At 39.2% G+C, this 1,153,433-nt stretch overlaps 6 protein-coding genes and 5 long non-coding RNA genes across 18 annotated transcripts; 5 read left to right on the top strand and 6 right to left on the bottom strand.

The window, feature by feature from the left end:
* Positions 1 to 118,804: 118,804 nt before the first annotated feature.
* LOC106086564 (large ribosomal subunit protein uL16m) lies at positions 118,805 to 119,792 on the top strand. The gene is made up of 3 exons (XM_013251293.2): positions 118,805 to 118,940; positions 119,006 to 119,041; positions 119,097 to 119,792. The coding sequence occupies exons 1-3, from the start codon at positions 118,901 to 118,903 to the stop codon at positions 119,708 to 119,710; spliced, it is 690 nt and encodes a 229-aa protein (XP_013106747.1). The 5' UTR covers positions 118,805 to 118,900; the 3' UTR covers positions 119,711 to 119,792.
* A 64,910-nt stretch (positions 119,793 to 184,702) lies between these two features.
* LOC106087133 (uncharacterized) lies at positions 184,703 to 216,951 on the bottom strand. Of its 2 annotated transcripts, XR_009397942.1 has the most exons (4): positions 216,758 to 216,951; positions 200,812 to 200,843; positions 200,573 to 200,739; positions 184,703 to 184,785 (listed from the first exon to the last, which is right to left on the bottom strand). XR_009397942.1 is itself a non-coding variant. In XM_013252061.2 (3 exons), the coding sequence occupies exons 1-3, from the start codon at positions 216,921 to 216,923 to the stop codon at positions 200,632 to 200,634; spliced, it is 306 nt and encodes a 101-aa protein (XP_013107515.2). In that variant the 5' UTR covers positions 216,924 to 216,951; the 3' UTR covers positions 200,450 to 200,631. The 2 variants fall into 2 exon arrangements, 1 of the variants encoding a protein (XP_013107515.2); XM_013252061.2 differs by lacking the exon at positions 184,703 to 184,785 and having other exon boundaries at positions 200,450 to 200,739.
* Positions 192,212 to 216,136, bottom strand: LOC106087132 (antigen 5 like allergen Cul n 1-like). 2 transcript variants are annotated; one of them, XM_013252060.1, is made up of 5 exons: positions 216,124 to 216,136; positions 215,843 to 215,930; positions 193,091 to 193,220; positions 192,633 to 193,027; positions 192,212 to 192,572 (listed from the first exon to the last, which is right to left on the bottom strand). In XM_013252060.1, the coding sequence occupies exons 3-5, from the start codon at positions 193,208 to 193,210 to the stop codon at positions 192,317 to 192,319; spliced, it is 771 nt and encodes a 256-aa protein (XP_013107514.1). In that variant the 5' UTR covers positions 193,211 to 193,220; positions 215,843 to 215,930; positions 216,124 to 216,136; the 3' UTR covers positions 192,212 to 192,316. The 2 variants fall into 2 exon arrangements, with proteins under 2 accessions (XP_013107514.1, XP_013107513.1); XM_013252059.1 differs by having other exon boundaries at positions 216,070 to 216,135.
* Positions 216,952 to 217,126: 175 nt separating the features above from the next.
* On the top strand, positions 217,127 to 769,895 carry LOC106087131 (dmX-like protein 2). Its single transcript, XM_059366477.1, has 21 exons — positions 217,127 to 217,337; positions 264,533 to 264,750; positions 274,848 to 274,993; positions 278,205 to 278,408; positions 317,043 to 321,112; positions 398,266 to 398,352; positions 451,906 to 454,008; positions 454,073 to 454,199; positions 473,316 to 473,548; positions 492,034 to 492,838; positions 507,427 to 507,648; positions 527,658 to 527,774; positions 585,314 to 585,547; positions 585,613 to 585,880; positions 623,807 to 623,879; positions 643,811 to 644,080; positions 644,148 to 644,217; positions 666,670 to 666,744; positions 708,549 to 708,682; positions 737,833 to 737,916; positions 769,597 to 769,895. Exons 1-21 carry the CDS (start codon positions 217,251 to 217,253, stop codon positions 769,795 to 769,797), a joined length of 9,828 nt encoding a protein of 3,275 aa, XP_059222460.1. The 5' UTR covers positions 217,127 to 217,250; the 3' UTR covers positions 769,798 to 769,895.
* A 4,117-nt stretch (positions 769,896 to 774,012) lies between these two features.
* Positions 774,013 to 779,281, bottom strand: LOC106093088 (uncharacterized). The gene is made up of 6 exons (XR_009398156.1): positions 778,009 to 779,281; positions 776,638 to 777,951; positions 774,859 to 776,581; positions 774,550 to 774,798; positions 774,329 to 774,419; positions 774,013 to 774,248 (listed from the first exon to the last, which is right to left on the bottom strand). It is a non-coding gene; the product is annotated as an uncharacterized LOC106093088 (long non-coding RNA).
* LOC106093094 (uncharacterized) lies at positions 776,079 to 824,240 on the top strand. Of its 4 annotated transcripts, none has more exons than XR_001222293.2 (4): positions 776,079 to 776,168; positions 776,282 to 776,415; positions 788,474 to 788,573; positions 823,074 to 824,240. It is a non-coding gene; the product is annotated as an uncharacterized LOC106093094 (long non-coding RNA). The 4 variants fall into 4 exon arrangements; XR_009398157.1 differs by lacking the exon at positions 823,074 to 824,240 and adding an exon at positions 810,764 to 811,378; XR_001222292.2 differs by lacking the exons at positions 776,079 to 776,168; positions 776,282 to 776,415; positions 788,474 to 788,573 and adding an exon at positions 822,238 to 822,915.
* LOC106093090 (protein trapped in endoderm-1) lies at positions 787,784 to 1,128,416 on the bottom strand. 3 transcript variants are annotated; one of them, XM_059367918.1, is made up of 7 exons: positions 1,128,368 to 1,128,416; positions 910,380 to 910,481; positions 856,599 to 856,744; positions 801,822 to 801,922; positions 801,658 to 801,760; positions 801,147 to 801,601; positions 787,784 to 788,023 (listed from the first exon to the last, which is right to left on the bottom strand). In XM_059367918.1, exons 1-7 carry the CDS (start codon positions 1,128,414 to 1,128,416, stop codon positions 787,858 to 787,860), a joined length of 1,122 nt encoding a protein of 373 aa, XP_059223901.1. In that variant the 3' UTR covers positions 787,784 to 787,857. The 3 variants fall into 3 exon arrangements, with proteins under 3 accessions (XP_059223901.1, XP_059223902.1, XP_059223903.1); XM_059367919.1 differs by lacking the exon at positions 1,128,368 to 1,128,416 and adding an exon at positions 1,041,293 to 1,041,445; XM_059367920.1 differs by lacking the exon at positions 1,128,368 to 1,128,416 and adding an exon at positions 935,552 to 935,639.
* LOC131997262 (uncharacterized) lies at positions 801,393 to 801,778 on the top strand. Its single transcript, XR_009398158.1, has 2 exons — positions 801,393 to 801,477; positions 801,546 to 801,778. It is a non-coding gene; the product is annotated as an uncharacterized LOC131997262 (long non-coding RNA).
* Positions 814,470 to 815,060, top strand: LOC106093091 (uncharacterized). The gene is made up of 3 exons (XR_001222289.2): positions 814,470 to 814,708; positions 814,779 to 814,862; positions 814,918 to 815,060. It is a non-coding gene; the product is annotated as an uncharacterized LOC106093091 (long non-coding RNA).
* On the bottom strand, positions 861,467 to 861,862 carry LOC106093089 (uncharacterized). The gene is made up of 3 exons (XR_001222288.2): positions 861,790 to 861,862; positions 861,645 to 861,728; positions 861,467 to 861,577 (listed from the first exon to the last, which is right to left on the bottom strand). It is a non-coding gene; the product is annotated as an uncharacterized LOC106093089 (long non-coding RNA).
* Positions 1,128,417 to 1,141,980: 13,564 nt separating the features above from the next.
* LOC106093675 (antigen 5 like allergen Cul n 1) lies at positions 1,141,981 to 1,143,014 on the bottom strand. Its single transcript, XM_013260789.2, has 3 exons — positions 1,142,787 to 1,143,014; positions 1,142,336 to 1,142,730; positions 1,141,981 to 1,142,281 (listed from the first exon to the last, which is right to left on the bottom strand). The coding sequence occupies exons 1-3, from the start codon at positions 1,142,916 to 1,142,918 to the stop codon at positions 1,142,026 to 1,142,028; spliced, it is 783 nt and encodes a 260-aa protein (XP_013116243.2). The 5' UTR covers positions 1,142,919 to 1,143,014; the 3' UTR covers positions 1,141,981 to 1,142,025.
* Positions 1,143,015 to 1,153,433: the final 10,419 nt, after the last annotated feature.

Raw genomic sequence — 1,153,433 nt, 5'->3', positions numbered from 1 at the left:
CTACTCAGGATGCCGTCTATGTGGGGCTAAGGATAAGCATCCTTGACCGTCACTGAGTTTACCTTCCTGCTATCCAAGCACAAACGAACTTTCCCAGGCTTGCGAACTAGCACCATTGGCGAAGACCAGGCACTTTCCGATTCTTCGATAACGTCCATCTCTAACATCCTATCGATTTCGGCATAAATAAGTTTTCCTATGGCTGGTGAAACCGGAAAGTGTCGTTGTTTAATCGGAGCTACGTCTCCAACGTCTATAACATGCGATATGACATTTGTTCGGCCCAAACCTTGCTTCGAAAACGATGGAAAGCTATTAATGGTAGATTGCAAACGACCACGTTCAATATCTGTCAAAGTTCCTAAGGTAGAAATCTCCGAAAGAACCGGTGAAAACAATCGGGTATTAATAGGTAATAATAGGTAATAAATCAAAAGCGCGCCAAAAATCGATGCCTAAGTACAAATCTTGCGACAGACCGGGAACAATATATAGTTTAATTGGCTTGGAAAGGCCTCTAAAAGAAATGGGGGTACTGATGACACCAGAAACAGGCTGACATTTGCCATCAGCTGTCTTTACAAAAGAGCTAAATTTCTTAATATCCTTACTTGACTGTAAAGCGTATAATGCAGCATTTGAACCTAAGCAACTAACAGAAGCTCCTGTGTCTAAAAGGCCGTTAATCATCTTACCAAGCAGTTCAACTTGCGCGTAAGGTCTTATATCATTAGGTTTGTCATACATGGAACTTAGCAGCAAATGCCGCGTATGATTAATTTGTCGCCAAAAATTCCTCATACGTCCGGTGGACCTCACTCTTCTAACAGAGCTAACTGCCTTACCAAAAATTTCGGCTCTTTTCGCATTATATTCCGCTAAGCGGACATGAAATGGTTTAAAATATGTTGGGGGATGTGGAGAAGATTTAGGTGGCGAACTGAGTTTTAAATCAGAAACAGAACGTAAAACTTTAACATTGTTATTCGGCACTAAATCGCATTTTCCAGTCGGACTAATTGGACTATCATTCAGAGTTGTCAAAATAGAAGGTGTAGAATTGGGTTTAAGAACAGGTTGATTGTCGACAGTATTAACAGGGCTTAATCTGTGCTCGCACAAGGATTCTTTAGGGGTTTGCACGCACCTTTCGGTGCATTCGCTGAAGAGTTTTTTGAACTACAAACAGAACACTTTGGTCTATAAACATTTGAAGCACCGCATCCGTAGCAAAACACCCTGCGATCTTCCATACAATCGTGGTAGCGGTGCCCAGTTTTCTGGCAATTCCAACAAACCAGAGAAATAGCAGAAACCTGCTCCTCATTTTCCTCAGAAGATTCCAAAGGGGCATCCAAAATCTCGTTAATTTTGCCGCGATGGCCAACTGGTTTAGAAAAAGTCTGTTTCCTGGCAACATCTTGCATGAAAAACTCCCTACGGCGACAAATTTCACGTAAATGAGAAACAGAAGAATCGTGTAAATTGAGAATTTCATGTTGAATCTCCGGCAGAAGATTCCTTCTTAAAATTTCGACTAAAACATTCTCAGATAAAGGTTCAGATAATTTATCGGCAATGCTAACAATGGCCTCATAAAAGGTGTCAAAGGACTCACCAGACCGCTGCTTCCGGTCCCTAATCATCTCACGGAAGTCGACATCGGTGCGAGTGTCACGGTACTGTTTCCGTAAAGCCCTGCATAAATGCGGCCAACGAATCCTAGAAACCGACCTGTGGTACCGCCAGTAAAAATCACTAGCCTTAGCATCAAAAAGGGTAGAAATATGGCAACAAAGTAAGTCAAAATCACCATTCAGGGTTTGATTTGTCAATGCCTCAACTCTATATAAGAAATTGTCGATGGACATGCCATTAGAATCACCTGTAAATTTAATTCGCCAATTAAGAATAATATGTCCAGCCTTATCTGGACGTAAAGAAACATACGAACCATGCCTCCTATCCTGGGAATGATTCAAAGGATTACCCCTATTATCGTCATTGTTATTCTCTGGCAAACCTAATAACCTTTCAATGGTTCGAACTTCAACAGGGGTTGAGGGTGGAGCAAAAACATGTCGGGACGAAATATTGTCCTGGGGAACAGTATTCAACCTACTAAAGCCTGCAGCCAAATTAGTCTCGATGAGACTCGACAATCTTTGACTAACAGTCGCCAACAGCTCATCATGCTGTGCCCTCACTGCCTCTTCAACCATGCTCCTAATTGGATCAGTCTGACCGGCATCAAAATTCTGGGAAGTAGACGGGTTATCACCCTGATTCATTACAGTCGCAGCTACATCTGCTTCCTCATTACTGTGAGGAGAAGTCGTATTTTGAATACCAGAAGGAGAAGTCGTATTTTGAATCCCAGCTCGAGAAGAATCAAATTCCCTAGCTCTTTGTGTCTGTGACCTGGTACCCATGGGTGATGGAGCAATTCCTGCATGTGCCGCTGTGGACATACTAAGTGAAGTCAAAACGGTGTCACAAACAGGGCAATTGGGGCACGTCTTAGTGTGATTTGTGAGACATGACTTATGAAATACGTGTCCACAAGCTGTAGTGTAAGAATAGGCCGCCTTAGCCACCGATGTACAACATATGCCGCACTCTGGATGACGACCAGTGTTCGACAAATCTTCCGAACTATGACGTAAAGGCATTATAAAAACCAAAATGTACGCAAAAAAAAGTTATAGTATTGATCGACCTTCACTATTCGAATCCGACTACAAATTCTAAGTAACTGCCACAATATTTCGACTTCGTTCAAATATAAATAAAAAATATACAGTAAAACCACCAAGAAATAGCTCTTTCCTGATCCCGGGGAAATCAAAAAATTTTGAAGGGTATAAAAAAAAGTAGAAAAATCACCAATCTCTTAAAATTCAGAAGAAATAGAAAAGAAGAAGCAAGAGTTGTGTTTAGACGGTACTAATTTTAACTTAAGACAAATAGTCTATTCCGGACTAAACTAAAAGAATATTTAGGGTATCAACATCATTAACAGCACCCTAACCGGTCTGGCACTAGCAAAAAAAAAAAAAGTCCAATGACAGCATTTCCAGATTAAAGAGAAGCCAATGTTGAAAATACAAAGGGATAGATTGGGGGATGAGTTGCAAATAGGTCGGCCTGACAATAGCTTTCAAATCCATAGACAGCTTCCTAACCTATACAACAACCAACCGATAGATATAAACTGGAAAAAAAAGATCTCTAGAGGGAAAATGAAATATAGTTAAGAACCCACACTGCCTATTTGGAATAAAACCCAAAGATGGAAAAAAAATAATGAATAATTTGTGTGTCGGGCCCCACGTTGGGCGCCAAAATATAATGTAGCATAGAACGCTAGGTCTAGTAAACCCCAAGATGGTCTGAAATGTTTTAGCTGAAATCAGCAGCACGCAGCTAGCTTCCGGCTTCTGTCTCGTCGGCAATGGGGAGGTTCTTTAAGGCTGAAAACTCAAACTATGGGATGTCTACACTATATTATTTTAAAAGTGTGCGTGCGAAAGATAGAAGAGAGGGAGAGAGAAATAGAGAGAGGAAAGTAAAAAAAAAGGGGGAATTTTCAAGAGAGGGTTTTGTCTACCACCGATGCAGAGATGTTCACATCGTAATACGCCCGCCCATCCATGACCAGGACTAAAACCCAAAGTTATATCATATTTATCCATTGGTCCCACTGTACCTACCCTTCAAATGTTTGTAGCCCCGGAATCACAAAACGGAAATTTAGCTAATATTCATTATGTTGTTTATTAAACAAAATCCAAAATAATCCATTAAAATTCTAGAAAAAGCTAACTTGAACTTTCACATAACCTTAATCCTAAACAGCATTAATAAATTCATTAAAGCAATTTCCAGATAATTAACGTTCATTGTGGCCTAGACCAAATCTAATTCAAGTAACAATAATTATTTAGATAGCGACTAGTCCAATAATAATTTAGGCAACAATGATTCTAAAAACAACTATCCCTTTACTTTAAAAACAGGAAACAAAACTAAAAGGCTAACAGCCTAGCTAAATGACAAATAAACCTAACCGGTGTATGTGCAATTTCAAAGAAAAAAAAAAGCTGAAAGAAATATATCCCATTCGGATATCATGGGGTTAATTTAAATCAAATGTGCATGCAAAATTTAAATATAAAAGAAAATGTAAAAGAAAAGTTAATGGCAAAAACTTTAATTAAGAATGAAAATCCATTTAAAATTTCATTCTGGTTCGGGGATATGAACCTGCGACCCACTGTGCCGTGGTGGATTACATTCGAAATGCATTGGATGTATGTATGTAGCTTTAATCAGAATTATTTCTCTGTATGGTACATTAGAGTGCACCAAGTGCTTCCTCTTCCTCCCATATACTGCCTTACCCACGAGAGTTACCAAACAAATATCATCCAAACCAAAATGGAATTATTTAAAAAAACAAAAATTATTGATCTAATTAATTAATTAGACAAAAAAAATAAATTTTGAAAAGAAAATTAAATGACCGAACCCGGGCTTGATCCCACGACCTCTCACTTCAGAGTCAGCGACCCCCACCACTGAGCCAACCAACCACTTGATGGGATGATGGCTAAGCGGCCATTTGATCACTTTGAATGATATTTGCTTAGTTACACCAAAAAAACAAGGTGAATACCACGTTGATCTTCGGTGGGTATTAAAATCTAATCAAAAAGGGTGTTTAATTACTCACTTTGAAAAATGTCCCCCGTTGAAAGATCTTTCAAGTGTTCCGGTTCCGGAATATTTTCCAACACAGCGATTCCAAGGAGGTATTTAAAAGCGGATATGGACAGGAAATTGGTGAAATCAGCAACAAAGCACTTACACACTCACGCATTCAATGTCTATGTTTTTTTTTCCTTTTTTTTTTGTCTTTAACCACTGTCTTTTACTTTCTTTTTTAAAAAAAATTTAATTTTTAGCACAACAGTTTTAGCTAATTTTCTTTATTTTATTTGTCTCTAGACTTTTTCTTTTTACCATTGAAATTGCACAACACTTACAAAAGTTTGAGTTCTAATTTTTTTCTATCAATATTTATAGCTATTTTTACTTTAAATAATACTTTTTTTTTCTGTTTTTTTTTTAGACAAAAAACTTTCCGAATTAATTCAATTTTTCCTTTTTACTGTTTTCTTATGGTCTTTGGGTTTCTTTCAAAATATGTATGTTCTTTTTTTTTTCCTCCCCGAAACCGTTTTCTTTTATGTATATACGTACATAATTTTTTTTGTTACAATAAAATGGACAAAATTTTTTTTTTTTTTACAGGTTTTTAACCAATTTTGATATATTCTCTTTAAAAATTTTAGTTCTGGACGTTTGAGAGACTTAGTCAACAAAAGTTTACACTTTCTAAAACACTTCTTGGTCTGGTAACCAGACGCAGGGCCAAGTTTTCACAATCTTCACAAATTACTCGATGAAATGCCCAAAAGCCGTCGGCGAATTTCTCCCAAATTCATCATCGAAAGGATATGCGGGTTTGTCGATGAGGGTTTCCCGTTCCCAAAAAAAAAGAATCGGCCTTTGATGGTCCAAACAGCTAACATCAATCTCAAACAAAGCTAGTCCAGCCAGGCGAATGGGGATCAACCAAAAAAAAGGTTAAAAGTTCCAAAAAAAATTGCAGCAGGAGCAGTCAAGATGCAATAGTAAAAGGCTCCAATAAGTGCAGCAGAAAAAAAATATATTGCTGAAGCAAAAAAAAATCAAAAAGAAAAAAAGCAAAAAAAAACAACAAAAAAATAGAATCTAAAAAAAATCATTAGCGACGGGATTCAATAGTCTCACCCCTTAAATGGCTCCAGAAAATTTATTGAAATAGACAATTTCACTGAGCCTAACTTCTATTTATAAAATAAAAAGCCTTGGAAATAATGCGCTAATTCAGCTAATTTTCGTTAAATTGTTGCGGGAACTGCGTATACGTATACGTACTAAAAACCAATACAAAAATAAAACCTTCCTCAACACAATCAAGCCAATGCTAATATGGATCTCAAGGCCCAGATCAAGCCCCACGGAGGTCCTATACCAGCACTTGGAGAAAAACCACAACTCCGTCAGACCCACCCACACTATAGGAATAGCCTAGCGGTTAGTGACGTCGCCTTGCAATCCGGAAGCCCAGGTTCGAATCCCGGACCGGTCGAAATAAATTTTATTGTTCTAACGCCTGATGTTATTCAAACGCGTGAAAAAAAAATAAAAAAAAATAGAAAATAAGAAAAAATAGAACAAAATTTGTAGCTAAATTGTAGCAAAAAAAATATAAAGCAGAAAACCAGCGACAAGTCACCCTACAATCCCCCCCACCAAAATCAGGTTTGGGGGTTTCATAGAAGACCACAAAGCTGACAATGCCTGGAGCTGATTGAAATTTCTCTTACATACGAAGGTCCTTTGCATGATAAATACCAATTTTCTTCCCACTTAAGTCCTCTATTTCGTAGTAGCACGTTCCTATCTTCTTCCGGACTCTAGCTTTTAAAAATGGTGGTGCCAATTTGGAGTTATACCCCTTTTCAAAACAGCTTTGAGAAAAATTTCTCCTGTAGACCTCTTGACCTACAATGAAGTTAACAAGCCTAGATCGCAAATTGTAATTACGTTCATTCTGCTGCCGCCGTTTCTCCATATTTTTAGAAGCTCTATCTCTGATTATATCTAAGTTATCTCCACGATCAAATTTAATAGCCCTGTCTTCTAGCATCTCCAGTTTTCTGAGCAAAGAATAGGTATGCCCATGAGTTACCATGTGTTGACCGAAAGCCATAAAGTAAGGTGTAGTGCCTATCGAAGTGTGTATCGAAGAACGTAAAGAGCAAGCGATGCTGCTGAGGTACTCATCCCAATTACTTTGATCGTGTTTCAAGTAAGCCCTTATTGCGGACAGAACTGAACGGTTGACCCGCTCAGAGGCATTCGATTGGGGCGAATGAACAGCCGTAAAAACATGACGGATTCCGAAACTTGAAAGAAATTTGGAAAAATTACTCGACTTAAATTGGGACCCATTATCTGAAACAATTGTTTCAGGCGTTCCAAATACATGAAAAATCTTCTGCTCCAGATACTTGGTAACCACATCAGTGGTGAACTTCTTAACGGGTTCTAAAAAGCAAAATTTGGACAAATGATCGACGGTAATAAAAATACCAACATATCCAGACTTCGATCTAGGGTAAGGACCTAAAAAGTCTATAAACAGCTTTTGAAAACATCTTTCCGTTTCCGGTGTCTTTCCCATCGGTGGACGCATAACGATGTTCGGGTGTTTAGTTCCCTTGCAAATTTCACACTTATTAACGAAGTTCCGAACGTCATTTACTAGATTCGGCCAAAAATAAAATCTTCGAATTCTTTCCAACATTTTGTTTATGCCGCAATGAGACGATATGGGGTCGTTATGCGCTTTAATTAACAAGTCGTTAACCATTTCCTTGGGTATCCATAATTTCCAGGCGAAGTTATCCTGTAACTGCTCTCCGGTGCAGTGCTCCGCGCGTCTATAAAGGTAACCGTCAATAACTCTCAGATCCGGTGTCTTTACAATCGTCTTATTGACCGTTTCCAACAACCTGAGGTAATGTTCGCTCTTGAAGTGAGGCGATTCTAGATCGACAAATAATCCGGACCCATCTAAAGCCGTAGTCTCAATTCCGGACAGATCCTCCGTGTTGGCACGGGATAGTGCATCTGGAACTACATTTCTGCTACCTTTACGATGCTCTATATTGAATCTAAAGCCCTGAAGTCTCAAAGCCCATCTTGCCAACCGAGAATTGAGGTCAGTTTGGGACATGAGCCACTTCAATGACGCATGGTCAGTGATCACTGTGAACTCATGTCCTTCCACATACGCTCTAAACTTTTTAATGCTTAGCACGGCGGCTAAACATTCCTGTTCGGTGACAGAGTATTTGCGTTGGGCTTGATTGAGCTTCTTCGACATGAAGGCGATGGGAAACTCGTCGCCCTCCGCAGTTTTTTGCACCAGCACGCCTCCTATACCAGTACTGCTAGCATCACAGTGTATGTAAAACGGCTGTGAGAAGTCAGGACTATGCAGCACTGGGGCAGTGGACAAAATGGACTTTAATTCATCGAAAGCTAATTGCGCATTATCGCACCATACAAATCTACGATTAGTTTTGAGCAAATCAGTTAAAGGAGAGGTAATAGAAGCGTAGTTCCTAATGAACTTCCGGTACCAACCGGACATACCCAGAAACCGTCTTATTTGTCGGACCGAACGCGGCGGTGGAAATTCAACAATGGCAGATATCTTGTCAGGATCTGTTCGTATTACCCCGTTTCCTACGACGTGGCCAAGGTATTTGACTTCGGGAACGCAAAATTTCGACTTTTCAATATTAATAGTCAAGCCCGCCGACCGAATTCTATCCGCCACTTCCTTTAAAACTTCCATATGCCGATCGAAGGAGTCAGAGATTATCAATAAGTCATCCAGGTAAACAAACACTTCCGTTCTCAAATGCGCCGGTATCACCTTGTCCATCAACCTTGACATGGTCTGTGGCGCGTTACAAAGGCCAAAGGGCATGACCTTGAAGTGGTACAAGGGACGGCCAGGAACGGTAAATGCTGTTTTATCTTTCGACGACTTATCGAGGGGAATTTGCCAGAACGCATCTTTGAGGTCCAAGCTCGTTATGTACTCGGCGCGAGGAAGTCTACTCAGGATGCCGTCTATGTGGGGCAAAGGATAAGCATCCTTGACCGTCACTGAGTTTACCTTCCTGCTATCCAAGCACAAACGAACTTTCCCAGGCTTGCGAACTAGCACCATTGGCGAAGACCAGGCACTTTCCGATTCTTCGATAACGTCCATCTCTAACATCCTATCGATTTCGGCATAAATAAGTTTTCCTATGGCTGGTGAAACCGGAAAGTGTCGTTGTTTAATCGGAGCTACGTCTCCAACGTCTATAACATGCGATATGACATTTGTTCGGCCCAAACCTTGCTTCGAAAACGATGGAAAGCTATTAATGGTAGATTGCAAACGACCACGTTCAATATCTGTCAAAGTTCCTAAGGTAGAAATCTCCGAAAGAACCGGTGAAAACAATCGGGTATTAATTTCCGATACGAGACCCATAGGTAATAAATCAAAAGCGCGCCAAAAATCGATGCCTAAGTACAAATCTTGCGACAGACCGGGAACAATATATAGTTTAATTGGCTTGGAAAGGCCTCTAAAAGAAATGGGGGTACTGATGACACCAGAAACAGGCTGACATTTGCCATCAGCTGTCTTTACAAAAGAGCTAAATTTCTTAATATCCTTACTTGACTGTAAAGCGTATAATGCAGCATTTGAACCTAAGCAACTAACAGAAGCTCCTGTGTCTAAAAGGCCGTTAATCATCTTACCAAGCAGTTCAACTTGCGCGTAAGGTCTTATATCATTAGGTTTGTCATATATGGAACTTAGCAGCAAATGCCGCGTATGATTAATTTGTCGCCAAAAATTCCTCATACGTCCGGTGGACCTCACTCTTCTAACAGAGCTAACTGCCTTACCAAAAATTTCGGCTCTTTTCGCATTATATTCCGCTAAGCGGACATGAAATGGTTTAAAATATGTTGGGGGATGTGGAGAAGATTTAGGTGGCGAACTGAGTTTTAAATCAGAAACAGAACGTAAAACTTTAACATTGTTGTTCGGGACTAAATCGCATTTTCCAGTCGGACTAATTGGACTATCATTCAGAGTTGTCAAAATAGAAGGTGTAGAATTGGGTTTAAGAACAGGTTGATTGTCGACAGTATTAACAGGGCTTAATCTGTGCTCGCACAAGGATTCTTTAGGGGTTTGCACGCACCTTTCGGTGCATTCGCTGAAGAGTTTTTTGAACTACAAACAGAACACTTTGGTCTATAAACATTTGAAGCACCGCATCCGTAGCAAAACACCCTGCGATCTTCCATACAATCGTGGTAGCGGTGCCCAGTTTTCTGGCAATTCCAACAAACCAGAGAAATAGCAGAAACCTGCTCCTCATTTTCCTCAGAAGATTCCAAAGGGGCATCCAAAATCTCGTTAATTTTGCCGCGATGGCCAACTGGTTTAGAAAAAGTCTGTTTCCTGGCAACATCTTGCATGAAAAACTCCCTACGGCGACAAATTTCACGTAAATGAGAAACAGAAGAATCGTGTAAATTGAGAATTTCATGTTGAATCTCCGGCAGAAGATTCCTTCTTAAAATTTCGACTAAAACATTCTCAGATAAAGGTTCAGATAATTTATCGGCAATGCTAACAATGGCCTCATAAAAGGTGTCAAGGGACTCACCAGACCGCTGCTTCCGGTCCCTAATCATCTCACGGAAGTCGACATCGGTGCGAGTGTCACGGTACTGTTTCCGTAAAGCCCTGCATAAATGCGGCCAACGAATCCTAGAAACCGACCTGTGGTACCGCCAGTAAAAATCACTAGCCTTAGCATCAAAAAGGGTAGAAATATGGCAACAAAGTAAGTCAAAATCACCATTCAGGGTTTGATTTGTCAATGTCTCAACTCTATATAAGAAATTGTCGATGGACATGCCATTAGAATCACCTGTAAATTTAATTCGCCAATTAAGAATAATATGTCCAGCCTTATCTGGACGTAAAGAAACATACGAATGGGATGATGGTTGTCGATCAGACGTAGGACCATGCCTCCTATCCTGGGAATGATTCAAAGGATTACCCCTATTATCGTCATTGTTATTCTCTGGCAAACCTAATAACCTTTCAATGGTTCGAACTTCAACAGGGGTTGAGGGTGGAGGAAAAACATGTCGGGACGAAATATTGTCCTGGGGAACAGTATTCAACCTACTAAAGCCTGCAGCCAAATTAGTCTCGATGAGACTCGACAATCTTTGACTAACAGTCGCCAACAGCTCATCATGCTGTGCCCTCACTGCCTCTTCAACCATGCTCCTAATTGGATCAGTCTGACCGGCATCAAAATTCTGGGAAGTAGACGGGTTATCACCCTGATTCATTACAGTCGCAGCTACATCTGCTTCCTCATTACTGTGAGGAGAAGTCGTATTTTGAATACCAGAAGGAGAAGTCGTATTTTGAATCCCAGCTCGAGAAGAATCAAATTCCCTAGCTCTTTGTGTCTGTGACCTGGTACCCATGGGTGATGGAGCAATTCCTGCATGTGCCGCTGTGGACATACTAAGTGAAGTCAAAACGGTGTCACAAACAGGGCAATTGGGGCACGTCTTAGTGTGATTTGTGAGACATGACTTATGAAATACGTGTCCACAAGCTGTAGTGTAAGAATAGGCCGCCTTAGCCACCGATGTACAACATATGCCGCACTCTGGATGACGACCAGTGTTCGACAAATCTTCCGAACTATGACGTAAAGGCATTATAAAAACCAAAATGTACGCAAAAAAAGTTATAGTATTGATCGACCTTCACTACTCGAATCCGACTACAAATTCTAAGTAACTGCCACAATATTTCGACTTCGTTCAAATATAAATAAAAAATATACAGTAAAACCACCAAGAAATAGCTCTTTCCTGATCCCGGGGAAATCAAAAAATTTTGAAGGGTATAAAAAAAAGTAGAAAAATCACCAATCTCTTAAAATTCAGAAGAAATAGAAAAGAAGAAGCAAGAGTTGTGTTTAGACGGTACTAATTTGAACTTAAGACAAATAGTCTATTCCGGACTAAACTAAAAGAATATTTAGGGTATCAACATCATTAACAGCACCCTAACCGGTCTGGCACTAGCAAAAAAAAAAAAGTCCAATGACAGCATTTCCAGATTAAAGAGAAGCCAATGTTGAAAATACAAAGGGATAGATTGGGGGATGAGTTGCGAATAGGTCGGCCTGACAATAGCTTTCAAATCCATAGACAGCTTCCTAACCTATACAACAACTAACCGATAGATATAAACTGGAAAAAAAAGATCTCTAGAGGGAAAATGAAATATAGTTAAGGACCCACACTGCCTATTTGGAATAAAACCCAAAGATGGAAAAAAAAATAATGAATAATTTGTGTGTCGGGCCCCACGTTGGGCGCCAAAATATAATGTAGCATAGAACGCTAGGTCTAGTAAACCCCAAGATGGTCTGAAATGTTTTAGCTGAAATCAGCAGCACGCAGCTAGCTTCCGGCTTCTGTCTCGTCGGCAATGGGGAGGTTCTTTAAGGCTGAAAACTCAAACTATGGGATGTCTACACTATATTATTTTAAAAGTGTGCGTGCGAAAGATAGAAGAGAGGGAGAGAGAAATAGAGAGAGGAAAGTAAAAAAAAAGGGGGAATTTTCAAGAGAGGGTTTTGTCTACCACCGATGCAGAGATGTTCACATCGTAATACGCCCGCCCATCCATGACCAGGACTAAAACCCAAAGTTATATCATATTTATCCATTGGTCCCACTGTACCTACCCTTCAAATGTTTGTAGCCCCGGAATCACAAAACGGAAATTTAGCTAATATTCATTATGTTGTTTATTAAACAAAATCCAAAATAATCCATTAAAATTCTAGAAAAAGCTAACTTGAACTTTCACATAACCTTAATCCTAAACAGCATTAATAAATTCATTAAAGCAATTTCCAGATAATTAACGTTCATTGTGGCCTAGACCAAATCTAATTCAAGTAACAATAATTATTTAGATAGCGACTAGTCCAATAATAATTTAGGCAACAATGATTCTAAAAACAACTATCCCTTTACTTTAAAAACAGGAAACAAAACTAAAAGGCTAACAGCCTAGCTAAATGACAAATAAACCTAACCGGTGTATGTGCAATTTCAAAGAAAAAAAAAAAAGCTGAAAGAAATATATCCCATTCGGATATCATGGGGTTAATTTAAATCAAATGTGCATGCAAAATTTAAATATAAAAGAAAATGTAAAAGAAAAGTTAATGGCAAAAACTTTAATTAAGAATGAAAATCCATTTAAAATTTCATTCTGGTTCGGGGATATGAACCTGCGACCCACTGTGCCGTGGTGGATTACATTCGAAATGCATTGAATGTATGTATGTAGCTTTAATCAGAATTATTTCTCTGTATGGTACATTAGAGTGCACCAAGTGCTTCCTCTTCCTCCCATATACTGCCTTACCCACGAGAGTTACCAAACAAATATCATCCAAACCAAAATGGAATTATTTAAAAAAACAAAAATTATTGATCTAATTAATTAATTAGACAAAAAAAATAAATTTTGAAAAGAAAAATTAAATGACCGAACCCGGGCTTGATCCCACGACCTCTCACTTCAGAGTCAGCGACCCCCACCACTGAGCCAACCAACCACTTGATGGGATGATGGCTAAGCGGCCATTTGATCACTTTGAATGATATTTGCTTAGTTACACCAAAAAAACAAGGTGAATACCACGTTGATCTTCGGTGGGTATTAAAATCTAATCAAAAAGGGTGTTTAATTACTCACTTTGAAAAATGTCCCCCGTTGAAAGATCTTTCAAGTGTTCCGGTTCCGGGATATTTTCCAACACAGCGATTCCAAGGAGGTATTTAAAAGCGGATATGGACAGGAAATTGGTGAAATCAGCAACAAAGCACTTACACATCGCATTCAATGTCTATGTTTTTTTCCCTTTTTTTTTGTCTTTAACCACTGTCTTTTACTTTCTTTTTTAAAAAAATTTTAATTTTTAGCACAACAGTTTTAGCTAATTTTCTTTATTTTATTTGTCTCTAGACTTTTTCTTTTTACCATTGAAATTGCACAACACTTACAAAAGTTTGAGTTCTAATTTTTTTCTATCAATATTTATAGCTATTTTTACTTTAAATAATACTTTTTTTTCTGTTTTTTTTTTTTTGTTTTTTTTTTTTAGACAAAAAACTTTCCGAATTAATTCAATTTTTCCTTTTTACTGTTTTCTTATGGTCTTTGGGTTTCTTTCGAAATATGTATGTTCTTTTTTTTTTTCCTCCCCGAAACCGTTTTCTTTTATGTATATACGTACATAATTTTTTTTGTTACAATAAAATGGACAAAATTTTTTTTTTTTTTTTTTTTTTACAGGTTTTTAACCAATTTTGATATATTCTCTTTAAAAATTTTAGTTCTGGACGTTTGAGAGACTTAGTCAACAAAAGTTTACACTTTCTAAAACACTTCTTGGTCTGGTAACCAGACGCAGGGCCAAGTTTTCACAATCTTCACAAATTACTCGATGAAATGCCCAAAAGCCGTCGGCGAATTTCTCCCAAATTCATCATCGAAAGGATATGCGGGTTTGTCGATGAGGGTTTCCCGTTCCCAAAAAAAAAGAATCGGCCTTTGATGGTCCAAACAGCTAACATCAATCTCAAACAAAGCTAGTCCAGCCAGGCGAATGGGGATCAACCAAAAAAAAGGTTAAAAGTTCCAAAAAAAAATTGCAGCAGGAGCAGTCAAGATGCAATAGTAAAAGGCTCCAATAAGTGCAGCAGAAAAAAAATATATTGCTGAAGCAAAAAAAAATCAAAAAGAAAAAAAAGCAAAAAAAACAACAAAAAAATAGAATCTAAAAAAAATCATTAGCGACGGGATTCAATAGTCTCACCCCTTAAATGGCTCCAGAAAATTTATTGAAATAGACAATTTCACTGAGCCTAACTTCTATTTATAAAATAAAAAGCCTTGGAAATAATGCGCTAATTCAGCTAATTTTCGTTAAATTGTTGCGGGAACTGCGTATACGTATACGTACTAAAAACCAATACAAAAATAAAACCTTCCTCAACACAATCAAGCCAATGCTAATATGGATCTCAAGGCCCAGATCAAGCCCCACGGAGGTCCTATACCAGCACTTGGAGAAAAACCACAACTCCGACAGACCCACCCACACTATAGGAATAGCCTAGCGGTTAGTGACGTCGCCTTGCAATCCGGAAGCCCAGGTTCGAATCCCGGACCGGTCGAAATAAATTTTATTGTTCTAACGCCTGATGTTATTCAAACGCGTGAAAAAAAAAATAAAAAAGAATAGAAAATAAGAAAAAATAGAACAAAATTTGTAGCTAAATTGTAGCAAAAAAAATATACAGCAGAAAGCAGAAAACCAGCGACAAGTCACCCTACAAATGAACCAACATAAAATTATTCTATATCTCGGAAACTGTGAGTGCTAGGTAGACAAAACCAGTATGGAATTGTAGATATTATTATTGGCTTTCAAATGAATCAATCCGACTGCAAATCGCTTAAGTCGTTTCCGAGAAAAACGAAAATTACATATTCCATCCGCACAAGTCACTTCCAGAATGAACCAACATAAAATTATTCTATATCTCGGAAACTGTGAGCGCTAGGTAGACAAAACCAGTATGGAATTGTAGATATTATTATTGGCTTTCGAATGAATCAATCCGATTGCAAATCGCTTAAGTCGTTTCCGAGAAAAACGAAAATTACATATTCCATCCGCACAAGTCACTTCCAGAATGACCCAACCTAAAAATAATCTATATATCTCGAAAACGGTAAGTGCCAGGTAGACAAAACCAGTATGGAATTGTAGGTATTATTATTGGCTTTCAAACGAATCAATCCGATTGCGAATCGCTTAAGTCGTTTCCGAGAAAAACGAAAATTACATATTCCATCCGCACAAGTCACTTCCAGAATAAACCAACATAAAAATAATCTATATCTCGGAAACTGTGAGCGCTAGGTAGACAAAACCAGTATAGTATTCTAGATATTATTATTGGCTTTCAAACGAAGCAATCCGATTGCAAATCGCTTAAGTCGTTTCCGAGAAAAACGAAAATTACACATTCCATCCGCACAAGTCACTTCCAGAATGACCCAACCTCAAAATAATCTATATCTCGGAAACTGTGAGTGCTAGGTAGACAAAACCAGTATGGAATTGTAGATATTAATATTGGCTTTCAAAGAATCAATCCGATTGCAAATCGCTTAAGTCGTTTCCGAGAAAAACGAAAATTACACATTCCATCCGCACAAGTCACTTCCAGAATGACCCAACCTCAAAATAATCTATATCTCGGAAACTGTGAGTGTTAGGTAGACAAAACCAGTATGGAATTGTAGATATTATTATTGGCTTTCAAAGAATCAATCCGATTGCAAATCGCTTAAGTCGTTTCCGAGAAAAACGAAAATTACATATTCCATCCACACAAGTCACTTCCAGAATGACCCAACCTAAAAATAATCTATATCTCGGAAACGGTAAGAGCTAGGTAGACAAAACCAGTATGGAATTGTAGATATTATTATTGGCTTTCAAACGAATCAATCCGATTGCAAATCGCTTAAGCCGTTTCCGAGAAAAACGAAAATTACATATTCCATCCGCACAAGTCACTTCCAGAATGACCCAGCCTAAAAATAATCTATATCTCGGAAACGGTAGGAGCTAGGTAGACAAAACGAGTATGGAATTGTAGATATTATTATTGGCTTTCAAACAAATCAATCCGATTGCAAATCGCTTAAGTCGTTTCCGAGAAAAACGAAAATTACATATTCCATCCGCACAAGTCACTTCCAGAATGACCCAACCTAAAAATATTCTATATCTCGGAAACTGTGAGTGCAAGGTAGACAAAACCAGTATGGTATTGTAGATACTATTATTGGCTTTCAAATGAATCAATCCGATTGCAAATCGCTTAAGTCGTTTCCGAGAAAAACGAAAATTACATATTCCATCCGCACAAGTCACTTCCAGAATGACCCAACCTAAAAATAATCTATATCTCGGAAACGGTAAGAGCTAGGTAGACAAAACCAGTATGGAATTGTAGATATTATTATTGGCTTTCAAAGAATCAATCCGATTGCAAATCGCTTAAGTCGTTTCCGACAAAATCGAAAATTACATATTCCATCCGCACAAGTCACTTCCAGAATGACCCAACCTAAAAATAATCTATATCTCGGAAACGGTAAGAGATAGGTAGACAAAACCAGTATGGAATTGTAGATATTATTATTGGCTTTCAAAGAATCAATCCGATTGCAAATCGCTTAAGTCGTTTCCGACAAAATCGAAAATTACATATTCCATCCGCACAAGTCACTTCCAGAATGACCCAACCTAAAAATAATCTATATCTCGGAAACGGTAAGAGCTAGGTAGACAAAACCAGTATGGAATTGTAGATATTATTATTGGCTTTCAAACGAATCAATCCGATTCAAATCGCTTAAGTCGTTTCCGAGAAAAACGAAAATTACATATTCCATCCGCACAAGTCACTTCCAGAATGACCCAGCCTAAAAATAATCTATATCTCGGAAACGGTAGGAGCTAGGTAGACAAAACGAGTATGGAATTGTAGATATTATTATTGGCTTTCAAACAAATCAATCCGATTGCAAATCGCTTAAGTCGTTTCCGAGAAAAACGAAAATTACATATTCCATCCGCACAAGTCACTTCCAGAATGACCCAACCTAAAAATATTCTATATCTCGGAAACTGTGAGTGCAAGGTAGACAAAACCAGTATGGTATTGTAGATACTATTATTGGCTTTCAAATGAATCAATCCGATTGCAAATCGCTTAAGTCGTTTCCGAGAAAAACGAAAATTACATATTCCATCCGCACAAGTCACTTCCAGAATGAACCAACACAAAATTATTCTATATCTCGGAAACTGTGAGTGCTAGGTAGACAAAACCAATATGGAATTGTAGATATTATTATTGCCTTTCAAATGAATCAATCCGATTGCAAATCGCGTAAGTCGTTTTCGAGAAAACGAAAATTACATATTCCATCCGCACAAGTCACTTCCAGAATGACCCAACCTAAAAATAATCTATATCTCGGAAATGGTAATTGCTAGGTAGACAAAACCAGTATGGTATTGTAGATATTATTATTGGCTTTCAAATGAATCGATCCGATTGCAAATCGCTTAAGTTGTTTCCGAGAAAAACGGAAATTACATATTCCATCCGCACAAGTCACTTCCAGAATGACCCCACATAAAATTATTCTATATCTCGGAAACTGTGAGTGCTAAGTAGACAAAACCAGTATGGAATTGTAGATACTATTATTGGCTTTCAAATGAATCAATCCGACTGCAAATCGCTTAAGTCGTTTCCGACAAAAACGAAAATTACATATTCCATCCGCACATGTCACTTCCAGAATGACCCCACATAAAATTATTCTATATCTCGGAAACTGTGAGCGATACGTAGACAAAACCAGTATGGAATTGTAGATATTATTATTGGCTTTCAAATGAATCAATCCGATTGCAAATCGCTTAAGTCGTTTCCGAGAAAAACGAAAATTACATATTCCATCCGCACAAGTCACTTCCAGAATGAACCAAAATAAAATTATTCTATATCTCTGAAACTGTAAGTGCTAGGTAGACAAAACCAGTATGGAATTGTAGATATTATTATTGGCTTTCAAATGAATCAATCCGATTGCAAATCGCTTAAGTCATTTCCGAGAAAAACGAAAATTACATATTCCATCCGCACAAGTCACTTCCAGAATGACCCAACCTAAATATAATCTATATCTCAGAAACGGTAAGTGATAGGTATACATAACCAGTATGGAATTGTGGATATTATTAATGGCTTTCAAATGAATCAATCCGATTGCTAATCGCTTAAGTCGTTTCCGAGAAAAACGAAAATTACATATTCCATCCGCACAAGTCACTTCCAGAATGACCCAACCTCAAAATAATCTATATCTCGGAAACTGTAAGTGCTAGGTAGACAAAACCAGTATGGAATTGTAGATATTATTATTGGCTTTCAAATGAATCAATCCCATTGCAAATGGCTTAAGTCGTTTCCGAGAAAAACGAAAATTACATATTCCATCCGCACAAGCCACTTCCAGAATGAACCAACATAAAATTATTCTAAAGGGTGATTTTTTTTAGGTTAGGATTTTCATGCATTAGTATTTGACAGATCACGTGGGATTTCAGACATGGCGTCAAAGAGAAAGATGCTCAGTATGCTTTGACATTTCATCATGAATAGACTTACTAACGAGCAACGCTTGCAAATCATTGAATTTTATTACCAAAATCAGTGTTCGGTTCGAAATGTGTTCATTCACCGTAACGTTGCGTCCAACAGCATCTTTGAAAAAATACGGTCCAATATTCCACCAGCGTACAAACCACACCAAACAGTGCATCTTTCGGGATGCATGGGCAGTTCTTGAACGGCTTCTGGTTGCTCTTCATTCCAAATGCGGCAATTTTGCTTATTTACGTAACCATTCAACCAGAAATGAGCCTCATCGCTGAACGGTTAATGAACACATTTCGAACCGAACACTGATTTTGGTAATAAAATTCAATGATTTGCAAGCGTTGCTCGTTAGTAAGTCTATTCATGATAAAATGTCAAAGCATACTGAGCATCTTTCTCTTTGACACCATGTCTGAAATCCCACGTGATCTGTCAAATACTAATGCATGAAAATCCTAACCTCAAAAAAATCACCCTTTATTATTATTGGCTTTCAAACGAATCAATCCGATTGCGAATCGGTTAAGCCGTTTGCGAGAAATACGAAAATTACATATTCCATCCACACAAGTCACTCCGAGAATGACCCAACATAAAATTATTCTATATCTCGGAAACTGTGAGCGTTAGGTAGCCAAAATAAGGATGGATTTGTAGACATAGTTAGTGGATTTCATACGAAACAATCCAATAGCGAATCGGTTAAGCCGTTTCCGAGAAAAACGAATATAACATATTCCATCCGCACATGTCACACCGAGAATGACCCAACGTAAAATTATTCTATATCTTAGAAACTGTGAGTATAAGGTAGCCAAAATAAGGATGGAATTGTACATATTATTATTGGCTTTCAAACGAATTAATCCAGTTGCGAATCGGTTAAGTCGTTTCCGAGAAAAAAGAAAATTGCATGTTCCATCCGCCCAAGACCCTTCCGGAATGATACAACATACAATTATTCTATAACTCGGAAACTGTGAGAGTTAGGTAGGCAAAATAAGGCTGGAATTGTTCATATTGTTATTGGCTTTCAAACGAATCAATCCGATTGTGAATCGGTTAAGCGGTTTCGGAGAAAAACGAACATTAAATATTCCATCCGCACAAGTCACTCCGAGAATGACCCAATATAAAACTACTCTATATCTCGGAAAATGTGGGTGTTATGTAGCCAAAAATTAGGCTGGAATTGTAGATATTATTTTTGGCTTTCAAACGAATCAATCCGATTGCGAATCGGTTAAGTCGTTTGCGAGAAATACGAAAATTACATATTCCATCCACACAAGTCACTACGAGAATGACCCAATATAAAACTACTCTATATCTTGGAAACTGTGAGTTTGAGGTAGCCAAAATAAAGATGGAATTGTACATATTATTATTGGCTTTCAAACGAATCAATCCAGTTGCGAATCGGTTAAGTCGTTTCCGAGAAAAAAGAAAATTACATATTCCATCCGCCCAAGACCCTTCCGGAATGATACAACGTACAATTATTCTATAACTCGGAAACTGTAAGAGTTAGGTAGGCAAAATAAGGCTGGAATTGTTCATATTGTTATTGGCTTTCAAACGAATCAATCCGATTGTGAATCGGTTAAGTCCTTTCGGAGAAAAACGAACATTAAATATTCCATCCGCACAAGTCACTCCGAGAATGACCCAACATAAAATTATTCTATATCTTGGAAACTGTGAGTATAAGGTAGCCAAAATAAGGCTGGAACTGTAGATATTATTAGTGGCTTTCATACGAAACAATCCAATTGCGAATCGATTAAGCCGTTTCCGAGAAAAACGAAAATTACATATTCCATCCGCACAAGTCATTTGGAGAATAACCCAACATAAAATTACTCTATATCTCGCAAACTGTGAGTGTTAGGTAGGCAAAATAAGGCTGGAATTAGAGATATTATTTTTGGCTTTTGAACGAATCAATCCGATTGCGAATCGGTTAAGCCGTTTGCGAGAAATACGAAAATTACATATTCCATCCACACAAGTCACTCCGAGAATGACCCAACATAAAATTATTCTATATCTCGGAAACTGTGAGCGTTAGGTAGCCAAAATAAGGATGGATTTGTAGACATAGTTAGTGGATTTCATACGAAACAATCCAATAGCGAATCGGTTAAGCCGTTTCCGAGAAAAACGAATATAACATATTCCATCCGCACATGTCACACCGAGAATGACCCAACGTAAAATTATTCTATATCTTAGAAACTGTGAGTATAAGGTAGCCAAAATAAGGATGGAATTGTACATATTATTATTGGCTTTCAAACGAATTAATCCAGTTGCGAATCGGTTAAGTCGTTTCCGAGAAAAAAGAAAATTGCATGTTCCATCCGCCCAAGACCCTTCCGGAATGATACAACATACAATTATTCTATAACTCGGAAACTGTGAGAGTTAGGTAGGCAAAATAAGGCTGGAATTGTTCATATTGTTATTGGCTTTCAAACGAATCAATCCGATTGTGAATCGGTTAAGCGGTTTCGGAGAAAAACGAACATTAAATATTCCATCCGCACAAGTCACTCCGAGAATGACCCAATATAAAACTACTCTATATCTCGGAAAATGTGGGTGTTATGTAGCCAAAAATTAGGCTGGAATTGTAGATATTATTTTTGGCTTTCAAACGAATCAATCCGATTGCGAATCGGTTAAGTCGTTTGCGAGAAATACGAAAATTACATATTCCATCCACACAAGTCACTACGAGAATGACCCAATATAAAACTACTCTATATCTTGGAAACTGTGAGTTTGAGGTAGCCAAAATAAAGATGGAATTGTACATATTATTATTGGCTTTCAAACGAATCAATCCAGTTGCGAATCGGTTAAGTCGTTTCCGAGAAAAAAGAAAATTACATGTTCCATCCGCCCAAGACCCTTCCGGAATGATACAACATACAATTATTCTATAACTCGGAAACTGTAAGAGTTAGGTAGGCAAAATAAGGCTGGAATTGTTCATATTGTTATTGGCTTTCAAACGAATCAATCCGATTGTGAATCGGTTAAGTCCTTTCGGAGAAAAACGAACATTAAATATTCCATCCGCACAAGTCACTCCGAGAATGACCCAACATAAAATTATTCTATATCTTGGAAACTGTGAGTATAAGGTAGCCAAAATAAGGCTGGAACTGTAGATATTATTAGTGGCTTTCATACGAAACAATCCAATTGCGAATCGATTAAGCCGTTTCCGAGAAAAACGAAAATTACATATTCCATCCGCACAAGTCATTTGGAGAATAACCCAACATAAAATTACTCTATATCTCGAAAACTGTGAGTGTTAGGTAGGCAAAATAAGGCTGGAATTAGAGATATTATTTTTGGCTTTTGAACGAATAAATCCGATTGCGAATCGGTTAAGTCGTTTGCGAGAAATACGAAAATTACATATTCCATTCACACAAGTCACTCCGAGAATGACCCAATAAAAAACTACTCTATATCTCGGAAAATGTGGGTGTTAGGTAGCCAAAAATAAGGCTGGAATTGTGGATATTATTAGTGGCTTTCATACGAACCAGTCCAATTACGAATCGTTTAAGTCGTTTCCGATGGAAACGAAAATTACACGTTTCATCCGACATAAAATGATTCTATATCTCGGAAACTGTAAGTGTTAGGTAGCCAAAGTAAGTCTGGATTTGTAGACATAATTAGTGGATTTCATACGAACCAATCCATTTGTGATCAAGTCGTTTCCGAGAAAAACGAAAAGTACATATTCCATCCACACAAGTCACACCGAGAATGACCCAACATTAAAGTATTCTATATCTCGGAAACTGTGAGTGTTAGGTAGCCAAAATAAGTATGGATTTGTAGACATAATTAGTGGATTTCATACGAACCAATCCATTTGTGATCAAGTCGTTTCCGAGAAAAACGAACATAACATATTCCATCCACACGAGTCACTCTAAGAATGGGCCAACATAAAATTATTCTATATCTCGGAAACTGTGAGTGCTAGGTAGACAAAACAAGGATAGAATTGTGGATATAATTATAGGTTTTCAACCGAATCAATCCGATTGCGATTCAGTTAAGTGGTTTCCGGGGAAAACGAAAATTTCACGTTTCATCCGCACAAGTCACTCCGAGAATGACCCAACATAAAACTACTCTATATCTCGGAAAATGTGAGTGTTAGGTAGACAAAATAAGGCTTGAATTGTAGACATATTAAGCGGATTTCATACAAACCAATCCACTTGTGAAGCACCTAAGTCATTTCCGAGAATAACGAAAATTATATATTACATCCACACACGACATTTCCAGATAACCCAACATAAAATTATTCTATATCTCAGAAAGTGTGAATGTTTGGTAGCCAAAATTATGCTGGAATTGTAGATATCATTATCGGCTTTCAAACGAATCAATCCGATTGTGAATCGGTTAAGTCGTTTCCGAGAAAAGAGAAAATTAAATATTCCATCCGCACAAGTCACTCCGAGAATGACCCAACATAAAATTATTCTATATCTCGGAAACTGCGAGTATAAAGTAGCCAAAATAAGGCTGAAATTGTAGATATTATTAGTGGCTTTCATACAAACCAATCCAATTGAGAATCCGTTAAGTCGTTTCCGAGAAAAAAGAAAATTACATGTTCCATCCGCACAAGCCACTCCGAGAATGACCCAACATGAAATTATTCTATATCTCGGAAAATGTGAGTGTTAGGTTGCAAAAAATAAGGCTGGAATTGTAGATATTGTTAGTGGATTTCATACGAACCAATCCATTTGTGAAGCGCCTAAGCCGTTTCCGAGAATAACTAAAATTATATATTACATACACACAAGACATTTCCAGAATGACCCAACATAAAATTATTCTATATCTCAGAAAGTGTGAGTGTTAGGTAGGCAATGTAATGCTGGAATTGTAGATATTATTATTGGCTCTCAAACGAATCAAAACAGTAGCGAATCGGTTAAGTCGTTTCCGAGAAAAGAGAAAATTATATGTTCCATCCGCATAAGTCACTCCGAGAATGACCCAACATAAAATTATTCTGTATCTCGGAAAATGTGAGCGTTAGGTAGCCAAAAATAAGGCTGGAATTGTAGATATTGTTAGTGGATTTCATACGAACCAATCCATTTGTGAAGCGCCTAAGTCGTTTCCGAGAAAAGAGAAATTTTCTGTTCCATCCGCACAAGTCATTCCGAGAATGACCCAACATGAAATTATTCTATATCTCGGAAAATGTGAGTGTTAGGTTGCCAAAAATAAGGCTGGAATTGTAGATATTGTTAGTGGATTTCATACGAACCAATCCATTTGTGAAGCGCCTAAGCCGTTTTCGAGAATAACGAAAATTATATATTACATACACACAAGACATTTCCAGAATGACCCAACATAAAATTATTCAATATCTCAGAAAGTGTGAGTGTTAGGTAGGCAAGGTAATGCTGGAATTGTAGATATTATTATTGGCTTTCAAACGAATCAATCCAGTTGCGAATCGGTTAAGTCGTTCCGGAGAAAAACGAAAATTAAATATTCCATCCGCACAAGTCACTCCGAGAATGACCCAACAGTAAATTATTCTATATCTCGGAAACTGTGAGCGTTAGGTAGCCAAAATAAGGCTGGAATTAGAGATATTATTATTGACTTTCAAACGAATCAATCCGAATGCAAATAGGTTAAGTCGTTTACCAGAAAAGCGAAAATTAAATTTTCCATCCGCACAAGTCACTCCGAGAATGGCCCAACATAAAATTATTCTCTATCTCGGAAACTGTGAGAGTTAGGTAGGCAAAATAAGGCTGGAATTGTAAATATTATTAGTGGCTTTCAAACGAATCAATCCGATTGCAAATCGGTTAAGTCGTTTGCGAGAAAAACGAAAATTACATATTCCATCGGCACAAGTCACTCCGAGAATGACACAACATAAAATTATTCTCTATCTCGGAAACTGTGCGCGTTAGGTAGGCAAAATAAGGCTGGAATTGTAGATATTATTAGTGGCTTTCAAACGAATCAATCCGATTGCAAATCGGTTAAGTCGTTTACGAGAAAAACGAAAATTACATATTCCTTCCGCACAAGTCACTCCGAGAATGACCCAACAGTAAATTATTCTATATCTCGGAAACTGTGAGAGTTAGGTAGCCAAAATAAGGCTGGAACTGTAGATATTATTAGTGGCTTTCATACGAAACAATCCAATAGCGAATCGGTTAAGCCGTTTTCGAGAAAAACGAGTATAACATATTCCATTCGCACAAGTCACTTCGAGAATAACCCAACAGTAAATTATTCTATATCTCTGAAACTGTGAGTGTAAGGTAGCGAAAATAAGGCTGGAATTGTAAATATTATTAGTGGCTTTCAAACGAATCAATCCGATTGCAAATCGGTTAAGTCGTTTGCGAGAAAAACGAAAATTACATATTCTATCGGCACAAGTCACTCCGAGAATGACACAACATAAAATTATTCTCTATCTCGGAAACTGTGAGTGTTAGGTAGGCGAAGTAATGCTGGAATTGTAGATATTATTATTGGCTTTCTAACGAATCAATCCAGTTGCGAATCGGTTAAGTCGTTCCGGAGAAAAACGAAAATTAAATATTCCATCCGCACAAGTCACTCCGAGAATGACCCAACAGTAAATTATTCTATATCTCGGAAACTGTGAGTGTTAGTTAGCGAAAAAAAGGCTGGAATTGTAGATATTATTAGTGGATTTCATACAAACCAATTCATTTGTGAAGCGCCTAAGTCGTTTCCGAGAAAAACGAAAATTACATATTCCATCCGCTCAAGTCACTCCGAAAATAACCCAACATAAAATTATTCTATTGTATATCTCGGAAAATGTGAGTGTTAGGTAGCCAAAAATAAGGCTGGAATTGTAGATATTATTAGTGGCTTTCATACGAACCAGTCCAATTGCGAATCGTTATGGTCGTTTCCGATGGAAACGAAAATTACACGTTTCATCCGACATAAAATTATACTATATAGCTCTAAAATTAGGCTGGATTTGTAGATTTTATTAATGGATTTCATACGAACCAACCCATTTGTGAATCGATCAAGTCGTTTCCGAGAAAAACGAAAATTACATATTCCATCGGCACAAGTCACTCCGAGAATGACACAACATAAAATTATTCTCTATCTCGGAAACTGTGAGTGTTAGGTAGGCGAAGTAATGCTGGAATTGTAGATATTATTATTGGCTTTCTAACGAATCAATCCAGTTGCGAATCGGTTAAGTCGTTCCGGAGAAAAACGAAAATTAAATATTCCATCCGCACAAGTCACTCCCAGAATGACCCAACAGTAAATTATTCTATATCTCGGAAACTGTGAGTGCTAGGTAGCCAAAATAAGGATAGATTTGTACACATAATTAGTGGATTTAATACGAGACAATCCATTTGTGAATCGATCAAGTCGTTTCCGAGAAAAACGAAAAGTACATATTCCATCCACACAAGCCACTCCGAGAATGACCCAACTTATAATTATTCTATATCTCGGAAACTGCAAGTGTTAGGTAGCGAAAATAAGGCTTGAATTGTAAACATAATAAGTGGATTTCATACGAACCAATCCACTTGTGAAGCACTTAAGTCGTTTCAGAAAATAACGAAAATTATAGATTTCATCCACACAAGACATTTCCAGATAACCCAACATAAAATTATTCTATATCTCAGAAAGTGTGAGTGTTATGTAGGCAAAGTAATGCTGGAATTGTAGATATCATTATTGGCTTTGAACCGAATCAATCCGTTTGCGAATCGGTTAATTCGTTTCGGAGAAAAACCAAAAGTAAATATTCCATCCGCACAAGTCACTCCGAGAATGACCCAAGAGTAAATTTTTCTATATCTCGGAAACTGTAAGTGTTAGGTAGCCAAAATAAGGCTGGAACTGTGGGTATTATTAGTGGCTTTCATACGAACCAATCCAATTGCGAATCGGTTAAGTCGTTTCTGAAAAAAACGAAAATTACGTATTCCATCCGCACAAATCACTCCGAGAATAACCCAACATAAAATTACTCTATATCTCGAAAACTGTGAGCGTTAGGTAGACAAAACAAGGCTGGAATTTGAGATATTATTATTGGCTTTCAAACGAATCAATCCGATTACGAATCGGTTAAGTCGTTTCCGAGAAAAACGAAAAGTACATATTCCATCTACACAAGTCACTCCGAGAATGACCCAACATAAAATTATTCTTTATCTCGGAAAATGTGAGTGTTGGGTAGCCAAAAATAAAGCTGGAATTGTAGATATTATTAATGGTTTTCATACGAAACAGTCCAATTGCGAATCGTTATGGTCGTTTCCGATGGAAACGAAAATTACACGTTTCATCCGACTTAAAATTATTCTATATCTCGGAAACTGTGAGTGTTAGGTAGCGAAAATAAGGCTGGAATTGTAGACATAATAAGTGGATTTCATCCAATCCACTTGTGAAGCACTTAAGTCCTTTCAGAGAATAACGAAAATTATATATTACATCCACACAAGACATTTCCAGATAACCCAAAATAAATATATTCTATATCTCAGAAAGTGTTAATGTTAGGTAACCAAAATAATGCTGGAATTGTAGATATCATTATCGGCTTTGAAACGAATCAATCCGATTGCGAATCGGTTAAGTCGTTTATGAGAAAAAAAGAAAATTACATGTTCCATCCACACAAGTCACTCTAAGAATGACCCAACATAAAATTATTCTATATCTCGGGAACTGTGAGTGCTAGGTAGACAAAACAAGGATGGAATTGTAGATATAATTATGGGTTTTCAACCGAATCAATCAGATTGCGATTCACTTAAATGGTTTCCGGGGAAAACCAAAATTATACATTTCATCCGCACAAGTCACTCCGAGAATGACCCAACATTAAATTATTCTATATCTCGGAAACTGTGAGTATAAGGTTGCAAAAATAAGGCTGGAATTGTAGATATTATTAGTGGCTTTCATACGAACCAATCCAATTGCGAATCGGTTAAGTCGCTTCCGAAAAAAAAGAAAATTACACGTTCCATCCGCACAAGTCACTCCGAGAATGACCCAACATAAAATTATTCTATATCTCGGAAATTGTGAGTGTTAGGAAGCCAAAATAAGGCTGGAACTGTAGATATTATTAGTGGCTTTCATGCGAAACAATCCAATTGCGAATCGGTTAAGTCGTTCCGAGAAAAACGAAAATTACATATTCCATCCTCCCCAAGACACTTCCGGAATGAAACAACATACAATAGAATATATAACTCGGAAACTGTGAGAGTTAGGTAGGCAAAATTAGGCTGGAATTGTTCATATTGTTTTTGGCTTTCAAACGAATCAATCCGATTGTGAATCGGTTTATTCGTTTCCGAGAAACACGAAAATTACATATTCCATCTGCACAAGTCACTCTGAGAATGACCTAACAGTAAATTATTTTATATCTCGGAAACTTTGAGTGTTAGGTAGCCCAAATAAGGCTGGAATTGTAGACATAAATTGTGGATTTCATGCGAACCAATCCAATTGCAAGTCGATTAAGCCGTTTCCGAGAAAAACGAAAAGTACATATTCCATCCACACAAGTCACTCCGACAATGACCCAACATAAAATTATTCTATATCGCGGCAACTGTAAGTATTAGGTAGCCAAAATAAGGCTTGAGTTGTAAATATTATTATTGGCTTTCAAACGAATCAATCCAGTTGCGAATCGGTTTAGTCGTTATGTAAATGATCTGTATGATGTCATAGAGTGTGGCATAAACATTGATGGGCACAATATCAGGGTTCTGTTATATGCAGACGACATTGTGCTATTGGCGGAAGAACCGGAAGTAATGAGCAGTATGATTGAAAAGTTAGATAGCTACTGTCAATTGTGGAATATGCATATTAATCTAAGTAAATCCAAAATGATAGTGTTTAGAAATGGGGGTCGGCTTGGACGGCACGAAAACTGGAAGTTCAGAGGGTACGACATTGAAATAGTTCCCGAATATAATTACCTAGGGGTATATTAACTCCTCGAATGACCTTTACAAGACACATCCAAAAAAGAAATAATGAAGCAAAATGCGCCATAAATATGACATGGCAAAATTTTCTTAGCTCAAAAAATGTGACTCTGGAAAGCAAATGGAAGCTGTTTTTGGCGGTCTGCAGATCAATACAAGTATATGCATCTCAAATCTGGTTTTGATCAAGTAGATATGCTTCAGCGACATTTCCTTAAGAAAATAATGAATCTGCCGGATTCAACACCAAACTATGCCTTAGAAATTGAATTTGGAATTAAAAATGGCCACCTATACACGCTTGAAATGCATTTAAATTATGTAACGAAAACCTTGTTTAAATATGGAACAAACCGCTTACCGCACGTTTTGTCAAAAATTATTTTATCTAGAAATATATTCTGGGCCAAAGGTTTAAAAGATTTGGCAGATAGTCTAAGCATAGTAACACATAATCCTGATGCAAGAGAACATGAATGGATAGAGTATAACGAGATATTGCTAAAACATGTTGAAGCAACTTACGCTAATGAACGATTTCGAAAAGCGCTGGAGAGTCAATCGCGAATATACAGATTCCTAGACCATACTAGAGGGAAACTCTATGTGAAGGATGCATATACTCAAAACGAGATAACATGGATTTTTAAAGCTCGTTCTGATTTAATAGTGCTAAATGGCAACAGTTTTGATCTTTCAAGAGGGGAAACTTGTACATTATGTAATCTACAAGATAAAGAAACACTACAACATTTCCTAGGCAAATGCCCAATTCTCAGAGCATACAGGGTATGTTTCTTCAATAAACCATTGCTAGCTGACAACGAAGTTATCAACATCTTGGATGGAAGACAGGAAACAGATTGGAAGAACTTGGCACGCTTCTTGATCTCAGCACTAAACTATAGAAAATTAATATTATCTGAATTTGATTAAGTAAAATTAGAAACCACTTGCTTTTTTTTTTGTATTTTATTTTTAACATTGGCAACATAATAATTAACTTATTAATTTTGAACTCCCGACTGACGACATTTTGTCATAGTCGTAAAATCTTTGATTGTTTTTTTTTTCGAGAATTTAATAACCCGAATAATGTAATATGTAAATTGAAAACGAAAGAAATTAACAATAAAAGATTACACTACTACTACTACTACTACTACTAGTCGTTTCGGAGAAATAAGAAAATTACATATTCCATCCGCACAAGTCACTCCGAGAATGACCCAACATAAAATTATTCTATATCTTGGAAACTGTGAGTATAAGGTAGCCAAAATAAGGATGGAATTGTACATATTATTATTGGCTTTCAAACGAATCAATCCGATTGTGAATCGGTTAAGTCGTTTCCGAAAAACACGAAAATTACATAATCCATCTGCACAAGTAACTAAGAGAAAGACCCAATATAAAACTACTCTATATCTCGGAAAATGTGTGTGTTAGGTATCCAAAATAAGGCTGGAATTGTAGACATAATTTGTGGATTTCATGCGAACCAATCCAATTGCACGTCGGTTAAGTCGTTTCCGAGAAAAACGAAAAGTACATATTCCATCCACACAAGTCACTTCCAGAATGAACCGACATAAAATTATTCTATATCTCGGAAACTGTGAGTGCTAGGTAGACAAAGCCAGTATGGAATTGTAGATCTTATTATTTGCTTTCAAACGAATCAATCCGATTGCAAATCGCTTAAGTCGTTTCCGAGAAAAACGAAAATTACATATTCCATCCGCACAAGTCACTTCCAGAATGACCCAACCTAAAAATAATCCATATCTCGGAAACGGTAAGAGCTAGGTAGACAAAACCAGTATAGTATTCTAGATATTATTATTGGCTTTCAAACGAAGCAATCCGATTGCAAATCGCTTAAGTCGTTTCCGAGAAAAACGAAAATTACATATTCCATCCGCACAAGTCACTTCCAGAATGAACCTGCCTAAAAATAATCTATATCTCGGAAACTGTGAGTGCTAGGTAGACAAAACCAGTATGGAATTGTAGATATTATTATTGGCTTTCAAAGAATCAATCCGATTGCAAATTGCTTAAGTCGTTTCCGAAAAAAACGAAAATTACATATTCCATCCGCACAAGTCACTTCCAGAGTGTACCAACCTAAAAATAATCTATATCTCGGAAACGGTAAGTGCTAGGTAGACAAAACCAGTATGGTATTGTAGATATTATTATTGGCTTTCAAATGAATCGATCCGATTGCAAATCGCTTAAGTTGTTTCCGAGAAAAACGAAAATTACATATTCCATCCGCACAAGTCACTTCCAGAATGAACCAACATAAAATTATTCTATATCTCGGAAACTGTGAGTGATAGGTAGACAAAACCAGTATGGAATTGTAGATATTATTATTGGCTTTCAAACGTATCAATCCGATTGCAAATCGCTTAAGTCGTTTCCGAAAAAAACGAAAATTACATATTCCATCCGCACAAGTCACTTCCAGAGTGTACCAACCTAAAAATAATCTATATCTCGGAAACGGTAAGTGCTAGGTAGACAAAACCAGTATGGTATTGTAGATATTATTATTGGCTTTCAAATGAATCGATCCGATTGCAAATCGCTTAAGTTGTTTCCGGGAAAAATGAAAATTACATATTCCATCCGCACAAGTCACTTCCAGAATCACACCACATAAAATTATTCTACATCTCGGAAACTGTGAGTGCTAGGTAGACAAAACCAGTATGGAATTGTAGATATTATTATTGGCTTTCAAATGAATCAATCCGACTGCAAATCGCTTAAGTCGTTTCCGAGAAAAACGAAAATTACATATTCCATCCGCACAAGTCACTTCCAGAATGAACCAACATAAAATTATTCTATATCTCGGAAACTGTGAGTGCTAGATAGACAAAACCAGCATGGAATTATAGATATTATTATTGGCTTTCAAATGAAGCAATCCGATTGCAAATTGCTTAAGTCGTTTCCGACAAAATCGAAAATTACATATTCCATCCGCACAAGTCACTTCCAGAATGACCCAACCTAAAAATAATCTATATCTCGGAAACGGTAAGAGCTAGGTAGACAAAACCAGTATGGAATTGTAGATATTATTATTGGCTTTCAAACGAATCAATCCGATTGCAAATCGCTTAAGCCGTTTCCGAGAAAAACGATAATTACATATTCCATCCGCACAAGTCACTTCCAGAATGACCCAGCCTAAAAATAATCTATATCTCGCAAACGGTAGGAGCTAGGTAGACAAAACGAGTATGGAATTGTAGATATTATTATTAACTTTCAAACAAATCAATCCGATTGCAAATCGCTTAAGTCGTTTCCGAGAAAAACGAAAATTACATATTCCATCCGCACAAGTCACTTCGAGAATAAACAAACATAAAAATAATCTATATCTCGGAAACTGTGAGTGCTAGGTAGACAAAACCAGTATGGAATTGTAGATATTATTATTGGCTTTCAAACCAATCAATCCCATTGCATATCGCTTAAGTCGTTTCCGAGAAAAACGAAAATTACATATTCCATCCGCACAAGTCACTTCCAGAATGAACCAACAGAAAATTATTCTATATCTCGGAAACTGTGAGTGCTAGGTATACAAAACCAGTATGGAATTGTAGATATTATTATTGGCTTTCAAACGTATCAATCCGATTGCAAATCGGTTAAGTCGTTTCCGAAAAAACGAAAATTACATATTCCATCCGCACAAGTCACTTCCATAATGAACCGACAAAAAATTATTCTATATCTCGGAAACTGTGAGTGCTGGTAGACAAAACCAGTATGGAATTGTAGATATTATTATTGGCTTTCAAATGAATCAATCCGATTGGAAATCGCTTAAGTCGTTTCCGACAAAATCGAAAATTATATATTCCATGCGCACAAGTCACTTCCAGAATGACCCAACCTAAAAATAATCTATATCTCGGAAACGGTAGGAGCTAGGTAGACAAAACCAGTATGGAATTGTAGATATTATTATTATTGGCTTTCAAACGAATCAATCCGATTGCAAATCGCTTAAGTCGTTTCCGAGAAAAACGAAAATTACATATTCCATCCGCACAAGTCACTTCCAGAATGAACCAACAGAAAATTATTCTATATCTCGGAAACTGTGAGTGCTAGGTATACAAAACCAGTATGGAATTGTAGATATTATTATTGGCTTTCAAACGTATCAATCCGATTGCAAATCGCTTAAGTCGTTTCCGAAAAAACGAAAATTACATATTCCATCCGCACAAGTCACTTCCAGAGTGTACCAACCAAAAATAATCTATATCTCGGAAACGGTAAGTGCTAGGTAGACAAAACCAGTATGGTATTGTAGATATTATTATTGGCTTTCAAATGAATCGATCCGATTGCAAATCGCTTAAGTTGTTTCCGAGAAAAACGAAAATTACATATTCCATCCGCACAAGTCACTTCCAGAATCACCCCACATAAAATTATTCTATATCTCGGAAACTGTGAGTGCTAGGTAGACAAAACCAGTATGGAATTGTAGATATTATAATTGGCTTTCAAATGAATCAATCCGACTGCAAATCGCTTAAGTCGTTTCCGAGAAAAACGAAAATTACATATTCCATCCGCACAAGTCACTTCCAGAATGAACCAACATAAAATTATTCTATATCTCGGAAACTGTGAGTGCTAGGTAGACAAAACCAGTATGGAATTGTAGATATTATTATTGGCTTTTAAACCAATCAATCCGATTGCAAAGCGCTTAAGTCGTTTCCGAGAAAAACGAAAATTACATATTCCATCCGCACAAGTCACTTCCAGAATGAACCAACATAACAAATATATCTCGGAAACTGTGAGTACTAGGTAGACAAAACCACTATGGAATTGTAGATATTATTATTGGCTTTCAAACGAATCAATCCGATTTCAAATCGCTTAAGTCGTTTCCGAGAAAAACGAAAATTACATATTCCATCCGCACAAGTCACTTCCACAATAAACCAACATAAAAATAATCTATATCTCGGAATCTGTGAGCGCTAGGTAGACAAAACCTGTATGGAATTGTAGATATTATTATTGGCTTTTAAACCAATCAATCCGATTGCAAATCGCTTAAGTCGTTTCCGAGAAAAACGAAAATTACATATTCCATCCGCACAAGTCACTTCCAGAATGAACCAACATAAAATTATTATATATCTCGGAAACTGTGAGTGCTAGGTAGACAAAACCAGTATGGAATTGTAGATATTATTATTGGCTTTCAAATGAATCAATCCGATTGCAAATCGCTTAAGTCGTTTCCGACAAAATCGAAAATTATATATTCCATCCGCACAAGTCACTTCCAGAATGACCCAACCTAAAAATAATCTATATCTCGGAAACGGTAAGAGCTAGGTAGACAAAACCAGTATGGAATTGTAGATATTATTATTGGCTTTCAAACGAATCAATCCGATTGCAAATCGCTTAAGTCGTTTCCGAGAAAAACTAAAATTACATATTCCATCCGCACAAGTCACTTCCAGAATGACCCAACCAAAAGATAATCTATATCTCGGAAACGGTAGGTACTAGGTAGACAAAACCAGTATAGTATTGTAGATATTATAATTGGCTTTCAAGTAGTTTCCGAGAAAAACGAAAATTACATATTCCATCCGCACAAGTCACTTCCAGAATGAACCAACATAAAAATTATCTATATCTCGGAAACGGTAATTGCTAGGTAGACAAAACCAGTATGGAATTGTAGATATTATTATTGGCTTTCAAATGAATCAATCCGATTGCAAATCGCTTAAGTCGTTTCCGACAAAATCGAAAATTATATATTCCAACTGTGAGTGCTAGGTATACAAAACCAGTATGGAATTGTAGATATTATTATTGGCTTTCAAACGTATCAATCCGATTGCAAATCGCTTAAGCCGTTTCCGACAAAATCGAAAATTATATATTCCAACTGTGAGTGCTAGGTATACAAAACCAGTATGGAATTGTAGATATTATTATTGGCTTTCAAACGTATCAATCCGATTGCAAATCGCTTAAGTCGTTTCCGAGAAAAACGAAAATTGCATATTCCATCCGCACAAGTCACTTCCAGAATGAACCAACATAAAATTATTCTATATCTCGGAAACTGTGAGTGCTGGGTAGACAAAACCAGTATGGAATTCTAGATATTATTATTGGCTTTCGAATGAATCAATCCGATTGCAAATCGCTTAAGTCGTTTCCGAGAAAAACGAAAATTACATATTCCATCCGCACAAGTCACTTCCAGAATGAACCAACATAAAATTATTCTATATCTCGGAAACTGTGAGTGCTAGGTAGACAAAACCAGTATGGAATTGTAGATATTATTATTGGCTTTCAAACGAATCAATCCGATTTCAAATCGCTTAAGTCGTTTCCGAGAAAAACGAAAATTACATATTGCATCCGCACAAGTCACTTCCAGAATAAACCAACATAAAAATAATCTATATCTCGGAAACTGTGAGCGCTAGGTAGACAAAACCAGTATGGAATTGTAGATATTATTATTGGCTTTTAAACCAATCAATCCGATTGCAAATCGCTTAAGTCGTTTCCGAGAAAAACGAAAATTACATATTCCATCCGCACAAGTCACTTCCAGAATGAACCAACATAAAATTATTCTATATCTCGGAAACTGTGAGTGCTAGGTAGACAAAACCAGTATGGAATTGTAGATATTATTATTGGCTTTCAAATGAATCAATCCGATTGCAAATCGCTTAAGTCGTTTCCGACAAAATCGAAAATTATATATTCCATCCGCACAAGTCACTTCCAGAATGACCCAACCTAAAAATAATCTATATCTCGGAAACGGTAAGAGTTAGGTTGACAAAACCAGTATGGAATTGTAGATATTATTATTGGCTTTCAAACGAATCAATCCGATTGCAAATCGCTTAAGTCGTTTCCGAGAAAAACGAAAATTACATATTCCATCCGCACAAGTCACTTCCAGAATGACCCAACCAAAAGATAATCTATATCTCGGAAACGGTAGGTACTAGGTAGACAAAACCAGTATGGTATTGTAGATATTATTATTGGCTTTCAAGTAGTTTCCGAGAAAAACGAAAATTACATATTCCATCCGCACAAGTCACTTCCAGAATGAACCGACATAAAATTATTCTATATCTCGGAAACTGTGAGTGCTAGGTAGACAAAGCCAGTATGGAATTGTAGATCTTATTATTGGCTTTCAAACGAATCAATCCGATTGCAAATCGCTTAAGTCGTTTCCGAGAAAAACGAAAATTACATATTCCATCCGCACAAGTCACTTCCAGAATGACCCAACCTAAAAATAATCCATATCTCGGAAACGGTAAGAGCTAGGTAGACAAAACCAGTATAGTATTCTAGATATTATTATTGGCTTTCAAACGAAGCAATCCGATTGCAAATCGCTTAAGTCGTTTCCGAGAAAAACGAAAATTACATATTCCATCCGCACAAGTCACTTCCAGAATGAACCAGCCTAAAAATAATCTATATCTCGGAAACGGTAACTGCTAGGTAGACAAAACCAGTATGGAATTGTAGATATTATTATTGGCTTTCAAATGAATCAATCCGATTGCATATCGCTTAGGTCGTTTCCGAGAAAAACGAAAATTACACATTCCATCCGCACAAGTCACTTCCAGAATGACCCCACCTCAAAATAATCTATATCTCGGAAACTGTGAGTGCTAGGTAGACAAAACCAGTATAGTATTCTAGATATTATTATTGGCTTTCAAATGAATCAATCCGATTGCAAATTGCTTAAGTCGTTTCCGACAAAATCGAAAATTACATATTCCATCCGCACAAGTCACTTCCAGAATGACCCAACCTAAAAATAATCTATATCTCGGAAACGGTAAGAGCTAGGTAAACAAAACCAGTATGGAATTGTAGATATTATTATTGGCTTTCAAACGAATCAATCCGATTGCAAATCGCTTAAGTCGTTTCCGAGAAAAACGAAAATTACATATTCCATCCGCACAAGTCACTTCCAGAATGACCCAACCTAAAAATATTCTATATCTCGGAAACTGTGAGTGCTAGGTAGACAAAACCAGTATGGTATTGTAGATACTATTATTGGCTTTCAAATGAATCAATCCGATTGCAAATCGCTTAAGTCGTTTCCGATAAAAACGAAAATTACATATTCCATCCGCACAAGTCACTTCCAGAATGAACCCACACAAAATTATTCTATATCTCGGAAACTGTGAGTGCTAGGTAGACAAAACCAATATGGAATTGTAGATATTATTATTGGCTTTCAAATGAATCAATCCGATTGCAAATCGCGTAAGTCGTTTCCGAGAAAACGAAAATTACATATTCCATCCGCACAAGTCACTTCCAGAATGACCCAACCTAAAAATAATCTATATCTCGGAAACGGTAATTGCTAGGTAGACAAAACCAGTATGGAATTGTAGATATTATTATTGGCTTTCAAATGAATCAATCCGATTGCAAATCGCTTAAGTCGTTTCCGAGAAAAACGAAAATTACATATTCCATCCGCACAAGTCACTTCCAGAATGAACCAACATAAAATTATTCTATATCTCGGAAACTGTGAGTGCTAGATAGACAAAACCAGAATGGAATTGCAGATATTATTATTGGCTTTCAAATGAATCAATCCGATTGCAAATCGCTTAAGTCGTTTCCGAGAAAAACGAAAATTACATATTCCATCCGCACAAGTCACTTCCAGAATGAACCAACATAAAATTATTCTATATCTCGGAAACTGTGAGTGCTAGGTAGACAAAACCAGTATGGAACTGTAGATATTATTATTGGCTTTCAAATGAATCAATCCGACTGCAAATCACTTAAGTCGTTTCCGAGAAAAACGAAAATTACATATTCCATCCGCACAAGTCACTTCCAGAATGTGTAGCATAGAACGCTAGGTCTAGTAAACTCCAAGATGGTCTGAAATGTTTGAGCTGAAATCAGCAGCACGCAGCTAGCTTCCGGCTTCTGTCTCGTCGGCAATGGGGAGGTTCTTTAAGGCTGAAAACTCAAACTATGGGATGTCTACACTATATTATTTTAAAAGTGTGCGTGCGAAAGATAGAAGAGAAGGAGAGAGAAATAGAGAGAGGAAAGTAAAAAAAAGGGGGAATTTTCAAGAGAGGGTTTTGTCTACCACCGATGCAGAGATGTTCACATCGTAATACGCCCGCCCATCCATGACCAGGACTAAAACCCAAAGTTATATCATATTTATCCATTGGTCCCACTGTACCTACCCTTCAAATGTTTGTAGCCCCGGAATCACAAAACGGAAATTTAGCTAATATTCATTATGTTGTTTATTAAACAAAATCCAAAATAATCCATTAAAATTCTAGAAAAAGCTAACTTGAACTTTCATATAACCTTAATCCTAAACAGCATTAATAAATTCATTAAAGCAATTTCCAGATAATTAACGTTCATTGTGGCCTAGACCAAATCTAATTCAAGTAACAATAATTATTTAGATAGCGACTAGTCCAATAATAATTTAGGCAACAATGATTCTAAAAACAACTATCCCTTTACTTTAAAAACAGGAAACAAAACTAAAAGGCTAACAGCCTAGCTAAATGACAAATAAACCTAACCGGTGTATGTGCAATTTCAAAGAAAAAAAAAAAGCTGAAAGAAATATATCCCATTCGGATATCATGGGGTTAATTTAAATCAAATGTGCATGCAAAATTTAAATATAAAAGAAAATGTAAAAGAAAAGTTAATGGCAAAAACTTTAATTAAGAATGAAAATCCATTTAAAATTTCATTCTGGTTCGGGGATATGAACCTGCGACCCACTGTGCCGTGGTGGATTACATTCGAAATGCATTGAATGTATGTATGTAGCTTTAATCAGAATTATTTCTCTGTATGGTACATTAGAGTGCACCAAGTGCTTCCTCTTCCTCCCATATACTGCCTTACCCACGAGAGTTACCAAACAAATATCATCCAAACCAAAATGGAATTATTTAAAAAAACAAAAATTATTGATCTAATTAATTAATTAGACAAAAAAAATAAATTTTGAAAAGAAAAATTAAATGACCGAACCCGGGCTTGATCCCACGACCTCTCACTTCAGAGTCAGCGACCCCCACCACTGAGCCAACCAACCACTTGATGAGATGATGGCTAAGCGGCCATTTGATCACTTTGAATGATATTTGCTTAGTTACACCAAAAAAACAAGGTGAATACCACGTTGATCTTCGGTGGGTATTAAAATCTAATCAAAAAGGGTGTTTAATTACTCACTTTGAAAAATGTCCCCCGTTGAAAGATCTTTCAAGTGTTCCGGTTCCGGGATATTTTCCAACACAGCGATTCCAAGGAGGTATTTAAAAGCGGATATGGACAGGAAATTGGTGAAATCAGCAACAAAGCACTTACACATCGCATTCAATGTCTATGTTTTTTTCCCTTTTTTTTGTCTTTAATCACTGTCTTTTACTTTCTTTTTTAAAAAAAATTTTAATTTTTAGCACAACAGTTTTAGCTAATTTTCTTTATTTTATTTGTCTCTAGACTTTTTCTTTTTACCATTGAAATTGCACAACACTTACAAAAGTTTGAGTTCTAATTTTTTTCTATCAATATTTATAGCTATTTTTACTTTAAATAATACTTTTTTTTCTGTTTTTTTTTTTTAGACAAAAAACTTTCCGAATTAATTCAATTTTTCCTTTTTACTGTTTTCTTATGGTCTTTGGGTTTCTTTCGAAATATGTATGTTCTTTTTTTTTTTTCTCCCCGAAACCGTTTTCTTTTATGTATATACGTACATAATTTTTTTTGTTACAATAAAATGGACAACATTTTTTTTTTTTTTTTTTTACAGGTTTTTAACCAATTTTGATATATTCTCTTTAAAAATTTTAGTTCTGGACGTTTGAGAGACTTAGTCAACAAAAGTTTACACTTTCTAAAACACTTCTTGGTCTGGTAACCAGACGCAGGGCCAAGTTTTCACAATCTTCACAAATTACTCGATGAAATGCCCAAAAGCCGTCGGCGAATTTCTCCCAAATTCATCATCGAAAGGATATGCGGGTTTGTCGATGAGGGTTTCCCGTTCCCAAAAAAAAAGAATCGGCCTTTGATGGTCCAAACAGCTAACATCAATCTCAAACAAAGCTAGTCCAGCCAGGCGAATGGGGATCAACCAAAAAAAAGGTTAAAAGTTCCAAAAAAAAATTGCAGCAGGAGCAGTCAAGATGCAATAGTAAAAGGCTCCAATAAGTGCAGCAGAAAAAAAATATATTGCTGAAGCAAAAAAAAATCAAAAAGAAAAAAAAAGCAAAAAAAACAACAAAAAAATAGAATCTAAAAAAAATCATTAGCGACGGGATTCAATAGTCTCACCCCTTAAATGGCTCCAGAAAATTTATTGAAATAGACAATTTCACTGAGCCTAACTTCTATTTATAAAATAAAAAGCCTTGGAAATAATGCGCTAATTCAGCTAATTTTCGTTAAATTGTTGCGGGAACTGCGTATACGTATACGTACTAAAAACCAATACAAAAATAAAACCTTCCTCAACACAATCAAGCCAATGCTAATATGGATCTCAAGGCCCAGATCAAGCCCCACGGAGGTCCTATACCAGCACTTGGAGAAAAACCACAACTCCGACAGACCCACCCACACTATAGGAATAGCCTAGCGGTTAGTGACGTCGCCTTGCAATCCGGAAGCCCAGGTTCGAATCCCGGACCGGTCGAAATAAATTTTATTGTTCTAACGCCTGATGTTATTCAAACGCGTGAAAAAAAAATAGAAAATAAGAAAAAATAGAACAAAATTTGTAGCTAAATTGTAGCAAAAAAAATATAAAGCAGAAAGCAGAAAACCAGCGACAAGTCACCCTACAATCCCCCCCACCAAAATCAGGTTTGGGGGTTTCATAGAAGACCACAAAGCTGACAATGCCTGGAGCTGATTGAAATTTCTCTTACATACGAAGGTCCTTTGCATGATAAATACCAATTTTCTTCCCACTTAAGTCCTCTATTTCGTAGTAGCACGTTCCTATCTTCTTCCGGACTCTAGCTTTTAAAAATGGTGGTGCCAATTTGGAGTTATACCCCTTTTCAAAACAGCTTTGAGAAAAATTTCTCCTGTAGACCTCTTGACCTACAATGAAGTTAACAAGCCTAGATCGCAAATTGTAATTACGTTCATTCTGCTGCCGCCGTTTCTCCATATTTTTAGAAGCTCTATCTCTGATTATATCTAAGTTATCTCCACGATCAAATTTAATAGCCCTGTCTTCTAGCATCTCCAGTTTTCTGAGCAAAGAATAGGTATGCCCATGAGTTACCATGTGTTGACCGAAAGCCATAAAGTAAGGTGTAGTGCCTATCGAAGTGTGTATCGAAGAACGTAAAGAGCAAGCGATGCTGCTGAGGTACTCATCCCAATTACTTTGATCGTGTTTCAAGTAAGCCCTTATTGCGGACAGAACTGAACGGTTGACCCGCTCAGAGGCATTCGATTGGGGCGAATGAACAGCCGTAAAAACATGACGGATTCCGAAACTTGAAAGAAATTTGGAAAAATTACTCGACTTAAATTGGGACCCATTATCTGAAACAATTGTTTCAGGCGTTCCAAATACATGAAAAATCTTCTGCTCCAGATACTTGGTAACCACATCAGTGGTGAACTTCTTAACGGGTTCTAAAAAACAAAATTTGGACAAATGATCGACGGTAATAAAAATACCAACATTTCCAGACTCCGATCTAGGGTAAGGACCTAAAAAGTCTATAAACAGCTTTTGAAAACATCTTTCCGTTTCCGGTGTCTTTCCCATCGGTGGACGCATAACGATGTTCGGGTGTTTAGTTCCCTTGCAAATTTCACACTTATTAACGAAGTTCCGAACGTCATTTACTAGATTCGGCCAAAAATAAAATCTTCGAATTCTTTCCAAAATTTTGTTTATGCCGCAATGAGACGATATGGGGTCGTTATGCGCTTTAATTAACAAGTCGTTAACCATTTCCTTGGGTATCCATAATTTCCAGGCGAAGTTATCCTGTAACTGCTCTCCGGTGCAGTGCTCCGCGCGTCTATAAAGGTAACCGTCAATAACTCTCAGATCCGGTGTCTTTACAATCGTCTTATTGACCGTTTCCAACAACCCGAGGTAATGTTCGCTCTTGAAGTGAGGCGATTCTAGATCGACAAATAATCCGGACCCATCTAAAGCCGTAGTCTCAATTCCGGACAGATCCTCCGTGTTGGCACGGGATAGTGCATCTGGAACTACATTTCTGCTACCTTTACGATGCTCTATATTGAATCTAAAGCCCTGAAGTCTCAAAGCCCATCTTGCCAACCGAGAATTGAGGTCAGTTTGGGACATGAGCCACTTCAATGACGCATGGTCAGTGATCACTGTGAACTCATGTCCTTCCACATACGCTCTAAACTTTTTAATGCTTAGCACGGCGGCTAAACAATCCTGTTCGGTGACAGAGTATTTGCGTTGGGCTTGATTGAGCTTCTTCGACATGAAGGCGATGGGAAACTCGTCGCCCTCCGCAGTTTTTTGCACCAGCACGCCTCCTATACCAGTACTGCTAGCATCACAGTGTATGTAAAACGGCTGTGAGAAGTCAGGACTATGCAGCACTGGGGCAGTGGACAAAATGGACTTTAATTCATCGAAAGCTAATTGCGCATTATCGCACCATACAAATCTACGATTAGTTTTGAGCAAATCAGTTAAAGGAGAGGTAATAGAAGCGTAGTTCCTAATGAACTTCCGGTACCAACCGGACATACCCAGAAACCGTCTTATTTGTCGGACCGAACGCGGCGGTGGAAATTCAACAAAAATGCAGATATCTTGTCAGGATCTGTTCGTATTACCCCGTTTCCTAAGACGTGGCCAAGGTATTTGACTTCGGGAACGCAAAATTTCGACTTTTCAATATTAATAGTCAAGCCCGCCGACCGAATTCTATCCGCCACTTCCTTTAAAACTTCCATATGCCGATCGAAGGAGTCAGAGATTATCAATAAGTCATCCAGATAAACAAACACTTCCGTTCTCAAATGCGCCGGTATCACCTTGTCCATCAACCTTGACATGGTCTGTGGCGCGTTACAAAGGCCAAAGGGCATGACCTTGAAGTGGTACAAGGGACGGCCAGGAACGGTAAATGCTGTTTTATCTTTCGACGACTTATCGAGGGGAATTTGCCAGAACGCATCTTTGAGGTCCAAGCTCGTTATGTACTCGGCGCGAGGAAGTCTACTCAGGATGCCGTCTATGTGGGGCAAAGGATAAGCATCCTTGACCGTCACTGAGTTTACCTTCCTGCTATCCAAGCACAAACGAACTTTCCCAGGCTTGCGAACTAGCACCATTGGCGAAGACCAGGCACTTTCCGATTCTTCGATAACGTCCATCTCTAACATCCTATCGATTTCGGCATAAATAAGTTTTCCTATGGCTGGTGAAACCGGAAAGTGTCGTTGTTTAATCGGAGCTACGTCTCCAACGTCTATAACATGCGATATGACATTTGTTCGGCCCAAACCTTGCTTCGAAAACGATGGAAAGCTATTAATGGTAGATTGCAAACGACCACGTTCAATATCTGTCAAAGTTCCTAAGGTAGAAATCTCCGAAAGAACCGGTGAAAACAATCGGGTATTAATTTCCGATACGAGACCCATAGGTAATAAATCAAAAGCGCGCCAAAAATCGATGCCTAAGTACAAATCTTGCGACAGACCGGGAACAATATATAGTTTAATTGGCTTGGAAAGGCCTCTAAAAGAAATGGGGGTACTGATGACACCAGAAACAGGCTGACATTTGCCATCAGCTGTCTTTACAAAAGAGCTAAATTTCTTAATATCCTTACTTGACTGTAAAGCGTATAATGCAGCATTTGAACCTAAGCAACTAACAGAAGCTCCTGTGTCTAAAAGGCCGTTAATCATCTTACCAAGCAGTTCAACTTGCGCGTAAGGTCTTATATCATTAGGTTTGTCATATATGGAACTTAGCAGCAAATGCCGCGTATGATTAATTTGTCGCCAAAAATTCCTCATACGTCCGGTGGACCTCACTCTTCTAACAGAGCTAACTGCCTTACCAAAAATTTCGGCTCTTTTCGCATTATATTCCGCTAAGCGGACATGAAATGGTTTAAAATATGTTGGGGGATGTGGAGAAGATTTAGGTGGCGAACTGAGTTTTAAATCAGAAACAGAACGTAAAACTTTAACATTGTTGTTCGGGACTAAATCGCATTTTCCAGTCGGACTAATTGGACTATCATTCAGAGTTGTCAAAATAGAAGGTGTAGAATTGGGTTTAAGAACAGGTTGATTTTCGACAGTATTAACAGGGCTTAATCTGTGCTCGCACAAGGATTCTTTAGGGGTTTGCACGCACCTTTCGGTGCATTCGCTGAAGAGTTTTTTGAACTACAAACAGAACACTTTGGTCTATAAACATTTGAAGCACCGCATCCGTAGCAAAACACCCTGCGATCTTCCATACAATCGTGGTAGCGGTGCCCAGTTTTCTGGCAATTCCAACAAACCAGAGAAATAGCAGAAACCTGCTCCTCATTTTCCTCAGAAGATTCCAAAGGGGCATCCAAAATCTCGTTAATTTTGCCGCGATGGCCAACTGGTTTAGAAAAAGTCTGTTTCCTGGCAACATCTTGCATGAAAAACTCCCTACGGCGACAAATTTCACGTAAATGAGAAACAGAAGAATCGTGTAAATTGAGAATTTCATGTTGAATCTCCGGCAGAAGATTCCTTCTTAAAATTTCGACTAAAACATTCTCAGAAAAGGTTCAGATAATTTATCGGCAATGCTAACAATGGCCTCATAAAAGGTGTCAAAGGACTCACCAGACCGCTGCTTCCGGTCCCTAATCATCTCACGGAAGTCGACATCGGTGCGAGTGTCACGGTACTGTTTCCGTAAAGCCCTGCATAAATGCGGCCAACGAATCCTAGAAACCGACCTGTGGTACCGCCAGTAAAAATCACTAGCCTTAGCATCAAAAAGGGTAGAAATATGGCAACAAAGTAAGTCAAAATCACCATTCAGGGTTTGATTTGTCAATGCCTCAACTCTATATAAGAAATTGTCGATGGACATGCCATTAGAATCACCTGTAAATTTAATTCGCCAATTAAGAATAATATGTCCAGCCTTATCTGGACGTAAAGAAACATACGAATGGGATGATGGTTGTCGATCAGACGTAGGACCATGCCTCCTATCCTGGGAATGATTCAAAGGATTACCCCTATTATCGTCATTGTTATTCTCTGGCAAACCTAATAACCTTTCAATGGTTCGAACTTCAACAGGGGTTGAGGGTGGAGGAAAAACATGTCGGGACGAAATATTGTCCTGGGGAACAGTATTCAACCTACTAAAGCCTGCAGCCAAATTAGTCTCGATGAGACTCGACAATCTTTGACTAACAGTCGCCAACAGCTCATCATGCTGTGCCCTCACTGCCTCTTCAACCATGCTCCTAATTGGATCAGTCTGACCGGCATCAAAATTCTGGGAAGTAGACGGGTTATCACCCTGATTCATTACAGTCGCAGCTACATCTGCTTCCTCATTACTGTGAGGAGAAGTCGTATTTTGAATCCCAGCTCGAGAAGAATCAAATTCCCTAGCTCTTTGTGTCTGTGACCTGGTACCCATGGGTGATGGAGCAATTCCTGCATGTGCCGCTGTGGACATACTAAGTGAAGTCAAAACGGTGTCACAAACAGGGCAATTGGGGCACGTCTTAGTGTGATTTGTGAGACATGACTTATGAAATACGTGTCCACAAGCTGTAGTGTAAGAATAGGCCGCCTTAGCCACCGATGTACAACATATGCCGCACTCTGGATGACGACCAGTGTTCGACAAATCTTCCGAACTATGACGTAAAGGCATTATAAAAACCAAAATGTACGCAAAAAAAAAGTTATAGTATTGATCGACCTTCACTATTCGAATCCGACTACAAATTCTAAGTAACTGCCACAATATTTCGACTTCGTTCAAATATAAATAAAAAATATACAGTAAAACCACCAAGAAATAGCTCTTTCCTGATCCCGGGGAAATCAAAAAATTTTGAAGGGTATAAAAAAAAGTAGAAAAATCACCAATCTCTTAAAATTCAGAAGAAATAGAAAAGAAGAAGCAAGAGTTGTGTTTAGACGGTACTAATTTGAACTTAAGACAAATAGTCTATTCCGGACTAAACTAAAAGAATATTTAGGGTATCAACATCATTAACAGCACCCTAACCGGTCTGGCACTAGCAAAAAAAAAAAAGTCCAATGACAGCATTTCCAGATTAAAGAGAAGCCAATGTTGAAAATACAAAGGGATAGATTGGGGGATGAGTTGCGAATAGGTCGGCCTGACAATAGCTTTCAAATCCATAGACAGCTTCCTAACCTATACAACAACTAACCGATAGATATAAACTGGAAAAAAAAGATCTCTAGAGGGAAAATGAAATATAGTTAAGGACCCACACTGCCTATTTGGAATAAAACCCAAAGATGGAAAAAAAAATAATGAATAATTTGTGTGTCGGGCCCCACGTTGGGCGCCAAAATATAATGTAGCATAGAACGCTAGGTCTAGTAAACCCCAAGATGGTCTGAAATGTTTTAGCTGAAATCAGCAGCACGCAGCTAGCTTCCGGCTTCTGTCTCGTCGGCAATGGGGAGGTTCTTTAAGGCTGAAAACTCAAACTATGGGATGTCTACACTATATTATTTTAAAAGTGTGCGTGCGAAAGATAGAAGAGAGGGAGAGAGAAATAGAGAGAGGAAAGTAAAAAAAGGGGGAATTTTCAAGAGAGGGTTTTGTCTACCACCGATGCAGAGATGTTCACATCGTAATACGCCCGCCCATCCATGACCAGGACTAAAACCCAAAGTTATATCATATTTATCCATTGGTCCCACTGTACCTACCCTTCAAATGTTTGTAGCCCCGGAATCACAAAACGGAAATTTAGCTAATATTCATTATGTTGTTTATTAAACAAAATCCAAAATAATCCATTAAAATTCTAGAAAAAGCTAACTTGAACTTTCACATAACCTTAATCCTAAACAGCATTAATAAATTCATTAAAGCAATTTCCAGATAATTAACGTTCATTGTGGCCTAGACCAAATCTAATTCAAGTAACAATAATTATTTAGATAGCGACTAGTCCAATAATAATTTAGGCAACAATGATTCTAAAAACAACTATCCCTTTACTTTAAAAACAGGAAACAAAACTAAAAGGCTAACAGCCTAGCTAAATGACAAATAAACCTAACCGGTGTATGTGCAATTTCAAAGAAAAAAAAAAAGCTGAAAGAAATATATCCCATTCGGATATCATGGGGTTAATTTAAATCACATGTGCATGCAAAATTTAAATATAAAAGAAAATGTAAAAGAAAAGTTAATGGCAAAAACTTTAATTAAGAATGAAAATCCATTTAAAATTTCATTCTGGTTCGGGGATATGAACCTGCGACCCACTGTGCCGTGGTGGATTACATTCGAAATGCATTGGATGTATGTATGTAGCTTTAATCAGAATTATTTCTCTGTATGGTACATTAGAGTGCACCAAGTGCTTCCTCTTCCTCCCATATACTGCCTTACCCACGAGAGTTACCAAACAAATATCATCCAAACCAAAATGGAATTATTTAAAAAAACAAAAATTATTGATCTAATTAATTAATTAAACAAAAAAAATAAATTTTGAAAAGAAAATTAAATGACCGAACCCGGGCCTGATCCCACGACCTCTCACTTCAGAGTCAGCGACCCCCACCACTGAGCCAACCAACCACTTGATGGGATGATGGCTAAGCGGCCATTTGATCACTTTGAATGATATTTGCTTAGTTACACCAAAAAAACAAGGTGAATACCACGTTGATCTTCGGTGGGTATTAAAATCTAATCAAAAAGGGTGTTTAATTACTCACTTTGAAAAATGTCCCCCGTTGAAAGATCTTTCAAGTGTTCCGGTTCCGGGATATTTTCCAACACAGCGATTCCAAGGAGGTATTTAAAAGCGGATATGGACAGGAAATTGGTGAAATCAGCAACAAAGCACTTACACACTCACGCATTCAATGTCTATGTTTTTTTTTTCCTTTTTTTTTTGTCTTTAACCACTGTCTTTTACTTTCTTTTTTAAAAAAAATTTAATTTTTAGCACAACAGTTTTAGCTAATTTTCTTTATTTTATTTGTCTCTAGACTTTTTCTTTTTACCATTGAAATTGCACAACACTTACAAAAGTTTGAGTTCTAATTTTTTTCTATCAATATTTATAGCTATTTTTACTTTAAATAATACTTTTTTTCTGTTTTTTTTTTAGACAAAAAACTTTCCGAATTAATTCAATTTTTCCTTTTTACTGTTTTCTTATGGTCTTTGGGTTTCTTTCAAAATATGTATGTTCTTTTTTTTTTTTCCTCCCCGAAACCGTTTTCTTTTATGTATATACGTACATAATTTTTTTTGTTACAATAAAATGGACAAAATTTTTTTTTTTTTTTTTACAGGTTTTTAACCAATTTTGATATATTCTCTTTAAAAATTTTAGTTCTGGACGTTTGAGAGACTTAGTCAACAAAAGTTTACACTTTCTAAAACACTTCTTGGTCTGGTAACCAGACGCAGGGCCAAGTTTTCACAATCTTCACAAATTACTCGATGAAATGCCCAAAAGCCGTCGGCGAATTTCTCCCAAATTCATCATCGAAAGGATATGCGGGTTTGTCGATGAGGGTTTCCCGTTCCCAAAAAAAAAGAATCGGCCTTTGATGGTCCAAACAGCTAACATCAATCTCAAACAAAGCTAGTCCAGCCAGGCGAATGGGGATCAACCAAAAAAAAGGTTAAAAGTTCCAAAAAAAAATTGCAGCAGGAGCAGTCAAGATGCAATAGTAAAAGGCTCCAATAAGTGCAGCAGAAAAAAAATATATTGCTGAAGCAAAAAAAAATCAAAAAGAAAAAAAAAGCAAAAAAAAAACAACAAAAAAATAGAATCTAAAAAAAATCATTAGCGACGGGATTCAATAGTCTCACCCCTTAAATGGCTCCAGAAAATTTATTGAAATAGACAATTTCACTGAGCCTAAAATAGAAAATAAGAAAAAATAGAACAAAATTTGTAGCTAAATTGTAGCAAAAAAAATATAAAGCAGAAAGCAGAAAACCAGCGACAAGTCACCCTACAATCCCCCCCACCAAAATCAGGTTTGGGGGTTTCATAGAAGACCACAAAGCTGACAATGCCTGGAGCTGATTGAAATTTCTCTTACATACGAAGGTCCTTTGCATGATAAATACCAATTTTCTTCCCACTTAAGTCCTCTATTTCGTAGTAGCACGTTCCTATCTTCTTCCGGACTCTAGCTTTTAAAAATGGTGGTGCCAATTTGGAGTTATACCCCTTTTCAAAACAGCTTTGAGAAAAATTTCTCCTGTAGACCTCTTGACCTACAATGAAGTTAACAAGCCTAGATCGCAAATTGTAATTACGTTCATTCTGCTGCCGCCGTTTCTCCATATTTTTAGAAGCTCTATCTCTGATTATATCGAAGTTATCTCCACGATCAAATTTAATAGCCCTGTCTTCTAGCATCTCCAGTTTTCTGAGCAAAGAATAGGTATGCCCATGAGTTACCATGTGTTGACCGAAAGCCATAAAGTAAGGTGTAGTGCCTATCGAAGTGTGTATCGAAGAACGTAAAGAGCAAGCGATGCTGCTGAGGTACTCATCCCAATTACTTTGATCGTGTTTCAAGTAAGCCCTTATTGCGGACAGAACTGAACGGTTGACCCGCTCAGAGGCATTCGATTGGGGCGAATGAACAGCCGTAAAAACATGACGGATTCCGAAACTTGAAAGAAATTTGGAAAAATTACTCGACTTAAATTGGGACCCATTATCTGAAACAATTGTTTCAGGCGTTCCAAATACATGAAAAATCTTCTGCTCCAGATACTTGGTAACCACATCAGTGGTGAACTTCTTAACGGGTTCTAAAAAGCAAAATTTGGACAAATGATCGACGGTAATAAAAATACCAACATATCCAGACTTCGATCTAGGGTAAGGACCTAAAAAGTCTATAAACAGCATTTGAAAACATCTTTCCGTTTCCGGTGTCTTTCCCATCGGTGGACGCATAACGATGTTCGGGTGTTTAGTTCCCTTGCAAATTTCACACTTATTAACGAAGTTCCGAACGTCATTTACTAGATTCGGCCAAAAATAAAATCTTCGAATTCTTTCCAACATTTTGTTTATGCCGCAATGAGACGATATGGGGTCGTTATGCGCTTTAATTAACAAGTCGTTAACCATTTCCTTGGGTATCCATAATTTCCAGGCGAAGTTATCCTGTAACTGCTCTCCGGTGCAGTGCTCCGCGCGTCTATAAAGGTAACCGTCAATAACTCTCAGATCCGGTGTCTTTACAATCGTCTTATTGACCGTTTCCAACAACCCGAGGTAATGTTCGCTCTTGAAGTGAGGCGATTCTAGATCGACAAATAATCCGGACCCATCTAAAGCCGTAGTCTCAATTCCGGACAGATCCTCCATGTTGGCACGGGATAGTGCATCTGGAACTACATTTCTGCTACCTTTACGATGCTCTATATTGAATCTAAAGCCCTGAAGTCTCAAAGCCCATCTTGCCAACCGAGAATTGAGGTCAGTTTGGGACATGAGCCACTTCAATGACGCATGGTCAGTGATCACTGTGAACTCATGTCCTTCCACATACGCTCTAAACTTTTTAATGCTTAGCACAGCGGCTAAACATTCCTGTTCGGTGACAGAGTATTTGCGTTGGGCTTGATTGAGCTTCTTCGACATGAAGGCGATGGGAAACTCGTCGCCCTCCGCAGTTTTTTGCACCAGCACGCCTCCTATACCAGTACTGCTAGCATCACAGTGTATGTAAAACGGCTGTGAGAAGTCAGGACTATGCAGCACTGGGGCAGTGGACAAAATGGACTTTAATTCATCGAAAGCTAATTGCGCATTATCGCACCATACAAATCTACGATTAGTTTTGAGCAAATCAGTTAAAGGAGAGGTAATAGAAGCGTAGTTCCTAATGAACTTCCGGTACCAACCGGACATACCCAGAAACCGTCTTATTTGTCGGACCGAACGCGGCGGTGGAAATTCAACAATGGCAGATATCTTGTCAGGATCTGTTCGTATTACCCCGTTTCCTACGACGTGGCCAAGGTATTTGACTTCGGGAACGCAAAATTTCGACTTTTCAATATTAATAGTCAAGCCCGCCGACCGAATTCTATCCGCCACTTCCTTTAAAACTTCCATATGCCGATCGAAGGAGTCAGAGATTATCAATAAGTCATCCAGGTAAACAAACACTTCCGTTCTCAAATGCGCCGGTATCACCTTGTCCATCAACCTTGACATGGTCTGTGGCGCGTTACAAAGGCCAAAGGGCATGACCTTGAAGTGGTACAAGGGACGGCCAGGAACGGTAAATGCTGTTTTATCTTTCGACGACTTATCGAGGGGAATTTGCCAGAACGCATCTTTGAGGTCCAAGCTCGTTATGTACTCGGCGCGAGGAAGTCTACTCAGGATGCCGTCTATGTGGGGCAAAGGATAAGCATCCTTGACCGTCACTGAGTTTACCTTCCTGCTATCCAAGCACAAACGAACTTTCCCAGGCTTGCGAACTAGCACCATTGGCGAAGACCAGGCACTTTCCGATTCTTCGATAACGTCCATCTCTAACATCCTATCGATTTCGGCATAAATAAGTTTTCCTATGGCTGGTGAAACCGGAAAGTGTCGTTGTTTAATCGGAGCTACGTCTCCAACGTCTATAACATGCGATATGACATTTGTTCGGCCCAAACCTTGCTTCGAAAACGATGGAAAGCTATTAATGGTAGATTGCAAACGACCACGTTCAATATCTGTCAAAGTTCCTAAGGTAGAAATCTCCGAAAGAACCGGTGAAAACAATCGGGTATTAATTTCCGATACGAGACCCATAGGTAATAAATCAAAAGCGCGCCAAAAATCGATGCCTAAGTACAAATCTTGCGACAGACCGGGAACAATATATAGTTTAATTGGCTTGGAAAGGCCTCTAAAAGAAATGGGGGTACTGATGACACCAGAAACAGGCTGACATTTGCCATCAGCTGTCTTTACAAAAGAGCTAAATTTCTTAATATCCTTACTTGACTGTAAAGCGTATAATGCAGCATTTGAACCTAAGCAACTAACAGAAGCTCCTGTGTCTAAAAGGCCGTTAATCATCTTACCAAGCAGTTCAACTTGCGCGTAAGGTCTTATATCATTAGGTTTGTCATATATGGAACTTAGCAGCAAATGCCGCGTATGATTAATTTGTCGCCAAAAATTCCTCATACGTCCGGTGGACCTCACTCTTCTAACAGAGCTAACTGCCTTACCAAAAATTTCGGCTCTTTTCGCATTATATTCCGCTAAGCGGACATGAAATGGTTTAAAATATGTTGGGGGATGTGGAGAAGATTTAGGTGGCGAACTGAGTTTTAAATCAGAAACAGAACGTAAAACTTTAACATTGTTGTTCGGGACTAAATCGCATTTTCCAGTCGGACTAATTGGACTATCATTCAGAGTTGTCAAAATAGAAGGTGTAGAATTGGGTTTAAGAACAGGTTGATTGTCGACAGTATTAACAGGGCTTAATCTGTGCTCGCACAAGGATTCTTTAGGGGTTTGCACGCACCTTTCGGTGCATTCGCTGAAGAGTTTTTTGAACTACAAACAGAACACTTTGGTCTATAAACATTTGAAGCACCGCATCCGTAGCAAAACACCCTGCGATCTTCCATACAATCGTGGTAGCGGTGCCCAGTTTTCTGGCAATTCCAACAAACCAGAGAAATAGCAGAAACCTGCTCCTCATTTTCCTCAGAAGATTCCAAAGGGGCATCCAAAATCTCGTTAATTTTGCCGCGATGGCCAACTGGTTTAGAAAAAGTCTGTTTCCTGGCAACATCTTGCATGAAAAACTCCCTACGGCGACAAATTTCACGTAAATGAGAAACAGAAGAATCGTGTAAATTGAGAATTTCATGTTGAATCTCCGGCAGAAGATTCCTTCTTAAAATTTCGACTAAAACATTCTCAGATAAAGGTTCAGATAATTTATCGGCAATGCTAACAATGGCCTCATAAAAGGTGTCAAAGGACTCACCAGACCGCTGCTTCCGGTCCCTAATCATCTCACGGAAGTCGACATCGGTGCGAGTGTCACGGTACTGTTTCCGTAAAGCCCTGCATAAATGCGGCCAACGAATCCTAGAAACCGACCTGTGGTACCGCCAGTAAAAATCACTAGCCTTAGCATCAAAAAGGGTAGAAATATGGCAACAAAGTAAGTCAAAATCACCATTCAGGGTTTGATTTGTCAATGCCTCAACTCTATATAAGAAATTGTCGATGGACATGCCATTAGAATCACCTGTAAATTTAATTCGCCAATTAAGAATAATATGTCCAGCCTTATCTGGACGTAAAGAAACATACGAATGGGATGATGGTTGTCGATCAGACGTAGGACCATGCCTCCTATCCTGGGAATGATTCAAAGGATTACCCCTATTATCGTCATTGTTATTCTCTGGCAAACCTAATAACCTTTCAATGGTTCGAACTTCAACAGGGGTTGAGGGTGGAGGAAAAACATGTCGGGACGAAATATTGTCCTGGGGAACAGTATTCAACCTACTAAAGCCTGCAGCCAAATTAGTCTCGATGAGACTCGACAATCTTTGACTAACAGTCGCCAACAGCTCATCATGCTGTGCCCTCACTGCCTCTTCAACCATGCTCCTAATTGGATCAGTCTGACCGGCATCAAAATTCTGGGAAGTAGACGGGTTATCACCCTGATTCATTACAGTCGCAGCTACATCTGCTTCCTCATTACTGTGAGGAGAAGTCGTATTTTGAATACCAGAAGGAGAAGTCGTATTTTGAATCCCAGCTCGAGAAGAATCAAATTCCCTAGCTCTTTGTGTCTGTGACCTGGTACCCATGGGTGATGGAGCAATTCCTGCATGTGCCGCTGTGGACATACTAAGTGAAGTCAAAACGGTGTCACAAACAGGGCAATTGGGGCACGTCTTAGTGTGATTTGTGAGACATGACTTATGAAATACGTGTCCACAAGCTGTAGTGTAAGAATAGGCCGCCTTAGCCACCGATGTACAACATATGCCGCACTCTGGATGACGACCAGTGTTCGACAAATCTTCCGAACTATGACGTAAAGGCATTATAAAAACCAAAATGTACGCAAAAAAAAGTTATAGTATTGATCGACCTTCACTATTCGAATCCGACTACAAATTCTAAGTAACTGCCACAATATTTCGACTTCGTTCAAATATAAATAAAAAATATACAGTAAAACCACCAAGAAATAGCTCTTTCCTGATCCCGGGGAAATCAAAAAATTTTGAAGGGTATAAAAAAAAGTAGAAAAATCACCAATCTCTTAAAATTCAGAAGAAATAGAAAAGAAGAAGCAAGAGTTGTGTTTAGACGGTACTAATTTGAACTTAAGACAAATAGTCTATTCCGGACTAAACTAAAAGAATATTTAGGGTATCAACATCATTAACAGCACCCTAACCGGTCTGGCACTAGCAAAAAAAAAAAAAAGTCCAATGACAGCATTTCCAGATTAAAGAGAAGCCAATGTTGAAAATACAAAGGGATAGATTGGGGGATGAGTTGCAAATAGGTCGGCCTGACAATAGCTTTCAAATCCATAGACAGCTTCCTAACCTATACAACAACCAACCGATAGATATAAACTGGAAAAAAAAAAGATCTCTAGAGGGAAAATGAAATATAGTTAAGAACCCACACTGCCTATTTGGAATAAAACCCAAAGATGGAAAAAAAAATAATGAATAATTTGTGTGTCGGGCCCCACGTTGGGCGCCAAAATATAATGTAGCATAGAACGCTAGGTCTAGTAAACCCCAAGATGGTCTGAAATGTTTTAGCTGAAATCAGCAGCACGCAGCTAGCTTCCGGCTTCTGTCTCGTCGGCAATGGGGAGGTTCTTTAAGGCTGAAAACTCAAACTATGGGATGTCTACACTATATTATTTTAAAAGTGTGCGTGCGAAAGATAGAAGAGAGGGAGAGAGAAATAGAGAGAGGAAATTAAAAAAAAAGAGGGGGAATTTTCAAGAGAGGGTTTTGTCTACCACCGATGCAGAGATGTTCACATCGTAATACGCCCGCCCATCCATGACCAGGACTAAAACCCAAAGTTATATCATATTTATCCATTGGTCCCACTGTACCTACCCTTCAAATGTTTGTAGCCCCGGAATCACAAAACGGAAATTTAGCTAATATTCATTATGTTGTTTATTAAACTAAATCCAAAATAATCCATTAAAATTCTAGAAAAAGCTAACTTGAACTTTCACATAACCTTAATCCTAAACAGCATTAATAAATTCATTAAAGCAATTTCCAGATAATTAACGTTCATTGTGGCCTAGACCAAATCTAATTCAAGTAACAATAATTATTTAGATAGCGACTAGTCCAATAATAATTTAGGCAACAATGATTCTAAAAACAACTATCCCTTTACTTTAAAAACAGGAAACAAAACTAAAAGGCTAACAGCCTAGCTAAATGACAAATAAACCTAACCGGTGTATGTGCAATTTCAAAGAAAAAAAAAAAGCTGAAAGAAATATATCCCATTCGGATATCATGGGGTTAATTTAAATCAAATGTGCATGCAAAATTTAAATATAAAAGAAAATGTAAAAGAAAAGTTAATGGCAAAAACTTTAATTAAGAATGAAAATCCATTTAAAATTTCATTCTGGTTCGGGGATATGAACCTGCGACCCACTGTGCCGTGGTGGATTACATTCGAAATGCATTGAATGTATGTATGTAGCTTTAATCAGAATTATATCTCTGTATGGTACATTAGAGTGCACCAAGTGCTTCCTCTTCCTCCCATATACTGCCTTACCCACGAGAGTTACCAAACAAATATCATCCAAACCAAAATGGAATTATTTAAAAAAACAAAAATTATTGATCTAATTAATTAATTAGACAAAAAAAATAAATTTTGAAAAGAAAAATTAAATGACCGAACCCGGGCTTGATCCCACGACCTCTCACTTCAGAGTCAGCGACCCCCACCACTGAGCCAACCAACCACTTGATGAGATGATGGCTAAGCGGCCATTTGATCACTTTGAATGATATTTGCTTAGTTACACCAAAAAAACAAGGTGAATACCACGTTGATCTTCGGTGGGTATTAAAATCTAATCAAAAAGGGTGTTTAATTACTCACTTTGAAAAATGCCCCCCGTTGAAAGATCTTTCAAGTGTTCCGGTTCCGGGATATTTTCCAACACAGCGATTCCAAGGAGGTATTTAAAAGCGGATATGGACAGGAAATTGGTGAAATCAGCAACAAAGCACTTACACATCGCATTCAATGTCTATGTTTTTTTCCCTTTTTTTTTGTCTTTAACCACTGTCTTTTACTTTCTTTTTTAAAAAAATTTTAATTTTTAGCACAACAGTTTTAGCTAATTTTCTTTATTTTATTTGTCTCTAGACTTTTTCTTTTTACCATTGAAATTGCACAACACTTACAAAAGTTTGAGTTCTAATTTTTTTCTATCAATATTTATAGCTATTTTTACTTTAAATAATACTTTTTTTCTGTTTTTTTTTGTTTTTTTTTTTTAGACAAAAAACTTTCCGAATTAATTCAATTTTTCCTTTTTACTGTTTTCTTATGGTCTTTGGGTTTCTTTCGAAATATGTATGTTCTTTTTTTTTCCTCCCCGAAACCGTTTTCTTTTATGTATATACGTACATAATTTTTTTTGTTACAACAAAATGGACAAAAATTTTTTTTTTTTTTTTTTTACAGGTTTTTAACCAATTTTGATATATTCTCTTTAAAAATTTTAGTTCTGGACGTTTGAGAGACTTAGTCAACAAAAGTTTACACTTTCTAAAACACTTCTTGGTCTGGTAACCAGACGCAGGGCCAAGTTTTCACAATCTTCACAAATTACTCGATGAAATGCCCAAAAGCCGTCGGCGAATTTCTCCCAAATTCATCATCGAAAGGATATGCGGGTTTGTCGATGAGGGTTTCCCGTTCCAAAAAAAAAGAATCGGCCTTTGATGGTCCAAACAGCTAACATCAATCTCAAACAAAGCTAGTCCAGCCAGGCGAATGGGGATCAACCAAAAAAAAGGTTAAAAGTTCCAAAAAAAAATTGCAGCAGGAGCAGTGAAGATGCAATAGTAAAAGGCTCCAATAAGTGCAGCAGAAAAAAAATATATTGCTGAAGCAAAAAAAATCAAAAAGAAAAAAAAGCAAAAAAAAACAACAAAAAAATAGAATCTAAAAAAATCATTAGCGACGGGATTCAATAGTCTCACCCCTTAAATGGCTCCAGAAAATTTATTGAAATAGACAATTTCACTGAGCCTAACTTCTATTTATAAAATAAAAAGCCTTGGAAATAATGCGCTAATTCAGCTAATTTTCGTTAAATTGTTGCGGGAACTGCGTATACGTATACGTACTAAAAACCAATACAAAAATAAAACCTTCCTCAACACAATCAAGCCAATGCTAATATGGATCTCAAGGCCCAGATCAAGCCCCACGGAGGTCCTATACCAGCACTTGGAGAAAAACCACAACTCCGACAGACCCACCCACACTATAGGAATAGCCTAGCGGTTAGTGACGTCGCCTTGCAATCCGGAAGCCCAGGTTCGAATCCCGGACCGGTCGAAATAAATTTTATTGTTCTAACGCCTGATGTTATTCAAACGCGTGAAAAAAAAATAAAAAAGAATAGAAAATAAGAAAAAATAGAACAAAATTTGTAGCTAAATTGTAGCAAAAAAAATATACAGCAGAAAGCAGAAAACCAGCGACAAGTCACCCTACAAATGAACCAACATAAAATTATTCTATATCTCGGAAACTGTGAGTGCTAGGTAGACAAAACCAGTATGGAATTGTAGATATTATTATTGGCTTTCAAATGAATCAATCCGATTGCAAATCGCATAAGTCGTTTCCGAGAAAACGAAAATTACATATTCCATCCGCACAAGTCACTTCCAGAATGACCCAACCTAAAAATAATCTATATCTCGGAAACGGTAATTGCTAGGTAGACAAAACCAGTATGGAATTGTAGATATTATTATTGGCTTCCAAATGAATCAATCCGATTGCAAATCGCTTAAGTCGTTTCCGAGAAAAACGAAAATTATGTATTCCATCCGCACAAGTCACTTCCAGAATGAACCAACATAAAATTATTCTATATCTCGAAAACTGTGAGTGCTAGGTAGACAAAACCAGTATGGTATTGTAGATACTATTATTGGCTTTCAAATGAATCAATCCGATTGCAAATCGCTTAAGTTGTTTCCGAGAAAAACGAAAATTACATATTCCATCCGCACAAGTCACTTCCAGAATCACCCCACATAAAATTATTCTATATCTCGGAAACTGTGAGTGCTAGGTAGACAAAACCAGTATGGAATTGTAGATATTATTATTGGCTTTCAAATGAATCAATCCGACTGCAAATCGCTTAAGTCGTTTCCGAGAAAAACGAAAATTACATATTCCATCCGCACAAGTCACTTCCAGAATGAACCAACATAAAATTATTCTATATCTCGGAAACTGTGAGCGCTAGGTAGACAAAACCAGTATGGAATTGTAGATATTATTATTGGCTTTCGAATGAATCAATCCGATTGCAAATCGCTTAAGTCGTTTCCGAGAAAAACGAAAATTACATATTCCATCCGCACAAGTCACTTCCAGAATGACCCAACCTAAAAATAATCTATATATCTCGAAAACGGTAAGTGCCAGGTAGACAAAACCAGTATGGAATTGTAGGTATTATTATTGGCTTTCAAACGAATCAATCCGATTGCGAATCGCTTAAGTCGTTTCCGAGAAAAACGAAAATTACATATTCCATCCGCACAAGTCACTTCCAGAATAAACCAACATAAAAATAATCTATATCTCGGAAACTGTGAGCGCTAGGTAGACAAAACCAGTATAGTATTCTAGATATTATTATTGGCTTTCAAACGAAGCAATCCGATTGCAAATCGCTTAAGTCGTTTCCGAGAAAAACGAAAATTACACATTCCATCCGCACAAGTCACTTCCAGAATGACCCAACCTCAAAATAATCTATATCTCGGAAACTGTGAGTGCTAGGTAGACAAAACCAGTATGGAATTGTAGATATTAATATTGGCTTTCAAAGAATCAATCCGATTGCAAATCGCTTAAGTCGTTTCCGAGAAAAACGAAAATTACACATTCCATCCGCACAAGTCACTTCCAGAATGACCCAACCTCAAAATAATCTATATCTCGGAAACTGTGAGTGTTAGGTAGACAAAACCAGTATGGAATTGTAGATATTATTATTGGCTTTCAAAGAATCAATCCGATTGCAAATCGCTTAAGTCGTTTCCGAGAAAAACGAAAATTACATATTCCATCCGCACAAGTCACTTCCAGAATGACCCAACCTAAAAATAATCTATATCTCGGAAACGGTAACAGCTAGGTAGACAAAACCAGTATGGAATTGTAGATATTATTATTGGCTTTCAAACGAATCAATCCGATTGCAAATCGCTTAAGCCGTTTCCGAGAAAAACGAAAATTACATATTCCATCCGCACAAGTCACTTCCAGAATGACCCAGCCTAAAAATAATCTATATCTCGGAAACGGTAGGAGCTAGGTAGACAAAACGAGTATGGAATTGTAGATATTATTATTGGCTTTCAAACAAATCAATCCGATTGCAAATCGCTTAAGTCGTTTCCGAGAAAAACGAAAATTACATATTCCATCCGCACAAGTCACTTCCAGAATGACCCAACCTAAAAATATTCTATATCTCGGAAACTGTGAGTGCAAGGTAGACAAAACCAGTATGGAATTGTAGATATTATTATTGGCTTTCAAAGAATCAATCCGATTGCAAATCGCTTAAGTCGTTTCCGACAAAATCGAAAATTACATATTCCATCCGCACAAGTCACTTCCAGAATGACCCAACCTAAAAATAATCTATATCTCGGAAACGGTAAGAGCTAGGTAGACAAAACCAGTATGGAATTGTAGATTTTATTATTGGCTTTCAAAGAATCAATCCGATTGCAAATCGCTTAAGTCGTTTCCGACAAAATCGAAAATTACATATTCCATCCGCACAAGTCACTTCCAGAATGACCCAACCTAAAAATAATCTATATCTCGGAAACGGTAAGAGCTAGGTAGACAAAACCAGTATGGAATTGTAGATATTATTATTGGCTTTCAAACGAATCAATCCGATTCAAATCGCTTAAGTCGTTTCCGAGAAAAACGAAAATTACATATTCCATCCGCACAAGTCACTTCCAGAATGACCCAGCCTAAAAATAATCTATATCTCGGAAACGGTAGGAGCTAGGTAGACAAAACGAGTATGGAATTGTAGATATTATTATTGGCTTTCAAACAAATCAATCCGATTGCAAATCGCTTAAGTCGTTTCCGAGAAAAACGAAAATTACATATTCCATCCGCACAAGTCACTTCCAGAATGACCCAACCTAAAAATATTCTATATCTCGGAAACTGTGAGTGCAAGGTAGACAAAACCAGTATGGTATTGTAGATACTATTATTGGCTTTCAAATGAATCAATCCGATTGCAAATCGCTTAAGTCGTTTCCGAGAAAAACGAAAATTACATATTCCATCCGCACAAGTCACTTCCAGAATGAACCAACATAAAATTATTCTATATCTCGGAAACTGTGAGTGCTAGGTAGACAAAACCAATATGGAATTGTAGATATTATTATTGGCTTTCAAATGAATCAATCCGATTGCAAATCGCGTAAGTCGTTTTCGAGAAAACGAAAATTACATATTCCATCCGCACAAGTCACTTCCAGAATGACCCAACCTAAAAATAATCTATATCTCGGAAATGGTAATTGCTAGGTAGACAAAACCAGTATGGTATTGAAGATATTATTATTGGCTTTCAAATGAATCGATCCGATTGCAAATCGCTTAAGTTGTTTCCGAGAAAAACGGAAATTACATATTCCATCCGCACAAGTCACTTCCAGAATGACCCCACATAAAATTATTCTATATCTCGGAAACTGTGAGTGCTAAGTAGACAAAACCAGTATGGAATTGTAGATACTATTATTGGCTTTCAAATGAATCAATCCGACTGCAAATCGCTTAAGTCGTTTCCGACAAAAACGAAAATTACATATTCCATCCGCACATGTCACTTCCAGAATGACCCCACATAAAATTATTCTATATCTCGGAAACTGTGAGCGATACGTAGACAAAACCAGTATGGAATTGTAGATATTATTATTGGCTTTCAAATGAATCAATCCGATTGCAAATCGCTTAAGTCGTTTCCGAGAAAAACGAAAATTACATATTCCATCCGCACAAGTCACTTCCAGAATGAACCAAAATAAAATTATTCTATATCTCTGAAACTGTAAGTGCTAGGTAGACAAAACCAGTATGGAATTGTAGATATTATTATTGGCTTTCAAATGAATCAATCCGATTGCAAATCGCTTAAGTCATTTCCGAGAAAAACGAAAATTACATATTCCATCCGCACAAGTCACTTCCAGAATGACCCAACCTAAATATAATCTATATCTCAGAAACGGTAAGTGATAGGTATACATAACCAGTATGGAATTGTGGATATTATTAATGGCTTTCAAATGAATCAATCCGATTGCTAATCGCTTAAGTCGTTTCCGAGAAAAACGAAAATTACATATTCCATCCGCACAAGTCACTTCCAGAATGACCCAACCTCAAAATAATCTATATCTCGGAAACTGTAAGTGCTAGGTAGACAAAACCAGTATGGAATTGTAGATATTATTATTGGCTTTCAAATGAATCAATCCCATTGCAAATGGCTTAAGTCGAATGAACCAACATAAAATTATTCTATATCTCGAAAACTGTGAGTGCTAGGTAGACAAAACCAGTATGGTATTGTAGATACTATTATTGGCTTTCAAATGAATCAATCCGATTGCAAATCGCTTAAGTTGTTTCCGAGAAAAACGAAAATTACATATTCCATCCGCACAAGTCACTTCCAGAATCACCCCACATAAAATTATTCTATATCTCGGAAACTGTGAGTGCTAGGTAGACAAAACCAGTATGGAATTGTAGATATTATTATTGGCTTTCAAATGAATCAATCCGACTGCAAATCGCTTAAGTCGTTTCCGAGAAAAACGAAAATTACATATTCCATCCGCACAAGTCACTTCCAGAATGAACCAACATAAAATTATTCTATATCTCGGAAACTGTGAGCGCTAGGTAGACAAAACCAGTATGGAATTGTAGATATTATTATTGGCTTTCGAATGAATCAATCCGATTGCAAATCGCTTAAGTCGTTTCCGAGAAAAACGAAAATTACATATTCCATCCGCACAAGTCACTTCCAGAATAAACCAACATAAAAATAATCTATATCTCGGAAACTGTGAGCGCTAGGTAGACAAAACCAGTATAGTATTCTAGATATTATTATTGGCTTTCAAACGAAGCAATCCGATTGCAAATCGCTTAAGTCGTTTCCGAGAAAAACGAAAATTACACATTCCATCCGCACAAGTCACTTCCAGAATGACCCAACCTCAAAATAATCTATATCTCGGAAACTGTGAGTGCTAGGTAGACAAAGCCAGTATGGAATTGTAGATATTAATATTGGCTTTCAAAGAATCAATCCGATTGCAAATCGCTTAAGTCGTTTCCGAGAAAAACGAAAATTACACATTCCATCCGCACAAGTCACTTCCAGAATGACCCAACCTCAAAATAATCTATATCTCGGAAACTGTGAGTGTTATGTAGACAAAACCAGTATGGAATTGTAGATATTATTATTGGCTTTCAAAGAATCAATCCGATTGCAAATCGCTTAAGTCGTTTCCGAGAAAAACGAAAATTACATATTCCATCCGCACAAGTCACTTCCAGAATGACCCAACCTAAAAATAATCTATATCTCGGAAACGGTAAGAGCTAGGTAGACAAAACCAGTATGGAATTGTAGATATTATTATTGGCTTTCAAACGAATCAATCCGATTGCAAATCGCTTAAGCCGTTTCCGAGAAAAACGAAAATTACATATTCCATCCGCACAAGTCACTTCCAGAATGACCCAGCCTAAAAATAATCTATATCTCGGAAACGGTAGGAGCTAGGTAGACAAAACGAGTATGGAATTGTAGATATTATTATTGGCTTTCAAACAAATCAATCCGATTGCAAATCGCTTAAGTCGTTTCCGAGAAAAACGAAAATTACATATTCCATCCGCACAAGTCACTTCCAGAATGACCCAACCTAAAAATATTCTATATCTCGGAAACTGTGAGTGCAAGGTAGACAAAACCAGTATGGTATTGTAGATACTATTATTGGCTTTCAAATGAATCAATCCGATTGCAAATCGCTTAAGTCGTTTCCGAGAAAAACGAAAATTACATATTCCATCCGCACAAGTCACTTCCAGAATGACCCAACCTAAAAATAATCTATATCTCGGAAACGGTAAGAGCTAGGTAGACAAAACCAGTATGGAATTGTAGATATTATTATTGGCTTTCAAAGAATCAATCCGATTGCAAATCGCTTAAGTCGTTTCCGACAAAATCGAAAATTACATATTCCATCCGCACAAGTCACTTCCAGAATGACCCAACCTAAAAATAATCTATATCTCGGAAACGGTAAGAGCTAGGTAGACAAAACCAGTATGGAATTGTAGATATTATTATTGGCTTTCAAAGAATCAATCCGATTGCAAATCGCTTAAGTCGTTTCCGACAAAATCGAAAATTACATATTCCATCCGCACAAGTCACTTCCAGAATGACCCAACCTAAAAATAATCTATATCTCGGAAACGGTAAGAGCTAGGTAGACAAAACCAGTATGGAATTGTAGATATTATTATTGGCTTTCAAACGAATCAATCCGATTCAAATCGCTTAAGTCGTTTCCGAGAAAAACGAAAATTACATATTCCATCCGCACAAGTCACTTCCAGAATGACCCAGCCTAAAAATAATCTATATCTCGGAAACGGTAGGAGCTAGGTAGACAAAACGAGTATGGAATTGTAGATATTATTATTGGCTTTCAAACAAATCAATCCGATTGCAAATCGCTTAAGTCGTTTCCGAGAAAAACGAAAATTACATATTCCATCCGCACAAGTCACTTCCAGAATGACCCAACCTAAAAATATTCTATATCTCGTAAACTGTGAGTGCAAGGTAGACAAAACCAGTATGGTATTGTAGATACTATTATTGGCGTTCAAATGAATCAATCCGATTGCAAATCGCTTAAGTCGTTTCCGAGAAAAACGAAAATTACATATTCCATCCGCACAAGTCACTTCCAGAATGAACCAACATAAAATTATTCTATATCTCGGAAACTGTGAGTGCTAGGTAGACAAAACCAATATGGAATTGTAGATATTATTATTGGCTTTCAAATGAATCAATCCGATTGCAAATCGCGTAAGTCGTTTTCGAGAAAACGAAAATTACATATTCCATCCGCACAAGTCACTTCCAGAATGACCCAACCTAAAAATAATCTATATCTCGGAAATGGTAATTGCTAGGTAGACAAAACCAGTATGGTATTGTAGATATTATTATTGGCTTTCAAATGAATCGATCCGATTGCAAATCGCTTAAGTTGTTTCCGAGAAAAACGGAAATTACATATTCCATCCGCACAAGTCACTTCCAGAATGACCCCACATAAAATTATTCTATATCTCGGAAACTGTGAGTGCTAAGTAGACAAAACCAGTATGGAATTGTAGATACTATTATTGGCTTTCAAATGAATCAATCCGACTGCAAATCGCTTAAGTCGTTTCCGACAAAAACGAAAATTACATATTCCATCCGCACATGTCACTTCCAGAATGACCCCACATAAAATTATTCTATATCTCGGAAACTGTGAGCGATACGTAGACAAAACCAGTATGGAATTGTAGATATTATTATTGGATTTCAAATGAATCAATCCGATTGCAAATCGCTTAAGTCGTTTCCGAGAAAAACGAAAATTACATATTCCATCCGCACAAGTCACTTCCAGAATGAACCAAAATAAAATTATTCTATATCTCTGAAACTGTAAGTGCTAGGTAGACAAAACCAGTATGGAATTGTAGATATTATTATTGGCTTTCAAATGAATCAATCCGATTGCAAATCGCTTAAGTCATTTCCGAGAAAAACGAAAATTACATATTCCATCCGCACAAGTCACTTCCAGAATGACCCAACCTAAATATAATCTATATCTCAGAAACGGTAAGTGATAGGTATACATAACCAGTATGGAATTGTGGATATTATTAATGGCTTTCAAATGAATCAATCCGATTGCTAATCGCTTAAGTCGTTTCCGAGAAAAACGAAAATTACATATTCCATCCGCACAAGTCACTTCCAGAATGACCCAACCTCAAAATAATCTATATCTCGGAAACTGTAAGTGCTAGGTAGACAAAACCAGTATGGAATTGTAGATATTATTATTGGCTTTCAAATGAATCAATCCCATTGCAAATGGCTTAAGTCGTTTCCGAGAAAAACGAAAATTACATATTCCATCCGCACAAGCCACTTCCAGAATGAACCAACATAAAATTATTCTAAAGGGTGATTTTTTTTAGGTTAGGATTTTCATGCATTAGTATTTGACAGATCACGTGGGATTTCAGACATGGCGTCAAAGAGAAAGATGCTCAGTATGCTTTGACATTTCATCATGAATAGACTTACTAACGAGCAACGCTTGCAAATCATTGAATTTTATTACCAAAATCAGTGTTCGGTTCGAAATGTGTTCATTCACCGTAACGTTGCGTCCAACAGCATCTTTGAAAAAATACGGTCCAATATTCCACCAGCGTACAAACCACACCAAACAGTGCATCTTTCGGGATGCATGGGCAGTTCTTGAACGGCTTCTGGTTGCTCTTCATTCCAAATGCGGCAATTTTGCTTATTTACGTAACCATTCAACCAGAAATGAGCCTCATCGCTGAACGGTGAATGAACACATTTCGAACCGAACACTGATTTTGGTAATAAAATTCAATGATTTGCAAGCGTTGCTCGTTAGTAAGTCTATTCATGATAAAATGTCAAAGCATACTGAGCATCTTTCTCTTTGACACCATGTCTGAAATCCCACGTGATCTGTCAAATACTAATGCATGAAAATCCTAACCTCAAAAAAATCACCCTTTATTATTATTGGCTTTCAAACGAATCAATCCGATTGCGAATCGGTTAAGCCGTTTGCGAGAAATACGAAAATTACATATTCCATCCACACAAGTCACTCCGAGAATGACCCAACATAAAATTATTCTATATCTCGGAAACTGTGAGCGTAATGTAGCCAAAATAAGGATGGATTTGTAGACATAGTTAGTGGATTTCATACGAAACAATCCAATAGCGAATCGGTTAAGCCGTTTCCGAGAAAAACGAATATAACATATTCCATCCGCACATGTCACACCGAGAATGACCCAACGTAAAATTATTCTATATCTTAGAAACTGTGAGTATAAGGTAGCCAAAATAAGGATGGAATTGTACATATTATTATTGGCTTTCAAACGAATTAATCCAGTTGCGAATCGGTTAAGTCGTTTCCGAGAAAAAAGAAAATTGCATGTTCCATCCGCCCAAGACCCTTCCGGAATGATACAACATACAATTATTCTATAACTCGGAAACTGTGAGAGTTAGGTAGGCGAAATAAGGCTGGAATTGTTCATATTGTTATTGGCTTTCAAACGAATCAATCCGATTGTGAATCGGTTAAGCGGTTTCGGAGAAAAACGAACAATAAATATTCCATCCGCACAAGTCACTCCGAGAATGACCCAATATAAAACTACTCTATATCTCGGAAAATGTGGGTGTTATGTAGCCAAAAATTAGGCTGGAATTGTAGATATTATTTTTGGCTTTCAAACGAATCAATCCGATTGCGAATCGGTTAAGTCGTTTGCGAGAAATACGAAAATTACATATTCCATCCACACAAGTCACTACGAGAATGACCCAATATAAAACTACTCTATATCTTGGAAACTGTGAGTTTGAGGTAGCCAAAATAAAGATGGAATTGTACATATTATTATTGGCTTTCAAACGAATCAATCCAGTTGCGAATCGGTTAAGTCGTTTCCGAGAAAAAAGAAAATTACATGTTCCATCCGCCCAAGACCCTTCCGGAATGATACAACATACAATTATTCTATAACTCGGAAACTGTAAGAGTTAGGTAGGCAAAATAAGGCTGGAATTGTTCATATTGTTATTGGCTTTCAAACGAATCAATCCGATTGTGAATCGGTTAAGTCCTTTCGGAGAAAAACGAACATTAAATATTCCATCCGCACAAGTCACTCCGAGAATGACCCAACATAAAATTATTCTATATCTTGGAAACTGTGAGTATAAGGTAGCCAAAATAAGGCTGGAACTGTAGATATTATTAGTGGCTTTCATACGAAACAATCCAATTGCGAATCGATTAAGCCGTTTCCGAGAAAAACGAAAATTACATATTCCATCCGCACAAGTCATTTGGAGAATAACCCAACATAAAATTACTCTATATCTCGCAAACTGTGAGTGTTAGGTAGGCAAAATAAGGCTGGAATTAGAGATATTATTTTTGGCTTTTGAACGAATCAATCCGATTGCGAATCGGTTAAGCCGTTTGCGAGAAATACGAAAATTACATATTCCATCCACACAAGTCACTCCGAGAATGACCCAACATAAAATTATTCTATATCTCGGAAACTGTGAGCGTTAGGTAGCCAAAATAAGGATGGATTTGTAGACATAGTTAGTGGATTTCATACGAAACAATCCAATAGCGAATCGGTTAAGCCGTTTCCGAGAAAAACGAATATAACATATTCCATCCGCACATGTCACACCGAGAATGACCCAACGTAAAATTATTCTATATCTTAGAAACTGTGAGTATAAGGTAGCCAAAATAAGGATGGAATTGTACATATTATTATTGGCTTTCAAACGAATTAATCCAGTTGCGAATCGGTTAAGTCGTTTCCGAGAAAAAAGAAAATTGCATGTTCCATCCGCCCAAGACCCTTCCGGAATGATACAACATACAATTATTCTATAACTCGGAAACTGTGAGAGTTAGGTAGGCAAAATAAGGCTGGAATTGTTCATATTGTTATTGGCTTTCAAACGAATCAATCCGATTGTGAATCGGTTAAGCGGTTTCGGAGAAAAACGAACATTAAATATTCCATCCGCACAACTCACTCCGAGAATGACCCAATATAAAACTACTCTATATCTCGGAAAATGTGGGTGTTATGTAGCCAAAAATTAGGCTGGAATTGTAGATATTATTTTTGGCTTTCAAACGAATCAATCCGATTGCGAATCGGTTAAGTCGTTTGCGAGAAATACGAAAATTACATATTCCATCCACACAAGTCACTACGAGAATGACCCAATATAAAACTACTCTATATCTTGGAAACTGTGAGTTTGAGGTAGCCAAAATAAAGATGGAATTGTACATATTATTATTGGCTTTCAAACGAATCAATCCAGTTGCGAATCGGTTAAGTCGTTTCCGAGAAAAAAGAAAATTACATGTTTCATCCGCCCAAGACCCTTCCGGAATGATACAACATACAATTATTCTATAACTCGGAAACTGTAAGAGTTAGGTAGGCAAAATAAGGCTGGAATTGTTCATATTGTTATTGGCTTTCAAACGAATCAATCCGATTGTGAATCGGTTAAGTCCTTTCGGAGAAAAACGAACATTAAATATTCCATCCGCACAAGTCACTCCGAGAATGACCCAACATAAAATTATTCTATATCTTGGAAACTGTGAGTATAAGGTAGCCAAAATAAGGCTGGAACTGTAGATATTATTAGTGGCTTTCATACGAAACAATCCAATTGCGAATCGATTAAGCCGTTTCCGAGAAAAACGAAAATTACATATTCCATCCGCACAAGTCATTTGGAGAATAACCCAACATAAAATTACTCTATATCTCGAAAACTGTGAGTGTTAGGTAGGCAAAATAAGGCTGGAATTAGAGATATTATTTTTGGCTTTTGAACGAATAAATCCGATTGCGAATCGGTTAAGTCGTTTGCGAGAAATACGAAAATTACATATTCCATTCACACAAGTCACTCCGAGAATGACCCAATAAAAAACTACTCTATATCTCGGAAAATGTGGGTGTTAGGTAGCCAAAAATAAGGCTGGAATTGTGGATATTATTAGTGGCTTTCATACGAACCAGTCCAATTACGAATCGTTTAAGTCGTTTCCGATGGAAACGAAAATTACACGTTTCATCCGACATAAAATGATTCTATATCTCGGAAACTGTAAGTGTTAGGTAGCCAAAGTAAGTCTGGATTTGTAGACATAATTAGTGGATTTCATACGAACCAATCCATTTGTGATCAAGTCGTTTCCGAGAAAAACGAAAAGTACATATTCCATCCACACAAGTCACAACGAGAATGACCCAACATTAAAGTATTCTATATCTCGGAAACTGTGAGTGTTAGGTAGCCAAAATAAGTATGGATTTGTAGACATAATTAGTGGATTTCATACGAACCAATCCATTTGTGATCAAGTCGTTTCCGAGAAAAACGAACATAACATATTCCATCCACACGAGTCACTCTAAGAATGGGCCAACATAAAATTATTCTATATCTCGGAAACTGTGAGTGCTAGGTAGACAAAACAAGGATAGAATTGTGGATATAATTATAGGTTTTCAACCGAATCAATCCGATTGCGATTCAGTTAAGTGGTTTCCGGGGAAAACGAAAATTTCACGTTTCATCCGCACAAGTCACTCCGAGAATGACCCAACATAAAACTACTCTATATCTCGGAAAATGTGAGTGTTAGGTAGACAAAATAAGGCTTGAATTGTAGACATATTAAGCGGATTTCATACAAACCAATCCACTTGTGAAGCACCTAAGTCATTTCCGAGAATAACGAAAATTATATATTACATCCACACACGACATTTCCAGATAACCCAACATAAAATTATTCTATATCTCAGAAAGTGTGAATGTTTGGTAGCCAAAATTATGCTGGAATTGTAGATATCATTATCGGCTTTCAAACGAATCAATCCGATTGTGAATCGGTTAAGTCGTTTCCGAGAAAAGAGAAAATTAAATATTCCATCCGCACAAGTCACTCCGAGAATGACCCAACATAAAATTATTCTATATCTCGGAAACTGCGAGTATAAAGTAGCCAAAATAAGGCTGAAATTGTAGATATTATTAGTGGCTTTCATACAAACCAATCCAATTGAGAATCCGTTAAGTCGTTTCCGAGAAAAAAGAAAATTACATGTTCCATCCGCACAAGTCACTCCGAGAATGACCCAACATAAAATTATTCTATATCTCGGAAACTGCGAGTATAAAGTAGCCAAAATAAGGCTGAAATTGTAGATATTATTAGTGGCTTTCATACAAACCAATCCAATTGAGAATCCGTTAAGTCGTTTCCGAGAAAAAAGAAAATTACATGTTCCATCCGCACAAGCCACTCCGAGAATGACCCAACATGAAATTATTCTATATCTCGGAAAATGTGAGTGTTAGGTTGCAAAAAATAAGGCTGGAATTGTAGATATTGTTAGTGGATTTCATACGAACCAATCCATTTGTGAAGCGCCTAAGCCGTTTCCGAGAATAACGAAAATTATATATTACATACACACAAGACATTTCCAGAATGACCCAACATAAAATTATTCTATATCTCAGAAAGTGTGAGTGTTAGGTAGGCAATGTAATGCTGGAATTGTAGATATTATTATTGGCTCTCAAACGAATCAAAACAGTAGCGAATCGGTTAAGTCGTTTCCATCCGCACAAGTCACTCCGAGAATGACCCAACATAAAATTATTCTGTATCTCGGAAAATGTGAGCGTTAGGTAGCCAAAAATAAGGCTGGAATTGTAGATATTGTTAGTGGATTTCATACGAACCAATCCATTTGTGAAGCGCCTAAGTCGTTTCCGAGAAAAGAGAAATTTTCTGTTCCATCCGCACAAGTCATTCCGAGAATGACCCAACATGAAATTATTCTATATCTCGGAAAATGTGAGTGTTAGGTTGCCAAAAATAAGGCTGGAATTGTAGATATTGTTAGTGGATTTCATACGAACCAATCCATTTGTGAAGCGCCTAAGCCGTTTCCGAGAATAACGAAAATTATATATTACATACACACAAGACATTTCCAGAATGACCCAACATAAAATTCAATATCTCAGAAAGTGTGAGTGTTAGGTAGGCAAGGTAATGCTGGAATTGTAGATATTATTATTGGCTTTCAAACGAATCAATCCAGTTGCGAATCGGTTAAGTCGTTCCGGAGAAAAACGAAAATTAAATATTCCATCCGCACAAGTCACTCCGAGAATGACCCAACAGTAAATTATTCTATATCTCGGAAACTGTGAGCGTTAGGTAGCCAAAATAAGGCTGGAATTAGAGATATTATTATTGACTTTCAAACGAATCAATCCGAATGCAAATAGGTTAAGTCGTTTACCAGAAAAGCGAAAATTAAATTTTCCATCCGCACAAGTCACTCCGAGAATGGCCCAACATAAAATTATTCTCTATCTCGGAAACTGTGAGAGTTAGGTAGGCAAAATAAGGCTGGAATTGTAAATATTATTAGTGGCTTTCAAACGAATCAATCCGATTGCAAATCGGTTAAGTCGTTTGCGAGAAAAACGAAAATTACATATTCCATTGGCACAAGTCACTCCGAGAATGACACAACATAAAATTATTCTCTATCTCGGAAACTGTGCGCGTTAGGTAGGCAAAATAAGGCTGGAATTGTAGATATTATTAGTGGCTTTCAAACGAATCAATCCGATTGCAAATCGGTTAAGTCGTTTACGAGAAAAACGAAAATTACATATTCCTTCCGCACAAGTCACTCCGAGAATGACCCAACAGTAAATTATTCTATATCTCGGAAACTGTGAGAGTTAGGTAGCCAAAATAAGGCTGGAACTGTAGATATTATTAGTGGCTTTCATACGAAACAATCCAATAGCGAATCGGTTAAGCCGTTTTCGAGAAAAACGAGTATAACATATTCCATTCGCACAAGTCACTTCGAGAATAACCCAACAGTAAATTATTCTATATCTCTGAAACTGTGAGTGTAAGGTAGCGAAAATAAGGCTGGAATTGTAAATATTATTAGTGGCTTTCAAACGAATCAATCCGATTGCAAATCGGTTAAGTCGTTTGCGAGAAAAACGAAAATTACATATTCTATCGGCACAAGTCACTCCGAGAATGACACAACATAAAATTATTCTCTATCTCGGAAACTGTGAGTGTTAGGTAGGCGAAGTAATGCTGGAATTGTAGATATTATTATTGGCTTTCTAACGAATCAATCCAGTTGCGAATCGGTTAAGTCGTTCCGGAGAAAAACGAAAATTAAATATTCCATCCGCACAAGTCACTCCGAGAATGACCCAACAGTAAATTATTCTATATCTCGGAAACTGTGAGTGTTAGTTAGCGAAAATAAGGCTGGAATTGTAGATATTATTAGTGGATTTCATACAAACCAATTCATTTGTGAAGCGCCTAAGTCGTTTCCGAGAAAAACGAAATTTACATGTTCCATCCGCTCAAGTCACTCCGAAAATAACCCAACATAAAATTATTCTATTGTATATCTCGGAAAATGTGAGTGTTAGGTAGCCAAAAATAAGGCTGGAATTGTAGATATTATTAGTGGCTTTCATACGAACCAGTCCAATTGCGAATCGTTATGGTCGTTTCCGATGGAAACGAAAATTACACGTTTCATCCGACATAAAATTATACTATATAGCTCTAAAATTAGGCTGGATTTGTAGATTTTATTAATGGATTTCATACGAACCAACCCATTTGTGAATCGATCAAGTCGTTTCCGAGAAAAACGAAAATTACATATTCCATCGGCACAAGTCACTCCGAGAATGACACAACATAAAATTATTCTCTATCTCGGAAACTGTGAGTGTTAGGTAGGCGAAGTAATGCTGGAATTGTAGATATTATTATTGGCTTTCTAACGAATCAATCCAGTTGCGAATCGGTTAAGTCGTTCCGGAGAAAAACGAAAATTAAATATTCCATCCGCACAAGTCACTCCCAGAATGACCCAACAGTAAATTATTCTATATCTCGGAAACTGTGAGTGCTAGGTAGCCAAAATAAGGATAGATTTGTACACATAATTAGTGGATTTAATACGAGACAATCCATTTGTGAATCGATCAAGTCGTTTCCGAGAAAAACGAAAAGTACATATTCCATCCACACAAGCCACTCCGAGAATGACCCAACTTATAATTATTCTATATCTCGGAAACTGCAAGTGTTAGGTAGCGAAAATAAGGCTTGAATTGTAAACATAATAAGTGGATTTTATACGAACCAATCCACTTGTGAAGCACTTAAGTCGTTTCAGAAAATAACGAAAATTATAGATTTCATCCACACAAGACATTTCCAGATAACCCAACATAAAATTATTCTATATCTCAGAAAGTGTGAGTGTTATGTAGGCAAAGTAATGCTGGAATTGTAGATATCATTATTGGCTTTGAACCGAATCAATCCGTTTGCGAATCGGTTAATTCGTTTCGGAGAAAAACCAAAAGTAAATATTCCATCCGCACAAGTCACTCCGAGAATGACCCAAGAGTAAATTTTTCTATATCTCGGAAACTGTAAGTGTTAGGTAGCCAAAATAAGGCTGGAACTGTGGGTATTATTAGTGGCTTTCATACGAACCAATCCAATTGCGAATCGGTTAAGTCGTTTCTGAAAAAAACGAAAATTACGTATTCCATCCGCACAAATCACTCCGAGAATAACCCAACATAAAATTACTCTATATCTCGAAAACTGTGAGCGTTAGGTAGACAAAACAAGGCTGGAATTTGAGATATTATTATTGGCTTTCAAACGAATCAATCCGATTACGAATCGGTTAAGTCGTTTCCGAGAAAAACGAAAAGTACATATTCCATCTACACAAGTCACTCCGAGAATGACCCAACATAAAATTATTCTTTATCTCGGAAAATGTGAGTGTTGGGTAGCCAAAAATAAAGCTGGAATTGTAGATATTATTAATGGCTTTCATACGAAACAGTCCAATTGCGAATCGTTATGGTCGTTTCCGATGGAAACGAAAATTACACGTTTCATCCGACTTAAAATTATTCTATATCTCGGAAACTGTGAGTGTTAGGTAGCGAAAATAAGGCTGGAATTGTAGACATAATAAGTGGATTTCATCCAATCCACTTGTGAAGCACTTAAGTCCTTTCAGAGAATAACGAAAATTATATATTACATCCACACAAGACATTTCCAGATAACCCAAAATAAATATATTCTATATCTCAGAAAGTGTTAATGTTAGGTAACCAAAATAATGCTGGAATTGTAGATATCATTATCGGCTTTGAAACGAATCAATCCGATTGCGAATCGGTTAAGTCGTTTATGAGAAAAAAAGAAAATTACATGTTCCATCCACACAAGTCACTCTAAGAATGACCCAACATAAAATTATTCTATATCTCGGGAACTGTGAGTGCTAGGTAGACAAAACAAGGATGGAATTGTAGATATAATTATGGGTTTTCAACCGAATCAATCAGATTGCGATTCACTTAAATGGTTTCCGGGGAAAACCAAAATTATACATTTCATCCGCACAAGTCACTCCGAGAATGACCCAACATTAAATTATTCTATATCTCGGAAACTGTGAGTATAAGGTTGCAAAAATAAGGCTGGAATTGTAGATATTATTAGTGGCTTTCATTCGAACCAATCCAATTGCGAATCGGTTAAGTCGCTTCCGAAAAAAAAGAAAATTACACGTTCCATCCGCACAAGTCACTCCGAGAATGACCCAACATAAAATTATTCTATATCTCGGAAATTGTGAGTGTTAGGAAGCCAAAATAAGGCTGGAACTGTAGATATTATTAGTGGCTTTCATGCGAAACAATCCAATTGCGAATCGGTTAAGTCGTTTCCGAGAAAAACGAAAATTACATATTCCATCCTCCCCAAGACACTTCCGGAATGAAACAACATACAATAGAATATATAACTCGGAAACTGTGAGAGTTAGGTAGGCAAAATTAGGCTGGAATTGTTCATATTGTTTTTGGCTTTCAAACGAATCAATCCGATTGTGAATCGGTTTATTCGTTTCCGAGAAACACGAAAATTACATATTCCATCTGCACAAGTCACTCTGAGAATGACCTAACAGTAAATTATTTTATATCTCGGAAACTTTGAGTGTTAGGTAGCCCAAATAAGGCTGGAATTGTAGACATAAATTGTGGATTTCATGCGAACCAATCCAATTGCAAGTCGATTAAGCCGTTTCCGAGAAAAACGAAAAGTACATATTCCATCCACACAAGTCACTCCGACAATGACCCAACATAAAATTATTCTATATCGCGGCAACTGTAAGTATTAGGTAGCCAAAATAAGGCTTGAGTTGTAAATATTATTATTGGCTTTCAAACGAATCAATCCAGTTGCGAATCGGTTTAGTCGTTATGTAAATGATCTGTATGATGTCATAGAGTGTGGCATAAACATTGATGGGCACAATATCAGGGTTCTGTTATATGCAGACGACATTGTGCTATTGGCGGAAGAACCGGAAGTAATGAGCAGTATGATTGAAAAGTTAGATAGCTACTGTCAATTGTGGAATATGCATATTAATCTAAGTAAATCCAAAATGATGGTGTTTAGAAATGGGGGTCGGCTTGGACGGCACGAAAACTGGAAGTTCAGAGGGTACGACATTGAAATAGTTCCCGAATATAATTACCTAGGGGTATATTAACTCCTCGAATGACCTTTACAAGGCACATCCAAAAAAGAAATAATGAAGCAAAATGCGCCATAAATATGACATGGCAAAATTTTCTTAGCTCAAAAAATGTGACTCTGGAAAGCAAATGGAAGCTGTTTTTGGCGGTCTGCAGATCAATACAAGTATATGCATCTCAAATCTGGTTTTGATCAAGTAGATATGCTTCAGCGACATTTCCTTAAGAAAATAATGAATCTGCCGGATTCAACACCAAACTATGCCTTAGAAATTGAATTTGGAATTAAAAATGGCCACCTATACACGCTTGAAATGCATTTAAATTATGTAACGAAAACCTTGTTTAAATATGGAACAAACCGCTTACCGCACGTTTTGTCAAAAATTATTTTATCTAGAAATATATTCTGGGCCAAAGGTTTAAAAGATTTGGCAGATAGTCTAAGCATAGTAACACATAATCCTGATGCAAGAGAACATGAATGGATAGAGTATAACGAGATATTGCTAAAACATGTTGAAGCAACTTACGCTAATGAACGATTTCGAAAAGCGCTGGAGAGTCAATCGCGAATATACAGATTCCTAGACCATACTAGAGGGAAACTCTATGTGAAGGATGCATATACTCAAAACGAGATAACATGGATTTTTAAAGCTCGTTCTGATTTAATAGTGCTAAATGGCAACAGTTTTGATCTTTCAAGAGGGGAAACTTGTACATTATGTAATCTACAAGATAAAGAAACACTACAACATTTGCTAGGCAAATGCCCAATTCTCAGAGCATACAGGGTATGTTTCTTCAATAAACCATTGCTAGCTGACAACGAAGTTATCAACATCTTGGATGGAAGACAGGAAACAGATTGGAAGAACTTGGCACGCTTCTTGATCTCAGCACTAAACTATAGAAAATTAATATTATCTGAATTTGATTAAGTAAAATTAGAAACCACTTGCTTTTATTTTTGTATTTTATTTTTAACATTGGCAACATAATAATTAACTTATTAATTTTGAACTCCCGACTGACGACATTTTGTCATAGTCGTAAAATCTTTGATTGTTTTTTTTTCGAGAATTTAATAACCCGAATAATGTAATATGTAAATTGAAAACGAAAGAAATTAACAATAAAAGATTACACTACTACTACTACTACTAGTCGTTTCGGAGAAATAAGAAAATTACATATTCCATCCGCACAAGTCACTCCGAGAATGACCCAACATAAAATTATTCTATATCTTGGAAACTGTGAGTATAAGGTAGCCAAAATAAGGATGGAATTGTACATATTATTATTGGCTTTCAAACGAATCAATCCGATTGTGAATCGGTTAAGTCGTTTCCGAAAAACACGAAAATTACATAATCCATCTGCACAAGTAACTAAGAGAAAGACCCAATATAAAACTACTCTATATCTCGGAAAATGTGTGTGTTAGGTATCCAAAATAAGGCTGGAATTGTAGACATAATTTGTGGATTTCATGCGAACCAATCCAATTGCACGTCGGTTAAGTCGTTTCCGAGAAAAACGAAAAGTACATATTCCATCCACACAAGTCACTCCGAGAATGACCCAACATTAAATTATTCTATATCTCGGAAACTATGAGTATTAGGTAGCCAAAATAAGGCTGAAATTGTAGATATTATTATTGGCTTTCAAACGAATCAATCCGATTGCGAATCGGTAACTCGTTTCGGAGAAAAACGAAAATTAAATATTCCATCCGCACAAGTCACTCCGAGAATGACCCAACATTAAATTATTCTATATCTCGGAAACTGTGAGTATAAGGTAGCCAAAATAAGGCTGGAATTGTAGATATTATTAGTGGCTTTCATACGAACCAATCCAATTGCGAATCGGTTAAGTCGTTTCCGAGAAAAAAGAAAATTATATGTTCCACCCGCACAAGTCACTCCGAGAATGACCCAACATAAAATTGTTCTATACTTCGGAAACTTTGATTGTTAGGTAGTCAAAATAAGGCTGGAATTGTAGATATTATTAGCGCTTTCAAACGTATCAATCCAGTTCCGAATCGGTTAAGTCGTTTCCGAGAAAAAAGAATATTACATATTCCAACCGCCCAAGACACTTCCGGAATGATACAACATACAATTATTCTCTATCTCGGAAACTGTGAGCGTTAGGTAGGCAAAATAAGGCTGGAATTGTAGATATTATTAGTGGCTTTCAAACGAATCAATCCAGTTCCGAATCGGTTAAGTCGTTTCCGAGAAAAAAGAAAATTACATGTTCCATCCGCACAAGTCACTCCGAGAATGACACAACATAAAATTATTCTCTATCTCGGAAACTGTGAGCGTTAGGTAGGCAAAATAAGGCTGGAATTGTAGATATTATTAGTGGCTTTCAAACGATTCAATCCAGTTCCGAATCGGTTAAGTCGTTTCCGAGAAAAAAGAATATTACATATTCCATCCGCCCAAGACACTTCCGGAATGATACAACATACAATTATTCTATAAATCGGAAACTGTGAGTGCTAGGTAGACAAAACAAGGATGGAATTGTAGATATAATTAAAGGCTTTCAACCGACTCAATCCGATTGCGATTCAGTTAAGTGGTTTCCGGGGAAAACCAAAATTACTCGTTTCATCCGCACAAGTCACTTCGAGAATGACCCAACATTAAATTATTCTATATCTTGGAAACTGTGAGTATTAGGTAGCCAAAATAAGGCTGGAATTGTAGATATTATTAGTGGCTTTCATGCGAACAAATCCAATTGCGAATCGGTTAAGTCGTTTCCGAGAAAAAAGAAAATTACACGTTCCATCCGCACAAGTCACTTCGAGAATAACACAACATAAAATTATTCTGTATCTCGAAAATTGTGAGCGTTAGGTAGACAAAATAAGGCCGGCATTAGAGATATTATTATTAGCTTTCAAACGAATCAATCCGATTGCAAATCGGTTAAGTCGTTTACGAGAAAAACAAAAATTATATATTCCATCCGCACAAGTCACTCCGAGAATGACCCAACATAAAATTATTCTTTATCTCGGAAAATGTGAGTGTTAGGTAACCAAAAATAAGGCTGGAATTGTAGATATTATTAGTGGCATTCATACGAACCAATCCAATTGAGAATCGGTTAAGTCGCTTCCGAGAAAAAAGAAAATTACACGTTCCATCCGCACAAGTCACACCGAGAATGACCAAACATAAAATTATTCTATATCTCGGAAAATGTGAGTGTTAGGTAACCAAAAATAAGGCTGGAATTGTAGATATTATTAGTGGCTTTCATACGAAACAGTCCAATTGCGAATCGTTTAAGTCGCTTCCGATGGAAGCGAAAATTACACGTTTCATCCGACATAAAATTATACTATATAGCTCGGAAACTGTGCGTGTTAGGTAGCCAAAATTAGGCTGGATTTGTAGATTTTATTAGTGGATTTTATACGAAATCATCCATCCACACAAGTCACACCGAGAATGACCTAACATTAAAGTATTCTATATCTCGGAAACTGTGAGTGTTAGGAAGCCAAACTAAGGATGGATTTGTAGACATAATTAGTGGATTTCATACGAGCCAATCCATTTGTGAATCCATCAAGTCGTTTCCGAGAAAAACGAAAAGTACATATTCCATCCACACAAGTCACTCCGAGAATGACCCAACTTATAATTATTCTATATCTCGGAAACTTTGAGTGTTAGGTAGCGAAAATAAGGCTTGAATTATAGACATAATAAGTGGATTTCATACGAACCAATCCACTTGTGAAGCACTTAAGTCGTTTCAGAGAATAACGAAAATTATATATTACATCCACACAAGACATATCCAGATAACCCAACATAAAATTATTCTATATCTCAGAAAGTGTGAATGTTTGGTAGCCAAAATTATGCTGGAATTGTAGATATCATTATCGGCTTTCAAACGAATCAATCCGATTGTGAATCGGTTAAGTCGTTTCCGAGAAAAGAGAAATTTAAATATTCCATCCGCACAAGTCACTCCGAGAATGACCCAACATAAAATTATTCTATATCTCGGAAACTGCGAGTATAAAGTAGCCAAAATAAGGCTGAAATTGTAGATATTATTAGTGGCTTTCATACAAACCAATCCAATTGAGAATCCGTTAAGTCGCTTCCGAGAAAAAAGAAAATTACATGTTCCATCTGCACAAGCCACTCCGAGAATGACCCAACATAAAATTATTCTATATCTCGGAAACTGTGAGTGCTAGGTAGACAAAACCAGTATGGAATTGTAGATATTATTATTGGCTTTCAAACGAATCAATCCGATTGCAAATCACTTAAGTCGTTTCCGAGAAAAACGAAAATTACATGTTCCATCCGCCCAAGACACTTCCGGAATAATACAACATACAATTATTCTATAACTCGGAAACTGTGAGAGTTAGTTAGGAAAAATAAGGCTGGAATTGTTCATATTGTTATTGGCTTTCAAACGAACCAATCCGATTGTGAATCGGTTAAGTCGTTTCCGAGAAACACGAAAATTACATATTCCATCTGCACATGTCACTTCGAGAATGACCTAACATAAAATTATTCTATATCTCGGAAACTTTGAGTGTTAGGTAGCCCAAATAAGGCTGGAATTGTAGTCATAATTTGTGTATTTCATGCGAACCAATCCAATTGCAAGTCGGTTAAGTCGTTTCCGAGAAAAAAGAAAATTACATGTTCCATCCGCCCAAGACACTTCCGGAATGATACAACATACAATTATTCTATAAATCGGAAACTGTGAGAGTTAGTTAGGGAAAAAAATGCTGGAATTGTTCATATTGTTATTGGCTTTCAAACGAATCAATCCGATTGTGAATCGGTTATGTCGTTTCCGAGAAACACGAAAATTACATGTTCCATCCACACAAGTCAATCCGAGAATGATCCAACATAAAATTATTCTATATCTCGGAAACTGTGAGTCCTAGGTAGACAAAAGGTGATGGAATTGTAGATATAATTATAGGTTTTCAACCGAATCAATCTGATTGCGATTCAGTTAAGTGGTTTCCGGGAAAAACGAAAATTACACGTTTCATCCGCACAAGTCACTCCGAGAATGACCCAACATGAAATTATTCTATATCTCGGAAACTGTGAGTATAAGGTAGCCAAAATAAGGATGGAATTGTAGATATTATTAGTGGCTTTCATACGAACCAATCCAATTGAGAATCGGTTAAGTCGCTTTCGAGAAACTCGAAAATTACACGTTCCATCCGCACAAGTCACTCCGAGAATGACCCAACATAAAATTATTCTATATCTCGGAAACTGTGAGTATAAGGTAGCCAAAATAAAGATGGAATTGTACATATTATTATTGGGTTTCAAACGAATCAATCCAGTTGCGAATCGGTTAAGTCGTTTCCGAGAAAAAAGAAAATTAAATGTTCCATCCGCCCAAGACACTTCCGGAATGATACAACATACAATTATTCTATAAATCGGAAACTGTGAGAGCCAGGTAGGCAAAATATGGCTGGAATTGTTCATATTGTTGTTGGCTTTCAAACGAACCAATCCGATTGTGAATCGGTTAAGTCGTTTCCCGGGAAAAACGAAAATTACACGTTTCATCCGCATAAGTCACTCCGAGAATGATCCAACATTAAATTATTCTATATCTCGGAAAATGTGAGTATAAGGTAGCCAAAATAAGGCTGGAATTGTAGATATTATTAGTGGCATTCATACGAACCAATCCAATTGAGAATCGGTTACGTCGCTTCCGAGAAAAGAGAAAATTACACGTTCCATCCGCACAAGTCACACCGAGAATGACCAAACATAAAATTATGCTATATCTCGGAAACTGTGAGTGTTAGGTAGCCAAAATAAGGCTGGAACTGTAGATATTATTAGTGGCTTTCATGCGAAACAATCCAATTGCGAATCGGTTAAATCGTTTCCGAGAAAAACGAAAATTACATGTTCCATCCGCCCAAGACACTTCCGGAATGATACAACATACAATTATTCTATAACTCGGAAACTGTGAGAGTTAGGTAGGCAAAATAAGGCTGAAATTGTTCATATTGTTATTGGCTTTCAAACGAACCAATCCGATTGTGAATCGGTTAAGTCGTTTCCGAGAAAAACGAAAAGTACATACTCCATCCACACAAGTCACTCCGAGAATGACCCAACATTAAATTATTCTATATCTCGGAAACTGTGAGTATAAGGTAGCCAAAATAAGGCTGGAATTGTAGATATTATTAGTGGCTTTCATACGAACCAATCCAATTGCGAATCGTTTAAGTCGCTTCCGATGGAAACGAAAATTACACGTTCCATCTGCACAAGTCACACCGAGAATGACCCAACAGTAAATTATTCTATATCTCGGAAACTGTGAGTATAAGGTAGCCAAAATAAGGCTGGAATTGTAGATATCATTATCGGCTTCGAAACGAATCAATCCGATTGCGAATCGGTTAAGTCGTTTACGAGAAAAAAGATAATTACATGTTCCATCCGCCCAAGTCACTCTAAGAATGACCCAACATAAAATTATTCTATATCTCGGAAACTGTGAGTGCTAGGTAGACAAAACAAGGATGGAATTGTAGATATAATTATAGGTTTTCAACCGAATCAATTCGATTGCGATTCAGTTAAGTCGCTTCCGAGGTAAAAGAAAATTACACGTTTCATCCGCACAAGTCACTCCGAGAATGACCCAACATAAAATTATTCTATATCTCGGAAACTGTGAGTGTTAGGTAGCCAAAATAAGGCTGGAACTGTAGATATATTAGTAACTTTCATGCGAAACAATCCAATTGCGAATCGGTTAAGTCATTTCCGAGAAAAACGAAAATTACATATTCCATACAACATACAATTATTCTATTACTCGGAAACTGTGAGAGTTAGGTAGGCAAAATAAGGCTGAAATTGTTCATATTGTTATTGGCTTTCAAACGAATCAATCCGATTGTGAATCGGTTAAGTCGTTTCCGAGAAACACGAAAATTACATATTCCATCTGCACAAGTCAATTCGAGAATGACCTAACATAAAATTATTCTATATCTCGGAAACTTTGGGTGTTAGGTAGCCCAAATAAGGCTGGAATTGTAGACATGATTTGTGGATTTCATGCGAACCAATCCAATTGCAAGTCGGTTAAGTTGTTTCCGCGAAAAACGAAAAGTACATATTCCATCCACACAAATCACTCCGAGAATGACCCAACATTAAATTATTCTATATCTCGGAAACTGTGAGTATAAGGTAGCCAAAATAAGGCTGGAATTGTAGATATTATTAGTGGCTTTCATACGAACCAATCCAATTGCAAATCGTTTAAGTCGCTTCCGATGGAAACGAAAATTACACGTTCCATCCGCACAAGTCACTCCGAGAATGACCCACCATAAAATTATTCTATATCTCGGAAACTGTGAGTGCTAGGTAGACTAAAAAGGGTTGAATTGTAGATATAATTATAGGTCTTCAACCGAATCAATCCGATTGCGATTCAGTTAAATGGTTTCCGGGAAAAACGAAAATTACTCGTTTCATCCGCATAAGTCACTCCGAGAAAGACCCAACAGTAAATTATTCTATATCTCTGAAACTGTGAGTATAAGGTAGCCAAAATAAGGCTGGAATTGTAGATATCATTATCGGCTTTGAAACGAATCAATCCGATTGCGAATCGGTTAATTCGTTTACGAGAAAAAAGATAATTACATGTTCCATCCGCCCAAGTCACTCTAAGAATGACCCAATATAAAATTATTCTATATCTCGGAAACTGTGAGTGCTAGGTAGACAAAACAAGGATAGAATTGTAGATATAATTATAGGTTTTCAACCGAATCAATTCGATTGCGATTCAGTTAAGTCGCTTCCGAGGAAAAAGAAAATTACACGTTCCATCCGCACAAGTCACTCCGAGAATGACTCAACATAAAATTATTCTATATCTCGGAAACTGTGAGTGTTAAGTAGCCAAAAAAAGGCTGGAACTGTAGATATGTTAGTAACTTTCATGCGAAACAATCCAATTGCGAATCGGTGAATTCATTTCCGAGAAAAACGAAAATTACATATTCCATCCGCCCAAGACACTTCCGGAATGATACAACATACAATTATTCTATAAATCGGAAACTGGGAGAGTTAGTTAGGAAAAATAAGGCTGGAATTGTTCATATTGTTATTGGCTTTCAAACGAATCAATCCGATTGTGAATCAGTTAAGTCGTTTCCGAGAAACACGAAAATTACATATTCCATCTGCACAAGTCACTCCGAGAATGACCCAACATAAAATTAATCTATATCTCGGAAACTGTAAGTATTAGAAAGCCTTATTTTGCCTACCTAACTCTCACAGTTTCCGATTTATAGAATAATTTTATGTTGGGTCATTCTCGGAGTGACTTGTGCGGATGGAACATGTAATTTTTTTTCTTCTCGGAAACGACTAAACCGATTCGCTACTGGATGGATTCGTTTGAAGCCAATAATAATATCTACAATTCCAGCCTTATTTTGGCTACCTAATACTCACAGTTTCCGAGATATAGAATAATTTTATGTTGGGTCATTCTCGGAGTGACTTGTTCGGATGGAATATTTAATTTTCGTTTTTCTCCGAAACGACTTAACCGATTCGCAACTGGATTGATTCGTTTGAAAGCCAATAATAATATCTACAAATCCAGCCTTATTTTGGCTACCTAATATTTACAGTTTCCGAGATATAGAATAATTTTATGTTGGGTCATTCTTGGAGTGACTTGTGTGGATGGAATGTGTACTTTTCGTTTTCTCGGAAACGACTTAACCAACGTGCAATTGGATTGGTTCGCATGAAATCCACAAATTATGTCTACAATTCCTGCCTTATTTTGGCTACCTAAACTCAAAGTTTCCGAGATATAGAATAATTTTATGTTTGGTCATTCAAGGAGTGACTTGTGTGCCGCACAAGTCACTCCGAGAATGACCCAAAATTAAATTATTCTATATCTTGGAAACTTTGAGTATTAGGTAGCCAAAATAAGGCTGGAATTGTAGATATTATTATTGGCTTTCAAACGAATCAATCAAATTGCGAATCGGTTTAGTCGTTTCCGAGAAAAACGAACATAACATATTCCCTCCGCACAAGTCACTCCGAGAATGACCCAACATAAAATTAATCTATATCTCGGAAACTGTAAGTATTAGGTAGCCAAAATAAGGCTGGAATTGTAGATATTATTATTGGCCTTCAAACGAATCAATCCAGTTGCGAATAAGTTAAGTCGTTTCCAAGAAGAAAGAAAATTACATGTTCCATCCGCACAAGTCACTCCGAGCATGACCCAACATAAAATTATTCTATATCTCGGAAACTGTGAGTATTAGGTAACCAAAATAAGGCTGGAATTGTAGATATTATTATTGGCTTCCAAACGAATCAATCCAGTTGCGAATCGGTTAAGTCGTTTCCGAGAAAAAAGAAAATTAAATATTCCATCCGCACAAGTCACTCCGAGAATGACCCAACATTAAATTATCCTATATCCCGGAAACTTTGAGTATATGGTAGCCAAAAAAGCTGGAATTGAAGATGTTATTAGTAACTTTCATACGAACCAATGCAATTGCGAATCGGTTAAGTCGTTTCCGAGAAAAACGAAAAGTACATATTCCATCCACACAAGTCACTCCAAGATTGACCCAACATAAAATTATTCTATATCTCGGAAACTGTAAGTATTAGTAAATAAGGCTGGAATTGTAGATATTATTATTGGCTTTCAAACGAACCAATCCAGTTACGAATCGGTTTAGTCGTTTCCGAGAAAAAAGAAAATTATATGTTCCATCCGCACAAATCACTCCGAGAATGACCCAACATTAAATTATTCTATATCTCGGAAACTGTGAGTATTAGGTAGCCAAAACAAGGCTGGAATTGTAGATATTATTAATGGATTTCAAACGAATCAATCCGATTGTGAATCGGTTAAGTCGTTTCAAGAAAAAAGAAAATTACATGTTCCATCCGCACAAGTCACTCCGAGCATGACCCAACATAAAATTATTCTATATCTCGGAAACTGTGAGTATTAGGTAGCCAAAATAAGGCTGGAATTGTAGATATTATTATTGGCTTTCAAACGAATCAATCGAATTGCGAATCGGTTAAGTCGTTTCCGAGAAAAACGAACATAACATATTCCCTCCGCACAAGTCACTCCGAGAATGACCCAACATAAAATTAATCTATATCTCGGAAACTGTAAGTATTAGGTAGCCAAAATAAGGCTGGAATTGTAGATATTATTATTGGCCTTCAAACGAATCAATCCAGTTGCGAATAGGTTAAGTCGTTTCCAAGAAGAAAGAAAATTACATGTTCCATCCACACAAGTCACTCCGAGCATGACCCAACATAAAATTATTCTATATCTCGGAAACTGTGAGTATTAGGTAACCAAAATAAGGCTGGAATTGTAGATATTATTATTGGCTTCCAAACGAATCAATCCAGTTGCGAATTGGTTAAGTCGTTTCCGAGAAAAAAGAAAATTAAATATTCCATCCGCACAAGTCACTCCGAGAATGACCCAACATAAAATTATTCTATATCTCGGAAACTGTAAGTATTAGTAAATAAGGCTGGAATTGTAGATATTATTATTGGCTTTCAAACGAACCAATCCAGTTACGAATCGGTTTAGTCGTTTCCGAGAAAAAAGAAAATTATATGTTCCATCCGCACAAATCACTCCGAGAATGACCCAACATTAAATTATTCTATATCTCGGAAACTGTGAGTATTAGGTAGCCAAAACAAGGCTGGAATTGTAGATATTATTAATGGATTTCAAACGAATCAATCCGATTGTGAATCGGTTAAGTCGTTTCAAGAAAAAAGAAAATTACATGTTCCATCCGTACAAGTTACTCCGAGAATGACCCAACATAAAATCATTCTATATCTCGGAAACTGTGAGTATTAGGTAGCCAAAATAAGGCTGGAATTGTACATATTATTATTGGCTTTCAAACGAATCAATCCAGTTGCGAATCGGTTTCCGAGAAAAAAGAAAATTACATATTCCATCCGCACAAGTCACTCCGAGAATGACCCAACATAAAATTATTCTATATCTCGGAAACTGTGAGTATAAGGTAGCCAAAATAAGGATGGAATTGTACATATAATTATTGGGATTCAAACGAATCAATCCAGTTGCGAATCGGTTAAGTCGTTTCAGAGAAAAACGAAAATTACCTGTTCCATCCGCACAAGTCACTCCGAGAATGACCCAACATAAAATTATTCTATATCTCGGAAACTGTGAGTTTAAGGTACCCAAAATAAGGCTGGAATTGTAGATATTATTATTGGCTTTCAAACGAATCTATTCAGTTGCGAATCGGTTAAGTCGTTTCCGAGAAAAAAAGAAAATTATATGTTCCATCCGCACAAATCACTCCGAGAATGACCCAACATTAAATTATTCTATATCTCGGAAACTGTGAGTATTAGGTAGCCAAAATAAGGCTGGAATTGTAGATATTATTAATGGATTTCAAACGAATCAATCCGATTGTGAATCGGTTAAGTCGTTTCAAGAAAAAAGAAAATTACATGTTCCATCCGTACAAGTTACTCCGAGAATGACCCAACATAAAATCATTCTATATCTCGGAAACTGTGAGTATTAGGTAACCAAAATAAGGCTGGAATTGTACATATTATTATTGGCTTTCAAACGAATCAATCCAGTTGCGAATCGGTTTCCGAGAAAAAAGAAAATTACATATTCCATCCGCACAAGTCACTCCGAGAATGACCCAACATAAAATTATTCTATATCTCGGAAACTGTGAGTATAAGGTACTCAAAATAAGGATGGAATTGTACATATAATTATTGGGATTCAAACGAATCAATCCAGTTGCGAATCGGTTAAGTCGTTTCAGAGAAAAACGAAAATTACATGTTCCATCCGCACAAGTCACTCCGACAATGACCCAACATAAAATTATTCTATATCTCGGAAACTGTGAGTTTAAGGTAGCCAAAATAAGGCTGGAATTGTAGATATTATTATTGGCTTTCAAACGAATCTATTCAGTTGCGAATCGGTTAAGTCGTTTCCGAGAAAAAAGAAAATTACATATTCCATCTGTACAAGTCACTCTGAGAATGACCTTACATAAAATTATTCTAAATCTCGGAAACTTTGATTGTTAGGTAGCCAAAATAAGGCTGGCATTGTAGACGTAATTTGTGGATTCCATACGAATTAATCTAATTGCAAGTCGGTTAAGACGTTTCCGAGAAAAACGAAAAGTACATATTCCATCCACACAAGTCACTCCGAGAATGACCCAACATTAAATTATTCTATATCTCGGAAACTGTGAATATTAGGTAGCCAAAATAAGGCTGGAATTGTAGATATTATTATTGGCTTTTAAACGAATCAATCCAGTTGCGAATGGGTTTAGTCGTTTCCGAGAAAAAAATTACATTTTCCTTCCGTAGCCAAAATAAGGCTGGAATTGTAGATATTACTATTGGCTTTCAAACGAATCTATCGAATTCCGAGATATAGAAAAATTTTATGTTGGGTCATTCTTGGAGTGACTTGTGTGGATGGAATATGTACTTTTCGTTTTCTCGGAAACGACTTAACCAACGTGCAATTGGATTGGTTCGCATGAAATCCACAAATTATGTCTACAATACCAGCCTTATTTTGGCTACCTAATACTCACAGTTTCCGAGATATAGAATGATTTAATGTTTGGTCATTCAAGGAGTGACTTGTGCGCCGCACAAGTCACTCCGAGAATGACCCAAAATTAAATTATTCTATATCTTGGAAACTTTGAGTATTAGGTAGCCAAAATAAGGCTGGAATTGTAGATATTATTATTGGCTTTCAAACGAATCAATCGAATTGCGAATCGGTTAAGTCGTTTCCGAGAAAAACGAACATAACATATTCCCTCCGCACAAGTCACTCCGAGAATGACCCAACATAAAATTAATCTATATCTCGGAAACTGTAAGTATTAGGTAGCCAAAATAAGGCTGGAATTGTAGATATTATTATTGGCCTTCAAACGAATCAATCCAGTTGCGAATAGGTTAAGTCGTTTCCAAGAAGAAAGAAAATTACATGTTCCATCCACTCTGAGAATGACCTTGCATAAAATTATTCTAAATCTCGGAAACTTTGATTGTTAGGTAGCCAAAATAAGGCTGGCATTGTAGACATAATTTGTGGATTCCATACGAATTAATCTAATTGCAAGTCGGTTAAGACGTTTCCGAGAAAAACGAAAAGTACATATTCCATCCACACAAGTCACTCCGAGAATGACCCAACATTAAATTATTCTATATCTCTGAAACTGTGAATATTAGGTAGCCAAAATAAGGCTGGAATTGTAGATATTATTATTGGCTTTTAAACGAATCAATCCAGTTGCGAATGGGTTTAGTCGTTTCCGAGAAAAAAATTACATTTTCCTTCCGTAGCCAAAATAAGGCTGGAATTGTAGATATTATTATTGGCTTTCAAACGAATCTATTCAGTTGCGAATCGGTTAAGTCGTTTCCGAGAAATAAGAAAATTAAATATTCCATCCGCACAAGTCACTCGGAGAATGACCCAACATTAATTTATCCTATATCTCGGAAACTTTGAGTATAAGGTAGCCCAAAAAAGGCTGGAATTGTAGATGTTATTAGTGGCTTTCATACGAACCAATGCAATTGCGAATCGGTTAAGTCGTTTCCGAGAAAAACGAAAAGTACATATTCCATCCACACAAGTCACTCCAAGAATGACCCAACATAAAATTATTCTATATCTCGGAAACTGTAAGTATTAGGTACCCAAAAAAAGGCTGGAATTGTAGATATTATTATTGGCTTTCAAACGAACCAATCCAGTTGCGAATCGGTTTAGTCGTTTCCGAGTAAAACGAAAATTATATGTTCCATCCGCACAAATCACTCCGAGAATGACCCAACATTAAATTATTCTATATCTCGGAAACTGTGAGTATTAGGTAGCCAAAATAAGGCTGGAATTGTAGATATTATTAGTGGATTTCAAACGAATCAATCCGATTGTGAATCGGTTAAGTCGTTTCAAGAAAAAAGAAAATTACATGTTCCATCCGTACAAGTTACTCCGAGAATGACCCAACATTAAATCATTCTATATCTCGGAAACTGTGAGTATTAGGTAGCCAAAATAAGGCTGGAATTGTAGATATTATTATTGGCTTTCAAACGAATCAATCCAGTTGCGAATCGGTTTCCGAGAAAAAAGAAAATTACATATTCCATCCGCACAAGTCACTCCGAGAATGACCCAACATAAAATTATTCTATATCTCGGAAACTGTGAGTATAAGGTAGCCAAAATAAGGATGGAATTGTACATATAATTATTGGGATTCAAACGAATCAATCCAGTTGCGAATCGGTTAAGTCGTTTCAGAGAAAAACGAAAATTACATGTTCCATCCGCACAAGTCACTCCGAGAATGACCCAACATAAAATTATTCTATATCTCGGAAACTGTGAGTTTAAGGTAGCCAAAATAAGGCTTGAATTGTAGATATTATTATTGGCTTTCAAACGAAACTATTGAGTTGCGAATCGGTTAAGTCGTTTCCGAGAAAAAAGAAAATTACATATTCCATCTGTACAAGTCACTCTGAGAATGACCTTACATAAAATTATTCTAAATCTCGGAAACTTTGATTGTTAGGTAGCCAAAATAAGGCTGGCATTGTAGACATAATTTGTGGATTTCATGCGAACCAATCCAATTGCACGTCGGTTAAGACGTTTCCGAGAAAAACGAAAAGTACATATTCCATCCACACAAGTCACTCCGAGAATGACCCAACATTAAATTATTCTATATCTCGGAAACTGTGAATATTAGGTAGCCAAAATAAGGCTGGAATTGTAGATATTATTATTGGCTTTTAAACGAATCAATCCAGTTGCGAATGGGTTTAGTCGTTTCCGAGAAAAAAATTACATTTTCCTTCCGTAGCCAAAATAAGGCTGGAATTGTAGATATTATTATTGGCTTTCAAACGAATCTATTCAGTTGCGAATCGGTTAAGTCGTTTCCGAGAAATAAGAAAATTAAATATTCCATCCGCACAAGTCACTCGGAGAATGACCCAACATTAAATTATCCTATATCTCGGAAACTTTGAGTATAAGGTAGCCCAAAAAAGGCTGGAATTGTAGATGTTATTAGTGGCTTTCATACGAACCAATGCAATTGCGAATCGGTTAAGTCGTTTCCGAGAAAAACGAAAAGTACATATTCCATCCACACAAGTCACTCCAAGAATGACCCAACATAAAATTATTCTATATCTCGGAAATTGTAAGTATTAGGTACCCAAAATAAGGCTGGAATTGTAGATATTATTATTGGCTTTCAAACGAACCAATCCAGTTGCGAATCGGTTTAGTCGTTTCCGAGAAAAACGAAAATTATATGTTCCATCCGCACAAATCACTCCGAGAATGACCCAACATTAAATTATTCTATATCTCGGAAACTGTGAGTATTAGGTAGCCAAAATAAGGCTGGAATTGTAGATATTATTAGTGGATTTCAAACGAATCAATCCGATTGTGAATCGGTTAAGTCGTTTCAAGAAAAAAGCAAATTACATGTTCCATCCGTACAAGTTACTCCGAGAATGACCCAACATAAAATCATTCTATATCTCGGAAACTGTGAGTATTATGTAGCCAAAAAAAGGCTGGAATTGTAGATATTATTATTGGCTTTCAAACGAATCAATCCAGTTGCGAATCGGTATCCGAGAAAAAAGAAAATTACATATTCCATCCGCACAAGTCACTCCGAGAATGACCCAACATAAAATTATTCTATATCTCGGAAACTTTGAGTATAAGGTTGCCAAAATAAGGATGGAATTGTACATATAATTATTGGGATTCAAACGAATCAATCCAGTTGCGAATCGGTTAAGTCGTTTCAGAGAAAAACGAAAATTACATGTTCCATCCGCACAAGTCACTCCGAGAATGACCCAACATAAAATTATTCTATATCTCGGAAACTGTGAGTTTAAGGTAGCCAAAATAAGGCTGGAATTATAGATATTATTATTGGCTTTCAAACGAAACTATTGAGTTGCGAATCGGTTAAGTCGTTTCCGAGAAAAAAGAAAATTACATATTCCATCCGCCCAAGACACTTCCGGAATGATACAACATACAATTATTCTATAAATCGAAAACTGTGAGAGTTAGGTAGATAAAATAAGGCTGGAATGGTTCATATTATTATTGGCTTTCAAACGAATCAATTCGATTGTGAATCAGTTAAGTCGTTTCCGAGAAACACGAAAATTACATGTTCCATCTGCAAAAGTCACTCTGAGAATGACCTTACATAAAATTATTCTAAATCTCGGAAACTTTGATTGTTAGGTAGCCAAAATAATGCTGGCATTGTAGACGTAATTTGTGGATTTCATACGAAATAATCTAATTGCAAGTCGGTTAAGACGTTTCCGAGAAAAACGAAAAGTACATATTCCATCCACACAAGTCACTCCGAGAATGACCCAACATTAAATTATTCTATATCTCGGAAACTGTGAATATTAGGTGGCTGGTTAAGTAGTTTCCGAGAAAAAAGAAAATTACATATTCCATCCGCCCAAGACACTTCCGGAATGATACAACATACAATTATTCTATAAATCGGAAACTGTGAGAGTTAGGTAGGCAAAATAGGGCTGTAATGGTTCATGCTATTATTGGCTTTCAAACGAATCAATCCGATTGTGAATCGGTTAAGTCGTTTCCGAGAAAAAAGAAAATTACATGTTGCATCCGCACAAGTCACTCCGAGAATGACCCAACATAAAATTATTTTATATCTCGGAAAATTTGAGTATTAGGTAGCCAAAACTAAGGCTGGAATTGTAGATATTATTAGTGGATTTAATACGAACCAATCCATTTGTGAAGCGCCTAAGTCTTTTCCGAGAATAACGAAAATTTTATATTACATACACACATGATATTTCCAGAATGACCCAACATAAAATTATTCAATATCTCAGAAAGTGTGAGCGTTAGGTAGGCAACGGAATGCTTGAATTGTAGAAATGATTATTGGCTTTGAAACGAATCAATTAGATTGTGAATCGGTTAAGTCGTTTCTGAGAAACACGAAAATTACATATTCCATCTGCACAAGTCACTCCGAGAATAACCTAACATAAAATTATTCTATATCGCGGAAACTGTGAGTATTATGTAGCCAAAATAAGGCTGGAATTGTAGATATTATTATTGGCTTTCAAACGAATCAATCCAGTTGCGAATCGGTTTAGTCGTTTCCGAGAAAAAAGAAAATTACATGTTCCATCCGCACAAGTCACTCCGAAAATGACCCAACATAAAATTATTCTATATCTCGGAAACTGTGACTATAAGGTAGCCAAGATAAGGATGGAATTGTATATATTTTTATTGGCTTTGAAACGAATCAATCAAGTTGAAGAAAAAAGTAAATTACATGTTCCATCCGCCCAAGACACTTCCGGAATGATACAACATACAATTATTCTATAAATCGGAAACTGGGAGAGTTAGTTAGGAAAAATAAGGCTGGAATTGTTCATATTGTTATTGACTTTCAAACGAATCAATCCGATTGTGAACCAGTTAAGTCGTTTCCGAGAAACACGAAAATTACATATTCCATCTGCACAAGTCACTCCTAGAATGATCTAACATAAAATTATTCTATTTCTCGGAAACTTTGAGTGTTAGGTAGCCAAAATAAGACTGGAATGGTAGACATAATTTGTGGATTTCATGCGAACCAATCCAATTGCACGTCGGTTAAGTCGTTTCCGAGAAAAACGAAAAGTACGTATTCCATCCACTCAAGTCACTCCGAGAATGACCCAACATTAAATTATTCTATATCTCGGAAACTGTGAGTATTAGGTAGCCAAAATAAGGCTGGATTTGTAGATATTATTATTGGCTTTCAAACGAATCAATCCGATTACGAATCGGTTAATTCGTTTCGGAGAAAAACGAAAATTAAATATTCCATCCGCACAAGTCACTCCGAGAATGACCCAACATTAAATTATTCTATATCTCGGAAACTGTGAGTATAAGGTAGCCAAAATAAGGCTGGAATTGTAGATATAATTTGTGGATTTCATACGAACCAATCCAATTGCAAGTCGGTTAAGTCGTTTCCGAGAAAAACGAAAAGTACATATTCCATCCGCACAAGTCACTCCGAGAATGACCCAACATAAAATTATTCTATATCTCGGAAAATTTGAGTATTAGGTAGCCAAAACTAATGCTGGAATTGTAGATATTATTAGTGGATTTCATACGAACCAATCCATTTGTGAAGCGCCTAAGTCGTTTCCGAGAAAAACGAAAATTATATATTACATACACACATGATACTTCCAGAATGACCCAACATAAAATTATTCAATATCTCAGAAAGTGTGAGCGTTAGGTAGGCAAAGAAATGCTTGAATTGTAGAAATGATTATTGGCTTTGAAACGAATCAATTAGATTGTGAATCGGTTAAGTCGTTTCTGAGAAACACGAAAATTACATATTCCATCTGCACAAGTCACTCCGAGAATGACCTAACATAAAATTATTCTATATCGCGGAAACTGTGAGTATTAGGTAGCCAAAATAAGGCTGGAATTGTAGATATTATTATTGGCTTTCAAACGAATCAATCCAGTTGCGAATCGGTTTAGTCGTTTCCGAGAAAAAAGAAAATTACATGTCCCATCCGCACAAGTCACTCCGAAAATGACCCAACATAAAATTATTCTATATCTCGGAAACTGTGACTATAAGGTAGCCAAGATAAGGATGGAATTGTACATATTATTATTGGCTTTGAAACGAATCAATCAAGTTGAAGAAAAAAGTAAATTACATGTTCCATACGCCCAAGACACTTCCGGAATGATACAACATACAATTATTCTATAAATCGGAAACTGGGAGAGTTAGTTAGGAAAAATCAGGCTGGAATTGTTCATATTGTTATTGGCTTTCAAACGAATCAATCCGATTGTGAATCAGTTAAGTCGTTTCCGAGAAACACGAAAATTACATATTCCATCTACACAAGTCACTCCTAGAATGACCTAACATAAAATTATTCTATTTCTCGGAAACTTTGAGTGTTAGGTAGCCAAAATAAGACTGGAATGGTAGACATAATTTGTGGATTTCATGCGAACCAATCCAATTGCACGTCGGTTAAGTCGTTTCCGAGAAAAACGAAAAGTACGTATTCCATCCACTCAAGTCACTCCGAGAATGACCCAACATTAAATTATTCTATATCTCGGAAACTGTGAGTATTAGGTAGCCAAAATAAGGCTGGAATTGTAGATATTATTATTGGCTTTCAAACGAATCAATCCGATTACGAATCGGTTAATTCGTTTCGGAGAAAAACGAAAATTAAATATTCCATCCGCACAAGTCACTCCGAGAATGACCCAACATTAAATTATTCTATATCTCGGAAACTGTGAGTATAAGGTAGCCAAAATAAGGCTGGAATTGTAGATATTATTAGTGGCTTTCATACGAATCCAATCCAATTGCGAATCGGTTAAGTCGTTTCCGTGAAAAAAGAAAATTACATATTCCATCCGCCCAAGACACTTCCGGAATGATACAACATACAATTATTCTATAGATCGGAAACTGTGAGAATTAGGTAGGCAAAATAAAGCTGGAATTGTTCATATTGTTATTGGCTTTCAAACGAATCAATCCGATTGTGAATCAGTTAAGTCGTTTCCGAGAAACACGAAAATTACATATTCCATCTGCACAAGTCACTCCGAGAAGAACCTTACATAAAATTATTCTATATCTCGGAAGCTTTGAGTGTTAGGTAGCCAAAAAAGGCTGGAATTGTAGACATAATTTGTGGATTTCATACGAACCAATCCAATTGCAAGTCGGTTAAGTCGTTTCCGAGAAAAACGAAAAGTACATATTCCATCCGCACAAGTCACTCCGAGAATGACCCAACATAAAATTATTCTATATCTCGGAAAATTTGAGTATTAGGTAGCCAAAACTAAGGCTGGAATTGTAGATATTATTAGTGGATTTCATACGAACCAATCCATTTGTGAAGCGCCTAAGTCGTTTCCGAGAAAAACGAAAATTATATATTACATACACACAAGTCATTTCCAGAATGACCCAACATAAAATTATTCAATATCTCAGAAAGTGTGAGCGTTAGGTAGGCAAAGAAATGCTTGAATTGTAGATACCACTATTGGCATTGCAACGAATCAATCCGATTGCGAATCGGTTAATTCGTTTCGGAGAAAAACAAAAATTAAATATTTCATCCGCACAAGTCACTCCGAGAATGACCCAACATTAAATTATTCTATATCTCGGAAACTGTGAGTATAAGGTAGCTAAAATAAGGCTGTAATTGTAGATATTATTAGTGGCTTTCATACGAACCAATCTAATTGCGAATCGGTTAAGTCGTTTCCGAGAAAAAAGAAAACCACCTTTTCCATCCGCACAAGTCACTCCGAAAATTACCCAACATAAAATTATTCTATATCTCGGAAACTGTGAGTAGTAGGTAGCCCAAATAAGGCTGGAATTGTCGATATTATTAGTGGCTTTCATACGAACCAATCCAATTGCGAATCGGTTAAGTCGTTTCCGATAAAAAAGAAAATTACATGTTCCATCCGCACAAGTCACTCCCAGAATGACCCAACGTAAAATTATTCTATACATCGGAAACTGTGAGTATTCGGTAGCCAAAATAAGGCTGGAATTGTAGATATTATTATTGGCTTTCAAACGAATCAATCCGATTGCATATCGGTTAAGTCGTTTCCGAGAAACACGAAAATTACATATTCCATCCGCACTAGTCACTTCCAGAATGACCGAACGTAAAAATATTCTCTATTTCGGAAACTGTAAGTGTTAGGTTGACAAAACAAGTATGGACTTGTAGATATTATTATTGGTTTTCAAACGAATCAATCCGATTGCAAATCGGTTAAGTCGTTTCCGAGAAACACGAAAATTACATATTCCATCCGCACAAGTCACTCCGAGAATGACCCAACATACAATCTATATCTCGGAAACTGTGAGTGCTAGGTAGACAAAAGAGGGATGAAATTGTACATATTATTATTGGCTTTCAAACGAATCAATCCATTTGTGAATCGATCAAGTCGTTTGCGAGAAAAACGAAAATTACATATTCCATCCATACAAGTCACTCCGAGAAAGACCCAAGATAAAATTATTCTATATCTCGGAAACTGTAAGTGTAAGGTAGCCAAAATAATCCTGGAATTGTAGACATAATTAGTGAATTTCGTACGAACCATTCCATTTGTGAATCGCTCATGGCGTTTCCGAAAAAAACCAAAATTACATATTCCATCCACACAAGTCACTCCGAGAAAGACCCAAGATAAAATTATTCTATATCTCAAAAAGTGTGAGTGTTAGGTAGGCAAAATTATTCTGGAATTGTAGATATCATTATTGGCTTTGAAACGAATCAATCCGATTGCGAATCGGTTAAGCCGTTTCCGAGAAAAACGAAAATTACATATTCTGTCGGCACAAGTCACTCCGAGAATGACCCAACATAGAATTATTCTATATTTCAGAAACTGTGAGGCTGAAATTGCAGATATTATTATTGGCTTTTATAAGAATCAATCTATTTGCGGATCGGTTAAGTCATTTCCGAGAAAAATTAAAATGCCATATTCCATCCGCACAAGTAACTCCGAGATCGACCCAACATAAAATAATTCTATATTTCGGAAACTGAGAATATTAGTTAGGCAAAATAATGCTGGAATTGTAGATATTATTGGCTTTTAAACGAATCAATCCAATCAATTAAGTAGCCAAAATAATACTGGAATTGTAGAAATAATTAGTGGATTTCATACGAAACAACATACAAATTACATATACCATCCACAAAAGAAATTTCCAGAATGGCCCAACATAAAATTATTCTATATCTCGGAAACTGTGAATGTTAGTTAGGCAAAGGAATGCTGGAATTATGGATATTATTAGTGGATTTCATACGAACCAATCCATTGGCGAATCTGTTGAGTCGTTTCCGAGAAAAACGAAAATTACATTTTCCATCCGTACAAGTCACTGCGAGAACGACCCAACATAAAATAATTCTATATTTCGGAAACTGAGAATATTAGTTAGGCAAAATAGTGCTGGAATTGTAGATATTATTGGCTTCCAAACGAATCAATCCAATCAATTAGGTAGCCAAAATAAGGCTGGAATTGTAGAAACAATTAATGGATTTCATAAAAACCAAACTATTTGTGAACCGCTTGAGTCGTTTCCGATAAAAACGAAAATTACATGTTCCATCCACAAAAGACATTTCCAGAATGGCCCAACATAAAATTATTCTATATCTCGGAAACTGTGAATGTTATTTAGGCAAAGGAATGCTGGAATTATGGATATTATTAGTGGATTTCATACGAACCAATCCATTGGCGAATCGGTTTAGTCGTTTCCGAGAAAAATGAAAATTACATTTTCCATCCGCACAAGTCACTCCGAGAACGACCCAACATAAAATAATTCTACATTTCGGAAACTGAGAATCGATTCCGAGAAAAATTAAAATTACATCTTCCATCCGCACAAGACACTTCGAGAATGACCTAATATAAAATTATTTTATATCTCGGAAACTGTGAGTGTTAGGTAGGCAAAATAAGGCTGGAATTGTTAATTTTATTAGATTTCAAACGAATCCATCCGATTGGGAATCGTTTAAGAGAGAGAAACACGAAATTTATATTTTCCATCCGCACAAGACACTTCGAGAATGACTTAACATAAAATATATATATATATATAGATATATATATATAGATATATATATATAGATATATATATATAGATATATATATATCTATAAAACGAATCGATCCATTTGCGAATCGGATACGTCGCTTTTGAAAAAACGAAAATTACATATGGAATCCGCACAAGTCACTTAGAGAATGACCCAACATATAATTATTTTATACGTTGGGAATTATGAGAGTTAGGGAGTTAAAATCAAGCTAGATATTTTTAGTGCCTTTCATACGAAACAATCCATTTGCGAATCGGTTTAGTCGTTTCCGAGAAAAACGAAAAATACACACTCAATCCGCAGAAGTCACTTCGAGAATGAACCCACAAACAATTATTCTATATCTCGGAAACTGTGAGCGTTAGTTAGGCAAAATAAGGCTGGAATAGTAGATATTATTAGTGGCTTTCATACCGACCAATCCATTTGCGAATCGCTTAAGTCATTTCCGAAAAAACGAAAATGATATATTCCAATCCGCCCAAGTCACTTCGAGAATGACCCAACATATAATTATTTTATACGTCGGGAACTGCGAGTGTTAGGTAGTTAAAACAAGGCAGGAAATGTCAACATATAATTAATTTATACCTCGGGAACTGTGCGTGTTAGCTAGGCAAAATAAGGCTGGAAATGTAGATATTTTCATTGGCTTTCATACGAAACAATCCGATTGCGAATCGGTTCAGTCGATTTCGAGAAAAATGAAAATTATATATTCCATCCGCACAAGACACTTCGAGAATGACCTAACATATTGTAAAATTACTTTATATCTCGGAAACCATGAGTGATAGCTAGGCAAAATAAGGCTGGAATTGTAAATATTATTAGCTTTCAAATGAATCCATCCGATTGGGAATCGTTTAAGAGAAAGAAACACGAAATTTAAATTTTCTGTCCGCACAAGACACTTTGAGAATGACTTAACATAAAATTATCCTATATCTATAAAACTGTGAGCTATAAGCTTGAAAAATGCTGCAGTTTTAAACATATTTTTATAGGCTTTCGAACGAATCGGTTACGTCGCTTCCGAAAAAACGAAAATTACATATTCCATCCGCACAAGTCACTTCGAGAATGACCCAATATATTATTATTTTATACGTCGGGAACTGCTAGTGTTAGGAAATTAAAATAAAGCTGGAATTCTAGATACTTTTAGTGCCTTTCATTCGAAACAATCCATTTGCGAATCGGTTTAGTCGTTTCCAAAAAAAAAAAAAGAAAATTACATATTCCATCCGCACAAGACATTTCCAGAAAGACCCAACATAAAAGTATTTTATATCTCGGAAACGTGTTGGTAGGTAAATAAGGCTGGAATTGTAGATATTATAAATGACTTGCATACGAATAAATACATTTGCGAATCGGTTAAATCTTTTTCAAGAAAAACGAAAAATACACATTGAATCCGCAGAAGTCACTTCGAGAATGAAACCACAAAAAATTATTCTATATCTCTCAAAATAAGGCTGGAATAGTAGATATTATTAGTGGCTTTCACACCAACCAATCCATTTTCGAATTACTTAAGTCATTTGCGAAAAAAACGAAAATGATATATTCCATCCGCACAAGTCACTCCGAGAATGACCCATCATTAAATTATTCTATATCTCAAAAACTGTGAGTGTAAGGCAGGCAAGATAAGGCTGGAATTGTAGTTATTATTAATGGATTTCAAACGAATCAATCCGATTGTGAATCGGTTAAGTCGTTTCAAGAAAAAAGAAAATTACATGTTCCATCCGTACAAGTTACTCCGAGAATGACCCAACATTAAATTATTCTATATCTCGGAAACTGTAAGTATTAGGTAGCCAAAATAAGGCTGGAATTGTAGATATTATTATTGGCCTTCAAACGAATCAATCCAGTTGCGAATAGGTTAAGTCGTTTCCAAGAAGAAAGAAAATTACATGTTCCATCCACACAAGTCACTCCGAGCATGACCCAACATAAAATTATTCTATATCTCGGAAACTGTGAGTATTAGGTAACCAAAATAAGGCTGGAATTGTAGATATTATTATTGGCTTCCAAACGAATCAATCCAGTTGCGAATCGGTTAAGTCGTTTCCGAGAAAAAAGAAAATTAAATATTCCATCCGCACAAGTCACTCCGAGAATGACCCAACATTAAATTATCCTATATCCCGGAAACTTTGAGTATATGGTAGCCAAAAAAGCTGGAATTGAAGATGTTATTAGTAACTTTCATACGAACCAATGCAATTGCGAATCGGTTAAGTCGTTTCCGAGAAAAACGAAAAGTACATATTCCATCCACACAAGTCACTCCAAGATTGACCCAACATAAAATTATTCTATATCTCGGAAACTGTAAGTATTAGTAAATAAGGCTGGAATTGTAGATATTATTATTGGCTTTCAAACGAACCAATCCAGTTACGAATCGGTTTAGTCGTTTCCGAGAAAAAAGAAAATTATATGTTCCATCCGCACAAATCACTCCGAGAATGACCCAACATTAAATTATTCTATATCTCGGAAACTGTGAGTATTAGGTAGCCAAAACAAGGCTGGAATTGTAGATATTATTAATGGATTTCAAACGAATCAATCCGATTGTGAATCGGTTAAGTCGTTTCAAGAAAAAAGAAAATTACATGTTCCATCCGTACAAGTTACTCCGAGAATGACCCAACATAAAATCATTCTATATCTCGGAAACTGTGAGTATTAGGTAGCCAAAATAAGGCTGGAATTGTACATATTATTATTGGCTTTCAAACGAATCAATCCAGTTGCGAATCGGTTTCCGAGAAAAAAGAAAATTACATATTCCATCCGCACAAGTCACTCCGAGAATGACCCAACATAAAATTATTCTATATCTCGGAAACTGTGAGTATAAGGTAGCCAAAATAAGGATGGAATTGTACATATAATTATTGGGATTCAAACGAATCAATCCAGTTGCGAATCGGTTAAGTCGTTTCAGAGAAAAACGAAAATTACCTGTTCCATCCGCACAAGTCACTCCGAGAATGACCCAACATAAAATTATTCTATATCTCGGAAACTGTGAGTTTAAGGTAGCCAAAATAAGGCTGGAATTGTAGATATTATTATTGGCTTTCAAACGAATCTATTCAGTTGCGAATCGGTTAAGTCGTTTCCGAGAAAAAAGAAAATTATATGTTCCATCCGCACAAATCACTCCGAGAATGACCCAACATTAAATTATTCTATATCTCGGAAACTGTGAGTATTAGGTAGCCAAAATAAGGCTGGAATTGTAGATATTATTAATGGATTTCAAACGAATCAATCCGATTGTGAATCGGTTAAGTCGTTTCAAGAAAAAAGAAAATTACATGTTCCATCCGTACAAGTTACTCCGAGAATGACCCAACATAAAATCATTCTATATCTCGGAAACTGTGAGTATTAGGTAACCAAAATAAGGCTGGAATTGTACATATTATTATTGGCTTTCAAACGAATCAATCCAGTTGCGAATCGGTTTCCGAGAAAAAAGAAAATTACATATTCCATCTGCACAAGTCACTCCGAGAATGACCCAACATAAAATTATTCTATATCTCGGAAACTGTGAGTATAAGGTACTCAAAATAAGGATGGAATTGTACATATAATTATTGGGATTCAAACGAATCAATCTAGTTGCGAATCGGTTAAGTCGTTTCAGAGAAAAACGAAAATTACATGTTCCATCCGCACAAGTCACTCCGAGAATGACCCAACATAAAATTATTCTATATCTCGGAAACTGTGAGTTTAAGGTAGCCAAAATAAGGCTGGAATTGTAGATATTATTATTGGCTTTCAAACGAATCTATTCAGTTGCGAATCGGTTAAGTCGTTTCCGAGAAAAAAGAAAATTACATATTCCATCTGTACAAGTCACTCTGAGAATGACCTTACATAAAATTATTCTAAATCTCGGAAACTTTGATTGTTAGGTAGCCAAAATAAGGCTGGCATTGTAGACGTAATTTGTGGATTCCATACGAATTAATCTAATTGCAAGTCGGTTAAGACGTTTCCGAGAAAAACGAAAAGTACATATTCCATCCACACAAGTCACTCCGAGAATGACCCAACATTAAATTATTCTATATCTCGGAAACTGTGAATATTAGGTAGCCAAAATAAGGCTGGAATTGTAGATATTATTATTGGCTTTTTAACGAATCAATCCAGTTGCGAATGGGTTTAGTCGTTTCCGAGAAAAAAATTACATTTTCCTTCCGTAGCCAAAATAAGGCTGGAATTGTAGATATTATTATTGGCTTTCAAACGAATCTATCGAATTCCGAGATATAGAAAAATTTTATGTTGGGTCATTCTTGGAGTGACTTGTGTGGATGGAATATGTACTTTTCGTTTTCTCGGAAACGACTTAACCAACGTGCAATTGGATTGGTTCGCATGAAATCCACAAATTATGTCTACAATACCAGCCTTATTTTGGCTACCTAAACTCAAAGTTTCCGAGATATAGAATAATTTTATGTTTGGTCATTCAAGGAGTGACTTGTGCGCCGCACAAGTCACTCCGAGAATGACCCAAAATTAAATTATTCTATATCTTGGAAACTTTGAGTATTAGGTAGCCAAAATAAGGCTGGAATTGTAGATATTATTATTGGCTTTCAAACGAATCAATCGAATTGCGAATCGGTTAAGTCGTTTCCGAGAAAAACGAACATAACATATTCCCTCCGCACAAGTCACTCCGAGAATGACCCAACATAAAATTAATCTATATCTCGGAAACTGTAAGTATTAGGTAGCCAAAATAAGACTGGAATTGTAGATATTATTATTGGCCTTCAAACGAATCAATCCAGTTGCGAATAGGTTAAGTCGTTTCCAAGAAGAAAGAAAATTACATGTTCCATCCACACAAGTCACTCCGAGCATGACCCAACATAAAATTATTCTATATCTCGGAAACTGTGAGTATTAGGTAACCAAAATAAGGCTGGAATTGTATATATTATTATTGGCTTCCAAACGAATCAATCCAGTTGCGAATCGGTTAAGTCGTTTCCGAGAAAAAAGAAAATTAAATATTCCATCCGCACAAGTCACTCCGAGAATGACCCAACATTAAATTATCCTATATCCCGGAAACTTTGAGTATATGGTAGCCAAAAAAGCTGGAATTGAAGATGTTATTAGTAACTTTCATACGAACCAATGCAATTGCGAATCGGTTAAGTCGTTTCCGAGAAAAACGAAAAGTACATATTCCATCCACACAAGTCACTCCAAGATTGACCCAACATAAAATTATTCTATATCTCGGAAACTGTAAGTATTAGGTACCCAAAATAAGGCTGGAATTGTAGATATTATTATTGGCTTTCAAACGAACCAATCCAGTTACGAATCGGTTTAGTCGTTTCCGAGAAAAAAGAAAATTATATGTTCCATCCGCACAAATCACTCCGAGAATGACCCAACATTAAATTATTCTATATCTCGGAAACTGTGAGTATTAGGTAGCCAAAATAAGGCTGGAATTGTAGATATTATTAGTGGATTTCAAACGAATCAATCCGATTGTGAATCGGTTAAGTCGTTTCAAGAAAAAAGAAAATTACATGTTCCATCCGTACAAGTTACTCCGAGAATGACCCAACATAAAATCATTCTATATCTCGGAAACTGTGAGTATTAGGTAGCCAAAATAAGGCTGGAATTGTAGATATTATTATTGGCTTTCAAACGAATCAATCCAGTTGCGAATCGGTTTCCGAGAAAAAAGAAAATTACATATTCCATCCGCACAAGTCACTCTGAGAAAGACCCAACATAAAATTATTCTATATCTCGGAAACTTTGAGTATAAGGTAGCCAAAATAAGGATGGAATTGTACATATAATTATTGGGATTCAAACGAATCAATCCAGTTGCGAATCGATTAAGTCGTTTCAGAGAAAAACGAAAATTACATGTTCCATCCGCACAAGTCACTCCGAGAATGACCCAACATAAAATTATTCTATATCTCGGAAACTGTGAGTTTAAGGTAGCCAAAATAAGGCTGGAATTGTAGATATTATTATTGGCTTTCAAACGAAACTATTGAGTTGCGAATCGGTTAAGTCGTTTCCGAGAAAAAAGAAAATTACATATTCCATCTGTACAAGTCACTCTGAGAATGACCTTACATAAAATTATTCTAAATCTCGGAAACTTTGATTGTTAGGTAGCAAAAATAAGGCTGGCATTGTAGACATAATTTGTGGATTCCATACGAATTAATCTAATTGCAAGTCGGTTAAGACGTTTCCGAGAAAAACGAAAAGTACATATTCCATCCACACAAGTCACTCCGAGAATGACCCAACATTAAATTATTCTATATCTCTGAAACTGTGAATATTAGGTAGCCAAAATAAGGCTGGAATTGTAGATATTATTATTGGCTTTTAAACGAATCAATCCAGTTGCGAATGGGTTTAGTCGTTTCCGAGAAAAAAATTACATTTTCCTTCCGTAGCCAAAATAAGGCTGGAATTGTAGATATTATTATTGGCTTTCAAACGAATCTATTCAGTTGCGAATCGGTTAAGTCGTTTCCGAGAAATAAGAAAATTAAATATTCCATCCGCACAAGTCACTCGGAGAATGACCCAACATTAATTTATCCTATATCTCGGAAACTTTGAGTATAAGGTAGCCCAAAAAAGGCTGGAATTGTAGATGTTATTAGTGGCTTTCATACGAACCAATGCAATTGCGAATCGGTTAAGTCGTTTCCGAGAAAAACGAAAAGTACATATTCCATCCACACAAGTCACTCCAAGAATGACCCAACATAAAATTATTCTATATCTCGGAAACTGTAAGTATTAGGTACCCAAAAAAAGGCTGGAATTGTAGATATTATTATTGGCTTTCAAACGAACCAATCCAGTTGCGAATCGGTTTAGTCGTTTCCGAGAAAAACGAAAATTATATGTTCCATCCGCACAAATCACTCCGAGAATGACCCAACATTAAATTATTCTATATCTCGGAAACTGTGAGTATTAGGTAGCCAAAATAAGGCTGGAATTGTAGATATTATTAGTGGATTTCAAACGAAACTATTGAGTTGCGAATCGGTTAAGTCGTTTCCGAGAAAAAAGAAAATTACATATTCCATCTGTACAAGTCACTCTGAGAATGACCTTACATAAAATTATTCTAAATCTCGGAAACTTTGATTGTTAGGTAGCCAAAATAAGGCTGGCATTGTAGACATAATTTGTGGATTCCATACGAATTAATCTAATTGCAAGTCGGTTAAGACGTTTCCGAGAAAAACGAAAAGTACATATTCCATCCACACAAGTCACTCCGAGAATGACCCAACATTAAATTATTCTATATCTCTGAAACTGTGAATATTAGGTAGCCAAAATAAGGCTGGAATTGTAGATATTATTATTGGCTTTTAAACGAATCAATCCAGTTGCGAATGGGTTTAGTCGTTTCCGAGAAAAAAATTACATTTTCCTTCCGTAGCCAAAATAAGGCTGGAATTGTAGATATTATTATTGGCTTTCAAACGAATCTATTCAGTTGCGAATCGGTTAAGTCGTTTCCGAGAAATAAGAAAATTAAATATTCCATCCGCACAAGTCACTCGGAGAATGACCCAACATTAATTTATCCTATATCTCGGAAACTTTGAGTATAAGGTAGCCCAAAAAAGGCTGGAATTGTAGATGTTATTAGTGGCTTTCATACGAACCAATGCAATTGCGAATCGGTTAAGTCGTTTCCGAGAAAAACGAAAAGTACATATTCCATCCACACAAGTCACTCCAAGAATGACCCAACATAAAATTATTCTATATCTCGGAAACTGTAAGTATTAGGTACCCAAAAAAAGGCTGGAATTGTAGATATTATTATTGGCTTTCAAACGAACCAATCCAGTTGCGAATCGGTTTAGTCGTTTCCGAGAAAAACGAAAATTATATGTTCCATCCGCACAAATCACTCCGAGAATGACCCAACATTAAATTATTCTATATCTCGGAAACTGTGAGTATTAGGTAGCCAAAATAAGGCTGGAATTGTAGATATTATTAGTGGATTTCAAACGAATCAATCCGATTGTGAATCGGTTAAGTCGTTTCAAGAAAAAAGAAAATTACATGTTCCATCCGTACAAGTTACTCCGAGAATGACCCAACATTAAATCATTCTATATCTCGGAAACTGTGAGTATTAGGTAGCCAAAATAAGGCTGGAATTGTAGATATTATTATTGGCTTTCAAACGAATCAATCCAGTTGCGAATCGGTTTCCGAGAAAAAAGAAAATTACATATTCCATCCGCACAAGTCACTCCGAGAATGACCCAACATAAAATTATTCTATATCTCGGAAACTGTGAGTATAAGGTAGCCAAAATAAGGATGGAATTGTACATATAATTATTGGGATTCAAACGAATCAATCCAGTTGCGAATCGGTTAAGTCGTTTCAGAGAAAAACGAAAATTACATGTTCCATCCGCACAAGTCACTCCGAGAATGACCCAACATAAAATTATTCTATATCTCGGAAACTGTGAGTTTAAGGTAGCCAAAATAAGGCTGGAATTGTAGATATTATTATTGGCTTTCAAACGAAACTATTGAGTTGCGAATCGGTTAAGTCGTTTCCGAGAAAAAAGAAAATTACATATTCCATCTGTACAAGTCACTCTGAGAATGACCTTACATAAAATTATTCTAAATCTCGGAAACTTTGATTGTTAGGTAGCCAAAATAAGGCTGGCATTGTAGACATAATTTGTGGATTTCATGCGAACCAATCCAATTGCACGTCGGTTAAGACGTTTCCGAGAAAAACGAAAAGTACATATTCCATCCACACAAGTCACTCCGAGAATGACCCAACATTAAATTATTCTATATCTCGGAAACTGTGAATATTAGGTACCCAAAATAAGGCTGGAATTGTAGATATTATTATTGGCTTTTAAACGAATCAATCCAGTTGCGAATGGGTTTAGTCGTTTTCGAGAAAAAAATTACATTTTCCTTCCGTAGCCAAAATAAGGCTGGAATTGTAGATATTATTATTGGCTTTCAAACGAATCTATTCAGTTGCGAATCGGTTAAGTCGTTTCCGAGAAATAAGAAAATTAAATATTCCATCCGCACAAGTCACTCGGAGAATGACCCAACATTAAATTATCCTATATCTCGGAAACTTTGAGTATAAGGTAGCCCAAAAAAGGCTGGAATTGTAGATGTTATTAGTGGCTTTCATACGAACCAATGCAATTGCGAATCGGTTAAGTCGTTTCCGAGAAAAACAAAAAGTACATATTCCATCCACACAAGTCACTCCAAGAATGACCCAACATAAAATTATTCTATATCTCGGAAACTGTAAGTATTAAGTACCCAAAATAAGGCTGGAATTGTAGATATTATTATTGGCTTTCAAACGAACCAATCCAGTTGCGAATCGGTTTAGTCGTTTCCGAGAAAAACGAAAATTATATGTTCCATCCGCACAAATCACTCCGAGAATGACCCAACATTAAATTATTCTATATCTCGGAAACTGTGAGTATTAGGTAGCCAAAATAAGGCTGGAATTGTAGATATTATTAGTGGATTTCAAACGAATCAATCCGATTGTGAATCGGTTAAGTCGTTTCAAGAAAAAAGCAAATTACATGTTCCATCCGTACAAGTTACTCCGAGAATGACCCAACATAAAATCATTCTATATCTCGGAAACTGTGAGTATTATGTAGCCAAAAAAAGGCTGGAATTGTAGATATTATTATTGGCTTTCAAACGAATCAATCCAGTTGCGAATCGGTTTCCGAGAAAAAAGAAAATTACATATTCCATCCGCACAAGTCACTCCGAGAATGACCCAACATAAAATTATTCTATATCTCGGAAACTTTGAGTATAAGGTAGCCAAAATAAGGATGGAATTGTACATATAATTATTGGGATTCAAACGAATCAATCCAGTTGCGAATCGGTTAAGTCGTTTCAGAGAAAAACGAAAATTACATGTTCCATCCGCACAAGTCACTCCGAGAATGACCCAACATAAAATTATTCTATATCTCGGAAACTGCGAGTTTAAGGTAGCCAAAATAAGGCTGGAATTATAGATATTATTATTGGCTTTCAAACGAAACTATTGAGTTGCGAATCGGTTAAGTCGTTTCCGAGAAAAAAGAAAATTACATATTCCATCCGCCCAAGACACTTCCGGAATGATACAACATACAATTATTCTATAAATCGAAAACTGTGAGAGTTAGGTAGATAAAATAAGGCTGGAATGGTTCATATTATTATTGGCTTTCAAACGAATCAATTCGATTGTGAATCAGTTAAGTCGTTTCCGAGAAACACGAAAATTACATGTTCCATCTGCAAAAGTCACTCTGAGAATGACCTTACATAAAATTATTCTAAATCTCGGAAACTTTGATTGTTAGGTAGCCAAAATAATGCTGGCATTGTAGACGTAATTTGTGGATTTCATACGAAATAATCTAATTGCAAGTCGGTTAAGACGTTTCCGAGAAAAACGAAAAGTACATATTCCATCCACACAAGTCACTCCGAGAATGACCCAACATTAAATTATTCTATATCTCGGAAACTGTGAATATTAGGTGGCTGGTTAAGTAGTTTCCGAGAAAAAAGAAAATTACATATTCCATCCGCCCAAGACACTTCCGGAATGATACAACATACAATTATTCTATAAATCGGAAACTGTGAGAGTTAGGTAGGCAAAATAGGGCTGTAATGGTTCATGCTATTATTGGCTTTCAAACGAATCAATCCGATTGTGAATCGGTTAAGTCGTTTCCGAGAAAAAAGAAAATTACATGTTGCATCCGCACAAGTCACTCCGAGAATGACCCAACATAAAATTATTTTATATCTCGGAAAATTTGAGTATTAGGTAGCCAAAACTAAGGCTGGAATTGTAGATATTATTAGTGGATTTAATACGAACCAATCCATTTGTGAAGCGCCTAAGTCTTTTCCGAGAATAACGAAAATTTTATATTACATACACACATGATATTTCCAGAATGACCCAACATAAAATTATTCAATATCTCAGAAACTGTGAGCGTTAGGTAGGCAACGGAATGCTTGAATTGTAGAAATGATTATTGGCTTTGAAACGAATCAATTAGATTGTGAATCGGTTAAGTCGTTTCTGAGAAACACGAAAATTACATATTCCATCTGCACAAGTCACTCCGAGAATGACCTAACATAAAATTATTCTATATCGCGGAAACTGTGAGCATTAGGTAGCCAAAATAAGGCTGGAATTGTAGATATTATTATTGGCTTTCAAACGAATCAATCCAGTTGCGAAGACACTTCCGGAATGATACAACATACAATTATTCTATAAATCGGAAACTGGGAGAGTTAGTTAGGAAAAATAAGGCTGGAATTGTTCATATTGTTATTGGCTTTCAAACGAATCAATCCGATTGTGAATCAGTTAAGTCGTTTCCGAGAAACACGAAAATTACATATTCCATCTGCACAAGTCACTCCTAGAATGACCTAACATAAAATTATTCTATTTCTCGGAAACTTTGAGTGTTAGGTAGCCAAAATAAGACTGGAATGGTAGACATAATTTGTGGATTTCATGCGAACCAATCCAATTGCACGTCGGTTAAGTCGTTTCCGAGAAAAACGAAAAGTACGTATTCCATCCACTCAAGTCACTCCGAGAATGACCCAACATTAAATTATTCTATATCTCGGAAACTGTGAGTATTAGGTAGCCAAAATAAGGCTGGAATTGTAGATATTATTATTGGCTTTCAAACGAATCAATCCGATTACGAATCGGTTAATTCGTTTCGGAGAAAAACGAAAATTAAATATTCCATCCGCACAAGTCACTCCGAGAATGACCCAACATTAAATTATTCTATATCTCGGAAACTGTGAGTATAAGGTAGCCAAAATAAGGCTGGAATTGTAGATATTATTAGTGGCTTTCATACGAATCCAATCCAATTGCGAATCGGTTAAGTCGTTTCCGTGAAAAAAGAAAATTACATATTCCATCCGCCCAAGACACTTCCGGAATGATACAACATACAATTATTCTATAAATCGGAAACTGTGAGAATTAGGTAGGCAAAATAAAGCTGGAATTGTTCATATTGTTATTGGCTTTCAAACGAATCAATCCGATTGTGAATCAGTTAAGTCGTTTCCGAGAAAAAAGAAAATTACATATTCCATCTGCACAAGTCACTCCGAGAATAACCTTACATAAAATTATTCTATATCTCGGAAGCTTTGAGTGTTAGGTAGCCAAAAAAGGCTGGAATTGTAGACATAATTTGTGGATTTCATACGAACCAATCCAATTGCAAGTCGGTTAAGTCGTTTCCGAGAAAAACGAAAAGTACATATTCCATCCGCACAAGTCACTCCGAGAATGACCCAACATAAAATTATTCTATATCTCGGAAAATTTGAGTATTAGGTAGCCAAAACTAAGGCTGGAATTGTAGATATTATTAGTGGATTTCATACGAACCAATCCATTTGTGAAGCGCCTAAGTCGTTTCCGAGAAAAACGAAAATTATATATTACATACACACAAGTCATTTCCAGAATGACCCAACATAAAATTATTCAATATCTCAGAAAGTGTGAGCGTTAGGTAGGCAAAGAAATGCTTGAATTGTAGATACCACTATTGGCATTGCAACGAATCAATCCGATTGCGAATCGGTTAATTCGTTTCGGAGAAAAACAAAAATTAAATATTTCATCCGCACAAGTCACTCCGAGAATGACCCAACATTAAATTATTCTATATCTCGGAAACTGTGAGTATAAGGTAGCTAAAATAAGGCTGTAATTGTAGATATTATTAGTGGCTTTCATACGAACCAATCTAATTGCGAATCGGTTAAGTCGTTTCCGAGAAAAAAGAAAACCACCTTTTCCATCCGCACAAGTCACTCCGAAAATTACCCAACATAAAATTATTCTATATCTCGGAAACTGTGAGTAGTAGGTAGCCCAAATAAGGCTGGAATTGTCGATATTATTAGTGGCTTTCATACGAACCAATCCAATTGCGAATCGGTTAAGTCGTTTCCGATAAAAAAGAAAATTACATGTTCCATCCGCACAAGTCACTCCCAGAATGACCCAACGTAAAATTATTCTATACATCGGAAACTGTGAGTATTCGGTAGCCAAAATAAGGCTGGAATTGTAGATATTATTATTGGCTTTCAAACGAATCAATCCGATTGCATATCGGTTAAGTCGTTTCCGAGAAACACGAAAATTACATATTCCATCCGCACTAGTCACTTCCAGAATGACCGAACGTAAAAATATTCTCTATTTCGGAAACTGTAAGTGTTAGGTTGACAAAACAAGTATGGACTTGTAGATATTATTATTGGTTTTCAAACGAATCAATCCGATTGCAAATCGGTTAAGTCGTTTCCGAGAAACACGAAAATTACATATTCCATCCGCACAAGTCACTCCGAGAATGACCCAACATACAATCTATATCTCGGAAACTGTGAGTGCTAGGTAGACAAAAGAGGGATGAAATTGTACATATTATTATTGGCTTTCAAACGAATCAATCCATTTGTGAATCGATCAAGTCGTTTGCGAGAAAAACGAAAATTACATATTCCATCCATACAAGTCACTCCGAGAAAGACCCAAGATAAAATTATTCTATATCTCGGAAACTGTAAGTGTAAGGTAGCCAAAATAATCCTGGAATTGTAGACATAATTAGTGAATTTCGTACGAACCATTCCATTTGTGAATCGCTCATGGCGTTTCCGAAAAAACCAAAATTACATATTCCATCCACACAAGTCACTCCGAGAAAGACCCAAGATAAAATTATTCTATATCTCAAAAAGTGTGAGTGTTAGGTAGGCAAAATTATTCTGGAATTGTAGATATCATTATTGGCTTTGAAACGAATCAATCCGATTGCGAATCGGTTAAGCCGTTTCCGAGAAAAACGAAAATTACATATTCTGTCGGCACAAGTCACTCCGAGAATGACCCAACATAGAATTATTCTATATTTCAGAAACTGTGAGGCTGAAATTGCAGATATTATTATTGGCTTTTATAAGAATCAATCTATTTGCGGATCGGTTAAGTCATTTCCGAGAAAAATTAAAATGCCATATTCCATCCGCACAAGTAACTCCGAGATCGACCCAACATAAAATAATTCTATATTTCGGAAACTGAGAATATTAGTTAGGCAAAATAATGCTGGAATTGTAGATATTATTGGCTTTTAAACGAATCAATCCAATCAATTAAGTAGCCAAAATAATACTGGAATTGTAGAAATAATTAGTGGATTTCATACGAAACAACATACAAATTACATATACCATCCACAAAAGAAATTTCCAGAATGGCCCAACATAAAATTATTCTATATCTCGGAAACTGTGAATGTTAGTTAGGCAAAGGAATGCTGGAATTATGGATATTATTAGTGGATTTCATACGAACCAATCCATTGGCGAATCTGTTGAGTCGTTTCCGAGAAAAACGAAAATTACATTTTCCATCCGTACAAGTCACTGCGAGAACGACCCAACATAAAATAATTCTATATTTCGGAAACTGAGAATATTAGTTAGGCAAAATAGTGCTGGAATTGTAGATATTATTGGCTTCCAAACGAATCAATCCAATCAATTAGGTAGCCAAAATAAGGCTGGAATTGTAGAAACAATTAATGGATTTCATACAAACCAAACTATTTGTGAACCGCTTGAGTCGTTTCCGATAAAAACGAAAATTACATGTTCCATCCACAAAAGACATTTCCAGAATGGCCCAACATAAAATTATTCTATATCTCGGAAACTGTGAATGTTATTTAGGCAAAGGAATGCTGGAATTATGGATATTATTAGTGGATTTCATACGAACCAATCCATTGGCGAATCGGTTTAGTCGTTTCCGAGAAAAATGAAAATTACATTTTCCATCCGCACAAGTCACTCCGAGAACGACCCAACATAAAATAATTCTACATTTCGGAAACTCAGAATCGATTCCGAGAAAAATTAAAATTACATCTTCCATCCGCACAAGACACTTCGAGAATGACCTAATATAAAATTATTTTATATCTCGGAAACTGTGAGTGTTAGGTAGGCAAAATAAGGCTGGAATTGTTAATTTTATTAGATTTCAAACGAATCCATCCGATTGGGAATCGTTTAAGAGAGAGAAACACGAAATTTATATTTTCCATCCGCACAAGACACTTCGAGAATGACTTAACATAAAATATATATATATATATATATAGATATATATATATAGATATATATATATAGATATATATATATATATATATCTATAAAACGAATCGATCCATTTGCGAATCGGATACGTCGCTTTTGAAAAAACGAAAATTACATATGGAATCCGCACAAGTCACTTAGAGAATGACCCAACATATAATTATTTTATACGTTGGGAATTATGAGAGTTAGGGAGTTAAAATCAAGCTAGATATTTTTAGTGCCTTTCATACGAAACAATCCATTTGCGAATCGGTTTAGTCGTTTCCGAGAAAAACGAAAAATACACACTCAATCCGCAGAAGTCACTTCGAGAATGAACCCACAAACAATTATTCTATATCTCGGAAACTGTGAGCGTTAGTTAGGCAAAATAAGGCTGGAATACCGACCAATCCATTTGCGAATCGCTTAAGTCATTTCCGAAAAAACGAAAATGATATATTCCAATCCGCCCAAGTCACTTCGAGAATGACCCAACATATAATTATTTTATACGTCGGGAACTGCGAGTGTTAGGTAGTTAAAACAAGGCAGGAAATGTCAACATATAATTAATTTATACCTCGGGAACTGTGCGTGTTAGCTAGGCAAAATAAGGCTGGAAATGTAGATATTTTCATTGGCTTTCATACGAAACAATCCGATTGCGAATCGGTTCAGTCGATTTCGAGAAAAATGAAAATTACATATTCCATCCGCACAAGACACTTCGAGAATGACCTAACATATTGTAAAATTACTTTATATCTCGGAAACCATGAGTGATAGCTAGGCAAAATAAGGCTGGAATTGTAAATATTATTAGCTTTCAAATGAATCCATCCGATTGGGAATCGTTTAAGAGAAAGAAACACGAAATTTAAATTTTCTGTCCGCACAAGACACTTTGAGAATGACTTAACATAAAATTATCCTATATCTATAAAACTGTGAGCTATAAGCTTGAAAAATGCTGCAGTTTTAAACATATTTTTATAGGCTTTCGAACGAATCGGTTACGTCGCTTCCGAAAAAACGAAAATTACATATTCCATCCGCACAAGTCACTTCGAGAATGACCCAATATATTATTATTTTATACGTCGGGAACTGCTAGTGTTAGGAAATTAAAATAAAGCTGGAATTCTAGATACTTTTAGTGCCTTTCATTCGAAACAATCCATTTGCGAATCGGTTTAGTCGTTTCCAAAAAAAAAAAAGAAAATTACATATTCCATCCGCACAAGACATTTCCAGAAAGACCCAACATAAAAGTATTTTATATCTCGGAAACGTGTTGGTAGGTAAATAAGGCTGGAATTGTAGATATTATAAATGACTTGCATACGAATAAATACATTTGCGAATCGGTTAAATCTTTTTCAAGAAAAACGAAAAATACACATTGAATCCGCAGAAGTCACTTCGAGAATGAAACCACAAAAAATTATTCTATATCTCTCAAAATAAGGCTGGAATAGTAGATATTATTAGTGGCTTTCACACCAACCAATCCATTTTCGAATTGCTTAAGTCATTTGCGAAAAAAACGAAAATGATATATTCCATCCGCACAAGTCACTCCGAGAATGACCCATCATTAAATTATTCTATATCTCGGAAACTGTGAGTGTAAGGCAGGCAAGATAAGGCTGGAATTGTAGTTATTATTATTGGATTTTAAACGAATCAATCCATTTGCCAATCGGTTCAGTCATTTCCGAGAAAAACGAAAATTTCTTCCTCCATCCGCACAAGATATTTCGAAAATCGCCTAACATATAATTATCCCATATCACGGAAACTGTGAGTGGTAGGTATGAAAGTAGGTCTGTTTTGTAGAAATTTTTTGTTGTCTTTCAAATGAATAAGCCCGCATGCGAATCAGTCGTTTTCTCAAAACCGAAAATTCCATATTCCATCCGTACAAAACACTTCAATAATGACCCAACATACTATATCTCAAAAACGATGAGTCGAAGATATGAAATATAGGGCTGTTTGGTAGATATTTTTATTGGATTTCACACAAATCACTCCGTTTGCGAATTGGTAAAGTCGTTTTCGATTCCATCCGTACAATACATTTCAAGAATGACCCAATATATAATTATCTAATGTCTCGGGAACTGTGAGCGGTAGATATGAAAAATTGGGCTGTTTTGTAGATACTTTTATTAGCTTTCAAACAAATCAATTCATTTGCGAACCGGTTAGGTCGTTTTTGAGAGAAACGAATATTACATATTCCATCCGCACAAGACACTTCCAGAATGACCCAATATATAATAATTCTGTATCTCGGAAACTGTAAGTGGTAGGTATGAAAAATAGGGCTGTTTTGTAGGTATTTTATTTTGGCCTTCATACGAATCAATCCATTTGCGGATCTGTTAAATCATTTCCGAGAAAAACGAAAATTACTTCTTCCATCTGCACAAGACACTTCAAGAATAATTATGCTAAATCTGGGAAACAGTGAGTGGTAAGTATGAAAAATAGGGCTGGTTTTGTAGAATTTTTATTGCCTTCCAAACGAACCAATTCGTTTGCTGATCGGTTAAGACGTTTCGAGTAATACGAAAATTACTTATTCCACCGTCTAATACTATGCCAGAATGACTCAACATGTAATTATTTTATATTTCGGAAACTGTAAGTGGTAGGTATGAAAAATAGGGCTGTTTTGTAGATATTTTAATTGGATTTCAAATGAATCCATCCGTTTGCGAATCGAATAAGTCGTTTAACCCGTTTGCGAATCGGTTAAGTCGTTTCCGGTAAAAAACGAAAATTATATCTTCCATCCGCACAAGAAACTTCAAGAATGGCTCAACATAACGAATATAGCCAACATTAGGAAGGGATAACAACTGATTAAAAGTTTTCTGATTTTCACGGCGGGATTTGAATCCATGAGTTAGTCGTCATAGGCGGATATGTTTTCACCTCTGCGGCACGGTGGCCTATAACAAACGCAACCCAAGGTTATGAAATCTCCAAGGCAGATTTAAAATGGTGGACTCACGCGGACTGTTTACAGCCGTCCAGATTTGATGGTATTAGGATGTCAGATTTGTGTTTGCATCCTCTTTGTTGTTATCTTCTTTCTCGCATATTATCTCCTCACGTACTCACACTTTCTGCACACGTACTCACACATGCATACACTTTTCTTTGTTTGTGGTGGCAAAATTTCGATCGGCTTGATGGCAAGATGGATACTGTTTACAGCCGTCCAGATTTGATGGTATTAGGATGTCAGATTTGTGTTTGCATTCTCTTTGTTGTTATCTTCTTTCTCGCATATTATCTCCTCACGTACTCACACTTTCTTCACACGTACACACACATGCATACACTTTTCTTTGTTTGTGGTGGCAAAATTTCGATCGGCTTGATGGCAAGATGGAGATTTCACCATATTGTTTTTATGTTGTTCTACAAATGAGGCAACCTTTAAACTAATGCATGATGATGACACAGCTGTGAACTTTCTAAAATTTTAGAAAGATATTCTATTTGATCCGATATTCAACACATAAGCAACAAAACAGTGTTATAATGATGAAAATACAAATATAAAATACATTTGAAGAAGATAGGTTGTAAAACAATATTTATTTCTAAAACCACTTTCACATTTCAATATACGGCATTTGCCACTCAAGGTGGTTTCATTTGGGGTATAATTTTGTTGTTGTGCTAACGACACTACCTCTTAATTGTACCATGATGTTCACCCATGCAATTAATATGACAGCTTTGATTGACGTGCCATGTAAATTGCCCATTAACCCGAAACGTTTCGTCTATGTATACGATTTGTTAGCACAAAAAGTTGATTAAACGGTTAGTCGTAAGTCACGAAGTTGAAGCAGTTTGGCAAATTATATACATTAAAACATGCTAAAATGTGCCATACAATTTTTTTGCAACGTAAGAGGTATGTGTATAAAAAAGGAAAAAAGTTTACTTCCTATATTATAAGGGTAATTCTTCACATTTTAGGAATGAAACATTTTGCTCCACCAATTATCTATAATGGTATGGCGTTTTTCTTATGTTATAAGAAATGTTATGTAAAATAAAAATGTTACAGATTTTGAACAAGTCGAACGACCTAAGCTCCGCGTTATGGAGAGGATGCCTCAATATCCACCAAATCTTCGCCCCCCAAAGATGCAGAAAAAGTTAAAATTTATGCGTGGACCAGAATTGATACATAATAAGCTACTACATAAACAGTATGGTATTATTGCAACAGGTGGGGGACGCTTACGCTGGGGCCATTTCGAGATGCTACGTCTTACTATTGGACGTAAAATGGATGTGAGCAAAATGTTCGCTATTTGGAGAGTACCCGCTCCCTGGCAACCTGTTACAAAAAAGGGGCAAGGCCAGCGAATGGGGGGTGGAAAAGGTGCTATTGATCACTATGTTACCCCTGTTAAAGCAGGAAGGGTGATTTTAGAAATTTCTGGTAAATGCGAATTCAACGAAGTGAAACCTTTCTTGCAACAGGTATGCAATATTTTGCCTTTTGATGCGGAGGTGATATCGGAGGAAATAATCCAAGACCGATTATTAGAGCAAAAATGTTTAAACCAAGAAAACCAAAATCCGTTTACGACAAAATACGCAATACAAAATAATTTAAATGGTTGTCATAGGTGGATATCTCCAGTAGATCATAAATGGTTCGGAAAGAATTAGCATAGTAAAAAAGGAAACTCGAGAAATAAATTATATGGACACACTTCCAGTTGGAGCTACGGTTCAAGGATTTTCTTTCCAATTTCTTTCTTCTGACTCAATAAAACAGGTTAATAGTTCATTTGTGTTGTAGAAATTGATATAAAGTTAAGTTTAATGAATATGAGAGAAAAAAGAAAACAAGTGTATATTCGGCCGGCGAATTTTATATACCCTTCACCTTCGCAAGGATAATGGATAAGAATTGCTACGATATTGCAGCTATATCAGGTCATAGATCGAATCAGAATCGGGCGATATCTGGTTTGGATAATGGAGACCAAAGCAGAAGTTATTGGAAGATTTGGAAGACTATTATAGACAAAGATCCTAATATAGGAACATCAGGAAGTGCAGGGACGGTAGACTCAATACAGCCTAACGAACAGGGAACCGATGATGGAACCATTACCGACATTCTCAAGATTCGGAAGACCAGGATAGGCAAATAGCCTAATACTGAAACATCAGGCAGTGCACTGTCAGGAAAGTAGACGCAGCTTAAAGGACAGGGAGCCGACGATGAGACCATCATCCATTCCCAAGAAGTCAATTACATGGAGGACAATTGATTGAGGTCATCCAAATAAACCTAATTGAGGTCATCAAGGCCCAGGAACTCTGCCACAAAGATGGGGTGCGTCCACAGGGATCTGGGTTTGAGTCGAGTGGGTCCGACCGGCAGTTAAACATGTGACGTGTATCGTGCGGTCCCTGGTTACAATCGGGACATACATCTTGCACGTCGGCATCAATCCTTGCTCTGTAGGAGTTGAGGCGGCTGCATCGGTCGGAACGTAATTGAGCCAGAACTACTCTGGTTTGCCGGGGGAGGTCGATTTCTTCAGGTGCAATGAGAGGCGGTCGTTCTCCAAGGACTACATTCAATCGGTAGCCAATTACCGCATCTGCTACCGTGTCTGCATGAATGTTGTTTAGACCTGCTTGATCTAGAGGTTCTCTCTTGTAGCGCTGAACGCTCTAGATCATGTAGATCTACTTTAAGGCTTCTGGGCGGTGGATATCTATCCACAAGATGATAATTTGGATGGTCTCTCCGATTACAGCCCAAAAGGCATTGCTTAGACAGCATGTAGTTATGTCTTCGCACTGGTAGGATCTTTGTCTCCTGATGAATGGGTCCACATTCGAGCTGAGGAGACAGCCCCTCCCAGTTCGGAGGGCGGCATTCTGACAAATCTGAATATTATTCCACTGCGTATCACAAAGTTGACGAGACCACACTGGCGCTGCATAACTTACCCCAGACCGGCCAATTGCTTTGTACGTGGTCAACAAGGTTTCTTTGTCTACACCCCAAGTGCTGCCAGCAAGTGACTTGCGGACCTTGTTTCTACTTTTGACTTTATCGCAAATTGCTGTGGCATGTGGGGAGAATGTGTAAGAGCTGTCAAATGTGACGCCATGTATTTTGGGGCACTTGATGGTCGGAATCATTTTTCCATCGACCATCACAGTCAGCTCAGTATTCACCTCAGACTTCTTGCAGCAAATAATGAGGCAAGTTCATTGATATAGACGTTTAACCTATCGCAGATGTCATCAATGGGTGGGGGGCCTGATGCCATGATCGTACAATCGTCCGCATATGATACGATCTCTATGCCGTCTGGAGGGGGTGGAATGGAGAATAGGTAGAGGTTAAACAGTGCCGGAGATATCACACCATCTTGGGGAACTCCCTGTTTCACTCTACGGTGCTTCGACTTCTTATCTCTAAATTCCACAAATGGCTGGCGACCACACAGATAATTCCGACCCATCGTTTCAGGCCTGGCTGGAAGGACGTGTTGGCGATGTCCTCAAATAATTTGGTATGGCTAACCGTGTCGAATGCCTTCGATAGGTCCAGTGCCACGAGGACCGTCCAATTTCCCGGCGCAAGCAGGGCTGATTGAAGCCACGGTAAATGTGTGCGGTGATGGCATGTAAAGCTGCTGTTGTGCTATGCAGTCTTCGAAATCCATGTTGATGCTCGGCGAATGGAAATTCTCCTACGAGGCCCGGGAGGAGTAATGCCTCAAGCGTTTTTGCTACTGATGAGAGAAGGGATATCGGTCTGTACGACTCCCCCAAACTCTGGTCTTTTCCAGGCTTTAGTAGCGAGATCACTGCCCATTTTGCCCATTTGCCCATTACAGGTCGAGGACAGTGGTAAGGTACTCAACTCCAAGTGAATCCAGATTCAATGTAGAGATTCCGTCGGGGCCTAACGCCTTAGATGATTTGGCGGCACGGATGACATTCGTAACTTCGCCCACGGTAAATTGTGATGGCTGTTAATCGACTCGGAGACCACGAATACGGCGAATGGCTCTCCACCTTGTTCTGTCTTTCTCGGGATGCACAATAAATTGATGGTGGCGCATCTTTTCGGATCAGTCACGATTATTTCGCCAAAAGTGACTGAGGTCCTGTCATCCCGTCTACCGGGGTTCGAGAGTGACTTAACAGTAGACCACAGTTTGCCTATACCGGTGCCTATGTTACATTGCTCCAAGTGTTCCAGCCACAAAATAAGCTTATGTTCGTTGACCACCCTGTTTATTTCCAGATTAAGCTCGCTGATTCTGGGGTTAGCGGGGTCCATACCGAGAATTCCATCACGCTCGTCTGCGAGTACCACTGCTTGCGCCGGGAAATTGGGCCGCACTTGGGTTATTCGACCGGCTGGAATAAAGCGAGCGGCTGCTGCATTAATGATGTCTCGGAATATCCTCGCGGCCACTAGCACATGAGAGGGGGTGGCAGTTCACTGAAGCGGCGATTGGTATACTCTCTGAAGCCAGCCCAAACGGCCTTTTTATGATTGATAAACGTCCGGTGCTCAGAGGTTATGAAGTCGGGTGGTCGGTCGATGGTGAAAATTATGGGTAGGTAGTCTGACCCCAAAGAGATGACGGCTTGCCAGCATACGTAACTCAGGAGATCATGGGATGTAATGCAGATGTCTGGCGGGCTGATGCACCTCCTCGTAATCCTAGTGGGGGCATCCTCATTCACCGTGCAAAACGTGGAGCCTTCAATCTGCTCTGCCAAAGCTATGCCACGCTGGTCGTTATCTAGGGGAGAATGCCATGACGTGTGATGCGCATTAAAGTCCCCTAGAACCAGACGATTATGGTCAGATAGCAACTTACTTATGTCGGAGTTGTAAGCCTGGCCCTTAATCGAGACACAGCTACCAACCGGCGGTATGTACGCGTTATAGCTCTATCTCGGCAGTACCGCACCTGAATGCTATCCCCATGCATTCCATGTAGAGGTCACTAGCGCCATGCACAGGCGAGATAGGTCTATATTGCACGGTATGTTGTATCACAAAGGCCAATCCCCCACTTCCATTCCTTGAGCGATCCTTACGAAGCACATTGTAAACGTGACAACTGTGCAAGCTGCAGGTGATGGTCAGCTTTGTCTCCTGGATCGCTGCGACTAATATGCTCTTCCGACTCAGGAAGTCCACAATCTCATCGATCTTGGCACGAAGTCCGTTGCAGTTTAACTGCAAAAACGATACACTTCCCGCCACTGGCCTTGCAATATTTGGGCTGGGATGCTGCCGTTGCGTAAATTGCCGTACGGGAGAGGTCGGGGGTCACGTAGTCCGACGTCGAGGACGCAGAAGACGACGGCGACAACGCCTGTGACCCACTGCTGGCTATATTCGCACATAATCAGTGTGACTATACTCCCGTAGTGAAGTGAGGCCAGAGCAAGACCATGCACCGGTTACACCTCACCGATAACGACCGATGATGGAGGCGGTTCTGGCAAACCGAACAGAACCAGGGTCCGGGGTTCTTTTCAATCCCGGCACGGACCAAAAGCGTAGGGAGAAGGCACTCCGGGATGTGCCTCTCCCATGACGAAAAAAGACGAACACGTACACTGAGGCGGCAGCCCTTGCCGATGAGGATTCCATTGGGTCAATCCCGTGCGTACAACCGGCTGCCATGGGATTGATGATGATTTTTTAAATTATGTATCTTCCCCAAAGTTGACAACGTCGGATGCAACAGTGATGAGACAGGGAGACGGTGGAGCATACCTGGCATTGCTTTATCTGCCTTTCGACTCTCCGACACCACCACCCACATAAAGTTGCAACGGCTGGTTAGGAAAGCAAAACACAGGAAATAAGGTACTAATACGAACTCTCACTACAGATGATAAGCTTCCGTAAGAAGTTGAAAACCAACTGGCCAAAATACGGAAGACCACTGAACGACCGATGAGATTCGCAACATTGGGAAAGATGTCCGCAGACTTTATAACACAGAGCACGTTGAAAAGAGGGGAAGTAAATTGGGATGTGTATTACACAAGGCTCAACGAATACAATAAGATTACCGGAGCGGCAAAACGTGCATCTTGGAAGCTTTTCTGCGATTAGGTCGATAGCGTTAACGACAACGCCAAGATGAAAAAGCTCTTCTCAAAAATCCATGTCCAAACTGAAACGTTAGTAGACGACATGGGAGTGAGAGCAAAGACAACGAAGGACATGTTGAAGTAAATTTTGCAAATTTTGCCCATGAACATTCCACTAAGGAACAGGGGGAAACTTCTCACATATCAATAAGTGCAGTCCGATTCAAGTTTAAGCTCAATGATAACGGGGCCTCCTTTTTATAGCCGAGTCCGAACGGCGTGCCGCAATACGAGAGAGAAGTTTTACATGGCATAGTACCTCACAAATGTTGCCAGCATTAGGAGGGGAAAACCACCGCTGAAAAATTTTTTCTGATGGTCTCGCCAGGATTTGCACCCAGGCGTTCAGCCTCATAGGCGGACAAGCTAACCTCTGCGCTACGGTGGCCTCCATGTTGAGGTTTTTGATGAAAAACCATTTTCCATAGGATACGACGGGACTCACGGAGACACCGGGATCTTGGAATAATGATGTTAATTGAAGGCTTATTATTATTCCTTGAGAAGTTTCAAGCCATTTAAGGCTCCCGGTCCTGATGGAATATTTCCGGCGTTACTATAAAAAGGAGGCCGACTATCTGGCGCCCCATCTGGCCAATAAATTCACAGCGTGCCTGGGACTTGCAGATACTTCGAAAGACTGTCAGAAGGCAAGGATAGTACTTATACCCAAGCCCGGAAAGGCAAGTTATGCGACACCAAAGGCCTACAGACCTATAAGCCTTACGTCGGCTATAAAAAGGAGGCCCCGTTATCATTGAGCTTAAACTTGAATCGGACTGCACTCATTGATATGTGAGAAGTTTCCCCCTGTTCCTTAGTGGAATGTTCAAAATTTGCAAAATTTACTTCAACATGTCCTCCGTTGTCTTTGCTCTCACTCCCATATCGTCTACTAGCGTTTCAGTTTGGACATGGATTTTTGAGAAGAGCTTTTTCATCTTGGCGTTGTCGTTATCGCTATCGACCTGATCGCAGAAAAGCTTCCAAGATGCACGTTTTGCCGCTCCGGTAATCTTATTGTATTCGTTGAGCCTTGTGTAATACACATCCCAATTTACTTCCCCTCTTTTCAACGTGCTCTGTGTTATAAAGTCTGCGGACATCTTTCCCAATGTTGCGAATCTCATCATCTCATCGGTCATCAGTTGGTTTTCAACTTCTTACGGAAGCTTATCATCTGTAGTGAGAGTTCGTATTAGTACCTTATTTCCTGTGTTTTGCTTTCCTAACCAGCCGTTGCAGCTTCGACGTGGGTGGCGGTGTCGGAGAGTCGAAAGGCAGATAAAGCAATGCCAGGTATGCTCCACCGTCTCCCTGTCTCATCACTGTTGCATCCGACGTTGTCAACTTTGGGGAAGATACATAATTTAAAAAATCATCATCAATCCCATGGTAGCCGGTTGTACGCACGGGATTGACCCAATGGAATCCTCATCGGCAAGGGCTGCCGCCTCAGTGTACGTGTTCGTCTTTTTTCGTCATGGGAGAGGCACATCCCGGAGTGCCTTCTCCCCACGCTTTTGTTCCGTGCAGGGATTGAAAAGAACCCCGGACCCTGGTTCTGTTCGGTTTGCCAGAACCGCCTCCATCATCGGTCGTTGTCGGTGAGGTGTAACCGGTGCATGGTCTTGCTCTGGCCTCACTTCACTACGGGAGTATAGACACACTGATTATGTGCGAACATAGCCAGCAGTGGGTCACAGGCGTCGTCGCCGTCGCCTTCTGCGTCCTCGTCGTCGGACTACGTGACCCCCCGACCTCTCTCGTACGGCAATTTACGCAACGGCAGCATCCCAGCCCAAATATTGTAAGGCCAGTGGCGGGAAGTGTATCGTTTTTGCAGTTAAACTGCAACGGACTTCATGCCAAGATCGATGAGATTGTGGACTTCCTGAGTCGGAAGAGCATATTGGTCGCAGCGATCCAGGAGACAAAGCTGACCATCACCTGCAGCTTGCACAGTTGTCACGGTTACAATGTGCTTCGTAAGGATCGCTCAAGGAATGGAAATGGCGGATTGGCCTTCGTGATACAACATACCGTGCAATATAGACCTATCTCGCCTGTGCATGGCGCTAGTGACCTCTACATGGAATGCATGGGGATAGCATTCAGGTGCGGTACTGCCGAGATAGAGCTATAACGCGTACATACCGCCGGTTGGTAGCTGTGTCTCGATTAATGGCCAGGCTTACAACTCCGACATAAGTGTGTTGCTATCTGACCATAATCGTCTGGTTCTAGGGGACTTTAATACGCATCACACGTCATGGCATTCTCCCCTAGATAACGACCAGCGTGGCATAGCTTTGGCAGAGCAGATTGAAGGCTCCACGTTTTGCACGGTGAATGAGGATGCCCCCACTAGGATTACGAGGAGGTGCATCAGCCCGCCAGACATCTGCATTGCATCCCATGATCTCCTGAGTTACGTATCCTGGCAAGCCGTCATCTCTTTGGGGTCAGACTACCTACCCATAATTTTCACCATCGACCGACCACCCGACTTCATAACCTCTGAGCGCCGGACGTTTATCAATCATAAAAAGGCCGTTTGGGCTGGCTTCAGAGAGTACACCAATCGCCGCTTCAGTGAACTGCCACCCCCTCTCATGTGCTAGTGGCCGCGAGGATATTCCGAGACATCATTAATGCAGCAGCCGCTCGCTTTATTCCAGCCGGTCGAATAACCCAAGTGCGGCCCAATTTCCCGGCGCAAGCAGTGGTACTCGCAGACGAGCGTGATGGAATTCTCGGTATGGACCCCGCTAACCCCAGAATCAGCGAGCTTAATCGGGAAATAAACAGGGTGGTCAACGAACATAAGCTTATTTTGTGGCCGGAACACTTGGAGCAATGTAACATAGGCACCGGTATAGGCAAACTGTGGTCTACTGTTAAGTCACTCTCGAACCCCGGTAGACGGGATGACAGGACCTCAGTCACTTTTGGCGAAATAATCGTGACTGATCCGAAAAGATGCGCCACCGTCAATTTATTGTGCATCCCGAGAAAGACAGAACAAGGTGGAGAGCCATTCGCCGTATTCGTGGTCTCCGAGTCGATTAACAGCCATCACAATTTACCGTGGGCGAAGTTACGAATGTCATCCGTGCCGCCAAATCATCTAAGGCGTTAGGCGCCGACGGAATCTCTACATTGAATCTGGATTCACTTGGAGTTGAGTACCTTACCACTGTCCTCGACCTGTCTTTGAACACTCTTATAATTCCCGATGTCTGCAAAATGGGCAGTGATCCCGCTACTAAAGCCTGGAAAAGACCCGAGTTTGGGGGAGTCGTACAGACCGATATCCCTTCTCTCATCAGTAGCAAAAACGCTTGAGGCATTACTCCTCCCGGGCCTCGTAGGAGAATTTCCATTCGCCGAGCATCAACATGGATTTCGAAGACTGCATAGCACAACAACAGCTTTACATGCCATCACCGCACACATTTACCGTGGCTTCAATCAGCCCTGCTTGGACGGTCCTCGTGGCACTGGACCTATCGAAGGCATTCGACACGGTTAGCCATACCAAATTATTTGAGGACATCGCCAACACGTCCTTCCAGCCAGGCCTGAAACGATGGGCCGGAATTATCTGTGTGGTCGCCAGTTATTTGTGGAATTTAGAGATAAGAAGTCGAAACACCGTAGAGTGAAACAGGGAGTTCCCCAAGATGGTGTGATATCTCCGGCACTGTTTAACCTCTACCTATTCTCCATTCCACCCCCTCCAGACGGCATTGAGATCGTATCATATGCGGACGATTGTACGATCATGGCATCAGGCCCCCCACCCATTGATGACATCTGCGATAGGTTAAACGTCTATATCAACGAACTTGCCTCATTATTCGCTGCAAGAAATCTGAGGTGATTTCTAAGGTGAATACTGAGCTGACTGTGATGGTCGATGGAGAAATGATTCCGACCATCAAGTGTCCCAAAATACATGGCGTCACATTTGACAGCTCTTACACATTCTCCCCACATGGCACAGCAATTTGCGATAAAGTCAAAAGTAGAAACAAGGTCCGCAAGTCACTTGCTGGCGGCACTTGGGGTGCAGACAAAGAAACCAGGGGGGCATTTTATCGTCACTCCTTAAGGGGACCACCATAAATAACCTATTACGGCTTTAGGGGACCACCATAAATAACCTATTACGGCTTTGAACACGTCCGATATGCAGACGTTATAAGGATCCAAACCAGCTATGCAGAAGGACCGAACGGGTCTTGAATATGGCATATGACTGGGCTACACCCAGGGGTCTCAATATTAAGCCAAAGATGACTGAAATATACCTGTTCTCGAGGAAGAAGAAGTTGGCCAATTTGACGCGCAATGTTTCCTCAACAAAACGATTTCGATATCTGACAAGGTCAAATACTTAGGAGTGATCTTAGATAACAAACTTAATAGGAAGTGTCGCATTCAAGAGCGTACTGAGAGTGCTCACAGATGTGGGGCACTTCGTAAACTGGCCGTAGGCTCTAAATGGGGCCTGAATCCGAGGATAGTCCACTGGCTCCACAGAAGTGTGATTTGGCCAATACTTACTTACGCCTCAATTATTTGGTGGACTAATATGGGGAAAAAGCGCAACATAAGGACTATACAACAGGTTCAGAGAACTTGTTGTCTTGGCATAGGCGGAGCGATGAGGACCACGCCCACTAGGGCCGACCCACTGACATACATATTAAGTGTGAGGCAGCCACTGCTGCTATGAGACTTAAGGCGATGCGAGAATGGATTGATGATTGGAGCAGCTCATACCATCGCGGTATAATCGAGGCGATGGCAGGAAACTTGGAAGGAAGGGAAGAGGTTTCCGATCGGATACTTGAGATGAACCTTGAGGTCGAGTGCGAGGAACTGCTGCCAGCGGCACAGTCTTGGATTGACTGAACCCTAGTATTGCCATCTGGAAGATCATGTTACACGGATGGATCAAAGCTATAGGACAGAGTGAGCCTGGGGTCTACACTGAGAACACAAGTTTTAGTCTGTCTGACCATACTACGGTCCTACAGGCGGAGATCCGGGGGTTCGCGGAATGCGCGAGGTGGTGTTGTACTAACGTGAGGACGTCGAGAGCGAACATCTTTACGGACAGTAAAATTGCCACAAGGGCAATCACAACCAGGACGGTTGTGTAACGAACAGTCTTGCAGTACAAGAGGGAGATTAACGCCTTCTCTGAGGCGGTGAAGGCCAGAGGAATGCCGTCAATAAACTTGGTTAAACAGAAGCCTTTCGGGTCGAAGAAGTCTGAATTAAGGGCGTGGAACAACGAAACAGTCGGTAAGACGGCGAAAATCCTATGCGGTGATCCGGATCGTGAGAGGACGAGGCTATTACTAAAAGGAAGTTAGAAGGAGGTCACTATAGCTATTGGTATCATAACGGGACACATAGGACTACGAGCTCACTTATGTAAAATCGGTGCGGCAAGTGATAGCATGTGTTGGGCATGCGGGGAAGACGATGAGACGTTGGAGCATTTTCTATGTGTTGTTAATTCATTTGTAGTTTATTCCAGACTGACTGGTAAATTTGAATATGAGTACAATGTAATAGCGAATACAATAAAGAATGAAATATCAAAAAGGAATAGTAAAAACTAATATACACAAAAGGGAATAGAGAACACAGTGTTGCAATACAAATAATGGTTGTGACTACTTCGTACTTTCCAACACCTCCCCTCGAAGTAGGACGTCCTCTATAGAATCTCGGCCACGCCCAGTTCTCGAATATGTTGTTGATGCTTACTGGAACCAAGGCCCTTCGTGAGTACGTCAGCTGTCATATCTTCGGTCCTCTTGTACTCCAATTTAATATAACCAGAATTTCGGTACTGTTGCAAAAACTGATGTCGGACGTCGATATGCTTGGTACGAGAGTGGTATCCGACGCTTTGTATCAATTTCTGGGCACTCTGACTGTCGTTGAAGATCGTAATGCAGTTTTTCGGCAGTCTGATTTCCTCAAAGATTCGTCGAAGATACAAGGCCTCCTTTGAAGCCTCTGTAATAGCAAGGAGCTCTGCTTCTGTGCTCGATAAAGCCACGGTCCTCTGTTTTCGAGCTTCCCAACTGATTGCTCCGGAAGACATTATGAAGGCAAATCCTGAGTAGGAGCGTCTATCGGAGAGATTGGAACCCCAATCAGCGTCCACAACCGCATACAATTGAATGTTGCTTTTGGTATACTTTAGTCCATGATCGATCGTCCCTTTAAGATAGCGTAATACCCTCTTGGCGGCCTTCCAATGTTCAGTATTGTAATTCGAATTAAACTGGCTTAAGAAATTTACGGCGTACGCTATATCAGGCCGAGTGCTGACTGCTAAATACATAAGGGCACCGATCAAGCTTTGGTAGGGATGTTTTCGCATTATTGTCGCATCAGGTTCTAAAGGCTTATCCAATTTACATTGTTGTTCTAAAGGTGTCACAACCGGTTTGCAATTTTGCATGTTGAAACGTGCAAGAACGGATTCGGTATATTCCTTCTGCTTTAATGACATTTGACCATTCTCCAAATCCTGGTCAAATTCTATGCCCAAACATCTGCTGACCCTCCCAAGGTCCTTCATCTCAAAGGATTCTGCCAAAGACTTCTTTATGTGGCATAGCTGTTCCTTATCGTCCGTGGCTATTAATAAATCATCAACGTAAACAGTGACTAGCGTGATCTTCTCACCTTTCCTGTTTATGAATAAGCAAGGGTCCTGTTTCGATGGTATTAATCCAAGTTGTTGTAATCTGTGACTCAGTTTCTGGTACCACAGTAGGCCTGATTGTCGTAGACCATATATTGCCTTGACGAGTCTGCATACTGGATTTTTATATTTCTTCAAATTCCTGAGCCATGCTTCCGCAATTTCAACGGCTTTCTGATTCTTCTCCTTGCTTGTTCCAACCGTTTCTCCTCGTGACAATTTGTGCAAGACTTCCTCCAAATAATCAGGTACATGCATGAAGACTCTTTCCTTAAGATCTCCATTCAGGTATGCTGTCACAAAATCCATCTGATGGATTTCCAGGTCATTTTCGACAGCTACAGCAGACATTAGTCGAATGGTCGACGATCGAACGACGGGTGAGTAGGTGTCCGAAAAATCCTCCCCTGGCCGTTGGGAGCACCCTTTTGCGACTAGACGAGCTTTCTTCTTATCGTCCATTTTAGTGCGAAAAACGAATCTATTGGCAATCACCTTCTTGTCATCTGGTTGTTCGGTAATTTCCCAAGTACCATTTAATATCTGTGCTAAAAATTCGTCTTCAATTGCCAGTCGCCATTTGAGACCATCTGGGGAATTCATCGCCTCGCCACAGGTAGTAGGTTCGTCGTTAAAAACGGCATTAATGAATTCGCAATCTTCAAACCCCTCGAAATCATCCATGTCCTCTTCACTATCCTCTATGGCGTCAGCATTTGTGTTCTGGGTCTGAAATGTATCATTCGCGTTTTGAGATGATGTCTGGGACTGTCGTTCTCGCTGTTCCGGGTACTCCTGTTCTCCTATTGGCATTTCATACTCGTATTGTGGCTCCAAGTCTTCTCTGATTATTGGCTCAAACGCTTCTCCATAAAAGTCTTCTGTAAACTTGACGTCACGGCTAATAATTACATGACGTTTCTTTGGCGACCACAAACGATATGCTTTCGCCTCTTCAGAGTAACCCACCAAAATACATTCATCAGAACGCGAATCCAATTTCCCATTCGTCTTATCCTTGATCAAAACGTATGCCCGGGTGCCAAAAGTTCTCAAGTGTTTAATCGATGGAGTCTTACCTGTCCAAATTTTTATTGGTAATTTTCCATTCAATGATCTAGTGGGACATCGATTTCTTAAATAATTAGCGGTGTTTACGGCCTCCGCCCAAAATACCGGAGGTACTCCTGCCTGTTTCATCATGCACCTAGCCATCTCTAGCAACGTCCGGTTTTTCCTCTCCGACACGCCATTTTGTTGCGGCGTATGAGGTGCCGTCAACCTTCGTCTAATGCCGGCCTTTTCCAGGTAATCATTGAATTCTTTATTTAGATATTCGGTGCCGTTATCCGATTGGAGAAATTTAATCTTTTTGCCAGTTAATAGTTCCGATGAACTCTTAAATTTCTTAAAAGCACCCAGCACGTCAGATTTCTGCTTCAAGAAATGGACTTCACAGTATCGAGAATAGTCGTCGATGAAAGTGACAAAGTACCTTGCGTTCGAATGTGAATTAACTCTCATGGGGCCACAGACATCACTATGAACCACTTCCAATAATTCACTGGTACGATTATCACCTCGACTGCTGAAACTATTTCGTGTCTGTTTCTCACTCAAGCACACCGCACATGTTGACAATCGTTGGCCTTTCTTGATTTCAATCCCATGTGCGCCCTTAGTATCGGCAAGCAATTTCAAATCATGTTCATTAAGATGGCCTAATTTCTGGTGCCACAGGTCGATCTCACCTATTTTCTCTTCAGCTGAATTAACAGAGTCAATCGAGTTTATAAAGTAAAGATTACCTTTACGAGTTGCTCTGCAAACTTCATTTTTACCGTCCATTATAAAGGCTTCATCCCTATGGAAGTGCACCTGGTATCCCTTATTCGTCAGTTTTGAGATGGACAGCAAATTGGTGCGTAAATCTTTAACATACATTACGTCTCTTATTATAAAAGGTTGCATTTGCCCTTTGTTAGCAACTTTTATTTTGACGTCACCAATACCAGATATTTCGCTCATCTCACCGTTTGCCAAACATAAGCTTTTCCTTATGCTTTTCATTTTAACAAACCCTTCTTTGTATGCGCTCATATGAGAGGTGCAGCCGCTATCCAAACACCATTCGCTAGAGATGTCAAAACAATTTAATGTCACATCAACACAATTAAACAGCGACTTCTCTTTTCTGCCCTCGCTCTCCTCAGCATGGTTTGCGTTTGATCTGCAGTTTCTGGCATAATGCCCAAATCTTCCACATTTGAAACAACCCTGTTTTTGCCTTTGCTTTTGTGCCTTTGCATTTTCGACTTTATCCTCTCTCGCTACTCTTTCAAATTTTCCGTTGACGTTGTTTTTCTTTGGCCTTACATACATTGCATTTTGCTCATCTCGTTCTGTTTTTGCTTTACGTGATTGGTCCTCTTCGAGTATTTTCACTCTCAACACATCGGGCGTTGGCAGTGCATCCCTTGTCTCCAATGCACATCGAAATGTCTCGAACGAGTCTGGCAAGCTGTACAGAAGCAAAATGGCCAGTAAATCATCTCCGATGGTTACATTGATTTCTTTGAGTTTGGTCACTGCGTCGAAGAATTCGTTCATATGATCGCGAGCACTCTCACCCTCCTTCATACGTGCCAAAGCAACACGCTTTAGTAACGTTGCCTTCCTGGCAGGCCCCTTCGACTGGAATGTGGACTCCAATTTCAGCCATATATCCCTAGATGTTTTACACTCGGATATGAGCCCCAATTCCGATGGTGCCATTGATAACAAAATATCCGCGCTAGCTTTCTGGTCGGCGATCTTCCATTTCTCGATTTCGGCAGCTTCAGCTAACGGGCATTGTGATGCGCCACTGACATATGCCCACAAGTCATTTTTTATAAGAATTGCACGAATTTGCAATTTCCATGTATCGTAATTCTGGGAATTTAAAGGCTCAATCCGTATTACGTTGCCCGACATATTTATTTTTCATAACCGTACTCTTCGCAATTAAAAATCGATTTAATTCTTTACGCGTCTTCTTGAAAACGGAGCCTGGGCCCATAACCTGTTGTTAATTCATTTGTAGTTTATTCCAGACTGACTGGTAAATTTGAATATGAGTACAATGTAATAGCGAATACAATAAAGAATGAAATATCAAAAAGGAATAGTAAAAACTAATATACACAAAAGGGAATAGAGAACACAGTGTTGCAATACAAATAATGGTTGTGACTACTTCGTACTTTCCAACACTATGTCATTGCCCGGCTTTCGCGCCTAACAGAAACCGACACTTAGGTGGAGACACAATATCAGACATGAACCAACAATTAAGGATTTTATAAGTACCACAGAATTCCTAACTTAGATTTTCTTTTTCGAGGTTACTTTTTTAGTATTTGGAGCACACAAAAAGTCGATTACTGACTTAGGTGTATGTCCATAGTGGCATGGGCGGATTAATATCCGCACCCTCTTTCCAGCCTAACGTAACCGAACCTTAAGCTAAATTTTGCACAAATACTTGTTATTAGTGTAGGTCGGTTGGGGTTGTAAATGTGCCATGTTTTGATCCATGATCTTCCAAATGGCAATACTAGGGTTCCGTCAGTCCAAGACTGTGCCACTCGCAGCAGTGCCTCGCACTCGACCTCAAGGTATCCGATCGGAAACTTCTTCCATTCCTTCCAGGTTTCCTATCGTCGCCTCGATTATATCGCGATGGCATGAGCTGCTCAATCCATTCTTCCATCGCCTTAAGTCTCACAGCCGAAGTGGCTGCCTCACACTTAATCTGTATGTCAATGGGTCGTATATCTAGTATAATCTCCAGTGCCCTAGTCGGCGTGGTCCTCATCGCTCCGCCTATGTCAAGACAACATGTTCTCTGAACCTTTTGTATGGTCCTTTTGTTGCACTTTTTCTCCATAGCAATCCACCAAACTTCTGAGGCGTAAGTAAATATTGGTCCAATCACGCTCCTGTAGAGGCAGTGGACTATCCTGTACGGCCTAAATCCGAGGATAGTCCGTACTGGGAAGGCTCACAGATGTGAGCTCCTGAATGTGACACACCTAAGTTTTTGACCTTGTCATATACCGAAATCGTCTTATTGAGGAAACGTGGTGCGTTAAATTGGCCCACCTTTGTCTTCCTCGTGAACAGGCATATTTCAGTCTTCTCTGCGTTAGCATTGAGACCTCTGGATCTAGCCCAGTCATATGCCATATGCAAGACCCTTTTGGCCCTTCTGCATACCTGGTTCAGTTCAGTCAGCATCCGTAGTAGGTCATTTATGGTGGTCACCCATAGGAGTGACGATAAAATGTCCCCCTGTGGCGTGCTTTGTGCCAATTTCTCCTTTATATTTATGTCATGGGACACACAATTTATTCACCTGTTCCTTAGCGTATGGTTTATCCAGTCTCTAAGGACCGGGTCCACCCGGTACTAGTCTAAAGATTGAATCAGTGTGTCGGTCCGTACATTTTTAAAAGCCCTCTCGATGTCAACGCATACCGCAGATGTGTACGTTTTGGCATCGGAGAATTCTTCTATTTTATGCACAACTTCGTCCAGGGCAGTCTGCACCGACCTCCCCTTGATGTCCTACTCTTTATCATGATGTCCACAATACGTTCCATGGGTTTGAGTAGAAAGGACGTAAATTTTATGGGTCTGTAGGTCTTGGTGTCGCATAACTTGCTTTGCTGGGCTTGGGTATAAATACCACACTTGCCTCCTGACAGGTTTTCGGAGTATATGCAACTTCCAGACATGCTGTAAAAATATTGGCCAGGTGGGGCGCCAGATTGCCTGCCTCTTTCTGTTGTAACGCCGGAAATATTCCATTAGGTCCTGATAACTTAAATGGTTTAAAGCTCCTCAAGGATACCTTCACCATAAATTCCGTAATTATAAACCTTCGATCAACATCACTATTTCAAGATTCCGGTGTCACCATGTGTCCCGTCGTATCTTGTGAAAAATGGGTTTTCATCAAAACCATCGACATGTTCTCCGTTGCCTCTGCTCTCACTCCCATGTTGTCTACTAACGTTTCAGTTTGGACATGGGTTTTTGAGAAAAACTTTTTCATACTGGAGGCACGTATGCCACTCTGGTTATCTTATTGTTCTCCTTGAGCCGTGTGTAGTACACATCCCAATAAAATTCCGCTTTTTTTACGAGTGCTCTGTTAAAAAGTCTCAGGACCTCTTTCCTAATATTGCGAATCTCCCCGGTCATTCAAGATGTTTTTTAGACTGATTTCCTTTCCCGAAGAGGACAAACACAAGGGTGATACTATGTTGGCTTTTAGCGAAATGTTTTCATGATTACTTCTTGTAGATAATATATTTTGAAGCAAAATAACTTGTTGATTTTATTTAATAGGACATTCCCTCACAACTTAAGAAAAATTTTCACCAAAGTATTATCTTATCATTCACAGTTTTTTTGTGTTTCAAAAAAGTAACAGTGAAAAACATGTGCTTTCAACATAGTACCAGCCATTACTCCGGAAGCTTATTGGATTCGGCGCTGGCCTTGCTATTCTGAACCTAATGTAGCGATGGTCAGAGAAAGAGTGTTCCATGGAGACCCCTTTTCTGAACATATCGTCCTATCTAATACCTCCTCCCTAATCCTATTAACAAAGGTAGAGGTGTTACCAATATTAAGTGTTATTAGGTCCTTAGTATTCAAGAACTCTGCCAGGATTTGGTACAACCCCATGAAATGTGGTGAGAGTTCACATCGTACCCTATTAGTACCTCGTTTCCTGTCTGTTTTGCTTTCCTCACCAGCCGTTGCAGCTCCGACGTAGGTGGCGGTGTCGGCGAGTCGAAAGTCCAGGGAAACGATGGAGCATACCTGGCTCCACCGCTTCCCTGTCTCACCACTGTGGGGAAAATATATAATTAAAATTTTTATAAAAAATAACGCAGGTCCTCGGCCGAGTACAAGTGTTAAAATAGAATAATTGGTTTTCTCCATCAGAGCGTGTGTAGCAGTCTCGCTCCGGAGGAGGTTTATCTGGATTAATTCAATCATTGGTCCTCCAGTAGAGGGTCATCTTAGGAGTAGGTGATCATCTCATAGTCCGCTCCCTGTTCTTAAGACTGCATTGACTTTCTTGTCACTGCACTGCCTGAGTAGTTCCATCGTCAATGTCCCAAATCTTAAGTAAATGGGCTTCTTGGGAGTAGGTGATGGTACCATCATCGGCTCCATGTTCGTTAGGCTGCATTGAGACTCCTGCCGATGCGTTGCCTAATGTTTCAATATTAGGATCTTTACCTATCCTGGTCTTCCGAATCTTGAAGTTGGTGATGGGCCCGTGTCGGGTCCCTGTTTAGTGGACTGTATTGGGTCTCTCGCCACTGCATTGCCTGATATTTTAGTATTAGGATCCTAATCTTTCCAATATTGAGAGAGGCGGTGATTGTCTAGTCGTCAGCCCCCTGTTCGTTGGACGGTATTGAGTTACCTGCCACTGAACGGCCTGATGTCTAAATACGAGGATTTCTGCTTATCCTAGTCTTCCAAATCTTGAAGTAGACAGCCTTGCTCCCATAGTGCGCCATGTCTTTAGTCTTAGCCAAATTTGTCACGGAGACTTGAACAATGCCAACCACAAGGAGAGTTAATTTCTCCTGTCTGTGGAAGACCTCCTACTTCTTTGCGACCGGACCTTGTTTTTGTTGGCCCAAGAAGCCCAACATGCGTTCCGTCGCAAATTTACTGCACCGTCCCTTTATGAAGATAGTCGCCTTTGTGATGTCCATGGGAGAGTGGGATGTCCATCTTTATCACCAGTTCGAGCTTGGCGCCCTCCCAGGGAGAGTGGATACCTCTGACGAGATGTTTTACGGTATCAATTCATTCCACCGACGCAAAACGGGGCGTTAAGATGTCCCCTCTAAACTCGCAATCCATCATTTGTATGGGTGGAGCCTCTACAGAGTTCCACACATGTTCGAAAATCCGATCGTTAACCAGATCCTCCACTTGGGACCGATGATCTGGTGGAATCCTACCGGATGCACCACCGATATTTATGACTGCATAAGTCGGCTCATCTCTGTTGCGCTTTCTTGCCACTCTGGCGTAAAAGGGCAACTCCTTACCGTTCTGACTGAACATCTTCCCGTTCCGTGATGGATGTGGCCTCCTTTTGGAAGTCACAATCCTCCATGAAGACTCATGGGCCGTGCGCGCAGCCTTCGTTCCTTTTCCGACTTTGTCTACCTCCGCAGAATACTGTCTGGAGTCTCCATTGCGGGATGGCTGGCTTGGTTTTCCCAGAGTACTTGAAGGCGGGGATCTCTTTTTCTTCTTCAGCATTTTAGCAGTGTTATGCTCTTCGGGAGATCTGATTCTCACTCCAGATTCCGCAGAAGTGCTTGGAGTGTCACTTGTATCCATTCCAGCATCCTGCACTTTCGCCTGATTGCGCTACCGGTACCATACTACTCTGTCTCCTTCGTCTTGCCGCGGATTGCTTTCGTTCGTCATAAATCAGAATAAACATTGATTTTGAATTGAAAATAGAAAAAACGATGGGTGCACCCATGATATATTCGTTTACAGGTAGTGGGAGTTGCCCAACAATAAAATATTGAGTGCACTAACTGTCAAAATCAGTGATTAGTGCAACTCTGATTTTGTGTATGTTACTAGTTCCCGCCATTTTTCGTTGTTTATGTGTGTTTTGGTTCTGAACACACACACAACAAAAACTCGTTGACAGATAGTGCACTTCGCGAGAAAAAATTGTACTCAGCTGTTTACGGTTCACTACCTGGTAATTATGTCATGGGTGCACCCATGTCTCAAGAACGGCTGAAGCTAAAGGTTGAATTACAAACTATACAAATCCAACGAGTATTTCGGAGAGAAATATAAAAATTTTATTCGTCAGTTAAGAATTGGGAATCAATCTGACCACGCAATAATTTCGCAAAAACTACGGCTAAACCAAACCCCACAACCGTATTCCAATGTAGGCCGGACTAAGCTTGCAAACAATCGCTTGATCACATAAAGATCATTTAACTCCTTGGAGCACCGTTTTAAGAAATTTTTCAACGAATTAGCCTTATTGATGCACGAGTCAATGTGCAAATTAAAACATAATCTACCATCCAAACTAACACCAAGATCTATGTTAACCAATTTGTAAGAACCTATATAGTAGTCACGTAGAACAGGTCTTGCCCTGTGGAACACCAGAATAAGCAGGTATATCCTTGGAAAGAATGTAATTAAAGTAAATTTTCTATGTACGGTCTTGTAAAAAAGAAGATATCTAATTCAAAAGAACAGATGGGAAACCCGTCATGTCAAGTTTAAGCAGTAGTAAATCGTGCACCACAGTATCGAAAGCCTCACTAAAATCAATGTAAATTACATATGTTTGAAATCTGTTTTCAAAGCCATCATATGCATGACACGTCAGTTCCAATAGGTTGGTCAAATTCGACCTCCCCTTATAAGATCTGTGTGGGTGGGAAAGCCAGCTGGACCGGACTGAAGCGCGGAACTCAGAAAGTACTTCGACAGCAGCAGCAAGTGAAGCATCTAAAGAGGAATTGTCCACACCGCAAGTGTGCAGTGTCCTGAGAAACAGTGGTTCCACAACTTTCTTACCTCTTCATGACATGATCTAACGCATCTTTTCAGGATGAACTCCTGGTAGAATCAAAAGATGGGGCTAACACAACAGTGCTGGAAGTTATGAATCCTGACTATGATCCGAGTTCTGCAGATAAATCTCCCCATTCTAAGGCCGCACTAAAGATCCTCCTGATGGCTGGGGGATTTGACGTGGTTCTTATCTAGGAACCATGGGTGTGTTGAGGAATGGTTCGTGGATTAAGAATTCCCGAATTTAAACAATTCAAGGGTACGGGGAATGGGAGATACAGAGCCTGTATTATTGCAAAGATTAGTCTAAATGTTTTTCTTCTTCCGTTGCTAAGCACGGAAGGTTAAGTAGTAGCCAGCCTTGAAATAAACAAGTCTCATTACTGGCTGGGTTCCCTTAGTCTGGCACACGATTCAGAGATGACGCCTTCAAACCTTCAGTTGCTGATTGAAGCCGCTTCTGTAGGGAAGAAGAGCCTCATTTTAGGAAGTGATGCTAATGCACATCACCAGATATGGGGAAGTTCGGATGTCAACGAAAGGGGTGAGCTGATTTTTGAATATATTATATGTTGAAATCGCCAGATTGCAAAGGGTATAAACCTGTATTACCAGGACTAGGCAGAAGGTACTAGATATTATCTTTGTATCGGAAGATATAAGTGGAAGAAAAAGCGACTGGGATGTGTTGGATGACCACAGCTTCTCTGATCACCGTTATATTAGTTTCAGCTTTGGAGAAAATACTGCAGAAGTGGTCCCTCGGCTAAACAGAAGAAACCCGGATGGTATAGATTTCGGCACAAATTCTGCACCACTATTCCTTTTAGACTAGAAAAGGAAGTGGAAACTACGGAGGATATAAACATAGTGGTCTAGCGGATCACGATGGCCCTGAATGACTCGCTTGTGTCAGCATGCCCTAGTGCCAAGCCAAGGGGCAAACAGCGACCGCCATGGTGGACCCCAGAGCTGGTTGGTCTAAGGAAGGAATGCAGAAAACTCTTCAACAGAGCAAAAGCCACAAGAGCAGCACACGATTGGGACATCTATTAGGCTAAGCTAAGAAAAAGTAAGGGCCAGCGGAGAAAGGCTCAGAACAAAGATACATCTGAGGCCTCTAGAATAAGGAAGATTCTATCCTCGAGACCTATAACGGTGGGGTATATCCAGCAGTCAGAGAATGTACGGACAATGTCTAGTGAGGAAACACTAGAACTACTCGTTGATACACATTTCCCGGGAAATTCTCCAACGGACAACGTGGCGCCAGAAGAGGTTTTCACAGATATGCATTCGTCAGTGACCATTGGGGAAATTGTGTATGAGCCGAAAATCCATTGGTCGATTAAAAGTTTCGCCTCCTTTAAGTCACCTGGTCCTGATGATGTATCACCGGTTGAATTACAATCTGTGTCTGATAGACTGGTTCCCTGGCTTAGGGAGCTATACTCTGCTTGTATCAGAATTTCATATATACCTGTGGGATGGAGGGATACGAAAATAGGAAAACCCTCACCACACGACGGCGGAAGATTTTCGTCCTATTATTCTATCATCCTTTATGTCGAAGACTCTTGAGAGGTTGATAGAAACATATCTTAGGGCAAAGATCCTTGGAGATTGCTTGTCGCAGCAGCAGCAAGCATATAGTAAAGGCAAATCCACTGAAACAGCCCTTCACGACTCAGTCGGCTACATAGAGAGTTCTTTCGCTGTCAACGAATATAAAATAGTACCATTTCTTAACATTGAAGTTGCTTTCTATAATGTAAAACCGACGTCAATCATGAAGGAGTTTGAGTTTCTAATCATCAACTACCGTAAGAAAGTTTATTAATAACTTGCTTACTAAACGATGCGTTAGGGCAGGCTTGGTATCTGTGGATCTTAAAATATGGGACAGCAGAGGAACACGTCAAGGAGGTGTACCGTCGCCTCTACTTTGGAATATAGCCATTAACAATATATTATTGTCTCTAGAAGAAAAAGGTGTGAAAGTGGTATGCTGATGACGTGGCAATTGCGGTTAGGGGAAAGTTTCCCAGCACTCTAAGAGATATGCTTCTGGAAGCTCTACGTGCAACAGCAAAGTGGGCTGCCGAAAGTGCGTTAGTTATAAATCCGTGGAAGACAGAAGTAGTTCTTTTCAGCAGGAGATAGAAGTTGCCTACAGTGGAACATGTCTCCTTGGGAGGAGAGAGTTTTCCAGTTACAGAAAGCTCAAAATACCTGGGTGTTTGGCTGGACAGGAAATTGATATTCAAATCAAACATTTTGGAAAGGAAAAGAAAGGCAACTCATGACCTATGCACCTGCAAGAGAATCATTGGCAAAAGGCGATTGGGGATTTAGAGCGCGTGTCATGCGTTGGCTATATACTGCTGTTGTCAAACTTGTAATGCTATACCGTGATGAGGCCTGCGAATCCAAAGGATGGCTTGTTTGTTCATCACAACCGCACTTAGGACGACACCATCTGATGCACTGAATTTAATGCTACATCTTATGCCTCTGGAAATTGTGACTAGACAAATTGCTGCGACCACTTCTGTGAGGTTAAGGGAGCTTTCTCCTTGGTCATATGGCGGCTATGGACCTGTGTTATCCTTGATACAATATCCGATGTTCCAGGCAGTATGGATTACACCCTACCTGAGCCGCTTTTTGATTAAAAGTACTTTACAACTATTTCTGATATAACCGATTGGAACTACGATATCCCAGGTAACAGAAGTTAAATTGTTACATACTCTAAAGATGTATAACTGGTCATATCGAAAAGGTTACCCGACCACTGCGGTGTGTATCAAGCGGAGATCCTTGCTATTAAGGAAGTGATGGAATGGCCAAGATATAATGTCATTACGACGATTAGCATAAATATCTTCTCAGATAGCTAGGTAGCCATTAAATCCCTGGAGAACGTATTTCTGAACACAAAAACTGCCCTCGACTGTCCCAGATCTCTCAACTGAACAGTTCAAAACTCACACGTTTTGGGTGGCGGGTCACAGAGATATTCCACGGAATTGTAAACGGACGAGCTTGCGAGACTACTAACTACCCCACACATTCCAGTGATACTGAAATTGTGGGTATGCCTCTAGCGACATGTAAGCTAAGTTTTCAGATCCAGGCCCGAAGGATAACGAATGATAGATGGTCACAAAGACCGGGCTTTGAGCATTCCTAAACTTTGTGGGCTAATCTAGACTTGAAGAGGTCTACCGCTTTGCTGTCATTAGCTAGATGGACGTCTCAGTCATTGTTTTCGTCATGTCTAATCGAAAAACATGCCGTCAGACTGAAGGTTGCCAGCAACGACTTTTGCAGAAGCTGTAAGGACATCGAAGAGGAAGAGACTATAGAAAACCTTCTGTACATGTGTCCCGCACTAGCAGTCAGAAGGAGTTCTACTTTAGGTTTCCATTTCTTTGAGAACCTGTCTGATTTAGCGGAAGTGAACATTCGCAAGTTATTGGGCTTTTTAAAGCGATTGGTAGGAACTAGAAGGCATCTTCCTTCTTCTGCTCCTGTGGTTTTACAATGGAAGAAAACTTCTAAGTAAGTCTGATGGCAAACTGCCACTTAAACCTAACCTAACGAATCCGTGTTGGTTGGGTGAAATTTTTAATGTCAAAAAATTTAATTTCCTATGAGAAACCAGCAGTTCAAACAAATTTGGTATTGCAATTTTCGTCGGCATACCATTGTGCTCTGTTGTCATAGGACACTTCAATGACCTTAAACCATTCAGCACCTCATCCTCAGTAAGAATAGAACGTTGCAAATAATTCAGCCTGTTAAAGTCATAAGCATTTTTGGAACTGGGAGAAAATCATTTTCATTAACATCATCGATCTTTGATCTAATGTAGCAGCGATCTCCTCTACAGATGTTCCAGAATGCAGTCTGGATATTATTTATTCAATATATAACGAAAATTTATGAAACCCCATCTTTATATTTATGAAGGAAAATTCTCTTAGTGTACCATTGGAACCCTAACATTTTAAGTGGGCACGCATGGCCAAACAATTAAAGATGATCTCATTTGTACAACAACCACAAATCATATGGTGCAATCCGCTATTTTGCCATCAAGCTGATCGTCGTTTTGCTAACGCAAACTAATTTGGGTGCGTATACGTATGCGTACATGACCAGAAAATATGCGAGAAAGAGATAACAACAACGAGAATGAAAACAAAAATCTGACATCTCAATACTGTCAAACCTGGCCGGCTGCTAAGTTATAAAGCGGCCATTACATTAGTAATGTAACACTTATCGTACAAACAATCCATTATTTTATATTACGTTTAAAAGTATACTCCAAAAAACTCAAACTTATTAGAAGTATTTTATTTAGACAAATGGATGTAGAAGAAGCAACAACAACAATGCAATAAAATACGAAACGTAAATCAAAACAATTAGCAAACCCACTGCATTACTAACACAGAATCTTTTACTTATCTCAATGACGAACACGTAACAGTACGAGTTTCCACAACAAGAGTTGTCAGAGTTTGTATTCAAATATTAATTAATGTCAGATTTTTAATTGCATTCTCTCTGTTATCTGCTTTCTCTCATATTCTCTGCTCATGTATTTTTGTGAGTTGGCAAAACGACTATCAGCTTGATAACAAGATGGCGGATTGCATCATATGATTTGTAGTTGTTGTACATATGAGACCACCTTTAATTGTTTCGCCAGTTGCATCGTTGATTTCGTTGTTGTTGGGCAAGTGACGCTACCTTCTATAATTGCACAATAAACACTACTTCACGTATGGCTACACAGAATCTCGCTCGAGTGTAATCGTCATTCCTTTACCTTTGGCGCGTCGCTTTTGTGGGATTTGTTTGTTTGCTTTTCAATACCTTTTTAATGCGCGCGCACAGTATGTAACTTCACCTTTATTGTCGGTTGCTATTTACTTTGTTAGAACAAAATAAAACTGCTGTTTTTAAAGAAAATAATTTCGAACAAGTCAATTGCTGCTAGAAAACCCTTCAGTAGAAATTTTGAACTTTTCAATAACAAAACAGTTACCCTCTGCCCTGCTGGCAAATAGTGTACGCAAAAACACTTAGTGCCATTGGGAAAATTTATAACAAAGTTAAAAGAAAAAATGTTTAGTTTGTTTTTGATTTTTATATTCTTGTTGTGCATAGATGGGCTGCATACACAACCGCACATTAATTCCTATGCCCGCGTTAACAACTTCCCGTTTCTTCGTTCGGCTGACTCTATTTCAAACCTATTTCTTTTAGTTGATGATACTCACACAGACGAAGTTATGTCTTTGCTGTGTGCTGTTGTAGTGAAAAGGACGAAAAAATTAACGCAAAATTGAAATTGGTATGACAAAGTTGGCTACGATTTTCGAATTCTTCTTGGAGACTGTTACCAAGAAGATTTGCGAAAACATAAAGTGGATAGTGGGGCGTATCCACCTATCCACATTAAGGATATCAAATCTGCTAATTGAAAATGTCATCATAAAGTTGAAAACGTTAACAAAAAATTAATGAAAAAGATAACAAGTTGACATTCTCAATGCCAAGTACTGTCAAAACTACCTGCGTGAAGTTATCAACGATATTGTCAACACCGCAAGTGCCCAGTGTCCTGAGGAAGAATGGTTCCACAGCTTTCTCACCTGCCCCTAGATGCGTTCGGAAGCTCATCATGACAAGTTCTAACAAATCTTGTGTTCTAACAAATCTTGGTGGAAGTTCTGAATCCTGAATATGGTCCGGTTTCTACAGATAAATCTCCACCATTGCAAGGCCGCTTCGGCGGCACTAAAGGTCCTCCTGATGGCTGGGGGATTTGGCGTTGTTCTTATCCAGGAACCATGGGTGTGTGGAGGAATGGTACGTGGACTAAGAATTCCGGGATTTAAGCTTCTCAAGGGTACGTGAAGTGGGAGACACAGATTCTGTATTCTTGAAAAGGGCAGTCTAAATGTTTTTCTTCTTCCGTCGATATTCACGGAAGGTTAAGTAGTAGCCAGCCTTGAATTAAACAAGTCTCATTACTGTCTGACTTCCCTATATACGCGACTAGGAAGTGGCTTCCCTATATATGCGGATTGGGATAAATTTCGGCACAAATTCTGCGCCACTATTCCTTTTAGACTAGAAAAGGAAGTGGAAACTACGGAGGATATAGACATAGTGGTCAAGCTGATCACGATGGCCCTGAATGACTCGCTTGTGTCAGCATGCCCTAGTGCCAAGCCAAGGGGCAAACAGCGACCGCCATGGTGGACCCCACAGCTGGTTGGTCTAAGGAAGGAATGCAGAAAACTCTTCAACAGAGCAAAAGCCACAAGAGCACCAAACGATTGGGACATCTATTAGGCTGAGCTAAAAAATCCAGGGTAGAAATCTTCAGCTCCGTGGAGGATACATCTGAGGCCTCTAGGCTAAGGAAGATTCCGTTCTCGAGACCTATAACGGTGGGGTATATCCAGCATTCAGAGAATGTATGGACAATGTCTAGTGAGAAAACACTAGAACTACTCGTTGATACACATTTCCCGGAAATTCTCCAAAGGACAACGTGGCGCCTGAAGAGGTTGTCACAGATATGCATTCGTCAGAGGCCATTGGGGAAATTATGTCTGAGCCGAAAATCCTTTGGGCGATAAGAAGTTTCGACTCCTTTAAGTCACCTGGCCCTGATGATGTATTACCGGTTAAATTACAAGCTGTGTCTGATAGACTGGTTCCCCGGCTCAGGGATATATCACAATGTCATTTATAACTTTGGGATGGAGGGACACGAAGGTCATTTTCATTCCGAAAGCAGGAAAACCCTACCACACGAAGGCGAACGTCCTATTAGTCTGTCATCCTTTATGCTGAAGACTCTTGACGTCAATCATGAAGGAGTTGGAGTTTCTAGGCATCAACTCTACGCTAAAAAAGTTTATTAATAACTTACTTACTAAAAGACGCATTACGGCAGGCTTGGGATCTGGGGATCTAAAAAGACGGATCAGCAGAGGAACACGTCAAGGAGGTGTACTGTCTCTTATACTTTGAAATATAGCCATTAACAATATATTATTGTCTCTGGAAGAAAAAGGCGTAAAAGTGGTCGCGTATGCTGATGACGTGGCAATTGCGGTTAGGGGAAAGTTTCCCAGCACTCTAAGAGATAGAAGTATATCTGCTCTACGTGCAACAGCAAAGTGGGCTGCCGAAAGTGCTTTAGTTATAAATCCGTGCAAGACAGAAGTTGTTCTTTTCAGCAGGAGATAGAAGTTGCATACAGTTGTCTCCTTGGGAGGAGAGAGTTTTCTAGTTACAGAAAGCTCAAAATACCTGGGTGTTTGGCTGGACAGGAAATTGATATTCAAATCAAACATTTTGGAAAGGGAAAGAAAGGCAACTCATGACCTATGCACCTGCAAGAGAATCATTGGCAAAAGGGGATTGCGGATTTAGAGCCCGTGTAATGCGTTGGGTATATACTGCAGTTGTCAAACTTGTAATGCTATACGGTGATGTGGCCTGCGAATCCAAAGGATGGCTTGTTTTTATTCATCACAACCGCACTTAGGACGACACCATCTGATGCACTGAATTTAATGCTTCATCTTAAGCCTCTGGAAATTGTGGCCAGGCAAATTGCTGCGACCACTTCTGTGAGGTTAAGGTGGTCAATGGGCTAAACAGAAGAAAGGCGAATTTAGATGTATTTCGCCACAAATTCTGCACTTCTATCCCTTCTGGACCAGAAAAGGAAGTGGAAACTACGGAGGATATAGACATAGTGGTCAGGCGGATCTCGAAGGCCCTGAATGGCTCGCTTGTGTCTAAAAATATGGATCAGCAGATGAACACCACAAGGAGGTGTACTGTCTCCTCTACTTTGGAATATAGCCATTAACAATATATTATTGTCTCTGGAAAAAAATATGTAAAAGTGGTCACAATTGCCACGTATGCTGATGACGTGGCAATTGCGGTAAGGGGAAAGTTTCCCAGCACTCTAAGAGATATACTTCAGGAAGCTCTACGTGCAACAGCAAAGTGGGCTACCGAAAGTGGTCTGTTATACCCAGACCACTTTCGGTAGCCCACTTTGACAGAAGTAGTTCCTTTCAGCAGGAGGTACAAGTTGCCTCTAGAGGAAGCAGTCTCCTTGGGTGGAGAGAATGTTCCATTTACAGAAAGCGCAAAAGCCAGGCAGCTATTAATTCCCTGGAAAACGTATTCCTGAACACATAAACCGCACTCGACTGTCACAGATCTCTCAACGAGATGGCTGAACAGTTCAAAATTCACCTGTTCTGGGTGCCGGGCCACAGATTTGTCCTAGGGAATTCGAAAGCAGACGAGCTTGCGAGACTAGGAACTACTTTACACACTCCAGGGGCACTAGAATCTTTCGGCATGCCTTTAGCGACATGTAAGCAAAGTTTTCAGGACAAGGCTGAAGGGCAACGAATGATAGATGGTCACAAAGAGGGGGCTGTGAGCATTCCAAAACTATGTGGCCTCATCTAGACTTGAAGAGGTCTACTGCTTTGCTGCCATTGGCTAGAACAGACGTCTCAGTCATTGTGTCCGTCATGACAGGTCACTATCTAATCGGAAAACATGCTAATAGACTGAAGATTGCCAGCAACGACTTTTGCAGAAGCGAGGAAGAAGAGACTATAGAACACTTTCTGCGTGTGTGTCCCGCACTAGCCGTTAGAAGAAGTTCTACTTTAGGTTCTCATTTCTTTGAGAACTTGTCTGATTTGAACATTCACAAGTTATTGGGTTTTTTAAAGCGATCTGGATGTTTCAACGGTTGGAACTAGAAGGCATCTTCCTTCTTCTGTTCCTGTGGTATACCAATAGACGAAAAGTCGAAGTGAATCTGATGGCAGACTGTCACTTAAATTTAACCTAACCTACCAGGGTGACACTAATCCAAAAAAATTAGCATGTACGGAAATTAAGTAACATTTATAGCTTCTGTCTCGGCAGAATATTAAGCTGTGAACAAACTAATTTCATTCTAGAAGATGTAAATGAATTTAGTTCAAAAGAGAGACTATAGAACACTTTCTGTGTGTGTGTCCCGCACTAGCCGTTAGAAGAAGTTATACTTTAGGTTCTCATTTCTTTGAGAACTTGTCTGATTTGAACATTCACAAGTTATTGGGTTTTTTAAAGCGATCTGGATGGTTCAACGGTTGGAACTAGAAGGCATCTTCCTTCTTCTGTTCCTGTGGTATACCAATGGACGAAAAGTCTAAGTGAATCTGATGGCAGACTGTCACTTAAATTTAACCTAACCTACCAGGGTGACACTAATCCAAAAAAATTAGCATGTACGGAAATTAAGTAACATTTATAGCTTCTGTCTCGGCAGAATATTAAGCTGTGAACAAACTAATTTCATTCTAGAAGATGTAAATGAATTTAGTTCAAAAGAGTGCGCATACCAAATCTAAGGGGAAATCAATACCTTTATTTTGGTGTACCACACATAACCCAGAACGGTTTCCTAGGACAAACCTTCAAGTTTTCTGTTTCGAAACTGGTGGCAAGGACACTAGATCCATAAATGGATTTCATTCAAAAAAGTACGTACACCGACTCCGATTTGGATGAAATTTTAAACAGTGCGTTTTGGTACCCTTCTTAACCTTTTAGTTGAATATCACAACTCACTGCTTCAAATTTCATAAAAATCGGATGAAAAATTCTCCTTTTATGAGATCAATACTTCATATCGGGAATTCGGTCTATATGGCAGCTATATCCAAATATGGTCAGATCTGGAGGATATTCAACGAAAAGGTTTAGAGGGGTACCAGAACTCGCTGTGCCCAATTTCATCCAAATCGGATGATTTCACTATATAAGGAGATCGGTCTATATGGCAAATAAATAAAAATATGGTCCGATCTGGACCACATTTGACAGGAATGGGCAATGGTCTACCAGAACACATGATGCCAAATTTCATCGAATTCGGATAAAAAATGGATCTTTTATGGCCTCAATAATCTATATTGGGAGATCAGGCGGTCGGTCTAAGTGCAGCTAGTCCGATCTGAACCCCTCTTCACAGAAATAGGTAGGGGTCTACCAGAAATCCTTTCCCCAAATTTTATCGAAATCTTATGAAATATGACAAATTTATTGTCTCAAGACTTTAAGTCTGGAGATCGGTCTATATAACGGCTATACATAACTAAAAACCGATTTTATGAAATCAGAAGATCAGGTTTATTTAAAAAGAATACGAAATCATCAAAAATTGTTTGGAAAATATTTTTATTTTCAAGATATCTGCAAAATTATAATTACCGAGCTTTTGGATATAAAATGGTAAATACCCAGGTATTTACCCAATTTACACATCGCCCATCTCTAATGATAACTATTCAGGGTGATATAATATTTTAAAACGAATTTCTGCTGTAAGCCCAGTACGCAGCTCTTGTCAAATTATCGCTCGTAAATACATGGTGACAAAAAACGATACATTGGGGTGACTAATCTGTCACACTTATCGGATGATAAATTTTGCATTTGTCAAAACTTTAACTCAGATTATCCTGCTCTTTAAATCACGATATAATGGCTCGGTCACCTGTTTTGCTTTATAAAATCAGCTGACGAGAGCCTCAAATCCAGATTTAATGAGCAGTGTAACCGGGATTTAAACGATTTCATGTACAAATGAAATTATTATTTGGTGTAAAAAACATGAAAACATTGGATACTTATTCAATGAAGTCAAAGTAAATCTCCATTGTGAACCCGCCGTTTTTCATTCCCAACTGAAATATCATTCCATTATAAATTTACGGAAGATCATGCTTTACAATCAGCTTTCACAATATACGTGGATATCTTTAATTGCTCCGCAAACGGAATTTGACAGTCATGTTTAGTTTTTATTTTCATACCAAAAGACGCTTTTTATCTGCACTTACGGTTTTATTATTTTGTTTAGCAAATAAATAAAATAACAAAAAGAAGGAACGAACCATTGAAACCAATAAAGCAAAAGTGTTACCGACAATGATGTCAAGCGTTGTTACTAAAATTTGTTTTTGCCATTTTCCTCAGTATAAACAGAGAACTATTTGTTCGCCTATTTTCCTCCAGCGTTTCGCCGACGTTTTTTCTATGGAGTTTGACAGCATTCCACTTGAAAAGCTGAACAGTATACTAAGCATTAAGCGAAATTTTTTCATGATTACTGTTTTTGTGCCTTCAGTTATCAGTTTTTATCTTGCATGTAATTCACAATTCAGTTTATATTTTGCATGTTATATTTTGCACTAGGTAAGTATGTAAGTATGTATAGAATTTCACTTGATTTTATAAGCTAAGTACAATAGGGTTTGTTCCAGGTAAGAAGTAGGGTTTAATAAGGTAAGCTTTATGCATTTTATAAGGTAAGTTTTAGGTGTACAAAAAGATAAGATTTAAGTTATTTAACAAGGTAAGTTTTTCACAGTGTACAATCTTGGTTCCTTTACAAGTAAATTGTAGGTTTGTCACAGGTAAGTATTTGTTGTAAACAAACTGTATGTATGTGTTTTAGGCACATTTTAGGAAAGTATTTTAGACAAATTTTAAATAAATATTTAGGCAATTCTTAGGGTAATCTTTCTTTGATATTGGGGTATGTTCTAGCAGGTAAGTATGTATTTTGTTTAAGCATCAAACTAGACTAAATGATCAACTTCACATTTGACTGTCATCAGCCTCTTGGTTGAGCCGTTGTTACAGCAAGCAACAACAATAACAACAGCTGAATGACAGTCAGGTGTATGTGCATTTGTTTTGTGTTCCTCTTTGGCAAAGATTTTATGTGCCTATTCTATGGTGGGCTCTTTGAATGCATGACTGGATCGTAAGTAACCATCGCACAGTGGCGGACAAAGACGCGAAATATAATGCATAAAAACTGTTCATAATGAAAATTCCGCCTCACCGTGACAAAGTGCTTTACAACATAGTTTAGTCTCTAGGCATGTTTCTTATTGGGCCGGTAAATGTGTACCCCAATACTGTTCGGCAAGCATATACATCGGCAACACCAGCAAATCGACTGCCTTCTCTTCTGATGGCATTGTATCAGAACCTAGCTCCAAATCGATAGGTAAGTTGCTACGAGGGTCTGGGTCTGATAAATAGTTGTCAGTGAAGTCACGAGTCGGATCTTCTATTAGTGGGTCGCAATATGGTCGTCTTGGCAGCTCATCGGTGATAAGGGCGTTAACTTTCAATGTCCAAAGGTTGGTTGTGTGCAGGGACAAAAACTAAAAGTTGGTAAACCGTTGTCCTTGGTGCAAGAAAAACCGTAGACCCAGCCGGCGGAAAGTCGCGTATGCAATTTTAGACATTGTTGCGGATTGGTTTATGAGGACCCTAACAGAAGCCCAGTTATCCACTTCATCCCCGGCCAGGCGTATGATGGCCGTTGGTACAAATACGAGGTCCCAGGAAGAGTTGGGCGCGGACCGAGGCACTGAGATGTTGAGGGGCTCCTTTTCCACCTGAGAAGCCCCGTGCAACAGCGTATGATGGCGATGCAACGGCGGCGTCCTGTAAGGCTCGTGCAGTCTGGGGCTAAATGGCTCCTGGCCAGGTCATTCCGGCAGTAGACCCTTCTCTCGTTGATAGGGTGTCTTGCGCCGGAATCGCTGGCAGGAGTTTAGCGCATGGTCGTCTTCGCACAGCCCGCAATAGTACTGCCATCTACTCGCTCGACCACGTTCGCGCTCCGGGTCCCGACGCCCTCCAGACTGCCCTCGGCGGTGGGTCTCGCGCCTATCGTTTGGCCGGGGTCTTCTATTATTGCGCTCCTCCTCGTCATCCTCCCTCCCAGTCTCAGATAGATAGATAAGCTGTCATTGTGAGTACTGTATTCTGCGGATCGTGAGTACCCGACTAAGCATGCGGAGAACCACTTGACAACTTTTGTAATGGGTCTGTTTAGTATGCCATTTGACGTTCGGATTTCAACTACACGAGTATTTTGGTCTGAACCATGGTAAGCTTTCTGCACGCGACGCATACCCAATATTTTAAGGTTTTGGCCATAATCTTCTGGCATACAAATATTTTTGAGGATCAAGGTGGCGATTTCCAATATTCTTTTCTTGTTTCTGCAATCCTTATTAGATGTTATTAGATGTATATATGTATATTATTAGAATAGATGTGCGTGTGTGTTGAGGTCTGTGTGGGTGTGAATGTGTGTGTGTGACGGTGTTTCTTCAATATCCGTCTGCACTGTTGCTTTTGGCTGAATTAGCGGACTGTTGTAATGGAGTTGTGAGGTTTGCAAATTTTTCTGGAACACTCCAAGGTCTCTTAACAAGTTTGTTATTGTTTTGTTTTTTTATAACGATCATGCAATACCATTTAAATTTATTTAAGAACTTAATTTTTTTTTGTTTTTTAGTTACAAAATTGAACACTACCCAAAAAATCAATTGATTTTAGCAAACCTAAAACTGCTCTTGGTTAAATTTTTTTGTATTTTATATGGTAAGTACACCAAAGTTTCTTTTTTTAATTTTGTATAGTTTTCCGGGATTTTGTTGTTTCTACAAAAAGAGCTTTTATTGTAAGTAGGAGTGGAGGCCACCGTAGCGTAGAGGTTAGCATGTCCACCTATAACGCTGATCGCCTGGGTTCGAATCCTGACGAGACCAACAGAAAACAAATTCAGCTGTGGTTTTCCCCTCCTAATTCTGACAACATTTGTGAGGTACTATGCCATGTAAAACTTCTCTCCAAAGAGGTATCACACTGCGGCACGCCGTTCGGACTCGGCTGTAAAAAGGAGGCCCCTTATCATTGAGCTTAAACTTGAATTGGACTGCACTCATTGATATGTGAGAAATTTCCCCCTGTTACTTAGTGGAATGTTCATGGGCAAAATTTGCATTTGTAATGTAGGTGGACCACATTACCTACCATGTCAATATATAGTAAAGGCAAATCCACGGAAACAGCCCTTCACGACCTAGTCGGCTACATAGAGGGTTCTATCTTGACATTGATGTTGCTGTCATTAATGTAAAACCGACGTCAATCATGAAGGAGTTGGAGTTTCTAGGTAAGAAAGTGTATTAATAACATACGGCAGGATTGGGATGTGTGGATCTAAAAATATCGATCAGCAGAGGAACATTAACAATGTATTATTATCTATTGAAGAAAAAGGTGTAAAAGTGATCGCGTATGCTGATGACATAGCAATTGCGATTAGGGGAAAGTTTCCCATCACTGTAAGAGATACACTTCAAGAAGCTCTACGTGCAATAGCGAAGTGAGCTACCGAAATCGGTTTGGTATTAATCCGTGCAAGAGAGAAGTAGTTCTTTTCAGTAGGAAATACAAATTGCCTACAGTGACACCTGTCTCCTTGGTAGAAGAGATTGTTCCATTACCAGAAAGCTCAAAATACCTGGGTGTTTCGATGGACAGGAAATTAAGCTTCAAAAAAAAAAATTGGAAAGGGCAAGAAATGCAACTCTTGCCCTATACAACTGCAAGAGAGCCATTGGCAAAAGTTGGGGTTTAGACCGCGTGTCATGCATTGGGTATATACTGTAATTGTCACAATTATAATGCTATATGGTGTTGTGGTCTGGTGGACGGCGCTTAAAAGTCCACCTTCTGTTCAATACTTAACCGAATTCAAAGGATGGCTTGATTGTGCATCACAGCCGCAATTAGGACGACAGCATCTGATGCACTGAATGTAATGCTACATCTAATGCCTCTGTACATTGTGGCTACCCAAATTGCTGCGACCACTGCCGTGAGGTTGAGGGAGCTTTCTCTTTGGTCATGTGGCGGCTACGGTCACTGTGTTATCCCCGGTACAATATCGGATGTTTCAGCAGTGTGGATTACACCCTACCGCTTTTGACTGTCGCAGATCCCTCAAGAAGCTGAGCAGTTCAAGATGGCTGAACAGTTCACGATGGCTGAACAGTTCAAAATTCACCTCTTTTGGCTGCCGGGCCACAGAGATATCCCAGGGAATTGAAAAACGGACGAAATTGCGAGAATAGAACAACCCTACACATTCCAGGTATACAGCAATCTGTGGGTATACCTCTAGCGACATGTAAGCTTAGTTTTCAGGACCAGGACCGAAGATGGTCACAAAGAGGGGGCTGTGAGCATTCCAAAACTATGTGGCCTCATCTAGACTTGAAGAGGTCTATTGCTTTGTTGTCATTGGCTAGAACAGACGTCTCAGTCATTGTGTCCGTCATTTCAGGTCACTGTCTAATCGGGAACCATGCTGACAGACTAAAGATTGCCAGCAACGACTTTTGCAGAAGCTGTAGGGACGTCAAGGAAGATGAGATTATAGAACACTTTATGTGTGTGTGTCCCGCACTAGCCGTTAGAAAGAGTTCCACTATAGGTTCTCATTTCTTTGAGAACCTGTCTGATTTAGTTATTGAGTTTTTAAAGCGATCTGGATGGTTCAACAGTAGGAACTAGAAGGCATCTTCCTTCTTCTGTTCCTGTGGTATACCAATGGACGAAAACGTCTAAGTGAGTCTGAAGGCAGACTGCCACTTTAACCTAACCTAAGTAATGCATGAAGAAAAAATGATCATGAAGTGCTAAGTTGGGTTACAGAGGGATGATGTGAGGTAAGTTGTGGTGGTGTGAGCGAAAATAGGGGTCATGATAATTATACTGAGGAAGCTTCATGATGGAAATCTGTGCGTTTGTTTGCATGGTTGTGCATCTTGTTTTTCGGTAGTATCCTCTTGATTTTATAGTTGCTACGGTTCTGGGCGGGATTGACAGGTTTGGACCTATCCCAGAGAAACGACGAAGGCCATCCGGTGCCCCAAGTCACATTCCAGCAGCACAAGGAACCACGTATCAATAATGGCGCCCAATTAAAAAAATGTTTTCGTTATCAGAGATGTCGTTTTGTTTATTGTTATCTAGGTCATCTAGGCACAAGTTAATAGCCAACTATAATGTCGTAAATAGCCTAACACAGGATTTTAATTCAAAAATAAAAAAGTCTCAGATTTTCATAGCCAACTCTGAAATGTTCAAGGGCTTGAAGTGTGAAATCTTAGGCTGGAAAATTTGATATTCAAAAAAATGTGACCATTTCTATACAGGAATTAGTAGTGTCATATATAACACAGGTTAGATAATTTGCACGTTGTATTGTGCTTTGTTAGGTATGGTAATATAAGTATTAGGTGTTCAGGCTAATTATTAGACAAGTAACCGCCTTGGACATTGTTTAGGGGTCAGCAGTATTACCTTTAAGTCTTGAGGTTAGTAGCTCCATTAGGGAGAAGTTACCATAGCACCTTCTCATAGTTTTATGGATATATTTTGTCTAACACAGATTTCAAAAGTACTTCATAGAGCCAGAATAATACAACCGCCACACCATAACTCTCACGGAAACCTCTTGAATTTATATTGAATTAAGAATCTCAAGTTTTTTGAAATAGATTGTTTTACAGTACGCGTTATAAGGCACAGATATTAATAGCCGTGTTGTCGATAAGATATGAGTATTCAGACACGGGGGCGAGAAGAAGAAAAAGAAACTTTCCAATATGAACTATGAGGATACCAACGGTACGAGGCAGATTACTGACCGACTGGACCATTACGACAGGTAGCAGCGCTGCAGGGACATCCTCTTCGGGGAATTCTCGAACAAATAAAGAAACGGATGGGACTTCAGGTTCAATACCAACGGGTAGCGACATAATAAGGCAATACCGTATTTGGAAGGCAATGTCCAAATTGTCCAGACTGAGATGAGGTGCATGAAGAAGACGATGGAGCATCCACCCGCCACGATTAAACATTTGACTGAACTGACAGTGGGTCAGACAAGGTCGGTAACGGGTACATCAATGTGATACAAGTTACCTACGGTGGAACCTGTACCTGTGTGGTTTGCTGGACAGGAAATTGAACTTCAAATCCAACATTTTGAAAAGGGCAAGAAAGGGCCGTTAGCAACAGTTGGGGTTGGGTTGGGTGTTGGTTGAGGGATCTTTCTCTTTGGTCATGTGGCGGCTACGGACAATGTGTTATCCTTGATACAATATCCGATGTTCCAGCAGTGTGGATTACACCCTACCTGAGCCGCTTTTTGATAAAAATTACTGTACCACTATTTCTTATGAACCGATTGGAAATACGATATCAATGGTAACAGAGGTTACATAGACTTCTATACGTATGATTCCAAATTAGACGACCAGGTGGGCTTTTTTAGGGTGTACTCTAAAGATCTATAACTATTCAAAAAAAAGGTTACCCGACCACTGCAGTGTGTATCAAGCGGAGGTCCTTGCAATTAAGGAAGTGGTGGAATGGCTAAGATTTAATGTCAACTACAATTGACATAAATACAGCCAGCCATTAAATACAGACAGCCATTAAATCCCTGGAGAACTTATTTCTGAACCCCACATTTTTGAAAAGTCTTCTAATCAAAGACGAAACGCGTCATTGAGCTCTGTCTCTGTATCCTACACATTCCAGGAATATGTGGGTACGCCTCTAGTGGCATGCAAGCTAAGTTTTCAGGACCAGGCTCGAAAGACAACGAATGATAGATAGTTACAAAGAGGGGGCTGTGGGCATTCCAAAACTATGTGGCCTAATCTAGACTTGAAGAGTTCTACCGCTTTGCTGTCACTGGGTAGAACAGACGTCTCAGTCATTGTGCCCGTCATGATAGGTCACTGTATAATCGGAAAACATGCTGACAGATTGAAAGTTGCCAACAACGACTTTTGCAGAAGCTGTGAGGACATTGAAGAAAAAGAGACTACAGAAGACCCTCTGTGTGTGTATCCCGCACTAGCTGGAAAAAGAAGTTCCACTTTAATTTAGCGGATGTTAACATTGGCAAGTTGTAGGGCTTTTTAAAGTGTTATGGATGGTTCAATAGTAGGAACTAGAAGGCATCTTCCTTCTTCTGTTCCTGTGGTATCACAATGGACGAAAATGTCTAAGTGAGTCTGATGGCAGACTGCTTCTTAAACCTAACTTTCTGTTCCTGTGGTATCACAATGGACGAAATCGTCTAAGGGAGCCTAAAGGTAGACTGTCACTTAAAAATCGATCTCCGGATTTCACTTCTTGAGCCCCTGGAAGCCGCAATTTTTGTCTAATTTGGCTGACATTTTGCAGATAGTGTTCTGTTATAAGTTTTAACAACTGTGCGAAGTGCGGTCTAAATCGGTTTATAACCTGATATAGCCCCATATAAACCGATCTTCCCTTCTTGAGACCTTTCAAACCGAACTTAGCACGCTTTTATGAGTAGCCGTTGAGTGAAGCGAACGTGTTTTTATTTCGCTCTTCAAAGAAAAAAAAATATATATTCGTATAGGTACTATCTATTACGAAAAAAGAATTCGAAAGCCTTTTGGAGTAGACTAGAAATGGACTCCAAAGACTCAACATCTGCGGTGGTGGCGTCAGACTGCAGCATGTTGTCCTCCCCTTCTAGAGGTGTGGATGCCTTGGCACCTGTAGTCGAGAGTAATGCTTCAAGCGCACAACTAGATGCCAGACTAAATAATGAGAAAGAGACGGATAAACCAGAGGGATGCACAGTTCGTCCCCAGCCTTTAAGTTAAGGTGATGCTACTGACTCGGGTTCGACCGACAAGACCGACAAAGCAATCCGGTGCACGACAAAGGAGACAGAGGAGTGTGTACCGGCAGGGTAATCGGGCGAAAGTGCAGGATGCTGGAAGGGATAGAACTGACATTCCAAGCACTTCTACGGAAGCTGGAAAAAGAATCAGATCTCCCGAAGAGCATAACACTGCTAGAATGCTGAAGAAGAAAAAGAGCTCCCCGCCTTCGAGTACTCTGGGAAAACCATGCCAGCCATACCGCAATGGAGACTCCAGACAGTGTCCTGTGGTGGTAGACAATGTTGGAACAAGAACGAAGGAAGCGCGCACAGCTCATGAGTCTTCATGCAGGACTGTGACATCCAAATGGAGGCCACAGCCATCCCGGAAGGGGAAGATGGTCGCTGAGAATGGTAAGGAGCCGCCCTCTTACGCCAGAGTGGCAGGGAAGCACAACAGAAATGAGCTGACTGATGCAGTCATCAATATCCGCTGTGCATCCGGTACGATTCCACCAGATTATCGGTCCCAAGTGGAGGATCTAGTTAACGATCGGATTTTTTAACATGCGTGGAACTCTGTAGAGGCTCCACCCATACAAATGATGAGCTGCGGGTTTAGAGGGGACATCTTTACGCTGCGTTTTGCGTTGGCAGAATGTATTGATACCGTCAAACAGCTCGTCAGAGGTATTCACGCTCCCCCAGCTCACAAAGGCTGCGGTCTTCATCAAGGGATGGGGCATTAAATTTGCGAGGGAACGCCCGTTGGGATTGTTGGGCAAGCAAAACGAAGGCTTGGTCGCAGAGAAGAGGGAGGTCTTCCACAGGGAGCAGAAGAAGGAAGGAACTCTCTCTGTTGTTGGCATTGATCAAGTCTCCGTGACAAGTTTGGCTAAGACTAAAGGCATGGCGCACTAAGGGAGCAAAGCTGTCTTTTTTAATATTGGTAAGACTAGGATAGGCAGAAATTTTCATTCTGGAACTTCAGGCCGTGCAGTAGCAGGTGACTCAACACCGCCCAACAAACAGGGGGCCGATAACGAGACAATCACGTCATCTCTCAATATTGGAAAGACTATGAGAAGCAATGATCCTAAAACTAAAATATCAGGCAGTGCAGTGGCGAGAGACCCAACACAGCCTAACAAACAGGAACCCGACGACGGACCCATCACCGACTAAATGATTCGGAAAACTGGGATTGGTAAAGAGCCTAATATTGGAACATTAGGCAGCGCAGCGAGAGGAGTCTCAATGCAACCCAACGAACAGGGGCCGATGATGCTACCATCACCTACTCCCAAGAAGCCCATTTACTTCAGATTTGGAAGGCTAAGATAGGCAATGATCCTAGTATTGAGACATCAGGCAGTACAGGGAATGGAAACCCAATGCAGCTTAACGAACAGAGACCCGAAGATGGAACCATTACCGGCTAAAAAGTCGGAAGACAAGACTAGGCAAAGAACGTAAAACGATGACGTCAGGCAGTGCAGTGACAGGAGAGTCAATGCAGTCTAATGTACAGGGAGCAGACGATGAGATCATCACCTACTTCCAAGATGCCCATTTACTGGAGGACCAATGATTGAGGTAATCCAAATAAAATTCCACCGGAGCGAGACTACAACACACGCTCTGATGGAGAAAATCAGAAAGGGCAAGATTCATATTGCCTTAATTCAGGAGCCATGGACGACCCGGAACAAAGTTTCTGGCCTGAACCATATCAACTACCAATTATTCTATGCTAACACTGGTACTCAGAAGAGGACCTGCGTTATTTGTCATAAAAATTTTAAATATATATATTTTCCCAGAATTTCCAACGTCGGATGCAACAGTGGTGTGACACGAAGACGGCGGGGCATACCTGGCATCACTTTATCTGCCTTTCGACTCTCCGACACCGCCGACTGTCAGCTTCGGGAAAGGAAATCAGCCCAAGAAAAACCATGGATGACCGGGGAGATTCGCAGATTTTTAACAGAGCACGTCGTAAAAAAGCGGAAGTTTATTGGGATGTGTATTACACACGGCTCAAGGAATACAATAAGATTACCAGAGCGGCAAAACGTACCTCCTGGAAGCTTTTCTGCGAACAGGTGGATAGCGTTAATGACGCCGCTAAGACAAAAAAGTTTCTCTCAAAAATCCATGTCCAAACTGAAACTTTAGTAGACGACATGGGAGTGAGAGCAGACACAACGGAGGACATGTTGAGGCTTTTGATAAAAACCCATTTCCACAGGATACGACGGGACTCACGGAGACACCGGAATCTTGGAATAATGACGTTGATCGAAGGTCTATAATAACGGAATTTATGGTGAAGGAATCCTTGAGGAGCTTCAAACCATTTAAGTCACCTGGACCTGATGGAATATTTCCGGCGTTACTGCAGGAAGAGGCAGACTATCTGGCGCCTCGTCTGGCCAAAATTTTCACAGTGTGCCTAGGACTTTCATATACCTTGAAAGCCTGGCAGTAGGCAAGGGTGGGTTTTATACCCAAGTCCAGCTAGGCAAGTTATGCGACACCAAAAGCCTACAGACCCATAAGCCTTACGTCCTTTCTACTCAAAACCACGGAACGTATTGTGAACACCATGATAAAGAGTATGATATCCAGTGAACTGTTCAAATATAAACAGCATGCCTAAGTCAAAGGAAGGTCGGTGCCCTGCACGAGGTTGGGCATAAAATAGAAGAATCCTTCGATGCCAAAACGTACACACTGGCGGTATGCATTGACATCAAGGTGCTTTTAACGATGTGCGGACCGACACACTGATCTAATCCTTAGACCAGTACCGGGTAGAACCGGTCCTTAGAGACTGGATAAACCATATGCTAATAAACAGGTGGATAAATTGTGTGTCTAATGGCAAACAAATATAACCCGTCTGATACGCAGATGATGCTATGCAGAAGGGCCGAAAGGGTCTTGCATATGGCATATGACTGGGCTAGACCCAGAGGTCTCAATGTTAACCCAGAGAAGACTGAAACCATTTTAACGTACCACGTTTCCTCAATAAGACGATTTCGATATCTGACAAGTTCAAATACTTAAGTGTGATCTTGGACAGGAAACTGAATTGGAAGTATCACATTCAGGAGCGTACTGAGATGGCTCACAGATGTTGGGCACTATGTAGACGGGCCGTAAGCTCGAAATGGGGCCTGAATCCGAGGGTAGTCCACTGGCTCTACAGGCGTGATTAGACCAATACTTACTTCCGTCTCAGTAGTTTGGTGGACTGCGAAACCTGGAAGGAAGGGAAGAGATTTCCGATTGGATACCTGAGATGAACCTTGAAGTAGATTGCGAGGCACTGCTGCCATCGGCACAGTCTTGGATTGACGGAATCCTAGCCATCTGGAATATCATGTTACACAGATGGATCAAAGCTAGAGGACAGAGTGGGCCTGGGCCTGCCATAAGGGCAATAACAACCAGGATGGTAAGTTCAAAAACAGTCTTGCAGTGTAAGAAGGACATTAACGCCTTCTCTGAGGATGGGAAAATCCGCATCGTTTTTGTGCCGGGCCATAACGGAGTAAAGGGAATGAAAGGGCAGACAATTTGGCTTTGAAGGCCAGAGGACTGCGCCGTCAATAAACTTGTTTAACCCGAAGCCATTCGGGTCGACGCAGTCCGAGTTAAGGCAGTATGCGACGAATACGCATGAAACATTATAACGAAAACAAGAATGAACTTGGAACTATAAACGAAAATGGTCAGCAATACCAATTTTCAGCCAACGTTTCGCCGAAATTTTTTATATGGTGTTTGACGAAAAATTGAACAGAATACTCGGTTTAAAGCGCATATAGTTAACCGGGATGAACAGCCAACCGTGAGTAAAATAAATAACAATGAAATAAACTGCAAAGTGAACGAATTGAAAAACCTCCACCTATTAATATTGTGGGAATATCTAGCCTTCATTCAATTGGAGATTTTTGGACACTGCCAAGGATACAACCATACGAAAACTTACTGTCTGCGGGAACCAAAGTGCGTAAAATGCGCTGGTAAATCTGGCAAAGAACAATGTCAGATGCCAAAAACCATTGCCCCTACATGCATTAACTGCTAAGGAAAACATCCGGCTAGTTATGGGGGTTGTGAGGTAGCCAAAGAGCTGACAAAACTTAGAGATCGCGCTCGATCTACTAAACAAGCAGAAGTAAATAAAGTTGTACGACAAGATCCAAACTTAATGCCATAAGAACCAATGGAATCAAACACACACATACGTAATAATTCACAAACATTTTCCAATGTGTTACAGTCAAATTAACTACTTAACAGGCCTTTGTTGAAAACACCGTATTGTACGAAATTATAAAAACATTGAAAAAATTAATCGTCGGCTAGATTCCCAAACCGAACTAAATGAAAAGTTAAACAAAAAACTCAATTCAATTGCTATAAACACAAATATATCTAACAATGTCCGTCTTACGTGTAGCTATCTGGAACTGTAATGTGTACTAAAGCGTATAAGTGAAATAGAATATTTTCTAAAAGAACAATAGATTGATATTTTGCTGATATCTAAAAGTCATCTTACTAAGCAATCATATACCAATATAGAAGGTTTAAAGATGTATAATGTCATATACCCCTCTAACAAACCGCGAGGAGGAGCCTCTGTTATAATTAAATCTAATTTAAAACACAATGAAGAGCAAAGTATTGAAAGTGAAATATTTCAATTAGCCTGCGTAAGAGTTTATCTTAAGCACAAAAGGCATTCGAAATAAGCTCGATTTATGCTCCACCAAAACACAACATTAAATCAGAACTTTATATAACGTTTTTGAAATCTCTTGGAGATCACTTCATGATAGGTGGAGACTTCAACGCTAAAAACTAAGTTTGGGGATCAGGACTAACAACACCAAAAGGCACTGAACTATATAAGGCATGTATGAGCTCGAAATTTATTCGGAAAATCAACCCACATATTGGCCATCAATCTCTGAAAGAATACCTGACCTTATTGATTTTTTCTTGGTAAAAATGTATTAAGTTTTTATATATTTCTTGAAAACACTACAGCACTGTCTTCGTCCGATCACTCTGCAGTAGGCTGACAGAAACCAGCCTCAACGCACTTACATAACAAGTACACAAACTGGCATTTGTTCCAATAACTCATCGATGAAAAAATAGATTTTGAAAGTGCACCTTAAACATACCTCATACCTAGGAAATTTGACAACACGTAGAGACACAAATTATAACTTGTGGAAAGCTGCGAAAAATTTTAATCAATCGAATCCTCAAATACTTCCCATCAAGAAGATCGATAGTTCCTGGGCTCGAAGTGATACTTCCGTCCACTTGAAAATAATGGGAACGAACAACTTGACAGAATTGAAAAAAATTATAGTGAAAATAGTAAACCGGCGTCATATGAAAAAATAACATATATTATTAACAAGGACTTGAGCGCTAAGAAATCACAAGGATATGATCTAATAACCGCAAATATTTTTTTAAAAAAGCTAACTGCGAAAGCCTTAAGGAAATTGCTAATTTTCGATTACGACACCTTCATCTAGAATAGAAAGTCGTTGAAATAATAACAATTCCTAAACCAGGTAAACCACAACATGAAAAATATATCAATATCAATCCTTGATTGTGTTGTTTGATACGTTGAGTGGAGCGGACGTTTTGTTATTTCACTCCGCAAGAATTTTCCTGGAACTCGTAATAGGTCATTATTTTTTGAAGCAAAATTTAAGCCAATCAAGGATAGCTGCGATTGAGGTATCCATTAGGCGGTTGAAGATCTGCATCTTATTCTAGTGGAGCGGCAGATCTAAAGCCCAGGAGTAGGCTTAGAATAGACTCCAAAGACCCAACAGTTACGGTGGTGGTATCAGGCCGTAGCATGTTGTCTGCTACTGAAACCTCAACAGCTGGAGCGGCAGCTCCAAGCACCACTAGCCGACAGACGACTGGTCAGCAGGGGCTTTTGACGAAGACACCTGGTTCGAGTCTTAAGGACAAGGCCGAACCTATTCTTTCTTCGCATGCATATGATTTGCCTAGACCATCGGCCTTTACCGGCAAACCAACAGGTTTGTTGAGAGGATTGGTTCGAATGATCCTACGCCTCTCACTAATAGGGAGAAAGAATCCCCAAATTGGGCTCGGGAATTTGCTACACAGGCTACCCCAAAGGCTACACGCTTAGATTCGGAAATTGTACCGCAGTTAGCCAAAAGGCTATGGTCACTTAGAGGGCATTCCATGACTCAAAAGACTATGGCGAACAATGTTGCTAGGGACAGTTTGGTGATGGCAGTTGTTGACAAGGGAGAAGAACAGAACCGCATACCTAGGAATAATTGGAGTGGGATAGTCAATGAACTGCCAACAGTATACTTCGATGTTCTTGCTGAATTTCCTGGATCTCCTCCAGTTTGTGACGACGCAGGCTGGTATCGGGGCCGATACAGACTAATTGCCTTCTGGGATCAACGCTCCATTGAAATATATCGTTGTGCGCTAAAAAATATTGGTGAGATCTGGTCAGGTGTAGCACTAGATTTAGTCAAGAAGGAACATATTCCTTCTCGACCAATGGCGCATGCTTGGATACCAAGGATTCCTACAGATCCTGAATCGATACTTGGGAATGTAATCCCAATCTTTCAACCACCGACTGGAAGATTGGTAGATTGGATGAGGTTGATGGTGACCGGAGACATGTAGTATTCGTACTCAACTCCGGCTGTATCGCAAACCTCAACAAGTCGGAAGGGGTCGTATCCCACGGATTCAACAAGTTCAAACTGAAGGTTTATAGACGTGGCAGGTTTGGGGAATCAGGAGACGACTCGGCAGTTGTTGATGAACACTTGCCAGAGGAACTATGGTCCACATCGCTAAAGTCTAGCGGATTGCTGGAGACTGAACATCCGACTGCCACAATCGAGACAGGAGGCGATGGCATCGAAATGGCACCGGACAAGTGTGGGTGTTTCACCCGGTTGGACTGGGAACTCAAAAAGTACTTCGAAAGCAGCAGCTAGTGAAGCATATAAGAAGGAATCTTCCACACCGCAAGCTTTCTCACCTGCCCCAGGATGCGTACGGAAGCTCATCATGACAAGATCTAACGGATCTTGTGATGCTCCTGGTGGAATCATTGTAAGGCCGCTTCGGTGGCACTAAAGGTTCTCCTGGTGGCTGGGGGATTTGACGTGGTTATGATTACTCAGGAATCATGGGTGTGTGGAGGAATGGTTCGTGAACTAAAAATTCCGGGATTTAAACTACTCAAGTGTACGGGGAATGGGAGAGACAGAGCCTGTATTCCTGCAAAGAGTAGTCTAAATGTTTTTCTTCTTCCGTCGTTAATCACTTGTGTCTAAAAATATGGAACACCTCAAGGATGTGTACTGTCTCCTCTACTTTGGAATATAGCCATTAACAATATATTATTGGCTCTGGAATGCTGATGACGTGGCAATTGCGGTTAGGGGAAAGTTTTCCAGCACTCTAAGAGATATACTTTAGGAAGCCCTACGTGCAACAGCAACATGGGCTACCGAAAGTGGTCTGGTTATAAACCCGTGCAAGACAGTAATAATTCTTTACAGCATGAGGTACAAGTTGCCTACACTGGAACCTATCTCCTTGGGAGGAGAGAATGTTCCATTTACAGAAACCGCAAAATACTTGTGTGTTTTTCTGGACAAGAAATTAAACCCCAAATCAAACATTTTGGAAAGGGCAAGAAAGGCCACTCTTGCCCAATACACCTGCAAGAGAGCCGTTGGCAACACCATCTGATGCACTGAATTTAACGCTTCATCTTATGCCTCTGGACATTGTGGCTGCCTAAATTGCAGCGACCACTGCCGTGAGGGAACTTTTTCATTAGTCATGTGGCGGCTACGGACACTGTGTTCCAGGTAGTGTGGATCACAACCTACCTGAGGTGCTTTTTGGTAAGAAGTACTGTACCACTATTTCTGATAGAACCGATTGGAACTACAATATCCATGGTAACAGAAGTTACATAGACTTCTATACGGATACTGCCGTGTGTATCAAGAGGAGATCTTTTCAATTTAGGAATTGATGGAGTGGCGAAGATATAATGTCATTACAACGAACAGACGTCTCAGTCATTGTGTCATGCTGACAAACTGAAGGTTGCCAGCAACGACTTTTGCAGAAGTTGTGAGGACATCGAAGAAGAAGAGACTATAGAACACCTTCAGAAGGATTTTCACTTTAGGTTCTCATTTCTTTCAGAATCTATCTGATGTGAACATTCGCAAGTTATCGGGCGTTTTAAAACGATTTGGACGGTTCTACGGTAGGAACTAGAAGGCATCTTCCTTCTTCTGTTCCTGTGGTATCACAATGGACGAAAACGTCTAAGGGAGTCTGATGGTACACTGCCCGTTAATCCAAACCAAATATCAATCTTTCCAATTCTATCAAAAATATTTGAAAAGTCTTGCTGAAAAGTTGCAACCTTTAATAAAGAAAAGACTGCTGTTTCCAAGTCATCAATTTGGATTTGGAAACCAGCACATTACCGTCCACAAAGTCCACCGAATCATATACGTAGCAGAAAGAGCTATAGAAAACAAAGATGTTTATTCTGGTGTTTCTCTTGACGTATGTCAAGCTTTTGATTACATTTGGAATCAAGGGTTGCTGACAAAACACTACAATGATTTCCCTAGAGAATATTACAAAACAAACTATACTACGTTTACATAGTAATTGAACAAAAATTGTAATACAAAAGATTGATGTTAATATATATTTATAATTTAAAGCTGACCTAACAAATACGGCACAGGATACTCTTAACTAACGTAAAAATAATGGAGATATCAGAAATTTAAGGGAAAAATATTAAAAATAATAAAAAAATTGCGAATTTTTAAGTATATTAACATTAACATTTAAAACTATACTAGAGACATCCCTAATCCACCTACTGCTAAAATAGCTACGTTGCAGATGACACCGCTTACAACTGCTACACTGAAGCAGAAGCAACCAACAAGCTTCAAATAGTGTTATCAGCTATCATAACTTGGTTTAACTTAGATGGCGCATGAAAATAAATGAATTCACATTCTTTTTACTAACGGAAACACCACACATACCCCTTAATACATAAATAGCACAATTGTGCCATTTGCAAATACGACAGAGTAGATTGGTATGACGCTCGACACCAAAATCAAATGGAAAGAATACGTGAAGAAGAAAAATAAGGATATAATGGTAAAGTTCAGTCAAATCTACTGGATTCTCACAGACAAATTATTTCTTTTTAATCAAATCATACCTCCTAGTCAAAATGAGGTCCAAGTAGCAGTAACCCGACTAAAGAACAACAAGGCAGCAGGAACCGACGGGTTACCCGCTGAACTATTTAAGACCGGAGGCGACACGCTGATAAGGCGTATGCATCAGCTTATCTGCGCAATCTGGCTAGAAGAACGCATACCCGATGATTGGAACCTCAGCATACTATGTCCCGTACACAAGAAAGGAGACAAGACGGAATGTGCCAACTACAGAGGAATAAGTCTCCTCCCCATCGCATACAAGATACTCTCGAGCGTACTGTGTGAAAGATTAAAACCTAAAGTCAATGAGATAATTGGGCCCTATCAATGCGGCTTTAAACCAGGTAAATCCACCCTAGACCAAATATTCATACTGCGTCAAATCCTGGAAAAGACTCGAGAAGGACAAATCAACACCTACCACCTCTTTGTTGACTACAATGCCGCCTTCGATACTCCTTTACGTTCAAAGGTATTTCAAGCCATGTCTGAGTTTGGTATCCCTGCAAGATTAATAATACTCTGCAAGATGACACTTGCTGATACGCGTTCCTCAGTAAGAATAAGAAAGAATCTCTCCGAACCATTTAATACCAAACGAGGTTTCCGACAAGGAGACAGCCTATCGTGTGATCTCTTTAATATACTGCTGGAGAAGATTATACGAGATGCAGAAGTGAATAGATATGGCACACTAATCACAAGAGAGCACATGCTACTCGCCTATGCCGACGATATCGATATCATAGGTCGGTCACCGGAAGGAGTAACTGCAGCCTTTGAAAGAATCGAAAGAGAGTCAGTGAAAATGGGTCTGGCAGTAAATGGAGATAAGACGAATTGGATGGTTTCCACTCCCAAAAAGCCTTGCACAACCGATCCGATAAAGAACATGGAAAAAGTTGCGAACCACAACTTTGAGGTAGTCAGTAACTTTATCTACTTCGGCACCGCCGTAACCGAAACGAATGACACCAGTTTTGAGATAAAGCGAAGAATAATACTGGCAAACAGATGCTACTTTGGACTTAGTAAGCAGTTTAGTAATAAGGCCACCTCTCGACAGACGAAGACTACACTTTACAAGACACTGATACTACCCGTGCTGTTATATGGTTCTGAAGCATGGGTACTTGTGAAAGCAGATGAGGCAGTGCTTGGAGTATTTGAGAGAAAGATTCTTCGTTAAATAAAGGGTGATTTTTTTGAGGTTAGGATTTTCATGCATTAGTATTTGACAGATCACGTGGGATTTCAGACATGGTGTCAAAGAGAAAGATGCTCAGTATGCTTTGACATTTCATCATGAATAGACTTACTAACGAGCAACGCTTGCAAATCATTGAATTTTATTACCAAAATCAGTGTTCGGTTCGAAATGTGTTCATTCACCGTGGTACACGCAAACCGGGAAGACCAAAAACCCGATGGAAAGATCAAGTTGTGGGAGACACATCGAAGCTTAGTGTCAGAGATTTTAGAATGAGCGCAGAAGATCGAGACGCTTGGAACGCTATTCTACGTTCGGCTAGTGGAAGAAATATTCTGTCATAACCAATTAAAAAAAAAAATCAAATCATAAAGCCAATATGGTGTTATGACATTCAAATTTGGGCTGTGCAGCTAAAGACGAAATTTACCAAATTCAGAAAACTCAGAACCAAACACTGCGCACCATGGTACTTAAGAAATAGTGATCTTCATAAAAATCTCAAAATCAAAATCATTATCGAAGAAATATCTCTCAATGCCCAAAATCATGCAGATGAGTTAAATACGCATGAGAGCTCGGAGATATTTACAACAAATATTCCACCACAAGAAGGCTACAAAGGACTGTTCCGTTGGATTTGGTCAACTAATTTTAAGCAAATCATAATAATTAGATTGTAAAATTATTTAAAAAACTGAAATAGGCACACATTTTAATCGTTATTAAAAAAACTGTACCGCAATGAATATTTTTTTGAAAGCGGATTATAAAATAAAGAATTGGTAAAAAAAAATCATGAAAAACGGAAGCGCTCTATAATTTTGTGAATGCTGAATGCAGCATAATAAATATAACGTTCAAACATGGGATTCGACTGTTGGCTTTGAATAGATAAAAAACAATTGGAAAGAAATTTTTTGAATTTTAAAAAAAGCTGACATATCTTCATATTTTAATCGTTATTAAAAAAAACTGTACCGCAATGGCTCTATTCTTGGTACTCTTTTGTTTTCAATGTATGTAAATAACTTGCCTGACGTGCCTTCTACATGTCGAACTCAAATGTATGCAGACGAAGTCCAACTAACTAACACTACACTACCAACTAACTAACACTACACTAACATATTTTTTTTATTCAATCTAATTATTATAATTTTGCAATTTGTTTATAGATTTAGTTATTCTTTTGGAATTTTGCACACAACGTTATTTTTTATAAACATACACGTCTGCAATGATCAACAAGTGCTTGTCGAAGCAGTTTCAACATTTGACATTTTGTAAGTGTTAAATGAAATATTAACTAGTATATTTTCTTATTTTACGTTAAATCTTACATTTCATAAAACTTGGACATTTAATGATTTTTAATATTAATTTAATTTAAAACAAATTCATAATTGTAACAAAACTGATATTCGTCGAAACATTTATTATATATTTTTTTTGTTTCATATTAACTATATTACGATTTAAATATTGATTGTTATGGCATTCTATTCTAACTAAACATAGCATTAATTCTACCAATTTGAAGACATGAGCGTTTACAATGATTTGTGGGCTGACATTATGCGGTTAGCATGATTGGGTAAATCGTAAGCTGTGTACAACCTAACCTAACCTAACTTGGTCCATCGTTGTAATTACAAATAATTTGCTACCAACTAAAACTTAAATATTTTGTAAATGGTTGAGATCTATTCCTTTGGACAAGAATACCCCCAAACCCTCAGCACGGTCGGAATTTTTGGCAGCAATGGTCAAGAAGAAATAGAGTCTGAAGTGAGAATCATTGCAAGTTGCACAATTGTACAAACGAATTGATAGTAGATTTGGAGAGACAACAATACGGCAATCCGAAAATCGCAAGCATGCGAGAAAGAAAACATTGGGTTACGTATGTGTTAGCGAAAAATTTAATTTGACATAAACAAACCGAAAAAGATTCTATTTCGAGCGATTGTCGTTTGCTTGTCTGGACGTGCACAAACAGTTTATTATATTTATTTATTTTATATTTATTCTTTGCCAGAAACAGGCTTTGTGTCTCCTATTCCCCGTACCCTAGAATAGTTTTAATCCCGGAATGACTAGTCCACGAACCATTCCTCCACACACGCATGGTTCCTGGATAAGAACCACGTCAAATTCTTCTGCCATCAGAGGACTCAACATTTTTTCACAATTGAAAATTGACCAAATTTTTCCGTTACTTTGAAATTCGTAATGATACCACAACTTTTGTGGTCGCTACTACTTTGGTCATAAAGTTTGAGCTAAACCTTGTACTGCTTGGCTATTTATAGGCTGATCCTAATCTTTCAAATCATACAAAATGTATTGTCTTTGCGAATATCTTAGTTATACTGTGATAGTTTCGGCGAAACATTTGCAGTATTTTCATGAAAATAAGAAATATGAAAATAGTTCTACGTTATTGTTTTTGTAAACATTTTCCCTTTGTCAATTTTGTATGCATTTCATTCTTTTTTACATATTTTCGTCAAGTGACAAATAATTTATATAATTAATATTTGTAAACATAGAATTTGATATATGAAAAGGTAAATTATTTACATTTTATAATAAAAATTAAAATTTGAAATAATTATTTTTGAATGTAAATTACTCAGGTTGATTATTGCAAAGGTTTGAAATTTTTTCCGAGTCCTTCAAATTTTTCATATTATTGCATATTCAAATAATTTGAATTACATCTACATCTTAATTAATTAAATTAAATAATTAAATATTACTTGTCATTTATTGGAAACCATGCTTATTATTGACTAAAGTTTTTTAGAATCTTTGTTTCTCTTTCGAGACGAGCTCAATGATCGGAGATGCAAATGGAAAAGGAAAGCTAAAGATGGCAACACACACCAACCACTATGGGACGCGTTTCGTCTGTGGTTAGAAGACTTTTCAACCATATTAGGTGTGATGGCTTCAAGGGCCGTGCGTTGGTATGTTATATTTGAATCGTATTAACAGCGAAAACGCATATATGATACAATTACCACATTAACCAAGCTCGACAACCCTGCATCAATACAACTTCCAACAGATGAAATTGAAATCAAATATATTATTGAAAACTTTCCTTAAGAAAAAATAAGTTCCTTAAGAAAATTTTCATTGAAATTATTCTTAAAAAAAAAAATTATAGACTTTTGAAAAAAAATTTTGTAGCGGATGTATATAGTTTAATATTAACGTTGCATTTAACGCCCTTGGTATGTGTACAGGACGAGATATTCCAATGGAGAATGTTGAGTTGTTTGGTGTTGCTGAACAAGTGTATTTCAACTGTGGTTCGAAAACAAGCGTGGCTAGCGCTAATTTGAGAAGGATAATCGAATTTCATGGCTGTAAATTTGGGAAAATCAAATATAAGGCTACGTTGGCAGATGGTTCGTTTAGTATCCGTGATTTCCTGACCACGGCATGTTAAATTGTTATAGGCCATTGATGTTTAAATATAAAGTTTTTGGTATTCCCTGAAGGTGAAAAATCTCTGAAATTGTTTCGTTCTGATTTTATGGAGGAAGCCGAAATTGTTCTAAGTATGTGACAGAGGTCGTTGCACTACGAAAACTACCCAGATCTGGTGTTTTACTTCGGCGAACAATGGTCGCCCGGTCTGAATTTAATAGAAACGATTGGTTTTGTAAACGGATTTCCAGATCCTCCGACACGATCACACATACTTTAGTTGCCGATTACGTAATGAATTTGGACTATTCACCGCATTCGATTCAAACGATATTTGGAGGTTCTATACCTGATATATATTTCCATATATTGCCATATATATTTTCAAGCCTTACCTATAACACTTAAGGCGACGACGATGACCACGAACCAATGATTATTCCAATATATGTCTTTCATCTAAGAATTTTGAAACCTTCTGACGCAGACCAGTTGGAAGAACAAGGAAAGCAACAACAAGACAAACTTTTGGTAAGCCACGATATCGTATTTGTACGATCAGAGCAGCCAACGCCATATGCCGTACATAGAATAAATACTGGAGATAACGAACCGATATATTCACCGCCATATCGTCTCCCTTTTGCAAAGGCACGCTAGCTGAAACGTGAAATTGAGATAATGCTGAAGAACGATAAATATTTGGTTAGGTTAGGTTGAAAAGAGGGTGCAGATATTAATCCGCCCCATGCCACTATGGACATACACTTAAGCCAGTTATCGGCTCGCTGTGCACTCTAAAAACTATAAAGTAACCTCTAAAAAGAAAATTTTAAGTTAGGAATTTCGTGCTGCTTACAAAATCCTTAATTGTTTTCAATGCCACTTCCCTAAGTTGGTTCATGTCTGATATTGTGACTCCACCTAAGTATCGGTATCTGTTGGACGCGAAATCCGGGCAATGGCAAAGAAAATGGCCCAACATCTCATCATCTTCCCCGCATGCCCTACACATGCTATTACTTGCCGCACCGATTTTACATTAGTGAGCTCGTAATCCTGTGTTCCGTTATGATACCAATAGCTATACTGACCTCCTTCTTGCTTCCTTTCAGTAATAGCCTCGTTTTCTCACGTGCGCATTCGTCGCCCACTCCCTTAACTCGGACTGCATCGACCCGAAAGGCATCGGGTTTACCAAGTTTATTGGCGGCAGTCCTCTGGCTTTCACCGCCAAATCGTCTGCCCTTTCATTTCCCTTTTCTCCGTTATGGCCCGGCACCCAAACGATGCGCATTTTGCCATCCTCAGAGAAGGCGTTAATCTCCTTGTTACACTGCAAGACTGTTTGTGATCTTATCGTCCTGGTTGTTATTGCCCTTATGGCAATTTTACTGTCTGTTTTACTGTAAAGATGTTCAGATTCGACGTCCACTCGTTAGCACCACATCACTTCACCCATTCCGTGATCGCCCGGATCTCCGTCTGCAGGACCGTATTATGGTCAGGCCGTCTAAAACAGATCTCAGTCCCTGGGTTCTCAATGTAACCCCCAGGCCCACTCTGTCCTCTAGCTTTGATCCATCCGTGTAACATGATCTTCTAGATTCCTAGGGTTCCGTCAATCCAAAACTGTGCCGATGGCAGCAGTGCGTCGCATTCGACTCCAAGGTTCATCTCAGGTATCCGATCGGAAACCTTTCCAATTCCTTCCAGGTTACCTACCGTCGCCTCCATTATACCGCGATGGTATGAGCTGCTCCTATCCTCAATCCATTCTCCCATCGCCTTAAGTCTCATAGCCGTAGTGTCTGCCTCACACTTAATCTGTATGTCAATGGGTCGGATATCTAGAATAGTCTCCAGTGCTTTAGTGGGCGTGGTCCTCATCGCTCCGCCTATGCCAAGACAACATGTTCTCTGAACCTGTTGTATGGTCCTTATGTAGCACTTTTTCTCCATAGCAGTCCACCAAACTACTGAGGCCTACGGCCCATCTACATAGTGCCCAACATCTATGAGCCTTCCCAGTACGCTCCTGAATGTGACACTTCCAATTCAGTTTCCTGTCCAAGATCACACTTAAGTATTTGACCTTGTCAGATATCGAAATCGTCTTATTGAGGAAACGTGGTGCGTTAAATTTGCCCACCTTCGTCTTCCTCGTATACTTCAGTCTTCTCTGGGTTAACATTGAGACCTCTGGGTCTAGCCCAGTCATATGCCATATGCAAGACCCTTTCGGCCCTTATGCATAGCTCGTTCGGGTCCTTACCTCTTAGAAGTATTATAACATCATCTGCGTAGCAGACGAGTTCAAATCTCTCCTCAGTCGTCATCCGTAATAGGTCATTTATAGTGGTCACCCATAGGAGTGGCGATGCACAACCTCGTGGAGGGCAGTCTCCACCGACCTTCCCTTGACATAGGCATGCTATTTGTATTTGAACAGTCATACTCTTTATCATGGTGTCCACATGATAAAGAGTATCATGGTGTCCATGGTTTTGTGTAGAAAGGACGAAAGGCTTATGGGTCTGTGAGCCTTTGATGTCGCATAACTTGCCTTGTCGGGCTTAGGTATAAACACCACCTTTGCTTCCTGCCAGGCTTTCGGACACTATGAAAGTCCAAGCTGTGAAAATTTTGCCTAGACGAGGCGCCAGATAGTCTGCCTCTTTCTGTAGTAACGCCGGAAATATTCCATCAGATCCGGGTGACTTAAATGGTTTGAAGCTCCTCAAGGATTCCTTCACCATAAATTCCGTTATTATAAACCTTCGATCCATGTCATTATTCCAAGATTCCGGTGTCTCCGCGAGTCCCGTCGTATCCTGTGGAAATGGGTTTTCATCAAAAGCCTCAACATGTCTCCGTTCTCTGCTCTCACTTCCACATAGTCTACTAAAGTTTCAGTGTGGACATGGGTTTTTGAGAGAAACTTTTTCATCTCGGATGCGTCATTAACGCTATCGACCTGTTCGCAGAAAAGCTTCCAGCAGGCACGTTTTGCTGCACTGGTTACCTTATTGTGTTCCTTGAGCCGTGTGTAAAACACATCCCAATAAACTTCCGTTTTTTACGACGTGCTCTGTTAAAAAGTCTGCGGACCTCTTTCCCAATATTGCGAATCTCCCCGGTCATCCAGGGTTTTTCTTGGGCTTATTTCCTTTCACGATGATAAATATTAAATATTATTAAAATAATTGAAGAAAGCGAATACGCATGGACTTCTCACGCTGTAATGGCACTATACATGTTTGCGTAGATTATGGCAAACTTTGTCACAGTACCATTGCCACGAATGGATGATATCACCATATGCTCCGCAACGTTTCCACAACACCTGGATAACTTGAAACTGGTCCTTGAGGGGTTGATCATGTTTAAACTACGGCTGAAAAATCGAAAATGTCGATTCTGTTGCACAGAGGTAAAGTTTCTTGAGCATGTGCTAACACCAGAAGAAATTAACGTAGATGATGACAAGATACGATCCATTTTGAATTGGAAACGACCCAGAAATGTCAAAGAGTTAATCTCGTTCATCCAGACGTGTTCATGGTATCGTAGATTTGTGGAAAACTACGCTGCAGAATGGAAGTGGACTCAAACGGAGAATGAGACATTTGATAAGCTAAAGGCAGCTTTAACTAATCCTCCAATTTTGATGCAAGCTGTGGATGATTTGCCATTTTGTATTAAAACGGATGTTAGCGCATACGCCATGGGAGCAGTTCTAGAACAAGGGAGGGTGTAGAGCAGCACCCAATTGAATATGCTACCCGGTTGTTAAGCAATGCAGAGCGCAACTACTCAACCACAGAGCGTTAAGCTTTGGCTATCGTATGGGCATGCGACAAATTTCGCGGCTATGTAGAAGCACAGAGGTTCGATTATTGACATATCACCAGACACTTACATGGTTAATAACTTTGAAATCGCTCACAGGAAGATTCGCAAGGTGGGGATTACAGTTGCAACAATTCAATTTCTCCATTGAGTATCTTCCTGGAAAGTCAAATGTTGTAGCCGATATGCTGTCGAGACCACAATGTGATGATAACGCACACATTGATACCAAGTTTATCGGAGATAAGTTAGGAACAGCTGAAGGATTAATACCTTCTTGACATTGTCAATTCTCTGGAGAAATAAGACGAGAATTTGCTCAAATGGTCGAAATTATGTCATGAACAACAGTGTGTTATATTGCTATTCTAACGACGATTCTGAGGAGGCACAACTGGTCGTTCCAGCGCATGAACGTGGTGATATTCTAAAGAAATATAACGATGAGAGCATGGCGCGTCATTACGGAACTGAGCACGTACTCGTAATCGATATTTTTGGCCTGGAATGCGATCAGAAACAGCTAAATATGTGAAGAATTGCATCGAATGTCAAAGATTTAAGGCAAGTAACTTAAAACCAGTGGGATTGTTACAAACAACTGGAATTAAACAACGCTTTGAGATCATAGCAGTAGATTTGTGTGGTCCATTACCAGCGAAAGAAGAAGGATACAAATGGAGTTTGGTCGTTGAAGATGTACTCAGTCGTTGGGTAGAATTGTTCAAGTTATTTGAGACCACGAAGGAGGCTTGTGCGAAAATCCTTATAGAAGAAATATTTTTCCGATTTGGTATGCCAAGACGCATTAAATCTGACAATGGCGTTTAGTTGGGTTCGTTTGTGATGCAGCATGTGACGTACTGTCAAGATATGCAGCAACAATTTACGCCCGTCTACCACTCTGAAGCCAACCCAGTCGAGCGCAAGAACCCAGACCTAAAATGTCAACTGTGCTATACTAGAGAAGAACCATCACGACAGTTGGGACCAATTAGATGCAGATGGTGAAGCATATAAGGAGAAATCCACACACCGCAAGTGTCCAGTGTCCTGAAGAAGAATGGTTCCACAGCTTTCCCACCTGCCCCTGGATGCGTTTGGAAACTCAACATGACAAGTTTTAACGAATCTTGTGAGGATGAACTCCTGGTGGAGTCAGAAAACGAGGCTAACACAACTGTGGTGATAAATCTCCACCATTGTAAGGCTTCGGCTGACTATGGTCTGGTTTCTATAGATAAATCTCCACCATTGTAAGGCTTCGGCGGCACTAAAGATCTATCTGATGGACGGGGGATTTGACATGGTTCTTATCCAGGAACCATGGGTGTGTGGAGGAATAGTTCGTGGACTAGGAATTCTGGAATTTAAACTTCTCAAGGATACGGGGAATGGGAGACACAGAGCCTGTATTCTTGCAAAGGGTAGTCTAAAAATTTAGTAGTAGCCAGCCTTGAAATGAACAAGTCTCATTACTGACTGGCTTCCCTTCATATGACACACGATTCAGAGATGCCGCCTCCAAACCCTAAGTCGCTGGTTGAAGCTGCTTCTGTAGGAAATAAAAGCCTCATTGTAGGAAGTGATGCTAATGCACATCACCAGATATGGGGAAGCAGCTCACCCGAACGATATCAACGAAAGGGGTGAGCTGCATCGTTCGGATGTCAACGAAAGGAGTGAGCTGCTTATTAAATACATTATTAGTTGCAATCTGGTGATTTGTAATAAAGAGGATAAACCGACCTTTAATATTAGGAATAGGTAGAAAGTACTAGATATTACCTTTGTATCGGAAGATATAAGAGGACGAATATGCGACTGGGATGTGTTGGATAACTATAGCTTCTCTGATCATCGTTATATTAGATTTAACCTTGGAGAAAATACTGAAGTAGTGGCCCCTCGCCTAAACAGAAGAAAGGCGGATTGGGATAAATTTCGCCACATATTCTGCACCACTATCCCTTCTAGACAAGAAAAGGAAATGGAAACAATGGAGGATATAGACATTGTGGTCTAGCGGATCACGATGGCCTTGAATGGCTCGCTTTTAGCAGCATGCCCTAATGCCAAGCCAAGGGGCAAATAGCTACCGCCACGATAGACCCAAGAGCTGGTTGGTCTAAGGAAGGACTGTAGAAAACCCTTCAACAGAGCAAAAGCCACTAGAGCAGCACTCGATTGGAACATCTATAAGGCTGAGCTAAGTAAATATAAGAGTTTAGAAAGGCTCAGAACAAATCCTGGGAAGAATTCTGCAGCTCCGTGTAGGATTCCTCTGAGGCCTCTAGGCTAAGGAAGATTCTGTCCTCGAGACCTATTACGGTGGTCAGAGAATGTAAAAACAATTTCTAGTGAGGAATCACTGGAACTACTCGTTGATACACATTTCCCGGGAAATTCTCCAACGGACAACGTGGCGCCAGAAGAGGTTATCACTGATATGCATTCGTCGATGGCCATTAGGGAAATAGTGTCTGAGCCGAAAATCCTTTGGGCGATAAGAAGTTTCGACTCCTTTAAGTTGCCAGGCCCTAATGATGTATCACCGGTTAAATTACAATATGTGTCTGATAGACTAGTTACCTGACATAGCGAGATATACTCTGCTTGTATCAGAATGTCATATATACCTGTGGGATGGAGGGACACGAAGATCATTTTCATTCCGAAAGCAGGAAAACCCTACCAAACGAAGGCGAAAGATTTTCGTCCTATTAGTCTGTCATCCTTTATGCTTAGGGCAAAGATCCCTGGAGATCGCCTGTCGCGGCAGGAGCGTGCATATAGTAATGGCAAATCCACTGAAGCAACCCCTCACGACCTAGTGGGCTACATAGAGGGTTCTCTCGCTGTCAAGGAATATACAATGGTAGCATTTCTTGATATTGAAGGTGCTTTCAATAATGTAAAATCGATGTCATGAATCATGAAGGAGTTTGAGTTTCTAGGCGTCAACTCTACCGTAAGGCTAGGTTAGGTTGAAAAGAGGGTGCAGCTACTAATCCGCCCTATGCCAATATGGACATACACCTAAGCCAGTAATTGGCTTTTTGTGCGCTCTAAAAACTATAAGGTAACCTCTAAAACGAAAATTTTAAGTTAGGACTTCCGTGCCACTTACAAAATCCTTAATTATTTTCAATACCACTCCCCAAAGTAGGTTCATGTCTGGTATTGTGTCTTCACCTAAATGTTGGTATCTGTTAGTTGCGAAAGCCGGGCAATGACAAAGGAAATTCTCCAACGTCTCATTATTTTCGCCGCATGCCCTACACATTCTATCACTTGCCGCACCGATTTTACATAAGTAAGCTCGTAGTTCGTTATGATAACAATAGCTATACTGCCCACCTTCTTGCTTCTTGTTGTCTTCTCACGATTTGGATCTCCCCGTAGGATTTTCGCAGACCTACCGACCGTTTCGCTGTTCCACAATGTTGTATGCGCATTCGTCGGCCATTGCCTTAACTCGGACTGCGTTGACCCGAAATGCTTCGTAATAACCAAGTTTATTGACGGCAGTCCTCTGGCCTTCACCGCCAAATCGTCTGCCCTTTCATTTCCCCTTAATCCGTTATGGCCCGGCACCCAAATGATGTGGATTTTGTCATCCTCCGAGATGGCGTTAATCTCTAACACTGCAAGACTGTTCGTGACCTCACCATCCTGGTTGTTATTGCCCTTATGGCAATTTTACTGTCGGTGAAGATGTTCAGACTCGACGTCCTTGCGTTAGCACCACACCACTTCACGCATTCCGTGATCGCCCGGATCTCCGCCTGCAGGACCGTATTATGGTCAGTCCCTGGGTTCTCAATGTAAACCCCCAGGCCCACTCTGTCCTCCAGATTTGATCCATCCGTGTAACATGATCTTCCAGATGCCAATACTAGGGTTCCGTTAATCCAAGACTGTGCCGGTGGCAGCAGTGCCTCGAACTCGACTTCAAGGTTCAACTCAGGTATCCGATCGGAAACCTATTCCCTTCCCTCCAGGTTTCCTATCGTTGCCTCTATTATACCGCGATGGTATGAGCTGCTCCCATCCTCAGTCCATACTACCATCGCCTTAAGTCTCATTGCCGCAGTGGCTGCCTCACACTTAATCTGTATGTCAATGGGTCGGATATCTAGAATAGTCTCCAGTGCCCTAGTGGACGTGGTCCTCATCGCTCCGCCTATGCATAGACATCATGTTCTCTGAACCTGTTGTATGGTCCTTATGTTGCACTTTTACTCCGTAGCAGTCCACCAAACTACCGAGGCGTAGGTATGTAGTGGACTATCCTCGGATTTAGGCCCCATTTCGAGCCTACGGCCCATCTACATTGTGCCCAACATCTACGAGCCTCCTGAATGTGACACTTCCAATTCAATTTCCTGTCCAAGATCACACCACCACATCGTCTAATTGAGGAAACATAGTGCGTAAAATGGACCCACCTTCGTTTTTCTCGTGAACAGGCATATTTCAGTCTTCTCTGGGTTAATATTGAGACCTCTGGGTCTAGCCCAGTCATATGCCATATGCAAGACCCTTTCGGCCCTTCTGCATAGCTCGTTCGGATCCTAACCTCTTAGAGGTATTATAACATCGTCTTCTCCAAGACGGGTTCAAATCCCTTCTCAGTCAGCATCCGTAATTACGGATTTATGGTGGTCCCCCATAGGAGTGGTGATAAAATGCCCCCCCTGTGGCTTGCCCTGTGCCACTTTCTCCCTTATATTTATGCCATGGGACACACAATTTATCCACCTGTTTCTTAGCATATGGTTTATCCAGTCTCTAAGGACCGGGTCCACCCGGTACTGGTCTAAGGATTGGATCAATGTGTCGGTCCGCACATTTTTAAAGTCCCCTTGATGTCAATGCATACCGCCAGTGTGTACATTTTGACATCGAAGGATTATTCTATTTTATGCACAACCTCGTGCAGGGTAGGCTCCACCGACCGTCCCTTGACACAGGCATGCTGTTTGTATTTGAGCAGTTCGCTGGATATCATACAAAGAGTATCATGGTGTCCACAATACGTTCCATGGTTTTGAGTAGTAGTGGGTCTGTGAGCCTTTGGTGTCGCATAACTTGCCTTGCCGGGTTTTGGTATAAACACCACCCTTGCTTCCTGCCAGGCTTTCGGAGTATATGCAAGTCCTAGGCACGCTGTTAAAATTTTGGCCAGACGAAGTACCAGTTAGTCTGCCTCTTTCTGTAGTAACGCCGGAAATATTCCATCAGGTCCGGGTGACTTAAATGGTTTGAAGCTCCTCAAGGATTCCTTCACCATAAATTCCGTTATTATAAACCTTCGATCAATGTCATTATGCCAGGATTCCGGTGTCTCCGTGAGTCCGTTCGTATCTTGTGGAAAATGGGTTTCCATCAAAAGCCTCAATATGTTCTCCGTTGTCTCTGCTCTCACTCCCATGTCGTCTACTAAAGTTTCAGTTTGGACATGGGTTTTTGAGAGAAACTTTTTTATCTTGGCGACGTCATTAACGCTATCGACCTGTTCGCAGAAAAGCTTCCAGGAGGCAGGTTTTGCAGCTCTGGCGATCTTATCCCAATAAACTTCTGCTTTTTTACGACGTGCTCTATTAAAAGGTCTGAAGCAATTGTCAGAGAAACCGTGTTCCTTAGAGATGCTCCAATCCTGAACCTCATCGATTAGATTTTCCGAACATATCGTCACATCTAATACCTACTCCCTCATCCTATTAAAAAATGTAGCGGTGTTACCAATATTAAGTGTTATTAGGTCGTTCGTATTAAATAACTCTGTCAGGGCTTGGCCCCGCTTATTAGTGTTGGTACTACCCCACGAAATGTGGTGAGAGTTCGCATCGCACCCTATTAGTACCTCGTTTCCTGTCTGTTTTGCTTTCCTCACCAGCCGTTGTAGCTCAGATGTGGGTGGCGGTGACGGAGCGTCGAAAGTCAGATAAAGTGATGCCAGGTATGCTCCACCGTCTCCCTGTCTCACCACTGTTGCATTCGACGTTGGCAACTCTGGGGAAAATATATAATTCAAATTTGTATGACAAATCATAATAAAATACAAATTCAAAATAACGCAGGTCCTCGGCCGAGTACCAGTGTTAGCATAGAATAATTGGTAGTCCATGGCTCCTGAATTAAGGCAGTCTCGCTCCGGTAGAGGTTTATCTGGATTACCTCAATCATTGGTCCCCCAGTAAATGGGCATCTTGGGAGTAGGTGATGGTCTCATCGTCTGCTCCCTGTTCTTTAGACTGCATTGACTTTCCTGTCACTGCACTGCCTAATGTCATCGTTTTAGGTCCTTTGTCTAGTGTAGTTTTCCGACTTCTTATAAAGTCGGTAATGGTCCCATCGTCGGGTCCCTGCTTGTTAAGCTGTATTGGGTGTCCATTCCCTGTACTACCTGATGTTTCAATACTAGGATCTTTGCCTATCATAGCCTTCCAAATCTTAAGTAAATGGATTTCTTGAGAGTAGGTGATGGTAGCATCATCGGCTCCCTGTTAGTTGGGTTGCATTGAGACTCCTGTCGCTGTGCTGCCTAATGTTTCAATATTTGGATCTTTACCTATCTCAGTATTCGGAATCATTAAGTCGGTGTTGGGTTCGTCGTCGGGTTCCTGTTTGTTAGGCTGTGTTGGGTCTCTTGCCACTGCACTGCCTGATATTTTAGTATTAGGATCTTTGCTTCTCATAGTCTTTCCAATATTGAGAGATGCCGTGATTGTCTCGCTGTCGGCCCCCTGGTTGTTGGGCGGTATTGAGTCACCTGCCACTGCACGGCCTGATGTCGCTGAATGAAAATTTCTGCCTATCCTAGTCTTCCCAATCTTGAAAAAGACAGCTTTGCCCCTGTAGTGCGCCATGCCTTTAGTCTTAGCCAAACTTGTCACGGAGACTTGATCAATGCCAACCATAAAGGATGTGGACGAACTGTGTATGCCTCTTGTTTATCCGTCTCTTACTCATTATGTGCGCTTGAAGCATTATTCTCGACTACAGGTGCCAAGGCACCCACACTTATAGAAGGGGAGGACAACACGCTACGGTCTGACGCCACCAGTCTTTGGAGTCCATTTATAACCTACTCCAAACAGCTTTAAAACTTTTTTCGTAATATTTTTTTTTTCTTTGAGGAGTGAAATAAAAATACCTCCGCTTCACTCAACGGCTACATCTACCGTAAGAAAGTTTATTAATAACTTACTTACTAAATTACGGCAGGCTTGGAATCTGTGGATCTAAAAAGATGGGTCAGTAGAGGAACTCCTTAAGGAGGTGTACTGTTGCCTACAGTGAAACATGTCTCCTTGATGGAGAGAATCGGGAACGGCACTCACGGGGCGGTGCTTTGGGCAGCAGCACGGGTCAATGCTGAGTGGTGCAGGAGGACGAAGTGGAAGACCTGGTACAGTATTTCCTACAGGATGCTAGGTGTAGGCTAGGTTGAGCTCAACGGCCAGTGGTTTGGTTACGGGGCAGCCGGAGTCAGCACTTCCAGGCGGAACGGTGGTGTTGCGGGGTTCGTCAGGGTTATCCGTTGAGAAAGTCGAGGTTAAGTTCCGTCGGCTGTTGAGTCAGAGTACGAACGGTCGGGAGCTGTCTTGGGTGGTTATGGCGCAGTGCGCGGAGAACGTACGAATACCGGGGCAAAGTGTAACGTAGCTTTTACGGTGCAGTGACCTCGAAAGTTCACTGTGTACGGGGCTCAAACGGCAAAGTTTAACAAAGAATTTACGTTGCAGTGACCACGAAAATTCACTGTTTACGGGGCTCAAACGGCAAAGTTTATCACGGCATTTACGTTGCAGTGACCACAAAAGTTCACTGTGTACGGAGCTCATACGGTAAAGTTTACCAAAGCTTTTACGGTGCAGTGACCACGAAAGTTCACTGTGTACGGGGCTCACACGGGGAGTTTAACCCAGCTTTTACGGTGCAGTGACTACGAAAGTTCACTGTTTTTCGGGATTCGAACGGTAAAATTTAACGAAGCTTGTACGGTGCAATGGCCACAAAAGTTCACTGTTTACGGGGCTCAGACGGCAAAATTTTACAAAGCTTTTACGGTGCATTGACCACAAAAGTTCACTGTTTGCGGGGTTCGAACGGCAAAATTTACCGAAGCTCGTACGGTGCAGTGACCACGAAAGTTCACTGTTTACGGGGGTAAAACGGCAAAGTTTAACAAATATCACACGGCGCGCGAACACTGTCATTTTTGTCTATATCACTAAGCACTTGTTCATTCTACTCACCGATATTTCCTTGGCTTCCCCCGCTTCGACTTGGCTTCGTTTCCGATGCTTGACTTCTGATACTCATCGCAACATATTTTCCAATTCACCACGGCAGCGCTAGTCCAACACAAAAAATTCTCTCTTGCAGCATACCCGCAGATCTGAGTATATTCGCTGCTGCTGCTGGCTGACCACCGCACAAGCATAACCCTTGTACGTACCACTAATGTATGTACGTTTGTTTGACTTTCGTTGCTGATTACATACCAAGTGGAGTCGTTGAGTCTGGCTGCTATGTATATCACTGCATTTGTTGGCGGCCCTACGGTAACTTGTTTTGATCACTTTTGAAAAGAAGTTGTAAACAAGTATGGGGGCCATTCATTTTTCGGGAAATCAGTGCCTGCTTGCAAAAAGTTTAATTAAGGTATATGGTAAAATTCACTATATAGATATATATGTTCTAAGATTGGTTAGGACGTACACTTAAAGAAAAATAGAAGCAATTGAAATGACAAGTTACACTGTGAAAAATAAAACAGGTGCAGTTAAAAACATACACTACAATAATTCCTCTTTGAAATAGGTACATACACAGCGAAAATTAATTGGCATTAAATGAGTACACTGAGCGAAATAATTTTCAATTATAATTCATTAACTAATAGAAAAAAAAGCTTAATAGTTAAAATAGTTTAATTCATTTAATAATCCAAAATTCATTAACAATTCATTCCAAATTCAACACAAATTGGGACAATACTAGTTTTACACAAATGGGACATCACAGGGTGTGAAAGAAAACGAGCCAGCGACTTCCGTCGTCACAGTATCAAGCATAAATCCTTGCAATTAAGGAAGTGGTGGAATGGCTAAGATATAATATCATTACGATGATTGACATAAATATCTACTCAAACAGCCAGGTAGCCATTAACTCCCTGGAGAACGTATTTCTGAACACAAAAATCGCCCTCGACTGTCCCAGATCTCTCAACGAGTTGCTAAACAGTTCAACATTCACATGTTCTCTGTGGCGGGCCACAGAGATATTCCAGGGAATTGTAAAACGGACGAACTTGCGAGACTAGGAACTACCTTACACATTCCGGGGATACTGGAATGTGTGGGTGTGCCTCTAGCGACATGTAAGCTAAGTTTTCAGGAACAGGGCCGAAGGACAACGAATGATAGATGGTCACAAAGTGGGGGCTGTGGCCTAATCTAGACTTGAAGAGGTCTACTGCTTTGCTGTCTGTGAATAGTGTTCCAGATATATCCTCGTATCTCAAGACTATGGTTAACACCCTGAAGGACGCTAAAGAGCGAGAGGCAAAGGCTCAAGACAGTAATAAGGCGTGCGCCGACCACCATAGACGTGCCCAACCAGATTTTGAATTTGGTACTGAGGTGCTTGTAGAAACGCATTACTTAGTAATTCATCAAGAAGTATTTCTTCTAAGTTTGAACCGAAGAGAGATGGCCCTTACATAATCAGACGTAAGATTGGGTCTTCCACATACGAAGTATCGTCGCCAGGTAATTTGGATATTCTTCTTGGGACCTACCATGCGTCTGCTCTTACGCTTTTTAGAGGTACTCTACTCCCACATCAACTCATCCCGTGACAAAAAGTGGCAGACCAAGAAAGATGCCGATTGAAGCATGACTTTCTATAGTGTTGATGTACTTCTCGTGCCGAGATCCAGCATGTTAAAGGGGAAGACTGTAGCGGATGTATATATATTGGGTTGCCCAAAAAGTAATTGCGGATTTCTAAAAAAAAGTTAATGCATTTCTAATAAAACTTAATAAACTTTAATCAAATATACTATTTTTACACTTTTTTTCGAAAGCACGCTAAAAGTAACAGCTGATAACTGATAGAAGAAAGAATGCAATTACAGAGTCACAAGCTGTGAAAAAATTTGTCAATGCCGACTATATGAAAAATCCGCAATAACTTTTTGGGCAACCCAATAGTTTAATATTATTTAATAGCAATATTTGAAATAACGTAACTTGAACTTGTTTGAATTAACGGATAGTTTGATTTTGCATTGTCACTCATATTCGATTACCCATTGCTCCGTAACCGATGTTTGCCTTTTGTATACAATTGTTTCATTCACACTTTTTGATTGTTTGATCATTTAAAGCTTTCTTCGTTACTATGTAATTGTAGGTGTCATTTTCATTCGTTTAATTCGTTGAGTTGTTTTTGAAAGATCTCGATTCATTTTTGTTTCGCAGGTCAGTTCAAGTGGTTGAAACTACCAGCAAACACCACAGCCTCTTAATGTGACGAGCATTGGTTGATTGTGTGTGTTGTTGCTGGCAGCAAGAATTCGCAATAGCGAGGAGTTGTCTTTCCGCCAACGAACGCATCTTTCCGTATTGTTAACCACCACCTTCAACTGTACCCGCATACAAAGTAACGTTTTTTTTTGTTGCTCTTTCGAGACGAGCTCAATGATTGGAGATGCAAATGGAAAAAGAAAGCCAAAGATAGCAACACACACCAACCACTATGGGACGCGTTTCGTCTTTGGTTAGAAGACTTTTCAACCATTTTAGATGTGATGGCTTCAAGGTTCGTGCGTTGGTATGTTGTATTTGAATCGTATTAATTGCGAAAACGCATCTATGATACAATTACTACATTAACCAAGCTCGACAACACTGCATATTAGCTGTACTTTTTCCAATACATGTATTTTTGTGTAATGGCAGCCATTCTGTCTGTGGTAAACTACACTCTCTTCCGTACAACACATGAATTAGTTCATCTGTTGGAAGTTGTATTGATGGCTTCGAACACTAAGACAACGGCAATGGCTCTCGCTGTTGCTCCGTGTGCCTAGGTTCGAATCCTGTGCGGGCTCTTCCGAATTTTTAATTTTTCAAGTTTTTTGCCTGTTAAGGCGAGATCATTAAATTTTTACAATTTTTGTTTGTTTCTCTTTCGAGACGAGCTTTTTTTTGTTTTGCAATTCTTGTTTATAATCATTCTTGTTTATATTATACAATAAAACAAAGTAAATTGGATTCGAATAAGTTGTTTTATTCAAGAAGGAAAAAGACAAGGGAACACAAGAAAACCTCTATAATGAAACGCATATAAAATTGACGAAGACGGAAAAAGGTTTACAAAAACAATAACGTAGAACTATTTTCATATTTCTTATTTTCATGAAAATACTGAAACTGTTTCGCCAAAACTATCACTGTTAAACTAAGATATTCGCAAAGACAATACATTTTCAATGATTTGAAAGATTAGGATCAGCCTACAAACAGCCAAAAAGTACCAGATTTAGCTTAGACTTTATGACCAAGCATCACCGCCGATAGGTCAATTCCTGCGCCAAGTAGCGACCACAGTTTTCTTTTCGGTTTTTGTATGTCGAATTAAAATATTCGCTAACACATACGTAACCCAATGTTTTCAAAAGGATACGGTGTGTTAAGCGACGCATCTCCAATGTAGGTGGTCTCAAAAAATCGGCGAATGAATTCGCAATCTAAACTGTATCAGAAGATTCAGTATTAAGATATTTAAGTGTGTTAGGGAGGCTAGTACATTTCCTTTTAGAATGGACAAATCTAAAAAATTTCTTTGGGTTGTCGTTAAGGTTATCTCTCTTGCGATCCAAATATCTTCCATACAAATCGTTACTAAAACATTGAAACCTATATCGGGCATTAATATATCTCGCGTAATTTACGTTAGAGTTATCTCTACTTAAACTTCTTAAAAAGTCTGTTTCTGTAGTTTCTCAGGCTTCTTTATTCTTTGCAAGACCAGAGAGGACCGGAGGTAGAGTCGCTCATGCGATTGATTGGCACGAGCGCAATATGTCATAGAAAGTGGACAACCAGATCCAACCAGATATGCACATCTAGCGAGGGCCAGACGACGTAAGATAAGGAATTGCAAAGAATCGAGAAGTCTGTGCGCTTGAAATTGCATCGATAACCAGTTTTCTTCAGATTTCTCTTTAATCGATAAGACGTATTGTCAATATTACTGGATGCCGTAAGCGTAGGAAGATAGGTATCTTCAGGAGTAATAAAAGGCACCGTTTGAGAGATATCAACGTGATTCTTTGGCCAAAATGTTGCCATTAACACATAAAATAATTCATATGGTACTAACCAATTTACCAGCTGCTTATATACAACTGTGAGTGTGTGGATCGTACTCAAATTCATACGTGTTGTTGCAATTTCTACCAAAATCCCCGTCGAAATTAAAAAATAAAGAAACACAAAACTATTCAAAAAGGTACAAATTCAGCTTTTATTTGTAAAAACATATATATTTTGAAGTATTTTCGTTACTTTCCAAAAGCCTTTGCCAGCATCTTCCACTTGTATAAAAATAATGTTGTTGTAATAGCAAGACCAAAAGCACAAAACTTTCTTTCACAATCGTACAGATTTATGTATTGCAATAGCTTATTATGAAAGAAACATTTTTCATCAATATTTTCCGCTCACTTTTTTATATGGAGTTTCACCGCGAAAGCCGAACATAGTAGCAACCTTTAGAAAAATCAGATCCAACAATTTACCATACACATTCCGTAAGTTGTTTTAGATAAGGTTCAGACAAAGTATCAAAATAGTCTTCTAATATCTATAAAGGAAATCTATAACTTTGTCTTCTTGGTTTGGCTCGAAGTCATCAAACAATTTACAAAAACAGGTGTTGGTGTTTTATTTAATTGTTTTGTTTTTAATTTTTACCAAACTTTAAACAAAACAATCGACTTCTCCTTTACAGCGCACATACTTGACACAGTAAGGGAAACAATGAGGCAAAACCGCAGTATTGTAAAAAAATACTACGATACAAAAATACGAAGCAAACATATGAACGTCTAAAAAGGGATCCCACTTCAGGATTGCAAGCAAAAAAACAACTAATTAGTAGAGAAATTATTCAATATGAATATAATAAGCATAACCAACAAGAACCTGTTGACGAATTATACCGCGATTGCCCCAAAAATTTATGGCTTACCCAAAATCCATAAGGAGGGAATACCACTCAGGCCGATTTGTTCATCGATTTATTCCCAAACATATGGACTATCAAAATATCTAACATCCATGTTAAATAACTTGACTAGAGATTCACAATACAACATAAAAGACGGGATAGAATTCAAATCAAAAATCAATGACAAGAAAATCAGAGACAATGAGATATTAATATTTCTCTATTTCCAAGCGTACCGGTTAATTTAGCCATAAATACTATAACCGAAAAGTGCAATGACATCCAGGAGCACACAAAGATACAAAAGGATTTATTTATAGAATTGTTAACATTATGCATAAAGGATTCTAGATTACATACGGTGAGAAATTGTATGAGCAAAAGTATGTATGCCAATGGGTTCGTCCATCTCTCCGATAATCGCCGATATTGTAATGGAAACTTTGCTAGACGCTTTAATTGAGAAAATGACAACAAAACCAAGATTTCTAACCAAAATCGTGGACGATATATTTTGTGTATTGAAAAGAACAGAAGTGGAAAATACTCTACAAGTTCGTAATTCCTTCCACCCACAAGCCCAGTTCACAATCAAACAACAAATTGCCCTATCCTGACACCGTCGTCCATCGACATCAAAATAAGTTAAAATTAAATTGGTATCAAAAAGATACAGCATCTGGGAGACTTATAAATCATTATTCAAATCATCCGAGAATAATAATAATAAATACGGCTACTAATTTCATCGACAGAGTACTAAAAATCAGTCACAATATATATCATCAAAGGAAAGAAAAATTCAACAAATACTTCGAATAAATGACTTCTCAAGCAAAGCTTTTAAGGACTTTATAAAATTCGTCAAGAATAAAACAGCGAACAACGAAATCGAACGAACATCAAAAATCTTCAAGAAAACGACGTATATTCCAGGGTTTTAGGAAAGGCTTACCAATTTCAATATATACAACAGTGAAAAATACCAGTTTGCTTTAAAAACCCACAGGACTAAATCAAGGATGAAAAACGAGGACAAATCAAATGTAGTTTATTAGATTAAATGTAACGGGGATGAAACTAATTTATGTCAAATGACATATGTATGTAGGAACAACCAAAACTAAATTAAAAACAAGATTATTATCTCATAAATCTGACCAGAAAATTAAAGGCAAACCTTTAAAACGAAAAACTGCACTTGCAGCACATTGCACTTTAACAGGGCATACACCAAATTTTAAAGACGTAGACATACACAAAACTCCAATCAGAAAAGACGATTTACGTTAGAAATGTTACATATTATTGACACCCCTACAAACAAACGTATGAACTTTAAGAAAGACACAGACAATTGTGCACAAATTTACAAGAATTTGGTACAAAAATGAGAGCTTTACATATTGAGAAAATTAAAAATGCTTAAATAGAGTATTTCACACATACAGTCACATATTCATTTTGGGCATAGCAGCACGCCTCTCGATAAAACTGCGAGTAATGCGCCTATTATTATTATAAGCCCTCAAAGAGCGTATTGGTTTGCCAGAGATGATCGATGGCCTAGGCAAATTATAGGCATGCGGAAATAAAATAGCTTCGGCCTAGTCCGCATGACTTCGTCAAAAGCCGCCTCTGACCAGTAGTTCGTCGGCTAGTGGAGCCTGGGGCAGCTACTCCACCGGTCGAGGTCTCATTAGCAGACAACATGTAACGGTCTGATTCCACCACCGCTGCTGTTGTGTCTTTGGAGTCCATTCTAAAACTACTCCCAGACTGCCGCTCCATTGGAAACAGACGCAGATCATCAATCCCCTAATGGATAACAATATCGTAGTTATCCTTGAGTGACTTAATTTTTATTTTTTCGGAAATAACTACCTATTACGAGTTACAGAATATTCTTGCGGAGCCAAATCACAAAAAGTCCACTCCCCCAATGGTTCGAACAAGAATCCTTCCACCAGACATCCAGAAATTTAAAGCAAATATCAATAAATACTACTCTCCCTTTTCCCCATCGATTCATTTTCATTTCATTTATTCGTAATACCAGTACAACAAGATTCTTATCTTATTAAATACTGTGCAATATTTGCAATGTAAAGTATAAGGTTGCGACCTCCCACTCGCTAAAAAAATGCATAGCATTTATCCCGGCACGGGAGTGGTGTTTATTGCTGTCACGTGGAGCTTAGCTGCGAGCTACCGGGCCCGTCCCCTGGTTGCGTATAGTGAAATGTTCCATACGGCGTAGCCGCAACGGCAGTCGCGGTCAATCAGCGGCATCGGGCGCTCTTGCATATATACTGAGTGCCTATGATGCTCGATATGAAAAGGCGAGTTATTGGCGCCTATAAAATAACCAATGGCCTCCTTGATCCCGTGGCGATCGGTTGTTTGGATCGGATCGAGTTTCCTCACACAGGACGCTTGACGAAGATCGCCACCTCCACATAAAAATGTGGCTACAACAACAGCATTTAAGGGGAAATACCCTACGAGCTGTTAAAAAAATACGTTAAGTTTCAAAATTCTAGTTCTATCTGTTCGTCTTGTGCAAAATTCAACTTTTTCGTACTATTTTGTTCTTTTGGTACATAATTGTATGAAGTTTAGAATGTTCGTTGCCAAATTCAGAGAGCTGAATCCGCAAAAAAATACCAAATTTGGTACTATTTTGGCAGTACTAAACGTACGCTTTTCTCACTTCCGGTACGGTTTGTCAAATATTTTTTTTCTTCTTACATTTGTTTTACAAGAAGCCCTTTTGTAATGTGGATCGGTTAAATGACCCATGATTTTGAACGACTTCATCTTCTGTGTACAAGCTTCACAATGCTTTGAGAAATATTTATTTTCTAACACAATTTTAGAGTGTAGCGAAGCACACCGGACAAAAACCGAATTATTATATAACTATTTAAGACAAATCATTGACGTCATATTCTTCAGATGTTGAACACAAATTGGGATATTCAGAATTTTCGCCTGTGGTACAAGATGACCCTGCCGAACTGCAACTTTCATAAACAGCTAATCCAGCGACGTTGGTTCTGGCATAATTACAAGCAATCAAAAAAGTTTGCTTTGAGGGATCATCAGCTTCGTAAGTGGCAGCAGCGCAACCAAGGCGATTGTTGGGTCCATTCATCATTACTGTGAAGTGTCCAATATCACTTAAAGTAAAACACATGTATTTATAAGAATTCTGAAATTTGAAAATAGTTGCAACTTACGGTCCGTCGTAGTTTTCGGGGTAAGAGTTAATGTAAACCATATTACTGTGTTCCACTTCATCGTACCACATGTCCATGCTGGTATTTGCCAATTCAATGTAATTTGGTTCGCTCGAGAATGTCCTCCAGGCTAAATTTTGACCGGCGTACTTAAATGTGTCCGTATTACGACAATCGTCATGAGCCATTTTGCACTGACGTACGTTAAGTGTAGCCAAGTATGCCAATTTATCATCCCATTCCATGGTAGCCATGCGACAAGCAGCATCATGGTTAGCAGCTTCTCCTCCGGCTACCAAATTTCGTTTCTCATTGTGGTATTTGATAATGGCGTCTTTTAAGGATGAATCGATTTCGACCATGGCAGCATCTGAAGGACACGATGAATCAAAATCCTAGCACAAAATAATTATAACGATTTCGATTTGAAATTCCTTCTTATATTTGCGACATCTTACCCCACTGTGATCACAGGCTATATGTGACCCACTGCTGCATAACGATGAGGAACAATATTCACTAGCAATTGCGATGCCAATGAGAATCAAAACACTTAGAATGTGGACCAAAAGATTCATTTTTTCTAAACTATGTGTTATCAGAACGAATCTCCTATTCGTAATGTTATCAAAAAATTAAAATGAATCAAGTTTTATAGTTTATCTTTGGCAATTGAAACTACAATTGGCCTAGAAAATGTTTATAAATGTGTTTCTTTGTACCTCTTAATTCTTTCGTAAACAACTCCGATATAGTGATGAACACATTTATTTTATCTATTAAGCAAATAAAAGCTATTCAATATTTGTCTTATCAAATGTTAAACTGTGTTTGTTACTAGTTAAGAATTTATTGTAAATTTGAGATCTTATATGCTACGATATATCTCATTCATACTGTAGCATATATAAATGCTCTATGTATAAATCATGGCCTTAGTTCGCAATGTAAACGGTATAAAAGTTTTCACATAGTGTATCATTGCTGTTTTAGCACTGTGTTGTTTTGCTATCTTTCGTCTGCTTGGTTCTATTGAATATCCAGTTCCAGGCACTCCGTGATTAAGGTGCGCTGTGTCCAGAGGGACCTGAGTCGAGTGGGTCTGGCTGGGCAGTTACACAGGTAACGTGTGGTACCAGGTCACAATCGGGACACTCATCCTGCACGTTGGCATCAATCCTTTCTCTGTAGGAGTTGAGCAGCTGTATCTGCCGCATCGTTATTAAGCCAGAACTACTCTGGTTTGCCTGGGGAGGTTAATTTATTCGTCCAAGAACACCATTCAACCGTTAGCCGTTCACCGCATCTGCTACCGTGTCTGCAAGTTGCCCAGTCCCGCTTGATCTAGAGGTTCTCTCTTGTAGCGCTGAATCCCTCCCTCTAAATAATGTTCATCCACCTTATGGCTTCTGGGTGGAGGTTACTATCCACAAGATGATGATTTGGATGATGCCTACGAAAACAGCCCAGAAGGTATTACTTGAACTGTATGTAGTTATGTCTTCGCATCGATAATATCTCTCTCTCTCTCCTGATGGAGGCGGTCCATGTGAGAACTATGGAGACAGCCCCTCGCAGTTCGAAAATCGGCAATCCTTCTAACTAAATGTCCCATGAATATTCCATTAAAAAACAGGAGATACTTCTATCATATCAATGAGTGGATTCCGATTCACATTCAGCTCATTATTAGAGGTTATACAGTGTCAAAAACCCGCCGGAACCCTGGTTCACAAATGACATGAAGAGGTCAATCAAAATTCACGATTTATCATATAGCAGATGGAAATGATTCAGACTAATATCACTCCATATCCAATATCGACAACCTCGAAATAAGGTGACAGATGAGATAAGACAAGCTAAATATTGTATTTTAAAAGAAGGTTTTCAGCTTCAATTGATTCTGTTGGTAAGTGGAAGACTACATATACGTGCAATAGGTGTAATAGGAAAAGAGAGGAATGTGAAAGTGTATAATAACGTAGACGAGCTGACCAAGCGATTTACAAGAAAGAATTCCAGAGGCTTTAATTATTATAATACAGAAATTTCTGATAGTTTGAAGAGGGTGGTTCGTTTAAATTTAGCTGCTTCAACTCGTAAGGAATTATAAGGGCTCCGAAATTTTACATGGGCTTTTGACAGCCCGAACAAAATTTTGTAGGGCCGAAGTGACCAACTCCAACTTTGAAGGCCTATCAATGGACCCCTGGGACTTTTGCATATAAACTGGAAAACACCTTAGCTATAACCATGTAAAATTTCATGAAGATATCTCTATCCGCTCCAAAATGGCAGACTTATTTCCACTTATTTTTTTTCCATGCCACTGTGCAACGTCTTCTTCATTATCAAATGAGTACCTTTTTGACAAGGGTAGGTTAGGTTAAAGTGGCAGCCTGCCATCAGACTCATTTAGACGTTTCGTCCATTGTGATACCACAGGAACAGGAGAAAGAAGATGCCTTCTAGTTCCAACCGTTGATCGTTTTGAAAAGCCCAACAACTTGCGAATGTTCACATCCGCTAAATCAGACAAGTTCTCAAAGAAATGAGAACCCAAAATGGAACTCTTGATCTGCCAGTGCTTTTTCTTCCTCGATTTCCTCACAGCTTATGCAAAAGCTGTTACTTGCCACCTTCAGTCTGTCAGCATGTTTTTCGATCAGACAGTGACCTGTCAATGGCTGAGACGTCTGTTCTACCCAGTGACAGCAAAGCGGTAGTTTCTACCTTCAAATCTAGATTTGGCTAAATAATTTTGGGATGCTTCTGAATTCAGAAGTACGTTATCCAGGGATTTAATTGCTGCCTGGTTGTCTGATAAGATATTTATGCCAGTTGTCGTTATGACATTATATCTTGGCATCAAGGATCTGCAAGGTCGGGTAACCTCCTCGACATGACTAGTTCTAGATTTTCAGAATACACCCCATAGCCCACCTAGTCCTTTACTTTGGAACCATCCGTATAGAAGTTTATTTAATTTTTATGACCAGGGATATCGTAGTTCCTTATCGGTTCTATCAGGAATAGTGGATCAGTACCTTTTATCAAAAAGCGGTTCAGGCAGGCTGTAATCCACACTGACTGGAACATCGGACATTGTATCATGGATAACACAGTGTTCGGAGCCGCGACATGACCAAAGGGAAAGCTCCCTTAGACTCACATCAGTGATCGCAACAATTTGTCTCGCCACAATGTTCATAGGCATAAGGTGTATCATTAAATTCAGTGCATCAGATGGTGTCGTCCTCAGTGCTGCTGTGATGCACTAACAAGCCATCCATTGGATCCGGTTGAGTATTGAATAATAGATCGACTTTTGAAGCGCCGTCTACCAGAGCACAACAACATATAGCATTATAGGTCTGACAACTGCAGTATATATCCAGTGTAGGGCAAGAGTTACCTTTTTGCCCTTCCCAAATTTTTGGATTTAAAGTTCCACTTCCTGCTCAGCAAAACACTCTGATATTTTGCACTTTCAGCATTCTTCAGGAACATTCTCTTCTCCCATGAATACAGGTGCCACTGTAGGTAACTTGTATCTCCTGCTGGAAAGAACTACTTCTGTCTTGCATGGATTTACGCCCAGACCACTTTCGGTTACCCCCTTTGCTGTGGCACGAAGAGTTTCCTGAAGTATATCTCTAAGAGTGCTGGGAAACTTTCCCCTAACCGCAATTGCCACGTCATCAGCATATACTTTTACATCTTTTTCTTCTAGAGACAACAATATATTGTTAATGGCTATATTCCAAAGTAAAGCAGATAGTACACCTCCTTGAGGCGTTCCTCTGCTGACCCATCTTTTAAGATCTACAGATTCCAAACCTGCCGTAATGCATCTTTTAGTAAATAAGTTATTAATAAACTTTTTTACTGTAGTGTTGATGCTCGGAAACCCCAGCTCCTTCATGATTGACATTGGTTTTACATTGTTGAAAGCACCCCCAATGTCAAGAAAAGCTACCTTTGTATATTCTTTGACAGCGAGATAACCATTTATGTCTCCGACTAGATCGTATAGGGCTATTTCAGTGAATTTGCCTTTACTATATGCCTGCTGTTGCCGAGACACGCGATCTTCATGGATCTTTCCCAGAAGATATGTTTCTATCAACCTTCTAAGAGTCTTCAGCATGGAGAATGACAGGCTAATAGGGTGAAAGTCTTTCGCTTTCGTATGGTACGGTTTTCCTGCTATTAGAATAAAATTACCTTATGTCCCTCCATCACACAGATATATATGACATGCTGTTACAAGCAGAGTATATCTCCCTAAGCTAAGGAGCCAGCCTATCGGACACAGTCTGTAATTCAAACTGTCGACTTAATAAAGTCGAAACTTTTTATCGACCAAAGGATTTTCGGCTCTGACACAATTTTCTCAATTACCTCCGACGAATGCAGTGACAACCTCTTCTAAAGCAACGTTGTCCGTTCGAGAGTTTCGCCGGAAGTGTGTGTCAACACTTAGTTCTAGTGTTTCCTCATACGACATTGTCCATGCATTCTCCGACTTCTGAATTTATCCCATTGTAAAAGGTTTCGAGGATAGGATCTCCCTTAACCTAGAGGCGTCAGTTAAATCATCCACGGAGGTGCAAAATTCCATCCAGGATTTGTTTTGAGCCTTCCTCAGCTCGCCTTTGTATTTTCTTAGCTCAAAATTATAGAATTTATATTAATTAATCCCATGATTAGCGATTTGTAGAATTTATACATAAAGCTGAGTATTCTGTTCAGCTTTTCAGGCGTCAAACTCCACATAAAAAAGTCTGCAAAACGCCGTAGGAAAATAGGTGAAAAGGTAGTACTCTGTCAAAATCCGCTCGCGGAATAAAAGATTTTTGCGACTATTCCGAAAGGAGATAGAATACCAACCCTCAGGCCTCAATGCATGGAGGTAATCAACTTATGTCCCGACTCATCCGTACAGAATTTTGGATATTCCGATTAAAACAATTTATCAAAAAAGTTATAGACAATTGTAGAATTTGTACCCTATATCATGACATAATTATCAGGTAGTGTACCGTAAACAGCTAAATACAATTTTTTCTCGCGAAGTGCACTATCTGTCAACGAGTTTTGGTTGTGTGTGTATTATAGTAAAGAACCATGACACACAAACAACGAAAAATAGCGGGAACTAGTAACATATACAGAATCAGAGTTGCACTAATAATTGATTTTGACAGATAGTGCACTCAACATTTTGTTGTAGGGCAACTGCCACTACCTGTAAATGAATATATCTTGCCCTATATCGACTAATACTATCTATATTCGGTTTTCGGGTTGAAACTCCATATAAATAACAAACGGAAAATTTGCAGAAATGTGTTCGTTTGGTTATAATTTGTTTTTTATTTACATTTCGGGACGCCCATGGAGAGCACTGCACAGTCGCTGTGCTACAAGTCATTTTCTTACGCGAAATAAACGCGATCGTCAACTTCTAATTCTAACTGAGTGTTTGTTAGTGATGTTGCTCACATGTATTTACTCCGGGTGGAAAATAAATAAAGTGTTTGTGGATGCATAAGTAAGAAAGCATTTTTTAAATTTAATTAAATATACTCAAAAGAAAAATAAATATTTCTTTCACAACAAACAACTCAAACAATCTGTACGAAATAAAAAGGTTTGTGAAATAATGAGTTGTGCTTTTGCAATTGCAACAACGATATTTGGATAAAAGTGGAAGATGCTGACAAAGGCTTTTGGAAAGTTGCGCTTATTTAACGTAAAACAGTGAAATACTACAAAATCTAATTGTTGTTATAAATAAATGGCAAATTTGTCTCTTTTTAAATTGTTTTGTGTTTCATTATTTATTAATAATGAAGGGGTGGGTTTTTGTTGAAATCACAGCTCATAAATTTGTTTGACGTCATATTAATTATTATATGTAAATGGCAACATTTTGGCCAAAGAAACCCAAAAAAAACATCAAATGTGCTAAACGATTTCGGAAATTTTTCCACAAAAAAGAACGTTGTACCAGCCTTAAAGTGAAAAAAACATTACATTTACGATGGAGTGTGCAATTTTGAAAACATGTCAATTAGTGTGAACTAGTGTGTGTTGACATGGTATAAACAACATACGACTTCATCTAGACCCTTTACGAACACATGGGTAGACTTTGAAGGGCCCTTCGTAATCAAAAGCAAACGAAACAGAACGAGCATGTTAAATAACCAAGGGTAATATCCATGACATAATTACCAGGTAGTGTACCGTAAACAGCTGAGTACAATTTTTTCTCGCGAAGTGCAGTATCTGTCAACGAGTATTGAGCGTGTCTGTACTATAGTTAAGAGCCATAACACACACAAAGAACGAAAAATGGCGCAAAATAGTTACATACACAAAATCAGAGTTGCACTAAACACTGATGTTGACAGATGGTGCACTCAATATTTTGTTGTTGGTCAACTGCCACTTATTTGCTTTGCGACAAAAACAATCCACTTAGGAGCAACACGTGATTAATCAACTCAATCTTTTCTGGCAACATTAGCTCGTTTCATAGGTAGAAAAGGGTTTCCACAAAATATATATTTAGATAATGGGAAGAACATTATAGGTGCAGCAGAAATCTTTCTTATATATAAAAATGAATTTGTGTTTGCTTGTTTGTATGTTTGTTCCGTATAGACTCAAAAACGGCTGAACCGATTTTCTTGAAATGTTCACAGATGGTGCATAATGAACCCGTAGTGAAAATAGAGTACTACATTTTTTGATATCTGAAGTGTTGCTGACCATTGCAATATGGGGCTCAAATAAGAGGTATTTTAGAGTAGAACACGAATCTAATATATATATTTCAGGGCCAAGTCATGGAGTGGCCTCCATCCTCCAAAACAGTCCCCAAACCGGACAGGTTTAGCGACTATGGAAATATGAGGGCCAAATGAAAGGTATTTGGGAGTAGACCACGTATATTATATCAACATTCGGGACCAACTGTCTAGGGGACATCCCATCCCCATAACAACCCCCAAATAGGACGTGTTTTCTCACAATGTCAATTCGGGTCTTAAAAAGAGTAGAGATCGATATTGAGTTTTTACGGCCCATACCCCAAACCGGATACATTAACTGACTTTTGCAAAATTGAGAGTATTGCACCATGTTGATAATCTTCAGGGCTAAGAGCTTGGTGGTCTCAAATGAAAAGTATTGGAGAGTAGACCTCGAAATTGGTACCCTCTTTCGGCACCAATTTTCTGGAAGTCTGACCCTTTCCCATAACACCCCAAAAACAGCAAGTATTTACTGATCACCGCGATATGGGGCTCAAAAAAAGCTATTTGGCAATAGAATACGAATATTGATACCCATTTTCAGGACCACGTTTTTGGGTTCCACACTACACCCTAAACCCACCAACCATCACCCAGGGTGCCTTTCCACTCCTAAAATCCACATAAGAATATCGGGCTCAAATAAAGACTTTTAAGAATGGCACTAAACACAATTAATAGACAAATTAAATCATATCGATTCAGATGAAGGCAGTTATATTGTTATACTGTGAGTCAAACGATATACCATTTTCGTAGTATGGCATTTCATTAAAAGCTCTTTAATTTTGTTCCACATAAAGTCAAAAAAGGCGCAGCGGAGCGGGTCGGTTCAGCTAGTGACCATATAAAAAAGGGTCGAAGTCAAATTAGCTTTTTTTACGCCAGCGGACCGACCGGAAAAGAGTTACCTTTATTTAAGCTTAAGAGGATTTCCAAGTGGTAATAAAACAAGTAAAAGCAAACAAGAAATTTTACTGTGTGTGCCCTATATTTGATGTTAAATTGTTCGTTGTGAGTATTTAATGTGTAACCAGTTTTGTGGTAAAGTAGTATTTCGATGTGTTTCGTTGTACGGATCATTCAAGGTATACCTATATATGCACTGACCTTCAATTTCTGTGGACGGAGGCCAGTGCTTCTTTTTCTGCTTGAGTCCTGCAGTTTTTTTAATGCAACTGCGACGAATGATTGCAACTGCGAAGAAAAGCAAACGAAATTTCCACCTTTGGGGTGCAAGAGCGAGTATATAACCACCGGTCATTGTTACAATCCATCTAGTAAAGAGAACAAAAAGAGTAAATCAAACCAATCAGAACTGTGTCTTGGAAGTCAAGGTAATAACTTACCGTAATATGTGTGTGTTCGTCCCCGTTAACTGCTGTTAAATAAACGAATAACATTTTGTTGATTACTCCAAAATGGCAACATAAAAAGAAGTCTAAATCAGAAAATTAAAGACATATTTGCAGATAGAAATTAAAGCACTTTAGAAGAAAAGACAAACAAAAATATATATATGGGAGAAATAGGTTAGGTCTAGAGAAAGTCAATTTGAGTAAAAAGTAAAAAAAAGTAATTGTTGCTTAGATATAGTAAGCGAAGGCGTCGGAGGAAATTGAGACGCACAGTAGGACTAAAGAATTTCTAGATCTGTGATTAACTCCAGAGTGAGCCAAATGCATAAGTAATAAAAAAATAACTAGTATTATTTTCTATTTTTATTCGTGATTTTTGATTACAGTTTGTGAATAGTAATTAAGAAGAAAATAGAACAGATAAAAACAAAAATTGTATTATTACATTTATAAACCCCTCATTTTTCTTTGTTAATAAATAATTGTGTTTGTTTAATATAGGAATCTTGAAATTATATTGTTTGTGTGAACCTTTCAGTGGAAGGGGTTTGAACGAGGTAAATGTGTAAATAAAGTGTGTGGTCATAGGGGTCTGAATAAGGGAGGGCCCAGCACAGGACACGTCCATCAAAAGTCCCTAGATCAATGCAGTGTCTTTGTGGGTTATGTTTAGTGGATCGTTTTATTTTATCTTGTTATTCCTCTGGGATAGCCTTTGCGGGTTGAGATCCTATGACCAAGAGTCATCGCCAATATAGAGGCATATGGCGCCCAAAATAAAAGGAAGAAGATCTAAGCGAAAGGCGCATTGCAATAACGTTGTGCAATAACACCAAAGTGTATTTCAATAGAATATTAGTTCGTTTTACAATAGACCTAATGAAATTTGTAATTATGTTGTGTGGGCTGTGATATAGTTAGTATCCAAACTGGAATTATTTAGTTTGTTAATGTGCAATATTATATCTAGACCACTGAAGATGGAAATTTTACCATAATTCAGCGGATAAGTGCAATATTCTACGTTCCAGGTTAATGGAACCAATATTTGAATAGGTTAGGTTAGGTTTAAGTGGTAGTCTGCCATCAGATTCACTTGGCCGTTTTTTTCCATTGTGATACCACGGGAACAGAAAAAGGAAAACAACTTCTGGTTCCTTCCGTTGAACCATCTAGATCGCTTTAAAAGCCCAATAACTTGCAAATGTTCACATTCGCTAAATCAGACAGGTTCTCAAATATATGAGAACCTAATGTGGTAGGTTTTCTGACTGCTATTGCGGGATACACACACAGAAAGTGTTCTATAGTCTCTTCTTCCTCGATTTCCTTCTGCTGGCAACCTTCAGTCTGTCAGCATGTTTTCCGATTAGACAGTGACCTGTCATGACGGACACAATGACTGAGACGTCTGTTCTAGCCTATGATAGCAAAGCGGTAGACCTCTTCAAATCTAGATGAGGCCACATAGTTTTGGAATGCTCACAGCTCCCTCTTTGTGACCATCTATGATTCGTTGTCCTTCGGGACTGGTCCTGACAGCTTAGCTTACATGTTGCTGGAGGCATACTCACACATTCCAGTTTCCCTGGAATGTGTAGAATAGTTCCTAGTCTCGCAAGCTCGTCCCAATTCCCTGAGATATCTCTGTGGCCCGGCACTCAGAACAGGTGAATTTTGAACTGTTCAGTCATCTCGGCTGTCGAGATCAGTTAGGGGTGGTTTTTGTGTTTAGAAATACGTTCTCCAAGGATTTAATGGATACCTGGCTGTCTGAGAAGATATTTATGCCAGTTGTCGTTATGACATTATATCATAGCCATCCCCTCACTTCTTTAATTGCAAGGATCTGCAAGGTCGGGTAACCTTCTCAACATGACTAGTCCCCGCAGCCTACCTAGTCCTTTCGTTTAGAACCATCCGTATAGAAGTCTATGTAACTTCTGTTACCAGGGATACGTAGATCCAATCTATTCTATCAGGAATAGTGGAACAGTCATTTTTATCAAAAAGCGGCTCAGGTAGGGTGTAATCCACACTGCCTGGAATATCGGATATTGTATTAGGGATAACACAGTGCCCGTAGCCGCCACATGACCAATGAGAAAGCTCCCTTAACCTCACGGCAGTGGTCGCTGCAATTTGGGTAGCCACAATGTCCAGATGCATAAGATGTAGTTTTAAATTCAGATGGTGTCGTCCTCAGTGTGGCTGTGATGCACAAACAAGCCATCCTTTGGATCCGGTTAAGTATTGAGCAGTAGGTGGATTTTTGAAGCGCCGTCCACCAAACAACACCATATAGCATTATAGGTCTGACAACTTCAGTATATACCCAACGCATGACACGCGGTCTAAACCCCCAACTTTTGCCAATGGCTCTTTTGCAGATTATAGGGCAAGAGTGGCATTTCTTGCCCTTTCCAAAATGTGGCAAACTTTCCCCTATCCGCAATTGCCACGTCATCAGCATACGCGACCACTTTTACGCCTTTTTCTTTCAGAGACAATAATATGTTATTAATGTCTATATTCGAAAGTAGAGACGACAGTACACCTCATTGAGGAGTTCCTCTGCTGATCCATATCCACAGACCCATATCCATAGATCCACAGATCCCAAGCTTGCCGACTAGGTCGTGAAGGGCTGTTTCAGGGGATTTGCCTTTAATATATGCATGCTGCTGCCGCGACAGGCGATCCCCAGAGATCTTTGCCCTAAGATATGTTTCTATCAACCTCTCAAGAGTCTTTAGCATAAAGGATGACAGACTATTAGGACAGAAATCTTTCGCCTTCGTGTGGTAAGGTTTTCCTGCGTTTGGAATGAAAATGACATTCGTGTCCCTCCATGCCACAGGTATATATAACATTCTGATACAAGCAGAGTATATCTCCCTAAGCCAGGGAACCAGTCTATCAGACACAGCTTTTAATTCAACCGGTGATACATCATCGGGGCCTGGCGACTTAAAGGAGGTGAAACTTCTTATCGCCCAAAGGATTTTCGGCTCAGACACAATTTGTCTGGCGTCACGTTGTCCCGGAAAATGTGTATCAACGAGTAGTTCTAGTGTTTCCGTACTAGACATTGTCCATACATTCTCTGACTTCTGGATATACTTTGCCTTTGTCCGTCGTCGCGTAGACATGCATCTGTCCTTAATCCGTACAAACGCCGTCCTACAGTGCTACATTTACAGCCCAATTCTGAAAACTCCCGGGAAATTGATTTCTCCCTCGAATAAAATCCTACTATTCTGATTGAATGGGGAGAGGAAATTTTTGAGAGAGGGAATTTCGAATTCTCGAGAAAAGCTGTTTTGCTTCAGCTGTTTTATTTTGGCTATACATTTTATTTTTTGGAAAAAGAACATAAAATGAAAAAATAAGCAAAAAGAAGTTATAAAGATTGCCAAAAAATTTACAAACATGTTTAATGTTGCTTCTGTAAAGTTTGTTTTAAGTTCTTCATTTATTTTAATAGGGCACAATTATGGCCTACAGCTTGTCATCACATTTCTGTGTTGTGACAACAACTTTCCGTCTTCACCCAACAATCGTTGGCTACATTAGATGCTTCCAGAGTGGTCTGGTTGACAGATTAATTGTGGCGTGTTGTCCCTGGTTGCATGCGCTGCACACATCCTGCATGTTGGCGTTTTCCCTTGCCAAAAGGAGTTAAGGTGTCTGAATCGTATGAATGCTGTGGTGGTCTGCCTGATACGCCGTTTTATCTAAAGGCCTACATTTATGGAACTAGAACTTAAAGATCTAATCGACATTTACGGCCGGCGGACGCTTTTCTTGGTGGTTGGGACGGCTGCTGGACATAGTGCTGCCGGAAAGCGACTTATGGATTTATTCTTACTCCTGTGGAGTAAATGCTGCCAAATGTGGCGCCAAGTATCTTTGAATAATTGCCCACTAACATTCCATTAAGGAACAGGCAGAAGACTTCTTGCGTATCATTGAGTGCCGCCCGATTCTACTTTAAGCTCAATGATAAGGGACCTCCTTTAAGTATCCGACTCGAAACGGAGTGCCAATAAAATTGAAAATCTTAAGAAAATCTTCTATGGTGTGTACATGACACATTTAAACCGGGAGAACCTAACAAAATTTGTATTTGTTTTTGATGAAAAAGTGAAAAATAGGCAGTGGTACCATTTTTTTATAAAAAAAAATAAAATTTAATTTTTTATCCTAACTCCCTTTCATTTGTTTGGTGGAATTTTTCCCAAGTTTTATCGCCTCATTCTCCCTTTTATATCGATTCAGAATAGTTACTTTTTCCCTGGGAGAGATTTCGCTTTTTCGAAGTTTGTTTAGAATAAGGGAAAGGGGATTAGGGAAAAACTCACAGTAAATTGTTATAGGGGAAAAGGGAGTAGGGAATAAACTCCCAGGGAATTGTTGTTCAGAATAGGGCTGTTAGTGTCCCCTCCGTTACAGAATCAAACAAAATTCAAACATAACATAGTGTCAATTTAAATAGATCAATAATAACAAACCCAAACATAATAATAACGATATCTAACAAAACGCGAATAACAAAAAAAAAACGAAATACCCATAACATCCTAAGCCAATAACAACACCATCATCAACACAGTTACTCCACACTGCAATTAATCCACAAACAACCAATCAACAGTGCCGTGCCGCTACCACTCTGCTCTCACTGAGATGACAAGCAGAAACAAATGAATGCACCATACAAAGAGCTTTTATAGTCTCATGTGTGTATTGTGTTTCGTTGCCCATCCCCCCTCCCAATTCCCCCTCGTGTAATGAATTCTATACTCTAGTTCTCTTGTTGCTATGCTCCCACTGCTTAAGGCATAACACTTAGCAGAGGGGGTATTCAAATGTGAGGAGTGAACGAGTTTGTTTTCTTTATTATACATTAGTGTTTGCTTTTGTTCTCTTTTCTTCTGGTTGTTCAAATGATTGGTGATTTTAAAATACATTCGGCCAATATACGAGGGCTGAGGGCGAATTTCTTTGCGGTGCATGCACATATTCATTTTCACCGTCCTAACATTCTAGCTCTGTCTCTTTATTTCGCACAGAGGTCTCGTGGTATATGTACGCAATGATGTAGTGTTCCAAAGACGACAATACCTGGACTCACAGGATCGTAAATTTAACTCCCTTTGGGTTAAATTCGGGATTGGATCACATGTACTGCACTTTGGATTTTTATATAGAAGTCCAAACTCAGAAAGGGAGGGTCCATGAACGGCTTTGACGCCCTTTCTGATTCCATTACAAATATTTTGGGGGATTTTCTGGGCAGTCAAATCATTGTCGCTGGGGATTTCAATGTCCACAACTCCTCCTGGCTTCCCATTCGAGTCACACGACTCCTGAGGGCCAATACGTTGAGCTTTTCGCTGCGCACAATGGTTTGGCGCAACTAGTAAACGAACCGACACATATCGCATGTGTCCAATGCCACCAAACTTTCACGAAAAATTCCTTTACGAACAACGTCTGCGTAATAAGGTTCTTGCGTCTACACGAGGAAGTAAGAGCTTTTGGTCGTTCGTGAAAAGAGTTAAGGGTAGTTCATCATCTATTGCAACTCTTGTTAAGAACGACCAAACGTTCACTGACCCGGTTGATAAGGCTAACCTGTTGACTGATATATTTGCAGGGAACTCTTCCCTGTCGGATAGCAACAATTACTCCCCTCAATCAAAAATGTATCTGACGTCATGGCCGAAATTTTTTTCGAACTAGTGAAGTTAAAAGGGTTCTTGAGAATATAGACGTAATTAAATCCACGGGCCCGGATGGAATATCAACACTTGTCTTACGCAAGTGTTCTTCGACTCTCGCTAGTCCCTTAAGAAATTTTTTCAACCTTGCCTACCGTGCGGGAGTCTTCCCGTCGCGTTGGAAGGTTGCGAAAGTTCAGCCAATAACCATGAAAGGTGAGCCAAACTATCCTGTGAATTATCGGCCAATTGCGATATGCTCCGCTCCCTCCAAGGTCATGAAGAGCATGGTTGTTCACCATCTTGTGAGGTATTTAGAGTTTAATGGCCTTCTTAACGACCAACAGTATGGGTTTCAAAGAAATCGCTCTACGGGCGACCTCGCGGCACTTCTGTCAGAAAGTTGGAGTCGCTCAATCCACCAGTTTGGTGAGAGTAAGGCTGTGGCTTTGGATATCTCCAAGGCATTTGATAGGGTCTGGCACGGTGCACTACTATCAAAGCTTATCGCATTTGGTGTCGTTAATGGCTTCGTTCGATTTATTTCGGGCTTTCTCAGAGAACGCACTATTCGAGTCGTTATAAATGGGTTCTCATCCAATGAGCACAAATTGACCGCAAGTGTCCCCCAGGGCTCTGTTCTTTCTCCTGCTATTTTTCTTATTTTCATCAATGATCTGTTGAATCAGACATCGAATCCGATCTACTCATTGGCGGATGATAGTAATCTCTGTCATTCGTACCCATTCGACCATAGGCCGAGTCTTCGAGAGATTGAGGACAAGAGGCGGGTTATGGACGATACACTATGCCAGGATTTGCTGTCCATTTTAATGCACGAAAGATTCAGTGCTGCTAGTTGTCACAGAAATGATTCGCTGACCCATTACGATCAACTTTGTCTATCAACGGTGTAGATGTTGAGCAATCAGAAACTCTTGATGTTCTGGACATGAAAATACAAAGAGATCTCCGTTGGACGAAACATGTATTTGAAGTGTCGAAAGAAGCACTCAAGTGTTTAGGCTTCCTTAAACGGTGTAAGAATAACTTGACTCCGTCTGATCTTCTTAACATCTACATCACTTTCAAAAGACCGAAAATGGAGTACAACTCACATATATGGGCAGGAGCTTCAAAATCATCCCTGGAGCTATTGGACCGTGTACAGAGGAGAGCGATGGTGTTGATTGGGGACAGTGGAGTATCCAACTTTATTGCCTCCCTTCACATCGTCGCAATGTGGGTTGTTTGGCGCTGTTCGGCACTTTCATGGTGTGTGTTCGTCTGATATTCGTCTTCATATTCCTGTTATAGAGATGTATGACAGAAATACTAGACATTCCCGGAACTCACACCCGTTTGCAATTGATTGGCCAGCGGACCGCACAATGCATTATATAGAGAAATTTTATTTCGCCCGAACAGTTCGTATGTGGAACCGACTTCCGGCTAATGCTTTTCCAACCCACTTTAACATCCAAAGATTTAAGACAAATGTCAATAAGCACTACATCCTTTCCTCCCCCCCTCCATTTCCTAATTACCTCTCGCCAACGCAATGCACTGCATTCATAGGGGACATACCCTGTGTGTTGGCTGACAGAAAAAAATACCCCACCGTTATAGGTCTCGAGGACAGAATCTTCCTTAGCCTAGAGGCTTCAGATGTATCCTCCAATCGTGTGGTGCTCTTGCGGCTTTTGCTCTGTTAAAGAGTTTTCTGCATTCGGTCCTTAGACCAACCAGCCCTGCGGTCCATCATGGCGGTCACTGTTTGCCCCTTGGCTTGGCACTAGGACATGCTGTCACAAGCGAGTCATTCAGGGACTTCGTGATCCGCTTGACCACTATGTCTATATCCTCCGTAGTTTCCACTTCCTTTTCTAGTCTAGAAAGGATAGTGGTGCAGAATTCGTGGCGAAATTTATCCCAATTCGCCTTTCTTCTGTTTAGCCGAGGGACCACTATCTCAGTACTTTCTCCAAGGCTAAAACTAATATAACGATGATCACAGAAGCGATAGTCATCCAACACTTCCCAATCGCATATTCTTCCACTCATATCTTCCCATACAAATGTAATATCTAGTACCTCCTGCCTGTTCCTGGTAATAAAGGTCGGTTTATCCCACTTTTTACAAATCGCCAAATTGCAACTTAAAATATAATCAATTAGCAGCTCACCCCTTTCGTTGACATCTGAACTTCCCCATATCTGGTGATGTGCATTAGCATCACTTCCAACAACGAGGCTATTCTTCCCTACAGTAGCAGCTTCAACCAGCGACTTAAGGGTTGAAGGCGGCATCTCTGAATCCTGTGCCATATATAGGGAAGCCAGCCAGTAATGAGACTTGTTTATTTCAAGGCTGGCTACTACTAAATCTTCAGTGCTTAGTAACGGAAGAAGAAAAACATTTAGACTACCCTTTGCAAGAATACAGGCTCTTTGTCTCCCATTCCCCGTACCCTTGAGAAGTTTAAACCCCCGAATTGTTAGTCCACGTACCATTCCTCCACACATCCATGGTTCCTGGATAAGAACCACGTCAAATCCCCCAGCCATTAGAAGGACCTGTAGCGCCGCCGAACCGGCCTCACAATGGTGGAGATTTATCTGTAGAAATCGGACCATAGTCAGGATTCAGAACTTCCACCACTGTTGTGTTAGCCTCATCTTTTGGTTCCACCAGGAGTTCATCCTCACAAGATTCGTTAGAACTTGTCATAATGAACTGCCGTACGCATCCAGGGGCAGGTGAGAAAGCCATGGAACAACTCTTCCTCACGACACTGGGTACTTGCGGTGTGGACGATTCCTCCTTAGAAGCTTCATTAGCTGCTGCTGTCGAAGTACTTTATGAGTTCCTTGCTTCCCCGCCGGCGCACACCTTGATCCCAGTCCAACTGGATGACCCACCCACACAGGCTTGTCGGGTCCCATTTCGATGCCATCCCCTTCTGTTTCGATTGTGGTAGGCGAATTTTCAGTCTCCTGCAATCCGCCAGACTTAAACGATGTGGTCGATAGTTCCTCAGGCAAGTGTTGAGCAACAACTGATTCCCCAACCTCATCGCTTAAGTTTCAACTTGTTGAATCCTTGGGATACAACCACTTCAGACTTGTTGTGGTATAGGTCATAGGTCGAGAAGGCATATCTTCCTTTTTGACTAAATCTAGTGCTGCACCTGGCCAGATCTCACCAATCTTTTTTAGCGCACAATGATATATTTCAATTGAGCGTTGATCGCCGAAGGCAATTAGTCTGCAACGTCACAATCTGGAGGAGACCCAGGAAATTTCGCAAGGACATCGAGTATACTGATGACAGTCCATTGACTATCCCACTCCAATTAATTTTAGGTATGCAGCCCCGTTCTTCTCCCTTGTCGAAAACTGCCATCAGCAAACTGTCCCTAGCGACATTAGCAAAGGTTCTTGGACCCATCTTACTGTTGTTCGCCCTAGTTCTTTTAGGCATGGGATGCCCACCAGGAGACCGCAGCCTTTTGGATGACTGCGGTGCAGTTCGTGCAGTCCGAATCTAGATGTATTGTCTTTGGGGTAGCCTGTGCAGCGAATTTCCTAGCCCAATTTAGAGAATCTCTCCCTATTAGTGAAAATCATAGGATCATTCACACCAAGCCTCTCAATAAACTTGAAAGCGACGCGTCTTCTATTATTCCAACCTCTTAAAGAGCGTGTTGGTTTGCCGGGAAAGGCCGATGGCCTAGGCAAATTATAGGCATGCGAAGAAAGAATAGGTTCGGCTTTGACCTTTAGACTGGAACCAGGTGTCTTCGTCACCACCACCGCAGCTGTTGTGTCTTTGGGGTCCATTCTAAGCCTACTCCCGGGATCGAGATCTGCCGCTCCACTGGAAACAGACGCAGAACATCAACCTCTTAATGGATAACTCTATCGCAGCTATCCTTAATTGACTTAAATTTTTCTTCCAAAAAACGACCTATTACGAGATGCAGGAAAATTCTTGCGGAGTGAAATAACAATACGTCCGCTCCACTCAACGGTTCAAACAAGAATTGATAAGTTAAAACAATCTATTTTTAAAAGTGTTATCCTGAAATAACAAAGTGGAACAAATTAGGATGTGAACAAATGAAATAGGTACTTTCCAAACGAAACAAATTTGAGGACATAGAAAAAGGTAAACGAGGTATTGAAAAGTATTATTTTATAATCTCTATAGAACCTGTATTGGCTTGGAAAACGACGCTGATGGCAGAAGATAACAAATGCAATATTCCTTCATGTGGATCTAAATTTCGTGGTATCGTGCGCAATTTGCTAAGATCACTTTAATATGTATATAAATTATTTTGTTTAGTATACTTTTTACAGACGGTATCTACGACAATGAAGAGATGCTTATAAAAGAAAGGCAACCTTTTCTTCGTTCTTTGAGAAAATTAAATTATATTATGAATATTTTAAATCAGTATATTACATGTTTTATCAACAATTTAATCCAATAAAATAAAATATTTTTTAATAATGCAAAAAATATCAATTACTTCCTTTTATTAAATTGGTAAAAATGTTATTTGAGAAAAGGGACAACTTTTGAATAAATTGCTTTATTGAGTTATAACTGCTTTATTGGATTTTTGAGCTTGTCATAAATCCAAATTACAAAATTGTTAATCAATGAAACAAATTCGTTTATCCGAATTTCAGCGATTTTTTTTTTTTGAATGAATGCATTTCTTAATTGAACCATGTTTTCGTTTTTTCTGTATAATAATAATCACAATAAATACCAATCTTAGCAATTTGCCCACGATTATACAAATGAAGAAATACTGCGTTTGTTATCGTCGGTCAACGTTCTAAGCCTATATAGTCTCTATAAGGATAATAATATATTAAAATAAAATAATATTAAAAAATGCCACGTCAACCTTTTTCCATGTCCTCAAATTTGTTTCGTTTGGAAGGTCTCTATTTCATTTGCTCACATTCTAATTTTTCTGCTTTACACAATTTCAGCATAACACTTTTTAAAATAAACAGAACGCAGAAATAGATACTCACAATTTGTGTTATAATAACATTTAAAATCGTACAATTCCAGTCTCCACGCTGGCCACAATACAAAATCAAGGCACTCATACCAGAAAATACAGAAAAAAAAAATCGTCAAAAAACGAAGAAAATACAGCTCACAGTTGATTCAGGAGCACTTTTTTAGTTTTCAGTTGTCAAATAGTAAAAAACAACACGACAGATGACCAAACGCTAACGAACGTCAATAGGAAGTGTGGGCGCTGATACAATGAAGTCGTTTACACTCTCCCGTGTGAATATTCTGGGAGCCCGTTCTGTATGGGGAATGTGTTTGATATGATTTATTTAATTCTGTTTTCGCACACAGATTACAAAAATCTTATTGAAATCCCATATTAGCTCAGTGTACGTGTTCGTCCTTTTTTCGTCATGGGAAAGGCACATCCCGCAGTGCCTTCTCCGCACGCATCTAGTCCGTGCCGGGATTGAAAAGAACCACGGACTCTGGTTCAGTTCTGTTTGCCAGAACCGCCTTTTATGAGTCGGAATAATATATTGGTCGCATCGATTCAAAAGACAAAGCTGACCAACACCTGCAGCTTGCACAGTTGTCACGGATACTGTGCCCTACGTAAGGCCTTCGTAAACCACATTCCATACAATATAGACCCATCTCGCCGCGCCTGGTGCTAGTGACACCTACATGGAGTGCATGGGGATAGCAGTTAGATCCGGTACTGCCGAGATAGAGCTTTACAACATGTACATACCGCCGGTTGGTAGCTGTATCCCAATTAATAGCCAGGCTTACAACCCCGACATAAGTGGGTTACTATCTGGCCATAATCGTCTGGTTCTAGGGGACTTTAATGCGCATCACATTTCATGGCATTCTCCCCCGGGTAACGACCAGCATGGCATTGCTTTGACAGAGCAGATTGAAGTCTCCACGTTTTGCACGATAAATGAGGTCGTCCAGTAGGATTACGAGGAGGTGTAGCAGCGCGCCAGACATTTCCAATGCAACCCCTTATCTCCTGAGTGACGTATCCCGGCAAGCCGTCATCTCTTTGGGGTCAGACCACCTGTCCATAATTCTCACCATCGACCGACCACCCGGCTTCATAACCTCTTAGCGCCGGACGTTTATCAATCAGAAGAAGGGAAATAAAAATGGTTGCTAACGAACACAGGTCGTATTTGTGGCTGGAACACTTAGATCAGTGTAACATAGGCGCCGGTTTAGGCAAGCTGTATTCTATTGTTAAGTAACTCACGAGCCCCGGTAGACGAGATGACAGGGCCTTAGTCACTTTTGGCTACTTAACCGTTACTGATTCGAAGAGATGCGCCAGGTTGCTCAACCGTCAATTTATTGTGCATCCCGAGAGAGACGGCAAGGAGGACAGCCATTCGCCGTATTCGTGGTCTTCGAGTCGATGAACAGCCATCACAATTTACCGTGGGCGAAGTTACGAATGTCATCCGCGGTGCCAAATCATTCAAGGGGTTGGGCATTGCAATCTCTACACTGATGCTGAAAAGTTTGGATTTGCCTGGAGTTGAGTACCTTACTACTGTCCTCAACCTGCCTTTGAACACTCTTATAGTTGTCGATGTCTGAAAAATGGTGAGAGTGATCCCGCTACTGAAGCCTGGAAAGGACCCGAGTTTGGGGGAGTCGCACAGACCTATCTCCCTTTTTAACTAGTACCAAAGACGCTTGAGGCGTAACTCCTACCTAGCCTCGTAGGAGAATTCCCATTCGTCTAGCATCAACATGGATTTCGAAGACTGCATAGCTCAACAATTGCTTTCCATGCCATCACCCCACACATTTGCGTGCCGTCAATCAGCCCAGGCCATGTGATAGGACAGTCCTCGTGGCACTGGACCTATCGAAGGCATTCGCCGAACTTTTCAAGGACATTGCCAACACGCCCCTCCAGCCAAGCCTGAAACGCTTGGTTGCGAATTATCTGTGTGGTATCCAAGTCATTTGTGGAATTTAGGGATAAGAAGTCGAAGCACCGAAGGGTGAAATAGAGAATTCCCCAAGGCGGGTTGATATCTCCGGCACTGTTTAAACTCCACCTATCCTTCATTTCACTCCTCCAGACGGCATAGAAATCGTATCATATGCGGACGATTGTACGATAACGGCATTAGGACCTCCACCCATTGATGACATCTGCGATAGGTTGAATGTCTACTTCAACGAACTTGCCTCATATTTCGCTGCAAGAAATCTGAAGATATCTGCCACCAAATGTTCACCATCAAGTGTCCTAAAATACTTGGCGTCACATTTCACAGCTCTTACACATTCTGCCGACATGCCACAGCAATTAGCGATAAAGTCAAGTCACTTGCCGTAAGCAATTGGGGTGCAGACAAAGAAACCTTGTTGGCCACGTACAAAGCAATTGGCCGGACTGCGCTTAGTTATGCAGCGCTAGTGTGGTCTCGTCAGCTCTGTGACACGCAGTGGGATCTGTCAGAATGCCGTAACCAGGGTCCGCACAATACACGCCACCTGTTTAACTGCACAGCCAGACACACTCGATTAGATCCAGATCCCTCTGGACGCACCCCTTCCTAGTCGCAGAGTTCCTGGATCTTGACACTCATCAGAATCAAGCAAACGACTCTTGTATTGCTTGTGTGATAGCCATAAACTCTGCTTCAGTTGAAGATAGTGCCACAGTTTGTTGCCTTTTTGTGGTCCAAGAAATTGTTGCAGATTGGAAAATAAAAACGTAGCCCGTTGTAGAATGGCGGTCATCCAAATTTTCATCTTCGTTTTTCTTGTATATCAGCCCTTTTTCCATGGTTCCTTTCAGATATTTTATTATCCCCTTTATTGCTTCCCAGTGTGCTCTACCTGGATTTGTACTGTAGCGGCTCAGAACTTTCACATCGTAGTATATGTCGGGACGTGATACCTACGTTGCAAACAATAAGCAACCAATTGCTTCCATGTATGGAATTTTCAAAATTTTTTCCATCTCAGCTTCGGTTTTTGGGGACATAGTTTCCGTTAATTTCTTATTTTAGTCCATGGGTGTTGATAAAGGATTACAATAATTGATTCCAAAACGTATGAGTACGTCGGACAAATATTTCGACTGATAAATTTTAGTTCCGAGATATTCTCATGCCAATCACATTTGAAACTTCTCCCATATCTTTCATTTTAAAATTATTTGAAAGGACGTTTCTGACTGATTTAATCGCGTTTACGTCATTGGAAAATATGTGAACATCATCTACGAATATCGCAATATAAATTTTCTTGTCTTCTGATACCTTCAGGTAAACGCATTTATCAACATCTCCTTGCACAAAACCCATATGAATTATAACTCTATTTATGGTTTCATTCCATGCCTTGTTGATTTTTCAAACTTTCTTAGAACCATCCCTAGAACCTTCTGGTTGTTCCATATATTTGGTTTCCTTTAAATGAGCGCTTGCTTGACTGCCAACGCCGTCAAATATCTTATCGATTCATAGCGAACAACAGGAGAGAATGTTTCTATATAATCTATTCCTTCCGTCTGCGTCTAGGCTTCCATCTGAGTCATTCTTCGTCTTTGATTTGACTGCTTTAGATCCTATTAACTACCAGAGAAATCATTTCTTCGCGCATGGCCGCCTTCCAATTTCCAACATCATCAGATGACATCGCTTTGAAATTCTGAGAGTCGGACGAAACATATTCTATCGCAGAAAATGCAGTTTATGAATGATTTCTGTTTGCAATTCTTTCTGACCGTCGAATATTATCAGATGTTAGCACTTGATTTATTTGAAATTGCCTAGGTTCCAAAAAATATCATTCCGTCGACAATATTACTACTCGACGGCCAGTCTCCTCCAAAAAATTCTTCAGTTGAATCAGTTTCATCGTAAATGATCCTCTTATCTGGTTGTGCATCTGTCGTTGACTCTGGAATGCTCAAGAAATACTACGTCACGACTTATTGTAATTTTTTTGTTACTTCTTCGTTCGGCTACTCCATTTTGTCCAGGTGTGTAATGACACGACTTCTGATGCACTATTCCATTTTCTTGCAAAAATTTAGAAAAATTGTTCCAGTGATCAAAAACGTTGATCAAGACCACTATCAATTAACATGCATCTTACTCTTTCTATAATTGTCCTATTTATTCGTTCGGCTACTCCATTTTGTCCAGGTGTGTAAGGACACGACTTCTGGCACTATTCCATTTCCTTGCAAAAATTTAGAAAAAATTGTTACCAGCCATTATCCGAGAGCAATGTTCTCCACAGCCATTATCCGAGAGCAATATCTTGATTTTCTTCGAACATTGATTTTCAACCGTTTTCTAAAATTCAATAAAAATTACGAAAACATTAGACTTATTCTTGATCGGATAAACAAACAATTTTCTTGAATAATCATCAACAAAAGTCAGCAAAAAAACGAGCTTCCGAAAACGAATAATCTTTCATTAGACCAATTACATCTGAATGGAAAAATTCCTACAGTTTTTTGGCATTTCCCACAGTTCTGCTTACTCTTCGTGTTTGCTTTCCTTTTACGCATACAACACAAGGTCCATTCACGATCAAATTTTATACCTGTATTTGCACTTTTTACTTCACTTAATTTCTTATTACAGATGTGCTCCATCCTTCAGTGGCAACTTAAAATCGTCGATAAGTCCCTTTTTATCAAAAATGTTGCACTCCTCACATTCAAAGCATACCTTTTTCCATTCTTGGTCATTTGTCGAACCGAAATTAGCACATTAGTTGGGAACGTATTCCACGTCTTTGACAGTAACAAACCTCTTATTTTTTCCAAGACCTAACGTTAATGTCAATATCTCCAATGGATTCCACAACCAGTTCACCCTTATCCGCAACAATTACTTTTTTATTAACATCACGGATGTTATACATATGGTTCTTCTCTTTTGTCATGTGGTTACTTGCTCCACTATCGACATACCGGAGTTTGCAGATTCCGTATTTGAAAATGCATTTGTTGCTTTTTCACATGCGCTGACAACGTTACTAGAGACAAATAAAACATCTGAGCTCCCATGCTTCTTGGTAACAGCATTGTTGTTCGACTTCGATTTGCGAGGACAATTTCTTGAAATGTTCCCATTTCCATTGCAATTGAAACATTTAATTGGCTTCTTACCTTTCTTGACACCTTTTGACTGTGATGCTGATTCTTTCTCAAAAGCTTTATCAAATTTTGCGTCTTGAAGTAGAACATTCTTCACCATATCTACCGTCAATTTTTCCTTAGAATTCTCCACAGCCATGACAAGCGGCTTAAAGTCATCGGTTAAACCAGCTAACATTAAAGATGCGATCAATTTGTCATCTTGATCAAACCTGTGTTTTCTCCAGCAATAAGCTAGCGAATTTGGTAGACTGGAAATTAAAACAGAGCATCGTCACCAAAAGTTGATTACCCTATTTGATATGCGACATAAAATCGATTAGTAAGAAAATCGAAAATCTGACAGCTGACATTGGTTAACATTTTAACAAATGGGCAACTCCATTTCAGTATTGTGTAAAATTCAGATAAGGAAATTTGTGAAAATTGAAAAATCGAAATATCTATCATTTAGAGTTAATTAAAATTCAATAAGTTCAAAAAGTGTTGTAATGATGATAGAACAATGAATTGCCATCAAATATTAAGTGGTGCCTGCAATGCTGGCGATAGATGTTTTGCCATTGGATCGGTGGAAGGAATCCCATTTACCGTAAGACCGTGTTTTTCACATTTTATTCATTAAACAAATAAAATTCATAGCCATAGGTCACTATGTATCTTAATTACATCATTGCTTTAGGAGTTTAAAACTTCCAACATCAGTTAATAGAATGTGCATTTGTAAAGAAATAAAAAAGTAGGTAGTGACGCACTTGACTGCAAATTAGTGCAAATGTTGCATACATACCTATACATACTTGTACATTTCGTTTCTTGCGAGAATACTCAATCTAAACATACGATTCTTTTTAAGAGCAGGTACTTTTTTATGCTGATTTAAAATGAACTCGACTAAAAGTTAGTTTTTGATGGCGAGGCAAGTACTTTCGTACTGGATTTGGGCTTACTCGTTCCATAGAACTTTGCCCTAAGAAAAAACTTCAAAATCATCACATGACACTTGTCTACCCAAATTCATCGAAATTGGGGGTGCGCTCCATAAAGTGCAAGCAAATTGCGAAAGTAATACAAATTTAAATTTGATTTGATATTATCATACAAGTATGAGCAAATTCAATAAATATTTGCTTGGAAATAAATACTTTATTGTATTTATCTGTATTTTATTGGTATTTACCAGGTATGACCTCCAACGTAGATAGAGCTTTGGTGGGGGGAGTCTTAGCTCCCCGAACAATTTTAGATCCCTCCTTTCAAAACCAAATTTAAAATTTTTTGTTACAACGGATACAACATTTATTAAAACAATTAAAAACATAGTAAGTTCGGCCGTTCCGAGTCTTGGAAACCCGCCACCATGGATTCTACTAAAAATGTATAAAAATGAACAAAGTTGAAGAAGACATGTGCACTGGAAAACATATAGCTACCATTCGCTTTTAGAACACATTCATAATTTCGTTGCTTCTGACTCGCCTTCCTTCAACAGTAGCAAATAATGATGTTGCTTTCAAACGCATTCACTTTTTGATGATTGGTTTTTTATGCACACCACTATTGTGGTACAGGGTATTATTACTTAGTGAATTTGTTTGTAACTCCCAGAATAAAGTGAGTTAGACCCATTGATAAGGACACTGATCGACTCAGAATCACTTTCTGATTTGATTTAGTTATGTCCATCTCTCTGTCCGTCTGTCGTCTGCCCATGTTAATTTGTGTACAAAGTACAGGTCGCAATTTTCATCCGAGTATCTTCAAATATAGCACAACCATATTCTTGGTCCTAGAGACAAAGCCTATTGAATTTGGATATAGCTCCCATATATGTGTTCGTCCGACTTGGAATAAAATTGAAATTACATCGTCATTTGTTAACTGATTCTCAGGAAATTTTGCATGAGCGATTCTCTTATAAGTATCGACATTATATGTAAATTTCAGAGAAATCGGTTCGGATTTAGATATAGCTCCCATTTTGATTAGTAATCAATAATTTAGTAATTTGTTAACTCTTCTGATGACTGAAGAATTTCATAGAAATTTGTTCAGTTTTAGATATAGCTCCCATATATATATGCATCTCCCGATTTTCACTTTTAAGGCCTTTGCTAACCCATTTATCATCGATGTTCTCAAAAAATCAAATTTAAGCAAATTTTAAATTCAACGTCTTAGCCTGCATATCCAATGTGGTGTAGGGTATCAAAAGGTCGGCTTCGCCCAATTTTAGCCCGTCCTTAGTTGTTGTATATTGTCGTTGCAATACAAGCAACAAAATGAAAGCTGACACACTAAAAATAAGAGATGATTCGTATCATCCGCTCAGTATTCGTTGACATTTTGGTGTGATGCTCTTACCCAAGAGCACCGTTCAAAATCAAAAGTAGACCGATCGGGACAATATGGAACTCAAATGAAAGGTATTTGAGAGTAGAGTATTATATTAAAAATTGTGTCTTAGTATCTAGGGGACCGGCCCAAACCCAAAACCGCCCAAAAAGCATTTTGGACGATCACGCCAATTTTGGACTCAAATGATAGGTATTTTGGAGTTGACTTCGAATATGACATTAAAAATGATGCCCAATAAATGCAGTCAGCTCCAACCCCCTAAACCAGTCCCCAAATCGTAATATTTGCTGATCAGACTATATAGTGTTCAAATGAAAATTATTTGAAAATAGATTAAAATATGAAACTAAAATTTATGTCGAAGTGTCAGGGACACGACGACGGACCCATCACCGACTTCAAGATTCGGAAGATTAGGATAAGAAAAGATCCTAATATTGAAATATTAGGCATTATGTAACGAAAGGAGTCTCGATACAGCCTAACGAACGGGGAGCCGAAGATGGTACCATCACCTATTTACTTAAGATTTGGAAGATTAAGATAGGCAGAAATCCTACTATTGAGACATCTGGCAGTACAGGAATATAAACTCATTACAGCCTAACGAACAGGGAGCCGACGATGGAAGCTTTATCGACTTTATAAAGATTCGGAAGACTAGGATAGGCAAATAACCTAATACGATGACATCAGGCAGTGCAGTGACAAGAAAGTCAATGCACTCTAAAGAACAGGGAGCAGACGATGAGGTCATCACCAACTCCCAAAATGCCCATCTACTGGAGGACCAATGATTGAGAAAATCAGCAAGGGCAAGATTCATATTGCCTTAATTCAGGAGCCATGGACGACCCGGAATAAAGTTTCTGGACTAATCTATATTTACTACCAATGGTTCTATGCTAACACTGGTACTCGGCCGAGGACCTGCGTTATTTGTCATAAAAATTTTAATTATATATTTTCCCCAGAGATGTCAACGTCGGATGCAACAGTGGTGAGACAGGGAGACGGTGGAGCATACCTGGCACCACTTTATCTGTTTTCGACTCTCCGACACCGCCACCCACTTCGGAACTGCAACGGCTGGTGAGGAAAGCAAAACAAACAGGAAACGAGGTACTAATAGGGTGCGATGCGAACTCTCACCACATTTCGTGGGGTAGTACCCAACACTAATAAGCGGGGCCAAGCCCTGGCAGAGTTCTTGAATACTAATGACGTAACACTTACTTTTGGTAGCACCGCTAACTTTGTCAATAGAATTAGGGAGTAGGTATTAGATGTGACGATATGTTCAGATAATCTATTAGATGAGGTTCAGAATTGGAGGGTCTCAATGAAACACATTTTCTCTGACCATCGCTACATTAGATTTAGAATAGCACGTCCATCGCCGAATCCCATAAGCTTCCTGAATAAGTTGAAAACCAACTGGACAAATCTCGGAGGACTACACAGAAGACGACTTGGGCAAGACAATTTAGATGGTCCGAGCATAGAAAACATTGACGAAAACTTCAACATGATTACGACCGCACTGATGGGGTCTTGTGAAGATAGTTGTCCACTTCGGGAAAAGAAATCAACCCAAGATAAACCCTGGATGACCGCAAAAATTCGCAATATTGGGAAAGAGGTCCGCAGACTTTTAACAGAGTATGTCGTAAAAAAGCTGAAATTTATTGGGTTTTATATTACACACGGCTCAAGGAATACAATAAGATTACCGGAGCAAAACGTGGCTCCTGGAAGCTTTTCTGCGAACAGGTCAATAGCGTTAATGACGCCGCCAATATAAAAAGTTTCTCTCAAAAACCAATTTCAAAACTGAAACTTTAGTAGACGGGATTGAGAGCAGAGACAACGGAGGATATGTTGAGGCTTTTGACGAAACCCATCGGAATCTTGGAAAAATTATGTTGATGAAAGGTTTATAATTACAAAATTTATGATGAAGGAGCTTCAAACCATTTAAGTCTCCCGGACCTGATGGAATATTTCAGGCGTTGCTACAGAAAGAGACGGAATATAAGGCGCCCCACCGAATTGAACAACTTTACTGACTTGCTTGTTGCTAACCAAAAAGACTAATGTTATATGCAAAGCAAAAATGTAACTTCAACCAAAAATACATTCATGTATAAAAAAGTCTTCATGTACAATAGGGGGCGATGCGAAAGGTTTATGTACATACACTCACTCATACATTAAAGTGCATCCCCAATCTATTAGCAACGACAGCGGCTAGACAGCGACCAGACAGAAATGCGCAGGCGTATGTGTGAAAATGCATGCATGCATTTAGGTGGTAGGCAGGTAATAGATTTGAGATGTTGCACAAATGCAATAACAATAATTTGCATACAATTTTTGGGTAACAGTAGCCAAACCAAACAGGGATTATGGCATCAGGCCCCCGACCCATTGATGACATCTGCGATAGGTTGAATCAACTTGATTCATATTTCGCTGCAAGAGATCTGAAGATATCTGTCACCAAATCTTCTGCCGTATTGTTCACCACAAATATGTGTGATGTGAATACTGAGCAGAAAGTGATGGTCGTTGGAGAAATGATTCCGACCATCAAGTGTCCCAAAATACTTGGCGTCACATTTGACAGTTCTTACACATTCTCCCCATATGCCACAGCAATTTGCGAAAAAGTCAAAAGTAGAAACTTCACTTGTCGGCAGCACTTGGGGTGCTGACAAAGGAACCTTGTTGACCAGGTGCAAAGCAATTGGCAGGTCTGTGGTAAGTTATGCATCGCCAGTGTGGTCTCGTTAGCTGTCTCCTCAGTTCTCATGTGAACCATCTTCATCAGGAGCTCCTACCATTGTGAAGACATAACTACATGCTGTCTAAGCAATACCTTATCGCTGTCTAAGCAATACATTTTCGCAGCTGTTATCGCAGAGACCATCCAAATCATCTTGTGGATAGGTATCCACCGCCTAGAAGCCTTAAAGTAGATCTACATGATCCAGAGCGTGAGATTCAGCGCATCAAAAGAGAACCTCTAGACCAAGCGGTATATCAAGCGGGCTAGACAACATTTATGCAGACACGGTAGCAGATGCGGTTAATAGCTATCGGGTGAATGTATCCTTGGAGAAGACCGTCTCCCATTGCATCTGAAGAAATTGACCTCCCCCGGCAAACCTGAGTGTTTATGGCTCAATTACGTTCCGGCAGATGCAGCCGCCTCAACTTCTACAGAGCAAGGGCTGACGCCGATTGTGACCAGGGACCAAACTACACACGTCACCTGTATAACTGCCCAGCCTGAACCACGCAACTTAGACCCAGGATCCCTCTGGACGTATACCATCTTATTCGCGTTCCTGCATCTATACACTCTACGAAGTCAAGCAGACGAAAGATAGAACACAACAAACTGCAACAACAATAACAGAAACAACATGCTGATACAAGCGGAGTATATCTCCCTTAGCCAAGGAGCCAGCCTGTCGTCGACAGTCCGACATCAGAGCCTGGGAACTAATAGCCAAATTATTTTGGGCTCAGACACAATTTCCCCAATAACCTCCGACGAATGCATATCAGTGACAACCTCTTTTAGAGCCACGTTGTTCGCTGGAGAGTTTCCCAGGAAATGTGTGTTGACGAGTAGTTCTAATGTTTCCTCACTAGGCATTGTCCGTGCATTCTCTGACTTCTGAAAACATCCCACCATAATAGGTCTCGAGGATTGAGATTCCTTAGCCTAAAGGCCTCAGATGTATCCTCCACGGTGCTGCAGGATTTGTTCTGAGCCTTTCTAAGCTCACGCTTGTATTTTTTTCGCGAGATTTTTATACCCACCACCGACGGATGGGGGTATATTCATTTTGTCATTCCGTTTGCAGCACATCAAAATATCCATTTCCGACCCTATAAAGTATATATATTCCGTCTGTCTGTTGAAATCACGCTACAGTCTTCAAAAATAGAGATATTGAGCTGAAATTTTGCACAGATTCTTTTTTTGTCCATAAGCAGGTAAAGTTCGAAGATGGGCTATATCGGACTATATCTTCATATAGCCCCCATATAGACCGATCCGCCGATTTAGGGTCTTAGGCCAATAAAAGCCACATTTATTATCCGATTTTGTTGAAATTTGGGACAGTGAGTTGTGTTAGGCCCTTCGACATCCTCCGTCAATTTGGCTCAGATCGGTTCAGATTTAGATATAGCTGCCATATAGACCGATCCTTCGATTCAGGGTCTTAGGCCCATAAAAGACACATTTATTATCCGATTTTGCTGAAATTTGGGACAGTAAGTTGTCTTAGGCCCTTCGACATCCTCCGTCCATATGGCTCAGATCGGTTCAGATTTGGATATAGCTGCCATATAGACCGATCCTCCGATTTAGGGTCATAGGCCCATAAAAGCCACATTTATTATCCGATTTTGCTGAAATTTGGGACAGTATGTTGTCTTAAGCCTCTCGACATCCTTCGTCAATATGGCTCAGATCGGTTCAGATTTGGATATAGCTGCCATTTAGACCGATCCTCCGATTTAGGGTCATAGGCCCATAAAAAGCTACATTTATTATTCGATTTTGCTGAAATTTGGGACAGTACGTTGTCTTAAGCCCCTCGACATTCTCCGTCAATATGGCTTAGATCGGTTCAGATTTGAGTATAGCTGTCATATAGACCGATCCTCCAAGTAGTATTTGGTCCAAATCGGAGCATATATTGATATAGCTATATATATATATATATATATATATATATATATATATATATATATATAGGTATGAGTTTTGCACCGGATTTTGACGAAAGATAGTTTGCATATATATCCGAGGTGATGGGTATCCAAAGTTCGGCCCGGCCGAACTTAACGCCTTTTTACATGTTTCTTTTCGAATGAAGTTCTTTAAGGGCGGAAATACATTTTTAATTTTTAACATCCTCACTAAAAATGTATTTACTACAATTTATAATTTAATAAATGAACAAATCTATTAAATTTTATATTTATAAGAGGTTTTTATAAATATGCTGCTAAATTATCTTCCTTAAACTTGAATCGGACTGCACTCATTGATATGTGAGAAGTTTGCCCCTGTTCCTTAATGGAATGTTCATGGACAAAATTTGTATTTGTACACATGTAATTCAAAGACATTTTGTGTCTCTTATGAAGTGGCACCTCACATTGATATGCTTAGCATCCTAGGACTAAGCATATCAATGTGAGGTTTCATTCGTAGCAAGATGAAGTGTGCTGAATCGGCTCAAGTTGACAATGCATTTATTTCTCTTCCAATCCTTTTACCCATAGAACATTCTTGAACTGCCATACCTACCGACATTGACTAAAATATATAGAGAGCGGAAAAATATGGAATTTTTATTATAAACCGATTCTGACCAAAATTTGTATTTAGCTAAATTTAATATAAAAAACCAATTTAAAGTGCACATTCGAAATAAGCATTTTTTAAGCTAAAAATGTGCAAAATCCATGCAAGATGTACGGGCCAAAATTGCTAAGTTTAGCATCTTATTGTTGTTATTGCCCATTGGGCAAGTGTTAGAAGAAGCATTGTTTGGGTGCCGGGCCATAACAAAGTAAGGGTGAAAGAAATGGCAGACGATATATCAGTGAAGGCCAGAGAACTGCCGTCGATAAACTTAGTTGACCTGAAGCCTTTCGGGTCGTCGCAGTCCGATTTACGACAAAAGTGCGTGTAACACCGTGGAACATTCGGTAGGACGGCGAAAATCCTATGGGGTGATCCAGTCGTGAGAGGACGAGGTAAGAAGGTCAGAATAGCTTCTGGTGTCATAGCGGGACACATAGGACTACGAGCTCAAAATCGGTGCGGCAAGTGATACCATGTGTAGAATCATCTTCTACACATGGTATCACTTGCCGCACCGATGTTGGAGCATTTCCTATGTCATTGCCAGACATGACCCAACGGGGAGTGGTATGGAAAGTAATTAAAGATTTGGTAATTAGCACGGAATTCCTAACATAGATTTTCTTTTTCGAGTTTTTAAAGCGCACAACAAGCCAATTACTAGCTTAGGTGTATATCTATAGTGGCATGGGGTAGATAAATATCTGCACCCTCTTTTCAACCTTATTTTAGTGGCAGTCTGCCATCAGACTCACTTAGATGTTTTCGTCCATTGTGATACCACAGGAACAGAAGAAGGAAGATCCCTTCTAGTTCCTACCGTTGCACCATCCAGATCGCTTTAAAAAGCCCAATAACTTGTGAATGTTTACATCCGCTAAATCATACGGGTTCTCAAAGAAATGAGAACCTAAAGTGGAACACCTGTGTGTTCCACTCTTCTTCTCTCGATGTCCTTACAGCTTCTGCAAAAGTCGTTGCTGGCAACCTTTAGTCTGTCACCATGTGTTCCGATAAGGCAGTGACCTGTCATGCTATCCAGACTAACTGCATTTGACTTAATTGATAAGAAACTATCGTATACATCAGTTGACCGAGCACATGAAAATTCCAAGGTTTTGAAATTTGGAAATATTATTGGACTAGATATGACATTTAACGACTTCGTTTGTACAGTACTAGATCCAAAGCTTTCTGTGTTTTGAAGAAAATAATCATCGGGATTTGCATTTATTTCAACTAAAGGAGTGGAGGACCCGACGTCAATTTCTCGAATTGTTCTCCATTTACTGTACGAATCAGCAGCTTCGAGGAACTTATTGGCGGAAAAGTTGGCTTTTGCACGATTAATTTTTTTTATTCACTTCAGTTCTAAATGCTCGGTAATCATCATGTAGTAAAGGGTACTTAATGCTATGTCTATACTATACTTATTTTGCTCAACTGGTTTTGGGAAAAATCTCAACCTTTCACACCATTGAGATGTATTGCAAATTTCATTTTTTCACACTCCATTTTAAATTTTATGGTAGCTTTTTGTAAAGTTTTATTTTTTCTTGCATTCTGCAACATTTTGGGTTATTTTACAATTTTTTAGGTAGAATTTTAGTTTTTATTACTTGACAGTTTTCAGGGCTGTGTTTATTTAGCACAATTTAGGCATTTATTTGGGCTCACATGCTTTCAATGTCTTGTTTTTGTTGCAAATGAGTCGTTTTGCCCTTACAAATTGTAAAGGAAAAACAAGTTGTTTTTAGAGTTTTATAAACACAAAACGAGTCGTTTGCTCAAAACAGCTTTGGTCTGAATGTGGTATAAAATGTTTCCATCTTTTGTAAGCCAAATCCTTGTTTGAACCGTTGAGTGGAGCGGACGTATTGTTACTTCACTCCGCAAGAATTTTCCTGTAACTTGTAATAGGTCATCATTTTTGGAAGTAAAAATTAAGTCACGTAGGATAGCTTAGTGACGGTTGATGATCTGCGTCTGCTTCCAGTGGAGCGGCAGATCTCTAGCCCGGAAGTAGGCTTAGAATGGACTCCAATGACCCAACAGCTGCGGTGGTGGTTTTAGACCGTAGCATGTTGCCTGCTACTGAAACCTCGACTGGTGGAGCGGTTGCTCCAGGCTCCACTAGCCCACAGACGACCAGGTAAGCAGCGGCTCTTGACGAAGACACCTGTTTTGAGTCTCAAGGTCAAGGCCGAACATATTCTTTCTTCGCATGCCTATAATTTGCCTAGGCCATCGTCCTTCCCCGGTAAACCAATACTTTCTTTAAGAGGTTGGAATAATAGAAGGTTTATTGAGAGACTCCCTAAATTGGGCTCGGGAATTCGCAGGCTACCCCAAAGACTACATGTCTGGATTCGGAAACTGGTTAGATCTGGCCAGGTGCAGCACTAGATTTAATCAAGAAGGAAGATATTCCTTTTCGACCAAAGACGCATGCTTGGATGCGTCTTGGATGAATCGATACATGGAAGACTAAGGGAATGTAATCCGAATCTTTTAACCACCGACTAGAAGATTGGTAGATTGGATGAGGCTGATGATGACCGGAGACATGCAGTATTCGTACTAAACTCCGGCTGGCTCGCAGACCTCAACAATTCTGATGGGGTTGTACCCTACGGATTCAACAAGTTGAAACTGAAGGTCTATAGAAGTGGTCGGGTTGGAAATCAGGGGACGACTAAGCAGTTGTTGCTGAACTATCGACCACATCGTTAAAATCTGGCGGATTGCAGGAGACTGAAAATCCCACTGCCACAATCGAGACAGGAGGGGATGGCATCGAAACGGAACCCGAAAAGACCTGTGTAGGTGGGTCATCCGGTTGGGCTGGGCTTAAGGTGTGCGCAAGCGGGGAAGCACAGAACTCAAAAAGTACTTCGACAGCAGCAGTTAGTGAAGCAACTAATGAGGAATCGTCCACACCGCAAGTTTCCAGTGTCCTGAAGAAGAGTGGTTCCACTGCTTTCTCACCTGCGCCTGGATGCGTACGGAAGCTCATCATGACAAGTTCACTAGGCTAACACAACAGTGGTGGAAGTTATGACTCCTGGCTATGTTCCAGTATCTACAGATAAATCTCCACCATTGTAAGGCCGCTTCGGCGGCACTAAAGGTCCTCCAGATGGCAGAGGGATTTGACGTGGTTCTTATCCAGGAACCATGTGTGTGTGGAGGAATGGTTCATGGACTAAGAATTCCGGGAATTAAACTTCTCAAGGCTACGGGGAATAGGATACAACGAGCCTGTATTCTTACAAAGAGTAGTCTAAATGTTTTTCTTCTTCCGTTACTAAGCACTGAAGATTTAGTAGTAGCCAACCTTGAAATAAACAAGTCTCATTACTGGTTGGCTCCCCTATATATGGCACACGATTCAGAGATGCCGCTTTCAAACTTTAAGTCGCTGGTTGAAGCCGCTTCTGTAGGGAAATCGCCTCATTGTAGGAAGTGATGCTATTGCACATCACTAGATATGGGAACAATCCCATGGCAGCCGGTTGTACGTAGCGGATTGACTCGATAGAGTTCTTCATCGGCAAGGGCTGCCGTCTCAGTGTATAACACTACTACAACAACAACCACGTATGGGGAAATTCGAATGTCAACGAAAGGGGTGAGCTGCTTATCGAATATATATAAAGTTGCAATTTAGTGATTTGTAATAAAGGGATAAACGTACCTTTATTACCAGGAACAGGCAGCAGGTACTAGATATTACATTTGTATGGGAATATATGAGTCTAAGAATATGCGACTGGGAAGTGTTGGATGACCACAGCCTTTCTGATCATCGTTGTATTAGTTTCAGCCTTGGTGAAAATACTGAAGTAGTGGTCCCTCGGCTAAACAGAAGAAAGACGGATTGGGATAAATTCCAGCACAAATTCTGCAAGAAAGAAAAGGAAGTAGAAACCACGGAGGATATAGACATAGTGGTCAAGCGGATCGCTTTGTCAGCACGACCTAATGCCAAGCCAAGAGGCAAACAGCGACCGCCATGATGGAACCCAGAGCTTGGCTTGGTTGGTGTCAGGAAGAACAGCAGAAAACTCTTTAACAGAGCAAAAACAAGAAGAGCACCACACGATTGGGCCAACTATAAGGCTGAGCTAAGAAAATAAAAGGGCGAGGTGAGAAAGCCTCAGAACAAATCCTGGGTAGAATTGTGCAGCTCCGTGAAGGATATATCTGAGGCCTCTTGGCTAAGGAAGATTCTATTCTCGAGATCTATTAAGGTGGGGTATATTCAGAAGTCAGACATTGTATGGACAATGTCTAGTGAGGAAACTCTAGAACTACTCGTTTATACACACAAGGAGTTGTCACTGGTATGCATTGTGTCTGAGCCGAAAACACTTTGGGCGGTAAGAAGTTTCGACTCCGTTAAGTCGCCAGGCCCCGTATGATGTATCACCGGTTGAATTACAAGCTGTGTCTGATAGACTGGCTCCCTGGCTTAGGGAGATATACTCTGCTTGTATCAGAATGTCTTAGAATTGTGGAATAAAGATGAAATTGAGTTTGAATAATAAAAGAGCTTATTTAAAGTAATAATATTTGTAATGAACTTCTAGGATATTCTAAACAGACTGAATTGAAAAATATTTGACAAAAATGCAAAAGTATACATTTTTTATTGTTCAAATTTATAACATACTATGATTGAAAAACTACTTCAATGCTCCTTTTCAATCATATAATCCAATCCAGTTGCATAGATTCTTAAAACATATATTATCTTTATGTCAATATGCTTTGCCCGTTTCATTTCAACATTTGAAGCCATGCATATTGATCCATTGTTGTCTTCATAAATAATTGCTGGTTCATTCTTGATAAATTGTACATCTTGAAGTAGCCCTCTGATCCACACTGCTTCTAAAGCCGCTGAACTGAGATGTTGCAACAGTCTGTTGTTTTTTACAGGACCAGGAAAGAGTACAGCCGAATACTTTGAAAATATATCCACTGACAGATTTTCTATCATTTATGTCACTACCCCAGCCAGCATTAGCTTCTTGAGGCAACATCAATATATTATTCTGTACTTCAATTTTCATTCCAAGGAAAATTTTCAATTTTACACTTGCAGACAGTTAAATGTTTCGACAATTCACATTTTAAGCTGTTAACGGAAGTAATATTTGTTGCAGCTATTAATAAATTATCCGCATACATTATGATGTACATGTAATCGTTTCCTTTTTCAAATTTGGTATATAGACAATAGTCGTGCTTTCATCTTTGAAATCCAATATTAACCAGGAAATTGTTCAAAGTTTCATTACAACATTTTGGAGCTTGTTTTAGACCATGAAGTGACTTAAGCAATCTGAACGCATTAACTTGAGTTGTTATATATAACTGGAAGTCCATTTTCATCATACTTAATACGAAATACCCATTTCGTTTTCAGCGTTTTTACATTATTAGGCAGATTTGTCGTTATCCATACCTTGTTTTTCTTCGTCGACTTCAGTTCTTCTTTCACAGTCTTGTACCATTCATCTGAGTCAGTTCTCCCAGAGATATCGGAAAACGTTGCTGGTAAAGATTCGTGTGTAAATTCAGATGTAGCGAAATTGCTTGTAAAATAGTCCAAGAAACGTAAAGGCAATCTTCGTTCTCTGCTGCTTCTTCGCTGAGTAGTTTTTTCAACATCAGAATCTTCTTCGGTCGTGTTATTGCCATTAGAATAAAATACCGTCGAAATGTCGTTAGTTTCTCCTTCATTATAATTGGATGACTCATGACCATTTTGATTTAAATCTCGATTATTGACTTCTGCCATTGTTATATTATCAGTAGAAACGAGCAAATTTTCCTAATCTTACCCTTTTTGCTCGTTGCTGATTATAACAACATCCACACCTTTGTTTGACGGTTTCTTATAGGGAAATACATTTTCAATCACATTTCCTTCCAAGGATACCGTAAGAGTTCTATTAATTGTGTACACTGCGGTTAGAATAGCTTCATTCCAAAGATATTTTGGAGCACTTGATTCTTTGAGCATAGATCTTTTTCAACTACGATTCTGTTGAACCGCTCAGCAACCCCATATTGCTGAGGAGAATATGCGATGTTTTTTCAATCTGAATGCCTTTATTCAAATACCTTGATAAAATGTAAGTTTAGAGATAGCTGTTCCAAACTGTGCTGTTGTTAATGCTTCATAGTCCTTGAACTTCTCGAAAACACAAGACTTGCTTTATTATTGTAGACAATAGCAAAATGTGTAAAATCATCTATAAAAGACACAAAGTATCTTGAACCTATCGGATCAATTGACCCACAGACGTCTGAATGTACTCTTTCTAAAGGTCTCTTTGCCCTTTCTCGTGTTCCATTGAAAGGCTCTCGGCTGTGTTTTGCTTCACACATACATCACAAAAATCTATTTTTCCGGTTTTACTTGTATTCCCGAGACCATATTTTTAGAAATAATTTTATTTAGGGACACTTGCCCAATATGGTCAGGACGTTTATGCCATCAAGTCCACGCTTCCGAATTTGAAAGGTTTGCCGAGATTTTTTTTTATTTTAATAGATACCTCATACAAGTTTCCACATAAATAACCCTTTGCAACCAATTCATAAATTTTATAGATCAATGCTGAATTTTTGGTAAATTGAACGTCGATACCCGCAGGGGTCATCTTCTTAACAGATAGCAAATTATCTCGTAAGTCTGGCACGTATAACACATCCATTAATTTTACATAAAAACCCCAGCTACTCTTACCTTGAATCTGTACAGAGCATTTTGCAAAAATAGATTGATTATCTTTCGCTACTTTTATTTTTATTGGATTCATCAAGTAATTCAGCCTGCTAAAGCAATTTTTTTCGTTTAGAAGATGATTGCTTGATTCAGAATCGAGCTTAAACGAGCTCATTTTTAGTTTTATCAGTATCGGCCATGAAAATTCGCTCTTTTCAGAAAATTTACTTCAGATTTGTGACCAAATTTGTTACATTTGAAACACCTACCTTGAAATTTCTTATTGTAGGGCCTTTTTTTTTCCAACAAAAGCTGTTTTCTCACGTTCCTCGTTTTCAACTTCTCTGCACGACATTTTCGTATCTTCTAACAGCCACCGATTTTTAAGCATATAATGTAGTATCTTCTTTTCGTATCTTCTAACAGCAACCGATTTTTAAACATATTATAGTTCAATTTGTCTTCATCAATATTTTGAACTGCCGTTACAACAGATTTGTACTTTCCAGGTAGTGTCATGTGGGAAAAGTTTGAATGTATGTGTGTTTGGCTTTGGTAAACACAAAGACGAGTAAGCGAAGCACACAGAAGTCAGTCTATCCGCAGCCGTGACGACGTAAAGACGCGAGTTAAAACCGAACGCCATTCCATTAGTTTACATTGATTACTGTTTTACTTTTCTATTGATATCAAACATTTTATTGTACTTTACTCTTAAACTTTAACTAAATATAAATAAAATAAAGGGATTTAAAAGAAGAAGAAAAGTGTCCACAAATTGGGGGCTCAACCGAAATAGAGTCGACTCAGTGAACTAAAACGACGATCGGCCAATAAAAGCCGCAGTGAAAGAAGAAACCTCGCGACGCGACTCGGTCGAGACGAACGGAGTAATTCAATGGTTAATGTGGAAAGGCGACAATCAGCCTGAACGGTTAAAAAAGAAAGAAAAAGAAAGGAAAAGACTCGACGAGGAAGTATATTTATTGTCTGCATCAAGCACATCAAAAGAGAAGAAAAAAGCAGAATAGTTTCTATCCACGAATGTCCAAGCACGGAATCACAGGTGTACAACTTCTTTAATTCTGCAACGCACACACTCTCACACAATCACGCAAAACGACGGTTGAATTTGAAAATACGGAGGTGGTTTAAATAACAACAGACGACGAGTGTATGTGTTAGTGAGAGAGAGACGGACTCTCGCAACCATACACAAAACGACGGTTAATTTTCAGAAGTGTATATGAGAACGCCGACATCCCAACGTTGTGTGTGTAGAGGCAAGTTGAGGAGAAGAGTGTGATTGTGTGTAAGACATTGTCAAGACACCTTGGACATTTGATACAATATCTGATTTGAATTGAGTGCACGTTTATGTGTTTGTGTGCAGCGGACAGTTCTTGTGAATATAAGAAAATAAAACTACAACAAAGACGCACACACACACTTGTGTAGAAAGAATACTCATAATAAATAAAAGAGAACCATGGCATGTTTAGGGGATTTTACGGCGGTTGACAATCGTTTAAGAACTGCCAAGCGTACGGTGGTGGTTGCGATGCATAAATTCATTTTTGGAAGAGAAGGAGATCGTGACAACCGAAAACGACTACGCTTGTTCGACGGCTTCGACTACGATGTAGACAGCGAAATGTATGCAAACAAAGCAACGTACATAAAGGCAAATTTGTGTCAAGCTGACCTGGTGTCGATATGTAACGCTTTGGGTATCGACTACATCGATGGTGATTTGTGTTTACACATCTTTAATAATCTGCGAAAGGGTGCAATGTTAGCTGCTGCTGTTGATGACGACGAAGACGATGATGAAGGCGACGACGACGACGGCGAAAGCAACGAAGACGACCGCACAATAATGAGAGCAGATAGCCAAGCAAGTGTTAGAGAATCAATTGGTGGTGGTTCACATAATGACAAGCTGTTGCTTGCAGGCGATTTGGTTCGCGAACAGTGTCTCAAAGCTGAAAGTGTTCACGTACAGCAAACAATGAATTGCGAACTGCCTAGTGGTGTAAATAGAGAGGTTTCATCGTGTCAGACGCATCAATACAATGACGTTCCCAGATTTACTTTAAATTTCCGAGATATTGAAGACTCCATTCGACCTTTTGATGGAACTGATGACTTACCCATTGGCGCATGGTTGGATGAATTCGACGAAACTGCTTTTGTTATGGGATGGAATGACCTCCAGAAATTTGTGTTTGCTAAACGCTCATTGAAAGGGCTTGCGAAATTGTTTATATCAAGCGAACGTGGTATAACATCTTGGAGTACCCTTAAAAGCAAATTGGTAGAAGAATTCCAGTCGACGACAAACAGCGCACAGCTTCATAAACAATTGTCCGAACGACGAATCCAAAAAGGCGAAAATTACCTGGAATATCTTTTAAAGATGAAAGAGCTAGCTTCTCGAGGCAACATAGAAGACGACGCTTTGATACAATACGTAATCGACGGCATAAATGATTTAGCAACAAATAAGGCGATGCTGTATGGTGCCAGAAATCTTAAAGAGTTTAAGGAGAAATTAAGATGCTACGAGACGATGCAGGAAAAGATTAAACCAAGGTTTAATTTTAACCAAAAACAACCTGACAAGACGAAACAACCTGATAAGACGAAACAACCGGATAAGACAACAAACAAGGCCGAGAGAAAGGAGTTGTGTTACAACTGTGGCGAAAAAGGGCACACGTCCCGAAATTGCAGCGATAAAGATAAAGGGACCAAGTGTTTTGGATGTAATGAGTTTGGCCACATATCAAAACAATGTCCGCGCGAAAATGAAAGAGCCAATATGCGACGTTTAGTTCCTGATGACATAATGAAGAAAGTTGTTAAATTTTCTGATTTACAATACATGGCGATCTTCGATACAGGCAGCAGGTATAATGTTGTCAGCGATAAAGTTTACAATGATCTAAGAAGACCAACTCTTAAGAAATCTGATTTTTATTTGGTTGGATTTGGTGAAAGGACTCTCAACAACCGAATAAAGCCGCTGGGAAACTTCACGCATCAAGTTGAAATCGACGAGGAGGACTACCAATTGACATTCCACGTAGTTCCAGCAAATTCTATGGATATCGACGTGGTGCTAGGAAAGGATTTCTGCTCCGATGTTCGTGTTGAAATTACGGCGAATAGTTTAAAGTTCGAAAAGATCAAAGACGACGTTACCTCCCAGCAGCACAACATTATGCTCATAAGAACAGCTGACGAGCCAGAGAGTCAAGTAGACGTGAATTTAATGGCAAGTGATGGTGCAAAACGCGAAGTTATGAGGCTCATTGATAGTTACAGACCTGAGAAGAACAAAACTACGAATGTCGAAATGAATATCATCCTGAGCGAAGACACTAACATATTTTCCAGACCTCGTAGATTACCAATGATTGAAAGGGAAGCAGTGGATGAGCAAGTGGACAAGTGGTTGGCTGATGGCATCATTGAGGAATCTGTGTCTGAATATAGCAGTCCAGTGGTGATGGTTAGGAAGAAGGATGGTTCGTATAGACTATGCGTTGATTTTAGACGCATGAATAAGATCATAGTTAAAGACCGATACCCCCTACCACTCATCGAAGATCAGCTAGACCGACTGCAAGAGGCTACGGTGTTCAGCACAATTGACTTAAAGAACGGATTCTTCCACGTGAGTGTAGCCGAAGCAAGCCGTAAGTACACCTCATTTGTTACTCACAACGGGCAATACCAGTTTTGTAAGGTGCCATTTGGTTTGTCAAACTCACCTGCTGTGTTCCAGAGGTTTATTAACACAATTTTTCGTGATTTGACACGAAGAGGTGTTGCACTTCCTTACGTCGACGACGTTATTATTCCATCGAAAGACGAAGACGAGGCCCTGCGAAATCTGAAGGAGGTAATACAAGTTTGCAAGGATTATGGACTTGACCTAAACTTGAAGAAAAGCCAATTTTTAGTCAGACGCGTGGAATTTCTTGGCCACGTAATCGAGAATAAGCAGATATTTCCATCGAACAGCAAGGTCGCCGCTATATTGAAATTCCCAATGCCGAAAGACGTTAAAGGGTTACAGAGTTTCCTAGGGCTTGCTAGTTATTTTAGGAAATTCATTCCAGATTTTTCAATATTGGCTAAACCTTTGAGCGACTTAACGAAGGCAGGAAGATTATTCGAGATGGGTCACGAACAGATTGCTACGTTTAACGCTTTGAAAAAGATTTTGTCAGAAGGACCCGTATTAAATATTTTTAATCAACGATACGAAACAGAAGTTCATACGGATGCATCGATGGACGGGTATGGCGCAATCTTATTGCAACGATCTCCAGATGACGACGGTTGGCATCCAGTATACTACATGAGCAGGAAGACGACGGACGCCGAAAGGAAATATTCCAGTTACGAGTTAGAGATACTCGCAGTTGTGGAGGCACTGAAGAAGTTCAGAGTATACTTACTTGGAATTCATTTTAAAATAGTATCCGACTGCAATGCATTCACCAAGACGATGGAGAAAAAAGATTTATGTACACGAGTTGCCAGATGGGTGTTGCTACTGCAAGAATTCGACTATGAAGTGGAGCATAGACCTGGTGTAAGGATGAAACATGTCGATTCATTAAGCCGATTTCCAATAATGACGATAGTGGAGGATAGTTTACTAACCAGATTGGAGAAAGCTCAACAACAAGACGATGAGTTATTGGCAATTATAAGCATTCTTCAAGTTCGGGAATCAACGAAAGAGATGAGCTGCAAACGTATGCATAACATACGAGGGTTACCTTTTATATTTTGGGATTGGACAACCCTTGTGTTGCAATCTGTCAACTGACAGCTCTATCGTAAAGCTTGACGATACTCGTACTCAGAACGTTTTGACATACAAGCGCTATTTGTGTTGTTTACAGTAACTTAAAAGATTCATCTCACCCAAAACATTTTCGTGCGATAATTTTTTACAACTTTTGACGTGGATTAGCTCAACAACAGTGCATGATGAACTTAATTAAATTTTTTGGTGATGAAGCTCCATCAAGGACCAGTGTTTATCGATGGTATGGTGAATTCAACCGAGGTCTTAGTTCAACTCCAAGACGAATTTTGTGAAGGTCATCCAAAATTAGGTGTTGCTCCAAAAACCATTAAAGGTGTGAGCCAACTGATATTGCAAGATCGTCATGTGACCTACCGTGCAATTGAGACAACCTTAGGCATTAGTGGGACCAGCATACATTCAATACTGCATGAACATTTGACCGTCAAAAAAATTTGTTCGCGTTGGATCCAACACAATTTGTCAATCGCTCAAAAAAAGGCTCGTGTCGATTGGCCGAAAGAAATGGTCCAAAAATACGATCGCGGTGCTTCGGAACACGTCTATGACATCGTGACAGGTGATGAATCGTGAATTTACATATATGAGCCCGAAAGTAAACAGCAATCGATTGTATGGATGTTTCAAAATGAGCCAAATTCGCTCGTCCACGTAGCACTTCCAAGAAAATGATTGCCTGTTTCTTCGGAAAAACTGGAAATGTCGCAATCGTACCACTCGTATACAAAAATTTGTTTGCCAGTTGTCTTGCAAGAAATCAGGAAAACCAACCGCCGAAGACGGATCACTCTTCACCACGACAATGCGACCTCTCACACATCGGCTCGAACAATTGCATTTTTGAGCACTCAAAACATCGATTTGATGAGTCATCCGCCGTATAGTCCTGACTTGGCACCGAATGACTACTTTTTATTCCGTACGTAAAAATAAAATGCGAGGTTAACGTGTTTCGGCACCGAAGAAGCGCTTAGAATGCATGTTTTGGAGATACCTCAAAAGTGCTTCAACAATTGGTTCAAACGATAAACAATTCTATAAATAAAGCTATTTTCTTTGATTAATATTTGTTTTTGTTCTCTAATAACGAAAAATTAAAAGGCAACCCCTCGAATTATTACGTTTTTACGTTTTACTTCCAATTGAAACACAGTTCGTTTACAATTACTTTACTTAACAATGATTTAATGATCTACTTATTTGCCTTACAACTCGCTTACTGCAGTTTGCTGATACGTTTACAATAGGCATTCTATGATAAGTCTGACCCGTGTTAGGTTATGCCACTGCCTTATATACCTCTTGCTGGTCACATAGATGTTTCGATAATACTTAATCTGGTAATTTCGCAATAAGTCCTCTATTGATCTCTGGTAAAGCTGACCAGCATTGATACTTGAATAAAGGCAAACACAAACACTTACATCTATTGAACTAGCATGGGGTGTAGCCAAACGAAATCAGACATTATTACAAATAAGATAATAACAACAAAGAACAATAAAGAAACTTTATATAATACTTGAAACAATGTGTGGCGACTTACTGTTACAATTTGAAACTTAAAATAATGGGAATTAAACTAAAGGGACCTTAAAACTAATAAAAACCCAATTGTAACACTACCCCACGCTTAAGCTTGTCCGTCCCGACTACACACAGTTCCCGTTCCATACATAGCTAACCGCTCTTGATGCATCACTTTAATTTTTGACCTTGGACATCCGTCCTTCTGAATGCGATATACGACGTCATTTTTTTTTTTTTTTTTATGACTTTGTGAGGGCGTTCCCTCCTTACGTTGTTGCAATAGTAGTACCAGGTGTCCTTCATGGAAGCCTTAAATATTTGCCGCCCGGTCGTATTATCCTTCATCCGATTGCTTACCATTTTTATTCGATGGCGAACTTAATCGTGAACTCCACGAAAGGTGTTCTGAACATCTATTCTATGTAATTTTCATAGCTACCTGGTTTATCACCGAATATCAAATCAACAGCCAAGTTAACACTCGCTTCCAAAAAAATTAGGCTGGCGTCTGAGATGTGGAATCGTGCATCGCAGATCTATATGACAACAAAAATGTCGGTATGTGCACATCTAGTCTTTCTTAGGTCTTTATTCCAGGATTGAAGCTTTCCACCATGCCATCGTTGTTCTGTTTTTCCTGATTCCACATGAATCACACATTTCTTAAAAATTTGTAGATTACAATTTTCTACCCTGACCAGAATGATTTTCTGATGGAACACCGTAGCGACATATCCAATCCACGATGCTTTCCTTAGATTCAGCTTTTGAGGAATGCCTGCATTAGATCTTGGATGGTCGCCTTGACATCAGCCCTGTGTTTGCACCCTTTATATGCTCGATGTTAAAGTTGAAGCTCTGAAGTCGCTATCTAATGAGCCAGTTACGCTTCTGGATTGTTGAACTAGAGCAACCATCGGAGACACGAATGGTCAGTCCTTAGCAGAAAGTGCTGGTCAAATAGGTACTTGTGGTAGTATTGTATGGCTTCTACAACTGCCAGTACCTCCCTTCTCGTTACGCAATAATTCCTTTCAAGTTTAACGTACGGCTGTAGTATGCGATGACCTTTTCTTGACCGCTGACTCGTTGCGAAAAGACATCTCCGATACCATATGCGCTAGCGTCCGTATCCAAAACAAATTTTTCGCCAGGAAGAGGGAAAGCCAAAGAGTGGCTCAACAAAGCTTTCCTTTGGTTCCTCGAATAATTCCTCTTGGGCGTTGCTCCACTGAAACTTCCGACATTTTTGTGTCAATATGTGTAAACTGGCTGTTGGGGCTGCGAAATTTGGGACGAATCGTACAAAGACCAAGAAAGCTGCGTAGTTGGTGCCATCCGTTGATATACCACCGCCGTAACACAAAGTCCCAGATCTTTTACTTCCCGCTGTAAAAAGTTGGAAAAAGTCTCAGTCTCCGGCCGCTTGTTCGAGGGTTTTCCCATGACTATGATATCGTCCAGGTACATAAAGCACGACTTTCAGCGATGCCCTTTAAATACACGCTCCATGAGTCAAATGTTGCAGAGTCCGGGTCGTTGCAGAGTCCGAATGGCATAAAGTTAAATTGTCACAGACAACCCTTAACGCCAAATTCAGTTTCTCCTTATCTCTGCGATCTCTACCTGTTTGGAACCACTCTGAACATCAAAGTTTAGAGAACCATTTTGTCCCTATTAGGGTGTCCAGCGTATATCAATTCGTGGGAGTGGATAGCTGGCCTTTTTAGTGACATCGATGGCCTTCTATAAGCCACACAGAATAGAGGGCTTTTGTCTTTCTTTTCAACCAGCACCACTGGGGAGCACAATGGACTTGATGGTGGTTCTATAACACCGCTTTCTTCCATTTCACTTATTAGCTTCTGGATGTCGTCCCTTATTGCCAGGAGAACACTTCTTGGAGTTTGTTTTATCGGACTCGCTTCTGTGATATTTATTTCATGTTTTACTGCTGATGTTCTCCTCGATTTTCATTCGTAACGCAGAAGCAAATACAGCGGTCAAAAAAAGTATTCATCATTCAATGTTTTTTTTTTAATAAGTCTACAAAAGACAATTGGAATAAAAACATATTAAACTAATGATGCAGTAGTGCTTGTGTGATATATATGTACACAATTTCATTGTTTTTAAAGAAAAAAATAGTATTTATTGGAACAAAAAGGGCCATTTTACAGCTGAACACAAAAAATTAAACAAAAAAAGTATTCATCATTGCAAAAAAACAAAAAAATAAATAACATAATTTAAAAAAATTAATACTTTGTTATTCGACCACCGCGTCTTATAACTTCTTTTAAACGGTTTGACATCGATTGGACTAATTTAGCGGTTATATTTTGGTCTATATTAGTCCATTCCTCCATTATCACCAGTTGCATTTGACTCTTGCTCGAAAAATTGCGCGTTCTCAATTTGCGTTCGAGATGTTCCCAAAGATGTTCAATTGGGTTCAAGTCGGGACTTTGAGGAGGAGTTTTAATGACTTTGGGGCAGTTATACAGCATCCACATCTTGGTATTTAAAGCAGAATGTTTGGGGTCATTATCTTGATAATATTGAAAGTTATTACCAAGCCCAAGTTTTACAGCACTATCTTTTAAATTCCTCTTTAAAATGTCAATGTAATACTTATGATCCATTACTCCATTAATAATTTCAAGATTTCCCGCTCCTGAAGCCGCCATACACCCCCAAACCATTACACCACCTCCACCATGTTTTACAGTAGCAACTGTGTTTCGTTCTTCAAGCTCTGTATTTGGTTTTCTGTACACTATGACCTTTCCATCGCACCCAAAAAGATTAAACTTGCTCTCGTCTGCAAAAATGACTGTTTTCCAAAATGATTCGGGCTGTTTTACATACATTTTTGCGAAGTTTAGCCTTTTCACTCGGTTTATTTTATTTATAAAGGGCATCTTACGTGCAGTTCTTCCTCTGTAACTATGCCTTTTGAGTGTATTTCGAATTGTTTGTGTAGTAACTTCCTTCCCTAAATATTCCATAGTGTTTTTACGAAGAATGGTCGCATTTGTCTTCGGAGTTTTCTGAACTTGCCGCACTAGCCAACGCACATCTCCAACTGAAAGTCCTTTTGGTCGACCAGATCTTGGTTTATTGTCAACAGTTTTCGTTTCTGTCCACTTTCTGATGATGGATTGTATAGTAGATCGTGGTCTATTTAATATTTCACTGATAGTTTTTTGAGTTAAACCATTCCTGTGGTGTTTTATTATCAAAACTTTTACCTCATCAGAAACCTCGTTTTGCTTACGACCCATTTTGACAAAAACTATATTTTCAATGAAATTAAATATTTGCTGTCAAGGGCAAAGCCTCCTTTACTAAATAAAACAGAAAAGGGGGATTCCCAAATAATATTTGAATTTGACTTTGATGATAGCACATCAATGATGAATACTTTTTTTATTCTGTTTTTGGTGTTATTATATAAAATTGCATTTTTTGCGCTAATTAAATTTATTTTTTGAATTTATTTTAAAACATATTACGAAAAATAAACTATTGCATAAAACTGCATTATTTGTTTACTTTGAATTTTCTTCAATTACCCAAAATAAGTGAATTTATTATCAATTTTGCTAATGATGAATACTTTTTTTGACCGCTGTACGTGTTTATAAAGCAATTGCTTAGCCTTATTCTTCGCAGAAGCAGAAAGACTGCTTGTCCAACCCTTGACGTAATCCTCTAGATGCTTCTTTTCCTTAAAGGATAATTTTGCTGAGCTGCTTTTTAAATTTACTATTGCTTCAGCTGGTGTATATTGCCCAACACCGCAGAATTCGTCAATTTTCTCATGTTTGGTTGACAAGTTCAGGACTCGGGACTTATCCCAGAGTCCCTCATCGTTGGTCGTTACCAGAGTATAAAGATGTTGTTGTTCTTGGTTTTTGCTGGTTCAACCACCTACATATTACCTTACCAGTTTCACTTTCGCCATTCATTGGCACCCACATTATTGCTTCGGCATTTGGAAGTATTGTCTACGCATGGTTCGTAGATAGACGTCTAATATGGGTATTCCTGTCATTACCCACTTTCAACGGTACCAGGTCATGGCACGATGCTTCATATCCAGGTTAAGACCGAAGGCAATCATAATATCGACAAAATTTTTATGACTTCGATCGGCCACTATAAACTCATCGTTTGCGGATAAAAATAAAATGAGAGGTTAAAGTTTTTCGAAACCTGAAGAAGCGGTTAATGCGTTCAGAATACATGTTCTGGAGATATCTCAATCAGAGTGGCATAGTCATCTTCACAACAGCCTTGTATTTGACTGTTGGGGGCTCCCCCTTGGCCGTACGCAATCTCACTCCAACGTCAAGATATGCCTGTCGTTATTGAACTGTTGAACTATGGCTATGGAAATTGTGGGGCCATAATCTATGGGAGCCAGCTCATGCCCCGTTGGACTAGGTCGATTTAGTTTAAAGATTACTCAATTTATGAATTTTGAGTCACTCTTTTGTTACCCTGTGTTGGAGGTGTCGATGTCGATCTGGAACGTTTGCGCTTAGCTCTACATTCTCGGGCTAGTGTCCAACTTTATCACAATTGTAGCATTTTATGTTTGATTTGCTTGATTCTCGTTTAAATTCGTCCATTGTCTGCTTCATTGCTTCTTTGAATGAATCAATTAGAGTGTTTGAATCATCGTACTCGGTATTCAATTTACGCATCTAGTGAATCTAGGGCTTTGCAATTATTCTCGCCGTCTCTTGTGCAAGCGCAAATGACACGAACGTAGCATATTGTGGCGCATATGTTACACATTTAATTTCTTGGTCCTGGATACCGTTGACGAAAGTCTCAATATTCTTACGGTCAACCAACGGATGGCTTTTTCTTGGGTATGTCGGTAGTATCATTCGCTCGACTTCAGTTGCGAAATCCTGTAGAATTTAATCCTGTATTTCGCTATAGCTGTTTCAAGCGGCGGCGGGAATACTTTGTGTTACTTCGACTGCACTTTCCTTTAATGCCAGCAAGAGTTCAAGTGTCTTTGTCATTTCATGAATTTCGGGAGGCTACAGTCTTTAACTGGAATTTGAAGGCATCAAATGCCGGTGATCCATCAAACGCTGGACATGTGATTTTAGTGGCACTGTCGATAACCCACAATGGACCACCTTTGATTTCCAGTTCCGAAATTTTCTTATCGATGTCCAGAAGCTTCTCGTCATGAGTAAAGATTTTATTATCTAGTTCCTAAATTTGGCCTTCCACGTTTACCACTCTTCGGTTCATAAATTGAGAAATTTCTTGGAGTTTCTCGTCCACAGTTGTAGAGTTTTCTAAGAATCTTTCCTCCAGTCTTTTCCTTCCATCTTTCTAGAATTGTCTTCCATTATTTTACTAGAATTTTCATCCACCATTTTCTTAAAGCCCTATTCTGAATAACTATTCCCTGGGAGTTTATTCCCTACTCCCTTTTCCCCTATTCTGAATAACAATTATCTGGGAGTTTTTTCCCTAATCCCCTTTCCCTTATTCTAAACAAACTTCGAAAAAGGAAATCTCTCCCAGGAAAAAAAATAGCTATTCTGAATCGATAAAAAAGGGAGAATAAGGCGATAAATCTTTGGAAAAAGGATAAAAAATGTGAATTTTATGCTAAAAAAAAAATTTCTTATTACTTACGAACAATTTAAAATATATGGAAATTAGTTTTAACTTTTTCATCAAAAACAAGTACAAATTTTGTTAGGTTCTCCCGGTTTAAATATGTCATGTACACACCATAGAAGATTTTCTTAAGTTTTTTAATTTCATTGGCACTCCCTTCCGAGTCGGATACTTAAATGAGGTTCCTTATCATTGAGTTTAAAGTAGAATCGGGCTGCACTCAATGATGTGCAAGAAGTCTTCTGCCTGTTCCTTAATGGAATGTTACTGGGCAATTATTCAAAGATACTTGTCGGCACATTTGACAGCATTTACTCCACAGGAGTAAGAATAAGTCCATAAGTCGCATTCCGGCAGCACTATGTCCAGCAGCCGTCCCAACCACCAAGAAAAGCGGCCGCCGGCCGGAAATGTCGGTTAGATTTTAAGTTCTAGTTCCATAAATGTAGGCCTTTAGATAAGACAGCTTATCAGGCAAACCACCACAGCATTCATACGATTCAGACACCTTAACTCCTTTTGGCAAGGTAAAGCGCCAACATGCAGGATGTGTGCTGCGCATGCAACCAGGGACAACACGCCACAATTAATCTGTCTACCAGACCACTCTGGAAGCATCTAACGTAGCCAACGGTTGTTGGATGAAGACGAAAGTTGTTATCACAACACATAAATATGGTGACAAGCTGTAGGCCATAATTGTGCACTATTAAAATAGAAAAATTAAAACAGACATTACAAAAGCAACAGTAAACATATTTGTAAACTTTTTTATCAACCTTTATAACTCATTTTTGTTTATTTTTCCATTTTATGTTCTTTTTCCAAAAATAATAATAAAATGTTTAGCCAAAATAAAACAGCTGTTTTCGATAATTCGAAATTCCCTCTCCCAAAAATTTCCTCTCCCATTCAATCAGAATAGGAGGATTTTATTAGTGGGAGAAATTAATTCCCTGGGAGTTTATTCCCAGGGAGTTTTCAGAATTGGTCTGTTAAAATTTTCTTCCATAATTTTCTTTCACCTTTCTAGAATTGTCTTCCAACATTTTGCTAATGTCGGCTAGCATTGCTGCGAACCTCACACCACTTGCAGCTACTTTCGAAACTTCCTCGCCGCTAACATCACCTCTAATCGATATATCGAGATCGACCTTACTGTCGAACTCATATTCGTTAATGTCAATTTTACGGCATTCAAATTTCTCTAACAACCGCTTTTGTAGTTCCACTTTGTTGCCGATAGTTGCTAATTCCATTTTACCTAGGTTAGGTTGGGTTAGGTTTAAGTGGCAATCTGTCATTAGACTCACTTAGACGTTTTCGTCCATTGTGATACCACAGGAACAGAAAAAGGAAGATGCATTCTAGTTCCTATCGTTGAACCATCCTTATCTCTTTAAAAAGCCCAACAACTTGCGAATGTTCACATCCGCTAAATCAGACAGGTTTTCAAAAAAATGAGAACCTAAAGTGGAACTCCTTCTGACCAGTGTTGCCACTCAAGAAAATTATTTCCTACCAAAACTTAAGAAAAATCCTACCAATGCGAACAAAGCCTACCAAATGTTCTACAAGTCAAAAATGGGGTATATGTTTTTATACATACCACCGAAGCGTTGACAATTTTGTCATTCCATTTGAATCACATCAAGTTATACATTTTCAATCCTATAAAGTATACATACTAGATAGTCGTTATATTCATAAACGATCTAGACATGTCCATATGTCTGTTTGTTGAAATCACTCTATAGCCTCAAGCTCAAAGATGACCTACATCTTGATGTAGCATCCTTCATATTGGTCTCCCGATAAGAAATCTTGTGAGTTCATAAAGGTCGTATTATTGCCTCGATTTCAATGAACAAACGTGCCAAGTGTGAATAAAGCGATCTCGCGATTTAATAGTTTGAGCCCAGAAATTCACTTTTATTACCCATTTTCACCGTTAAGGCTGGTACTACGTTCTTTTTTGCGGAAAATTTTCCGAAAATCGTTCTTTCGACGATTTGACAAGGTCACCACATTTGCCGTTTATATATAAACATTAATATGGCATCAAACCATTTATCAGCGGCTTACGTGCATTTGTACACACAAATGTGAGTGTGTGGGTCGTACTGTCACGTATGCTGTTGTAATTTAAACCAAAACCCACCCCTTCGTAATTAATAAATAATGAACCACAAAAAAATTTAAAAAGAGACAAACGCTGCATTTGTTTGTAAAAATAATTCGATTTTGTGATATTTTCACTGTTATAAGTTAAATAAGCACAATTTTCCAAAAGCATCTTCCACTTTTATCCAAATATTGTTGTTGTAATTGCAAGACCAACACATTCTTTCACAAACCTTATTATTTCGTACAGATTGATTGAGTGGCTTGTTTTGAAAGAGTTTAGGTTAGGTTAGTTTGAAAAGAGGGTGCAGATATTAATCCGACCCATGCCACTATGAACACACACGTAAGCCAGTAATCGGCTTGTTGTGCGCTCTAAAAACTATAAAGTAACCTCTAAAAAGAAATTTTTAAGTTAGGAATTCCGTGCTACTTACAAAATCTTTAATTGTTTTCAATACCACTCCCCTAAGTTGGTTCATGTCTGATATTGTGTCTCCACCTAAGTGAGTGTATCTGTTGGACGCGAAAGCCGGACAATGACAAAGGAAATGCTCCAACGTCTCATTATACTCGCCGCATGCCCTACATATGCTATCACTTGCCGCACCGATTTTACATAAGCTCGTAGTCCTGTGTCCCGTTATGATACCAACAGCTATACTGACCTCCTTCTTGCTTCCTTTCAGTAATAGCCTCATCTTCTCACGATCTGGATCCACTATAGGATTTTCGCCGTCCTACCGACCGTTTCGCTGTTCCACAATGTTGCACGCGCATTCGTCGCCCACTCCCTTAACTCGGACGGCGTCGACCTGAAAGGCTTCGGGTTGACCAAGTTTTTAACGGCAGTCTTCTGGCCTTCACCGCCAAATCGTCTGCCCTTTCATTTCCCCTTACTCCGTTATGGTCCGGCACCCAAACGATGCGGATTTTCCCATCCTCAGAGAAGGCGTTAATCTCCTTCTTACACTGCAAGACTATTCGTGACCTTACCGTCCTGGTTGTTATTGCCCTTATTGCAATTTTACTGTCGGTAAAGATGTTCACACTCGACGTCTTCGCGTTAGTACCACACCACTTTACGTATTCCCTGATCGCCCGGATCTCCGCCTGCAGGACCGTATTATGGTCAGCCAGTTTAAAACAGATCTTAGTCCCTGGGTTCTCAATGTAGACCCCCAGACCCACTCTGTCCTCTAGCTTTGATCCATACGTGTAACATGATCTTCTCCAGATGGCAATACCAAGGTTCTGTCAATCCAATACTTTGCCGCTACTATGCCGCTGTGCCCCGCACTCGACCTCAAGGTTCATCTCAGGTATCCGATCGGAAACCTCTTTCCTTCCTTCCAGGTTTCCTATCGTCGCCTCGATTATACCGCGATGGTATGAGCTGCACCCATCCTCATTCTATTCTCCCATCACCTTAAGTCTCATAGCCGCAGTGGCTGCCTCACACTTAATCTGTATGTCAATGGGTCGGATATCTAGAATAGTTTCCAGTGCCCTGGTGGGCGTGGACCTCATCGCTCCGTCTGTGTCAAGACAACATGTTTTCTGAACCTGTTGTATGGTCCTTATGTTGCACTTTTTCTCCATAGCAGTGCAACAAACTACTGAGGCGTAAGTAAGTATTGGTCTAATCACGCTCCTGTAGAGCCAGTGGACTATCCTCGGATTCACGCCCCATTTCGAGCCTACTACTTGTCTACATAGTGCCCCACATCTGTAAGCCTTCTCAGTACGCTCCTGAATGTGATATTTCCAATTCAGTTTCTTGCCCAAGATCACACCTAAGTATTTGATCTTGTCAGATATCGAAATCGTCTTATTGAGAAAACGTGGTGTGTTAAATGGGCCCACCTTCGTCTTCCTCGTGAACTGGCATATGTCAGTCTTCTCTGGGTTAACATTAAGACCTCTGGGTCTTGCCCAGTCATATGCCATATGCAAGACCCTTTCGGCTCTTCTGAATAGCTCGTTCGGATCCTTACCCCTTAGAAATATTATAACATCGTCTTTGTCAATACGGCTTCAAATGCCTCCTCAGTCAGCATCTGTAATAGGTCATTTATGGTGGTCACCTACAGGAGTGGCGATAAAAAGATCGCCTGTGGCGCGCCCTGTGCCACTTTTTCCCTTATATTTATGCCATGGGATACACAATTTATGCACCTGTTCCTTAGCATATGGTTTATCCAGTCTCAAGAGCGGGTCGACCCGGTACTGGTCTAAGGATTGGATCAGTGTGTCGGTCCGCACATTATTAAAAGCCCCCTCGATGTCAATGCATACCTCCAGTGTGTACGTTTTGGCATCGAAGGATTCTTCAATTTTATGCACAACCTCGTGCATGGCAGTCTCCACCGACCTTCCCTTGACATAGGTGTGCTGTTTGTATTTGAGCAGTTCGCTGGATGTCCTACTCTTTGTCATGGTGTCCACAATACGTTCCATGGTTTTGAGTAGGAAGGACGTAAGGCTTATGGGTCTGTAGGCCTTTGGTGTTGAATAACTTGCCTAGCCGGGCTTGGGTATAAACATCACCCTTGCCTTCTGCTAGGCTTGCGGAGTATATGCAAGTCCTATCTACGCTGTGAAAATTTTGGCCCTAATTATATCATGGTGTCCACAATACGTTCCATGGTTTTGAGTAGAAAGAACGTAAGGCTTATGGGTCTGTAGGCTTTTGGTGTCGCATAACTTGCCTAGCTGGACTTGGGTATAAAACCCACCCTTGCCTCCTGCCAGGCTTTCGGAGTAAATGCAAGTCCTAGCCACGCTGCGAAAATTTTGGCCAGATGAGGCGTCAGATAGTCTGTCTCTTTATGTAGTAACGCCGGAAATAATCCATCAGGTCCGAGTGACTTAAATGGTTTGAAGCTCCTCAAGGATTCCTTCACCATAAATTCCGTAATTATAAACCTTCGATCAACGTCATTATTCCAAGATTCCGGTATCTCCGAGAGTCCCTTCGTATCCTGTGGAAAATGGGTTTTCATCAAAAGCCTCAACATGTTCTCCGTTGTCTCTGCTCTCACTCCCATGTCGTGTACTACAGTTTCAGTTTGGACATGGCTTTTTGAGAGAAACTTTTTTATCTTGACGACGTCATTAACGCTATCGACCTGCTCGCAGAAAAGCGTCCAGGAGGCACTTTTTGCCGCTCTGATAATCGTATTGTTTTCCTTAAGCCGTGTGAAATACCCATCCCAATAAACTCCCGCTTTTTTACGACTTACTCTATTAAAAAGTCTGCGGACCCAATATTATGAGTCTCCCCGCTCATATAGCGTTTTTCTTTGGCTTATTTCCTTTCCCGAAGGGGGCAACTATCTTCGAAGGACCCCACCAGTGCAGTCGCAATCCTGTTGACATTTTCGTCAATGTCTTCTTTGCTTGGACAATCTTAATTATCTTGTCCAACTCTTCTTCTGAGTAGCCTTCGGAATTTTGTCCAGTTGGTTTTTAAATTATTCCAGAAGTTTATCGGATTCGGTGCTGGCCGTGTTCCATGGATATCCTCCAATCCTGAACCACATTGAACATATCGTCACATCTAATACCTCCTCCCTAATTATCCACGAAAGGCAGATAAAGTGATGCTAGGTATGTTCCACCGTCTCCCTGTCTCACCACTGTTGTATCCGACATTGACAACTCTGGTGAAAATATATAATTCAAAATTTTATGACAAATAACGCAGGTCCTCGGCCGAGTACGAGTGTTAGCATAGAATAACTGGTAATTGATATGGTTCAGTCCAGAAACTTTGTTCCGGGTCGCCCATGGCTCCTGAATTAAGGCAATATGAATCTTGCCCTTGCTGATTTTCTCCATCAGAGCGTGTGTAGCAGTCTCGCTCCGGTGGAGGTTTATCTGGATTACTTCAATCATTGGTCTTCCAGTAAATAGGCATCTTGGGAGTAGGTGATGATCTCATCGTCTGTACCATGTTCTTCAGACTGTATTGACTTTTCTGTCACTGCACTGTATGATGTCATCGTTTTAGGTCCTTTGCCTAGTCTAGTCTTTCGACTCTTTATAAAGTCGGTAATGGTTCCATCGTCGGGTTGCTGTTCGTTAGGCTGTATTGGGTTTCCATTCCCTATACTGCCTGATGTCTCAATAATAGGATCTTTGCCTATCTTAGCCTTCCAAATCTTAAGTAAATGGGCTTCTTGGGAGCAGGTGATGGTACCATCATCGGCTCCCTGTTAGTTGGGTTGCATTGAGACTCCTGCCGTTGGGCTGCTTAATGTTTCAATATTAGCATCTTTACCTGTCCCAGTATTCCGAATCTTTAAGTCGGTGATGGGTCCGTCGTCGGGTTCCTTTTTATTAGGCTGTGTCGGGTCTCTCGCCACTGCACTGCCTGTCTTTCCAATATTGAACCTCCAACTTCTCTGCGACCACAACCTCCAACTTCTCTGCGACCAAACCTTGGTTTTGTTTGCCCAAGAATCGTTCCGTTCCATGCGTTCCGTCGCAAATTTACTGTCCCATCTCTTGATGAAGACCGTAGCCTTTGTGAGCTAGGGAATATCCATCGTTTTCACCAGGTCGAGCTTTACGCCCTCCCAGGGAGCGTGAATACCTCTGACGAGCTGTTTGACGGTATCAATACATTCCGCCGACGTAAAACACAGCTTAAAGATGTCCCCTCTAAACTTGCAGCTCATCATTTGTATAGGTGGACCCTCCTTCCACACATTTTAAAAAATCCGACCGTTAACCAGATCCTCTACTTGGGACCGATGATCTGGTAGAATCCTACCGGATGCACAGCCGATATTAATGACTGCATAAGTCAGCTTATCTCTGTTGTGCTTCCTTGCCACTCTGGCGTAAGAGGGCGGCTCCTTACTGTTCTCAGCGACCACCTTCTCCTGCCGTGATGGCTGTGGTCTCCTATTGGAAGTCACAGTCCTCCAGGGAGGCTCAGGGACCGTGCGCGCTTCCTTCGTTCTTGTTCCGACTTTGTCTACCTCCGCAGGACACTGTCTGGAGTCTCCATTGCGGGATGGCTGGCTGGGGTTTCCCAGAGTACTCGAAAGCGGGGAGCTCTTTTTCTTCTTCAGCATTCTAGCAGTGTTATTCTCTTTGGGAGATCTGATTCTTTTTACAGCTCCCGTAGAAGTGCTTGGAATGTCAGTTCTATCCCTTCCAGCATCCTGCACTTTCACCCGATTACGCTGCCGGTACATACTCCTCTGTCTCCTTCGTCGTGCACCGGATCGCTTTCTCGATCTGCTTGTGAGCTTAACAAAGCCATCGCTCATTTCTGCCGTCATCCCGATGCTCTCATTTCTCGATTCGGCTGCGATGAATGTTTCATTGACATAGTCGCTGTCTGAATCCGAGTCAGAACCACAAGCTTTAGTTAAAGGCTGGGGACAAACTGTGCATCACTCTGGTTTATCCGTCTCATCTTCATTAATTAGTCTGACGACTAGTTGTGCGCTTGAAGCATTACTCTCGACTACAGGTGCCAAGGCCTGGCCTACAGGTGTCAGTTCCAAAAGGATTTACAATTTTTTTTTCGTTATAGGTAGTACCTATTCCGAGATACGGGTACATATATAGTTTTTTTCTTTAGGGAGCGAAATAAAAACTCGTCCGCTCCACTCAACGGCTACAAAACTACATCTGAATGAATAAATAAATAAATCGGATAAGAATGGCGCCCTCTATTGGCTCAAGAAGTCAAGATCCAAGATCGGCTTATATGGTAGTTATATCAATTCATGGACTGATATGGCCCATTTACAATCCCAACCGACCTACACTTATAAGAAGTATTTGTGTAAAATTAAAGCGCTTAGCTTTGTTACTTCGAAAATTAGCGTGCTTTCGACGGAAAGATGGAGGAACATGGCCAACTCGACTTAGAGTGTCAAGACGATCAAGAATGTACGCACTTTGATGGTTTTCAGATCAATATTTTAATGTTTTACAAACAGAATGACGAAATTAGTATACCCCAATCCTATGGTGGAGGGTACCAAATTAATATATATTTTATTTTTTAACGTGTATTTCAGTCGTGCTTCTAGACTTTTAAAAAGGTTAAGGACCTAAAATTAATTCACTGAAATCTGTTTCAGCAAAAATAGGTGTAAGATCAAAAGTACATGTACGTACGTGGTTGAGTTAGGTTGGGTAAGTGTGGCAGTCTATTTCCAGACTCACTTAGACAATTTAAGTCCATTGTGATACCACAATAGCGACAGACCAGGTCCTGGTGGGAATCGAACCCACGACCCTGCACTGGTAATCCGAGCACGCTACCAACTCTGCTACCGGGGCGACCTATGTACATATATACTTTTTGATAATAATTTTTTGAACGGAGTTTTCACTTTTTATATCCTCCACCATAGGATGGGGGTATACTAATTTCGTCATTCCGCATGCTTTTACTTTACCATTTCTCTTTCCCCAAACCATTCTCTGATTAACTTTTAGTTATAGCTCTGATATTTCTATCCAAATAGCTAGCTTCTGCAAGCTTTGCTATTAAAAACTCGACCAGCTCACTTTTAAGAAAACGGTCCATGGTTAATAAGTTTAAGCTTTTTTCGTGAATTATCGACGATGAAATGTCAACAGGATTACGAATGCCCTGGTGGGGTAGTCCTCTTCGAGAAAGGAAATCAGCCCAAGAAAAACCCTGGATGACCGTAAGATTCGCAATATTGCGAAAGAGGTCCGCAGACTTTTTTAACTGAGCACGTCGTAGGTTTATAATAATGGAATTTATGGTGAAGGAATCCCTGAGGAGCTTCAAACCATTTAAGTCACCCGGACCTGATGGAATATATCCGGCGTTACTACAGAAAAAGGAAGACTATCTGGCCAACATTTTCACAGCGTTCTTAGGACTTGCATGTACTCCGAAAGCCTGGCTGGAGGCAAGGGTGGTGTTTATACCAAAACCCGACAAGGCAAGTTATGCGACACCAAAGGCCCACAGAACCATAAGCCTTACGTCCTTTCTATTCAAAACCATGGAACGTATTGTGGACGCTATGACAAAGAGTAGGACATCCAGCGAACTGCTCAAATACAAACAGCATGCCTATGTCGAGGGAAGGTCGGTGGAGACTGCCCTGCACGAGGTTGTGCATAAAATAGAAGAATTCTTCGATGCCAAAATGTACATACTGGCGTTATGCATTGACGTTGTGGGGGCTTTTAACAATGTGAGGACCGAAAAACTGATCCAATCCTTAGACGAGTACCGGGTCGACCCGGTCCTTAGAGACTGGATAAACCATATGCTAAGGAACAGGTGGATAAATTGTGTGTCCCATGACATACATATAAGGGAGAAAGTGGCACAGGGCGTGCCGCAGGGGGACATTTTATCACCACTTATATGCGTGACCACCATAAATCACGGATGCTGCTATGTAGGCGATGTTATAATACTTCTAAGGGGTAAGGATCCGAACAAGCTATACAGAAGGGCCGAAAGGGTCTTGGATATGGCATATGACTGGACTAGACCCAGAGGTTTCAATGTTTTCCCAGAGAAGACTAAAATATGCCTTTTCATGAATATGCCACGTTTCCTCAACAAGCCGATTTCGATATCTGACAAGGTCAAATACTTAGGTGTGATCTTGGACAGGAAACTGAATTGGAAGTGTCACATTCAGGAGCGTACTGAGAAGGCTTACAGATATTGTAGACGGGCCGTAGGCCCGAAATGGGGCCAGAATCCGAGGATAGTCCCCTGGCTCTACAGGAGCGTGATTAGACCAATACTTACTTACGCCTCAGTAGTTTGGTGGACTGCTTTGGAGGAAAAGTGCAACATAAGGACCATACAACAGGTTCAGAGAACATATTTTCTTGGCATAGGCGGAGCGATGAGGACCACGCCCACTAGGGCACTGGAGACTATTCTATATATCCGACCCATTGACATACAGATTAAGTGTGAGGCAGCCACTGCGGCTTTGAGACTTAAGGCTATGGGAGAATGGATTGAGGATGGGAGCAGCTCATACCATCGCTGTATAATCGAGGCGACGATAGGAAACATAGATGGAAGGAAAGAGGTTTCCGATCGGATACCTGACATGAACCTTGAAGTCGAGTGCGACGCACTGCTGCCATCGGCACAGTCTTGGATTGACGGAACCCTAATATTGCCATCTAGAAGATCATGTTACACGGATGGATCAAATCTAGAGGACAGAGTGGGCCTGGGGGTTTATATTGAGAACCCAGGGACTGAGATCATTTTTAGACTGCCTGACCATAATAAGGTCCTGCAGGCAATCCCATGCCAACTGGTTGTACGCACCGGATTGACCCGATGGAAACCTCATCGGCAAGGTCTGCCGCCTGAGTGTACGTGTTCGTCTTTTTTCGTCATGGGAGAGGCACATCCCGGAGTGCCTTTTCCGCACGCTTCTGGTCCGTGCCGGGATTGGAAAGAACCCCGGACCCTGGTTCTGTTCGGTTTGCCAGAACCGCCTCCATCATCGGTCGGTGTCGGTGAGGTGTAACCGGTGCATGGAGTGGGCACATTTTCGACCTTCCTATGGCCTCACCTCACTACGGGAGTATAGTCATACTGGTTATGTCGCAAGGTGCTGTGCGAACATAGCCAGTAGTGGGTCACAAGCGTCGTCGTCGTCGCCTTCTGCGTCCTCGTCGTCGGACTATGTGACCCCCCCGACCTCTACCGTACGGCAATTTACGCAACGGCAGCATCCGAGCCCAAATATTCCCGGTATCGTTTTTGCAGTTAAACCGCAACGGACTTCGTGGCAAGATCGATGAGATTGTGGACTTCATGAGTCGGAAGATCACATTAGTCGCAGCGATCCAGGAGACAAAGCTGACCAACACCTGCAGCTTGCACAGTTGTCACGGTTACAATGTCATACGTAAGGATCGGTCAAGGAATGGAGGTGGGGGACTGACCTTCGTGATACACCATTCCGTGCAATATAGACCTTTCTCGCCTGCGGATGGCGTTAGTGACCCTACATGGAATACATGGGGATAGTAGTCAGGTCCGGTACTGCCGAGATAGAGCTATACAACATGTACATACCGCCGGTTGGTAGCTGTGTCCCGATTAATGGCCAGGCTTACAACCCCGACATAAGTGGGTTGCTATCTTGCTATAATCGTCTGGTTCTGGTGGACTTTAGGAGATTGAAATCTCCACGTTTTGCATGGTGAATGAGGATGCCCCCACTAGGATAACGAGGAGGTGCAGCAGCTCGCCAGACATCTCCATTGCATCCCCTGATCTCCTGAGTGACGTATCCTGGCAAGGCGTCATCTTTTTGTGGTCAGACCACCTCCCCATAATTCCGAGACATTAACGCAGCAGCCGCTCGCTTTATACCAGCCGGTCTAATACCCCAAGTGTGGCAGTGGTACTCGCAGATGAGCGTGATGGGATTCGTGCTATTGACCCTGCTAACCCCAGAATCAGCGAGCTGAATCTGGAAATAAACAGGGCAGTCAACGAACATAAGCGGAATTTGTGGCCGGAACACTTGGAGCAATGTAACTTAGGCACCAATGTATGCAAACTGTGATCTACTGTTATGTCATTCTCGAACCCCGGTAGACGGGACGACAGGACCTCAGTCACTTTTGGCGAAATAACCGTGACTGATCCGAAAAGATGCGCCAACCGTCAATTTATTGTGCATCCCGAGAGAGACAGGGCAAGGTGGTCTCGGGGCCGATGGACAGCCATCACAATTTACCGTGGGCAAAGTTACGAATGTCATCTAAGGCGTTGGGCCCCGACGGAATCTCTACATTGATGTTGAAGAATCTGGATTCACCTGGTTTGAGTACCTTACCACTGTCCTCAACCAGTCTTTGAACACTCTTATAGTTTCCGATGTCTGGAAAATGGGCAGAGTGATCCCGCTACTAAAGCCTGGAGAAGACGCGAGTTTGGACGGTCCTCGTGGCACTGGACCTATCGAAGGCATTCGACACGGTCAGCCATTCCAAATAATTTGAGGACATCGCCAACACGTCCCTCCAGCCAGGCCCAGCCGAAGGGTCGGAATTATCTTCGGCACTGTTTAACCTACACCTATCCTCCATTCGACCACCACCAGACGGGATAAAGATCGTATCATATGTGAACGATTTTACGATCATGGCATCAGGCCCCCCACCCATTGATGACATCTGCGATAGGTTGAACGTCTACCTCAACGAACTTGCCTCATATTTCGCTGCAAGAAATCTGAAGATATCCGCCACCAAATCTTCAGCCACATTGTTCACTACAAATACGCGTGAGGTGAATACTGAGCTGACTGTGATGGTCGATGGAGAAATGATTCCGACCATCAAGTGTCCCAAAATACTTGGCGTCACATTTGACAGCTCTTACACATTCTCCCCACATGCCACAGGAATCTGAGATAAAGTCAAAAGTAGAAACAAGGTCCTCAAGTCACTTGCCGGCAGCACTTGGGGTGCAGACAAAGAAACCTTGTTGACCACATAAAAATCAATTGGCAGGTCTGTGGTAAGTTATGCAGCGCCAGTGTGGTCTCGTCAACTTTGTCAGAATACCGCCCTCCGAACTGCGACGGGCTGTCTCCTCAGTTCTCATGTGGACCACCTCTAAGCAATACCTTTTGGGCCGTTATCGCAGAGACCATCCAAATCATCATCTTGTGGATAGATATCCACCGCCCAGAAGCCTTAAGGTAGATCTACATGATCTAGAGCGTGAGGTTCAGCGCTACAAGAGAGAACCTCCAGATCAAGCGGCATATCAAGCAGAACTAAACAACATTCATGCAGACACGGTAGCAGACGCGGTAAATGCCTACCGGGTGAATGTAGTCCTTGGAGAACGACCGCCTCCCATTGCACCAGAAGAAATCGACCTCCTCCGGCAAACCAGAGTAGTTCTGACTCAATTACGTTCCGGCAGATGTAGCTGTCTCAACTCCTACAGAGCAAGGATTGATGCCGACGTGCAAGATGTATGTCCCGAGTAACCAGGGACCGCACGATACACGTTACCTGTTTAACTGCCCGGCTAGACCCACTCGTCTCAGACCCAGATCCCTGTGGACGCACTCCATCTTAGTCGCAGAGTTCCTGGGACTTGACACTCAACAGAATCAAGCAGTCGAAAGAGAGAACACCATAAACTGCTACAACAACAACAACATGGCTACTGGGGCATTTTATTTTCTATTGACGACTTATAACCATTAAGTACTGGATTAGATACATACATTCAAAGAAAGATTTTAGGGAGTTATTAAATATTATTGTGATGTTGAACGGACGATAGCGGGAAAGAAATTTGAACCCCTCCCACAAGCTGACCGCAATTGCTAGCTAATTTAAAACTCCCGCGCTCCTCCCTCTCGCCGTCCACCCATTATGTAATAGGGTTTACCCAATTCATTAAACTGAAGATTTCGGGAGAAATTATAGTCGAATCCCGAAGGGTTCATTACAGTTATTGTCATAGTACGTGGGGCTGTGGTGCGGCGGACCTCCTTTCCCCTACACTCATGGGACTTTAGAGGGTACTTTATAGTTTTTAGAGTGCACAACAAGCCGATTACTGGCTTAGGCGTATGTACATAGTGACATGGGCGCTTTAAAAAGCCGAATAACTTGCGAATGTTCACATCCGCTAGATCAGACAGGTTGTCAAAGAAATGAGAACCTAAAGTGGAACTCCTTCTAACTGCTAGTGGGGGACACACACACAGAAGGTGTTCTATAGTCTCTTCTTCTTCGATGTCCGCACAGCTTCTGCAAAAGTCGTTGCTGGCAATCTTCCGTCTGTCAGCATGTTTTCCAATTAGAAAACATCATCTGGCCAATGACAGCAAAGCAGTAGACCTCTTCAAGTCTAGGCCACATAGTTTTAGAATGCTCACAGCCCTCTCTTTATGACCATCTATCATTCGTTGACCTTCGGGCCTGGTCCTGAAAACTTAGCTTATATGTCCCTAGATGCATACTTACAGATTCCAGTATACCTGGAAAGTGTAAGGTAGTTCCTAGTCTCGCAAGCTCGTCTGCTTTAGAATTCCCTGGGATATCTATGTGGCCCGGCACCCAGAACAGGTGAATTTTGAACTGTTCAGCCATCTCGTTGAGAGATCTGCGACAGTCGAAAATCGTTATACAGGGATTTAATGGCTGCCTGGCTGTCTGAGAAGATATTTATGCCAATCGTCATAATGACATTACATCTTAGCCATTTCACCACTTCCTTAATTGCAAGGATCTCTGCGTGATACACACTGCAGTGGTCGGGTAACCTCTTCGATATGACCAGTTCTAGATCTTTAGAGTATGCCCAAAGCCCACCTGGTCGTTTAGTTTGGAACCATCTGTATAGAAGTCTATGTAATTTCTGTTACCGGCTAGATCTAAATGGAAGCAATTAATTGTATATCGTACGACGAGTTGTTCGATAAACCCAATAAAAAATGCGAAAAACACTAATGGAACACTTTTAGATGTTACTCAATCCCGCTGAATCCCGCACCGATTTTTCCGTATGGCAATGGCACTGGATCAGTCGCAGTAACTCCGGTGAAGGCTGGATTAAGTCCAGGCCACGGACTGTGCCGTATGACATTTATAACGTATGATGTTATGCCTTCACAGAACAACAACAACGCACAATTTTTTTTTAATTAGGTTGTTCAACCGTCAATTTATTGTGCATCCTGAGAGTGACAGGGCAAGGAGGAGAGCCATTCGCCGTATACTTGGTCTCGGAACCGATGGACAGCCATCACAATTTAACGTGGGCAAAGTTTTGAATGTCATCCTTGTCGCCAAATCATCCAAGAAATTAGGCCCCGACGGAATCTCTACACTGATGCTGAAGAATCTGGATTTACATGGAGTTGAGTACCCTACTACTCTACCTCAACGAACTTACCTCATATTTCTCTGCAAGAAATCTGAAGATATCTGCCACCAAATTTTTAGCCACATTGTTTACTACAAATACGCGTGAGGTGAGTGGCGATAAATGATTCCGACCATCAAGTGTCCCAAAATATTTGGCGTCACATTTGACAGCTCTTAAACATTCTCCTCACATGCCACAGCAATTTGCGATAAAATCAAAAGTAGAAACAAAGTCCTCAAGTCACTTGCCGGAAACACTTGGGGTGCTGACAAATAAACCTTGTTGACCACATTGACCGGTCTGTGGTAAGTTATGCATCGCCAGTGTGGTCTCGTCAGATCTGTAACACGCAGTGGAAATTCCTGGATCTTGACACTCAACAGAATCAAGCAGACGAAAGATATAGCACTGCTACAATTGTTCGGGATTCCTGTGAACTCTTTTGAATATTTGCGTGAGTTTACAGCTCACTTTGTTTTTAAACAGATAATTTCTTTGTCTAAAGTGGCTATTGAGTGCCAATTTTGGGTTTTGTAAGCAGTTCTTTGCTAGACATCCCTTGCTTTGATTGATCCCAGACAAAGTAAGGTCGGCCATCAAACCTGCAAGAATACTCTCCTGACTAAATCCAATATAAGACCCATCATTCAGCCATCTCTATGAGACACCTTTCTAGCTCGTTGTATTGCGCGGCTAGCTCGCTATTCACCGTCTCAAGGCCCTCTATCATGAGTGACCGCTCTACTTGCGTCTCTCTTATTCCGAGGTCAAGTGAAGTTGGATTCACATTATTTAACGGACGAACCGCGTGAGTGAACCGGTAGGGAGTGAACCATCAAATTATCCTGAGAGGACGTTCAGAAACCACCTTGGTGGTCTCATCAGCACAAAGTACCATCCTCCATTATTAACCTATCATCATTGGTGTTTTTGTTACTCCTATTGTCTTCATAAATTGCTAGTCCCATGAGTGTAGGGGAAAGGAGGTCCGCCGCACCACAGCCCCACGTACTATGACAATAACTGTAATGAACCCTTCGGGATTCGACTATAATTTCTCCCGAAATCTTCAGTTTAATGAATTGGGTAAACCCTATTACATAATGGGTGGACGGCGAGAGGGAGGAGCGCGGGAGTTTTAAATTAGCTAGCAATTGCGGTCAGCTTGTGGGAGGGGTTCAAATTTCTTTCCCGCTATCGTCCGTTCAACATCACAATAATATTTAATAACTCCCTAAAATCTTTCTTTGAATGTATGTATCTAATCCAGTACTTAATGGTTATAAGTCGTCAATAGAAAATAAAATGCCCCAGTAGCCATGTTGTTGTTGTTGTAGCAGTTTATTGTGTCTATCTTTTGTCTGCTTGATTCTGTTGAGTGTCAAAACCCAGAAACTCTGCGACTAAGATGGGGTGCGTCCACAGGGATCTGGGTCTGAGTCGAGTGGGTCTGGCTGGGCAGTTAAACAGGTGACGTGTATCGTGCGGTCCCTGGTTACAATCGGGGCATACATCTTGCACACAGAGCTAGGATTGACTCTGTGTGAATTGAGGCGGCTGCGTCTGCCGGAACGTAATTGAGCCAGAACCACTCTGGTTTGCTGGGGGACGTCGATTTCTTCGGGTGCAATGGGTGGCGGTCGTTCTCCAAGGACTACATTCACCCGGTAGCCAACTACCGTGTCTGCATGAATGTTGTTCCGACCTGCTTGATCTGGAGGTTCTCTCTTGTAGCGCTGAACCTCACGTTCTAGATCGTATAGATCTACCTTAAGGCTTCTGGGCGGTGGGTATCTATTCACAAGATGATGATCTGGATGGTTTCTGCGATAACAGCCCAAAAGGTATTGCTTAGACAGCATGTAGTTATGTCTTCGCACTGGTAGGATCTTTGTCTCCTGATGGAGGTGGTCCACATGAGAACTGAGGAGACAGCCCGTCGCAGTTCGAATATTATTCCACTGCTTGCTTTGTATGTGGTCAACAAGGTTTCTTTTTCTGCACCCCAAGAGCTGCCAGCGAGTGACTGAGGACCTTGTTTCTACTTTTGACTATTGCAGATTGCTGTGGCATGTGGGGAGAAAGTGTAAGAGCTGTCAAAGGTGACGCCAAGTATTTTGGGACACTTGATGGTCGGAATCATTTCTCCATCGACCATCACAGTCAGCTCAGTATTCACCTCACGGGTATTTGTAGTGAACAGTGTGGCTGAAGATTTGGTGGCGGATATCTTCAGATTTCTTGCAGCGAAATATAAGGCAAGATCGTTGAGGTAGGCGCTCAACCTATCGCAGATGTCATCAATGGGTGGGGGGCCTGATACCATGATCGTACAATCGTCCGTATATGAAACGATCTCTATGCCGTCTGGAGGGGGTGGGATGGAGGATAGGTAGAGGTTAAACAGAGCCGGAGATATCACCCACCTTGGGGAACTCCCTGTTTCACTCTACGGTGTTTCGACTTCTTATCCATAAATTCCACAAATGACTGGCGACCACACAGATAATTCGCGACCCATCGTTTCAGGCCTGGCTGGAGGGACGTGTTGGCGATGTCCTCAAATAATTTGGCATAGCTGACCGTGTTGAATGCCTTCGATAGGTCCAGTGTCACGAGGACCTTCCTATCACATGGCCTGGGTTGATTGAAGCCACGGCAAATGTGTGTGGTGATGGCATGCAAAGCTGTTGTTGTGCTGTGTAGTTTCCGAAATCCATGTTAATGCTCGGCAAATGGAAATTCTCCTAGGCTCGGGAGGAGTAATGCCTCAATAAATTGACCTGGCGCATCTCTTCGGATCAGTCACGGTTATCTCGCCAAAAGTGACTGAGGTCCTGTCGTCGCGTCTATCGGGGTTCGAGAATGACTTAACAGTAGATCACAGTTTGCCTACATTGGTGCCTAAGTTACATTGCTCCAAGTGTTCCGGCCACAAATTCCGCTTATGTTCGTTGACTACCCTGTTTATTTCCAGATTCAGCTCGCTGATTCTGGGGTTAGCAGGGTCAATAGCACGAATCCCATCACGCTCATCTGCGAGTACCACTGCCGCACTTGGGGTATTAGACCGGCTGGTATAAAGCGTGCGGCTGCTGCGTTAATGTCTCGGAATTATGGGGAGGTGGTCTGACCACAAAGAGATGACGCCTTGCCAGGATACGTCACTCAGGAGATCAGGGGATGCAATGGAGATGTCTGGCGAGCTGCTGCACCTCCTCGTTATCCTAGTGGGGGCATCCTCATTCACCATGCAAAACGTGGAGATTTCAATCTCCTAGGGCAGAATGCCATGAAGTGTGATGCGCATTAAAGTCCCCCAGAACCAGACGATTATGGCCATATAGCAACCCAGAAGCGTGCGGAGAAGGCACTCCGGGATGTGCCTCTCCCATGACGAAAAAAGACGAACACGTACACTGAGGCGGCAGCCCTTGCCGATGAGGGATCCATCGGGTCAATCCGGTGCGTACAACCGGCTGCCATGGGATTGCCCCAGTAGTCATGGAAAACTATTGCAACTTGGATATTGGTTGAACAACTATCCCAGAAAACTAGTTTGGTATTGGGTCTCCTTGGTATAATTTGGAGACCAATGCCTCATGACCCTCCCAATCCTTTGTTTTACCGGCGAAAATTTCTTCTCGTAAACGTAAAGCCAGTTGGCTTTAAATCATCTTCAAAACTTCATACCTAGCGAGACAAACTCTTGGTTAATTCAAATCATTTCGAGGGGTATTCAATTTATTCATTTCAAAATTAATTTCAATATTTCTGTTTTATATGATTTAAATAAAAAAAAAAAATAGCTATAGTTCTTATTTATATAGTAAAGGAAACAATAATTGCCGAAAATATATATCTTGACGCTAAATGTCAGTTATTTTACTGAATTAAATGATTCCCTTTTTGATAGTAAATAAAACCCAAAAAATCTTTTAAGCTAATACTGATAGGAAGAAGGTTTATCTCGTATTTCAAAACACGCTCTTATAATTTACTTGCTTACTGCTATGTAGGTCAGAAGTTATTATCAGAACAAAAAAAAAAGACAAAATTCAATCCGGTCTGTATATGAAGTACATGTATACATAGATATGCTATGTACAATCCTAGGTTTTGAGCAATGCAAAAAAAAGTTTACACATACGTGCTTATAAAACTAGCTGTAGCACTGCCTTGGAGTTAACTTAGATGCTTACATGTCTTACATCTTCTGTTACCCTCTTCATCAAATAACATAACAAGGTTCGACTTTCCAACACTTTACGACGAGGATTGGTCAATGTTCGCTGCTATTCTGGGGGTACTAATTTAGATAAAACAATAACCATTGGTCTTACTGGTTTGCACATGCGTATCACTATTATAATTTTTTTTTTGCATCGGCCTTATTTCAAGGGTTATGATAGCATAGACCTTATTTACTTCTAGGGATAAATAAAATAATTTTAAATGATTCAAGGTGGTATAACAAAATTTATAGAAGGATGAGGGGGTAGGTGATTTTAATTTATATCGGATAGAATATTCAACAACCTCGCCGATAATGTGGAATTGGTTTTATTTAGTTTTGTTTCGTTATTATTATTTTTTTCTTTCTAAGAAACACTGCCTGTAAGTAAGTGTGGCTGGGTGTGTTTTCTATACTTACTGTCATTTCAATTACTTCAGTGATTCCATTTTTAATTTTTACACCGCACTTTGATAAATTTTATTCAACTTATATATCATATTTTTTACCTTTGTATATATTTTTTTTTATACTCACCTATTTTAGCTTCTAATCACTTTTACAATGAGCCATGGCCACCTTAGAACTTATTAAATGAATTAGGGCAGAGGTTTATCAGAGTCGTGTATTCATTGGAAGGCAGCCTCCGCCGCATTCTCTCCCGTGGTATGCGTCTGACTTGTGCGATATCTTCTGATGACACCGTAACTGTTGGTAATCGTTTGATTTTGGGTACTTAATGATATCAAATGATAACTTCGTTCTACACCCCATACTTTAGCATATCGCGCTTTCCAATTCGAAATCAATTATGAAACTTCTAAATATGAAACTTCCAAACAGGCAGTTAAGAGAGTACGAGAAAAACCGTGAAAAAAACAAGGTCAGCCGTTTAAAGAATTATTCTTGTTCCCGATCAGAATCCAATACAATTTAAAAAAGTCATTAAATTGCCGTATCTTAAAAATTAAGTGCTTCTATAGCCAACCAGAGGCTCAAAATCAAGCCGATCGAAGTACTGGATAAGAAAACTAGCATACAAGAACGTATTCGATATACACACTGGAATTTCGGGAAAAATACAAATTTCTTTGCTCAGATTTAATCTGGCGTCTCTTGTCATTAAAAATAAATGCAAGTAATGAGAGCGGAATGGTGCCCGTAAAAATTAAAAAATAACCCTTCACTTTGTGGCCATCCGATTTTAAAAATGTACATTGATTAAATATCTAGGAACTTTTTTATGTTCACGTTGCGACATATAGTTGGAAAAGGAAGTGTAATTGGATTTATTCAAGGCAGGAAACTTCTACTAATGACATAAAGATGACAAAAGGTTGAAGACGACAAAATCATATCAATCGTTGACAAAACTCAAAAGCAAAAACCTGCGGGCCAACACCATGATATACATTTATCCCATCAAGACTGTAACAAATTCTGTCGCTAAGACCTCTCCATATGACAGTGAAAAGAAAAAAATCCGTTGTCTCCCAAGGCCATTACAGAACTTGACGGAAACCCACCTATTACTTGCCCAGGTATCATGAAGGCGCCATTCGAATGTAGTCGGTTAGCCCCGACTACAAACCATGGAAATAAGAAAAAGGTGTGGCTTTCGATATTTACAGACACCGGTACTGAGGGTGGGACAGAATACCAGATTTAAACAGACTTAGGGGCGTGGAATTGAAAACAATTAGGGATTTTGTGAGTGTCACAGAATTTCTGACATTTGATTTTTATTCGAGGTTACTTTTTAGTATCTAGAACGCACAACTGGCTAAGGTATATATCAATAGTTGCATGGCTCGGATTAACATCCACACCTTCTTTTCAACCTAACCCAAGTATTTATGATTTTTTTATGAAATGCAAAATTGCATATACATGGTGCATATATGTAAGAGTTACTGATATACTCTAGTTTTTATGGTTAATTTTTTAGAACAAGATAATAGTTTATTTACTTTTATAGGCTTACGCGGCAGGATGCAACATCGTTGTGCTTGCAAGCACCTTCGAACGTGTTCAAATAATCCCTGGGGCAACACATGGATACGTGAAGATATCAGCCTTGGATTGTAGTACCGATACAGGAAAAATTGCAGCAGCTTATGAAAATAAAATCTGTATCTTTGAACCAACACCAGTATTGCAAACGGAAAAACACTTCACGCATTTTTTGGACTATAGGTAATTAAATAAAATGAAACTAAGCTTTTGAGAGCCAACTTTCAAGTTTTCCATAGTTCTATATTTTGAAATATATTATGTAAGGTATGTACATCATTGATTAACAAAATGATCCTGACTTTCTTACTTTTATCAGCTATGACAGAACATTTGTCCCATTAGGCGAACGTAGAATATTGTTCCAAGCGCCTCGATCTTCTTCGCTTATGCTAAAATATCTGACACCAAGTTTCGAGGTATCTCCCACCTTTCCATCGAGCTTTTGGTCATCCCGATTTGACTGTGCCACAGTGATTGCCTTCAGAAGACTTCTTTGCTCGACCTTCTTCCATTCCACTCTGACAACACGACCCAGCCAACGCAACCGTTGTATTTTGATACGTGTAACTATGCTAACGTCATGATTCATATGACGTCTATATTCTCCATTAATGCAGCAACGCCTCGTCTGCTTTCACAAATACCCATGCCGCGGAACCATATAACAACACGGGTAGTATCAGTGTCTTGTATAGTGTATTATTCGTCTGTCGAGAGGTGGCCTTGTTACTAAACTGCTTACTTAATCCAAAAGTAGTATCTGTTTGCCAGTATTATTCTTCGCTTTATCTCAAAACTGGTGGCATTCGTTTCGGTTACGACGATACCGAGGTAGATACAGTTGCTGACTGTCTCAAAGTTGTGGTTCCCAAATTTCTCCATTTTCTTTATATGTTCGGTTGTACAAGGCGTTTTGAAAGTTGAAACCATTCATTTCGTCTTATCTCCATTTACAACCAGACCCATTTTCACTGACTGTCTTCCGATTCTCTCAAAGGCAGCAGTTACTACTTCCGGTGATCGACCTATGATATCGATGTCATAGGCATAGCCGAGTAGCATGTGTTCTCTTGTGAGTAATGTGCCATATCTATTCACATCTGCATCTCGTATAATCTTATTGGCCTTATTTCATTGACTTTAAGTTTTTATCTTTCACACAGTACGCTTGAGAGTATCTTGTATGCGATGCAGAGGAGACTTATTGCTCTATAGTTGGCATATTCCGTCTTGTCTCCTTTCCTGAGTACGAGACAATCAATGGGTATGCGTTCTTCTAGCCAGATCGCGCAGCCAAGCTGATGCATACGGCTTATCGGCGTGTCGCCTCCGGTCTTAAACAGTTCAGTGGGTAACCCGTCGGCACCTGTTGTTTTTCAGTCGAATTACAGCTACTTGGACCTTATTCTGACATTCTATAACATCATCAGGGATTGGGTCTGCTGTAACCTCTTCGCCTTAATCGTCGGAAACTAGTAGTTGGGTAAAATGTTCTGTCCATATCCCCAGCTCGCTTTTTGTGTCAGTTACCAGAATTCCTTCTTTGTCTCCGCAGGAGGATGTGCCTGCACCAAAGCCACCGGTTTGATGTTTAATTTTTTGGAGAATTTCCTGACTTCATTCTGACTCCTGTACATCTCAGTTCACTCACACTCACTCTTTCCATTTCCTTTTTATACCCTCCACCATAAGATGGGGGGTATACTAATTTCGTCATTCTGTTTGTAACTACTCGAAATATTCGTCTGATACCCCATAAAGTATATATATTCTTGATCGTCGTGACATTTTATGTCGATCTAGCCATGTCCGTCCGTCTGTCTGTCGAAAGCACGCTTACTTCCGAAGGAGTAAAGCTAGCCGCTTGAAATTTTGCACAAATACTTCTTATTAGTGTAGGTCGGTTGGTATTGTAAATGGGCCATATCAGTCCATGTTTTGATATAGCTGTCATATAAACCGATCTTGGGTCTTGACTTCTAGAGCCTCTAGAGGGCGCAATTCTTATCCGATTTGAATAAATTTTGGCACTACGTGTTTTGTTATGATATCCAACAACTGTGCCAAGTATGGTTCAAATCGGTCCATAACCTGATATAGCTGCCATATAAACCGATCTTGGGTTTTGACTTCTTGAGCCTCTAGAGTGTGCAATTCTTGTCCGATTGGAATGAAATTTTGCACGACGTGTTTTGTTATAATATCCAACAACTGTGCTAAGTATGGTTCAAATCGGTCCATAACCTGATATGGCTGCCATATAAACCGATCTTGGGTCTTGACTTCTAGAGCCTCTACAAGGCGCAATTCTTATCCGATTTGAATGAATTTTGGCACGACGTATTTTGTTATGATATCCAACAACTGTGCCAAGTATGGTTGAAATCGGTCCATAACCTGATTTAGCTGTCATATAAAGAGATCTGGGATCTTGACTTCTTGAGCCTGTAGAGGTCGCAAATATTATCCGATTTGCCTGAAATTTTGTACGACGGATTCTCTCATGACCATCAACATACGTGTTTATTATGGTCTGAATCGGTCTATAGCCCGATACAGCTCCCATATAAATCGATCTCTCTATTTAACTTCTTGACCCCCCAAAGAGCGCAATTCTTATTCGAATTGGCTGACATTTTACACAGGCCTCCAACATATAATTTAATTGTGGTCCAAACCGGACCATATCTTGATATCGCTCTAATAGCAGAGGAAATCTTTTCTTATATCCTTTTTTTTCCCAAAGAAGAGATGCCCGGAAAAGAACTCGACAAATGCGATCCATGGTGGAGGGTATATAAGATTCGGCCCGGCCGAACTTAGCACGCTTTTACTTGTTCTTTCTGCTGGATAGACGTTTCTACTGATAACAGGGTCGCTCTGTATGCCGCACTTTGGATGGAGTGGGCAATGGATTGCCACTGCGCCTTTATATCATCGGGAAAAAGAAGTGCTATATCTTCAAACAGTTTGGTCAGTCGAGTGGAGTATGCCGTTGCCATCTGGTGTGTTTGCAGCTTATCAATGTCCACCTACCGTACAATGTCGGATCGTACTTTTCTCGCAACACTTAGACGATTCCGAACCTTTGCTGCAACAAGGTAATGATCCGAATCGATGTTCGCCCGGATCGATCGTTCATCTAACACGCTCGTTGATTGCCTTCCCTCTATCACAACATGATCTATTTGGTTACTCGTGTTTTGATCGGGTAACCGCCATGTGGCCGTGTGAATCCTTTGATGTTGAAACCTGGTGTTACCAACTACCATGTTCTGCAATCCTATTGCATTCGAAGAAATTGACATTCCCCGGTAAACCACAGTAGTTCTGTGTTCAAAAACGTTCCGGCAGATGCAGCTGCCTCAACTTCTTCCGAGCAAGAATGTATGTCCCGATTGTGATCAAGGACCACACGATACACGTCACCTGTTTAAGTGCCCAGCTAGCCAATTCAAGCCAATTTACTCAGACCAAGATCCCTCTGCACGCACTCCATCCTAGTCGCAGAGTTCCTGGATCTTGCCACTCAACAGAATCAAGCTGACGAAAGTTAGACCACAACAAACTGCTACAACAACAAAAATCCCATGGCAGCCGGTTGTACATACCGGATTGACCCGATGGAGTTCTCCAACGGAAAGGGCTGCTCAGTGTTTAACACACTGCTACAACAAAACAACCATGTTCTTTGCCGCGGTGAAGTCTATTAGCTTCAATCCATTCTCGGAAGTTTCTTCGAGTAGGCTAAATTTTCCGACTATTGGGTCAAAATATATTCCTTCCCTGTTTTAGCATTACAATATCTCAGAACGATTTTAATATCATGGGCGGGACGGCGGCCATATTACCTTTCTAGGCGCTCGTAGAAAATATCCTTGATCTGTACGTCCTTGTCTTCCGTCGGGCCATGGGCGCAAATAAAGCTGATGTTGAAGAATTTTGCTTTTGCGCGGACTGTGGCTAGCTTCTCATCCACTGGAGTAAACCTGGAGACAAGGTGTTTCATTCTCGAAGTAACAAGAAATCCACAGCCCCCCCAACCCATCGCTCTTCCTATATGGCAGTAATGTCTGCCTTTTACTTCTCCAATACATCCGCCAGTGCATACACTACATCCTCTCTATAAAGAGTGCGGACACTCCAGGTGCAGATACGCAAACCATGGTCCTTAAAACGTTTGCAGGGGCTGTCAACATGAGGGGATCCTTTTTTTTCTTCGTTTTTTCAAAGTAGTTCTTTCAGGTTTTCCGGTTGATGGACTACCAACTCGACGACCCAAAATATCTTTTTATCGTTCTGTAGGTGAACTCGTGGCACATTACATACAACAACACAACTATATGGACACTACTACTACACTACCATCTTGTGGATAGGCATTCACGGCACAGAGATATAAATAAGGATTGACATGTTCCAAGGCGTAAGGTTGAGCACTACAAGAGATTACCTTAGATCGCCATTTAGTGATTTGTTTAGTGTATTAGCTATCTACTTCCAAAATCACATCATAAAGGTACCACATGAAATACATTTTAAAAGACCCACAGGTCCTACCTATGCCAGCGACACCCTAAATTTGTATGTAATGTTTGTACTCTACTCCTAAAGACCTTTGATTGTGATCTAATTTTGTTCCGAATTACTCACTCACTCACTGTTAATACTTTGCAGACGAGTTTTAAATCACTCGTCCTTATTGTGTGATTTTCCACATAAACTGTTTGTTCCTGTACGAAAGTTATATCCATCGAGCTGTTTTCAGCTAACATTTCTAAATTTGTGTCAACAGAAATATTTGTTGTTGTTTCTTTGTGCTGGTCATCAACAGAGAGACATAATCGCCTAATTTTCCTTTGCTTTTGTGCTCTCTATCACTCTCTAATGGTAAACAACTCATCGTGATTGCATAATTTTTGTGAGAATCAACTTTTCTGTGGCGGAGGTTCTCGGTAACGAGGTTGTCGATTATCTTGGGACTAAGGAAGCGCGTCAAGTCGCTGACATCGCGCTGGGCTTGAGACGAAGAGGATTTCTGCAGTGTCCGTGGCGATAAAGAAAAGTTGGAGGCGGTCGAGCATCTTCTGTGCCAACGCATCGCGATGGTGGGGAGAAGACGTAGTGTTATGGGTGAACACACCTTTTTTCTCTAATCACTTTACAGACCAGGGATGCCAAGATTCTAGTGCTTTTCGCATTAGAATTGGTACTTTTTATGACACAAAAAACCCGAAAAAGTACCACCTAGAGCCAAACGAAAAAAAAATCACTAAGTGGGCGCTTTTTGCATTTCTGGTTAGTGGTTTTTCTCCTTTTTTTTGTAATTTTTATTTTTTTGCTGTCAGGGGGAGGCTGGAAGAATTATCTCCTATTTCTATAAGAAAAGGAAAAACTTCTTTCATATAAATGAATAAAGTCCAATTAAAGTTAAAGGACAGTGATTAAGGATCACGTCTTGCCGATTCCAAACGGCATGCTGTTTTACCAAATCTCTGTAGAAAAGTCTTAAAAATGGCTGATAACAAAATTTGGAAAAAAACATACAATCCTCTTGTCATTCTTGACTTCTGTAAGGGTCTGGCGGTAGATGGAGCGCGATGCTATAGTCGGTGAGGTTTTTTAAGATTTTAAAATGGTATAAAATAGTGATGGGAACTCTAACACTAACATGAAAATTTCTAAATTGTGTTTGCATGAGGATTAGTGAAAGCCGAAGATTCAACCAAGTGAAGCAGATATATAAAATAACAATAACAAAATATAAAAGAACAAAGGCAAACGAAATTGCTTATACTGTACGTGTGCTAAGTTTGTTTTCCCGCGGGAATAGGAATTTATGTGCGGTTGTGTGTTGTTGCTCATCTCTGGTAAAATATATACACTGTCGGACAAAATAAAGTGGGGTTGTGTACCCTTTTTCATAAATCCCCAATATTTTTTATCTACGTGTATTATTTACTGGTTTTTTATTGACCCGTTATTTGTTGGAGTGTCTCAATTATTTCCATAAACATTTGATCTGATGTAAAAGTATTGTTGTGTAAAGAAGTAAAAGCGTGCTAAGTTCGGTCGGGCCGAATCTTATATACCCTCCACCTTGGATCGCATTTGTAAGTTCTTTGATTGACATTTTCAAATAAAAAAAACTCCAGTCATAGAAAAACACCACCTTCAAGATATGGTAGCTATATCAGGATTTGGGCCGATTTAAATCATACTTTGCACAGTTGTTGGAAGTCATAACGAAACATGTCATACAAAATTTCAGTCAAATCTGATTGGAATTGTGCCCTCTAGAGGCTCAAGAAGTCTAATGGGGAGATCGGTTTATATGGCGGCTATATAAGGTTATGGATTGATTAAAACTATACTTGGCACAGTTGTTGGGAGTCATACCAGAACACTTCATGGAAAATTTCAGCCAAATCGGATAAGAATTGCGCCCTGTGGAAGTCAAGAGCCAAGATCGGTTTATATGGCAGCTATATCAGATTATCAACCGATTTAGACCATACCTGGCACAGTTGTCGGAAGTGATACCAAAACGATGCATGCTAAATTTCAGCCAATCAGATAAGAATTGCGCCCTCTAAAAGCTCAAGAAGTCAAGACCTAAGATTGGTTTATATGGCAGCTATATCAAAACAGAAGAAAGAATGCAATTACAGAGTCACAAGCTGTGAAAAAATTTGTCAACGCCGACTATATGAAAAATCCGCAATTACTTTTTGGGCAACCCAATATATATCATTTATTTGAACCCTCTCTTTAAGAACCAAATTGTCTTGGTGAGCAAATACGTCCTATTTGGTGGTTGTTATGGTGGTGGGACGTCCGCTATACAGTTGGCCCCTAATGTTGATATCAGATACGTGGTCTACTCCCACATACCTTTAATTTGAGCCCCATATTTCCATAGTCGCCAAACATGACCGGCTTGGGGGGTGTTTGGGGGATGGGCGGCTGCTCAGTGAGTGGGCCTTAAAAATATATATCGGATTCGTGTTCCACTTTAAAAACCCCTCTTATTTGAGCCTCATATTGCAGTAGTCATAAAATACTTACTATTTTGGTGTTGTGGCGGTGGGGTGGCCCCATTGACACTTTTCCCGAATATTGATATCAAAGTCGTGCTTTACTCCCAAAGACCTTTCATTTGAGCCCCATATTGCTATGGTCGTAAATTTGTCCCCTTTGGGGGAGGTTTTTGGTGAGAGGCGGCCGCCCAAATACTTGGTCCCATATTTGGATATCAGATTCGTATTCTACATTCAAATATCTTTTATTTAAGCCCCATACTCCCATGGTCAATAAATTAGTCCTGTTTGGGGGGTGTTTTGGGGAAACGTGGTCCCACATTTGGATATCAGATTCGTATTCTACTCGCAAATACCTTTCATTTGAGTCCCATATTGCCATGATCGGTAAATATGTCCGATTTAGGTGTATTTTGGGGCTTGGGCCGGTCCCCCTAGCATTTGGTCCGATAATTGGATATCAGATACGTTTTCTTATCCTAAATACCTTTCATTTAAGTCCCATATTGTCGTGATTGGTCTAAATACAATATATGTTTGGTAGGTTTTAGGGTGGGGCAGCCCCCCTAGGTGCCCCATCCGAAATTTAGATACCAAATTTTTATTTTTAGGATACTATATGAGAGCACACAAAATTTCGCTTAAATCGCACCACCCATCTCCGAGATCTAGCGTTTCTGAAAATTAGGGTAAGGAGGAAGAGGGTTTTTACAGAAATTTGTGGTAAGTTATTAAAAAGAATAATTTGTAGCAAAGAATATAACTTTTTCGTTCAATATTACTGAAATATATAAAAAATAAGCATGGATCATTACTTTTTCGAAATGAAGCCCTTAACCGAAACTCAAAAATATATGTTGGTACAATATCGCGAAAATGGGATGAAATTGAAAGCTTTGAGTTCCAAGTATAAAATATCAGAATCTGGGGTCAGAAAAATTATTGCTTTGTATAAAATAAGGAAGTCAAATAAAAGTTTGAAAAAAGTATGTGGCAGAAAACGTAAGACGACGAAGCTTGAGGATGATCATATTGCAATTATAGCAAAAAGAAATTCTTTTACAACAGCCAGAGATATAAAAGAGAAGCTAGAATTAAATATTTCGACTCGAACTGTCCAAAGAAGACTTAGTGAAAAGGGGATAAAAAGTGCCTTCGCAAAGAAAAAACCTCTCCTACGAGCAGCCAATAGAAAAAAACGATTGGCTTTTCCAAAAAAGTATATAAATATGCTGAATATTTTGGAATAAAGTTATTTAGACAGACGAGACAAAATATGAACTAAAAAATTGCAAAAATCGGAAGAGTGTGGTGTGAACCAACACAAAGGCTAAATTCGAAAAACCTTATACATACTGTGAAACTGGTGGAGGAAACCTCATGGTGTGGGGATGTTTTTCCTTTTTAGGAGTTTGCAGGCTCGTAGAAATTTACTCTAAAATGATTGGAGAGCACTATGTAAACATTTTGGAAGAAAATCTTTATAGCAGTGGGAAAAAATGCAAAATGAATGGAGAGCAATTCCAACAAATACTTGGAAGAACCTTGCTTTAAGTATGCCGAAAAGATTGAGAGAAGTCATAAATAACAAAGGAGGAGCAACTTCCTATTAAATTTTAAAGTTATTTAATTTTTTACAATATTTATTAGAGAAGTGTTACTTTATTTTGTCACTTGAAATTCCTTATGTGCCATATAGTTTGTAATATAAATAGAAAATATAAGTTAAAATTCATTGTTAAGTTCATTATTAGATAGAATTAAAAATAAAACTATAATTTATAAAAATATGAAAACAACAAATATAAGTTTCAATCAAAAAATTAAAAACTATTTAAAACCACACTTTATTTTGTCTGACAGTGTAAATCAGAAAGGTAATTTTTATTACCAAAGCGTACCATTTAAGCTACTGAATGGGAATCCAAACTGGAAGCGATAAATGCAGACAGGATAGCATGTCAGTAGCATACAACATGCTACGGCCTGATACCACCAACGCAACTGTTGGGTCATTGGCCTCCATTCTAAGCCTACTCCGGGGCTCTAGATCTGCCGCTCCACTGGAAACAGACGCAGATCAATAACCGCGTAATGGATAATATTATCGTGAGTTCAAATGTTCTCTGAAAATAACTACCTATTACGAGCCGCAGAAAATTCTCGCGGAACGAAATAAAAATACGTCCGCTTCACTCCAAGGTTGCAAAAAGAATGGAACGAATCTTTCATATTTATTCTGTTATTTAGAATGCTGTATCAAATACGAAATTTAATACTAAACTGTTTTAAGCTTTTAATTAAAATAGGGGTTGAAATCTATTTTGGAATGCCTAACCATGTTGTTGTAGCAGTATGTTGTACACTGAGGCAGCAGCCCATGCCGATTGACCGTAATGTTTGGTGTTAGTGCGGGGACGTCGAGAGTGAACATCTGTATGGCCATCGGGGCGATAACAAACAGGACAGTTAGGTTTTGGAGTGTATGAAGGATATTAGCCCCTTCTCTGAAGATGACGCGATGCGCATCGTTTCGGTGCCAGGCCACAGCGAAGTAAGGGGGATTGAAAGAGCAGACGATTTGACCGCGAATGCCAGAAGATTTGACCGGCTTGGGGCGGATTTATTTAATGATTTACAATTTGCATAACGACTTGCCAACGTGGAACATATTCGCATATCTTGTAATTATATGCCTCACCGCAGGATGGTTAACATGGAATTACTTAAAGTACAGTATCAACGCAATTTATAACTTCTCGAATTAATTTGGCCGTATAAACATTAGTGGAGGCCACCGTAGCGTAGAGGTTAGCATGTCCGCCTATGACGCCGAACGCCTGGGTTCGAATCCTGGCGAGACCATCAGAAAAAAATTTTCAGCGGTGGTTTTCCCCTCCTAATGCTGACAACATTTGTGAGGTACTATGCCATGTAAAACTTCTCTCCAAAGAGGTGTCGCACTGTGGCACGCCGTTCGAAATCGCCTATAAAAAGGAGGCCCCTTATCATTGAGCTTTTACTTGAGTTGGACTGCCCTGTTCCTTACTGGAATGTTCATGGGCAAAATTTGCATTTGCATTGTATAAACATTAGTTAGTAGCCATTAGTAGTAGTAGATCAATAAATAAATAATTAAAATCAAAAAACTATTTTTATGATAAACAAATTTATAAGTTAATTTTTAGACGATTATATTCTATATTTTATTTTTTTTTTGTTTTTTTTTCATTTTAGATGGGTCCAAACTGGCTCTTTCAATAGTCATTCCCATGTGATTACTTTATCGTGGAATTTGGAAGGCACACGACTATTAACCGGTGGTTCTACAATACAATTATGGAAAGAAAAATCGAATGAATTCACAGATGACGAACCAACAAGTAAGTTTCTTATTAGGTAAATAACAATATTTTTTATTCGCATGTTTTGTGATACTTCTTTTTTAATCTCACAATCATTCCTCAATTTCGATTGGACAAAAAACCAGCTTTAAACCCAATTTTTTGACAAGCAAGGCTGAGCCCGTATGCTACGCAGACAATGTTATAATATTTATAAGGGCCAAGGATATTGAATTAGCTATGCAGAAAGACCGAAATGGTCTTGGAGATGGCATACAACTGGGCTAGACTAAGTGGTCTCCATGTTAACCCAGAGAAGACAGAAATCTGCCTGTTCACGAGGAAGACGAAGGTGGTTCAATTTGACCACGTTGATATCTGACAAGCACGATATTGATATCGGACAAGTTCAAATATTTGGCAGTGATTTTGGACAGGAAACTGAATTAGAAGAGTCACATTCGGGAGCGTAGCGAGAAGGCCTACGGTAGCGTGCCGAGAAGGCCGAAGATAGTCCACTGGTCCTACATGAGCGTGGTCCTAAGACCACTGCGATGGAGCAAAAGTGTAACGTAAGGATAATACAACAGGTTCAGAAAATATGTTGTCTTGGCATAGGCGGAGCGATAAGGACCGCGCCCACTAAGCCACTGGAGACTATTCTAGATAACCAACCCATAGACATACAGATTTAGTATGAGGCAGCCACTGCCGCTATGATACTTAAGATGATAGGAGAATGGACAGAGCATAGGCGCAGATCATACGTAGTATTATCGAGGCGGCGATAGGAAAGCTGGATGGAATAGAAGAGGTTTCCGATCGTATACCTTTGACGACACTTGAGATCGAATACGAGGCGCTGCTGCACTCTCTTGGATTGACGGAACTCTGGTATTGCCATCTGGAAGTTCATGCACACGGATGGAGCAAAGCTGGTCTACATGGAGGACCCAAGAACTGAGACCAGCTTTCTCCGACTGCCTGATCCGAATTCGGTTCTGCAGGCACAGATCCCGGCGATCACGGAATGCATGTGGGATAGGATAATTTCAACGAGGCATGTCTTTCAATAAGTTGAAATAAGGAATGATGACGAGGACAACTGAACAGTTGCTTGTAAGAAATTGTAAATTGTAAGTTTAACAATAGGCCTGTATTATTCCATTCAATCGGATTTTTTTCGCATATTTTGGAAGGATACAAATCAAGCACTAAAAATGCGTCTAGAACTACTTGTTTTGACGGTACAAGCCGGCAGCCACATTCTCAATTATTTGCAAATTAACGAAAGATGTCCAAAAATAAGACCTTCCCTGTCCATATCACAAAGTAGCCATAGAAGGCCTTCTGCGGAAGGAACCACGTCAAAAAAAGTCATGCTCTCTCAATTTTATTTGAGAGAGACAACTTCATTTCTTTTTTTCGCTAGAGAAGTATTTCCGAAAATATATTCTCGTATGAAAAATTTTACAATATTTGTTTGTCTCTCTTTCGAGGCGAGCTCAATGATCGGAGATTGCAAATGGAAAAGGAAAGACAAAGACAGCAACACACACCAACCACTATGGGACGCGTTTCGTCTTTGGTTAGGCCGTGCGTTGGTATGTTGTTTTACTTTTATACTTTTTTCACATTTTAGAAAAGTTTATTTATTGTATATTAACCGACATTTGTTGCCATAACCCCGGTTTACTAAACCCATGTGTAATCTACTGGGCTATCCAAAATTTGTTACGAAACCGTATTGATTTTTGTTTGTATGTATATTTATACACACCACCATAGGATGAATGACAAAGTGAATATATCCTCTATTCGTTTTGTCGTTCCGATATAGTGACATTCAAGTTATTTTTAGTTGAGCTAATGTTTTTCTATATCATTTCACCTCAAAGTTTCAGAACAGCGAAACCAATTATTTTTTCATAGTTGTTATTTTCGACATTACTTAGAATATGCAATAAATATTACAATACTTAGGGGACACCGTAGTTCAGAGGTAAGTTGCTTTCTTAACGCCTAGGTCAAATCCAAGCGAGTACAGGAAACCCCTGAGGGAAAAAATGTTCAACGGTGAACATTTGCTTAACTTCAGTTACATTGCCGAATTTGTAACAGAAATTTTCATTTTTGTATTAAATTGCTTACTTTTTACAAATTTCTTAGTAGCTGAACTTTAAAAATACTGATATTGAATGAAATTGACAAAAATTTCCAACTTGTCTCCTGGCAACGCAACTCTAGTCGAGTTGCAATCAATAATCGTCCCATTAGACTTGTATTGGATAGCTCTCATTGATATGGTATTTTCGCTGAGCCGTAATGGAATGTTTATGCAAATTAAAAATATTTGCATTGCAACACAACTATTGTTCGTTCCAGACTACTCCACACAATATGCGAAACATTTGTTATACAAGATGAAACCTACGTCTGTGGGTACGGAATTCCACAGTTTGGCTGTTATTTTCCTCAGAAATAAAGTAGTAGTCTTTACTAAATTTTATAAACTATTTTATTAATTAACATTGCAAGAGATCTTTTCAATACAATAGGACAACAATGAAATAATAGTGGTTGCCAGATCATGCGAACAATGGTCATATGTTCATGATGACAGATCAATAAATAACATTGACCTAGCCGAACTTGCAGCGAAGATACAAATTAACACGACAAGGGATAACTATAACCAACACACTGGCTGAAACTTTCAGCTAAGATCTGTGTGGCGTTCATCGTTATCTCGAAAAGCTTATCTGGAAGCTACCGGGCGCGTCCACAGGCTGCGGATATTTAAATGCTCCATACGGAGTAACTGTAATTGCAGTCGCGGATAATCAGCGGTATCAAGTGAAGAGTCTCGGTCATAGGCCGGACAGCACTGGGTAAATACTGCCTTTAAATAACCAATGGCCATAACGTTCCCGTAGCGATAGGTCGTATGGACCGGAACGAGCTTGCTCACCTACAAATGTGGATACAGCAACAACAACCAATATACAAATTTTGTTTATGTAAATTCTTGCGGCCGTATTCACAAAACTTACTGAAGCCTTAAAATAGGTTTTGTCGATAAAGGAAATCGACTAACCCTATTTCAAATATATATTAAGTTTTGTGAATACCGGTTTTAGTTATTAGTTATCTAGATTCAATAAACTAGTTTTTATATATTAGATAAATTTGTTATTTCGACAAATCTGTTTTCACTTAGCAAATACAATCTTATAATTTTTACTATCAGGTGTTAAATTCGTTATTGGAGGAGATCGTGAAAATAAAACTCCTACTAGTGAGTCGGTGGAAAATGCAACAAATTGGGAGAATATTTGGTCCTGCCAAACGGCAATACCAATATATCACATGGCATTCAGCCCTGATGGTACTTTGTTTGCGACTTGCGGCCGTAATGACAGACTAGTTAAAATCTGGTATGAAAACAAGCAAAGTAAGTAATAATTATTTTTTCATTTGTTTATTACTTAATAAGGAAAGTCATTGTATTTCTTTTTTTATGTGAACAACTATAAAACTCCACATACAAAAAAGTAAATAAAACGTTTATAATAATAAATTTTTTTTATTGTGTCAAGGACTATGAGAGAATAATTAGAATCAATTAAGTCAAGTATCATATGAATGCAGAGTGGTGCTGCCACAAACAATTTTCTTTAATCGAATTTAAACAAATTGATATTTTTCTTTAAAACTGAGTTGAGCGGCCGTTTTGTTGTTTCGTTTTGCAAGAATATTCTCCAACTCGTAATAGGTATTTATTTTTCGGAAAAAATTTGAAGTCACTCAAGCATAGCTACGATATTGTTATCGACTAGTCGGTTGGTGGTCTGCTTCTATTTTCAGTGGAGCGGCTGATCTAGAGCCCGGAAGTAGCCTTAGAATGACTCCAAAGATCCAACCTCTGCGGTGGTGGTATCTGCCGTAGCATGGTTTCTGCTACTGAGACCTCGACTGATGGAGCGGCAGCGCCAGGCTCCACTAGCCGACAAACGACTTGTCTACAGTGGCTTTTGACGAAGATACCTGGATTGAGTCTTGAGGACAAGGCCGACCTTATTTTTTTTCGCCGAACTTATTATTATTTGCCAGACCATCGGCCTTCTTTGGCAAACCAATACGCTCTTTGAGAGGTTTTATTGAGAGGCTTGGTGCAAATGATCCTAAAACTCAGAAGAGTGGTTTCATAGTTTTCTCAACTGCCTCTGGATGCGTAAAGAAACTTACCATGAAAAGATCGAACGAGTCTTGTAAGGATGAACTCCTGGCGGACTCAGAAGAGAATGATATCGCAACAGTGGTGGAAATTTTGATATGCGACATTGGTCCCGTTTCTGCAGATAAAACTCCACCATTGTTAGCCGCATCGTCTGCAATAAAGGTCCTTCGGACGGCAGGAGAATTTGACGTTCTTCTTATCCAGAAAAAGCTTTGAAACCTTAAGTTGCTGGTTGGAGCCGATTCTACGGGAAAAAGAGCCTCGCTGTAAGAAGTGATGATAATGTACATTACCAGATTTGTGGAAGTTCGGGAATCAACGAAAGAGATGAGCTGCAAACGTATGCATAACATACGAGGGTTACCTTTTATATTTTGGGATTGGACAACCCTTGTGTTGCAATCTGTCAACTGACAGCTCTATCGTAAAGCTTGACGATACTCGTACTCAGAACGTTTTGACATACAAGCGCTATTTGTGTTGTTTACAGTAACTTAAAAGATTCATCTCACCCAAAACATTTTCGTGCGATAATTTTTTACAACTTTTGACGTGGATTAGCTCAACAACAGTGCATGATGAACTTAATTAAATTTTTTGGTGATGAAGCTCCATCAAGGACCAGTGTTTATCGATGGTATGGTGAATTCAACCGAGGTCTTAGTTCAACTCCAAGACGAATTTTGTGAAGGTCATCCAAAATTAGGTGTTGCTCCAAAAACCATTAAAGGTGTGAGCCAACTGATATTGCAAGATCGTCATGTGACCTACCGTGCAATTGAGACAACCTTAGGCATTAGTGGGACCAGCATACATTCAATACTGCATGAACATTTGACCGTCAAAAAAATTTGTTCGCGTTGGATCCAACACAATTTGTCAATCGCTCAAAAAAAGGCTCGTGTCGATTGGCCGAAAGAAATGGTCCAAAAATACGATCGCGGTGCTTCGGAACACGTCTATGACATCGTGACAGGTGATGAATCGTGAATTTACATATATGAGCCCGAAAGTAAACAGCAATCGATTGTATGGATGTTTCAAAATGAGCCAAATTCGCTCGTCCACGTAGCACTTCCAAGAAAATGATTGCCTGTTTCTTCGGAAAAACTGGAAATGTCGCAATCGTACCACTCGTATACAAAAATTTGTTTGCCAGTTGTCTTGCAAGAAATCAGGAAAACCAACCGCCGAAGACGGATCACTCTTCACCACGACAATGCGACCTCTCACACATCGGCTCGAACAATTGCATTTTTGAGCACTCAAAACATCGATTTGATGAGTCATCCGCCGTATAGTCCTGACTTGGCACCGAATGACTACTTTTTATTCCGTACGTAAAAATAAAATGCGAGGTTAACGTGTTTCGGCACCGAAGAAGCGCTTAGAATGCATGTTTTGGAGATACCTCAAAAGTGCTTCAACAATTGGTTCAAACGATAAACAATTCTATAAATAAAGCTATTTTCTTTGATTAATATTTGTTTTTGTTCTCTAATAACGAAAAATTAAAAGGCAACCCCTCGAATTATTACGTTTTTACGTTTTACTTCCAATTGAAACACAGTTCGTTTACAATTACTTTACTTAACAATGATTTAATGATCTACTTATTTGCCTTACAACTCGCTTACTGCAGTTTGCTGATACGTTTACAATAGGCATTCTATGATAAGTCTGACCCGTGTTAGGTTATGCCACTGCCTTATATACCTCTTGCTGGTCACATAGATGTTTCGATAATACTTAATCTGGTAATTTCGCAATAAGTCCTCTATTGATCTCTGGTAAAGCTGACCAGCATTGATACTTGAATAAAGGCAAACACAAACACTTACATCTATTGAACTAGCATGGGGTGTAGCCAAACGAAATCAGACATTATTACAAATAAGATAATAACAACAAAGAACAATAAAGAAACTTTATATAATACTTGAAACAATGTGTGGCGACTTACTGTTACAATTTGAAACTTAAAATAATGGGAATTAAACTAAAGGGACCTTAAAACTAATAAAAACCCAATTGTAACACTACCCCACGCTTAAGCTTGTCCGTCCCGACTACACACAGTTCCCGTTCCATACATAGCTAACCGCTCTTGATGCATCACTTTAATTTTTGACCTTGGACATCCGTCCTTCTGAATGCGATATACGACGTCATTTTTTTTTTTTTTTTGATGACTTTGTGAGGGCGTTCCCTCCTTACGTTGTTGCAATAGTAGTACCAGGTGTCCTTCATGGAAGCCTTAAATATTTGCCGCCCGGTCGTATTATCCTTCATCCGATTGCTTACCATTTTTATTCGATGGCGAACTTAATCGTGAACTCCACGAAAGGTGTTCTGAACATCTATTCTATGTAATTTTCATAGCTACCTGGTTTATCACCGAATATCAAATCAACAGCCAAGTTAACACTCGCTTCCAAAAAAATTAGGCTGGCGTCTGAGATGTGGAATCGTGCATCGCAGATCTATATGACAACAAAAATGTCGGTATGTGCACATCTAGTCTTTCTTAGGTCTTTATTCCAGGATTGAAGCTTTCCACCATGCCATCGTTGTTCTGTTTTTCCTGATTCCACATGAATCACACATTTCTTAAAAATTTGTAGATTACAATTTTCTACCCTGACCAGAATGATTTTCTGATGGAACACCGTAGCGACATATCCAATCCACGATGCTTTCCTTAGATTCAGCTTTTGAGGAATGCCTGCATTAGATCTTGGATGGTCGCCTTGACATCAGCCCTGTGTTTGCACCCTTTATATGCTCGATGTTAAAGTTGAAGCTCTGAAGTCGCTATCTAATGAGCCAGTTACGCTTCTGGATTGTTGAACTAGAGCAACCATCGGAGACACGAATGGTCAGTCCTTAGCAGAAAGTGCTGGTCAAATAGGTACTTGTGGTAGTATTGTATGGCTTCTACAACTGCCAGTACCTCCCTTCTCGTTACGCAATAATTCCTTTCAAGTTTAACGTACGGCTGTAGTATGCGATGACCTTTTCTTGACCGCTGACTCGTTGCGAAAAGACATCTCCGATACCATATGCGCTAGCGTCCGTATCCAAAACAAATTTTTCGCCAGGAAGAGGGAAAGCCAAAGAGTGGCTCAACAAAGCTTTCCTTTGGTTCCTCGAATAATTCCTCTTGGGCGTTGCTCCACTGAAACTTCCGACATTTTTGTGTCAATATGTGTAAACTGGCTGTTGGGGCTGCGAAATTTGGGACGAATCGTACAAAGACCAAGAAAGCTGCGTAGTTGGTGCCATCCGTTGATATACCACCGCCGTAACACAAAGTCCCAGATCTTTTACTTCCCGCTGTAAAAAGTTGGAAAAAGTCTCAGTCTCCGGCCGCTTGTTCGAGGGTTTTCCCATGACTATGATATCGTCCAGGTACATAAAGCACGACTTTCAGCGATGCCCTTTAAATACACGCTCCATGAGTCAAATGTTGCAGAGTCCGGGTCGTTGCAGAGTCCGAATGGCATAAAGTTAAATTGTCACAGACAACCCTTAACGCCAAATTCAGTTTCTCCTTATCTCTGCGATCTCTACCTGTTTGGAACCACTCTGAACATCAAAGTTTAGAGAACCATTTTGTCCCTATTAGGGTGTCCAGCGTATATCAATTCGTGGGAGTGGATAGCTGGCCTTTTTAGTGACATCGATGGCCTTCTATAAGCCACACAGAATAGAGGGCTTTTGTCTTTCTTTTCAACCAGCACCACTGGGGAGCACAATGGACTTGATGGTGGTTCTATAACACCGCTTTCTTCCATTTCACTTATTAGCTTCTGGATGTCGTCCCTTATTGCCAGGAGAACACTTCTTGGAGTTTGTTTTATCGGACTCGCTTCTGTGATATTTATTTCATGTTTTACTGCTGATGTTCTCCTCGATTTTCATTCGTAACGCAGAAGCAAATACAGCGGTCAAAAAAAGTATTCATCATTCAATGTTTTTTTTTTAATAAGTCTACAAAAGACAATTGGAATAAAAACATATTAAACTAATGATGCAGTAGTGCTTGTGTGATATATATGTACACAATTTCATTGTTTTTAAAGAAAAAAATAGTATTTATTGGAACAAAAAGGGCCATTTTACAGCTGAACACAAAAAATTAAACAAAAAAAGTATTCATCATTGCAAAAAAACAAAAAAATAAATAACATAATTTAAAAAAATTAATACTTTGTTATTCGACCACCGCGTCTTATAACTTCTTTTAAACGGTTTGACATCGATTGGACTAATTTAGCGGTTATATTTTGGTCTATTAGTCCATTCCTCCATTATCACCAGTTGCATTTGACTCTTGCTCGAAAAATTGCGCGTTCTCAATTTGCGTTCGAGATGTTCCCAAAGATGTTCAATTGGGTTCAAGTCGGGACTTTGAGGAGGAGTTTTAATGACTTTGGGGCAGTTATACAGCATCCACATCTTGGTATTTAAAGCAGAATGTTTGGGGTCATTATCTTGATAATATTGAAAGTTATTACCAAGCCCAAGTTTTACAGCACTATCTTTTAAATTCCTCTTTAAAATGTCAATGTAATACTTATGATCCATTACTCCATTAATAATTTCAAGATTTCCCGCTCCTGAAGCCGCCATACACCCCCAAACCATTACACCACCTCCACCATGTTTTACAGTAGCAACTGTGTTTCGTTCTTCAAGCTCTGTATTTGGTTTTCTGTACACTATGACCTTTCCATCGCACCCAAAAAGATTAAACTTGCTCTCGTCTGCAAAAATGACTGTTTTCCAAAATGATTCGGGCTGTTTTACATACATTTTTGCGAAGTTTAGCCTTTTCACTCGGTTTATTTTATTTATAAAGGGCATCTTACGTGCAGTTCTTCCTCTGTAACTATGCCTTTTGAGTGTATTTCGAATTGTTTGTGTAGTAACTTCCTTCCCTAAATATTCCATAGTGTTTTTACGAAGAATGGTCGCATTTGTCTTCGGAGTTTTCTGAACTTGCCGCACTAGCCAACGCACATCTCCAACTGAAAGTCCTTTTGGTCGACCAGATCTTGGTTTATTGTCAACAGTTTTCGTTTCTGTCCACTTTCTGATGATGGATTGTATAGTAGATCGTGGTCTATTTAATATTTCACTGATAGTTTTTTGAGTTAAACCATTCCTGTGGTGTTTTATTATCAAAACTTTTACCTCATCAGAAACCTCGTTTTGCTTACGACCCATTTTGACAAAAACTATATTTTCAATGAAATTAAATATTTGCTGTCAAGGGCAAAGCCTCCTTTACTAAATAAAACAGAAAAGGGGGATTCCCAAATAATATTTGAATTTGACTTTGATGATAGCACATCAATGATGAATACTTTTTTTATTCTGTTTTTGGTGTTATTATATAAAATTGCATTTTTTGCGCTAATTAAATTTATTTTTTGAATTTATTTTAAAACATATTACGAAAAATAAACTATTGCATAAAACTGCATTATTTGTTTACTTTGAATTTTCTTCAATTACCCAAAATAAGTGAATTTATTATCAATTTTGCTAATGATGAATACTTTTTTTGACCGCTGTACGTGTTTATAAAGCAATTGCTTAGCCTTATTCTTCTCAGAAGCAGAAAGACTGCTTGTCCAACCCTTGACGTAATCCTCTAGATGCTTCTTTTCCTTAAAGGATAATTTTGCTGAGCTGCTTTTTAAATTTACTATTGCTTCAGCTGGTGTATATTGCCCAACACCGCAGAATTCGTCAATTTTCTCATGTTTGGTTGACAAGTTCAGGACTCGGGACTTATCCCAGAGTCCCTCATCGTTGGTCGTTACCAGAGTATAAAGATGTTGTTGTTCTTGGTTTTTGCTGGTTCAACCACCTACATATTACCTTACCAGTTTCACTTTCGCCATTCATTGGCACCCACATTATTGCTTCGGCATTTGGAAGTATTGTCTACGCATGGTTCGTAGATAGACGTCTAATATGGGTATTCCTGTCATTACCCACTTTCAACGGTACCAGGTCATGGCACGATGCTTCATATCCAGGTTAAGACCGAAGGCAATCATAATATCGACAAAATTTTTATGACTTCGATCGGCCACTATAAACTCATCGTTTGCGGATAAAAATAAAATGAGAGGTTAAAGTTTTTCGAAACCTGAAGAAGCGGTTAATGCGTTCAGAATACATGTTCTGGAGATATCTCAATCAGAGTGGCATAGTCATCTTCACAACAGCCTTGTATTTGACTGTTGGGGGCTCCCCCTTGGCCGTACGCAATCTCACTCCAACGTCAAGATATGCCTGTCGTTATTGAACTGTTGAACTATGGCTATGGAAATTGTGGGGCCATAATCTATGGGAGCCAGCTCATGCCCCGTTGGACTAGGTCGATTTAGTTTAAAGATTACTCAATTTATGAATTTTGAGTCACTCTTTTGTTACCCTGTGTTGGAGGTGTCGATGTCGATCTGGAACGTTTGCGCTTAGCTCTACATTCTCGGGCTAGTGTCCAACTTTATCACAATTGTAGCATTTTATGTTTGATTTGCTTGATTCTCGTTTAAATTCGTCCATTGTCTGCTTCATTGCTTCTTTGAATGAATCAATTAGAGTGTTTGAATCATCGTACTCGGTATTCAATTTACGCATCTAGTGAATCTAGGGCTTTGCAATTATTCTCGCCGTCTCTTGTGCAAGCGCAAATGACACGAACGTAGCATATTGTGGCGCATATGTTACACATTTAATTTCTTGGTCCTGGATACCGTTGACGAAAGTCTCAATATTCTTACGGTCAACCAACGGATGGCTTTTTCTTGGGTATGTCGGTAGTATCATTCGCTCGACTTCAGTTGCGAAATCCTGTAGAATTTAATCCTGTATTTCGCTATAGCTGTTTCAAGCGGCGGCGGGAATACTTTGTGTTACTTCGACTGCACTTTCCTTTAATGCCAGCAAGAGTTCAAGTGTCTTTGTCATTTCATGAATTTCGGGAGGCTACAGTCTTTAACTGGAATTTGAAGGCATCAAATGCCGGTGATCCATCAAACGCTGGACATGTGATTTTAGTGGCACTGTCGATAACCCACAATGGACCACCTTTGATTTCCAGTTCCGAAATTTTCTTATCGATGTCCAGAAGCTTCTCGTCATGAGTAAAGATTTTATTATCTAGTTCCTAAATTTGGCCTTCCACGTTTACCACTCTTCGGTTCATAAATTGAGAAATTTCTTGGAGTTTCTCGTCCACAGTTGTAGAGTTTTCTAAGAATCTTTCCTCCAGTCTTTTCCTTCCATCTTTCTAGAATTGTCTTCCATTATTTTACTAGAATTTTCATCCACCATTTTCTTAAAGCCCTATTCTGAATAACTATTCCCTGGGAGTTTATTCCCTACTCCCTTTTCCCCTATTCTGAATAACAATTATCTGGGAGTTTTTTCCCTAATCCCCTTTCCCTTATTCTAAACAAACTTCGAAAAAGGAAATCTCTCCCAGGAAAAAAAAATAGCTATTCTGAATCGATAAAAAAGGGAGAATAAGGCGATAAATCTTTGGAAAAAGGATAAAAAATGTGAATTTTATGCTAAAAAAAAAATTTCTTATTACTTACGAACAATTTAAAATATATGGAAATTAGTTTTAACTTTTTCATCAAAAACAAGTACAAATTTTGTTAGGTTCTCCCGGTTTAAATATGTCATGTACACACCATAGAAGATTTTCTTAAGTTTTTTAATTTCATTGGCACTCCCTTCCGAGTCGGATACTTAAATGAGGTTCCTTATCATTGAGTTTAAAGTAGAATCGGGCTGCACTCAATGATGTGCAAGAAGTCTTCTGCCTGTTCCTTAATGGAATGTTACTGGGCAATTATTCAAAGATACTTGTCGGCACATTTGACAGCATTTACTCCACAGGAGTAAGAATAAGTCCATAAGTCGCATTCCGGCAGCACTATGTCCAGCAGCCGTCCCAACCACCAAGAAAAGCGGCCGCCGGCCGGAAATGTCGGTTAGATTTTAAGTTCTAGTTCCATAAATGTAGGCCTTTAGATAAGACAGCTTATCAGGCAAACCACCACAGCATTCATACGATTCAGACACCTTAACTCCTTTTGGCAAGGTAAAGCGCCAACATGCAGGATGTGTGCTGCGCATGCAACCAGGGACAACACGCCACAATTAATCTGTCTACCAGACCACTCTGGAAGCATCTAACGTAGCCAACGGTTGTTGGATGAAGACGAAAGTTGTTATCACAACACATAAATATGGTGACAAGCTGTAGGCCATAATTGTGCACTATTAAAATAGAAAAATTAAAACAGACATTACAAAAGCAACAGTAAACATATTTGTAAACTTTTTTATCAACCTTTATAACTCATTTTTGTTTATTTTTCCATTTTATGTTCTTTTTCCAAAAATAATAATAAAATGTTTAGCCAAAATAAAACAGCTGTTTTCGATAATTCGAAATTCCCTCTCCCAAAAATTTCCTCTCCCATTCAATCAGAATAGGAGGATTTTATTAGTGGGAGAAATTAATTCCCTGGGAGTTTATTCCCAGGGAGTTTTCAGAATTGGTCTGTTAAAATTTTCTTCCATAATTTTCTTTCACCTTTCTAGAATTGTCTTCCAACATTTTGCTAATGTCGGCTAGCATTGCTGCGAACCTCACACCACTTGCAGCTACTTTCGAAACTTCCTCGCCGCTAACATCACCTCTAATCGATATATCGAGATCGACCTTACTGTCGAACTCATATTCGTTAATGTCAATTTTACGGCATTCAAATTTCTCTAACAACCGCTTTTGTAGTTCCACTTTGTTGCCGATAGTTGCTAATTCCATTTTACCTAGGTTAGGTTGGGTTAGGTTTAAGTGGCAATCTGTCATTAGACTCACTTAGACGTTTTCGTCCATTGTGATACCACAGGAACAGAAAAAGGAAGATGCATTCTAGTTCCTATCGTTGAACCATCCTTATCTCTTTAAAAAGCCCAACAACTTGCGAATGTTCACATCCGCTAAATCAGACAGGTTTTCAAAAAAATGAGAACCTAAAGTGGAACTCCTTCTGACCAGTGTTGCCACTCAAGAAAATTATTTCCTACCAAAACTTAAGAAAAATCCTACCAATGCGAACAAAGCCTACCAAATGTTCTACAAGTCAAAAATGGGGTATATGTTTTTATACATACCACCGAAGCGTTGACAATTTTGTCATTCCATTTGAATCACATCAAGTTATACATTTTCAATCCTATAAAGTATACATACTAGATAGTCGTTATATTCATAAACGATCTAGACATGTCCATATGTCTGTTTGTTGAAATCACTCTATAGCCTCAAGCTCAAAGATGACCTACATCTTGATGTAGCATCCTTCATATTGGTCTCCCGATAAGAAATCTTGTGAGTTCATAAAGGTCGTATTATTGCCTCGATTTCAATGAACAAACGTGCCAAGTGTGAATAAAGCGATCTCGCGATTTAATAGTTTGAGCCCAGAAATTCACTTTTATTACCCATTTTCACCGTTAAGGCTGGTACTACGTTCTTTTTTGCGGAAAATTTTCCGAAAATCGTTCTTTCGACGATTTGACAAGGTCACCACATTTGCCGTTTATATATAAACATTAATATGGCATCAAACCATTTATCAGCGGCTTACGTGCATTTGTACACACAAATGTGAGTGTGTGGGTCGTACTGTCACGTATGCTGTTGTAATTTAAACCAAAACCCACCCCTTCGTAATTAATAAATAATGAACCACAAAAAAATTTAAAAAGAGACAAACGCTGCATTTGTTTGTAAAAATAATTCGATTTTGTGATATTTTCACTGTTATAAGTTAAATAAGCACAATTTTCCAAAAGCATCTTCCACTTTTATCCAAATATTGTTGTTGTAATTGCAAGACCAACACATTCTTTCACAAACCTTATTATTTCGTACAGATTGATTGAGTGGCTTGTTTTGAAAGAGTTTAGGTTAGGTTAGTTTGAAAAGAGGGTGCAGATATTAATCCGACCCATGCCACTATGAACACACACGTAAGCCAGTAATCGGCTTGTTGTGCGCTCTAAAAACTATAAAGTAACCTCTAAAAAGAAATTTTTAAGTTAGGAATTCCGTGCTACTTACAAAATCTTTAATTGTTTTCAATACCACTCCCCTAAGTTGGTTCATGTCTGATATTGTGTCTCCACCTAAGTGAGTGTATCTGTTGGACGCGAAAGCCGGACAATGACAAAGGAAATGCTCCAACGTCTCATTATACTCGCCGCATGCCCTACATATGCTATCACTTGCCGCACCGATTTTACATAAGCTCGTAGTCCTGTGTCCCGTTATGATACCAACAGCTATACTGACCTCCTTCTTGCTTCCTTTCAGTAATAGCCTCATCTTCTCACGATCTGGATCCACTATAGGATTTTCGCCGTCCTACCGACCGTTTCGCTGTTCCACAATGTTGCACGCGCATTCGTCGCCCACTCCCTTAACTCGGACGGCGTCGACCTGAAAGGCTTCGGGTTGACCAAGTTTTTAACGGCAGTCTTCTGGCCTTCACCGCCAAATCGTCTGCCCTTTCATTTCCCCTTACTCCGTTATGGTCCGGCACCCAAACGATGCGGATTTTCCCATCCTCAGAGAAGGCGTTAATCTCCTTCTTACACTGCAAGACTATTCGTGACCTTACCGTCCTGGTTGTTATTGCCCTTATTGCAATTTTACTGTCGGTAAAGATGTTCACACTCGACGTCTTCGCGTTAGTACCACACCACTTTACGTATTCCCTGATCGCCCGGATCTCCGCCTGCAGGACCGTATTATGGTCAGCCAGTTTAAAACAGATCTTAGTCCCTGGGTTCTCAATGTAGACCCCCAGACCCACTCTGTCCTCTAGCTTTGATCCATACGTGTAACATGATCTTCTCCAGATGGCAATACCAAGGTTCTGTCAATCCAATACTTTGCCGCTACTATGCCGCTGTGCCCCGCACTCGACCTCAAGGTTCATCTCAGGTATCCGATCGGAAACCTCTTTCCTTCCTTCCAGGTTTCCTATCGTCGCCTCGATTATACCGCGATGGTATGAGCTGCACCCATCCTCATTCTATTCTCCCATCACCTTAAGTCTCATAGCCGCAGTGGCTGCCTCACACTTAATCTGTATGTCAATGGGTCGGATATCTAGAATAGTTTCCAGTGCCCTGGTGGGCGTGGACCTCATCGCTCCGTCTGTGTCAAGACAACATGTTTTCTGAACCTGTTGTATGGTCCTTATGTTGCACTTTTTCTCCATAGCAGTGCAACAAACTACTGAGGCGTAAGTAAGTATTGGTCTAATCACGCTCCTGTAGAGCCAGTGGACTATCCTCGGATTCAGGCCCCATTTCGAGCCTACTACTTGTCTACATAGTGCCCCACATCTGTAAGCCTTCTCAGTACGCTCCTGAATGTGATATTTCCAATTCAGTTTCTTGCCCAAGATCACACCTAAGTATTTGATCTTGTCAGATATCGAAATCGTCTTATTGAGAAAACGTGGTGTGTTAAATGGGCCCACCTTCGTCTTCCTCGTGAACTGGCATATGTCAGTCTTCTCTGGGTTAACATTAAGACCTCTGGGTCTTGCCCAGTCATATGCCATATGCAAGACCCTTTCGGCTCTTCTGAATAGCTCGTTCGGATCCTTACCCCTTAGAAATATTATAACATCGTCTTTGTCAATACGGCTTCAAATGCCTCCTCAGTCAGCATCTGTAATAGGTCATTTATGGTGGTCACCTACAGGAGTGGCGATAAAAAGATCGCCTGTGGCGCGCCCTGTGCCACTTTTTCCCTTATATTTATGCCATGGGATACACAATTTATGCACCTGTTCCTTAGCATATGGTTTATCCAGTCTCAAGAGCGGGTCGACCCGGTACTGGTCTAAGGATTGGATCAGTGTGTCGGTCCGCACATTATTAAAAGCCCCCTCGATGTCAATGCATACCTCCAGTGTGTACGTTTTGGCATCGAAGGATTCTTCAATTTTATGCACAACCTCGTTCAGGGCATTCTCCATGGACCTTCCCTTGACATAGGCATGCTGTTTGTATTTGAGCAGTTCGCTGGATGTCATACTCTTTATCATGGTGTCCACAATACGTTCCATGGTTTTGAGTAGAAAGGACGTAAGGCTTATGGGTCTGTAGGCCTTTGGTGTCGCATAACTTGCCTTGCCGGGCTTGGGTATAAACACTACCCTTGCCTGTTGACAGGCTTTCGGAGTATATGAAAGTCTTAGGCACGCTGTGAAAATTTTGGCCAGACGAGACGCCAGATAGTCTTCCTCTTTCTGTAGTAACGCCGGAAAATTTCAATCAGGTCTGGGCCATAAATTCCTTTACTATAAACCTTCGATCAACGTCATTATTCCAAGATTCCGGTGTCTTCCTTCGTGTCTTGTGAAAAATGGGTTTTCATCAAAAGCCTCAACATGTCCTTCGTTGTCTCTGCTCTCACTCCCATGTCGTCTACTAAATTTTCAGTTTGGTCATGGGTTTTTGAGAGAAACTTTTTTATCTTGGCGACGTCATTAACGCTATCGACCTGTTCGCAGAAAAGCTTCCACTAGGCACGTTTTGCCGCTCTGGTAATCTTATTGTTTTCTTTGAGCCGTGTGTTATACACTTCCCATTACACTTCCTCCTTTTTACGACGTGCTCTGTTAAAAAGTCTGCGGATCTCTTTCCCAATATTCGTCAGAGAAATGTGTGTTCCATGGAGACCCTCCAATCCTGAACCTCATCGATTAGATTTTCCGAACATATCGTCACATCTAATTCCTCCTCCCTAATCCTATTAACAAATGTAGCGGTGTACCAATATTAAATGTTATTAGGTCGTTAGTATTCAAAAACTCTGCCAGGGCTTGGCCCAGCTTTTTAGTGTTGGTACTACCATCTTTCTCAACAGGTCGAGCTATGCACCCTCCCAGGGAGCGTGAATACCGCTGACGAGCTGTTTGACGGTATCAATACATTCCGCCAACGCAAAACGCATCATGAAGATGTCCCCACTAAACTCGCAGCTCATCATTTGTATGGGTGGACCTTCTTCAGAGTTCCACACATGTTCAAAAATCCGATCGTTAACCAGATCCTCTTCTTGGGACCGATAATCTGGTGGAATCCTACCGGATGCACAGCCGATATTAATGACTGCATAAGTCAGCTCATCTCTGCTGTGCTTCCTTGCCACTCTGCCGTAAGAGGGCGGCTCCTTATCATTCTCAGCGATCATCTTCTCCTTTCGTGATGGCTGTGGCCTCCTATTGGAAGTCACAGTCCTCCAGGAAGACTCAGGGGCCGTGCGCTCTTTCTTCGTTCCTGTTCTGACTTTGTCTACCTCCGCAGGACACTGTCTGGAGTCTCCATTGCGAGATGGCTGGCTAGGGTTTCACAGAGTACTCGAAAGCGGGGAGCTCTTTTTCTTCTTCAGCATTTTAGCAGTGTTATGCTCTTCGGGAGATCTGATTCTTTTACCAGCTTCCGTAGAATTGCTTGGAATATCAGTTTTATCCCTACCAGCATCGTGCACTTTCGCCCGATTACGCTGCCGGTACATACTCCTCTGTCTCCTTCGTCGTGCTCAGGATTGCTTTGTCTGTCTGCTTGTGAGCTTAGCAAAGTCATCGCTCAGTTCTGCTGTCATCTCGATGCTCTCATCTCTCGATTCGGCTGCGATGACTGTTTCATTGACACAGTCGCTGTCTGAATCCGAGTCAGAAACACCACCTTTACTAGAAGGCTGGGGAAGAACTGTGCATTTATCCGTTTATCCGTCTCTTTCTAATTAATTAGTCTGACGACTAGTTGTGCGTTTATTATTTATGCATCCACAAACACTTAATTTTTTTTCCACCCAGCGTAAAAACAAGTGGGCAACATCACTAACACTAACAAACACTCAGTTACTATTAGAAATTTGGCGATCGCGTTTATTTTGCATAGCGACTGCTCGGAATGGGCTTCCCGAAATGTAAATTTTCCCTAGATGAAGAAACAAGTTATGACGAAACGAACACATTTCGGCGAATTTTCCCGTTTGTTTTTTTATATGGAGTTTCAACGCGAAAACCGAATATATTTACAGCTCTGCAGTGAGCTGTATGGACCCCTCAACATCTGCGTATGGACCAGATCTGTATGCTGTTGCCACATAGCCTTGTTTTCCTATTGAAGGCATTGAACGCACAAAAGCCGCATTTTTTACCCGGAAGAGATCCCTTAACCTTCGTACCAATTACAGTCAATATCAGAACTTTTCGTAATTTTCCTGAAATTTAAGCAGTAAGACCCCTGGGTATTTGGCCCATATACATTCATGGGACTATTCTGCATTCTTAACGAACAAACAGAAATGGCGGGGAGTTAAATAATTTAGAGTTATTTATATGTTGGAAACCCTACCAAAAATTGAGGTCAGCCTACCAACCTACCAAGAGAATAAAAATCTACCAATTTTGGTAGGAACGTACCAAAAACGGCTACATTGCGCACTGAAGTTGTTCTTAGTCTCTTCTTCGATGTCCTCTCAACTTCTGCAAAAGTCGATGCTGGCAACCTTCAGTCTGTCAGCATGGTTTCCGATTAGACAGTGACCTGTCATGACGGACACAATAACTGAGAAGTCTGACAGCTAAACGGTAGACCTCTTCAAGTATAGATTGTGAACATCTGTCATTCGTTGTCCTTTGGGACTGGTCATGAAAGTATTAGAATTCCCTAGGATATCTCTGCGACCTGGCAACCAGAACAGGCTAATTTTGAACTGTTCAGCCATCTCGTTGAGAGATCTGCGACAGTGGAGCCCGGTTTTGGTGTTCAGAAATACGTTCTCCAGGGATTTAATGGCTGCCTGGCCTGCCTGAGAAGATATGTATGCAAATCGTCGTAATGACATTATATCTTAGCCGTTCCATAATTTCCTTAATTGCAAGGATCTCCGCTTGATACACACTGCAGTGGTCGGGTAACCTTTTCGATATGACCAGTTCTAGATCTTTAAGGTACACCCCAAAGTTCACCTGGTCGTTTAGTTTGGAACCATCCGTTTAGAAGTCTATATAACTTCTGTTACCAGGGATATCGTAGTTCCAATCGGTACTATCAGGAATAGTGGTACCGTACTTTTTATCAAAAAGCGGCTCAGATAGGGTGTAATCCACACTGCCTGGAACATCGGATACTGTATTGTTAGAAAATAAAATAAAGAGTGAAAAACGCGGAACCTTTTTATTTTAATTAATCTTTATTAACTCTAAGCAAAAATCAAACACGTGTAACTATGTTAACTTAGGAGAAAAAAAAAGAAGTAGCAGAAAAAATATGAAAGGTAGAGTTGGCAAACGTCAGTGCAGCACAGCGGTGAGTAAATGTGCACACTGAACGAAGAAAAACGTAAAGGCAGGGTTTGGGTTAGTGCGAAATGATGCCATACAGAAACTAATTAACCTCGTCCAGTGCGACGAAACAGAGACCACCCAACGTAAGCTACCGCAATGAGTTCTCGACCGGTAGAACCACAAGTTTAGAGATGGCCCGCTTGAAAGTAGTGTTTTTGGTACGAATAGTCGCTACATGGACATGGTTGTCATCACCCATATGGACTTTCAAGACTCGGCCCAGTTGCCATTGAGCTGATGGTTCACGTTCATCACGCAGCAGTACAAGGTCGCCAACTTTGAGTTCAGTGCAAGTTTGTTGCCACTCAGCCGTACTTGCAGTTTTTTGGAAGCAGCGACTGTTAGCTGCTCCATCTTCGCCTAAAGTGTTGTTGCATTTGTTGTATAAACTTCAGATTTTAGAAAGACGCTTTGGTTTCTAGCAAACTTGGGGTAGGTGGTGCAATCAGAGGACCACCAACCAAAATATGTGCTGGCGTGATAGATGCCAAGTCATCGGGGTCATCTGACAAAGCCGCCAACGGCCTTGAATTTATCACTGCTACAACTTCTTTTAGGACAATGTAAAATTCCTCAAAAGTTAGCGTAGATACGCCAAGGACACGTTTTAGATGGTGCTTCATGCTTTTGATACCCGCTTTCCAAATTCCGCCGACTTTAGGGAATCCCGGTGGAATAAAGTGCCAAGTCACGACGTGTATAGTGCCATATCGTGCTCCCGCCTCTAATTGGTTACGATATTCCTTAACATATTATTTAGGCATTCCATGAGCGCTTAGTGGCACAATCGCAGTACATTCCTGTACAGTAGCCACGAGTTGCGAAAAATAAGCGAAGCGCAAGCAAAAATGTGCTTATAGTCATGTCGCTTACGAGCTCGATATGTATATCCCGTGTATTGAAGCATACAAATAAAGCAACGTATGCATTGTAATACTGGTGGCCTCTTGCATTGTATTTACGTACCTTAAAGGGACCACCATAATCAATGCCGCAATGAGTAAACGGCTTGCTAGATGTGCATCTTGCCGCTGGTAAGAAAGAATTTGAAAGTCTGCCTTTCATTCGCAGTACACCCTCAGCGTCAAGATGTGGATTTAGTTAACGTAGCTTACTTTTGCATGGTAATGTTTTACCACGACAAAGGCTATCGATGTCGTCGGAAAAGTGATAACGTTGTACGTACCTGGACCAAAAGTTGAGTGTCGACGCTCTCTCTTTTGCTGTACACCATGGCTTAGTGTGGACGCCAAAGTTGTACCCGTTGTCGTTACAAGAGTTGGTTGAGGTGACTAGTCACGCCCATTCAGGTGTAACAAACTAGGACCTGACTACCATTTATCGTAGTTGATGATTTCGGATGGCAATATTCCTCTTGAAGCGACATCCGCTGGGTTGCATGTTGTTGAAACATATTTCCAAATGTCGACTGGAGTCATCTGCTAAATTTTAGTAATGCGGTTTGCGATGTATTGTCGATGCTTACTAGGATTTGAACGTATTCAGCTTAGCACAGTTTTTGAGTCAGACCAACTATGGATATCCACATTGTCGATTTTGAGCGCATGGATCATTTTAACAGCCAATGTAGCACCCAACAGTGCAGCATTTAGTTCAAGGCAGGGTACTGTGATCTTCTTCAGGGGCGCGACTTTGATTTAGCTATTAAAATCGATGTTGTGATGCAGTCGTTCCGATCAACAACTCGCAAGTAGCAGACAGACTGCGGAGATATGTAGACCCATCGATGAATTTTAATATTCTCCATACGATGTGAGTGTAATCTTGTATCCAATAGTGTCAGATGAATAATTCATTATATGCCGAGGGCCTTAGCTTCACGATTCAATGTGATATCGCCATAGATTTCAATACGAGTGTTGACCTTGGCACCAATTGTTTGTAAAAACTCGATCGAATTCGAATTCCACTTACGAAGTAGAAAACAGCCACGCTGCAATAACGTGTCGCTCCCATTTGATCTCAAGTGTCTCAGATACTGAATCAGCATCATGTAAACAATCGTCCATATAAAATGCTTCTTGCGGTATTTTCGCGGCTCGATGGAAATGTGATTCTTCTTCTTTTGAAAGCGTTCGTAGTGCTTTTATTGTTAGGTACGGCGAGCAGTTTAGCCCTTATGTAACAGTGAGTAGTTTAAATGGCTGCGTCTTACCTTATCTTCGTCGTGAACTCGAATTTGTCGAAAGCACTTCTCTATGTCGGCTATAAAAGCGTTGCGATGTAAACGCTAGCTCAAAAGCAGGTCGGCTAGATCATTTTGCAGTTTTGGTCCGGGATGAAAACAGTCATTGAGTGACACACCCGAACTGTATTTTGGCGCTGCGTTGAAATGTATTCAGCCATGAACTGTTCATAGAGCGCCTTTATGTTGGGTTTACGTTGAAAATTAAATAGCTTTAAGGAATCCGCTTTAGATTCTGTCAGCCCAGAAAAGTTGGCAGGAAATTTTAACGGATAGTGAACGAAGAAACGCCCTGTATCGTCACGTGTTGTCGTTCGTTCAAAATACTCCTCGCAATACAGCTCGTCCATTGTCATCGTGAATGATTAGACTATGTCGTCTTGCTGATTAAATGTCCACATTTGTTGAACTAAAGCGTTTTAATTGAAGTGTAATGGTGGCACAAAAGGTTACGCCTAAATTTTTAATATGTTTGCAGGTATAAGCCCGTACACAACCCAGCCCAGATGGTTTTTTTGTGCGACAGGGCCACACCATTTGGTCGTTGTTGTTACCTTAGTTGGCGGAGCAGCTGCCTCAAGGCCTTGAACTCGACGTTGTAGGTATTTATTTAAGTCATACGTAGGGACGGTGGCAGTATCGCTTAATGAAATCTCCCAGCCTTTTACCGTCTTTGAGTCCAACTTTTCGTTGATATGAAACACAAACCAGTCGTCCCAATGATTTGTAGGTCGACCAAGCTGTGTAAGTGCTCGAAAAGTTTCATTAGTTGTGTCTACGTCGCACGTAGATGTGACTTTATAAGTTGTCGCGTGCAATCATAACGTTGAGTCAACAATTCCCATGCGATGGTGAAGCTATGTTCCGTCACGGAAATATTGCGCAGTAAATGTTCGGCGTCTCCATGTTAGCACGCATTAAGGTAGTGTAAGGCCACGTGTCGAAGATGCCCTTAAAATTGAGCCACTTTTCAAGTGGCCGTACACTCCCGCCTGAGTGTACGTGTTCGTCATCCACACGCTTCTGGTCCGTGCCGGGATTGAAAAGAACCCCGAACGCTGGTTCTGTTTGGTTTTCCAGAACCGCCTTCATCATCGGTCGATGTCGGTGAGGTGTAACCGGTACATGGAGTAGGTGCATTTCCTTCCTTGCTCTGGCCTTATTTCGCTATGGTCCCACTGAATATGTTGCAAGGTGCTGTGCGAACATAGACATCAGTGGGTGACAGGCGTCGTCGTCGTCGCCGCCTGCGTCCTTGTCGTCGAACTATGTGACCCCTCCGACCTGTCCCGTACGGCAATATACGCAATAGCACACCAGCCCCAATATTGCCGGGAAGTGTATAATTTTTGCAACTCAACTGTAATAATCTGCGAGACTGGGTCGACCAAATGGTAAATATTGGTTGCGGCGATCTAGGAGACAAAGCTGACCAACACCTACAGCATGCACAGTTGTCACAGATACAATGTGCTACGTAAGGATCTCTTAGGGAATGGAGTTGGGGGATTGACCTTCGTGATGCAGCATTCCGTACAGTATACAACCATCTCGCCTACGCCTGGCGCTAGTGACCCCTACACGGAGTGCATAGGGATAGCTGTCAGGTCCGGTACTGCCGAGATAGAGCTATACAACGTGTTCATACCGCCGGTTATTAGTTGTGACCCAGTTAACGGCCAAGCTTACAAGCCAGACAGAGGTGGGCTACTGTCTGTCCTTAATCGCCTGGGTCTAAGAGGCTTTAATGCGAATCACACTTCACGGCATTCTCCCCTTGGTAACGACCAGCGTGGCATAGCTTTGGCAGGACCGATTGAAGGCTCCACGTTTTGCACGGTGGATTAGGAAGCCTCTACTAGGATTATGAGGATGTGCAGCACCACGCCAGACATTTTCGTTGCATCCCTTATCTCTTTAGTGACGTAACCGGTAAAGCCGTCATTTCTTTGAGATCAGTTCACCTTCCCATAATTCTCACCATCGACAGACCACCGAACTTCATAAACTCTGAGCGCCGGAAGTTTATCAATCAGAATAATAACCGTTGGGTCGGCTTCAGAGAGTACGCCAATCACCGCTTCTGTGAACTGACACCCCCCACAAATGTGGTAGTTACCGAGAGGAAATTCCGAGACATCATTATCACAGCAGCCGCTCGCTTTATACCAGCCGATCGAACACTGCAAGTGCGGCCCAATTTCCTGCCTAGCGAAGGCAGCAGTACTTGCAGACGAGCGTGATAGGATTCTTTGCCCGGCACGGGCAATTTTTTATATCCAAAAAATCAAACGAAAAATGTGAAACACAAATTTTGTAAATTCAAAATATTTAAAAAAATTTCTACCTCAATATAAATTCTCTAAGTTATGGACTTAAGGGGCGATTTTTTTTCAAGCTATTGTAAAGTTAAAAAAACACATAAAATTTAGAAAAATGCATTAAATCTTTATTTGAATCGATAGTACGGTCCATATAAATTAATGAATAGAATATTACAAATATGAAATTTCGTCATTTAAAAAAATTTACTGAAATCTTTTTTTTAAATAAATTAATTTAAAATGTTTTCTTTAGATTTTTCTTATAATTATTTTGGTGAGGGCTCGGGTATCGGTCAGGGATGGAAATAACAAATTTTAAAATGGTACTAAAAAGGCACTTTTTGGACCGAAAGAGTACATTTATGTTTTGTATAAATGTTTCAAGAATATTGCATTGCAGATATACAAAATATTGGGTTGCCCTAAAAGTAATAGCGGATTTTTCATATAGTCGGCGTTGACAAATTTTTTCAATCTGTAATTGCATTCTTTCTTCTGTCAGTTATCAGATGTTACTTTTAGCTTGCTTTAGAAAAAAAGTGTAAAAAAGTATATTTGATTAAAGTTCATTCTAAGTTTTATTAAAAATGCATTTACTTTCTTTTAAAAAATCCGCAATTACTTATTGGGCAACCCAATAAGTAATTGCAGATGGGTGGGCCAAGGCATTTAGTACGGCCGGGCTGAACTTTGGAAACCCACCAATTCGGGTATATATTTATGTTAACCACCTTTCGCCATAATCTTTTGTAAACTTCACACATATCAATGAGTGGAGGCCGATTCAAGTTTAAGCTCAATGGTAAGGGGCCTCCTTTTTATAGCCGAGTCCGAACGGCGTGCCGCTGTGCGACACCTCTTTGGAGAGAAGTTTTGCATGGTATAGTATCTCACGAATGTTGCCAGCATTAGGAGGGGAAAACCACCGTTGAAAATTTTTTTTGATGGTATCGCCAGGATTTCAGCGTCATAGGCGGATATGCAAACCTCTGCGCTACGGATTTTTCTAATTTTCAAAAACGCCATATCTCAAAGATGGGTGGGCCAAGGCATTTAGTACGGCCGGGCTGAACTTTGGAAACCCACCAATTCGGGTATATATTTATGTTAACCACCTTTCGCCATAATCTTTTGTAAACTTCACACATATCAATGAATGGAGGCCGATTCAAGTTTAAGCTCAATGGTAAGGGGCCTCCTTTTTATAGCCGAGTCCGAACGGCGTGCCGCTGTGCGACACCTCTTTGGAGAGAAGTTTTGCATGGTATAGTATCTCACAAATGTTGCCAGCATTAGGAGGGGAAAACCACCGTTGAAATTTTTTTTTGATGGTATCGCCAGGATCGATTTAGATATAGCTCCCATATATATCTTTCATCCGATATAGCTTTTTAAGGCTGTAGAAGCCACAATTTTCGTCCGATCTTTACAAAATTTGGCATTGGGTATTTTATTTGAGTTTTACATATGTGTGCAAAATTTCATAAAAATAGGTTCAGATTTAGATATAGCTCCGATATATATCTTTCATCCGATATGGACTTTTAAAGCTGTAGAAGCCACAGTTTTAGTCCGATCTTTAAAATATTTTGCGCGAGGTGTTTTATTTGACGTCCTAATATGTGTGGAAAATTTCATGAAAATCGGTCCAAATTTAGATATAGCTCCCATATATATCTTTCATCCGATATGGCCGTTTAAGGCTGGAGAAGCCACAATTTTTTACCGATCCAAACCAAAATTTAGCATGGAGTGTTCTATTCCACGTCTCCATATGTGTGCAAAATTTCCTAAAAATCGTTCCAGATTTAGATATAGCTCCCATTTATATGTATCGCCCGATTTGCACATATTTTCAACCGATCTGCACGAAATTTGGCACGGACTGTTTTGTTACTGATCTTAACACATCTGGAAAATTTCATTAAAATCGGTTCAGATGTAGATATAGCTCCCATATATATCTTTCATCCGATTTGAACTATTAAGGCTGTAGAAGCCACAATTTTGGTCCGATCTTCACCAAATTTGGCGTGGAGTCGTTTTTGTGAAGTCGCAATGCATGTGCAAAATTTCATAAAAATCGTTTCAGATTAAGATATAGCTCCTATATATATCTTTCATCCAATTGGCCTTTTAAGGCTGTAGAAGCCACAATTTTGGTCAGATCTATACAAAATTTTGCATGAGGTGCTTTATTTCACGTCTTCATATGTGTGCAAAATTAAAAATCAGTTTACATTTTGATATAGCTCCCATATATGTCGTTCATCCGATATGGCCTTTTAAGGCTGTAGAATCCACAATATTCGTGCGATTTTGCATGAGATGTTTAAATTGACGTTCCAATACGTGCGCAAAATTTCATTAAAATCAGTCCTAATTTATATATAGCTGCAATGTGTATATTTCATCCGATATGGACTTTTAAGGCAGTAAAATTCACAATTTTGGTCACATCTCTACAATATAGGGCGTGAGATGTTCTATTTTATGCCCTAATATGTGTCATTAAAATTGGCACAGGTTACGATATAACTCCCATATAATCTTTTATCCGATATGGCCTTTTAAAGATGTGGAAATCCAAATCTTTTGTCCTATGGTAGGAAAATCTTACAAAGTTCTAAATTGCTATTTCAATTGGTATCCAAATTAAAGTCTGACTTAATTTCGAGATAAGTTCTACATATAACAAGTACTACATGCACGAGGTGGTGTAGGGTATTATATAGTCGGCCATCCCGACTTTTGCCTTTCCTTACTGGTTTCTATCTACCCCTTTATTTCGCAACAGCAATCATTCAACAACCCGTTCGTCTTTAGCAAAGTTCACCTACTTTATACCTTTTTGTGATAGTTTTTGGTATCTAAATGTCCAAAAGTCCAAAAACTCATTTGGCCTCTCAGTTAAATTTGCCATAGTGTATCTAAATACCACATTTCAAAACTCTGGCTTCATTACTAACAAATTTACCAAAAGGTACCAATTACGTTGCTAAACGTACGATTTTTGGGATTTTTTGGTCATCAAATCTTAGTTTTTTGAAACGCTCTTTAATTTGAGCACAAAATCATAATTTAAGCCCTCTTTGTTCGTGCTGGGCAAATATTCACATTTTCGTACTTTTTTGTACTTTTGGGTACCTTAACGTGTGAATACCAAAAAATCCCGTTTTATCACGCGCCTACAACCCAAGACCCACATACGTGCCAAATTTCTTGACTCTAACTTTTGCCGTGTGGGCTGGGCGTTGATCAGTCAGCCAATCAGTCACTGAGCTCTTTTATATAAATAGACTAGCATCCCTGCGGTCCGCTTCGCTACCCCCGTTTTTAATATCTCCTTTTTAGTGTAGTGCTTCCGAAAACCTAGGTAGTTACTCAGTTTTTAAATTTCCGTAAAGAAAGTGGTACTTGACAATACATCGGAAAAATTACTAAGTCACTCAATATATATTGTCATGGTAAAACTGAATCCCAATTTTGAGTGTTTTAGCTCAATTCGCTAAGAAAGTGGCATTTTGTATGTGTAAGTACCAAAATGTTCGATTTTGAAAAAAAAACTCCTTTTGTCGCCCAAAATTTATCGTCAAGATGTAGCTGTATACCAATTTTTAGAGCTTTTTACAGTGTGACCACACTGTAAAAAAGTTGTCATATTGTAAGTTTTAGTACCTAAAGGTTCGAATAAAAATTCCATCTAGTCACCCACTATTTACTTTCAAGGTTTACCTCAATTAATACGTTTGCATGTTTGTCAATTTGCGATAGTGTTTGTCAAATTGCTTTTCTCCAGCTGTCCCTGTAGGCGAATTTAGCTATTTCGTACTATTTTACACTTTTTGTTACCAAAATGTACGAATTTTGAATAGATCATTTCGTCACCCATTTTATATTTCGTAATTGTATCCACATACCAAATTTCAGACCTCTAGTTTCATTTATGAAGGAAGTGCCAAATGGTACCAAAATGTTCGAATTCTTCGTGCCAAATTTCAGACCTCTAGCTCCATCTGAAGAAACAGATTTTGGTACCAAAATGTACGAATTCTGAATAAATCATTTATATATTTCTTAGTTGTACCTACATGCCAAATTTCAGACATCTAGCTCTATCTGTAAAGAAAGTACCAATTCCTGTACTAAACGTACTATTTCTCCTACTTCTGGTACGAGTTTCCAAATTTTTTTTCTTAAAGACTTACTTTTTCGAGACACTTTTTAATTTGAGCCCAAAGAAATTCTCCTAGACCAATATGTTTGCCTCGGGCAAATAGTACCCATTTTCGTACTATTTAGTACCTTAACGTATGAATATGGCCAAACCCGGCCTTACCTCGCGCCTCCGACCCAAGACCAATATTCGAGCAAAATTTCATGGTTTTAGCTTCTGCCGTTTGGGCTGGGTAGTGATCAGTCAGTCATCAATTAATCAATCACGCGACTCTTTTATATATAGAGATCTGTATAAGATAGCTACGAGTATGATTATTATGTTTAAAATAGTTACGTTTTACATTGTTCTTTGGGTTTGTGTAAGTTAAGTTTGTTATTATGATAACTATTCCTGCATTTTCTACTCTTAATTGCGAATTAGCTCCTAGTCTTTTTTTATTATTTTGTTCGAATTGTACCTTATATGGACTAAGTCTCCTTTATAAAATTTACTTCTATTTGTGTTCTTATCATAAATTTGTTTTGACTTATTCTTAGCTATGTCTATTAACTTTCTAGCGTTTTCTAATGATTTTCTTAATTTTAATTTGATTTCGTAAAGTAATTTTCTATGTCATAACATTCACTTGTGTCTTGTTTTTTTATCTGTCGGTTAAGTATTTAATTTTCCTTATTTTAATTTTTTTTTCGTGCGGTGAATTCGTGAATTAATTCGTGCGGTTAATAGCTTGTGTCAACGTGTTGTACGCGAATATGTAATAAGGTATCCATTTGTCGCATTCATAATCGTCAACAAAATTTAATAAATATTAAGAGTATTATGGTTTCGTTCAACCGAGCAACTGGACTGATGAAATGGAGCTGAAGACGTTTGTTTTATGCTGAGTAGACTACAAGCTTCTTTTAATAATTCATTGTTAAACTCAGTACCTTTGTCTGATTTAAAATTTTAAACATCCGTGCTTTAAAATAAATCGTTCAAATTAGGTTTGGCAATACTTTTTGCTTCTATTAGTTAATTTGCACAGTATAGTTATATCTGTAACCTTTAGATATTCTTAAAGGATCTGCAGAATCTATGTCAACAGTTTCAAAACTAGTGCAAGGACTTTCTGTTATAATCATTTTCTCTTTTACATATTTTGTTTGCTTATTTCTCAAACATTTATCACATTTGCTAATGTAAACTCTAACTATCTTTCTCATATTTTGCCAAACGTAACGTTGTTTTAGTTTTAGTACTGTCTTCCTAATGCCAAAATGTCCTGACAGTGGTGAATTGTGGATTTTTTAATATCTATAGGAAAGTTAAAAAAAACTGTTTTTTAATGCGTCAATTGAAGCGAGCTTGTCTGTATAGACATGAGCTTTAACATAGCCCCACAAAAAATAGTCTAAAGGAGTTAAATCGCAGGATCTAAGCGGCCAATTGACCAGTCCCGAACGTGAAATAAAATTTTCACCGAACTCGCTCTTCAATAAGTCCATTGTTACGCGTGTTGTGTGGCTTTTCAGAATGCATTGGTAGTTCTTGCAATGCTTCTGGCTTATCTTAACTACAAAATCGACAATACTGCTTCTTTACGTACCCATTGAGCCAAAAATGAGTTTCGTCGCTGAACACAATTTTTCGAAAAAAAGTGGATATTCAGCCAACTTTCCAAGAGCCCATTCATTAAAAATTCTGCGTTGCGGTAGGTCGTTCGTCTTCAATTCTTGCACCAGCTGTATTTTGAAAAGCTTTACACCTAAATTCTTCCCCAAAATTTTCCACGTTGTTGAGTAACAGATGCCCAATTGCTGTGAACGGTGATGAATCGATAATTGGTGGTCAGAATTAACACTGACCGATACAGCTGCGATATTTTCTTTAGTTCGCACTCTCCGTAAGCGTGTTGGTGATTTAATGTCCAACAATGTAAATTTGGAGCGAATTTAAGTCATAATAGCCCGAATAGTCGCTTCAGTGAGTCGATTTAACTGACTTTAAAGTGGAAGAAGCGAGCGATGAAATTTCTAAACAGAGCACTCATTTTGATAATAAAATTCAATAATTTGCAAGCGTTGTTCGTTTGTTTGATTCATTGTTAAATTATAGATCAAACTGAAGATACTTGACAGTGAAACAAAACGTGCGTGAGCTGTTTGAGCCAATGTTACCAAAAAGATAATAGCTAAAAAATCACCCTTTATTTATTATTCTGCATTCAGCATTCACAAAATTATATAAAGCGGTTTCGTTTTTCATGATTTTGTTCTAACAATTTTTTTTTGTTTGTTTATTGAGTGGAACATCAGCACAACAAGATTATATCTTTTATGTTTGTGTGCTGATTCGCAATAGAGTACATAATACATTGAGTTCTATCTTAAATGTAATGTTAATTAATAAAATATTAAAAAAAAAATAGTCGCGCTTTGATGCAACATGTATTGATGCTTGCGCGGCTGATTATACCGATTAAAATGTCCGCAGGATCTGATGGAATTCGGTTAATTCTCATTTTTCACTCTCCAGTTGTTGTTATTAATTTTGCTGCATAAAACTAAGTTATTTTCCCACAGCTTGGAAACAAGCCGAGGTTGTCCCCATTCTGAAACGGGACAAACCAATTAATTCTGTCGATAGCTACAGACCGATAAGTCTGTTAAACACCATTGGTAAAATTTTTGAGAAAGTTATTAAAGGCAAATTGCAATCCTTTGTCTATAGCCACAACATTGTCTCGAACGAGCAATTTGGTTTTCAAAGCATTCACAGTACGTGTCACCAAGTCAAAAGAATTTGTAATTTCATAACAACAAGGATGGTGCTTTTGGATGTCGAAACAGCGTTCGATTCCGTGTGACACGAAACACTTATTTTCATATTAATTAAATTCAATTTTACTTTGATACTGGTCAAACTAGTAGAGGGATTCCTAAGTGATCGCAGATCAGTGTGAATAATACTTTCTCACGTGAGTTTTCAATTCCCCTGTTTATATAATTTGTTGTTCTGATTTCCCCAGATTTTCTGATTGTGTTATGGCTTTATATACTGATGACGTTGCAATTTTCTTCTCTCACAATGATCCCAGGGTGATTACGACTCGATTGCATGATGCTGTCCAACATGTGAGTGATTATTTGTGTAAATGGAGAATTAAGTTGAAGATTGGTAAGATCCAGGTCATCTTTTTCACCAGAAAAAGAAAATTCTGCAATCTGCCAAGTTCATGTCTAAAAGTTTCTGGTTATGACATCCCTTGGCCAACCAAAGTAAAGTACCTGGGTATAAGCTTGGACACAAGACTTACTTTTGGGGATCACATTTATTCTGCAAAAAATAAATTTAGCATTATCCTAAGAATGTTATATCTACTTTCGGCGGGAAAACAAAGTTTTGTTGTGTAAGACAACTTTGCAATCCATTATTCTATATGGCTCTACCGTGTGGGGATCGTGCGCTAGGACGCATATAAAAAGTTTACAGATTTGTCAGAACAAACTTTTACTTATGATGCTCAAGTTGCCTTGGGATTATTCCACCCAGAGGCTTCATATTTTATCTGGTATTAATTTAATTGATTACGAATTGCAACCTCCTTGACAGCACTTTGTCCTAATTACAATTATTTGTCAGGATTATTATTATCACCCTTTATGATTTGCATTTGTGAATATTTGTTATATATGTGTTGCAAAGGCTTATATAATATTATATTTAATTCAATATTTCTGTATTTCTTCGACGTCAATATTTTCTGGTATACAGATTGATACGATTTGAGCTTAAATATACTATCTTCCTACGATCTTCATTAACATCCATTACAAAGCTATTTCCTTAATTTTCAAAGGTAATTTTTATACCTATTTTAATAGTATTAAATATCAATTCATGAATGCTCTTGATATCTTGTAACGCTGTACATTCCAACATATGGTTGTTATAAACAATTTCAAGTCCTACAAATCTATCTATCATAGTCCTACAAATCTATCCGTATCAGAGTCAATTTGGATGATGGACTTTTGTGAGAGAAAAGTGAAACGAGGGGTCTGTGATTAGTCACGACAATAAATTTTCTACCGTGTAGGTAAGGTCCAAAAAATTCAATGTCCCAATGGATTGTGAGTAGTTCCTTTTCCATCACTGGTTTTTTTAAATCATGTTTCAACAGTTCAAAAGCCTGTTGAACATTCCTCAGTCCATTGAAATTCCTTTCCTTTTTAGTCTGATCGTTTAAACATTTTGTGATTTCCGCAAAGTTCCATATGAAACGTCGGTAATAATTACAGAATGCTATGCAACTTTTGACCTCGTCTTTGTCTTTTGGAACTGGGTATCGTTCTATAGCTTTATGTTTTAAGGGATCTATCCGTATACCATCTCTTGTTATCTGATATCCTTTATAAATTAACTCCAGTTTAAGAAATACACTTTTTGTCGCATTTAATTTCAAATTATGCCTGGATAAACGTTCAAATACTCTTACCAAATTTTGGTTATGATGTTTTAAACTACATCCAAACACAATTATCGTCAACATATAAAAATGCTTTGGAATCTAAGCCACTAATTGCTATCGTTAATATCCTTTGAAATCTATTGGAAGAAAAGATACGAAGAATCTTTCTCTCAAATACTCCAAGCACTGCCTCATCTGCTTTCACAAGTACCGATGCCTCAGAACCATTTAACAACACGGAAAGTATCAGTGTCTTGTATAATGTAATCTTCGTCTGTCGAGAGGTGGCATCTGTTTACCAGTATTATTCTTTGCTTAACACTGTCTCCTTGTCTGAAACCTCGTTTGGTATTAAATGGTTCGGAAAGATTCTTTCCTATTCTTACTGAGGAACGCGTATCAGCAAGTGTCATCCTGCAGAGTCTTATTAATTTTGGAGGGATACCAAACTCAGACATGGCTTGAAATACCTTTGAACGTAAAGGGGTATCGAAAGCGGCTTTGTAGTCAACAATGAGATGTAGGTGTTGATTTGTCCTTCTCGGGTCTTTCCCAGGATTTGGCGCAGTGTGAATATCTGGTCCAGAGTGGATTTACCAGGTATAAAGCCGCATTAATAGGGACCTTTATCTCTCGAGAGTATCTTGTATGCGATGGGGAAAAGACTTATTCCTCTGTAATTAGCACATTCCGTCTTGTCTCCTTTCTTGGGTACGGGACATAGTATGCTGAGGTTCTAATCATCGGTTTGCGTAGATTGTGCAGATAAACTGATACATACGCCTTATCAGCGTGTCGCCACCTGTCTTAAATAGTTCAGCGGGTAACCCGTCGGCTCCTGCTGCAACTTGGACCCCATTCTGACTAGGAGGAGAATGTTTATACCATAATCATTGATTGGTTCTGCGGTATCCTCTTCGCCGCCAACGTCGGACACTAGCAGTTGGGTAAAATGTTCTTTCCGTATCCTCAGCATGCTATCTGTGTCAGTTACCAGATTTCCTTCTTTGTCTCTGCACCAAAGCCATCGGTTTAATGTTTAATTCTTTGGTAGAATTTCCGGACTTCATTCTGACTCCTGTACATCTCAATTCGCCCACACTCACATCTTTCTGTTTCCTTTTTCTTTCTGCGAAATAGACGTTTCTCCTCTCTCCTTTTCTCCCGATACCTCTCCATCATCTGGTGGCTCTATATGCCAGATTCTTGGCTTCGGCAGCATCTCGACACTCTTAGTCGTATCATGGGTTTCTTGGAGGAGCCTTCCGGTACCCAAGTACGGATTTCACGTCATTTTCCATGGAGTGGGCAATGGTTTGCCACTGCGCCATTATATCATCGGAACAAGGAGTGCCTTCATCAAGCGGTTGGGTCAGTCGAGTGGAGTGTGCCGCTGGCATCTGTTGTATTTGCAACTTTTCAATATCCAGCTTCCGTGCAGTGGCAGATCGTACTTTCCTCGCCATGTTCAAACGGGTGCGAACCTTTGGTGCAACAAGGTAATGATCAGTATCTATATTCGCTCCACGGATCGATCGTACATCTAACACCTTGGATGAATGCCTTCCATCTATCACGTGTGGCTTTGTGAATATTTTTATGTTGAAATCTGGTGCTACTAACTACCATGTTTTTTGCCGCGGCGAAATCTATCAGCCTCAACCCTTTACTGGACGTTAGCCCGTGGAGGCTAAACTTTCCGACTGTTGGACCAAAAATTTCTTCCTTCCCTATATTCGCATTAAAATCTCCCAGAACAATTTTAATATCATGGGCGGGGCAGCGGTCATATTCTCGTAGAAAGCGCTCGTAGAAAATATCCTTGGTCTGCTCGGCCTTGTCTTTCGTCAGGGCATTTTATTTTTTGGCGTTTATGCGGATTGTGACTAGCCTCTCATTCACCGGAGTAAAGCTGCAGACAAGGTGTTTCAGTCAGTCTCCGACTAACCACAAATCCACAGCCAAATTCATGCCTCGTGTTGTGGCAGCAATAGTATAGTTCGTAAACGTTTGGTGTTGTAGTGACGCCATTCCCAGTCCATCGCACTTCCTGTAAGGCGGAAATATCTCCCTTGTACTTCTCTAATACATCCGCCATCGCATATACTGCACCTCTTCTATAAAGGTTGCAAACATTCCAGGTGCAGTTCCGCAAATTATGGTCCTTTTTTCGTTTGCGTGGGTTGTCAACATTGGGGGGTCCGTTTTTACTATAACTTTGTATCTCATAGTAGTTCTCATAGTTTTCCTTACTGGGTTACTGGCTCAGCCCTACAATCGCATGGGTTTTGTGGGATTGCACATGTATCACTCGTTGTGGCAAGCCGCTTGCTCCGAGATCCGACGCTTGCCTCCAGCCGCCCCTAACCTGCGAACAGATGGCCATTGGTTATTTGAAGGCGCCTTGTCATCTCGAGTATCATTGGCACTCAGTATTTAATTAAGAGCCAGTGCCACCTGACTCCTCACTGAGACTCTCCTCTCAAAAATAATGACCATTACTAGTTGAAAATTCGGTTAATTGTCTTGAATCGTCTTCCAAATTTATTTGATTTAATGAACATATCCAAAGTTGAAAAATATTTCGTTCTTCCTAGACGATCCAGCCTAGTTAATGGAAATTTATCATTAACTATCCTCTTGTTGAGTTGTCGGAAATCTACTACCAATCTCCATTCAACTTTTCCATCCCCTTATTTCTTTGGTACTAATAATAGAGGAGAATTGTATGTGCTTTTTATGGCTCGATGCTATCGTCATCCAATAACTTTTGAACCTGGTTATTGATCTCGTCTTGTTGTGTATGAAGTAATCTATAATTACTTATGTATACTGGAGAACTGTCTGAAACTAACTCTGATTTAGCCTTCTCATCTTTTACGTTAAACTTCGTAATAGCTAATAATAATAGTAGACAAAGTCGGAACAGGAACGAAGGAAGCGCGCACGGCCCCTGAGTCTTCTTGGAGGACTGTGACATCCAAAAGGAGGCCACAGCCATCACGGAAGGGGAAGATGGTCGCTGAGAATGGTAAGGAGCCGCCCTCTTACGCCAGAGTGGCAAGGAAGTACAACAGAGATGAGCTGACTTATGCAGTCATCAAAATCAGCTGTGCATCCGGTAGGATTCCACCAGATCATCGGTCCCAAGTGGAGGATCTGGTTAACGATCGGATTTTCGAACATGTGTGGAACTCTGTAAAGGGTCCACCCATACAAATTATGAGCTGCGAGTTTAGAGGGGACATCTTTACGCTGCGTATTGCGTCGCCGGAATGTATTGATACCGTTAAACCGTTCGTCAGAGGTATTCACGCTCCCTGCGAGATATCTCCCAGCTCACAAAGGTTACGGTCTTCATCAAGGGATAGGGCAGTAAATTTGCGACGGAACGCATGTTGGGATTCTTGGGCAAGCAAAACCAAGGTTTGGTCGCAGAGAAGTGGGAGATCTTCCACAGGGAAGAGAAGGAGGAAGAAACTCTCTTTGTGGTTGGCATTGATCAAGTCGCCGTGACAAGTTTGGCTAACACTAATAGGATAGGCAGAAATTTTCATTTTGCGACATCAGGTCGTGCAGTGGCAGGTGACTCAACACCGCCCAACAAGGGGGCCGACGACAAGACAATCACTGCATCTCTCAATATTGGAAAGACTAGAAGAAGCAAAGATCCTAATACTAAAATATCGGGCCGTGCAGTGGCGAGAAACCCAACACAGCCTAACAAAAAGGAACCCGACGACGGACCCCTCACCGACTTAAAGATTACTGGGATAGGTAAAGATCCTAATATTGAAACATTAGGCAGGACGGCAACAGGAGTCTCAATGCAACCCAAGAAGCCCATTGACTTAACATTTGGAAGGCTAAGTAAGGCAGAGATCCTAGTATTGAGACATCAGGCAGTACAGGGAATAGAAACTCAAAAAGGGAAAAGAAACTATAAAGATTCGGAAGACTTCGATAGGCAAATAATCTAATGCGATGACATCAGGCAGTGCAGTGACAAGAAAGTCAATGCAGTCTAAAGAACAGGGAGCAGACGATGAGGTCATCACCAACACCAAGATGCAAATCTCCTGGAGGACCAATGACTGAGGTAATACAGGTATACCGCCACCGGAGCGAAACTGCTACACATCAGCAAGGGCAATATTCATATTGCCTTAATTCATGAGCCATGGACGACCCGCAACAATGATTCTGGACTGATCCATATTAACTACCAATGGTTCTATGCTAACACTGGTGCTCGGCCGAGGACCTGTGTTATTTGTCATAAAATTTGAAACATATATTTTCCTCAGAATTGTCAACGAGTGATGCCACAGTGATGAGGCAGGGAGACGGTGGAGCATACCTAGCACCACTTTATCTGCCTTTCGACTCTCCGGCACCGCCACCCATGTCGGAGCTGCAACGGCTGGTGAGGAAAGGAAAACAGACAAAAACGAGATACTAATAGGGGGCGATGCGAACTCTCACCACATTTCGTGGGGTAGTACCAACACTAATAAGCGGGGCAAAGCTCTGGCAGAGTTCTTAAATACTAACGACCTAATAACACTTAATATTGGTAACACCGCTACCTTTGTTAATAGGATTTGGGAGGAGGTATTAGATGTGACGATATGTTCGCAAAATCTAATCGATGAGGTTCAGGATTGGAGGGTCTCTATGGAACACTCTTTCTCAGACCATCGCTACAATAGGTCTAGAGTAGTACGGCTAGCGCCGAATCCGATAAGCTTCCAGAGTAAGTTGAAAACTGGACAAATTCGGAAGGCTACTCAGAAGAAGAGTTGGGCAAGATAATTTAGATTGTCCAAGCATAGAAGACATTGACGAAAATGTCAACAGGATTATGACTGCACTGATGGGGTCCTTCGAAGATAGTTATCCTCTTCGGATAAGGAAATGAGCCCAAGAAAAAACCTGGATGACCGGGGAGATTCGCAATATTGCGAAAGAGGTCCGCAGACTTTTTAACAGAGCACGTCGTAAAAAAGCGGAGGTTTATTGGGGTGTCCATTACACACTGCTCAAGGAATACAATAAGATTACCAGAGCGGCAAAACGTGCCTCCTGGAAGCTTTTCTGCGAACAGGTCGATAGCGTTAATGACGCCGTCAAGATAAAAAAGTTTCTCTCAAAAAACCATGTCCAAACTGAAACTGTAGTAGACGACATGGGAGTGAGAGCAGAGACAACGGAGGACATGTTGAGGGTTTTGATGAAAACCTATTTTCCCATAGGATACGAAAGGACTCACGGAGACACCGGAATCTTGGAATAATGACGTTGATCGAAGGTTTATAATTACGGAATTTATGGTGAAGGAATCCTTGAGGAGCTTCAAACCATTTAAGTCACCCGGACCTGATGGAATATATCCGGCGTTACTCGAGAAAGAGGCAGACTATCTGCCGTCTCATCTGGCCAAAAATTTTACAGCGTGGGTAGGACTTGCATATACTCCGATAGCCTGGCAGGAAGCAAGGGTGGTGTCTATGCCCAAGCCCGGCAAGACATGTTATGCGACACCAAAGGCCTACAGACCCATAAGCCTTACGTCCTTTCTACTCAAAACCATGGAACGTATTGTGGACACCATGATAAAGAGTATGACATCCAGCGAACTGCTCAAATACAAACAGCATGCCTATGTCAAGGGAAGGTCGGTGGAGACCGCCCTGCACGAGGTTGTGCATAAAATAGAAGAATCCTTCGATGCCAAAACGTACATACTGGCGGTATGCATTGACATTGTGGGGGCTTTTAACAATGTGCGGACCGACACATTGATCCAATCCTTAGACAAGTACGGGGTGGTCCCGGTCCTTAGAGACTGGATAAACCATATGCTAAGGAACAGGTGGATAAAATCTGTGTCCCATGGCATAAATATAAGAGAGAAAGTGGCACAGGGCACGCCACAGGAGGGCATTTTATCGCCACTCCTATGGGTGACCACCATAAATTAACTATTACAGATGCTGACTGAGGAGGTATTTGAACCCGTCTTGACGAAGACGATGTTATAATATTTCTAAGGGGTAAGGATCTGAACGAGCTATACAGAAGGGCCGAAAGGGTCTTGCATATGGCATATGACTGGGTTAGACCCAGAGGTCTCATTTTTAACCCAGAGAAGACTGACATATGCCTGTTCACGAGGAAGACGAAGGTGGGCCCATTTAACGCACCACGTTTCCTCAATAAGACAAATAGTTAGGTGTGATCTTGGACAGGAAACTAAATTGGAAGTGTCACATTCAGGAGCGTACCGAGTAGGCTCACAGATGTGGGGCACTATGTAGACGGGCCGTTATCTCGAAATGGGGCCTGAATCCGAGGGTAGTTCACTGGCTCCACAGGAGCGTGATTAGATCAATACTTACTTACGCCTCAGTAGTTTGGTGGACGGCTATGGAGAAAAAGTGCAAGATAAGGACCATACAACAGGTTCAGAGAACATGTTATCTTGGCATAGACTGGAGACTATTCTATATATCCGATCCATTGACATACAGATTGAGGCAGCCACTGCGGCTATGAGACTTAAGGTGATGGGAGAATGGATTGAGGATGGGAGCAGCTCATACCATCGCGATATAATCGAGGCGACGATAGAAGGCCTGGAAGGAAGGGAAGAGGTTCGGATACCTGAGATGAACCTTGAAGTCGAGTGCGAGGCACTGCTGCCACCAGCACAGTTTTGGATTGACGGAACCCTAATATTGCCATCTGGAAGATCATATTACACGGATGGATCAAAGCTAAAGGACAGAGTGGAGTGGGGGTGAACATCCTTACGGACAGTAAAATGGTCATAAGGGCAATAACAACCAGCACGGTAAGGTCACAAACAGTCTTGGAGTGTAAGATGGCATCGTTCGGGTGCTGAGGGAATGAAAGAGCAGACGATTTGGAAGTGAAGGCCAGAAAACTTCCGTTGATAAACTTGGTTAACCCGCATGTGACACTGTAGAACAGCGAAACGGTCGGTAGGACGACGAAAATCCTATGGGGTGATCAGGAGAGCACGAGGCTATTACTGAAAGGAAGTAAGAAGGAGGTCAGTATAGCTTTTGGTGTTATAACGGGACACATTGGACTACGAGCTCACTTATGCAAAATCGGCGCGGCTTTGGTTCTTAGGTGGGGACACGATACCAGACATGAACCAACTTAGGGGTGCGGAATGGAAAACAATTAAGGTTTTTTGTCAGTAGCAGGGAATTTCTAACTTAAAATTCTCTTTTTCGAGGTTAGTAGTAGAGCGCACAACAAAACCACTACTGGCTTAGGTGTATGTCTATAGTGACATGGGACGGATTAATATCTTCACCCTCTTTTCAACCTAACCTATCATTGAGCTTAAACTTGAATCGGACTAAAGGCATTGAGAAGTTTTCCCCTGTTCCTTAATGGAATGTTCGTGGGCAAATTAGCAATATGGAGTTTAAAAGTGAAAAGGGAAAATTTAGAAGGTAACCAATATGTCTTTTAAACGCGAAATGGGGAAATTTAGAAGTGTATTAAGAACGAGTGTCCGCAGGATCGCCATGTATGGTATGTAGAGAAATGTGGGGGTGCTTTGTATTCCGATATAGTATTTTATGGTATCTGCACTGGATGCAGATTAATTAATTCGTTGATAGGTCTAGTTTTAAATTTTAACATTTCCAATTGCTCCTAACCTTATGATAGAAATGCTGTATGAGTGGAAATTGAAAATGCGTCGATAGCGACATTGTATTTTTGGGTCTATTGAGTAATTGCCCAAAAATGCAAGCGTTGCTCAAATGTCTTTGGTGGCTTCGATTATTGCCAGCAAATGTGTTGCTATCCACAATGTTTACACACACACACATGGTATGCTCATGGTTTCATATTTTTTGTGAGTTCCAATTGCACTTTGAATGTTTCCATTCTACTAGAACGTCATAACAAAAGGGAACCCGGAACGGGATAATGTGAGCACCACACAAGCGATTGTAGAACATTGAAGTCCGATTTGTGTGGTGTTCATTGCTGTCATGAAAAGCTTAGCTTCGAGCTAACAGGCGCGTCCACAGGTTGCAGATAGTGGAATGGTCCATCCGGAGTAGCTCTAACCGCAGTCGCGGACAATCACCGGCTCTTGTACAAATATTGAGCGCCTATGATGTTCAATATGACAAGGTGAGTTATTGGCGCCTTTAAATAACCAATGGTCACCCTTTTCCCGCGGCAAACGGTCCTTTGGACCGGAACGAGCTTGCTCACCTACAGGGGCTTGGCGAGGATCGCCAACTCCATATGAAATTGCGGTTACAACAACAACAAAAGGGAAAACGCCTTAAAAATCATGAGTGCTTTGGCTTGTATTTTTGTAAACATGGGAAAACACGCTACAATATTATGGGTTGGAAATCAGAAAACGTAACTACAGCCTTTGAAAAGATCGAATAATGCTCAATGAAATGGGGTCTGACAGTAAATGAAGATAAGACACCTGAGAGACCAATAGATTTTGGACACCAACCTAACCGAAACGAAAGACACTAACTTTGAAATAAAACAGAGAATAATATTGGCTAACAGATCCGACTTTGGATTAAGAAAGCAGTTCTGGAACAAAGCCACACACCTCTTCACAGATGAAAATTATCCATGTGTTATATGGGTAATTGTTGAAGATGACTTGGTAATACTTGTGTTTGAGATAAATATTATTTGTACAATTTTTGGACCAGACTGCATTGATGGATAATAGCTGTATGGCGACTTTAGCAAAAATACAATCATTACGTTGGCTAGGTCATGTTGCCAGAACGAATGAAGATGCTCCAGCGAAGAAGTCATTTGAAGGTAAAGATTTGGATGTACCAGCAAAAGGGGAATACCAAAACGAATGTCACGGCAGCCTGTGGCATTCGCTAGTGGCTAGCTGAACAAATGTTCTGCCAAGGCCAATTTAGTAAGTTTGTATGGCATAACTGGCAAGATCTCATTATATGCAGAGGATAGTATTATATATGATACCACATATAGATGGCGGGTGCGACAGGGACAGATCATTTGAACATTTTATAAAATATGTTTCGTTATCCAAATATACCATTTGTGCAGTATCATTTATTGGTAGATTTACATTTAAATAACGACTCTAAAGTAATCATTAAATAAAGAAGCTTCATTCTTTCTTGTTTCAGTATTGTTTCCGTCAAAAAATGGTGCAAAGTCCATAGTCAAGGATGATACTAACGATTTGAATTTTACTTATATATATATTGCACATCCTCGTGCAGTTACTAACATAATATGGCGAAAAACTAGCAAATATATGCCGAAGGGATCAGTTTCGAATATGATTGTAACATCCTGTCTTGATAATATATGCCGGGTTTGGATAGAAACTGTTTTGCCCGATGATGGATTGATAAACATGTCCCAATTTGACCCTCTGGCGATTCAAAATCCGAAATTTAGAACTCACCGACATAAACATCGTTTTATGCAAAGGTTGAAACACATGAAAACTTGCTTTCACATACGTCGACATGCGAAAAATGGAACAAACGTTGCTGTTGGTAGCGGTGATTTTATGACAAACAATTATCCGGGGCCAATTCCCTCGTTGCCATCATCGTGCAGTGTTCACGATTTTCATTCATATGGGTTCCATGGTAATGGTATATCCCAAGGTATGCACTTCCATTTGGCAGCTTCAATCAATGCGGAAACAGACATTCCTTTGGTTCCTTCAATGCAGTCAACTTCCGATTCGTCGAATCAAAACAATTTTGTTCTTCATTGGTTGAACAACAAGGAAATGGATTTTACCATTCAGGCTGAAGCTATTCTTCAAGAGCTAACAAAGAAGGTCATTCACGAGGAAAATATCAATGCTGGCGTTGTAAATGCGTCGGAACATATCGATAACCTTTCAAATGGGGGCGCTTCAAAAAAAAAGTATATGAAGACTACATCGAAATCAGTTTCGGTCGATGACAACAGTACAGTGGGCGATGAAAGTAAAGCTTCTAATTTTCAAAACTATCAAACTGGTTTGCAAAATGTCAATTCGATGTCGAATACTACATCGTTAAATTCCCTAAACAACGATAGTTCTGTCGTTAACCAATTGACGGATTCACTGGATATAAAAATTGACTGTTTACTTCGTGACTGGCACCAGAGTCCTGATTTGCTATTTGCCATTCACCCTGTAGATGGCAGTTTCTTAATTTGGGTTGTGGAATGGTTGGACGACTTCTATCCTGGCTCTTTTCGTCAAGCACAGGTTTCATTTTCAACGCGAATTCCCAATGCATTTCCTCTCGGCGATTCAATGTCAATGTCAACCATGGTTAGTTTGTACAATACTGGGACGCATCCCTTGATATTCCGAGAAATAGCAAACAATGTAAAGAGTAAAGACCATGATATTCTAAGCGAAGAAGAGGATATGTCTATCAAAGATGAATCTATTGCAGAGGAAAATGAAGAAAATTCCAGTGATGACAAAGAAATGAAAGCTAGCAATGGGCACGACAGTGACAATTGTGAAAAGTTCGATGAAAAAGTGAAAAGTTCGACTATTGCCACTACTATCTCCCCCTCTGTCTCCATGGTTACCAAACATTCAAACGGAACCTTAAATTTGTGGCAGTTGTCCTTCGCCTACAAAACAAGGTTTACGCAGGTTCTAAGCATTGGTCATGTAAGTCGAGTCTCTGGTCACCGGTTCCGGGTAAATGATATCAACTGTCACCCGGTTTTGCCACTGCTCGTGTCGACGTCGCATCATAATTTATCAGAATTTGACAACAAGCCAACGGCAAATACATCCAACTTAGACCCAAATGGCGTAGAAAACGTCTTTACAACATCTGGATTCTGTTCTGAGCTAATTCTGTGGAGGGTGGACTCGGTTGGCCCATTGTGCCACTCTGGTGGCGTTAGTGAACTTGCTCGCATAAATTCTCCCGAGATCTCGGCATTCAGTAATGTCGCCTGGATCCCCACGTTGTTGCCCAGCACTACACTAGGTGGCTACAGCAATTCTCCGTCAGCATGTTTTGTAGCAAGCGATGGCGAACATTTACGGGTATATCAAGCTGTAATCGATGCTCGAACACTGCTCGCAGAAATTTCTTCGTCCGAAAGTATTACAAAGCTACAAAAATCTACATCTTTATCTTCGCTGTATTCAAATGCATCATCGACTATAAAGGGGGTAAAATTTTCCCTGCACGACAAACTTAAAGTAGTTTCGCAACAATCTACCGCTCGTCCCGGTTGCATAATTCAACTTGACCCAATTTCCGATGCTAAACATGATTGGCAGAACACACAGTTCTTACACGTGTTTCAAGCGCAACTGATAACGGGTGGTGACATACCCAAGTCAGAAAACTGCAAACCAACTAATCGTGCCAACAAGAGTGACATGGATGCTATAGTAGACTTGCAACAAAATGCAGAATTTGAAGAACCTTTTTATATTGTTATAATTGAAAAAACTCTCAAGGGCAGCACAATTCACATGTGGCGTATTGTGATTTCATCGAAAGAGCAAAAGGTACTACTACCCGAGACTGCGATGTATGTGCCTGATAGTAATCTTACACAGGAAGCGGAAGATATCGATGCGTATCGGAAAATGTCAGAAATAAACGTCGATTTGAACAACCAGAAGAAACCAACCGAGCCAACTATAGAACCTCCTCATATAGTAATAACAACACAAAAGGTTTGTACCCAAGAGTTTCCGCTTCCCGAGGGGGTAGATGTTATACACGCTTCGCCGGCTGCGGGCCACTTAAGTTCATCCTCAATATACCCTGCGTGTTATGCGCCTTATATAATTGTGACAGCTTGTTCCGACTCAATATCGAGGTTCTGGAAATGCGAGGCGATTTCTAAGCACAAACGTGGTCTTACTGATACAAGCAATCAATATGTATGGTCAGAATGGAAGATGTTTAGTAAAAAACAAGATTCTGCTATAGATATTCCAGGCCAACCATTGAATATAAGCGCAGCCTATTCGGGGAGAATTGCCTGTGCCTACAAATACGGCAAGAGTTTTACACGTCCCAGTAAAAGTGGGGATCCTGACTCTAGATATATAAATCTGTGTGTCGGAATTTTCGAATGTGAAAGTTCGGGAGGTAGTGAATGGGTACTCGAAGATACTATTCATCTTAAAAACATTCACTTGCCGCGGATCAACATTGATCATGGCATAGATTTAAGTTACTTGCATGACAACCGCATTTTGCAAAAGAAACAGCGCTTAAATCAGGTATTGCACAATTTCACGACCCACGACGAAACACGGTCGCCCCGAAGTGGAGACTCCACACCAGAAACAAATGTAAAAAACCATACCAGTCTTCTTGCTGTACCCAGTTTCAGTACATTACAGTCTCTTAGAAAAAGTATTGCTGAAAATGGAAATACCTGTCCTCTTACACAAAAGCACTTAGTTCAACTTGATTGGGTTTCTAAAGAAGACGGTTCCCATATCCTAACCGTGGCAGTTGGTAGTAAAATTCTTTTGTATACACCAGTGTCATCAGATATAGCCCAGGCAAATATAAAAGCAATGAAGGAATCACGATCGGCGAATCGTCCAATTTTACGCAAGGCCAGTTCTTTAGCTCAGCCACATTTCAATGATGAAATTCGTTGGATGAAATTAAGGCAAATCGATTTGCAAACTGCAGATGGCCTGCCTCCCCTGCCAATGCAGATTTCCTGGGTTCGTGACGGCATATTGGTAGTTGCTATGGATTCTGAAATGCATGTATATTCGCAGTGGAAACCCAGGTTTTGCCAACAGCATAGCGTCGAAGACGTTCTCGACAACAGAAACTTAAGGGATGAAGACCTGCGATCAATTGCAAATGAGTCGTCCAAACTTCGCATTAAGAGTGCTGCGTCGATGCCGCTTATGAGTAAAGTAAGCACGGCCAACTTGCAGTTGCTTTCCAAAGAATCCAAAAAGAAGGTGACGGGAACGAGTTCCAATAACGTCCAAAATTCGTCCGATGCTGCACCCATAAATGAAGACTATATGACAGACTTTGGCTTATTTCAAGCCTCCCGCATTGCATGTCCGGTTTTACCCCAATACCATCCCAAACAGTTGATGGAACTGCTGAATTGTGGTAAAATACGTTGGGTAAAAGCAATTCTTGCTCATTTAGTTCGTTGTTTAAGCGTTCCAAGTCTTAAAGGCAATAATGACAACGATGATGCATCAACAACACAGGTAAGTTTGTAACCTGGAGTAGATTTTATATATATATATATGTATGTTATGCAATAGCAAATCGTTCCCCTACAGCTGAAAAGTTGTAAGTTAGAAAGTAATATTTTACAGAAAAAATTTTTTCAATTTATTTTATTTATTTATTTCCAATATCTTACAGAGATAAATTTGTAAAATAGAAGATAGGAGCCGGGTAACTCGACCATATGCGCACGACAAATAAACTACTAATAATTAATAAAGTTGAGAAATGAAATATATGCAAGAATAGGTTAGGTTTAAGTGGCAGGCTGTCATCAGACTCAGAAGAAGGAAGATGCGTTCTATTATAGTTCCTACTGTTGAACCATCCAGATCGCTTTAAAAAATCCAATAAATTGCGAATGTTCACATCAGACAGGTTCTCAAAAAAATGAGAACCTAAAGTGAAACTGACTGCTGGTGCGCGACACACACACAGAAGGTGTTCTATAATCTCTTCTTCCTCGATGTCCTCACAGCTTCTACAAAAGTCGTTGCTGGTAACCTTCTAGACTATGACCTGTCATGATGGACACAATGACTGAGACGTCTGTTCTAGCCAATGACAGCAAACCAGTACACTTCTTCAAGTCTAGGTTAGGTCACATAGTTTTGGAATGCTTACAGCCCACTCTTTGTGACCATCTATCATAAGTTGTCCTTCGGGCCTGGTCCTAAAAACTTTGGCTTACATGTCGCTAGAGGCATACCCACAGGTTCCAGTATACCTGGAATGTGTAGGGTAGTTCCTAGTCTCGCAAGCTCGTCTGCTTTAGATTTCCCTGGGATATCTCTGTGGCCCAGAATCCAGAACAGGTGAATTTTGAACTGTTCAGCCATCTTGTTGAGAGATATGCGACATTCGAGGGCTGTTTTTGTGTTTAGAAATATGTTATCCAGGGATTTAATGGCTGTCTGAGAAGATATTTATGCCAATCGTCGTTATGAAAGTATATCCTAACCATTCCATCACTTCCTTAATTGCAAGGCTCTCTGCTTGATACACACTGCAGTGGTCGGGTAACCTTTTCGATATGACCAGTTCTAGATCTTTAAGGTACACCCCAAAGTTCACCTGGTCGTTTAGTTTGGAACCATCCGTTTAGAAGTCTATATAACTTCTGTTACCAGGGATATCGTAGTTCCAATCGGTTATATAAGCAATAGTGGTACAGTAATTTTTATCAAAAAGCGGCTCAGGTAGGGGGTAATTTACACTCCCTGAAACATCGGATATTGTATTAAGGATAACACAGTGTCCGTAGCCGCAACATGACCAAAGAGAAAGATCCCTCAGCCACACACGGTATCATTAGGTGTAAAATTAAATTCAGTACATCAGATGGTGTCGTCCTCAGTGCGGCTGTGATGCACAAACGATCCATTTGGATCCGGTTGAGTATTGAAAAGTAGGTGGACTTTTGAAGCGCCGTCCACCACAACAATATATAGCATGATAGGTCTGACAACTGCAGTATATATCCAATGCATGACACGCGGTAAAACCCCAACTTTTGCCAATGGCTTTCTTGCAGGTGTATGGAGCAAGATTTGCTTTTCTGGCCCCTTCAAAATGTTTGGTTTGAAGTTCAATTTCCTGTCCAGCATAATACCCCGGTATTCTGCGCGTCGAGTAAATGGAATATTCCCTCTCCCCAAGGAGACAGGGCCACTGTAGGTAAATTGTATCTCCTGTTGAAGAGAATTACCTCTTCTTGCACGGGTTACTCCTAGACCACTTTCGGTAGCCCACTTTGCTGTGGCAGGTAAAGCTTCCTGAAGTATATCTCTTTAAAGTGCTAGGAAACTTTCCCCTAACCGCAATAGCCACGTCATCAGCATACGTGAACACTTTTACAACTTTTTCTTTTAGGGACAATGAATTATTTTTTATGCCTATGTTCCTCTGCTAACCCATCTTTTTAGATCTACAGATCCCAAACCTGCTTCTATCAACCCCTCAAGAGTCTTCAGGAGGAAGGATAACAGACTAATAGAGCGAAAATCTTTCGCTTTCATATGGTACGGTTTTCCTTGGAATGAAAATGACCTTTCTGTCCCTCCAACCCCACAGGTATAAATAACATGCTGATAAAAGCAGAGTATATCTCCCTGGGCCAAGGAGCCAGTCTGTCTTTTTATCGCGCATCGGATTTTCGGCTCAGACACAATTTCCATAATAACCTCCGACGAAGGATATCACTGACAACCTCTTCTAGAGCCACCTTGTTCGCTGGAAATGTGTGTCAACGAGTAGTTCTAGTGTTCCCTCCCTAGACATTGTCCATGCATCTTCTTCACGGAGCTTTGAAATTCCACCCAGGATTTGTTCTAAGCCTTTCTCAGTTCGCCGTTGTATTTTCTTAGCTCAGCCTTATAGACGTCCCAATCGTATTGTGCCCTTGTGGCTTTCGTTCTGTTGGGAAGTTTTCTGCAGTCCTTCCATAGACCAACCAGTTCTGGGGTCCACAATGGCGGTCGTTGTTTGCACCTTGGGTTGGCACCAGGAAATACTGACACATGGGGGTCATTCAGGGCCTTCGCGACCCCTCACCCCTCCCGTATGGCAATATATGCAACAGCAGCATCCCAACCCCAATATTGCCAGGCCAGTGCCGGGAAAAGTATCGTTTTTGTAACTAAACTGTAACAGACTCCGTGGCAAGATCGATGAAATTGTGGATTTCATGAGTCGGAAAGATAAATTGGTCGCAGCGATCCAGGAGACAAAGCTGACCAACACCTGCGGTTGCACAGTTGTCACGGATACAATGTGCTACGTAAGGATCGCTCAAGGAATGGAGGTGGGGGATTGGCCGTCGTGATACACCATTCCATGCAATATTGACCTATCTCGCCTGTGCCTGGCACTAGTAACTTCTACATTAAGTGCATGGGGATAGCAGTCAGGTCCGGTACTGCCGAGATAGAGCTGTACAACGTGTACATACCGCCGGTTGGTAGCTGTGTCCCGATTAATGGCCAAGCTTACAACCCTGATATAAGTGGGTTACTATCTGGCCATAATCGTCTGGTTCTAGGGGACTTTAATGCGCATCACACTTCATGGCATTCTCCCCTAGGTAACGACCAGAGTGACATAGCTTTGGCAGAGCAGATTAAAAGCTCCACGTTTTGCATGGTGAATTAGGATGCCCCACCAGGATTATGAGGAGGTGCAGCAGCTCGCCAGACATTTCCATTGCATCCCTTGATCTCCTGAGTGACGTATTCTGGCAAGCCATCATCTCTTTGGGGTCAGACCATCTCCCCATAATTCTCACCATCGACCGACCACCCGATTTCATAACCTCTGAGCGCCGGACATTTACTAATCAGAAGAAGGCCGACTGGGCTGGCTTCAAAGATTATACCAATCAACGCTTCAGTGAACTGCCACCCCCCTCGGATGTGCTAGTGGCCGATGGGAAATTCCGAGACATTATTAACGCAGCAGCCGCTCGCTTAGGCCGCATTTGGGGTCCCGGCGCAAGCAGTGGTACTCGCAGACGAGTATGGTGGGATTTGTGGTATGAACCCCACTAACCACAGGGTAAACGAGCTGAATCTGGAAATAAACAGGGTAGTCAACAAACATAAGCGGAATTTTTGGCTGGAATACCTGGAGCAATGTAACTTAGGCACCTGTGTAGGCAAGCTGTGGTCTACTATGAAGTCACTCTCGAACCCCGGTAGACGGGATGACAGGACCTCAGTCACTTTTGTCGAAATAATCGTGACTGATCCGAAGAGATGCGCCAGGTTGTTCAACCGTCAATTTATTGTGCATCGCGAGAGAGACAGGGCAAGGAGGAGAGCCATTCGCCGTATTCGTGGTCTCCGAGCCGATGAACAGCCATCGCAATTTACCGTGGGCGAAGTTACGCCAAATCATCTAAGGCGTTGGGTCCCGACGGTATCTCTACATTGATGAAAAATCTGGATTCACCTGGAGTTAAGTACCTTACTACTGTCCTCAATCTGTCTTTGAACACTCGTATAGCTCCCGATGTCTGGCAAATCGGCAGAGCGATCTCACTCCTCTCACCAGTGCCAAAGACTCTTGAGGCATTACTCCTCCCGAGCCTCGTAGGAGAATTTCCATTCGCCGAGCATCAACATGGATTTTGAAGACTGCATAGCGCAACAACAGCTTTGCATGCCATCACCGCACACATCTGCCGTGGCTTTAATCAGCCCAGGCCATGTGATAGGACGGTCCTCTTGGCACTGGACCTATCGAAGACATTCGACACGGTCAGCCGTGCCAAATTATTTGAGGACTTCGCCTCCAGCCAGGCCTGAAACGATGGGTTGCGAATTATCTGTGTGGTCGCCAGTCATTTGTGGAATTTAGGGATAAGAAATCGAAGCACCGTAGAGTTCCCCAAGGTGGGGTGATATCTCCGACAATGTTTAATCTCTATCTATTCTCCATTCCACCCCCTTCAGACGGCATAGAAATCTTTAGCCACATTGTTCGCTACAAATACGCGTGAGGTGAATACCGAGCTGACTGTGATGGTCGATGGAACAATGATTCCGACCATCAAGTGTTCTAAAATACTTGGCGTCACATTTCACAGCTCTTACACATTCTCCCCACATGCCACAGCAATCTGCGATAAAGTCTGTAACGACAGGTTTCCCCTTGTGTGCTGGGGTATAACTCGCGGGGGAAGGGTCCGTCACAGAAATTTATATTTACCGAGACTAGAGTAGAGAACACGGAGTTTGTTTGGGATTCCACAATCTGTTTATTTGAATTTGGGCTATAACAATAGTTAGTATATAAAGGCGAATACTAAACGCCGAGACCTGGGACGGTACTCGGAAATGCGGGCCAAAATGGGTAGTGGTTGGTTAATGTCGGTGGAGACCTGGAACAGTCCTCCAATCTCCGAGATGTGTTAGCCCACAGCTACACCGTGTGGGTGAAGACCTAGGACGGTACTTTCCGAACAAAGACGCTCCGTTCACGGCTGGGACTTGGCTGGGCGGCGGTTATTGCCTGCGGTAGGGTATCACAGTAGAATTCGGGAATGGCACTCACGGGGCGGTGATTTGGGCAGCAGCGCAGGTCGATGCTGAGTAGTGCAGGAGGACGAAGTGGAAGACCTGGTACAGTACTTCCTACACGGATGCTAGGTTGAGCTCAACGGCCAGTGGTTTGGTTACGGGCAGCCGGAGTCAGCACTTCCAGGCGGAACGGTGGCGTTGCGGGGTTCGTCAGGGTTATCCGTCGAGAAAGTCGGGGTCAGGTTCCGTCGGTTGTTGAGTCAGAGTACGAACGGTCGAGAGCTGTCTTGGGTGGTTATGGTGCACGAATAGCGGGGCGAAGTGTAACGTAGTTTTTACGGTGCAGTACCACGAAAGTTCACCGTGTACGGGGCTCAAACGGCAAAGTTTAGCGAAGCTTTTACGGTGCAGTGACCACGAAAGTTCACTGTTTACGGGGCTCATACGGCAAAGTTTAACAAAGCATTTACGTTGCAGTCACCACGAAAGTTCACTGTTTACGGGGATCAAACGGCAAAGTTTATCAAGGCATTTACGTTGCAGTGACCGCAAAAGTTCACTGTGTACGGGGCCCACACGGCAAAGTTTAACAAAGCTTTTACGCTGCAGTGACCACGAAAGTTCACTGTTCAAACGGCAGACGGCTCAAAAGGCAAGGTTTGACAAGCATTCACGTTGCAGTGACCACGAAAGTTCACTGTTCAAACGGCAAAGTTTAACAAGCATTTACGTTGCAGTGACCACGAAAGTTCACTGTTTGCGGGGTTCGAACGGCCAAGTTTAACGAATATCACACGGCGCGCGATCACTGTCACTTTTGTCTTTGTCTATGGCACTAAGCACTTGTTCACTCTACTCACTGATATTTCCTTGGCTTGCCAAGTCGAAGCGACTTGGCTTCGCTTCCGATGCTTGACTTCTGATCCCCTTTGCCCTCCTTTTATATGCTCATACTCATCGCAACATATTTTCCAATTCACCAAGGCAGCGCTAGTCCAACACAGAATATTCTCTCTTGCAGCATACCCGCAGATGTGCGCATATTCGCTGCTGCTGCCGGCTGACTACCGCACAAGCGTAGCCCTTGTACGTACCATTAAGGTATGTACGTTTGTTTGGCTATCGTAAGTGGAGTCGTTGAGTCTGACTGCTGTGTATATCACTGCATTTGGCTGTGATATTTGTTGGTGGCCCTACGGTAACTTGTTTTGATCACTTTTGAAAAGAATTGTAAACAACTATGAGGGCCATTCACTTTTTCGGGAAATCACTGCCTGCTTCTATAAAGTCTAATTAAGGAACATGGTAAAATTAACTATATAGATATATACGTTCTAAGATCGGTTGGGACGTGCACTTAGAGAAAAATAGAAGTAATTGAAATGACATGGTACACTGTGAAAAATAATTCCGTTGCAGTTAAAAACATACACTGTGAAAAAAATAATTCACTACTTTGAAATAAGTACCTACACTGCGAAAATTAATTGACATTAAATGAGTACACTGAGCGAAATTATAATTCATTAATTAATAGTTAAACTAGTTCATTCATTTAACAATCCAAAATTCATTAACAATTCATTGCAAATTAAAAACAAATTGGGACAACACTAGTTTTACACAAATGGGACATCACAGAGTGTGGACGGAAACGAGCCAGCGACTTCCGTCGTCACAAGTCAAAAGTAGAAACAAGGTCCTCAAGACACTTGCCGGAAGCACTTGGGGTGCTGACAAAGGAACATTGTTGACCACGTACAAAGCAATTGGCTGGTCTGTGGTAAGTTATGCAGCGCCAGTGTGGTCTCGGCAGCTTTGTGACGTGCAGTGGAATAATATTCAGATCTGTCAGAATGCCGCCCTCCGAACTGCGACGGGCTGTCTTCTCAGTTCTCATGTGGACCACCTCCATCAGGAGACAAAGATCTTACCAGTGCGAAGACATAACTACATGCTGTCTAAGCAATACCTTTTGGGCTGTTATCGCAGAGACCATTTAAATCATCATCTTGTGGATAGATATTCACCGCCAAGAAGCCTTAAAGTAGATCTACGTGATCTAGAGACTATAATATATTGTTAATGGCTATATTCCAAAGTAGAGGGGACAGTACACCTCCTTTAGGTGTTTCTCTGCTGATCCATGCTGACCCATCTTTTATAATCCTCTGATCCCAAACCTGCCGTAATGCGTCATTAGTTAGGTATTGATAAACTTTCTTACGGTAGAGTTGATGCCTAAAAACTCCAAATCCTTCATGATTGACATCGGTTTTACATTATTGAAAGCACCTTCAATGTCAAGAGGTGTTACTATTGTATATTCCTTGATAGCGAGAGAACCCTCTATGTAGACTTGCCCTTACTATATGCATGCTGCTGCCGCGACATGCGATCTCCAAGGATCTTTGCCCTAAGATATGTTTCTATCTACCTCTCAAGAGTCTTCAGCATAAAGGATGACAGACTAATAGGACGAAAATCTTTGGCCTTCGTATGGTAAGCTTTTCCTGCTTTCGGAATGAAAATTACCTTCGTGTCCCTCCATCCCATAGGTATATATTACATGCTGATACAAGCAGAGTATATCTTCCTCCTTAGCCAAGGAACCAGTCTATCAGACACAGCTTGTAATTCGAACCAAGGACGTGCAGAATTAGTGCCGAAAGTTATCCCAATCCGCTTTTCTTTTGTTTAACCGAGGGACCACTTCTGCAGTATTTTTTCCAAGGCTGACACTAATATAACGATGATCAGAGAATGTGTGGTCATTCAACACTACCCAGTCGCATATTCTTCCACTTATACCTTCCGATACAAAGGTAGTATCTAGTACCTCTTGCCTGTTTCTGTTAATAAAGGTCGGTTTATCCCCTTTATTACAAATCGCCAGATTAAAACTTTTTATATATTCGATAAGCAGCTCACTTCTTTCGTTGATATCCGAACTTCCCCATATCTGGTGAAGTGCATTATCATCTCTTCCTACAATGAGGCTTTTCTTCCCTACAGAAGCGGCTTCAGCCAGCGACTTAAGGTTTGAAAGCGGCATCTCTAGGGAAGCCAGCCAGTAATAAGACTTGTTTATTTCAAGGCTGGGAAATACTAAATCTAGACTACTCTTTGCAAGAATACAGGTACGCATCCAAGGACAGTTGGAAAAAGCAGTGAATCACTCTTTCTCAGGACACTGGACACTTGCGGTGTGGACGATTCCTCATTAGATGCTTCACTAGCTGCTGCTGTCGAAGTACTTATTTAGTTCCGTTCTTCCTCGCTGGGGAACACCTTGAGCCCAGTCCAACCAGATGACCCACCCACACAGGGCTTGTCGTTTCCAGTTTCGATGCCTTCCCCTCCTGTCTCGATTGTGGCAGGGGGATTTTCAGTCTCCTGCAATCCGGCAGACTTTAGCCATGTGGTCGATAGTCGCTCAGGCAAGTGTTCAGCAACAACTGCTGATTCCCCAACCCCACCGCTTCAATAGACCTTCAGTTTCAACTTGTTGAATCCGTAGGATAGAACTCCTTCAGAATTGCTGAGGTCTGCGAGACGGCCGAAGTTTAGTACGAATACTGCATGTCTCCGTTCATCACCAGCCTCATCCAATCTACCAATCCTCCAGTCGGTGATTGAAAGATTGGTATTACATTCCCTTAGTCTTCCAAGTATGGATTCAGGATCTGAGGGAAACTTGGTATCCAAGCATGCGCCATTGGTCGAGTAGGAATATCTTCCTTCTTGACTAAATCTAGCGCTGCATCTGCCCAGATCTCACCAATATTTTTTAGCGCGCAACAATACATTTCAATTGAGCGTTGATCCCCGAAGGCAATTAGTCTGAATCGACCCCAATACTAGCCTGCATCGTCACAAACTCGAGGAAACCCAGGAAATTCAGCAAGAATATCGGAGTATACCGATCACAGTTTATTGACTATCCAACTCCAATTATTTCTAGGTATGCAGCCGTGTTCTTACCTGTCCCTAGCGACATTAGCAAAGGTTCTTGGACCCATCTTACTATTGTTGGCCCTAGTTCTTTTTTGCATCAGTTGCCCTCCAGGTGACCGCAGCCCTTTGGCTGACTGCGGTGCAGTTTCCGAATCCAGACGTGTAGTCTTTGAGGTAGTCTGTGCAGCGAATCTCCGAGACCAATTTAGGGAGTCTCTCTCTCTCTATAAGTGAGAGTCTTATCATGCGCACCTAGCCTCTCAATGCGTCTTCTATTATTCCAACCTCTTAAAGAAAGTCCGGCATGTACAACCAAATATCTTATCAATGGTCATATCAATTTTGAAAAGTGGACAACAGGCCAGTATATGTGAAATAGAAAGAGGTTCGCCGCAAAGTCATCATCTAGCAGGGTCCGTGCTCTGGTTGTTGTTGTAGCAGTGTGTTGTCTTCTATATTTCGTCTGTATGATTCTGTCGGGTGTTCAGATCCTGGAACCCTGCGACTTAGATGGTATGCGTCCAGAGGGATCTGGGTCTGAGACAAGTGGGTCTGGCTGGGCATTTAAACAGGTGACATGTGTCGTGTGGTCTCTGGTCTCAATTTGGGCATGCATTCTGGACGGCTGTATCTGCCGTATCGGAATTGAGCCAAAACTACTCTGGTTTGCGGTGGGAGGTCAATTTCTGCAGGTGCAATGGCAGACGGTCGTTCTCCAAAGACCACATTCACCCTATAGCTATTCACCCCATCTGCTACCGTGTCTGCATGAATGTTGTCTAGGCCCGCTTGATTCTGAATATTATGGCACTTCGTGTCACAAAGCTGACGAGACCACACTGGCGCTGCACAACTTACCACAAACCGGCCAATTGCTTTGTACGTTGTCAACAAGTTTTATTTGTCTGCACCCCAAGTGCTGGCGGCAGTTGACTTGAGGGCCTTGTTTTTACTTTTGACTTTATCGCAAATTGCTATGGCATGTGGGGAGAACTTGTGAGAGCTGTCAAATGTGACACCAAGTATTTTGGGACACTTGATGGTCGGAATTGTCACTCCGTCGACCATCACATCCCTACGCCCCTTATGCGTGTATGTTTTAAACAATGTGGCTGAAGATTTGTTGGCAGATATCTTAAAATTTCTTGCAGCTAAATAAGAGGCAAGTTCGTTGAGGTAGATGTGTAACCTATTGCAGATGTCATTAATGGGTGGGGACCTGATGCCCTACGCACCCCATGGGTATATGTAGTGAATAATGTGGCTGAAGATTTAGTGGCAGATATCTTCAAATTTCAGGCCTGGCGATGTCCATGGCCTGAGCTGGTTGAAGCCACGCCTAATGTGTGCGGTTGTGGCATGAAGAGCAGTTGTTGTGCTATGCAGTCTTCGTTGCGAATGGATATTCTGCAACGAGGCTCGGGAGAACTAGTCCCTCAAACGTCTTGGCTACTGGTGATATAAGGTAGATCGGTCTGTACGACTCCCCAAACTTGGATCCTTCCCAGGCTTCAAAAGCGGGATCGCTCTGCATATTTTCCACACATCGGGAACCATAAGAGTGTTCAAAGACAGGTGGATGACAGTAGTAAGGTACTCAACTCCAGGTAAATCTAGATTCTTCAGCATCAGTGTAGAGATTCCATCGGGGCCTAACACCTTGGATGACTTGGCGCCACGGATGACATTCGTAACTTCGTGCACGGCAAATTATGATGGCTGCTCTTCGGCTCGGAGACCATTGCTACGGCGAATGGCTCTCCTCCTAGCCCTGTCTCTCTCGGGATGCGCAGTAAATTGACGGTTGAACAAACTGATGCATCTCTTCGGATCAGTCAAGGTTACGTTCTAAAGTGACTGAGGTTCTGTCGTTCCGTCTACTGGGACTCGAGAGTGACTTAACAGTAGACCACAACTTGGCTAAACCGGTACCTAAGGTACATTACTCCAAATTCCAGTTCCAGCCACAAATTCCGTTTATGTTTGTTGACTACCGCGATAATTTTGAGATTCAGCTCGCTGATTCTGGGGTTAGTGGGGTCCGTGCAACGAATCCCATCACGCTCGTCTGCGAGTACCACTGCCTTCGCCGGGAAATTGGGCCGCACTTGGGGTATTCGACCGGCTGCTGCGTTAACGATGTCTCGGAATTTCCTCACTGCAACTAGCACATCAGAAGAGGGTGCTGTTCACTGAAGCGGCGATTGGTGTACGCTCTAAAGTCGACCCATCGGCCTTCTGGTTTTTTGTTATTATTATTCATAAGGGTATAGATACATATATCCTTACAGATTAATATAAATATACATTTATACAAAAGACATTGATATTTAACTAAGATTTAAGTATAGTATAATTTTTCTTTTTAATGAGTATCTATCCTCAGTAAGATCAAAAAGATGATAATATATATTAAAATCTAAACAAACAGTATTTGCAAAATCGCTTTGATGATATTGAATGTTAAGCAGTTGAAAACATTTTCCTGCGGCTACTGAGAGTAGGGAGCTTAATAAAATTTAATCTAAACGTATAGGAAGGAAGTGTTTGATAATTCCAACCAGGATTACGAAGATAAAATAGTTGAAATTGTTTCTGTACTGACTCAATTTTATTTCTGTGAATAGTGTAAAGCGGATGCCAAATAACGGATCCATATTCAAGTGTACTTCGTACAAGAGAAATATATAAGTTCTTAGTAACTGAAGGATCATCAAATTTTTTACTCCATCTTTTCATAAATCCAAGAGAACTAAAAGATTTATTCACCATAACAGAAATATGTTGCCTAAAATTTAATTTACAATCTGAGAGGATGTCAAGATTTAGAAAAGTTTCTTCTATGTCAATTTCACGACCGCTAAGATGATAATTTTTTGACAAGTGTTACGTTCTATAGAAAGACATTAATTTACGTTTCGAAATATTTAGTTTTATTAAATTTACATTACCCCACAAACAGAAGTTACCAAAATCGAGTTGTAACAAATCCTGCTCAGAAAGAACACAGAAGGATTGGAAAATTTTGACGTCATCAGATTAGACAGATTAAAAAGAATTGGACCTAGATGACTGCCCTGTGGAACAACGGATTTCACAATAATTGACTTTCAAAAAAAGAATCGCCAAAGTGTACATTCTGCACACGTCCAGATAAGTAAGAACTAACCCAATTTAATAATACTGGAGAAAACCCGATTTTACCGAGCTTAAACAAAATTAGGTCATGATTGACTTTATCGAACGCCTTACTAAAGTCGGTTTATATAACATCAGTCTGTTTCCTCTGCCTAAATTCATCATTGACAAGAGTTACTAACTTTAAAACATATTTGCGCATCTGAATAAATTGAAGAAACTTGATGGGAGATGTTATCAGTCATATTCTTTTCAAGAAGTTTTGGTATTGCACTTAACTTTGCAATTTCTCTATAATTGGATACATTGAACCTACTTCCAGATTTGAATAGGGGAATACTATAGGATTTCTTCCATAGTTCTGGTATAAGGCCTAATTTTATAGATCTATTGAAAATCACGATTAGAGGAAATTTAAGGTGATCAGCGCAAAATTTAAGCACACTAGCGGGTTTAAAAGAGCATTTCAAGATTTCAAGTTCCTAGAAACGGTATCAATATTAATTCGGGGCATACTTATTAAAGGATTGAAGAATCTCGCACGGATATTCAGAGTTGATATCACACATTTTATCAGAATATGTCGAGGAAAAAAGTTTCCTTCGGCGATTAGTGAACCATTTTTAAGGGTGTTAGGAAAGTGCAACATCATCGCTTCGAATTAACAAATTTATAAATTTTTTTTGGATCTGATTTTATTCGTTGCTTCATGGAGAATAATTAATTACGGTAGGCAAATGTCGGTATTATATTCCGACCTAGAAATTGAATACATGAAAAAATTGGTGGAAGAACCAGACATTTTATATTTCTTAAATAAATTGTTTTTCCTATTCTAAAGTTTGGCAAGTTTACGAGGAGGACTAGTCAAAATCCGTTTTGAAATTTTGGGAACAGAACTAGAAAAATATGTAAATAGTGTATCATAAAAATTACGCAACACCTCATTAAGATTATTAGATTTTAATACATCCTCCCAAACGATATTGGATAAAAGACTATTCAATTTTACATAGGTTTATGAAGAGACGAAATAAATATTTTTGTATAAATAGTTGGGTGAAACTTGTCTTCTGGTAACATTAGAAGATTACAAGATTTTATGCAAACATCGTTTGGCTGATTAACGAAAATGAGATCACTTGAAACATACCATAAATAAGCAAAGGTTCAATTTTATCACTTCTAACAACATTAGCAAAAACAGGTATGAAAACATTGCTGTCAATCTGTTGATTCCACGAAATTGATGGTAAATTGAAGTCGCCAAATGCAAATAAGAAATCAGAGTGTTTAGGTAACTTAAAAACAGATATCATAGCAGGTAAATGACTACCATAAATAGTAGCAGAAGAATTTGGTGGGATGTAGGGGCATGCAACAAATAAAAAGGGATTCTTTATACGTATTTTCACTGCTCAAAATTTAATATTATCAATATTAGGTAAGTGAATTATTTCAGAAGTAAATTCTAAAGAAATTGCAATCAAAACTCCTCCATCTTTTTTGACTTACTATTACGTTCACATCGAAACATATACATAAAATTTCAAAGTTGTTAATATTATTTGTAGGCACAGGCAATTCTCCCCGAATAGGCTGCGCTTATATTCAATGGTTGGCCTGGAATATCTATAGCTGAATCTTGTTTTTTACTAAACATCTTCCATTCTGACCATACATATTGATTGCTTGTATCAGTAAGACCACGTTTGTGCTTAGAAATCGCCTCGCATTTCCAGAACCTCGATATTGAGTCGGAACAAGCTGTCACAATTATATAAGGCGCATAACACGCAGGGTATATTGAGGATGAACTTAAGTGGCCCGCAGCCGGCGAAGCGTGTATAACATCTACCCCCTCGGGAAGCGGAAACTCTTGGGTACAAACCTTTTGTGTTGTTTATGCATGTTTAGCATCGGAAATTGGGTCAAGTTGAATTATGCAACCGGGACGAGCGGTAGATTGTTGCGAAACTACTTTAAGTTTGTCGTGCAGGGAAAATTTTACCCCCTTTATAGTCGATGATGCATTTGAATACAGCGAAGATAAAGATGTAGATTTTTGTAGCTTTGTAATACTTTCGGACGAAGAAATTTCTGCGAGCAGTGTTCGAGCATCGATTACAGCTTGATATACCCGTAAATGTTCGCCATCGCTTGCTACAAAACATGCTGACGGAGAATTGCTGTAGCCACCTAGTGTAGTGCTGGGCAACAACGTGGGGATCCAGGCGACATTACTGAATGCCGAGATCTCGGGAGAATTTATGCGAGCAAGTTCACTAACGCCACCAGAGTGGCACAATGGGCCAACCGAGTCCACCCTCCACAGAATTAGCTCAGAACAGAATCCAGATGTTGTAAAGACGTTTTCTACGCCATTTGGGTCTAAGTTGGATGTATTTGCCGTTGGCTTGTTGTCAAATTCTGATAAATTATGATGCGACGTCGACACGAGCAGTGGCAAAACCGGGTGACAGTTGATATCATTTACCCGGAACCGGTGACCAGAGACTCGGCTTACATGACCAATGCTTAGAACCTGCGTAAACCTTGTTTTGTAGGCGAAGGACAACTGCCACAAATTTAAGGTTCCGTTTGAATGTTTGGTAACCATGGAGACAGAGGGGGAGATAGTAGTGGCAATAGTCGAACTTTTCACATTTTCATCGAACTTTTCACAATTGTCACTGTCGTGCCCCTTGCTAGCTTTCATTTCTTTGTCATCACTGGAATTTTCTTCATTTTCCTCTGCAATAGATTCATCTTTGATAGACATATCCTCTTCTTCGCTTAGAATATCATGGTCTTTACTCTTTACATTGTTTGCTATTTCTCGGAATATCAAGGGATGTGTCCCAGTATTGTACAAACTAACCATGGTTGACATTGACATTGAATCGCCGAGAGGAAATGCATTGGGAATTCGCGTTGAAAATGAAACCTGTGCTTGACGAAAAGAGCCAGGATAGAAGTCGTACAACCATTCCACAACCCAAATTAAGAAACTGCCATCTACAGGGTGAATGGCAAATAGCAAATCAGGACTCTGGTGTCAGTCACGAAGTAAACAGTCAATTTTTATATCCAGTGAATCCGTCAACTGGTTAACGACAGAACTATCGTTGTTTAGGGAATTTAACGATGTAGTATTCGACATCGAATTGACATTTTGCAAACCAGTTTGATAGTTTTGAAAATTAGAAGCTTTACTTTCATCGCCCACTGTACTGTTGTCATCGACCGAAACTGATTTCGATGTAGTCTTCATATACTTTTTTTTTTGAAGCGCCCCCATTTGAAAGGTTATAGATATGTTCCGACGCATTTACAACGCCAGCATTGATATTTTCCTCGTGAATGACCTTCTTTGTTAGCTCTTGAAGAATAGCTTCAGCCTGAATGGTAAAATCCATTTCCTTGTTGTTCAACCAATGAAGAACAAAATTGTTTTGATTCGACGAATCGGAAGTTGACTGCATTGAAGGAACCAAAGGAATGTCTGTTTCCGCATTGATTGAAGCTGCCAAATGGAAGTGCATACCTTGGGATATACCATTACCATGGAACCCATATGAATGAAAATCGTGAACACTGCACGATGATGGCAACGAGGGAATTGGCCCCGGATAATTGTTTGTCATAAAATCACCGCTACCAACAGCAACGTTTGTTCCATTTTTCGCATGTCGACGTATGTGAAAGCAAGTTTTCATGTGTTTCAACCTTTGCATAAAACGATGTTTATGTCGGTGAGTTCTAAATTTCGGATTTTGAATCGCCAGAGGGTCAAATTGGGACATGTTTATCAATCCATCATCGGGCAAAACAGTTTCTATCCAAACCCGGCATATATTATCAAGACAGGATGTTACAATCATATTCGAAACTGATCCCTTCGGCATATATTTGCTAGTTTTTCGCCATATTATGTTAGTAACTGCACGAGGATGTGCAATATATATATACAGCGGTCAAAAAAAGTATTCATCATTAGCAAAATTGATAATAAATTCACTTATTTTGGGTAATTGAAGAAAATTTAAAGTAAACAAATAATGCAGTTTTATGCAATAGTTTATTTTTCGTAATATGTTTTAAAATAAATTCAAAAAATAAATTTAATTAGCGCAAAAAATGCAATTTTATATAATAACACCAAAAACAGAACAAAAAAAGTATTCATCATTGATGTGCTATCATCAAAGTCAAATTCAAATATTATTTGGGAATCCCCCTTTTCTGTTTTATTTAGTAAAGGAGGCTTTGCCCTTGACAGCAAATATTTAATTTCATTGAAAATATAGTTTTTGTCAAAATGGGTCGTAAGCAAAACGAGGTTTCTGATGAGGTAAAAGTTTTGATAATAAAACACCACAGGAATGGTTTAACTCAAAAAACTATCAGTGAAATATTAAATAGACCACGATCTACTATACAATCCATCATCAGAAAGTGGACAGAAACGAAAACTGTTGACAATAAACCAAGATCTGGTCGACCAAAAGGACTTTCAGTTGGAGATGTGCGTTGGCTAGTGCGGCAAGTTCAGAAAACTCCGAAGACAAATGCGACCATTCTTCGTAAAAACACTATGGAATATTTAGGGAAGGAAGTTACTACACAAACAATTCGAAATACACTCAAAAGGCATAGTTACAGAGGAAGAACTGCACGTAAGATGCCCTTTATAAATAAAATAAACCGAGTGAAAAGGCTAAACTTCGCAAAAATGTATGTAAAACAGCCCGAATCATTTTGGAAAACAGTCATTTTTGCAGACGAGAGCAAGTTTAATCTTTTTGGGTGCGATGGAAAGGTCATAGTGTACAGAAAACCAAATACAGAGCTTGAAGAACGAAACACAGTTGCTACTGTAAAACATGGTGGAGGTGGTGTAATGGTTTGGGGGTGTATGGCGGCTTCAGGAGCGGGAAATCTTGAAATTATTAATGGAGTAATGGATCATAAGTATTACATTGACATTTTAAAGAGGAATTTAAAAGATAGTGCTGTAAAACTTGGGCTTGGTAATAACTTTCAATATTATCAAGATAATGACCCCAAACATTCTGCTTTAAATACCAAGATGTGGATGCTGTATAACTGCCCCAAAGTCATTAAAACTCCTTCTCAAAGTCCCGACTTGAACCCAATTGAACATCTTTGGGAACATCTCGAACGCAAATTGAGAACGCGCAATTTTTCGAGCAAGAGTCAAATGCAACAGGTGATAATGGAGGAATGGACTAATATAGACCAAAATATAACCGCTAAATTAGTCCAATCGATGTCAAACCGTTTAAAAGAAGTTATAAGACGCGGTGGTCGAATAACAAAGTATTAATTTTTTTAAATTATGTTATTTATTTTTTTGTTTTTTTGCAATGATGAATACTTTTTTTGTTTAATTTTTTGTGTTCAGCTGTAAAATGGCCCTTTTTGTTCCAATAAATACTATTTTTTTCTTTAAAAACAATGAAATTGTGTACATATATATCACACAAGCACTACTGCATCATTAGTTTAATATGTTTTTATTCCAATTGTCTTTTGTAGACTTATTAAAAAAAAAACATTGAATGATGAATACTTTTTTTGACCGCTGTAAGTAAAATTCAAATCGTTAGTATCATCCTTGACTATGGACTTTGCACCATTTTTTGACGGAAACAATACTGAAACAAGAAAGAATGAAGCTTCTTTATTTAATGATTACTTTAGAGTCGTTATTTAAATGTAAATCTACCAATAAATGATACTGCACAAATGGTGTATTTGGATAACGAAACATATTTTATAAAATGTTCAAATGATCTGTCCCTGTCGCACCCGCCATCTATATGTGGTATCATATATAATACTATCCTCTGCATATAATGAGATCTTGCCAGTTATGCCATACAAACTTACTAAATTGGCCTTGGCAGAACATTTGTTCAGCTAGCCACTAGCGAATGCCACAGGCTGCCGTGACATTCGTTTTGGTATTCCCCTTTTGCTGGTACATCCAAATCTTTACCTTCAAATGACTTCTTCGCTGGAGCATCTTCATTCGTTTTGGCAACATGACCTAGCCAACGTAATGATTGTATTTTTGCTAAAGTCGCCATACAGCTATTATCCATCAATGCAGTCTGGTCCAAAAATTGTACAAATAATATTTATCTCAAACACAAGTATTACCAAGTCATCTTCAACAATTACCCATATAACACATGGATAATTTTCATCTGTGAAGAGGTGTGTGGCTTTGTTCCAGAACTGCTTTCTTAATCCAAAGTCGGATCTGTTAGCCAATATTATTCTCTGTTTTATTTCAAAGTTAGTGTCTTTCGTTTCGGTTAGGTTGGTGTCCAAAATCTATTGGTCTCTCAGGTGTCTTATCTTCATTTACTGTCAGACCCCATTTCATTGAGCATTATTCGATCTTTTCAAAGGCTGTAGTTACGTTTTCTGATTTCCAACCCATAATATTGTAGCGTGTTTTCCCATGTTTACAAAAATACAAGCCAAAGCACTCATGATTTTTAAGGCGTTTTCCCTTTTGTTGTTGTTGTAACCGCAATTTCATATGGAGTTGGCGATCCTCGCCAAGCCCCTGTAGGTGAGCAAGCTCGTTCCGGTCCAAAGGACCGTTTGCCGCGGGAAAAGGGTGACCATTGGTTATTTAAAGGCGCCAATAACTCACCTTGTCATATTGAACATCATAGGCGCTCAATATTTGTACAAGAGCCGGTGATTGTCCGCGACTGCGGTTAGAGCTACTCCGGATGGACCATTCCACTATCTGCAACCTGTGGACGCGCCTGTTAGCTCGAAGCTAAGCTTTTCATGACAGCAATGAACACCACACAAATCGGACTTCAATGTTCTACAATCGCTTGTGTGGTGCTCACATTATCCCGTTCCGGGTTCCCTTTTGTTATGACGTTCTAGTAGAATGGAAACATTCAAAGTGCAATTGGAACTCACAAAAAATATGAAACCATGAGCATACCATGTGTGTGTGTGTAAACATTGTGGATAGCAACACATTTGCTGGCAATAATCGAAGCCACCAAAGACATTTGAGCAACGCTTGCATTTTTGGGCAATTACTCAATAGACCCAAAAATACAATGTCGCTATCGACGCATTTTCAATTTCCACTCACACAGCATTTCTATCATAAGGTTAGGAGCAATTGGAAATGTTAAAATTTAAAACTAGACCTATCAACGAATTGATTAATCTGCATCCAGTGCAGATACCATAAAATACTATATCGGAATACAAAGCACCCCCACATTTCTCTACATACCATACATGGCGATCCTGCGGACACTCGTTCTTAATACACTTCTAAATTTCCCCATTTCGCGTTTAAAAGACATATTGGTTACCTTCTAAATTTTCCCTTTTCACTTTTAAACTCCATATTGCTAATTTGCCCACGAACATTCCATTAAGGAACAGGGGAAAACTTCTCAATGCCTTTAGTCCGATTCAAGTTTAAGCTCAATGATAGGTTAGGTTGAAAAGAGGGTGAAGATATTAATCCGTCCCATGTCACTATAGACATACACCTAAGCCAGCAGTGGTTTTGTTGTGCGCTCTAAATACTAACCTCGAAAAAGAGAATTTTAAGTTAGAAATTCCCTGCTACTGACAAAAAACCTTAATTGTTTTCCATTCCGCACCCCTAAGTTGGTTCATGGCTGGTATCGTGTCCCCACCTAAGAACCAAAGCCGCACCGATTTTGCATAAGTGAGCTCGTAGTCCAATGTATCCCGTTATAACACCAAAAGCTATACTGACCTCCTTCTTACTTCCTTTCAGTAATAGCCTCGTGCTCTCCTGATCACCCCATAGGATTTTCGTCGTCCTACCGACCGTTTCGCTGTTCTACAGTGTCACATGCGGGTTAACCAAGTTTATCAACGGAAGTTTTCTGGCCTTCACTTCCAAATCGTCTGCTCTTTCATTCCCTCAGCACCCGAACGATGCCATCTTACACTCCAAGACTGTTTGTGACCTTACCGTGCTGGTTGTTATTGCCCTTATGACCATTTTACTGTCCGTAAGGATGTTCACCCCCACTCCACTCTGTCCTTTAGCTTTGATCCATCCGTGTAATATGATCTTCCAGATGGCAATATTAGGGTTCCGTCAATCCAAAACTGTGCTGGTGGCAGCAGTGCCTCGCACTCGACTTCAAGGTTCATCTCAGGTATCCGAACCTCTTCCCTTCCTTCCAGGCCTTCTATCGTCGCCTCGATTATATCGCGATGGTATGAGCTGCTCCCATCCTCAATCCATTCTCCCATCACCTTAAGTCTCATAGCCGCAGTGGCTGCCTCAATCTGTATGTCAATGGATCGGATATATAGAATAGTCTCCAGTCTATGCCAAGATAACATGTTCTCTGAACCTGTTGTATGGTCCTTATCTTGCACTTCTTCTCCATAGCCGTCCACCAAACTACTGAGGCGTAAGTAAGTATTGATCTAATCACGCTCCTGTGGAGCCAGTGAACTACCCTCGGATTCAGGCCCCATTTCGAGATAACGGCCCGTCTACATAGTGCCCCACATCTGTGAGCCTACTCGGTACGCTCCTGAATGTGACACTTCCAATTTAGTTTCCTGTCCAAGATCACACCTAACTATTTGTCTTATTGAGGAAACGTGGTGCGTTAAATGGGCCCACCTTCGTCTTCCTCGAAGGTGGAACAGGAACGAAGGAAGAGCGCACGGCCTCTGAGTCTTCCTGGAGGACTGTGCCTTCCAATAGGAGGCCACATCCATCACGGAAGGGGAAGACGGTCGCTGAGAACGGTAAGGAGCTGCCCTCTTACGCCAGAGTGGCAAGGAAGCACAACAGAGATGAGCTGACTTATGCAGTCATTACTATCGGCTGTGCATCTGGCAGGATTCCACCAGATCATCGGTCCCAAGTGAAGGATCTGGTTAACGATCGGTTTTTTGAAAATGTGTGGAACTCTGTAGAGGGTGCACCAATACAAATGATGAGCTGCGAGTGTAGAGAGGACATCTTTACGCTGCGTTTTTCGTCGGCGGAATGTATTGATACCGTCAAACAGCTCGTCAAAGGAATTCACGCTCCCTGGGAGGGCGCAAAGCTCGACCTGGTGAAAAAGATGGATATCCCCCAGCTCACAAAGGCTACGGTCTTCATCAAGAGATGGGGCAGTAAATTTGCGACAGAACGCATGTTAGGATTCTTGGGCAAGCAAAATCAAGGTTTGGTCGCAGATATGTGGGAGGTTTTTCACAAGGAGGAGAAGGAGGAAGGAACTCTTCTTGTGGTTGGCATTGGTCAAATCTCCGTGACGAGTTTGGCTAAGACTAAAGGTAGACGCACTACGGGAGTAAAGCTGTCTCTTTCAAGATTGGGAAGACTAGGATAGACAGAAATTCTCATTTTGAGACATCGGGCCGTGCAGTAGCAGCTGACTCAATAGCACTCGACGAACAGGGGGCTGACAACGAGACACTCACGGCCTCTCTCAAAATTGGGAAGACTAAAATATCAGGCAGTGCAGTGGCGAGAAACCCAACACAGTCTAACAAACAGGGACCCGACGGCGGACCCATCAAAGATGGTAAAGATTCTAATCGTGGACGACCCGGAACAAGTTTTCTGGACTGAACCATATCAACTTCCATTTATTCTATGCTAACACTGGTACTCGGCCGAGGACCTGGTTTATTTGTCATACAAATTTTAATTATACATTTTCCCCAGAGTTATCTAATCGATGAGGTTCAGGATTGGAGGGTCTCAATGGAACACTCTTTCTCAGACCATCGCTACATTAGGTTTAGAATATCACGGCCAGCCGATAAGCCGGCTGATAAGCTACCGCCATAAAGTGAAAACCAACTGGACAAAATTCGGAAGGCTGCTCAGAAGAAGAGTTGGGCAAGATAATTTAGATTGTTTAAGCATAGAAGACATTGACGCAAATGTCAACAGGATTATGACTGCACTGTTGGGGTCCTTCGAAGATAGTTGTCCTCTTCGGATAAGGAAATGAGCCCAAGAAAACCCTGGATGACCGGGGAGATTCACAATATTGGGAAAGAGGTCCGCAGACTTTTCAACAGAGCACGTCGTAAAAAAGCGGAGGTTTATTGGTATGTGCATTACACACGGCTCAAGGAATACAATAAGATTACCAGAGCGGCAAGCGGCAAGTGTTTCCTGGAAGTTTTTCTGCGAATAGGTCGATAGCGTTAATGAGATAAAAAATATAAAAAAGTCTCTCTTAAAAACCCATGTCCAAACTGAAACTGTAGTAGACGACATGGGAGTGAGAGCAGCGACAACGGAGGACATGTTTTGGGTTTTGACGAAAACCCATTTTCTCACAGGATACAACGGGACTCTCGGAGACACCGGAATCTTGGAATAATGATGTTGATTGAAGGCTTATCATTACTGAATTTATGGTAAAGGAATCCTTGAGGATAAAACCATTCAAAAATTCCCGGACCTGATGGAATATTTCCGGCGTTACTCCAGAAAGCGGCAGACTATCTGAAGCCCCAACTGGCCAATATTTTCACAGCATGCTTTGGACTTCCATATTTTATCGCCACTCCTATGGGTGACCAACATAATTGATCTATTACGGATGCTGACTGAGGAGAGAAGACTGAAACCATTTTAACGCACCACGTTTTCTCAATAAGACGATTTCGATATCTGACAATGTCAAATACTTAAGTGTGATCTTGGACAGGAAACTGAATTGGAAGTGTCACATTCAGGAGCGTACTGAGAAGGCTCACAGATGTTGGGCACTATATAGACGGGCCGTAGGCTCGAAATGGGGCCTGAATCCGAGGATAGTCCACTGGCTCTACCGTAGCGTGATTAGACCAATACTTACTTACGCCTCAGTAGTTTGGTGGACTGCTTGGAGAAAAAGTGCAACATAAAGACCAGAAGGTTCAGAGAACATGTTGTCTTGGCGTAGGCGGAGCGATGAGGACCACGCCCACTGGAGACTATTCTAGATATTCGACCCATTGGCCATAAAGTCAAGAGAATTGCTTTATTGTAAAATGTTCTTCTATTTTGATGAGAAAATAAAGCATAGGACTTTGAACCAAAATTATGAAATGTTTTTTAAAACTGACTTATTTCCTTCCCACCTCTTATAATGAGTGCAGGGTTTTGATGCCGCGGATAAACGATTTTGCAAATAATTTACACAAGTGACAGCTTCTCCCCAATATGTTTTAGGTAATATAACTTCCAGCAAATATCGAGCAATTTTTACCAAGTACCGAATTTTTCTCTCAGACACACATTCTGTACGGTGATGTCGAATTTAATGCCATACCGTTGCAATAATTCCAGACTTTTTTTTCGTTTTATATTCTCCGCCATGTCGGATCTTAATCGCTTGGGAACCTTGCCGATTTTATTTAAACATGCAACAAATCTACTTCTGTGTATCTGCTAACATCATTTATGAACGTTAAAAATACTTTTTTTCTGGGTGTAATAGTTTGCATTGGACCGCAGATATCCGTGTGCACTATTTCTAAAATTTCCTCTGTTTCCGTAAGTGAGATTTTGGGAAATGGCTTTTTGGTTAGTTTGCATTTTACACTAACATCACATGTTTTCTTTACGCCACAATCAATGATTTTAAAATATTTGGTGATATTTGATATCTAAGATTGATAGAAACAAATCTTAGGGCAAAGATCACTGGAAATTGCCTATCGCGGCAGCAGCATGCATATAGTAAAAGCAAATCCACTGAAACAGCCCTTTACGACCTAGTCGGCTACATAGAGGGTTCTCTCGCTGTCAAGGAATATACAAGGGCAGCATTTCTTGACATAGCAGGTGCTTTCAATAATGTAAAACCGACGTCAATCAAGAAGGAGTTGGAGTTTCTAGGCATCAACTCTACCGTAAGAAAGTTTATTAATAACTTACTAAAAGATGCGTTATGGCAGGCTTGAGATCTGTGGATCTAAAAAGATGGGCCAGCAGAGGAACACGTCAAAGAGGTGTACTGTCTTCTCTACTTTGGAATATAGCCTTTAACAATATATTATTGTCTCTGGAATAAAAAGCTGTAAAAGTGGTCGCGTATGCTGATGACGTGGCAATTCCGCTTGGGGAAAAGTTTCCTAGCACTCTAAGCGATATACTTCAGGAAGCTCTATTTGCAGCAGCAAAGTGGGCTACCGTAAGTGATCTAGGTATAATTCCGTGCAAAACAGAAGTAGTTCTTTTCAGCAGGAGATACAAGTTGCCTATAATGGAACCTGTCTCCTTTGGTGGAGAGAATGTTCCATTTACAGAAAGCGAAACATACCTGGGTGTGTGGCTGAACGGGAAATTGAACTAGAAATCCAAAATTTTGGAAACGGCAAGAAAAGTAACCCTTGCCCTATACACCTGCAAGAGAGCCATTGACAAAAGTGTGAGATTTAGACCGCGTGTCGTGCATTGGTTATATAGTGCTGTTGTCAGACCTATTATGCTATATGGTGTTGTCTGGTGGACGGCGCTTCAAAAGTCCACCTACTGCTCAATACTTAACCCGATTCAAAGGATGGCTTGTTTGTGCATCACAGTCGCACTGAGGACGACACCATCTGATGCACTGAATATAATGCTACATCTTAAGTCTCTGAACATTGTAGCTAGGCAAATTGCAGTGACCACTGTTAAGTTAAGGGAGCTTTCTCATTGGTCATGTGGCGGCTACGTACACTGTGTTATCCTTGATACAATATCCGATGTTCTAGGCAGTGTAGATTTCACCCTACCAGAGCTGCTTTTTTAAAAAAGTACTGTACCACTATTCCTGATAGAACCGATTGGAACTATATACGGATAGTTCCAAACTAGACGGCCTGGTGGGCTTTGGGGTGTGCTATAAAGATCTAGAACTGGTCATATCGAAAAGATAACCCGACCACTGCAGTGTGTATCAATCGGAGATCCTTGCAATTAAGTAAGTGGTGGTATGGCTAAGATATAAAGTCATTACGACGATTGGCATAAACATCTCCTCAAGCAGCCAGGCAGCCATTAAATCCCTAGAGAACATATTTCTGAACACAAAAACCGCCCTCGATTGTCGCAGATACCTGAACATTGTAAAGCGGACGAGCTTACGAGACTAGGAACTACCTTACACACTCCAGGGGTACAGGAATTTGTGGGTATGTCTCTACCGATATGTAAGCTTAGTTTTAAGGACCAGGCCCGAAGGACAACGAATGATAGATGGTCACAAAGAGTGGGCTGTGAGCATTCCAAAACTGTGGCCTAATCTAGGCTTGAAGGGGTATACCGCTTTGCTGTCACTGGCTAGACGTCCCAGTCGTTGTGTCCGTCATGACAGGTCAGTAACTAGAAGGGATCTTCCTTCTTCTGTTCCTGTGGTATCACAATTGACGAAAACGTCTAAGTGAGTCTGATGACTGACTGCTACTTAAATATAACCTAACCTTAAATATTTGCTCAACTTTCCCACTCTGCATTCTTTTAATAATGTTCATACCTCTGTCTCCAAATAGTTTTTGATAGTAATGCTGGCTTCAGTTCATGTTACATATCGAAATTTTAAATTGTCGACTTCTTCGTAGTTTACAAATATCCCTTCCAGATGAAAAAAACCCATTTCAATGAACACATCTTTCTCTATACATATATTGGAGATGGCTCCTGAATTCACGACCCAATCTTCTCGACATCAAAACAAAACAATAGGTTTCATCATCTTTTTTTTCTTCTACGAATTTTGCTATATGCTCGTTTGATTTATATTTTAGCTTCCAACAATCTTTACAGATATGTCCAACCCCTTGGCAATGGTAACAAATTAGTCGTTGTTGTTCTTGTACATCGAGGCGGCATCCCTTGCCGATGAAGGATTTCATCGGGTCAATCCGGTACGTACAACCGGCTGCCATGGGATTGTAAGTAATTAGTTTCTTGGATTAGTTGATGGCCTTCCGCTTTGATAGCTTTTTAAACCCCTCCAAGAGTTTTGTCTTTACCATAGTAAGAGTTAGTTCAGATTCATCTCTTACCTTTAATGCTATTATGAGAATATCATAATTTGGTGGCAGACTACTTAGCAACATCGAAATTAGCCATGACTCTGACATTTTTTCTCCCAAGACTGCAATTTCGAAAATAACATTTTTGATGGTATAGCTGGGGAACATTCCAAGCATCAAAATAGACCCGTAGCTGTTATGAAGCATTTATTCAAGGTAACATCCAACATGTCGACATTCCTCTTGGACGTCATCCCATTAACGGTTATACCATGGACAATGGTTTCAAGATCATGAGCGCGGCATATTTCAATGAATGAATCGATGTGCGGCCCCTTAGTCCTTGTCCGCTTTTGAAGCTGAACGCCTGAGTTCGAGTCCTCCGGGCGAGTAGTTATCCCCTCCTAGTGCTGGCGACATTTGTGAGTTACTATACCAAACATAAACTTCTCCCAAAAAAGAGTCGGCTTAAAAATGAAGTCTCTCATCATGGAGCTGTTCCTAAATGACATGTTAATGGGCAATTTTGCAAACTCATCCTCAGCAACTTAAAATCCTCATTCCAAATTCTTAGCGAAAGTGATACCCAAGATTATTACAATTCTCTTTTTCCTACAAACATTGCGCACCTAAATCTTGCTAGTTGGCATCACCGCGCCCTCAGGATACCCACGCCTGCACCGCAAAGTTAAAGCATCTAAAATCCTCTCAACAAGCTCAGAAAAAAAACTGAGTAGTTTTTGACTGAATATCGATTGATATTTTTCCGAAGGATACTATCGGAAAAGTTTTTTTTTTTTGCAAAATTAAACAAAAATAAGCGATCCGACACTGAACGTATCCCTTAAGATACGTTGCGCCTATAGATTCATGACTTTCAACTGACTTTATTAATCATTTTATTTATAGCCTTAAGCATTCCTTATCATGCAAAATTGTAGTATAAATTTATGTTTGTGGACAGCAAACGCTTTTTCTGATGCGTTGCATTTGAAATGAACGTAGGGTTAGGTTAGGTTACGATTAATCACCACTAGATAATCTTTCCTGCGATTGTCTTCAATTTTTTTCAAAATAACATGGACAAACGCGTTTTAACTATTTATGTTTTTGGGCCTTGCAAATATAACATTAAAGGGTCTTGATGGTTTTAATTACTACATCCGCAATCGTTGAATGGATAGGTACTTTATAAGTCGTTTTTATAGTCATTAAAGTATTGCCATAGTGTGGGGAACCATTACTTATTTGGGTACTTAGGATTTTTTTCTGACATCCAAGTTAAACGCGACAGCATATAAGGGGGTTCTAGATAGTTTCGGAGACTTGGAAGTTTCAGCACGAAAATGCTTCTTTGCCTATGGCATTAGTAGTCAAATCTTGGATTTACCACCAAAATGTTGAGGTCCTGAAGTGACCACCAAATTTTCCGGATTAAAATAGTATTGGGATTGTTGGAATGGAATGTTCAGCGGTGGTTATCCGCACTTAATGCTGGCGTCATTTGTGAGGTATTATACCAATTAGTATGACAGCCATGTAGTAACTTCTCCACAAAAATGTGTCGAACTGCGGCACGTCGTTCGGACTCTGCTATAAAAAGGAGGCCCCTATCACTGAGCTTAAACTTGAATCGGATAGCACTCATGGATATGTGAGAAGGATACCCCTGTGCTTTAGCGGAATATTCATGGGCAAATTTTCATACGGATTGTTGGCACATACATTTTCAAAGTCGCAAAAACTGACTATGTGTGTACTTTATAAAAATAATTAAGATTAGAGTATTAATTGGGTATGTGCTATTCATATAGGTGGAAGTGTATGTTGTACAGAATAATAAAAAGCGAAGGCACACCATTTTCACCAAAGGCAGAGTCCTGGAAAAATACCCATCAACCCTCACAAGAAACCACCGGTCGGATAAAGATACTATAAAATAAAGGATCTGTCCAGGAATACCCCAAAATATTAAGATCAGCTATTCAGTTTGTCCACAAAACAAGGTCCAAAGCCTTTTCCTAATTCCTAGAAAGGACTAGACCTTTTTTTTTTATTGTACATACATTAGTCTTTGAGCTTTTGTACGCCAGGTTTCAAAATTTCAGCATTAACTACTTAAAATAAAAATAAAATAAAATAAAATAAATATAATAATATATTGTGTGTTGTTTGGTCAAATTTTTTTATGCAAGAAAAATTAAATTTATCTTTCTAAGCGAATTATTTTTTTTTGTATAACTAACGTTCAATAAAAAAGCCGAAATACATCGAAATACCAAATTTTGCTCAAAGCTCTCTTTAAAAAAATTAGAGGCATGCAATGAAATAAGTTGTTTTTTTAAAAGGACTTTTATGAATCTTTTGAAAAACGGGCAACTAATTTGATTTATGTTCTTTTGTCATATGCAATTTAAACAAGTAAAAGCGTTCTAAGTTCGCCCAGGACGAATCTTATGTATCCTCCACCATGGATCACATTTGTCAAGTTCTCTGCCCGGTTCCTCTTTATAGGTAAACAAAAGGATGATGGATAAAAATTGCTATGCTATATCAGTTTATGTTTATATTGACGTAAATTATGGCGTAATACATGATACAATTAAGAGGTAGCGTCATTAGAACAACAACAAAAATGTATCCTAAACGAAACTACCTTGATTTACAAGTGCAAGTGCCATAAATATCATTTAGAAATAAACTTTGTTTTAACACTTATCATCTTCAAATGTGTTTTATATTTGTATTTTCATCATTATAAAACTGTTTTGTTATTTATGTGCAGAATATCGGATCAAATAAAACATCGTTTTAAGATTTTAGAAAAAACATCAAGCACTTGACATCTAGATTTATTGCATAATCAAAACAAAAATGAACAAATTCTACTTAGCTGTTCGCATGACCTCAACTTATAAGTGCATGACCTCAATTTCTAAGTGCATCCTGACCTCAACTTATAAGTGACTCTAGAGACTTAAGGACGAGGCTAATCCTTTTTTATCTTCGCATGCCTATAATTTGCCAACCTTCTCTGGCAAACCAATACGCTCTTTAATAGGTTGGAATAATAAGAGGCGCATCGATTTGTGCAAATGATCCTATGAATCTCACCGATAAGGAGAGAGACTCCCTTAATGGGGCTCGGAGATTCGCTGAATGGTCTATACCAAAGGCTACACGGCTAGAATCGGAAACGGCACCGCAGTCAGCCAAAAGGCTGCCGTTTCCTGGGGGGCATCCCATGCCCAAAAGAACTAAGGCGAACAATAGTAATATAAGTCCAAGGACCTTTGTTAATGACTCAAAAGACATCTTGGTGATGGTAGTTGTCGCCAAGGGAGAAGAACAGGGCTGTATACCTAGGGAAATTGGAGTGGGATAGTCAATGGACTGTCATCTGTATACTACGATATTCTTGCGGAATTACCTGGGCCTTCTCCAGTCTATGACGATGCAGGTTGGTATCGGGGTCGATACATATTAATAGTCTTCGAAGATCAACGCTCAATTGAGATGTATCATTGCGTACTAAAGAAGATTGTCGAGATCTGGGCAGCACTGGATTTAGTCAAGTTGGAAGATATTTCTGGTGACCTCCTGGTGGACTCAGAAGACGGACTAACGGAACAGTGGTGGATATTCTGATTCCTGACTTTGGTCCGGTTTCTGCAGATAAATCTCCAGCATTGTAAGGCCGCTTCGGCGGCACTAAAGGCTCTTCTGATTGTAGGAGGATATGACGTGGATCTTATTCAGGAACCATGGGAGTGTGGAGGAATGATTCGAGGACTAAGAATTCCTACTAAAGGGTACGGAGAATGGAAGACAAACAGCCTGTAATCTTTGCAAAGAGTAGTTTAATTGTTTTTCTTCTTCCGTCGCTAAGCACTGAAGATTCAGTAGTAGCCAGCCTTGCAATAAATAAGTTTCATTACTGGATGCCGCCTTCAATTCTTAAGTTGCTGGTTGAAGCCGCTTCTATATAGACATAATGGTCAAGCGGATTACGACGGCCTTGAATAACTCGCTTGTGCCATCGTGTCCTAGTGCCAAGCCATGGGGCAAACAGCGACCGTCATGGTGGACCCCGGAGCTAGTTGGTCTAAGGAAGAACTGCAGAAAACTGTCATACACTAAGTATATACAGGTGGATGGCGCTTCAAAAGTCCACCTACTGTTTAATAGTTAACTGGATACAAATGATGGCTTGTTTGTGCATCACAGCCGCACTGAGGACGACACCATTTAATGCACTGCATTTTATACCACACCTAATGTCTCTGGAGGTTCGAATCTTGGGAGACCATCAGAAAAAATTTTCAGCGGTGGTTTTCCCCTTCTAATGCTGGCATCATTTGTGAGGTGCTATCCCTTGTAAAAACTTCCCTCCAAAGAGGTGTCGCACTGCGACACGCCGTTCAGACTCGGCTTTTAAAAGAAAGCCCCTTATCATTGAGCTTAAACTTGAATCGAACTGCACTTATTTATATGTGAAAGTTTTCTCCTGTTCCTTAGTGGAATGTTCATGGGCAAAAATTTGCAATTTGCAATGTCTTTGGACATTGTGGCGAGACAAATTGCTGCGACCACTGCCGCGAGGCTAAGGGAGCTTTTCTCTTGGTCATGTGGCGGCTACGGACACCATGTTATCTTTGATACAATGTCCGGTGTTCCAGCCAGTGTGCATTACACCACGCCAGAGCCGCTTTTTGCTAAAAAGTACTGTACCACTATTCCTGATAGAACCGATTGGATCACGATATCCCTGGTAATAGAAGTTATATAGACTTCTATACGGATGGTTCCACATTAGACGAATAATTGGGATTTGTGGTGTACTCTGAAAAACTAGAACTGGTCATATCAAGAAATTTACCCGACCACTGCAGTGTGTATCAAGCGCAGATCTTTGCAATAAAAGAAGTGGTGGAATGGCTAAGATATAATTTCATAACGACAATTGGTATAAATATCTTCTCAGACAGGCAAGCAGCCAGTAAAACGGAGAACGTATTTCTGAATTCAAAAACCATCCTCGACTATCGCAGAAAACATCCTGACAGGCTGAAGATTGTTAGTAACGACTTTTGCCGAAGCTGTGCGGACGTCGAGGAAGAAGAGACTATAGCACATCGCCTGTGTGTGAGTCCCGCACTGGCATTCAGAAGGAGTTTGTGTACGTTCGCAAATTGTTGGGCGTTTTAAAGCGATCTGGATATATCAACGATATTTCATGTTCCTATGGTATCACAATGGACGAAAACGTTGAAATGAGTCAGATGGTAGACTGATACTTTAACTTAACCTAATCATCCCTCCAAAGAACAAGGATTTTTACCTTGTTTAAGTATGAGCGACAGGATGCCGATAATTCTGTCGTGGGGAAGCAGTCCAGAAGAAACAATGGTGTGACACAATCTACAAAGGAGAGCCTTAACTCGATGGGTGGCATTCTTCACTATTGCATAGGTCAATTTGTCAAGAAATGGAGACGAATCCTTCAAAGAACTGAGAGTCTCATCAAGTTAAGGAATCTTGATTGACTGCACAATCTCAGGGAAAGCGTCGAGTACATCTCAGTTGGCAAGTCATTGATCATCAGGCATCTCAGTGGGCAAGTCATTGACCAAGAACGAATATGAAGAGTTCAGAAGGCGGGCCCTAGCCAATTGATTGGTCCTTTCAACCGTAGCACAAATCGTCATATATGAAAGGCATTCTCAATATTCCTGACTCTGAAGCGACTTCAAGCCATCTGGCTAAGTCTAATGAGTCTCGAATTCTCACTAATAAACCGGATTTGTATTTTCCTGTCTCTGGGTCTGCCACTGATAGAAATCGATTCATTCGTAGCCTTCTGGAATGTAGCTTTGTCGGAGCAACAGCTCGACTTAAAAAAATCGTCCGCCAGATTCGCGAGCTTAGCTCAAACAAGTAAAAGCGTGCTAAGTTCGACCGTGTCGAATATTTTAAAACCTCCACTATGGATTGCATTTGTCAAGTTTTTTGTATGCCTTTTTCATATATATATGAGATATATGCAGTTGATTACCGATATAGACCATAATTGTCGTGGCTGTTAGAAGTCATAGAAAAACACCACCTCCAAAATTTCAGACAAACCTTGTGATAATTGTTCTCTCCAGAGGCTCAGAAAGTCAAATTAGGCGATCGGATTATATGGCAGCTATATCAGGTTATCAACCGATTTTGATCATACTTGGAACAATTGCTGGAAGTCGTTCCAAAAGACCACGTGCAAATTGGATAAGAATTGCGTCCTCTAGATGCCCAAGAAGTCAAGATCCATTTACAATCCCAACCGACCTACACTAATAAAAAGTAATTGTGCAAAAATTCAAGTGCCTTGCTTTACTCCTTCGAAAGTTAGCGTGCTTTCGACAGACAGGCGAACGGACATGGCTAGATCGATTTAAAAAGTAATGACGGCCAAAAATATTTATACTTTATTGGGCCTTAGACGCATATTTCGAGGTTTTACAAACGTAATGACGAAATTAGTGTACCCCCAACCGATGGTGGACAATATTAAAAGGGACCAGTCGGCCCTAGCGTGACAGCCCTTAAATCTACTTTACTCTTTGGGTTAAAAAAAAAAATAAAATAAAGAAGCTTTTATATACTATTAAACTGCCAAGGGTTTTATAAGGGCAATTTTGTGGTACATATTACGGCCAAACGGCTGAATGGATTTTAACCCTCCAACGGGTGAGGAAGGTCAAGGTCCCATTGATGTCTAAAAAATTAAAAAAAAGCAAAGCCATATGGGTGTGAATGCAAAGCCATAGATTGGCTATGCATTCACACCCATAAAATTAATTTCTCATTTCATGTATTTTTTTAAAGGAAAGGTATTTTTCACAAATAGTTGTCTCTTCTCTGTAAAAATATATTTCAATTGCCAATTTCATTAACCCTCCGACGGTTGAAACATCCGTTGGCGTTGCCGAACTACAAGGTCCACCTTGTACATTTTGTATGGAATTTATATGAAAACGCATTTTTTTTTTACTTTTTTAGACATCAATGGGACCTTGACCTTCCTCACCCGGAAAGGAAACTGGTGCGAGAGAAGGGGTGAGGGTATTGTTGCGGTGTGTGTGTGGCCCTATTTGGCTTGTAGGTCAGTCAATTCCTTAAGGGTCGGCTTGGGCGTTCGCATTTTTGTTGTTGTTTGTATATCTATTGCAAGCTTGCACAACAAAAAATCTTATAATTGAAATACAGGTCGTACGCATCAGTGGATGGGTGCCACTTATTTTATTTACACGTAGATGTGAAAATTAAGAAGAATGCCAGTTACGAACTATTCTGCTCACTTACATTATTTACATTTCATTATTTAGCTATACTATGCACCCTATGAATAAAATAGTAGGTGGACAGATTAAAGTATCTTTAGTATGTAAAGAAAATCAATTAATTTTGGTTTTTATGACAAGGACGGAACCATTTTCTTGAAATATTCGCAGTAAAGAATGATTCTTTGATGAAAAACAGGAAATGTGTAAGGTCGCCATTCCCCAACAACCCCAAAGAGTACATCTACGTTTTGGGATATAGGGGTAATGCGACGAAAGGCGCGATCATGGCAATATGGTGTCTCAAATGGAAGGTATAGTGAATTTGATTCTGATGTATTGCGTCCCTGGGGTTAAGGCAACATCCAAACCCCCAATCGTGACAAGGCGTCGCTCAGTTGGGAGGGTTTTACAAGAGTGCGAACCTAACATTAAAATAAGGACTCAAATTTCAGAGGGCCTTATGCCCAAAACGTCTTAACGGATATGGAACCTAATTATGACAATATGGGTATCAAATTCAAGATATTTGAGAATAAAAAAGAATTTCATATCCAAATTTTGGGCCAAGTATATCAATGGCCGCCAAATCTTCTCAATGGCAAACTGGTATTGAAACATAACACAATATCATAAGAGGCCGTTTCGTCCACTAGTAATAATCTCAAACAGATTCTTACTTTACACCTGAAATGGCCATAAAAAGAATTTCTCCTTAAAATATTGCTTAACGGACCCATAACCCGCTCATAACAATATTGCTCTTAAATTAGCATCATTTAGACATTAATATTTTAAGTCAAGAATTAGTTCGGTTATCAAGATTATGCCGAAAATTTGAAGGCTCTAAGTGGTGGCGGCACTTCTTGGCAAGCCCCCAAATCAAATCTTCATTTGCGGTCCGAATAGTCCTTAAAAAACAAAAAAAAAACTACCCGAATTTCGAGCAAAGGTTTTTTCAAAATCTTTATTCTTTGGTAAATTGGATGAGGAGAAGACTACAAATATTGTTTGTTTGAAAGTTGAAAATCCCCGAGACCAGAAGAGATATTGTAGACCTCAATCGGACTTTTTTGTGGGGATCCTAACTAAGATTTTATAGCCCTCAAAACTTTTTTGAAATGACGGGGCGATCGTTTAGGTGAACTGCTGAGAGGCGCGCGGGACGAATTAGGGCCGTGAAATTTTGCACATAATCCTATTACCTCTGTTTAACCTCTACCTATCCTCCATCCCACCTCCTCCAGACGGCATAGAGTTCGAATCATATGCGAACGATTGTACGATCATGGCATCAGGCCCCCCACCCATTGATGACATCTGCGATAGGTTGAACGTCTACCTCAACGAGCTTGCCTCATATTTCGCTGCAAGAAATCTGAAGATATCCGCCACCAAATCTTCAGCCACACTGTTCACTACAAATACGCGTGAGGTGAATACTGAGCTGACTGTGATGGTCGATGGAGAAATGATTCCGACCATCAAGTGTCCGAAAATACTTGGCGTCACATTTCACAGCTCTTACACGTTCTCCCCACATGTCACAGCAATTTTCGATAAAGTCAAAAGCAAAAACAATGTCCTCAAATCACTTGCCGACAGCACTTGGGGTGCAGACAAAGAAACCTTGTTGACCACGTACAAAGCAATTGACCGGTCTGTGGTAAGTTATGCAGCGCCAGTGTGGTCACGTCAACTTTGTGACACGCAGTGGAATAATATTCAGATCTGTCAGAGTTCTTATGTGGACCACCTCCATCAGGCGACAAAGATCCTACCAGTGCGAAGACATAACTACATGCTGTCTATGCAATACCTTTTGGGCTGTTATCGCAGAAATCATCCAAATCATCATCTTGTGGATAGATACCCACCGCCCAGAAGCCTTAAGGTAGATCTACACGATCTAGAGCGTGAGGTCCAGCGCTACAAGAGAGAACCTCTAGATCAAGCGGCATATCAAGCGGGTCTGAACAACATTCATGCTGACACGGTAGCAGACGCGTTAATTGGCTACCGGGTGAATGTAGTCCTTGGAGAACGAACGCCACCCATTGCACCCGAAGAAATCGACCTCCCCCGGCAAACCAGAGTGGTTCTGGCTCAATTACGTTCCGGCAGATGCAGCCGCCTCAATTCCCACAGAGCTAGGATTGATGCCGACGTGCAAGATGTATGTCCCGATTGTAACCAGGGACCGCACGATACACGTCACCTGTTTAACTGCCCGGCCAGACCCACTCAACTCAGACCCAGACCCCTGTGGACGCACCCCATCTTAGTCGCGGAGTTCCTGGGTCTTGACACTCAACAGAATCAAGCAGACGAAAGATAGTACACAATAAACTGCTACAACAACAACAACAACAACCTCTACCCGTTCTCCAACTGCAGATTTTTTACTATATTTTTTTTTTTTTTTTTGATTCCTATCCACTGTATAGCATGTGTATACCCTGGCATCCTAACGTTCTGAAATTTACTGGATTCAGCAAACTGTGAATGGCGTTTCTGTTTTTTTAATACTTGAGAGTGTTAAGCCGATATTCCTTTTTTGGAGAGCCTTCATCAACTGTGGATGCAATAGATAAACCTTTACGTTTTGCCATTTTTTTTTTTTTTTGTCTGTTGTTGTTCCTTTTTTTGGACGCAATTTTCCAATCAGTCGTCAGGCACTACAAGAATTATGTGCATACAAGAAATTAGGTATAGTACTCAATGCAAGGGTAACGAATTTTACAGCAAATTTTATTTTTTGGCTTTCTGCAAGTGCGTTACATTAAATAAGTTTCGTTTTGTTCCACCATGTTTTTGTATGAACTTCAATAAAAAAGTTGCCAAGAAAATGATTATAACGAGAGATTAGTTTGTGTGCGAATTTCAACTTGCGCCTTAAAAACAATTCGTTACAGAGAAGTATTCGTTATAGAGAGGTTAATGAACATGGCATAAAAATTTTTATTCGTTATAGAGAACATTACTTTATAGAGAAGTTCGACTTCATAAAGTTACACCCCCGAGATTCGCTTAAAATTAGGCGAATATGAAGCCTGATAATAGCTATATAGAGCACAAGTGAAAAAATTAATGATTAGTTAAGAATTAGTCATAAAAAAGAATGTAGACCCAGAAGAACCTATGAGGTCTTGAAAATATTTAGTTTCTAACTTTGCGAGAAACAGTTTAAAATTCGTGCAAACAATTATTGCTGTCCCATTTGTTACACCAAAATTTTTTGTTGATTTTACCAACAAATTTCTCTGAGTGTAACTGGTTTGCAATATTGTACACGAACCTTTATGGACAAGATGCAACCATAAAACCTAGAAGTTTAGGTTGCGAAAACATGGAAATTTTTATTCCGTGTATTGTAAAAAAAGGCACTGCGGTGGGCTAGTTATTATTATTATTATTATTATTCAATCATGTTTTAAGAGAGAGAGACGTGTTTTAATTTGTTGTGCATTTCAATTTATCGGTGAATTAAAAAATTTATCGTAATCTTTTGGAACTATTTTAACAAATTCTCCATCTGTTTTATATTACATTTGTTTTTCTGATTAAAAGCAGAAAAGTTACATCACTGCTGTCTTCCAACTAACACAAACACACACACCCAATTTAAATAAAGCATCACTCTCCAATAAATAAGATGTTAAATCAATTAGAGAGTGAGAAGCACTGAAACTAATGAGAAAAACAACAAGCTACATGAAGAAATCATGGAGAAACTAACGATGTCGGCCGAAAGAGGGAGATATGATTCACGCAGTGTTGCATTTGAATTTCGAAGGAGATTTGCTCCAAATCTCCTTTGCTCACACTGAAAACGTATGGAAAACCTCGTTGCAAACCACAAGATTTCCGAAATCTCATTGCAAATTTAGAATTGCTCCAAATGTTAACATGGTTTAAGTTGGTAAACATGCAATACTATCAACTACAAGTTAAAGAAACTATAAAAACTATGTGTGAAAGAATTTCTGTGGTAGAGAGGGAATGCAAAAAAATTAAAAGCATGGGAGAGGAAATAATTTCATTAAAGTTGCAGATACAGAGACAGGACAATTTATCAGCTGCATTCGTAAAATTAGAGATTGGTAAATACCCCAAATGTATTCACCTGGTATATTGGATAAATATCCGGGTATTTACCCAGTTATGCCCAAAAGCTGGGTATTTATAATTTTGCAGATAACTTACATATAGAAACATTTTCCAAACAAATGTTGATGATTTCGTATTTTTTGTTTATAAACCTGACCTTCTGATCTCATAAAATCGGAATTTTGTTATATTATGCCGCTATATAAACCGATCTCCAGACTTAACGTCGTGAGGCAATAAATTGATTATTTTTCATCCGATTTCCATGAAATTTGAAAAAAAGTGGATCACATCGGACTTTATTTGGATATAGCTGCCCTATAGACTGACCGCCCGATCTCCCGATATAGGGTATTGAGCCGTTAAAAGGAGTATTTTTCATCCTATTTCAATGAAATTTGGCACAGCGAGTTCTGGTAACCATCTAAACCTTTTTGTTGACAAAGGCGATATTTCACAAAATTTTATTTATTTATTTAATGAATACCTACACAACATTATTAAATCTTATATTTAGTTATACTGCAGGCTTATAAGTACAGTCAAGTATCCTTCTTAAGAAATAATAAAACTATTTTTAAAGGAATAAACATTTTCAAATATCATTATAGATGATAATTAAAATAAACTTTAGAATTTTGTGAAAATAAATTTTTAAAACAGCTAATATCAAAGAAAACTGGAAAGTCTTTTAAAAATTGACACGTTGCTGATGTTTTGGATATTGTGAGGAAGAGTATTCCAAAGACGTATGGTACTCGTATAAAACAGCCATTCAGATACTAAGCTCCTTCTTCTAAAAGGGACAAGTTTCCTACCCCTTCTAGAATGGGGCAAATATTAATTTGTCATAGAGGTGTTTTCTTCCAAATGATTTTATGTAAGAACAGTAGAGATCTAGTTCTTAGTAGATTGTCGAAGCTACAGCTATAAAGGGAAGTAGCCAAGTGAGAAACATGTCGAATCCTTCTTATACCATAGACATGCCTAATAATGCTGTTGAATACTTTTACTTTACTTTAATTGGCTATGACAGAATATTTGTGCTATTGAATACTACATTTAATTTTCGTTGGCTTAGTGAATCGCAGTTTGAAAAAAATTCTTAGCACTAGACACAATATCAATTTTCTGTTGATTTATAGTCTCAGTGATGTATAGTGATTTATAGATTTCTGGGGGTTCAGAAATAAACCATTTGCTGTAGCCCACTTATAGACATGGGACAGGTCCTCATTGAGTTTTGCAACGCATTCACTAGTATTATTAACGGAGCCGCTAAGGAATAACTGAACGACATCAGCATACATAAGGATTTGGCTATGGACCAGCTGGGTAGGAAGATCGTTTGCGTAGAGCGAAAAAGAAGGAGCGGACCAATTATTAAGCCTTGTGGAACTCCCTTAGACACTAGAATTGGCTCTGAATCACCTACATCTACTGACTGTTGCCGATTACTAAGATATGACTGAATCAATTTGAAAGGAGTATCGCTAAAATTGGAAAATCTTCTTAGCTTCACATATAAGTTATGATGATCAACCGAGTCAAACGCCTTTGAATGATCTAGTAGGACAAGAAAAGTGGCATTGCCATCATCGATTTCGCTTTTAATTGATTCCGAAACTTCAACTAATGCACTAACGCAACTACGATGGGCACGAAACCCGGATTGTCTATCGGACAACAAAGATTCATGATGAAGATATTCGGACATTTGTTTATGCAAAATCTTCTCGAAAACTTTCGGGAGGTAACATAACATAGAAATCGGACGGAAATCGTTATTCGATTAGGGATTGAGATTATCTTTGATCTTTTCCAAATTGTCGGATATGCACTGGTGATTAGAATTGAATTAAGGAGATGAGTGAAATAAGGTAGAAAGTAAGGAACTAACATTCTAATGAATCTTGGGTCAATGTTATCAACACCAATAGCATTTGACTTGACTGATCTAAGACAATGTAGAACTTCGTCGTGCGATACACATCTAAATTCAAAACTGCAATCAACATTTGTGCTTTCCGAAAGCCTATTAGTGTCTTGGTAAAAAACGAGTCTATATCTAAGGTCGGAATGTTAACAAAAGTTTCATTCGATTTATTTATATCACTATGGTAATTAGAAATTGCTTGGTGTAGAGGTCTATCAAAACCCACAATTGCATTAAAATCGGATAAAAAATTTTCATTTATGGCTTAATACCGGGAGATCGGTCTACATGGCATCTGGTGATACTACGAAATGAGGATACTCACCCAGCTCGGTGGCCACTAGCAAAAGTCACAGAAGTACATACGGGCAAAGATGGAGTGGTAAGAGTGGTGACGGTTAAGACACAAAGTGGGGAATTGAAGAGACCGGTCCATAAGTTATGCCCGCTAGAGCACGAAGATGAAAGATTGGAGGAGAAGAATATGGAAAACTTGCAGCGGAAAAATGCGCAGTTAAGCACGACTAGGCGATTACCAAGTATACTGGGAAATCCCACAATGATGATGATTATGTTGGTAAACATTTGTATGTTGATGCCGACTAAAGCTACGTTTGTGCACGAGCTGAACAGTTCCACGGCAATGTACTTGGATCCGATATCACAGACCCATATGTCATCATCTTCATGGAATATGGTCATATATTTCGAAATGCGAAGTTATTTGGATGCTTTGGAGCTTGCAGCAAGATTACTGGACAAATCAAAAGAAATATGTCCGAGACTCCAAACATTTCAAGATCAGTGCTGGTCAGTTATAAGGAACATGGAATACAAAATAAGTAAAATAAAGGCGAATAATCGTTTATTCATGAAAGAAGATAGACGCCAGAAAAGAGGAGCTCCATTGAAGTTCGTAGGCTCTTTTCAACATTGGGTTTTCGGAGTGATGGACGACGAAGATCGCGTGGCAATGGAAAACAACGTGAGAAACCTATTAGCGAACCAGCATGATCTTAAAGAACTAGAAAGGAAGCAGACATCTGTAGTTGATGCTACGGTCAATCTGCTAAAGAGAACGACAGATGAAGTCAATTCGCACTTTACGGAAATGAAGTGCAAAATTGAGAACATAAGCGCCACAATGAACGAGAATTATTACGTTTATAGAGAATCAATTCGGTTCTTTATAATCACCAAAGAAATACACGAGAGTATCACAGAATGTGACGAGGCGCAGAAAGAGGTCATCGACGTATTGTTGGAAGTGAACAATGGTCACTTTCACCCCGTGCTCATGAGTCCCAGTCAACTGCAGTCTGAGATAATAAGAATACGTAATGCTCTACCAGAGAAGTATGTTTTACCCGGTAAAAGCACTGGTGCAGAACTGAAGGAGGTGTTGCATTTAATGAGAGGTCATGGGATGTTTGTAGGCACTCAGTTGGTAATCGACTTGAAAATACCTCTTTTCAATAGGCAGTCATCGCAACTATACAGAGTTATTCCGATACCGTTTGAACGAAATAATGTCGTCATGATAGCGAGGACAAAGGCACCGTATATAGTGTACAATTTCGAATTGGATTCATTTCACTATCTAACGCAAGCCATGTTGAACGAGTGTAAAGGCACCTTGGATGATGAAATTGTTTGCGAAGAAAATTTTCCGTGGAGAGATGCGTCTACAAATGATTGCGAGTTAGCTCCTCTGAGGCCACACATAAACTTGAAGTGCACTTACGATGAAGTAGAAAACAGTCCATATTTTATACAGCTCAAACGCAAGGCAAACTGGTTATTCAAGATATTTGCTAACACAACAGCTCACGTGAAATGTTCGGACAAACAGCAAACCCTAATGGAGCTTCCACAGCAAGGTATTTTAGTCCTAGAGCCAGACTGTGCGGCAAGGATAGACCAAATCACATTGGTGGCGGTCCATCAGCAAAAGGATGAGATATCTTCCAAATTTCCCTCAGTTCTTTTGAAGGATGTGAGTCCGGCTGAAAGAGAAATCATAAAACCCCTTGGAAATGTACTGGTCAATCATCACGAAGAGATCAACCAACTGAAGAAGGTCGTGGACAATTTAAAGAAGGAAGGAATAAAATTAAGAGGCTTAGAGTTCCATCATTGGTCCGGTCATTTGGCATTTATTTTAGTTATAATAATATCAATAATTCTAATAATTCTATGCATAAGAGGAAAGATAAGGAAGAGGCGCATAGCTGCAATTCAGTTCCCAGGGGTGCCGACGGTCTAGAATGTTTATTTGCCGGCCGGGAGAATGTTCATAAAAATATGAACACAATCTATACATTAGAATAATCTTAAGGTGGAGTAATAAAATATCTTAAGCATACTTTTCTTATCAAAATAGTTCAGGTCATTAGGATCATTTATCCCTACTCTTTCAATAGAGATTGTTTATCTCTTTACAGTTTATGGTTTCTTAATGCATATCTAATGTAGCCATAAAGTAAATGAGTTTACAAGCGATAATTGTTTAGGGTTTTCCTGCCGCGCATATGGAAGACGCTTAGGTAGTTTATGACCGGCTTATCACTTAAAAGGGACGCTGTAATTAGGTACTGTTGTTATTCGTCTAATAAGGAAGATAAGATTGTTCGCTTAGTGTAGTTTAAGAATTAGTTGGTAAGATAGTATATAAACAGGATTGAATGGCATAATAAATTAGAATTGAAAATACAGCCAAACCGTACGGGTGTTTTCATTTTTCAGCTTAAACATTGGTCAGCTTAACATTGGTCCTTCGAACCGGATAGAAAATCAGCGGCCGTAAAAAATATTAAAAAAAAAACAGATCAAAAATAGAACAGGAAAAGGAATTCCTTAAAATATAAAGCCAAAAAAAAAAAAAAAAAAAAAAATCAAAAAAGCCAAGAAGAAAGGCAACTACAAAAAAAAAACAGCGCTAAGAAAATATATATGTAAAAAAAATACAAATAGCCAAAAAAAAAGAAGGCAAAAACAAATAATAAAAATGTCGGCAGATAGACATATTCTTTACAAAATTCAAAATAAAATCCTTAAGGAAATCATTGAGATTTCTGGAAAACTAAAGACGGAGAAGTTCAGAAAGGCTACATTGGAAAGTACGTCCAAGTCGCTAGAGAATAAAATGGAGGAAGCAAAGCTAAATAATTATAAATTAGAGCAACTTGGGCCGAATAGCGATGTCTACTTCAAGGACAACATCTGGGAGAGAATTGAGAGTTCCTATGAAAAATGCAAGGAACACATGCAACAAATTAGAGAGGAGCCCGAAAATGAGGAAACCGGAAGCGAAAAAGTGGAGCTTGCGCTACTGACAAATCCTACAACGACAACTGAGCACGAAAAGGGTGCAAGGAAAAAAGAGAACCAAGGAGCAGTAATGGAACAATTTCGGGCATTACAGGAAAACATGCTACTTCAATTTCAAACACAGCAGGAGCAACTGAAGAGACAGCAGGAGATATTTCAAAAGAAAATGGAGCAGATGCTACAAGAGCAATTATATGAGAAGAAGAGAGAAGTCACCCAGCAAGTAGAAGAGCGAGCAGCGTTGAAGGAATTGACCATAGCCACCCCACATACCAATAGTGAGAGAAAAAATGCAGTGCTGTCTCAATTCCGCAGAAGGATCATGAAGTTTTCCGATGCCATGGAAGCAGATATTTCTGGGGTCTCCATATATGCTCTAGAAAATATGAAGTCTATGTGGGAAAAACAATTCGACGACATCAAGCGGCTTCATTTGGAATTAACCACAGAACATGGAATGGAAGAAGTGGATGAAGAACTGGAAGACATAGAAGAAAAAATGAACACAAAAATACAAAATATAATTGTAAAGATGAGTGGCTTGAAAGAAGAATCACAGACTGTGGAATTAAAAAGGATAGAGATTCCATGCTTCAATGGAAATGTGGAGGATTGGAATTCCTTTCATGACCTGTTTAAGAAAATGGTAGATGGAAACTCTCAATTATCCGAAGTTCAAAAACTGTACTACCTAAAAACGAATTTAAGAGGAGATGCCTTCCGTTTAATTCAGCATCTGCAAGTCACAGACGCAAATTATAAAGCAGCATGGGAATTGCTGGAGAAGAGATATAATAATAAAAGAATTTTGTTCACGAAACTAGTGGACAAGATTCTGGATCACCCAAGTATAAACAGCCAAGTGGCGGTGGGTCTAAGAAAATTGCTAGACAGCGTGAATGAGAGTATTCATGCTTTAAAAGCAATGGATATTCCTTTAGACCATGCGGATCCAATTTTAGCCCGAATTATCATACGTAAACTCGATAAGGAGGGGCTTATTCAGTATGAGCAAAATGTAAAAAAATCTAAAGAGATTCAAAGACTGGCAGATGTGTTGGACTTTCTGGAACAGCAGTATCAAGCACTGGAGGCTTCAACAAGCAGAAAACAATTCGTACCAGGACTATTTAAGCCGCAGGATAGATCTGGAATGGCGGAAAAGAAGCAATGCCGATTCTGCAAGTTTAATGGGCATGATATTGTTGCTTGTAGGAAATTTGCGGCACAGTCATCGAACGAGAGATATAGTTGGGTAAAGACAGCGCAGTTATGCCTCAAATGTCTCAAACACGGGAAAGATAAGCGGTGTTTGAGTGATAGCAAATGTCAGAAGTGCGGATTGAGTCATAACACACTAATCCATTTGGAGAGAATCAGCAACACGAAGGCAATGACAACAAACTCAGCAACAAATGTTCTTCTGGCTACCGCCCAAGTTCGTGTAAAGTCTTTACATGGAGAATACGTAACATTAAGGGCTTTAATTGACCAAGGATCCCAAATAACATCGGTATCGGAAGACGCAGCGCAGCTACTACAACTACCAAAGACGAAGACGGAGGTGAAACTACGAGGTCTCGGAGAAACCATGGTGGGAATGGCAAAATCTAAAGTACTAATGGAAATAAGACCTAGATTTGTCAGCAACACTAAAATCAAAGTGGAAGCACTAGTCCTGCCGAAACTAGCATCAGCTCATCCAGATAATAGCTTCCAATACAATATTGGAAGATGGAAGAACATTAATCTGGCCGATCCAAACTTCAACAAATCTGAAAGAATCGATATGGTAATTGGGGCCGACCTTTTCCCACAAATATTGGAGGGAGGAGTTCGTCATGATGAAGCGATTGTGGCACAAAACACGAAGTTTGGCTGGATCCTGTCTGGAAAAATACTAATGAGGCCTGGAAAAGGTAGCGGAAGGTATGTTGCTACCACAACTATTGAGCGATTTTGGGAAATTGAGGAGATAGAAGACGAAGAAACGATCATGGAAGATGATTATTGCTTAAAACTCTATGAAGAAACAACACGAGTAGACCAATCAGGAAGATTCGTCGTCAGGTTACCGTTTGCTGAAGACAAGGTATTGGGAGAATCACATAAAAGAGCAATGGCAAGATTTTTAAATATGGAGAAAAGACTGGAAGAATGTACGGAGTTGAGAGAAGAATATGTAAGGACGATAGATGAGCTAATATCAATGGGGCACATGGTGAAGGTAGAGACGAAAAAACTAGCGAAGTATTATATGCCCCATCAAGCGGTTGTCCGAGAAACCAGTCTTACCACTAAAGTAAGGGTTGTGTTCGATGCGTCATCAAAAACATCGAATGGAAAGTCGCTGAACGATATCCTTCATACAGGTCCCAAACTACAAAAGGACATATTCGACATCATTACTAAGTGGAGATCGTGGAGATTCGTCATATCAGCCGATGTGGAAAAAATGTTCCGACAAATTAAAGTAGAAGAGGAAGACCAGGAATATCAGTATGTACTCTGGAGAAATAGTAGGTCCGAGCCGGTGCAACAATATAAGCTCACTACGGTCACATATGGCACGGCGTCAGCACCGTTTCTGGCCATAAGGACGCTTATAGAAATTGGTAAGAGATGTACAAATCAGGGCATTGGCAATAGAATAAAGGACGATTTCTATATGGACGATTTGCTAACAGGAGCAAATTCAAAGGAAGAGTGCCGGGATGTTCAAAAACTAATATCGAAAGAGCTAGAAACTTACGGTTTACATTTAAGAAAATGGATCGCAAATGCCCCTGAAGTTTTGTGTGCCGTAAGCAGAAGAGAAGAAAATGAAGTACTACAGATACGAGAAGATGAGTGTCTGAAAACATTAGGGTTACAGTGGAACCCAACCATGGATTGCTTCACATTCAACATGCAAATAGGCGGTGAAGATAGAGTAACTAAGAGATTGGCGTTGTCGAGTCTGGCAAAGATTTTTGATCCATTGGGTTGGCTGACCCCAGTAACGGTAACTGCCAAGCTATTCATTCAATATTTATGGAGGCAACAAATAGAATGGGACGTACCATTGGAGGAAAAATTGAGCGCTGATTGGAAGAGATTTGCGCAAAGTCTTCACTCGCTGAAAAGTTTGCAGATACCAAGATGGTTTCAAATAACACCATCTAGTGGAGCAGAGCTGCATGGATTTGCTGACGCGTCCGAAAAGGCATACGCAGCAGTAGTGTATCTGAAGGTTGAGTCTAAGATAATAATAGTGGCCGCAAAAAGCAAGGTAAATCCCATTAAAAATGCAAAGACTCTCCCAAAATTGGAATTATGTGCGGCACACCTCCTGGCGAAGCTACTTCAGAAGATCAAAAGGGTCTTGACATCAACCGCAAAAATGTATGCATGGAGTGATTCCATGATCACGTTAGCATGGATAAACAACTCAAAAAATAAAGACAAATTTATAAGAAATAGAGTCGTTGATATTTTGGAACGAATCCCTGAAGCGAAATGGGGATATGTTAAATCAAAAGAGAACCCAGCAGATTTGGGATCAAGAGGCGTTCCCCCCGAGACATTAATAACCACCAGGATATGGTGGGATGGGCCTGAATGGCTAGTGAAAGGTGAGCAAGAATGGCCCAAAATAAACGAGAAGTTAGCAGTGTCAGCAGCGACAAGAATTTCAGCGGAAGAGAATGGCGTGTATGAGAAAATTATGCAATTTTCGTCATTCAAGAAACAACAAAGGGTCATGGCATACATACTACGGTTTATTAAAGGATTGAGAGGAACGAAAGCAGAAATAGAGCATTTAACTGCGATCGAGCTAGAAGAGGCTGAAATGAGAATAATTAAACTGCACCAGGAATTAGAATGGCCAGCGGAAATAAAACAATTAAAAGTATCAGGAGCCGTGGATCACCGAAGCAAATTAGCTTTATTACACCCGCAGTTAGACAGTCTTGGAGTGATGAGAGTCGGAGGAAGACTTCATTATTCAACATTACCGTATAATCAAAAACATCCGATTATTATCCAGAAGTCAAGGTTAGCTGGAAACATCATCCGACATACCCATTTCGAAACACTGCATGGAGGAAATAGGGTGATGGAAAACATGATACGAAGGAAGTACTGGATTATCGGTGCAAAGAGCAGAATAAAGTTATGTATAAGATGCTGCCCAACATGTATACGCTATCGAGGTGAAGTAAGAAATCAACTGATGGGGGACCTTCCAGCATGCAGAGTCAATATAAGCCAGCCATTTCAACATTGTGGAATTGATTATGCGGGTCCGATTCAACTAAGATGCTCCAAAACTAGGGGAACGAAAGCCATGAAAGGCTATGTTGCTGTTTTTGTTTGTATGGTGACTAAAGCTATTCATTTGGAAGCAGTGAGCGAGCTTACTACGGATGCATTTCTAGCAGCTCTTAGACGATTCTTTGCTAGGAGAGGCAAATCAAGCGACATCTATTCGGATAACGGAACGAATTTCGTTGGGGCGTCAAAACAGCTTGAAAAAGATTATGTAGAAGCCATAAAAAATAACTTTAAAGTAGCGCCGATCTTGGAAAATGAACAAGTAAAATGGCATTTTATTCCCCCGGCAGCTCCTCACTTCGGAGGAATATGGGAAGCAGCTGTTAAGTCAATGAAGCATCACCTGAAAAGAATTATTGGAGACACGAAGTTAACATATGAAGAAGTGAGCACAGTGCTGTCTCAGATTGAAGCGGTTCTAAATTCAAGGCCTTTACACGAACTCAGTAGCAGCACGGAAGATGTCGACACAATAACACCAGGCCACTTCTTAATTGGGCGACCATTGTTAGAAGCTCCGGCGAAAAGCGATGAAGGAGACTTGGGATGCGTTAACCGGTGGAAATTAATACAACGAATAAAAAATCATTTTTGGAGAAAGTGGAAGGAAGAATATTTAACATCCTTGCAAAATCGAACAAAATGGAGAAAGAAAGAGCGGAATTTAGAGGTTGGACAAATGGTGATACTACGAAATGAGGATACTCACCCAGCTCGGTGGCCACTAGCAAAAGTCACAGAAGTACATACGGGCAAAGATGGAGTGGTAAGAGTGGTGACGGTTAAGACACAAAGTGGGGAATTGAAGAGACCGGTCCATAAGTTATGCCCGCTAGAGCACGAAGATGAAAGATTGGAGGAGAAGAATATGGAAAACTTGCAGCGGAAAAATGCGCAGTTAAGCACGACTAGGCGATTACCAAGTATACTGGGAAATCCCACAATGATGATGATTATGTTGGTAAACATTTGTATGTTGATGCCGACTAAAGCTACGTTTGTGCACGAGCTGAACAGTTCCACGGCAATGTACTTGGATCCGATATCACAGACCCATATGTCATCATCTTCATGGAATATGGTCATATATTTCGAAATGCGAAGTTATTTGGATGCTTTGGAGCTTGCAGCAAGATTACTGGACAAATCAAAAGAAATATGTCCGAGACTCCAAACATTTCAAGATCAGTGCTGGTCAGTTATAAGGAACATGGAATACAAAATAAGTAAAATAAAGGCGAATAATCGTTTATTCATGAAAGAAGATAGACGCCAGAAAAGAGGAGCTCCATTGAAGTTCGTAGGCTCTTTTCAACATTGGGTTTTCGGAGTGATGGACGACGAAGATCGCGTGGCAATGGAAAACAACGTGAGAAACCTATTAGCGAACCAGCATGATCTTAAAGAACTAGAAAGGAAGCAGACATCTGTAGTTGATGCTACGGTCAATCTGCTAAAGAGAACGACAGATGAAGTCAATTCGCACTTTACGGAAATGAAGTGCAAAATTGAGAACATAAGCGCCACAATGAACGAGAATTATTACGTTTATAGAGAATCAATTCGGTTCTTTATAATCACCAAAGAAATACACGAGAGTATCACAGAATGTGACGAGGCGCAGAAAGAGGTCATCGACGTATTGTTGGAAGTGAACAATGGTCACTTTCACCCCGTGCTCATGAGTCCCAGTCAACTGCAGTCTGAGATAATAAGAATACGTAATGCTCTACCAGAGAAGTATGTTTTACCCGGTAAAAGCACTGGTGCAGAACTGAAGGAGGTGTTGCATTTAATGAGAGGTCATGGGATGTTTGTAGGCACTCAGTTGGTAATCGACTTGAAAATACCTCTTTTCAATAGGCAGTCATCGCAACTATACAGAGTTATTCCGATACCGTTTGAACGAAATAATGTCGTCATGATAGCGAGGACAAAGGCACCGTATATAGTGTACAATTTCGAATTGGATTCATTTCACTATCTAACGCAAGCCATGTTGAACGAGTGTAAAGGCACCTTGGATGATGAAATTGTTTGCGAAGAAAATTTTCCGTGGAGAGATGCGTCTACAAATGATTGCGAGTTAGCTCCTCTGAGGCCACACATAAACTTGAAGTGCACTTACGATGAAGTAGAAAACAGTCCATATTTTATACAGCTCAAACGCAAGGCAAACTGGTTATTCAAGATATTTGCTAACACAACAGCTCACGTGAAATGTTCGGACAAACAGCAAACCCTAATGGAGCTTCCACAGCAAGGTATTTTAGTCCTAGAGCCAGACTGTGCGGCAAGGATAGACCAAATCACATTGGTGGCGGTCCATCAGCAAAAGAACTGAGGGAAATTTGGAAGATATCTCATCCTTTTGCTGATGGACCGCCACCAATGTGATTTGGTCTATCCTTGCCGCACAGTCTGGCTCTAGGACTAAAATACCTTGCTGTGGAAGCTCCATTAGGGTTTGCTGTTTGTCCGAACATTTCACGTGAGCTGTTGTGTTAGCAAATATCTTGAATAACCAGTTTGCCTTGCGTTTGAGCTGTATAAAATATGGACTGTTTTCTACTTCATCGTAAGTGCACTTCAAGTTTATGTGTGGCCTCAGAGGAGCTAACTCGCAATCATTTGTAGACGCATCTCTCCACGGAAAATTTTCTTCGCAAACAATTTCATCATCCAAGGTGCCTTTACACTCGTTCAACATGGCTTGCGTTAGATAGTGAAATGAATCCAATTCGAAATTGTACACTATATACGGTGCCTTTGTCCTCGCTATCATGACGACATTATTTCGTTCAAACGGTATCGGAATAACTCTGTATAGTTGCGATGACTGCCTATTGAAAAGAGGTATTTTCAAGTCGATTACCAACTGAGTGCCTACAAACATCCCATGACCTCTCATTAAATGCAACACCTCCTTCAGTTCTGCACCAGTGCTTTTACCGGGTAAAACATACTTCTCTGGTAGAGCATTACGTATTCTTATTATCTCAGACTGCAGTTGACTGGGACTCATGAGCACGGGGTGAAAGTGACCATTGTTCACTTCCAACAATACGTCGATGACCTCTTTCTGCGCCTCGTCACATTCTGTGATACTCTCGTGTATTTCTTTGGTGATTATAAAGAACCGAATTGATTCTCTATAAACGTAATAATTCTCGTTCATTGTGGCGCTTATGTTCTCAATTTTGCACTTCATTTCCGTAAAGTGCGAATTGACTTCATCTGTCGTTCTCTTTAGCAGATTGACCGTAGCATCAACTACAGATGTCTGCTTCCTTTCTAGTTCTTTAAGATCATGCTGGTTCGCTAATAGGTTTCTCACGTTGTTTTCCATTGCCACGCGATCTTCGTCGTCCATCACTCCGAAAACCCAATGTTGAAAAGAGCCTACGAACTTCAATGGAGCTCCTCTTTTCTGGCGTCTATCTTCTTTCATGAATAAACGATTATTCGCCTTTATTTTACTTATTTTGTATTCCATGTTCCTTATAACTGACCAGCACTGATCTTGAAATGTTTGGAGTCTCGGACATATTTCTTTTGATTTGTCCAGTAATCTTGCTGCAAGCTCCAAAGCATCCAAATAACTTCGCATTTCGAAATATATGACCATATTCCATGAAGATGATGACATATGGGTCTGTGATATCGGATCCAAGTACATTGCCGTGGAACTGTTCAGCTCGTGCACAAACGTAGCTTTAGTCGGCATCAACATACAAATGTTTACCAACATAATCATCATCATTGTGGGATTTCCCAGTATACTTGGTAATCGCCTAGTCGTGCTTAACTGCGCATTTTTCCGCTGCAAGTTTTCCATATTCTTCTCCTCCAATCTTTCATCTTCGTGCTCTAGCGGGCATAACTTATGGACCGGTCTCTTCAATTCCCCACTTTGTGTCTTAACCGTCACCACTCTTACCACTCCATCTTTGCCCGTATGTACTTCTGTGACTTTTGCTAGTGGCCACCGAGCTGGGTGAGTATCCTCATTTCGTAGTATCACCATTTGTCCAACCTCTAAATTCCGCTCTTTCTTTCTCCATTTTGTTCGATTTTGCAAGGATGTTAAATATTCTTCCTTCCACTTTCTCCAAAAATGATTTTTTATTCGTTGTATTAATTTCCACCGGTTAACGCATCCCAAGTCTCCTTCATCGCTTTTCGCCGGAGCTTCTAACAATGGTCGCCCAATTAAGAAGTGGCCTGGTGTTATTGTGTCGACATCTTCCGTGCTGCTACTGAGTTCGTGTAAAGGCCTTGAATTTAGAACCGCTTCAATCTGAGACAGCACTGTGCTCACTTCTTCATATGTTAACTTCGTGTCTCCAATAATTCTTTTCAGGTGATGCTTCATTGACTTAACAGCTGCTTCCCATATTCCTCCGAAGTGAGGAGCTGCCGGGGGAATAAAATGCCATTTTACTTGTTCATTTTCCAAGATCGGCGCTACTTTAAAGTTATTTTTTATGGCTTCTACATAATCTTTTTCAAGCTGTTTTGACGCCCCAACGAAATTCGTTCCGTTATCCGAATAGATGTCGCTTGATTTGCCTCTCCTAGCAAAGAATCGTCTAAGAGCTGCTAGAAATGCATCCGTAGTAAGCTCGCTCACTGCTTCCAAATGAATAGCTTTAGTCACCATACAAACAAAAACAGCAACATAGCCTTTCATGGCTTTCGTTCCCCTAGTTTTGGAGCATCTTAGTTGAATCGGACCCGCATAATCAATTCCACAATGTTGAAATGGCTGGCTTATATTGACTCTGCATGCTGGAAGGTCCCCCATCAGTTGATTTCTTACTTCACCTCGATAGCGTATACATGTTGGGCAGCATCTTATACATAACTTTATTCTGCTCTTTGCACCGATAATCCAGTACTTCCTTCGTATCATGTTTTCCATCACCCTATTTCCTCCATGCAGTGTTTCGAAATGGGTATGTCGGATGATGTTTCCAGCTAACCTTGACTTCTGGATAATAATCGGATGTTTTTGATTATACGGTAATGTTGAATAATGAAGTCTTCCTCCGACTCTCATCACTCCAAGACTGTCTAACTGCGGGTGTAATAAAGCTAATTTGCTTCGGTGATCCACGGCTCCTGATACTTTTAATTGTTTTATTTCCGCTGGCCATTCTAATTCCTGGTGCAGTTTAATTATTCTCATTTCAGCCTCTTCTAGCTCGATCGCAGTTAAATGCTCTATTTCTGCTTTCGTTCCTCTCAATCCTTTAATAAACCGTAGTATGTATGCCATGACCCTTTGTTGTTTCTTGAATGACGAAAATTGCATAATTTTCTCATACACGCCATTCTCTTCCGCTGAAATTCTTGTCGCTGCTGACACTGCTAACTTCTCGTTTATTTTGGGCCATTCTTGCTCACCTTTCACTAGCCATTCAGGCCCATCCCACCATATCCTGGTGGTTATTAATGTCTCGGGGGGAACGCCTCTTGATCCCAAATCTGCTGGGTTCTCTTTTGATTTAACATATCCCCATTTCGCTTCAGGGATTCGTTCCAAAATATCAACGACTCTATTTCTTATAAATTTGTCTTTATTTTTTGAGTTGTTTATCCATGCTAACGTGATCATGGAATCACTCCATGCATACATTTTTGCGGTTGATGTCAAGACCCTTTTGATCTTCTGAAGTAGCTTCGCCAGGAGGTGTGCCGCACATAATTCCAATTTTGGGAGAGTCTTTGCATTTTTAATGGGATTTACCTTGCTTTTTGCGGCCACTATTATTATCTTAGACTCAACCTTCAGATACACTACTGCTGCGTATGCCTTTTCGGACGCGTCAGCAAATCCATGCAGCTCTGCTCCACTAGATGGTGTTATTTGAAACCATCTTGGTATCTGCAAACTTTTCAGCGAGTGAAGACTTTGCGCAAATCTCTTCCAATCAGCGCTCAATTTTTCCTCCAATGGTACGTCCCATTCTATTTGTTGCCTCCATAAATATTGAATGAATAGCTTGGCAGTTACCGTTACTGGGGTCAGCCAACCCAATGGATCAAAAATCTTTGCCAGACTCGACAACGCCAATCTCTTAGTTACTCTATCTTCACCGCCTATTTGCATGTTGAATGTGAAGCAATCCATGGTTGGGTTCCACTGTAACCCTAATGTTTTCAGACACTCATCTTCTCGTATCTGTAGTACTTCATTTTCTTCTCTTCTGCTTACGGCACACAAAACTTCAGGGGCATTTGCGATCCATTTTCTTAAATGTAAACCGTAAGTTTCTAGCTCTTTCGATATTAGTTTTTGAACATCCCGGCACTCTTCCTTTGAATTTGCTCCTGTTAGCAAATCGTCCATATAGAAATCGTCCTTTATTCTATTGCCAATGCCCTGATTTGTACATCTCTTACCAATTTCTATAAGCGTCCTTATGGCCAGAAACGGTGCTGACGCCGTGCCATATGTGACCGTAGTGAGCTTATATTGTTGCACCGGCTCGGACCTACTATTTCTCCAGAGTACATACTGATATTCCTGGTCTTCCTCTTCTACTTTAATTTGTCGGAACATTTTTTCCACATCGGCTGATATGACGAATCTCCACGATCTCCACTTAGTAATGATGTCGAATATGTCCTTTTGTAGTTTGGGACCTGTATGAAGGATATCGTTCAGCGACTTTCCATTCGATGTTTTTGATGACGCATCGAACACAACCCTTACTTTAGTGGTAAGACTGGTTTCTCGGACAACCGCTTGATGGGGCATATAATACTTCGCTAGTTTTTTCGTCTCTACCTTCACCATGTGCCCCATTGATATTAGCTCATCTATCGTCCTTACATATTCTTCTCTCAACTCCGTACATTCTTCCAGTCTTTTCTCCATATTTAAAAATCTTGCCATTGCTCTTTTATGTGATTCTCCCAATACCTTGTCTTCAGCAAACGGTAACCTGACGACGAATCTTCCTGATTGGTCTACTCGTGTTGTTTCTTCATAGAGTTTTAAGCAATAATCATCTTCCATGATCGTTTCTTCGTCTTCTATCTCCTCAATTTCCCAAAATCGCTCAATAGTTGTGGTAGCAACATACCTTCCGCTACCTTTTCCAGGCCTCATTAGTATTTTTCCAGACAGGATCCAGCCAAACTTCGTGTTTTGTGCCACAATCGCTTCATCATGACGAACTCCTCCCTCCAATATTTGTGGGAAAAGGTCGGCCCCAATTACCATATCGATTCTTTCAGATTTGTTGAAGTTTGGATCGGCCAGATTAATGTTCTTCCATCTTCCAATATTGTATTGGAAGCTATTATCTGGATGAGCTGATGCTAGTTTCGGCAGGACTAGTGCTTCCACTTTGATTTTAGTGTTGCTGACAAATCTAGGTCTTATTTCCATTAGTACTTTAGATTTTGCCATTCCCACCATGGTTTCTCCGAGACCTCGTAGTTTCACCTCCGTCTTCGTCTTTGGTAGTTGTAGTAGCTGCGCTGCGTCTTCCGATACCGATGTTATTTGGGATCCTTGGTCAATTAAAGCCCTTAATGTTACGTATTCTCCATGTAAAGACTTTACACGAACTTGGGCGGTAGCCAGAAGAACATTTGTTGCTGAGTTTGTTGTCATTGCCTTCGTGTTGCTGATTCTCTCCAAATGGATTAGTGTGTTATGACTCAATCCGCACTTCTGACATTTGCTATCACTCAAACACCGCTTATCTTTCCCGTGTTTGAGACATTTGAGGCATAACTGCGCTGTCTTTACCCAACTATATCTCTCGTTCGATGACTGTGCCGCAAATTTCCTACAAGCAACAATATCATGCCCATTAAACTTGCAGAATCGGCATTGCTTCTTTTCCGCCATTCCAGATCTATCCTGCGGCTTAAATAGTCCTGGTACGAATTGTTTTCTGCTTGTTGAAGCCTCCAGTGCTTGATACTGCTGTTCCAGAAAGTCCAACACATCTGCCAGTCTTTGAATCTCTTTAGATTTTTTTACATTTTGCTCATACTGAATAAGCCCCTCCTTATCGAGTTTACGTATGATAATTCGGGCTAAAATTGGATCCGCATGGTCTAAAGGAATATCCATTGCTTTTAAAGCATGAATACTCTCATTCACGCTGTCTAGCAATTTTCTTAGACCCACCGCCACTTGGCTGTTTATACTTGGGTGATCCAGAATCTTGTCCACTAGTTTCGTGAACAAAATTCTTTTATTATTATATCTCTTCTCCAGCAATTCCCATGCTGCTTTATAATTTGCGTCTGTGACTTGCAGATGCTGAATTAAACGGAAGGCATCTCCTCTTAAATTCGTTTTTAGGTAGTACAGTTTTTGAACTTCGGATAATTGAGAGTTTCCATCTACCATTTTCTTAAACAGGTCATGAAAGGAATTCCAATCCTCCACATTTCCATTGAAGCATGGAATCTCTATCCTTTTTAATTCCACAGTCTGTGATTCTTCTTTCAAGCCACTCATCTTTACAATTATATTTTGTATTTTTGTGTTCATTTTTTCTTCTATGTCTTCCAGTTCTTCATCCACTTCTTCCATTCCATGTTCTGTGGTTAATTCCAAATGAAGCCGCTTGATGTCGTCGAATTGTTTTTCCCACATAGACTTCATATTTTCTAGAGCATATATGGAGACCCCAGAAATATCTGCTTCCATGGCATCGGAAAACTTCATGATCCTTCTGCGGAATTGAGACAGCACTGCATTTTTTCTCTCACTATTGGTATGTGGGGTGGCTATGGTCAATTCCTTCAACGCTGCTCGCTCTTCTACTTGCTGGGTGACTTCTCTCTTCTTCTCATATAATTGCTCTTGTAGCATCTGCTCCATTTTCTTTTGAAATATCTCCTGCTGTCTCTTCAGTTGCTCCTGCTGTGTTTGAAATTGAAGTAGCATGTTTTCCTGTAATGCCCGAAATTGTTCCATTACTGCTCCTTGGTTCTCTTTTTTCCTTGCACCCTTTTCGTGCTCAGTTGTCGTTGTAGGATTTGTCAGTAGCGCAAGCTCCACTTTTTCGCTTCCGGTTTCCTCATTTTCGGGCTCCTCTCTAATTTGTTGCATGTGTTCCTTGCATTTTTCATAGGAACTCTCAATTCTCTCCCAGATGTTGTCCTTGAAGTAGACATCGCTATTCGGCCCAAGTTGCTCTAATTTATAATTATTTAGCTTTGCTTCCTCCATTTTATTCTCTAGCGACTTGGACGTACTTTCCAATGTAGCCTTTCTGAACTTCTCCGTCTTTAGTTTTCCAGAAATCTCAATGATTTCCTTAAGGATTTTATTTTGAATTTTGTAAAGAATATGTCTATCTGCCGACATTTTTATTATTTGTTTTTGCCTTCTTTTTTTTTGGCTATTTGTATTTTTTTTACATATATATTTTCTTAGCGCTGTTTTTTTTTTGTAGTTGCCTTTCTTCTTGGCTTTTTTGATTTTTTTTTTTTTTTTTTTTTTTTTGGCTTTATATTTTAAGGAATTCCTTTTCCTGTTCTATTTTTGATCTGTTTTTTTTTTAATATTTTTTACGGCCGCTGATTTTCTATCCGGTTCGAAGGACCAATGTTAAGCTGACCAATGTTTAAGCTGAAAAATGAAAACACCCGTACGGTTTGGCTGTATTTTCAATTCTAATTTATTATGCCATTCAATCCTGTTTATATACTATCTTACCAACTAATTCTTAAACTACACTAAGCGAACAATCTTATCTTCCTTATTAGACGAATAACAACAGTACCTAATTACAGCGTCCCTTTTAAGTGATAAGCCGGTCATAAACTACCTAAGCGTCTTCCATATGCGCGGCAGGAAAACCCTAAACAATTATCGCTTGTAAACTCATTTACTTTATGGCTACATTAGATATGCATTAAGAAACCATAAACTGTAAAGAGATAAACAATCTCTATTGAAAGAGTAGGGATAAATGATCCTAATGACCTGAACTATTTTGATAAGAAAAGTATGCTTAAGATATTTTATTACTCCACCTTAAGATTATTCTAATGTATAGATTGTGTTCATATTTTTATGAACAGCATCTATATTCAAATAAGTTCCAATCATTACGATATTCAACACAAGAGTGTAGAGGTCTATTAGAACCCACTATTTAAAATTGCATCAAAATCGGATAAAAAATATACAAAGAATACGAAATTATCCAAAATTGCTTGTAAAATGCTTTTATACCCAAGATATCTGCAAAATTTTAAATACCAACATAAATACCCAAAAAGGGAATTTATTGGTTATTTACCCAATAAATACCCAAGCATTGGGTATTTCCCGGTAGAAAACCATCTCTACGCATAATGAATCCGAAAACTTGTGCAAAATATTCGATGATATCTGCAACTTAGTAAATATTTCTATACCTCAGTTTAAAAGTATCTACCGTATTCAAAATAAAAATAGAAATCCAAATAATAAAGGGTGATTTTTTAGCTATTATCTTTTTGACAACACTGGTTAAAACAGCTCACGCACGTTTCGTGTTTTGTTTCACTGTCAAACATCTTTTTTGGTCTATAATTTAAGCATGAATCGTATTACAAACGTAAATATTATTAACAAAATGCGTACTTTGTTAAGAAAGTTTGTCGCGCTAAAATTGTGTACAGCAACGAAGCTCATTTTTGGCTCAATTGGTACGTAAATAAGTAGAATTGTCAATTTTGGTGTGAAGATCAGCCAGAAGCATTGCAAGAGCTACCAATGCATCCAGAAAAAGTCACAGTTTGGTGCGGTTTATGTGCTGGTAGCATCATTGGACCATACTTCTTCAAGGATGATGCGAATCGTAACTGTGAATGGTGAACTGGTGTGAGATTATATCCAACCTTTTTTACCCAAAATGCACGCGTAACAATGGACATATTAAATGACGAGTTCGGTGAACATTTCACGTCCGCAACCGGTCAATTGACCGACTAGATCGTGCGATTTAAAGCCTTTAGACAATTTTTTTGTGGGGCTATGTTAAAGCTGATGTCTATACAGACAAGCCCGCTTCAATTGACGCATTGGAAGACAACATTGAAGCATTTATTCTTGAGATACCAGACGATGTGTTCGAAATTTGGAATTTTACGAGTTTTTTTTTTTTTTGAAAAACTTTCTTATAGTCTTTAAAAAAATCAACCTTTACAAATGCTTACACCTTATATGAAGAATAATTTGCTTAGAGCGTTGTCTCAATTTAAAAGAAACAGCAAGAGTCCATTACTTTTTTACCATATTAGTTATCCATCATACCATCTAATACAATTAAAAGGGAATCTCACGTCGATGAGTTTTTAAATACTACAATCTTATATATAAAATTCAATTTGTGTTTGTTTGTTAGTTTTTTTTTGTTTGTCTGTTCCGTATAGACTTAAAAACGGCTGAACCGATTTTCTTGAAATTTTCACAGATGGTGCATAATGCGATTTAGGCGAAATTTTGTGTGCCGTCTTAAGTAACCTGAAAACAAAAATTTTGTGTCTAAATTTCGGATGGGATACGTAGAGGGCCACCCCACCCCCAAAACCTACCAATTATAAATTTAAAGACCAATCACGACAATATGGGACTCAAATGAAAGGTATTTGAGATTATAAAACTTTTCTGATATCCAATTGTCGGACTAAGTGTTTGGGGGACCACCCAACCCCCAAAACACCCCTAAATCGGACATATTTACCGACCATGGCAATATGGGATTCAAATGAAAGGTAGAGTAGAATACAAATCTGATAGCCAAATGTGGTTCCAAGTTTCTGGGGGTCCTCCCCTTCCTAAAACACCGCCCAAATAGGACTTATTTACTGACCGTGGCAATATGGGGTTTAAATAAAAGGTATTTGAGTGTAGAATACGAATCTGATATCCACATATGGAACCAAGTGGGGGGCGCCCCTCTCCCAAATTAACGCCAATCAGAACAAATTTACGACCATGGCAATATGGGTCTCAAAGGAAAGGTCTTTGGGCGTAAAGCACGAATCTGATATGGTGATTATGGGGCCACCTCACTCCCATAACATAACCTAAATGGGACGTATTTGTTAACAATTGCAATATGGGGCTCAATTAAGAGGTATTTAAGAGTATAACACGAATCTGATAGATATTTTCAGATTCAAGTCACTGAGTGCCGCCCCATCCCCCAAAACACTCACAAACCGAACATGTCTGCCGACTATAGAAATATGGAGCTCAAATTAAAGGCATTTCGGAATAGACCACGAATAGAACACTCACAAACCGAACATATCTGCCGGCTATAGAAATATGGGGCTCAAATGAAAGGTATTAGAAAGGTATAGACCACGAATCTGATATCAACATTCGGGAGCAACTGTCTTGGGGGCGTCCCACCCCCTAAATAGGACGTACTTGCCTAAACCGGGCATATTTGCTGACTTTTGCAATAAGGGTTTTAAATGAAAGGTATTTGATATAATAAAACGAATTTAATATCCAATTTTGAGGCCAATGGCAATATGGGGTTCAAATAGTGATATTTGAGAGTAGAGCACGAAGCTGATTTATTTTCAGGGTTAAGTGTTTGGGGGACCCCACTCCCCAAAACACACCTATATCGGACATATTCACCGATCAGGTCAGTGTGGAACTCAAATGAAAGGTATTAAGGAGTAGAGCATGAAATTGATATCCACTTTCGGAACCAATTTTCTAGGGATCTACCCCTTCCCCAATACAAACAACAATTATTTAATGACCATTGCAATATGGGGCTTAAATAAACATAGTCACCGTCCCTTCCCCAAAACAACCTACAAAGAGTCCATTTTTACCGACCATGGCAATATGTGGCTTAAATGAAAGGTATTTGAGATATGAAAACTAATTTGATAACCTACTTTGGGGCCAAGTGTTGGAGCGATGCCTCATCCCATAAACTCCCTTAAACCAATGGCAATATGGGGCATTAATAAATGGTATGGTATATTAGAGTAGGGTTAAGTGTTTGGGGGACCACCTCACCTTCGAAAAAACCAGACATACGTATTTACCGATCATGGCAATATGGGACTCAAATGAAAGGCATTTGGGAGTAGACCACGAAAGTCATACCCACTTTCAGGACCACGTTTCTGGTCATGAAATGCTTGACAACACCAGCAAGTAGGGCTCGCAGGCGGGTATTTGCACCGTTGGGGAGGCAAGGGGTCACGGTAGGGGAGATGAAGGAGGTGACAGATGCCTTGGTGGGTACTGTTTATGAGGCTGGGGCGAGTGGGAGTATGGCGAGGAGAGTGATCCAGTACGCTGGGCAGTATGAGGAGCTCCCTTTTTACAAAAACGCCAGATCTCAGAGATGGATGGGCGATTTACGCGAAATTTAGTTGATATATAAAAACTCAAAAACAGAAATTTGGTATACTTATTTAATGTGAGATGTCTAAGGCGGCTGCCCCATCCTCAAAGCCCGCCAAATGGAAATTAAAAGTTTTATTTTTGGGAGCAATTGATGTGACCAAATTGAGACAGGTTAGACGGAGGAGCTGTGAATAGGAGGATTTGCTATGGTTAAGAGGACCAAGGGGAAAAAGGGGAGTGTAGGAGGTGGGGGACCTCGGATGGTGGCATTAGCACCGATTCGTCGGTGGCTCGTGCTGGAGGAATGATGAGGAAGGAGTCGGTGGACTTGTTGTCCAGTGGCAGTGGAGACGAGGATGGGAAGCGCCTGAAACTGGGTTCGCCTGGTGTGGCGTTTGGCAAGGGGGGGAAGGTGGTGGCAGGTGGTGAATTGCCATCTGGGAGTGGAAGTCGGAGGACGACGACAGCTGCTGATGTGAAGTCAGCTGGTGGGGTTGATGGCGCTGGTGGTAGTGCTAGTGCGGCAGTGGTTGATGGCGGTGCTGGTGTTGCCAGTGAAGGTGGGGGCCATCGACTCCGAGGAAGGCGGAGTAGCGGGAAAGTTGGGCTCGCAGGCGGGTATTTGCACCGTTGGGGAGGCAAGGGTTCACCGTAGGGGAGATGAAGGAGGTGACAGATGCTTTGGTGGGTACTGTTTATGAGGCTGGGGAGTATGGCGAGGAGAGTGATCCAGTACGCTGGGCAGTATGAGGAGCTCCTTTTTTATAAAAACGCCAGATCTCAGAGATGGATGGGGCGATTTACGCGAAATTTAGTTGGTATATAAAAACTCAAAAACAGAAATTTGGTATACTTATTTAATGTGAGATGTCTAAGGCGGCTGCCCCACCCTCAAAGGCTGATGTTGGAGAACGAGGTTATGAAGGGGAAGTTGTCGGCTTATGAGGCGATGGCTGGTCGCGGCGCGTTGGTGGGTGGGCGTCCGCCTGTTGCCCCCGCCGCTATGAATGCACACACTGGCACATTTGTTGCATCCGTTGCTGTCGCTGCCCCCCGTCTGTGCTGGTTGTGAAGCCGGTGGAGACGAGGTCGGTGGTGATGAAGGGCAAGGGGAAGGCGGTGACGACTTCGGCTGAGGTTGTGAAGAAGGTGGTGGAGGTGGTGGGCCCCACACTTGGTGTGAGGGTTCATGGTGTCCGGCCGACTCGGGATGGCGGAGCGGTTATCCGCACCCCGTCGGTGGCGGAGAGGGAGGGGATTAGGGCGAACGGCAAGTTCGCGGAGGTGGGATTGGAGGTGGAGGTCCGCGAGAAGCTGGGCCCGAAGGTGATTGTAAGGGGGGTACATGCTGCCATAACTCCTGATGAGTTCATGGCAGAGCTGTACTCCCTCAACCTGAAGAAGACGATGACTGAGGAGGTGTACCGTCGGTCGGTGCGTCTGGCTTCCGCGCCTTGGAAACCGGAGGGTGGCGCTGCCAATGTCACCCTGGAGTGCACTCCGAGGGTGGCAGACAAATTGTGCGAGGAGGGCGTTTATGTGAAGTTGTTCCGCTTCATCGCCCGGATGCAGGAAGCGGTGATGTTTGTCGCCGTTGTGGACTGGGCGGACATGCGGCTTCGGCCTGTCCGAACCCCGTGCACTGTCGGAATTGTGCATTTAAGGGGATGCCGGCGGATCACATGTTGATCTCCGCGGCCTGTCAAATTTATGCTGGTTTGGCGGCTAGGGCGAACGCTAGACATTAAGGGTCGTCATGGGAATTAAATTTTTTCATTTTAATTTCCCGGTCTAGAGCGGTGACGCAGGAGTTGGGTCATGTCATGGGCGGCACTGGTTGCTCGGTCGCGCTGGTACAGGAACCGTACGTAGTGGATGGTAGTGTTGTAGGATTGCCGGGGGGGATGCGAGTCTTTACTGACAGCGGGGGTGACTGCGATAATTGTAGATGACAGCGACATCGACTGTACGGTGGTTAGCTATAGCCAGTGGGGAGTCTGCATTTGTGCAGAAGGGCGGTGTGGTAAGATGTTCTTGGCTAGCCGACTTGGAGCCCTATCTTGGATATATGGATACGGTGCTACTACTCGCGAGTAGCATCCTCTCATCCTAAGTTTAGACGGCAACGCAACCTCCCCGATGTGGTTCTCGAAAATGACCCAGCACTCGCTTGGTCATGAGAATCGCCATCGTGGGCAGTTGCTTAGCGAATGGTTGAATTTTGAATGACGTCGGTGTGTTGAACGTAACGAGCGAGAAGTATACCTTTGATGGGCCTTCAGGCGTTAGCGACATTGACGTTACGGCTGCCAATGGGGCGGCATTTACTGCTTACCAGTTTAGGTGGAGGGTTTGTGACGAATGGGGCTCAAGTGATCATAATCCGATTGAGATTATGGTTACTTCCAGGGATCTGTGGACTCGGGTTAAGACTGAACGATCCAGGTGCTGGAAAGATCGAGACGTGAACCGGAACTTGTGTGTGGAAAGTTTTAGAGGGAGACTGCATCAGCATTGTCTTTAGGGCACTGACTGTAGATGACCAAATTGCTAAGGTAGACGAGTGGATGAGCGCGGTGAATGATGCGCTCCTTGGCAGACGTCGAAAGGCGAAACCAAGTAAGGTCAAGTGGTGGACCCGTGAGCTGGAAACAATGCGGCGGAATGTTCCAATGCTGGGGATCTTGTCTCACGCCGAAACGACTACCTTAGCAATTTGAGGACGTACAAGCAACTGTTGATTAGGAGCAAGGAAGATCACTTTAGTAGATTTGTACAGGACAACAGGGATGATCCATGGGGCAAGGTATACCGCGTGTGCCGGCGCGGTGGGCAACAAGGTTCTAGTCAGGGTGACCTGGGTGGTTTTAGAGTGGGGGACAATGTGTTGACTTCTTGGAGCGAGTGTGCTTGGCTGTTAATGGGAACGTTCTTTTCCGATGCAAATGAGCAAGTCTGGAAAGGGTTGAGATAGTGGACAGTGTTTGCCGGCTTAGAAGCGGGAGGTCACCTGGCATGGACGGTATGACTGGACAGATGTGTAAAAGCATCTGGAAGGCTATACCTGACCATGTCGAGTTGATCCTCACATGATGTGTCGAAGCAGGTTATTTCCCTCGTGCGTGGAAATGTGCTCGAGTCGTAGTCCTTCTAAAATCGCCCGATCGATTGAGGAACAATTCAAGATCGTATCGGGGCATCAGTCTCCTCCCCGTGGTTGCAAAAGTATTGGAGAGGATAATGGTGACACGATTTAGGGAGGGCTACGACGAGGGTACTTCTCCGTACCAGTTCGGCTTTCGGGAGGAAAAGAGCACTGTGGATGCCTGGATCCACGTGCAGAACTGTGTGAGAGAATCCAGCGCCAAATATGTCCTTGGCATATTTGTCGATTTCAAAGGCGCGTTTGATTACCTCTCATGGCGTAGTGTGCTCACGAGGTTAGGCGAAATAGGTTGTTGGGAACTTTCTCTCTGGCGTAGTTACTTCTGTGATAGAAGAGCTTGCGTGGTTGGTGCTAGCGATACGGTTTGGAAGGATATCCAGCGTGGCTGCCCTCAGGGCTCCATCTGTGATCCATATATATGGAACCTCATGATGGATCCCCTGTTGGGACGTCTCGCTGAGTCCTTCAAAATCATCCTGGTTGAAGGAGATTCCAGACTTGCTCTGGAAACTCGCGGTGAGCTTGCCATGGGCATTGTGCGCGAACAGAGCGATCGTGTTGGTGTTGACGTCGCGGAGGACAAAACCGTGACAATGTTGCTCAAGGGCATCTTGTCGCGGAATCGTCCACCCGCGATTCGATCTGGTAGAGCTAGCATCAGAAATGTAGCACTCGTCAAATATCTGGGAGTGACTGTTTTGGAGAAAATGGGTTTCCTGGTCCATTTGGATCGGGTGAAGGAGAAGATGACTGGAGTAGCCGGTATGGTTATGCGTGTTCTAAGAAGCGGTTGGGGTCTTAGTCGTCGCGCTGTTCGGTCCATATATGGTGGTTTATTTGTTGCCTGCGCAACTTATGGAGCGCCTGTATGGCACGGAATTGCTACGACTGTCTTAGGACGGAAAAGATCCTCTCTTGTCAGAGGGTGGCAATGCTGGCTTGCTTGCCTGTGTGCAGGACTGTTTCGACAGATGCACTACAGGTATTGCTTGGCGCGCCCCCGCTTGACTTACTAGTGAGTTACATGGCCGTTCTGTATAGTGTGAAAAAGGGAATTCCATTAGTGCGTGAGGATTACTAGATGGACGAACAGTGACGTTGTGACGCGACGTTCGTACGAGATCGCCCGGACTTTGGCTTCGGCCTAAGTCTGGGCTTCATACTGACGGAACATGGTACCTTTAATGCATTTTTGCATCAGAGGAATTTGTCCACGACTGATTTGTGCGACTGTGGGAGACCTGAGGACTGGAGGCATGTACTGACAGAATGCCCGTACTCTGCTGACATTAGAGATCAAGGCGCAATGGGGATTAGCGAGGCGGTGTGGGATTTTAATAGGGCCCTTTAGGACGAGACGACTGTTGCAAGGCTGGCCACCTTTTTCCGGGAAGAATTGATGCATACTTTTGTATGCTGGCTTCAGGTCGGCTTAGGGCGATTTTTCTCATTCAGGTGATCAGTCCGGAACTGTTTGGGGTTCAACTGGTAGTAGTCTTTTAAGGCTATGAAGTCTGACCGGAGACTTTAATCTGGTACCACGGGTGTCAGGAGCCCCTGGAACTTTGGTTCCAGCCTGACAATGGCGAGGCCCCATTGGGGAGTAACGTGGTGGCTGTGGTTTGTACCCAAATCGCGGGTAAAGCATAAGCTCGGCGTGGAGTTGCGTTTTCAACCGGGTGCCGTGACCCATAGATCGGAAGGAGTTTTAGGTAGTGCTCCGCTCCTAATTAAGGAGGTGAACACGTCCAAATACGTGGGATCAAATTGGTACTCATGTGTGGGTAACACATGTGGGGGCGTTGGTAGACGCATTGTATTCACCTTTGGGCCTCGCAGGTTTGGGCCGTGATGGCAGGTATCTGCGCAAAACTCGACATTCATGTTTAACTCACCCCCAAAAACTCCCCCATACCGGACATATTTACCTACCAAAGCAATATAAGCCTCAAATGAAAGAAAAGGTAGTGGAGCACTAATATGAAACCCACATTAGGGCGACCGTGCCAGTTCTATACTGAGCTCTAGCTCATATAAAATAAGAAAGAGAAAGAAGTCGCAGCGGAGCGGGCCCTGTCCAGCTAGTCTGCCATAAAACTGAGAAGGCAAAACGTGATTGTATCTACCTTATTCGTATCGTGGCTTTATCTATGTAAATGCTACAGCCAATGGAGAGCCTATACAAGTTGAAAGCATTTCTCAACTGGACAATTTTTTTTTTTTGAATCGCAGTACTGAGTCCAACACTTTTATTTTAATGATCACATAGTTCCTGCCACTATTTGTATTATTACTACAAACATTTTTATAGAAATTCATACTCATCTAAAATATCTTGCGCTGCCGAAATCTATTAATATTATCTATAAATAGAATAGGCAGTTCCAGAGACGGGTTGAAGAACATGATTCGCATTCTCTTCAAGCAAAATAATGTTCTAAACTTTTGCCACGTCAATACAATCATATTTGAAATTTTAGGAGTGTTTGAAACTTGGTTTAACGTCTCCGTTACGGATAGCATAATTAGTGCATATGGATATAAGGTCCCTTGTAAGGTCTTACTAAAATCGGACAAGGATGATAAAGTTGAGACGATATTTATTGAAGCGATAGTAAACACCCATTAGTTGCTTCTCGAATGCATTTATAGACCAAACAAATCCATACCGTACGATTCAATAAATTTGTTGTATGATGATGATGATATTGTACTTGGCCGTGATCTGAATTCGAACATTCTGCGAGAAACTACTCCCATGGACCCTTTTAATGCAAAAGGACTGCAATCAGTCAACACAAGCACCCCTTCCCATTTCACTGCAACTACAAATAGTCTCCTAGATATTTTCTTTGTCGGTTATACTGAAAAATCTTTACTTTACGATCAGCTCTGCGAACCATGTTTTAAAAAACAAGAAGTCATTTAGCAACAAAATATTATAATTTTTAAAATATGTGTTAAGAAACCTTTGCAAGAGAGTTTTAAAAAATAAATTGAAACGAAATTTTGATCATGGTGTCAGTTGATGACCAACTTGAATTCTTAAACAATAAAATACGATGTCTTCAAAATTGTGTCATTCCACAGCAAACGACCCGTGTCAGAAGTATACGAAATAATTCTTGGTTTAACCCTGCAACACACGAAAGGATAAGTAAAATAGATATTGCTTTTAAAAGATGGAAAATGTTTAAAGTGGCTTACCTGCAAGAGAATTTCGCTCACTTAGGTCTGAGATCAACAGAGCGATACAGAGGAGTAAAAAAGTCTACTACGCCAATAAATTTCGAGATGCTACCAACTCGAAAAAGAAATGGAATACTATTCGGGAAATAGGGGTCGGCGACAAAACTCCAATAATAATTGATGATCTTGACAAAATAATTAAAGTTTTTATAAGAACGCTATCTATTTTAAATTCGCGAAATTCACCATTGCTTATCATTAACATAGAAAACGCAGCGACCTCCTTATCTTAAACATTTCCACAGTTCTTCTCATTCGAATTTTCATGTGTCCAACACAGTGATATCGCAAAATGTTGTGTGTCTGTAAAGTCAGATGCAGCGGGACTATATACCATACACCCAAAGTTTGTTAAAAGTATTTTAATTTTCTAAGAACCAATACCTAGGAGTTGGAAATATGCCGAAAGTCTACAAACGAATATCGACCAATCTCAATCCTACCTTTCCTATCCAAGACCTCTGAACGAATAGTACATCAGCAAATATATGAATATTAAATTCACACAATATACTTTCAAATAGACAATCTGATTTTCGACCAAAGCATAAATGTACAATTGCACTGATCGAGCTAAACGGGAAAATACTAGCGAGCTTAGATGAGGCAATGATTTCATGGTTTATTTTACTAGGTCACTCAAAAGGATTTGATTGCGTTGGCGATGGGATATTATGCAGAAATTTTGGATCTTTTTTCAATTTATCAAATACTGCAATCAAACTCATATCTAATTATCTACGAGATTGTGTCCAAACTGTTGTGATAAGGAATGGCATATCCACATCAATGTGGATGATCCTAAAGGATCAAACTTGGGACCGCTTCTCTTTTTTATGTATATAAATGAACTACCATCCAGACTTAAATACACAAATATTCAGATCTAAGCAGATGATGTACAGATTTATTTGAGTTGTCCAAAAACTTAATTATGCCGTGGAATAGAGAAGATTAATACCGACTTATTCAATATTAACGAATGGGCTGTTGACAACAGGCTGCATATAATCCGAACAAACCGAATTTTAGTCTTTTTATAAACCGGTGCCAGGAAGTAATTTGGGAATCCCCCGTTCAGATTGGCAATAATAACAACAAACAGTTATACAACGCAAAAAATCTTGGAATAGTTATTAATCAAAACTTAACCTGGAAGGTCTATATCATATCGCCAACTGGCAAAATTTTTGGAATGCTAAGAGTACTGCATAAAACGTAATTATACACACGACAGAATATCAGATCACTCCTAGAGATATCGTATCTAGTACCTGTAATCCTATATGTACACTTATAACACTTTTAATGATGCATATAATAGTGTACAACAGAGCTTAAAATCTCCACAACAAACTAACAGTTGGTAGATCTATCCGAAGACTCGTACTTGTACTCATACGCCATCGCCTCCTAATATCTGGATGACAATTTTTCTACAATGTTATTCGTCTATGGAACTCATTAGCTCCCCATATTCAATTAATTGCGAATACAGATAATTTTAAGAAAGCTTTATATAATCACTACTAATAATTTCTTTGTGTTTTTTTCTTTGATTCATTATTTTCAATGTTAACACTTTTGTATTAATGTTGATTTTTTTTTCTTCGATTTGTTTTGATTGGTCTTTATTTTTATTTGTTTTTTATATTTAATTTTTTTTATTTAACCATGGGCACATTGTATTTTAATTTATTTTTTAAACTTTTTTTTATTAATTTCATAATATTATAATTAATTTTTTTTATTTTTATCAAATACTGTTAACATCCTGTTACTACCAGTAAAATCCACATACTATTATTATAAGATTTGAAATTTTTTTGTGTGTTTAGGTTAGGTTAGGTTAGGTTGAAAAGGGGGTGCGGATATTGATCCGCCCTATGCCACTATGGACTTATACCTAAGCCAGTAATTGGCTTGTTGTGGGCTCTAAAAGCCATAAAGTAACCTCTATAAAGAAAATTTTAAGTTAGGAATTCTGTGCTACTAACAAAATCCTTAATTGCATTCAATACCACTCCCCTAAGTTGGTTCATGTCTGGTATTGTGTCCCCACCTAAGTACCGTTGTTTGTTAGCCGCGAAAACCGGGCAATGACAAAGGAAATGCTCCAACGTCTCATCACCTTCACGCGTATCCTACACATGCTATCACTTACCGCACCGATTTTACATAAGTGAGCCCGTAGTCCTATGTGTCTCGTTATGATACCAATAGCTATACTGACCTCCTTTTTGCTTCCTTTCAGTAATAGTCTTGTCTTTTCACGATCTGGATCCCCCCCATAGGAATTTCGCCGTCGTCCTACCGACTGTTTCGCTGTTCCACAATGTTGCATGCGCATTCGTCGCCCACTCCCTTAACTCGGATTGCCTCGACCCGAAAGGCTTCGGGTTAACCAAGTTTATTGACGGCAGTTCCCTGGCCTTCACCGACAAATCGTCTGACCTTTCATTTCCCCTTACTCCGTTACGCCCGGCACCCAAACGATGCGGATTTTGCCATGCTCTGAGATGGCGTTAATCTCCTTCTTACACTGCAAGACTATTCGTGACCTTACCGTCCTGGTTGTTATTGTCCTTATTGCAATTTTACTGTCGGTAAAAATGTTCAGACTCGACGTCCTTGCGTTAGCACCACACCACTTCACGCATTCCGTGATCGCCCGGATCTCTGCCTGTAGGACCGTATTATGGTTAGGCAGTCTAAAACAGATCCCAGTCCCTGGATTCTCAATATAAATTCCCAGACTAACTCTGTCTCTAGCTTTGATCCATCCGTGTAACATGATTTTCCAGATGGCAATACCAGGTTTCCGTCAATCCAAAACTATGCCGATGGCAGCAGTGCCTCGCACTCGACTTCAAGGTTCATCTCAGGTATCCGATCGGAAACCTCTTCGCTTCCTTCCAGGGAAGAGGTTTCCGTTTCCACAACGGAAATAAGTTTGCCGAAGAAATAATAAGGAGCATGCCGAACAAAAATTTAATTTCCCAATTTAAGCATAGACGGAATTATTCAGTGAGGGGAGCTTGCCGTTTATTGAAAATGTCATGCCATGCAATATTGATAATTGGGCCTACAGAGATCTTTCAACAAGATAATGATCACAAACAAATGACTAATTTATGACACTCCCAAAATTTGAGATCATTTTGCCCGAGCACCATACCTTTATCCAATCGAGCACTTGTGTGATTATTTTGATTTTCAAATACGGAAAAGGAAAATGACAAACAAGTTGTGTTCTATCTTTCGTCTGCTTGGTTCTGTTGAATACCCGAATCCAGAAACTCTGCGACTAAGGTGGGGTGTGTCCCGAGGGGATCTTTGTCTGAGTCGAGTGGGTCTGTCTGGGCAGCTAAACAGTGTCGTGTGGCCCCAGGTCACAATCGAGACACACATTCTGCACGTTGGCATTAATCATTGCTCGGTAGGAGTTGAGGCGGCTGCATCTGCCGGATCCTAATTGAGCCAGAAACAATCCCATTTACCTGGGGAGATTAATTTGTCCAGGTGCGATGGGTGGCGGTCGTTCACCAATGACATGATCTCGAGATTCTCTCCTGTAGCGCTGAACCTCTCGCTCTAGATCATGTATATCCACCAAAAGGCTTCTGGGCGGTGGATACACAGAAAACAAATTTGTTTCCTCAACCTCTGGGCGGTGTATACACACAGAAAACAAATTTGTTGCCTCAACCAATTTTTTTGTCAACCGAACACTTTAGGTTCTGTGTACTACCCGCTGTTTACTGACTTTTTCTGTCACGACAACCATTTATTGTATTTGTATTTCGGACAATGGATGAGAAATACTCTGAACTTCACAATTGGTAGTTATAACGGAATGTCTTTTATTTAGTGTTTGTTGGAATCATCATATTGCCGTCATTATTTTTCATTGAAAGATGGTTGTACAGACTAACTGTATGTCATAAACTACTTACGATATGTATTTATTTTAAAAATTAAATGAATTGTTTTTAATTTAATAATTTTACATTACATATACGTACATACTGAATAAGGACATTTTAGGTCAAAAACTTTGTACCGTTTAAGCACAACCCGAAAGTTATAAGCGCCCGTCATAACTGATAAAGCCATCATATTAATTAAAATAACCACCACATAACTAAGCGAATTTGTGGAAATTTTTGACAACATTCATAGTGGTCATTAATAAGAGATATACAAGACCCATCATAACGTGTGTTTTACTTGTTAGAGATAAAGGTAGTTTAACATATTTTAATATTTTTCTCTATTTGCCTTATGTATGCAAGCCAGTTTTAACTGTTAATTTGTTTATGCTACTTTTGTATATACCTTTCTTATTTCGCGTCTAGTTGATCCATAGAACACAATATAAATCTAAGCGATAGTTGAACCAACAGCTTAAAAAAATTATATAAATATTTTAATGTTAATGGTTGATACAACAGAAGATTCGGCCCGGAACATCATTATTGAATTTTATCAATATTATTATTGTCAAATGAACTATTGAACTAGTAAAATGACCGACATGTTTTTATACCCTCCACCATAGGATGGGGGGTATACTAATTTCGCCATTCTGTTTGTAACTACTCGAAATATTCGTCTGAGACCCCATAAAGTATATATATTCTTGATCGTCGTGACATTTTATGTCGATCTAGCCATGTCCGTCCGTCTATCTGTCGAAAGCACGCTAACTTCCGAAGGAGTAAAGCTAGCCACTTGAAATTTTGCACAAATACTTCTTATAAGTGTAGGTCGGTTGGTATTGTAAATGGACCATATCGGTCCTTGTTTTAATATAGCTGCCATATAAACCGGTCTTGGGTCTTGACTTCTTGAGCCTCTAGAGTGCGGAATTCTTATCTGATTGGAATGAAATTTTGCCCGGCGTGTTTTGTTATGATATCCAACAACTGTGCAAAGTATGGTTCAAATCGGCTCATAACCTGATATAGCTGTAATATAAACCGATCTTGGGTCTCTAGAGTGCGCCATTCTTATCCGATTTGGCTGAAATTTTGCATGACGTATTTTGTTATGATATCCAACAACTTTGCCAAATATGGTTGAAATCGGTCCATAACCTGATTTAGCTGTCATATAAAGAGATCTGGGATCTTGACTTCTTGAGCCTGTAGAGGTTGCAAATATTATCCGATTTGCCTTAAATTTTGTACGACGGATCCTCTCATAACCATCAACAAACGTGTTTATTATGGTCTGAATCGGTCTATAGCCCGATACAGCTCCCATATAAATCGTTCTCTCTATTTTACTTTGTGAGCCCCAATGGGCGCAATTCTTATACGAATTGGCTGAAATTTTACACAGGTCTCCAACATATAATTTAATTGTGGTCCGAACCGGACCATATCTTGATATCGCTTTAATAGCAGAGCAACTCTTTTCTTATATCCTTTTTTGCCTAAGAAGAGATGCCGGGAAAAGAACTCGACAAATGCGATCCATGGTGGAGGGTATATAAGATTCTGCCCGGCCGAACTTTGCACGCTTTTACTTGTTGTTATTATAACAGTTTTCTAACCAATTATTTTTTTGGGTGTACCTATCCATAAGATGGTGATTTGGATTGTTCCTGCGATAACAGCCCAAAAGGTATTGCTTGGACAGTATGTAGTTATGTCTTCGCACTGGTAGGATCTTTGTCTCTTGATTAAGATGGTCAACCTGAGAACTAAAGAGACAGCCTGCAGCAGTTCAAAGAGTGACATTCTGACAGATCTGAATATTATTTCGCTGGGTGTCAAATAACTGATGAGATCACATTAGCGCTGCATAACTTACCACAGACCTGCCAATTGCTTTGCAACAAGGTTTCTTTGTCAGCACATTAAGTGATGTGGGCAAGTGACTGAAATTTTGCATGACGTATTTTATTTTTACTTTCAACAACTGTGTCAAATAAGGTTCAAATCGGTTCATAACCTGATATAGCTGCCATATAAACCGATCTGGGATCTTGACTTCTTGACCCCTAGAAGTCGCAATTATTATCCGATATGCCTGAAATTTTGTACGACGGATCCTCTCATAACCATCAACAAACGTGTTTATTATGGTCTGAATCGGTCTATAGCCCGATACAGATCCCATATAAATCGTTCTCTCCATTTTACTTTGTGAGCCCCAATGGGCGCAATTCTTATACGAATTGGCTGAAATTTTACACAGGTCTCCAACATATAATTTAATTGTGGTCCGAACCGGACCATATCTTGATATCGCTTTAATAGCAGAGCAACTCTTATCTTATATCCTTTTTTGCCTAAGAAGAGATGCCGGGAAAAGAACTCGACAAATGCGATCCATGGTGGAGGGTATATAAGATTCTGCCCGGCCGAACTTTGCACGCTTTTACTTGTTGTTATTATAACAGTTTTCTAACCAATTATTTCTTTGGGTGTACCTATCCATAAGATGGTGATTTGGATTGTTCCTGCGATAACAGCCCAAAAGGTATTGCTTGGACAGTATGTAGTTATGTCTTCGCACTGGTAGGATCTTTGTCTCTTGATTAAGATGGTCAACCTGAGAACTAAAGAGACAGAGTGCAGCAGTTCAAAGAGTGACATTCTGACAGATCTGAATATTATTTCGCTGGGTGTCAAATAACTGATGAGATCACATTAGCGCTGCATAACTTACCACAGACCTGCCAATTGCTTTGCAACAAGGTTTCTCTGTCAGCACATTAAGTGATGTGGACAAGTGACTTGAGGGTCTTGTTTTTATTTCTGACCTTATCGCAATTTGCTGTGGCATGTGTGGACAATTTGTAAGAGCTGTCAAATGTGACACCAACTATCAAATGTGATACCGACTATCATCACTTTCAGTTCCCTACGCACCTCATGCGTGTAAGTAGTGAACAATGTGGCTGAGTTTTGGTGGCAGTTATCTTAAGATTTCTTGTATAAAAAAAAGAGGTAAGTTAGTTGAGGTAGACGTTTAACCCATCGCAGATTTCATCAATGGGTGAGGGGTCTGATGCAATGATCGTACAATCGTCCGATTTCTGGAGGGGTTTGAATAAAAGAAGGGTAGAGGTTAAACATTGCCGAAAATATCACCCCACCATAGAGAACTCCCTGTTTCACTCTACGGTGATTCGATTTCTTATCTCTAGATTCCACAATCGACTGACGACGCGGATAATTCGTGATCCAGCGTTTCAGGCCTGGCTGCAGGGACATGACCGTGTCGAATGTCTTTGTTAGGTCTAATGCCACGAGGACCGTCCTATTACACGGCCTGTGCTGATTGAAGCCAAGACAAAAGGTGTGGGGTGATGGCATGCAAAGCAGTTGTTGTGTTATGAAGTCTTCGAAATCCATGCTGATGCTCGGCGAATGAAAATTCTACGAGGGTCGGAAGGAGTAATGCCTCAAGCGTCTTTGCTACTGGTGAGAGAAGGGACATCAGTCTGTACGACTTCCTCAAACTCGGGTTCGTTCCCAGCTTCAGTAGCGGGATCACTCTGCCCATATTCCAGACATGGGGAACTATAAGAGCATCAGTGTAGATTCCGTTGGGGCCTAATGCCTTCGTCCATGGTAAATTGCGATCGGGTCAGATATCACGGATACGACGTATTACTCCTTGTCACTCCCAATTCTCAATAAATTGACGGTTGAACAACCTGGCGCATCTCTTCAGGTCAGTCACTGTTACGTGGCTTTCTGAGTCTGGGGTTATTGGGGTCCGTGTAAAGAATCCCATCACGCTCGTCTGCGAGTACCACTGCCAGCGCCGAGAAATCGGGCCCCACTTCGACCGGCAGGTGTAAAGCGAGCGGCTGCTGCGCTAATGATCTCTCGGAATTCCTATCGGTTCGTTGAAGCGGCGATAGGTGTACTCTCTGAAACCGACCCAATCAACCTTCTCCTGATTGATAAGCATCCGGCGCTCAGTAGTTATGACATCGGTTTGTCGATCGATGGTCGATCACTCGGGAGATTCGAGGATGCAACGAATGTGTCTGACACTGAAATACAGTATGGGCATCCTCATTCACCGTGCAGAACGTGGAGCCAGCAATGGGCTCTGCGATAGTTATGCACTTTTGGTAGTTACCTACAGGAGAGAGTCATGAAACGTGATGCGGATCAAAGTCCCCTAGAACCAGGCGATTATGACCAGACAGAAGGCTATTAATGTCGGGCCTGAAACTTGGCCGTTATCTGGTACTCTATGCTATCCCCATACATTCCATGTAGAGATCACTAGCGCCAGGCGCAGACAAAATGGGTCTATACTGCACGGAAAGGTGTATCATGAAGGCCAGTCTCCCACTTCCACTTAGTATGCGATCCTTACGTAGTACCTTGTATCCGTGACGATCCGGGGAAGATGATGAGACGTTGGAGCATTGCCTACGCCATTGCCCGGCTTTCACGAATAACAGATACCGGCACTTAAGTGGGGACACAATACCAGACATGAACCAACTTAGGGGCGTGGCATGTGCAACAATTAGAGATTTTGTAAGTAGCACGGAATTCCTAACTTAGATTTTCTTTTTGGAGGTTAATTTTTTATTATTTAGAGCGCACAACAAGCCGATTACTGGCTTCGGTGTATATCCATAGTAGCATGGGGCGGTTTAATATCTGCACACTCTCTTCAAACTAACCTAACCTGTATCCGTGACGACTATGCAGGCTGTAAGTGTTGGCCAGCTTCTTCTCCTGGATCGCTAAAAAAATCTACTATCTCGTCGATCTTGCCTCAGAAACCATTGCTATTCAATTGCAAGAAAAATACACTTCCCGGCAATGTTGGGGCTGTTGCGTATATTACCGCACGGGAGAGGTCGGAGAATTCACATAATCTGACGAAGACGAAGCTTGTGACCCCCTGCTGTCTATGTTCGCACAACACTTTGCAACATACTCAATGCAACTGTACTCCCGTAATGACGTAAGCAGAGAATAAGATAGGAAATGCACCGGTTGCACCTCACCTATGCCGACCGATAATGGAGCTGTCCTGGTTAATTAAACAGATCAAGGGTCCGGGGTTCTCTTCAATCCCGGCACTGACTAGGCACTGAAGCGGCAGCGCCTGGTAGATGAAGGGTTCTATCGGGTCAATCTTGTACACAGAACCGGCTGCAATGGGATTTGATTAGACTGTAATAACTGTTGGTTGAAAACTGTGGTGGGAGCTACAGCGAGCGTCAAAAGTGTGTCAGTTTGAGGTTTTGACGCCGGAGTCAAACTATTGAGCGGGAGTCGGATTTTGGTTCGGAGTTGAGCACGCTTGCCACGATTCCCTACCGCTCTCCGACTCCAGGGTCTGACCCTCAGACTCCGTAGCCATGAAGTTGACATTGTCAACTCCCGTGATATTTTTGGCTTTTGCATGATTATTGCAAGAATGTACATAGGACATAGCAACTTAAAAAATATCATAAATTTGCGAGAATATTAAAAATACATACTTCCCTAAGTAAAAAATGTTTTAAAATAAACTAAATTTCAGTGGATGTTGACTTACTTTTGATACTCATAGTAAATACAAATATGAACTGATTTTGAAGAAATTTGCAAAGTCTTTCAAACGATGGAAAATTGTAGTAGAAACGTTTTTAAAAGTGAAAATCGGGCGATAAATATACATGGTAGCTATGCCAGATTATTTGAGCTCTTGTCACATTATTTGATCTAAATCTGAACCGATTTTTACCAAAATGCATAACCATTTCGTGAAGGTTGAGTAACAAAACCGATCTCCACCTTGATTACAAAGAAAGGACTGACGGACAAAGGGCACAGAAAGGATACGCGAACAGACGAACAATTGAATCAGAAAGATTTTATTTGTCGAGCCGTACATTTTTTCACAGTAGTGGCTCAAGATATGCAAATGAATGTACCACATTCATCTTCGGACGTCGTGTAGACACGGGTTATCGTTAACCGTTAATATTTAGTATTTTGCTTATTGGAATCAAAAGAAAATAAACGGAGTTTACGCGTTTCAAAAAAAAAAACTTTGGGTTTTTGGGACACTCTAATATATATGTTTTATAATGCTTATACAAAAAAAATATAAATAATTTGTTAACTAAAACTAATTGTTTTCATTATTTGGATATATTTTTAATGTAATCAAATTTTCATTACATTCTTGCTTCAGAAATCATGGTCGAGATCAAGAACACTTTCAATAAGCTACACCCCAGATACTACGGCGCAATCAGATCACCGAGGTTCAACTACCCAAGTAAGTATAATTTTTTTTTGTATTCTGCGTTTGTTAAACGATTTTTTTTATTAATATTTTAATAATATAACTTTGGGCAACTCACTTTGTGAAACCACTTGTTGTAAAACAAAACCGAACTCGACAAAATATACTACGTTTAAATAAAAAGTAAATAAATAAAAATTATTGTGTTAACCCAATTTAGACCTCTAGTTCCCCTGATAAACTAAAACTAAACCCTTTGTTATGTTAGGTTAGGTTTAAGCGGGATTCTGCCATCAGACTCACATAGACGTTTTCGTCCATTGTGATACCACAGGAAAAGAAGAAGGAAGATGCCTACTAGTTACTACCGTTGAACCATCCAGATCGCTTTAAAAGCCCAATTACATCCGCTAAATCAGACAGGTTCTCAAAAAAGTGGAACTCCTTCTGACTGCCTTTGCGGGACACACACACTGAAGGTATTCTATTGTCTCTTCTTCTTCGATGTCCTCACAGCTTCTGCAAAAGTCGTTGCTGGCAACCATCAGTCTGGAAGCGTATCTGTTCTAGCCAATGACAGCAAAGCGGTAGACCTCTTCAAGCCTAGATTGTTGTAGCAGTGTGTTGTACACCGAGACAACCGGATATGGCAGCCGCATAGTTTTGCCACATAGTTTTGGAATGCTCACAGCCCCCTCTTTGTGACCATCTATCATTCGTTGTCCTTCGGGCCTGGTCCTGAAAACTTAGCTTACATGTCGCTAGACGCATATCCACAGATTTCAGTATCCCTTGAATGTGTAAGGTAGTTCCTATACTCGCAAGCTCGTCCGCGTTACAATTCCCTGGGATATTTCTGAGGCCCGGCACTCAGAAAAGGTGAATTTTGAACTGTTCAACCATCTCGTTGAGAGATCTGCGACAGGCGAGGGCGGTTTATGTATTCAAAAATACGTTCTCCACGGATTTGATGGATGCCTGTCTGTCTGAGAAGATAATAATACCAATCGTCGTTATGACATTATATCTTATCCATTCTATCGCATCTTTATTTGCAAGGATCTCCGCTTGATATACGCTGCAGTGGTCGGGTAACCTTTTCGATATGACCATTTCTAGATCTTTAGAGTACACGAGAGTACTCTAGAGTACGTTTAGTTTGGAACCATCCGTATAGAAGTCTATATAACTTCTGTTACCAGGGATATCGTAGCTCCAATCGGTTCCATCAGAAATAGTGGAATAGTAATTTTTAACAAAAAGCGGCTCAGGTAGGGTGTAATCCACACTGCCTGGAACGGATATTGTATCAAGGATAACACAGTGTCCGTAGCCGCCACATGACCTAGGGAAAAGCTCCCTTAACCTCACGGCAGTGGTCGCTGCAATTTGTCTAGCCACAATGTGCAGAGGCATAAGATGTAGCACTAAACTCAGTGCATCAGATGGTGTCGTTCTCAGTGCGGCAGTGATGCACAAACAAGCCATCTTTGGATCCGGTTAAGTAGTGAGCAGTAGGTGGACTTTTGATGCGCCGACCACCAGACCACAACGCTATGTAGGATTATAGATCTGACAACTGCAGTATATACCCAATGCATGATGGAAATGCAAATTTGCCCATGAACATTCCATTAAGGAACAGTGGCAAACTTCTCACATGTAAGTGAGTGCTGTCCGATTAGTTTAAGCTCAATGATAAGGGGCACCCTTTTTATAGCCGAGTCCGAACGAAGTGCCGTGCGACATCTCTTTGTAGAAAAGTTTTTACAAATGGTACGGTGCCTCCCAAATGTCGCCAGCATTAGAAGGGGATAATCACCGCTAAAAATTTTAATGATGTTCTGGCCAGGATTCGAATCCAGCCGTTCAGCGTTTAGGCGGACATGCTAATCTCTGCGCTACGATGGCCTTCATGCAATGCATGATACGCGTTCTAAACCCCTAACTTTTGACATGTGTGTGAAGATAAATTCCGAATTTAACTAGCAGAGACACAAACCGCTTTGTTAACAGAGTGCGAGAGAGAGTAACAGAAGTATTAACAGAGATCCACTGAGGGGTTAGCAGAGCTCTGTAAATACTTAACAGAACCAAAAAACAAGAGAAATTAATTAAATTTCTTACTTTTTATTAATTTTTGCAAATATTTGTTAAAAAAAACATAAAACCATAACAAAATTTGGAGTAAAATATCAATGCTTTGAATCAAAAACACAAAATTAAAAATATCTATTACCGTAGTACTGAGAAAAATGAAAAATTTATAAAAAAATTTTCTGGGCAGGGTTATGACCAATGGTCCTGGAGGACATCTAAGAATTCTACAAGGTACTACCATACATCGTTGGAAAGGTCACGATGTGTGCTTTCCAAAACATGTCTCCATTCGAAAATCGAGCAGTTGGTTTTTTCAAATTCTTGTCTTTTTTAAAGAATTTCTCGAAAAAAAATCTGGACAGGATTATGGCCAACACTCCTGGAGGACATCTAAGAATTCTACAAGGTACTACCATACATCGTTGGAAAGGTGACGATGTGTGATTTCCAAAACATGTCCTTATTCGAAAATCGAGCAGTTGGTTTTTTCAAATTCCTGTCTTTTTTAAAAAAATTCTCGAAAAAAAATCTGGACAGGATTATGGCCAACACTCCTGGAGGACATCTAAGAATTCTACAAGGTACTACCATACATCGTTGGAAAGGTGACGATGTGTGATTTCCAAAACATGTCCTTATTCGAAAATCGAGCAGTTGGTTTTTTCAAAATCCTATCTTTTTTTAAGAATGACCACCTAGGGCCTTAAATTTTGCACATGATCTCGCTAACATCTTACCTCTAACCATTAAAAATTTCAGTGAGATATCTTTAAACTTTAATGAACGGTAGATTTTTTACTATTTTTTTCGATTTTATTCTACTCTGCGGTGGTGGGCAAAGCAAAACCATTGCATCTAATCCTGGACATTCTCCTCTTGAAATCATCAAACTATTTATCGACCTGTTGTTAGATTATAACATGAGACCACACACTTCTTCATTTTTCTTCACAACCAAATAAAATTGTGTAAAACATTTTGTCCAGATGATTATTACAATACATACGGTATTTTTAAACAATCCATACAGCTTCAATTTCATTTGTCTATTTCCGACAAAATTGTGTAGAGTTTTAATATAATGAAAGTTATTAATTTTTTTAATAAAGTCTTCGTATAAAACACTTTTTTCAATATTTAAAAAATCTTTTATAGAAACGTTTTTTCTCTTTTAAATCCATATAAAATAGTTTCGCACTAAGGCGGAAAAGTGTTTTTTTGTTTTGCTCCATAATGAAACCTCACTTGACAAATGCTTTCACTACAATGAATCTATTTTTTGTAACAACACGTGCGTTGCACAGGATTAACGCATGTCGCAGTTCAAAGAAGCTAATGGTGCTTCATTTCGATGAATAAACTGTACCATCCGTGTAGCAGCTTTTGCAATTGGAACGCTGCAAGAGAAATTTGCTACGCTCCAACATTTCCCCATGTTCTGCACTGACAGATCAGAGAGAGAGAGAGAGAGAAATAGTTGTTTGATTGCCGGCTGGCGAGAAGGAGCATTTGTCGAACGATAACCAATAAACATTTAGCAGACAGAGAGTAATTTTGCACTCTCACTCACGACCAATGGTCTTGCTTACATTGCATCTACTACAGTTAGAGAATTATTTCAAACTCTGAATGAACAATTGTACTCACGCACAAATAGTCAAAAAGCAGTGCCAATGCCTGTTATAGACTATGACAGCGGTGGGCCCAATTATTTGGCTATGTTTGCGTGAGTACAATTTATTTGTCTACATGCGAAATAAAATTGCAAATTGCCTAACCTGCAATATTATTCACCGAATGTTCGTGGTTTGTTTTAATTTCTGCTTATGGAAAGAGAGCTCGCTCGTAACAAAAAAAACTTCTCTGCTGAGAGAAAAACCACAGGGTACCGATTTGGCCATCGCTGGCGTAGACCAGGCATGGGCAAAGGAACTCTTTTGAGCATTTGCACTTAGCAGCTTATGCTTGTTTGGTGGATACTAGCTCTCTTTATACACGCTGAAATAGAAACAAACAACGTACATTATTAATTACTGATCAGGCAACATAAACACAAATAACGACGAATGAATGAAAACTCAATTTGTTCCTTACCAGACATCTTTTGGAGATGCTTAATTTGGAAGCAAACACAGTCATGTTTAAATTGTAATGAAACATTTGCTCAATAAGTATCTATCAAATATATATTTAAATACAATACAATAGAAAGGCTCTCATCATTAAAGCCACAAGTTCAACCCAAAAAAAACTCATTTGAAATTAATTGTAAAAAAATAACTATTTTCGAACCATTTTGTCATTGTAATTTTATTTCGCGTGTAGAGCAAAACAATTGTACTCACGAACACCGCCGAAAATATGTGTCCATGCCTGGCATAGATAAAGTAAAGTATAGACACCTCACACTATGTTCAAAAAAGCTTGGAACAGAAGTGGAAAAAGTAAACAGCGCAGACGCAATATGCGAGTACGCTAATAACACAAGCGACCTCTATGGGAAAACTTGTGAATTATTTTATAGAGTTGAAAAGTATACATTCTCATGTATATGATTATATGTAATTAACATTTTTACAGAAAGCTGCTTTATATCTAACATTCAATGTTTGTAACTGAAAAGAGCGACATAGAATACACGACAGAACGGCCAGACAACCACATTCTCTCTCAAAAAAATTTTTTTTCGATACATTTTCAAAAAGACAGCAATTTGAAAAAACCAACTGCTCGATTTTCGAATAAAGACATGTTTTGGAAGGCACACATCGTGACCTTTCCAACGATGTATGGTAGTACCTTGTAGAATTCTTAGATGTCCTCCAGGAGCGTTGGCCATAATCCTTTCCAGAATTTTTTTGAGAATTTTTTTAGAAAAGACAGGAATTTGAAAAAACCAACTGCTCGATTTTCGAATAAGGACATGTTTTGGAAAGCACACATCGTCACCTTTCCAACGATGTATGGTAGTACCTTGTAGAATTCTTAGATGTCCTCCAGGAGTGTTGGCCATAATACTGTCCAGATTTTTTTTTTTCGAAAAATTCTTAAAAAAAGACACGAATTTGAAAAAACCAACTGCTCGATTTTCGAATAAGGACATGTTTTGGAAAGCACACATCGTGACCTTTCCAACGATGTATGATAGTACCTTGTAGAATTCTTAGATGTCCTCCAGGAGCGTTGGTCATAATCCTGTCAACATTTTTTTCCAGAATTTTTTTAAAAAAGGCAGGAATTTGAAAAAACCAACTGCTCGATTTTCGAATAATCATCGTGACCTTTCCAACGATGTATGGTAGTATCTTGTAGAATGGCCAACGCTCCTGGAGGATATCTAAGAATTCTACAAGGTACTACCATACATCGTTGGAAAGGTGACGATGTGTGCTTTCCAAAACATGTCTTTATTTGAAAATCGAGCAGTTGGTTTTTTCAAATTCCTGCCTTTTTCAAAAAAATTCTGGAAAAAAAAATGTTGACAGGATTATGACCAACGCTCCTGGAGGACATCTAAGAATTCTACAAGGTACTACCACACAGCGTTGGAAAGGTGACGATGTGTGCTTTCCAAAACATGTCCTTATTCGAAAATCGAGCAGTTGGTTTTTTCAAATTCCTGCCTTTTTCAAAAAAATTCTCGAAAAAAATCGGGACAGAATTAGGGCCAACGCTCCTGGAGGACATCTAAGAATTCTACAAGGTACTACCATACATCGTTGGAAAGGTCACGATGTGTGCTTTCCAAAACATGTCCTTATTCGAAAATCGAGCAGTTGGTTTTTTCAAATGCCTGTCTTTTTTAAAAAAATTCTCGAAAAAAATCGGGACAGGATTAGGGCCAACGCTCCTGGAGGACATCTAAGAATTCTACAAGGTACTACCATACAGCGTTGGAAAGGTGACGATGTGTGCTTTCCAAAACATGTCCTTATTCGAAAATCAAGCAGTCGGTTTTTTCAAGTTCCTGTCATTTTTAAAGAATTTCTCGAAAAAAAATCTGGACAGGATTATGGCCAACGCTCCTGGAGGACATCTAAGAATTCTACAAGGTACTACCATACATCGTTGGAAAGGTGACGATGTGTGCTTTCCAAAACATGTCCTTATTCGAAAATCGAGCAGTTGGTTTTTTCAAATTCCTGTCCTTTTTAAAAACATTCTCGAAAAAAAAAATCGGGACAGGATAATGGCCAATGCTCCTGGAGGACATCTAAGAATTCTACAAGGTACTACCATACATCGTTGGGAAGGTCACGATGTGTGCTTTTCAAAACATGTCTTTATTCGAAAATCGAACAGTTGGTTTTTTCATATTCCTGTCCTTTTTAAAAATGTATCGAACTGAAAAGAGCGACAAAGAATACACAACAGAACGCCTAGACAACCACATTCTCTCTCAAAAAAATTTTTTTCGATACATTTTTAAAAAGGACAGGAATATGAAGAAACCAACTGTTCGATTTTCGAATAAGGACATGTTTTGGAAAGCACACATCGTGACCTTTCCAACGATGTATGGTAGTACCTTGTAGAATTCTTAGATGTCCTCCAGGAGCATTGGCCATAATCCTGTCCAGAATTTTTTTCCAGAATTTTTTTTAAAAAAGACAGGAATTTGAAAAATCCAACTGCTCAATTTTCGATTCAGGACATGTTTTGGAAAGCACACATCGTGACCTCTCCAACGATGTATGGTAGTACCTTGTATAATTCTTAGATGTCCTCCAGGAGCGTTGGCCATAATCCTTTCCAGAATTTTTTTGAGAATTTTTTTTAAAAAATACAGGAATTTGAAAAAACCAACTGCTCGATTTTCGAATGAGGACATGTTTTGGAAAGCACACATCGTCACCTTTCCAACGATGTATGGTAGTACCTTGTAGAATTCTTAGATGTCCTCCAGGAGCGTTGACCATAATCCTGTCCAGATTTTTTTTCGAGAAATTCTTAAAAAAAGACAGGAATTTGAAAAAACCAACTGCTCGATTGTCGAATAAGGACATGTTTTGGAAAGCACACATCGTGACCTTTCCAACGATGTATGGTAGTATCTTGTAGAATTCTTAGATGTCCTCCAGGAGCGTTGGCCATATTCCTGTCCAGAATTTTTTTCCAGAATTTTTTTTATAGACTATGACAGCGGTGGGCCCAATTATTTGGCTATGTTTGCGTGAGTACAATTTATTTGTCTACATGCGAAATAAAATTGCAAATTGCCTAACCTGCAATATTATTCACCGAATGTTCTTGGTTTGTTTTAATTTCTGCTTATGGAAAGAGAGCTCGCTCGTAACAAAAAAAACTTCTCTGCTGAGAGAAAAACCACAGGGTACCGATTTGGCCATCGCTGGCGTAGACCAGGCATGGGCAAAGGAACTCTTTTGAGCATTTGCACTTAGCAGCTTATGCTTGTTTGGTGGATACTAGCTCTCTTTATACACGCTGAAATAGAAACAAACAACGTACATTATTAATTACTGATCAGGCAACATAAACACAAATAACGACGAATGAATGAAAACTCAATTTGTTCCTTACCAGACATCTTTTGGAGATGCTTAATTTGGAAGCAAACACAGTCATGTTCAAATTGTAATGAAACATTTGCTCAATAAGTATCTATCAAATATATATTTAAATACAATACAATAGAAAGGCTCTCATCATTAAAGCCACAAGTTCAACCCAAAAAAAACTCATTTGAAATTAATTGTAAAAAAATAACTATTTTCGAACCATTTTGTCATTGTAATTTTATTTCGCGTGTAGAGCAAAATAATTGTACTCACGAACACCGCCGAAAATATGTGTCCATGCCTGGCATAGATAAAGTAAAGTATAGACACCTCACACTATGTTCAAAAAAGCTTGGAACAGAAGTGGAAAAAGTAAACAGCGCAGACGCAATATGCGAGTACGCTAATAACACAAGCGACCTCTATGGGAAAACTTGTGAATTATTTTATAGAGTTGAAAAGTATACATTCTCATGTATATGATTATATGTAATTAACATTTTTACAGAAAGCTGCTTTATATCTAACATTCAATGTTTGTAACTGAAAAGAGCGACATAGAATACACGACAGAACGGCCAGACAACCACATTCTCTCTCAAAAAAATTTTTTTTCGATACATTTTCAAAAAGACAGCAATTTGAAAAAACCAACTGCTCGATTTTCGAATAAAGACATGTTTTGGAAGGCACACATCGTGACCTTTCCAACGATGTATGGTAGTACCTTGTAGAATTCTTAGATGTCCTCCAGGAGCGTTGGTCATAATCCTGTCAACATTTTTTCCAGAATTTTTTTAAAAAAGGCAGGAATTTGAAAAAACCAACTGCTCGATTTTCGAATAATCATCGTGACCTTTCCAACGATGTATGGTAGTATCTTGTAGAATGGCCAACGCTCCTGGAGGATATCTAAGAATTCTACAAGATACTACCATACATCGTTGGAAAGGTGACGATGTGTGCTTTCCAAAACATGTCTTTATTTGAAAATCGAGCAGTTGGTTTTTTCAAATTCCTGCCTTTTTCAAAAAAATTCTGGAAAAAAAATGTTGACAGGATTATGACCAACGCTCCTGGAGGACATCTAAGAATTCTACAAGGTACTACCATACATCGTTGGAAAGGTGACGATGTGTGCTTTCCAAAACATGTCCTTATTCGAAAATCGAGCAGTTGGTTTTTTCAAATTCCTGCCTTTTTCAAAAAAATTCTCGAAAAAAATCGGGACAGAATTAGGGCCAACGCTCCTGGAGGACATCTAAGAATTCTACAAGGTACTACCATACATCGTTGGAAAGGTCACGATGTGTGCTTTCCAAAACATGTCCTTATTCGAAAATCGAGCAGTTGGTTTTTTCAAATGCCTGTCTTTTTTAAAAAAATTCTCGAAAAAAATCGGGACAGGATTAGGGCCAACGCTCCTGGAGGACATCTAAGAATTCTACAAGGTACTACCATACAGCGTTGGAAAGGTGACGATGTGTGCTTTCCAAAACATGTCCTTATTCGAAAATCGAGCAGTCGGTTTTTTCAAGTTCCTGTCATTTTTAAAGAATTTCTCGAAAAAAAATCTGGACAGGATTATGGCCAACGCTCCTGGAGGACATCTAAGAATTCTACAAGGTACTACCATACATCGTTGGAAAGGTGACGATGTGTGCTTTCCAAAACATGTCCTTATTCGAAAATCGAGCAGTTGGTTTTTTCAAATTCCTGTCCTTTTTAAAAACATTCTCGAAAAAAAAATCGGGACAGGATAATGGCCAATGCTCCTGGAGGACATCTAAGAATTCTACAAGGTACTACCATACATCGTTGGGAAGGTCACGATGTGTGCTTTTCAAAACATGTCTTTATTCGAAAATCGAACAGTTGGTTTTTTCATATTCCTGTCCTTTTTAAAAATGTATCGAACTGAAAAGAGCGACATAGAATACACAACAGAACGCCTAGACAACCACATTCTCTCTCAAAAAAATTTTTTTCGATACATTTTTAAAAAGGACAGGAATATGAAGAAACCAACTGTTCGATTTTCGAATAAGGACATGTTTTGGAAAGCACACATCGTGACCTTTCCAACGATGTATGGTAGTACCTTGTAGAATTCTTAGATGTCCTCCAGGAGCATTGGCCATAATCCTGTCCAGAATTTTTTTCCAGAATTTTTTTTAAAAAAGACAGAAATTTGAAAAATCCAACTGCTCAATTTTCGATTAAGGACATGTTTTGGAAAGCACACATCGTGACCTCTCCAACGATGTATGGTAGTACCTTGTAGAATTCTTAGATGTCCTCCAGGAGCGTTGGCCATAATCCTTTCCAGAATTTTTTTGAGAATTTTTTTTAAAAAAGACAGGAATTTGAAAAAACCAACTGCTCGATTTTCGAATAAGGACATGTTTTGGAAAGCACACATCGTCACCTTTCCAACGATGTATGGTAGTACCTTGTAGAATTCTTAGATGTCCTCCAGGAGCGTTGGCCATAATCCTTTCCAGAGTTTTTTTTTAGACAATTTTTTTAAAAAAGACAGAAATTTGAAAAAACCAACTGCTCGATTTTCGAATAAGGGCATGTTTTGGAAAGCACACATCGTCACCTTTCCAACGATGTATGGTAGTACCTTGTAGAATTCTTAGATGTCCTCCAGAAGCATTGGCCATTATCCTGTCCCGATTTTTTTTCCAGAATTTTTTTAAAAAAGACAGGAATTTGAAAAAACCAACTGCTCGATGTTCAAATAAAGACATGTTTTGGAAAGCACATATAGTCACCTTTTCAACGATGTATGGTAGTACCTTGTAGAATTCTTAGATGTCCTCCAGGAGCGTTGGCCATAATCCTGTCCAGATTTTTTTTCGAGAAATTCTTAAAAAAAGACAAGAATTTGAAAAAACCAACTGCTCGATTTTCGAATAAGGACATGTTTTGGAAAGCTCCTATCGTGACCTTTCCAACGATGTATGGTAGTACCTTGTAGAATTCTTAGATGTCCTCCAGGACCATTGGTCATAATCCTGCCCAGAATATTTTTTTTATAAATTTTCCATTTTACTCAGTACTACGGTAGTAGATATTTTTAATTTGGTGTTTTTGATTCAAAGCATTGATATTTTACTCCAAATTTTGTTATGGTTTTATTTTTCTTTTTACAAGTATTTGCAAAAATTGATAAAAAGTAAGAAATTTAATTAATTTCTCTTGTTTTTTGGTTCTATTAAGTATTTACAGAGCTCTGCTAACCCCTCAGTGGATCTCTGTTAATACTTCTGTTACTCTCTCTCGCACTCTGTTAACAAAGCGGTTTGTGTCTCTGCTAGTTAAATTCGGAATTTATCTTCACGCACATTTGGGAACAGGTATCTGGAGCAGCCACAAAACCCCTTTAACGAACATGAAGGCCAATCGCGACAATATGGTACTCAAATTAAGGACCTAAGGTACTTTGTAGTAGAGTACGAATCATACATCCAAATTTAGAATAATGTTGATCCAGTAACGCCCTATGGGACTTTTAAGCAAATAAAGTAATGTAGATCCGAGAATGACCCATGGCTCAGGGCACCAGCTACATATCATTCAAAGAAACATTCAATATCAAATAGCCACTTTATGGTGTTGCGAAGCATGCCTGACCATCTGCTAATCTATTGAATAAAAAGAAGAGGCCACAAAAAAAAATTATTGTAAACCCAGTTCATTTTTAATACTTGCATTAGATTTTATGTTTTCTACAATATTTTTCAATAATGATATTCATTTTTTTCTGTGAAAATTCTTTGAACAAACAATACTAATAAATTTTAATATCTTTGTAAAACGGCCTCAAATTACATTAGGTTATGGGTCCCACGGGTAAAACTCGTATGGTTGAATTTTGCGGATCCAATTTTGAGAATTTAAAGTTTCGTGTAGAGAAACATTTGGCTGCACAGAATGCCTTGAAGCTGTAAATATGTCAACTCAATAAACCAATAATGATGCATTCCGCAAGATAGTTGTAAAGACTCCGGATATTATAACTAGCTTGATTCATGATGGCTTCCTAGAGTACATAAGAGATAGGGCAACCGCTAAAGACATGTGGGATGGTTTAATGAAGAATTTTTATTGTAAATTTTGTTAAAATTAAAGCATTATAAGAAAAGAATTAGTTAACTTAAAATTGAGAGAAGGTGAGTGCCTCATCCAACATTTCCTCAAATTTGGCTCCCTGGTAAACAACTAAAAAGTGCTGGTGCTAAGCCAGAAAAGGCGGATCTTGTGTCCCAATTGTTCTTGACATTGCCGGAATTTTTCGATCCTATTTTTACTGCTTTGGAAAGACAAAAGATAGAAGATTTAACATTGGAAGTGGTTAAAGTCATGCTATTGGCAGAAATTTGCAGAAAACAGCAGATTTCCACAGAATAAACATTCCAAGTATAAATTGAAGAATCAGTCTAATGATTTTAGAACATCTATGGAGAAAAGACTTCAGTTGTCTACGCAAGTTAACGAAATATGTACAAAACCATTTCGAGAGTTATTTGGATCTGTTATGTACATTGTGTTGAGTGTTCGTCCTCATATATTTTATTTTGTTGGCTATATGTGAAGATTTCAACAAAATCTATGCGAAATACATTGGAAAACTTTTCGTTACGTCAAAATTACAAAAGATATAAATTCAGTATATCAATGTAATAAAAATAGTGAAATTTGTGGATATGCAAACGCTGATTGGGTATCAAGTTTAGATAATAGGAAATCTACCAGTGGGTCTCTTGGTTGAGTAAAAAACAAGCCACTGTAGCTACATTATCAAGTGAAGCCGAGTATGTTGCACTCTTATTCAATCGGTATCTGAAGGATGATGGATTCGTGGTATACTTGAAGATCTAAAAATTGCTGGAGAAGATTATCAAATTAAAATATTTGAAGACAATGCCGCTGTATAGCAATGGCGAAGAACATGCAATGTACACGTTCCAAACATATCGGTAAACGTGATCATTTTTGAAGAGATCATATATAGAAAGGAAATCTAATTATAAAGCGTGTATCAACTAAAGAACAAATCGCTCACATTTTTACAAAACCTTTAGATGCTACATCGTTCGTTACAATTCGAAATTTATTGAAAGTGTTAAGTTGAGAGGGGGTACTGCAAACTCAGTTCAAAAAGAATGCCTTGGTCTTATTTTTGTTTAAACTAGATTTTATTATGTTTCCTAGACCATTCTTCATTATTAATATACATTTTTTTTGTGAAAAACCTTTCCACCAATAAATATTATTTCTTCGTAAAACGGCCTCAAATTACATTCATCACTATTCATAGAAAGAGAATATGACGAAATTCTCAAAGGCAACGAATATGCAGCGAATGGTGTGAACATTGTAGTGTTTTAGTTTAAGTTGTTTTTTTTATATTTCGTTAATTTCTGTTGCAACCTGTTCTGTTGAGCTGCCCTGCGTCTAAAAGAGACCCCAAACGAACATATAGGCCAATGTGAGATTTAAGTCAAAGGTAAAGTGGGTAATTGAATTTGTTTGTTCAATTAAAACGGCTGAACCGAATTTCACAGATTGTGTAGTTTGGTCTGGAAAGAGCAAGAGGTTATTTGATTTGTTAATATCGGAAAGGGGGCTAACCTTCCCCACTACGCCAAAAGCAACACCCAAAACTAGAAGTGATTTGATCGGGGCAATATGGAGCTTAAATGAAAGGCATTTGGGAGTAGTGTACGCATTAGATATTAAAAATTGGGTCCATGTGTCTAGGAAGCCTTTCAAACCCTAAAACCCCCAATCCAAATTGCAACATTCCACTAAGGAACAATTCCACCATGAACATTCCACTAAGGAACAGGGGCAAACTTCTCACATATCAATAACCCCCATTAAGCAGCCATATTGGCTGATTATGACGTGGGACTCAAATGAATGTTATTTGAAAGTAGGGCACGAAACTGAAATCTATTTTAAGGATCAAGTATCTGGGTGGCGCTCCACCCTTCAACCATTCTATGAGGCAGACATATTTAACGATCTTGTCAATATGGGGCTCAAAAGAAAGGTATTTGGAAGTAGAACACGGATTTAGTGTCCACCGTCTGATCGGAAAACAGGGTGGCTGACTAAAGGTTGCCAGTAACGACTTTTGCCGATGATGTGAGGACGTCCAAGAAGAAGAGAATATAGAACATCTGCTGTGTGTGTCAGACAGAAGGAGTTAAACTTTAGGTTCTCATTTCTGTGAGAACTTGTCTGATTTAGCGGATGTGAACATTCGTAAGTTGTTGAGCTTTTTAAAGTGATCAGATGGTTCAACGGTAGGAACTAGAAGGTGTCTTCCTTTTTCTGTTCCTGTGGTATCACAATGCGCGAAAACTTCTAAGTGAGTCTGATGGCAGATTGCCACTTAAACCTAACCTGCAAATTTCAGCTCAATATCTCAAACTGGGAGTTCGGTTTATATGGTAGCTATATCGGGTTATTTAGCGATTTTGACCGCAGACACAATGGTTGGAAGCATTAGTGTAGCTAGACATTTTATCTGGGAGGAGAGGAGCTAAAACCCAACAAAATTATTTGTTTTTTTTAGCTTAAACTTATATCATTTTGATATTTCGTTTTCCTGGATTTGTCCTAAAACACCCAAAATTAAACGGCATTTTGCTACATAAAAACTTCAAAACTTAGATTTAATAGAAAAATTTGTTTTCTTAATTTAAAACAATTCGTACAACAGAAAAACTATTTCAACATGAGCATTATTGCTATTTAGCCCATACACCTTTTTTGATTGTCAAAGATCAGAGGTTTGTTTCTAACGACTTAAAATGAAAAATACTCACCAAGTCAAAAGCATTAGTCGGTACTAAACGATCAAACTTTGATTTCAGATTTCTAGATCATCTGATATGTTCTTGACAACTCAACTTTGGAGATCGGTTTTTATAGGTTAAAGCCATAACAAAAGTCTTTGTGCAAAATTTTCGCTTAATGGAGAAAAATGGCACCTTCAGAGGCCCAAGGAAATGGAGATCGACGTACATGGTGTTATCTAAATATGAGTCGATTTAGGTCATTAACAGTTCTACATCAATAAAATCGTTTGTTTAAAATTTCGAGCAGTTAGCACTGCACGGTAAAAAGTTAGCGTGATTTCTGCAGACAGACGGATTGTGTCTCAAACCAATAATTCAAGTACATATTTCATACTGGAGGGTTTTAAAATAAGCTAAGCGGAATAACATTTAACAGATGCAATTATTAATTCAAATACAATAACTTCGAGACGAAAATTCTTTTCCAACCAATTATCTCCGAACTTCACATCAAACCCCAAAGTCAAAGTGACAAAATTGGTTTCCATTTTCAAATAAAATTTGCTTAATTTTACCTTTGCAGCTCTTATTTACCAAACTCTTAAAGTTTTCTCGCTCTTCGTGAGTACTGGACCACAATTAATATCGGTCGCATTCACTTAGTGATTTTTCTTCATTATTTTTTATTTTTGGAATCGAAATATCAAAGTAGGGTATAATTTGTTTGCTCCATACAAATTCTCTCGTGGGGGCTTAGTCGCCTTTTAGAACCCGAGCTATTCCAATGGTTCCTATATTAACCGATCTTCCCATTAGTCTTTTTCGGCCCCAATAATCTTCAATAATTTGCCGATTTGGCACAAATTTTAAGTGCACATCAGATAACGGTTTGAACGTCATTTTCATTGCCTATGAATTCATTCTTAAAAATAATACATAGTGTCCACCCACACATTTTAAAACAAAAGAATTCTATTGTAAACTGAGGCTGTAATAGGAAATGAGGAACGCAAGTAAAGGTTCAGCATATTATATATGCTTGATTAATGATGACTTCCTAGAGTACATAAGAGATATGGCAACCGCGAAAGAAACGTGGGATGGTTCAATTAAGATTTTTTTCCTGGAAATCTTGTCAAAACCAAACCATTATAAGAAAAGAATTAGCTAACTTAAAATTGAGAGAAGGTGAGTGCCTCAACCGACATATCCTCAATTGTACTCCCTGGTAAGACAACTAAAAAGCGCTGGTGCTGGTGCCAGGAAGTGTCCCAATTGTTCTTGACATAACCGGAATCTTTCGAACCCATTGTTACTGCTTTGGAGAATCTGGCTATAGAAGATTTAACATTGGAAGTGGTTAAACCAGGCTATTGGCAGATTAGTCGAAGAAGGAAAACCGCAATGATGATGAACATTTGCAGAAAACAACAGCTTTCCTGTTCAAGTATAAATCGAAAATCGTTTTAATGGAAAATTCCATCGCTGTAGAAAATATGGTCACAGAAGCAAAAATAGCTACAAGAAGTGGAAATGTTGTAAGTTTCATGGCACATGCTAACGAAAGCCGTTCATCGTTTAAGAATATGGATGATATTGTGTTTGCTCGGGATTCTGGTGTAACGGATCATTTTGTCAAAAAAAAAGAAATGTTTAGAAATCAGAAGAAATTATCGAGTCCTAAATATATAAGAGTTGCTAAGAAGCAGGAGCATGTATGCGTATCAATGGTTTGTGAAATCGATGCCTTAAGTGATACTGTTGTCCAAATAGTGGAATGTGGATTAAAAGTAGAATTTCAATAAAGTTACGCCCTAAATTTGCGAAACAGTGAGGTGATTTTAAAAGCAAAGAGGTGTGATAATTTCTTCGAAGTAAGGGTAAAATGTAATTATCATTCAATTGCATCTTTATACAAAGCCGAAGAAAGTTCGCTCTGGCATAAACGAATTGATCATATAAGCTATCAATTTCAGGACCAACTGGTTTTAAAAGATATAGTTTCCGGTTTGCCGAAGGTATTTAAAGATGAGTTTTGTGATATATTTGTATCGAGCAAGCAGTGTAGAGAACCATTTAATGGAGCACGGAATAAGTCTTTTAGATCCCCAGGCAACAAAACGGTGTCGCCGAAAGGACGAACTATACGATTGTCAAACTAGTAAGAGCTTTGTTATTGGAATCTGGTAATCCGAAATGTTCTTGGTGTGAAGCAGTGGTTAAGGCGCTATTACACGGCATGTACATGTCTTATGACATGTCACTTTTTGTATTCACATGTAGTCGAAATGTTTGTCAAAATTGTCAATTTACATATGATTCATCATTTTTATTATCACACCTGTATGTTATTTTGGTATGACATAACTTAAACATTTTAGCAAAAGTTGATTATTTTATGCGTAAAAATTGATAATGTTGTAAGAAAGCTGGTGAAATTATAAATTTGTGAAAACAATTTAATTATGGGTTACTTCCATTTGACTGACAACAAAAACAGCTGATTTCTTTATGTTTTTGTCAGAAGAAATTGAGCACGCCCTAATCGAAAAAATTTACATGTGCTTTTTTGAAAAGTGATTTTCATATGTTAGTTTCGTTTGTATTACACGATATGTACAACTCAACATGTGCTATATTTGACACGTCATAGGACAACTACACACCATGTAATATATCCCTTGATAGTGTATATTTAATAAACCGCAGTCCTATTATTGGGTTGTCCAAAAAGTAATTACGAATTTTTTAAAAGAAAATAAATGCATTTTTATTGGGTTGCCCAAAAAGTAATTGCGGATTTTTTAAAAGAAAGTAAATGTATTTTTAATAAAAATTAGAATGAACTTTAATCAAATATACTTTTTTTACACTTGTTTTCTAAAACAAACTAAAAGTAACAGCTGATAACTGACAGAGGAAAGAATGCAATTACAGAGTCACAAGTTGTGAAAAAATTTGTCAACGCCGACTATATGAAAAATCCGCAATTACTTTTTGGGCAACCCAATAATATAACTTAGAATGAACTTTAGTCAAATATACTTTTTTTACACTTTTTTTCTAAAGCAAGCTAAAAGTAACAGCTGATAACTGACAGAAGAAAGAATGCAATTACAGAGTCACTAGCTGTGAAAAAATTTGTCAACGCCGACTATATGAAAAATCCGCAATTACTTTTTGGGCAACCCAATAGATCACAGATGATTTTAAAAACACTGTCTAAAATGTGGTTTAGTTATAAGGCAGGAAGTTGGATAATAAAAGTTAACCATATCTTATGATTGGATATTGTCCTAATGAAACATCATTACCATAAAAAAATAATGCTGTTGAAGAAAAACAAGAAGGGGAAGATGATTATGATTTTTCTAATCAAATTTAGCTTGAGGTGGATGTTTCAAGTGAAGATGCTAATCAAATTCCAAATATAAGTATGGACAACAACTGGGCGATTCCTGTTGACGTTGAGGAAGTTAAAAATTAGGTAATTATGAAGTGCCTCCGCTTAAAGAGCCAGTATCAGTGGAACCGAGGGGTAGTAAGAGAACTCCTAAACCGAATTCTAAGTTTTCAGACTTTTATTTTAATTTATTCGAAGCAGTTACGGCAGATAATGTTACACATAAAACATATGCTGATGTAGAAAAATGTTTTGAGAGGTTGTTGTTGGTTACCAGCTGTCAATGATGAATTAGAGTTTATGAAAAACAATAATGTTTGGAATTCAGTCAAGTATTTACCTGATATAAAACAAATAGAATGTATGTGGCTTTTTACTATAAAACAGTATGAAAATGGAAATCCAAAAAGATATAAAGCTAGAATCGTTGCAAAAGTATATCTTCTATTCACCAGTAGCTAGATTGTCAACCATTCGTATCGTATTAGTGGTAGGTGTGAAGAAAGGCCTACATTTCCAACAACTCGCTTTTTTACATGGATGCTTTAAGGAAGATATACTCATAAAATATCCCGAAAGAATGGAAAAGGTTCCTGGCATTGCCTTAAAGTTGCAAGATTGCTTTATGGGTTGAAACAGATTTGGGATTTTGTCGCTCTCAACATGACTATTGTTTATACACTCATTTTAAAGGAAATTCAATGCTGTTTATTTTGTTATATGTAGATCATATCCTTATCATCGGAAGTAAAGTGAAAGAAATGGATGAAGTTAAATTGGAATTATCTTTGAACTGTAACTTAGGTATAAAATTTGATTATAATCAGCAAAGTAGAAAATTAAAAATGTCTTAAGAATCTTTAATAAGTGGCTTTATAGCAATGGCGAAAATTATGAAATGTAAACATGTAAACATATTGAAATACGTCATCATTTTCTAAGGGATCTAATCTAAAGGAAATCTAATTATATTATATTACATTATCATGCTTATCATTCGAAATTTGTTGGATTTATTTTTCCAGCTGAAACCAATATGGAGATTGTTTTTCTTCCTATTTGGAATAGGAAGCAATATAAAAAATTTATTGAAATTGTCCAATTGAGAAGGCGTATTGTAAACCCAGTTCATATATACTTTGTTCCTATTTTGTTTAAATATATAAGTAAGCTTGCATTAGATTTTGTTTTGTTTTCTAGACTGGTCTTCAATATTGATATACATTTTTTAATCTGTGAAAAACCATTGAACAAACAATACCAATAAATTTTAATTTCTTTGTAAAACGGCCTCAAATTAATAATTCAATCAAAATTGACAAATTAATTCAATCAAAATTGACACATGCACGCCGTTTTGCCCTTTTTCGATAATTTAACTAATCTTCTTGTTGTTGTAGCAGTAAGTTGTTTTCTATGTTTCGTCTACTTGATTCTGTTGAGTGTCCTGCGACTAAGATGGGGTGCGTCTGGAGGGATCTGGGTCTGGCTTGGCAGTTAAACAGGTGACGGGTGTCGTGTGGTCCCTAGCCACAATCTGGACATACATCTTGCACATGTGCATCAATCCTTGCTCGGTAGGAATTGGGGCGGCTGCATCTGCCCGAACGTAATTGAGCCAGGACTACTGTGGTTTGCGGGGTGAGGTCTATTTCTTCAGGTGCAATGGGAGGCGGCCGTTCTCCAAGGACGATCTGCATCTGCTACCGTGTCAGCATGAATGTTGTCTAGACCCGCATGATATGCCGCTTGATCTAGAGGTTCTCTCTTGTAGCTCTGAACCTCATGATCTAGATCATGTAGATCTACCTTAAGGCTTCTGGGCGGTGGATACCTATCCTGGTCCCTGCGATAACAGCCCAGAATGTATTGCTTAGACAGCATGTATTGGGTTGCCCAAAAAGTAATTGCGGATTTTTGATAGTCGGCGTTGACAAATTTTTTCACAGCTTTTGACTCTGTAATTGCATTCTTTCTTCTGTCATTTATCAGCTGCTACTTTTAGCTTGCTTTAGAAAAAAGTGTAAAAAAAAGTATATTTGATTAAAGTTCATTCTAAGTTTTATTAAAAATGCATTTACTTTCTTTTAAAAAATCCGCAATTACTTTTTGGGCAACCCAATAGTTATGTCTTCACTATGGTCGGGTCATTGTCTCCTGATGGAGGTGGTCCACATGAGAACTGAGAAGACAGCCCATTGCAGTTCGAAGGGCGGCATTCTGACCGATCTGAATATTATTCTACTGCGTGCCACAAAGTTAACGAGACAATACAGGCGCTGCATAACTTACCAGAGACCGGCCAATTGCTTTTTACGTGGCCAACAAGGTTTCTTTGCCTGCACCCCGAGTGCTGCCGGCAAGTGACTTGAAGACATTGTTTCTGTTTTGACTTTAGCGCAAATTGCTGTGACATGCGGGGAGAACGTGTAAGAGCCGTCAAATATGACGCCAAGTATTGTGGGACACTTTTTCGTTGAGGTAGACGTTCGTTCGACTTATCACAGATGTCAATCGTATCGTACAATCATCCCAATATGAAACGATCTCTATGCCGTCTGGAGGGGTGGAATGAAGGATAAGTAGAGGTTAAACAGTGCCGGAGATATCACCCCGCCTTGGGGGTGCTTCGACTTCTTATCCCTAAATTCCACAAATGACTGGCGATCTCACAGATAATTCGCGACCCTGCGTTTCAGACCTGGCTGGAGGAATGTGTTGGCGATGTCCTCAAATAGTTTGGCATGGCTTACCGTGTCGAATGCCTTCGATAGGTCCAGTGCTACATAGCCTGGGCTGATTGAAGCCACGGCAAATATGGGCGGTGATGGCATGCAAAGCAGTTGTTGTACTGTGCAGTCTTGGGAATCCATGTTGATTCTCGGCGAATGCAAAATCCCCTACGAGATTCGAGAGGAGTAATGCCTCAAGCGTCTTGGTCCTGGTGAGAGAAGGGAGATCGGTCTGTACGACTTCCCCAAACTCGGGTCCTTTCCAGGCTTTAGTAGCGAGATGACTCTGCCCACTAATTCAATCAGTTTTCAAGGACTCGGTTGAACAACCTGGCACATCTCTTCGGATCAATCACGGTTACAACAACAACAACAACCAGCTTCTATGTTATATTGCTCCAGTTACAAATTCCGCTTATGTTCGGTGACTACCCAGTTTATCTCTAAATCCAACTCGTTGATTCTGGGATAAAAGGGATGCGTGCAACGAATCCCATCACGCTCGTCTACGAGTACCACTGCCTGCTCCGGGAAATTAGGTCGTACTCTGGGTATTCGACCGGCTGGTATAAAGCGGCCGTCTGCTGCACTAATGATGCCTCTGAATTTTCTCTCGGCAACTAGCCAAGGGGGGGGTGCGAGTTCACAGAAGCGACGATTGGTGTACTGTCTAATGCCAGTTCAATCGGCCTTCTTCTGATTGACAAAAGTCCGGCGCTCAGAGGTAATGAAGTCGGGTGGTCGGTCGATAATCTTGCTCAGGCGATCAAAGTATACAATCATTCACCGTTGAAAACGTGGAGCCTTCAATCTGCTCTGCCAAAGCTATGCCTCGCTGGTCGTTAACTAGGGGAGAATGCTATGAAATGTGATGCGCATTAAAGTCCCCTAGAACCAGACGATTATGACCAGATAGTAGCCCACTTATGTCGGGCTTGTAAGCCTGGCCGTCAATTGGGACACAGCTACCAATCGGCGGTATGTACACGTTGTATAGCTCTATCTCGGCAGTACCGGACTTGACTGCTATCCTCATGCGCTTCTTTTAGGGGTCACTAGTGCCAGGCGCAGGCGAGATAGGTCTATATTGCACGGAATGGTATATTACGAAGTCCAATCCCCCACCTCCATTCCTTGAGCGATCCTTACGTAGCACATTGTATCTGTGATAACTGTGCAAGCTGCAGGTGTTGGTCAGCTTTGTCTCCTGGATCGATGCGACCAATATATCTTTCCGACTCATGAAATCCACAATCTCATCGATCTTGCCACGGAGTCCGTTGCAGTTTAGTTACAAAAACGATACATTTCTCTGTCCTGGCAATATTTGGGATGGCTGGGATGCTGCCGTTGCGTATATTGCCGTACGGGAGAGGTCGGGGGTGTCATATAGTCCGCGACGAGGACGCCGAAGTCGACGATGTTTGTGACCCACTGCTGTCTATGTTCGCACAGCACCTTGCAACATATTCAGTGTGGTTATACTCCCATAGTGATGAAAGGCCAGATCATGATCGGAAATGTATCCACTCCATGCACCGGTTACATCTCACCGACACCGACCGATGATGAAGACAGTTTGGTAAACCGAACAGTATTTCGGGTTGTATTCGATGCTTCATACATAAACCATTATTTTTAAGGGAAAAGTTAGAAAGTGTTGACTTGTCTCCAATCAATTTCAGTGTTATTTCGATAGAAACCAATTTATTTTACAGCTGAAATTATGTCTTTGAGTTATTTAATTTATCTGGACTGTTTAGTTCGACATTAAAATTGTGAATTTAACATAAGCATTGAAATTCGAGCTTTCATCAGGTGATTGCACCTACCAGATACATGTTTTTGCCCTAATGTAAGAAGTTAAGAGTATGCTAAATTTTCAAATTAAATTGTTTAAGAAACTATCTTGAAGTTTTTCTATTTCCTAGAATCTTGGGGATCATATTACAAGACACAAACGGTCCCATGCCTAAATGTTTCTTTTGATGGTTGCCTAGACGTAAGTTTGTGGTATACATATTGTATTAGTTGATCCCTATATTCATTATTTTCGCATTTTGAGTTTAATCGGAAGAATATACAATATATTTTAATGATTATTATATACATATATAATATACGTAGGTTATTATTAAACAGATTATTATGCTATATTATATAGTTGCATCAGATGTTAGTATATCTAATCGCTTCGAGAACTTTATTATTTGCTATTATAATCGTCATCGCAACGACAGGGAAAATATGTTTTATGCTTACTAATACCAAAAACTGTCAAACTATTCGGACGTGTTATGGTGCTCTGCAAATAACACCTCAGGTAAGGTTAGGTTGAAAAGAGGGTGTGGATGTTAATCCGCCTATGCCACGGCTTGTCGTGCGCTCTATATACTAAAAAATTTAACTCGAAAAAGAAAATCTAAGTTATGAATTCGGTGCTACTTGCATAAGTTGGTTCATGTCTGGTATTGTGCCCCACCTAAGTACCGGTTTCTTTTAGCCTTGAATGCTTGGCAACGACATAGGAAATCACTTGCCGCATCGATATTGCATAAGTGGGCTAGTAGTCCTATGTACCCCGCTATGGTACCAATTCTATACTGACTTTCTTCTTACTTCCTTAACAGCCTCGTCCTCTCACGCTTCGGATCACCCCATAGGATTTTCGCCGTTCTGTCGCCCACGCCCTTAACTCGGACTACGTCGACCCGAAAAGCTTTGGGTTAACTAAGTTTATTGATGGCAGTCCTCTGGCCTTCTCCGCCAAATCATCTGCCCTTTCATTCGCCTTTTCTCCTTTATGGCCCGGCACCCAAACGATTGGATTTTGCCATCCTCAGAGAAGTCGTTAATCTCCTTATTACCTTCCAAGGTTGTTTGTGATCTTACCGTCCTGGTTGTTATTACCCTAATGATTATTTTACTATCCGTAAAGATGTTCACACTCGACATCCTCGCGTTAACACCACACCACCTCGCGCATTCCATGATCGCCCGCATCTGCGCCTGCAGGCGGAGGTTCCAGGTTTCCTATCGTCGTCTCGATTATACCGCGATGGTATGAGCTGCTCCCATCCTCAATCCATTCTCCCATCGCCTTAAGTCTCATAGCCGCAGTGGCTGCCTCACACTTAATCTGTATGTCTATGGATCAGATATCTAGAATAGTCTCCAGTTCCCTAGTGGGCGTGGTCCTCATCGCTTCCCCTATACCAAGACAACATGTTTTCTGAACCTATTGTATGGTCCTTATGTTACACATTGTCTCCATAAGAGTCCACCAAACTACTGAAGCGTAAGTAAATGTTGGTCTACTCACGCTCCCTTAGAGCCAGTGGACCATTCTTGTATTTAGGCCCCGTTTTGAGCCTACGGCCTTTATACATAGTACCCAACATCTGTGAGCCTTCTCAGTACGTTCCAGAATGTGACACTTCCCATTCAGTTTTCTATCGAAGATCACTCCTAAGTATTTGACCTTGTCCGATATGGAAATCGTTTTATTGAGGAAACGTGGTACCTTAATTTGGCCCACTTTCGTCTTCCTCGTGAACAGGCATATGTCAGTCTTCTCTGGGTTAACATTGAGACCTCTGGGTCTAGCTCAGTCATATGCCATATGCAAGACCCTTTCGGCCTTCTGCATAGCTGATTCGGATTCTTATTTCTTAGAAGTATTATAACATCGTCAGCGCAGCAGGTTATTTATAGTGGTCACCCAAAGGAGTGACGATAAAATGCCTGCATGTGGCGTGCCCTGTGCTACTTTCTCCCTTACATTTATGTCATGGGACCAACAATTTATCCTCCTGTTCCTTAGTATATGGTTTATCAAGTCTCTAAGGACCGGGTCCACCCGGTACTGATCTAAGGATTGGATCAATGTGTCGGTCCGCACATTGTTAAAAGCCCCCTCGATGTCAAACCGCCAGATTCCCAGATTCCGTTGTCTCCGTGAGTCCCATCGTATCATTTGGGAAATGCTTTTATATCAAAAGCCTCAACATGTCCCCCACTGTCTCTGCTCCCTTGTCGTCTACTAACGTTTCAGTTTGGATATCGACGCTATCGACCTGTTTGCAGAAAAGCTTCCAGAAGGCACGTTCTGCCGCTCTGTAGTCTTATTGTATTCCTTGAGCCGTTTGTAATACATCTCCCAATATGCTTCCGCTTTTTTATGACGTGTTCTGGTATAAAATGTGCGGACCTCATTCCCAATATTCTGAACCTCCCCGGTCATCCAGGGTTTTCTTGGGCTAATTTCCTTTCCCGAAGAGAACAACTATCTTCGAAAGACTCCACTAGTGCAGTCGTAATCCTGTTGACATTATGGTCAATGTCTTCTATGCTTGGACAATCTAAATTATTTTGTCCAAGTCTTCTTCTGAGTAGTCTTCCGAATTTTGGCCACTTGGTTTTCATCTTATTCCGGAAACTTATAGGATTCAGCGCATGCTCAGCTATTCTAAACCTGATGTAGCGATGGTCTGAGAAGGAATGCTCCATGGAGACCCTCCAACCCTGAACTTCATCGATAAGATTTTCCGAACATATTGTCACATCTGAAACCTCCTCCCTAATCCTATCTACAAAGGTAGAGGTGTGATCAATATTAAGTGTTATTAGGTCGTTAGTATGCAAGAATTCTGCAAGGGCTTGGCTTGTTGGTACTATCCCACGAAATGTGAAAGTTCGCATTGCACCCTTTTAATACATCACGTCCTGTGTGTTTTGTTTTCTTCAACAGACTTTGGAGCTCCGACGTGGGTGGCGGTGTCGGATAGTCGAAAAGCAGAAAAAGTAATGCCAGGTACGTTCCACCGTCTCCCTGTCTCATCACTGTGCATCCGACGTTGACTACTCTGGGAAAAACATAATTAAAATTTTTATGATAAATATGGCAGGTCCTTGGCCGAGTACCAGAGTTAGCATAGAATAATTGGTAGTTTATATGGTTCAGTCCAAAAACTTTATTCCGGGCCGTCCATGGCTCCTGACTTAATGCAATATGAATCTTGCCCTTGTTGATTTTCTCCGTCATAGCGTGAGTAGCAGTCTCGCTCTGGTGGAGGTTTATCTGGATTACCTCAATCATTAGTCTTCCAGTAAATGGGCTTCTTGGGAGTAGGTGATGGTCTCATCGTCTGCACCCTGCTCAGTAGGCTGCATTGACTTTTCTGTCACTGCACTGCCTGATGTTTTCGTATTAGGTTCTTGGTCTATTTTAGTCTTCCGACTCTTGAAAAAGTCGGTAATGGTTCCATCATCGGATCCCTGTTCATTAGACAGTATTTGGTTTCCCGTTCCTGTACTGCTTGATGTTCCAATATTAGGATCTTTGCCTATCGTAGTCTTCCAAATTTTAAGTGAATGGGCTTCTTGCGAGAAGGTGATGGTCTCATCCTCGGCTCCCTGTTCGTTAGGCTGCACTGAGATTCCTGTCGCTGCGATGCCTGATGTGTCAATATTAGGATCTTTACCTATCCTCGTCTTCCGAATCGTGAGGAAGTCATTGATGATTCCGTCGTAGGGTCCCTGTTCGTTAGGCTGAGATGGGTCTCTCCTCCCTGCACTGCCTAATGTTTTAGTATTAGGATCTTTGCTTAACCCAGTCTTCCCAATAATAAGAGAGTCGGTGATTGTCTTGTGGTCGGCCCCCTTTTCACTAGGCGATATTGAGTGTCCTGCCAATGCACCGCCTGGTGGCTCAATATGAGGATATTTGCCTATCCTAGTTTTCTCAATCTTGAAAAAACGGCCTTGGTCTCGTAGTACGCCATGCCTTAAGTTTTAGCCAAACTTGTCACGGAGGCTTGATCAATGCCCACCACAAGGAGAGTTCCTTCCTCCTTCTCCTCTCTGTGGAACACCTCACATTTCCCCACCGTGTTTTGTATAGAAATGCTACAAATGTGAGTTTAGGCAACGTGGTAAAGGTATAAGTTATGCAAAAAATTACGCGATTTACCGCCATGTAACATTAAAACTATCATTAAAAATTACATAACCCTATTTTTTTTAATTCAGTAGGTTATTCATTTAAGTAAATAAAAAATGTAAGTAAATAACAAAACCGTTCAAACTGACATTGAAATTTGCTACTTTTTCAATGAAATATTAATTTATTTGACTACATATGATGGTACAAAATTTCACTGTTAGTATTATGTAAATTCGTAGTTGCTCACGGTATGAGATGGTGCATTCATTTAAGTTCAAGTTAAGTTTTGTGGGTCTCGTTACGCGCTTTTCTCCAATGTAAAACAAATGTTGAACTGGTCAAAAGTGGCCAACTTTGACACCCTTTATGTCACCCTGTATTAAATATAGGTCCATCCACTTTAATGATTCTGGAACATTTTAAAAGGCTCCGGCAAATAGTTTAAAAGTTCCATACTTATTTCCATTTCTTTTCCGGTTTGAAACACGGTATGACGCTATACTTAAGTTCAATGCAAAAAACTCTGAAAAATAAAACAGTAAATACGAGCGGTATTCATCACTCTCAAAGAAAAAGAGAGTAAATCTGGTGAGAATATTGTTAAATACTTATGGTTGTTGTTTTATTCCGTTGTTTTTGAGAGATCATCACTCATACCTTCTAACACCAATAGCGAGGGGTTGCTGTTAGTGCTGGTGAAAAAAATGAAAAAAAAAAAATAAAAATGAAAAAAAAAAAAAAAGAAATTCTTTTTACCATTTGGTATTTCCTCACCTCAAATATTGGTGTCAACCAAATACAAGGCGCTGTTGCGGTGCACCGCATCCGATCTCTGCTGCATTGCTCTGTTTGTTGTTAGTAAAAACATTTGCCAAATAATGGATGTCGTGCTTACTTATTTTGGACCACAATATTGAGTTATATGTCCGTTTGAAGGGGAATTGAAGGAGGACGCTAGAAATTTGACTTTATATAGTCAAGTACTTACCGTACTCATTGTTTAGAGATTTTACACGTGCAGGGAACAAATATTTAACCTACTGACATATACCCTTTATTAGAATTTAATTTTCTCCCACTGTGTGACATAGAGACACATGACACTCAGTTCGCCAGGGTAGTTGCGGTTACTGTGTCATCCACATCAAATTTTTTCAAGCTCACAATTACATCCTCAGAGTTCACCGTATGTGTTGTGGCGCCAAAATCAATCGACCATGTGCCTTCGTCTCCCTCGAAGTTTTGCGCAAACTTCGCTGCTACCGTTATCTCATTGTTGCCTCATACTTATTCTTTCTTGGTGCCTTGAAATACTTTGCAAATTATCCCCGTTTTTTACTATTAAAACAAATAACTTTTCTGATCTTTTCTGGTAATTATTTACCTTTTCGTTTCGCATAAAACGCTGATTATGTCGTAGAATTGAAATTGTTGTACGAGTCATAATCTTCCAACAATTTTCTTGATAGTATCTGCAGTTAATTTTATAGGGGAGTGCCGAAATGTTCGGGTAAACCACTTAGCCCAAGGCTTCCAACCCACTCATCAATTTAAGCGCGGCGCCAATAGTATTAACATACTCACTGATGTTTTTGCAATTGGTCTACTGCGTTGTTGTTAGTTTTCTTAGTAATCCGCATAGACGAGTTAAACCAAAATCTTTGAAGCTTCTTCCAAATTTGATTGGCCTTTGTTGCATCTTGCATATGATTATATATTTATGTATTTATTAAAATCTCTCTATATATATACTTGGATATGCCCGGTCGCTTCGCTGCCCCGATGGTAAACCCAATATTAAGGTGTAACTGTATCGCAATTTAAGAGCTTTGGCTCAATCCGTAATTAAAGCACCATATTGTACGTTTTCGTACCAAAATATACGAAAGTCAAAGAATCTAGGTGCCCGGTACATAATGCCAAGATGTACTTGTACCTCTAACGAAAGTACTAATTGCAGTATTTAAGTACGTTTTCTTCCACTCCTGGTACGATTTCAGCATTTCGTATTTGGTACAACTTATCGCATTTTTTTTCAGGTCTACGATAATTTGTACCAAATTATTTTATTTTACCGGTCTTGGTTTACTGTAAAAGTAAATAAGCTATTTCATACTATTTAAAACAATCATAAAAATCACTTAGTCAGCCAATATATATTTCGTAGTTCCATGTTAAATTTCGGAATTCTGGTTCAGTCAGTAAAGAATGTAGGAAATGGTACCAAATACTAAACGTACGTTTCTCCCGTTTCCGGTACTATTTTTCGTAATTTTTCTATCTATCGCAACAACAATCATTTAAGCAAAATTTCTAGCTCTACCCGTTCGCCCTATGCATAGTTCATCTATTACGTACCTGTTTTTGGTACTTTTTAGTACCTAAATGTCCAAACTCATTTGTCCTCCCAATTTAGGTTTCCATAGTGTACCTAAGTACCAAAATTCAAAGCTCCAGCTCAATTAACAAAAAAGGTACCAATTGCGGTGCTAAACGTACTATTTTTCCCACTTCCGGTACGATTTTGGGAAATGTTTTCACCAAATCTTATTTTTTCGAGACACTTTTTAATTTGAACGCAACCTCATAATTCTAGCCCTATGTTCCCGCTGGGAAAACGTCACAATTTCGTACTTTTTGTTACTTTTTAGTGCGAATATTATCAAATGCCGTCTTACCCCGTGCCAATAACCCAAGACCTACATTCTTCCAAAATTTCATTATTCTAGCTTTATCCGTTTGGGTTGGGCGATGATCAGTTAGTCTGTCATCCAACTCTTTTATATAAACGAGACAGATTTTTACCCTACTGCCTACTGGTATAAGGCGAACTCTCAGCCACTTGTTAAATGTTTAAATGTTACGTTCATTTCATTTAGACCCAGATTTTTTAAATCAGGTCCTACTTTATAGTAATGCTACATGTCCGTTGGTGCCTTTTGGGATAAAACTCTCTGAAAGTAGAGCCTATAATTCGAAGTAAGATTCGTTCTCTACTTAAAAAAATCTCATTGTCATGGTAAATTGTTTATGGAAAAAGGATGACCCCATACACGTGACGCCATATTTTTATGTCAGATTCGTTCTGCCTTCCATTCGAGACCTTATATTACCAAATCGCGCTACATGCCGCTTTGGTTTTTTCAGTGGCAGGGTAATCCCTCGCACAATCCCCTTCTGTAATTGAAATATAAAGTGCACTTTTTTATCACATGATCATTTTGAACTATCTATTTGTAAGTAAATCTATATTGATTTTTTTCATTAAAACATATGTAACCCTCACATAAGTAAGCAAAAAACTGCACCCTCTTTCCTTTACTTGTTTTAACTCTCCGCCACAAGTTTGAAACACTTTTTATAAAAAAATAGAATTCATTTCTTGGACATAAATATTTTTACTGAAGGCCAATCGTACTAAGAGTGTGTGTCACGTGAAAGCACGGATATACAATTTTTGAAGTTGAATATATACTTGCCATCAATACTTTACTTTAATTGGCTATGACAGAACATTTGTTCCACTAGCCGAATGTAGAATAGCATTCCAAGCGTCTCGATCTTCTGCGCTAATTTTTTAATCTCTGACACCAAGTTTCGAGGTGTCTCCCACCACTTGATCTTTCCATCGGGATTTACGTCCCGGTTTGCGCGTACCACCGTATTTGCCTTCAAAATACAATCATAGAGCTCATACAATCACAGAGTTAATACAGCTCGTGGTTAATACGACGCCTATATTCTCTATAACACAAACTGGTCCATATACTTTACGAAGAATCTTTTAGTAATAATAATCTTATTTCAATAATCATTCCGCGCCCCATACTCCAAACTTTATCTACAAGTGGCATTTGTCGTCATAAATCAGAAAAAACTTATAAATGTATTTCCAGTTTTATTAAAAAGTAGGTTGATTTTCGACAATTGCTATATTCACCGCAATCACCGAACAAAATTGGAATTGTTGGCTTTTTAGCTCCTAAAACTTACATTTTTAAAAATTCACCTATAAAAATTTTCTGTCATATGTTCTGTCATATAATTTCAGTGCAAAATTGTTTTAAAATGACAATAAAAAATAGTACAGGCAAAAACAAAATTGTTAACAGATTTTTATTTCCCCAAAGAACCCCATGTTGCCAAGTTAAAAGTGTCGTCCCATTTTTCGAAAATAAATCCCCAATTTGGCGAAAAATCCCCAATACTGGCAAAACTGTTCGCACAAATAACAGATGTAAGTAAAAAGCTAAAACATTTTGCTGTGTTTCTACTTCTTCTTTTATTGGAAATTAATTCCTCATTTTCATGGATTTTATTTTCGGAAAATTAACAAAATAGCTTTCGATTGATGCCAATTTCATTAAAATCTATTCAGCAGTATGGCCGTAATATGTACCACAAACTCGCCTGTCCAAAATCTTGGCTGTTTAGTTGTTGTTGTAGCAGTTTATTGTGTTCTATCTTTCGTCTGCTTGATTCTGTTGAGTGTCAAGACTCAGGAACTCTGCGACTAAGATGGGGTGCGTCCACAGGGATCTGGGTCTGAATCGAATGGGTCTGGCCGGGCAGTTAAACAGGTGACGTGTATCGTGCGGTCCCTGGTTACAATCAGGATATATATCTTGCATGTCGGCATCAATCCTAGCTCTAAAGGAATTGAGGCGGCTGCATCTGCCGGAACGTAATTGAGCCAGAACTACTCTGGTTTGCCGGGGGAAGTCAATTTCTTCAGGCGCAATGGGAGGCGGTAGTTCTCCAAGGACTACATTCACCCGATAGCCATTTAGCGCATCTGCTAACGTGTCTGCATGAATGTTGTTTAGACCCGCTTGACATGCTGCTTGATCTAGAGATTCTCTCTTGTAGCGCTGGACCTCACACTCTAGATCATGTATATCTACCTTAAGACTTCTGGGCGGTGGATATCTATCCACAAGATGTTGATTTGGAAGGTCTCTGCGATAACAGCCTAAAAGGTATTCCTTAGACAGCATGTAGTTATGTCTTCGCACTGGTAGGATCTTTGTCTCCTGATGGAGGTGGTCCACATGAGAACTGAGGAGACAGCCCGTCGAAGTTCGGAGGGCGGCATTCTTACAGATCTGAATATTATTCCACTGCGTTTCACAAAGTTGACGAGACCACACTGGCGCTGCATAACTTACCACAGACCGGCCAATTGCTTTGTACGTGGTCAACAAGGTTTCTTTGTCTGCACCCCAAGTGCTGTCGGCAAGTGATTTGAGGACATTGTTTTTGCTTTTGACTTTATCGAAAATTGCTGTGACATGTGGGGAGAACGTGTAAGAGCTGTGAAATGTGACGCCAAGTATTTTCGGACACTTGATGGTCGGAATCATTTCTCCATCGACCATCACAGTCAGCTCAGTATTCACCTCACGCGTATTTGTAGTGAACAATGTGGCTGAAGATTTGGTGCCGGATATCTTCAGATTTCTTGCAGGGAAATGTGAGGCAAGTTCGTTGAGGAAGACGTCCAACCTATCGCAGATGCCATCAATGGGTGGGGAGCCTGATGCCATGATCGTACAATCGTCCGCATATGATACGATCTCTATGCCGTCGGAAGGGGGTGGAATGGAGGATAGGTATAGGTTAAACAGTGCCGGAGATATCACACCACCTTGGGGAACTCCCTGTTTCACTCTACGGTGTTTCGACTTCTTATCACTAAATTCCACAAATGACTGGCGACCTCACAGATAATTCTCGACCCATCGGTTCAGGCCTGGCTGGAGGGACATGTTGGCGATGTCCTCAAATAATTTGGCATGGCCCGAGTCTAATGCTTTCGATAGGTCCAGTGCCAGGAGGACCGTATTATCACATGGCCTGGGCTGATTGAAGCCACGGCAAATGTGTGCAGTGATGGCATGCAAAGCCGATGTTGTGCCGTGCGGTCTTCGAAATCCATGTTGATGCTCGGCGAATGGAAATTCTCCTACGAGGCTCGGGAGGAGTAATGCCTCAAGCGTCTTTGCTACTGGTGAGAGAAGGGAGATCTGTCTGTACGACTTCGTCACACTCTGGTCCTTTCCAGGCTTCAGTAGCGGGATCACTCTGCCCATTTTCCCGACATCGGGAACTATAAGAGTGTTCAAAGACAGGTTGAGGACAGTGGTAAGATACTCAACTCCAGGTGAATCCAGATTCTTCAACATCAATGTAGAGATTCCGTCGGGGCCCAACGCCTTAGTTGATTTGGCGCCACGAATGACATTCGTAACTTCGCCCACGGTAAATTGTGATGGCTGTTCATCAGCTCGGAGACCACGAATACGGCGAATGGCTCTCCTCCATGCCCTGTCTCTCTCTCTGCACAATAAATTAACGGTTGAACAACCTGGCGCATCTCTTCGTTTCAGTCACGGTTATCTCACCAAAAGTGACTGAGGTCCTGTCATCCCGTCTACTGGGGTTTTGAGAGTGACTTAACAGTGGCCCACAATTTGCCTACACCGGTGCCAAAGTTGCTCTAAGTGTTCCAGCCACAAACTCCGCGTATGTTCGTTGACTACCCTGTTTATTTCCAGATTCTGCCCGCTGATTTTGGGGTTAGCAGGGTCATTAGCACGAATTCCATCACTCTCATCTGTGAGTACCACTGCTTGCGCCGGGAAATTGGGCCGCACTTGGGGTTTTAGACCGGCTGGTATAAAGCGAGCGGCTGCTTCGTTAATGATGTCTCGGAATTTCCTCTCGGTTACTAGCACATTCGAGGGGGTGGCAGTTCACTAAAGCGGCGATTGGTATACTGTCTAATGCCAGTTCAATCAGCCTTCTTTTGATTGACAAAAGTCCGACGCTCAGAGGTAATGAAGTCGGGTGGTCGGTCGTTGATCTTACTCAGGAGATCAAAGTATACAATCATTCACCTTGAAAAACGTGGAGCTGCTCTGCCAAAGCTATGCCTCGCTGGTCGTTACCTAGGGGAGAATGCCATGACGTGTGATGCGCATCAAAGTCCCCTAGAACCAGACGATTATGGCCAGATAGCAACCCACTTATGTCGGGGTTGTAAGCCTGGCCACTAATCGGGACACAGCTACCAACCGGCGGTATGTACACGTTATATAGCTCTATCTCGGCACTACCGGATTTGAATGCTATCCCCATGCATTCCATGTAGGGGTCACTAGTGCCAGGCGCAGGCGAGATAGGTCTATATTGCACGGAATGGTATATTACGAAGGCCAATCCCCCACCTCCATTCCTTGAGCGATCCTTACGTAGCACATTGTAACCGTGACAACTGTGCAAGCTGCAGGTGTTGGTCAGCTTTGTCTCCTGGATCGCTGCGACCGATATGCTCTTCCGACTCATAAAATCTACAATCTCATCAATCTTGCCACGCAGTCCATTGCAGTTTAACTGCAAGAACGATACATTTCCCGACACTGGCCTGGCAATAGTAGGACTAGGGTGCTGTCTTTGCATAAATTGCCGTACGGGAGAGGTCGGGGGGGTCACATAGTCCGACGACGAGGACGAAGGCGACGACGGCGACGCTTGTGACCCACTGCTGGCTACGTTCGCACAGCACCTTGCGACATAGCCAGTATGACCATACACACGTAGTGAAATGAGGCCAGATCATGATCGGAAATGTACCCACTCCATGCACCGGTTACACCTCACCGACACCTACCGATGATGGAGTCGGTTCTGGCAAACCGAACATAACCGGGGTCCGGGGTTCTTTTCAATCCCGGCACGGACCAGAAGCGTGCTGAGAGGGCACTCCGGGATGTGCCCCACTCATGACGCAAAAAAGACGAAAACGTACACTGAGGCGGCAGCCCTTGCCGATGAGAGTTCCATCGGGTCAATCCGGTGCGTACAACCGGCTGCCATGGGATTGCCGTTTAGTAATATATATTCACATCTCTGGGAAAATATCTTAAGATTCGAGCCAATTTCATTCATCGGTTTGGTCCTAAAATGTACCACAAACTCGCTTTTACAAAACCCACCTACTGCATATGACCTGTAGTTATGAAATTATTTGTCTTGTTGCAAATTTCTAGCACGCCAAAGCCGAGCTTTAAGGAATTGGCTGACCTACATGCCAAGTAAGGCTATACACATCAACCCCCACTACTTCCTCACCTAAATAGTAATAATCTTTCTCTCGCACCATTTGTTCTCTTGCTCTCACGACGAATGCTCCCACCGATGGCTTTGTAGAAAAAACCAACAACAATTTGCTGTGCTTATGGTTCTTCATCTTTTATTGAAAACTAAATCCTCATTTTTATGGCTTTTATTTAAAGAAAATTATTTTTCATATATATTTGTCGCTTCTCTGGAAAAATATCGTTCGATCGATGCTAATTTCATTAAAGTCCATTCAGCCGTTTGGCCGTGATATGTACCACAAAATCGTCTTTCTAAAACCCTTTAGCCGTTTAATAATATATATGATTTTTCGGATGCTCTAGTTGAGTGTAAAACACAAATGTAGCCGAATGATCTGCAGCTACATATTCTGCAATAATAGCGATATTCAAAAATGTGTATCTGACATAAACTATGATTTGAATCAGGCTTGTAACTGAGAAAAAATACTACTTAGACATTTTGGTTCATTGTAATAACACAGGAGCAGTTATAAAGGGTGATTTTTTTGAGGTTAGGATTTTCATGCATTAGTATTTGACAGATCACGTGGGATTTCAGACATGGTGTCAAAGAGGAAGATGCTCAGTATGCTTTGACATTTCATCATGAATAGACTTACTAACGAGCAACGCTTGCAAATCATTGAATTTTATTACCAAAATCAGTGTTCGGTTCGAAATGTGTTCATTCACCGTTCAGCGATGAGGCTCATTTCTGGTTGAATGGCTACGTAAATAAGCAAAATTGCCGCATTTGGAGTGAAGAGCAACCAGAAGCCGTTCAAGAACTGCCCATGCATCCCGAAAAATGCACTGTTTGGTGTGGTTTGTACGCTGGTGGAATCATTGGACCGTATTTTTTCAAAGATGATGTTGGACGCAACGTTACGGTGAATGAACACATTTCGAACCGAACACTGATTTTGGTAATAAAATTCAATGATTTGCAAGCGTTGCTCGTTAGTAAGTCTATTCATGATGAAATGTCAAAGCATACTGAGCATCTTTCTCTTTGACAGCATGTCTGAAATCCCACGTGATCTGTCAAATACTAATGCATGAAAATCCTAACCTCAAAAAAATCACCCTTTATTTCATACACAGAAAAATATAGACCTCGATTTGACCGATTTCGATATTTTTATATCACGGCAAGTGATTGGTAAATAAGGCATACGTTAAAGATATTTTAAGTTGTACGATTTAAATTGTTATTTAGTAGTACAAATTGTGTGTTGACCAAGATTATACTGCGTTCCCTTTCACTACATATGTATGCCAAAAGAAGTTCGATTGAGTCAAATACATGTCTAGCTTCTATCACATACAGACAAAAAGTGCAGTGGCTAGACAAAAAAATCTAACAAAATTAGAAGTGTGATTTTTATCTCTACATCAAGTGCAATTTTACTTTTGTTGTAATTTTAAATGTAAGATGTAAACTAATGTATTGTGAAAAATACCGCCGCATGTGAACAAATGGAATGGATAACCAAACGCAACAAATTTGAGGGCATTGTAGAATGTAAATATGGTATTTATAAATAAAGATTGTTAATATCATCTTTTTTTAATATATTGGGTTGCCCAAAAAGTAATTGCGGATTTTTTAAAAGAAAGTAAATGCATTTTTAATAAAACTTAGAATGAACTTTAATCAAATATACTTTTTTTACACTTTTTTTTTTCTAAAGCAAGCTAAAAGTAACAGCTGATAACTGACAGAAGAAAGAATGCAATTACAGAGTCACAAGCTGTGAAAAAATTTGTCAACGCCGACTATATGAAAAATCCGCAATTACTTTTTGGGCAACCCAATATTATTATGCATATATAGATTATATTGAATTAGGCGTTTATGATGGAGGATAACAAATGCTGATCTAGATTTCGTGTCATTCCCCGCAAAATGCTAAGATTGGTATTAATAACGATTCATTTTAATTATATATGTATATAAATTATATTGTTACGGTGTCGCCAACAACGAAGAGAGGCTCAAAATGGAATGGACAATTTTTATTTTTATGAAGCCTGAAACAATTAAGAAAAAGAAAATATACTTTAGCAATATTTTATTCCGTATGGAGCATTTTACTTTCATGAGCCCGGAAGCACGCAGCTAAGCTTATCGCAACAATGAATACCACACAGATCGGACCTCAATGTTCCAGCCTGTGCCGGGCTCACAGCTAATGTGAAAAATACCAATTATTTATATGTAATATTAGGTTGCCCAAAAAGTAATTGCGGATTTTTTAAAAGAAAGAAAATGCATTTTTAATAAAACTTAGAATGAACTTTAATCAAATATACTTTTTTTACACTTTTTTTCTAAAGCAAGCTAAAAGTAGCAGCTGATAACTGACAGAAGAAAGAATGCAATTACAGAGTCACAAGCTGTGAAAAAATTTGTCAACGCCGACTGTATGAAAAATCCGCAATTACTTTTTGGGCAACCCAATAAAACACTAAAAACCTTATTTAAAAAAAATGGCAAATTTCAAATGAATGGTTTATTGAGTTAATAACCGCTTTAATTGGATTTTTGAGCTTATCATAAATCCAAATCTAAAAATTGTTAATCAATAATACAAATTCCTATATAGGTCGATTTCAGCAAATTTTTTAATTGAATGTACAAATTTCTAAATTGGACATAATTTTTATTTTTTTTGTGTACCGTTAAACCATCCAGATCGCTTTAAAAAACACAACAACTTGGGAATGTTCACATCCGATAGATCAGACAAGTTCTCAAACGAATGAGATCCTTTGATCTGACTGCAAGTGCGGGACACACACACAGCAGATGTTCTAGTGTTTTCTTCCCCGACGTCTTCACAGCTTCTGCAGAAGTCGTTACCTTCAGTCTGCTGGCATGTTTTCCGATCAGACAGTGCTTTCGATGATGTTACCAGATACATCTTTAATAGATAACTTCATTCATATCTTATTCTGCTTCAAAAAATTGTCCAACCCAAAGAAACCTAGATATCTCTTCGCTCATTTAAAATTTGCACAAACTAATAGAGGGCTGGAAATTATTCCACTCAATAAACTGTATAAACCCTGAAAGACATTGCTACAACATTGGAATAACCATGCTTTAGAGAATAAGCCTGGTTATTCCAGAGACATGCTTTAGAGAATAAGCTCTAGAGAATAAAGCTGCATATAATTATATAAAAAAATACAGAATATCTTTACAACAAACTGGAGTTTGGCTTAACCGGCAGAAGGATACTGATCGTCCCGAAGAGACATAACCTACAAATGTCCGTATGGCCTCTTTATTTTAATTGAATCAGTCTATGCACAGTCGCAGTCGCTCGGTTTTTTGGATTATTGCATCCATTATCGATTAATTCTATTCGAAACTTGGAATAGAAATTTGCGAGTTTTTGCAGCAATTTACCTGTCGTATTTTTTTTTTCTATTTTTAAGATTTAAAATTTGCCAAAGCAAATTATCCACAAACATGACCAAGCAAAAAATTGTGTCATGTCACCACTAAATCAAATGCAGCAGGATATTTTATTCACGGAAAAGCTTCTAACATTATCCAAATGTTTATTGTACTTTGGCCGTTGTTCTCCTTGTGCTGCCCGAAAAAAAGGTTCATGAAAGGAACACCGTTGCCTGTGCTAGAAGCGATGTAAGCCACATATTTTTAGTCCTTTTTCACATTAAATAACACCTTATTGTGTAAAAACTGTAACATATCGTTTTAAGCAATGGCATATTGTTTAAAACGTTTGCCGTAATGCAAATTATGCCCATGAACATTCCACTAAGGAACAAAAGTGTCAATATTTGTAAAATTAATAAATACCTATAAATTTTACAAATACCTAATTTTATAAAATACTAGCTGACCCGGGGCCGCTGCGCCTTCTTTTACTTTACATGTAACAAAATTTTCCTTGGAATATTTATTTTCGACAATTAAAGAGCTTTTAGTGAAATACCATGCTACGAAAATAGTATATCGTTTGACTAACAGTTTAACAATATAAGTGCCTTTGTCTGAATCCCATATGATCTTTATTGGTCTACGAATTTAAGTTTGGATGTAAGGTGTACTCTATTCTTAAAATACTTTATTTCAGCCCAATATTGTCATGATATCTGATTTCGGGGGTGAGGTGGTCCCCCAGGCACTTGGCCCTGAAAAATATCAACATTGTGCTCTTCTTTCAAATACCATTGATTTAAACCCCATATTGCCATTGGTTTACGGGAGTTTACACAATGAGGAGTCCCCCAAACACATGGCCCCAAAATAGGTTATCAAATTCGTTTTCTAATCTCAAATATCTTTCATATGAGGTACATATTGGCATGGTCGAAAAATTTTTACCCTCTGGGTGTTTCGGCGAAGGGGTAATGCCTAAAATACACGGTCCCACATTTGGATGAGATTCGTATTCTACTGCCAAATACCTTTATTTGAACCGCATATTGCGATGGTCAGTAAAAAATTGCTGTTTGTGGGCAGAAAATTGGTCCGTAAAGTGGGTATCAATTCTTGCTCTACCCCACAATACCTTTCAGTTAAGCTCCATATTGACATGGTCGGTTAATATGGCCGATTTAGCGGTGTTTTGGGGATTGGGGTGGTCTCCCAAACACTAAGCCCGGAAAATATAACAGCAACATGCTCTATTGTCATATAACTATATATCATTAATTTGAACCCCATATTGCAATTGGCCTCAAAATCATGGATATCAAAATCGTTTTCTAATGTCATTTAAACTCCTTATTGCAAAAGTCAGCAAATATGTCTGGTTTGGGGTATTGGCCCTAAAAACTATAAATATTTAGTTCCACTCTCTTTAAGACCCAAATTGTTTTGGTGAGCAAATACGTCCTATTTGGGGGTTGATATGGTGGTGGGACATCCCTTAGAAGTCGGCCCCTAATGTTGATATCAGATACATGGTCTACTCCCAAATACCTTTAATTTGAGCCTCATATTTCTATAGTCGGCAAATATGACCGGCTTGGGGGTGTTTTAGGGGATAGGCGGCCGCTCAGTGAGTTGGCCTTGAAAATATGTATCAGATCCGTGTTCTACTCTAATAACCCTCCTATTTGAGCCTCATTGCAATAGTCAGCAAATATTTCCTATTTGGGTGGTGTTGTGGGGGTGGGGTGGCCCCATAGTCACTTTTCCCAAATTTTGATATCAAATTCGTGCTTTACTCCCAAAGACCTTTCATTTAAGCCCCATATTGCCATGATCATAAATTTGTCCCCTTTTTGGATATCCCGTATTTGGATATCAGATTCGAATTCCACATTCAAATACCTTTTATTTAAGCCCCATATTCCCATGGTTAGTAAATAAGTCCAGTTTGGGGAAGGGGTGGACCCCAATACCTTTCATTGGAGCCCCACATTGACGTGGTTGGTAAATATGCCCGATTTATAGGTGTTTTGGGGAGTGAGAGGTCCCCAAAACACTTAGCCCTGAAAATATATCACCATCGTGCTCTACTCTCAAATACATTTCATTTAAACCCCTTATTGCAAAAGTCACCAAATATGTCCGGTTTAGGGTGTGGGCCGTAAAAACTATCAATATCGAGATCCACTCCCTTTAAGACCCAAAATGGTCATGGTGAGTAAATACGTCCTATTTCGGCGTTGTTATGGGGGTAGGACGTCCCCTAGTGAGTTGGTCCCGAATGTCGCTATCAGATTCGTGGTCTACTCCCAAATACCTTTCATTTGAGCCCCATATTTCCATAGTCGGCAAACTTGATCGGTTTCGGGGGTGTTTTGTTGGATGGGGCGGCCGTTCAGTGACTTGGCCCTGTAAATATATATCAGATTCGTGTTCTATACATTTGGATATCAGATTCGTATTCTACTCGCAAATACTTTTCATTTGAGTCCAATAATGCCATGGTCGGTAAATATGCCGATTTAGGGGTGTTTTAGGGCTTGGGGTGGTCCCCCTAGCACTAGGTCCGACAATAGGATATCAGATACGTTTTCTTATCCTAAATACCTTTCTTTTAAGTCCTATATTGTCGTGATTGGTCTAAATATATGTTTGGTAGATTTTAGGGGGGGATGGGGTACCTAGGGGGGCAGCCCCCCATCCGAAATTTAAATACCAAATTTTAATTTTTAGAGTACTATATGAGATCACACAAAATTTCGCTTAAATCGCACCACCCATCTCCGAGATCTGGCGTTTCTGAAAATTAGAGTAAGGGGGAGGGTCCGCCCCCCTTCAGATATAAAAAAAAATATAGTACCCTATTTTCACCACGGGGTCATTATGCACCATCTGTGAAAATTTCAAGAAAATCGGTTCAGCCGTTTCTGAGTCTATAAGGAACACACAAACATACAAACAAACAAACCTACAAACAAACACAAATTGATTTTTATATATAAGATTGGTTTACATTTTATTTTACCATTTACAATAGAGTTGTTTCTGCAGGTGGCCACACTTATTTGTGAAAAACATACCATGGCAATTCTTAAGACAGATGTTCTAAATAAGCCTGCACTGGTAACTTATCTTCGTTGTACTGGATAGATGTCCTTCCATATAACTTTCGCTGCACTGCACTAAGAAATAAAAAAAAATGCTACTGAACAAACAAATTTACAAACCTGCTCCAATCCCTTTCATTTCAATCTCACATTGTTCGTTTGGTGTGTCTTTTAGGTGCAGGGTGCGTCCCCAGACTCTTGAGCCCACAACTCTTTCGGCATTCTCTTCCCCAATACCTTTCCCCGTTCTATGGTGGGGGTATAGAAATTAACGAAGTATTTTAAAATATTCCCTTTGAAAACCATAAGGCTTAATTTAGTCAACACTACAATGATACAGATAAAAATAATTTTGAAAAACGACTACGGAAATTGTTAATATTCCTGCAACAAATTATTTTAAATCTCAACGACCCAAAGTACAAATTTGTTCTTGAAAGGCACTCTTTGTTTATAACAACAACATGTGCTTTGCTTCGGGTGGTGGTGTTTTTATTCTCTTTGTTCGGCTCGTGCTGCTTCGTCTCGTTCGTTTTACTGCTGCTCTCGGATTTTCCTCTGTCACTCTCTCTGCTATTACCCTTAATAACTAATTTTAATAATTTTGGTGTAGCAGAGGATTGAACTCATGATATTATGTTTGCTAGTCTTACACGCATCCACTAGCCTATCGACATCATCTTCTTTATGACGAAATAACTCAATATGTTGTAAAGTAATAAGTGCCTCAATTGATTGAAAAAAAAACGAAATTCATATGTTTTATGCCGAATTTTCTAAAATAAGTTTAACGAAATAAATAAATAAAATTTGTTTTAACCGACAGGTGGACTCTTACCTGTGTTTGCAAGTCACGAATGGCATGGGAGTTTTGTGCGCTACGTAGTAGTACGCCTATTTTAACAGCTACCTCAACTAAAGAATTTGTTGAAAGTCCACAAAACATCAATAATTTTGTCTGTAAAGTCGTTTGTAGAGACTTACTTACGTACTTCAACAACTAATGTTTTCGACTCAATGCTAAAATTTGTTGGGTAGTTGGTTTTTTTTTTTTTGGTAGTTGGTTTTTTCTAAGAATTATTTTTTTCTATGTACCATTCGCTGCATATTCGTTGCCTTTGAGAGTGTTAGGTGAGATAAACAAATGACATACAATGCAATGGAATGCACAGCTTTCGTCAGGTACTCTTTCTTTGAATAATGTTGCATGCTGTTGTTTTGAAATGATTTGTGGTGATGACGATATGCATTGTTTTTACGAATGGATTCATAGGCAATGAAAATGGCATTCAACCCGTTTCTGAGCAGAATGTAGATGCCTCTTTATAAAAATTGGTCAAAATTTATTTGTTTGAGATATTTAACAATTATAGTTGCTTAATGAGATAAAAGTAATGAGTGCAAAAGAAAAATTTCATGAAAATACTGAAGCTTGCTCTCCTAAACTATCACTATAAAACTAATGGTGATTTCGATTCTAGAAAAAAATGTTACGCCTATAGAGTACCACATTTTTCAGATGTCGCCACAATCCTTTCAGTCTTGCACTTTTTTTATTTTCAATCGAACATGTTCATTAGGGTAACGACTTTTTGAGTTTGTTTCTTAAAAATTATTTCCTGTTGCGCGAGTAAATGAACTTTTGCCTAGTCAAAAATAGAAACAAGGTCCTCAAGTCACTTGCCGGCAGCACTTGGGGTGCTGACAAAGAAACCTTGTTGAAACCCAGAAGCCTTAAGGTAGATCTACATGATCTAGAGCGTTAGGTCCAGCGCTACAAGGGAGAACCTCTAGATCAGGCGGGCCTAGACAACATTCATGCAGACACGGTAGCAGATGCGGTGAATAGGTACATGATCTAGAGCGTTAGGTCCAGCGCTACAAGAGAGAACCTCTAGATCAGGCGGGCCTAGACAACATTCATGCAGACACGGTAGCAGATGCGGTGAATAGGTACCGGATGAATGTGGTCATTGAAGAACGACCGTCTCCTATTTTAACTAAAGAAATTGACCTCCCCCGTAAACCAGAGTAGTTTTGGCTCAATTACGATCCAGCAGATGCAGCCGCCTCAATTCCTAAAGAGCAAGGATTGATGCCAATGTGCAGGATGTATGTCCCGATTGTGACCAAGGACCACACGACACACGTCACCTGTTTAACTGCCCAGCCACACTCAGATCCCTCTGGACGCACCCCATATTTGTCGCAGAGTTCTTGGATCTGGACACTGAACAGCATCAAGCAGACGAAAGAATACAACACTCTGCTACAACAACAACAACTTTCGCCTATTAATGACTAAAATAACTTGATATCCAAAGGCAAGATGTATAACATACGTGTTTTGTGGTAGCTCCAAAAAGATCACCTTAATCCGTGGTAATACGGTGCTTCGGACTCGAAAGTACGTACATCTGATAGCTGGAAGTTATTATTGAAACTGGACATCACGCGAGTCAAAACTGCGGTAATGTATTGCAATTATTTGGATTTAAAAATTAAATTCATAAGAAACTTTTTTTATAAATGTCCTGGAAAGTGGTCTAATTTTATGTTAACCGGTCAAAATACATTTGTCCGAAGAATAAGAAATATAAATAAACAACAAAACAGGTGTCAGGTCGAAACTGTCAATAGTACTGGATCGCGTTGCCAATTCAAATTTTAACATTGAATAGCATTGATCTGTAAGAAAAAATGCAGATGGCGCTTGTGCAGCGAAGGAGTTAAGAAGATCCTTTTATTTAAATACCAAGTCGAACCAAAATTTGATTTGCTTGTGTGCCAATCGCTAAAAGCCAATCTAATACCAGTCTTTACCATAACACCAAATAATTTAAAAACAACGCAACATATAAAACGTAGACTTTTTTGCAATAACTCCAGAAGAAGAAAATATGGCAAAAAAAAAAACAGTGGGGAATATGGACGTTAGCGAGCAAATGGACCTTATGAAAAATGCAATGAATGAAATCTTGAAAGAAAAACTAAATAATTTGCCAACGAAACAAAACTTGGAAGAGGTTAAGACGACAATAACTTTGGCGACATCCGAAATAGCAAGACTTAAGGCTGAAAATCGAAAACTGAAGGAAGAGCTAGAACTACTAAAACTTAAAATGAATGAAGGCGACAATAATATTCGTTGGCTGGAACATCAACTAAGTAACACTAATTTGGTTTTTAAAGGGATAGCCAATGAAAAACTGGCTTCCAATGCAGTGCTCAACGTTTTTACTGAAATGATAAAAATATTACCCACTTTGGTATCGGCTAGGACTGTTTTCGAGCGAGACGGGACTCAAACAGTGATTGCTGATTTCGGCAATGAGAGGACAGCTTTGGATGTTTTTAGAAACAATAAAAATCTTGCTGGAACATCAATTTCAATCGAAAAAGACCTAAATCCTCGTCGTCAAAAGAATAAAATTGCTATGCTTATGATTCGCAAAGATATTTTAAAAGAATCCAAAAGGTTTAAACTTTTAGTAAGAGATGACCGAATGAGAATAAAAGATAAATGGTTTACCGGGAAAGTGGAAACCGGCTAATGTTTGGTAGAGTTGATGCAGAAAGAGTTTTGGAAACCACTTTTTTTAAAAACATTTTTGAAAAGATTCATTCAAAAAACTAGGCAAAAAGACGCCAATAAGGCAAAAGTAAAATATAATCTTTAAAATTATTTCCTACAACATAAATGGATTATCAAAAAAATATTTATTCCCTTACTTTTTGCGTATTTATGTAACTTTGATATAAAAGTATTACTTGAAATTCACAAACTCACTTGGAAAAATAACATACAACGAAGGCAGTGAAATACTTTCCAGGGTACGATATCCAATGGATTCATGCAGAAAGAATAAGCCGCTTTGAAAGAGCAATGGGAGGTATCAGGTTGGAGTAAAATAGAATTTACGAGAAAAATCTATGCGGAATAAATTCGGAACAAGAAATGGATTACCAACAGTATATTTAACTACGCTAAAAACTAAAATTTGTATTACGCTAAAAACTAAAATTGAGATACGTGAACTGGGACCAGGACTTCTAGAACGTGAAACAATTATTGGAAACGATCAATCAGGAGAACTTAATCCTTATAGCGACGTCAATGTCAGAATTGGGGCACTTCAACAGGAAATTGTACCATTATATAAGGATTTCCTTGCAGGAACAAGCAGACTCAAATCTATGGACAAAGTTATAAACAAAAATAGCCGAACATATATGGAATTTTGCAATGAAAATAATTTAATTGTACTTAATGGACAAACCAGTGGAGATGAGGAGAGCAATTATACTTTTGTTAGTGCAGCGGGTGAATCGGTCAACGATATTGCATTTTTCGAAAAACTGCAATTATTTGAAAATTAAATTCTAAAAATACTAGATGGAGGAGAATATCTTGACTGGAAGAATATGGTAGCGTACGTCAAAGCAGTGATACATTGTAGACAATTAATTACCACAGAATGAATTGCCATATTGTTATATGTTGGTCCGGCTGACGACTTTATGTCATAGCCGTAAAATCTCTCTATATTTAATAATCGAAATACAACTTTTAAATTTTAAGTCTTACATTATAAGGATTTGAAATGCACTTTTATTATTATAAACCAAGGATACTACTATTACTACTGAAATAACATTTATTCCATTTAAATATTGAAAAAGGTCGCGCACAAACCGCTTTGAAATGAATTTTTTGTGAATTGTTTTTAATCGTCTTGTGCGTGAGATTTTTTATCGAAACGCCTTATATTTAAGATTTTCTCTAGTCTAAAAAAACTCATCAACATATGGTTCAGGGATATAAGATTGTAAAAAAGTCATTACCCTAATGTTCATATTCGGAACTTGAAAAGTAAAAAAATAAAATTGGAAATGTGTTTCAAATTCCAAATAACATTTTTTCTTTAAATAAATGCCAAATGAAGCTGCATTTAGTTTTGTGAATACCTGTGTTCATTTTTTAACATATATTACGCGTGAAGTTTATCCAAATTTAGGCATTCACGAATTTACATGATGTTCAGTGCACACCGCTATATGGTGTAGGTGCTAATGAAATGACTTGGCACGGTGTATGATATGTAACATTTTTGCACTCTCTGTAGGCAACACCATTGCAAATGCAAATTTGTCAATGAACATTCCATTAAGGAACAGGGGCAAACTTCTCACATTTCAATGAGTGCTGTCTTATTCAAGTTTGAGCTCAATAATGAGGCGCCTCCTTTTTATAGCCGAGCCCGAACGGCGAGCAGCAGTGTGACACCTCTTGGGAGAGAAGTTTTTACACGGCTGTCATTCCATTTTTATACCCTACTTGTTTGTAGCACCCAGAAGAAAGATTGCTAGACTCATTGATAAGTATATCGATCGACTCAAAATCGTTTTCCGATTCGCTTTAGCCATGCCCGTCTGTTTTTATACCCTCCACCATAAGATGGGGGGTATACTAATTTCGTCATTCTGATTGTAACTACTCGAAATATTCGTCTGAGACCCCATAACGTATATATATATTCTTGATCGTCGTGAAATTTTATGTCGTCCGTCTGTCCGTCCGTCCGTCTGTCTGTCGAAAGCACGCTAACTTCCGAAGGAGTAAAGCTAGCCGCTTGAAATTTTGCACAAATACTTCTTATAAGTGTAGGTCGGTTGGTATTGTAAATGGGCCATATCGGTCCATGTTTTGATATAGCTGCCATATACCATATTTAGCACGACGTGTTTCGATATTATATCCAACAACTGTGCCAAGTATGGTTCAAATCGGTCCATGTTTTGATATAGCTGCCATATAAACCGATCTTGGGTCTTGACTTCTTGAGCCTCTAGAGGGCGCAATTCCTATCCGATTTGAATGAATTTTGACACGTAGTATTTTGTTATGATATCCAACAACTGTGCAAAGTATGGTTCAAATCAGTTCATAACCTGATATAGCCATCATATAAACAGCTCTGGGGACTTGACTTCTTGAGCTTCTAGAGGGCGCAATTCCTATCCGATTTGGCTGAAATTTCGCAAGACGTTTTTTATTATTACTTTCAACCACTATGTCAAATAAAATACAAGTCGGTTCATAACCTGACATAGCTGCCATATAAACCGATCTTGGATCTTGACTTCTTGAGCCTCTAGAGGTCGCAATTATTATCCGATTTGCCTGAAATTTTGTACGACGGATTCTTTCATGACCATCAACATACGTGTTTATTATGGTCTTAATCGGTCCATGGCCCGATACAGCTCCCATATAAATCGATCTCTCTATTTTGCTTTTTGAGCTCACAAAGAGCGCAATTCTTATTCGAATTGGCTGACATTTTACACAGGTCTCCAACATATAATTTAATTGTGGTCCAAACCGGACCATATCTTGTTATCGCTCTAATAGCAGAGCAAATCTTTTATTATATCCTGTTTTGCCTAAGAAGAGATGCCGGGAAAAGAACTCGACAAATGCGATCCATGGTGGAGGGTATATAAGATTCGGCCCGGCCGAACTTAGCACGCTTTTACTTGTTCTATGGTATTTTGTGAACAAAGTACAGGTCTCAGTTGTATGAAGAAAATTCTACTAAATAAATTAAAAGGAAATATATATTAAATAGTTTAAATAGGGATTTCGTAATTGTCAATTTTTGACAAGCACAATAATAAACAAACAAATATAAAAATTGTCCAGTTTTCAGAAAAAGTTCCGCTTCTTCAAATATTTTTCCGTTAACAACAAAATATAAATAGAAGTAAAAATTCAAGAAAACAAATTACAGGAGAAAGTCCAAAAGAGGATAAGGCTTTCGAAGTTTTAACAAATTGCAACTTTGAATAAACATTTGAATTTTGGTCTATTTAAAAAAAAAGAAAAAAGAATTCTCGAAATTGCGCGTGCGATTATGAGAATTTTGTTTGCCTACTTCACCTAATTAATTCTTTCTATGTTCATTCCTTTGAAACTTGAAAGCGTAAATGAAGATTTTGAAATGTTTATGAGAGCAAATGATGAATTAAAATAAAAAATTACTTTAGTAAGAGAAAACAGTTTAAAAGGAGAAGAAAAACATTATTTAGAAACACTTTTAACTCGTATAAACATGTCATTTTGCTTTTGTAAACTTTTCCATACCTCCTTCTTTTCTTCTTATTCTTCCTACTTTTCCTCTAATTCATCACCTGCTCTTATTTTTTATTCTATATTTTAATCTATTTTGTAATCTATGAATAAAATAATGACAACTTTAGGATAACAATAATTAAATAGAGATTGTCGAAAGTTTCCACAAAACCACGCATACAATTTTTGAGAGCATTTTTCCTTTGTGCCCAATTGTGTTTAATTATTATTGTTTTTAATATAGCCATGCTTTTAACATAACTTTAATGAAATATTTAAAAAAGCATTCTTTTTTCTTTCGAAATTAACTGTTTTTTCCTTTTTTTTTTAAATTTTAGCAAAACGAAAAAAGCCAAAAAAAATAGGTTTGGAGCTATTTTCATTTCCAAATTTGGGGTTTTATTTCATATGAAATAAAGCCATAATTTTTTCAATGAAATAAATACCCAAAAAACGAATTAAAGCCCCAATTATAGTACTTTTTATTTCATGTATAAAAGTTGGGGGCCTCATTTATCGAAGCAGAGAAGGAGAAAATCTATGCATTTTTTATTAATTTCCAGCTGCTTTTGATAATGTATCGATAAATGCTTTAACACAAAAACTATATTCAATAGGATTTGTTTGTACAGTAAGTTTTTTGCTCCGAAAATAAAAACATTTCGATTTGAAAATGCAATTAAATTTTTTTTTTTTAAATATTTAATTTTTTTTTAAATATTTAAATTTTTTTTCAACTAACTAACATATGACATCAATTACTTCTCAGAAGAACATAAGTATAAAGGGAACTGAATTGAATCGAAACAATCAAAGGATAAAATAGAGCGACAAAAGAAACTGACAAAACGAAGACTATAAGAATATAAAGGTAGAAGAGTCACAATTATTAATATGTACATACAAAACTGACAAAAATGCATAGAACAAAATTATTGTTTTACACCCTTCATATGCAAACGAACGATGAGGATTAATACCACGCAAAAGCCTGCACCATGTATAGGCATTGTTGTTATTGTTGCTCTTAAGATGAACTCAGCAAATCAGTGGGAAACATAAAGATACAAAGACAAGAGTGGGAAATAAATCAAATCATAAAATCAAAATATTAAACAACACAAAATAAAATCCCAGAAATAATTAAATATCGAAAATATATTAAAATGCATCTCATCCAAAAGGATTATCTCATAAAATTTTATAGTTCAACTCATTGAAACTATGTTCTCTAAAACTCAGAGCGCTTGCTATTTGGACTGTGAAAAAGATGTCCGAATATTTTGAAACTAAAGCAAGGTTGCTTCGTGTCACCGTTGATTTTTCATTGCACTTTAATGACCTTCATAATTTTCTTGGAGGAGGAATTAACATTGACATGCGGATGGCAATATCATGCTAGCCGATAACCTTTCGGTACCACAGAAAATGACACATCTGTTGGAGTCGTATTGTACAATGTGGAATTTTGAGGTAAATCTGAGTAAATACGAAATATTGGTCTTCAGGAATGGCGGAAGTTAAAATAGCAAATGAGTTTAAATACTTGAGTGTCATATTCACATCAAAATTTAGTTTTAAGATGCAACTAGAAAACTGCAATGAAAAAAAATTTAAAATTACCAACATGTGTGGAACACATCGTTATGCCTTAATGCTAGAAACGAATGCTGAAGATTGCCACGAAATATATTAGCAAAGCTCTATTTCGCTACAACAATGATCATTTACCTTGCAAACTTTTAAAAATCCTTCTTCACAGAGAACTTTTTTGGGCAAAAGAGCTGAAAGAACTAGCAACCGAACTTCAAGTCCTATTTCCAACAACTAAACCTACAGAATTAAAATGGAACACATTCTATTCAAATTCATTTTTCAATATTAAACAGTCTGTTTTTTATTGGGAGACTTCAACAAAAACCAAATTCAACAAAATTGTATAAATCTCTGGATCATACTAAATAAGAATTCTACCTATTAGACCACATAAACACAGACAGAATTACATGGATATTCAAAGCTCGAGCTGGTTTAATCGAACTCAATTATAATAGGTATAGAGGAGCAGGACAAATTATGTAATATGTATGTAATATGAAACTTTACAACATTTTATTGGAAGAGTTCAGATTTGCATGTTTTCTCAAAAAAATTTTTTTATAATTAATAGCAATCCTAGGTGGCCAATATGAATATGACTGGTCCAAGTTAATAAAATATTTGAAATGTACAATGAAATATATATTGAAAATTTATGTAAGCTGAATTAAGTAAGCTAATGTAAAGAATAGAAAACTTATTGTAGACCAATTTTATGCTAAGCTCACAAGCAGACCGGGAAAGCGATCCGGGCACGACGAAGGAGACGGAGGAGTATGTACCGGCAACGCAATCGGGCGAAAGTGCAGGATGCTGGAAGGGATAGAACTGACATTCCAAGCACTTCTAAGGAACCTGGAAAAAGAATCATATCTCCCGAAAACACAACAAGATTAAATTTTATAGTTATAGTGCAGTCTTGTAAGAACAGTCATATATCCTTCTTAACAAATAATAAAACAATATTGAAAAGAGTAAACATTTTCGAATATCATTATAAAAAATAATTAAAATGAACTTTAGAATTATGTGAAATAGTTAAAATAAACTTTAGAATAGGTTAGAAAATAATGATTGTTTAAAAGAAAAATGTAAAATTTTTAATCAGATAATATCGAAGAAAAATGGAAAGTCTTTTTTTAAAAATTGACGTGTTGCTGATATTTTGGATATTGTGAGGAAGAGTACTCATATAAAACTGTCATTCAGATTCTAGACTACTTCTGCTAAAAGGGACAAGTTTTCTACCCCTTCTAGATCGGGAAAATATTAATTTGTCATAGAGATATTTAGGTGTTTGGTTCCAAATGATTTTATGTAAGAATAGTAGAGATCTAGTTCTAAGTAGATTGTCGAAGCTACAGACGTAATACTTCCCTTTACGGCTGAAGCTTCGACAATCTAAGTCAAGTGAGAAACATCTTGAGACATTCTTATACCATGGACATTCAAAATAATGCTGTTGTATACTATATTTAATTTCCGTTGGCTTAGTGAATCGCAATTTGTAAAAAGTTCACACCCATAGATCAGACAAGGAGTTAGAAATGTCTTTGCTAATAGATCAGACAAGGAGTTAGAAATGTCAGATCAGACAAGGAGTTAGAAATGTCTTTGCTAACAGAATTCTAATTTCGATTGGTGCATAATACTGCTAAAATGGTGAAGAAGAAAAAAACCTTCGCGCTTTCAAGTACTCTGGAAAGACCAGACCAATTTTGGCTAAGACTAGAAATGTCTTTGCTAACAGAATTCTAATTTGGTGAAGAAGAAAAAAAGCTTCGCGCTTTCAAGTACTCTGGGAAGACCAGACCAATTTTGGCTAAGACTAGAAATGTCTTAGAAATGTCTTTGCTAACAGAATTCTAATTTCGATTGGTGCATAATACTGCTAAAATGGTGAAGAAGAAAAAAAGCTTCGCGCTTTCAAGTACTCTGTGAAGACCAGACCAATTTTGGCTAAGACTAAAGCTAAGACTAAAGGCATGGCGTACTACCATGGCCATGACCTTCTTTTTCAAGATTGGAAAGACAAATATAGGCAAATATCCTCATATTGAGCCATTAGGCGATGCAGTGGCTGGATATTCAATAAATCCTAACGGACAGGCGCCGACGATGATATTATCACCGACACTCTCAATATTTGGAAGACGAGGATGAGCAAAGATCCTTATACTAAACCTCAGGCAGTCAAGGGGCGAGATATCCAACACAGCCTAACGAACAGGGATCCGACGACGGAACCATCAACAACGATGGATAAAGATCCTAATGCTGAAATATCAGGCATTGCAATGACAGAGAACTCAATGCAGCCTAATGGAACAAAGATGAGACTATATCTTACTCCCAAGAAGCCCAATTACTCAAGATTTGGAAGACTAATATAGGCAAAGATCCTAATATTGGAACATCAGACAGTGCGGGGACGGTAGACTCAATACAGCCTAAGAACAAGGATAGAATGATAGAACCATTACCGACTTTCTCAAGATCCGGAAGACTAGGAAAGGCCAATATCCTAATATTAAAACATCATGCAGTGCAGTGACTTGAAACAATGCAGCGTAAAGAACAGGGAGCAGACGATGAGACCATCACCCATTCTCAAGATGTCCATCTAATGGAAGAGCAATGATTGAGGTCGTCCAGATAAACTTCCATGAGCGAGACAATTACTCACGCTCTGATGGAGAAAATCAGCAAGGGCAAGATCCATATTGCCTTAATTCAGGAGCCATATGTGACTCGGAACAAAGTTTCTGGACTGAATCATATGAACTAGCAAATATTGTATGCTAACTCTGGTACTCATAAAAATTTAAATTATGTATTATCCCCAGTGTTGTCAATGTCGGCTGTAACTGCGATGAGACAGGGGGACAGTGGAGAAAAGTGTGGTACTAATAGAGTGCGATGCGAACTCTCACCACATTTCGTGGGGTAGTACCAATACTAATAAGCGGGGCCAAGCCCTGGCAGAGTTCTTGAATACCAACGACCTAATAACACTTCATATTGGTAACACCGCTATCTTTCTAAATAGGATTAGGGAGGAGGTATTAGATGAACACTCTTTCTCTAATCATCGCTACATTAGGTTTAGAATAGCACGGCCAGCGCCGAATCTGATATCCTTCCGGAATAAGTTGAAAACCAAATGGACAAAATTCTGAAGACTACTCATAGGAAGACTTGGGCAAGATAATTTACATTGTCCAAGCATAGAAGGCATTTACGAAAATGTCAACAGCACTGGTGGGGTCTTTCGAAGATGGTTGTCCTCTTCGGAAAAAAAAATCAGCCCAAGAAAAACCCTGAATGACCGGGGAGATTCGCAATATTGGGAAAGAGATCCACAGATTTTTTTAACGGAGCACATCGTGGGAAAGCGGTAGTTTAATGGGCTCAAGGAATGCAATAAGACTACCAGAGCGGCAATGCGTGCCTTCTGGAAGCTTTTCTTGTTATCTTTGTTGTTATCCTTGATAGTGAGAACTCTAACAATGTCATGTTCATCAGTTTTAAAAAAATCTGTTTTTGATTTTCTTTGTTTCATCATCGCATTTTTGCATATTTAGAAAGTTGAGCTACATAGCCAACCATGTATTTATTGTGGAAAAGTTTAAGAAATTATGTTTTACTTTTTATCTTTAACATTTAGATTCCAGAAGAACTGATGTTGGATTACGCTGAGATAACATCAATACCACCACTTCCTCTGTGGGTCCTCCTAAATGCGGATAAGGAATTGTCATGTCAAGGACCCGTTTTGTCAGAGGACTCCAAGGGTTATGATCAACTATTTGAAATGGATACGGCGGATGATAGCTTGGATGATCTGCTGGAAAATGAGAATGACTATAAACGAACAGATAGACGCCTATCGATACCAGAAAAGCAAAATATATCACATTTTGGACCACGCCAAGGTCAAATTCTTTCCCGACTTCTTACACATACTCATCTTCCTGGCCTCTCCTCACTTGACCAAATGCATCTGCTCGCGTTGGCCGACACCGTGTCCACTTGCAATACAGATTTTTCTGAAAAGTTCATTACAGAGTCAGGGAAGTCGGCAACAAAAGACACATCTGGTAATGGTTTAACAGAGTCCTTGGATGATTGCGGCCTGAGATTTCTCTTAGCAATGAAACACTACTCTTATCTTCTACGATGTTTGCCCTTAAATCAGCGAACACAGTTCCAAAAACATGGAATTGGCACATCGAATATTGTATGGGCTTTTCATTCGGAAAGTGAAGAGGAACTGCTAAATTTGATTCCGTCATATAAGAAGGGCGATCTGAAATGGTCTACACTTAGAGATTTGGGTGTGGGATATTGGGTTCGTAACATAAATATCTTGCGACACTGTGTAGAAAAGCTTGCTAAGTGTGCTTATCAACTTAAACAAGATCCCCTTGATGCAGCTTTATATTATTTGGCAATGAAAAAAAAGTCAATCGTTTGGGGACTCTTCCGTTCTAAGCGCGATGAGAAAATGACGCAGTTCTTCGCCAACAATTTCTCCGAAGATAGATGGCGAAAAGCTGCATTGAAGAATGCTTTCGTGTTATTGGGTAAGCAACGCTTTGACCATGCCGTTGCTTTCTTCTTACTAGCTAATTCATTAAATGATGCTATAGAAGTATGTATACAAAAGTTGGACGATTTTCAGTTGGCTCTCATAATAGCCCGTCTATATGAAGGCGATATTGACATTAATACCAATTCCACATATAGAAAACTACTAACCGAACACGTTTTGGGAAGCGATCATGATTCACTGAAGTTTAACATAGAGAAAGCCCACCCCGATCCATTTTTACGTTCAATGACATATTGGATTATGAAAAGGCACCAGGAAAGTCTCAACACTTTATTGCTCTCGGGAGTCGGCCAGTGTCACGCTGCTTTTAAAGAGGAAGATATGTTTAAGCCTGAAAGTCAGTCAACAAATCCAAATGTTTTTAACTTTTATATATACTTAAGAACGCACCCACTACTGGTACGTCAAAACCTTGCATTGTCTGCTCAGGAGAAAAAAATATCACATGTTGTGTTGTCTGGGTTCAGTTACTCTGGAGATGTCACCAAAAATGCAAATGACAAACAGGTTCAGATAGAGGATTCGATTAGCTCAATAGAAAGGCAACTGTACTTTACAACAGCACATGGTCATTTCAAAGCGGGATGTCCCGCTTTAGCATTGGAAGTTTTAAATAAGTTGCCCACTAAAGTAATCGATTCATCAGACACGGAAGACATCGATTCACCTAGCAGTATTGACAATGAACTTATCAAGAGTGGTATAATTGATTGGGAACATCAGACTTCCGCAGATAAAGCTTTAATGTCATCAGCAACAGACTTGGATTGGGGTTCTCCCTTGGCCCTGCAGAAAAAGGAAGACGAACCATTTAAAATAGAATGGGACGAAGATGAAGATGGGGCTCAAGACAACGTCGGTGAGATGTTTGAAAAAGGAGACATCCCACCGGCAAAGGTTAAAAAAGATGCCATAATCACCGCCAACAAAATTACGAAAATAGATATAATGGCACAACAACTAAAATTTGTAGCCTGTTTAAAAATTCTAATGGAAGAATTATCGACCCTTGCCACCGGCTTTGAAGTCGATGGAGGTCAATTACGATACCAACTTTATATATGGCTGGAGAAGGAAGTAGAAGCTCTTCAGCAATTATGCAATTACTGTAAATTTGATTCTTCGAATTTGAACAACACATCAGAAATTCTGAAGGTAGGTTAGCAAAACTTTTTAATTTTAATGTACCTAAATGCTTTAAAAAACTTTTTTTCAATAGGAAAAGGACAATTCAGTTTCCTACATCCTGTCAGAGAAACCTACACTACATGAAATACTATTACACGAAAAACACGATTTCGAGGCGAAAGTGATGAGAGCTGCAAAGAGAAAGAAATGGTTAAAAGGTAATTTTATTAATATTATTGATCACACTGTTACTTATTGATAGCTATGCTCTGTGCGGTCCAGTGAAAATACAGATTCTAAGCCTAATGGGTCGATTATGGATTGAAACTGAACTTGCCAGCAGCGGTGACAGAACATAACCCACATAAAATAAAAATTGGTATAAAAAAGAACATTGTTTTATCGGTTTCATTCAATAGCAGCATTTTGAACGTTCAACTTTAAGTAGATTTAAAAAAAAAGTATGCAATTCAAAACAGAAATAGAGGTTTATTATTAGTATAATAAACCTCTGCGGTGATATCTATGTCATGTCGAAATTTTTCCCAAAGAGGTGTCGCACTGCGCCACTTGTTCGGAATCGACAAGACACAAGAAAGTTTTTGTTGTTGTATCAGTGAGTTGTGTTCTATCTTTCGTCTGTTTGATTCTGTTGCGTGTCCAGTTCCAGGAACTCTGCGACTAAGATGGGGTGCGTCCAGAGGGATCTAGGTCCGAGATGAGTGGGTCTGGCTGAGCAATAGAAAAGGTGACGTGTGTCGTGTGGTCTCTGTCACACTCGGGACATACATCCTGTACGTTGGCATCAATCCTTGTTCTGTAGGAATTGAGACGGCTGCATCTGCCGGATCATAATTGAGGACCACATTCACCCGATAGCTATTCACCGCAATGGTCTGCATATGATACGATTTCTATGCCGTCTGGAGGCGGTGGAATGGAGGATTGGTAGAGGTTAAACAGTGCCGTAGATATCACCCCTTGGGGAACTCTCTGTTTCACACTACGGTGTTTCGATTTCTTATCCCTAAATTCCACAAAAGACTGGCGACCACACAAATAATTCGCGACCCAGCGTTTCAGGCTTGGCTAGAGGGTCGTATTGGCGATGTCGTTAAAGAATTTGGCATTGCTGACCGTGTCGAATGTCTTCGAAAGGTCGAGTGTCACGAGGACCGTACTATCACATGGCCTGGGCTGATTGAAGCCACGGCAAACGTATGCGGTGGTGGCATGCATAGGAGTTATTCATGATGCTCGGCGAATGGAAATTCCCCAACGAGGCTTGGGAGAAGTAATTCCTCAAGCGTCTTGGCTAATGGTGAGTTTAGGGAGATTGGTCTCTACGACTCCCCCTTACTCAGATCCTTTTCAGGTAGCGGGATCACTCTGCCCACCTTCCAGACATTAGGTACTATAAGAGTGTTCAAAGACAGGATGAGGACAGTCTTAAGGTACTCGACTCCAGGTTGATCCAGATTCTTCAGCATCAATGTAGAGATTCCATCGAGGCCCAACGCCTTGGATGACTTGGCGCCACAAATGACATTCGTAACCTTGTCCACGGTAAATTGTGATGGCTGCTCTTCGGCTCGGAGACCACGGATACGGCGAATGGCTCTCTTCCTTGCCCTGCCACTCTCGGGATGCACAACAGTAGACCACAACTTGTCTAAACCAGTACCTAAGTTACATGCTCCAAGTGTTCCAGCCACAAATTCCGCTTATGTTCGTTGACTACCCTTATAATTTTTAGATTCAGCTCGCTGGTTCTGGTGTTAGTGGGGTCCGTGCAGCGAATCCCATCGCGCTCGTCTGCGTGTACCACTGCCTGCGGCTTGAGTTTGGGGAGGTGTTCTGATCCAAAAGAAATGACGGTTTGTCAGGTTACTTCACTCAGGAGATCAGGGTGTACTGGAAATGTCTGTCGAGCTGCTACACCTCCTCGTAATCCTAGTGGCGGCATCCTCATTCACCATGCAAAACGAGTAGCATTCAATTTGCTCCGCCATAGGGGAAAATGCCATGAAATATGCGCATTAAAGTCTCTTAAAACCAGACGATAATGCCCAGATAGTAACCCACTTAAGTCGGGCTTGTAAGCCTGGCCGTTAATTGGGACACAGCTACCAACGGGCGATATATACAAGTTGTATAGCTCTATCTCGGCATTACCCGACCTGAATGTAGTCCCCATGCACTCCATGTAGGCGTCACTAGCGCCAGGCGCAGGCGAGAAGAGTCTATACTGCACGGAATGGTGTATCACAAGGAGATCCCTTATATTACTTACTTTATTGGCCATGGCGTTGACCATTCGCCGAACATAGAATAGCGTTCCAAGCGCTTCCAACTTTTGCGCTTAATAATCTTTCTCTCAAACACTCCAAGCACTGCCTCGTCAGTTTTCACAAGTTCCCAAAAGAGCTAAAACATTTCCATTTTAAAAAAAAAAACGAATTTTGTAGCTGCTGGATCAATCAATTTTTAGAATTTATTTGATTCTTTGATGTGATGTGATGTGAGACCTTTCCTAAAAACGGATAATAAAGTGTTTCTTCTACCAATCGTTATAGTTTAAATGTTGGCAAGGAATAACAAGATATAGTAAACTTTCATAAAAAACGAAAACAAACTGATTTGGAAAAAGGTATGTAGTAAACCTTTTTATTTTCGAAAGAAGTTAAGTTCAACATGAGTTAATCAATACATACCAGCGATAGAACATAATTTATAAATGCTGAAGAAAGCTTGGATAATATATTATTGGCAAAAAAAAACTCAATCAAGGACACTCGGAAAAATTCCCCGGTGCGAAAAATAAATGACACATTTGAAGCCTTGGAAAAGATGTGCGATAAAACAGTATCAGACCCATATAGTACACTTTTCAAGTATTTAAATAGTGACCATAAAGATGAAGTTCTTGCAATAGCTAAAAAACGAAGTGCAGATATAGACGAAAAAAATTATAACAATAATGACGTAAATAAAATACGGACTAAATTTGCGGATTACACTATGCTTGATGATGTTGCAGCACTATCCTATTTGTGGGAAAATAGTATTACTGCTGATGCCGGTTTCCAAACATCACCTGTCAAAATGTCAGATGTTTCATCCCAGAACAGTTTCAGATGTTTCATCCCAGAACAGTTTCCAAACGGCATCGACTAAAGCTCCCGTTAGTGCCATATCAAGTACTTATGATATCGCTCGCGAATTTACTGCTACAAGTAAATTGTCGAATCAACTGGCTAATGAAGTCGAAATCAATGTAGATGATTTGTTGATGCAAGCAATTGAGAAGTCGAGAAATGCCTCGCTACGAGGCTACAGCATTTGTAAAAATACATCATGAAAATATCCACCAACAAACTCCTAATCGATTTACCATATTTGGCGAACCGCAACAACCAGTCGTTACCAATCCGCGTCAAAAAGAGTTGAGTAGTAAATAAACATTTGCTCACATAGTTAGTCCAATAGGCACTTATATCAAGAAACCCGCTTCAAATCCACTTACGTCGACCAGCAAGGTAAAGAATAAAAATTCTAACCTGTTAAATTCTACCGCTTTCCTTGAACTTGTGTCAACCAAAAATGGTTTTAAATTCAATTGTACACAACAAACAATGTAACATTCAAAAAACTTTGTCCAAGAAAGTGTACATCTCATCTGAGTTAAAACATATCGTCGATGAACGGACTCCTTTCAACATAGCTGGTGGCAAGAAAATACAAAAGTACCTGGAAAATTCCAGACTCAGAGGTCTCAATGTTAACCCAGAGAAGACTGAAATATCCCTGTTGTTCACGAGGAAGGCGAAGGTGGGTCAATTTAACGCACCACGTTTCCTCAATAAGGCGATTTTGATATCTGACAAGGTCAAATACTTAGGTGTGATCTTGGACAGGAAACTGAATTGGAAGTGTCACATTAAGGGGCATTTTGAGAAGGCTCACAGATGTTGGGCATTATGTAGACGGGCAGTAGGCTCGAAATGGGGCCTGAATCCGAGGATAGTCCACTGACTCTATAGGAGCGTGATTAGACCAATACTTACTTACGGGTCAGTAGTTTGGTGGATTGCTATGAAGAAAAGGTGCAACGTTAGGACCATACAACATGTTCAGACCACATGTTGTCTTGGCATAGGCGGAGCGATGAGGTCCACGCCCACTAGGGCACTGGAGACTTTTCTAGATATCCGACCCATTGACATACAGATTAAGTGTTGGGCAGCCACTGCGGCTATGAGACTTAAGGCGATGGGAGAATGGAATGATGATGGGAGCAGCTCATACCATCGTGGTATAATCGAGGCGACGATAGGAAACCTGGAAGGAAGGAAAGAGGTTTTCGATCGGATACCTGAGATGAACCTTGAGGGGGGATACTATGCCAGACATGAACTAACTTAGGGGACTGGCATGGGAAACAATTAAGGATCTTGTAAGTAGCACGAAATTCCTAACTTAAATTTTCTGTTTCGAGGCTACTTTTTTATATTTAGAGCGCACAACAAGCCGATTACTGGCTTAGGTGTATGTCCATAGTGGCATGGGCGGATTAATATCTACACCCTCTTTTCAACCTAACCTAAGCTGGTTGGCCGCTCGGTAGCCGAGATGGTAGCGTGCTTGGATTACCAGTGCGGGGGTCGTGGGTTCGATTCGCCAGAAGCCTTGGTCTGTCGCTGCTGTGGTATCACAATGGACTTAAAATCGTCTAAGAGTGTCTGTAAAGGACTCCCACTCTTACCTAAGCTAATCTGGAAAATGCAATGATGCCTGTCCTTCGACATGATGGTAAAATTATAGTTCATAGTTGCAAAAGTTTTAATTGCCAAACTATAGCTGAACCGTCTTCTAAAGAGTCAAAGTCAACATCACAACCTATATTGCCTCGAAATATTTCTCATCAAAAAAATGCAAGTTTAGCGGATCGGTCGGTGATGCCTGCCGATGTTTCGATGGATGCCCAACAATTTGAATGTTTATATTCTCTTTGAAGCTATTTTATTAATATTTTGTTCGCTTTTTAAGTATATGTTGAACTTTAATTACGAAAGTTCAACATAACGAAAAATGGTGCTTCAAAAACCTCAAGTACTTGCAAGAACCGGTAGAAATTAATGTTGCCAAGAATAATTAATCCGTTTGCAAGACATTATGCCGAAATCAATGGTATCAGTTGTAACGTATTTCCCTTGGTAATGAAGGACGTACTATATGTTCCAGATTTGACTTCTGCCGGCATCGACGTCAAATTCGTTGGAAACAAAGCAAATATGATTAAGAACGGTAAGCCGCCATAACACGGCATGTAGTTGTCTTACGACATATCAGTTTTTGTATTCACATGTGATTTATTGTAAAATGTTTGTAACAATTGTCAATTAACATACGATTCATCATTTTTGCTATTTTTGTTATTTTCGTATGACATATGCTAAAAATGTGGGCAAATCTTACTTTTTATGCGTAAAAATTTTAAAACATGTGAGAAAGGTAAATAAATCATACATTTGTGAAAGCAGTTTAACAACAACAACAAAAACAGTTGATTTCTTTATGTTTTTGCCAAAAGGAATAGAGCACGCAAACCAAAAATTACATGTGCTATTTTGATAAGTGATTTTCTTATGTTTGTTTCATTTGTATCACACGACATGTACAACTCTTACTTACTTACTTTAATTGGCTATAGCAGAACATTTGTTTCACTAGCAGAACTTAGAATAGCGTTACAAGCGCCTCGAACTTCTGCCTTAGAACCATATAACAACCATGCCTTAGAACCATATAACAACCCGGGTAGTATCAGTGTCTTGTATAGTGTTATCTTCGTTTGTCGAGAGGTGGCCTTGTTTCTAAACTGCTTACTTAATCCAAAGTAGCATCTGTTTACAAGTATTGTTCTTCGCTTTATCTCAGAGCTGGTGTCATTCGTTTCGGTTAAGGCGGTGCCAGACATGGCTTAAAATACCTCTGAACGTAAAGGGGTATCAAAAGCGGCTTTGTAGTCAACAAAGATATGGTAGGTGTTGATTTGTCCTTCTCGCGTCTTTTCCAGGATTTGGCGCAGTGTGAATATCTGGTCTAGGGTGAATTTACCAGGTCTAAGCCCAATTATCTCTCATGTACAACTCTACATATGATAAATTTGACCTGTCATAAGACACCTACATACCGTGTAATAGAGCCTTGAAATATAGCATCAGCAAAGTTATCTGGCGATCTTTACGAATTAAAGATAAATCTAACGATGGCAACCACTAGGGCTTCCGACAAAAATGATGGAGATCTTTGGCACCGAAGACTAGGTCACATCGGCGCTAGTGGTTTAAAGAAGTTATGAAAAATTAATGCATACACGGGTAGGAGTGAAAAGAGTAATGGAGAAGATCCACTCTGATGTGTGTGGACCCTTCGAAAAAATTGCATAGAATGGTGCAAGATACTTCGTTAGTTGTATGGATGATTACACACATTTTGCAATGATGTATACGATTAAGAAGTCCGAAGTTTTTGGTTGTTGTTGTTGTTGTTGTAGCAGTTTATTGTGTACTATCTTTCGTCTGCTTGATTCTGTTGAGTGTCAAGACCCAGGAACTCCGCAACTAAGATGGGGTGCGTCCACAGGGATCTGGGTCTGAGTCGAGTGGGTCTGGCTGGGCAGTTAAACAGGTGACGTGTATCGTGCGGTCCCTGGTTACAGTCGGGACATACATCTTGCACGTCGGCATCAATCCTAGCTCTGTGGGAATTGAGGCGGCTTCATCTGCCGGAACGTAATTGAGCCAGAATCACTCTGGTTTGCCGGGGGAGGTCGATTTCTTCGGGTGCAATGGGTGGCGGTCGTTCTCCAAGGACTACATTCACCCGGTAGCCAGTTAACGCGTCTGCTACCGTGTCTGCATGAATGTTGTTCAGACCCGCTTGATATGCCGCTTGATCTAGAGGTTCTCTCTTGTAGCGCTGGACCTCACGCTCTAGATCATGTAGATCTACCTTAAGGCTTCTGGGCGGTGGGTATCTATCCACAAGATGATGATTTGGATGATTTCTGCGATAACAGCCCAGAAGGTATTGCTTAGACAGCATGTAGTTATGTCTTCGCACTGGTAGGATCTTTGTCTCCTGGTGGAGGTGGTCCACATGAGAACTAAGGAGGCAGCCCGTCGCAGTTCGGAGGGCGGCATTCTGACAGATCTGAATATCATTCCACTGCGTGTCACAAAGCTGACGTGACCACACTGGCGCTGCATAACTTACCACAGACCGGCCAATTGCTTTATACGTGGTCAACAAGGTTTCTTTGTCTGCACCCCAAGTGCTGCCAGCGAGTGACTTGAGGACCTTGTTTCTACTTTTGACTTTATTGCAGATTGCTGTGGCATGTGGGGAGAAAGTGTAGGAGCTGTCAAATGTGACGCCAAGTATTTTGGGACACTTGATGGTCGGAATCAATTCTCCATCGACCATCACAGTCAGCTCAGAATTCACCTCACGCGTATTTGTAGTGAACAGTGTGGCTGAAGATTTGGTGGCGGATATCTTCAGATTTCTTGCAGCGAAATATGAGGCAAGCTCGTTGAGGTAGACGTTCAACCTATCGCAGATGTCATCAATGGGTGGGGGGCCTGATGCCAAGATCGTACAATCGTCCGCATATGATACGATCTCTATGCCGTCTGGAGGAGGTGGGATGGAGGATAGGTAGAGGTTAAACAGAGCCGGAGATATCACCCCGCCTTGGGGAACTCCCTGTTTCACTCTACGGTGTTTTGACTTCTTATCCCTAAACTCCACAAATGACTGGCGGCCACACAGATAATTCGCGACCCAACGTTTAAGGCCTGGCTGGAGGGACGTGTTGGCGATGTCCTCAAATAATTTGGCATGGCTGACCGTGTCGAATGCCTTCGATAGGTCCAATGCCACGAGGACCGTCCTATCACATGGCCTGGGTTGATTGAAGCCACGGCAAATGTGTGTGGTGATGGCATGCAAAGCTGTTGTTGTGCTGTGCAGTCTCCGAAATCCATGTTGATGCTCAGCGAATGGAAATTCTCCTACGAGGCTCGGGAGGAGTAATGCCTCAAGCGTCTTAGCCACTGGTGAGAGAAGGGAGATCGGTCTGTACGACTCCCCCAAACTCGGGTCTTTACCAGGCTTCAGTAGCGGGATCACTCTGCCCATTTTCCAGACATCGGGAACTATAAGAGTGTTCAAAGACAGGTTAAGGACAGTGGTAAGATACTCAACTCCAGGTAAATCCAGATTCTTCAGCATCAGTGTAGAGATTCCGTCGGGGCCCAACGCCTTGGAAGATTTGGCGCCACGGATGACATTCGTAACTTCGCCCACGGTAAATTGTGATGGCTGTTCATCGGCTCGGAGACCACGAATACGGCGAATGGCTCTCCTCCTTGCCCTGTCTCTCTCGGGATGCACGATAAATTGACGGTTGAACAACCTAGCGCATCTCTTCGGATCAGTCACGGTTAACTCGCCAAAAGTGACTGAGGTCCTGTCGTCCCGTCTACCGGGGTTCGAGAGAGACTTAACAGTGGCCCACAATTTGCCTGCACCGGTGCCTAAGTTACATTGCTCCAAGTGTTCCAGCCACAAATTCCGCTTATGTTCGTTGACTACCCTGTTTATTTCCAGATTCAGCTCGCTGATTCTGGGGTTAGCGGGGTCCATAGCACGAATCCCATCACGCTCGTCTGCGAGTACCACTGCTTGCGCCAGGAAATTGGGTCGCACTTGCGGTATTCGACCGGCTGGTATAAAGCGAGCGGCTGCTGCGTTGATGATGTCTCGGAATTTCCTCTCGGCCACAAGCACATCAGAGGGGGGTGGCAGTTCATTGAAGCGGCGATTGGTATACTCTCTGAAGCCAGTCCAATTGGCCTTCTTGTAGTTGATGAACGTTCGGCGCTCAGAGGTTATGAAGTCGGGTGGTCGGTCGATGGTGAGGATTATGGGGAGGTGGTCTGACCCCAAAGAGATGACGGCTTGCCAGGATACGTCACTCAGGAGATCAGGGGATGCGATTGAGATGTCTGGCGAGCTGCTGCACCTCCTCGTAATCCTAGTGGGGGCATCCTCATTCACCGTGCAAAACGTGGAGCTATCTATCTGCTCTGCCAAAGCTATGCCACGCTGGTCGTTGCCTAGGGGAGAATGCCATGACGAGTGATGTGCATTGAAATCCCCCAGAACCAGACGACTATGGCCAGATAGCAACCCACTTATGTCGGGGCTGTAGGCCTGGCCATTAATCGGGACACAGCTGCCAACCGGCGGTATATACACGTTGTATATCTCTATCTCGGCAGTACCAGACCTGACTGCTACCCCCATACATTCCATGTATGGGTCACTAGCGTCAAGCGCAGGCGAGATAGGTCTATACTGCACGGAATGGTGTATAACGAAGGCCAATCCCCCACTTCCATTCCTTGAGCGATCCTTACGTAGCACATTGTAGCCGTGACAACTGTGCAAGCTGCAGGTGTTAGTCAGCTTTGTCTCCTGGATCGCTGCGACCGATATGTTCTTCCGACTCATAAAATCTACAATCTCATCAATCTTGCCTCGCAGTCCATTGCAGTTTAACTGCAGGAACGATACATTTCCCGACACTGGCCTAGCAATAGTAGGGCTAGGGTGCTGTCTTTGCATAAATTGCCGTACGGGAGAGATCGGGGGGGTCACATAGTCCGACGACGAGGACGCCGAAGGCGACGACGGCGACGCTTGTGACCCACTGCTGGCTATGTTCGCACAGCACCTAGCGACATAGCCAGTATGACTATACTCCCGTAGCGAAGTTAGGCCAGAGCAAGAACGGAAATGTACCCACTCCAAGCACCTGTTACACCTCACCGACACTGACCGATGATGAAGGCGGTTCTGGCAAACGGAACAGAACCAGGGTCCGGGGTTCTTTTCAATCCCGGCACGGACCAAAAGCATACGGAGAAGGCACTCCGGGATGTGCCTCTCCCATGACGAAAAAAGACGAACACGTACACTGAGGCGGCAGCCCTTGCCGATGAAGATTCCATCGGGTCAATCCGGTACGTACAACCGGCTGCCATGGGATCACTAGTTCATGCAGCGGGATGTCAATGTCAAAAATAACTGCTGTCCAATGTAGAGATTATTTTTCCAAGGAACAACGCGACTGGTATAAACGAAAAGGAATACAGATTGAAACGACGGTTGCTTATTCTCCGCATCAAAATGGGGTTGCAGAGAGGTTTAACAGAATCGTGTGGGACAAAATGAGAACAATGATGATGGAATCCCAGTTACCCAAATAGATGTGGCGTAGCCGTTCTAGCTGCCGTTTACATTACTAATCCAATTGTCCAACAAGAATTCTAAATTAATTTTAAAACTCCAGCAGAAATGTGGTTTGGCGAAAAACCGAAAATTATAAAAATTAAAATTTTTGGATGTAAGGCAGAAGTATCAAAACTGTAATGGTGGGCTATGCACCAAACGATTACAGACTATGGGATACTATGAAAAGAAAGCTATTTTCAAGAGATGTGAAATTTGTAGAAAACTGTTTTCCTTATTCCCTGACAACTGATGATAAAAGTAGTGAAACAATATTTGTAAGAAGAAGTCACGAGTAAGAGGGAAGAATGATGTTGTCGTGCCTTCTGAACCAAATGAGTCCATTGAGCCTGCTGGACTTCCCGTTAATGAAAGTGTTCAGTGATGCCAAATGATGAGTTCCATGATGAAAGTGAAACTGTAAATAATTATACAGCTTTGACTGAAGAAGCATTGCCTCAAAATTCTGCTCGCCACAGCACTGTAGAACCAAGATTACCTACCAAACTTCTGAGCTACATCACTGGATTCGAAACAACAGTTTTATAAAAAAGAATACCGGAATGCTAAAAAAAGAAATTTCTGCATTGAAAGATGCCGCTAAATGGTATGATGCAGCTCCAAGAAATGCCCCATGCTCCAAGAAATGTAAAGTTGTTAAAATCCAAATGAATTTTTCGAATAAAGCGAGACGAAAATGGCAATCCAACTTAATATAAAGCTCGTTTAGTAACCAAAGGATATCTTCAACAAGAGGGGGTAGTTTTTTGAAACTTATGTACCCGGCGCAAACTTAACTACCATACGTTTGATACTTGTTGTTGGCATGAAGTGGAATTACATATTTCATCAGCATTTCTACATGGAGATCTTAAAGAGGATGTGTATATGAAAATTCCTAATCGCATAACCACAAAAGGTATGGTTGTGAAGTTAAGAAAATCATTATATGGACTCAAACAGCACCACGTTGTTGAAATATAAAGCTCAATGTTCATAGTATTTCGCTGGGGTTCATCAGATCAAAACGTGACCTCTGTCTTTATACAAAACTAAGCAATTTTCATGATGATGATTTGGTAATTATTCTATACGTCGATGACGTGATTATTGCTGGGAGTTAAAAGGGATCTGTCCATCAAGTTTGAAATGACCGATTGTGGAGTGCTAAAATTTTTCTTAGGTATGAAAATTGAGATTAACAAAAACCAAGTATAAATTTCTCAACAATCCCATGCCAGCCGGTTGTACGCACCGGATTGACTCGATGGAACCCTTCATCGGCAAAGGCTGCCGCCTCAGTGGGTCACAAGCGTTGTCGTCGTCGCCTTCTGCGTCCTCGTTGTTGTCGTTGTAGCAGTGTGTTATACACCGAGGCGTCAGCCCTTGCCGATGAAGCACTCCATCTCATCAATCCGGTACGTCCTCGTCGTCGGACCACGTGACCCGCCCAACCTCTCCCGCCAGGCCAGTGCCGGGACGGTCTCCGTGGCAAGATCGATGAGATTGTGGATTTTATGAGTCGGAAGAACATGTGGGCGCAGCGATCCAGGAGATAAAGCGTCCGTAACAAAGCATTCCGTAGCAAAGCGTTACGTAACAAAGCGCAAGGATCGCTCAGGGAATGGAGGTGGGGGATTGGCCGTCGTGATACACCATTCAGTGCAAAATAGATCCATCTCGCCTGTGCCTGGCGCTAGTGACCCCTACATGGAGTGCATGGGGATAGCAGTCAGGTTCGGTACTGCCGAGATAGAGCTATACAACGTGTACATGCCGCCGGTTGGTAGCCGTGTCCCAATTAATGGCCAAGCTTACAACCCCGATATAAGTGGGTTACTGTCTGGCCATAATCGTCTGATTGTAGGGGACTTTAATACACATCACATTTCATGGCTTTCTTCCCTAGGTAACGACCAGCGTGGCATGGCTTTGGCAGAGCAGATTGAAGGCATCACGGTGAATGAGGATGCCCCACCAGGATTATGAAGAGGTGCAGCAGCTCGCCAGACATTTCCATTGCATCCCCTGATCTCCTGAGTGACGTATCCTGGCAAGCGATCATCTCTTTGGGGTCAGACCATCTCCCCATAGTTCTCACCATCTCACCCGACTTCATAGCCTCTAAGCGACGGACGTTTATCAATCAGAAGAAGGTCGATTAGGCTGGCTTCAGAGCGTATATCTGAAGATATCTGCCATAAAATCTTTAGCCACATTGTTCACTGCAAATACGCATGAGGTGAATACCGAGCTGACTGTGATGGTCGATGGTGGAATGATTCCGACCATCAAGTGTCCCAAAATACTTGGCGTCACATTTGACAGCTCTTACACATTCTCCCCACATACCACAGCAATTTGCGATAAAGTCAAAAGTAGAAACAAGGTCCTCAAGTCATTTGCTGGCAGCACTTGGGGTACACAGAAACTACATACACAGAAACTTTGTTTACCACGTACAAAGCAATCGGCCGGTCTGTGGTAAGTTATGCAGCGCCAGTGTGGTCTCGTCAGCTTTGTGACATGTAGAGGAATAATATTCAGATCTGTCAGAATGTAGCCCTCCGATCTGTGACGGGCTGGCTCCTCAATTCTCATGTGGACCACCTCCATCAGGAGACAAAAATCCTACCAGTGCGAAGACATAACTACATGCTGTCTAAGGAATACCTTTTGGGCTGTTATGGCAGAAACCATCCAAATTCTCATCTTGTGGATAGAAGAGCAAGCTATTATACAATAAATTGAAATCAAAGCAATCGGATAACTTATTTCAAGTTGAAGAAAAACTTAAAAAATTTTCCTCAGTCTATCTAGAATATTCGAAGCTCTGTCATTTGTCTTTTTTTCTTTAAAATATTAAATTGTTAATTTTTATTGACATATGATTTTTATTAATAAATCTGAGATTCAATACAAATAATCAGCCTGGTCATATCATCATAGGCACTCAGTATTTGTACAAGAGCCGGTGCCGCCCGCCCTATCACTGAGACCCTCCGCTACTATCCACAACTTGTGGACGCGCCCGGTGAAAGCAATGAACCCCACACAGACGGGACCTCAATGTTCCAGCCTGTCCAATAAATTCTACTGGCATTATTTATTTCTCGGCATAACGGGAAACTGGTATTATTTTCTTAAAAATCAAATTTTTTTGTTAAGGTGAAGGTAAATAAATAACACAATGACTTTCACTTCCAAAAAATGTTTATAACAGAAAGGTAGCAAGCAGAAAGTGGCCAAAAGTAATATAAACTTGTCAACTGTAAACGCAATTGGACTAAGGTTGCTATCTATAATAGACCAATTAATTTCTTCAAGTGCAATGGATGGCGATCGTTCTCCAAGGACTACATTTACCCGACAGCTATTCACCGCTTCTGCTACCGTGTCTGCGCGAACGTTGTCAAGACCCTCTGTTCTCTCTTGTAGCGCTAAGCCTCTCGCTTGGCTGTCAAATATGATACCGAGAATTTTGAATACTTGATGATCGGAATCGTTTCTCCATCGAAAATCACATTCAGCTTATTATTCAACTCTTGCGTATTTATAGTTTTTTTTCTCGCTGAGTGGGTCTGATACGATCTCAATGCCGGCTGAATATGACCCCGCCAAAGGGAACTGTTGTTTTCACTCTACGGGGTTTGGACTTTTATCTCCAAATTCCACAAACGACGGGCGACCAAAAAGATAATTCGTTTTAGGCCTGACTGGAGGGAGGTGTTGGCGATGTCCTCAACTAGTTTGGCATGGCACCGTGTTTAATGCTTTTAATAAGTTCAGTACCACGAGGACCGTCCTATAACATGACCAGGGCTGACTAAAGCCACGTCAAATGTGTGTGTTGATGTCATGCAAAGCATTTGTTGTGCGACACAGTCAGCAAAATGCTTGCTGATGCTTGACGAATCCAGATTCTTCAGCATAAGTGTAGAGATCCCGTAGAGGCCCAACGCCTAGGATAGCTGCGTGTCACGGACTACATTCGTAACTTCGTTAACGGTAAATTGTGATGTGTGTCCATCGGCTCGGAAACCACGGATACGAAGATTGGCTCTCCTCCTAGCCTTGTCACTCTCGGTATGAACCTCAATAAATTGGCAGTTGAACGTTGGATTATGGGTGAACATATCTTTTCTTCACTGAGCTCTCTACTGTCTTTTGACCCCCTCGTCATTTTAGACTTCTCGATAAGATAAGATAAGACTTCTTGCGGTCTCTATGCTGGCCTTTTGTCTTTGTCGTTTGTCTCCTTCTTTTTCCACCAGCTTTCCTCTCTCTCTCTTCATTTCTTTCTAGGAGGTGTCCTGTAACCTAACCTAAGGAACGAGTAAAATCGTTCAAAATCTTTCAATTTTTAACTACGTATTTATTAATTGAAATTTAAAGACGCGAATGTTTACATCAACTATAATTTAATAACAATTTAACATCTAAATGTGAGTACGAGATAAAATGTTATTCCATACGAAAGCGTATTCGATCACGTATGCGACCAGGGACGGGATAACTATGGATAACAATTGAATTCCAATACGGTAGGCCGGGTGGCACCGGTTCTTGCATAAGTACTGAGTGCCTATGATACTCGATATGACAGGGCGAGTTATAGGCGCCTTTAAATAACCAATGGCCATCAAGTTCCTGCGGCGATCGGTCCTCTGGACCGGAACGAGCTTGCTCACCCATAGGAGCTTGACGGGGATCGCCATCTCCACATTATATTGGGTTGCCTAAAAAGTAATTGCGGATTTTTTAAAAGAAAGTAAATGCATTTTTAATAAAACTTAGAATAAACTTTAATCAAATATATAATTGCCATTTTGTTCGATAACCTTTTTCCATCTTCCTGGCAAATTTAGTATTCCACGCTCATAGAACTTCTGGCCTTTATCTGCAAAAAACTGAATGATCGTTTTCGACTAACGTTGTTGTAAACAATCCATTTTTCATCTCCAGTTATGATTCGTTTTAAAAACGGATCGAATTCATTGCGTTTAAGGTGCATATCACAAGCGTTGATTCGGTTTGTTAAATGAATTTCTCTCAATACATGTGGTACCCATATTAAAATTGACGCCAAACAAACAAATGTAAACAAAATTTCGCGCACTTTTTTTCTAAAGCAAGCTAAAAGTAACAGCTGATAACTGACAGAAGTAAGAATGCAATTACAGAGTCACAAGCCATTGAAAAAACTTGTCAACGCCGACTATATTAGTACTATATTACCGACAATTACTTTTTGGGCAACCCAATAGACATGTGGCTACAATAACAACGTATGTGGTAATTCGGCCCCTAATTGCTATGAGGAAAATAGCAGCGACAATTTGCATCACTATAAATTAAGCTTTATTTTAAAAATTGTACATGTATTTTAATTTCTCACGAACTGTTTCACCATCAACAAGAGATAACCTCTTGATCAATCGGCATAGCAAGCGGGCCTAGACAACATTCATGCAGACACGGTAGCAGATGCGGTGAATAGGTTGTTGTTGTTGTTGTTGTAGCAGTTTATTGTCTACTATCTTTCGTCTGCTTGATTCTGTTGAGTGTCAAGACCCAGGAACTCCGCGACTAAGATGGGGTGCGTCCACAGGGATCTGGGTCTGAGTCGAGTGGGTCTGGCCGGGCAGTTAATCGTGCGGTCCCTGGTTACAATCGGGACATACATCTTGTACGTCGGTATCAATCCTAGCTCTGTGGGAATTGAGGCGGCTGCATCTGCCGGACCGTAATTGAGCCAGAAACCACTCTGGTTTGCCGGGGGAGGTCGATTTCTTCGGGTGCAATGGGTGGCGTTCGTTCTCTAAGGATTACATTCACCCGGTAGCCAATTAACGCGTCTGCTACCGTGTCTGCATGAATGTTGTTCAGACCCGCTTGATCTAGAGGTTCTCTCTTGTAGCGCTGGACTTTACGCTCTAGATCGTGTAGATCTACCTTAAGGCTTCTGGGCGGTGGGTATCTATCCACAAGATGATGATTGGATGATTTCTGCGATAACAGCCCAAAAGGTATTGCTTAGACAGCATGTAGTTATGTCTTCGCACTGGTAGGATCTTTGTCTCCTGATGGAGGTGGTCCACATGAGAACTGAGGAGACAGCCCGTCGAAGTTCGGAGGGCGGCATTCTGACAGATCTGAATATTTTTCCACTGCGTGTCACAAAGTTGACGTGACCACACTGGCGCTGCATAACTTACCACAGACCGGCCAATTGCTTTGTACGTGGTCAACAAGGTTTCTTTGTCTGCACCCCAAGTGCTGCCAGCGAGTGACTTGAGGACCTTGTTTTTACTTTTGACTTTCTTGCAGATTGTATTTTGGGACACTTGATGGTCGGAATCATTTCTCCATCGACTATCACAGTCAGCTCAGTATTCACATCACACGTATTTGTAGTGAACAGTGTGGCTGAAGATTTGGTGGCGAATATCTTCAGATTTCTTGCAGCGAAATATGAGGCAAGCTCGTTGAGGTAGACGTTCAACCTATCGCAGATGTCATCAATGGGTGGGGGGCCTGATGCCATGATCGTACAATCGTCCGCATATGATACGATCTCTGTGCCGTCTGGAGGAGGTGGGATGGAGGATAGGTAGAGGTTAAACAGAGCCGGAGATATCACCCCACCTTGGGAAACTCCCTGTTTCACTCTACGGTGTTTTGACTTCTTATCCCTAAATTCCACAAATGACTGGCGGCCACACAGATAATTCGCGACCCAACGTTTCAGGCCTGGCTGGAGGGACGTGTTGGCGATGTCCTCAAATAATTTGGCATGGCTGACCGTGTCGAATGCCTTCGATAGGTTTAGTGCCACGAGGACCGTTCTATCACATGGCCTGGGTTGATTGAAGCCAAGGCAAATGTGTGTGGTGATGGCATGCAAAGCTGTTGTTGTGCTGTGCAGTCTCCGAAATCCATGTTGATGCTCGGCGAATGGAAATTCTCCTACGAGGCTCGGGAGGAGTAATGCCTCAAGCGTCTTAGCCACTGGTGAGAGAAGGGAGATCGGTCTGTACGACTCCCCCAAACTCGGGTCTTTACCAGGCTTCAGTAGCGGGATCACTCTGCCCATTTTCCACACATCGGGAACTATAAGAGTGTTCAAAGACAGGTTGAGGACAGTGGTAAGATACTCAACTCCAGGTGAATCCAGATTCTTCAACATCAATGTAGAGATTCCGTCGGGGCCCAACGCCTTAGTTGATTTGGCGCCACGAATGACATTCGTAACTTCGCCCACGGTAAATTGTGATGGCTGTTCATCAGCTCGGAGACCACGAATACGGCGAATGGCTCTCCTCCATGCCCTGTCTCTCTCTCTGCACAATAAATTAACGGTTGAACAACCTGGCGCATCTCTTCGGATCAGTCACGGTTATCTCGCCAAAAGTGACTGAGGTCCTGTCGTCCCGTCTACCGGGGTTCGAGAGAAACTTAACAGTGGCCCACAGTTTGCCTGCACCGGTGCCTAAGTTACATTGCTCCAAGTGTTCCAGCCACAAATTCCGCTTATATTTGTTGACTACCCTGTTTATTTCCAGATTCAGCTCGCTGATTCTGGGGTTAGCGGGGTCCATAGCACGAATCCCATCACGCTCGTCTGCGAGTACCACTGCTTGCGCCAGGAAATTGGGTCGCACTTGCGGTATTCGACCGGCTGGTATAAAGCGAGCGGCTGCTGCGTTGATGATGTTTCGGAATTTCCTCTCGGCCGCAAACACATCAGAGGGGGGTGGCAGTTCATTGAAGCGGTGATTGGTATACTCTCTGAAGCCAGTCCAATTGGCCTTCTTGTAATTGATGAACGTCCGGCGCTCAGAGGTTAAGTCGGGTGGTCGGTCGATGGTGAGGATTATGGGGAGGTGGTCTGACCCCAAAGAGATGACGGCTTGCCAGGATACGTCACTCAGGAGATCAGGGGATGCAATTGAGATGTCTGGCGAGCTGCTGCACCTCCTCGTAATCCTAGTGGGGGCATCCTCATTCACCGTGCAAAACGTGGAGCTATCTATCTGCTCTGCCAAAGCTATGCCACGCTGGTCGTTACCTAGGGGAGAATGCCATGACGAGTGATGTGCATTAAAATTCCCCAGAGCCAGACGACAGATAGCAACCCACTTATGTCGGGGTTGTAGGCCTGGCCATTTATCGGGACACAGCTACCAACCGGCGGTATATATACGTTGTATATCTCTATCTCGGCAGTACCAGACCTCACTGCTACCCCCATACATTCCATGTATGGGTCACTAGCGTCAAGCGCAGGCGAGATAGGTCTATACTGCACGGAATGGTGTATAACGAAGGCCAATCCCCCACCTCCATTCCTTGAGCGATCCTTACGTAGCACATTGTAACCGTGACAACTGTGCAAGCTGCAGGTGTTAGTCAGCTTTGTCTCCTGGATCGCTGCGACCGATATGCTCTTCCGACTCATAAAATCTACAATCTCATCAATCTTGCCACGCAGTCCATTGCAGTTTAACTGCAAGAACGATACACTTCCGGGCACTGGCCTGGCAATAGTAGGGCTAGGGTGCTGTCGTTGCATAAATTGATGACAACGTGCAGGATGTATATCCCGATTGTGACTAGGGACCACACGTCATCTGTTTCACTGCCCATTCAGACCTTCTTGTCTCAGACCTAGATCTTTCAGGACGCACCCCATCTTAGTCGCAGAGTTTCTGGATCTGGATACTCGACAGAATCAAGCAGACGAAGGATTGAACCCAACACACTATTACAAGAACAACATCAACTCTGTTTCAATGATGTTATCCTTGTTTTGTTCTGTTAATTATGTTTTGGCGGCTATTTCAGTGCGAATGAACTTAAGAGACAAAAAGATTTTGTTTTACAACATCAGCGTTTGCAGATACAGTTGTTTTAACTTAGCTGTCCATAGCATTCTAACTTCTTTCTTTTTATTTATCTATTTTAAGCCAACGAAACCTTGTTAAGGACGTTATTAAGTTATTGTTCTCTTCACGGCGCTAGTGGTGGAGGTCTGGCTTCTGTCAGAATGGAAGTTGTTCTTCTTTTGCAAGAACTACAACAGGAAAAAACACAGCAACAGCTTCTAAGCCCCTTACCATTTCCAACCACTCTTCCGCTATTGAGTGCATGTGTAGCAGGAAACAAAACCGTAATAGCTGATCCAATAAAATATTTACAGGTAAGATAAGTTATGAAATAAAAGCTATGATAGAAAAAATTGATACCAAACGTGCTTATGTCAATGTTATACGGTACACTTGCGAAATATCCAGGAAGCGTTGTTTTTCCTAAATAACAAGTACATGTTCATCATTTTGTACTTGGTTTTAAAAAGCAGGTTTTAAACCCAAAGATTTTTAGCCTCAAAAATAGTACATATACAGCCCTTTTGGTGAAGCCATCCCAGCTTTCTGCCATTTTTGAAATTCGTAGAAAGACCCTGTTCCGGTTTTCGAATTCGCAAAACTCAAAAAATGGCTTAGTGTATATTTTCCAAACCTTATACTTTCAGGGTTTGACATTACTTGAGGTTCCTCTTACTGAATAGAAATTTGATAATAAGGCAAAGGAAGTCTTTCGTTTTGCGTTTTCGAAAACCGTAATAGGCCCAATAATCTTTAAAATCTCGTCTTAGAAATAATGATGCAATTCTTTATGCTAAAGTTGGATGCTTTTATATTGTAGTATAATAACTTTGAGATAAAGAACTTGTGTTTAAATTGAAGCAGACCTCACGTCTTTCATAGAAAGTTAAAAATAGCATTGATATTAGTAAGAAATTTCAGAAACTTGATACTTATAGCCTGTTTGTCGACGTCGAACGTACGCGTTCGTTCGCCATGCAAATGAAAAAAAAAACCGATTTTGGTTTGGTTTTAAAAGCAGAATTTATCGAACGACAAGTTGAACAAAAACGTTAGCATTCCATATGGTAATTCCATTGTAAAGGGTGTTACATTTTTACTGAATATAAGAATATATCTTTTGAACAAATATATTTAAAAGCTTTATTTTATACAAACTTTGTGCAATTTATTACCCTATAACAAACCATCAATTTATATCATAGGTTTTGTCAGTATAGAAAGTGCAACAGCCTTCAAAATTAGCGTAACGGGCGTTGCAGTTACAAATAGCAAAATTTGCAGGCACTTCACCAATCTCTTGATTGCCTAAAAATTTGTCTGGTATTGTGTCCCCACCTAAGTGCCAGGGTCTTTTAGCCGCGATAGCCAGACAATGACATAGGAAATGCTCCAACGTCTCATCATCTTCCCCACATGCCCTACACATGCTGTCACTTGCGGCACCGATTTTGCATAAGCTTTTAGTCCTATGTGTCCTGCTGTGATATCGAAATCTTGACCTGCTTTCCTTTCGGTAATAGCCCGGCACCCAAACGATGCGGATCGTGCCATCCTCAGAGATGGCGTTAATATCCTTCTTACACTCCAAGTCTGTTGGTGACCTTACCGTCCTGGTTGTTATTTCTCTTATGGCCAGTTTACTGTCCGTAAAAATGATCACACTTGACGTCCTTGCGCAAGCACTTCACCACCTCACGCATTCCGTGATCGCCCGGATCTCCGCCTGTAGGTCAGGCAGTCAAAAACATATCTCAGTTCCTGGGATCTCAATGTAGACCCCCAGGCACACTCTGTCCTCTAGATTTGAACCATCCGTGTTACATGATCTTCCAGATGGCAATACTAGAGTTCCGTCAATCCAAGACTGTGCCGCTGGCAGCAGTGCCTCGCACTCGACCTCAAGTGTCATTTCAGGTATCCGATCAGAAACTTCTTCCACTCCTTCCAGGTTTCCTATTATTTGACCTGTTCCTTTCATCTATCTATTGTATTCTCCCATCGCTTTAAATCTCATGGCCGCAATGGCTGCCTCAAACTTAATTTAGTCACGCAACAGTTGTATGTATACATAAGACTAGCATACTCCCGGTCGCTTTGCTACCCCCGATTATACGCCTAAAGCAAAAGCAAGGTGTAACTCCATCCCAATTTTGAGAGTTCTTACTCAATCCGTAAAGAAAGTAGCATTTTGTACGTTTTAGTACCTAAATGTATGAATTAAAAAAAACACAATCTCCTAGTTGCCTGATATATACTCTTAATGTTTACCTGTGTTAGGAAAAATGCGATTTTGTAGGTTTGAGTACCAAATGTACAAATTAAAAAAAAAAATATTGTAGTAGCCAAATTTATACTTTCAAGGTACCTATTACACCACAATTAGTACGTTTCTTCCAGTACTGGTACAATTCGTTACGACATGTTGTATTTTCGTCGCAAATTCACCATTTCCTACTTTTAGTACCTAAAGTATGAATATCACCAAACCCCGTCTTATCCCATCTTTGACCTAAGACCATTGTTGCCGTCACTGGCAAAACGATGTAGCTGGGATATGTTAAGTTAGAATAACCTGTGTACATTTAACGAAATCATATCTTAAACGTCATATTATTTTCGGAGTTAGGCTTTGGCATTTAAGAATAGCGACATTTTATTGAGTTATAAGTGGCACTTAGCTTGTTTAATTGCTTTGATAATTGCTTTGTCTGTTTAGTAATATTTTAAGTCGATTGCCAAGATAATACATTAACTCACGTATGCAAAACCAGCGGTTTCAAAACCAAAAAGTTAGTTTTCAATCTTTCTTGAATTGTGTTTGAATTTATCTAATTTGATGTACCTCTTTTGTAGGAATTTTAATATAGAAATTTTGGTTTAAATAAATTGAATTTTCTTTATTTGAATCGAACTCTTCTTTATTCAAAATCCATTGGAAATCACTAGCGAGGCAATCTCCTTCGCTAACATCTTAAAATTCTTTTTGCGGTGATACGATTCCTACAGCACTAGCCTTCTACGAGACTGAGACGAGAAAAAGCTACCGCATCATCAAAAGCCAATCGCAGTAAGTACCAATGGAGGGTCAACAAAATATCCTTAACTGTCCACTTTGCAAAAACCACTCCGACCAAAACATGATAACATGTACCAGATGACAAAAAAGTTATCATGCGTCTTGTGCCCAAACCACAGTCAATGAGACATCAAACATAACCTTTAAATGCCAAAACTACATCGAAACTCAAGTTGATATTACATCGCCTAATTCTGAAAAAAGTGCATCCACTTATGCCTCGCACAATTCAAATGATTCGCATTCGAGATTTCTGCAACTGGAGCTGCAGCGTTTAGAGGAAGAAAGATTCTTGACAGCAGCTTTGAACAAAAAATATTTTGAAAAGAAGTACAAACTTCTTCAAATACAAGAGGAGCATCGTTCGAATGCTTCCTCTTTTCGCTCTACATCCGTTCAAAACTGGCTTCAAGATCTCCCGCAACCCATCAATGAAGCACAAGAAGTTCAGCCTCATCTTACGCCTATAGCTGGAAATGAAAACCAGCAGAAGTACAAACTTCTTCGATGGTATCGAGTATGGGCGACAGATCGCAAGCTAACAGAACTGAAGAAAATAATAAGGCACTATAATAAGCTATATACCGCTTGCCTCATAGATCTGTATATTTTAGTAATCATTGTCAAGTGAACAATATATTAGATACTGATAATACGGGAAATAGACGCTGTGGCATTGAAGCCGATCTCAATCATCAAGGTCGCTCTAATTGTTCAGCTAGCGCTGCCACTCCACCTACGTCCTCTACATTTCCACCGACGAATACTGATGCTGCACCCAACATATTTGGGCCACGCCAAAATCTCAATGATTCGTCTGCCCAATGTCCTCCTCCCAGAACTAATGCCAGCTCCTGCGCTAATAACTTGACATCCCTTAATGTACCCACTTCGAGCTCACACGGATCTAGTTTTGTTCTTACTGGACATGGACCTTCAAATGGATGTAGCTTATATCCTCCTCTTTCGTCTAATTTGACCTCCACACGCTACAGCGCAGCTCAAAATGTGCCCATATGCTCTCAATTTGTTCAGCGCCCGAGTCCACAGCATTGTATTACAAATTATTTGGATACAACACAATTGAACCAAAGTCAAGTTCAAGCTTGAAAGTCATTACCGAAAGAACTACCAGCCTTTTCTGGGCAGCCAGAGGACTGGCCACTATTTGCATCTACATTTGAGTGGTCCACACAAATTTGTGGATTCAACGATAGTGAAAATCTGATAAGACTACAAATGTCATTAAGTGGTGAGGCACTTAACAATGTTCAACATATGTTAGTTCATCCAATGAACGTATCATGGGTAATGTCAATGCTACGAATTTTATACGGACAACCTGAAAAAATAGTTAATTCGATTAAAAATCGCATTAGAACAATTCCATCGGTTGATGAAAATTACTTACCATCCTTTACAACGTTTGCAATCAACGTCAAACGTTTAATAGCCACGATAGAATCTTCCAATTTTTTGGATGAAATAAATAATTCATGTCTTTTGCAAGAGCTTATACAAAAAATACCAGCAGCCTATCAGCTGCAATGGAGCGCGCAAAAGTTACATCTGTTAAAGCCCCAATATGTATGAATTTGCAAATTGGATATTTGACATTGGAGTATCTGCCAGCTGTATAACAGTTGAGAACTCTTATACAGGTAACATCAAGAAAGATAAAGCTAAAAGCAGCGACAGCGATAATAACAAGAGAGCATATATTCATACGCACAATGAGAGACGTACGTGTTTTGTTTGTGGCGACGGCGGCTGCAAAGCAGTTGGATCTTGTGCTAAGTATATTTCTCTTAGTCGTACAGATAATTGGGACATGGTGAGAAAATACAAGCTATGTAAGTGCTGTTTGTATAAGCATGGTGGGGAGTGTAAGAACAAAACACCTTGTGGAGTACAGGGTTGTCAATATTATCACCATTCCTCATTGCATAGATATGATCCCCCACATGACAGCAAAGAAACAGCTGATAATTTTGCTGAAGCTGATAAAAATAAAGCACATGAAACACATAGCATCGAACAAATTAACGCGCATAATAGTGCTTTAGAACAAGTTTTGTTTAAAATTATACCAATAAAAGTCTTTGGTGTGCATTCGAGTGGCGATACAATTGCCTTTATTGATGAGGGTTCGTCTATAAGTCTTATTGATGAGTCACTGATGGATGCATTGGATTTGACGGGAACAGCCAGTCCCTTGTGTCTTAAGTGGACTAGCGGTATGGAAAGGTTGGAAAATAATTCAAAGAGTTTAACCATAAACATTTCAGGTGAAAACAAGGAACGCATAGCTTTGAATGTTAGAACTGTGGCTTCACTGGACCTTCCAACGCAGACGTTAGACTACTCGAAGCTGACACAAAGATTTACACATCTTAAAAACGTGTCAATTCAAAGTTATTATGAAGCGGCATCGAAAGTGCTTATTGGACTTAACCACTTCAACTTAGTGACGTCATCAAGAATCAAGCAAGGATTTCCAAATGATCCTGTTGCCGTACGAACGCGAATCGGATAGCTGATATATGGAACTATTGGCAAAAATACGGAGGCAAGTACCCACTTTCATTACCATATTTGCGAATGTAACATAAGAGACCAAGAATTAGAGGACCTAGTGAAAAGTTTTTACTCCCTTGAAAGTGTGGGAATTAGTTGTAACAAAACGCTTGTTGGAGTTAACGACGATCGTGCTCTCAACATGCTCAAACAGTTCACTATTCGTAGGCAGGATGGTCATTTTGAAACCCCGTTGTTGTGGAAGTTTGACGTGCTAAGTCTTCCTGAAAATTATTCAATGGCCAAAAAACGCCTAGTCTGTTTAGAACGTAAACTAAACAAATCGCTAGAACTTTTGTCGGTTTTTAGAACAACGATTGAGAAATATATTTCAAAAGGTTATATACGCAAACTGAAATCGGAAGAAGTTAACTTCAGCCAAAAGGTGTGGTATTTACCAATATTTGCAGTTTTTAACAAAAACAAGCCAGGGAAATCACGCGTAGTGTGGGATGCCGCAACGAAATCTAATGGTGTGTCAAAATCTAATGGTGTGTCGAAATCTAATGGTGTGTCTTTAAAGGATTATTGCCACATAGAAAAAGTTCTCGGTGTGTTTTGGGAACCCCACGAAGATGTCATCACATTTAAAATTTCTCCCTGGCTCCTGGATAGCAATATCTTTTCCTGCAGTAAAACACCAACGAAACGTGAAATGTTACGCCTCATAATGTCGATTTTTGACCCACTGGGACTGATTGGTAATATCATAATGTACGTAAAGATTTTGCTTCAAGAAGTGTGGAGATCCAAGATCGATTGGGACGAGGCGATATCTGGAGATCTAGCCACTAAATGGACCCATTGGGTTAATGTATTACTCAGTATAACAGATCTAAAGATTCCCAGATGTTACCTACAGAATCTTTGTTCCTATGACGGTGTGGATGGTCAGCTTCACACCTTTGTTGATGCCAGCAAGGATGGCTATGCTGCGGTTTGTTATTTCCGTCTGGCGTCAAATGAAACCGTAACTTGTTCCCTCATTGGGTCAAAAGCCAAGGTAGCTCCCATAAAAATTACATCCGTTCTACGCCTCGAGCTTATGGCAGCTCTGATTGGTGCCCGCTATGCAAAATACGTTATTGAAAATCACAAGATTTCGGTTACAAAGAAATTATTCTGGTCTGATTCCAAAACCGTGCTAAGTTGGCTAAATTCAGACCACAGAAAATATACCCAATTCGTAGCATTTCGAGCAACCGAAATATTAGAATTATGCTCTATGAAAGAATGGCGATGGATATCTACAAAGCAAAACGTAGCGGACGAGGCTACAAAATGGTCCAAAATACCACAGATTTCCAGCTCTAACAGGTGGTTTAGGGGTCCAGACGAAATGATTCACCACTCATTAAAATATCTGATGCTGAAAAGATGCTAGACGATGAGCGTTTTTCAAACTGGATTCGACTATTAAGATCGATGGCTTACGTCTGTAGGTTCAAGGTAAAAGTTACTGGACCAAGGTAAAAGTAACTGGAGAACTTACCCAGTACGAGTTGAAAAACGATGAAAACTTCCTGATGCGACAGGCTCAAAACGAAAAATTCTCTAGTGAAATCTCCTTTCGATTCGAAAATCAAGTAAGATTTATACTAAATCACCGGTCTTAGATGAGTATGAAGTCTTAAGAGTGGATAGCAGGATTGAAAATGCTTTTGGCGATTATAAGCACCCTATTATACTACCTAGAGGGAGTAACATCACAAGGCCCATTATTTTGTATAGCCACTCAAAGTATCATCACCTAAATCATGAGACTGTCATCAATGAGCTTCGACAAAAATATTCGATTGCAAAGCTACGAACAACATATAGAAGTGTAATACGTGCATGTCAATGGTGCAAAATAAAGAAAGCTGTTCCACGTATTCCGCAAATGGCAAAGTTGCCCCGGGCTCGTTTGGCGCTATACGAGGCACCTTTTACGTACACCGGTTTGGTTTTTTTTTTTGCCCTGTGATGGTTACCGTAAATAGACATAAGGAGAAACGATATGGATGCTTATTTATTGGGTTGCCCAAAAAGTAATTGCGGATTTTTCTTATAGTCGGCGTTGACAAATTTTTTCACAGCTTGTGACTCTGTAATTGCATTCTTTCTTCTGTCAGCTGTTACTTTTAGCTTGCTTTGGAAAAAAAGTGTAAAAAAAGTATATTTGATTAAAGTTCATTCTTCAAGTTTTATTAAAAATGCATTTACTTTCTTTTAAAAAATCCGCAATTACTTTTTGGGCAACCCAATACATGCCTGACAATAAGAGCCGTCCACCTCGAACTTGTCCATTCTCCAACTACCAATTCTTGCATACTGGCCATTCGCAATTTCACTGCACGAAGAGGCATTCCGCGCGAATTTTTCAGCGATAATGGCACGAACTTTATTGGGGCAGAAAGGGAGCTTCGGGAGGCATTGGTGGACATTGACCGAAATGGGTTTATTAGAGGATTTACAAGTACAACCACAAAATGGAATTTTAATCCACCCGCATGGAAGCTGTTGGTACGATCAGTAAAAACGACCCTATATAGAGCAATGCCATCTACAAACGTTACCGATGAAGTCCTCTACGGTATGCTAGTCGAGGCAGAAAATATTATAAACTCTAGGCCTCTTGCTTATGTCCCTGTAGGCGATGAGAATGAGGAAGCTGTAACACCAAACCTTTTTTTGTTAGGCAGCTCCAACGGGATGAAGCCTTTATCGACATATGACGACAGTGGAATAGTCTTAAGGCAAAGTTGGTTAACGTCGCAGCAGTTTGCGAATGTTTTCTGGAAAAAATGGGTGGCAGAGTACTTACCTTCATTAACATGCAGGCCAAAATGGTTTCAAAGGCAAAATTCCCTTCGGCAAGGGGATATTGTGGTTATTGTTGACCCTTCACTTCCCCGAAATGTTTGGCCCCGGGGAAGGGTACTTGAGACAAGAATGGCTAAAGACGGCCAGGTACGAAGTGCGCGTGTTTTGACATCCCATGGAATTTTGTAAAGGCCTGTGGCAAAGCTTGCCGTTTTGGACGTGACTTCCAAAAAAGAGTGTGTCGATGAAGTATTCCCTAGCCACACTGGGGGGGAGCATATTGCCGTCACTGGCAAAACGATGTAGCTGGGATATGTTAAGTTAGAATAACCTGTGTACATTTAACGAAATCATATCTTAAACGTCATATTATTTTCGGAGTTAGGCTTTGGCATTTAAGAATAGCGACATTTTATTGAGTTATAAGTGGCACTTAGCTTGTTTAAACAGACAAAGCTTTGATAATTGCTTTGTCTGTTTAGTAATATTTTAAGTCGATTGCCAAGATAATACATTAACTCACGTATGCAAAACCAGCGGTTTCAAAACCAAAAAGTTATTTTTCAATCTTTCTTGAATTGTGTTTGAATTTATCTAATTTGATGTACCTCTTTTGTAGGAATTTTAATATAGAAATTTTGGTTTAAATAAATTGAATTTTCTTTATTTGAATCGAACTCTTCTTTATTCAAAATCCATTGGAAATCACTAGTGAGACAATCTCCTTCGCTAACAACCATCATTCGTGCAAAATTTCATGATTCTAGCATTAGCCGTTTGAGCTGGGCGATAATTAGTCTGTCACGCAATTCTTTTATATATATAGAAAAAAATAAATGTTTCTTGGAGTTCATAAATGTAATTGTAGTAAAATTCGAAGCAATTTTTGCATTCCAGAACGTGTATTCATTGAATAAATATTTTGCGTTCTTTCCCTTTTAGTTTCCGTTTTAGATTGGATGAGGCTGATGGTGACCGGAGACATGCAGTATTCGTACACACCTCTGGCTGTCTCGCAGTCCTCAACAAGTCTGAAGGGGTTCTATTCCACTGATTCAACAAGTTGAAACTGAAGGTCTATAGAAGTGGTGGGGTTGGGGAATCTGGAGACGACTTAGCAGTTGTTGCTGAACACTTGCCTAAGGAACTATCGACCACATCGCTTAAGTCTGGGGTAGGAGACTGAAAATTCACCTGCCACAATCGAAACAGGGGGGGATGGCATATAAACGGGACCCGACAAGCCTGTGTGGCTAGGTCATCCAGTTGGACTGGCATCAAGTTGTGCGCCAACGGGGAAGCACGGAACTCATAAAGTACTTCGACAGCAGCATCTAAGCAGGAATCGTCCAAATAATCTCCACCATCGTAAAGCTGCTTCGGCTGCACTAAAGGTCCTCCTGATAGCAGGGGGATTTGACGTGGTTCTTATCCAGGAACAATGTGTGTGTGGAGGAATAGTTAGTGCACTAAGAATTCCGGGATTTAAACTACTCAAGGTTGCGGGGAATGGGAGACACAGAGCCTGTATTCTTGCAAAGAGTAATCTAAATATTTTCTTCTTCCGTCGCTAAGCACTGAAGATTTAGTAGTAGCCAGACTTGAAATAAACAAGTCTCATTACTGGCTGGCTTCCCTGTATAGGGCACACGATACAGAGATGCCGCCTTCAAACCTTGAGTTGCTGGTTGAAGACTTTTCTGTAGAGAAGAAGAGCCTCATTGTAGGAAGTGATGCTAATCCACATCACCAGATATGTGGAAGTTCGGATGTCAACAAAAGGGGTGGGCTGCTTATTGAATATATATGAAGTTGCAATCTGGCAATTTGTAATAAGGGGGATAAACCGACCTTTATTACAAGGAACAGGCGGGAGGTACTAGATATTACCTTTGTATCGGACGATATAAGTGGAAGAATATGCGACAAGGGTGTGTTGGATGACCACAGCTTCTCTGATCATCGCTATATTAGTTTCAGTCTTGGAGAAAAATAAAGACGAAAGGCGGATTTGGATAAATTTCGGCACACATTATGCACGACTTTCACTTCTAGCCCAGAAAAAGAAGTGAAAACTGCGGAGGATATAGACATAGTGGTGAAGCGGATCACGAAGGCTCTGAATGACTCACTTGTGTCAGCATGTCCTAGTGGCAAACAAAGGGGCAAACAGCGGTTGGCCCCAGAACTATTTGGTATAAGGAAGGACTGCAGAAAACTCTTCAACAAAGCAAAAACCACAAGAGGACCACACGATTGGGACTGAGCTAAGATAATATAAGGGCGAGCTCAGAAAGGCTTAAAACAAACCCTGCGTAGAATTCTGCAGCTCCGTGGGGGATACATCTGCGGCCTCTAGACTAAGGAAGATTCTTTCCTCGAGACCTATTACGGTGGGGTATATTCAGAAGTCAGAGAATGTATGAACAATGTCTTGTGAAGAAACACTAGAACTACTCGTTGATACACATTTCCCGAGAAATTTTCCAATGGACAACGTGGCGCCAAAAGAGGTTGTCACTGGTATGCATTCGTCGTGGGCTATTAGGGAAATTGTGTCTGAGCCGAAAATCCTTTGGGCGATAAGGTTCGACTCCTTTAAGTCGTCAGACGCTGATGGTGTACCACCGGTTGAATTACAAGCTGTGTCTGATGGACTGGTTCTCTGACTAACGGTGATACACTCTGCTTGATAAGAATGTCATATATACCTGTGGGATGGAGGGACACGAAGGTCATTTTCATTCCGAAAACAGAAAAACCATACCACACGAAGGCGAACAATTTTCGTCCTATTAGTCTGTCATCCTTTATGTTGAAGACTCTTGAGAGGTTGATAGAAACTTATCGTAGGGCAAAGATCCCTGGAGATCGCCTGTCGCGGCAGCAGCATGTATATAGTAAAGGCAAATCCACTGAAACAGCCCTTCGCCTAGTCGTCTACATAGAGGGTTCTCTCGCTGTCAAGGAATATACAATGGTGGCATTTCTTGACATTGAAGGTGCTTTCAATAATGTAAAACCGACGTGAATCATGAAGAAGTTGGAGTTTCTAGGCATCTACTCTAGCGTAAGAAAGTTTATTATAACTTACTTACAAAAAGATGCATTAAGGATTGGGAAATGTGGATCTAAAAAGATTGCTCAGCAGAGGAGCACCTCAAGGAGGTGTATTGTCTCCTCTAATTTGGAATATAGCCATTAACAATATATTATTGTCTCTGGAAGAAAAAGGTGTAAAAGTGGTCGCGTATGCTGATGAGGTGGCAATTGCGGTTAGGGGGAAGTTTCCCAGCGCTCTAAGAGATATACTTCAGGAAGCTCTACGTGCGACGGCAAAGTGGGTTACCGAAAGTGGTCTAGGTATAAATTCGTGCAAGACATAAGTAGTTCTTTTCAGCAAGAGATACAAGTTGGCTTCAGTGGAACCTGTCTCCTTGGGTCGAAAACGCGCAAAATACCTGGGTGTTTTGCTGGACAGGAAATTGAACTTCAAATCCAATCCAACATTTTGGAAAGGACAAGAAAGGCAACTCTTGCCCTATACACCTGCAAGAGAGCCATTGGCAAAAGTTGGGGGTTAAAACCGTGTTGTGGTCTGGTGGACGACGCTTCAAAAGGCCACCTACTGCTCAATACATAACTGTATCCAAAGATATCCATCTGATACACTGAATTTAATGCTGCATCTTATTGCTCTGAATATTGTGGCACGACCAATGCCGTGAGGTGAAGGGAGCTTTCTCATTGGCCATGTGGCGGCTACAGACACTGTGTAATCCTTGATACAATATCCTATGTTCCAGGCGGTGTGGATTACACCCTATCTGAGCCGCTTTTTGATTAAAAGTACTGTACAACTATTCCTGATAGAACCGATTGGAACTACTACATCCCTAGTAACAGAAGTTATATAGACTTCTATACGGATGGTTCCAAACTAAACGACCAGATCGACTGTCGCAGATCTCTCAACTAGATGGCTGAACAGTTAAAAATTCACCTGTTCTAGGTGCCAGGCCACAGGGGATTGCAAAGCGGGCGAGCTTGCGAGACTAGGAACTTCCCTATACATTCCAGGGATACTGAAATCTGTGGATATCCCTCTAGCTACATGTAAGCTAAGTTTTTAAGGGCCAGGCCCGAAGGACTGAATGATAGATGGTCACAAAGAGTGGGCTGTGAGCATTCCAAAACTATGTAGCCTAATCTAGACTTGAGGGGGTCTATTGCTTTGTTGTCTGATTTAGACGTTGTGAACATTCGCAAGTTGTTGGTCTTTTGAAGGCCATCTGGATGGTTCAACGGTAGAACTTAGAAGGCATCTTCCTTCTTCTGTTGCTGTCGTATCACAATTGACGAAAACGTCAGAGTGAGTCTGATGGCAGGCTGCCACTTAGTATAATATTGAACGACACCACGGTTACTTCCATTAAAGGCTGAATCTGATGTTGACGTGTTGAATTTTGAACGGAGAACTTAAATTAGAATTAAAAGAATTAGAAATAGAATTTATTGAATGCCTGCACAACAAGACATAAAATCTTATAATTAGCATACAGGGTGAATTATGGCATGAATTGTGCGAATTAATTAGTTTACATATGTGTATAATTAAGTTTAAATAATTTAATTTATAATAATATTTTTTTATTTTAAAAACAAAAACATTGAGTAAAATAATGTAAAAAAGAAATTTTAAAACAAAATTTAAATAGGAAAGAATGTACTAAAAACATGAAATCAAATTTACACATAGGTTAATAAAAAAGAGTGAGAAGTTTCTTTTTAATTGTAAATACTTTTCTGATGATTTGTATTTCATGTGGAACAGTATTCCTAAGACGTATAGAGTTAATATAAAACTGTCACTCAGATATCAGGCTACGTCGTTTAAAGGGAATTAGCTTTCTCCCTCTTCTGGATCTAGCAAATTTGAATCTTTCGAAGAGATAATGGGGGTTTGGTTTTGCAATAATCTTATGCAGGAATATTAGTAATCTTGTTCGAAGAAAAGTATTAAAACCAACCCCATAAAGAGCATTTCCAAGATGAGAAACATGCTATGTTCTCCTCAGCCCATAAACATAGCGCAAGTTGTTGTTAAACGACACGTTTAATTTTCGCAGGCTTGATGAGTCACAATTAACGAAGACTGTTATCAAACCGGGAACCAGGAAGGTTTTCGCTAAAAGGTCTCGAATTTGAATTGGAGTGAAGGAGGGTGTGGCCCATAGTGCACGCAGCTTCGCATATGTTTGACCGACAATGACATTCACATGATCAGACCAACATAATATCTTGTTAAACACAACACCTAAGTTCCTCGCGCTAGAAACAATATCAATATTCTGAGCATGACTGTATCCGGATCTTGTATAATTTATTTTTATGGATTATAAGGCATCTAGACTTCTGGGGATTTTAAAAAAGTCCATTCGCCGTAGCCGTCTTATACACTCGGGAAAGGTCGTCGTTGAGTTTCGTTATGCATTTACATACCTTATGAATGCAACCACTTATATACAGCGGTCAAAAAAAGTATTCATCATTCAATGTTTTTTTTTTTAATAAGTCTACAAAAGACAATTGGAATAAAAACATATTAAACTAATGATGCAGTAGTGCTTGTGTGATATATATGTACACAATTTCATTGTTTTTAAAGAAAAAAATAGTATTTATTGGAACAAAAAGGGCCATTTTACAGCTGAACACAAAAAATTAAACAAAAAAAAGTATTCATCATTGCAAAAAAACAAAAAAATAAATAACATAATTTAAAAAAATTAATACTTTGTTATTCGACCACCGCGTCTTATAACTTCTTTTAAACGGTTTGACATCGATTGGACTAATTTAGCGGTTATATTTTGGTCTATATTAGTCCATTCCTCCATTATCACCTGTTGCATTTGACTCTTGCTCGAAAAATTGCGCGTTCGCAATTTGCGTTCGAGATGTTCCCAAAGATGTTCAATTGGGTTCAAGTCGGGACTTTGAGGAGGAGTTTTAATGACTTTGGGGCAGTTATACAGCATCCACATCTTGATATTTAAAGCAGAATGTTTGGGGTCATTATCTTGATAATATTGAAAGTTATTACCAAGCCCAAGTTTTACAGCACTATCTTTTAAATTCCTCTTTAAAATGTCAATGTAATACTTATGATCCATTACTCCATTAATAATTTCAAGATTTCCCGCTCCTGAAGCCGCCATACACCCCCAAACCATTAAACCACCTCCACCATGTTTTACAGTAGCAACTGTGTTTCGTTCTTCAAGCTCTGTATTTGGTTTTCTGTACACTATGACCTTTCCATCGCACCCAAAAAGATTAAACTTGCTCTCGTCTGCAAAAATGACTGTTTTCCAAAATGATTCGGGCTGTTTTACATACATTTTTGCGAAGTTTAGCCTTTTCACTCGGTTTATTTTATTTATAAAGGGCTTCTTACGTGCAGGTCTTCCTCTGTAACTATGCCTTTTGAGTGTATTTCGAATTGTTTGTGTAGTAACTTCCTTCCCTAAATATTCCATAGTGTTTTTACGAAGAATGGTCGCATTTGTCTTCGGAGTTTTCTGAACTTGCCGCACTAGCCAACGCACATCTCCAACTGAAAGTGCTTTTGGTCGACCAGATCTTGGTTTATTGTCAACAGTTTTCGTTTCTGTCCACTTTCTGATGATGGATTGTATAGTAGATCGTGGTCTATTTAATATTTCACTGATAGTTTTTTGAGTTAAACCATTCCTGTGGTGTTTTATTATCAAAACTTTTACCTCATCAGAAACCTCGTTTTGCTTACGACCCATTTTGACAAAAACTATATTTTCAATGAAATTAAATATTTGCTGTCAAGGGCAAAGCCTCCTTTACTAAATAAAACAGAAAAGGGGGATTCCCAAATAATATTTGAATTTGACTTTGATGATAGCACATCAATGATGAATACTTTTTTTGTTCTGTTTTTGCTGTTATTATATAAAATTGCATTTTTTGCGCTAATTAAATTTATTTTTTGAATTTATTTTAAAACATATTACGAAAAATAAACTATTGCATAAAACTGCATTATTTGTTTACTTTAAATTTTCTTCAATTACCCAAAATAAGTGAATTTATTATCAATTTTGCTAATGATGAATACTTTTTTTGACCGCTGTATATATATATATATTAATACGTCGTCTGCATACATCATTACTTTGCTATGAATTAAATGAAGTGGAAAATAATTTTCTTAGAGCGAAACAGTAACGGTCCGATTATCGAACCTTGTGGAACTCCTCTACGCAGTAGCGAAGGCCTAGATCTGGTGTTGCCTACGCAAACGTATTGATAACGGTTACTGAGATAAGATACTATAAGGCTGGTAGATGTATAAGAGAACCTAAAAAACTCCCTAATTTCATGCGAAGATTTAGATGATGTGTTGAATTTAGCGCTTTTATTAAGTTAAAAATATGGCAACTTTTAATAAATATTTTGACAATATCTAAATTAATGTACTTCTGATACTTTAAAAGATAATTTTATATGGTTTCACTTCCATCTGTCAAGATTCCTCCTTCTTGTTTTGTCGGCCTGTGGAGTTCCATCGTTCCATAGTATATACGTATATAAATATCTAATAAATATTTGAATTGAACTTGTTTTATCTGTGAGGAACACAGTTTAACTTTAAATTTACAGCAGGTTATGGACATTAAAGAAAACAAGTTAGACGCACAAGGTTTCGAATCTCCAGAAGAAAATAAGGCGGAAAGTTCTCCAATCATGTCAGAGACAAGGGTCTACCAATAACATCGAATCAATGGACAGTAGAGAAAAGCGAACAATCAGCGCAAGTGTTGTTGGAGAAGTTTATATTCTTAAAAATTGAAGAAGAAGAAAGCGTAGTAAATTTTATTGCCAATGTTAGGTGTTTGACCCAACCCCTGTAAGAGATGCAAATGGAGCAAAAGAAGCCGTTGGTAATAGCGAAAATATTGAATGTACTACCATCGAAATATGACCACATAAGAACGGCATGGAATGCTGTACCCCGTTCGGAACAAATATTCATAGATTAACTGACCATCTCGTAAATGAAGAACAGTTATTTAATTTGCGAACAGCTCAAATCGAAGAAAACAAGACCAACAAATCTGCTTTTTCTGCAAGAAAATATCAAACAAAAAACAGCAGACATGAGAGTTCCAGATCAAAGAGGAGTGGTAAATGCAACTACTGCCACAAACCAGCCCACTGAACAAGAGAGTGTTTTAAGAGAGGGAGTTATAAAGAGGGAGGGATAAATCGTTTAAGGAATATGATGAAGGCATGTGTCTTGTTAAAGTAGGAGATGGTAATATACATAAAGTTGTTGGAATTGGAGATATTGACGTTCGTGTAGTAAGCAGCGACGCTATTCATACCAACAAAAATGTTTTACTGGTTCCAGAGTTGGACAGAAACTTCTTATCGGTATGTAGGTCCACAGAGAAAGGCATCTAAATTGTATTTGCAGAAGGTGATGGCAAAATATTCTTTATGAAAGGCAATGAAAATCTTGTAGACAGTATGCGCAGCAATGGCCTTTGCAGAATAAATTTTACTCCCGTTGTAGATTCCAATTTATGTGCGGCAAAGTCAATAATGATTTGGCATGAATGATTAGGATTAGAAAATAGAAAGCCAAGAAGAAATTTAAAAATTCTTTAGACAGCCTAGAGTCTCAGAAATGGTTGGAGGCATTTCGCAACGAAATTGATGATTTGCACAATGCTTTGGTAAATGGGAAGAGTGAAATGAATGTGCAATGGATTTTCAAACGAAAATATATACGTCAAATGGTGAAATTGAAAAATATAAATAAAGCGAGATTGGTCGTTCGTGGTTGTTTTCAAAAATATGGTATTAAACGTATTAAAGGTATGAAACGATGCGAATTATTTTAAGCCAAGCAGCGGCCGAAAATATTAGTATAGTGCAGTTTGACATAACTGACGGCATTCCTTCATGATATTATCGAGGACAATATTTATATGGAACAGTCATTTGGTTTTGAAAAAGATGATCGTGTTTGTCAACTAAAGAAAGATCTATATCGTAAAGCCATTGGATATTTAATGTATTTATTAGTATGTGTACGTCCAAACCTTTCGTACATAGTTAGTATTTTAAGCAGATTCGTCGAAAATCCCACTGATACCCATGTGATCTTTAAGAGTTGGTGCAACTAACAAGAGAATAGTAATGTGCTGCGATTCTAACTGGGCTGGTGACGTCGACACTAGAAAAAGTACAACAGGTTGGGTTGCATTTGTAAATTGTGGTCCAGTCGCTTGGAGCTCGAAAAGCCAACAGTCACAGCTACCTCAACTACGGGGTCAGAGTTTGTTGCTATATGGCAAAGCATGCTGACAGACGAAGGTTGCTAGTAACGACTTTCGCCTAAGCTTTAAGGACTTCGAGGAAGAATTGACTATAGAACATTTGCTGTGTATGTGTCATGCACTGGTAGTTAAGGAGTTCCACTTTAGGTTCTCATTTCCTTGAAAACTTGTCTGATTAGTGGGTGTGAACATTTGCAAGTTGTTGGGATTTTTTAAAGCGATCTGGATGGTTCAACGGTAGGAACTTGAGCTTTATCGGATTGCATTCATTGATATGAAAAAAGTATCGCTGTTCCTTCATGGACAAATTTGCATTTGCTAGTTTACTTAAATTGGCCCTACTGTTTTGAAATGTATTTACCATACTTAATTAAATTTCTTAGCATTATCACAACTACCTTATATCAAATTAATGGTGATTTCGCTTGTGCAAAAAAGTGTAGCATTTTTCGACATGTCACATGTCTGAAATCGAAATTTTGTTGTCCAAAAATTTGTAACCCCACTTCCGGGTGTAGTTTTCGTTTGTAACGGTGTTGCCTATAGAGAGTCTACGGTGTAGAATGTCGAAACTTAAAGCAACTTCTATTATTTGATAGGCACGTTCACTGAGTATGGCGGCGTTCACTGAGTATTTAGAATATTCGTAAACGCCAACATTTAGGTTAATTGTGCCTAACTTTACTTGACAACCAGCTGATTGACAAATTTTGTTTGGTAGTTTGGAAGAAATCGACTGGGTAATTTAATAAAACCCGCTGCTGATGAGGGGTGTGGTAGCTCAGAAACTAAAGCTAAATTACTCATATTAGTATATTTTACACAAATATTACTTTGGGTTTTTTATTTTGGAAAATTTCGCAATTGTGGTAAATAAATACAATTTATTAATATTTTAAGCTTTTAAGAACCTTTAAATTTAAAATAATATTAATTGATATGTTTTTTATTTCAGTCCCAAACTATAGATATGCTTCATAGCGTAATAAATTTTTCGCCATTTGTCGGACTGGACACAAATGCTTTCTGCGAAATTTTTATTATAAGAGATCTTGCTGTAGCTTTGTCATCTTGTATCTACCAATCTCTTTGTGATTCGGAAAGTTTCGTGGTGCATAATTCATTCCAAAACGGATTTCAGAGCCCTGGTATAGAAAATATAGCCAAACTTAATTCCTCCTTCGAGTGCTCACACCTCATTGGTAATACCAACATTTATAATAGAAAACGTATTTATTCGATGGATGAGCCTACCACTGTATGTACAACACCATCCAGATGGCCAGGAGTAGCCAATTTAAGGGCTTTGTTGGCAAGGGAAAAAGATGAAGACATCCCTAAGCTTAATGTTCTACTACTAGAAAGCTTTATAGCTACTTATGTGTCCTTAGCTACCTACGCTCTTGTTACTTGTGACAGCCGCATATTGTATAGACTTATTGTCCATAACTTCACCATTGAGACATGGTCTACTATATTCGGAGGTGGAATGAAAAAACTATTAAGGAAAGCTACATGCGAAAATCAAGCTGCGTCATATGTTTCATCTGAGGAGCAAAACGACGATAATAGCGTGTGGAATAGTGTGACATCGTCCATTACAAAACAACGTGTCAAACTTAATATGAAGATACTTGGCAACTTTGCTAGTAATAATTCGTCAACAAATATGAAGGAAGATAAGCCAACATACAGGGAACAGTTCGTTCCTCCGGAAATGTCCATGCTTTCCTACTTTTTGGCAAAACCAAAGTCGAATGGTACGTATAGAATATTTCTTTTGGATGTAATTTAAAAAATACAGGGTTTTGGTTGTCTAAATTGTTTGCATTGAAGACACAACGATTCTTGTACTATGGGTCATTTGGCATAGCAACAAAAAGTAAAATATTTTTTTATGATTTCAACAGGTATTCACCATTTTTGTTTAAAAGAAATAAGGAGGCCTAAACCTTATTTAAAGCAGAAAAGAAAATGTGATGTTTATGGCCTTGGTAAGCTATTTGTTAGGTAGTTCAGAAACCTTTCATTTGAAATAGAAACACGCGCTTACTTCAGTGTACAAAAGGAGAATGAAAAAATCGTTATTTCAAGTATAAGAGTTGACATACAAAACTAATAGTTGACATATGAATACACAAAAAAACAACAAAAATCGAATTCTATCACGAAATTAATTGATCAAACTAATTTTTTAAATTAAAACTGCTTTAATAACAAAAAATGAAACAAACCAAATTTTTAAAGAAGGTGATTGAAAAATTTTCCATTTAAAAACTGCATATTCAATAAAAAAAATTATTGAAAATTTCAATTAGTTTTTGAATACGGAAGTAACCCCAACAGTGAAACATTTAGAGAAACATAATGTAGAATGTTACAATTGGATCCATGCTGAGAAGCCGTTATGCCATTAACAAATACGATTAGAATTGTGTCGAGAAATTTAAAAAGCGAATCGAAAGACTGTTTGGATGGAGATTAATCTATATATATATATATATATATATATATATATATATATATATATATATATATATATATATATATATATATATATATATATATATATATATATATATATATATATATATATATATATATATATATATATATATATATATATATAAATGACTTGTATCAGCATGTACTAGTGCCAAGCCAAGAGGCAAACAGCGACCGCCATTGGATTGGGATAAATTTCGGCACACATTCTGCACGTCTATCGCATTTAGATCAGAAAAGGAAGTGGTAACTGTTCAAAATAAAAATATATTGGTCAAGCGGATCACGAAGGCCCTAAATGACTTGTATCAGCATGTACTAGTGCCAAGCCAAGAGACAAACAGCGACCGCCATTGTGAACCCCAGAGTTGGTTGGTATAAGGAAGGACTGCAGAAAACTCTTCAACAGAGCAAAAGTCACAAGAGCATCACACGATTGGGACATCTATAAGGCTGAGCTAAGAAAATATAAGGCCGAGCTGAGAAAGGCTCCGAACATATTCTGGGTAGAATTCGTCAGCTCCGTGGAGGATACATTTGAGGCCTCTAGGCTAAGGAAGATTCTTTCCTCGAGACCTATTACGGTGGGGTATATTCAGAAGTCAGAGAATGTATGTACAATGTCTAGTGAAGAAACACAAGTCCTAGACTAGACCGTTGATACACATTTAGGAAGATATACTCTGCTTTTATCAGAATGTCATATATACCTGTGGGATGGAGGGACACGAAGGTATTTTTATTCCGAAAACAGGAAACCCCTACCACACGAAGGCGAAAGATTTTCGTCCTATTAGTCTGTCATCTTTTATGCTGAAGACTCTTGAAAGGTTGATAGAAACATAATTTAGGGCAAAGATCCCAGGAGATCGCCTGTCGCGGCAGCAGCATGCATATAGTAAAGGCAAACCCAGTGAAACAGCCCTTCACGACCTAGTCGGCTACATAGAGGGTTCTCTCTGAGTCAATGAATATACAATGGTAGCATATCTTCACATTGAAGGTGCTTTATAAAAACTGACGTCAATCATAAAGGATGTGGAGTTTCTAGGCATCAACTCTACCGTAAGAAAATTTATAATATCTTACTTACAAAAAGATGCATTAAGGCAGGCTTTGGATCTGTGGATCTAAAAAGATAGATCAGCAGAGGAACACCTCAAGGTGGTGTACTGTCTCCTCTAATTTGGAATATAGCCATTAACAATATATTATTGTCTCTGGAAGAAAAAGGTGTAAAAGTGGTCGCGTATGCTGATGAGGTGGCAATAGCGGTTAGGAGAAAGTTTCCCAGCAAGTGATATCCTTCAGGAAGCTCTACGGGCAACGGCAAAGTGGGCTACCGAAAGTGGTCTAGGCGTAAACCCGTGCTAGATTGAGGTAATTCTATTCAGCAGGAGATACAAGTTACCTACAGTGGCACCTGTCTCCTTGGGGCGAGACAATATTCCATTTACTCGAAGTGCAAAATACAGGGGTGTTATGCTGGACAGGAAATTGAACTTCAAATCCAACATTTTGCGCAGGCGTGAGACCTGTAATGCTATATGAAATTGTGGTATGGTGGATGGCGCTTCAAAAGTCCACCTACTGTTCAATACTTAACCGGATCCAATGAATTACCTTTTTGTGCATCACAGCCGCACTGAGGACGACACCATCTGATGCACTGAATTTAATGCTACACCTAATGCCTCTGGACATTCAGGCTAGACAAATTGCTGCGACCACTGCCATGAGGCTAAGGGAATTTAGTTTGTCTTGATACAATGTCCGATGTTTCAGGCATTATGGCGCGACAGGCGATCTCCTGGGATCTTTGCCCTAAAATATGTTTCTATCAACCTCTCAAGAGTCTTCAGCATAAAAGATGACAGACTAATAGGACGAAAATCTTTCGCCTTCGTGTGGTAGGGGTTTCCTGTTTTCGGAATAAAAATACCTTCGTGTCCCTCCATCCCACAGGTATATATGACATTCTGATAAAAGCAGAGTATATCTTCCTAAATGTGTATCAACGGTCTAGTCTAGGTCTAGTGTTTCTTCACTAGACATTGTACATACATTCTCTGACTTCTGAATATACCCCACCGTAATAGGTCTCGAGGAAAGAATCTTCCTTAGCCTAGAGGCCTCAAATGTATCCTCCACGGAGCTGACGAATTCTACCCAGAATTTGTTCGGAGTCTTTCTCAGCTCGGCCTTATATTTTCTTAGCTCAGCCTTATAGATGTCCCAATCGTGTGATGCTCTTGTGACTTTTGCTCTGTTGAAGAGTTTTCTGCAGCCCTTACTTATACCAACCAACTATGGGGTTCACAATGGCGGTCACTGTTTGCCGCTTGACTTGGCACTAGTACATGCTGATACAAGTCATTTAGGGCCTTCGTGATCCGCTTGACCAATATATTTTTATTTTGTACAGTTACCACTTCCTTTTCTGATCTAAATGGGATAGACGTGCAGAATGTGTGCCGAAATTTATCCCAATCCGCCATTTTTCTGTTTAGCCCAGGGACCAATTCTGCAGTATATTCCCCAAAGCTGAAACTGTAATAACGATTATCAGAGAATCTGTGGTCATCTAACAGTTCCCAGTTGCATAGTTCTTGCGCTTATATCTTCTACCTATCTTCCGATACAAAGGTAATATCTAGCGCCTCGTGCCTGTTCCTGGTAATAAAGATCGGTTCATCCCATTTATTAAAAATCGCCAGATTACAACTATATAACAATATATAATAATATATTCGATAATCAGCTCACTCCTTTCGTTGGCATCCGAATTTCCCCATATCTGGTGAAGTGCATTAGCATCACTTCTTACAATGAGGCTCTTCTTCCTTGCAGAAACAGCGTCAACTAGCAACTTAAGGTTTGAAGGCGGCATCTCTGAATCGTGTGCCATATATAGGGAAGCCAGCCCGTAATGAGACTTGTTTATTTCAAGGCTGGCTACTACTATATTTTCAGTGCTAAGCGACGGAAAAAGAAGAACATTTAGACTACTCTTTGCAAGAATACAGGCTCGTTGTCGTGCTCCCCGTACCCTTGAGAAGTTTAAATCCCGGAATTCTTAGTCCACGAACCATTCCTCCACACACCCAAGGATAAGAATCACGTCAAATCCCCCTGCCATCAGGAGGACCTTTAGTGCCGCCGAAGCGGCCTTACATTGGTGTTGATTTATCTGTAGAAACCGGACCTTAGTCAGGATTCAGAACTTCCACCACTGTTGTGTTAGCCTCGTCTTCTGATTCCGCCAAGAGCTCATCCTCACAAGATTCGTTAGATCTTGTCATGTTGAGGTTCCGTACGCATCCAGGGGCAGGTGAGAAAGCTGTGGAACCACTCTTCCTCAGCACACTGGACACTTGCGGTGTGAACGATTCCTCTTTAGATGCTTCACTAGCTGCTACTGTCGAAGTATTTTTGTGCTCCGTGCTTACCTACTGGTGCACACCTTGAGCCCAGTCCAACCGGATGACCCACCCACACAGGGCTTGTCGAGTCCCGTTTCAATGTTATCCCCTCCTGTCTCGATTGTGGTAGAGGGATTTTTAGTTTCTTGCAATCCGCCAGGCTTTAGCGATGTTGTCGATAGTTCCTCAGGCAAGTGTTCAGCAACAACTGCTGAGACGTCTCCTTATTCCCCAACCCCTCCACTTCTATAGATCTTCAGTCTCAACTTGTTAAATCCGTAGGATATAACCCCTTCAGACTTGTTGAAAGAGTGGTTGGTAGGTATGCAGCCCTGTTTTTCCCCCTTGTCGACAACTGCCACCACCAAACTGTCCCTAGCGACATTAGCAAAGGTTCTTGGACCCATCTTACTATTGTTCGCCCTAGTTCCTTTAGGCATGGGATGCCGTCCAGGTGACCCCAGCCTTTTGACTGGCTGCATTGTATTGTCTGAATCCAGACGTGTAGTCTTTGGGGTAGCCTATGCAGCGAATCCTCGAGCCCGATTTGGGAAGTCTCTCTCTCTATTAGTGAGAGTCTTAAGATTATTCCCATCTAGCCTCTCAATTGACCCTACAGCGATGTGTCTTCTATTATTCCAACCTCTCAAAGAGCGTGTTCGTTTGCCGGGGAAGGCCGATGGCCTACGCAAATTATAGACACGCGAAGATAAAATAGGTTCGGCCTTGTCCTTAAGACTCGAACCGGATGTCTTCGTCAAAAGCTCTGTCGGCTAGTTGAGCTTGTTGGGTCTTTGGAGTCCATTCAAAGCCTACTCCGGTCCTCTAGATCTGCCACTCCACTGGAAACTGACGCAGATAATCGCCTAGAAGATAGCACTATCGTAGCTATTTTGGAGTGACTTAATCAAATTTTCTCCGAAAATGATTACCTGTTACGAGATACAGAATTTCTTGCGGAACGAAATAAAGCTACGTTCGCTCCACTCAAAGGTTCAAACAAGGTAAAGAAGATAAGTTCTCTCTAGACCGATCGAGAAACTAGCTTGCAAGGATCTTCTCCAAAATCTTGTACAATATCGTTACCAAGGAAATTGGTCTATAATCCGACATGAGAAAAGGATTTATATCCGTCTTAGGTTTCGATATCAGCTCGGTCGTCTTCCAATCATGCGGAAACTAACCTGAAAACAGACCATGACCATAACCCTACCGGGTTATTCTTCTCAGGTGCCCTTCGGCCCAACGGAATCGACTCTTTCGTCACCTTTCGGAACCATATTTTCATATTTGCGGCTTCCCGGTTGACCGTCATGGATTCCCGAAACACATCAGTAGGATGAAAGAGTTTGAATAGAGTCCAGTCCGTATTTCTGACCAAACAGCTGGGCACAAATTTCTTGGAATTATTCGTATGGGAAAATTCAATATGGAAAATGACCGCCAACTTCAGGCATGTTCCTACAATTCCATGCCAAGAAGGGCGGCAAATCAGAGCTACTTGGTAGGAAAGTAAAATAAAATTTTATTCTGATCGCAACCAGAAAAAATTCCTAAAATAATCAAAACTCATGATCCGTAGTAACAGACAAACATAAATAATTGCCCCACATTCCACAGATCACGCGTGGTTTGCGAAACAAAACAACATTCAAATGACAAAAATAACAATAAAAAAGTTTTTCAAATAAAAAACAATAACACCCAACAATGAAAAATAGCAATAAAAAAAACAGACAACAACATCCAACAGCAGAGATAAAAAGCAAGGACAGCGTTGTTGTTGCAATACACACAAGGACTGTTGTTGTACTTATTATCAAAGGACAGCAAGGAACAAGTGGTAGTGGTAGGTAGCCCAAATCATGAACGAGATATTTACCAGTGTGCAAATTGAGATATGTGTGTGACAGCAGCAATGGCGTATAACCCAATAAATGAGCGCACAGGTTTTTACTTTCAGCCTTGGAGAAAATACTGCAGAAAAGGTACCTTAGCTAGACGGAAGAAAGGTGGATTGGGATAAATTTCGGCACACATTCTGCACGACTATCCCTTCAAGACCAGAAAAGGAAGTGGAAATTGCGGGGGATATAGACATAATGGTCATGCGGATCACGAAGGCCCTGTTGTTGTTGTTGAATCAGTTTATTGTGTTCTAACTTTCGTCTGCTTAATTCTGTTGAGTGTCAAGACCCAGGAACTCGGCGACTAAGATGGGGTGCGTCCACAGGCATCTGGGTCTGAGTCGAGTAGGTCTGAGTCGAGTGGGTCTGGCCGGGCAGTTAAACAGGTGACGTGCATCGTGCGGTCCCTGGTTACAATCGTGACATACATCTTGCACGTCAGCATCAATCCTTGCTCTGTAGGAGTTGAGGCGGCAGCATCTGCCGGAACGTAATTGAGCCAGAATTACTCTGGTTTGTCGGGGGAAGTCAATTTCTTCAGGCGCAATGGGAGGCGGTAGTTCTCCAAGGACTACATTTACCGCATCTGCTTCCGTGTCTGCATGAATGTTGTCTAGACCAGCTTGATATGCCGCTTGATCTAGAGGTTCTCTCTTGCTCTAGATCATGTAAATCTACCTTAAGGTTTCTAGACGGTGGATATATATCCACTAGATGGTCGCTGCCCAGAATGTATTGTTAAGACGGCATGTAGTCCGCAGTTCGAAGAGTGGCATTCTGAGAGATCTGAATATTACTCTACTGTATATCACAGAGCTGACGAGACCACACTGGCGCTAAATAACTTACCAGACACCGGTCAATTGCTTTGTACGTTGTCAACAAAGTTTCTTTGTCAGCACACCAAGTGCTGCCGGCAAGTGACTTGAGAACCTTGTTTCTATTTTTGGCTTTATCGCTAGTTCCTATGGCATGTGCCGAGAATGTGTAAGACCTGTCAAATGTGGGTATTGCTTAGACAGCATATAGTTATGTCTTCCAACTGGTAGGATCTATGTCTCCTGGTGGAGGTGGTCCACATGAGAATGGAGGAGACAGCCCGTCCCAGTTCAAAGGGCGGGATTCTGACAGATCTGAATATTATTCCACTGCGTATAACAAAGTTGACGAGACCACCCTGGCGCTGCATAACTTACCACAGACCGGCCAATTGCTTTGTACGTGGTCAACAAGGTTTCTTTGTCTGCACCCCAAGTGCTGCCAGCAAGTGACTTGAGGACCTTGTTTCTACTTTTGACTTTATCGCAAATTGCTGTGGCATATGGGGAGAATGTGTAAGAGCTGTGAAATGTGACGCCAAGTATTTTGGGACACTTGATGGCCGGAATCATTTCTCCATCGACCATCACAGTCAGCTCAGTATTCACCTCACGCGTATTTGTAGTGAACAGTGTGGATGAAGATTTGGTGGCGGATATCTTCAGATTTCTTGCAGCGAAATATGAGGCAAGCTCGTTGAGGTAGACGTTCAACCTATCGCAGATGTCATCAATGGGTGGGGGGCCTGATGCCATGATCGTACAATCGTCCGCATATGATACGATCTCTATGCCGTCTGGAGGAGGTGGGATGGAGGATAGGTAGAGGTTAAACAGAGCCGGAGATATCACCCCACCTTGGGGAACTCCCTGTTTCACTCTACGGTGTTTTGACTTCTTATCCCTAAATTCCACAAATGACTGGCGGCCACACAGATAATTCGCGACCCATCGTTTCAGGCCTGGCTGGAGGGACGTGTTGGCGATGTCCTCAAATAATTTGGCATGGCTGACCGTGTCGAATGCCTTCGATAGGTCCAGTGCCACGAGGACCGTCCTATCACATGGCCTGGATTGATTGAAGCCACGGCAAATGTGTGTGGTGATGGCATGGTTCGTTCGTGCATCACAGCCGCACTGAGGACGACACCATCTGATGTACTGAATTTAATTTTATACCTAATGATACCGTGTGTGGCTGAGGGATCTTTCTCTTTGGTCATGTTGCGGCTACGGACACTGTGTTAACCTTAATACAATATCCGATGTTTCAGGCAGTGTAAATTACCCCCTACCTGAGCCGCTTTTTGATAAAAATTACTGTACCACTATTGCTTATATAACCGATTGGAACTACGATATCCCTGACAGAAGTTATATAGATTTTTATACCGATGTTTCCAAACTAAACGATCAGGTGGGCTTTGAGGCGTACTCTAAAGATCCAGAGCTGGTCATTTCGGGATAACGTCTTTCTGAACACAAAAACCGCCTTTGAAAGTTGCAGATCTTTCAACGAGATGGCTGAACAGCTTAAAATTCACCTGTTCTGAGTGCCGGACCACAGAGATATCCTAGATGTATAGCGGAACAGCTTGCGTGACTAGGAACTACCTTACGCATTCTAGGGAAACTGTAAACTGTGGGTATGCTTCAAGCGATATGTAAGCCAAGTTCTCAGGACCAGGCCCGAAAGACAACGAATGATAGATGGTCACAAAGAGGGGGCTGCGAGCATTCCAAAACTATGTGGCCTAATCTAGACTTGAAGAGGTCTACCGCTTTGCTGTCACTGGCTAGAAACAACGTCTCAGTCATTGTGTCCGTCATGACAGGTCACTGTCTAATCGGAAAACGTCAAAGAAGGATTGACTATTGAATACCTTTTGTGTGTGTGCCCACACTGGCAGTCAGATCTGGATGGATCAACGGTAGGAACTAGAAGGCATCTTCCTTCTTTTGTTCCTGTGGTACCACAAAAACGTGAGTCTGATTGAAGACTGCCACTTAAACCTAACTTAACCTTACCTAACCTGTAGTCATAGTCCTTGTGGCGATGAATGCTATTATATCCCGGTAAATGTAAAAAGTCGAAGTTTCTTCAACTATAAAGGTCTCCTACAAGGCAATAAAATGGGGGCCTATGTTTGGAAATAAGAAGTTCCAAGGTGTACTTGTGAGAAAGGAAGCATTAAATGAAGCAGAAGCAGGCAAAAATTCAAAACAGATTTATTAAAAAATTATAGCAAAAAAAATAGAAAAAAAATTAGAATGGGGTTTAGATGTATTAGTGGATGATTTGGTTGCTTACAGGTAGAATAGTGGTATAGTTTGATGTGTCTTTGTTGTTGGGAGGCGATTGTTTGTAGGTAATATTTCATTTCTTTAGTAAAACCAATACAATTCAAAAACATTATTTCACAAGGCAATAGAAATTTAAACGTAGTGGTAAAGTGGCTGTCTGCATGAGACGCGCGTAGAGTAAGAAGGCAGTAGTAGAAAACGTTAAATATTTACATATGTACATCTTTGTCGTTGACTTCGATGACAGATTAGAATTAATATTGGGTTTCCCCCAATATCTCCCTATTTAAGTCATCTGAGGTGACCTGGAAATCGGTTCCACAGGCTGTCTTCTGGATGTGATCCTCTGGGGTATGTAGTATGGTAAAGATGGGGGTGTTTCAAAATCATCATTGGAAACTCTGGAACTCTTTCAGTGTTTATCCAATGGAAGATTGCCGTCGGGTATTGTGTTGTTTTCCTGATGGTAGCTCTAGCTCCAGTTGGTCTGCATGAGCTCCCGCAAGGATATGTTGGTCCTCATGGATTAAAGAGTCGTAAGTAGCACTTCCAATTTTTTTCGACAATTTCTCCTGGTACCCAATAAAATGTATTTCCTTCAAAGTTTTTAGCGCAGACAAGGTCTCCATATAGTAAACTTCTGTTACGAGTGGAATGTTTACGATTGTATTGCGCTTCCATTTTTCCAATTGTTTCTTGGCTGGTGATTTGAGGTTTCGAAATAAGTTCAAACACTGTTTTCATTTTTCTTCTTAAGAATGCCTCAGCTGGTGATTGTCCGTTACGAAGAACGATAAACTTCCCGAAAAGTTTGTAGTACAGTGTTAAGAGCACGTTTCATTGCATCTACGAAACTCTCAGCTTGACCCTTGGAGGTTAGGTGGTATCGTACCGTCCTGGTGGGTTCAATACCTCTCTGGCAACACCAGTGTTTAAATTCTTTCTGCCAAGGATTACAAAAAAGTTTGTACATACCGGATTGACCCGATGCAATTCTCCATCGGCAAGGGCTTCCGCCTTAGTGTACAACACACTGCTACAATAACAACAACCAAAAAGTGCACAGAAATTGTGAGCAATTTAAATGTTGCAGCTGTCGTTATTGCAAGAGATTTTAGTATTGCATTTAGAGAATCCGTCTTCTATATTGAGATGCAGCTTCCATTAATTGGTCCACCATAATCGATGTGGATGCGCTCAAGCACTCGAGTTGCGTTAGGCCAAAGACAGAAACTTGTTTTAATCGGGCTTTTTGCTGCGCGTTGGCAATTACAGCATCTTTTGCTCTGCTCCTCGATATCCTTATCAATGCTGGGCCAATAAACATAACTACGAGCAAAGGCTTTGCTCCGTTCAGCTACGACATGACCTCGATAATATTGTTTCAGCACTCGTCTCGTATATTTATCTGATATGATAACATGCGGGTTATCGATTTGAAATGATTCCCTACGATTGCAGTACTGGAGTATATAAGGATCAATATCTTTCTTGCTGCCTGGCCATCTGTTATTCACGTAGCTCATGATTGATTGAGGTGGGGAAACAGCTTCGTTGATTTCATAGCGAATGTCGTTCTAATGTGTGATTGATGCTACTGTATACTCATAAGTTAGTTTTTCGTGAGTACTGATCAGTATTGACAAAACATCCGCATGGCCCAACTCGTCAGTGCAAGTGTACTTAATGTTGTACGTGAGAAGAATTAAGGCCCATATTTGCAGACGGTTGGCTGTGTACACGCATATGCCTTTCTTAAAACCAAAAATCGTAAGCGGAGGTTTGTGGTTTGTGTAAAGCGTCAACTTACAGCCAAAAATCATACGATGAAAGAATTGGGCAACAAACACTGGAGCCAACCCCTCCTTCTTGAGGGATTATAATTCCTCTCAGTAGGTGTCAGTGAGCTAGTGTCGATACGTGTGGTATATAGTCGCGCCAATAACGTGTGATCATGCGTCTGCGGCAATGTAAATTGGCAAGTTAGAGTTATAATGCATCAGCAGTCGATCCAATGTTAGGAGTCGGTGAAATTAGTCCAGTGACCTTTGACATTCCCTTGTCCACGAGAATTTGGTGTCCTTCTTAAATATTGGTTTCCAAAGTTTCCTTTGTATGTCCTAGTTTGGGCAATTCCTGCAGTAAAGGGGATTTTGTATATCAGAGACTGAACAGATAGTGTAAACGATTTTGTTTTGCAAAGGGTTACGTATGTTATTAAATGTGATAATTGCAGCTCCGGTGTTGATTGCCTTACCATTTTCTTAACCTTTCTATGGCCAATAATGACGTTTGCATATTTTTGGTTAATTTAGATGGATTCCAGCTAGTATTTTGTTTAATCGTAAACGATTTTACCGTTCGAGCAGTTAAGTTTATAATGTATAGTGACTTTAACTGGGACAATATCGACATATTTGGCACCTAAAAATTTTTCAGTTGTTTTGAGATTGTATTTGTATTTTATTATGATAAAACCTATAAAGCATGGCTTAGTAAATTGATAAATACAATGAGTTCAACAAGTTTTCATTTAAATAGAACAATAATTGGTACAAAATATTTAACAATTTAAGCAAAGTTACTGATACAATATTTAAGTAAAAAAAGGTTGAAACAAAATAAAAAAAAGAAAAAGAAACTTTAAAGAGAATTTAACAATTTAATCAAAGTTGCTAATAGAATAAATACATAAATAGTTATAAAAAAAAACAAATAAATAATTAAAATGATTATAAATCAAAGATTTGAACTGTCGTTCATTACTTATAATTTGAATACTATTGGGAAGATTATTCCCGAGACGTATGGCATTAACAAAGAACTGTTGTTCACATACACGATATTGATGACGTATTTGTATTACTTGTTTACCTCTTGTAGAGTTGGCAAAACGCAATACAGAAGCCAGATATGACGGTTCATTGGTATAAATTATTTTGTGGATCATTTGCAACAAGCGTATCTTAAGGAACGAGTTAAAAGAGACACCATATACTTGTCTGGCAAAGTCAGATACCCGGTCTCTTCTACGCAAACCAAAAATGTATCTAACGACATCGTTAAAGGCCACGTGCAATTTATTCCTATGAGTTACATCACAACCGTAAAAAAAACTCACAAGAGTATAATAGTTTCGGCAGAATAAATGTCCTAGCCAAAAGCATTTTTATTGACAAAGGGGTATACTGTCGACTCATATATAAGTTTCGTAAAACGCCGTAGGTCCTGCCCACTGTCATACTGACATGATTCTTCCATGAAAGTCTATCAACAAACTCCAAACCAAGGTTTCTTGCAGATGAAACAATCTCAATTGGGGCTCCAACAATTGCCACATCAAGATTGGGCGGCATTGTCACCCGATTCCTACCAATTACAAGGCACTTTGACTTTGTTGGATTTAAAAGTAGTCCGTTGGCTTTTGCCCATGTGTTTATCCTATCCAAGTCATTATTTAGTCGAAGTACGCCATCGATCAGCCTCTCCGGCGAGGAGCTCATATACAGCTGTACGTCGTCGGCATGCATATGAATACCACAGTTGCGCAACTGTCCAGGAAGGTCATTGCTATATAAGGAAAAAAGGAGTGGGCCCAATACAGACCCCTGTGGAACACCTCTTGAGACTGGAAGATAACTAAAACAGCGGCTATCAGGAAATTTAAATAAATGTTTCAGTTTAAGGCAAAGTATATTGGGATCAACGGAATCAAATGCTTTCGAATGATCTAAAAGAACAAGAAAAGTAACTTTATCGCTGTCAATATCACTCCTTACATCTTCAACTACTTTCAAAAGTGCAGTAGTGCAACTGTGCTTTGGCCGGAAACCAGATTGAAAATCTGTTAGCAGCGAATTATTCGCAATATATTCTGATATTTTCCGGTTGACTAGAGTCTCAAATATCTTAGAGACGTATGGAAGTATTGCTATTGGCCTAAATTCCTGGTTATACTTTGGTATTGGGACTATCCTTGCCGTTTCCAAGACTGTGGATAGCAACTCCTTAAAATAATATTGTTTTAAAGATGGCACATATACGGAAGAATAAAGGGTAGAATTATCCTAAAAAATCTTGGGTCAATACCATCAGAACCAATGGCATTAGACTTAATCGATTCTACTGCGCTAACGATATCGCTTTGTTCAAAACGCTCAAGATCAAAACGTAGGTCTGGTGAGGTGTTGTTACTACTATGGTTTACGTTACTAAATTCACTGTCGTAGAAATGTACGTTTGGCTCAGGAAAAGATATGTTCAAGAAACCCCTATTAATCTCATCTAAATCAACATGTTTATCAATTGATGCATTATTACTTCCTATTCCAATTGACTTAATATGTCTCCAAGTATCTTTCGTGTTCAATGCCTCTTGAAATTTACGACTAAAATAAGCTATTTTCTTCGTCTTTATACAAGAAGTGGTCTGATTCCTCGCACGCTTGTAATCATTAAAGAATTCAGGTCTTCTAAAACGCTTCCATCGAGAGTACGCACAATCTCTTTTACGTATCAATACTTTAATATCATTATTGTTGTTGTCCACTTTTAATTTCGGTGACTTCGCTCTAATCTCGGGATATGTAGTCTAGGCCTTCACTAATTTGAAAGATGTTGTACGATTCAAATGGTTTAGATTCTTTGTTTTTGTCACAAGAAATAGTGGAAGCAAACAGATATAGAATGTGGTGATAATTTTGTCATGTCATGAGCACGTGTTCTCTTCGAATTCATTTTGCATTATTTTTTCCTTTTTTATTTTAATTTTACTTTTGTCGTCCAATGTAGTTTTTTTTAGATTAATTTCCAAAAATTAAGAAGAATTAATGAAAAACAAGTTCTTAAGAGAATGCAAAAAACTGTAGTATTAGCTAGCTTTTGATTAGTTGTAATACCGTTACTGTGTAAACGATGCTTACATGGCAGTAGTCCAATCTAGACTGAAGCCAACTTTTGTTTAAATCAAAAAAATATACTAAGATTAAGTTAGCAACATTTTTACCGAAATTTTTTTCTTTCGTCTTTGCCTTGAAGCGAAGATAATTTAATTTTATAATTTTTCATTTTATGTCTCTATCGAGACAATTGAAGAAATTTAGCCAGCTATTACCTTCGGTTCGGTAAGCCAACCATTAGTTATATTTATTTTGTCCACCTCTGCTAATTCAGACGTTTTTTGGTACTAATAGATGTGGATTGCTGCATTCCAGATAATGTCTTTCATGTTAAAGACGAAATATGGAATAAATAATAAATTATAAAGTAAAAACCTCGAGCTCTATTAATACCAAATACAACTAATCATAGGCTACCTAAATGTCGAATATATCAAAAATTCAATTGTACAAATGTTTTCATATATATTTTCAATGGTTTTTTTACATTTTAGATTTCGATGACTATGATACTGACGATCCTTATGAATCGGAAAACGAAGGTGAGGAAGATGATGTAATTGGAGCCTCTTCTAATGCTACAAACAAGGAAAGAGACAACAAAGAACATTTGGACCCTACATCGTATTCGTGGTGTATTTTAAGAGTTGCAATAATGAAAGTATTCATTAAGAAAGTTCAAGACTTTGTCAACGTTTCAGGCATCGAAATACAAGGTAGTTATTACAATTTAAAACTTATTTCCGTCGTTGACATCGTGAAAGCGAATACTCGTCTTGAGGTCTAAAGGTCCTTTAATATTAGGTCTGTTCGCATACATTCCAGCAATAATTTGACAGGTGAATAAAAACAGCGTTTACTTTCTTTTGCTATTTATTTGGAAAAAAAAACCTCCAGAAGAAATTTGAAAGCTCTCAACTACCAAACTCAAAATTTTGTTCGATCTCACATACTCTTCCGCTGTCTTCTGCTGGTAAATAAAGTACGCGAAGGACTTCTAGTAATAATTTGTGCAAATTTGTACATTCCGGTTGTCGAAGTCTAAAATCGACCGCAGTTGAATCGAATTTCATATTTCGTGGTGTTCTGTAAAGTTATTGCCTTCGACCCTTTTTTTGTATTATGGCGAGGGGTAAATGACCCTCATACTGCCAAGGTATCCAGATAATTAAATTCTTCTTCCGTTTAATGCGTCAGTTATTCCATTGAGTGTCGCTAAATATGTCCTTTCATTCAAAAAGGGCACTTAATCCAAAGTTAGGTTATACGCCACCCTTTAAAAAATACATCAAATCATGTACGAAATTCGAGCCACCAACCAAGTAGATGATAAACGAATACACAGTTATGTGTAATTGTAAACTATGACACTGCAATATAACGATCGGCTCCACACCGATCAAAATTAAATTCCACAATGCTAATTGCCGCTAAGAAAAATCCCTCCAGTAGAATTTTCAAACTTCTCAATAACGCCATCGAGAAAAAGTTATGAGAAAAAGTTTTAAAAAGCATTAAATACTTAGTTTGGTCGGGATTTTCATATTCTTGAAATGGTAATAAATTTATGTCAAATTGGAAAGAATTCATCATCCGCAAGCAGTGCCATATATGACAAAGTTGGCTTTGACTAGCGGATTCTTCATAAAGGCATTTACCTAAACGACGCTGGAAACAACTTTAATTAGTGCAAAACCAAAATATACATTGTAGCCTCAATAAGTGAAAAAAACTCTTGATCGTCTTAAAATTCGAAGACCATAAAGCGGTGACCGTATGGGTATCGGTTATGATCACTCTACAAATATGAAGCTATTAATATTAAGTTTAAGCGTCAGTCTCCAATTAGAATCACTGAGACGTACACTGTGATACCACAGGAACAGGGAGAACCATCCAACAACTTGCGAATGTCCACCTCATACAAGTTCTCAAAGAAATTATAACCTAAAGTCTGTCAGCATGTCTTCCGATCGGACAGTGACCTGTCATGACGGGCATAATGTCTGTTCTAGCCGGCAACAGCAAAGCGGAAGAACTCTCCAAGTCTAGACTGGGCCACGTAATTTTGGATTGTTCACAGCCTCCATGTTTAAGCCTGTAATTATTTTTACAGGCTTTAATGCAAAAAAATAAAAAAACGCCAGTTTGAAGTTTTAATATACAAAACTCCTATTTGAGCTAGACTTTATTTGAAGGCTTCTTTTTACGAATGGTATAAAAATTCAATATGTGCAAAAATGTTCTAAAAACTAACTGAATGCATTTACCATGAAAAGGGTTAATGTACAAAAAGGTTTTATTAAACATAAATACTATAAAATTGACCAGCCTATGCAAAATTCAAATGGACTGGTAAGTGCTTAGATGTACAAGGATGTATGCATATTTATTAGTTTGTGTGTATAGTTGCACTGCTGGCAGGTAGCAAACTATGCAGTCTCTTTAAACAACAACAAGTGACTGCAGTGACTACAAATGCATTCATACATTACAGGACCGGGTTGCGGTTAAAATTCTTCCCCGTTGAAGTGCTTGGGGCTTGAACAGAACAATCAATAGGAAGCAAGACTAGGTTTGTTATTGCTGACATAAAGATGCCACAGGTAGTTCGTACGTCCACCAATCGAGGGACTTCATCTTTACCTATAATAATTTCAATAACTCATCCCAATTGCCATTTAAGTGAAGGTAAATTGTCGTCTTTAATAAACACCAAACTTCCTAAGGAAATGCCTTCACCTTTTGCTTGCCATATTGTTTCCTCTTGCAAGAGAGAAAGATAGAAGCTACTCCATTTTCTCCAGAAAATTTTTTGCAGTTCACAGACTTTTTATAGCTAATGAGACCACCGAAGTTGATCTATATCATATTTGGATCTGGGTTAGAGATTAATGGAGCGCCTACTCAAAAGTGTCCAGGTGGCAATACATCCAAGTCATCTGGATCTTCTGAAAGAGGACACAATGGGCAAGAATTTAAGACAGTTGATATTTGGCATACTAAAGTCCTTAACTCATCAAATGTTAATGTATTAAGTCCAACAGCTCTGCAAAAATTTAATTTGGCGGACTTTACAGCTGTTCTCCAAAGCCCTCCGAAGTGAAGTGATCTGGGTGGAATAAATTTCCATTCAATACCATCATCGAGACACTGCTCATGAACTGCTTTAAATGTAACTGCCTCGGTTCTCAAAGCTCATTAGTGGCACCAACGAAATTTGTGGCATTGTCCGACCATATTGTGCTTAGCTTGCCTCAAATGGAAACAAATCGTCGAAGAGCGCATAAAAGTGAAGGAGTTGATAAGTTTTGTGCGACCTCAAGATGTCTTGTCTTTGTCGAAAACAGGTGAATATGTAAACGTAGCATTTTACAGGCGGGTGACTCTTGACCTCTGGGTTGTAGAAGAACGGTCCACAAAAATTCACACCAGTTGTGTGAATAGTTCTACTCGGTCTAACTTTATCCGAGGGTAAATTGCCCATAACGTGTTGCATTAGCTTTGGCCTCATTCTAAAGCATCTAACACATTTGGCTTTATAGATCTAACCAGTTTTCGTCCACCGATGGGCCAAAATTGTTGTCGAATCGCAGCCAATAAACATTGCGCACCAGCATGCAGCAATTTTTTAAGAAAATGAATCAAACTCCAAATTTGAGTGTTGAAGGTGCCCACTAACTCGAATCAAACCAATATCGTCAATCAAAGGCATAAATGATGATAATTTGCTGGGCGAAGGAATGTTTTTGTTTGCTTTTAATGCTCTTTACTCCTCTGAGAAGCAAATCCTTCAAGTATTCTGTACTACCAGGCCGGGTTGTAGATTCCATCCAAAGGAAATCCGTTCCATTATTTCACAACTGTGATTTGAGCAGCACTTCAGGGGTTGGGTCTCTTAAGAAAATGTCAGCTGGATTAAGTTTCGTTAGAAAATAGTGGCATGGATTTATCTTTATTCGAGACGAACTATCATCGAATCATACCAACAAAATGCATCGCAATGAAGAAGGTTTTAACAGCATTCAGCCCTATTCTGAATAACAATTTCCTGGGAGTTTATTTCCTACTCTCTTTTCCCCTATTCTGAATAAAAATTTACTGGTAGTTTATTCCCTAATCCCTTTTCCCTTATTCTAAACAAACTTCGAAAAAGGGAAATATCTCCCAGGGAAAAAAAGTAGCTATTCTGAATCGGTATAAAAGGGAAAATGAGACGGTAAAACTTGGGAGAAATTACCCTAAACAAATGAAAGGTAGCTAGGATAAAAAATTATGAATTTTATTGTTTTTACAAAAAAATGGTACTACTTCTTATAATTTACGTATGGAAATTATTTTTCACTTTTTCATCAAAATCAAGTACAAATTCACCCAGTTTAAATGTCATGTAACCACCATAGACGATTTGTTAAGTTTTTCAATTTTATTGGCACTCCGTTCCGAGTCGGATACTTAAAAGTGGTCCCTTATCACTGAGCTTAAAATAGAATCGGGCGGAACTCAATGATGTGCAAGAAGTCTTCTGCCTGTTCCTTAATGGAATGTTCGTGGGCAATTATTCAAAGATACTTGGCGCCACATTTGGCATCATTTACTCCACAGGAGTAAGAATAAATCCATAAGTCGCTTTTCGGCAGCACTATGTCCAGCAGGCGTCTCAACCAACAAGAAAAGCGGCCACCGCCCGGAAATGTCCATTAGATCTTCAAGTTCTAGCTCCATAAAAGTAGGCCTTTAGATAAAACGGCGTTTCATGCAGACCACCACAGCATTTATGACGACAAAGGAGAAGCAAACCTCTATACTACGAATCAGCCACCTTAACTCCTTTTTGCAAGGGGAAACACGACACAATTAATCTGTCTACCAGACCACTCTGGAAGCATCTAATTTAGCCAACGATTGTTGGATGAAGACCGAAAGCTGTTATTACAACACAGAAATTTGGTGACAAGCTGTAGGCCATAATTCTGCACTATTAAAATACAAAAATTAAAACAAACATTACAAAAGCAAAAGTAAACATGTTTGTAAACTTGTTTAGCAACCTTTATAACTTCTGTTTGTATATTTTTCCATTTTATGTTATTTTTCCAAAAAATAATAGTCAAATGTTTTGCCAAAATAAAACAGGAGGCAAAACAGCTGTTTTCGAAAATTCGGAATTCCCTCTCCCAAAAATTTCCACTCCTCATTCAATCCGAATAGGAGGATTTTATTCGAGGAAAAAATTAATTCCCTGGGAGTTTATTCCCAGGGAGTTTTCAGAATTGGGCCGATTTTCTTCGAGCTCAGATAGAAAGGATGCTGCTGAGAGTTCAAGTGTTGGAATTGACAACGTTTTTAAAGGCGAAACTCCAGATTTGGAGCATTATAAACAAGATCTGATAAGTCATCCATTTTAGACCGCACATAAACAGATGCGCCGTAAGCAGCTGAACTGGCATCACTAAAGGCGTGAATGTGAATGGAGGCGGAGATTACTGAAACGTAGCGTGGAAATGGAAATCGATTAACTTACCCGAATTTGCTTATATATAATCGCGCCACGATGAGTTTAACATTGGAGGTAAAGTTTCGTCTCAATCCAAATATTGCTTCCAAAGACGCTGCATGAAATATTTGCCTTCGTGATAACTGGTCCAATCAATCCTAAAGGATCATAAAGCCGGGCAATAGATAATAATATGGTGCGCTTGGTTACCGCCTTCCACCTTGGTTACCACCTTCCGGAACGAAAAAATAAAATAATCGCTTTTGGGATCCCAAATCAGCCCAAGAGTTTTCGTCATGTCTGTACAATTATGCTTACATTTGAACACCACTTACGAATTAAAAAATTGCCTCTTTTGAGCAATGTTGACACTTGTTGCACTCTAGACAAATATCCTTCAACATAAAAATATCGACGAACAATCAAAGCGCCAATAGGAAAACATTTCATTTCATCGATTGAAAGCTACTGCATTGCGCGTATGGCCAAGAATGCTGCTGCTTTAATTCGTAAATTTTTACTTCCTCCTTTTCATTTTCTCGCCAGAGGGTACACTGATGATAATCGTCAGGATGGGATACACGTACACGCCTTTACATTTTGCATATATCCCCACTGAACGCCACCTTGAAAAATATGTATCTGACGAGTATATTACATAATATTGGTTTTATGCTGGGTCCAGCGTATAGAAAGAATATCGCTTAAAGACATTCCTTTCTTTTTTTTTTGTTATTTATTGACTGCAACTAGTTCTTTACGAATAACAAGCTATTTTTTCCAGACCTACATAGTTAAAAATAAATATTCTATTTAATATTTATGTACCAAATTTTAAATCGCAGAAGATCAAACAACTTTTTCCGGTTCAGTCTTCGACGTACGGCTTTTAGATTAACATGCTTTTTCCGGTTCAGTCTTCGACGTACGGCTTTTGGATTAACATGAGTTCTCAATCGCGGGTCATGCTTTGTTGCAACGTGTTTTATTTCTTCGGCTACAGTTTACACCTGAAGATCTATTGGGTTGCCCAAAAAGTAATTTTTTAAAAGAAAGTAAATGCATTTTTAATAAAACTTAGAATGAACTTTAATCAAATATACTTTTTTTACACTTTTTTCCTAAAGCAAGCTAAAAGTAACAGCTGATAACTGACAGAATAAAGAATGCAATTACAGAGTCACAAGCTGTGAAAAAATTTGTCAACGCCGACTATATAAAAATTCGCACTTGCTTTTTGGGCAACCCAATATATGGATGTCTTTATTACGGACGTACCAAGCAATTGGAATGTTTGGATCTGCTGAATGTTTTCATTGGTGGTACATCCTCATAGTTGTATGCCGTATAGCCAGATTGGTTTCAGCTGTTGGTTGTAGATTAAAAGTTTATTTTCGATTGATAGAAACTATCTTTTACAAATTAGATATTTAAGTTTAGACCATTTCATATTAGGCTCCTGGCATTTCTTCTTAACATGTTCCTTCCACCGCAATTTTGCATCTAAGGTCATTCCGAAAAATTTGGCATCATTCGAGGAAAGAATTTCAAAGTTGTCTATATACAACGACAATTTTTGGGTGTGTTTATTTGTAAAGTTTGTATTTACTGTGATTTAGTTTTATTCGCCATTCTTCTGTACACGTTTTTATGTTATTCAGAGCTTGCTGTAAGTAATGATTTGCATCACATGTTAGAGATAGTTCCACGTTTTGCACGGTGAATGAGGATGCCCCCACTAGGATTACGAGAGAGAGAGACAGGGCAAGGAGGAGAGCCATTCGCCGTATTCGTGGTCTCCGAGCCTATGAACAGCCATCACAATTTACCGTGGGCGAAGTTATGAATATCATCCGTGGCGCCAAATCTTCTAAGGCGTTGGGTCCCGACGGAATCTCTACATTGATGTTGAAGAATCTGGATTCACCTGGAGTTGAGTACCTTACCAATGTCCTCAACCTGTCATGGAACACTCATATAGTTCCCGATGTCTGGAAAATGGGCAGAGTGATCCCGTACAGACCGATTTCCCTTCTCTCACCAGTGGCAAAGACGCTTGAGGCATTACTCCTCTCTAGCCTCGTAGAAGAATTTCCATTCACCGAGCATCAACATGGATTTCGGAGACTGCACAGCACAACAACAGCTTTGCATGCCATCACCACACACATTTGAAGTGGCTTCAACCAGCCCAGGCCACGTGATAGGACGGTCCTCGAGGCACTGGACTTTTCGAAGGCATTCGACACGGTCAGCCATGCCAAATTATTTGAGGACATCGCCAACACGTCCCTCCAGCCAGGCCTGAAACGATGGGTCGCGAATTATCTGTGTGGTCGCCAGTCATTTGTGGAATTTAGGGATAATAAGTCGAAGCACCGTAGAGTGAAACAGGGAGTTCCCCAAGGTGGTGTGATATCTCCGGCACTATTTAACCTCTACCTATCCTCAATTCCACCACCTCCAGACGGCATAGAGATGACATGCGGACGATTGTACGATCATGGCATCAGGCCCCCCAACCATTGATGATATCTGCGACAGGTTGAACGTCCACCTCAACGAGCTTGCCTCATATTTCGCTGCAAGAAATCTGAAGATATCCGGCACCAAATCTTCAGCCACACTGTTCACTACAAATACGCGTGAGGTGAATACTGAGCTGACTGTGATGGTCGATGGAGAAATGATTCCGACCATCAAGTGTCCCAAAATACTTGGCGTCACATTTGACAGCTCTTACACATTCTCCTCACATGCCACAGCAATCTGGAATAAAGTCAAAAGTAGAAACAAGGTCCTCAAGTCACTTGCTGGCAGCACTTGGGGTGCAGACAAAGAAACCTTGTTGACAACGTACAAAGCAATTGGCCGGTCTGTGGTAAGTTATGCAGCGCCAGTGTGGTCTCGTCAACTTTGTGACACGCAGTGGAATAATATTCAGATCTGTCAGAATGCCGCCCTCCGAACTGCGACGGGCTGTCTCCTCATTTCTCATGTGGACCACCTCCATCAGGAGACAATGATCCTACTAGTGCGAAGATATAACTACATGCTGTCTAAGCAATACCTTTTGGGCTGTTATCGCAGAAACCATCCAAATCATCATCTTGTGGATAGATACCCACCGCCCAGAAGCCTTAAGGTAGATCTACACGATCTAGAGCGTGAGGTTCAGCGCTACAAGAGAGAACCTCTTGATCAAGAGGCATATCAAGTGGGTCTAAACAACATTCATGCAGACACGGTAGCAGATGCGGTAATTGGCTACCGGGTGAATGTAGTCCTTGGAGAACTACCGCCTCCCATTACACCCGAAGAAATCGACCTCTCCCGGCAAACAAGGGTGGTTCTGGCTCAATTACGTTCCGGCAGATGCAGCCGCCTCAACTCCCACATAGCTAGGATTGATGCCGACCTGCAAGATATATGTCCCGATTGTAACCAGGGACCGCACGATACACGTCACCTGTTTAACTGCCCGGCCAGAACCACTCGACTCAGACCCAGATCCCTGTGGACGCACCCCATCTTAGTCGCAGAGTTTCAGAGACTAAGCTGGAAGGATTGTTAATCGGTAAAACGATTTGTTAGATATGACGGGGGTCCTTTGGTGGAATGTTTTCAAACAGCGTAAGAAAAATGGAGGAGTGATCTGAAATCAAATCAAAACCACATTTAACTTTTATTCGAGAAATAGATATTTTCTTGAGTTGCGTTGAGCAACTCTCTTTATATCTTTTGGCCAATAAATTGGACTGCCCGATGAGACTATTTTACAACCTGTAGCATTTGCGGCGTTGAGAAACTCTCTTCCCTTAGCAGTGGTTACGCGATATCCCCAATCAGTATGTTTTGCGTTGAAGTCTCCTCCAATTATAAATCTCGTATACTGTTTTTGAATCAGAAGTTTATATTGATCCGATATGATTTGATGCCGCGGAGGACTATAAAGTAATGTTATTAAAATATTTTCAGCTTTTGTATATAGAGTTTTATAGTTGTTGCTTGAAATTCTTCAGTTTGAATTTTATCTACTTCGATATGCTTCAAACTTTTTCTGACGATAACAGCGCTTCCACCTCGGGCGGTTTTCATAGGGTGAGTTGTATGGTATGTGTCATAATTTTTAAAGTTTATAAAATATTGTTTTGTAAAATGTGTCTCTGCGATTAAGCAAACGTCGATTTCTTCATTGTTTAGGACTACTTCAAACTCTACTTGTTGCTTGAGGAGCCCATTAGCGTTCCATAGCATTATTTTTAGTGAGTTTGACATTTCTATTGGATTTTAGATTGTTGTTCGAGGTGGGTTAAGCGGAGTTCTATAGTTTTAAAAATTCCACCTGTGCACAAAGTCTTTGAAGTATTTCGGACAATGCATTATTTGATGGAGGCCGCCGTAGCGCAGAGGTTAGCATGTCCGTCTATGACGCTGAACGCCTGGGTTCGAATACTGGCGAGACCATCAGAAAAATGTTTCAACGGAGGTTTTCCCTCCTATTGCTGGCAACATTTCTGAGTACTATGTCATGTAAAACTTCTCTCCAAAGAGGTGTCGCACTGCGGTACGCCGTTCGGACTCGGCTGTAAAAAGGAGGCCCCTTATCATTGAGCTTAAAATTTGAATCGGACTGCATTCATTGATATGTGAGAAATATGCCCCTGTTCATGGCCCAAATTTGCAATTTACATTGTTTGATGTCTCAGAAAAGACTGGTTTGGTGATACTCGCGTATAGACGTGGAGAATTTGTTGGTTTTGGATGAATTCATGAAGAATTTTTCGTAGATTGGCGAATGCTTTTGTGGGTATACCTGTGTGTTGTAAGTTTTTGTTTCGTAAATTCTGCAGTTCCTTTGCAACTTCACATCCTCTGTATGATGCGGGATGTTGTTTGCCACAGTTACAGCATTTTGGATGTTCTATTTATTTGTTACATTCCACTGAACTATGCGCATTTAACGCAGCGTGGTGGTTTGTTACAATAATTTTTAGGATGTCCGAAACTTTGACATTTTTTACACTTGGGCAATAATTTTTTTGTCTTATCGGTTCAATATTTACAATTGTGTCACAAATGTGACGAATTTTGTGTATTTTGTATTTTTGGATGTTCAATGCTTCTTTAGTTTTGCATTTAAATTTATTGGTAACTTCGAGTATAATGACACTTCTGATGTGATTTTGGCCAAACCGTCAAAAACTACTCAACTTCGTCGATGTACTGTCCAGTTTATGGACACAATAATGAGGCAAGAATTTTTGGACTCGGATGCTGTTGTGTATAACGCTAACGAACAAAAATTACCCTGTTAATATTACCTACCAACATATTTTATAATAGTTCTACTATTGCGTACTTGATGAAATGTAGTAAATGTATTCGGATTCATTATTCATAAACAACATGGTGTCAGGTGGACGGACTAGAAGCACAAAATGAAGTTGGAAACATAAAAAAATAACGAAAATGGAATCATCTACAATAAATAAAATTAATTTTATAGCCATAAATATGACGGAAGAGTGGAAAAATTAGAAAAGCTCTGTTTAAAATATATTTAAGAGCAGCAATTTTAGACAAAAATGACAACAAAAGGAAAGTAGCATTATTGTTACATCACATGGGGCCTAATGCATTGCAAATATCAAACTCCTTTGACATTAACTTGGATGACATAAAATACGACAATTTGACTGCCAAGTTTGGCGCATTCTTTGTAGCAAAGGTTAATTTGGCGATGGAGCGGCATAAATTCTTTACAAGAAAGCAAAAGGAAGGAGACAACTTGGAAAGTTTTGTAACAGATTTAAAAAATATGAGTCTTTCTTGGTAATTTGGAAGTATGAGAGACAGTTTGTTGAACGGCATTGTTATTTGCGGAATGGCTGGCAACATATAAAAGAATGGTTATTGAGCGAAGGCGTTGTAACACTTGAAAAGGCTATTAATATCGCAAAAACCATAGAAGCAGCTCTTGAGAACGCACCACTACTGTCTCAGGACAAAAACATCAACCACAACATATACGACATGAGTGTAAACCTATTGAAAAGAAATGAAACTCAAAACATCTTCGTCGCAAATGTGGGTTCTTCGTCAGAACAGTTGTTTAGCCGAACACAGCATTTGGTATAACTGCAAAAGAAGAGGCCACTATGCAAGATTGTGTTTTTACAACAACAACAAAATCAACAACATAGTTCCGCAAAGTCAAAGTATATAAAAAATGTTTATCAACAAAATGATGATGTAGAGAGCAGTGAAGAAAGTGATTTTATAGTTGGAAGTTTAACATGTGTACGAAAATCGAAGGAAAGTACGAAGAAATTAACAAATTGATAACTAAAATGGAAACAAAATCTGGTGGTTGGTGGAATTTTGATAAATAACAAGTTGACACGGGGGCTGATACCACCGTCTTATCAAAGAGTGTTGCAAATGAACTGAGATGTAAAATTCAACCAACGAAGACAAAAAAATGGAAAAATTATACTTTGTCTTGACCCACGAAAATTGAACAAAGACGTACTTAGACCATACTTTCCATTTCCTAACATAAATGATTGCAAAGCGAAATTGATTGGGCTAAATTTTTCAGCGGCAGCGTTAGAGAAAGAATCTTCAGATTTGTGTACATTCAATACTCCATTTGGGCGATATAAATTTTTACGGTTACCGTTTATGTTTGGGATAAATGCAGCCTCAGAAATACTTCACGCGGATATGATAAAATTATTTGGGGACATTGAAAGGTTGTTAATTTATGTTGATGATTTTTTAGTTTATTCGAAAACTAAGAAAGGACATGAGGGAAATTTGAGAAAGGTGTTGTAAAGGGCAAGGCATGTAGGGTGTAAATATAACAAAGAGAAATCCCAATTTTTCATTAGGGAAATTAAGTTTATTGTATATGTTTTTAGTTGCGAGGGAGTAACAGCTGATACCAGCAATATTGATTCAATGATGAAAATGCCTGGACCGACAAATTTGACGGAAATTTAAAGGTTCCTAGGAATGGTTAACAATGTTGGGTCTTTCATTGAAAATTTGTCTTTGAAGTCTATTGAGTGGCATTGGAGCGAGACATGATATATCGAATATGACATCTAACTGAGAAATTTGTAAAAAAAATTTAGTAATGCAAACCCGAAGCAAGAAATGATTTGTCAAGAAATTTATGATGTGCCATGGTTTAAAGTAGGATTTGACATTTGTGAATACAAAAGAAAGCAGTACCTTCATGTTGTAGATTATTGTTCAAAATATATAGGCGATATTTGCGAGATATGGTATACCATAAATTTTAATTTCGGATAATGATCAACCTTTTAACTCAAGAGATTTTTTAAAATTCTTTTCCGACTGGGGTATTAGTAACATATCGTCAAGCCCTTACCTTCCCAGGTCTAATGGTTTTGCAGAAAGATCCATACAAACCATCAAAAGATTATTTCATAAATGTGGAAAAAGTGGAGCCGATCTTTTACAATAAAGAACGACCCCAAAAAGGAATATACCATGTCCTGCGGAATCACTAATGTCAAGAGACTTGATAACAGCAATACCACCAGTTGTTAGTAATTTTAAACCCAGACTTATGGACGAAGGTGATTATAGGAACACAGTGAATCGAACAATTTCGAAGTCAGCTGGTTGGCACAATAGGAATTCGAGAAAGCCAAGAGTTTTGTTTAAAAGAACCGCTGATGCATTATGGTGGAACGGGCAAATTGTTGAGTTTTTTGAGGAACCGCTTTCTTTACTTGTAAGGGATGGTGATGATGTAGTATATAGGAGAAGTTGGAAACACATTCTTTCTAGACCGGTACAGGCCAAAAATAATTTGAATGAAACTTTGGAAACAGGTAATGAGGAACATGACAATACTCATCGAGATGAAGGAAGCATCGTAGAGGAAACATCGAGTGATGAGAATGAGAGTTTAAATGGTGGTTCTCAACACATTTTTAGAAACTATACAACTCAAAGTGATAGAACTCGAAAAAGAAAATCTTAGTTAGGAATTCCGTGCTATTCCCAAATTCCTTAATTCTTTTCCATGCCACGCCCACGCAAGACGGATAAGTTGGCGGCAATCTTAATTTGTCCAACTGACATCAATGGGAGGATGGGGCGTAGACGGTTGCCCCATATGCAACATAGTATGGTGTTTCGGTGAACATTGCCGACAGCAATCTGCGAAACACGTTTTGAAGGAATGAGCCTTACGGAGGCAATTGAGGGACAATTTGAGCCTTTTTTATTTTTTTATACCGAGGATAGTGAGAGAGAGAGAGGTTAGAAAACTGCGGACAATTTTCAATAAAATCATCCACTGAGTCACAAAAAACACACGATGCAGATTTGGCTCCAGCAGCCACATGTTCATGACGGTTTTTTGGGGTTTTGTTTTTTGGTATTCTGGTGTGTTGAATCCATCTTCTTGGCGGAATGCTTCAAATTTTCGAGCATACGAAACCTTTGATCCAAAAACGGTGACATGGAACTCCAACTGGCCAAACATTTGCCATCAAATTATCTTCCCACATAACCTATGTGACTCTGTCCATTTTTATTGTTGTCAAATATATCTGCTATTTGGCCTTTGGTGGTTATAGTCATCATAGTACGTAAATGCTAATTCATTTTGTCGCTAAGATGTGGTAGACCTTCAGTAAAACCATTTTCGACAGACTTCAGAAAAATAATTCCTTTATGTGGTCCTGAAAATTAAAAGAATTATTATCATTATTTATTATTACCAATGAGAAACAGTGCCTAGAGCGATACCAGTAAGGCTGGAGAAAAAATTCGGCCAATCAGCAAAACCTCCACCGAATTAGTGCAAATGAATATCCGGAAGTCTCGTTTTTCGCATAGCCTATTAATTTTAACCAAACGAAGCACCATCAATAGAAGCTTCGATTCTAACCTTTAAATATAATTTAATCGCAGTCAATTTAGCGCTCATTGTATAAAATAGAATTTAATCACCTGCTAAAATTAGCCTTCGCATCCAAGTATAGGACTGTGAACCTCAAGCGTTCATTACATTCTTGTTCGACGATTAATATTACCTCCAATTCTGATTGAGCGTCTTCAAATAAAGATAGTTTAACAGTGCTTTTTTGTGGTGGTTTAACTATTAGTTTACACATTTTCTTGCTGCGGGACACTATTACCGGCATCAATTGAAAAAAGTTGCCATACATAATACAAATTTTTATTTTTGTTGTGTTGTCATACAACCACTCAACTGAACGTTGGTTGCTATCCGTAATCGACCCATTAAACACGTTGGGATCATATTTGAGTCTATAATCTTTTTCACAGGCTATTAATGCAAAAATAAAAAATCCGGATTGAAATCTTTTATATACAACAAGTAAGGAACTGCCTAAAGTCGGCCGAAACCGTCCTTTTGATGCTCTACACCACATTGGGTATGCAGGTTAGGTCATCGAAATTTGAAATGTAGATGTGTGAGAGTTATAGAAAAATTGTATTGCAAAATATTGAGAAGGCCTTAAAAGTGCAAATTAGGAAATACATATATATGTAAGCTATTTATATCTATATCTATAAATTTACCAGGGAACAGAAAAGTTATAAGAGAAACCTTAGTGACAAATTTTGTGAAGATCGATTAATTGGTCATTTGACCAAATGAATGCAATATTAGTCAAAATCGAAAAAAACGAAAATATATATCAGAAGTATTCTAAATTTTAACAGATTTTAACCGAAATCGGCATACACAGTAAAAATCATAAAAAAATACATTTTTCAAAATTTAGAGAAAATTTGTTGAGAAATACGCTGACAAAAGCTCTAAAAGTGAAAATCGGTTTATACATATATATGGGGAATTTATCTGAATATGAACCGATTTCTATGAAATTCAATAGCAATGTCGGGAGTCATAAGGGAATCCTTTGTGCCAAATTTGTCCAATTCGGACGAACATATACATAGGAGCTATATCCAAATGTGAACCGATTTCGACCAAAGTCCGCATGATTTGTGGTAGTCGTAGTGCAAAGTTTTGAGAAGATTGGTTGATACATGCGTTTGCAAAGGCTCCTTCGCTAAAATTTTAAAACAATCGGATGAAAATTGCGACCTGTACTTTATTCACAAATTAAAATGGACAGACAGACGAACATAGCTAAATCGAATCAGAAACTGATTCTGAGTCGGTCGGTATACTTATCAACGGGTCTATCTCTCTTCCTTCCTGGTGTTACAAACAAATGCACTAAGTTAGAATACCCTGTACCACAATAGTGGTGTAGAGTATAAAAACGTAAACATTTTTTATAAACAAAACTCCGATCAGTCTCATTATACAACAACAAGTGACTGCATTGCAAGTGCAAACAAATTTATGCAACACAAGGCCGGACTGCGGTTAACACTTCAATTCATGAGTGTTAACCTCAGGCTAGTCGTTAGAGACATACCCGCAGATTCCAGGTGGGTTTTGAATTATTCATCCATCTTTTTGATTTACCTGCGACAATCGAAGTCGGTTTTTGAATTCAGATAAGATATTTATGCCTGCCTGATAAGATATTTATGCTTGTCCTCGTTATGAAATTATAGCTTAGTCATTCCGCCACTTCTTTAGTTGCAAGGATCTCCGCTTGATACACGTGGTCGGGTTACTCCCCTATATGACCAGTCCAAATTTTTCAGATTACACCCCAAAGCACACCTGGCGGCCCGGTTTGGATCCATCAGCATAGAAGTATGTAACTTCCATTACCTGGGATATTGTAGATCCACTCGGTCCTATCAGGAGTAGTTGTTGTTGTTGTAGCAGAGTGTTGTGTTCTATCTTTCGTCTCATTCATTCAGTTGAGTATCCAGATACAGAAACTCTGCGACTAAGATGTGGTGCGTCTAGAAGGATCTGGGTCTGTGACGAGTGGGTCTGGCTCGGCAGTTAAACAGGTGACGTACGTCGTGTGGTCCCTGGTTACAATCGGGACATACGTCCTGCACGTCAGCATTAATCTTTGCTCTATAGGAATTGAGGCGGCTGTATCTGCCGTAACTACTCTAGTTTACCTGGGGAGGTCAATTTCTCCCATCTAGTGGATACCTATCCACTAGAAGGGCGCTAACTGCCCATCCGCAATTCGAAAAGCGGCATTCTGAGAGATCTGAATATTATTTTACTGTGTGTCACAGAGCTGACGAGACCACACTGGCGCTGAACAACTTACCAGAGACCGGTTTTATGCGTTGTCAACAAGGTTTCTTTGTCAGCACTCCAAGTGCTGCCGGTAAGTGACTTGAGGACCTTGTTTCTACTTTTGACTGTGGCATGTGCCGAGAATGTGTAAGAGCTGTCAAATGTGACCCCAAGTATTTTGAGACACTTGATGGTCGGAATTGTTTCACCATCGACTATCACATTCAGCTCAGTATTCACCTCACGCGTATCTGTATTGTGCAATGTGGCTGATGATTTTAAGGCAGATATCTTCAAATCTCTTGCAGAGAAATATGAGGAAAGTTCATTAGGTAGACGTTCAACCTATCGCAGATGTCATCAATGAGTGGGGAACTTATGTCATGATCGTACAATCGTCCGCACATGATAGATCTCAATGCCATCTGGGGGGTGGAATTGAGGATAGGTAGAAGTTAAAGAGTGCCGGTAACTCACTGTTTCACTCTACGGTGTTTTGATTTCTTATCCCTAAATTCCAGAAATGAATGGCGACCACACAAATGATTCGTGGACCAGCGGTTTAGGCCTGGCTGGAGGGACATGTTGGCGATGTCTTCAAATACTTTGCCATGACTGACCGTGTCAAATGTATTCGATAGGTCCAGTGGCCTGTGCCGATTGAAGCCACTGCAAATGTGTACTGTGATTGCATGCATTGATTGTCTATTCAATCTGCGAAATTTACGCTGATGATCTGCGAATGGATATTTTCCAACGAAGCTCGGGAAGTGTAGTTTTTTAAGCATCTTGGCTACTGGCGTGAGTAGGGAGATCGGTCTTTACGACTCCCCCTTGCTCGGGTCCTTGACGGTTGAACAACGTCGCGCACATTTTCGGATCAGTCACAGGTCTTGTTGTACCGGGGTTCAAGAGAGACTTAACAGTAGACCACAGCTTGCCTAAACCGGTACTTAAGTTACATTGCTCCAAGTGTTCCAGCCACAAATTCCGCTTATGTTCGTTGACTACCCTGTTAATTTCCAGATTCAGTTCGCTGATTCTGGGGTTAGTGTGCAACGAATCTCATCACGTTCGTCTTCGTGTACCGCCGGGAAATTGAAGTGGATGCTAGCTCACTGAAGCAGCGATTCTGGTCCCAAGGAAATTATTTACTTTCCTAAGTCGACCCATTCAACCTTCTCCAGATTAATAAACGTCCGGCGCTCAGTAATTATGGCGTGGGGTCGTCGGTCGATCACTGGTTCTAATTCTGGTCCCAAGGAAATTAATGCTTTCCAGGATACGTCACCCGGTGCCGACCAGCCTTTCACTGAGACTCTCCACTCGATATCGCTGATTGTCCGCGACAGCACTTACTATTACTCTGTATGAGCATTCCACCATCCGCAACCTGTGGACTTCCCGTACTAACGATGAGCATACCACACAGAGCGGAGCTCAAAGATCCAGCCCGTGTGGTGCTTATATTTATCTCGTGCTGGTATATGTTTTCTGTTGCCCAGACTGGCGATTTCCAGGGATCTTTGCCCAAATATGTGTTTATTCCATCCTATCTAGAGTCCACAGCATTAAGGATACCAAACTGATTGGACGAAAATCTTTCGCCTTCGTGTGGTAAGGTTTTCCTTCTTTCGGAATGAAAAAAAACCTCTGTATCCCTCCATCCCACAGCTATATACAGGGTGGCTGATGAAAGCCGCTACCAAAAAAAAATGTAATAACTTTTTTTCTATTTAATAATAATAATTTAATAATTAATTTAATTAATTAATTAATTAATTTAATTAATAATAATTTAATAATTAATTTAATAATTTAATTTAACATGAATAAAAGAAAAATGTATTCCATACACCGAAAAAAAAATGTAGCAATATTCATCATTGTAGCAATATTCATCAGCCACCCTGTACAACATGCTGATACAAAAAGAGTATATCTTCCTAAGCCAAGGAGCCAGACTATCGGACACGCTTATAATTCCACTGGTGATACATCATCATGGCCTGGAGACTTAAAGGAGTCGAAACTTCTTATCGCCTAAAGGATTTTCGGCTCAAACACAATTTCCTCAATAACGTCCGACGAATACATATTAGTGACAGTGACTCTTCTGGCGCCAAGGTTGTTCGTTGAGAGTTTCCCGGGTAATTCTAGTGTTTACACATCAGACATTGTCCATACATTCTTTAAGGATAAGATCTTCCTTAGCCTAGAGACCTCCACGGAGCTGCAACTTCCACACCCCGGATTTGTTCTAAGCCTTTCTCACCATGCCCTTATATTTTCTTAGCTCAGCGGTATATAGATGTCCCAGTCATGTGGTGCCCTTGTGGCTTTCGGTCTGTTAAAGAGCCTTCTGCAATCCATTCTTACACCAACCAATTATAGGGTCCACCATGGCGGTCGTTGTTTGCCCCTTGGTTTGGCTGAGAATATGCTGACACAAGTGAGTCATCCCGGGCCTTTGTGATCCGCTTGACCATTATGTCTATGTCCCCCACAGTTTCCATTTTCTTTTCTGGTCAAGAAGGAGCAGGCGTGCAGAATTTCTACTGGAATTTATCCCAATCCGTTTTCTATTGTTTAGTCCAGGGACCACTTGTGCAGTATTTTCGCCAAGGCTGAAACTAATAAACGAGGATCAGAGAACTGTAAGCTTGAAGGCAGCTCTTCCGAATCGTGTATAGGGAAGCCAGCCAGTAATGAGACCTATTAAATTCATGGTTGTCTTCTACTGAACCTTCAGGGCCGCATCTTTTGAGTCCGCCAGGAGTTCATCCTCACAAGATTCGCTAGAACTTGTCATGACGAGTCTTCTAACGCATCCAGAGTTAGTTGGGAAAGCAGCGGAACCACTATTCCTAAGGTCACTGGACACTTGCGGTGTGGACGATTCTTCCCCTACACGGTATGATTGCTGTGCGGCGATGGTCCTTTGGATCGGAATGAGCTTGCTTACCTATAAGAGTTTACTGAGAAAGACTTTCTACACATGGAAATATTGCCACAATAACAACAACGACTATTCCTCCACAGATGCTTCACTAGCTGCTGCTGTGAAGTACCACTTGAGTTCCGTCCTTGTCCTTTGGCGCACACCTTGAGCCCATACAACCAGATGAACCATCAGCACAGTGCTTGCCGCTTCCCGTCTCGACGCCTTCCCCTCCTGATTTGATCGTGTCAGGAGGATTTGTGTGCCAACTGTGCCAAGTATGGTTCAAATCGGTTCATAACCTGATATAGCTGCCATATAAACCGATCTGGGATCTTGACTTCTTGAGCCTTTAGAGGTCGCAATTATTATCCGATTTGCCTGAAATAAATATAAATCGATCTCTCTATTTTACTTCTTGAGCCCCCAACATATAATTTAATTGTGGTCCGAACCGCACCATATCTTGATATCGCTCTAATAACAGAGCAAATTTTTCTTATATCCTTTTTTGCCTAAGAAGAGATGCCGGGAAAAGAACTCAACAAATTCGATCCATGGTGGAGGGTATATAAGATTCGGCCCGGCCGAACTTAGCATGCGTTTACTTGTTTTTAATGAAATTAGGAAAATAAAGTTAAAGCTACGGTTATAATGAGGGACCGGTATTTCACAGGCGTAAATAAACTATTTTTAAGAGTAGATTTTAAATACCATATACGGTATTAATGGGTAGGTAATCGTGTTTTAGTTGACTTTACATAGTATTCTTTATTTAAAATTTGCTTTGTGTTTGCCATATATTTATTTAAGGAAGAAATCCAATGTTTTCCAATGTAATAAATTTGGTGCTCAGTATTAATGTGGCGTAATGAAATATAGATAGCAAAAGAAAAAAACATTACTGTATTATAAAAACTATATATGAAATAATTAAATCTTTAAAAGTGCTACCTCTCGTTATAGAGCAGAATATCGATATAGCATCTACGAGACGAACTACTGATTCAAAAGCGATGACAACAACGGAAGAAGGTTGACGATAACAACATTTTACTAATTTTTAACCTTTTTCATCCAGATCTACCTGTTTTGAGTCCACTGTCGCATGAGGTTTTAAGGGCACTCAATAAATGGCAAGAAGTGGCATTAGAAATTTTACTTTCGAAAGGGCCCCCATCAGAGGATTATATTCCAGGTAAATTTTAACTAATTATTTATTCGATTAATGATATATGCAATTAAGACACTACCACCGAATGATGGTGTTATATTAATTTTGTCATACCGTTTGCAACTCATCGAAATATCTCTTTCGACCCAACAAAGTATATATTTCACTGGTCAACAAAATGAAAAATGTTAGCGTTGAGCTTTTTTTTGCCTTTCTATCAGAGAACAGAATGCAACCATTTGCTTTTATAACATTCATTCATTTAGCATTCATATTTTCGTTTCTTTTGACTTGCCTTCATTTAACAATAGCAAGTAATATTGTTGCTTTCAAATGCATTCATCGTTTTGATGAGTACTTCTTTATGCTATTTTTATATTGCCTTTACACCGCAAGTACCAAAATGAAATCTGACTCACACAAAATAAGAGATGGTCCCATAATTTTTTGGCATTTTGGTGTGTTGCGAAACATGGAGTCAGAAATTTTAGAAAAAATACATAAACTTCTTTACCCCAACAAATGGGGACCCACTCCAACCCTCCAAACCAGTCCCCAAATTGTAGTTTTAGCTGATCATGACTATATGGGTTCAAATGAAAGTTATTTGGGAGTAGATTACGAATATAGAACTAAAATGTGTGTCCAAGTATCTGGGTGGTGCTCTTACCCCTTAAATCACCGCAAATAGGTTAACTGACCAATCATGACAATGTGGTCATAAAGTTATGTATTGTATATTTTTAGCAGAGTGCGAACCCAACATACCTACACAACCTGAATTTCTCACAGACTATTGAATAACTTTTACCCGAGTCCCATAATGTCGTGATCGTCCACTATGCCTATTTGATCGTCTACTATGCCTATCTTGTAAGTTCCATTTAAGTGACATTGTTGGCATTAATTAAGTATAGACAATATTTAAATTGATTAATATCAAAATTACATAGTTCAAAATTCAATTGAACTATATAATATGTACTATATGCATATTATAAATTAAAAAAAGTTTTATAAAGAAACAAAAAAAAAAAAACAAAAGTAATTTAAATTAATTTTAACTAATAAAATTATTTGAAATTGGAGGATATGAAAAATTGCCTCAATCCTAAGGCGGCCGGTTGTACATGGCGGATTGACCCGATGGAGTCCTGCATCCGCAATGGCTGCCGCCTCAGTGTATAACTAGCAACTACAACATCAACAACAATTGCCACATGGAATTCAGCCAATCAATTCTAGGAGCGATTATTTTCTTTCCTCAGTGTTATTTTGTCTAGCAAAACGAGACTTCAAATATTGAGATAGCTTTTGAAAGAAATGCCAAATATTTGAAGGGCGAACTGTGATATGCTCTCATGTCGTTTTATTTTAAAGATGTATCGTGTGATATCATTAAAATCTACATTTTATTTACGACTGTCTTCAAAATCACGGCTTGAAAAGATTTCGCAGCCATATATTAAGGTAGGTATCAGATATGATTTGCTAGAAGCTTACGAATGGGAATGGTGTAGAAAGGCGGACTGCCCACAAACTGCGAAGCATGCCATATATCTTGCCAATAATTTTTTCTATATGGTTGGTCCAAGGTAGCATAGAATTAAATATCAAACCCAAATTGCATTTAGTATCGACTGGAGGTATTAATATGTTATTAAGTTGCACGCTTATATTATCGAAGTCAGTTTTCCTAAGTCTAAAAATAGCTATAAACTTTGATTTCGAAGTTAATACGTAGTTCATTATCTTTTGCCCATTTGTAGATTCTAGTAAGATCTTCATTTATACCATATAGACCGTGTTATATATCCACTGTTGGATTTTCTGTTGTTTCTATCTTTTCCCCAGTTCGCATCGGAATAGCCAACAAGAATTCTTTTTTGTCGTTTTGTTGTTTATCAAAACGTTGTAAATCGTTTGGTTCCTAGACCGAGCCGACTAATACCTTATGTTCATGTTCTCTCTTTACAAAGCCTTTTTGGTTGATACATATATATTTCTTCCAACAAGCCACTATTCCACTGCGTAAAGCCTTGCCTTATGTTTGACACTGTTTTCCGCATGCTTCTGCTTATACGCCCATCGACAGCTTATTGCTTTTCCACCTTTTGGCAAATGCGTAAGTAGCCATACTTGTTTGCCTTCCATAGATTCTATTTCCTTTTGCATAGCTTGATACCAGAAACGAATTTGTTTTTTTTCCAATTCTTCTTCATAATTATCTGGTGTTCTCTCGATTGCAGCACGTAAAAATCATTCTGGCATTCTTCCTTTCGTTGAACGATTTGATTTTCTTACTGCTGTTATTTCTTGGATGTTATTATTAGAAGTTTTCGCCAGATGGCACAGTCATTGGCTTGGCTTTCATCCATTGAATCGAACATACCAGAATTAGAAGATGTTGATGATGTTAAATCGAGATCAAGCTATTTTTCTTTGTTTTGATCTGAGTTAGTTAGTTACTTTAGCCACATCACTGTTGTTTATTTCTGCATACCTTCAACCTTGGCAACAAAAGTGACGTCACGTGATATGTAAACCCTTTTGTTATTGCCAATTATACGATAGGCTTTAGAATGTTTATCATATCCAAGAAAAAACATTTTAGAAGACTTTTCGCTGAGTTTTTTCCTCTTTTCCTTTGGTATATGCAAAAAACCAGTCTCACGGAATATTCTCAAATGACTTACATCTGTAAGTAGTTTGCTGTACATACGGCTTCTTCACATAGCTCTTTTGGCATTTTCGATTCGGCCAGCATATACCTTGTCATCTCTATTAAACTCCGGTTTTTGCATTCTTCTATACCGTCTTGTTCAGGTGTATAACCCGCTGTACACTGCATAAGTATGCCTTCATTTTCCTAATATTCTGTCACGTCTTTGTCTTTGCCTCTGTCAGAACGTATTAAAACGGTTGTGTATTGACGATATGTTTTCCCTCATTGTGGCGAAAACGTCCCATTTTTTCTATGGAAGAAAACATCGCATTAGCAACGGTAATCGTCAATGAATGTTTATACATACTTGTTATCACTGGAAGTAATTACCTCCATTAGACCACGCAAATCCGAGTGGTGTATCCGGAATCGGTGCTTATTCCAGATTTTTTAGGAAAAGGAAAACGAGCCGATTTACTAAGAGGACATATTTCACTATTTTCATTTTTGTTGCATACAGATATGTCTAAACCTTTTGTTTAACCGTTCGTTTTCACCACATGTTTATAAACCGCAATTAATTTTTGCAGACATCACTATTTTGTCCATGCTTTTGACCACACATCTGTTTTCCTCGAAAGTTATTTTGCATCCCTTTTCTGTCACCTGTTAAACTGATAAAATGTTAAGGCTTACGGTCGGAATATACAAAACATTCGACAAATTAACAACATTACTATTTTTATCGTCCAAGCTTATTTTTATTTGCAAGCTTTCTTAACCGCAGGACATAGCCTTTTCTTCATTCGCCAATTGTATATCTTTATTTAAACTTGTATCAATTGAGATCTTTACAGATATGGCATCAAGCACCGGAATCTATTGTCAAGTTATCTGAACTATTTGTTGTAACTAAACAAAACTCGTTGTTAGTGATCACAATAGCCTTTTGTTTGTCTTCCTTCTTCTTCCATTCTTTGTACTTTGTACATTCCTTTTTGATATGACCTTTCTAATGGCAGAAAAAACATCGCGTTAAGATCCATTGTCTTTTGTGATTCTTCTTTGCTAACTAGTCAATCAATTTTGATTCAACATAGGCTACTGTCAATTCTTCCTCTTTTCTTGACCCGTGGAAGTGATTAAATTGTTAAATTATTTTGGTAGACTACTCAAAAGCATGGCAATATTCCACTTTTCATCAAACGTTTTCTCACCCAAATTCGTGAGATTCAAGAGAAGATCGGGCATCAAACCAAGATATGTTTGAATGTCATCTCTATCACGAAACCGCAAATTACATATGCTCCTGCTGACTTCATTGCTCAGTGATTTTCTTTCGTAGTAGTTTTGGGGGTTTGTCCACATCTCACTTGCTCTTGAGCCCTGGCGAATAAGGTGCAACTGGCCATCTTCAACGGATAATGAAATTGTTGCTCTGGCACTGTTGTCCTTTCTAGTCTAATCATCCGCATTTACTTGTGGCTTTGGTTTAGTTAGTGCCTCCCAAACACCTTCCTTTATAAGCAGCATCTCAATTTTAAATTTTTATTGGCGTTAGGTTTTGACACCATTCATTTAAAGTTGGTTGCCATTTTCTTTAAACTGTAGATGATTACTAATCCTGTACCTTACAAGCGATTTTCTGGGTCCATAGCCTATAGAGTACTAGATAAATGACAATTAATAATAACGATAGCAATTTAGAATGTCAGAGAAAGCAAAAACTAATTATCTCAACAAGCTGTACATCATCTGCGTACATTTGTATTTTGCAGTTAATTATAACTTTAGGAAGATCGTTAAGGTAGAAAGAAAACAGTAGTGGTCCAAGAAAGGATCCCTGAGGAAAGCCTTTAGTTACATCTAATAAACATGTACTTTCATTATCAACAACAACAGCATGTGTTCTTTGTGAGATATACGACATTAGTAGTTTGCAGCCACAATCGGAAAAATAAAACAGTTTTTTTCGGTTTTAATATCAGAGCAGCTGTTACACGGTACTTATTGTTAGCCTTTGGATCAGGTATAATTTTTGTAATTTTCCATTCAGCAGAAAAAATTGATTTGCTCAGTAAGGGGGTGAATATAACTTACACTTGAAGAAGTGTAAGTTGATTACATCTATACTATCTTGTGGCACTGGACTTTTTATGTGCTGGATACTTTAGAAAACTTCATACTCATCAACACAGCGGAAGGTAAACAGATTTTGAATGCCAGCAGTACACAGTTCCTCCTATATATCTGAGAAAGGCTGAACAGATGCTATATTTACAAACCTTTCACTAACCACGTTCATGTCGATGTTTCAAGTCTTAAATTGTTGAAAGCTTTTGTAAATCCTATATTTAAAATTTCCTTCTGCTTGCTTTTGATATTAACAGCATTAAAGTAACCCTTGAGTGAAAGAGAGGTGTTTTCATTTCGCTCCTCGAATAAAATATCTGTATCTCGGAAAAGGTAGTTATTACGAAAAAAAAAATTAAAAACCTTAGTCTCAAAATGGACTCCAAAGGTATCAGACCGCAGCATGTTGTCCGCCCCTCCTGTAGGCATAGGTGCCTTGGCGCCTATACTCTAGAGTAATGCTTCAAGCCCACAACCAGTCGTCAGACTAACAATTGAGGAAGAGATTGCTAAACCAGAAGGATGCGCAGTTCGTCCCCAGCCTTTAAGTAACGGTGGTGTTGCCGATTCAGAATAACGCAGCGTCAATGAAACAGCCATTGCAGCCGAATTGAGAGATGAGGGCAGCGGAATGACGGCAGTCGTGGGCGAGGGCTTTTCTAGGATCACAAGAGTGGGCGAGAGTGGAGGATGCTGGAGGGGATGGAACTGACAATCCAAGCACTACTACAGAAGCTGGAAAGATAAACAGATTTCCCGATCAAGCCATCCCTTCTGCAATGGAGACTCCAGACAGTGTCCTGCGGAGGGTACAGGAAGGGAGACAATGTCGGTACAGGAGGACTGTGACATCCAAAAGAACGTCACAGCCAGCACGGAATGGGAAGATGGTCGCGGAGAAAGGTATGGAGCCATCCACTTACGCTGGATTGGCAAGGAAGCACAACAGAGATGAGAAGAAAAAGCTTGCTGGAAGTATCCACACTCTCTGGAGTGCAAAGCTCTCCCTTATAAGAAAGATGGACATCTTCCAGCTCACAAAGACGACGGTCTTCATCAAAGGTGAGGGCGGCAGGTATACGTCAGGTAGTGTAGTGACAGAAAACTCGATGCAGCCTAATGAAAGGGGAGCCGACTCCTGAAAACCCCAGTTACTCAAGATTTCGAAGACTGGGATAGGCAAAGATCCTAATATTGTAATATCAGGCTGTTCAGGGACGGAAGATTAAATAAAGCCTAACGAACAGGGGCCCGACGACGAACCCATCACCGACTTCAAGATTAGGAAGACTAGGATAGGTAAAGATCCAACGAACAGGGCGCCGACGATGAGACCATCACCCACTCCCAAAAAGCCAATCTAATGGAGGTCCAATGATCTAGGTCATCCAGATAAACCTCTACGGGAGAGAGACGGCTACACACGCTCGGATGGAGAAAATCAGAAAGGGCAAGATTCATGTTGCCTTAATTCAGGACTCATGGACGAACCGGTACAAAGTTTCTCGACTATACCATATCAACTACCAATTATTCTATACTAACACTGGTACTCGACCGAGGACATGCGTTATTTGTCATAAAAATGTTAATTACATATTTTCTCCATAGTTGTCAACTTTGTATGAAACAGCGTTGAGATAGAGAGACGGCGGAGCATACATGATCGAACGCTTATCATAACGGAATTTATGGCAAAAGAAGCCTTGAGGAGTTTCAAAACATTCAAGTCACCCGGAGCTGATGTAACATATCTGTCCACTATTTTCACTATTATTTTATTTTATTTCACTATTATTTTATTTTATTTCACTATTATTTTATTATTAAGGGAAGATACAGTTACTTAGGCGGAGACACAATATCAGACATGAACCAACTTAGGGCAGTGGTACTGAAAACAATTAAGGATTTTGTAAGTAGCACGGAATTCCTAACTTAAAATTTTCTTTTTAGAGGTTACTTTATAGTTTTTAGAGCGCATAACAAGCCGATTACTGGCTTAGGTGTATGTCCATAGTGGCATGGGGCGGATCTGCACCCTCTTTTCAACCTAACTTTACTTAAGGGAAGGCAAGTAATGCGGCACCAAAAGCCTACAAACCTATAAGCCTTACGTCTTTTTTACTCAAAACCATGGAACGTATTGTGGATACCATGATACCATGCACGAGGTTGTGCATAAAATACAAGGATCCTTCGATGCCAAAACGTACACATTGGCGGTGTTTCACAATGTGCAGACCGACACATTGATCCAATCCTTAGGCCAGTACCGAGTGGACCAAGTCCTTAGAGACTCGATAAACCATATGTTAAGTAACAGATGGATACATTGGGGGTTCTATGACATAAATATAAGGGAGAAAGTGGCACAGGGATCACCATAGGGGGGCATTTTATCGTGTTCATCCTTTTTTCGTCATGGGAGACGCCCATACCAGAGTGCCTTCTCAGCACGCTTCTGGTCCGTGCCGCGATTGGAAAGAACCCCAGACCCTGGTTCTGTTCGGTTTCTCAGAACCGCCTCCATCTTCGGTTGGTGTCGGTAAGTTTAAAATGGTGCATGGAGTGGGTGCATTTCCGATCTTGCTCTGGCCTTACGTCACTACGTGAATATAGTCGCACTGAAAATGTTGCAAGATGCTGCGCATAGGACTGGACTAAACCATATCAACCAACAATTAATCGATTTTAACACTGGTACTCTGCCGATGACCGCGTTATTTGTCATAACAATTTAAATTATATATCTCCCCTAGAGTTGTCAACGCCGGATACAACAGCGATGTGACAGAGGTACGGCGATCTATACCTAGCATCACTTTATGTGCTTTTCGACACTCCAACACAGCCACCCGCTTCGGAGCTGCAACCGCTTTTGAGGAAAGCAAAACGGGAAATGACGTACTAATAGAGTGCGATGCGAATTCTCTCCACATTTCGTGTGGTAATACCAACACTAATAAGTGGAGTCACGCCCGCAGAATTTTTCAATACAAACGATCTAATAACACTTAATACTGGTAACGCCGCTTGCTTTATTAGTAGGATTAGGGAGGAGGTTTTAGATGTGACAATATGTTTTGCAAGAAGCACTCGTCTTCAGACCATTTCTAACTCAGGTTTAGAATACCGTAACCAGCGCCGAATCCGATAAGCTTCCGTAATAAGTTGAAAAACAATTGAACAAAATTCGGAAGGCCACTCAGAAGAGGACTTGGGCAAGACAATTTTAATTGTCTAAGCATAGACGACAATGACGACAATGTCAACAGGATTACGACTGCACTGGTGGGGTCCTTCGAAGATATTTGTCCTCCTCGGGAAAGGAAATCAGCCGAAGAAAAAACCCGGATGAACGCGGAGATTCGCTATACTGGGAAAGAGGTCCGCAGACTTTTTAACAGACTACGTCGTAGAAAAGCGGAAGTTTGTTCGGATGCGTATTTCACACGGCTCAAGGAAAACAGTAAGATAACCAGAGCGGCAAAACGTGCCATCTGGAAGCTTTTCTTTCTTTTAAAAACCCATGTCCAAACTGAAACTTTAGTAGACGACATGGGAGGAAAAGCAGAGATAACGGAGGACATTTTGAGGCTTTTGACGAAAACCAATTTCCACAGGATACGACGGGACCCACGGAGGCACTGGAATAATGACACAATCTAGGAATAATGACATTGATCGAAGGTTTATAATAACGGAATTTATGGTGAAGGAATCCTTGAGGAGCTTCAAACCATTAAGTCACCCGGACCTGATGGAACATTTCCGGCGTTACTACAGAAAAAGGCAGACTATTTGGCGCCCCACCTGGATAATATTTTCACAGCGTGCCTGGGACTTGCATATACTCCGAAAGCCTGGCAGGAGGCAAGGATGGCATTTGCCTTGCCAAGCCCGGCAAGGCAAGTTATGCGACATCAAAGGCATACAGACCCATAAGCCTTATGTCTTTTCTACTCAAAACCATGAAACGTATTATGGACACCATGATAAAGAGTAGGACATCCAGGGAACTGTTCAAATTTAACAGCGTACCTATGTCAATTGAAGATCGGTGGAGATTGTTGTGTATAAAATGAAGAATCCTTCGATGCCAAAAAATACACATTTCGATGTCAATGCATATCGCCGCATTGACATCGAGGGGCTTTTAAGAATGTGCGGACCGACACACTAATCCAATCCTTAGACAAGTATCGGGTGGACCTGGTCCTCAAATACTGGATTAATCATATGCTAATGGACAGGTGGATAAATTGTGTGTCCCATGATATAAATATAAGGAAGATAGTGGCACAAGAAACGCCACAGGAGGAAATGTTATCGCCACTTCTTTGTGTGACCACCATAAATGACGTATTACGTAATACTTCTCAGGAGCAAGGATCCGAAACAACTATGCAGAAGTGCCGAAAGGGTATATGACTGAGCTAGACCCAGAGGTCTCAATGTTAACCCAGAGAAGACTGAAATATGCCTGTTCACGAGGAAGACGAAGCTGGGCCAATTTAACGTACCATGTTTGCTCAATAAAACGATTTCGATATCTGACAAGGTGAAATACTTGGACAGGAAACTGAATTGGAAGTGTCACATTCAGTAGTGTACCGAGAAGGCTATCAGATGTTGGGCATTATGAAGGCGGGGCCTGAATCCGAGGATAGTCCACTGGCTCTACAGGAGCATGATTAGACCTGCTATGGAGAAAAAGTGCAACAAAGGACCATACAACAGGTTTAGAGAACATGTTGTCTTGGCATAGGCGGAGCGATGAGGACAACGCCCACTAGGGCACTGGAGACTATTCTAGATACCAGAACCATTGACATACACTATACCAGACATTAACCAACTTAAGGGAGTGGCATGGAAAACAACTATGGATTTTGTAAGTAACAAGGAATTCCTCACTTAGATTTTCTTTTTCAAGGTTACTTTTGTATTTAAAGCGCACAACAAGCCGATTACTGCCCTCGGTGAATGTCCATAGTGGCATGGGGCGGATTAATATCTGCACCCTCTTTCAACCTAACCTAGGGGACTTATAGCGTTAAAAAAGAAAATATAAACCCATTTGGGGGATCTGGGCTTTAAAATGTTTGATCTCTAGGGGTTTCTAATTTTTCAAGAAGAAATTGCTTATTTGGAAGTACATATAGCACCCGTTTAGCTTGACATTTCTTGTACAAATTCCACTTTAAAATTCCACAATAAAGACTAATGAATTACTTTTTGGACCAAAACATTAAATTTTTTCAGTTTTTTTGTACTTCCACAAATATGGCTTTTAACTGAATAATTAGATGTGGACATTTTGCGGCACAGTCGGCGGCACAAATCAAATCTCGGCCAAAATTTCAATAATAAAAATTAAAACTCGTATATCCCCAAAACCAGTGTAGATATTGTAAACCTCAAGCATTTCAAAATTTTAAAAATTGCCGTTCTCTCACGGCATATTTTTTTTTACAAGTTTTTTTTCGATTTTTCCTACTTTGCGACGAACATGCGGTGACGAGCACTGACCAGTTTTTGTGCCATAGTCTCGAAAAGTGATCGCGGCCTGATGTAAGCAGGATCTCTCTGCCGGCTTGCAAGCAGGAAGTTATTCCGCCACGCAAGATATCGATTGCGAATATCTTTTTACCGAGACTTGCTTTAAACCTGACATCTTTGATACTAAAATTTTTTGTAGTGATTTCTTATTTTATCGGAATGATGATGTATAGGACAGGGGGTGGTTTCCATTGCAAATCACAGTGCGCTTTTGTCTTCTTAATGTATGCTAGACTTTCCCACTGACATTGAATTTATATTTGTTCGTTTTGTAAATTTAAGCAGGCCTGTTTTTATCATGTTCCCACTAACTCTAGCTGCGATATTTATCAGTGTCATTTACGACTTATCAGATCTAAACGCGATGTGTCGTCAATAAATGATATTATATTGGTTATTTCAATATACCTGGTATTTCTTAGAATACTTATCCTAGGTTAGGTTAGGTTGAGTGGGTTGCCTACCAAAAATGAGTTCACTTGGAGGCCAGTCCGGCCCATTGTGGTATCCTAGAAGGAAAGGGAAATCATTTTTATGATTTTTTTCTAGACTATATTTCAGTGAAAATATTTTCTAAGACAAACATTTGCCCAGCCTACCTGGAAATTATTTTATAAAGCAAAAATTTCATTAAAATTTTTTCCTAAAATTCTCGTTACGCTTGACCCTCGATTCCCTTGTCCAATTTAGATGAAATTTCATATACTCATAATTTAAAGCATTTATATTGACGTAGTCATTTTTTTAATTTTTTTTATTATATAGAAAATTAGAAGAAAAAAAATATTTTCCCGAAACATGACCTAATATCACGGGAAAATTGTTTTTAACTAGTTTTAGTCGTCAAGTTTACGCCAATCCAAATTTCATTAGGATAACTCTTTCCTAGCTCGAGCTGGAATTTTTCTAAGACAGCTCTATTCTTGGATATTTTTCTACCCATTGGTATTTAATAGGTTAATGACATTTTCATTAAAGACCAAATCACCCAAATTAATTTTATAAAAAATTATTTCAAATGAAACCATTTCCTGTTTTCCTTGGAATTTCATAATTCACAACACAGTGTTTAAGGCAATTGATATGGAGCCATAGTGAGTTAGGATCAAAATCTATCAGTCAATAGCATGCAGCGTATATTCTAGTAGTAATTTATTAGTTCTGTTGGCTTTTTAAAATTTAATTTTTGATTTCCTTCTAAAATAATCATTTTACAACGAAAGATCTTACTACCCATCTTAAGTAAAGAAATAATATTAGTCGGCAGAGTTTTCTCTATGAGAGCAAGACTTATATAACACTTACGGCTGTCGCTAGGTCATTTGACATCAATTACTTATTTATTTCATTTACCGAGTACCGAGTAAAAGTTCACTGAAAAAAATAACCATTGAAAGAATTCAACAACTTTATTTGCATGTGAAAAGACTTGGTGCTCAACAATGTTGGTAATTGAATTAATGATTTTAGTTGTTGAAGTGGGTCTATTCATACTTGACAGAGAAAACTCTGAAATTTTAAGAATTTTCAACAAATTTGTTTTTTGAGTTAGTTGTTGGTAGTCAAGGGATATTTTTCAACAAACAGCATGTCAATTTTGTTGTTAAAAAACAAATATATTTCTTTAGTAGCAAATCTACGACCCGCCAACAAACATTTTGTAATGTTTTGCGCTCAGGAAACTATGTGCAAAATTTGTTGTTGAGAATACATATTATTTGTTGGCTTGCTAAGCGAATGATTGCTGACACCCAATATGTACGTTGGGTTGCTAAAATTTTTATTTGATTTGTTGCAGGAAAATTGACTAATTTTGTAGTTGATTTTGCAAAAAAGTTGTTGTTTTTCAAAATTATTTTTATCTGTGTGGGCAAAGAAAGAAAAGAGTTTGCAACTGCAATAACTTGGAAACCTCTTCGTATTTCTGATTTTTAGTTTCCACCTTTTCTTATTTTATCTACAATAAATTAGGAAAACTTAAGGACTTATTAAGACATGGGGCAAATTATAGCCATATACGGCAATAGTTGAATGCAATTTTTATTGGACATCTTTTCCATCAAAAACGGCATCATTTAATTAGAACGTAGATGATACATCTTAAAAATTTTTCAAAATCTATTTTTTTTTAATATTTAACATTTATAGCTTCTTAATTTTTTCAATTTGTTTGCGTAAAGTTTTATGAAAATAAAAGTCATTTAAAACCAATTGACCGATACAAGCAGTAACGTGATGGAATCATAAAACAAGATGTAGAGCAAATTAAAATGAGCGCAAAAGAAAAAAATGATCAAAATACTGCAGTTGATTCGTCAAAAACTATCACTATAAAACGAAGATATTCGCAAAGACAACCACATTTTGAAAGCTTTGAAAGATTATGGTCGGCCTATAAATATTGTGTGTTCACAGGCAGTATAAATTTCAACTCTGACTTTAATCAAATGTCTCCGCCCATGGGTCAGTTCCTGCACTCAGTAGTGACCGCAATTTCAAAAAAAAGTTGAAAGGTTGAGGTATCTTCATAAATTACGTACGCAGTAACAGAAGAATTTTGCCAATTTTCGATTTTGAAAAAATGGGGGTGGGCCTCCACATCTCTCCCAAAATAAAATCCTGGCTACATCCCTGCCTTATACAGTATTAATTGCCAAGTTTTTGTGGGGATATTTTGGATCATTTCCTGGTTTTCTATGGCTTTCTTAAATCGTGTTTCTCTTTATGCACACCTGCGAGGCAACGTAAATTCAGGCCCTCTGGTCCACCTTGGTTAGTAACTGAAAAATTACGTTTTTTTACGAAATATAAGAATAACACTTCAGTTGGATATACATAAAATATGTACATGCGAAATACCGATATAACGAGATGAACAAGAAATGTTACTCATATTTACATCGCATGAGGTTTAAATTGAATGCTGATCCTAGAAGCTTTTATAACTTTGTTAACTCGAAGAGAAAAAATGCAGGCTTTCCTAACTATATACGGTTTATTTGACTGTTATGTCCATGCATGTTCTGCAAATTTTACAAATATTTCTAATTTTTGCCTCGTATTGTTTTGGCAGGTTGGCAAATAGCGTTGCTCACGAAACATTTCATGCGTTTTATTTTTGCCCTTCCCGGTTTGTCTATCCTGTACTTAAATAAAACACAGCATAGTCCCCCTTTATACGAATGGCAATAGGTTTGATATAGAGAATTACAAAGGAATTGTTCAATTCCAAAGTTATTTGAACAAATGGTTACGCTTAGGCTTGCTTCAAAATTTCGGTCGATTATTGCGTATTGACTACACGGATTTTTGAGGAAAAAGTCGGAGGCTTTGAACTTTTTGAAGTTTTCAATCTATGTGTCTGAATCATTATCACGTGGAAATCAAACACATGTTATATGTACTGATTTAACCAACGCATATGGCACGGTTAGTCGTAGGATTTTACTTCATAAGCTTAACTTGATGCGGTTTCCCTGGGACTCCTAAATTGGATATCAACTTATCTTTCGGATAGGTTTCAAAAGATCTAGTTTAAAGGACGAGAGATGAATAACGGTTACTTCTGATGATTCGCAGGAAGTCGTCTTAGCCCGATTCTATTTGCTCTATATTTTTTGATGATCTATTATTCAATCTTGGAACATTTGTTTGATATATTTGTTCTGATTCTATTTGAATATCGGAAGACTCTAACAGGTTGATATAATAGTGTTATGTATATTAATTGTATGAGCCTTAATGGAAAGATATATAAGAGTATGTACTATTTAAGAAGATCGACATTTCCGACTTCCTTGTATACGATATTTTGTTCTTGAGATATCGATTCTTGCGTTGGGAAGGCAACGTCTACACTGGTCTAAAGAGTTCGATGATCCATACCTAACTAAAAGGCTATATACCTCTCTTCTTCGTCCTGTTTAGGAATATTATTCCGTTGTGGTCTCTAAGTAATGATTGCCATATTGATAGAGTGGAGTCTGTCCAGTAGAATTTCCATTAATTTACATTAAGGGGCTTAGGATGGAATGGTTTTATCGATCTATCCCCGTATCTGGATCGACCTTAGTTAATTGACTTACCAACACTTGCGAAAAGGCGTCGCATGTTGGATATCGTATTCATGGTGAAGTTAGTTAATGGTGAAATTGACTATAATTTTTCGATTAGACCATTTCATTTCACTTAAATTACCTTTTGTAAGACGCAACTATGAAACATATACTCCGTTTTTCCGCATAATGAAGTTTCAATAATGCATACCACTTATTCTGCATGTCTGATAAAATAACGGTAATAAAAGGAGCTGTGTTGGCGGACTAGATTATTATTATTTTGAACATCCTTCCGGTTCAAGATTTAGTTTATTGTTTATTTATTATTGTTTAAGTTGACGTGCTGCTTTATCCTGCTACACATCTCTTGTCTCTTTATACGCGTTTTTCTTGTTTCATCCTTGCTCCTGTTTTATCATTTAATTCGACTATTTTGTCTATGTCTATGACTATTCCTGCTTTTTGCTAAGATCTTTGTACCTACCATAACCATATTGAAGCCTTTCGTTCTGTTGGCTCCTTCTCCTATGTCCTGATCGCGTCGGGGACGAAATCCGTCATTGCGGATTTGATGACATTAAAAATTCTTCAATTTCGATTTATGATAAACTCAAAAATCTAAATAAAGTAGTTATTAACTCCATTATTTAAAATTTATTCGTTCTTTTGAGCAACTTTTTTACTACATTAATAAAAATAAATAATTGATATTTTCACATTTATAAAAAAACTTTTTATATCATTTGATTAAAATCCGGATAAAACATGAAATATATTGCTTTAAAATATAATTATGTTGTTTATCATTAAATAAACAGGCTTCAAAAAAAGAGAAAGGAAAATTAAATGACATGACCCGAAAAGAGTATTATAAACAAATTAATTTATTAAAATGAATGAATATAAATACCAATCTTAGTATTTTGCGTAGAATACTGCGAAAGTTTGATCCACATATGTTGTCCTCCCTCTTCAGCGCCGTTTTTCAAAATAATATATCTCTATATGGATAATAAACTATTAAAATAGATAATATTAATTATATTTATTGTTAAAAAGGGGCAGATCCCAGAAACAGTTTACCAACCACAAATTTAGACCTTGATGATATTTAAATAAAAATCATATCCAATTCTACCCATAGTACACTAAAAAAACGTGAACCCCAAATGAATTAAAATTAAAATATATAGTAGCAAATATACCATGATTTGGCGCTTAAAATTTTTTTTTGCCCCGTTTGAGATTCCGTTGTAGGATACTGTCCGGCTTTAGACCATTGTTTAATGTTTCCAATTCAATGAATAGTATAGTAAAAATCGAACGAAAGGCACGTCGCATGTGGTGTACTGTTCGCATCAAGAGTTTTAAAAAAGATTTTTGTGTTTGTTGCTATTGACATCGTTGGATCAGTTGGATTTGAATAAGGGAAGTAAGGTTTGATTTGTTATACCCTATACCACTACTGTGGTACAGGGTATTATAACTTAGATGCAACACCCAGAAGGAAGAGAGATAGACCCATTGATAAGTATACCGATCGAGTCTGAATCACATTCTGATTCGATTTAGCTATGTCCGTCTGTCTGTCACTGTTAATTTGTGTACAAAGTACAGGTAGCAGGCATGTTTTTCGGCCTAGAGGCCGAAATTGGAAAAAATTGGTTCAGATTTGGATATAGCTCCCATATATATGTTCGTCCGATTTGCAGTAATAATGCAATAAAATGGACATTTTTTAACCGATTCTCTTGAAATTTGGTAGGAAGGGTTTTATCTTGACTCTTGACATTACCGGTGAACTTCATAGAAATCGGTTCCGATATAGCTGTCATATATGTATATCGGCCGATTTCCATTTCTAGAGTCATTGCAAGCGCAGTTATTGACTAATCTAAAAAATTACGCACAACGCTTTTCTTGACGAGAACTACATTATCTGGGAAGTTTGCTGGAAATCGGTTCAGAATTAGATATAGCTCCCATATATATGTTCGTCTGATTTTGGGTAATTTGATAGATTAGATTAGATAGAGCTTCCACTTTGTACCTATAGGTAGGGTATTGTAAAGTCGGCACCGCCCGACTTTTGCCTCTCCTTACTGGTTTTGCGCTTGTGAATTAAGTCGTCTTAAAAGCCCTCTTCAAATTCAGATGTGTGCTTGGAATGATTGAAAAGCACCATGATCCATTTGACAAATAAAATAAAATAATTAATTTAGTAATTAATAAATTGATTACAAAAAAAATAAACTAATAAAAACTTTTAAAATTTTGTACTAGTTAATTTTATTTAATTAATATATAAATAAACAAATACATAACAAAGAAAAAAATTAATGAAAATGCATATAATAAAGTAATATAATAAATAAATGAAGTACATAAATAAAAAGCAAATAAATAAAAATAGAAACGCAAATAGTACATAAACAAATGATTTAAATTAATAAATAAATAAATTAATAGAACTTTTGTCTTCTTGATTTGGCTTGAGGTCATTCAAATATGTACAAATACCAGCTTGCCTTAAAAAGCCACAGCACATTAAATAGTTTATTCAGCAGGACAAATCAAATGTAGTTTATAAGATTAAATGTAATGGGGATGAAGCAAATTTATGTCCAATGACATGTTTGAACAACTAAAACGAAATTAAAGACAAGATTATCATCTCACAAATCTGACCAAAAAATTAAAGACAAACCAATAGAACAAAAAACTGCACTTGCAGCATATTGAACTTTAACAGGGCATACACCAAATTTTAAAGACGTAGACATACTAGCACAAGAATCTAATCAGAAAAGACGATTTACTTTAGAAATGTTACATATTATTGTGCACAGATTTACAGGAATTTGGTACAAAAATACAGACAAAAATGAGAGAGCTTTAGTCGAACTTGTGCGCTGTAAAGGAAAAGTCTATTGTTTTGTTTCAAAATGTAATTATTTTCAAATAGTTTTAAAAATTTTTTGTAAAATGGCTTGTTTGTTAAATTTATAGTTCAAACCCGGATGAAGATCACCGGCGGTGGTCGAAATATTGGTAAAAATTACAAATAAAACAATTAAATAAAACACCAACATCTATTTTTGTAAATTGTTCGATGATCTCGAGCCAAATCAAGAAGACAAAAGTTATATAATTCTAAAGGTCAACAATAAAATAACAGAAATAAAAAAATAAGTAAATCTTAACTGTAAAATAATTGTTTGGTATTTGTTGTAATTGAAGATTTTATAAAAACAAAGTGCTATTCGTTAGTTAATTTAAGAAATAATTCATCTTTTAAAATCATCATAAATTTCTCCTAGGCACCTTTAGTGGAACGTAATTAACCCAGAACTACTCTGGTTTGCCGGGGGAGGTCAATTTTTTCAGGTGCGATGGGAGGCGGTCGTTCTCCAAGGACTACATGCACCCGGTAGCTATTACCTCATCTGCTACCGTGTCTGCATGAATGTTGTCTGCTTGATATGCCGCTTGATCTAGATTTTCTCTCTTGCAGCGCTGAACCTCACGCTCTAGATCATGTAGATCTACCTTAAGGCTTCTGGGCGGTAGATATCTATCCACAAGATGGTCATTTGGATGGTCTCTGCGATAACAGCCCAAATGGTATTGCTTAGACAGCATGCAGTTATGTCTTCGCACTGGTAGGATCTTTGTCTCGTGATGGAGGTGGTCCACATGAGAACTGAGGAGACAGCCCGTCGCAGTTCGGAGGGCGGCATTCTGACAAATCTGAATATTATTCCACTGCGTGCCACAAAGCTGACGAGACCACACTGGCGCTGCACTCTACGGTGCTTCGACTTCTTATCCCTAAATTCCACAAATGACGGGCGACCACACAGATAATTCGCGACCCAGCGTTTCAAGCCTGGCTGGAGGGACGTGTTGGCGATGTCCTCAAATAATTTGGCATAGCTGACCGTGTTGAATGCCTTCGATAGGTCCAGTGCCACAATGACCGTCGTATCACATGGGCTGGGCTGATTGAAGCCACGGCAAATGTGTGCGGTGATGACATACAAAACAGTTGTTGTGCTATGCAGTCTTCGAAATCGATGTTGATGCCCGGCGAATGGAAATTCTCCACTTTGCCACTATAGAGAGAAGGGAGATCGGTCTGTACGACTCCCCCAAACTCGGGACCTTGCCAGACATCAGTAGCGGGATCACTCTGCCCATTTTCCAGACATCGGGAACTATACGAGTGTTCAAAAACAGGTTGAGGACAGTAGTAATGTACTCAACTCCAATCTAGATTTTTCGACATCAAGGTAGAGATTCCAACGCCTTAGATGATTTGGCGCCACGGATGACATTCGTAACTTCGCCCACGGTAAATTGTGATGGCTGTTCATAGGCTCGGAGACCACGAATACGGCGAATGGCTCTCCTCCTTCCCCTGTCATTCTCGGTGTGTACAATAAATTGCCTGTTAAACAACCGGCGCATCTCCTCGGATCAGTCACGGTTATTTCGCCAAAAGTGACTGAGGTCCTGTCATCCCGCCTACCGGGGTTCGCTTATATTTGTTGACTACCCTGTTTATTTCCAGATTTAACTCGCTGATTGTGAGGTTAGTGGGGTCCATACCACGAATCCCATCCCATCCCATCGTCTGCGAGTACCACTGCATGCGCCGGGAAATTGGGCCGCACTTGGGGTACTCGACCGGCTGGTATGAAGCGAGCGGCTGCTGTGTTAATGATGTCTCGGAATTTCCTCTCTGCAACAAGCACATCAGAGGGAGGTGGCAGTTCACTGAAGCGGTGATTGGTATAATCTCTGAAGCCAGCCCAGTCGGCCTTCTTCTGATTGATAAACGTCCGGCGCTCAGAGGTTATGAAATCGGGTGGCCGGTCGATGGTGAGAATTATGGGGAGGTGGTCTGACCCCAAAGAGATGACGGTTTGTCAGGATACGTCTCTCAGGAGATCAGAAAATGCAATGAAGATGTCTGGCGAGCTGCTGAACCTCCTCGTAATCTTAGTAGGGGCATCCTCATTCACCATACAAAACGTGAAGCTTTCAATCTGCTATGCAAAAGCTATGCCACTCTGGTCGTTACCTAGGGGAGAATGCCATGAAGTGTGATGCCCATTAAACTCCACTCCCCTTGAACCAGACGATTATGACCAGATAGTAACTCACTTATGTCGGGGTTGTAAGCCTTGCCATTAATCGGGACACAGCTACCAACCGGCAGTATGTACACGTTGTATAGCTCTATCTCGGCAGTACTGGACCTGACTGCTATCCCCATGCACTTTATGTAGGGGTCACTAGCGCCAGACACAGGCGAGATAGGTCAATATTGCACGGAATGGTGTATCACGACGGCCAATCCCCCACCTCCATTCCTTGAGCGATCCTTACGTAGCACACTGTATCCGTGACAACTGTGCAAGCTGCAGGTGTTGTCAACTTTGTCTCCTGGATCGCTGCGACCAATATATTTCTCCTACTCATGAAATCCACAATCTCATCAATCTTGCCACGGAGTCCGTTGCAATTTAGCTGCATAAACGATACACTTCCACCTTGCAACATAACCAGTATGACTATACTCCCGTTTTGAAGTTAGGCCAGAGCAAGATCGGAAATGTACCCACTCCATGCACCGGTTACACCTCACCGACACCGCCCGATGATGGAGGCGGTTCTGGCAAACCGACAAGAACCAGGGTCCGGGGTTCTTTTCAATCCGGGATGTGCCTCTCCCATGACGAAAAAAGACGAACTCGTACACTGAGGCGGCAGCTCTTGCCGATGAGGGATCCATCTGGTCGATCCGGTGCGTACAACCGGCTGCCATGGGATTGATTGCCTAGGTGATGTATGTGCGTGTATGTACACATCAGAGGTGATATATACCTAGGTGATATATGTGTGTGTATGCATATACCAGAGAGCTGCAACGAGTATGATTGTGTAGGCTTGATTATCTGTTTTGAAAAACGAGTAAAATCAATCATGTGCACAAGTCAAACCAGCCTATTCAACTCGCTCAAAACGAAACGAAAATGTTGTGATTCAAACACGAATTGATTGAAGCAATAGGTCCCAACTGAACAACTCACATGATTGTTTTGGTTAGACGCCTGTGAATGATTCTACTGAACTGGACGCTCAATTTTAAGGCTCGTGCTTGATATAATTTTTCTGTTTGTTGTATTTGATGTGATTTGTTCAAAGTGCAAATGAACAAGTCTGATTGGAAAAAAGCTACATAAATCTCCCTTTGCTTCAATAAATTAACACAGATTTAGAAAACCAAAAAAACACTTTAATTTCATTTGGTTTTTTGACTTAATTTTAGAATTAAAAATTTAATTTAATTAAATTAACTAGATTTTACTTTTTCGTAATTTAGGACACCAAATTCTTTGACAATGCATACAAGCTTCTTTAGAATGTTTACGGTGGTGTACCACTCGTAATCCATTGATTTCATGCCTAACACCAAATCAATTACCTTATGGTCTTTTTGATAATGTCACGCCTAAAAAATGTCGCTTAACATAATTGTCCGTCATCATGTCAATGGTGGCTGATGCAATACCTGTACCGTCAGATTTAATAATGTCGGCCAAAATATTCCACACAAAACTCCGACCTTTGCCTTGGCCAAACGGTGTGTAGTTTCCACTTTCAACATTTTCAGCCATTTCAAAAAAAGAAAACAGAAAAACTTACAATTGTTATTTTAAGTGCACGAAAGAACAATCAAATGTCCTGAACAAACTCAAATGGGAACAAAAAGTTCATTCAATCCAAGATAGCTTGTTCGATCATCCCTTGTTACTGAATGAAACGAGCGAGTACGAACATTCATGTTTGATTACCGATGAAGTTATTCGAACTGAATGTTCGGCACTTGTAAATACGAAAGCAATCATTCTCCGTTCATCCACACAAACAAAAGCATCAACAAAAATCGAGTCGCTGAACAAGAAAATTTTGCTTCTCGCTGCACGTTAATTCACACACAGCCATGCGTTTTACAGCATGCACTAGCTTGCCCAAAAATGTAAACAAAACTAATTTTAAGAAATTCTGAATGTAAATGGGTATGGGTTTACTGGCAGCTAAGCAAAATATTCTTAAAATGCGCTTACATAATTTAAGGAATTATATACCTCTTTTTATTTTATATTAACTAAAAATTTATGTATTAAATATTTTCTTACTTGCTTCTACAACATGATGAACTTCAAATTGGCAAGTCCGCAAAATCAATGGTAAAAAGCTTCAGTCAAAATTAGCTACAACAATTTTTTCCATACACATTTTTTTAGTATTAAGGATGTAATATTTTTGAAATGGTTATAAGGAAAAATTTTTAGGAAATTTCCATAACCATTTTCAGTATATGAACTAATTTCTTTCAAAAAAGGATATGTTCTGTTAGTTTAGCAAATTTTCATAACAGAAGAGATGAAAAGAAGAGAGAAATTTTACATAACGCGTTGTAAAATTTGTATGCCATTTTTGGGTAAATTTTTTACTATAAAGGGTGATTTTTTTGAGGTTAGGATTTTCAGATCACGTGGGATTTCAGACATGGTGTCAAAGAGAAAGATGCTCAGTATGCTTTGACATTTCATCATGAATAGACTTACTAACGACCAACGCTTGCAAATCATTGAATTTTATTACCAAAATCAGTGTTCGGTTCGAAATGTGTTCAAATTTTGACAAATTTTGTTCAGCGATGAGGCTCATTTCTGGTTGAATGGCTACGTAAATAAGCAAAATTGCCGCATTTGGAGTGAAGAGCAACCAGAAGCCGTTCAAGAACTGCCCATGCATCCCGAAAAATGCACTGTTTGGTGTGGTTTGTACGCTGGTGGAATCATTGGACCGTATTTTTTCAAAGATGATGTTGGACGCAACGTTACGGTGAATGAACACATTTCGAACCGAACACTGATTTTGGTAATAAAATTCAATGATTTGCAAGCGTTGCTCGTTAGTAAGTCTATTCATGATGAAATGTCAAAGCATACTGAGCATCTTTCTCTTTGACACCATGTCTGAAATCCCACGTGATCTGTCAAATACTAATGCATAAAAATCCTAACCTCAAAAAAATCACCTTTTATTATACGCTACACTTCTTTTCAGTGTAATATTCAAAAAAATTAACATTTTTAAGTGTTTATATATTACAGCAAAGCAAACATAGATGATCTATAATAAGTATTATTTTAGAAACATAAATTGTAGACATCCAAAGTCAGGTCTATGCGTTGTAGCGTGCATCATGCAAAATATGTCTTTTTAGTTTTTGAGTGCAAAAAAAATATTTTTTTACAAATCATATATTGTTCACCACCACGCTTTGAGTGGAGCACTCATGTTTATAAAATATTAAAATTTTATAATACACTGAAAAAAGTCACGGTTTGACCTGTCACCAAAATTTTAATTTCACAACTTTACAATTAATTTTTATACCCGCCACCATAGGATGGGGGGTATACTAATTTCGACATTCTGTTTGTAACTACTCGAAATATTCGTCTGAGACCCCATAAAGTATATATATTATTGATCGTCGTGACATTTTAAGTCGATCTAGCCATGTCCGTCCGTCTGTCTGTCGAAAGCACGGTAACTTTCGAAGGAGTGCTAGCCGCTTGAAATATTGCATAAATACTTCTTATTAGTGTAGGTCGGTTGGTATTGTAAATGGGCCATATCGGTCCATGTTTTGATATAGCTGCCATATAAACCGATCTTGGGTCTTGACTTCTTGAGCCTCTAGAGTGCGCAATTCTTATCCGATTGGAATGAAATTTTACACGACGTGTTTTGCTATGATATCCAACAACTGTGCCAAGTATGGTTCAAATCGGTCCATAACCTGATATAGCTGCCATATAAACCGATCCTGGGTCTTGACTTCTTGAGCCTCTAGAGTGCGCAATTCCTATCTGATTTGGTTGAAATTTTGCACGACGTGTTTTGTTATGATATCCAACAACCGTGCTAAGTATGGTTCAAATCGGTCCATAACCTGATATAAATCTCATATAAACCGATCTTGGGTCTTGACTTCTTGAGCCTCTAGAGTGCGCAATTCTTATCTAATTTGAATGAATTTTTGCACGAAGTATTTTGTTATGATATCCAACAAATGTGCCAAGTATGGTTCAAATCAAACATAACCTGATATAGCGGTCATTTAAAAAGATCTGGGGACTTGACTTCTTTAGCTTCTAGAGGGCGCAATTCCTATCCGATTTGGTTGAAATTTTGCATGACGTATTTTATTCTTACTTTCAACAACTGTGTCAAATAAGGTTCAAATCAGTTCATAACCTGATATAGCTGCCATATAAACCGATCTGGGATCTTGACTACTTTAGCCTCTAGAGGTCGCAATTATTATCCGATTTGCCTGAAATTTTGTACGACGGATCCTCTCATGACCATCAACATACGTGTTTATTATGGTCTGAATCGGCCTATAGCCCGATACTGCTCCCATATAAATCTATCTCTCTATTTTGCTTCTTGAGCTCCCAAAGGGCGGAATTCTTATTCAAATTGGCTGACATTTTACACAGGTCTCCAACATATAATTTAATTGTGGTCCAAACCGGACCATATCTTGATATCGCTCTAATAGCAGAGCAAATCTTTTCTTATATCCTTTTTTTGCCTAAGAAAAGATGCCGGGAAAAGAACTCGACAAATGCGATCCATGGTGGAGGATATATAAGATTCGGCCTATATTATTTTCTTTCCACCAATAGAAACTTTAAAAACAATATTAATATTATCGACAAAGCTAGTGGGGAGCTAGGAATGGCTAAATTTTTGTTTCGATTTCATTATAACCCAAATTTGTTATTTTAGTTGCGCAGCCCTCAGAAATCCAAATATTCATCCGATTTGACTTAAATTTGGTAAACGAGTTACATTTACGTCTTCGAACACCTGTATTTAATACGACCTGAAAAAGTCCACATAGTTACACGTACCAAAATACAATGGCTGCGTTGGCTAAGTCATGTTGTCAGAATGGATGAAGAAGCTCTAGCAAAGAAGTCTTTTTAAGGCAAAACGGGCGGCCAAAAGTCCGATGGAGAGATAAAGTGGTGGGAGACACCTCGAAACTTGAAGTCAGAGATTATTAAATGAGCGCAGAAGATCGAGACTCTTGGAACGCTATTCTACGTTCGGCTAGTGGAACAAATGTTCTGCCATAGCCAATTCAAGTAAAATAAATAAAGAAAATGTCCATAGATATAATGGCTGACATAATGTCTCAATTTTTACCTAATTTGGCTGAAATTTTGTATTCAAATCACTGTCAATACATAAGTACTATGTATTAATTGGTATTGTATTTCAATCATATTAGGTGTGGTGGTTGAAAAGTCTTCTAACCAAAGACGAAACGCGTCCTATAGTGGTTGGTGTGTGTTGCTATCTTTGGCTTTCCTTTTCCATTTGCTTCTCCTATCATTTAGCTCGTCTCGAAAGAGAAACAAACAAAAATTGCTAATTAACAGGCAAAAAACTTGAAAAAAAAATCAAAAAATTTTATTTCAATATTATTGAATTGTATGCAGTTGTAAATACATCTGTTCCACTTTGTAGGTTCTTTTTGGCAAATTTATTTTCGTCGAGCCACATGTTTTGTTGAATAACCTGAGGGATTCGCAAAAGAGAAGCATGAAATTTCGTTTTTGCATTCAGTGGTTTATGCGCCCATATACAGTGGTAACCTTATAATTGGGCACAAAGTGTTTCATTTCGAAAAATCTTCTTTTTATTGAAAATAGATGATAAACATATTAAAATAAAAAACAAGTTATGGTTCATTTCGGACCTTAATTGAACTGAATATTGGAGACCAAAGTAGAAGTTATCAGCCAAATCTAGTAAGAATTGCGCACTTTAGGGGCTGAAGAAGTAAAATAGGGAGATCGATTTATAGGGGAGCTGCATTAGGCTATAAACCGACTCATGCCATTTTCGACACGTATGTTAAAGGTCATAAGAGAAGCCGTTGTACAAAATTTCAGCTAAATCGGGTAGGAATTGCTTCCTTGCAGAGGCTCAAGAAGTCAAGACCCCAGATCGGTTTATATGGCAGCTATACGCAGATATGGGACGATTTGATTTGAATTTCAGCTAAATCGGATAATAATTGTGCCCTCTAGTTTCTCAAGAAGTTAAGACTCAGATAGATTTATATAGAAGCTAAATCAGGTTATGGATCGATTTCAACTATTCTTAGCACAGTTGTTGAAAGTCATAACAAAACGCCTCATGCAATATTTCATCCAAATCGAATAATAATTGCGTCCTCTAGAGGCTCAAGAAATCAAAACCCCAGATCGGTTTATATGGCAGCTATACCAAATTATGGACCGATTTGAGTTGTTGTTGAAAGTCATAACAAAACACGTCATGCAATATTTAAGCCAAATCGGATAGGAATTGCTCCCTTTGGAGGCTCAAGAATTCAAGACCCTAGATCGTTTTATATGGCAGCTATATCAGGTTATGGACCGATTTAAACTATTTTTCGCACAGTTGTTGGATATCATAACAAAACACCTCATGCAAAATTTCAGCCAAATCGGATAATAATTGCGTCAAGTCAACTTTTTCAAGTCAAGATCCCAGATCGGTTTATATGGCAGCTATATCAAAACATGGACCGATATAGCCCATTTACAATCCCAAACGACCTACACTAATAACAAGTATTTGTGCAAAATTTCAAGCGGCTAGCTTTACTCCTTCGAAAGTTACCGTGCTTTCGACAGACAGACGGACGGACGGATATGGCTAGTTCAACTTGAAATGTCATGACGATCAAGAATATATATACTTTATGGGGTCTTAGACGAATATTTCGATGAGATACAAACAGAATGACGAAATTAGTATACTCCCATCCTATGGTGGAGGGTATAATAAATAAAAAATTTGGGGGAAATATTCCGTTCAATTTTTGGCTGGACTTATATAAATAGGACACTTACGTTTTTCATGTATAAAGTTAAAAAGGGTATAATTTGTGTAACTTATATTGGGTTTTCGGGTTGTTTTTAAGATTTTTAAGGATCAGTTAACCTAAATATTTAGTTGGGTGTCCCTTTCGTGCTCTTCAATTTGGGATAAGGCTTGCACAAACATTTTTACCGAACCTAGGAGATATTAAGCCAAAATCCGTGTACATTGTGGAATAACTCATCAGAATTTCAACTTTTTTCCTCCCGAAAACTATTTTGGCATCTTCCGATACTCTTTAATGTGGTGGATGATGTGGATGATCTAAGAGAATCAGACCAATAAATCTACATATTTTTAGTAGAAAAACCAGGGCTTTACGCCCCTAGAGTCATGATGTTTTGGATCATTTTTTTGCATAAAAACGAATGAAGGTACCTTGTAGCAAATGCTCCGCAAATGCTTTCATAGCATTTTCCATTACTTCTTTTTGCAAATTACAATCCATTCTTTGAGTATTTCAACGTTTAGGTACCACGTTACACCATGACAAAGTGTGCCAATGGTTTGGTTGCCTCTATTAGTACTTATGGCTTGAGAGTCGTGTTTCTGATTTCCTGGATTTGAAAAATATAAACGACTTCTCCAAACAAAAACCTTTACCTTCAGTAGTACACTTTACTTTACTTTAATTGGCTATGACAAAATATTTGTTCCACTAGCCGAACGTAGAATAGCGTTCAAAGCGCCTTGATCTTCTGCGCTCATTCTAAAATCTCTGACACCAAGTTTCGAGGTGTCTCCCACAACTTGATCTTTGGTCTTCCCGGTTTTCGTGTACCACTGTGTTTGCCTTCAAAATACTTTTTTGGAGCTTCTTAATTCATTCTGACAACATGGCCAACGCAGCCGTTGTATTTTAAGTCGTGTAACTATGCTATCGTCGTCATACAGCTCGTGGTTCATACGTCGCCTAAATTCTCCATTAACGCAAACTGCTCCATATATTATACGAAGAATCTTTCTCTCAAATACTCCAAGCACTGCCCCATCTGCTTTCACAAGTACCCATGCTTCAGAACCATATAACACCACGGGTAGTATCAGTGTTTTATATAGTGTAAGATTCGTCTGACGAGAGGTGGCCTTGTTTCTAAACTGCTTACTTAGTCCAAAGTAGCATCTGTTTACCAGTATTATTCTTCGCTTAATCATAAAACTGGTGTCATTTATTTCGGTTACGGTGGTGCCGAGGTAGATAAAGTTACTGATTGTCTCAAAGTTGTGGTTCCCAACATTCTCCATTTTCTTTATCTGCTCGGTTGTGCAAGGCTTTTTGGGAGTTGAAACCATCCATTTCGTTTTATCTCCATTTACTGCCAGACCCATTTTCACTGACTCTTTCTATCGATGTCGGCAGCATAGGCGAGTATCATGTGTTCTCTTCTGATTAGTGTGTCATATCTATTCACATCTGCATCTCGTATAATCTTCTCCAGCAGGATATTAAAGTGATCACACGATAGGCTGTCCCCTTGTCTGAAACCACTTTTAGTATTAAATTGTTCGGGGAGATTCTTCCCTATTCTTACTGAGGAACGCGTATCAGCAAGTGTCATCTTGCAGAGTCTTATAAATTTTGTAGGGATACCAAACTCAGACATGGCTTGAAATACCTTTGAACGTAAAGGGGTATCGAAGGCGGCTTTGTAGTCAATTTGATTTGTCCTTCTCGGGTCTTTTGCTGGATATGGCGCAGTGTGAATATCTGGTCTAAGGTGGATTTACCAAGTCTAAAGCCGCATTGATAGGGCCCAATTATCTCATTGACATTATGTTTTAATCTTTCACACAGTACGCTCGAGGGGATCTTGTATGCGGTGGGAAGGAGACTTATTCCTCAGTAGTTGGCACATTCCGTCTTGTCTCCTTTCTTGTGTACGGGATATAGTATGCTGAGGTTCCAATCATCGGGTATGCGTTCTTCTAGCCTTATCAGCGTGTCGCCTCCGGTCTTAAATAGTTCATCGGGTAACCCGTCGGCTCCACTGCCTTGTTGTTCTTTAGTCGGGTCCCTGCTACTTGGACCTCATTCTGACTAGAAGGTAAACATTCTAAACTATCATCAGGGATTGGTTCTGCGGTATCCTTCGCCGCCAACGTCGGACACTAGCAGTTGGGTAAAATGTTCTTTCCATATCCTCATCATGTTATCTGTGTCAGTTACCAGATTTCCTTCTTTGTCTCTGCAGGAGGATGTGCCTGCACCAAAGCCATCGGTTTGCTGTTTAATTCTTTGGTAGAATATCCGGACTTCATTCTGACTCCTGTATATCTCAATTCGCTCAGACTCACGTCTTTCCATTTCCTTTTCTTTCTGCGGTATAGACGTTTCTCCTCTCTCCTTTTCTTCCGATACCTCTCCTTCATCTTGACACTCTTGGTCGTACCATGGGTTTCTTGGAGAAGGCTTCCGGCACCCAAGTACGGATTTCGCAGCATTTTCCATGGAGTGGGCGGAACAAGGAGTGCTTTCATCAAGCAGTTGGGTCAGTCGAGTGGAGTATGCCGCTGCCATTTGTTGTGTTTGCAGCTTTTCAATATCCAGCTTCCGTGCAATGTTAGTTCGTACTTTCCTCGCTATGTTCAAACGGGTGCAAACCTCTGCTACAACAAGGTATTGATCCGAATCTATATTCGCTCCACGGATCAATCGTACATCTAACACGCTGTATGATTACCTTCCATCTATCACAACGTGATGAATTTGGTTTCTCGTGTTTTGATCCGGTGACAGCTATGTGGGTTTGTGAATATTTTTATGTTGAAATCTGGTGCTACTAACTACCATGTTTTTTGCCGCGGCGAAATCTATCAACCTCAACCCTTAACTGGACGTTATCTCGCGGACGCTAAACTTTCCGACTATTTGACCAAAAATTTCTTCCTTCCCTCTCTTCGCACTAAAATCTGCCAGAACAATTTTAATATCATGGGCAGGGCAACGGTCATATTCTCTCTGCTCGTCTTTGTCTTCCATTGGGGCATGGGCACAAATAAGGCTGATGTTGAAGAATTTAGCTTTCACGTGGATTGTGGCTAGCCTCTCATCCACCGGAGTAAATCTGAAGACAAGGTGTTTCAGTCTTTGACTAACCACAAATCCACAGCCAAATTCATGCCTCTTGTTATAGCAGCTATAGTACAATTCGTCATCGTTTGATGTTCTAGTGACGCCATTCCCAGTCCATCGCACTTCCTGTATGGCGGTAATATCTGCCTTGTATTTCTCTAATACATCCGCCAGCGCGTATACTGCACCTTCTCTATAAAGAGTGTGGACATTCCAAGTGAAGATTCGCAAATCATGGTCCTTTTTTCGTTTGCGTGGGTCGTGGGGCGGTCCGTTTTTACTATTCCTTTGTTTCTCGTAGTAGTTCTCATAGTTTTCCGGGGGCGGGTTACTGGCGCAGCGCCCCAACCGCATGGGTTTTGTGGGATTGCACATGTATCCCTCGTTGTGGCGTACCGCTTGCTCCAAGATCCGACGCTCGCTGCCAGCCGCCCCTAACCTGCGAACAGATGGCCATTGGTTATTTGAAGGCGCTTTGTCATCTCGAGTATCATTGGCACTCAGTATTTAATTAAGAGCCAGTGCCACCTGACTCCTCACTGAGACTCTCCTCTCGAAAATCGCTGACTGCCCGCGGCCGCATTTGCAGCTACTCCGCATAATAACGGAGCTTTCCACCATCCGCAACCTGTGGACGCGCCCGGTAGCTTTCAGCTAAGCTTCCCGTGATAACGATGGACACCACACAAGTCGGAGCTCAAAGTTCCAGCCTGTGTGGTGCTCATAGTTATCCCGTAAAAGCCGTAAATTATCATGGAGTCTACTGGGCTTTTATGGCACAAAAACCGAGATAGTAAAAACCTGACTCAAGGACATATTTTCCAAATTGAAAAATTCTCAAAAACTTTCTGCAACTGTAAAGTGGAGAAAATTACTTTAAAAAATTTAAATGTTTGCTGGGTCCGGGAAATGTTCCATCACGGTGACATTTGGTCATAGAAGGTTTTCGCTATACACTTGCAGAATTTTTGTTCGGCATTCCCCTATTGTTTCTATTGTCAATTTTTCTATGGCGACTTGACATTGCGTTTTTCGTACTAGTTTTCAAGATCTTATTTAAATCCCATGTTGTAATTCGATCAAAAACATTAACTTGAATTGAACGCACACTTATTCTTGTGTGCGGGAAAGGGAATAAAATTCGCTGAAGAGGATGTAGAAAAAATATTGCATTTTTGGGACAACCCAATGTTAAAATCACAACATTTGGTGCAATTTTGGAGTCATTCATATTCCAATAACTAAATTTCTTCTAAATATTTGGAAGAAAACATTTTATCTTGAACTATTTAGTCGATTTTCCAAAATCCTTCAGAATGTGTTTGTCTCTACGGATATCTCCGTTTTATAGTTATAAAGGGTGATTTTTTTGAGGTTAGGATTTTCATGCATTAGTATTTGACAGATCACGTGGGATTTCAGACATGGTGTCAAAGAGAAAGATGCTCAGTATGCTTTGACATTTCATCATGAATAGACTTACTAACGAGCAACGCTTGCAAATCATTGAATTTTATTACCAAAATCAGTATTCGGTTCGAAATGTGTTCATTCACCGTAACGTTGCGTCCAACAGCATCTTTGAAAAAATACGGTCCAATGATTCCACCAGCGTACAAACCACACCAAACAGTGCATTTTTCGGGATGCATGGGCAGTTCTTGAACGGCTTCTGGTTGCTCTTCACTCCAAATGCGGCTATTTTGCTTATTTACGTAGCCATTCAACCAGAAATGAGCCTCATCGCTGAACAAAATTTGTCAAAATTTGAACACATTTCGAACCGAACACTGATTTTGGTAATAAAATTCAATGATTTGCAAGCGTTGCTCGTTAGTAAGTCTATTCATGATGAAATGTCAAAGCATACTGAGCATCTTTCTCTTTGACACCATGTCTGAAATCCCACGTGATCTGTCAAATACTAATGCATGAAAATCCTAACCTCAAAAAAATCACCCTTTATATAAGATATAGGCTATTCAATTACTTTGTTGAAAATTTCAGTGAATCAGCTTTAGGGTTGGTTTCTCCTAGAAAAAATAGAGTTTGTGATAACTGAACGGTACAAAATTTTTGTTAACAAGTTGGGTTTTCTCGTACACATTTATGGTAAATAAAAAAGAGGGGCAACATCAAGCAAGCAATTAATAAAATATGGCAATATTATGAAGTAATCAGCAATAATAGTGTTCGCGTACTCAAAAATGTGTAAAAATTTGCACAAATTTTTATTGAAAGTCGTTGTTTGCCAGAAAGAGAGAGAGCGTGGGACCGATATACATTTTGAGAGTCTTGTAAATCACAGATTGCAAATTTTTGCCGGAGGTTTTTCCTCCAGCAGAAATTTCTTACTCTCTCTCTCAAATTTTTACTGACAAATTGTTATTGGAGAAGATGAACTCCAAATATTACGCAGCAATCGCTAAACAAAAAACTGCTAATTATACCCTCCACCATTGGATGGGGGTATACTAATTTCGTCATTTTGTTTGTAACTACTCGAAATATTCGTCTCAGACCCCATAAAGTATATATATTCTTGATCGTCGTGACATTTTAAGTCAATCTAGCCATGTCCGTCCGTCTGTCTGTCGAAAGCACGCTAACTTTCGAAGGAGTAAAGCTAGCCGCTTGAAATTTTGCACAAATACTTCTTATTAGTGTAGGTCGGTTGGTATTGTAAATGGGCCATATAGGTCCATGTTTTGATATAGCTGCCATATAAACCGATCTTGGGTCTTGACTTCTTGAGCCTCTAGAGAGCGCAATTCTTATCCGATTGGAATGAAATTTTGCACGACGTGTTTTGTTATGATATCCAACAACTGTGCCGAGTATGGTTTAAATCGGATGATGACCTACTATAGCTGCCATATAAACCGATCTTGGGTCTCGACTTCTTGAGCCTCTAGAGTGCACAAGTCTTATCCGATTTGGCTGAAATTTTTCACGACGTATTTTACTATGACTTCGAACAACTGTGCTAAGTAAGGATCAAATCGGTCAATAACCTGATATGGCTGCCATATAAACCGATCTTGGGTCTTGACTTCTTGAGCCTCTAGAGGGCGCAATTCTTGTCCGATTGGAATGAAATTTTGCACGACGTGTTTCGTTATGATATCCAACAGCTGCGATGAGTATGGTTCAAATCGAGTATGGTTTAAATCGGATCATAACCTGATATAGCTGCCCTGTAAACCGATCTGGGATCTTGACTTCTTGAGCCTCTAGAGGCCGCATTTATTATCCGATTTGCCTGACATTTTTTACGACGAATCCTATCATGACCATCAACATACGTGTTTATTATGGTCTGAATCGGTCAATAGCCTGATACAGCTCCCATATAAATCGATCTCTCTAGTTTACTTCTTGAGCCCCAACGGTCGCAATTCTTATTCGAATGGGCTGACATTTTACACAGGTATCCAACATATAATTAAATTGTGGTCCGAACCGGATCATATCTTGATATCGCTCTTATAGCAGAGAAAATCTTTTCTTTTATCCTTTTTTTGTCTAAGAAGAGATGCCGGGAAAAAAACTCGACAAATGAGACCCATGGTGGAGGGTATAATAGATTCGGCCCGGCCAAACTTAGCACGCTTTTACTTGTTTTAATTAACATCTGTTTGAATTTAGAGGCTTAATAAGCCTCTAACCGGCACCCACATGCTTGATAGGTTTACCTCTTGCTCCAAACAATATTTGTAGCTTCCATAGCTAATTTACAACAAATGATGATTTGGATGTCATCTTTGCACGAAATAGGCATTTTTGTAAAAAAATTCGAGCAGTATATATTTCTTTGTGTTTAATGGAAACTTTTTCTGCAAAACGGAAAAACTCATTATATCTCAGTTGGTGTTTTCTTACATTTTTTTTCAATTTGAGTGTTAATTTTCGAGAAAATAATGTAATCATACTTCGTGCCCACGAATTATTAAAGTGGAATAGTTTAAAAATATAACCACAGATTATTTAATTTTTTGATTTTTCTCATCTACGAACATGGAAAATTCAGAATCTCCAATAATTTTCTAGGTGTCAGACCTTTTTGTTTAATGATGGTTCGGGTGCACCTTTTTTATCAATAGGATAGGCTACAAGCATATATTCGGAAAAACAAATTCCGTTAAAAAGAAGAATGAGAAAATGGCACATTGCATTTTAATAAGAATTTTATAGTTTTTGTTAAATATTCCAAGCAATTTGTATTTTGCGCTTTTTTTAATTTGTTCTAAAATTGGTTTTATGTTTGGGTTGCAATTGCTTCCAACTGTCTTTAAAAATCCTAAATTTTGTCAATTTTTGGAGAAAAATAAAGAAGCTGATTGACCCTAAAATCTGAAATTTATTAATACGAAGATATAGGTGATTAATTGCTTGTAATAAAAAACTCACCTATTTAGGAGGTTTTGGAACTAATATCCTACGAGAACCAAATATGCTTAATATTGAATGATATATTTCGATCCTGGAGCACTGTGGGACCTGTATCAACTAACTTAATACGGTAATATTAATTATTGAATACCTAGACAAAATCGAAAATAGGAAAATGAAATCAAGAAACACAATTTAGCTGATCATAAATTAATGTGATTAGGTCGGGGTTTCCAAGCATTTAACATTTTTTGGTTTTGAGTGTTTGCAATTATTCAAATTTTTTACTTATTTAATTCGTTTCCAAGATGATTTATTTTTAATTATTTTTGTACAAATATAGATAATTAAAATATACCAGACTTTCATAAAAAATATTTTATTTAAAAAAATTGTTACAGCAATTTTATCCAGAGTATTTCCTATATCATTGCCCGGCTTTCGCGTCTAACAGATACCGGCACTAAGGTGGGAACACAATACCAGACATGAACCAACTTAAGGGCGTGGCACGGAATTCCTAACTTAGATTTTCTTTTTCGAGATTACTTTTTTAGTTGCTTAGCCCTAGTGGCATGGGACGGGTTAATATCCGCACCCTCTTTTCAACCTAACCAAACCTAACCTATGCATTGATCTTTAGCGACAATTTTGTTAAATGTCTTTCAATAAAATTATTATTGAAGTTTTTTTTAAAAAAATTTCTTTAAAGTTATTGTTTCTAAGGAAACAATAGTATTTTATTTATAAAAATCTCCAAACTTTTATCATTGGAAAAAAAATTTCACTGCAATTTGGTATTTAGAAAAAAAACTTTAAAATTTGGTTCTTATAGAAAATTTCATTACAATTTATTATTTGGAAAATATTTCTTTGAAGTTTTGAATTATGAAAAAAATTTCATTGAAATTGTGTCTTTTGAAAAACTTGTTTGGCAATTACAGCCCTATTCTGAATAACAATTCCCTGGGAGTTTATTCCCTATCCCCTTTTCCCCTATTCTGAATAACAATTTACTGGGAGTTTATTGCTTACTCCCTTTTTCCTTATGCTAAACAAACTGAATCGAAATAAAAGGGAGAATGAGGTGATAAAACTTGGAAAAAATCCCCCAAACAAATGAAAGGGAGCTAGGATAAAAAATTATGAATTCAATTACTTTATAAAAAAATTGTACCAATTCTTACTATTTATGAACAATTTAAAATGTACGGAAATTATTTTTCACTTCATCAAAATCATAAAAGATTTGCATAAGTTTTTTCGGTTTTATTGACAAAGTACGAACATTCTAGAATTGGTATATGAATATACATAGGTTTCAAAATATGTGGTTCATATTCTCATATTCTTAGACCCATATGTATAAAGAGTTGTCGCTAAGTGGAACTCCGCTCTGAGTAGGGTACTAATAGGGGGTCTCTTATAATTAAGTTTAAAATAGAATCGGGCGGCACTCAATGATATGCAAGAAGTCTTCTTAATGGAATATTTGTGGGCAATTTTTCCGAAATACTTGGCGCCACATTTGGCTGTATTTACACCCCATGATTAGGAATACGTAAATAAGTCCTATTAGTCTGTCATCCTTTATACTGAAGACTCTTGAGAGTTTGATAAAAACATCTCTTAGGGCAAAGATCCCTGGAGATCGCGTGTCGCGTCAGCAGCATGCATATAGTAAAGGCAAATCCACTGAAACAGCCTTTCACGACCTAGTCGGCTACATAGGGGGTTCTCTCACTGTCAAGGGATATACAATGGTAGAATTTCTTGACATTGAAGGTGCTTTCAACACAAAAAACCGAAGTCAATTATGAAGGAGTTAAAGTTTCTAGGCATCAACTCTACTGTAAGAAAGTTTATTAATAACTTACTTACTATATTTTACCATTAAAGCAGGCTTGGGATCTATGGATCTAAAAAGATGAGTCAACGGAGGAACACCTCAAGGAGGTGTACTGTCTCCTCTACTTTGGAATATAGCCATTAACAATATATTGGGTTGCCCAAAAAGTAATTGCGGATTTTTTAAAAGAAAGTAAATGCATTTTTAATAAAACTTAGAATGAACTTTAATCAAATATACTTTTTTTACACTTTTTTTCTAAAGCAAGCTAAAAGTAACAGCTGATAACTGACAGAAGAAAGAATGCAATTACAGAGTCACAAGCTGTGAAAAAAATTGTCAACGCCGACTATATGAAAAATCCGCAATTACTTTTTGGGCAACCCAATATTATTGTCTCTGGAAGAAAAAGGTGTAAAAGTGGTCGCGTATGCTGATTACGGGGCAATTGTGGTTAGGGGAAACTTTCCCTGCACTCTACGAGATATACTTCAGGAAGCTTTACATGTAGCAGCAAAGTGGTCTGGGTATAAATCCGTGCAAGACAGAAGTAGTTATTTTCAGCAGGAGATACAAGTTGCCTACAGCGGAACCTGTCTCCTTGGGTGGAGAGAATGTTCCATTTACAAAAAGCGAAACATACGTGGGTGTTTTGCTTGACAGGAAATTGAACTTCAGATCCAACATTTTGGAAAGGGCATGAAACGCCACTCTTGCCCTATACACCTGCAAAAGAGCCATTGGCAAAAGTTGGGAGTTTAGACCGCGTGTCTTGCATTAGGTATATACTGCAGTTGTCAGACCTATAATAATATATGGTGTTGTGGTCTGGTGGACGACGCTTCAAAAGTCCACGTAATGCTCAATACTTAAGCGTATCCAAAGGATGGCTTGTCTGTGCATCACAGCCGCACGGAGGACGACACCATCTGATGCACAGAATTTAATGCTACATATTATGGCTCTGGACATTGTGGCTACCCTAATTGCAGCGACCACTGCCGTGAGGTTAAGGGAGCTTTCTCATTGGTCATGTGGCGGCTACGGATACTGTGTTATCCTGGATACAATATCCGATGTTCCATGCAGTGTGGATTACACCCTACCTGATCCGCTTTTTGATAAAAAGTACTGTACCACTATTCTTGATAGAACCGATTGGAACTACGATATCCACCAGGTGGGCTGGTCATATCGAAGAGGTTATCCGACCACTGCAGTATGCATCAAGCAGAGATCCTTGCAATTAAGGAAGTGGTGGAATGGCTAAGATATAATATCATACGATGATTGGCATAAATATCTTCTCAGACAGCTAGGCAGCCATTAAATCCCCGGAGAACCTATTTCTGAACACAAAAACAACCCCCGACTGTCGCAGATCTCTCAATGAGATGGCTGAACAATTCAAAATTCACGTGTTTTGGGTGCCGGACCACAGAGATACCCCAGGGAATTGTAATGCGTATGAGCTTGCGAAACTAGGAACTACCATACACATTCCAGGGATACTAGAATCTCTGGGTATTCCTCTAACGACATGTAAGCTAAGTTTTCTGGACCAGGCCCAAAGTACAACAAATGATAGATAGTCACAAAGAGCGGGCTGTGAGCATTCCAAATAATCTAGACTTGAAGAGTTCTACTGCTTTGCTGTCATTGGCTAGAACAGAGGTCCCTGTCATTGTGTCCGTCATGACAGGTCACTGTCTAATCGGAAAACATGCCGACAGACTGAAGGTTGCCAGCAACGACTTTTGCAGAAGCTGTGAGGACATCGAGGAAGAAAAGACTATAGAACACCTTCTGTGTGTGTGTCCCGCACCAGCATTTAGAAGGAGTGTCACTTTAGGTTCCCATTTCTTTGAGAACCTGTCTGTTTTAGCGGATGTGAACATTCGCATGTTATTGGGCTTTTTAAAGCGATCTGGATTGTTCAACGGTAGGAACAAGAAGGCATCTTCCCTCTTCTGTTCCTGTGGTATCACAATTGACAAAATTGTCTAAGTGAGTTTGATGGAAGGCTGCCACTTCAACCTAACCTACTCCACAGGAGTGGGAATAAATCCATAAGTCGCTTTTCAGCAGCACTATGTCCAGCAGCCGTCCCAACAACTAAGAAATGCGGCCGCCGCCCTGAAATGTCAATTAGATCTTCAAATTATAGCTCCATAAAAGTAGGATTTTAAATAAAGCTACGTATCATGCAGACAACCACCTTTTGGCAAGGGAAAACGCCAACATGTAGGATGTGTGCCCAATTCCCGACACGGGATAGCCGTGAGCACCACACATGCTGGAACATTGAGCTCCGATTTGTGTAGTGTTCATTGCTCTCGCGAGAAGCTTGCCACAGGTAGCGGATAGGGGAATGCTTCATACTGAGTAGCTGCAACGGCAGTCGCGGACAATCATCGGTATCGAGCGGAGAGTCTGAGTGAGAGGCACAGGCTCTTGCACAAATACTGAGTGCTTGTTATGACAAGGCAAGTTAATGGCGCCTTTAAATAACCATAACAAACATTACAAAAACAACACTAAACATGTTTGTAAATTTTTATAGCAACCTTTTTTCCATTTTCTTTAGAGAAATTGTGTTTAATTTTATTTTTTTTTTATTTTGGAAAAATGTTTTTTAAACACAACAGGTTCAGAGAACATATTGTCTTGGCATAGGCGGAACGATGAGGACCACGCCCACTAGGGCATTGGAGCCTTTGCTATTTATCCAATCCATAGACATACCGACTGAGTGTGAGGCAGCCACTGCTCCTATGAGACTTGAGGCGATGGCAGAATGGATAGAGGATAGAAGCAGGTCATATCATCGCACGATTGTCGAGGCGACAATAGGAAACCTGGAAGGAATGGTAGAGCTATCTGGTCGGATACCTGAAACGACACTTGAGGTCGAGTGCGTGACTCTGCTGCCATCAGTACAGTTTTGGGTTGACGGAACCCTAGTTTTGCCACCTGGATGATCATTTAACATGGATGGATCAAAGCTAGATGACAGGGTGGGGGTCTACATTGAGAACCCAGGGAATGAGATGTGTTTAACACTGCCTAACCATAATACGGTTCTGCAGGTGGATATCCTTTCGATCACGGAATGCGTGAGGTGGTGTGGTGTTAACATCGAGTTGAACATCTTTCGGACAGTAAGCCGGCCATAAGGGCAATTAAAACCAGGGACAGAATTACCGGATACCATTGTTAAAATTCATTTCTTTATAGAATTTTTGAAATTGAAGACGTGAATGTTTAAATCGTTTATATTTTATAAAAAATTTAACACTAAAATTTGTACAAACGTGGTTTAACTTCAATTAATTACGAGAACAATTTTCGTTCGATACGAAAATTTTTTCGATCACGTATGCGGTAATTCGGCCCCAAGACGGTAATGTCACGAACAGTCTTGGAGTGTAAAAAGGAGATTAGCGCCCTCTCTGAGGATGGCACGATCCGCATCGCTTGTGTGCCGGGCCATGGCGGCCAGAGGACTGCCGTCAATAAACTTGGTTAGCCCGAAACCTTTCGAGTCGACGCAGTCCGAGTTAAGGGCGTGGGTAACACTGTGAAACAGCGAAACGGTCGGTAGAGCAGGTATTCTGTTCTGCTTTTCTCCGCTCTAAATATTCAAATAGTAACCTCGAAAAAGAAAATCTAAGTTACGAACTCGGTGCTACTTACAAAATCCTTAATTTAATTTTTTTAATTCAGTTCATGTCTGGTATTGTGTTCCCACCTAAGTACCGGTGTCTTTTAGCCGCGAAAGCCGAGCAATGACACACCATCTTCCCCTTGCCCTACACATGCTATTACTTGCCGCACTGATTTTGCATAATTTAATTCGTAGTCCTATGTGTCCCTATGCGATACCGAATGTTAAACTGACCTCCTTCTTACTTCCTTTCACTCGTTCTCTCACAATCCGGGTCATCCTAAAGGATTTTCGCCGTCCCACCGACTGTTTCGCGTTCGTCGCCCACGCCCTCAACTCGGATTGCTTCGACTCGAAAGGTTTCGGGTTAACCAAGTTTATTGACGACAGTCCTCTGCCCTCCACCGCCAAATCGTCTGCCCTTCTTCTTGTCCGTTAAGATGTTCACACTTGACGTTCTCGCGTTTCCGTGATCGCCCGAATCTCCGCTTGCAGGACAGCCTTAAACAGATCTCAGTTCTTGGGTTTTCAATGTAGACTCCCAGTGTGTGTCCTCTAGCGTCGATCCATCCGTGTAACATGATCTTCCAGATGGCAATACTAGAGTTCCGTCAGTCGAAGGCTGTGCCGCTGGCAAAACACAATGTCTCGCACTCGACCTGACTTATCTGGTATCCGATCCGAAACCTCTTCCCTTCCTTCCAGGTTTCCTATCGTCGCCTCGATTATACCGCGATGGTATGAGCTGCTCCCATCCTCAATCCATTCTCCCATGGCCTTAAGTCTCATTGCCGCAGTGACTGCCTCACACTTACTCTGTTTGTCAATGGATCTGATATCTAGAATAGTCTCCAGTTCCCTAGTCGCCGTGGTCCTCATCGCTCCGCCTATGCCAAGACAACATGTTCTCTGAACCTGTTGTACGGTCCTTATGTTGCACTTTTTCTCCATAACAGTCCACCAAACCACTTAGGCGTAATTAAGTATTGGTCTAATCACTCTGCTCCCATTTCGAGCCTACGGTCCGACATCGTTGAGCCTTCTCGGTACAGTCCTGAATGTGACACTTCCAATTCAGTTTTCTGTCCAAGATCACACCTAAGTATTTGACCTTATCGGATATGAAAATTGTTTTATTGAGGAAACGTGGTGCGTTAAATTGGCCCACCTTCGTCTTTTTCGTGAACAGGCATATTTCAGTCTTCTCTGGTTTAACATTGAAACCCCTAGGTATAGCCCAGTCGTGTGCCATCTGCAAGACCCTTTCGGCCCTTCTGCATAGCTGGTTCGGATCCTTTCCCCTTAGAAGTATTATAACAACGTTTGCGTAGCAAATGGGATCAAATTCTTCCTCAGTCATCATCCGTAATACGTCATTTATGGTGGTAAGAGTGGCGATATCCTGGATCTCCAACTCTTTACCATGGTGTTCATGGTTTTAAGTAGATACGACGTAAGGCTTGAAGGTCTGTGGGCCTTTGGAGTCGCATAACTTCCCTTGCCGGGCTTGGATATAAATAACATTCTTGCCTCCTGCCAGACTTTTGAGACTCTCGTCGCCACGCTGCCTGATGTTTCAATATTAGAATATTTAGTTATTCTGGTCTTTTGAATCTTGAGAAAGTCATCGATGGTTCCATCGTCATGTTCCTTTGCGTTAGGCTGTGTTGGTTCACTCGCTCATATTGCCTGTTGTTTTAGTTTTAGGATCTTTGCTTACCCTAGTCTTCCCAATATTGAGAGAGACGGTAATTGTTGGGCGGTATTGAGTCACTTGCCACAGCACGGCCTGATTGCTCAATTTGAGGATATTTGCCTATCCAAGTCTTCCCAATCTTGAAAAAGACAGCCTTGCTCCCGAACTTGTCGTGGATACTAGATCAATAACCACCACAAGGAGATTTCCTTCCTCCTTCTCCTCCCTTTGGAAGACCTTCCCATTTCTCTACGACCAACTCTTGGTTTTGCTTGTTTATGACCATCGGGCGTTCCGTCGCTAATTCGCCACCCTCATCCTACATGAGAACCGTCGTCTTTGTGAGCTGGGGGATTTCGATCTTTCTTACAGATCGAGCTATGCTTCCCAGGAAGTGTGGATACTTCCAACGAGCTCTTCGATAGTACATTCCGCTAACGCAAAGTGCAGCGTTAAGATGTTTCCTCTATACTCGCAGCTCATTATACGTATTGGTAGACCCCCTTCAAAGTTCAACACATGCGTCATTTGGGATCGATGATCTAGTGGAATCCTACCGGTTGCACTGCCGATATCGATGACGGCATAAGTTCTCTTATCTCTGTTGTGCTTCATTGCCACTCTGTAGCAAGAGGGTGGCTCCTTTCAACGATCATCTTTCCCTTCCGTGATGGCTGTGGCGTCCTTTTCGAAGTCACAGTCCTTCATGAAGACTCAGAGTCCGTGCGCGCTTCCTTCGTTTCTGGTCCGACTTTGTCTCCGTCCGCAGAAAACTGTCTGAAGTCTCCATTTCGATAGGTCATGCTTGGTCTTCCCAGAGTACTTGAAAGCGGGGAGTTTTTTTTTTCTTCTTCAGGGTTTTAGCAGTGTTATGCTCTTCGGGAGATCTGATTCTCTTTCCAGCTTCCGTAGAAGTGCTTGGAATGTCAGTTCTATTCTTTCCAGCATCCAGCACTTTCGGCCGATTGCGCTACCGGTGCACATTTCTCTGTCTCCTTCGTCGTGCTCTGGTCGTTTTCTCGGTTCTCTTGCTAAAGCAAAGCCCCTGCCAACTACTGCCGTCATCCCGCTGTCCTCCTCATTCAGCTGCCATGACTGTTTCATTAACACTGTCGCTGTCTGAATCTGAATCGGGATCTACCATATTGAAATGAACGTCCAATATGACTGTTTGGGGAAGCTTTGGGGTCGGTGCGGCCAGATGGGTACTTGGACTCAAATTTTAATACCATATTCGTATTCTACGCTCCTATATCTTTCATTTGATACCTATATTGTCCCGATCGGTTCACTTTTGTATTTTCCGATACCGAAAAACTATGTAGCCTATATTTCCTTCCAGACCAACCTACACAATATGCGAATATTTCGATACGGAACAAACAAACCGAGTCCCATACATGCGTGATTGGCTAATGTGCCCATTTTGGGCGTTTTTGTGGGGGTGGGGTGACCCCCTATACTTCGACATGAGTTTTTATGCCAGATTCGTAACTACTTCCTCATACTTTTCATTTGATACCCATATTGTCCTTATCGGTCCACTTTTGATTTTGGCTAAATGGGGAGGGTCTGCCCCCTTCCGAAATCAACAAATTATAAAGCCTATATCTCCTTCCTGACCATATTAGCAATCTACTCCCGAATACCTTTCATTTGAGTCCCATTGTCATGATCGTCCAAAAAACCTATTTTAAGGGGTTATGAAGTTGGGGCGGCCCCCCAATTACTTGGACCAAATTTTAAATATGAAATTCTTACTCTACTTTTGAATACCTTTCATTAGAATCCCATGTTGTCCCGATCGGTCCACTTTTATTTTTGAGTGGAGTTTTTGGAGCAAGGGGGAGGATCCGCCCCCCTCCCGATATCAAAAAATTTTATAGCCTATGTTCTTCCAGACCAGCCTACACAATCTGAAAATTTCAAGGTAATCGGTTCAGCCGTTTTTGAGTCTATACGGATCAAACAAATAAACCGACAAACAAACACAAATTGAATTTTATTTATAAGATATAAATACAAATACACCCAAAAGGTTTTTCAAAAAACAACATCTTACAGCAGGGGATAGAAAGCAAGGGGCACAACGTTGTTGTTGCATGTATTTGTGCTGTATCTGGGGACAGCAAGGAACAAATCATATTGAGGTAGTAGGTTGCCCAAAAATTGAAAAATGTTGGCATACATGTGCTGTTGTTGTACTTAAGATCAAGGGACAGCAAGGAACAAGTTATGTTTTGGTAGATTGTCACAAAGATTTAAATTTAAGGAAGTTTTATGAATGAGTTATTTACCAGTACGCAAACGGAGATATGTGTGTGTCATCAGTAGCATTGGAGCATAGTGCAATAAAACCATAAATATGGGAAACGGTAGATATAAGGAAGTTTCATGACTGAGATGCTGCCAAGTAGGCCAATGGAAATGAGTGCCTCAGTGGATGTTTGCAATTGTAAATTTTTCCATGAACATTCCGTTAAGGAACTGGGGCAATTTACAATTCATATTCTTTGGCATATCCAAAGAATGTGATGTCATGTGTACAAGGAAGCTGGTGATCAGGCGATTCGTTTTCAGTAATATTCCACAAAATTAAATGTTTCCTTCCAACATAATATCTCATGGTCATTAGCTGCACTCCATTTGGAAAACAATGCCCACAGTAATCAAAACACATGACCGGCCATAAAATACAAATAGAAATAATGGCATAAAATATATTTTTTTTCATTTCAGCAAATATTTTTTTCAATATTTTAGCAGATTTTGTTTGCTAAAATGCCAACAACATCATTCTGCTGATTTAGCAGTAATGCCTGTTTATTTTAGTAAACATTTTTCCTGTTTTTAATGAAAAGTTTCGTTTAGTTTATGGTTTTTTAGGTTTTCAAGTTTTTTTAGAATGCAAAATATGAAATTATTTTATATATTTAGAATTACATTTGCGCTTTCTGCCAATTTAAGGTTCCCAAGTAAAAAATGGACACATCCAATTATATCTGGCATCAGATATACTGGGATACGAATTTGTACGCGATTAAACAGATTCAATTGTATATAATAATATATAATTGGATCTTAAATCTAAAATTAAAAAAAGAAAGTTGCTGTTGCTTTTTTTCCTTTTTGTTCGTTTTACATTTCAATGTTTTTTTTTATTAAACTCTCGATTGCTAGTCACATGCGTTACCAACTCAGCCAACCACTTGCCTAAGATGTTCGCGGCTAAAGGTAAAGAAATACAATTGGTCTACTTTTAGAACAACTTTTGTGTTTAAAATAGCAGATTTTGTTTGCTAAAATTGCAGAAACATCGTTCTGCTGATTTAGCAGTAATGTCTGTTTTGCTGTTTTGAATGAAAAGTTTCGTTGAGTGTATGTGATCTAAAGGAGTTTTAATTTCTAAATGTAATGCGATTCCAGTATGCAAGATATGAAAAATATTTTTTTTATTTTGACTTACATTTGCACTTTCTGCCCAAGAAAAAAAGTTTGATATGGTCAGATCCAATCAGATATAATTGGATCCGAAAAATAGTTATATATATTGGAATTTAATTGTATTAAATTAGAGCTTATTATTGTATCCAATAAGGATACAATTATTGTAGATGCAATAGTATCTTGAATTTGTCCTAGATATAAACAGCCCGAGTAAACAAAGTTGATATGGTCCAATTATATCTGGCATCAGATATAATGGGATACGAATAAAGGGTTTTATAAAATTGTAATATATTGGATACAATTTAATACAATAGTTAGAATTGTATCTCGAATTAGTCCGCGATATAAACAGATCCAATCATATGTAATAATATCTAATTGGATCTTAAATGTAAAATTAAAAAAAGAAAGTTGCTGTTGCTTTTTTGTTTTGAGTTATGTTTATTTTTCATTTAAATTTTGTCTTTTTAATAAACTCATTTTTATGAATTTGGGTTTCCTCTTACTCTTTGTTGTTGTTTTAGCAGTGTTTTATGCACTGAGGCGGCATGCCTTGCCGATGAAGAACTCCATCGGGTCAATCCGATACGTACAACCTTCTGCTATGGGATTGCTCTTACTCTTTGTGTTTGGGTTGCAATCACATTCAACAAATCGTTCATGTGTAGAGTATTGAGCCCTTAAAAGGAGCATTTTTCATCCGATTTCGATGAAATTTGATACAGACCAATTGGATTTGTTGAGTGTAACGTCAGACGCTGGGGTCCTTCAAGGACAACATCATAAGGAACTTTTAGCAAAAAACGTCTATGGGAAAAAAACTTAGGACGAAAAACAATGAACAACCTTAAATTGGCGGAATTTGCAAATGTGATTAAAAATATTTTTAATATTTTACATTCTGTAACCATATTACATTTAGAAAATAAAACTCCCGTATATCATATATTACGAATTGTTATCACCAATCACATATTGATCAAATTAAAATAAAAAAATATCTCACGTTTTGAAAATGTGAAACTTTGTTAGTAAAATGCCTAATACTTTGGATTACTAATGTAAATATATTTTTTTGCTATATAAAGGGTAATTTTTTTAGGTTAGGATTTTCATGCATTAGTATTTGACAGATCACGTGGGATTTCAGACATTTCGAACCGAACACTGATTTTGGTAATAAAATTCAATGATTTGCAAGCGTTGCTCGTTAGTAAGTCTATTCATGATGAAATGTCAAAGCATACTGAGCATCTTTCTCTTTGAAATCTGAAATCCCACGTGATCTGTCAAATACTAATGCATGAAAATCCTAACCTCAAAAAAATCACCCTTTAGTTTAAAATTAAATAAATGCATTTCTACGTCAAAACACTGAAAGAACATAATTCAGTTATTTGTAGCGCAATATATACATACAGGGTGGCTGATGAAAGCCGCTACCAAAAAAAAATGTAATAACTTTTTTTCTATTTAATAATAATAATTTAATAATTAATTTAATTAATTAATTAATTAATTTAATTAATAATAATTTAATAATTAATTTAATAATTTAATTTAACATGAATAAAAGAAAAATGTATTCCATACACCGAAAAAAAAATGTAGCAATATTCATCATTGTAGCAATATTCATCAGCCACCCTGTATATATTGCCAAAAATATTATTATATCTGGGTCAGATGTAATTGTATGCAAGGTCAGATATTGTTTTGGGTATTATTGTATATAGCCGATATAATAATATCTGGTCCTATATCCAACTATATATATTACCAGATATAGTTATATATAGCATATAATTGGATATGGCAGATCCATTGGGATCTAATTAGATCCAACTTTATCTTATCCCAAATATATTTGGATCTAACCATATCAATTGTTTTTACTCGGCAGATCCAATTATATACAATAATATATAATTGCATCAGATTGTATGTAAATTCATATATAATTGGATCTTAAATTAAAAAAAAATGCTTTTGTCTTTTATTGTACGTTGTTTGTTGTTGTTGTTTTTTTTTTTGTTTGTTTCACGTTTAAATGTTGTTTTTTATTAAACTTTTATTTTTTACCATTTTTCCATATTAGTAATACCTTTACTTTTTGGCGCCAGTGGGGCTTGAATATGGGTCCTCTCGTTTGCTAGTCAGATGCGATACTAATTCAACAAATACTATTGGTCTATTTTTAGAACAAATAGCATCGTCTTTTGCTCCCGTAGATACTACTTATTTTTAGCCTACTCTTGAAAAGTAATTATAAATTTGTTTACTCATATGCCATCCATCGATTGTGGATGGCAACCTTTATTCAATTGCGTTGTCAGTTCACAAATTTATTGCAAATTAATTTGAATATGATTCCAGTAGGCGAGCTCTAAGTGTTGAAAAATTTTGGGTTTGAAGCAGCTAAAGAAAACCATTAAGAAGAGCAGCAAACGGCGACATAAAAAGGTCCTTTTCACGTTAATAAATAAAAAGATAGTTCAACATTGCTTTTAATTAGAAATAAAATATTTATTCATGGTATTTCACAACTTCTAGCATTTTTGTAGTGGTTTAGTAATTAGTTTACACATTTTCTTGCTGTGAGACTGCCGAAACACTATTACTGGCATCAATTGACAAAAGATGCCATATATATTAAAAAATTTTATTTTGATTGTGTTGTCAGACAACTACTCAACTTAACGTTGGTTGCTAAACTTAATCGACCATTACTCTTTATGTATGGGTTGCACTCACACCCAATATATCGTTTATGTGTAGAGTATTAAGCCCATAAAAGGAGCATCTTTTATCCCATTTAGATGAAATTTAAAACAGTGAGTTTTGGTAGACCTTTTTGCGAAAAGTAGTCCAGATCGGAACATATCATAACATATCTCCCGAAATAGAGTGAGAGTGAGCCCATGATAGGAGCCTTTTTCATACGATATTGATCAAAATTTAAACAGTGAGTGAACGTCATCCGATGCTCCATAAGAGGAGCATTATTAACCGATTTCGATGGAATTTGGAACACTAAGTTTGGTAAACCCAACATCTTTTTTATGAATGTGGTTCAGATCGGACCATATTTGGATGTTGCTGCCATATTGAACGATCCCCCAAAATAGTGTATTGAGTCCATACAAGGAGTATTTTTCATCCGATTTGATCGAATTTGAAACAGCGAGTGAAACGTCAGGCGCTGGGGTCCTTTATGAGTAACATCTGGTGTTCTTTTTGAATTTAATAATGAATTTTTAGGAAAAAGCGCTTTAGCAAAATAAAAACTTCGGACGAGAAACAATGAACAACATTTAATAAGCGGAATGTGCAGATGCAATTAAAAATATTTTTGATATTTTACGTTCTGTAAACATATTACATTTAGATAATAAAACTCTTATGTATCACATACATAATTGTTAACACCAACAATCACATGTTGATAAAATTTTCAAAAATGAAAAAATATCTCACGTTTTGTAATACTTTAGGATTACTAATGCCAATATATTATTTGCTATATAATTTCAAATAAAATATAGGCATTTCTACGTTAAAACACTGAAAGAACATAATTCAGTTATTTGTAGAGCAATATATACATATATATATAACCCAAGATATAGTTATATCTAATTCCAGACTGTAACAGTCGCCATCATCTTATTGGATACCTAAATTTAATCGCTTTGTTTATTTTAATCATTAATCGATTTATTTGTGTTAACATGTTTAAACACTATTTAAATGTTCACCTGTGTATTCGAGTTTAATTTTTTAAGGCTTGAGTCCATTTAAAATGTATTGGAATTGTACTGGAAATTTTATATTTATTCATTTTCTCTCAACGTTCCAACCTTTAAAATTGTAACAGTCCATTGCTTTATAAAACTAGGAAACACATTGTAACCATCATCATTCTATGACTTGCGTCTACCCAATAAAGAGCACATAATAGAAAAGCGCATATTTTTTTCCCTTTGGGAGTTTGGGCAATTGACTATCAAGTCAAAGTCAAGTTAAACAATAATAAACATTAATAAACCATATTAATTCTAGCCGTTGGCGGATCTGACGCTGGATCGTCTGTCCAAGCCTCGACTAATAAAATTCTATAAATTATAATATTTAGTGGACAACTAGGACATTTGTCTGGTTTTGACCCTGAATATTATATTTATATAAAATTATATTAATAAGGAGTCTCATCCTCTACATTGGCGCCCAACAATAAAAAACCTACAAAAGTCAAAGTTTGACTTTTTTCGTCCAAATATAAAACAACTGCTGCGAAGTTTTTTCAAATTGTTGATTTAAAATAAATAACCAACGCTGTTATTGAAGCTGTACTTCTACGTTGTGTTTTGTGCGGCTGCTTTGTGTTGTTGTTGTTGAATTAAAATAAGACATCATCGTACACGAAATTGTTGTTGTTAAAGTCTACAAAAAAGTCATCGCAGACAAATTGTGTTGTTGTTGTTGAAGTCCACGACATCATCGCGGACGAGTTTTATGTTGTTGTTGTTGAATTCCAACGAGACACCACCGCAAGTGAAGTTGTTGTCTTGTTTTCCTCTGGACCATGTTTGTTGTTTCATATCGGTCTGTTTCTACTTTGAGTGATATTATATCATTCCACTAAAGAGAGAAGAGAGAGTTAACTACAGAGGGGACTATAAGCAGGTATTCATTGGAATTTTGTGTTGAGTGGCTAAGTACAGAGTAACTCTGATGCTGATTCCCGAATCTCACTCAATTAAACAGTGGGACAGATAAATATTCGTACAATTATACACGTATTATTTTGTGAGAAAAGCCAATATGCGAAGAAGCCCACGTAACACACCTAAAAGTTCCCAAACTTCCAGCACGGGACAGCAACCGTCGCAAACGCAGAATATACTGGTTGACCAGGTTTCTTTACCGAATAACACCCAGTCTAGCATTCAAAGACCTGCGTCTGCATTGCCCGATTTAAACGACATTTTGGCGAATACACTGCCAAATGCTGCAACGGTCCCTAACTCAATAAATGCTTCGCAAAATATTACTCCAAGCGCTTCAAATGCGGGAAATGTGCAGCCCAATAGTTCAGTTAATATAACTTTAACACAGGGGCAATTTATGGACTTACTTGGCGGTTTGAACATAAGGCAGGAACCCAGAAGTACCTTTGCTAATTGCAGTGCTCGCTTTAGTGGCGGTAGTAATACTACTAAGGTTGAGGATTTCATTGCTACCATTTTGGTCTATAAGGACGCTGAACATGTTTCAGATTTTCTTGCTTTGACAAGTTTGCCTCTTCTCCTTGAGGGCTATGCATCCACCTGGTGGCAGGGAGTTAAGGATGAAGCCATGACGTTTGAGATGGCGATTGACTTGTTGAGAAAGGCATTTTCACCACCCAAGCCTGATTGGCGTATATTTGCTGAGCTCAATCAGGAAAAACAGAAATCCTTCGAGTCGACTGATGGTTTTATTTGCAGAAAACGTCGTCTTTTTGCCCAACTATCTGAGCGTTTATCGGAAAAGACGATGCTGAATATAATTTTTTCGCAACTTCTTATTTCGATTCGAGAAAGGATATCAAGGGAAAGCGTAAGCTCTTTCCAAGATTTACTGCAAAAAGCTAGGGAGGTGGAAATGTTAATAATGGAAAATAATGAACCTAAGCCAAGACCTACAGAATCGTTTGACAGACCCCCTCTTCGATGTTCATATTGCCGAAAAAAAATCATACAGCAGAGACGTGCTATAAGAAACTTGAAGCTGACCGTAAAGGGGTATCAAAGACAAAAGAAACAACTTTAAATTGTTATGGTTGTGGTGTAGCCGGATATTACAGGTCGAATTGTCCAAATTGCAATCAAAAAAATACTCTTAATAGTCCGGAAAAACTTGATTTTAACACAGTCCATACAAATGTAGTTGGAAGAAATGTACCTACCGTAAACATCAATATTAATGGCTTAAATGGTGAAGCATATTTTGATACAGCTGCTCGTACAAGTGTTGCTGGATACACTTTGTTCAAAAAGCTTAGAGAAAAAGAGGTAGAATTTCAAAAGGTTTCAGCAGAGATAATATTGGCTGATGGTATTCCACGAGAAGAGATCGTCCACTCCACAATTGTACACATCCTCATTGGAAAAAGATTAAAACGGATTAGGTTTATTTGTTTGCCTAAAGCAAAAGACAATCGTACACTAATTGGAATAGATTTTCTCGAACAAGCAGGAATCGTACTAGATTTATCCCAAAGAACTTGGTATTTTAAAGACGATCCAAATACCATATTCGAGTTCAAAATGAATGAGCCAAACTTAATAAAAGCTGTTCCGCTAAGTCAGGCAAACATTATAGAACACAATGCTGTCAATGATTTTTTCGATTGGTTTGAAAACTCAAACACATTGCCTACAAGTGGAGCATTCACACCAAAAAACGGCGATAATGCATCAATATATGATTACTCGCCAGGTGGAATAAACAAAATATTCGAGGGGAGTATTCCAACAGATTTAAAAGAATCCTGTGAATCAGATTTATTCCCACCTTTGAAACGGGTGAAGGTTATAGAAGGCGGGGAGGCAAAAAGAAAAGCATCATTTGAATTAAATGCATTTGATTTTAGACTAAGGGACCATGAAGGCGAAAACCTTTCCCAGGATGAAAGGCGGAAGCTAGAAGAGTTACTATCGGCTATGCAAAGCGTTTTTGATGAGAATAGAGATCCCATTCCTCATGTGGAACATTTTATAAATACCGGCGATCATCCACCTATCTCCTGTCCACCGTACCGAATTTCACCTAAAACTAAAGAGAAGCTAAAGGTAGAAATAGACGAAATGTTGGCAAAGGAAATTATTAAAGAGGAAGAATCCCCATGGGCGTTTCCGGTGATTCTCATTCCAAAGAAAAACGGTGCTATTCGTTTATGTGTAGATTATCGCAAGTTAAATGCCATCACCACAACGGATAAATATCCACTACCCAGAATGGACGATTTATTACACGCTGCCAAAACTTCGTCATATATGTCAACAATCGATTTGAAGATAGGCAGATAAAAATGGCTGATAGAGATAAGGCAAAAACAGCTTTCACAACACCCTTTGGCATTTATGTTTTCAACAGAATGCCATTTGGATTAAAAAATGCCCCAGCAACCTTACAAAGGCTGGTGGACAAATTTCGTAATGGCCTTCCCCAAATAACCATTTTAGAATATTTAGACGATATAATTGTATGCTCAAAAGACTTTGTTTCGCATATGGCAGATTTACAAAAAATTTTCGAAAGGATAAAAATATTTAAACTACAACTAAACCGAGAAAAATGTAATTTTTGCAAACCACAAGTAAAATACCTGGGCCATATCTTATCTCTAAAGGGGTTAGAGCCAGACCCAGAAAAAACGGCTGCTATTTTACTCAGACCACACCCAAAAAATTTGAAATAGCTGATATCATTTTTACAAACTTGTTCATGGTATCGCAGATTTATACCAAGTTTTGCCGAAATATCAAAGTCGCTATCCAACCTTACCAAGAAAGGCGTTATCTGGAAATGGACAGACGAGGAAAATAACGCTTTCAATAAACTAAAGACCCTGTTGGCATCTCCGCCTGTATTACAACAGGTTGATGAATCTAAACCATTCCAACTAAAAACAGATGCCAGCAGTTATGCGCTCGGAGCTGTTCTTCTCCAGGGGGAGAAAGAAAGTGAACATCCAATCGAATATGCCAGCCGATTATTACTTCCGGCAGAGAGAAACTATTCAACAACTGAAAGAGAGCCATTGGTTGTTGTATGGGCCGTTAAAAAATTTCGGGGCTACATAGAGGGGTCAGACATTTTAATTTTGACCGACCACCAACCGTTAAAGTGGCTGTTTAGCTTAAAGTCGCCTACTGGCCGTTTAGTGCGATGGGCACTGGAACTACAAACGTTTAACATCCAATTTGGATATACCCCCGGCCGCCAGAACGTGGTAGCGGATACACTCTCGAGACCTCCCTGTTGTGATAAGGAAAATGTAAACATAAAATGTGAGTGTTTCTCAATTGATATAGATTTTCCGCGACAAGGAGCTGCCCAGATAAGAAACGCACAACTTGAAGATGACGAAATAAGACTCATAATAAACACTTTTGAATCAAATGGCGAGAACATTTCTCTTTATACGAATCGTGGATACATGATGTTAGACGGCATACTATACCGATATTGTTCCGACCAAGATTCTGAAAATGGGCAACTTGTCGTACCAATGTTAATGCGCAAGGATATTTTATATCGATTTCATGATGCCACAACTGCTGGACATTATGGCATTGAAAGAACAATCAACCGTATTGCTCCCCACTACTACTGGCAAGGTATGAGATCAGAAATAGCTAATTATGTGAAAAAATGCAATGAATGTCAACGATATAAATCAACGAATTTGAAACCATCCGGTTTACTTCGTACTATATCCAGTAATCAGCGTTTTGAAGTGATTGCGATAGACCTTGTCGGACCTCTGCCACGCACTGCTCAAGGACATCAATGGATTTTAGTAATTGAGGATATATGTAGCCGTTGGGTTGAGTTATTCGCCTTAAAGGACGCAACAGCCGAAAATTGCTCAATAATTGTCCTAAATGAAATTGTATTGCGATATGGTGTCCCAAGGCGTATACATACCGACAATGGTTGTCAATTTATTTCAGCGATTATGCAGAAGATTACTTACTGTTTGGGTATTGTTCAAACATTTACACCGGTCTACCATCCAGAGGCTAATCCAGTAGAAAGAAAAAACCGAGATTTAAAAACCCAATTATCAATTTACGTCGGCAAAGAACACAATGCATGGAATTTAAGATTACCCACTATTCGGTTTGCAATGAATACATCAAAATGTGAAAGTACAGGTTACACAGCTGCGTATTTAACGTTTGGACGTGAACTCAGAAGTCCGCTGGAGGCCCACCACGATCTACGATCTATAATTATATCGGAAAATTTTATTTCTCAGATAACTCCACACCTTCTTAGAATTGCAGACACTTTAAAAAACGCAAGAGAATCTGTGGAAAAGCTGCAAGATCGAAATAAAAAATATTGTGACTCGAAACGTAGACCTCACCCACTATTTAATATTGGCGACAAAGTCCTTGTTTCGACGCACGTATTAAGCAACGCGAAGCAAAATATTACCGCCAAATTCATACCACGTAGAGATGGCCCTTATCAAATTATTGAGAAAAAGGGAACTTGTTATTCTATAGCCACAATGGATGTTCCCGAAGAGCCACTTGGAACTTATCACGCATCAGATTTGACCCCATATCAAGGGTCCTCAGATGATCCCATATATCCCATCAGGAAGCGTGGCCGCCCGAAAGCTAATATTGAATCAAGAACAAACACACACAACAACAGAGAGAGTTCCTATACTGCTGAAGCACAAATCAACGACAACACACACAACAACAGAGAGAGTTCCTATTCTGCTGAAGCACAAATCAACGACAACACACACAACAACAGACAGAGTTCCTATTCCGATGAAGCACGAATCAGCACATACAACGAGAATCATTCGGTCACATCTCGTACACACGCAACACTCACACACTGTCCTGACGAATGTAATACGATGGAAAGAAGACTTCGACCAAGGACATATAAAAAGGTTTAAACTATGTTCAGCCACATCATCGTGACGATTTCAGTGGCTGAGGGGGAGGCTGTAACAGTCGCCATCATCTTATTGGATACCTAAATTTAATCGCTTTGTTTATTTTAATCATTAATCGATTTATTTGTGTTAACATGTTTAAACACTATTTAAATGATCACCTGTGTATTCGAGTTTAATTTTTTAAGGCTTGAGTCCATTTAAAATGTATTGGAATTGTACTGGAAATTTTATATTTATTCATTTTCTCTCAACGTTCCAACCTTTAAAATTGTAACAGTCCATTGCTTTATAAAACTAGGAAACACATTGTAACCATCATTATTCTATGACTTGCGTCTACCCAATAAAGAGCACATAATAGAAAAGCGCATATTTTTTTCCCTTTGGGAGTTTGGGCAATTGACTATCAAGTCAAAGTCAAGTTAAACAATAATAAACATTAATAAACCATATTAATTCTAGCCGTTGGCGGATCTGACGCTGGATCGTCTGTCCAAGCCTCGACTAATAAAATTCTATAAATTATAATATTTAGTGGACAACTAGGACATTTGTCTGGTTTTGACCCTGAATATTATATTTATATAAAATTATATTAATAAGGAGTCTCATCCTCTACAAGACATAGTTATATATAGCATCAGATATAATTATATACAATTGGATATGGCAGATCTATTTGGATCTAATTAGATACAACTTTATCTTGTCTCAGATATATTTGAATCTGACCTTATCAATTTGTTTTACTCGGGTATATTATTTGCTTTATAATTTAAAATAAAATATAAGCAAACTCAAATTTTGCCCATGAACATTCCACTAAGGAAGAGGGGCAAACTTCTCACAAAATATTGGGTTGCCTAAAAAGTAATTGCGGATTTTTCATATCGGCGTTGACAAATTTTTTCAACGACTTGTGACTCTGTTATTGCATTCCTTCTTCTGTCAGTTATCAGCTGTTACTTTTAGCTTGCTTTAGAAAAGAAGTGCCCGAAATTTTGTTTACATTTGTTTGTTTGTCGTCAATTTTAATATGGAGCCCACAAAGGAGCATTTTCGTCATATTTTACTTTATTATTTCCGTAAAGGAAAAAACGCGGAGCAGGTTGCTAAAAAGTTACGAGATGTGTATGCTGATAAAGCCTTAAAAGGAAAACAGTGTCAAAATTGGTTTCGCAAATTCCGTTCTGGAGATTTTTCACTTAAAGATGAGCCACGTTCAGGTCGGCCAAATGAAGTTGATGATGACCAAATCAAAGCATTAATCGAATTGGATCGTCATGTAACTGAGCGTGAGATAGAAGAGAAGTTAAATATACCAAAATCAACCGTTCATTATCACATAAAAAGTCTCGGACTGGTAAAAAAGCTTGATATTTGGGTACCAAATGTATTGAAAGAAATTCATTTAACAAACCGATTCAACGCTTGTGATATGCGCCTTAAACGCAATGAATTCGGTCCGTTTTTAAAACGAATCATAACTGGAGATGAAAAATGGATTGTTTACAACAACATTAGTCGAAAACGATCCTGGTCCAAGCATGGTGAACCAGCTCAAACCACTTCAAAGGCTGATATCCACCAAAAGAAGGTTATACTATCTGTTTGGTGGGATTGGAAGGGTGTGGTATATTTTGAGCTGCTTCCAAGGAACCAAACGATTAATTCGGATGTTTACTGTCAATAATTGGAGAAATTGAATACAGCCATCAAGAAGAAGCGACCAGAATTGGTCAATCGTAAAGGTGTCATATTCCACCAGGACAACGCTAGACCGCACACATCTTTGGTCACTCGGGAACTTTTGATGCATCCACCATATAGCCCTGACCTTGCACCATCAGACTGCCATTTATTTCGATCTTTGCAGAACTCCTTTAATGGTAAAACTTTCGGCAATGATGAGGCTATAAAATCGCATTTGGTTCAGTTTTTTGCAGATAAAGGCCAGAAGTTCTATGAGCGTGGAATACTAAATTTGCCAGGAAGATGGAAAAAGGTTATCGAACAAAATGGCAATTATATATTTGATTAAAGGTCATTCTAAGTTTTATTAAAAATGCATTTACTTTCTTTTAAATAATCCGCAATTACTTTTTGGTCAACCCAATACTTGAAAAAATGCAAATGCATTGAAAATTTGCTCAAATTTTACTCAAATTTTTGCGAACACATATATGTAAAGTTACACATATGTAAAGTTCTTGAAACACAAATTTGAGGTTTATGTTTAAGGGTTTTCCATAATTTTGTCGATTTCAGCTGTGGAATTGCCGAATTGTAGGACTTTTGATTCTCAAATTACCCTTCCTATATGATGCTGAGATAAAAACAAAGACTAAATTGCAGAAATTTAACGGAAATTGTTTCCCAAATTATAAAAGAGGCCACCGTAGCGGTGGTTTTCCTCTCCTCATGCTGGCAACATTTGTGAGGTACTATGCCATGTAAAACTTCTCTCCAAAGAAGTGTCGCACTGCGGCGCGCCGTTCGGACTCGGCTATAAAAAGGAAGCCCTTATCATTGAGCTTAAACTTGAATCGGACTGCACTCATTGATGTGTGAGAAGTTTGCCCCTGTTCCTTAGTGAATGGTCATGGACAAAATTTGCAATTTGAATTATAAAAGAAAGGGTAATAAATTTATATATAACATATATTGGGGAACTAACCTCAGCAGACAAACATTATCTAGAATATTTATTTTATTAGATCGATGGTGCGTGAAGAAGCCATTATGCCATTAACATGTACATTTTGATCATAGTAGTCGAAATGCTTTTAGTGCGAGTGTTTATCTTTTATAGAAAGTACTTATCAAAATTTAGAGCGGTTAGAGTTTTTCAAAAAATAATTGAAATAACTTATTGTTTGATTGGCATTTTATATAGACAATTTTTTCGAATTCAATTAAAAAACTGACTGAATCATTTAATTTTTTAGTCCAATTAGTCCCAATTTCGATTGTTTTTTTTAATGTTCGTTATATTTTTTTCTGTGTAAGACCTAAAATACTCAACTGGACGTCATGTCGTCACGGGTTATCGTTAACCGATTACCAAACCGATATCAAAAGGAAAGAAATGGGGGTATGGGTTTCTCTTCATGCAAAAACAATGTTTCTCCGTTAGAGCATGGGACGGTCGTTGGTCCATACATTCTCTGTATTGTGACAACGATTATTAAACATTAAACGAATTATTTGTATCGCAAAAAAATGTACTTTTCTTCTTTACTATGTGTTCGATTTTAGGATGTTTTGCTAACAGTGGAGTTCCTGGTCTTTCCATACACCGATATAGATCACTTTTAAGTAAGGACAATACACCGTTCTCAGCCAGCACAGCAGCTGGACCCGTTCGTAGATTATGGAATTTTCTTGTGAGGCAAGATGAAGCTCAGGATGTGTTTATTAAAGTAATTTTCGGGAAAAAAATGGACGGCACATTTAAAACTCACAGTAACGCATATGATGTGGTTGATAATGGTAATGGAAATGGCTTTATTTAAGATTTGAGTTATATTAATGTGTATACCTTGCAACTTTTTCAGCTGGAAGTTCGTCTACCAAGGAAGCTAATGAACCCATTCGAATTATACACAAAGATCATGAATCAATTTTAGCTTTTTGCTTAAATAATAGCTCTTCAAGCATGATCGCCGTTGCTAATCCAAGAGAAGTCCAAGAGTTTAATATATCACTTTTGCTTGAATCACCCAATTGGTATGAAGATGAATGCGATTACGACCTAATGAATATCTCTAAGGACAACGAAACTGGCTCAAGTTCCGGCTTTTTAATGATTCAAAGCTCAGAACAGTAAGTACACTGAAAAAACCAGAACATATCTCAATCCAATTGCAAATTTTAAATATGCAACTTAAATTTCTTTGAAGTTGTACCCTGAAAATGATTTGTATTATTGAGTTGGCGAAAAGCCAAAAAAATTTTTGTAAACCGTTATTTGTTCAAAAGGCAGTTATATTCTTTCTAACTCACTTGGTAAGTGAGTTGCCGTGTCATGCATTAGTCACGTGATTCGTGAGCGAGATCGTGCATGACCGAATGAAAATGTTTCGCGCGTGAGTGAAGTCATACTCACGACATTAACTATGACTCGCAAGAAAATCGCAACTGACAAGAAAATCATGAAAAAAACTCACGGTTGAAAAAAATTGTTTCCAATGTAGGATAATAATAATTATTGCTTGCGTCTCAAATCAATCACAGTATAAAATGTAGCACCCTTGCATAGCGACTTATGAATGTATCTGCTTGTTTCTTTTTATGCATCTGTAGACTTCTGTCTAAATAAAATTAGACGAAATTTTTTCGATTTTCGATTTTCGTTTTTCGACGTATATCGATGGAGAATACTTGATGTCGTTTCCTCTTCAAATATCGGAGCTGTTTCTTAAACCGTTATGAAGTGAGAGCGAACAAGATTTTATGAAAAGTAATGGTAATTTCGATTACTTTTAAAAGTGAAGCATATTCTCGGCATGTCGCAGCGAAAAAGAAATATTTTGTTCGTTTGACTATAAAGCCCTTCCCGCGAAAATGATGTAGACGAAATTTTTTTGATTTTCGTTTTTCGACGTATATCGATGGAGAATACTTGATGTCGTTTCCTCTTCAAATATCGAAGCTGTTTCTTAAACCATTATGAAATGTGAGCGAACAAGATTTTATGGAAAGTAATTGTAATCTTGGGATCAGTCACGGTTACTGCGCCATAAGTGACTGAGGTCCTGTCATCCCGTCTTCCGGGGTTCGAGAGTGACTTAACAGTAGACCACAGTTTGCCTGGACCGGTGTCTAAGTTACAGTGCTCTAAGTGTTCCAGCCACAAATTTCGCCTATGTTCGTTGATGATTCAGCTCGCTAATTCTGGGGTTAGTGGATTCCATCACGCTCGTCTGCGAGTACCACCGCCTCCGCCGGGAAATTTTATCGCACTTGGGGTATTCGGCTGGTATAAAGCGAGAGGCTGCGTAAATGATATCTCGGAATTTTCTCACGGCAACTAGCATATTAGAGGGGGGTGTCAGTTCATTGAACCGTCGATTGGTGTGCTCTCTGAAGCCAGCCCAATCGGCCTTCTCCTTCTGTCTGGCGTTCAGAGGTTATGAAGACGGGTAGTCGGTCGATGGTGAGAATGATGGGGAGGTGGTCTGACCCCAAAGAGATAACGGCTTGCGGGGATACGTCACTCAGGAGATTAGGGGATGCAATGGAAATGTTTGGCGAGCTGGTACACCTCCTCGTAATCCTAGTGGGGGCATCCTCATTCGCCGTGCAAAACGTGGAGCCTTCAATCTGCTCTGCCATGAAATGTGATGCGCCTTAAAGTCCCCTAGAACCAGACGATTATGACCAGGTAGTAACCTACTTATGTTGGGTTTGTTAGCATGGCCATTAATTGGGACAGTATGACTATACTCCCGTAGTGATGTAAGGCCAGAGCAAGATCGGAAATGTACACCTTCCATGCACCGGTTACTCCTCACTGACACGGACCGATGATGGAGGCGGTTCTGGCAAACCGAACAAACCCACGGTCCGGGGTTCTTTTCAATCCCGGCATGGATCAGAAGTGTACGAAAAAGGCACTCCGGAATGTGCCTTTCGCATGAAGAATAAAGGCAATCACATACACTAAGGCGGCAGCCATTGCCGATGAAGGATTCCATCGGGTCAAACCGGTGCATACAACCGGCTGCCATCGGATTGTTAATATTTCTTGTTTTACATTGTTGTTATTCAGTAGTGGAATGATTTTATACATTTTATGCATTTATAATTAGTTTTTTATATCTAGAACATCATTCTTAATATTTATGAAGGGAATTCAAATTAAATATAGTAAAGACCTTATCGCACTGAGTATATTTGGACCGCAATATTTTTTTTTTTGCGGATCTGGATGGGATACGTCTCTCCCCTTATGGCGTACTCCGTTATCAACGGTACCGTCAAAAAACCCACGCTGTATCATCCCTGGGGATTAATTTCATCTCGGAACCGCTTTCGCATTACTTCAAGGTAGACCCCGTATCTGGTGATTATCCATATCATCATCATTGTGTCTGAATCCACATCTCCGCATTCATACTGTAAGCCGCTGCATTCAGGTTTACCTGCTTCCTGCGCAGTCCTTGTTCGGCGTATCCCATCAACGCCGCCCACCTCATCTCGTCTTCCAGCATCCTCTGAACTATTGTCTCAGGCTAAACGTTACCAATAGCCTTTTCCAATTCCGTGCGTCTTTCAAACCAGCGCTTGCAGTGGAAGAAAGTGCGTCGTCTGCAACTTCTAACTCCTCATAAATGCACCTCCTTGAGGAGCATTTCAATGCAAGTATTTCCGGAAGTAACCATGGCTTGTCAACAGCTGTGTAACGTAATAAATGCCGTCGCCGTGCATTCTATATCTCCATATTCATACATCGGGTATTAGTCGTCGCGTGCACCTGGCCCAATTCTGAATCTCCATTTTTCCGTCCGTTTGAATCTCACCCTGTCCTCTCTGGTTGTTGCACTTCGCAGTGTAGAGCCTGTGTTTATGTCTATAGGTTGCCTTCAAATGTAATTCAAGTAGGCTCTTTAATTTTATGTTCTTTTTTCTTTCACTTTGATTTCTTGGATACTAAACGACAACTGATCTTCAGTGGTTTTTCTCTGCTTTGCTTAGCCAAAGCAGAAGACAAAACTTAAAAAAGCAAAGCTAACAATAACAACAATCTCTCACTTACATATATCCTCATATCTAACGGCAGTTAATGTTGTTGTTAATTCAATGAGAAATGGATTAAAGAATTGATCGATACTTGTGTATCGATATCAATTTTTGATAATAGGCTTATTCACTCTAAATAGTTTTTGAGAAAAAATATGTACATATGTTATGTTATTCATAAAGATCGGTTTAATGGCTAGTACAAGGACTGCGGGCTCGACCACTGTCCGGTAGGATGATATGACCCTAAGAGCCGCCGTCCTCTGTACTGAGAGCAGGCATTTCGCTGGGCATAATGTCCGAAGTATCTGGCCCCATATTCACTCTCAAAGAAGAGGATGCTATTGCATGTATCCATTAAGAGTCTGCGCCTGCTCGGAAGAGGCCCACCTGTTTGCCATCAGTAGGCTTTGTTGCGCCGTTATTCTCGGGGCCTTTTTTTGTCGGATTTGCTCTGCATAGGTCAGCTTTGTATTTAGTCGGATCCCTAGATATTTGATCGATCTGTTAGTATATCGTCTATGTGCTTATCAACTTCCACAGGGATATTTTTTCTCGTTAGGAGTAACAACTCCGTCTTCTGTATGGCAAGTTGCAAGCTGTGGGAGCCACCCAGTCTTTTGTCGTAGTTTGCGCTCTGCAGTTTCCGTGTTTTTTTGCCGTGGTGACTGCTGCGATGTCGTTAGCATATCCTTCTAGAAACCTTCTGTCTATCATTTCTGTTCGAAGTATTCCATCATAACTGGCATTCCAAAGATCCGGTCCAAGTATGGATCCTTACACCACTCTTGATGCGACCTCTTATTCACCCTGTCACGTAAGTAACTTCTCATTATTTTCATCAGATACGCCGGGATATTAAAGTACTAACTGAGCGCTTGGAGGTGTCCAGTGTGGCCAAGAGGACAATAGGCCTGGAGTAGTGGTTCCTTTGCCTTGCCGCCTCTATTTTCTCCACCATATCTCTGAGAGCTCCGATCGTGGACATTTCTGCCCGGAAGCCATGTTGTCTCATTGAGAGTCCACCTCCTTCAATAATAGCGTCCTGGAGTCGTGGTTTTTTACCTCCAAAAGATTGCCGGCCGTATCTAGCATACAGCGGTCAAAAAAAGTATTCATCATTAGCAAAATTGATAATAAATTCACTTATTTTGGGTAATTGAAGAAAATTTAAAGTAAACAAATAATGCAGTTTTATGCAATAGTTTATTTTTCGTAATATGTTTTAAAATAAATTCAAAAAATAAATTTAATTAGCGCAAAAAATGCAATTTTATATAATAACACCAAAAACAGAACAAAAAAAGTATTCATCATTGATGTGCTATCATCAAAGTCAAATTCAAATATTATTTGGGAATCCCCCTTTTCTGTTTTATTTAGTAAAGGAGGCTTTGCCATTGACAGCAAATATTTAATTTCATTGAAAATATAGTTTTTGTCAAAATGGGTCGTAAGCAAAACGAGGTTTCTGATGAGGTAAAAGTTTTGATAATAAAACACCACAGGAATGGTTTAACTCAAAAAACTATCAGTGAAATATTAAATAGACCACGATCTACTATACAATCCATCATCAGAAAGTGGACAGAAACGAAAACTGTTGACAATAAACCAAGATCTGGTCGACCAAAAGCACTTTCAGTTGGAGATGTGCGTTGGCTAGTGCGGCAAGTTCAGAAAACTCCGAAGACAAATGCGACCATTCTTCGTAAAAACACTATGGAATATTTAGGGAAGGAAGTTACTACACAAACAATTCGAAATACACTCAAAAGGCATAGTTACAGAGGAAGAACTGCACGTAAGAAGCCCTTTATAAATAAAATAAACCGAGTGAAAAGGCTAAACTTCGCAAAAATGTATGTAAAACAGCCCGAATCATTTTGGAAAACAGTCATTTTTGCAGACGAGAGCAAGTTTAATCTTTTTGGGTGCGATGGAAAGGTCATAGTGTACAGAAAACCAAATACAGAGCTTGAAGAACGAAACACAGTTGCTACTGTAAAACATGGTGGAGGTGGTTTAATGATTTGGGGGTGTATGGCGGCTTCAGGAGCGGGAAATCTTGAAATTATTAATGGAGTAATGGATCATAAGTATTACATTGACATTTTAAAGAGGAATTTAAAAGATAGTGCTGTAAAACTTGGGCTTGGTAATAACTTTCAATATTATCAAGATAATGACCCCAAACATTCTGCTTTAAATACCAAGATGTGGATGCTGTATAACTGCCCCAAAGTCATTAAAACTCCTCCTCAAAGTCCCGACTTGAACCCAATTGAACATCTTTGGGAACATCTCGAACGCAAATTGAGAACGCGCAATTTTTCGAGCAAGAGTCAAATGCAACAGGTGATAATGGAGGAATGGACTAATATAGACCAAAATATAACCGCTAAATTAGTCCAATCGATGTCAAACCGTTTAAAAGAAGTTATAAGACGCGGTGGTCGAATAACAAAGTATTAATTTTTTTAAATTATGTTATTTATTTTTTTGTTTTTTTGCAATGATGAATACTTTTTTTGTTTAATTTTTTGTGTTCAGCTGTAAAATGGCCCTTTTTGTTCCAATAAATACTATTTTTTTCTTTAAAAACAATGAAATTGTGTACATATATATCACACAAGCACTACTGCATCATTAGTTTAATATGTTTTTATTCCAATTGTCTTTTGTAGACTTATTAAAAAAAAAAACATTGAATGATGAATACTTTTTTTGACCGCTGTACATATTAGTCTGTATGAGGATAGGGATGTAAGATCACCTTTGCCCTTGTTTGTGAGCACCAGCTTTTGCCTCCTCCATACCTCCGGGCAAACACCTTACACTTTACTTGCCTTACACCGGTTAAACATTTTCAGAAGAATTTTCGGTCTGTTTTCAGCTATCTGCCTGATGACTTCGGCCGGTCTCACGTCAGGACCAGAGCCTTTTCTACTCTGAAGGATGCGGACTACATTCCCTAGATCCCCTATCGTAAACGGATTTGTGTTGTCAGTGGGCTCTTCATAAACTTCATTTCATTTTCTCTACGGTCGTATCAGTTAAAGAGTGTTCTCCCGTCCATCAGCGCTGTTGGGCTTCGTATGCCGAGTTTTTTCATCACAATTTTGTATCCGAAGCCCCAAGGGTTTCGGTTTATATCTTCTCTTAATTCCTCCAACTTTTATTTCTTGCTCCATCCTATTACGTCAGCGAGTAATTTTTTGCCTTTTGAGTCTTGAGCATGGCCCATCACTGGTGCCACTGTCGGCAGAACGACTAGTTCAATCTGCCCTTACGAGCTTGTTTACGTTCCACTTTCGTTTACCTTTTTTCATTCCCTTATTACCTGTGTCCCTTCCAATATTAAATGAGAACATACACTCCACTCTGTTATCTTACCGATGGTTTCCTCGGACGCAAGGGTGATTTCCGATATAGCGTCATTGCACCCGGGTCGCTTTAAGGTTGACACGTTTCTAGTGTTTACAACGAGTAAACCAGTTTTTGCAGCCATGTCTAGAATTCGTCTTCCTCTTGAGTTGGTCGTTGGCATGCCCCCGACCGCTGTTCGCATTGTGTCTTCGATCTCATCAAGTTTCGTCTCGAAGACGTCGAGTCTATACTGTGAGTAGGGGTGAGATAGCAGCTAAACATCGTGAAGTGATCTAGCTGCACCCAGGTGTATACGTTTCCATTTCCGTTGTTTATTGGTGAGATGTCATTGCGGTATGTAATCAAAATAGCAGCTGTCTTTCGGATCCTCAAGTCAGGACCCTTACTCTCATACTCCATGATACTCACTTCTAACCACGATGTCAGTACGCTGTTCTGCGGCTATTCGCTAGTCTTCAGCAACTCGTTGGCACAACTCGCTGGTAGGGGACGAAGGCTGCATAATCACTTCCTCAGCTATTGTTCCCGTTGCCTTGATCACTGCATCAGTGATCTCTTCGGTGGTGGAGAGGAAGTCCAGGTCGCAGATCTCTATCGTCACCTTTGGTCTTAGGCCCTACACGACCGCAGTTTCCTTAAGGGTACCCTTGAGTGATTCGCGGAAAACCTCCTTATTTCCACCTCAGCCCATCACGAGGAAAATCGCACTCGCTTTTGTTTTCTGAACGGAGCGCATGGCGACTTCAGCTTCCTCCAGTTTCGCGTTACGCCTAAGGTCCCTAAGCACGTGTGCATAACTGTTCCCTTCTTTCGGCTTTATTTTCACTACCTCTGGTCGCTGCCTAGGTTTCTGTGGTTTCCGAGCTCGCGGTTTTCGTCGCAGAGTCCTTTCGGCGTCTTTGCCTCTTATGTTAGGTTAGGTTGAAAAGAGAGTGCAGATATTAATGCGTCCCATGTCAATATGGACATATGCTTAAGCCAGTAATCGGCTTGTTGTGCGCTCTAAAAACTAAAAAGTAACCTCGACAAAGAAAATTTTAAGTTAGGAACTTCGTGCTACTTACAAAATCCTTAATTGTTTTCCATACCACTCCCCTAAACTGGTTCATGTCTGGTATTGTGTCCCCACCTAAGTACCGGTGTCTTTTAGCCACGAAAACCAGGCAATGGCATAGGAAATGCTCCAACGTCTCATCATCTTCCCCACATGCCCTACACGTGCTATCATTTGCTGAACCGATTTTGCCAAAGTGAGTTCGTAGTCCATTTTGTCCCGTTTTGATACCGAAAACTATGTTAACCTCCTTCTTACTTTCATTCATTTAATGCCTCGTCTTCTCACGATCTGGATCTCCCTATAGGATCTTCGTCAGCCTACCGACCGCTTCGCTGTTCCACAGTGATAAATGCACGTTCGTAGCCCCCGTCTTTAATTCGAACTGCCTCGACGCGAAGGGCTTCGTGTTATTCATGTTTATTAACGGCAGTCCTCTGGACGACACTGACAATTCCTCCTTACTCCGTTATAGCCGTGCACCCAAACGATGCGTATTGTACCATCCTCAGAGATAGCGTTAATCTCCTTCTTACACTGCATGATTGTTCGTGACCTTACCCTCCTGGTTGTTATTGGCCTTCTGGCCATTTTTCTGTTCGTAAAAATGTTCACACTCAACGTCTTCGCATTAGTACCACACGCGTACCATGATCGCCCGGATCTCCGCCTGCAGGACCGTATTATGGTCAGGCAGTCTTAAACAGATCTCAGTCCTTGGGTTCTCAATATAGTCTCCCAGGCCTACTCTGTCCCCTACCTTTGATCCATCCGTGCAATATGATCTTCCAGATGGTAAAATGAGGACATCAAGTGTCGTCTCAGGTATCCGATCGGAAGCCCCTTCTCTTCCTTCCAGGTTTCATATCGTTGCAATTATACCGCGATGGTATGAGCTGCTCCATCGTCAATCCATTCTCTCATCGCCTTTAGTCTCATAGCCGCAGTCCCATCGCCTTATGTCTCATAGTCGGATATCAAAAATAGTCTCCAGTGCCCTAGTGGGGTGGTCCTTATCGCTCCGCCTATACCAAAACAACATGTTCTCTCAACATTTAACACGTTTTCTCCATAGCAATCCACCAAACTACTGAGATTTATGTAAGTATTACTTTAATCACGCTCCTGTAAAGCCAGTGGTTTATCCTCGGATTCAGACCCATTTCAAGCGTACGGCCCATCTACATAGTGTCCAACATCTGTAAGCCTTCTCAGTACGCTCATGAATGTGACATTTCCAATTCAGTTCCCTGTCCAAGATCACACCTAAGTATTTGACCTTGTCAGATATTGAAATCGTTTTATTGACGAAACGTGGTGCGTCAAATTGGCCCACGTTCGTCTTCTCCGTGAACTGTCTTTTCTGGGGTAACATTGAGACCCCTGGTTCTAGCCCAGTCATCAGACGAATTCAAATCTCTCCTCAGTCACCATCCGTAATAGGTTACTTATGGTGGTCACCCAAAGGAGTGGCGATTAAATGCCCCCAATGGAGTGCCTTGTCCCACTTTCTCCCTTATATTAATGTCATGAAACCCGCATTTTATCCACCCGTACCTCAGCATATGGTTAATCCAGTCTCTAAGGACCTGGTTTGAAGCTCCTCATGGCTCCCTTGACCATAAATTCCGTTATGATAAGCCTTCGATCAACTACATTATTCCAAGTTTCTGGTGTCTCCGTGAGTCCCGTCGTATCCTGTGGAAAATGCTTTTCATCAAAAGCCTCAACGTTTCTCCGTTGTCTCTGCTCTCACTCCCATGAACATGGATTTTGGAGAGAAAAATTTTTTCATGTTGGTGAAGTCATTAACACTATCGACCTGTTCGCAAAAAAGGTTCTTCTTTTCCAATGTTGCGAGGAGATTCGCAACTCTTTGTCGTGCTTTTTCTTTTCTGGCATTTTTGCTGGTGGTCTTATCTCGACAGCTTTGCCCTTCTTTTTCTTGCCAGGCTTTCATCGACTGGAATCGCTGCGCTCTTCTTGTTTTGCGCCGTAGAAGGCGTCGGCATGTAATTTGATGTCCTGGGTGTCTCTGCTGTTCTTGGCCTGCTTAGCTACTTTTGCTTCTCCTCGGTTTTCCCATTTTTACAGTAGCTTTCTATAATGTCCAAGAGTTCTTCTAACTCTGACACACCATTTTGGTGATATTTTTCTGCCTTCCTAGGATCAGTTGCATTTCGCGAAAGACTAGTGCTGTTCTCGCATGCTTCTGCGTTATTCCCTTCTGGGGTGCAGTCTAACGCCATACTTCTTACTTCCTTTTCTTTCTCGACACTGGGCCGGGAGTCTCATGAAGAATTCACCAGTGATTGGTGTTCTTTCGATCTCCTTCCAAAGATCGGTTCCATCTCCTCTTCTGCTGTGTTGGTTGGTGTCTCCGGTTTGATTGGGTCCCATCTTAGAGTCGTTACCTATGTCTGAAAATGTAGTTTTCCTTCATGGGCCCCTATCCTCGGGCCCCGGTAGCCGAGTTGGTAGCGTGCCTAGATTACCAGTGCAGGGGTCGTGGGTTCGATCACTCTTACCTAACCTAACCTGACCCTGAGGATCCCTTTGCAAGCAGTGAGGTGCTCGCGAGGTTTGACGCAAGACCTTATGAGTACATGCGTTCAGAGCCAGGCTGGGCATAATTATGGATATTATGTCAACAGAACCTACATTACCAACTTAATGGTTACGAGGCACAGCTGTGGCTTTAGTCTGAAAGCCATTTCGTGAGGGATATCACTCCCTCCTACTGCGGGTACAGAATATCGCAGCCGTCAGCGCGTAGCACGACTCCAAATCCGTTATCAAAGTCATATTCCTGTGTTTGCGCCAGGGTCAAGGTATCCTTGATTGGGGTATCGACGGGGGCATCACTCCCCAGACTGCATCTATCTGTAGAGCACTGCTGTGGAAAGATACTTAGGCAACTTGCGGCATCCGTTCGTCATGTCGCGAATACTTCGTCGGGTATAAATGCCTTTTTGTAGCATGTCCTCCGTTTTCTTCGCTCGTGGTCGGAGGCTGCTTATTTTTCACAGCTGACCTATAGGTCGCTAGCTATCCGCCACACTCATAGAAAAATGTTTGCTGAAAATAAACACTTCTGCGAATTCTGCGAATTCTGCGAATTATGAAAGGGATTCAGAAGAAAACACAGAACTAGATAGAATAGAGTAAATATGTCTCTCAGTGGATGTCTATAATCACCATTGAATGTATTCTTTCCATAACCTTTTTGCTTTAAATTAAGATACAAATGCCATGCCAGTCATGTGCATATTAAAAAAGTAATAATAACAAATGCGAGATAGCTCAGCCACATTTCGAAATACATACCAATGGATGGATCACATAGCTTATTTACAGTAATATTCCATAAATTTCCATAAAAGTAAAAAATGCTTAAAGTAATCAAAACAATTAACAGGCAACCATAAAAAGTAACATACAATTTTTTTTTTTCACCAGACTTGTGTACTCAAAACAGCAGTTTTTGTTAATTGAAATGGCAGTAAGAAATGTTTGCTAGTACAGCAGCCCCATGTTTGCTGAAACAGCAGTAATGTCTGCTTTCCCATTGTCAGCAGAAAAAACTGCTGTTTTGGCAAACATTTTTGCTGTTTGAATAAAAAATTTGGTTGAGTGCACCGATAGTAGCCTTAGCTCGGCCCTTTCCCGATAGTAGCCTGAGCTCGGCCCTTATATTGCACATGTCAATATATTGCAATGGAGCGGATGCATGTTACATAAGGTACAAATGCCATCGGTATTGTTTTTGAAAAATCTTGCTTCAAGGTTGAGCCACATCTAGCACGAATAACTAACCCAGTGGCTCGATATAAAATAATTGTTTTGGTAAGATACTGCAACTCAATAGTGAGTAAAGATCGTGAAATTGAGCACGGGAGGCATCAATAGAGAAGTTTTCAAACTCTTTAGACTTCAACGATAATAATAATTATACCCCACCAGCACACACATGTTGGAATTGTAGGATTCAGAACTGTGTACTCGACTGACTAAGAAATATTCGACCACGGCGATATGAACCAAATTTCGGTACTCTATCGATATATCTTAAGTGTGACCTTAAAGTACATCATATAAAAATACATCGTATCATAACTAGAGATGGCCGATGGGTAAATACCCAAAAGGTATTTATCAGGTAAATTGGGTAAATACACGGGCATTTACCAATTTATACCGAAAAGCTGGGTGTTTATAATTTTTCAGATATCTTGGATATAAAAACGTTTTTCAAACAATTTTCGATGATTTCTTGTTCTTTGCACATAAACCTGACTTTCTGATCTCATAAAATTGGAATTTAATTTTATATATCCGCTATATAGAACGATCTCCAGACTTAAAAGTCTTGGGTAAATACACGGGCATTTACCAATTTATACCGAAAAGCTGGGTGTTTATAATCTTGCAGATATCTTGGGTATAAAAACATTTTCCAAACAATTTTTGATGATTTCTTATTCTTTGCACATAAACCTGACCTTCTGATCTCATAAAATTGGAATTTAGTTTTATATATCCGCTATATAGAACGATCTCCAGACTTATAGACTTGAGGCAATAAATTGGTTGGTTTTTTCATCCGATTTCGATGAAATTTGGCTGGTTCTGGTAGACACCTACCCAATATAGACCGACCGACCGATCTCCAGACGTAGGGTATTGAGCCCTCACCTTCGCTTTAAATATCGTCCAGATTGGACCATATTTGGATATATTTGTGTCATATAGACCGATCTCCCGATATAGAGTTTTGAGCAGGGATTTGGAGCGTAGCGGAGTGGAGCAGAGCAGGCCTGATTTTGCCTGAGCAGGAGCGGAGCTGTTTCCAATCTTAAAATCCGCTCAGTTCTGACAAAATAAGAACCTTTTAAATACACTTTTCTTTTGGTTAACGAACTTGTTATTTTGGCGAGTTGGAACAAAAATTTAAAATTATTAAATTAACACGAGATAACTTAAGAGCTAGCTTTCGTAAAATCGTTATCGAAAACGCATTAAAAAACCAATCGCATTTGCCAAGTTCTTTGCACTGTTTCTCTTTATGAGCAAAATCTAAAAAGGGTCAAGCAACAAACTCCATGGATTTTTATACCCGCCACCATAAGATTAGTATATTAATTTAATCATTCCGTTTGTAACACATGGAAATATCAATTTCTGACCCCACAAAATATATATGTGTATTCTGGATAATCGTAAAATTCTAAGACTATTTAACGATGTCTGTGTGTCTGTCTGATGTAATCATGCTACGGCATTAAAAAATTTTACCGACCTGTGATCATAAGCCATAAATTCCTTATTTATAACCTGATTTCCCGGAAATTTAAAACTGTGACTTGTATAAGGCTGCTCGGCACCTGAACCGAATATGATAAAAAACGGCCTCCTATACGTGGACATATATAGTAGGTTTATAATAAAATAGGATAATAAATTACTTGTTGTTTATTATAAATTTGATACGACTTATTTCCGGTGTACTTGGCCTTTAGGACTTCTTGGGGCTCAAAGAGTACAATCGGGAGATCGGTTTATACGGAAACTATACACGGTTATGGAACCATTAAGACTATACTTGACAAGCATGTTGGAGGTCATAAAAGAAACCGGTTTGCGAAATTTCAGTTAAATCAAATGACTATTGCGCCCTCTAGATGCTCAAGAAATCAATGCGATGTATCTGTTTATATACAAAAATAAAGATAAATTCCGATATAGACGGCGATCAAAAATATCGAAGTAGGAGATTGCTTGATGTTTTAATGACGAAGGTTATCGTTGAAAAAAAGATGCAGATATTAATCTGCCCCATTATTAATATAGACATACACCTAAGCCAGTAATCGGCTTGTTGTGCACTTTAAAAACTAAAAAGAACCCTCGAAGAAGAAAATCTAAGTTAGGAATTCCATGTTACTTACTAAATCCTTAATTGTTTTCCATACCACTCCTCTAAGTTGGTTCATGTCTGGTATCGCGTCCCCACCTAAGTACCGGTGTCTGTTAGGCACGAAAGCCGGGCAATGACATAGGAAATGCTCCAACGTCTCATCATCTTCCCCACATGCCCTACATATGCTATCACTTACCGCACCGATTTTGCATAAGTGGGCTCGTAGTCCTATGTGTCCAGTTATGACACCAAAAGCTATACTGACCTCCTTCTTACTTCCTTTCAGTACTAGCCTCGTCCTCTCACCATCCGGATCTTCGCCGTCCTACCAACTGTTTCGCTGTTCTACAGAGTTACATACGCGTTTGTCGCCTACGCCCTTAACTCGTACTGAGTCGACCCTAAAGGCTTTGGGTTAACCAAGTTTATTGACGGCAGTCCACAGGCCTTCACTGCCAAATCGTCCGCTTTTCATTCCCCCTCACTCCGCTTTGGCCTGGCACCCAAACGATGCGGATTGTGCCATCCTCATAGAAGGCGTTAATATCGTCTTACCGTAACGTCCTTATTGTTATTGCCCTTATGGCAATTTTACTGTAAGATGTTTTTTACGTAGAGATGTTCACACTCGACGCGTTAGTATCACACCACTTCACGCATTCCTTGATTGCTCGGATCTCCGCCTGCAGGAACGTATTATGGTCAGCCAATCTTAAACAGATCTCAGTCCTTGGGTTCTCAATCTAGATCCCCAGGCCCACTGTGTCCCCTAGCTTTGACCCATCCGTGTAACATGATATTCCAGACGGCAACACTAGGGTTTCGTCACTCCAAGACTGTGCCGCTGGCAGCGTTGCTCGTACTCACCCTCAAGTGTCGTCCAAGGTATCCGATCGGAAACCTCTTCCTTTCCTTCCAGGTTTCCTATCGACGCACTCAACCTCAAGTGTTGTCCAAGGTATCCGATCGGAAACCTCTTTCTTTCCTTCCAGGTTTCCTATCGACGCCGAGGTTACACCGCGATGGCATGAGCAGCTCCCATCCTCAATCCATTTTCCCATCGCCTTAAGTCTCATAGCCGCAGTGGCTGCCTCAATCTGTATGTCAATGGGTCGGATATCTAGAATAGTCTCTAGTGTCCTAGTGGGCGTGGACCTCATCGCTCCGCCTATGCCAAGACAACATGTTCTCTGAACTTGTTGTTCACGAAACTAAGGAGTCGTAATTAAGTATTAGTCTAATCACGCTTCTGTAGAGCCAGTGAACTATCCTCGGATTCAGGCCCCATTTCGAGTCTGTATAGTGCCCTGAGCCTTCTCAGTACAATAGTTGACAACTCTATCGTAAAGTTTGACATTTTTGAGGTTGTACGTACACAAAACGTTTTGACAACGAGCGCTATTTGTGTTGTTTGCAATAAGTTAAAAGATTCATCTCGCCCAAAAAATAGAGTTAAATCGTGAACATTTTCGTGCGATTATTTTTTGCAACTTTCGACGTGGATTAACTCAACAACAGTGCATTGATGAACTTAATTAAATTTTTGGCGATGAAGGTCCATCAAGCTTCAGTGTTCATTGATGGTATGGTGAATTTAACCGAAGCCGTAGTTCACTCCTAGACGAATTTCGTGAAGGTCGTCCAAAATCGCTTGTTGTTCAAAAAACCATTGATGCTGTCCAACTGATATTGTAAGATCGTCATATGATCTATCGTGATCTAGGCATTAATGGGACCAGCATACATTCAATATTGCATAAACATTTGACCATCAAAAAATTTGTTTGTTTTGGATCCTACACAATTTTTCAACCGCTCAAAAAAAGGCTTGTGTAGATTGGTCGAAAGAAATGCTCCAGAAATACGGTCGCGGGGCTTTGAAACACATCTATGATGATTAATCGCGCATGAGCCCGAAAGTAAACAGCAGTAAACTGTATGTATGTTTCAAGATGAGCCAAATCCAACAAAAGTTTCTCGCGCACAAAGTATTCCAAGCAAATAATCGCCTGTTTTTTCAGAAAAACTGGACATGTCGCAATCGTACCACTAGAACAATGCAGAACAGTCAATTCTGAGTGGTACACAAACATTTGTTTGCCAGTCAGGAAAACCAACCGCCGAAGATGTATCACTCTTCACCACGACAATGCGAACTCTCATACATCGGCTCAAACATCTGAATTTTAGAGAATTCAAAACATCGATATAGTCCTGACTTGGCACCGAATGACTTCTTTTTATTACCGTACGTAGGAAATAAAATGAGAGGTCTACGTTTTTCGACACCTGAAGAAGCGGTTGATGCGTTCAGAATGCACATTTAGAATGCACGTTTAGAAGATACCTGAATCAGAGTGGCAAAAGTGCTTCGACAATTGGTCCAAACACATGCAAAAGTGTATAGATCCTAATAGGGAATATTTTGAAAAGGAATAAAGCGATTTTTGATGGTTATTATTTGTGTTTGTGTTCTCTAACCCTGAAATATAAAAGGCAACCCTCGTACCAAAATGTACCATTACCCAAAAAAACTTTTAGTCCTTTTTGTACCTGAATTCCAAATTTTAGAGCTGTAGTTCAATCCGTAAAGAATGTATCATTTTGTACGTTTTAGTACCTAAATGTACAAATTTCAAAAAAATATTCTAGTCACCCGGTACATACTGCCAACATGTACCTGTATCCCAAATTTCGGAGCTGCAGATCAGATTGTAAACAAAGTACCATTTTGTACGGTTTAGTACCAAAATGCACGAATATTAAAAATCTTCCAGTCGCCCGGTAAAATCTCACAAGATGTACCTGAATTCCAAATTTCAGAAATTTAAAATTTCATTTTGTACGGTTTAGTACCAAAATGCTCAAATGTCAAAAAAAAATCCTTTAGTCGCCCGATACACACTGCCAAGATGTACCTGTACCTTAATTTAGAGCTGTAGCTCAGTCTGTAAAGAAAGTACCATTTTGTACGTTTTAGTACCAAAATGTACGAATATCAAAAAAAGCTTCTAGTCATCCGGTGCATGCTACCAAGGTGTACCTGTATCCTAAATTACAGAGCTTTAGCTCAGTCTGTAAAGAAAGTCATATCTTCTATTCACCCAATATATACTGTCAAGGTGTAACTATATTCCAAATATCATAGGTCAATCCCAATCCGAAAAGAACGTAAATTTTTTTACGTTTTAGTACAATAATTAACGAATTTCAAAAAATATTCTTGTTTCACAATATATATTGTCAAAATGTACCTGTAGCCTTAATTTCAGACCTATGGGCTAGTCTGTAATGAAAGTAAGTACCATTTTGTACGTTTTAGTACCTAATTATACATATTTCAAAAAAAAATACTTCTGGTCCCCCGATAAATACGGCCGAGATGTAATTGTATTCTAATTTTGAATTTATAAAGGCTCAATACATATAGAAGGTACCATTTTGTACGTTTTAGTACAAATATGTCAGTATTAAAAAAATCTTCTAGTCGCCCAATAAATAAAGTCGAAGAAGTACTATAGCCCAAAGTTCAGACGTCTAGGGCAGTCTGTAAAGAAAACACCATTTTGCCTTACCTTAAACCATAAATAAAGTATCATTTTGTACGTTTTAGTACCTAAATATACAAATTTCAATTCTTCTAGACGCCCAATATATATACTGTCAAGATGTAACTGTATTCCAAATTTCATAGATCAAGCTCAATTTGAAAAGAACGCATAATTTTGTACGTTTAAGAACCATAATTGACTACTTTTAAAGCAAATTCTAGTTGCACAATATATATTGTCAAAGTGTACCTGCAGCCTTAATTTCAGACCCCTGGGCTAGTCTGTAAAAAATTACCATTTTGTTCGTTTTAGTACCTAATTGTACAAATTTCAAAAAAAAAAATTCTAGTTATCCTGTACATACTGCCAAGATGTACCTGTATCCTAAATTTCAGAACTGTAGCTCAGTCTGTAAAGAAAGTACCATTTTGTACGTTTTAGTACCAAAATGTACAATTTAAAAAAAATAAATTCTAGTCACCAGGTATATAGGGCCTAGATATAACTGTGTTCCAAATTTCAGAGCTGTAGTTCAATATGTATGTTAGGTTAGGTAAGGTTGAAAAGAGGGTGCGGATGTTAGTCCGCCCCATGCCACTATGGACATACACTTAAGCCAGTAATCGGCTTGTTGTGCACTCTAAATACTAAAAAGAAACCTCAAAAAAATTTAAGTTATGAATTCCGTGCTAACAAAATCCTTGATTTTTTCCATGCCACGCCGCTTAGTTGGTTCATGTCTGGTATTGTATCCCCACCTAGGTACCGGTATCTGTTAGACGCGAAAGCCGGATAATGACAAAGAAAATGCTCCAACGTCTCATCATCTTCCCAGCATGCTCTACACATGGTATCCCTTGCTGCACCCCTTAGGATATTTGCCGTCCTACCGACCCGAGAGGCTTTGGATTAACCAAGTTTATTGACGGCAGTCCTCTGCCCTTCACTGCCAAATCGTCTGCCTTTTGATCCCCCTTACACCATTATGGTCCGGACCCAAACGATGCGGATTTTGCCATTCTCAGTGTAGGCGTTAATCTCCTGCCTCATACTTAATATGTAAGTCAATGAGTCGGATATCTAGAAAAGTCTTCAGTGCCCTAGTGGGCATGGTCCTCATCGCTACGCCTTTGCCAAGACAACATGTTCTCTGAACATGTTTTATGGTCCTTATGTTGCACTTTTTCTCCATAGCAGTTCTCCAAACTACTGAGGTCAAATCACGCTTCTGTAGAGCCAGTGGACTATTCTCCGATTCAGGAGTGGACTATTATCCGATTCAGCTTGTTCGGATCCTTATCTCTTAGAGTTATTATAACATCGTCTGCATAGCAGACGGGTTCGAATCCATCTATTCCATTCAATCTGTAAAGAAGGTACCATTTTGTACATTTTAGTTCCTAAATGTATGAATATCAACAAAATCTTCTAGTCGCCCGGTATATACTGCCAAGATGTACCTGTTTCCCAAATTTAATAGCTGTAGCTCAATCTGGGAAGAACGCACCAATTAGTACTAATTACGATTACCAATTACGATTTTTCCACTCCTGGTACGATTTTAGCATTTCGTATTTGGTAAAACTTATCGTATTTTTGTCATGACTACGATCATTTTTACCAATTATATAATTTTAAACGTCTCCGTTCACTGCAAAAGTAAATAATTTATTTCGTACTATTTACTACTTTTTGCTACAAAAATTAACGATTTGTGAAAAAATCACTAAGTCAGCCAACATATATTTCCTAGTTGAATCTACGATTTAATATTCATAGCTAAAGTGCCATCCGTAAAGAAAGTACGAAAAGGAACTGAATGTGGTACTAAGCGTACATTTCTCCCGTTTCAAGTACTATTTTTCATATTCTTTTCTATCAACCCCCTTTACTTTACAACAACAATCATTTAAGGCAAATTTCGAAGTTCTAGCTCTACCCGCTCGTCCTATGCAAAGTTCACTTATTTCCCACTTTTTTGGTACCTTTTAGTACCTAAATGTCAAGGAGTCCAATAACTCATTTGGCTTCCCAATTTAGATTGCCATAATGTACCTTAGAACCAAAATTCAAAGCTCTGGCTCAATTAACAAAAAGGTACCAAAAAGTACCAATTGCGGTACTAAACGTAATATTTCTCCCACTTACGGTCCGATTTTGGCACCAAATCTTATTTTTTCGACATGCTATCTAATTTTAGCCTAAAATCATAATTTTAGCCCTATTTGTTCGCCATTTCCAACTATTTGGTGCTTTTCAGTACCTTAACGTACGAATATTACCAAATCCCGTCTTATCACGTGTCTATGACCCAATACCAACATTCTAACTTTGGGCTGGGCAATGATCAGTCATTCAGTCACGCGTCTCTTTTATATATACTGGTATAGAGATAGAGACTAATTTCCAAGAACTCATATAGTCTCCCAACTAAGATTGCCAAAGTGTGCCTATATACCAATATTCAGACCTCCGGCTCATTTAACAAATGAAGTATCAAATGGTACCAATAGAGGCAACTTCAGGTATAATTTTGAAAAATTCTTTTCACCAAATCTTTTTTTTTCAAGACCTTCTTTAATTTGAGCCCCAATTAATTCTCCTAACCCTTCCCGTTCGCGGCGAGCTAACATTCACCATTTCGTCCTATTTGGTACTTTTTAGTGCCTAAACGTACGAATATCACCAAATCCCGTCATATCCCGTGCCTATGACCCAAGATTAACATTCGTGCAAAACTTCATGATTCTGGGTTTAGTCGTTTGGGCTGGGCATTGATCAGTCAGTCAGCATTTACTCAGTCACGCGTATCTCTTATATACAATATATAGAAAGAGAGAATACCATCCCGGTGGTCCGCTTCGCTACCTCCTTTTTAATATCACCTTTTTAGTGTAGGATTATGTATATATTTTCGAAGTACCAATTCCACAACATTTAGAACGTTTTCTTCCGCAGGTCATATTTTCGTCAAGTCTGTGATAACGGTTGTCAAATTGTTTCCCTGTGGGTGAATATAAGCGATTTCGTTCTATTTTGCACTTTTTGTTATCAAAATGTACGAATTTTGACCTAATGTACAAAGGTGTTTGTCCTATATATTGGTCCCGCGACATCATGGCTGCATCCCAATACATTGAAATACTCAAACATATTATGGAAATTTCAAGAAGATCTTTAAGCAATAAGGTGGTTTTATGGAAAATATAACGACTTTATGAAATGACCTGCATAGCCGTCGGATTTTAGTCCAAAAGAACATTTGTGATGCCATATCGAAAATGCGATGGTTATAGAATAACCCAATAATAAAACTAATTTTTAACGTGTTATTCGAGTGGCCCGGCAAAATACAAAAATGTAGTAAATTTACTAGAACGTCCTTGTGCAGAGGTTTTTCGAAGCACAGTTTGTCCAATAAAATAATAAGTTGTAAAAAAAATTTAGTTGAAGACATTCGTACAAAAAAATTAAGTAAACTAAGTTTATCTGAATTTTATGTTAAGTTTTAGTTATCACTGCTATTATTTTGACCGCCCTCAATTCAGAACTAAACATATGTTAAGAATTTATTGAGAATACATAAAACCTTTTATCTTTTTTTAAAGAGTAAAAAAACAGATCATTCAGTCATCCATCATTATTTCGTAGTTGTACCTGCCTACCAAATTTCAGACCTCTAGCTCTATCTGTAAATAAAGTACCAGATAGAGCCAATTACGTTACTTAACGTACGTTTTCTCCCGTTACCAGAATTATTTTCCATTTTTTCTTTTCACCCTCATCATTTTGCACCAGATGTCTTTTAAGTCAAATTTCAAAATTCGACCTCTATCCAAACGCCCTGTACAAAGTTTACCCATTTCTCACTTTTTTTAGCAAGAGTTCCAAAAACTCTTATTGTCGCCCAATTAGGGTTGCCATAGTGCACCTTATTTCCAAAATTCAGAGCTCTAGTTCAATTTACACAGAATGTACCATATAGTACCAAATGCGGTGATAAACGTATTATTTCTTCCACTTCCGGCACGATTTTCCAAAATTTTTTCACCACGAGACGCTTTTTAATTTGAGCCCAAGAACATAATTCTAACCCTTTCCGTTCGCGCTGGGCAAATATGTACTTTTTACTACCTAAACGTACGAATATAACCAAATCCAGCCTTATCCCGGGTCTACGACTCAAGACCAACATTCATGCAAAATTTCACGATTCTAGCTTTAGCCGTTTGGTCTGGGCGATGATCAAGCCAGTCATCAATCTCTTTTATACATAGACTAGCATATGCCCGGTCGCTTCGCTGTCCCCCGATGGTACTCGCAATGTCCAGGTGTAACTGTATCGCAATTTAAGAACTTAAGCCTAATCCGCAAAGAAAGTATCATTTTGCACGTTTGAGTACCTGAATGCAAGAAAAGAACCTTCTAGTCGGCGATTCTGTATCCCAAATTTCAGGCTCTAGCTCAATCCGTGATGCACTTTCTCGTTCCACTTTGCCGCTTCGATGAAGGCCTTGTATTTGACTGGGTTAACGCGTCTGAATTCATCCAGTACCTGATAGAAAAAAGAACCAAATATCCTATTTCTACTATGGGATAGTGCAGGGCATTGACATAGGAAATAAAAAATGTAATGTCGTGATACACATCCATAACCGACATTCCAGAATTAGCAAGTACATTGGCTTTTTCATTTCCCTCTATGTCATTGTGCCCCAACATAGGATCAATGTATGGTATTCCTGTGGACCCATCAGTAACTCGGTACAGCGATATTCATAGACAACACAAGCTCCGCTGCTACAGCTATCGCATACACCTCTGCTTGAAAGATGCTGCAATCGTCTCTGATCCGTAGGGAGACATTAATATCGAGTTCGCTGCAATAGATACCACACCCTGTTCCATTATCAATCTTTGATCCATCTGTAAAAGCGTTAATACCTGAAAACCTAACCCACCCTTTCTGCCACTCTGCCACGGTAAGTAACTTTGTCCACAGTTATTTATCCACCACGGCCATTCCTATCTCGGAGTCGTCCGTCTGAGAGGACGCTATTGTACTACCCAATATACGTGTATGTCTCGCTGGTAACCCCCGAATCAAATCAAGCTGCGACAATCGGAGAAGAGTCCTCTCCGCTGTTTCCCCTTATAAACAATGGATTTTTGACTGAATTCCCACATAACCACTCATGACCCAGTCGCAGTGGTTCCCATAGCCCCAGACACAAATCTTAGTGTGACCCTATTCACAATGTTAAGGTTACGGATATTTGACATTAAATCGGTCACCGACCACCAGACGTGGCAGCCATATGCCTGGATTGGCCGTACCACCGTCGAGAACAACCAGTGGGGCCTCAGACCCCACCCCACCGCAAATGCTTTTTTAATCCTCGACCCCATGTTCAGTCTCCAATTTGCTGTCCAGAATCACCCCCAAAAATTTCGCTGAGTGCGACAAGTGTAAAGTCACCCCCTGCAGTGTGGGCAGCCTAAATACCGATATCTTCCGCCTACGCGTGAACAAGACCAATTCGGTCTTTCCGCATTCACATCCAGACCGCGTCCCGTTGCCATGTAGCTGTGCACCCAAGTGTACCATTCAAAACCTCCGAAATCGTGTCCAAAACTTCGAGAAAAACCAGATCGTCCGCGTACGCTCAAACTCTAACACCCATCTTTTCCAATCGCCAAAATAGACCGTCCATTACGAGGATCTAAAGTCCTCCCCCTAGTGGCATTCACGTTCAATGCGTCAGCACCAATAGTAGCCGCTGTCTCCTTGTCCCATAGCATATGTATTATCCAAACGCCGCCAGGGTACAGTCCTTACAATCGATATGTCTTTCTAGGTGATGATCTACATGATGCGATGCAGAGTCCACGCATCTGGCCTTAAAATAGACCAGCTGGTAGATTGAGAAAAAAGACGTCCCCAACATTTTTCTAATATGTAGGTCCAAAATGCTGTCCAACGTCTAGACAATAAAAGAGGAGAAAATAATCGGTCCAAAATCCTTCGCTGAACTGTGTTGCAGCTTTCCCGCCTTCGGTATAAAACCACCTTAACCCTCCTCCAAGATTTGGGAACATAAGCTAATTTTATTCAGCCCCTAAATACTTATGCGTATTCATGACACAAATATGACGCTTGCATGAGTCACCAGTGTGTGGGCATCTTCCTCCGCGTCTATATATTACATGTATAAATTCCTATGTCTAGTGAGGTTGCAATCCGGAAAATGTGTCTCAAGCAAATGTGATAGGATGCCCAGGGGAAAACCATTCCACCCACCATTAGGCCTCTGTACATTTCCCATGTAAGGACTATCAGTTTCCGCAATCTGAAAGTATCCTTTATATCTGACAAAATCCTCTCGTTTGGATTTCTTTAGCTCCAGAAGGTAAGTCCTGAGCTTTTCCTTATATATAGTCCTTATATAAGTCCCACAATACGATGTTACAATACCACTATCCCTTGCTGTTTCAAGTGTCCGTCTAGCATCTTTCCTAAGTGATGCGAATATAATAAAGAAAACAAATTGGCGTATGGTAGTTATTTGAATAAAATTGGAAATCAAATCCTAAATCCTTCTACAAATTTGTGAATTCAAAGCGCCGTTGTAATTGTTTACCGAACTTTCTTAGATATAAAGCTAAAGTAGCTGAAAACGATTCAGGCATTGCCGTCATCTTTGCTGACTTTTTTAGCACTACCTACTCAGATAATTATTATGATTTATGTGGAACATATCCATACACAATCAACAATTCAGCTTTTATAGATGTGTCTGGGATTGGCGAAAACGTAGGACTTGAAAATTTAAGGTCACTGAAGATAACTTTTAATCCCGGTCCAGATGGTATTTCATCAAACATTTTGAAACATTGCGCTCTTGAACTTTCGTATCCCCTTTTTACACTTTTCAACAGTTCATTAAAGCATGGATATCTGCCGGAAATGCATTGGAAGCAATCTTATATAAGACCGTTATTTAAAACCGGAAATCGCAATGAGGTTTCTAATTAGAGGGGCATTTCAATTTTGAATGCTATTCCGAAGCTATTAGAAAAAATTCTGGCTGAAACTATTTCACATCAAGTCTCTTCTATATTGTCTCCCTAGCAACATGGGTTCCGGAAATCGAAATCGACGATAACAAATATTTTAGAATTCACTTGTTTGGTCAACGATGGCTTTAGGGAACGCTACCAAACGGATACTATATATACCGATTTTATTGGGTTGCCCAAAAAGTAATTGCGGATTTTTTAAAAGAAAGTAAATGCATTTTTAATAAAACTTAGAATGAACTTTAATCAAATATACTTTTTTACACTTTTTTTCTAAAGCAAGGTAAAAGTAGCAGCTGATAACTGACAGAAGAAAGAATACAATTACAGAGTCACAAGCTGTGAAAAAATTTGTCAACGCCGACTATATGAAAAATCCGCAATTACTTTTTGGGCAACCCAATAGTAAAGCATTTGATAAAATCAACCACAACCTTCTGTTAAGTAAAATAGATCTTATTGGTTTCAGTCCATATTTACTAAAGTGGATCAGATCATATCTGACTGGACGTACTCAAAGAGTTAAATTTGGTACTGCAGTTTCCAAATCAATTGTTGTCTCTTCAGGTGTTCCACAGGGTAGTCACTTTGGCCCTGTGCTGTTTTTTTGTTCATAAACGATCTTCCTTTTACTTTAAAGATCTTCAGATCAACGAGAGACTCTGATTAACAGTGTTATCTTCAGTATGACCTTGATACTCTTTACGAATGGTGCAACCAGAACTTTATGGAACTTAATATTTCCAAATGCAAACACATATCATTTTCAAGAATAACCTCTCTTAAAACTAGGTACTTTTTGGGTTCCAATCAACTTGAAGTAGTCTATAGCTTTAAAGATCTTAATTCATGGTCAAATAGATTCCTGCTTTCTTTTGAGTCGAATTTTCTTTAACGTTCCTATTAGACCTACCAAATATTTTGATCTTTTGAAAATTTCTTATTATAAAACCAACTATGCCAATAATGATCCTTTTCGGCACCTATGTTATAAATTTAATCAACTGAAAGATATAATAGATCTATCTGATCTATCGAGAAATTTTAAAAAGGAAAATTATATTATTTTTAAATTCTTAGGTTAATACATTTGTAAATATATTGTTGTTAGTCTGTAAGGGTATTTATTATCTATAGACTTGAAACAAATCAAAAAAAAAGTGTCTTGAGCTCACTATTCCACCATTTCTTATACATCTTCTGCTTCTGTGACCTAAGTGGATAGGCTGACACGAAGGCTGATGTCAATCTTCCTCTAAGTCCTGCACCTGCGAATGGTCCATCCGCTAAGTCCAATTTTGGCATACTTTTTCCAATATTTCGGCCAGTATCTCAGGAATAAATGCTTCAATGTCGTCTTCCAATGCGTCAATTGAAGCGGGCTTGTTTGTATAGGCATGAGCTTTAACATAGCCCCACAATAAATAGTAGAGGCGTTAAATTGCACGATCTAGGCGGCCAACTGATCGGTCCCGAACGTGAAATAAAATGTTCGCCGGACTCGGCTCTTAATAAGTCCATTGTTACGCGTGCTGTGTGACATGTGGCACCGTCTTGTTGAAACCAAATGTTATGCAAGTCAAGCTCTTGCATTTTGGGCAAAAAAATAAGTTAGATACTTACTTTTTACTTTTTGTGGATGCATTGGTAGCTCTTTCAATGCTTCTAGCTTATCTTCTCTCCAAAATCGACCATTCTGCTATTTACGTACCTATTGAGCCAAAAATGAGCTTCGTCGCTGAACACAATTTTTCGGTAAAAAGGTGGATCTTCGGCCTACTTTCCAAGGTCGTTGGGCTTCAATTCTTGCACCAGCTGTATTTTGAAAGGCTTCACATCCTTCCGCCAAATTTTCAACGTTGTTGAGTAACAGAGGCTCAAACGGCGAAGAATCGATAATTGATTTTCGCACTCTACGTAAGCGTGTTGGTGGTTTAATGTCCAACAATGTAAATTTGGTGCGAAATTTAGACACAATAGCCCGAATAGTGGGTCGATTAAAATTTCCCTAAAATGGAAGAAGCGCGCGATGAATTTTCTGGTGTCTGTACTCCCCCAAAGGTCGTTATGAACGTCAGCGTCACATCCCAATAGTAAATCTTTGTTGAAAGCCTTACAGTAAGGAATGAGGTACCACCAAAGAAGGAGAAGTCAGCCCACCATCATGCGCGAAGTAAGCTGATGAAATAAGTTGTTCTCTATCCCACACGACAGGGAAACCACAATTTGAGACCAATTGCAAAACTGGTTCAAAATAAAAACAATTTTGGTTATTTCTATCCATAACCCAGGCCCTATATTTCACGTTATCTTTCTTAAAGATGACATCATAATTGGTGTCCTCGAGCCCCATAATTCGGCCTCCGTTGATCCATTGTTCCTGAATCAACGCTACGTTTAATTCGTTCCTATTCAAATGGAGGATAAGAATATTAGTATCCACTACACACTGGTGGAGATTAATACGATAGTTACAGTGGTCCTAACTCCATCCAGTATCCTAACTCAGACCAGTATCCGAAATGGGCCTTGCGAATGAACTTGTTGGCCCTACGCTTGTACGGTAGCCATTCAACTCCAATTTCCTCACAGTTTCTTCATTGACCGCTATTATAACGCTTCTTCCGTCTTCCGGAGAAGGATCCATCCGCAAAATCTGCCAATCTGATGAAGGATAGTTCTTTGTTCTATTTGGTTTCGATTCGTCTACCATGGCCACCTTTATGCAGCCTTCATTGTAGACATTCGGTTTGTGATAAATTTTTGGTTTCTTAAATACGGTGTCATTATCTGAAAATGTGTTCTTCGTCCTAATCCGCTTGTAGCTCCCTGCTTCCTCGTCCTTTCAAAAGAAAAGCCCCTCCTGCCTGAGACAACATAAATTTATTTCACAAAAAGCAACACATTCACTCACCCACACGTAATATTTCGCCAATACACAACACTTTAGTTTTGTCTTTAATGACCAGCTTATTGCTTTCAAGGTCGTAATTTATTATGAAAACTCAAAAATAGTGAGAGCACATCGTCGAGTGTGCCATCGTCTACTTACAAATATCTTCATTATCAATATATACTGGCATGAAGCAAATGCAAATTTGCCTCCTTTTTATAGCCGAGTTCGAACGGCATGCCGCAGAGCGACGCTTTTTCGGGGAGAAGCCACTGTATCCTAATTATGAGAGCTTTAGCTCAACCCGTAAAGAAAGTATTAATTTGTACGATGTAGTAAATAGATGTACTAATTTCAAAAAATACAAACAAAATCTCAAGGGAAGGACGGTGGAGACTTCCCTGCACGAGGTTGTGCATAAAGTAGAAGAATCCTTCGAGGGGGCTATTAACAAAGTGCGAAAAGGCACACTGATCCAATCCTTAGACCAGTACCAGGTAGACCGGGTGTTTAAAGACTGGATAAACATATGCTAAGGAACAGATAGATACATTGTGAGTCACATGACATCGCCACTCCAAATACTTGGGAGTGATCTTGGATAGGAAACTGAAGTGGAAGTGTCACATGTAGGAGGACAGAGTGGAGGTCTACATTGAGAACCTTTATACGGTCCTGCAGGCGGAGATCCGGGCGATTACGGAATGCATGAGGAGGTGTGGTGTTAACGCAAGGACTTCGAGTGTTAATATCTTTATGGATGTTAAAATTGCCATCAGGGCAATAACAACCAGGACGGTAAGATCACGAACCGTCATGCAGTGTAAGAAGGAGATTAACGCCTTCTCTGAGGATGGGACGATCCACATCATTTGGGTGCCGGGCCATAGCTGTGTAGGGGGTATGAAAAAGCAGACGAATTGTCAGTGAAGGCCAGAGTCCTGCCGTTAATAAACTTGATCAACACGAAGTCTTTCGGGTCGACGCAGTTCCAGTTAAGGACGTGGGCTACGAACGTGCATTTAACACTGTGGAACAACGAAGCGTTCGGTAGGACGGCGAAGATCCTATGGGGAAATCCCAATTGTGAGAAGACGGGGCTATTACTGAAAGGAAGTAAGAAGGTGGTCAGTATGGCTTTCGGTATCATAACGGAATAATCTCACTTATGCAAAATCGGTGCGCCAAGTGATAACATGTGTAGGGCATGCGGAGAAGAGGATGAGATTCAGCCAGCAACATAAGGCTTGAATGCGGCATCTCTGAATCGTGGCCTATGTATGGGGACGCTAACCAGTAATGAGAACTATTAATTTAGAGGCTAGCTACCACTAAATCTTCAGTTCTTAGCGACAAAAGAAGAAAAACATTTAGGCTACTCTTTGCAAAAATCCAGGCTCTGTATCTTTCATTGTCCGTACCCTTTAGTAGTTTTAATCCCGGAATTCTTAGTCAACGAACCATTCCTCCACCTACCTGTGGTTCCTAGTTAAGAACCACGTCAAATCCTCCTGGCATCAGATGGACCTTTAAAATCGATCTCTGTCGTGATGGGTTTCCTTTCGCATCCAGGGACACATGAGAAAGCAGTGGAACCACCCTTCCTTAGAATACTGGACACTTGCGGTGTGGATACTTCACTAGTTGCTGCTATCGAAGTACCTTTTGAATTCCGCCCTTCCCCGTTAGCGCACGCCTTGTGACCAATCCAACCGCATGATCCACGCACACAGGGATTGTCTGGTCGCGTTTCGACGGCTTCACCGCATGTTTCGATCGTGGCAGGGGGATTTTTAGTCTGCCGCATCCGCCAGGCTTAAGAGAAGTGGTTGATAGGACCTGAGACAAGTGTTTATCAGCAACTGCTGAATCGCCTTCATATTCCCCAAACCCTCCGCTTCTATACACATTCAGTTGTTAAACCCGTAAAATACAACTAAAGGCTTGTTGAAGTCTGCGAGGCAGCAAGAGTTGTGACGATCCACCCTTCTGGCCCCGGCCGTGCTCAATCCTGGGTCAGTTCTATTCCTTTGGAGACTAATTCGAAAGCGTCCACATAAAATTAAAATTGTAAGGTAGCTATTATGTCATGTGTGATGCGTGTGTGTTAGTGTTAGTGTTAGTGAGCTTGAGAATCCGGGTGGTATTAATATTGTAGTTAGTGAGCAACATTGTTGCTCTGGACTCTTTACCCGCCCAACCTGCTGACTTACCAATTCTCATCAGCTCTAATTGCTTCTCCTAATAGATTGCCTTCACTTTTCGTGACATAATGAATCCCTTTAAAGTTTCAAAATCAAAATCAAAAAGTGAATGATAATTAATAATAAGTTACAAAACGTGGTGAATGCAATGAAGTTTTAGGTTTAAAATAAAAATTCATAATTTTCTGTGAAAAAAAAAACATGATTTTAAAGATAAGTTAGGTAAACAAAAATAAGGAAAATTAAACTATAATTATGGATAATTAAAATTATGATGAAACATTTAAGAACAAATAAATATGAGTAAGTGGTAAGTGTGTTTTGGACTTACCAAATTAATTCCCACGATGTCATCAGGCCTGTTGACGGTGGTCTTCTTAATTTCATATTAAATTTTGCATAAAATTTTGATTTTAACGAAAAATACTAAATCTACTGTGATGATAAATGAGATGAATTTAATATATATATTTTGCAAGGAAGGTTTTATGGATTCTTGGCAATTTTTTAGTTCCAGCTTAAAATGGTTGAACAGCCAAAAAGTATTTTCAAATCTAGGTATGTTTTTATATTTGGCACATCCGGATATTTAAAAAAAAAAAGTTCACACATCCGGGTATTTTGAAAAATTGTCACATTTGGGTAATTGTTGATGGGGAGAGCTTCAAAATTTAAAGTTTACTGTATTCAATTTCTAGAGAATTTCTTTCTGGAGAATTGTAGGTCCATAGCGTGTCTCTGGCGCTAGTATTGCAAGTTTATGGACTGCAAAATTGATGGAAAGTTGTCTTCGGTCTTCCTTCAGATAAATCTTTTTCGGAAAGTCCGGTTATGGCTTTTCTATTATTTTTCAGACACAATCTTTTTTTTTTCTTTTCAATTTCTAATCAATTTTTATGAATTTTTCTTCCACAGCACAAAAAATGCCATTTTAAGTCGATCTAGCCACTTGAAATTTTGCACAAATACTTCTTATTAGTGTAGGTCGGTTGGTAAATGGGCCAAATCGGTCCATGTTTTGATATAGCTGCCATATAAACCGATCTTGGGTCTTGACTTCTTGAGCCTCTAGTAGTGTTTTGGTATCACTTCCAACAACTGTGTTTAGTATGATTCAAATCCGTTCATAATTTGGTATAGATGTCATATAAACCGATCTTGTATCTTTATTTCTTGAGCCAATAGAGCGCGCAATTCTCATCTGATTTGGGTGAAATTTCGCACAAGGTGTTTTGTTATGACTTCCAATAACTGTGCTAAGTACGTCGCAAATCGGTTCAATACCTGATATAGCTGCCATATAAACCGATCTGGCATCTTGACTTCGTAAGCGATTTGGCTGAAGTTTTGTTCAACGGCTTCTCTCATGACCTTCTACATACGTGTCTAATATGGTCTGAATCGATCAATAGCTTGATACAGCTCCCATATAAACCGATCTCCCGATTTTGCTTCTTGAGCCCCTACAAGGCGCAATGTTCAGTAGTCATTTATGGTCCGAATCGGACTATAACTTGATAAAGCTCCAATAGCATATTTTTATTCAATATTCTTTGTTTGCCTAAAAAAAAGATACTGCGCATAGAACTCAACAAATGCGATCCATGGTGGTGGGTGCTTGTACCATACCAACGTAACTAACTCTTTGTTTAGTTTTCTCTCAGCCTACTATCAAGCTTACCACGACTCCTCAATACATTTAGTTTCAAATGTAGTACAAAGTACCCAGAGGTTTAGTCGTTGGATTATACAAAGTCACAGAGTTTAGTACGAATACTGCATGTCTCTGGTTCAGAGATTGGGATTACAGCCCCTTAGTGTACCAAGTATAAATTCAGGATCTGAGGGAATCCTTGGTAACCAAGCGTGTGCCATTGGTCGAGAAGAAATACCTTCTTCCGTGACTAAATTCATTGCTGCGCCTGATAAGATCTCGCCAATGTTCTTAAAGACCCACCGATACATTTCAACTAAGCGTTGATCCCCGAAAGCAATTCGTTTATATCGGCTCCGCTACCAACCTACATCCTCATAAACTAGAGGAGGTTCAGGCATTTTCTCAAGTACATCGGAGTATACAGAGTGACAGTCCATTGAGTTCCCTACTCCAATTGTTCCCAGGTATGCAGCCTTGCTCTTCACCCTTGTCGACAACTACCTTTACCACGCTGTCCTTAGCCTCATTAGCAAAGGTCCTTGGGATGGGCTCCATGTGCCGTTTACGCATCTAGACGTGTAGTTTTTGAGATAGCCTGTGCAGCGAATCTCCGAGCACAATTACAAAAGCAACTCTCCTTATCGGCGAAGGTCTAAGGATCCAGATGTCTTCGTCAAAAACCCCTGTTGACCTGTCGTTTGTCGGCTAGGGGAGCCTGGATCAGTCACTCCACCAGTCGAGGTTTCAGTAGAAGACAACATGCTACGGCCTTATACCACCACTGCAGCTGTTGGGTCTATGAAGTTCACTCTCAGCTTATTCTCCGGCTCGGGCTATTTTTTTGCGAGAATTCATCACAAGTATAAAGTCTTTTTTTAACCTGACAATTCTACTTGATATAGTAAAGGGTGATTTTTTTGAGGTTAGGATTTTCATGCATTAGTATTTAACAGATCACGTGGAATTTCAGACATGGTGTCAAAGAGAAAGATGCTCAGTATGCTTTGACATTTCATCATGAATAGACTTACTAACGAGCAACGCTTGCAAATCATTGAATTTTATTACCAAAATCAGTGTTCGGTTCGAAATGTGTTCATTCACCGTAACGTTGCGTCCAACAGCATCTTTGAAAAAATACGGTCCAATGATTCCACCAGCGTACAAACCACACCAAACAGTGCATTTTTCGGGATGCATGGGCAGTTCTTGAACGGCTTCTGGTTGCTTTTCACTCCAAATGCGGCAATTTTGCTTATTTACGTAGCCATTCAACCAGAAATGAGCCTCATCGCTGAACAAAATTTGTCAAAATTTGAACACATTTCGAACCGAACACTGATTTTGGTAATAAAATTCAATGATTTGCAAGCGTTGCTCGTTAGTAAGTCTATTCATGATGAAATGTCAAAGCATACTGAGCATCTTTCTCTTTGACACCATGTCTGAAATCCCACGTGATCTGTCAAATACTAATGCATGAAAATCCTAACCTCAAAAAATCACCCTTTAGTAGTATTGTTTATTTAAATTTATTATTTATATACAATTACAAGTAAAATATCATAATATTTTGCAATATATAAGAATGGGTTCAAATTAGACTATGATCTTATGTCGTCAGTCTATATTTAATTGTTATAATATTTGATTTTTTTTTGTTTCTCTTTCGAGACGAACTCAATGATCGAAGATGCAAATGGAAAAGGAAAGCCAAAGATAGCAACACACACCAACCAATATGGGACGCGTTACATCTTTGGTTAGAAGACTTTGCAACCATATTAGGTGTGATGGCTTCAAGGGCCGTGCGTTGGTATTTGAATCGTATTAACAGCGAAAACGCATCTATGATACAATTACCACATTAACCACACTCGACAACCCTACCTATTAGCTGTATTTTTCTTAATTCAAGTATTTTTGTGTAATTCAATCATGTCTCTCCTGGCTTTAAAAATCCACATTATATCGCTTTTTGTTAACATTCGGACATAAAGGTATTCCCAACGGAGGGATCTAGCTTGGAATACATACGACTTGTATGATCTGCATAGGACATTGCTGTGGAGAATTGTTTTTCCTTCAATGTGCTTAGTAGGGAAATAATTATTTCAACCCATTGCGCTTGCGCTTGGTGAATTTCGACTCCTTTATATCACCATTTTTCAGTTGCTAATAACTTTCCACCTTTTCTAAATACCATGTCTCATTTACGATTATTACAATCACATCCACGTATAGCAATACCCAGATATTTATTTCATCAGTTTTTTTTCCGCCTCCGATAGAGTCCTGTAAATCATTTAGATATAAGGCAAAAAGTAGGGGAGACATTAGACAACCTTGCTTTACTTCGGTAGTTGTGGCAATTTCACTTGATAATTCCTTTCCGGTCCATACAGCGAATTCGGACTTCTCATTCATCTTTGCAATAAATTGTACGACCTTTGTTGATACACCAGTACTATTCAATTTTTATATTTAAGCATTTCGGGAAATGTGATCAAAAGTCGCTTTTAGCTCCATGAAAAATGCGTAGGTCTTTATTATTTTTTATTATATTTAAGTGCACGATTGATGTCAAATTAAATATATCGTCCACACCGCAAGTGTCCAGAGTCCTGAAGAAGAGTAGTTCCACAGCTTTCTCACCCTTGCTCATGACAAGATCTAACGAATCTTGTGAGGATGAACTCCTCTTAATTTGGTGCGGTTTCTACAGAAAAATCTCCACCATTGTATGGCCGCTTCGACGACACTAAAAGTCCTCCTGAGGGCTGGGGAATTTGACGTGCTTCTTATCAAGGAACCATGGGTGTGTGGAGGAATGGTTCGTGGACTAAGAATTCCGGGATTTAAAATACTCAAGGGTACAGGAATGGGAGATACAGAGCCAGTCTTTGTGCATATAGTAGTATAAATGTTTTTTTTTTCTTCCGTAGCCAGCCAGTTATCAGATTTGTTTATGTCTGATAACTAGCTGGTTTTCCACATGATTCAGAGATGTCGCCTTCAAACATTAAGTCGCTGGTTGAAGCCGTTTCTGTAGAGAAGAAGAGCCTCATTGTAGGAAAAGATGCTAATGCACAATGAGATATGGGGAAGTTCGGATGTCAACGAAAGGGGTGAGCTGCTTATCGAATTTGCAGTCTGGCAATTTGTAATAAAGGGGATAAACCAACCTTTATTACCAGGAACAGGCAGGTTGTACTAGATATTACCTTTGTATCGGAAGATATATGTGGTCGAATATGCGACTGGGATGTGTTGAATGGTCAAAGTTTCTCTGATCATCTTTATATTAGTTTCAGCCTTGGAGAAAATACAGAAGTGGTCCCTCGGCTTAACAGAAGAAAGACAAATTGAGATAAATTTCGGCACAAATTCTGCACGTCTATCCCTATTAGACCAGAAAAGGAAGTGGAAACTACGGAGGATATAGACATAGTGGTCAAGCGTATCACGAAGGCTCTTAATGACTCGCACGTGTCAGCATGTCCTAGTGCCAAGCCAAGGGACAAACAGCGGCCGCCATGGTGGACCTCCGCGCTGGTTGGTATAAGGAATGACTGCAGAAAACTCTTCAACAGAGCAAACGCCACAAGAACACCACACGATTGGGACATCCATAAGGCTGAGCTAAGAAAATATAAGGGCGAGCTGAGAAAGGCTCAGAACAAATCCAGGGGAAAATTCTGTAGCTCCATGGAGGATACATCTGAGGCCTCTAAGCAAAGGAAGATTCTGTCCTCAAGACCTATTACTGTGGGGTATATTCAGAAGTTAGAGAATGTATGGACAATGTCTACAACTACTCGTTGATACACATTTCCCGGGAAATTCCCCAACGGACAACTTGGCGCCAGAAGAGATTGTCACTGATGAGCATTCGTCGGAGGCTATTAGGGAAATTGTGTCTGAGCCGTAAATTCTTTAAGCGATAAGAAGTTTCGACTCCTTTAAGTCGCCAGGCCCTGATGATGTATCACCGGTTGAATTACAAGCTGTGTCTGATAGACTAGTTCCCCGTCAAAGTGAGAAAGATTTTCGCCTTATTAGTCTGTCATCCTTTATGCTGAAGACACGTGAGTGGTTGATAGAAACATATCATAGGGCAAAGATCCCTGGAGATCGCCTGTCGCGGCAGCAGCATGCAAATACTAAAGGCAAATCCACTGAGCCCTACACGACCTAGTCGGCTTCATACAGGGTTCTCTCGCTGTCAAGGTAGGATTTCTTGACGTTGTTTTTTTATATTAATAACTTACTTACTAAAATATGCATTATGGCAGGCTTGGGATCTGTGGATCTAAAAAGATGGATGAGCAGAAGAAAACCTCAACGAGGTGTAGTGTCGCCTCTACTTTGGAATATAGCCATTAAAAATATATTATTGTTTCTGGAAGAAAAAGGCGAAAAAGTGGTCGTGTATGCTGATGCGGTTAGGGGAAAGTTTCCCAGATATTCTTTGGGAAGCTCTACTTGCAATAGATATAAATCCGTGCAAGACAGAAGTAGTTCTTTTCAGCAGGAGATACAAGTTGCCTATAGTGGAACCTGTCTCCTTGGGTGGAGAGAATGTTCCATTTACAGAAAGCGCAAAATACCTGGGTGTTTTGCTGGAAAGGAAATTGAACTTCAAATCCAACATTTTCGAAAGGGCAAGAAAAGCCGCTTTTGCCCTATACACCCGCAAGGGAGCCATTGGCAAAAGTTGTGGTCTGCTGGACGCCGCTCCAAAAGTCCACCTAATTCTCAATACTTAACCAGATCCAAAGGATGGTTTGTTTATGCGTCACAGCCGCGCTAAGGACGACACCAATTCACTGAATTTAAAGCTACACCTTATGCCTCTGGAAATTGTGGCTAGACATGTTTCTGCGACCACTGCCGTGAGGTTAAGGGAGCTTTCTCATTGGTCATGTAGCGGCTACGAACACTGTTTTATCCTTGATACAACGTCCGCTGTTCCAGGCAATGTGGATAACAACCTACCTGAGCCGCTTTTTGATAAAAAGTACTGTCCCACTATTCTTGATGGCACCGATTGAAACTACGATATTCCTGGTAATAGAAGTTACATAGACTTTTTCAAACTAGACGGCCAGGTGGGCTTTGGGCTGTACTCTAAAGATCAGGAACAGGTCATATCGAAAAGGTTACCCAACGACTGCAGTGTGTATCAACTGGAGGCCCTTGCAATTAAGGAAGTGGTGGACAGACAGTCAAACAGACCGTCATAATACTTCGTATTTCGCTTATTCCGTAAGCGAAGTTGCTATAAACAAATTTAGTTAATTCAATGGTACGACGAAACGTAACACAGGTATAATAAAGAAAAACTTCGTTATCTAAGTACAGCGGTCAAAAAAAGTATTCATCATTCAATGTTTTTTTTTTAATAAGTCTACAAAAGACAATTGGAATAAAAACATATTAAACTAATGATGCAGTAGTGCTTGTGTGATATATATGTACACAATTTCATTGTTTTTAAAGAAAAAAATAGTATTTATTGGAACAAAAAGGGCCATTTTACAGCTGAACACAAAAAATTAAACAAAAAAAGTATTCATCATTGCAAAAAAACAAAAAAATAAATAACATAATTTAAAAAAATTAATACTTTGTTATTCGACCACCGCGTCTTATAACTTCTTTTAAACGGTTTGACATCGATTGGACTAATTTAGCGGTTATATTTTGGTCTATATTAGTCCATTCCTCCATTATCACCTGTTGCATTTGACTCTTGCTCGAAAAATTGCGCGTTCTCAATTTGCGTTCGAGATGTTCCCAAAGATGTTCAATTGGGTTCAAGTCGGGACTTTGAGAAGGAGTTTTAATGACTTTGGGGCAGTTATACAGCATCCACATCTTGGTATTTAAAGCAGAATGTTTGGGGTCATTATCTTGATAATATTGAAAGTTATTACCAAGCCCAAGTTTTACAGCACTATCTTTTAAATTCCTCTTTAAAATGTCAATGTAATACTTATGATCCATTACTCCATTAATAATTTCAAGATTTCCCGCTCCTGAAGCCGCCATACACCCCCAAACCATTAAACCACCTCCACCATGTTTTACAGTAGCAACTGTGTTTCGTTCTTCAAGCTCTGTATTTGGTTTTCTGTACACTATGACCTTTCCATCGCACCCAAAAAGATTAAACTTGCTCTCGTCTGCAAAAATGACTGTTTTCCAAAATGATTCGGGCTGTTTTACATACATTTTTGCGAAGTTTAGCCTTTTCACTCGGTTTATTTTATTTATAAAGGGCTTCTTACGTGCAGTTCTTCCTCTGTAACTATGCCTTTTGAGTGTATTTCGAATTGTTTGTGTAGTAACTTCCTTCCCTAAATATTCCATAGTGTTTTTACGAAGAATGGTCGCATTTGTCTTCGGAGTTTTCTGAACTTGCCGCACTAGCCAACGCACATCTCCAACTGAAAGTGCTTTTGGTCGACCAGATCTTGGTTTATTGTCAACAGTTTTCGTTTCTGTCCACTTTCTGATGATGGATTGTATAGTAGATCGTGGTCTATTTAATATTTCACTGATAGTTTTTTGAGTTAAACCATTCCTGTGGTGTTTTATTATCAAAACTTTTACCTCATCAGAAACCTCGTTTTGCTTACGACCCATTTTGACAAAAACTATATTTTCAATGAAATTAAATATTTGCTGTCAAGGGCAAAGCCTCCTTTACTAAATAAAACAGAAAAGGGGGATTCCCAAATAATATTTGAATTTGACTTTGATGATAGCACATCAATGATGAATACTTTTTTTGTTCTGTTTTTGGTGTTATTATATAAAATTGCATTTTTTGCGCTAATTAAATTTATTTTTTGAATTTATTTTAAAACATATTACGAAAAATAAACTATTGCATAAAACTGCATTATTTGTTTACTTTAAATTTTCTTCAATTACCCAAAATAAGTGAATTTATTATCAATTTTGCTAATGATGAATACTTTTTTTGACCGCTGTATCTTGTTTGTCGTTAAATTGTAACAAACGTTTTGTCAAATTCAATGTCTAATTAGTTTAGAGTTATTCAGTAATCTATTAGTTAAATAAACGAATTCAATATAACATTCAAATATCCCAATTTTACTAGCATAGTCGGTGTGTCGATTAACTGGTCTTTATAGAAAGGTTTGAACTGATATTCGTATTTAAATATTAATGGTTATATGAAAGAGTTTTCTCATACTCATATTTGCCAATATTTTTTGTTTTTTAGAACTCCTTTTGCCTCGTCACAGGAATTGACTTACAACACAAATTCATCGCAGTCTGGTCGTGGCACTGATCTTGTAAGTATCTAATAATACTTATTTTTATGATATTTCTCGCAGCAGGCACTATTTAAACTTATCACTTTTCTAATTCAAGAATTTGAAATTTGAAGTGTTGAAGTTGAAAAAGTCGATTTTTAAAAATGCCCATTTAAAGGTTTCATTTGATCCTTACATTTTAACCCACTAAATCCAACTAATCAATTTTCCTATATTAAATATTTACAACATTAAGTATTTTTATGTAATATTTTTTTTTTGTCTTAAATTTTTTTATTCTTTTGAAATAAAAAATCTCTTAATTTTATAAGACACAAAGTTTTTACTGCAAAAAACTATCTTTTTAGCGTAGAAAATTGATTTTTATACTCAGACCTAGTAAGCAGTTCAAAGCTTGTCGTAATGTTACCGTTGACTTGTACACTTCGTTAAACCATTTTATCAAATTCGTTTTGATTTTAATATTTTGTGATAACTGTTGAACAAATTAAGTGTTTCCATTATATTATTAATGATTTTAACCAGCTTCCACCAAGCTTAATGTAGAAAAAGTTAATTTTTCCGCTTTCGAATTTCTCGGAAGGGGTTAGTGAGTATGGTCGCGTATGTTTGGGTTGGTGTATCTCATGTAGAATAAAAACTTGCAGGTTTTTTTTTAATTTTTTTCGGCGACATGCTGATTTTGTGCGGGGAACTGGCTTAAGCTAAGCATTAATTCTGAGAAAATTTGGCAACAATAAATGATGGTAACTCTGTTAGACGTTCTTTCATCCAACCAGAATTAGTTTCATCAAAAGCTAGTGTTGATGAAATCGATACAGATTTCTTTAAGAAGTTTGTAGAAGAAACTTCCAACCTATTATTTGAAGTCTATCCTTGGTTCAAAATGCCTTCAAGCTTACACAAAATGTGAATACATCGGTCTGAGATAATCAAATGTGCAGTTTTATCAATATGAATGCTATATGAGGAGACGTTGGTGCTAGAAATAAGGATTTGGGAATTGTAGACTTATGTCACAAAATGCATCTATAAATCATGAAAATAGTAAGCCTCCCACAAAAGACATACTTGAGCAACTAGTATATTCCATGCCACCAGATTAATGGGAATCAACTTAAAACCCAGACTACGAAAGTGATTAAAATTTCAATTGCATTTCGACAAAATTGTAATAAATTTGTTTACTTTAATAATAGGTTAGGTTTGGTTGAAAAGAGGGTGCGGATATTAATCCGCCCATGCCACTATGGACATACACCTTAGCCAGTAATCGGCTTGTTTTGCGCTCTAAATACTACTCGAAAAAATGCCACTATGGACATACACCTTAGCCAGTAATCGGCTTGTTTTGCGCTCTAAATACTACTCGAAAAAATAAAATCTAAGTACGGAATTCCATGATACTTATAAAATCCCTAATTGTTTTCCATATCAGGCTCCTTAGTTGGTTCATGTCCGGTATTGTGTCCCACCTAAGTACCGGTGGCCGGGCAATGACATAGGAAATGCTCCAACGTCTTATCATCTTCCTCGCATGATCTACACATGCTATCACTTGCCGCACCGATTTTGCATAAGTGAGCTCGTAGTCATATGTGTCCTGTTATGATACCAGAAGCTATTCTGACCTCCTTCTTACTTCTATTCAGTTATAGCCTCGTCCTCTCATGATTCGGATTTTTCATTACCGACCGTTTCGCTGTTCCAAATGTTACATGAACGTACGTTGCCCACGCCTTTATCTCGGACTCCGTCGCCCGGAAAGGCTACGAGTTAACAAAGTTTATTGACTGCAGTTCTGTGGCCTATGCTATGGCCCAGCACCCAAATGATGTGGATCGTGCCATCCTCAGAGAAGGCATTCATCTCCTTCTTACGCTCCAAGACTGTTCGTGACCTTACCGTTCTGGTTGTTATTGCCCTTATAGCCAGTTTACTATCCATAAAGATGTTTACACTCGACGTCCTAGTATTAGCACCACACCACCTCACGCCTTGCGTAATCGCCCATATCTACGCCTGCACGACCGTTTTATGGGCAAAGTGGTGCCCAGGGCCACTCTGTCCTCTAGCTTTGATCCATCCAGATGGCAATACTAGGGTTTCGCCAATCCAAGATAGTGCCTCACACTCGACCTCAAGTGTCGTTTCAGGTATTCGATCGGAAACCTCTTCCATTCCTTCCAGATTTCCTATCGCCTTAAGCCTCATAGCCGCAGCGGATGTCTCACACTTAATGTGTATGTCTATGGGTCGAATATTTAGAATTGTCTCCAGTGCCCTGGTGGGCGTGTCCCCATCGCCAAAACAACATGTTCCTACGCTGCACTTTTTCTCCATCACATTTTACCAAAATACTAAGGGGTAAGTTAGTATTGGTCTAATCACGCTTCTGTTGAACCAGTGGTTTTTGGCCCTACATCCAGCCTACGGCCCGTCTACATAGTGCCCAACATCTCTGCGCCTTCTCGGTAGGCTCCTGAACGTGACACTTCGAAATCAGTTTCACGTCTTATATCACTCCTAAGTATTTGACCTTGTCAAATATTGAAATCGTTCTATTGAGGAAATGGGGTGCGGCAAATTGGCCACCCTTCGTCTTCCTCGTGAACAGCCAGATTTCAGTCTTCTCTGGATTAAAATTGAGACCCAGGTGTAGCCCAGTCATATTCCATCTGCAAGACCCTTCTGCATACCTGGTTCGGAACCTTACCATATTATAACATCGTCTGCAAATCAGGAATACTTAACCCAAAGCTTACATTATTGTGTAATAATTTGTAGCTTAATAGTACTATAATTCATGAAATTTTTTATCTTATTTGAATAGGTGTAATTGTTTCTTCATTGTACGTGTACAATTTTCGATTAATAAGGAAAGTGAACATTAATGTTAAAGTTTTGGTCAAGCTAAAAGTATAAATTTAATTGCATAATAACACTTGCATTTCACTTTCTATTCGCATTTATAAATAAATTATCTAAAATATTAATTTATTTTTAATATGACTTGTTATTCGTATTCTTTAACTCGTCTTTTCCATTCTTCCACCCAATTTGTGTATATATTTGCAGCAAAATGCCATAATTACTTGTAGTTTCGATTTGACGCAAGAATGTCTAAAACGAAACCAAAGGAAAAAACAATTAGTTGAAGTAACTATAAAATAATTCAATCTATAAAAATAGAATTGACCTAAAATGGATATTTATCTGGTGCTTTGGATATTTTCTGTAAAAAGCCATGGTTGCTTGTGGTTGTAATTATATTAATCGGAGCTTTGATTTGCCACTTAGAATGTCTAAAATTAAATCCAAAAAACAACAACTTAAATACTTAAATAATTATAAAAAAAATAAAAATAATTTATATAGAATTTAATGGCGCTTTTACCTCTTAGTTGTATTTGATTCATCAGAAATCTTAAAAAAATTTTGATGTTTTTTGATATAACGCGTTATGCTTCAGTCCAATCCGTAAATTTAGTGAGAAAATAAACGATATTTTTGTTAGTAAAATAATTTTTTTAATTAATTTACCTTTAATATCAAAGCAGGTTGTTACAAAGAATATTTTTTTTCACATCACAAATTGATTATATTGTTAAACTTTCCACAATAGGGTCATTCGTTGTTTTTTTCCATCTATCATGTCTGCACAATTTTTCTTTGCGCTCTTACGAATTTTTACTCTAAAAATGCCGATTTTACAAATTTTGAAGAAAAATGTAAATTAATGTTCTCATTCCGCTTCCGATATATCGAAATTTTTAGTCTTGCTTGTCTGTCTGTTATAATCACGCTAGAGTCTTTAGGTAATGTTAGTTGGCCTATATCGGACTATATAATCTGGTGCTGCTCCAGTATAAAATGGCTGGACAGAAAGTTAAACCAGACTTGGGATTGTCTAAAGGTAAAATTTATGTGAATTCTATTCAAAATGAAATCGGGAATTATTTTGCTTGCATATTTTTGAGGAGAAAAGTAATATTTAGCAGTGTTCATCGGCTCTTTAACATCGGTAATTTAATTATGTTAAATCTGAAACCAGACGATGGAAAAGCCTCGAAGATGCCAACCCCGCCCCTGAGGCAAAATAAAAGACTCAATCGCATTCGAATGAATGGAATGACTGAATCCCATATAATGGACCCATATTCCAAAGTAGAACGTACAAATGAAATATCTACAACACCCATGCCAAATATATAAATCGGAACATATTAAGTTATAGCAGCTATATAAGTGGAATAGGGGAAAAAATAAGTGGAAATAAGTCTGCCCTTTCGAACCTATAAATACATCTTCATTTTATATTATAGCTGAGCTGTTAAACTGCCTATGTTTGAAATTTCAGGGCCCTTGGTCGCCCGAGGGCCCATCAGATAAAGATATGAAGATTAAGAATTTTTGCAAAAAATTTAACATCAAGTATTTCTTTCATTACTTTTGTTTTCTCCCAGTAGGTGTATTTTACTTTCTTGTATTTTGAAGAATACTAAATTTAGATGAGAATAATAATGCTGCACAAGTCCCGATTTGATCAACCATTTGTAGACAATCAAAAGAGATTGTTTCTTAATTCGCAAAGTTTGTGATCATTATCTTTTCTCATGTTTAATTAAAAATTCGTAAGGAGGTAGAAAATTATCTTTGTGGTGAAAGTAATTTTACTTAAAATAATTCCTTGGAATAAGCAAGCACTTTACCAAACATGAGTACAAGCATATTATCGTCGGCGACAGCACTTCTGAAACTTTTTACTGAATGAACTTCTCAAAGAAATTTGGAATTTTAGCTTAATATATGTAACTTAAATGTATACAATTTTTATTTCTTGAGTTCACTATAACTTAACATGCTTGGAAGTAAGCATAATTTAATAACTGTTAGTTAGTGTTAAACTAAAATTGAATTTGCCAACTGTGGCATTGTTAACTCCAAAAATTCTTTTGGTTCCCCACAAACTCGCGAAATAATGTGGTACCTAATTTTTAAGTATGAAATATTTAAAAATCTTTTTGCTGGTTCGAGACTCGAACTCGGGACCTTTATATTGAGAAGCAGAATGACTTAATCTGCCACAAAAGCTTCTACACATTTTTTGGCTAAATGTTATTTTAAGTTATGCTCACTGCCACTGCTGATAACATTGTATCTATAAATAAAATATGTCAAACCTAAACAAAAAAGCATGGCCATCTTTGATGGAAAAGATATAGAAAATGTTTTGCTTTTGTGTTGTTAGTAAATATTGAAATAGCAAAATAGTCGAAGACTAAACTAACAGTGATGTGTCTGAATGCTTAGAGCGTCTGATTTGTAAACGAAAGTTTTATTTAATTTATAATTGCTATGTCTCATACTAAATTTGGCTTCTTCAAAACAGCTGAGGAATTGATAGCGTAGTGGTGGGAGGGGGAAGTAAATGGGTTATGCAATTAAGTTGTGGAGAGTTCGAAAATAGCAATTTTTTTTAAAATAATTTTACATTTCAGTTTCAATGCCTGTAGGAAGTTTAAAGTGAACTAATACTCTGTAAAAACAATTCGTAGCTGTTATGAAATAATTGAACACTTAGCGAGTATATAATTCTTTAGCGTCATAGGAAGTTCAATATGTCCCGATTTGTTTTTTGTTAACTAGTGTTGAGGTTCTAAATTTTGTGAGTGTATTTGGGGTTTGTTTGAACCGTTGAGTGGAAAGGACAGTTTGTTATTTTGCTCCGCTAGATTTTCGGAAAAAAATATTAAGTTACACAAAGATAGCTACAATAGTGCTATCGATTAGGCGGTTGATGATCTGCGTCTGCTTCCAGCAAAGCGGCACCTAGTTCGAGTCTTAAGGACAAGGCCGAACCTATTCTATCTTCGCATGCCTATAATTTGCCTAGGCCATCGGCCTTCCCCAACAAACACGATCTTTAAGAGTTTGAAATAATGGAAGGTGCATGGTAATCAGGTTTATTGAGAGGCTTGGTTCGAATGAACCTAAGATTCTCACTAATAGGAAGAGGGACTCCCTAAATTGGGCTCGGCAGTTCTCTGCACAGGCTATCCCAAGGACTACACGTCTGGATTCGGAAATTGCACCGCAGTCAGCCAAAGGCTGTGGTCACCTGGAGGGCATCCCATGCCTAAAAGAACTAGGGCGAACAATAGTAAGATGGGTCCAAGAACCTTTGCTAATGTCGCTAGGGACAATTTGGTGATGGCAGTTGTCGACAAGGGGGAAGAACAGGGCTGCATACCTATCAACCAATTTTTCAACAATTCTGAAGGAGTTGTATCCTACGGATTTAACAAGTTGAGACTGAAGGTCTATTAAAGCGGAGGGGTTGGGGAATCAGGAGACGACTCAGCAGTTGTTGTTGAACACTTGCCTGAGGAACTATCGACCACATCGCTAAAGTCTAGCGGATTGCAAGAGACTGAAAATCCCTCTGCCACAATCGAGACAGCAGGGGATGACATCGAAACGGGACCCGACAAGCCCGGGACCCGACAAGCCCGGGACCCGACAAGCCCACACCGGCCAAGGTGTGCGCGAGTAGGGAAGCACGGAGCACAAAAAGTACTTCGACAGCTGCAGCTAGTGAAGCATCTAAGGAGGAATCGTCCACACCGCAAGTGTCCAGTGTGCTGAGAAAGAGTGGTTCCACTGCTTTCTCACCTGCCCCTGAATGCGTACGAAAGCTCAGTATGACAAGATCTAACGAATATTGTGAGGATGAGCTCCTGGCGGAATTAGAAGACAACACAACAGTGATGGAAGTTCTGAATCTTGACTATGGTCCGGTTTCTACAGATAAATCTTCACCATTGTAAGGCCGCTTCGGCGGCACTATAGGTCCTCCTGATGACAGGGGGATTTAATGTGGTTCTTATCCAGGAACCATGGGTGTGTGGAGGAATGGTTCGAGGACAAAAAATTCCGGGATTTAAACTACTCAAGGGTACGGGGAATGGGAGACACAGAACCTGTATTCTTGCAAAGAGTAGTCTAAATGATTTCCTTTTTCCGTCGCTAAGAACTGAAGATTTAGTAGTAGTAGCCAGCCTTAAATTAAACAAGTCTCATTACTGGCTGGCTTCCCTATATATGCCATACAATTTAGAGATGCCGCCTTCAAACCTTAAGCCGCTTCTGTAGGGAAGAAGAGTGATGCTAATGCACATCATCAAATATAGGGAAGTTCGGATATCAACGAATGGGGTAAGCTGCTTATCGAATATATTATAAGTTGCAATCTGGCGATTTGTAATAAAGGGGATAAACCGACCTTTATTACCAGGAAGAGGCAGGAGTTACTAGATATCACCTTTATATCGCTAGATATAAGTAGAAGAATATGCGACTGGAAAGTGTTGGATGACCACAGCTTCTCTGATCATCGTTATATTAGATTCAGCCTTAGAGAAAATACTACAGAAGTGATCCCTAGTCTTAACAAAAGAAATTCTTATTGGGATAAACTTCGTCACAATTTTTGCACGTCTATCCCTTTTGAACCAGAAAAGGAAGTGGAAACTACGGAGGATTTAAATATAGTGGTCAAGCGGATGACGAAGGCCCTGAATGACTCGCTTGTATCAGCATGTCCTAGTGCCAAGCCAAGGGACAAACAGCGACCGCCATGGTGGACCTCAGAGCTTGTTGGTCTAAGGAAGGACTGCAGAAAACTCTTCAACAGAGCAAAAGCCACAAGAGCACCACACGATTGGGACATCTATAAGGCTGACCAAAGAAAATATAAGCGTAAACTCAGAAAAACTCGAAACAAATCCTGGATAGAATTCTGCAGCTCCGTGAAGGATACATCTGAGGCCTCTAGGCAAAGGAAGATTCTGTCCTCGAGACCTATTACGGAGGGGTATTTTCAGAAGTTAGAGAATGTATGGACAATGTCTAGTGAGGAAACACTAGAACTACTCGTTGATACACATTTTCCGGGAAATTCTCCTACGGACAACGTGGCGGCAGAAGAGGTTGTCACTGATATGCATTCGTCGGAGGCTATTAGGAAAATTGTGTCTTAGCCGAAAATCCTTTGGGCGATAAGAAGTTTCGACTCCTTTAAGTCGCCAGGCCGTATGATGTATCACCGGTTGAATTACATGCTGATAGTTCCCTGGCTAAGGGAGATTACTCTGCTTGTATCAGAATGTCATATATACCTATGGGATGGAGGATGGATGGATGGACACGAAGGTCATTTTCATTCCGAAAGCAGAAAAATCCTGCCACACGAAGGCGAAAGATTTTCGTCCTATTAGTCTGTCATCCTTTATGTTGAAGACTCGTGAGAGGTTGATAGAAACATATCTTAGGGCAAAGATCCCTGGAGATCGCATATCGCGGCAACAGCATGCATATAGTAAAGGCAAATCCACTGAAATAGCACTTCACGACCTAGTCGGCTACATAGAAGGTTCTATCGCTGTCAAGGAATATACAATGGTAGCATTTCTTGACATTGAAGGTGCTTTCTATAATGTAAAACCGTCATCAATCATGAAGGAGTTGAAGTTTCTAGGCATCAACTCTACCGTAAAAAAGTTTATTAATAACTTACTTACTAAAAGATGCATTACGGCAGGCTTGGGATCGGTGGATCTAAAAAGATGGGTCAGCAGAGGAACACCTCAAAGAGCTTTAAGGTCTCCTCTACTTTGGAATATAGGCATTAACAATATATTAATCTCTCTGGAAGAAAAAGGCGAAAAAGTGGTCGCGAATGCTGATGACATGGCAATTGCGGTTAGGGGAAAGTTTCCCATCACTATAGGAGATATACTTCAGGAAGCTCTACGTGCACCAGCAAAGTGGACTACCGAAAGTGGGCTGGGTATAAATCCGAGCAAAACAGAAGTAGTTCTTTTCAGCAGGAGATACAAGTTGCCTATAGTGGAACCTGTCTCCTTGGGTGGAAAGAATGTTCCATTTACAGAAAGCGCAAAATACCTGGGAGTTTTCCTGGAATGGAAATTGAACTTCAAATCCAACATTTTCGAAAGGGCAAGAAAAACCACTTTTGCCCTATACACCCGCAAGAGAGCCATTGGCAAAGTTGGGTATTTAGACCGCGTATCATGCATTGGGTATATACTGCAGTTGTCAGACCTATAATGCTATGTGGTGTTTGGTCTGGTGGACGTCGCTTCAAAAGTCCACCTACTGCTCAATACTTAATCGCATCCAAAGGATGGTTTGTTTATGCATCACAGCCGCCCTGGGTCATGTGGCGGCAACGGACACTGTGTTATCCTTGTTACAATTTCCGACGTTCCAGGCAATGTGGATTACTCCCTACCTGAGCCGAAACTATGTGGCCTAATCAAGACTTGAAGAGGTCTACTGCTTTGCTGTTATTGGGTAGAACAGACATCTCAGTTATTGTGTCCGTCATGACAGGTCACTGTCTAATCGGAAAACATGCTGATAGACTGAAGGTTGCCAGCAACGAATTTTGCAGAGGCTGTGAAGACATCGATGAAACTATAGAACACCTTCTATGTGTGTTTGTCCCGTACTAGCAGTCAGAAGCAATTCCACTTTAGGTTCACAAGATGTTGGGCTTTTTAAAGCAATCTGGATGGTTTAACGGTAGGAACTAGAAGGCATCTTCCTTCTTCTGTTCCTGTGGTATCACAATGGACGAAAACATCTAAGTGACTAACCTTGGGGTAAATTCGACAAAGAGATTTATATAATTTTTTTTTTAATTATGAGTAACTTTGAGGTGCTATAAAATCGTAACAAATGGCTATATCGTCATGATTAGATCAAATGCTTCAAATAATAAATATAGGAAATGCACCAGTATCTTATAAAATGCGTTGCAAATGGCCAAATTAAGGTACAACCACGTTTATTGCTAGGATGTAGAAACCTTTAACATTTAATTAGTATAAGTGTGGGGCTACTTGAAAGTGTTAAGCACTTGGGAATCGGTGCTCTGCGGTTTTTTTTGTCTAAAAATTGCCGATTTTGTGACGGCCTTAACATAGTTGATCTAATCAGGATTTGTACAACATTATTCGCATCCACATTTAGTCTTCTTTAAAATATTAGAAAGAAAATTACGCTCAAGGGGTGCGCCAGCGGGGAAGCACTGAACTTAAAATGTACTTCGACAGCAGCAGTTAGTGAGGCATCTAAAGAAAAAAAGTCCACACCAGTGGTTCCACAGCTTTCTCACCTGCCCCTGGATGCGTACAGAAGCTTATCAAGACAAGATCTAACGAATCTTGTGAGGATGAAGTCCTGGTGGAATCAGAAGAGGAGGCTTACACAACAGTGGTGAAAGTTCTGAATCCTGACTATGGTTCGGTTTCAACAGATAAATTTCCACCATTCTAAGACTGCTTCTGCGGCACTAAAGGTCCTCTTGATGGCAGGGGGATCTGACGTGGTTCTTTTCCAGGAACCATGGATGTGTGCAGGAATGGTTCGTGGACTAAGAATTCCGGGATTTATACTTCTCAAGGGTATGGGGAATAGGAGAAGCAGAGCTTGTATTCTTGCAAAAAGTAGTCTAAATGTTCTTCTTTTTCCGTCGCTAAGCACTGAAGATTTAGTAATAGCCAGCCTTGAAATAAATAAGTCTCATTATTGGCTGGCTTTCATATATATGGCACATGATTCAGAGATGCCGCCTTCAAACCTTAAGTCGCTGGTTGAAGCCGCTTCTGTAGGAGAGCCTCATTGTAGGAAGTCATGCTAATGCACATAACCACTTATATTATAAGTTGCAATCTGGCTATTTGTAGTAAGGGGCCTTATTACCAGGAACAAGCAGTAGGTACTAGATATTACCTTTGTATCGGAGAATAAAAGCGCAGGAAAATGCGACTGGGAAGTGTTGGATGACCACAGCTTCTCTGATCATCGTTACATTAGTTTCAGCCTTGGGGAAAATACTGCAGTAGTGGTCCTTCGGCTAAACAGAAGAAAAGCGGATTGGGATAAATTTCTGCACGTCTATCTCTTCTAGACCAGAAAAGAAAGTGGAAACTACGGAGTATATAGATATAGTGGTTAAGCGGATCACGAAGGCCCTGAAGGACTCGCTTGTGTCAGCATGCCCTAGTGCCAAGCCAAGGGACAAACGGAGTATATAGATATAGTGGTTAAGCGGATCACGAAGGCCCTGAAGGACTCGCTTGTGTCAGCATGCCCTAGTGCCAAGCCAAGGACAAACGGCGACCGCCATGGTGGACCTCACAGCTTGTTGGTCTAAGGAAGGACTGCAGAAAACTCTTCAACAGAGCAAAAGCCACAAGAGCACCACACGATTGGGACATCTATAAGGCTGAGCTAAGAAAATATAAGGGCGAGCTTAGAACGGTTCAAAACAAATCCTAGGTAGAATTCTGCAGTTTCGTGGAGATACATCTGAGGCCTCTAGGCTAAGGAATATTCTGTCCTCGAGACCTATTACGGTGGGGTATATTCAGAAGTCAGAGAATGTGTGGGCAACGTCTAGTGAGAAAACACTAGCGGACAACGTGGCGCTGGAATAGGTTGTCACTGGTATGTATTCGACGGAGGTTATTACGATAATTGTGTCTGAGCCGAAAATCCTTTGGGCGATAAGAAGTTTCGACTCCTTTTAGTCGCCAGGCCCTGATAATGTATCACCGATTGGGAGATATACTCTTCTTGTATCAGAATGTCATATATATCAGTGGGATGGAGGGACACGAAGGTCATTCATTCCGAAAGCAGGAAATTCCTACCTTACGATGGCGAAAGATTTTCGTCCTATAAGTCTGTCATCCTTTATATTGAAAACTCTTGAGAGGTTGATAGAAACATATCTTAGGGCAAAGATCCCTGGAGATCGCCTATCGCGGCAGCAGCATGCATATAGTAAAGGCAAATCTACAGATACAGCCCTTCACGACCTAGTCGGCTACATAGAAGGTTCTCTCGCTGTTAAGGAATATACAATGGTAGCGTTATTGTCTCTGGAAGAAAAAGGGATAAAAGTGGTCATGTATGCTGATGACTTGGCAGTTGCGCTTGGGGAAAAGTTTCCCATCACTCTAAGAGATAAACTTCAGGAAGCTCTACGTGCAATAGCAAAGTGGGCTACCGAAAGTGATCTAGGTATAAATCCGTGTAAGACAGAAGTAGTTCATTTCGGCAGGAGATACAAGTTGCCTATAGTGGAACCTGTCTCCTTGGGAGGAGAAAATGTTCCGTTTATAGAAAGCACAAAATACCTGGGTGTTTTGCTCGACAATAAATTGAACTTCAAATCCAACATTTTGGAAAGAGCAAGAAAGACAACTCTTGCCGTATGCACCTGCAAGAGAGCCATTGGCAAAACTTGGGGGGTTTAAACCGCGTGTCATGCACTAAGTAATTACTGCAGTTGTCAGACCTATAATACTATATGGTGTTGTGGTCTTGTGGACGGCGCTTCAAAAGTTCACCTACTGCTCAATACTTAACCGGATTCAAAGGATGGCTAGTTTGTGCATCGCAGCCGCACTAAGGACGACACCATTTGATGCACGGAATTGAATGCTACATCTTATGACTCCGGACATTGTGGCAAGACAAATTGCAGCCACCACTGCCGTGAGGTTAAGGGAGCTTTCTCATTAGTCATGTGGTGACTACGGACACTGTCTTATCCCTGTTACAATATCCGATGTTCCAGGCAGTGTAGATTGCACCCTATCTGAGCCGCTTTTTGATAAAAAGTATTGTACCACTTTTCCTGATAGAACAGATTGGAACTACGATATCCCTGGCAACAGAAGTTACATAGACTTCTATACCGATGGTTCCAAACTAAATGAACAGGTAGACTTTGGGGTGTACTCTAAACATCTAGAACTGTTCTTATCGAAAAGGTTATCAGACCACTGCAATGTGCAATCAAGGAAGTGGTATAATGGCTAAGATATAGTGTCATTATATTTTAGCCATTAAATCCCTGGATAACCCTCTCAATGAGATGGCTGAACAGTACAAAATTCAACTGTTCTGGGTGCCGGGCCACAGAGATATCCCAGTGAATTGTAAAGCGAACGAGTTTGCGAGACTTAAAACTACCCTAAACATTGCAGGGATACTGGAATCTGTGGGTATGCCTCTAACGACATGTAAACTACGTTTTTAGGACCAATCCCGAAGGACAACGAATGATAGATGGTCACAAAGAGAGGGCTGTGAGCATTCCAAAACTATCTGGCCTAATCCAGACTTGAAGAGGTCTACTGCTTTGCTGTCATTGGTTAGAACAGACGTCTCAGTCATTGTGTCCGTCATGACAGGTCACTGTCTAATCGGAAAACATGCCGACAGACTGAAGGCTGCCAGCAACGACTTTTGCAGAAGCTGTGAGGACAAAAAAGAGACACCTTCTGTGTGTGTGTGTCCCTCACTAGCAGTCGGAAAGAGTTCCACTTTAGGTTCTCATTTCATTGAGAACCTGTCTGGTTTAGCGGATGTGAACATTCGCAAGTTGTTGGGCTTGTTAAAGCGATCTGGATGGTTCAATGGTAGGAACTAGAAGGCATCTTCCTTCTTCTGTTCCTGTCGTATCACAATGGACGAAAGCGTCTAAGTGAGTCTGATGACAGACTGCCACTTAAACCTGACCTAACCTAACCTAAATTTGTGTCAAAGAGTGCACAATATCATTTGCTCTTTTTAGAAACAGATACAGATCTACTGTTTCTGTTATTAAAAAACAATTTAACTCGTGCAATTAAAAATTTGTTAAACATTAGTCTTTTTACCAATCACATTGCATGATTCAATAATAAATAGAATTTCAGTGTCAACAATTATTAAAAATGTTTTTATAAATCAATGCAATGTTTAATTGGTGATATTTAAGTCAATATTTTTTCTGTGTGATATACAGTTCTCTATATCTGTGATATAGACGTGATGTCACATGTTGTCACGTTGCATTCGAACTTGGACAGTAGCTTGATCTTTTTGTGTTTTCCACACCCAGAGCATCTGTAAACCCCCCGAACTTTCGTCAGCATACCGTTGGACTAATGCAATTTTGTTCCAAACGCATTTTTGACTTTTTATACCCGCTAACTTTCGAAGGAGTAAAGCTAGCCGCTTGAAATTTTGCACGAATACTTTTTATCAGTGTAGGTCGGTTGGGATTGTAAATGGGCCATTTCGATCCATGTTTTGATATTTCTGCCATATAAAGCAATCTTGGATCTTGACTTCTTTAGCCACTAGAGAGCGCAATTCTTATTCGATTTGGCTGAAATTTCACAAGAGCGTTTTGTTATGAATTTCAACAACTGTGCCAAATATGATTTTAATTGGTCTATAACCTGATATAGCTGCCATCTAAACCGATCTGGGATCTAGACCTTTTGATCCTCTAAAGTTTGCAATTATTATCCGATTTGGTTGAAATTCAACATACATGTTTATTATGGTCTGAATCGGTCTATAGCCTGATACAGCCCCCATATAAACCGATCTCCTTATTTATCTTCTTGAACCCCTAAAGGGCGCAATTTTTATTCGAATTGGCTGAAATTTTACATAACGACTTCTACTATGGTCTCCAACATGCAGTTCAAATCGGTCCGAATCGGACGACAACTTGATATTATATTTAGATCCAATATCATGGCAATGCTTTCCTTTTTTATATATTTGCCTTTCTGGGGTTTAAATGTACGAACTTTCACAATTTTCAGTAAATTATGACATATCTATGTTGGTTTCCTAGGTATTGAAATGTAAGATTGTTTCATATCCCATAAAGAATTGTGAATTTTTTTCTATATCCAAAATCTCTTCACGTGGAACAAAATTACATATATTTTTCACAAATTAAATTGATAGTGATCATGTTCCACGTGTCCAATTTTTACTCAATTTGTTCCAAAATATAATTTAAAGCAAGAATTAAACGACATTTCATTAGAATAGATAATGCCAGAAGGCATTAATTGAAACTTAGGTTATGTAAGTTTGAAAAGAGATGTTAATCCGCCCATGACACTATGGACATACACCTAAGCCAATAACCGGTTTGTTGTGCGCTCTTAAAACTAAAAAGTTACATTGAAAAAAAAAATCTAAGTTAGGAATTTCGTGCTACTTACAAAATCCTTAATTGTTTTCAATGTCACCCCTAAGTTGGTTCATGTCCGGTATTGCGTCCTCACCTAAGTACCGGCATCTGTTAGACGCGACAGCCGGACAATGACAAAGGAAATGCTCCAACGTCTCATCATTTTCCCAGCATTCCCTACACATGTTATCACCTGCCGCACCATTTCACATAAATGAGCTCGTAGTGCTATGTGTACCGTCATGATACTAATAGCTATACTGATCTGCTTCTTGCTTTCTTTCAGTAATAGCCTCGTCTTCTCACGATTTGGATCACCTTATAGGATTTTCAGTGTCCTACCGATCGTTTAGGTTTTCCATATGGCAGTCCTCTGGCCTTCCCCACCAAATCGTCTGCCCTTTCATTCCCCCTTACTCCGTTATGGCGCGGCACCCAAACGATACGTATTTTGCCATCCTCAGAGAAGGCGTTACTGTCCTTCTTAAGCTGCAAGACTGGTCGTGACTTTATTTTTACTGTCCGTAAAGATGTTTACACTTGACGTCCTTGCGTATTATGGTTAGGGAGTCTAAAACAGATCTCAGTCCTTGGGTTCTCAATGGAGACTGGTTGGTCTATTGTCCTTTGTCAGAGAGTGGCTCGGCCTTCGGAAAACCGCTCTATGTTAGGCTTGGTTTAAGTGACAGTCTGCAATTGGACTTACGTTTTCGTTTCGTTTATTGTGAAACCACAGGATCAGGACGATGCGGAATTTGTGGCTGGAACATTTGGAGCAATGTAACTTAGGCACCGGTGCAGGCAAACTGTGGGCCACTGTTAAGTCTCTCTCGAACCCCGGTAGACGGGACGACAGGACCTCAGTCACTTTTGGCGAGTTAACCGTGACTGATCCGAAGAGATGCGCCAGGTTGTTCAACCGTCAATTTATCGTGCATCCCGAGAGAGACAGGGCAAGGAGGAGAGCCATTCGCCGTATTCGTGGTCTCCGAGCCGATGAACACCCATCACAATTTACCGTGGGCGAAGTTACAAATGTCATCCGTGGCGCCAAATCTTCCTAGGCGTTGGGCCCCGACGGAATCTCTACATTGACGCTGAAGAATCTGGATTCACCTGGAGTTGAGTACCTTACCACTGTCCTCAACCTGTCATTGAACACTCTTATAGTTCCCGATGTGTGGAAAATGGGCAGAGTGATCCCGTTACCGAAGCCTGGGAAAGACGCGAGTTTGGGGGAGTCGTACAGACCGATCTCCCTTCTCTCACCAGTGGTAAAGACGCTTGAGGCATTACTCCTCCCGAGCCTCGTGGGAGAATTTCCATTCGCCGTGCATCAACATGGATTTCGGAGACTGTACAGCACAACAACAGCTTTGCATGCCATCACCACACACATTTGCCGTGGCTTCAATCAACCCAGGCCATGTGATAGGACGGTCCTCGTGGCATTGGACCTATCGAAGGCATTCGACACGGTCAGCCATGCCAAATTATTTGAGGACATCGCCAACACGTCCCTCCAGCCAGGCCTGAAACGTTGGGTCGCGAATTATCTGTGTGGCCGCCAGTCATTTGTGGAATTTAGGGATAAGAAGGCAAAACACCGTAGAGTGAAACAGGGAGTTCCCCAAGGTGGGGTGATATCTCCGGCTCTGTTTAACCTGTACCTATCCTCCAGACGGCATAGAGATCGTATCATATGCGGACGATTGTACGATCATGGCATCAGGCCCCCCACCCATTGATGACATCTGCGATAGGTTGAACGTCTACCTCAACGAGCTTGCCTCATATTTCGCTGCAAGAAATCTGAAGATATCCGCCACCAAATCTTCAGCCACACTGTTCACTACAAATACGCGTGAGGTGAATACTGAGCTGACTGTGATGGCCGATGGAGAAATGATTCCGACGATCAAGTGTCCCAAAATACTTGGCGTCACATTTGACAGCTTCTACACTTTCTCCCCAACTGCCACAGCAATCTGCAATAAAGTCAATAGTAGAAACAAGGTCCTTAAGTCACTCGCTGGCATCACTTGGGGTGCAGACAAAGAAACCTTGTTGACCACGTACAAAGCAATTGGCCGGTCTGTGGTAAGTTATGCATCGCCAGGGTGGTCTCGTCAACTTTGTGATACGCAGTGGAATAATATTCAGATCTGTCAGAATGCCGCCCTCCGAACTGCGACGGGCTGTCTCCTCAGTTCTCACGTGAACCCCCTCCATCAGGAGACAAAGATCCTACCAGTGCGAAGACATAACTACATGCTGTCTAAGCAATACCCTTTGGGCTGTTATCGCAGAAATCATCCAAATCATCATCTTGTGGATAGATACCCACCGCCCAGAAGCCTTAAGGTAGATCTACACGATCTAGAGCGTGAGGTTTAGCGCTACAAGAGAGAACCTCTCGATCAAGCGGCATATCAAGTGGGTCTGAACAACATTCATGCAGACACGGTAGCAGACGCGTTAATTGGCTACCGGGTGAATGTAGTCCTTAGAGAACGACTGCCACCCATTGCACCCGAAGAAATCGACCTCCCCCAGCAAACCAGAGTAGTTCTGGCTCAATTACGTTCCGGCAGATGCAGCCGCCTCAATTCCCACAGAGCTAGGATTGATGCCGACGTACAAGATATATGCCCCGATTGTAACCAGGGACCGCACGATACACGTCACCTGTTTAACTGCCCGGCCAGACCCACTCGACTTAGACCCAGATCCCTGTGGACGCACCCCATCTTAGTCGCGGAGTTCCTGGGTCTCGACACTCAACAGAATCAAGCAGACGAAAGATAGAATACAATAAACTGCTACAACAACAACAACAACAAGGACGATGCCTTTTGGTTGCTATCTTTGAACCATCCAGACCACTTTAAAAACCCAACAATTTCACTTTTTATGGGCGTCATATCGAGTGATGATCGCTGTTGGACAAGGCTAGATCGCGTAAATGATTTTTCGACGATCTTCATATCGAGTGATTTCTTTATCAAAACTCGGGACGGTTGTCGGCGTTCTTACAAGGCTAGATCGCTGTTGGACAAGGCTAGATCGCGTAAATGATTTTTCGACGATCTTCATATCGAGTGATTTCTTTATCAAAACTCGGGACGGTTGTCGGCGTTCTTACAAGGCTAGATCGCTGTTGGACAAGGCTAGATCGCGTAAATGATTTTTCGATGATCTTGTATGTATACTTTGATAGGTTTTAAATGAATAACCCGATGTGTTACGAATGGAATGACAAAATGTACAAAGGGAAGGAGCCAGAATTTATTCCGAAAATTTTTATCAAAGATTCAATCTTCTGCAGAGACAAAGAAGAAAATCTGGTTACTCATATAGATATTGTGCTTAAGATATTCAATAATATCGAAAAAAAAATCTCCAAAGCTTACAATGTTTTCTGTAACATAAAAGAAATCAACAATTTCGCTTAGAATATTTCCTATGCAAGCGAAAATTTCACCAGAGCTGCGTATCGACCTTTTAAACTAATTTTGTTTGGCTAAGGGTTAACGACGTTAACGCCTGTAGCGCAAAGGTAAGCATGTCCACCTTTGACACTAAAAACCCGGATCCTGGCGAGAACATCAGAAAAAATGTTTAACAGTGCTTATCACCTCCTAATGCTGATGATATTGGTGAGGTAATATACCATGTAATGTTCATGGGCATATTGCATTTGCAGTGGTAATGCTTCGAAAGGCACGATCATGACAATATGGTGCCTCAAATGGAAGGTATATTGAATCTAACATTGAAATATGGCTTAGTGTCAAGTGCCTATGGGTCATTCCAATATCAAAAAAGACCTTGACAAACACTCAATTATGAAGGTTTCACAAGTGGGAAATTAAAGATTCAGAGGGGCTTAACGCACTTGTTTTATGACAATGTGTCGTTTAAATTTAAGATATTTGAGATTTAGTATGAATTTGATATCCAAATTTATTGGTCGAGAATTTCAAGGGACGCCAAACCTTCTCAATGGGATTGTAGCCTATTTGAAACAACCTGGGTCTCATATAAAAAGGTTTTATGGAGTAGAGTTCGAACTGGCATTGAAACAAAATCATGAGAGCCGATTCCGTCCACCAGCAATTACCAAATGTGGAACGTCCCTGAAATGGACATAACAATTTTGGTCTTAAATTAAAGTCACAAGAGAACATGTAGCCTAATGATATGAAAAATAGCGTACGAACCTGTCGTTGAAATATAAAGAGAGTCGCCAAAAACATCGAATGTACATATCCATTCCCGTAATAACAGCAATATGGAGCGCTAATGGTTTATGAAGTTATAGTAAAGAAGAACCTATGAAACCTTGAAAATATTTGGTATCTGACCTTGAAGGAAACAGTAAACTTCTTAACAATAGTTAACGCATTTCTTAAATATTAATGTACATTTTTGACAACAAGGAAGTACATTTTTGTTTTTGTTAAATAATAAGGAAAATTGAGTACTGAAACAAAATAAAAAAAAATGAAAAGATAAGATGTAATATTCAACTAAGATATAAACGTAAAGTATTGAACATTTTTAGGGTACAGCCAATTTTTTACCATCTGAAAACAATAGAAAATGTTGGCGTTTTTGCAAAAACAAAAACTTGTTGCACCCAAATGTTTTGTTGATTTACTATATATAACTTTTTTCAATATTGTAAACCTTTAAAGCCAAGATGCTATAATAAAATCTAGAAGTTTGAATTGCAAATATACGGGAATTTTTATTCTGCATATTTTAAAACAGGGCACATCGGTGCGTGCCTGGACAGGCTAGTTAATTATTATTTACACTATTTATTATTAATTATTAAATAATTTGTTTGTATTTGCAGATATTAAAACACAAAATTGACAATGTTAAACGTATGAGTTCACATCCTTTAATGCCGTTGTATTTGACCGGAGGTCAGGATGGATCAGTTCAAATTTGGGAATGGGGTCACCAACAAGTTGTTTGTACACCGCGAGCTTCTGGTACGTTTGCTAAGGTCACAAGATGCAGATTTTCTGAACAGGGCAACAAGTTTGGTATCGGGGATGGTGACGGAAATTTAAGTTTATGGCAAGCAGGTATTGCCTCACAGAATAATAAGTCATTCTTTGTAAGTTATTTTGTCCATCTAAAAATTAGCAACATATATTCACTTTTTTCTTTTTTTATAATGGCAGACATACCAATGTCACAACAAGACATTATCAGATTTTGTGTTCTTGGGATCATGCAGTTTACTTGCAACTGGTAAGTACTTTTATCAATTTTTTTGAGATTAAGAACTCAAAAATATAAGCGACCGATTTCACAAAAAAAAGATGTTTGAATATCTTTTAACTTGTCTACACTTATTGCTTATTAAACTGTTTTTAAAATTTCGTATTCTTAACCTCTAACAACAGTCAAAGAATTATATAATAACTATTGAAGTCTGGAATTTTTTGAGGTTTTATCTGGCAATTCCCGTCATTTGACAATGACAAATTGGTAATAAAAAACGAACAATTTTTGGTGCTGGCTTGTAAGTTTGCTCGGATTTTAGCCCGTCTTCGGAATTTATGAGCTCATATTTAAGTCAGTAATCAGCTTTCTGTGCACTCTAAATCATGAAAAGTTAACCTATAAAAGGAATTCCATGCACCTCAAATATCCCTAATCGTAATGCTTTTTATGCCCTAAGTGGGTTCTATGCTTCTATTTGGAACGCCTTATATTTAAACAGCGTTGCAGCAGGACGTTTAAAAAAGTGATTTTTCTACACTATAAAGGTGTAAAGTTCGCTGAAGCCAAATCGTTTGTATCCACTACATTGTATTACAAGTTTTCTGGACGATTTCTTTGGCTCTTGATACCATTGTATAAATGTTGAAAGGCATAGAAGTTCAACATACGGAAAATTTCAGCCAGATTAGGTAAGGTTTAAGTAGCAGTCTACCATCAGACTCACTTAGAGGTTTTCGTCCATTGTGAAACCACAGGAACAGAAGAAGGAAGATGCCTTCTAGATCCTACCGTTGAACCATCCAGATTGCTTTAAAAAATCCAATAACTTGTGAATGCTCACATCCTCTAAATCAGACAGGTTATCAAAGAAATGAGACACGGGACAAACACACAGAAGGCATTCTATAGTCTCTTCTTCTTCGATGTCCTCACAGCTTCTGCAAAAGCCGTTGTTGGTTCAGTCTGTAAGCAGTGACGGTAGACCTCTTCAAGTCTAGATTAGGCTACATAGTTTTGGAATGCTCACAGTCCCCTTTTTGTGACCATCTATCATTTTTTGTTCTTCGGACCTGGTGCTGAAAACTTAGCTTATATGTCGCTACAGATTCCATTTTCCCAGAAATGTGTAGGGTAGTTCCTAGTCTCGCAAGCTCGTCCGCTTTACAACTCCCTGAGATATCTCTGTGGCCCGGCACCCATAACAGGTGAATTTTTAACTGTCCAGCCAACTCGGTTTTTGTGTTCAGAAATACATTATCCAGGGTTTGAATGGCTGCCTGGCTGTCTGAAAAGATATTTATGCCAACCGTCGCTATGTTATTATATCTAAGCCATTCCACCACTTCCTCCGGCTAGCGGCTCAGGTAGGATGTAATCCACACAGCCTGGAACTTCGGACATTATATCAAGGATAACACGATGTCCGTACCCGCCCCCAACTTTTGCCAATGGTTCTCTTGCAGGTGTATAGAGCAAGAATTGAATTTCTTTCTCTTTCCAAAATGTTGAATTTGTAGTTCAATTTCCTGTCCGGCAAAACAGACAGGTGTTTTGCGCTTTCTGTAAATGGAACATTCTCCCATCCAAGGAGACAGGTTCCACTGTAGGCAACTTGTATCTCCTGCTGACAAGAACTACTTCTGTCTTGCATGGATTCACAGCAAGACCACTTTCGGAACCCCTTTCGCTATTGCACGTAGAGCTTCCTGAAGTATATCTCTTAGAGTGAAACTTAGAAACGTGCCCCTAACCTCAATTGTCACGTCATCAGCATTCGCGACCACTTTTACACCGTTTTCTTCCAGAGACAACAATGTATTGTTAATGGCTATATTCCAAAGTAAAGGAGACAGTACACCTTCTTGAGGTGTTCCTCTGCTGATCATCATCCATTAGTATTTGACAGATCACGTGGGATTTCAGACATGGTGTCAAAGAGAAAGATGCTCAGTATGCTTTGACATTTCATCATGAATAGACTTACTAACGAGCAACGCTTGCAAATCATTGAATTTTATTACCAAAATCAGTGTTCGGTTCGAAATGTGTTTCGCGCTTTACGTCCGATTTATGGTCTACATAATCGACCAAGTGAGCAAACAATTAATGCGATTGTGACCAAGTTTCGCACTCAGTTTACTTTATTGGACATTAAACCAACCACACGAATGCGTACAGTGCGTACAGAAGAGAATATTGCGTCTGTTTCTGAGAGTGTTGCTGAAGACCGTGAAATGTCGATTCGTCGCCGTTCGCAGCAATTGGGTTTGTGTTATTCGACCACATGGAAGATTTTACGCAAAGATCTTGGTGTAAAACCGTATAAATTACAGCTCGTGCAAGAACTGAAGCCGAACGATCTGCCACAACGTCGAATTTTCAGTGAATGGGCCCTAGAAAAGTTGGCAGAAAATCCGCTTTTTTATCGACAAATTTTGTTCAGCGATGAGGCTCATTTCTGGTTGAATGGCTACGTAAATAAGCAAAATTGCCGCATTTGGAGTGAAGAGCAACCAGAAGCCGTTCAAGAACTGCCCATGCATCCCGAAAAATGCACTGTTTGGTGTGGTTTGTACGCTGGTGGAATCATTGGACCGTATTTTTTCAAAGATGCTGTTGGACGCAACGTTACGGTGAATGGCGATCGCTATCGTTCGATGCTAACAAACTTTTTGTTGCCAAAAATGAAAGAACTGAACTTGGTTGACATGTGGTTTCAACAAGATGGCGCTATGTCGTGAAGGATTGTTTCAGTGGATTTGCCTTTACTATATGCATACTGCTGCCGCGACAGGCGATCCCCAGGGTTCTTTGCCCTAAGATATATTTCTATCAACCTCTCAAGAGTCTTCCGTATAAAGGATGAAAGTGACCTTCGTGTCCCTCCATCCCAGAGATATATATGTAACGTGCTGATACAATCAAAGTGATACAATCAAAGTATATTTCCCTAAGCCAAGAAACCAGTCTATCAGACATAGCTTTTAATTCAACCGGTGATACATCATCAGTGCCTGATGACTTAAAGGAGTCCAAACTTTTTATCGCCCAAAGGATTTTCGGCTCAGACACAATTTCCCTAAAAGCCTCCGGAATTCTTAGTCCACGAACCTTTCGTCCACACACCCATGATTCCTGGATGAGAACCACCTCAGATCCCCCTGCCATCAGGAGGAACTTTAGTGCAGCCGAACCGGACTATAGTCAGGACCTTCCAGGCATCCACCACTGTTGTGTTAGCCTCCTCTGCTGATTCCGCCAGGAGTTCACCCTCACGAGATTCGTTAGATTTTGTCATGATGAGCTTCCGTACGAATCCAGGGTCAGATGAGAAAGCTGTGTAACCACTCTTCCTCAGGAGACTAGACACTTGCGGTGTGGACGTTTCTTCCTTATATGCTTCACTAGCTGCTACTGTCGAAGTACTTTTTCAGTTCCGTCCTCCCCCGCTGGCGCACACCTTGAGCCCAGTCCAACCGGATGACCCACCCACACAGGGCTTGTCGTGTCCCGTGTCAAGCCTTGCTCTCCATTTTCGGTCGTGGCAGAGGGATTTTCAATCTCTTGCAATCCGCCAGACCTTAGCGATGTGGTCGATAGTTCTACAGGCAAGTGTTCAGCAATAAAGTCGTCTCTTGATTCCCCAACCCCACCGCTTCTATAGACCTTCAATTTAAAGTTGTTGAATCCGTAGGATAAAACTCCCTCAGACTTATTGAGGTCCGCGAGACAGCCGGAGTTTAGTACGAATACTGCATGTCTCTGTTCACCATCAGCCTCATCAAATCTACCAATCTTCCAGTCGGTGATTGAAAAATTGGGATTACATTCCCTCAGTCTTCCAAGTATCGCCTCATGATCTGAGGGAATCCTTGGTATGCAAGCTTGCGCCATTGGTTGACTAAATCTAGTGCTGCACCTGCCCAGATCTCACCAATCTTTTTTAGCGCACAATGATACATTTCAATTGAGCGTTGATCCCCGAAGGTAATTAGTCTGTATCGGCCCCGATACCATTGTCATAAACTGGAGCAGACCCAGTAAATTCTGTAAGGACATCGGAGTATACTGATGACAGTCCATTCACTATCCCACTTCAATTATTCCTAGGTATGCAGCCCTTTTCTTACGCACTTTTGTTGTATGCGAGCTCTCTTCACACAAGTAGAAATAATAACAAACCACGAACATTCTTCAGTGTATGTGTGCCAATTGATAGCAAAGTTGTAGGGTTTGGAAATATATGACGTTTGAGTGTGGTGAATAATTTATGAGTAGCTCAGCGACTAGTAAAATTTTTGACAAAAGCAATGCAATGTTAATCAATCATCAACTACACACACATTTATTTGTTCATGATTAATTTATAATATTGTTAAATATATTTTTATATTTTGATATTGCCTTTTAAAAATTCATAAAACATGCTTCACTGTTGAAAGAATTTGGCAAGTGTTGTTATTAGAGACATTTCCAACCGCTGTGTGAAATCTTCGGCGTTGGAATCAGCAATCAATTGTATGTTAATGAAATCTTGGTATGTTCAGTTAAGTAACTTTTTCTGTGAACAATGTCTAAGTATTTAATGATTCTTATTGCAAGTTTACTGAACAATTGTTTTTAAGCAATTTATGGATGATTTTCAATGAATTTTGATTATTTAAAATAGCGTGCGTTATCATTTACAACACTTTGACTGGCATGGTGGATTGCGATTTTTGATACGCCATGTATGTATCTTCATCAACACCTTTGTCAAATTGATTAAGTTGCCCTACATACCCAAAGACAATTGAGTATGGTGTAGAGCTGGCTTTTGTTTCGAAACAGGGCTCAGTAAGTCCTCTAACTCTCCCTAGCGCAGTAAGAGAGAAGGAAGCCTTACTTTCCACTATTCCGATACATACTAATCATCTATACTAAGAACAACAAACATATCAACATTGGCAAATTCGTTTTGTCGTGCACTTGAACATTCTATGAATGTTACTGCAAGTGCTTTTTGTGCTTAGGTCGCATTAACATACAGCACAGCGACGCGCCGGTTCGTTTGATTTGTCCTTTTGCGCTCTTTTATTTTGGTCTTTAAAATCTTATCGTGATTTTTCGAACATTTTCAGCTCGAGATCACATTTAATGCTCTCTATTCAAATAATAGCATATCAAAGAAGTTATAAATATTCAACAAATGTGTGTTATCATTCAAAACACTTTGACTGGCATGGTGGATCGCGATTTCTGATACGCCATGTATACCTTTGTCAAATTGATTAAGGTGTCCTACATACCAATGCCCTGCAAATGTCACAATTTTCTCTATTAATGTCATCTGTCGAAAACAATTGCATCGCTACAATATTCGATCATCAACACAACGACAACAAAAACCAACTGCTGTTAGAGACTGCTATGCCGAAGATTCAACGATGCTATAAACCGTTTAGGCAGCAACACAGCATACCTGCAATGCATCAAACAACAGTGTCAATTTTGAAAATATTGCATAAAAATATAATATGTTGGCGTCAAACGACCCTTTGACAAAATGGGTGAAGGCATCAAAAAACCTTTATCCCTATTTTGTAATTAAGGATTTCTATGGTACTGTAATTAGCTGCTAAAAAGCAATTACAGATTTTTGCGGTATTTATGGTACTAGAGTATGGTCCATATAAATGTAGAATGCGTGCAAGTTTTCCATCTACTGCAACTATCCGCGTATTTAAAAAGCGGTAGTAGAGATTAAGTTTTCTAATTGTATTTTTAAACATGATCATAGTTAGTCTCTGTTTAAATAAATTGATTTAAAATAAAAAAAATTAACCCATTAAAACCAATCCATCATTCCTTTGTCCAATTTTGATCAATTTCATATATTTGCTATTTACGGTATTTATAGTGACATAGCATTTTATTTTTATTTTTTATTGAAAAAAAAAACTAGGACTTGCATATACTCCGAAAACCTGGCAGAAGGCAAGGGTGGCGTTTATACCCAAGCCCGGCAAGGGAAGTTATGCGACACCAAAGGCCTATAAGCCCCTCGCACATTATACTGAATACCATGGAATGCATTGTGGATACCATGATAAAGAGTAGGACATCCAGCGAACTGCTCATATACAAACAGCAAGCCTATGTCAAGGTAAGGTTGGTGGAGACTGCCCTGTACGAAGTTGTGCATAAAATAGAAGAAGCCTTCGATGCCAAGACGTTCACATTGGCGGTTTGCATTGACATTGAAGGGGCGTTTAATAATGTGCGGACCGACACATTGATCCAATCCTTAGACCAGTACCGAGTGGACCGGGTCCTTTGAGACGGGGGGTCTACATTAAGAACCCAGGGACTGAGATATGTTAAAACTGTCAGATCATATTACTGTCCTGCAGGCGGAGATGCAGGACATCGCGTGGAATGCGTGAGGTGGTGTAGTACTATCGCGAGGACGTCGAGTGTTAACATCTTTAGGGACAGTAAAATGCCCATAAGGGCAATAACAACCAGGACGGTAAGGTCACGAACAGTCTTGCTGTGCAAGAAGGAGATTAACGCCTTCTCGCCTTAATTCGCTATGACAGAACACTTGTTCCACTAGCCAAAGGTAGAATAGCGTTCCAAGCTCCTCGATTTTCTGCGCTCATTCTAAAATCTCTGACACCAAGTTTTGAAGTGTCTCCTACCACTTGATCTTTCCATCGGGTTTTGGTCTTCCCGGAATTTGCCTTCAAATGACTTCTTTGCTGGAGCTTCTTCATTCATTCTGACAACATGACCCACGTGTAACTATGCTATCGTCGTCATACAGCTCGTGGTTCATACGACGCTTATATTCTTTATTAACACAAACTGGTCCATATATTTTACAAAGAATCTTTCTCTCAAGTACTCCAAGCACTGTCTCATCTGTAATCCAGACAACTACCTTCGATAACTACTACCGGTTAACTCGAAGCCTTTTGGGTCGATACACGATGTAACACTGTGGAACAGCGAAACAGTCGATAGGACGGCGAAAATCCTCTAAAGTGATACGGATCCTGGGATGACGAGGCTATTACTGAAAGGAAGTAAGAAGAAGGTTAGTATAGCTTTGGTGTCATAACAGAACACATAGGACTACGAGCTCACTTATGCAAAATCGATGCGGCAAGTGATAGCATGTGTAAGACATGTGGGACGTTGGAGCAATTCCTATGTCATTGCCCTGTTTTCGCGGCTACCAGACACCGGTACTTAGGTGGGGGAGTAGTATGGAAAAGTATTAAGGATTTTGTAAATAGAACGTAATTCCTAACTTAAAATGTTCTTTTTCCAGTTACTATTTATTCTTTTTGAACTCACAACAAGCCGATTACTGGCTTAAGTGTATGTACATAGTGGTATGGAACGGATTAACATCCGCACCCTCTATTTCAACCTAACCTAACCTGTCGCCATACCAATACTTTTTTGAAAGGATAGCAGGTAATGTACTGGAAACCGAAAACGTTTACAGAAATTTCACGTACGAAATTTCCGTAAATGCTTTCATTTCTCCCACTGTGCGTCATGCCTTTCTTGGGCTTGGCTGCATGGATTTGTGAGTGTACTATGCAAATTGATGGCTTGTCGTCTGTTATTTTATGTGTCCTAACCTGACATGTACATCCCTTTACTACATACCCAAAACAAAAAATAAACTACATACCCAAAACAGGGTCATCTAAAGCACTAAAAATTTCCTCAAACTGCTACTTCGAAAGGCAAACACCCAGATCTCGTATGAAAACTACCAACAATCGTGAAGAATTTGAGTTTAGAAGAACAAAAACAACTGTAGTTCTAATCGAGAATGGCATGTGTGCTTATCTCCAAAAATAAAACATCTACGAGCAGCATGTATACCTAAGGAATACTCCGATCGATTCCTTCAATTGATCGTGGGTGCAAGTGTAAACAGGGGACACATGTTTGATCGAATAAATGGCAAATAGCAGCATCTAAGTTACAGTTATTAAAGAATGAGAGTTAAGGTTTCATATACATTTGTATTAACATGTTTACAATTAGAAGTGCTGGCAAATGAAATGCTTCTAATGTAGTTTAATTTAATAAATGTATACAAAGTTTTTATAACATAGAAACTTCAACTTGGAAAAGTCCGATATTTTGCCGCGTCTTCTTTCAAAAACATATCTTGCGATACTGTTGAATGTAACATTTAATCTTCTCTTTGAGGCACTGTCACTTTTGTCAGAAATTCGTGTATAAACGTGTTAGTAAACGTGTATAAACGTGTATAAACGTGTATAAACGTGTATAAACGTGTATAAACGTGTATAAACGTGTATAAACGTGTATAAACGTATAAACGTATAAACGTGTATAAACGTGTATAAACGTGTATAAACGTGTATAAACGTGTATAAACGTGTATAAACGTGTATAAACGTGTATAAACGTGTTAGTATTAGGTAGGTACCAACAAGTGTATTCGAATGTGAAAAGGAGTGACAAAATGCGAATGCCGTAGATTCCCCAGTATTCAGTATACTCTACCGGTAGAGATATTGACATGAATCGTCCACATCAAATGTTTATTAAATATAATGCCAAAGTTCTTGGCTGATTCTACTATTTCAATATTAGACCCGCCTAATAGGAGGATTCAGTGCGCGTTTATGAATCGTCAAGTATTTAGATTTCCATTGGCCCTTGCCCAATCGTGCACTACCTTGAGATCTTCGTTAATTCTTTCTATACATTCATCAGACTTAGATGAATCACAGCTGGAATAGAGCTGCACATCATCAGCAAACATACAAATGTATTAGGCAAAAACGTAATCGTTCGGGTAAATTGTTTGCATAAATGCAGGTACTACTAGCGCTAAAGGCAAGGAATCAGAAAGACAGTCTTCACTGTAAACCGATTGTTGTCTATTGTGGAGGTAGGACGTCATAAGAATGGCGAGACTGGAAATTTAAATACATTTTCCGATTTGAAATGCAATAATTCATAACTAACATTGTAAAATCTTTCGAATGATCCAAAAATAATAGGAACCTTCATCCAGACTCGAGCGACTGTCTTCCGAAATATTAAGCAGCGTACTAATGCATCCATGTTTCGGACGGAATCGCGATTTCTATTCGTCAAAAGAATGTTATTCGATAAAAAGTTACTCATTTGATCGTGGAGAAGACGCTCTAACACTTTTGAGAGGAAAAGCAATATAGCAATGAGTCTACATTTGATCACATCCTTCTGAATTGGTATTACTTTAGCATATTTCTAGCAAGAAGGAAAAATCAATGTTGTGTGTACCGAATTAAAAAGGTTTGTTATATGCGGAAGTAATAACGGTAGTATCGTTCTAGCGAACTGGGAATCTTTGCCATCTAGTCCAATGAAATTAGACCTTATTCCATTTAGATCTCTCATAACTTCTTCTTTGAATTCTCTAGTAACCCCATCGTAATAATTTAAGTCCCCCAGTTGCAGTTTTTGTAAAACGACTGTTAAGCTCATCTACATTGTCATTTACCTTTACATTTCGCTCTTTTCCTACAACACCAATTTCTCGTAACACCTTTTACAACTACCAAAATCGATTGGCTGTGAAAATAGCCTTTCAATATAAAGAGATTTAGCTTGCTTTATATCCTCCATCACCTTATTCCGAAGTTGTCGATATAGCATATGAAGAATTGGTAGTCGGAAACGCTTCCATCTGCCATATGTTGTCACGTTGATATACCTTTTAATGTCATTTGTGAACCAGGGTTTCTCGCTAGTTGTCTAATATTTTATACTGTAGGAAGGAAAATCTGTCATCTAGTAATTGATGGTAGAAAATTTTATCCCAATTTATGGTTGACATGAGATATTCCATCAAATTGATATTAATCATTTTAAAATCACGATAGGTATATGTTTCATCTGTAGGCCTGAAGTGATTAAAAACATCGAAAGAGAAGAAGGCCAAATCACGTCTTGAAAAAAAAACTCCGAAAGTTGCTCATATAACAAACACTTCGATTGCCTGTTTCTTAAATCAAAATATTGTAATGTATTAGTCAAAGCCGTAAAATAAGTGGAAAAATTAGAATTAACAAGTGTGAGACCAATAGATTGCATTTCATCGACCAAGAATTATTCATGTAGTACGTTACTATTAAAATCGCCCGTTATGACAATGCTTTCATATTCTTAAGTATTTGTAGTTAAGATAGAAATTAGTGGCATGAGGTCAATGTTTCTACGAGGGTTGCCTTTTATATTTCTGGATTGGATAACCCGTGAGGTCTGTATACATTTTCAATCAGCATTTTTTCATTTCCATCTCTAAATCTCAAAATATATATGGAGTTACCTTGTATAGATGTGTCTAATATCTTGCTTTTTATGTGATTAATTAGGTAAATTTTAACACCTCCTTCATTAACACCCCCTTCTGGTTCAATCCTCTCCGGAGTCGCTACCTTCTGGCCCCGGCAGTGCTCAGTCCAGGGGCAGTTCTTTTCCTTTGGAGACTAATTCGGATGTGTCCACATAAAAGTAAAGTGTAAGGTAGCTATTGTGTCATGTGTGTGACCTTGAGAACCCGGATGGTAGTAATAGTTAGTGAGCAACGTTACATGCAAGGTTCCCAGTGGCGGAATTACATATCGCTCCCAACATGTAGGCATATAAATATAAATTTTTTAGGAGTCAATCCACCATCAGTCACAACTTTTCAAAATATGCATGCTATAACACATATTTTCGACTTTTTTCCCTTGAGTGAAAATGCTCTTACACCTACCCACACAACTTCTCAAAATTGTTGTTTTAATATGCCTGCTTATCGGCTCCAAAAGATGCGATACTCACTGCTCCTTCATTTCTACGAGGCTTAAGCTACAATTATGAAATTTTGCACGAATGTTGGTCTTAGGTCGTAGACGCGGAATAAGATTGAATTTGGCGATATTCGTTCGTTAAGGTACCAAATAGTACCAATATATTACGAAATGGTGCATGTTTGTGCAGTGTGAAAGGAAAGTGAAAGATCTTAAAAATTGGATTAGTGAAAAAATCTTCCAAAATAGTACCGGAAGTGGGAGAAATAGTACTTTTAGTGCTGCAATGGGTACTATTGTATTTGTTACTTTCTTTGTAAATTGAGATAGAGCTCTGAAACTTAAGTACACCATGGCAAACTTAATTGGATGGTTAGAAGAGTTTTTGGAAATTTTATATCTTAGAAATTTGTCTTTGCTATAAAGTTGAATTTGAATTTGCCTCTGCTATAAAATTATGAGGATGAAAAAAAGAAATGGAATAATAGTACTGGTAATGGGAGAAAACGTACGTTTAGTACCGCAGTTGGTACCATTTGGTACTTTCTTTACAGATGGAGTTAGACGCCTAAAACACGGCATGTAGGTACAACTAAAAAATATATGATGGGTGACTAAAGGATCTATTCACAACTCGAAAATTTTGGTACCAAATTGGTACCATTTGGTACTTTCTTTACAGATTGAGCTAGAGGTCTGAAAATTGACATGTAGCCACAAGTAGGCAAAACATGTTAGTCGTCTAAATTATCTCTTTAAAATTAGAACATGTTAGTACCACAATTAATACCATTTCGTGCTTTCTTTATAGATGGAGCTACAGGTCTGAAATTTGGCATGTAGGTACTACTAGGAAACATATAATGGGTGACTAGGTTAGGTTGAAAAGAGGGGCGGATATTCATCCGTCCCATGCCACTATGGACATACACCTAAGCCAGTTTTTGGCTTGTTGTGCGTCTTAAATACTAAAAATTAACTTCGAAAAAGAAAATTTAAGTCAGGAACACCGTGCTACTCACAAAATTCCTAATTGTTTTCTATATCACGCCCCATAATTGGTTTATGTCCTCCCCGAAGTGCCTGTTAGCAGCAAAAGCCGGGCAATGACATAGGAAATCTTCCAACGTCTCATAATCTTCCCCACTTGCCATAGACATGCTATCACTTGTCGTACCGATTTTGCATAAGTGATCTGATTCTGTGTTTTTCATCTTTCTACCGACCGTTTCGCTATTCTACAGTAATATATGCGCATTCGTAGCCAACGCTAGCAATCCCATGGTAGCCGGTTGTACGCACCGGATTGACCCGATGGAATCTTCATCGGCAAAGGCTGCCGCCTCAGTGTATGTGTTCGTCTTTTTTCGTCATGGGAGAGGCACATCCCGGAGTGCCTTCTCCGTACGCTTCTGGTCCGTGCCGGGATTGAAAAGAACCCCGGACCCTGGTTCTGTTCCGTTTGCCAGAACCGCCTTCATCATCGGTCAGTGTTGGTGAGGTGTAACCGGTGCTTGGAATGGGTACATTTCCGTTCTTGCTCTGGCCTAACTTCGCTACGGGAGTATAGTCATACTGGCTATGTTGCTAGGTGCTGTGCGAACATAGCCAGCAGTGGGTCACAAGCGTCGCCGTCGTCGCCTTCGGCGTCCTCGTCGTCGGACTATATGACCCCCCGACCTCTCCCGTACGGCAATTTATGCAACAACAGCACCCTAGCCCTACTATTGCCAGGCCAGTGCCGGGAAGTGTATCGTTCTTGCAGTTAAACTGCAATGGACTGCGTGGCAAGATTGATGAGATTGTAGATTTTATGAGTCGGAAGAGCATATCGGTCGCAGCGATCCAGGAGACAAAGCTGACTAACACCTGCAGCTTGCACAGTTGTCACGGCTACAATGTGCTACGTAAGGATCGCTCAAGGAATGGAGGTGGGGGATTGGCCTTCGTTATACACCATTCCGTGCAGTATAGACCTATCTCGCCTGCACTTAACGCTAGTGACCCATACATGGAATGTATGGGGGTAGCAGTCAGGTCTGGTACTGCCGAGATAGAGATATACAACGTGTATATACCGCCGGTTGGTAGCTGTGTCCCGATTAATGGCCAGGCCTACAGCCCCGACATAAGTGGGTTGCTATCTGGCCATAGTCGTCTGGTTCTGGGGGATTTTAATGCACATCACTCGTCATGGTATTCTCCCCTAGGTAACGACCAGCGTGGCATAGCTTTGGCAGAGCAGATAGATAGCTCCACGTTTTGCACGGTGAATGAGGATGCCCCCACTAGGATTACGAGGAGGTGCAGCAGCTCGCCAGACATCTCACTCGCATCCCCTGATCTCCCGAGTGACGTATCCTGGCAAGCCGTCATCTCTTTGGGGTCAGACCACCTCCCCATAATTCTCACCATCGACCGACCACCCGACTTCATAACCTCTGAGCGCCGGACGTTCATCAATTACAAGAAGGCCAATTGGACTGGCTTCAGAGAGTATAGCAATCGCCGCTTCAATAAACTGCCACCCCCTCTGATGTGCTTGTGGCCGAGAGGAAGTTCCGAGACATCATCAACGCAGCAGCCGCTCGCTTTATACCAGCCGGTCGATTATCGCAAGTGCGACCCAATTTCCCGGCGCAAGCAGTGGTACTCGCAGACGAGCGTGATGGCATTCGTGTTATGGACCCCGCTAACCCCAGAATCAGCGAGCTGAATCTGGAAATAAACAGGGTAGTCAACGAACATAAGCGGAATTTGTGGCTGGAACACTTGGAGCAATGTAACTTAGGCACCGGTGCAGGCAAACTGTGGGCCACTGTTAAGTTTCTCTCAAACCCCGGTAGACGGGACGACAGGACCTCAGTCACTTTTGGCGAGTTAACCGTGACTGATCCGAAGAGATGCGCCAGGTTGTTCAACCGTCTATTTATTGTGCATCCCGAGAGAGACAGGGCAAGGAGGAGAGCCATTCGCCGTATTCGTGGTCTCCGAGCCGATGAACACCCATCACAATTTACCGTGGGCGAAGTTACGAATGTCATCCGTGGCGCCAAATCTTCCAAGGCGTTGGGCCCCGACGGAATCTCTACATTGATGTTGAAGAATCTGGATTCACCTGGAGTTGAGTATCTTACCACTGTCCTCAACCTGTCTTTGAACACTCTTATAGTTCCCGATGTGTGGAAAATGGGCAGAGTGATCCCGCTACTGAAGCCTGGTAAAGACCCGAGTTTGGGGGAGTCGTACAGACCGATCTCCCTTCTCTCACCAGTGGCAAAGACGCTTGAGGCATTACTCCTCCCGAGCCTCGTAGGAGAATTTCCATTCGCCGAGCATCAACACGGATTTCGGAGACTGCACAGCACAACAACAGCTTTGCATGCCATCACCACACACATTTGCCGTGGCTTCAATCAACCCAGGCCATGTGATAGGACGGTCCTCGTGGCACTGGACCTATCGAAGGCATTCGACACGGTCAGCCATGCCAAATTATTTGATGACATCGCCAACACGTCCCTCCAGCCAGGCCTGAAACGTTGGGTCGCGAATTATCTGTGTGGCCGCCAGTCATTTGTGGAATTTAGGGATAAGAAGGCAAAACACCGTAGAGTGAAACAGGGAGTTCCCCAAGGTGGGGTGATATCTGCGGCTCTGTTTAACCTCTACCTATCCTCCATCCCACCTCCTCCAGACGGCATAGAGATCGTATCATATGCGGACGATTGTACGATCATGGCATCACGCCCCCCACCCATTGATGACATCTGCGATAGGTTGAACGTCTACCTCAACGAGCTTGCCTCATATTTCGCTGCAAGAAATCTGAAGATATCCGCCACCAAATCTTCAGCCACTCTGTTCACTACAAATACGCGTGAGGTGAATTCTGAGCTGACTGTGATGGTCGATGGAGAAATGATTCCGACCATCAAGTGTCCCAAAATACTTGGCGTCACATTTGACAGCTCCTACACTTTCTCCCCACATGCCACAGCAATCTGCAATAAAGTCAAAAGTAGAAACAAGGTCCTCAAGTCACTCGCTGGCAGCACTTGGGATGCAGACAAAGAAACCTTGTTGACCACGTACAAAGCAATTGGCCGGTCTGTGGTAAGTTATGCAGCGCCAGTGTGGTCACGTCAACTTTGTGGCACGCAGTGGAATAATATTCAGATCTGTCAGAATGCCGCCCTCCGAACTGCGACGGGCTGTCTCCTTAGTTCTCATGTGGACCACCTCCATCAGGAGACAAAGATCCTACCAGTGCGAAGACATAACTACATGCTGTCTAAGCAATACCTTTTGGGCTGTTATCGCAGAAATCATCCAAATCATCATCTTGTGGATAGATACCCACCGCCCAGAAGCCTTAAGGTAGATCTACACGATCTAGAGCGTGAGGTCTAGCGGTACAAGAGAGAACCTCTAGATCAAGCGGCATATCAAGCGGATCTGAACAACATTCATGCAGACACGGTAGCAGACGCGTTAATTGGCTACCGGGTGAATGTAGTCCTTAGAGAACGACCGCCACCCATTGCACCCGAAGAAATCGACCTCCCCCGGCAAACCAGAGTAGTTCTGGCTCAATTACGTTCCGGCAGATGCAGCCGCCTCAATTCCCACAGAGTTAGGATTGATGCCGACGTGCAAGATGTATGTCCCGATTGTAACCAGGGACCGCACGATACACGTCACCTGTTTAACTGCCCGACCAGACCCACTCGACTCAGACCCAGATCCCTGTGGACGCACCCCATCTTAGTCGCGGAGTTCCTGGGTCTTGACACTCAACAGAATCAAGCAGACGAAAGATAGTACACAATAAACTGCTACAACAACAACAACAACGCTCTTTACTTGGACGGCGTCGATCCGAAAGGCTTCGGGTTAACCAAGTTTGACGACAGTCGTCTGGACTGCCAAATCGTCTGCTTATTCATTTCCCCTTACTCTGCTGTGGCCGGGTACTCAAACGATGCGGATCGTAATGTGTGACAAAATGTTCTATTCGTACATATTGGTATCAAAAAGTGCTAAAGAGTACGAAAGAGCTTATCTTCGCCTACAGCGAGCAGGGACACCTAGAACTAAGCATTTTGATACGACTTAGCAGTCTTGACAAATATACTATATGTCGTAACAAATCGTACCAGGAATGGAAGAAAACTTACTAATTGTGGTGTAATTGGTACCTTAAAAGCATATATTGGACGACTAGACGACTTTTTGAAAATCGTACATATAGGTACCTAAACATTAAAAATAGAAGATTTTTTTAAATTCGTTCATTTAATTTCTAAAACGTAGAAAATGGTAATCTTATGCACAGTGCCATAAAGCTCTAAAATTTGAGATGCAGCTACACCCTGACAGTATATTGTGGGAAACTAGAATTTTTTAATTTTTACATTTAGGTATTAAAACGTAAAAACGGCACTTTCCTTACGTATTGAGCTGGTGCTCTGAAATTCGAGATACAGTTACACTTTAACAGTATGTATTGAGTGACTAGAAGATATTTCTGATATTCGTAGACTTATGTACTAAACGAACAACATTGAATTTTTATAGAGGTAGTCTCTGCAGTTGCACTATTTAATTTTCAAAGCATGGGTTTTCAAATTTTTAGACTTAGACAAAGTAACAAATAAACAAAAAACATTATTATTGTTATTTTCATAAGTGTATTTATTTACAACTAGCATCCCAGCGGTCCGCTTCGTTAAGGTATAGCCGTATCCTAATTTTGAAAGCTTATGTAATAAAAGTGCCATTGTGTATGTTTTAGTACCCAAATGCACGAATTAAAAACAAATCTTCTATCCACCCTATATTTAATGTCTTGGTGAACCCGATTCCAAATTTTGAGTGTTCTAGCTCAATTCGTAGATAAAGTATCATTTTTGTATGTTTTAGTACCTAAATGTACGACTTTGAAAAAAAAGTTTCGATCGTCCAAAAGTTGTCGTCAAGGTATAGATGTATCGCAATTTTGAGAGCTTTATCTTACTCCGTAAAGAATGTACCATTTTGTACGTTTGAGTAACTAAATGCACGAGTGAAAAATATCTTCCATTCGCCCATTATATACTTTCAAGGTACAATTTCGTACGTTTTCTTCCACATGTCTTATTTTGATCAATACTGCGATAGTGTTTATCAAATAGCTTATTTCTAGCTGTTCCCGTTCGCTGTTTGCTCTTGTGTATTATTTTACACTTTTTGCTACAACAATATATGAATATTAAATAGATCATTAGTCACCCATCATATTTTTCCTCGTTGTACTTACATGCCAAATTTCAGACCTCTAGATCCATTTGTAAAGAAATTATCAAATGGTTCCTATTTTGGTACCAAAATGTTCAAATTTTTATTAGATCATTTAGTCATCCTTCATATTTTTCCTTGTTGTATCTACGTGCTAAATTTCAGACCTGTAGCTACATCTATAAAAAAAAGTACTAAATGGTACCAAAATTTACGAATTTTGAATAGATCATTTAGTCACCCATCATATTTTTCCTCGTTGCACCATCCATCTTTAAAGAAATTATCAAATCGTACCCATATCTACATGCCAAATTTCGGACCTGTAGATACGTCTATAAAGAAAGTACCAACTGGTACCAATTTTGGTACCAACGTGTTCGAATTTAAAATAGATCATTTAGTCATCCCTCATTTTTTTCCTCGTTGTTTCTATATGCCAAATTTCAGACCTGTAACTACATCTGTAAGGAAAGTACCAAATGGTACCAATTGCGGTACTTAACGTACGTTTTCTCCCATTACCAGTAGTATTTTTTAAATTTTTCCTTTGCAGCAGATGTCTTTTAATTTTTAATTTCTAAATTCTAGCTCTATCCATCCGCCCTGCACAAATTTCACCCATTTTGTACACTTTTGGTACTTTTTTTACTACCTAAATGTACAAATTTCCAAAAACTCTTCTAGTCATCGAAATAAGTTTGCCATTATGTAAGTTCCAAAATTCAGAGCCCTAGCTCTGAATTTTTTGCAGCACTAAAAGTACTATTTCTCCCACTTCCGGTACTATTTTGGAAAATTTTTGCCATAAAATCTTATTTTTTCGAGACGCTCTTTAATTTGAGCCCAAAATCATAATTCGAGATTAATCCGTTCATGCTGGGTAAGTACACACAATTTTGTACTTTTTGGTTCTTTTTAGTACCTAACGTATGAATATCACCAAATCTCGTTTTATCCCTATGACCTAATACCAACATTTGTGTAAAATTTCATGATTCTACCTCTAGCCGTTTGGGCTGGGCGACGATCAGTCATTCAGTCACGCTACTCTTTTATATATTTTGATAAAAAAAAAAAAACAAATAAAACTTTAAAAAAAGTGTAGAAATCACTTTTAAAAAAATTGTTTAATGAGAAATACATAAAATATTGTGCCGAATTTTCAAAAAATACTTTAAAGAAAAAATAAAACAGAAAAAATGGCCGGCCGCGGGAATCGAACCTGGGTTTGCTGTAGAAATAGAGTCGGATTGTACATGAGCATTTTTAACCTTGCTGTATTGCACGCACCTTCGCCTGCCTGCAAACTGCAACTAGAATTTTGTTGTTAAGTTAAAGTTAACCTTTTGCCATTCATTACATTAATATTGTAGTGTGATGGCTGAGTTGGTAAAGTATGCGCTTTGCAGTTGAAGGGTTCAAATCACGCTAGCAGCAAAAAGTGGGCTTCAAAAAAATTTTGAAGGGGGTATGAAAATAATAATTAACACGCGAAATTAGATTGCGTAAATATAAAAAAATAGTTTTTTTCTATTTTTTGCTTTTTTAGATCATACAAATATTTAATTTTTCGCAGTGCTGCAAAAACAACTTTAACAGCAGGCCTTTTTTTTAATGGTGCTGTTGCAGCCCAGTCCAAAAGACTGCTTTTGTAGGACTCGTAAATGGACATATTTTGCAGGCCCTTCAGGTGGCGTATATCGAGCAATGGGAGGAGCATGACGTCGTGCCAATGACACACAATTTTATTTTGAAATGGTGTTAACATTTGTGTGGAAGTACTTGTAGCTGCCTTTGCAGGCACATGCGTATGCATGTACTTCGTCTGTTTCCGGTACTGGGTTGTTGCTCTAGACTCTTTACCCGCTCAACCTGCTGACTTACAAATTCTCGTCAGCCCTAATTGCACCTCCTAATAGATTGCCTTCACCTTTCGTGACAAAATGAAACCCTTTAAAGTTTCATAACCAACAACAATCGTTTATATTTAAAAGTGAATGATAATTAATAATAAGGTACAAAACGTGAATTTATGTTTTGCGTAATTCAATGAAGTTTTAAGTGTAAAATAAAAATTCATAATTTTCTGTAAAAAAAATTTTATTTTCAAGATAAGTTAGGTAAACAAAAATAAGGCAAATTAAACTATAATTATGGATAATTAAAATTATGGTGAAACATTTAAGAACAAATAAATATGATAATGTTGATTTTAAATAGAATTACTTAATCTTACTGTGATGATAAATGAGATAAATTCAATATATATTTTGCAAAGAAAGTCTTATGGATTCTTGGCACTTTTTTAGTTCCAGCTTAAAATGGTTGAAGAGCCAAAAAGTATCTTAAACTCCAGGTATTTTTTAATATTTGGCACATCTGGATATTTTAAAAAAAGTTGACACATTCGGGTATCTTGAAAAATTGTCAAATTTAGGTAATAGTTTAATACAATTGTGAAATTCTGCTTCAGCGAAATGTTGGTCAGGAGAGCTTCAAAATTTAAAGTTTACTGCGTTTAATTTCTAGAGAATTTCTTTCTGGAGAATTGTAGGTCCATAACATGTCTCTGGTTGCTATTATTGCAAATGATGAAAGTTGCCTCCGGTCCTCCTTCAGATAAATCATTATCGGAAAGTCCAGTTATGGCTTTTTTATTATTTTTCTTGCACAATCTAATATTTTTTTCCCCTTTAATTTCTAATAAGTTTGTATGAATTTTTTTTCCGCAGCACAAAAAAACAATGTGTTTTTTCTTCAGGCTTTTTTCAACCTATAACAATTTTTTCTTCTCTATACCAACGTAACTCATTTTTTATTTTTCTTCCAGCCTTCTACCAAGCTTACTACGAGTTCTAAATAGATTTAGTTTCAAAGCATGTACAAAGTACCCTGTTGGCTGAAATATTTGCAGGGAATTCTTCCCTGCCAGATAGCAATCAACTACACCAAATATTTTTTCGAACTCGTGGAGTTAAAGGTTCTTGAAAATCTAGACGTAAATAAATCCCCGGGCACGGATGGCATATCAACACTTGTTTTACGCAAGTGTTCTTCGACGTTCGCTCGTCCATTACGCAACCTTTTCAATCTTGCCTACCGTGCGGGAGACTTCCCGGCGCGTTGGAAGGTTGCGAACTTTCAGCCAATACCCAAGAAGGGTGAGGCAAGCAACCCTGAGAATTATCGGCCAATTGCTATATGCTCCGCTATCTCCAAGGTCACCGAGAGCATGGTTAATCATCATCTTGTGAAGTATTTAGAGTCCAATGGCCTTTTTAGCGACCAACGGTATGGGTTCCGCAGAAATCGTGACCTCGTGGCACTTCTGTCGGATCGTTGTTCTTTCTCCTTCTCTTTTTCTAATTTTCATCAACGATCTGTTGGGTCAGACATCGAATCCGATCTACTCATTTGCGGATGATAGTAATCTCTGTCAATCGTACTCATTCGACCATAGGCCGAGTCTTCGTGAGATTGAGGACAAAAGGCGGGTTATGGACGATACACTCTGCCAGAATTTGCTGGCCATTTCTGAGTGGGGTCGAATGAATCGAGTAGATTTTAATGCACGGAAGACTCAGTGCTGCTTGTTGTCACTCAAACGATTCGCTGACCATTTACGATCATCTTTGTCTATCATCGGTGTAGATGTTGAGCAATCAGAAGCTCTTGATGTTCTGCGCATGAAAATACAAAGTGAAGTCCGTTGGGCTAAACATGTATTCGAAGCGTCGAAAGAAGCATTCAAGTGTTTAGACTTCCTTAAACGGTGTAAGAATTACTTCACTCCGTCTGATCTTCTTAACATCTACACCACTTTCATAAGGCCGAAAATGGAGTACAACTCACATGTATGGGCTGGAGCTTAAAAATCATCCCTGGAGCTACTGGACCGTGTACAGAGGAGAGCGATGGCGTTGATTGGGGACAGTGGGGTATCCAACTCTATTGCCTCCCTTCATCATCGTCGCTATGTGGGTTGTTTGGCGCTGTTCTATCGGAACTTTCATGGTGTGTGTTCGTCTGATATTCGTCTTCTTATTCCTGAAGTAAGGATGCATATCAGGACTACTAGACATTCCAGGAACTCACACCCGTTTGTAATTGATTGGCCAGCAGACCGCACAATGCATTATAGAGAGAATTCTTATTTTGCCCGAACCGTTCGTTTGTGGAATCGACTTCCGGCTAATGTTTTTCCCACCCACTTTGACATCCAAAGTGGATCAGAACTCGTATGTGAAGTATAATATATAATAGTTTCTCAATAAGATGATTTCGATATCTGACTAGGTCAAATACTTAGATGTGATCTTGGACAGGAATGTGAATTGGAATGAATAGGCGGAGCGATGAGGACCACGCCCACTAGGGCACTGGAGACTATTCTAGATATCCGACCCACTGACATACAGATTAAGTGTAAGGCAGCCACTGCGACTATGAGACTTACGGCGATGGGAGAATGGATTTAGGATGGGAGCAGCTCATACCATCGCGGTATAATCGAGGCGACGATAGGAAACCTGGAAAGAAAGAAAGAGGTTTCCGATCGGATACCTCAGATGAACCTTGAAGTGCGAGGCACTGCTGCCATCGGCACAGTCTTGGATTGACGGAACCCTAGTATTGCCATCTAGAAGATCATGTTATACGGATGGATCAAAGGTAGGGGACAGAGTGGGCCTGGGGGTCACAGAATGCGTGAGGTGGTGTGGTGCAAACGCGAGTAAGGGGAAAAAAAAGGGCAGACGATTTGGCGGTGAAGGCCAGAGAACTGTCGTCATTAAACTTGGTAAACCCGAAGCCTTTTGGGTCGACGCAGACCTAGTTAAGGGAGTGGGCGACGAATGTGCATGCAACATTGTGGAACAGCGAAACGGTCGGTAGGACGCTGAAAATCCAGATTGTGAGAAGACGAGGCAATTACTGAAACGAAGTAAGAAGGAAGTCAGTATAGCTATTGATATCATAACGGGACACATATATATATATATACATATATATATATATATCATTCGGGGAAGATGATGCGATGTTGGAACATTGCCTTTGTCATTGCCCGGCTTTCGCGTCTAACAGATACCGTACTTATGAAGAGACAATGAAGGATTTTGGAAGTAGCACTGATTTCCAGACTTAAAACTTTCTCTTTTAGGTATATATATATATATATATATATATATATATATATATATATATATATATATATATATATATATATATATATATATATATATATATATATATATATATATATATATATATATATATATATATATATATACGTTTTTAAATATGTACAAATATGTATGAAAATATATAATATTTACGCCACTTATAATGTTTACCTTTTTCTTTTCAGCTGGTCAAAGCTCGGAAAACAAAAATATTATTGTTTGGGACACATTACTTCCACAAAAAAAATCTTGTGTAAGCGGTAAGTGTTATAAAATAATGTTTCAAGTATGGTGTTTTCCAATTTCCAAGAACAATCAAAACATTTATGAATATAACTTCAATTCTTTCATATGACTACGGCGAACACGTTTGCATTGGTCATTACGTTGGACCTAATTTTTGATCTAACATTTCAGTCAACTCAGTAGCTATTTCCCGTTCAATGTTGGTCCTGAGGTCTAGTAAAAAAGTGCCATTTCAGAACGGATAAATTATTAGAGCTGGGGGGTTTTCGAAATCATGTGCAAAATTTCAAGGCTCTAGGTCGTTCGGGCGCTTATTGCCATGCCACAAAAGTTGCCACTTCAGCATTTCAACAAATTGTTCGGGCTGCCAAATCTTCCTGTGCTCCTTCTTCCTCCTTCCTTTGCAGGATAGTGCTCAAAAATTCTTGCAAAAAAGTCCGCTTGATGTATACAATATCTTCACTGGTTTCGGGGTTATTCGACTGTTAATTGTTATTTGTTGAAATTTTGGCCGAGACGCGTTTCGTATTTTGGATTTAAGAAATCATTTGTGGGACGATTTTCATGTTGATAATGTGGATTGGTGACTAAGTTTACAATGAATATGTTGCAATATGTGTCATCATCCGATAATTTAGTTAAATTTTGAATGGAAGAATGTGAAAAAGTGGAATTTTCCATTTTTTAGTAAAAAAAGGTATTTTCATTGTAAGTCCTTATTGAACAAAGTTGCTTAACCCTTTGAGGACGAATGGGTCATAAATGTCTTATTTTTATTTGTACTCTAAAATGCATCTTTATTAATGAATTTGGGAAAAATTTTCCCATTTGTTTTGAGTAAGATTTCAAACACAAAAAATTGCTGTATTTTTTATTAATTTAAAATGTCTCTATTTCGAAGACTTGATAGAATAGCAACCTAAATTTTTAGAACAATTTGTGTCAATACCCCCTCTACCAGTAACTTTTTGCAAAAATTGATAGCACTGTGGCAGAGAAGGTACTAGCCAAAATGTGGGTAGCATAGGGTGTAAATTTGCTACAAATTAGGTCTTTACCTACACATCTTGCTGATATTTCCAATATTTTTGTAGTCAGCCCAAACTTTGGTACATTTCATTTAGCTTTCATCACATTTCAAGAATTGGTTCGATTTAGCAAGACAATATATCGGGAAAATTCACAAGTATTTGATTAAACGAAGAGAATAAAGGAAAATGTAAGTCTAAGTAGTTTTATAGATAGGTGTAGTTAAAGTATCATAATAACGAATATCTAAAATAGTTTAAAGTGACAAAGTATAATAATAATATTATTTTCGCGGATATTTAACTTTGATATAAAAAATAACCAGTAAGGAAGGGCAAAAGTCGGGCGGAGCCGACTATATAGTACCCTACGCCTACCCTACAATTATAAATTCGGGTAATATATAAAAATATATGTATATTAGAGCTATATCTAAATCTGAACCGACTATTAAATAGATCGTTTGAAAATTGTTGTTACTACGGCCGGTGCAAAACTGGCAATATATATGAAATATGAAATCTCGCACATATGTTAAGATTAGTAACAAAACAATCCGTGCCAAATTTTGTGCAGATCGGTTACAAATTGTATTTATTACAGCCTTATAAATATATTACAGCCTTATAAATATATATATTGGAGCTATATCCAAATCTGAACCGATTTTGATGAAATCTAGCAGATATGTTAAAATCAGTAACAAAACAATCCGCGCCAAATTTTGTGCAGATCGGTTGAAAATTGTAGCTACTACGACCATTTAAGTGCAAATCGGGCGATACATATATATGGGAGCAATATCTTAATCTGAACCGATTTTGATGACATTTTGCAGATATGTTAAGATCGGTAACAAAACAATCCGCGCCAAATTTTGTGCAGATCGGTTGAAAATTGTCCTTACTACAGCAATTTAAGTGCAGATCGGGCGATACATATTTATGGCAGCTATATCAAAATCTGAACCGATTTTGATGAAATTTTGCAAATATGTTAAAATCAGTAGCAACCCAATCAGTACGAAATTTTGTGCAGATCGTTGAAAATTGTAGCTACTACGCCTATTTAAGTGCAATTCGGGCGATACATATATATGGAAGCTATATCTTAATCTGAACCGATTTTGATGACATTTTGCAGATATATTAAGATCGGTAACAAAACAATCCGCGCCAAATTTTGTGCAGATCGGTTGAAAATTGTCCTTACTACAGCAATTTAAGTGCAAATCGGGCGATACATATGTATGGAAGCTATATCTATCTAAATCTGAACCGATTTTTATCAAAATCAATAGCGTTCGTCCTTGGGCCAAATAGTCAAAATTTCGCCATGATTAGACGACAAATACGACCTGCACTTTGATTACAAGAATACATAGACTCATAGACGGACATGGCTAAATCAAATCAGAGAGTGATTCTGAGTCGATCGGTATACTTATCAATGGGTCTAGCTCTTTTCCTTCTTAGCGTTGCAAACAAATGCACAAATCTACAATACCACAGTGGTGGTGTAGGGTATAAAAAGGATGATATTACATATGGTAAGTAGATATAATTACGGTTGACTTAGTGAAAATTAATTCGAATTGAAAGTCATATGTTCAGAATTGAGGATTAGTATTATTACCGTGGTCTTAAAAATGTGTAAATAAAAAATCTAATGTAGAGCTATCGCCAATGTGGAAGGTACAAAAAAAAGATATCCAAACTTGCACAGTCCTGTTGGTTGGGATTCTAGTTCATCAAACGGTACTTAATCGATAAAAAGAAATCAATTGCCTTCCAAAAACGAATAACTTGGTTGAAATTTGTCCGTCTTCCGGTTCGCAAGTTCTTTGTCTTTCGTCGTTTATAGTGAATCTAATATTGTCAATAGTTTTAAATAAAAAACAAAAAAATGCAGTATAAACACATAAAGAAACGAACAAAACAGACAATAAAAAAGAACAACAAACAATAACAAAATACCGCTTCGGTACAAGGAAAGAAAAAAATAATAACCAAATCCACACGCGAATATCGAAACGCTTAACAAACAACAATGGCAAACAAGTAGACAACAGAAAAAACACCAACTCATTACACACGGCAATTTGTTTTTGTTTTCTGGTTGGTAGTATGTTGGATGGGTTTGAAATACATTTCGCCAACATTCGAGGCTTAAGATGTAATTTATTTGCAGTGCATTCCCACATTCTTTACCATCGTCCTGATGTATTAGCTCTATTTGAGACACAGGTGCGTGAGGATGCAGTTCCACGTTCCTGGGTAGCGCACCCTCTCACTTTTTATTTCTCACAGAGGTCTTGTGGTATATGTGCGTAACGATGTAGTGTTCCAAAGACGGCAGCGCCTGGACTCACAGGATCCAGAATTTGGTCCTCTATGGGCAAAAATTCAGGATTGCAACACACATACATTTCGGATTTTATATACATAGAAGTCCAAACACGGAAAGGAAGGATTCCATTAATGGCTTCGAAGCTCTTTCTGATTCTCAGTGAAATCGTTGTCGCTGGGGATTTAATGTCCATAACTCTACTTCACTTTCCCATTCGGGCCACACGATTGCGGAGGGCCAATACGCCGAGTTATTTGCCACGCCGAATGAAATGACGCAACTGGTAAACGAACCGACACATAATCCGTGTGTCAACGGGCAACAGATGACTTGATTTTTTTCATAACTACGCATCCTGAAAAGTACGAAGTAAATGTGTCTCTTGGAAATCTCGTTCATTGCATTATTTCAGCATCTTTTTCGTATTAAACCCTTTGTGCCGCTTTATCTACAGCCACAAAGCGGACAATTTTTATGTACGAAAAACCTCGTTGGGCTGAGCTACGTAGATGCAGCAGCTGAAATGATAGAGAAGGTAATCTTAATTGGAATGGAGTTATTTATTCCAACCAAAATAATTTTGGTTTAATCGAAGGACAAAAGATGGTTTAACCAGACATGCAGGAATGTCGTCAGATAGAAAGAGGAGGCATTCAGGAATTGGCGTTCAAATAAAAATGCCAGTAATGTATTGCTGCGCAAACAGACAAGAACTTCGTGTGCCGGAGTATTTAGACGCGAAAATTTTCTGCACGAACAGCGTCTTCATGCTAAAGTACTTGCTTCTTCAAGGGGAAGTAAAAGTTTTTGGTCGTTTGTGGAAAGAGTGAAGGGCAACTCATCGGCTATCCCGACTTTCATTAAAGACAACTGTCTGACATGTTTCTCGGGAAATTCTTCCCTGCCGGAAAGCGATCAACCACTCCCCGTTATTGAAGACGTATCTAGTTCTATGCCTCAGATATATTTTCGAACACGTGTAGTCAAAAGGGTTCTTGCAGATCTCGACGTAAATAAATCCCCAGGCCCGGATGTCATATCGTCACTTGTTTTATGCAATTTTATGGGTGTTTTTCCGGCGTGTTGGAAGATTGCGAACGTGCAGCCTATCCCCAAAAAGGGTGAGGCAACCGAACCTGCCAATTACCAACCAATAGCATTATGGCAAGGTTATGTAGAGCATGATCAATCTTCTTGTGAGATACTAAGAGTCCAATGGTCTTCTTAGCGACCGACAATATGGGTTCCGCAGAAATCGCTCCACGGGTGACCTGATGGCATTCCTGTCTACACGTTGGAGTCGCTCTATTCACCAGTTCGGTGGAGTAAGGTCGTGGCTCTGGATTTCCAAGGCATTTGATAGGGTCTGGCACGGTGCACTCCTTTCAAAGCTAGTCGCTTTTGGTGTCGGTAATAACTTCGCTCGATTTATATCGTGTCTTCTCAGAGATCGCACTATAAGAGTTGTTGTATATGGGTTCTCATCTGACGAATACAATTGACCGCAGAAGTACCACAAGGCTCTGTTCTTTCGTCCTCTCTTTTTCTTATTTTCATCGACGATCTAATGGGTCTGACTTCGGATCCGATCTACTCATTCGCAGATGGCAGCCACTCCTGTCATTCATTTTCATTCGACCTTAGGCCGAGTCTTCGAGTGATTAAAGACAGGAGGCGGATTATGGATGTAACACTCTGCCAGGATTTGCTGGCCATTTCAGAGTGGGGTCGAATGAACAGAGTAGATTTTAAAGCACGCCAAAAGCAGTGCTGTTAGTTGTCCCATAAACGATTCATTGACACTTTACATTCGTCAATATCTATCGACGGTGTAGATATCAAGCAGTCAGAGGCTCTGGATGTTGTGGGCATGAATATTCAATGTGATGTCCGTTGGTCAAAACATGTATTCCAAGTGTCGAAAGAAGCATTCAAGTGCTTGGGCTTTCTAAAGCTGTGTAAGAAATATTTTACTCCCGCTAATCCCGTACATCAGGCCGAAGATGGAATATAACTTGCATAAATGGGCCTGACCTCCAAAATGTGCAGAGACGGGCGTTGGTGTTGATTGGAGATGGTAGGGTATCTAACTCTATTGTTTCTATTGAGCATCGTCGATATGTGGCACTGTTCTATCGATTCTTCCACGGTGTGTGTTCTCCGGAAATCAGTCTTCTGATTCCTGACTTGAGGTTATTTGTCAGAAATACAAGATTTTTTTGAAGCGCGCACCAGTTTGTAATCGATTGGCCAGCTGGTCGGACCATGCACTATCGGTTGGTATGTGGAATCGACTTCCGACGGATATTTTTTCCGCTACTTACGACATCCAGTTATTCAAAGCAAGTGTCAATAAACACTATTCCCCCCCTCCTATCCTTAACTTTCCTCTCCAACGCATTGCACTACATATTTAGGGAACATCCCCTGCGTGTTGGTTGGTGGAAAAAAAAACTCGATCAAGATATAAATGTATGTGGTATATGAGTTATTAGGGATGCTTAAATGATAATATTGTTTAGCTCACAACTCGCAATTCGTGTCCACGGACAAATTTTCACTCCATCAAAAAATTTCAAATGGTTGATTTGAAACAACATTAGACTGGATTCAATTATTCTATTTATCTATTTTACTTGATTGTCTTACGCAGATTTTATTTATTGAATCCTTTCCTTATATCCTTTCCTTATACTCGCATTATAGGGTCTTTTTTAGTTCCTCGACTCCAAGAAATTTCGGATATAATATGTTAGGTTAGTTTGGGTTAGGTTGAAAAAAGGGTTCGGATAGTAATCCGCCCAATGCCACTATGGACATACACCTAAGCCAGTAAATCGACTTGTTGTGCGCTCCAAAAACTAAAAAGTAATCTCGAAAGAAAAAAAATTAAGTTAGGAATTCCGTGCTACTTAAAAAATACCCCACATGCCCTACACATGCTACCACTTACCGCAGCGATTTTGCATAAGTGAGTTCGTAGTCCTACGTGTCCCTTTATGATATCAAAAGCTATAAGGGCATCCTTCTTACTTCCTTTCAGCATCCCGATCCAGACCACCCCATAGGATTTTCGCCATCCTACCGACTGCTTCGCTGTTCCACAGTATTACATGCCCACATGTTCGTCGCCCACGCCCTTAAATCGGACTGCGTCGACCCGAAAGGCCTCGGGTTAATCAATTTTATTGACGGCAGTTCTTTGGCCTTCACAGCCAAATCGTCCGCCCTTTCATTCCCCCTTATTCCATTGAACTTTCCCTAAGGATGTTCACACTCGTGCAGTACGTGATCGCCCGGATCCTCAATCCATTCTCCTATCGCTATAAGTCTCATAGCAGCCGCATTGGCTGCCTCACACCTAATGTGTATGTCAATGGGTCGGATATCTAGAATAGTTTCCAGTGCCCTAGTGGGCGTGGTCCTCATCGTTCCGCCCATGCTAAGACAACATGTTCTTTGAACCTGTTGTATGGTCCTTATGTTGAAATTCTTTCTATGGCAGTCCAATAAATTACTGAGGCGTAAATAAGTATTGATCTAATCACGCTCCTTTAGAGCCAGTAGACTATGCTCGGATTTAGGCCCATTTCGCCCAACATTTGCGAGCCATCTCAGTACGCTCCTGAATGGGACACTTCTAATGTTTGACCTTGTCAGAGATCGAAATCGTGGTGCGTCACCTTCGTCTTCCTAGTGGTTGGCCCACCTTCGTCTTCCTAGTGGACAGGCATATTTCTGTCTTCTCTGGGTTAACATTGAGATCTCTGGGTCTAGCCCAGTCATATGCCATATGCAAGACCCTTCTGCATAGCTGCCGCCCTGTGCCACTTTCTCCCTTATGTTTATGTCATGGGACCCTCAATTTATCCACCTGTTCCTTAGCATATGGTTTATCCAGTCTCTATGGATCCGGTCCACCTGGTACTGGTCTAAGCATTGGATCAATGTGTAGGTCCGCACATTTCATTCGCCGCATAACATACTAAACTTTTTTCAATTCAAATTTCTTCCAAATCCAAATTCTAATTGAAAAAATTATTTTTTTTTCGTTGAAATTCAAAACCAGAACGACTACATTGAGAAAGTTATTTCAAGACACAAGTGAAATTCAAAACTAAAAATTGGTCTTTCTCTGTTTCTTTGTTTTTGAAATTCAAAACCTGAAAGACTGGGTTGAAAAATTGTTTCAATGCACAATTAAAAATTAAATTAAATCAAAACAAAACTAACACATTCGTCCTCAAAGGTTAATAAAAGGGTACAAATCTGTTTTTGACTTTTTCGTATATATTCATTTCTAAGAGTAATGTGTACATAAAAATAGCATGAAGATACAAAAAATCAGTTGGGCCCGTCGCCATTTTCATTATCTTCGATATGCCAAGACCACAAAATTTTTATAATACTTATCACCATATGATGGAGAGTATATTTTTATTCGTCTTGCCTCGAAAATTCGATATGCAACCTTATTTCATATATTTTGTTGATCGTTTTCACATTCTAAGTCGATTACGAACAAATTTAATGCACGTTTTATGTTTGTTATAGGTTTTGATTACTTTGGGTGTTTTTTAGTAATTTTTTGGAAGAGATGATTTTAACTTGTGGAATATTACTGTAAAGAAGCTACATAATCTTTCCATTGGCATACATTTCGAAATGTGGCTGAACTCGCTAGCATTTTTTGTTATTGCTCTACTAATATGCACATGACCGGCAAGGCCTTTTGTTAAATAAAATTTAAAGAAAAGAGATTTTGGAAAGTATAAATACAATGGTGATTGTAAACATCCTTCTTCTAACACCCTCTTCATAATTAAGCAGCAGTCATTCAGCCAACAACAGCAGTAAGCCTGCTGCCCTCAAATTGCAGAACTACTACTGTAATAGCAGAATTACTGCTACATTAGCAGCAAAATTAACTACTTATATTCTGCAAACAGTGTTTGGTATTTTCAGCCAATTTTTTCTATGAGTGCATGAACCGATTTAGGGGCATGGAATGGAATGTTCATGGGCAAAATTTGCAATTTTACCCAATACTTCAAATTTTATGATGGATTGAAGGCGAGATTGTATAGAACCCATCATTTTTGGGTTACAGTACAGAAATTATCTTTATTTTTATACCCTCCACTATAAGATGGGGGGTATACTAATTTCGTCATTCTGATTGTAACTACTCGAAATATTCGTCTGAGACCCCATAAAGTATATATATTCTTGATCGTCGTGAAATTTTATGTCGATCTAGCCATGTCCGTCCGTCTGTCCGTCCGTCCGTCTGTCTGTCGAAAGCACGCTAACTTCCGAAGGAGTAAAGCTAGCCGCTTGAAATTTTGCACAAATACTTCTTATTAGTGTAGGTCGGTTGGTATTGTAAATGGGCCATATCGGTCATGTTTTGATATAGCTGCCATATAAACCGATCTTGGGTCTTGACTTCTTGAGCCTCTAGAGTGCGCAATTCTTATCCAATTGGGATGAAATTTTGCACGACGTATTTTGTTCTGATATCCAACAACTGTGCCAAGTATGGTTCAAATCGGTTTATAACCTGATATAGCTCCCATATAAACCGATCTTGGGTCTTGACTTCTTGAGCCTTTAGAGTGGGCAATTCTTACCCGATTGGAATGAAATTTTGCACGACGTGTTTTGTTATTATATCCAACAACTGTGCCAAGTATGGTTAAAATCGGTCCATAACCTTATATAGCTGTCATATAAACCGATCTTGGGTCTTGACTTCTTGAGCCTCTGGAGGGCGCAATTCTTAACCAATTTGAATGAATTTTGGCACGTAGTATTTTGTTATGATATCCAACAACTGTGCCAAATATGGTTCAAATCGGTTCATAACCTGATATAGCTGTCATATAAACAGATCTGGGGACTTGACTTCTTGAGCTTCTAGAGGGCTCAATTCCTATCCGATTTGGCTGAAATTTCGCAAGACGTTTTTTATTGTTACTTTCAACAACTATGTCAAATAAAGTACAAGTCGGTTCATAACCTGATTTAGCTCCCATATAAACCGATCTGGGATCTTGACTTCTTGAGCCTCTAGAGGTCGCAATTATTATCCGATTTGCCTGAAATTTTGTACGACGGATTCTTTCATGACCATTAACATACGTGTTTATTATGGTCTGAATCGGTCTATAGCCCGATACAGCTCCCATATAAATCGATCTCTCTATTTTACTTCTTGTTTATATCTCGCATGATCAAATGGCGGTAAAGATAATTTCATAGATATTCTATTCGATTAATATCTGGCGACTGGAGAGAGTTTTCAGTTGTTTGGTGCTATTAACAACCATTCCTTAATAGTGTGAGCCGTGTGGTTAGGTTCTTTGTCTTGCTAAAATACGGTAGTATGAAAATTATTTTTAAAAATAATTAAAACAATTTTGCCCACCACTCCATGGTGCCAGGTTTTTGGGGGAAGGGATTCAGGGAACTACGAAATAAGCCCCTAAAGTAATTTGGGGAATATTTCATATTTTTTGGTTTTACTTTGTCGATACTCTTTGGATATTATTTCATTATGAAACAATTTCCAAATAAAGAAATGAACATACTCCAAAAAATCGCTGACGCGGAAATCGCATGCGCTATCTTAAATTGAACACAACATCTAAATTTTCTCTATTTACCCTTTAATTTCCACATTGTTCCAAAAATGTAGTACTTAAATGTTTCCCAAGCTATTGTTCGTAACCACAGGCAGGAGTGACTGAAAACGTTGCTTCAACTAAAAAGCGACGACCATCAAGTTAAACTTTAGCAGTTATTTAAGCGTTAAGACCAGTCAACCCTAAAATTGCAGGCGAACGTGTAAGCTCACCATGCCACCAAATCTATTGCCTGTTTTGTCAAGTAGTTAATGATAGATTGCAAGTCTTTTTATAATTATTTTCTGATTGAAATTAGAAAATTATCCTATCCTAACCTTACCATTATTTCACCAAAAAATAACATCCAAAACATTGGGCTTTATTTAATTTCTTGCTTTGAGACTTCTTTCATTGGGGGTTATTTCGTAGTGCCGGAACTCAGTTCCCAGACACTTGGTCCCACTAGCCGCGATCGGTCCAAATGTCCTATTGAAGGCTGGTTTGGGTGTGGAACGTCCAACAACATACTTAATCCTTACGATTTATATTTACGTTACCATGTTCAGGCATTTCTAAAGAATTTTCCTTTAAATTTTTAAGTTTTCCATACAGAAATAAACCTTTTATGGCTCACTAGCTGTACCGGGCCCACTCCGTTGCGACTTCTTTTTATATGGAGCAAAATTTTACTTTGAACATTTTTTTCCACAATTAAAGAGCTTTCAGTGAAATACCATGCTACGAAAATAGTATATCGCTTGACTAACAGTTTAACAATATAAGTGCCTTTTTCTAAATCCCATATGATCTTCATTGGTCTACGATTTCAAGTTTGGATGTAAGGTGTACTCCATTCTTAAAATACTTTATTTCAGCCCGATACTCTCATGATGTCCGATTTAGGGGTGTTTTCGGGGGTGAAGTGGTCCTGACATTTGGCCCTGAAAAAATATAAGCATCGTGCTCTCAAATGCCATTTATTTAAACCCTATATTGCCATTGGTTTGATGGGAGTTTACAGGTTGAGGCGTCCCCCAAACACATGGCCCCAAAATTGGTTATCAAATTCGTTTTTCAATCTCAAATACCTTTTATTTGAGCCACATATTGGCACGGTCGAAAATTTTTTACCTTTTCTGGTGTGTTTTGGGGAAGGGGTGATGCCCTTAATACATGATCCTACATTTGGAAATCAATACTCAAATACGTATTCTACTCCCAAAAACCTTTATTTGAGCCCCATATTACGAAGCTGAGTAAAAAATTGCTGTTTCTGGGGTATTTTGGGAAAGGGGTAGACCCCCAGAACAGTTGGTCCCGAACTTAGATATCAGATTTATAGTCTACTACCAAATACCTTTCATTTGATCCCTATAGTCTGCAAACATGATTTGGTTTTGAAAATATATATCAGATACGTGTTCTACTCTAAAATGCCTCTTATTTGAGCCTCATATTGCAATGGTCAGCAAATACTTCCTATTTGGGTGGTGTGTCCTCGTAGACACTTTTCCCGAATATTGATATCAGATTCGTAGGGTATTTACGTCTGGTGTTCCGCAGGGTAGTCTTCTTGACCCGATTCTATTTGCTCTATATTTGAATAATCATCTGTCTGTTATTGGATCTTCAAAGATATTAATGTATACAGACTGTAAAAAGTTTTTTTCGTACATTTGTTCACCTTCTTATTCTATCGGAATACAGAACATTCTTGACAGGCTGATAGAATGGTGTGATATTTATTGCATGAGCCTTAATAGGAAGAAATGTAAGAGTATGTCCTATTCAAGAAGGTCTGCGTTTCTGACTTCGTATTATAGAAGAAATTATGTTCTCAGAGCGTGGCTTCTTTTTAGGATTTAGGAGTTTTGCTTGATACTAAGATGCATTTTTATGATCATATTGATTCCTGCGTGTTCATGGTTAAGTTAGTAAATGGTGAAATTGATTCTTATTTCTTGGACATTTACATTTCCATGTACCAGTCCGGCCCATGAGATGTTATGTTCCACTTAGACAACCCTTTGTAAAACGCATTTATGAAGCATGTACTCCATTTTTCTGCATAAAGAAGGAGTTTAATAATGCATACCACTTGTTTTGCATGTCTGATACAATATCTATAATAATAAGAGCTATCTTGACGAATTAGATTATATTTTTTTTTTATCTTAACTTGCTCAACTGTGCGTGCTGTTCAACATCCTGCCGTTTCAAGCTTTTATTTACTAAGTTAACGATCTGCTGTATCCTGCTACACATCTTCTGTCTCTTTATACGAGTCATTCCTGCCTCACCTTCGTTCCTGTTTCATCATTTCATTCGTTTCATACATATTGTTTCATTGTTTTTGCCTACAACCATATTGAAACCTATCGTTTCTGTTCTCCTGCTGCTGTGTTCTGATCGTGTCTGGGACAAAATCCGTCATACGGATTCGACGACGTTGACGGTTCCATCTATATCCGTTACTGCGGATTTGACAATGTTACCGAATGTACTCTATTCTAAATCCATTACTACGGATTCGTTTTAGTCATTACTGAGTGCTTGTGTGTGAATGCAAAAACCGTTACTGCGGTTTATCGTTCATCTTCCGAATACAGAGATGCTTAATTTGAACCCATTACTGTGGGTTCGGCGATCACTTTTTATATAGACTTTTGCCAATCTCTATGGGTGAATGTGAGCTTACTTATGTTTATGTTTTTAACGTGTTTTCGTTTATTTAAATTGTAATATAAAATTTTTACTTGTATGGTTTTCCTAGCTGCCACTAGCTGATGAAATAAATAAACAACATTTCAACCTTTTTGTACTTTACCCCTAAAAGTCAATTAATAAATGGTCAAACTGACAGGCCGCATTATGTCAAATTGGAAATAAGTCCACAACTTTTTACAATTTGATCTGAGTGGTAAAAAATATTCTAGACATGTTTCTAGAGGAGGACATAGGCTTTCCGGAAAATGGAAAATGTTCGTCTATATCTTCAATAAAGGGTTTCAAAGTTGACCACATTCTACTTCTCCAAACGTCAATGGTCTGTAACTTGAGATCTGCTGAACCGATGTCTAAAAAACATATATAATGTACCATGACAACATATACCTTTAATGAGGTATTAGTAGTTTAATTTTAAAATATCAAAATTTTGTCTTAATTTTTTCTTTTTTTTTCTTAATAACTCTGTCAATTTTTAAGCAATATACTGTAAATTCCAAATTGTGCCAGTATATGTATGAACAAAATAAAAAAAGAATTATGTTAATATCTGTAGCAGATTAAAAATTGCTTCGTTTTCAATATGAAAAATATTTTTGTTTTAAAAAATTTGGATACTTTACCAATAAAGATATTCCTGTATACTTCAAGGTTTTGTAAACTTTGGCTACCAAAACATACTCATGTCTTTCTATTTTCGTAAGCAATAGGTATTAAGAAAAGTTTTAAATGGAAAATTGACGCATTTCGTTATAAGACCACACGTTGTTTTATAGCAACATGGCTAATATTTTTACTAAATTTAAAAAGGTAAATACTGGCAAAAAAGCACCACGGTGATTTTTCTATTTTTTTACTTAAGTTTAAAGCTTGAAATGTTTCCAACAATTTCTAGCACTCTCCGTAAAATATTGACGAATATATGCTACTTTGTACTATTTGGTAATATAAATTTTTAAGGTGTATCTATATGACAAACTTCAGAGCTCTAGCTCAATCCGTACGAAAGAAAAAATAGTACCAACTACAGGACTGAAAATACGAACGTATGGACATGGCTACACCGCCTCAGAATGTCAAGGCGATCAGGAGTATATATACTTTATAGAGTCGAAGATAATTATTTCACGGTGTTACAAACGGAATGACTACTCATCCAATAGTGTAAGTTGTAAAAACTCATATATAGGGCTTGGCCAGGCCGTGGGATATGTTATTGTTATTTTATGTTACCATACTTTTAAAGATTAAAAAATTAAATTTGCTTGGACACTGCTTTGTGGCGTTTACATGAGCTAGGTTAGTTTTATGTAGCAGTCTGCCATCAGACTCACTTAGACGTTTTCATCCCTTGTGTTACCACGGGAACAGAAGAAGGAAGATGCCTTCTAGTTTCCACCGTTAACCCATCCAGATCGCTTTAAATAGCCCAACATCTTGCCAATGTCCACATCCGCTAATCAGACAGGTTCTCAAAAAATAAGACCCTAATGTGGAACTCCTTCTGACTGCCAATGCGGGACACACACACAGAAGATGTTCTATAGAAGATGTTCTTCGATGTCCTCACAGCTTCCACAAAAGTCGTTACTGGCAACCTTTAATTCGTCAGCATTTTTCGATTAGACCTGTCATGACGGAAACAATGTCTGGGACGTGTGTCCTAGCCAATGACATCAAAGCGGTAGACCTCTTCAAGTCTAGATTAGGCCACATAGTTGTGGAATGCTCACAGCCCGCTCTTTGTGACCATCTGTCTTTCGTTGTCCTTCGGGCCTGATCCATACCCACAGATTTCAGTACTTTTTATCAAACTGTGGCTCAGTTAATTTAGTTACATGAACTAACCCGAAAATAAACTCAGTGTTTGTGTCTTTACTAAGAAGAAGAGTTGTATCAGTGTGGCAAACTTGCGTCGTCTGAGGTAGTATTATTAAAACGACTAAAAGGTTTGTACAGAGTTGTGTTACCCAGGGTTGATTTGATAGCTTGCTCTTTGTAATAATACAATTATGGCAACCCCACGATCGTCAACTAAAAAAAGAAATAAATAGTTTTAAAAGAAGACGGTAGTATATATGAAAAACAAATATTATTATATTACCACACCAACGTATAAAAGTGCCAACGGTACCAAAAAACAAGTTGTGTCTCTAACGCCCCGAGTCTCAAATTTCAATCAAATTGAAATGAGATTATATGTCTTATTTACGCTCTTCCAAATTGTTTCATTCTCTCCGTGACTTAAAATTAAATTATTTTGCGGAGTGAATTAAATTTTCTTTTTTAAATTATCCTCAAATAAGAAAATTAAAAAACCGCTCCTTTCTTGGCCAGTGTTAAATCAGAATAAACATTGTTTTTAAAATGAAAATAAAACAAGTAAAAGCGTGCAAAGTTCGGCTGGGCCGAATCTTATATACCCTCCACCATTTGTCGAGTTCTTTTCCCGGCATCTCTTCTTAGGCAAAAAAGGATATAAGAAAGATTTGCTCTGCTATTAGAGCGATATCAAGATATGGTCCGGTTTGGACCACAATTTCATTATATGTTGTAGACCTGTGTAAAATGTCAGCCAATTCGAATAAGAATTGCGCCCTTTGGGGGCTCAAGAAGTAAAATAGAGAGATCGATTTAAATGGGAGCTGTATCGGGCTATAGACCGATTCAGACCATAAAAACCACGTATGTTAAGGTCAAGAAAGGATCCGTCGTACAAAATTTCAGGCAAATCGGATAAGAATTGCGCCCTCTAGAGGCTCAAGAAGTCAAGACCCAAGATCGGTTTATATGACAGCTATATCAGGTTATGGACCGATTGAAACCATACTTGGCACAGTTGTTGGATATCATAAAAAAACACGCCGTACAAAATTTTATTCGAATCGGATAAGAATTGCGCACTCTAGAGGCTCAAGAAGTCAAGACGCAAGATCGGTTTATATGGCAGCTATATCAGGTTATAAACCGATTTGAACCATACTTGGCACAGTTATTGGATATCATAACAAAGCACGTCGTGCAAAATTTCATTCCAATCGGATAAAAATTGCGCACTCCAGAGGCACAAAAATTCCTATCCGATTTGGCTAAAATTTTGCATGACGTATTTTATTCTTACTTTCAACAACTGTGTCAAATAAGGTTCAAATCGGTTCATAACCTGGTATAACTGCCATATAAACCGCTCTGGGATCTTGACTTCTTGAGCTAGAGGCTAGAGGTCGCAATTATTATCCGATTTGCCTGAAATTTTGTACGACGGATTCTCTCATGACCATCAACATACGTGTTTATTATGGTCTGAATCGGTCTCTAGCCCGATACAGCTCCCATATAAATCGATTTCTCTATTTTATTTCTTGAGCCCCCAAAGGGCGCAATTCTTATTCGAATTGGGTGAAATTTTATACAGGTATCCAACATATAATTTAAATGTGGTCCAAACCGGACCATATCTTGATATCGCTCTAATAGCAGAGCAAATCTTTTCTTATATCCTTTATTGCCTACGAAGAGATGCCTGGAAAAGAACTCGACAAATGCGATCCATGGTGGAGGGCATATAAGATTCGGCCCGGCCGAACTTAGCACGCTTTTACTTGTTTAAAATAATATAGATAACATCAATCGGTACAATTTACATCAAGTTTTATTGCTTGGCAATATAGTGCTTACCATGTTTTCGATAACTATCCAGGGCATCTCTTCACCGAAATTCTAACTAGAACATATGACTTGCACTGGATACGATAAAAGTAAAACTCAGGAACGGTACCGGTCAAAATTTATGTGCCCGTTTTTTATACAACACCGTGCAAAGCACGTGTTATCGACTGTTATTGTATGATAACGATAACAATCTATCCAGTCCACCTTAGCATATGTTGCAGGCAGCCACTGCGGCTATGAGACTTAACGCGATGGGAGAATAGATTGAGGATGGGAGCACATTATACCATCGCGGTATAATCGAGGCGACGATAGCAAACCTGGAAGGAAGGGAAGAGGTTTCCGATCGGATACCTGATGAACCTTGAAGTCGAGTGCAAGGCATTGTTCCCATCTGTGCCGTCTCTCCAAGACTGTGCCGACGGAATGACGGAACCCTAGTATTGCCATCTGGAAGATCATGTTACACGGATGTATCAAAGCTAGAGGACAGAGTCTGCCTGGGGGTTTACATTGAGAACTCAAGGACTGAGATCTGTTTTAGACTGCCTGACCATAATACGGTCCTGCAGACGGAGATCCGGGGGATCCCGGAATGCGTGAAGTGGTGTAGTGCAAACGCGAGGACGTCGATTGCGAACATCTTTGCCGACAGTAAAATTGCCATAAGAGCGATAACAACCAGGACGGTAAGGTCACGAACAGTCTTGCAGCGTAAGAAGGAGATTAACGCCTTCTCTGAGGATGCGAATAAGGGAGTGAGGGGAAATGAAAGGACATACGATTTGGCGGTGAAGGCCAGAGGACAGCCGTCAATGAACTTGGTTAACCCGAAGCCTTTCGGCTCGACGCCGTCCGAATTAAGGGAGTGGGCGACGAATGCGCATGCAACATTGTGGAACAGCGTCAGTAGGACGGCGAGCATTTCCTTTGTCATTGCTCGGCTTTTGCGTCCAACAGATACCGGTACCTTAGGTGGAGACACAATATCAGACATGAATTAACTTAGGGGAGTGGTGTTAAAAACAATTAAGGATTTTGTAAGTAGCACGGAATTCCCAACTTTTTTTAAGAGGTTACTTTATAGTTTTTAGAGCGGAAAACAAGTCGATTACTGGCTTAGGTGTATTTCCATATGGCATGGGCGGATTAATATCTGCACCCTCTTTTCAACCTAACCTATAGATATTATAATCCCTACAGACTAGACTATACACAACTACACTTAATAACTACGAACTCAGCAAAATAATAATTATCCTCTTTAAAGTATATTTCTTTTTGCACAGATCTATCTTATCGTAATATTTATTAAGTTCAACGCATAGACGCATAAATGGGTCATTGTTCGCAAAATTTGTACGATAGTATTCAAAATGAAGAAGATAAAAATTCCGTGTTGGTCTCAGCGGTCCGTTCAAGTGAATGTGATCTAATAGAAACTCAGACTTCAGGTTTCCATTTAGTATATTTAATTTTAAATTGAGGTTCAGCATTGTACGCCGACTTTTCAGCGTGGGCCATTTGATCCGACTTAATCTTTCCTTATAGGGTGGTAAAGTATAAAATGTCGGGTTATGTCCACGTAAGCAGAGTAGCATGAACTGTTTTTGCATAGACTCAATTGAATTGAAGTGGATTTGATAATAAGGGCACCATATTATTGATTCATTCTCCAGAATCGGTCGTGCAGGGAATATGTATATGTTTCTCGCACTGATTGGATCCACATACTCTGTGCCCCAACGCTTAACGAACCCTAAAGAATCAAAGGCTTTATTGACCGTCAAAGATATATGTGATCTAAATTTTAACTTTTGATCTAAGAAAAAGTCAAGATTCATGATTGATTCCACAATCTCTAGGGGCGAACCATTTATAATATAACTTGTGGTTAAATTATTTAATCTGTTAAAAGATATATGTTTAAATTTTTTTATGTTCAATTCCATTAGATTTTATTGACACAAGTCGTATAATCGGTCAAGGTCGAATTGTAATTTCAGTTGATCTATAACATTTGAAATGTTTTAAACATATCATTTTTGAAACATTTTGAATATTTTAAAGTGGCAGTGGGATTGAGTCCAATTAAAAAGGTAATTTGATATCCGTGCAAGCAATGAGTCTGGAAACCCCAGCAGGTCTAGTTTGTATAATAGAAGACAATGATTTACCTTATTAAACGACTTACTAAAATCAGTACATATAACATCAGTTTGCAAACGATTTCTAAATCCTTTTTTTACAACTGTAGTCAATTCCAAAACATTTGTTACAGTTTAATACGATTTACGAAATCCATGCTGATATCGTGATAACAGTAAAGAAAGTTGAAGAGACAGTCAGTGATGAAGCTTTTAAGCTTTGCGATTCCTCTGAAGTTGGTGACATCAAATTTACATCCACTTTTAAACAGGTGTATTATGAAAGAATTTTTCCATAATGGTGGGAAATATTTTTTCCGTAAAGTTTCATCAAACAATATTGAAAAAACACTAGACAGGGAATTTGCTCAGTGCTTTTGTATATTGCTAGGAATACCATATGGACTTCAATTGTTTTGTTTGTTTCATTTTATATTTTTTCAAATAAAGCAGTACAGTATCTGCTGTTGTTAGTGGAATAAATATCGTGTTATTTCCGTATAAGTTGTGGGAGGGTTTAATAACTTTGTTATATATTTTCCGGGAATAAGTAGCAGCAAAGAAGTCTGCATATATATTGTTGATGGAAATGTCATCATCCGCTTCAATCGATCCAAATTTCAAAACTTTTGGAAAAGTGTTCGATCTACATTTAGAATTTAGACGTATATAAAAAGACTCAGGGTTTACTTGTAGTTGGCCTTTTATACTTGATAAATTAGTGTTATATGAGATCTTATATTATATGTTATATTCAGAACGTGACACAGAGTATTTAGAAAAGTCCATCACAGCACCAGTTTTCTTGTTCTTTTTATATAGTTTTTTTCTATTCTTTAAGTTGCGCAGTTTGTTATTATTCCAAGGTGGCCCATATCTGTTGGCATTTCATTTTACAGGACCAGATTTCTGAATACAGTACTTAAAAATATCATAAAATGGATCAATTGACTTATCCAAATCATTTAATGGAAGTGATTCATGCCACTTCATTTCAGACATAAGAGTATTAAGTTTCCGGTTATCAGTTTCCGAAAAAGCGTAAATACTTTCAATATAAGACAATTTTGTTATATGAACGATAGAGGTAGAAAGGTTAAAATCAATATAATTAGTTTCGTGAAATACATCCTCTGGACTAGTAAAAGCGTTCGTTCTCTGTATTTTATCATTAGCGTTGAAAATTCTATTAACTTGGCATAAATCAGTATCCAAAATTGTCTCAATAAATTCAACAACATGACTATTTTTTAATGGGTAATAAATGATTTGTATCACTATTTTCTTTCCACTGAATAGATGGTAGACTGAAGTCCCCAGTTACAATTAATGAGTCCCATGGTTTAGCACGACAGCACGGATTGGATAGTAGCTAAGTGTGCTTTATAGATTTCAGTAGTAGATCCAGAAGTCAAAAATAAAAATGTGTTTCCATATTTTTATTTGACTGCCAGAAATTCGATGGACGTATCAATAAAGATATTGATGATAAATGCGCTGTATTCAGTCGAGACTGCAATTAAGGCACAACCACCAGACTTTTTATGCCAATTGTACGATCACATCTTAAAATGTATTATCACATAAAATTTCAGTATTTAAAACCTTTGTATGAAGCCAGGTTTCAGTGAAGCCAGTTACATCGTATTCAAATCCAAAACTATCTGTATACAGATCAGATAACTTGGTATTTAATCCCCTAACATTCTGACAAATCAGACATAACTTTTTATCAGAAGATGAGGTACCTATTTTTTGGTTAATCTTCAGAACGTGCAGGCAAATTCGTAATATTAGTACGAACTCTCTCTCTCTCTCTCTTTATTAACATATTCCTGTGTTAAAGGCTTTGGTGGCCAGAAGCCAGGATTAAACACGGTCTCAAAAATAGAGTCAGTTATCACAATTTGGAATGATGTAGTGTTGCGTGCACCTGTGTCCTGAAATTTAAATATTTTCAAATTCACATCCAAGTTCAGCTTGGGCTTTGATATCTCATATCGCCTTCAGATGTATCGGCAGCAAAAATTGGAGAATTAAGCGATGTAGTTGTCTCACTAACGAAGTTTTGTCTATTTAAACCAGAAAAAGTGTGACAACTAATGACGTCACTGTCTTATTTCCAATATTTTTCAGTAATCAGTTCAGTTATCCTTAAATTTAAATTTGGTGCTTTGAGTTACATTAGAATCAGTATTCGGTATTGGCGCAGTAATATTATTTCCAAGAGCAATACTCAAAGGAGCTTTTTGTTCGTCTTTGACTTCTTCCTTTTACGTGAATTGTCATTTGGAGAACGAAGAGAATCTTCAAGGCTTGAAGATTAATCGGGTAAATCTTTAAATTTCTTAAAACGCTCTGCGTATTATTTGTTGCATCTAGTTCAGTACGAGAGATTTTAACAAATTTGAAGAACTTGAAATCAACCAAGCTAAATTTATCACAACGGTAGAAATAGGATCTTCTTAATAAAAAATCTTAAAAGGTTTTCCGCTTGTTCATAACATTTGAACCCCCAGACCTGAGCACCGTAGAATAAAATCGACTTTGCTGCCGTATCGAAAATTTACTTCTTCTTAGAACGTTGAATTCTGTCTTTACGTAAATATAGCCCCCACGTGGCAATTATTGCTAACTTAGATGCCTCTTATTTATTATCAAGATGTTTCTTAAATTACATATTATAGGTGAGGGTAATCCCAAGATACTTATATTCATTAACTACCTCTATGGGATGAGATCCATATGACCATTGTTGTTTTCTGTCGATTCGGGTGCCCCTCCTGAAAATCATAATCTTAGATGGATTAGTTGGATTCGCCTCCAGACCCCATTTCAAGCAATAATTTCGGAGAGCATCTATCATGTTTTGCAGCTGTAAAGGAGAGTCAGACAACAGGACTATGACGTCTGCGCACATAAGCAGCTTGATTTCCATATCCTCAATAACCAAACCGAACGGCAGTTCTTCGTGCATGTCGTTCAAAAATAGTGAGAACAGAAGGGGGCTCAACAGGGAACCCTGTCTGACTCCCTGAGTCACCACGAAACTATCCGATAAAAGACTACCGTCCCTTACTTATATTGTCCTGATAAATCATTTGAAGTATCCTTATCATTTTCGTTGAGAGTCCCATGGCAGTTAGCTTATAGAATAAAGAATTACGCGGAATCCTATCTAATGCGGAATCGAATCGAAACCTAAAAATGCATAAGTTTTTCTTCTTATGTTGAAATTTATGTGTACCTGGTTAGTTAGAGTAAAAATATTATCAACGGTCGAGTAACCTTTCCTAAATCGTTCATCACATCCTTATGGCTTACCCAACTATCAATCCTACTTATTAAAATACCCGTAAATAGTTTAAACAGAGCATCCAAAAGCGATACGCCGCTGTAGTTGGATGCATCATTAACGTCGCCTTTCTTGTGCAGAGGTATAATAATGGACCTACGGAACGCCACGTGAATAGATTCTCGTAGAAAAATAAAATTGAAAGGTATAAGAATATATTTGTAGAACTATAAAGGGATCCTGTCGAAACCTGGAGACTTCTTAAGTTTTGCGGCTCTCAATACCAACAGCAGTTCTCTCATTTCAAAAGGAGAGTCTAAAAAAGTAAAAGCGTGCTAAGTTCGGCCGGGCCGAATCTTATATACCCTCCAACATGGATCGCATTTGTCGAGTTCTTTTCCCGGCATCTCTTCTTAGGCAAAAACAAGAAGGAAATCTGTAAATAGGTTTATATGGGAGTTGTATCAAGCTGTTGATCGATTCAGACCATATTAGACACGTATGTTGAAGGTCATGTACAAAATTTCAGCCAAATCGGATGAGAATTGCGCCCTCTAGAGGTTCAAGAAGTCAAGATCCCAGATCGGTTTATATGGCAGCTATATCAGGTTCTATACCGATTTACACCATACTTAGCACAGTTATTGGAAGTTATAACAAAGCATCTCATGCTAAATTTCAGCCAAATCGGATGAGAATTGCGCGCTCTATTGGCTCAAGAAGTCAAGATCCAAGATTGGTTTATATGACAGCTATATCAAAACATGGACCGATTAAAACCATATTAAGCGTAGTTGTTGGAAGTGCTATCAAAACACTACGTGCAAAATTTCAATCGGTAAATAGGTTTATATGGGAGCTGTATCAAGCTGTTGATCGATTCAGACCATATTAGACACGTATGTTGAAGGTCATGTACAAAATTTCAGCCAAATCGGATGAGAATTGCGCCCTCTAGAGGTTCAAGAAGTCAAGATCCCAGATCGGTTTATATGGCAGCTATATCAGGTTCTATACCGATTTACGCCATACTTAGCACAGTTATTGGAAGTTATAACAAATCATCTCATGCAAAATTTCAGCCAAATCGGATGAGAATTGCGCGCTTTATTGGCTCAAGAAGTCAAGATCCAAGATTGGTTTATATGACAGCTATATCAAAACATGGACCGATTAAAACCATATTAAGCGTAGTAGTTGTTGGAAGTGCTATCAAAACACTACGTGCAAAATTTCAGTTAAATGGGACATGAATTGCGCCCTCTAGAGGCTCAAGAAGTCAAGACCCAAGGTCGGTTTATGTGGCAGCTACATCAAAACATGGACTGATTTAAACCATACTTAGCGGAGTTGTTGGAAGTGATACCAAAACACTACGTGCAAAATTTCAATAAAATCAGATAAGAATTGCGCCCTCTAGAGACTCAAGAAGTTAAGACCAAAAATCGGTTTATATGGCAGCTATATCAAAACATGGACCGATTTGGCCCATTTACAATACCAACCGACCTACACACTAAACCTAAACACTAACAACAATCACATTGATTGTGGGAAAAGCTGTGGAAGTGCGACATCGGTATGCATATCGGTGCCTTAGTCTGTTTGTCCATCAGTAGAAAGTATTTTTGTCCACGAAATTAACTCTAATTGAGTTTTATAAAAAAAAGCCAATCAAAACTGTTTGGGGAATTTTGGGTTAAAAGGATTCGAAATTTGGGGCAAAGGACGACAAAAGACTGGCATCTCTGATTTCACTCAATAGAAAGAATAACTAGTAATGTTGTATGTGCCTATAGTTGAGTGTATAAATGGATGTTAGTTAAGAAGATCAATGTTGGCTAGTACTAAAAGAAAACCATAAAAACAATCACAGTGCTTGTTGGAAAGACTGTGGAAGTGGGGAACTATCAACAACCATAAAAAGAGCCATGGACAGCGTGAAGGCAGCATGTGAAGGAGGGCAAAGATCACTTTTAATGTACCACAATTGAAAAAGAAAAGAAATATAAGGAACACACACTGGCGCGTTACTGAATGGAAAATAAAATTTTCTATTATTTTTGCAAATAAATGACATTTTCAATCCGGTCTTTCGAAATTTTCACTAAAGCACTGTGAAAAAGCGTTGCAATCGCCTCGATCTTCTTCGCTCATTTCATATACTCTGACACCAAGTTTTGAGGTATCTCCCACCACTTGATCTTTCCATCGGGTTTTTGGTCGTCCCGGTTTGCGTGTACCACCGTGTTTGCCTTCAAAAGACTTCTTTGCTGGAGCTTATTCATCCATTCAGACAACTTGATCTAGCCAACGTAGCCGTTGTATTTTGATACGTGTAACTAGACTAAAGTGCTAAAAAGTATTGTACTACTATTCCTGATAGAACCGATTGGAACTACAATATCCCTGTCAACAGACTACATAGACTTCTATACGGATGGTTCCAAACTATACGACCAGGTGGGCTTTAAGTGTGCTCTGTAGATCTAGAACTGGTCATATCGAAATGGTTACCCCACCACCGAATGACGGGGCTGTGAGCATTTCAAAACTATGTGGCCTAATCTAGACTTGAAGAGGTCGACTGCTTTGCTGTTATTGGGTAGAACAGACGTCTCAGCCATTGTGTCTGTCATGACAGGTCACTGTCTAATCGCAAAACATGCTGACAAACTAAAGGTTGCCAGCAACGACTTTTGCAGAAGCCGTGAGGACGTCGAAGAAGAAGAGACTATAGAACACCGTCTGTGTGTGTCCCCCGCACTAGCAGTCAGAAGGAGTTCCACTTTAGGTTCTAATTTCTTTGAGAACCTGTCTGATTTAGCGGATGTCCATGGGAAATGTCAGATTGTATCTGGCAACACTTAGTGGTAGAAGTGTCGGAAATGGAAATTTCGATGTGTTGCAAAGGAAGTGACTATATGAATGTACCCCTATCCTAGATCTAAATTTCGTTCATTCTAAATCATATTCGCACCGTTATCTGAGATGGTCACCTTAATCACATTCAGAAGGAATGACCAATGAAATTGGGTAACAATTTTACCTTTTAAGTGCTTTCTAAACCAAGGGATTGCTCAATGTGGATGTTATGTATATCTAGAAATGCCCATTATGGACTTGTTTCGACGTAAAGTTTGATTCCAATTTGATTTGAATCCTCTGAGAATGTATATCTTCCATAACAGTTTTAACTTTTAATACTCTAAAATATATATTTATTAAGTTTTATTCAAATATTATAGAATTCATGTGTTTTCTCACCCCCATGAGTAATTGGAAATCCAAATGTAAGAGTCCAAAGTGAAATATCGGGTAATACGTTGCATGTCATGACTAACATCTTGAGGTTAAAATTGGAAATAAATTACTGGTGATTGATAATAACAGCTATACGATTTATCGTAAATGATAGCGAATGACTCATTAAAGATTTAGGATGTAGGAACTAGAAGGCATATTCTATTCTTCTGTTCCTGTGGTATCACAATGGACGAAAGCATGTAAGTGAGTCTGGTGGCAGACTGCCACTTAAACCTAACCTTACGACTCCTATATTCTCCGCTAACGCAAACTTGACCATATATTTTACGAAGAATGTTTCTCTCAAACACTGCCTCGTCTGCTTTCACAAGTACCTATGCCTCAGAATCATATAACAACAAGGGCAATATCATTGTCTTGTATAGTGTGATCGTCGTCTGTCGAGAGGTGGCCTTGTTTCTAAACTGCTTACTCAATCCAAAGTAGTATCTGTTTGCCAGCATTATTCTTCATTATCTTTCAAAGGCTGCAATTACTACTTCCGGTGACCGACCTATTGTCTTGTGAGTAGTGTGTCATATCTATTCACATCTGCATCTCGTATAATCTCCTTCAGCAGGATATTTAAGAGATCACAAGATAGGCTGAGGAGACAGCCTGTAACCTCGTTTGGTATTAAATGGTTCGGAGAGATTCTTTCCCATTATTACTGAGTAACGTGTATCAGCAAGTGCCATCCTGCATGGATAACAAACTCAGACATGGCTTGAAATACCTTTGAACGTATAAGGCTATCGAATGCGGCTTTGAAGTCAACAAAGAGATGTTGGTTTGTCCTTCTCTGATCTTAGGCTCAGTGTGAATATTTGGTCTAGGGTGGATTTACCAGGTCTAAAGCCGCATTGATAGGACCCAATTATATCATTGAGTTAAGATTTTAATCTTTCACACAGTACGCTCGAGAGTATTTTGTATGCGATGGGGAGGAGACTTATTCCTCTGTAGTTGGTACATTCCGTCTCGTATTTATATGATGATGATGACAATATTAATGATTGTTTGAAATGGTGATGATGGGATGATTTCCAGTAATTAACCGCGTTGGTAAGGACCAATGAAAATGCCAATGGGTCTAGCTCAGGAACAACAGTAATGGTTAAAGCTTTAATAACAAGTCTGTTTGTTTACGGAAAAATAAAAGGAAAAACCGCCGGAATACTCAAGGCTACATAAAGCAAGACATCTTTAGAGCAACGAGAGAAACATAGACACGCAAAGCCGGAAAACAAACATGTGTGCGTGTATTCAAATGCAAGTAGCTGCGAAACTTAGGTAGGAAAATGGCTTGGCATTAACCTGATAATGTAATCTTAATTCTTGTTATTATAAACAATTTTCTCTCTTGAAAAATTTAAAGACTGTTGAATAGTTTTGAACTTAATTTCATCTTCATTTGATGTTTCCTTTATCCTTTTTATTTCTTCTTCTTTTAAAATCTCAAGTTTGTATTATGTTTTTGATTAAAAAAACTTCAATAGTTTTCAAAATTTTTTAAATGGTGTTTGTAATGTTCAAAATTTTCTTTTTTTATTTATTACGATGTGGTTTTCTATTGTCTGTCTGTAAGCACACTTATCTTCATGGTCTGGGTACCCTGCTATCCATTTCCTGGCCGTGCCAATTTAATTTATAGATCTCTTAGATCTCCCATCAGGTATTAGTAGATTGATAAGGTGGGATAGGGTTGTTGCATCGTTATGTTGGAATGGGGAAAATGGGTGTGAGTCGGGGATTCTCTTTGCCAGGAGTTTATTTATCGGAATTTTAAGGCTGTAGAAGCCACAATTTTAATCCGATCTATACAAAATTTAGCACGAGGCCTTTTATTTGACGTCTACATATGTGCGCAAAATTTCGTCTGAATCGGTCCAGATTTAGATATAGCTCCCATATATATCTTTCATCCGATATGGAATTTCAAAGCTGTAACATCCACAATTTTTGTCCTGTCTCTACAAAATTAAGCACAAAGTATTTTATTTGGCGTCCTAAAATGTATGCAAAATTTCATGAAAATCAGTTCAGATTTCTATCTATTCTATATCTTTCATCCGATATGGCCTTTTAAGACTGTAAAAGCCACAATTTAAGATCGATTTTTATAGAATTTAGCATGAGGGGTTTTATTTGACTTAATACGTGTGAAAAATTTCTTAAAAATCGGTTCAGATTGAGACATAGCTCCCATATATATCTTTCATCCGGTATGGAATTTTAAGGTTGTAGAAGCCACAATTTTGGTCCGATCATTACAAAATTTAGCACTAGGTGTTTTATTTAGTGTTCTAAATTGTGTGCAAAATTTCATAAAAATCGGTCCAGATTTAGATATTGCTCCCTTATATATCTTTCATCCGATATGGCCTTTTAAGGCTGTAGAAGCCACAATTTTGGTCCGATCATTACAAAATATAGCTTGAGGTTTTCCATTTGACTTCTTAATACGTGTGAAATGTTTTGTCAAAATCGGTCCAGATTTAGATATAGCTCCCATATTTAAACTTTCATTCGATATGGAATTTTAAGGCTGTAGCTGTACCACAATTTTGATACGATATTTACAAAATTTAGCATGAGACGTTTTATTTGGCGTCCCAATACGTATCTATCTCTGATTTAGATATAGCTCTCATATATATATTTCATCCGATATGGACTTTTAAGACAGTAGAAGCCACAATTTTGTTAAGATCTCTACAATATTGAGCGTATTGAGATATTTCATTCGACGCCCCAGATTTAGATGTTGCTCCCATATATATGTTTTCTCCGATATGCCTTTTTAGGCTGTAGAAATCCACAATTTTTGTTCTATCGTAAAAAAATCTTACAAGGTTCTATTTGATATTTTGATAGGTGTGCAAAATTCAATTCTCACTAGATTTGGAGATACGTTTTATATATTGAAAGGAGTACGTAGACTAGGTGGTAGGGTATTATATAGTCGGCTCCGCCTGAGTTTTGCCTTTCCCTACTGGTTTCAAATGGCATAGTTCATCACAAATGTCGCCAGCATTTGGAGGGCATAACCACCACTGAAAAATGTTTCTGATGTTCGCGCCAGGATCGAACCCAGCCGTTCTGCGTCATAGTGGACATACTAAGCTCTGCGCTACGGTGTCATCTTTCATTCTTATAATAGCGAACTTCGTAAATTTATCCATGGCGGTTGACACACGAAATTTGGTTGTTTCCGAACATTCGGATTGGTTCGGTGGTTTTGATGCCATTGGTGACGGTTGGATTCCAATATCTCTTCAGTATCATTTTTTTCATATCTGACTCCGCGAGACTAGGTTCCCTAAGGTAGGTAATGGGCCTATTGTCTTGTGATAAGACTGTTCCTACAGCATATTTAGAGTCGTCAGTAGTGAGCTCAAAGGGCCTTTTAAATCGGAGTACTGCAAGACGACTTCATCTGCATCTGCTACTACGGCAATTCTTAGCTTTTTAAAACTTTCAATTTGTTGGGAATTTAGATCAATGCTAATTTTCTTTGACTTATTTCTCGGAGCTAGCCCTTTGGCCCTCTCGTCATGGAGGTTAATGGTGTCGATATCTGAGCACAGCCCTTTTTTAAAACCTAAAAATGATCGTGAACTGTTTTCGTTTGAGGAAAATGTATTATGTCCGAGTAAGCAGAAAATCCTCCTTCCTTTACACATAATCCTAAAAAGTCAAGTGCTTCCTTTAAAAACTCTTACCCAAAAAAAACTTTCAGATTTGAGTTTTCTAAAGTACGGAATATTATCTTCAAATTCTCAATGCGTTCCTGCTAAGTTCCACCAAATATCAAAATGTCATCAATGAAGACGTGTCATCATTTCCCTATATGCTCTTTGAGGATGTTATCTAGTGCTCTTTGAAAGATTGCATATGCGTTGCGTAGTCCAAATGGTAATCGTGTAAATTCGAACTTTCCGCTATGGACGGAGAACGCCATTCTCAATATCGAATTCCATAAGGGGAATCTGATGGAATCTGCTTTTCAAATCTAGGGTGAAAAAATTCTTTTTCTCGCCTCGCCTTACCAAAGATATCCGTTATTTCAGGTATAGGGTATCTGTCAGGTCTAGTTACCTGAAACTATATCCTATAGTCAATTACCATGTGGTATTTTTTTTACATCTGAAGCATTTTGTTTTTTAGGCACTATCCAAACCGGAATCAGTAAGGGCGAATTGTCCCGTCCCCCAACAACTCCTCGATCTGTTAGTCAATTTTGGATTTTAGTGCCATCGGATATATATATGATTTTGAGAAAACTGGACTATCGCTACTTGTGTTAATTTCTGCTTGTTCGACTGTAAAGTAAGTAAGTTTCTTCTTGGGGTCTAGAAAAAGATTTGGATATTCATTAAAAATATTTCTTATTGTTTTCTCATCCTCGGGATTCATATGGTCTAAACGTAGGTTCATGTTCTTAATTCCACTAATTTACAGTTCTTTCAAAGGGAATTTTTCCATCCAGAATCGAAAGATAGGATCTCCATGTGTCGATTATAGTGTTTAAAGATTTTAAGGTATCATTTCCCATTATTCCATCGAAAGTCACCATCCAGGAGATCAAGTAGAATGTAAAATTCTAACTTTCAGGTCCCACAATCGAATATGTCATAAAGCTATGGGTCTCAATCTTAACAATGTAGGAGGACTTAATAAGGAAGGAGTTTCCCTTCTTTAAAAGGTTTCGGATAAATTCGCCATTGAAGTAATTTTTTTCCATCCGGCGTCTATTAGAAATGTCAGTCCGTTGTCATTTTCCATTCTAAATGGGAGGTATGGCCACGTGGAAGCTCTGTATCCTCCTCGCTAAGTAAGACTGCTATAAGTCTGGGTAAAGGCATCCAAAGCTTCATTCCCTTTATCCAGAAATTCAATTATGTCCAAAATTAGAGATAAATGGTGGTGAACCTTCTGGTAGAAGTCCGTTGTGGTTTGTCCACCCTGAGACAAAACCGTCATTTGATATACCAAAGTTGTAATATCTGTTTTGTCTGAAAAGTGAAAGGCTAGATTGTTTCCTTTCTCCACGAACTAAATTTTCCAGGCTTACCTGAAAATTCCCTCAACATTTTCACTGTGTTCTATATTTTCCCCCCTCTGAGATATTCCCAGATCCTTCTATGGCATATTTTCTGAGAAGGTTTACCAACGTTTCTTTTAAGATTTTCTTGCACTCTCTGGTTTGAGTATCTATAAAGGGATAAAATCTTCGTGAAACTGCCCAGAAGATGTAGAAGCAGAGTATAAAAGGCCCATTGATACCATTTCCGATACCAGTCTCCAAATCACTCAACATTTATAATTGGAAAGAAAAACTAACTTTGTCTAACGCAAATTCTGTCAGTTTGGCCTGGCACAAGAAATATGGAATTCGGGGTTTTTGTTTTCCTTTTCATAAAAGAAGTTTGCCTGATTCAATGTCGTTAATATTTGAATTTTGTTTTTTCGATAATTGTTTGAATTTAGATGATTTCACAAAACAAAATTTTTTTTTTCAATTTTGATGATTTTCCTCACACAAAAATTTGCTTTATTTGTCGTCGTTCTATGTTTGATTTTTTTAAATAATTCTTTTAATTGATGATTTTTTTCACAACAAATGCCTTATTTGACATCATTTTACGTTTGAATTCTGTTTTTTTTGGATGATTTGTTCACAAAAATAATTTTTGGATTTATGTTTGAATTTTATTTTTAAGATAATTCTTTTAACCTATATGGTCTTTATTTACTTTTAAAGATTTTCACACAACATCTTTGGTAATTTCTCAAACTTCGCATGTGTTTTTCTTACTTACGAAATTAATAATTACGAAATTAATAATCACCTTTTATACCGGTCGGCCGCTGTTACTCTTATTGTTAACTTTCTTTTTGATTCCGCTATTAGGGTGCTGGGTCTGGGCCGGTTGGGTTGGCTTCAGTGAATGTTGGGCGCCAATTAACACACAAAGATTGTTTTTTTATCGGTGCTATGCACCTAAAACAAACATTGGGTTTTTTTAATCGGTGCTTTACACCTTCTCTATTTATTATTTCGGTGCGTTGCACCTAGTTATTTTCTGGGTTCGCAAATGAGAATAATCTTAAATTAATTCCAAGCTGACCGCGCTACACAGTCTTTGCAGTCACTTGCAGTCACTTGCTTACGCAGCGCTCATGGCATCTTGCCCGTGTTGCAATGCATGGTTGCTTTGGTTTCAGATGGCGGTTCATTCAAATGCTTACGCAGCAAATTGTTATAAACATTCCACAATTATGTGGTGTAATCCAGACTTGAAGAAGTCTAAAGCTTTGATGTCACTGGCTAGAACAGTCGTCGCAGTCATTGTGTCCGTTCCAATTTCTTTAAGAAGTTGTCTGATTTAGCGGATGTGAACATTCGCAAGTTATTGGGCTTTTTAAAGCGATCTGGATGGTTCAACCGTAGGAACTAGATGGTATCTTCCTTCTCCTGTTCCTGTGGTATCACAATGAACGAAAACGTCAAAGTGAAACAAACATCGTGTGTTTAAGCTTAAGAAAAATCACCATTTTTGAAACATTATTGTATTAGTTGATTAGATAAAATTGTATAGAACTAGCACTATCTCGGCCCGTTTCGCTACCCCCATTTTAGTAGTACTTACACAGAAAAAAATAACTCTTAGAAAAAACCAACTACCAAATTTGTTTATGAAACTTTAAATTCTCATTGATTTTTCAACCATAGGATGGGGGTATACTAATTTCGTCATTCTGTTTGTAACACCTCGAAATATGCGTCTAAGACCCCATAAAGTATATATATTCTTGATCGTCGTGACATTTTAAGTCGAACTAGCCATGTCCGTCCGTCTGTGCGTCCGTCCGTCCGTCTGTCTGTCGAAAGCACGCTAACTTTTGAAGGAGTAGAGCTAGCCGCTTGAAATTTTGCACAAATACTTCTTATTGATGTAGGTCGGTTGGTATTGTAAATGGGCTAAATCGGTCCATGCTTTGATATAGCTGCCATATAAACCGATCTTGGGTCGTGACTTCTTGAGCCTCTAGAATGCGCAATTCTCGTCCGATTTGACTGCAATTTTGCACATAGTGTGTTGATATCACTTCCAACAACTGTGCTAAGTATGGTTCAAATCGGCCCATAACTTGATATAGCTGCCATATAAACCGATCTTGGGTCTTGATTTCTTGAGCTTTTAGTAGGCGGAATTCTTATCCGATTTGACTGAAATTTTGCACATAGTGTTTTGATATCACTTCCAATATCTGTGCGAAGTACGGTCAAAATGGGTCAATAACCTGATATAGCTGCCATATAAACCGATCTTGGGTCTTGACTTCTTGAGCCTCTAGAGGGCGCAATTCTCATCCAATTTGAATGAAATTTTACACATAGTGTTTTGGTATGACTTCCAACAACTAACAACTGTGCTAAATTAGGATCAAATCGGTCCATAACCTGATATAGCTGTTATATAAACCGATCTTGGGTCTTGACTTCTTGAGCTTTTAGAAGGCGCAATTCCTATCCGATTTAGCTGTAATTTTGCACGTGGTGTTTTGGTATCACTTCCAACATTTATGCGTATTATGCGAAGTATGGTCCAAATCGCTCCATACCCTTATATAGCTGCCATATAAACCGATCTGGGATCATAAGTTCTTGAGCCTCTAGAGAGCGCAATTCTCATCCGATTTGGCACAGATTTTTTACAATGGCTTCTCCCATGGCCTTCAACATACGTGTGCAATATGGTCTGAATCGATCTATAGCTTGACACAGCTCCCATATAAACCGATCTCCCGATTTTGCTTCTTGAGCCCCGAATCGGACTATAACTTGATATAGCTCCACCCCCTCATACGTTCAGTATTCTTTGTTTGCCTAAAAAGAGATACTGCGAAAAGAACTCGACAGATGCGATCCATGGTGGAGGGTATATAAGATTCGGCCCGGCCGAACTTAGCACGCTCTTACTTGTTTTTCATTAAACTTATTTTAGAAAATTCGGCATGAATAATATGAATTTCTTTTTCAGAAAAAAAATTTTAAGCTAAGAACCACCTTTTTTTTAATTTAATTAATAGTAGAGAGTGACAGAGAAAACCCCGAGAGCAGCAGTAAAACGAACGAGACAAAGCAGCGAGACCCTAACAAAAAAAAAACAAAAAATTTGTACTTTGGGTCGTGAGATTAAAATTAAATTGTTGCAGGAAAATTACAAACTTTCGTAGTGGTTTTTTCGACCAAATTTGTTGTTTTTCAAAATTATTTCTTTCTATGTACGTTTTAGTGTTAAGCTTCCGAAAGCCCACGTAGTCACACAGTTTACAAAATTATGAAGTCTTGTCATATCTAAACAAGATCTACTGATCCGATTTGCATGGCTTACGACTCTGAAGAAATCTAAAAAACAAGCATAATTGACCATGTCCTCAGATACCGTTAAGGAGATATGAATAGCAAAATTTTAAAATATCAAAATTTTGCCTTGGCTTCGTATGAGCACGAAACAAAACAACGATCGACCTTGGGGGTATGCACTAATAGAAAAATGACGATACTTTGTAAATACGCCCAGGTGTTATTTTATTCGCGTCATTGGCAAAGATTTTAAACACCATTTGGTATCAATTCAATGCCAGACAAAGAAGGCTTTTAATAATTGACGGCGTCACAATTGTATTCTTGTCATCGTGCGAGAAGAGTTGTTGGGCTTTGTGCTTAAAATATTGAGGAGATTATAAAATATTTGTATATCAAATAAATAATATGTTTTAATACAATTTGAGTGTGTAAAAACCTTTTCAAATACTCGTAATCGGTGAAAATGGAAAAAGTACAAATTCTAAGGACAATCTACATCAAAAACATGATAGTCTCTTGTGTGGAAAACGATTCTGTGTGGTTGTTTTCATATGAAACCAATTCTGGAAATCAATGAATATTGAATCAAATGCTGAATACAAAGAATTGAGGTTGGTATAACCCTACTTTTTGTAATTGCAAATTTTGTCCATGAACATTCCACTAAGGACAGGGGCTAACTTCTCCTGTATAAATGAGTGCAGTCCTTTTCAAGTTTATGCTCCTATTTATAGCCGAGTCCGAGAGAAGTTTTTACAAGGCACGGTACCTCACTTATGTTGCCAGCGTTATGATGGGAAAACCACCGCTGAATATTTTTTTCTGATGGTCTCTCCAGGATTCGAACCCAGGCGTTCAGGGTCATAGCCAGATATGCTAACCTATGCGCTACGGCGGCCAAAAATAAGCGAATTAAAATTAGATTAAAATTATTTCCAATGTTTTTTTTTATTAGAGGGTGTAGGTAATCAAAAACGGTTTGGTACTAAAACCTATAACGGTCTGGTCCTTAAACCAGCAACAGATTGGTATTAAAACCAATACCAGGTAATAAGGCTAGTGCCAAACGGTACTAATCATTTTATGTTTCAGCCATACCATATGGTATTGTTTTTGTACCATACGGTGTTGCTTTACTATCAATACCGTATGGTACTGATATGAGCTTGGGTATCAACTTTTCTCTGGGTATAGCTGGCAAACTACCGATAATCGCAACATTCGAAATTTTTGATAATAAATATCCATACTATCGTTCATTTCCCATCAAACCAGATAAAACCAAATTTAATAAAGTTAGTTGGTAGTCATGAGAGAAATCGATGTACAAAATTTTAGCCCTAACGGATGAAAATTGCGACCCCATAGGCGCAGTGTTTCTTGTAGGATACATTCAGCGTCGGATCGCTCATTTTTGTTAAATTTTCCAAATAATTGAAATTTGCCGATAGTATCGATAGAAAAAATATCAATCGATATTCAGACAAAAAATAAAATATGGGTAGTCCCATCAATATTTTCCCAGCTCTACGTGTAGGTCTTCGAAAGCGAGCCAAATCCAATAAAAATCTTTCAAAGAAGCACCTTGAATGGTTGCCTGTTTCTTCTGCAAAATTGGTCATCTTGCGAATGTTCCGCTTGAGCAATGTAGCAAAATGAATTTATTTTTTATGAGAATGATTGATGGAAATGATTATCGGTAAATAGCATCTTCTGTTAATCCTATTTATTGTATCCTGATTAAGATAGCTACAGAACTATGAAAATAACCAAACTGTGGTTCAAACAATTGAAATTGTTTTGAGATTATTATCTTTTTGTTCTTATAATCGAATTCCAACCAATGATTTATTTCGAAACGTCTACACACAGAAAACAAATTTGTTGCCTCAACCAATTTTTTGCCAACCAAATGTTTCCGTGGATCACATTGAGGTAAAATGCCATATTCAATTTTACTTATTAATTTTTACTATTTTAAGGTAAAACAGGAATTATTTAACCATTTTTTAAGTTTTTTCTCGACTTACCTTAGGTACGCAGGCTAATTTAACTTTTTGCTTGTTTGTTCTGCTTTTGTATTAACCCTATTTTTCGTTTCTAGTTGGTCCGTAGAACACAACAGAATGCTAAGCCATTCTCTGTTGTGGCAACAAAATGTTAGCAGTTACAACAAATGGATAACAAAATAGAATTTTTGACAAATTTTATGTTGAGATAACTAAATGTTTAGCTAAGCAAAATCTTTGCTGGCACTGGTGGTTGAGGGTTAAATAAAAGTTGGTTGCACCAACAGCTAACAATATTATATCATTATTTTAATGTTAACGGTTGATACAACAGAAGATTCGGTCCGACACATCATTATTTAATTCTATCGAAAATGACCGGCATTGGAAGAAAATATTGTACCATCAAAATCTTTTATTTATTATAACAGTTTTCCAACCAATTAACGCGAATGACTTAAACGTTCGTAAACTTGCCTATGGTTGATGTGGGAACTTGTTCAAGCCGATCGATTAATAATTGTTCCGATCGTGAGTTAAATTTTCAACACGTGACTGAAATTTATGTTATGGGCTGCATATTGTCAATCATATCGAATGCAGTGGAATATAATGAAATTAATTCCAAATTTCTAAGACTTATTGCACCTTATGGGTTGAAACTAATAACACATGTTTTTAATTCTATTATTACCACAAGTGCTTTTCCCAGCGTCTGGAAGCTTGAAAAAATAATTCCTGTTCAAAAGACTCTAAACGAATTCAGACCCATTGCCATTTTGCCTATTTTGTCTAAAGTGTTTAAGAAACTACTGCCTAAACAAATAAATATTAAATTACCTAAATTATTGACTGATAAACAATCAGGATTTAGACGTAGTCATAACTGCGCAACAGCCCTTATTGATGTGGTTGAGTCACTGTGATCTAACCTTGACAATAACAACGTCTCCGTTCTGTCCTCTTGGACCACCCAAAAGCTTTTTATTCTGTTCATCATCCAACATTATGCAATAAACTTACACATATGTTTGAGATCTCAAGTATTGCGGCAAGAATGATATCGTCTCATTTGCAAAATCGTTCGCAATTCACTACGCATAATAAAGAATTTTCACCGCCACTTCCAACTCATAGAGGCGTGCCTAAAGGATCAATTTTAGGACCTCTGTTGTATTCTCTACAGTAATGATTTGCCACATGTCATCCAACACTGCAATATTAGAATGTACGCTGGCGATGTACAACTTTACGCCTCAGCACCTAAAACCACATTAGATGACTGTATTGCATTTGTAAACCAGGACCTTGCAAAAGTGTTATAGTGGGCTACTTCCAACGGCCTCACTCATAACCACAATAAATCCAAGGCCATTTGTATTAATAAGAGAATAACTTCAACAAATGAAATTAATTTATATATCGGTGACTCCAAAATTAAAATTGTTCATAAAGTCAAAAACCTTGGGATAGTTTTTAACGAACATCTTAGTTGGACTGATCACATAAATGCAGCCAGCGGAAATATATATGCTAAGCTTCGAAATCTATGGAACTCACGCGCTTTTGTACCTTCCAACGTTAGAATGTTACTTGCGAAAACATATCTCACCCCTACACTTTTATACTGCTGTAGAATTTTCGATGGTTGTAATGCAAACGACTTGGGAAAACTAAATATTGCATTTAATAATATCGCTAGATATGTCTATGGACTCAAAAGATATGACAGGGTTTTGGCCTATGCAACCCACATAATATAACATGTCATGCGATAGATACTTCACCCGCAGATTACTCTTTTTTTTCATAAAATAATCAATGAAAAAGAACCTGTTTACCTTTATCGAAGGCTACATTTTTCACGGTCAAGCCGTAGAAAAAATTTAATTCAAATAAAACATAGGACTCAAATATCCGAAAGACAGTTCTATATTCAAACAATTCATCTATGGAATCAGCTTCCCATCGACTTACAGATTATCGCCAGCACAGCAAAATTCAAAACGTCTCCAACAACATTTATGCCGAGAACATCTTTAACAAAAAATTCACCAAAAAACAAGTAAAATTTTTATTAAATATTGCTATTGGTTTTACTACTACAAATGCACTTATGTTGAATAAGAATATTTAAACTCTCTTCTTTTATTTCTGAACTATTGTAATTATACATAACGCATATGATTCTATTACTAAACTGTTAAGATATAAATCTTGTTGTGTTAGGAAGACAAATAAATGAAATAAATATTTCTTAGTTGTACCAACATGCCATTTCCAAGATCTTGCACAATCTATAAAAAAGTATAAAATAACGTACGTATCTACGTTTTCACTCGTCTCGAGTACTATTTTCATACTGGTTATCTTTATAACCCCATACTTCGCAACATAAAACTAAATTTCTTAGTTCTGGCTCTATTCGTTTACTCTGCGCAAAGTTCAACTTCTAAACACTATTATGAAGCCTTTGGTACTTTTACGTTCTAATTTCAGAATAATTATTTAGTCACCAAATATAGGATGCCATAGTGTACCTGTGCTAAAGTTCAGAGCTCTAGCTCAATCCGCAAAGAAAGTACCAAATGGTACATTTCGTCTCTCTTGTATAATTAACTTATAAAGCTTAAGGTCGTCTATATTATTATACTATTTACTTTTCATACAAAGTTCCCTTTAGATCACAGTAGCATAAAATATGATACGAATTATAGGAAAAATTAAAAAAAAAAAACAAGTATATACCCTTTACCATGGATCGCATTTGTCGAGTTCTTTTCCCGGTGTCTCGTTTTAGGCAAACAAAGGAAAGGAAAGGACAAAAGAAAATAATTGCTATGCTATTCGAGCTATATCAAGTTATGGTCCGATTCGGACCATAATGGAATGAATGTTGGAGACCACAGTAGAAGTCAGTAAAATTTCGGCCAAATCGAATAAAAATTTCGCTCTTTAGGGGCTCAAAAAGTAAAATAAGGAGATCGTTTTATAGGGGAGCTGTATAAGGTTATAGACCGATTCAGACCATATTTGACACGTATGTTGAAGGTCATGGGAGAAGCCGTTATATAAAATTTCACCCAAATCAAATAATAATTGCGCCCTATAGAGGCTCAAGAAGACAAGATCCCAGATCGGTTTATATGGCAGCTATATCATGTTATGGACCGATTTAAACTATACTTTGCACAGTTGTTGAAAGTCATAAAGAAACACGTCGTGCAAAATTTTAGCGAAATCGCTTAGGATTTGCGCCTTCTAAGGGCTCAAGAAGTCAATACCCCAGATCGGTTTATATGACAACTAAATCAGGTTATGCATTGATGTCACCCGTACTTGGCACACTTGTTGGCCACCTCATGCGCAATTTCAGCCAAATCGGATAAAAATTGCGCGACTACAGGGCGGAATTTCAAGAAGTCAAGATCGGTTTATTGGCAGCTATATCAAAACATAAACAGATATGGTTCATTTACAATCATGAGCTACTACACCTATAAGCAGTATTTGTGCAAAATTTCAAGCGGCTGGCTTTACTCCTTCGAAAGTTAGCATGCTTTCGACAGACAGACGGACCGACAGACATGGCTAGATCGACATAAAATGTCATGACGTTCAAGAATATATTTACTTTATGGGGTCTGGGACGAATATTTCGAGGAGTTACAAACAGAATGACGAAATTCGCATACCCCTATCCTATGGTGGAGGGTATGAAAAAACACATAATATTCATAAAAATTAATGAAATCTTTATTTGAATCGATAGTACGGTCCATCTAATTTAATGTTTGAAGATTATTTCTTGCAAATGTTGACCGTGATTGCGCCTAAATAAAGAATAAATGCTTCAATGTTGTCTTCCAATTCGTCAATTGAAGCGGGCTTATCTGTATAAACATCAGCTTTAACACAGCCCCACAAAAAAAGGCTAAAGGCGTTAAATCGCACGATCTACGCAGCCAATTGACCGGCCCCGAAGGTGAAATAAAATGTTCACCGAACTCGCCTCTTAATAGGTCGATTATTACTAGCGCTGTGTGGCATGTGATACCGTCTTTTTGAAAGCTCAAGCTCTTGCATTTTGGGCCATGCACAGTTAAGTTACTATTCGCATCATCTTTGAAGAAGTACGGTCTAATGATGCTACCAGCCCATAAAAATGTGACTTTCTGGATGCATTGGTAGCTCTTGTAATGCTACTTATTTACATACCCATTGAGCCAAAAATGCGCTTCGTCGCTGAACACAATTTGAACACGATGAACTTTCTTAACAGGGCACGCATTTTGATAATACTAACTACTACTAAATTTCCCATGAACATTCCATTAAGGAACCGGGGATACTTCTCGTCCGATTAATATTTAAGCTTAATGGTAAGGGTCGTCCTTTTTATTGCCGAGTTCGAACGGCATGCCGCATAGCGACACCACTTGTAAGAGAAGTTTTAACATGGCAGGATACCTTACAAATGACATATGTAGCCATCATTAGTAAGTGGATAACCACCTCTGAAAATTTTTTTGATGTTCACGCCGGGATTTGAACCCATGCGTTCGGCGTCATAGGCGAACATGCTTACCTCTGCGCCACGGTGGCCCCATTTTCATAATAAAATTCAATGTCTATTTGCGCTTTCTTTTTTTGGTTTTAAAATCTTATCGAGATTCCATTGCAGGATATTGTCCGGCTTTAAGACCCTTGTTTAATGCTTTCTATTCAAAGAAAAGTATATCAATAAATGTTTGATTTGAAAGTCACCAAGTGTGCTATTGCTAGAAGCATTTGACTGGTTTCCCGTATCGCGATTTCATTTTCGACCATGTAAGTTGCCTATACACAAAAACAGCACTCGCAGTATCAACCGTTGGGCAATCGCCGTGCGAAGAACAAAAGAGTTTTGCAAAAGATGTTTGTGTTTGTTGCTATTAGCATCGTTGGATAAGTTGGATTTTAATAAGGAAAGTAAGATTTGATTGGTTTTCTATTAACCTTATGAAACAAGTCATCTTAAAGAGCCCTGTTCACATTCAGATTTGTGCTTTGCAACTTACTCTGGAATGATGGTGAAGCACCATGATCCATTTAACATCTCCGGCTGATGATTTTTCTTGGTCGAAAACGAAATCGCAATACGAGAAACCAGTCAAATGCTTCTAGCAGCAAAACACTTTTGCTGACTTCTAAATGTTGTTTGCTATTCTTTGAATAGAAGGCATTAGACAGTAGTTTAAAGCCGGACAATATCCTGCAATGGAATCTCAATAAGATTTTAAGACCAAAAAAGAAAGCGCAAACATACAAACCAAACGAAAGGCACTTCGCATATGGTGTAGGTCACTGCCTATATACAAAAACAGCACTGGCAGTATCAACCGTTGGGCGATCGCCGTACGAAGAACAAAAGAGTCTTGCAAAAGATGATTGTGTTTGTTGCTATTAACATCGTTGGATAAGTTGGATTTTATTAATGGAAGTAAGATTTGATTTGTTTTCTATTGCGCTTTTGAATCAAGTCATTTTAGAGAGACTTGTTCAAATTCAGATGTGTGCTTTACAACTTACTCTAGTTGGAATGGTTGTAAAGCACCATGATCCATTTGACATCTCCCGCTGATGATTTTTCTTGGTCGAAAATAAAATCGCGATAGGAGAAACCAGACAACAACAGCAACAACACACTTTTGCTGACTTTTAAATGTTTTATGCTATACTATTCTTTGAATAGACAACATTAAACAATGGTCTAAAGCCGAACAATATCCTGCAATGGAATCTCAATAATAAAATTCGATAATTTGTAAGCGCCGTCCGTTTGTAAGACGCTTCATGGTTAAATTATAGACGAAACTGAAGATGTTTGACAGTAAGAAAAACACGAAACGTGCGTGAGCTGTCATATAAGCTAAGTCATAAAGAGCAGTCATATTTTAATATTCGACGTTGATTTAGTTTTTTTTTTTTATTTGTTTCTCTTTCGACACGAGCTCAATGATGAAACGCGTCCCAACCACTATGGGACGCGTTTCGTTATTTGTCTACAATTCCTCATCAGCCATATTAGGTGTGAAGGCTTCAAGGGTCGTACGTTGGTATGTTGTATTTGTACCGAATTAATTGCGAAAACGCCTCTATGATACAAATACCACATTCTCGACAACCCTGTCATTAGCTGTACTCTTCCCAATGCATCTGTTTTTGTGTAATGGCAAATTTTCTGTCTGCCCAGGTTCGATTATTTTTAATAACCTCTAATTGTTTCTTTTTAGCTTTCACCTGTCACGACCAAGGTGCATCCTGCTTCGTGTTTGCCCCGCAGCATCAGATACTTATATCCTGCGGTAAGAAAGGAGACATCTGTATTTTTGATATGAGACAAAGGATTTTAAAGCAACGTTTGCAGGTAACTGTTAAATTTGTTGTTGTTCTTATGTAATTTATTGTATTAATGTTCCTGAAAACCAATACAGGAATACATGTATCACATCAGGGTACTGGGAAAACTTGTAGCTATATAAGCGTCTTGGATATAGTGACAGTCTACAACCAGAATTACTTAGATAATTTCTCCAATCTTATGCCGATTAGTTTGTTTCCACGATAATGGGACTCATAATGAGCTTTTCCAATATACATATTGAGAATTCTTCAATATTTTATGATTTAGGTGATTATAACGTAATGTTTTGTGTGCTTAAGCCGGTACTATGTTGATGGTTTGCAATGGAAAATCTATGTTTTTTCACTATTACTTCTTGAAACACCTTAAAAATCTCAACGACAACATCATACTTTTATTAAAATTTTATCATAAATAATGAGGCAATGAATGAAACAATAATTTTTTTTTGCTTCGAAATCTATTTTATAAAACAGGAAAAGATAAAAGTTGGGCGTAGTCACAGCGCCGAGTCTACGTTCTACTTTTTATACATGAAAACTGTTTTGATATATAGTCAGACTTTAATTTTGCATACCTATTGAAATATTTATATTTCCTTGTAAGATTTTCTTACGACAGGACCTAAATTGTGGCTACTACAGCCTTGAAAAGCCATATATGGTGTAAGATATATGAGGCATTCTCCCAAAAAAAGTGCTCACATTTATTTTAACAACAAATGTTTTAGGTTAAGTTAGGTTGAAATTAGGGTGCGGATATTAATCCGCCCCATGCCACTATTGACATACACCTAAGCCAGTAATCGGCTTGTTGTGCTCTCTAAAAACTGAAAAAAAAACGTATTCTCGAAAAAGAAAATCTAAGATATAAAGTCCGTGCTACTTACAAAATCCTTAATTGTTTTCCATGCCACGCCCCTAAGTTTGTTCATGTCTGAGATTATGTTACTACGCAAGTACCGGTATCTCTTAGACGTGAAAGGCTTGTTGTGCGCTCTAAATACTACTCAAAAAATAAAATCTAAATACGGAGTTCCGTGCTACTTATAAAATCATTAATTGTTTTCCATATCACGCTCCTTAGTTGGTTCATGTCCGGTATTGTGTCCCACCTAAGTACCGGTGGCCGGACAATGACATAGGAAATGCTCCAATGTCCCATTATCTTCCCCGCATGCCCTACACATGCTATCACATGCCGCACCGATTTTACATAAGTGAGCTCATAGTCCTATGTGTCCCGTTATGATACCATTAGCTATACTGACCTCCTTCTTACTTCCTTTCAGTAATAGCTTCGTCTACTCACGATCTGGATCCCCCCATAGGATTTTCGCCGTCCTACCGACCGTTTCGCTGTTCCACAATGTTGCATGCGGATTCGTCACCCACTCCCTTAACTTCGCGTCGACGCAGTCCGTCGGCTTCGGGTAAACCAAGTTTATCGACGGAAGTCCTCTGGCCTTCACTGCCAAATCGTTTGTCCTTTCATTCCCCCTTTCTCCATTATGTCCCGGCACTCAAACGATGCGGATTTTGCCATACTCAAAGAAGGCATTAGTCTCCTTCTTACACTGCAAGCCTGTTCGTGACCATAACCTCCGGGTTGTTATTGCCCTTATGGCAATTTTACTGTCCGTAAAGATGTTCACACTCGACGTTCTCGCGATAGCACTACACCACCCTGCGCTGCCGTGATCGCCCGGATCTCCGCCTGCAGGACCGTATTATGGTCAGGCAGTCTAAAAAAGATCTCAATCCCTGGGTCTCAATGTACAATAGACCCCCTCTAACTTTGTTCCATCCGTGTAACATGATCTTTCAGATGGCAATACTAGGATTCCGTCATTCCAAGTCTGTGCCGCTGACAGCAGTGCCTTGCACTCGACCTGAAGGTTTAGCTCAGGTATCCGATCGGAAACCTCTTTCATTCCTTCCAAGTTTCCTATCGTCGCCTCGATTATACCGTGATGGTATGAGCTACTCCCATCCTCGATCCATTCTCCTATCGACTTATGTCTCATAGCCGCAGTCATATTTAAACTGTATGTCAATGGTTCGTTTATCTAGAATGGACTCCAGTGTCCTAGTGGGCGTGGTCCTCATCGCTCCGCCTATGCCAAGACAACATTGCTGTATGGTCCTAATGTTGCATTTTTTCTCCATAGCAATCCACCAATCTACTGAGTCGTAAGTAAGTATTGGTCTAATTACGCTCATGTGGAGCCAGTGGACTATCCTCGGATTCAGTTTCCTGTCCAAGATCACACCAAGGTATTTGACCTTGTCAGATATCAAAATCGTTTAATTGAGAAAACGTTCTGCGTTAAATTGACCAACCTTCGTCTTCCTCGTGAACAGCCATATTTCAGTCTTCTCTGGGTTAACATTGAGACCCCTCTGTCTATCTCAGTCATATGCCATATGCAAGACCCTTTCCGCCCTTCTACATAACTGGTTCGGATCCTTACTCTTTAAAAGTATTATAACATCGCCTGCGTAGCAGACGAGTTCAAATCCCTCCTCAGTCAGCATCCGTAATAGATAATTTATGGTGGTCACCCATAGGAGTGGCGATAAAATGCCCCTTGTAGCGTGCCTTGTGTCAATGTCTCCCTTAAATTTATGTCACAGGACCCACAATTTATCCACCTGTTCCTTTGCTTTATGCTTTAACCTGTCTCTAAGGAGCGGGTCCACCTGAAACTGGTCTAAGGATTGGATCAGTATGTCGGTCCGCATATTGTTAAAAGCCCACTCGATGCCAAAGCATACCGCCATGTATACTTTTGGCATCGAAGGATCTTTCTATTTTATGCATAACGTCGTGCGGGCAGCCTCTCGAACTACTCCTGTTTGTATTTGAGTAGTTCCCTGGATGTCCTACTCTTTATCATGGCGTCCACAATGCGTTCCATGGTTTTGAGTAGAAAGAACGTATAGCTTACAGGACTTTAGACCTTTGGTGTCGCATAATTTGCCTTCCAGGGCTTGGGTATAAATACCATGCTTTCACATACAAACCAAACCAGGTTTTCAGAGCATATGTAAGTCCCAGGCACGCTGTGAAAATATTGGCCAGGTGGGGCGCCAGATAGTCGCCCTCCTTCTGTATTAACGCCGAAAATGTTCTATCAGGTCCGGGTGACCTAAATGGTTTGAAGTACCTCAAGGATTGCTTCACCAATACACATCCCAATAAACTTCCACTTTTTTACGACGTGCACAATTAAAAATCGGATTCGGCGCTGGCCGTGCTATTCTAAACCTAATGCAGCGATGCTCAGAGAAAGAGCGTTCCATGGAAACCTTCCAATCCTGAACCTCATCGATTAGATTTTTCGAACATATCTTCACATCTAATACCTCCTTCCTAATCCTATTAACAAGGTAGCGGTGTTACCAATATTAAGTGTTTTAGGTCGTTAGTATTCAAGAACTCTGCCAAGGCTTGGCCCCGCTTATTAATGTTGGTACTACCCAACAAAATGTGGTGAGAGTTCGCATTGCACCCTATTTGTACCTCGTTTCCTGTCTGTTTCGCTTTCCTCACCAGCCGCTGCAGCTCCGACGTGGGTGGCGGAGACGGAGAGTCGGAGTGGGTGGCAGATAAAGTGATGCCAAGTATGTTCCACCGTCTCCCTGTCTCACCACAGTTGCATCCGACGTTGACAATTGTCAGGAAAATTTATAATTAAAATTTTTATGACAAATAACGCAGGTCCTCGGCTAAGTACCAGTCGGAAACACCACCTTTACTTAAAGGCTGGGGACGAACTGTGCATCCCTTTGGTTTATCAGTCTCTTCTTCATTAATTAGTCTGACGATTAGTTATGCGCTTACTCTCGAGCAAAGGTGCCAAGGCACCCACACCTATAGCAGGGGTCTGACACCTGACACGCTACGGTCTGACACCACCACCGCAGCTATTGGGTCTTTGGAGTCCATATCTAGCCTACTCCAAGAAGGCTTTACAATTTTTCATAATAGGTAGTACCTATTCCAAGATACGGATGTTTTTTCTGTGTGGAGCGAAATAAAAACACGTCCGCCCCATTCAGCGGCTACTTTAGTACATGTAAAAACTAAAAGAAAGAGTATGAATTTAGGTCCGTGTATATAGAGTTGCCAAGAGAGACATTGAAAGCTGACAGAGTGTCAGGATTTAAACTTTTTAGAAGAAAAATCTTTGTTTTTATCTGTTTTTATTCCAATATTACGGCAGACGTTCTCAAGGACTAATAATTAATCAAAATCACGAAATTGAGCTTTGAAAAAGAAGAAATTTGAAGTCTTTTAACATTGCTAAAGTAAACACAAAACAATTTTCATTTAACGTGATGCTGCTACTCTCACTGTTTGATGTCACCTATAAAAACTGTATTATTAACCGTGGGGCTGTATTTGTTAACCGTGGGGCGGTAAATTCTCAAGCAGCTTTCAATGTCACTCTTAAAATTAATTCTTCTGTCGGGAGTGAATCTTCATCGGTGGTTTATTTCCCGTGGTAAGAACTTTACATTGGCCAAGGTTAGTTTGTGCCCAATCAGCGTACATGGGGCAGCAAGCGCTGTTTTTTGCTCCATCGGTTTGTCTGTCACTTTCATGTCTGAATTATGCGAAGAAAGTCTGAATTTTAGTTTAATCATTGTTGTGCCAACAGGCATACGTTGGACTTATCGCCGTTGCAGTTGATTTTGTAAACTACATTACATTTTTCCTCATTTTTTAATTTTAGATATTGGCTTGCAAAACAAATCGGTGACCGTCCTTGTTGTTTTTAGTGCCAGCTGATATTTTTCTTTAATATATATGTTGGACCAGCTTAGTCCCTCTGAAAATCCTGGTATATAGGTCACACTCTTATAAATTTTCCTTCTGTTTCCACAACTGGCCTTTGGTCCGTAGTGGTTTCCTTATTTCACTTGGCTTTCCGTAGAAGTGAATTTATTCTAAAGTCTCAGAAGTCGATTTCCTTGAGAATGTTTCCCCATTAAGATCTATACTTTTGCAAGCGTTAAAACCAATTGTCGAAGCACTTTTGTCAATTTGAATGAGGTATCTTCAAAACATGCATTCTGAACGCATCAACCGATTCTTCAGGTGTCGAAAAACGTTGACCTTTCATTTTAATTTTCACATACGTGCCAAGTCAGGACTATATGGCGGATGACTCAACAAATCGATGTTTTGACTAATTGATGTCTGATGAACTAGCGTCAAACGTAAGTGTAACATAAAACATGCTCAGTTTTATATTACACATACGTTTGCCGCTAGGTCATTTGACATCAATTAGTGGGCAAAGAAGAAAAAATGACGTAGAATAGTGTTTCTGATTTTTAGTTCTACCACCTTTTCTTATTTCGTCTCCTATAAATTATGAAAACATTAAGACTTATGAAGACATGATGGAAATTATAAGCATATATGACAATAGTTGGATGTAATTCAAACAAAAACAGATTATCGACCGATTTTAATTAAGTTCGAAGAAGAAATAAGCGACATCATTTAAGCTGAATATAGTTCTGGTTCTTCGTTAAAATTGGTCAACATTTATTTTTTGAAATATTTAACAATTATAGTTGCTTAATGTTTTCAGTTTGTTTGCGTAAAATTGTATGGAAATAAAATTTGTAACCAATAGCCCGACATAAACAATAACCTGTTGAGAGTAAAAATGAGCAATGACAAAATTTCATCAAAATACTGAAGCTGATTCGTCGAAACTTTCACTAGAAAACTAAATATTTTAAAGGCTTTGAAATATTAGGATCGGTCTATGAACAGTGTGTTGGCAATCAGTACAAATTCAGCTCTAACTTTATGAAATGTCACCGCCGATGGGTCAGTTCCTGCACTTAATAGCGACCACAATTAAAAAAAAATGAGGTGTCTATACCAATTTCAGAGTAACAGAAGAATTTTGACATTTTTCAATTTGGAAAAAATGTGGGCCCCTCAAAATAAAATCCTGGCTACGTCCCTGCCTCCCATATATAATTTTCACACGATATGGACTTTTAAAACTGCAAAAGCCACAGTTTTGGTCCAATCTTTACAAAATTTTGCATTCGATGTTTCGTTTAACGTCTAAATACGTGTGCAAAGTTTCATTAAATCGGTTCAGATTTAGATATAGCTGCCATAAATGAGGCATTCTCACAAAAAAGCCACTTCAAAAAAGTGCTCGTATATTTTGGCAACTAGATGTGTTTAAGTACATGTAAAAAACTAAACGAAAGATTTTGAATTTAGGTCCGAGTGATGTGGGGTTGCCACCCTGTCAGGATTCAATTTTTTTAGCAGAAAAATGTTTAAACCGCTTTAACATAACAAATGAATGAATTTAAAAATGCCTTAAAATTTTTTGTGCAGAATTTCCTAAGTTTTGCAAATATCTATCACAAAATTTAAAAAAAATTCTCATTTTTCAAGTATTTTGCCTGTTAGGGCGAAAATCATTAAATTTTTCAATTTATGTTTCTTTTAAATTTTTTTTTAGAAATTTTTAAGCCTTTGTGCCTCCTTTGATTTTTTTCAATTATGCCTGAAAATGTTTCTTATTTGGTCACCTTTCTACCCTACGACCGATTGTAATAACATCGTCATTCCTCTACGGTTTCTCACGAAATTTTGCATGAGGGATTTTTTATGACTTCCCACATAACTGGTGAATTTCATTGAAACCGGTCCAGATTTGGATATAGCTCTCATATATATATATCGCACGATTTGGACTAATACGTCAATAATTTGGTAATTTCTTAACCGATTCTCTCGAAAGAATTTCTTTTATTATTCCCGTCGTTACTTGTGTATTTAATAGAAATCGGCCCAGACATGGATATAGCTCCCATATATATTTAAGTCCCATATATATGGCTTATTTTAATTTGTATGAGATACAAATTAAAAATCTGCTCAGTCTAACTTTCTCCATTTTAACAAATCTTATTGCTTTACAGAAACGAAATCGTTTTTACCTCGTAAAATACGGCTATTTGTATCTTATTCACAAAAATTAATTGATAAATTTCTTATTCCTTCACCTTCCTTCACATTTCACCTTTGCCTTCTCTTGCTTGTTTAACAAGTTGGCGGGAACATCCAAATGTCTTTGCCACGCTTCTATCAGTCCATGAATCTGGCAGAAGTTTATTATTTTTTACTTATTTATGATTATCTTATAATTAGAGTGTAGATTTATTTTTATATAATACATCCGACTAAAGTAGGTTCTTAATAAATAAACTAGTTTACTATAAATAAAAAGTGGAACAAAACAGTGTTTACAAATAAAAAGTGTTAAAAAAACAGCCGTATGTAATTGGGAATTTAACAAAAAGCACAAATAAAAAATAATTGCAGAAACAGAATAATTTAAAAAAAATTCAAAGCAAAATTTAAAGAAATTAAATTTTATTTAACTATGAGAAAAATTGAATGAGGTCATATTTTTTGGGTCTACTACTCTGTGGATCATCAAACTTATTTTTTAAATTTTCAATAATTTGCAAAAAGTCTTCAGATATATTACAGTCCTTAATAGAATTCTTGTTCTTATGTAAGTAATTTGATTTGAAGTGTCATGGAAAACAATTAGGGATTTTGTAAGTAGCACGGAATTCCTAACTTGGATTTTCCTTTTCGAGGCGTTTTAAACCTCCACTTTGTTGATGGAACGGCAAAGCAAAACTTGAAGCAGAGTGCAGAAAAAAGGGGATGTCACGGAACTTTATCTTCCAACAAGATAAAGATCCCAAACATACCGCTCTAGATTCCATACTTTGGATAATATATAACTGTACGAAACATCTTAAAACACTATCTCAAAGCCCGGATCTCAATGGTAAATTTTTAAGAGAAGAATAGAAAAAGTTCGACTTAAAAAATGTGAAGGACTTAAAAACATAAAGAGCTAAAATATCACTTAAGTTAACATCAAAACTTTACCGTTTGAACCGTTGAGTGGAGCGGACGTTTTGTTACATCTCTCCGCAAGAATTTTCTTGTAACTCGTAATAGGTCATTATATTTGAAAGAAAAATTTAAGTCACTCAAAGATAACTACGGTAGAGATATCCATTAGGTGGTTGATGATCTGCGTCTGTTTCCAGTGGAGCGGCAGATCAAGAGCCCGAGAGGTGGCTTAAAATGGACTCCAAAGACCCAACAGCTGCTATGGTGGTATCAGGCCGTGGCATGTTGTCTACAACTGAAACCTCAACTAGTAGAGCGGCTGCTCCAGGCTCCACTAGCCGACAGATGATTGGTCAGCAGGGATAGATTCGGTAACTGCACCGCAGGCAGCCAAAAAGCTGCGGTCACCTAGCGGGCATCCCATGTTTAGAAGATCTAGGGCGAACAGGAGTAAGATGGGTTTAAAAACCTTTGCTAATGTCGCTAGAGACAGTATGGTGATGCCAGATCAGGGCTGCATACCTAGGAATAATTGGAGTGGGATAGTAAATGGACCGTCATCAGTACACACCGATGTCCTTGTGGAATTTTCTGGGTCTCTATCAGTTTGCGACGATGCAGGCTGGTATCAGGGCCGATACAGGCTTATTGCCTTCGGGGACCAACGCTTAATTGAAAACTATCGTTGTGCGCTTAAAATGATTGGTGACATCTGGCCGGGTGCCGCACTAGATTTAGTCAAGAAGGAAGAATCCTTCTCGACCAATGGCGATACCAAGGATTCCGATACAAGTAATTCCAATCATTCAACCACCGACTGGAAGATTGGTACAAAACCTGCAGTATTCGTACAAAACTCCGGCTGTCTCGCAGACCTCAGCAAGTCTGAAAGGGTTGTATCCTACGGATTCCACAAGTTGAAACTGAAGGTCTATAAAAGCGGTGGGTTTGAGGAATCAGGAGACGACTCAGCAGTTGTTGCTGAACACTTGCCTGCGGAACTATCGACCACATCGCTAAAGTCTGGCGGATTGCAGGACACTGAAAAGTTTCCCTGCCACATTCGAGACAGGAGGGGGTGGCATCGAAACGGTACCCGACAAGCCCGGCGTTGGTGGGTCATCCAGTTGGACTGGGCTGAAGGTGTGCGCCAGCGGGGAACCACGGAACTTAAAAGTACTTCGGCAGCAGCAGCTAGTGAAGCATCTAAGGAGGAAACGTTCACACCGCAAGTGTCCAATGTCCTGAGGAAGAGTAGTTCCACAGAAGGCGAGGCTAACACAAAAGTGGTGGAAGTTCTGAATCCTGACTATGGTCCGGTTTCTACAGATAAATCTTCACCATTGTAAGGCCGCTTCGGCGGCACTAAAGGTCCTTTTCTTCCGTCGCTAAGCACTGAAGATTTAGTAGTCAGCCTTGAAATAAACAAGTCTCATTGCTTTGTGGCTTCCCTATATATGGCAGACTATTCAGAGATGCCACCGTCAAACCTTAAGCCGCTAGTTGAAGCCGTTTCTGTAGGGAAGAAGAGCAGTGATGCTAATGCACATCACCAGATATTGGGAAGTTCGGATGTCAACGAAAGGGATGAGTTGTTTATCGAATATATTATAAGTTGCAATCTGGCGATTTGTAATAAAGGGGATAAACCGACCCTTATTACCAGGAACAGGCAGGATATACTATATATTACCTTTGTGTCGGAAGATATAAGTTTAAGGATATGCGACTGGGATGTGTTGGTTGACCACAGCTTATCTGATCATCGTTATATTAGTTTCAGCCTTGGAGAAAATACTGCAGAAGTGGTCCCACGGCTAAACTGAAGAAAGGCGGATTAGAATAAATTTCGGCACAAGTTCTGCACGTCTATCCCTTCTAGACCCGAAGAGGTAGTCGAAACTACGGAGTATATTAACATAGTGGTCAAGCGGATCACGAAGTCCCTGAATGACGCGCTTGTGTCAGCGTGCCCTAGTGCTAAGCCGAGGGGCAAACAGCGACCGCCACGGTGGACCTCAGAGCTGGTTGGGCTAAGAAAAGACTGCAGAAAACTCTTCAACAGAGCAAAGCCACAAGAGCACCACATGGTTGGGACATCTATAAGGCTGAACTAAAAAAATATATAGGCTAGCTTGGAAAGGGAATTCAGAAGTCAGAGAAGGTATGGCCATTGTCTAGTGAGGAAACACTAGAACTACTCGTTGATACACATTTTCCCCGAAATTCTGCAACGGACAACGTGGCGACAGAAGAGGTTGTCACTGATATGCATTCGTCGGAGGCCATTAGAAAATTGTGTCTGAGGCGAAAATCCTTTGGGCGACAAGAAGTTGCGACTCCTTTCAGTCGCCAGGCCCTGATGATGTATCACCGGTTGAATTACAAGCTGTATCTGATAGACTGGTTCCCTGGCTTAGAGAGATATACTCTTCTTGTATCAGAATGTAATATATACTTGTGGGATGGAAGGACACGAAAATCATTTTCATTCCGGAAGTAGGAAAACCCTACGACAAGAAGGCGAAAGATTTTCGTCCTATTAGTCTGTCATCCTTTATGCTGAAGACTCTTGAGGGGTTGATAGAAACATATCGTAGGGCAAAGATCCCTGGAGATCGCCTGTCGCGGCAGCAGCATGCATATAGTAAGGCAAGTCCACTGAAACAGCCTTTCACGATCAAGTCGGCTACATAGAGGGTTCTCTCGCTGTCAAGGAATATACAATGGTGGCATTTCTTGACATTGACGGTGCTTTCAATAATGTAAAACCGACGTCAATCATGAAGGAGTTGGAGTTTCTAGGCATCAACTCTACCGTAAGGAAGATTATTAATAACTTACTTACTAAAAGATGCATTATGGCAGGCTTGGGATCTATGGATCTAAAAAGATGGGTCAGCAGAGGAACCCCTCAGGAAATGCACTGTCGCCTCTACTTTGGAATATAGCTATTAGAAATATATTATTGTCTCTAGAAGAAAAAGGCGTTAATGTGGTTGTTGTTGTTGTTGTTGTATCAGTTTATTGTGTTCTATCTTTCGTCTGTTTGATTCTGTTGAGTGTCAAGACCCAGAAACTCCACGACTAAGATGGGGTGCGTCCACAGGGATCTGGGTCTGAATCGAGTGGGTCTGGCCGGGCAGTTAAACAGGTGACGTGTATCGTGCGGTCCCTGGTTACAATCGGGACATACATCTTGCACGTCGGCATCAATCCTAGCTCTGTGGGAATTGAGGCAGCTGCATCTGCCGGAACGTAATTGAGCCAGAACTACTCTGGTTTGCCGGGGGAGGTCGATTTCTTCGGGTGCAATGGGTGGCGGCCACACAGATAATTCGCGACCCATCGTTTCAGGCCTGGCTGGAGGGACGTGTTGGCGATGTCCTCAAATAATTTGGCATGGCTGACCGTGTCGAATGCCTTCGATAGATCCAGTGCCACGAGGACCGTCCTATCACATGGCCTGGGTTGATTGAAGCCACGGCAAATGTGTGTGGTGATGGCATGTAAAGCTGTTGTTGTTCTGTGCAGTCTCCGAAATCCATGTTGATGCTCGGCGAATGGAAATTCTCCTACGAGGCTCGGGAGGAGTAATGCCTCAAGCGTCTTTGCCACTGGTGAGAGAAGGGAGATCGGTCTGTACGACTCCCCCAAACTCGCGTCTTTCCCAGGCTTCGGTAACGGGATCACTCTGCCCATTTTCCAGACATCGGGAACTATAAGAGTGTTCAATGACAGGTTGAGGACAGTGGTAAGGTACTCAACTCCAGGTGAATCCAGATTCTTCAGCGTCAATGTAGAGATTCCGTCGGGGCCCAACGCCTAGGAAGATTTGGCGCCACGGATGACATTTGTAACTTCGCCCACGGTAAATTGTGATGGGTGTTCATCGGCTCGGAGACCACGAATACGGCGAATGGCTCTCCTCCTTGCCCTGTCTCTCTCGGGATGCACAATAAATTGACGGTTGAACAACCTGGCGCATCTCTTCGGATCAGTCACGGTTATCTCACCAAAAGTGACTGAGGTCCTGTCGTCCCGTCTACCGGGGTTCGAGAGAGACTTAACAGTGGCCCACAGTTTGCCTGCACTGGTGCCTAAGTTACATTGCTCCAAGTGTTCCAGCCACAAATTCCGCTTATGCTCGTTGGCCACCCTGTTTATTTCCAGATTCAGCTCGCTGATTCTGGGGTTAGCGGGGTGCATAGCACGAATCCCATCACGCTCGTCTGCGAGTACCACTGCTTGCGCCGGGAAATTGGGTCGCAGTTGGGGTATTCGACCGGCTGGCATAAAGCGACCGGCTGCTGCGTTGATGATGTCCCGGAATTTCCTCTCGGCCACAAGCACATCAGAGGGGGTGGCAGTTCACTGAAGCGGCGATTGGTATACTCTCTGAAGCCAGTCCAATCGGCCTTCTTTATAACCTCCGGCGCTCAGAGGTTATAAAGTAGGGTGCCGGTCGATGGTGAGAATTATGGGGAGGTGGTCTGACCCCAAAGAGATGACGGCTTGCCAGGAGACGTCACTCAGGAGATCAGGGGATGCAATTGAGATGTCTGGCGAGCTGCTGCACCTCCTCGTAATCTTAGTGGGGGCATCCTCATTCACGTGGAGCTATCTATCTGCTCTGCCATAGCTATGCCACGCTGGTCGTTACCTAGGGGAGAATGCCATGACGTGTGATGTGCATTAAAATCACCCAGAACCAGACGATTATGGCCAGATAGCAACCCACTTATGTGGGGGTTGTAAGCCTGGCCATTAATCGGGACACAGCTACCAATCGGCGGTATATACACGTTGTATATCTCTATCTCGGCAGTACCAGACCTGACTTCTACCCCCATACATGCCATGTATGGGTCACTAGCGTCAAGCGCAGGCGAGATAGGTCTATACTGCACGGAATGTGTATCACGAAGGCCAATCCCCCACCTCCATTCCTTGAGCGATCCTTACGTAGCACATAGTAACCGTGACAACTGTGCAAGCTGCAGGTGTTGGTCAGCTTTGTCTCCTGGATCGCTGCGACCGATATGCTCTTCCGACTCATAAAGTCTACGATCTCATCGATCTTGCCACGCAGTCCGTTGCAGGACTTCCCGGCACTGGCCTGGCAATAGTAGGGCTAGGGTGCTGTCGTTGCATAAATTGCCGTACGGGAGAGGTCGGGGTGGTCACATAGTTCGACGACCAGGATGCCGAAGGCGACGACGGCGACGCTTGTGACCCACTGCTGGCTATGTTCGCACAGCACCTTGCGACATAGCCAGTATGACTATACTCCCATGGTGAAGTTAGGCCAGAGCAAGAACGGAAATGTACCCACTCCATGCACCGGTTACACCTCACCCACACCGACCGATGATGAAGGCGGTTCTGGCAAACCGAACAGAACCAGGGTCCGGGGTTCTTTTCAATCCCGGCACGGACAAGAAGCGTGCGGAGAAGGCACTCCGGGATGTGCCTCTCCCATGACGAAAAAAGACGAACACATACACTGAGGCGGCAGCCCTTGCCGATGAGGATTCCATCGGGTCAATCCGGTGCGTACAACCGGCTGCCATGGGATTGTTGCGTTAATGTGGTCGCGTATGCTTATGACGTGGCAATTACGGTTAGGGGAAACTTTCCCAGCACTCTAGGAGATATAGTTCAGGAAGCTCTACGTGCAATAGCAAAGTGGGCTATCGAAAGTGGTCTCGGTATAAAATCCGGGTAAGACAGAATTAGTCCTTATCAGCAGGAGATACCTACTCCTTGGGAGGAGAAAATGTTCCATTTACAGAAAGCACAAAATACCTGGGTGTTTTGCTCGACAATAAATTGAACTTCAAATCCAACATTTTGGAAATGCCAAGAAAGACAACTCTTGCCCTATGCACCTGCATGAGAGCCATTGGCAAAAGTTGGGGGTTTAAACCGCGTGTCATGCACTAAGTAATTACTGCAGTTGTCAGACCTATAATGCTAAGGTTACCCAACCACTGCAGTATGTATCAAGCGGAGGTATGGCTGAGATATAACGTCATTACGACGATAGGCATAAAATCTTCTCGGACAGTCAGGCAGTCATTAAATCCCTGGAGAACGTATATATGAACACAAAAACCGCCCTCGACTGTCGCAGGTCCCTCAATGAGATTGCTAAACAGTTCAAAATTCTCGTGTTCTGGGTGCCGGGCCACCGAGGGCATTGTGAAGCGGACGAGGTTGCGAGACTAGGCCCTAACCCTACACATTCCACGGATACTGGAATCTGTGGGTATGCCTCTAGCGGCAGGTAAGGTAAGTTTTCAGCACCAGGCCCGAAGGACAACGAATGATAGATGGTCACAAAGAGGGCATTCTACAACTGTGTGGCCTAATCTAGACTTGAAGGGGTCTATCGCTTTGCTGTCAGTGGCTTGAACAGACGTCTCAGTCATTGTGTCCGTCACGACAGGTCACTGTCTAATCGGAAAACATGCTGCCAGACTGAAGGTTGTCAGTAACGACTTTTGTAGAAGCCGTGAGGACATCGAAGAAGAAGAAACTATAGAACACCTTCTGTGTGTGTGTCCCGCACTATCAGTTAGAAGGAGTTCCACTTTAGGTGCTCATTTCTTTGAGAATCTCTCTGATTTAGCGGATGTGAACATTCGCAAGTTATTAGGCTTTTTAAAGCGATCTGAATGGTTCAACGGTAGGTTCTAGAAGGCATCTTCCTTTTTCTGCTCCTGTGATATCCCAATGGATGAAATCGTCTAAGTGAGACTGAAGGCAGATTTCTACTTAAACCTAACTTAACCCAGCTAGGCTATCGTCGTCATACAGCTCGTGGTTCATACGACGACTATATTCTGCCTTAACGCAAACTGCTCCATTTATTTTACGCCTCGGAACCATATAACAACGCAGATGAACTACTTACTTAATCTAAAGAAGCATCTGTCATACTAAAACAACATGTGCAAAATTTCAGACAAATTGGGTAAGAATTGCGCCATCTAGAAGCTCAAGAAGTCTAATCGGGAGTTGGTTTATATGGCAGCTATATGAGGTTATTGACTGTTTTAAACCATAATTGGCACAGTCATAACAAATTACCTCATGGACAATTTCAGACAATTCGGATAATAATTATGCCCGCTAGAGGCTCAAGAAATCAAGATTCGAGATCGGTTTTACATGGCAGCTATATCAAAAGCGATATAGTTAATTTACAATTCCAACCGACCTGCATTTATAGGGGTCTTTGTGTACCCCATCCTATGGTGGAGGGTATAAAAACAAATATAAAAAATTGTACCCGAAACGAGAGAAAACGTACATTTACTGTCGCAAATGGTTCCATTTCGTACTTTCTTTACGAGTTAGTATGATAAGTGACTAAATGATTTTTTTAAAAATTCGTACATTTCCAATACCAACAAGTAAAAGCGTGCTAAGTTCGGCCGGGCCGAATCTTATATACCCTCCACCATGGATCGCATTTGTCGAGTTCTTTTCCCAGCATCTCTTCTTAGGCAAAAAAGGATATAAGAAAAGAGTTGCTCTGCTATTAAAACGATATCAAGATATGGTCCGGTTCGGACCACAATTAAATTATATGTTGGAGACCTGTGTAAAATTTCAGCCAATTCGTATAAGAATTGCGCCCATTGGGGCTCACGAAGTAAAATAGAGAGAACGATTTATGTGGGATCTGTATCGGGCTATAGACCGATTTAGACCATAATAAACACGTTTGTTGATGGTCATGAGAGGATCCGTCGTACAAAATTTCAGGCATATCGGTAATAATAATTGCGACTTCTAGGGGTCAAGAAGTCAAGATCCCAGATCGGTTTATATGGCAGCTATATCAGGTTATGAACCGATTTGAACCTTATTTGACACAGTTGTTGAAAGTAAAAATAAAATACGTCATGCAAAATTTCAGCCAAATCGGATAGGAATTGCGCCCTCTAGAAGCTCAAGAAGTCAAATCCCCAGATCTGTTTATATGACAGCTATATCAGGTTATGGACCGATTTTAACCATACTTGGCACAGTTGTTGGATATCATAACGAAATACTTGGTGCCAAAAATTCATTCCAATCGGATAAGAATTGCGCACTCTAGAGGCTCAAGAAGTCAAGACCCAAGATCGATTTATATGGCAGCTATATCAGGTTATAGACCGATTTAAACCATACTTGGCACAGTTGTTGGGTATCATAACAGAACACGTCGTGCGAAATTCCATTTCAATCGGATAAGAATTGCGCCCTCTAGAGGCTCAAGAAGTCAAGACCCAAGATCGGTTTATATGGCAGCTATATCAGGTTATGAACCGATTTGAACCATACTTGGCACAGTTGTTGAATATAATAACAAAACACGTCGTGCAAAATTTCATTTCAATCGGATAAGAATTGCGCACTCTAGAGGCTCAAGAAGTCAAGACCCAAGATCGGTTTATATGGCAGCTATATCAGGTTATGGACCGATTTGAACCATACTTGGCACAGTTGTTGGATATCATAACAAAACACGTCGTGCAAAATTCCATTTCAATCGGATAAGAATTGCGCCCTCTAGAGGCTCAAGAAGTCAAGACCCAAGATCGGTTTATATGGCAGCTATATCAGGTTATGGACCGATTTGAACCATACTTGGCACAGTTGTTGGATATCATAAAAAAACACGCCGTACAAAATTTTATTCGAATCGGATAAGAATTGCGCACTCTAGAGGCTCAAGAAGTCAAGACCCAAGATCGGTTTATATGGCAGCTATATCAAAACATGGACCGATATGGCCCATTTACAATACCAACCGACCTACACTAATAAGAAGTATTTGTGCAAAATTTCAAGCGGCTAGCTTTACTCCTTCGGAAGTTAGCGTGCTTTCGACAGACAGACGGACGGACGGACATGGCTAGATCGACATAAAATGTCACGACGATCAAGAATATATATACTTTATGGGGTCTCAGACGAATATTTCGAGTAGTTACAAACAGAATGACGAAATTAGTATACCCCCCCATCTTATGGTGGAAGGTATAAAAATAGTGCAAAATTGTACGAAATAACATACTTTTGTCTACAGCGAACGGCGATAGCTAAAGTTCAGAAATTTTTTAAAAATGATCGTGATTCTACGTTTTGCGTTAAATTTATTCCGTCTTAAAAAAATTCTTACAATCGGATATTCTCCGGATGCAGACCGTAGGGTTCTCTGTTTCTATTAGGGTTGCCTAAAAAGTAATTGCGGATTTTTTAAAAGAAAGTAAATGCATTTTTAAAAAAACTTAGAATGAACTTTAATCAAATATATAATTGCCATTTTGTTCGATAACCTTTTTTCATCTTCCTGGCAAATTTAGTATTCCACGCTCATAGAACTTCTGGCCTTTATCTGCAAAAAACTGAACCAAGTGCGATTTTATAGCCTCATCATTGCCGAAAGTTTTACCATTTAAGGAGTTCTGCAAAGATCGAAATAAATGGTAGTCTGATGGTGCAAGGTCAGGGCTATATGGTGGATGCATCAAAAGTTCCCAGCCAAGCTCACTCAGTTTTTGGCGAGTGACCAAAGATGTGTGCGGTCTAGCGTTGTCCTGGTGGAATATGACACCTTTACGATTGACCAATTCAGGTCGCTTCTTCTTGATGGCTGTATTCAATTTGTCCAATTGTCGACAGTAAACATCCGAATTAATCGTTTGGTTCCTTGGAAGCAGCTCAAAATATACCACATCATTCCAATCCCACCAAACAGACAGCATAACCTTCTTTTGGTGAATATCAGCCTTTGAAGTGGTTTGAGCTGGTTCACCATGCTTAGACCATGATCGTTTTCGACTAACGTTGTTGTAAACAATCCATTTTTCATCTCCAGTTATGACTCGTTTTAAAAACGGATCGAATTCATTGCGTTTAAGGTGCATATCACAAGCGTTGATTCGGTTTGTTAAATGAATTTCTTTCAATACATGTGGTACCCAAATATCAAGCTTTTTCACCAGTCCAAGACTTTTTATGTGATAGTGAACGGTTGATTTTGGTATATTTAACTTCTCTCCTACCTCACGCTCAGTTACATGACGATCCAATTCGATTAATGCTTTGATTTGGTCATCATCAACTTCATTTGGCCGACCTGAACGTGGCTCATCTTTAAGTGAAGAATCTCCAGAACGGAATTTGCGAAACCAATTTTGACACTGTCTTCCTTTTAAGGCTTTATCACCATACACATCTCGTAACTTTTTAGCAACCTGCTCCGCGTTTTTTCCTTTACGGAAATAATAAAGTAAAATATGACGAAAATGCTCCTTTGTGGGCTCCATATTAAAATTGACGCCAAACAAACAAATGTAAACAAAATTTCGGGCACTTTTTTTCTAAAGCAAGCTAAAAGTAACAGCTGATAACTGACAGTAGAAAGAATGCAATTACAGAGTCAGAAGCCGTTGAAAAAATTTGTCAACGCCGACTATATGAAAAATCCGCAATTAATTTTTGGGCAACCACAAAATTTCCCAAAGAACTTGACAAATTTGATCCATGGTGGAGGGTATCTAAAAGTCCGAGCGAACTTATCACCCCATTATTTGTTACTTTTAGGACCTTTGCAAACGCATATATGAACTGAGATTCTCAAAGTTGTGCACAACGATTTCTTCTATGACACCTACATTATGTATGGATTTTGGTCGAAATTCTAGATATCGAATTTAATTTTAAGCAAATTTGAATTTTGACGACCTATCTTGCATGCCTCATGTGGTTTAGGGTATCAAAAGGTCGGCCCATCTTTAGCCTATCCTTAATTGTTAGTATATAAAGCGCTCAAGAAGCCGGTTACAAAAAAATATTTTTAAAGTTAGGCAGAAAATGTGTTTGTTGTAATAGCATCTGACTGGTTTCCTAGATCGCGATTTCGTCCGGTGCCACACCAAACTCATCGATAGAATCTATCAAACTGGACATATGCTGTTAAGAGATTTTTTTTTTGCAGCGTAGCGAGATAGAATGTGAACTCCACTTCATATATTTCTGCCAACAGAAGATATCCAACTTTTACAACAAAACACACTTGCCCAACCGCTACTCTAAAAATTGTCCATTGCTGGAAGAATATAAGCAAAACACAAGCATGTAAACATATTTTAGCTTACACTGTTTGCATGCCGTACCGTTCAAGTTTTGCGCTAAATCTTGCAAAAAATGGATAGGCGGTAACAAATCTTACCATAAGTTGAAGAAAAAATACTATTGTGCTGTAATTGGTACTATTTGGTATAATCTTTAGGAATTGAGCTAAAGATTAGGAAGACAACGATAAGCAAGTATCCTCATATTGAGCCATCAGGCGGTGCAGTGGCGCGACACTCAATAACGCCGAACGGACAGGGGCAGACGATGAGATTATCACCGACTCTCTCGATATTGAGAAGACTAGGATAAGTAAAGACCATAATACCAAAACATCAGGCAGTGCAGGGGCTAGAGACCCATCACAACCTAACGAACAGGGACCCGACGACGGAACCATAAACGACTTTCTTGAAATTAGGAAGACTAGGATAGTAATGAAAGACTAAGATGGATGCAATGACGGGAAACTCAAAGCAGCCTAAAGAACAGGGAGCAGATGATGAGGCCATCACCCACTTCAAAGAAGCCTATCTAATGAAGAACCAACGATTGAGGTCATCCAGATAAACCTTCAACGGAGCGAGACAGCTACTGACGCTCTGATGGCAAAAATCAGCAAGGAAAAGATTCATATTGCCTCAATTCAGGAGCAATGGACGACCCAGAACAAAGATCATGGACTGAAATATATCAACTACCAATTATACTATGCTAACACTGGTACTAGGCCGAGAACCTGCGTAATATGTCATAAAAATTGAAATTATGTATCTTTCCCAGAGTTGTCAACGTCGGATGCAACAGTGATGAGACAGGGAGACGGAGTAGCATACTTGGCATCACTTTATCTGCTTTCGAATCTCCGACACCATCACTTACGTCGGAGCTACAACGGTTGGTGAGGCAAGCAAAACAGACAGGAAACGAGGTACTAAAAGGGTGCGATGCGAACTCTCACTACATTTGGTGGGGTAGTACCAACATTATTAAGCGGGACCAAGCCCTGGCTGAATTCCTGAATACTAACGACCATCTTGTTTGAACAGTTGAGTGGAGCGGTCGTTTTGTTATTTAACTCCGCAAGAACGTTCTTCTAACTCGTAATAGGTCATTATTTTTGGAAGAAAAATTTAAATCACTCAAGGATAGCTGCGATAGTGGTATCCATTAGGCGGTTGAAGATCTGCGTCTGCTTCCAGTGGAGCGCCAGATCTGAAGCCCGGGAGTAGGCTTAGAATGGACTCCAAAAACCCAACAGCTGCGGTGGTGGAGTGTTAGGGACAAGGCCGCACATATTTTTTCTTCGCATGCCTATAATTTGCCTAGGCCATCGGTCTTCCTTCTATTATTCTAACCTCTTAAAGAGGTAACAATAGAAGACGCTCAAATTTATTGAGAGGCCTGGTTTATTGAGAGGCTTGTCGATAAGGGCTGCATACCTAGGAATATTTGGAGTGGGATAGTCAATGGACTGTCATCGCTATACTCCGATGTCCTCGCAAAATTTCCTGGGTCTCCTCCAGTTTGTGACGATGCAGGCTGGTATCGGGGCCGATTGGTAGATTGGATGAGGCTGATGATGACCGGAGACATGCAGTATTTGTACTTAACTCCGGCTGTCTCGCAGACCTCAACAAGTCAGAAGGGGTTGTATCCTACGGATTCAACAAATTGAAACAAAAGGTCTATAGAAGCGGTGGGGGGAATCAGGAGACGATTCAGTGGTTGAAGTTCTAAATCCTCACTATGGTCCGGTTTCTACAGATAAATCTCCACCATTGTAAGGCCGCTTCAGCGACACTTAAGATCCTCCTGATGGCAAGGGGATTTGATTGGTTCTTATCCAGGAATCATGGGTGTGTGGAGGAATGGTTCGTGAACTAAGATTTCCGGGATTTAAACTACTCAAGGGTACAGGGAATGGGAGACACGGAGCATTTATTCTTGCAAAGGGTAGTCTTAATGTTTTTCTTCTGTCGTAAAGAACTGAAGATTTAGTAGTAGCCAGCCTTGAAATAAACAAGTCTCATTACTTTGTGGCTTTCCTATACATGGTACACGATTCAGAGATGCCGCCTTCAAACCTTAAGCCGCTGTAGGGAAGAAGAGGAAGTGATGCCAATGCGCATCACCAGATATGGGGCAGTTCGGATGTCAACGAAAGGGGTGAGCTGCTTATCGAATATATTATAAGTTGCAATCTTGCGATTTGTAATAAAGGGGATAAACCGACCTTTATTACCAGGAATATTCAGCAGGTACTAGATATTACCTTTGTATCGAAAGATATAAGTGTAAAAAAATATGCGACTTAGATGTGTTTGATGACCACAGCTACATCAGATAATAGATAGTTATATTAGTTTCAGTCTTGGAGAAAATACTGCAGAAGTGGACAAATTTCGGCACAAATTCTGCATGTCTATCTCTTTTAAACCAGAAGAAGAAGTGGAAACCACAGAGGATTTAGACATAGTGGTCAAGCGGATCACGAAGGCCCAGAATGACTCGCTTGTGTCAGCATGTCCTAGTCCCAAGCCAAGGGACAAACAGCGACCGCCATGATGGATCCCAGAGCTGGTTGGTCTAAGGTAACACTGCAGAAAACTCTTCAAGAGAGCAAAAGCCACAAGAGCACCACACGGTTGGGACATCTACATATAAGGCTGAACTGAAAAAATATAAGGGCGAGCTGAGAAAGGCTCAGAACAAATCCTGGGTGGAATTCTGTAGCTCCATGAAGAATACATCTGAGGCCTCTAGGCTAAGGAAGATTCTGTCCTGAAGACCTATTACGATAGCGTATATGCAGAAGTTAGAGAATGTATGGGCAACGTCTAGTGAGAAAACACTAGAACTTATTCTCCAACGGACAACGTGGCGCTGGAATAAGTTGTCACTGATATGCATTCGTCGGAGGCTATTAGGAAAATTGTGTCTGAGGCGAAAATCCTTTGGGCGATAAGAAGTTTCAACTCCTTTAAGTCGCCAGGCCCTGATGATTTATCACTGGTTGAATTACAAGCTGTGTCTGATAGACTGGTTCCCTGGCTTAGGGAGATATACTCTGCTTGATAATAATGTCATATATACCTGTGAGATGAAGGGACGCGAAGGTCATTTTCATTCCGAAAGCAGGAAAACCCTACCACAGGTGTGTTTTCCTGCAGACGAAAGATTTTCGTCCTATTAGTCTGTCAACCTTTATGCTGAAGACTCTTGAGAGGTTGGTAGAAACATACCTTAGGGCAAAGATCTCTGGAGATCGCCTGTCGCGGCAGCAGATTGCAGATACTAGAGGCAAATCCACTGAAGCAGCCCTTCACAACCTAGTCGGCTACATAGAGGGTTCTCTTGCTGTCGAGGAATGTACAACGGTAGCATTTCTTGACATTGAAGGTGCTTTCAATAATAAAAAGCCGACGTCAATCATGAAGTAGATGGACTTTCTAGGCATTAACTCTACCGTAAGAAAGTTTATTAATAACTTACTTACTAAAAGATGGATTACGGCAGGCTTGGGATCTGTGGATCTAAAAAGATGGGTCAGCAGAGGAACACCTCAAGGAGATGTACTGTCTCCTTTACTTTGGAATATAGCCATTAACGATACATTATTGTCTCTGTAAAAGTGCTGTAAAAAGTGCGTATGCTGACGACGTGGTAATCGCGGTTAGGGGAAAGTTTCCCAGCACTCTACGAGATATAGTTCAGGAAGCTTTACGTGCAACAGGAAAGTGGGCTACCGAAAGTGGTCTAGGTATCAATCCGTTCTTTGCATCAGGAGATACAAGTTGCCTACAGTGGAACCTGTCTCCTTGGGAGGAGAGAATATTCCATTTACTGAAAGCGAAAAATACCTGGGTGTTTTGCTCGACAATAAATTGAACTTCAAATCCAACATTTCGGAAAGGGCAAGAAAGGCAATTCTTGCCCTATACACCTGCAAGAGAGCCATTGGCAAAAGTTGGGCGTTTAGACCGCGTGTATATAGTGCAGTTGTCAGACTTATAATGCTATTTGGTGTTGTGCTCTGGCGGTCGGCACTTTAAACGTCCACCTTCTGCTCAATATTTAACCGGATCCAAAGGATTGCTTGTTTGTGTATCACAGCCGCACTGAGGACGACACCATCTGATGCACTGAATTTAATGCTACATCTTATGCCTCTGGACAATGTGACTAGACAAATTACAGCGACCACTGCCATGAGGTTAAGGGAGCTTTCTCGTTAGTCATGTGGTGGCTACGGACACTGTGTTATCCTTGTTACAATATCCGATGTTCCAGGCAGTGTGGATTGCACCCTATCTGAGCCGCTTTTTGATAAAAAGTACTGTACCACTATTCCTGATAGAACTGATTGGAGCTACGATATCCCTGGTAACAGAAATTACATAGACTTTTTTACGGATGATTCCAAACTTAACGACCTGGTGGAGTTTGGTGTGTACTCTAAAGATCTAGAACTGGTCATATCGAAAAGGTTACCCGACCACTATAGCGTGTATCAAGCGGAGATCCTTGCAGTTAAGGAAGTGGTGGAATGGCTAAGATATAGTGTCATTACGACGATTGTCATAAATATCTTCTCAGATAGCCTGGCAGCCATTAAATCGCTGGAGAACGTATATCTGAACACAAAAACCACACTCAACAGTCGCAGATTTCTTAACGAGCTGGCTGCTCAGTTCAAAATTCACCTGTTCTGGGTGCCGGGCTACAGAGATATCCCAGGGAATTGTAAAGCGGACGAGTTTGCCAGATTTGGAACTCCCCTACACATTCCAGGGATACTGGAATCTGTGGGTATGCCTCTAGCGACATATAATCTAAGTTTTCCGAACCAGGCCCGAAGGACAACGAATGAAAAAAGGTCACAAAGAGGAGGCTGTGAGCATTCCGAAACTATGTGGCATAATTTTGACTTGAAGAGGTCTACCGCTTTGCTGTCATTGGCTAGAACAGACGTCTCAGTCATTGTGTCCTTCATGGCAGGTCACTGTCTAGTCGGAAAACATGCTGCCAGACTGAAGGTTGCCAGTAACGACTTTTGTAGAAGCTGTGAGGACATCGAAGAAGAAGAAACTATAGAACACCTTCTGTGTGTGTGTCCCGCACTAGCAGTTAGAAGGAGTTCCACTTTAGGTGCTCATTTCTTTATTAGGCTTTTTAAAGCGATCTGAATGGTTCAACGGTAGAAACTAGAAGGCATCTTCCTTTTTCTGCTCCTGTGATATCACAATGGATGAAAACGTCTAGGTGAGTCTGATGGCAGATTGCCACTTAAACCTAACTTCACCTAGCTAGGCTATCGTCGTCATACAGCTCGTGGTTCATACGACGACTATATTCTGCCTTAACGCAAACTGCTCCATATATTTTACGAAGAATCTCTGCTTTTTGCTAGTAGGTATGCCTCGGAACCATATAACAACACGGATAAACTACTTACTTAATCTTAAGAAGCATCTGTCGTACCCTAACAACGTTTGCAAAATTTCAGCCAAATTGGGTAGGAATGGCGCCCTCTAGAAGCTCAAGAAGTCTAATCGGGAGATTGGTTTATATGGCAGCTATATCAGGTTATGGCACAGTCATAACAAATTACCTCATGGAAAATTTCAGACAATTTGGATAAGAATTGTGCCCGCTAGAGGCTCAAGAAATCAAGATTCGAGATCGGTTTTACATGGCAGCTATATCAAAAGTGATATAGTTTACAATCCCAACCGACCTGCATTTACTGTTGCAAATGGTTCCATTTTGTGCTTTCTTTACGAGTTGAGTTAGAACCCTCAAATTTAAATCTAGACAATAAATGATAGGTGACTAAAAGATTTTTTAAAAATTCGTACATTTCCAATACCAAAAATAGTGCAAAATTGTACGAAATAGCATTGCGCTAAATTTATCCCGTCCTAAAATAATTAATACAATCGGATATTCTGCGGATGCAGACCGTAAGGTTCTCTGTTTCTATTATAATTGAAAAACAAAAAAATATTTTGTTACTCTAAAATACTCTCACAATTGTCCATTGCTGGAAGAATATAAGCAAAACATAAGCATGTAAACATATTTTAGCCCACACTGTTTGCATGTTCATTCACACGTTTTGCGCTAAATTTAGAAACAAAAAAAATACTATTGCGCTGTAATTGGTACTAATTGGTATATTCTTTAGGGATTGAGCTAAAGCATTAAATTTGACCTAGGGGGCCAAAATTTTTTTTCTGACTTTTAGGTACTTAAACGTACGAAATGGGGCTTTCATTAAAGATTGTACTAAGGATCTGAAATTAAAACGAACAAAATGGTGCTTTCTTTGCGGATTGACCTAATGCTCTCATTGGGATGCACGTACACCTTGGCAGTGAGTCTGATAGCAGACTGCCATTTAAACCTAACTTGACGACCTAATAACACTTAATTTTGGTAACACCGCTACCTTTGTCAATAGGATTAGGAAGGAGGTATTAGATGTGACGATATATTTGGAAAATCTAAACGACGGGGTTCTCAATTGGAGGGTCTCCATGGAGCATTCCTACTCAGACCATCGCTACATTAGGTTTAGAATAGCACAACCAACGCCGAATCCGAACCGTAATACGTTGAAAACCAACTGGCCAAAATTCGGAAGACTACTCAGAAGAAGACTTAGGCAGATGTCGTCATAAAAGATATTGACGACAATGTTAACAGGATTACGACTGCAATATTGGAGTCTTTAAAAGATAGTTGTCATCGTCGGGAAAGGAAATCAGCCCAAGAAAAACCCTGGATGACCGGGGAGACTTGTGACATTGGGAAAGAGGTCCGCAAATGTTATAACAGTACACGTCGTAAAAAAACGGTAGTATATTGGGATGTATATTACACACGGCTCAAGGAATGCAATAAGATTACCAGAGCGGCAAAACGTGCCCCATGGATGCTATTCTGCGACCAGTTCAATAGCGTTAATTATGCCGCCCATGTCCAATCTGAAGCTTTAGTAGCCGACATGGGAATGAGAGCAAAAACAACGGGGGAGGCTTTTAATGACAACTCATTTTCCACAGGATACGACGGGGCTCACGGAGGTACCGAAATCTTGGAAAAACGAAGTTAATCGAAGACTTATCATAACGGAATTTATGGCCGAGGTAGCTTTGAGGAGCTTTAAACCATTTAAGTCACCCGGACCTGATGGAATATTTCCGGCGTTACTACAAAAGGAGGCCGACTATCTGGTGCCTCGTCCGGCCACTATTTACACAGCGTGCCTAGGACTGGCATATACTCCGAAAGCCTGGCAGGAGGAAGGGTAGTGTTTATATCCAAGCCTGGCAAGGCAAGTTATGCGACACCAAAGTCCTTTTTACTCAAAACCATGGAACGCATTGTGAATACCATGAGAAAGAGTAGGAGATCCATCGAACTGCTTAAACAGCATGCCTATGTCAAGTGAAGGTCGGTGGAGACTGGCTTGCACGAGGTTGTGCATAAAATAGAAGAATTCTTCGATGCCAAAACGTATACTACCGTAAAAAAACGGTAGTATATTGGGATGTATATTACACACGGCTCAAGGAATGCAATAAGATTACCAGAGCGGCAAAACGTGCCCCATGGATGCTATTCTGCGACCAGTTCAATAGCGTTAATTATGCCGCCCATGTCCAATCTGAAGCTTTAGTAGCCGACATGGGAATGAGAGCAAAAACAACGGGGGAGGCTTTTAATGACAACTCATTTTCCACAGGATACGACGGGGCTCACGGAGGTACCGAAATCTTGGAAAAACGAAGTTAATCGAAGACTTATCATAACGGAATTTATGGCCGAGGTAGCTTTGAGGAGCTTTAAACCATTTAAGTCACCCGGACCTGATGGAATATTTCCGGCGTTACTACAAAAGGAGGCCGACTATCTGATGCCTCGTCCGGCCACTATTTACACAGCGTGCATAGGACTGGCATATACTCCGAAAGCCTCCTTCGAAAGTCGGCTTCTAACAATGTGCGGACCGACACACTGATCCAATCTTTAGACCAATACCGAGTGGACCGGATCCTTAGAGACTGGATAAATCATATGCTAAAAAACATGTGGATAAAGTGTGTGTGCCATGGCATAAATATAAGGGAGAGAGTGGCACAGGGCACGCCACACGGGGGCATTTTGTCGCCACTCCTTTGGGTGACCACCATAAATGACCTATAACGGATGCTGACTGTGGAGGGATTTGAACCCGTCTGCTATGCAGACGATGTTATGATACTTATTGAGCTAAGGATCTGAACGAGCTACGTGGAAGGGCCGAAAGAGTCTTGCATATGGCATATGACTGATCTAGACAGAGAGTTCTCAATGTTAACCCAAAGAAGACTGAAATATGCCTGCTCACGAAGGTCTGCCAATTAAACGCACCACGTTTTCTCAATAAGACGATTTCGATAACTGACAAGGTCAAATACTTAGGTGTGATCTTGGACAAGAAACTGAATTGGAAGTGTCAAATTCAGGAGCGTACTAAGAAGGCCCATAGTTGTTGGGCACTATATAGACGGGCGGTAGGCTCGAAATGCGTCCTGAATCCGAGGATAGTCCACTGGCTCTACAGAAGCGTGATTAGATCAATACTTATTCACTCCACAGTAGTTTGGTGGATTGGTATGGAGAAAAAGTGCAACGTTAGGACCATACAACAAACTCAGAGAACATTTTGTCCTATCATAGGCGGAGCGACGAGACCAATACTTATTCACTCCACAGTAGTTTGGTGGATTGCTATGGAGAAAAAGTGCAACGTTAGGACCATACAACAAACTCAGAGAACATTTTGTCTTATCATAGGCGGAGCGACGAGGACCAGGCCCACTAGGGCACTGGAGACTATTCTAGGATCCGACCCATTGACATTCAGGTTAAATGTGAGACTTCAGAGCGGAGAATGGATTGAGGATGGGAGCAGCTCATGCCATCGCGGTATAATCGAGGCGACGATAGGAAACCTGCAAGGAATGGAAGAGGTTTGAGATCGGATATCCGGGTGATTACGGAATGCGTGAGGTGGTCTGGGTCGACGCAGTCCGATTTAAGTGCGTGGTCGACGGTGAAAATCCTATGGATTGATTCGGAGAGGACGAGGCTATTACTGAATAGAAGTAAGAGGAGGTCAGTATAGCTTTTGGTGTCATAACAGGGCACATAGGACTACGAGCTCACTTATGCAAAATCGATACGGCAAGTGATAGCATGTTTAGGGCATGTGGGGAAGATGATGAGACGTTGGAGCATTTTCTATCTCATGTAGGCTTTCGTGGCCAACAGACACCGGTACTTAATTGCGGTCACGATACCAGACATGAACCAACTTAGCGGAGTGGTTTGGAAAACAATTAAGGATTTTGTAAGAACACGGAATTTCTAACTTAAAAATTTCTTTTTCGAGGTTATTTTTTGGTTTTTACTTTTAGTTTTGTTTATATCGGGCGGCTATAATTTTTTTTTTTTTGAAAATCGTACATTTTGGTTGTAAAACATTGTTTTTTCTTTGTGGATTGAGCTCTGAAATTTAGAATACATCTACACATCAGAAGTACATATTGGGAGACTGGGATAATTTCGTGAAATTCGTACATATAGGAATTAAAACATACACAGTGTTACGGATTGGGCTAAAGCTCTTAAATAAGAATTCAGTTCCACATTGATTGTATGTATTGGGCCCATAGAAGAGTTTTCTGAAATTCGTACATTTAGGAGCTAAAAACCAAGAAAAGGAAAAAATATTTTATTTTAGTTCACAATATCATCTCAAACAATAAAGCAGAAAAACGCGTACGGAAAATGGAAAAGGGTTCATTTAGTTCTACCTTAGGCACTATTATTTAATTTCTTTACGAATTTCAGGACACAGGTCTAGCATATGTTAGACGGCTAGCAAGTTATTTTTTCCAATTCATATATTCAGGCCCTAAAAATTGGAATAAAATAAGAAACGATCGGGGGTATGCTAGTGTTTTTATAATTGATATTTAACCACATATATAGTCAAAACACATAACTTTGTAATTATTAAAATTTTGCAGGGCCACGATAGCGCAATTAAATGTATTAGTCTCGATCCCCATGAGGAATTCTTTGCTACTGGATCTATCGAAGGAGATATAAAGGTAAGTTTTAAAACTCTTACATTGATAATTAATGAAATGAAACCACATTTCCAAAGTCACTTTTGTATATGTAATATTCGTGCAAGATAAGTTTATTAAAATGTTAAAAAGTTGTAGGAAGTAATGCTAATGTTCGGATATCAACGAAAATGGTTACCTGTTTATCCAATATATTACAATATAAGTTGTCATTTAGCGTGTTTTGATAAAGGGAAGAAACCGACCTTTATTACCTGAAACAGGAGATACTAGATATTACCTTTTTTTTTTTTTTTTTTTTTTTTTTTTTTTTTTTTTATTCTTAAGTCTATAGATTATAATCCTTACAGACTAAATTATATGCTAAATATTTACGAATATATACATATTTTAGATTCAAAATAAATAAAAACTATGTGTTTAAGTGAAGTATTAATTTTCTTTTAACAGAATCACGTTTTTCAGAGAGATCGATGAGGCTATAAAATTTATTAAATTCAACAAAGAGGCGGCGTAAAGGGTCGTTGTTTGCATAGTTTGATGTGAAATAATTTATTTGAAATAGCTGATAGTTTCGGGATGGCCTTAAGGGAACATTTATGTAAATTCTATTCAAAATAAAATCGGAGATTATTTTGCCTTGCATTATATTGATAAGGAAAGTAACATTCAGCATTATTCGTCGGCTTTTTAATGTTGGTAATTTTATTAAGTTTAATCTGTATTCGTACGATGGTAGAGCCCGAGGGTCCCAGCCACGCCCCTTAAGGCAAAATAAAAGAAATTGTTTCTGAACTGACTCAATCGCATTCGAATGAATGGAATAGGCTGGATCCCATATAATGGACCCATATTCCAAAGTAGAACGTACAAAAGAAATATATAATTGTTTCGTTACTAAGGGATCTGAAAATTCTTTACTCCAACGCTTGATAAATCCCAAACTTCTATAAGCTTTGTTCGTAATTAAGGAAATATGTTTTCTAAAATCCAACCTGTGGTCCAACAGAATCCCCAAATCATGAATAGAGTCCACATACTCCACCATACAATCATTCAAATAGTAACTCGTATCAATTCTTCTCAGCCGAAAGAAAGACATATGTTTACATTTTAAAGTGTTTAGTTCTAGCAAGTTAGCATTGCACCATTTATAAAACTCATTAAGATCGGATTGCAGTATACACTGGTTTGCTTCCTCATTAAAAGAGTAGAAAATTTTAACATCATCTGCATACATTAGAACCTTTGATCGATGTATCACGCTGGGCAGGTCATTTATAAACAATGTAAATAAGACCGGTCCAAGATGACTTCCTTGAGGAACACCGGATGTCACAATTATCTTGTCAGAAATAGCATTTCCTACTTTCACCATCTGAGCTCTGCCCATTAGATATGATCTTATCCACTTCAATAACGCATTGGAGAAACCCATAAGATGCAACTTCAACAACAGTAATTCGTGATTGACCTTATCAAAAGCCTTACTAAAGTCTGTATAAATACAGTCAGTTTGATATCGTCTTCTAAATCCTTCATTTACAATCGTAGTTAACTCTAAAAGATTCGTCACTGTAGACCGATGCTTCCGGAAGCCATGTTGAAATTTACAAAAAACAGATGAGACCTGAAAGGATAATATCTCAGTCACAATTTTTTCAAATAATTTAGGAATTGTATTCAGTTTAGCGATTCCTCTATAGTTCGATGCATCAATTCTACTACCCGATTTAAATAAAGGTACAATAAACGATTCTTTCCATATTGGTGGTAAATAGCCAGTATCCAGGGACTTATTGAACATTATAGAGAGAGGAAGAGCAAAATTCTCTGCACAGTATTTAAGAATGCATGAAGGGATTCCATCGGGACCTGGGACCGTTGTGTCCTTTAGACTCTTTAAATTGGCCAACACCGTTGTAATATCCAATAATGGAATAGTAACGGTTGAGAATTCCTCAATATAGTAGGGATATTGGAAAGTGGAATCATATACATTATCAGAGTAGGTAGTTTTAAAAAATGATGCAAATATATTGGAAATTCCAGTATCATCATCTGCAACATCAGATCCAAAATGTAAGCTCTTTGGACAATCATTAGATCGACGCTTAGACTTTATGAATCCATAAAAAGATTTCGGGTTGGATACCAATTCATTCTTCATTCTCGATATATAGCCCTGATACAGTCTTCTATTTAAGATGGTGTATTCCGATCTTGTGACTGAATAATTTACAAAGTCCAAAGAAGAACCACTTTTTTTAAACTTTTTATAATGCTTATTCTTTCTATTCTTTAATCCTGATAAAGCAGCCGAATTCCACGGAGGACCAGTATTCCCACATTTAATCATCTTCGGAACAGCTATAGACAATCCATCTTTCAAAATAGAATAAAACATTTCAATCATCTCATCCAGTGAGTTTAGTGATTTAAGTACAGACCAATCAATCGATCTTAAAAATGAATTCATCTGATTATAGTTTGTTTTGGAGAAACAATATCTTGTCTCCTCTAAATAAGAATTAGCAGAGTCACTAGAGCATAACAATAAGGGAACTTGAATTTTTATGGTGGGATGATATCTATCCTCAGGGTGGACTAAAGGATCCCATGGACAAACAAAAATGTCGTGAGGTTGACTTACGAATACAAGGTCAAGAAGTTTACCAAAAACGTTGTGAATATTATTAATTTGTGACAAGCCGGAACCAAATAATGGACCAATACATTGGTTAGTACTCTCACTGATTGCAGTAGGCAAAAGATCATTACTATCTTGACTAAAAGTCCAATTAATACTTGGTAAATTAAAGTCTCCGAGAACAATTAAAATATCGTTTGGTTTTGCTGACTCAAATGCACTTAAAATAGACGACGTGTGGTTGGTATAAATATCAACGCTCGAACTAGGTGGTACATACGAACATGTTACAAAAAGTGTTAAGTTCTTAAGAAACACTTTAACAGCGACAATTTCAGTACCAGTAGACAATGAAAGAGGAATTTCTTCTGCCGTAAATCGAGAAGCTACAGCTATAAGAACCCCGCCACCTCTAGTTTTGGAAGTCTCATTGCGATCACGTCTAAAAATTTGATACTGTTGACATAAAATTTCCCTATCATATACATTATCTTGAAGCCATGTTTCGGTGAAAGCAATTATATCGTAATTAAATTCAAAACTATTAATAAATAAGGAAGATAACTTAGAATTTAAGCCTCTAACATTTTGATATACAAGACTAATGTCTTTAACGGAGGGTGTTGCAATTAGTTTTTTGAATCACTGTTTGGCAAATAAACTACATCAGTTCTTGGAATATCCCTATAAACATATTCGTGAATTACAGCTTTAGGAGGCCAAAAAGATGGGTTTACAATTGTTTCAAAAATATCATCAGGAACAATTATTTTAAATGAAATTTTACTTCTTTTTTCTGCATATTTAAATTTAAAGACCTTTATCTCATGATTAGAGCCAATTTTACTATTAATATATGAAATTATATCGTTCTCAGAAGTTTCAGCCGCAAAACGGGCAGCAAATATAGTTTTCTTCGGTACGACAACACGTAAATTGGGACTAGCCGGAGTATTCGGAGCATTTGGAGATTTCGGCGAAGTTAGAGGGGAATAAAATTGATTAGTTCCGGATGGAATAACTTCCGCTGTTAATTTGTTTGCATCGGTAGGTTTTGACGAGGATACACTTGTAGAGAAAGTATCCGGAAGATTGATTTTCGGAACAGATATGACATTTGTTTCATCGTTTGCTGCAGTACGGACAGTAATATCGGATGGCTTCTTTCTTTTGCGTAAAGAATCAGAAGGAGATTGAAGGAACTGATCCAAACGGGATGAGTTATCAAATACTTGTTTGTATTTATTGAACTTTTCCAAGACAGAGTTGAGTTCCAGGGATATTTTATTAAACTCTATACGTGTAGCTTTGAAAAAGGAATAAAATTCAGCATCGTACGCACGACATTTAATACAGCACCAACGTAGACCTTTATTTTCTCTTAGATTATCAGCAGTTCGGACGGATAATTCTACACATTTGTCGTGATAAGAGTCCAGACAGAGCCAACATGATACCATCGAATCCCCAGACGTCGAACTTTTGCAGTTAACTTTTGAACAGCCCATTTTAACAAGTTAGTTACCTTGCCTGCAGGGAACTTGAATGTAATTGTTATAAAAGCTTTACCACGTTCGGAAACCACTTAGTGAAATGTGTTATAAAAAGCTTTATCACGTTCAACAACCAAACTTTAACACACTGTAGAAAATATAGCTTTTATTTAGGAAGGAACAGCTGCTATGTTAACAATATCAGCAAAATATGCGAAGAGATGTTTAAGGTAATGTTGGTTGACAAGTGTGGATCAAAGCTTTTCGTGATTTGTTACGAACAAAGCACAAAAGGTAAATGGCCAATGAAACACAATGTTCTTTAGTTTATTTGTTTTGTCGAAAACAACTTAAAAGCACCAAATAACAGATATGTTTATAGTCACTTTAATGTAGAAACACTTGCAGGATTAACTTAATCTGTTTTTGTAGTGTAAATTTATCGTTTAATACGAACAATTTATTGTTTTTAAGGAGCGAATAAAAAACACGTCCACACAGTATAGGCTCTGTTCGGTAGAGACCTTTACCTTTGTATCGGAAGATATAAGTGGAAGAATATGAGACTGGGAAGTGTTAGATGAGCACAGCTTATCTGATCATTGTTATATTAGTTTCAGCCTTGGCGAAAATATTGCAGAAGTGGTCCCTCAGCTAAACAGAAGAAACGCCGACTGGGATAAATTTCGTTACACATTCTGCACGACTATCCCTTTAGTGTCTATCAATTGAAGATCCTTGCAATAAAGGAAGTGGTGGAATAACTAAGATATAATGTCATAACGACGATTGTCCTAAATATCTTCTCAGAGAGACAGGCAGCCATTAAATCCCTGGAAAACGTACTCGTATTTCTGAATACAAAAACCGCCCTCGACTGCCGCAAATATCTCAACGAGTTGGCTGAACAGATCAAAATTCACCTGTTCTGGGTGCCGGGCCGCAGAGATATCCCAGGGAATTATAAAGCGGACGAGTTTGCGAAACTAGGAACTACCTTACACATTCCGAGGAAACTGGAATCTGTGGGTATGCCTCTAGTGACATGTAAGCTAAGTTTTCAGAACCAGGCCCGAAGGACAACGAATGATAGATGGTCACAAAGAGGGGGCTGTGAGCATTTCAAAACGCCTAATCTAGACTTGAAGAGCTCTACCGCATTGCTGTCACTGACTAGAACAGACGAGCAGTCACTGTGTCCGTCATGGCAGGTCATTGTCTAATCGGAAAATATACTTACAGACTGAACCAGCAACGACTTTTGCCGAAGCTTTGAGGACATCAAGGAAGAAGAGACTATAGAACACCTTCTATGTGTGTGTCCCGCACTAGCAGTCAGAACGAGTTCCACTTTAGGTTCTCATTTCTTTGAGAACCTGCTTGATTTAGTGTATGTGAACATTCGCAAGTTGTTGGTCTTTTCAGCGGTAGGAACTAGAAGGCATCTTCCTTCTTCTGTTCCTGTGGTATCACAATGTAGGATCTATCCTAGAGACCTATTACGGTGGGATATATTCAAAAGTAAGAGAATGTATCGCCAATGTCTAGTGAGGAAACACTAGAACTACTCACTAGAACTTTTCACTTTGAGATAGTCAGAAACTTTTTCTACCTCGAAACAGAAATAGTAGCAGAGTAAAACACATCAAAATAAAGAGAGCTAGGTCATGTCAGAAAAGATAAAGTAGACCTAACTTGTTTTGAAAGCGATCACGGTTGTACTCGCAAAACGGGACGACCGAGAGCCCAATTTAAAGGGATTTTAGAAAGAGCGCAAAAGATCGAGGCGCTTGCAACGCTATTCTACGTTCGGCTAATGGAAGAAATGTTCAGTCATAGCATATTTAAGTATTCAAGTAAGATACACATTTTCATTTCGGAAAACTCTCCACCGGACAACGTGGCCGCAGAAGAGGTTGTCACTGGTATGCATTCGTCGGAGGTTTATAGGGGAAATTGTGTATAATGTTGTGTCACCGGTTGAATTTCAAGCTGTGTTCGGCAGATTGGCTCCTTGCCTTAGGGAGATATACTCTGCTTGTATCAACATGTCATATATACCTGTTGTACGGAGGGACACAAACCTCATTTTCATTCCATACCACACGAAGGAGAAAGATGATCGTCCTATTAGTCCTTTATGCTGAGGACTCTGGCGATGTTGGTAGAAACATATCTTAACGCAAAGATCCGTGGAGATCGTCTGTCTCAGCATCAACATGCATATAGAAAGGGCTAGTCCACTGAAAAAGCCCTTCACGACCTAGTCGCTTACATAGAGGGTAATCTCGCTGTCAAGGAATATGCCGTGTTGGCATTTCTTGACATTGAAGGTGATTTCAATAATGTAAAACCGACGTATGTCTAATGAATGTATCGACAATGTCTAGTGAGGAAACACTAGAACTACTCGTTGATACACATTTCACTTTGAGATAGTCAGAAACTTAATCTTTATATTTTCATGATTCTTTCTGTGTTTTGTAGAAGAAATTACACATATGTATGTGTAATAAAATGTGACGTAGCACTTGGTTTTTCAATAAATGACGGCTCTTCATAAGTCCACCTACTGCTCAATACTCGGATCCAAAGGATGGCTTGTTTGTGCATCACAGCCGTACTGAAGATGACACCATCTGATGCACAGAATTTAATGCTACATCGTTGCTAGACAAATTGCTGCTCCAACTGATGTGAGGCTAAGGTGCTTTCTCCTTGGTCATGTGGCGGCTACGGACACTGCGTTTTCCTTGATTCAATGACCTATATCCCAGGGAGTGTACGTTACACATTGCCTGAACGCCTTTTTGATGAGAAAGTACTTTACCTACTGCTGTACCTAATGTACTATTCCTGATAGAATCCATTGGAGCCACAAGATCCCTGGTAATAGAAGTTATATAGATTTCTATATGGATGGTTTCAAACAAGACAACCAGGTGGGCTTTGGGTGTACTTTTAAGAACTTTGACTCGTCATATCGAGAAGGTTATACGACCACTGCAGTATGTGTAAGATGTAATGTCATAACGACGATTGGCTTAAATATCTTCTCAGACAGACAGGCAGCCATTAAATGGAGAATGTATTTCTGAATTCTAAAGCTGCCCTCGACTGTCGCAGATCTCTCAATGAGACTGCTCAACAGTTCAAAATTCACCTTTTTTGGGTGCCTGGCCACAGAGATATCCCAGGGAATTGTAGAGTGGACGAGTCACATTTCAAGGGAGGTGGAATGTGTGGGTATGCCTCTAGTGACATGTAAGCTACGTCCTCAGGATCTGGCCCGAAGGGCAACGAATAAAGAGGGGGTTGTGACCATTCCAAAACTATCTGTGTCCTAATCTAGACTTGGAGAGGTCTACCGCTTCGCTGTCACTAGGTAGAAAGGACGTTTCAATCATTATGTCCGTCATGACAGGTCACTGTCTGATCGGAAAACTGAAGATTGCCAATACCGACTTTTGCCTGTGAAGCTGTGAGGACGTCGAGGAAGAAGAGACCATAGAATATCTGCTGCGTACGCACTGGCAATCAGACTGATTTAGCGATTGTGAACATCCACAAGTTGCTATGCTTCTTAAAGCGGCCGGTTTTCGTGTGTAATGGTGACGACAACAAAAAAATTGGAAACTTTGACTTTTTTGAAAAATTGGCTTTTATGTTGCCCTTTGCATAAATTCGGATAGAATAGAGATATTTTCAAGATTCTTTCTGTGTTTTGTAGACAAATTACACATACACATGTGTAATGAAATGTGACGTAGCACTTGGTTTTTAACAGTGAAAGTAGAATTACTTGAAAATAAGCTTTTTTCAATATTATGGCTGCCACCACCTCATTTGTGGCTAGGATATAACGAGACTTACCTTAAATTTATGGGAACATTTCAAGTTTTAAATTAAACTAAAGCATGTAAAAAGACATAAGTTCGGCCGAGATACCCACCACCTCGGATATAAAGGGTGATTTTTTTAGCTTCTACCTTTTTGGCAAAACTTGTTTAAACAGCTCACGCACGTTTCGTGTTTTGTTGCACTGTCAAACATCTTCAGTTTGGTCTATAATTTAACCATGAATCGTCTCACAAACAAACAACGCTTGCAAATTATTGAAGTTTATTATTATGGTGAGCTATCGTGACTATCGCACGCGTATCAATGGGCTTATTTAGGTCTATTTTAAAGCTCATGTCTATACAGACAAGCCCGCTTCAATTGAAGCATTGGAAGGCAACATTGAAGCATTTATTCGTGAGATACCGGCCGAAATGTTGGAAAGAGTATACAAATATTGGACTAAGCGGATGGACCATTTGAGGCGCAGTCACGGTCAACATTTGCATGAAATAGTCTTCTAACATTAAATTATGTGGACCATACTATCAATTCAAATAAAGATTTTATACGTTTTTCTAAATTGTATGTGATTTTTTTTAAACGTTCCTGTAGCTTTTATCATAATACGGTGAAAATTTTTTCATTTATAAATCCATAGCAGCCATATTTATATATAGGCCGATCTCTACCATATTCAGGATGGCTATGTTAGTGTCTTACACAACTCATTGTATCAAATTTCATCGAAATCTGTTAAAAATGCACCGTTTATAGGCCTAAGAACTTAAATCGCTTAATCGGTATATGAATATGACATTTATATCGGAACACGGATGTCGAAGAGCTTAAAAGGGCTCACTGTGCCGAATTTCAACGAATTTCAAATCTGGACCGATCTGGGCCGTTTTAAACACGGATGTCAAGGAGTCTAACACAACTCGCTATACCAAATTTCAGGGAAATCGAACATTAAATGCGCCTACTAGCGGCCAAGACCTTAATTCGAGAGATCGGTCTGTATTGCAGCCATATCCAAATCTTGACCGATCTGGGCCGTGTTAAACAAGGATATCAAGGAGCCTAACACAACTCACTGTACCGAATTTCAGAGAAATCGGTCAAAATATGCGCCTATTAGGGGGCCCACGATCTTAAATCGAGAGATCGGTTTATATGGCAGCTATATCCAAACCTGGTTCGTATTGAATAAGGATGTCGAGATGTCTAACAAAACTCACTGTCGCAAATTTCAGTGAAATCGGGTAATAAATGTAGCTTTGATGCACGTAATACCTTAAATCGGCAGATCTGTATATATGGTGGCGATATCAAGATATATATACAGCCCATATTTGAACTTTACCTGTCCATGGTCAAAAAAGAAATCTGTGCAAAGTTTCAGCTCAATATCTCTATCTTTAATGACAATAGAGCGATTTTGCAAATTTTTGACTAAAAAAAATTTTCATATTTAAAACGATGTCATATTTAAATCGGTAAATATACTCACATATTTATTTTTCTATGTTGTGCATACATGAATGAGCAAGTTCCAAATTTTCCCATGATCATTCCATTGAAGAACAGGGACAAACTTCTCACATAGCACTGAGTGCTTTCCGATTCAAGTTTAAGCTAAATGATAAGGGGCCTACTTTTCATACCCGAGTCCGAACAGCGGGCCGCAGAGCGACACCTCTTTGTTGCGAAGTTTTTACATGGCAGCCATACCAGATGGTACAGTAGTTTACAAATGTCGCCAGCATTAGGAGTGGATAACACTGAACACTTTTTCTGATGTTTTTTGCGCTTTGGTGGTCTCCATATATTACATATATATATTGGCACAATTTTTGTGAAATTTCCGATTAAAAAAAAAACACTGAAAATACTGAAGCAAAATTTTGAAATTATACATACCTCCTTAACGGTATACTATGGCGTAGTACATTGTATATTTCTTTCATATCTCGTTAAGCTCTTTATCTAGAGTTCTAAATCATGCAAATCGGATCAGTAGATCAAATGTTATAGCTTCTTAAAGGTTGGAGAAGTAGAAAGTGGTCAACTTTAACACCCTGTATTAAAGATATAGACTAACATTTTCCTGAAAGACTATGTCCTCCTCTACATATCGTCGACCAAATACTACCTTGTTCCAAAAAGCATGGATGTTCTTTGCGCTATTATGTTCATGCATTTCCAAAGAATGTTCCCTTAGCAAATGTTAGAATTTTCCAGTAGCAAATTTTCTGAAAATAGTTATTTGTTCATTTTTTCTATTGAATTAATATAATTTTCTGCATTGGAGATGGTGGAATACATCGGAATACGGAATACATTAAATTTGGAGATATGGCTATATGGAAGCTATATCAAAATATGTGTCATGTGCCTAATATAGCCCTTGGCGAAATTGGATAACAAACAACAAACAAGCCTTTGATTGGCGAAGAATCTTTAATCGGTGGAACGGTCAATATGGCAGCCTATATCCAAATATGGTCTTACCTGGGCCATATTTGGCACGGCTATCGAGGGGTCTAATACATATGGTAAAATGTGAATTTTTGGTAAATTTCTGCTCATTATCCCAATTTTTAAAGGCTGCTGAGATGGATATTTCAATATTTTACAAACGGAATTTCAAAAAAGATTTTTCGTGCTGGGTACAAAAAAAATTGAAGCAATTCAGTTGTGCTGGAAGTTTTATAGAAGTCATCAAGAGAAGTTTTTAAAATCATTTAATTTGATTTCAATAAAAAATTATTCTCTTGGTAGATCCATATTTGATAACACCTCAATAAGATGACGTGGATCAAATAACACTAAATGTGTTAAATGGTTGTCGATAACTTAATGGTTAAGGTGGTCAGGCTCAAAAAATTTTGGGTGGCTTCTTATATTCCAAGATAGAAGTCAGAAATATTAGATTGCGGTACAGGTTTTTTGGTTTTGCAATTTTATGCCACACATGCCTGATGATGAAATGCTGCATTAGATTAGTCACATTTCACATTCAATAAATCAAATAACATTTATTCTGTAGGGCTTCTTCCAGTATCAAAACCATGTTATTTTCACTTTTCCTTTGGTTTCAATCCGGTATGATAGGTCTCTCAAATGGCATTATTCATTCTAAAGAAATGTTGTTTTATTATTTCTTAAAGTTATATTTCTAAATAAATTGAGTATAAAATAAGCACGTGGAAAATGATAGCACTATCAATTTGATTTGTCAAAAATATATGTAATTTTGTCCCTCGTGTAGAAATTTTGGATATGGAACAAAATTCATATTTTTTTTTGAGTAGAAATGGAACAAAATTACCTCTGAATATCTCGAAAACTAAGGGAGATGGGTGAAAAAATCTGAAAGAACGTACCTTAAAATCTTAGAATCTGATCCTAAATCAAAAAAGTCAAAAAAGCGTATGGAACAAGATAGCATCAGGCCGACAAAATGTCTGGACCATTTTTACCGCTCAGATCAACAGGTAAAAAGTTGTGGACTTATTTCCAATGTTTTCGTCGTTTGGCTTACTGTGTTTGTTTTAAATCAAAAGAATATCGAAATGCTTTTTTGTAACGAGTAACATATTTCGGCGAATCACAGCTTTGGTCGATGTGCGTGTCTGTTTATAGACGCTCATTACTTTGTGAATTTTGGGAATTCAAACATATACATCGGTATATGTTTGCCCATCTCTTTTGTGAATTCGTATTGGAAAATAAGTTCAACGAGTAAAAAATGTGTGGTCAAACAAAATTGGAAATTGATATGATAAATGTATTGGGCTAGGCCCAGACAACAATTTGCCCAATATTAAAAATTTGGGCTAAAATACAGTTTATGCAAAAATCACAAAAAATCTAATGTTTTGCATTAACATGTTTATAAAATAACCCCAGTTTCGTAATTTTGGTAATACCGTAGAATATCCGGCTTACATTAGATCTTCGTTGTTCATCTCAAAACATTCCATTATTGCGTGTAACTCTGAATCTTCTAATTGGCATTTCTTTATTTTGCAAACATTTAAGGTAAGACCATATTTTGTGCGCATGCCACATTGATCAGATATCCATAAACTACTAAGTGTTCCACAGTGTTATTAGCTCACAAGAAAGTAAATTTGCCTTAATTGTGAGAACTAAAAAGCTAAGGATTTGCTTATAAGTTATGGAATTGTGGGTTAACCCAATAATTTTTTTATCAAAAAGGGCACATTTCGACATAATTGTTAAATTTTTATCAATAGTGTTAAAAGCTATCAATATTAACGGAAAAATATCAATGCACTCAATATTTTGTTGTTTGCCAACAAAATTCCAACAACTTCCAAAATTTTTTTATTTATTGACCTCTTTGATACTAACTAGGATAGGTTAGGTAAGGTTGAAAAGAGGCTGCAGATATTAATCCGCCCCATGCCACTATGGACATACACCTAAGTCAGTAATCGGCTTGTTATGCGCTCTTAAAACTAAAAAGTAACCTCTAAAAAGAAATTTTAAAGCTAGAAATTCCCTGCTACTTACAAAATCCTTAATTGTTTTCAATACCACTCCCCTAAGTTGGATCATGTCTGATTTTGTGTCTCCACCTAAGTACCGGTATCTGTTGGATGCGAAAGCCGGGCAATGACAAAGGAAATGCTCCAACGTCTCATCATCTTCCCCGCATGCCCTACACATGCTATCACTTGCCGCACCGATTTTATATAAGTGAGCTCGTAGTACTATGTGTCCCGTTTCAGTAATAACCTCGTCTTCTCACGATTTAGATCCCTCCATAGGATTTGGCCGTCCTACCGACCGTTTCGCTGTCGCACAATGTTGCATGCGCATTAGTCGCCCAATCCCTTAACTCGGACGGCGTCGACCGGAAAGTCTTCGGCTTCGACTGCTAAATCATCTGCCCTTCATTTCCCCTTACTCCGTTATGGCCCGGCACCCAAACGATGCGGATTTTCCCATCCTCAGAGAAGGCGTCAATTTTTTACACTGAAAGACCGTTCGTGACCTCACCGTCCTGGTTGCTATTGCCCTTGTGGCAATTTTGCTGTCGGTAAAGATTTTCACACTCGACATCCTCGTGCCTGCAGGACCGTATTATGGTCAGGCAGTCTAAAACAGATCTCAGTCCCTGAGTTCTCAATGTAAACCCCCAGGCCCACTCTGCCCTCTAGTTTTGATCCATCCGTGTAACATGATCTTCCAGATGGCAATACTAGGGTTCCGTCAATCCAAGACTGTGCCGATGGCAGCAGTGCCTCGCACTCGACTTCAAGGTTTATCTTAGGTATCCGATCGGAAACCTCTTCCCTTCATTCCAGGTTTGCTACCATCGCTTTGATTATACCGCGATGGTATGAGCTGCTCTCATCCTCAATCCATTCTCCCATCGTCTTAAGTCTCATAGCCGCAGTGACTGCCTCACACTTAATTTGTATGTCAATGGGTCGGATGTCTGTATGGTCTTGGTCTTATCACGCTGTAGTAGAGCCAGTGGACTATCCTAGGATTCAGGGCCCATTTCGAGCCCACCGCCCGTTGACATAGTGGCTAACATCTGTGAGCCTTCTTAGTACGCTTTTGAATGTGACACTTCCAATTCAGTTCCCTGTCCAAGATCACACCTAAGTATTTGACTCTGTCAGATATCGAAATCGTCTTATTGAGGAAACGTGGTGCGCTAAATTGGCCCACCTTCGTCTTCCTCGTGAACAGGCATATTTCAGCCTTCTCTGGGTTAACATTGAGACCTCTGGGTCTAGCCCAGTCATATGCCATATGCAAGGCCCTTGCGGCCCTTCTGCATAGCTCGTTCGGATCCTTACTTCTTAGAAGTATTATAACATCGTCGTATCGTGCGTAGCAGACGGGTTCAAATCCCTCCTCAGTCAGCATCCGTCATTTATGGTGGTCTTATATTTATGCCACGGGACACACAATTTATCCACCTGTTCCTTAGCATATGGTTAATCCAGTCTGTAAGGACTGGGTCCGCCCGGTACTGGTCTGAAGTTTGGATCAGTTTGTCGGTCCGCATATTGTTAAAAGCCCCCTCGATGTCAATGCACACCGCCAGTGTGTACGTTTTGGCATCGAAGGATTCTTCTATATTATGCACAACTTCGTGCAGGGCAGTCTTCACCGACCTTCCCTTGACATAGGCTTGCTGTTTGTATTTAAGCAGTTCGCTGGATGCCATACTGTCCACAATACGTTCCATGGTTTTGAGTAGAAAGGCCGTAAGGCTTAAGGGTCTGTAGGCCTTTGGTGTCGCATAACTTGCCTTGCCGGTCTTGGGTATAAAAACCACTCTTGCCTCCTGCCAGGCTTTCGGAGTATATGCAAGTCCTAGGCACGCTGTGAAAACTTTGACTTAATGGTATGAAGGTCCTCAAGGATTCCTTCACCATATATTCCGTTATTATAAACCTTCGATCAACGTCATTATTCAAAGATTCCGGTGTCTCCGTGAGTCCCTTCGTATCCTGTTGTAAATGGGGTTTCATTAAAAGCCTCAAAGCCTCCGTTGTCTCTGCTCTCACTCCCATGTTGTCTACTTAAGTTTTAGTTGGACATGGGTTTTTGAGAGAAACTTTTTTATCAAGGCGGCGTCATTAACGCTATCGACCTGTTCGCAGAAAGGCTTCCAGGAGGCAATTTTGCCGCTCTGGTAATCTTATTGTATTCCTTGAGCCGTGTGGAATACACATCCCAATAAACTTCCACTTTTTTACGACGTACTCTGTTAAAAAGTCTGCGGACCTCTTTCCCAATATTGCGAATATAGGTGATGATCTCATCGTCTGCTCCTTGTTCTTCAGACTGCATTGACTCCCCTGTTACTGCACTGCCTGATGTCATCGTTTAAGGTTCTTTGCCTAGTCTAGTCTTCCGAATTTTTATAAAGTCGGTAATGGTTGCATCGTCGGGTCCCTGTTCGTTAAGCTGTATTGGGTTTCCATTCCCTGTGCTGCCTGATGTTTCAATACTAGGAGCTTTGCCTATCTTAGCCTTCCAAATCTTAAGTAAGTGGTCTTCTTGGGAGTAGGTGATGGTACCATCATCGGCTCCCTGTTCGTTGGGTTGCTGCGTTGCCTAATGTTTCAACATTAAGATATTTACCTTTCCCAGTATTCCGAATCTTTAAGTCGGTGATGGGTCCGTCATCGGGTTCCTGTTTGTTAGGATGTGTTGGGTCTCTCGCCACTGCACTGTCTGATATTTTAGTATTAGGATCATTGTTTCTCCTAGTCTTTCTTATATTGAGAGATGCCGTGATTGTCTCGTTGTCGGCCCCCTGTTTGTTGGGCGGTGTTAAGTCACCTGCCACTGCACGGCCTAATGTCGCAGAATGAAAATTTCTGCCTATTCTAGTCTTCCCAATCTTGAAAAAGACAGCCATGCTCCCGTAGTGCGTCATGCCATTAGTCTTAGCCAAACTTGTCACGGAGACCTCATCAATGCCAACCACAAAAAGAGTTCCTTCCACCTTCTCTTCCCTGTGGAAGACCTCCCACTTATCTGCGACCAAACCTTCGTTTTGCTTGCCCCAGAATCCCAACATGCGTTCCGTCGCAAATATACTACCCCATTCCTTGATGAAGACCGTAGCCTTTGTGAGCTGGGGGATATCCACCTTTCTCACCAGGACGAGCTTTGCGCCCTCCCAGGGAGCGTGAATACCTCTGACGAACTGTTTGACGGCATCAACACATTCCTCCGACGCAAAACGCAGCGTAAAGATGTCCCCTCTAAACTCGCAGCTCATCATTTGTATGGATGGACCCTCTACAGAGTTCCACACATGTCCAAAAATCCGATCGTTAACCAGATTTTCCACTTGGGACCGATGATCTGGTGGAATTCTACCGGATGCATTGCGATATTGATGACTGCATAATTCAGCTCATCTCTGTTGTGCTTCCTTACCACTCTGGCGTAAGAGGACGGCTCTTACCATCCTCAGCGACCATCTTCCCCTTCCGTGATGGCTGTGACCTCCTTTTTAAAATGACAGTCCTCCATGAAGACTCAGGGGCCGTGCGCGCTTCCTTCGTTCGTGTTCCAACTTTTGTCCTCCGCTGGACACTGCCTGGAGTCTCCATTGCGGAATTGCTGGCTTGGATTTCCCAGAGTACTCGAAAGCGGGGAGCTCTTTTTCTTCTTCAGTATTTTAGCAGTGTTATGCTCTTCGGGAGATCTAATTCTTTTTCCAGCTTCCGTAGAAGTGCTTGAAATGTCAGTTCATCCCTTCCAGCATCCTGCATTTTCGCCCGATTACGCTGCCGGTACATACTCTTCTGTATCCTTCGTCATGCACTGGATCGCTTTTTTTTCTGCTTGTGAGCTTAGCAAAGCCATCGCTCACTTCTGCCGTCATCCCGATGACTTATCTCTCGATTCGGCTGCGATGACTGTTTCATTGACACCGTCGCTGTCTGAATTCGAGCCCGAAACACCACCTTTGCTTAAAGGCTGGGGACGAACTGTGCCTCCCTCTGGTTTATACGTCTCTTCTTGATTTCACCATTTTACAGGCTTCATATAATCCAATAATTTCAGCTGTGTAAACGGAGGTGTAATTAGGCAAAATTGCAGAGGTAAACACCTTATCCTCTGTCGTAACACTGAACGATTTATAATGTTTACTTTTAGACCCATCGGTGTAGATAAACTTTGAACCACTGTATCTTTCCTTCAATTCATCAAATCTAGGGTAAATGTGTTGGGATGTGTGCCAGATTTGTCGTGAGCGCACAAAGAAGTGTCGATTTGAATTTCGTGTCAAACATCTGCCGATGGGATCTTTGGTGTCTTCTTTGATGATCTGCATTTCTTCACAATTTGCTGAATAGGTGAATTTCTACTAAAAGTTAGGCTGTTTGAGAACCAGGTAACTACAGCCTTTATTAGAGTTTCAAAAGGTAAGTTCTGATAACAAGTTGTTTATTCGGGTACTTCGAAATGCTCCAAGAGTTCATCTCAATGGTATAATAACTATCATTTTGATTTTTCACAGTTTTGATGCGCTTGATGCGCTTCCATATATTAGCAGCGGGTAGACAATTTTTGATATAAGAATAGATTTTACTTTCGACATTATTGAAGTTATGTTGCAACTCATTCTCATAGAAGAAAGCCATTTAATAATACCTAATTACCTGTGCAAAACCGATGTTAGCCTATCTATATGGGTATCCCATCGATATTTGGAGTTAATGTACAAACCTAGAATTCTCATAGAATTAGCCTTCTCCAAGGGGTGGTTGCCTGTAAATATACCAGCTTGGCAGTTTCCTAATCTACAAATATGTATAGATTTGGCTACAGAGAGAACAGCGCCAGAGTTATAGCACTATTCATCTATATCACCGAGAAGTTGCGACAAATCAGTCACAGAGTCTTTGTCTCTTTTGTTTTCAACCATAATGTTGAAATTGTCGGCTCATGCTTCGAATTTTATCTCTTTATAGGGCGAAATTACAGGGCATAGGCTGTTGTAGGCAATAAGAAATTGGATCACCGAAACTGGCATACCCAGTGGTATACCATTATATAATGGCCGAGGTCGGGAATAGGCACTTTTGACTCGTGTGACTATTTTCCTATTCGACATAAAATTCAAAATATATTGGATTATTTTTAGAACAATTTTCTACCATCTTAGCTGATTGTATACCAATCTTGTCGAATGCTCTTTGAGTCCAGTGAGATTATCGACATATGCCACCGTTTCGATAGATTGCTTGTTATAACAAAATCCAAGAACAGCAATGGGTCAGTGGTCGATTTTCCTCTCTTGAAACCAATCTGAAGAATATTCAGTAACTTGTATGATTTATGTACTACCATAATCTGTTGGCTATTATACGGTCAAGAAGCTCAGATATGCATCCATTAAAGGAGATGGGTCTATATGACTATAATAACTACTGCCATACTCAATTTGTACTGCTGAGGTAAACCCGGGTGTTTTCCCTCATAACTTTCCTAATGTACCTAAGAGTTCAATAAATGTTATTATAATCTCTATTTAGTTTGTAGCCAGTGAATTAATATTTTTTTATTCTTTCTTTAGTCTATAGATTACATAATCCTTACAGACTAAATTATAAACTTAATAGTATATATATGTACAAATACAAATATATAAATAATTTTTGATTAAATGAAAAAACAAAAACTATGTATTAAGGCAGCGTAAAGGGTCATTGTTTGCATAGTTCGATGTCAAAAATCTTAATTGAAGCAGCTGATAGTTACGGGATGGTCTAAAAGGAACATTTATATACATTCTATTCAAAATTATATCAGAGATTATTTTGCCTTGCATAATTTTGAGAAGGAAGATAATATTTATCATTGTACGCCGGCTTTTTAATGTAGGTATTTTAATTAAGTTTAATCTGAATTCATAAGACGAAAGAGCCCGAGGATCCCAGCCACGCCCCCTGAGGGAAAATAAATGAAATTGTTTTTCGACAGACTTTTATATTTTTGCCATAATTTTTTTTTTTATTTTTTCTTCTTGGAAAATCTTTTTGAAATTATTGAACAACCAGTAGTACCAACCATAATAACTGGAGACTTCAATAGCTGGTACACTACGTAGTGCTCTAGAAGTATTAATAACTACTAGTAAAAAGGCATTAAGTTCAGCCGGGCCGAACATTGGATACCCACCACCTCCGGTATATATGTAAACCATCTTTCATCAAACTCCGGTGTAAATTGCATATCTTATGTCCCATAGCAGTTATATCGAAATATGTTCCGATTTGGACCAAATACTAATAGGTACAAGTCATTGTTCAATTGTGTATAACAAAATATCGGTCTTTTTGGTAGCTTTATCTAAAAACAAACCGATCTGGACCATATACAACATGGATTTCGAAAAGCCTAACATAAGTCACTGTGTCAAATTTCATATAAATGCGCCTTTTTTGGGGCCAAGACTTTAAATCCAGATATCGTTCTATATGGCAGCTATATGCAAATCTTGATCGATCTAGACCAAATTGCAGAAATATGTGGGATTAACTTAACTCTGTCCCAAATTTCGGCAACATCGGACAGTAAATGCGCCTTTTATGGGCCCAAAACATTAAATTGAGAGATCGGTCTATATGGCAGCTTATCCAAATCTGGTCCGATCTGAGTGAAATTGAAGAAGGATGTCGAAGGGCCTAACACAACTCACTGTCCCAAATTTCGGCAACATCGGACAAAAAATGCGCTTTTTATGGCCCCAAAAGTTAAAACCGAGGGATCGGTCTACATGGCAGCTATATCGAAATCTGGACCGATCTGTGCCATATTGCAGAAGTATGTCAAGGGGCTTAACTTAACTCATTGTCCCAAATTTCGGCGACATCGGACAATAAATGCGCCTTTTATGAGTCCAAAAACTTAAATCGAGGGATCGGTCTATATGGCAGCTATATCCAAATTTGATGCGTCAGTCCCAAATTTCAGCAAAATCGGATAATAAATGTGGCTTTTATGGGCCTATGACCCTAAATCAGAGGATCGGTCTATATGGTAGCTATATCTAAATCTGGACCGATCTGGGCCAAATTGACGAAGGGTGTTTTGATCGATCTAGACTAAATTGTAGAAATATGTGGGCTTAACTTAACTCTCTGTCCCAAGTTTCGGCAACAACGGACAATAAATGCGCCTTTTATGGGTCCAAAACATTAAATTGAGAGATCGGTCTATATGGCAGCTATATCCAAATCTGGTCCGATCTGAGTGAAATTGAAGTAGGATATCGAAGGGTCTAACACAACTCACAGTCCCGAATTTCATCAAAATCGGAAAATAAATGTGGCTTTTATGGGCCTAAGACTTTAATGGGAGGATCGGTCTATATGGCAGCTATACCCAAATCTGGACCGATCTGGGCCAAATTGACAAGGATGTCGAAGGGCCTAACTCAACTCACTGCCTCAAATTTCAGCAAAATCGGATAATAAATGTGGCTTTTATTGGCCTAAGACCCTAAATCGGCGGATCGGTCTATATGGGGGCTATATCAAGATATAGTCCATTATATCCCATCTTCCAACTTAACCTGCTTATGGACAAAAAAAGAATCTGTGCAAAGTTTCAGCTCAATATCTCTATTTTTAAAAACTGTAGCGTGATTTCCACAGACAGACGGACGGACATGTCTAGATCGTCTTAGATTTTTACGCTTATCGCACAGAACTTAAGTGTGCACAGAACTTTTCGACCATAGACCTAACCTTTTGCAGCCCTACTGTTGCGGCACAGCCCGAACGGAAAGTTCTTGATGAACTTTATGGCAGTGACCACTATGCAATAAATATTTCTCTGTTTAAGGACCGAACTAAATCAGTAAATACTTACGTGCACATACCACGTTTTAAGATAGAATAGGCAAATTCGGATTTATACCGCGAAAAATGTATGACCATGGAAACACAGACACCAATAAGCGACCATATAAACAAAGAAGCAGCAAATATGTTAAAAATACCAAAACCATCAAAATTTCACAAGAAAGTTCCATGTTGGACCGGAAAGCTAAACGCTTTAAGTATAAGAAAAAATAAATTATGGCAAAAATATAAAAGTCTGTCGAAAAACAATTTCATTTATTTTCCCTCAGGGGGCGTGGCTGGGATCCTCGGGCTCTTTCGTCTTATGAATTCAGATTAAACTTAATTAAAATACCTACATTAAAAAGCCGGCGTACAATGATAAATATTACTTTCCTTCTCAAAATTATGCAAGGCAAAATAATCTCTGATATAATTTTGAATAGAATGTATATAAATGTTCCTTTTAGACCATCCCGTAACTATCAGCTGCTTCAATTAAGTTTTTTGACATCGAACTATGCAAACAATGACCCTTTACGCTGCCTTAATTCATAGTTTTTGTTTTTTCATTTAATCAAAAATTATTTATATATTTGTATTTGTACATATATATACTATTAAGTTTATAATTTAGTTTGTAAGGATTATGTAATCTATAGACTAAAGAAAAAATAAAAAAATATTAATTCACTGGCTACAAACTAAATAGAGATTATAATAACATTTATTGAGCTTTTAAGTACATTAGGAAAGTTATGAGGGAAAACACCCGGGTTTACCTCAGCAGTACAAAGTGAGTATGGCAGTAGTTATTATAGTCATATAGACCCATCTCCTTTAATGGATGCATATCTGAGCTTCTTGACCGTATAATAGCCAACAGATTATGGTAGTACATAAATCATACAAGTTACTGAATATTCTTCAGATTGGTTTCAAGAGAGGAAAATCGACCACTGACCCATTGCTGTTCTTGGATTTTGTTATAACAAGCAATCTATCGAAACGGTGGCATATGTCGATAATCTCACTGGACTCAAAGAGCATTCGACAAGATTGGTATACAATCAGCTAAGATGGTAGAAAATTGTTCTAAAAATAATCCAATATATTTTGAATTTTATGTCGAATAGGAAAATAGTCACACGAGTCAAAAGTGCCTATTCCCGACCTCGGCCATTATATAATGGTATACCACTGGGTATGCCAGTTTCGGTGATCCAATTTCTTATTGCCTACAACAGCCTATGCCCTGTAATTTCGCCCTATAAAGAGATAAAATTCGAAGCATGAGCCGACAATTTCAACATTATGGTTGAAAACAAAAGAGACAAAGACTCTGTGACTGATTTGTCGCAACTTCTCGGTGATATAGATGAATAGTGCTATAACTCTGGCGCTGTTCTCTCTGTAGCCAAATCTATACATATTTGTAGATTAGGAAACTGCCAAGCTGGTATATTTACAGGCAACCACCCCTTGGAGAAGGCTAATTCTATGAGAATTCTAGGTTTGTACATTAACTCCAAATATCGATGGGATACCCATATAGATAGGCTAACATCGGTTTTGCACAGGTAATTAGGTATTATTAAATGGCTTTCTTCTATGAGAATGAGTTGCAACATAACTTCAATAATGTCGAAAGTAAAATCTATTCTTATATCAAAAATTGTCTACCCGCTGCTAATATATGGAAGCGCATCAAAACTGTGAAAAATCAAAATGATAGTTATTATACCATTGAGATGAACTCTTGGAGCATTTCGAAGTACCCGAATAAACAACTTGTTATCAGAACTTACCTTTTGAAACTCTAATAAAGGCTGTAGTTACCTGGTTCTCAAACAGCCTAACTTTTAGTAGAAATTCACCTATTCAGCAAATTGTGAAGAAATGCAGATCATCAAAGAAGACACCAAAGATCCCATCGGCAGATGTTTGACACGAAATTCCGATTTGCAACTACCCACGACTTCGACCACTGATATACATAGAAACTATCCCCCTGACTTTAAATACTGCTCAAATCGACACTTCTTTGTGCGCTCACGACAAATCTGGCACACATCCCAACACATTTACCCTAGATTTGATGAATTGAAGGAAAGATACAGTGGTTCAAAGTTTATCTACACCGATGGGTCTAAAAGTAAACATTATAAATCGTTCAGTGTTACGACAGAGGATAAGGTGTTTACCTCTGCAATTTTGCCTAATTACACCTCCGTTTACACAGCTGAAATTATTGGATTATATGAAGCCTGTAAAATGGTGAAATCAACTCGTCCCCAGCCTTTAAGCAAAGGTGGTGTTTCGGGCTCGAATTCAGACAGCGACGGTGTCAATGAAACAGTCATCGCAGCCGAATCGAGAGATAAGTCATCGGGATGACGGCAGAAGTGAGCGATGGCTTTGCTAAGATCACAAGCAGAAAAAAAAGCGATCAAGTGCATGAAGAAGGAGACAGACGAGTATGTACCGGCAGCGTAATCGGGCGAAAATGCAGGATGCTGGAAGGGATAGAACTGACATTCCAAGCACTTCTACGGAAGCTGGAAAAAGAATTAGATCTCCCGAAGAGCATAACACTGCTAAAATACTGAAGAAGAAAAAGAGCTCCCCGCTTTCGAGTACTCTGGGAAATCCAAGCCAGCAATTCCGCAATGGAGACTCAGGCAGTGTCCAGCGGAGGACAAAAGTTGGAACACGAACGAAGGAAGCGCGCACGGCCCCTGAGTCTTCATGGAGGACTGTCATCATTCCACATCACGGAAGGGGAAGATGGTCGCTGAGGATGGTAAGAGCCGTCCTCTTACGCCAGAGTGGTAAGGAAGCACAACAGAGATGAGCTGAATTATGCAGTCATCAATATCGCAATGCATCCGGTAGAATTCCACCAGATCATCGGTCCCAAGTGGAGGATCTGGTTAACGATCGGATTTTTGAACATGTGTGGAACTCTGTAGAGGGTCCATCCATACAAATGATGAGCTGCGAGTTTAGAGGGGACATCTTTACGCTGCGTTTTGCGTTGGAGGAATGTATTGATGCCGTCAAACAGTTCGTCAGAGGTATTCACGCTCCCTGGAAGGGCGCAAAGCTCGTCCTGGTGAGAAAGGTGGATATTCCCCAGCTCACAAAGGCTACGGTCTTCATCAAGGAATGGGGTAGTATATTTGCGACGGAACGCATGTTGGGATTCTGGGGCAAGCAAAACGAAGGTTTGGTCGCAGATAAGTGGGAGGTCTTCCACAGGGAAGAGAAGGTGGAAGGAACTCTTTTTGTGGTTGGCATTGATGAGGTCTCCGTGACAAGTTTGGCTAAGACTAAAGGCATGACGCACTACGGGAGCATGGCTGTCTTTTTCAAGATTGGAAAGACTAGAATAGGCAGAAATTTTCATTCTGCGACATTAGGCCGTGCAGTGGCAGGTGACTTAACACCGCCCAACAAACAGGGGGCCGACAACGAGACAATCACGGCATCTCTCAATATAAGAAAGACTAGGAGAAGCAATGATCCTTATACTAAAATATCAGACAGTGCAGTGGCGAGAGACCCAACACATCCTAACAAACAGGAAGCCGATGACGGACCCATCACCGACTTAAAGATTCGGAATACTGGGAAAGGTAAATATGTTAATGTTGAAACATTAGGCAACGCAGCGACAGGAGACATCTTCCCCGCATGCCCTACACATGCTATCACTTGCCGCACCGATTTGTGCGGCATATATATATATATATATATATATATATATATATATATATATATATATATATATATATATATATATATATATATATATATATATATATATATATATATATATATATATATATATATGTTGCGTTGCCTAAAAAGTAATTGCGGATTTTTTAAAAGAAAGTAAATGCATATTTAATAAAATTTGGAATGAACTTTATTCAAATATATAATTGCCATTTTGTTCGATAACCTTTTGCCATCTTCCTGGCAAATTTAGTATTCCACGCTCATAGAACTTCTGGCCTTTATCTGCAAAAAACTGAACCAAGTGCGATTTTATAGCCTCATCATTGCCGAAAGTTTTACCATTTAAGGAGTTCTGCAAAGATAAATGGTAGTCTGATGGTGCAAGGTCAGGGCTATATGGTGGATGCATCAAAAGTTCCCAGCCAAGCTCACTCAGTTTTTGGCGAGTGACCAAAGATGTGTGCGGTCTAGCGTTGTCCTGGTGGAATATGACACCTTTACGATTGACCAATTCTGGTCGCTTCTCCTTGATGGCTGTATTCAATTTCTCCAATTGTTGACAGTAAACATCCGAATTAATCGTTTGGTTCCTTGGAAGCAGCTCAAAATATACCACATCATTCCAATCCCACCAAACAGACAGCATAACCTTCTTTTGGTGAATATCAGCCTTTGAAGTGGTTTGAGCTGATTCACCATGCTTGGACCATGATCGTTTTCGACTAACGTTGTTGTAAACAATCCATTTTTCATCTCCAGTTATGATTCGTTTTAAAAACGGATCGAATTCATTGCGTTTAAGGTGCATATCGCAAGCGTTGATTCGGTTTTTAAAATGAATTTCTTTCAATACATGTGGTACCCATATTAAAATTGACGCCAAACAAACAAATGTAAACAAAATTTCGCGCACTTTTTTTCTAAAGCAAGCTAAAAGTAACAGCTGATAACTGACAGAAGAAAGAATGCAATTACAGAGTCACAAGCCGTTGAAAAAACTTGTCAACGCCTACTATATTACTACTATATTACCGACAATTACTTTTTGGGCATCCCAATATATACAATATAATATATTTTTCAGATAGTTCATTTATATATAAGAGAAGCTGCTATCATCTATTTGATATTTTGGTTTGGTTTTTCGCGTATTTTGAGATCGGTAGCGATTCTTTTTCAATAATATGTCTTCCGTGTATTAATATTTTATGTACAGAGGGAGGCATATGAAACCAAGGGTATAAAAGTATTCGGAAATAATTATTCCCAATGTTTGTATTCCCCGAACCTGTCCCCGTAATATCCACTTAAATACCCACTAGTGTTCTTAATTCTGTTCAATATATATTTTGGTTTGTTGAGCAATTTCTTTATTTTCGCCACGAATTCGCGTATTTTGAGATCGGTAGCGATTATTTTTCAATAATATGTCTTCCGTGTATTAATATTTTATGTACAGAGGGAGGCATATGAAACCAAGGGTATAAAGGTATTCGGAAATAATTATTCCCAGTGTTTGTATTTCCCGAACCTGTCCCCGTAATATCCACTTAAATACCCACTAGTGTTCTTAATTCTGTTCAATATATATTTTGGTTTGTTGAGCAATTTCTTTATTTTCGCCACGAATTTGCCAACTTTTTATTGGTATTCTGTAGGCGATATGAATTATAAACTCGAAGCACCGTATCCAAACATGAAGTGTCGATAATCCATATTAACACAAATGGTTTCGTAGCTGTCTCAGTAGAACAAAATTTAGATTGTTCATCGTTTTTGGTGTTGACCCACAAAATCCGCAAGCCACTGATGATGATTCCGCTATAGTATTAATAAATTTCCATAGTATTAAATAATTTTCCCTAGTTGAAGAAGGCCGATTATTTTGCCATAGTATTGCGCATCCTCTTGTGATTTGTTTAATAAATGCCCATCGATGGTTCCAGTATCGGAAACACTGAAATGTTGACGGTAAGTTGAGTGTCCACTGCTACCGTTACATCCCCATTTGTATATTGCTTTTATGCGCAGGTAAACAGTCATGAGATCCTCAAAAGTTATTGAAAAGCCTTGTATTATACATGTAACTGTATGGTTTGCGAGACGTATCGACTGAATTTTCAGATACATTTGTGTCACTGGGGTAACACTCCGTTTGTGTTTTAGCCACCATATCATAGCATGGATAAATATTGCAATTTTGTTCGTTGGCATCATGTTGCATTAGTTTATATGACCTTTTGGAGCAATCACCATCAATATAAAGAACTAAAGCTTCCTTGTATACGGAACAGGTGTTTTTTATTAACTAATTTTTTATTAATTAAAACATACCTGTTAATAAAAATAATAATGCAAATCTTTTTAAAAAATTAACTTGTTATACCCTCCACCATAGGATGGGGGTGTACTGATTTCGTAATTTTGTTTGTAACACCTCGAAATATGCGTCTAAGACCCCATAAAGTATATATATTCTTGATCGTCGTAACATTTTAAGTCGAACTAGCCATGTCCGTCCGTCTGTCTGTCGAAAGCACGCTAACTTTTGAAGGAGTAGAGCTAGCCGCTTGAAATTTTGCACAAATACTTCTTATTAATGTAGGTCGGTTGGGATTGTAAATAGGCCAAATCGGTCCATGTTTTGATATAGCTGCCATACAAACCGATCTGGGGTCTTGACTTCTTGAGCCTCTAAAGGGCGGAATTCTCGTCTGATTTGACTGAAATTTCGCACATAGTGTTTTGATATCACTTCCAACAACTGTGAAGTATGGCCCTAATCGGCCCATAACCTGATATAGCTGCTATATAAACCGATCTCGGGTCTTGACTTCTTGACTCTCTAAAGAGCGCAATTCTCATCCTATTTGGCACAAATTTTGTACAACAGCTCCTCCCATGGCCTTCAACATACATGTGCAATATGGTCAGAATCGATCCATAGCTTGATACAGCTCCCATATAAACACATCTCCCGATTTCGCTTCATGAGCCCCGAATCGTACTATAATTTGATATAGCTGCTCCTCCGTCCTAATTCATTGTACTTTGTTTGCCTAAAAACAGATACTGCGTAAAGAACTCGTTTTTTTTTTTGCTGTCAACAAAATTGGACTTGACAAAGACACAAAAATGTTGATTGAACATCCTGCAACATGTGCTAAGATTAAGTGCTCACAGCTGCGCGAATATTAGAATCAAAACAAAAAGGAAAACAAAAAAATAGTTGTTATTGCTTATATTTTAGAAAAAATAAATAAATCTAGCCGAAATCTTAATTGGGCATATCGGCCACAGTGAGGTAGTTGTGCTCACTATACTTCCGGCAGTTAGTACTACATATAAAATCTTCACATACCACTAAAGAATTCGGAAACCTAGGCTCGAATCCCCCGGCCAGCCAAATTTTTTTTGTTATTTGTTCTTTAAACTTATTTAAGAAAAGTCGGCTTAAAAAATATGTATTTCCTCTTAAACATTCTTTTTAAAATGGTTTCTACACTTTTTTTTATTTTAATTTTAATTTTATTGAGAAACTTAATTGTACCATAGTGCTTATTGTTCTTGTATCATCATTAAGAAAATGATGTCGGTAGGCTAGAGGATGCAAGAAAGACTACCAAACATGACATCATGAGTTCAAATCTCTCCTCGACCACCGACAAAATTAATAGAATTAATTTTAAAGCGTAATAAGTCGAGGGAGAAAAACCCGATGGAGAGCAGCAGCAAGCAGAAAAGAACGACGACGCACGCTTGCTTAAAGCAAATTTTATTTTTGGAAGCATAACATAAACTAGACAATAAACTCAACACCAACTTTGGTTTTCACAACAGCAAAAAAATTGGTTGAGGCAACAAATCTTTTTTCTGGGTGTACAAGAGAGCCATTGGGAAAAGTTCGTGGTTCAAACCGCGTGTCATGCACTGGATATATAGTTATCAAATCATCAGATGCGCAGAATTTAATGCTACACCTAATGGCTCTGGACATTGTGGCTAGCAAATTGCTGCGAGGCTAAGGGACCTTTTTCTTTGGACATACAGCGGCTACGGATCAATACCCGATGTTCCAGGCAGATTGAATTACACACTGCCTCTGCCGCTTTTTGATAAAAAGGAGTGACAAGGTATTTTTTTTATCAAATAACCGGTTGGAAATGCAATATCCGTGCTAATAAAATGTGCGTAGACTTCTATGCGGTTGTTCCAAATCTACGCGACCAGGTGGGTTTTGGGGTTACTCTGAAGGACTAGGACGGGTCATATCGAGAAGGTTTTTTGACCTCTCTCGAGTGTGAATAAAACGAAATGTAGAAATGGTGGAGTGACTATAATATAATAATACAATTTTTGCAAAATTGCTTATCGTGAATATGAGTTGAATACATAACACACGTTAGTTCATGATCTTAAAAAATCGGGTGATGTATGTAATGTTTTCTTAAACTTATTTCTTTCGCAACCGCTCACACTAGTTAAAATGTTTTAGAAAAATTGCATTTTTTCACACTCCAACATAAATGTTATGGTGCAATATTGTTGCGATTTTTTTTTCCCGCTTTCTCTGCGGGACATTTTTTTAAATTAAGAAATAATTAAAAATCATTTTGCTGTTCCGAGATTCAAACTCGAGACCTTTGAATTGAAAAGCAGAATTACAACCTCTGTGCCACAAAGCTCCTGCCCATTTTATGTCAAAATCTTATTTTAACCTTGACTTTTCCTTACGAAAAAAGCATGGCCATCTTTGATGAAAAAGAGTTTGAACATGTTTTCCTTTTTGTTGTTGTTAGAAATATGTAAATGGGAAAATAGTGTCGAATTCAAGCAATAGTGATGTGGATGAATGCGTAGAGCGTTTGTTTTGTAAACGAAAGTTTCTTGGTTCAACTCAAGGTTGTGACAAAAGGTAAAGTTTTATCAATATATAATTGCAATGTTTCATATTGAATTTGTCTTCCTCAAAACAGCTGAGCAATTGATAGAGTGGGGATGTGAGACAGGCGGAACTAAATGGGTTGTATAATTAAGACGTGTTCGCCAATTTAACTGAATTCTCTGAAAAGTTCGGAAAAAGTCGATTCTTTTCAATAATTTTACCATTAAGTTAGTTTTAATGCTCGTTAGTTATATTATAGCTGTGGGTTTAAAGTAAACTAATAATATGTAAAAACAATTTCGTAGCTATTATGAAATTATGGAACTAGTAACGAGCTTATGGGAAGTTAAATATTTTCCAAATTCAGTTAATTTTATCTAGTGTTGTGGTGCAAAATTTTTTGAAAACGATTTGCATATAAGTTTGTTACACTGTTAGGTCCATAATACCTATCGCTGGCAAACGTATTTTTGAATTCAAAAACTGCCCTCGACTGTCGTAGATCACTCAACGTGATGACTGACGTTGTGGGCTTTTTATGGCAATCTGGATGGTTCAAGGGTAGGAACAACAAAGGATTCCCCTTCACTTATTCTTATAGTATCACAATGGATGAAAATGTCTAAGTGAGCCAGACTGCCATTTAAACCTAACCTATTCTTCAAGACGTTCTTTATTTCGTACCACATTTCATAATTCCAGCAGTTCGTGCTGGGCAAACTTTCACCATTCCGTACCATTTTACCCACCCAAACCCCGTCTTATTTAGTATCAACGATCCAAGGCCAACTTTCGTACTGCATTTCATGATTCTACCTTTACCCGTTCGGGCTACACAGTGAGGCGGCAATCACGCGGCTATTTTATATATCAAAATTGACAAACGAAATATAAAGACATTTGGAGATTGAAAATCACTGAATTTTGTATGTTAAAAAACATTTGCATTTTACGGCCATATTCATACAAAAAAATTATTACGGGCTTTAAATCTCTTTTTAACTATTACACACTTCTTACTTAAATAACTGATTTTGAAATTTCTTATTCACAAGCACATAATAACAATCACACAACTATTGGACATTTTTAGAGTTGTTTTTATGTGGTAGTTCTGGTATCTGACAATGATATACTGTTAGTAAAATAGAAGGAAATTATTTTCCTTTCAAATTATTGATGCTAGTTTTAAGATTTCTGTAAAAGCGTGCGGATTTTAACCTCTACGGGCATACATCTAAGCCCGTAAACGGCTTGCTGCGCTCTCTAAATCATAAAAAGGTAATCTATACGAGGGTTTCCTTTTATATGTCGGGAGTGGACAGCCCTTGTGTTGCAATCTGCCAACTGACGGCTCTATCGTAAAGCTTGACATTTTTCAGAACGTTTTGACAAACGAGCGCTATTTGAGTTGTTTACAGTACCTATTCCTATGGCCGGACAAATTTAATTAAATCGTAAACATTTTCGTGCAATTAGTTTTTAAACATTCGACGTGGATTAACTCAACAGCAGTACATCGATGAACTTAATTCAATTTTTGGCGATGAAGCTCCATCAAGGACCAGTGTTTATCGATGGTATGGTGAATTTAACCGAGGTTGTAGTTCACTCCAATACGAATTTCGTGAAGGTCGTCCAAAATCAGTTGATGTTCCAAAAACCATTGATACTGTGCGCAAACTGATATTGCAAGATCATCATATGACCTGTCGTGAGATTGAGACAACCTTAGGCATTAGTGGAACCAGCATACATTCAATATTGCATGAACATTTGTCCGTCAACCAAATTTGTTAGTGTTAGATTTCACACAATTTGTCAATCGCTCAAAAAAAGGCTTGTATAGATTGGTCGTAACAAATTGTCCAAAAATACAAAACCACTGCATTTTTAGAGCATTCAAAACATCGATTTGATGAGTCATCCGAAATATAGTCCTGACTTGGCACTGAATGACTTCTTTTTATTTCTTTACGTAAATAAAATGAGGGGTCAACGTTTTTCGACACCTGAAGAAGCGGTTGATGCGTTCAGAATACATGTTTTGGAGATACCTCAATCAGAGTGGCAATAGTGCTTCGACAATTGGTTCAAACCCATGCAAAAGTGTATACATCCTAATGGAGGATATTTTGAAAAACAATAAAGCAATTTCAATTGATTAGTTCTTATTGCCTCCGCAACGCGTTCTTTCAACCTGTTTAAAATTCCGGCTAGGGAGGTGTCGACATGATTATTTTATTTGTAGCCAAAGTGAGAGCAACTCCGGGCCCGAAAACAGATCTCCTCTTCGCAAATGCTGAGTGAGTTAACATATTGAAAATTGGCGAGTAAGCTGACACACAATGATTTTGTTTAAATGACTCCTAAATAGGCTTAGAAATAGAGAAAAGGCGCCATATAAATTTAAATTTTTGTCGGGTTTGGCGGAAATTTGGCACATACAGTACACTTATGATCATTAATATTCACGCTCAGATAGATCCATTAATATCCATTAATCCATTAATAGAAATAATCTATAGTGGTGAATTACCATGATTTGGCCCGGCCGAACTTAGCGCGATATGAATTGTTTCGCATTCATTTGTATAGGTTTATGCTGAAAATCTTAGATGAAATAGTTCGGTGAATTGTATTATTGAATAAATATATATGTATTAAATTTATATTCTGAACCCATTTATAATCAATTAAATGTTTGAATATTTTCAGATTTGGAGCCTCAACCAATTTACGCTGATAAAAGCGTTTTCTGGGGAACATGCTAAAAATAGTTTCTTCAAACAATTTGGACAAGGTGTCAGCCAAATTCAAATTGATGCTTATGGCAGAATATTTTCCTGTGGCTCCGATGGATGTATGAAAGTTCGGCAATTATTTGAAAAGGACACTATTGTTCAAACTATGTATTAAACAAATGACGTATATTAATAATTGTTCTTATTTGTTAAATGTTCAAAAAACCGATAATTTTAACAATAAATAATGTGTTACATAGTAAGTAAAACATATTTAATTTGAATTACATGTTTTGTAACAACACAGAATTTATATACGTTCGCTCAAAAAAAGTGAATGGAAATTTAACTAAATGGGAGTAAAATTTACATGATTTAACTCTTAAGATTTTTTGTCCCGTTTGGTGTACGCAATTCTTTATTTTGGGTGTATGCGTGTAATAAAATCAAGATGAAATTTTCATAAGTTGGGATATCTGAACTCAAATTCAGCATGTTTTGAACTAAATTATAAGGAAAATTCTTAAGCGTTTTAATATCAATCTCATACAAATTTGAATAATGATTGTGGCGATTCAAACGTAAGAGAAATGGTTATTTACTCGCTAGAAGCTGACATTTAGACTACAAAGGAATCAAATCAAAGAAATATTCGAAAATAAAACCGAATATTTTATTTCGACTTTAACATTGCCGGCCACACTGCAACATTGAGGCATGTTGTAACTAAACTAGACTATAACTGCGAAAAAAAGGTATAGTGCAATAAGTGAGTTTTAGATTAATTTTTTTTCACAATTCTACACTTAAACCTAGTACGATGGGTCAAAAGGAATACTGTAAAGCCAGAAGAGACTCTCGCGATTTATTTCAGGCCAGAACAGACTTCGCATCCACGAAAAGAATAACGAATGAACCAGAACGAACCAGAACGAACCCTGGCGAAGCCACGAAAATATTAAATAGTATGCCAGTAGAGATCCTGGCAAAGCTACAATACACTTCGTTCCACGAAAAAAGCAACGAATGGGCCAGTAGGGACCCTAGCAAATCAGAAAAAAAGACTTCACGTTCACAAAAAAAAAAAACGAATGGGCCGAAAAGGACCCTGTAGAGCCAAGAGAAAGACTGTGGTCGAAATACCAAAAAGCGATGTTATACGAAAACAAAGAGCGGGTTGGTCAACAATCCAATTTAGCTTTAGGTCGCCATGCAATGGCGTTTTCCTATCGAATATTTGTGCCGAAGAGGTAATTGATGCTTCGGGTTAGCAATAACCCAATTACCCTATTTTGTGTTATTAACGAGCCCGCCACATTTGGTAAATAACTATTCAAAAGTATTTTCGGATGCAAATCTGCTCCTAGCAAAACATCCACCGGACGTGGTACAATAGATTCGGGTTAGACAATTGCAGCTGTAGTATTAGAGAAAGTGTGTCTCTCGTAACCGTGAAGGTTGGCAAATCACGTGAAATGAATGACAGGACCAAAGTCGTCATCTCCAAGACAATACAAGAGTCAAGCGGAGAACCAATTTTTAGATAACAAGTTCTATTCGACGTAGTAGAAACCGTTTCATTAAATCCCGATGCCGCAACATTAATTGAGCTAGTAAGAAGCTTTAAACGAGATTGAAAACGCCCAGTCCGAAGCAGGATCAATCAATGCTCGCGCAGGATACGAAACACCATTGTGAACAACTTTGATCATAGCAGTTCCCAAAAGCACTGCTCGGTTCTGTGAATGTAATAGACCTATCAAGATACATAAGTAGTCGAAGTTGAAGGTTACGATTGTTCCATACAGGGTGAAGTTGTAGGTCGAAAACTAGGAACCAATTTGGACAAAGTTGTGAACGGAGAGGATGTCGAACTAGACTAGATTGAATTTGTCCGATGTAGAAAAGTGAATTGCCGCTGCCTACATATAGTACAATAGTATATACTATTATAATTTGTAATCTTCCACTAAATAATTCATACACAATCTGTAACGTTTAGTCAACGTGACTTAACGATCAGAAGAAGATAGCTCTCTAAACTCAGGCAAGTCGATATTTTATAATCCCGCTTATGGCAAACCACACAAGTAGATTGGGACGAAAATGGACGATTTTTGGTAGAAGATTTCGTAGAACGATCGAGAACCTTCTCTGTTTAAAAGTGTTTTAAATAAACAACAGATTTGAGGTCGTGAAGACACACCAAAGACCTTAGTCTTTCGGAAAGAAAGGCATCCAAATCTGCCCACGACTAAAGAGCAGTTTATCTCGAACGTTTTGTTCCAACAGTCTGTGTAATTTTTGGCAAACTCGGCAGACAAATAAAAACCAAGATCTGATCCAAATTAATCCCGAATAAGTCTCACTTAAAACAACCGGTATATCGAAAAGGTTCTTGAGTTAGTTATGATTCAAATACTCATGTTATCGTAGGTAAGCCTTCCACGCGAGCCCGAAACTACGATGTGTCAAAGAAAATTTCGAAACAATTTCCCTAGCCTTACTATTGGTCTTGCGCACCCAATGACATAAACGCTCAACATCTGTCAATCGGGAATTACTGACGTACACCGCATGAAGTAAGTCTCGAAAAGTGGACCATGTCAGGAAATAACCTTCAACTATGTCGGTGTCGCAAGGGCGCAACGAGAGACTGTGAACCATATCACTAGGAGGAGGATCGACCTACGTACCTACACTTCTGAAACCACTCGCGCACTAAGAAATTGAGCAAGTGTACAATAAGTTGTGGACAAACACTCCATAAAGATCTGATGCGAAACTTCGTGATGCTATCTGCGGAATTCAGCTTATCTCATCTGTCCGCAAATAGTTCAGACATTTATCAAACATCTCCTGCGTTTTCGCCCCACCTTATTTAGCTTATTCGCGCCAACTTCGAGACCAAAAACGTCCCACTTCTCATCCTTAATGCCACAAAAATGCGAGTTCAACTTCACAAGATCATTTGAGGCTCTGATAAAAAAGTCGAGAGGAGTCAATAGCATGTTGAACAAATCGCACGATTCCACAATTAAATCACATATCCGTAGGACAAACTACCTCCAAAACACTAAAAACCACGAAAGAATGTTTTATTCAATTATTACTATTCATCACCACTGGAAAGTTAAGCTCTTCCGACGAATTTCAAAAAATATAATCCCAAAAAATTCAAAAGAAATATAAAAAACCCGAAATAGGCAATAAATTTTCGAAAAAAAAAAACAACTAAAGCACTCATTGATATATGAGAAGTTTGTTTCTGGGATATATATGGTATACCAAATTGACGGTGTTGATCTCCCCTTTGAGTTGGTGTACGCACTTTTTTGAATGAAGTCCATTTATGACATCCAGTGTGGATTTAGTGTCCTGCTCTTCAGTTTTAGAATAGAAATCTGGAAGGATTGTTCTATGAAAAACAGTTCTGGGATATGTGTGGCACACCATATTAAAGGTATTGATCTCCCCCCTAATAAATGGTGTATGCACGTTTTTGAACGTATCAACGTTTGTTATACGAAAAACAATTCTGGGTTATAAAGCTGACTGACTGACTTGGTCCAAGTCCAAGGTGCAGTGTCTATCATTATCCAGAATATCTCTACCCAAAAAATTATAAAACAAAATAAAAAGGCAACAATTCTAAAAAAAAGTAATCTAACAATTGTTGTAAATAGCTGATTGTCATTGTTCGCTGGAATTAATATACATGTACATTTTAAATTTACGAAGTTTGACAATGTTGCTATCAACATGTTGAAATCATTTCGTAAAAAGAACTAAGTACTGCCCCCCCTTTAATTTGGTATACCCGCTTTTTTGAACGAAATCCATGTGTGGCTTCTATACTGAATTTTGTGCCCCCGTCGCGTGCGCCCTTTGATGCATATAAGCGCCCTTTATAGGATAATAGAGGACATGTGTCCCGCTCTCCAGTTTCGAAACAGAAAGCTGTCGCGTGCGCCTTTTGACGCATATAAGCGCCCTCTATAGGACAATAGAGAATATGGGTAAACCATGACCCCTGTATGAATGATATTACGACAGTTGATTTTGTGTTGTCATTTGGCCCATTAGAGGAAGTTCTGGCAGGGAAGTGCGTCATGATGGTATAAATGACAACACAGAGGCAACTAGCCGAGAAGGAAAATCTTTCTTTTTGGATTTTGACTGTGCAGCAAGCCGGAGGTGAGCAGGATTGAGCCAAGAAAACCAACCTGAGTAGCTGACAAAGTGTTAGTGCAATCGTGATTGTTGTATGAAAAGCAAAAAACAACACCGAGGGTTGTGTCAAGTCCTAATAAAAAAAAAAAAAACTTTTTATTGAGACTAAAGTGAATTGTATTAAAAAAGAGAAGACACTGGCCTTAAAAGCTACCTTAAAAACTATCCTTAAACACTACATTAAAAACTATCCTTAAAAACTACCTTAAAAGCTAATCCTAAAAAGTGGAAAAAAGTGAACTGAATTAAAAACAGTTATTGAGAACCAAATTACGAACTTATCCTAAACCAAAAAGAAGAACAAACTGAATTATTAACTTTTCCGCAGTTAATTCCATATGGATTTTCGACCAAGAAGATAACAAATGCCCTCCTTTAGGCGCATTTAACGGCCTGCAAAAAAAGATAATGAAATAAAAGAAAACTAATTTGGACTACTTATATTTTTTTTGTGATAGACGAAAAATACTTACCTTACCATTACAACATGCGGACGGACTTAGACGGACAGACAGAGTAAGCTGTCATTGGAGGCAGAACTAAGCATAATCAGCGGAAGGAGCCCTGGAATAAGAGGAGAGAAGACGCCATTAGAATCTCCTGAGGCTAGATATGTAGATTCATATATATAATTTTCGTTTTGCGTTTTTATATCTTTGTTGAGCACAATATATATACACATGAAATCACGTACACGGCAAATCAGAGTAGTTCAGGCTCAATTACGTTCCGACAGATGCAGCCACCTCAACTCCTACAGAGCAAGTATTGATGCCGACGTGCAAGATGTATGTCCCGATTGTAACCAGGGACCGCACGATACACGTCATATGTTTAACTGCCCAGCCAGACCCACTAGACTCAGACCCAGATCCCTGTGGATGCACCCCAACTTAGTCGTAGAGTTCCTGGGTCTTGACGCAAGATAGAACACAACAAACTGCTACAACAACAACACATGAAATCCATTAGAGTAAATTCATAAAGTTAAATTTGCTCCTACCTTTTTATAGGTTTATAACGTCCTGCTGTCTTTTAGTGAGATCATGTAGATCTTTGGCTAGAATGGGGTAGAAAAGGGCTAAGTGGAAGAGGTACGGGGCAACAGAAGTTAGCGTTGCTATAGTGGAGCTCCGACTCCAAAGGGAGGGCATAATCCTCGCCAGAACACCAGACGATAAGGCTTCATGCAGGTAGGTGTGGTGCTTCCTCTTTAAAGTTAGACGTTCTAGTTTAGTAGTTTCTTTTTCGGCCCACACACTTTTTATTTTTTTTTTCATATAGTCGGCGTTGACAAATTTTTTCACAGCTTGTGACTGTGTAATTGCATTCTTTCTTCTGTCAGTTATCAGCTGTTACTTTTAGCTTGCTTTAGAAAAAAAGTGTAAAAAAGAATATTTGATTAAAGTTCATTCTAAGTAATATTAAAAATGCATTTACTTTCTTTTAAAAAATCCGCAATTACTTTTTGGGCAACCCAATAGTTTATTCACAGCTTAATATTCTGGCGACAGTAGCTAAAAACTATTTATAATTTCCGTACATTCTGAATTTTTTGTATTAGTGTCACCCTGTATTACTGCCATCTTGCGAGTTACCACTGGTAACTTCACACAGCCCTTGGATGAAACGTCCTTTTCTCTATATGACATCTACATCAGCTGTGTTTTGTCGTTCTGTAGTTGTGTATTTATCTATATCGCTTACCGTTTAACACCAAACATTTTGTTGTGTATATTTTGTTTGCGAGATTTTAAGTTTTTAAAATTTATATACTGTGAATAATTTGCATTTCTTGAAACCTTCACTGTCATTCTCACTATCCTGCAGCAGTTTACACTCCACCAAACAACTTGTACTTCTTTTACTTTCTGTTGTGCTCTTTTTCCAAAAATATCAAATGTATTCGCAGCTCAATAACAAACGCACGTATCAATTTAACAGTGCTCAAAATTTAAGAATACATAGTCCACGAACCCTCCTTCCAGAAACCAATGGTTCCTGAATAAGAACAACGTCAAATCCTTCCGCCATCAGAAGGATCTTTAGTGCTGCCGAAGCGACCTTTCAATGGTGTAGATTTATCTGCACAAACCGGTTACCCTCGTCTTCTGAATCCGCCAGGAGTTCATCCTCACAAAATTCGTTCTATCTTGTCATGATTTTTCTTATGCATCCTGGGTAGTCGACTTTAGATTAATCGATTAAACGACTTCTTGTGTAAAAAAGTCGAAGTCGATTTTCAAATAATCGAAAAATCAATAATAAAGCTGCACAAAGATACAAGTTTTGCTTTGCTTTTGTTGCTGCTAGGTAAGAATTGTTTCCGATTTTTCTGAGATGGGTGCTTTATTCTAAAGTGCTACGATTCATTTGTCTTTTGTTTATTTTCTTTTTGTGTTAAATATATTTTTTAAACTGAATAGTTACTTCTACGAAAGGCAACATTTGGTAGTATTATTGCATGGTTGAATCAATTTGACGAACTTCGGCAGAGGTATTCAGATAATAATAATTCGTGCCATATCCAAGCAAAATTTTTTGGATCTCGTCCTTTTAAGTAAGTGTATGATTCATCTTAATAGTTTTATGGTTATGGAAGCTGAACTTTGGCACAATTGTATTTTTTATCCATTAACCGACTATGTTCGTGTATGGGCTGTATAATATTATATCTTTTCATTGCTCCCGTAAAGATTGGACTCCAGATTTGAAATCTTCAGTTCCTAGAAGGCGTATTAAATGTTCGACTTTGTTGCAAAATTTGTTTTAGTTTACTCACCTCAGTCTATATTTAGATGTAGCTACCATATAGATCGATATCTAAATTAAACATCTTAAGCCTATATAATGGGAATATGGTCTATATGGGTCCAACTTTAGGTGAAGGTCCCATACTAACGTACCCAAAACTTTTGAAATTTTTGCTTCGATACCCAAATTTTTGTTCCAATTTGTCTAAAATTTGGCAAGTGACATTTTCTGGGTATGGTAAAAGTATACTCCAATCTCAAGCGTCTCGCTTAATTAACAAAGTTTAATTTAAAGTTTAATCGCTCTATTCGCTGATTGTTCTTCACATGTAATGATTTTAAGAGTTCTTAGGACAGAATTTCTTCCATATTATTTCCCGCTGAAACGTGTTGTTGCAAGGCTTGCAAAGACTTTGAGTGTGTAATTTCTCTTGACTCACACATTAAATCATTTATTTTTACTCAGGCATTATGAAATCTTATCAAATAACTGCCATTTATTTATGTTCAAATTCGTTTACAAAAATACATCCTTTAAAATTATTCAGCAATACAAGGCCTGACTCAATTTCTTTAATGCGTACAGTTTTGTTTAAAGAACAATTATGAGCCATATTTGCTGTGTAGTTTGAGATACTATAATTACTTGTTAAATTTGTTATGTCTTTAATTATGTACAGAGTGACCCCATTTATCAGTTGCAACTTTTTTCTATTCCAAAGATGTCTTTGCAGTCAAGAACTTTTTTTTCAAAATTTGATTTTAATATGGTATTGTTTCTTTTGGTAGGGATTAAGATCAATTTTTTACAATAATTTTCCAGAGTTTTAGGGATTTCAATAACATAACTTATTAATTTGTCATTGCAAGATATTTTGGTTTCTGCAAAGTTAATGGCCTCTTCAGGATATGCAAACGAATTATTATCGTACAAAAATACTTTCTCTATTTTGATGATTTTTTCGTCCGATAAGATAAACATATTAACAATACTTGATTTCGACAATGTATAGCGTATATATATACGTATTTATATTGAGATTTTTAATTTTCTCTTTGATTATGTTTATTTTATAATTTTTTTTCAAAATTTATAGGGATTTTAAAATTTTTTGGTTATTTGCGATAGTTACGTTGTTAATCTGTTCAATAAATTTTCTATTGATAAATATTTGGTTTTTGAAGTTGCCATGGTCCGGATTTCCGGCAAGCCATTTCCATTTTCAACCTCGTCTTGATTTGATGTAATATTTTTAAAGAACCCGTTTTGTTCTTCCCGACTCCCTTCTCAATAATAACCACTTCCGAGAATTTCGGAAAAACCGCTGCAGATCGCAAAAAGCCTGGAAAAAATTTACGTTCTGTATCAAGTCAATTCCTAATATGATTTTCATCAACACCTCTTCCCGATACTGTCAAAACCGTAGAGTGCCTATCCTCCTTAACGATTTCTTCCTTTTACCGTTTCGACAACTTTGTCCCTAATCGCTTGTTGACATTTACAAAAATTTTCTCTCCGGGTTGGTATTGGATTTGCTTTTGGCCTCTTGCGTTTCTCATAATTGAAAGACGATGTTCGTTCGTAATCGTCGGGTCAAAAAGTAGTAGGTCTCCCAAAAAAATTCGATTGGTTTTCTGCCAGCAGAGGAGTGGATTGAATGATTTTACTTATGAACAGCATTTTCCAGTAACTCGTCGCAAGGCTTCCCAGGTCGATCACTCTACAAACACCTTATTACTTCGGCCGGTGTAGAGTGAAACCTCTCTGAAATCTTGTTTTGAATCGATAGTATGGTTCATATAATTTAATGTTTGAAGATTATTTCATGCAAACGTTGACCGTGACTGCAACCTCAAATGGTCCATCCGCTTAGTCCAACTTTGGCATACCTTTCAACATTTCGTGAACAAATAAATGCTTTAATGTTTTCTTCCAATGTGGCAATTGAAGCGGGCTTGTCTGTATAGACATAAGCTTTAACATAGCCAAAAAAAAAAAAAAAAAATAGTCTATAGACGTAAAATCACACGATCTAGGCGGCTAATTGTTATTATATTAAGAGTTTTACAACGAATAAAATTTTTTTTTGTACAATATGACAAATTTACAAAAGCAAACAAACTATTTTCTGTTTAAATTATTTAATGTTAAGTAGTATATTAGGTTGTTCATTCTCTTTTTTCAACAGCAAATGACCGGTCCCGTACGTGAAATAAAACGTTCACCGAAATCGCCTCTCAATAAGTCCATTGTTTCGCGTGCTGTGTGGCATGTGACACCGTCTTGTTGAAACCACATATCATGCAAGTCATTTCAGGCATAAAAAAGTTGGATATCATCTCACAATAGCGCTTACCATTAACAGTTACGTTACGACTCGCATCGTCTTTGAAGAAGTACGGTCCAATGACGCCTCCAGCCCATGAACCACACCAAACTGTGACTTTTCTGGATGCATTGGTAGCTCTTGCAATTCTTCTGGTTGATCTTCATTCCAAAATCGACAATTCTGCTTATTTACGTACCTATTAATCCAAAAATGAGCTTCGTCGCTGAACACAATGAACGGGTGATGAACTTTCTTAATTGAGCACGCATTTTGATAATAAAATTCAATAATTTGCAAGCGTTGTTCGTTTATAAGACGATTTATGGCTACATTATAAATCAAACTGAAGATGTTTGACAGCAGAACAAACCACGAAACGTGCGTGAGCTGTTTAAACCAGTATTACCAAAAAGATAATAGCTAAAAAATTACTTTTTATAGGGTGGAGCGGTGAATATTTAAATATTCAATTCATTCTCTGCGAATTGAGTGACTTATCAATAACAAATGTGATCGATCTAGGAACACCGAAATAGAAAATAATGTAGCCTAATGGTCTGCTAATTTTCTCTAGAATCGTCGTGAATTTGCCTATTGCAGTGAGCACTTTAGGTCTATCGGTAGAAAAAATGTCGATATAAACAGTATGTCGAGGGTAAGTCGGGGTATTGGGTTCGTATTTATTCACCTTCCCAATTTTGCATGACTGTAAATTATTTAAATTTTTCGTCATTGAGGATCGTCAACGATTCTCGCAGTGATTTATATGAGCTCTATTATGTGTCGTTATTATAATTTCTTCTTGGACATCGTCGGTAACATCCTCGACTATAATTTGAGTATACTTTATTTTATAATTTGTTAGATGTTCCAAGTATACAGACTGTATTTTCAACATGACCTTTTTTGGAGCCTTGACACAATTAATAACTAAAGGATTCAAAAATCTTGTTACTTTCGCACGATTAGTTCAGGACTATACTCAGGTTCGCTAATAATATCACGGTGGTACGGATTGGTCTTTTATCTCCATAACTATCAAATTTCTAAAGTGGTTAAGTGGTTCTTCCATGAATATATTAAGTTTTTGTCACTACTGTTATGAGTTTTTTTTTATTTATTTATTTAATGAATAACTACAAAACAAGATTAAATGTGATACTGGGTTGCCCAAAAAGTAATTGCGGATTTTTCATATAGTCGCCGTTGAGAAATTTTTTCACAGCTTGTGACTCTGTAATTGCATTCTTTCTTTTGTCAGTTATCAGCTGTTACTTTTAGCTTGCTTTAGAAAAAAGTTTAAAAAAAGTATATTTGATTAAAGTTCAAAACGCATTGCTGATGTTTTGGATATTGTGAAGAAGAGTATTCGAAAGACGTATGGTACTCGTATAAGAATGCCTTTCAGATACTAAGCTTCTTCTTCTTAAAGAGACAAGTTTTCTACCCCTTCCAGATCGGGCAAATTTGCTTATGCAAAATCTTCTCGAAAACTTTCGAGAGGTAACATAATATAGAAATCGGTTGGAAATCACTATTCGATTTAGGGATTGTCTTTGATCTTTTCCAAATAGTCGGATATGCACTGCAGATTAGAATTGAATTAAAGTGATGAGTAAAATTAGGTAGAAGGTAAGGAACTAAAATTCTAATGAATCTTGAGTCAATGTTATCAAGACCAATAGCATTTGACTTGACAGATCTAAGACAATATAAAACTTCGTCGTGCGATACACATCTAAACTCAAAACTGCAATCACCATTTTCCGGAAATTCAAAAAAGTTTCATTCATATATCACCATGGTAAGGGCAGATATTTGGTCATTGAGCGAATTATTAGAAGTTTTATACACAAAGAACATATCTAAAATGATATTAACAGTTGACGAAAAATGATTTGGGTTTCTAGAATTGGTAGGGAAGAGACCCAGTGCTTACATATTGTCCATCAATTTGTAATCTACAAGAATAAAGTCCCCAGCTATAATAAAATTCCAATGTTATGGTATCTAAGACCCTTATGAAATTGATTCAAATCTATTGTATTGTTTGGCCGGTATATACAACCAATCAAGATTATTTTCAAGTTAGGTACAAGCCAATCGAATATTTATTCCGTTTGATCCTCAGGATTAGATTTTAATCGGAATTTAGATTTTAACGTGCTCCTTACATACATGGCAACACCACCCCCACGACGTTCTCCATCAGATCTGAATACAGTATATCCCTCCAAGTTTACCAAGCTATCTGGTATTGTGTATAATGTGTAAACAAGTCTCTGTGAGACATATTATATCAATTTCCTCATTTTCGAATATATATTCATCAATCTTGATCACTTTAAGAATTTATGTGGCATATCCACCATATCCATATCAAACCATCTCTTTCTCTTGTTCAAATATGCAGTAGATTTCGAGTTACGTCTTTAGAATCTCTATCTACACTAATCATGTGTGTCATAGAGAGTAATAAATAGAAAAGAAATAACAGAAGCATCGCGTTTGAAAAAGAATATTCCTGCTTGTATTAACGAACAAACATAAATAATATAATTAAAGTTGTAAGAAGAAAAGGAAAAAATAACCTTCAGAATAATAAGTTGCTGAAAATACATAAAAAATCAGCAATGTTATTAACATTCGTATTGTAAGTCGAACTTCGAAATTCTGTATTCGGTATTTCTTCCGAATCACAAAAATTATCAATAATTTTAGGATGAAATGTGCCTATTGGGTCGTTACTATTGAAACGTTTAATGTAAACAAGTCCTCTAAATGCGTATGCAGACTTTATAAGACCTTTCTTCTTTAAGTGTATCGCATCCAGTACATACATAAAATAGATTCGTTACCTCATCCCATTTGTTTGCCAATCGAATGCAAAAGTTCAGTTGCCACAACCAATTGTGGAATTTAGCTTATTGACTTATTTTTGTTATTAGTACCAAAAATAGTACTGTATGGAAAAATTAAAAGAACAAACTATTGACATATTTTTTATTTAAGTATGTATGTATGTTTCTTTATTTGAAAAACCCCAAATGTAAATACGCAAGATCATAGATTTAAACACACATATTTTTTACAATAAACAGAAAAATATACATCTAAACCTTGGAACTATTGTAAGTAAATTGGCAACGCGAACATGGCGAAATAGGCATCACTGTCAATGACCTACAGCTGAACGATGCAGGTTTATCCATTGAAATTCTGACTTTTAAAACTTGTACGTAGTATAACTATTTAAGACCATACGAGACATTTACTTTTTCACCAATAAATACTGCCTAACTTAACACCGATTAGAAGTAACTTTAACGACATTCCGAAAGTAAATGACAATAACACATTCGGTTCGGAACCAATCAGTTAGTTCCAGTACTAACTAAAACAGAAATTTTATTGTATATGACTGAAATCGTAGTTGTGCTAACTCTTTGTTATGATACGTTAGGAATTTTCAAATAATAATTAGTTGATACAACAACTTTAGGCAAAAAAATATTTTTTATGCCAATGATTGATGATCATTTAATGCCAATGCCAATGATTGATAATCATTTAATGCTCTCAATAGTATCAATATTAAATTATCTACTGCACTAAGAAAATTATCGGTGCTGACAATTACAAATTATTTACCTTTATCATCAATTTGTACCTACATATAATCGATTTCCAACCAATAATTTCCTATAGGAACTTGTAATTTGAATTAAAGAGATTTTCGCTGATACAATATTGTGATGAAGATCTGAAGTCAATAGAATTCAATGATAACTTATTGTTGTGCATCTTTTTATAGCCAGAAACAGATTTTAAGAAAAAATTTTTGTCGTAGGGCGACATGAACTTTATTACGATTACGTTATCCGGTGAAAGGTGTTGTTTCTATTTTGCACTGCATATGTTGGCAAATACGTCGATTAAATTTTCCTCAGCTTGATAAGGAATTCCAATAACTCGTACATGCAACGTGTGCATTCTCTTGCCTTAAGATTTGGATTCTAATGTAATCTATTTCGGATTTGGTGTGGTTAATCTACCTAGAGATGTTTTCTAATTGGGATACGCGAGAGTTGACACCATTTAAATTGCTTCTTATCTCGGACAATTTCTCTTCGAATTCGCTTATGATGCGGGTTTTTCTGTCCTTGAGCATGGCTTATGATTGACATACCAATTTATCGCTTAACTTACATCAAGCATTTGTGTCATTCTGAAGGGAGAATACGTCGCTATCAACCATGATATTTGTCCGTGTAACATCGCAATCATCATCTTTGAAAAAAGTCACTAACATGTCAGGCGTCTTTATGCTCCGATTTTACAGGGTAATTCATTTTTGAAAAAAATTAAAAGATATTGCGTGTTTTTAGGTGTTAACGTAATTGGTGTTATCTATGTTATAACAATTTGTAATGTATTAACAGTTAATATGCGCTGTTTGTTGACGCTTGTCATTCACTCTCAGTGAAAATGTTCTCTATTATTTTGTTTACATTTGTAAATGTTGTTGTAACTTCACTTGGTTTCTTTTATTTGATAATTTTCTGCACAAATTACTTGCAATTAATTACCGAACAAACGTTTATACAGAGTGTTTTAGACACAGGCGATTTATTTTGTGTCACAGTGGTTTATAACGTAATTTGGAGAGTTTTTTTGAGCTTGAATAACACGTCTGCTCGCAACGAAATCTTCACTTAATGAGTTGCTTTTTATATTTCGGGTTTATAGAACACAAAAACAGTTATTAACCATCGATAATCGCTTTATTGATCCCCAATTCAATTAACCACTAAGATCTTTAACACTTTTGCATGCGTTTGAACCAATTGTCGAAGCACTTTTGCCAATCTAATTGAAGTGTCTCAAAAACATGCATTCTGAACGCATCAACCGCTTCTTCAGGTGTCGAAAAACGTAGACCTCTCATTTTATTTTTTACGTATGGGAATAAAAAGAAGTCATTCGGCGCCAAGGGAGGCCACCCTAGCGCAGAGGTTAGCATGTCCGCCTATGACGCTGAACGTCTGGGTTCGAATCCTGGCGAGACCATCAGAAAAAAATTTCGGCGGTGGTTTTCCCCTCCTTTCCTGGCAACATTTGTGAGGTACTATGCCATGTGAAACTTCTCTCCAAAGAAGTGTGGCACTGCGGCACGCCGTTCGGACTCGGCTTTTAAAAGAATGCCCCTTATCATTGAGCTTAAACTTGAATCGGACTGCACTCATTGATATGTGAGAAGTTTGCCCCTGTTCCTTAGTGGAATGTTCATGGGCATTGCATTGCATTGCATTCGGCGCTAAGTCAGTCGGCGGATGACTCATCAAATCGATGTTTTGAGTGCTCAAAATTGCAGTTGAGCTCTCATTGTAGTGGTGAAGAGTGGTACGTTTTCGGTGGTTGGTTTTTCTGATATCAACTGGCAAACAAATGGTTGTGTACCACTCAGAATTGACAGTTCTGCATTATTCTAGTGGTACGATTGCGACATGTCCAGTTTTTCCGAAAAAAACAGGCGATCATTTGCTTGGAATGCTTTGTGCGGAGTAACTTTTGTTGGATTTTGCACATGTTGAAACACCCATACAGGCGAATGGTGTTTACTTTCGGCCTCATACGAGTAAATCCACTATTCATCACCTGTCACGATGTCATAGAGGTGTTTCGAAGCACCGCGATCGTATTTCTGGAGCATTTCTTTCGACCAATCGACACGAGCCTTTTTTTGTTTTGAGCGATTGAGAAATTGTTCAAAGTACCTCAAAAATGTCAATCTTTACGATAAAGCTGTCGGTTGGCAGATTGCAATTAATTTGTACATTGGGAAGTCTGGATAGCGCATCTGCAACGACGAGAGCAAACGTCAATGATTGATGGTCCGTGAAAATGGTTGATTGTCCGTGAAAACTTGAGAGCGCAGATGATAGCTTACATTTTCCTTTTGTTGGTAAAGTATTTCTTCCTAGCCTGGCTCCAATTCCGTGAAAGAAATCATATTAGTCTACCTCCTTGCCCCAGGACGTACTTAGAGGCATCAGTTGTTAGTTCGAAAGGTTCGTCGTAGTCAGGGTAGTGAAGAGCTACTCCATCGGATACCAAACAGTTTTTGAGTTGTCTAACGCTTTAATTTTGTTCCGGTGTTAATTGCAAATGCTAATTTTCTTTGATTGGTTCCTTGGTGTTTTCCCCAGATCATCTCTCATCATTGGAATCAATGTTTTATATCATCATCCAAGGTCCGTTGGAATATGGCCGAGGCATTTCTTATCCCGAATGCGAGTCTAAATCAGGTTCCTCGGTGGTCCGTGTTCCATAATTGATTCAAATTCGTCATGCTGATGGACAATATCCTCCGTCTTGAAAATTCTATGGCTGATTACTCGGTTGATGTGTGTTGCCTGAGAATTTTTTTTCGATACTAATTTCTGTGCTCCTGAGTATTGCGCCCTATTCCTATAGTCCACCTGTCTTGTCCGAAGTGATTGGTCAACGTCCATGCGATCTGGTGATTTCGGTGGTAGGTGTTGCCGAGTATCAGTAGGCCCATTCTTGTAGGATGTCCGCCAATAAGGTGTATGATTCTGCTGTCTGCAGGGTTGGTGCGCCGTTGTTAAACTGTTGTCCCGTCTGGGGCTAATTGCTATTGGCATATGTCAGCTCGGGGTAGAAAGAAATATTTCGTGAAGTTTGCAGAGTGTGTCTAACACTACGATTCCTATCATCTACTGTCTGCATCTTGTGATTTAGGTTCGTTAACTTCAAACACGTATGAAGTGCCTGCGGTAGGCTAGTGGGGTAGTAGCTCTAACTAGGCTCGACAATTCCCCGTACAAAAATATCACGGGCATTCCCTGCAGGATTTCGTAATAATCTTCAACGATTCCTAACCTGCCTCCAGGCAGTGAATTTTGTCTAGAATCAACGACAAATATTTTAAAACGCTTTTGTAATATTTTGTTACGGGAACATTTTTCTGAATCAAAATGGACATTTGGTATTTCAGGATGGATATGTCCCTCTTATCCGAATAATGTAGAAGTAGGCACTTACGAATTTCTTGCCACTTCAGAGCAGTCCTGTAAGCCTCAAGTACTGCATCTGCCTCACCCACAATTTTTTGTCCAATGACGTTTCCCATCCTTTCTCTTGTACTGGGCGTACAAATTTAGAATTTTCGCCGTGAACTGGATTCTCCGGGCATACCGGAAAATTCTCTTAACGACTTTAATATGTCTGGGATCTTTTCAGAATCTTTTAAATCCGCGGAGACATTAATTGTCTCTTCCCTAATCTTGGCGGATCCCTCCGGTTGTAGAAATGACCTAATGATCACTTGGAATTCATATTTCTGTGTATTCGTGAGTGCTGAGGAAGAGGTGCGCGGGTCTGTGTAGAGGGTAGGAAAGATTAGCGAAAGAACTCCAGGTGTCAACGGACATTGTAATCAATGTTTCAATTATATCGTCGGTGTCAGGCATTTTCACTCCGATCAAATTAGACCGATTCGAAATTTAATAACGACATATACCTCTTACACAATAACACTCCGTTTGAATTCAACTGATTTAATAATTTAAACTTAAGAATTCAATTAATTAAATTTAATAATCTTAACTTAATAATTCTTACACAATGAGTACAAAATATTTAATGTCAATGATGATTGTCGTTATGTTGATCGCTGTCTGACTGTTATTTGGCCGCTTACTGTCCGTCCGTTGTTTGGTTAATGTTGCTGTAGCTTGGCCACTCAGCCTGCTGATATAGCCGAATGTCATTCCCTTTGTCGATGAGAAATATGATCCGTGAGTTGAAGGCTATCCAACGTATTGACTGTTGGTTGCTGCGTGAGAAATTGCGATGTCAGCTAAATACCGCTGGGCGAGTTGCAGTTTCTTGGGATCTGTTGAGTCAGGGCGAATGACGAAACGGTTGGGTTGCACAGTGGTCTGATTGGTCTATGGAGTTATTTTCCAAACACACTCAGTTTCAACTTGTTAAATCCTAAGGACACAACTCCTTCAGACTTGTTGAAATGCGGGAGACAGCCGGAGAGTACAAATACTGCAGATTTTCGGTCGCCATCATCATATTATATTCCCTTAGTATGGATTCAGGATCTGAGGGAATCCTCGGTATCCAAGCGTTTACCGTAGATCGAGAAGGGATATCTTCCTTCTTGACTAAATACAGTGCTGTGCATGGCCAGATTTCATCAATCTTTCATAGGACGGAACAATACATTTCAATTGAGCGTAGATCCCTGAAAGCAATAAATTTTTACCAGCCCTGATATCATCCCGTTTCGTCACAAACTGGTGAAAGTTTTCGGATCATTCGCACCAAGCCTCTTAATAAAGATGAGAGCGATATTAGTCGTTTGCTGGAAAGTGAAGCCTGGCGACATGCTATGGCCTGATACCACCACTACTACTGTTGGGTCATTTGGATTCCATTCTAGGCATACTCCCGAGCTCTAGATCTGCTACTTCACTAAATACAGACGCAGATCACAAGCCGCCTAATAGATATCACTATCGTAGCTATCCTTGAGTGACAAAAAATTTTACGAAAAATAACTACCTATATAACTATAATAACTTCAAACAACAATGTTTATAACAAAAAAAATTAGATAGGGCGAAATAATGTTTTTATACTTTTCTCTTGTTAAATTTGGTTTTTTCAGCCTCTAAACTTCATAGCATTCACAATAAATTTTAAATTCATTTGAATTTGTAAGCAATGGGGTAAAAAGCCGCGGATTATAATCGAAACCATTATAATCGAAACTGTTGACCTGTATTATTTAAAACAAACTACGCCATTTATCTATTCTCAGCTTGATGATCATGTATTTTAATATTTTATTGTTTTTATTCACTGTCTAAATAAAATTAATTACAGTGAATGGTTCTCACATCCTTTAAAATCGTGATGCGTTGTCCCATTATTTGGTGGTGAACTGCGAACTGTATGACAAAACTCCTTTGAGTTTCTACTTGCCAACGTGGATATCGGTTTCTCCCAAAATTTTATACTGCCAAGAAACTTCATATAGGCAATTCTGAAAAGGAAAGTGTATGTTAGTGTCGTTACATATACATACATATAAACATTTTAAAAGAAAAGCAACATATTAAAATTTTCTCACGAACAAAAAAAAGATACTTATCCTTGTTACGGAGTAGTCGAATATCGACCCTTTTAAAAAACGGTATTATGGTTGTCTTACATAAATCGAATTCGACTGACGACTCATTGAGATTGGTTTTAAAAAGTCATCTGATTTTTAAGACGGTCAAGAATATATTTACTATAACGGCAGACGGTGCATTTTTTGGTTGTTTACTAATTTAAGACGTTTCCAGCGTCATTTTGTTAACTGCCTTTGTCATATATGGCACTGCTTGCTGATGACGAATTTTTTCCAATTTTACATTATATATTTGTCCGTTTCACTATTCCTACCAAACTTAACATTTAATTTTTTTCTTTTAACTTTGTTATTATGTAGGTCGGCCTGGAAGCAGCAATAGGAAGGTGGCCCTCCGCCGTTACCCCAAAAACACAAATTAAAAGTGGACCGATAGAAACAATATGGGTATCAAATGAAGGTATTGGAGAGTAGAATACGAATATGGTATAAAAAATTGGGTTCAAGTATCCAAGGGGTCATCCAACCCCAAAAAATCCCCAAACAAACTCATTGGACGTACATATCAAGATGGGACTCAAATGGAAGGTATTCGAGAGTAGACTAAGAATAGGACATAAAAAATGCCGTCCAAGTAATTGGAGGTCGCCCCATTCCCAAAAAGCCGCCCCAATGGGAATATTACTCGATCATAGCTAGATGAGACTCGAATGAAAGGTATTTGGGAGCAGAATATGACATTTAACTTTGTGTACAAGAATCTAGGTGGCGCTTTACCTCCAGATTATTTAACCAATTTAAACAATGGAGGATCAAATGATAGATATTTTTGAGTAGAGTGCGTTATTCAAATTTGTGCTTAAGTGACAGATGGGGTGTGGCGCATAACCCTCCTATAGACGCCCTCATCAAACCGCTGGATACACTGATCATGAAATATGGGGTTCAAATGAAAGGTATACGGTTGTGGACTACGTTCTGATATCATTTTTCTGCTCGGACCACCTCACCCCTAAACAGTTGATCAATCATAACGACCTAACAGGACACTGTGTGATGTAAATAATTTGGGGACACAAATAAATGTAGGCTGCCATTCCCTCAAGATTATGACATTCAGCGGGATAGGAAGAGTTGCAAACCTTAACGTTAAGGTTGCCACAATTTTTAGCTCATCGATAATGGGCCTTCTTTTCCTAGTTTTTACATGGTTTAATAGTCAGAACTATCGCCACCGCACCAAATATATAGGCCGGCAAATTAGTTCTTTACCACAGAAAATCATTTAATATGACAATTTGATTTGATTTAAAAAAAGACTAAATGATGACTATTTAATAAGTAGTCATTTATAGACAACTTCCATATGATGATCAATGTTATATGCGTTTATCCATTCCGAGCGAGTAGCACTAACATTTAAATTAGCGCTATCTACAGGCTGTTTAAAGTTGGGTTTAGTTGATCCAATTGACAACAGCCAGTAGATGGCGCTAATTTGGAGAAGCCAAAATGAACAGAGAGAGGGCAGAGTAGTCAAAATGTATCATACGGCAATTATCTTTGTTACGAAAACCTACCGGTTGTTTACGGTATTATTATTAAACTTTCCCACTCTAAGACACGCCTTAACAATAGGTGTTTTAGGTAGTTTAGGTGTCAATCTTTGCCACAGATAAAAATATATTTAAATACAATAAATTTCTTTAGAAAAAAACTTTGGAGAAAAATCTTATTAGTTAAAATGTAACCAAAAATTTTGGAGTGAGAATAAGAAACATATTTTTCGCGTGATGTAAATGAAGGAGCATCGAAGCGGGCCGGGCTCAGCTATATTATCTATATGTAAAGGGTGATTTTTTTGAGGTTAGGATTTTCATGCATTAGTATTTGACAGATCACGTGGGATTTCAGACATGGTGTCAAAGAGAAAGATGCTCAGTATGCTTTGACATTTCATCATGAATAGACTTACTAACGAGCAACGCTTGCAAATCATTGAATTTTATTTCCAAAATCAGTGTTCGGTTCGAAATGTGTTCATTCACCGTAACGTTGCGTCCAACAGCATCTTTGAAAAAATACGGTCCAATGATTCCACCAGCGTACAAACCACACCAAACAGTGCATTTTTCGGGATGCATGGGCAGTTCTTGAACGGCTTCTGGTTGCTCTTCACTCCAAATGCGGCAATTTTGCTTATTTACGTAGCCATTCAACCAGAAATGAGCCTCATCGCTGAACAAAATTTGTCAAAATTTGAACACATTTCGAACCGAACACTGATTTTGGTAATAAAATTCAATGATTTGCAAGCGTTGCTCGTTAGTAAGTCTATTCATGATGAAATGTCAAAGCATACTGAGCATCTTTCTCTTTGACACCATGTCTGAAATCCCACGTGATCTGTCAAATACTAATGCATGAAAATCCTAACCTCAAAAAAATCATCCTTTATAAAAATTAATTTGTGTTTGTTTGTGTGTTTCATATAGATTCAAAAGCGGCTGAACCAATTTTCTTGAAATTCTCAAAGATGATGCATTATGAACCCATAGTGAAAACAGGGTGCTTCATTTCTTGATCTTCCCCCTTAACCTAATTTTAAAAAACACGAGATCTCGGAGATTACCCAATTTAAACGACATTTTTTTTGCACACTTACAGTAACCTAAAACCAAAAATTTGGTATCAAAATCTGGGATGAGGTCTCCTAAGAGGGTCGCCCACCCCCAAAAGGATTTATAAACCAATCACTACAATATGGGTATCGATTTAAAGGTATATGAAAGTAGAAAACTAATATGATATCCAATTGTGCGCCTAATAGCTTGCTTGTCGATGTCGACGTCGAACGGTTGCTTTTCGTTCTTCTGGGATTCTTACCCTCATTTTCAGAAACGCCACATCTCGGAGATGGGTGGTGCGATTTAACCGAAATTTTGTGTGCTCTCATATAGTACCCTAAAAAAAAAAAAAATTTGGTATCCAAATTTCGGATGGGCTACCTAGGGGGGCCGCCCCACCCTAAAACCTACCAAACATATATTTACACCAATCACGACAATATGGGACTCAAATGAAAGGTATTTAGGATAAGAAAGGTATCTGATATCCAATTGTCGAATCAAGTGCTAGGGGGACCACCCCAACCCCCAAAACACCCCTAAATCGAACATATTTACCGACCATGGCAATATGGAACTCAAATAAAAGGTTTTTGCGAGTAGAATACGAATCTGGTTTCCAAATGTGGGACCACGTTTCTGGGGGTCCACCCCTTCCCCAAAACACCCCTAAACAGGACATATTTACTGACCATGGGAATATGGGCTTAAATAAAAGGTATTTGAGTGTAAAATTAGAATCTGATATCCAAATATGGGATCAAGTGTTTGGGGGGCCGCCTCTCCCCAAAAAAATTCCTCCAAAGGGAACAAATTTACGACCATAGCCATATGGGGCTCAAATGAAAGGTCTTTGGGAGTAAAGCACGAATCTGATATCAATATTTGGGAAAAGTGTCTATGGGGCCACCCCACCCCCACAACACCACCCAAATAGTAAGTATTTGCTGTCTTTTGCAATATGAGGCTCAAATAAGAGGTTTTTTAGAGTGGAACACGAATCCGATATATATTTTCAAGGCCACCTCACTGAGTGGCCGCCCATCCCCCAAAACACCCCCCAAGCCGGTCATGTTTGCCGACTATGGAAATATGGGGCTCAAATTTAAGGTATTTCGGAGTAGACCACGTATCTGATATCAACAACTAGGGGACGTCCCACCACCATAACAACCCCCAAATAGGACGTATTTGCTCACCAAGACAATTTGGGTCGTAAAGAGAGTGGAACTAAATATTCATAGTTTTTAGGGCTACTACCCCAAACCGGACATATTTGCTGACTTTTGCAATAAGGAATTTAAATGAGATTAGAAAAGGTATTTGATATCAAATTTTGAGGCCAATGGCAATATGGAGTTGAAATAAATGATATATAGATATATTAGAATAGAGCACGTTGCTGATATATTTTCCGGGCTTAGTGTTTGGGTGACCACCCTAATACCCAAAACACCCCTAAATCGGCCATATATACCGATCATGTCAATGTGGAGCTTAAATGAAAGGTATTGGGGGGTAGAGCTAGTATTGATACCCACTTTCGGGACCAATTTTCTGGGGGTCTACCCCTTTCCCAAAATACCCCACAAGCAGCAATTTTTTAGTGACCATCGCAAAATGGGGCTCAAATAAAGGTATTTGGAAGTAGAATACGAATTTGCTATCCAAATTTAGGACCATGTATTTAGGGCATCACCCCTTCCCCAAAACACCACGCAAAGGGTAAACATTTTACGATCATGCCAATATGTGGTATTTAAGATTAGAAAACGAATTTGAGAACCTATTTTTGGCCATGTGTTTGGGGGACGCCTCATCGTGTAAACTCCCCTAAACCAATGGCAATATGGGGTTTAAATAAATGGTTTTTGAAAGAAGAGCACGATGCTGATATTTTTTCAGGCCCAAGTCCCTGGTGGATCACCTCAACCCGAAAACACCCCAAAATCAGATATCATGAGAGTATGGGGCTGAAATAAAGTATTTTAAGAATGGAGTACACATTACATCCAAACTTAAATTCGTAGACCAATATAGATCATATGGGATTCGGACAAAGGCACCTATATTGTTAAACAATTAGTCAAGCGATATACTATTTTTCGCAGCATGGTATTTCACTAAAAGCTCTTTTATTGTTGAAAATAAATATTCCAAGGCAACTTTTGTTCCACATAAAGTAAAAGAAGGCGCAGCGGAGCGGGTCCGGGTCAACTAGTCTGTTTATACATCGAAACTCGTTCCTTTTTGCTCGTATTGCAGTTTAAGCAAACTCTTGAATTACACAAAAAATTCGTTTCGATATAGACAAACAGGCTATAAGTGTTTCGTGCGTCCCCCACCCAAAAAAAACCCTCAAATCTGACATATTTACCGACCATGACAATAAGGATCTTAAATGAAAGGTCTTTGGGAGTAGAGCACGAAATTGACTTTCACTTTTGGGACCAAATTTCTGGGGATCCACCACTCACCCAAACAATACTTTTACTAACCATTGCAATGTTAAACACACAACAATAAGACTATTTAAGTGTAGAAAAATCCAAAAGGAAATTTGGAATACATTTTCAACTGAAATTAGGCAGATATTTCCAAATTTACAGTACTCCTCTCCAACATAGTATTATCGGGCGCAGCAGAGCGCGCCGGGCTCAGCTAGTATATACATACATTCAAATAAAGATTTCATAAATTTTATGATACATGGAATTGGCTTTATAAAGGACAATGTACATTCCCTTTAGATTTACTTTCAGAAAAGGCTATTGAATCTTGCAAAAAAATTGTTCGGAGCAACCGATTAAAATATACAAAAAAATGTAGTAGAGTTGAATCAAATTATGATTTCAATATTTCAAAATTTTCTTCTGAAAATAAATCAGATAACTTCAGCGACTTTAGTTATGAATAAAATTTATATAACGTTTTAATGTAAGACATTATTTCAAAATTAAACTAGTAAAGAAAGGCAAAAGTCGGCCCCAGCCGACTATATAATACCTTACACCACCTAGTCTATGTACTACTTTTAATATATCGACCTTATTTTCAAATCTAGTCAGACTTTTTTGCATACCTAATGAAATATCGAATAGAACCTTGTAAAATTTTCTTACGATAGAACAAAAATGGTGGATTTCTACAGCCAAAAAAAGGCATATCATATAAAATATATATATGGGAGCAATATCTAAATCTTGAACATCATATATAATATCTCACACCTATCTGACCAAAATTGTGGCTTATACTGCCTATATGGGACCTATATCTAAATCAGGACCTATTTTAATGAAACTTTGCGCACATATGAAAATGTTAAATATATCTAAGATATCTAAATTTGAACCGATTTTGCACACGTATTAGGACGTCAAAAAAAGCAAATTTTATGTAACACTCACGTTATAGGTCATTTGACATCAATTAGTTGGCAAAGAAAGAAAAAAAGTTTGCAACTGCAATAACTTAACGTGTTTCTGATTTTTAGTTGTATCACCTTTTCTTATTATATCTCCAATAAAGTAGGAACACTTTAGGACTTATAAAGACATGATGGAAATTATAAGCATATACGACAATAGTTGGATGTAATTTTTATCGGACATCTTTTCCATCGAAAGCGCATTTTAATTAAGTTCGAAGAAAATATAAGCGTCATAATTTAAGCAGAATGTAAAAGGTTCTTCGTAAATATTGGTCAAAGTATTTTTTTATTTTACAATTGTAATTGCTTAATTTTTTCAGTTTGTTTGCATACAATTTTATAAAAAAAAAGTAATTTTAAATCAATAGACCGACACAAACAATAGCCTATTAAAATTATAAAACTAGTGTGAGAGCAAAAATGAGTGCAAAAAAGGACAATTTTATCAAAATATTGAAGCTGATTCGATGAAACTTTCACTACAGAACTAAAATATTGCCAAAGACAACCACACTTTGAAGGCTTTGAAAGATTAGGATCGCCCTATAAATAGTGTGTTGGCAATCAATACAAAATACAGCTTTGACTTTACGACCAAATCTCACCGCCGATGGGTTAGTTACTGCAATAGCGGCCACAATTTCTCAAAAAATTGTGGCCGTTGATTGATATATTAACACCCTGTACCACAGAGGTGGCGGTGTGTATAAAAAAATTATTTACCTGTTGCAATTTTGTCTATTTCCAATTTTTATTTGCCAACCAAAACGATCACTTAGATGTATAAAAACATAAGCAATACAACATATAAATCTACATTTCAGCGAAATCGGATAAAAAATGAGTCTTGTATTGATCAAAGAATGGAAGTATGGACACCGGTCTGAGGGCGCTATATCTTAATATGGCCCGATTGAATCTTCTTTAGCTTACTTAAAAAAATTTTTCGTTTTGTTTGTTTCTCTTTCAAAACGAGTTCAATGGTCGGAGATTTTCTTTGCAAATGGAAAAGGAAAGGCAGAGATCGCAACACACACCAACCACTATGGGACGCGTTTCGCCTTTGGTTAGAAAACTTTTCAACCATATTAGGTGTGACGGCTTCAAGGCCACCGTAGCGCAGAGGTTAGCATGTCCGCCTATGACGCTGAACGCCTGGGTTCCAATCCTGGCAAGACCATTAGAAAAAATTTTCAGCGGTGGTTTTTCCCCTCCTAATGCTGGCAACATTTGTGAGGTGCTGTGCCATGTAAACCTTCTCTCCAAAGAGGTGTCGCACTTCGGCACCCCGTTCGGACTCGGCTATAAAAAGAAGGCCCCTTATCATTGAGCTTAAATATGAATCGGACTGTACTCATTAATATGTGAAAAGTTTGCCCCTGTTCCTTAGTGGAATGCTAATGGGCAAAATTTGCAATTTTTGGCTTCAAGGCCGTACGTTGATATGTTTCATTTGTATTGTATCGGAAAAGGAAAGCCAGAGATCGCAACACATACCAACCACTATGGGACGCGCTTCGGGTTTCGTTAGAAGAAATTTCAATTCTACTTGAAAAAGAAAAGAAAAATGGCAGAGCCCGGCCGGGGTTCGAACCTGGGCACACGTAGCAGCAGTGTGAGTCGTTGCCGCTGTCTTGCGTTCGAAGCCATCAATACAACTTCAAACTCATGCACAGAATCATGTGCATACCATGGGAGTAGTGTAATATGTTGTAGACAAAAATCTACTATTACACGAAAGCAAATGCATTGGGAAAAGTACAGCTAATAGACAGGGTTTTCAAGCGTGACTAATGTGGTATTTCTATCATAGAGGCGTTTTCGCAATAAAATAAAATACAAATGCAACATACCAACGTACGGCCTTGAAGCTGCCAAAACTAATATGGTTGAAAAGTCTTCAAACCGTAAAACGGAACGTGTCACAAAGTGTTTGGCGTGTGTTGGGATCTCTGGCATTCCGTCTCAATTTGCAAAGAAAATCTCTTCATCGATTTGTAAAATTTAAAAAAAAAACTTGAAAAATTAAAAAAAAATTCTAAATTTCAGCGAAATCGGATGATAAATATGTATCTTATGGGTCTTAGACCCGAGATCGGAAGATCGATCTATATGGTAGCTATATCAAAATATTGTTCGATTTGAACCATATTAGTTTCGGGATTTCAGGGATCTAATAAAACTCTCTTTACCAAATTTCAGCAGAATAGGGTGAAAAATACGTCTTTTATGGGCCCAACCCAAAAGCAGGAAGGTCTATATGACAGCTATGTATATAGAAAAACTATCCGATTTGACCTTTATTTGGCATTGAAATCCTCAAAACAAGTCGTTGTTTCAAATTTGAAGGAAATTGGATAGAAAATGATAATTTTGTGGCCTCGGGAAGTAAAATTGGAATATGGGTCTATATGGGATCTATTCCAAAACGTAAACCAATATGGTCTATTTTATGTCCTAAGTTTTCTATAGTAATAAAAAATATCTGTGCCAAGTTTCGTTCACCTACGATAACTCCTTCTATTTTTGATCAACTTAACTATGAAGTTGGCTTCGTGGCTAACAGATACCCGCACTAGGGAATGGACACCAATACCAGACATGAACCAACTAAGGGGCGTGGCATGAAAAACTATTAAGGTTTGTGTAAGTAGCACGGAATTCCTAACTTGGATTTTCTTTATCGAGGTTACTTTTTAGTATTTAGAGCGAACAGCTAGCAGATTACTGTCTTAGGTGTATGTCTATAGTGGCATGGGGCGGATTAATATCCGCACCCTCTTTTCAACGTAACCTAATCTAATCTACTATGAACTCACAAAACTGAGTACCGTTTCCATGTCATTACCGACCACTTGCCGTTTAAATGGTTAAACTCCAATGACAGCCCCACAGTTTGCCTAGCCACAATTTTCAGAGGTATTAGATGTAGCATTAAATTCAGTGCATCAGATGGTGTCGTTCTCAGTGTGGTTGTGATTTTTTTTGAATCGGCATCAACCAGACCACAACACCATATACCTTACAGGTCTGACAACTGCAGTGTATACCCAGTGCAGGTGTATAGGACAAGAGTTGATTTTCTTGCCCTTTCCAAAATGTTGGACTTGAAGTTCAATTTCCTGTCGAGCAAAACACTCAGGTAATTTGCGCTTTCTGTAAATGGAACATTCTCACTTTCGACAGCCCACTTCGCTGTCGCACTTAGAACTTCATGAAGTATACCTCTTAAAGAGCTGGGAAACTTTCCCCTAACCGCATTAGCGACATTATCAGCAAACGCGACCACTTTTTCACCTTTTTCTTCCAGAGACAATAACATATTTTTAATGGCTATATTCCAAAGTGGAGGAGACAGTACACCTCCTTGAGGTGTTTCTCTACTGACCCATATTTTTAGATCTACAGATCCCAAACCTGCCGTAACACATCTTTTAGTAAGTAAGTTATTAATAACTTTCTAACGATAGATTTGAAGCCTAGAAACTCCAACTCCTTCATGATTGATGTCGGTTTTACATTATTGAAAGCACCTTCAATGTCAAGAAATGCTACCATTGTATATTCCTTGACAGCGAGGGAACCCTCTATGTAGTATACTAGATCGTGAAGGGCTGTTTCAGTGGACTTGCCTTTACTATATGCATGCTGCTGCCGAGACAAGTGATCTCCAGGGATCTTTGCTCTAAGATATGTTTCTATCAACCTCTCAAAGTCTTCGTCATAAACGATGACAGACTAGTAGGACGAAAATATTTCGCCTTCGTGTGGTAGGGTTTTCCTGCTTCCGGAATGAAAATAACCTTTGAGTCCCTCCATCCCTCAGGTATATATGTCATGCTGATACAAGCAGAGTATATGAGCTCAAGGCAAGGAGCCAGTCTATCAGACATAGCTTGTTATTCAACCGGTGATAGATCATCAGGGCCAGGCGACTTAAAGGAGTAGAAACTTTTGATCGCCAAAAGGATTTTCGACTCTAGACACAATTTTCCCAATAACCTCCGATGAATGCATACCAGTGATAACCTCTTCTGTCTCCACGTTGTCCGTTGGAGAATTTCCCGGGAAATGTGTATCAACGAGTAGTTCTAGTGTTTCCTCACTAGACATAGTCCATACATTCTCCGACTTCTGAATATATCCCACCGTAATAGGTCACGAGAATAGGATTTTCCTTAGCCTAGAGACCTCAGATGTATCCTCCACGGAGCTGCAGAATTCTACCCAGGATTTGTTCAGAGCCTTTCCCAGCTCGATCATGTATTTTTTTTTGCTCAGCCTTATAGACGTCCCAATAGTGCGGTGCCCATGTGGCTTTCACCCTGTTGAAGAGTTTTCTACAGTTCTACCAGCCGTTCTGGGGTCCACCATGGCGGTCGCTGTTTGCCCCTTGGCATGCTGACACAAGCGAGTCATTCAGGGTCTTGGTGATACGCTTGACCATTTTGTCTATATCCTCCTCAGTTTCAACTTCCTTTTCTGGTCTGGAAGGGATGGACGTGCAGAATGTTTGCCGAAATTTATCCCAATCAGGAAGAACTAAAAATAAGAAATACGAAGAGGTTTCTACGTTACTGCAGTTGCATTTTTTTTTTGTTTCTTTGCCCACACAGATGAAAATAATTTAAAAAGCAAAAAATTTTTTTATGAGGCAACTACAAAATTATTCAATTTTCCTGCAACAAATCAAATTAATATTTTAGCAACCCAACGTTCAAATTGGGTGTCCCCAATTATTCTTTTTTTTTTTGCAAAATTTAACAAAAATAAGCGATCCGACTCTGAGTTTATCTATAAGACTCGTTGCGCCCATAGAGGGCGCTATTTTTATCCGATGTGCTCAAATTTTGTAAAATTGTTCCTCTCATGTATTCGAACTGACTATTAAATTTGGTTCAATTCGGTCTGGGCATTGATATAGCTTCTATATAAATCGATCTCTTGATTTTTACTTTTCATTTTCGTTTGAAATATAGGTGATGGGAAATTAACGATATTTATTATTAAAAATATCGAATGTTGCGAATATCGATAGTTTGCCAGCTTAATCGAAGCCAACAGAATTAATAAATATTTACTAAAATATACGCTGCTGAATCTTGTGCCCTATATATATGTAATGAGACTTATTTATTTCAAAGTTGTCTACTACTCAATCTTGTGCTTAGCGACGGAAGAAGAAAAATATTTAGTCTACTCTGCACGAATACATGCTTTGTGTCTCCCAAAAGTCTGCTTTCCAGTATCCTTGAGAATTTTAAATCCCGGAATTTTTAGTCCATGGACCATTCCTCAACACACCCATGGTTCATGGATGACAATCACGTTAAATCCCCTGCCATCAGAAGGACCTTTAGTGCCGCCGAAGCGACCTTACTAATTAATTTCCGCCACTGTTACGTTAGCCTCGTCTTCTGAGTCCGCCAGGAGTTTAGCCTCACAAGGTTCGTTAGAACTTTTGGTGATGAGCTTCCCTACGCATGGAGATGCAGGGGAGAAAGCAGTGGAATCGCTCTTTTTCAGGACATTTGCGGTATGGCGGATTCCTCCTTAAATGCTTCATTAGTTGCTGCTGTCGAAGTACTTTTTAAGTTCCATCCTTCCCCGTGGGCGCACACTTTGAGCGCAATCCAACCGGATGACTCACCCACACAGGGCTTGTCGGGTCCCGTTTCGATGCCTTCCCTACCTCTTTCGATCATGGCAGGGGGATGCTCAGTCACCAGCAATCCGTTGAAAGATTGGGATTTAAGTACCTTAGTCTTCCAAGTATTGATTCAGGATCTGAGGGAATCCTTAGTATACAAGCGTGCGACATTAGTCGAGAAGATTTATCTTACTTCTTGACTAAATCTAGTGCCGTGACTGACCAGATCTCGCTAATCTTTTTTAAGCGCACAACGATACATTTCAATTGAGTGTCCCCGAAGGCAATCAGGTGACCACAGCCATTTGACTGACTACGGTGCAGTTTCCGAATCTAGCCGTGTAGTCTTTGAGTTATCCAGTGCAGCGAATCCCCGAGCCCAATTAAGGGAGTCTCTCTCCCTATCAGTGAGAGTCGTAGGATCATTCGCACCAAACCTCTCAATGAACCTGAAAGCGATGCGCCTATTTTTCCAACCTCTTAAAGAGCATGTTGGTTTGACGGGGCCTAGGCAAGTTATAGGCATGCGAAGATAGAATATGTTCGGTCTTGCGCTTAAGACTTGAGCCGGTTCGTCAAAAACCCCTGTCGACCAGTCGTCTGTCGGCTAGTGAAACCTGGAGCAGCCGCTCCACCAGCTAAGGAGCGACAACATGCTACGGCCTGATAACACCACCGCAGATGTTGGGTCATTGGAGTCCATTCTAAGCCTACTCCCGGGCTCTAGATCTGCCGATCCACAGAAAACAGACGCAGATCATCAACCAACTAATGAATAACACGAAATTTCTTCCGAAAATTACTACCTATTACGAGTTACAGAAAAAATCTGGCGAAGTGAGATAACAAAACGTCCGCTCCACTTAACGGTTAAAACAATCTTAAGCTGACCAAGGGTGTGCCTAAACCAACCACCAAGCACCTCATCGACCGCGCTTCCGAAACACACTGGGGAGCTGAACCCCAGCACCTAGGGGTCACTTGTTAAACGAATTCAGGATCTGAAGGAAAACTTGGATCCATGAGAAATTTTTGCACGACTGCTATGCCAAGTTTATAAATAAAATTGGTACAGATATGTCTATATACCTTTTCATAAATAGTATTTACGAAAGCGCAAACAGTATTTGGATATGATCAGATTCTACCCTTCAAATTTTAATTAATTATAATACTGAGAACAATGGTAAAAAAAATTTGCAAGAATAGATATTTGGCAGAAAAACTTTTTCGATCAAAAACTTAATTTTTTATAATACTTTTATGTGCCACTGTATATATGTATATATAAATATATATTGGGAGTAAGAGATTTTTTATTACCGATAATTTCTATTACTTGCTGCATACACTATTGGATTTATTACACTTGATGCCCATGCCATCACCGATGCCACAATATGTAGCCAAGGATGTGTAGTGTTACGTTCATCATCAACTACGTTCGCTAACATTAGGGGAAGGAAACATACCAAGAAGCAAATGAATATTGTCATCATCATTAAAGTAAGTCTGTTATCCTCTTGACCTTTTTTAACGGCATTTGTGTGATCTTTGACCGGTCCGGTGAATTCTCTGTGGCTTTTGATTAATTTTCTTTGCTGTATAACCTTTACATATATGCAAGTATAAGAAGTAATAATAACAAAACACGGTAAAAGAAATCCTGTTAAAAAGAGTGCCTTCTTAATTGATTTTCCATTTTTCTTTAAAATTGTACAGGAAAATGTCTTTTCATCTAGACCCATTTCTCCCCATATACCTAAAAGTGGAGGTAACTGAAATGGTGATTAAAATGAAATGTAATGTTTTTTTGAAAATTCGAAGTGCTTACCAACAACAAAAACGAGACTATCCAAACAAACGCCAGTTGGCATATTATCCACTTTCTTCTGTACAATTGAATATAGATGTTGTGACAAGCTATCAAAATATATCTATAGAAAAAATGCTTACATTACTATGTTATATTTACACACCTATGTTATATTTACGCACCTGTTAATTGTTATACAGACCATACTAAGGAGAGACACGGCTACGTTTCCGTAAAATATAACAGGAAAAATTTGGCAAAGATGATCTCCAAATGTCCACTTCTATATATGTGAAAAGAAATAGAGATATCTTATTTATTAGCATAAGTACCATTTGCAATATCTCTTTATAGACATAAGCTAAAAATATAATGGGAGGTTATAACATTAAATTCCCATAAATTTGTTTGCATACACAAAAAATACAGACCTAAATTTGACTGGTTAAATATGGTATTGACTTATTAAAACGTTTCAAACAAGGTGTTTATTGCTTTAACAATTTTTTACATAGAAATTCGATTTTTTTTTTTTGTATCACGGCAAGTGACATGGCTCAATCAAGAAGGTTAGGTCCCTCATGGCTCAATCAAGAAGGAAAGGCCCCCACGAACATTGAGGATGTCAAATGTGTCGATAGAAAATGTCATCAAATGACAGTGTCTATTCTTTTTTTGCTTTCATTCTTCGTTTCGATTTCTGAAAACAAAAAAATCTTAAACGTCTATTATAATGTTTGCAAACCTAGTTCGTGGATTTGATGATTTGCAGCATCATTGTTCTTTTGACGAAATGGTGGGAAAGGGGACTACAAAAACGACGACTGCGAATTTCGTAATTGCTGCCTTTCGAAAAATGGGTGGGGCCCAAAGATCTTGCCGGCTATTGCTTTGTCAATTTTTCAATGGACGATGAAATACACATGGATGTAATACATATACTAAGGGGAAAACCAAATCCCGATACAAATCCTATGGTTCCTTTCCGGCTGAGCAGTGTCATTAATTCCTATAAAATTCCTGGCAACGAAAGATAATTCAGCGTTTGGGTATGCAATCTTAGTTCCGAGGTTGATGAAATAACAAGCCGTTTTCGTCGAAGTAGACGTCAATAAAATTAGCAAAATGGATATATTGGCCTTGGTTCGAAACCTTTAAAAGTTTGTAATGCTATAACAAAGCTCAAAAGTGAAATAGGAATTAATAATAGTAACTACGGTTATGCTGGTTCCGGTTCAACAGGCACCGGTCCTTCAAGCGGTGCAGACTACATACAATATTACGATACCTAGCTCAACGTATTAGAAAGGTAACAATGCCTGGTAAAATTACTACGATATTTCTGGTACTAGTTCTGCGGTTCCTACAAATTCATACTGGCTTAAGTAAACTTTAGACTTATCTGTAGTTTGAATTCTTTATAAATTTATTTTTAACAAGCATTTAAATTTATATTTAAATTTAAATATGCCCTTGAAGTTAATTTGCAAATGCAAATTTTGTCCATGAACATTCCACTAAGGAATAGTGCCAAACTTCTCACATATCAATGAGTGCCGCCGATTCAAGTTTAAGCTCAATGATAAGGGGCCTCCTTGTTATAGGCGAGACCAAACGGCGCGCCGCAGTGCAACACCTCTTTGGAAAGAAGTTTTACATGGCATAGTACCTTACAAATGTTGCCAGCATTAGGAGGGGAAAACCACCGCTGAAAATTTTTTCTGATGGTCTCGCCAGGATTCGAACCCAGGCGTTCCGCGTCATAGTCAGATATGCCAACCTCTGCGCTACAGTTAGTTTACAGTTTGAAAATATCTTAGTATTTAACGAAAATACTGAATAATTAAGATTTAATAATCAATATCTGTTGGATGTACTTAGGACTTGTCAGTTATTATGCCCTAAGTTAACTCAATCCTATTTTGTCATTTAAACAGTAAGCACAAACCCCAAACTCTGAAATAAACTAAACTTCTAAAACTCGATCTTTGTTAATCTCTTATTTTTTGGTTTATTCATTGGCACCAAATCACCAACTTCTCAGAGACTACATAAAGGACAGGCACCTTAAGTGTTTCTACATTTGTTTCTGGAGCTCTGCATAACCTATCTTATACAGTCCCCCGTTTGCTCTTGGTGAATTCTGAAGTCTCTAATCCTTACTTTACTTTAATTGGCTATGACAGAATATTTGTTCCACTAGCCGAACGTAGAATAGCGTTCCAAGCGCCTCGATCTTCTGCGCTGATTCTAAAATCTCTGACCCCAAGTTTCGAGGTGTCTCCCACCACTTGATCTTTCCATGGGGCTATTGGTCTTCCCGGTTTGCGTGTACCACCGTGTTTGCCTTCAATAGACTTCTTTGCTGGAGCTTCTTCATCTATTCTGACAACATGACCTAGCCAACGTAGACGTTGTATTTTTATGCGTGTAACTATGCTTTCGTCGTCATACAGCTCGTGGTTCATACGTCGCCTATATTCTCCATTATAGCAAACGGGTCCATAGGGTCCATATATTTTACGAAGAATCTTTCTCTCAAATGCTTCAACCACTGCCTCATCTGCTTTCACAAGTACCCATGCTTCAGAACCATATAACAGCACAGGTAGTATCACTGTCTTGTATAGTGTAATCTACTTAGTCCAAAGTAGCATCTGTTTGCCAGTATTATTCTTCGCTTAATCTATAAACCGGTGTCATTCGTTTCGGTTACGGCGGTGCCGAGGTAGATAAAGTTACTGTCTCAAAGTTGTGGTTTCCAACTTACTTCATTTTCTTTATCTGCTAGGGTGTACAAGGCGTCTTGGGAGTTGAAACCATCCATTTTGTCTTATCTCCATTTACTGCCAGACCCATTTTCACTGACTCTCTTTCGATTCTTGCAAAGGCAGCAGTTACTACTTCGGGTGACCGACCTATGATGTCGATGTCGTCGGCATAGATGAGTAGCATGTGTTCTCTTGTGATTAGTGTGCCATATCTATTCACATCTGCATCTCGTCTTTAATCCTATCATCTCATTTTCAGCAGCTTTGGTCATCACCCTACATCACTCACTATCCCTTCGCTCTTAACATGGTCCATTCGAGGAGAGAGAGAGAGAGAGCTCATCTCAGCGTAATTCTCAAAGGAATAATAGACAAAGCAGGAGGTGAAAAAACGTTCAAAGTAGTTTGCCGATAACCCTTCATGCATTCGAAAGAACAATTAACATTGTGTCAAAAAAAGCAAAATTAATGTCACTTTGTTGGAAATAACTATAACTCGAGCATGAATTCGTAATTGCAATACCCTATTAAAACTGTGCGAAATTTGTGAAAAATACGTAAAAATTCAGCTGTGAGAATTTTAGGTTGTAAAAAGGTCTATAAATGTTAATATACATTTCTACAAATCACTGTAAAAGTCAAAAAATTTGATAGTCAAGCCTAATTTATGTTGCTAAGCTTGGAAGAGAAATTGAAAATCGGTAAATTACGATTCGGCATTGCAAACAAAAAATGTTATAACGCTGCTTAGTACATTGCACAATTGAAAAAAATCTACCTGGTGTCTAACCTAACCTAAAAAAATTGTTCTAAATCAAATGTGCAATTAAGCTTGCATTACATGTGATTACAAAAAACAAAAATTAAGACAACAAGTCACAGGAACAACATAATCCATATCACAAAACCATGTTTAAAGAGTTCGAAAACGAGAAACAGTGCTATAGCAATTTATTTTCAATTTCTTGTATCCACCAATTTCGTTTTCTGTTCACCATGTACCTTCATTTATTTGCAATCACTTTTATTCTCTTTTTTGTAATAAAACTACTGAAATAGATTACAAAGTTTCATTCCATCTCAGTATACAGCTGTTGCATTGGAGTAGATATCAAGGTAAATTCAATCTTACTTGTGTTATAATCTACACATATAGACTATCCATTATCACCAAGTAGAATTTTCTGTGAATATCAAGCTGCATCTCAACAGAGTTGGATGTTTGGCACAATCCGCGGTTGAACGCTCCCATGCTATGTAAATTATATTATAAACAGAAATTTTTTAGCAATATTTGACCGCTTCAAAAACAGTCAAACCGGGCCCGCTACGCTTTGTTTTCTTTAACTCTCTATTATCAGACTTTACTTTTGATTTTGGGTTGTGTTTTTTGTCCGTCCCCCTTCCGATACCGAAAATTATATAGCCTATGTTTGCTTCCAGACCAAACTACACAATATGCGAAAATCGGTTAGTCTATACGCAAAAAACAAACCAAGTCCCATATATCCGTGATTGGATAATGTGATTGTCAAATAAACCTATTTAAAGGGGTTTTGGGGCTGGGGCCCCCAGGTACTTGGACCCAACTTTTATTCGTACTCTACTCTTGAATACTTTTCATTTGAATCTCATATTGTCCCGATCGGTCCACTTTTATTTTTGGGTAGTACTTTTGGGGTAAGGGGGAGGGCCCACCCCCCTCCCGATATCAAAAAATTATATAGCCTACGTTTCCTTCCAGACCAACCTACACAATCTGTGAAAATTTCAAGGTAATCGGTTCAGCCGTTTTCGAGTCTATACGGAACAAACAAAAAAACCGACAAACAAAGGAACACAAATTGAATTTTATATATAAGACTAGCTGAACCCGGCCCGCTCTGCTGCGCCCGATTGTGCTATGTTGGAGAGAAGTACTCTAAATTTGAACATTTCTGCGTAATTGTAGTTGAAAATGTATTCCAATTTTCCTATGGATTTTTCTACACTCAAGTACCTCTTATTTAAACCCCACATTGCAATGGTCATTAAAAAAGTCCTTGGGATGTGGTGGAAACAAAAGTGAAAGTTAATTTCGTGCTCTATTCCCAAAGACCTTTCATTTAAGATCTATATTGCCATGGTCGGTAAATATGTCCGATTTGAGGGGTTTTATAGTGGTGGAGTTACCCACGAAACACTTTGTTCCGCAATTGGATATCAGATTCGTTTTCTACTCTCAAATACCTATGGGGGTGAGTGGCACTCCTAGGCATCCCACCCCAGAATTTGATACCAAATTGTTTGCTTTTAGATCCTTCCTATATTCCTTTATTTTATTTTTCTTTAAACAAAGAACCGATAGGTTGTCATAACAAAGATACATGCTGATGATTAATATTTATCACTCTGCCCTCTCTCTGTTCATGTTGGCATGTTTTTAATTGGATCAACTAAATCCAATTTGATCAAACAATTTCATTTGAAGGCTGCCAGATAACGCTTATTTAAATGTTAGTGCTACTCGCTTAGAGTGGATCATATGGTATGGTTGTTGTCTATGAATAGTCATTCATATTAATTTTGTCATTCCGTTCGCAACATATCGAAATATCCATTTTCGACCCTATAAAGTATATATATTCTTGATCAGCGTAAAAATCTAAGACGATCCAGAGATGTCCGTCCGTCTGTCTGTTGAAATCAGGCTACAATCTTTAAAAATAGAGATATTGAGCTGAAACTTTTTTTGTCCAGGTTAAGTTCGAAGATGGGCTATATCGGACTATATCGTGATACAGCCCCCATATAGACCGATTAACTTATTTATGGTTTTAGGCCCATAAAAGCCACATTTATTATCCGATTTTGCTGAAATTTGGGACAGGGAGTTGTGTTAGGCCCTTCAAAATCCTTCGTCAATTTGGCTCAGATAGGTCCAGATTTGGATATAGCTGCCATATAGACCGATCCTCCGATTTAGGGTCTTAGGCCCATAAAAGCCACATTTATTATCCGATTTAGCTGAAATTTGGGACAGTGAGTTGTGTCAGACCCTTCGACATCTTTCTTCAATTTGGCCCTGATCGGTTCAGATTTGGATATTGCTGCCATATAGACCGATTTAAGGTTTTAGGCCCTTAAAAGGCGCATTTATTGTCCGATGTCGCCGAAATTTGAAGTTGAAATTTAAAGTTGATAGTGATGATTCAATCAATACTGTTTTATTTGTTTCCAATCAAACTACCTTAAGAAACCATATCTCAGTGGGAACAGTCATTAAGATCCCACCGTGAACTTCCCACACGGACACGGATGCATTTTTGGTTAAAGATTCGAGGTGGTGGAAAGAATTTCGAGTTTCAAACACACGAAAGAGAGGCATAGCCTTCCAGAGCATTCAACTTCCCGAAGTCCACAAAGATACAGACATATGCGTCCCAGGAGCGACTTGTACCCTATTTGTAGTGCGAAGAATATCATAGTATTCGAATTTGCCCTGAATTCCGTAAATCCTCTATCCAGGAGCGTATTGATTTCGGTTTTAGGAATAAATACTGTAATAATTGTCACTCCATTGGATACACTAAAAACAAATTAATAGCTTATGTTTCTCGTGCAGAAAACGGCATTATACTTTATTGAACTTAGAAGATAAGGCAACAATGAATTCTGAGCCTCCGAATGGTAATTTTCTTTTTTCTTCTTCCAACACAAGTACCAAATTTGATACAAAGGATCCAACAACACCGAGTGACGCACGGAGACAGATTCAGGCGAGGAGGAAAGGCAGCACAATGGGCCGACATGGAATGTGACTTCGTATTATACTCACGAAAACGCGTTTTTTTTTGCTCAGTTAATGTGAAAATTTTACCCAAGTTATCGAACAAGCCTTATTGTCGCTGTTGAGTGGAGCGGATCGCTCCTCAAAGAAAAAAAAAATATATATCCGTATCTCGAAATAGGTACTACTTATTACGAACAAATTTTAAAGCCTTTTCGTGTGGGCTAGAAATGGTCTCCAAAGACCCAACAGCTGCGGTGATGGCGCCAGACCGTAGCGTGGCAGACAGCGGTTTCAATGAAACAGTCATCGCAGCCGAATCGAGAGATGAGGGCATCGGGATGACGGCAGAAGTGAGCGATGGCTTTGCTAAGCTCACAAGCAGACCGAGAAAGCGATCCGGTGCGCGACTAAGGAGACGGAGGAGTATGTACCGGCATCGTAATCGGGCGGAAGTGCAGGATGCTAGAAGGGATAGAACTGACATTCCTAGCACTTCTAGGGAAGCTGTAATGAGAATTATATCTCCCGAAGAGCATAGCACTGCTAAAATGCTGTAGAAGAAAAAGAGCTCCCCGCTTTCAAGTACTCTGGGAAAACCAAGCCAGCCATCCCCCAGACAGTGTCCTGCGGAGGTAGACATAGTTGGAACAGGAACGAAGAAAGCGCGCACGGCCCCTGAGTCCTCATGAAGGACTGTGACTTCCAAAAGGAGGCCACAGCCATCACAGAAGGGGAATATGGTCGGTGAGAATGGTAAGGAGCCGCCCTCTTAAGCTAGAGTGGCAAGGAAGCACAATAGGGATGAGATGACTAATGCAGTCACAGATCTCGGCAATGCATCCGGTAGAACTCCACCAGATCATCGGTCCCAAGTGAAGGATCTGGTTAACGAGCGGATTCTCGAATACAAATGATGAGCTGCGAGTATAGAGGGGACATCTTTACGCTGCGTTTTGCGTCGGCGAAATCTATTGATACCGTTAAACAGCTCGTCAGAGGTATTCACGTTTCCTGGGAGGGCACAACGGTCGACCTGGTGAGAAATATGGACATCCCCCAGCTCACAAAGGTGACGGTCTTCATCAAGGGATGGGGCAGTAAATTTACGACGAAACGCATGTTGGGATTCTTGGGCAAGCAAAACCAAGATTTGGCCGCATAGAAGTGGGAGGTTTTCCACAGGGAGGAGAATGAGGAAGGAACTCTCCTTGTGGTTGGCATTGATCAAAATTCCGTGACGAGTTTGCCTAAAACTAAAGGGAGCAAGGTTGTCTATTTCAAGTTCAGGCAAAGATCCTAGTATTGAAATATCAGGCAGTACAGGGAATGGAAACTCAATACAGCCTAACGAACAAGACCCGACGATGGAACCATTACTGACTTTATAAAGATTCGGAAGACTAGGGTATACATAGAACCTAATACAATGACATCAGGAAAGTCAAAGCTGTCTAAAGTACAGGGAGCAGACGATGAGATCATCACATACTCCCAAGATGCCAATTTACTGAAGGACCAATGATTGAGTTAATCCAGATAAGCCTCAACCGGAGCGAGACTGCTACACACCCTCTGATGGAGAAAATCAACAAGGGCAAGATTCTTATTGCCTTAATTAAGGAGAAATGGACGAACCGGATCAAAGTTTCTGGACAGAACCATATCAACTACCAATTGTTCTATGATAACACTGGTACTCAGTCGAGGACCTGCGTTATCTTATATAAAAAATTCAATTTGTGTTTGTTTGTTTGTTCCGTATAGAATCAAAAGCGGCTGAGCCGATTACCTCGAAATTTTCACAGATTGTGTAGGTTGGTCTGGAAGGAAACATAGGCTATATAATTTTTTGAAAGTTGGGTCCAAGTACCTGGGGGGCTGCCCCAGCCCCAAAACCCCTTTAAATAGGTTTATTTGACAATCATGATAATATGGGACTCAAATGAAAGGTATTCGGGAGTAGATTACGAATATAGTCAGGAAGTAGGAATAGGCTTTATAATTTATTGATAACGGAAGGGGTGGACCCTCCACCGTTGCCCCGAAAACACCACCCAACATCAAAAGTGGACCAATAAGGACAATATGGGTATCAAATGAAAAGTATGCAGGAGTAGATAACGAATCTGGCATTCAAATTCATGTCGAAGTATGGGGGGTCACCCCACCCCCATAAAAAAGGCCAAAAATGGGCACATTATCCAATAACGGATATATGGAACTCGGTTTGTTTGTTGCGTATAGACTGAAAAACGGCAGAACCGATTTTCTCGAAATTTTCGCATATTGTGTAGGTTGGTCTGGAAGCAAACATAGGCTTTATAATTTTCGGTATTGGAAGGGGGACGGACCCTCCCCCATTATGCCAAAAACACAACCTTAAAGTGAAAGTACCCAGCGGTGGCGCTTTTCCTCTTGAACATACGCCAAATGGGGTATTGGACCCATTATGACAATATGGGACTCAAATGAAAGGTATTTGAGAATAGAAAACGAATTTTATATCCAATTTTGGAGCCAAATGTTTTGGGGTACGTCCTAAAGCACCCTTAAACTGAACGAATTTAATATCTATTTTCAGTGCAAAGTGCCGGTGGTCGCCCCAGCCCCAAAACACCCTCCAAACGGTTCATATTTACCGGCCATGGCATTATGGAGCTCAAATTAAAGGGATTTGGAAGTGCAGCACGAATTTGATATCCATATTTGATTCGAAATGTCTGAGGTGCCAATCCACCCCCTAATGAGAACATTATCCAATGGAAGCACATTACCATCAGGAATCGAGGAGGGGCAAATTCTCACACATCAATGAGTGCTTTCCGATTCGAGTTTAAACACAATGATAAGGGACCTTTTTTATAGCCGAGTCCGAACGGAAAATGTTTTAAATGACCAAGCATGGCATTGTACCTCGCAAATGTCGCCAACATTAAGAGGAAATAAACACCGCTTTATCCTATGTTCTCGCTAGGATTCGAACACGTTCAGAGACATAGGCTACAATGGCACGAATTCTATATCCGCATTCAGGGCGAAATTTCTCCACCCAAAAAAGGTATTATATATTTAAAGAAGGCGCAGCGGAGCGGGCCCGTTTCGGCTAGTTTGTGTATATAAAAGAGACTAACGGATTATCGCCCACCCCAAATGGCTAAAGCTATAGTCATGAAATTTTGCACGAATGTTGGTCTTGGCCATAGTCTCGGAATAAGACGGGATTTTACGAATTTTGTAGATTTAAGTATTAAAAAATACAAAATAAAAATGGCTAAACCGAGCAAATTGTTGTTGATTCTTACTTACATAAGCACCAGTTAATTGTATGAATGAATGCAATAGCATATTATGAGAGCATTCAAAAGACTTACCTTTTGAATGCCAAATTACATTCTTAAATGTGAAAACAGTTAGATTGAGAGAGGAATGAGCATGAGGTTAAAATTACTGCAAAGGTGTTGAATATGGAAGCAGTAGATGAAAGTAGGAGAGGTAAAAGTTAAATGTGCTAGAGAAAGAATATGCTTTACTATGGCGGTGTTGTGGAAGAAGAAGAAGTACATCAAATTGTTGTTTCCTTTTTAAGCGTCAATCATTTGTGTCAATTAATATCAAATTATGTGAGCATTGAAAGGGGGAGCGAGAGATGTTCGTAGCCTTAGTGTTGTATAGCATCGAAGTCAGTTTTTACGGCTGCAGACTGTGAAGTGTACATTGGTATACATTTTTGTAAGATGCTCTCATGCTGAATGTAGCGCCTCCGGCGCGGAAGAAGAACAAAGGGTTGTTTTATTTACCCTCTAGGCGGATTTTTTTCGCTTATTTTGATTATAGAAAATGCTTAATAAGCGGCTTAGCTTATCTTCGTCTATTATGACCGTTTATTAATGACATAGTTGGTTAGAGCAATATAAAGGGTGATTTTTTAGCTTTTATCTTTTTGGCAAAACTGGTTTAAACAGCCCACGCACGTTTCGTGTTTTGTTTAACTGTCAAACATCTTCACTTTGATCTATAAACTAACCATGAAACGTCTTAAAAGCGAACAAAGCTTGCAAATTATTGAATTTTATTGTCAAAATGCGTGCTCTGTTAAAAAAGTTCATCGCGCGCTTCTTCCATTCAACAACGAAGCTCATTTTTGGCTCAATGGGTACGTAAATACCAAAATTAGTACTATTTGGTTCTTTCGTCATAGATGGAGCTAGAGGTCCGAAACTTGGCAAAGTAGGTACAACCAAAAAATAAATGATGGATGATTAAATGGTCTATTCAAAATTCGTATATTTTGGTACCGAAATCGGTACGAAATGGTACCTTCTTTACAGATGGAATTTGAGGTCTGAAATTGGCACTAAATTCACCATTCGCACACTTTGGTATCAAAACTGGTACTATTTGGTACTTTCTTTAAAGATGGAACTAGAGATCTGAAATTTGGCATGCAGGTACAACTAGAAAAAATATGATGGGTGACCAAATAAGCTATTCATAACTAGTACATTTTGGTACCATTTGGTACTTTCTTATAGATGGAGCTAGAGGTCTTAAATTTGACATGTAGGTACAATATGGATACATATATATAATGAGTGACTTAATGATCCATTCAAAATTCGTACATTTTGATACCAAAAAGTGGGAAATTGTACGAAGTAGCTTATTTTCGGCTACAACGAACGGGGACTGCTAAATTTTTACAATTTTATGACATTATCGCAGTCTTACCAAAAATACGACATTTGGAAAAAGACGTACTAAATGTGTTGTAATTGGTAGCTTGAAAAAATATATTGGGCAACTAAAAGATATTTTTTATTCGTATATTTAGGTACTTTCTTAACGGAGCGAGCTAAAGCTCTCAAAATTGGGGTAAAAGTACACCTTGGCTATCAATTTTGGGTGACAAGAAGATTATTCAAATCGCACATCTATGTACCAAAATAAAGATAAAGTACTCAAAATTATGATACTGTTACACCTTGACAGTAAATATTGGACGGTTAAAAGATTTGTTTTTATTTCATGCATTTAGTACTAAAACGTACAAAATGGTTCTTTCTTTACAGGGTGATCTTAAGATATGAAAATTGGGATATAGCTACATCTCGACCAGAAAATTTCGGGCGACCAGTAGATTTTCTTTTCAAATCGTACATTTAGGTACTAAAGCATAAAATTTGTTTAGTTTTTTACGAATTAAGTTTAAGCATTCAAAACTAGGATTCAATTATACCTTGACAATATATATTAGGCGAATTAATGAATTTTCGGAAGTATTGTTAGGAAGCGGACCACCGGGATGTTTGTATCATATATAAAAGAGATCCGTGACGGACTGATTAATTGATCAACGCCCAGCCGAAATAACTGAAGCTAGAGTCATGAAATTTGGCACGAATGTGGGTCTTGGGTCGTGTGCGCGTGATTATACGACATTTTGTGATATTCGCTTGGCTATGTACTAAATAGTACGAAAAAGTTAATGTTTGTAGAGAACGAATGGAAAAGGCTAGGAGATCGAATGTGAGCTCATAAAAGAGCGTCTCAAAAAAGTAATATTTGGTGAAAATTTTTTTCAAAATAGTACCAGGAGTGGGAGTAATAGTACGATTTGTGCCGCATTGGTACTATTTGGTGCATTCTTCACAAATTTAGCTAAATCTCTGAATTTTGGTACATAGGTAAACTATGGCAATATAAATTGATTGATTATATAAGTTTTGAGAAATTTTTATATTTACGTAATGACTGAAATTTTAACAGGAAAAACGAATAGAACTAAAATTTTGAAATTTTGCTTAAAGGATGAAGTTGCATAAACATAGGGGTGAGATAAAAATTGTGCGGACTTGTTCTCGAAACGGCAGAAAAGGTACGTTTAGTACCAAATCTAGTACAATTTAGTACTTTCTTTACTGGCTGAGCTAGAGCTCTGAAATTTGGCATCTAAGTACAACTAGGAAAAAAGCAATTTGGTAAAAATGATCGTGATCCCGGAAAAAAAAAATTGGGTGTGCCGTAACAAATCGTACTAGAAGTAGAAGAAAACGTACTATAGTGCTGTAATCGGTACTATTTTTCACATTCTTTACGGATTGAGCTAAAGGTCTCAAAATTGGAATACAGTTACACCTTGAAATTCGTACATTTAGGTACCAAACGTACAAAATGGTACTTTCTTTACAAACTGAATTAGAGCTCTCACATTTTTAATTGTACGAATTTAATTGTTATTTAATGGTATCGGGAAAAGATGTGCGCATGAATCAAATATATGTATAGCTTCTATCAAATACAAACACATGACGTGACAAGACAAAAAAAATATCAAGGAAATTAGAAGTGTCGTACATAAAATATAATTTTTTTATTTTAATTTTAAAGTAAAGCAAATTTATTGTAAAATTATTGCAAATTTATTGTAAAATTTTGCATTGAAATAGCGTAACGCAGAACAATGCTGGATGTTAACAAATAGAATGGATAAATTCCAAACGCAACAAATTGGAGGACATTGTAGAAGGTAAACGTGGTATTTATAAAGACATATTATTAATGCTACATTATTTTTATATTTTATTAACCATATATAGATTATATTGATTTGGACACTGAGGATGGAAGATAACACATGTAGATCTAGACCTCATGGTATTGCATGCAATATGCTTAGATTGGTATTTATTACGATTCATTTTAAAGATGTGTGTATATAAATTATATTCTTTACAGACGGTGTCGCCGACAACAAATAGAGGCTCAAATGGAATCGAAATTTTTTTCTGTTTTTGGAGGCCTTAACAAGATATTTCATGTTTTATTCGCAATTTAATACAATGCAATAAAAAGGTTTTTATTTATGTGAAATATATCAATTATTTATTTTTATTAAAACAGTAAAAATGTTATTTAAAAGAAATTGTAAATTGCAAATTTGAAATGAATGGTTTATTGAGTTATTAACCACTTTAACTGAATTTTTGAGCTTATCATAAATCCAAATTGCAAAATTTTTAAACGTTAATTTCAGCAAATTTTTTAATTGAATGTACAAATTTCTTAATTGAACATAGTTTTTGATTTTTTCTTTGAGTGGATTTTTTATACTAATTATACTAACTCCTCGAAGTTTTCATCTAAGACTCCATATATATACTTATGTTATTGATGGTCATGACATTTTAAGTCCATCTAGCCATGTCCGTCCGCCCATCTGTCTGTCCCATACTTCTTATGGGTGTAGGTCTGCTGGAATTGTAAATAGATCACATCGGTCCATGTTTTGATATAGCTGCCATATAAACCGATCTTGGATCTTGATCTTGTCAAATATGATGTGAAGCGGTCTATAGTCTCATATAGCTTCCATATAAACCGATCTCCCTAGTTTACTTCTTGAGCCCCTTACGGGCGCAATTCTTATTCGAATTGGCTGAAATTTAACACAAAGATCGAAAATTGATAAAATTGTTCTGTTAATGCGAAATTGGTAAAGATACCTCAAACTTTTTTTAATTGTGGTCGCTATTGGGTGCATGCGGTGACATTTGGTCATAAAGTCAGAGCTGAATTTTACTGATTGCCATAGCACTACTTATAGGACGATCCTAATCTTTCAAAGCCTTCAACGTGTGGTTGTCTTTGGTAATATCATAGTTCTTAAGTGAACGTTTCGGCGAATCAGTTTCAGTATTTTGATGAAATTTTTTCATTTGCGCTCATTTTGCTCTCAACCTACTTTTATGTATTCAACAGGTTATTGTTTGTTTGTGCTTTCTTTATTTGGTCTTAAAATCTTATTGGGATTCCATTGCAGAATATTGTCCGGCTTTAGACCATTTGTTTAATATTTTCTATTCAAAGAATAGTATAGCAAAAAACATTCAAAGTCAGCAAAAAATTTGTTGTTGCTAGAAGCATTTGACTGGTTTCCTATATTGCGATTTCATTTTCAATCAAAAAAAAAATCATCAGCAGGAGATGTCAAATGGATCATGGTGCTTTACAATCATTCCAACTAGAATAAGTTGTCCCTTAATCACTATGAGCTCCGTACCAATTGCCTTAAATACCGTGTTGTAAATTATGTAATTCCAAGAATAAACGAAATGGGTTTATTTGAAATAATTATTTTACAATAAAATGTAAATTATTCTGGGTGATCATTACGGGCTTTTGAAATTGTGTTTCCGAGTCCTTAACATTTCTAATTTCATTGCTGATGTAATTCAAATAATTAATAATTAAATATTACTAATTATTCTTTAGAAAAGTTTTTCAGACTAACAACTAAAATGTTTAATATATAAACATTTTTTAAATAATATTGGGTTGCTCAAAAAAGTAATTGCGGATTTTTTAAAAGAAAGTAAATGCATTTTTAATAAAACTTAGAATGAATTTTAATCAAATATACTTTTTTACACTTTTTTTCTAAAGCAAGCTAAAAGTAACAGCTGATAACGAACAGAAGAAAGAATGCAATTACAGAGTCACAAGCTGTGAAAAAATTTGTCAACGCCGACTATATGAAAACTCCGCAATTACTTTTTGGGCAACCCAATATCTTTTCTACAGATAAAATTTCAATTAAAATAATAAATCGAGAATTAAGAGAAAATTCATACAGTATTATATCTTAGAAAAATTTTTGTTAACTGTAAGTCTTTCGAAACAAATTTTATATAAAGGGTGATTTTTTTGAGGTTAGGATTTTCATGCATTAGTATTTGACAGATCACGTGGGATTTCAGACATGGTGTCAAAGAGAAAGATGCTCAGTATGCTTTGACATTTCATCATGAATAGACTTACTAACGAGCAACGCTTGCAAATCATAGAATTTTATTACCAAAATCAGTGTTCGGTTCGAAATGTGTTCATTCACCGTAACGTTGCGTCCAACAGCTAATAATTTCGTTTAAAACGATCACAAAAATTTTATCTTTTGAAAAAATTATATCGCCATTCTGTGTTTAAAAAAATGGCATTAACCTAGTAACTACGAAAAATACCCAAGAATAGAGCTGCCTTAGAAAAATTTTAGCTCAAGTTACGAGAAGTATCGTAATGAAATTTGGATTCACGTAAAGTGGACGACTGAAGAGAGTTATATCAATTTTTGCCGTCATGTTATGGGAGAAAATTGACTTGTCGATAGTCGTAAATTTTTTATATCCTCAAAACCTAATGAGAAACTTCTCAAAATCCTTAGGAACTAGATTTCTGGAATCCGTTTTAATGTATTGTTGCACTTGATGGTTTCTATATTAAAAAACTTCCTTTAACAGCAGGTGCGATTTTATGTCAACACCATTAAATCCAGCCTTCTTGTTAAATGGTGATAAAATATTAAGTACATGATTTTTTTTTTTAAATCAAAATATTTAAAAAAAATATATAATAATATTATTGAAATTTACATTTATAAAAATTTTGTCTTTGAAAGAAATTTAAAAAAAAAATTTAATCTTTAGAAAAGTTTAAAAGAAAGTTTGTCTCTAAAAAAGATTTCGAGGGAGTCCGGCCCGTGCTGATGTTTTGTCATTAGAGAATATTGCGCTGAAATTTTGCCTTTAGAAAAATTTAGCACCCTTTTACTTGTTTTTTATATTCGTACAATCAGGTACTAAAACGTACAAAATTGTACTTTCGTTATGGAGTGAGCAACAACTCTTAAAATTGTGATACAGTTACGCCTTAACAGATTTGGATTTGGATTATATATGAGACGACAGAAATTTCTACCAAAAAGTACAAAATGGTACGTTCTTAACATATTGAGCTACAGCTCTCAAAATCGGGAAGCAGTTACTCTCTGACGGTACATATCGCGTTACAAGGTGATTTTTTTGAAATTCGAACATTTTAGTATTAAAACGTTCTCCCTGTACGAACTGAGTTAGGGCTCTGAAATTTGAGATACATGCATACCTTGAGAATATATTTTGGCCGAGAAGAATTTTTTGAATTTCGTACTTTAAGGTACTTAAACGAACAAAATTGCTATTTCTTAACAATTTGAGTCGCAGCTCTCAAAATTGGTATGCTGTTACTCCTTGACAGTATATATCGTAGAAAAAGGAGATTTTTTTTGAAATTCGAACATTAAGATCCTTAAACGTACAAAATGGCCCTTTCCTTACGGAATTCCTGGAAAAGACCCGAGCCATTCCTTTATCGGGCGACTAGAAGATTTTTTGAAATTCGTACATTTAGATACTAAAATTTAATAAAAAATTTACTTTCTTTACGGATTGTGCTAGATGTCTGAAATTTTCTATACAAGTACACACTAATATTATAAACAGGTCGACCTGACAACATTTTTTTAATTCGTACATCTAGGTACTATAACGTACAAAATGGTACTTTCTTTACGAATTAAGCAATAAATCTCAAAATTGTGATACAGTTACTCTTTAACAGAATGTATCGGGCCACTAAAATATTGTTTTGAAATTAGTAAATCAAGCTACTTTACTTTACTTACTTTAATAAGCTATGGCAGAACATTTGTTCCACTAACCGATCGTAGAATATCATTCTAAGCGCCTCGATCTTCTGCGCTGATTCTAAAATCTCCGACACAAAGTTTCGAGGTTTCTCCCACCACTTGATCTTTCAATCGGCCTTTTGGTCTTCCCGGTTTGCGTGTACCACCGTGTTTGCCTTCAAAAGACTTCTTTGCTGAACCTGAATGGATGAAGACCATTCTGACACCATGACCTGAACAACACAGCCGTTGTATTTTGATACGTGTAACTATGCTATCGTCGTCATACAGCTCGTGGTTCATACGACGCCTATATTCTCCAAGAACTGTCTCATCTGCTTTCACAAGTACTCATGCCTTACTTAATCCAAAATAGCATCTGTTTGCCACTATTATTCTTCGCTTTATCTCAAAACTGATGTATTTCGTTTCGGTTACTGACTATCTCAAAGTAGTGGTTCCCAACTTTCTCCATTTTCTTTATCTGCTAGGTTGTACAAGGTGTTTTAGGAGTTGAAACCATCCATTTCGTCTTATCTCCATTTGCTGGCAGACTTAATCTCTTTCGATGCAGTTACTATTTCCAATGACCGACCTATGATGTCGATGACCGACCTATGATGTCGATGACCGACCTATGATGTCCATGACCGACCTATGATGTCTATGACCGACCATTGATGTCGATAGGCTGTCTCCTTGTCTGAAAACTCGTTTGGTATTGAATGGTTCGGAGAGATTCTTTCCTATTCTTACTGAGGAACGCGTATTAGCAACTCTCATCCTGCAGTCTTATTAATTTTGCAGGGATACCAAACTCAGACATGGCTTGAAATACCTTTGAACGTAAAGATGTATCGAAAGCGGCTTTGTATTCAACAACGAGATGGTAGGTGTTAATTTGTCCTTCTCGGGTCTTTTCCAGGATTTGGCGCAGTGTGAATAGCTGGTCCAAGGTGGATTTATGAGGTCTTTAGGTTTAGTTTTTCACACAGTACGCTCGATAGTATGGGGAGGAGACTTATTCCTCTGTAGTTGGCACATTCCGTCTTGTCTCCCTTCTTGTGTACGGGACAAAGTATACTGGGGTTCCAATCATCGGGTATGCGTTCTTCAAGCTACTACATCTTATAAATTGCTAGTTTCTTCACGGATTGAGCTAAAGCTCCTATAAATAGGATACAGCTGCTCCTTACCAGTATATATTGGGCACTAGAAGAGTTTTCTGATATTCGTACCTTTAGGTAATAAATAATACAAAATAGGTCATTATGATTCATTATGAATTGTTTTATGGTCATAACAGAATTCATCATTGAATAATTCAGCCAAGTCGGATTGAAATTGCGTTCTCCGCAGGCCGAAGAAATCAAATCGGGAGATTGGTTTATACCAGGCGACTGGTCTGCAGTCTTCTTGCGAAGACACCTGGTTTTGGCGATGGTTACAAGACTAAACCAATCTCATATTATATTTACAAAAAAAAGAATCATTTAGCGCGTCAAATAGCACGCCATTTGTTACCTAACAAGTTTACAAGTGCGAAAAAGGCGAAACGTGGATGCGCCGGAAGTCAAAAAGTCTCGGCCAAATTTGATTTCCACCAAGACAGACAGCAGCCGCCATAAACAAGCTTGTGAAAAGAGGATGCGGATATTTTCCCACCCCATGCCACTATGGGCATACACTTTAGCCAGTAAATGGTTTGTTGTGCGTTCTAAATACTAAAAACTAACCAGACGATATATATTTGTCATATGACATGTTACTTTCTGTGTCCATGTGACTTTCACTATGTATGTATGTCAGATACGAAAAGAGCGCGATCTGATCGGCATGTATTCGTTGTATTTATTGTATGTTTTTTATTCCCATATGTCTATTTGTATGTTCGATGAAAATAGTGCCCCTTTTGATCAAAAACTCCACAGAAAAAAAAAATAATGATCAATTAAGAAATTTGTGCATTCATTCAAAAATTTTGTATTATTATTAGTTAACGATTTTGCAATTTGGATATTTTAAATAACGTTTTTCCTGTTTTTATAAAAATAAATAATTCATATTTCTCGCAATAAAAAAAAAGTATTTTATAGGAAAAAATTGCGGATAAAATATGGTTAAAATTGGTTAATATTGCTTAAAAAATATTTATATTTTTTCTTAATGATCCCAAGCTTGTAAAAAATAAAAATTGTCGATTCCATTTTGAGCCTCTCTTTGTTATCGGCGATAAAATAGTTATTTAAACAATATAATTTACATATATACATACATATTTAAAATGAATCGTAATAAATACAAATCTTAGCATTTTGAGTGGAATACCACGAAATCTATATCCGCATGTGTTATATTCCACCCTCAATGGCCAAGTCAATATAATATATTTATGGATAATCAATTATTAAAATAAGATAACATTAATAATGTATCCATACCATTTGTTCACATCTGTATTACACCATTTCAGCCGAAACATTTTTTAAATAAATTTGTTTTACTTCAACATTATAATCGAAAAAAAAATACATTTTATGTAGACATTAAAACCACACATCCAGTTTTGTTGATTGTTTTTTTTTTTTTTTTGTCCAGCAACGCCACTTTGTTTCTGTATGTGATAGAAGAAGAAGATAGAAGAACATATATTTGACTCATTCGCATTACATACGTGTGAAAGGGAACACAATATAATCTTGATCAATACACAAATCATACTATTAAGAAACAATTTAATTCGTATGACTTATTTGCCAATCACTTGCCGTAATATAAAATATATTGTATTTCTTTGTGAAAAATAATTAAAGCAATTAATACCTTATTTGAAAAGTAAATACCATGCTTTATCGGTAGTATTTGTTTTTACTGAAACAGCAAACATTTTAATCTTCATGATCTCATTTCATGTTTTAATGCCACTTTCGTACCCTAATAAAACACTTTTAGTTGAGACCAAGTTTGGCATAAACATGTCCCATTGAGAATGTTTGACGGCCTTGACCCAAAATATTCGTATACTACCCTCAAATATCTTGAATTTTAATCCCATATTGTCACAGTTTAGTTACATGTCCCTTAAGTTGTTTTGGGGTGAGTCTCTCTGAAACTTGGATCTATATTTGAATGCAAGGTTTGTACTTTACCTTTAAAACCCTCGTAATTAAGAGCCACTTTGTCATTATCGGGGGCTTTAGAGGTTTTGATGACCCGCAAGCCCCTCACACTTGACGCCATATTTCTATGTCAGATTCGCTATACCTTCAATTTTCGAGACCATATTGCCATCGTCGCATTACCCCTACCAACCACAAAGCGGAAAATCCATATATTAAAAAAGTGAAAAAAATTGCCGAAGTGTTTTCATTTCACCATAACTTGTTTTTTCAACTATTGGAAATTTGGCATTTAGCGACACCCAAGGAAAGCACAATCACAGTAGCTATGAAACACATGCAAAAAAAAAACCGCCATCGCTGAGGACCTCATTGTAACTCAACGTTATTAGCATTGGTGACCATAAACATATGGTTATACACACAAATGTGGTAAATTATTAATCTTGTTTATATGTTTGTACTATAAATATTTATTGACGAAGTATGGACACACCAACAACTTACGCCCTAGAAATATGTTAAAGTGCATACAATATTATAAAAACCAATAAAATATGATAAAAATATGTTTGGTTAAATTTAAAGCGTTAGGTATTTTACGGTGGTTATGGAATGGAAGTTGGGGTTGATGATCGTTCGCCCCACAGACGATGCCGTCCAAGCTAAGAGCAAAGGGCGGTTCAACCTTGAAGGCTCTATTGCCATAGCCCATGGTCCCGCAATACTAACTCTCAGCCGCTTGGGTCCGCGAGTGCCAAATTTGCAAAATTGTGCGCTTGATTGCGTGGTTTTAACAAATTGCTCATCCCAACAAACAGCCAAATTTGGTCAAATATATATTCAATATTCGCTATTGTTACGCCACACATGCTGAGATAAAATGTTGCATACCGTAACCAAGTATTAAACAATCGTTTTGCTGAAGATTTTTTATTGGCATACTTCCAATTCTGCAAAAACAGTTGATGTCAATACAATGTTAAACCAGCCGCTAGGATTATAAAAAATTAGTCCAAAATTCCATTACCACTAAAACAAAAAACACCACAACTACTTCAAACACAAACTCGTTATCCATAATTTATCCAACAAACACAAAATCAGCATTTTAAGGTACGTTTATTATTTGCTTCGATGCAACATTTATTTTATATGTCAAACGTCGGATATGTCCTGGTGTATTTTAAAATTAAAATTGATTTTATTTATTCTTAATTTACTTTTACAAACTAACTTCATAGGAGTATGCTGGTTTGCTTTTATAATTGCAGAGCAAGCCAGCAACCAATCAGTCGTCATCGTCTTCCCATTATCATCAACAGAAAGTGCCTAAGCATTCTAGTGGACGCTCGACTCCATCCCCAGCTGATAACTGTCGCAAGAAGAAGTATGGACACACTAACAATTGCGCCCTAAGAAGAAGTTGAAGACAAGAAGTAAAAAAAGATACAAAATATGTTTGGTTAAATTAACAAAACAATGTCTTCGCTCATGTTTAAAGAGTGACATAAAAAATTAAAAAAAAACACTTTTTTTGAGTTAATGACTTAAAATCCTTACAATTTTGAAACCTTAAAATGCGTTTTCTGCTACATCTTTTTTTGAGTTATGCAACTTTTTAAAGACTTGAGCGTTATTATGTTTCTTTAGAAACAAATTCACCTTATAAGGGCAAATTAATATAATAGTTTTGTTGCGTTCAAGTCAAACTTTCGCAAATTAATCACTTATCGTTGATATGAAAGAAGACTTCAGAGCTAAATCAACAATTTTATCCTGGAGCTGGGGCGTAGCAGTGCTCTTTACTTCAGTCACTTGATTTCTCCATGTACAATAATGCCCGTTTTCTTGGCCTGTGTAGAGTAGCAACTTCAGCGGACTCCTATGGACAAAATATTTAAATAAAAATTTAGAAAGTATTAATTTAAAACTCCACATACATTTGTGCGATACTCTCTCCCTGCTGCGGATTTCTGGATCATTTGTTCGCCTTCAGCTATGGCTTTTGTGGCAATGGCAAAGCTTCGGTACGAATGTTGAACTAAAGCAACAGGCATCTTAATATGAAAACCATAAAATCTTATGTGAGAATCGTGTTTTTTTATATACATACCATTTCAGTATGCCTTTCATTATTGCTCAGCAAATTTTTTATTTTGTAATAATTAATAAAACATAGCGATTTTGATCGCCAAAATCAGTAAAGTTTCCGATAGGGTATCTCTGTTTTAATAAGTGGAAAAACGGATTTCCGGCATTTTTTCACTTAAAAGAACGTAGTACCGCCATTAAAACGCGAACATTTTAAGAAAATCTGTTATGTCGTTATTTAGTCTTTATAGACACACAAACAAAAACAAATTGATTTTTATATATAATAAAAATGTGAGCCCATTCTTGTTTGAACCGTTGAGTGGAGCGTACGTATAATTATTTAACTCCGCAAGAATTTTCTGTAACTCGTAATAGGTCACTATTTTTGGAGAAAATTTTAAGTCACTCAAGGATAGATGCAGTAGAGGTATCCATTAGGCGGTTGATGATCTGCGTCTGTTTCCAGTGGAGCGGCAGATCTAGAGCCCGGGAGTAGGCTTAGAATGGGATCCGGTGGTGGAGCGGCAGCTCCAGACTTTAAGAGGTTGGAATAATAGAAGACGCACCGCTCTCAGGTTTATTGAAAGGCTTGGTGCAAATGATCCTAAGACTCTCACTAATAGGGAGAGAGACTCCCTAAATTGGGCTCGGGAATTCGTTGAACAGGCTACCCTAAAGACTACACGTCTAGATTCGGTCACCATGCCTAAAAGAACTAAGGCGAACAACAGTGTGATGGGTCAAAAACCTTTGCTAATGTCGCTAGAGACAGTTTGGTGATGGAAGTTGTCAACAAGGGAGAAGAACAAGGCTGCATACCTAGGAATAATTGGAGTGGGATAGTCAATGTCCTTGCGGAATTTCCTGGGTCTCCTCCAGTTTGTGACGATGCAGGCTGGTATCGGGGCTGATACAGACTAATTGCCTTCGGTGATCAACGCTCAATTGAAATGTATCGTTGTGCGCTAAAAAAGAAGCGGTGGTGTTGGGGAGTCAGGAGTCGACTCAGCAGTTGTTGCTGAACACTTGCCTGAGGAACTATCGACCACATCGATAATCTGGTGGATTGCAGGAGACTGAAAATTCCCCTGTCACAATCGATACAGGGGATGGCATCGAAATGGGACCCAAAAAGCCCTGTGTGGGTGGGTCACAAAGTTTGACTGGGCTCAAAGTGCGCGCCAGCGGGGAAGCACGGAACTCAGAAAGTACTTCGACAGCAATTAGTGAAGAATCTAAGGAGAAATCTACCACACCGCAAGTGCTCAGTGTCCTGACGAAGAGTGGTTCCACGGCTGTCTCACCTTCCCCTGGATGCGTACGGAAGCTCATCATGACAAGTTCTAACGAATCTTGTAAGGATGAACTCCTGGTGGAATCAGAAGAAGAGGCGAACACAACAGTGGTGGAAGTTCTGAATCCAGACTATGGTCCGGTTTCTACAGATAAATCACTACCTTTGTAAGGCCGCTTTGGCGGCACTAAAGGTCCTCCTGATGGCTGGGGGATTTGACGTGGTTCTTATCCAGGAACCAGGGGTGTGAGCAGGAATGGTTCGTGGACTTAGAATTCCAGGATTTAAACTTCTCAAGGGTACGGGGAATAGGAGACACAGAGCCTGTATTCTTGCAAAGAGTAGTCTAAATGTTGTTCTTCTTCCGTCGCTAAGCACTGAAGATTTAATAGAAGCCAGCCTTGAAATAAACAAGTATCATTACTAGCTGGCGTCTCTATATATGAATCACGATTCAGAGATGCCGCCTTCAAACCTTAAGTCGAGGGTTGAAGCTGCTTCTGTAGGGAAGGAAGTGATGCTAAAACGCATCGCCAGATATGGGTCCACGAGAGGGGTGAGATGCTCATTGAATATACATATTATAAGTTGCAATCTGGCGATTTGTAATAAAGGGGATAAACCGACCTTTATTACCAGGAACAGGCAGGAGGTACTAGATATTACCTTTGTATCGGAGAATAAAATCTCAGGAACATGCAACTGGGAAGTGTTGGATGACCACAGCTTCTCTGATAATCGTTATATTAGTTTTAGCCTTGGAGAAAACACAGCAGAAGTGGTCCCTCGGCTAAACAGAAAAAAAGTCGGATTGGGATAAATTTCGGCAAAAATTCTGCACGTCTATCCCTTCTAGACTAGAAAAGGAAGTGGATACTACGGATGATATAGACGTAGTGGTCAAGCGTATCACGAAGGCGCAGAATGGTGGTAATAGATATTATCTTTGTATCGGAGAATAAAGCTGAGGAACATGCAACTGGGAAGTGTTGGATGACCACAACTTCTCTGATAATCGTTATAGCGTATCACGAAGGCCCAGAGTGACTCGCTTGTATCAGCATGTCCTAGTCCCAAGCCAAGGGACAAACAGCGACCGCCATGGTGGACCCCAGATCAGGTTGGTCTAAGGAAGGACTGCAGAAAACTCTTCAACAGAGCAAAAGCACCGCATGATTGGGACATCATAAGGCTTAGCTAAGAAATTATAAGGGCGAGGTTAGAACGGTTCAAAACAAATCCTGGACACATCTGAGGTCTCTGTCCTCGAGACCTATGTATTAAGGTGGGGTATATTCAGAAGTCAGAGAATGTATGGACAATGTCTAGTGAGGAAACACTAGAACTACTCGTTGATACACATATTCCCCTAAATTCTCCACCAACAACGTGGCGCCAGAAGAGGTTGTCACTGAAATGCATTCGCCGGAAGCCATTAGGGAAACTGTGTCTGAGTCGAAAATCCTTTGGGCGGTAAGAAGTTTCGACTCCTTTAAGTCGCCAGGCTCTGATTGAACTACAAGCTGCGTTTGATAGACTGGTTCCCTGGCTTAGGGAGATATACTCTGCTTGTATCAGAATATCATATATACCTGTGGGATGGAGGGACACGAAGGTCATTTTCATTCCGAAAGCAGGAAATTCCTACCACACGATGGCGAAGGATTTTCGTCCTATTAGTCTGTCATCATTTATGCTGAAGACTCTTGAGAGGTTGATAGAAAAATATTTATCTTAGGGCAAAGATCCCTGGAGATCGCCTCTCGCGGCAGTAGGATGCATATAGTAAAGACAAATCCACAGCCCTTCACGAGCTATTCGGCTATATAGAGTCTTCTCTCGCTGTCAAGGAATATACAATGGTAGCATTTCTTGACACTGAAGGTGTAAAACCGACGTCAGTCATGAAGGAGTTGGAGTTTCTAGGCATCAACTCTACCGTAAGAATGTTTATTACAATAATAACTTACTTACTAAAAGCATAAAATGCATTACGGCAGGCTTGGGATCTGTGGATCTAAAAAATGTGTCAGTAGAGGAACACCTGAAAAAGGTGTACTGTTTCCTCTGATTTGGAATATACCCATAAACAATATATTATTGTCTCTGGAAGAAAAAGACGTAAAAATGGTCGCTTATACTGATGACGTGGCAATTGCGGTTAGGGGAAAGTTTCCCAGCATTCTAAGAGATATCATGTAGATGGATCTACGTGCAACCGCAAAGTGAGCTACCGAAAGTGGGCTGGGTATTAATCCGCGCAAGACATAAGTAGTTCTTTTCAGCAGGAGATATAAGTTGCCTATAGTGGAACATGTTTCCTTGGGTGGAGAGTATGTTCCATTTACAAAAAGCTCAAAATATCTGGGTGTTTTGCTGGACAGGAAATTGAACTTCAATCCAACATTTTGGAAAGGGCACGAAAGTCGACTCTTGCCCTATACACCTGCAAAAGAGCCATTGGCAAAAGTTGGGGATTTAGGCCGCGTGCCATGCATTGGGTATATACTGCAGTTGTCAGACCTATAATGCTAATAATATAAAAGTCCGCCTACTGCTCAATACTTAACCGGATCGAAAGGATGGCTTGTTTGTGCATCACAGCCGCACTGAGGACGACACCATCTGATGCATTGAATTTAATGCTACATTTTATGACTCTGGACATTGTGGCTAGACAAATTGCAGCGTCGACTGCCGTGGGATTAAGGGAGCTTTCTCATTGGCCATGTGGCGGCAATGGACACTGTGTTATCCTTGATACAATATCCGATGTTCCAGGCAGTGTGGACCCGCTGAGCCGCTTTTTGATAAAAAGTACTGTACCACTATTCCTGATAGCACCGATTGGAATTAGGATATCCCTGGTAACAGAAGTTACATAGATTTCTATACGGATGGTTTCAAGTTAAACGACCAGTTGGGCTTTGATGTGTACTGTAAAGATCTAGAACTGGTCATATCTCAAATATACTCTTTTTATACTTTTTTTCTAAAGCAAGCTAAAAGTAACAGCTGATAACTGACAGAAGAAAGAATGCAATTACAGAGTCACAAGCTGTGAAAAAATTTGTCAACGCCGACTATATGAAAAATCCGCAATTACTTTTTGGGCAACCCAATAATTACGACGATTGACAAAAATATCCTCTCAGACAACAAGGCAGCCATTAAATCCCTGGAGAACGTATTTCTGAACACAAAAACCGCCCTTGACTGTCGTAGATCTCTCAACGAGATGGCTGAACAGTTCAAAATTCACCTGTTCTGTGCCGGGCCACAGAGATATACCAAGGAATTGTAAAGCGGATGAGATTGCGAAACTAGGAACTACCCTACACATTGCAGGGACACTGGAATCTGTGGGTATGCCTCTAGAGACATGCCCGAAGGACAACGAATGATAGATGATTACAAAGAGGGGGCTGTGAGCATACCAAAACTATGTGGCCTCATCTAGACTTGAAGAGGTCTACTGCTTTGCTGTCATTGGCTAGAAAAGACGTCTCAGTCATTGTGTCCTTCATGATAGGTTACTGTCTAATCAGAAAGCATGCTGACAGACTGAAGGTTGCCAGCAACGACTTTTGCAGAAGCTGTAGGGACATCGAAGAAGAAGAGACTATAGAACACTTTCTGTCTGTGTGTCCCGCACTAGCAGTCAAAAGGAGATCCACTTTAGGTTCTCTCTTTGAGAGCCTGTCTGATTTAGCGGATGTGATCATTCACAAGTTGTTGGGCTTTTTAAAGTAATCTGGACGGTTCAACGGTAGGAACTAGAAGGCATTTTTCTTCTTCTGTTCCTGTGGTATCACAATGGACGAAAACATCTAAGTGAGTCTGATGGCAGACTGTTACTTAAACCTAACCTAACCCAACCTAACCTAGGATAAAAAAAGTCTGTAATCGGATTACATGGTAAGTTTTTGAAACAAAACATTTAATCAAATCGTGTGTTTAACTTTTTACATATTATTCAGATGCGGTAAAAACGAAAGGTCTTATGAAGGTCGAAGAATCAAAAATACAATCAAAATTCTCGAAAACGGAAGGAAAAAAATTTTTAAATTACTTTATATTGTATAAAAAGGTTTCTGCTTTTGACACAATTTTTAAATTAAATATTCTTTTCTCCGATTAAAAAAAAGAATGTACATTGATTTTATACCTATGAGAATGTAATGTATATTGTAGCAGCCTTATGACCAAAGAGAAAACTCCCTTAACTCCACGGCAGCGGTCGCAGCCATAATGTCCAGAGGCATTAGATGTAGCATTAAATTCAGTGCATCAGATGGTGTCTTCTTCAGTGCGGCTGTGATGCACAAACATGCCATCCTTTGGATCCGGTTGAGAATTGAGCAGTAGTTGGAATTTTAATGAGCCGTCCACCAGACAACAGCATCATATAACATTATAGCTCTGACAACTACAGCATATACCCAATTCATGACACACGGTCTAAACCTTCAACTTTTGCCAATGGCTCACTTGCAGGTTTATAGGGCAAATTTGCCTTTCTTGCCCTTTCACAAAGTTTAATTCATGAAGTTTAATTTCCTATCGAGCAAAACACTCAGCTATTTTGCGCTTTCTGTAAAGAAACATTCTCTCCTCCTCCCAAGGACCCAGGTGCTACTGTAGGGAACTTGTATATCCTGCTGAAATGAACTAAATCTGTCTTTTTTATACCTAGATTTATAGATTTATACCTAGACCACTTTCGGTAACCCACTTCGCTGTCGCACGTTGAGCTTCATGGAATACACCTCTTAGTGAGCTGGGAAACTTTCCGCTGCCACAGTAGCCACAACATACGCGACCACTTTTACACCTTTTTCCTCCAGAGACAATAATATATTGTAAATGGTTATATTCCAAAGTACAGGAGACATTACACCTTCTTGATGTTTTCCTCTGTTGACCCATCTCTTCGGATCCACAGATCCCAAGCCTGCAGTAATGCATCTTTTAGTTATTATAAACCTTCATACGGTAGAGTTGATATCTAGAAACTCCAACTCCTTCATGTTTGACGTCGGTTTTACATTATTGAAAGCACCTTCAATGTCAAGAATGCTACCATTGTATATTTCTTGACAGTGAGGGAACCCTCTATGTAGCCGACTGGGTCATGAAGGTCAGTTTCAGTGGATTTACCTTTACTATATACATGCTGCTGTCGCGACAGGCGATCTACAGGCATCTTTGCCTTAAGATATGTTTCTTTCAACCTCTCAAGAGTCTTCAGCATAAAGGATGACAGACTAATAGAAATCATTTGCCTTCGTGTGGTAAAGTTTTCTGCTTTCGGAATAAAAATGATCTTTACGTCCCTCCAACCCACAGGTATATATGACATTCTGATTCAAGCAGAGTATATCTCCCAAAGCCAATAAACCAGTCTATCAGACACAGCTTGTAATTCAACCGATGATATATCATCAGGGCCTGGCGACTTAAAGGAGTCCAAACCTCTTATCGCCCAAAGGATTTTCGGCTCCTCACAATTTCCGTAATTACCTCCGACGAATGCATACCAGTGACAACCTTTTCTAGCGCCACGTTGTCCGTTGGAGAATAAGTTCTAGTGTTTTCTCACTAGACGTTGTCCATGCATTCTCTGACTTCTGCATATACCCCATCGTAAAAGGTCTCGAGGACAGAATCATCCTTAGCCTAGAGGCCTCTGATTTATCCTCCATTGAGCTACAGAATTCTACCCAGGATTTGTTCTGAGCCTTTCTCAGCTCGCCCTTATATTTTCTTAGCTCAACCTTGTAGATGTCCCAATCGTGTGGTACCCTTGTGGCTTTCGCTCTGTTGAAGAGTTTTCTGCAGTCCTTTCTCAGACCAACCATCTTTGGTTCACCATCGACGGTCGCTGTTAGCCCCTTGGCTTGGCACTAGGACATGCTGACACGTGCGAGTCATTAAGAGCCTTCGTGATACGCTTGACCACTATGTCTATATCGTCTGTAGTTTCCACTTCCTTTTATGGTCTAGAAGGGATAGACTTGCAGAATTTGTGCCGAAGTTTGTCCCAATTCCGCCTTTCTTCTGTTTAGCCGAGGGACCACATCTGCCGTATTTTCTCCAAGGCTGAAACCAATATAACGATGAAGCTGTGGTCATCCAACACTTCGCAGTTGCATGTTCCTGAGCTTTTATTCTCCGATACAAAGGTAATATCTCTCTCTTGCCTGTTCCTGGTAATAAAGGTCGGTTTATCCCCTTTATTACAAATCGCCAGATTGCAACTTATGATATATTCAATAGACAGCTCACCCCTTTTGTACATCCGATTTTCCCCATATCTGGTGATGTGCATTAGCATCACTTCCTACAATGAGACTTTTCTTCCTTACAGAAGCGGCTTTAACCAGTGACTTAATGTTTGATGGCGTCATCTCTGAATCGTGATTCATATATAGGGAAGCCAGCCAGTAACGAGACTTGTTTATTCCCAGCCTGGCTTCTACTAAATCTTTAGTGCCTAGCGACGGAAGAAAAACTTTTGGACTACTCTTTGCAAAAATACAGGCTCCGTGCCTCCCATTCCCTGTACTCTTGAGAAGTTTAAATCCCGAAATTCTTAGTTCACGAACTATTTCTCCACGCACCAATAGTTCTTGGATAAGAACCACGTCAAATCCTCCTGCCATCAAGATGACCTTCAGAGCCGTCGAAGCCGCCTTACAATGGTGGAGATTTATGTGTAGAAACTGGAACATAGTCAGGATTCAGCACTTCCACCACTGTTGTGTTAGTTTCATCTTCTGATTCCGCAAGCTTTTATTCGTTAGATCTTGTCATGATGAGCTTCCGTACGCATGCAGGGGTAGGTGAGAAAGCAGTGGAACCACTCTTCTGCAGGACACTGGACACTTGCGGAGTTTATGCATTTGCCAGCTCAGCAATCTTACTAGTGTCTTACATTCTTACGTAATAATGTTTAAGTTGGTTTTCTCGATTCAATAAAGAACGTATTTAACAACATCAATTCTAATCTTTTACTGGCGCAGTCGGTTCGGCTAGCAAAAAAAAAAAATAATTGATGCGATAATAAAAATTATCAATTCTTGAATTTTTCTTACGGGCTATCCATTAATATCGTGTTAAGTTTTACAAAAAATAAAACCTCGACAGTAGCGCGAAACCGTAAGAAAACAAAAACAAAAAAACTGATTAAAAATCAGGAAGAAGCCTCAGAATTTGTGAGATGTAGTAAATCCAACTCGGTTTCCTCTAAGCCCCACGAAAGTGCTGTGTGCTCAACAAAGAACTTAAAATAACAAAATAATTAAATAAATAGAAAAAAAAACTTTAAGAAAATAAAGAAACAGACCTTCATGTTAGTGAAAAAAAGAACAAAAACTAGCTAAATCACCATGTCTCTTCCAACAACATCAACAACACCTATAACCCTGTCGGACTCTGAGATGTCGCAGGTTGCTTTTCAGATTAGGAATGTTGAAAAATTTGAGGGGCACCCAAATTCGTTGTTTGCCTTCGTTAGCAGGGTAGACTACATTCTTGGCCTCTACATCACAACAGATGCCCGGCAACAACACATTGTCTTCGGTCATGTAGAACGCTGTATCAGTGGAGAAGTAGTGGGCTCGCTTGGAATGACCAACATTGCCAGTTGGACGGAACTTCGGAAACAGTTAATACTCAACTATAAAACCCAGACAGCAAACCACACATTACTCGAAGAATTTCGAAGCACACCCTATCGAGGAAATGTCCGCTCATTTTTGAAAGAAGCGGAAAGGCGTTGGCAAGTGTTAACAAGTAAGCTTGAGTTGGAAGGTGACGTCCATGAAAAAATATTTTATTTTAAGCTAATCAAATCAAGTATTAAATCCCTTATACAAAAATTACCCCTATATTTACATCAGGGTAATAAATGACGATATAAAAGATTTGAGAACACTAATTAATATTCTACAAGAAAAAAACATTTATGAAAACGTTAATAACACTCAGAAAATAACTCAAAAAATGATACACAACACAGATCATATACTAATCATAACTCTCACAATACTAATACTCCATTCCAACCAAATCTCAACCCTATAATGATGCAACCAAATTTTCAAAGGCCATTTTATAACACGGTTCCGAACCATCTTTATACAAATTATCAGCCTAATTCTAACAGTATGCCTCGTCCAATTCCTCCAATACCACACAATACCCAGACCCAACGTACATATTCAACGCCAAAACAGATTTGACTTAAATAGGTTTGGTCAACAACAAATACCCAATTCAAACCCATTTATAAATAATAACCCAACCAAACGCATGAGACCATCAGATAGCGGGCAGACAAAAATGAGTAAAGATGAGCTTAGGAATCAAGAGATAGCTATAAATTGCAGAATCCGTACAACAATTACAATGACCCAACTTACTATTATACAGAACTCTATTCACACCAATACGAAGGATATTACGAAAATCAATCGTACAAACAGTTAGATACGCCAGAAGACGGAAAAGAGGAATAGGAAGAAAAGGAATTGACTATAGAGGAACCGGAAAAATTTTCGGCCACTGGCCTCGGAAACCAACAATTTATAGTAATCAGATACAAAGGAAACAACTTGAAATGTTTAATTTATATTGGATCGACGGTCAATATGATAACTCGTAACTTATTCAAATTACCTATCCAAGATACCGAATGTCTAATTCACACGAGAGTAATGGTCTGCTCAATGTCAATAAGAGCGTAATTATCCCATCTAATAATTTGTTTCCGCTACCGCATGAATTCCTATTGCACCCATTTTCCACAAACTACGATCTTTTAATAGGAAGGAACATGCTAGCTCAGGCAAAAGCAGTGATAGACTACAATAAACAGACTGTAACACTTTACAACGACAAATACAAATTGATAAATCATAGTATCACACCCGAACAGAACCACTTTCAGAAGACGTCGGATGAGATACCTTGTGTTACGCAAGATGTTCAAAGTAAACCGAATGATGACATACAAATTTCGAATTGCGAAATTGACGACATTCCACACCACATTTTTAACCTCATTGGATCAGGATCAAACTCAAATTCTTTCAGATTGGAACACTTGAATTATGAGGAGAGAACAAAACTTGTCATATTGCTAAAACGGTTTCAGGACATACAATATCACGATGGTGATAAACTGACATTTACCGACGGAACCAAATATGTAATTAATACTACTCATAATTTGCCAATTTATTCAAAACTATACAGTTACCCTCAAGCTTATGAACAGAAGGTCGAGACTCAGATACAGGATATGTTAGATCCGGGTATTATATGGGCCAGTAACTCTTCTTATAGTAGCCCCATTTGGGTGGTACCTAAAAATCAAGACCCATCAGGCAAACAGAAATTCAGAATTGTAATAGATTACAGAAAGTTAAATGAGATAACCGTTAGTGATCGATATCCTATTCCAAATATGGAAGAGATCTTGGGGAAATTAGGAAGATGTACCTATTTTACCACCATAGATCTGGCGAAAGGATTCCATCAAATCGAGATGGACACGGACTTAATACCGAAAACTGCTTTTTCTACCAAGTATAGGCATTACGAATATCTGCGTATGCTATTTGGTCTGAAAAACGCACCGGCTAACTTCCAGCGGTGTATGAACGATATTTTTCGACCCCTTCTTGGGAAACACTGTCTCGTTTACTTGGACGACGTAATTGTATTTTCTACGTCCCTCGACGAACATTTAGATTCGCTCCTCCTAGTTTTTGAGAAATTATCTGAAGCCAATCTGAAGCTGCAGCTTGCCAAGTGCGAGTTCTTAAGATCAGAGACTAAATTTTTGGGACATATTATAATAAAGGACGGAATTAAACCAAACCCGGACAAAATAGGAGCTATTCAGAAATATCCTATCCCCAGCAGGAAAAAGTAGATAAAATCTTTTTTGGGACTAACAGGCTACTATCGAAAATTTATTCCGAATTTCGCTGAAATAGCAAAACTCATGACAAAAGTTTTAAAAAAGAATTCGAAGATGGAAATAAATGACCCAGAATATATTTCAGCATTTAGAAAATTGAAACAATTAATTTCGGACGATCCCATTTTGAAGATACCAGATTTTAGCAGAAAGTTTGTTTTGACAACGGACGCAACCAATGTTGCACTTGGTGCCGTGCTCTCGCAAGACGGGCATCCAATTAGCTACATTAGCCGAACCTTGAATGATCATGAGTCCAACTATAGTGCTATAGAAAAAGAACTGCTTGCCATCGTGTGGGCAACCAAAACTTTCCGCCATTACTTGTTGGTGCGCAACTTTGAAATAGCAAGTGACCATCAACCATTATCTTGGTTATATCGAATGAAGGACCCGAATTCAAAATTGACCCGATGGAGGATAAAATTATGGGAGTATGATTTTGATATTAAATATATCAAAGGAAAAGAGAATCATGTGGCCGATGCCTTGTCCAGGATAAAAATAGAACAATCATACTTTAGTGAACAGACACAACACTTGTCAAATTACACGAAATCACCCCATCTTAATTATTTATATGGTAAATTGCAACGCCAATTGAATGGACTAACACTATATCAAGGAAGTAGACAAAAACGGGGGCTTATAAATGTAGTGGGCTCAATGTTCAAATTCCTATTCGGAACTTTAAATAACGATGACCAAGTTGAATTCCAAAGAGAACTCCAAAATACGAGCAAAATTCAATTCAATTACACGAAATGAATAACGTAATTAATCAAATTAACGACAATTTACAAAAAATGGAAATGTACGAGAAAAACCGCAACATGTACGACTTATTCACATATGATTTAATGCAATTCATAGAATACGTGGAAGACATCGAACAGGGCATGCAACTATCCAGATTGAGTTTGTTCTTTTTTAATTTGACAATAAAATTTCCACTCGAGAAAAGATTGAAATTAATGATGAATGTATTTCTAGAATTCTGTTACACACAACACCAATTTATAATTACAAATTGTAAACAAAGAATTGATTACGTATGTAGAACCCAATGTCATTGTAACTTGGAATTTAAGTAAAACAACGGTTTAACAAAATTGTCAGTCAAATGCCGATTTAAATATAGAAGGCAACAAGATTATTAGAATAAGTGACTGTAAATTGCAAATAAACGTAATAATTTTGTTTGAAAATAAGTTATCACCTGAAGTTGATTTAACACAATGGTATCCACCTTTGAAAATTACGAAAGTTAAAAATATCAAACACGATGATGTTATAACAATAGTCAAAGAAAATAATTGTACTTTTAATAATATTTTTGTACTCGAAATACGTATCTAGAAATCCAATTGTAATGATCTATTCCAAAATTAGAAAGCAACAGAAAGATCCAGTACCAATAATAGAATTACAACAGCAATCACTACCTTAACTATATCCATCGACGACATCGTAAACCATGAGCATTTTTTTTAAGGGAAGGGAAGTAGCGTAACCCTACGTTACCACTCCTCGATTTATTGATGTTCCCAAAAATTCCCATACACACTCCTTCATTCATTCGTCAACTCAGCAATATTATCACAACCAGCCCCTCAGCCGGATCACATAGCATTCCCATATTATTCATTCCTATTACCATACACATTCATTTATGCATTTGCCAATGAGTGCAGTCCGATTCAAGTGTAAGCTCAATGATAAGGGGCCTCCTTTTTATAGCCGAGTCCGACCGGCGAGCCGCGGTGCGACACCAAATTTTACATATATATATTTATTTATATATATGTATATATTTATATATATATATATCAATACGAATTTCGGATGGGGGACCTTGGGGGGCCGCCCCACCCTAAAACCTACCAAAAATTTTTTTACCAATTACGACAATATCAAATAAAACGTATTTTGGATAAGAAAACGTATCTCATATCAAAATGTTAGACCAAGTGTTAGGGGAACTACCCTAACCCCCAAGACAGCCCTAAATCTGACATATTTACCGACCATGGCATAATGGGACTCAAATGAAAGGTATTTTCGAGTACAATACGAATCTAACATCCAAATGTGGGATCACTTTTTGGGGGTCCACCCCTTCCCCAAAACACCCCCCAAACAAATATGTGACTAAGTGTTTGGGGGCCGCCTCTCCCCAGAAACATTCCCCAAAGAGGACAAATGTACGACCATAGCAATATGGGGCTCAAATAAAAGGTCTTTGGGAGTAAAGCACAAATCTGATATAAATATTCGTGAAAAGTATCTATGGGGCCACCCCACCCCAACAACTCCACCCAAATAGGAAGTAGTTGCTGACTATTGCAATATGAGGCTCAAATAAGAGGGTTTTTAGAGTAGAACACGAATCTGATATATATTTTCAAGGCCAACCTACTGAGCGGCCGCCCATACACCAAAACACCCCCAAGCCGGTCAAATTTGGCCACTATGGAAATATGGGGCTCAAAAAGGTCTTTGGGAGTAGATCCCGTATCTGATATCAACATTAGGGACCAACTGTCTAGGGGACGTCCCACCACCATAACAACCCCACCAAGACAAATTGGGTCTTAAAGAGAGTGGAACTAAACATTTATAGTTTTTAGGGCCAATAACACAAACCGGACATATTTGCTGACTTTTGCAATAAAGAGTTTAAATGAGATTAAAAAACGAATTTGATATCCAATTTCGGGCCATGTGTTTGGAGGACGCCTCATTGTATAAACTTCCCCTAAACCAATGGCAATACGGGGTTTAAATAAATGGTATTTGAGCACGATGCTGAAATTTTTTCAGGGCTAAGTGTCTGGTGGACCACCTCACGCCCGAAAACACCCCTAAATCAGATATCATGAGAATATTGTAATAAAGTATTTTAAGAATGGAGTACACCTTACATCGAAATTTAAATTCGTAGAGCAACAAAGATAATATGGGATTCAGATAAAGGCACTTATATTGTTAAACTGTTAGTCAAGCGAAATACTATTTTCGTAGCACTAAAAGCTCTTTAATTGTCGAAAATAAATATTCAAGGAAAATTTTATTCCATATAATGTAAAAGAATGCGGGGGCGGGCCGGGTCAGCTAGTAATTTATATAAATGACCAAAAGAAAAAAGGAAACGGATCTATTCCGACATGACAATCCTTGTGGCATTAGAATTCAAAATGAATAATATGGCGAGGAATGGATCCTTTGAGGTTAGATATTGCATTGCTTTCTGCCCACCACGAATGACATATTACAGTCATCCTTGGTATTTTCATACCATCTATGTTTTGGAAATATTCAAACCATTATGAATTACAAAAAATCAAAACATTTTTGAATATTTTAAACTTTTTAACAGTTATAGTCTAAGTCTAAAAAAATGTATACGAATATTTTTAATACATATATATATATATATATATACATATATATATATATATATATATATATATATATATATATATATATATATATATATATATATATATATATATATATATATATATATATATATATATATATATATATATATATATATATATATATCACTGATTCCGAGCCTGAACTTGTGGTAAAGGGAGATTATATGTAAAATCCTTCTCCAACCGGATGACCAGGAGAATATACCACAAGTCTGAGTGAGTGAGTAAAACCAGTATAAATTGGAAGTTATTGTGAATCAGCCAAGTGTAAAATTATGTTGGTTAGGTTTTCACAGATAGGTGCTGCTCATGTCTTGAAGTCATAGTCTTTAAAAAGATCATAATGATCTGTAGGTGGTGTGTTCTTTTTGTCACAGTTTTACTTATGTTGAAGGTTATGGAAGATGACACTATTCACTTATTCATACTGGTGGAACTCACTCTTTAATATTGTTCTGGTCATCCGGTTGGAGGAAGATTTTACATATATTTTCCCTTTACCACAAGTTCAGGCTCGGAATCCGTGATGTCCCAATTATTAGGGCTTCTATGCCCGTGTTCGGTATTTGACAATTTATCGCGGTTTGTACAAGTCGTCAAATCAACAAAAAGATGGCCTTTGTTTGGTGGTTCTAGGACCCTACCACAAGATTCTGGTAACAGAATTTAAAAGCCTGAATCAATTGCAATTGTAATTCCGGAATAAAAATCCTTACCCGAGCGAACAATAGTATTATATGTATTCAGTTGCACAAAGGAATACGCCTATGTGCCAATTCGCCTTCACCAGTCAATTCTTATTAAGAATACTAGTATCTCTTTAAATCTTAACTCATATGTTGGATTACATTTTGAAAAATGACAGAGTAATTCAATGCGACATTGTCAAGCTCAAATACCACACGTGTAATTAGAGATGAAAAATAAGATAATTTACAACTGTGGGTGGTGTAATGATAATAATGTCAAGCGTCTCATCCAGATGTCGTGTTAGATTCAATCGAATCAATGATTGGACAAAATGTGCTTGACCTACAAATAATTTGCAAACAAAATTGTTGGGGTATCGATGTCCAAATAATAAAAAATACAAAAAAATGACAAAGAACATCATGATAAACAAAATGTCCAAGGAAATAAATATCTGGACATACAATTGTACCCCACAGCAACCTCAATCACATTAAATCCAGTCTTACATTCGACTTACACCGACACCTGAAAACATAGTAGGGTAACACACGTCATATATCCGAGATATTCCGTGGAAATAAATACATTTCATACTTGAATCTAAAATATATGACTTGAGAATATACAATTACTTGACAGATATTCAATGCAATCGACCATTTAAATGACCCACGCTTCATGAAAAATGTCGGATATCAATGCAGGCGTAACAACAGTGATCAACTCTCATCCATAAAAAATCAACAATTGAGCCTCCCACATTCTTTTGTCTACAGCATAGCATCCCAATATCTGTTAGTCCTTGTCGCGTCAATCATAAAGGGAATAAATATAACATTCACCGCCATCTATCTAAAATGCTACATACCATTTATCCAACGTAGTGTAATTATGCTCAGATAAATGGAAAGGGAACATAAATCAATTGTGAAATCCCCAATTATATATGTTTACATTTTTGCCAGCTGATGAAATAAAGAAAAAGTGAAGCAAATGGATTGTGCAAAGAACACAATCATATTTGTAAACACAGACTGGGACTGGACGTCGCATATTGAAGCTTTAGTAGCAGTCAGCCTTGAAATAAATAAGTCCCATTACTGGCTGGCTCCCTTTATATGGCACACGATTCAGAGATGCCGCCTTCAAACCTTAAGTCGCTGGTTGAAGCCGCTTCTGTAAGAAAGAGGGCCTCATTGTAGGAAGTGATGCTAATGCACATCACCAGATATTGGGAAGTTCGGATATCAACAAAAGGGGTGAGCTGCTTAACGAATATATTGTATTATAAGGTGCAATCTGGCGATTTGTAACAAAGGGAATCAACCAACCTATATTTCCAGAAACAGGCAGGAGGTACTAGATATTACCTTCGTATCGGAAGAAAAAAACGGAAGAAAATGACACTTGGAAGTGGTGGATGACCACAGCTTCTCTGACCATCGTTATATTAGTTTAAACCTTGGAGAAAATACTGCAGTAGTGGCCCCTCTGCTAAACAGAAAGAAAGGAGGATTGCGATAAATTTCGGCACAAATTATCCAAATTATCCATTCTAGACCACAAAAAATAAGTGTCAAATACGGAGGATATAGACATAATGATCAGGTGGATCACGAAGGCCCCGAATGTCTAGCTTGTGTCAGCATGTCCTAGTACCAAGCCAAGGGGCTAACAGCGACCGACGTTGGTGAACCCCAGAGCTGTTTGGTCTAAGGAAGGACTGCAAAAAACTCTTCAGCAGAGCGAAAACCACGATTGGGATATTTATAAGGCTGAGCTGAGCGAGATGAGAAAGGCTCAAAACATATGAGGCCCTAGACTAAGGAAGATTCTGTCCTCGAGACATTTTCTGGGAAATTCTACAATGGACAACGTGTGGAAGAGGTTGTCACTGGTATGCATTCGTCGGAGACTATTACGGAAATTGTGTCTGAGCGGAAAATCCTTTGGGCGATAAGGAGTTTCGACTTCTTTAAGTCGCCAGGCCCTGATAATGTATCCTCGGTTGAGTTACAAGCTGTGTCTGATAGACTGGTTTTTTGGCTTGGGGAGATATACTCTGCTTGAATCAGAATGTCATATATACCTGTGGAATGAAGGGACGCAAATGTAAATTTCATTCCGAAAGCAGGAAAACTTTACTACACGAAGGCGAAAGATTTTCGTGCTGTTAGTCTGTCATCCTTATTGCTGAAGACTCTTGAGAGGTTGATAGAAACATATCTTAGGGCAAAGATCCCTGGAGATCGCCTGTCACGGGAGCAGCATGTATATACATAGTAAAGGCAAATACACTGAAACAGCCCTTCACGACCTAGCCGACTGTCAAGGAATATACAAGGTAGCATTTCTTGACATTGAAGGTGCTTTCAATTATGTAAAACTGACGTCAGTCATGAAGGAGTTGGAGTTTCTAGGCTTCAAATTTATCGTTAGAAAGTTTGTTAATAACTTACTTACTAAAAGATGCATTACGGCAGTAGATGCTACTGTAGATCTAAAAAGATGGGTCAGCAGAGGAACTCCTCAAGGAGGTGTACTGTCTCCACTTTGGAATATAGTCATTAAAAATATGTTATTGTCTCTGGAAGAAAAAGGTGTGAAAAAGGTCGCATATGCTCATGACGTGGCTATTGCGGTTAGAGGAAAGTTTCCCAGTACTCTAAGAGATATACTCCACGTGCAACAGCAAAGTGGGCTACCAAAAGTGGTCTGGTATAAATCAGTGCGAGACAGAAGTTGTTATTTTCAGCAGGAGATACACGTTGCCTACAGTTGAACCTGTATCTTTGGAAGGAGAGAATGTTCCATTTACAGAAAGTCCAAAATTCCTTAGTATTGGGCAGGACAGGAAATTGAACTTCAAATCCGACATTTTGGAAAGGGCTAGAAAGGCAACTCTTGCTCTTTACACCCGCAGGAGAGCCATTGTCAAAACTTGGGGGTTTAGACCGCGTAGCATGCATTGGGTATATACTGCAGTTGTCAGACCTATTATGCTATATGGTGTTGTTGTCTGGTGGACGGCTCTTTAACACTCCACCTACTGCTCAGTACTTAACCAGATCCAAAGATGGCTTGTTTGTACATCACAGCCACACGGAGGACGACACCATCTGATGCACAGAATTTAATGCTACATATTATGCCTCTGGACATTGTGGCTAGACAAATTACAGCGACTACTGACGCAAGGTTAAGGAAGCTTTCTCATTGGTCATGTGGTGGCTGCGAACACTGTGTTATCCTTGATACAATATCCGATGTTCCAGGCAGTGTTGATTACATCCTACCTAAACCGCTTTTTGATAAAGAGCACTGTACCACTATTCCTGATAGATGCGTTTGGAACTACGAAATCCCTGGTAACAGAAGTTACATAAACTTTTATACGGATGGTTCCAAGTTAAACGACCAGTTGGGCTTTGATGTGTACTGTAAAGATCTAGAACTGGTTATATCGAAAAGGTTACCCGACCACTGCAGTGTGTATCAAGCGGAGATATTCGCAATTAAGGAAATGTTGGAATGGCTAATATATAATGTCATTACGACGATTGGCATATATTTCATCTCAGGCAGCCATTAAACCCCTGGGGAACGTATTTCTGAACAAAAAATCCGCCCTCGACAGTCGCAGATCTCTCAACGAGATGGCTGAGCAGTTCAAAATTCACCTGTTCTGGGTACCGAGCCACAGAGATATCCCAGGGAATTGCAAGACTAGGAACTACCTTACACATTTTAGGGATACTGGAATCTGAGCGTTGATTCTGAAAGCAATTAGTCTGTATCGGATCCGATACCGGCCTGCATCGTCACAAACTGGAGGAGACCCAGGAAATTCGCCAGAACATCGGAGTATGCTGATGACATTCCATTGACTATCCCACTCCAGTTATTCCTAGGTATGCAGCCCTGTTCTTCACCCTTGTCGACAACAGCCATCACCAAACTGTCTCTAGCGACATAGAAAAGGTTCTTGAACCCATCTTACTACTGTAAGATGTCTTTTTGGTGACTGCGATGCAGTTACCGAATCTACCTCTGCTAACCAATTCAGTAGCAGGCAAAATGCGACGGCCTGACACCACCACCGCAGCTGTTTGGTCTATGGAGTCCGTTCTAAGCTTACTCTTGCTCTCTAGAACTGCCGCTCCACTGGATGCAGACGCAGATCATCAACCGCCTTATGGATACCACTATCGTATCTATCCTTGAAGGACTTACACTTGTCTTCCAAAAATAATGACCTATTACGAGATTCCTGCTTGCTTATCAGTATTTAGATCGGCATCAAGTTTTTTTAATTCCTTATCAGTTTTAGTTGGAAATAACGTTTTGGTTACTTCATATAAATTTATGTTTTCGGCAATTAATTTTGTTAGTTCCTCCTGCTGACGCAAAAATTGGTTAATTTTGCCTTTCATTTCTCCAACTTCCTTAGTTAATTGCTGCATTATTATAGGGTGGAAACCTTTTTAGCAAATTAAAAGTAAAAAATAGATATACATAGTTGGAAATAGTTGGCCTGTTGTTTTTAATATTTAGTGTTGTTTTTTTCAATAAATCTTTGAGAAACACCGAAAAATAATAAATTAAAGATATATAAATAAACAAGTAAAAAGTCGTTAAGTTCGGCCGGGCCGAACTTTGGATACCCACCACCTCGGGTCTATATGTATGTAAACCACCTTTCGTCAAAATATGCATACTGTATGCCTCGTAGCAGTTATATCGAAATATGTTCCGGTTTGAACCAAATATAAATATTTACAAGTCATTGTTCAATTGTTCATTCATATTGGTCTTTTTAGTGCCTATATCTAAAAACCGATCTGAACCATAAACGACACAGATGGCAAAAAGCCTAACATAAGTCATTGTGTCAAATTTCAGTGAAATCTCATTATAAATGCGCCTTTTATGGGGCCACGACTTTAAATCGAGATATAGGTCTATATGGCAGCTATATCCAAATCTGGATCTATTTGGGCCAAGTTGTAGATAAATGTCGAAGAGCTTAACACAACTCACTCTCCCAAATTTCGGCCAAATCGAACAATAAATGCGCCTTGTATGGCACCAAAACCTTAAATCGAGAGATCGGTTTATATGGCAGCTATATTCAAATCTGGACCGATCTGGGTCAAATTGCAAAAGTATGTCGAAGGGCTTAACACAACTCACTGTCCAAATTTCGGCGACATCGGACAATAAATGCGCCTTTCATGGGCCCAAAACCTTAAATCGAGAGATCGGTCTATATGGCAGCTATATCTAAATCTGGACCGATCTGTGCCATATTGCCGAAGTATGTCAAGCGGTTTAATTCACTGTCCCAATAAATGTGCCAAAACCTTAATTCGAGAGATCGGTCTATATGGCAGCTATATCCAAATCGGGACCGATCTGGTCCAAATTGAAGAAGGATGTCGAAGGGCCTAACACAACTCACTGTTCTAAATTGTCAAATTTTGGCAAAATCGGACAATAAATGCGCCTTTAATGAGCATAAGACCCTAAATCGGCGGATCGGTCTATATGGGGGCTATATCAATATATAGTCCGATATAGCCCATCTTCGAACTTAACCTGCAAATTGACAAAAAAAAAGAACCTGTGCAAAGTTTCAGCTCAATATCTCTATTTTTAAAGACTGTGACGTGATTTCAACAGACAGACGGACGGACATGGCTAGATGGCCTTAGATTTTTGCGCTGATCCAGTGCCATCCAATTGCCTTGAAGAGATTTTCGAGATTTATGATTCTTACTCCCTATAAGATGTTGTAACGAACTTTTGTTATTTTAACTAACTGCTAGAATTCCGAACTATTTTTGGTCTAAATTATTTGGCATTTTTGTTGCAATATAGCTACTTGTGCCGTTAATGTCAATGAATTTTTTCACTGTCATCAATGGTTTCTTCGATTCCACCAATAATCTTTAATACTTGTATTTTTTTCTTTTTAAGCGCAATGTGACGTTGTATAGTTCTACGGGAGGTCATTTTTGGGCTAGACAATACCGTTCACACAAAATTATTAATACGCGTTAACATTCTTACACGTCTTTTCACTTCAACAATCCTAACTTAAATGACTTATTTATACTGCAACTGTTTTTTATTTTTGTTTTTTTTTTTTTCATCTTAACGAGATAAATTTCATTACCACAAAAGAGGAAAACAAAATTGTACACGACACTACCCAAGGCGCTGACAGTGAACATGTCGAAGATGACATTTACACAGTACATCGATTACCCAGTCAACAAACAAATGTATTTTCTTAAAATCCGTTAATTGTGAATTCCTTATACCCAAAAGAGGAAAAAAATGTTTGTCCACGACAATTCGCAAGGCGCTGGCAGTAAACATGTCGATGATGACTTTTGCATAGTACATCGACTATATTGTCGACAAACAAATGTTTAGTCGACAACTAACAATACCGTGTTAATGAAATTGTTTTCAAGACGCAAATTATATGCAATATGGTCTTAAAATCTTTGAAGACAATTTCATAATAGAGAGATTTCCCACTGGGCACCTAAATAGAGATACTTTTTCTCACTCACATCTACCACGTGCTTCTCTTACTCTCACATATCTCATGCTCCCACAATATACAATATATTGTGTGAAAGGTAATCAATGGTATACATATAAGATGGTAATCGATAGCGACTATATCTTATTGATTCTAGAATTAGTTATTCTTAACACGGGAGATGTGCTAGGAAAATAATATTTTTTTATATTTTCGAAGAAAGCATTATATTATTCGTTCCATGGGATCAAAAAACGGTCTGTTTAGACCGTTTTATATGAAAAGTTTGCGATTTTGTATAATTGCTTTATTAAACAACGTTTTGAAGTGACAAGACGGCAACAACACATAACGGAATTCCAAAAGCAAAAAAAGACGTCACTCATGAAAACTTTTCATTCCAACTTCACTTGATATGATATTACACTCGGTAATCAATGTACAATATTTGTTAAATGAAATTACCCTCATTATTCTTTGAGTTATCTTATAAAATGTCAATCGTATGACAGATTATGTTATGTTTTTCCAATGTAATTGATTCGCCATATTCCCACTTGTATGGTTAAGTAAACAGCAACAACAATTTTCTGTTTTTCTGCTTCTTGTTTTATTGAAAATAAATTCCTTGATTTCGTGGCTTTTCATTTTCACTTTCAATTTCATTAAAATCCATTCAGTCGTTTAAAATCCTTGGCCGTTTGATAATGTATGTATATATTAATATATTGTAGTTTTCAACATACATTTTTCATAAAAAATGTCATAAATGCCTCAGACGATCGTCTTCCCAACATGCTATCTCTTGCCGCACCGATTTTGCATAAGTGAGCTCGTGATCCTATGTATCCCGTTATGCCGGGTTAACAAGACGCCGGGTTAACCAAGTTTATAGACTGCAGTTCTCAATTCCAAATCGTCTGCTCTTCATTCCCCCTACTCTTCTATGGCCTGCCACCCAAACATTACAGATCGAGCTATAGAGAAGGTGTTTATCTTCTTCTTACACTCCAAGACTGTTCGTGACCTTACCGTCCTGGTTGTTTTTGCCCTGGCTGCTAGTTAACTGTCCGTAAAGATGTTCACACTCGACGTACTCGCGTGAACCCCACACCACCTCACGCATTCCGTGATCAAACAGATCTCAGCCTGTAGGACCGTATTATGGTTAAGCGAAAACACTGTGTCCTCTCGCTTTGATCCATGCGTGTAGCATGATGTTTCAGATGGCAATACCATAGTTCCCTAAATCCTAGACTGTGCCGCTGGCAGCAGTGCCGTGCACTCAACCTAAAGTGTCGTCTCTGGTATCCAGTCGAAAACTTCTTTCACTCCTTCCGGGATAGGAAAATATCGTCGCGTCGAATATACCGCGGTGGTATGACCTGTTCTTATCCTCTATCCATTCTCCCATGTCCGCAAGTCTCATAGACTCAGTGACTGCGGCACACTTAAACTGCATGCGTCGTGAGTCGTATATTTGTAGTAGTCTCCAGTGCCCTAGTGGCGTGGTCCTCATCGCTCCGCCTATGCCAAATCAACAGGTTCTCTGAACCTGATGTATAATCCTTATATTGCACTTTATTTTCATCGCAGTCCAACAGATTACTAAGGCGTAAGTAAGTATTGGTCTAATTACACTCGTGTAGAGCCAGTGGACTATCCTCGGTTTCAGGATTTCGATGGTTCGGATCCTTAACCTGAGAAATATTATGTATATCATCGTCAGCGTTGCAGACGAGTTCAAATCTTTCCTTAGTCTTCATCCGTAATAGGTTATTTGTGGTTGTCGCCCATAGGAGTGGCGATAAAATGCCCTTCTCCCAAATGGGACACAATTTATCCGCCTGTTCCTTAGCATATGCTTTATCCATTCTCAAGAGAGCAGTCTACCAGATACTGGTCTAAGGATAAGACCTGTGTGTCGGTCAACACATTGTAAATACCCCCACGATATCGATGTATACGACCAATGTGTACGCCTTGGCATCGAAAGATTCTTTTTATGCTCTGCCGCGTGCAGGTCAGTCTCCACCGACCTTCCCTTGACAAAGGCAAAGTGTTTTTATTAGAGCAGTTCGCTGGATATCCTACTCTTTTTATTGGTATCCACGAAACGTTCCATATTTTTGAGTAAAAAATACGTAAGGCCTGTTGGCCTTTGGTTTGCCGGGCTTGGGTACAAATACTACCCTTGCCAGCTGCCAGACTGTGTATATGCTGGCCCCAGTCCGCTTGTGAAAAGAGTGGCCAGATTGGATGCCAGAAAGTTGGCCCCCTTCTTTAGTAACGCCGGAAATATTCAATCAGGCCTTTTTATGGTTAGAAGCTCCTCAAGGTGTCTTTTACCATAAATTCCATTATGATAACCATTCGATCAAACTTATTATTCCAAGATTTCAGTATTCTGTTGGTCCCGTCACATCCTGGGGAAAATGCGTTTTCTTCAAAAGCCTTAGCATGTCCCCCGTCCTCATCTGCCCCGTCGTCTTCTAATGTTTCAGTTTGGGCACGGATTTTTGGAGAAACTATTTCATCTTGGCGGCGCCATTAACGCTATCGATCTGATCGCAGAAAAGTTTCCAGGAGGCATGTTTTGCCGCTCTGGTACTATTATTGTATTCTTTGAGCTGTGGAGGCCACCGAAGCGCAGAGGTTAGCATGTCCGCTTATGACGCTAAGCGCCTGGGTTCGAATCCTGGCAATATTTGCCCTCCTAATGCTGGCAATATTTGTGAGGTACCATACTACAATATGTAAAACTTTTCTTCAAAGAGGTGCCGCATTGCGGCACGCCGTTCGGACCTGGGTATAAAAAGGAGGCCCCTTTTGTATTGATACCGTGGGAGCTCGACCTGGTGAAAACGATGGACATCCCCCAGCACACAAAGGAAACGGTCTTCCTCAAGGGACGGGGCAGTACATTTGCGACAAAACCAAGGTTTCGTCGCAGAGAAGTGGGAGGTCTTCCACAGGGAGCAAAAGGCGGAAGGAACTTTCCTTGTGGTTGGCATTGATCAAGTCTCCGTGACGAGTTTGGCTAAGACTATGGGCATGGCGCACTACGGCAGCAAGGCTGTCTATTTTAAGATTGCGAAGACTAGAATAGGCAGAAAACTTCATATTGAGACATCAGGACGTGCATTGGCAGGTTAGGAATCCCAAAGCCGACTTTTGCGCAAAAAGTCGAAGTCGATTTTTAATGGCTAAAAAGTCGAATAATCGATTTTGAAGTCAAATAGTCAAAAAAAAAAAAAAAAAAAAAACTGCACAGCGATACAAATTTGGCTTTGCTAAGTTGATAGGTAAGTACTGTTTCCAATTTTACGATTCATTGCTCTTTGGTTTACTCTTGTTGCCATAAATAACTCGTATTAAATTTTGTGCATATCCAAGCGAAATTTTGGGATTACGTCATTATAAGTGTAAGAGTCATCTTAATAGTTTTATGTTCTGGAAGCAAAATTTTGGAATAAATGTATTTTTTTATCTATTATGTTCGAGGATGGGCTGTAAAGGATTATATCTTTTCATTGCCCCCGCATAGAATTGACTCCAGATTTTAAATCTTCAGCTCCTAAAAATTTGTTATAATATACTAGGCGTCTTATGAACCACGAGCTGTATGACGACGATAGAATAGTTAAACCCATCGATAAACAACGTTTGCGTTAGCTAGGTTATGTTGTCAGAATGGATGAAGAAGCTCCAGCAAAGCAGTCTTTTGAAGGCGACCATAGAAGAAAATACATAATGGGATGACCAAAACTCCGATAGAGTGACCAATTGAAGAGCTACATCTCAAGTAAGTACGTAAAGTAATATACTTATCCCAGTCCATATTTTAATGTAGCTACCCTATAGATCGATCCTTAGATTAAACATCTTAAGCATATAAAATGCGAATATATCGAATATGGTCCATATCGGACCAACATTAGGCGTAGGCACTATATAAACGTATCGCGATAAGCTGGAATGTGGAAACTTTTAAAATTTAGTAAAAAATTTTAACCATATTGGCTTTAAGATGGCGGGGTGGTTTGTAATAAATTTAGCATTTAAAACTTTTCTTAATACCTCCCCTTTACGAAAATGCAAAAAAATTCATATATCGATGGAAAAAGTTTACAAAAAATTTTGAAGTTGATGTAAAAGTCGACTTTTTGATAAAGTCCACTTTTTGCAAATAAAAGTCTAATAGTTGACTTTTGCCATTTTGATAAAAGTCGAAAAGTCGACTTTCCGTCCCAACTTGGGTTCCCCATGGCAGGTGATTCAATACAGCCCAACGAACAAGGGGCTGACGACGAGACAATAAGATTGGGATGACTAACATAGGCAGAGATCCTAATATTGAAAATCAGGTAGTACAGGGAATGGAAACTCAATACAGCCTAACGAACAGGGACTCGACGATGACAGGAAAGACAATGCAGTCTAAAGAACAGGGGGCAGACGATGAGATCATCACCTACTCCTAAGATGCCCATCTACTGGAGGACCAATGATTGAGGTAATCCAGATAAAACTCCTCCGGAGCGAGACTGCTACACTCGCTCTGATGGACAACACTCTTTCTCTGACCATCGCTACATTAGGTTTAGAATAGCACGGCCAGCGCCGAATCTGATAAGCTTCCGGAATAAGTTGAAAAGAAACTGGACGAAATTCGGAAGGCTGCTCAGAAGAAGGCTTGGGCAAGATAATTTAGATTGTCCAAGCATAGAAGACATTGACGGAAAGGTCAACAGGATTACGACTGCACTGGTGGGGTCCTTCGAAGATAGTTGCACTCTTCGGGGAAGGAAATCAGTCCAAGAAAAACCCTGGATGACCGGGGAGATTCGCAATATTGGGAAAGAGGTCCGCAGACTTTTTAACAGAGCACGTCGGAAAAAAGGGGAAGTTTATTGAGATGTGTATTGCACACGGCTCAAGGAAAACAATTAGATTACTAGAGCGGCAAAACGTCCTCCTGGAATCTTTTCTGCGGACAAGTCAATAGCGTTAATGACGCCGCCAAGATAAAAAAGTTTCTCTCAAAAACCGAAGTACAAACTGAAACTTTAGTAGACGACATGGGAGTGAGAGCAGAGACAACGAAGGACATGTTGGGGCTTTTGATGAAAACCCATTTTCCACAGGATACGAAGGGACTCACGGAGACACCGGAATCTTGGAATAATGACGTTGATCGAAGGTTTATAATAATGGAATTTATGGTGAAGGAATCCTTGAGGAGCTTCAAACCATTTAAGTCACCCGGACATGATGGAATATTACCAGCGTTACTAAAGAAGAAAGCAGACTATCTTGCGCCTCACCTGGCCAATATTTTCACAACGTGTCTGGAACTGGGACAGATGGATAAACTGTGGATCCCATGCCATAAATATAAGGGAGAAAGTGGCACAGGGGAGCATTTTATCGCCACTCCTATGTGTGACCACCATAAACGACCTATTACGGATTCTGGCTGAGGAGGGATTTGAAGCCATCTGCTACGCAGACGATGTTATAATACTTTTAAGGGGTAAGGATCCGAACCAACAATGCAGAAGGGCCGAACGTGTCTTGCATATGTCATATTACTTGGCTAGACCCAGAGGTCTCAATGTTAACCCAAAGAAGACTGAAATATGCCTGTTCACGGGAAGACGAAAGTGGGCCAATTTAATGCACCACTTTTCCTCAATAAAACGATTTCGATATCTGAAAAGGTTAAATACATTGTCAGCACGTTTTAGAGTCCACTGGCTCTACAGAAACGTGATTAGACCAATGCTTACTTACGCCTCAGTAGTTTTGTGGACTGCGATGGAGAAAAAGTGAAAAAACATAAGGACCACACAACAGGTTCAGAGAACTTGTTGTCTTGGCATAGGCGGAGCGATGAGGACCACGCCCACAAGTGCACTAGAGACTTTTCTAGATATCCGACACATTGACATACAAATTAAGTGTGAGGCAGCTACAGCGGCTATGAGACTTAAGTCGATGGAAGAATGGATTGAGGATGGGAGCAGTTCATACCATCGCGGTATAATCGAGGCGACGATAAGAAACCTGGAAGGAAGGGAAGAGATTTTCGATCGGATACCTGAGATTAACCTTGAGGTCGAGTGCGAGGCACTGCTGCCAGCGGCATAGTCTTGGATTCACGGAACCCTAGTATTGCCAGCTGGAAGATCATGTTACGCGGATGGATCAAAGCTAGAGGACAGAGAGGGCCTGGGTGTCTACATTGAGAACCCAGGGATTTCCTTTGTTATTGCCCGGCTTTCGCGTCTAACAGATACCGGAACTGAAGTGGGGACACTATACCAGACATAAACCAACTTAGGGAGTGGCGTGATTCCAATTTGGCGTGGGAAGTCTTTTCTCGTGTTTAATGGTGACGACAACAACAAAATTTAGAAAGTCCAATGTTTTTGAAAAATGGTCTTTGATAATGCCGAATACATAAAATTGGATGGAATAGATATTTTTGGGTTTTTTAGAGGAAGTGATAGAGAATAAAAGTTGGTTACTTATTTGTGCAATAAAATTTGATATTCTACTTGGGTTTAAACATTCAGGGTAACACTAGTTGAAGGTCGGCTAGGATATATAAACCATATGTATATATCCTATATATTTAAGCTTTATTTCAATTACAAAAAATTGGAAAGTAAACGGGAATGTGTAAACCTTTGCAATAGCCCATAATGGCTTTAAGATAGCGGATTGGCTTTCATGTTCAAATTTTGCATTTTAATATCTCCCCTTTATGAAAACGCAAGTAAATGATTATATCTTCAAGACAAAAGACTTGTAGAAAATAGAAATTTATTTAGAAATTTTTTTTGACAAAGAGACGAAATGTCTACTTTTTGCAAAAAAATAAGAGGAAAGGTCGAAAAATCGACTTTTGCTATATTGATAAAAGTCAATTTTTCTTGGAACTTGGAAACCCTACTCCTGCCAACTCTTGGACCCGCTTATTCATGTCAGCAATTCTCCACGAAATGTGGCGAGAGTTCGGATCCCACCCTATTAGTACCTCATAGCCTGTCTGTCTCACCAGCCTCGGAAAGTCGAATACCAGATGAAGTGATACCAGCTATGCTACACCGTTTCCCTATCTCATCAATGTTGCATCTGAAATTGACAACTCTGCTAGTTGGTAGTTGATATGGTTTATTCAAGAAACTTTGTTGCGTGTCGTCCATGGCTCCTAAATTAAGGCAATATGAATCCTCGCTGATTTTCTCCATCAGAGCGTGTGTAGCTTTGTCGTTTCGGTGACGGTTTATCTGGATGACCTCAATCATTGGTCCTCCAGTAAATGGGCATCTTGGGAGTGGATATGGCATCTTCGTCTGCTCCCTGTTCTTTAGGCTGCATAGAGTTTTATGTCACTGCAATGTCTGATGTTAGGATCTTTGCATATCCTAGTCTCCGAATCTTGAGAAAGTCGGTAATTGTTCTATCGTCGGGTCCCTGTTTGTTAGTCTGTATTGAGCCTCCCGTCTCTGCACTACCTGATGTTCCAATATTAGGATCTTTGTCTATCCCAGTCTTCCAAATCTAGAGTAAATGGGCTTCTTGGGAGTGGGTGGCTCCGTTCGTTAGGCTGCAATGCGTTTTTGTCACTGCACTGCCTGATGTTTCAAAAGTAGGATCTTTGCATATTCTAGTCTTCCCAATATTGAGAGAGTCGGTAATTGTTCCGTGAGTCTCCCGTCATTGCATTGCCTGAATTTTTAATATAAAGATCTTTGCTTATGCTAGTCTTCCCAATATTGAGAAAGTTGGTGATGCTCTCTTCGTCGGCCCCTGTTCGTAAAGTGGTATTGAGTCTCCTCGCGCTGCACTGTCCGATGTTTTAATATGATATGTCTTTGCCTATCCTACACTTTACAACAAAAATCGACAGCCCGTTCTACGGGAGAAAGGCTGTCGCAGTCCCACGAAGTTTGAAAACTTCCAACAGGTTTTTTGACAGTATCAATACTTTATGCTGACGCAAGGTGCATCTTGCTTGCGTCTCTCCCCCCTCTATTCTGGCAGCTCATAATTTGGATGAGTGACTGACCGGACTGACCAATTGGGACCAATGATCTGGAGGAATCCTACCATATGCATTGCTGATATCGATGACTGCATATGTACGTCAGCGCATCTTTGTGTGCTTCATTCCCACTTCATCGACCATATTCCCCTTTCGTATTCCCCATATAGACTCAGAGGCCGTGGATCTTCCTTCCTTCCTGTTCTGTCTTTGTCTCCCTCCGTCTCCTCCGTTGGAGTCTCCAATGCGGGAGGACTGTCTTTGTCTTCCCAGAGTACTTGAAAGAGGGAAGATGTTTTTACTTTCAGAGTTTTAGCAGTACTATGATTCTCTATGAGAGTTATGATTCTCTATCCAGCTTCCGTAGAACTGCTTGGAATGTCAGTTCTAACTCTTCCAGCATTATGCCGGTGCATACTCCTGAGTCTCCGTCGCCGTGCCCCGGATTGCTTTCTCGGTTTTTTGTGAGCTTAACAAAGCCCTCGCTTACTACTACCCATGACAAAACTACCAGTACAATTTTTTCTTGCGAAGTGCACTATCTGTCAACGAGTTTAGGCTGTGTGTGTGTGTTATAATTAAGAACCATAACACACACAAACAAAGAAAAATGGCGCGAATTAGCAACACACTCAAAATCAGAGTTGTACTAATCACTGAGTTTGATAAATAGTGCACTCAATATTTTGTTGTTCGGGAACTGCCACTACCTGTAAATGAATATATCTTGCTACTACCGTCATCCCGCTGCGATGACTGTTTCATTGAAATCATTGCTCTCTGCAGCAGAAATACCACCTTTATTTAAAGGCTGGGGACGCACTGCGCATCCCTGTCTTATCCGTCTCTTCCTCATTTGTTAATCATTACTCTATAGGAGGGATGGACAACATGCAAAGTTGTTTACAATTTTTGCGTAATAGATCCAAACATTTTTCTTTGAGGACCGAAATGAAAACAATTCCGCTCAACTCAACGGTTGCTATAGGCAATCGTTGGCACATAAGAAGAGCAATTTTTTGATATGATCCATTCTCCAATACTGTTAGCTAGTTTTTACACTAAGATAAAACTAGTCTTAGTAATAGTTGGTTACTGAACCATGGATGCGCTAGATTATATCACTTACACAATTTTGGCCCATTGTAACAATTAAAATTGTTTTTTACGATTGCGAATACGTAATGGCTATTTTCAATGTAAAGTCTAGTACTGCCTTCGACTTTTCACCCGAACAACTGTCAAAACGCATTGTAAAAAATGGTGCCGAAGAAAATGCGAACACATTCCGTCGAAGCGGTATTGAGTTCTTAACGCAAAATAGTAGCGAAATATCGCTGCACCAATACAAATTGCCCTACAATTGATTGTCAAAGCATGTCCGCCTATGACGCCGAACGCCTGGGTTCGAATCCTGGCGAGACCATCAGAAAAAATTTTCAGCGGTGGTTTTCCCCTCCTAATGCTGGCATGTAAAACTTCTCTCCAAAGAGATGTCGCACGCCGTTCGGACTCGGCTATAAAAAGGAGGTCCCTTATCATTGAGCTTAAACTTGAATCGGACTGCACTCATTGATATGTAAGACGTTTGCCCCTGTTCCTTAGTGGCAAAATTTGCAATTAAATTCTCACTTAATGGGCACCAATGAACTCTGTTTCAATGATGATGTCTTTGTTGTGTGTTTTTGCTGGCAAACAATAGAGTCCTTCGGATTTCTTAATAATTTAGTAGACATTTTCGCTGCGAATGAAGTCAGAAATAGACTTAAAGATTGGTACAACATTCGGTTTTTGCGGTGAAACTCCTTCTAAAAAATAAGCGGAAAATATTGATGAAAAGTGTTTATTTCGCCATAACTTGTTTTTCATCTAGGGAAATTTACATTTCATGACGCCCAAAAAGAGCACAATCACTCACAGTCGCTGCGCAACAAGTCGTTTTCTTACGTAAAATAAACGCGATCGCCAAACATTCTAATTGTAACTAAGTGTTTGTTATTGTTAGTGATCTTGCTCACATGTACTTACTCGGGGTAGAAAACAATTTGTTATTTGTGAATGCATAAATAAGAAAGAATATGTATACAAATATAAATAAATATATGTAATTCTAAAATAAATAAAAATGTTTCTTTCATAGCAAGCTATTGCAATAAATCTGTACGAAGTAATAACGATTGTGAAAGCTAGTGTTTTGCTTTTGGTCTTGCAATTGCAATAACATTGTTTTGAAATAAGTGGAAGATGCTGGCAAAGGCTTTTGAAAGTTGTGCTTATTTAACTTATACCAATGAAAATACAAATTATATTTACAAATAAAAGTTGCATTCGTTTTCTTTTGTGTTTCATTATTTATAAATTTCGAAGGAGTGGTTGAAGTTGCAACAACAATATATATGAATTTGAGAACAGTCCACACACTCACATTTGTGTGTACACATGCAGGTAAGCAGCTGATAAATTGATTGATGCCATATCAATTTTGATATATAAATGGTAATATTTTGGCCAAAAAAACCCAAAACATCAAATATAATAAGCCTTTCAAACTACTGAAAGAACGATTTTGGAAAATTTTTTCCAAAAAAAAAAAAAACGTAGTACCAGTTTAAAAGGGGTAAAAAATTGTGGTATTCCAAAATTACCAGTCTTAATAACTAATAACTCACCTCTTTGAAGAACCGTACAGCAGTTAATGGCAAACTAAATGAACAGAAGAGTAGGTCAGATATACATAATGAAAGAACGAACGACGTTGTTGGATGGTATCTTATTTTCGGAGATTTGAGCAGCGCAATTATAGTAACTAAATTTCCTGAAAAAAAGTAAAATGTATAGTCAAATATCAAAGTTTTTAAGAGTTTCAAAACAAGGGTCATTGATCTTTGTTACACTATCTCTGCATAAAGAAAATTGTTCAACCCATTTACACATCTTCGGTACATTTGGACTTATTGTGATTCAACCCAATTTTTGTATATTATTTATGAATTTTAAATGCTGAAACTTTATGATATCTGCATTTATGTTGATTTTTTTTCATATTATTTTTCATTGAATCTTTCACAAATAAAAATAACAATAAGTTTTCAAATCTTGATGTACTTTAATTTTAAAGAGTTCTACCAACGTGAATAACCTCTTTATGCTTCGATTTATTTAGAATAATTTTGTATTTACAATTATTCATAATATTATTTTATTTTTAACATTTTCTTAGCAAATTTTATACAAGATTCATTATGTTAGTCCTTCTGATGCTCAAGTGTCCTTTAAAGTTCAGAAGATCTCGAGCAACAGCGTTGGGGTGAAACCTCAATTTATTTATGTAGCGTTGAGTGGAAATGTTGATTTCCCCCATTACCGGTTTGCCGTTTACATATTTATGAAAATTAGCGTTCCTGACATATCATGAGGTTCCGACTATACTTTGTGGAATGACAGATTGTCTATTTTGTAATTTATTGATATTTGTGGCACATACTGTAGCCCAGAATTGCATGCCATACTTTAATGTAACAAAACTTTGTATTTAAGTTGAATATGTGAGTAGTGACCAATGAGCTGCTGCAGTTGGCTTGTTTTAAGTTTTGTTTGGATTTATATAATCAGTCCAATTTAGGCGTCTATCTAAGTGCATTCCCAGATACTTTACTTTATGTTTTTGGGGTAGCGTAGAGTTGAATATTACTATTTGGGGGCACGATTCTCTATAAAGTGGAGTTCGCACTTCAAACGAAATTTTCGGTTGCAGCCAAGACATTTATGTCTTCACTGGCAAATAGTTGTGTAAACTACAATATGGTGATACAAATCGATTTATAATTTTATTTTTTTTTTTTAAATAAGGAATGTTTACAAATTAGATTCAAGAGCATTAATCTATTTATGTAGTTGGAAGTAAATATACAATTAATACTTTAAACAGGAGTATATGACTAAGAACAATTAAAAGGAAAACATTAGATCATATAAGTTAACAAGCATGAAAAATTGGGGTTGCGCTATATATGCCCAAACATTCTGTAAAGTGTGCTTTTGAACGTTATAGCATTGTCTTGGAGTTGGGTGCTGGTTGGTAATTGGTTCCAAAGTTTTATTGAGTGCATGAAAATATGCCATTCAGAAGACTTGGCATCTCGCATCCATACAGTAATTGCGGAACTAGGTATGTTTTTGCAAATAGCGCTCTGAAGTGTAGAGGTGTGAAAGATTGACTTCCATAGAGTATTCTGAACATTCCAAACATTTTCCTTGTAGTGATTTTTATGTGGTCGTGCCATGTAAGGCAATCATTGAAAATTATTCCAAGATTTTTTACATCTTTGACAACAGTGATTATTTGGCTATTCAATACGATGCCATGATCAATTAGGGACTGGTCAAGTTTTGATTTGCTTATTATAAGACATTTTGTCTTTGAGGGATTGAACCATTGTTGTTCGCCCAAAAATGAACAGTAAGCAAGTCCTGATTCAGCAAGGCAATACTAGATTGTATATCAGATTTAAGCTACTTAAGTATAGCATAAACATGGAAATTAGAGTATGTTATATGATTCTAGAGTTCCTGTATGTACATAGAGAAAAAAGGGATCCAAGAATCGAGCCTTGAGGAACACCTCTTTTGAGAAACAGTGCAGTGGAGACAATTGATTGCAGTAAACAGACTGGGTTCTGAGATTCAGGTATGAATGGATCAGTCGAACGGAAGTCTCAGAAAAGTGAAACAGTGTCCTCAGTTTTAAACAGAGTATAGCATGATTTACGCAATCTAAGGCCTTCGAGTGATCCAACAGGAATGCAATGCCTCCGTAGTCGATGTTATTCCTCACATTTTCTGATACATCCATTAGTGCTGTGGTACAGCTGTGATTAGGTCTGAATCCTGACTGACGGTCGAACAATAAGTGTTGGGCATAAATATGGTAGGTTATCTGCTTGTGGATAATTTTCTCAAACACTTTAGATAAGAAAGGTAATATCGCTATTGGCCTATATTCTTTGTTAGGTCTCACAATAGGAATAATCTTAGCGTGTTTCCATATATTAGGGAACGTGATTGTTGTTATTATTGTATTGAAGATGTTTGCAACATGTGAAAGAATTAATGGTAGGAGAAACTTAAAGAATTTTGGGTGTAACATGTCAGATCCCATAGCATTGGATTTAACGGTAAGGCAGGAAGATAGGACTTCAGATGGTGAAACACAGTTAAATTCGAACATGTTAGTAGGCTCAACGTATGAGCTACGGCTGATAGGTTGTGTTAAATGTGCGGTATGTGTTGTAGAATAGAGAGAAACTAGACAAGTTTTATGGAATCAAATTGAGGTCCACAAATTGTTGATGTGCGTTAACATCAATTCAGGTATCGAGTGTTTGACTTTTGGATTTGCCGATACCGATTTCTCGAATGATTTGCCATTTATTTTGTGAATAAGCTGCTTTATATTCCTCATGGAACGAAGATATCTTCTAACGTTTCCAGCGCGCATACTGTCTGTCTCTGTTTTCAATATGTCTTTTTATGTTATCGTTGAACCATGATTGCGTCCTTTTGGTGCTAAATTCATGTAGTTGAACATGTGTATCAAAAAGCAAAGATATTTTGTTTTGTAAACAAGCAAGCTGATCGTTTCTAGATGTTTGGTAATATATCTCGTTGCAGTCCATATTCGAGATATCCAATTCTAACTGAGGTATATTAATATGTTTAAAGTCATAATATATCTCGGTAGATACCTCCATACGCATATCAAATTCATAAATCATGAAAATTAGTTCATATTTTAAAAAACATGGAACCGACAATTGGTCGTACAGCAATACTTTATTATCATCAACGTTGAATAGGTCTAATAAAGAATTGTAGGTGTTGGTATAATGCGTTGGTATATTCGATTTTACCACAGATAGGCCGATAGCGATAATTCGAAACTATTTGGCTTAAGTAAGTTACAGTTTAAATCTCCAGCAATTATATCAAAATAAGATACAGTAAAATCCCCAAGTAGCGCTAGTAATTCATTATATTGGACATGTTAATTGGGCCTGTATATGCATGCCAAAAATAGTTTATTGCTATTCAGAGTAATTTCTGTAAAAATGTGCTCAATGCGGTCTTCTCCGCATGATTGACTTTACATTCTGCAAGAAATATAATTTTTAACGTAGATGGCTACACCACCACCATGAGTAGCTCCATCGGTTCGAAATAAATTGTATCCATTAATTCGTACTTATGAATCAGAAATAGTTTGAACCAGGTTTCAGACATATGCAGACAATATCAGAAGCAGATTCTTCGAAAATGTATCGAAATTCATAATTTTTTTTAGGTAAGCTTTGAGCATTAAAATGTCGGATCCGTCGCACTTATTTTCGATTGCCTAAGATTCGGGTGAGGCTTTTTATATTATCTATGGAATAATTAATATACGTTTCATCTGATACAGGAATCAAGAGATAAAGGAGAGGCAATGCTATAATTTGTTTGATTTGACTTAGTGTTTATTGTAATTGAGTGATTGGATACGATAATTTCGCTTAGAATATGTCAATGAACTTTTTATGGTAAGGAAAATTTCGCCAGTGGTGCATACTGCCCTTTATGAGTAAAACCATGCCATGCCAAACTATTTGAAGACATCGTCAACACGTCCCTACAACCAGGCCTCCCACCCAGATGACATCTGCGATAGGTTGAACGTCTTCCTCAACGAACTTGCATCATATTTCGCTGCAAGAAATCTGAAGATATCCGCCACCAAATCTTCAGCCACATTGTTCACTACAAATACGCGTGAGATGAATACTGAGCTGACTGTGATGGTCGATGGAGAAATGATTCCGACCATCAAGTGTCCCAAAATATTTGGCGTCACATTTGACAGGTCTTACACTTTCTCCCCACATGCCACAGCAATTTACGATAAGTCAAATGTAAAAACATGGTCCTCAAGTCACTTGCCGGCAGCATTTGGGGTGCAGACAAAGAAACCTTGTTGACCAAGTACAAAGCAATTGGCCGGTCTGTGGTAAGTTATGCAGCGCCAGTGTGGTCTCGTCAGCTTTGTGACAATAATATGCAGATGTGTCAGAATGCCGCCCTCCGAACTGCGAGGGGCTGTCTTCTCAGTTCTCATGTGGACCATGAGACATAACAACATGCTGCGTAAGCAATAAATTTTGGCCTGTTATCGCAAAGACCATCCAAATCATCATCTTGTGATGGTTTGGTAGATCTAAATGATTTAGAGCGCGAGGTTCAACGTTACAAGAGAGAACCTCTAGGTCAAGCAGTTTTTATGCAGACACGGTACACAGAAAAAATTAAAAACTACGTTCAATTAAGAAATTTGTACATTAAATTAAAAAATTTGCTGAAATCGGGCCTATAAAGGAATTTGTATTATTGTTTAACAATTTTGCAATTTGGATCTATTATAAGCTCAGAAATTCAATAAACTATTCATTTGATATTTTTCACTTTAATAAAAAACTTTTCATTTCATTGGATTAAATTGCGTATAAAACATGAAAAACATTGCTAAAATAATATTTATATTTTTTCTGGTCCCAGACCTCTAAAAAAAGAAAAATTGTCGATTCCATTTTGAGCCCGTCTTTGTTGTCGGCTACACCGTCTATAAAGAGTATTATAAACAATATAAGTTTTATACATACATATTTAAAATGTATCGTAATAAGTACCAATCTTAGCATTTTGCGTGGAGTACCACGAAATCTGATCCACATGTTCTATCTTCCATCCTCTGCGTCCAAGTCCAATATAACCTTTATAAGGATAATAAAATATTTTAATAAGAAAATTTTAATAATATGTATTTATAAATACCATGATTAGATTCTACAATGTCATCCGATTTTTGTGTTTGACATTTATCCATTAGATTTTTTTTACATACAGCATTTTTCTGCATTACTCTATTTCAGCGCAATAAATTTGTCCAACTTTAATTTTATAACAAAAAAAAAATTAATTTTATGTAGCGATATAAACCACGTTTCTATTGGGTTGCCCAAAAAGTAATTGCGGATTTTTTAAAAGAAAGTAAATGCATTTTTAATAAAACTTAGAATGAACTTTAATCAAATATACTTTTTTTTACACTTTTTATTCTAAAGCAAGCTAAAAGTAACAGCTGATAACTGACAGAAGAAAGAATGCAATTACAGAGTAACAAGCTGCAAAAAAATTTGTCAACGCCGACTATATGAAAAATCCGCAATTACTTTTTGGGCAACCCAATAATTTAATTGAATTTTTTTTTGTCTAGCCACGTCACTTTGTGTCTGTATGTGATAGATGGACGCACATATTTTTGACTCATTCGCACTTCTTTTCGAATTACATATGTGTGAAATTGAACACAATATAATCTTGGTCAATTGCTAAATTACTATTAAATAACAATATCATTCGAACAATTAAAATTATGTTCAACGTATGCCTTATTTGTCAATCACTTGCCGTGATACAAAACATATCGATTTTCTATATCAAATATAATTAAACCAATTAACGCCTTGGTCAAAAAGATTATATTATTATAAGTCAATACCATGTTTCACCGGTCAAATTTAGGTCTATATTTTTCCTTGGAGAACGATCGCCTCCAGTTGCACCTGAAGAAATTGACCTCCCCCGGCAAACCAGAGCAGTTCTGGTTCAATTACGTTCAGGCAGATTCAGGGTTGATGCAGATGTATGTCCCGATTGTTTAACTGGCCAGCCAGATCCACTCGACTCAAACCCAGATCACTCTGGACGCACTCCGTCTTAGACGCAGAGTTCCTGGATGAGGACACTCAACAGAATGAAGCAGACGAAAGATAGAACACAACAAACTGCTAAAACAAAACAACAACAATTCTCCATTTCTGCAACCATTGTTCAAGCTCTCCGACGTGTATTTGAAACTCTTTATATGCATTTATACGATGAATGTTAAAAAAAAAACATTATCATCTGCAAAAGTTGACGTGACCGTTGTGTTTTTAGCCGACACGTCTTCTATATATTAAATGTATAGAAGAAATCCCAATATTCTTCCTTGTGAAGCGCTGGGATTTATATTTTTGATATATTAGACAGTGCCTTTGGGTTGTATGTATGGGATGTATGTCCCGATTGTTTAACTGGCCAGCCAGATCCACTCGACTCAGACCCAGATCCATCTGGACGCGCTCCGTCCTAGACGCAGAGTTCCTGGATGAGGACACTCAACAGAATGAAGCAGACGAAAGATAGAACACAACAAACTGCTACAACAAAACAACAACAATTCTCCATTTCTGCAACCATTGTTCAAGCTCTCCGACGTGTATTTGAAACTCTTTATACGCATTTATACGATGAATGTTAAAAAAAAAAACATTATCATCTGCAAAAGTTGACGTGACCGTTGTGTTTTTAGCCGACACGTCTTCTATATATTAAATGTATAGAAGAAATCCCAATATTCTTCCTTGTGGAGCGCTGGGATTTATATTTTTGATATATTAGACAATGCCTTTGGGTTTCACCCTACCTGAGCTATTTGAAAGATAACACAATAACAACTAATTGGCATAGACGAGTAACAATCAACGTACTTTGTAGATTAGTCCTTCATGCCACACCTTGTCGAATGCATGGGAGATGTCTTTGAACAACGCTGCGTCGTACTGTTCGTTCTTATATGCTTTTCTTATGCTTCTTGGTTCTCTCGAAAACCGAACTGGTGATTGGGTATTACGCTGTTGTTCAATATATAAGGTTTTATTTTTCTCTCTTTTTTCAAATAATTTTGATAAAATTGGTAGGAGACTTATGGGTCTATACGACTTATTTTTCGACCTTATTCAGGATCGTATCTATTTCAGATCATTTCCTAGGTTGGGGAAAATATTCAGGATGTAATAGATGTCGAAGATGAATAATCACCATCTGGCGATTTCTTAGGCTTCAAATCTTTTATAGGTTATCCATTACGTCAAACGCAATCGATTTTTTGCTGTATTTTCTATAGTGTATTCAAAAGCTGTAGTTTGAAGGTTTGGAAGAACGAAACTATTTAGAGTACCATTAGGTGTCAAAACTGTTTTAAGATAATTTGCAAAAGCGTTAACTTTTTCTTCTTCACTCTTTGCCCTGGATCCAGATTCCAGACGTACTGGAGATTGGTGATCAATAGGTCTACGCATGCTTACCAGATATTGAAGTCATTAGCTTCTGATGGTTCCAAGTTACGTTAGTAGTTCTTGAGGGCGAGTTCTTCAGCTTGATTTAAGGCGGCGTTTGTTTTCTCTGATTTCTATGTCTTCGGCATTCTATACTGAAATTCCTTTTCTCTATTATAAGATAACTGGTGATTGCCAACAGGACTTTTGTGGAAGCTAAAGTGCCAGTGTTGACTGATTTCTCTTATCACCTTGTGATCGCAGTGGAATTCCCCAACTAAATATGTGCAAATGTATTTCGTATATTTGATCCAGTCTGTGATTAGTCCAAAATTAAGGTGCTTATTTTCATTCAATTAGGACTGAAGTTTCGTTAGGTCTGTGGGCCAATAGCTTGGTTGCCTACTTGAAATAGCGTCCACCTTGGAAGATGTTTTTGCACTGTAGAGTTGTCTGCCTCTTGCTGTAGTCAGGCGTGAGTCCCGAAATGTGTGTTTAGCATTATAATCTCTAGCTGACAAATCTGTCAGTCCCAGGGTCGAGAAATATTCTAAAAATTGATCTTTCTCAATGTAGTATATATTAGAACAGTAGATCGCCGATATAAAATTTTTATTATAAGTGACGTTGATCAAAATTCCTTACGTGTTGTTGGTCTTGTATTCGGGAAATGGACAATGTTTGATTGAATTACGTATGATGATTGCTGAACGGCCACAGGATACACATACTAGGACATTTGGTGTCATATGTAGAATATCCATTTATTCTTAAGCAGTTTCTCGAGGTGAAGTGGGCCTCAAAAGCTAGGAGAATATCAATAGTTTGATTCTCTAGAAAGTGTTAAACTTTTTTATGTTGGCTTAAGCCGTTTGCATCCCAGTAAAATATTATTAGGAGCACTATTTTTGGTTGAGAATGCTTTGAATTAATGTTTTGATTGCGCACAATTTCTTGCATCATACTTTGCATACTAGTCACAAATACAGACACGGTTTGAGCAAATTTTTCTAGAGAATTCTCAAGAGATGATTTACCAGGGGTTCTTCATGTTTTTTAAGCGGTTGGGCGTCTGAACAGCTTGGTTAGCTTTCTCTTTACTGCCAGGTGTTTTTCGCAAAAAATCTTCAACATTAAAAAACATCGTCAAAAACTTTTGGAAAAATCGTCACAATGGAGCAATTTTAGGAAGATGGAAGGCAACTAGAATAAAAAACCCTACTTAAATAATATTGAAGGCTGATTAATTTTTTTAATATTTTTTATACCATACACCACCATCGTGGTACTGGGTAGTATTACTTGTGCATTTGTTTGCAACGCTAAGAAGGAGACGAGGTAGACCCACTGATAGGTATACCGATTGGCTTAGAATCACTTCCTGATTCGATTTAGCTACGTCCGTCTGTCTGTCTGTCAATCTATTTTTGTAATCAAGGTACAGTTCGCATTTGTCACTTTTTTGGTCCAAGGACGAACGCTATTGATTTTGAAAAAATCGGATCAGATTTAGATATAGCTGCCATATATATCTTTCAGCCCGTAGTTGCCACAATTTTAGTCTGATCTTTAAAATATTTTGCATGACATGTTTTATTTGACATCCCAATGCGTGTGCAATTTCTAGAAATCGGTCAGATATAGATATGGCTCTCATATATATCTTTCATCCGATATGGCTTTTGAAGATAATAAAAGTCACATTATCGGCCCGATCTTTATAAAATTTGGCACGATGTCATAATTTTGCTCCAATCTATACAACATTTTGCAAGAAATATTTTATTTGACGTCGCAATACGTGTGCAAAATTTCATACAAAAGGGTTCAGATTTTGATATAGCTCCCATATATATCTGACATCCGATATGGCTTTTAGGCTATAGAAGCCACAATTTTGGTTTGATCTTTGTAAAATTTAGCATGAGATGTTTTATTTAACGTCTTAGTACGTGTGAATATTGTAGTAGCCGTTGAGTGGAGTGAACATATTGAATTGCGCTCCTTAAAGAAAAATATCCGTATCTCGGAATAGGTACTACTTTACGAAGAATTTTAAAGCCTCTTTGGAGTTGGGTAGAAATGGACTCCAAGGACCCAACAGCTGCGGTGGTGACGTCAGACCGTAGCATGTTGTTCTCCCCTCATATAGGTGTGGGTGCCTTGACACCTGTAGTCTCAAGCGCACAACTAGTCGTAATACTAATTAAGAACGGAGAGACGGATAAACTAGAAGGATGCAAAGTTCGTCCCAAGCCCTTAACTAAAGGTGGTGTTTCCGACTCGAATTCAGACAGCGACGATGTCAATGAAACAGTCATCGCAGACGAATCGAGAGATTAGGGCAACAGGATGACAGCAGAAGTGAGCGATGGCTTTGCTAGGTTGCGTTAGGGTTAAGTGGCAGTCTGCCATCACTCACTTAGACGTGTTCGTGAATTGTGATACCACAGGAACTAACCTACCGTTGAACTAACCAGATCGTTTTTTAAAAACCCAATAACTTGCGAATATCACATCCGCTAAATCAGGCGGGTTCTTAAAGAAAAGAGAAACTAGAGTGGACTGTAGAACAGAAGGTGTTCTATAGTCTCTTCTTATTCGATGTCATTGATGACTTCTGCAAAAGTCGTTGCTGGCAACCTTCAGTCTGTCAGCATATTTTCCAATTAGACAGTGACTTGTCATGACCAGTGTGCCAGTCAAGACAATTATTTCCTACCAAAATTTAAGAAAAACCCTACCAAACGCAACCGAAACCTACCAAATGTTATACAAGCCAAAAATGTATGTTTTTATACCCACCACCGAAGAGTTAGCCATTTGCCATTCCATATGGAACACATCAAATTATACATATTCAATGTTACAAATTTTTTCACAGCTTGTGACTCTGTAATTGCATTCTTTCTTCTGCCAGTTATCTGCTGTTACTTTTAGCTTGCTTTAGAAAAAAAGTGTAAAAAAAGTATATTTGATTAAAGTTCATTCTAAGTATTATTAAAAATGCATTTACTTTCTTTTAAAAATCCGCAATTACTTTTTGGGAAACCCAATAGCACCCTTTATACCGATCTCCCGATAAGAACTCTTGAGTTTAGAAAGACGTAGTTTTGTCCCGATTTCAATGAACCACCGCGCCGAGTTTGGATAAAGCGATCTCTCGATTTAAATGTTTGAGCCCAAAAATTCGCTTCAATTCCTACATTCGCTGTTACAGTGAGATGCATGGACACCTCAACATGTGAATATGGACTAGATTTGACCATATTTGTATGTAGCTGCCACATAGCCCTGCATTCCGCTTGAAGGCATTCAACGCATAAAAGCCACATTTCCTACCCAGAAATTACGAAGTTTGGAATAAATCCCTGAAATTTGAAGCAGTGACACCCCTTGTAACAGTAACCCCATCCACGGTTTTGATCTGCACTCTTAACGAGAAACGAGTTTTGAGTTATCATCGAGGATTTTTTCAGTAATTAACTTAGTATTTATATGATGGAAAAACCTACCCATAATTGTGGTCAACTCACCAAGTTAAGAAGAAAATAAAAAAACACATTTTGGTAGGAACCTACCAAATACGGCAACGCTGGTCATGACGGACACAATGACTGAGACATCTGTTCTAGCCAATGACAGCAAAGCGGTAGACCTCTTCAAATCTAGATTAGGCCACATAGTTTTGGAATGCTCACACCCCCCTCTTTGTGACCATTTATCATTCGTTGTCCTTCGGGTCTGGTCGTGAAAACATAGCTTATATGTCGCTAGAGGCATTCCCACAGATTCCATTATCCCTGGAATGTGTAGGGTAGTTCCTAGTCTCGCAAGCTCGTCCGCTTTAGAATATCTCTATGGCCCGGCACCAGGTGAATTTTGAACTGTTCAGCCATTTCGTTGACAGATTTGCGACAGTCAAGGGCAGTTTTTGTGTCCAGAAATACGTTGTCCAGCGATTTAAGCCGTCCTTTCAATCCGGTTAAGTGCCATTCCCCAGACCACAACACCATACAGCATAATATGTCTGATAACTGCAGTATATACCCAATGCATGACACGCGTTCTAAATCCCCAACTTTTGCCAATGGCTCTCTTGCATTTTGTTGTATTTTAAGTTAAATTTCCAGTCCAGCAAAACACTCTGGTATTTTGCGCTTTTTTTAGACACTGTAGGCAACATGTATCTCCAGCTGAAAAGAACGACATCTGTCTTGCACGGATTTATACCTAGACCACTTTCGATAGAACACTTTGTCGTTGCACTTAGAGCATACTGAAATATATCTCTTAGAGTGTTGGGAAATTTCCCCCTAACCGCAGTTGCCACGTCATCAGCATTCGCGACCACTTTTACACCATTTTCTTCCACAGGCAATAATATATTGTTAATGGCTATATTCCAAGGAGGGCATACAGCATATACACTTTTAGTAAGTTAATAATAAACTTTCTTATGTTAGAGTTAATGCCTAGAAACTCCAACTCCTTCTTGATTGACGCCGTATGAAAACACCTTCAATCGGACGAAAGTTCAGGATGCTGGTAGGGATAGAACAGACATTCCAAGCACTTCTACAGAAGCTGGAAAAAGAAACAGATCTCCCAAAGAGCATAACACTGCTAAAATGTTGAAGAAGAAAAAAAGCTCCCGCCTCGGAAAATCAAGCCAGCCATCCCGCAATGGAGACTCCAGACGGTGTCCTCCGGAGGTAGACAAAGTCGGAACATGAACAAAGAAAGCGCACACGGCCCCTGAGTCTACATGCGGGACTGTAACTTCCAATAGTAAGCCACAGCCTGTGAGGTCTCACAAGTCTTGTTTCTGTATAATGGTTAGTATTCCACTGTGTCAGGAAATACTGTAATTTTTTGGTAGTTCACTTTATTTCAAATATTTTATTTGTTTTTGACTGTTTGTGTAGTTGCTTTTGAAGACATTTGATTCTAAGAAAATTTTCTAGTACGACAGAACGAATTGTCGGAAAATTTTAATTATTAAAAAAGAAAAAGAAAATAGATTGGAAATTGGTTAGATTTTTAATTTTCGTTTTCGTGTGACAAAATCGTTTCGGAGTGGCGTTTTTCTTCGTAGCTGTGAATAGATTATTTATCGTGGAAAACCATTGATTTCAAAAGGACATACAATGTTACCACTAATTATTTGACATAATATGCAGAAATTGCATAACGGATGCTAATTTTATTATAAGTGACATGCATCGTTTCTAAGGACTTCCATTCAAATTAAGGCATAATTGCAAGATATCCCTGTATAAATGAAAACCACCAATTTAACGCATTAGGAAGACCCTAGATTTTAGAGATTAAATGACGTTTTCGAACTCTGAGCTGTGCAAAAATCTAAGCATTTTAATAACATTTAAGCCAAAATCATCAACATTGCAGCATCGTCCAAAGGTCTTCCAGAATATTTTCATCACTCTCAAAGGCTAATTTTTTTTTTTGCATCTTATAAACTGATTTAACCCATTAATGTTATTACATACATTAACTTTACCAACTACATCGTTTTGTTATACATCACATCTACATATTTCAAGAAAAGGTTTTGGACCCCTCATCAATATTTACAAGCGCTTGTCAATGTTTGGAGGTAAAATCTGTGAGTATACCTATATTTTTGTACAATACTACACTGAGACAAATGTTAAAATATAATTAATTTCACTTTTACTATCTAAAATTTTTAACATTAATTAATTACATATACTTATAACTTATCATATACTTACATATATCACTTATAAGAATTTTGTTAGAAAACATATTTTTCCCACCATTTTATTATTATTTTTTGTTCACTAATGTATGTGGTATATTTGTTTAATTAAACTTGAATTAGTAGATATGAATTGCTAAGCAGTTTTAAATAATTTTCGCGAAAATGAAAAAGTCTGGTCAAATATTATGTGGGCTAACAGATTTAAATGAAAGTCGGCAAGGTAGGGCGGGACACGGCTATTGATGTAAAAAGAGTTCCACCTTAATTTCTTCATCCATACCTAACAACATTTCGGTTATATAAAATGGTCATCATTATTTGTTTTTGTAATTGACCGAGGTTTGTCTCTTTTAGCAAGAACACCCCCAATGCCCTGAGCATGGCCGAGACAATAGGTAGCAAAAGCGGGAAAGAGACAGAATCTGTTTGATGAGGGTCGTTACACGCCATCACGAAAGGCGAAGATGGTCAATGGGAATGGTAAGGAGCCGCCCTCTTACGCCAGAGTGACAAGGAAGCACAACAGAGATGAGCTGACTTATGCAGTCATCATTAATATCGGCTGTGCATCCGGTAGGATTCCACCAGATCATCGGTCCCAAGCATGAGCATGTGTGGAACTCTTCGGAGGGAGGGAAGCGCTGCGAATATGGAGGGGACATCTACTCTGCGTTTTGCGTCGGCGGAATGCATTGATACCGTCAAACAACTCGTCAGAGGTATCCACGCTCCCAGGGTGGGCGCAAAACTGGACCTGGTGAGAAAGATGGACATCCCCCAGTATACAAAGGCGACGGTCCTCACCAAGGGACGGGGCAGTAAATTTGCGACGGAACGTACGTTAGGAATCTTTGGCTAGCAAAACCAAGGTTTCGTCGCAGAGAAGTGGGTGGTCTTTCACAGGGAGAAGAAGGAGGAAGGAACTCTCCTTGTTTTTGGCACTGATCAAGTCTCCGTGACGAGTTTGGCTAAGACTATAGGCATGACACATTACGGCAGCAAGGCTATCTATTTTATGATTGAGAAGACTAGGAAAGGCAGAAAACCTCATATTGAGACATCAGGCCGTGCAGTGGCAGGTGATTCAATACCGCCCAATGAACAAGAGTCTAACGACGAGAGAACCACCGTCTCCCTCAATATTGGAGAGACTAAGATAAGCAAATATCGTAATACTGGAATATGTAGTGGCGCATGTAGATTTGCTTAACTCATGAATATTTAATTTTTTTTCATGGCACACGTAGATTAAAGTTTTGGACACCCAGTTATACGCTTAATGTTACGTTTATTAACATTTACATAGCTACTTGCCATTAAAATAATGTACATTACATCTCGAATGACAGGTTCTTACACCCATTGTTTTACATGAGAGTTCTGCTTATATAGAATACATACTATTTATAGAACAGCAATTTAATATTGTTGTTTTTGTTGTAGCTGATCTTCCTCTCGTTTACTTACAATGCTGTAATGTTGCAATTGGTCTTTAAATCACAATGGTCTTATACTGCTGTCAGTGTTCAATACACTTAGTTGGCATGGTTTGGTGGCCTCCAGTAGCCTGGAGCAAGTGCGTCAGATTCTGGACCAGAAGTCCCGGGTTCGAATCCCAGCACGGCCGTAAATAATTTTTTTTGTTTTATCTTTTTTTTATTTTTGGGTTTATTCATTTGAACGTTTCCTTTTTTTGGACTTTTACTGTTACTTAAGCTAATATTCGCCCTAGGTGGTTATCTCTCAGGGATATTTTCCTATAAAGAGAGTAACTATAACTTTCTTTTGTGGTTGTAGTGGTAATTTTCTTTGTGCTACGATAACTTTAACGCTATACATAAAAAATACATCGGGTTTGAGTTTTTTTCTATATTAATGGAAATAAAAAGTAGCCATATTTGTTTTAGGAAATTTGAGCCTGTCTTGGTATTCAGCCGTTTTGGTGGCTTTTAGCCGTGGCTACAAAATGTGGTAACTTAGGAAACCACGAAACAGTTCATATACACAGTGCATAACTTTAAAGAAATCAACCATCAGTAGTTCCAACTAAAGACAAAGTTTCCTTACTTCCATACATTTGAATAGGATGGAAAAGTTTCGAGAAAAAATAGTTAAAAACCTGATGAAGATCACCGGCGGTGGTCGAAATATTGGTAAAAATTACAAATAAAACAATTATATAAAACACCAACACCTGTTTTTGTAAATTGTTCGATGACCTCGAGCCAAACCAAGAAGACAAAGTTATAAAATTTCAAAGGTCAACAATAAAATCACAGAATTACTACAAGGAAGGCACGCCGCACACAAATTCAATATGCAACTTTACAGAAAAATAAAACAAAAATACAACGCCGACGTTAATAAAATTATCAAACAATATTCCAAATGTAATAGGCTAACAGCATCCCTAAAATCAACAGCAACATTACTCATTAGGTGCAGACAATCAGGTATCATACCAAACTTTATTTCTAACACAACAATAAAAGCATACAACACATTTAACACAAGCAATAAATTGGCGTCTAAATTTGCGAAAGTATTAGACACACACTTATACAACTTCCACATCAAAATACTAAAACTACTCATACAATTCAATCACCATCAACTAAATACTAACACCGTAATACTTACACAAGCGAGAGATCGACTCAGCAATCTCATGGACGGATAGTATTTATCACTCTTTTTTGAGAGTGAACGCATCATACGCAACGCACACAGTGACAAAATCAAAACAACACACATCAACAAATTGCAAAGTTTGAGACAAAAACAACAAACAATGCTTGACTGCAAACACAACAGAGATTGGTTTGTTAACAAAACCCAACAAAACATCCTATCCAACGTTGAATGGTTATTGTCGTTAGGACCCAAATATGCGTTGCCTACAACAACAACAACGTTGTTTGGTGTATTGGCCGAAGGTGAAGAGTGCGTGCAAACAATTGAGGACAGAGAGAAACAAGAAAATGCACGAATAAATCTAGTGACATTTATAGACGACCACTTAAAAAAAGAGAAAAGATAAACATGAGAGATAAATTCATACTTGACACCGTGGGGGAAACAAGACGTTTTTTAAAGGCTAATAAAGACATTTTAATTTTGTCGGCAGATTAAGGAGGCAAAACCGTAGCAAACGTCTAAAAAGGGATCCCACTTCAGGACTACAGTCAAAAAACAACAAATTAGTTGAAAAATTTTTCAATATGAATATAATAAGCATAACGAACAAGAACCTGTTGACGAATTATACTGCGATTGCCCCAAGAATTTATGGCTTACCAAAATCCATAAGGAGGGAACACCACTCACGCCGATTTGTTCATCGATTAATTCCCCAACATATGGACTATCAAAATATCTAACAGACGTGTTAAATAACTTGACTAGAGGTTCACAATACAACATAAAAGATGGGATAGAATTCAAATCAAAAATCAATGACAAGGAAATCAGAGACAATGTGTTATTAATATCTTTCGACGTTGTGTCTCTATTTCCAAAGCATACCGGTTAATTTAGCCATAAACAGTATAACCGAAAATGGAATGACATCCAGGAGCACACAAAGATACCAAAGGATTTATTTCTAGAATTGTAAACATTGTGCATAAAAGATTCTAGATATTTTACATACGATCAGAAATTTTATGAGCAAAAGAAATGCATGCTAATGGGTTCGCCCATCTCTCCGATATTGTAATGGAAACCTTACTAAACGATTCAATTGAGAAAATGACAACAAAACCAAAATTTCTGACCAAATACGTGGACGATATAATTTGTGTATTGGAAAGAACGGAAGTGGAAAATACTCTACAAGTTCTTAATTCCTTCCACCCACAAGTCCAGTTCACAATGAAACGTGAATCAAACGACAAATTACCATATCTTGACACCATCGTCCACCGACATCAAAATAAGTTAAAATTAAATTAGTATCAAAAAGATACAGCTTCTGGGAGACTTATTATAATTCAAATCATCCGAGAAGAATAAAAATAAATACGGCTTCTAATTTCATCGACAGAGTACTAAAAATCAGTGACAAAATATATCATCAAGAGAACGAAAGAAAACTTCAACTAAAACTTCAATTAAATGACTTCCCAAACAAAGCTATTAAGGACCTTATAAAATTCGTCTAGAATTGAACACCGAACAACGAAATTGAACCAACACCAAAAATCTTCAAGAAAACAAAGTATATTCCAAGATTTTCGGAAAGTCTTACCAATTCCAATATATACAACAGGAAAAATACCAGTTTTCTTTGAAAAGCCACAACACACTATATTCAGCAGGACTTAATCCAGGATGAAAAAGGAGGATAATCAAATATAGTTTATAAGATTAAATGTAACGGGGATGAAGCTAATTTATGTCATATGACATATGTAGAAGCAACCAAAACTAAATTAAAAACAAGAATATCATCTCACAAATCTGACCAGAAAATGAACGACAAACCTTTGGAACAAAAAACTGCACTTGCAACACAGACGTACATAGACATACTAGCACAATAATCAAATCAGAAAAGACGATTTACATTAGAAATGTCACATATTATTGAAACCCCTACAAACAAACGTATGAACTTTGAGAAAGACACAGACAAAAATGAAAGAGCTTTTGCTCGAACTTGTGCTCTGTAAAGGAAAAGCCTATTGTTTTGTTTCAAAATGTAATAATTTTCAAATGTATAAATGTTTAAAAAATTTTTGCAAAATTACTTGTTTGTTAAATTTATAATTAAAATCCTAATGAAGATCACCGGCGGTGGTCGAAATATTGGTAAAAATTACAAATAAAACAAATATATAAAACACCAACACCTGTTTTTGTAAATTGTTCGATGACCTCGAGCCAAAGCAAGAAGACAAAGTTATAAAATTCCAAAGGTCTGTTGACTTTTGGATCACAGAAAAAAATAATGTTGAATTTTATGAAGTTTCATATTAGTGAAGTTGTGATTCGGTTTGGATGGCTTTTAAGTCTACGTTTTTGGCTTCCTGTGACCTCCAAATTTTTATGAAAGACGTGTTGGTTAGAATACGAATGCCATTTTGATTTCTGCCATTCTATTGTTTTTTTTTCTCGGGCAATATAATTTGATATATTTTATTATAAACTAGCTGACCCGGGCCCGCTCCGCTTTCCTTAGAATATTTATTTTCGACAATTAAAGATTTTTTAGTGAAATACAATGATAAGAAAATAGTATATCGCTTAACTAACAGTTCAACAATAAAAATGCCTTTATCTGAATCCCATATGATATTTATTGGTCTACGAATTTAAGTTTGGATGTAAGGTGTACTCCATTCTTAAAATACTTTATTTCAGCCCGATATTCTCATGATGTCTGATTTAGTGGTGTTTTCGGGGGAGAGGTGGTCTCCCAGATACTTGGCCCTGAAAAAATGTCAGCATCGTCCTCTTCTCTCAAATACCATTTATTTAAACCCCATATTGCCATTGGCTTAAGAGGAGTTTACAGGATGAGGCGTCCCCCAAACACATGGCTCCAAAATAGGTCATCAAATTCGTTTTCTAATCTCAAATATCTTTCATTTGAGCCACATATTGGCATGGTCGAAAAATTTTTTCCATTTGGGGGTGTTTTGGGAAAGGGGTGATGCCCTAAATACATGGTCCTACATTTGGATATCAAATTCATATTCTACTCCCAATTACCTTTATTTGAGCGCTATATTGCGATGGTCACTAAAAAATTGCTGCTTGTAGGTATCAATTCTTGTTGCATCGTCTAATACCTTTCATTTAACCTCCACATTGACATGGTCGGTAAATATGCCCGATTTAGGGGTGTTTTGGGGATTGGGGTGGTCTCCCAAACACTAAGCCCGGAAAATATATCAGCAAAGTGCTCTATTCTCATATATCTATATGATCTCTATTCTCATATATCATATTGCCATTGGTCTCAAAATTGGATATCAAATTCGATTTCTAATCTCATTTAAACTCATTATTGCAACAGTCAGCAAATATGTCCGGTTTGGTCCTAAAAACTATGAATATTTAGTTCCACTCTCTTTAAGACCCAAATTGAGCCCCATATTGCAATAGTAAGAAAATACATACCATTTGGGTGGTGTTGTGGGGGTGGGTGGCCCCATAGACACTTTTCCCGAATATTGATATCAAATTCGTGCTTTACTCCCAAAGACCATTCATTTGAGTCCCATATTGCTATGGTCGTAAATTAGTCCCTTTGGGGGATGTTTTTGGTGAGAGCCCCCCAAACACTTGGTCCCACATTTGGATATCAGATTCGTATTTTGCATTCAAATACCTTTTATTTAAGCCCCATATTCCCATGGTCAGTAAATAAGTCCTGTTTGGGAGGTGTTTTGGGAAAGGGGTGGACCCCCGGAAACGTGGTCCAATGTTTGGATATCAGATTCGTATTCTACTCACAAGTACTTTTCATTTGAGTCCCATATTGCCATGGTCGGTAAATATGTCCGATTTAGGGGTGTTTTGGGGCTTGGGGTGGCCCCCTAGCACTTGGTCCCTCAATTGAATATCAGATACGTTTTCTTATCCTAAATACCTTTCTTTTGAGTCCCATATTGTCGTGATTGGTCTAAATATATGTTTGGTAGATTTTATTGTGGGGCAGTACCCCATCCGAAATTTGAATACCAAATTTTTATTTTTAGGGTACTATATGAAAGCACACAAAATTTCGTTTTAATCGCACCACTCATCTCCGAGATCTGGCGTTTCTGAAAATTAGGGTAAGGGGGAGGCTCTTTGTTCTTCTCTGAGAATGTGCAAAAGTCACAAAAAATAGGTATTGGAACGTTTTCAAGCCCTGAATTGACTAAAAAAAAAATATGTGTTGTGTGTTTATCAGTTCCTATCGGAATTTTTTTATACTAATTGCTGAAAAACATAAAAACGAAACTCTTACAGTCATATCAAACATATATACAAACTGTGTTTTCTAATGCGAAACTTGTGTAAGAGAAATAAATTTACAAAGTGTATTTAACTACCATTGACTGGACTTTGAAATTAATAACAACAAATACCCCCCTCCGTAGAAGGCCTTTCATCGTGGGAGCTCCAGCAATATCAAAGTGAGTTAAAATCTCTTATACTACCATTAAAAAAGCACCAATAAAATACAAGTTCGGAGAGTGAGCGGGATAACCATTATTACTCTCAGAGCCAATATCAATAACATAAACTTTGAATAATTAAAAATTTGTTTCAATAATTAAAAAAAAAATCATTCACATGTTTTTAATGGCTTTAAAATCATTGAATTTGTCATTTAAACTATTTTAAAGGACATTTATGTTGGTGTTTGTTAGATTTTTATTTCCTGTATTTCAAATTTACGAGCGTTGGATATGTTAATGTTAGATGCTCAGTTAACAGGCAGAGCGTTATCATAATCATGTACCTCTGTTAACGCAATCGGTTTGAATAGATTTGAGAAGCACTGCACCTGGGTGGTTTTTTTAAGTTCTTTTATTTGCACAATTAAATGATTTTTTGTGCATTTTATTAACAAATCCAACCCTGTATATGCGTTTCAACGTTGGTTTTTATATGTGATATCATTTAAAAAAAATCGATTAAAAATATTGAAGTAATTTGCCTGTAAAGTTCATACTGTTTACATGTAAATAAGTGTGCAAATCTAGAATATGAAAGGGCAATGTACCTAACAGCTGATCATAGGCAACAGAAAAAAAGAATTGAGCTGTACTAAGAGAAAAAACTGAAACACACAAACATACAGACGAGTACGAGTGCATTGAATTATGAATTTTGCGATCAATTTCTGTTTGTTTCAAACCGATTTTTTTTGCACATTTTTAATAAAAGTTTGGATACTTATTCTACTCGTATATAATTAGGGAGATGTAAAGAAAAAAAAGAAAAGAGGACATATTTAGGTGTTAGGTATTCGGATGTAAGAAAAACAAAAATATTTATATACGTTTTTTTGTCGTGTTTTGGATTTTGAATACATAAAATTTTTAATTAAAGCTGTATAATTGTTAAAGGATAATATTATTTATACCATGTTCATTATTGATAATTAACTTTTGTTACTAATTAGGATCCTATGTAATGTTTTGAATTATTATTGAATTCTGCCTTTTAAAATCTAAAATGAAAAATTTTTAAATAAAATGTGGATTTTGTTAATCATGGTTTAAGTCGAATTTTATAAGTTTGATTTAGAAAGGGTTGGGATTGGTAAAGTAGGGTAAGCAGTTATGGGTCTACCACTCAAACATAAAATTTGTATTCCTGTTCCGGATAGCTATGGTAGACAGGATGGGAGGGCGAACCATCTAGCATGGCATAGTCGAACTATGATGGAAGTAGAAGCCTCTTTTTCTTTTTTCCTGGTGGCTATAGGTATCTTCTCTTTCGTGTTTTCTCCTTTCCCTCATACTTTACCCTACTTTTTTTCCATAATAAGTGCACGCATATAAAATAAACTGGTAGTTGGCATAAAGATACGATGAATTTTTGGTTAGATTCCACCCCATCGACGAGCAAAAAGATGGTGTTTTATGCGTGCCAGGCCATGTGTTTCATCTCAGAACACTTCCTGGAAAATTCTTTCCAAATTAGCCCCTTGCATACATCAGTTTTTGGCGCCCAACGTGGGGCCCGAATGGGTATTAAATTCGCAAAAAAAAAAAGAAAACATCTTTATATTATCTATATCGTGTTTTATTCATTCGGATCCTATTTCTGTTTCCACTCTCTTAATTTGTCCTTTGATTTCTTTTTTATGTCAGGTTAGCAACCTTTCTTTGGAGTTAATGAATTTGAAATACAGTTGTGCTGGAAATTATAACCAGGATTTATGTTGACCTGTTCCCTAAACTATTTTCATAGAGGTATCTTAGAGGAACTAGTGTTGGACGAATACATACTTTGGACTTTGGTCTAATTCTGACTTCAACCTTTTTTTCGCTTTTTAGGTTACTTTTATATTCATAACATTTTGCGATTTGGAATTTAAAAATGTTATTAAGTACGTTTTTAACCATCGCAAAACGATTGCCTATAGTCTCTCTCTCTTTTTCGTTTATCTTTCTCTCTCTTTCGTTTCCACTATCCTTTTTCCTACTATTTTCTCATAATTTGATTGTATATATTTTGCTTATTATCCTACTTTACTTCCGATCACCTGGATAAATTGAACTTAGTCTTTGAAATATTTTCTCTTGAGTTGTTGATTAAGTGCAATTCGTTTTTTGTTAAATTTTTTTGTTTGGATATTATTGCTTTAACTTCTATTAGATATAGTACAGAAAATATTCCTGTCGGTGGTGCTTAAGTCGTAAATGATGCTCGTATATGCACAATTTGTAATACTCAAATTCAGAATTCATCAGTTTTGTCCGAGACTATATGAGGCATTCTTTTCATAGAATTTGCATAAATAACTAAATAAAGACCCATTCTGATTGCCCAATTTGCGGTACTTAAATTTTAAAGGATAAACAAGAAATCTACTTCCACAATAACAACCAGATCTACGTCTAAGTCTAAGAATATTGATGCCACTAGGTCGGAAGAATTTTCTCGTCAGGATATGGCTACCAATTTAAATTCTTCAGCGTCTTGTGTGAATTTAGAGGCGGTTGAGGATATGGTGACATCTCTGATTAATAGTCAACAGACAATGATTGTTGAGAATATTTCGAGCCAGATTTCTTCTTTGGTAGAGAAAAATGTAGAGGCAAGTTTAGCTAAATTGAATATCAACACTGCTCCTCGAATTTCTATCGCTTCTGCTCCGATAGGGACTAGAAAAATGTTTCTGATGTTGATCAACGGACCTTGGAGCAACTGCTAGGGTTGCCAGCATCGAATGACCACCATGCTCACAGTGCTGTTGGCCAGGTTAATAACAACGCCAATTCCGCAAATAGGTCTCGTTGTAGTGTTCTAATGTCTACGCGCGATTTGTCCTCTCGCCCAGACAAGGTTAGATAATTTCCAACTGGAAGATTAAATTTAATGGCAGTTCTACTACTTTACCGGTGGATGAATTTAGGTCGAGGCCCTTACAAAGCAGATGCTTAACGGCGATTTTAATATTTTATGTCGAAGTGCCAGTACCCTTTTTGAAGAAAAAGCTAGCTATTGGTTCTGGAGGTTCCACCGCACCGTGCCAGCTGTTCAATGTGGTGACCTCTGCAGGGCTTTACGCCAACAGTATCGCGATTCGAGAACCGACATTGATTTTAGGAAATTAATTAGAGACAGAAAAAAGAAACCAAACGAAGTGTTTGACACCTTCTAAGATTCTATTATCGATTTAGTTGACAGACTGGATAGCCTTCTTGATGATAAGACCCTCGTGGAGATTTTACGTCGTAATCTTTAACCAGACAACATGCAACATGAAATCCTCAATATGTCTTTTAATTCTGTTGGTCAACTCCGGGAAATTTGTCGACGAAGGGAATTCTTTATCCAGGACATAAATAGGAAGCAGGGTTTTGGTAATAACCGGAACAATAACTTTGTCAGACGAGTTGCTGAATTGGCGTTTAATGAGGGCAATGATCCTGAGCTGCTTGAGTTTGAAGAGGTTTGGAAGTTTCTTCGGTATGTTGGAACTGGAGAAAATCAGGTCATAGGTACAAAGAGGGTTTGGCTGACCGTACTATATTCTGTCACGGTTGTGGTACTCCTCAGATGTATAAACCAAACTGTAGAAAATGAAACGATTCAAAAAACTTGCGCGGCTCTGCACTGAAAAGTGCACCCAAACCGACCATGTGTCAACAGTCCTCACAGACGATGCGAAGACTAATCACCACCTACTTTCTTCCCCAGTTACCGACCAGAATGAGGACCCATGTCCAAGGTCATCCACTTGCCACAATGATAGTCCAATTACCCCAGATGGGGATGTTAAATATCAATTGATTTTGAGTCGAAGTTCTTCCTCTTGCCATAAAGGTCCTAGACCAATTATCCCTTTTCATATTAGACTAGCTGACCCGGGCCCGCTCCACTGCGCCTTCTTTTACTTTATGTGGAACAAAAGTTTCCTTGGAATATTTATTTTCAACAATTAAAGAGCTTTTAGTGAAATACCATGCTACGAAAAATAGTATATAGCTTGACTAATTGTTTAACAATATAGGTGCCTTTGTCCGAATCCCATATGATCTATATTGGTCTACGAATTTAAATTTGGATGTAATGTGTACTCCATTCTTAAAATACTTTATTTCAGCCTCATACTCACATGATATCTGATTTAGGGGTGTTTTCGGGGGTGAGGTGAACTTGGCCCTGAAAAAATATCAGCATCGTGCTCTTCTTTCAAAAACCATTTATTTAAACCCCATATTGCCATTGGTTTAGGGGAGTTTACACGATGAGGCGTCCCCCAAACACGTGGCCCAAAATAGGTTATCAAATTCATTTTCTAATCTTAAATACCACATATTGGCATGGTCGAAAAATTTTTACCCTTTGCGGGGTATTTTGTGGAAGGGGTGATGCCCTAAATACATGGTCCTTAATTTGGATTTGCTTTACCCCCAAAGACCTTTCATTTGAGCCCCATGTGGCTATGGTCGTAAATTTGTTCCCTTCGGGGAAATTTTTTTGGGGAGAGGCGGCCCCCAAACACTTGGTCCCATATTTGGATATCAGATTCTAATTCTACACTCAAATTTCTTTTATTTAAGACCCATATTCCCATGGTCAGTAAATAAGTCCTGTTTGGAGGGTGTTTTGGGGAAGGGGTCCACCCCCCAGAAACGTGGTCCCACATTTGGAAATCAGATTCGTATTCTACACGCAAATACCTTTCATTTGAGTCCCATATTGTAAATATGTCCGATTTAGGGGTGTTTTGGGGGTTGGGGTGGTCCCCCTAGCACTTGGTTCGACAATTGGATATCAGATACGTTTTCTTATCCTAAATACCTTTCATTTGAGTCCCATATTGTCGTGATTGGTCTTAATATATGGTTGGTAGGTTTTAGGGTGGGGCGGCCCGCCTAGGTAGCCCATCCGAAATTTGGATACCAAATTTTTATTGTTAGGGTACTATATGAGAGCTGACAAAATTTCGCTCCAATCGCACCACCCATCTCCGAGATCTGGCGTTTCTAAAAATTAGGGTAAGGGGGAGTCTGAAATTGAATACCACGGTGAATACGGCTGATGGCAAGCCTCAAAGCATTGTGGGGGTATTTACAACAGATACAATCTTTAGAGGGGAAAAGTCAGCCTGTTACAATTTATGTTGTCCCTAACTTATGGTAGAACTTGATATAAGACACTGATTTTTGGAAAACATTCGAACTTCTTCCTGCCTCACTTATGAATAGCATCGCTAGTCTCGGACTTTCTTTTAATGACAACAATTCTTTTGATCAGAAGTATTTGGCCATAGACCAGAAATACCAACTACAGAGTGTCATAGATGTGTTTCCATTGTTCGCGAAGGAGGAACTAAACAAACATTATATGTCATACGATAAACAGGGGGGCTGCGGCACAGATTAAACAAAGGCATTTCCCTATCTCTCCGGCGATCGAAAAACTCATCTATGAAGAACTTGATAGGATGTTAGCTATGGGGGTAATAGAGGAGTCGACCAGCCCTTGGTCTTCGCCCATTGTCTTGCATAGGAAACCTGGGAAGAATCGTCTTTGCTTAGATAGCCGGAAACTTAATGCCGTGACTGAGGGGGATGCTTATCCACTTCCCCACATAGACGGAATTTTAAGCCGTTTGCCAAACGCAGAGTTTATATCCAGCCTTGACTTGAAAGATCCGTTTTGGCAGATAGCTCTAGATAAATCGCCGAAGGGTAAGACAGTTCCTGGGAGACCGCTCTATCATTTTAGGGTTATGCCATTCGGCCTATGAAACGCACCACAAACGATGTGTAGGCTGATGGATGGGGTAATACCGGCGTCTGGCTGGACTGACCAACATTCGAGAGGCATATTGGAGTGCTCAAGGAAATGGCGAAGTATCTCCGAGGCGCTGGTCTCACGATAAACGTGGAGAAAAGTAAGTTTTGCGTGACTGAAGTCCGGTATCTGGGCCATGTAGTAGGCAACGGAACGATTCGAACAGCCTTCGAAGCGCCTAGATCTCTGAAACAGGTACGGAGATTCCTGAGTATGTCAGGTTGGTACCGAAAGTTCATTAGGAACTATGCTGCTATTTCAAGCCCCTTAACCGATCAGCTGAAAACCAATGGCAAATTTATTTGGACCACCGAGGCCCACAGATCCTTTTGAAGAGTTAAAGTCCATTCTTAGCACAGCCCCTGTTTTGCATGGTCCCGACTTCTCACAGCCGTTTTTCATACACTGTGATGCAAGCAAAACAGGAATAGGAGGAGTTTTGGTGCAAAAGAATGCGGAGGGTGATGAGTTTCCGATAGCATTTATGGTGAAGAAACTCAACCAAGCCCAACGCAACTATGTATAGTGTCACTGAACAGGAATGCTTAGCAGCAATGCTTTGCATTAAAATGTTTCGAGCTTATGTCGAGCGACATGAGTTCACGGTGATCACAGATCATGCTTCACTTAAATGGCTCATGTCCCAATCTGACTTAAGCACCAGGCTGGCTAGATGGGCTTTAAAATTGCAGGGATATCGGTTCAATATAAAGCATGGAAAAGGGTCTCAAAACATAGTTCCTGCTGTTCGCGTACCAAAACTGATGATTTATCGGCAATATGCAGTTTGTCTGGTTTGAATGATGAGCGGGGAGTTTTCGTTGATTTGGCGAGCAGTCATTTTTTCAGACAACTACAAGGAGCTATTAAAGAGGGTTGAAGATAATATAGATTCTAACCCAGATATGAAAATAGTCGATGGTTTCTTATACAGACGGACCGAACACGCTGTTGGTGACCAGGTTACAGACGACCTAGCCTGGAAGCTATGGATCCCAAAGAATATGTTTCCGTAACTCCTTCAAAAGCACCATGATGACCCCTTGTCTTCACACAGTGGTATTAATAAGACATTTGAGAGAATTCGTGGGTATTACTACTAACCTCATTTGATTTCAGATGTTCGGAATTATATTAACTCCTGTGAAATATGTAAGAGTACGAAACATCCTAATACCATAATGGGACCGCCTATTGGCGATACAGGTACAACCCAACGTTTGTCCCAATGTCTATATGTCGATTTTATTGGACCTTACCCCAGATCCAGGTCAGGGAACATAGGGATATTTATTGTCCTCGACCATTTCATTTTCATTTCTCCGACCAGTCAGGAATTTTACTGCTGACGTTGTAGTTAAGTATATGGAGGAGGAGTTGTTCCATACCTTTGGTGTGCCGGTGTGTGTTGTATCTGATAATGGGACACAATTTAAAAGCGAATGATAAAATAATGATCTCTTGAAATTCTATAAAATTAAGCACGTTTATACGGCAATTCATTCGCCACAGGCGAACGCATCTGAAAGAGTAAATCGATCGGATATCTCAGCCATTAAGGCCTATGTGAAGCCTGACCAAAAGGTCTGGGACGAGAAGTTAAGTCACATTGCTTGCGCATTGCGCTCAACTGTCCATACTGCGATAGGAACTTCTCCATATTTTATGGCATTTGGCATATGGTCACCAATAGATCAACATACCAGTTACTGAGGAATTTAAATCTTTTGGATGATAGGTCGGTCTGTTTTAATAGAGCGGATACGTTTGATATTGTCCGCTCTAAAGCACTAACGGTGATGAGAAAGCCACAGGAGCGCAATGAGAAACACTGTAAAGTAAGATCTCGCCAGGTATCCTATGATGTTGGTCAGGAATTTTATAGAAGAAATTTTAGTCAAAGCAATTTCGAAAAGGGATTTAACGCTAAACTTGCCCCTCACATTTATCAAGAGTAGAGTTCGACGCAAGCTCGGCAACAGCTATTATGAACTAGAGGACCTTCATGGCAAACTGCTTGGCACGTACCATGTGAAAGAACGCGTCAATAGTGGTAATCTACATGCGGGATCAGCCTTGATGTCCATATTAGACCTCAAGTCTTATTTTGGCAGGGGGTATATGTAGTGGCGCAAATCTACATGATTTGCTTAACTCATGGATATTTAATTTTTTTCTTGGTACACTCAAATTAAAAGTTTCGACACCCAGCTATACGCTTAATGTTACGTTTATTAACATTTAGCTACTTGCCGTTAAAATAATGTACATTACATCTCGAATGACAGGTTCTTACATCCATTGTTTTACATGAGAGCTCTGCTTATATAGAATACATACTTTATATTTTTACAGAACAGCAATTTGATATTGTTGTTTTGGTTGTAGCTGATCTTCCTCTCGTTTACTTACAATGCTGTAACGTTGTAATTGGTTTTCAAATCTCTATGGTCTTCTACTGCTGTCAGTGTTCGATACACTTAGTTGGCATGGTTTGGTAGCCTCCAGTAGCCTGGAGCAAGTGCGTCAGATTCTGGACCAGGAGTCCCGGGTTCGAATCCCAGCACGGCCGTAAATATTTTTTTTTTGTTTTATCTTTTTTTTATTTTTTTTTTTTGGGTTTATTCATTTGAACGTTTCCTTTTTTTGGACTTTGGTGTTACTTAAGCTAATATTCGCCCTAGGTGGTTATCTCTCAGGGCAATTTTCCTATAAAGAGAGTAACTATAACTTTCTTTTGTGGTTGTGGTGGTAATTTTCTTTGTGCTACGATAACTTTAACGCTATACATAAAAAGTACATCGTGTTTGAGAATTTTTCTAATGAAAACAAAAAGTGGCCATATTGGTTTTTGGAAATTTGAGCCTGTCTTGGTATTCAGCCGTTTTGGTGGATTTTAGTCGACGCTATAAAAGATGGTTAGGAGACATTTTGGTTTATTCTGTCCTAACCACGAAACAGTTCATATACACAGTGCATAACTTTAAAGAAATCATCCATCACTAATTCCAACTAAAGATAAAGTGTTCTTACCTCCATACATTTGAATAGGATGGAAAAGTTTCGAGAAAAAAATTAATGTTGAATTTTAACGTTTAAAAGAAAAAAATATGAAGTTTCATATCAGTGAAGTTGTGATTCGGTTTGGATGGCTTTTAAGTCTACGTTTTTGGCTTCCTGTGACCTCCAAATTTTTATGAAAGACGTGTTGGTTAGAATACGAATGCCATTTTGATTTCTGCCATTCTATTGTTTTTTTTCTCGGGCAATATAATCTTATATATTTTATTATAAATATTCTGGTAAGTTTAACTCTCGCTGAAAAGTTTTTTTCTCCCTTTGGTGCTGACAGCGCTTGTGGTGTTTCTTCCCTTGTTGCCAGGATTTCCCTTTCCTCTGGTTTGATACACCGATACCTTTGATGGCCGGTCGGGGTGTAGACAGAAATATTCCGAGACTCGCAGTTTTTTTTTTTTTGGCCGGAGTTTTAAAGTAAAATCGTTGAATAGCGAAATCGTGTTTTGGCAGTAATTTAAATTAAAACAGAGAAACTCTATTTAGATATTAAAACTAAAAGATATTTTTTTTTTCATTCAATTTTATTGATCTGTTTTCGTAATTTTTTTTATGAGCATTGCAAGCTCTTTGTTTTTCTCTGAGAATGTGCAGAAGTCAAAAACAATCGGTATTGGAACGTTTGAAGCCCTGAATTGACTAAAAAATATATGTGTTGTATGTTAATCAGTTCCTAGCAAATTTTTTATAGTAATTGCTGAAAAACAAAAAAACCAAAACTCTTAAAGTCATATAAAACATATATACAAACTGTGTTTTCTAATGCGAAACTTGTGTAAGAGAAAGAAATTTACAAGGTGTATTTAGCTACCATTGACAGGACGTTGAAATTAATAACAACAAATACCCCCCTCCGTGGAGGGCCTTTCATTGTGGGAGCTCCAGCAATATCAAAGTGAGTTAAAATCTCTTATACTACCATTAAAAAAGCACCAAAAAAATACAAGTTCGGAGAGTGAGCGGGATAACCGTTATTACTCTCAGAGCCAATATCAATAACATAAACTTTGAATAATTTGAATAATGAAATTTGTTTCAATAATTAAAAAAAAAAAATAATTCATATGTTTTAAATGGCCTTAAAATCACTTAATTTGTCATTTAAACTATTTTAAAGGACATTTATGTTGGTGTTTTTTTGATTTTCATTTCCTGTATTTCAAATTTACGAGTGTTGGATATGTTATGCTCAGTTAATAGGCAGAGCGCTGCCACAATCATTGTACCTCTGTTAACGCAACCTACTCATCGGTTTGAATAGGTTTGAAAAACACTGCACCTGGGTGTTTTTTTGAGTGCTTTTATTTGCACAACTAAATGATTTTTTTTTTTTGCATTTTATTAACAAATCCAACCCTGTATATGCGTTTAAAAATTGGTTTTTATATGTGACTAACTGATCCGGGCCCGCTCCACTGCGCCTTCTTTTACTTTATATGGAACAAAAGTTTCCTTGGAATATTTATTTTCGACAATTAAAGAGTTTTTAGTGAAATACCATGCTACGAAATAGTATATCGTTTGACTGACAATTTAACAATGTAAGTGCCTTTGTCCGAATCCCATATTATCTTTATTGGTCTACGAATTTAAGTTTGGATGTAAGGTGATATTTGATTTAAAGGTGTTTTCGAGGGTGAGGTGGTCCCCCAGGCACTTGCCCGTGAAAAAATATCAGCATCGTGCTCTTCTTTTTTTCAAAAACTATTTATTTAAACCCCATATTGCCATTGGCTAAGGGGAGTTTAAACGATGAGGCGTCCCCCAAACACATGGCCCAAAATTCGTTATCAAATCCGTTTTCTAATCTCAAATACCTTTCATTTGAGCCACATATTGACATGGTCGAAAAACTTTTTTTTTTTTTTTTTGGGGTTGTTTTGGGAAAGGGGTGATGCCCTAAATACATGGTCCTACATTTGGATATCAAACTCATATTCTACTGCCAAATACCTTTATTTGAACCCCATTTTGCGATGTTCACTAAAAAATTGATGCTTGTGGGGTATTTTGGGAAAGGGGTTGACCTCCAGAAAATTGGTTCCGAAAGTGGGTATCAATTCTTGCTCTACCCCCAATACCTTTCATTTAATCTCCACATTGACATGGTCGGTAAATATGGCCAATTTAGGGGTGTTTTGGGGATTATGTTGGTCGCCCAAACACTAAGCCCGGAAAATATATCAGCAACGTGCTCTATTCTCATATATCTATATATCATTTATTTGAACCCCATATTGCTTTTGGATATTGGATATCAAATTCGTTTTCAAATCTCATTTAAACTCCTTATTGCAAAAGTCAGCAAATATGTCCGGTTTGGGGTATTGGGCCTAAAAACTATAAATATTTAGTTCTACTCTCTTTACGACTCAAATTGTCTTGGTGAGAAAACATGTCCTATTTGGGGGTTGTTATGGTGGTGGGAAGTCCCCTAGACAGTTGGCCCCTAATGTTGATATCAGATACGTGGTCTACTCCCACATACCTTTAATTTGAGCCCCATATTTCCATAGTCGGCAAACGTTACCGGCTTGGGAGTGTTTTTGGGGGATGGGCGGCCACTCAGTAAGTTAGTCTTGAAAATATATATCGGATTCGAGTTCTACTCTAAAAACCCTCTTATTTGAGCCTCATATTGCAAAAGTCAGCAAATACTTACTATTAGGTTGGCCAAAAAGTAATTGCGGATTTTTCATATAGTCGGCGTTGACAATTTTTTTCACAGCTTGTGACTCTGTAATTGCATTCTTTCTTCTGTCAGTTATCAGCTTTTTCTTTACTCCCGTTCTTTACTCCCAAAGACTTTCCATTTGAGCCCCATATGGCTATGGTCGTAAATTTGTCCCCTTTGGGGGATGTTTTGGGGAGAGGCGGCACCCCAAACACTTGGTCCCATATTTTGATATCAGATTATAATTCTACACTCAAATACCTTTTATTTAAGCCCCATATTCCCATGGTCAGTAAATAAGTCCTGTTTGGGGGGTGTTTTGACCAGAAACGTGGTCCCACATTTGGAAATCAGATTCGTATTCTACTCGGAATTACCTTTCATTTGAGTCCCATATTGCCATGATCGGTAAATATGTCCGATTTAGGGGTGTTTTGGGTGTTGGGTGGTGTTGTGGCCCCATAGACACTCTTCCCGAATATTGGTATCAGATTTGTGCTTTACTCCCAAAGACCTTTCATTTGAGCCCCATGTGGCTATGGTCCTAAATGTGTCCCCTTTGGGGAGGTTTTTGGGGAGAGGCGGCCCCCCAAACACTTGGTCTCATATTTGGATATCAGATTCTAATTCTACACTCAAATACCTTTTATTTAAGCCGTATATTCCCATGGTCAGTAAATAAGTCCTGTTTGTTTTGGGGAAGGGGTGGACCCCAAGAAACGTGGCCTCACATTCGGATATTAGATTCGTATTCTACTCGCAAATACCTTTCATTTGAGTCCCATATTGCCATGGTCGGTAAATATGTCCGATTTAGGGGTGTTTTGGGTGTTGGGTGGTGTTGTGGCCCCATAGACACTCTTCCCGAATATTGGTATCAGATTTGTGCTTTACTCCCAAAGACCTTTCATTTGAGCCCCATGTGGCTATGGTCCTAAATGTGTCCCCTTTGGGGAGAGGCGGCCCCCCAAACACTTGGTCTCATATTTGGATATCAGATTCTAATTCTACACTCAAATACCTTTTATTTAAGCCCCATATTCCCATGGTCAGTAAATAAGTCCTGTTTGTTTTGGGGAAGGGGTGGACCCCAAGAAACGTGGCCTCACATTCGGATATTAGATTCGTATTCTACTCGCAAATACCTTTCATTTGAGTCCCATATTGCCATGGTCGGTAAATATGTCCGATTTAGGGGTGTTTTGGGGGTTGGGGTGGTCCCCCTAGCACTTGGTACGACAAATGGATATCAGATACGTTTTCTTATCCTAAATACCTTTCATTCGAGTCCCATATTATTGTGATTGGTCTAAATATATGTTTGGTAGGTTTTAGGGTGAGGCGGCTCCCCTAGGTACCCCATCCGAAATTTGGATACCAAATTTTTATTTTTAGGATACTATATGAGAGCACACAAAATTTCGCTTAAATCGCACCACCCATCTCCGAGACCTGGCGTTTCTGAAAATTAGGGTAAGGGGGAGGGTCCGCCCCCCTTCAGATATCAAAAAATGTAGTATCCTATTTTCACCACGGGATCATTATGCACCATCTGTGAAAATTTCAAGAAAATCGGTTCAGCCGTTTCTGAGTCTATAAGGAACACACAAAGATACAAACAAACAAACCTACAAACAAACACAAATTGATTTTTATACATAAGATATGATTTAAAAAAATCGATTAAAAATATTGAAGTAATTTGCCTGTAAAGTCTACGTGAACATAAGTGTGTGCAAATCTAGAATATGAAAGGGCAATGTACCTAACAGCTGATCATAGGCAACAGAAAAAAAAATTGAGCTGTACTAAGAGAAAAAAACTGAAACACACAAACATACAGACGAGTACGAGTGCATTGAATTATGAATTTTGCGATCAATTACTTTTCGTTTCAAACTGATTCATTTTTTAATTTTGCACATTTTTAGTAAAAGTGTGGACACTTATTTTAAATAACTGCTACTCGGATATAATTTGGGAGATGTAAAGAAAAAAAGAAAAGAGGACATATTTAGGTGTTCGGATGTAAGAAAAACAAAAATATTTATATACTTTTTTTGTTGGGTTTGGATTTTCAATACATCAAATTTTTAATTAAAGCTGTATAATTGTTAAAGGATAATGTTATTTATACCATGTTCATTATTGATAATTAACTTTTGTTACTAATTAGGTTCCTATGTAATGTATTAAATTATTTTTGAATTCTCACTTTTAAAATCTAAAATGAGAAATTTTTAAATAAAATGTGGATTTTGTTAATCATGGGTTAAGTCGAATTTTATAAGTTTGATTTAGAAAGGGTTCGGATTAGTGAACTAGGGTAAGCAGTTATGGTCTACCACTCAAACATGATTTTTTTTCCTGTTCCGGATAGCTATGGTAGACAGGATGGGAGGGCGAACCATGCATTTACATCTTAGCATGGCATATTCGAACTATGATGGAAATAGAAGCCTCTTTTTTCTAGTGGCTATAGGTATCTTCTCTTTCGTGTTTTCTCCTTTCCCTCATACTTTACTCTACTTTTTTTCCATAATAAGTGCACGCATATAAAATAAACTGGTAGTTAGCATAAAGATACGATGAATTTTTGGTTAGATTCCACCCCACCGACGAGCAACAAGGCTGGTGTTTTATGCATGCCAGGCCATGTGATTCATCTCAGAACATTTCCTGGAAAATTCTTTTCAAATTAACCCCTTGCATGATACAAATATGAGGCAGCGCAGTGGCGGGAGACCCAACACAGCCTAACAAACAGGGACTCGACGACGGGCCGATCATCGACTTCAATATTAGGTAAAGATCCTAATATTGAAACATTAGGCAGCGCAGCGACAGGAGTTTCAATGCAGCTTAACGAACAGGAAGTCGACAATGGTACCATCACCTATTCCCAAGATGATTTACTTAAGATTTTTAAGACTAACATAATCAAAGATCCCAGTATTGAAACATCAGGCATTACAGGGAGTGAAAACTCAATGCAGCCTAACGAACAGGGAACCATTACCGACTTTACAAAGATTCGGAAGACTAGGATAGTCAATGCAGTCTAAAGTACAGGGATCAGACGATGAGATCATCAACTACTCCCAAGATGCCCATTTATTGGAAGCACAATGATGGACGACCCGGAACAAAGTTTCTAAACTGAACCATATCAACTACCAATTATTCTATGCAAACACTGGTACTCGGCCGAGGAACTGCATTAATTGTCATACAAATTTGAATTATATATTTTCCCCTGAGTAGTCAACGTCTGATGCAACAGTGGTGAGACGGGGAGACGGTGGAGCATACTTGGCATAATTTTAACTGTTTTCAACTCACCGACACCGCCACCCAGGTCGGAGCTGCAACGTCTGGTGAGGAAAGCAAAACAGACAGGTAACGAGGGACTAAGAGGGTGCAATGCGAACTCTAACCACATTTCGCGACTTAGTACCAACACTAATAAGCGCGGCCAAGCCCTGGCAGAGTTCTTGAATACTAACGACCTAATAACACTTAATATTGGTAACACCGCTACCTTTGTTATTAAGATTAAGGTGGAGGTATTGGATACGACGATATGTTCGGAAAATCTAATCCATGGAACACTCTTTCTCTGACCATCGCTACATTAGGTTTAGAATAGCACGGTCAGTGCCGAATCTGATAAACTTCCGGATTTAGCTGGACGAAATTCGGAAGGCAACTCAGAAGTAGATTTGGGTCAGATAATTTAGATTGTCCAAGCATAGAAGACAGTGACGAAAATTTCAACAGGACTACGACTGCACTGGTGGGGTCCTTCGAAGATAGTTGTCCTCTTCGGGAAAGGAAATCAGCCCAAGAAAAACCCTGGGTGCCCGGGGATATGCTCAATATTGGGAAAGAGGTCCGCAGATTTTTTAACAGAGCACGTCGTAAAAAAACGGAAGTTTATTGGGATGTGTATTGCGCACAGCTCCAGGAATACAATAAGAATACCAGAGCGGTAAAAATGCTTGTTGGAAGCTTTTCTGCGAACAGTTTAATGACGACGCCAAGATAAAAAGTTTCTCTCAAAATCCCATACCCAAACTGAAACTTTAGTAGACGTGAGAGCAGAGACAACGGATGATATGCTGAGGCTTTTGATGAATCCCCATTTTCCACAGGTTATGACAGGAGACACCGGAATCTTGGAATAATGATGTTGATCGAAGATTTATAATTACGGAATTTATGGTAATGAATCCTTAAGGAGTTTCAAACCATTTGAGTCACTACAGAAGGAGGCAGACTATTTGGCGCCCACCCTGGCTCCGAAATCCTGGCAGGAGGCAAGGGTGGTGTTTATACCCATGCCCGGCATGGCAAGTTATGCGACACCAACGGCCTAAAGACCTATGAGCCTTACGATCTTTCTATTTAAAATCAAGAAACGTATTGTGGACACCATGACAACGAGTAGAACATCCAGTGAACTGCTCAAATACTAACAGCATGCTTATGTCTGGGGAAGATCGGCGGAGACTGTGCACGAGGTGGTGCATAAAATAGTAGAATTTTTTGTACACACTAGCGGTATGCATTGACATCGGCAGTATGCATTGACTGATCCAATCCTTAGACCAGTACCTGGTGGACCTGGTCCTTAGAGACTGGATAAACAATTCTCTAAGGAACATATGGATAAATTGTGTGTCCTATGACATAAAAAGTAAGGGAGAATGTTGCACAAGACGCAACGGGGCGGCATTCTGACTGAGGAGGATTTTAAACCCCTAAGGATCCGTACCAACTATGCAGAAGAGCCAAAAGGGTCTTACATATGGCATATTACTTGGCTAGACCCAAAGGTCCTAATGTTAACGCAGAGAAGACTGAACTATGCCTGTTCACGAGGAAGACGAAGGTGGGCCAATTTAACGATTTCGTTATCTGAAAGGGTCAAATACTTAGGTGTGATCTCGGAAAGGAGCGTACTGAGAAGGAGCGTACTGAGAAGGATCACAGATGTTGTTCACTATGTAGACTATGGAGAAAAAGTGCAACAAAAGGACAACACAACGGATACATGTTGTCTTGGGATAGGCGGAGCGATGAGGACCACGCCCACTAGGTCACTGGAGACTATTCTAGATATCCGACCCATTGACATACAGATTAAGCGGGAGGCAGCCACAGCGGCTATGAGACTCGAGATCACGGTGGGAAACCAGGAGGGAAGGGAAGAGGTTTCCGATCGGATACCTGTTACACGGATGGATCAAATTTAGAGGACAGAGTGGGCCACATTGAAAACCCATGGACTGAGATCTGTTTTAGACTGCCTGGCCATAATACGGTCCTGCAGGCAGAGATCCGGGCGAATGTGGTACTAACGCGAGGACGGCGAGTGTGAACATCTTTACGGACAGTAAAATTTCAATTACAACCAGTACGGTAAGGTCACGAACAATCTTGCAGTGTAAGAAGGAGACTAGCGCAATGGCAAAATCCGCATAGTTTTGGTGCCAGGCCATAACAGAGTAAGGTGGGAATGAAAAGGCGGACGATTTGGCGGTGAAGGACAGAGGACTGCCGTTAATAAATTTGGTTAACCGGAAGCCGGGTTAACGCAGGGTCGACGCAGTCCGAGTTAAGGGCGTGGGCGACGAATGCGCATGGAAAACTGTGGATGGTAGGACGCCGGAAATCCTCTATATATATATATATATATATATATATATATATATATATATATATATATATATATATATATATATATATATATATATATATATATATATATATATATATATATATATATATATATATATATATATATATATATATATATATATATTATTTGGTATGGCCTTAAAGGCCGAAGTAGCCACATTTAAGGTCCTATCGTAATAGGAAAAAATCTTACAAGTCTCTATTTAATATATCAATAGATTTGCAAAATTAAAGTCTGACTACATTTTACGATATATAGTTCGGGCTGATATTAATTTAACATCAGTTAGCGCATTAACGTTTTTAAGAACATATTCTACGTATCGTTTTGGAGAACCTTTCATCATAATACCTTTGGCAAAAAAATTTGTTCGCTTACTCTGTTCTACTAAACGAAGAAGTTGTTGTAGACCTCTGGTTTTGTCTACTCTCAATTCAGCAATTTCTGATTGCATGGCATCGCTTTCATCTATAAAGTACGTTTACATTGGTTACTAAATTCGGATTTATGGCCTTTTCGAGATTAAAGTGCTAAATCCTGAATTTTTTGTAGGTTTTACCAAACAAAAATAAACCCTATTTTTGCTGCATTTATTTTTAACTGTTAACAACTGTTTCATCAATTTTATATGGATGTGTGTGCGCACGCACATTCATGTATATACATGTACGCTTGTGTATTTATTTTTCGATTTAGTTAAATTCAGATCACAAAAATTGCATTGTAAACGTGCTATTAAGCTCTTTGCATTTGTCATCGATATCAGCTATGTGATTCTTAATTTCAACAATAGCACTTTTTGTAGTATCAACTAGCATTCTTTTGGCCGAGGTGAAGATTCGAACAGAATCTGATTTAACGGGCGTTTGTGGCATTTTTAAATGTAGTCTTTGTTGGCAATGTTTTATTTACTTTTTGTTATTTGGCAATTGTGTTTTTTTAGTACCCCCAGGTTATAATTAGTGTGCTTAAGTGGCAACATTATCAACATTTAACCAATGTTTGACGGAGAATAGCTGTTTTTTGTTGTAAATAACAGATTGAAGTGAAAAATGAAACGCGTCTTTACTATGTAACTTTTTATCTCTACATATATAGATAAAAAGATGCGTGACTGACTGATTAATCATCGGCCAGCCCAAAGGTCTAAAGCTCGAATCATGAAATTTTGCACGAATGTTGGTCTTGGGCCATAGGCACGGGAAAAAGCTGGATTTGGTGATATTCGTAAGTTATGGTACTATTGGGTTGCCTAAAAAGTAATTGCGGATATTTTAAAAGAAAGTAAATGCATTTTTAATAAAACTTAGAATGAACTTTAATCAAATATATAATTGCCATTTTGTTCGATAACCTTTTGCCATCTTCCTGGCAAATTTAATATTCCACGCTCATAGAACTTCTGGCCTTTATCTGCAAAAAACTGAACCAAGTGCGATTTTATAGCCTCATCATTGCCAAAAGTTTTACCATTTAAGGATTTCTGCAAAGATCGAAATAAATGGTAGTCTGATGGTGCAAGGTCAGGGCTCACTCAGCTCACTCAGTTTTTGGCGAGTGACCAAAGATGTGTGCGGTCTAGCGTTGTCCTGGTGGAATATGACACCTTTACGATTGACCAATTCTGGTCGCTTCTCCTTGATGGCTGTATTCAATTTCTCCAATTGTTGACAGTAAACATCCGAATTAATCGTTTGGTTCCTTGGAAGCAGCTCAAAATATACCACACCATTCCAATCCCACCAAACAGACAGCATAACCTTCTTTTGGTGGATATCAGCCTTTGAAGTGGTTTGAGCTGGTTCACCATGCTTGGACCATGATCGTTTTCGACTAACGTTGTTGTAAACAATCCATTTTTCATCTCCAGTTATGATTCGTTTTAAAAACGGATCGAATTCATTGCGCTTAAGGTGCATATCACAAGCATTGATTCGGTTTATTAAATGAATTTCTTTCATGTGGTACCCATATTAAAATTGACGCCAAACAAACAAATGTAAACAAAATTTCGCGCACTTTTTTTCTAAAGTAAGCTAAAAGTAACAGCTGATAACTGACAGAAGAAAGAATGCAATTACAGAGTCGCAAGCAGTTGAAAAAATTTTTCAACGCCGACTATATTACTACTTTATTACCGACAATTACTTTTTGGGCAACCCAATAAAATGTACCAAAACGATATGGTACACATTTGCCCATCGGGAACGGAAAGGGCTAGAATTATGTTGGGCTCAAATTAATAGGCGTTTCGAAAAAAAAGGTTTGGTAAAAAAATTTTGGAAAATCGTACCGGAAGTGAGACAAATAGTATGTATAGTACCGAAATTGGTACTATTTCGTACTTTCATTGTATATTGAACTAGAGCTCTGAATTTTGGAACTTGGATACACTATGGCAACCTTAATTCGTTGACTATAAAACTTAGTCAACGACCCTGCGTCGACCCTTAGATTTAGGTACAAATAAAGTACCAAAAAAGTACGAAATGAGAGAACTTTGAACAGGGTGGATGGATAGGAGTAGAATTTTGAACTTTGACTTTAATGACATCTGACGCAGTAGGATGATGGTGAAAAAAAAAAAACAAATGGAAAAATAGTACTGGTAACGGGGAAAAAGGAACGTTTATTACCGCAATTGGTACCATTTGGTACTTTCCTTACAAATGTAGCTAGAGGTCTGAAATGTGGCATGTAGGTAAAACTAGGAAATATATGATGGGTGACAAAATGATTTATTCAAAAGTAGTACGTTTTGGTAGCATAATTGGTACCATTTTGTACTTTCTCTACAGATACAGCTAGAGGTTTGCAATTTGGCATGCAGGTACAACTAGGAAAAATATGATGGCTGACTATGATCTTTTAACAATTTCAACATTTTGGTACCAATATCGGTACCATTTGGTACATTCTATGCAGTTGGTCTGAATTTGGCATGAAGTTAAACTTAGAAATATATGATGGGCGACTAAATGGATTTTTCACAATTTGAACACTTTGGTTCCAAAATTGATACTATTTAGTAATAGATGACTAAATGATCTATTCAAAATTCGTACATTTTCGTACCAGAATTGGTACCATATTGTACTTTCTGTTCAGCTAGAGCTAGAGGTCAGCAATTTGGTTACACCTTGACAGTAAATATTGGACGGTTAGAAAATTTGTTTTTAATTCGTGCGTTTATTAATTAAAACATACAAAATGGTACTCTCTTTACAGAGTCATCTTAAGCTCTCAAAATTGGAATAGTGTTACATCTTGACCATACATTTTTGGGCGACGAGAAGATTTTTTCAGAACTAAAAAAAATAGTATAAAAATAAATATTATATTATAAAAATATATTATATATATATTTTTTTTTTATTTTAAAGTACTTTTTTTTATTAAATGGATTTTGAATAATTTAATGTTTTTTGATTAAATTAAATTACAAATTAAGTAATTCATTACAAAAGAAAGCAAAACAACTTGTAATTAATTTAAAAGGAAAAACAATTCAGAACTAAAAAAATCTGATATTTTAAAACTTCAATCTAAAGTTATTTTTTTATTTTTAAGTATCGTTTTTTCATCTAAAGTATTGCATTCCTTAATCACTGATCCGGCCTTCCCTCCTGTATGGAAGGTGAAATTGCTTCTACAAAAGAGTAATAAAAATAAAATATATTTGAATATTGCATTATTTAACACATATTTTGTATAACTTACCTATTATTATGTTTTCTTTTCATACGATGTGTGTGCAACAAACAACGTGATTGTTTGTTGTTTTTTTTTTTTATACGATGTGTGTACAACAAGAAAAACACCAAGAACAACGAATGCGTACCTAAGAAAAATGCGAACTGTCCCCAACATGGATACATTTAAGACGGTGTATTTACCGGTTTATTCTGTGAAAAGAGAAAACGCAAAAGTAGCCAAGCAATGGACTAAAATGACTGGTGATATAACCGATAATTTGTGTTAATAGACACATTTAAGCGGGTGTATTTTGTGATTTGTAATTTATTTATTTACACCCGCACAACAAGAATATAAAATTCTTATAATTAAAGTGCGGGTAATATCTCCAACAATTGTACAAAGTAAACACTTAAAACTAAGAAACTATAGCTATACAATTCATCACAGCTTTTGAACGAATATGTCATGTCGCATAACAAGGAATGATCCACAGTGTCAAATGCCTTAGAATGGTCAAAAAGGAACAAGGAAATTTATCTTGTCATTCTCCAAATTGACCCTGATCCTCTCAGTGACCTCTGCCAAGGCAGTTTCGCAGCTGTTTAGGTCAAAACCCGGAGTGTCTCACATATAACAAAGAGTTCTCGTTGACAAAAGACGACATTTGCAAATACAACAATTTCTCAAAGACCTTGAACAAGTAACAAAGAATCGCAATTGGTCTATATTCCTTGGAATTTTTAGGCAGTGGGATGACTTTGGCATGTTTCCACGCCAATGGAAAATAACTCGTGGTCAAAATCCTATTGAAAACATAGGTTACATGAGGAATAATAAGGGGGATCAAGAGTCTTACAAATCTAGGATCAATGCCATCAGTTCCGACAGCGTTAAACTTTACAGTCGCGACACACTCAAGGACATCGGACTAATACAGCTGAAGCCAAAACCAGAGTCGTCGTCGAGAGAGAGGGAGATATTGAAGCCATAGAAATTGGGATCTGTGGGACATTAACAAATGCATCATTAAGTCCATTGATATCCAAGTTTGTTGAACATCTATTAGTATCTTTCCCAATTCCTATGTCTCGAATAACCTTCCACGTTCTCTTGGAGCCTATTGCAGAGGTAAAGCGTCTGTAATAGTAGTCTTTATTCGCTATCTTAATCAACTTATTGACGTGGTCTCTTGCTGAGCGAAAGGCATCATGTAATTCAGGAGTCCTGAAATGTCTCCACCTGCAATGCGACATATTCCTTCCGTGAATAGCCGAACGAATATCCCGGGAGAACCACGGTTTCGTTATGGTGGACACTTCTCTAGTCTTGAGTGGAACCGTAAGTTCCTGTAGGTCACGGATATTCCTCTGTAGAAAGTCATTTTGTTCATCGATAGTTTCCATACGAAATATCAGATCCCAGTCCATGAGCACAGCACCCGAAAGCAAAAAATCATGGTCGAGACTGGGAAAATCTCTATATGAATAAGTTTCCCTATTCCTGGTGAGCTCAAATTCATAACATAAAAATGGGAAAAGAACTAAATATAGGATAACATAAATGACATGAGATTAGTTGTAGTTTATGAGATGATGTTAGTAGTAGGATTTTGTGCGTGGTTAGTATGACGAAACCCATTTAAAGCATCATAATTTTCAGTGCATACCGGAACGTCGCTGGGATCACGCTTCACATACACTAGTCCGTTGAAAGTATAAGCTGAGTGTAAAAGTTTCTTTCTTTTTAGGGAGAGGGCATCTTGTAAGATTCTATAGTTTGAATTCGAAATGTTTTCATCTATTTAGAACTGACAAGTTGAGTCAAATCCAATCATGTTGAGAGATAAGGTGGTATTGTTTCTCTTCCGAAATTCAGATAGTCCTTTCAAAAGGACTCCGGTTTATTCTGTGAAAGGGAAAATAAGCCAAAGCAGCCACACAATGGACTGGAATGACTGGTGATATGATTGGTAATTTGTGTTAACAGGGGTTAATTTACCCCAAACTTCTTGCAGGGTATGCACTGCGACCCCAATTATACCAAACATGTTACATTCGAAGTCCATTACAAGTCCTCCACAAATATTACCAAGACGTATTGACCATGGTAGTGTACAGCAAACAGCTAAGTACAATTTTTTCTCGCAAAGTGCACTATCTGTCAACGAGTTTTGGTTGTGTGTGCGCATTATAGATAAGAACCATAACACACACAAATCACTGGTTGCACTAATCACTGATTTTAGCAAAAAGTACACTCGATTTTTTGTTGTTGGCCAACTGCTCCTTCCTGTTAAATTTGTATTGCATACTTCTGTAGTTTTTGCAAAGCTAAAACCAAGAAAAGAAAGCTAAAACCAATGCGCTTGCGAACAGTATTTGAGATTTCAGCAAAATGGTGCATAAAAGACAATTGTTGAAGTATGGGTCGCCAGTGTTGATTAATTGCACAGTGGAATAATATCAACATCATTCTACGAGCTCCGACTGTTTTCTTCTAAGTCTCATATGGACCACCTCCGTGCTGAAAAATCTGGATTTGCCTGCAGTCGAGTACATTATAACTGACCTTAACCTGACTTTGAACACTTATATAGTACCTGATGTCTGGAAGATGAGTGTACCCGCTACTGAACCGGGGAAAGGCCCGAGTAAGGGGGTGTCGTATAGACCGATTTCTCTCTGACACAAAATTTTTTTGTTTTAATTATTGTTATTATTGATTTTCACTCCTTTTCAATAAAACTCGTAATTAGATTTAGAATTTTTTGAAAAAAAAATCGAATTAATATTTTTAATGGGTTGGCCATTCTTGTTTGCGCCTTTGTGTGGAGCTCTTTGGAGGTTGGAATAATAATAGATAGATCGCTCTCAGATTTATTGAGAGGCTTGCGAATGATCCTAAGACTCTCCTTAATAGAGAGAGAAACTCCCTAAATTGGGCTCGGGAATTCGCTGCAAAGGCTACCTCAAAGACTAAACGTCTTGATTCGGAAACTGCAGTCAGCCAAAAGGCTGCGGTCACATGGAAGGCATGCCATGCCTAAAATAACTAGGGCGAACAACAGACAAGAACAAGGGAGAAGAACAGGGCTGCATACCTAGAAATAACTGGAGTGGGATAGTCAATGAACTGTCATAAGTATACTCCGATGTCCTTGTGGAATTTCCTGGGTCTCCTCCAGTTTGTGACGATGCAGGCTGGTATCGAGGCCGAAACTGGCTAATTGCCTTCGGCGATCAACGCTCAATTGTAATGTATCGTTGTACGTTTCAACCACCGACAAGAAGATTGGTAGACTGGATGAGGCTGATGGTGACAGGAGACATGCAGTATTCGTACTAAACTCCGGCTGTCTCGCAGACCTCAACAAGTCTAAAGGGGTTGTATCCTACGGGTCTATAGATGCGATGGGGTTGGGAATCAGGAGACGACTCAGCACTTGTTGCTGAACACTTGCCTGAGGAACTATCGACCACATCGCTAAAATCTGGCAGATTACAGGAGACTGAAAATCCCCCTGCCACAATTGAGGCAGAAGGGGATGGGATCGATACTTCGACAGCAGCATTTTGTGAAGAATCTAAGGAGAAATCGTCCACACCGCAAGTGTCCAGTGTGCTGAGGAAGAATGATTCCACAGCTTTCTCACCTGCCCCTGGATGCGTACGGAAGCTCATCATGACAAGTTCTAACGAATCTTGTGAGGATGAACTCCTGATGGAATCAGAAGAAGAGGCTAACACAACAGTGGTGGAAGTTCTGAATCATGACTATGGTCCGTTTTCTACAGAAAAAACTCCACCATTGTAAGGCCGCTTCGGCAGAACTAAAGTCCTCCTGATGGCAGGGGGATTTGACGTGGTTTACCATGGGTGTGTGAAGGAATGGTACGCGGACTAATAATTCCGGGATTTAAACTTCTCAAGGGTACTGGGAATGGGAGACACAGAGCCTGTACTCTTGCAAAGGGTAGTCTAAATGTTTTTCATCTTCCGTCGCCAAGCACTGAAGATTTAGTAGCAGCCAGCCTTGAAATAAACAAGTCTCATTACTGGCTGGCTTCCCAATATATGGCACACGATTCAGAGATGCCGCCTTCAGACCTTAAGTCGCTGGTTGAAGCTGCTTCTGTAGGGAAGAAAAGCCTCATTGTAGGAAGTGATGCTAATGCACATCACCAGGTATGGGAAAGTTCGGATGTCCACGAAAAGGGTGAGCTGCTTATCAAATATGTTGTATTATAAGTTACAATCTGGCGATTTATAATAAATGGGATAAACGGAAATATATTACCAGGAACAGGCAGGAGGTACTATTGTATATACTGCGTTGTGTCGGAAGATATAAGTGGAAGAATATGCGACTGGGAAGTGTTGGATGACCACAACTTCTCTGATCATCGTTATATTAGTTTTAGCCTTGGAGAAAGTACTGAAGTAGTGGTCTCTCGGCAAAACAGAAAGAAAGGCGGATTGAGATAAATTTCGGCACAAATTCTGCACCACTATCCTTTCTAGACTAGAAAAGGAAGTGGATTCTACGGAGGATATAGACATAGTGGTCAAGCGGATCACGAAGGCCCTGAATGACTCGCTTGTATCAGCATGTCCTAGTGCCAAGCAAGGGGCTGGTTGGTCTAAGGAAGGACTGCAAAAAATTCTTCAACAGAGCAAAAGCCACAAGAGCACCACACGATTGGACATTTATAAGGCTAACCATAGAAAGGCTCAGAAAAAATCCTGGGTAGAATTCTGCAGCTCCGTGGAGGATACATCTGAGGCCTCTAGGCTGAGGAAGATTCTGTCCTCGAGACCTATTACGGTGGGGTATATTCAGAAGTCAGAGAATGTATGGACAATGACTAGTAAGGAAACACTAGAACTACTCGTTGATACACATTTCCAGGGAAATTCTCCAACGGACAACGTGGCGCCAGAAAAGGTTGTCACTGATATGCATTCGTCGGAGGCTATTAGGAAATTGTGTCTGACCCGAAAATCCTTTGGGCGATAAGAAGTTTCGACTCCTTTAAGTCGCCAGGCCCTGATGATGTATCACCGGTTGAATTACAAGCTGTGTCTGATAGACTGGTTCCCTGGCTTAGGGAGATATACTCTGCTTGTATCAGAATGTCATATATACCTGTGGGATGGAGGGACACAAAGGTCATTTTTATTCCGAAAGGAGGAAAACCCAACCACACGAAGGCGAAAGATTTTCGTTTTATAAGTCTGTCATCCTTTATGCTGAAGACTCGTGAGAGGTTGATAGAAACATAACTTAGGGCAAAGATCCCTGGAGATCGCCTGTCGCGGCAGCAGCATGCAGGTGCTTTCAATAATGTAAAACCGACGGAGTTGGAGTTTCTAGGCATCAACTCTACCGTAAGAGAGTTTATTATTAACTTACTTACTAAAAGATGAATTACGGCAAGCTTGGGATCTGTGGATCTAAAAAGATAGGTCGGCAAAGGGACACCTCAAGGAGGTATACTGTCTCCTCTACTTTGGATTATAGCCATTAACAATATATTATAGTCTCTGTAAGAAAAAGGCATACGCTGATGACGTGGCAATTGCGCTTCAAAAATCCGCCTACCGTTCAATACTTAACCGGATCCAGAGGATGGCTTGTTTGTGCATCACAGAGGACGACACTGAGGACGACACCTTCTGATGCACTGAATTTAATGCTACACCTTATGCCTCTGGACAGCGACCACTGCCGTGAGATTAAGGGAGCTTTCTCATTGGTCATGTGGCGGCTACGGACACTGTGTTATACTTGATACAATATCCGATGTTCCTGGCAGTCTGGATTACACCCTACCTGGGCCGCTTTTTGATAAAAATTACAGTACCATATTGTACTTTGTATCAAGCAGAGATCCTTGCAATTAAGTAAATGGTGGTTCCAAACTAAACGGCAATGTGGGCTTTGGGGTGAACTCCAAATATCTAGAACTGGTCATATCAAAGACGTTACCTGACCCCTGGAGTGTGTATCAAGCAGGGACCCTTGCAATTTAGGAAATGGTGGAATGGCTAAGATATAATGTCATTACGACGATTGGCATAAATATCTTGTCAGACAGCCATTAAATCCCTGGAGAACGTATTTCTGAACACAAAAATCGCCCTTGACTGTCGCAGATCTCTCAACGAGATGGCGGAACAGTTCAAAATTTATCTGCTCTGGATGCCGGGCCAGAAAGATATCCCAGGGAATTCTAAAGCAGACGGGCTTGCGAGACTAGGAACTACCTTACACACTACAGGGGCATTGGAATCTGTTAGTATGCCTCTAGCGACATGTAAGCAAAATTTTCAGTACCAGCCTCGAAAGGCACGAATGATAGATGGTCACAAAGAGGTGGTTGTGAGCATTTCAAAACTATGTGGCCTCATCTATCTAGACAGGCTAGAACAGACGTCTCAGTCATTGTGTCCGTCATGGCAGGTCACTGTCTAATCGGAAAACATACTGACAGACTGAAGGATGCCATCAACGACTTTTGCAGAAGCTGTAGGGACATCGAGGAAGAAGAGTCTATAGAACACCTTCTGTGTGTGTGTCGCGCACTGGCAGTTAGAAGGAGTTCCTAAAGTTCTCATTTCTTTGAGAACCTTTAGCGGAAGTGACCATCCGCAAGTTATTGGGCTTTTCAAAGCGATCTGGGTAATTCAACGGTAGAAACTGGAAGGCATCTTCCTTCTTCTGTTCCTGTGGTATCACAATGGACGAAAACGTCTAAGTGAGTCTGATGGCAGACTGCCACTTAAACCTAATCTAACCTACCTTTCAGGATCAGGCCCGAAACGCAACGAATGATAGTTGGTCACAAGGAGGGGGCTGTGAGCATTGCAAAACTATGTGGCCTAATCCATACTTGAAGAGTTCTACTGCTTTGCTGTCATTGGCTAAAACAGACGTCTCAGTCATTGTGTCAGTCATGACAGGTCACTGTTTAATCGGAAAACATGCTGACAGACTGAAGGTTGCCAGCAACGACTTTTTCATGCCTTAAAGGTTCGAAGAAGAAGAGACTATAGAACACCTTCCGTGTGTGTGTGTCCCGCACTTGCAGTTAGAAGGTGTTCCAATTTAGGTTCTCATTTCTTTGCGAACCTATCTGATTTAGCGGATGTGAACATTCGCAAGTTATTGGGTTTCTTAAAACGATCTGGTAAGTTCAACTGTAGAAACTAGAAGGCATATTCCTTTTTCTGTTCCTGTGGTATCACAATGGACAAAACGTCTAAGTGAGTCTGCTGGCAGACTGCCACTTAAACCTAATCTAACCTATCAAATCCTTGATTGTTTTCCATGCCACTCCCCTAAGTTGGTTCATGTCTGGTATTGTGTCCCCACCTAAAATCCGGTGTCTTTTGCCTTGCTTTCGCGGAAGGTAATTACATAGGAAATGCTCCAACGTCTCATCATCTTCCCCACATAACCTACACGTGCTATCACTTGCCGAACCGATTTTGCATAAGTGAGCTCGTAGACCTATGCTTCCCGTTATGATACTAATAGCTATTCTGACTTCCTCCTTACTTCTTTTCAGTAAACGCCTCGTCCTCTCACGAGCCAGATCAACCTATAGGGTTTTCGCCGTCCTATCGACTGTTTCGCTGTTCCACAGTGTTACATGCGCATTCGTCGTGCACGCACTTAACTCGGACTGCGTCGACCCGAAAGGCTTCGGATTAACCAAGTTTATTGACGCCAGTTCTCTGGCCTTCACCGCCAAATCGTCTGCCCTTTCATTCCCCATGACTTCGTTATAGCCCGGCACCCAAACGATGCGGATTTTGCCATCCTCAAAGAAGGCGTTGATCTCCTTCTTACATTCCAAGATTATTCGTGATCTTACCGTCCTGGTTGTTATTGCCCGTATGACCATTTTACTGTCCGTAAAGATGTGTTAGCACCACAGCACCTCATGCATTCCGTGATCGCCCGGTTCTCCGCCTGCAGGACCGTATTATGGCCAGGCAGTCTAAAACAGATCTCAGTCCCTGGGTTCTCAATGTAAATCCCCAGGCCCAATCTGTCCTCTATCTTTGACCCATTCGTGTAACATGATCTTCTAGATGGTAATACTAGGGTTCCGTAAGTCCAAGACTGTGCCACTGGCATCAGTGCCTCGCACTCGACCTCAAGTGTCGTCCCAGGTATCCGATTGAAACCCTTCCCTTCCTTCCAGCTTTCCTTTCGTCGCCTCGATTATACCGCCATGGTATGAGCTGCTCCCATCCCTGCAAAATTAATAAGACTCTGCAGGATGACACTTACTGATACACGTTCCTCAGTAAGAATAGGAAAGAATCTCTCCGAACCATTCAATACCAAACGAGGTTCCAGACAAGAAAACTACTTATCGTGTTATCTCTTTAATATCCTGCTGGAGAAGACTATACAAGATATTTAAGTGAATTGATATGGCATATTACTCACATGCTATTCGCCTATGCCGCCGACATAGATATCATGGGAAGTAGTAACTGCAGCCTTTGAAAGAATTAAAAGGGAATAAGTGAAAATGGGTTTGGCAACCAGGATGCTCTTGTGCAGACCACATTAACTCCCTGCGTACCTATATAACACCTATACATTTTATTCATTGACTTCGAGAGTGTGTTTGGCACAATTTTGAGAGAGCCTACCTTTCGGGAGAGTTAAAGGCATCCTATCGCCGACGCTATTTTTAATTTGATTGGAAGCAACAAATGCTGAGGCTCCTTTCGTAACTCAACAAAGTTTGGAGATGCAGTGACATCTCGCATAATACTAAAATTCAGAATCTTCAAAAATAGTGTAAAATCTCCAAGTTTTTAAAAATTTCTGCAAGAGACAAATATTTCGAATTTTCTGGCCAAACCGTATTCCAAATGAGGAATTGTGAATAAGAACAAACACCTCCCCTGTCGATGTAGAAATTTGAAGTAGAAAATTAACTTGGTTGGGTCATATCCTACGCTGACCGCGCGATAATATAGCGAGAAATATCCTAGACTGGACTCGCAAGGACAGCAAAGGAGGGGACGCCATATATATATATATATCTATATATATATGGTTTGATTCCAACTTTCTTTTCGTACAGCGGATTCATGTATTTTTCGGGCGTCCCCTCCTTCGCTGTCCTTGCGGGTCCAGTCTAGGATATTTCTCGCTATATCATCGCGCGGTCAGCGTAGGATATGACGCAACCAAGTCCATTTTCTCCTCCAAATTTCTACATCGACAGGGGAGGTGTTTGTTCTTATTCACAATTCCTCATTTGGAATATATATACATATATATATATATTATGCCTTACACCATAAGAAGAGGGTTTAATAATTTCGTCATTTCGTTTGTAACTCCTCGAAATATTCGTCTAAAACCCAATAAAGTATATATATTCTTACATGTATTATTGATCGTCAACACATTTTAAGACGATCTAGCCATGTCCGTCCGTCAGTCTGTCGAAAGCACGCAAACTTTCGAAAGAATAAAGCTAGCCGCTTGAAATTCTTACGACATTATTATTATCCGATTTGGCTGATATTTTGTACAACGGCTTTTTTCATGACCTTCAACATACGTATCAAATATGGCCTGAATCGGTCTATAGCCTGATACAGCTCCCCAATAAACCGATCTCCCTATTTTACTTCTTAGCCCCTAAAGGAAGCAATTCTTATTCGATTTGCCTGAAATTTTAAACAATGACTTCTACTATGGTCTCCAACGTTCAGTTCAATTATAGCTCGAATCGGACGATAACTTAATATAGCTCCAATAGATTAACAATTATTTTCTTTTATCCTTTGTTTGACCAAAAATAGATACTGATTTACAGAAAAGAAATTGCCAGACACACATGCGGATCAGATATAGAAACAAACACACTATTAGTGGTCGTTTCAGCTGATGGTTAGGCCACCATCTTCGGCACTGTTGTGTTTTCTCTGGGCCTACCGTCTGTCGGCTCACAGTTCATAGCTTGCTTTTTCTTGTATATATGGTTAGAACACACAAGGGAATTCCTGTGGAATCACATATTACCACAACTAACAACTGCGCCCCGCTGTACAACATCTATTCATGTGCTAATTTTCGATCTTGTGACCTTCAATCTATATACAGGGTGGCTGATGAATATTGCTACAATGATGAATATTGCTACATTTTTTTTTCGGTGTATGGAATACATTTTTCTTTTATTCATGTTAAATTAAATTATTAAATTAATTATTAAATTATTATTAATTAAATTAATTAATTAATTAATTAAATTAATTATTAAATTATTATTATTAAATAGAAAAAAAGTTATTACATTTTTTTTTGGTAGCGGCTTTCATCAGCCACCCTGTATGACTAAGATAGTATTTTTTTCTAGCATCAATGTAATTGGGTCATTTCCACCACACACACTTTCTGAAGGGAAGGGAATGAAAGAGCGTGTCGAAATGATACGATTTCGTGAAAAACATTTTCCAAAAACAGAAATAGTACGATTAGTGCCGCAATTGGTACTATTTGGAACCTCTCTTTTTTTTTGGCGCTATTTGGCATTTGGTCAATATGGTACTTTATTTACGGATAGAGCTACAGCTCTGACTTTGGCATGTACTAGAAAATATATGATGGGTGGCTAAACGATTTTTTCACAATTTGAACATTTTTCTACCAAAAAGGACAAAATAGTACGAAATAGCTTATCTTCGTCCGCAGCGAACGGCGATAGCTAGAATTAAACAATTTGGTAAAAATGATTGATTGAAATCTTGAATATTCGGTATCAAATCGTACCAGAAGTAGAGGAAAACGTACTGTAGTGCTGTAATAGGTACTATTTGGTACATTCTTTACTGACTAAGCTAAAGCTTTCATAATTAAGACACAGTCACACCTTGACAATATATGTTGGGGAAATAGGAGGTTTTCTTGAAATTTGTCTATTTAACTACTAAGATGTAAAAAATTTTTCTTTCTTTACGAACTTATCTAGAGTTCTGAAATTTGGGAAACAGGTAACTATGGGAGTATATTTCGGATGATTGAAGAATTTTTTTTTTCTCACGATAGGTTACATGATGATCTTGCAATATCAGTTTGCGAACAGCATCAATGGTTTTTGGAACAACAAATGATTTTGGACGTCTTGGAGTGAACTACGACCTCGATTGAATTCACCATACCATCAATAAACACTGGTTCTTGATGGAGCTTCATCGCCAAAAATTTAATTAAGTTCATTGACACACTGTTGTTGAGTTGTTCATCCACGTCGAAAGTTGTAACAAAGTGTTGCGCGAAAATGTTGACGATTTAATTCCATTTTCTGAGCGAGATGAATCTTTCAAGTTGCTGTAGACAACACAAATAGCTTCATATGTCAAATCATTCTGAGTACATATAACCTCAAATATGTCAAGCTTTACAATAGAGCGGTCAGTTGGCAGATTGCAACACAATCCCGAAATATAAAAGTCAGTTTGATTTATAGCTCTCACAGCGATATAGACTGTCAGCTCTCCTAGATAGCATATATCGGGGGACAAGGAGATTTTTTGAAATACGAACATTTAGGTACTTTCTTTACGGAATGAGCTAAAGCTCTCATACTTAAGATGTTATCAGACTATTTGTTCTTGTCTAATGACATATCACTTTTTATGTATCATTGATATTTCATTATGTGTGTCAAAATTGCCAATTTACATACGATTCATTATTTTTGCTATCACACTTTATGTTATTTTGTATGAGATTACATTAAAATGTGAGCAAAAGCTGATTTTTATGGCAACAAATTGTTAAAGTTGGGCAAACAATTTAATTTGGTGTTGCTTTCATTCAACTTACAACAAAAACAGCAGATTTCTTTATGCTTTGTCCGAAGGAATAGAGCACCGCTCTAATAAAAAAACCGTGCTATTTTGAATAGTGATTTTCATGTGTTAGTTTCGTTCGTATGTGTTCAACTTTAACAATAGCTAAATTTGACAGGTCATAAGACAAGAACATATTATGCGATGGCACCTTTAGGATACAGTTGTTCCATGCCAGTATATGTATATTGGGCACTAGAAGAGTTTACTGAAATTCGTACCTATAAGAAATAAATAGTACAAAATAGGCCATTATGATTTATGTTAGTCCACAATGGTACCTTAAACAATAGGGTAAAAAGTACGACTTTATATACTGTTTGATATATACGGATTGATCCAGAGCCTGAAAGGTTTAAAACCAGAAAGTTTTTTCGTACATTCAGGTACTAAAACGAACAAAATGGTACTTTCTTGACGGATTAAATTACAACTCACAAAATTGGGTATACCCACGTACTTAGGTGGTGAATAAAAAAATACTTACCGCAAATTCCAACGACAGTTAAGACACAAGCAGACACTGCAGCAAACATTGTTGAGGAATGGGGATACAAGGTGTTTTTATCATCCATCGTAATTGAGCGGGCTACATGAAAAAAAATATATTCAACTTTGTACAACGGTTACTGCACAACTAACGAGGTCTGTACAAAAAGTACCGCAAATTTTACTGACAAGGTCTGCAATCTTGAATGATTAGTTAATCTTTGACAGCTGCGTTACCTGAACGCGTCTTGCTTATTTCAAAAAGTTAATCAAGAATCTGTATAAATTTTTTGTGTGAAAAACAAAAATTAGTGCGTGGCCGCATTCCGAATGTTGATTGTGGCATTTGGTGAAGCTTAGTTGGACTATGATAATCTTCGTTGGTCGTACAAAATGGTCCAACATTTTCCGAAGACATGTTAAATTTGCGACATTTTTTTAGGAAACTGATACGACTCTTGCCAAATTTTTTCACTAATAAGTATCCGAATGTTCACCGGACAAAATCACAGCTTATAAGTGGTGCACAGTAGATATTCATAAGTAAAAAACCAGTTTCTTAAGAATGCGAAATTCGCGATACTTTCTGTACAGATCTCATTTAAAATATTACTCAACATGAAAAATTGCATTTAGATAAATTAGATTTAATATTTACACTTCCTTTCTAAACGTTTGTCCTAAGTAAAAATGCTTTTTCTTTAATATATAGGGAACATTTCAATACATGTTTGACCTAGGACAAAACTTTATTTAAATTTTATTTTCTTCAATAGTTACATTGAAAATTTTATTACACTTTTGACTTTGGAGAAAATTTCATTCAAATTTGGTTACACATTTCATTGAACATTTTTTTTGGAGAAAATTATTTTGATATTTTTTCTTTAAGTCTATTGAAGGAAAAGAACTTGCTAGTTTCTTTAGGTAATACATATTTGACTTAGGACAAAACTTTATTTAAATTTTATCTTTTTTAATAGTTTACTGAAAATTCTATTACAATTTTGACTTTGGAGAAAATTTCATTAAAATTTGTTTTAACATTTAACATTTTTCTTGGAGAAAATTAGTTTGATATTTTTTCTTTAAGTCTATTGAATGAAAAGAACTTGCCAGTTTCTTTAGGTAAGTTTTTTTCTCGAAAGCGAATCTAGTACCAGCCTTTAAAAAAACACTTCAGTAAAATTTTGGCCTTATGAAAATTGTCTTCAAAATTCATAGAAATGTTGTTTTTGGATATGCATTTTCTATATTAACATTGGGTTGCCTAAAAAGTAATTGCGGATTTTTTAAAAGAAAGTGAATGCATTTTTAATAAAATTTGGAATGAACTTTAATCAAATATATAATTGCCATTTTGTTCGATAACCTTTTGCCATCTTCCTGGCAAATTTAGTATTCCACGCTCATAGAACTTCTGGCCTTTATCTGCAGAAAACTGAACCAAGTGCGATTTTATAGCCTCATCATTGCCGAAAGTGTTACCATTTAAGGAGTTCTGCAAAGATTGAAATAAATGGTAGTCTGATGGTGCAAGGTCAGGGCTCACTCAGCTCACTCAGTTTTTGGCGAGTGACCAAAGATGTGTGCGGTCTAGCGTTGTCCTGGTGGAATATGACACTTTTACGATTGACCAATTCTGGTCGCTTCTCCTTGATGGCTGTATTCAATTTCTCCAATTGTTGACAGTAAACATCCGAATTAATCGTTTGGTTCCTTGGAAGCAGCTCAAAATATACCACACCCTTCCAATCCCAGCAAACAGACAGCATAACCTTCTTTTAGTGGATATCAGCCTTTGAAGTGGTTTGAGCTGGTTCACCATGCTTGGACCAACTAACGTTGTTGTAAACAATCCATTTTTCATCTCTAGTTATGATTCGTTTTAAAAACGGATCGAATTCATTGCGTTTAAGGTGCATATCACAAGCGTTGATTCGGTTTGTTAAATGAATTTCTTTCAATACATGTGGTACCCATATTAAAATTGACGCCAAACAAACAAATGTAAACAAAATTTCGCGCACTTTTTTTCTAAAGTAAGCTAAAAGTAACAGCTGATAACTGACAGAAGAAAGAATGCAATTACAGAGTCACAAGCCGTTGAAAAAATTTGTCAACGCCAAATATATTACTACTATATTACCGACAATTACTTTTTGGGCAACCCAATATAAATATAAGTGAATTTATAAATTAATGGTTTTATTGGAAATAATATGTAGTAAACAAAATCAAGTAGCCCTCAATACTTAAGATTGTTTTGGGTTTCGTTGTTCCCACGGAAAATTACGAATTCCAAGTAATAAATGAAATTTTAGGTGTGATGGTTTTATTTCTTTAAAAAAAAATCTATGACTTTTCCCGAGACCTAGCCGCATTGAGTAGAGAAGATTGTACATCTCCTTGAGATGAACTGTCCTGTGTATATCAACAGATCCGAAGACTGTCGTAAAACTTCCCCAAGGCGGATTTAAAAAGGTTGTCCTACGCGAACAGCTGTTCCAGATTTGACGATATTAAAATGTCAGATTTTTATTTGCATCTTCTTTGTTATTATCTTTATCGCATACTTTCTGCTCCTGCATGCACACTCGCTGCACACGTACACAATACGCTCACAAATGTATTTGTTCGTGTTGGCTTGATGGCAAGATGGCGATTTCACCATATGGTTTTTATGTTGATTTACAAATGAGACAACCCTTAAGCAATTCAGCCATGATACGTCCCTTAGTAAAGGCTGGTATTACATTCGTTTTTCACAGGTGAAAACACATATTTTACATGGTTCTTTTTTGGAACACTAGAATAATCTAAATGATAACAGAATACTTTTTGAAAATATTTTCATAAGAAATGGGGAAATGCCCTACTGAATGAAACACCAAGTTTTTTGCTTGAAAATCTATTATCTAAGAAATAGTAAACTTGAACAAATTTCGCTAAAAGCAAATATAGTACCACCCTTAAGTGAAAGCAATTAAGGATTTTGTAAGTACTTAAAATTTTCTTTTTTAGATGATAACATGCTGTTGCCGATAATCTACAAGAATCTTTGTCCTAAGATATGTTTACAAAAATCCCTCTAGAGGTTTTAGCATAAACAATAACAGACTAATTCGAAGAAAACTTTTGTTTTTGATTGGTATGGGTTTCCTGCTTTTTGTATGAAACTGACCTTTGTGTCTCTCCATCCCACAGGTTACATATTTCGACATAAGCAGAGTGTATCCCTAATTCAGTCTATCCCATGATTCCATATTAGATGATAAGATATATCATATGAGCTGTCACTTTCAGTATTCATATTACTTGCCTTATGTATGTCGAATACGAGTAGGGCGCGCTCTAACCGGCATGTATTCTCTTATGTATAGCAGTTTTTTTTACATGTATGACTGATGAAAGAAAAACTCGATTTAATCGAAAAAGTTGCAAATTTATTCCAAAATTCATTTTTCATATTGAATTTTTCGTATGTATCACAGGATGTGTACAACTTTCGGAGTTGCTATTGTTGAAATTACATATGACATGTCTTATCGTCTAATGGCAGCTAATTTTTTCAACTCCAAGCACAAACAAGATTGCATTTCATATTTTTCTCTGCCGGTTCTCATTAGTGTGCATCATTATGGTCGCAACACAGAAAAAAATAAAAACTAGTTTCAATTAAGAAATTTATACATTCAATTAAAAAATTTGCAGATATCGGTTCTATAAGGAATTTGTGTTATTAATTAACAATTCTGCAATTTGGATTTATGATAATCTCAAAATCCAATTAAAGTGGTTAAATAGACCTCTCATTTGAGCACCTCTTTTACTGCTTTAATAAAAATAAATAATTGACATTTTGATTCAAATGAATAAAAACCCTTTTATTAGATTAGATTAAATTGCACATGAAACATGATATATATTGCCACTTTGTGTCTGTATATGATAGAAGTGAGGCATATATTTGGCTCATTGTCACTCATTCTCGCAATTGATATGAGTGAAAGGAAACACAATATAATCTTGATCAATGCACAATGTATACTATTAAATGAAAAATTAATTCGTACAATTAAAAATATGTTCAACGTATGTCTTGCTTACCAATCACTTGCAGTGAAAAAAAAAATGGAGTTGTATTGTATTGTATTTGTATTTTATTATGATAAAACCCATCCAAAGGCAGTGTCTTATGTAAATCATGGGTTAGTAAATTGATAAATACAATGAGTTCAACAAGTTTTCATTTAAAAAGAACAATAATTGGTACAAAATATTTAACAATTTAAGCAAAGTTACTGATACAATATTTAAGTAAAAAAAAGGTTAAAACAAAATAAAAAAAAGAAGAAAAAGAAATTTTAAAGAAAATTTAACAATTTAATCAAAGTTACTATTAAAATAAATTAATAAATAGTTATAAAAACAAACATATATATAAAATGATTTGAACTGTCGTTCATTACTTATAATTTGAATACTATTGGGAAGATTATTCCAGAGACGTATAGCATTAACAAAGAACTGTTGCTCACATACACGATATTGATGACGTATTTGTATTACTTGTTTACCTCTTGTAGAGTTGGTAAAACGCAATACAGAAGCCAGATATGACGGTTCATTGGTATTAATTATCTTGTGGATCATTTGCAACGAGCGTATCTTAAGGAACAAGTTAAAAGAGACACCATATACTTGTCTGGCAAAGTCAGATACCCGGTCTCTTCTACGCAAACCAAAAATGTATCTAACGACATCGTTAAAGGCCACGTGCAATTTATTCCTATGAGTTACATCACAACCGTAAAAAACCTCGCAAAAGTATAATAGTTTCGGCAGAATAAATGTCCTAGCCAAAAGCATTCTTATTGACAAAGGGGTATACTGACGACTCATATATAAGTTTCGTAAAACGCCGTAGGTCCTGCCTACTGTCATACTGACATGATTCTTCCATGAATGTCTATCATCAAACTCCAAACCAAAGTTTCTTGCAGATGAAACAATCTCAATTTGAGGTCCAGCGATTGCCACATCAAGATTGGGCGGCATTGTCACACGATTCCTACCAATTACAAGGCACTTTGACTTTGTTGGATTTCTAATGTCAAAAGTATTAAAGCAGTTAACACTTTGTTTAAAAAGTTTTTTTATAAGTTAATACCATAGGTCAAATGTAGGTCTAAATATTTTTTTTTTTTGTAAAAGTGTTTTAATATAAAAGCATTGCTTATGACTCGAATATTTGGTGGAAGTATATTTCGGAAACGTGTACTGTATGCAATGAATTGTCGTTCAGAGATTTAAATAAATCAGTTTTAGTAAATGGTTCGATTTAGCAAATTGCTGGTGATCATAAAGGCACTCAGGTTCTTTATTGTAGATAAGCTTATGCAGTAATTGCAAGCATTTAACAAAGATTTTAGGAATTGTACAAGATGGTTAAACAGTTTGGTCTTCTTTTTTAGTAAGTCGCACAGACAACACTCATGCTTGCGGTATGATGTTTACATTTTGCAATTTTTCCAGTATATAAGAAATAGTCCTTAAAACTTGCTATAAACGGTGCCAAAAGATAAAGTTTTATTTGTATTTTTCAAAATAATTGAGCGTAATTTCGTAATAATTTGCAAATTGTTTTTTTTTTATTTACGAAGGAACAAAAATAGGAATTTGTTAAAATGCTGCATTCGACATGCCACTTTTACGATATAAGGAAGACCAAGCAGACCGTGTGCTTTGGTCGTATACGGTCTTTGGCATTTAATATGAAGGATTAATCATCTGGTGGGTATTATATGATATTCGTTCATTCCTCCTTCTATTGAGGATACATATGTATCTTGAAATATCATTATAGACAACTTTGAGTTTCCTACTGTATGTTAACGCATAAACATATAGAAGTGTTGGTATGGAATATGATTTAGTATACAGAAATATATTGACTTAAATTTTTTACCAATTAAACATGGTATTGATCTATAAAAATATTTTTAACAAAGTAATTAATTGTTTTGATAATTGTTGACCTTGAAATTCCATTTGCCATTGAATGATGATATATGATTGCTTAAAAGACTAATGTTTAACAAATTTTTAGTTGCACGATTCAAAATTGTTGTTTAATAACATAAACGGTAGGTCAGAAAAAACACATATTTGCGTGCTTCGACGAGAATAAATTTAGAAAAACAACATATAAAACAATAAAAAACAACATCATAAAACTCAATAATTTTTAAATAGAATAAATAATGCAGAACGGAAAATTCGACAATGTCAATATATAAACGCACCCGAAAATAAAACCAAACACTTCTATTGGGTTGCCCAAAAAGAAATTGTCGGTTATATAGTTCATTAAAGTTCATTCTAAGTTTTACTAAAAATGCATTTACTTTCTTTTAAAAAATCCGCAATTACTTTTTGGGCAACCCAATAAAAATTAAGATCGAAAATATTTATTTATGTATGTTTGTAAATTAATGCTACGCTATTGTATTGGAATATTTAATTATCCACATATAAATTGGGCATCTTAATATTGACCATCAGAAACACAACTTCCCAAATACCTCGCTTCATGTGGATCATGAAGGGAGATATTTAGGATATCATATACTTCGAGATATCAAATACGAAATGCTGAGGTTGGTATGCAACGAACGACGTACAGTCCAATCCCTTTGCTAAAATTCCATATAAATGCGCATATTGCTCTTTTAATTACTTTGGTTTGAAGCCCCATTTACAGCAGTAAAAAGATGAAAGCACGGTTGAAACAGTTGACTTACAAATATGATCATAGGACACACTGGCCAAACTGCTACTCTACGTAATCGTCGATTGCCATAAGGGTAAGTTTGCAATGTAAGCATATTTGCATATGTTCTGCGCTAAATTTATTTGGTCTTGAAATAATTCATACAATCGGATATTGTCCGGCTGCAGACCAAAGGGTAATCTGTTTCCATTAAAAATAGAACCCGAAAAAAAACTTGTTTATTAAAGTTAGGCAAAAAATGTGTTTTTGCTCCGCAAAAGCATTTGACTGGTTTCCTAGATCGCGATTTCGTTTGGAACCACCCAAACTCGTTGGTAGGTATTTATTAAAAAGTATTTTCATGTGTAGCGCAACAAGAAAGAAAATTACTCCACTTCATATGTTTCAAATTATATTACAAAGCAAAAAATATGAATCGTATGTAAATTGACAATGTTGACAAAAATTTTCAGTTATATGTGAATAAAAAAAGTGGCATGTCATATTACATCTACATGCCGTGTAATAACGCCTTAAGTTTGCACATGCTCAAACACATTAAAAACTAGGTTCAATTAAGAATTTTTTACATTCAATTAAAAATTTGCTGAAATTGGACCTATGAAGTACTTTATATTATTGATTAACAAGTTTGCAATTTGAATTTCTAATGAGCTCAAAAATCCAAACTAAGTTGTTATTGACTCCTTAAACCAATTTTTTGTAAGTTATCCTTTCTTTTAAGTGACTTTTATACTGTTTCAAATAAATACACAATTGTTATATTTCACATTAATGAAAAACTTGTTTACTTAATAGGATTACATTGTCTATAGGTTAGGTTAGGTTGAAAAGAGGGTGCAGATATTAATGGACATACCCCTAAGCCAGTAATCGGCTTGTTGTGTGCTCTAAATACTATAAAGTAACCTCTAAAAAGAAATTTTTAAGTTAGAAATTCCGTACTACTTACAAAATCCTTAATTGTTTTCAATACCACTCCCCTAAGTTGGTTCATGTTTGATTTTGTGTCTCCACCTAAGTACTATCTGTTGGACGCGAACGTCCCATCATCTTCCCCGCATACCCTACACATGCTATCACTTGCTGCACCGATTTTACATAAGTGAGCTCGTAGTCCTATGTGTCACGTTATGATTCCAATAGCTACACTGACCTCCTTCTGGCTTCCTTTCAGTAATAGCCTCATCGTCTCACGATTTGGACCCCCCATAGGATTTTCGCCGTCCTACCGACCTTTTCGCTGTTCCACAATGTTGCATGCCCATTCGTCGCCCACTCCCTTAACTCGGACTGCGTCGACCCGAAAGGCTGTAAGACTGTTCCTGACCTTACCGTCCTAGTTGTTATTGCCCTTATGGCAATTTTACTGTCCGTAAAGATGTTCAGACTTGACGTCCTCGAGTTAGCACCACTTCACGCATTCCGTGATCACCCGGTTCTCCGCCTGCAGGACCGTATTATGGTCAGGCAGTCCAAAACAGATGTCAGTCCCTGGGTTTTCAATGTAAACCCCCAGGCCCACTCTGTCCTCTAGCTTTGATCCATCCGTGTAACATGATCTTCCATATGGCAATACTAGGTTTCCGTAAGTCCAAGACTGTGCCGATGGCAGCCCTAGTGGGCGTGGTCCTGGTCTTTCCGGCTATGCCAAGACAACATGTTCTCTGAACCTGTTGTATGGTCCTTATGTTGCGCGTTTTCTACATAGCAGTCCACCAAACTACTGAGGCGTAAGTAAGTATTGGTCTAATCACGCTCCTGTAGAACCACTGGACTATCCTAGGATTCAGGCCCCATTTCAAATCTACGGCTCGTCTACATAGTGCCCAACATCTGTGAGCCTTCTCAGTACGCTCCTGAATGTGACGCTTCCAATTCAGTTTCCTGTCCAAGATCACACCTAAGTATTTGACCTTGTCAGATATCAAAATCGTCTTATTGAGGAAACGTGGTGCGTTAAATTCGCCCACCTTCGTCTTCCTCGTGAACAGGCATATTTCAGTCTTCTCTGGGTTAATATTGAGACCTCTGGGTCTAGCCCAGTCATATACCATATGCAAGACCCTTTCAGACCTTCTGCATAGCTCGTTCGAATCCTTACCTCCTAGAAGTATCATAACATCGTCTGCGTAGCAGACGAGTTCAAATCCCTCCTCAGTCAGGATCCGTAAAGGTGGCACTTTCTCTCTTATATTTACTTACACTTTTACTGTCTTGGTGGATTATGATTTCTCATACGTCATGTATTTCCATCAACACCTTTGTCAAATTGATTAAAGTTCCCTACATACACATAGCCTATTGCACAGAGTACGCCTTTGTTTTGAATAGGGCTCAGTAGGTCCTCTTACTCTCCATAGCGCAGTAAGAGAGAGGAAAACTTAATTTCCACTATTCTGATACAAACTGATTATCAACGCTAAGAACTACAAACACATCAACATTGCCAAACTCTTTTAGTTGTGCATTTAAACTTTCTTTGAATGTAACTGCAAGTGCTTTTTGTGATTATTGCGCATTAACCCTACAGCACAGCGACGGCCTGGATCGTTTAGTTTGTATCTTCGCGCTCTTTAATTTTTATCCGCCATCAGACTCATTTAGACGTTTTCGTCCGTTTTCTAGTTCCTACCGTTGAACCATCCAGATCGCTTTAAAAAGCCCAACAACTTCCGAATGTTCACATCCGCTAAATCAGACAAGTTCTTCAAGAACTTTACAATTCCATGGGATATCTCTGTGGCCCGGCACCCAGAATCGAAATTTGGCAAAATTCTTTTGTTACTGCCAATTGCCAAAAATTTTCTGTTACTGTGAAATCGCTCAAACTTTTTTTTTGAAAATTGTGGTCGCTACTGGGTGCAGGAACTGGACGATCGGCGGTGACATTTGTCTAAAGACAGAGCTGAATTTTGTACTGCTTGCCGACTCATAATTTATAGGCCGATGCTAATCTTCCAAAGCCTTCAAAATGTGCTTGCCTTTGGCGAATATCTTAATTTTATAGTGATAGTTAGTCAGCTTGAGTATTTTGATAAACATTTTCTTTTGCGTTTAATTTGCTCTCAAAGTAGTTGTATGATTTCAAAAGGTTATTGTTTGTGTCGGATAATTGGTTTTATGAATTTTATTTCCATAAAATTGTAAGCAAACAAATTGAAAAATTAAGCAACTATAAATGTTTAATATTAAAAAAAAAAAATTTTAACATTTTTTACGACGAGCCATCTACGTTTTGTTTTTTTTTTATGGAAAATATATCCGGTAAAAATTGCACCCAACTATTGCCGTATATGGCTAAAATTTGCATAATGTCTTTATAAGCCCTAAAGTTTTCCTAACTTATTGGAGATAAAATAAGAAAAGGTGGTAGAACTAAAAATCAGAAATACGAATGTTTTTTTTTGCCCACTAATTTTTACTCGATAGATGGAAAAAATAAATAAATGATGTCAAATGACCCAGCCACAACCGTTGGTTAGGTAAGGTTGAAAAGAGGGTGCAAATATTAATCCGCCCCATGTCACTAGGACATACACCTAAGCCAATAATCGGCTTGTTGTGTGCTCTAAGTACACAAAAAAAGGAACCTCGAAAGAACTCCGTGCTTCTTACAAAATTCTTAATTGATTTCCATGCCACTCCACTAAGTTGGTCCATGTCATGAAATGAAAGCCGGACAATGACAAAGGCAACGGTCCAACATCTCATCATCTTCCCCGAATGCCGTTCATATGCTATCACTTGTCTCACCGATTTTACATAAATGAGCTCGTAGTCCTCTTATATTCCTTCTGCCTTCCTCAGAAAAGGTTTTAATAGCCCTCTTACACTACAAGACTGTTCGTGATCTTACCGTCCTGGTTGTTATTGCCCTTATGGCAACTTTACTGTTCGTAAAGATGTTCACACTCCGTCCGTCACCACACCACTTCACGCATTCCGTGATTGCCCGAATCTCCGCCTGCAGGACCGTATTATGTTCAGGAAGTCTTAAACAGATCTCAGTCCCTGGGTTCTCAATGAGACCTCCAGGCCCCCTTTGTCCCCCAGCATTGATCCATACGTATAACATGATCTTCCAGATGGCTAGGGTTCCGTAAGTCCAAGCTTGTGACGCTGGCATCCGTGCCTCGCACTCGAGCTCTAGTGTCGTCTCACGTATCCGATCGGAAACCTCTTCCCTTCATTCCATGTTTCCTATCGTCGCTTCGATTATACCGCGATGGTTTGAGCTACTCCCATCTTCAATCCATTCTCTCATTGCCCTAAGTCTCATAGCCGCAATGGCTGCCTCACACTTAATCTGTATGTCTATGGGACGGATATCTAGAAAAGACTATGAGGCGCTCGATAGTCTGCCTCTTTCTGTAGTAACTCCGGAAATATTTCATCAGGTCCGGGTGACTCAAAAATTTTGAAGCTCCTCAAGGATTCCTTCACCATAAATTCCATAATTATAAACCTTTGATCAACCTCATTATTCAAGGATTCCGGTGTCTCCGTGAGTCCCGTCGTATCTTGTGGAAAATGGGGTTTCATCAAAAGCTTCAACTTGTCCTCCGTTGTCTCTACACTCACTCCCATGTCGTCTACTAACGTTTCAGTTTGGACATGGGTTTTTGAGAGAATTTTTTATCTCGGCGGCGTCATTAATGCTATCGACCTGTCCGCAGAAAAGCTTCCAGGAAGCACGTTTTGCCGCTCTAGTAATCTTATTATTCTTTGAGCCGTGTGTAATACACATCCCAATAAACTTCAGCTTTTTTACGACGTGCTCTGTTAAAAAGTCTGCGGACCTCTTCTCTATATTGCGAATCTCCCCGGTCACCTAGGGTTTTTCTTGGGCTGATTTCCTTTCCCGAAGAGGACAACTATCTTCGAAGGACTCCAGCAGTGCAGTCGTAATCCTTTTGACATTTTCTTCAATGTTGGACAATCTAAATTATGTTGCTCAAGTTTTCTTTCGAGTAGCCTTCCGAATTTTGATCAGTTGGTTTTCATCTTATTCCGGAAGCTTATTGGATTCGGCGCTGGCCATGCCATTCTAAACCTAATGTAGCGATGGTCAGAGAAAGTGTGTTTCAGATATACCCTCCAATCCTGGATTACCTTATTCATTGGTCCTACAGTAAATGGGCATCTTGAAAGTTGGTGGTGAGCTAATGGTCTGCTCCCTGTGCTTTAGACTGCATTGACTTTCCTGTCACTACACTGATGTACACCTGATGTCATCGTATTAGGTTATTTGCCTATCCTAGTCTTCTGAATCTTGAGAAAGTCGGTAATGGTTTATTCCCTGTACTGCCTGATGTTTCAATTCTAGGATCTTTGCCTTTGTTAGTCATCCAAATCTTAAGTAAATGGGCTTCTTGGGAGTAGGTGATGATACCATCAGTGGCTCCCTGTTCGTTAGGCTGCTTTGAGGCTCCTGTCGCTGCGCTGCCTTATGTTTCAATACTAGAATTTTTACCTATCCCATTATTCCGAATCTTGAAGTCGGTGATCCCTGTTTCTTAGGCCTTGGGTCTCTCGCCACTGCACTGCCTGATATTTAAGTATAAGGATCTTTGCTTATTCTAGTCTTTCCAATATTGAGAGAGCCCGTGATTGTCCCGTCGTCAGCCCCCTGTTCGTTGGGAGGTATTGAGTCACCTGTCACTGCATGGCCTAATGTCTCAATATGAGAATTTCTGCCTATCCTAGTCTTCCCAATCTGGAAAAAGACTGCTTTGCTCCCGTAGTGCGCCATGCCTTTAGTCTTAGCCAAACTCGCCACGAAGACTTGATCAATGCCATCCACAAGGAGAGTTCCTTCCTCCTTCTTCTCCCTATCGAAGACCTCCCACTTCTCTGCGACAAAACCTTGGTTTTCTTGCCCGAGAATCCCATCATGAGTTCCGTCCAAACTTACTGCCCGTCCCTTGATGAAGAACGTCGCCTTTGGGGATATCCATTTTTCTCACCAGGTCGAGCTTTGCGCCCTCCCAGGGAGCGTGGATACCTATGACGAGCTCTTTGACGGTATCAATACATTCCGCCGACGCAAAACACAGCCCAAAGATGTCCCTTTTATACTCGCAGCTCATCATTTGTATGGGTGAACACTCTACATAGTTCCACACATGTTCGAAAATCCGATCGTTAACCAGATCCTCCACTTGGGACAGATGGTCTGGTGGAACCCTATAGGATGCACAGCCGATATTGATGACTGCACAAGTCAGCTCATCTCTGTTGTACTTGCTTGGCACTCCGGCGTAAGACGACAGCCCCTTACCATTCTCAGCGACCATCTTCCCTTTCCGTGATGGCTGTGGCCTCCGTTTGGAAGCCACAGTCCTCAACTAAGTCTTAGGGCCCTTGCGCGCTTCCTTCGTTCCTGTTCCGACTTTGTCTGCCTCCACTGGAATCTGTCTGTTGTCTCCATTGCGGGATGGCTGGCTTCGTTTTCACAGAGTACATGAAAGAGGGGATCTCTTTTTCTTCTTCAGCATTTTAGCAGTGTTATGCCCGGAAATCTGATTTTCTTTCCAGCTTCCGTAGAAGTCCTTAGAATGTCAGTCATCTCTCGATTCGGCTGCTATGCCTGCTTCATTGGCACTTTCTGTGTCTGAATCGGAAACACCACCTTTATTTAAAGGCTGGGGACGAACTGTGCTTCCCTTTGGTTTATCAATTTATTTTATTTTATTTCTCATTAATTAGTCTGACGACTGGTTGTGCGCTTGAAGCATTTCTCTCGACTACAGGCGCCAAGGCACCCAAACCTATAGGAGGGAACGACAACATGCACGGTCTGACGCCACCACCCCAGCTGTTGGGTCTTTGGAGTCCATTTCCAACCTACTCCAAAAAAGTGTTTACATTTTTTTGTAGAAGGTATTACCTATATCGAGATATGGATAATTTTTTTCTTTGAGGAGCAAAATAAAATCGCGTCCGCTCCACTCAACGGCTACAATTTACTCAGCGACAACCGTAAGTGTAATTAAAAATTTGCTGTCATAGATAAAAGTCTGCCAACTAATATTATTTTAACACATTTCCTTATTTAAGGTGGATATTAAGTTCTTTTCATTGTAAAAACATTTTTTTGGAAGAAAGTCAATAATTCCAAAAGTAAACTTTAAAGTAATTCAAAAGTAATTTGGTTAACCCGAAGCCGTTTGGGTCGACGCAGTCCGAGTTAAGGGCGTGGGCGATGAATGCGCATACAACCTTGTGGCACAGCGAAACGGTCGGTAGGACGGCGAAATTCTATGAGGGGATCCAGATCGTGAGAAGACAAGGCTATTACTGAAAAGGAGTAAGAAAGAGATCGGTATAGCTATTGGTTTTATGACGGGACACATAGGACTACGAGCTCACTTATGTAAAATCGGAGTTACAAGTGATAGCATGTGTAGGGCATGGGGTGAATATGGTGAGACATTGTAGCATTTCCTTTGTCATTGCCGGGGTCTCGCGTCTAACAGATACCGGTATTTAGGAGGGGACCCAATACCAGACATAGGGGCGTAGCATGGAAATCAATAAAGGATTTTGTAAGTAGCATGGTATTTCTAACCTTCATTTTCTTTTTCGAGGTTACTTTTTAGTTTATAAAGCGCACACCAAGCCGATTACTGACTTAGGAGTATGTCTATAGTGGCATGGGGCAGATTAATGTCTGCACCCTCTTTTCAACCTAACCTAACCTAAGTTTTAAAATTTTTAAATTTAAATTTTTAAATATATTTCACTACGGTTAAAAGCCTACAAAACTAATAAATTTCTGCTTGAATAAACGCTGCTTGCTATTGATTGCCAGATTTCGATTCTAACTCACTATGAGCTCCGTATCTATTGCCGTTAATACTGTGTTGTGAATTATGAAATTCCAGGGAAAAAATGGTTTCATTTGAAATAATTAGTTTGAAATATAAATTAATCTTCGTGATTCGGTCTTTAAAAAATGTCATCAATCCGTTAAACACGAAAGGGTAGAAAAATACACGAGCATTGGAGCTGGCTTAGAAAAATTCAAGATGTTAGTTCAATCCCTAAAGAACGTACCATTTTGTATGTTTTAGTACCTAAATGTACGAATTTAAAAAACATCTACTCAGCCGGTACATACTGCCAAGATGTGCTAGTATACCAAATTTCAGAGCTGAATCTCAGTCTGTAAAGAAAGTGCCGTTGTACGGTTTACTATCTTAATTGACGAATTTCAATATTATTTCAAGGTGTACTTTAACCTTAATTTCAGACCTCTAGGCCAGTCTGTAAAGAAAGTATCATTTTGTACAATTTAGTGTCAAAAAGTACGAATATCAAAAAAATCTTCTGGTCGCCCCTTACATACTGCCAAGATGTACCTGAATCCCAAATTTCGAAGCTGTAGCCCAACCTGTAATGAAAGTACCATTTAGGACGTTTCAGTAGCAAAATGTAAGTATTAAAAAAATTGCTCAATCCGTAAATAAAGTACCATCTTGTACGTTTTAGTTCCAAAATGAACAAATATCAAAAAAAAATCTTCTAGTCGCCCGGTAGATGTCGCACTGCCTAGATGTAACTGTATTCCATATTTCAGAGCTGTGGTTCAATCCGTAAAAAAATTACTACTTTGTTCGTTTTAGTACCTAAATACGCAAATTTAAAAACATCTTCTAGTCGCCCGGTACATACTGCCAAGATGTTAGGAATTGCTTCCGGTATATGCTTATGAAGTAAAGTCGGATGATCTGTTTATATAGGAGCAATAAACGCTGATTCAGACCGTACTTGGCATGGATGTTGGAGGTTATAGGAGAAATCAAATAATAATTGCGCCCTTTAGACACTTAGGAAGTGAAATCGGTCGCAGGTCGTAGGACAAATTATCTAGGGGCTTAAAAAGTGCAATTGGGAGATCGGATTATATGGGGGCTCTAACGATTATGGACCGATTGAAATTCTACTTTACAAAATTGTTGGAGGTCATAAAAGAAACCGGATCGCAAAATTTCAGCCAAATCGGATAAGAATTGCGTCTTCTAGAGGCTCAAGAAATCAATCGAGGAGATCGGTTAATATGGGGGCTTTATAAGGGTATATCCCGATAAAGAAGGCGATCAAGAATACATATAATCGGAGTTGAATATTGGTTGATGTTGTAAACGTAATGGAAAAAAAAAACAGTAGAGAAGGTCAATAGTCGGGCCTTGCTGACTGTATAATACCCTACACGTACCCTGTTAGTACAATATGGGAGCTATATCCAATTTTGAACCAATTTTGATGGACCTCTGCGGATGTTTTCAGATTGGTTATTAAACAATCCGGAATAACTACGGTTGACAAATGACAACGTTATTACAAATTACCGAAAATCTGACGAACATATATATCTAATTCTGAACCGATTTCGAAAAAACTTCTCAGATATTGTTGTAGTCATCGAGGAAAACGTTGTACAGAATGTTGGCACGATTGGTCAGTACATGCGCTTGCAACGGCTCTTGGAGTGAAAATCGGGCGATATACATATATGACAGCTATATCTAAATCTGGTCAGATTTCTATGAAATTCGCTTTCAAATTGCGAGAGTCATAGAAAATGCTTCTAATGACTCTCGACTACCTGAGAAGTTTGCCGATTTTGAAAAATATTGCAATAAAGTGCCAATTTGCTAACCGGTTCTCTCGAAATATGGCAAATTGGCACTTTATTGCGATATTTTTCAAAATCGGCAAAGTTCTCAGGTAGTCATCGAGGAAATTGTTGCACATAGTTTTGGCAAGATTGGTCAATAAATACACTTCCAGTGGCTCTAGAAGTGAAAATCGGGCGATGTACATGTAAGCAGCTTTATCTAAATCTGAACCGATTTTATGAAATTCATCAGAATTGTCGGAAGTTATAAGAAAATCGCTCCTGCCAAATTACGAGAGAATCGGTTAACAAATGAGCACTTTATTGCAACATTTCTCAAAATCAGACAAACATATGGGAGCTACATCCAAATCTGAATTGATTTCGAGCAAACTTCTCAGATATTGTGGTAGTCGTCGAGGAAAGCGTTGTGCAAAATTTTGGAAACATTGGTCAATTAATTGCGATTGCTTTGACTCTAGAAGTTAAAATCGGCCGATATATATATATATATATATATATATATATATATATATATATATATATATATATAGATATATATATATATATATATATATATATATATATATATATATATATATATATATATATATATATTTATATATATATATATATATATATATATATATATATATATATATATATATATATATTTTTATATATATATATATATATATATATATATATATATATATATATATATTTATATTATATATATATATATATATATATATATATATATATATATATATATATATATATATATATATATATATATATATTTATACTTATATATATATATATATATATATATATATATATATATATATATATATATATATATATATATATATATATTTATATTTATATATATATATATATATATATATATATATATATATGCATATATGAAAGCATAATGCATATAATATCGTAAGTCAAGAGAAAATCCTTCTTGCCAAATTTTGAAAGAATCGTTTAACAAATAACCATTTTATTTTTACTGCAAATTGGACGAACATATATATGGGAGCTATACCCAAATCCGAACCGATTTTCTTAAAATTTCAAAAGGCTTCGTCTCTAGGCCGAAAAACATGCTCGTACCAAATTTTGTACACAAATTAACATGGACAGACAGACGGCAGAGAGACGAACATAGCTAAATCGGATCAGAAGAAGATTTTCAGTCGATCGGTATACTTATCAATGGGTCTGTCCTTTTCCTTTTGGGTGTTAACAGGTTATAAAACCCTGTACTACAGTAGTGGTGTAGGGTGTAATAAATTTACCACTTCATAGGGCACGATGTGTATTCGAAGAACATTTTAAAATAATAAGTCAGTTTAAAAGTATTGGAACGGGAGAGCAATACGGAGCGGAAAAAATGTACCCACTCCGGAGCCCTGTATATAAATAAAGATAAATTCTAAAATTTTTTTATATATTTTCTAAATTCTTATGGAATTGCTTGTGCATGTATTTTCATTCTTTCTTTTGCACACAATGAAAGCATGTAAGCAAATATGGACAACAACCAAACAAGCGAGAAATAATGACCAAATTCTGAACCACTTTCAAGTATTCCTAAAGTAGTTTACTTGGACTCGACTTGGAAAATTTCCCCATCAAATTCTCATAAATAAGACCATTTTCATTGTATACGTGGACATAATATAATAACATAATTTTTATATGTATTTATGATAAAAATTATATAACTTTGTCTTATTGGTTTGGCCAATATTTCGGCCACTGCCGGTGATCGAAATATTGGTAAAAATTACAAATAAAACTATTATATAAAACACCAACACCTGTTTTGTAATTGTTCGATGACCTCGAGCCAAACCAAGAAGACAAAGTTATATAATTTTATGAACCCCGATTATTATCTTTATGAAGGAAAATTGTCTCTGTGTAGTCTAGCCTTTATGAAATTTAATAAAATAAAAATCTTATGTTGATAATACACACACTGTTTTATATTTGACTGTATTAGCTGAACCGCAACCACCCCGATGCGCTATAACATAAAAAAAAAAATTTGTCCTTGGAATGCTTGTATTCACCTCTTCAAAAGCTTTCTCTGAAGTACTACATTACATGTTGGAGGCCACCGTAGCGGAGAGGTTAGCATGTCCGCATATGACTCTGAACGCTTGGGTTCGAGGTGTAGCACTGCGGTACGCCGTTCGGACTCGTCATTGAGCTTAAACTTGAATCGGACTGCACTCATTGATGTGTGAGAAGTTTGCCCCTGTTCCTTAGTGGAATGTTCAAATTTTGCCTTTACTACATTACATGTTGTTGGTTCCTGATGTAGATTTGTGGTCAATTTTCTCATTTTTATTGCTACATATATAATCTGCTGAATAAGGACATTTAGAATCAGCTGTGTGTTAGTTTTGTTTTTTCGCTCCGCAAGAACTTTCTTGTAACTCGTAACAGGGTATTATTTTTGGAAGAAAGATGTATGTCAGTCAAGGTGGTGGTATCAAGCCGTAACATTTTGTCTGGTGGAACGGCTGCAGGGGCTTTTGACGAAGACACCTGGTTCGAGTCTTAAGAACAAGGCCGAACCTATTCTTTCTTCGCATGCCTATAATTTGCCTCGCTTGGGACAGTTTGGTGATGGCAGTTGTCGACAAGGAAGAAGAACATGGCCGATACAGACTATTTGCCTACGGGAATCAACGCTCAATTGAAATATATCGTTGTGAGCTAAAAAAGATTGGTGCGATCTGGCCAGGTTAAGCACTAGATTTAGCCAAGAAGGAAGATATTCCTTCATGAAGTATTCGCAATAAACTCCGGATGTCTCGCAGACCTCAACAAGTCTGAAGGGGCTGTATCCTACGGATTAAATAAGTTGAACCTGAAGGTCTATGGAGACGGTGGGGTTGGGATGTCAGAAGACGACCCAGCAGTTGTTGCTGAACACTTGCCTGAGGAACTATCGACCACATCGCTAGAGTCTGGCGGATTGCCGGATTGCCACAATCAAGACAGGAGGGGAAGGCATCGACACGGCACCCGACAAGCCCTGAGTGAGTGGGTCATTAAGTTGGACTGTGCTCAAGGTGAGCGCCAGCGGGGAAGCACGAAACTCAAAAAGTACTTCAACAGTAGCAGTTAGAGAAGCATCTAAGGAGGAATCGTCCACTCCGCAAGTGTTCAGTTTCCCGAGGAAGAGTGGTTCCACAGCTTACTCACCTGCCCCTGGATGCGAAGGGAAGCTCATCGTGACAAGATCTGACGAATCTTCTGAGGATGAACTCCTGGCGAAATCAGAAGACGATGCTAACTCAAGGTGGAAGTTCTGAATCCTGACTATGGTCCGGTTCATACAGATAAATCTCAACCAGTGTAAGGCCGCTTCGGTGGCACTAAAGGTCCTCCAGCGGTCCAGCGGGATTTGATGTGATTCTTATCCAGGAACCATAGGTGTGTGGAGAAATGGTTCGTGGACTAAGAAATCCAAGATTTAAACTTCTCAAGGGTACGAGGGATGGGAGGCACAGAGCCCGTATTCTGGCAAAGAGTAGTCAAAATATTTTTCTTCCACCGTCGCTAAGCAATGAAAATTCAGTAGTAGCCTGCCTTGAAATAAATAAGTCTCATTACTGGCTGGCTTCCCTACATAAGGCACACGATTCAGATGTGCCACCTTCAAACCTTAAGTCGCAGGTTGAAGCCGCTTCTGTAGGGATCATCACCAGATAAGGGGAAGTTCGGATGGCAACGAATGGGGTGAGCTCAATCAAATATATTATAAGTTGCTATCTTGCGATTTGTAATAAAGGGGATAAACCGACCTTTATTACCAGGAACAGACAGGAGGTACTAGATATTACCTTTGTATCGGAAGATTTAAGCGCAAGAATATGCGACTTGGAAGTGGTGGATGACACCAGCTTCGCTAATCATCGTTATATTAGTTTCAGCCTTGGAGCAAACACAGCAGTAGTGGTCCCTTGGCTAATCAGAAGAAATGCCGATTGGGATAAATTTCGGCTCAAATTCTGCACGTCTACCCCTTCTAGACCAGAAAAGAAAGTGGAAACTATGGAGGATATAGACATAATGGTCAAGCGTATCACGAAGGCCCCGAATGACTCGATGATGTCAGCATGAGCCAAGGGACATACAGCGACCGCCATGGTGGCTTGAGGCCTCTAGGCTAAGGAAGATTCTGTCCTCGAGTATATTCAGAAGTCAGAGGGTATATTCAGAAGTCAGAGAGTGTATGGACAATGTCTAGTGAGGAAACACTAGAACTACTCGTCGATACACATTTCCCGAGAAATTCTCCAACGACAACGTGACGCCAGAAGAGGTTGTTACTGGCATGCATTCGTGGGATGTTAGTAGGGAAATTCGACTCCTTTAAGTCGTCCGGCCCTGATGATGTACCACCGGTTGAATTACAAGCTGTGTGTGGTAGACTGGTTCCCTGGCTTAGGGAGATCAACTCTGCTTGTATCAGAATGCCATATATACCTGTGGGATGGAGACACACGAATGTCATTTTCATTCCGAAAGCAGAAAAACCCTACCACACGAAGGCGAAAGATTTTCGTCCTATTAGTCTGTCATCCTTTATGCTGAAGAAGCTTGAGAGGCTGATAGATACATATGAAGGCGCTTTCAATAATGTAAAACCGAAGTCAATCATGAAGTGGTTAGAGTTTTTAGGCATCAACTCTATCGGAAGAAAGTTTATTAATAACTTACTTACTAAAAGATGGATTACGGCAGGCTTGGGATCAGTGGATCTAAAAAGATGGGTCAGCAGAGGAACACCTCAAGGAGGTATTCTGTCTCCTCTACTTAGGATTATAGCCATTAACAATATATTATTGTCTCTGGAAAAAAAGACGTAAAAGTGGTGTTTGCTGATGACGTCGCAATTGCGGTTAGAGGGAAGGTTCCCAGCACTCTAAGAGATTGCACTAAGAGCTTCCTGAAATATAGCTCTTAGTGCAACGGCTACGTGGGCTATGGAAAGTGGTCTAGGTATAAATCCGTGCAAGACAGAAGTAGTTGGAGTTTGGACCGCGTGTCATGCATTGGGTATATACAACAGTTGTCAGATCTATAATGCTATACAATGTTGTGGTCTGGTGGATGGCGCTTCAAAAGTCCACCTACCGCCCAATACTTAACCGGATCCAAAGGATGGCTTGTTTGTGCACCATAGCTGCACTGAGGACGACACCATCTGATGCACTGAATTTTATGCTGCATCTTATGCCTCTGAACATTGTGACTACCCAAATTGCAGAGACCACTGCCGCGAGATTTAAGGAGCTTTGGTCATGTGGCAGCCACCGACGCTGTGTTATCCTTGATATGATATCCGATGTTACTTTTTTTTGATAGAAAGTATTGTACCATTATACCTTATAAAACCGATTGGAACTACGTTATCCCTGGAAGCAGAAATTATATAGACTTCTATACGGATGGTTCCAAACTAGACGACCATGTGGACTTTGGTGTATACTGTAAAGATCTAGAACTGGTCATATCGAAAAGGTTACCCGAGCACTGCAGTGTGTATCAAGCGGAGATCCTTGCAATTAAAGTGGCAGAATGGCTAAGATATAATTTCATAACGACGATTGGCATGCAAATTTTCTCAGACATTCAGGCATCCATTAAATCCGTGGCGAGCTAACTAAGAACTACCCTACACATTCCAGGGATACTGGTATCTGTGGGTATGCCTCTAGCGACATACCCACAGATACCACAAGCCCTAAGTTTTTAGGGCCAGACCCGAAGGACAACGAATGGTAAATGGTCACAAATATGGGGCTGTGACCATTCCAAAACTATTTGGCCTAATCTAGACTTGAAGAGGTCTACCGCATTTCATTGGCTAGAACAGACGTCCTTGTTATTGTGTCCGTTATGACAGGTCAGTGTCTAATCGGAAACATGCTGACAGACTGAAGGTTGCCAGATACCTTTTGCAGAAGCTGTGAGGACACCGAAATAGAAGAGACTATAGAACACCTTTTGTGTGTGCGTCCCGCATTAGCAGTCAGAAGGAGTTCCACTTTAAGTGCTCATTTCATTGAAAACCTGTCTGATTTAGCGGAACATTCGCAAGTTATTGGGCTTTTTAAAGCGATATTTTCGAACAAACCAAGTCTTATTAAATTGGTGGCCGCATCAAAGAGCGTAAAAAAGAAGAAGAGTTGGCACTAGAGCCCAATTCGGGATGACGAGTTTAAAGACGACATGTTTGAATTGCTTACGATATTTCGTTTTTCCTTTTATTCCTACTTTCGGTTGCAAAAAAACAAAGCAAAATACGAAAAGATGTTTGAACAAATGTCCGAATCAAAACAGAAAAACCCGAAAATGTTGCAACCCTCAATGTGAATCCAGTTGGAATACATGGAAAAGTTTGTGTCTTTAACGCAAGTTATTTTACGGTATGGGGAAGACAAAGCAGAAGCTTTTGTAAACAATGCGAATAAATTTCGATTCGCCATGACATTTCTAATATTCGCCAAATTTGTTTCAATCAGCCAATCAACCATTTTTTTGGGTAAATATCATAAAACAAATTTGCCCAGTGTGACCCAACTTAAGTGAGGAATTTCGAGCTAGTAAACAAAATTCCTAATTGTTCTCCATTCCAAGCCACTGGACTAGAACGCTGGTTCTAGTCTGGTATTGTGTCCCCACCTAAGTGCCGTTATCTAAAAACCGCGAAATCCGGACAATGACATTAATAAATGCTCCAATGTGTCATATTCTACCTCAAATGTCATTCACAAGCCCATCACATGCTATCAGCTATCACTTGCTGCACCTATTCTGCATAAGAATGATCGTATTCCTATGTGTCCCGTTACGATACCAAAAACTAGACAGCAAAAGCTATATCTTCTCACAATCCTGATCTTCTCATAGGATTTTCGTTGTCCAACCGACCGTTTCATTGTTCCCCAGTACATTCGTTTGTAGCCACCCATCTGTTTTTCATTGCCCCTTACTCCGCTATGACTTGGTACCCAAATGATGTATATCGTATCATCCTCAGAGAAGGCGTTTATCTCATTCTTCCACTCAAAGACTTTTCGTGACCTTATAATCCGGAGGGCCAGTTTACTGTCTGTACAGATGTTCACACTCCAATCATCGTGTTAGCACCACACTACCTTACGCATTCCGTGAGCGCCCGGATGTCCACCTGTAGGACGGTATTATGGCCCGGCAGTCATAAACACTGTGTCCTCTAGCTTAGATCCATCCGTGTAGCATGATGTTTTAGATGGCAATACCATAGTTCCCTATGCAGCAATCGCATGACCTGTCCCTATTTTCTATCCATTCTCCCATCGCTTAAGTCACATAGACGCAGTTGCTGCCTCATACTTAGGTTAGGTTAGGTTGAAAAGAGGATGTGGATGTTAGTCCGCCCATGCCACTATGGGCAGACACCTGAGCCAGTAATCAGCTTGTTGTGCGCTCATACTTAATCTGTATATAGCCTCCAGTGCCCTAGTGCTGTGGTCTTCATCGCTCCGCCTACGCCAAGACGACATGTTTTCTGAATCGGTTGTACTTTTGCACTTTATCGCAATACATTAAACTACTGAGGCGTATTGATCTTATCGCACTTCTGCCTACGGCCCGTCTACACAGTGTTCAACATATGTGCGCTTACTCGGTACGAAAGCGACACTTCCACTTCAGTTTCCTATCCAAGATCGCTCCCAACTATCTGGCGTTGTCAGATATCGGAATCGTTCTGATGAGGAAAGTGGTGTGTCAAATTGGCCTACCTTTGTCTTCCTTGTGAATCGACAAATTTCAGTCGTCTTTGGGCCCATTCAGACCCCTACGTTTAGCACAATCTTATGCCCTTTCGGCCTAGCTGATGCTGATACTTAGAAGTAATATAAGATCGTCTGAGTACCAGACGGATACAAATCCTACCTCAGTTACCATCAGTAATAGGTTATTTTTGGTGGCATCCATAGGAGTGGCGATAAAACGACCCTTGTGGAGTGCCGTGTGCCATTTTTCCTTTACTTCTATTTCAGGGTCTTAAAATTTATCCAACAAGGTCCAGGTTCGCCCTGTACTGGTCTAAGGATTGCATCAATGTGTCGGTCCTCAAATTGTTAAAAGCTCCCTTGACGTCGCCATGCCATAGCCTGCAGCTTGTAGTAGAACAGTATCCACAATACTGGAACGTATTGATTTTGAGTAGAAAGGACGTAAGATTTATAGGTTATAGGCCGTTAGTGTCGCATAACATGCCTTACCGGACTTGGGTCTAAATAAAACCTTAGGTTACTGGCAGGAATATTCCATTCCATAAGGTCCGGTTGACTTAAATGGTTGGAAACTTCCAAGGCTTCCTTTAGCATAAAGTCTGTAATAATAAGCCTTCAAACAACCTCATTGATTCAGTACCGATAGTCTGTAATGATAAACCTTCAAACAACCTTATTGATCTAGTACCGATGTGATATAATATAGCAATAAATATCATCGAAATTGGGTAAATACGCTATTTTTGGATTGAGAAACCACTCATTTTTCTATCTAATTTGATGGAAATCGATAATGAAATGACAATTTTGGGGATTCCAGAAATAAAATCGGATGATCGGTCTTCATTGGACATAATTCAAAACGTGGACCGATATGGCATATTTTTGATCCCAAGTCTTCTGCTGACTACTTAGTTACTTACATTTTAAACCTTGTTCTTCCGAAGTTTTATAATCACACTGCAGAATTTTTCAACACATTGAAATTTTGTAAACACACGCTTCAAATTTTGTTGATTTTTCACTATGATCATATATTAATTAAGAATTCAGCATTTATGGCACAAAATTTGCATTTAAAACAACAACATACTATTCTATTTCTATTCAGTTATAGGTTTTCGTTTTCAAAACTATAAATTGATATTTACGCTACAAAAATAGTTTTTTTTTTAAATAGAACAAGTGAATTTTGCAGTGCTTGAACAGCATATGACTTAATATTAAAACCTTTGTAAACAAGCCACACATTTTTGAATACAAATTTTAAGAGCACATTTCTACATGCGAGTGTGTTTGTAAGCATTAATTTAAATTAAATATAATGGAACACCCCTATGAACACAACAGACATGCGAATTCAAATAAATGTATCCAATATCAAAGATAAATGCGTGTTAACTACAGTGATAATATCCGGATGGATATCGTTGTATACATATAAAGAAGGTTTGTCGAAAACTATGTCGTATGAAGTATGATACTTATTAGAGGTGTGCACGTGAGTTGTTGTGTCACGTGATTCGTGGATGAGATCCAAATCCAATCACGTGATGGTGAGTGACCGTGATAAAATTAAAATTCTTCGTACGTGAGTGAGTGAAATCGTGCTCACGCACTAATCACGATTTTCGAGACACTCAAGAATCACGCTACACCCACGACCAACAATTGTCTCGTGAGTCATGAGTGCCTGGTGAGTCTTTCGTGAGCGTACGTAAACGTGAGTCGACATAAAAAGTCGCACTTGAGTAAAATTTTTTTCTCGTGAGCGTGCGTGCGCTTTTGTAGATAATCACTCGTGCGCACATCTCTAATATTTAGTCAGATAATTTGAAAAAAATTGTTTTTTAATTAAAACCAAAAACTTATATAGAAACCGTAACTATATTATAAACTTTCTTACATTTGAAAATTAGAGGCACCATGGGCCATAGATCGCTAAGAATTCATGCACCAAGCGAAATCATTGATTAAAATTCGAAATTAAAGCAAAGTCATGATGTTTTGAAAAATTTACTATTGTTAGAACCACATGTCGGTTAGTTTCTTATAGCCTGTTTGTGGATGTCGAACAATAATCTAGACGAACAAACAACAATTGCTCGAAATCGAATCTTTTTCGGTTCGTGTATGTCGAATTAAATTTTTCGACTGCACATACGTAAGTTCGTAGGCTGTTCGCGTACTTTTCCAGTAAAAATTTGCAGGAGAGTAAGAGCCCTTTTACTCTCTTTAAAAAATTGGCAAGCAAAAGTACACGAACGACTTCCAGTGAAAATTTGCAGAACAACAGCTGATCTTTGTTTTAGTTGGTTTTTTATTTGTTTGCTTAGGAAAACAGTTGTTTTTAAATAACAAAAATGCTGGCGATACTTGTGAGGTATTTTTCTTAGATAAACGTAAGTGACAAGGCTAGATGGGGAGTATCCGTGATCTCCTTGCCGCTGGACAGCCATTACAATTTACAGTGCACGAAGCTACGAATATCATCCGCGGCACCAAGTCGCGCAAGACGCTGATCCCAGACGGAATCTCTACACAGATGCTGAAGAACCTGGAACTGTCTGAACACTATTATAGTACCCGATGTTTGTAAGATGGGCCGTGTGATCCCGCTACTGAAACCTGGAAAGGACACGCGCAAGGGGGAGTCGTACAGACCGATCTCCCTTCTCTCATCAGTAGCAAAGACGTATGAGGGGTTACTCCTCCCAATTCTCGCGTAGGACAATTTCCATTCGCCGAGCATCAGCATGCATTTCGAAGGCTGCATAGGACTATAACTGCTTTACATAGCATAACCGTACATAAAAGTAGAAACAACGTTCCCAACGTCCCTTGTCAGCAGTACTTGGTATGCTGAGAAAGGAACCTGGACTAACCACCTAATTCTTCTGGATATTGTGGCTAGACAAATTGCTGTGACCACCGATGTGAGGCTAAGGGAACTTTCTATTTGGTCATGTGACGGCTACGGATACTGTGTTATCATTGAATCTCACTGTGCGTCACTTGTTTAACTTCCCAGCCAAACCCACTCAATCCCACGGAACCATCTTCCCTGCTTTACAAAAAAGACGGTGTTGGTTTCATCGTAGTTCTCTGATGATGGATGATTCCAACAAAACACTTAAGAAACCGATCATTGCTCTTTTCTTGGTGTCTGGAAGGATACAATGTTTCAATTTTACAAGATTTTCCAACTAATTCCGCAAATTCTTCTAATGTAGAACAACCGACTTGAGGTAACTGTACAACTTCATTTGGCGAGATTTCTGTAACTGAACACTAGCTGCTGGCGTGAATCTTCATTAAAAGTAAATAGAAAGGAAACAAATTTAATAATTACCAATAAACAATATTTTTATTTTTACTTACCTCTGCATTTTTGATCCATTTTGGTGTTAGCTTTTGTATTTTCATGTAACGGCTGCTTTTCATGAAACAGCTGACGTTTACAAAACATCTGTTCAAAGTAGCAAATTTCTGCTGGCAAAAAAAGACCCAGTAGTAATTTGCAGATTCTCCATTTTCGAACTCTGCCGGCAAATAAAGTACGCGAAAGACTTCCGGTAAAAATTTGTGCAAATTTTTGAGTTCCCGAACACACCCAATGTTTTCATTTTTTTATATGCTTACGATTTTGGGAAAGATGGTCGCCGAGAATGGTAAGGAGCCGGGCGACACTAGAGAGAAACACAATAGAGATGAACTGACTTATGCAGTCATCAATATCAGCTGTGCATCCGATAGGATTCCACCAGATCATCGGTCCCAAGTGGAAGATCTGGTTAACGGATTTTTAATCGGATTTTTGAACATGTGTGGAACTCTGTAGAGGGTCCACCCATATAAATGATGAGTTGCGAGTTTAGAGCGGACATCTTTACGCCGCGTTTTGCGTCGGCGGAATGTATTGATACCGTCAAAGAACTCGTCAGAGGTATTCACGCTCCCTGGAAGGGTGCAAAGCTCGACCAGGTGAGAAAGATGGATATCCCCCAGCTCACAAGGACTATGGTCTTCATCAAGGGATGGGGCAGTAAATTTGCGACGGAACGCATGTTGGGATTTTTGGACAAGCAAAACTAAGGTTTGATCGCAGAGAAGTGGTAGGTCTTCCACAGGGAGGAGAAGGAGGAAGGAACTCTCTTTGTGGATGGCATTGTTCAAGTCTCCGGAATGGCGCTCTACGAGAGCAAGGCTGTCTTTTTCAAGATTGGGAATACTAGGATAAGCAGAAATTCTCATATTGAGACATCGGGCCTTGCAGTGGCAGGTGACTCAACACCGCCCAACAAACAGGGGGCTGACGACGTTATAATCACGGCGTCTCTCAATATTGAAAAGACTATGAGAATCAAAGATCCTTATACCAAAATATCAGGCAGTGTAGTGGCGAGAGACCCAACACAGCCTATCAAACAGGAACCCATCACCGACTTAAAGATTCGGAATACTGGGATAGGTAAAGATCCTAATATTGAAACATTAGGCAGCGCAACGACAGGAGTCTCAATGCAACCCAACGCACAGGGGGCCGATGCTGATACCATTACCTACTCCCAAGAAACCCATTTACTTAAGATTTGGAAGGCTAAGATAGGCAAAGATCCTAGTACTGAAACATCAGGCAGTACAGGGAATGGAAACCCAAAACAGCTTAACGAACAGGGACCCGACGATGGAACCATTACCGACTATATAAAGAGTTGGAAGACTAGACTAGGCAAAGAACCTAAAACGTTGACATCTGGCAGTGAAGTGACAGGAAAGTCAATGCAGTCTAAAGAACAGAGAGCAGACGATGAGATCATCAACTACTCCCAAGATGTCCATTTACTGTAGGACCAATGATTGAGGTAATACAGATAAACCTCCACTGGAACGATACTGCTACACACGCTCCGATGGAGAAAATCAGCAAGGGCAAGATTCATATTGCCTTAATTCAGGAACCGTGGACGACCCGGAACAAAGATTCTGAACTAACCATGTCAACTACCAATTATTCTATGCTAACACTAATACTCGGCCGAGGACCTGCGTTATTTGTCATAAAAATTTTTATTATATATTTTCCCCAGAGTTGTCAACGTCGGATGCAACAGTGGTGAGACAGGGAGACGGTGCAGCATACCTGCATCACTTTATTTGCCTTTCGACTCTCCGACACAGCCACCCACTTCGAAGCTGCAACGACTGGTGAGGAAAGCAAAACAGACAGGAAACGAGGTACTAATAGGGTGCGATGCGAACTCTTACCACATTTGGTGGGGTAGTACCAACACTAATAAGATGGGCCAAGCCGTGGCGGAGTTCTTGATTACTAACGACCTTATAACATTTAATATTGGTAACACCGCTACCTTTGTTAATAGGAATAAGGAGGAGGTATTAGATGTGACGATATGTTCGATGGAACACTCTTTCTCTAACCTTCGCTACGTTAGGTTTAGAATAGCACAGCCAGCGCCGAATCCGATAAGCTTCCGCAATAAGTTGAAAACCAACTGGACAGAATTCGGAAAGCTACTCAAAAGAAGACTTGGGCAATATAATTTAGATTGTCCAAGCATAGAAGACATTGATGAAAATGTTCGTAGATAGTTGTCCTCTTCGGGAAAAGAAATCATCCCAAGAAAAACGCCGGATGACCACGGAAATTCGCAATATTGGGAAGAGTTCCGCAGACTTTTTAACAGAGCACGTCGGAAAAAAGGGGAAGTTTATTAGGATGTGTATTACACACGGCTCAAGGAATACAATAATATTACTAGAGCGGCAAAACGTGCCTCCTGGAAGCTTTTCTGCGGACAGGTCGCTAGTGTTGATGACGCCGCCGAGATAAAAAAATGCTCTCAAAAACCCATGTCCAAACTGAAACGTTAGTAAACGACATGGGAGTGAGAGCAGAGACAACGGAGCACATGTTGAGGCTTTTGATGAAAACCCATTTTCCACAGGATATGAAGGAACTCACGGAGACACCGGAATCTTGGAATAATGACGTTGATCGAAGGTTTATAATTATGGAATTTATGGTGAAGGAATGCTTGAGGAGTTTCAAACCATATAAGTCACCCTGACCTTATGGAATATTTCCAGCATTACTACAGAAAGAGGCAAACTGTCTGCCGCCTCATCTGGCCAAAATCATTGTGGTTACCATGATAAAGAGTAGGACATCCAGCGAATTGCTTAAATACAAACAGAATGCCTATGTAATGGGAAGGTCGGTGGAGACTGTCTTGCACGAGGATGTGCATAAAATAGAAGAATCCTTCGATGCCAAAACATACACACTGGCGGTATGCATTGACATCGAGGGGCCTTTTAACAATGTGCGGAGCGACACACTGATCCAATCCTTAGACCAGTACCGGGTGGACCCGGTCCTTGGAGACTGGATTAACCATATGATAAGGAACAGGTGGATAAATTGTGTGTCCCATAGCATAAATATAAGGGAAAAAGTGGCCTAGGGCACGACATAGGGGGCATTTTATCGCCCCTCCTATGGGTGGATGCTGACTGAGGAGGGATTTGAACCCGAACGAGCTATGCAGAAGGTCCGAAAGGGTCTTGCATATGGCATATGACTGGGCTAGACCCATAGGCCTCAATGTTAACCCAGAGAGGACTGAAATATGCCTGTTCGCGAGGTGGCCCAATTTAACGCACCACGTTTCCTCAATAAGACTATTTCTATATCTGACAAGTTCAAATACTTAGGTGTGATCTTGGAAAGGAAAATGAATTGGAAGTGTCACAGTCAGAAGCGTACTGAGAAAGCTCACAGATGTTACGCACTATGTAGACGGGCCGTAGGCTCGAAAAGGGGCCTGAATCCAAGGATAGTCCACTGGCTCTACATGAGCATGATTAGACCAATACTTACTTACGCCTCAGTAGTTTGGTGGACTGCTATGGAGAAAAAGAGCAACATAAAGACCATACAACAGGTTCAGCGAACATGTTGTCTTGGGATAGGCGGAGCGATAAGGATCAGGCCAACTACGGCACTAGAGACCATACTAGATATCCCACCCTTACTGATTAAGAGTGAGACAGCCAGTGCGGCTCTTAGTTTGGTGGACTGCTATGGAGAAAAAGCGCAACATAAAGACCATACAACAGGTTCAGCGAACATGTTGTCTTGGGATAGGCGGAGCGATAAGGATCAGCCCAACTACGGCACTAGAGACCATTCTAGATATCCCACCCTTACTGATTAAGAGTGAGACAGCCACTGCGGCTCTTAGACTTAAGCTGATGCGAGAATGGATTGAGGATGGGAGCAGCTCATACCATCGCGGTATAATCGAGGCGACGATAGGAATCCTGGAAGGAAGGGAAGAGGTTTCCGATCGGATACCTGAGATGAATCTTGAAGTCGAGTGATAGGCACGAGGCTGCCATCGGCACAGTCTTGGATTGACGGAACACTAGTAATGCCATCTGGAAGATCATGTTACACGGATGGATCAAAGCTAGAGGACAGAGTGGGCCTGGGGGTTTACATTGAGAACCAAGGGACTGAGATCTGTTTTAGACTGCCTGACCATAATACGGTTCTGCAGGCGGAGATCCGGGTGATCACGGGATGCATGAAGTGGTGTGGTGCTAACGCGTCGTCGAGTGTGAACATCTTTACGGACAGTAAAATTGCCAAAAGGGCAATAACAACCAGGACGTGTAAGAAGGAGATTAACGCCTTCTCTAAAGATGGCAAAATCTGCATCGTTTGGGTGCTGGGCCATAACATACTAAGGGAAAATGAAAGGGCAGACGATATGGTGGTGAAGGCCAGAGGACTGCCGTCAATAAACTTGGTTAACCCGAAGCCTTTCGGATTGACGCAGTCCCAGTTAAGAGAGTGGGCGACGAATGCGCATGCAACATTTTGGAACAAAGAAACGGTCGGTAGGACGGCGAAAATCCTATTGGGGGAATCCAGATCGTGAGAAAACGAGGCTATAACTGAAAGGAAGCAAGTAGGAGGTCACTATAGCTATTGGTATCATAATGGGACACATATGACTACGAGCTCACATATGTAAAATCGGTGCAGCAAGTGATAGCATGTGTGGGGCATGCGGGGAAGATGATGAGACGTTGGAGCATTTCCTTTGTCATTGCCCGGCATTCGCGTCTAACAGATACCGGCACTTTGGTGTAGACACAATACTAGACATGAACCAACAAAGAGGCTATTAGTTCGATAGTCGTCGTAACTGAATGATAAGGTTGGGTTAGGTTTGGATGGCAGTCTACCATCGGACTCACTTTCAAGTTTTCATCTATTGTGATACCACAGGGACAGACGAAGGAAGATGCCAATATCGCAAAGCCCAACAACTTGCGAATGTTCACATTCGCTAAATCATATAACTTCTCAAAGAAATGAAAACCTAAAGTAAAACTTCTTCAGACTGCCAGTGCGGGACACACACACAGCAGCTATTCTTAGTCTACTTGCCGAATCGGACACGCTCCGCTGCGCTATCTTTAACACTCTAATATCTTTTTAGGGTGGGGCACTTCGCCCTGAATGTGGATATCGAATTCATGCGACTGTAGCATATGACCCGCCTATAAAGCTGAACGCCTGCAATCTGCGGCTATAAAAAAAATCCCTTATCATTGAGTTTAAACTTAAATCGGAAAGCACTCATTGATGTGTAAGAAATTTGCTCAGTTCCTGGCAAATTTTCAAAAGCCTTTCTTTTGGGTCCTATATTACCGTTCTGGTAAATATTTCCGGTTTAGGGGTATTTCGGGGGAGGGGTGGCCACCCGGACACTTGGCCCTTAAAGTAAATATAAGATTCGTGCTCTACTTTCAACTACATTTTATATGAGCTCCATAATGGCATGATCGGTTCTGTTTGAGGGTGGACCCCAGGGTCTTTGTCCCGAAAATGAGTATCAATATCCCGAAAGTCAATCAATTTCCACCCCAAATAACTTTTATATATTAGGGAGGTATTTTGGGTGGGGCGGCTCTCCAAACACATGGATTTTCTATTGGATATCAAATTCGTTTTTTCTCTCAAGCACCTTTCGTTTGAGCTCCATATTGTCGTGATTGGTCTATATACCCATTTGACGGATTTTGGGCGGCCCTCGAGGCACCCAACCCCAGCAATAGAAACCATGTTTTGGTTTTGGAGACAGTGAGAGTGCAAAAAATTTCGAACGAATCAAATGACCAATCCCCGACATCTGGTGTTTTTGAAAATTAGGGCAGTTAGAAGTACTTTTTAGGGAGGGATGGCACCTCAGACATTTCGACTCAAATATGGGTAACTAATTCGTGCTCACTCCCTAATTACTTAGATTTGAGCATGGTCGGTAAATATGAACCGTTTGTAATCTATTGCCGAATACTTTTCATCTGAGCCCATATTGACATGAACATTGGGTCCAAGTACCGCTGGGTACTTTTCATACGATATTCGTTTTCTAATCTCCAACACATTTCATTTGATGCCCATATTGTATCTATTGGTCCACTTTTGGTTTTGGGTGTGGTAAGGGTGAGGGTCCACCCCCATCCGATATCTAAAAATTATATAACCTTTGTTTCCTTCCAGACAAGCCTACACAAACTGTGAAAATTTTAAGAAAATAAATTGATTTAAAGAAAAAAAAAATAAAAAAAAGGGTGATTCTTTAGTTATTATATTTTTGGCAACACTGGTTTAACAGCTTACGCACGTTTCGTGTTTTGTTTCACTATCAAACATATTCAGTTCGGTCATTAATTTAACCACGAATCGTCTTACAACAGAACAACGCTTGCAAATTATTGAATTTTATTATCAAAATGCGTGCTCTGTTAGGAAAGTTCATCGCGCGTTTTTTCTATAAGCGACGAATCTTATTTTTGGCTCAACGGGTCGTAACTAACCAGAATTGTCGATGTTGGAGTGAAGATCAGCCAGAAGCATTGCAAGTGCTACCAACACATCCAGAAAAAGTCACAGTTTGGTTCCGTTTATGGACCAGTGGCTCCATTGGACCGTACTTCTTCAAAGATGATGCGTAACATAACTGTGAATGGTGATTGCTACCGTGAGATGATATCCAGCTTTTTCAATATGTATTTTCAAGAAGACGGTGCCACATGTTACACAGCACGCGTAACAATGAACTTTTTGAGAGGTGAGTTCGGTACATATTTTATTTCGCGTTCGGGACCGGCCAATTGACCGCCTAGATCGTGCGATTTAACGCTTTGGACTATTTTTTTGTGGAATTGTGTTAATGCTCATGTCTATACAGAAAAGCCCGCTTCAATTGACGCATAAGAAGACAACATTGAAGCATTAATTCGTAAGATACCGCTCGAAATGTTGAAAAGAGTATGTCAAAATTGGACTAAGCGGATGGACCATTTGAGGCGCAGTCACGGTAAACAGTTGCATGAAATAATCTTCAAACATTAAATTAAATGGACCGTACTATCGATTCCAATAAAGATTTCATGCCTTTTCTGAACTACATGTGTTTTTTTTTAAACTTTCATAAAGCTCCATTTCCGCACAGCTTCTGCAGAAGTCGTTACTTGAAACCTTCAGTGTGTCAGTATGTTTTCCGATCATACACAGACCTGTAACCACTTTCATGGAATGACTAGTTCTGTACGCTAGCGTTGACGCTCAATTCACACATATTAATTTTCACTTGGCTTTCTCGTTGTTGAGAGTGTAACGAATGAACATGCGCATGGGTGTACGCATCGTAATTGTGTTTTCGTTGTAAAAACAATGTTTTTTTTTTATTAAGCGCTAGATACGGAAAGAAAGATTAATAATTTTGTTCAATATTATGTTTTCTGGTTCTTTTTGTTGTTTTCTTAAAAAAAACATGAATCCGTTTGTTGAATCTATGAATTTTCATTTAAAGAGATATATTTAAAAAATTATAGGGAGAAATTTGCGCATAGTCTTATTTTCATTTTGTGCACCACTGTATTTTCAATGGCTGACAAAATGCTGTTTTATGCCTTCTATAATATAAGATTTTAGAAGCTGAGTGTGTATGTGAATCAGCTCTTTTGTAAAGCCAGTTTTCCCTTCTTTTTAATAGAAGAAGATTTCCACCCCTGGGTATGAAGATTAGCGTAAAGGAATTTTCGTTCTGTGTACCACTGTTTTGTTCAGTAAAAGAGTTGCAAACCTCTTTGAAGAGAAGTTTTACATAGCATAGTACCTCACAAATGTTGCCAGCATTAGGAGGGGGAAAACCACCGCTGAAAATTTTTTCTGATGGTCTGGCCAGGATTCGAACCCAGGCGTTAAGCGCCCCCTACAACAAAACAATAATATTATAAAAAAGACTTGAAGGTGAGGAAGGGTCTGACGTCGGAAAACTTCAGGCATATCTCAATAGCAGGTCGAAGGAGACGGCCCTCCATGAAGTGGTGCAATCGGACCTATAAACGTATTTGTATTTTTGATTAACAATTTCTTATTTGACAAGCTCAAAAATCCAATTAATGCAGTTATAAACTGAATAAAACAATTTATTTTAAAATTGGCCCTTCTCTCAAATAATATTTTTACCAATTTAATAAAAGGAAATAATTGATATTATTGCATTGTTAAAAATATTTTATTTTCTTGGATTAAATTACTGGTAAAACATGTAATATATTGATTTAAAATATTTCTTTTTTAATTTATATTTTCTAAAACATAGCAGAAAAACTTGCCTTTCCTTTATGAGCCTCTCTTCATTGTCGTGTATACCGCCTGTAAAAAGTATTATGAATAAAATAATTTATATACATATTAAAGAGAATCGTAATAAATTCGAATCTTAGAATGTTGCGCACATGAAGGAATACCACATTTCCAAACCATTTTGGTTTCCATAAGGATAATAACATATTTAAAAAAATATATATTTATAAATACCTCGTCTACCTTTTTCCATGTCTTCAAATTTGTTTCGTTTGGAGTATACTTATTTCATTTGTTCAGATCTTAATTTGTCTGGTTTACACTATTTCAGGATAACACTTTCAAAAATATATTGTTTTTACTTAACAATAATTATTTAATAAATTATTTTATTTTATTGAGGGATAAATGAAAACCACACTTTCTATTTTTCTTGATATTTTTTTGTTTACCCACGCCATAGTGGAAACTAGACATAAATTTGTCTCATTCGTACTTCTTCGCAACACATATGAGTTAAAGAGGACACAACAGAACGCAGAAATAGATACTCCCAATTTGTTTTATTAAATAACAATTTAATTCGTACATTAAAAACATGTTCGACGTATACCATTTTTACCAATCACTTGCCTAATACAAATATAATCGGATTTCAATGTTTAAAATAATTAAAGGAATTAACACCTTGTTTAAAAAGTTGTTTATAAGTCAATACCATGTTTAATCGGTCAAATTTATGTTTATATTTTTTCTGTGGACTTCGGAGATAGTGTGGTCAGAAGGCGGGTGGTAAGGAGAACGCCTCAGGGAGCGGTGTTCTCGGGATTCCCGGGAGAGAGGAATGAGAAGTGAATCTTGTGTTTGAAAAGAACGAGTGAAACTGCCGGACGAGTGTTTGTTCTTTCAGGCAGAGCATTTTGCCTTAACAATAGCCACAAAGGATACTCTGGGAAGGGATTGACAGTTTTCAAAATCAGTATATATGGCTGCCCTCAAGGCATTCAAGGGTTCTAGGGCCTTGAGGTCGAAGTGAGTGGCGGAGTGTGTGGAATCCCTGGATAGGCTCCGGTTTTACGACAAAGTGCTAAAATGGATAAGCAGATACGATGGCACCGTACTGGTGCTCCTCCTACTCGCTTCTTGTAATTTATTCTTATGTATATTTCCATATATTTCTTTTTCCCACAGGTCAGACTGCCAACCGAGTGAACCCATCTGTTCATGGAGGGGGCTACCCATTTAGCCTAAACTATTACCAATAATTTGTAAAAAAGTTGCACAGAGAAATCATAGAATAGGAGAATAGCATTTATTTGAATAGCATTTATTTTGGTTTTGAAATTTATTCAAACTTCAAATTTTATCAGCTGATACGAAAACGGAACATTAAAGGTTTTTAGTGAATTCTTCATTCCTGTTTTGGTCGAACAAAACAGCTGACACGTTTTCCTATATTTACGGTATGTTTACGAGGGTATATACAGGCTTAAGAATAATAGTTTTAAGTTACTTTTAAATCTTAAAACAAGTCGTTAAGCTTCGACAGTACGAAGCGTCTACATGCGGTTGGCAAAAACATTAGTTGAGACAAAAGTCTAAGTCCTAATTCCCGCATACGAACGATTTTTTTACGAAAAAAATAATTGTCAATAAGTTGTCGATTTTAAAGATAAAAACAAAGATTAACCAAACATATTTTACCATCTCAAATAAAATTAAAGCAATTCGTGATTGGTAAATAAGAAATGAATATAAAAATACTTTTAAGGTTAAGTTTAAGTGGCAGTCTACCTTGTCTACTCAGACGTTTTCGTACATTGTCTAAAAAAGGCCAACAACTTACGAATGTTCCCATCTGCTTATTCCGACAAGTTCTCGAAGAAATAAGAACCTAAAGTGGAACTGCTGTCTGCCAGTGAAGAACACACACACAGCAGATGTGCTATAGTCTCCCCTTCCTCGACATCCTCACAGCTCTAGCAGACGTCGTTCCTTCAGTCTGCCCGCATGTTTGCCATCAGTCAGTGACCTGTCATGACGGACACAATGACCGAGACGTCTTTTCTATCCAACGGTAGCCTCTTCAAGTCTAGATTGGGCCACATTCTTTTGTAATGTTCAAAACCTCCACATCTTGGCCATATGTCATCTTTTGCCCTTCGGTCCTACTCACAGATTCCAGTTGCCATGGAATGTGCAAGGTTGTTCCTAGTCTCGCCAACTCGTCTGCTCTACAATTCCCTGGGATATCTCTGTGACCCAGCATACAAAACAGGTGAATTTTGAACTGTTTAGCCATCTGGTTGAGAGATTTGTGACAGTCGAGGTCGGGTTTTGAATTCAGAAATTTGTTTCTAGAGGTTTAATGTCGTTATCACATTATATCTTAGCCATTCCACCACTTTTTTAAATGGATTTCCTCTACAAACACACTGCAGTAGTCTGGTTACCTTCTCGGTATGACCAGTCCTAATTCTTCACGGTAAACCCCAAGGCCTTCTCATCTACTTTGGAATTACAATATCCTTTACAATTGGTATTGTTATTCCAACCAGTCCCACCAGGAATAATTAGGTTAGGTTAGGTTGAAAAAAAGGGTGCGGATATTAATCCCCCCATGCCACTATGGACATAACTTGGTTCATGTATGGTATTGTGTCCCCACCTACGTACCGGTGTCTGTTAGCCGCGAAAGCAATGCGGACAATGACATAGAAACATAGAAAATGCTCCAACGTCTCATCATCTTCCCCGCATGCCGTACACATGCTATCACTTACCGCACCGATTTTGCATAAGTGGGATCGTAGTCCTATGTGTCCCGTTATGACACCAAAAGCTATACTGACCTGTTTTCTACTTCCTTTCAGTAATAGTCTCTTAAATTGGACTGTGGCAACTCGAAAGGCTTCGGGTTCACCAAGTTTATTGACGGCAGTTCTCAGGCCTTCCCTGCCAAATTCCCTTCTATATCCTTAAGCAGTCAGGAGATAATTCTTTGAACGCAAAAGGCTTAGAAATTTTTCTTCGTCATAGACTTCTAAATTATGATTCAGTAAATTTACGCTATTTATTTATTTATATGTAGGATCTTGTAATTGCAATTTATAAAGGGGACTGCGTGATACCACAGGTATCCCACAACCTCGCCTGGCTCTTGTTTCAAAAACGCTACACACAAAACACATTTACAAATTTACCAGATAAATAAAAAAAAATCGTTGTATCCAGTTTAATCCAAATATAAAGTTTTTTTTTAATTAAACATGTAACATCCTTCAAAAATTCTTTTTCTCCGCAAAAACTTGTAAAATTCTTCCGTGTAGGAAAAAATTTCAATATCAAATGGCAAAAATAGAGAAATTTGCAAATACTTCGAAAAAATAAAAAAAGGAGTATAACAACCCTCGAAATTGTCCACCAAAAATTAAAGTGCTCACATAACATGATCTTCCAGACGGCAATTCTATGGTTCCGTCAGTCCAAGACTGTGTAACCGATGGCAGCAGTGCCTCCCACTAGACCTCAAGTGTCATCTCAGGTATCCGACCGGAAACCTCTTCCCTTCCTTCCAGGTTTCCCATTGCCTTTAGTCTTATAGCCGCAGTGGCTGTCCCACATTTAATCTGTATGTCAATGGGTCGAATATCTAGGATAGTCTCCAGTGCCCTAGTGGGCGTAGTTTTCATCGCTCCGCGTATGCCTAGTGCCCAGGAAATTCCACACGGATATTGGAGCATACTGATGACAGTTCATTGACTAGCCCACTCCAATTATTCCAAGGTATGCAGCCCTGTTCTTCTCCCTTGCTGACAACTGCCACCACCAAACTGTCCCTAGCGACATTGGCAAATATTTTTGGACCCATCTTACTATTGTTCGCCCTTGTTATTTTAGGCATGAGATGCCCTCCATGTGACCGCAGCCTTTTGGCTGACTGCGGTGCAGTTTCCGAATCTAGACGTGTAGTCTTTGGGGTAGCCTGTGCAGTGAATCCCGAGCCCAATTAGTTAGAGTCCTAGAACTATTCGCACCAAGCCTCTCAATAAACCTCAGAGCGATGCGTCTTCTATTATTCCAACCTCTTAAAAAGCGTGTTGGTTTGCCGGGAAAGGCCGATGGCCTAGGCAAATAATATGCATGCGAAGATAGAATAGGTTCGTGCGTGTCCTTGAGACTCGAACCAGGTGTCTTCGTCAAAGCCCCTGCGTCTGTCAGTTAGTGGAGCCTGGAGCAGCCGCTCCACCAGTCGAGGTTTCCGTAAAATAAATTAATTTGTGACTTAAATTGTTCTTCCAAAAATAATGACCTATTACGAGTTACAGAAAAATTCTTGCGGAGCGAAATAACAAAACGTCCTCTTCTTTCAACGGTTCAAACAAGAAATGGGCATTACTTATAGCTATAAAAAATATTAAAGATCAAAGCGTGATATACACCTTTCTCAATAGTTGTTGTATATGTTGAATACCATTTCGCTCAATGAACCTTCGGAACTCAGTTAAAGAGAAAGCAGTTTCCTTATCCGACACTACAGGTCGAGGGTGTCCGATGGTTGACATTACTTCCATAGGGCTGCTACACTAGACCTGTCTTTATATTTCTCGTTGACTTTATAATAGTGTACTTGCTGAAGGAACATACAATGACTAGCACATACAGATGTCCTTTCTTACTTTTTAGGAATGGTTCCTCATCAAAATGCAAATCTCTTTCGGGTCTTCCGTCTTTCACCTTGGTATGCAGCATTTGGGGCACGATGATGTATACGATTTCGCAAATCTCCTCATCCTCGGGATCCAAAAGTCTCGCTTTAGTCGACATAGAGTCTTTTCCACTCTGAAGTGACTTACCTTCCATTTTGCACCTTATAGTCCGAATTGATTCGAGCAACTTCATTCGCATCTACTCATGGGCCACCTTTAAGTACTGCTACAATATGTTTCAGCTTTCGTCGTCCATTTTATATGACCAATCGGTTGTACTTATAGCAATGACTACTACTTGATCCCGTTAGCGTGCATCATCTTCGCTCCTGGTCGATGAACCAAACTCATGCAACTTGAACCACTATCTTGCAACACTGGGCGAGGTCGTTGCCTCCGTAGTTGCCATAGCGTTGGAGTCCGTCACAATTCGAAAGCTTTCTCCAAACAAATAGATCATAAATCGCTCCAGCATTTCAGCCTTTGAACAACTATGGCTGTTGTAGAACCGAAATTCCGACCATTCCCCTTCAGATCGGAGTTAAATACCAGATAATCCAAATGAACTTGGGTCCGTATGAACCTCGTGACCTTTACCTGGATCAAATTCGCAATTCCTCAAATTCGAATATCCGTATTTGGTTTTAATATGGGAACCAGTTCCGTACACCATTCAAAAAGACAAATAGGTTCTAAAATATCTTTCGCAATTCATTCCTTTAAATCCTTCTCAATTTTGCTTTTCCACACCAGTGGGACAGGACGGGACTTACAAGATATGGGGTAAGCATTCTCTCCGATTTCCAATGAAATCTTTATAAACACCAAGCTAATTTCTGAAAACTTCTGCGAATTCATTTTCTATTTGCTCAATTATAATAGAAGATTGATCAGAATTAACAATTTTGTTTACTTGAACTAATTCGAAATTTAAATTTCTTAGAAAGTTTCTACCGAATAAGGGAACATTATTATTATCCGTCACAATTAGCCTAACGTTCTTCTTCTTACCATTGTATTCAACTAGCTGGACAGGGCCCGCTCCGCTGCGCCTTCTTTCACTCTCTTGTTTTATCTGCGATCAGAAAATAAGTTATGTTTTGGGGTGTTGGTACGGCCTTTGAAATATTTCGCCCCAATGTGGATATCATTTCATGCTCTACTCCCAAATACCCTTCATTAGAGCCTCATATTGCTGTTGTCGGTGAATATATTCGGTATGGGGGTATTTTTGAGGGTGAGATGGACGCCCATATATGAGATATTTGCTCTACTTTCAAATATCTTTCATGTGAGCCCCATTTTGTCATTATTGGTCTATATATTCATTTGGTGGACTTTGGAGGTGGGGCGGCCCCTCCTAGACAGCCCACCCTAAATAAGGATACAAAATTTTCTGTTTTCGATATACTATAATATCTTTCATGTGAGCCCCATTTTGTCATTATTGGTCTATATATTCATTTGGGGGACTTTGGAGGTGGGGCGGCCCCTCCTAAACAGCCCACCCTAAATAAGGATACAAAATTTTCTGTTTTCGATATACTATAAATAAACTAAATTTCGCTTAAATCACGCAACACACCTCCGAGATCTGGCGTTTTTGAAAATACGGTAAGGGTAGGGGCCGCCTACTACATTTTGGATATTTGATCTGCTTTATTCTCTTGGTTTTGGTGGAGGATTGGAGTTGCCAAACCCCGAAAGTGGATATCAGATTCATACTCTACTTCAAAAATCACATTTGTGCTACATAATGCTATAGTCGGTATGTATGTGTGGTTTAGGAGGAGTTTATGAGGTGAGACGCCACTAAAATACTTGGCCATAAAATAGATATCAGAATGGAGCCCCTTTTTCCCATAATTCACAAATATGTCCAGTTTGAGGTGTATGTAGGGTGGGGCTACCAACCCCGTACTTAGCCCTGAAAAAATATCTCTATCATTCTCTACTCTCAAATTTCTTTCATTTGAACCCCAATTGCTATTAGTTTATGGGGAGTTTATGGGGTGAGATGATGTCTAAATATTTGGCCTCAAAGTTCGATATCAAATTCATTTTCTTCTATCAAATACCTATTTTTTATTGTCATAGTAGGCAAACATGACCGGTTTGAAGGGAGGTTAGGGGGACCCTGAAATAATATCTGCATCTTGCTAGAGCACGGTTTTGTTTGAGCTCCATAATGTGAAGTATTTTGAAGGTATCTATCAAGTTATTTAGTGCATCGGGTCTAGTTCAGATCCACAGTAATTTTTTTTTTTTTGTATTGGTTATCTACATTCAAAATTCTCTTGTGACTATACCAATTTGAGAGTTAAAAGTGTTCTCTACTACCAAAGACTATTTATTGTCGTCTTATTCTATACTGGCCGGCCTTCATATATTATTTTAAATCCTTTTTTTTTTTGATAGGATAGAAGAAAGGGGATTGCCCTCTGACACATCTTTTCATTTGAGTACAATGTATCCTTGGTCGTCCTTCATGGCAGTTTGGTGTTTTCATTGGGAGGAGAGGGTCGGTCCCCCCGACGCTAAGACCTAAAAGATAATTTATTTGAATCCTTTACTTTTGCGATATACATGTCCTGCTAAACGGCAGGACGGCTGGGCGTGACCCAGACTCTTGGATCCTTATATAAACATTAGATTTGAACTGTACTGTCATAGACCTTTCTTTTAATTCTCATATATGGCGACCCCGTACTCTGACAAATATGTATACCAGATTCGTAGTCAACTCCCAAAGACTCTTCATTTGATACCCATTTTGTGACGTTGGACATACATGCCCGTTTTGTGGGTTTTAGCACCTTGCCCAAAGTCTTATAACAGGTGTGCACTCATCTTCCAAATACCTTTCATATGATATCCATATTGTCCCAATCGATAAATATGTCCTGTTGAGGGGTTTTGAGGAGTGGGGAAGCGCCGCAAATGCCAAGGAATACATTTTTATATCACATTCTTACTTTACTTTTAAATACCTTCCATTTGATATCCATATTGTCCCAATTGTTAAATGTGTCCTGCTGAGGGGTTTTGGGGGGTGTGAAGGCCCCTCAGACACCATGGAATAAATTTTTATGTAAAATTTTTACTCTACTTTCGAATACTTTTCATTTGATACCCATATTGTCCATTGCGGGGGACTTTTGGGGACTTTTTGGGTGTGGGGGGAACCCCCTGAACGCTTAGGGCGAACTTTTTATACCAAGTTCGTACTCTAATTTAAAATACCCTTCATTTGATACCCATATTGTCTCAATCGACAAACATGTCCGTTCGGGTGGGTTTTGGGATGGGGCGTTCCCCCAGGTTATTTGGCCCCAAATTTTATACCAATTTCGTGTTTTTGAGGTACCATAAGGTGGCATACAAAATTTCGCTTAAATCGGTGCACCCATCTCCGATATCTGACGTTTTAGAAAATCAGGGTAAGGGGAAGGGTCCGCCGCACTTCGGATATCAAAAATTGTAGTACCCTAGTTTCACCGGGGGCAAAAAATCTACTATCTATGATAATTTCATGAAAATCGGTTCAGCCGTTTTAGAGTCTATATGGAACAAACAAACAAGCAAAGCGCTACAATTTCATTTTTATATAAAAGAAGAATAGCTAAGCCCTGCCCGGTCTGCTGCGCCCGATAATGCTATTTTGGAGAAAAGTACTTTTCATTTGGAAATTTCTGTTAAAAATGTATTCAAATTTTCCTGTGGATTTTTCTACTCTCTAATACCTCTTATTTAAACCCTAATAAGTAGGAGTCCTGTTTAAGGGTGTGGTGGATCCCCAGAGACTTGGTCTCAAAAGTGGAAGTCAATTTCGTGCTCTATTCCCAAAGACCTTTCATTTAAGATCCATACTGCCATGGTCGGTAAATATGTTCGATTTGAGGGTGACCCACGAAACAATTAGTCCCACAATTGGATATCAGATTGGCTTTCTACTCTCAAAAACCTTTAATGTGATACCCATATTGTAGTGATTGGTTTATAAATCCGTTTGGCGGGTTTTGTGGGTGGGCCCCACCTGAAATTCTGATGCCAAATTTTTGATCTTAGGTTAATGTAAATGTGCCAACAGAATTTCGCAAGTTCTGGTGTTTTCGAAAATTATTGTTAAGGGCCGTCTTAGAGTGAGAAAGTTAAAAATAATACCGCAAACAACCGCAACGAAGTCATAACAAAGATAAATGCTGTATGATCAATTTTGACCACACTGCTCTCTTTCTGTTCATGTTGGTTTCTCTAAATTAGAGCCATTTACTGGCTGTTTTCAATTGGATCAACTAAAGGGTGATTTTTTTGAGGTTAGGATTTTCATGCATTAGTATTTGACAGATCACGTGGGATTTCAGACATGGTGTCAAAGAGAAAGATGCTCAGTATGCTTTGACATTTCATCATGAATAGACTTACTAACGAGCAACGCTTGCAAATCATTGAATTTTATTACCAAAATCAGTGTTCGGTTCGAAATGTGTTCAAATTTTGACAAATTTTGTTCAGCGATGAGGCTCATTTCTGGTTGAATGGCTACGTAAATAAGCAAAATTGCCGCATTTGGAGTGAAGAGCAACCAGAAGCCGTTCAAGAACTGCCCATGCATCCCGAAAAATGCACTGTTTGGTGTGGTTTGTACGCTGGTGGAATCATTGGACCGTATTTTTTCAAAGATGCTGTTGGACGCAATGTTACGGTGAATGAACACATTTCGAACCGAACACTGATTTTGGTAATAAAATTCAATGATTTGCAACCGTTGCTCGTTAGTAAGTCTATTTATGATGAAATGTCAAAGCATACTGAGCATCTTTCTCTTTGACACCATGTCTGAAATCCCACGTGATCTGTCAAATACTAATGCATGAAAATCCTAACCTCAAAAAAATCACCCTTTAAATCCATTTGAAAACAGCAAGTAGATGGCGCTAACTTAAATGTTAGTGCTATTACTTGCTTGGAGTGAGGTGAGACGCCACTAAAATACTTGGCCATAAAATAGATATCAGAATGGAGCCCCTTTTTCCCATAATTCACAAATATGTCCAGTTTGAGGTGTATGTAGGGTGGGGCTACCAACCCCGTACTTAGCCCTGAAAAAATATCACTATCATTCTCTACTCTCAAATTTCTTTCATTTGAACCCCAATTGCTATTAGTTTACGGGGAGTTTATGGGGTGAGATGATCTCTAAATATTTGGCCTCAAAGTTCGATATCAAATTCATTTTCTTCTATCAAATACCTATTTTTTATTGTCATAGTAGGCAAACATGACCGGTTTGAAGGGAGGTTAGGGGGACCCTGAAATAATATCCGCATCTTGCTAGAGCACGGTTTTGTTTGAGCTCCATAATGTGAAGTATTTTGAAGGTATCTATCAAGTTATTTAGGGCATCGGGTCTAGTTCAGATCCACAGTAATATTTTTTTTTTGTATTGGTTATCTACATTCAAAATTCTCTTGTGTCTATACCAATTTGAGAGTTAAAAGTGTTCTCTACTACCAAAGACTATTTATTGTCGTCTTATTCTATACTGGCCGGCCTTCATATATTATTTTAAATCCTTTTTTTTTTGATAGGATAGAAGGAAGGGGATTGCCCTCTGACATATCTTTTCATTTGAGTACAATGTATCCTTGGTCGTCCTTCATGGCAGTTTGGTGTTTTCATTGGGAGGAGAGGGTCGGTCCCCCCGACGCTAAGACCTAAAAGATAATTTATTTGAATCCTTTACTTTTGCGATATACATGTCCTGCTAAACGGCAGGACGGCTGGGCGTGACCCAGACTCTTGGATCCTTATATAAACATTAGATTTGAACTGTACTGTCATAGACCTTTCTTTTAATTCTCATATATGGCGACCGCGTACTCTGACAATTATGTATACCAGATTCGTAGTCAACTCCCAAAGACCCTTCATTTGATACCCATTTTGTGACGTTGGACATACATGCCCGTTTTGTGGGTTTTAGCACCTTGCCCAAAGTCTTATAACAGGTGTGCACTCATCTTCCAAATACCTTTCATATGATATCCATATTGTCCCAATCGATAAATATGTCCTGTTGAGGGGTTTTGAGGAGTGGGGAAGCGCCGCAAATGCCAAGGAATACATTTTTATATCACATTCTTACTTTACTTTTAAATACCTTCCATTTGATATCCATATTGTCCCAATTGTTAAATGTGTCCTGCTGAGGGTTTTTGGGGGGTGTGAAGGCCCCTCAGACACCATGGAATAAATTTTTATGTAAAATTTTTACTCTACTTTCGAATACTTTTCATTTGATACCCATATTGTCCATTGCGGGGGACTTTTGGGGACTTTTTGGGTGTGGGGGGAACCCCCTGAACGCTTAGGGCGAACTTTTTATACCAAGTTCGTACTCTAATTTAAAATACCCTTCATTTGATACCCATATTGTCTCAATCGACAAACATGTCCGTTCGGGTGGGTTTTGGGATGGGGCGTTCCCCCAGGTTATTTGGCCCCAAATTTTATACCAATTTCGTGTTTTTGAGGTACCATAAGGTGGCATACAAAATTTCGCTTAAATCGGTGCACCCATCTCCGATATCTGACGTTTTAGAAAATCAGGGTAAGGGGAAGGGTCCGCCGCACTTCGGATATCAAAAATTGTAGTACCCTAGTTTCACCGGGGGCAAAAAATCTACTATCTATGATAATTTCATGAAAATCGGTTCAGCCGTTTTAGAGTCTATATGGAACAAACAAACAAGCAAAGCGCTACAATTTCATTTTTATATAAAAGAAGAATAGCTAAGCCCTGCCCGGTCTGCTGCGCCCGATAATGCTATTTTGGAGAAAAGTACTTTTCATTTGGAAATTTCTGTTAAAAATGTATTCAAATTTTCCTGTGGATTTTTCTACTCTCTAATACCTCTTATTTAAACCCTAATAAGTAGGAGTCCTGTTTAAGGGTGTGGTGGATCCCCAGAGACTTGGTCTCAAAAGTGGAAGTCAATTTCGTGCTCTATTCCCAAAGACCTTTCATTTAAGATCCATACTGCCATGGTCGGTAAATATGTTCGATTTGAGGGTGACCCACGAAACAATTAGTCCCACAATTGGATATCAGATTGGCTTTCTACTCTCAAAAACCTTTAATGTGATACCCATATTGTAGTGATTGGTTTATAAATCCGTTTGGCGGGTTTTGTGGGTGGGCCCCACCTGAAATTCTGATGCCAAATTTTTGATCTTAGGTTAATGTAAATGTGCCAACAGAATTTCGCAAGTTCTGGTGTTTTCGAAAATTATTGTTAAGGGCCGTCTTAGAGTGAGAAAGTTAAAAATAATACCGCAAACAACCGCAACGAAGTCATAACAAAGATAAATGCTGTATGATCAATTTTGACCACACTGCTCTCTTTCTGTTCATGTTGGTTTCTCTAAATTAGAGCCATTTACTGGCTGTTTTCAATTGGATCAACTAAAGGGTGATTTTTTTGAGGTTAGGATTTTCATGCATTAGTATTTGACAGATCACGTGGGATTTCAGACATGGTGTCAAAGAGAAAGATGCTCAGTATGCTTTGACATTTCATCATGAATAGACTTACTAACGAGCAACGCTTGCAAATCATTGAATTTTATTACCAAAATCAGTGTTCGGTTCGAAATGTGTTCAAATTTTGACAAATTTTGTTCAGCGATGAGGCTCATTTCTGGTTGAATGGCTACGTAAATAAGCAAAATTGCCGCATTTGGAGTGAAGAGCAACCAGAAGCCGTTCAAGAACTGCCCATGCATCCCGAAAAATGCACTGTTTGGTGTGGTTTGTACGCTGGTGGAATCATTGGACCGTATTTTTTCAAAGATGCTGTTGGACGCAATGTTACGGTGAATGAACACATTTCGAACCGAACACTGATTTTGGTAATAAAATTCAATGATTTGCAACCGTTGCTCGTTAGTAAGTCTATTTATGATGAAATGTCAAAGCATACTGAGCATCTTTCTCTTTGACACCATGTCTGAAATCCCACGTGATCTGTCAAATACTAATGCATGAAAATCCTAACCTCAAAAAAATCACCCTTTAAATCCATTTGAAAACAGCAAGTAGATGGCGCTAACTTAAATGTTAGTGCTATTACTTGCTTGGAGTGAGGTGAGACGCCACTAAAATACTTGGCCATAAAATAGATATCAGAATGGAGCCCCTTTTTCCCATAATTCACAAATATGTCCAGTTTGAGGTGTATGTAGGGTGGGGCTACCAACCCCGTACTTAGCCCTGAAAAAATATCACTATCATTCTCTACTCTCAAATTTCTTTCATTTGAACCCCAATTGCTATTAGTTTACGGGGAGTTTATGGGGTGAGATGATCTCTAAATATTTGGCCTCAAAGTTCGATATCAAATTCATTTTCTTCTATCAAATACCTATTTTTTATTGTCATAGTAGGCAAACATGACCGGTTTGAAGGGAGGTTAGGGGGACCCTGAAATAATATCCGCATCTTGCTAGAGCACGGTTTTGTTTGAGCTCCATAATGTGAAGTATTTTGAAGGTATCTATCAAGTTATTTAGGGCATCGGGTCTAGTTCAGATCCACAGTAATATTTTTTTTTTGTATTGGTTATCTACATTCAAAATTCTCTTGTGTCTATACCAATTTGAGAGTTAAAAGTGTTCTCTACTACCAAAGACTATTTATTGTCGTCTTATTCTATACTGGCCGGCCTTCATATATTATTTTAAATCCTTTTTTTTTGATAGGATAGAAGGAAGGGGATTGCCCTCTGACATATCTTTTCATTTGAGTACAATGTATCCTTGGTCGTCCTTCATGGCAGTTTGGTGTTTTCATTGGGAGGAGAGGGTCGGTCCCCCCGACGCTAAGACCTAAAAGATAATTTATTTGAATCCTTTACTTTTGCGATATACATGTCCTGCTAAACGGCAGGACGGCTGGGCGTGACCCACACTCTTGGATCCTTATATAAACATTAGATTTGAACTGTACTGTCATAGACCTTTCTTTTAATTCTCATATATGGCGACCGCGTACTCTGACAATTATGTATACCAGATTCGTAGTCAACTCCCAAAGACCCTTCATTTGATACCCATTTTGTGACGTTGGACATACATGCCCGTTTTGTGGGTTTTAGCACCTTGCCCAAAGTCTTATAACAGGTGTGCACTCATCTTCCAAATACCTTTCATATGATATCCATATTGTCCCAATCGATAAATATGTCCTGTTGAGGGGTTTTGAGGAGTGGGGAAGCGCCGCAAATGCCAAGGAATACATTTTTATATCACATTCTTACTTTACTTTTAAATACCTTCCATTTGATATCCATATTGTCCCAATTGTTAAATGTGTCCTGCTGAGGGGTTTTGGGGGGTGTGAAGGCCCCTCAGACACCATGGAATAAATTTTTATGTAAAATTTTTACTCTACTTTCGAATACTTTTCATTTGATACCCATATTGTCCATTGCGGGGGACTTTTGGGGACTTTTTGGGTGTGGGGGGAACCCCCTGAACGCTTAGGGCGAACTTTTTATACCAAGTTCGTACTCTAATTTAAAATACCCTTCATTTGATACCCATATTGTCTCAATCGACAAACATGTCCGTTCGGGTGGGTTTTGGGATGGGGCGTTCCCCCAGGTTATTTGGCCCCAAATTTTATACCAATTTCGTGTTTTTGAGGTACCATAAGGTGGCATACAAAATTTCGCTTAAATCGGTGCACCCATCTCCGATATCTGACGTTTTAGAAAATCAGGGTAAGGGGAAGGGTCCGCCGCACTTCGGATATCAAAAATTGTAGTACCCTAGTTTCACCGGGGGCAAAAAATCTACTATCTATGATAATTTCATGAAAATCGGTTCAGCCGTTTTAGAGTCTATATGGAACAAACAAACAAGCAAAGCGCTACAATTTCATTTTTATATAAAAGAAGAATAGCTAAGCCCTGCCCGGTCTGCTGCGCCCGATAATGCTATTTTGGAGAAAAGTACTTTTCATTTGGAAATTTCTGTTAAAAATGTATTCAAATTTTCCTGTGGATTTTTCTACTCTCTAATACCTCTTATTTAAACCCTAATAAGTAGGAGTCCTGTTTAAGGGTGTGGTGGATCCCCAGAGACTTGGTCTCAAAAGTGGAAGTCAATTTCGTGCTCTATTCCCAAAGACCTTTCATTTAAGATCCATACTGCCATGGTCGGTAAATATGTTCGATTTGAGGGTGACCCACGAAACAATTAGTCCCACAATTGGATATCAGATTGGCTTTCTACTCTCAAAAACCTTTAATGTGATACCCATATTGTAGTGATTGGTTTATAAATCCGTTTGGCGGGTTTTGTGGGTGGGCCCCACCTGAAATTCTGATGCCAAATTTTTGATCTTAGGTTTTTGTAAATGTGCCAACAGAATTTCGCAAGTTCTGGTGTTTTCGAAAATTATTGTTAAGGGCCGTCTTAGAGTGAGAAAGTTAAAAATAATACCGCAAACAACCGCAACGAAGTCATAACAAAGATAAATGCTGTATGATCAATTTTGACCACACTGCTCTCTTTCTGTTCATGTTGGTTTCTCTAAATTAGAGCCATTTACTGGCTGTTTTCAATTTGATCAACTAAATCCATTTCAAAACAGCAAGTAGATGGCGCTAACTTAAATGTTAGTGCTATTACTTGCTTGAAGTGGCTTAACGCCTATATCATTGATCATCATATGGTAGTTGTCACTAAGTGACAATATGACTACCTATTAAATAGTCAACATTTGCTATTTTTATACCTTCCACCATAAGATGGGGGGTATACTAATTTCGTCATTCTGTTTGTAACTACTCGAAATATTCGTCTGAGACCCCATAAAGTATATAAATTCTTGATCGTCGCGACATTTTATGTCGATCTAGCCATGTCCGTCCGTCCGTCTGTCTGTCTGTCGAAAGCACGCTAACTTCCGAAGGAGTAAAGCTAGCCGCTTGAAATTTTGCACAAATACTTCTTATTAGTGTAGGTCGGTTGGTATTGTAAATGGGCCATATCGGTACATGTTTTGATATAGCTGCCATATAAACCGATCTTGGGTCTTGACTTCTTGAGCCTCTAGAGTGCGCAATTCTTATCCGATTGGAATGGAATTTTGCACGACGTGTTTTGTTATAATATCCAACAACTGTGCCAAGTATGGTTCAAATCGGTCCATAACCTGATATAGCTGCCATATTAACCGATCTTGGGTCTTGACTTCTTGAGCCTCAAGAGGTCGCAATTATTATCCGATTTGCCTGAAATTTTGTACTACGGATCCTCTCATGACCATCAACATACGTGTTTATTATGATCTGATTTGGTCTTTAGCCCGATACAGCTCCCATATAAATCGATCTCTCTATTTTACTTCTTGAGCCCCCAAAGGTCGCAATTCTCCAACATGTAATCTAATAGCGGAGCAAATCTTTTCTTATATCCTTTTTTGGCTAAGAAGAGATGCCGGGAAAAGAACTCGACAAATGCGATCCATGGTGGAGGGTATGTAAGATTCGGCCCGGCCGAACTTAGCACGCTTTTACTTGTTTTAAATCAAATCAAATTGCCAGTCTATATATTTGGAGCGGTGGCGATAGTTCTTACCATGTAAAATTATTAAACCCTGTAATGGATCTTCAACATTAAGATGGATGGTTTGCATCTCCTCCTATCAGGCTGAACGTCATAACTTTTGGGCTATAGCGGTCTACATTTGCTTGTGTCCCCATACATTAATTAAATCACACAGTGTAGTGTTAAGTCATTATGATTGATCGACTGTTTTGGGGTGATCCGCTAGATATATGAGCAGTGGTGATCCGCTAGATATATGAGCAGAATGAAGATATCAGATTTGTAGTCCACAACCTTATAAATTTAATTTAACCACATTTTGTCATGACTGGCAAATATAGCTGTTTGGCGGAGGGCGTCTATATGAAGGTTGTGCGCCACACTCCATCAGCCATCTGAGCACATATTTGAATAACGCACTCTACTCAAAACTATCTATCATTTGATCCCCCATTATTTTAATTTGTCAAATAATCTGGAGGTAAAGCGCCACCTAGATTCTTGGACACAAAGTTTAAAGTCATATTCGTAATCAACTCCCAAATAACTGTCATTTGAGTTTTATATAGCTATGATCGAGTAAAATTCCGGTTTGGTGGCCTTTTGGGAATGAGATGACCCGTAAATACTTAGACGTCATTTGTTATGTCATATTCGTAGTCTTCTCCCGAATACCTTTCCCATATTGATATGTACGTCCAATATGTTTGTTTCTTTGTCCTTAAATAAAGCGCATAGATTAATACAAAAAGCTTTTCTGCTTCGCATTAATTCTTTGATTTTTGAGTGAGAGATAAAGTAATCGTGAAAATGACATCGATTCAAAGTCTAATTTGTGTACAATGTGAATTCGACAGAAAAAGTAAACTTATGAAATGCTGTATATGCAATGGCTGTTTTCATTTTTCGCCTTGCTGCTTTATCCAACAATCGTCGTACTATGGTATGAGTGCAGAAAAGACATCTCTTTGGAATTGTATAAAATGCAGAGAACGCAGGAATTCCCCATATCACATTGTTGTTTCGGACTCATCTATCCAAAAATAAAAGAGAAATGAAGAAGATGAGGTATTCGAAGAGAGCAATAAGCGTTTTAAAGACAATGCACCGAATACAAAGACTCAACAACAACAGTCTGTACAACAACTTTCTACTGATATAAAAGAAGCTATGGAAATTGTTTTCAAAACATGTCACAAATGACAGCGCAATTAGCTTCAATCAGCATCCAATTGCAAAACCAGCAAACTACACTAACGCAAATCAACGACAATGTTTCTAATCTCAGCAGTTAGGTTACTGAACTGCAAAGAGAAAATCGAGAGAAAGACAAAACAAACAAACTAGAACAAAAGATGCTAGAGAAAAATGTTAAAATCAACAACATAAACAACACAAGTTTAAATGCAATAGAAACGGTATAAAAAATAGCAACAAAACTTAATGTGCAGTTGACTGAGAATGACATAGACGACGTATACCATACAAAGGGAAAAACGAAAATTGTGGTGGAATTTAGTTCTTTCCGAAAGAAGAGAGAAATGATGAGTAAGATTGAGAGACATAGAATGGATGACACAGATGTAAAAAATGATGATGGAACTAAGAAACACAAGTTAATTTACATCCACGATCAGTTGACTGTCCAAAAAAGACACTTGTAGTGAATGGCAAAAACAAACCCAGTGAATCCAATTGGAAATTTGTGTGGGTAAAACTAGCAGAAATTTTTGCAAGAAAAATTTATAAGTCATCAATTATCAACAGCAATACCAAAAGTGATTTGGAGTTGATTTCTTAGATAAACATTAAACATTTTTTTCTGTTGTGATATAAAGGGTGATTTTTTTGAGGTTAGGATTTTCATGCATTAGTATTTGACAGATCACGTGGGATTTCAGACATGGTGTCAAAGAGAAAGATGCTCAGTATGCTTTGACATTTCATCATGAATAGACTTACTAACGAGCAACGCTTGCAAATCATTGAATTTTATTACCAAAATCAGTGTTCGGTTCGAAATGTGTTCAAATTTTGACAAATTTTGTTCAGCGATGAGGCTCATTTCTGGTTGAATGGCTACGTAAATAAGCAAAATTGCCGCATTTGGAGTGAAGAGCAACCAGAAGCCGTTCAAGAACTGTCCATGCATCCCGAAAAATGCACTGTTTGGTGTGGTTTGTACGCTGGTGGAATCATTGGACCGTATTTTTTCAAAGATGCTGTTGGACGCAATGTTACGGTGAATGAACACATTTCGAACCGAACACTGATTTTGGTAATAAAATTCAATGATTTGCAACCGTTGCTCGTTAGTAAGTCTATTTATGATGAAATGTCAAAGCATACTGAGCATCTTTCTCTTTGACACCATGTCTGAAATCCCACGTGATCTGTCAAATACTAATGCATGAAAATCCTAACCTCAAAAAAATCACCCTTTAAATCCATTTGAAAACAGCAAGTAGATGGCGCTAACTTAAATGTTAGTGCTATTACTTGCTTGGAGTGAGGTGAGACGCCACTAAAATACTTGGCCATAAAATAGATATCAGAATGGAGCCCCTTTTTCCCATAATTCACAAATATGTCCAGTTTGAGGTGTATGTAGGGTGGGGCTACCAACCCCGTACTTAGCCCTGAAAAAATATCACTATCATTCTCTACTCTCAAATTTCTTTCATTTGAACCCCAATTGCTATTAGTTTACGGGGAGTTTATGGGGTGAGATGATCTCTAAATATTTGGCCTCAAAGTTCGATATCAAATTCATTTTCTTCTATCAAATACCTATTTTTTATTGTCATAGTAGGCAAACATGACCGGTTTGAAGGGAGGTTAGGGGGACCCTGAAATAATATCCGCATCTTGCTAGAGCACGGTTTTGTTTGAGCTCCATAATGTGAAGTATTTTGAAGGTATCTATCAAGTTATTTAGGGCATCGGGTCTAGTTCAGATCCACAGTAATATTTTTTTTTTGTATTGGTTATCTACATTCAAAATTCTCTTGTGTCTATACCAATTTGAGAGTTAAAAGTGTTCTCTACTACCAAAGACTATTTATTGTCGTCTTATTCTATACTGGCCGGCCTTCATATATTATTTTAAATCCTTTTTTTTTTTGATAGGATAGAAGGAAGGGGATTGCCCTCTGACATATCTTTTCATTTGAGTACAATGTATCCTTGGTCGTCCTTCATGGCAGTTTGGTGTTTTCATTGGGAGGAGAGGGTCGGTCCCCCCGACGCTAAGACCTAAAAGATAATTTATTTGAATCCTTTACTTTTGCGATATACATGTCCTGCTAAACGGCAGGACGGCTGGGCGTGACCCAGACTCTTGGATCCTTATATAAACATTAGATTTGAACTGTACTGTCATAGACCTTTCTTTTAATTCTCATATATGGCGACCGCGTACTCTGACAATTATGTATACCAGATTCGTAGTCAACTCCCAAAGACCCTTCATTTGATACCCATTTTGTGACGTTGGACATACATGCCCGTTTTGTGGGTTTTAGCACCTTGCCCAAAGTCTTATAACAGGTGTGCACTCATCTTCCAAATACCTTTCATATGATATCCATATTGTCCCAATCGATAAATATGTCCTGTTGAGGGGTTTTGAGGAGTGGGGAAGCGCCGCAAATGCCAAGGAATACATTTTTATATCACATTCTTACTTTACTTTTAAATACCTTCCATTTGATATCCATATTGTCCCAATTGTTAAATGTGTCCTGCTGAGGGGTTTTGGGGGGTGTGAAGGCCCCTCAGACACCATGGAATAAATTTTTATGTAAAATTTTTACTCTACTTTCGAATACTTTTCATTTGATACCCATATTGTCCATTGCGGGGGACTTTTGGGGACTTTTTGGGTGTGGGGGGAACCCCCTGAACGCTTAGGGCGAACTTTTTATACCAAGTTCGTACTCTAATTTAAAATACCCTTCATTTGATACCCATATTGTCTCAATCGACAAACATGTCCGTTCGGGTGGGTTTTGGGATGGGGCGTTCCCCCAGGTTATTTGGCCCCAAATTTTATACCAATTTCGTGTTTTTGAGGTACCATAAGGTGGCATACAAAATTTCGCTTAAATCGGTGCACCCATCTCCGATATCTGACGTTTTAGAAAATCAGGGTAAGGGGAAGGGTCCGCCGCACTTCGGATATCAAAAATTGTAGTACCCTAGTTTCACCGGGGGCAAAAAATCTACTATCTATGATAATTTCATGAAAATCGGTTCAGCCGTTTTAGAGTCTATATGGAACAAACAAACAAGCAAAGCGCTACAATTTCATTTTTATATAAAAGAAGAATAGCTAAGCCCTGCCCGGTCTGCTGCGCCCGATAATGCTATTTTGGAGAAAAGTACTTTTCATTTGGAAATTTCTGTTAAAAATGTATTCAAATTTTCCTGTGGATTTTTCTACTCTCTAATACCTCTTATTTAAACCCTAATAAGTAGGAGTCCTGTTTAAGGGTGTGGTGGATCCCCAGAGACTTGGTCTCAAAAGTGGAAGTCAATTTCGTGCTCTATTCCCAAAGACCTTTCATTTAAGATCCATACTGCCATGGTCGGTAAATATGTTCGATTTGAGGGTGACCCACGAAACAATTAGTCCCACAATTGGATATCAGATTGGCTTTCTACTCTCAAAAACCTTTAATGTGATACCCATATTGTAGTGATTGGTTTATAAATCCGTTTGGCGGGTTTTGTGGGTGGGCCCCACCTGAAATTCTGATGCCAAATTTTTGATCTTAGGTTTTTGTAAATGTGCCAACAGAATTTCGCAAGTTCTGGTGTTTTCGAAAATTATTGTTAAGGGCCGTCTTAGAGTGAGAAAGTTAAAAATAATACCGCAAACAACCGCAACGAAGTCATAACAAAGATAAATGCTGTATGATCAATTTTGACCACACTGCTCTCTTTCTGTTCATGTTGGTTTCTCTAAATTAGAGCCATTTACTGGCTGTTTTCAATTTGATCAACTAAATCCATTTCAAAACAGCAAGTAGATGGCGCTAACTTAAATGTTAGTGCTATTACTTGCTTGAAGTGGCTTAACGCCTATATCATTGATCATCATATGGTAGTTGTCACTAAGTGACAATATGACTACCTATTAAATAGTCAACATTTGCTATTTTTATACCTTCCACCATAAGATGGGGGGTATACTAATTTCGTCATTCTGTTTGTAACTACTCGAAATATTCGTCTGAGACCCCATAAAGTATATAAATTCTTGATCGTCGCGACATTTTATGTCGATCTAGCCATGTCCGTCCGTCCGTCTGTCTGTCTGTCGAAAGCACGCTAACTTCCGAAGGAGTAAAGCTAGCCGCTTGAAATTTTGCACAAATACTTCTTATTAGTGTAGGTCGGTTGGTATTGTAAATGGGCCATATCGGTACATGTTTTGATATAGCTGCCATATAAACCGATCTTGGGTCTTGACTTCTTGAGCCTCTAGAGTGCGCAATTCTTATCCGATTGGAATGGAATTTTGCACGACGTGTTTTGTTATAATATCCAACAACTGTGCCAAGTATGGTTCAAATCGGTCCATAACCTGATATAGCTGCCATATTAACCGATCTTGGGTCTTGACTTCTTGAGCCTCAAGAGGTCGCAATTATTATCCGATTTGCCTGAAATTTTGTACTACGGATCCTCTCATGACCATCAACATACGTGTTTATTATGATCTGATTTGGTCTTTAGCCCGATACAGCTCCCATATAAATCGATCTCTCTATTTTACTTCTTGAGCCCCCAAAGGTCGCAATTCTCCAACATGTAATCTAATAGCGGAGCAAATCTTTTCTTATATCCTTTTTTGGCTAAGAAGAGATGCCGGGAAAAGAACTCGACAAATGCGATCCATGGTGGAGGGTATGTAAGATTCGGCCCGGCCGAACTTAGCACGCTTTTACTTGTTTTAAATCAAATCAAATTGCCAGTCTATATATTTGGAGCGGTGGCGATAGTTCTTACCATGTAAAATTATTAAACCCTGTAATGGATCTTCAACATTAAGATGGATGGTTTGCATCTCCTCCTATCAGGCTGAACGTCATAACTTTTGGGCTATAGCGGTCTACATTTGCTTGTGTCCCCATACATTAATTAAATCACACAGTGTAGTGTTAAGTCATTATGATTGATCGACTGTTTTGGGGTGATCCGCTAGATATATGAGCAGTGGTGATCCGCTAGATATATGAGCAGAATGAAGATATCAGATTTGTAGTCCACAACCTTATAAATTTAATTTAACCACATTTTGTCATGACTGGCAAATATAGCTGTTTGGCGGAGGGCGTCTATATGAAGGTTGTGCGCCACACTCCATCAGCCATCTGAGCACATATTTGAATAACGCACTCTACTCAAAACTATCTATCATTTGATCCCCCATTATTTTAATTTGTCAAATAATCTGGAGGTAAAGCGCCACCTAGATTCTTGGACACAAAGTTTAAAGTCATATTCGTAATCAACTCCCAAATAACTGTCATTTGAGTTTTATATAGCTATGATCGAGTAAAATTCCGGTTTGGTGGCCTTTTGGGAATGAGATGACCCGTAAATACTTAGACGTCATTTGTTATGTCATATTCGTAGTCTTCTCCCGAATACCTTTCCCATATTGATATGTACGTCCAATATGTTTGTTTCTTTGTCCTTAAATAAAGCGCATAGATTAATACAAAAAGCTTTTCTGCTTCGCATTAATTCTTTGATTTTTGAGTGAGAGATAAAGTAATCGTGAAAATGACATCGATTCAAAGTCTAATTTGTGTACAATGTGAATTCGACAGAAAAAGTAAACTTATGAAATGCTGTATATGCAATGGCTGTTTTCATTTTTCGCCTTGCTGCTTTATCCAACAATCGTCGTACTATGGTATGAGTGCAGAAAAGACATCTCTTTGGAATTGTATAAAATGCAGAGAACGCAGGAATTCCCCATATCACATTGTTGTTTCGGACTCATCTATCCAAAAATAAAAGAGAAATGAAGAAGATGAGGTATTCGAAGAGAGCAATAAGCGTTTTAAAGACAATGCACCGAATACAAAGACTCAACAACAACAGTCTGTACAACAACTTTCTACTGATATAAAAGAAGCTATGGAAATTGTTTTCAAAACATGTCACAAATGACAGCGCAATTAGCTTCAATCAGCATCCAATTGCAAAACCAGCAAACTACACTAACGCAAATCAACGACAATGTTTCTAATCTCAGCAGTTAGGTTACTGAACTGCAAAGAGAAAATCGAGAGAAAGCCAAAACAAACAAACTAGAACAAAAGATGCTAGAGAAAAATGTTAAAATCAACAACATAAACAACACAAGTTTAAATGCAATAGAAACGGTATAAAAAATAGCAACAAAACTTAATGTGCAGTTGACTGAGAATGACATAGACGACGTATACCATACAAAGGGAAAAACGAAAATTGTGGTGGAATTTAGTTCTTTCCGAAAGAAGAGAGAAATGATGAGTAAGATTGAGAGACATAGAATGGATGACACAGATGTAAAAAATGATGATGGAACTAAGAAACACAAGTTAATTTACATCCACGATCAGTTGACTGTCCAAAAAAGACACTTGTAGTGAATGGCAAAAACAAACCCAGTGAATCCAATTGGAAATTTGTGTGGGTAAAACTAGCAGAAATTTTTGCAAGAAAAATTTATAAGTCATCAATTATCAACAGCAATACCAAAAGTGATTTGGAGTTGATTTCTTAGATAAACATTAAACATTTTTTTCTGTTGTGATATAAAGGGTGATTTTTTTGAGGTTAGGATTTTCATGCATTAGTATTTGACAGATCACGTGGGATTTCAGACATGGTGTCAAAGAGAAAGATGCTCAGTATGCTTTGACATTTCATCATGAATAGACTTACTAACGAGCAACGCTTGCAAATCATTGAATTTTATTACCAAAATCAGTGTTCGATTCGAAATGTGTTCAAATTTTGACAAATTTTGTTCAGCGATGAGGCTCATTTCTGGTTGAATGGCTACGTAAATAAGCAAAATTGCCGCATTTGGAGTGAAGAGCAACCAGAAGCCGTTCAAGAACTGCCCATGCATCCCGAAAAATGCACTGTTTGGTGTGGTTTGTACGCTGGTGGAATCATTGGACCGTATTTTTTCAAAGATGCTGTTGGACGCAACGTTACGGTGAATGAACACATTTCGAACCGAACACTGATTTTGGTAATAAAATTCAATGATTTGCAAGCGTTGCTCGTTAGTAAGTCTATTTATGATGAAATGTCAAAGCATACTGAGCATCTTTCTCTTTGACACCATGTCTGAAATTCCACGTGATCTGTCAAATACTAATGCATGAAAATCCTAACCTCAAAAAAATCACCCTTTATATAACAAAATTTGCCAAATTTGAATAATTAATAATAAAGTGAGAAAATCAAAGATAGAGACTGTGCCACATTGAAAATAAAAAACGTTAAAAATTATTTGAAAACTATTTACAATACAAATTTCTTTAATTAATAAAACAATGAAAGAAGTAAATAAAAGTAAATTTAATCTTTCTGATATTGGATAATACCCCTGAAGTTATTTTCAACTATAATGCTTTTTTCGGCAAGATTTCATTGAAAGTGGACGTGTTCTTTTAAAGCCCGCATTAAAAACGCAATTTTTCATAGTTTTAGTTGTGATCACTATGAATAAAAATAAAAACACGATTTTGAATCGATCTGGTTGCGTTGAATATATTGAAAAGTGCATTAGAACATAACAAATCAAAAACATAAGTGCATATAATGTTTTTGCAAAGTTGAAAAAGAAGACTACAAACAAAACAATAACACCAATAAAAGAGTGTCTAGTGAAACTGCTGTAATTCTCTCACAAATAAATATAGAGTTTCCTTGTTGTAATTTTAATGAGTAGAGCTTTTTAGTAAATATTTATTGCGACCCAAAACAATTGCGACTAAATTTTGCAATATATTCCTAAAACTATACTTCACTTTTTAACATTTATTGAAATAAAAGTGTATCCCAATAGGATCATTTATCCACTATTTATCTCAACATGATCTGTGCGAAATCGAAATGTCCAATTAAAAAAATCGATGAACCTATAGTATCTTGCTGGTTATGTTATACGACTTATCACGCAAAGTGCGTCGAACTTTCTGCAAGAACTGCCGATAATATAAGAGAAGACAAAGGACTTCGTTGGTGTTGTGCAAAGTGTAAAGTATTCGATGTTGAGTTTTATGCATTTTTTAAGAATACTTGCAGTGAATTCGAAACAATTAATAATGAACTCGTCGCCTTAATGGAAAAATTTGCAAGATACAAAACAGTTTTCGGAAATGCATCATGCCTGGAGAATTTTCTGCAATCACCCATCGATTCAATGCGTAAAAGAAAAAAACCATTGAATCCTAATATAAACGCAGTTCCATCTAATATTTAAATTCTAATGGATCAGCAACCATCAATCAGTTTAGTAGCCGATTACACGAGACTTAATACTCTGACGCCTTCTGACTCCATCGAACACCGCTGTATCATCAAGTGCTCCTAGTGCCCCTGCCTTACCGTCTGGAACAACAACATTTTACACTCCACAAGTTACACCCAAACTACCAAACACGACACCTAAACCACTAAAGTATAAATAGAAAGCGATTTTTGCAGCCAAATTCGCTGCTGAAACTTCCACCGATGACATGTTAACTTATATATAAAAATCAATTTATGTTTGTTTGTAGGTTTGTTTGTTTGTATGTTTGTGTGTTCCTTATAGATTCAGAAACGGCTGAACCGATTTTCTTGAAATTTTCACAGATGGTGCATAATGATCCCGTGGTGAAAATAGGGTACTACATTTGTTCATATCTGAAGGAGGGCAGACCCTCACCCATACCCTAATTTTCAGGAACGCCAGATCTCGGAGATGGGTGGTGCGATTTAAGCGAAATTTTGTGTGCTCTCATATAGCATAAAAATTTGGTATACAAATTTCGGATGGGGTACCTAGAGGGGCTGCCCCACCCTAAAACCTACCAAACATATATTTAGACCAATCACGACAATATGGGACTCAAATGAAAGGTATTTAGGATAAGAAAACGTAACTGATATCCAATTGTCCCCCAAAACACCCCTAAATCGAACATATTATTTAGGATAAGAAAACGTAACTGATATCCAATTGTCCCCCAAAACACCCCTAAATCGAACATATTTACCGACCATGGCAATATGGGACTCAAATGAAAGGTATTTGCGAGTAGAATACGAATCTGATATCCAAATGTGGGACCACGTTTCTGGAGGTCCACCCCTTCCCCATGGGAAGGGTGGGACTTAATAAAAGGTATTTGAGTGTAGAATTAGTATCTGATATCCAAATGTTGGACCAAGTGTTTGGGGGCCGCCTCTCCCCAAAAACCTCCCCCAAAGGGGACACATTTACGACCATAGCCACATGGGGCTCAAAGGAAAGGTCTTTGGGAGTAAAGCACAAATCTCATATCAACATTCGGGAAAAGTGTCTATGGGGCCACCCCACCACCACAACACCACCCAACCTCCAAAACACCCCTAAATCGGACATATTTACGGATCATGGCAATATGGGACTCAAATGAAAGGTATTTGCGAGTAGAATACGAATCTTATATCCAAATGTGAGACCACGTTTCTGGGGTTCCACCCCTTCCCCACGGTATTTGGGAGTAGACCACGTATCTGATATCAACCACCATAACAACCCCCAAATAGGACGTATTTGCTCACCAAGACAATTTGGGTCGTAAAGAGAGTGGAACTAAATATTTATAGTTTTTAGGGCCAATACCCCAAACCGGACATATTTGCTGACTTTTGGCATAAGGAGTTTTTTAGTGACCATCGCAAAATGGGGCTCAAATAAAGGTATACGAATTTGATATCCAAATTTAGGACCATGTATTTAGGGCATCACCCCTTCCCCAAAACACCCCGCAAAGGGTAAATATTTTTCGACCATGCCAATATGTGGTACTTAAGATTAGAAAACGAATTCGATAACCTATTTTGGGCCATGTATTTGGGGGACGCCTCAAGGGAGTTTAAACTAAACCAATAGCAATATGGGGTTTAAATAAATGGTTTTTGAAAGAATAGCACGATGCTGATATTTTTTCAGGGCCAAGTGCCTGGGAGACAACCTCACCCCCGAAAACACCCCAAAATCAGATATCATGAGAGTAACTAAAATTCGTATACCAATAACGATAATATGGGATTCGGACAAAGGCACTTATATTCTTAAATTGTTAGTCAAACGATATACTATATTCGTAGCATGGTATATCAATAAAAGTTCTTTAATTGTCGAAAATAAATATTCCAAGGAAACTTTTGTTCCATATAAAGTAAAAGAAGGCGCAGCGGAGCGGGCCCGGGTCAGCAAGTTATATATAAAATCAAAGATTGACATTGATGTCGAATACCATGAAAGGCGTAGCAAAGCTTTTTCCAAATGATTGTTCCAGAAGACATTTTTGAAGTCGTTATAAAACCTGATTTTTGGCCCGCTAAGGCATTTATCCGAGAATATATCTTTAAGGATACGCCTCGAGAGGGATAAAAACAAAACTATAGTCTCTTTACTCAGATAGCTTTATTTTCGATTATCATATCATCGCTTTTACTGAAACTTGGCTGCAGAATAACGTATACGATTCTGAAATATTACATTCCAAATATCAAATATATAGGCGTGATCGGAACTATAAAATTAAAAAATCTGGCGGTTGTGTGTTAATAGCGGTCTCCACTGAATTTTCTTCTGAAGAAATAATACTGGAATCTTTCTTGGATATTGAATTTGTAACCGTTAAGATATTTTTGAAAAATGTTTCAATATTTATTTCATGTTCTTACGTCCCACCCTCTAATGAATGCATCGGCATGTTGTTAAATTTTGGTCTTTTTCAAATTAATTATATAAACAATTCATTTTCTAAATTACTCGATCTTGTTTTCGTTAATCAACCATTTGAGAACATGAGTGTTTAAGTTCCAATGATGCGGTTGTATGTCATGAGGATAGATATCATCCGACACTCAAATTACTTGTACCCTATCCCACTCTTGAAGTTAAAAGAGATGTAGCAATTGGAAAAGTGTACTGTTTTACTAAAACTGATTACATCAAACTAAATGGAATGAAATTTTCAGATCTAAAGATATCAATGAAATGATTTCAACTTTTTATACTGTGATACTTGACTTTATTTCTCAATCTGTCCCTAAAACTACTTTTTGCAACGCTTCTGTTCCTCCATGGAATACAACCAATCTTTCTAGGCTGAAGAACAAGAAGAATAAATTATATAAAAGTTTTAAACTCTCAGGGTCAACGTCTGACTTTTCGATGTATTCATTAACAAGATCCGAATATAATAAAGAAAACAAATTGGCGTATGATAGTTATTTGAATAAAATTAGATATTAATTAAAATCAAATCCTAAATCCTTCTACAAATTTGTGAATTAAAAGCGCCGTTGTAATAGTTTACCGATATAAAGCTAAAGTAGCTGATAACGATTCAGGCATTGCCGACATCTTTACTGACTTTTTTAGCACTACTTACTCAGATAATTATTATGATTTATGTGGAACATATGCACACACAATCAACAGCTTTTCAGCTTTTATAGACGTGTCTGGGATTGGCGAAAACGTAGTACTTGAAAATTTAAGGTCACTGAAGATAACTTTTAATCCCGGTCCAGATGGAATTCCATCGAACACTTTAAAGCATTGCGCTCTCAAACTTTCGTATCCCCTTTGTACACTTTTCAACAGTTCATTAAAGCATGGATATCTGCCGGAATTGTGGAAGCAAACTTATATAAGACCGTTATTTAAAGCCGGACATCGCAATGAGGTTTCTAATTACAGGGGCATTTAAATTTTTAATGCTATTCCAAAGCTATTAGAGAAAAATCTGACTGACACTATTTCACATCAAGTCACTTCTATATTGTCTCCCTACCAACATGGGTGCCGGAAATCGAAATCGACGATAACAAATATTTTAGAATTTACTTGTTTGGTCAACGATGGCGTTAGGCAACGCTACCAAACGGATGCTATATATACCGATTTTAGTAAAGCATTTGATAAAGTCAACCACAAACTTCTGTTAAGAAAAATAGATCTTATTGGGTTCAGTCCATCTTTACTTAAGTGGATCAGATCGTATCTGACTGGATGTACTCAAAGAGTTAAATTTGGTACTGCAGTTTCCAAATCAATTGTTGTCTCTTCAGGTGTTCCACAGGGTAGTCATCTTGGCCCTGTGCTGTTTTGTTTGCTCATAAACGATCTCCCTTTTACTTTAAAGCACTCGAATATTTTGATGTATGCAGATGATGTAAAGATCTTCAGATCAACGAGAGACTCTGATGAACAGTGTTATCTTCAGTATGACCTTGATACTTTTTACGAATGGTGCAACCAGAACTTTATGGAACTTAATATTTCCAAATGCAAACACTTATCATTTTCAAGAATAACCTCTCTTAAAACTAGGTACTTTTTGGGTTCCAATCAACTTGAAGTAGTCTATAGCTTTAAAGACCTTGGATTTCTTCTAGGCCAACGCTTAAACTTCCGTCAACACGCTCTTGGCTTCATGAAACGCTGGAGTAAAGAACTAAATGATTTCTCTGTGACGAAAAACTTATATACAGCGGTCAAAAAAAGTATTCATCATTCAATGTTTTTTTTTTAGTAAGTCTACAAAAGACAATTGGAATAAAAACATATTAAACTAATGATGCAGTAGTGCTTGTGTGATATATATGTACACAATTTCATTGTTTTTAAAGAAAAAAATAGTATTTATTGGAACAAAAAGGGCCATTTTACAGCTGAACACAAAAAATTAAACAAAAAAAGTATTCATCATTGCAAAAAAACAAAAAAATAAATAACATAATTTAAAAAAATTAATACTTTGTTATTCGACCACCGCGTCTTATAACTTCTTTTAAACGGTTTGACATCGATTGGACTAATTTAGCGGTTATATTTTGGTCTATATTAGTCCATTCCTCCATTATCACCTGTTGCATTTGACTCTTGCTCGAAAAATTGCGCGTTCTCAATTTGCGTTCGAGATGTTCCCAAAGATGTTCAATTGGGTTCAAGTCGGGACTTTGAGGAGGAGTTTTAATGACTTTGGGGCAGTTATACAGCATCCACATCTTGGTATTTAAAGCAGAATGTTTGGGGTCATTATCTTGATAATATTGAAAGTTATTACCAAGCCCAAGTTTTACAGCACTATCTTTTAAATTCCTCTTTAAAATGTCAATGTAATACTTATGATCCATTACTCCATTAATAATTTCAAGATTTCCCGCTCCTGAAGCCGCCATACACCCCCAAACCATTAAACCACCTCCACCATGTTTTACAGTAGCAACTGTGTTTCGTTCTTCAAGCTCTGTATTTGGTTTTCTGTACACTATGACCTTTCCATCGCACCCAAAAAGATTAAACTTGCTCTCGTCTGCAAAAATGACTGTTTTCCAAAATGATTCGGGCTGTTTTACATACATTTTTGCGAAGTTTAGCCTTTTCACTCGGTTTATTTTATTTATAAAGGGCTTCTTACGTGCAGTTCTTCCTCTGTAACTATGCCTTTTGAGTGTATTTCGAATTGTTTGTGTAGTAACTTCCTTCCCTAAATATTCCATAGTGTTTTTACGAAGAATGGTCGCATTTGTCTTCGGAGTTTTCTGAACTTGCCGCACTAGCCAACGCACATCTCCAACTGAAAGTGATTTTGGTCGACCAGATCTTGGTTTATTGTCAACAGTTTTCGTTTCTGTCCACTTTCTGATGATGGATTGTATAGTAGATCGTGGTCTATTTAATATTTCACTGATAGTTTTTTGAGTTAAACCATTCCTGTGGTGTTTTATTATCAAAACTTTTACCTCATCAGAAACCTCGTTTTGCTTACGACCCATTTTAACAAAAACTATATTTTCAATGAAATTAAATATTTGCTGTCAAGGGCAAAGCCTCCTTTACTAAATAAAACAGAAAAGGGGGATTCCCAAATAATATTTGAATTTGACTTTGATGATAGCACATCAATGATGAATACTTTTTTTGTTCTGTTTTTGGTGTTATTATATAAAATTGCATTTTTTGCGCTAATTAAATTTATTTTTTGAATTTATTTTAAAACATATTACGAAAAATAAACTATTGCATAAAACTGCATTATTTGTTTACTTTAAATTTTCTTCAATTACCCAAAATAAGTGAATTTATTATCAATTTTGCTAATGATGAATACTTTTTTTGACCGCTGTACGTCGCTAGTCAGAGGTAATCTCGAGTACGGCTCAGTGGTATGGGATTCGTACTACAATATTCATTGATTTGATAGAATCAGTTCAAAAACAATTTCTACTATTTTGTCTCCGTCGAAATGGGTGGGACAGAAGTTAATTACCTTCGTATGAGTACCAATTAAATCCTATAAAGCTTCCTACATTAAAAAGTCGTAGAACCATGCTAAACATTACGTTTTTGACAAAATTAATTCATGGTCAAATTCCTGCTTTCTTTTGAGTCAAATTTTCTTTAACGTTCCTATCAGACCTACTAGATATTTTAATCTTTTGAAAGTTTCTTATTAGGTTAGGTTTTTAGGTTAATACATTTGTAAATATGTATATTGTTATTAGTCTGTAAGGGTATTTATTATCTATAGACTTAAATAAAAAAAAAAATTAAAACTCATTGAAGTATCCCCTGCCATTTATTTACATGAATATTAGATCACTAAGAATAAATTTTGCGAATTTTCTGGCTAACGTAAATAATATGATCGATTCAATTGAAATAATAATTCTTGTGGAAACGAATATAACAAACGACGAAATCCGTTTTTAAGACATACCCAGTTTTAAATGATTTTTTTTCAACAGAGATGATAATGGTGGCGGTATTGCCATGTATATCAAGGAGCATATATGTTACAACACAATTAAACTCTCCTTACATCACTATGAATCATAATATTAGATATATCTTTTAGTGATACTACTTTGAGTCTTATATCCGTTTATCGACCACCTAAAACAAACCTCGCCTATTTATCAATGAGTTGGAGAATAGTTTAAATCAATTCCGAAAAGTGAAGCAATAATAATAATTGGTGATATAAAAATAAATATATCTGCAGAAAAGACTCAAACCACAAGAATGTATTTAGACTAGAATGCATGGTAACTGTTACAACAAAAGAAGAAGTAAACAGGAATAAAGGTATCTGCATTGACCATATATTAATACGTATAAACAAATGAATACCATCTGTTTACGCAGTCGTAATACATACTACTATATCGGATCACTACTCTCTCTATGGATGCGTTGGAGATGATAGTTTTCAACGAACAAACAGCGATAATAATGAGATGAGAGGCCTACATAACAAAGACGACTTTTTCAAACCAAGCCTTTATAGACTCACAAAAAGTTTGTGAACTTATAAAAAATACGGACTGGAGTAGTATAACAAACCAACTTGTTAACTGTAATGAGAAATTTGAGATTTTATACAATAAACTTAAAGAAACATATAAAAAATGTTCCCAAGTATCAAAAAAAAAAAAATCAAAAAACGAAACAATTACTCCTGGCGTTCCGAACAAATTTTAAAATGAAATGAAAGATAAACTCTACCAACGGTATAAGAAAAATTTAGAAAAGGAAAGAGAATACAAAATATTCAATAATAGACTAAACCAAAGGAATTTATAAAAAATAGAATAAATACACGTGGCACTTGGAAAATTAAATTATCGGCAAAAAGTACATAATATGAATGAAATATTTAAAAGAAATTTTAAGAACACTGACTTAAAAATAGTAACAAAATTCTCTATAAAATTTAAAGATGTTCAAAACATCACCGCAGAAACAAGAATTCAAGATTCAATGTTCCTTGAACTTACTAATGAACTGGAAATTTATAACATTCTCAAAAACATTAATGCAAACAAAGGGCCAGGAATTGACGGTATTCGACCGTCAGCTTTGAACCTATTATAACAAACATCGTAAATGCTAGCCCAGCAGAAAGCATAGTTCAAAACCTATTAAAAACTGCACTGGTAAGGCCGATATTTAACAATGGTAGTAAAACAGACTATAATAATTACCCGCCAATATCAATGCTACCAGCTGTCGAAAAAGTTTTGAAGAGATCGTAGTTAGAAGGCTAAATATTTTCCTCTGCAAGTATAAAATAATAAGCAACCAACAATATGGATTCTAAAAGGGAAAAACATTAACCAACTGCTTGCAATGACTGCCTGCATAAAAATAAGCTATCAATTGCTTTCTTAAATGGAGTGTGTGATACAAAAATTGAGTTGGTTGAAACTTATAAGTACCTTGGGGTAATGGTCACATCACAAATTTCACTGGAAATTACATATTCACAATCTAACTAAGAAATTGCGAAGCGTTTCATAAGTACTTTTCCATTTACATAAATAATTGTGCACCATTGCATGTTACCATTGCTCCTTGGCGGAATCATACATACGGCACGGTATTACAGCTTTTAGGAGCTCTTCACACTGCAATCTTTTGCAAAAGTCACAAAATAGGCTAATCAAATTTTTAATAGAAAACAAATCTGCCAACACAGCACATAACGATCATTTTAATAATATCTCCATTCATGGTCAAAGAAGTCTTTCCGTTGCTTCTCAAAATCGGAAAAGGAATACAGAATACACTATAAACCAATTTCGGAAATGCATGAAATAGTGAGTATTAAAGATATTTATAAAACAATCGTAATCAAAGAATTTGAAGATGGCAATCTCCTGAAACAGATTAATCACGTCTATAACACGAGACGAAATGCTGAAGGACGATTTCAAATTCCAAGGTTTAACAACAAATATCCTGGACACATTGCCTACTAATATTTCATATTTCATAACTTCGCAATGAGGCAAACGAATCGAATTCCCACTAAATTATCAGTGTAGAAAATCTAAGTGGCATTATGAATTGTTTGTAAATACTTGTTTTTTATTTTCTATATTGTCTATGAACCCTACATACAAGCATATTGCTTCGCGGGAATTATTTGAAATGTATATGGAAACTTATCTACTCAATAAAATTCAATAAACAACCGTAAAAAAATATATATTAATTAATTTGTGTTTGTTTGATTGTATGTTTGTTTGTGGGTTTGTAAATTTGTTTGTTCCGTATAGACTCAAAAACGGCTGAACTGATTTCTTTCATTTAGTTGATCCAATTGAAAACAGACAGTAAATGGCGCTAATTTGGAGAAGCCAACATGAACAGAAAGAGGGCAGAGTGGTCAAAATTGATTGTACAACATTTATCTTCGTTATGACTTCGTTACGGTTGTTTGCGGTATTATTTTTTAACTTTCCCACTCTAAGACGGGCCTTAACAATATTTTTCAAAAACACCAGATCTCGGAGATTGATATGGCGATTTAAGCGAAATTCTGTTGGCACAATTGCATTAACCTAAGATCATGAATTTGGTATCAGAATCTCAGGTGGGGCGCCAAGGAGGGCCGCCCGCCCCCAAAACCCGCCAAACGGAATTATAGACCAATCACTACAATATGGGTATCAAATTAAGGTATTTGAGAGCAGAAAGCGAATCTGATATCCAGTTGTTGGACTAATTGTTTCGTGGGTCACCCCACCCCCAAAAACTCCTCAAATCGGATATAGTTACCGACCATGACAGTTGGATCTTAAATGAAAGGTCTTTGAGAGTAGAGCACGAAATCGACTTCCACTTTTGAGACCAAGTCTCTGGGGATCTACCACATTCTTAAACAGGACTTTTACTTATTGGGGTTTAAATAAAAGGTATTAGAGAGTAGAAAAATCTACAGGAAATTTGGAATACATTTTCAACAGAAATTAGGCAGAAATTTCTAAATAAAGAGTACTTTTCTCCAATATAGCATTATCGGGCGTAGCAGAGCGGTCTCAGCTAGTCTATTTATATAAATTTGTGTTTGTTTGTATTTTCGTATGTTTGTGGGTTTGTTAAATTAGTAATTTTTGTATCGACTCTCCCTTACACCAAACGTTTCACCCCATTTGGATTGATAAACATGGGGTCATACCAACCCTAAAACCCTCTTTAAAAGTTATATTGACCAACCATGACAATATAGGACTCAAATAAAAGGTATTCGAGAGTAAAGTAGGCATATAGACCGATTAATACAATATGGGACTCAAGTGAAAGGTATTTAAGGGAAAAGTACTAATCTGATATTAAACTGGCCCAGGTGACATCTAAGGTCCCTGGAGACGCCTCATTCTCAAAAAAATTCCTCAACACGACATTTTAACGGACATGTCCATGGGTATTAACTAAAAGGTTTTTGGGAGAAGAGTACGAATCTAAAGTTAATGTCGATGAGCAAGTAACGGGGGCTGCCCCGTAATTAGAGTGCTAAACTGTTATAACAAATTTAACTCTAGGTTAAAACAAAAACCCCATCAGGACATGCTTACCGAGAAGGGCACTATGGGTATCATATGGAATATATTTGGAAGAGTATAAATCTGATGTACAAATTAGGCTCAAGATATCCAGAGGCCGGCCACTCCCAAAACAAACAGGGCGAACTGTATGAGACTTATATAAAAAGATTTTGGGAGTAGTGAACAAATCGACTGTTGCCTACCCATTTTTATATGATTTTGACTGAACATGTGGCACTAAAATTTGTATTTTTAAACAAAAAAAAAAAAAATATATTGAAACATAAAAACATGAATTCATTACAAGAGTATATCTTATGAGATCTAATTAAATAAAGGTGATAAATGATTTAATATATAAAAATGGATGAATATTATTTCACTAAATGTATTTGAATTAGAATGGGAATTACAATGCAATGGGAGGCGGTCGTTCTCTAAGGTCTACATTCACCCGGTAGTTATTTACCGCATCTGCCACCGTGTCTGCAGGAATGTTGTCTAGAGCTGCTTGATCTAGAGGTTCCCTCTTGAAGCGCTGAACCTCACGTTCTAGATCATGCAGACCTACCTTATAACTTCTGTGAGGTGGATATCTATCCACAAGATGGTAATTTGGATGGTCTCTGCAATAACAGTCCAAAAGTTATTGCTTAGGTAGCATATAGTTATGTCTTTGCACTGGCAGGATCTTTGTCTCCTGATGGAGGTGGTCCACATAAGAACTGAGGAGATAGCCCGTCGCAGATCGGAGAGCGGCATTCTGACATATCTGAATACTATTCCACTGCATGTCACAAAGCTGACGAGACCACACTGGCGCTGCATAACTTACCACAGACCGGCCAATTGCTTTGTACGCGGTCAACAAGGTTTTCTTGTCTGCACCCCAAGTGCTGCCAGCAAGTGACTTGAGGACCTTGTTTCTACTTTTGACTTTATAGCAAATTGCTGTGGCATGTGGAGAGAATATGCAAGAGCAGTCAAATGTGACGCCAAGTATTTTGGGACACTTGATGGTCGGAATCATTTCTCCATCGACCATCACAGTCAGCTCGGTATTCACCTCACGCGTTAATGTAGTGAACAATGTAGCTAAATATTTGATGGCAGATATATTCATATTTCTTGCAGCGAAATATGAGGCAAGTTCGTTGAGGTGGACGTTCAACCTATCGCAGATATTTAAAATGGGTGGGGACCTGATGCCATGATCGCACAATCGTCCGCCTATGATACGATCTCTATGCCGTCTGGAGGGGGTGGAATGGAGGATAGGTAGAGGTTAAACGGTGCCGGAGATATCACCCCACCTTGGGGAACTGCTTCGATTTCTTATCCCTAAATTCCACAAATGACTGCCGACCACACAGATAATTCGCGACCAATCGTTTCAAGCCTGGCTGGAGGGACGAGTTGGCGATGTCCTCAAATAATTTGGCATGGCTGGCCGTGTTGAATGCCTTCGATAGGTCCAGTCCCACGAGGACCGTCCTATCACATGGCCTGGGCCGATTGAAGCCATGGCAAACGTGTGCGGTGATGGCATGCAGAGCAGTTATTGATGATGCTCGGCGAATGGGAATTCTCCAACAAGGCTCGGGAGGAGTAATGCCTCAAGCGTCTTGCCTATTGGTGAGAGAAGTGAGATTGGTCTGTATGACTCCCCCAAACTAGGGTTCTTTCCAGGCTTTAGTTGCGAGATCACTCTGTCAATTTTCCAGTTATCGGGAACTATAAGAGTGTTCAAAGACAGGTTGAGGACAGTAGTAAGGTAAATCCAAATTCTTCAGCATTAGTGTAGAGATTCCGTTGGGGCCCATCTCCTTGGATGATTTGGCGCCTCGGATGACATTCGTAACTTCGCCCACGGTAAATTGTGTACATTAGGATGTGTCTTGATATTTAGTCGGCTCAAATCAGTATGTGCGATATTTTTTTATTTTATTATTTTATTATTTTTATTTTATTTTTTTTTTGTTGGATTTTTGATTTTTTTTAACGGTCTCATGTGAATTAATTTCATTGCAATTGGAATGGAACGTCGATTATTTAGTTAGTAATCACATAGAACATTGCACACACAACACACACAACATTGCTGGGAGAAAGAAGTACATTTATAGGTGCCTCGTTACGTTTCGGACGTAAATTCTGCGAAAGCAGAATATGTGGAATAAGTAGTAAAGGAATACGCAATTTTTGGGAGGAGTTAAATCTAGAGGTTTGTTCCTGAAATTTTTTTAATAATATTAAAATTTCCGTCCTAATTTAGATAAAATAGTCATAAGATAATTCATATGTAGTTTATAAATTAAGCCCAGCAAGCAAACATCGAAATCATCAGCAATCTATGTAATCAAAAAGTCAACTCCATCCAACGATTTGCAGAGGCCTCTTCAGATTCGACGGAAAATGGTGAGTCAATCACAGTGAAATAACATATATATATATACCCAATATATTTATATAATTATAGAAAAACAAACTACTTAATATATTAACAGAATTAATTCAAAAAATCTACTATTGAATTTCCTCAAAATTTCATTTAAAAAAAAGTTAAATTAGCGTGGAAACCCCCATATTTGTACCTCTGTTCCACCAGCTTTAAAACTATTGCTGATTATTTTCTTTTTGTGTGCTTCCCCATAAAATGGGGGGGAAAAAATAAGTAGCATATTTAATAACTTCTATACCTACCATAAAGAGAAATAAGACGAGAGATTTTATTAATTGTGATTCTATCCCCACAATTGAGAGTGTTGTACTTCTACACAGTATGGAGACTTTCTCTCCCCATTCGCAATAATCCAAATTCATACTGTATAGGCACATAGCTAAGTCTGATCAATTTTTTTTGTTTGTATATTTTATGGTGGAGCACATAAACATTCGTTCATACCTATAGATCGCTTACATAGTTTTTTATTTTTATTTCTGTGTTGTTAATTTGCTTTTGCTCTTTAGAGTCAAGAACAGATACATATCAGTTCCTTTAATTTTGTTTTGCCTTACCAAACTAAGTGTACACTCGAAGAAAAAAAATTAGAATCTAATAATAATGTAGGTTATAAAAAAAAACAGAAAAAATAACTTAAGAAATTTAAGATTTTTTTTTAATTATGATTTATTTTGAATAAACAACTACTATGATTGAAATAATGATCGGTTAGAGAATTTTCTTGTGGTTTTCTACGATGATGATGTGGTTGTAGTTTAGCTTGAGAAGTGTGTGTTTGTGGTTTTAGAGTCAAGATGATCACGTCTAAAACAAAGGTAGGCTAGGGATAAGAGCGAGTGTTCCAATGTCATCTTAGGGGCACGATTTGCATATTATTTTGTGTCTGTCAATATAGCCATCCCATTATTTTGCTCTTTAATTCGAATGTTACTAGGATATTGCTTAGGGGCTTGTTTGTTTTAAGTGTTCCTAGTACCCTTGGTCCATTGTAATTTATTTCAATTTTGTTAAATTTTAGGGAGTCTTTATAATTTTTTTTGTAAGGCTAATATGAGGAGAAATTAGAAAGGATACGAACCCCCCTACAAGACTGATTAGCTAGCATACTGATGGCTCCCGTTATCCTTATCTAACTCTTCTTTAACGACCATAGAAAGGATATTCCTAAAGGAATATTTCGGTATTAGCTTATTGATGGTCATTACAATAAATGGCGTCCAACGAGGGGCTGAAAGATTAGTTTCAGTTCCAAAACTCCGTTAAAAAATGATTAGATTTCAACATCCATCCTAAGTGTTAGCTCGAAGTATTTGTAAAAGTTCTCTGAAATATATGATAATTCGTTGCAGGACATTTTTGCTCCCTTGATAGTTCGAGAAGACTTACCGCTTCCAAATTATTATACTTTTTTTGGAACTACAAGCATTTTCTTTAGAACTTTAGATTTAAGGTGGGGTTATATGTAAGACAACTCATACGTTTAATTTTGGTCTTATGTATCAGTGCCAAGTTTTGTTAAGGATTACAATGAGTTTGCAGAGGGCAACCCATTGCCCGATCATTTCTTGATGACAAGCTCTAAGACTTTGGAGTGAGCTGGTTTGATCAGATTGTACGTATTTGGTTGTTTTGCGTAAGACACCATAGCCAAATTTGTTTGCAACTATATTGACAGATGTTCTATGTAATGCCTGAGAACTAACTACAACCCAAAACATATATCATTCGTAGAAAACCCAGCAATATCATATATATATATATATCTATTCATTTGTTTAATTTTTTTTAGACTTGAGCATTCTGTTTTTTGGAAATATTACATTGAGTTATCATGGCGTTGGCTCGATCGCCTCCTAACAGGAATGAAAGTCAACCTGATCCAGACCCTATCGATTCGGTTGATATCTGTTCAATTTGTGATGAGGTCTTTGTCGCTAACCAAGAATGTTTAATCTTGAAAAATTTCTCACATATATTTCACAGGGTTTGCATTGAGGCACACCTTACATCTTCCACGGAATGCCCCATATGCAAGAAGACCTGTCAGTTATCGGGCCTTCAGAAGTATGACTTTTCGTTTCCGCGAGGTGCGACGGATATGGCAACTGCTGGCATGGATGTTCCTCAAACACCACCCGCTGCTAACAGACCTTTACCCAAATCCAGGGTCCAAGGGCACACAATTATTATACCAGACAGAATCCAGGGGCTGCTTTGGGAGGTGATCCTAATACTTCCAGATGGAGTTTGTCTCATCGAGGTGAGACGAATGGTTCCTTCAACATCGATATGATGGTAATAGGGGACATGCTAGGGCTGGCCAGGACAATTCGGGGAGTTCTTTGAGAGATGTGGGAATCGATTACACTTTGATTAATCGTATGATCGAGGATAACGTAGCTAGGATACTGGGGGCTTTGGACCTCAATCGCGGGGCTAGGAGTAACCAAGGTATCTCTTCGGATTCGTATATCCACCGACGAGTTGACACCGCAGCGATAATTTGAATTTGGCTCAACAACATGTTCACCGGACAAATTCTCCTATACCTTCGGGTAATAACTCCAACCACGATTCGAATGGTTCTGGAATATCTCGGTCGACTTTTACTGCGGATAAGATCACACATATTATCAATGGGTAGGGCCTGAGATTCGACGGTTCGGAAGAGGGACTAACAATAGATGAGTTTTTATATCGTCTGCGGTCCCTGACTGTTGATAACTTTAATGGGGATTTTTCCATCATCTGTAAGAACCTTCAAGTGCTTTTGAGTTGGAAGGCTAGAGAATGGTACTGGCGGTACCGAAAAAATGTTTGCTCCGTGGAGTGGAGTTCTTTTTGTGAGGCAATTTGTCATCAATATAGGAGTTTTAGGACCGCCTTTGATATCATGGAGGAGATCCGTAACCGTAGGCAGAGGAATGGAGAGACATTTGATATTTTCTACGATGGCATTTCGAGTATTATGGATACGCTGCCAAGGCCCCTGAGTGAAGATGAGTTAATAGGAATTTTGACTCGTGATTTGAGGCCCGACATTACAGAGGAATTGTTATATGTTCCGATACGATCTATATCCGAATTGCGCATGTTAGTGCAGAAAAGGGAACAGTTTTTGAAAGATGAGCATGTGCATCGAAGCATGGCATCGAAAGTACCAGGTTATTCACTTAGTCAACGCAGACAGATATCTGAATTGGACACTAATACGGATCCGTGTTTCATGGAGACAGATTTAGAATCACCGGCTATTAATTCTTTACAAACGAGGACCTCTGGTCTTACGTGCTGGAATTGTGACGGACGCGGCCATAGATGGGAGGACTGCCTGGCACAGAGACAAGTTTTTTGCTATGGGTATGGGGCAAAGTGGCTCCAACAATACGAACAATTCAAAAAACTTGACGGACTTTGTTCCCCAAGGGTAACAGATGCCTCTACGACACTAGATTTTCCTTCCTCACCTAATTCGGACTGTGTTTCCGCGAATGCTGGGGTAGCAAGCTCCGATAAAAATATACAGACAGATAATGAATACAGGACTATTTTGAGACCCGATCGATTGCATGACGGATTTGAGCCACCGGTTTTGTTACGAGCATTGATTCCATTCCATAAGCGTCTGGCTTTGTATGAAGAGAGACGTAAGGCTATTTTTCACGGAGATGTTTGTGTGGTAACTTCTCTTGATAGACGTAGTGGATCGAAGCGGTCTACGTTGAGAATTCGTCGTTACTGGAAACAGAGGAAACAGTGTAAGAAGTTATTGATTTCGGCGATTATAAGTCAACCGAAGGTTAATAGATATTACGCCAGGGTGTCTTTCCTTGGATTCAGCGAGCTAGGACTGTTAGATACTGGGGCCAGCATAACCTGCATTGGTTCTTCATTGGCTTTGACTGATTTTGCTACCTTTGAGGGTTTCCATAAATGTAAGTCATTTGTGAACACAGCTGTGTTCCCTTACTTGTTAGAGGTTGTTAGTCCCTTACTTGTTAGAGGTTGGCTAGATACTCAGATTTCGTTAAGATAAGGAGAAACCTAATGATTCCTGTGAATCTTTCTACCCGCTTGATCCCAATCAACGTCAACAGCTGGACACAGTCATGTCATTATTTCCGAATTTCGCTAAGCAAGGTCTGGGTCGGACGGATTTGATTCGCCATAAGATAGATGTGGGCGAGGATACAACTTTTATACAAAGGTTTTACCCCGTTTCACCGGCAGTGGAGAAGCTTATGTTTGAGAAGGTAGACCGTATCTTGTCCCTTGGTGTTATTGAGCCGTCTTCGTCACCTTGGAGCTCTACGATTAGTCTAGTGGTCAAACCTAATAAGGTAAGACCCTGCTTAGATGCGAGGAGGGTAAACCAAGTGACGAAGAAAGATGCATACCCTTTACCGTCGATTGAGGGCATTTTCGCCAGGCTGCCCGAGGCCAACATTATCACGAAGCTTGATCTGAAGGATGCATATTGGCAAATCGCATTGGATGATGAGTCCAAGGCCCTCACTGCGTTTACGGTGCCTGGTATGCCTCTCTACCAGTTTGTTGTTATGCCTTTTGGCTTATGCAACGCACCGCAGACAATGTGCAGGCTTATGGACAACATCATCCCCTGTGATTTGCGCCACTGCCTCTTCGGTTATCTGGACGACCTTGTGATTGTTTCACCTGATTTTGCATCACATTTGGAAGTGCTAGTTAGGATCTCATCGGAGTTTCGTAAGGCAAACCTTACTTTCAATATAGCGAAGAGTAAGTTCTGCGTTACATGCGTCAATTACCTTGGCTACATCATTGGAGAAGGTGGCATTACGACTGACCCCGATAAGGTCAGTGCCATCCAGAAATGGCCGGTACCAAAGAACCTCAAACAGGTTAGAGGGTTCTTGGGGCTTGCTGGATGGTACCGACGATTTATTGGAAATTTTTCCACTATTGTGTTTGCTATTACTGAGGTTCTATCTTCAAAACGCAAGTTCGTTTGGACTGATGAAGCCCAGGTTGCTTTCGAGAGGATACAAATTCTCCTCACAACAGCTCCAGTTCTTCCAAATCCTGATTTTTGCAAAAAGTTTTATGTGCACTGTGATGCCAGTGACTTTGGAATAGGCGCTGTGCTAGTTCAACTGGATGACGATAACGCGGAACGTCCGATAGCGTACATGAGTCGAAAGTTGATCTCAGCACAGCGTAACTATAGCGTCACTGAGCGCGAATGTCTGGCAGTCATAGAGGCGATACGGAAATTTAGATGCTATATTGAGATGCGAGAATTCGATATTGTGACGGACCATTCAAGCTTAGTTTGGCTGATGCGTCAAACGAACTTAAGTGGCAGACTAGCCAGGTGGGCTTTCCAGCTCCAGAGTTATAAGTTCAGTGTTAGTCACAGGAAAGGGAAGAAGCACATTGTCCCTGACGCATTATCTCGGATCCCAGAGGGTGATGTCAGTAGCATTCAGGAGGAAATTGGCCCCGAAGTAGATCTTGAATCGTCACATTTTAATAGTGACTCTTATGAGGAGCTAAAGAAAAAGATAAAAGATAATCAGGTTAAGTATCCCGATGTCAAGGTTATTGACAAATACGTTTACATGAGGACGCACCACTATAACGGAGATGAATTTCAAGAGGAATCGGCCTGGAAATTATGGATTCCGGACCAACTACAAAGTCATTGCTAGGGCTGACGATTGTCCCGTTTCCGCCCATGGTGGCTCGTATAAGACATTGGAGCTTATTAGCCGTAGGTTTTATTGGCCAGGTATGTTGCGAGATGTGAGGAAGTATGTGCAGGACTGCGACGTCTGTAAGATGACGAAAGCTCCAAATTTTGTGTTAAAACCACCTATCCCTGGGCAACTTACTTCTGTACGTCCATTCCAAAGGATGAATATTGACCTTTTGGGACCCTACCCACGCAGTAAGACAGGATACATAGGTCTACTGATTGTTTTGGACCATTTTACTCGGTATCACTGGTTATGTCCTCTCCGTAGGTTTACGTCAGCTGCAATTGAGGTTTTCTTAGAACAACAGATTTTTCATACATACGGCGTGCCCGAATTCACGAAATATGGGGTGACCCACACTTACACCGCATTGTATTCGCCCCAGAGCAATGCCTCGGAAAGGGTGAATCGGTCCTTGATTGCTGGAATTCGAAAGGCTCATCTTTATAAGTTGTTCATTGCGGAATGCTTACCACCAGTCCTTGGGATGCTCTCCATATTATGCCTTATTTGGCCTGAATATGGTGACGCATGGCTCGTCTTATTCCTTGTTGAGGAACTTACGTCAGTTGGATAAACCAGTGGCCAAGATCGACCGCCCTGACCAATTACAGCACTTGAGGCAGAAGATGAGAAGGTACCATCGAGAGGCACAGGAGAACAACAGACAGCGGTACAATCTTCGTACAAGAGTTCCGAATTTTAAAGTTAGGGATGAGGTTTATCGTCGTAACTTTGCTCAAAGTACAAAGGGAAGTCATTGCTAGGGCTGACGATTGTCCCGTTTCCGCCCATGGTGGCTCGTATAAGACATTGGAGCTTATTAGCCGTAGGTTTTATTGGCCAGGTATGTTGCGAGATGTGAGGAAGTATGTGCAGGACTGCGACGTCTGTAAGATGACGAAAGCTCCAAATTTTGTGTTAAAACCACCTATCCCTGGGCAACTTACTTCTGTACGTCCATTCCAAAGGATGTATATTGACCTTTTGGGACCCTACCCACGCAGTAAGACAGGATACATAGGTCTACTGATTGTTTTGGACCATTTTACTCGGTATCACTGGTTATGTCCTCTCCGTAGGTTTACGTCAGCTGCAATTGAGGTTTTCTTAGAACAACAGATTTTTCATACATACGGCGTGCCCGAATTCACGAAATATGGGGTGACCCACACTTACACCGCATTGTATTCGCCCCAGAGCAATGCCTCGGAAAGGGTGAATCGGTCCTTGATTGCTGGTACGAAAGGCTCAGCTTTATAAGTTGTTCATTGCGGAATGCTTACCACCAGTCCTTGGGATGCTCTCCATATTATGCCTTATTTGGCCTGAATATGGTGACGCATGGCTCGTCTTATTCCTTGTTGAGGAACTTACGTCAGTTGGATAAACCAGTGGCCAAGATCGACCGCCCTGACCAATTACAGCACTTGAGGCAGAAGATGAGAAGGTACCATCGAGAGGCACAGGAGAACAACAGACAGCGGTACAATCTTCGTACAAGAGTTCCGAATTTTAAAGTTAGGGATGAGGTTTATCGTCGTAACTTTGCTCAAAGTATGTGCGATATTTTTTTTATTTAATTTTTTTTGTTGGATTTTTGATTTTTTTTTTAACGGTCTCATGTGAAATAATTTCATTGCAATTGGAATGGAACGTCGATTATTTAGTTGGTAATCGCATAGGACATTGCACAGTAACTGCGTTATCGGTGGCAAGAAGAACCACACCTGTTTTATTTTCCTCGACGATGAAAGGCTTCCTAACCCTACTCATGTTCTGGGATCTTTCTTTCTTATTCACACGTCGAAGTAATAAAGTCACTACCTTCAATAAAAAGAAAAAAAAGGATACATTGTGTAAGGTATACTTCGTTGAAGTCGAACATATTATATATACATTTTTATAAACGGTAATTTGTTGGTGTGTTTTTTTTTTCTTAAACAACTTTCCTAAAACTTCCATTTTATTCCCAGTGAACTGACTAAAGAAGTGATTGTATTTGGTTTAGAGGCATTATCTTGTTCCACGTGATTAGTGTCCCAGTTAAATATTTCCTTAGGACTGGGAACCTAATTTGAATCCCCTCCAATTTTCTGGAGAAAATTTTAAGTTGGTCCTTATTAGGAATATTTGGTAAGGATACTTCCAACAGACTTGTCAAGCCTATCTCTATATTGCTGTTTTCATTAGGAGCACGTGACTACCCATGGTATTTGGTTTAGCTGAGGTTCCATGATTTTAGGACTCAATTCATTCTTTCCATACCGATTGTTTTACGGCAAACATTTTTTATTGTTTGCTGGCATTTTTTTTTTTTTGATAGAATACACACTTATTTGATCGACATTGCAAATTCGGCCAAAGAGGTCAATCTTCGATCACCAATAATCGACGTGCCATCATATCAACGAAGAAGAAATCCAAAGAGCAAAAAAAAAAAAAACAAACGAAAGAAGCCCACAACAGTTTATCGTGTCAACCATTGGCTTAAAATTTGTTTTGTTGAGAAAGAAGTACATTTATAGCTGCCTCGTTACGTCCATCGCACAAAAACAATAATGCTATTTGATCCAGCGAAAGCAGAATATGTGGAATAAGTAGTAAAGGAATACACAATTTTTGGGAGGAGTTAAATCTAGAGATTTGTTCCTGAATTTTTTTTAATAATATTAAAATTTCCGTCCTAATTTAGATAAAATAGTCATAAGATAATTCATAGTTTATAAATTAAGCCCAGCAAGCAATCATCGAAAATCTTCAGCAATCTATGTAATCAAAAAGTCAACTCCATCCAACGATTTGCAGAAGCCTCTTCAGATTCGACGGAAAATGGTGAGTCAATCACAGTGAAATAACATATATATATATATACCCAATATATTTATAGAATCTATTTATATAATTATATAATCTACTATTGAATTTCCTCAAAATTTCATTTAAAAAAAGTTAAATTAGCCTGGAAACCCCCATATTTGTACCTCTGTTCCACCAGCTTTAAAACTATTGCTGATTATTTTCTTTTTGTGTGCTTCCCCATAAAATGGGGGAAAAAAAATAAGTAGCATATTTAATAACTTCTATACCTACCATAAAGAGAAATAAGAAAAGAGATTTTATTAATTGTGATTCCATTCCCACAATTAAGAGTGTTGTACTCCTACACAGTGTGGAGACTTTCTCTCCCCATTCGCAATAATCCAAATTCATGCTGTATAGGCACATAGCTAAGTCTGATCAATTTTTTTTTTCTTTTGTTTGCTCTCTGCTTGTTTGTATATTTTATGGTGGAGCACATAAACATTCGTTCATACCTATAGATCACTTACATAATTTTTTATTTTTATTTTTGTGTTGTTAATTTGCTTTTGCTCTTTAGAGTCAAGAACAGATACATATCAGTTCCTTTAATTTTGTTTTTCCTTACCAAACTAAATGTACACTCGAAGAAAAAAAATTAGAATCTAATAATAATGTAGGTTATAAAAAAAAACAGAGAAAATAGCTTGAGAAGTGTGTATTTGGGGTTTTAGAGTCAAGATGCTCACGTCTAAAACAAAGGTAGGGTAGGGATAAGAGAGAGTGTTCCAACGTCATCTTAGGGGCATGATTTGCATTTTATTTTGTGTCTGTCAATATAGCCATCCCATTATTATGCTCTTTAATTCGAATGTTACTTAGGGGCTTGTTTGTTATAAGTGTTCCTAGTACCTTTGGTCCATTGTAATTTATTTAAATTTTGTTAAATTTATAAGGGAGTCTTTATAATTTTTATTGTAAGGCTGATATGAGGAGATATTAGAAAGGATACGAACCCCCCTACAAGACTGATTAGCTAGCATACTGATGGCTCCCGTTATCCTTATCTAACTCTCCTTTAACGACCATAGAAAGGATATTCCTAAAGGAATATTTCGGTATTAGCTTATTGATGGTTGGTGAGGATGAGAGCTTTTTCTTATCCTTTTGTTGATTGCAAAATTGATTTCGAAAAAATAAAACCGATATTTTTATACTTCAACATATATTTCAATTTATTTCAAAAAAAAAAATAGATTGACTTTCATTCTTGACTACAAATGAGCAAGTGTCTTTACCAAAAAATATAAAACAGGTTTTCTGCCTGTTTTAGCAAAAAAAAGTTATAAAGTAAACGGGATCAGAAAACTACAAATTGTTCTCGATTCTTCTTATTTGTCGCTTTAAGCTGCGCTGATGTTGTTGGTATCTAGCCAATTGCATTGTGTTCTATGTTTTGTTGTGCGTATTTACCAGATTTGGCAAAAAACAAAGAACCCTGTTGGAATTGGTGTTTATTAGAAAGCGTATGACTCAACAATGGTCATTACAATTGTGAAGGCTGTCCATCGGCTCGGAGACCATGAATACGGCGAATGGCTCTACTCCTTGCCCTGTCACTCTCGGGATGCACAATATAATAACGGTTGAATAACCTGGCGCATTTCTTCGGATCAGTCACGGTTACGTCGCCAAAAGTGACTGAGGTCCTGTCATCCCGTCTACCGGGGTTCGAGAGTGACTTAACAGCTTACCTAAACCGTTCCCTAAGTTACATTGCTCCAAATGTTCCAGCCACATATTCCGCCTTGACTACCCTGTTTATTTCCAGATTCAGCTCGCTAATTCTAGGGTTAGTGGGGTCCGTACAACGAATCGCTTCACGCTCGACTGTGAGTACCACTGCATGCGCAGGGAATTCGGCTGCTTAAGGCGAGCGGCTGCTACCCCTGAGTATTCATGGAGGACTGTGGCTTCCAAACGGAGGGCACAGCCATCACGGAAGGAAAATATGGTCGCTGATAAGGACCAGAAGCCGCCCTCTTAAGCCAGAGTGGTAAGGAAGCCCAACAGAGATGAACTGACTTATGCAGTCATCAATATCGGCAGTGCATCCGGTAGGATTCCACCAGATCATCGGTCCCAAGTAGAGGATCTGGTTAACGATCGAATTTTCGAACATGTGTGGAACTCTGTAGAGGGTCCACCCATACAAATAACGAGATGCGAGTACATCTTTACACCGCGTTTTGCGTCCGCGGAATGTATTGATACCTTCAGACAGGAAAGTCACTGCAGTCTAAAGAACAGGGAGCAGACGATGAGATCATCAACTACTCCCAAGATGCCCATTAACTGGACCCATAATTGTGATAATCCAGATAAACCTACACCGGAACGAGAATGCTACACACGATCTGATGGAGAAAATCAGCAAGGGTAAGATTCATATTGTACTTAATATTGGTATGATGTGACGATATGTTCGGAAAATCTAATCAATGAGGTTCAGGATTTGAAAGTCTCCATGGTACACTCTTTCTCTGACCATCGCTGCATTAGGTTTAGAATAGCATGGTCAGCGCCGAATCCGATAAGCTTCCGCAATAAGTTGAAAACCAAGTGTACAAAATTCGGAAGGCTGCCCAGAAAAAGACTTGGGCAAGACAATTTAGATTGTCCAAGCAAAGAAGACATTGACGAAAATGTCAACAGGATTACGACTGCACTGGTGCGATCAATCGAAGATAGTTTTCCTCTTCGCGAAAGGAAATCAGCTCAAGAAAAACTCTGGATGACCGGGGAAATTCGCAATACTGGGAAAGAGGTCCGCAGATTTTTTAACAGAGCACGTCGTATGTGTATTACACGCGGCACAAGAAATACAATAAGATAACCAGAAGGGCAAATCGTGCCTCCTGGAAGCTTTTGTGATCCAATCCTTAGACCAGTACCTTAGACCACTGATCCAATCCTTAGACCAGTACCGGGTGGACCCGGTCCTTAGAAACTGGATAAACCATATGCTAAGTAACATATGACTGGGCTAGACCCAGAGGTCTCAATGTCAACCCAAAGAAGACTGAAATATGCCTGTTGACGAGGAAGACGAAGATGGGCCAATAAGACGATTTCGATATCTGACAAAATCAAATACTTAGGTGTGATCTTGGACAGGAAACTGAATTGGAAGTGTCACATTCAGGAGCGTACCGAGAAGGCTCACAGATATTGGGCACTATGTTAGATGGCGCGAAGGCTCGAAGTGGAGCCTGAATCCGAGGATAGTCCACTGGCTCTACAGGTGCGTGATTAGACAAATACTTACTTACTCCTCAGTAGTTTGGTGGACTGCTTTGGAGAAAAAGTGCAACATAAGGACCATACACCAGGTTCAGAGAACATGTTGTCATAGGCGGAGCGATGAGGACCATGCCTACTAGGGCACTGGAGATTATTCTAGATATCCGACCCATTGACATATAGATTAAATGTGAGGCAGCCACTGCAGCTATGGGACTTAAGGCAATGGGAGAATGGATTGAGGATGGGAGCAGCTCATACCATTGCGGTATAATCGAGGCGACGATAGGAAACCTGGAAGGAAGGAAGAATTTCCGATCGGATACCGGAGACGTCACTTGAGGTCGCGTACGAGGCATTGCTGCCATCGGCATAGTCTTGGATTGACGGAACCCTAGTATTGCCATCTGGAAGATCATGTTACACGGATGGATCAAAGCTAGAGGACAGAGTGGGCCTAGGGGGTCTACATAGAAAACCCAGGGACTGAGATCTGTTTTAAACTGCCTGACCCTAATTCGGTCCTGCAGGCAGAGATCCGGGCGATCACGGAATGCGTGAAGTGGTGTAGTACTAACTCAAGGACGTCGAGAGTGAACAGTGTAGTACTGTTCAGGAAAGGAAATAAGAAGGAGGTCAGTATAGCTATTGGTATCATGACGGGACGCATAGGACTAAGAGCTCACTTATGTAAAATCGGTGCAGCAAGTGATAGCATGTGTAGGGTATGCGGGGAAGATAATGAGGCGTTGGAGAATTTTCTTTGTCTTTGCCCGGCTTTCACGTCTACAGGTACCGGCAATTAGGTGGGGACACTATACTAAATATTAACCAAGTTGAGGGAGTTGCATGGAAAGCAATTAAGGATTTTGTAAGTAGCACGGAATTCCAAACTTAGATTTTCTTTTTCGAGGTTACGTTTACAACAAACCGATTACTGGCTTAGTTGTATGTCCACAGTGGCATGAGGCGGATTAATATATAATAATAATATCTTTTCAAACTAACCTAACCCAACATTCAGTTGTTCTTTTTTTACACTCACCATTAGTCCTGTGCAATTTTCTATCCCATGGTTTTTGGTAAACCAGTTTTTATAGTGGAGAAAATGGATTAACATACTTATCTTAACTTCATCTGACTTATTCAGTAATAATTTTCAACCAAGTGTGGAAAAAGCGTGGCATAATTCAAGCAAATTTTAATTTCAACAAACCATTGATATAAAAAATACGGCTTATAGAGTTCAAGAATGATAACGAAATAGTTTTTGAGCTTTTTACACCCGTAAAAGCATCTGCATTAATCCGATAGACAAAATCGGAGAGCGGTATGAAATAAGGCCTCAATTAAATAAAGCCCCAAACTTGTATACATGAAACAAAAACAACTATAATTGGGGCTTTATATGCTTTTGTGGGAATTTATTTTATTTTAAAAATTAAAATAAGGGATTTATTTACTTTATATGAAATAAAACCACAAACCTCATTTTTGGGGCTTTGTTTCGTTTTGCTAAAATTTAAAATAAATAAGAAAAAACAGTTGATTTCGAAAGAAAGACCTAACATTAGTCAATCGATTAGTAAGTATTTTGAATTTCAAAGTTAATCTCAAGTATATACTTTTCACCCATTATCTATTAATAAATTAAAAAACAAACCTTTTTCAATTTGTCCATTGAAATTATGTATACGTATCGTCCACACGGCAAGTGTCCAGTGTGTTGAAGAAGACTGGTTCCACAGCTTTCCTACCTGCCCCTGTATGCGTACAGAAGCTCATCATGACAAGAGCTCACGAATATTGTCAAGATGAACTCCTGGTGGAATCAGAAGATGACGCTAACACAACAGTGGTGGAAGTTCTGAATCCTGACTATGGTCCGGTTTCTACAGATAAATCTCCACCATTGTAAGGCCGCTTCGGCGAAACTAAAGGTTCTCCTTATGGCAGGGGGATTTGACGTGGTTCTTATCCAGGAACCATGGGTGAGTGGAGAAATGGTTCGTGGATTAAGAATTCCGGGGAATGGGAGACACAGAGCCCGTATTCTTGCAAAGAGTAGTCTAAATGTTTTTCTCCTTCCGTCGCTAAGCACTAAAGATTTAGTAGTAGCCAGCCTTGAAATAAATAAGTCTCATTACTGGCTGGCTTCCCTATATATGGCACACGATTCAGAGATGCCGCTTTCAAACCTTAAGTCGCTGGTTGAAGCCGCTTCTGTAGGGAAGAAGAGCCTCAATATTGGAAGTGATTCTAATGCACATCACAAGATATGGAGAAGTTCGGATGTTAACGTAAGGGGTGAGCTGCTTATTGAATATATTATAAGTTGCAATCTGGCGACTTGTAATAAATGGGATAAACCGATCTTTATTACCAGGAACAGGCAGGAGGTACTACATATTACCTTTGTATCGGAAAATATAAGTGGAAAAATATGAGACTGGGACGTGCTGCATGACCACAGCTTCTCTGATCATCGTTATATAAGTTTCAGCCTTGGAGAAAATAATGCAGAAGTGATTCCTCGGCTAAACAGAAGAAAGGCCGATTGGAATAAATTTCGGCACAAATTCTGCACGTCTATATTTTCTAGATCAGAAAAGGAGTGGAAACTACGAAGGATGTACACATAGTTGTCAAGCGGATCACGAAGGCCCTGAATGACTCGCTTGTGTCAGCATGTCTTAGTGCCAAGCCTGGGGACAAACAGCGACCGCCATGGTGGACCCCAGAGCTGGTTGGTCTAAGGAAGTACTGCAGAAAACTCTTCAACAAACCAAGAAAGGCTCAGAACAAATCCTAGGTAGAATTCTGTAGCTCCGTGGAGGATACATTTGAAGCCTCTAGACTAAGGAAGATTCTGTCCTCGAGACATATTACGGTGGGGTATATCCAGAAGTCAGAGAGTGTATGGACAATGTCTAGTGAGGAAACACTAGAACTACTCGTGGATACACATTTTCCGGAAAATTCTTCAACGGACAACGTGTGGCCAGAAGAGGTTGTCACTAGTAAGCATTTGTCGGAGGTTATTAGAGAAATTGTAGAGAAATATAAGCTGTGTCTGATAGACTGGTTCCCTGGCTTAGGGAGATATACTTTGCTTGTATCAGAATGTCATATATACCTGTGAGATGGAGGGACACGAAGGTCATTTTCATTGCGAAAGCAGGAAAATCCTACCACACGAAGGCGAAAGATTTTCGTCCTATTAGTCTGTCAACCTTTACGCTAAAGACTCTTGAGAGGTTGATAGAAACATATCTTAAGGCAAAGATCCCTGGAGATCGCCTGTTGCGGCAGCAGCATGCATATAGTAAAGGCAAACCTACTTTCACAACCTAGTCGGCTACATAGAGGGTTCTATCACTGTCAGGGAATATACAATGGTAGCATTTCTTCAGGCATTAACTCCACCGTAAGAAAGTTAATTATAACTTATTTACTAAAAGATGGATAACAGCAGGTTTGGAATCGGTAGATCTAAAAAGATGGGTCAGCAGGGGAACACCTCAGGGAGGTGTACTGTCTCCTCTACTTTGGAATATAGCCATTAACAATATATTATTGTCTCTGGAAAAATAAAATTATAAAAGTGGTTGCGTATGCTGATGACGCGGCAATACGTGCAACAGCAATGTTAAGAACATAGAAACAAAATTTATGCCATTTAATAAACATTTTAATAAACTCGCCAATATAGGTCAATGAACAAATCAAGTTATTGACCATTTTCGGCAACTCAGCATTATACAAATGCATTTTAATAGCAAATACGGAGAGTCAATCAACTCAATTTAAATCTGCATGCGTCTGCATAACTGCATTTAGTTCTTGAATTTGCTTTTACTTGTTACCCTCCACCATAGGATGGGGGGTATACTAATTTCGTCATTCTGTTTGAAACTACTCGAAATATTCGTCTGATACCCCGTAAAGTATATATATTCTTGATCGTCGCGACATTTTATGTCGATCTAGCCAAGTCCGTCTGTCTGTCGAAAGCACGCTAACTTCCGAAGGAGTAAAGTTAGCCGCATGAAATTTTGAATAAATACTTCTTATTAGTGTAGGTCGGTTGGTATTGTAAATATCGGTCCATGTTTTGATATAGTTGCCATATAAACCGATCTTGGGTCTTGATTTCTTGAGCCTATAGAGTGCGCAATTCTTATCCGATTGGAATGAAATTTTACACGACGTGTTTTGTTATGATATCCAACAACTGTGCCAAGTATGGTTTAAATCGGTCCACAACCTGATATAGCTGTCATATTAACCGATCTTGGGTCTTGACTTCTTGAGCCTCTAGAGTGCGCAATTCTTATCAGATTGGAATGAAATTTTGCACGTAGTATTTCGTTATGATATCGGTCTATAGCCCGATTCAGCTCCCATATAAATCGATCTCTCTATTTTACTTCTTGAACCCCAAAAGGCGCAATTCTTATTCGAATTGGCTGAAATTTTACACAGGCCTCCAAGATATAATTTAATTGTGGTCCAAACCGGACCATATCTTGATATCGCTCTAATAGCAGAGCAAATCTTTTCTTATTTCCTTTTGCCTAAGAAGAGATGCCGAAAAAAAAACTCGACAAATGCGATCCATGGTGGAGGGTATATAAGATTCGGCCCGGCCGAACTTGTTTTGATATAACTTTCGTATTAATAAGCATTTATTTATACAAGCTCCAGCAAAATAAAGGTCATTTGGCAATCTATTAAAACAACCCCATGTGTTATTGCTTGCACATTTTTCTATTAGTTACAAGTGCTAGGAGAAAAGATTCAGAAACTCAAGAAAGGAAATAGTTATAGTTTTGACGCATCGTTTAAACTAACAACCACTACCCCTTCTTGAATTGACAAGCAAAGTGGGCTACCAAACGTGGTCTAGGTATAAATCCGGGCAGGACAGAAGTAGTTCTTTTCAGCAGGAGATACAAGTTGCCTAGGTTGGAACCAGTCTCCTTGACAGAAGAAAATGTTCCATTTACAGAAAGTGCTAAATACCTGGGTGTTTTGCTAGACAGGAAATTTAACTTCAAATCCAACATTTTGGAAAGGGCAAGAAAGACAACTCTTGCCCTATACACTTGCTATAGAGCCATTGACAAGAGTTGGGGGTTTAGACCGCGTGCCATGCATTGGGTATATACTGCAGTTGTCAGATCTATAATGCTATATGGTGTTGTGGTCTGGTGGAAGGCGCTTCAAAGGTCCACCTACTGCTCAATACTTAACCGGATCCAAAAGATGGCTTGTTTGTGCATCATGGCTAAACAGAGGCGCCACCATCTAATGTACTGAATTTAATGCTACATCTTAAGCCTCTGGACGTTGTGGCTAGAGAAATTGCAGCGACCACTGCCGTGAGGTTAAGGGAGCTTTCTCATTGGTCATGTCGCAGCTACGGACACTGTATTATCTTTGATACAATATCCGACGTTCCAGGCAGTGTGGATTACACCCTACCTGAGGTAATTTCTGACAGAACCGATTGGAACTTCTATACGGATGGTTCCAAAATAAACGACTAAAGATCTAGAACTGGTCATATCGAAGAGGTTACCCGACCACTGTAGTGTGTATCAAGCGGATACCCTTGCAATTAGAGAAGTGGTGGAATAGCATAGCAAGATATAATGTCATTACGACGATTGGCATAAATACCTTTTCAGACAGCCAGGCAGCCATTAAATCCCTGGATAACGTATTTCTGAACACAAAAATCGCCCTCGACTATCGCAGATATCTCAACGAGATGAATGAACAGTTCAATATTAACCTGTTCTGGGTGCCGGGTCACTGAGATATCCCAGGGAATTCTAAAGCGGACGAGCTTGCGAGACAAGGTACTACCCTAGACATTTCAGGGATATTGGAATCTGTGAGTATGCCTCTAGCGACATGTAAGCTAAGTTTTCAGGACAAGGCCTGAAGGACAACGAATGGTAGATGGTCACAAAGAGGGGGCTGTGAGCATTCCAAAACTATGTGATCTAATCTAGACTTGAAGAAGCCAATCTCATTTCTTTGAGAACCTATCTGATTTAGCGGATGTGGACATTCGGAAGTTTTTGGACTATTTAAAGCGATCTGTATGGTTCAACGGTGAGAACTAGAAGGCATCTTCCTTCTTCTGTTCCTATGGCATCACAATGCACGAAAACATCTGAGTGAGTCTGATGGCAAACTACCACTTAAACCTATTTTGGAAGCAATAATAATATAATACAATTGAGCACATAGGAAAGACGAAAAATTCCCCCCAACAGTGTACTCGTGGTTTTGTGAAAACTTTTCGAGATTCTCTATATAACTATTGTTGTTTTAAAGTTGTTATTATATTATTTATGTTATTTCTATTTATTAAAGCAGTGCTTGGAATGTATGATAGAAAGTTTCTTCGTAAAATATATGAACCAGTTTGCGTTAATAGAGAATATAGACATCGTATGAAACACGGGCTGTATGACGACGATGCCATAGTTAAAAATACAACGGAAGCGTTGGCTAGGTCTTGTTGTTAGAATGGATGAAGAAGCTCCAGCAAAGAAGTCTTTGGAAGGCAAACACGGTGGTATACGCAATACGACCAAAAGCCAGATGGAAAGACCAAATTGGAGACACCTCGAAACTTGGTGTCAAATATTATAAAATGAGCGCAGAAGGATCGAGGCGCTTAGAACGCTATTCTACGTTCGGATAATGAATAAAATGTTCTGTCATAGCTTATTAAATCCTTAAAATACTTATAAACTGGACATCCCACAGCTCACAAAGGCGTAGGCCTTCATCAGGCGGGACACTCAATACCGCTTAACTGGCGGAACCATCAACGACTTTCTCGAAATTTGGAAGAGTAGGATAGAGATCCTGATGCAGAAACATCAGGCAGTGCAGGGACAGAGAAGTCAATGCCGCTAATGCACAGGGATCCGACGAGAACATCATAACCTACTCCCAAGAAGCCTATTTACTCAAGATTTGGAAGACTAGTATGGGCAAAGATCGTAATATTGGAACATCAGGCAGTGCAGGGACGGTAGACTCAATGGAGCCTAACGAACAGGGACCCGATGATGGAACCATTACCGACTTTCTCAAGATTCGAAAGACTAGGAAAGACTCCATGTCCAAACTGAAGCCTTAGTAGACGACATGGCAGTGAGAGCAGAGACATCGGAGGACATTTTAAGGCTTTTAATGAAAACGCATTTTCCACAGGATACGACGGGACGAAGACACCGGAATCTTGGAATAATGAAGTTGATCGAAGGTTTATAATAACGGAATTTATGGTCAAGGAAGCCTTGGGGAGCTTCAAACCATTTGAGGCCACCGGACCTGATAGAATATTTCCGGCGTTACTGCAAAAGGAGTCCGACTATCTGGCGCCTCATCTGACCACTATTTTCACAGCGTGCCTAGAACTTGCATATACTCCGATAGCCAGGCAGGAGACAAGGGTGGTGTTTATACTCAAGCTCGACAAGGCAAGTTATGCGACATCAAAGGCCTACAGGCTTATAAGCCTTACGTCCTTTCTACTCAAAATGGTGGACACAATGAAAAAGAGTAGGACATCCAGCGAACTGCTCATATACAAACAGCATGTCAAGGGAAGGTCGGTGGAGACTGCCCTGCACGAGGTTGTGCATAAAATAGAAGAATCTTTCGATGCCAAGACGCACACATTGGCGCTATGCATTGACATCAATGGGGCTTTTAAGAATGTGCGGACCGACACACTGATCCAATCATTAAACCAGTACCGGGTGGACCCGGTCCTTAGGGACTGGTTTATCTAGTCCCTAAGGACCGGGTGGATAAATTGCGGGTCCCAGGGTGGCATGTTATCGCCACTCCTTTGGGCGACCACCATAAATGCCCTATTTCGAAAGCTGATTGAGGAGGTATTTGAACCCGTCTGCTGCTATGCAGACGGTGTTATAATACTACTTAGGGGTAAGGATCCGAACCAGCTAGGCAGAATGGTCGAAAGGGTCTTGCATATGGCATATGACTGGGCTAGACCCAGGAGTCCCAATGTTAACCCAGAGATGACTGAAATATGCCTGTTTACGAGGAAGACGAAGGTGTGCCAATTTGACGGACCACATTTCCTGAATAAAACGATTTTGATATTTGACAGGGTCAAATACTTAGGAGTCATCTTGGATAGGAAACTTATTTGGAAGTGTCACATTCAGGAGCGTACCGAGAAGGCTCCCAGATGTTGGACACTATGTTTCCGAGGATAGTCCACTGGCTCTACAGGAGCATAATTAGACCAATACTTACTTATGCCTCGGTAGTTTGGTGGACTGCTTTGGAGAAAAAGTGCAACATAAGGACCATACTACATGTTGTCTTGGCATGGGCGGGGCGATGAGGACCGTGCCTACCAGGGCACTTGAGACTATTCTAAATATCCGACTCATTGACATACAGATTAAATGTGAGGCAGCCACTGCGGCTATTAGACTTAAAGCGATGGGAGAATGGATTGAGAATGGGAGCAGCTCATACCATCGTGGTATAATCTACTTAAGGCAATGGGAGAATGGATTGAGGATGGGAGCAGCTCATACCATTGCGGTATAATCGAGGCGACGATAGGAAACCTGGAAGGAAGGAAGAATTTCCGATCGGATACCGGAGACGTCACTTGAGGTCGCGTACGAGGCATTGCTGCCATCGGCATAGTCTTGGATTGACGGAACCCTAGTATTGCCATCTGGAAGATCATGTTACACGGATGGATCAAAGCTAGAGGACAGAGTGGGCCTAGGGGGTCTACATAGAAAACCCAGGGACTGAGATCTGTTTTAAACTGCCTGACCCTAATTCGGTCCTGCAGGCAGAGATCCGGGCGATCACGGAATGCGTGAAGTGGTGTAGTACTAACTCAAGGACGTCGAGAGTGAACAGTGTAGTACTGTTCAGGAAAGGAAATAAGAAGGAGGTCAGTATAGCTATTGGTATCATGACGGGACGCATAGGACTAAGAGCTCACTTATGTAAAATCGGTGCAGCAAGTGATAGCATGTGTAGGGTATGGGGGGAAGATAATGAGGCGTTGGAGAATTTTCTTTGTCTTTGCCCGGCTTTCACGTCTACAGGTACCGGCAATTAGGTGGGGACACTATACTAAATATTAACCAAGTTGAGGGAGTTGCATGGAAAGCAATTAAGGATTTTGTAAGTAGCACGGAATTCCAAACTTAGATTTTCTTTTTCGAGGTTACGTTTACAACAAACCGATTACTGGCTTAGTTGTATGTCCACAGTGGCATGAGGCGGATTAATATATAATAATAATGTCTTTTCAAACTAACCTAACCCAACATTCAGTTGTTCTTTTTTTACACTCACCATTAGTCCTGTGCAATTTTCTATCCCATGGTTTTTGGTAAACCAGTTTTTATAGTGGAGAAAATGGATTAACATACTTATCTTAACTTCATCTGACTTATTCAGTAATAATTTTCAACCAAGTGTGGAAAAAGCGTGGCATAATTCAAGCAAATTTTAATTTCAACAAACCATTGATATAAAAAATACGGCTTATAGAGTTCAAGAATGATAACGAAATAGTTTTTGAGCTTTTTACACCCGTAAAAGCATCTGCATTAATCCGATAGACAAAATCGGAGAGCGGTATGAAATAAGGCCTCAATTAAATAAAGCCCCAAACTTGTATACATGAAACAAAAACAACTATAATTGGGGCTTTATATGCTTTTGTGGGAATTTATTTTATTTTAAAAATTAAAATAAGGGATTTATTTACTTTATATGAAATAAAACCACAAACCTCATTTTTGGGGCTTTGTTTCGTTTTGCTAAAATTTAAAATAAATAAGAAAAAACAGTTGATTTCGAAAGAAAGACCTAACATTAGTCAATCGATTAGTAAGTATTTTGAATTTCAAAGTTAATCTCAAGTATATACTTTTCACCCATTATCTATTAATAAATTAAAAAACAAACCTTTTTCAATTTGTCCATTGAAATTATGTATACGTATCGTCCACACGGCAAGTGTCCAGTGTGTTGAAGAAGACTGGTTCCACAGCTTTCCTACCTGCCCCTGTATGCGTACGGAAGCTCATCATGACAAGAGCTCACGAATATTGTCAAGATGAACTCCTGGTGGAATCAGAAGATGACGCTAACACAACAGTGGTGGAAGTTCTGAATCCTGACTATGGTCCGGTTTCTACAGATAAATCTCCACCATTGTAAGGCCGCTTCGGCGAAACTAAAGGTTCTCCTTATGGCAGGGGGATTTGACGTGGTTCTTATCCAGGAACCATGGGTGAGTGGAGAAATGGTTCGTGGATTAAGAATTCCGGGGAATGGGAGACACAGAGCCCGTATTCTTGCAAAGAGTAGTCTAAATGTTTTTCTCCTTCCGTCGCTAAGCACTAAAGATTTAGTAGTAGCCAGCCTTGAAATAAATAAGTCTCATTACTGGCTGGCTTCCCTATATATGGCACACGATTCAGAGATGCCGCTTTCAAACCTTAAGTCGCTGGTTGAAGCCGCTTCTGTAGGGAAGAAGAGCCTCAATATTGGAAGTGATTCTAATGCACATCACAAGATATGGAGAAGTTCGGATGTTAACGTAAGGGGTGAGCTGCTTATTGAATATATTATAAGTTGCAATCTGGCGACTTGTAATAAATGGGATAAACCGATCTTTATTACCAGGAACAGGCAGGAGGTACTACATATTACCTTTGTATCGGAAAATATAAGTGGAAAAATATGAGACTGGGACGTGCTGCATGACCACAGCTTCTCTGATCATCGTTATATAAGTTTCAGCCTTGGAGAAAATAATGCAGAAGTGATTCCTCGGCTAAACAGAAGAAAGGCCGATTGGAATAAATTTCGGCACAAATTCTGCACGTCTATATTTTCTAGATCAGAAAAGGAGTGGAAACTACGAAGGATGTACACATAGTTGTCAAGCGGATCACGAAGGCCCTGAATGACTCGCTTGTGTCAGCATGTCTTAGTGCCAAGCCTGGGGACAAACAGCGACCGCCATGGTGGACCCCAGAGCTGGTTGGTCTAAGGAAGTACTGCAGAAAACTCTTCAACAAACCAAGAAAGGCTCAGAACAAATCCTAGGTAGAATTCTGTAGCTCCGTGGAGGATACATTTGAAGCCTCTAGACTAAGGAAGATTCTGTCCTCGAGACATATTACGGTGGGGTATATCCAGAAGTCAGAGAGTGTATGGACAATGTCTAGTGAGGAAACACTAGAACTACTCGTGGATACACATTTTCCGGAAAATTCTTCAACGGACAACGTGTGGCCAGAAGAGGTTGTCACTAGTAAGCATTTGTCGGAGGTTATTAGAGAAATTGTAGAGAAATATAAGCTGTGTCTGATAGACTGGTTCCCTGGCTTAGGGAGATATACTTTGCTTGTATCAGAATGTCATATATACCTGTGAGATGGAGGGACACGAAGGTCATTTTCATTGCGAAAGCAGGAAAATCCTACCACACGAAGGCGAAAGATTTTCGTCCTATTAGTCTGTCAACCTTTACGCTAAAGACTCTTGAGAGGTTGATAGAAACATATCTTAAGGCAAAGATCCCTGGAGATCGCCTGTTGCGGCAGCAGCATGCATATAGTAAAGGCAAACCTACTTTCACAACCTAGTCGGCTACATAGAGGGTTCTATCACTGTCAGGGAATATACAATGGTAGCATTTCTTCAGGCATTAACTCCACCGTAAGAAAGTTAATTATAACTTATTTACTAAAAGATGGATAACAGCAGGTTTGGAATCGGTAGATCTAAAAAGATGGGTCAGCAGGGGAACACCTCAGGGAGGTGTACTGTCTCCTCTACTTTGGAATATAGCCATTAACAATATATTATTGTCTCTGGAAAAATAAAATTATAAAAGTGGTTGCGTATGCTGATGACGCGGCAATACGTGCAACAGCAATGTTAAGAACATAGAAACAAAATTTATGCCATTTAATAAACATTTTAATAAACTCGCCAATATAGGTCAATGAACAAATCAAGTTATTGACCATTTTCGGCAACTCAGCATTATACAAATGCATTTTAATACCAAATACGGAGAGTCAATCAACTCAATTTAAATCTGCATGCGTCTGCATAACTGCATTTAGTTCTTGAATTTGCTTTTACTTGTTACCCTCCACCATAGGATGGGGGGTATACTAATTTCGTCATTCTGTTTGAAACTACTCGAAATATTCGTCTGATACCCCGTAAAGTATATATATTCTTGATCGTCGCGACATTTTATGTCGATCTAGCCAAGTCCGTCTGTCTGTCGAAAGCACGCTAACTTCCGAAGGAGTAAAGTTAGCCGCATGAAATTTTGAATAAATACTTCTTATTAGTGTAGGTCGGTTGGTATTGTAAATATCGGTCCATGTTTTGATATAGTTGCCATATAAACCGATCTTGGGTCTTGATTTCTTGAGCCTATAGAGTGCGCAATTCTTATCCGATTGGAATGAAATTTTACACGACGTGTTTTGTTATGATATCCAACAACTGTGCCAAGTATGGTTTAAATCGGTCCACAACCTGATATAGCTGTCATATTAACCGATCTTGGGTCTTGACTTCTTGAGCCTCTAGAGTGCGCAATTCTTATCAGATTGGAATGAAATTTTGCACGTAGTATTTCGTTATGATATCGGTCTATAGCCCGATTCAGCTCCCATATAAATCGATCTCTCTATTTTACTTCTTGAACCCCAAAAGGCGCAATTCTTATTCGAATTGGCTGAAATTTTACACAGGCCTCCAAGATATAATTTAATTGTGGTCCAAACCGGACCATATCTTGATATCGCTCTAATAGCAGAGCAAATCTTTTCTTATTTCCTTTTGCCTAAGAAGAGATGCCGAAAAAAAAACTCGACAAATGCGATCCATGGTGGAGGGTATATAAGATTCGGCCCGGCCGAACTTGTTTTGATATAACTTTCGTATTAATAAGCATTTATTTATACAAGCTCCAGCAAAATAAAGGTCATTTGGCAATCTATTAAAACAACCCCATGTGTTATTGCTTGCACATTTTTCTATTAGTTACAAGTGCTAGGAGAAAAGATTCAGAAACTCAAGAAAGGAAATAGTTATAGTTTTGACGCATCGTTTAAACTAACAACCACTACCCCTTCTTGAATTGACAAGCAAAGTGGGCTACCAAACGTGGTCTAGGTATAAATCCGGGCAGGACAGAAGTAGTTCTTTTCAGCAGGAGATACAAGTTGCCTAGGTTGGAACCAGTCTCCTTGACAGAAGAAAATGTTCCATTTACAGAAAGTGCTAAATACCTGGGTGTTTTGCTAGACAGGAAATTTAACTTCAAATCCAACATTTTGGAAAGGGCAAGAAAGACAACTCTTGCCCTATACACTTGCTATAGAGCCATTGACAAGAGTTGGGGGTTTAGACCGCGTGCCATGCATTGGGTATATACTGCAGTTGTCAGATCTATAATGCTATATGGTGTTGTGGTCTGGTGGAAGGCGCTTCAAAGGTCCACCTACTGCTCAATACTTAACCGGATCCAAAAGATGGCTTGTTTGTGCATCATGGCTAAACAGAGGCGACACCATCTAATGTACTGAATTTAATGCTACATCTTAAGCCTCTGGACGTTGTGGCTAAAGAAATTGCAGCGACCACTGCCGTGAGGTTAAGGGAGCTTTCTCATTGGTCATGTCGCAGCTACGGACACTGTATTATCTTTGATACAATATCCGACGTTCCAGGCAGTGTGGATTACACCCTACCTGAGGTAATTTTTGATAAAAAGTACTGTATCACTTGGCATAAATACCTTTTCAGACAGCCAGGCAGCCATTAAATCCCTGGATAACGTATTTCTGAACACAAAAATCGCCCTCGACTATCGCAGATATCTCAACGAGATGAATGAACAGTTCAATATTAACCTGTTCTGGGTGCCGGGTCACTGAGATATCCCAGGGAATTCTAAAGCGGACGAGCTTGCGAGACAAGGTACTACCCTAGACATTTCAGGGATATTGGAATCTGTGAGTATGCCTCTAGCGACATGTAAGCTAAGTTTTCAGGACAAGGCCTGAAGGACAACGAATGGTAGATGGTCACAAAGAGGGGGCTGTGAGCATTCCAAAACTATGTGATCTAATCTAGACTTGAAGAAGCCAATCTCATTTCTTTGAGAACCTATCTGATTTAGCGGATGTGGACATTCGGAAGTTTTTGGACTATTTAAAGCGATCTGTATGGTTCAACGGTGAGAACTAGAAGGCATCTTCCTTCTTCTGTTCCTATGGCATCACAATGCACGAAAACATCTGAGTGAGTCTGATGGCAAACTACCACTTAAACCTATTTTGGAAGCAATAATAATATAATACAATTGAGCACATAGGAAAGACGAAAAATTCCCCCCAACAGTGTACTCGTGGTTTTGTGAAAACTTTTCGAGATTCTCTATATAACTATTGTTGTTTTAAAGTTGTTATTATATTATTTATGTTATTTCTATTTATTAAAGCAGTGCTTGGAATGTATGATAGAAAGTTTCTTCGTAAAATATATGAACCAGTTTGCGTTAATAGAGAATATAGACATCGTATGAAACACGGGCTGTATGACGACGATGCCATAGTTAAAAATACAACGGAAGCGTTGGCTAGGTCTTGTTGTTAGAATGGATGAAGAAGCTCCAGCAAAGAAGTCTTTGGAAGGCAAACACGGTGGTATACGCAATACGACCAAAAGCCAGATGGAAAGACCAAATTGGAGACACCTCGAAACTTGGTGTCAAATATTATAAAATGAGCGCAGAAGGATCGAGGCGCTTAGAACGCTATTCTACGTTCGGATAATGAATAAAATGTTCTGTCATAGCTTATTAAATCCTTAAAATACTTATAAACTGGACATCCCACAGCTCACAAAGGCGTAGGCCTTCATCAGGCGGGACACTCAATACCGCTTAACTGGCGGAACCATCAACGACTTTCTCGAAATTTGGAAGAGTAGGATAGAGATCCTGATGCAGAAACATCAGGCAGTGCAGGGACAGAGAAGTCAATGCCGCTAATGCACAGGGATCCGACGAGAACATCATAACCTACTCCCAAGAAGCCTATTTACTCAAGATTTGGAAGACTAGTATGGGCAAAGATCGTAATATTGGAACATCAGGCAGTGCAGGGACGGTAGACTCAATGGAGCCTAACGAACAGGGACCCGATGATGGAACCATTACCGACTTTCTCAAGATTCGAAAGACTAGGATATGCAAAGATCCTAATGTTAAAATATCAGGCAGTGCAGCGACGGGAAACTCAATGCAGACTTAAAAACAGGGAGCAGACGATGAGACCATCACTTACTGCCAAGAAGCCCATCTATATTAATATTGGTAAAACCGCTACCATTGTTAAACGGATCAGGGAGGAGGTATTAGATGTGACGATATGTTCGGATAATCTAATCGATGAGGTTCAGGATTGGAGGGTCTTCATGAAGCATTCCTTTTCGTACCATCGCTACACTAGATTTAGAATAGCATGGCCAGCGGCAAATACGATAAGCTTCCGTAATAAGTTGAAAACCAACTGGCCAAAAATCGGAAGACTACTCAGAAGAAGACTTGGGCAAGATAATTTAGATTGTCCAAGCATAACAGACATTTACAAAAATGTCAACAGGATTACGACTGCACTAATAGAGTTTTTGGAAAATAGTTCTGTTCGAGAAAGGCAATCAGCCCGAGAAAAACCCTGGATGACCGGGGAGATTTACAATATTACACACGGCTCAAGGAATGCAATAAGATTACAAGAGCGGCAAAACGTGCCTCCTGGAAGCTATTCTGCGACCAGGTCGATTGCGTTAATGACACCGAGAAGATAAAAAATTTCTCTCAAAACTCCATGTCCAAACTGAAGCCTTAGTAGACGACATGGCAGTGAGAGCAGAGACATCGGAGGACATTTTAAGGCTTTTAATGAAAACGCATTTTCCACAGGATACGACGGGACGAAGACACCGGAATCTTGGAATAATGAAGTTGATCGAAGGTTTATAATAACGGAATTTATGGTCAAGGAAGCCTTGGGGAGCTTCAAACCATTTGAGGCCACCGGACCTGATAGAATATTTCCGGCGTTACTGCAAAAGGAGTCCGACTATCTGGCGCCTCATCTGACCACTATTTTCACAGCGTGCCTAGAACTTGCATATACTCCGATAGCCAGGCAGGAGACAAGGGTGGTGTTTATACTCAAGCTCGACAAGGCAAGTTATGCGACATCAAAGGCCTACAGGCTTATAAGCCTTACGTCCTTTCTACTCAAAATGGTGGACACAATGAAAAAGAGTAGGACATCCAGCGAACTGCTCATATACAAACAGCATGTCAAGGGAAGGTCGGTGGAGACTGCCCTGCACGAGGTTGTGCATAAAATAGAAGAATCTTTCGATGCCAAGACGCACACATTGGCGCTATGCATTGACATCAATGGGGCTTTTAAGAATGTGCGGACCGACACACTGATCCAATCATTAAACCAGTACCGGGTGGACCCGGTCCTTAGGGACTGGTTTATCTAGTCCCTAAGGACCGGGTGGATAAATACCATAAATGCCCTATTTCGAAAGCTGATTGAGGAGGTATTTGAACCCGTCTGCTGCTATGCAGACGGTGTTATAATACTACTTAGGGGTAAGGATCCGAACCAGCTAGGCAGAATGGTCGAAAGGGTCTTGCATATGGCATATGACTGGGCTAGACCCAGGAGTCCCAATGTTAACCCAGAGATGACTGAAATATGCCTGTTTACGAGGAAGACGAAGGTGTGCCAATTTGACGGACCACATTTCCTGAATAAAAGGATTTTGATATTTGACAGGGTCAAATACTTAGGAGTCATCTTGGATAGGAAACTTATTTGGAAGTGTCACATTCAGGAGCGTACCGAGAAGGCTCCCAGATGTTGGACACTATGTTTCCGAGGATAGTCCACTGGCTCTACAGGAGCATAATTAGACCAATACTTACTTATGCCTCGGTAGTTTGGTGGACTGCTTTGGAGAAAAAGTGCAACATAAGGACCATACAACATGTTGTCTTGGCATGGGCGGGGCGATGAGGACCGTGCCTACCAGGGCACTTGAGACTATTCTAAATATCCGACTCATTGACATACAGATTAAATGTGAGGCAGCCACTGCGGCTATTAGACTTAAAGCGATGGGAGAATGGATTGAGAATGGGAGCAGCTCATACCATCGTGGTATAATCTAGGCGACGATAGGAATCATGGAAGGAAAGAAAGAGGTTTCCGATCGGACACTCTTGGATTGGCGGAACCCTAGTATTGCCATCTGGAAGATCACACGGAGTTACACGGATGGATTAAAGATAGAGGACAGAGTGAATTTGGACGTCTTCATTGAGAACCCAGGGACTGAGATCTGTTTTAAACTGCCTGACGATAATACAGTCCTGCAGATGGAAATCCGGGCGATCACGGGGTGCGTGAGGTGGTGTGGTGCAATCGCGAGGACGTCAAGTGTGAACATCTTTACGGACAGTAAAATTGCCATAAGGGCAATAACAACCAGGACGGTAAGGTCACGAACAGTCTTGCAGTGTAAGAAGGAGATTAACGCCTTCTCTAAGGATGGCAAAATCCGCATCGTTTGGGTGCCGTGCCATTAAGGAGTGAATGAGAATGAAAGGTCAGGCGATTTAGCGAAGAAGGCCAGAGAACTACCGCCATTAAACTTGGTTAACCCGAAGCCATTTGGGTGGACGCATTCCGATTTAAGGGAGTGGGCGGTGAACGCACATGTCAACAGCGGTGAAACAGTCGGTAGGACGGTGAAAAGTTGTAGGTTCATATCTTTAACATAGGCTGAGATACAGGGTGTCATAATTGATCACTTTTAACTTCTTCAACTTTCTGGGAGCCATAACTTTGGATCTGAGCCGATTTGCATGATTTAGGTTTCTGGCGAAAGGGCTTGACGAGATATAAAATAAACGTGGACATTGCTTTGTGCCATTGGGTACCGTTCATGAGATATACATATATAATTTTAAAATATCAAAATTTTGACTTGGTATTTTTCAAAATGCCATTGTTTTCAATAAAAAAATATTTTTTTTGTCAAACATTTGCAAAAATTTTTGAGAAAGATAATCGCATTTCCTTAAAGTTTTCGCAAACTTTAGAAATCAAGGCATTATCAATTATTTCCATTTTCATAAAGCGGAGGTATTAAGAAATGTATTGAATGCCAATTTGATTCATTTCGATATCAAACCAACCCGTTAACTTAAGATCAATATGGCCAATTTTCTTACTAAGTTTGAAAAGTTTCACACTAACAAATTTCCACGGAGATTTGTTCACTTTTTTGAACTTGAATTAAAGCTTGAAATGTTTCTAATAACTAAAGGTATGTCTAGCTATATCCGAGCCATAAATAAAGTCATGATAGCCAAAATATTAAAAACAAATTTCCAGTAGTGCTATATTCTCTGTTAAAAAACAAGTATTTCGTCAAACTTTATTGCACATATATGTAAGGAACTTTTACTTGGTATCACTTATTCTACAAAACACACATTGAATCATGAACATATGTATCTCTATTCCATCCGATTTTATTTAATACGACGCTAAGACCTAAATTACCATTTATTTGAGTCCTTTATTGTCGCGATCTACATGTTCTGCTGAAAGGCAGGACGTGACCCAGATATTTGAATTCTTATATCAACATTAGGGGTAGGGAGGACCCTCAGAAGCCGAGGCATAAATTTTTATGTCAGATTCTAACTGCACTTTTAAATAGCTTTTCATTTGATATCCATATTGCCCTAATCGGTAAATATGTCCTGTTGAGGGATTTTAGGGGGTGGAGAGGCCCTTCAGACCCGAAGAATATATTTTTACTTGCAAAAAGCTTTCATTCGATATCCATATTGCCCCAATTGGTAAATATGCCCTACTGGGGAGTTTGTGGAGGCACCTCAGATACCGAGGAATTATTTTTTATATCAGTTTTGTACAATACATTTAATTTGATACCCATTTTGCCCAAAGGAGTGAATGTGTCTGGTTGAGGAGTTTAGTGGGGGTGGGGGACACCTCCGAACACTTACGATAAAATTTGTACACCAAGTTCGTACTCTACTCGTAAATACTTTTCATCTAATACCCATATTGTCCCATTCGGTAAACATGTCCGTTCGGGTGGGTTTTGGGATGGGGCTTTGGTTATTTGACCCCAAAGTTTTATACCATATTCGTATTTTTGGGGTACAAAATTTCGCTTAAATCGGTGCACCCATCTCCGAGATCTGTCGTTTCTGAAAATTGGAGCAAGGATAAGGGTCCGGCCCCCTTCGAATATTAAAAAATTTTGTACCTTATTTTCACCGGGGACTCAAACTCTATCATCGGTGAAAATGTCATGAAAATCGGTTTAGCCGTGTTTAGCCTATACGGAACAGACAAACAAACTAACAAACAAATAAAGCGCAACAATTAAATTTTTATATAATAGTTAAATAAGTATCTTATATATAACAAGTAAAAGCGTGCTAAGTTCGGCCGGGCCGAATCTTATATACCCTCCACCATGGATCGCATTTGTCGAGTTCTTTTCCCGGCATCTCTTCTTAGGCAAAACAGGATATAAGGAAAGATTTGCTCTGCTATTGACCACAATTAAATTATATGTTGGAGACCTGTGTAAAATGTCAGCCAATTCGAATAAGAATTGCGCCCTTTGGGGGTTCAAGAAATAAAATAGAGAGATCGATTTATATGGGAGCTGTATCGGGCTATAGACAGATTCAGACCATAATAAACACGTATGTTGACGGTCATGAGAGGATCCGTCGTACAAAATTTCAGGCAATAGGGTAATAATTGCGACCTCTAGAGGCTCAAGTAGTCAAGATCCCAGATCAGTTTATATGGCAGCAATAGTTATGAAGGTTATGAACCGATTAGAATCATGCTTGGCACAGTTGTTGGATATTATAACAAAACACGTCGTGCAAAATTTGATTCCAATCGGATAAGAATAGCGCACTCTAGAGGCTCAAGAAGTCAAGACCCAAGATCGGTTTATATGGCAGCTATATCAGGTTATGAACCGATTGGAACCATACTTGGCACAGTTGTTGGATATCGTAACAAAACATGTGCAAAATTTCATTCCAATCGGATAAGAATTGCGCACTCTAAAGGCTCAAGAAGTCAAGACCCAAGATCGGTTTATATGGCAGCTATATCAGGTTATAGACCGATTGGAACCATACTTGGCACAGTTGTTGGATATCGTAACAAAACATGTCGTGCAAAATTTCATTCCAATCGGATAAGATAAGGGACACATTTACGACAATGGTTCTCAAATGAAAGGTCTTTGGGAGCAAAGCACAAATCTCATATCAATATTCGGGAAAAGTGTCTATAACGCCACCCCACCACCACAACACCACCTAACTCCAAAACACCCCTTATTCGGACATATTTACGGATCATGGTAATATGGGACTCAAATGAAAGGTATTGGCGAGTAGAATACGAATCTGATTTCCAAATGTGGGACCACGTTTTTGGGGTTCCACCCCTTCCCCAAAACACCCCCCCAAACAGGACTTTTTTACTGACCATGGGAATATGGGGCTTAAATAAAAGATATTTGAGTGTAGAATTAGAATCTGATATCCAAATATGGGACCATGTGTTTGGGGGGCCGCCTCTCCCCAAAAAAATTCTCCCAAAGGGAACAAATTTACGACCATAGCCATATGGGGTTCAAATGAAAGGTCTTTGGGAGTAAAGCACGAATCTGATATCAATATTTGGGAAAAGTGTCTATGGGGCCACCCCACCCCCACAACACCACCCAAATAGTAAGTATTTGCTGACTTTTGCAATTTGAGGCTCAAATAAGAGGTTTATTAGAGTGGAACATGAATCCGATATATATTTTCAAGTCCAACTCACTGAGTGGCCGCCCATCCCCTAAAACACCCCCCAAGCCGGTCATGTTTGCCGACTATGGAATATGGGGCTCAAATTAAAGGTATTTCGGAGTAGACCACGTATCTGATATCAACATTAAGGACCAACTGTCTAGGGGACGTCCCACCACCATAACAACCCCCAAATAGGACGTATATGCTCACCAAGACAATTTGGGTCGTAAAGAGAGTGTAACTAAATATTCAAAGTTTTTAGGGCCAATACACCAAACCGGACATATTTGCTGACTTTTGCAATATGGAGTTTAAATGAGATTTGAAAACGAATTTGATATCCAATTTTAAGGCCAATGGCAATATGGGATTGAAATAAATGATATATAGATATATGAGAATAGAGCACGTTGCTGATTTATTTTCCGGGCTTAGTGTTTGGGCGACCACCCCAATCTCCAAAACACGCCTAAATTGGCCATATATACCGACCATGTCAATGTGGAGCTTTAATGAAAGGTATTGGGGGGTAGAGCAAGAAATGATACCCACTTTCGGGACCAATTTTCTGTGGGTCTACCCCTTTCCCAAAATACCCATCAAGCAGCAATGTTTTAGTGACCATCGCAAAATGGGGCTCAAATAAAGGTATTTGGGAGTAGAATACGAATTTGATATCCAAATTTAGGACCATGTATTTAGGGCATCACCCCTTCCCCATAACATTGGCATTTAAGATTAGAAAACGAATTTGATAACCTATTTTGGGCCATGTGTTTGGGGGACGCCTCATCGTGTAAACTCACCTAAACCAATGGCAATATGGTGGACCACCTCACCCCCGAATGGGGGTGAGGTGGAATGGAGTACACATTAAACCAAGAATGGAGTACACATTAAACCAAACTTAAATTCGTAGACCAATATAGATCATACGGGATTTGGACAAAGGCACCTATATTGTTAAACAATTAGTCAAGCGATATACTATTTTTCGTAGCATGGTATTTCACTAAAAGCTCTTTAATTGTTGCAAATAAATATTCCAAGGAAACTTTTGTTCCACATAAAGTAAAAGAAGGCGCAACGGAGCGGGCCCAGGTCAGCTAGTATTATTTAAAATAAAAAGCATTTCTACTTTAAAACACTGAAAGAGCAAAGTTTAGTTATTTGTAGCACAAGGTATACATATATATAGCCCAAGATGTAATTATATCTAAGGCCAGACATAATTTATAGCCAATGCCAGATATATTGGGTTGCCCAAAAAGTAATTGCGGATTTTTTAAAAGAAAGTAAATGCGTTTTTAATAAAACTTAGAATGAACTTTAATCATATATACTTTTTTTACACTTTTTTTCTAAAGCAAGCTAAAAGTAACAGCTGAGAACTGATAGAAGAAAGAATGCAATTACAGAGTCACAAGCTGTGGAAAAATTTGTCAACGCCGACTTTATGAAAAATCCGCAATTACTTTTCGGGCAACCCAATAGTTATGGCATACCTCTTTGGATATAATTATATACAGCAGATATAATTATATCTGGATCTATTACCAGATATAGTTATATATAGCATCAGATATAATTATATATATTTGGATCTGACCATATATATTTTTTACTCGGGTCCTCCATTTTAATATTACTAGCATGGGTGCCCTCTTTCACAATACACAAAACACAAATTTCTTTATATTTGTAATCTAGACTTCTAGGGTTCATGGTTGCATCAAAGGTTTGTGTACAATATTGCAAACAATTACACTCAGACAAAGTTGTTAGTAAAATCATCAAAAATGTTTGGAGTAAAAACAGGTAGTCTGCTGGAAATGGGAAGGCAAGGAAAGCTGGAACAGCATTTTCTGCTGTTTTCCTATGTTAAATGTAATAAATATTTCGATAAGTTTTATATTTCACATGACTAATTTTTTGTATTTAAATACTCAAATTTATCAAATTTTCTTAAAATATCTAGTAAAATCCTTTTCAATCTTTTAAACCACAAATGTACGTCTTAAATTGTCACAAATGCACATAAATATGTAGAAAACTATTGTTCAGAAGTTAAAAAATTTTAAACTGTTTCTTCCAATGTAAAAAACTGTATTATAAAATCAGCGAAGAGAATTTGCTGATACCAGAAAATGTATTGCTCTAGGTTAACTACTAAATATTTTCAAGCCTTCATAGATTCTTCTGGATCTACATTCTTATAATTTTTTTATTACTAATCGTAAACAACTGATACTGATACTTGATTTTAAATATTTATGTGCTCACTTCTAAATGACTTTAATTAAAACCAAAATGTTATGATCGGGCTAAAGTTTCGTTTATTATTATTTTTAGTGGTGGGCGCTCAGATACTTGACTTTATATGGGCAATGTCAGTTCGTACTCTGAATGTCCTTGAGAAACTTGGCCCAAAAAGATGGATATCAAATTCGTACACTGCTCTCAAATATATTGAATTTGAACCCCATATTGTCATAACTAGATTATATGTCCTTAAAGCCCTTTTGGGGTTAAAGCTCTCCCAAAAGTTTAATCCATATTTTCATGTTTGGTTGATACAATACTTCTAAAATCCTCGCAATTAACTGCTACCTTGTCATGATTGTTGGTTTTAGAGGCTGGGATGACCCCTAGGCACATGACGCCATATTTCAATTTCAGACACGCTATACCGTCCATTTAAGACACCATATTGCTTTGATCTCGCCTTTCGTCACATTACCTCCAACAATCTCAAAGTGAACGTGTACCTTTTGGGTTCGTGGAAAAACGACCGTCCACAACATATCCCGTTTTCATCACATAATCATTATTCACTGCGAATATTTCAAGAAAATAGATTGCGTCGTCTATATGAACATGCAAACAAGAATAATTTTTTGTTTACATAAATAAGAGATAAACCCATCACATGTTGCAAAATACTGCATCCTCTCCTCTACTTTTTTAAATTGTTCACCAACTATTTCGTTCATTGAGTGCATAGTATGGCCACAAAATTAATTAATTTGACAGAGCAGGCAGAATCATTCATAACCGGCTATTGTTTATACCACCACCATGGGGTGGGGTATACTACTCTAGTCATTGCGTTTGTAACACCTCCAAATATTGATCTAGGACTCATGAAGTATATATATTCTTGATCGTCTCGACATTCTGAGTCGAACTAGCCATGTCCGTCCGTTCGTCTGTCGAAATCACGATAGCGGTCGAACGTGTAAAGTTGTAGGTTGTTGGAGATTGCAAATGGGCCATATCGGCTCAGATTTCAGATAAACCGATCTCCTGATTTGATTTCTTGAGAATATAGCTCCCATATAACCCGATCTTCTTGATTCAGGGATTTCTGGGATTCAGACAGCGGCTGTGTTAATGAAACAGTCATCGCAGTCGAATCGAAAAATGAGGGCATCGGGACGACGGCAGAAGTGAGCGATGACTTCCGAGAAAGCGATGCGGTGCACGACGAAGGAGACAGAGGAGTATCTACAGGCAGCGTAATCGGAAGGGATAGAACTGACATCCCAAGCACTTCTACGAAAGCTGGAAAAAGAATCAGACCTTCCGAAGAGCAAAAAAATGCTAAAATACTGAAGAACAGCTCCCCGCTTTCAAGTACTCTGGGAAAACCAAGCCAAATATCCCACAGTGGAGACTCCAGACAATGTCCTGCGGAGGTAGAAAAAGTCGGAACAGAAACGAAGGAAGCGCGCACGGCCCCTGAATCTTTATGAAAGACTGAGACTTCCAATAGGAGGCCACAGTCATCACGGAAGGGGAAGATGGTCGCTGAGAATGGAAGGAAGCCGCCCTCTTACGCCAGAGTGACAAGGAAGCACATCAGAGATAAGCTGACTTATGCAGTCATCAATATCGGCTGTGCGTCCGGTAGGATTCCACCAGATTATCGGTGAATATCCCCCAGCTCACAAAGGCTGGGGGATATCCAAAAGGAATAATAGAAGACGCATCGCTCCCAGGTTTATTGAGAGGCTTGTTGCGAATGATCCTAAGACACTTACTAATAGGGAGAGAGACTCCCTAGATAGGGCTCGGAGCTGCACAGTCTTCCACAAAGACTACTAGATTTGGAAACAGTACCGCAGTCAGCCAAAAGGCTGCGGTCACTTGGAGGGAATCCCATGCCTAAAATAACTAGGGCGAACAGTAGTAAGATGGGTCCAAGAACCTTTACTAATGTTGCTAGGGACAGTTTGGTCATGGTAGTTGTCGACAAGGAAGAAGAACAGGGCTGCATACTTAAAAATAATTGGAGTGGAATAGTCAATGGACTGTCAACAGTATACTACGATGCTTTTGCAGAATTCCCTGGGTCTCCTCCAGTTTGTGACGATGCTATCTGGTATCGGGGCCGATACAGACTAATTGCCTTTGGGGATCAACGCTCAATTGAAATGTATCGATGTGCGCTAAGAAGATTAGATAGATCTGGCCAGGTGCAGCACTAGATTTAGTCAAGGAGGAATATATTCCTTCCCGACCATTGGCACATGATTATATACTAAGGATTTCCTCAGATCCTGAATCCATACTTGGAAGACTAAGTGAATGTATTCCCAATCTTTCAACCGCCTACTGGAAGATTGGTAGATTAGATAAGACTGATGGTGACCGGAGTCTCGCAGACCTCAACAAGCCTGAAGGATTCAACAAGTTGAAACTGAAGGTGTATGTAAGCGGTGGTGTTGGAGAGTCAGGAGACGACTCAGCAGTTGCTGCTGAACCACATCGCTGAGGTCTGGCAGATTGCAGAAGACTGACAAATCCCATGTCACGATCAAAACAGGTGGTGAAGGCGGTGAAACCGGACTCGACAAGCCCTGTGTGGGTGGGTCATCCAGTTGGATTGGGTTCAAGTTGTGCGCCTGCGGGGAAGAACGGAACTCAACTGCTACTTCGACGGCAGCAGATAGTGACGCATCTAAGGAGGAATCGTCCACACCGCAAGCGTCCAGTGCCCTGAGGAAGAGGGATTCCACAGCTTTCTCACCTGCCTATGGATGCGTACGGAAGCAGATAAATCTCCAGCATTGTAAGGCCGCTTCGGCGACACTAAAGGTCCTCCTGATGGCTAGAGGATTTGACGTGGTTCTTATCCAGGAACCATGGGATTTAGTAGTAGCCAGCCTTGAAATAAACAAGTCGATTTAGAGATGCCGCCTACAAACCTTAAGTCGCTGGTTGAAGCCGCTTCTGTAATGAAGAGGAGCCTCATTGTAGAAGGTGATGCTAATGCACATCCCCAGATATGGGGAAGTTCGGATGTCAACGAAAGGGGTGAGCTGCTTATCGAATATTTTATAAGTTGCAACTCGGCGATTTGTAAAAAATGGGATAAACCAACCTATATTACGAGGAACAGGCAGAAGGTACCAGATATTATCTTTGTATCGGAAGATATAAGTGCAAGAATATGCGACTGGGAAGTGTTGGTTGACCACAGCTTCTCTGATCGTCGTTATATTAGTTTCAGCCTTAGAGAAAATACTGCAGGGGTCCCTCGGCTAAACAGAAGAAAGGCGGATTGGGATAAATTTCGGCACAAATTCTGCGCTTCTATCCCTTCTAGACCAGATATGCAAGTGGAAGCTGTGGAGGATATAGACATAGTAGTAAAGCGGATCACGAAGGCCTTGAATGACTCGCTTGTGTCAGCATGCCCTGGTTGGAGCTGGTTGGTCTATTAAAGGACTGCAGAAAACTCTTCCACAGAGCAAAAGCCACAAAAGCACCACACGATTGGGACATCTATAAGGCTGAGTTAAGAAAAAATAAGTGCGAGCTGAAAAGACTCAGAAAAAAGACTGGGTAGAATTTATCAGCTCCGTGGAGGATACATCTGAGACTTCTAGGCCAAGGATGATTCTGTCCTCGCGACCTTTTACAGTGGGGTATGTTCAGAAATCGGAGAATATATGGACAATGTCTAGTGAGGAAGCACTAGAACTACTGGTTGATAAACATTTCCCGGGAAATTTTCCAACGGACAACTTGGCGCCAGAAGAGGTTGTCACTGGTATGCATTTGTCAGAGGTTATTAGGAAAATTGTGCCAAAGCCGAAAATCCTTTGGGCGACGAGAAGTTTCGACTCCTTTAAGTCGCCAGACCCTGATGATATATCACCGGATGAATTACAAGCTGTGTCTTATAGACTGGTTCCCTAGCTTAGGGAGATATACTCTGCTTTTATCAGCATGTCATATATACCTGTGGAATGGAGGGACACGAATGTCATTTTCATTCCGAAAGCAGGAAAACCCGTACCATTCGACGGCGAATGATTTTCGCCCTATTAATCTCTCACCCTTTATGCTGAAGACTCTTGAGAGGTTGATAGAAACTTATCTTAGGGTAAAGATCCCTGAAGATCGTCTGTCGCGGCAGCAGTATGCATATACTAAAGACAAATCCACTGAAACAGCCCTTTACGACCTAGTCGGCTGCATAGAGGGTTCTCTAGCTATCAAGGATTCAACAATGGTAGCATTTCTTGACATTGATGGTGCTTTCAATAATGTAAAACCGACGTCAATCATGAAGAGCTGGAGATTCTAGGCATCAGCACTGCCGTACGAAAGTTTAATAATAACTTACTTACTAAAATATGCATTACGGCAGGTTTAGGATCTGTGCATCTAAAAAAAGATGAGTCAGCAGCGGACACCTCAAGGAGGTGTTCTGTCTCCCCTACCTTGGAACATAGTAAATAACACTATATTATTGTCTCTGGAAGAAAAAAGTGTAATAGGGGTCGCGTATGGTGATAACGTGGCAATTGCGGTTAGGGGAACGTGTTCCGGAGATTTACTTCAGGAAGATCTATGGGCAAAATGGACTACCAAAAGTTGTCTAGGCATAAATCCGTTCTTTTCAGTCTTTTTAGCAGGAGATACTAGTTACCTACAGTGGAAACTGTCTCCTAGGAAGGAGAGAATGTTTCATTTACAGAAAGCGCAAAATACCTGGGTGTTTTGCTGGACAGGGAATTGAACTTCAAATCCAACATTTTGGATTAGGAAGGAGGTATTGGATGTGACGATATGTTCGGAAAATCTAATCGATGAGGTTCAGGTTTGGATGGTCCATCGCTACATTAGGTTTAGAATAGCACGGCCAACGCCAAATCCGATAAGCTTCCGGAATAAGTTGAAAACCAACGGGACAAAATTCGGAAGACTACTCCGAAGAAGACTTGGGCAAGATAATTTAGATTGTCCAAACATAACAGACATTTACAAAAATGTCAACAGGATTACGACTGCACTGGTGGGATACTTCGAAGATAGTTGTCCTCTTCAGGAAAGGAAATCAGCCCAAGAAAAATCCTGGATGACCGCAAAGATTCGCAATATTGGGAAAGAGGTACGCAGACTTTTTAACAGAGCACGTCGGAAAAATGCGGAAGTTTATTGCGATGAATATTACACACGGCTCAAGGAATACAATAAGATTACCAGAGCGGCAAAACGTGCCCCATAGAAGCTTATATGCGGACAGGTCGATAGCGTTGATGACGCCGCCAAGCAGACGGGTTCAAATTCAAATAGTAACTCCTACCTGTTCCTGGTAATAAAGGTTGGTTTATACCATTTATTACAAATCGCCGGGTTCCAACTTATAATATATTCGATAAGCAGCTCACCCCTTTGTCTTTAAAAATATATATATTGAAATTTGCCAATAGAAAAAATTTTAGAAAAATGTTTTTTGGGACAGATAAGCATAATAAAAAGACTTCAAAAATGTATATGCAAAATGTTGTGTCGCAAAATACAAGATTTTATTGAAATTTTGACTTAAAAAAATAACATTGAGGTTAGGTTGTTTTTAAAGAGTTCTACGTTGAAATTTAGTCCTTAAAAAAATTCTTTATAATGTAGTTTTTACAAAATTGTTATTGAATTTTTTTATACAAATTTTGTCTTTGGAAAAAATTGATTTAAATGTTGTATTTATAAAAAAATTTAAGAAATCTTGAAGTTACAAAAGTTTTGTCCTTAGAGAATGTTACGCTGAAATATGAATGAAGAAAAATTTCATTTAATTTAAATTTTAAAAGGGGCATCCCTGGCTACAACCCTGATGAGAGTTATATGTAAATCTAAACCGAAATTTTGCATACGTATTGTGGCGTCAAATAAAACATATCGCGCTAAATTTTGTAAAGATCAGACAAAAACTATGGTTTCTATGGCGTTCGTCTTGGAACCTAAAAAAGAGACCTGTGCAAAATTTTATAGCAATCGGAGAACAAATGCGACCTGTACAACAATACATGGACACACAGAGGGACAGAACATGGCTAAATCGAGTTAGTTTCATTTTATCGTCTCTATAAAGGAAATTTAACCACAATCTTTCACTTTGTACTATAAAGAAGACTGAATGTAGATACGTTTTTAATGATTTTTTTTTTAAGTTGTGTTGACTCTAGTAGGAGATATGTGGGGTAAAAAATCCTTCGAGCTCTCAAAACGCAAAGCTGGATGCCCCAACTTACAAAAATATTTTTGTTACCCCAGGTGGTACCTTAACATGCAAACATTTTTTTGCGCCATCCAAGATTTAAGGTCTTTACGTCCATTTTACATGCCATTCATGTATGTAAATATGGCATTGTGATATACAATGCAATAGCACTACCAATATTAGTGCTGATGGGTCACACATGTAGAAGCGGATTCAACAGCAACTTAAGGTTTGAAGGCGGCATCTCTGAATCGTGTGCAATATATAGGGAAGCCAGCCAGTAGACTTATTTATTTCAAGGCTGACTACTTTTAATCTTCAGTGCATAGCGACGGATAAAGAAAAAAAATTAGACTACTCTTTGCAAGAATATAGGCTCTGTGTCTCCTATTCCCAGTACCCTTGAGTAGTTTAAATCCTGGAATTCTTAGTCCACGAACCATTCCTCCACGCACTTATAGTTTCTGGATAAGAACCACGTCGAATCCCCCTGCCATCAAGAGGACTTTTAGTGACGCGGAAGCGGTCTTACAATGGTGAAGATTTATCTGCAGAAACTGGACCACAGTCAGGATTCAGAACTTCCACCACTGTTGTGTTAGCCTCTTCTTCTGATTTCGTCATGAGTTCATCCTCACAAGATTCGTTAAATCTTGTCATGATGAGCTTCTGTACGCATCCAGGAGCAGGTAAGAAAGCAGTAGAACAACTCTTCTTCAAGTCACTGGACACTTGCGGTGTGGACGATTTCTCCTAAGATGATTCACTAACAGCTGTTGTCGAAGTACTTTTGAGTTCTGTCCTTTGTCGCTGGCGCACACCTTGAGTCCAGTTCAACCGGATGATCCACCCACACAGGGCTTGTCGGGTTCCGTTTCGATGCCTTCCCCTTCTGTCTTAACTGCTGTAGGGTCTCCTGCAATCCGCCAGACGCTAGCGATGTGGTCGAAAGTTCTCCAGGCAAGTGTTCAGCAACAACTGCTGAGTCGTCTCCTGATTCCTCAACCCCACCGCTGCTATAGACTTTAAGTTTCAACTTGTTGTCCGTAGGATACAACTCCTTCAGACTTGAGGTCTGTGAGGCTACCGGAGTTCGGTACGAATACTTCGGTCACCATCAGCCTCATCCAATTTACCAATCTTCCAGTCGGTAGCTGAAAGATTGGGATTGCAATCCCTTAGTCTTCCAAGTACAATATGTATTCAGGATCTTTAGGAAATCCTTAGTATCCAATCATGTGCCACTGATCGAGAAGGAATAAAGTCCTCCTTGACTAAATCTAGTGCTGCATCTGGCCGGATCTATCTATTCTTTTTTAGCGCACAACGATACCTTTCACTGAGCCTGAATCGTCACAAACTGGAGGAGACCCAGGATATTCCGCAAGAACATCGGAGTATGCTGATGAAGTCCATTGACTATCCCACTCCAATTATTCCTAGGTATGCCGCCCAGTTCTTCTCCCTTGTCGACAACTGCCATCACCAAACTGTCCCTAGCGTTATTAGCAAAGGTTCTTGGACCCATCCTACTATTATTCGCCCTAGTTATTTTAGGCATGGGATGCCCTCCAGGTGACCGCAGCCTTTTAGCTGACTGCGTCGCAGTTTCCGAATCTAGACGTCTTTGGGGTAGCTTGTGCAACTAATCCACAAGCCCAATCTAGGGAGTCTCGCTCCCTATTAGTGAGAGTCTTAGGATCCATCGCACCAAGCCTCTCAATAAACCTGAGAGCGATGCGTCTTCTATTATTCCAACCTCTTAAAGAGCGTGTTGGTTTACCGGGGAAAGCCGATGGCCTAGGCAAATTATAGGCATGCGTAGAATAGATTCGGCCTTGTGCTTAAGACTCGAACCAGGTGTCTCCGACAAAAGCCACTGCTGACCAGTCATCTGTCGGCTAGTGGAGCCTGGAGGAGCCGCTCCACCAGTCGATGTTTCAGTAGCACACAACATGCTACAGCCTAATACCACCACCGCAGCAGTTGGGTTATTGGAATCCATTCTAAGTCTTCTCCCGGGCTTTAGATCTGCCGCTCCAATGGAAACAGACGCAGATTAACAACTGCCTAATGGATACCTGGATGGAATAGTAAAAACGGACCACCCCAACGTTGACGACCCACGCAAACGAAAAAAGGACCATGATTTGCGGATCTGCACCTGGAATGTCCGCACTCTTTATAGAGAAGGTGCAGTATACGCGCTGGCGGATGTATTAGAGAAGTACAAGGCAGATATAACCGCCTTACAGGAAGTGCGATGGACCGGGAATGGCGTCACAACAACACTAAAGGGTGACGAACTATACTATAGCTGCCATAACACGAGGCATGAATTTGGCTGCGGATTTGTGGTTAGTCGGAGACTGAAACACCTAGTCTCCAGCTTTACTCCGGTGGATGAGAGGCTAGCCACAATTCGCATAAAAGCCAAATTCTTCAACATCAGCCTTATTTGTGCCCATGCCCCGACGGAAGACAAAGACTAGCAGACCAAGGATATTTTCTACGAGCGCCTAGAGAGAGAATATGACCGCTGCCCCGCCCATGATATTAAAATCGTTCTGGGAGATTTTAATGCGAAAATATGGAAGGAAGAAGTTTTTGGTCCAACAGTCGGAAAGGTTAGCCTCCACGAGATAACGTCCAGTAATGGGTTGAGGCTGATAGATTTCACCGCGGCAAAAAACATGGTAGTTAGTAGCACCAGATTTCTTTCGATCAAAACACGAGAAACCAAATTGATCACGTTGTGATAGATGGAAGGCATTCATCCAACGTGTTAGATGTACGATCGATCCGTGGAGCGAATATAGATTCGGATCATTACCTTGTTGCAGCAAAGGTTCGCACCCGTTTGAACATGGCGAGGAAAGTACGATCTGACACTGCACGGAAGCTGGACATTAAAAAGCTGCAGACACAACAAATGGCAGCGGCATACTCCACTCGACTGACCCAACTGCTTGATGAAAGCACTCCTTGTTCTGATGATATAATGGCGCAGTGGCAAACTATTGCCCACTCCATGGAAAATGCCGCGAAATCCGTACTTGGGTACCGAAAGCCTCCTCCAAAAAACCCATGGTACGACCAAGAGTGTCGAGATGCTACTGAAGCCAAGAATGCGGCATATAGAGCAACCCTGCAATCAGTAGCAACGCGCCAGATGAAGGAGAGGTATCGGGAGAAAAGGAAAGAGAAGAAACGTCTATTCCGCAGAAAGAAAAAGGAAATGGAAAGACGTGAGTGCGAGCGAATTGAGATGTACCAAAGAATTAAACACCAAACCGATGGCTTTGGTGCAGGCACATCTTCCTGCAGAGACAAAGAAGGAAATCTGGTAACTGACACAGACAACATGCTGAGGATATGGAAAGAACATTTTACCCAAATGCTAGTGTCCGATGTTGGCGGCGAAGAGGATACCGCAGAACCAATCCCTGATGATGGCATAGAATGTTTACCTCCTAGTCAGAATGAGGTCCAAGTAAAGAACAACAAGACAGCAGGAGCCAACGAGTTACCCGCTGAACTATTTAAGACCGGAGGCGACACGCTGATAAAGCGTATACATCAGCTTATCTGCGCAATATGGCTAGAAGAACGCATACCCGATGATTGGAACCTCAGCATACTATGTCCCGTACACAAGAAAGGAGACAAGACGGAATGTGCCAACTACAGAGGAATGAGTCTCCTCCCCATCACATACAAGATACTCTCGAGCGTACTGTGTGAAAGATTAAAACCTAAAGTCAATGCGATAATTGGGCCCTATCAATGCGGCTTTAGACCAGGTAAATCCACCCTAGACCAGATATTCACACTGCGCCCAATTCTGGAAAAGACCCGAGAAGGACAAATCAACACCTATCACCTCTTTGTTGACTACAAAGCCGCCTTCGATACTCCTTTACGTTCAAAGGTATTTCAAGCCATGTCTGAGTTTGGTATCCCTGCAAAATTAATAAGACTCTGCAGGATGACACTTGCTGATACGCGTTCCTCAATAAGAATAGGAAAGAATCTCTCCGAACCATTTAATACCAAACGAGGTTTCAGACAAGGAGACAGCCTATCGTGTGATCTCTTTAATATCCTGCTGGAGAAGATTATACGAGATGCAGAAGTGTATAGATATGGCACACTAATCACAAGAGAGCACATGCTACTTGCCTATGCCGACGATATCGATATCATAGGTCGGTCACGGGAAGTAGTAACTGCAGCCTTTGAAAGAATCGAAAGAGAGTCAGTGAAAATGGGTCTGGCAGTAAATAGAGATATGACGAAGTGGATGGTCTCCACTCTCAAAAAGCCTTGTACAACCGAGCAGATAAAGAACATGGAGAAAGTTGGGAACCACAACTTTGAGATAGTCAGTAACTTTATCTTCCTCGGCACCGCCGTAACCGAAACGAATGACACCAGTTTTGAGATAAAGCGAAGAATAATACTGGCAAACAGATACTACTTTGGACTAAGTAAGCAGTTTAGAAACAAGGCCACCTCTCGACAGACGAAGACTACACTTTACAAGACACTGATACTACCCGTGCTGTTATATGGTTCTCAAGCATTGGTACTTGTGAAAGCAGATGAGGCAGTGCTTGGAGTATTTGAGAGAAAGATTCATCGTAAAATATATGGACCATATGGCATATGACTGGGCTTGACTCAGAGGTCTTAATGTTAACCCAAAGGCGATTGAAATATGCCTGTTCATGAGGAAGACGAAGGTGGGCGAATTTAACGCACCACGTTTCCTCAATAAGACGATTTCGATTTCTGACAAGGTCAAATACTTAGGTGTGATCTTGGACAGGAAACTGAATTGGAAGTGTCACATTCAGGAGCGTACCGAGAAGGCTCACAGATGTTGGGGACTATGTAGACGGGCCGTAGGCTCGAAATGGGGCCTAAATCCTAGGATAGTCCACTGGCTCTACAGGAGCGTAATTAGACCTGTACTTACGTACGCCTCAGTAGTTTGGTGGACTACTATGGAGAAAAAGTGCAACATAAGGACCATACAACAGGTTCAGAGAACATGTTGTCTTGGCATAGGCGGAGCGATGAGGACCACGCCCACTAGGGCACTGGTGACTATTCAAGATATCCGACCCATTGACATACAGATTAATTGTGAGGCAGCCACTACGGCTATGAGACTTAAGGCGATGGGAGAATGGATTGAGGATGAGAGCAGCTCATACCATCGCGGTATAATCGAGGTGACGATAGGAAACCTGGAAGGAAGGGGAGAGGTTTCCGATCGGATACCTGAGATGAACCTTGAAGTTGAGTGCGACGCACTGCTGCCATCGGCACAGTCTTGGGTTGACGGAACCCTAGTTTTGCCATATGGAAGATCATGTTACACGGATGGATCAAAGCTAGAGGACAGAGTGGGCCTGGGGGTTTACATTGAAAACCCGGGGACTGACATCTGTTTTAGACTGCCTGACCATAATACGGCCCTCCAGGCGGAGATCCGAGCGATCACGGGTTGGGAGAAGTGCTGTAGTGCTAACACGAGGACATCGAGTGTGAAGATCTTTACGGACAGTAAAATTGCCATAAGGGCAATAACAACCAGGACGGTAAGGTCAGGAACAGTCTTGCAGTGTAAGAAGGAGATTAACGCCTTCTCTGAGGATGGGAAAATCCGCATCGTTTGGGTGCCGGCCCATAACGGATTAAGGGGAAATTAAGGAGCAAACTATTTAGCGGTGAAGACCAGAGGACTGCCGTCAATAAACTTGGTTAACCCGAAGCCTTTCGGGTCGACGCAGTCCGAGTTAAGGGAGTGGGCGACGAATGCGCATGCAACATTGTGGAAACGCGAAATGGTCGGTAGGACGGCGAAAATCCTATGGGGGTATCCATATCGTGAGAAGACGAGGCTATTACTGAAAGGAAGCAAGAAGGAGGTCAGTATAGCTATTGGTATCATAACGGGACACATAGGACTACGAGCTCACTTATTTAAAATCGGAGCGGCAAGTGATAGCATGTGTGGGGCATGCGGGGAAGATGATGAGACGTTGGAGCATTTCCTTTGTCATTGCCCGGCTTTCGCGTCCAGCAAACACCGGTACTTAGGTGGAGACACAATATCAGACATGAACCAACTTAGGGGAGTGGCATTGAAAACAATTAGGGATTTTGTAAGTAGCACGGAATTCCTAACCATGTTCATAGTGGCATGGGGCGAATTAATATCTGCACCCTCTTTTCAACCTAACCTAATACATTTTTGTTTACAGACAAATTTCAATAAAATCGTCATTGCAAAAAAAATTTTAAAGACAAAATTTCAACACAATTTTTTCATAAAGGCTGGTACTGGTTTTTTTTGGGGAAAATTGCCCAAAATCGTTCTTTTAGATGTTTGACAAGGTTACCTCAATTGATTTTTATTTTTTGGGTTTCTTTGGCCAAAACGTTGCCATTTACATATAAAAAATAATCCTTCACCAGTCAAATTATCAGCTGCTTACGTGCATGTGTAGACACAAATGTGAGTTTGTGGACCGTTCTCAAATTCATATATGTTGTTGTAATTTCAACCAAAATCCAGCCCTTCGATATTTATAAATAATGAAACACAAAACTATTTAGAAAAAAACGAATGCAGCTTTTATTATTGTAGTAGTTTCATTGGCAATATCAACCAGGACGGTAAGGTCACGAACCGACTTGCAGTGTAAGAAGGAGATTAACGCCTTCTCTGAGGATGGCACAATCTGCATTATTTGGGAGCCGGACCATAACGGAGTAAGCGGGAATGAAATGGCAGACGATTTGGTGGTGAAGGCCAGAGGACTGGCGTCAATAAACCTGGTCACCTCGAAGCTTTTCGGGTCGACGCAGTCCGAGTTGAGGCAGTTGGCGACGAATGCGCAGGCAACCCTGTGGAACAGTGAAACGGTCGGTAGGACAGCGAAAATCCTATGGGGGATCCAGATCGTGAGAAGACGAGGCTATTACTGAAAGGAACTAAGAAGGGGTCGGTATAGCTAGTGGTATCATGACGGGACACATAGGACCACGAGCTCACTTATGTAAAATCGGCGCGGCAAGTGATAGCATGAGTAGGGCGCGTTTTACAGATATCGACAAGTAGGTGGGGACACTATGCCAGACTTGAACCAACTTAGGGGAGTGGTATGTAAAACAATTTAGGATTTTGTAAGTAGCACGGAATTCCTAACCTAGATTTTTTTCGAGGTCACTTTTATGTATTTAGACCGCAAAACAGACCGATTACTGGCTTAGGTGTATGTCCATAGAGGCATGGGGTGGATTAATATCTGCACCCTCTTCTCAACCTGATCTAACCTACATTTTTCGAATTTTTATTTTTGATTTTATTTTTAAGAAAATCTTTATATATATGTATGTATATATACATTTTATTTTTATTTTTTTAATTTGTATGCATAAAATAAATACGCGTTATTTCTTTTTGGTTTTCCTATAGAAGTTTTTGAAATAGAACAATCATGCGAATTTCTTAAACATTTTGTATGAATGACGCCGGAAACGTCTACGCAACGCTCAAAACCCGTAGCCAGAACTGAAAATCACACCTCCGCCTTGCTGGTCAAACGACTAGTCCGGAGAGGTAAGCGAATATAATGTAATATGCTAACAGAACAAGCCCAACCCGCGCAGGGTTATGTCTACAGCCCCACCAACCTGGGAAGAAATTAAGGTCCTTTTGGTCTCGCTCAAAAACGGCAAATCAGTCGGTCCTGACAATGTACCTCCCGAGCTGTAAGGACGAAGGATCAGAAGTAGACATCCGCGAACGTATCAACAAGGCTAGTGCCTTTCTCAAACTCAATAAAGTTTAGAGTTGTAGTAGTGTGAAATCTATTATATTATATGGCTGTACAACTTGGAGGCCACGGTGGCGCAGAGGTTCGAATCCTGGAGAGACTATCAGAAAAAAATGTTCAGCGGTGGTTTTCCTCTCCTAATGCTGGCAACATTTGTGCGGTACTAGCCATGCAAAATTTCTCTCCAAAGAGGTGTCGCACCGCAGCACGCCGTTCTGACTCGGCTATAAAAAGGAGGATCATTGAGCTTAAAATTGAATCGGACTGCACTCAATGATATTTGAGAAGTTTGATCTGTTCCTTAGTGGAATATTCATGGGCAAAAATTGGAAAATTGCAATTTTACAACTTGGAACTTGACACAAGCGACTTCCCGCAAAATCCAAGTTTTAATAAATCTCTGCCTACGACAAATATTTCGATCTTTCTGGCCAAACAATATTTCAAGTGAAGACTTGCTAATAAGAACAAACACTACCCCCGCTTTAGGAAAGTTTTTCAAAACAAAAAAAAAAAAAATAAACAGAAAATTCAGAAAAATGCATGAAATCTTTATTTGAATCGATAATTTAATGTTTGAAGATTATTTCATGCAAATGTTGACCATGACAACGCCTCAAATGTTCCACTCGATAAGTCCAATTTTGACATACTCTTTCCAACATTTCGACCGTATATCTCATTGTTACACGAGCTGTGTAGCATGTGGTACCGTCGTGTTGAAACGACATATCATGCAAGTTAAGCTCTTGCATTTTTAGTCGCTCAATGGAAGAAGCGCGCGATGAACTTTCTTAACAGAGCACGAATTTTGATAATAAAATTCAATAATTTGCTGGCGTTGTTCGTTTGTAAGACGATTCATGGTTAAGTTATAGACCAAACTAAAGATGTTTGACAATGAAACAAAACACGAAACATGTGTGAGCTGTTTAACCAGTGTTGCCAAAAAGATAATAGCTAAAAAATTGAACTTGTGTGTGTGTTATTACAAAGAAGAAACTATTATTCAAAAGCTGAGAACGTTTTCTGGTTCGTGTTCCTTTTCTTTTTGTAAATTTGTAATAAAAACCCAACAAATTTTAAGGTTCGAAGAATTAAATTATATCATTATTCTTGCAATCCAAAGACATTTTATAACAACCTTAATATTGAGCCAATAAAGAGACGATCACCACAATGATATTATTTAAGAAAAGCACCTAAGTAAGAAAAATTACAAATCTTTGAGTAGGCAATTGCATATTGCAGTTTTCCCAATTGTTTGCCGCGATAAGAGTCATTGACCACATAAAACTTGAGAGGACTTTAATGGAAATCCAATTTCAATTATATATTAGGATCAAAGAGATATGTCTCCTCCATTGATTTTACATTTTCGTTGACGCGTAAAAGATTTAACAAATAAAACAATCAATAAAAATATCCACGTTGCAAATGTAACATTATTATTATTTCTACAAATTGTTTGCTTATGAGCAACGGAAGCCAATCGTTGTCGTTCTATCAACACCGTCAGCGGATAACTGCTGGAATATGTGCAAAGTGAACGTACATATAGGCCATTATTATCTTGTTATTAGCAAAAAGAAAAAATTATTTACTGTTTTGAAATTGGTTAATAAAAATATAATAACAAAAAAATTAAAAATGCCCTATGTTCGCACTGAACTTTTTATTATTGGTCATATTTGTTTGTAAAATATATATTTTATACTATTCCAAATCCGGCGAAAATCCTATGGGGTGATCCGGATCGTGAGAGGACGAGGCTACTACTGAAAGGAAGTAAGGTGAAGCTTTTTGTATCATAACTGGACGCATTGGACCACGAGCTCACTTATGCAAAATCGATGCGGCAAGTAATAGCATGTGTGGGGCATGCGAGGAAGATGATGAGACGTTGGAGCATTTCCTATGTCATTGCCCGGCTTAACGGATAAAAGACACCAGTGGGGACACAATACCATACATGAACCAACTTAGGGTAGTGGTATGGAAAAAATTAAGGATTTTGTACGTTGCACGGAATTCCTAACTTATTATTTTCGTGGTTACTTTTTTAGTATTTAGAGCGCATGACATGCCGATTACTGGCTTAGACGTATTAATTAGGTGGATTAATATCCGCACTCTTTTCAACTTAATCTAATCTTTGACAGCTTTGGTATTAACAAAACTTGCCTTTGATGATTGCTTGGAAACTTTGTTGTTGTTGTAGCAGTTTATTGTGTTCTATCTTTCGTCTGCTTGATTCTGTTGAGTGTCAAGACCCATGAACTCTGCGACTAAGATGGGGTGCGTCCAAAGGGATGTGGGTCTGAGTCGAGTGGGTCTGGCCGGGCAGTTAAGCAGGTGACGCGTATCATGCGGTCCCTGTTTACAATCGGGACATACATCTTGCACGTCGGGATCAATCCTAGCTCTGTAGGAATTGAGGCGGCTGCATCTGCCGGAACGTAATTGAGCCAGAACTACTCTGGTTTGCCAGGGGAGGTCGATTTGCTTGGAAACTTTCTTACTAGTATGCTTCGAGTTCTTTGTGTTCACGTTACGCAATCCCATGGCAGCCGGTTGTACGCACCGGATTGACCCGATGGAATCTTCATCGGCAAGGGCTGCCGCCTCAGTGTACGTGTTCGTCTTTTTTCGTCATGGGAGAGGCACATCCCGGAGTGCCTTCTCCGTATGCTTTTGGTCCGTGCCGGGATTGAAAAGAACCCCGGACCCTGGTTCTGTTCCGTTTGCCAGAACCGCCTTCATCATCGGTCAGTGTCGGTGAGGTGTAACAGGTGCTTGGAGTGGGTACATTTCCGTTCTTGCTCTGGCCTAACTTCGCTACGGGAGTATAGTCATACTGGCTATGTCGCTAGGTGCTGTGCGAACATAGCCAGCAGTAGGTCACAAGCGTCGCCTTCGGCGTCCTCTTCGTCGGACTATGTGACCCCCCCGACCTCTCCCGTACGCCAATTTATGCAAAGACAGCACCCTAGCCCTACTATTGCCAGGCCAGTGTCGGGAAATGTATCATTCTTGCAGTTAAACTGCAATGGACTGCGAGGCAAGATTGATGAGATTGTAGATTTCATGAGTCGGAAGAGCATATCGGTCGCAGCGATCCAGGAGACAAAGCTGACTAACACCTGCAGCTTGCACAGTTGTCACGGCTACAATGTGCTACGTAAGGATCGCTCAAGGAATGGAGGTGGGGGATTGGCCTTCGTTATACACCATTCCGTGCAGTATAGACCTATCTCGCCTGCGCTTGACGCTAGTGACCCATACATGGAATGTATGGGGGTAGCAGTCAGGTCTGGTACTGCCGAGATAGAGATATACAACGTGTATATACCGCCGGTTGGCAGCTGTGTCCCGATTACTGGCCAGGCCTACAGCCCCGACATAAGTGGGTTGCTATCTGGCCATAGTCGTCTGGTTCTGGAGGATTTTAGTGCACATCACTCGTCATGGCATTCTCCCCTAGGTAACGACCAGCGTGGCATAGCTTTGGCAGAGCAGATAGATAGCTCCACGTTTTGCACGGTGAATGAGGATGCCCCCACTAGGATTACGAGGAGGTGCAGCAGCTCGCCAGACATCTCAATCGCATCCCCTGATCTCCTGAGTGACGTATCCTGGCAAGCCGTCATCTCTTTGGGGTCAGACCACCTCCCCATAATCCTCACCATCGACCGACCACCCGACTTCATAACCTCTGAGCGCCGGACGTTCATCAACTACAAGAAGGCCAATTGGACTGGCTTCAGAGAGTATACCAATCGCCGCTTCAATGAACTGCCACCCCCCTCTGATGTGCTTGTGGCCGAGAGGAAATTCCGAGACATCATCAACGCAGCAGCCGCTCGCTTTATACCAGCCGGTCGAATACCGCAAGTGCGACCCAATTTCCCGGCGCAAGCAGTGGTACTCGCAGACGAGCGTGATGGGATTCGTGCTATGGACCCCGCTAACCCCAGAATCAGCGAGCTGAATCTGGAAATAAACAGGGTAGTCAACGAACATAAGCGGAATTTGTGGCTGGAACACTTGGAGCAATGTAACTTTGGCACCGGTGCAGGCAAATTGTGGGCCACTGTTAAGTCTCTCTCGAACCCCGGTAGACGGGACGACAGGACCTCAGTCACTTTTGGCGAGTTAACCGTGACTGATCCGAAGAGATGCGCCAGGTTGTTCAACCGTCAATTTATCGTGCATCCCGAGAGAGACAGGGCAAGGAGGAGAGCCATTCGCCGTATTCGTGGTCTCCGAGCCGATGAATAGCCATCACAATTTACCGTGGGCGAAGTTACGAATGTCATCCGTGGCGCCAAATCTTCCAAGGCGTTGGGCCCCGACGGAATCTCTACATTGATGCTGAAGAATCTGGATTTACCTGGAGTTGAGTACCTTACCACTGTCCTTAACTTGTCATTGAACACTCTTTTAGTTCCCGATGTCTGGAAAATGGGCAGAGTGATCCCGCTACTGAAGCCTGGTAAAGACCCGAGTTTGGGGGAGTCGTACAGACCGATCTCCCTTCTCTCACCAGTGGCTAAGACGCTTGAGGCATTACTCCTCCCGAGCCTCGTAGGAGAATTTCCATTCGCCGAGCATCAACACGGATTTCGGAGACTGCACAGCACAACAACAGCTTTGCATGCCATCACCACACACATTTGCCGTGGCTTCAATCAACCCAGGCCATGTGATAGGACGGTCCTCGTGGCACTGGACCTATCGAAGGCATTCGACACGGTCAGCCATGCCAAATTATTTGATGACATCGCCAACACGTCCCTCCAGCCAGGCCTGAAACGTTGGGTCGCGAATTATCTGTGTGACCGCCAGTCATTTGTGGAATTTAGGGATAAGAAGTCAAAACACCGTAGAGTGAAACAGGGAGTTCCCCAAGGTGGGGTGATATCTGCGGCTCTGTTTAACCTCTACCTATCCTCCATCCCACCTCCTCCAGACGGCATAGAGATCGTATCATATGCGGACGACTGTACGGTCTTGGCATCAGGCCCCCCACCCATTGATGACATCTGCGATAGGTTGAACGTCTACCTCAACGAGCTTGCCTCATATTTCGCTGCAAGAAATCTGAAGATATCCGCCACCAAATCTTCAGCCACACTGTTCACTACAAATACGCGTGAGGTGAATTCTGAGCTGACTGTGATGGTCGATGGAGAATTGATTCCGACCATCAAGTGTCCCAAAATACTTGGCGTCACATTTGACAGCTCCTACACTTTCTCCCCACATGCCACAGCAATCTGCAATAAAGTCAAAAGTAGAAACAAGGTCCTCAAGTCACTCGCCGGCAGCACTTGGGGTGCAGACAAAGAAACCTTGTTGACCACGTACAAAGCAATTGGCCGGTCTGTGGTAAGTTATGCAGCGCCAGTGTGGTCACGTCAGCTTTGTGACACGCAGTGGAATAATATTCAGATCTGTCAGAATGCCGCCCTCCGAACTGCGACGGGCTGTCTCCTTAGTTCTCATGTGGACCACCTCCATCAGGAGACAAAAATCCTACCAGTGCGAAGACATAACTACATGCTGTCTAAGCAATACCTTTTGGGCTGTTATCGCAGAAATCATCCAAATCATCATCTTGTGGATAGATACCCACCGCCCAGAAGCCTTAAGGTAGATCTACACGATCTAGAGCGTGAGGTCCAGCGCTACAAGAGAGAACCTCTAAATCAAGCGGCATATCAAGCGGGTCTGAACAACATTCATGCAGACACGGTAGCAGACGCGGCTACCGGGTGAATGTAGTCCTTGGAGAACGACCGCCACCCATTGCACCCGAAGAAATCGACCTCCCCCGGCAAACCAGGGAGGTGGCTCAATTACGTTCCGGCAGATGCAGCCGCCTCAATTCCCACAGAGCTAGGATTGAATCCGACGTGCAAGATGTATGTCCCGATTGTAACCAGGGACCGCACGATACACGTTACCTGTTTAACTGCCCGGCCAGACCCAGTCGACTCAGACCCAGATCCCTGTGGACGCACCCCATCTTAGTCGCGGAGTTCCTGGGTCTTGACACTCAACAGAATCAAGCAGACGAAAGATAGTACACAATAAACTGCTACAACAACAACAACGTTACAGTACCCTTCCTTGTGCCCAACTCGATTGCACTGCTTACAACAATGATTTTTGTATTGACATGCTTTTGAGTAATGCATGGAACCGCAAAACTAAAATGGTGTGGTTGTCGTTGTTGTTGTAGCAGTGTATTGTACACTGAGGCGGCAGCCCTTGCCGGTGATGGACTTCATCAGGTCAATCCGATACGTACAACCGGCTAATGATATTCCTTTGTCGCTGTAGTAGCCACATTTTCATGCGGAGGTGGCGATCTTCGTCAAGCTCCTGTAGGTGAGCAAGCTCGTTCTGAGTCCAAAGGACAGATTGCCGAAGGAACAGGATGGCCATTGGTTATTTAAAGGCGCCATTGTCATATCAAGGGAAAGGAAAGTAGCTGTAACTGCAGTCGCGGACAATCAGCGGTATCGAGCGGATAAATATTCAGTGCATATGATGCTCGATATGAGAAGGGAAGTTATTGGCGCCCTAAAATAGCCAATGGCCAACGTCTTTCCGCGGCGATCGGTACTTGAACCGGAACCACTTCCACATAATGTGGCTACAACCACAAGAATTTGTGTAAAATTTCAAGAAGTAAGCTTTATTCGTTCTAAGGTTAGCATGCTTTTGGACAGGCGATTCGGATTAAAGGCCTATATCTCACTAAAAAAATTATTCTATTTGACGAGGTGTCTGTAAACTGGACTCGGCTTTAAGAATGAGGTCCCTTATCACTGAGTTTGAACTTAAATCAGTCAGCACGAATTGATGTTCCTGTTCCTTAACGGAATGTTCGTGAGCACACTTGTAATTTGTCTATCTTTTTATACGTCAAAAACAACTGCAATATTGCATTGTTTGACCATATCTTTGAAGGCGTTTTTCTTAAGACCCCGGGCCGTTCCGGAAAAAAAAATGTTCACAGTTGGATTTAGCACACTAAACTACCCAAAATACATATATATAAATTTCAAGGGAATCGGTGAGGGAGTTGTAAGCTGCATTTTTCGCCCAAGTTTCTTTGGATGGGGAAAGGCGCTTGGAGCCCACGAGCCCCAAAAACCTTTCATATATATACTACCACATAAAAATTTCGTAAAATGCGCGAAATTGTCATGATAACCATTTAGCAAATCACACAATTATATTTTTCTCTGCACAAAACGATAAACCATGTTACAAATACCTTTAACAGTAATATTATTTTCTTCCGAAGCCTTTTCTTCCTACAATTTGCGAATTTCTATATGCACCACGAATTTCCATATGCCTTAACTTCACGACCTATGTAAAGGATCCAAAAGTCGAGTTTCGATTAAAAGCCTTTTTTTGTAAAAAGTCGAAGTTGGCTTTTAGAGGATGAAGAAAACACCTGTGTGAAGTTACCAACGATAACTCGCAAGATGGCTGTAATACAGGGTGACACTAACGCAAAAAATAGATATTTTAGCCGTTGAATAGAGCGGGCGTTTTTATTTCGCTCCTCAAAGAAAAAAAATGTATATCCGTATCTCGGAATAGGTACTACCTATTACGAAAAAATTTTAAAGCTTTTTGGAGAAGGCTAGAAATGGACTCCAAAGACCCAACATCTGCGGTGGTGGCGTCAGACCGTAGCGTGTTGTCCTCCCCTCCTAGAGGTGTAGGTGCCTTGGCACCTGTAGTCGAGAGTAATGCTTCAAGCGCACAACTAGTCGACAGACTAATTAATGAGAAAGAAACGGATAAACCAGAGGGATGCACAGTTCGTCCCCAGCCTTTAAGTACAGGTGGTGTTTCTGACTCGGATTCAGACAGCGACTGTGTCAATGCAACAGTCATCGTATCAAAATCGAGATATGAGGGCGTCCGGATGACTGCAGAAGGAAGCGATGGCTTTGCTTAGCTCACAAGCAGACCGAGAAAGCGATCCGGGCAAGAAGAAGGAGACAGAGAAGTATGTACCGGCAGCGTATTCGGGCGAAAGTGCAGGATGCTGGAAGGAATAGAACTAACATTCCAAGCACTTCTACAGAAGCTGGAAAAAGAATCATATCTCCCAAAGAGCATAACACTGCTAAAATACTGAAGATGAAAAAGAGCTCCCCGCTTTCAAGTACCCTGGGAAAACCAAGCCAGCCATCCCGCAATGGAGACTCCAGATAGTGTCCTGCGGACGTAAACAAAGTTGGAACAGGAACGAAGGAAGCGCGCACGACCCCTGACTCTTCATGGCGGAATGTATTGATACCGTCAAACAGCTCGTTTGCAACATTGCGCAACATTGTGGAACAGCGAAACGGTCCATAGGATGGCGAAAATCCTTTGGGGGGATAAAGATTGTGAGAAGATGGGGTTATTACTGAAAGGAAGTAAGAAGGAGGTCAGTATAGCTATTGGTATCATAACGGGACTCATAGGACTACGATCTCACTTATGTATGTATAATCGGTGCGGCAAGTGATAGCATGTGTAGGGCATGCGGGGAAGATGATGAGACGTTGGAGCATTTCCGATGTCATTGCCTGGCACTTACATAGGTGGAGACACAATACCAGACATAAAATAACTTAGGGGAGTGGTATTGAAAACAGTTAAGGATTTTGTATGTAGCACGGAATTCCTTACTTAATTTTTTTTAAGAAGTCATTTTATAGGTTTTAGAGCGCATAACAAGCCGATTACTGGCTTAGGTGTATGTCCATAGTCCATATGTCCTATTTTCAACCCAACCTAACCACCATAAAGTTTACTTGAAAGATGTTTATAACGTTTGCAGAAAATGCAGTTTTTTTAGTGAGATCATATAGATTTTTGATTAGAAGGAGTTAGGAAATGTCAATTTAATTGCTGACCATAATATATATGATCAATACAATAACAATATAAACACTGTCAAAAATATCCCTGTTGGCAAACACAAATCACTTGACTTGTAGGTGTAAACGGGGTTTGGAGATTAAACCCTTTTTACACTGCTCTTTAAATGCGGATTAAATGGGTCGACTAAAACCCCGTTTACACTACTCAGTAAAACCGGATTTAAAGCCTTCTTGGCAAATTTTATAAAGGAAAAACAGATGTTTGAGCCATAAAACTGGGTTTATTATTCTGTATAAACCCCGTTTACACGGCTCATTAAATCCGGATTTAATGGCTCGATCATCTGTTATTCCTTTATAAAATCAGCTGGCGAGTGCCTTTAATCCGGATTTAATGAGCAGTGTAAACGGGGTTTAAACGTGGTTTAATACAGTGACCAAAGAAAATAAACGTGTGCATTTTTGGAATGATGATATTAATTAATTTTGTGTTCACGAAATTTGTTACAGAACATTTACATCTGGCTGTGCTGACACTTATCTAGAAAGTACTTTGCTTTTCATGTTGAAGTCAATGTTTTGTTTTTTTTCAAACCATTCATAGATTCACTTCAAGAGTCAAATTTTAAATTGTTTTTTTTTTCTCTTTTATTATAGGTGTTTTACTCATTTTGTTTTTACTCATCTTTAATCGATCATGATTTTTCTTAACAGGTAGATTTAAGTTTGTTCACTGTGGAAAGTTTTCACAAAACATTGTTTCCCTTATAGATAGGTATTATTATTATGATGAGTAAAAATCCTCAAAAAAGCGTTTTTCGCAATAAAAAGATTCATATGCAACTCTTCCATCATATGTTTTACCAACAGCTTTATTTTGGTAAATTGTGTTGTTTGCTTCGTGTTATCACAAAAAATAAGAGTGCAGAAGTTAAATATGCTAACAATTGTTATTTATTTAAAAGACAATGTACGAAAATGCGACGAAAATTCCTTTTTTTCATATTGGCCCAATTTGATAAACGTTTCGTCCACGCTTTTAATTAATGCAAAATTTTTACTAAGTGAAGAACTTAGTACCGCAAATGAAAATGTTTTTTTAATTTTTTATATATGGATTTTTACCGTGGTAACTGAACTTAATACCCACCTTAATTGAAATAATTTTACCATGGCGAAACAATTAAACGTGGTCTCACTTGTACAATAACCACAAGCCATATGGTACAACCCACCATCTTGCCTGATCGATGTTTAGCCAATACACAAAGAAATTTATGTGCGTGTGTGTAAACGTTTGCTTACATGAGCAGAAAACATGCGAGAAAGAAGATAACAACAAAGAGAATGGAAATAAAAATCTGACATCATAATACAGTCATATGATATAAATTTTTTTGAGGTTAGGATTTTCATGCATTAGTATTTGACAGATCACGTGGGATTTCAGACATGGTGTCAAAGAGAAAGATGCTCAGTATGCTTTGACATTTCATCATGAATAGACTTACTAACGAGCAACGCTTGCAAATCATTGAATTTTATTACCAAAATCAGTGTTCGGTTCGAAATGTGTTCAAATTTTGACAAATTTTGTTCAGCGATGAGGCTCATTTCTGGTTGAATGGCTACGTAAATAAGCAAAATTGCCGCATTTGGAGTGAAGAGCAACCAGAAGCCGTTCAAGAACTGCCCATGCATCCCGAAAAATGCACTGTTTGGTGTGGTTTGTACGCTGGTGGAATCATTGGACCGTATTTTTTCAAAGATGCTGTTGGACGCAACATTACGGTGAATGAACACATTTCGAACCGAACACTGATTTTGGTAATAAAATTCAATGATTTGCAAGCGTTGCTCGTTAGTAAGTCTATTCATGATGAAATGTCAAAGCATACTGAGCATCTTTCTCTTTGACACCATGTCTGAAATCCCACGTGATCTGTCAAATACTAATGCATGAAAATCCTAACCTCAAAAAAATCACCCTTTATATATATATATATATATATATACATATATATATATATGATATATATATATATATATATATATATATGTATATATATATATATATATATATATATATATATATATATATATATATATATATATATATATATATATATATATATATATATAGAAATGCATTGACATAACCTAACCAGATTTTTTGGATTGCTTTGTGTTATAGGTGACAATAAAGGCATTGGATATGGATATTGGTTTCGTTGCAAGAAGTCAAGTGTATATATAAAGCCTAGATCGTTTAGATTTAAATTCAATGAATTATATATTTACTTTTTACGGCATGAAATTTACAACATAAATTTCACGGTTAATTTTTTGAAAACTACAAAAATCTCAATGATAACTTAATACTTATGAAAAATTTTTCATAACTAATGGGGGAATATCCTACTGAACAAAATAAGCAAGTTATTTTGCTTCAAAATCTATTATCTATTAAAATTTTGCTTAAAGCGAACATAGCACCAACCTTAACTTACGATCTTGCGTAAATTTATGATAAAACGATATTTCAGTTTGGAATGAAAAATGGCATGTACACATTGTACGCATTGGACATTTATTTCGACTTCATTGAATAAATATCCTATGTTTTCTCATTTTTAATACCATATAATAATTTTATTTGTACATAAAATCATTTTGTTTTAATAAATGCAAAAATTTTTCATCCTAGTGTGGCAGATTGCTCAAACAAATATATCGTTTTTTGTCACCGTGTGTTTGCCAGCGGAAATTTGACTAGAGCTGCGTGCTGTGCTTAAAGTAGAAATTGGTTTAAAGTTTTATGTCACCCTGTAAAGTTATCATCAATGTTACCAACAACCGTATTTGTGCTGCCCTCCAGTTTCTTAATAAAAATCCGGAAAGCTACAGCTACACCCAAACTACCAACTACGACTCCTAAACCACTAAAAGTTGCCCCGAATAAGAAAGCGATTTTTGCAGCCAAATTCGCTGCTGAAACTTTCACTGATGACATGTTATTTTATATAAAATCAAAGATTGACATTGATGTCGAATTGAGTGTTTACAAATTTAAGTACCATGAAGTCGTTATAAAACCTGATTTTTGGTCCGCTAAGGCATTTATCCGAGAATGTATCTTTAAGGATACGCCTCGATCTGATGTTGTTTACCTCCCAACTAATTCTAACTCTGAAATTATGCAAAACTGAATTTATCATTTGCTGCTGATTACATATCTCTAGTATATCAAAATGTTAGAGGGTTAAATACAAAACTCTCGTCTCTTTACTCAGATAACTTTATTTTCGATTATCATATCATCGCTTTTACTGAAACTTGGCTTCAGAATAAGGTATACGATTCTGAAATATTACATTCCAAATATCAAATATATTGGAGTGATCGGAACGATAAAATGAAAAAATCTGGCGGTGGTGTGCTAATAGCGGTCTCCACTGAATTACCTTCTGAAGAAATAATAGTGGAATCTTCCTTGGATATTGAATTTGTAGCCGTAAAAATATTTTTGAAAAATGTTTCAATATTTATTTTCTGTTCTTACGTCCCACGTAACACGTATCTGCAATCCAATCAGCATTTCAGTCGTCTCAACCAAGAGACGCATTGATTGCCCTTGGTGATTTTAATCTTCCTCAAATTAACTGGATTCATTCGTCCGAGTCAAATGATTTAACACCCGTGTTACCAAATGGCATTTCTTATGAATGCATCGGCATATTGTTAAATTTTGGTCTTTTTCAAATTAATTATATAAGCAATTCATTTTCTAAATTACTCGATCTTGTTTACGTTAATCAACCATCTGGGCTATGTTTAAGTTCTAATGATCCGGTTGTAAGTCCTGAGGACAGACATCATCCGACACTCAAATTACTTATACCCTATCCCACTTCTAAAGTTAAAAGAGATGTAGCAATTGAAAAAGTGTACTGTTTTGCTAAAACTGATTACATCAAACTGAACTCCCTACTCTCATCTGTTCATTGGAATGAAATTTTCAGATCTAAAGATATCAATGAAATGATTTCAACTTTTTATACTGTGCTACTTGACTTTATTTCTCAATTTGTCCCTAAAACTACTTTTTGCAACGCATCTGGTCCTCCATGGAATACAACCAATCTCTCTAGGCTGAAGAACAAGAAGAATAAATTATATAAAAGGTTTAAACGCTCAGGGTCAACGTCTGACTTTTCGATGTATTCATTAACAAGATGCGAATATAATAAAGAAAACAAATTGGCGTATGGTAGTTATTTGAATAAAATTAGAAATCAATTGAAATCAAATCCTAAATCCATCTACAAATTTGTGAATTCAAAGCGCCGTTGTAATAATTTACCGAACTTTCTTAGATATAAAGCTAAAGAAGCGGATTACGATTCAGGCATTGCCGGCATCTTTGCTGACTTTTTTAGCACTACTTACTCAGATAATTATTATGATTTATGTGGAACATATCCATACACAATCAACAATTCAGCTTTTATAGACTTGTCTGAGATTGGCGAAAACGTAGTACTTGAAAATTTAAGGTCACTGAAGATAATTTTTAATCCCGGACCAGATGGAATTCCATCGAACATTTTAAAGCATTGCGCTCTCGAACTTTCGTATCCCCTTTGTACACTTTTCAACAGTTTATTAAAGCATGGATATCTGCCGGAATTGTGGAAGCAATCTTATATAAGACCGTTATTTAAAGCCGGAAATCTTGGCTTACTTGTTTGGTCAACGATGGTTTTAGGGAACGCTACCAAACGGATACTATATATACCGATTTTAGTAAAGCATTTGATAAAGTCAACCACAACCTTCTGTTAAGAAAAATAGATCTTATTGGTTTCAGTCCATTTTTACTAAAGTGGATCAGATCATATCTGACTGGACGTACTCAAAGAGTTAAATTTGGTATTGCGGTGTCCAAATCAATTGTTGTATCTTCAGATATTCCACAGGGTAGTCACCTTGACCCTGTGTTGTTTTGTTTGTTCATAAACGATCTCCCTTTTACTTTAAAGCACTCGAATATTTTGATGTATGCAGATGATGTAAAGATCTTAAGATCAACGAGAGACTCTGATGAACAGTGTTATCTTCAGTATGACCTTGATACTCTTTACGAATGGTGCAACCAGAACTTTATGGAACTTAATATTTCCAAATGCAAGCACATACCATTTTCAAGAATAACCTCTCTTAAAACTAGCTACTTTTTGGGTTCCAATCAACTTGAAGTAGTCTATAGCTTTAAAGACCTTGGATTTCTTCTAGATCAACGCTTAAACTTCCGACAACGCATTTCAATGGTCGTAAACAAAGCACGTAGTGCTCTTGGCTTCATGAAACGCTGGAGTAAAGAACTTAATGATTTCTCTGTGACGAAAAACTTATATACGTCGCTAGTTAGAAGTAATCTCGAGTACGGCTCAGTGGTCTGGGATCCGTACTACAATATTCATTCTGATTTGATAGAATCAGTTCAAAAACAATTTATACTATTTTGTCTCCGTCGAAATGGGTGGGACAGAAGTTCATTACCTTCGTATGAGTACCGATTAAATCTTATAAAGCTTCCTACATTAAAAAGTCGTAGAACCATGCTAAACATTACGTTTTTGACTAAATTAATTCATGGTCAAATAGATTCCTGCTCTCTTTTGAGTCGAATTTTCTTTAACGTTCCTATCAGACCTACCACATATTTTGATCCTTTGAAAATTTCTTATTATAAAACCAACTATGATCCTTTTCGGCACCTGTGTTATCGATTTAATCAACTGAAAGGTATAATAGATCTATCTGAGAATCGAGAAAGTTTAAAAAGGAAAATTATATTATTTTTAAATTCTTAGGTTAATACATTTGTAAATATATTGTTATTAGTCTGTAAGGGTATTTATTATCTATAAACTTAAAAAGAAGATAGTTCTACGAAAAACAATATGGGAAATGTGTGGTACACCAAATTACTTTTTGAACGAAGTCCATTTATGGCTTCCAGACAAGATTTAGTGTCCCTATTTTAAGGGGTAAGGCTGGTACTACGTTCTTTTTTGTGGAAAAAAATCCGAAAATCGTTCTTTCGGTAGTTTGATATGGTTGCCATATTTATTTTTTTGGGTTTCTTTGGCCAAAATGTTGCCATTTACATATAAAAATTAAAATGGGTTCAAACAATTTATCAGCTGCTTACGAGCACGCCAAACCCACCCCTTCCTAATTAATAAATAATGAAACACAAAACAATTTAAAAATAGACAAATTCAGCATTTATTTGTAAAAATAATTAGATTTTGTAGTATTTTCACTGTTATAAGTTAAATAAGCGCAACTTTCCAAAAGCCTTTGTCAGCATCTTCCATTTTTATCCAAATATTGTTGTAATTGCAGACCAAAAGCACAACACATTCTTGCACAAACTTTTTATTTTGTACAGACTGATTGAGTTGCTTGTTGTGGAAGAAATATTTAATTTTCTATCGAGTGTATTTACATTTTAAAAATACTTGCTTATTTATGCATCCACAAACACTTTATTTTCTTCCACCCAGGTAAATACATGTGAGCAACATCACTAACACAAACAAAGCCTTAGTTACAATTAGAAGTTTGGCGATCGCGTTTATTTTGTGAACATGACTTGTTGCACAGCCACTGAGGTTGTGCTCTGAAAAAACAAGTTATGACGAAACGAACACATTCGGCAAATTAATCCGTTTGTTTTTTTGGAGTTTCAACGCGAAAACCGAATATACATAGTACCGACCTGTAGTTCGCAAAAAAACTATTTTTTTGCATACCCCCTAATTTTGACCCCAGGAACCCGAAAATGAAGTCCGTTGTTATTGTTATCTATTTATATATAAATGAATTTGTGTTTGTTTGTTTTTTTTGTTTGTTTGTATGTTTGTTTGTTTGTGGGTTTGTAAATTTGTTTGTTCCGTATAGACTCAAAAACGACTAAACCGATATCTTTGAAATTTCCACAGATTGTGTGGAGTGGTCCGGAAGGAGCAATAGGCTATATAATTTTTTGATATCGTATTGGGGGCGGACCCTCTCCCTTACCCCAAAAGTACCAGGCAAAAATAAAAGTGGACCGATTGAGACAATATGGGACTTAAATTAAAGGTATTCAAGAATAGAGTACAAATTCCATATTAAAAATTGGGTCCAAGTAATTGGGGGGGCCGCCCCGACCCCCTGAATAATTTGGCCTAAATAAATCTAAATGATGACTATTTAATAGGTAGTCGTATAGTATGATGGCTGTCTATGAATAGTCCACTCTAAGCGAGTAGCACTAACATTTAAATTAGCGTCATCTGGCAGTCTTCAACTAAAATTGTTTGATCCAATTAAAAACATCCCACCATGAACAGGGAGAGGACAGAGTGGTACAAATTAATCATCAGCATGTATCTTTGTTATGACAACCTATCGGTTTTTTCAATAAAGAACAAGTAAGAGCGTGCTAAGTTCGGTCGGGCCGAATCTTATATACCCTCCACCATGGCTCGCATTTGTCGAGTTCTATGCGCGGTATCTCTTTTTAGGCAAACAAATAATATTGAATAAGAACTGTTATGCTGTTGGAGCTATATCTAGTAATAGTCCGATTCGGACCATAAATGAATGCTGAACATTGTAGAAGTCATTGTATAATGTTTTAGTTCATTCGGATAAGAATTGCGCCTATGGGCTCAAGAAACCAAGTCGGGAGATAGGATTATCAAGCTATTGATCGATTCAGACCATATTAGACACGTATGTTGAAGGTCATGAGAGAAGCCGTTGTACAAAATTTCTGCCAAATCGGATGTGAATTACGCCCTCTAGAGGCTCAAGAAGTCAAGATCCCAGATCGGTTTATATGGCAGCTATATCAGCACTGTTATTATAAGTCATAACAGAACCCCTCATGCAAAATTTCAGCCAAAACAGATGAAAATTGCGAGCTCTATTGGCTCAAGAAGTTAAGATCCAAGATCGGTTTATATGACAGATATACCAGATTATGAACTGATTTGATCATACTTAACACAGTTGTTGGAAGTGATACCAAAGCACTACGTGCAAAATTTCAGTCAAATCGGACGGGAGTTGCGCCCTCTAGAGGCTCAAGAAGTCAAAACCAAAGATCTAATAGGAAGTATTTATGTAAAATTTCAAGCGGCTAGCTTTACTCCTTCGAAAGTTAGGGTGCTTTCCACAGACAGACGGACGGACATGGCTAGAACGACTTAAAAGGACATGTCTCAGACGCATTATTCGAGGTGTTACAAACAGAATGACGAAATTAGTATACCCAAATCGTATGGTGGAGGGTATCAAAATAAAATATAGGAAGGATCCAAAAGCAAAAAATTTGGTATAAAATTCTGGGGTGGGATGCCTGGCAGAGTCGCCCACCCCCAAAACCCGGCAAACGGATTTATAGACCAACCACTACAATATGGGACTCAAATTATAGGTATTTGAGAGTAGAAAACGAATCTGATAACCAATTGCGGAACTAAGTGTTTCGTGGGTCACCACTTTACTTTACTTTAATTGGCTATGACATAATATTTCTTCCACTAGCCGAACGTAGAATAGCGTTCCAAGCGCCTCGATCTTCTGCGCTCATTCTAAAATCTCTGACACCAAGTTTCGAGGTGTCTCCCACAACTTGATCTTTCCATCGGGCTTTTGGTATCCCCGGTTTGCGTGAACCACCGTGTTTGCCTTCAAAAGACTTCTTTGCTGGAGCTTTTTCATCCATTCTGACAACATGACCTAGCCAACGCTGCCGTTGTATTTTGATGCGTGTAACTATGCTATCGTCGTCATACAGCTCATACAGCTAGTGGTTCATACGTCGCCTATATTCTCCGTTAACGCAAACTGGTCCATATATTTTATGAAGAATCTTTCTCTCAAATACTCCAAGCACTGCCTCATCTGTGTCTTGTAAAGTGTAGTCTTCGTCTGTCGAGAGGTGGCCTTGTTTCTAAACTGCTCACTAAGTCCAAAGTAGCATATGTTTGCTAGTATTATTCTTCGCTTTATCTCAAAACTGGTGTCATTCGTTTCGGTTATGGCGGTGCCGAGGTAGATAAAGTTACTGACTATATCAAAGTTGTGGTTCCCAACTTTCTCCATGTTCTTTATCTGCTCGGTTGTGCAAGGCTTTTTGGGAGTGGAAACCATCCATTTCGTCTTAATAGAGCACGAAATTGACTTTCACTTTTGGGACCAAGTGTCTGGGGACCCACCACACCCTAAGAAGGACTTTTACTAACCATTGCAATGTGGGGTTTAAAGAAGAGGTACTTGAGTGTAGATAGGAAATTTGGAATACATTTTCAACTACAATTACGCAGAAATGTTCAAATTTAGAGTACTTCTCCTCAACATAGCATATTCGGGCGCAGCAGAACGGGCCGGGCTCAGCTAGTCTTATATATATAATTCAATTTGTGTTTGTTTGTTTGTTCCGTATAGACTCAAAAACGGCTAAACCGATTACCTTGAAATTTTCACAGATTGTGTAGGTTGGTCTGGAAGGAAACATAGGCTATATAATTTTTTGATATCGAGAGGGGGCGGACCCTCCCCCTTACCCCAAAAGTACTACCCAAAAATAAAGTGGACCGATTGGGACAATATGGGATTCAAATGAAACTTAGTCATGCGTAGAGTACGAATTTCATACCTGGGGGCCGTTCCAGCCCCAAAGCCTCTTTAAATAGGTTTATTTGACGATCATGACAATATGGGACTCAAATGAAAGGTATTCGAGAGTAGATTACGAACATGGTCAGGAAGAAGGAATAGGCTTTATAATTTATTGATAACGGAAGGGGGCGGACCCTCCACCGTTACCCCAAAAACACCACCAAAAATCAAAAGTGGACCGATAAGGACAATATGGGTATCAAAAATGAAAAGGGAGTAGATAACGAATTTGGAATACAAATTCATGTCGAAGTATAGGGGGTCACCCCACCTCCACAAAAACGCCCGAAATGGGCACATTAGCCAATCACGGATGTATGGGTCTCGGTTTGTTTGTTCCGTATAGACTGAAAAACGGCAGACCCGTTTTTTTTCGAAATTTTCGCATATTGTGCAGATTGGTCTGGAAGGAAACATTGACATTATAATTTTTCGGTATCGGAACGGGGACGAACCCTCCCCCTTATGCCAAAAACACGACCCAAAATCAACCCGATAGGGGCAATATAGGTATCAAATAAAAGGTATTGGAGAGTAGAATACGAATATGGTATACAAATTTGAGTCTAAGTACCCATCGGGCCGTCCCAAACCCCAAAACTCCCCCAAACAGATTTATTGGACGTTCATTTCAATATGGGGCTCAAATGAGAGGTATTCGGGAGTGGATTTCGAATCTGGCATACAAAATCCCATCGAAGTATAGGGGGTCACGCCACCCCTCAAAAACGCTAATAGACCCATTATGACTGAATGATAATTGGCTGAACCGATTTTCCTAAAATTTGGATTTGAATGCGTTCAGCGTCATAGACTACAATGGCACGAATTCGATATTCGCATTCAGGGCGAAGTGTCCCCACCCTAAAAAGACATTACAGAGTTAAAGAAGGCGCAGCGGAGCGGGCCCGGTTCGGCTAGTTTTAAATAAAATAGAGATTTGCCTACCAAAGGTGACCAAATTTGGCGGCATACGGCCGGGTTTGAAATTTTCTCCTTCTCGATGTTTCCAACAGTGAGAAATAGCAAAAGTATTTTAAATAAAATTAACCGAATTTTCGACAAAATTTGACAATATTTGCGCTCCCAAGAGGTTCAAGGATGTGTAGAATGATGGCTAGAGGGACTTTAAATATCGTGACGATCAAGAATATATATTCTTTGTGCGGTCTAGATCAATACTTAAAGCCGTAACAAACAGAATGACGAACGGGAGGGTTAAAGAATGCAATACTTTGAATTTTATATAAAAAAAGGAGCGAGAGCGGGAGCGGAAAAATGTACTTGACTAGGATCCCTGGTTGAAACCATCCATTTCGTCGTATCTCCATTTACTGCCAGACCCATTTTCACTGACTCTCTTTTGATTCTTCCAAAGGCTGCAGATACTACTTCCTGTGACTGGCTTATGATATCGATGTCCTCCGCATAAGCGTGTGGCTTGTGTTCCTATGCGAGTTATGTGCCACATCTATTAACATCTGCAACTTGTATAATCTTCTTTAAAATATCACACGATAAGCTGTCTCTTTGTCTGAAACCTCGTTTGATATTAAATGGTTCGAGAGTTTTTCCTATTTTTACCGAGAAATGTGTATGAGCAAGTGTCATCTTGCAGAGTCTTAATAATGATGCAGGGATACCAAAGCCAGACATGGCTTAAAATGCCTTTGAAAGTATAGGGGTATCGAAAGCGGCTTTGTAGTCAATAAACAGATGGTAGGTATTGATTTGTCCTTCTCGGATCTTTTCCAGGATTTGGCACAGTGTGAATATCTGGTCTAGGGTGGATTTACCAGGTCTAAAGCCGCCTTGATAGGGCCCAATTATCTCATTAACTTTAGGTTTTAATCTTTGACACAGTACGCTCGAGAGTATCTTGTATGCGATGGGGAGGAGACTTATTCCTCTGCAGTTGGCACATTCCGTCTTGCCTCCTTCCAATCATCGGGAGTGCGTTCTTTTAGTCAGATTTCACAGACAAACTGATGCATATGCCTTATCACCGTACGCCTTATCGTCTTGTCTCCTTTCTTGCGTACGGGACATAGTATGCTGAGGTTCCAATCATCGGGAATGCGTTCTTCTAGTCAGATTTCACAGACAAGCTGATGCATACGTCTTATAACCGTGTCGCCTCCTGTTTTAAATCGTTAAGCGGGTATCCCGTCGGCTCCTACTGCCTTGTTGTTCTTCAGTCGGGTTATTGCTACTTGGACCTTATTCCGACTAGGAGGTAAACATTCCATACCATCATCAGAGATTGGTTCTGTGGTATCCTCTTCGCCGCCAACGTCGGACACTTGGAGTGGGGTAAAATGTTCTTTCTATATCCTCAGCACATTATCTGTGTCAGCTACCAGATTTCCTTCTTTGTCTCTGCAGGAGGATGTGCCTTCACCAAAGCCATCGGTTTGATGTTTAATTCTTTGGTAGAATTTCCGGACTTCATTCTCACTCCTGTACATCTCATTTCGCACACACTCATGTCTTTCCATTTCTTTTTTTCTGCGGAATAGACGTTTCTCCTCTTTCCTTTTCTCCCGATACCTATCCTTCATCTGGAGAGATATCGGGAGATTGCGTTGTTACTGATTGCAGGGTTGCTCTGTATGACAGATTCTTGGCTTCGACACTCTTGGTTGTAACATGGGTTTCTTGGGGGAGGCATCCGGTACGCAAGTACGAATTTCGCGACTCGTACTTTCCTCGCCATAATCAAATGGGTGCGAACCTTTGCTGTAGTAAGGTAATGGTCCGAATATATTCGCTCCATGGATCCATCGTACATATATTTTTGGGTTGAAATCTGGTGCTGTTAGCCACGATGTTTTTTGCCGCGGCGAAATCTACTAGCTTTACCCATTATCGGACGTTATATCGTCGAAGATAACTTGCCGAATTCGCATTAAAATCTACCAGAACGATTTTAATATCATGGGCGGGGCAGCGGTCAAATTCTCCATCTAGGCGCTCGCACAAAATATCCTTGGTCTGCTTATACTTGTCTTCCGCTGGGGCATGGGCACAAATAAGGCTCATGTTGGCGAATTTGGCTTTTATGTGGATTGTGGAAGTGTTTCAGTCTCCGACTAACCACAAATCTACAGCCAAATTCATGCCTCGTGTTATGTCGGTTATAGTATAGTTGGTCACGGTTTGGTGCTGCGCGAATATATCCGCCAGTGCGTATACTACACCATCTGCATAAATAGTGCGGACATTCCAGGTACAGATTCGAAAAACATGGTCCTTTTTTCGTTTGCGTGGATCGTCAAAGTTAGTGGGGTTCGTTTTTACTATTCCTTTGTTTCTCAGAGTGATTCTTATAGGGGGCGGATTACTGCCCCAGCGCCCCAACCGCATGGGGTTTGTGAGATCGCACATGTACCCTTCGATGTGGGGAGCCGCTTGCTTCAAGATTTGACGCTCGCCACCAGCCGCCCCTAACCTGGGAACAGACGCTGATGTTGCCCATTGGTTTTTTGAAAGCGCCAATAATCCGCCTTTTAATCTCGAGTATCATTGGCACTCAGTATTTATCAAACAGTCAGTGCCACCTGACCCCCTCATTGAGACTCTCTCGAAATCGCTGACTGCTCGCAGGCGCATTTGCAGTTACTCCACATAAAAACGAAGCTTTCGACTATCCGCAACCAGTGGACGCGCCCGGTATGCTATGCTTCCCGTGATAACGATGGACACCACGCAAGTCGGAGCTCAAAGTTCAAGCCTGTTCAATGTCCAATGGGGCTCGGCTCTGCAATAGATTGCCACTGGTGCTTTAATCGAGCTGTTGGATCAGTTGAGGGGAGTATGCCGTTGCCATTTGTTGTGTTTGCAGCTTTCCAACGTCCAGCTTCCGCGCAGTATCAGATCGTTCTTTTCTCGCTATATTGAAACGGGCGCGAACCCTTGCTGCAACAAAGTATTGATCCGATATTCTACAATATTATTGGACAAACCAACTGTTCGCGACGATTCTCCCACAACTCATTGCGCAACGGATTGCTTTATAATAGTCCAGAAGATATTTTTATAAATCAACTGGGTTAGCTTTTCACGATTGTTTTTATTTATGGTGGATTTAGGACATGTATTGAATTATGTTATTCGGTGTTTTGTTTTGAGTGGACAACTTCCACAACACCAAACAGAATTCTCGCTAGGTTTGTTATGTCCTCACTCTACAGTTTAATTTAGATAGATGATGAAATTACATATGTCACAACTAAGACAAAGAATACAATAATAAAATAAGAGATGCCGTATTGTGACAAAACAATTCGTGGGTAGAGCTGGCAATAGATCCAAATACATAATACTCTTCTCCCTTCCGTCTAGGGCGAATATATATTAATGGGGTTCTACAAATTCTTGAGCCACCCTAGTTGCTGCACTCTCTGGCGTTGTCCGCAATTCGCAAGCTGGTGTTCCCCTACCCCTGTCGGTGATTTGGTAGGTTGATGGGATGACGTTCATGGGCTACGATTACTTCCGTCAGTCTATCCCGGAACTTGATCCTCGCCCAGGCTTCCAAGCAACATCATTCCTTTTGGTCTCTTAACATCTCCACCTCCCTTCCGAATTTGATTTATATGCCGCTTGAACTCCTTACGGTCGTGCTCAATTTTATAATGTAAATCGCCCAATCGTTCAAGTATTCGACCTCTTATCCATATTTCAGCATGAGCGCTGTGCGCCATAAAATACACATACTCGCCTGGAACACAGGATCGGAAGGATAGTTAAAATTCTGACTTCTGCCTCTGTAAAACCTTTTTGTCTACCGTAACAGGTCTCACCAAATCGATGCTAGTACGTATTGTGCGGTTCAAGAATAGTTGCGCTGGTTACTGGCCGGTGGTGAAGTGAGGCGCCTTTCGTATTGTCTTAAAAACTCTTTGATGTTCCGGTGCACTGATGTATTTTTTGTTCCCATAGCTCTTAACGAACTCTTTACTGTCTGTACATACCGCTCGGCCTGACCATTAGTCGCGGAAGTAAAAGGAGGGGTTCCCTTTTCCTTTAAAAATGTTCTAAATTCCGCTGAGGCGAATACACTGCAAACATTTCATCAAGAATTGCCACCGTGGCTGCTGATGTAGTTGAACTCGTCACTTTGACCTCCAACCACTTGCTATAAGCGTCCGTAATAATAAGAAGATGAGTACCATATATGGGGCCCGCAAAATCTATGTGTACACTTTTCCACGGTGCCTTGTGGTACTCCAAATGATGTGATGTAAATTGTGCTGGCATACGGCGGTTACTGTTACACCCGTCGCAATCTCTAGACACAATTTCTATATCAGCGTCAATGCCAGGCCAATAAAGGAACGAACGCACGAACGAACGAACGAACCAATGTGGCCTTTGTGCAAGTCTTCCAACACTCGAGCGCGTAACGTAGATGGAATAACAACACGATGTTCTAACATTAGACAACCGGAAGCTACTTTATAGTTAAATTCTGGCACTTTATAACCAACGCGTCCAAGATCTTGGCTACTAACACTTTCAGAATGTTTCCCATATCGATGTCTTTTCTTGTTTCACGTGCGACTGTTTCGGCTCTAACTGGAAACTGTAAAATTTGATGCGTTACGAACCAGTCGAATTGATCGTAATTAATCTCGTTGGTCGTTTCTTCATTCATCACGTTAATGTGTAAATTATCTTTCATCTGTGGTATACGTGAACAATAATTAGCGTTAATATTCTCTTTGGACCGTTTAAGAATTACCTCAAAATCAAAGTTTGCAAGAAAGTCGGCACAGTTTGCCATTCGACTGATGCAGAGCTGGGGTAATGCCTTCTGGGGATGCAAAATCTAGGGGGGTAAGGGGTTTGCTATCTGTTACTAAAATCCAATGTCGGGCATACAAATACATGAAGAATTTTTGGACTGCTCACACTATGGCAAGAGCCTCTTTGTCAATTTGGGGGTATTTAACTTTGGCTGCGTTCATTGGCCGACTAGCAAACGCTATTGGCCTTTCCTGGGCATCCGTCAGACGGTGGGACAAGACGGCACTAAGCCTGGTCTTGCTGGCATCGGTCGCTAAAACGAGTGGTAGTTGAGGATCGTATGTAATTAACGTTCGTGGTGATAACAGGTCCTCCTTGATGACATTATATGCCTCCTCAGCCTCAGGTGTCCACTGGAAAGGCACTGTTTTCAGCATTTGTCGCAACGGTCTATCTTTAGTCAACATATTGTGTATAAAAGCACAATAGTAGGTTGCTTTTCCCAAAAAGAGTTGTAACTCCTCGATAGTACTAGGCCTTGGAGAATTACGGATCGCCTCCATGTGTTTATCGGCTTTCATTAGACCTTCGCCATTTATATGGTGACCTAAAAACTCGATTAAATTTCAACCCATTTACTCTTAGGCGTTCTAACACCTGTTCCAACACTGTCATCAACTCTTCAAAATTCTCCGCGAATACCAAAATGTCATCGAAAAAATTATGAACGTGCTCTAACCCTTGCAATACCATTTCCATCCGCCTTTGCCACACCGCTGTAATATTCGCTGCTCCATAGACTGCTCCTGTTGGCCTTACCAAGCCTTGTGTCGGAGTATTCAATGTCAAAATTTCTCCAAACTTATCGTCGATTACCAGATGGCTATAAGCATCTGTGATATCGAGATGGCAGAATAAGTTTGACCCCTTCATCTTGTTGAAGATGTGGTCTGCTCTCGGTATCGGGTGTTCATCTATCACCATCCCCTTGTTTACCGTGGGCTTATATTGGGTTGCCCAAAAAGTAATTGCGGATTTTTTAAAAGAAAGTAAATGCATTTTTAATAAAACTTAGAATGAACTTTAATCAAATATACTTTTTTTCTAAAGCAAGCTAAAAGTACCAGCTGATAGCTGATAGAAGAAAGAATGCAATTACAGAGTCACAAGCTATTAAAAAATTTGTCAACGCCGACTATATGAAAAATTCGCAATTACTTTTTGGGCAACCCAATAGTTGCCGATGTTCCGCAGCTTACCACCTTTTTTCGCAACTATATGGGTTGTCGAAGCCCATTCTGAGAATTCCACTCTTTTATGCAGCCCAGACTTTATCTTATTATCAATCGCCTAAGCATACGCCTATTTGTCCCGTTTGCAGATAGCAGCCTATTCAAATCCAACTGTCTGGTGAAATGAACAATCCACTCTCTGTCCAAGAGAGTATCAAACTGACCGTCTGTGATATAAAGTTTCAGCTTGCAGCTCTTGTCTCCTATTGTAACGTTGACGGGCAACCGCCCTAGACAATTAATTTTATTCTTCGTATAGCTAGTGCACTGCTGATCAGACTGCTTCAGTTTAAAAATCGATTTAATTGCACGGAGATCATGGACGCTCATAAGTGAGCATGGTGCTCCTGTGTCAAGATCCATCTGCTCATACTTTCCATCGATCTTCACATACACCATTACTTTAATAGGTGACTTCCTCTTCTGAATACAGTTCACGTTGTTTAACTCTTCAATCGATTCTCCTTCTGATGGTGACGCTTCGTCCTCAGTGCTTGTGCTTTGCAGGCTTTAGCAATGTGCCCTTTTCTTTTGCAACTGTGGCAGATGGTATTCCGAAAACGGCATTGACTACGAGGATGGTCTCCGCCGCAGCCGCTACATCGATGCTGTAGAAGCTCTTTCCGCCCCGATTTATAAGTTCCTCGCGACCGCCTCTTCGCCGCACTGGTGGCGTATTCCAATTTATGAGCCTCTTCCACTTTCGGTTCCAGCGGCGCTGTCTTCGTTTCTGCTACGGCGCAGTCGGCAAGTTCCAATGACTGTGCTAGTTCGTACGCCACCACAAAGTTATCTGGTTTTTTTGCTATTATAACTTTGCACATCTCCCTGGCCCTCAAGCCAAACAAAAACTGCTCCAACAACATTCGATCGAGAAATGGGCCCTTATAACAATACGCTGCAGCTTTCCTCAAGCAGGCTACATTTTCCTCAGTAGCCTGCAAAACTTGTCTAAATTTAATACTCTCGGCGTATTTATTTTTCGATTTATCAAACTGTTTAATGAGCGTTGTTTTGATGACATCATATGCCAGATCCTCAACCCCCAAAGGACTCACCAAAAATTTGAGGGCACTGGTCAAATCATTTCCCATATGAAAAATTCCATAGCTGCCATGAAGTTCCTCCGGTATCTTGCTAAGCTGAAGTGCCAGGTCAAAATGACGAAAATATTATTCCACTGTTGATGTTCCCTGTTAAACTCCTTTGCTGCAAATGGTGCAGGCTTGGACACTGCAGCCGTAGAAGCAGCACTCGCATTCGTAGCCGATACGTTCGAAATCGTCGTCTCCAAAGCATTCCTAAAGATATCGGCCAGTGCCTGTAGGGATGGTGTACTTGTTTCTACTTTAATACAATTTAATTTTGATAGATGATGTCACAAGTAAGACAAAGAATACAATAATAAAATAAGAGATGCCAAATTGTGACAAAACAATTCGTGAGTATAGCTGCCAATAGATCCAAATACATTACAGTTTATGTGAAGATTGGTATTTATTATGAAGGTTATGGTAAGTTATAACACAGAAGTATCATTAAATTCTCTACTCCAACGTTTCATAAATCCAAGGGCGCCATAAGCTTTACCAACTGCCATAGACATATGGTGACGAAAGCTAAAACGTGGATTTATTGGTAGCCCAAGATCTTTCAATGAATCTACTAATTCAAGCTAATCGGATCCGATAAAATAACTTAAAAGGATTTCATCTTGAAAAACGCATTATTTTGCATATGGAAATATATGGACGTTAATAGCGCACCCTTCATAAAAAAGATAAAGGTCGGACTGGAGATAGTACTGATCATCTATCAGAGTCATTAAAAGATCTGAAGATTTTCACATCATTGGTGAACATCAAAATATTAGAATGCATTATTATGGTTAGGTAAATCATTCATAAAAAGACAAAACAAGATCGGTCCGAGATGGATACCTTGGGGAGCACCGGACGAAACAACGATGGTCTTAGAGATCGCACTACAGGAGTTTTGACTTACCTGCCAAAACAAGTTTTGCGCTATGACACCAAAAAATTCGCACTTATCTTTAATGTATTTATCTGCCAAAATGTCCGAGTTATCCAATTCGCTTTCCTACCACAATGTTGACCCTTAAGTGTATGTAGTCATATCGCTCAGATATTTTCAACTTCATTTGTAATAAAAACTAAAGCATATCTTGTATATAAAAATCAATTTGTGTTTGTTTGTAGGTTTGTTTGTGTGTTACTTATAGACTCAGAAACGGCTGAACGGATTTTCTTGACATTTTCGCAGATGGTGCATAATGACCCCGTGGTGAAAATAGGGTACTACATTTTTTGACATCGGAAAGGGGGGCGGACCCTTCCCCTTACCCCAATTTTCAGAAACGCCAGATCTCGGAGATGGGTGGTGCGATTTAAGCGAAATTTTGTGCGCTGTCATATAGTACCCTAAAAATAAAAATTTTGGCAACATGGGACTCAAATGAAAGGTATTTGCGAGTAGAATACGAATCTGATATCCAGATGTGGGACCACGTTTATGGGAGTCCACGCCTTCCCAAAACATCCCCCAAACAGCAATTATTTACTGACCATGGGAATATGGGGCTTAAATAAAAGGTATTTGAATGTAGAATACGAATCTGATATCCAAATATGGGACCAAGTGTTTAAGGGGCCGCCTGTCCCCAAAAACATCCCCCAAAGGGGACAAATTAACGGCCATAGGAATATGGGCCTCAAATGAAAGGTCTTCGGGAGTAAAGCACGAATTTAATACCAATATTCGGGAAAAGTGTCTATGGGGCCACCCCACCCCCACAACACCACCCAAATAGCAAGTATTTGCTGACTTTTGCAATTTGAGACTCAAATAAAAGGGTTTTTAGAGTAGAATGCGACACATACATTCAAGGCCAACTCAGTGAGTGGCCGCCCATGCCCCAAAACACCCCCAAGCCGGTCATGTTTGCCGACTATGGAAATATGGGGCTCAAATTAAAGGTATTTGGGAGTAGACCACGTATCTGATATCAACATCAGGGACCAACTGTCTAGGGGACGTCCCACCACAATTACAACCCCCAAATTGGACGTATTTGCTCACCAAGACAATTTAGGTCTTAAAGAGAGTGGAACTAAATACATATATTTGCTGACTTTTGCAATAAGAAGTTTAAATGAGATTAGATAACGAATTTGATATCCAATTTTGAGGCCAATGGCAATATGTTGTCCAAAAATATAATATACAGGTATAAGAGAATATAGCACATTGCTGACATATTTTAATCGAGAATAAATCGAGCATATTTACCGATTATGTCAATGTGGAGCTTAAATGAAAGCTATTGGGGGTAGAGCAAGAATTGATACCCACTTTCTGGGGCTCTACCCCTTTCCCAAAATACCCCGCAAACAGCAATTTTTTACTGACCCATATTGCGATGGTCCTGAAATAAAGGTACTTGGGAGTAGAATACGAATTTGATATCCAAATGTAGGCATTTAGGGCATCACCCTTTTGCCAAAACACCCCCCAAAGGGTAAAAATTTTTCGACCATGCCAATATGTGGCTTAAATGAAAGGTATTTGCGACTAGAAAACGAATTTGATAACCTATTTTGAGGCCATGTGTTTGGAGGACGCCTCATCGTGTAAATTCCTCTAAACCAATGTCAATATTGGGTTTAAATAAATGGTACTTGAAAGAAGAGCACGATGCTGATATTTTTCAGGACCAAGTGTCTGGGGGACCACCTCACCCCCGAAAACACCCCTAAATCAGATATAATGAGGATATCGGGCAGAAATAAAGTATTTTAAGTATTTGTCAAGCGAAATATTATTTTCGTAGCATGGTATTTCACTAAATGCTTTTTAATTGTCGAAAATAAATATTTCAAGGAAACTTTTGTTCCATATAAAGTAAAAGAAGGCGCAGCGGAGCGGGCCCGGGTCAGCTAGTAGTTTACAAAAAATTACTGACTTTGTACGAAACACGTGAATTATAAATAAATAAATAAAATAATAAGAATAAGAAAGCGAAGTTAAATTTTTCTTTGTCATTGTGTTACAACAGCCTGCAGAAGTAAACTAAACAAATCCAGCCTTTCTCTAACACTCCTCAATCGGTGAATACGTTTTTACCATCATAGTATTGTTCTTAAGAAAAAGAGGGAGAAAAAGAACAAATGAATGAAAATGAATTTTATGCTCCATAAAATTTTTCATAATTTTGGAAGAGGGTTCGTCCCTCCGATGTATAAAACAATTTTCTGGTAGGTTTTTACGCAATTATCCTTCCGTGTGAGTCGTAAAACGTTCTTCTATGATATTAATGAACAATTCACTCACAAACTCAAACACTCTTCTAGGCAATCATTGGACAATCCATTGTGCGTGAGGTAGTTTTAGCCCTTCTCCCGATTATAACGCAATCAGTTGCGTAATTATCGTGCAGAATATTTGTTTATAAATAGCCTGAGTTAACTTTACGCGATTGTTTTTATTTTCTACTCGGTGCATTTAGGACATGTATTGAATTATATTATACGATGTTTTGTTTTGAGTGTACAACTTCCATAACACCAAACAGAATTTTCACTAGGTTTATGTGATGATTGGTATTTAGTATGACGGTTATGTTGAGTCGTACAAATTTTTTTTTTTAATTTCTTCGTAATTGTTACGTTTCCGACGAACAACTTATCTTGATATGCATTTTGAGATCTTCCAAGCGAATAACGCGTTTTAGAACAATCAATATTTATTAAATATTCCAAACATGTATTTGTTACTCGTCCAGACAAGTAAAAAGAATTTTGTAAATCTTCCAAAACACTAATTTCTTACTCGTCCACACGGTTCTTGCGCTACTCTAAGATCTTCCGAATTACTCGTTAGCAACTCATGTGGAGGATACGCGGAACACACTTCCAGAAGATTCGTCTTGAGAACACACGTCGGGGGAATAGCCTACGTATCTTAGACAAGCTCGTCCGCGATCATAACCTTCATCGGGAAGATTATCGGAAAATTGTTTGACAATCGAGAAGGTTTGGCAGAAAATCATATCAATACTCATACACATTGTCTTACTTTTTTGTTCTTTTATGGGTTACAAAAGATATTTTTTCAATGTGGCAAGCCAAAACTATTGTATCATATTTCACAGTTTGTGTACGACTAATCAGATATGAATTATGAAATTGTAACACCGAATTACTGAAATCATATAATTCAAATTTCATCATCGGAAGTGTATGCTTATGATAAGCAAAAGCTTTACTAAAATGCTTGTATCGTCTGTTTGTTGCTCCTGAAAGCATCGTTGACTAGATATGTAAATTCTAACCGATTTGTAATGGTTGATCGTGATTTTCTGAATCCGTGTTGACATGAAGGGAGCAATGAGGAAGCCTGGTGAGAAATTCCATTAACTTCGGAATAGCACCCCTGAAATTACAATGGCAAAAATATAAGATCTTTCCCATATTTCCGGTAGATATTCAGATATTAATGAATTTTTAAACAGTATCAATAAAGGAGGCCACCGTAGTAAGAGGTAAGCATGTCCGCCTTTGACTCTGAATGCCTGGGTTCGAATCCTGCCGAGAACATCAGAAACATTTTTTCAGCGGTTGTTATCCCGACCTTCTGCTGGTGACATTTGTAAGGAACTATGCCATTTGAAAAAATGGCATGGCAGCCATGTAAAAATTTCTCCCCAAAGAGGTGTCGCACTGCGGCACGCCGTACGGACTCCGCTATAAAAAAGAAACCCCTTATCATTGAGCTTAAACTTGAATCGGACAGCGCTCATCGACATGTGAGGAGTTTGCCCTAGTTCCATCCTGGAATGTTCAAGGGTAAACTTGCAATTTGCAATAAAGGATAGGAAAGTTGATCGGCACACTGTTTCAAAATGCCAGCTGGGACACCATCCGAACCAGCAAGAAATTTAGATTTATTGACCTTAAGTTTTGGACTAAAGTATCTTCCTCTACAAAAGGAACATCTATATTAATAGTATTTTTTATTATATAAAGATATTCATATCGCGCGAATAAGAATAAGTAGTCCCAAAATAATCGGCGATAATATTTGAGATATCTAAATCCGTGTCCGCTGACACTGCACCATATTTTGTTTGTTCGTTCCCAAGACACTCACACACTAGAGTTAGATCAACATACACATTATGTCTAAAACAACATAGATATTACACAACAATGAAAGGACAATAAATATGTACACAGTCTTCTCTGGCACCTTCTAAAGGGTGATTTTTTGCTATTTTCTTTTTGGAAACACTGGTTTCGTGTCAAACATCTTCAGTTTGGTTTGTAATTTAACCATGAACCATCGAACAAACGAACAACGCTCGCAAATTATTGAATTTTATTATCAAAATGCGTGCTTTGTTAAGAAAGTTTATCGCGCGCTTCTTCCATTCCGCCTCGAAGCTCAATTTTGGCTCAATGGGTACGTAAATAAGCAGATTTGTCGATTTTGGAGTGAAGATCAGCCAGAAGCATTGCAAGAACTACTAATGCATGCAGAAAAAGTCATAGTTTGGTACGGTTTATGGACTGGTGGCATCATTGGACCGTACTTCTTCAAATATGATGCGAATCGTAACGTAACAGAATGGTGAGCGCTGTGAGATGACATCCAACTTTTTTTAGTCTAAAATGCTAGAGCTTGACTTGCATGACATGTAGTTACAGCAAGACTGTGCCACATGCCACACAGCACGTGTAACAATGGACTTATTGAGAGGCGAGTTCGGCGAACATTTTATTTCACGTTCGGAACTGGTCAATCCGACTAAGGGGATGGTCATTTGAGGCGCAGTCACAGTCAACATTTGCATGAAATAATCTTCAAATATTAAATTATATCGACCGTACTATCGATAAAAAAATTTCTTGCATTTTTCTGAATTTTAAAAAATTACAACAAACTACAGACGAAGGATAGAACTCTTTGTTACGTGCATAGAATCGGTGAAACTATGTAATTTGTTATAACCAGGACACAAAGAGCGAAGCGGATTGTTTAATTCGTAATTAGATCTCACTAAAGGTAGTATAAGAGGTATGTAAAGCCGAGTATTTCGGAGAGGAATATTACATTTTCCAATTAAGAATTGGTAATCAATCTGACCTCGCAATAATTTTACAATAAATACGGGCCAAAGCATCAAGTGCCTTCTTTCGAGCGTTGGTTAATCAATAAGTTATAAGCCTAAGCGCAAAAAGAAGCAATTGTACCTGGACTGACTCAATCCTATTTGAATAGCACTTGTAGAATGGGTTCCAAAACAAACAACCGTATTCCAATGTAGGCCGGACTAAGTTTATAAACCAACGCTTGGTCACATAAGGATCTTCAAACTCCACCATTTAATAAGACCCAACAACGACTTTGCTTTATTGATGCATTAGTCAATGTGCAAATTAAAAGGTAATCTTCCATCCAAAATAACACCAAGATCAGCAAAGGAATCTATGTTATCCAATTTATAAAAACCTATATAATAGTCCATAGAACAGGTCTAGCCCTGAAAAGAGGTAACTTCTTGCACTTCTTTAGATTAATCGCCATGCCATTAACACTGCACCAGTTCACCAGTGCAGATCGCACTGCAAGCACAGTGACCGATCTGGAGAATCCAAAGAATATTTAACCACTGAAATTAATAAGAGTACTGGAAAAAGTTAATGGTCCGTTAATAAGTTTTGGACTATCGCAAATAAATAACGTCTCACCTCATATTCGTACGTCATCCCCGCGATATATTTCTTTTTCCTTTTGGCCCCATTACCCGTCTAGATAAATATCACCCAACTATAAACCTTCAGATCCCTCTATCGTTATTTCGAAATCATTTCAAAATAAGTCTGTATATTGCTTCTTAAAGACAGATTACATTAAATTGAATTCACTTCTGAGTGCAATGGACTGGACTACTGTTCATTCAATGAATTCTTTAGATGAAATGCTACAAATGTTCAATCGTACACTAGGACCTAATGTATTAGAAACGTTGTCGAAATTGAAGGACGGAAAGAATAAACACTAAAGAAAATTACGAATAAACAACTACGTGGCAGGTACATAACAAAGATGAAGAATGAGATGATGTCGAATCCTAAATCCTTTTATGGTTTTATTAACAATAAACGTCGAGTCCCAAAGAGTCTGCAATTTGGACAAGTTGCAGCGGATGATGATATTGGAATCTCGAATATCTTTGCATCATTTTTTAAAACCACTCCACTAAATCCCACGAGGACAACTATCGATATTCATCTATACACAAAGGTGTCCATAGTTTTGATGTTTCTACTGTGTTGGAAAACTTAAGATGCCTCAAAAGATGGCCAGATGAAATCCCAGTATGCATACTGAAACATTGTGCGGAAAATCTTGTACTTCCTTGTTGCATATTCTTCAACAAATCTTTATATTCTGGGTATTTTCCTGAAATGTGGAAGGAGTCTTACATTGTTCCTTTATTTAAGTCGGGTAAGAGAATTGACGTTTCCAATTATAGAGGTATCGCGAAGCTTAATGTTATACCAACAACAACCAACTTGTTACAGATAAAGTATTATTCCATATATCTTCTATTTCATCAAAATACCAGCATGGAGGCCACCATAGCGCAGAGGTTAGCATGTCCGGCTATGACGCTGAACGCCTGGGTTGGGTTCGAATCCTGGCGAGACCATCAGAAAAACTTTTCAACGGTGGTTTTCCCCTCCTAATGCTGGCAACATTTGTGAGGTACTTTGCCATGTAAAACTTCTCTCGAAAGAGGTGTCGCACTGCGGCACGCCGTTCGGACTCGGCTATAAAAAAGGAGGCCCCTTATCATTGAGCTTAAAATTTGAATCGGACTGCACTCATTGATATGTGAGAAGTTTGCCCCAGTTCCTTAGTGGAATGTTCATGGGCAAAATTTGCATTTACCAGCATGGTTTTCGAAAACATCGCTCAAAATTAACAAATATTATAGAGCTCACTACTATTGTGAACGATGGATTTGGAAAGAAATACCAGACAGATTGTATTTATAATGATTTTAGTAAGGCACTCGATAAAATAAATCATAGATTATTATTAAACAAGTGGCATTACATGGGACTTTGTCCTTCATTATTAAATTGGTAGTACCTTATTACAGATCACAAAAATGGTTGGCTGTGCAGTGTCTAATAAAATTAATGTGAGTTCCACAAGGGAGCCATCTTGGTCCTGTACTGTATACTTTTTTCATTTATGACTTGCCGAATGCAGTACGCCACCTAAAGTCTTTATGTATGCGGACGATTTCAAAATATTCCTGTATAATCCCGAGACGTATCAAAGTTTACTGCAATCTGATCTTAACAGTCTTTTTTTTTACTTTTTTTAAAGACTGGGTAGAATACAATTAAGCTATTATTTTTATGGCCGTTTAATTAAATGTGTCTTCTCTATGAACGATCATGGGATCCTTTTAGATCACTGACTAGACTTCCGCAAACATGTTTCTGTAATTATTAACAAGGCATATAAAAGCCTAGGCTTTATTAAACGCTGGAGTAAAGAATTCTCAGATCCATTAATTACTAAGCAGTTGTATATTTTATTTTAGACACACTTTATATAGACGTTGAAATCAGACCAACTCGTCATTATCAACTACTTCAAATAAATTATACCACCAATTATGTAAATATGACGCCTAGCGCCGCCTCTTCCTTGAATTCAACAAATTTGAACTAACTTGAATCATAATCAGTATTTAAACCTCTATATTTTGAAACGCAAAAAAATATTTTGCACATATTTTTGTTTGTACATATATTTAATCAGACTTAGGTTAGATTAGGTTGAAAAGAGGTTGCAGATATTAATCCGCCCCATGCCACTATGGACATACATCTAAGCCAGTAATCGGCTTGTTGTGCGCTGTAAAAACTACACAGTAACATTGAAAAAGAAAATTCCGTGTTGGGAATTCCGTGCTAGTTATAAAATCCATAATAGTTTTCCATACCACTCCCCTAAGTTGGTTCATCTCTGATATAGTGTCCCCACCTATGTACCGGTGTTTATTAGTCGCGAGCCGGGCAATGACAGGCTTCAACCTCTCATCGTTTTCCCCACATGCCATCACTTGCCGCACCGATTTTGCATAATTGAGCTCGTAGTCCTATGCGTCCCGTTATGACACTAATAGCAATACCGACCTCCTTCTTACTTCCTTTCAGTAATAGCCCCATCCTCTCACGTTTCGGACATTCCCCGTAGGATTTTCGTCGTCCTACCGACTGTTTCGCTGTTCCACAGTGTTTTTCGCCCACGCCTTTGTCGACGGCAGTGCTCTGGCCTTAATTGCCAAATCGTCTGCCCTTTCACTCCCTCTTACTCCGTTAAGGCCCGGCACTCAAACGATGCGGATTATGCAATTTTCACAGAAAGCGTTAATCTCCTTCTTACACTGCAAGTCGGTTCGTGACCTTACCGTCTTGGTTGTTATTGTCCTTATAGCAATTTTACTGTGACATAAAGATGTTCACACTCGATGTCCTCCCGTTAGCACTACACCACCTCACGCATTCCATGATCGCTCGGATCTCTGCCTGCAGGACCGTATTATGGTAAGGCAGTCTAAAACAGATCTCAGTCCCTCAGTTCTCAATGTAGACCCCCTGGCCCACTGTGTCCTCTAGCTTTGATCCATCCGTGTAACATGATCTTCCAATACTGGGGTTACGTCAGTCCAAGACTGTGCCGCTGTGCAGCAGTACCTTGCAATTGACCACAAGTGCCATCTCAGGTATTCGATCGGAAAACTTTTCCCTTCCTTCCAGGTTTCCCATCGTCGCCTCAATTATACCGCAATGATATGAGCTGCTTCCGTCCTCAATTCATTCTCCCATCACCTTAAGTTTCATAGCCGCAGTGGCTGCCTCACATTTAATCTGTATGTCAATGGGTCGGATATCTATAATAGTCTCCAGTGCCCTAGTAGGCATGGTCCTCATCGCTCCGCCTATGCCAGGACAGCATGTTCTCTGAACTTATTGTACGGTCCCTATATTGCACTTTCTCTCAATAACAGTCCGCCAAACTACTGAGGTGTAAGTAAGTATTGGTCTAATCACCCTCCTGTAGAGCCAGTGGACTTTCCTCGGATTCAGGCCCCATTTCGAACCTACGGCCGTGTACATAGTGACCAACATCTATGAGCCTTCTTAGTACGCTCCTGAATGTGACACTTCCAATTCAGTTTCCTGTCCACGATCACACCTAACTATTTGACCTTGTCAGATATCGAAATCGTTTTGTTAAGGAAACGTGGTGCGTCAAATAGAGCCACCTGAACAGGCATATTTCAGTCTTGAGAATCCTGGGTCTAGCCCAGTCATATGCAAGACCCTTTCGGCCATTCTGCATAGCGGGTTGGGATCCTTACCTCTAAGAAGTACTATAACATCGTCTGCATAGCAGATGGGTTCAAATCCCTCCTCAGTCAGCATGCGTTATATATTATTTATGGTGGTCACCCAAAGGAGTGGTTAGGATACTTACACCTAAGAAGTATCATAACATCGTCTGCTTAGCAGACGGGTTAAAATCCCTCCTCAGTCAGTATGCGTAATATGTTGTTTATGGTGGTCACCCAAAGGAGTGGCGATAAAATGCCCCCACGTGGCGTGCCCTGTGCCACTTTCTCCCTTATAATTATGTCATGGGACCCGCACTTTATCCACCTGTCCCTTAGCTTATGGTTTATCCAGTTTCTAAGGACCCGATCCACCCGGTACTGGTCTAAGGATTGGATCCATGTGTCGGTCCGCGCATTAATAAACGTCCCCTCGATGCCAATGCAATCCACCAATACGTACGTCTTGGCATCGGTGGATTTTATACTCAACCTCGTGCCGGGCAGTCTCTTTATCACGATATCCACAATACGTTCCATGGTTTTGAGTAGAAATAGGGCTTTTATAAAAAAATGATAAGGACTCATTTCTTGGACAAAAATAATTTTTACTGGCGGCACAACGACTAAGGATATATGTTACGGATATACAATTTTGAGATTTTAAAAAATGTACAGCGATATAGGGTCTGTTTTTTTAGTGTTATGTATTCAATGTGAGTCAGGTGTACTGGAAAGATCACCATTGCCAAGTTAGAATGGATTTATTGTTATCGTTATCATGCAATAGCAGTCGATAGAACTAGAAGGGACATGATATTTGGTACAGTTGCTGTTTTTTATTTGTATCTTATCAAGTGCAACGCATATGTTTTGATACAATTTCAGTGCAAAGTTGCCCTGGAAAGCTATCGATATCATTCGATTACAGATAATCATAACCGGTCAGTTGTGATTCGCACTATATAATGCGGAAAAAAAACACAGCAAGTACAACTTGGGCGTATGCATCAGCTTATCTGCACAATCTGGGTAGAAGAACGCATACCCGATTATTGGAACCTCGGCATACTATGTCCCGTACACAAGAAAGGAGACAAGACGGAATGTGCCAACTACAGAGGAATAAGTCTCCTCCTCATCGCATACGAGATACTCTCGAGGGTACTGTGTAAAAGATTAAAACCTAAAATCAATGAGATAAGTGGGCCCTAGCAATGCGGCTTTAGACCTGGCAAATCCACCCTGAAACAGAAATTCACACTGCGCCAAATTCTGGAAAAGATCCGAGAAGGACAAATCAACACCAACCATCTCTTTGTTGATTACAAAGCCGCCTTCGATACTCCTTTACGTTGAAGGTATTTCAAGCCACGTCTGAGTTTGGTATCCCTGCAAAATTAATAAGACTCTGCAGGATGACACTTGCTGATATGCGTTTCTCAGTAAGAATAGGAAAGAATCTCTCCGAATCATTTAATACCAGACGAGGTTTCAGACAAGGAGACAGCCCATCGTGTGATCTCTTTAATATCTTGTTGGAGAAGATTATACGAGATGCAGGCGTGAATAGATATGGCACACTAATCATAAGCGAACACATGCTACTCGCCCACGCCGATGACATCGATATCATAGATCGGTCACCGGAAGTAGTAACTCCTGCCTTTGAAAGAATCGGAAGAGGATCAGTGATAATGGGTCTGGCAGTAAATGGAGATAAGACGAAATGGATGGTTTTAAGCAGGGATTCGGAGCGGAGCGGAGCGGAGCAAGCCTATTTTTGCCGGAGCGGGAGCGACATTTTTAGAACACGCTTCGGCAAAATAAAAAACTGAAACATAAACATTGTTTTGTTTTATGAACTTGTTATTTTAGCGAATTGAAACAAAAATTTAGAATAATTTAACTAACTAGCGCTATCTACCGGCAAATAAAATGCGCAACGTCTACAATCATTTTTAAGTACGCCAACAAGATATTGCAAATAAGGTAATTTTTTCTACCTGTTTAGTGTGCCATGGACTGTCGCCGAAAAATGTTGTGAGACCGCATGTGTTAAGCAAAAACTTATACACACACACACCACTATTTATCTGAAACTATCTCCTTCACATTTTGTAAACAAAGCAAATAAAGTTTGTAGCTTCGCAGTAGCTTTAACTCTCAATGAGTGTTAGTGCTTCAAATTTCAACCCCTTTTTTCTCAGGCATAAAGCATCAAATTGTCGTTATTCTCATTTTTTCTCTTTATAATAGATAAAATTACACTCATTATTGGCTGCATTTTGTCGTTAATTTCCCGTTATACTATTTAACAAGCAGATCACAGAAACTAGAAATTTTATTAGTTTGCCACAATGTCTAAGCCTGTGTACAAGTTATTTAAAAGAAAATCGGAAAGTGAATTTATTTGTCAAATTGATTAATGTAATCAAGTGATACATGCTACCTACAGCAGTGCGTTTAATTTAGAACGGCATGTTAAGCGCCGTCACCCGGAAAGTGTGTCTAATTTAGAGGCACCAAATGATAATAGTCCATCTTGTTCAAAAAAAACAAAAATTACGGACTTTTTTGGAGGTAATGTGAAACCAATCACAGTACAGCTTCGTATGAATGAGAAAATTTTAATGAATGCATGTGTTGAAATGGTCACAACAAATGCCAGACCCTTTTCATTAATGAATGATTCAGGATTTCGAAAAATAATTGACCCTATTTTAACGGTTTTAAACAGCAAAATGGCGATCACACCAGAAACAGTTCAAGAAAAAATAAAATACCTTGCCAACTCGATTAAGACCGAAATTTCGACGGAAATTAAAAACCGCTTAATATCTTAAAAAATTGATGTGGCAACTTGTCTAGATCGTAGTATTCTTGGGATGAATGTTCAATACGTTAAAAATAAATCCATATGTATAAAAACATTGGCAATGCGAGAACTTAAAGAGCGCCATACTGGCGATTATATTAAAAGTGTTACGCTATCTGTTCTCGAAGAATATGAAATAAAACCTGAGCTAATATACTCTGTTACCACGGATAATGGGTCTAATATGTTAAAAGCAGTCCAGCTTATGGAAAACCGGCATCCAACATATGTCGGTTTTGACGATGAACAGGGTCAGCTTGGGGAAAATGATGCTATTGACAAGAATCAAGAGACAGAAGACTCCGAAGAAGAGCAAGGTATAGACTGTGAAATTAGCGCTCTAAAATCTGTACGATGCGCTGCCCACACACTCCAATTGGCAGTATATGCATTTTATAAATACAGAAACATAGCCAGCAAAATAGATAAATGTCGCCAACTTTCAAAGGAAATTCGGACGCCAACCATTATGCTTCTCATAAAAGCACTTAATATTAAACACCCAATATTGGATACCAAAACCAGATGGAATTCAACTATATGCATGCTAGAACGTTTGCTGGAACTTCGACCATTTTGCCAAAAAAATTGCAAAACACATTAAGTCTTATATGTACGAAATACAATTTGGGATTTCATGGAGGAGTTTGTCACAGTTATGAAACCCGTTAAGGATGCCACAATAGCCCTACAGGCAGCACAATTGGTGATCGGAGATTTCTTTGGTGTTTGGATCAAAATGAGACTTGAGATTTCTTCGATGAAACAAAATATGGCAAAAGATCTAATGGCGTGTTTAATGCAACGCGATGATGTTCTGCTAAGCCAAGCAACAGTCATATCTGCACTTTATTTAGACCCACAATACAAAAGCCTTTTAAATCGTGAATCAGCTTTAAATGCAAAAAGGTATCTTTTAGAAACTTGGCGTCAAATTCAAAATTTAAAATCAGAAACTACTATGCAGGATAAAAACAATGGAGATGTGAGCAGTACATTGGTAAGTAAAATTAAAGAAAATAAATTTTGAATTTTAAACCGAACTTTATTTTTCAATATTTGTTTTTGTTTAAGGGTCACGAGTTAAGTGAGGTGGACGCTTTTCTTCAATCGCAATCAAACACTGCTATACCTGAAGTGGTCGTAAGGGAGGATGAAATTAAGGAAAGTATAAATAGCTTTCAACATTATCCCCGCATTACGGCGTAGAGCGATATTCTAGAATTTTGGGACGCACGTCGATCACACCCCCTTTATGATATAGCATGTGTGGTTTTAGGAGTTCCAGCTACGCAAGTTAGTGTAGAGCGGAATTTTTCTGCACTTAAATTTATTTATAATCATTTAAGATGCCGTTTAACTGAAGAAAATCTCTCAAATATTCTTTTAATTAATTTAAATACAAAATCAACACAATAATTTTAAGTTTAGAGCTACCTTATTTGTGGTAGCCAGTCAAATTTGAATGCAAATTGTTATTTACTTTTCCGTTGAACGGAAAAAATTATTCAAGACAAATCAATATTCCTAGAAGTTCCTATGTTTATGTGCTCCATGATCAATGAAATCCTTTTTTTTTTTTTTTTTTTAATTAAATAATAATTAAATCGTATTTTTTTTCCAAATAAAAAGGAATTAAATGTAACCTAATATGTGTACTATAAATAAATTGACACTACATGTTAGTGCAGGGGCGGAGGCCCCAGGATCTATGGCCCAAATCTGGATGTGTAATTTTTCTCTTAGTTTAGGTAAGGTTTAAGTAGCAGTCTGTCATCAGACTCACTTAGAAATGTTTTTCTAAAGTTTCTTGATTTAATTCTCAAACAGTCAAGGTTTGTTCCACTAGGGTGTTAACCAACATACTTAAAACATTTCAGGAAAATCCGTTAAGCCATTTTTGAATCTATAAAGAAAAACAAACTAATAAACAACAAGCAAAACAGCGTTAAGTTCAGCTAAGCAGATTTGATTTGGTTTAATTTTGACTTAAAATGATTTTTTTAAGTAAGGAAATCGGGTTTTATAGAAACTAACACTACTTTGGACTAAGTAAGCAATTTAGAAAGGAGGTTATCTCTCGACAGACGAAGAATACACTTTACAAGACACTGATACTATCCGTGCTGTTATATGGTTCTGAAGCATGGGTACTTGTGAAAGCAGATGAGGCAGTGCTTGGAGTATTTGAGAGAAAGATTCTTCGTAAAATATATGGACCAGTTTGCGATAATATTGTGATTTTTTTTATTTTTTTTTTTTTTTTTTTTTTTTTTGTTCTTTGTCGACATATACGATTTTCGTTATAAGTTGCAAAATTACTTTACAAAAAAGGAAGTGGAATCTGCTGATGTTATAGACATAATGGTCAAGCGGATCCACCATAGTGCAGGTTCGAATCCTAGCGAGACCATCAGAAAAAATTGTCAGCGGTGGTTTTCCCCTCCTAATGCTGGCAACATTTGTGAGGTACTGTGCCACGTAAAACTTCTCTCCAAAGAGGTGTCGCACTGTGGCACACCGTTCGGACTCGGATATAAAAAGCAGACCCCTTATCATTGAGCTTAAAACTTGAATCGGACTGCACTCATTGATACGTAAGAAGTTTGCCCCTGTTCCTTAGTGGAATGTTCATGGGCAAAATTTGCATTTTGGTCAAGCGGATCACAGAGGCCCTGAATGACTCGCTTTTGTTAGCATGTCCTAGTGCCAAGCCAAGGAGCAAACAGCGACCGCCATGGTGGACCCCAGAGCTGATTGGTCTAAGGAAAGACTGCAGAAAACTCTTCAACAGAGTGAAAGTTACAAGTGTACTACACGATTGAGACATTTGTAAGGCTGAGCTAAGAAAATATAAGGGCGAGCTGAGAGGAGCTAAGAACAAACCCTGGGAGGAATTCTGTAGCTCCTTGGAGGATACATCTGAGACCTCTAGGCTAAGGAAGATTCTGTCCTCGAAGCCTATTACGGTGGGGTATATTCAGAAGCCAGAGAATGTATGGACACTAGAACTACTCGTTGATACACATTTCCTGGGAAATTCTCCAACGGAACACGTGGCGCCAGAAAAGGTTGAAACTCGCATGCATTCGTCGGAGGTTATTACGGAAATTCCGAAAGCAGGAAACCCTTACCACACGAGGGCGAATGATTTTCGTCCTATTACTTTGTCATCCTTTATGCTGAAGACTCATGAGAGGTTGTCAGAATCATATCTTAGGGCAAAGATACCTAGAGATCGCCTATCTCGGCAGCAGCATTCATATAGTAAAGGCAAATCCACTGAAACAGCATTCACGACCAAATCGGCTACATTCAAGTTCCTCTCGTTGTCACGAAATATACAATGGTAGCGTTTCTTGACATTGAAGATGCTTTCAATAATGTACAACCGACGTCAATCAAGAAGGAGTTGGAGTTACTTGGCATCAACTGTACCGTAAGGAAGTTTATTAATAACTTCCCTACTAACAGATGCATTATGGCAGGCTTGGGATCTGTCGATCTAAAAAAGATGAAAAAAGATGAGTCAGCAGAGGAACACCTCAAGGAGGTGTACAGTCTCCTCTATTTTGGAATATAGCCATTAACAATATATTATTGTCTCTGGAAGACGTGGCAATTCCACAATTAGAGGGAAGGTTCCTAGCACTCTAAGAGATACACTTCAGGAAGCTCTATCCTTGGGAGGAGAGAATGTTCCGTCTACAGAAAGCGCAAAATACCTGGAAGTTTTGCTGCACAGGAAATTGAACTTCAAATCCAACATTTTGGAAAGGGCAAGAAAGGTCACTCTTGCCCTATACACCTGCAAGAGAACCATTAGCAAAAGTTAGGGGTTAAGACCGCGCTTCGGGCATTGGGAATATACTGCAGTTGTCAGTCCTAAAATGCTATACAATGTTGTGGTATGGTGGACGGCGCTTCAAAAGTCCACTTTTTGTTCAATACTTGATCGAATCGAAAGGATGGCTTGTTTGGGCATTATAGCCGCACTGAGGACGACACCATCTGGTGCACTGAATTTAATGCTACATCTTGTGCTACGGGACATTGTGGCTAGACAAATTGCTGCGACCACTGCCGTGAGGTTAAGGGAGCTTTCTTTTTGGTCATGTCGCGGCTACGGACACTGTGTTTTCCGTTATACAATGTCCTATGTTCCAGGCAGTGTAGATTACACCCTACCTGAGCCGCTTTTTGATAAAAAGTACAGCACCACTATTCCTGATAGAACCGATTGGAACTACGATATCCCTGGTAAAAGAAGTAACATAGACTCCTATACGGATAGTTCTAAACCACCAGGTGGGCTTTGAAGGGTTACCCGACCACTGCAGTGTGTTTCAAGCGGAGATCCTTGCATTTAATTGCTAAGATATAATGTCGTAACGACTATTGGCATATATATCTTCTCAGCCAGCCAAGCATTAAACACAAAAACCGCCCGCGACTGTCGCAGATCTCTCAACGAGATGGCTGAACCGTTCAAAATTTACCTGTTCTGGGTACCGGGCCACAGAAAGGAATTGTAAAGCGCAGGAACTACCTTACACATTCCTGGGAAACTGGAATCTGAGAGTATGGGATGTTGGGATGTCGTTGTTGTTAAAGCGATCTGGATGGTTCAACAGTAGGAACTAGAAGTTATCTTCCTTCTTCTGCTGCTGTGGTATCACTATGGACAAAATCTTCTGAGTGAGTCTGATGGCATATTGTCACTTAAACCTAACCTAACCTAGGCAATTGATGATCTGCGTCTGATTTCAGTGGAGCGGCAGATCTATAGCCCCCGAATGGACTCCAAATTCACAACAGGTGGTTTTATCAGGCCGTCACCTGTTGTCTTTCACTGAGACCGCGACTGGTGGAACGGCTGGGCCAGGCTCCACTTGCCGACAGGTGACTGGTCAGCAGGGGCTTTTGACAAACACACTCGGTTCGAATCTTAAGGACAAGACCGAACCTATTTTATGTTCGCGTGTCTATTATTTGTCTAGGCTTTTGGCATTCTCTGGCAAAACAATATGGTCTTTAAGAAGTTGCGAATGATGCTAAGAGTCACACAGATAAGGAGAGAGACCCCTTAATTGGCTTCGAGCCCAATTCGCTAAGCGGCCTACACCAAAGGTTACACGGCTAGATTCAGAAAAGGCACGCAGCCAGCCAAAAGACTTCTGTCATTTGGGGGCATCCCATTTCCAACGGAAGTAAGTCGAATAATTGTAATATGAGTCCAAGGACCTTTGCTTATGTCGCCAACGACAGCTTGGTGATGGTAATTTTCAACAAGGGAGAAGAACAGGTCTGCATACCTAGGAACAATTGTAGTGGGATGGTCAATGGACTGTCATCAGTATACTCCGATGTTCTTGCGGAATTTCCTGTTTCTCCTCCAGTTTGTGACGATGCAGGCTGGTATCGAGGCCTAAACCAGCTAATTGCCTTTGAAAATCAACGCTCAATCGAGATGTATCGTTGTGTCCTAAAAAAGATTGGTGAGATATGGAAAGGCGCAGCACTGGATTTAGTCAAAATTTAAGATATTCCTTCTCGACCAATGGCACACGCTTGGATACCAAGGAGTCCCTCAGATCCTGAATCCACACTTGGAAGACTAAGAGACTGTAATCCCAATCTTTCAACAACCGACTGAAAGATAAGATGAGTCTGATGCCGACCGGAGATATGCGGTATTCGAACTAAACTCCAGCTGTCTCTCAGGCCTCAACAAGTCTGATGGGGTGTAACCTACTGATTCAACAAGTTGAAAATGATGGTCTATAGAAGCGGAGGGGTTAGGGAATCAGGAGATGACTCAGCAGTTGTTGCTTAACACTTGTCTGAGAAACTATCGACCACATCTTTTAAGTCGGGAGGATTGCAAGAGCATGGAAGTCCCCTGTCACGATGGGAAAAGGAGAGGTTGGACTGAGAAAAGCTGTGCGCCAGCGGGGACGGATGTAACTAAAAAGGTACTTTGACAGCAGCAGCTAGTGATCTTACGAATCTTGTGAAGATTAACACCTGGCGGAATCAGAAGACGAGGCTAATGCAACAGTTCGCCGGTTTCTGCAGATAAATCTCCCTCATTGAAAGGCCTTATTCAAGAGCGATAAATCTGTGGAGGAATGGTTCTGGATTAGGAATTCTTGGATTTAAACTTCTCAAGGGTACGAGAAATGGAAGACGCAGAGATTGTGTTCTTGCAAAGAGTAGTCTAAATCTTTTTCTTCTTCCGTCGCTAAGCCCTGCATATTCAGTAGTAGCCAGTCTTGTAATTATAGTTGAACCTCGATTATCTGGCTCGATCGGGACCGAGATTAGCACGGAAAATCGAAAAACACGGTTAATAGATTTTTTTTATTGTCATATATTATGTATTTATATTGATTTCTTTCAATACCATACAGAGTTCTATGATGTTATATACATACATCGGTAAATAGATAGCGTTTCAAAATAAATATGCTATACTAGCTGACCCGGGCCCGCTCCGCTGCGCCTTCCTTTACTTTATATGGAACAAAAGTTTCCTTGGAATATTTATTTTCGACAATTAAAGAACTTTTATTGATATACCATGCTACGAATATAGTATATCGCTTGACTAACACTTTAACAACATAAGTGCCTTTGTCCGAATCCCATATTATCGTTATTGGTATACGAATTTTAGTTTGGATGTACACCTTACATCCAAACTATCTCCATTCTTAAAATACTTTATTTCAGCCCGCTACTCTCATGATATCTGATTTTGGGGTGTTTTCGGGTGTGAGGTGGTCCTTCAGGCACTTGGCCCTGAAAAAATATCAGCATCGTGCTATTCTTTCAAAAACCATTTATTTAAACCCCATATTGCCATTGGTTTAAGGGAGTTTACACTCTCTTGAGGCGTCCCCCAAATACATTGCCCAAAATAGGTTATCGAATCCGTTTTCTAATCTTAAGTACCACATATTGGCTTGGTCGAAAACATTTTACCCTTTGCGGGGTGTTTTGGGGAAGGGGTGATGCCCTAAATACATGGTCCTAAATTTGGATATCAAATTCGTATTCTACTCCCAAATACCTTTATTTGAGCCCCATTTTGCGATGGTCACTAAAAAACTCCTTATGCCAAAAGTCAGCAAATATGTCCGTTTTGGGGTATTGGCCCTAAAAACTATAAATATTTAGTTCCTCTCTCTTTACGACCCAAATTGTCTTGGTGAGCAAATACGCCCTATTTGGGGGTTGTTATGGTGGTTGATATCAGATACGTGGTCTACTCCCAAATATCGTTAATTTGAGCCCCATATTTCCATAGTCGGCAAACATGACCGGCTTGGGGGGTGTTTTGGGGGATGGGCGGCCACTCAGTGAGTTGGCCTTGAAAATATATATCGGATTCGTGTTCCACTCTAAGAAGATCTTATTTGAGCCTCAAATTGCAAAAGTCAGCAAATACTTACTATTTGGGTGGTGTTGTGGGGGTGAGGTGGGCCCAAAGACCTTTCATTTGAGCCCCATATGGCTATGGTCGTATATTTGTCCCCTTTGGGGGATGTTTTTGGGGAGAGGCAGCCCCCCCAAACACTTGGTCCCATATTTGGATATCAGATTCTAATTCAACACTCAAATACCTTTTATTTAAGCCCCATATTCCCATGGTCCTGTTTGGGGGGGTGTTTTGGGGAAGGGGTGGAATCCCAGAAACGTGGTCCCGCATTTGGATATCAGATTTGTATTCTACTCGCAAATACCTTTCATTTGAGTCCCATATTGCCATAATCAGTAAATATGTCCGATTTAGGGGTGTTTTGGGGGTTGGGGTGGTCCCCCTAGCACTTGGTTCGTCAATGGATATCAGGTACGTTTTTTTAAATAACTTTCATTTGAGTCTCATATTGTCGTGATTGGTCTAAATATATGTTTGGTTGGTTTTAGGGTGGGGCGGCCCCCCTAGGTACCCCATCCGAAATTTGGATACCAAAGTTTTATTTTTTGGGTACTATATGAGAGCACACAAAATTTCGTTTCTGAAAATTAGGGTAAGGGGGAGGATCCGCCACCCCTTCAGATATCAAAAAATGTAGTACCCTATTTTCACAACGGGGTCATTATGCACCATCTGTGAAAATTTCAAGAAAATCGGTTCAGCCGTTTCTGAGTCTATAAGGAACACACAAACAAACAAACAAACACAAATTGATTCATATATAAGAAGAAGATGATATATTTAAAGTAGCCCTTGAGTGAAGTGGACGTGTTTCGTTTCACACCTCAACGAAAAATATCCGTATCTCGGAATAGGTACTACCTATTACGGAAAATAATGTTAAAGCTTTTTTGGAGTAGGTTAAAAATGAACTCCAAAGACCCAAACGCTGCGGTGGTGACGTCAGACCGCAGCATATTGTCTTCCATTCCTATAGGTGTGGCTTCCAGCTAATGAGGACAAGACGGCTAAACCAGAGGGATGCAAGGATCGTCCCCAGCCTTAAAGTAAAGGTGGTGTTTCCGACAGCGACAGTGCCAACGAAACAGTCATCGCAGCCGAGTCGAGAGATGTGGGCAGTGGGATGACGACAGAGGTGAGCGATGGCTTTGCTTTGTATTTTTTTATTTTTATTGTGATAATACCCATACAAAAGACTAGGCCTTATATAAAGTATGGGTAAGGTAATCGTACAGTTTGCAACTTAGTTATAAAGTAAAAATTAAGTGATATATTTTAATTTTAACAAATTGAAGACAGCAATAAAAATTCAGAGATTAAATTTATAAAAAAAAGAAAGAAAAACCAGTTTGGACCACAACTAAATTATATGTTGGAGACCTGTGTAAAATGTCAGCCAATTCGAATAAGAATTGCGCCCTTTGGGGGCTCAAGAAGTAAAATAGAGAGATCGATTTAAATGGGAGCTGTATCGGGCTATAGACAGATTCAGACCATCATAAATACGTATGTTGATAGTCATGAGAGGATGCGTCGTACAAAATTTCAGTCAAATCGGATAATAATTGCGACCTCTAGAGGCTCAAGAAGTCAATATCCCAGATCGGTTTATATGACAGCTATATTAGGTTATGAACCGATTTGAACCATACTTGGCGCAGTTATTGAATATCATAACAAAACACGTCGTGCAAAATTTCATTCCAATCGGACAAGAATTGCACACTCTAGAGGCTCAAGAAATCAAGACCCAAGATCGGTTTATATGGCAGCTAGATCAGGTTATAGACCGATTTGAACCATACTTAGCACAGTCGTTGGATATAATGACAAAACACGTCGTGCGAAATTTCATTCCAATCGGATAAGAATTGCGCACTCTAGAGGCTCAAGAAGTCAAGACCCAAGATCGGTTTATATGGCAGCTATATCAGGTTATGGACCGATTTGAACCATACTTGGCACAGTCGTTGGATATTATAACAAAACACGTCGTGCAAAATTTCATTCCAATCGGACAAGAATTGCACACTCTAGAGGCTCAGGAAGTCAAGATCCAAGATCGGTTTATATGGCAGCTATATCAGATTATGGACCGATTTGAACTATACTTGGCATGGTTGTTGGATACCATAACAAAACACGTCGTGCAAAATTTCATTCCAATCAGATAAGAATTGCGCACTCTAGAGGCTCAAGAAGTCAAGACCCCAGATCCGTTTATATGGCAGCTACATCAGGTTATGGACCGATTCAAACCGTACTTAGCACAGTGGTTGGATATCATAACAAAACACGTCGTGCAAAATTTCATTCCAATCGGATAAGAATTGCGCACTCTAGAGGCTCAAGAAGTCAAGACCCAAGATCGGTTTATATGGCAGCTAGATCAGGTTATAGACCGATTTGAACCATACTTAGCACAGTCGTTGGATATAATGACAAAACACGTCGTGTAAAATTTCATTCCAATCGGACAAGAATTGCACACTCTAGAGGCTCAGGAAGTCAAGATCCAAGATCGGTTTATATGGCAGCTATATCAGATTATGGACCGATTTGAACTATACTTGGCACGGTTGTTGGATACCATAACAAAACACGTCGTGCAAAATTTCATTCCAATCAGATAAGAATTGCGCACTCTAGAGGCTCAAGAAGTCAAGACCCCAGATCGGTTTATATGGCAGCTACATCAGGTTATGGACCGATTCAAACCGTACTTAGCACAGTGGTTGGATATCATAACAAAACACGTCGTGCAAAATTTCATTCCAATCGGATAAGAATTGCGCACTCTAGAGGCTCAAGAAGTCAAGACCCAAGATCGGTTTATATGGCAGCTATATCAAAACATGGACCGATATGGCCCATTTACAATACCAACCGACCTACACTAATAAGAAGTATTTGTGCAAAATTTCAAGCGGCTAGCTTTACTCCTTCGGAAGTTAGCGTGCTTTCGACAGACAGACGGACGGACGGACGGACGGACGGACGGACGGACGGACGGACGGACGGACGGACGGACGGACGGACGGACGGACGGACGGACGGACGGACAGACGGACGGACGGACGGACAGACGGACGGACATGGCTAGTTCGACATGAAATGTCGCGACGATCAAGAATATATATACTTTATGGGGTCTCAGACGAATATTTCGAGTAGTTACAAACAGAATGACGATATTAGTATACCCCCTTAGTATACATCTTATGGTGGAGGGTATAAAAAAGTTTATAAATTGTATAAAATAACTATATAGTAAATTTTAAGTACATATGTATGCATTTTCGCATTTGAACAATGTGTATCAATAAAGGGGTTAAATTAAAAAAAATAAATAAAAAAATTTGCTCAAATGTTTGTTTAACTTATATAACAAATGGTTAAACTGATCTAATTGTTCATAAATTGTTTAGAAAAAGATTGAATATGTTAAAAAGATTAAAAGTGATTAAAAATCGAAGATTTAAGTTACTTTTTAGTTACTTAAAGTTTGGATATTATTGGGAAGAGTATTGCAGAGGCGTATTGCACTGATAAAAAACTGTAGCTCCGATATGCGATATTGAATCTCTTGTTTGCCTCTAGTAGAATTAGCATAACGAAGAGTAGCAGACAAATAAGACGGCTTATTTGTGTATATTATTTTGTGCAGTGCCAGCACCGAACGTATTTTAAGGTATGCATCGAAAGTGACATCATATAACTGTTTGGCAAAGTTTGATATCCGATCTCTCCTACGCAAACCAAAAACATATGTATCTAGAACATTCATTAAAGGCAATATGTAATTTATTTTTAAGAACTGCATCACAATTTGAAAAAATTTCGCAAGAGTATAAAAGTTTTGGCAGGATATATGTTTTTGCCAAGAGCATTCTGATTTCTATGGGAGTATACGAGCGGCTCATATATAAGGACCTTAATACACCATACGTCTTGCCAACTGCCGAGTTAATATGATTCGCCCATGATAATTTATTATCAAAAACTACGCCAAGATTACTCGCTGAGGTCACCATTTCGATTGCAGAACCATTAAATTCAATATTAATATTTAGCGGCAATATTGTGCGATTTCTGGAAATGGCTATGCATTTTGACTTCGAGGGATTCAATTGAAGGTCATTCGCCAACGTATTAATATTGTTAAGGTCGTTATTCAGACGATCTATGGTATCATTTATTTTCTCAGCTGACGTGCTTATATACATACAGTTGAACATCATCGCCATACATATGTATACGAAAACTCTGCAACTGTTTAGGAAGGTCATTGCTGTATAAAGAAAAAAGGCGAGGGCCTAATATCGAACCTTGTGGGACAACTCGTGAAACTGAAAGACATCTATAACTACGATTTCCAACTGATATAGATTGGCTATGATTAGAAAGATAGGAATGAATCAAATTTGTTGAAGATTCGGAAAATTAAAAAAAATGTTTAAGTTTAAGACAGAGAATTTCGGGGTCAACGGATTCAAACGCCTTAGAATGATCTAAAAGAAAAGAAAAATGATTTTGTTGCGATCAATATTATTCTTATATCTTCAACAACTTTCAAAAGCACAGTAGTGCAAATGTGCTTCGGCCGGAATCCTGATTGGAGGTTGGTTAAAAGTGAGTTATCCGCAATATGCTGCGAAATTTGTTTGTTCAAAAGGTGTTCAAATATTCGAATATATGTTCGAAATGTATAAAAGTACGGCTATAGGTCTAAATTCTTGATTATTTTTCGGTACTGGGACTACTCTTGCCTACTTCCAGCGTTGTGGATAGCAGCTTCTTAAAATAATATTGTTAAAGAAATAACAAATGTATAGCAGAATATGGGGAAATATTATTTTTAAAAATTTAGGATCAATTAGATCAGATCCTACAGCATTAGATTTAATTGATTTGACGGCATCGATGATGTCATATGATTCAAAGTGTCCGAAATCAAAAAGCTAGCCAGAGTAATATTATTGTCAATATTACTTTAAACATTCCCATACAAGTTAATACTGGGCCTTGGTAGAGATATATTTAAAAAACTTTCATTAATTGCAACCAAATCCACATTATCATCAACTGCTATATTATCGCCCCCTATTCCAATTGACTTAATATGCCTCCAGGATCAATTTTAATTGGCTTTAATGGTGGAAGTTACTAGATTCCTTGCGCATTTGTAAGTATTATGAAATTCAAATATGCTAAAACGTTTCCAACGGGAGTATAGATAACTTCTTTCAATTGGTGCTTTAATTCGTTATAGAACCATGGGATTCCACTACTCTTAATAGTTTTTGCCCTTATTGGGACACATTTGTCAAATAAATTATTTATATTTTGCTGAAAAAAGTTTGCCTGTTCGTCAACAGAGGACATCGTAAAGAGCTGATGCCACCCAACTCACAAACAGACCGGGAAAGCGATCCGGGGCACGACGAAGAAGACAGAGGAGTGGGTACCGGCAGCGCTAACGGGCGACTGTTCAGGATGCTGGAAGGTATAGCACTGACATTCTAAGCACTTTTACCGAAGCTGGAAAGAGGATCAGATCTCGCAAAGAACATAACACAGCTAAAATTCTGAAGAAGAAAAAGAGCTCCCCGCTTTCAAGTACTCTGGGAAGGTCAAGCCAGCCCTCCCGCAATTGAGGTACTAGACAGTGTCTTGTGCGGCAAAAGACAGTGTCCTGTGGAGGGAACAGCAACGAAGGAAGCGCGCACGACCCCTGAGTCTCTGTGGAGTACTGTGACTTCCAAAAGGAAGCCACAGCCATCACCGAAAGGGAAGATGGTCGCTGAGAATGGTAAGAGCCGCCCTCTTACGCCGGAGTGGCATGGAAGCACAACAGAGATGGGATGACTTATGCAGTCATCGGCATCGGCAGTACATCCGGTAGTAATCCACCAGATCGTCTGTATCAGGAGACGTATTTGGTAATCGATCGGATTATCGAACATGTATTGAACTCTGAAGGTGGTCCATCTTTACGCTGCGCTTTGCTTCAGCAGAATATATTGATACCGTCAAAAAACTTGTTGGAAGTATCCACACTCACTGGGGACAAAAGCTCCACCTTGTCAGAAAGATGGACGTCGCAGAACTCACAAAGGCGACGGTCTTCATCAAGTAGGCGGCGAAATCGCAACGGAACGTATGATGGAAGTCTTAAACAAGCAAAACCGTTTTCCACAGGGAGGAGAAGGGGGAAGGAACTCTCCTTGTGGGAAGAACCGTCTCCGTGACAAGTTCGGTTTAGACTAAAGGCATGGCGTACTACAGGGCCAAGGCCATCCTTTTCAAGATTGGAAAGACAAGGATTGGAAGCGGCGGAGCAATCAATAACGCCTAACGGAAAGGGGGCCGACGGCGAAATTATCACCAAACCTCTCAATATTGAGAAGACTATGATAAGCAAAGATCCTAATTTTATATTAAAAATATTTTTTATATTAAAAACTACCTGACCCTGGCCCGCTCCCGCTCCGCTGCGCCTTCTTTTACCTTATGTGGGACAAAAGTTTCCTTGAAATATTTATTTCCGACAATTAAAGATATTTTAGTGAAATACCATGATAATAAAATAGTATATCGCTTAACTAATAGTTCAACAATAAAAGTGCCTTTATCTGAATCCCATATGATCTTTATTGGTCTACGAATTTAAGATTGGATGTAAGGTGTACTCCATTCTTAAAATACTTTATTTCAGCCCGATATTCTCATGATGTCTGATTTAGTGGTGTTTTCGGGGGAGAGGTGGTCTCCCAGATACTTGGCCCTGAAAAAATGTCAGCATCGTGCTCTTCTCTCAAATACCATTTATTTAAACCCCATATTGCCATTGGCTTAAGAGAAGTTTACAGGATGAGGCGTCCCCAAACACATGGCCCCAAAATAGGTTATCAAATTCGTTTTCTAATCTCAAATACCTTTCATATGAGCCACATATTGGCATGGTCGAAAAATTGGATATCAAATTCGATTTCTAATCTCATTTAAACTCATTATTGCAACCGTCAGCAAATATGTCCGGTTTGGAGTAGTGGCCCTAAAAACTATGAATATTTAGTTTCACTCTCTTTAAGACCCAAATTGAGCCTCATATTGCAATAGTCAGAAAATACATACTATTTGGGTAGTGTTGTGGGGGTGGGGTGGCCCCGAATATTGATATCAAATTCGTGCTTTACTCCCAAAGACCTTTCATTTGAGTCCCATATTGCTATGGTTGTAAATTTGTCCCCTTTGGGGGATGTTTTTGGTGAGAGCCCCCAAAATACTTGGTCTCATATTTGGATATCAGATTCGTATTCTGCATTCAAATATCTTTTATTTAAGCCCCATATTCCCATGGTCAGTAAATAAGTCCTGTTTGGGAGGTGTTTTGGGAAAGGGGTGGACCCCCGGAAACGTGGTCCCACGTTTGAATATCAGATTCGCATTCTACTCGTAAATACTTTTCATTTGAGTCCCATATTGCCATGGTCGGTAAATATGTCCGATTTAGGGGAGTTTTGGGGCTTGGGGTGGTCCCCCTAGCACTTGGTCCGACAATTGGATATCATATCATATCTTTTTCTTATCCTAAATACCTTTCTTTTGAGTCCCATATTGTCGTGATTGGTCTAAATATATGTTTGGTAGATTTTATTGTGGAGCAGCCCCCCTAGGTATCCCATCCGAAATTTGGATACCAAATTTTATTTTTTGGGATACTATATGAAAGCACACAAAATTTCGTTTAAATCGCACCACCCATCTCCGAGATCTGGCGTTTCTGAAAATAAGGGTAAGGGGAGGGTCCGCCCCCCCCTTCAGATATCAAAAAATGTAGTACCCTATTTTCACCACGGGGTCATTATGCACCATCTGTGAAAATTTCAAGAAAATCGGTTCAGCCGTTTCTGAGTCTATAAGGAACACACAAACATACAAACAAACAAACAAACCTACAAACAAACACGAATTGATTTTTATATATAAAATATAAAATTTTGTAATTTTTAAAAGTTTTACTCAAATTTTATGTTGAGAATAAATTTAATTCAGTTTTTTCAATAGACTAAATCATTTTGGTGTGGGGCTGCCTACAACTTCGAACTTAAGCTGCTTATGAACAAAAAAAAATTTGTGCAAAGTTTCAGCTCATTATCTCTATTTTTAATGACTGTTTCCTCATTCAACAGACAGACGGACGGACATGACTAGATTGTCTTAGATTTTGACGCTGATCAAGAATATATGTACTTTATAGGGTCGGAAATGGATATTTCGATGTGTTGCAAACGGAATGTCAAAATGAATATACCCCCATCCTTTGGCGGTGGGTATAAAATAACGATTAAATCTTTCGATTCACAATATATTGCTTGAAAATGCATTAAAAACACCAAAGATGACCATTTTTGAATCACAATTGAAATTATTTCAAATCATTGATAAAAGATTTGAAAAACTGACTGAATCCTAAAGGAAAGTGAGGATCGTGTTTTATTAGAAATTGATGCGAAAATAAATATAAATAAATGGATATGTCATTTTATCATCTTGAAAAAATAAGAAAATATGGAGAAAGGTAAAGCTTCGAAACCGAAAACGCAATATTTGTAAAACTAAGTACATTCGAGAAAAAACTTCCTACTTGAACAAGCTGCAAAGTGCAGAAGAGAAAATAAAAAACCTTTAACCTTATCTTTGCTTGGTTACAACAGTGACGTTCCAATATACATGAATGAAAACTTAACTCCGCACAATTGTCGTATCTTAAACTCGGTTGGTATTGTAAATGGGCCATATCGGTCCATGTTTTGATATAGCTGCCATATAAACCGATCTTGGATCTTGACGTCTTGACCCTCAGAGGGCGCAATGTTTATCCGCTTGGAATGAAATTTTACTCGACGTGTTTTGTTATGATATCCAACAACTGTGAGTATGGTTCAAATCGGATGATGACCGGATATAGCTGCCATATATATCCAACATGATATCCAACAACTGTGCCAAGTATGGTTGAAATCGGTTCATAACCTGATATAGCTGTCATATAAACAGATCTGGGGTCTTTACTTCTTGAGCTTCTAGAGGTCGCCATTCCAATCCGATTTGGTTGAAATTTTCTTTCAACAATTGTATCAAATACGGTTCAAATCGGTTCATAAGCTGATATAGCTGCCATATAAACCGATCTGGGATCTTGACTTCTTGAGCCTCTAGAGGGCGCAATTTTTATCCGATTGGACTGAAATTTTGCACGAAGTATTATGTTATGATATTCAACAACTGCTCCAAGTATGGTTCAAATCGGTCCATAACCTGATATAGCTGTCATATAAACCGATCTGGGGACTTGACTTCTTGAGCTTCTAGAGGACGCAATTCCTATTCGATTTGGTTTAAATTTTGCATGACGTATTTTATTATGACTTTCAACAACTGTGCCAAATAGGGTTCAAATCGGTTGATAACCTGATATAGCTGCCATAGAAACCGATCTGGGATCTTGACTTCTTGAGCTTCTAGAGGTCGCAATTATTATCCGATTTGCCTGACATTTTTTACGACGAATCCTATCATGACCATCAACATACGTGTTTATTATGGTCTGAATCGGTCAATAGCCTGATACAGATCCCATTTAAATCGATCACTCTATTTTACTTCTTGAGCCGCCAACGGGCTCAATTCTTATTCGAATGGTCTGATATTTTACATAGGTCTCCAACATATAATCTAATTGTGGTCCGAACCGGACCGTATCTTGATATCGCTCAAATAGCAGAGCAAATCTTTGCTTTTATCCTTTTTATACCCTCCACCATAAGATGGGGGGTATACTAATATCGTCATTCTGTTTGTAACTACTCGAAATATTCGTCTGAGACCCCATAAAGTATATATATTCTTGATCGTCGCGACATTTTATGTCGAACTAGCCATGTCCGTCCGTCTGTCCGTCCGTCCGTCCGTCCGTCCGTCTGTCTGTCGAAAGCACGCTAACTTCCGAAGGAGTAAAGCTAGCCGCTTGAAATTTTGCACAAATACTTCTTATTAGTGTAGGTCGGTTGGTATTGTAAATGGGCCATATCGGTCCATGTTTTGATATAGCTGCCATATAAACCGATCTTGGGTCTTGACTTCTTGAGCCTCTAGAGTGCGCAATTCTTATCCGATTGGAATGAAATTTTGCACGACGTGTTTTGTTATGATATCCAACCACTGTGCTAAGTACGGTTTGAATCGGTCCATAACCTGATGTAGCTGCCATATAAACCGATCTGGGGTCTTGACTTCTTGAGCCTCTAGAGTGCGCAATTCTTATCTGATTGGAATGAAATTTTGCACGACGTGTTTTGTTATGGTATCCAACAACCGTGCCAAGTATAGTTCAAATCGGTCCATAATCTGATATAGCTGCCATATAAACCGATCTTGGATCTTGACTTCCTGAGCCTCTAGAGTGTGCAATTCTTGTCCGATTGGAATGAAATTTTGCACGACGTGTTTTGTCATTATATCCAACGACTGTGCTAAGTATGGTTCAAATCGGTCTATAACCTGATCTAGCTGCCATATAAACCGATCTTGGGTCTTGACTTCTTGAGCCTCTAGAGTGCGCAATTCTTATCCGATTGGAATGAAATTTTGCACGACGTGTTTTGTTATGATATCCAACCACTGTGCTAAGTACGGTTTGAATCGGTCCATAACCTGATGTAGCTGCCATATAAACCGATCTGGGGTCTTGACTTCTTGAGCCTCTAGAGTGCGCAATTCTTATCTGATTGGAATGAAATTTTGCACGACGTGTTTTGTTATGGTATCCAACAACCGTGCCAAGTATAGTTCAAATCGGTCCATAATCTGATATAGCTGCCATATAAACCGATCTTGGATCTTGACTTCCTGAGCCTCTAGAGTGTGCAATTCTTGTCCGATTGGAATGAAATTTTGCACGACGTGTTTTGTTATAATATCCAACGACTGTGCCAAGTATGGTTCAAATCGGTCCATAACCTGATATAGCTGCCATATAAACCGATCTTGGGTCTTGACTTCTTGAGCCTCTAGAGTGCGCAATTCTTATCCGATTGGAATGAAATTTCGCACGACGTGTTTTGTCATTATATCCAACGACTGTGCTAAGTATGGTTCAAATCGGTCTATAACCTGATCTAGCTGCCATATAAACCGATCTTGGGTCTTGATTTCTTGAGCCTCTAGAGTGTGCAATTCTTGTCCGATTGGAATGAAATTTTGCACGACGTGTTTTGTTATGATATTCAATAACTGCGCCAAGTATGGTTCAAATCGGTTCATAACCTAATATAGCTGTCATATAAACCGATCTGGGATATTGACTTCTTGAGCCTCTAGAGGTCGCAATTATTATCCGATTTGACTGAAATTTTGTACGACGCATCCTCTCATGACTATCAACATACGTATTTATGATGGTCTGAATCTGTCTATAGCCCGATACAGCTCCCATATAAATCGATCTCTCTATTTTACTTCTTGAGCCCCCAAAGGGCGCAATTCTTATTCGAATTGGCTGACATTTTACACAGGTCTCCAACATATAATTTAGTTGTGGTCCAAACTGGACCATATCTTGATATCGCTCTAATAGCAGAGCAAATCTTTTTTTATATCCTGTTTCGCCTAAGAAGAGATGCCGGGAAAAGAACTCGAGAAATGCGATCCATGGTGGAGGGTATATAAGATTCGGCCCGGCCGAACTTAGCACGCTTTTACTTGTTTTGTCTAAGAAGAGATGCCGGGAAAAGAACTCGACAAATGCGATCCTTGGTGGAGGGTATACAAGATTGGGCCCGGCCGAACTTAGCACGCTTTTACTTGTTTTTAATATGAACTTTTGTCTACATATCAATAATTATTATATATTACCAGTTGAACCTGGCCTGACAAAATTATGCTTTGAGTATTTATTTTCGATAATTAAAGAGCTTTTGGTGAAATACAATGCTACGAAAATATTGTAATATATGTATATCGCTTGACTAACAGTATAACACTATAAATGCCTTAATCTTAATCCCATATGATCTTTATTGGTCTATGAATTCGCTACGAGGGTTTAGGGTCATTAACTTTTGGGTGTTAAATATCCTCCATTCTTAAAAGTCTTTATTTCAGCCCAATATTGCCAAGATGTCCGATTAGGTGTGTTTTCGGGGGTGAGGTTGTCCCCTAGATACTTGGCCCTGAAAAAATATCAACCTGGTGCTCTTCTCTCAAATAGGAGGCCACCGTAGCACAGAGCTTAGCATGTCCGCCTATGACGCTTATCGCCTGGGTTCGAATCCTGGCGAGATTATCAGAAAAAATTTCAGCTGTGGTTTTCCTCTCCTAATGCTGGCAACATTTGTCTCCAAAGAGGTGTCGCATTGCGGAACGCCGTTCTGACTCGGCTTTAAAAAAGGAGAGCCTTTATCATTGAGCTTAAACTTGAATAGGGCTACACTCATGATATGTTGGAAGTTTGGCCCTGTTCCTTACTAGAATGTTCATGGGCAATATTTTCATTTTTTGTTCTTCTCTCAAATACCATTTATTTAAACCCGACATTGCCATTGGTTTAAGGGAAGTTTTTGGGATGAAGCGTCCTCCAACACTTGGTCCCAAAATTTTTACTCTTTGGGGGTGTTTTGGGAAAGGTCGGTGGTCCAAATACATGGTCCCACATTTGGATATCAGATTCGTATACTACTCCCAAATGCCTTTATTGGAGCAACATATTGCGATTGTCAGTAAATAATTGCTGTTTGTAGGGTGTTTTGGGGAAGGGGTAGAACCCAGAAAACTGGTCCCGGAAGTGGGTATCAATTTCGTACTCTTCTCCCTAATACCCTTCATTTGAGCCCCACATTGAAGTGCTCGGTAAATAAGCCTAATTTAAATGGTGTTTTGGGGAGTGGGGGCCCCCCAAACACTTAGCCCTGAAAATATATCAACATCGTGCTCTACTCTCAAATATCATTTGCTTGAACCCCATATTGCCATTGGCCTCAAAATTGGATATCAAATTCGTTTTCTAATCTCAAATACCTTTCCTTTTAACCCTTTATCGCAAAAGTCAGCAAACATGGCCGGTTTGGGGTGTGGGTCCTAAAAACTATCAATACCGTGATCCTATCCCTTTAAGACCCAAATTGTCATGGAGAACAAATACGTCCTACTTAGGTGTTGTTCTGGGGGTAGGACGTCCCCTAGGCAGTTGGTCCCTAATATTGATATATTCGTGGTCTACTCCCAAATACCTTTCATTTGAGCCCCATATTTTCACAGTCGGCAAATGTGATCGGTTAGGAGGTGTTTTGGGTGGATGGAGCGGCCATTCAGTGAGTTGGACCTGAAAATATATATCAGATTTGTGTTGTTCTCTAAAATACCTCTAATTGCAATATAATTATTGGAATGGTCAGCAAATACGTCCTATATGGGTGGTGTTATGGGAGTGGGGTGACCCCATAGACACTTTTCTCGAATATTGATATCAAATTCATGCTTTACTCCCAAACACCTTTCATTTGAGCCCTATATTACTATGGTCGTAAATTTGTCCTCTTTGGGGGGTATTTTTGGGAGGGGCGGCCTCCCAAACACATGCCCTCACATTTGGATATCAGATTCGTATACTGAACTCAAATACCTTTTATTTATGTCCCATATTGCCATGGTCAGTAAATAAGTCCCATATTGCCATGGTCGGTAAATATGTCCGATTGAGGAGTGTTTTGAGGGTTGGGGTGGTCCCCCCAACACTAGGTCCGATTATGGATATCAGATACGTTTTCATATCCTAAATATCTTTCATTTGAGTCTCATATTGTCGTGATTAGTCTAAATAGGTACCCCATCCGAAATTTAGATACCAAATTTTTATTTTTAGGTTACTATAAGAATGCACACAAAATTTCACTTGAATCGCTCCACCCATCACCGAGGTCTAGCGTTTCAGATATCAAAAAATGTAGTACCCTAATTCCACCACGGGATCATTATGCACCATCAGTGAAAATTTCAAGAAAATAGGTTCAGACATTTTTGTGTCTATAAGGAACACCCAAACAACCTTACAAACAATAGGTATATAAGGCTAGCTGAGACCGGCCCGCTCTGCTGCGCCCGATAATTCAATGTTGGAGAAGAGTACTCTTAATTTGGAAATTTTTGCCTAATTTCTATTGAAAATGTATTCCAATTTTCCTGTGGATTTTTCTACTTTCAAATATCTCTTATTTTAATCCCAATAAGGCAAAGTCCTGAATTCTTGTTTGAATCGTTGAGTGCAGCGGACGTGTTATTATTTTACTCTTCCAAAAATAATGACCTCGTAATAGGTCATTATTTCTGGAAGAAAAATTGAAGTCACTCAAGGATAGCTATGATAGAGGAATCCATTAGGCGGTTGATGATTTGCGTCTGTTTCCTGTTGAGCGGCAAATCTAGAGCCCGGGAGTAGGCTTAGAATGGACTCCAAAGATCCAACAGCTGCGATGGTGGTATCAGGCCGTAGCATGTTGTCTGCTACTGATACCTCGACTGGTGGAGCGGCTGCTCCAAGCTCCACTAGCCGACAGACGACTGGTCAGCAGGCGCTTTTAACGAAGACACCTGATTCGAATCTAAAGGACAAGGCCGAACCTATTCCTTCCTCGCATGCCTATAATTCGGCCTTCCCCGGCAAACCAACACGCTCTTTAAGAGGTTGGAATAATAGAAGACGCATCGCTCTCAGGTTTATTGAGAGGCTTGGTGCGATTGATCCTAAGATTCTCACTGAGATAGAGAAATTCCCTAAATTGCTGCACAGGCTACCCCAAAGACAACACGTATAGATTCGGAAACTCCACCGCAGTCAGCCAAAAGGCTGCGGTCACCTGGAGGGCATCCCATGCCTAAAAGAACTAGGGCGAACAACAGTAAGATGGGTCCAAGAACCTTTGCTAATGTCGCTAGGGCCAGTTTGGTGATGGCAGTTGTTCAAAATACATTTATTTTGAACATGATAGATAACGCATTAGCATTTCATAGCCCACGCGTTGTTATCTTATAGAGTCTGTGTGCGGTTTAGGGTCTATTTGTACGATCGCCTATCTCATAAAACCAATACGCACAGCCGTATAAACCCTGCATGTGTACTTTTAAAAAGGGAATAGATAATGAGTCTAAGAAATGCATGTGTGTGTTTACTTAGGATCGTAAAATATAAGATAAGGAGAAACGGAGATATCACTGCGTTGGTATCTCGTTCTAGTTTAGTTTTAAGATTTTCATTTATTGTAGTGATAGGAAATTTGAAAATAAATGGTCAGTATGAATCTAGCATCAGAGAAGTGCGTTTTAGATTCAGCTCAACATTTGGTCCTTCGAGCCGGATTGGGTATCACCGAGGAACCGTACTTTAAAAACAAGTATTATGAGAAGGTGAACTCATTGGTGGAGGAAATCTGTGCAGCCCTAGAGACGAACGAGGATGCAGCCAGCCAATTGGAAACTGGAAAAACTGAATCGTCGGGGTTGAAATTACAACAAATCCAACCGCAGGAAAATGGGGAGTCCAAAAATGAGAAGGAAAGAATAGCGGGAAAAAGGAAGGAAAGAATAAGAAAACTTATTCGAAAGTTAGTAGGAGAACTACTAGAGTTGGAACAACTCAATATTAAAGTCTTGCTGGAAGAAGCAAAAAGATCATGGGAAACACAGATGAATCAAATTAATGATCTATTATGGGAACTCACTATCAACCATGAGGGGTCTTACGAAGACATCACTAAAGAAGTTGATGAAGTAGAAAACCTCTACAAAAGAAGTAAAACAACGCTGATCTTAAGATTGGACAAATGTAAGGAGGAGAGATGTCCTATAAAACTAGCGGAGATAAAAATACCGGACTTCTACGGTAACGTGGAAGAATGGCCATCTTTCCATGATTTATACAAGAAGCTCGTACATGATGCCGAGAGCTTATCGGACGTTGAGAAAATGTTTTATCTGAAAGCTCATATTAAAGGAGAAGCGTCAAAAGTAATTAAACATTTACCGGCAGATGGAAGCAATTACCAGCCAGCGTGGGAGATACTAAATCAACGCTTTGGAAATAAAAGAATTTTGTTTCAAACGATACTAGACCGATTGTTAGATCAACCCCATGTGTGTAGTGAGAACGCTAAACAAGTAAAAGGATTACTTGATACAACAATTGAATGCGTCCAAGGGTTAAAAGCAATGAAATGCAACATCGAGGATGCTGTAATGGCGCGTGTAATCATCCGTAAGCTAGACAAAGAAGGTTTATTATTATACGAGCAGCATACAAAGAAATCGAAAGAAATTCAGGAGCTTAAAGATGTTTTGGAGTTCTTGGAGGAACGATATCAAAATTTGGAGGCAGCAGGTACAAAGAAGTACAGCAGCAATTACAATCATCGGCAACAGCAGCCTATGAAAAGTACGACACTCTATACGGATAAAAGTGCGTGTCTATACTGTAGAAAACAAGGACACTTAACGGAAGAATGTCGAAGTCTGTTGAGATTGCCAGTGGCGGAACGAGTATCATGGGTTAAAACAAAAAATATATGCCATAGATGCTTGAACCACAATCAGAATGCAAGATGCGATAGTACCATCAAATGTGGAACCTGTGGGTTTAAACATCATTCGGTACTCCATCTAACTAAGACATCCACTACATGTGTTGCTAACGGGACAAGGAGTGTCCTACTGGCAACGGCTCAGGTGCAGGTCAAGAATATACATGGAGAGATGGTTACCTTGAAAGCTTTGGTGGACCAAGGATCACAGTCAACGTTTTTAAGGGAAGAAGCAGCACAGATACTTCAAATCCCTCGAGAAAAGGCCAATATGGAATTGCATGGACTAGGTGACAATTTGGTGGGAGTTGCAAAATCAAAAGTAAAAGTTAGGATCCATCCGAGATTTCCCAGCAACTATTCACTCGATGTCGAAGCTCTTATTTTACCAGCGTTAGCTTCCGTCCATTTGGATTCTTCGTTAGTACACAACCAGGGTGTATGGAAAAACTTTCAATTGGCTGATCCAAACTACTACAAGAACGAGAGGTTAGATATTGTGCTTGGCGGAGATGTGTATGTGGACATACTAAAGAACGGAATACATAAGAAGCATGGAATGTTGGGGCAACATACCAAGCTGGGATTAATGTTGTCCGGCCCATTAACGATTCGAGTCCCAGTAGCGAAAAAAGGTGTCAATGTCACTACAGAGATTGAAAGATTTTGGGAAACTGAAGAGTTGGATATGGACATGGTTACAAACGATGACGAAAAATGTTTGGATAATTATGCTGCTACAACGAAAAGAAATGAAGAAGGGCGGTTTATAGTTCAAATCCCCTTCAAAGAAGATAAAGAGCTGGGAACATCGTATAAACAGGCAGCAGCCAGACTCATTAGCCTGGAGAAAAAGCTCATCAAGGATAATGCTATGAAGCATGAATACTCAAGAATTATGGAGGAATATATTGCACTGGGGCACATGAAGCCAGTGAAACAGATTCATAGCGGTAAATATTATTTACCATATCAAGCGGTTGTTCGAGAGGACAGTCTGACTACGAAAGTCAGAGTGGTTTTCGACGGTTCCGCGAGTACAAATAATGGAAGAAGTCTGAACGACATAATGCATGTCGGGCCACGGTTGCAGAGAGACGTCTTCGACATACTACTCAACTTTCGTTTAAAAAGGTTCGTGATTTCTTCAGATGTTGAAAAAATGTACCGCCAAATAATGGTGGATGAGGAGAGCCAGCGGTATCAACATGTTCTGTGGCGGAAAGATAGGAATGAGGAAATCAAAGAATATCAGCTGACAACAGTGACATTCGGAACAGCAAGTGCCCCGTTCTTGGCCGTAAGAACCTTAATGCAGATTGCGAAAGAATGCGCGGATACGAAGGTGAAGCAAATAATTGAAGAAGATTTTTATATGAATGATCTTCTTACGGGGGCAGACACAATAGAAGAGTGTCTCCAGCTTCGATTCAAAATATCAAGGCACTTAGAGGGTTATGGATTCCATCTCAGAAAATGGTGTTCAAACAATGAACACATTGTGAAATCATCGAAAGAAGACAAGGAGAACGAAATAATAAACATCAATGAAACCACTAATGTAAAAACCCTGGGACTTCAGTGGAAACCGAAGGAAGACGAATTTCGATTTAAAATATCGGAATACCCAGCGGAGAGTACAACAAAGAGGCTGGCTTTATCATATCTAGCAAAAATATTTGATCCGCTTGGGTTGCTGACACCAGTCATAATAACGGCGAAGTTGTTTATTCAGAGTTTATGGTTGCTAGAGATGCAATGGGACCAGAAAATCGATGGAGATTTGGAGATCAGCTGGAAAGAATTCGTGACACGTATTTCGTCTCTACAAGACGTTAAGATACCTAGATGGCTAAACTCTTCATCCGAAAGTAAAATTAAAATTTTGGGATTTGCGGATGCATCAGAGAAGGCCTATGCAGCAGTGGTTTATATTAAAACCGATAAAGGAGTTTCCTTGATGGCTGCAAAAAGCAAAGTAAACCCGATTAAAAACAAAAAGACGCTTCCGAAATTAGAGCTGTGTGCAGCCTTCCTATTGGCCAGGCTGCTAAATAGAATAATTAGTGTGGTCAAAGCCGAATCGGAAGTTTATGCCTGGAGTTACTCCACAATTACACTTGCTTGGATTGAAAATAACAAGAGCAAAGATAAATTTATAAGGTCACGAGTAACCGGCATAAAAAATTTGGTATCTCAGGCGCAGTGGCGGTATGTAAAGTCAAAAGAGAATCCAGCAGACTTGGGGTCAAGAGGCGTGTCCCCAGATAAACTTGTAGACTCAAAGCTATGGTGGGAAGGTCCCCAGTGGCTGCTGTTGCCGGAGGCGGAATGGTCTCTAACCCCTCCAGAATTGAAGACATGCGCTTCCACGGCTTCCAAGGAAGCACCTACCTTATTGAACGATTTGATAGAAAAGTATTCATCATATGGAAGACTTCTAAGAGTTTACTCTTACATCTTGCGGTTTGTTGAAAAACTGAAGGGAACCCGATCCTTCCCGTCATATCTAACGAGAGAGGAGTTGTTAAAGGCGGAGAAATACATCGTTAAAGGTCATCAGAAGATAGAATGGCCAAGTGAGGTACAAAAACTAAGAGATAACAGACAGATGGATCATCGACACAAGCTGGCTAATTTGCACCCGTACCTAGACGAAGAGGGGGTTTTAAGAGTTGGAGGTCGACTTCAGTACTCTGATTTGCAGCTAGATCAAAAACATCCTATGATCATTCGAAAATCACGGCTGACCTATTTAATTATACGAGACACCCATTACAAGACGATGCACGGAGGAAATCGCCTAGTAGAATGCACCGTTAGAACCCTAGGAACAACAATCACTGCGCCGTTAAGCCTCCAGTCTAGTCGAGATGTAGAAGATAGAGTGAATTTCACAGCAGACTTAGCTCAGATTGAAGAATTTAACATGCTTCCTTTGGGACCAATGATTATCAATCACACCCGCCAGGTTGATGAAGTGATGACGAAGCTTAGAGATGTCCAGAAAACAAATGTCGATCTAAGGGGCTTGCAGTTTCATCATATGAGTGGTCATGCTGCTCTTATTTTAGTTATTCTCATAATAATAATATTAGCGATATGTTTTATTAAGAAGTTTATTCAAAGGCAAAATGTATCAGCTTTAAATTTTTAGATCTTTAGAACTTATGTAAAATAATATATCTAATATTACAGTCCACTATTACAAATTATCGAACGACAATATAATTAGACAAAAATACAGTCAGTCCACTATGTAGACTTACGCGCCCGGCAGAATGTTCAAAATACATTTATTTTGAACATGATAGATAACGCATTAGCATTTCATAGCCCACGCGTTGTTATCTTATAGAGTCTGTGTGCGGTTTAGGGTCTATTTGTACGATCGCCTATCTCATAAAACCAATACGCACAGCCGTATAAACCCTGCATGTGTACTTTTAAAAAGGGAATAGATAATGAGTCTAAGAAATGCATGTGTGTGTTTACTTAGGATCGTAAAATATAAGATAAGGAGAAACGGAGATATCACTGCGTTGGTATCTCGTTCTAGTTTAGTTTTAAGATTTTCATTTATTGTAGTGATAGGAAATTTGAAAATAAATGGTCAGTATGAATCTAGCATCAGAGAAGTGCGTTTTAGATTCAGCTCAACAGCAGTTGTCGACAAGGGAGAAGAACAGGGCTGCGTACCTAGGAATAATTGGAGTGGGATAGTCAATAGACTGTCATCAGTATACTCCGATGTTCTTGTGGAATTTCCTGAGTCTCCTCCAGTTTGTGACGATGCAGGCTGGTATCGAGGCCGATACAAACTAATTGCCTTCGGCGATCAACGCTCAATTGAAATGTATCTTTGTGTCATAAAAAGGATTGGTGAGATATGGCCAGGTGCAGCACCAGATTTAGTCAAGAAGGAAGATATTCCTTTTCGACCAATGGCGTATGCTTGGATACCAAGGATTCCCTCAGATCCTGAAGCGATATTTGTCAGACTAAGGGAATGTAATCCCAATCTTTCAACCACCGATTGGAGGATTGGTAGATTGGATGAGTCTGATGGTGACCGGAGACATGCAGTATTCGTACTAAACTTCGGCTGTCTCGCAAACCTCAACAAGTCTAAAGGAGTTGTATCCTACGGATTAAACAAGTTGAGACTGATGGTCTATAGAAGCGGTGTGGTTGGGGAATCAGCAGACGACTCAGCAGTTGTTGCTAAACACTTGCCTTGCGGTGGGGTTGGGGAATCAGCAGACGACCCAGCAGTTGTTGCTGAACACTTGCCTGAGGAAGTATTGACCAGATCGCTAAACTCTGGCGGATTGCAGGAGACTTAAAATCACCTTGCCACAATCGAGACAAGCCCTGTGTTAGTTGGGTCACAAAGTTAGACTGGGTTCAAAGTGCGAACCAGCGGGGAAGCACGGAACTCAGAAAGTACTTCGACAGCACCAGTTAATGAAGAATCTGAGGAGAAATCTTCCCACCGCAAGTGCCCAGTGTCCCGAGGAAGAGTGGTTCCACAGCTATCTCACCTGCCTCTGGATGCGTACGGAAGCTCACCATGACAAGTCCAACGAATCTTGAAAGGATGAACTCCCGGTGGAGTCAGAAGACGAGACTAACACAACTGTGGTGGAAGTTCTAAATCCTGACTATGGTCCGGTTTCTACAGATAAATTTCCAACATTGTAAGGCCGATTCGGCGGCACCTAAGGTCCTCCTGGTGGTAGGGGAATTTGACGTGGTTCTTATTCAGGAGTTATTGGTGTGTGGAGGAATGGTACGTGGACTAAGAATTCCGGGATTTAAACTTCTCAAGTGTATAGGGAATGGGAGACTAAAGCCTGTATTCTTGCAAAGGGTAGTCTAAATGTTTTTCTTCTTCCGTCGCTAAGCACTGAAGATTTAGTCGTAGCCAGCCTTGAAATAAAAAGTCTCATTACTGGCTGGCTTCCCTATATATGGCACTCAATTCAGAGATGCCGCCTTCAAGTCTTAAGTCGCTGGTTGAAGCTTCTTCTGTAGGGAAGAAGATCCTCATTGTAGGAAATGATGCTAATGCACATCACCAGATATGGGGGGAAGTTTGGATGTCAACGAAAGGGGTGAGCTGCTTATTGAATCCTATATATAAAAATCCATTTGTGTTTGTTTGTTTGTATGTTTGTGTGTTCCTTACAGACTCAGAAACGCCTGATCCGATTTTCTTGAAAACACCCCTAAATCGGACATATTTACCGACCATGGCAACATGGGACTCAAATGAAAGTTATTTGCGTGTAGAATACGAATCTGATATCCAAATGTGGGACCACGTTTCTGGGGGTCACCCCTTCCCTAAAACACCCCCCAAACAGGACTTATTTACTGACCATGGGAATATGGGGCTTAAATAAAAGGTATTTGAGTGCAGAATTAGAATCTGATATCCAAATAGGAGACCAAGTGTTTGGGGGCCGCCTCTCCCCAAAAACCTCCCCCAAAGGGGACACATTTACGACCATAGCCACATGGGGCTCAAATGAAAGGTATTTGGGAGCAAAGCACGAATTTGATATCAATATTCGGGAAAAGTGTCTATGGGGCCACCCCATCCTCACAACACCACCAAAACACCCCCAAATCAGACATATACCGATCATGGCAATATTGGACTCAAAAGAAAGGTATTTGCGAGTAGAATACGAATATGATATCCAAATGTGGGATCACGTTTCTGGGGGGTGGACCCCTTCCCCAAAACACCCCCCAAACAGAACTTATTTACTGACCATGGGAATATGGGGCTTAAATAAAAGGTATTTGAGTGTAGAATTAGAATCTGATATCCAAATATGGAACCAAGTGTTTGGGGGGCAGCCTCTCCCCAAAAACTTACCCAAAGGGGACAAATTTACGACCATAGCCATATGGGGATCAAATGAAAGGTCTTTGGGAGTAAAGCACGAATCTGGTATCAATATTTGGGAAAAGTGTCTAAGGGGCCACACCACCCCCACAACACCACCCAAATAGGAAGTATTTGCTGACTTTTGCAATATGAGGCTCAAATAAGAATGTTTTTAAAGTGGAACACGAATCCGATTTATATTTTCAAGGCCAACTCACTGAGGGGCCGCCCATCCCCCAAAACACCTACCAAGCCGGTCATGTTTGCCGACTATGGAAATATATGGTTCAAGTTAAAGGTATTTGGGAGTAGACCACGTATCTGATATCAACATTAGGGACCAACTGTCTTGGGGACGTCCCACCACCATAACAACCCCCAAATAGGACGTATTTGCTCACCAAGACAATTTGGGTCTTAAAGAGAGTGGAACTAAATATTCAAAGTTTTTAGGGCCAATACACCAAACCGGACATATTTTTTGACTTTTGCTATAAGGAGTTTAAATGAGATTTGAAAACGATTTTGATATCCAATTTTGAGGCCAATGGCAATTTGGGGTTCAAATAAATGATATATAGATATATGAGAATAGAACACGTTTTTGATATATTTTCCGGGCTTAGTGTTTGGGCGACCACCTCAATCGCCAAAACACCCCTAAATCGGGCATATTTACCGACCATGACAATGTGGGCCTAAATGAAAAGTATTGGGGGGTAGATTAAAAAATTGATATCCATTTTCGGAACCAATTTTCTGGGGCTCTACCCCTTTCCCAAAATACCCCACACACAGCAATTCTTTAGTGTCCATCGCAATATGGGGCTCAAATAAAGGTATTTGGGAGTAGAATACGAATTTGATATCCAAATATAGGACCATGTATTTAGGGCATCACCCCTTTCCCAAAACACCCCCAAAGGGAAAAAATGTTTCGGCCATGCTAATATGTGGCTCAAATGAAACGTATTTGAGATTAGAAAACGAATTTGATAACCTATTTTAACCTCATGCTATAAACTCCTCTTAAGCCAATGGCAATATGGGATTTAAATAAATGGTATTTGGATGAAGAGCACGATGCTGATATTCTTTCAGGGCCAAGTATCTGGGTGTACACCTTACATCCAAACTTAAATTCGTAGACCAATAAAAATCATATGGGATTCAGATAAAGGCACTTATATTGTTAAACTGTTAGTCAAGCGATATACTATTTTCGTAGCATGGTATTTCACTAAAAAATCTTTAATTGGCGAAAATAAATATTCCAAGGAAACTTTTGTTCCATATAAAGTAAAAGAAGGCGCAGCGGAGCGGGCCCGGGTCAGCTAGCATATTATAAGTTGCAATCTGGCGTTTTGTAATCAAGGTGATAAACCGACCTTTATTACAAGGAACAGGGAGGAGGTACTAGATATTACCTTTGTATCGGAAGATATAAGTGGAAGACTATGCGACTGGGAAGTGTTGGATGACGACAGCTTCTCTGATCATCGTTGTATTGGTTTTACCCTTGTAGAAAATACTGAAGTAGTGGTCCCTCGTCTAAACAGAAGAAAGGCGGATTGGGATAAATTTCGGCACAATTTCTGCACCACTATCCCTTCAAGACTAGAAAAGGAAGTGGAAACTACGGAGGATATAGACATGGTCGTCAAGCGGATCACGAAGGCCCTAAATGACCAGCTTGTGTCAGCATGCCCTAGTGCTAAGCCAAGGGGTAAACAGCGACCGCCATGGTGGACCCCAGAGCTGGTTGGTCTAAGGAAGAACTGCAGAAAACTTTTCAATAGAGCTATAGCCACGAGAGCACCACACGATTAGGTCATCTATAAGGCTGAACTAAAAAATATAAGTGAGAGCTTAGAAAGGCTCAGAACAAATCCTGGGTAGAATTCTGCATCTCCCTTGGAGGATACATCTGAGGCCTCTAGGCTAAGGAAGATTCTGTCCTCGAGACCAATAATGTCTAGTGAGGAAACACTAGAACTACTCGTTGATACACATTTCCTGTGAAATTCTCCAACGGACAACATGGCGCCAGAAGAGGTTGTCACTGATATGTATTCGTCAGAGGCCATTAGGGAAACTGTGTGTGAGCCGAAAATCCTTTGGGTGATAAGAAGTTTCGACTCCTTCAAGTCGCCAGGCCCTGATGATGTATCACCGGTTGAATTACAAGCTGTGTCTGATAGACTAGTTCCCTGGCTTAGGGAGATATTCTCAGCTTGTATCAGAATGTCATATATACCTGTGGGATGGAGGGACACGAAGGTCATTTTCATTCCGAAACAGGAAAACCCTACCACACGAAGGCGAAAGATTTTCGTCCTAATAGTCTGTCATCCTTCATGCTGAAGACTCTATAGAGGTTGGTAGAAAAATATCTTAGGGCAAATATCCCTGGAGATCGCCTGTCGCGGCAGGAGCATGCGTATAGTAAAGGCAAATCCACTGAATCAGCCCTTCACGACCTAGTCAACTACATAAAGGTTCCTCTCGCTGTCAAGAAATATGCAATGGTAGCATTTTTTGACATTGAATGTGGTTTCAATTATATCAAACCGACGTCAATCATGAAGGAGTTGGAGGTTCTGGACATCAACTTTACCATAAAGATGTTTATTAGTAACTTACTTACTAAAAGATGCATTACGGCAGGCTTGGGATCTGTGGATCTAAAAAGACGGGTCAGCAGAGGAACACCTCAAAGAGGTGTACTGTCTCCTCTACTTTGGAATATAGCCATTAACAATATATTATTGTCCCTGGAAGAAAAAGGCGTAAAAGTGGTCGCGCATGCTGATATTGTGGCAGTTGCGGTTAGGGGAATGTTTCCCAGCACTCTAAGAGATATACTTCAGGAAGCTCTACGTGCAACAGCAAAGTGGTCTACGGAAAGTGGTCTGGGTATAAATCTCTGCAAGACAGAAGTTGCTCTTTTTAGCAGAAGATACAAGTTGTCTACAGGGAACCTGTCTCCTTGGGTGGGGCGAATGTTCCATTTACAGAAAGAGTAAAATACCTGGGTGTTTTGCTAGACAGGAAATTTAACTTCAAATCCAATATTTTGGAAAGGGCAAGAAAGGCCACTCTTGCCCTATACACCTGCAAGAGACCCATTGGCAAAAGTTGGGAAATCAGACCGCGTGTCATGCTTTGGGTATATACTGCAGTTGTTAGACCTATTATGCTATGTGGTGTTGTGGTCTGGTAGACGGCGCTTTAAAAATCCACCTACTGCTCAATACTTAACCGGATCCTAAGGATGGCTTGTTTGTGCCTCACAACACTTTCGATTACACCCTACCTGAGCCGCTTTTTGATAAAAAGTACTGTACCACTATTCCTGATAGAACCGATTGGAACTACGATGTCCCTGGTAACAAAAGTTGTATAGACTTCTAAACGGATGGCCCCAAACTAAACGACCAGGTGGACTTTGGTGTACTCTAAAGATCTAGAACTGGTCATATCGAAGAGGTTACCCGACCACAGCAGTGTGTATCAAGTGGTGGAATGACTAAGATATAATGTCATTACGACGATTGGCAAATATCTTCTCAGACAGCCATAAAATACCTGGAGAACGTATTTCTGAACACAAAAACCGCCCTCGCAGATCTCTAAACGAGATGGCTGGACAGTTAAAAATTCTCCTCTTCTGTCCCGGGCCACAGAGATATCCCATGGAATTGCTTTGCTGGCATTGGCTAGAACACACGTCTCAATCATTGTGTCATGACAGGCCACTGTCTAATCGGAAAATATGCTGACAGACTAAAGGTTGCCAGCAACGACTTTTGCAGAAGCTGTAGGGACATCGAGGAAGAAGAGACTATAGAACACCTTCTGTGTGTGTCCCGCACTAGCAGTTAGAAGGAGTTCCACTTTAGGTTGTCATTTCTTTGAGAACCTGTCTGATTTAGCGGATGTGAACATTCGCAAACTAGCAGGCATCTTCCTTCTTCTGTTCCTGTGGTATCACAATGGGCGAAAGCGTCTAAGTGAGTCTGATGTCAGACTGCCACTTAAACCTAACCTAACCTAAGTCAATGTCCTGTTTAAGGGAGCGTTCGCCCCACCTTATATTCTGATCCCAAATTTTTGATTTTAAGTTAATGTAAGTGTGCCAACAGAATTTCGCTTAAATCGCCATATCCATCTCCGAGATCTGGTTTTTTGAAAATTATTGTTAAGGCCCGTCTTAGAGTGCGAAAGTTATAAAATAATACTGCAAATAACAGCAACGAAGTCATAGCGTAGATAAATGCTGTATGATCAATTTTGACCACTCTGCCCTCTTTCTGTTCATGTTGGCTTCTCCAAATTAGCGCCATTTACTGGCTGTTTTCAATTGGATCAACTAAATCCACTTGAAAACTGCTGGTCAATGGCACTAACTTAAATGTTAGTGCTACTACTCGCTTGGAGTGGCTTAACGCTTATAACATTGTTCATCATATTGTAGTTGTCTCTAAGTGATTATACAATATGACTACCTACAAAATAGTCATCATTGAGCTTTTAATTAATCCCTTCACCATAGGATGGGGGCATATTAATTTCGTCATTCTGTTTGTAACTACTCAAAATATGCGTCCGAGATCATAAAGTATATATATTCTTGATCGTCATGTCATTTTAAGTCGATCTAGCCATGTTCGTCCGTCTGTCCATCCGTCCGTCCGTCCTTCTGTCTGTCGGAAGCACCCTAACTTTCGAAGGAGTCAAGCTAGCTGCTTGAAATTTTGCACAAATACTTCTTGTTAGTATAGGTCGGTTGGTATTGTAAATGGGCCATATCGGTCCATGTTTTGATATAGCTGCCATATAAACCGATCTGGGGACTTGACTTCTTGAGCTTATAGAGGGCGCAATTCCTATCCGATTTGGTTGAAATCTTGCATGACGTATTTTATTATGACTTTCAACAACTGTGCCAAATAAGGTTCAAATCAGTTCATTACCTGCTATAGGTGACATATAAACCGATCTGGGATCTCGACCTCTTGAGCCTCTAGAGATCGCAATTATTATCCGATTTTCCTGAAATTTTGTTAGACGGGTCCTCTCATGACCATCAATATACGTGTTTATTATGGTCTGAATGGGTCTATAGCCTGATACAGCTCCCATATAAATCGATTTCTCTATTTTACTTCTTGAGCCCCTTATAATCTTATTCGAATTGCCTGAAATTTTACACAGGTCGCCAACATATAATTTAATTGTGGTCCGAACCGCGATATCTTGATATCGCTCTAATAGCAGAGCAAATCTTTTCTTTTATCCTCTTTTTGCCTAAGAAGAGATGCCGGGAAAAGAACTCGACAAATGCGATCCATGGTGGAGGGTATATTAGATTCGGCCTGGCCGAACTTAGCACGCTTTTACTTGTTTAAAATGAAATCAAATTGCCATATTAACGTTAATGTTTGCAATTCCTCTTTATGCCCTGAACGTCATAGAGTATGGAGTATGGAGTATGGCGGCTGACATTTCTTTGTGTCCCCACACAATTAAATCACGCAGTGTCCTGTTAGGTCATTTTGATTGATCGACTGAAGAAGATATCAGATTCATGTACACAACCTTATACATTTAATTTAACCCCATATTGTCATGATTGGTGAATACACCCATTTGGTGGTGCGCCACACTCTATCTGTCACTTGAGCACATATTTGAATAGCGCACACTACTGAAAAATATCTATCGTTTGATCCCCCATTATTATACCCACCACCGAAGGATGGGGGTATATTCATTTTGTCATTCCATTTGCAACACATCGAAATATCCATTTCCGACCCTATAAAGTATATAAAGGGTGATTTTTTTGAGGTTAGGATTTTCATGCATTAGTATTTGACAGATCACGTGGGATTTCAGACATGGTGTCAAAGAGAAAGATGCTCAGTATGCTTTGACATTTCATCATGAATAGACTTACTAACGAGCAACGCTTGCAAATCATTGAATTTTATTACCAAAATCAGTGTTCGGTTCGAAATGTGTTCATTCACCGTAACGTTGCGTCCAACAGCATGTTTGAAAAAATACGGTCCAATGATTCCACCAGCGTACAAACTACACCAAACAGTGCATTTTTCGGGATGCATGGGCAGTTCTTGAACGGCTTCTGGTTGCTCTTCACTCCAAATGCGGCAATTTTGCTTATTTACGTAGCCATTCAACCAGAAATGAGCCTCATCGCTGAACAAAATTTGTCAAAATTTGAACACATTTCGAACCGAACACTGATTTTGGTAATAAAATTCAATGATTTGCAAGCGTTGCTTGTTAGTAAGTCTATTCATGATGAAATGTCAAAGCATACTGAGCATCTTTCTCTTTGACACCATGTCTGAAATCCCACGTGATCTGTCAAATACTAATGCATGAAAATCCTAACCTCAAAAAAATCACCCTTTATATTCTTGATCAGCGTAAATATCTAAGACGATCTAGACATGTCCGCCCGTCTGTCTGTTGAAATCACGCTACAGTCTTTAAAAAAAGAGATATTGAGCTGAAATTTTTCACAAATTCTTTTTTGTCTTTAAGCAGGTTATGTTCGAAGATGGACTATATCGGATTATATCTTGATATAGCCTCCATAGAGACCAATCCGCCGATTTTGGTTCTTAGGCCAATAAAAGCCACATTTATTATCCGATTTTGCTGAAATTTTGGTCAGTGAGTTGTGTTAGGCCCTTCGACATCTTTCGTCAATTTGGCCCAGATCGGTCAGATTTGGATATAGCTGCCATATAGACCGATCCTCAGATTAAGGATCTTAGGCCTTTAAAAGCCACATTTATTATCCGATTTTGCTGATATTTGGGACAGTGTGTTGTGTTAGGCCTTTCGACTTCCTTCGTCAATTTGGCTCAGATCGGTCCATATTTGTATATAACAGCCATATACACCGATTCTCCGATTTAGGGTCTTAGGCCCATAAAAGCCACATTTATTATCCGATTTTGCTGAAATTTGGGACAGTGAGTTGTTATAGGCCCTTTGATATCCTTCTTCTATTTGGCTCTAATCGGATCAGATTCGGATATAGCAGCCATATAGACCAATCCTCCGATTTAGGGTCTTAGGCCCGTAAAAGACGCATTTATTGTCCGATGTCGCCGAAATTTGGGACAGTGAGTTATGTTAAGCCCCTTGACTTACTTCTGCAATATGGCACAGATCGGTATAGATTTGGATATAGCTGCCATATAGACCGATCTCTCGGTTTTAGGTTTTGGGGCCATAAAAAGCGCGTTTATTGTCCGATGTCGCCGGAATTTAGGACAGTGAGTTGTGTTAGGCCCTTCGATATCTTTCTATTCAATTTCACTTAGATCTGTTCAGATTCGGATATAGCTGCCATGTAGACCGATTTTCAATTTAATGATTGGGGCCATAAAAGGCGCATTTATTGTCCGATGTTGCCGAAATTTGGGACAGAGAGTTTAGTTAGTCCCCTTCACATATTTCTGCAATTTGGTCTAGATCGATCAAGATTTGCATACAGCTGCCATATAGACAGATATCTCGATTTAACTGAAATTTGACACAGTGACTTATGTTAGGCTTTTCGACATCCATGTTGTATATGGTTCAGATCGGCTTATTTTTAGCTACTAAAAAGACCAATATTTTGTTGTACACAATTAAAAAATTACATATACTTATTAGTATTTGGTCCAAATCGGAACATATTTCAATATACCTGCTACGGGACATGAGGGATGCAATTTTTACCTGATTTTGATGAAAGGTGGTTTAAATATATACCCGAGGTGGTGGGTATTATAGCATTGCTACGTTTTTTTTGTTGGTTCCCAACCTCTGGATTCTGATTAAGGAAAATAAATGTTTTTCTAGCTAGGCTATGACTTTCTTTAACCAACTTAATGTCTTTATATTTTTCACTTGCTTGTTCAATTGGTTTTGTAAGCATAGCAAGCATTGGGTTTTGTTTCTTCATATTCTGTTTCTTTTGCTTTATGAGAATAGAGAAATTTTCATTTGAATTTTCAAACTTCTCAAAGACAGTCGCTTTGGTCGCAGCAGGAATTTTCATTTGGTCTGATAATTTGTGTGTTGACCGTGAACCCGGAAATATTAGTATTACTTAAAAACCGTTAGTTTAGTGTTCCGCGAGCTTCTTATTAGTGGAAAATTTTAAAGAATATCGCTCAAGGAATCTTCAATTCATCTTTTCGGAGTCTTTTTGGTGAGTGAATTGGAAAATGTAACTATAGACCATGTAGTGACCCCGCTTTTCCCAATTGTGTAGAGACTTCCCATCTGGAAGAGGTTGTGAAAAACCTGCATTTTCGATTGTCCAATTGTTTTGTGGACCGTTTGGCAAGAAGGGAATATCTTGAAGCCAGAATCAATATTTTTGTTCCTCTTGATTACGATATCTTCGAGACGCTTCAAAGGATATTCGACAGGAAGCAGACATTTGGAATTTGACTGGAGGTCAGAAGTTTCTCCGAACCACCTGGGTTCGGAAGACCCAAATAGAAACTTTAATTGAATATAAAGATATATCAAAACATGGAAAACTAATCAAGGACACGACACATTATTGTAGAGATTTCTCTCATTAATTTTAATATCACACATCTATAAATAATCTTTTTATGACGTAATTTTTCGTCGTTTAAAACATCCTGAGACATACCTTTATTATTTAATATAACCGTTTAATACTTACTTATTTAACATCTCGGTTTTTTATCCGAGTTTTTTTTTTAAAAAAAAAGTCTGATTTAATGGTCTTAAGTCTACTTTTTGCGCTATTTTTCCTTAATACGAACTTAGTTTAGACACATCAAACATTTTTCTTTGGATTTACTCTTTTTGTTACATACATTTTTAAACACTTGAATTCTCATTGAGCTATGCAATTTTGAAATATCTTTTATAACGTAATTTCAAACCCTCAGCAAGTGGCTGCGTATCCGAAGTCATCAGGCCTGGAGACAACTAAGGATTAATTTGGTGAGTCAAGTTATGTATATATTTCATTTTTGTATACGCTCTTTCACACATTTTGTTTTAACTTTTACATCACATTTATTAAGTTTTTAATTCTATAATTTTTTGGATAATTTTTGTAATTTAAATAAGAATTTGAATTTTACTTACGGTCAGGATTTTTTTTTTGTTTCCAAACTTATCCAGTTACTTAGTTATTAGTTTTTATGTAAAATACAAACCTACAATATGAACTATTAAGTTTTAGTTTTCCTCACGAAAAGTGAAGTACACCAAGTAGAGGATGGTTACGTGGCTCAACATTGTAATTTAGACAAGGTTGGGTGAGAAATTTAAGAAGATGCGGCGAATTAACATCTAATGCTGCAGACATCATTCAAAATTTTCTGTTTCTATCCTATTTTAATATCTCCCTTTTCTCATCTATCCCCTAATCAAAGAGCTACCTTATTTTACTTATATGAAAACGATTCCGTGTCTGCTTCTAATGAGTAGGAACCGCCCCATGACTGAGCACGGCCGGCGGCAAGGAGGTAGCCACACTCGGAAGAAGCAGGGCCCGCGAAGGTGGAACGTTACAGTATCCAAAGTTCGGTCCGGCCGAACTTAACGCCTTTTTACTTGTTTTAATTGGTCAAATAATCTATTGGAGGTAAAGAGCCACCTGGATTCTTGGACACAAAGTTTAATGTCATATTCGTAATCAACTCCCAAATAATGTTCATTTGAGTCTTATATAGCTATAATCGAAATTCCGATTTGGGAGGCCTTTTGGGGCGACCGGTAAATACTAAGACATACTTTTTTATGTGATATTCGTAGTCTTCTCCAGAATACCTTACATTTGTGTCCCATATTGATATGTACGTCCAATATGTTTGTATGGAGAACTTTTGGGGTAGGAGTGGCCCCCGGGGTTCTTTAGACCTTAATACCATATTCGTGTTCTACTCTCCAATACCTTTCATTTGATTCCCATATTGTCCCGATCGGTCAACCTTGATTTTGGCTGACCGATCGGGACAGTAATCTACTCCCGATGCCAAAGGGCCTGGATCGCATCCGTCAAGTTCTTTGCGCAGTATCTCTTTTTAGGCAAACAAAGAATATTGAACATGGACGGAGGAGGAGTTATATAAAGTTATAGTCCGATTCGGGGCTCAAGAAGCAAAATCGGGAGATCGGTTTATATGGGAGCTGTGTCAAGCTATAAATCGATTCAGACCATATTGCACACGTATGTTGAAGGCCATGGAAGAAGCCGTTGTACAAAATCTGTGACAAATCGGATGAGAATTGCGTTCTCTAGAGGCTCAAGAACTCAAGTTTCCAGATCGGGTTAAATGGCAGCTATATCAGTGTATGGACCGATTTGGACCATACTTCTCATAAATGTTGGAAGTGATACCACAACTCCACGTGCAAAATTACAGCCAAATCGGATAGGAATTGCGCCTTCTAAAAGCTCAAGAAATCAAGACCCAAGATCGCTTTATATGGCAGCTATACCAGGTTACGGACCGATTTGAACCATACTTCGCACAGTTGTTAGAAGTGATATTAAAACACTATGTGCAAAATGTCAGTCAAATTGGATAAGAATTAAGAAGCTCAAGAAGTCAAGACCCAAGATCGGTTTATATGGCAGCTATATCAAAACATGAACCGATTTGGCCCATTTACAATCCCGACCTACACCAATAAAAGTATTTGTGCAAAATTTCAAGCGGCTAGCTCTACTCCTTTAAAAGTTAGCGTGCTTTCGACAGACAGACGGACGGACAGACATGGCTAGTTCGACTTCAAATGTCGCGACGATCAAGAATATATATATGGGGTCTTTGACGCATATTTCGAGGTGTTACAAACAGAATGACGAAATTATGTACCCCCATCCTATGGTGAAGGGTATAAAAATTACTCAAGATATCATCGGTGTTATTACAAATCGAGAACTTAGATGAAGGGAGTTGTGATTTCTGGCATGTGCAGATGAAAAGCGTTTTGGTGCACAATGAATTGTGAAAGTACGCAAATGGTCAACTGAAAAGAGAAGCAAATTTGACAGCCAAACAGGAGGCAGCCTGGGTAAGCTTTGATGAAAAGGCTTTGGCTACGATTGTGCTTGGCGATTGGCTACGATTGGGTATCAACTGAACTACATCAAGAAATGTACGAAGTCTGCTGAAGCTTGGAATAAATTGTCGGAGGTACATAACCCAAAGGACCAGTCCAGAAAGTAATGTTACACATGCGATTAATGGCGGGAAATGACAGAAAATTAAGATATGCCGCAGTATCTGAATGAGTTCAAGGAAGTTATTGAAAAATTGACGGATGTCGGCATTGCAATTCAAGAAGAGCTGCTGGTAATTATTAAACTTTCAAGTTTGTAAAGCAAGCCGTTTGAAATTTTTGGGTCGTGTGCTATTGTTTTGAATAAGGGACAAAAGGCGAAATTTGATTCAAGGGAAACAATACGTTTTGGTTGGTTATTTCCAAATAGCATAAGCGTATCGGTTACATGACAAAGCAATGAAAATTCTCAAGATGATGATAAGCCCAACAAAAATCAAGCCGATATATGTAGATCACTTTCTAGTTATACTGAACAATGAATGCCGTTCGGATTTTGAGGAAATTGGTAACATTTCAGAAGGAGAAAATTATGGTCACGTAGAAGATATTGTAGTCTTCTGCCGATGAGGGATATTCTGAGGACAATGAAATGAATGGTTTCAAATTTAATGTACCTATCATTTTAAATGTATCTCATAATTTGTAATTTTATATTCTTTATTTAGACCTATTAAAACTCTGTGTCTCAGAAACTTGGTTTCATCCAGATAGCACCGATGAAACATTCGTCCTTAACCGGCGACTTCAACAGCAATGTGTTTATCGAAACCCATCTTGTAGAAGCAATGAATTCAATAAATTCAATGTCAGCAAAGTCTTTCTGTCCTACACATTTTTCTGCCATAACTAATACACCGATTGATTTAATATCCGTAATCAATAAAGAAAAAATTCTTCTGTACGACCAACTAATTGGCTCGGGTTTCTTGAGACATAATATGCTGTTCCTTACGTATGGTGCTACAATAACGAAACAGGTAGAAAATAATTCGTTTCGAGATTTAAAAAAATTCAACCATTTGCCATTAGAACATGACCTGCACATTATAACATGGAATGAAATATATTTCAGTTCACGTGCCGAAGAAAAAACTAAATTGTTTACAGACTCTGTTACTCACTTCGTTGAGATAATTTTCCCTTTTGCCTATGCACAGGACAAAAAAGACAAAGTGACTTCTTCTTTTCAAACAAAAGGGCTAGAACAGAATTAATTTATTCAAACAGCAAAGTTTGGAAAAAGGTTATACAATTTATAAGCCAAAGTACTAATCGATGTTGATCGCTTGGAGGTCCAAAAAGAAGAGAGAGTTTTAAAATAGAACAAAAGTTAAAAAGGCTTAAAATCTAATAGAAAATGTATGTATTGTACATATTTACTTATTATATGTTACATGAAAATAAACCAACTTATGGGGCGAATGCATGTATGTCCAATCAAACCTATTTCCAGCATGTTTGATGTTGGGAGTCATTAACTATCTATTTATTGGAATCCCAAGCTATGGTTTGATCGTTGCACATGCATTCGCAATGTAAAGCAAAAATAATAAAGTGCGTGTGTTTATGCATAGGCGTATTGATCTGCGTGCTGCTATTCTGTAATCCCAGATATGTGGTTGTTGTTACACTCTTTATCAAACTAAGCCTATGCTTAGCCTCTGCAGTAGGGGGTGGCGACGCACAAGCTGCTGGAGTATATGCACATAAGAGGCAAGAGGGGTAATGTGAACGCCCACGCAGATCAGTACGCATATTGCAGAGCTAATTTTAAATAAATAGAAAAACGTTATAGTTATAGAGAAGTTAGAAATAAGCTAATGATGTTATTTATGATAATAATGACCAGTTTGGCCTTGGAAGATTTAAAATAATTAGAAAAGTATTTGCGGTAATGTTGTTCGATGAGTTGATGACAAGCTGTTGGAGTAATTTTGATGAGAATAGTTGATGATGACCGGTAGGAAAAATGTTAATAGGTTGATGCATGTGAGCTATTTGGATGTGGTGTGAAAAAAGATATATTTTTCACAACATTCTCCCCACTGAAGGACGAATGTTCTTGAATGTGGTCTGTTGAGCAATGATGGACTACTGTTGGGAGAATTTTAGTCGAGGTCACAACCTCCGCTATGCTCCGACTCACAGCGTGTAGTGGTAGTCATCGTTGCAACACCAACGAACCACCATCCAAACGAAAAGGCCCTTCGAAGTTGAAGTTAATTTTGGGACTTTTCCAAATAAGGGATGGAATGTGGCGAATTATCTGAATGAATACATATTTTAGAAATTGGTCGTTTAACAATTTTATTTTTAGTCAGAACCGATACCACCCTTGTATGTCCATCGGGTCCAGGATGAATATTTTCAACACGTCCAAGTGTCCATTGCCCTGGAGCACATCTTTCATCTGTAACGAGAATCAAGTCTCCAATTTTGATGTCGTTGAAAGTTTTTGTCCATTTCGGGAGAGATTGAAGGCGGTTTAGATACTCATGTTGCCATTTTTTCCAAAAATGTTGCTTGATCTTCTCAACAATCTTCCAGCGAGTAAGATGATTAATATTGGTTTCCAAAAGCGTTTCTTCCTGTAAGCAATTTGTTGGTTCCCCTATAAGAAAATGCGCTGGAGTAAGCGCCTCAAAGTCAGTAGGATCAGATGATAATGGACAAAGTGGACGAGAATTGAGGCAACCCTCAATTTGGTATAATAGTGTCGTCAGCTCCTCGAAGGTGAGAGCTCTGTCATTCGTAATTCTTTTCAAGTGATATTTAACGGACTTCACACCTGCTTCCCAGAGACCCCCAAAATTGGGAGAAGCAGGCGGTATGAAATGCCAATTAGTACAGCCCTGGGTTAAAGCGTGACGAAGATCTCCTGGCAAAGAGGTTTGACTTCGATAATAAAGTACTTTTAATTCCTTCGAAGCACCAACAAAATTAGTGCCACAGTCCGAATAAAGATCTGTACAAGCGACTCTCCTAGAAATGAAGCGCCTAAAAGCAGCGAGAAAAGCATTAGTAGTGAGATCTGATACAGCCTCTAAGTGCAAAGCCTTTGTAACCATGCAAACAAATACGCATATGTATCCTTTCGTCGTGCTAGCAGATCTTAAATTAGAATTTTTTATACAAACGGGTCCTGCATAATCGACGCCACTATGTTTGAAGGGTCTAGCAACAGTCAAACGCACACTCGGTAGATTTCCCATAATCTGCTGAGTCGTTTTAGCATTGTATCGGAAACATCTCATACATTCATGGATCAAGCGTTTAGCCAGTTGATTACCAGAAACAATCCAAAATCTTCGATTCACAAATGACATTGTCAACGTTACACCGCCGTGCAACGTCCTTTCATGGGCGTCAGCAATAATAAAACGAGACAAAGGCCTGTGTTTAGACAAAATAATAGGATGCCTTACATCGTATGTAAGATTCGAATGTTGTAAACGTCCGCCTACACGTATGAGGCCCCCTAATCCAGGAACGGCATCAGTCTCAGGATAGGACTTTTCCTTATTTCACATTTCCTGGCAAGTCCTGATATTTCATTAGGGAAATCGATCCTTTGAGAGATTCGGGCGAGGTAGCGTAAAGCATGGTTGAATTCAGAAAGGACAAGGATCCTCTACGCTTAGTTTCCAAATTTCTGCAATTCCCTATAAATCTAAGACAATAAGCAAATACTCTTACTAATGTCTGCAGTCTTGAATAATCAGTAAAGATCTTAGGATAATCTTTCTCATCGACTACATTCGTAGATATCTTGGCCTTCCTTTCCTTCTCAGAGGTAAATAAATTAGAGAGCATCTGAGGCCAAGATTGTTCAGATTCGTACAAAAAAGTGGGTCCAAACCATCACGACCGATTTTCTACTAATTCCTCAGCCAGCAAACCCCTTGAAGCGCAGTCTGCCGGGTTAAGATCACTTGGAACATATCTCCACTGAATAGGGTTGCTTAAACGCTGAATGTCTGCCACCCTATTGGCGACATAAACCGACCAGTTAGAGGGCGATTTACGAATCCAGCTCAGAACAGTGGAACTATCGCTCCAATAAAAAATGTTTCCAATATCCAAAGCAACAAGTGACTCTCGAATCTTCTGAGTCAACTTAACACCAAGTGCAGCAGCACAAAGCTCAAGTCGTGGTATTGAAACCGGTTTAATCGGAGAGACTTTGATTTCGCTTGCAAAATGTTAACAAATATGCCACTATCTGCCATTACCCGTGCATAGACAACGGCAGCATAAGCAATGGTGGAGGCGTCACAAAAACAATGTAGCTGGGTGCCAAAATTTGGAGACCATTGAATCCATCTTGGAATCGTTAGATTCGAAAACGTTGGCAGCGAAAGTCTATGATTCAACCATTGTGTCTCAAGTGAAGATGTTTAAATAGAGACTTGGCAACCACTGTAGTATGCGTCAGCCAACCCAATGGGCCATAAAGTCTAGCAGACTCAGACAAAATCTCCCGTTTAGTAAAGTAAGGACATTTCTCGAGATTGACCGTGAAAAAAAAAAACGAGTCAGTGTTAGTGTTCCACAGAATGCCAAGAGTTTTAGCAACATTGTCATGGTCAAATTTGAGGGGAGCCGAAGTCCCCCTATGTGCCTCTGGTATTGTAGAAAGCAACTCCCTGGAATTAGTTCTCCATTTCCGAAGATTACAACCAGCCCTCTCTAAAAGCCCACATAAAGTCCTATATAACAAAATCGAAGTGTCCACACTATCTGAACCAGATATTATATCGTCCACGTAAGAGTCTTCAACCAAAACCCCAGTAGCCTCTGGGAAAGTATGTCGATTGTCGTCAGCAATTTGAAGAAGTATGCGAATGGCGAGATAAGGTGCCGAAGTGGTACCATAAGTAACGGTGTTCAACTCATAGACCGAAATATCATCAGAGGGGCTATAACGCCATAGAATCTGCTGGAATCTCCTATGATCCTGACAGACACGTATTTGACGAAACATTTTCTCAATGTCCGCACTGAAAGCCACCCTATGGCGTCTCCACTTGGTCATTATGCCAGAGAGATCATTCTGTAAATCGGGTCCAGGAGAAGGTTCGTCATCGAGAGATTTACAGTCAGCCATGTGGCTACTGCCATCGAAAACCACTCTCAATTTCGTAGTTGAGCTGATTTCCTTCAGAACGCCGTGATGAGGCTGAAAGAAAGAATCTGATCGAACGTCAGTAGGATATATCCCAATTCTAGTCATATGTCCCAAAGATTCGTACTCTTCCGGGTCTCTTCGTAAAAGAAATTTCGAGTTGTCTAAGACTCCGAAAGGCATTAGTGACGTTATTGTCAAGGACAGGACCAGAATTCGACCTAAGAATAGATTTAAATGGCAAGTTAACCTGATATCGACCATCTCCGACTCGATTCGTAGTAGCCCTGAAATAGTTCTCACACTCCAGCTCCTCACTGGTAAGTTTCCTTTTAAAAATGACCTCCTCCTGCTCCCAAAAGGACTTAAGTATGTTCTCTAAATTCACATTATGAAAATGGATCTGACTAGTTGAGACCGAATCACTAGGTCCAGAAAACACCCAACCAAAGGCAGTCGTCTGAAAGAATAGTTCCTTATTCACGAATGATTCCGTGGGAATCTTGATTTTTGAACACACATCTGACCCCAATATCAAGTCGATTGGGTCGGATTTGTAAAAGTAAGGATCAGGCAAGTCGTTCAGTTCAATATAAGGCAACGAAATATGTTCAGAAGATGGTTCTGGCGTATAAGAAGAGAGAGAAGAAAGAACAAGAGCTGTACACGAAAGCACTAACTCATGCTTTCGAGTGAATAAGTCTAGATTCACCGAAAATTTAGATAAGTTTCCAACGTCGTTTCCAACACCAAGCACCCTAAAATGCGATCTGATCTTTCCAAGACTTATTGGGTCTTGGAAAGACCAGACTGAACAGCGGACTCAGATATCAAACTTCCCTGCGAACCAGGGTCAAGTAAAGCACGCAAAGTGAATTTACCTCGCTTTGTCATGATGCAAAGCCGAATTGTGTAGAGCAAAACAGAATTAAAAGATTGTGCACTATGAGAAGTGACCTGATTGGACGAGTCCAGTGACCTAGTCTGAGTTACAGGCTCATCAGAATGAAGCACTGTATGATGAGGTTGCTTACAAGTTATGCAACGAAATATAGACTTGCAATTGTTTGCATCGTGCCCGACCACAAAGCAATTGCGGCATATGTTCTTACCCGAGAGAAATTTATTTTTAGCGATCAATGTTAAGGCAAGAAATTTGAAACATTTCGAGAGATTATGATTTTTGTCACAAAATAAGCAAACAGTTTGGTTCGGTTTAGAAAACTTTCCAGAATGACTGGATGTTTTCTTATATTGAGAAGAGGGTTTGTAACCTTTATCATTCTTCGTAGAATTAGATTTAGAAGTCGATGAGAGTTGATCAGTCATGGACTCAAGTGTCCTAAAAGTTCTCTCCAAGAACGAAAACAATTCAGAAATCAAAGGCAATTCCGTAGAAGACCTAAGAGATTGTTCCCAATCTCGACGTGACTTAAGATCTAGCTTCTGGACAAGTAAATGAATCAACAGTGGGTCCCATGAATCAGTGCTAACATCCAAATTTCTCAACGATGCGATACATTCCTGAGCGGAATCCAATAAATTCTTAATAGTCTGAAAACCACCATCCGATTTAGGGATATTGAATAATCTGGATATCAATCAATTTACCAACGAGCATCCGCTTGTTGTGGTACCTTGACTCCAAAATGTGCCACTCAGTATCGTAATTTGCCTCAGTGGCAGAAATATTTTTAATCAAATTGGCAGCCTTGCCCACGAGAGTATCGCGAAGATAATAGAATTTCTGAATTTTATTCAGCGAATTATTCCGATGAACGAGCGAAAGGTATATATCGCGAAATGGAATCCACTCTGTATAGTCGCCTGAGAATTTAGGAAGTGAAATTTTAGGTAGTCTAGAATCAGAAGCCAATGTGTCGGAACGATTGTGCTGTGCAACAAATGTACTCGCCATAGGTGAGTGAGAAATGGAAAAGTCTGACAAGGATTCTATTATCTTCCCTTTGAACGTCAGATATCTTTCGGAGAAATCAAAATAAACATCATCGCATAAATATGGCACCTCACTTGCACTGAGAGAAGAGTTACGTACATGTTGCACAATAGCGTCGTGCTGCGACTCAAAACGATCAAATATATCATCAACTCGTTGAGCCAACGCATTACCATAACCATGAGTCTTCTCAGAGGAATCTTTCGCTTCGAAACGGGCTTGATATTTAGTCAAAAGATCCAACAAATCCCTCTGCTCGTTAATCAAAATCGAAAGGTCACTCATGACTATATGCTGGCACACTAGATAGCACCCTGACAGAAAATACCACATTCACTCTATAAAGTTTAATTCAGGAAATTTCAATAATTGGAAAAAATTTAGCAAAATTATGGAAAATAGGTAGCCAAAAAGACTACTTGAGCTGAGTAGTCTTTTTCCTTTCTCAAATAGTCAAGCAATTGGTTGAACAAGGCGTTGTTGTTATGTGACAAAGCACTAAAATAAAACAAGAAAGTTATTCCTTTATTGCCACACAAAATCGCTGTGTTATCTTGATTAGAAATATTTAGCTCTTATTTCTCGAAATAAAATTTAAAACAAAGTATGTTCAAAGTTTTATTTCACAACCGAATTATCAAAATCACTTAATCACACAACAACAAACAACGCACTTAATAAATTTATAAAATTTCCAATTATTGAAATTAACGCACTGTCTCGAAAAAAACACTTAAAAATCACACCGACTTCCCGGGTTTCGGCACCAATAAAATGTTGAGATAATTTTCCCTTTTGCCTATGCACAGGACAAAAAAGACAAAGTGACTTCTTCTTTTCAAACAAAAGGGCTAGAACAGAATTAATTTATTCAAACAGCAAAGTTTGGAAAAAGGTTATACAATTTATAAGCCAAAGTACTTATCGATGTTGATCGCTTGGAGGTATAAAAAGGAGAGAGAGTTTTAAAATAGAACAAAAGTTAAAAAGGCTTAAAATCTAATAGAAAATGTATGTATTGTACATATTTACTTATTATATGTTACATGAAAATAAACCAACTTATGGGGCGAATGCATGTATGTCCAATCAAACCTATTTCCAGCATGTTTGATGTTGGGAGTCATTAACTATCTATTTATTGGAATCCCAAGCTATGGTTTGATCGTTGCACATGCATTATCAATGTAAAGCAAAAATACTAAAGTGCGTGTGTTTATGCATAGGCGTATTGATCTGCGTGCTGCTATTCTGTAATCCCAGATATGTGGTTGTTGTTACACTCTATATCAAACTAGGATTATGCTTAGCCTCTGCAGTAGGGGGTGGCGACGCACAAGCTGCTGAAGTATAAGTATGCACATAAGAGGCAAGAGGGGTAATGTGAACGCCCACGCAGATCAGTACGCATATAGGCAGAGCTAATTTTAAATAAATAGAAAAACGTTATAGTTTAGAGAAGTTAGAAATAAGCTAATGATGTTATTTATGATAATAATGACCAGTTTGGCCTTGGAAGATTTAAAATAATTAGAAAAGTATTTGCGGTAATGTTGTTCGATGATTTGATGACAAGCTGTTGGAGTGATTTTGATGAGAATAGTTGATGAGGAAAAATGTTAATAGGTTGATGCATGTGAGCTATTTGGATGTGGTGTGAAAAAAGATATATTTTTCACAACACACTTATACAACAAACATATTCCGGTGATAACAAAAACCTTAAAACATCAAGACAAGTCGATTGGGTCGGATTTGTAAAAGTAAGGATCAGCCAAGTCGTTCAGTTCAATATAAGGCAACGAAATATGTTCAGAAGATGGTTCTGGCGTATAAGAAGAGAGAGAAGAAAGAACAAGAGCTGTACACGAAAGCACTAACTCATGCTTTCGAGTGAATAAGTCTAGATTCACCGAAAATTTAGATAAGTTTCCAACGTCGTTTCCAACACCAAGCACCCTAAAATGCGATCTGGTCTTTCCAAGACTTATTGGGTCTTGGAAAGACCAGACTGAACAGCGGACTCAGATATCAAACTTCCCTGCGAACCAGGGTCAAGTAAAGCACGCAAAGTGAATTTACCTCGCTTTGTCATGATGCAAAGCCGAATTGTGTAGAGCAAAACAGAATTAAAAGATTGTGCACTATGAGAAGTGACCTGATTGGACGAGTCCAGTGACCTAGTCTGAGTTACAGGCTCATCAGAATGAAGCACTGTATGATGAGGTTGCTTACAAGTTATGCAACGAAATATAGACTTGCAATTGTTTGCATCGTGCCCGACCACAAAGCAATTGCGGCATATGTTCTTACCCGAGAGAAATTTATTTTTAGCGATCAATGTTAAGGCAAGAAATTTGAAACATTTCGAGAGATTATGATTTTTGTCACAAAATAAGCAAACAGTTTGGTTCGGTTTAGAAAACTTTCCAGAATGACTGGATGTTTTCTTATATTGAGAAGAGGGTTTGTAACCTTTATCATTCTTCGTAGAATTAGATTTAGAGTCGATGAGAGTTGATCAGTCATGGACTCAAGTGTCCTAAAAGTTCTCTCCAAGAACGAAAACAATTCAGAAATCAAAGGCAATTCCGTAGAAGACCTAAGAGATTGTTCCCAATCTCGACGTGACTTAAGATCTAGCTTCTGGACAAGTAAATGAATCAACAGTGGGTCCCATGAATCAGTGCTAACATCCAAATTTCTCAACGATGCGATACATTCCTGAGCGGAATCCAATAAATTCTTAATAGTCTGAAAACCACCATCCGATTTAGGGATATTGAATAATCTGGATATCAATTTACCAACGAGCATCCGCTTGTTGTGGTACCTTGACTCCAAAATGTGCCACTCAGTATCGTAATTTGCCTCAGTGGCAGAAATATTTTTAATCAAATTGGCAGCCTTGCCCACGAGAGTATCGCGAAGATAATAGAATTTCTGAATTTTATTCAGCGCGTTATTCCGATGAACGAGCGAAAGGTATATATCGCGAAATGGAATCCACTCTGTATAGTCGCCTGAGAATTTAGGAAGTGAAATTTTAGGTAGTCTAGAATCAGAAGCCAATGTGTCGGAACGATTGTGCTGTGCAACAAATGTACTCGCCATAGGTGAGTGAGAAATGGAAAAGTCTGACAAGGATTCTATTATCTTCCCTTTGAACGTCAGATATCTTTCGGAGAAATCAAAATGAACATCATCGCATAAATATGGCACCTCACTTGCACTGAGAGAAGAGTTACGTACATGTTGCACAATAGCGTCGTGCTGCGACTCAAAACGATCAAATATATCATCAACTCGTTGAGCCAACGCATTACCATAACCATGAGTCTTCTCAGAGGAATCTTTCGCTTCGAAACGGGTTTGATATTTAGTCAAAAGATCCAACAAATCCCTCTGCTCGTTAATCAAAATCGAAAGGTCACTCATGACTATATGCTGGCACACTAGATAGCACCCTCACAGAAAATACCACATTCACTCTATAAAGTTTAATTCAGGAAATTTCAATAATTGGAAAATATTTAGCAAAATTATGGAAAATAGGTAGCCAAAAAGACTACTTGAGCTGAGTAGTCTTTTTCCTTTCTCAAATAGTCAAGCAATTGGTTGAACAAGGCGTTGTTGTTATGTGACAAAGCACTAAAATAAAACAAGAAAGTTATTCCTTTATTGCCACACAAAATCGCTGTGTTATCTTGATTAGAAATATTTAGCTCTTATTTCTCGAAATAAAATTTAAAACAAAGTATGTTCAAAGTTTTATTTCACAACCGAATTATCAAAATCACTTAATCACACAACAACAAACAACGCACTTAATAAATTTATAAAATTTCCAATTATTGAAATTAACGCACTGTCTCGAAAAAAACACTTAAAAATCACACCGACTTCCCGGGTTTCGGCACCAATAAAATGTTGAGATAATTTTCCCTTTTGCCTATGCACAGGACAAAAAAGACAAAGTGACTTCTTCTTTTCAAACAAAAGGGCTAGAACAGAATTAATTTATTCAAACAGCAAAGTTTGGAAAAAGGTTATACAATTTATAAGCCAAAGTACTTATCGATGTTGATCGCTTGGAGGTCCAAAAAGAAGAGAGAGTTTTAAAATAGAACAAAAGTTAAAAAGGCTTAAAATCTAATAGAAAATGTATGTATTGTACATATTTACTTATTATATGTTACATGAAAATAAACCAACTTATGGGGCGAATGCATGTATGTCCAATCAAACCTATTTCCAGCATGTTTGATGTTGGGAGTCATTAACTATCTATTTATTGGAATCCCAAGCTATGGTTTGATCGTTGCACATGCATTCGCAATGTAAAGCAAAAATACTAAAGTGCGTGTGTTTATGCATAGGCGTATTGATCTACGTGCTGCTATTCTGTAATCCCAGATATGTGGTTGTTGTTACACTCTATATCAAACTAGGATTATGCTTAGCCTCTGCAGTAGGGGGTGGCGACGCACAAGCTGCTGAAGTATAAGTATGCACATAAGAGGCAAGAGGGGTAATGTGAACGCCCACGCAGATCAGTACGCATATAGGCAGAGCTAATTTTAAATAAATAGAAAAACGTTATAGTTTAGAGAAGTTAGAAATAAGCTAATGATGTTATTTATGATAATAATGACCAGTTTGGCCTTGGAAGATTTAAAATAATTAGAAAAGTATTTGCGGTAATGTTGTTCGATGATTTGATGACAAGCTGTTGGAGTAATTTTGATGAGAATAGTTGATGAGAATAGTTGATGAGGAAAAATGTTAATAGGTTGATGCATGTGAGCTATTTGGATGTGGTGTGAAAAAAAATATATTTTTCACAACACACTTATACAACAAACATATTCCGGTGATAACAAAAACCTTAAAACATCAAGACAAGCCTTGGTTTAGCCATTGGCAATCCGGATTTAGACTTAAACACAGCTGCACTACAGCTCTGATTGATGTAGTTAAATCACTGCTCTCTAATCTGGACAATAACAACCTCTCAATTCTAGTTCTTTTGGACCACTCAAAGGTTTTTGATTTAGTTTACCATCAAACATTGTGTAACAAGCATATACATATGTTTGATTTTTCAAGTACAGATGCCAGAATGATATCGTCATGTTTGCAAAATCGCTCCAATATACGACATATAATGGAGAGCCCTCTGTACCACTTGTAACGCAAAGGGGTGTGCCCCAAGGATCTATTTTGGGTCCTACGCTGTTTATTATGTACAGTAATGATCTACCACATGCCATACAGCACTGCAATATTAGAATGTACTTTGACGATGTACAAATTAACACATCAGCACCTACATAAACTTTAGATGACTGTATTGCATTAGTCATCCAAGATTTAGTACAAGGCTACTGCTAACGGCCTTATACTAAACCCAAATAAATCAAAGGCAATATGCATTCATAAGGGATGCACTGCGATTAATGATATTAGTTTATATATCGGAAACTCCAAAATTGGCAAAGTGAAAAACCTTGGGATCATTTTTAACTAATATCTGAGTTTTACTGGTCATATAAATGCTGCTCGTGGAAATATATATGCCAACCTAGGAAATCTATGGAACTCACGCTCTTTCGTACCTCTTAAAATAAGAATGTTACTTGCGAAAACATATCTCACATCCACGCTCCTATACTGCTGTGAAACTTTTGTTGGTTGTAATGTCAAGGACTCAACAAAACTGAGTATTATGTTTAATAATATCGCTAGATACAACAATGGACTCAAGAGATATGACAGATCTTCAGCATATACAAACAAGACATATACAACATGCCACACGATAAGTACGTAACATGTAGGATACCCATATTTTTTGATATCCTAATATATGAAAAAGAGCCATCTCACCTCTATCAAAGGCTAAATTTTCCGGTCAAGCTCCGGAAAAAATATTACATAAGAGTCAAGTATCCAAGAGACAGTTTAATGTTCACACAATTCGTCTGTGGAATCAGCAGTGCCAACGTAACAAAATTTAATACATCACTAACAAAATTTATGCAGAGAACAATTTTATCTTGAAAAATTAAATTTAATTAAAGATTGTTATTACTAAAGTACTTCAATTTCATTTATGTTAAATTATTATTATACTCACCACCGAAGGATGGGGGTATATTCATTTTGTCATTCCGTTTGCAGCACATCGAAATATCAATTTCCGACCCTATAAAGTATATATATTCTTGATCAGCGTAAAAATCTTAGACGATCTAGACATGTCCGTCTGTCTGTTGAAATCACGCTACTGTCTTCAAAAATAGAGATATTGAGCTGAAACTTTGCACAGATTCTTTTTTTGTCCATAAGCAGGTTAAGCTCGAAGATGGGCTATATCGGACTATATCTTGATATAGCCCCCATATAGACCGATCCTCCGATTTATGGTCTTAGGCCCATAAAAGCCACATTTATTATCCGATTTTGCTGAAATTTGGGACAGTGAGTTATGTTAGGCCCCTCGACGTCTTTCGTCAATTTGGCCCAGATCGGTTCAGATTTGGATATAGCTGCCATATAGACCGATCCTACGAATTATTATCCGATTTTGCTGAAATTTGGGACAGTGAGTTGTGATAAGCTCTTCGACATCCTTCGTCAATTTGGCCCAGATGAGTCCAGATTTGGATATAAAGGGTGATTTTTTTGAGGTTAGGATTTTCATGCATTAGTATTTGACAGATCACGTGGGATTTCAGACATGGAGTCAAAGAGAAAGATGCTCAGTATGCTTTGACATTTCATCATGAATAGACTTACTAACGAGCAACGCTTGCAAATCATTGAATTTTATTACCAAAATCAGTGTTCGGTTCGAAATGTGTTCATTCACCGTTCAGCGATGAGGCTCATTTCTGGTTGAATGGCTACGTAAATAAGCAAAATTGCCGCATTTGGAGTGAAGAGCAACCAGAAGCCGTTCAAGAACTGCCCATGCATCCCGAAAAATGCACTGTTTGGTGTGGTTTGTACGCTGGTGGAATCATTGGACCGTATTTTTTCAAAGATGCTGTTGGACGCAACGTTACGGTGAATGAACACATTTCGAACCGAATACTGATTTTGGTAATAAAATTCAATGATTTGCAAGCGTTGCTCGTTAGTAAGTCTATTCATGATGAAATGTCAAAGCATACTGAGCATCTTTCTCTTTGACACCATGTCTGAAATCCCACGTGATCTGTCAAATACTAATGCATGAAAATCCTAACCTCAAAAAAATCACCCTTTAGCTGCCATATAGACCGATCCCCTGATTTAGGGTTTTGGGCCCATAAAAGCCACATTTATTACCCGATTTTGCTGAAATTTGGGACAGTGAGTAGAGTTAGGCCCCTCGACATCCCTTGTCATTTTGGATCAGATCGGTCCAGATATGGATATAGCTGCCATATAGACCGATCTCTCGACTAAAGGTTTTGGGTCCATAAAAGGCGCATTTATTGTCCGATGTGGCCGAAATTGGGAACGGTGAGTTGTGTTAGGGCTTTCGATATCCTTTTTAAATTTGATACAGATCGGTCCAGATCTGCCATATAGACCGATATCCCGATTTATAGTCTTGGTCCCATAAAGTCGCATTTATAATCCGATTTCACTTAAATTTTACACAGTGATTTATGCTAAGCATTTCGACATCCGTTTAGTACATGGTTCAAATCGGTTTAATTTTAGATATATCTACTTAAAAGACCAATATTTTGTTATACGCAATTGAAAAATGACTTGTACTTATGAGTATTTGGTCCAAATCGGAACATATTTCGATATAGCTGCTATGGGGCATAAGGTATGCATTTTTCACCGGATTTTGACGAAAGGTGTTTTACATATATACCCGAGATGGTGGGTATCCAAAGTTCGGCCCGGCCGAACTTAACGCCTTTTTACTTGTTTTTTAAATCCTTTTATTTCTGTACTAAACTTGTATAAACAACGGCAATGATCCTAGTACTTAACTGTTAAGACATAAATCTTGTTATATTAGGAAGAAAAAAAAAAAATAATTAAAAGCACAGCATGCCGGTTAACAGGGGTAACCGGTTAATAGAGGCCCGGATAATCGAGGTTCATATTATTCATTCATATTATTAGTTGCAATCTGGCGATTACTAATAAAGGGAACAAAGAAAAAGTTCGGCCGAACTTCTTGTATACCCTCAACCATGGATCGAATTTGTCAAATTCTTTGAATGACTTTTTCAAATATATATCAAGATATTTACCAATGTGGACTGTATTTGTCATGGCTGTTCAAAGTCATAGAAAATCACCACCCCCAAAAATTTCAGACAAGTCGAGTAATAATTGCGCCCCGGAGGCTCAAAAAGTCAAATTGGGAGGCCAAAACGGGTCCCTTAGTCCCGAGCAGCTCCCAAGATGACTTTATCTAAAGAAAAAATTTCAATTAAATTCATTCTAAACAAAACATTTCAGTAACATTTTTTGGAATGACAAAATTTCATGTATATAATATTCTACATATTATATTTTGCTGAGGCCAGGGACGCTTTAAAATTATATTTCTTAAGGACAAAGTTGTATTGAAATTTTTCTAAAGAACAAATTTCAACGTAACATTCTCTAATGACAAAACTTCTGTATGGGCCGGATCTCCCGCGAAATTCTTTTTTAGAGACAACATTTTTCTAAAGTCAACATTTTAATTAATTCTTTTCTAAAGACAAAATTTAAAAAAAAAAATTGCATAAAATTTTTTCTTAAGACTAACTTTTGGGGAATTTTTCAGAACTGAATTTCAGCGAAAAATTGTCTACAGTAGGTTTGCATGAGCATTTCTAAAGTTTTTTTTTTATGATTATCTTTCCCAAACAATATTTTCCTAAAATTTTTTCTGCAGGCAAATTTTAATTAATATTTTTTAAGACAAAATTTTACCCATAACGCCTGACCCTCGATTCCGTTGTCCGATTTTGATGAAATTTTATATACATGTTTTGCTCTAAATTTATTCCATCTTGAAATAATTCATACAATCGGATATTGTCGTGTTGGAAACCATATGGTTTTCTATTTCTATTACAGATAGAAAACAAAAACCCTTCTTTTTAAAAGATAAGCAGAAAAAGGTGTTGTTTTGCTTTGTAATAGCATTTGATTGGCTTCCTAGATCACGATTTCGTTTGGTAGCCGCCTAATTTTGATAACTATTTGTAAAATGAAAGCGATTACCCTATGGTCTGCAGCCGCACAATATCCGATTGTAGAAATTTTACATTTCCATAATTTAGAGTATTTATATTGACATAGCAATTTTTTTTTTTAAATTTTGAATTTTAAAAATAAAAAAAATAAGTTTTATTTCCATAACTTTTCTTAAAAATTTTGAATTTTTAAAATTAAAGAAAAATTACATTTTGTTTCCTTAGCTCCTACAACAAAAAATCATTTTCCTAATATTTTATGGCCAGTTACGAAGAAAGCTGGATTTAATGAATTTTCCATAAAATCGCACATGCTGTCAATAGAACCAGGATTATTGCCATTAATCTATTTTTTTTTAATATAGAAGCCATCAAATGCTACATGACATCAGAATGGATTCTAAAAATCTTCGTGGAGGATACACCTGGGGCCTCTAGGCTAAGGAAGATTCTATCCTCGAGACCTATTATGGTGGGATATATTCAGAAGTCAGCGAATGCATGGACAATGTGTAGTGAGAAAACATAAGAAATTCTCGTTGACACACATTTCCTGGGGAACTTTCCAACAAACAACGTGGCTGAGTCGAAAATCCTTTGGGCGATAAAAAGTTTCGACTCCTTTAAATCGCCAGGCCCTGATAATGTATCACCGGTTGAATTCCAAGCTGTGTCCGACAAATTTGCTCTTCTTCTTAGGGAGATATGCTCTGTTTGTATCAGCATGTTTAATATACCTGTGGGATGGAAGGTAATTTTCATTCCTAAAGCAGGAAACCCGTTCCATACAAAAGCGAACGATTTTCGCCTGCTAGTCTGTTATCCTTCAGAGGTAGATTGAAACATACCTTAGGGCAAAGATCCCTGGATATTGCTCGTCACGGCAGTAGCATGCATATAGTAAGGGCGAATCCACTGAAACAGCCCCACGATCTAGTCGGCTACATAGAGGGTACTTTCGCTGTCAAGGAATAAACAATAATGTAAAACTGGCGTCAATCATGGAGGAGTTCGAGTTTCGAGGCATCAACACTACCGTAAGAAAGTTTATCAGTATCTTATTTACTAAAAGATGCATTACTGCCGGGATCTGTATATCTAAAACGATGGGTCAACAGAGGAACTCCTCAAGGAGGTGTACTGTCTTCTCTACTTTGGAACATAGCCATTAACAATATATTATTGTCTCTTGAAAAAAAAGGTGTAAAAATGGTCGCGTATGCTGATGACGTGGCAATTGCGGTTAGGGGAAAGCTTCCCAGCATTCTAAGAAATATACTTCAGGAAGTTCTAAGTGCAACAGCGAAGTGGTCTAGGTATAAATCCGTGCAAGACAGAAGTAGTTCTTTTCAGTAGGAGATATATTGACACCTGTCTACTTGGGAGGAGAGAATGTTCCATATACAGAAAGCGCAAAATACCTGGGAGTTTTGCTGGACAGGACATTGCACTTCAAATCCAATATTTTGGAAAAGGTAGCTCTTGCCCTATACACCTGCAAGAGAGGTATTGGCAAAAGTTGGGGGTTTAGGCTGCGCTTCATGCATTGCGTATGTACTGGAGTTGTGAGACCTATAATGCTATTTAGTGTGGTGGTCTGGTGGACGGCGCTTCGAAAGTCCACCTACTGTTCAATACTTAACCGGATCCAAAGAATGACTTGTTTGTGCAAACCCGCCGCACTGAGGACGACAGATGTACTGAATTTAATGCTACATTTAGTGCCTCTGTACATTGTGGCTAGACAAATTGCTGCGACCACTGCAATGAGGCTAAGGGAGCTTTCTCTTTGGTCATGTGGCTGACACTGTGTTATCCTTAATACAATGACCGATGTTCCAGGCAGTGTGGATTACACACGCTTTTTGATAAAAGTACTGTACCACTATTCCTGATAGAACCAATTGAAACTATGATATCCCTGGTAATAGAAGTAACATAGATTTCTACACGGATGGTTCCAAACTAGATAACCAGGTGGGCTTTGGTGTGTACTCTGAAAAGCTAGATCTGGTCATATCGAGAAGGTTATCTGACCACTGCTGTGTGTATCAACGGGGATCCTTGCAGTTAAAGAAGTTGTGGAATGGCTAAGATATAGTGTCATAATGATGACTGGCATAAATATCAACTTGATTTCCTGGAGAACGCATTTCTGGATTCAAAACCGCCCTCGACTGTCGCAGATCTCTCAACGAGATGGCTGAACAGTTTAATATTCACTTGTTCTGTGTGCCGGGTCACAGATATATCCCAAGGAATTGTAAAACGGACAAGCCTGCGAGACTAGGAACTGCCTTACACATTCTAGCGGAATTGGAATCTGTGGGTATGGCTCTAGCGGCATGCAAGCTAAGTATTCTATTAACGAATGATAGATGGTCACAAAGGGGGTCTGTCAGCATTCCAAAACTATGTGGCCTAATCAAAACTTGAAGACTTTTGCAGAAGCTGTGAGGACTTCGAATATGAAGAGACTATAGAACACTTTCTGTGTGTGTGTGTCCCGCATTATAGTTTTTCTGTGCAGCCATGGATCCCGATTTGATAGGGGCATACTATCTGCAAAGGGTTTTGCAAAATACAAGCCGAAATAGTACAAAAATGATATTACAACCCTAAAAAATTGGGTGGGTTCTATGTAATGGATACTCCAAAATTTTCGTATACACAAGGACAAACATATATCGTATATCGCATATGTTATGAAATATAAAAAGACTTTAAAGACATTTTTTTCCTATCAAAACAATTCCAAATGCTTTGAAATTAAGTAAAGAAACAAAAACAAAAATTTACAAAAAATTATGTGCATGTTTCAGCGCAATTTTCCATAGTGTATAAATAATTATCAGACAGTAGTGTGTTGTTTGTCAAAAGCGCTCTATAAAAAAGTTGGGGGCATAACGTGAAATAAGTTATTTTGCCAAAAATACTTTGTTGAATCTTTTGAAAAATGGGCAATTAATTTGTGCAATTTCCAAAAATGCCTTTAATTGAAGTTTTGCATTGTTTTCCCCACTTAAATTTTAAAATTTTTTTTTAATAGTGTTCAAAAAGTCTTGCTTGATTGAAAAAACAAAACATATAAGCTTTCAAAATAACCAACAAGTGAAAATAAAAATTGACATTTCTACTTCGGAACGGCAAAAGAAGTAAAAAAACAAACATAAACAAAAACATTCTCTCTCCACCATAGTGTAAAGTGTTCTCTTTAAGGGAGGCACTTAACTTCTAAATACCTACGAAGAGTACCCGTGTATTAAAACAAAAAACAACACAAACAAACAAAAAAACAGAACAGTTGTACTCATTAAAAAAACAGAAACATTACCATAAAGCATAATTACACAACAATGTCAAACTTGTGAACATAACAAGAGAAAGAAGGACAAAAACAGTCACTAAATGTCAAATGGTTATAACTCGGCATTGCCAGATCACAGGTTCGTGACCTAGCTAAAAAGACATTGGCAATACTTCAAATGAGTTGCCAGATTGTCAAATAAAATTACAAAATCGGAAAATTAATAAATCCCATAAAATCGTCAATTATTGAAGAACAATTTTTTTTATTATTAAATTCTTAATCGAAAATGTCTGCTCCAAAAAGAACAAGACTCCAAGCCCAAAACTCATTGACGGAAAATCTGGCTAATTCTCCCTGAATTGCGGATTCCTCTTTTCGCCTCTTGCAAATCCTGGACAATCGACTCGAAAAACAATCCGAAAGTATATCTAGTGAAATAAATGCAATGATTAAGGAAAGTGAGGACAGAATATTAACAGAAATTAATAAGAAAATAACCGAAATGAGAGTGGACTCAAACAATGTAATTGAAAGAGTATAATATTTAGAGACAGCTATGTGTGAAATTTCCAACCTCAAAACCAAGATAAAAGACTTAAAAATAAAAGCCCTAAAGCAAGCTAATTCTCTGGTTGCATGTGATATTAGACTTAACGGAATTCCGTACACTGAAGGCGAAAATCTTCCACTCTATTTTGAAAATATATGTCAAACTATAAACATTCCTACACCAGTTGTTAAATCCATATACCGACTGCAAAAACAAAAACAATAAGAACCAGTATTATTCCCCAGATGCTGTAATTATTGTCAAACTACTCTCTCCATACGACAAAAACTATTCTTAAAAACCTTAAGCGAATTCAGAAGGCGAATAGAAGGTTAGGGTTTCAAACGGAAACTAATTTTTATATTAAAGAAAACCTAACACATTCCAACTATCAGATCCTTCAAGCTGCAGTTTGATTGAGGAAACAAAATCAAGTACATTCGGCGTACACTTATCGCGGATTGGTCTATATCAAGCACTTTGTTAATGATAACCCAATTTGCATTGAACACATCAATATGCTGGATACTCTTTTTCGCTCTGCTGAAACTAGCAGAGAACTACATAACGCAGATATTTGCTATAACAATAATAATGAGAATCTTTTTAATTAAATATTTCATGAAATTAAACCCTTTTAAACTATATTTTATTTATTTTTATTTATCTTTCAAACAAAATAACGTTGCCTTTACATATATAAATTTAAAATCAAAGATTTGTACTGTCACAATTACAATTTAAGGGAAAATTCTAGAGACAATCTACACCTGATGGTCAGGGTTCTAGCGCGACAGAAGTAAGGACTGAAAATTGTGCATATAAATGCTCAGAGCCTTGAGAACAAAAGTGATGAGCTTCGCTATATATTTGAGAAATCCGGCGTTGACGTTATTGCGGTCTCTGAGAAATGGTTTCAACCACATTATGGAAATAGACTGGCATCCGTAGATGGTTACAGGTTTTTAAGATCCGATCGGGATGGCAGAGGTGGTGGAGTTGATATCTATATAAGACATGACATAGATTTCAGACCCATTGCTTCGTCAAGTTCAACAGACAAAGTTGAATATATTTTTGCCGAACTTCACTGTTTGCGTAGAAAAGTTCTGGTTGGGGTTGTATACCGTCCGAACAAAAGAGTGCAATATGATGACTTGGTGAAGAGACTTGAGGATATAAACTGTCATTATAATGATATTATAGTCACTGGTGACTTTAATAGTAATATGCTTGAAGAGACACATTTGACGGGGAGCATGCAATCAATAGGGTTGCATGTTGTTAATTCCAATACTGCTACACACTTTACAATGACAACAGAGACTCTTATTGACTTGTTCTTCGTAAGTTCCAAGACTGATGTTAAGTTATATGATCAATTATCGGCACCTCTATTTTCAAAACATGATTTATGTTTTTTGACTTATAGCGTTCCAATGGAATATACAAGTATAACATATACGTACAGAGACTATAGAAACATTGATTATAACTCACTACTTTGTGAAATTGGCATCGTTGAGTGGCAGGAACTTTATGGCATGTCTTGCGTAGATGAACAGTTTGCATTTCTTCAGCGTAATGTGAGTCAGATTTTCGACAAATGTGTTCCGATGAAGACCCGAACTGTTTTTTCGAATGGGAATCAGTGGTTTGATAATGATATTAAAGTATTGATACGTAAAAGAGATTGTGCGTACTCTCGATGGAAGCGTTTTAGAACACCTGAACTCTTTAATGATTAGCGTGCGAGGAATCAGACCACTTCTTGTATAAAGACGAAGAAAATAGCTTATTTTAGTCGTTAATTTGAAGAGGCATTGAACACGAAAGATACTTGGAGACACATTAAGTCAATTGGAATAGGAAGTAATAATGCATCAATTGATAGACATGTTGATTTAGATGAGATTAATAGGAGTTTCTTGAACATATCTTTTCCTGAGCCAAACGTACATTTCTACGACAGTGAATTTAGTAACGTAAACCATAGTAGTAACAACACCTCTTATTCTTCCGTATATGTACCATCTTTTTAACATTATTATTTTAAGGAGTTGCTATCCACAGTCTTAGAAACGGGCAAGGATAGTCCCAATACCAAAGAATAACCAAGAATTTAGGCCAATAGCAATACTTCCATACGTCTCTAAGATATTTGAGACTCCAGTCAACCGGAAAATATCAGAATATATTGCGAATAATTCGCTGCTAATAGATTTTCAATCTGGTTTCCGGCCAAAGCACAGTTGCACTACTGCACTTTTGAAAGTAGTTGGAGATGTAAGGAGTGATATTGACAGCGATAAAGTTACCTTTCTTGTTCTTTTAGATCATTCGAAAGCATTTGATTCCGTTGATCCCAATATACTTTGCCTTAAACTGAAACATTTATTTAAATTTTCTGAAAGAACAACGGATCTTATATATTCCTATCTTTCGAATAGAAGCCAATCGGTATGTGTTGATAGCCGCTGTTCTAGTTATCTTCCAGTCTCAAGAGATTTTCCACAGGGGTCTGTATTGGGCTCACTTCTTTTTTCCTTATATAGCAATGACCTTCCTGGACAGTTGCGCAACTGTGGTATTCATATGTATGCCGACGACTTACAGCTGTATATGAGCTCCTCGCCGGAGAGGCTGATCGATGGCGTACTTCTACTAAATAATGACTTGGATAGGATAAACACATGGGCAAACGCCAACGGACTACTTTTAAATCCAACAAAGTCAAAGTGCCTTGTAATTGGTAGGAATCGGGTGACAATGCCGCCCAATCTTGATGTGGCAATTGCTGGAGCCACAATTGAGATTGATTTCATCTGCAAGAAACCTTGGTTTGGAGTTTGATGATAGTCTTTCATGGAAGAATCATGCCAGTATGACAGTGGGCAGGACCAACGGCGTTTTACGAAACTTATATATGAGTCGACAGTATACCCCTTTGTCAATAACAATGCTTTTGGCTAGGACATTTATTCTGCCGAAACTATTATACTCTTGCGAGGTTTTTTACGGTTGTGATGTAACTCGTAGGAATAAATTGCACGTGGCCTTTAACGATGTCGTTAGATAAATTTTTGGTTTGCGTAGAAGAGACCGGGTATCTGACTTTGCCAGACAAGTATATGGTGTCTCTTTTAACTCGTTCCTTTAGATACGCTCGTTGCAAATGATCCACAAGATAATTTATACCAATGAACCGTCATATCTGGCTTCTGTATTGCGTTTTGCCAACTCTACAAGAGGTAAACAAGTAATACAAATACGTCATCAATATCGTGTATCTGAACAACAGTTCTTTGTTAATGCTATACGTCTCTGGAATAATCTTCCCAATAGATTATTCCAGAGACAGTTCAAATATTTGATTTATAATCATTTTAATTAATTATTTGTTTTGTTTTTTTATAACTATTTATTAATTTATTTTATTAGTAACTATGATTAAATTGTTAAATTTTCTTTAAAGTTTCTTTTTCTTATTTTTTTATTTTGTTTTAACCTTTTTTTACTTAAGTATTGTATCAGTAACTTTGCTTAAATTGTTAAATATTTTGTACCAATTATTGTTCTATTTAAATGAAAACTTGTTGAACTCATTGTATTGGGGTGCCCAAAAAGTAATTGCGGATTTTTTAAAAGAAAGTAAATGCATTTTTAATAAAATTTAGAATGAACTTTAATCAAGTATACTTTTTTACACTTTTTTCTAAAACAAGCTAAAAGTAACAGCTGATAACTGGCAGAAGAAAGAATGCAATTACAGAGTCACAAGCTGTAAACAAATTTGTCAACGCCGACTATATGAAAAATCCGCAATTACTTTTTGGGCACCCCAATATTTATCAATTTACTAACCCATGCTTTATATAAGACACTGTATTTTGTATGGGTTTTATCATAATAAAATACAAATACAAAATGCGGAGATATGCTGATTTGGCGTATTGGATAACTCTGGAACTAGAAATGGTAGAAGACCCTGGTAAGACAGCAAGAACCGACTTCAAGGGATATATTTATAACAAAAATACTGGAAAATTTGTATATTTCGATATAGTTTGTTTTGTCAAATAACCACAGTAATATATCGGATCTATATCCAAATCCCACAAAACCCATGCAGTTGTGGCGCTGGATCAGTAACCCGCCCCGGAAAACTATGAGAACTACTATGGGAAAAAAAGGAATAGTAACAACGACCCCTCCAACGTTGACGACCCACGCAAACGAAAAAGGACCATGAGGATCTGCACCTGGAATGTCCACTCATTTTGTAGAGAAGGTGCAGTATATGAGAGAAATACAGGGCAGATATTAACGCCATGCAGGAAGTGCGATGGACTGGGAATGGCGTCACTACAACACCAAACGATGACGAACTATACTATAGCTGCCATAACACGAGGCATGAATTTGGCTGGGGCCACAATCCGCATAAAAGCCAAATTCCTTAACATCAGCCTCATTGGAGCCCATGCCCCGAAGGAAGACAAGGACGAGCAGACCAAGGATATTTTCTACGAGCGCCTATAGGGAGAATATGACCGCTGCCCCGCCCATGATATTAAAATCGTTCTGGGAGATTTTTATGCGAAGATAGGGAAGGAAGACATTTTGGTCCAACAGTAGGAATGTTAAGCCTCCACGAGATAACGTCCAATAATGGTTTAAGGCTGACAGATTTCGCCGCTACAGAAAAATAAATGGTAGTTAGTAGCACCAGATTTCAACAAAAAATATTCGCAAAGCCACATGGCTGTCACCCGATCAATACACGAGGAACCAAATTGATCACGTTGTGATAGATGAAAGGCATTCATCCAGCGTATTAGATGTACGATCGATCCGTGGGGCGAGCATAGACTCGCTGCAGCAACGGTTCGCACCCGTTTGAACATGGCGAGGAAAGTACGATCTGACACTGCACGGAAGCTGGACATTGGAAAGCTGCATACACAACAGATGGCAGCGGAATACTCCACTCGACTGACCCAACTGCTTGATGAATGCACTCCTTGATCCGATGATATAATGGCGCAGTGGTAAACTGTTGCCCACTCCATGGAAAATGCCGCGAAATCCGTACTTGGGTACCGGAAGCCTCCTCCAATAAACCCATGGTACGACCAAGAGTGTCGAGATGCTGCTGAAACCAAGAATGCGGCATATAGAACACCACTGCAATCAGTAGTAACGCCCCAGATGAAGGAAAGGTATCGGGAGAAAAGGAGAGAGGAGAAACGTCTATTCCGCAGAAAGAAAAAGGAAATGGAAAGACGTGAGTGTGAGCGAATTGAGATGTACAGAAGACAGAATGAAGTCTGGAAATTCAACAAAAGAATTTAACATCAAACCAATGGCTTTGGTGCAGGCACACCCTCCTGCAGAGACAAAGAAGGAAATCTGGTAAATGACAAAGATAGCATGCTGAGGATATGGGAAGAACATTTTACCCAACTGCGGATCCAATCAATGATGATGGTATATAATGTTTACGTCCATGCATTCATCAGCTAATCTGCGCAATCTGGCTAGAAGAACGCATATTCAATGATTGGAACCTCAGCATACTATGTCCCATACACAAGAAAGGAGACAAGACGGAATGTGCCAACTACAGAGGAATAAGGTTGAACGGTATTTCAACTCATATCTGAGTTTGGTATCCCTGCAAAATTAATAAGACTCTGCAGGATGACACTTGCTGATCGACATCATAGGTCGTCACTTGCTGATCGACTTCGACATCATAGGTCGGTCACCGGAAGTAGTAACTGCTGCCTTTGAAATAATCGGAAGAGAGTCAGTGATAATGGGTCTGGAAGTAAATGGAGATAAGGCCAAATGGATGGTTTCAACTCCCAAAACGCCTTGTACAACCGACCAGATAAAGAAAATGTAGAGAGTTGGGAACCACAACTTTGAGATAGTCAGTAACTTTATCTATCTCGGCACCGCCGTAATCGAAACGAATGACACCAGTTTTGAGATTAAGCGAAGAATAATACTGGCAAACAGATGCCACTTTGGACTAAGTAAGCAGATTCTTCGTAAAATATATGGACCAGTTTGCGTTAATAGAGTATGAACCACGAGCTGCATGAACTGTATGACGACGATAGCATAGTTACACGCATCAAAATACAACGGCTGTGTTGGCTAGGTCATTTTGTCAGAATGGATGAAGAAGCCTCATCAAAGAAGTCTTTTGAAGGCAAACACGGTCGTACACGCAAATCGGGAAGACCAAAAACCCGATGGAAAGATCAAGTGGTGGGAGACATCTCGAAGTTTGGTTCAGAGATTTATGAATGAGCGCAGAAGATCGAGGCGCTTGGAACGCTATTCTACGATCGGCTAGTGGAACAATTCTTCTGTCCAATTAAAGTAAAGTAAGTAATGTTGTTGTTGTAAGTAAATTGTGATCTAGACGGAAAGATATACAATCAGAAAGTGATTTTTAGTCGATCGATATATTTATCAATGACCCTATTTCTATACGTTTTGGATAAAATGGACTATGTTATAATAGCCTTTGCCACAGTAGTGGTGTAGGGTATAAAACACGGTTTGATTTGTTAACTGTTTTACCTCCAGATAGAACCCCTTTCAGAGCAGAGCAATGAAGTTTCGATGCAAAATTTAATTATTTGACAATTTTAATAAACACAATTCAATTTCTCATATCATCATACAATATCCTATATTTAGTCATAAAATAATTAAAACCATTTGTTGACATCGTATTTCTCGTTGGGGGAGCACAAGTTGGGGAAATTTTTGTTTGGTCCAGTGGTGCAACCAGTAGTTGCTTTAGGACAGGAGGCATAGATGGGATGGTCCATCATGTTGGTGGTGGCATAGTTGCAGGCAACCAAATAAGCATTGTAGGGTTGTCCAGGTTCGGGGTAGGTGGCAGCAGCGCAACCCACACGGATATTGCGATCAGCCACCATAACAGTGAAATGTCCAATTGCCCTAGAAAATAAATCAATTAAAGAAATTCCTTCCCATACAAGTTTCAATATTTACGGTCCGCTATAGCTTTTGGGGTATTTGTTAATATATTCCATTCTACTATCCTTGACTTCATCGTACCACATATTGACGGCTTTTGTCAACATGTCAACATCCTTGGTATTGCCCATGAAGCCCATCCAGGCCAAATTTTGCCCAGAGTACTTGAATTTGTTGGTGTTGCGACATTTATCATGCGCCATTTTGCATTGGCGAACATTGTAAGCAGCGATTTTGGCCAATTCTTCATCCCATTGCATGGTGGCCATGCGGCAGGCTGGATCATGACGTTCATCACCTCCACCAGCAATCCAATTACGCTTGGTGTTGTGTGCATTAACGATCGCCTTTTTGAGTTTATCATCAAGGTTGACCATTCGAGCACTGGATGGACAAGCCGAGGAGAATTGCTATAAAACATTTGAGTGTTAAGGATACACAGCAACCAAAAGGGAGATTTACTTACGCCAGTATGACGACAGGCAATATGGGTGATTCCAGCCCTGCAAATGTCGGCAGAGCAATAGTCGGTGTTCTGACCATACACCGCGACGGCTATCGACGAGGCTATGAAAATGAACAGAGACAAATACTGCATTCTGGAAAGACTGTTCTCTAAGACTGTACGTTTTCACTGAAGTTGTTTGCGCTGGAGAGAGCTTTTATAGTCCCAGTTGGATGCTTTGGAACGAAGCTGGCAACCAGAAAACAATGCGGCGTTTGATATGAAAATGCTGTGCTAATATTTGCATCCACCTCTTGTTTTATCACACTTCGATTGCAATTGTTTTTATAATGTTTAGCACTTGTTTTATATAGGGAAGCATACCTACATACGCCATAATATTGAATAATCGTTAATAATGGGAAGCACGACGCAAACGTTTCGAAAAGACTTTTACACTATTGTTGCATACTATTGGTTTCCCAGGTAACAGAAGTGGAAAATTTTTTAAATTAATTAAAAAAAATAAATTTTGTGTTCTCTGGGCCAAATCAAATAAATTGGTACCAATGATACTCCGTGGGTTTGTCTCTCAATGGCAATAAATAGTTGCCATTGAGAGACATTCGCAATTCAGCTTTGGAAATCACTCCCGCATGACCTTCTAACTATCAGTAACGCTATAACTTTCAAAGGAAAATTACTAGATCACTTTAAGGATTCTAGATAAGGTTTATATAAAAGTGTGTGCACATTCGACAAAACAACATATCTCAAACAAGTAAAAAGACGTTAAGTTCGGTCGGGCCGAACTTTGGATACTCACCACCTCGGGTATATATGTAAACCACCTTTCGTCAAAATCCGGTGAAAAATGCATACCTTATGCCCCATAACAGCTATATATTTGAATATGTTCCGATTTAGGCCAAATACTAATAAGTACAAGTCATTGTTCAATTGAGTATAACAAAAAATTGTCTTTTTTGTAGCTATATCTAAAAATAAACCGATCTGAACCATATACGACACGTATGTCGAAAAACCGAATATAAGTCTCGGTGTCAAATTTCAGTGAAATCGGATTATAAATGAGCCTTTTATGGAGCCAAGGTTTTAAATCGCGATATTGCTCTATACGGTAGCTATATCCAAATCTGGACCGATTTGGGCCAAGTTACAGAAAAATATCGAAGAGCTTAACATAACTCACTGTCCCAAATTTCAACGAAATCGGACAAAGAATGTCTTTTGGGGCCTTTAATGACCTTAAATCGAGAGATCGGTCTATATGGCAGCTATATTCAAATCTGAACCAATCTAGACCAAATTGAAGAAGGATGCCGAAGGGCCCAACACAACTCACTGTCCCAAATTTCGGCGACATCGGACAAAAAATGCGCCTTTTATGAGCCCAAAACCTTAAATCGAGAGATCGGTCTATATGGCAGCTATATCGAAATCTGAACCGATCTGTGCCATATTACAGAAGTATGTCGAGGAGCTTAACTTAACTCACTGTCCCAAATTTTAGGCGACATCGGACAATTAATACGGCTTTTATGGGCTAAAAACTTTAAATTGAGAGATCGGTCTACATGGCAGCTATATCCAAATCTGAACCAATCTGAGTGAAATTGAAGAAGAATGTCGGAGGGCCTAACACAACTCACTGTCCAAAATTTCAGCAGAATCGGAAAATAAATGTGGGTTTTATAGGCCCAAAATCTTAAATCGGGAGATCGGTCTATATCGCAGCTATATCCAAATCTTAACCGATCTGGGCCAAATCGAAGAAAGATGTCGGATCGGCGGATCGGCCTATATGGGGGCTATATCAAGATATAGTCCGATATAGCCCATCTTCGAACTTAACCTGTTTATGGACAAAGAAAGAATCTGTGCAAAGTTTCAGCTCCATATCTCTATTTTTAAAGACTGTAGCGTGATTTCAACAGATAGACGGACATGTCTAGATCGCCTTAGATTTTTGCGCTGATCAAGAATATATATACTTTATAGGGTCCGAAATGGATGGAAATGGAAATGGATATTTCGATGTACTGCAAATGGAATGACAAAATGAATATACCCCCATCCTTCGGTGTTGGGTATAAAAAACTGTATATATATTTTACAGGAGAGCGAAAGAACACATAATAGCATACAAAAAATAGGAGAGCTAATTAGATAAAGTAGTCCTTGAAGCTTTTCTTACGCCACGTTTCAAAATTTCATAAAAAAATAGATATAAGAATATGTGTTAGTTTGTCTAATTTATTTTAAACAGGTAAGGTGAAATAAAAAATAGAACATATAATGAAATTAATTGTTTTTTCAAAGTGTCTTTTGTTGTATTTATTGAAAAACGAGTAACTAATTTGTATTATCGAATGGGCAATTCCACGAAAATTGACCCCTTACACTAAAACTATTTTAATAGATTTATGCCTAATGCTTGGCTTGGAAGATTTCTGTAAAAAAATTAATTAAACTTGTCCTTAAAGTCCCAAAATACTCACTTTGCATGAAAGTAATACCGGCTGACCATTTCTCAAAAATGTTAGAATCCCTTGAATGCTAGTATCGATAATTACAAAATAATGGTGTTTATCTTTGAAAATAAGTGCTTGCATTATGTTTAGTTTTTTCGATAGATTCAAGTATATGACGCCCGTTACGAATTTTTTTTTTGATAAATTTCAGAAAATAAGAAAATATCATATAGGTCTCTAATTATGGTGTATCCTTTTGAAAAACTTTATACTATGAAAAAAAGTCTGTTGGTATGTAACGCCCGTTACATTTAACAAAACATGAACAGTAGTGCAAAAATAAATTTCAGTAACTTATTCAAAAGATGGCTTATTGTAATATTTAAATCCAAAAATATCTTAAAATAAACAAATCAAGGCAAAATAGGTTTAAAAATGGTATTTAATAACTTCAAGAACTTCGATCAGGAGATAAGTCAACATAACATTTATATCTATCTACAATCATAACTGGAGGCCACCATGGCGCAGAGGTTAGCATCCCCGTCTATGACGCCGAACGCCTGGGTTCAAGTCCCAGCGTTAACATCAGAAAAATGTTCAGCGGTGGCTTTCCCCTACCAATCCTGCCTACATTTGTGAGGCGATGTCGCTATGCAGCACGCCGTTCGGACACGACAATAAAAAGGTGGCCCCTTATCATTGAGCTTAAACATTAATTGGTCTGCACTCATTGATTTGAGAGAAGTATCCCCTCTTCCTTAATGGAATGTTCATAGAAAATTAAGTAGTAGTAGTATAATCACATCTAAAACCACATTCGCCAAGGAAGTAGAGAGGTCTGTTCCAATCAATCCTACAATTTTAGTCAAATTCGATAAAATAATATGAGTATAAAACTAGAGAACTGCAAGCGGTGAATTTTTTTTTTTTTGATTTGCTTTATACTTAAAAAAATGGATGCCAACACATAACTCGAACTGAAATAAACTCAGCAATAGCCCTCGGCACACTCTTAGGAGACATATGAATAAAGGTCATGTCACTTATTTGCACGAATTGATGTTTGTTCTTTTCAATGATTCGCCGTGTAACATCGTTTGCCTAAATCCTTATCGTCAATAGTGTTGTTATATATAAAATAATGAGGATAGTAGAGAGACCACAAGCACCTGAAATGGCATAAAAAAGCAGAAACATTCAATCAAAGCAAAGTGATGATTCTTGTTTGAACCGTTGAGTGGAGCGGACGTTTGGTTTTTTCGCTGAGCAAGAATTTTTCTGTAACTCGTAATAGGTCACTAATTTTGGAAGAAAAAGTTCAGTCACTGAAGAATAGCTACGATAGTGGTATCCAATAGGCGGTTGATGATCTGCGTCTGTTTCCAGTGGAGCGACCGATCTAGAGCCCGAGAGTAGGCTTATAATGGACTCCAAAGACCCAACAGCTGCGGTGGTGGTATCAGGCCGTAGCATGTTGTCTGCTACTAAAACCATGACCGGTGGAGCGGCAGCTCCAGGCTCTACTAGCCGATAGACAACTGGTCAGCAGGGGCTTTAGACAAAGACAACTGGTCCGAGAATTAAGGACAAGGCCGAACCTATTCTATCTTTGCATACCTTTAATTTGCATAGGTCATCGACCTTCCCCGGCATACCAACACGCTCTTTAAGAGGTTGGAATAAAAGAACGCGCATCGCTCTCAGGTTTATTGAGATGCTTGGTGTGAATGATCCTAAGACTCTAACTAAGGGGGAAAGAGGCTCCCAAAATTGGGCTCCGGGATTCGCTGCACAGGCTACCACAAAGACTACACTACACGTCTAGATTCGGAAACTGCACCGCAGTCAGCCAAAAGGCTGCGGTCAACTAGAGGGCATCCCATGCCTAAAATTACTAGAGCGAGCAATAGTAAGATGAGAACCTTTGGTATTGTCGCTAGGGACAGTTTGGTGTTTGCAGTTGTGGACAAGGGAGAATAAGAAGGAAGCATACCTAGGAAATGTATCGTTGTGAGTTAAAAATATTGATGAGATCTGAGGTGCAACACTGGATTTAGTCAAGAAGGAAGATATTCATTCTCGACCAATGGCGCATGCTTGGATACCAAGGATTTTCTCAGATTCTGAATCCATACTTGGAAGACTAATGGAATGTAATCCCAATCTTTCAACCACCGACTGGATGATTGGATGAGGCGGATAGTGACCAGAGACATGCAGTATTCGTACTAAACTTCGGCTGTCTCGCAAACCTCAACAAGTCTGAAGGAGTTGTATCCTACGGATGAAACAAGTTGGGACTGATGGTCTATAGAAGCGGTGTGGTTGGGGAATCAGCAGACGACTCAGCAGTTGTTGCCGAACACTTGCTTAAGGAACTTTCGACTACATCGCTAAGGTCTGGCGGATTGGAGTAGACTAAAAATCGGCCTGTTACAATCGAGACAGGACTAGGCTCAAGGTGTGCGCCAGTGGGTAGTACGGAACTTAAAAAGTACTTCGACAGCAGCAGCAAGTGAAGCATCTCAGTAGAGTGGTTCCATAGAGGATAAAGCAACAGTCGTGGAAGTTCTGAATCCTGACTATGGTCCGGTATCTGCAGATGAACCTCCACCATTGTAAAGCGGCTTCGGCGGTACTAAAGGTCCACCTGATAGCAGGGGATTTGACGTGGTTCTTATCCAAGAACCATGGGTGTGTGGAGGAATGATTCGTGGAAAAAGAATTCCTTGATTTAAACTACTCAAGGGTACGGGGAATGGGAGTAGTGTAAATGTTTTTCTTCTTCCGTCGGAATACATTGAAGATTCAGTTGTGGGCAGCCTTGAAATAAATAAGTTTCATTACTGGCTGGCTTCCCCATATACGACATACCATTCAGAGATGCCGCCTTCAAACCTTAAGTTGCTGGTTGTAGGGAATAAGAGTCTACTGTAGGGAATAAGAGCCTTCTGTAGGGAATAAGAGCCTCATTGTACGAAGTGATGCTAATACACATCACCAGATATGGGGAAGTTCTGATGTCAACGAAAGCGGTGAGTTGCTCCTCGAATATATTATAAGTTGCAATCTGGCGATTTGTAATAAAGTGAATAAACCGACCTTTATTACAAGGAACGGGCAGGAGGTGCTAGATATTACCTATGTATTGGAAGATATAAGTGCAAGAATATGCGACTGGGAAATGTTGGTAGACCACAGCTTCTCTGATCATCGGTATATAAGATTCAATCTTGGTCCCTCGTATAAACAGAAGAAAGGTGGATTGAGATATATATTGGCATAAATTCTGCACGCCTATCCCTTCTAGACCAGAAAAAGAAGTGGAAACTGCTGAGGATACAACATGGTAATGCGGGTGACAAAGTCCCTGAATGCCTCGCTTTTGTCAGCATGTCCTTGTGCCTAGTATCAACAGAGCGAAAGCCGCAAGAGCACTGCACGATAGGGACATCTATAAGGCTGAGCTAAGAAAATATAAGGGCGAACTGAGAGGGGCTCAGAACAAATCCTGGGAGGAATTTTGTAGCTCCGTGGAGGATACATCTGAGACCTTTAAACTAAGGAAGATTCTATCCTCGAGACCTATTACGGTGGGGTATATTCAGAAGCCATGAGGAAAGAGAAGAACTAAATTGTTGATACACATTTTCCGGGAAATTCTCCAACGGACAACGTGGAGCCAGAAGAGGTTGTCACTGGCATGCATTCGTCGGAGGTTAGTAGGGAAATTGTTATCCTTTGGGCGATAAGAAGTTTCGACTCCCTTAAATCGCCAGGCACTGATGATGTGTCACCGGTTGAATTACAAGCTGTGTCCGATAGATTGGTTCCTTGGCTTAGGGAAATATACCCTGATAGTATCAGCATGTCATATATACCCGTGCGATGGATGGGCAAGAAGGTCATTTTCATTCCGAAAGCAGGAAAACCTTACCACATGTTGGAGAAAGATTTTCGTCCTATTAGTTTGTCATCCTTTATGCAGAAGACCCTTGAGAGGTTGATAGAATCATATAATAGGGCAAAGATACCTGGAGATCGCCTGTATCGGCAGCAGCATTCATACTGTAAAGAAAAATCCACTGAAACAGACCTTCACGGCCTAGTCGGCTACATAGAGGTTCATCTCGCTGTCAAGGAATATACAATTCCTTGACATTGAAGGTGCTTTCAATAATTTAAATCCGACGTCAATCATGTAGGAGGTGGAGTTTCTTGGCATCAACTCTACCATTAGAAAATATAAAAAAAATTCTTACTTAAAGATGCATTATGGCAGGCTTGGGATCTGTGGATCTAAAAAGATGGGTCAACAGAGGAACTGCTCAGGGAGGAGTACTGTCTCCTCTACTTTGGAATATAGCCATTAACAATATTGGGTGTTTTGCTGGAGTGGACATTGCATATTAAATCCAACATTTTGGAAAGGGCAAGAAAGGCAACTCTTGGCCTATACACCTGCAAGAGAGCCATTGGCAAAAGATGGGGGTTTAGACCGCTCGTCATACATTGGGTATATACTGCAGTTGTCAGATCTATAATGCTATATGGTGTTGTGTCTGGTGGACTGCGCTACAAAAGTCCACTTACTGTTTAATACTCAACCTGATGGATGGCTTGTCTGTGTATCACAGCCGCACTGAGGACGACACCACACCTTCCAGGGGTACTGGAAACTTTGGATATGTCTCTAGCAACATGTAAGCTTAATTTTCTTCACCAGGCCCGAAGGACAATGAATGCTAGATGGTCATAAAGAGAGGGCTGTGAGCATTCCAAAACTATGTGGCTCAATCTAGACTTGAAGAGGTCTACCGTTTTGCTGTCGCTAGCTAGAACAGACGTCTCAGTCATTGTGTCCGTCATGACAGGTCAGTGTCTAAATGGAAAACTTGCTGACAAACTCAAGGTTGCCAGTAACGACTTTTGCAGAAGCTGTAGAGAATATAAGATACCTTATGTGCGCGTGTCCAGCACTGTTAGTCAAAAGGAGCGAGGACATCGAAGAAGAAGAGACTATAAAACACCTTATGTACGGGTGTCCCGCACTTGGAGTCAAAAGGAGTTCCACTTTAGGTTCTCATTTCTTTGAAAACCTGTCTGATTTAGCGGATGTGAAAATTCGCAAGTTGTTGGGTTATTGTTGTTAAAGCGATCTGGATGGTTCAACGGTAGGAACTATAAGTCATTTTCCTTCTACTGTTGCTGTGGTATCACAATGGACAAAAAATTTAGAGTGAGTTTGATGGCATACTGCCGCTTAAACCTAACCTAACCAGTGAAGCGGAAGATCTATAGCCGCCGAATGGACTCCAAAGGAACAACAGCCAGCCAGCCAAAATGTGCTGTGACCTGGGGGCATCCCATTTCCAAAGGAACTGAGGTGAATAATAGTAACATGAGTCCAAGGACCTTTGCTTATGTCGCTAACGACAGCTTGGTGATGGTAATTTTCAACAAGGGAGAAGAACAGGTCTGCATACCTAGGAACAATTGGAGTGGGATTGTCAATGGACTGTCATCTGTATACTCCGATGTCCTTTCGAAATTACCTGGGCCTCCTCCAGCCTGCGACGATGCAGGTTGGTATCTGACCGGTACATACTAAATCAAAATCAACGCTCAATCGAAATGTATCTTTGCGTCCTAAAGAAGATTGGTGAGATATGGAAAGGCGCAGCAATAGATTTAGTCAAGAAGGAACATATTCCTTCTCGACCAATGCCACACCATTGCATACCAAGGATACCTTCAGATCCTGAATCCATACTTGGGAGGCTGTAATCCCAATCTTTCAACCACGGATTGAAAGATTAGATGAGGCTGATGGCGACCGGAGACATGCGGTAGTAGTACTAACTGTACTAGCTGTCTCTCAGGCCTACGGATTCAACAAGTTAAAACTGAAGGTCTTTAGAAGCGGTGGGGTTGGGGAATCAACAGATGACTCAGCAGTTGTTGCTAAACACTTGTCTGGTGATCTATCAACATCTTTAAAGTTGAGAGGATTGCAAGAGAATGGAAGTTCCCTGTCACGATCGGAAAAGAAGAGGAAGGCTTCGAAACGGGACCCGACAAGCCCTGTGTGGGTGGGTCATCTGGTTGGACTGGACTCAAGGTGTGCGCCAGCGGGAAAGAACAAAAAAGGTACTTTGAAAGCAGCAGCTAGTAAAGCATCTAAGCAGGAATCATCCACACCGCAAGTGTCATGTGCCCTGATGAATAGTGATTCCGCTGCTTTCTCAACTGTCCTTGTATGCGTAAGGAAACTTATAATGACAAGATCTTACGAGTCTTGTGAGAATGAACTCCTGGCGGAATCAAAAAACGAGACTTACGCAACAGTGGTGGAAACTCTGAATCCTGATTATGGTCTGGTTTCTGCAGATAAATCTCCACTATTGTAAGGCCGCTTTGGCGGCACTAAAGGTCCTTCAAATGGCCGTATCCACACTCACTGGGGCGCAAAGCTCGACCTTGTGATATCCCAGAGCTCACAAAGGCGACGGTCTTCACCGAGAAGTGGGCGGCGAAATCGAAACGGAACGCATGATGGAAGTCGTAAACAAGCGAAACGAAGAGTTGGCAGTGAAGAATTTTTTTTGGCTTACACTAAAGGCATGGCGTACTATGGGGTCATGACCGTCTTTTTCAAGATTGGGAAAACAAGGAAAGGCAGCGGCGGAAGGTCAATAACGCCTAACGGAAAAGGGGGCCGACGACGAGGTTATCACCCAACTTCTCAATATTGGGAAGACTAGGAAAAGCAAAGATCGTAATAATAAAACATCAGGCAGTGCAGAAGCGAGAGACCCAACACAGCCTAACGAACTGGGATCCGACGACGGAACCATCAACGACTTTCTCGAGATTAGAAAGGCTAGGATGGAAAAATATCCTAATGCTGAAAAATCAGACAGTGCAATGACAGAGAACTCAATCCCGCATAACGCACAGGGAGCCGACGATGAGACCATAACCTACTCGCAAGAAGCCCATTTACTTAAGATTTGGAAGACTTATATATGCAAAGATCCAATATTGGAACATCAGGCAGTGCAGGGACGGTAGACTCAATACAGCCTAACGAACAGGGGCACGATGATGGAACTATTACCGACTTTCCCAGGATTCGGATCAGACCTTGATAAGTTCCTCTGCTTTGTTTTGTAAGTAAGTTATTAATAAACTTTCTTATGGTAGTTTGGTGAAGAGAAACTCCTTCATGATTGACGTCGGATGTACATTATTGAAAGCACCTTCAATGTCAAGAAATGCCACCATTGTATATTCCTTGACAACGAGACAACCCTCTATGTAGCCGACTAGGTCGTGAAGGGCTGTTTCAGTGAATTTGCCTATACTATATACATGCAACTGCCGCGACTGGCGATCTCCAGGGATCTTTGCCCTAAGATAAGATACCTCTCAAGAGTCTTCAGCATAAAGGATGACAGACTAATAGGACAAAATCCGTCGCCTTCGTGTGGTAGGGTTTTCCTGCTTTCGGAATGAAAATGGTTGTTGAGGTTTACGAGACAGCCGGAGTTAAATACGAATACTACATGTCTCCGGTCACTATCCGCCTCATCCAATCATCCAGTCGGTGGTTGAAAGATTGGGATTACATTCCCTTAGGCTTCCAAATATGGATTCAAGATCTGAGGAAATCCTTGGTATCCATGCACGCTCCATTGGTCGAGAAGAAATCTCTTCCTTCTTGACTAAATCCAGTGCTGCAACTTGCCAGATCTCACCAATCTTTTTAACTCACAACGATACATTTCAATTGAAAGTTGATCCGCGAAGGCAATTAGTCTGCATCGGCCCGATTCCAGGCTGCAACGTCACAAACTGGAGGAGACTCAGAAATTCCGCAAGAACATCGGAGTATATTGATGACAGTCCCTTGACTATCCCACTCCAATGATTCCTAGGTATACAACCCTGTTATTCTCCCTTGTCCACAAATTAAAGGCATGCGAAGATAGAATAGGTTCGGCCTAGTCCTTAATACTCGAACCAGGTGTCTTCGTCAAAAGCCCTTGCTGACCAGTTGTCTATCGGCTAGTAGAGCCTGGAGCAGCCGCTCCACCAGTCGAGGCTTCAGTAGCAGACAACATGCTACGGCCTGATACCACCACCGCAGCTGTTGGGTCTTTGGAGT

This window comes from Stomoxys calcitrans, chromosome 4, assembly GCF_963082655.1.
Source record: "Stomoxys calcitrans chromosome 4, idStoCalc2.1, whole genome shotgun sequence".
Taxonomy (NCBI): Eukaryota; Metazoa; Arthropoda; class Insecta; order Diptera; family Muscidae; genus Stomoxys; species Stomoxys calcitrans.
Note: the sequence above shows the minus strand (reverse complement) of the source record. Positions and strands in the feature narration are given on the sequence as shown.

Coding starts and splice junctions, on each gene's coding strand:
- LOC106093675 (XM_013260789.2), bottom strand. CDS start 1,142,918: ATGCAGTATTTGTCTCTGTTCATTTTCATAGCCTCGTCGATAGCCGTC. Junction 1,142,731..1,142,786: donor TTGCCTGTCGTCATACTGGC/GTAAGTAAATCT, acceptor AATGTTTTATAG/CAATTCTCCTCGGCTTGTCC. Junction 1,142,282..1,142,335: donor CCCAAAAGCTATAGCGGACC/GTAAATATTGAA, acceptor TTTATTTTCTAG/GGCAATTGGACATTTCACTG.
- LOC106087132 (XM_013252060.1), bottom strand. CDS start 193,210: ATGAATCTTTTGGTCCACATTCTAAGTGTTTTGATTCTCATTGGCATC. Junction 193,028..193,090: donor TAGCCTGTGATCACAGTGGG/GTAAGATGTCGC, acceptor ATTTTGTGCTAG/GATTTTGATTCATCGTGTCC. Junction 192,573..192,632: donor CCCGAAAACTACGACGGACC/GTAAGTTGCAAC, acceptor TTTTACTTTAAG/TGATATTGGACACTTCACAG.
- LOC106087131 (XM_059366477.1), top strand. CDS start 217,251: ATGAATTGCCATCAAATATTAAGTGGTGCCTGCAATGCTGGCGATAGA. Junction 217,338..264,532: donor TGGAAGGAATCCCATTTACC/GTAAGACCGTGT, acceptor TTACTTTTATAG/GCTTACGCGGCAGGATGCAA. Junction 278,409..317,042: donor CTGGTATGAAAACAAGCAAA/GTAAGTAATAAT, acceptor TTCTTGTTTCAG/TATTGTTTCCGTCAAAAAAT.
- LOC106086564 (XM_013251293.2), top strand. CDS start 118,901: ATGCTAAAATGTGCCATACAATTTTTTTGCAACGTAAGAG. Junction 118,941..119,005: donor ATTTTTTTGCAACGTAAGAG/GTATGTGTATAA, acceptor TTCACATTTTAG/GAATGAAACATTTTGCTCCA. Junction 119,042..119,096: donor TCCACCAATTATCTATAATG/GTATGGCGTTTT, acceptor AAAATGTTACAG/ATTTTGAACAAGTCGAACGA.
- LOC106087133 (XM_013252061.2), bottom strand. CDS start 216,923: ATGTTAGCTGGTTTAACCGATGACTTTAAGCCGCTTGTCATGGCTGTG. Junction 200,844..216,757: donor GTCAAAAGGTGTCAAGAAAG/GTAAGAAGCCAA, acceptor TTTATTTAACAG/CAGTTAACGGGGACGAACAC. Junction 200,740..200,811: donor ACGAACACACACATATTACG/GTAAGTTATTAC, acceptor TCTCTTTACTAG/ATGGATTGTAACAATGACCG.
- LOC106093090 (XM_059367918.1), bottom strand. CDS start 1,128,416: ATGTGCTGCAAACGGAATGACAAAATGAATATACCCCCATCCTTCGGT. Junction 856,745..910,379: donor AACTGTCGTTGGAATTTGCG/GTAAGTATTTTT, acceptor ACTTTTTTTCAG/GAAATTTAGTTACTATAATT. Junction 801,761..801,821: donor GTCTGTATAACAATTAACAG/GTGCGTAAATAT, acceptor TTTTTTCTATAG/ATATATTTTGATAGCTTGTC.